This window comes from Schistocerca americana, chromosome 1 (assembly GCF_021461395.2).
Source record: "Schistocerca americana isolate TAMUIC-IGC-003095 chromosome 1, iqSchAmer2.1, whole genome shotgun sequence".
In the NCBI taxonomy this organism is placed as follows: domain Eukaryota; kingdom Metazoa; phylum Arthropoda; class Insecta; order Orthoptera; family Acrididae; genus Schistocerca; species Schistocerca americana.
In genome coordinates this window covers 686648855-687802287 of record NC_060119.1, presented here as the reverse complement: position 1 = coordinate 687802287, position 1153433 = coordinate 686648855, and the positions used below count along the sequence as shown (strand labels likewise).

General features: G+C 42.5%; 1 protein-coding gene and 1 non-coding gene across 2 annotated transcripts; both read left to right on the top strand.

Annotated features, from left to right (window-relative positions):
- The first annotated feature begins 237471 nt into the window (after nt 1-237471).
- LOC124544770 (gamma-1-syntrophin) lies at nt 237472-1026234 on the top strand. Its single transcript, XM_047123450.1, has 10 exons — nt 237472-237587; nt 698983-699138; nt 899030-899189; nt 907146-907271; nt 928383-928553; nt 942426-942610; nt 959261-959419; nt 972430-972654; nt 977797-978000; nt 1025503-1026234. Exons 1-10 carry the CDS (start codon nt 237549-237551, stop codon nt 1025608-1025610), a joined length of 1533 nt encoding a protein of 510 aa, XP_046979406.1. The 5' UTR covers nt 237472-237548; the 3' UTR covers nt 1025611-1026234.
- On the top strand, nt 505358-505431 carry Trnat-ugu. Its single transcript has one exon. It is a non-coding gene; the product is annotated as a tRNA-Thr (tRNA).
- Nucleotides 1026235-1153433: the final 127199 nt, after the last annotated feature.

Sequence of the window (1153433 nt, the reverse complement as noted above, 5' to 3'; positions counted from 1 at the left end):
TAGCGACATGGGCCAGGGAACATTTGACTTCCCGTCGAGAGTGTGACAATCCAATAAACCTTACAAATAACCTTATAGATCGAGCAACCACAGCTAAAGAACTTATAGGCCTACATTATGTGAAGGACAATCAAACAACTCAAATCGAATATGGTGAAATAGTCTGAGTGAAAGTCCAAATCTGCTATAGCTATTTATTGTATTTTTCCCCATTTCATATCCTGGAGATATATTTCAGTTAATATAAAACCAATACTTCATGGACAGTGACTTTCAAAGTTCCGTGGATTGTGTGTCTTTTAATTCTTTGTTTCCCCCCCCTGATTCTGACGACGGTTTTATCCTATCAGGCGTAGATTGTCATGTGCTGTTCTTCTGAAAGAGTTTTCGAAATTTTTATTGATCATGCACAGTTCGGATCGGGTGCCCGTCTACCGAATCATCCATGTTTTTACCGAGGTGTGACATGTTTTTATGCGCACTTGCACCTTGAAAATCGTGGCACATGAAGTATTAGTTTTACATGACTTGTAGAAGTACCTCCAGGGTATGAAACCGGTCGTCATACAGGGAGAAACAGAATAAACAGCTATTGCGGATTTGGACTATCACTCATTTTAGTATGGACTATTTTACCATCTTTGATTTTGTTTGATTGTCCTTCACATTGTGTACAATAAACCTTAGTTACGTGGCGATTGCTGAAGCCACGTTATCCCTTGCTCCAGTATTTCAAAATCTGAGGTTTAATAGAATAGCAAAAATTTCTGGAAATAGTTAATTAAGTCTTTAAGTCACATTCCAGGAAGGGGGGCCGTGCGGTTCTAGGCGCTTCAGTACGGAACCGCGAGACTCTTACGTTCCCAAAATCTTCGTTTCTTCTCTCTGCACTCGTAGATGTTCACCAGTAAATATCTCCGTCCACTGTTCAACTATTGACTTCTTCTCAAGCTGCCTTCTGTACGTCCGCGCTGGCCGGGGTGGCCGAGTGGATCTAGGCGCTACAGTATGGAACCGCGCTACCGCTACGGTCGCAGGTTCGAATCCTGCCTCAGTCATGGATGTGTGTGATGTCCTTAGGTTAGTTAGGTTTAAGTAGTTCTAAGTTCTAGGGGACTGGAGACCTCAGATGTTAAGTCCCACAGTGCTCAGAGCCATTTGAACCATTTGAACCAATCCAGGAAAGGGAGAAGTGTCGCCTCCTCCCCTGTCGCTCCTCTATTCTTCCCCTTAGTGAATGCCTATGGTTGATAGTTTTGTTGAACGAAGAAGGTACAAAAATTTTAAAAGTACTGAGAATATAGTAGCACAAAATGAAATCGCAGTTTTTTTTTTTTGTCATCAGTCTACGGACTGGTTTGATGCGGCCCGCCACGAATTCCTTTCCTGTGCTAACCTCTTCATCTCAGAGTAGCACTTGCAACCTACGTCGTCAATTATTTGTTTGACATATTCCTATCTCTGTCTTCCTCTACAGTTTTTGCCCTCTGCAGCTCCCTCTAGTACCATGGAAGTCATTCCCTCGTGTCTTAGCAGATATCCTATCATCCTGTACCTTCTCAAAAAATTGATTCAAATGGCTCTGAGCACTATGGGACTTAACATCTGTGGTCATCAGTCCCCTAGAACGTGGAACTACTTAAACCTAACTAACCTAAGGACATCACACACATCCATGCCCGAGGCAGGATTCGAACCTGCGACCGTAGTAGTCGCGCGGTTCCGGACTGAGCGCCTGAACCGCTAGACCACCGCGGCCGGCCTGTCCCTTCTCCTTATCAGTGTTTTCCACATATTCCTTTCCTCTCCGATTCCTTACCTTATCAGTCCACCTAATTTTCAACATTCGTCTATAGCACCACATCTCAAATGCTTCGATTCTCTTCTGTTCCGGTTTTCCCACAGTCCATGTTTCACTACCATACAATGCTGTACTCCAGACGTACATCCTCAGAAATTTCTTCCTCAAATTAAGGCCGGTATTTGATATTAGTAGACTTCTCTTGGCCAGAAATGCCTTTTTTGCCATAGCGAGTCTGCTTTTGATGTACTCCTTGCTACGTCCGTCATTGGTTATATTACAGCCTAGGTAGCAGAATTCCTTGACTTCATTGACTTCGTGACCATCAATCCTGATGTTAAGTTTCTCGCTGTTCTCATTTCTACTACTTCTCATTACCTTCGTCTTTCTCCGATTTACTCTCAAACCATACTGTGTACTCATTAGACTGTTCATTCCGTTCAGCATATCATTTAATTCTTCTTCACTCTCACTCAGGATAGCAATGTCATCTGCGAATCGTATCTTTGATATCCTTTCACCTTGTATTTTAATTCCACTCCTGAACCTTTCTTTTATTTCCATCACTGCTTCGTCGATGTACAGATTGAAGAGTAGGGGCGAAAGGCTACAGCCTTGTCTTACACCCTTCTTAATACGAGCACTTCGTTCTTGATCGTCCACACTTATTATTCCCTCTTGGTTGTTGTACATATTCTATATGACCCGTCTCTCCCTATAGCTTACCGCTACTTTTTTTCAGAATCTCGAACAAATTGTACCATTTTATATTGTCGAACGCTTTTTCCAGGTCGACAAATCCTATGAAAGTGTCTTGATTTTTCTTTAGCCTTGCTTCCATCATTAGCTGTAACGTCAGAATTGCCTCTCTCGTCCCTTTACTTTTCCTAAAGCCAAACTGATCGTCACCTAGCGCATTCTCAATTTTCTTTTCCATTCTTCTGTATATTATTCTTGTAAGCAGCTTCGATGCATGAGCTGTTAAGCTGATTGTGCGATAATTCTCGCACTTGTCAGCTCTTCCCCCAATGATTTTAGAAATTCTGATGGAATGTTATCAATCCCTTCTGCCTTATTTGACCGTAAGTCCTCCAAAGCTAATTCCAATTCTAATACTGGATCCCCTATCTCTTCTAAATCGACTCCTGTTTCTTCTTCTATCACATCAGACAAATCTTCACCCTCATAGAGGCTTTCAATGTATTCTTTTCACCTGTCTGCTCTCCCCTCTGCATTTAACAGTGGAATTCCCGTTGCACTCTTAATGTTACCACCGTTGCTTTTAATGTCACCAAAGGATGTTTTGACTTTCCTGCATGCAGAATCTGTCCTTCCGACAATCATATCTTTTTCGATGTCTGCACATTTTTCCTGCAGCCATTTCGTCTTAGGTTCCCTGCACTTCCTATTTATTTCATTCCTCAGCGACGTGTATTTCTGTATTCCTGATTTTCCCGGAACATGTTTGTACTTCCTCCTTTCATCAATCAACTGAAGTGTTTCTTCTGTTACCCATGGTTTCTTCGCAGCTACCTTCTTTGTACCTATGTTTTCCTTCCCAACTTCTGTAATGGCCCTTTTTAGAGATGTCCATTCCTCTTCAACTGTACTGCCTACTGCGCTATTCCTTATTGCTGTATCTATAGCGTTAGCGAACTTCAATCGTATCTCGTCATTCCTTAGTACTTCCGTATCCCACTTCTTTTCGTATTGATTCTTCCTGACTAATGTCTTGAACTTCAGCCTACTCTTCATCACTACTATATTGTGATCTGAGTCTATATCTGCTCCTGTGTACGCCTTACAATCCAGTATCTGATTTCGGAATTTCCGTCTGACCATGATGTAATCTAATTGAAATTGTTGTGGACTGGCAAGACAGCCAATCCACAATGACGGGTAGCCGAAAGGCACGCGTTTAAGCTCACGCAGGCTGGCGTGAGGTCTGGAACAGTTAAAGGAGTTGAGTCTAGTAAATAAAGTACGGAGCTTCTGGAATACTTAACTTTAATCCATAATTGGTGAACATCGGTCTGACGGTACATGCATCACAAGATAAATATCAAATGATAATGGCGCCTTGCTAGGTCGTAGCAAATGACGTAGCTGAAGGCTATGCTAACTATCGTCTCGGCTGTACAACTGGGGCGAGTGCTAGGAAGTCTCTCTAGACCTGCCGTGTGGCGGCGCTCGGTCTGCAATCACTGACAGTGGCGACACGCGGGTCCGAAGTATACTAACGGACCGCGGCCGATATAAAGGCTACCACCTAGCAAGTGCGGTGACATCATAGAAATCTTCCCGTAATCTCCCGGCCTTTTCCAAGTATACCTCCTCCTCTTGTGATTCTTGAACAGGGTATTCGCTATTACTAGCTGAAACTTGTTACAGAACTCAATTAGTCTTCCTCCTCTTTCATTCCTTGTCCCAAGCCCATATTCTCCTGTAACCTTTTCTTCTACTCCTTCCCCTACAACTGCATTCCATCCGCCCATGACTATTAGATTTTCGTCCCCCTTTACATACTGCATTACCCTTTCAATATCCTCATACACTTTCTCTATCTGTTCATCTTCAGCTTGCGATGTCGGCATGTATACTTGAACTATCGTTGTCGGTGTTGGTCTACTGTCGATTTTGATTAGAACCACCTGGTCACTGAACTGTTCACAGTAACATACCCTCTGCCCTACCTTCCTATTCATAACGAATCCTACACCTGTTATACCATTTTCTGCTGCTGTTGATATTACCCGATACTCATCTGACCAGAAATCCTTATCTTCCTTCCACTTCACTTCACTGACCCCTACTATATCTAGTCGTAGTATGACACTGTAAATATATACTGATGACGCCGAGCTTAGAACCAGCAAAGTTTTATTGTAGTCATAAGCAAGTGGAAATATGTTTTACAAAACTCTTTATCAGAGCACTGACAGTGTTCAAGTTAAAAAAGCGAAGAGTGTCTTTCGAAAAGAAACGCCAGTTCCTGTATTAACAGAATGTCTTTCTTTTAATTTTAAATTCGTTGAAGAGTATGTGTTACCCATCATACTGTTTTCTTAATCCGTTCTGTGTGATACATAGGTACCAATCTGCTGTATTCATTGATTTACCCCAAACAGACGGAGAGCATGCTTATGAGAGGAATTTGCGTTAATGTCCGAATAAAGCTGTTAAATTTCCGAGAAATCTGGCAATTAAATTTTTATGCTTGTACGACATGTGGAACGGCAATAACAAGAAAACTTCACCTAAGTTTTTGTTTCCTTTTGGGCGTATAAACAGACGACGCCTGTACTTGGAGGAAGAAGGCAGGTGTTTGAAGCGGAAACTAATAATTTGTGTTAATAAGCGGCCAGGTGGGCAGCAGGGTGGAGGCAGCGGGAGGACAGCCGCTTAAAAATTCCATTACGTTTCCCATCAGAGACGGGGCAACAAGATGTCGGTCATTTTGCTGCGGTCCCGGACCACTACCAGCACCTGGGGCCCGGCGTTTTACTTCGCGGCTGCCTCTCTTTATACACCTTTTGTGAATTATATTCGATTGCAATCACAATTTCCGGAATCGGATAAATGGGAAACTGCTACACTTCAGAAAGTAATGGAGGAGATAACATCGAATGCGTGTCATAAACAAGAGACAATACGGGTTGTTATTGCATGGTACACCAAGTATACTGTATAACTGAATGGAGTCATCATTCTTGTTTTTGCTATCATAGTTTTATACTTTTTATTTTCCAAGGCAGATCGGACTGTGCTGTAGTACTTCATGTTGTATATCACTCTGTGAGATCTCATTCACAGGAAACATCGACGAGTAACTGCTCGACAGAGCCCGTACAGGAAATAAAACGCCGTTTGGATCAGAGACAGGAACTCGCACATAGCGGCGCAAGCAAACGAAGAAATTTAAGCTGACCTGTTAACCCGAACACGATATTATTGCACTGGGCCTCTCGTGGCCGTTATCTGAAACACATGGTGACGGTACAGTACACAAATACAGTGGTCACTAAGGAAAACGCATCGCATTGTGAATGATTACAAGACAATTGTGCATATACTAGACAATCGTGCATGTACTATCAGGTGGTTCAGGGACTCCTCGTGAAACATCACGATAAAAACTCACGATCTACATCTACAACTACATGATTATTCTGGAATTAACGATTCAAAAATGGCTCTGAGCAGTATGGGACTTAACATCGGAGGTCTTCAGTTCAAATGGTTCAAATGGCTCTGAGCACTATGGGACTTAACATCTGAGGTCACCAGTCCCCTAGAAAGGCCGATGACGTCACCACAAGATAGAGCACATGATACTAAGAGATTGATATTAGTCGATGAATCCTAATGCCATTAACAAGAATGTGCCTTTGGCCAATAACAAATATTCTGTTTTATTAGTATAGCCGTTATGATGAAAATGGACGTCGATTGACCACTATCACTTATTAGGGTAATTCGTATTCTATTGTATATGTCTCTCAGCAACAGAGACAATCGCTCTATTGTTGTGCAGTCTGTAATAGTGGCCTGGAGAGAACCTTGCTCATGTTGTAATCCTTTTTCCTCTTTCTTTTTAACCTGACCATGCTGATATTTAATCCTGATTTTATTTACGGCGTTAGTGGCCAGAGACAGTGGTCATGTGTGTGTGAGCTGTGTTCGCGTGAATGTGTTTGTGTTCTTTACTTTAGAAGAAAGCCTTTTGGCCGAAAGTCCAAATGTATAGCAGTCTTTTTTATGTGACTGTCTGCGACTCAACATCTCCTCTATATAGTGAACTGCAATCTATTCTTCTCATATCCAAATGTATTTTTAGCATTTGTCGCTCACTCACACGCAGACACAGTTGGCAGCGTCAACGGTAGTTTATAGCGGAAGCATTCCTCCAGCCACTGCCCCTCAGTGAAGCCTAAATGCAGTTTCATCGTAACAACTTGGGCGCGATTGAGAGTGCCAGACACATTCGCTCTGTTCAAGTGCTGCCGTCCGACCACTTCTCCGCAGCCTGCCTCCTTCCCACGCCTTCCCAACTTCCCCAAAGGCACGTACTTCCCCTGTCTACTCTGTCCCTCAGAAATTTATTATGTAATGCAAGTTTGATTTATCTAACCTGAACAAGGTGCCGGTGGCAAAATTATATTCACAATTAGATTTTTCAAAATAAAGACGCCGACGTGGTGGCGCAGTGGTTAGCACACTGGACTCGCATTCGTGAAAATGACGGTTCAGTCTCGCTTCCGGCCATTTAACGTAAGGCCCTGATGAAGGCTAGCTGCAACGCTGGCCGAAACGTTGGCGCATTTTAAATTATGACGATACGGTCTGATACCCTGAAGAATTTTATTGAAGAAGACAACGGCCGCGGAAGCCTACGCTTACATTCTGATTTAGGTTTGCCTTCATTTCCCTAAATCGCTTCATGAAAATGTCAGGATGGTTCCTTAGAAAGGGCATAGCCGACTTCCTTCTCCATCCTTTCCTAATCCGAACGGACCGATGACCTCGCTGTTTGGTCTCCTCCTCCAAATCAACCAACCAAGCAAAATAAACACTTTTAATATGAAATGCTTCACATAAATATTTAAAATGAATAATAATCGTTTTCTTCCAAAACATTCTTATTAAGAGTATATGCGCAGAGTGTAGTATTGTGTGTATCTGTGTCACAACGTTTTCGCGCCAACCGCAGCGTCGATGTATGCCGACAGGACAGCGTAAAGGATATGAACGCAGGCAGTCAGGGGAGCGCGGTATTTCTTGATTTCAAAAAAAAAAAAAAAAAAAAAAAAAAAAAAAAAAAAAAAAAAAAAAAAGCGTTTCACTCAGTGCCAAACTTAAGCTTATTATCGAAAGTGCACCCCATGTGGTATCAAACGAAATTTATGAGTGTACTGACGATTTATTGTTAAGGATGGCGTAGAACATGGATACTGGATGGAGAGTCAATGACAGATATAGAATTAACCCAGGATGTGCCCCACGAAAGTTTTGTTGGGGTCCTGCTGCTCATGTTGTATGTTAACGATCTAGCAGACAATGTCAAGGGGACTAATTTGTGGCTAGGTGTGAAAAAACCGATTTTTTAATTTTTATCTTAAAAAATTCTCTGTAATATCCTGAACAATAAAAAGTTTACTTCGAAGAAATTCTTTCAAAGAATCTCCAAAATTAGAGGAATTTAAAAGTGGCTGTACACATGACTACAGCCCCCCCCCCCCCCCCCCAAGTCACGCAAACAGTTCTGTTAAAAACAGAATTTTGTTCTCAAAATAAGCATACTTTGACCTATAAAAGTATTGGGGAAGTTTATACATGTTAGGGCTCAAAACGGAAATGAGAATCTTAACAAATGTACATGGGAACGGATACCAAAAACTGTACTCATAGTGATGATGCAGGTTATGGAAGGTTATGGAATTAATGGGTGAGCAAAAAGCTTTAATCCCAACTGAACGCAGGAGACACTGTCAAGAACAGACATCAGTGTTGCAAGTCACCAAAGATGCAAGAATAAGAAGTAGTAGTCTAGGAAACAAAAGCGGAGAACAACAACTCCAGAAACAACATGACTATGGACCGGGGATCCACATTATGGAGATTAGATAAAGAAACATTTGTAACTTTAACTTGAATTTCCCGAAAGTTCGCTTTCTTGATGTTTTGGAACACGCTGGCTAAGAACTATTATGTTTGATGGAGTGTTGATACTGTGTATATTGTCCAAAACATAACTAAAAAGTATTCCTACGACTTAAATTTTAAAGTGAAGACGTTTTTAAGGAATAACTCTGAGTTAGTTACTGAAATTTTTGTTAATCATTATTAATATATTTTTGAGCCATAATTTGTGAGAGCAACATCTTTTCAAAAGTCTACCTTAAAGATAATAGTGTAAAGAACTTCTGGAAAAAATGAAGCTTCTCCTTTGCTTTCATTTCGAGACACGTCTACCTGTGTAGTACGAAAACACTTAACATGCTTTATTTCACTTGCAAAACAAAATACAGTTCAGAAAAAGTATTAGGTCAAAAGCTGTGGAAATTTTCCCAAATAATCTGTTAAATGATGGTAAGCATTATATGGACTTAGAACTCTTATTCTTTGAGCTACAATGCTTAATAAACGGACAGTTTTTCGAAGATTTCCACTAGCATTCACGAACCAGCCCCCTTAAAATTAACCTCAGAATTTTCGCAGTTGATTCAGTTATCCATAAGAAAATACTGTCTGAAAAAAGCAGCACAGATATTGGCCGGCCGGAGTGGCCGAGCGGCTCTAGGCGCTATAGTTTGGAACCGCGCGACCGCTACGGTCGCAGGTTCGAATCCTGCCTCGGGCATGGATGTGTGTGGTGTCCTTACGTTAGTTAGGTTTAAGTACTAAGTTCTAGGGGACTGATGACCTCAGAAGTTAAGTCCCATAGTGCTCAGCCATTTGAACCACTTTTTTGCACAGACATTCAGTTGGATTTAGATAAGAATTCGAAGTGGTGGAGTGATTGTCACCTTGCTTTAAATGTTTAGAATCGCAAAACTTTGTACTTCAAAGAACGAGAAACTTGGCGAACTCATATAAACACCTGGGTGTAACAATTTGTACAAATGTGAAACAGAGCAATCACATAGCGTCAGCCGTAAGTAAGGCAAGTCGGTTCATCGGTAGAATACTGGGGAAATGTAATCATTCTGCAAAGGAGAGTGCGTATAAAAACACTCTTGCGACCCATTCTAGTGTACTGCTCACATATGTGTGACCTGTAACAAGTAGGACGAACAGGTAACTAAAAGAGAATATTGAACGTATACAGGGAACAGCAGGAATGGTAATACCTTTATTTGCTCCTTGGTGGAGTGGCACGAAGATGTCTAAAAAACTGAATCGGCACTACTCCGATTCAGACTACTTACAATGTTTCAAGATACAGATGTGTATAATTAATCTAGGAATATACTAAAAGTCCCTACGAGTCGCTCCCGTAGGCATTGCGAGGATAAGATTAGATTAACTGCAGTGGGTACAAAGGCGTTAAAATAGTTATTCTCCCCGCCTCATACGTGATTGGACCGGAAGGAAGACGCAGTGAGTGGTGCAATGAGAATCACCCTCTGCCTATGCACTTCACAGCAGTTTGCAGACTTTGGCTGTAGGTGTAGAACAGAACAACAAGGTCTGATATTGTTGCCAACTAGGGGAGAATCAATATTTGTTGGGGCATGTATCATTCAAATAAAATTTTCGAGCTTTTGTTAGAAGACTGAGCACATTTCTGCAAAAATTCGCACTCCACTCCCTCTTCTAAGAGGACCGTTTTCACGCAACCGTCTAAGTCAATGTTATAAGCCACTTTCACAGCTAACGCACCTTTCTCTTACTCCATAGCTTCATAATTAATAAATGGTGAACTCCTCTAATTGATGAAAGTTCGGAACCCGTGCGGCCGCTGAGGCTAAACACGTTAAATCACCGAAATCTGGCAGCCTACTTTGCCAGCGGCATGCCACACAAACGGCAAGTGCAATGGTATAGGAGTACCGTTGTGTACAGATGCGATCGAGATTTCTATGTATTGCGGGCAGCTGAATAATAACTGCCCCATCACGGAGGTTTTATGGCCCGAGATACTGGCCCTACCTGAGGCAGCTCCACTTCCCATATTTCATTAAAACGACTCACGGGCACATATGGCGACGACCGCACAAGCGTATTTCGAAGGAAGACGGCTGGCAGTGTTTCCCTGTCTTCCAGATACGTCCAACGAGTCAGCCAATGATCAAAGTTTAAGGTGCGATTGGCTGGCGACTTGTCAACCATGATCCCCGAGTAACCCAACCTGACAACGGATATTATCTTACATATTTCGAAAATACAGGATTTAGTACATGCCCTGGGAAACTTAGAAAGAGGAAATATCTGAATAGTTCTTGAATAGATCTTGCGACATCATTGTTAAAGCGCGAATAGAAAATAAATAGTTTCCTTCCCTACATTTTTAAGTTGCATTCATCACATGTGTGGAAGGAAGAAAAATTTCGAGATAACTGTCACAAATCCATTAAAAACGGGAATGGGGTTCTGACCTTATATCCATATTCCACAAGACGCTTCACTTTGTGAGGATATTTCGTGAAACACTATCGCTTGCCTCTTTGCCTGTTACATTCGCGAATCATTCGTGGAAGAATGCCTGTCACTAAACCTCCGTATGAGCTCTAATTTCATTGATTTTCTCTCTGTGATTAATTATCGAAACATACGTGGAAGGAAGTGATACGGGTCCCTGCAGAGAACTAAAACGCATTTCAAAATAGAATTATACAGCAAGCCGATTGCAGATAACTATTGGGTACAATGACCTAGGTTTCAACACTTACTAAGAGTGTCTTCATCACAATGCAATTTTGATAAATCCTATAACATAATAAATATAAAATTAAATACGACAATTTTCAAAGTTACTTACGTAAAATTACATTGCTTAAATGCAATTATCAAAATTTAGAGCAGGAATGCTCAAGTCAAAAGTGAAATAACACGTTCCAGCCTTTGCCACGTGTGCCTAGCTAAGAACGCCAGACCGATCGGCACAACGGCTTACTTGCTGCCACGAAAACAACACAAGTTGCGCGCCCTACCAGGAGTGGACAACGACATGTGCCCATCTAAAACATTATAACAGAAACAACTGAAAAACTGACATTTAATTTTAAAAACAAAATACAAAGCAAGAGAGCTTGGTGTCTTTTTGAAAACACACAGTAGTGAAGCAGATTAAGTAAAAGAGTCATGTGTTAGGCTTTACAGAAATTACTATTACGTAAACGGCAGAATGCCACAGAAAAATTTACAAAGAGCTGTACAATCGAGAAAATATTTGCATGAAGGTAACTTCAGTGGCACATGTTCATGAGATTTGAGGAAAATGATCTTTCAGATCCAGAAGCAGGAAAATATAGTAAAAATAGTGGAATAAAAATTCCGCGAGCAATGGATTGAAACCATTGAAAAATGATGATGATGATGTTTGGTTACTCGGGCGCTCAACTGCGCACTTATCAGCGCCCGTACAAATTTCTGATCTTTTTCCAGTCCAGCCTCGCGACTTTCATGAATGATGATGGAATGATGAGGACAACACAAATACCCAGTCCCCTGGCGGATAAAAACCTCATTGAAAAACTTGTTGGAGTTGTAACTGTTGATTGAGGATGAGGCCATTGTACTCAGATATATGTTTGAAAATCTCCAGCTCTTCGAGTGCAGCGAGCCTATGACCTTTCTTTTCTCTACGTAAGATGGAAATTTCTTCAACGCATTTCGGGTTGGGTCCGGAAGTTAGCAGTTGATGAGCAAAAGTGGAAATGCGTCGTTAGTGCCACTTTTCTCAACAAATGTTCTTGTACCTGACACTAAAAGATCTTCCAGTTTGTCCTACAAATATAATAAATGAGACACGTATCACAATTTATTTTATACCCTCCTGTAGTGCATATAGGAGTAACTGTGGACGAGATTGTGAATGAGATTTTTTTGCAAGTTATTAGTCGTGGAAAAGGTAACTTTCCGACGAATTTCCTACGAAATAGGGCCTAAAAAATGGAATCCAGAAAACATTTTTGTACTCCTTACTGTGTGAAACAGCACTGCAGCCTAAAGTAGACACTTTGGTGTCAGTTTTAGCTTTGAAGATCCTGTCAACTAACGTGGGATCATAGCTGTTATTAAGTGGAATAGTTTTTATTATATTTATCTCTTCACTAAGCTTGTCAGGTCACAAAGGTACAGGAACTTCACGATGAATGGCTGAATGGATAAATGCTTTCTTATGGGAATGACAGGATATAAAATGTACACTGGCAATGGCAAGGAAAGCGTTTCTGAAGAAGAGAAATTTGTTAACATCGAGTATAGATTTAAATGTCAGGAAGTCGTTTCTGAAAGTATTTGTACGGAGTGTAGCCATGTATGGAAGTGAAACATGGACGATAACTAGTTTGGACAAGATGAGAATAGAAGCTTTCGAAATGTGGTGTTACAGAAGAATGTTAAAGATTAGGTGGGTAGATCACCTAACTAATGAGAGGGTATTGAATGGGATTGGGGAGAAGAGACGTTTGTGGCACAACTTGACAAGAAGAAGGGATCGGTTGGTAGGACATGTCCTGAGGCATCAAGGGATCACAAATTTAGCATTGGAGGGCAGCGTGGAGGGTAAAAATCGTAGAGGGAGACCAAGAGATGAATACACTAAGCAGATTCAGAAGGATGTAGGTTGCAATAGGTACTGGGAGATGAAGGAGCTTGCACAGGATAGATTAGCATGGAGAGCTGCATCAAACAAGTCTCAGGACTGAAGACCACAACAACAACTGTGGGAATGAGGATGCACCTGCCGGCCGGTGTAGCCGAGCGATTCTAGGCGCTTCAGTCTGGAACCGCGCGATCGCTACGGTCGCAGGTTCGAATCCTGCCTCGGGTATGGATGTGTGTGATGTCCTTAGGTTAGTTAGGTTTAAGTAGTTCTAGGTTCTAGGTGACTGTTGACCTTGACGTTAACTCCGATAGTGCTCAGAGCCATATGAACCATTTTTTAGGATGCACTGAACTAGTGGACACAATTTGATCCTTACTAGTGGCTTTTCGAAAAGTACCGAAAGAAAGTCTGTCAACAGCAATACTGAGGTCCAAGTAATTAAGCTGACAGTCGTTATTTTCAAATTCACAAGTGAGGGTGATTTTTTTCCTGAAGACTATTAAAAATTTTGAAACAGACACTAAATTTTTTCCTGGGGGTATATAGGTTCGTAATATCTAAGGGAAAACAGAGGTCCGCAGTGTGACCAAGACACTACATTCTTTACATTACATATTACGAACCTATATACCTGTCCAAACAACCACTGACATTGTTGAAAGAACCTAAGTACTTTTAAAAAAAATATATCCGTAGAGAGAATCACTGACATAGTCCATTAAATTTCGGACATGCAGCCTCCCAGACGCAATTTGTTAAATTTTTAGCTAAAAGAGCTACTGAGATTAGAATAGCTGATAATTTAACAGTGATAATGGTTTCAATTTGGACCAAGCTTGGAATCCGGCTCTTGGCATAATTAAACTGCAGACAAGTCGTCACTGTGTCATCGGCGCCGAACATGCATAGATAAGAGAATCGAATGTCTGTGCGCCTTCGCCAGAGGCGGCGCAAGTGTAAGCGTATCTCTGCTGCCAACCAGCGGCTGTAACTCGCAGGCGTGTGCTGCCGCGGTGGAGCATACACGGACGACCTTGACACCCTGTCGCCGTTTTTGCGACTTCGTGTCAGGATGGCAGGACGATATGCGTCCGATATGTCAGTGGACTAAACTGCATTTGGGAGGCTGCATTCGCGAAATTTAATGGACTAGGTCAGTGATTTTCTCTACAGAGAAAAAATGTAGAAACGTGTGTGAAATTTTATGGGACTTAACTGCTAAGGTCATCAGTCCCTAAGCTTACACACTACTTAACCTAAATTATCCTGTCCGCAGCTCGTGGTCGTGCGGTAGCGTTCTCGCTTCCCGCGCCCGGGTTTCCGGGTTCGATTCCGGCGGGGTCAGGAATTTTTTCTGCCTCGTGATGACTGGGTGTTGTGTGATGTCCTTAGGTTAGTTCTAAGTTCTAGGGGACTGATGACCGCAGATGTTAAGTCCCATAGTGCTCAGAGCCATTTGAACCATTTTTTAAATTATCGTAAGGACAAACACACACACCCATTCCCGAGGGAAGACTCTAGCCTCCGCCGGAACCAGCAGCCAGTCCATGACTGCAGCGCCCCAGACCTCTCGGCTAATCCCACGCGGCTCTCTACAGAGATATCTTTTTTAAAAGTACTTAGGTTTTTTCAACAATGTCAATGGTTGTTTGGACAGGTATATAGGTACGTAATATGTAATGTAAAGAATGTAGTGTCTTGGTCACACTGCGGATCTGTATTTTTCATTAGATATTACGATCCTATATACCCCCAGGAAGAAATTTAGTATTTATTTCAAATTTTTAATAGTCTTCAGGAAAAAATCACCTTCACTTGTGAATTTAAAAATAACAACTGTCAGCTTAATTACTTGGACCTCAGAATTGCTGTTGACAAAGACAGACTTTCTTTCGGTACTTTTTGAAAAGCCACTAGTGCGGATCAAATTGTGCCCGCTAGTCCAGTGCATCCTCATTCCCATAAGAAAGCATTTATCCATTCAGCCATTCATCGTGAAGTTCCTGTACCTTTGTGACCTGACAAGCTTAATGAAGAGATGAATATAATAAAAACTATTCCAATTAATAACAGCTATGATCCCACGTTAGTTGACAGAATCTTCAAAACTAAAACTGACACCAAAGTGTCTACTTTAGGCTGCAGTGCTGTTTCAGACAGTAACGAGCACAAAAATGTATTCTGGATTCAATTTTTTAGGCCCTATTTCGTAGAAAATTCGTCGGAAAGTTATCTTTTCCACGACTAATAACTTGTAAAAAAAATCTCATTCACAATCTCGTCTACAGTTGCTCCTATACTCACTTCAGGAGGGTATAAATAACTTGTGATACGTGTCTCATTTATTGTATATGTAGGACAAACTGGAAAGTCTTTTAGTGTCAGGTTCAAGAACATTTGTTGGCATAAAGAGGCACTAACGACACAATTCCACGTTTGCTGATCAACTGCTAATTTCCGGACCCAACCCGAAATGCGTTGAAGAAATTTCCATTTCACATAGAGAAAAGAAAGGTCATAGGCTCGCTGTAGTCGAAGAGCTGGAGATTTTCAAACATACATCTGAGTACAATGGCCTCATCCTCAATCGACAGTTACAACTCCAACAAAAAGTTTTTCAATGAGGATTTTCTCCGCCAGGGGACTGGGTATTTGTGTTGTCCTCATCATTCCATCATCATTCGTGAAAGTCGCGAGATTGGACTGGAAAAAGATCAGGAATTTGTACGGGCCCTGATAAACGAGCAGTTGAGCGCCCGAGTAACCAAACATCATCATCATATTTGCTCGAAATAGAATCTAAAGGCCGGCCGAAGTGGCCGTGGGTTCCAGGCGCTGCAGTCTGGAACCGCGAGACCGCTACGGTCGCAGGTTCGAATCCTGCCTCGGGCATGGGTGTGTGTGATGTCCTTAGGTTAGTTAGGTTTAACTAGTTCTAAGTTCTAGGGGGCTAATGACCTAAGCAGTTGAGTCCCATAGTGCTCAGAGCCACTTGAACCATTTTTAGAATCTAAACTTCTAAAGTGCAAAGAGAACAGCCAAGACCTCACGTTCACTGACGGAAGCGTCCGCCTCTCCTCAGCGTCTCACTGCAACAGCACAGCCGTGACGGCAGCAATGGACGCGTCGGTCTGGACAATAAACCTTTCCTCAAAATCGAGAGTGACAAGCACAGGAGGATTACTCAAGGCAGTCTTAATAGCCTCGAAAGCAGCCTGTTGGCTCTCCCCTCAGATAAGGATCTTCCCCATTTTGAGGAGACTGTTAAGGGGAGCGACAAGTTGGGCAAAATTGAGAATGAACTTCCTGAAAGAATCGCCCGTGACGATGAATCTGGCCACTCCCTTTTTATTCCTTGGGGGAGAAAATTTCCTTAAATGGAAGATACGTTCCTGGTCTATACTAATTCCATCACCCGACACCAGTGCCCCGGCCGGCCGGTGTGGCCGTGCGGTTAAAGGCGCTTCAGTCTGGAACCGCGTGACCGCTACGGTCGCAGGTTCGAATCCTGCCTCAGGCATGGATGTGTGTGATGTCCTTAGGTTAGTTAGGTTTAAGTAGTTCTAAGTTGTAGGGGACTGATGACCACAGAAGTTAAGTCCCATAGTGCTTTTTGACAGCTTGACTGTCAATCTGGCCACTCAAGGTGTCACAAATGTTAATCAAAGAAACGGCTACATACCAGAACGTGGTTCAGGTAGTTGTAGACACAACTAAGGCTTAGATCGCCCAGGACACGATCTAAAAGTCGGAAGAGCACGGCAGCACCTGTCGACAACCCAAAAGGCACTCGATTAAACTCACGGAGGTTCCAATCGGTGCAAAATGCAGTAACGTGCTTGGAATCCTGGATGAAACTTCTCTGACAATAGGCTTGATTTGTTTTGAAGTGTGTGTGCGACGGGCCAAGTGAACATAGATGGGCCTCTTGGCCATGACTTTGAACCTTCAGTGTCAGAAGCTGTGTAATAACGCAGCCACTTCCGCACGAGCAGCATTGGAGGAGGAAGGGGCCGGACTCCCTGTGGCAAGCTCCCGGGTGCAGTCATTCAGCAAGCTCACAGCAGGAAGCCAGGCCGGAGTCCGCGCCTCACTCAAGGACGGACACGATGCGAAGGCCTGTCTGACAACGAGAAGAGCTCTATGCCGAGAACTGATGGACATCTGCAGCCGTTAGGACGGAACGCCAAGGATGTATCTGAGTTCTTCTGGCCTGGCGGCAGTCATTTTACCTGCCTTAGAAAGCAGGGATTGCCGACAATTCCAGTACCCCACGGGCACAGGGAGCAGCGTACAAAAAGCTCGGGGTATTGGCGCAGGGAGGCGTGTGAAAGAATCCAGCATTCTTAACCCATTAAGTCCCAAATTAATTTTTTTTTAAATTGAATTTTTTATTCCTTAATTATAATGTACATACTGCATGAACCACAATAAGTACAAAAATAGTCAAAGAATATTTATACATGCTGATATAATGGCCGTCCTCAAAATAGGACGCAGGGATCTAACATTATCGTATAGCATACTAAACTGTATTCAAGTCTTAACTACACTCCTGGAAATGGAAAAAAGAACACATTGACACCGGTGTGTCAGACCCACCATACTTGCTCCGGACACTGCGAGAGGGCTGTACAAGCAATGATCACACGCACGGCACAGCGGACACACCAGGAACCGCGGTGTTGGCCGTCGAATGGCGCTAGCTGCGCAGCATTTGTGCACCGCCGCCGTCAGTGTCAGCCAGTTTGCCGTGGCATACGGAGCTCCATCGCAGTCTTTAACACTGGTAGCATGCCGCGACAGCGTGGACGTGAACCGTATGTGCAGTTGACGGACTTTGAGCGAGGGCGTATAGTGGGCATGCGGGAGGCCGGGTGGACGTACCGCCGAATTGCTCAACACGTGGGGCGTGAGGTCTCCACAGTACATCGATGTTGTCGCCAGTGGTCGGCGGAAGGTGCACGTGCCCGTCGACCTGGGACCGGACCGCAGCGACGCACGGATGCACGCCAAGACCGTAGGATCCTACGCAGTGCCGTAGGGGACCACACCGCCACTTCCCAGCAAATTAGGGACACTGTTGCTCCTGGGGTATCGGCGAGGACCATTCGCAACCGTCTCCATGAAGCTGGGCTGCGGTCCCGCACACCGTTAGGCCGTCTTCCGCTCACGCCCCAACATCGTGCAGCCCGCCTCCAGTGGTGTCGCGACAGGCGTGAATGGAGGGACGAATGGAGACGTGTCGTCTTCAGCGATGAGAGTCGCTTCTGCCTTGGTGCCAATGATGGTCGTATGCGTGTTTGGCGCCGTGCAGGTGAGCGCCACAATCAGGACTGCATACGACCGAGGCACACAGGGCCAACACCCGGCATCATGGTGTGGGGAGCGATCTCCTACACTGGCCGTACACCACTAGTGATCGTCGAGGGGACACTGAATAGTGCACGGTACATCCAAACCGTCATCGAACCCATCGTTCTACCATTCCTAGACCGGCAAGGGAACTTGCTGTTCCAACAGGACAATGCACGTCCGCATGTATCCCGTGCCACCCAACGTGCTCTAGAAGGTGTAAGTCAACTATCCTGGCCAGCAAGATTTCCGGATCTGTCCCCCATTGAGCATGTTTGGGACTGGATGAAGCGTCGTCTCACGCGGTCTGCACGTCCAGCACGAACGCTGGTCCAACTGAGGCGCCAGGTGGAAATGGCATGGCAAGCCGTTCCACAGGACTACATCCAGCATCTCTACGATCGTCTCCACGGGAGAATAGCAACCTGCATTGCTGCGAAAGGTGGATATACACTGTACTAGTGCCGACATTGTGCATGCTCTGTTGCCTGTGTCTATGTGCCTGTGGTTCTGTCAGTGTGATCATGTGATGTATCTGACCCCAGGAATGTGTGAATAAAGTTTCCCCTTCCTGGGACAATGAATTCACGGTGTTCTTCTTTCAATTTCCAGGAGTGTATTTATTTCTTGTGAAATGGTACAGAACACTTCTTACACAGTGTTACACGGCATTTCACACATTATGTTTTTGGTTTCCCATTGCATTTAGCTCTTACACAGCTTCTTTGCGTGCTTCTTTTGTAAATCATATGATCAATTCCATCAAACCTGATGTTTGGTATCACTCTCAACTGACTTGATGGGTATTCCATTGGACGTCCAATATTCGGTCTTCCAGTGTCCAATTTCAGGTATGTAACTGTAACAGCATGTCTGAAATCCAGCATATCCAGTGCATTTTTCCCATGCACTAGTCTGTAGAAGAGCCAGGCTTTACGAGGGCCATTTCCAGCATACGTATAAATAGGACCCAGCACCAATTTCTCCCTCTAATTACCGCTGCATATTTTCCAGCTAACCAGTCATGGTGGTCAACACCTCCCATGTACGCGTTATACGACTTCAAAACTGCAGGTTGTTGCACTTGTGTCTTCTTACTTGCTTGTCTACTGTACCATGTAGCTGCTCCCAAAGGTTCAACTTTGTCAAAAATTTTACCAATTGTAACGCATCTGTTGTCGTGCCATCAAACAAATAAGACTTCACCATTTTTGCCGAACTGGTAGTCATAGTTTCCTCCAACTGTCTTTTTCAGTTCGTTGCTGCTCAGTAGTGGACAGTCACCAACTCGATTCTCTCTGACAGTCCCAGTTGCTCGAAAACCCAAATTTCTCAGATGAATCAGAAGATTTCTACTAGTGAAGAAATTGTCAAAGTATACACAATGATTCTCGGGTTTTTCAATGCCGTCCAGCATGTATAGGACTACTCGATTCCAATAACGTCGTCTGGACCTTTTTCTTCGTTGGTCGTACTGTCTACTTCAGGAGGACATACGGTGATATCAATATGGTCCGGATCATCTGACACCGCATTATAGAATTATTTCTTCTGTTTCTTCGTTAGTGAGGTATCTATCTTGTCTGAAGGCCATTATAATCTATATAAAATGAAAGGAAATAAAAGAAAGTGAAATGAAAGAATAATACATTAGTACAAACTACAGAAAAGGGAATGTGTAAATACCTCTGTCTATCTGGAACTGTATATTTACTAATGGGTAACATAAAAGAGAGGTCGTTGCTTACCTCAGCAACAAAATCTGGTAAAATTAACGTGTTCTAAAAAAAAATACATCAGCAGTAGCAGAGTTTCATATTCGAACGTGCAGCAATACAAATAACTGAAATGAGAACACAAAGTCCCAGTGTCCTATTTCGAGTACACCAAATTTTATAACACCGGAAAACAATGAATATAACTCCAATTGCACTAACAATGCAAGTAGTTTAAAAGACACATTGTTGACTATAAATAATCATAAAAAGATCGTTGCCACATATTTCAAATATTACTAAATTGTCGATAAAGCAAATACCTGTAATAACGAAAAGTGTGCCTTAGGATTCAGTAATCAATTAGTGGTAGGATTTATTGCTTTCAATTTCCTGTAAGCATACATTTGTTATAAAAAGCATCAACAAATGTCATAGGACAGTAATAATTGCGAATTAATTTATTGTGTATTTATACATATATATGTGCTCTGTCCTCAAAATAGGACACTGGTACATAATGGGTTAAGAAGATGTTTCTCTAGACAGTGAGGACATTCCTTGTAGATGACGGACGCCGGCAGATTTTGAGACAGAGCCCAAATATTAGTCTGTCCAGGGCTGACGCAGAGAGAGCGGTTATAAAGAAGTGTTCTATAGCTGCTCTCCCAATAGCCTCGGAATGCAGGAAAACATCTTAAGATTGTGAAATCGTGAGAAAGATGCCAATTCACGAGGCACACGCCAGCCCAGGCCACATATAAAATTTCACCCTGCACGGAGAGGCGAAGCGATGAAACGGCGATCTGTCACTAGGTTGCATTGAAAATCACCCATGACAACGCCGAAAGGAAGAATATTGCTAAGTGGAGTTGAGCTGAGAGATGGAGGAGAAGCGAAAAGGGGGACACAACACGCAAGCGGGAGGACATGGGCGCTCTTCCACCCATCGCCAATATCCCCCTTCCAACACCGTGACAGCACAGCTTCGGCCACGCAACCGACAACGGGCAGACAACGCGGAGATCTTACCTCGGCCCTGCCGCAAAGCCATGCAGCACATCTCCGAGGCGACGCGCCGTACCGACGCAGCGTCTATCGCCGACAGCAGTATACGACGAACGGTAACAAGAATGCTGAGACGATTCGTTCCCTCCTCCTTCCCCTTATAACTGAGTCGTGTCCACACCCAGGCAAATAGGCCCTGAGATTTATAATTTTGTTTTGTTTTGTGTAAGCAGCACGTAAATAAAAACATTTCTTTCATCTATTGAACACATAAGCAATCTTTTATATTCACACATGAACCCTTTAATTTTGTACCCTTTGTGTTTGATTTCATTTACACTACTGGCCATTAAAATTGCTACACCAAGGAGAAATGCAGATGATAAACGGATACTCATTGGACAAATATATTATACTAGAACTGACATGTGATTACATTTTCACGCAGTTTGGGTGCATAGATCCTGAGAAATCAGTACCCAGAACAACCACGCCCGGGCATTGAGTCAAACAGAGCCTGAATGACGTGTACAGGTACAGCTGTCCATGCAGCTGGAGTATTGTGACGAGCCAGTTGATCGGCCACCATTGACCAGAAGTTTTCAGTTGGTGAGAGATCTGGAGGATGTGCTGGCCAGGGCAGTAGTCGAACATTTTCTGTATCCAGAAAGGCCCGTACATGCGGTCGTGTATTATCCATCTGAAAAGCAGGGTTTCGCAGGGATCGAATGAAGGGTAAAGCCACGGATCGTAACATATCTGAAACGTAACGTCCACTGTTCAAAGTGCCGTCTATGCGAACAAAAGGTGACCGAGACGTGTAACCAATGGCTCTGAGCGCTATGCGACTTAACTTCTGAGGTCATCAGTCGCCTAGAACTGAGAACTAATTAAACCTAACTAGCCTAAGTACATCACACACATCGATGCCCGAAGCAGGATTCGAACCTGCGACCGTAGCACCTAGAACCGCACTGCCACTCCTGCCGGCCGTGTAAACAATGGCAACCTATACCATCACGCCGGGTGATACGCCAATATGGCGATGACGAATACACGCTTCCAATGTCCGTTCACCGCGATGTCGCCAAACACGGATGCGACCATCATGATGCTGTAAACAGAACCTGGATTCATCTGAAAAAATGACGTTTTGTCATTCGTGCACCAAGGTTCGTCGTTGAGTACACAATCGCAGGCTCTCCCGTTTGTTATGCAGCGTCGAGGGTAACCGCATCCATGGTCTCCGAGCTGATAGTCTATACTGCTGCAAACGTCGTCGAACTGTTCGTGCAGATGGTTATTGTCTTGCAAACGTCCCCATATGTTGACTCAGGGATCGAGACGTGGCTGCACGATCTGTTACATCCATGCGGATAAGATGCCTGTCATCTCGACTGCTAGTGATACGAGGCCGTTGGGATCCAGTACGGCGTTCCGTATTACCCTCTTGAACCCACCGATTCCATATTCTGATAACAGTCATTGGATTTCGACCAACGCGAGCAGCAATGTCGCGATACGATAAACCGCAAACGCGATAGGCTACAATCCGATCTTTATCAAAGTCTGAAACGTGATGGTACGCTTTTCTCCTTTTTACACGAGGCATCACAACAACGTTTCACCAGGCAACGCCGGTCAACTGATGTTTGTGTATGAGATATCGGTTGGAAACTTTCCTCATGTCAGCACGTTGTAGGTGTCGCCACCGACGCCAAACTTGTGTGAATGCTCTGAAAAGCTAATCTTTTGCATATCACGGCATCTTCTTCCTGTCGGTTCAATTCCGCGTCTGTAGCACGTCATCTTCGTGGTGTGGCAATTTTAATGGCCAGTAGTGTAATTTCCCGAGTTCACCACATTTTTTGCGCCCAGCGTGGGGTCACCTCATTGGTAAATTTCATGGCATGTGACGTCACAAAATAATTTCTTGAGTTGATCACAACAATACTGTCTCGCCACATTCGTGTAGTACGTTTCAGGTTTCTTCCACGCGTTATAATAACGTTCGTCCAGTAAAAAGGCGCATATATGCGCACGCAAAAACATTAGAACTCGTTCATTGTGCTATTGATGTAGTAGGACTGCCATTTGCAAAAGTGGAGCCACACAGGGGACAATTTGTAGCCAACGGTTTCGGATGATATCGGTAGTAATTTAAAGTCGATATATGTCGTTACACTGGTTAAAAACATCATAAACATACTTTCTGGAGTGTCACCCATTTTATTTTATCATGCTAACTGGGCAAGAAGCTGTCATATATTAAACGGGCCAAACGAGCAATATATAAATCAATGTATCTCTATCCGAGTCACTGTTTATTGGCAACTGTCACGATACGTATCAAATCGTCTTGTGACTGGAATGCCACTGAAGCATTGGACAAGCACTCACCAGTGTCGTCTACATATAATTTCGTGGGACTAAAGTCGGAATGCGCACGTTGTTCTATATCTGTTCTGTCCTAGTTCTGAAGCGAGTTGGGACACTGTGCGGCGGCATAGGCGACCACAAGCAGATTTCTCTGCTGTGTCCAAACATAAAAGCCGACGCGCGGGCTGCATACCTGCAGGAGTACCCGCCTGCGCCTGCTCTTTAAGGGGTAAGCGAGCAACTGCCGGCCGGTGTAGTTGTGGTGCCCGGGAAGACAGTGCCCGCCTCTCTCTCCCCCCTCCCCCACCCACACACCCCCCACCCCCCGGTCCGTACACAGAACTGCACGAGCAAGCTCTTATGTATTGCTGTGTAATTAACTGTTCTTTGATGCCAATTATGCATTCCATAACCATGAGTCTGGTTAGTTATATGTTACTTCTGTTCCGTAGACAGTGCATATTGTTGCAGACTACCCATTTGCACGCTATTGCGCTGGTTGCATCATTAGACAATGCTGTACATTGACTAGGGTCATCACAACTTGTGCGTTGAGAAAGATTTATGGTAGATTAATGTTGTACTGGTAAAACATTGTTTTCTTGATTGCCAAGTTTTTGAGTGAAATATCACATTATATTTCCGGATTGGTACTTAGCCCAGTTAGTTTCTTGTTATCTGGTTACCATTTGATGTTATTCTATTAGGTTAGACGACACGTGCTACATGGAAGTAGATTTTCAGTTCTTGTAAGGATATTTTCTCATGCCGGTAGTGCATGTGTACCTTGCAGTAATCTTGCGTCTTTATAATTAGAATTTTAATTGTAATAACGTCATTTGTGCCCCAGTAGCTTTTAGTGTTTACTTGCGTAAACAAGGATTTCAAGAATTTTGAGCCAGTATACAATTACTCTGGATGATTTCGTGATGATGTTACAAACTTCTCAAGGATGATAGAGAAGGAAAAATGTGTAAGTTTGAGGTAAGGGAACCAGGTCTTGAAACGAGAGGGGTCGACAGTTATAAACGAAAATACCTCTGACATTGGAACTCTTCTATTGCAAGCTCTTTGCTTTCCACATTTTGAGAGGTGGTTGTCCGGACAAAAACAAGAAAAAAATGTCCAGTAACCATGGACTCTTAGGTGTATACCTTAATAGCTGTGAGCACTTGTTCTTATATGCCACTGTGAAACAGCTCTTCTACTCAAGTGCTCATAGCTCTTACGGTATACATTTCGCAGCTCATGTTTGCTAGACAGTTTTTTTCTTACTTTGGAATACATTACGGGAAAGGCATGATCAATGTCTTACAAATATTTACTATTAAAAACAGTCTTGATCACGATTTATTTATCAAGGTGACCGGTTTCGACCACTACTGTGGTCATCTTCAGACCATTGAGTAGGAACCTCTTTCTGTTGGAGAATCACTAGTAGTGATTCTCCAACAGAAAGAGGTTCCTACTCAATGGTCTGAAGATGACCACAGTAGTGGTCGAATCCGGTCACCTTGAAAAATAAACCGTGATCAAGACTGTTTTTAATAATAAAAAAAAAATTTTTTCTTGTTTTGGTCCACACTACCCCATCCCAAAATATGGAAAACAAAGATTTCAAATAACATCGGTAATAGTTTAAAGAAGTAAAAGAGAGAAAGTGTCGCTTACAACTTTGCACTCGCTCATTTCTGGACCAGGATCCCTTACCTCAAATTGATACATTTACCGTTCTACGAGGGTTGGAACTTTAATAGTGGCAACTATTTATTTATAGTTCGTACAAAAGATACGTGTTTGAAAGTTTTACTGAACTTCAAAATAGTAACCAACATTGTGTATAACCCGTTGCCAGCGATGTGGAAGTCGTAAGATACTCTTAGCAGTGCCAGTTGTGTTGACAGGTCGAGCGGCGCGGTCTGTTGCCCGACGAATTTGTGGCAGTTCTGAAGCGAATCCCGAGAAGTGTTTTCCTTCAGTTTAGAAATCGAGTTGAACTTACGAGGGCTTAAGTCAGGGGAGTGCAGTAAGTGGTATAGCGCTTAGCAGCCCCATCAGTCAAGCAAATCAGTAACAGCTTGCACTGTACGTGCTTGAGCATTGTCCTGCAAAATGATGGTCAGGTCCTGCAGAAAGTGTCATTACTTCTGTCTCTAAGCTGGCCGTAGATTGTGTTCCAAAAATGAACAGCATAGATGATATCTATAGGGCTATAGTTTTCCTTGTATCGTCTTTCCCCATTCTTGTTGTTTGTAATAATCACAGAAATGCCTCCGCTTCATTGAACTTTGTCGCCGATGTGCAATATGTAATATTGGAAGTTCCTCGCTCTTTAATAATTACTTGGTTCAAATGGCTCTGAGCACCATGGGACTTAACATCTGAGGTCATCAATCCCCTAGAACTTAGAACTACTTAAACCTAACTAACCTAAGGACATCACACATATCCATGCCCGATGCAGGATTCGAATCTGCGACCGTAGCGGTCGCGCGGTTCCAGACTGTAGCGCCTAGAACCGCTCGGCCACCCCGGCCGGCTTTAATCAGTACTACTGAACCTCCATTATCTCCCGCGGCCCTTCCTTTTTCCGTACTTCAAGTGGCTCTTCAAACATCGTCTCAAATATCTTACGCAATGTCAGTGTTACCGTTATTAGCTACCTGTGTTTCTGCTTAGTGCCTTAAACAATATATATATTTAAACAGACATGTGAAAATTTGTCTGTGTCGTTAGTCACTGTACTGTCAAATAAAGGTATACCTGTTCCGTTTGCGTTATACATACTTCGGTTTCAGTCGTTTCTCTTATGAAAGTTAGGTTTACGTTTTATCATCATTATGGAGACTCTTCAATCATTTTATTGATTTCACAATATTCATTCATCGTCATATTACTAATTTCTTCATTATTAAGAATAATGACAAGCACGAGACACTGTGGACACATAATTGTAGCTCACACCACTGTTACAATTTGACTCTGTGCAAATGTTATATTTAAACATATTCTGTGGGCGCTGCATGTTCTCGCGGTTTTGTATGAGAAAGCAAAAGCATACGTTATGTCTTTGAAAGTGCTTCACAAAGATCAGGAAGCCTATTGTTAAGGCTATTTTACTTACGTGTTACGTGACGTACAAAATGTTTGCATTGGGAGCAGTTTTTTATGTGTAAGACCATGATGCGTGCGTGCGTGTTTGTGCGTGTGTGTGTGTGTGTGTGTGTGTGTGTGTGTGTGTGACCAAGTCTTTGTTCCCATGTAGCATCAAGCAGGTTTTAAGTACGACACACGGATCACCGACGCAACATGAATAATACAAAAACAATTGTGATATGCAAGCATAACGATGCTTACTACGTGATTTACCTTTTCGCTGTGTTTGGTGTTGTAATTGCAAACTTTTGAAACTGACCACCGGCCGAAACTGCCCAGCAATGTCGTATAGACACGTGCTGCAGTAAAGTCATCTTGCATAAACAAATTAACAGCTGATGGTGTTTGAAATTAATTATTAAATGCTGTTGAACAGAAAAGTATGGTCATTCAGCGGTTCCTGCTCCAAGCACAGCCATTGTCCATGAATATAGTTGAAGATCTGAAGATATCAGGTGACGATCGAACACGGTCACCTTTTAATAAACGTTCCTTCGTAATCTGGCCTGTTTTATAATTAATTTCAAATATTACTCTGTGATCGCTGAATTTCTCTAGCAATGTTCTGAAAAATAAGCTTACGATATCTTTTCTTTTTTAAAATTTTTTTTATCAATAAGAACGTCCTATTACCGTTATTGCAAAACTTCTCGCTAAAATTTGCCTCATTACGTTACAAATTTTCTTTTCTTTTGCTTTCCTCGATCCGGCAAAACTTTTTGTTATCTCATCAGATATATTTGTTACGTAATTGTTAATTTTGTCCAGGTCTTCACTTGATTTGACCTAGTTATTAATTAAAGTATCATAATCTAAACTGCTGATTTATTTCCGATCACTTGAAATTGTAGCTTTTTAGCACCATCATATTGTGTATAATGTTATTGTTTTTTGATTAAATATAATGTTTCATCCCATAATGTTTCACCCATTTTTATACATTTCTGAAAGAACGAGTTAATAATAAACGCAGTGATCTCTTAGCGTATTCGGATAGTGCACCCCGTAAATGGCTCTGAGCACTATGGAACTTAACTTCTAAGGTCATCAGTCCCCTAGAACTTAGAACTACTGAAACCTAACTAACCTAAGGACATCACACACATCCATGCCCGAGGCAGGATTCGAACCTGCGACCATAGCGGTTGCGCGGTTCCAGACTGTAGCGCCTTTAACCGCTTGGCCGCCACGGCCGGCGCACTCCGTAAATCCACAAACTTTCGAACACTGGAGGAATAAAAAATTCCGGAAAAATGAAGATGACGGTTGTAATGCTTCTGGTGTTCTAAATAGTCTCCCTCACTTGAATGCAACGCACTCAACATTCAACAGCCACGTGAAACTGTCAGAAAACTCCTTTGGGGTTTTGTTCAAATCGCGTGACACATAGCTTGAATGTCGGGTAAGTCTTTAAAGCATTGACCCTCATATTAATTTCTGCACTTTGTCGTTCTGATAACCCCTAGTCTCATGAGCTATGATGATTTTCTCCAGAAATGAATTGCCCGCGTTTTGCATCTCAATCAAATCGCGGCAAGCGTCCACTCGTCGTTTTTCTTCGTGAATCAAGGTGTGAGAAACAAATTTGGCACACACTTGTCTCTTCTCTAAAGCATTCTGGAGAATATATTGAACACTTGATTTATGGATGTTCCTCCACTGCGGTTTACGACACACCACAACGTTGACATACTAGGCCTCACGTTCTCTGTTAAGCACTGCTTGCTCACAACCAACTGGTCGAATGCGTATGTGTTGTTTATAATTGTTAGTTCACTCTGGAACTGTAGTTCCTACGCTGGCGTCTCTTATACGACTGGAACAAAATCAGTCTCGGAACTTTTTGGAACCGCACGGAGTGGTCGCGCGGTTTGAGGTGTCATGTCACGGATTGCGCGGCCGCTCCCGCCGGAGGTTCGAGTCCTCCCTCGGGCGTGTGTGTTGTTGTCAGTATAAATTAATTTAAGCAGTGATCCCTTAGAAAAACACACACAGTTGAACATTGGAACTTTTTGGACGGATGGCATATGGCCTCTGTTATTTCTAGAATCACTGCCAAAATTTTCGCCTAAAAATCGTTCCTTAGCATTTTTGTCCTACATTCACATTAAAATCTCCCACTGTCGTCTATTGCGTAGTTGTATTCGTAGATATCTCTATCTTAATTGGAGAGTGACTACGCCGTTGCATAGGTCTGTATGATTTCAATGGAATATCTCTTGCTTCTATTTAAAATAGTTTCTGCTGTGTAACTTTTCTCCTGTGTTTGTAATACCATTTTTATTGTTTGCAATGAAAGTTAGATTTTAAAATATTCTCTGTTTTGTTTTCCTCCAATAATAAGGATTACGTGATTTTAATACGATGTGGCCGTCATTTACGTGTTGCACTTGCGATAATCCTACAATAACCTTTTTGGTCTTATTTAATTCTTCTTCCAGCTACAGATCTCCTGCTGCTTTCTGTTCTTGGTAAACGAGCACTCCTCTTATAGCCTCCTGTCCTGATCGTGATCTCAACGACAGCTTCGTCTCTTTCTTGCAGGAGTTATTAATCTGCATTGTGGTCAAGTTACTAATATAAATTAATGAGAGGCAGGGAAGATTAAATGTAATGTAAATAAAAATTTTAGGAAAGCATAAATAAACTGGTATATTGAATAGAACCCTAGACATAGGGATTAATATGATAGCATTAAAATGATTCGCAAAGCGTGCTTAACCTGTTCAACTTTTACAGATTACCGGCAGTCAACACTTGGACATCAGCAGCAACTCACAGACAATGATAATTGGAATACACGGGAAAACGAAGGTGCAGGAGAGAGCGGTTATTTATCGTTGCCCCAGCGATAGCATGGATGACTCCATGGTTCGGTTACGGTATTTTCGAGCTATCGAGCAATCTATTTCTCGAGTTGCCATGACTAGTGAACAACATGATGATTAACAGGTTTGCTTCTCGAAAAGCTGCAACCTAAGCTAAATTTCTGAACCCTCTGCTTTCAGGAACACATGGCGCTTAAATTTCTAGGTATTTGGGCCGGAGACTGCATCTTCAGCAGAAGGGCAAGCTGACTTCTCCCATGTGGTCCATAAAGCGAGATCCACGGTTCGTCTTGGGTACTAATGGAGTTTTCCGATTTCAAAGAAAACAGTTGATATAAAAAAGTGGGGCTACTTTATATGAGCAAACAGTGCCTTTTTCAGCAGTCCTGGAATGACCATTAAGTTGTAGACACTGGCGTCTTCTAACAGCGAATTCATACTGCAGCTGTATCGTCCGCGATAAGTAGTTCATAAGAGGAATTGGCTTCAACTTAAATCACCAAGTTTGTGATAATAATAATTACTTGAAATGAAAGACTGACATACAAAAATCACTGACAAATACCACCATACTTGTTTGTCGTCAGTTTTCAGTTGTCATTCTCAGCCACCCTTGCATCACACACAAAACTGATGTATAAGTTTGGAAACTTACTAATTAGCAAAGTTTCTGAAATTATTTTTAGCCTCAGGGTCTTCATTTCTTTTAGTGTAAGTACTTACGAATATTTATCGTTTTATCATCATAACTTGAGGGTGTAGCACCATACTCATGAAATATGGTCGGGGATTTGAATGTGGTGTACTGTGATTAGGTCAGTTGTTTATACAAATGTGGCACGTTGCTTAATGTAATTCGCAAAACTTCTCTCGTTAATACTTAACAGCGTATCTTATTGTAATAAAATCAAATTGTTCTACTTTTGTATCACTGTAGTTCTTGAGTGATACGTTTCGTGCATTTTTACACCCAAAACACCCGAATTATGCGACAATGTCATACCATCGTAAGAGCCAAGATCTGCAACGGAATTGTGGAAAGTGAGCACGGTAAGACCTGGGTTGTTTCACGCATATCGAATGGCACTTCGGATTGTTTCATTCTACTCAGGCAGCGTTGCGATCTCACCGCAGTACATTGTAATGCAGAGCACTCCTGCCTCTTACAAACGGCGAGGTTCGCTTTCGGTTCATTCTTCGAACCGTATTTCCTCTTAAACAGCTTAAAGTTCTGAGGAGACGCAAAAGTGAACCTAACTTCCTTTCTCTCTTTCTATGCCTGTTATACACTTTGCTCCGATCGATTCGTTTCGGTGCTCGCATCCAATGCAGCGAAAAACAAAAGTTCTGTAGCTATCGGCTGCAGACACCCTAATAGTTCGTAAGTAAAAAAACTATGATAAATGAATAGAGAGTAACAGTGTTCTACAGGAAAAGGTAGGCAGAGTGAGAAAGAACGCAGCGATAAACGAAGTTAGAAAGATCTCGTCGACGTTACGATCTGTAGGTAAGGCACTGCCTTAGTTGTAGGAGGGCGAAGAATGGATGTGATCCTGGTGGATCTGAGTCCCATTCGTCAAAAAGTTAGTTACAAAATTGTTATGGTAGCCACGTAAATTTTATTGAACACTGCACTACACTTCAGAACGACAGAAATACTTACACATGACGGTGTTTTTCAACAGTCACGAAGTCACTGTACACAACTGTCGGAAGGAAGGAGGGAAGGAAGATTACGGGTTAACGTCGACATCGAAGTCATAACAAATGGAGCACAGGCTTTGAATATTTTCACGGAAGGAAATCGATCGTACCCTTTCAAAGGAACCATCATGCCTAAATCTGGAGCAACGTCTCCCCGAATGCGAGTCCAGTTTTAACCGCAGCCCTACCTCCCTCGGTGACAACGGCCAGAATGTTATAGCAATTTACAATTCCTCGACAGCAAAAATCTGCGCCTTGGTCACAGAGCCAATCGAGAACAGCTGTGACAAGATTCTCATCGCTCGAATATCTGCAACTCCTTGCGACTCAGTACCTCCATCATTTGGCTATTGTCGTCTGTGATCGATGTCGGTGGCATTCCTCCCTGATCAGAATCGACCATTGGCGCAATTGTTGGCATCATTTCATTATGGTAGGTCGCGACATTGCATCTGGTTCATTATTTCTTCTTTCTTTTTTCCTGTCTCAATCTTCTGATTGCTTGGATGCGACCCACCACGAATTCGTTTCTTATGTCAACCTCATCATCTCAAAGTAGCAGTTGCACTCCCGCAATTATTGTTGGATGTATTCAAATCTCTGTCTTCCCCACCATTTTTTACCTTCTACAGTTCCCTCTAACAACATGACGTTATTCCTTGGTGTCGTAGCAGATGTCCTGTCATGCTGTCCCTTCTTCTTGTCAGTATCTCCCATATGTTCTTTCTTCGCAGATTCTAGGAAGCAGCTCCTCATTCCTTACTTAACGGTCCATATAATTTTAAACATTTTCTGTAACACTACATCTCAAAAGCTTCTTCTCCCTTCTGTTCCGGTTTTCCTACATTCCATGATTCACTATCATACAACGCTGTACTCCAAACGTACATTCTCGGAAATACCTATATTTGATATCAGTAGGCATCTCTTGGCCAGGAATGCCATTCTCATTTCTCATACTTCTCAATACTTTCGTCTTTCTTCAGTTCACTCTAAATCCATATTCTGTACTCAGACTAGCAATATACTCATCGAATCTTATCACAGATATCCTTTTACAACGAATATTAATTCCGCTCTTGAAATTTTCTTTTAGTTGCGTGTTATCTTATTCAATGTATGTTTTGAATTAGTAGGAACTAAACAATGCAATACTACCTTATACTTTTTTAATCCGAGAACCTCGGTGTTGGTGTTCCAGTCTTATTGTTCCCTCTCGATTCTTGTACATAATTTATATTACTCGTCTTTCCGTACAGCTGTTTTTCTCAGAATTTCGAAAATCATGCACCATTTTACACATTATTTTGCACAGTCATTTCACCTTGACTTTCTTTCGTTTCTTATTTATTTAAGTCCTCAGAATCATTTATATTGCTGTTTTCCTGTTTCTCCGTATATATTTTTGTACTTCCTTCTGTCGGCGATCAAATGAAGTATCTGATGTGTTACCCAAGATTTCTTCCCATTTACCTAGCTTGCACCTATCTTTGCCTTTTCAACGTGTGCGATTGCTGTTTTTATATGTTTCCACTCCTCTTCTACTGAACTGCCTAGTGTGGTATTCCTCATCACAGTATGCACATCTTTAGCGAACTGCAAACCCGTCTCATCATTTCGTATTACATCAGTATCCCTCTTCCCCCCCCCCCCCCCCCCCCACACTGATTCTTCCGTACGATTCCCTTAAACTTCACTCTGCTCTTGATCTTTAATAAATTGTGATCAGAGCCTAAATCTTCACCGGGTAGTCCTTAAAATCCGAAATCTTAATTCGGAATTTCTGTCTTATCATGATATAGCGAGGCGGAACGTACCTGCCTCCCCGTATCTTTTTCAAATATACTTGCTCCTCTTGTGATTCTTGAACAGAGTATTAGCTAGTACTGCCTGAGATTTGTTGCAGAACCCAGACTTTCTCCTCCATCATCCCTACCACCAGGCCCGTATTCTTCTACTGTATGCGTTCTAACCATTCCAGTGCACGGCGATTATTAGATTTTTATTTCCCTTTACGTACTGAATTTCTTCATATACTTTATTTATTCCATCGTCTACTTCTTGCGACTTTGGCATGTATACCTGAGCTACTATTGTCAGTATTGGTGAACTGCAGAATCTTATTGAGAACTACAGTATTACTGAAATTTTCACAGTAACTCACTATCTACCCAGCTTTCCTTTTCATAACGAATACTGCCCCAGTTATGGCATTTTCTGATGCTGTTGATATTACCTATATTCGTCTGGCAAGAAATCCTTATCTTATTTTCATTTCACTTCAGTGACAATATATTTTTGCATTACCTTTTCAGATTTTCTAGCTCCCTTACTATGTTCAAACTTCTCATATTCCATGCTCTGAATATTATCCTTTCGTTGGATATTAAATCTTTTTCTCATTGTCACTTCCACGTTGGCACTCCTCTGCCGGAGATCGTTATTGCCGACTAGTCCGTAATATTTTGCCATTGGAGAGCTCATCCTGACACTTTTCCAATTATGGACCACCTGTCCTGCTGATACTCCTTGTGTGTGTTTAATGCAGTAGATTCAATTGCCTTCTGTATTCTTATGCCGTTGATCATTGCTCATTCTTCCGGCTTCTAGTGGCAGTTTCACCCAAGGGCAAGAGTGTGACCTGTACTTCTGCCCGCTCCTCCACCCTACTTGACAATACTGTTGGCAGAAGGTGGGTGGCTTCTCAAGCAGGAAGTCTTCGGCTGACTTTGCTGATGATTCTTACTCTTAATTTAAGCGGTGAGCGGACTCATTACGATCTGATTAATAGTTAAAGACGATACCCGGGTTTATTTCCTACTGGAACTCAAACCTGAGGTCTTTGCCTTTCGCAGACAAGTGCCCTACCGATGATTCTAATTATTGTTTTTATGTTTTGATGTTTTTTATGTCTTTTATTATTTTTTTTAAATTTTCGCTGTAACCAACCTTTTAGGAGTCACCGAGAGCTGAATTTCAGGAGAATCTTTGTGCAAATTAGACGTAGTAATCTCGCACGTACTTCAGCTTTGACGTACGTTTATGTTATTTCACACCCCACGTAAATAAGTTATCTTAAGTGTATGTGAAATCTTATGGGACTTAACTGCTAAGGTCATTAGTCCCTAAGCTTACACACAACGTAACATAAATTATCCTTAGGACAAACACACACACCCATGCCCGAGGGAGGACTCGAACCTCCGCCGGGACCAGCCGTACAGTCCATGACTGCAGCATCTTAAGTACCGTACCCCCAGTTTATGAGTTAACAGTATGCAATTCACATGACTAATAGAATGTGAGAAGCACAGGGTATCTTCAAAGAGCAAGTGTGAGGCGAAAAGAAAGAAAGGGTGAAGATTAGGATTTAACATCTCTTTGTCAACGTGGTCCACAGGGAAGAATACGAAATAAATCTATATTGTCCTTTTCAAGAACGTCATCCCAGATAAATGACAGAGGAAGAGAAACTAGTTGATAGACGGGGGAGGAGGAGGGAAAGAAGGATGGGTTTGTAGTGGAATAGAACTAAGGGAAGGAACGCAAGTAATAAGGGAATAAATAAAGGAAACGTTAATTACAAGTCTGCACTCTGCTGGCCTTTGGAATTGCAATATCAAGAAAGCGGTCTGCAACAAAGGGCAGGTTGGTATGAATTTACTATAATGCGTTCATCAAAAATATAAACCTCATGTAAACATTACACTATGTATTCTTCCGCGTTCGCTGTAACCTCATTGGATATTGTTTCGCGTGGAGCAGAAGCCAAGCCGTCCTGAGTACAGTCAAGAACAATAATGAGGAAATGTTTTATGCCGTGCGTTACGCGTATATCGTCTCAGCGATAATACGGAACAAAAGCTTTACCGGCGCATTTAACTTGGAAAGCACTGGCCAGCTACCTGGTCCAACTAACCTGCAGTGTTGTGAACGGTTGTAATGGAGACACAGAAAGAGACGAGCAGAGAACAATAATGGTAAAATTCAGGCGATACACTTCTTAGGTGATCTGCTGGAAAACATAACATGCTCTCGATCTTAGCTAACATAGTATTGTAATTAAAATCAAGAGTGATGAAAATTCCTGACTTTAACAAAGGTAATTTTTCTGCATGAGCTATAAGTGGGGTAAAAGCGCACTCCTTGGATTTCACCGTGTAGTAAAATATTGAAACCACTGAAGGTATTACAGTCAGGCGTCTGGTAACCTCCGAACCTTTTCCCTGCCGGACGCTGAGGAAGGTAGTACATTTTAGTGCTGCTACGTTGATAACGAGGGGATCAGCGGTAAAATTGGTTCAAATCGCTCTGAGCACTATGTGACTTAACTTCTGAGGTCATCAAGCGCCTAGAACTTAGAACTAATTAAACTTAACTAACCTAAGGACATCACACACATCCATGCCCGAAGCAGGAGTCTAACCTGCGACCGTAGCGATCGCTCGGCTCCAGACTGTAGCGCCTAGAACCGCACGGCCACTCCGGCCTGCCAAAAGCTTTAAAATCCCGAGCCACCAAAAAGTCCACATTTCCTCCTCCTCCTTTATGACTTGCTGTTCTGCATTTCGCTATGGCTCGGCAATGACGTGACATAAAGCTTCGTGCATTAGTTCCAGAAGTTTGGCAGCTTAAACGTCTTGTTATTTCTCGTGACATATCCCTCAACTTGGCTCCAGATCAATTCTGCAGTATTAAGGGGAAATTGTAAAATTGCAGCGTTTGTACAGTGTGCTCGACTCCGTGAAAATTGTTGTTTTCAATGTTTCTACGACGCTTATCACTCATCAACATTGGGCATATTCAGACAAAGAGTATTTGATTTTTCATTTTTCTCCAAAAAAGTTGTGTAATGTTCAAAATATTTAGCAATCTATTATAATATATCGATAATTAAGATGTGTATTTGCAATGAAAACCAAAATTCTGCGTCTGATATGTAATTAGAAACTAGAATATGTGCATTTTTCTTGAAAAGGGGATGTCAAATTGATTCCATATTTTTAGTTTTCCAGAAGGCTTTCGACACCGTTCCTCGCAGGCGTCTTCTAACCAAACTGCGTACCTACGGAGTATCGCCTCAGTTGTGCGACTGGATTCGTGATTTCCTGTTCAGAAAGGTCACATTTCGTAGTAACAAACGGAGTGTCATCGAGTAAAACAGAAGTAATATCCGACGTTCCCCAAGGAAGTATTATAGGCCCTCTATTGTTCCTGATCTATATTAACGACATAGGAGACAATCTGAGTAGCCGTCTTAGATTGTTTGCAGATGATGCTGTCGTTTACCGTCATGTTAAGTCATCAGATGACAAAACGACTTGAAAAATGGTTTAGATAAGATATCTGTATGGTGCGAAAAGTGGCAGTTGACCCTGAATAAAGAAAAGTGCGAAGTTATTCACATGAATACTAAAAGAAATCAGCTGAATTGCGATTACGCGATAAGTCACACAACTCTGAAGGCTGTGAATTCAGCCAAATACTTAGGGATTACGATTACAAATAACCTAAATTGGAACGATCACATAGATAATATTGTGGATAGAGCAAACCAAAGACGGCGATTCATTGGCAAACACTTAGAAGGTTCAACAGGTCTACCAAAGAGACTGCTTACACTACGCTTGTCCGCCCTATTCTGGAGTATTGCCGTGCGGTGTGGGATCCGCATCAGGTAGGACTGATGGATGACATCGAAAAAGTACAAAGAAGGGCAGCTCGTGTCGTATTATTGCGAAATAGGGGAGATAGTGTCACAGACATGATACCTGAATTGGAGTGGCAATCATTAAAACAAAGGCATAATACGTTGCGACGGGATCTTCTCATGAAATTTCAATCACCAGTTGTCTCCTCCGATTGCGAAAACATTCTGTTGGCACCCACCTACATAGGGAGAAATTATCATCACGATAAAATAAGAGAAATCAGGGCTCGCACAGAAAAATTTAAGTGCTTTCTTTTCCCGCGTGCCGTTCGAGAGCGGAACTGTAGAGAAACAGCATGATCCCTCTGCCAGGCACTTTATTGTGAATAGCAGAGTTATCACGTAGATGTAGATGTAGATCATAGCTTAATGTAAATGTGAGATAAGCCCTTGAAAATGCGAAGTGCTGGAAAACTAATAGCCTGCGTAACAGCGACAAAATTGAATGCAAGCATACAAACGTACATGCATTGTGTTGTACAGGTGCCGGATGTCAGTTTGTGGGTTGGAGTTCCATTTCTGTTGCAGTTGGTCAGTTAATACAGAGACAGTTAATGCTGGTTACGGATGACGTTGGCGTTGTCGTCTGATGTGTTCAATTGGAGACAGATCTGGTAATCAAGCAGGCCAAGCAACACGTTGACACTCTGTAGAGCGTGTTGCGTTACAATAGTCAGAGTCAGCTTTCACCAGTAAACAAAACAAACCTCCACCCGGTCATTCTATGAGCTCTCGCTTGACACCACTGAAGTCGCAAATAGCTGTGGTTTGGGGTCAGTAAAACGCAATTTACAGGGGGCCTGGCTAGGAGACATCCTTGGAGTAACCGATTTGTAACAATTCTTTGCGCCACTATGGTGCCAACTGCGGCTGGAATTGCTGATGCAGATGCATTACGACGAGCCATAGCTATAGGCCGAACACGATAGTATTCCCTCTCGGTAGTGTCACGCTGCTGTTCGGTCTTCTTACGACCGTACATTCCCGTGACAGCCCAGCAATCATGTACAATGGCTACATTCCTGTCAGGTCTTTCTATAGTATCGCAGTAAGAATATCCAGCTACACGTAACTTTATTACAAGACCCCTTACAAACTCAGTGAAGTGATGATAATGGTGCGTTTGTCGCCTTGAAGGCATTCTTGACTATCATCAGTTCACCACGTCTAATTTCAAAGGTAACTAAGGCTCACGACCGTTAGAATGTGTACTTAAAGCAAAGCTGATTTTCATCCACATAGTGACGCTACTAGAGCCACTGTTAGGCAACTGGCTTGAAATTTGAATGGACATCATCTTTCAGACGTAGAAACACACCTAACAACTTTTGTTTACGTCGTAAAGTTCCTTCTTGGCGTTACGATTTTGTTTCATACAGTGCACGTGCCACAGAATACACGTTAAGGATAAATAGGAGTGGGCGAAAGTAATTAAAAGCACCAGAAAGGAAAACAGTGACTAGCATAACGTTAAATGGGAAATGAAATGATCGTAGAAGTAATGAAAGTTATCTCTCACGTAGTACCAAGGTTACACAGGATACCCAACGAATGGAGATGTCAGAAGCAGACTGATCCTGCGGAAAGTAATTTTCGACGGTTTCGCTGGGGGTAGAACGTTATTTACTTTAGAGTCGCATGTACCTCTGAAGAAGAAGAAGGAGAAGAAGAAGAAGAACACGAAAGCGTCTGAAACGTGGTTTACTGAATGTCAAAATTTAAGTGTAGGTATAAGACACTTGAAGTAGTTGCATTTCCAGAACAAGAGCACGATTATGCGACGTGTGATAGCCACACGAGAAAATTAGGAGTAATCTGTAGAGAAAGACGGGCAACTTTTTTTCTGACTGGTTTGCTGCGACGCGTTACGACCCGTAGAAGTCAACTTTTTCATCTCAGAGTAGGTCTTGCAACTATTTGCTGGATGCATTCCAATCTCTGCAATTATTTGCTGGATGCATTCAAATCTCTGTCTTCCTCTATAGCTTTTACCGTGTGTAGCTCACTGTAGTAGTCTGGAACTCACACTAGTAGCCTGCGGACACCTTACTCGTTCCTTACCTTATCAGTCCACCTAGTTTTCAACATTAGCCTGTAGCATCCCATATAAAATGCTTCGATTTGCTTCTGTTCCAGTTTCCTCAAAGTCCATGATTCACTACCATGCAGTGTTGGGGTCCATATGTACATTCTCAGAAATTTACTCCACATACTAAGGCCCATGTGACGTAGACTTCTCTTGTCCAGAAATTTTCTTTTTGTGTTAGTCAGCTTTTTTATCTCCTTCCCGCCCGTCCGTCATGGGTTATTTTGCTGCCCAGTCGTCTCCTTCGTGGTCCCCAGTTCTGGTGTTAAGTTCGTCGCTGTTTTCATTTCTGCTACTCCTAATTATTTTCGTCTTTCTCCGTTTTTGTCTCAGTCCGTATTCTGCATTCAACCTGTAATCATTAGATGGGCAATATACAATGTGCAAAAGAACCAAGAGAAACAATAGTATTAGAAGGCCATGAACTAAGTGTCCGGATCAGAAAGGGTATAATACAGCAAGAAAAGAAAGGTTCAAGAGTGGGGTAAAAATTTATGAGGGAAGGATATCAATAATAACATTGTTATTATGGGTGTATGCATAGAAGAATTGCAGGATCCCTTGAATGGAATGAAGCCTAAAGAGTACAGAAAATGATTTGAGAATAGACATAAGAGGGAGGAATGTTGAGACGTAGGAGAAATCAGAACAACGGGTAACTTAACATAAAAATTGATGATAATGAAGTAGACGAAGTTAAAAATTCTGCTACCTTGGGAGTAAAATAACTCGTGTCGGGCGAAGCAAAGAGGACGTAGGAAGCAGATTAGTACAGGCAAAGGGGCACTGCTGGCCAAGAGAAGTCTACTTGTATCAGAAATAGACCTTAATTTCGCGAGGAAATATCTAAGGAACTTCGTGTGGAGCACAAAATTGTATGCTAGTGCATCATGGATTATGTGAAAACCGGAACAGAAGAGACTCGCGCGTTTGGGGTGTTGTATTACAGATGAATGTTGAAAATTTGATGGACTGATAAGATAAAGAACGAGGTTGTTCTCCATAGAATCAACGGGAAGGGAGTGTATGGAAGACACTGGCAAGAAAAAGTAACAGGATGACGGGGCATGTGTTAAGAGATCAGGGAATAATCCTCTGTAGAGGATAAGAACTGTAGGGGAAGGCAGAGATTTTAGTACATCCGACAAATAATTGAGGACATAGCTTACAAATGCTAACCTGAGATGAAGAGGTTAACACAGGGGGGGGGGGGGGGGGGGGGGGGATCGGTGAAGGGCTGCATCAAACCAGTCAGAAGACCGATGAATAAAAAAAAAAAAAAATGTAGTCATCCACGTATAGTTAACATTGAGCCTGAAGGAGGAGTAGAGCGAGAAATCTGTAAAACAACGTGAAGAGTACAACATGCAGAACACATGGAATAATTTGGCTGCCGATTGTAAGAGGAGATTAAAATATTACCAAAACATAATAGCAATGAATGGGTTGACGATATTTACGCAATCGAAAGCCACATACAGAATCCACAATGGGAGTGCCTGATATATGGAGTAGGGTCGCAGATTTCATTAGAACACGTAGTGCCCACAGAAATGCCCGATTAAGAACCGAGGCAGCACAGTATCGGCTAATGAAGTTCATCGGTGAATGTTAATTAACATTCCCGTTCAGCAAGTCGTGTTTTACCAGTATGCCCCGACGCAGACATAGCTTGCATTTTCACTTAGGTTTGTTTGCCGGAGTTCTAATGACTACTCGGTCGGTGTACATAAATAACGTTAGATTTCGCTTTTCGGTCCCAGGACAACGTTATTTTAGAGTTTAGAGACTGGTGCCTAGTGAAAAGACACGTGCGGGAGAACTGCTGTTCAAATATCGATCCATATTTAGGTTAACAGTGGCTTTCCCAATAGCTTACAGCAAATGCCTGTCTATGAAGACGACATGGCCGGAAATTGTGCGCCATCTCTAATGACCTCGTAAACTAGACGCTAAACCCATATCTCCGAAGGGGAGGAAATATTTCATGAACAGCTGAAGTTTATAACTCGGCCATAATCGCTTTTATTGTTGGCTATACCGGCCTGGTAAACGTTCGGAGGCGAGTAAACCCTTTGCGTTCGTCTACAGCTCCTAAAATGGCTGTAATCATGTCCCAGGAAAGTTTTTTACCGCTCTTTCAAAAAACATATGAGACAGTTCCTGTAATCAGTCGATGATTTGTTATAGATTACAGAAAGTTCTTAATAGTTCCGACGTTCCGCCACATTAAACGAAGAATCTCGTGTATCTCCTAAAGAGTCCCTTCCTGTGATGTTGGGAATATTATAGTTCGTAGTTGGTTCTCTCCTTGCAGAAGTGAATCAAGACTAAGGGAACTGAGAAAATGGAAAACAGAAACGAGCACAAAAGGGTATGCGTACTATGTAACAACTTGCCGTAAACACGATACACGTACTTGTGTTCGGCTGGAATACAGGCCGCCATAACAATCATAGTGCCTGGGGTGCTAAGAAAACGTTACTTTCTGATGAGGCTCAACGTTTCGTTATAGAAAATTTCGGTTTCTGGCATTATTTTGTTACTTTATTTTGCATTGTATAGAACAACCGTGTCTCTATGGGAAAGTGTCAGACTACACTTGCACGCGTGTTGGATCCTCAGTCACTCCTAGGACATTTTTCTTTCACTCAATGCTTCCTTCGCTACACGACTGTGGAGTTTCTTTACAACAAAAGGTGAATAATTAACCACATTCATATAATAACCATAACAATCACGACCCAGTATTCGGGGAGGCGCGCCGAAACGGGCGGATTGACGACGAGAGGAAGTGCGCCGACCAGGCGGTTTCCCATATCCGTCTAGGTGAACACCGTGCTGGTATCAAATTGTCAACTCAGTTGCAAGATTCGTAAACAAGGTGGATGAAGGGGTTATGAAAGGAAGGGCTCCTGCCTCTCACTACCACTAACTCTGCCAACTGCCCTAATTAACACACGAGCCGCGTGAAGATACATGATACGGACAGGAATCACTGTTATCACACTGACTGTATAGGATATTAATTTCAAATTGCTATTAACTAGCAGAAAACTAAAAAGGTTCTTGTTAGTAATCATTTCGGTATTCATCTAGAATCCGAAGCGGGAAACTGGACTAGATAACGGTGTTGGTTACAAATACAATGCCTCCTTACTATTTTATTAAATTTCTCTAACGGCACTTATCTATCGAACGCAGAGGATAGAACGAGTTCCCAAGCAAAAAGCACCTTTCACCTGTTATTGAAGACATGAGGTTCATCGCTATCACCTCTATTCTCGCGGAGCTGGTTGAAATTGTGAATTCCATGACATTGCAAATTTTTGAAAACAGTAGGAACACATGGCCGCCCTCCCTCATATTCAGATCGTGCCTCTCATTACCTTGTGACTACTAACTGGGTACAGCAGCTGTTCTGTTTCAACAAACCAAATAAGGCAAGAGATACCTTTAAACTCAGAATATCCATTGTGCCCGAACTGAAGTATCTCAGATATTATTCCATATGCTATTATGAAATTAAAGTACGCAAAGTAACCCAGGTTTAGTGTCTTACAGGTTCAGACAGTGGAAAAAAGTAGATGTGTACCGTTCCTGTAGATCAAACGCATACTCGTATGTCCTGACTTTCATTATTTACGCTACCAAAGTGATGGGAGCATACACGGAGGTGACAAATCTCATGGAATACCTCCTTCATTTTGCCCGGCGTAGTAAAGCAACTCGACGTGGCAAGGACACAACCATTCGTTGGAAGACCCTTGCAGAAATACTGAGCCATGCTGCCTTTGTAGCAGTCCATAACAGCGAAGGTGTTGCCGGTGCAGGATTTGGTGCACGCACTGACCTTTAGTTTACGTCCATTAAATGTTCGATGAAATTCATGTCAGGCGATCTGGGTGGCCCAATCACTTTCTCAAACTGTCCAGAATGTTCTTCAAACCAGTCACGAACAATTGTGGCTCAGTGACTTGGGGCATTGTAATCCATAAAAAAAAACCATAGTTTGTTTGGAACACGAAGTCCATGAATGGCTGCAAATGGTCTCTAATTAGCTGTACAGAACCAGGACCCAGACAATTCAATGTTAACACAGCCCGTATCATTATGGAGGCACCACCAGCTTGCACACTGTCTTGTTGACAACCTGCATATACGGCTTCATGAAGTCTGCACCACACTCGAACCCTACAATCAGCTCTTAACAGCTGAAATCGGCACTCATATGACGATTCACTGTTTTCTCGTCGTCTAGGATCCAACCGATATGGTCACGAGCGTAAGAGAGGCTTTGCGCGGTGATATTTTGCTGTCGTCTGGTATCATAGTTCATTAATGCCAAGTTTAGCAGCACTGTCCGGAAGGATACGTTCGTCGTACGTCACACACTGATTCCTGCGGTTATTTCACGCATTGTTGCTTGTCTGTTAGCGCTGACAACTCTACGCAAACGCCGCTGCTCTCGATCGTTAAGTGAAGGCCGTCGGCCGCTGCTTTGTCCGTGGTGAGAGGTAATGCCTGAAATTTGGTATTCTCGGCACGTTCTTGACTGTGGCTTTCGGAATGTTGAATTCCCAAACGATTTCCGAAATGGAATCTGAATGTAATGCCCCAAGATCCAACTATCATTCCGCGTTCAAAGTCTGTTAATTTCGGTGCGGTTGTAATGACGTCAGAAAGCTTTTGCATGAATCACCCAAGTGCAAATAACGTCTGAGCCAATGCACTGCCATTTTATGTCTTGCGTACGTGACACTACATCCATCCTTTTATGTGCATATTATTATCCATGACTTTTGTCACCTCAGTGTAAGCTCACTCCTAACGGAGAGAGGAGCGAGCAAATGGATGTTGCTTAACGAGTTTGCTTGCGTGGCTATCATCCTCAACAAGCACCACTATGTCTCCAAAACAGGATGAGACACATAATGGATATCACTTGTTTTATCGTATCTGTGAGTCAAAGCTGTGACCCACGAATACATTATTTACTTTACCCTTCGTTTCTGACATGAATATGTAATAATTACACTTTCATAACAGATTAGTGAAAAAGATATATAGCTAAATGTAGGGTTAATGATAAGGCATCAACAAATTTGAAAAACATAATTGGCCCAAAGTTGAAATCGTGAGGAACGATTCATGTTGTAGTGTCAATGTCAGGTGCAGGACCCAGCTGTTGTTCTGGGGTTTCTGACCTGTTACGTAACAGTCTAAGGCAACTTTCTTATACCTACTACAAAAGGAAGAGAATCAGTACCAACAGTGTTACACAACATCGGTTCAGATAAGTAAGCTGACGTCCGAAGAAGAAAATGAAGACAGAAAGAGAAAGAGAAAGAGAAAGAGAGAGAGAGAGAGAGAGAGAGAGAGAGAGAGAGAGAGAGAGAGAGAGAGAGAGGGAGAGTGAAAAAGGGGGGGGGGAGGCAAGAGTATATAAGGAGACTGAACGAGTATATAGTGCTTAAATGGATACAAAAGTCTTATAATCATGGTTCCCTGGAATACTATAGTACAGCATGGAATTCCACTCTTTATAATTCTGTATTCAGTCTTAGGTCCTGTGAATATCTTAATGTCCACCTAACAGATTGTCGTGTATTTTCTTCATAATTTCCACGTTGTCCTCTGCGCTAGGTTCCTCGTTTCCTTCCTCCTCTTCTTTGTTTTCCCTAACCACTCTTACAGGCCCCATACTTTCACTTACAGCCTCTACAGTCTACATCATCAAACTGCGTTCATCTTAATGCATCTGTATTTGTATTGAGCATTCCCGGTTTATGCACATACTTATCATAATACTCCTCAGGTTCAACCTTCATTTTAGTAAATTTGAAGGTTCATTTTTGACACTGAAAGTCCAAGTCGTGGCTTGTGATCTGATACTATGGCAAAATGTCTCCAATAGAAGTATGGCCTGAAATGTTTTGTAGCCCACACAGCTGCTAAGTACTCTGAGTTGCAGAATATTTCCTTTCAGTATTGTTGAATTACCGCGAATATAGGCGATTGGTAAATCATTGCCTATCTTCCCTTGTGACAGAAGTGTTCCCAAAGCCTCTCTGCTGGCGTCTGTTGTTACTATAAACGGTTTCTCGAAATCCAGGTAGCTCAGTATTGGAAAATTTACTAATCTCCGTCTCAGTTCTCCAAATGCCGCTTCTAAACTGCCTTCCTTTTTCAATGGCACTTCAATCTTCAGCAGTTTATGTAATGGATTCGTAATTTCACTGTAATTTAGAATGAACCAACAATAATATCCAGTGCATCCTAGAGATTACTTTAATTCCTTGATGGATTTCTGAACGAGAAAGTTCTTCAACTTTTCCACATTACACTCATCTGGCTCTGCACCTTTATCCATAATTTTGTGTACTAAAAATATTACCTCTTATGTCAGGAATTTGTACTTCTGTAATTGCAATTTTAACAAATGTGCCCTTGATCTATGCACGATTTCATGCAGTTTTTCATTACGTTCCTGTAATGAACTTCCATAGAGCATTATGTTATCCAAGTACCCTTGCAGTCCTGCCAAAGAAACGATCATTAGTCCCTGAAACGTACTTGATGCATTATTTAGCCCCTTTCGTACCTTTTGGTTCCATTAAAATCAGATAGCAGTCAGTGACCAAATATAAAGTGCAGAATTACTTCGCTTTCCCAATTGGTTCAGTGTCTCACTTACGATGGGGATGGGAAAGGCTTTCGTTCAATTTTCTACAGTCTGTTATGAATATGTATTTCACTATTGCACCGACACCTCTTTTTTTGGTACTGTAGATATAGGTTCGGTCCACTGACTGTATTAGATATTGTGTTCTCATTAACAGCCACGCGCTAAGTTAGATTAAGTAGCCTAGGGACTGATGACCTCAGCAATTTGGTCCAATAGGAACTTACGACAAATTTCCAAAATTTTCTCAATTTGCTCCTGTAAGCCCACCTTCTATGCTGGATTTACGTTCACAGACTTCCATTGGTGTGCTGACAATGTCAAGTATGCATGCTACACCATCTCTGTATATTTTAAGCAAAGTGTACAGGAATAGGCGCTACAAAGTTTTTTCCAATTTGTATCTCTTATAGTTAAGCAAGTGATGGGTTAGATTGCTTCTCTAAGCCAGCTGATGCGAAATCTGTAGGTGACTATGTCTTTCATTGCTTCCTGTGCTGTCTCAATTGCTGTTACTTCCCCTACAGGTTCACTAAATACTTTTACTGTGTTGAGATCACACTTGGCTCATTCATATTCAATACTCTGAGAATACATTTTCCTTGCTCTCTTCGTACCATAGATTTGGACATACGAAGATTACGAAAAAAGTAATGAGACTGATAACACAGTGAGCGATCTGGCAACACTGTGTTGTCCTACTTGTGTAGACCATAAGTTCATCCCTTCCATTCAGACTTTCAGCTGCTTACGGCCATCACGTGATGTTTGATAGCGCCTTCAGTGAAGTTGTGGTAGGAAACTGGAACACCGGAAATTAGAGCGACGTTATGCCATCAAGTTTTATGTTGAACTTGAGGAATCCGAGCACATGTTTTTCACCGTCACAAAACATTTTTGGAAGGCTGAGAACACGTTGGAGATGATCCTCGCTCAGGAAGACCGTCAACTTCAAAATCTGTTGGAAACGTCGAACGTGTGCGTGCTCTTCTGAGATCAAACCCACGATTAACAAACAAGTATGATGGGTGACTTGTTAAACACTTTCACCGTACATCAAATTTTGAAGCAGATTTTGCAGATGTAGAAGGTTTGTGCCAAAATAGTGCCGAAAAACCTCGAAACAGAGTAGGACAGTCGAAGAAACATGTGCGTTGATCCTCTTGAGTGGACTGAAAATATTTGCGAATGATTTAGTCATTTGATCGCAGGTGATGAATCCAGGATTTTTATTATGGGCCAGAGACAGAGCGGCAAATAAGGGGTGGCACACTGAGACATCTCCTTGACCGGAGAAAGCTCGAATGAGCAAATAAAACATCAAAGCAATGCTGATTTTCTTTTTCGACGGTGGAGGTATCGTGCATTAAGAATTTGTTCCTATGGGACAAATTGTCAATCAAGCATTTTACGAAGATTTCCTCGAAAGGCTCAGGGAAAAGGTGAATCGAATATGACTCTACATGGCAGGCAAGTGGATGCTGCATCATGACAAGGCCCCATGTAACATGGCCACTTTCGTTACGGAATTTTTTAATTTTTGTTCCGTAGCTCGTATTCACCTGAACGTTGTTTCCTTTTTCTTTTCCCTAAATTGAGAAATGTCTTAAAGAGACGCCACATTGGGACTTGGAGAGCGTTCAAAAGAAAGGCCTTATCAGTTTAGAGTTTCAGTAAAGCTACCAAGCCTGAGGACAGCATCTCCGCCGGTATATAGCTACCGAAAGGAACTACTTTGAAGCGAACAGTATTGTCTGAAAAAAATAAAATCTTTGGTAGGTAAAAAAATCAGTCTTATTACTTTTCTCAAACATCTCGTCTACAAGCCTGTCATTACCTCCTGTTTGGGAATAATCACTTCATATTCATTACTAGGTTTCAGCCCTGTTTCTGCACATATTCTTAAAGTTTTTTCTTTCCTAGGAACTATTTTCACGTTACTTTCTTGTGCGATGGTATTTTGCCTCAAAACCTTCACATCACTTTTCGACTCACGATTTCCCTTTGATTTGAATATCTAACTTTCTCATCCTCCGCTCTGTGAGTTACGCTGGTTCATCTTATTTCTGTTTCACTAGGGCTTATCCTCCTGTACGTAGATCCTTTTTGTCATCTACTATACTCACACTGCCACTTCAGACACACTTGTTTTAATACTAGATGTCATACTAAAACTGTTATTTCTTACTAACTATGATGTAACTCTGCAGCCGAGCGGTTCTAGGCGCTTCAGTCTAGAACCGTACGGCTGTTACGGTCGCAGGTTCGAATTATGCCTCGGGCATGGACGTGTGTGATGTCCTTAAGTTAGTTAGGCTTAAGTAGTTCTAAGTTCTAGGGGACTGATGACCTCAGATGTTAAATCCCACAGTGCTCAGAGCCATTTGAACCATTTGTAACTCTGCATGTGTGAAACTCTAGTCCAATGTAAGAGAGTGCCAGATAACCCTAATCAAATAGAGTTAAAAAAATATATTGAATACCAATAAAACATCACGTGTAGTTACACACACAGTGTAGTAAGCGAAATTGCAAGCGAAAAGTACAACACAGCCACAACCTGCAATTATGTATCCTTCGAGAAGTTCTTTCCTATACAGTATATTAAGTCCACATTAAAACACTGTGTATCAATGGAAGTCATAACCAGGAAACTATGTTAATGTTTTCCAATATACAGGCAAACTAGACGCAAAGTAGAACTCTATTATACTTATAAATGAATTAAAAGATCAGACTATCTTAGTCTGCAACAACGACTGGGAACCTATGCCTCTGTATTTTATGCAGACTGATATTAAAAGATAGAAACGGACTGCACAAGCCACCATCAGTAGTCATGGTGTAGAATCAACCTATGTGAATAAATGTTTAACACACTGACATGAACCAAACAGTAAGACTGCAAACAACCCTTATAAATTCCTAAATTTCTAACGCAGCTCTCTTGTATATATGTGCTGTTAGCAATCTGCACTTTCTTTTCTGATCCTTCCTTTTTACTTCATGTCAGTGTGTTAAGCATTTATTCTAATTGGTTGATTGTAAGCCATGACTACAGCTGGTGGCTTGTACAACCTGTTTCTTTCTTTTCATATTGGTCACCATAAATGACAGACGTTCTACTTCCTAATTGTGATGTCAAACTACTGTAGAACATGTTTGAATTTTTTAAATTTATGATCGTCTGATTCACTTACAATTACCATGTGGTTCTATTTCGCTTCCATATTTGCCTGTACATTAGAATACATTAACATAAGTTCCTGGTTATGAATGAACAGTGGTGTTATGCTATGCTTTCATGTGGACTCAATATGTGGGAAACAACACTACAAACAATACTTAATAGTAGGTTGTGATTGTTGTACTTCTCCCTCGCAATTTTGCTTACACCCTTGGGGTATAACATATTTCTTATTTGATTATTAACGCCATCTTTCTGGGCTGCACTACAACAGCGTTGTTTTATATTCATGGTATAGCATAGATGTTTTGTTTTAGTACCTTTCTGGTTTTCACAAGTCTTGTATGAGGTATGTTAACATTGCCTTCAGCTACTACCTCACCTACTTTCATTCTTTGATGAATAACAATGGTTACTACACTACAATTTTTAGCATTATGGTATTATTGTTGTGAGTTATTACTTGGTAGTACATGTCAGGTCTTTCCTACACCTTTATTAGATGTCATGGTTGTGTTATTTCGGATTATGCACCTGTACTTCTAACGCCTTGACAATACCCAACGTAGTGTTTCTGATATACCCCTTGACATCCACATTCTCATTTAACCCTTTGCTCATGAAGGTACCGACTGACTTACGTATTACAGATTTCGTAGTATAGCCTCACACAGTTTTTGTTTTAGGGCTGGTCGTTTGACATATTTGGGGAACATATGCACCATTGATAACCCTTGTTACCATTTTAACTGTTCACTTGCATTCTGTTTTATTGTATGACATATAGATATTTCTACATAACTTTTGATTTCATATGAAGTAAGTATACGGCCTCCAAATATTGCCTGTATGTACTTTGCGTCTATTCAATACATTCGTTTTACAAAGTAACTGACATTGCCTTTTGGCGCGTTGCTTAAATATTTTGGGTAAATTACGACATAGATAGTTACGTGTATATGATTCAGCAGCACATCTGTGGATACTCACGTCATAACTTTTGGCGTCATAAGCGTCTTATTATTATCCACACTATAATCCGATATTTACTACGCGACAACTGGATTCATCCTTTGTTTTTGATCCACTGTGCCAGTTTTGTTTTTCTGGTCACAAAAAATGGTTCAAATGGCTCTGAGCACTATGGGACTCAACTGCTGAGGTCATAAGTCCCCTATAACTTAGAACTACTTAAACCTAACTAACCTAAGGACATCACAAACATCCATGCCCGAGGCAGGATTCGAGCCTGCGACCGTAGTGGTCGCGCGGTTCCAGACTGTAGCGCCTAGAACCGCTCGGCCACACCGGCCGGCCTTCTGGTCACAGGTCACTCTATCCTCTGTCTTACCCAGAATAACAGCTACGTCATATAGAGGTATGTGTCTTTAGTTGTTTGATCGCAACGAATATATTTCTGATCTGTTGCGTGCATATTCCGGAACATTTCTGTAGAGTAACTTCGTAGTTTACAGTTCGCTATATCATCTAACCGTACGTCTGCCTATCAGCAGACTTCAAAGTTCTTGCCAATGCTGGTTGTGACCTCTTCCATGTGATATTTTAATACATCCTAATCGGTGAATATAGCATTAGCGTCACAGTTTGCTTCATTAAACGCGTTTTTATTAAATAGGTAGCACCTTACGAATCGATTATGGAACATTAAATTCTTGTTTTTATTAGTATGTTGTACAGTGTGGTACAATTAGTTAACGGTGGCTTGACCTTCAAAATATGGTTTTATATTATATTGGTGTATGGTAAGATATAAAAAATTTTTGACCTTCAGATTGTTCTCATCAGTACACAACTGTGATTGCATTGATTCAATTGATTCACAAGCCTTGACATTAGCGTTACATATTAGTTGTTTGTCACTGTGTGACTAGGTCCACTATACTATATATAGTTCCCTAGTTCACATTAAAATAGTGGCAACCTGTTTTCTCGATTTATTCCTTAATTTATCGCTGACTTTTAAATTACACCCTGCACAGTTTAGTTAATGTTAAATGTTTACTACATTTTACTATCGTATATAACTAATTTCGTAAATTTTACAGCGCAATGGTAGAAGGTTTCAGTGACTACGAAAGTAAAACTTGCCGACCGATCCGATGAGAAGTTCTAAGAATGTTTGATTTGGTCTGATATGAAGTCAGTAGATTGATATAAAATCAGTTATATAGACGATTAGTGATCATATTGTCACTGAAATGGAAGATAACAAACAGAATTTCTGCAATAATTTTACTGTGGATGACCGTATATGTATTCTCCTTTCAATCTCCAAATGAACGCTCCAATACAGCAAATACTGTAATCGTGTAATCACGAAATAGAAAATCAACTTCAACGCTCGTCAGAGGAACGACATCTAGACCTGACGATATGTGCACGGCTCCACACAGGTTATGCGAAAGAACACGATCGCCGTTTAAAGTGCTACAGCAGTGAAAGGTAACAAGTCATTGGAATAAAAGCGCAAATCGTTTCCATTTACAAGAACGGTCGTCTAGACATTCACACAGTTATAGGTCTATATCGTTGATATGAATATGTTGTACGGTATCATAGAATACTATTTTTGTTTGCGTATTGTGTCTCACTGAGAGAACTAAAATTTCTAGGAATCAGTATGAATTCCACAAATGTAGATCTTGTGGAACTCAACTGTCTCAGTTTTTCCATAAGATCCAGAGCGCCTTACGCAACGACACCAAAGTTGATGCCACATTTCTCGACTTTTGGAAGGCACGCTACGTAGTTTCATGCATAGTGCCATAAGTGCACAAAATATAAGCAACTGCAGCATTGCAGCAACATTGTGACGGGGTTCAGGAATTCATAGCAGATATATCGTTCTTGTTGGGGTGAAATCTTTAAATCTCTTCTCTGTACGTATAAAACAGTGCATATGTGTATGACTGAGATCTCCTCCAAAGCCCTTGTATCGATATCAGACACATTTAGCACAGAAACACCAGGCCTCACAAGTGTAAGAACTTTGGGCTTTATCCTCCTAGCTCCAATAGGAGCGGAGATATGGACAAAAATGTGTTAGTTTTTCAGCCCTTGCGTGTAGGTGTATAGACTGCTTTGCATGACATATGGATTGTGTAGAAACAGTATAAGGCCTGCCCTACCATTCTGTTTTACAGTGCAACCTACAAGCCAGGGGCGAGAAATGGTCTTGCAGTCCCTCCTAATCTGTAGACTTCCCTGCACTACAGGCGTCATATGTGGGAGTAGTACCAGCCCGTTTTATCGTCCTCCTTTGCAGGGTCTCCGTGTGCAGATGGCCATAGCTGAGCAGAGAGATGGGAGAGGAGAGGGTTAGTGAGAGAAGGGGAGGGTGAAATGGTCAGAGGAAAGGGAGAGGAGAACACATGCAGAGAGAGGGTAGGGGGATATGGGGTGAGGAAGGGGGAAAGAAGACGTGGTCAAAGACGGAGGTGGAGCAGATGGACAAAGAGAGGGGTAGGAGGAGATGGAGAGGCATAGTGGGAAGGAGGAGATATAGAGTTGAGAGAATAAGGGAGGCAGAGAACTGGGTGGGAGGAAGAGGTGAATGCAGAGAGGAAGTAAGAGGAAATGACCGCAATATATTTGTCAAACGTGTACGCAGGCGAAGCTGCGGGCTAAAGACCATTGTAAAAGTAACTTTAGGAAGACTGCGAGATAGTTACTGTTAACAGTACACAGAGTGTTTCAAAATGGTTGCGTCATACATCTAGGGGTGACATATCACAGGGAACAGCATTTGTTGGAGACAAAACACTCGCCGACGCTTCCCAGAGACGCCAGGCGTTCTTTTGTATCAGTTATGTCCCTGAGAGGCGGCAGGGGGTAGGCACTCAGCGACTTACATATACATTGTGTGTTGCCTATAATCCAGTCATGAGCACCGCGTGAAAGGGGATAAGCCGAGCCAAGTTGAACCAATTAAATTTCCTGAATCTCTGGTAAAATATCGTTCTCCAGTTACACTCACTCTTAAGGTTTTCTGGTTGAAAATCATGTATTAATCTACTGGGGTTAGTCGCACGCAGCACGCCTTGTCGCGGTGAAATTTCGTTGTCCTAAGGGCAGCAAATACTAAGGGACGCCTTGAATCTGACATTTGTTTCTAACAAAAGTTTTTATCCATGGCGTGGTCTATCACCCCTAGATCTTCGAAGCAAAGACTTTGAAACACCCTGTATTTACAGGTAAACGATCTTGTGGATAATACTGGAAGCTTCCCCTGTGGAAGTGCTGCTGGATGATGATGACATGTATATATGGATGCTGCAACGCTAGAAAACTGGAACGATATGCAGGAAGACTTGAAAGGAATCTCCAATTGATCCAAGGACGCGTGTTTGGCACTCAACGTAAATAAATAAAAGCCGTCCACACAAAGAAAAGGAATGACAAAGTTTTGTTTGATTATAATACTGTCGATAAATTACTAGAAACCATAAAATACTCAAGAGAAACCGTCAGAGAGAAAATAAAACGGCTCAGTTACAAAAACTAATCATGGTAAAATGAAATATCAGACTGATGCTCACCGCAAGAATCGTAAGGAAATGTAATTCACCCCAAAAAATGGCTTATAAAATATTTGCGTGACTAGTTCTTGTACACTCCTTGTCAATCTTGGGTCTTTCTAGGTCACGTTAATACAGGAGATAGAGAAGATTCAAAGAAGAGCGGTGCGTTTAGTCATTGGTTCGTCTATAAATTGCGAGAGCAATACGATAACACCGCTTGTGGAAGCAGCATGCTGTATGCATTTAGTGACCGCCAAAGCAGATGCCAAAAGGAATCTGTGAGCAATGCTCTACAAGCGCTTTAAAAATAATCCAACTAATAATAATCGGCACCAGGTGGAGCTAACACTAATGCAAGGAACTAAGACAACAGCAGTTGGAAGTGGTCGTGTACCATAAATGCCGAAGACGATTTCCTCTGCCAGAAGAGTTAGGGGCATGTCTTTGACATTCAGGTGGATACCTCTCAAAGACTATCTTGAAAAAGGGTAAAACAGTGACTGCGGAATACTGGAATACTGCGCAGTTGTTTGAGTTAATTGAATCCAAAAATAACTGGGGTATGTTTTGGGCTGGAAAGGAAAGAAAATCACCATGAACTTGTCAACGAATATGTTTGGGAAAATATGGAATTCAGGGCTCGGAAGAGTGAATTTTTGTAAAATCCTCCCAAATCACCAGGTTTTACAATCTATGATTACCGCATATTCCCACATACAACTTGGTGTCTAGATAACGTTTTGAGTCCGACGAAACTATACAGTGGCAAGCGATTATTATGCAGATTTCCCGGAATCGGAGCTCAAGAATGGATTCGTCATGCACCAAAACTTTGTATAGAATGTATTGACATGAAGGAGAATATGAGCTTCAGCAAGTCCACTTTTGAGCTTCTTAACTCGCTCTCGAATGGTGAATGTATGCTACATTGCGTAATTAAGTGGCACTGATTGGATCAGACCTCTATCTTAACACGTGCTCATTGACGCGTTTTCTTTGATGCCTCGCTGAGATGCACATCTTAATCTCAACATGGAGAAGTAGCTCGTTAACCGTTCTGCGTCGGCCTGAGGAAAAGTTCTTTCGTAGTTCATAAGAAGCAGGAAAGAAAAAAACTAAAAGATGTAGTTATATGGATATTTTCTGTTCCTTTCGCCTTTACAATCCTATTACAAGGGAAACAGTCTGCGCCAGAAATTTTAAGTAAACTTCATCTGAAAGTAAAATTATACTTGACGTGTTTACCAAGAAGCGGTCCAGGGTACCTGCACACCTACCTAAGGGCTTTCCAAAGAGTTGCGAGCAGTTTAACGTAGTTAAATCAAGGAGGGACAGGTTGAGAGAATACCAGACGGAGGCCACGCCCCGAGAACTGAAAATATTTGCCGTGTCGGGGTAGCTAGCGTGCTCCTCTGGGTGGCATTAATATTCAGGGCTGCCACCACCCCGCGCGTTAATTATTGATGCGAATCCACGCTGCTGCCGCCGGCTCTCAGCTATTTCCGTCCCGCATCGCCGCCAACTTTCCGGAAATATCGCGTTCGCTGCCAGAAGACAGCCTACCGACAGCAGCTAAATCCTACTTATATCTCGTAAATAAATTGTGAACTATGTAGTCGACAGCTGTAAGTCACGTAACAGTTGGAAAATCACGTATGAGATTTATTCGACGGTATGACATTTCAGATTTTCTTTCTGATATGGAAACCAAACCGCTACTGCAGTCTGTAAATACTGATTTAGAATATAGCTGTTCCTGTTCCTTATGAGCGGGTGTATGAAGCTGTTGCCGATCGTCTCGAACATTCTCTAACGGTGAAAGGTGGGCAACGTGATTAATTTGATTATTAGATTGGAGCATAAGTTCGCAGCGTTTTTGTTTTGTATGTTGGTATTCCAATTGCTATGGATTTATTTATATGCTGCCATTTTTTGTCTGTAGTCCACTGTTAATATTTGTGTTTACATATTGGCTTTTTGTCATTTGGAGATAGTGAGTGGAGCTGTGGACGATAGAAAATAAAGTGCCAAATGGAGTTCAGTAGAGGGGTGACAACAGCGGAAGCAGCCAGAAACATTTGCTCGTGTAAGAGGATAATGCCACTGGACAGAGCAAGGCAAGAATATGGTTTTATCCTTTTAACATTAGGGACTCTCCACTTTCAGGAAGACCTTCAGGGTACGATGAAGATCGTTTAATCCACAATGAACAGCGTTATAGCACTCGAGAACTGGTAAGCTGCGATGAATTGTAATCTTTCCACCATTGGGCGACGTTTGCATGCAAAGGGGGAGAGTCAAAAGCCGGTGTATAAGTACCTCACGCACTAAGCGAAAATTAGAGAAATTATCGGGTGGCCATAAATTCATCTCTGCTTGGTTGTCATTAGTTGGCTCGTGAACAACAGCGACCATTCCTGCACCTATGAATATATGCGATGCTGTGTTTCCACCAAAAGAAACTCGACAGTTATCTTCTTGGAACCACTTCAGTTACAGACGCCTTTTCGATGGCTGAATATAGCCCCACCATAGGGGCTGAGGCGGGAATATTGCACGATCTCCCACAACACATTCCGCCTTTTATGAATCGAAATTGGCCGAGAAAAAGAAAGGTGTTGCATTACTTATTGAAAGACTCTCGCAAAGACATAGCGTAACATGACGGTAATCTTTGAACTTACTGATTTTGATTAAGCAATCTTTCTAAATGTTTTTAATTCACTCTAAAAATGTAATAATAATGGAAATTGCTTCTAAACAACAACAAAGTACTGGAACAACTTTTAAATACTCCTGTGAAAGTTTCCTGTAGTGAGTGCACAACTAAGGTTGCTGATGTGGGAAGATTACTGTCCTTCTAAGTCATTATTCATGAGTTTGATAGATTTTATGGTTCAGCATGATGTAGAAGTGAATTTTATTAGGCTATTTCTCGTGCCGGACGATGGTAATTGGCCGAAATGGTTAGCAAATAAATAAATTGCTCTAACACAGCCAAGTATCGTGAGTTTCCTGAGAATTGTCTGAAAAAAACATTTAAGAAGATGTTGCAACTGGGGGAGAGCCATTCTCGGGCCAATGAGCCACCACTCTACATCAGGCACGAACTCCTCATGGTGCGACAAGTACACACTAAATGCTTACATCCACATTCACTTACATTCCAAGCCGCTGCTCCCCCGACGTTAAAGTATCTCTTAACAACAGTTAGCGACCAACGTAGCCACTTGGGTTTAATATAAAGTATTTTCTTTTACTAATTATGCCAAAAATTGATGTTTTACTGAAACTTGGTGTATAAATTGGCTTTTACGAGGGCTATAATTAATTTGAACCTAAAAATATTAAAAAAATTGCAGTGAGTTATGACTGTTATTGACAAATATGACGTTTTTTGTCGTAACATACACTGTCAGCTCATGAAAAGGGATTATTGGCTCTTCAGTAACGTTCCCCAACAGTGTCCCTAACGCGCTGAAACATGAAATGTCATCCCTGGAAGATTTATCTCATCCGTTCCGATGATTTCATTGTACTACTGTGTCGAGCAAGGAAAATAGACCAGAATATATAGAATTCTCTTCTGCAACAGTGTTAAACATACAAGTACGTATTAATCCACTGGGTACTCTCGCTAGCAGAGCCGTATGAAGGCGATCATGCGCCCTAGGCAGATCTACTGAAGTTGTACCCCCTTTCCCCGGAAAACTACCTTCCTGCAATTTTGTTCTATGCAGATCTAATAAGTTTTATAAGTTTGTAAGTACTGTAAGTTTAACAAAAGTTAAGTCCAGCAAAACCGATTGTCCACCGAGATCTAATGCAAGATCTACAGGGTGTTACAAAAAGGTACGGCCAAACTTTCGGGAAACATTCCTCACACACAAATAAAGAAAAGATGTTATGTGAACATGTGTCCGGAAACGCTTAATTTCCATGTTAGAGCTCATTTTAGTTTCGTCAGTAGGTACTGTACTTCCTCGATTCACCACCAGTTGGCCCAATTGAAGGAAGGTAATGTTGACTTCGGTGCTTGTGTTGACATGCGACTCATTGCTCTACAGTACTAGCATTTGTTGGTGATGTCTTGATTGGGCCCCATGTTCTTCCACCTACGCTCAATGGAGCACGTTATCATGATTTCATACGGGATACTCTACCTGTGCTGCTAGAACATGTGCCTTTACAAATACGACACAACATGTGGTTCATGCACGATGGAGCTCCTGCACATTTCAGTCGAAGTGTTCGTACGCTTCTCAACAACAGATTCGGTGACCGATGGATTGGTAGAGGCGGACCAATTCCATGGACTCCACACTCTCCTGACCTCAATCCTCATCACTTTCATTTATGGGAGCATTTGAAAGCTCTTGTCTACGCAACCCCGGTACCAAATATAGAGACTTTTCGTGCTCGTATTGTGAACGGCTGTGATACAATACGCCATTCTCCAGGGCTGCATCAGCGCATTAGGGATTCCATGCGACGGAGGGTGGATGCATGTATCCTCGCTAACGGAGGACATTTTGAACATTTCCTGTAACAAAGTGTTCGAAGTCACGCTGATACGATCTGTTGCTGTGAGTTTCCATTCCTTGATTAATGTGATCTGAAGGGAAGTAATAAAATGAGCTCTAACATGGAAAGTAAGCGTTTCCGGACACATTTCCAAATAACATATTTTCTTTCTTTGTGTGTGAGGAATGTTTCCTGCAAGTTTGGCCGTACCTTTTTGTAACACCCTGTATAAGGGACTTAGCATGTACCAGAGTTTCTTTCACACAAGAATAATAATGAAGTATCTAATGCGTACGTAACGTAAACTTCCAGTGGTCTTAAGACAGCAAACACTCGAGCAATGTCTCTTATGACCAGTGGCAGAGTGTAAGTTCGTAAGACGTTTCAACTTAAGAAAACAGTGTATAGCTGTCTATATGAAAAACGGACTAGTTACGCCCGTTATATTACTAATCAAGCATACAAGGCTTATTCTGAATTTCTTTTTATTTACTCTGCAGATCGTACCAATCTGAACTTGGGACCAGCAGAAGTAATGGCTGGAAGGTCATGTAAATTACATACCGTATCCAAGTTTTTTGCTTTCTTACTCCATTGGCGCATCTCGCTCTAGCCTTCCGTTAACAGAAATCGGCATAGATCGGAAGCCCTTGATGTAACAGCATATTAACTTCAGCAAGCGCATGCCGACCTTTGAGATCCTACAATATCGTGGTGAAGCATAAGAACTCCATCGGTAAACAAGAGCCGGCTGTGTGATCAAAGCACAGTGCTGCCACGTGAAGCATGTATAATGTAGCTCCCTTTTATATGAAGATACATCCTTTAAAGGTTAAATGTCTACAAGTTAAATTTCTGACAAGGGAGGAACGCATCACATATGAGACAGGAAAAGGAAAATGTTTTTCTGCTAAATTCAGTGATACGGCGTAAGTGTGTTTTAGTACCATAAAAATTTTTTTCTCTTCAGAACGTCGCAATTAGCATAGCCAATCGTAGTTGGAAAACACTGAGCTTGTTGATGCCAGACCAGGTACTTGTTACGGTTCAAGATCAGCTTTGCATGAAAATAGTGATGACGATCACACTTCCCTTAGAACTACAAACTGCAGGCTCGAATGATGTACGTTGTAATCTGGGAACAATAGCACACTTACCGCGCGTGATCATTGCATTACCGAACCAACCGCTTCCAACTAACAGGCTGAAAAATACATAAACGATTTTTGATTAGTTGAGTATGGTACTACATGTACCTGGGTAAATCAAAAAGTAATGCAATTTACGCATCTCATTATTATTTCACCAAAAATTAAGCTAACAAAATATACAGGACCATTTCAAAGAGGAAGGAGAATATGAGAGAGTCGTACATCACTTTAAGTTTTTTTTTTTTTAAAAATTAGGAAAACGAAATTCTCAGAGATAGTAGAAAATGCACAAGGGGCAATGTTGTCTATACTACCTGGATGCGGATGTCTGATCTCAGAACCTGCAGATTCTTGTTATCTGTATAGTCCACCATATTGTAGTTAGGCAAGACAATTTCGACTGGTCTGTACGTGATGAAGAATTCTTTACTTATATCTGGCATTGAACTTTATATCAATATGCGATAATAGGCTGATGTGGGAGTAGAATCGAAAAGTATCTTTATTTTGAGTTGATATTTCGTGGCAGCCATGTCGTAATTTGGAAACAAACGAAATGCGAGCATCTTTGGCCAGCACGTCCACACAGCCAGCGTTAGACATCCAGATACTATCGAGCTCACTGATAAGAAATAAACTTTCTGCAGTACAATTAAGTCTTCGACTTTGATTTATAATGATTTGCTACACATTTAGCGATAGACACGTCTATTGAATAGTAGTCGTTTCAATGTGATGCTACTTGGACGCTGTAGAAACGACGCTGTGACACGGCAGCGTGCATTTACAGTCGACGACCGAGGGGAAGACTCCTTCTCGTGGGCAGGAAAACGAAGGGTAGCAGGATTCGTGTGCCTCTTCCGGACAATTGCTTTTTTATCGATCATTTATTGTGCCCCCATTCTTGCCTGCGCCCTTGGCGGGGTCCTATCGCGGTATCCCCTTGGTAGGGCCCACGTGACACGAACTGTGTTACCGAGCGAGGTGGAGCAGTGGTTAGCACACTGTACTCTCCTTCGGGAGGACTATGGTTCGATTCCACATCCGCCAATCCAGATTTAGGTATTCCGTGATTTCCCTAAATGACTGCAGGCAAACGCAAGTGCACGGCCTACCATCTAACATTCAAAGCTTGTGCACCACCTTTAATGACGTCGATGTCAATGAGACTTTAAATCCCAGTCTACTCTGGGGCGAAATGTACTACAGCAAGATACTATTTTTTTAAACCGGAAACGCTGCACAATAGGAATGCTAGTAGTAACAGCCTAGAGCAACCGAACTGCCGTTGAATGACAGCAGTGCGAAAATATACTTAAAGAATGGCATCATGGGACCACAAAAGGAGTTTAAATAAGGTTCCTTGGCGTCGAATAGGTAAGTCTCCAGGCAGACACTGGCCTGAATCCACCCATCTAATGACTTAATTGTTTCTCTCAGATTATTTTATTATTATCGGTTCAGCTGAGGTCCCTTACGATTTAGAATACTCACCTTAGCTTTTATGAATCTCTCGGCTAGAAGAAATTCTTTGCTCTGTAACTGTCTTAGAAATTAATCGGGCTGGTGGGGGGTCTGATGCAGGGGTTTTTCTGTCGCCACAGATGGGCCCTGGGGGGAAAGCTCGTCTACTCTTCGACCTACATATCAGCCTGACCTCTCTTTAAATTATTCCTCATCTCTGGCTTCGGTATTCCCTTCAGTGCTTCGATTTTACCAGTCATATATAATTTTTTTATTCTTTCAAGTTCTGGCTGACATCAATAAGTCCAGATGAGCTAACTTTTAGGTACTGATAACCTGCTGTTTATTCACTTAATCCCCCGAACCAATACCCAACGAAACACATAAATGGTTTTTAGTTGTCACATGTGTCACATAAGTGTGTTTTTATTATCTCACACAATTGTTGTCAGTCCTCAACAGTAGTTGCGTAATGAGAGGAAACATCATCGGTAGTCGGTTAATAGTCCGACTTCGGCCATATGCTTAGCACTGCGATGGAATGTCGATTTTTACACTTGGGGACTGGCCCTGCAAGTAACAGCAATGCCGTATTTGACATGTAATGTGAATCCGTGGCTTGAAGACAGTTCATTTACCGGAACTAATTATCTGTGAATAAATACACATCAGCTTCTGGTGTTTTCACTTTGTTATTCTTTAAATATTCTGAAACTGTGCAGCATTGTCTACAGAAGAGAAAATATGTGACAACCATCACTGCCTGAAGAGGCAGACATATAATGAGTGGAGTGCCGCAGTTCCATAGAATGAAATAATTACTCTTTCTTGGCACTTCAAAACAGCTAAGCCTAAAATCAGAATCGTGTAATAGACCGCACGACATCCTTTTGTCAACGCTCTCTGGTCACGAGGCGAAGACATCTTGGTGAGAGAGAAAGGGGGGAGAGGGGGGCAGAGGGGGGAGGGGGGGGCAGGGTGACGCGCGAGATTGTAGTGCAGAGGCGAAGCCCTCTGGCAGGTTCGCCGTCTACTATCTGCACTCCTAGTGTTGGCGTGTCAGCTGGCGCCGACACTATGGCCCGAACTACCAAAATTTCGCACGTATCATATTAACATGTCAGGCGCTAGGACATCGGCGCTCGCCTTGGACGTGAAGACAGGGCACATTCCTGTTAGCGTGCCTCTCGGGGACATCTGCAGTGGCCTTAGGGCGTACCAGATGAGCTGCGAACTGACAGATCTACCAACGTTGTGACAGTGTATTCGGTACGCAACTCCACATCGGAATGCGTGGTAAGAGTAAGCAGACGTAGGGCTGCAGGGAATGGATGGTCACACAAACTGTGATATGCTTGCAAGCTGTCATCTCGCTGTTAATTCGAGGTGCTGTCTTACTGTTGTAAAAGGAATGGTGCTGGTCTCTGACAATAAGCCGCAGTCTATCAGACCAAGAGTACGGCTGTCACGTACCTCACACGGATTATTCTGATGTTATAAAGTCGCCCTGACACATTTCCGTATAAGCTGTCGCCCATTAACGTAAGGGTTCGTACACTGATGGCAGAACCCCCAAGCCTCTTCTTACCTTGTTTTTTTGTGGTTGCGATAAAACATTCACTATATCCTGTATTTTAACAGAGAGCTTTTTATGTGTAGACAGATTAGCAGAGTTCTCCCACTAATTTTGCAGACAATAAGATAAATGTCTTAATTTTTTTTGTTGTTTGTCAGGTCTGGGTTCTAGTCCAAGCTTCTAGGCAGAAGCTGTTAGTGTGTAAGAGTGTGGCGGCTGGAGTGTCCGAGCGGTTTTAGGCGCCTCAGTCTCGAACCGCATGTTCGCTACGGTCGCAGGTTCGAATCCTGCCTCGGGCATGGGAGTGTGTGTGATGTCCTTGGGTTAGTTAGATTTAAGTTGTTCTAAGTTCTAGGGGACTGATGACCTCCGAAGTTAAGTCCCATAATGCTCAGAGCCATTTGAACCTTTTTTTTTTTTTTTTTTTTTTTTTTTTTTTGTATAGGATTGTGTTTGACTCTTCCTTCTGATTCCAAAGTTCAGCCAGCCACATATTTCTATCTTATTTCTCAGATTATCATGATTCACATAATGTAAACTGAGAGAGATTATTTTCATTTCCGAATAAAAAACATTAACTGTACATCACGTAATAAGGTAAACATGTTGAAAAGGTAACCCCTACTAGACACGTAAGTGTCACAAAGTGTTATCAGTTTCATAATTCCTAGATGTCGAATTGCATGTGAGTACAAATGTTAGGAAAATCATTCGCCACGTTGGGTAGCTGCGGTGTCTAAAGGCACCTTGCCACGGTTCGCGCGGCTCCCCCCATCGGAGGCTTGAGTCTTCCCTCGGGCATGGGTGTGTGTGTTGAACTTAGCGTAAGCTAGTTTAAGTTAGATTGAGTAGTGTGTAAGCCTCAGAAGTTTGGTCCCATAGGTACTAATCACAAACTTCCAAAATTTTCAAAATCGTTCGGCATGAGACGCAGTATAATTATAAAGTCAGACTGAAAATAATAGCGCTAGCATCTGTTATTCATTATGTAAGATGACGGACTCGTTGCATGAATGACATCTGTCGGGGCTAGAGTTGTACAGCTGCGGTAGGCTACCATTAATTATCATAAGTAAGCATAGATTACGATAGTTTCCCTAGCAGCTTTGGTCAGGTATGGTTGTACCTGCGTTACATGCACGTTAGCTGTGTTGCATGCCTGTTAGGCGTTACTTCTTAACGATAGCTCTCTTTACGTATGCGATCAATGTCTTACCAGATTCCCCCAAAAGCTGCAAGCAGTGAGACGTCTAAACACCGATCAGGATATACAAAAGATCGGGTAACCCACAGAACATTTTTTGACCTTCGTAATTTTCCTCCTGTCTTTTTTTTTCTTTTTGTTTCTGCTACTTCTTACTACATTCCTCCTCCTTCTGTTTACTCTCAGACCATATTCTGTACTCATTACATTTTATTCCATTCAGTAGATCGTGTAATTCTTCTTTACAAATACTGTGGATAGCAATATTATCATTGATATGCTTCCACTCTTGAACCTATCTTTTATTTCCGTCATTGTTTCTTCGATGCATAGGGACGAAAGAATGTATCTCAGTATTATACCCATTTTGATCCGAACACTTGGTTCTTGGCCTTCTTATTCTATTGTTTACTCTCGATTCTCTTACACATTGTCTACTGCAGATCTAATGAGTGCAGAATTACAGAATATGGACTGAGAGTAGATCGAAGAGGGAAAATACTGAGAAGTAGCAGAAATGAGAACAGCGAGAAACATCAGAACTGCTGATCACGAAGTAGACGAAGCTAAGGAATTCTGCTACGTGGGTAGCAAAATGACCGATGATGGACGGAGCAAAGACATAAATAGCCGACTAGCACTGGCAAAAAGAACATTTCTCGCCAAGACTAGTCTATGTGACATAGGGTTTAATATGAGGAATGATACACTCCTGGAAATTGAAATAAGAACACCGTGAATTCATTGTCCCAGGAAGGGGAAACTTTATTGACATATTCCTGGGGTCAGATACATCACATGATCACACTGACAGAACCACAGGCACATAGACACAGGCAACAGAGCATGCACAATGTCGGCACTAGTACAGTGTATATCCACCTTTCGCAGCAATGCAGGCTGCTATTCTCCCATGGAGACGATCGTAGAGATGCTGGATGTAGTCCTGTGGAACGGCTTGCCATGCCATTTCCACCTGGCGCCTCAGTTGGACCAGCGTTCGTGCTGGACGTGCAGACCGCGTGAGACGACGCTTCATCCAGTCCCAAACATGCTCAATGGGGGACAGATCCGGAGATCTTGCTGGCCAGGGTAGTTGACTTACACCTTCTAGAGCACGTTGGGTGGCACGGGATACATGCGGACGTGCATTGTCCTGTTGGAACAGCAAGTTCCCTTGCCGGTCTAGGAACGGTAGAACGATGGGTTAGATGACGGTTTGGATGTACCGTGCACTATTCAGTGTCCCCTCGACGATCACCAGTGGTGTACGGCCAGTGTAGGAGATCGCTCCCCACACCATGATGCCGGGTGTTGGCCCTGTGTGCCTCGGTCGTATGCAGTCCTGATTGTGGCGCTCACCTGCACGGCGCCAAACACGCATACGACCATCATTGGCACCAAGGCAGAAGCGACTCTCATCGCTGAAGACGACACGTCTCCATTCGTCCCTCCATTCACGCCTGTCGCGACACCACTGGAGGCGGGCTGCACGATGTTGGGGCGTGAGCGGAAGACGGCCTAACGGTGTGCGGGACCGTAGCCCAGCTTCATGGAGACGGTTGCGAATGGTCCTCGCCGATACCCCAGGAGCAACAGTGTCCCTAATTTGCTGGGAAGTGGCGGTGCGGTCCCCTACGGCACTGCGTAGGGTCCTATGGTCTTGGCGTGCATCCGTGCATCGCTGCGGTCCGGTCCCAGGTCGACGGGCACGTGCACCTTCCGCCGACCACTGGCGACAACATCGATGTACTGTGGAGACCTCACGCCCCACGTGTTGAGCAATTCGGCGGTACGTCCACCCGGCCTCCCGCATGCCCACTATACGCCCTCGCTCAAAGTCCGTCAACTGCACATACGGTTCACGTCCACGCTGTCGCGGCATGCTACCAGTGTTAAAGACTGCGATGGAGCTTCGTATGCCACGGCAAACTGGCTGACACTGACGGCGGCGGTGCACAAATGCTGCGCAGCTAGCGCCATTCGACGGCCAACACCGCGGTTCCTGGTGTGTCCGCTGTGCCGTGCGTGTGATCATTGCTTGTACAGCCCTCTCGCAGTGTCCGGAGCAAGTATGGTGGGTCTGACACACCGGTGTCAATGTGTTCTTTTTTCCATTTCCAGGAGTGCACATCGACATCACCCACGCCTTAATACGAGGAAGAAACGTCTTAGAATGTCCGTATGGAGCCCAGCGTTGTGTGTAGTACCAGGCAGTCATTCCGTGATGACGTAACAGAAGTCCTATCATCCTGTCCCTTCTCCTTGTCAGCGTTTCCCACATATTCCTTTCCTCCCATTCCTCACCTTATCTGTCCACCTAATTTTCAACACTCGTCTGGAGCACCTCGAATGGTTCAAATGGCTCTGAGCACTATGGGACTCAACTGCTGAGGTCATTAGTCCCCTAGAACTTAGAACTAGTTAAACCTAACTAACCTAAGGACATCACAAACATCCATGCCCGAGGCAGGATTCGAACCTGCGACCGTAGCGGTCTTGCGGTTCCAGACTGCAGCGCCTTTAACCGCACGGCCACTTCGGCCGGCTGGAGCACCTCGTCTCAAATGCTTCGATTCTCTTCTGTTCTGCTTTTCTCACAGTCCATGTTTCACCACCTACAATGCTGTGCTCCAAACGTACATTCTCAGAAATTTCTTCCTCAAAATAAGGCCTATGTTTGATACCAGTAGACTTGTCTTGGCCAGGAATACCCTTTCTGCCTCTGCTAGTCTACTTTTAATGTCCCCCATGCTCCCTCCATCATTGGTTACTTTGTTGCCTAGGTAGTAGAATTTGTTAACTTCATCTACTTCGTGACCATCAATCCTGATATTTTAAGTTTCTCACTGTTCTTATTTCTGCTGCTTCCCATTGCTTTCATCTTCCTTAGATTTACTCTCAGTGTATATCTGTACTCATTAGACTGCTCACTTCATTTGACAAATTAAGGATAGAAATATCGTTAGTGAATCGAATCATTGTTACCCTTTCACCCTGAATTTGAATTCCACTCTTGAACCTTTCCTTTATTTCCGCCACTGGTTCTTCAATCTACAGATTCAACAGCATGGGCGAAATACTACATCCCTGTCTTACATAGTTTTTAATCCGAGCACCTCGTTGTTGGTCGTCCGCTCTTCTTATTCCTTCTCGGCTCTGGTATATACTGTATATTACCCGTCTCCTTATAGCTTACCCATACTTTTCTCAGAATTTTCAACATCTTGCTCCATTTCACACTGTCGAGTGCTTTTATTTAGGTAGACGATTCCCAAGAACGTGTCCTGATTTTTCTTTAGTTTTGCTACCATTACGAATTGCAACTTCAGAATTGCCTATCTTGTGCCTTTACCTTTTCTAAAGCGAAACTGATCGTCATCTAATACAACCTCAATTTTCTTTTCCATCCTCTGTATATTATTCTGGTCAGCAACTTGGTAGCATCAGCTGTTAAGCGTACTGTGCAATAATTCTCGCACTTGTCAGTTCTTGGAGTCTTCAGAGTTGTGTGGATGACATTTTTCCGAAAGTCAGATGGTATGTAGCCAGACTCGTACATTCTACACACCAACGTGAACAGTCATTTTGTTGCCACTTCTTCCACTGATTATAGAAATTCTGATGGAATGTTATCTATCCCTTCTGCCTTATTTGATCTTAATTACTCCAAAGCTCTCTCAAATTCTGATTCAAATACTGGATCCCCTATCTCTTCTAAATCGACTCCTGTTCTTTCTTCTACTACTTCAGTCAAATCTTCCCCTCGTAGAGGCCTTCAATGCACTCTTTCCACCTATCCGCTCTCTTCTCTGTATTTAACAATGGGATTCTCGTTGTACACTTAATGTTAGGACTCTTGCTTTTAGTTTCACGGAAGGTTGTTTTGACTTTCCTATATGCTGTCACTCCTCCCGAAAATCATTTCTTTTTCGATTTCTTCACATTTTTCATGCAGGCATTTCGTCCTTCCCTGCACTGTTTATTTCATTCCTCAGCGACTTGTGTTTCTGTATTTATAATTTTCCATGAATGTCTTTGTACTTCCTTTTTTCATCGATGAACTGCAGTATTTCTTCTGTTATCTATGGTTTCTTCGCAGTACTTTTTACTTATGTTTTCCTTTTCAACTTCTGTGAGTGCCATTTTCAGCGATGTCTATTCCTCTTCAAATGAATTGCCTTCGCTATTGCTGTATCTATAGCCTTAGAGAATTTCAAGCGTATCTCGTCATTCCTTAGTACTTGCGTATCCGATTTCTTTGAGAATTGATTTTTCCTGGCTCGTCTCTTCACCTTCAGCCCACTCTTCATCATTATTACACTGTGATCCGTGTCTATATCTGCTACTGGATACGCCTTACATCCAGTAACTGATTTCGAAATCTCTGTCTGACCATGATGTAATCTAACTGAAATCTTCCTGTACCACCCGGCCTTTTAAAGTATACTTCCTCCTCTTGCGATTATTGAACTGAGTATTCGCTAATACGAGCTGAAATTTATTACAGAACCCAGTTAGTCTTTCTCCTCTCTCATTCCTTCATTCCTTGTCCCAAGCTCGTAATCTCCCGTAACCTTTTCTTCTACTCCTTCTCCTGCAACAACATTCCAATCCCGCATGAGTATTATATTTTCATCTTCCTCTACGTTCTGTATTACCCTTTCAATACCCACATATACTTTCTCTAGCTCTTCATCTTCAGCTTGCGAAGTCGGCATGTTCACCTCAATTATCGTTGTCGTTGTTGGTTTGCTGTCGATTATGATAAGATCAACCCTGTCACTGAACTGTTCAGTGACACACTCTCTGCCCTACCATGCTATTCATAATGAATCCTACTTCCGTTATCCCATTTTCTGCTGCTGTTAACATTACCCTATATACCTAGCCATAAATCCTTGCCTTCTTTCCATTTCCGTTTAATGACCCCGACTATATGTAAATTGAGCCTTTTTCATATTTTTCAGCTTCCCTAGCACCATCAAGCTTCTGACATTCCACGTCCCGACTCGTAGAATGTTATCCTTTCGTTGGTTATTTAATCTTTTTTCTCATGGTCACCTCCTCCTTGGCAGTCTCCTCCCGTAGATCCGAATATGGGATTACTCCGGAATCTTTTGCCAATGGAAAGATCATCATGGCACTTTTTCAATTACAGGCCATAATTCCTGTGGACAAACGTTATGTGTTGTTAATGCATTGGTTCCCATTTCCTACTGCACCCTCATTGCTGATTCTTCCGCGTTTAGGGGCAGTTTCCCTCTCCCAGGACAATAGAGCGCCATGAACCTCTCTCCGCTCCTCCACCCTCTTTTGACAAGGCCGTTGACAAAACGAGGGTGACTTGTTACGCTTCTTGTCTGTTATTTAAAAATAAACAGTATTTGCAGCACCACCGAAACTGACAATGTTTAATTAATATTTCATTCGAAAAGTGTTGATTTGTAACGTGAAACAGTAGCATGTTGTAGTGAAAATAAAGAAAACAGTATAGATTTATCATGGAGAGCTAGAAAATATGATTTCCTTTACAGAAATATAAAATAAAGAAACGTATAGAAAAATATATCAAACATCACTTCAATACTTCGTGGAACCTATATGAAACGTATTTCTGTTATTCATAAACAACTTTAACATTTATCAGTAATAACAGGAACCTCTTATCTTTGATCAGATGAACGTTGTATTGAGTACAAAATAACAGTTATTTATGTTTATGCATGTAAACTATACTTGCGTCAATAGTAATTGCTTTGGTTAAATAAAAGCACAGATGTTAAGCGATAAACTAATTTTCATTACTTAGAAAATGCAATTTATGTTCTGTAAGGATATAAAATACACGATGGACTAACATGGAATAATGTGCAGTTCTAATTATGTGCAAAACAAACAACCAAACAAAAAACAAAGAAGTAATTGGTTTCTTTCCTACACATTCATTTATGTTTCTTTTCCCACTAAAGCTACCAATATTACCGGTGACCCTACCATTTACTGCGTCATTTATATATCGTACCAAAACAACCGGATCGTACTTTTGGTAGGGTACAACTGTAGTCTGGGCACTCAGCTCGGACGAGTACACGCTAATTTTAATGAATATTTGCGAGCTGGAGGGGTGTTCTAAGGCAGCACCTTGACTGTACAGTGACGTAGCATAAAATCCAATGGGCGATAGATGTCAAAGCTGAATAATGATTTCCTTTCCGATTGTGCGCATATAACGAAAAATAATGAACAGTATTATAATGGGACTTTCTTAACATAGGTTACCGATATGCTACATAATAAGCAAGAACACTGGCTTACAGAAAATGCTGAAACAAAATTATTGGTGATAAAGGCTTCTTGGTGCCATTGTATTGAAAGATGTGTGCAACAGAAGATAATATAGTGGGTTGGAATTTGGAAACTGCAAAAAATACACGACAGTAATTATCACGATGTAAGAGTAAAGGAATCGTTGGATTACCTAGAGGTAAACGGTATCGATTCAGCTACTCAGGTTTGCAATATGATAAACCAGGCTGGTGTTCAAGCGCCAAGGATTTTATTACGCTGTTAATTTATCTGCTATCAAGTTGCAGTAACGAACATATTCACACACAACAGCGAGTCGAGTTACAAGCGCTGTAGCATTATAAAACACTTCCATAGGATATAGCATATGTAAAAGAAATGATAAAAACAAAGATTAAAGTTAAATATGCAACTTACAACAGAAAGGCGTGACTATGCCAGTCTGAATCCTGGAATATAAAGAAGAGACAGTTTCTTTTAGGAAACACGCTATACATAGGTACTTATCAAAAACGATTTGCATATGTTCGTTTTGATGATAAATTTCCGTCATTATGAAATAACACAAAAACAGTCCCGTGTGCAATCAAAGTGATCGTACAATCTACCAATTCGTCTTGCTTTTGTTGCTTTGTTATTGCGCATGCTGCGCCCATTACAGCTCTATAAGTATCAAATGAAAACAACTTCGGCCGTCTATATTTCCAATTTAATTTTGCTACCAGTTTTGGAGTTACATTGCACTATCTTCAGGCTCCCTGACCCCCGTGTGTAGGAAGGCTCTCACTTACACGTCGGTCAGAGTGCCTGAAGATACGTAATGTAATGCCGAAATTGGTAACAAAATAAAATAAATTTAGACGGCTGAAAGTGTTTTTCATTTAACATTTTATACTGAACAGCCGAGGTCCAGCAGCCCTTCTGGACTAAGAGGGACATCTCTTCTGAAAGCTGATGTCGGCCGGAGTGGCCGAGCGGTTCTACGCGCTACAGTCTGGAACCGCGGTACCGCTACGGTCGCAGATTCAAATCCTGCTCGGGCATGGTTGTGTGTGAGGTCCTTAGTTACGTTTAAGTCGTTCTAAGTTCTGATGACCTCAGAAGTTAAGTCCCTTAGTGCTCAGAGCCATTTGAACCGTTTTTTGAAAGTTGATTTATTTAGATAACTTGTCTCGTATCGCTTTCTGATGCCGAGGAGATGGGACAGCACATAAACCGGATGCTACGAGGGCTCAGCCAGTTAATTTGCGAGGTCAGCCCGGTTAGTTTTACGGAAGCGGTTGCAACGGCTCAGGATTGTGTGGGTGGTAAATCCGCCGCGTTCGCTAGTATTGCCGATAATAGAGTTTCTCAATGCTTGTGAATTTTTACAGTTATTCTCGCTAGTGACATAGCAAAAATAGTGCATATTACAGAACAGTGAATTACATGTACGAATAACAATGCTAGTTTTATGATAGGTCTGGGACTGTGAAACACTGTTGGAACTTATAAGTCAGTGGGACAATTTACCAAAACCGAATTGAGTTTTAACGTTATTATTCAGCGGAACTGATCGGTGGTGTTTTACCATGCATGCCTCAAGTCGATGCTTCAGAGGTTTCGAATTATCGCTCTGATTCATGTTAAGTGGAATAGCTTAAAACTTACGTCGATGCATATGTTGAATAGATAATTTAAGGTGGTCTAGATATTTCCTGAACTGTGTAGACTTTTCAGACAGTCGTTGCTAATTTTAGGAACAGATAACTACAGCGGTACGCGGGTGCCGCTAGTTTCCGCAGATGTTATGCCCCCGGATTATTGTAAGATGGTAGTTCAGGGAGAAATAATAATTTATTGTTTACGATACTTGTCTCCAAATCCGGTTTGTCCAGTCGTAAAAGGGATGAAGTCGATTCGTTGCTGTAAGTGTAGAATATGAAATTTACTTCCGGCACTTGCGCATCACAAAGTGATATTCTGTTCACTCCACACGCCTGCGTACTGTTTGCTGGCAGCAAGCACGTGTGGCATTCGTTTTGTTCAGATGTCATTAACGGTGAGTTGTGCGCACACTGTTCATACGCACACCATCAGTGGAATGTATGTCACATTAGAAAATCAGGAGCACCAGAAACACTGCCAGCAACAACAAATTCTACAGCAAAAACAACAGGAGCTACAACTGTTCATCCCGCAACACCAGCAACAGGAGCCACAGTACTTACTAAGTGGACAGCAATCTGCAGAAACACCGGACATAGGTAACACAGCAGCAATCAAAACAACAGGTCAGTTCAAAGAATCCTTAGCATGCTGGAAGCAGAATATAAGTCCAATTATCATAATGCAAGACGATACATAAAACCAACACTAACATTTTTGTATTGAAGCCCACACAGAATATCTTGTAGACTTTGACATAGTAGATTCAATTGATATCCACACTACTGAGCATAGCCCTGTAGTAATATCGGTTCAATAAGCCACTAATCGGATGGGGTATTGGGAACCTAGTCCAGGACAAACTATACATGAACGTAGAAGTGATAACAGGTACAGTAGAACGGATCTTGTGCCTTTTATTGTGTTTATGGAAAGCTTAGATAAAAATATTGGAAATTTTCACCCAACGTCTGTTGGTAATTCGTACAACGAGCCAGACGGCTATGAAATCGTCGTCACAGGACGGCGAGAACCTTATGTTAAACACTGCCCTTCCGGCGGTGATTGGGATTGAACTTGTTGTTTGTTGTCCTGTCCATTTGTTATTACCATTCCTAGACGCCAGTCCGCTAGTCATCCCAAAGCCATTGAAACAGAAGTATACTTCATTCATTGTTTTGAAACACGAGTGAATAATTTCTAAAGCTAGTTAAAGCTTTCTTTTACTGTCTAATAATTCACTGACAATTGAGGTAAAGGTTGTTAATCACTTGAGCTAGCTGAAGATTGTATTTGTTATTAAAGTTATAGATATTTTATTTTTACTACTGAATTGAGAACTGCTTTTTTCCTGATGAAAAGTGGAAATGTGTTTGCAAAACATGTTATATTTGTATTTTAGTGGGAGAATAAACTGATAAAAACTTTGTGCTAATATTCTGGTTAAAATTATGGCCTGCACGTTACTGCTTTCTATCCCCACACCATCCCAAACAAAAAGTAATAGATACAGGTTGATGTATAAATACAGAATGAATACTCAGTTACGAACGCCAAACGAAACCCAAGGAAAGTTGATATAAACTCATGAACGAATGTGCCATTACTGGTACACAAGATTGCATTTATTTCACATATATTACCGCATCACATGATAATATTCGGTACGAGATGGTCAGTAGAACCATGTATTTCTCCAATAATTCAGTGCAGAACTGTTAATAATGTAGCCATCGCGTCCTACAGTGCAGAGGTCAAACTACTTATAAATGAAGTCAATGCGGCGGACAGGCTTCAAGGAAGAAGCGTGGTGGTGTTTACACGGCCGTCGGCCAAACCTCGCTACAGGAAACTCAAGCCATGCTCACAAATACCAACAACGTATAAAACACGGCGCTACCCACGCTACGACCGCAGACGCAACGAGAAATAGATTACAAGGAGCAGATCACGTATGTAGAAACCTTACATAAGCTTCCAACACATAACAGTTACGCGGAATTTTCAGCCTACAAACACGAGAATGGCAACCAATAAACGGAACTGTAACTCAAGGTCAATCGGCTTGCGTAATGCAACCAATACCGCAACAGCAACAAAAACAAGAGATAGAGTATAATTTATAATACTTAGGGGAACAACAGTATAGAGAATGGCCAGTACAGTGATCCACATTACCAGTACACTCTAGAAACCAACCTAAATCACATGGTTGTAGCAGAGCATGGCGGCAGGTTTATACACAGATGAAGCAGGGCACAAATACGACACAGCCTTTCCCCATTCACCCTATCATACATAACCTATATCCATCTCAACCTCATAACTGAACGATCTCACAGACTGGTTTCGAATACTTAATAGGAAAAATTATTGAGTTTATTTCACACGTAACTCAGGAGGTCAGGTCCATGCCATCAGGAGCCATTCGCACACAACCGTTCCGAGAAGTATTTACTGCGTACAGCGGAATGAATTAACTATAAAATACAGAATTTTGTCGTGGAATGCTCATTTAGCATGGGGAAAAAAGTGTCCTGCATCATAAATTAATCACTGAAACTTGGTTCAAACCAGGGTCCTGCGATTATTTTGGATGATTTCATGAATTTAGACATGACTGAGATGACGCAAGATAAGTTGTTATATTACCACTTTCACGTTTATTTAGTGATGAAATATATTTCGATCATAATTGATAGTCTCCGGGCTGTAGCTATTAGGACCAGAATAATCCACAAAGAAATATCGATAATATCGTTGTACGTATTTCCCGCCGAGAATAGTAACTCAAGATAATGTAATAAGTGAGAAAGATCCGTCATCAATTACTTGTGAAGATATTAATTCCCTCAGTTGTGACTGTCAGATACAGCTTTACTTGAAAGTGTGGATGACTTCGGTCTTTATGTTTTGAATGATGAGTCACCAGCATTGATTCGGAAACCGAAACAGAGCCTATCTTCCATCGAAATAATTCTGCAATCACATAACGTTGGAACTACGAGGGTTATTCCAAAAGTAAGGTCCGATTGATTGCCAAATTGAAACCACAGTGAACATCAGAAATGTTTTACTTGTAACAATTAGCTACACCTTTCAGCTACTTCTCTACGTAGTCGCCGTTCTGACTTAGACTTTTGTCATAGCGTTGTACCAACTTTTCAATAGCCTCATCATAGAAGGCAGCCGCCAGTGCTTTCCGCCAATTCTCGACGCTGGCCTACACCTCGTTGTCTGTGTCAAAATGTTGTCTTCAAAGACAGCGGTTCATGTGACCAGAGATGAAACTCAGGGGGAGACAATTGCGGACTGTATTGTGGGTAATCTAACATTTCCATTTGAAAACGATGCAGGAGCATCTTCATTGCCCCTGCAGAATGCGGCTGAGAATTGTCGTGAAGACGAAACAGCACGACAGTTATGTAATGTTGGCTGCATAGCTTCAGGCGACATTTCTCACCAGGCCCTCGTACTTGGCGGCAGACACTATTTTCTAGACATCTTTACGCACTCACTGCGAGCTCAGAAATGAGAAGAGCGACGTGATGCTAACTGGGGTTATACTAGAGACACTACCCAACACATCTGTGCAAAGCTTTATCGGATTTTCATAGTCGTTTCCATTTCGCGACCGATCGGACCTTACTTTTGGAATAACCCTCGTAATAAACAGTGCAGTATCTCATGGGACGCGCGGTTAGAGGCGTCATGTCAATGACTGCGCGGCCCCTCCCGCCGGAGGTTCGAGTCCTCCCTCGGGCATGGGTGTATGTGTTGTTCTCAGCATAAGTTAGTTTAAGTAGTGTGTATGTTTAGGGACCGGTTACCTCAGCAGTTTAGTCCCTTAGCATTTCATACACATTTGAACATTTGAACGTCTCATGGGATCAGACTACAAAGCCATAGCGATAAATACAAGATTACTCACGGTTGACCAATAATCCATCAAGAAATCAGAAAGTTAACAAAGCAAACTGGGTAAAACAAAGAGGAATTGTAGACCACTGGTTTAAGAAGCTAACCACATTATCGTCACCGACAGAAAGTTACTACGATTTTTTTCGGATTGTCAACGATGCAGCGACTGCATCAGTTCTCACACTTAATCCAGCCTACATGCCGAGAGGACCAACGGCAAACTGGTGGAACAAAGGTTGCGACTTCGCTATCGGAACACGGAAAGAAGCCTTTACAGTATTTAGACAAACTTCTATTTGGGATAATTTGTTAACCATAAACAATCAGATGCTGAAGCTTATGCACATTTAAACAGCTGAAGCGAAATAGTTGGCTTGAATATTGTGAGAAGATCATTGAAAACGCTCCTTCGTTCGATGTTTGGTCCATGATCAAACGTCTGAGGATCTTATCAAACAAACATCGTTCTCTAAGATTCTGGATAGAGGAATATGCGGTGAGGGTTGTACCAGCAGTAGCCTCCTGTAGGGTACCCACATTTGGGTTCTTTAACACCCACGAACGTCCAGTACAGATACTGGGAAAACCATTTACGATACGAGAGGTGGAACAAGCTTAGCAGTCAAGAGCTGATACAGCACCTGGCGTCTATCACCCAATCTACTAAGTGACTACTGACAAGATCTGCTAAGAAAATGTTAATCCATATCTGTAATAGACTGTGGAGTATCATCACATTTCCGACGTAGTAGAGCACAATTATAGTCATTCCTATCCTTAAATCAGGAAAAAATGTCCGTCCATGGCCTCCTGCTGTCGCCCCATTTCTTTGTCGTCGGGACTCTGAAAAAATTATAAAAGCTCATCGGAAATGGTGGTTAGAAAACCACACCTTGTCTTCGTAGACATAATATGGTTTTCGGAAAAGGAGAAGTACCACGGATAATCTTAGAATTCTAACACCGGTCATCGACTGCAGTTCACTGGTACAGCAACATCTGACAGTGGTATCCCTCCACGTAAGTGTAGCATATGAAAAGGTGGAGAAACCAATCCTTATGTAAAACTCCGAATTATAGCTCCACCAGAAATATACACTACTGGCCATTAAAATTGTTACACAAAGAAGAAATGCAGATGATAAAGGGATATTCATTGGACAAATATAGTATACTAGAACTGACATGTGATTAAATTTTCACGCAATTTGGGTGTATAGATCCTGAGAAATCAGTACCCAGAACAAACACCTCTGGCCCTAATAACGACCTTGATACGCCTGGGCATTGAGTCAAACAGAGCTTGGATGGCGTGTACAGGTACAGCTGCCCATGCAGCTTCAACACGATACCACAGTTCATCAAGAGTAGTGACTGGCGTGTTGTGACGAGCCAGTTGCTCGGCCACCATTGACCAGACGTATTCAATTGGTGAGAGATCTGGAGAATGTGCTGGCCAGGGCAGCAGTCGAACATTTTCTGTATCCAGAAAGCCCCGTACAGGACCTGCAACATGCGTTCGTGCATTATCCTGCTGAAATGTAGGGCTTCACAGGTAGAGCCACGGGTCGTAACAAATCTGAAATGTAACGTCCACTGTTCAAAGTGCCGTCAATGCGAACAAGAGGTGACTGAGATTTGTAACCAGTGGCGCCCCATACCATCACGCCGGGTGATACGAGTTCTGACGGAAACCTATCACAATTCTGAGAGGCATTCGATATTTTTTTTTTTTTTTTTTACTTCAGTCTCTTGCCAAGACGGGACTTCCGAGCATCCGTGACGAGTAATCAGGATGATAAGGAGATCTGCATTTCGCAGTTACATCTGCTCAGCCCAGCAACAGTTAGCAGCGGCTACAGTTCGGCGCACCGCGACTTGTCCGTAGCCTCCTCGACAGCTGCCACAGGAAGGCTGCGTTTATAACGCGCACTCCCGACTTTGGAAATCGCGATATATTGAAGAGGAATTCATTCCTGATTCCCATTCTTGGTCTTCCAAACTTCATCTACGCCCGTCACGCACTCGAGTGTAAATTTTTCCGCAATCTAATTCTTGCTCTAAAGGGCATCTTTACCTGAAGCACTCATGTTTTGTTCCGTTATCGAGTTAATTTAGTGCATCCGACTCACTTGGTGATGTTTCTTTCTGAGTCTTCCTTTATTCACTGTTCTGTTATCTGGCCTGTTTGGGTTCATACTCCTTTTTTGTGTAATTGTACAGGGTGAATCACCTAAAACTTGCACCGGAAATATTGCTGTTCTCACAAAATGGATTGTTAGTCAAGGGGCTCGTATTGGGGGCTCGTATTGTTAGGCAACAGATTGTAATAATACTCAAAAGTGTACTTTTTGTGCAAACATATACATTTTAAACGGAACAATGACTATTGACATTAACAAATTAAAAGTGGGAAAAATCAGAACGTCAGTGGTGTTTGTAGCAGGATTCTAGTGCGAGTTGTTTGCGAGGTATCGTATTTTGAAGAGTTCCCACAGTGACACTTGTGGTAACACACACTGAGGAACAATGCACCAGCTATGTGGATGGTGACCAGTAACGAGACAAAATATCATCACAGATTATGTTCAAAATGACTACCGGCGGCGACAGTACACGCTTCCAGTCTGGCATGGAACGACAACTGTACACGTGCTAACATTTCAGCGAACATATCTGCACAGATATCATCGGCCCTAGTTGGTATGTCCTTGTAGACAGCGTCTTTCAGCTTTCTCCACAGAAAAAAAAAGTCTACAGGCAACAAACCAGGAGAACGGGCCGGCCAAGGTACAGGCCCTCTGCGTCCATTCCAAAGATTTGGGCCGGCCGAAGTGGCCGTGCGGTTAAAGGCGCTGCAGTCTGGAACCGCAAGACCGCTACGGTCGCAGGTTCGAATCCTGCCTCGGGCATGGCTGTTTGTGATGTCCTTAGGTTAGTTAGGTTTAACTAGTTATAAGTTCTAGGGGACTAATGACCTCAGCAGTTGAGTCCCATAGTGCTCAGAGCCATTTGAACCAACCAAAGATTTGGAAACAACTCGTGAGAACATACTGTAACACTTCGTGTAGTATGGGCAAGACAGGCATCATGTTGGTGCAACAGGTTCCTCCTAGTCTGCAGCGGAACGTCGTCTAGCATCCGTGGGAGATGGTCTGTTACGAGGCTGCGACACTTTTACGCATTCAGTGTTGCGTGTATGAAAAAACGGGCCTATGAGCTGATGGTTCAATATGCTACACCACACGTCTACACTCCATGGACGCTAACAGTTCTTCCTGACAAAGTCAAAGGGGGTTGTCAACAAGCCAACAGAGCATGTTTCGTTGGTTTACCTGGCCATAGCTAAACATGGTACGTGGTACACTCAGAGCATCCTGTCTTAATCCCTATGTACAGAAGTTAAAACGACTCTCATAATCGTTTCCATGCAGCTCTTGACGGAGAGAGATGTGATAGGGATGGAAGCTATGTCGATGGAGAGTGCGTAAGACACTTCCCTGAATCATACCACTTCCTCATGCGACTTCGCGGGGGCTACCGTATGGATCAACTGCAACAACAGCAAGAACATTAACATCCCCATTTTCTGTCGTCACTTATTTCCTTCCGTTACGTTCTCTAGGTAATAGAATACCATTTTCACGTAACTGGCTGAAGCGGCTGATAAATAATTCCCCAAACAGTTGACATCTAGTGGGATTTGTTGCGGCATCCTTCCTACACTCTCCGTACACCACTAGCGCGTCGGGTTGCTCTGCTTTGGTAAATCCCATCGCCCACTCACGACCTATTGCTTGGACTGTCACACACTAACTGATCAGCAAGTCACAATGCTCTCAAGGAACACATAAGCAAACATAACAACATATTACTTAGCAACTACGTATGTTGAATGGCACAAAAAGTGTCGGAAACTTTTCAAAATACGATATCTCGTAAACGACTCGCACTAGACTACTGTAACAAACACCATTTATATTCTAATTTACCCTACTTTTAGTACGTTGGTTTCAATGGTCATTGTTACATTTAAAAATATACATGGTTACAATTTGTTTATTGGCTAGCAATACGAGGCCCTGACTACCAATCCAATCTGTGAAAAAAGCACATCAAAAGCACTTTCCATTCCCGCAATATTTGTGGTACAAGTTTTAGGTGATTCACCCTACATGGTTTGCAGTCACGCTTGAAAACGTAATTCGGATCCATTACGTGTCTGGGTACGATCTCAATCATAACTGTCCAGCATCATGCTGGTGGCGATCCTAAAAGCCATTTATTTTCTTATCATTGTTCTATTTTAATTATGTAAATTCAGTCTCAAATTGTTTTTTAATTCGACGTTCATCTGTTATGAGTAAACTTAAACATTGTTTGACTAAACTTTATTTTACCAGATCAAACTATATCACTTAGCAACCATTTCATTATCCAACTGAAATGCCCCAGTCACCCAACGATAAGCAGTAGGGAAGGCCCTTGACGAGTTCAGGAACTTATCACACAGCGTTTTCCGATGGGCGCAGCAGTTGTTTTTTCAAGAATATAACCTATCATTTTATATGATCTGGGGTTCCAGCATCAGTCTAATCTGCATACCCACGGAGCACCTGAGGAGCAAGAGGTCGTTTTCACAGCGCACCCAATTTCTGAAGAATGGGTTTACCTAATTTCATTACCCACGTCAGTACATGCTGAAAACGAAAACTGCGGCGATCCGTTACCCTTCCGTTATGACTAATTATCTTAGAGAACACCAGTTATTCAGTAGCAAGTGGTGAATATTGTGATGTTGTAACCTCCCCCTTACTGACCGTCCCACTGGATTGTGATATAATTGACCGTTGTCGCGTATGCCTAATGGAATTTTACAGCGAGTAAGGCTATCACTACCGAAGGAAAATAATATCGGTTAGTAGGAGGAAAGTTTACAACAGATCCCTTTGAAGGAAGAATCTAATCTAACTGAACCGTGTATCGACTCGTGCTGCACCTTGTGTTTGGATTGCATTGGTTTTCCATTTCTTCCCCTGACATGTTTGTTTGATATGTTGTCTGTCATTAAGTGGCTGCTTGGTTGTCTTTTCCCTCTGCTATCGATATCAGCGTTTTTGCGTCCGGGAAACTGCTATGGAGGAAGTGAGATCTTTGACCGGTTGTAACCTCGTGTGGTGGCGCGGAAGTAGGGGCGTTGTGCGCAGAGAGTGTGGTGGACACGGGAGGGCATTGTGGCTCTCCAGCGCGAAGTAGGCGTGGTCGGTTGTACCGAGTCGCCACGTGATGTATGTCGGTTGTGTGTAACGAGCGGGTCGAGTTGACGAAGAGCTCCCCGCATGTTGGTTGTATACAGAATCGCCCCACGAGTAGTTGCTGTTCAAGTCGCCTTGGTGGGACGTTAACAAGCTTCTTTAAATCCTCCCTTTCAACACTGGAGTTTAAAAGGAGTCACCTAATATGAAGGAGCGGTCACTACCCGTCAACGTTGCAGAGAAGACGTGAACTCCGGTGACAGAGAGTGTTGTCGCGTGACCGTGGCGTGTTGGGTACGCTGGCGACGCGTGCGCGGTCGGATGTGTGGATCCTTGCCATCGGAGGTCGCGTACTGCCTGTCCGAGCATAATTGCAAGTTAAGTTCGTGGAAGGTTTAATCATTAAGTAATATTTTGTGTAACCAGCGTCTCTTCTGCCTTGTGGCCTCCGGCGACCGGGTTTCCTGTCCCTGGCACCGGTGTATTTGAAGACAGTGATCTTTCTTCCTCCTCTCGTTACTGTCCGATGGGAGGTGTAGTTTTGGCAGTTTAATCGTTTCGCTATTCCGTCGTGGATTATGAGTAAATTCATGCTTCTTCTTGGTTGATCATGTGATCGCTCATTCAGGACTGTGTGGTGTAATGTTTCCTTGCACGAGGTTAGCTCTAATTCTGTCAACAAGTTAAGCCATCTTATAACAAGTTTTCGCTGGCTAAAAGTCTGTGAAGTGACCAGCCTGAGAGTGACAATTGTGTTTACGGGCGTATTTAAATTGGTTAGCATTTTGCCTAGCCTGAGCATCCCTGAGTGGATGATTTGTGGCCGCCTTACACAGGTCCGTCATATGTTATGTTCTAATGATATTCCAGGACACTTTGTTTAAAATATTTTTAAATTCCTCCAAGTTTGTAAATTCCTTTTATTGACATTAATCGTGTGTTTGCTGAGACCTGTTTAATATTTTTAATGGCGGTGTTGGAAGCTTCACTACCTCACCGTACCTTATTAACAAAGTTCTGTATTTACTTTAGTAGCCTGTTTACTAATGTTCTTTAAATTTTTTTAAATTGTTGTATTGCTATAAATTACTTTGATTGGCGGTAGTGGCTCGTTTTAAAAGGTAGTTTTTCGCCGTACTGCTAGCTTCTGTTGTTTTTTTTAAATTTAAACTATTGTATTGCTATAAATTACTTGATTGCCGTTAGCGGCGTGTTTAAAAGGCTGTTTATTGCCGTACTGCTACTTTCTGTAAGATATGAATAAAACATTTGTGAAAATCTCAACTCGACAGTAAAATACTAGAAACTTGGCCCCGTTTCCCAACTTATGGTGGTGGATTGTAGTAACCGTAACCACTGTGTGTGTGTCACTAACTACTAATAACAATTGAAATGGGTAGAATATAGTGCAATCGCTCACGGACCACACAGGGGAAGAGGGTTACCACGTAATATTTATTACAAAAATACTGATAATAAAAAATGTTGAGTAGCTAAACGGGGGATAATTAAACGATCGCCAGTCCCACTGAGGCAACGAATCTCCAGAATCTTAAGAAAGGTAATGCCAAAGAAATTTAAACAAAAAAAGACAATGTGAGGCAAAGTTAGTTCTGTTAGCTACAGTTCAACATAATTTAAAGTATTAAAATCTCTGTGGAAGAGCGCTTAAAATACGATAGTTAAATCGTAGTGTGAGTACGTGAAGAAGAAATAAAAACTGAGCATAATTTTATCATGCCACCAAGCCCAGCTCGTTATGAATAGAATGGTAGCTGAACTCAGAAGGATGCGGAAGGATGCTCCGCGGTCTGTTCCTCGAACTGTGCCAGACTACACATTTAAGGAGCACAGAAAATCTTCGTCAGGATGCCACTTTAGAGCACGAATTCGGCACATTAACTGTGTCAGTGCAGCCAATCAGAAAGTTACTAAAAGTTGTTTACAAGGCTGAAAAGAAAGCTTCTAGTTACTAGATTACAAGTTCTTAGGTACAGAATATAAACTCATAAACCAACTCTTTCGGAAATTGTTAAATCATTCGTTAGCTCATCACGAAAATTTCTAACATTGAAAGAAAGCAATTGTTTTGGATCGAAAAATAAGTGGTAAAAAGAAAGTTATTTTGTGGGCTAAAGCGTAAGACACTTGTTCTCAGTCCACGAAGTTTGAACAACATTGCCTTCGTGTACACAACAGAACACTATCTTTAGTGCCATTACAAAACACTACGAGCAGTTCAACAACGCTAGGTGAATACAGATACATCTGAAGCCTGCTTACTGACTGCAACTCGTAATTTTTAGGAGGAAAGGGTCATGTCATATATCAGAGAATGGCGACGTTGTACATTTGAGCCTAGCGTTATTCATTCTCGTTCCATGTCACATTTTGAACTGAAAACGGCAAGTACTGGTAAAAAGATGAATAGGTTTGCTGTATAGCACATCGTACGAGTGTTATCCGCTTCACCCATTCGTAATGAACTATCATACGTATCGGAATGCGAGCACAAGAATCAACACTGGTCTCCTTGATACGTGCAAGGTGTCTGTTCCTTACCGCATATACATGTTTCCCCTAAATAGAAATCTAGTGGACTTACATCCGAGGAACATGGCGACCACTGCCCACCACGGTTTAGCTGTCTGGGCATATCCAGCTTCCCCGGATTTGGATAAGTCGAAGAAGTCCGGCGAGTGTTCCTCACTTTCCCCGAATTTCAGTCCTCAGGGAATGTATAAGATATGCTCAAATGAACAACTGTTTCCCTCTTGTAATTCCCCATCTTTGCGATATATCTCATTGCCCCAATTGTAAATTACGAATTGCCGCCATTATGGTGGCATTCAAAACGCGGTGCCAACCTTACAAGTTTTTCCATTCTCCAATTTCAGATTACTCGACCCGAAATTTCTGTTTGTTCACCTTTTTTTCAGGAAGATGATTCTAAGATAATGTATCAATCTGCGCAAATTTAGGCAACCTTGCAGGTGTAGCCCACCGGAAGCGTTGGTTAGTTAGAATATACACGAACAAGAATTTTGATTGCATTTCTAGCACTATTTCAAAAGGATACAGACTGACATAAGCTAGGAGGAAGTACCTAATTACAGTTAAATAAGCGAACATAGGGTGGGCTGTAAGGTTGGCAGCCCTGCACAAATCTGGACCACCAACAGCGGCTGCGAGTGCGGCGTGGCTTAATTGAATCCGGAAGAGGAAGTTGGGCCGAGGTTTCTGGAAAAGTCAGCCGGCCGCGGAAAAGTGTGCGCGCCTGCCTTATTGGCTGCAGCCGATTGATTCCAGTTTTAATTAAACTGCGAAATGGCCCTGTCTGTCGCCCTGCCGCGTGACGCTGAGTTATCGCTCAGCGTCCTGACCTGGAAGCCAGGAAAATTTTTGGCGTATAGTTTGGAAATCTACGTCAACACAGTTTGAACGTTATCCTGAAGTAGTGCAGTATCGGGATACTCTTTGCTTGCAGAAAACGAGGTAGAAGATATTATTTTTTTATCTTGAATATAGTTGACAATATGTTGAATCCAAGTTTTCGGCCTCCATAACCCTCGGGACAACATTTTGTGGCTAAAAAGCCAAGAAATTTTATCATTTTTACAGGTTTTCACCTATTACTCAGAGACTCTGCATGCTATCGAAAATTTTAGTACCACGAAGATTAAAGAGCATTAAATTTTGCGTCGAATTAGCTACTTACACGTCAAAATCGGTGAAGCCGTATAGCCGCAGTCAGTTGTCGAAGTTCATTCATTTTTACCAGCTTGGCTAACAAGTTGGATCCAATGCCTTAACTCAAAAAACGGCTACTCCAAATGAAAACTGTCAAGTTATCAAAGTTGCAGAGTATGAAATTTCATGTTTTTCAGTTTTAGGCACCACTAAGCGTTCATACACTTGAAAGCCAAAGTAATTCAATTTTATTGTTTTTGCAAGTCAAAGTTATTAGATGAAATGAAATTTCCAGTGGGAAGACGGCACTCTAATGAGGACATATGTGTTCTGTATGCGTATCTTTTTAATTTTCTTCATTCATGTATATTTTTATTCATTTTTATCGACGCCTTAGTTGGTATGAGTGGGTTGCTAAAATGAATACCAAGTACATAGTGAGGTGTTGTGCCTTATATCACTCCTGTCTAGAACCTGTATATCGGGGAATGACTCATGTGGGCATAGTGACAGCTGGTTTGAAGCGGGTTCAATCGAGTACGTGGTGCTAATTTTCATCCACCAGAGTACAGTAGCGCACAGAGACATTCAAGAAATAGGTCAAGAGAATGTTTTTGTGAATTGTTATGTTTATTTCTTGAATGCTTTACTTTGTTTATTTATGTTTGTGCAGTTTTGTACATGCTTTCAGCAGTGTGAATGTTGCGTGAATGTGGCCTAAAGTAAATACGTAGATCATCGATCTACTGATAAACACTGTACGAACTAGCGTGAGAACTTTTTGGGACAATATCAATGCAGACGACGGGGAATTTTGTATCGTAATATGTTAAGTAAGTTTATGGTGAAAGGTAAGCTAGTTCGAGTTCAAATGAAAATAGTTAATAACGTTAAATAAAAGAAAATATCAAATGTTGAATATTTATTTCGGGAAAAAGTACAGTTCGAAAGTGTGTTATTTATTATCCCCGTCCTTCCCTAATCCGATGAGACCGATGACCTCGCTGTCTGGTCTCCTTCCCCAAAAAACCAACCAACCAACCATCTTGGAGATAGAGAATGCTTACGCAGTATAAACAGTCGGAGCCCAGCCTTTCAATGGTACGGTCGTTTGCACTATGAACTTCGAAGAAAGTTACAGTTTGCCGGTTTTAGTTGTGTTGCATGCCTCAGAAGTGCTTGAAAGTGAAGGCATATTTATTTCGGCGTGTTTTTTTAATAAAGTATGGATTTTTAAGTAATTTTGAGAAAAGACAGTAATTCTGCTTGACATATTGAGCAGATCGGTGACTAAAAACTTGACTGCAATAGACACCGACAAAACTTGCCAACTTGAATGAAAGGGTTTGTGCGTGACCGTGTTAGGATTAGCACGGGCTTGGCAGTGAACTTGTAATTCTCGACTTCAGAATATACATGTTTTGCCAGTATTTTCAACTTTCATTCAAAATTAAGAACTTTTCCCGATTCTTAAAATAGTGACGTTATATGCAGCTTGGTGCGAGTTGCAGTATGGTAGGTTTCTGCTCGACTTTCCTACCGTTGATCATCTGCAACAAGTTCACAGGTATGTGCTGGTAAAAAGGACGAAAGGTACCGCGCCGCCGCAGTAGTAGTGGCCAATATATATTTACGTAGTAGTAATACAAAAATTTGCACAAATAAACAAAAAGAGGCATGACATTATTTAAATACCAGCATTTAAATACCAGAGACTCACAATTTTGTAAAGTTTCACTTCCATCGAGATCGTCTGGCAGATCGCAGTAGGTCCCGGTACAGTATCCAGTCTCCAGTATACATTGTGGTGCCATCATCAACTTCCTACCCCCGGAACATAGCTTTGATCCCTTCTTCATCTTCGTCGAACTCAAGTTCTGGAGCGTTCTCGCAAAAAAAGTCACGACAGTGTCTGCATTTCGAGGAGCGGTTCAGCTCAGATTTGCGACATCCACATATTGCTGTGCATCCTGTTTTGCATGCGCAGGAAACCATCTTGCGTAGCCTGTGTGTTGCTGCATCTTTTGTCATCGTCACGGGAAACAAGTGTGGTAAGCTTTTCTTCCAGCCCCACTGGCGTGGATCAATTTTAGTTGCTAGCCACTTGATGGGAAGACAGCATTGAGTGCCATGTCGCTGCATCCGATGTTGACGATAGCCTTCCAACTTTGAAAGATGTTTATAGGTGGAGACTTCACAGAGAGTTCGTATCTGAGGTCCACCAAGGTCGCGCAGATGAAATTCCCGTACAGTGCTAACATCAAATATTCTCTCGCCTATGCTGTTACGTCTTGAGAAACTACGAATTTAACAAATTCAGCAGTTTGCACTTTGAGGCGTGGTTTTTACTTCCTAAGGTTTAGAAATTCGATTTTCCTTGGCAAAAAAAGAAATAAAAGACAAATTCAGGATCGAAATTATACTACTGGCCATTAAAATTGCTACACCAAGAAGAAATGCAGATGATAAACGGATATTCATTGGACAAATATATTATACTAGAACTGACATGTGATTACATTTTCAAGCAACTTGGGTGCATAGATCCTCAGAAATCAGTACCCAGAACAACCAACTCTGGCCGTAATAACGGCCGTGATACTCCTGAGCATTGAGTCAAACAGAGCTTGGATAGCGTGTACAGGTACAGCTGCCCATGCATCTTCAACACAATACCACAGTTCATCAAGAGTAGTGACTGGCGTATTGTGACGAGCCAATTGCTCGGCCACCATTGACGTTTTCAATTGGTGAGAGATCTGGAGCATGTGCTGGCCAGGGCAACAGTCAAACATTTTCTGTATTTAGAAAGGTCCGTACAGGACCTGCAAAATGCGGTCGCGCATTATCCTGCTGAAATGTAGGGTATCGCAGGGATCGAATGAAGGGTAGAGCCAGGGGTCGTAACACATATGAAATGTAACGTTCACTGTTCAAAATGCCCGAAACGTGTAACCAATGACATCCCATACCATCACGCCAGGTGATACACCAGTATGGCGATGACGAATACACGCTTCCAATGTGCGTTCACTGCGATGTCGCCATACACGGATGCGACCATCATGATGCTGCAAACAGAACCTGGATTCATCCGAAAAAATGACGTTTTGCCATTCGTGCACCCAAGTTCGTCGCTGAGTACACCATCGCAGGTGCTTCTGTCTGTGATGCAGCGTCAAGGGTAACCGCAGCCATGGTCTCCGAGCTGATTGTCCATGCTGCTGCAAACGTCGTCGAACTTTTCGTGCAGATGGTTGTTGTCTTGGAAACGTCCCCATCTGTTGACTCAGGGATCGAGGCGTGGCTGCACGTTACAGCCATGCTGATAAGATGCCTGTCATCTCGACTGCTAGTAATACGAGGCCATTGGGATCCAGCTTGGCGTTCCGAATTACTCTCCTGAACCCACCGATTCAATATTCTGCTAACAGTCACTGGATGACGACCAACGCGAGCAGCAATGTCGCGATACGATAAACCGCAATCGCGATAGGCTGCAATCCTACTTTATCAAAGTAGGAAACGTGATGGTGCGCATTTCTCCTCTTTACACGAGGAATCACAACAACGTTTCACAAGGGAACGCCTGTCAACTGCTGTTTGTGTATGAGAAATCGGTTGGAAACTTTCCTCATGTCAACACGTTGTAGGTGTCGCCACCGGCGCCAACCTTGTGTGAATGCTCTGAAAAGCTAATCATTTGCATACCACAGCATCTTATTCCTGCCGGTTAAATTTCGCGTCTGTAACTCGTCATCTTCATGGTGTAGCAATTTTAATGGCCAGTAGTGTAAAAGGATTACTGGAGTATCATACTCCTGCTGATTTCCCCCTTTCCAGTTTATGGAAGTACATGTCGTTGTAGTTGTTTTCTTGACACCTCACACCACACCATTCTCCTCGCTCACGATTGCTACACTGTCAGACTCAGCAACTTGGTAAATAGCAGTATCTACAGTTCATGAATTCGCATCCTCTTCTGCCAGTAGAACTTGAAAGATCCATCCTGTGATTTCCACATGAGCAGTAAAATCAAGCAGTTCTTGTTGCTCTCATTTGCGAGAAAATTCTCCTGTGCGACTACGGCATTTGTATTTTCATCGAGAATGATATCGTATAAAGATACCGGTGTCTTTAAATGATGAGATCTTTCAGAATACTTTGTACCCCTTCGCGAGGTATCAGTTGTGTAGCAAAAGAATATATCTGCGATTTCGGATTACTATTACTTTCTCAGACACGTTTCATATTGCATACATGTGTCTTCAAACTTTTCTTTGACGTGCCAAACAACTTTAAGGAGCGGGTAACCATCATCCACCAAAAAGCTTTTTGTTTTGGCTACTTCATTCTGTGGAGAGGTGTCTATGCATCATTTTTTGTACTCTTACTGAGACCGTCTTCTGTGAACAACGACATGGGGTTTGGGGAAAGTTCAAATGAGAAACAGAACTTCAAGTTAAGAAATGTATTCACAGTTGGACACTCATCATCTGTATAATGGGTTAACGACAACGTAAGCTGTGTCTGACTGGGACTCTAGTGTTCGCCTTACCATTTGGTTATCCTGGCACGACTCACAGCCGGGCCCAAACTTCCATATGTTGTCAACCATGCGTCTACGTCCTATACTTGTATATTTTCCTTGAAAGTCGCTTGCCCGGATAAATACGATATTGCAGTGGCTGTGTTATTCCCAATTACGGTGCAAAGTTCCTTTGACCATGCATGCTTATCTGAAGGTACTTCACATCTTAATTCGTAATAACACGTACTGTGATATCGTAGAGCTTCAAGTCTTTCTCAGATTACCTGATAACACACTGTCTGTGAAGTAATGTTAATGGGTTTATGGTAGGAATTCTCTTCTTCCCTATCGTAAGAGCTGTAGTGCGGGATGCAAGTGTTATAACCTTGAGGTTGAATTGAAACGAGACGTTTCTAAAGTTCTCACCCTTAATTCTTGTGATCCCCTTAATTCCTTCCACTAATCCTTCTGACAATTCACCGATTCACCACCAATTACTCCACTGCTAATTGACATAAGCACATTACGTTTTGGATAAGTTGGATTTTTAACAGCCAATCATTCAGTTTGTCACTGTCTGCTGCATTTCGATCTTCGTGTGAAGCTCTTAAATCCTCATGTTGCTCGCTTGTTCCTGATGATATATCATAGAATTCTTCAAAAAAATGGTTCAAATGGCTCTGAGCACTATGGGATTCAACATCTGAGTTCATAAGTCCCCTAGACCTTAGAACTACTTAAACTTAACTCACCCAAGGACATCACACAAATCCATGCCATAAGCAGGATTCGAACCTGCGACCTTAGCGGTCGCGGGGTTCCAGGCTGAAGCGCCTAGAACCGCTCGGCCACAACGACCGGCCATAATTCTTCAATTTGTTGACAAATTACCGTCCACTTTGTGAGCACAGATCTGAAAACCCAAGTCCGTGAGTTAAACCGCCTTTCACTTTCATTGTTTTCATTAAAATTTGTTCTGTTGTCATATCAGACCATAGCCCATACCAAAATTTATCACTTTGCTTAATGGTGAAGTAGCCTTCAGTGGTAAATTTATTGAATTCATATCATCCATTTGACCTTCCAATGCGAGCATCTCTTGTAAGTAAATGTGACTACTTTTAACGTACAGAAAATGACCAGCAGCATTAAAGTATGGTAACATTTTCGTATTTTTAAATGCTCAGCCTCGATGAACTGTTTTCTGAGGTTAACCATGCAATAATATTGCACCCATAATGTAGCTGTATTTCCTCTTGCTTCAGTGCTGGAAATTGCATTTTCAAACTTGGTTTTCACATTTATTTAGCCGTCGTTTTGATGGAATTTGAATACTGGTGGTCTGTTATGCGGAAGCAACAGTTCCTCGAATACTTTAATTTAATCTTCTTTGAACTTAGTCTTGTGAAAGATGTAATACGACACCACCACATGAAACAGTATATGAGCTCTTACTGCTCGAGCAAACCCATGCCCACTCAGGATTTCACCCAAACAGTTTTCAGCAAATATAGTGGGTAGTAAGTCTGTAAGCTACTTCCTGCCATTATTATATCGATGCACCCCAAGAACGACGCTAGAAGGTGAAACCCATTTAATCGTATAATAACACGTTTTAAATCACTGTCTTCGCTTCTTACAATATCCATCGCCTCCAGATGAAGTGGCTGATCGAAAGTGACAAAATACCACCTTTGACTACATTTTGTGCCTTTTTCAGTTCTGTTAGAAGAGATGTATATATTGTGTTGCACAAAGTTGGAGGACAATTTAAGAATGGGAGGCACATTATTTCTGAACGAACCGACTGTCGGTGATTTTTGGCTTCTTCCCTGAATCCATTCCACTCTGGCACGGCAGTAAATTTCTTCCACTTTGCATAAAGCTACAGAAATTCAAATCCAGAGAGCGATAACTTTAAAGCACTCAGAGTCGTATAAATTGAGATCCTTCATAATAATATTGTTTAAGCCGACATCATCAGCTTTTTAATAGCTGATCAGCTGCGGTACACCAACTGTAGACAAAAATTCGGAAGTTGAACATTTTCTTTCCCAACCAATGTTCTTGTCAGATTACATAGCTGTGTACGGAATGACTGTCATGATTCCTCCCATGGAATGGAAAGTATTCAACCCATCAAATGTACAGGTGTTAAAATCGTCGTTACCAAAGGCTTCTGGATGAATCTTTCACTAGTTCTGTTACGATGCTCAGGTGGTGCAGTCGAGGACGTCTCAGGTAGGGAAGCTTCCATATGTGGAGATGAATCTTTTGGAGCTGAATCTTTTGTACATGAATGTGCTGAGCCCAACAAATAGTGAAAATAGAAATGACCGTGGTTCTACTGGAGAAAACATGCATGTGACAAAGCATTGCACTTTTCTTCCGTGTACTTAGAGTTCCGCGTTTGTTTTTCAAAATCAGTGACTCAGAGAAATGGAACAATGATTCAGGAATCGCTCATTGCACATGTGACAAGAAATCAAGAGGTTCAGACGGCCGGAGGGGGGGGGGGGGGGGGGGGGGGGGGAACGCGATATACCATAGACCTGTGTACGGATGTCTTCACGAACACGAAGTATATCTGCAGCAGCGCGTACAATTTTCAGACGCTCTGACATCTTGCTGTGACAGAAACTGTCAGGCAGTACCTTATAGTGTGTGCTTTTGAAACACACTACTTTGCTCTTTCTGTGTCTGTCAACAATCATTACTTTTCTCACGATACTTCCGGATGAGTTGGCCTCCTAGCAATTCGTGATTTGGTCCTTTAACTCCTGCAAAGTAAACTGGCACATTTCTGACTGTTCGATGTAGGAAGAAATCATTTTCAGTGCTTCATCTATCTGTGTAAATCCAAGACTTGCTTCTTCTCCTTCACCTCTTATTGGCCGGGGAACATCCCCCTGACAACACCTATGATATTCAGCATCTTTCACAGAAAGGTCGTCATTTCGGATACGTTCCAATACTTCGCGGGCCCAGCTACCCCAGCAACAGTATCCCTTAATTCAAGAGTCATCACTTTCGGAATAGTTTATCACTTTGCATAGGGAAGTCTGCTAAGTTTCTCCCAACTGGCATCAATTTCCCCGCCATAACAAAATCATCGTTTATTAAAATCAAATACCTTCTTGTATGATCAAAGATTTGACGTTGATCTCATCAGTTTTGAGTTATTGTATTTCTTCTGACATGCACTATGCACTTCAGCTTCAGCCAGACTAGTTAATAACTCAAATGACATACAATGTGCTGCGATTTTCCTGTCCTTACAGGACTGCAGTAGCGTCTCCAGTCTTTTCTGTTTCACTTTAACCACTTCACAATCTGCAATTTGCCGTTGTGTAAATCTCATCTCTGTACGATCGGAAGCACTCATTTTAAGTGCACTGATAGAACAAAGAAAGTATAAACAAACGAGAAAACGAGATATTTGCTAGACACAAGGAGTTTTGAACGAGTCCCTCGCACAACACAGGAAGACTGGGCGCAGCTAACAATGGAAACAATTGCACTAGAGAGGATGGCAGTCTTGGTTATTTACGACATGCCAATCGACGGAGATCTATAGATACTTCTACACCCGAAAGTGGGACAGATTGATATCTTCATATTTTCACTGAATAACTGGCTTACAAAAAAACAACAAAATGGAATAACTTTGGCTTTCAAGTGTATGAACGCTTAGTGGTGCCAAAAACTAAAAAACTAGATGCTTTTGCAACACGCAGTTTTGTTCCACAACTTTTACGAGTTGACAGTTTTCATTTTGAGTAACCGTTTTTGAGTTAAAGGCGTTGGAGGCGACTTTTTAGCCAAGTTGATAAAAATGAACGAAATTTGGCACTCACTGCAGCCAAACGCTGCACCGATTTTGACATTTAAGTACATAATTTGGCGCAAAATTTAAAGCTGTTTCATTTTAGTAATAGTAAAATTTTCAGCGGAATGCATAGTTTCCGCATAATAGGTGAAGGCAGAAGAAAGTGACAAAATTTCTTGGTTTTTAGCCACAAAAAAAGTTCCCGAACGGTTTTAGAGGTCAAAACTTGGATTCTACATACTCCCAACTATATGCATAAGATAAGAAAAAAAATCTTCTACATTAATTTTTGCAAACAGAGGATCTTTGGTGTGACGCTGTTAGCGGGCTTAAGGGCAAGCGCCTCTAATGTTGCCACACGTCACTTTGGCCTCCGATGTTGTGACACACAGGTAGAGAAGAGACTGTTTTCAATAACACAAACTTTGCCGGAAAAGGTCGAGACTCACATTACGTCATGGCAATTTGAGGCGTAATGCCTTGCATCGCACCTCTAGATGTCTGACGAGAGCATGTCCTTCATGCAGAAGATGAGTCAGCTTTTGTAACAAGTGTTTGCTTACGATGGAGTGGGTCCAAGAGTAACGGCTGTGGCCGAAAGGTGTCCCATCGTACATACTATGAAATCACAAGCAGTAAAAACACTATAATCTGGAAACTAAACTTTATCTTCTGTGATTTTAGGTCTTTAATTAATTACTGCTGATTTAATATGTTTAGATATTAGAGTGAATGAAAATAAATATGATAAATGAATATTATGTCCATTGAAGGTGCATATGGACACTTGAGAAGTACACTATGTGATCAAAAGTATCCGGACAACACCAAGAACATACGTTTTTCACATTAGGTCCATTGTGCTGCCAACTACTGCCAGTACTCCATTTCGCTGACCGCAGTAGTCATTGGACATCGTGAGAGGGCAGAATGGGGCGCTCCGCGGAACTCAGACTTCAAACGTGGTCAGGTGATGGGTGTCACTTGTGTCGTATGTCTCTATGCGGCATTTCCACACTCTTAAACATCCCTAGGTCCACTGTGTCCGATGTGGTAGCGAAGTGGAAACGTGAAGGGAACCGTACAGCACAAAAGCGTACAGGCCGAGCTCGTCTGTTGACTGACAGAGACCTCCGACACTTGAAGAGGGTCGTAATGTGTAATAGGCAGACATCTATCTAGGCCTTCACACAGGAATTCCAAACTGCATCAGGATCCACTGCAAGAACTACGACGGTTAGGCTGGAGGTGAGAAAACACGAATTTCGTGGTCGAACGACTGCTCGTAAGCCACACATCACGGCGGTAAATGTCCAACGACGCCTCGCTTGGTGTAAGGAGCGTGATCATTGGACGACTGAACAGTGGAAAAACGTTTGGAGTGACGCATCGCGGTACATGTGGCGATCCGATGACAGGGTGTAGGTATGGCGAATGCCCGGTGAACATCTGCCAGCGTGTGTACTGCCAGCAGTAAAATTCGGAGGCAGTGGTGTGATGGTGTGTTCGTGTTTTTCATAGAAGGTCTTGCATCCTTTGTTGTTTTGCGTGGAACTATCACAGCACAGACCTACATGATGTTTTAACCACCTTTTTGCTTCCCACTGTTGAAGAGGAATTCAGGGATGCAGACTGCATCTTTCAATATTATCGAGCACACGTTCATAATGCACGGCCTGTGGCAGAGTGGTTACATGACAATAACATCCCTATAACGGACTGGGCAGCACAGAGTCCTGACCAGAATCCTACAGAACACATTTGGGATGTTTTGGACCGCTGACTTCGTGCCAGGCCTCACCGACCGAGATCGATAGCTCTCCTCAGTGCAGCACTCCGTGAAGAATGGGCTGCCATTTCCCAAGAAATCTTCCAGCACCTGATTGAAAGTATGCCTGCAAGAGTTGAAGCTGTCATCACGGCTAGAGTGGGCCAACACCATATCGAATTCCAGCATTACCGATGGTGGGTGCCACGAACTTGTAAGTTATTTTCAGCCCGGTGTCCTGATACTTTTGATCAAATAGTGTATCTGTACAACGAGAGTGAGTCCTTTACTGAGGGGAAGTTCTGTAAAGTGCAATTAGTCATGTTATGGTACAGGGAAACGAGAAATATTTTAGGATAAGTCAGTTATTTAAAGAGGGACTTGTTTGGGTATTTGTTGATTTCTAAATTTCTTAATTTTATAATCGCTCTGAAAACATATTATGTTGTGATTGGTTTATAGCAAAAGAAGTTTTAACGCTGGTACAGGGTTGGCTACGATGTATATCAGCCAGTCAGAGGATATAACTGACCTACACTTTGATAACTGAAATAACTCACGACACGTGTTTGTAATATCCGTGTTCTCTGAGACGAAGCATAGGTTCCAAAGAACTAACTGAATAAAAAAAAATAGAATCTGGTATGACCGAACGTTATTAGGTGATTACTTCTACACAATAACGATCGAAAGAGCTGTGACAAATGATAAAAACTGCAAATTAGATAGTGAAATTTCAGATAATGAAGTTACATATTTTTAAACTTAGATTGCAATGGTTGTAGCAAACGGTCGCCAGCGAACGGTGCGAGCGAACAATACTTTATAGTAATTAATCCGTTTGGAAAAGTATTTACGTAATAATTAATGCAAGACAATCAGGCGGGAACGGACACAATATCACTGACTCGAGTTCAGATTCAAAATCACAGTCAGCAAAACATCAAATAAATCTAATCGTGAAGTCAGTAAAGCAAATTCTCTTAAGCTTATGCACTTTGACTCCTAATTCTTTGGCACTCAGCTTGCGTAATAACTAGATTCGCGCGCCCTACCACAATGCATGTTGTTAATATTTGTACTAATGCAATTTTTCTCAAATAAATATTTTATGTTAAGCAAATTGTCTTATTACTGCGTAACTTTCATTAAACTGATTAATTTTTTTATAACACTGGTACCTATTTTGGAAAGAGCAGAAATCATTGATCACGCGAAAAAATTAAAAATTCTTATCCACAATAACCTTCCAAAACTCTGTGAAATTACTTTTTCATAAACATTGAATATTAATACTGGTTTGTAGCTAAAGATTTCTCTGAGCAACGAAGTACATTTTCTTTAACTATCAGTCACAATTATTGTTTAAGTTATGATAACTTTCACTTTTTTTAAAAAAACTATCAAAATTAAATTATCTCAGCAATTTTAATGTTTTTATCATCAAAATTGACACTCGATTTTAGTTAAAACTGACAATTCTGGCCTTACTTGGTACGTGTTCAGGATAAAGCACCTGTAACACGATATTAACGTTAAACTGGTGATTGTTCATAAAATGAAACTGCTACGTTGTCTAGCCTTGATACACTTCTTACTATTAAAGTTGGTCTGGTCCTACTTCAGTGAGTTGCTGCTGGTGATGCGTAACGTAATAATCACCGACCATGCATGGTAACAGGCATCTCTTAGTGTCGCTTTGCAATATACAATTTCCAATTAACACCGTAATTATGCATGGCCATAATGTACAATTCTTCCAGTTTGATACCTTACAATGTGTCGCACTACCTGCCGATAGCAACAACTACGCCTGAGAGCTTTAGTTAGATTTCACTGCACAAAAGCTCCCGCCAGACTCGCATGTACTATGCGCATAATATTTACAAAATAGTGACTAAATACATTACATAAAAATCACTCCATTATTCAAAATTACAACATTAACACTGCGAAAATATCTTATGTTAGACACACTATCCTGTGTTACAAATACAGTGCTTTAGCATGTATTATGTGGGTTAAATAACTGCTTTTGTGCATTTTTTAATTCATTTATTCAATGCTTATTCGTTGCTCGCTTTGATATTACACAAATCAATCTCTTCGAACGTTCAGTTCTCGATGACGGCTTATATAACACGCCAAGCGAATTTTAACTAATTCCAAAGTCAAGATTCGAATTTAATGCTTTGTGAAATCTACATTAAGTTCGGAACTCAGCCACCATGATGACAGGACGTGTGTATAGGAGCTCTGAACAGATATAATAATTCTGAGGAATTATGAATTAAAACTGACCGTGGAGTGCCGCAAAGTAATCGCGAACAGGTGAGAAAGGCAAACGTGCGAAATTCTGGATTTCTGTGCAAGTTGTTACTTTGGAAGCAATTAATTAAAATTCTTGAGGCATGTTATGTAAGTCTTGCTAAAGAATTGAACACTCTCAGAGATTGGTTTGAATAACATCAGAGCGAGCATTCTATCACAGACAATCCGTTTTGCAATCTTTTGGATAATAGGTTCGATTAAATAGCATAAGCTAGCTATTCAAATCCGAGCGGTGACTGCGTGTGAATTACGAAACTGTAACATCAAATTAGCACGGTCTTGGAGGGCAGTAACAAAGAAATGAGAATATAGGAGAATTTCCATTCGAAGACCATCCTTTCACTCAGTAGCTAAATGGACGTGAGATTACAAAAAATAATAGCTGAACCATTTAGTTACCTATGGTACCGCTGGTTATACTACAGCTTATCCAGCAGAGAAGCATTATTCTCCTTTGTAACAAGGAGACATATGGACAGGACAGTACGGCATGAAAAAAAATCACCGAAAAGTGAGTGAACATTTCATGTGAAGGTACATTTTAACCACGTCGTCGCAATGTGTTAGTGAGAAAAGGAAGGAGAAAAATAAGTAGAAATGTCACTCCTTGGGTTCAGTTCTAAGGAACAATCGTGTATTTTATTGTAGCTTTTGCTTGTACCAGCACAGCTAATGACACGATATGGCAACACTTGACCTCTGTAATAAGCTACCTCTGCCTGGAACACACTGTACGATCTTGTTCAGGGGTTCTATAGGTCACCTAAATTGTGACACTTCTCATTACAAGCGTCGATGTCGTATGCTCATGGTGTCCGCTACGATACACGTCATCCCAATTATTTGATATTAATGTCTGATGAGTATGTAGGTAGCTGCATTCGAAAAATGTCCGACATGTTCTACAACAAAGCTGATGGTACTGTTTACATTGATGGAAATGAATCGTTCTCTGCTTCACGGTAAGTAGGATATGTCCAACCAGTTTTTCTTTTGTGACTGGTAAAGGAAATGGGTAGTGGCGTTCTTTCGTTAATCAGCCTCCAGACTTAGCCTCCACCCGCATCGTAACTGCATGCATCCTCCCTGCTCTTCTTCAGGTCACCCGACGTCCAGAAAGGCTGTTACACTGAATTGGGATGAACTACCTTCCTCTTTGCTATTGGTCCGAATCTGGATGCTCCTTCTATCCTGCAACAATACATCGGATTCGTATTCGTGAAACCGGCCACAGTTAGGTTTTATTTGGTTTTCCTACATCAGCTGAGAAGATAATCTCAACAACGCAAAAATAGTTTCAATCCCCTCAGTTCCTAGGTTTTATGGAGCTTTCCCTTGGTTATCAGTCGAAAACCGGAACTAGAAATCCTCGAGAAAATGTACCCGGTGGGAACCTCTCTATCGCACGCCACCCCTAGTGGACTATTTGTCAAAAAAAATTCTGAAACAGTCCTCCCAACTCTCGTGAGTAAGTAATGGAAGATGTAAAAACAGGAGCTACGGTCGATGGCGACGCCTTCGAACGGTAATGGACACTGCACATGTCAAGCAAATGATCAACCATACTTTGTGCACACATGAACAATGCACACTAATCACAGTCTTGGCTTTTATTCCTTGTGTAGGACGTATTGTCCCAGAATTAAATTAAAAATAGTTTCTATCTCTCGTTTCTGACCACGGCTTGATTCTAAGTCCCTTCTCAAATTTTTCTCAAGTGTGTACACCATCTGTTCCATGACCATATCGCTCGGTAGTTGGCCGAAAATACCCCGAATGAATCCACAAATATATAGCCTTACTCTGCCCGCAAGAGTAGAGAAGAAAGTGTGAAGTGTTTAACAAGAGCATGGTCAGTTTATATTCCCAGTCCAAATACCGTTTCCAATGATCTCGACTTCGGCAGGACGGGAGTCATTTATATTCTTCCCTGAACTGTTGCAATAGGACAAGAAAGCGACTGCCTGCAGTGTTGGAAAAGTCTGGGGTAGCCGGCAACTACCTTTGGCATAGTTTTTCTATTTACCGATATTTACCGTGTTATAGACATTCTACAACCTCTAATGTGGATGTACGGATGCCAGATAATGGCAGCTCTGTTTAGTTGTGAAGTCATATTTTTCATTCCAAGCGGTCCGACCCGGTAGCTGAGTGGTCAGCGTGACAGACTGTCAATCCAAAGGGCCCGGGTTCGATTCCCGGCTGGGTCGGAAATTTTCTCCGCTCAGGGACTGGGTGTTGTGTTGTCCTAATCATCATCATTTCATCCCCATCGACGCGCAGGTCGCCGAAGTGGCGTCAAATCGAAAGACCTGCACCAGGCGAACGGTCTACCCGACGGGAGGCCCTAGCCACACGACATTTCCATTTCCATTCCAAGCGCACTCCTTTAGAACTACAGCCACTTAAACTTCTCCGTGACGTTAATCACAACGATCTTCACTAAGATTATCCAAGGTAGGCAGCGACATCGCAATATTCGCCTTATATAGTTTCCTGCCCCCCCATGAACCATGGACCTTGCCGTTGGTGGGGAGGCTTGCGTGCCTCAGCGATACAGATAGCCGTACCGTAGGTGCAACCACAACGGAGGGGTATCTGTTGAGAGGCCAGACAAACGTGTGGTTCCTGATGAGGGGCAGCAGCCTTTTCAGTAGTTGCAAGGGCAACAGTCTGGATGATTGACTGATCTGGCCTTGTAACAATAACCAAAACGGCCTTGCTGTGCTGGTACTGCGAACGGCTGAAAGCAAGGGGAAACTACAGCCGTAATTTTTCCCGAGGGCATGCAGCTTTACTGTATGATTAAATGATGATGGCGTCCTCTTGGGTAAAATATTCCGGAGGTAAAATAGTCCCCCATTCGGATATCCGGGCGGGGACTACTCAAGAGGATGTCGTTATCAGGAGAAAGAAAACTGGTGTTCTACGGATCGGAGCGTGGAATGTCAGATCCCTTAATCGGGTAGGTAGGTTAGAAAATTTAAAAATGGAAATGGATAGGTTGAAGTTAGATATAGTGGGAATTAGTGAAGTTCGGTGGCAGGAGGAACAAGATTTCTGGTCAGGTGACTACAGGGTTATAAAAACAAAATCAAATAGGGGTAATGCAGGAGTAGGTTTAATAATGAATAGGAAAATAGGAATACGGGTAAGCTACTACAAACAGCATAGTGAACGCACTATTGTGACCAAGATAGATACGAAGCCCACACCTACTACAGTAGTATAAGTTTATATGCCAACTGGCTCTGCAGATGACGAAGAAATTGAAGAAATGTATGATGAAATAAAAGAAATTATTCAGATTGTGAAGGGAGACGAAAATTTAATAGTCATGGGTGACTGGAATTCGGGTGTAGGAAAAGAGAGAGAAGGAAACATAGTAGGTGAATATGGATTGGGGCTAATAAATGAAAGAGGAAGCCGCCTGGTAAAATTTTGCACAGAGCACAACATAATCATAACTAACACTTGGTTTAAGAATCATGAAAGAAGGTTGTACACATGGAAGAACCCTGGAGATACTAAAAGGTATCAGATAGATTATATAATGGTAAGACAGAGATTTAGGAACCAGGTTTTAAATTGTAAGACATTTCCAGGGGCAGATGTGGACTCTGACCACAATCTATTGGTTATGACCTGTAGATTAAAACTGAAGTAACTGCAAAAAGGTGGGAATTTAAGGAGATGGGACCTGGATAAACTGAAAGAACCAGAGGTTGTACAGAGTTTCAGGGAGAGCATAAGGGAACAATTGACAGGAATGGGGGAAAGAAATACAGTAGAAGAAGAATGGGTAGCTTTGAGGGATGAAGTAGCGATGGCAGCAGAGGATCAAGTAGGTAAAAAGACGAGGGCTAGTAGAAATCCTTGGGTAACAGAAGAAATATTGAATTTAATTGATGAAAGGAGAAAATATAAAAATGCAGTAAATGAAGCAGGCAAAAAGGCATACAAACGTCTCAAAAATGAGATCGACAGGAAGTGCAAAATGGCTAAGCAGGTGTTGACAGATGTGAAAATTACCGAACTATCAGTTTAATAAGTCACAGCTGCAAAATACTAACACGAATTCTTTACAGACGAATGGAAAAACTAGTAGAAGCCAACCTCGGGGAAGATCAGTTTGGATTCCGTAGAAACACTGGAACACGTGAGGCAATACTGACCTTACGACTCATCTTAGAAGAAATATTAAGGAAAGGCAAAACTACGTATCTAGCATTTGTAGACTTAGAGAAAGCTTTTGACAATGTTGAATGGAATACTCTTTTTCAAATTCTAAAGGTGGCAGGGGTAAAATACAGGGAGCGAAAGGCTATTTACAATTTGTACAGAAACCAGATGGCAGTTATAAGAGTCGAGGGACATGAAAGGGAAGTAGTGGTTGGGAAGGGAGTAAGACAGGGTTGTAGCCTCTCCCCGATGTTGTTCAATCTGTATATTGAGCAAGCAGTAAAGGAAACAAAAGAAAAATTCGGAGTAGGTATTAAAATTCATGGATAAGAAATAAAAACTTTGAGGTTCGCCGATGACATTGTAATTCTGTCAGAGACAACAAAGGACTTGGAAGAGCAGTTGAATGGAATGGACAGTGTCTTGAAAGGAGGATATAGGATGAACATCAACAAAAGCAAAACAAGGATAATGGAATGTAGTCTAATTAAGTCGGGTGATGCTGAGGGAATTAGTTTAGGAAATGAGGCACTTAAAGTAGTAAAGGAGTTTTGCTATTTGGGGAGCAAAATAACTGATGATGGTCGAAGTAGAGAGGATATAAAATGTAGGCTGGCAATGGCAAGGAAAGCGTTTCTGAAGAAGAGAAATTTGTTAACATCCAGTATTGATTTAAGTGTCACGAAGTCATTTCTGAAAGTATTCGTATGGAGTGTAGCCATGTATTGAAGTGAAACATGGACGATAAATAGTTTGGACAAGAGAATAGAAGCTTTCGAAATGTGGTGCTACAGAAGAATGCTGAAGATTAGATGGGTAGATCACATAACTAATGAGGAAGTATTGAATAGGATTGGGGAGAAGAGAAGTTTGTGGCACAACTTGACCAGAAGAAGGGATCGGTTGGTAGGACATGTTCTGAGGCATCAAGGGATCACCAATTTAGTATTGGAGGGCAGCGTGGAGGGTAAAAATCGTAGAGGGAGACCAAGAGATGAATACACTAAGCAGATTCAGAAGGATGTAGGTTGCAGTAGGTACTGGGAGATGAAAAAGCTTGCACAGGATAGAGTAGCATGGAGAGCTGCATCAAACCAGTCTCAGGACTGAAGACCACAACAACAACAACAACAACAACAACATAGTTTCCTGCGGTCGCAACCTACAAGCTGACGGGGAAGCATATTTGTCTTGGCAGAGGTGTTCTGATGGCGCTATTGCCTATAGTGCTAGGAAAAGGCGGTTAGTTTCCCCGCTCCAGCGAACACCATTACGTCGATACACAGCTAGAACTGAGAGATGGATATGAAATTGCAATTTCATGTAGGAACTGTGCACAGGCGCATCTGAGAAACTTAAGATTGTGCGTTATTGTCACACAGCTGTTATTCGTCAGCAAAAACATCAATAAAATACTTACCCCATTAGTATCAATACTATTCACATTCAATTTTCTGCCACTGAAAATCTTGCTTTTCTAGTTTTATGGAAGATCATTGGAAGTGGTCAGTTAAAGAGGCTGAAAGGTTAATATTACTCGGTTTCCTACGGTCACTAAACCTTCTGCCTTCCCAACAAAATGGATACCACTTTTTGAGTGGATCTACGTAATGATGAAGTCTGACAGAGTAAGTTACGTAACCAGTTTGTGCAATGCCGCGTGAAGATTGTCAAAGCACAGGTCCATTAAATGCTATCAAAAGCGTAATAGAATTTTACGTTATGATTTTACACGATAGATCAGTGATTGAGGGGCGTCAGACTTCTCTATTCTTTTCTCAAACAGCTTTTGTCATTACTAATGAGCGTGTAGAGGATGTGGGAAGATGGTGGAATGCTTATGACGTGAAGGTCGAAGGCTGAAACACTTTTTATGATTTTTGACATTCTTTACATATGAAAATTCTCTTTCTCAACTCACTCAACAGGAAGAAAAATCAGAAACCGACTTATCGTTACCGCTCCTTAAAGCAGGCGCAGATATCCAACAGATATTATCGCGAGCTAGGAGTTATTTCGTCAATGTATCTGGGAATCCAATGTGCGCTAGGCACTAGTATCATTCCAACGTCCATACAAGTTTGGAAGGAGAATTACCAGAGAAAGGGATATGCTGCACAGCTAATCCTACAGTAAAATGGAGGGATCACAGAAACTAAGCTCACTATGCTGGAAGGAGTTCTGATAATTCCGACCAGTTCACAGATAAAATATGTATTCATAGTGGCCGAGAAAAGCCACGGATAGTTAAGGTACACTAAAATTACGATCGAAACCGACACTTTGGAATTCATTCGTGAAAATAGAGAGGGCTCAATTTAGCTGTTAGTATGTTTACTCACGCTACTCCATTTGAACGCTCTGATTTATCAATTAAAATGATGTTCTGACCCATAAGATAGTCCTCGCATCCTGCAAGTGAAACAGCTGACGTTATTATGAAGATTACGTTACGCTACACACGTTAATATGAGTGTCAAGATTTAGGAAGAATTTAATTAAGTCAGAAGGCACCTACTTTTAGTAACGGAAACACTGCACCGATCCTAACCGAAAAGGAACTCATACAAGTACTACAGCAGTCATAAGAGGAAGTCGTATTCACCTCGCTGTCACAGCCATAGGGTCCCCCCTGCGGGTTCGGGGGTAAGAATAGGCCCGCGGTATTCCTGCCTGTCGTAAGAGGCGACTAAAAGGAGTCTCAAATGTTTTGGCCTTAATGTGATGGTCCCCCTTGGGGTTTGACCTCCATTTTTCAAAATTCTACAGAAGTACGAGCCTTTTGGGGAAGGACACCTTACATGGTGTACCACTGGTCCTAAGTGCACTAAGACCTTGGCACTCAGCATTGCACCGGCGTTGTCACCATAGCCATTATTCCTCAAATTGGGCCTAAACGCCTGATGGGTTGTCCAAGTTACGCCCATAGTGCATCTCCATCTGCACCAGCGATCATGATGGACTTTCCATGGCACCAGAAATCCAGCACGGTAGCCAGCCCGTTGTGGTGGGGTCGTCATGTACCCTCTAGGTTGTAGCCCCCTGACAACACAGGGATCGTACTGCCGATACCTGAGCTGCACCCTCCCCACGTTGGCCAAGGAGTAGATGCCCGTCTCCTTGGGGCATCAAGACTCCCGGCAATGGTCATCCTGCCAGGTGGCCCTTGCTGCGGCTGGGTGGCGCCTGTGGGGAGAGCCCCTGGTCGGAGTGGGTGGTATCGGGGCGGACGTTTCGCACATGAAACGTCAACACGTATCAGGTCGCTCTGCGCCCGAGTCTTCCAAAAGAAAAGGTACCGTTTCTAGTTCTGGTTCTCCTGCCCTTTCCCCCTTGGCCACTCCATGGGAGGAGGGACAGGCCCGCCGGCTTGGGGCGAAGTACTTCCCCCGCTATTTGGTCTGTTCTCGAACAGATGGGGGGACGTTCGTCACCTCCAAGCCCATGTTCTTTGTTCAGCACATTGAGGACGTCTTCGGGGAAATCGAGGCTCTCAGCAAGATGCGATCAGGGTCCGTTCTTATCAAGACCACCTCTGCCACACAATCGGCGGCACTCCAGGCGTGCGACCACCTAGGGGACATCCCAGTCTCCATTGTCCCACATCTGGCACTAAATAGGACGCAGGGGGTTATTTTTCATCGTGACCTCCTGCTCCAATCTGATGAGGAGCTCAGGGCCAACCTGGAGCGCCGCGGCGTGCATTTCGTCCGGCGAGTCCAGCGCGGCCCCAAAGACCGTCGCATCGACACCGGGGCCTTTATCCTCGCCTTCGAGGGGGACGTTCTCCTGGAGAAGGTAAAGGTGATGTGCTACCGGTGCGACGTGCGACCTTACGTCCCACCTCCTATGCGCTGTTTTAGGTGTTTGCGCTTTGGGCACATGTCGTCCCGGTGTGAGGCTGAGCCTCTTTGTGGCGACTGTGGGCGTCCTCTTCGTGAGGAACATACTTGCACCCCACCACCTCGGTGCCCTAATTGTCCTGGCGTCCACTCGCCTAGGTCCCCAGACTGCCCCGCCTATCAGAAGGAGAAAAAGATACAAGAAATCAAAACTTTTGATCGGCTCTCTTATTCTGAGGCCAGGAAGAAGTATGACCGCCTTCATCCCGTGTCACTGGCCACTTCGTTTGCCTCAGTTGTGTCCACTCCTTCCGCTGTATCCTCACCTCTATCCTGTCCCCCCTCCGCCTCCTCTGCCCATCAGGGGGCTCTGCCTCCGCCTCCCAAATCCCTCCCTTCCAACTCCTCCTCCCCCGCGGCCCCCACCCCCCCTGCCCCAGGGGCCACCCTTCCTCCTCCTCCTCCTCCCCCCCCACGCCACCTGAGAAGCGATCCTCTTCTCAGGCGTCCATCGGGGAAACGTTCCGGACCCCAGCTTCCGAGGTCCGGCGTTCCAAAACGGACCCCGCGCGTGAGGACCTTCTTCGGGTCCAGCCCACCATCCCTGTGCCTCCTCGGCCTTCCAAGAAGGCCTCCAAGAAGAAGTCTCTATCCCCCTCTCCACCCCGGCGCGTTTCATCTGACGCTTCATCCGTGAGTCGCTGCTCCCGGCCGTCCTCAGTTTCGCCGGGACGCTCTGCTGCCAGGCGTTCCGCCGGCCTTTTGTCGGCAAATGATGCGGCCCCTCCTACACAATCAGGGACAGCGGCCGCAGCTGGCGACGAGTCGATGGAACCGGATCCGCCTGCCGTCAGTTGTAGCGTTGTTGCCTCGCAACCTGGCCCTCCGCGGCCATCGAGGTGACCAGCTCTTCCCCGTCTCGTTCCCCCAACTTTTTGACTAGCAATGGCGTTGTTTCATTGGAACATAAGAGGTATTTGATCTAATCGGGAGGAATTAAAACTGCTCCTCCGCCTGCACTGTCCGCTCGTCCTTGGTCTCCAGGAAACCAAGTTGCGCCCGACTGACCGTATTGCCTTTTCCCACTATACCTCGGAGCGGTATGACCTCGCCCCTGTGGACTGTATCCCAGCTCATGGTGGGGTTATGTTGCTCGTTCGGGACGATATTACCATCCCATCCCATTGACCACCCCACTCCAAGCAATAGCTATCCGCATTACTCTTTCTGCTTTTACTTTTTCAGTTTGTACCGTCTACACTCCGTCATCTGCTGTTAGTCGGGCTGACATGATGCACCTGATCGATCAGCTTCCCCCGCCGTTCTTATTGTTTGGCGACTTCAATGCCCATCATCCCCTTTGGGGCTCTCCTGCATCCTGTCAAAGAGGCTCACTCTTGGCGGATGTCTTCAACCATCTCAATCTTGTGTGCCTCAATACCGGCGCCCCGACTTTCCTCTCGGACTCTACTCATACCTACTCCCACTTGGACCTCTCGATCTGTTCTACCACTCTTGCCCGTCCGTTCGAGTGGTATGTCCTTTCTGACACCTATTCGAGCGACCACTTCCCCTGTGTCGTTCGTCTCCTGCACCACACCCCATCCCCACGTCCTTCGCGCTGGAACATACTGAAAGCTGACTGGGGACTTTACTCCTCCCTGGCGACCTTTCCGTACCACGATTTTTCCAGTTGTGACAGTCAGGTCGAATACCTCACGGCTGTTATTATCCATGCTGCCGAACGTTCCATACCTCGTACTACTACTTCTTCTTCACGTCGCGTTTCCGTCCCCTGGTGGAACGAGGCTTGTAGGGACGCTATCCGTGCTCGACGATGTGCTTTACGCACCTTTCGCCGCCATCCTACGTTGGCGAATTGTATTGAATACAAACGACTCCAAGCACAATGCCGTAGAGTCATCAAAGACAGCAAAAAAGCTTGCTGAGCCTCTTTCACGAGCTCCTTTACCAGTTTTACTCCCTCTTCCGTTGTTTGGGGTAGCCTGCGCCGGCTGTCGGGCATTAAGGCCCACTCCTCAGTACCTGGCCTGACCTCAGGTAATGAGGTCGGTGTTGATCCTGTGGCTGTCTCCAACGCCTTTGGCCGCTTTTTCGCGGAGGTTTCAAGCTCTGCCCATTACCTTCCATCCTTCCTTCCCAGGAAAGAGGCAGACGAGGCTCGGCGACCTTCCTTCCACTCGCTGAATCTGGAAACTTACAATGCCCCCTTTACTATGCGGGAACTCGAACGTGCGCTTGCACTGTCCCGGTCCTCTGCTCCGGGGCCAGATGCCATTCACGTTCAGATGCTGGCACACCTTTCTCCGGCGGGCAAAAGCTTCCTTCTTCGTACCTACAATCGCGTCTGGACCGAAGGTCAGGTCCCCATGCGTTGGCGTGACGCCGTTGTTGTTCCTATACCCAAACCCGGGAAGGATAGACACCTTCCTTCTAGTTACCGCCCCATTTCTCTTACAAGCTGTGTCTGTAAGGTGATGGAGCGCATGGTTAATGCTCGGTTAGTTTGGATTCTTGAATCTCGACGACTACTTACTAATGTCCAATGCGGCTTTCGTCGCCGCCGCTCCGCTGTTGACCACCTTGTGACCTTGTCGACATTCATCATGAACAACTTTTTGCGAAGGCGCCAAACGGTAGCCGTGTTCTTCGACTTGGAGAAGGCTTATGATACCTGTTGGAGAGGAGGTATCCTCCGCACTATGCACAAGTGGGGCCTACGCGGTCGTCTGCCCCTTTTTATTGATTCCTTTTTAACGGATCGAAAGTTTAGGGTACGTGTGGGTTCCGTATTGTCCGACGTCTTCCTCCAGGAGAACGGAGTGCCTCAGGGCTCCGTCTTGAGTGTAGCCCTTTTTGCCATCGCGATCAATCCAATTATGGATTGCATTCCACCTAATGTCTCAGGCTCTCTCTTTGTCGATGACTTCGCGATCTACTGCAGTGCCCAGAGAACATGCCTCCTGGAGCGCTGCCTCCAGCGTTGTCTAGACAGCCTCTACTCATGGAGCGTGGCAAATGGCTTCCGGTTCTCTGAAGAGAAGACGGTTTGTATCAACTTTTGGCGATATAAAGCGTTCCTTCCGCCATCCTTACATCTCGGTCCCGTTGTTCTCCCATTCGTGGACACAACTAAGTTTCTAGGGCTCACGTTGGACCGGAAACTGTGTTGGTCTCCACATGTCTCTTATTTGGCGGCCCGTTGTACACGTTCCCTTAATGTCCTCAGAGTTCTTAGCGGTTCATCTTGGGGAGCGGATCGCACTGTCCTGCTTAGCTTGTATCGGTCCATAGTCCGATCGAAGCTGGATTATGGGAGCTTCGTCTACTCGTCCGCTCGGCCATCCCTCTTACGCCGGCTCAACTCCATCCACCATCGGGGGATACGTCTTGCGACCGGAGCCTTCTACACTAGTCCTGTCGAGAGTCTTTACGCTGAAGCTGCCGAGTTACCATTGACCTACCGGCGCGACATACTGCTGTGTCGGTATGCCTGCCGGCTGTTGTCTATGCCTGAACACCCCTCTTACAAGTCATTCTTCGCCGATTCTCTCGACCGTCAGTACGGGTTGTATGTGTCTGCCCTGCTGCCCCCCGGAGTCCGCTTCTGTCGCCTGCTTCGACAATTAGATTTTGCCCTCCCTACCACCTTCAGAGAGGGTGAGAGCCCGACACCACCTTGGCTCCAGGCTCCGGTTCGTATTTATCTCGACCTCAGCTCACTCCCGAAGGAGGGTACTCCGGCTGCAGTGTATTGCTCACGGTTTGTCGAACTTCGTGCTCGACTTGCTGGTCACACCTTTATTTACACCGATGGCTCCAAAACTGACGATGGTGTCGGCTGTGCCTTTGTCGTCGGGACCGCCACCTTTAAATACCGGCTCCTTGACCAATGTTCCAGCTTTACGGCCGAGCTTTTTGCTCTCCATCAGGCCATTCAGTTTGCCCGCCGCCACCGCCATTCATCGTATGTACTCTGCACTGACTCACTCAGTGCTCTTCAGAGCCTTGGGGCTCCCTATCCGGTCCATCCCTTGATTCAACGAATACAGCAGTCCCTCCATTCTTTCGCTGATAATGGCGGTTCTGTCAGCTTTCTGTTGGTCCCCGGACATGTAGGAGTGCCTGGGAATGAGGCTGCGGATGCTGCAGCCAAGGCTGCAGTCCTCCAGCCTCGGCCAGCCTCCCATTGTGTCCCGTCATCTGACGTTTGTGGGGATGTATGTAAGAGGCTTGTGTCCTTGTGGTGGGATGCTTGGTCATCCCTCCAAGGAAACAAGCTCCAGGCAGTAAAACCGCTCCCAACTGCTTGGACAACTTCCTACCGACCATCTCGGCGCGAGGAGGTCCTTCTGACCAGGTTGCGGATTGGGCATTGCCGGTTTAGCCACCGCTACCTGCTCTCTGGTGACCCAGCCCCGCAGTGCCCTTGTGGTCAGGCATTAACGGTGCGCCATGTTTTATTGTCGTGTCCCCATTTTAGTCAATTTCGTGTTGTCCTGTCCCTGCCATCTACCTTACCGGATGTTTTAGCTGATGACGCTCGAGCAGCTGCTCGTCTTCTGCGTTTTATAACTTTAACTGGCTTGACCAAAGACATTTAACCTTTTTACTTATTTCATCTGCATCTTTGTCAGGTCCTTTTGATGTCCCCCCATCCCCTTGAGTTTTAGCAGGTTCCTTGTGCTCTAACACCAGTGACTGGGCGCTAATGACCTCAGCAGTTGAGCGCCCTTAAACCCAACCAAAAAAAAAAAAACAGCCATAGGGTCTTCTTCCAACGTTTTAGAAAGCCACAGCCGCCTTTACCGGGTGGGGGCGTTTTAGCCGCCCAGTCACACGGAAGCCTTGTCGGCGCCACTCACTCGCCCAAACTTACGGGCCCATGGATCCTACAAAGAACTCAGTGTCTTGCTCTCGCCGAAGCCTACCGGGGAGACTCGACAGAGGAATTTTGCACAGCTTCTCGCGCTCTTCTCAGCTCAGGCTATTATAACTCGTCCTTTTTAAGAAAGCAGGACACTGCGTGGCCCAAGTGAAGTCCAGACCTACGACATGGGAAAAAAAACCACCCGGAAGAGAACTAAACATACTAACAGTATGTTTATGAAACACGAACAACATGCATGGATCATGACTGAAGTAGCATGTGGTCGGAGCGCACCATAATGTTGCTTTTTGGCACTGCATCCCGTCGTCCTCCGTGATCATGCACGATTGCACTTGGGGAACCTCATGCAGGGGCACCTCCGTACGTGAGGCTAGGAGATACTGGAACATCCACCTCATTCACCCAATACGAGTTTGTGTGGTTACGACCTGTTTGCCAAAATGAAGGAACCTCTTTGTGGCACAAGCCATAACCAAGAGAAGACATCACCCATCCCATAGTGCGGCCCTTGCGAGACGTCGACAGAAATGTACGCGCTGATGGTGTACGACGGCTTCCATCTCTGTGGGGAAAGGTGATAGAGATGCCGGGTGAGTATACAGAGGCATGTAAGACGGTGAACGTCTGTCAATAAGTCGGGTATGAATTATAATCGTGTTGACACTACTTTTCATTCAGAACTTGTAAATTTACAGTGGTTTCCTAGGCAATCTTTCTCCCAGGGATTACTTACGCAAAGCAAACGACAGCAGTATACTGTATATTGCTACCTTAATGAAATGTAAATTGAATGTATCTAAAAAGGACTATATGAAAGAGGACTTAATGCGCTGGTTGCTTTGAACACAACAGTGCTTTGCTAGGCATGGTTGTACTAGAGGTGATATGCCCTCATTTTCCTCCGACCTATCAACTGAATTACCCAACCTAGTCTGCACCTATAATTTAACGTGACTGCGAAACACAGTGTGCCGTGGCATTTTTCACATGAATAGATTATTGCTCGAGGTGAAAGAAACGATAAATGACACAGAGAATGCTGTGATTGCCCCAATACTGAAACTAGACATTTTTATTTGGAGAGGCAATGGATCTATATTTGTGTAGAACAATCCTCTATTGGTCTCCTACAATCTCTCAAATACCTTATGGCGAATATCGGGATATGAGTCACATTAGCCCCACTATCCGTGTGTCTCACATTTTGGACAACAATTGCTCATCCGCATTTTCAATGATAAGTTACTGTAATGGGTGTATCGCTGCATAACGATGCAGAAGAACGCAATCGTCCCCTTGCTGAAGTCTCGTCATGTAATACTTGACATTACGTCGTAACAAGCGTAAACATGGGAAGCTTTCATCGTGTTTCAAACATCACAATTAAAACCGCTTTATACGTGGCACGAAAGCGCTACACCTACTATGATTTAAATGAAACAAAGGAGACAGGTTATCGGAGAATTTTCGGTCGGTCATAGTTTTCGCAGCTAGATCAAATGAAAAGAAAGTGTTCTACAGTTACAACTATGATAAATATAATGAAGGAAAATGTCTATCTACATCGGTTAATTAATACGTAATCGGGTGTCCCAAAAACCAGCATATATTAACGAAGATGACTAAATTATAAACAATTTCTATAAGTCTCTAATAGTAAGAACCGAAGTGGAATTACTGGACGCCTTAACAAGGAAAAAATCTCAGTGATGAAATATTAAGGATATGAGCGTAGGAGAGTGCTGATGCAGGAATCCTGCACCACCGATCATGGCAAGGTCCTAGTGGAGGTGGTCTGCCGTTGCCTTCCTCCGACCTGTTATGAAGTGTCAGTGTGGATGACTGATGTTTTTGTACAACGCATCAACATTCGTGTTGTTAAGAACCAGAGGAAGGGAGAAGGTGAAATGCGGCGACGGCACACAGCCTACTCCTCCAAGAGTACCAAGGAGGCCGGGCCGCCGAGCTTAACGTTCCCACCCAACGGACAAATCACCATCGATAGTGTCACATACCCTCACTTCGTGAAACACTACGGAGAATTGAGGAATTTAATCAATTACAGTGGGGCATATAGGACACTAGCGCGCTCCATTCCTGAGTACTGCTCAAGCGTTTGGGATCAATACCAGGTCGGATTAAAGGACTGCATCGAACCAGTTCAGAGGAGGGCCAGGTGTCGTTTTTTGTTTTAAAGGTTTGAACACACGCAAGTATTGCGGAGATGCTTCAGAAAGTAAAATGGGAATCCCTTGGGGGAAGGCGAAGTTCTTTTCGAGGTACACTGCTGAGAAACTTTAGAAAATGGCATTTGAAGCTAAAGACTCTACTGCCGCGTAAGGACCACGATGATAAAGTGTCGTACGGTGTCGTTTTTACTTCGCTATGTTTGCGAGCGCGAGAGGAATGGTGGTTGGTTGACTGATTTTGTGGGAGTGGACCAAGCAGTGAGGTCATCGGCCCTATCGGACTAGGGAAATATGGGGAAGGAAATTGCTCGTGACCTTTCACAGGAACCATCCCGGCAATTACCTGAAGTGATTTAGGGAAATCACGGAAAACCTAAGTCAGGACGGCCGGAGGCGGGTTTGAACCATCGTCCTCCCGATTGCGAGTCCAATGTGGTAACACTGCTCCACCTAGCTCGGTGCACAGGAAAGAAAATTGCTAATAGTTGTACAGGTCCAAGATGCTACTCCAGGCGGGTGTAAAACGAATGTGCGCAACGGAAAATACTGAACGCGAAAATCAAGCTTTGGCAATGTCTGGCTACCCCCTGAAGCAGATCTTAGGATCTCTTAGTCGTGATATTATTTTATCCTTCTTGCTCTTTAATTTGTAGATTACAACCTAAACAGAAATGAGTGATTAAGGGAACTAGTAACTACTAAATGATAGATGTTGTTTCTGTTTATACATTTATTGTGGTTTAAAAAACCCTTTATATTACAAATGTTTATATTTCCTAACTAGTACTACTGATCAGTTACCCAAACCTGTCCCTTTTTATGGCTACGCGATCTAATATAAATAACACGAGATGGCTGACACTATCTACATACCAAACACTAGAAGACACTACTTTCAAAGATGATCAACAGTGGTATGCAACCTCAGTGGAAATAAAACTTCCGTGATCACAGCCGTTTAGCCCTAAAGCCCTAAGAAGTCAAGCAATTTGCAATATCACTGTACGTACTGCGTCCAATGCGCCGGAGTGATGGTTTCCGTACATGTCTACGACGATGGAAGAATTCCTGCCACAAAGTAAACTCTCTGAATGACTAGTATAATCTACTATTGTCTTCTTCTCTGTGTGTTCTACAGACAAGAAACGCGAACTCCCTGCCACTAGGACGGAATTCGGATAGCGTCTCTACGTGAGTATAGACAGAATAAGTGCTCTCAATCACTGAACGCTGCATACTCAATGACGACTTCCTACCTGGAGGCGAAGTCCGGAAGCGTATAAGTTCGCAACAGTACAGTACCTTTCCGTTGTAACTTTAAAATCTCCTGAGAGGATAGATAGTAAGTCCGCATGTACCATCAAAAGCTGATACTGAGCGACCAGCAAACATGGGTGCTCTAAATGGAAGACCGTTTCTCTCCACCGCTGGCTTCCCAGCAAAGATCGGCTCCTTTCCCTCGTAACTGCAGAAGACGAATCATATGCTCGAATCCACGGAATATTCTCCCTCTCTACAGGTCCTTCCGAACGCCGAACAACCATATTTTAGTCTTTTGTCGTCCAGCGCGGAAAGTTTGCGAGGAAATTTCTATATCCGTTAATTAGGAATACATACAATGGTACGCTTCTCAGAGTAAAAATCCTTGGAAATAACCTAGCCTGCGTGATTTCTGAGGCAAGCTCCCTCGTTCCTCTCTGCCGCATCCAAGATTTTCAGAGTTTATGAAATATTATCCGGCTACCCTTTCGCCCCCGCTACAAAAACGGCCGGCCGCCGCTGTATTGTGCTTCAGCACTCTTGGCTACTTCCTGTGTCAAGCAGGAACGATACAACTGTGCGGACTTTTCCACCCAGGGCTTGAGTTATGCCTGCCGTTTCATTTCCACTGGCGTTCCAACCGCTACTAGTAAAGGCAATCATTCATTACGCCATTTTGGTAATATACTCCGTCACCTTTCATACAGTAAGCATTAACAACTATTTACAAGGTGTACGTGATAATGTCTTCTTAAAATATTCATATATACGATGTACATCCCTATCAAATGATACCTAATTCGGGTTATAAAGCACGGCAAAGTATGTAGATGAGAGCTTGTAAGGTGCGAAGTTATTGCCACCTTACTCAGGGTATCCTCCGTCATTCACTGTACGGTGACTTGCGGGGTATTTATGTAGATATAGCAGCGTGATTTTTCTGCGATGTGTGTTATATCTGCTCATAAGGCTGTTCAGAGTGTCCCAGTTGATTCAAAAGCGCATCCACGATAATTAAATGAGCAACAGCTTGTTAATAATCATAGGGCTGTGGAAATTGACTGCTAATACTTCGCACATGAAACGAGAAACGTTGACACTGGCTCTGCAGTTTCTCATTAGCAGTGTGTTCATAAACTTGTACTATTCGAGTCGACTCAGAACAGGCGAACACATAGTTTTGCTAGATTTTATTACCAAGGCCTTTCTTATTAAAAACAGTTTGTCTATACTGAATAATAAAATATTCATTACTGCAATTAAAAGCCTTACACTGCCCGACATAAAAAGCACTTTGTTTACATAATGTTTCAGGCTACGTTTTGTGTATGTGTCTTAATGCGTTATGGTTGTGCTGGTACGTTTCTGTAAATTCATATGTCCCTTCTCTTTACATCTATCACTTTCAATGTCATGTCATTTAATGCATCGTGGAAATAGACTTCATTGCCGTTCTGCGACGTACTACTCAGCGATTTATTGGTTGCGTCTTTCTTGTGTTCAGTTAACTAATATCGTCGCTAACGATTAGTCACTTCATCTCGGCTGTAGTAAGTACAGTCATACTTAAAACTTAGCTATAGATCTACACAACGGAGAGACTGAATCGTGTTTTGGCCTTCTGAATTCATTTTGTACAGTCGCTGGTGGATTAGACGGGAAAGATATGTTCCGCTACAAGGTCTGCTCAATGATATATTCAATATGAAGACGACCCCGCTGATAAAATTCCTTACATACAGACGGTTCTCAGTTGCATCCTAGATTACTAAACAGTGGTAGTGTGGCGCATATGGTGCTACTTTACAGGTGGAAAAGAATATTCTATGTCAAACGACTTCTGAAACTGAGGAAGGGCTCCAAGCACAATTCGTTAATAGTCTACGTGATTCTACTTGAACTCAGGGGCGTATGTCGGGCTTGACTGTACGTAAGTCATCTCTGATTTCAGGAGGTAAACTGGTTTCACCCTACCGTGCCCAACATCCGTACAGTCATGTTGGTGTCTGACACAGGACGGGCGGCATCTCATGGTGTTCCGTCGATTTCGTTCTGTTGCTGACCTATGAGTTTTTTTTTTTTTGTATGCTGCATGGATTTGATTTTAAAAAACTGATTTTTAAGAGCCTGTTCAAATACTGTATCCTCGATGGTAGATTATTTTGGTTCAGGATAATCCTATCTCCCCGCAATAACTTACTCAACGTAGAATAGTTGGTTAGAAGCTTTGTAGGATGAAAGGCGTGCCTGTTCTTAGCAGCAGATACTACTTCCATTAGTAGTGACTATCAAGTCCTGATATTTTCAAGGTATGCAGCATGTTGGCTTATGTTTCTAACGCCCCAGAAAACAATTTGGAAATGCGATCTGACCCGTAAATGGTATAGAAAACAGCCATAGAACATACACACTATGATAATGTTAGCGCAACAAAAAGAAATGGCCCAGCGTATCTAAGACTTGTACACAGCACACTCTGCGTACTGGATAGTACAGACAATGTACTAGACTAAACGTATGTCAACTTTCTGGTTATAGTGTCCAGCTGTGCGTTCAGTGTGTCTCCTCATTTGTGTACTCATAGATTTTATCTACAAAAGCAGTTTTATTTTTATGACCTGAGTAATTGAACCCTGAGTAACGTTCTTGCGTAATACCATAATAGTGAACGGAATTATGCAACACACTGTCAGTAAGCAGAGCAGTATACTTCGACTTCACTGAATCAGCACCTAAAACCTAAGAGTATGCAGAGAAGAACTACTTATTGTCAATATGTGTTACAAGTTAGTGGAAGGTCAACAGCTGAGTGCCTATCCATCAGAGTGCCTGTAAATAGCAAGATGGTTGTCATATGACGGTTCACAGACCCCAAGTATTGAATAATAAACAATGACAATGTAGGAGTATTTTGAAACAAATCTGAAATAAACAGATTAATAAACGTATTACCTGAACACACTATTAAGCAAAATTACTATGCATCACAGTAATTCAAACCCGCAAATGGAAGATTCTTACTTTCGACAGATAAAGGAAACATGTTCGCATCTCATTAAGAAGCAAGAAACTGTTTTTTTATTTGAAGAGAAGATAACAATGTTGAATTTATAACACGATCAAGACAATAGATAAAATACGCTGCTATAATCGGCTTCCATTCAGCTTAGTACACGTAACTTACGAACATCAATTTTGATTTATGTAGGAAGAATATGCATCTGTGGTCTAGTGGTCCCTCTGTAATAAAAAAAAAAAAAACTGAGTATAGGAATCAACGATCAACTTGAACGGATATCTTGTGACGTCCTCCCAGACCAAACACAACGAAAAATACCGAACAAAATGAAAAAAAGGGGGATAGCGTCTTTGATTCACAATCAAAACGTCTTAAGTCCTGCGTTCCAATCCCGCCGCTGCTTAAATTTTGATTAATAATCAGCATTGGCGTCCGAAGATATCCGGCATAAGAAGTCACCCTCATTCTCCCAAAGGCCCTCTCAAGAGGGCGGAGGATCGGACAGAGGTTCATGGCGCTCTCTTGTCCTAGGGGTGGGGAACTGCCTCTAAAGGCGGAAGAATCAGCAATGATCAACGGCATGAGGATGCAAAGGCAATGGGAAGCACTGCATTAAAGACACGTAACGTTTGTCCCCAAGACATGTGGCCTGTAATTGAAGAACTGTCATGATGATCTCGCCATTGGCTAAAGATTCCTGAATAGTCTCCCATTCGGATCTCCGGGAGGTGACTGCCAAGGTGGAGGTGACCCTGGAAACGCAAAGGCTCAGTCTAGATATAGTAGGGGTCAGTGAAGTGAAGTGAGGTGGAAGGAAGACAAGGATTTATGGTCAGATGACTATAGGGTAATATCAACAGCAGCAGAAAATGGTGTAACGGGAGTGGGATTCGGTATGAATGAGAAGGTAGGACAGAAAGTGTTCAGTGACAGGGTTGTTCTCATCAGAATCGACAGCAAACCAAAACCGACAACGATAGGTCAGGTATACATGCCGACGTCGCAAGCTGAGGATGAAGAGATAAAGTCTATGAGGATATTGAAATGGTAATACAGTATGTGAAGGGAGAAGAAAATCTAATATTCATGGGGGACTGGAATGCAGTTGCAGGGGAAGGAGTAGAAGGAAAGGTTACAGGAGAATACGGGCTTGGGACAAGGAATGAGAGAGGAGAAATAATAATTGAGTTCTGTAACATGTTTCAGCTAGTAATTCCGTATGCTCCGTTCAGGAATCGCAAGAGCAGGAGGTATACTTGGAAAAGGCCGGGTGGTATGGGAATATTTCAGTTACCAGAATGAGGTTTTCACTCTGTAGCGGAGTGTGCGCTGATATGAAACTTCCTGGCAGATTAAAACTGTGTGCCGGACCGAGATTCGAACTCGGGACCTTTGCCTTTTGCGGGCAAGTGCTCTACCATCTTCTGTGGTCAAAGGCCCCGAGTTCGAGTCTCGGTCCGGCACACACTTTTAATCTGCCAGGAAGTTTCAATATTTCAATTAGATTACATCATGGTCAGACAGAGATTCCGAAATCAGATCCTGGATTGTAAGGCGTTCCCAGCAGCAGATATAGACTCAGATCACAACATAGTAGTGATGAAGAGTAGTCTGAAGTTGGATACGGAAGTACTAAGGAATGACAAGATGCGGTTGAAGTTCTCTAAGGATATAGATACAGCAATAAGGAATAGCTCAGTTGGCAGTACCGTTGAAGAGGAATGGGCATCTATAAAAAGGACCATCACAGAAATTGGGAAGGAAAACGTAGGTGTAAGAAGGTAACTACAATGAAACCATGGGTAGCAGAAGATGTACTTTAACTGATCGATGAAAGGAGGAAGTACAAAAATGTTCCGGTAACCTCAGGAATACAGAAATACAAGTTGCTGAGGAATGAAATAAATAGGAAGTGCAGGGAAGCTAAGACGAAATGGCTGCATGAAAAATCTGAAGAAATCGAAAAAGAAATGATGGTCGGAAGGACAGACTCAGCATGCAGGAAAGTCAAAACAAGCTTCGGCGACATCAAAAGCAAAGGTGATAACATTAAGACTGCAACGGAAATTCCACTGTTATATGCAGAGGAGAGAGCGTATAGGTGGGAAGAATACACTGAAAGTCTTGTCTGATGTGATAGAAGAAAAAATAGGAGTCGATTTAGAAGAGATAAGGTATCCAGTATTAGAATCAGAATTTAAAAGAGCTTTAGAGGACTCATCAGAATTTCTAAAATAATTTGGGGAAGTGGCAACAAAACGGCTATTCACGTTGGTGTGTAGAATGTATGAGGCTGTCGACATACCATCTGACTTTCGGAAAATCATCAGCCACACAATTCGAAGACGGCAAGAGCTGACAAGTGCGGGAATGATCACACAATCAGCTTAACAGCTCACGCATCCAAGTTGCTTACAACAGAAGAATGAAAGGAAAACTGAGAATGCGCTAGAGCCGGCCGGTGTGGCCGTGCTGTTCTAGGCGCTTCAGTCTGGAACCGCGTAACCGCTACGGTCGCGGGTTCGAATCCTGCCTCGGGCATGGATGTGTGTGATGTCCTTAGGTTTGTTAGGTTTAAGTAGTTCTAAGTTCTAGGGGACTGATGACCACAGCTGTTAAGACCCGTAGTGCTCAGAGCCATTTGAACCATTTGATGCGCTAGATGACGATCAGCTTGGCTTTAGGAAAGGTAAAATGTAGAGGAAACAGAGATTGGATTACATCCAGCAAATAATTGAGGTCGTAGGTTGCAAGTGATAATCTGAGATGAAAAGGTTAGCACAGGAGAGGAATTCGTGGCGGGCCGCATCGAAACAGTCAGAAGACTGATGACAAAAAAAAAGACGTTCCTATGTCTGCTTAGCAACCCCGTCCAGCCTCGCCTGTCACAATACCTTTTATCGCAGTAAATAAACTAAAATAGTCCCAACTCTTTCTTCATTGTAGTATCTGCACAACAGTTTGGACCTCCGCCAATCTTCTTCTAAACATCAGAACACAGCACAGACCCAACTAGTCATCCCAAATGAGAATCCAGATCTAGAATAGCGAATTCCTTTCCAAACGAGCAGAACTTCGTTGGTTATAAAACGCAAGCGAATCTTAGTGATGGAAAGCAAAACTGGCTCCCAAAGATTTGCAATAGCTAGACTAACTATGCAAAGAAGCAGTACTTGAATATTCCTCGTAATTATATCTGTACCAGATAGGTCGGATAATCTCGCGAAAAGACCTTGAAGAAAAAAAAAAAACAGATTCAAGCTCACACGGAGTCTTACCAGCACTCGTTCTTCCCGCGACTACTATGCGACTGGAGCAGCGAAGGGGGGATGTGACAGTGGAATTTAAACTACGTCACACACAGCAACGTCTATCGCAGAATATAGCTATAAATGTATCAATTAATTAGAATTTGTTATAGCAGACTCACATAGAATATAGGAAATACCACGTTTCACTAGAAACAAGATATAATGGGAGGAAATGAAAGTGCCAAACGAAAAGGCATCTTTCAGCAATGGGAAAATGTTGATCAGTTGTGCAGGTTTTTTGTAGACCGTATTGATCAGCTGATACACGATACAGCAAACTATCCAGTTTTCCAACTACTCATTCAAAGTTACACACATTAAGACGCCTTCCATTCTTGTGTCCATTCAAGAGACGTACGAGTCTGGTACAGGTGCATGATGTCGCTTGGAGGGAAACAGAGATACCGTTACGCTATCGTTCTTTCCAAACTGTCCGTAACTTATGTAAAACCCGAACGAAAAAGTCAAACTGAATCCGGATAGATCAGTCTCCACCGGAAAATGAAATATGAAGCTGTAACATTGACTTCCAACAGGCCCCCCCTGCCTCTATTTATCATATTAATCACTCAGCATAAGCAGTTTCGTGCACAATGATTAATATATGTTACTGATGCTTGTCTTTACACTATATATGGAGTCTACCCTCATCAAACAAACCATAATTATTTACGCCATAGTGCTTTTAAGTTGCAACACATTGTCATTTTTGCCTGTTCATGGAGTTTGTTATATCATTTTCAGATGCGTAGTTTATATCACAATTTTGCTGTGATTCCTTTTTATGCATACATGTCGTATTGTATACATTACTTTTAAGTTGACATATTGTTAACCGACATTGTTCGTTTCACATATTTTCAAGGCATTTGTTCTTAATTATCACTCGCACTACCCTAAACTCACTCTCATCCCCTAACCTCTGCCCATCTTTCCCCCATTTTTTAGTCCTCACATTTATATCACATACTGTGAGCACGAATTTGCTATAGTGGATCACTGTACTCCATTCTTTTGTGATTGAGCTGCTTGTATGTGTTAACGCGGTTTGCTTTGTTTGTTTCCTCATTTGTGTCTTCAAAAAAAAAAATGTTCAAATGTGGGTGAAATCTTATGGGACTTAACTGCCAAGGTCATCAGTCCCTAAGCTTACACACTAATTAACCTAAATTATCTAAGGACAAAAACACACACACACCCATGCCCGAGGGAGGACTCGAACCTCCGCCGGGACCAGCCGCACTTGTCTCTTCATTTTCTGCTTAGCTTATCTACTAGGATTTCTTAGTATCCCTATTTAATCAAATAACTCAATACAGAAACGCAGAGCTAATGTAAAATCAAACCAAGACAGATACTAATAATCTGGTATCTACCAGCTAAACTACAGGATTCTGAAAAAATCTACATTGGGATGACTGGCAGGACGTTTGACACAAGATATAAAGGTTGCATCAACGCATGGAAATACGGTAGAAGCCACTCAGCATTTGGAAACGATCTTACGCTGGAATACCACAAACCAAACGCTATAGAAAAAGAAAGGAAAGTTACAATATTCAGTAAAGACAGACTTCTATCTTTCAAGGAAAACTTTTACATACACAAACCACTAAGACACAATTAACTGTTACTCAACGACCAAATAAATATTGGAAACCAGAGACTGTATAAAATAATCTAAAAATCACGTAGAAATATAAAATTTCGCCGTCTTCCATCCTCCACTTCCTCTCACTCTATTTCCACCTCCCAATTTCGTTTCATATCTTGCTGCTCACCTCTTACCTCCAACCCACTTTCCATCCCATTACTCTGCACTTGCTCTTCACTCATCTCTGCCTCCTCGCCTGTCCCATTCATCATTTAAATTTTCAAGTCTACGCACTACTCCGTCTTCCTTAAGAATTATGTAAATACATATCAGTGTAATTAAATGGAACGACGCGCAAATGACAAACTAGAGAAAAAAAAGTAACTGTTTTAGATGAAAGAAGCAATGGTGGCTAAGTTGGCAGCACTACACTAAACCCGAAACATATTTACCAAGAAGGTTACAAATAATCTGTGATAGTACTCCACTGTGTTGCGATTAAGTAAAAAAAAAAAGCACAGTTCCGCAAACCAGGGATTAGGCCAGAATCTACACTGCGAAACGAAAAAAGAACCCAAAAATGTGCAGTCAGGCAACGTTTCCTGGTATGGGCGGAAATCCAGGCACGAATTACCGTGAGGCAGAATCAACATCTTTTGTAAAGAACTGTTTCGTGATCTGAAAAGTAAGTCAAATATTAAATATATATGATTACACACCACTGATAATACTTTCTTTCAATGAAGCGAAACGAATTTGATGACGAAAACACGTATTTTCCTGTAACTGCAAACACACTCAAGTATAGTAAAGCAATTATGGACAATATGACCACACAAAGGAAGGATTTAAATATCTAGGCATTACAATTACAAACTTAAATTGCAACAATCACATAAAAAATGTGAGCACGGTGATCCAAAGACTGCGTTTTATTAGCAGAACGCTTAGAAACTAAAAATCTCTGGAGAGTCTGCGTACTTCAAGCTTATCCGTCCTCTTCTGGAGTACTGCATAGCGGTAGGAGACCCTTATCAGATAAGGCGTCCAAAGAAAGACAGCTCGTTTTGTGTTATCGGGAAATAGGGGAGAGGGCGTCACGGTTATGATAACCGAGTTGGCGCGTGGCAGTCATTAAAAGAAGTCGATTTTTCTTTGTGTAGGTCTCTACCTTTTTCTTCTGAACGCAAAAATATTTTGCTGGCTAACACCTACAGAGGGAGAAATGACCATCGTAATAAAATAGCAGAAATCAAACCTAGTAAATTTCGCTAACCATTTACTAGTAAAGAACCTTCCTTCTTCGTTAGCAAGATTTATTTAAGACTTCAGATTAAATGTTTATTTCCTACAAAGTTGCTGCTTGCTAAGGCTTTGTGAGCTGTTATTTGTTACAGAAACAGAATGACAGCATAGTACATACTACGTGTGTAGTAAATGTGTCGTATATTTGTCAAAGTATTTCTTCTGAAGCAAAGTAATATGCAAATTAAAATACTTTTGAGTTTATGTATTATGAATAGTATACTCCATAGAGATGTATCACCCGAATATGAAGCATTAACAATATACTTCCTTTATAATTAATACCTCACACATGCATATCTCAGCTACAGATAACTGTATTTGGGTTTGAACTTTGAGCAAAAGAAGCACACCAAGTATTGTTTGGCGAACATTTTCTATGTAGAGCTTCCGATTGAAATCGTAAAGTTTAATACAGAAACAGCTGTAAAATAACGAATATTTAAAAAATGGACTATTGTACCGATTGCATTCGCGTGACATTACACTGCCACTTATGAAGGTAACTGCATCAGTTGTTAGAGAAATATCGCGCTTAGTGCAGTGAACGGTACTACTGCGCGTAAACGACCATTGATGTGTGTATTGTATTCTGCTTTCAAAATATGGAAATATTCTCAATAGACTGCAGGCCCTAATCGCAAAGCTATGAGCCCAAAAACAATTCCATTTGGAGTAGTTCAATTGACTTAAAACCATAAATTATTTTCTTAAAAGGAAAATCGATAAATAATGGTAGCAGTCTCACCAGGCATACGTTTTCCCGTCTTTTTGAGTTAAATATTATATCAACACTTTTCGTGAAAATTTTCTGCACGGAACATCGTCTTAGAGTAATTTTATGTCCATTTTATCGTATTGTGCCCATGGTAACACTTTGGCAATATTTTTTCCTTCTCGGTACGTCCAAATTGCCAAAACAATTGAAAGGTAGCAATTTCTTACCTACCTTATGTGATCTGGCTCAGTGGATATACAACTACTCTTACTTACGCCTGACAGGCAATAAGTATAAAGAGATCCAAAATAAATTTCTACTGTGCAGTGGAATATGCCCTGAATTGAAACTTACTTCAAGATTAAAACTGTGTGTCGGACAGAGAATCGAACTCAGGATCTTTGCCTTTCGGGGCCAGTGCACAAGTAAGCAAGATGTTTCAGTATAAAGAGATGTTGTCGACAAAGAGGAGAGAGGGGCAAAACTGGAGTGGAAACTGCCAGGGATAAATTCATTTGCCAGGAATATCGCACAAATTTAATCGGTAATTGTTTGAAACAAAGTAACAACTGCCTTTAATCAGAACATCAACCGATAACCTTTTCAGAATTACTGAAGAAAATTCCAAAATGATAGCAGGTGACGCAGAAGACGTTTAACACACAGTCAAGAAAATTTTTAATCAAATGATCATTAGATAACCTTTTTTAAAAATCACAGAAGAAAGTAGAAAACCGCATAACAGAATTCGCAGAATGCGATCAGGAACCAGATGTCAGTGGAATTTACGTACGATCACTACTTAGCAAGACTTCACAGAAGGCGACTTATTGGGTTTAGAGAACAATACACGTCCAAAATTTTTAGTCAAAAAGCATCGACAATAACAAAACAATTTAACCAACATATAAGCATTTTAGAAGAAGGCTCTTCATTAAATAGAAGGCATTATTATTTAATTACAACTGTGCAAGGAATGCTATTTTAGAAGAAATATACACGCAAGGCAGTTTCTCTGAAATGAGAGATTACTCGAATTTCGCAGAAGCCAACTTACAGCGTTAAAAAATTATGTTATGAACGTAAGGAATATAAGAGAAATACCTACATAACAAGGGCAAATAATAAAGTAAATATTATTTCAACTGCAAGGACGTTCAAAATCCAGCCACTATTGATTGCGTCCGCATATCGGTGACAGTTCAAAATATACATTGAGCTACCTGACTCCTATCCAGGAGCCTTTCACGAGCTTTCAGCGAGTGAATGGCCGACCAGCAACACCCTCAAAACAACAGTAGTTACGGGACAGACAACAGTGACCAGTACAACAGATAAAACACACAATTAAACACATCCTAAAATATACACTATTAAACTCTATAAAATTAAGACGGAAAATCTAGGAAAGTACATACATCGACTTAGTACAAATAAGTCTTACTAACTTAAACCTAGCAGAAAATAGTGCTATCAGGAGACAGCCTAATGCAGTATTATTTTGCTTTAGCAGCTTATCCACTTTACATTGAAAACATTTTCAAGCTCGTTAGAGATCGGAATCTTAGGAATATATTGTAAAAATTTTAGCCATTTGATGTACATAGTCATCTTGGAATCCGAGGTTCGGTTTTGGTATACAAAAACCAAGTTTTTGGGACGTTCCACATTAGTGGATAAAGGTTTCTGAAAACGAGAAGATGTCATTTCTAGGTAAGTGTCTAGAGAATATACCATTAAAATTTCAGCAACTTGCTGTGGTTAGTTGTGTTGGTATCCGCTTCTGACGGCTAAAAAAGGTGAAAACTGCTTTTTTCGGGTTTTCTCAGAAACCTTCCATTAACTAAATGGTGCCTCCATAAGCCTGTAAAGGCCCACCATAGACCACATTTACTGCGAAAAGAACCAAGCCATTTGCTCCATTTGCCTAAGCTGGAGGAAATGTTTACTATTCTAATTTTGACCCTGTTCTGAAGGACAGCTACAGTAAGGCGATTCTTCTGTTGGGCGTACAAGTGGTCCCTAGTTCATGGACTATCCACAATACTTCACCCTTCCTTTCTATAACCAATACAACTTTAGTTATGACCTCCAGAGAAATCCCGTTTTTATGCGCGGTTTCGGAACTTATTGGTAGCACATGTTGTCGTATACGAACCTATTTCTGTTGCCAGTTTGTCTAGGAAGGTGGGTCTGCGATTAGATGGATGCTCGACGAGGTGATGCATGGACGCTGTCTCAGCTTCCGCTGTCCATCTTGGACTGAATATGATCCTCCGGCCATCTACTTCTTTTTCATGGTAATGAGTTTAGATTTGTTATTCGTTACGTGTTGAATGTGCTCGTTTGTAAATCGTGTTTTTCGTACAGTTCACAAGATGGTGATACAGAATTCCATGGGTTTCTTTCTTTCATTGGTTTCATACATTTTATTAGGCATGTTCTCAAATGTCTTTTACCAGGTCTGTTCCACCAGTCGACTTTTGACCTGAAATTTTCGAATGAACGTAGTCAGTTGGTCCATGTCATTCTGAAAGCGAAACGTAAGTCTTCGGTATCTAGGTTCGAGATGTTTAACATCGATTGGTCTCCATAATTTTTTTTGGACTATTTGTTTAAGTTTGACGTCACAGGTAACGCACAATGGTCCGATAACCGAGCGGGGATGACATCTGTACTGAACACTCGTTGAAAATATTCTTTGGTACGTACATTCTATGAATTCGGCTATCAGAAGTGAAAGTCTTAAAATTATATTTCACAGGTGAGGGGTGTTTTAATTCCTGTGCGTGCCTGAGCTAAAAGCTCTCCACAAGGTTGTGTAACTCTTTACAGTAACTTTAATTCGTATGCTGGTCTTTCGCATGAAACACACAGTTAAAGTAGCTTTCTACAAGTAGGTTAAGCGGGTTTTACTGAGAAGATAAAATATTTCATTTGTAAAAAAGGTAGCTCGTTCCACCGTTTTGCTGCTGTGTGACGAGGGGGGGGGGGGGGGGTCGGTAGGGGGGCAGGGAGGATGTTAATGTTTAAAAGGCTAACTGACTTTTTTTTAGGCTACCTGACTTTTTCAGGCAATCCCTCTCCCGGATTCTAATTCCTCAGTATCTCTGCCTTCACGCACGAAGATGGCTGTGCTTCTGTTTTCTTCGAGTACGAAGGTTACTACGGTTCGAAACTAGATAGATTTCAGTTCGTTCGCTGCTCTCTTGGCCATTGTTGTTGTTTTTTAATTTTTATTTCTGCGACAACGATTTTATATCAGTTGGTCTGCCTCATTTACCGATATATCCAAATGATTTATGCATGTTAAGCTACAGTCAGTTCCGATTATGCCAACTTTAGTGTGTTGAAACCGGGCATCTAGTAAACAGTGTTTAAGAGATCTTGGCTTTTGAATTATTTATACAACAGAGTGATCGCCCCCCAACACACTAAGTGTTCACTGCAAAATATATCGTGACGTTGACGCAATATTGAAAATGATGCTACAATGTTACAATAAAGAAAATTATCTAGAATCAAATCCATGGAAGTACCGAAATCCCACTCATTTTGAATCTCTTGATGCACTGTATTCAGGCGGAAAGGTTTCGATGAATATTGATAAAAATACAGATCTGAGTTGTGACCAATTGAACTTCGATGCTTAGACTTCTTGACTGAAAGTGCTGAACCAGATATTCAAAAGGTTTCCCTTCAGTGACAATATTGTAAAAGATCTGAAGGCAGTTGAACCTGTCTGCGCTAGAGACAAGAGCACTCCGACCGTTGTCAGCCTTGCATAAAAGTTTAAATTTTAATTAAAATGACATTCAATAAATTTACACTGGTTGGAGGCTACTGACAAACAAAGATAGGATCGATGAGTACAGATCCAGCTGTATTCTGGAATGGTGTCCGTAAGCTGAAATGGGGAGATGGAACACCTATCTTCCCAAAGTTATCAGCCATGATGACGGCGCTGTTGTGCTCACACCTCTCGATGGCTAGTCTGGAAAGAATGTTTTCGACAATACACGGAATGAAGACCAAAATAAGAAACAAACTTAGCACTAGAACGAGAATAGGACTTTTACATTCCAAAAGGAATACGAAATTTGTGCCCTCTTACGACTTTCCTACTGGCACCGAATTTCTACTTTTGATGGCTAATGACATTTACCAGGATGGCAAGGGAGAGAAGAAGCAGGCTAGATGTGTGTGAGAGAATCTCATAAGTTCCACTCAACATTTCTAGTTGTAACATTAATCTGCAATTAGTATAGTGTAGGTAAAAAGACGAGGGCTAGTAGAAATCCTTGGGTGACAGAAGAAATATTGAATTTAATTGATGAAAGGAGAAAACATAAAAACGCAGTAAATGAAGCAGGCAAAAAGAAATACAAACGTCTCAAACATGAGATCGACAGGAAGTCCAAAATGGCTAAGCAGGCATGGCTATAGGACAAATGTAAGGATGTAGAGGCTTATTTCACTAGATACTGCCTACAGGAAAATTAAAGAGACCTTTGGAGAAAAGAGAACCACTTGTATGAATATCAAGAGCTCAGATGGAAACCCAGATCTAAGCAGAGAAGGGAAAGCAGAAAGGTGGAAGGAGTATATAGAGGGTCTACAATAGGGTGAGGTACTTGAGAACAATATTATGGAAATGGAAGAAAATGTAGATGAAGATGAAATAAGAGATATGATACTGCGTGAAGAGATTGGCAGAGCACTGAAAGACCTAAGCCGAAACAAGGCCCCGGGGGTAGACAACATCACATTAGAAGTACTGACAGCCTTGGGAGAGCCAGGCCTAACAAAACTCTACCATCTAGTGAGCAAGATGTATGAGACAGGCAAAATACCCTCACTCTTCAAGAAGAATATAATAATTCCAATCCCAAAGAAAGCAGGTATTGATGTGAAAATTACCGAACTATCAGTTTAATAAGCCACAGCTGCAAAATACTAACAAGAATTCTCTACATACGAGTGGAAAAACTGGTAGAAGCCGACATCTGGGAAGATCAGTTTGGATTTTGTAGAAATGTTGGAACATGTGAGGCAATACTGACCCTACGATGTATCTTAGAAAATAGATTAAGGAAAGGCAAAACTACGTTTCTAGCATTTGTATACTTAGAGATAGCTTTTGACAACGTTGACTGGAATACTCTCTTTCAAATTCTGAAGGTGGCAGGGGTTAAATACAGGGAACGAAAGGCTATTTACAATTTGTACAGACGCCAGAAGGCAGTTATAAGAGTCGAGTGGCATGAAAGGGAAGCAGTTGTTGGGAAAGGAGTGAGACAGGGTTGTAGCCTATCCCCGATGTTAGTCCATCTCTATTGAGCTAGCAGTAAAGGAAACAAAAGAAAAATTCGGAGTAGGAATTAAAATGCATGAAGAAGAAATTAAAAACTATGAGGTTCGCCCATGACATTGTAATTCTGTCAGAGACAGCAAAGGACCTGGAAGAGCAGGTGAACGGAATGGATATTGTCTTGAAAGGAGGATATAAGATGAACATAAACAAAAGCAAAACGAGGATAGTGGAATGTAGTCGAAGTAAATCGGGTGATGCTGCGGGAATTAGATTAGGAAATGAGACACTTAAAGTCGTAAATGAGTTTTGGTATTTGGGGAGCAAAATAACTGATGATGGTCGAAGTAGAGAGGATATAAAATGTAGACTGGCAATGGCAAGGAAAGCGTTTCTGAAGGAGAGAAATTTGTTAAAATCGAGTATGGATTTAAGTGTCCGAAAGTCGTCTCTGAAAGTATTTGTATGGAGTGTAGCCATGGATAGAAATGAAACATGGACGATAAATAATTTGGACAAGAAGAGAATAGAAGATTTCGAAATTGGTGCTACAGAATAATGCTGAAGATTAGATGGGTAGATCACATAACTAATGAGGAGATATTGAATAGAATTGGAGAGAAGAAAAATTTGTGGCACAACTTGACTAGAAGAAGGGATCGGTTAGTAGGGCATATTCTGAGGCATCAAGGGATCACCAATTTAGTATTGGAGAGCAGCGTGGAGGGTAAAAATCGTAGAAGGAGACCAAGAGATGAATACCCTAAACAGATTCAGAAGGATCTAGGTTGCAGTAGGTACTGGGAGATGAAGAAGCTTGCACAGGATAGAGTAGCATGGAAAGATGCATCAAACCAGTCTCTGGACTGAAGACCAAAACAACAACAACATAGCAGAACTATTATGAATCTCTGCTTGAAAACAGGAGATGAGCCCATAACTTCAAATTTTGTTAGGTAAATTAAACGTGTAAATGAAATAATTGTTTCGACTTAAAGAGAGGAAAATGCACTGAAAGGCATTTTATGAACAAAGAATATGAAAAGAATCTAACAAAGGCAACACATTCAGGAGAAGAAATACTCCCTATTACTGCTCCTGTAAAGAAGTAAATGACACGCGGAATACGTTGCGCTGCCAATTACCAAACACACAGACCATTTCATTACGTCCATCAGTCACATAATTTATGCGTAAGCTACTTTATGGTGCGCTAAGTCCCTAAATTAATGTATGTGCTGCTTTCAATTAATTTAAAATTTTTAATGTAAGACTAATTAGTTATAGGCAACAGCTCGTGTTTATTATTCATTTTAATATCCGATATAATCAGTGACTCGTGCGGTTATTCACTAATAAGTTATATGATTTATGTGTTATCAGTTTCAGTCCACTATTTGGATTATCTACAGCCAGTATAAATTAGCAGCGCTGAGCTTTATTTTATTACTTCACAGTAATCAAGCACAGTTGTGAATTTGCTTGAGACTTCTTTTTCCTCAATATATTAGTAGTTCAGTCTGTGTTGTAGACCTTCTACCGCACACAGAATTTTAAAAATACGGTGTATGTAAAATCGTGTATTTTAGATATACGAAATAAAAATTTGTGCAGCGCTAGTTTTACGAATTTATGCATCACAAGTATTAGTTGGTACAAAGTTTCAAGTTATTCAAGATGTGCATAATGAGTGGTAACCATACTTTTATTTCTAAATGATAGGTAAGTAATATTATGCAGTTGGCAAGATACACTAGCCTACATAACTGTTTCGTAGCAATTATTACAGTTGGAATAAATTTAATTTCCTACGTTGTCGTCAGGAAAGAGCTATGCGGTTATATTCTTAAAGAGTTTTCACTGTTCTGTGACTATTTTTCTACCTTGCAGTTGTTGAAGTCTTTGGAAGTCGTAAGTACTCAAATTCCATATCCTGCTGCGTTTCTCGGATCCACTTCGTTTTTAAACGGAGCAAGGATAGTTTGGAACATGTCATAAGCTAATCACAAGATTGTATAATTTATGTGTGTTCTGTGGTATCAAATTGAGTTGGAGGACTGTTGCTCTAGCCGGCAGAGGCCGTGCGGTTAAAGGCGCTGCAGTCTGGAACCGCAAGACCGCTACGGTCGCAGGTTCGAATCCTGCCTCGGGCATGGATGTTTGTGATGTCCTTAGGTTAGTTAGGTTTAACTAGTTCTAAGTTCTAGGGGACTAATGACCTCAGCAGTTGAGTCCCATAATGCTCAGAGCCATTTGAACCATTTTGACTGTTGCTCTCCGCTCTCCTGGTGAGCTTTTTGATTGCAGTATTTCCGTCTTTCAGGCTCGTAGTGCCTTTTTGTAAGTAAATAGGCTCCACATTATGTGAGAACAACTATATTTCACTTGTCGGTCACCTCTACACACCAATTGGTTGTTTAGTTACAATTCTTATCTGTTTTAACTAACAAGTCGAAACACATAATAATATGCATTCCGACCAATGTGTTTTACATCGTCTTTAAGAGAACTTCTGTTTGCTGCTCGGTAAGCCGGAAGATGTGGGCGAGCGGTTCTAGGCGCTTCAGTGCGGAACCGCGCTGCTGCTACCGTCGCAGGTTCGAATCCTGACTCGGGCATGGATGTGTGTGACGTCCTTAGATTAGGTTTAAATAGTTCTAAGTCTAGGGGACTGATGACCTCAGATGTTAAGTCCCATAGTGCTTAGAGCCATCTGAACCATTTTGCTGCTCGTTAATGCAACTACATTTCTTGCTAGTTCCGATGGGATATCGTGTAAATGTTAACTACCTGTGGTCATCACAGATCAGTATTGCCAACAGCCTCTCTGAAGTTTGTTTTCATTTCAGTTATCAAAATCAGTTAATTTGCTTTCATATGAGTCCACAGACTGGACATATTTTAAAAAGTAATACATTGTCCTTTATAGGCTCTACAATTTTCAGTCTATGTGCTATTAGCGACTTTCGACATTTACATTGTCAAGCAACCTATAAACATACCAAACACAGATAGAATAAAATATGTAACTTTTTAAATAAGCTATATAAAAACATACTATCTTAAATTGATCACTCTGATATTTGTTGTATTTTTGGACATAATTTTTTTATGAAACACGTTTTAATCTATCCTTGTTTGCTAAGTTTATAAGCTGCTTGGTAATGACTCAAAAATTGAAACTGGCCATTAACAAATAAACTGGAAATTTTGCAGCCCGTAGCAAACAATCTTTTTTTTGAAAAAAGATTGATAAAATTGTGCTAAGAGCACAGAGCTGGATTACAATAGTCTGCAACTTTCAGTGTGCACCCGATTACAAAGTGCGTCTTTTATGTTTTGCCCGTATGAAGATTAAAGTAATAATTTTTTTGATTAATGGTCGTCAACACGTTATATACGATGAAGTGACCAAAAGAGAGCCAGTAATTAATGCAGTTCCTGCCGATAAGGATTTACCTTCCTCTTTTCGGGCGGCATGACTGAAATTAAAACCTGACACTCCTCTTACGGGGGGACGTATTGGACAGTTTTCCGAGAACCACGAGACTATATTAATATCTAAATATCGGAAGAACAAGAAGAAAAACGAAGGGAAAGAAGTGGGGGTGCAGAAAATGAAGAATGGAGCAGGGCTCATGTGAAAATAGGGGCTCTCGACTGCTAATAAGAATTCTGCTTTCAGGCAGCAACGCCCCCCACCCCCCACCCCTGTACTCACTGTGAAATCTCTTTCTAGAGGCTGCAAAAATGAACAAGATTTCCAAGGCTTCTAACTTGTGTATCTTGCTGTGTCCATAAAACTTTCAAATTTTTAATTAAAAATCTACTCTGTTTTAACGAGACAGGATAATACAAACAAACGTTACCACATGGAAAGAAGGAAATGACGGACTAGTTTCTTTGGGGATAAGACGTAGCCGGAAGTGTGTGTGTGTGTGTGTGTGTGTGTGTGTGTGTGTGTGTGTGTGTGTGTGTGTGGAGTGACGTGCCGGACCTCCGGGATGCTCCTTCCTGAATTTCACAAAAAGTTTATCACAGGTGCTTTCTAATGCAGCGTTTAGTATCAGAACAAGTAAATTCAGTTTTCTTATAAGGTTTTCCCTATTTGGAAAGTTTCGTTGCATGTCATGAACAGTTGTTAGCGAACAACATATTGCGACTGGGTGGTGCCTGGAGTATGTTTCGGAAAAGTACACCAGCTGCACGATTTGTTTATTCAGTGACAATATTACATGACGTCATAACACTTGTCATGTTTGTTGGTTACAACTGCAGCTTCTGCAAGGAGTAGCAATATGCACTACCAGAATTCAAAATATCCGCTAAGCGCATCGGGAAGAATACCTTAGCGTAACATGTGAACCCAGAGTTCTCTGATATAAACTTCAAACTGAGTGTTAGCCACAAAAGACTGGCGTCAGAGTGCTGCTGTGTAAACGCAAATGCGAGTGTATGCGCTCGCAAGTGTGTGTGTGTGTGTGTGTGTGTGTGTGTGTGTGTGTGTGTGTGTGTGTGTGTGTGTGTGTGCAGGAAAAAATTTCAGGCTCTTTAGATTTCATTCAAATGTGTACAACCCTTGTTCTCCCCGGAGGAGAATGATTTCCGGAAGCTTAAGCAGACGAGTAGGTTGTGTAACAGGGAAAGTTTGAAGTTAATGACTGTAAAATTATCATTGCATATAAGCAATCTCAACTAGAGTAGGAAGCGTGAAGTAAGGAGCCGTGACGTACTGAAGACACCATATCAGAATTAATTGTATCTTTTTCCGAAATCACAGTGTGTTCAAAACAGGACGATTAGACGGGCCTTTATACCCCGCTCTTCTTGGGAACGAAATAATGTTAATACGTGAGTGAAAAGTCTAACGATGACCATCACCATCAGCCTTAACGTGCTTTAACAGCAAGTGGTATTCTCCGGAGGTAACATGTTTTACAGGCAACAGGTTGACAATGGAAAAGGGAAGAGAGATTGCTTGAGCAGAAACAACATCAACACTTTAAACATTTATTTTTAAAATTACAAAGTTATATCACACTTGGTTAGTGATAACCGAACAGCAGTACTCAGCACATTCATTCAATATAGCGTAAACACTTCCAACAATATTATTTCCTTAAGAAAACCAACATTTAAAAAATCATATTACAGTCATACCAATGCAGAGGATAAAGTTGACAATTTAACATCATAAAGTCTGAACCTTTTAAGCAAGCCTTTCAATTGTTGTTCTTCCTGAGAAATTCGATTATCGTAATCTTACCTAAACCAGTAATCAACTGCTTCCTTTCCTCACTTACTCATCGGCCAGAGTAAGCATAACAAAATAAACTACTAAATCTTTAAGCTTATGAGAATACTCAGTGAATATTCAATTATTGTTTAGGACCCATAGAAGACTTAGTGGCATCCAAAAGATCTTCATTTTCAGTAACATTAATTTAGATACAGTTAGACATGGAACGTTGCTTCCCTTTTAGTGGCGTCCCGTTGTGTTACGATCGCTGCTCTATCAAATATCTCATCCAACGATGCTCCATCCGTCTATCTCAGACCCTATAAATACAAGACAGTGTCATATCTTACACCTGAAACAGTATAGTATCAGAGACCAGAAATAAGAACAAGTTTTAGAAGGCAAATAGCTTCAACTGCATCCACTTGACACCACAGTCCCTGCATGCTGCCTTTACAAGCATGATTAATAAACAGCCAGACACCAATGACCATCAACTAAGTCCGCAGTTAGTGACAACCCCCTTCATGAATCTGCTCAGCACACCACACTCAGCCAACTATTTGATCTCTACGTCAAAGCCGGCCGCGGTGGTCGAGCGGTTCTTAGCGCTTCAGTCTGGAACAGCGCGACTGTTGCCGTCCCAGGTTCGAATCCTGGGGCATGGATGTATGTGATGTCCTTAGGTTAATTAGGTTTAAGTAGTTCTAAGTTCTAGGAGACTGATAACCTCAGACGTTAAGTCCCATAGTGCTCAGAGCCATTTGAACCATCTACGTCAAAGGCTGCATAATCCACAGAAGAAAAGGCTTCAACTACAATGATGGGCAATATGATACCGACGCACAATAAGTTGAATTTTGATCCTGATGACAAACGTATTATCTTGGCGGAATGACACTAAATTTTGCAAATTTTCCCTTAACGCAGCAGCTGCATTAACACTTAATGTACCTGACACTTGAAACACAATGCTTGCATCGCTATATTCTTTAAGTCATCGTGAAAGGAAAATTCTTATGACTTAGCTGTTTGGGACGTTGAAATAATTCAACAGCTGCACTTGAAATCTTGTGACCGGTCCGGGACTCGATCCTACATACTCAGTTTCTCTAGAATGGTTTCCTTAACTGCCTCGGCTATTTGCACCCTCTTCCCGTTCGACTCGAGTTCACAAGTGTTGCTCACCACTGATGTTGTAACCCGCGTCATTTTCCTCGATGCTCGTAGCCTCTCTGCATCTCCGCAAGCGACGAACGTTCGTACTCATCTGCACTTAACCAGTCGTATGTCCGTCGAGGCTTATATATCGCAATTGTATGTGAGATGTATGTTCTCCCGGACATGTGACTGTAACCCCTCTTGCCAGCTTAAACACCGACGGACTAGCTTGGCTCCCCACTTTCCACACAACGCCAGGGTCCTTCCGTCTCCTAGCGTCCCTCCCCTCTCTCCATAACCATTGATCTTTCTCTTTCAAAGCCTTCTCTTTCCTCAGATAAATCCCTTTCCTCCTCAGAGAAGTTCCACAAATAGAGACAGTGTAGTCCGGACCCATATCGGGTAGTGCCAGCCTACACTGTCGTGTACGAGAGTAATAACGCGCAACCGCGAGACGTTCGTGTCTGGCGCCTCGAAATACACTCCTGCAAATGGAAAAAAGAACACATTGACACCGGTGTGTCAGACCCACCATACTTGCTCCGGACACTGCGAGAGGGCTGTACAAGCAATGATCACACGCACGGCACAGCGGACACACCAGGAATCGCGGTGTTGGCCGTCGAATGGCGCTAGCTGCGCAGCATTTGTGCACCGCCGCCGTCAGTGTCAGCCAGTTTGCCGTGGCATACGGAGCTCCATCGCAGTCTTTAACACTGGTAGCATGCTGCGACAGCGTGGACGTGAACCGTATGTGCAGTTGACGGACTTTGAGCGAGGGCGTATAGTGGGCATGCGGGAGGCCGGGTGGACGTACCGCCGAATTGCTCAACACGTGGGGCGTGAGGTCTCCACAGTACATCGATGTTGTCGCCAGTGGTCGGCGGAAGGTGCACGTGCCCCTCGACCTGGGACCGGACCGCAGCGACGCACGGATGCACGCCAAGACCGTAGGATCCTACGCAGTGCCGTAGGGGACCGCACCGCCACTTCCCAGCAAATTAGGGACACTGTTGCTCCTGGGGTATCGGCGAGGACCATTCGCAACCGTCTCCATGAAGCTGGGCTACGGTCCCGCACACCGTTAGGCCGTCTTCCACTCACGCCCCAAAATCGTGCAGCCCGCCTCCAGTGGTGTCGCGACAGGCGTGAATGGAGGGACGAATGGAGACGTGTCGTCTTCAGCGATGAGAGTCGCTTCTGCCTTGGTGCCAATTATGGTCGTATGCGTGTTTGGCGCCGTGCAGGTGAGCGCCACAATCAGGACTGCATACGACCGAGGCACACAGGGCCAACACCCGGCATCATGGTGTGGGGAGCGATCTCCTACACTGGCCGTACACCACTGGTGATCGTCGAGGGGACACTGAATAGTGCACGGTACATCCAAACCGTCATCGAACCCATCGTTCTACCATTCCTAGACCGGGAAGGGAACTTGCTGTTCCAACAGGACAATGCACGTCCGCATGCATCCCGTGCCACCCAACGTGCTCTAGAAGGTGTAAGTCAACTACCCTGGCCAGCAAGATCTCCGGATCTGTCCACCATTGAGCATGTTTGGGACTGGATGAAGCGTCGTCTCACGCGGTCTGCACGTCCAGCACGAACGCTGGTCCAACTGAGGCGCCAGGTGGAAATGGCATGGCAAGCCGTTCCACAGGACTACATCCAGCATCTCTACGATCGTCTCCATGGGAGAATAGCAGCTTGCATTGCTGCGAAAGGTGGATATACACTGTACTAGTGCCGACATTGTGCATGCTCTGTTACCTGTGTCTATGTGCCTGTGGTTCTGTCAGTGTGATCATGTGATATATCTGACCCCAGGAATGTGTCAAAGTTTCCCCTTCCTGGGACAATGAATTCACGGTGTTCTTATTTCAATTTCCAGGAGTGTATAATAAAGCTGACAGAGATAGTAAACTCTGAAAATGTACTGCGTTTAACTCGTAATCACATCAAGAATGAGATTTTCGCTCTGCAGCGGAGTGTGCGCTGTTATGAAACTTATTGGCAGATTAAAACTGTGTGCCGGACCGAGACTCGAACTCGGGACCTTTACCTTTCGCGGGCAAGTGCTCTACCATCTGAGCTACCCAAGCGCGACTCACGACCCGTCCTCACAGGAGACGAGGTACTGGTAGAACGGAAGCTGCCACGGAGTTTTAATCTGCTGGGAAGTTTCGTAATCACATCGTCAGACTCCATGTGCTTGGAAGGTGGTACGCAAAAATATTTTCTGGTTAACATTGCAGTAGCCGTCAAATATATGAATGCAAATCAGTGCCTGTAGCAAGGTGGCAATCAAACCAATATTGAGGACCTGTTTTTGTATTTTGATGTCATAATTGACTGTTTAGTGCCGATCAGACGAAATGAAGGAACTGTACTATCATATAAGCCAAATAATGCATGATGCAAGAACTTAACAGATTAGCACAGCAAAGGGGACATTCTTCGCCAAAGTAGATCTACCGGTCTCTCAAATAGACCATAATTTCAGAAAGAAATTTCTGAGAATGAACGTCTTGAGCACAACACTTAATGAATGTAAATCTTCAATTGTGAGCCAACGGCCTGGCCTCGTTTGACATCGGTTCCAGTCAAGTCACCAAAGTTGCGCGAGGCGTGGCCGGTACTTGGATGAGTAACATTCCTGGTATGCCATGCGATGTTGACTGTTTTCCCTTTGCATGTCCGGCAATGAGGAGGAAGGTTGATAGCGTAAAATTCCTGAACATCACATTCTTCAGAAGTTACGTCAGGCGTGGCCGGTACTTGGATGAGTAACATTCCTGGTATGCCACGCGATGTTGACTGTTTTTCCTTTGCATGTCCGGCAATGAGGAGCAAGGCTGATAGCGTAAAATTCCAAACCTCTTTGCAGTGTCTCTTGGAACGAGGACATATGACGCTGTTGATGGTGATCGGTCGTTCCGATGGGATACTGAGCTCGCTGAGGGCAGTTGGCTACGTGCCATCACCGGGTTCATCATCACATAGGGTGGCGCATGAGACGATCCAACACTTCTTTCTGTAAAATACATAAACAAATAAAAGGTTTCCGTCGAGTTATGTAAATATAAAACACAACGTGTTGACAATATACTCGAAAATTATGTTCTGCTTATGACGGGTGCAATATCACCGCCACCACTTCTGCTAACGTCTTCAACCCGAACTCCTGTGTTCTGAATTACTCGCCGACACACATCCTCAGTCATCTCGTTGCACACGATGCCAGCAGTCGCAGTTCCATCGTTGTGCGAGAATGTTTAGAGAAAATCTTTTCCCTTAGAAATCCCCAAAGAAAAAAATTCACACGGGTTCAATTCAGGATTCTTCCGGGGCCAGCTATGTCCATATACGAAACGATTAGAAAATCTGCCTGAAATGACATTTGCCTTACAATTTTCGTTAGGTATGTGTGATTTATCACCACCCTGCACAAACCACTGATTTTCTAATTGAAACCCTTTTTGAAGTAGCTGAAGAACAAGCTTATTACGCAGTATGTTTCGATAACGTTCACTACTCATTATGTTGAAAACAGAGCGACCCTATTACCGCATGACTTGAGATGGCGGTCCGTACAATAATTCTTGGAACGTAATGCACCTTTTCATGAAACGCGTTGGGTTTCTCGGAAGATCAAAAGCACGCATTCTGTTTATTAACAATGTCATCAAGGCGAAAATATGCCTCATCTCAAAAGCGAATACTATGCAACAAAACTGCCTTGACTCGCTCCATAAAGCTATAGCGTACTCTTTTACGGAATCAGCACAGGTGTGCCTGACCTCGGAAAGACTGACATATGTTACAAAAGTCGTTACCATTGACAAATGAGTCATGTTTATGATCCACATTTTCGTTAAATGTCTGTAAAGTTACTTTTATTTTCTTACCAAGTTTTTGCGCGGTAGTTTTACATTCGCGAATAGTGTAAAATACTTCGACGAGTTTCGTAGCCACTTTGTTGTACCTTCTCCTCAATATTACTGAATAAGAAGTACCAAAATCATAGCCGCTCGGAGTGACCGTGCGGTTAGAGGCGCCATGTCACGGACAGCGCGGCCACTCTCACCGGAGGTTCGAGTTCTCCCTCGGCGTGTGTGCTGTTCTCAGCGTAAATTAGTTTAAGTAGCGTGTAAGGGACCGATGACCTCAGCAGTTTGGTCCCTCAGGAATTCACACACATTTGAACTTTTTTTTTAACCAAAATTATTCTCTATTCATTTGCAACTCTATTTTGATACACGTGCAGCAGCGGTAAATTACAACTGATATACTTTTTCACATCTGTGATAAATTAACTACTGTTTATTATTCAGAAAATAGCTTTTATATAGCAACTTCCATAATGTTCCCGAGAAGAATCTCAAATCGTATAATATAATATTCTTAAAACTTCGTTTGATACCACTTCCTTAATTGGCAGTAAGCTACTATGTAAAATAATTCTAACAAAAATTATTCCATGACATGGAACGTTTATGTTCAAGGCACTTATAACGTTTTTTTGGATTTAATAAAAGTAACGTTTAATATATTATTTGATTTTTTTTCTCGCAGACTTATTACTGACTGATCTTTTAGTGTTCGCCAAAAAGAATCTTATAATTTCAGATGATAGCCTTCAGTAGGTGTGGTACGTTTGAACGGTACACTATAAAGCGAATATCATTCTTCTATGTTTGCTATCCGGCGTTAATTTAGGCAACACTGTTTTTTTTTTTTTTTTTGTACGAATACAAATTCAAATCACTGTTTAATATTCATTGTACAGATCGTCTAGAAATCCCAGGCTGTGCTGCTGTCTTCCTTGTTAATTTTCTAGGGCTTCTCAGTGGTAGTGGTGGTGGTGGTGGTGGTGGTGGTGGTGGTGGTAATTTCCTATGGGACCAAACTGCTGAGGTCATCGGTCCCAGGTTTCTCAGTAGCGCTACTCTGATAGCTTCGACATTCTGTGGAGAATGGATATGGGGAGGCCGTTCGCGCCTCCTCTCAAGCACTGAACCATCACTAGTAATGTTTCATAACATCCACATATTGTTTTCAGTGATGGTGACTATTGAGTTTTAAAATAAAGCACCGCATTACTCGCATCACGAAAAAATAAACGCAGCTTTAACGTGCTCTTCAATAGTCAGTCTCCGTCTGTCAGCCACCTTGGAACGACGCACAAACAGTAGTCTCGGAAAATAAAACAAATTAATCTGCATTATCTACTCTCACTTCTGCTGACGTAGTACACAGTAACAACTGATAACCTAAAGAATAAGTGCCAAAACAAATGTTGTATAATTTCCTGCGCCACCCAGTACAGAGAAAACATAACGCTACCCTACAAACACCTACTGCAGTCATCAGCACGTATCGGATACACTTACACACCTAATTTATACACTTCGCGGAGAAAGGTTTCCAGTGAAGGTGAAGGATAGGAAAAATGTTTTCCATTAGGCGGTAGCACGTGCCCCTCTGGGTCACCTAGCGCACCATGCCACATGAATTAACTAAACCGTCAGAAAACTGCAAAGAAGTGAATCGAAGCGTGTAAGATGTCGTGTTACAACGGACGCTGAACATTAAGTTCTCCCGAAAGTCGGTGAGGAAAGAAATATGTGGTAAATAACTAGGCGATCGGACAGGATGACGAGATAAGTGTTAAGGCACCAGAAAATAGATTCCATGACTCTAGTGGAAGCCGTCGAGGGTAAATACTGTCAGACTGAACTATATCCAATAAGTAATTAAATACGTTGGGTGCAATTGCTACTATGAGATTAGGGCGGGTCATGAGAGGAAGTTGTGGACAGCGTGTCAAAACAGTCAGAAGACCGATGACCCCACCCACCATCTCCCCCACAAAAATTGACTCTGAGAAATAGCCGAATAAAACACTTTTGTGCCCCCCTTCCATGCGAATTTCAGTCATTGGAAGCAGAACCAGATAGTAATTGTGGTAGTGCTTATTGGGTAAACGTATACCTTCTAATCTCGTAATGTTATTGATGAACACAATTATCTTACCTCTAATGATATGCAGTGGATTGACGCTTAATTTCAATCGGAGTTAATATTAAAAGGTAAAATTTTTATGGTAGATGACTTGGCACATTAAATTTTTCAACTTTTTGACTAATTTAAGTAGAGTAGTCTCTTAATCACACTTTTGATTTTACTATCAAACAATTAGAAAAAAATATGGGATCCATTGCGTTCCTCACTCTTGAAAATTGCTTTCGAATTAATCCGTTAAGTTTACCATTATATACTCCCAGTGTTTTTGTGGTTCACCGCTTTTCAGCATTCATTAGTTCAATAACTCGCGCTGAGATGCGCAAAACTGAGGAACCGAGTGGCCACTCGTCCTTTGTGACGGGTGAGGAGTCTGGGATGAGCAGTGCTGTGGTTAACACCTCGCTAGCAGTAGTGGATCATTGTGGCTCATATTCCTGGAGTTTTGAGGCCAGAAGAGCTTAAGGGCAGTATTTATGAGCCTCGGATGCTGCATCTGGTTATACCACTATCATGTCCGAATTTACTATGAGAAAATGATTGAACTTGTCTTTAATGTTGTGTTGTCATTTGCACAGCCAATTATATCTTTTAGTGGGTCAAAAGACTGCTTATGAAGTCACATTTGTTATTTAAGGAATTATAGTATGTTGTACTTAATAATTGATGATATGAATATTTCCCAATTCCCATACATACTGGTGTAGTTATGTTAATGAACACGGTTCTTCAAACCATGGAAGTTAAAGGGTCCTCATGTACTAGCTTAGTCAATGAAGCAATGCAAAGTAAATTTGGAAATTTGTGTTAAGTACTTTGGGACCAAACTACAGAGGTCATCGGTTCCTAGGCTTACACACTAATTAAACTAATATTATTGGTTAAAAAGAGTCTTGGTTGCAATTTTAGTTTTTTTATTTTTCAATGACGCGTTACGCCGTATTTAGGCATCTTCAGGTTATCTTTTCTAGATGGACGCGAGAGGCACCAAGATCTGCATAACTCGTTCCCCTTAACAGGAGCGAGTAACAGAGTAAGATGGGGGCTCAGGTGGTAAGCTAACTAAACTAACTTAAACTAACTTACGCTATGGACAATACGCACACCGATGCCCGAGGGAGGACTCGAACCTCCGACCGGGGAAGCCGCTCTAACCGTGACAAGACGCCCGAGACCGCACGGCTACCCCGCGCGGCTTCAATGCAAAGGCTCCTTCAGAGCCCGTGTAGTTAGATTTGCATTTGTTTAGTTGTGTCAAACCGTGTTCAAGAAAGAACTATTTACTGTGTTATCTGTTCTAATGCAAGATGGTTAATGTACAGGTTTAGAGACCCTGTACTAAGCATTGGAGTTATAGATTACGATCATTAGCAGACCCCCTTGATTTAAATTTAAAATCATTTGAAGCTGTTCCCTGTTCAGTATTGCAACTAGTTTCATGTGTGTCAGTAACTGGTTTTATAAACTCTTACATTTAGTTCAATTTGGTACATTTTGTTGAGAGGCATACGTTACTGTTTACTATCTCATTGGCCATTTTTTTGTTAGTAGCACATATACATGGTGAGTCACCTAACATTACCGCTGGATATATTTCGTAAACCACATCAAATACTGACGAATCGATTCCACAGACCGAACGTGAGGAGAGGCGCTAGTGTAATTGGTTAATACAAACCATAAAAAAATGCACGCAAGTATGTTTTTTAACACAAACCTACGTTTTTTTAAATGGAACTCCGTTAGTTTTGTTATCACATCTGAACATATAAACAAATACGTAATCAGTGCCGATTGTTGCATTGTAAAATGTTAATTACATCCGGAAATATTGTAACCTAAAGTTGACGCTTGAGTATCACTCCTCCGCTGTTCGATCGTGTGTATCGGAGAGCACCGAATTACGTAGGGATCCAAAGGGAACGGTGATCGACCTTAGGTACAGAAGAGACTGGAACAGCACATTACGTCCACATGCTAACACCTTTTTATTGGTCTTTTTCACTGACGCACATGTACATTACCATGAGGGGTGAGGTACACGTACACACGTGGTTTCCGTTTTCAGTTACGGAGTGGAATAGAGTGTGTCCCGACATGTCAGGTCAATAGATGATCAATGTGGTGGCCATCATTTGCTGCACATAATTGTAATCTCTGGCGTAATGAATGTGGTACACGCCGCAGTACATCTGGTGTAAAGTCGCCGCAGGCTGCCACAATACGTTGTTTCATATCCTCTACGGTTGTAGGCACATCGCGGTACACATTCTCCTTTAACGTACCCCACAGAGCCGGCCGGGGTGGCCGAGCGGTTCTAGGCTCTACAGTCTGGAACTGCGCGACCGCTACGGTCGCAGGTTCGAATCCTGCCTCGGGCATGGATGTGTGTGGTGTCCTTAGGTTAGTTAGGATTAAGTAGTTCTAAGTTCTAGGGGACTGATGACCACAGATGTTAAGTCCCATAGTGCTCAGAACCATTTGAACACACTCGTAAACACGGTCGTCATCGTAAACATGTCCCTTCAGATGCTGCTCGCCGACCGTGGCCCGTGTTTGTTACAACACGCAACTGAACGTTGGAGGTTTCAAGCGTCAACTTTAGGTTACAATATCTCCGGATGTAATTAACATTTTACAATGCAACAAACGGCACTGATTACGTACTTGTTTATGTGTTCAGATGTGCTAACAAAACTAACGTGGTTTCATTTAAAAAAGGTAGGTTTGTGTTAAAAAACATACTTCTGTGCATTTTTGTATGGTTTATATTAAACAATTACACTAGCCCCTCTCATCACGTTCGGTCTGTGGAATCGGTTCGTCAGTATTTGATGTGTTTTACGAAATATATCCAGCGGTAATTTTAGGTGACTCACCCTGTATATGCAGGGCTAGGTTCCTGTGTTGTAGTATGAACAGATATAAGGAAAGAGTTAAGCGTGTGTGTCAAGGAAGGTTAGGCTAGCCTTCTGCTTTATCATTTTGCTTGACACAAGAATGCCTAATTAGGGTGTCGACTGGTTTTAATGTGTAATGTTACAACTTGCTTTTGTGCTGGGAGATGTTGGTATGAACGGCGTGAAACGTCTGAAAGCGAACACACTGTAACAATCGAAGGAAGGATCCACACCGGAACAGGAGCGTGATTGTCTGGGCAAAGTGTTACACGACTCTCAGTGAACGTGCTTCGTTCTAAGAGCGCCAGGATCAGTTTTCCTTGCTCCTCTGACGCCAAACTTCCTGGATTTAAACCTAATCAAGAATCTGTTGGACCATGTCGATCAGGCTGTTCGAACCATTAATCCTCAGCCGAAAAACATAGCGCAGCTGGCTAAAGTACTGGAGTCGCTCTGGCTCCATATTCCTTCCGATACCTTTCAGAACCTCACTGACTCTCTATCTTCACGTCCCTCACGGGGTCATGCTTTCGGCAGATGGTCACGTTAGTGTGACTGCACAATGTGTGAGAACCCTACGGCACGGCGGATAGCTCCGAATAATTATTCGTACAGTCTGCACGCTAACATGTTCACCGAACAAGTCCAAGAACGGCTGTAACTATGGCTCAGTTACTCCACTTTTCCCATGAATTTTATAAACACAAATAGCAGACAAATTTCGAAGGTCGTCTACCACCAAATCCGAACGGCATGCTTCTCAGGCATGTAAGCTGGAACAATAAAGAACCATAAATCCGCTCACAAGCAATATTCAACTTCGGCAAATGTTTATAGCGTCCATGACTCGCAGCACATGTCCTTGGGTGGCTATCCTGCAGTTGCCGATGGAAAGCGACTGAGGGCGAGCTCGTGCGCATCACTGTCATGTCGGCGCCGCAGAGAGCGTTCAAAAATGGTTCAAATGGCTCTGAGCACTATGGGACTTAACATCTATGGTCATCAGTCCCATAGAACTTAGAACTACTTAAACCTAACTAACCTAAGGACATCACACAACACCCAGTCATCACGAGGCAGAGAAAATCCCTGACCCCGCCGGGAATCGAACCCGGGAAGAGTGTTCGTGCGCCCGGATGATTCTCTTCTTCTTCTCCAGTTTCTGTCATGCGGAACATAAAAATTTCGAAACATTCTTTGATTATTTCTTCCACCTAATAGTTACCACAATGCTAATATTCAGAAGTATGTCTTAGCTATCTTTTTTTTGCCTTTCGTTTTTTTAGTTTTGACGTGCCACTATTTTATACGTTTTTTATTTATACACTACTGTTATTGTCACTGGAGAAAAATTTAGTTACTTAATGTTCAGCAATACAACTTTATTTACGCGTCTCGAGTAAACTCATCCTCACAATATCAGAGGAGGTAAGGGGCTTCATACGCACGGTGTGGCGTCATTTACAGAGCTGTACTCTGAAACTGATTGCTTGTACATGACGCTATACAGTGTCTATTAAGACCCTTACCTCCTTTGATATTCTGGAGATAAATTTGCTTGATATATCTTAGTTTAGCCTGTAAAAATCACTGCATAAATATGTAAATGCTCAATTTATTTTTTCTTATTTACTGAAAACTTTTTCTTTGCTTTTTATTTAATTGAGGGTAGTGCTCCTAATGCGCAATGAATGGGTTTGTACGTAATTTTTTGAACGATATACAAGTTTCTTTCCTTGTATATGTTAATGATTTCGCTACGGTCGCAGGTTCGAATCCTGCATGGATGTGTGTGATGTCCATAGGTTAGTTAAGTTCGAGTAGTTCTAAGTTCTAGGGGACTGATGACCTCAGATGTTAAGTCCCATAGTGCTCAGAGCCATTTTAACCATTTGTTAATGATTTACTTCTAACTCGAGCTATCTCAATAAAATGAGTATTGAAAATCATGGTATAAACAGGAAACTAACGTCATTTTTCTTGCAAAACTATTCTCACTGGGCGATGGCATTTCTGCCAGGAGGTCTAGGTTGCTTACTTATGAGCTCAGTTGTTCTGTAAGAAGTACGCATATGTGGGCAACGTTAATCAGAAAGTTACCTTCACTAATCGTTAACACGTTACTAAAAAAGTTGATTTCCATATATATATTAGAGTGGTACTTTACAAGAGATTCATCGGGAGTTAAAATTAATCATTAACTCGTAATGCTAAACTTTATGTTGCTGGAATAGTCAAACGAGCAAGTGAATCAAACGAATTACCGTTGCTTAAATAAAAATGTTGTGGCTGGGGAAGTTTAAGTAGCATATCTAAGATAAAATAGTTTAATCATTTAGTTTTATAATTACTTAGAAATCAATTTCAAATCGTAAAAGAACCAAAATACAGAAGAAGCAGACAGTATCTGACATAAGGTGCATATTTCCTTTCATTAACATCAACATGTTAAAGTTTTGATCCGAGAGAGAGGCTTGTTTAGCAGACAAAATGCCTTTACCCAAAGTAAAAGTGGTTTGACTGCAGCACTAGGGGGTAAACGGACATTGTATTTAATAAATAAATGTACTTACACCTGCTCTCCAAGGAATACAGCGTCGTTGAATGAGTCTTTTGATTTCGTGTCCCGCTACATTTTGATTAGACTCTGGATTTTACTTTTTACAGACGTATTACTACCAGGCTTCTCTTTGGATTGGAGTTAGAATCAGGATACGAATTCATGATTTAGTTTCCACAGTCAATCCACTAGCAAAAAGCAGTACTTAAGGCGAACTCATTAAACATACAACAATAAACAATCAACGCCCTGTTATTTTCCGTGACACTCGAAAGTTTACATCAGTCAAGCGCACCCCGGCGTAGTCACAAACCTACTTGTCAAAACATGATTTCCGCCGCCGGTACGGCGCTATTTTTGTCATAAACAGTTGGTACCTAATTAACTATTAACGGAATCTAAGAAAATTGACCGCAGTTAAAAAGTCCATTAACATTTCCAAAAACTAACTTAAAAGTTAATCTGTAATTCTAAAAGTTAAGTTCGTTAATTAACGATTAACAAATTAACGGTCTTGTATCGAATTGTGGAAGTATTCTGTCACCAAAAACGCGTCGTGATACCATCATTGACGTGGTGGTGTTATGTTCTCTACCATTGCCCTGCAAGAAGTACTAGTAGGTTATTTGCCAGTTCTTTGAAAAAAGTTGCAGTATCCTGCTTACATATCTAACAGGTGACGGCCCATCGTGTTGCACTAACTGCACGGCACATTATTTTCTTCACATCAAGCAGAGGCCCTTGATGTAAGTAAATCCTTTTTTCTTTAATTTCGATTGTATACGAGTTCAGTTGCACTGAAAAAGGTAACAACGCTTTACAAAAGAGAAGTAAAAAATTTAAAACGTCAACCTTTCAAGCATGTACTGACTACGACAACCAGTTGTGGTACTGACGTCGAGCAAGGCTGTCTGGGTTGGCCAGTCGATGCCAGATCGTTACTTTGCAAAGTTTTTGATCTGCGAGCACCGACCTGAAGTGCTAAATAGCGTAACGATTTCGTCAAGCTTCTTTCCGATACCGCTCTTAACCCATCTAGTATAGTCTCGGTTAAAACTGATCCGCCACTTTCCATATTGTCAGAGCATCGTGCTGGAATGGGCATGGGGTGATGGCCGCCTGTGGAGTTATTGGTTCCCGCAGAATATCGAAGACAAGGTTTGCGTCGTACGTGAAACATTCTGTATTTATTCGGGACACGAAACCTACGGTTTAGGCCTAGGTAATTATCTGCTGCCCTGACGCAGTGTCACATTTGCATGGACGTGTGCAGTCACAGCTACTCGTTGAAACACGTGGAGTCTGATCGTCCGCTTATACAGATGTTATACTTCGAAGCACAAACCGTTCCCTTCTACGAGTGTACCGAGGGTCGCAATTTGTTCCGGATTCTGACCGCTTCCATACACGCCTGCACTGTGATCCACTCGTAAAGCAGACGGTCCTCCGCTTACCTGCACTTCAGCACGCATGTTGGTGTACTCACTGCAGACGCTCTTCCCTGTAATGAGCGGTCCTTGCGTAAGGAGTACACACCATCTCCCCGTGTCTTCTGCACACAGGCCTCGTTGACAGAACAGGGGCAGGGGCACACTAGTTGCGATGATGTCGAGGTCTCATTACTTCCAGCGCACAAGAGCAAATATTGGGCCATTCACAGCCATTGGCCGACTTGGGCTAAGCTTCCTGCATTGAGAAACTCATGGTTAGTACACTACTGGCCATTAAAATTGCTACACCACGAAGATGACGTGCTACAGACGCGAAATTTAACCGACAGGAAGAAGATGCTGTTATATGCAAATGATCAGATTGTCAGAGCATTCACAAAAGGTTGGCGCAAGTGGCGACACCTACAACCTGCTGACACGAGGAAAGTTTCCAACCGATTTATCAAGCACAAACAGCAGTTGACCAGCGTTGGCTGTTGAAACGTTGTTGTGATGCCTCGTGTAAGGAGGAGAAATGCGTACCATCACGTTTCCGACTTTGGTAAAAGTCGGATTGTAGCCCATCGCGTTAGCCTATCGACATTGCTGCTCGCGTTGGTCGAGATCCAATGATGCCGTCGCGACCCGGACTCCACCGCCTTCCCAATCAACCATTTTCACGGCCCGCTGGTCGCGCCGTGGTTTTGGCGACGCGCCCGTCAGGAGCGAAGGTTAGATCTCGTTACCACGCCGTCAACTCTGCGTTTGAGTTGGTGGGAGCGTCTCCTCAACAGGAACGCTTTTAATTTCTAACAGTACTCGACAACTGCCACTATCTGAATCAGTGAGGCTCTAGAGGACATGGTCACAATGTATGTGGTGCGTGAGAAAAGTAATGAGACTGATTTTTTATCTACCAAATTTTTTATTTCTTTCAAACAGTGATGTTATCCCCTTCAAAGTACACTACTGGCCATTAAAATTGCTACACCATGGACATGACGTGCTACAGACGCGAAATTTAACCGACAGCAAGAAGATGCTGTGATATGCAAATGATTAGCTTTTCAGAGCATTCACACAAGGTTGGCGCCGGTGGCGACACTTACAATGTGCTGACGTGAGGAAAGTTTCCAACCGATTTCCCATACACAAACAGCAGTTGACCATCGTTGCCTCGTGAAACGTTGTTGTGATGCCTCGTGTAAGGAGGAGAAATGCGTACCATCACGTTTCTAACTCTGATAAAGGTCGGATTGTAGCCTATCGCGATTGCGGTTTATCGTATCGCGACATTGCTGTTAGCAGAATATGGAATCGGTGGGTTCGGGAGGGTAATACGGAACGCCGTGCTGGATCCCAACGGCCTCGCATCACTAGCAGTCGAGATAACAGGCATCTTATCCGCATGGCTGTAGCGGATCGTGCAGCCACGTCTCGATCCCTGAGGCAACAGATGGGGACGTTTGTAAGACAACAACCATCTGCACGTCACAATACGCCAGTGTCTACTCTTGATGAACTGTGGTATCACGTTGAAGCTGCATGGGCAGCTGTATCTGTACACGCCATCCAAGCTCTGTTTGACTCAATGCCCAGGCGTATCAAGGCCGTTATTACGACCAGAGGTCGCTATTCTGGGTATTGATTTCTCAGGATCTATGCACCCAATTACGTGAAAATGTTATAAAAAAATGGCTCTGAGCACTATGGGACTCAACTGCTGAGGTCATTAGTCCCCTAGAACGTAGAAATAGTTAAACCTAACTAACCTAAGGACATCACAAACATCCATGCCCGAGGCAGGATTCGAACCTGCGATCGTAGCGGTCTTGCGGTTCCAGACGAAAATGTTATCACATGTCAGTTCTAATATAATATATTTGTCCAATGAATACCTGTTTATCATCTGCATTTCTTATTGGTATAGCAATTTTAATGGCCAGTAGTGTAATAGCTGCCACATCCTACGAATGACATACTGTAGAAAATTTGTACATCACCTGTGTATGAGTCTGGCTTACCTTTATGCGGCTAGTAGAGCCGCATGGCAGTTTTTCTGTAACTGCCACCTAGTTTCCATTGGAGCAGATTGGCTACCACAATTTTTCCTCATCTTCACCGCCCGAACTATCCATCCTGCTTCAACATGCACATTTTGCATAAATGTAAAACCTATTATAAGCCGATCAATATATTAACTATTTCACTCTCACAGCTAACGAACGTAACTCAATTTACCATTCATTATTGTGAATCTTCTTATTTAGGATCGTGCGTTAAGAGGATTTTTTTTAAGTATCTGTTAAAATGATGCACCATTCACAGTCAAATATTTATATAGTACGTCTGACATATCATCATTCCAACAGGCCCGTACTATACTCTACTGTACTGCTACAAGAGCTAATGATAAAAAATGAAAACTAACATCAAAACTTCACAAACTCCACGTGTGGAGGTTTAGACATCGAAAAAGTCATTCATTAAAATATTAATTTACTGACAGATTCCCGACGTATTCCATAAAAATAAAATGTTTCAGACGACATCAAACATCTTTCGACCAATAAAAACAAAATAAAGATTTGTTAACTTTTTAAAATATGTAACGATGAAATACATTATAAAGAAAAGACGTGTGCAAAGTTGTCATACCATTATTAGAAGCAGCGATATATTTCAACATTATATAATCACTTACACTATGATAAGCGGTGCGACCGTCTTACATGTATAATACAGTTTTGTTATTTCGGATCTCAATATTAATATTTAATGTACCACTTATTTCTGAAGAGTATCTTGTGATTGTGGTAGCACATAAAAAATTTAAAATCGGACTGTCAATCACGTATTTCGCCTCCACTATGTCGAAAATGTCAGATTTTCCAAAAGAAAATATTCCGCCTCGATCACGCATTATGTAGTCGACGAGACTGAGTTATCACTGTGATATATTTACAACCCAGTGTCGCAAGTCGCAATTACAAGCAAAGACAAATATTTTTTATTATACTGTTCTTGCTATAGTATGCAGTTCGCAGACACATACATTTTTGTAAACTACACTACTGGCCATTAAAATTGCTACACCAAGAAGAAATGTTGATGATAAACGGGTATTCATTGCACAAATGTATTATACTAGAACTGACATGTGATTACATTTTCACGTAGTTTGGGTGCATAGATCCTGAGCAATCAGTACCCAGAACAACCACCTCTGGCTGTATTAACGGCCTTGATACGCCTGGGCATTGAGTCAAACAGAGCTTGGATGGCGTGTACAGGCACAGCTGCCCATGCAGCTTCAACACGATACCACAGTTCTTCAATAGTAGTGACTGGCGTATTGTGACGAGCCAGTTACTCGGCCACCATTGACCAGACGTTTTCAGTCCGTGAGAGATCTGGAGAATGGACTGGCAAGGGGAGCAGTCGAACATTTTCTGTATCCAGAAAGGCCCGTACAGGACCTGAAACATGCGGTCGTGCATTATCCTGCTGAAATGTAGGGTTTCACATGGATCGAATGAAGGGTAGAGCCACGAGCCGTAACACATCTGAAATGTAACGTCCACTGTTCAGAGTGCCTTCAATGCGAACAAGAGGTGACCGAGACATGTAACCAATGGCACCCCATACCATCACGCCGGGTGATACGCCAGATGGCGATGACGAATACACGTTTCCAACGTGCGTTCACCGCGATGTCGCCATACACATATGCGACCATCATGATGCTGTAAACAGAACCTGGATTCATCCGAAAAAATGAAGTTTTGCCGTTCGTGCACCCAGGTTCGTCGTTGAGTACACCACCGCAGGCGCTCCTGTCTGTGATGCAGCGTCAAGGGTAACCGCAGCCATGGCCTCCGAGCTGATAGTCCATGCCGCTGCAAACGTCGTCGAAGTATTCGTGCAGATGGTTGTTGTCTTGCAAACGTCCCCATCTGTTCACTCAGGGATCGAGAGGTGGCCGCACGATCCGTTACAGCCATGCGGATCAGATGCCTGTCATCTCGACTGCTAGCGATACGAGGCCGTTGGGATCCAGCACGGCGTTCCGTATTACCCTCCTGAACCCACCGATTCCGTATTCTGCTAACAGTTATTGGATCTCGACCAACGCGAGCAGCAATGTCGCGATACGATAAACTGCAATAACGATAGGCTACAATTCGACCTTTATCAAAGTCGGAAACGTGATGGTACGCATTTCTCCTCCTTACACGAGGCATCACAACAACGTTTCACCGGGCAATGCCGGTCAACTGCTGTTTGTGTATGAGAAATCGGTTGGAAACTTTCTTCATGTCAGGACGTTGTAGGTGTCGCCACTCGCGCCAACCGTTTGTGAATGCTCTGAAAAGCTAATCATTTGCATATCACAGTATCGTCTTCCTGTCGATTAAATTTCGCGTCTGTAGCACGTCATCCTGGTGGTGTAGCTGTGGTATCACCGCCAGACACCACACTTGCTAGGTGGTAGCCTTTAAATCGGCCGCGGTCCGTTAATATACGTCGGACCCGCGTGTCGCCACTATCAGTGATTGCAGACCGTGCGCCGCCACACGGCAGGTCTAGTCTAGAGAGACTCCCTAACACTCGCCCCAGTTGTACAGCCGACTCTGCTAGCGATGGTTCACAGTATACATACGCTCTCATTTGCAGAGACAACAGTTTAGCATAGCCTTCAGCTTCGTCATTTGCTACGACCTAGCAAGGCGCCATATTAAGTTACTACGAATGTATTCTGAACAGATAATATTGTGAATCATGTACCGTCAAGAGCGACGTTCATCATTAATGGATTAAAGTTAAGTACCAAACTAATTACGTCCGCTTTCTGAATTCTAATTCCTTGTCATGTTCCAGACCTCACGTCAGTATAGTTCTTCCCTCCTCACGCCAGCCTGCGTGAGCTAAAACGCGTGCATTTCGGCCTCCTCTAGTAACACGCTGTTGGCTCTTCTGCCAACACAACAGTAGTTTAATAATACAACTTGACGGGATGAGAGGTGAAAATTAATTCTGCTTATTTTTATTATGTTTCATATTGAATGGAATCGTTGTTTTCGTGGTAATAAAACGGCATGGATGGTATAAGGCCATGTATTTTTAATGAGGCAGTGAAGAAATTAAAAAATTCGAGAACATTACGCTGAACATGTTTACTACACTTTCTAGGTTTTAAATTTTGAAATATCTAAGGGACAAACTGTCTTCTAACAACTGACAACCAGATATGTGTTTTTAAGACATGTTCTATTAGAACAAAAAATTAGATAAAATATAGCCAATCGCAGGAACTCAAACATTTCTACAAATAAAAGAATATTTTAAACAGGCGGTTCTGCAGAAATGGAATTAGCAAAGAAGATGGAAAATTTTAGCTGTAACAGCTTTCGATGTACAGTACATCGAACGTAACAGATACTGTCAAATAGAGACCCTGCACTAATGTATTTCAAGCCAAAGCCAAGTCAACCTGATGAGAAAACTAAACAATTCTCTCCCTGCTCGGGCATCACATAATCAGGCGGTCACTGTGGGAAGCAGACACTGAAAAGTGCTCGGATAGTTAAGCTGTTAACGAGACTGCTCGCGTAAAGCGGGAAATCCGAGTTCGAGTCCTAGTCCGGCACAAACTGTCATTTCTTTCCTGTAAATTGTATAGCTGTGATGGTACCTTATTCGCAATTTGGGAATAGATATCGTCATAGAATTTAGTTCGACTCAATCAGTATTAGGAATGTTGCTCCACAATGCTACAACTCCCTAGGCCATTTAGGCAAAATAAAAACCATACCGACTGTATCAAGGCTGTTAACAGTTACAGAAAAAAATAGTTTACGTTAAAACAGAAGTAAGCACAGTACTAGCTGAAGTCGTGATGCTACGAAAACTTTAGGATTTCCGTTTGAAGTTGTGATTAAATGTTACTACAGAGAACACACAGAGATCATTACAGATAAATTCGCAGAGACTGGAGCACTTCCACATTTCAGAATATATCTATTCCAAGTATCTTGAAAAGAGGTTACAAGATGAATATCGTCAAAATTAAAACAAGGTTAATGGAACACATCAGATTTAAATCAGATCAGAAAATGGGATACTATAATTAATAGATAATTTCTGCTAGTTGAGCAGCAAACTAGCTGATGATGGCAAAGGTGGAGAGGATATAAAAAAGATGGCCAATAAAAATGACAAATTTGTTTAGAAAGAAATTTATAGCTCAACTTGACTGAAAGAAGGGATCGGCTGGTAGCAGACATCCTAAGACATCAAGGAATTGTCAGTTTGCTAATGTTTGGTTGTAAAAATTGTAGATGGAGATCAAGGCTCACATATGTTGTTGTTGTTGTTGTTGTTGTTGTTGTTGTTGTGGTCTTCAGTCCCGAGACTGGTTTGATGGAACTCTCCATGCTACCCTATCCTGTGCAAGTTTCTTCATCTCCCAGTACTTAATGAAACCTACGTCTTTCTGAATCTGTAGTGTATTCATCTCTTGGTCTCCCTCTACGATTTTTACCCTCCACTCTGCCCTCCAATGCTAAATTTGTGATCCCTTGATGCCTCAAAACATTTCCTACCAACTGGTCCCTTCTTTTTATCAAGTTGTGCCACAAACTCCTCTTCTCCCCAATTCTATTCAATACTTCATCATTAGTCATGTGATCTACCCATCTAATCTTCAGCATTCTTCTGTAGCACCACATTTCGAAAGCTTCTATTCTCTTCTTGTCCAAACTATTTATCGTCCATGTTTCACTTCCATACATGGCTACACTCCATACAAATACTTTCAGAAACGACTTCCTGACACTTAAATCTATACTCGATGTTAACAAATTTCTCTTCTTCAGAAACACTTTCCTTGCCATTGCCAATGTACGTTTTATATCTTCTCTACTTCGACCCTCATCAGTTACTTTGCTCCCCAAATAGCAAAACTCCTTTACTACTTTAAGTGTCTCATTTCCTAATCTAATTCCCTCAGCATCGCCCGCCTTAATTCGACTACATTACATTATCCTCGTTTTGCTTTTGTTGATGTTCATCTTATATCCTCCTTTCAAGACACTGTGTAGCTATTGCCCAGGAATGAAGTAATATGCACAAAGTAAGCTCTAGAGCTACATCAAAGACGTTAGCAGACGGAACACACACAAAAAAAAACAGCCACCACCACCACAACTACCACCACTAGAGATATGTGCAGACAGTATTTTTCGGTGAACGGAATCAATTGAGGACCGTAGTTTACTCTGCCACAGGAGAGGTACATGAAAAGACTGAAATTAGTGGATCGATGGGAACGAAGTTACTAAACAATCCACATTTCTCTTCCATACATTGACATACTCAGGACGATCAGTTCAGGAGCTTCTTCTTTAATTCGAGTAAATATTCAACGTAAGTACGACATTTTTATTGAAATTATCTCAGTTTGTTATAATCAACCTATTCCTGATAGATAGCTTGACCCTATTATAAACACAGGTGGCAAAAGTCATGGCATACGTTCTAATATCGTGTTGGACCTCCTTTTACCCGGCGTAGTACAGTAACTCAACAAGTCGTTGGAAGTCCCCTGCCTCTATAGCAGTCCAGAATTGCGAAAGTGTTGCTGAAAAGAGACATCCTGACGAACTGATCTTTCGATTATGTGCCGTAAATGTTCGATGGAAATCATGTCTGGCGATCTGGGTGGCCAAATTATTCGCATGAATTGTCCGCAACGTTCTTCAAACCAATCATGAACAATTGTGGTCCGGTGACATGGTGCATGGCCAACCATAAATATATCATCGTTGTTTGGGAACTGAAGTCCATGAATGATTGCAAATTATATCCAAGTAGCCGAACATAACCATCTCCAGTCAACGATCGATTCATTTGGTCCAAAGGACACAGTCTGTTCCACGTAAAGACAGCCCGTACCATTATGGAGCCACTACCAGCTTGCACGGTGCCTTGTTGGTAACCTGAGTCCATGGCTTCGTGGAGTCTGCCTCACACTGGAACACTACCATCAGCTATTGCCAACTGAAACCGGGACTCATCTGACCAGGCCATGGTTTTCCATTTGTGACGGTTTTCGAATCGATATACGATATGGTGCTGTTAGCAAAGAAAGTCGTGTCGGTCGTCTGCTGCCATAGCCCATTAATGTCAGATTTCGCCGCAATGTCCTAACAGACATGTTCATCGTAGTCCCACACTGGTTTCTGCGATTATTTAACGCAGTGTTGCTTCTCTGTAGGCACTGACAACTCTAAGCAAATGCCGCTGCATTAGGCCGTCCGCTGTCCGCGTTGATAGATAATAATTGGAATTTGGTTTTCTCGGCACGCTCTTGGCACAGTGGAATTCATTAACGGTTTCTTAAATGGAGTGTCCCATGCGTCTAGTTCCAACTACCATTCCACGTTCGAAGTCTGTTAATTCCCGTTCTCGCTTCTCGCGCCCGGGTTCGATTCTCGGCGGGGTCAGGGATTTTCTCTGCCTCGTGATGACTGGGTGTTGTGTGATGTCCTTAGGTTAGTTAGGTTTAAGTAGTTCTAAGTTCTAGGGGACTGATGACCATAGATGTTAAGTCCCATAGTGCTCAGAGCCATTTGAACAATTTTTTTGCTAATTGCCGTCGCGCGGCCATAAGCACCTCTGAATCCTCTTCCCACGAATCATCTGAGTAAGAATGATATTTTCGCCATTGTTCTCCCCTTACATATCTTATGTACACAATACTACTGCCATTTCTATATGTTCTTATCTCGATTCCATGACCATTGTCACATCAGTATGTTTTGTAGTTATGGTTCGGAGCTAAGAGAATTTCACGTCCACTGCCAAATAGTATTCTTAATTTCTGTTTTTGGCATGTTAATAAAATTTTCTGTGCTGTCCTTCCTAATCCTTCAGCGTGGAAGTCAGTGGCGATAGGAGGCGTCGATCGGGTGAACTCGGTACGGCAAAAAGATACTGTGACCAATAAACAGAGACTTCACTGATGCCATGAAATTAATCAGGGACCATTGCGTCCGTAAGTCAAGCAGAAGCAGTCATTAGAACTTTTGAGTGAGGCACTGAAACTGACTTTGCACAAGCGAACCTCTCTGAAGCACCTTTTCGGCAGAAGTAAGCCACTGACATTTATCGTACATGTGTAACCAGAACGACAAGTTTACGACATGGCTAATGACGTATGCATGCTCGTGACATGTTTGAATTTACACTTTTACAAAGTGTTTTCCTAGCGCTAAGGAGTCGTTTAGCTACTCGCTTCGTTAGACTGCCGGTTACATAGGGCCACCGACAGACGCTTTTTCCTGCCTCTTGTGGTAGAAGATACGGAATGTAAACCAGCACTCAGTCTCGTAAATCAGCTATCCAGAGCCCTCGACGGCTGTCGTCTGACACAGAGTTATTTACAGACTTCCCGCGAGGGCCTTGTGGCAGTCATAAACTGCCCCGAGATCAACCGGCGAGATACTTGTTTCGCCTCGAGGAGTCACGCTCCTACCTCCGAGCAGATCTCAAGCAGCGATAAGGATGAGAGCGGGCAGTCGGTTGCCGTACTGGCCTTTGCAGAAATTCTTTCTCGATATTCCGCTACCTGTACGTGACATCACGCTAATTTACATTTGTTCAAGATTTTATGAAGAATATGGTCTTTTTTTCAATAGTAAAGAAAATTGACTGGCAAACATTAAAGGCTCTAACTGTTTCCTCTGAAACGCCAAAGAAACTGCTGTAGGCGTGCGCATTCAAATTCAGAGGTATATGAAGAGGTAGAATACGGCGCTGCGGTCGGCAACGCCTATATAAGTCAACAAGTGTCTGCGAAGGTGTGAGATCGGTTAGATGCTACAACGGCAGGTTATCAAGATTAAGTGAGTTTGAACGTGGTATTATAATCGGTGCACGAGTGATGGGACACAGCATCTCCGAGATAGCGATGAAGTTGGGATTTTCGCATAATACCATTTCATGAGTGTACCGTGAATACCACGAAGGCCGTAAAACATCAAATATCCGACATCGTTACGGCCAGAAAAAGATTCTGCAATAACGGGACCAATGTCGACTGAAGAGAATCGTTCAACGTGACAGAAGTTCAACCCTTCTGCAAATTGCTGCAGCTTGAAATGTTGGGCCATCAACAAGTGTTAGCGTGCGAACCATTCAACGAAAAATCATCAATGTGGGTTTTCGGAGCCAAAGACCCACTCGTGGACCCTTGATGACTGCACGACACAAATATTTACGCCTCTCCTGGACTGTTGATGACTGGAAACGTGTTGCCTGGTCGGACGAGTCTCGTTTCAGATTGTATAGAACGGGTAGACGTGTACGTGAATCTATAGACCCTGCATGTCAGCAGGGGACTGTTCAAGCTGGTGGAGGCTCTGTAATGGAGTAGGGCGTGTGCTGTTGGCTTTATATGGGACCCCTAATACGTCTAGCTACGACTCTGACATGTAACAAGTACGTAAACATCCTGTCTGATCACCTGCATCCATTCATGTCTAGGAATTCTCGTCCGAGTTTAAACACGTCCGCTGGCCACCAAACTTTCCAGATACGAACATTATTGAGCATATCTGGGAGGCCTTGCCGCGTTCTGTTTAAAAGAGATCTTCACCCCGTTGTACTTTTACGGGTTTATGGACAGCTTTACAGGATTCATTGTGTCAGTTCCCTCCAGAACTACTTCAGACATTAGTCGAGTCCATGCCACGTCGTGTTGCGGCACTTGTGTGTGGCCGGCCGGGGTGACCGAGCGGTTCTAGGCGCTACAGTCTGGAACCGCGCGACCGCTACGGTCGCAGGGTCGAATCCTGCCTCGGTCATGGATGTGTGTGATGTCCTTAGGTTAGTTAGGTTTAACTAGTTCTAAGTTCTAGGGGGCTGATGACCTCAGAATTTAAGTCCCATAGTGCTCAGAGCCATTTGAGCCATTTTTGAACTTCTGCGTGCTCGCGGCGGCTCTACACGATATTAGGCAGGTGTGGCAGTTTCATTCACTCTTCGGCGTAGTATATTGACTTATCCACAAAGTACTCATAGTAAGAGTGCCTAATTCGCTACCGCACTTCATTTCATTTCAGTATACATTTATTAACTCACCACTTTTAAGACTGCTTTTGCATTCTTGTATGTTCTCAGTGACTGTCTGCGAATTACTCCGAACGCTGCCGGTATTTTGCTGTAAAACCAATGTGAAAGCCCTTAACCTAAAAATGGAAGGGAACCGACTTTTGATTTATGTATACGAGGGAGTGCTGAAAATCAGTGCTTCCGATATTTTTTCTGCGAAAACTCATAAGGCCGTTGGAATAAAACAAACGTTATTAACATTCTACATCTTTATTCTTCACGTCTGCATATTTGCAGCCCTCTGCCGCTAGAAGGTTCCGAATTATAACGTGTAACATGGGGGTGTGTAACGTTACTACGTCGATGTCTGAGAAACAGCATGCTGTAATCGAATTCTCCCTCAGCATGACATTACGAAACCACATATAAACACTGCGACATGTGCAACAATCCGACGTCTTGGGTTCACTGTCATCGATTATCCTACATACGTTCCTGACTTGGCCTCATCCGATATTCATCTGTTTACAAAACTTAAAGGATACCTTTGACAATTTCATTTTGATCGAATTGCAGCGTTTTCAAGCAGAGGTGCGGTTGTGTCTCCGTCGATCAAGTCAAACATTCCACAACTATGATGGCAACAAACTGGTCTCCCTTTGGGAGAAAAGTGTTCTTCGCCAGGAGATATGTGTTCAGACATTATTTAGCCCCTTATACTGTTTTACTGCAGAGTTTTAGGTTTTTTACCTCTTAAGATTCAATTCCGGTCGCCAGTCATCGATCCTTGTCTTCGAGGAGAACAACGGCGTCCTTCTGCCATTACACCTCTGTCGTGTTATATCCCTCGCCACGGACACTATGCATCGAGAGGTTCGAAGCTACCGTCTCCGCGGGAACAGTTGACGTCGCTACCCTTATCTTTGCTTCAATATTTAAGGTTGAATTTCCACGCCATGCCCGTAGAGGGCGGTTTTGCTTTCTTTCCTTCGTATCTGTCATTTGTTTACATACGTTCGTAATGATTTTCACCAATGTAAAACATTTACTATTGCGTCCTACTTACTTTATATCGTGTTTTATTTATATATAGAGCGATGTTTCATGTTTTATGTGTGTTACCATCGTATGTTAAGCCCCGTTGGCTTTCAGTGATGCGTGCGGTAGGCGAGTGGCGTAGTTTCCTTCTTATAACACGCAGCCTTTTGATGTTATATAGCAGTTACCATATGTGTCTTCCGACACTTACCAGAACTGCAACCGTCGTCTCTCTTCACCATCTAATGGTATAAAAACTTTTTGTTTTATTAAGCTTGTCTGTCGATATTTATTACGTAGATGAAGCTTATATTTTTGTCGCTTGTTGCAAAATAAGATTGTCTGTCCATATTTATTACGTAGGTGTAGCGTATAATTTTGATGTCTGTTTCCCTCTAAAGAATATTAATGATTACTGCTTCAGAGACACGATCTGAAGATGATTTTTGATAAAATCGAAACCGGTTACCATTTGGACGTGTTATTATTAATTTTTAATAAATCTTTGTAATCAAGACTAATTGGTAGTTTCACGGACAAATTTCTTTAACACGTCCATTGGTCAGTCGTAAATTATCTATGGTTTTATTCCAGCCTTTGATCACAATATAAAGTCATTCGACGATGACCGGTCTCAGTCAGTAATGACCATCTTCAGATCTGCAGTATGAAAAATATGCAACTAGTGGACAGTTTATCTTTCAAAACAATACAGTATTTCCTATCACGATATACTCTGATACAAACTGGGAATGCACAAATAAAATAAGGTAAAACGTACCTGTTCTACGCCATGTCCTAATGTGATAAAACCGTAATGGCATGCAAAGCATCGTCATGTAGAACTAAACTATGATGTAAAATAGGCCACATCGTCCACACAGTCATTTTGCAACTGACTTTACTGTACAAAACATAGTTAAGAGCAATAGCTACCAGAAATATTTTTGCCTAAATGCTTCATAGATGTTGCTACTGTGGGCTTAGATGTACGAGTATTCTTCACTTACGTAAGAACCAAAACATGATGAAAATATAGTAGGTAAAATTCATATAGCAGACTTACGAATATTAGTGATTACTATCGAAACCAATTGTGATAAAATAAGACGGATACAGAAAAATATAAAATTATTTAAGGGAAATGACACTTTTTTGGTGAATTTGGGGTCAAAAATAAAATATTCGTAATACACTGTCTACGGCAACCTATAAATTACCTATGAAATATGAAATGTCTTTTTTTTTTGTCATCAGTCTGTTTTGATGCGGCCCGCCACGAATTCCTTTCCTGTGCTAACCTCTTCATCTCAGAGAAGCACTTGCAACCTACGTCCTCAATTATTTGCTTGACGTATTCCAATCTCTGTCTTCCTCTACAGTTTTTGCCCTCTACAGCTCCCTCTAGTACCATGGAAGTCATTCCCTCATGTCTTAGCAGATGTCCTATAATCCTGTCCCTTCTCCTTATCAGTGTTTTCCACATATTCCTTTCCTCTCCGATTCTGCGTAGAACCTCCTCATTCCTTACCTTATCAGTCCACCTAATTTTCAACATTCGTCTATAAAACCACATCTCAAATGCTTCGATTCTCTTCCGTTCCGGTTTTCTCACAGTCCAGGTTTCACTACCATACAATGCTGTACTCCAGACGTACATCTTCAGAAATTTCTTCCTCAAATTAAGGCCGGTATTTGATGTTAGTAGACTTCTCTTGGCCAGAAATGCCTTTTTTGCCATAGCGAGTCTGCTTTTGATGTCCTCCTTGCTCCGTCCGTCATTGGTTATTTTTCTGCCTAGGTAGCAGAATTCCTCAACTTCATTGACTTCGTGACCATCAATCCTGATATTAAGTTTCTTGCTGTTCTCATTTCTACTACTTCTCATTACCTTCGTCTTTCTCCGATTTACTCTCAAACCATACTGTGTACTCATTAGACTGTTCATTCCGTTCAGCAGATCATTTAATTCTTCTTCACTTTCACTGAGGATAGCAATGTCATCAGCGAATCGTATCATTGATATCCTTTCACCTTGTATTTTAATTCCACTCCTGAACCTTTCTTTTATTTCCATCATTGTTTCCTCGATGTACAGATTGAAGAGTAGGGGCGAAAGGCTACAGCCTTGTCTTACACCCTTCTTAATACGAGCACTTCGTTCTTGATCATCCACTCTTATTATTCCCTCTTGGTTGTATATGACCCGTCTCTCCCTATAGCTTACCCTACTTTTTTCAGAATCTCGAACAGCTTGCACCATTTTATATTGTCGAACGCTTTTTCCAGGTCGACAAATCCTTTGAAAGTGTCTTGATTTTTCTTTAGCCTTGCTTCCATTATTAGCCGTAACGTCAGAATTGCCTCTCTCGTCCCTTTACTTTTCCTAAAGCCAAACTGATCGTCACCTAGCGCATTCTCAATTTTCTTTTCCATTCTTCTGTATATTATTCTTGTAAGCAGCTTCGATGCATGAGCTGTTAAGCTGATTGCGCGATAATTCTCGCACTTGTCAGCTCTTGCCGTCTTCGGAATTGTGTGGATGATGCTTTTCCGAAAGTCAGATGGTATATCGCCAACCTCATATATTCTACACACCAACGTGAATAGTCGTTTTGTTGCCACTTCCCCCAATGATTTTAGAAATTATGATGGAATGTTATCGATCCCTTCTGCCTTATTTGACCGTAAGTCCTCCAAAGCTCTTTTAAATTCCGATTCTAATACTGGATCCCCTATCTCTTCTAAATCGACTCCTGTTTCTTCTTCTATCACATCAGACAAATCTTCACCCTCATTAGAGGCTTTCAATGTATTCTTTCCACCTATCTGCTCTCTCCTCTGCATTTAACAGTGGAATTCCCGTTGCACTCTTAATGTTACCACCGTTGCTTTTAATGTCACCAAAGGTTGTTTTGACTTTCCTGTATGCTGAGTCTGTTCTTCCGACAATCATATCTTTTTCGATGTCTTCACATTTTTCCTGCAGCCATGTCGTCTTAGCTTCCCTGCACTTCCTATTTATTTCATTCCTCAGCGACTTGTATTTCTGTATTCCTGATTTTCCCGGAACATGTTTGTACTTCCTCCTTTCATCAATCAATTGAAGTATTTCTTCTGTTACTCGTGGTTTCTTCGCAGCTACATTCTTTGTACCTATGTTTTCCTTCCCAACTTCTGTGATGGCCCTTTTTAGAGTTGTCCATTCGTCTTCAACTGTACTGCCCACTGCGCTATTCCTTATTGCTGTATCTATATCCTTAGAGAACTTCAAACGTATCTCGTCATTCCTTAGTACTTCCGTATCCCACTTCTTTGCGTATTGATTCTTCCTGACTAATGTCTTGAACTTCAGCCTACTCTTCATCACTACTATATTGTGATCTGAGTCTATATCTGCTCCTGGGTACGCCTTACAATCCAGTATGTGATTTCGGAATCTCTGTCTGACCATGATGTAATCTAATTGAAATCTTCTCGTATCTTCCGGCCTTTTCCAAGTATACCTCCTCCTCTTGTGATTCTTGAACAGGGTATTCGCTATTACTAGCTGAAACTTGTTACAGAACTCAATTAGTCTTTCTCCTCTTTCATTCCTCGTCCCAAGCCCATATTCTCCTGTAACCTTTTCTTCTACTCCTTCCCCTACAACTGCATTCCAGTCTCCCATGACTATTAGACTTTCGTCCCCCTTTACATACTGCATTACCCTTTCAATATCCTCATACACTTTCTCTATATGTTCATCTTCAGCTTGCGACGTCGGCATGTATACCTGAACTAAACTATCGTTGTCGGTGTTGGTCTGCTGTCGATTCTGATTAGAACAACACAGTCACTGAACTGTTCACAGTAACACACCCTCTGCCCTATCTTCCTATTCATAACGAATCCTACACCTGTTATACCATTTTCTGCTGCTGTTGATATTACCCGATACTCATCTGACCAGAAATCCTTGTCTTCCTTCCACTTCACTTCACTGACCCCTACTATATCTAGATTCAGCCTTTGCATTTCCCTTTTCAGATTTTCTAGTTTCCCTACCACGTTCAAGCTTCTGACATTCCACACCCCAACTCGTAGAACGTTATCCTTTCGCTGATTATTCAATCTATATGATCAGCGCCTTCTGTTAGCTTGGCCGCTAGGATGTTACGTAGGCATGTGGCGATCATAAAAATTTAACCACTAGAGGGCTTTTCGTACATCATGATACGTCTCCCACAGGAAAGAATAATACAACATATTAACAGTCAATAAATAAGATTATATAGTCTGGCCATACAATCCATGAACAGATAGGATACAATCAGTTACAAGATTAGAGGGACGAATATATGGAAGTAAGGCAAATGTATACTGTTCTCGACACCAATCGGCAACAAGGCTAGGTATAAATAAGCTAGACACTAAGTAGTTATCTCCAGCTGAACATGGGGTTCGGACCCCTCCCCTGTCCCTCATCTGCCCCATCCTTTGCTATGCCCACCCCACCTGGATATCCGCCCCACGCACCTACTATAAGTCCCTTCAAATCCTTGAACGCCATGTGCTCCACCTCGCCTATTGCACCCGTCTCCCATCCCCCATGCGGATCCTTTATGACCTGATTCCTTTCCCGCACCTCCTCCTATTGCTCGAATGGATACAGATCCTGTACACTTTCTGCAAGCTTGATCCTCCCCACCCGCTTGTCTCTCCCATCCTCTCCCACCCCAACCCACTGCCACACCTGCTCTCCATCTTCAGACTCTCCACATCCTTGCCCAAGGTGGCTTCCGCCAATTCCCCCTTTGAGATGATGTCCTCGTTCCTTCCATATACCCCTCCTATCAGCTCTAATCCTCCCCTTCCTTTCCTTCCTTCTCCCTTTTCCCCCAGGGCTCCCTCTATCCCTTCCTTCCTCCCTCCCCCCTCCTCTCTCCCAGTTCTCCCATTCTATCCCCCCTCTCCCCAGGCTTCCACTCCCCTCCCCTCACCCTTCCTTTCTCCCATTGGCTTCTTATCTCCCCCCTCTCCTTCCCGCTGCCCATCCCCTGCACACAGTGGCAGCCCCCCCCCCCCAATCTCATCAGTGTGTTCAGTGTGCCGAAGATCGTCACCCATGTGCTACAGTGTTCTCTTCAGCTATGTGCATCAGTGTTTTCTTCAAGTGTACTTCTTCGTTCGCATGTAAAACTGTTTGTCTACGTTTGTGTGCACTGTTGAACTAGCTTGTAAAACCAGTGCCATCCGCAAACACCTTCATCTCATTTCTTATGTATGTCTCCTGCTTTTACCATTCGTGTATGTATATTTTTCTATCTCCATGTTTACTATCTGTTTTTCTTTTGGCCAAAGAGCGGCATATGTAAGCCGCTGCTGGCCCGCCTCGTACGATGCATGAAATTACAATAAAGAGAAAAAAAGTCGTTATCGTCTTCTCCTTCCATCGGCCCCCCTTTCCCTTCTCCTCCCCCCCTTTTTTCCTCCCTCATCAGTCCGGGTCCTTGGGGAGTTTACGATTCATCATTTTTAGCGATTACTTTTCATACTCATTAAGCAGAAATTGGGAGCTATATATCTTTTTCCATAGATCTATCTGAAACCTCTGCATTGGGTCTTTGTGAGCTTCTACTATCATTTTCAGAAGAGAATTCCTCGGTTTTCTTAATGTAAACTTGTTTATATATAAGGAACGCCGTATCACCCTTATCTGCGTGAATGACCATTGCCTTCTCTTTTTCTAACTTTGTCTTAAGATTTTTTAAAATACGACTCTCGTGATTGACGGTAGGAAAAGAGTTACACTGACTGGATGGAGCTTTATTAACTTTAACGGCAGTGTCCGCAACTTCTAGTTTCGTCAGCTGATTCACAAGCCGTTTTAGTTTTAACTATGACTCTTGTAATGGTTTGGTTATTAGCATTTGGAGTGACATTATGTTGTAAACCTTTATTCTGCAAAGTATTTTCATCCTCATTTAATTCGATATTTTTCAAGTAAGCTACCCTATTATAAAAGCGAGTTTGTCCACCGCCACCCTTGCGTTTTACAACATTAACCTTCTGACGCTTTAGCAGTATGCCTAAATTTCTGTTATGTCTCTTTTCTATTCTTTCAACATTACTCCTCACTGTGTTAGAAATTTCCTGCCAGACAAATTGAAAGTGATTACTAAAAAGTTCGTTACTTAACTGCAAATGTAAATTGAAAGCTTCTATACTTAACAAGTCTTTGTGCTTATACGATTCACGTAATTGGACCCTAATCCTGTTCGTCTCACTTTAGGCTTTAATTGATATGGAGAAGGCTGACCGCTGTTTAATTTTCACTTTCTCATATTTCGGTGTGACACCTGCTGCAAGACACTGCTTATTGAATTTAATATTCGTTACCTCAGTACTGATTTTCTGCTTCAGTTTACAGAGCCTTTTGACTCTGACGCAAGCCAGAAATGCCACTAGTTTCACAAGCTGCGACATGGTCGCAAATACAAAACAGTGACCCATATAGTGTAAAATGTTTTTATTCCAGTCTTTGATCACAATATAAACTCCTTTTTTTTCTGTTTTGTCATACCTAATTATTTCCTTATCCTTTTTATTTCTTTTTCTTGGACTATAAACATCCTCTACAATTTGACATGAAACAGTTTACCAAATCTTGAGCTGCGCTCGGATAAGCCGAAGCGATGGAAGTAGATTATTTACACAAGCTGCGACATAGTCGCGAATACAAAACAGTGACCCAGGTAGTGTCAAATCCCTCGACGATGACCGGTTTCTGTCAGTACAGACTGAAACCGGTCATCGTCGAAGGACTTTATATTGTGATCAAAGACTGGAATAAAAACATTTGACACTATTTGGGTCACTGTTTTGTATTTTCGACTATGCCGCAGCTTGTGTAAATAATCTACTTCCATCGCTTCAGCTTATCCGAGCGCAGCTCAAGATTTGGTAAACTGTTTCATGTCAAATTGTAGAGGATGTTTATAGTCCAAGAAACAGAAATAAAAAGGATAAGGAAATAATTAAGTATGACAAAACAGAAAAAAAAGAGGAGACTAAAACAAATGTGAAAACACAAATTATGGTAGAGGTTCAGTGTGAAATAAAATCGTACACAACACACAGAGAACTTAAGGAAACCTTCTGAGAACTTGTATAGAGAACATGAAATGGATCCCGCTACCACTGGCTAAGGAATACGTCGACTTTCACTTGTACTTCTGTGTTAGTCTGTGATGTCAATCAGCGCTTTAAGCACTCTAAAATCCCATTATAAATCTTTCAAGTAATACATACAGAGAACTTGCATCAGGAAATGATGGATATGCTGGAGAATTGCACGAGTGAAGTGCTTGCTAACTCATTTTGATGATAATTGGTTGGACGAATTGTATGAGCACTCTGAAGTAAACGTCTCCTAATCGGAGGATTTTTGTTTAACTCTCGTCCTATAAAATATCGAAAAGTGTACCCAAACACGAGAGTGTATTGATCAAGCAGCATATCGGATCTCACAGACTTTCAGTGGAAGAAATTGTACACCTTACGCAATATTTATTACAACATGTCAATCACGTAATAAGCGCTCTTTTTCAGTACTCTTTCTTTGTAACCAGTAGTTCAAACTTGATATTTAATTTTGTTACTGGAATTTGTAGATCTCCAGATGTTCCATAAGCTTCTGTTCTTCTTACAGTGATGTTTCGCTTCACTCTCTTCACATCCTTAGCAGGTTTCATTAGTTTGAGTCAGAATACGAAATGAGAGTTGTAGGCCGATACGGATACAAAGAAACAGTTTTGATGTAATTTTATCAAACCTGACGTTTCTGCCAAATAGTAATAACTACTTAAATATTAAGATGGATCTGCTACGTGCATTCTTGGTATGTGATGTAGAAGATCAGTATCGCACTTCGCCTTTTCTTAATACATTATATTCCCGTATCCCGATCGCTGTACTGCTTGGTAATCGGTTTTTAAAACATTAAGTCGTTTGACCAATTTCTAGCAACAGAAAGTTTCGTTTGCTAGCACTATCGTTTTAACTTGCTCTGGCATTTCATTAACAGCAGGTTATCAGTATGAGTTATCTTCATCATTCGTTAAGTGAAGCCGGCCGGTGTGGCCGTGCGGTTATAGGCGCTTCAGTCTGGAACCGCGTGACCGCTACAGTCGCAGGTTCGAATCCTGCCTCGGGCATGGATGTGTGTGATGTCCTTAGGTTAGTTAGGTTTAAGTAGTTCTAAGTTCTAGGGGATTGATGACCACAGATGTTAAGTCCCATAGTGCTCAGAGCCATTTTTCTCGTTAAGTGTAAACAGCAATGGTTCCACATTAACATCCCAAAATGTAAACTGACGCTCATATTGAGCCCTGAGAGCAAACCTTAGTATTTTCATAACCGTTAGTATTTTCATAACTGAAGCGTGTGGGGACGACAAGTATATAACATTGTGCTTATAGCAGTCCGCCAGCCGCGCACACTGTTTTTGCAGTAGCCGGAAGAACGATGAAAATTACTAGACGTTGTGAAAGACCCCTGAAATATTAGTCGTGAGTCGAAATACATACTTTTAATCTGACCTACTCCGTCAGCTGTATTTTCTGTCGATTTATCTTTGCGAAAGCTCATTTGCCACAGGTGTATCCCATACAACATGCAGTGTCACTTGAGTTTGACACAAAAACATTTTTCTAATGATTTGTCTATTACATCAATTAATTGGATGTGACCATATGGTTCAAGAAGTACGGTGTCCTTTGTTTCGCATACTTCATTACGTTTCGAAACATTCGGAAACCTGTCTCGTTAAGTCAGTTGTTTTAACGCTTGTTAGTTACAGCTGCTAACTTACTTTATAGCATTTGTACAGTTTGAACAGGAATCATATCCGGACCAAGTGGTTTCCTTCTCTGAAACACACATCTGTTGCTGTTGTGGTCTTCAGTCCAGAGACTGGGTTGATGCAGCTCTCCATGCTACTCTATCCTGTGTGTCTCTTCATCTCTGAGTAACTACTGCAACGTACATCCTTCTGAATCTGCTTACTATATTCAACTCTAGGGCTCCCTCTACGATTTTTACCTTCCAGTACCATATTGGTGATCCCTTTATGCCTCAGAAAGTGTCTTACCAACATATGCCTTCTTCTAGTCAAGTTGTGCCACAAATTCTTCTTCCCTCCAATAGTATTCAGTACCTCTTCGTTAGGTACGTGACCTACCCATCTAGTCTTCAGCATTCTTCTGTAGCACCACATTTCGAAAGCTTCTATTCTCCTCTTGTCTAGGTATTTATCGTCCGTGTTTCATTTCCGTGCATTGCTACACTCCAAACAAATACTTTCAGAAAAGACTTCCAGACACTTGAATCTATACTCGATGTTGAACAAATTTCTCTTCTTCAGAAACGCTTTCCTTGCCATTGCCAGTCTACGTTTTATATCCTCTCTACTTTTTCCATTATCAGTTAATCTGTTACCCAAACAGCTAAACTCATCTTCTGCTTTAAGTGTCTCATTTCCTAATCTAATTCCCTCAGCATCGCCTAATAATATTTCCATAATAGCTGTTAAAAACTCATAGGACGTTCTCATAGTAATCCATTAAGCTCTCCCTCAAATGCCCTTTGCACATCTGAGTCCTCTTGACTGTAACCATCGGAAAGAGGCATATTAGGCAATGTACTGAGTGTTTTTGGCCTTGGTGTATTAGTCTCCTCTGGTCCTGTTTGTAGATAGAACTGTAGTGGTCCTCTTTCGCTCTAATAAAATTTCAACGAACATATGACAGGTCTCTTTTTAGCTGATCCCTTACATAATTTGGCCAGCTAATTAATCTTAACTTTAAAAAGTTTCTCTTTGGACCTACATTCACGTTCTTCGGGTGATAATCCTCTCAGAAACAGATTTATCATTCTGTGTACAAATTTTCTCATGTCATGGAACTCGTTGACCATGGTGCAGGGTGATGCCGCGTAACTCCACTCCCGAGCACTCATCTGCATCAAAGAAACCATCCAGCAATCTCGCTGGAGTGAATTCCTGCTATCAGAGATACTGATCTGTCTTAATATAACTCCTCTGATATTTAGACTCCTGTGGAAAGCGTCACTTTTATTTTGTGATGAAAATATGACAATGTTGTTGCTTGTATAAGAATCATTTAAATGAAAAAGATACAGATAGAAAAAGTTAAGGAAACTGTTTATTATTTCAAAAGTAACCTTCATAACATTTAATAAATTTACCCAACTGTGAGACCAGACGATCATTGCCTTCATGGAAAAATGTTTGCGGTTGCCTGCGGAACCGCTATTGTATGCAAGGTTGCACCTCTTCGTCCTAAGCAAATCGAATCGCCACGAACGGCTTTCTTCAGGACTTCAAAAATATGGAAATCACTAGCCGAGAGATAGAGATAGGATGGAGGATGTGTAAGGGCTTTAAAGGCTCCCCAGCGAAACTTCTGCAGCGTACACAAAACAACCTTACCTTGTGTGTAACGAAACTGTTTCTATTAAAGTGAACCCTGTGAAATTATCCGGACACGAGTAACCGGACTAGGTGAACGCAGTCCTCGAACGTTTCTCCCTGCAATCCATTCCGTCGTAACAATTGTAGAATCATTCAAAGAACGTCTGCTTTAATAGCGCGGAATATACGGATTATGCAGTATTAGTTGGAATCTCCTTTAATATATCGAATATTGACTGGGATGTCTGTAGCTCACTGCAGGTGATACGGTCAGACCGTCTTGTGAAGTAGTTCGGAACACGTTTTTGGAAAACTGTCACGAGCAGCTAGTCGATAAACCGGACGCAATGGAAATACATTAATCTTGACATTGTAGCTACAAACAGCGATTAGTCATCATGATTTCATCATGGCAGAAGTAGCTACTAAAGTTAATAAATCAGTCAAGAAGGCCAGAAGAGTGTTGATGCTCGAAAGAGCAGATACGCAGTTGCTAGCATCCCACTTAGACAATGAATTGACATTATTTAGTTCTAGTACGATGGGCGTAGAGGAATTACGGGCAGAGTTTAAACTGAAATAGCGCTCTGGAGAAGTGTGAACCTAGAAAATGGATTAAGGACGGAAAAGACCCACCCTGGTTTCATAACAAAATTTGGAAAACACTGAGGAAGCTGAGACTATTGCGTTCTCGGGGCAGAAAAGGGCATAGAAATGTCGAGGGCAAAATTTAGTAAAAAATTTGTACGTCTATAAAACGATAGATGCGCGAAGCGTACAACGGCTTACACCGGACATATGTTACCTTACGGAGAACTCGAGAAAAATCTGGTCCCATGCAAAACTTCTAAGCCGGCCGAAGGCTCCTATCCAGTCACTTCGGGCAACCTGCATGACAATGGAAGAGAGCAAAGCGAAAGCAGATGCTTTAAATTTCCAGTTTAAGAGATTATTCACGCAAGTTGATCGCACAGACATTCAGTCGTTTGACCGTCGCACAGACTCCCGTATGAAGGTTTTAGTAACAGACAACCCAGTCCCAGAGAAGCAACTGAAGCAGTTGAAAAAAAAAAAGGCACCAGTTCCGGACGTAATTCCAGTTCAGCTTCTACGACATTGGCCTCTCATTTAGCTTGCATTTAATTAGTTTGTCTGCCCATATTTATTACGTAGATAAACTGTATAGTTTTGACGCCTGTTCCTCTCTGAAGGATATTAATGGTTAAAGTTTAAGAGATACGGCCTGAAGACGATGTTTGATCAAATCGAAACAGGTTACCATTTGGACTGTTATTAATTTTTAATAAATCCTCCCGATTATTAGTTTAACGGACAAATTTATTAGATTCTTCAACACGTTCATTGGCCGGCAATAGATAATCTACTTCCAACACTTCGGCTTATCCGATCGCAGCTCAAGATTTAGTAGAATGCGCGAAGTCCCAAGCGACTGAAAAAATAAGAACCCGCACATATGAAACCTTCATATAAGAAGAGCAAAAGAATGTACCCGCAGTATTCTTGAACTTCGGTTCGCAGCAGAATTTTTGAACACATTATGCGGTGCAGTCACATTAATGTGATAGCTGCCTATGTTCGACTTGGCAGCTTGCGCCAATCGTTCACAGACAGCAGGTGACAGCGCTACTAGTGGAGAGAATGTAAAGCGTGTCGCTGGAACGCGCAAAACATTACAGTCGTTGTCGTAATGCGGAAAGGTAGCGATTTATCTGACGCCAACAAGGGCATGATCATTGGCTTACGAGAAAAGGGTGAAAGTATTTCCAGAACAGCTATGTTTGTAAACCACTCCCATGCCGCATAAAGCATATCGTGTATGGCAAATGACGCTATCCAAAACCGCCGCGAGGTAACCCGTGGTTCACCCCGGATCGTGGATGACAGGGGTGAACGACGGCAACTATTGAGCAACTGGGTGCTCAAATGAGCCAACGGGCTACCAACAGTGTCTCCTCAACGGCTATTCAGCGAACTTTGTCGCGTATGGGCCTCCGCTGCAGGTGTCTGGTTAATGCATCCACACTAACTGCTATTCATACGCGACGAAGTGTTGAATTTGCACGCCAGTATCGCAACTGGGCGACCACCGAATGACGACAGGGTACCTTTTCAGATGAATCACGTTTCACTCTCCCTTGGACTGATGGCATTTAGCGTGTACGACCCCACAGTGTAGTGCAGTCGGAAGGTACCAGGCCGGAATATTTTTGTGGCGTTTCTGGGGTAAACTCGTCACTCTGGAAGGCGCAATAGATCAACACAAGTGTGCATATACCTTTGGGGACAATATCCACTCCTACATGCAGTTTCGTCTTCCTCGGTACGATTGCGTCTACCAGTATAACGATGCAACGTGTCAGACAGCTCCCAATGTACCTGAGTAGTTCTGAGAGCACAATGCTGAGTCTACCGTACTCCCCTAGCGAACAAACTTCCCCTTATTTAAGCCCAATCTGTGGGACCACCTCGTCGGGCTGTTCGAACTTGTCATCCTAAACCGAGAGACCTAGGGCAGCTGGTCAAGGCAATGCGGTCCGCACGGTTCCACATCCCTTCCAGAAAGTCACTGACTCTCTTCCTGCACGTCTCACAGCGGTCTGGGTTGCAAAATGTGGTTATTTAATCGTTTGACAGGTGGTCGTATTACTGTGACTGGACTGAACGCTGTTTAATGTAATGAATTTCCATGGAGACAGAAAAGCTTTCGTCCACAAATCACCATGGATCTGGAAAGTGGCGCTCGTGCGAAAGTCACTTTGCCGTTTTCTCACATGACCTCCTGAGAATAACGGGTGTAGGGCAACAGGAATGCTTCATGTTTCAACTTTTCCGGAAAGCGTTCGTCTGATTACATGTTCCCATGTACATGTGTGGCTGGAAGACTTCTTAAGTAAAATAATCCAGTATATTGTACCCGACGGCGAGTATCCATCAGAAACAAGCGTATAGTCAGAAGTGATCAGGGAAGTCTAACAGGATCGTTCTTGTTCTCTCTATATACAGAAATGTTTTGACGGATAGGGTGAGTTGTAGTCTGCTACTGTTTGCTGATGTTGCTTTTGTGTATGGAAAGCCATCGCTGTTGATATACTGTAGAAGGATACAGGATGATTGAGAATTTCTGTTTGGTGTGATGAAAAATACAAGTTGATGCAGATTAATAGGAAATACAGTCTCATATATATATATAAATGAAGTAAATGATTTCTACAGTCAACGGCGAATATGATGTCCTTTGAAAAATTAATATTTACCCCACCTTCTTGAACTATGGACTAAATACAGTTGTCGAAATATTGTGCTCGTTTCCGCACGATTAAAAGGACACTCACCCGCGAATTTTCCACAAAACATGCAACAGTTGATCTACAACAATATTTCTAAGAATTGATGAATGACTTTCTAACATATGTTGTGTTAGGAATCTGATCCATTGTTTTATGCCTATTCCTTGTGGTGATGTACAGCTTCTGTTATGAGCATTGTGAGCACACACTGTCCGTGAAGAGGCGAGGTGTTTTTTATATACTATCTAAACAAAAATTCCAGAAAACTGCCATCCATACTCGTTGAAAACGTAAATGAATAATTTGCTGTTTTCTGTAAATACGCTCAGTCGAAGAATTCCTTTAAAGTATTTAAAACGATGATTTCCCTCCACTGTCCTTATGTTTAAAACTGCAGCGTGTTGACACTGGTTTCGAGATATGTATTCACTAGTTCAAACACGAATTCAGTGCATTAATTAATACTTTCATTCATTCGAATTTAATTAAGATGGTTAGTCTTCTGTTAGATATTTTCAATGTTCTATTGGATAACGGTGTAGCTTACTTAGCGTGAAATTTCCGTATACTCCCTTTACGACAGTAATAATGCAACCACTGTTGTGTAGCAAAATAATTTTATTGTGCATGTTTAAATTACACTCCTGGAAATGGAAAAAAGAACACATTGACACCGGTGTGTCAGACCCACCATACTTGCTCCGGACACTGCGAGAGGGCTGTACAAGCAATGATCACACGCACGGCACAGCGGACACACCAGGAACCGCGGTGTTGGCCGTCGAATGGTGCTAGCTGCGCAGCATTTGTGCACCGCCGCCGTCAGTGTCAGCCAGTTTGCCGTGGCGTACGGAGCTCCATCGCAGTCTTTAACACTGGTAGCATGCCGCGACAGCGTGGACGTGAACCGTATGTGCAGTTGACGGACTTTGAGCGAGGGCGTATAGTGGGCATGCGGGAGGCCGGGTGGACGTACCGCCGAATTGCTCAACACGTGGGGCGTGAGGTCTCCACAGTACATCGATGTTGTCGCCAGTGGTCGGCGGAAGGTGCACGTGCCCGTCGACCTGGGACCGGACCGCAGCGACGCACGGATGCACGCCAAGACCGTAGGATCTTACGCAGTGCCGTAGGGGACCGCACCGCCACTTCCCAGCAAATTAGGGACACTGTTGCTCCTGGGGTATCGGCGAGGACCATTCGCAACCGTCTCCATGAAGCTGGGCTACGGTCCCGCACACCATTAGGCCGTCTTCCGCTCACGCCCCAACATCGTGCAGCCCGCCTCCAGTGGTGTCGCGACAGGCGTGAATGGAGGGACGAATGGAGACGTGTCGTCTTCAGCGATGAGAGTCGCTTCTGCCTTGGTGCCAATGATGGTCGTATGCGTGTTTGGCGCCGTGCAGGTGAGCGCCACAATCAGGACTGCATACGACCGAGGCACACAGGGCCAACACCCGGCATCATGGTGTGGGGAGCGATCTCCTACACTGGCCGTACACCACTGGTGATCGTCGAGGGGACACTGAATAGTGCACGGTACATCCAAACCGTCATCGAACCCATCGTTCTACCATTCCTACACCGGCAAGGGAACTTGCTGTTCCAACAGGACAATGCACATCCGCAGGTATCCCGTGCCACCCAACGTGCTCTAGAAGGTGTAAGTCAACTACCCTGGCCAGCAAGATCTCCGGATCTGTCCCCCATTGAGCATGTTTGGGACTGGATGAAGCGTCGTCTCACGCGGTCTGCACGTCCAGCACGAACGCTGGTCCAACTGAGGCGCCAGGTGGAAATGGCATGGCAAGCCGTTCCACAGGACTACATCCAGCATCTCTACGATCGTCTCCATGGGAGAATAGCAGCCTGCATTGCTGCAAAAGGTGGATATACACTGTACTAGTGCCGACATTGTGCATGCTCTGTTGCCTGTGTCTATGTGCCTGTGGTTCTGTCACTGTGATCATGTGATGTATCTGACCCCAGGAATGTGTCAATAAAGTTTCCCCTTCCTGGGACAATGAATTCACGGTGTTCTTATTTCAATTTCCAGGAGTGTATTTTAAAAGTTGTACCAGGTGAACTTAGAACAGAGAAGTTAGCTCTGGGCCGGTGTGCCTATTGGAATGTCAACAAGGTGTACTGCCATTGTAACAATCCTCTGGGGAAGAGGCGAGCATCACCACATCAACTGAGACGTGGGAGGTGGAATAGCAAAACCTTCCGTGCTACACCACAACGTTTTGTCAAGGAACACGACGCAGCTTCAACGCCCAAGTGCCACTCCAAAATCAAACGTTGGCAGAAACGACCGAGCTCGGCGACGCAGAAAAATTATTGATTTATCACAGCAAGGAAAGGAAAGGAAAGGAAAGGAAAGGAAAGGACAGCTGACGAGTCTGATAAACGAGAGGAAATGTGCTCATACACCTAGGGCCACCTGCTTTCTGACTTCAGCACCGAGATGCATCCGTCCTGATGCGTGCCATAGCTGTTGTCTGCTGTTGCTGCCTACGGGGTCATCGCGGACGAGAAAATTAGCCTGTGACCAGCCGACCTCCACTTAAGGTCATCATGGATGATCTCCAAGGTGCCATCTCCACACCGTACTTGCGCGTCGCGTTTGTTCTGCTCCTAGCCGATTCTGAGCCTTTGGCACTGCTCTGGTCGATCCATGGTGGATGACCAGGGAATCGCCTTCACGACATCCGCCATCCTGGACCACAGTCGGCAACGTCCAGCAGAGTACGTGATGGGCTGTCTGTGAGAGCGCTGAGATGGAAGCCGCACTGGATTGTGTAACGCTTGGCGACCTACTCGTACCCACGCTGCCACGAGCACACCACAGGGTCGTGGCACTGACCTATGGGGTGACATCATGACTCGCTGACAAGGCATCAGCACTACTCCGCGGCCCGTTGGATTAGCCGAGCGGTCTGAGGCGCTACAGTCATGGACTGCGCGGCTGATCCCGGCGGAGGTTCGAGTTCTCCCTCGGGCATAGGTGTGTGTGTGTTTGTCCTTTGGATAATTTAGGTTAAGTAGTGTGTAAGCTTAGGGACTGATGACCTTAGCAGTTCAGTCGCATAAGATTTCACACACATTTGAACTACTTTGCGCCACGTATGTTCATGCCCGGCCGTCACAGTCACTCAGAAGACACACAAGTTTGTATGCTGAACACGATAAAGAAGTTACTGCAGACATCATTGTACCACTGACGCTTCCGGGCATGAACTGGGCCATTCACCCACTCTCCGTCTGGGCTTTTGATCCACAACACATCCCCAGCTCCCAGGATTGCCAGATTGGTGTCAGAATTGGCTGTCACCTCAAGACTTCAACGGCAATGAAGCCATATCCAAAGCATAAACTGTCATATACCAGTACCAGCACAATGTGGTGTATTGAGAGAACTTTTTCTTTGTTGAAGGCCTTTTGAGTGTATACATGTATCTGTCTTGTGCCATGTCAAATAGCAGAGACATAGCTGGTAACATTAAGTTATCACCTATTAAACCACAAGAGCCTGCGGTAATGCCGTTGTTTAGAGGTAATGTTAGGAAAATATGTTTAAAACCAATTCGGTGTAAGTTATGTAACCAGTCAGGCATGAATTGCCATATACCAAGCATGTGACATGCAATTGTAGTAGGTACTTGTAGATGATTTGGCCATTTGGAACAGGACTGTACTGAGTCCCGTTGCTCGACGATGCGACGCAAGGATTAGTGTATAATTATTCTTTATGTGTTGGAGTAGCAGTTTCGCTATTTGAAACTGTTGTAAATGGCAGTGGCAAATTACGCAAAATGAGAGACACTCGTTCTGCTACTATGGGTGAGTTTGTGCGGCTTCGATGGAGCAGGTGCAAGTATTGTGAGCGTTAAATTCTCAGCAACAGCAGGAAAAAGAGAAGCTGCATAGGTAGCCAGATGTCTTACAAGCTATGGTTCAGCAACTCCAATCAAATTCTTAGGGTTGTGATGGAATTAGAAAAGAGCGGCATTGCTACAAGAAAATGTACAGACCACCGTGTTTTTCCTCCAAAAGATGTGGAAGTAAAGGTCACATATGGATACATTGTCAGCAACCTGCGTGCAATAAGAGTGGCCAAGTTGGACACCGAGTGAAGGAACAATGTCAACAGCAGAAGCAGACGTTAAACGCAAACAAGAGTGCTTCAACAGTCAGAAGGTTTTCCCAATAGAATGTAACATTGCAAAAATTAATGCACAGACGGAATGCTACTTGTCAGGCTTCATGGGACGTAAGTTCTGATGTATACTGCAGTGCACATGTCATTCGTCCGTCTGGACCTCGCAGACAGGAGCATATTGGGGCCCCAGTGCTATAAATTGCGTGGAGGAGATGATAATAATGTAGAGTCGTTGGGTACAACATTGCACAGTTTCAGTATTGAAACTAGAGATATTCATGAGCATATGAAGGTGACAGCTAAAAATAAACAGATATCCACAAGTTTGATAGTTCGTCGGCGATGGATGTACGTTAGAAGCTGATGACATTTAACACCCACAGACGCCTCTGAAAGAAACAGAAATGTATATTCCCACAATTATCCATACTTTAGACTCAAGTGTGATATGTTCCAATGTGCACACTTCATAAAATGATAATTCTGTTGTTCATATGTTACTGTCATGTACTTGTGTAGCGATATTTTGTTACATAAAGTTTCGAAAAAAAGTGATCAGAGCATCTGCCTAGTAAGCAGGACACCCCGGTTCGAATCCCGATCTGGCGTAAATTTTAAAATTTCCCCATTGATTTGCGTCACTGCCTCTTTTTCTTATGGCTGTAAAAATTACAGGAACGAAATTTTACTTGTTGTTTGTAAACGGTACAGCATAGGAGGAAGAATTCACGAGTGAATTTATAGGAGAATATAGTACTCGTATGTGAAATTAAGTACACAGAGCTGCCACCGCTGGCAAGAACAACTACTCCAACTCGGCAGGGCAGTCGAACAAGGATGAACGTGAACATCATCCCGTGCTGCTTCAGCTTTTTAGTTCATCAGTCATAGTGGAAGTCGAATGGTGGCGTGCCATCCTCTTGCAAGTAAATGACCAAACGTTTTCAGTAGGTGAAAGATGCGGAAAAATTGCTGGCCAGGGCAATAGTCTACCACCTTCTGTATCGGGGTAGGTCGGACAGCAAAGGAAACATGATGTCTTATTGTTTTTAAAGAAGTCGTCAGTGAGACCCTTTAACAATATCACGCAAGGCCGCATGTTTCCCCTGCTGGCCTGACCTACCTTAATACAGCGGGTGCTCGTCTGCTGCTCTGGCAAGAGGCAAGGGCATTAGCAAGGGATCCCCAGGGAACTGTGATAGGACAGCTGATGTGCTCTGTATACATAGATGTTCTACTGGACTGAGTGAGCAGTAATCTGCGGCTGTTTTCTGTTAGTGCAGTGGTGTACGGGAAGATGAGTGCAGGAGTATACTAGATGAGTCAGAAAAAATGTGTAGTAGGTGTAATGAATGACAGCTTTCTTTAAACGTAGAAAAATGAAAGTTAATGCAGATAAGTAGGAAAAAGAGACGCGTAATATTCGACTGAAGTATTAATAGTGTCGACGGAATATCTAGACCTAATGTTGCAGTGCTATATAAATTGTAATGAACAAGTAAGAATGGTAGTAGGGAAGGCGAATGGTCGACATCGATTCGTTCGGAAAATTTTAGGAAAATGTGGTTCATCTATGAAGGAGACTGCGTATAGAACAATAGTGCGATCCATTCTTGAGAATTGCTCGAGTATTTGAGATCCTCACCAGGTCGGATTAAAGGAAGACATAGAAACAATTCAGAAGCGGAGTATTACGTTTGTTATCGATAGCTTCGATAAAGACGCGAGTGTTACGGAGATGTTAAGTTAAAGAATTCTGCTACCAAGGCAGCAAAATAATCAATGATGGACGGAGCAAGGAGAACATCAAAAGCAGACTAGCAAAGGCAAAAACGGCATTCCAGGAAAATTTTGGAAATTTGTGGTAAGGTCTTATGGGACCAGACTGCAAAGGTCATCGGTCCCTAAGCCTACACACTACTTAAACTATGGACAACACACACACCCATGCCCGAGGGAGGACTCGAATGGGGGGGGGGGGGGGGGGGAGCCGCACGGACCGTGACGAGGCGGCTCCGCGCGTCGGGCATTCCTGGCCAAGAAAAGTCTACTAATATTAAATATGTGACCTAATTTAAAGAAGACATTTCTGGAAATATACGTCTGGAGTACAGTATTGTACGTTAGTGAAACGTGGTCTGTGGGAAAAACGGAACAGAAGAGAATCGAAGCATTTGAGATGTGGTGCTACAGACGAATGTTGAAAATTAGGTGGACTGATAAGGTAAGAAATGAAGAGGTTCTGTGCAGAATCGGAGAGGAAAGGAATATGTGGAAAACACTGATAAGGAGAAGGGACAGTATTATAGGACATCTGTTAATACATGAGGGAATGACTTCCATGGTAGCAGAGGGAGCTCCAGAAAGCAAAAACTGTAGACGAAGACAGAGATGGGAATACATCTAGCAAATAATAGAGGACGTAGGTTGCAAGTGCTACTCTGAGATGAAGAAATTGGCGCAGGAGAGGGATTCGTGGTGGGCCGCATCAACTCAGTCAGAAGACTGATGACTAATAAAAAAAAAAAAAAAAAAAAAAAAAAAAGGACGCGTTTGGACAGTCGTTTCCCTCGCTCTAGTGAGTGGAACAGAAAAGAAAATGGCTAATAGTCCCTCCTCCACGCACCTAATGGTGGTGTGCACGGCAAGTATGTAGATGTAAAAGATAAGGTCAGTCGTCGGCTTTCAGGTGTGAGAAATGTAGCGCCTGTTGTGCAAATTGCCGGCTTTGCGAAGCAGAGCTAATCGCGCTGTGTTCAGTGGCAGGCCGAGGTTGTCCCGAATATCCAGGACGCCCTTCTCCACCAGCAAAGTCTGGCGAAAGAGGTGTCTTCCCGATACCTACTAGGGTACATGTGTATAAAAAGAAACAAAATAAACAAAATGGGATACTTTAATGTGCCTTCCCCCTACTGGCTATCACCTTACTTTTAAGATACAGCCACATTCATAGAGGGGAAGAAGAGTGGAAGTAACAGACAATAAGCTGCACCTAGCAAAGTAAAAAAAAAAAAAAAAAAAAGAGCACCCGTGCTCTGGGGACTAGTTTGCCTTGGCGGCGCTACGCTTGGACACGACTGTGTTTCGCAGCGAGGCGCAGCTAGACGTTTTTGTATTTACCGCAGAAGTAGCGGCATGCCGATGTTCCTAACGATACATCATGCAGTACACTTATTGTAAAGTGACATTACGATTCACTTTTTGCAGCGATTTTGTCCGTCCCAGGGTGCTCGATATCGAACAATTCCTGCACGTCGAAGCAAAGATTCCGCCGACCGACGTCATAAGGATCCGTGGACTCCGGCGCCGGCGATCATGTTCTTGGTTGTGTGGTACTGGTGCCACTAGACATGTAACCGACAGGAGCGCCGGCATGGGCGCTCAAAATGTGTGTGAAATGTTATGGGACTTAACTGTTAAGGTCATCAGTCCCTAAGCTTACACACTACCTAACCTAAACTATCCTAAGGACAAACAAACACACACCCATGCCCGAGGGAGGATTTGAACCTCCGCCGGGACCAGCCGCACAGTCCATGAGGCCGTGCTGGAGGGAGCTGCTCGGTTGGGGAAGGGGATGTTGGGGGGGAGGGAAGGAGGCGTAGGTGGCGGCGGTGGGCAGTCATCTGAACTCAAAAAGGACAGATACTTCTCCAGGAAACAAGCCGAGACAGTGGTTTGGGCCGATAGCAAGCCGTCGACAGTTACTGCGGGGCTTGGTGGGCTGTGGCGGCGGTCGAGGTTGGGCGTTCGTCCTTTGCTTGAACGGACAGTGACGGTGATGGAGAGACACGGAGGACAGAAGTTCTGCTGGGAAGTTAAGTCTAAGGCCCTCGTTGAGTTAGCAAGCGCATCAACACCGGATGGACACGGTCACCAATGGCGGTGATGGCGTATGAGCAACAACCTGTTGGACCGGATTCTGTTTTCCTCAGTCGCACACACAGCATTACAGGAAAGCGAGGAACAACTTCAGCACATTTGAAGGAGAACAGTCATGATGCTTTTGAGTTAATGTTGCTATTCGGTGCTCGTGGGTTCGAGCTGAATCACAGTGTTATAAGCGAAGGTGCCGTAAGTAACGTCAGTTGGAACTTAGTCGTCTGAAAGTTGTAAGCTACGTCTTACGGGTTGTTGTAGCTATTGCACCTGGGGCCGTGCTATCTCAACGTTACGAACTGCACCCAGGGCGTGGTAAATTACAAAAGTGACCACTTGTCGTAAGGCGTGCCGGTTCATATCAGTATGCACAGTTCGGTGATCGTGCAGAGGTTAAATGTAATTTAAAATTTTGTGACAACTGTGTATCTGTTTCGTACTCTGTGGTTTTTATATTGATTCTGTACGAATCTCGTAATTGGACCTGTCGTTCATGAATGTCTGTTACGAATTTTTATATTTTCCCTTTTATGAAAGAATTTTTTTACATACCTAACAGTTGTACTGTTCACTTAGATGTAAGCTTGGGTAGTTGACTAATATATTGGTGGCTGGTTTCTTGGTGACTAGAGATAGCTAGTAGAAACGATGCAAGAAGTAGCTATCACCGATTTAAGCAGTTTTCTATTGCAAATAAGTGAATGTTTTATGACATAAAAGTTGCTATTGTTACAAGGTGTACCGTCGTTATTTGCGTTGTGCATATGAGGCCATTCTGAATTGTTCTGTTACAATGAAATTGGAAAACTGGAAATTTGTGGTAAGGTCTTATGGGACCAAACTGCTAAGGTAAACGGTCCCTAAGTTTACGCACTACTTAATCTAACTTAGACTAACTTACGCTAAGCACAACTCACACACCCATGCCCGAGCGAGGACTCGAACCTCCGACGGGGGGAGCCGTCCGGACCGTGACAAGACGCCTCAGACCGCGCGGCTACTAAGCGGGGCTACAATGAAATATCTGTTATTATTTTATTTGTTACAAAGAAATTACTGCTGTTTTTTCAAAAGGTATGTTGTGTTGTTCATGCCCCGTTGAAGTTTATTCGGACGTCAAGGAATATTTCGTTTATAATAGTGTCTTTGCGTGGTAAATAAAGCGTGCGCGGCAAGACCGAGCGAACGATATGTCTTTCCTCGCGGTCGCTAGTCGTGCAGTGCGCTCAAGAGTCTATAACACTATTTGTTTATGGTTCATCTAATTTTTTTATAATTTTTTGCTTTAAAATTTTCGCATATTTGTACTATATTTTTTGTATATGTAAAGTGTGTTATACTGGAGGCTGAAGTTCTTTGCATTATATGTGAGTAACACATGTAAAATACTATGTAAATTTTTATTACGTTAAATGATTTTCTGATGACATTTTGTATTTAAAAATATTTGTGCGTATAAATTGTTCCTGTTGATGTAAATTTGACAATTATATGAAGTGGTCACGCTTAGAAGTGTTACGTAAAAGCCAGTGTACTTTTGGTCGAAACGGAAGTGGCTCTGAGGAGTGGAAAAGGTGATAAGGGCGAATTGGCCCGCTACCTAGAGCAAGCGGAAGATGTAACATACGGTCTGCAGGCAGCGGTGATAGACGCAACACCCTAGTGGAGCAGGAGAAGATTTGCCTGAAAATTTGCACAAAAATGCCTCGGATGAAGACTGCAAACGGTTTACAGTATAGCTGCGAGTTGTTAGGTATTGTATGTAAAACTGAACGACTCCAAGAAGAGAAGCAAGATACTTGCAGGCCGTACTGTCGGTAGTGTCGTCGCTATAACTGTTCGCCACAGCAAAGCCTACAGCTACCAGATAAGAATTTTTTGTAATTTTACTTTTCTACAGCGTGAACCATTAATTTAAAGTGTGTTTTATTAGTGAATAATAATTCTTGAACTCTAAAGAAATTAGTTCAACCTGTTATTTCATCGCCGGCTGGAGTGGCCGTGCGGTTCTGGGCGCTACAGTCTGGAGCCCAGCGACCGCTACGGTCGCGGGTTCGAATCCTACCTCGGGCATGGATGTGTGTGATGTCCTTAGGTTAGTTAGGTTTAATTAGTTCTAAGTTCTAGGCGACTGATGACCTCCGAAGTTAAGTCGCATAGTGCTCAGAGCCATTTGAACCATTTTTTTTGTTATTTCATCCTAATCATGCACCTACATAGGGTTCCTTCCTGGTGTTTAATTAATCCGAGTATCCTGTTTTACAGACTTGTGAAGAGCTAAGTTAATATGAAGAGGCACCATTCAAATTGTTTTTCTGTAAATAATGAGATATATGTGTGTGGGGGCTAAATCCTGTAGTAATGAAATTACGTGTCGGCAGTGGAAGAGTGTAAATTGAATGGAGCGAATTTAAACGTAATTTTGCATCATAAAGTTAAAGAGTTCATAAATATTTTCATATTGAGCAACGGTTAAATAAAAGTTGTCTTAGTTGTTTCACTGAAAGGCGTAATGAAAGTTTTAATTGAAGTAATAACACGTCCATGCTTTAGTACATTACAGAGAAACAAAGTCAAACTATTCTTGTTTTAAAAGTTTTCTTAACCATTGCAAAGTGTTATAGTAAAATTTCGCTTACGTAAAATACTGTCAGAGTGAAACAAAGTTACTAGAATCTGTTAAATGACTATACAGAGTTAGTTCAAAGGATAATAGCTTTTGAAAGTAAATTCAAGTAAAAAAGAGGTTTTCTTGAAGTGAAATGTTCAGTATAAAAAGTATGTACTTTAGTACCTAAATATTTTAGCATTTAAGTTTGTTGGTTGTGGAAACTGCTTTTCTAAAAGTCGTCCCTGGCCAAATTTTAGCTTCCTTGAAGTTATTTACTGGGCTTTCTCTCTCTTAAAAACGTAATCATAAGGTTATAGTAGTCAAATAATTCCACAGTCTGCACCAACATTGTTTACGTGGAGTAATATTTTTTTGAAGAAGAAACTTTAGCACTAGCAAGAAAGTGGGCAAAATTTATACTTCTGCTATGACCGTTCTGCAGGCGACCGTGAGAACATATTTTAAACCGTTAAATGAACTTGGAACTGAGTTCTCCTAGCTTCAATATAATACAGTTGATACTGTGTTCCTTTATAACCGTCGGGTAACATCTTCGAAGAAGAATTGAATAGTCTGATTTACTTATCCATTAGACAAAAAACACGGTCAAATCATATAAAAGGGTAACTCTATTAATTAGCTTTTCCAATTAACAAGATTATCCTCCCATAGTGTACTTTATTTGAAAACTAAACTAAATTTAGTAAGAGAGATACGTGGCAACATAGAGACAGAGTTTTCTGTTATTTAGGTACAAGCGTACTAAATTACGATAGTGGTGGTAGGGTTATAAGCCTACAAGGTAGATTCCACCATAGATTACACATTCGCATGTTTGTCGTCGGATTCCGACCAATGTGGGAGCAATATCGCGGTAAACTGCAAGCCTGCCTTCTCCAAATTGCAACTTTCTGGTAAATTTTTCTTATTCCTACACGTGACATAACTCAATATGTTCATAAAAACATTCAATTGCGATTTTCGAATGAGAAATATGCTGTGCAACCTTTCTCTATACATAGAATGTAGATGGCAATACTCCTACCTAGTTTGTGGTGTACGCTGAAAATATAAGCATTTGATTATTCAGTTATGTAGTTTTCGCTCCAGTATGACGTGTAGACATTCCAGTCTCATGGTGTTGTTTGTTTAATGGCGAGCAGTGTGTTTTGTGGTGACACATCGCCACCTGGAAGCTGTGCGTACGAATTATAACTTAAAACACCCACTCTCCCCCACCATTCACTTCTGTTACTCTCCTTCAGGAAACTTAGTCACCAAGAGGAAGTACCGCCTGTCTAAGGCATAGCAAAAGCGCTGCTTATCGATCGCACACGATCTAAGATCGCATCAGTGCCATCGACGAGTTCCCAGCTGCTGCTCTGCAATATATCGGCGACGTGTCGAGAACTTTGGGAGTTACGGCGTACGCCAGGTGTCTCCCATAATGCAGACACGCCGCAGCCGAAGCTCGTCTGCGCGTAAACCTGTCACCTCAGCGTCAAGAGAGGATTATGGTCCGTTACAGGCCACTTTACCACGTGAAGCCGTAAACATGAGGGAAATATGGGGTAAGACGTCGACGCAAAGTACTCGCGTGAAATGATTTGAGCTGCCGTGTCATACAGGATAACCTACAGGAAATGCGAGCTTCAGAATCAGTTTCCACGGAAGTTTCTATCACTTTCTTTTCGGACATTGGGGATTTAAATTATCACTAGACGTTCAAGAGTATTTATGCCAGCTGTTGTAGCCTGTGACGAATTCTTCATCTTCTAATACCTACAAATTCTGTAACACATATTCCAATCATTGTCTCTCCAGTTTTTCCACAGTCTGCACCCTCCAGCAATAAGAGAACCCGTGATGAATTTCTAGGCACATGTGCCATCAATGACTTTTTTGTACCTGCTCTTAATTTTTAAATCTTACTTATTCTGTTTATTGAAATAACTACATGAGAAACCCGACGTTGCCTGCGTAATTGCTTATTCCAATCTTATATTAGTCAGCTACTCCTTCTCTGTCCATATCCTCGTTTCTTCTCTCATAGTTCATCTCCTGTCACACTGTCTCTTGAAAGCCGTGGCCGTCTGCTCCTGTACGACTTCCAATGCATGCCGATGCCACCCGCACAACACTGCAGGAAATCAAGTTGGACAGGCAGTTCTTTGCGTACTTCACAGAAAGGAAGATCTATCTTTTTCACCCTCCACCTCAACCCCTGTGGCAGGTAGGAGTTATTCCCCCACAGCGCTTTTTTACAGACCGTTAGCGATATGTGTACCAAGTTTGGTTGAAATCAATGCAGTAGTCTGGGATGAGAGGGAACATACATACTTAAATACATACATACATTAAGGGTGACAATTAGTGAACTACATGAAATAAAATCGTCATAAATTCTGAACGGTTTGCCTTAGGATGTTCAAACTGCATGGTTGGCCGCTGAACATGATGGAAATTAGTATGGTTTGGTTTAGCGACGGAGCCCACTTTCATTTGGAGGGGTTCGTCAGTAAACAAAATTGCCGCATTTCGCGATCGAGAAGTCTCTTCATCCTCAGTGTGTCACTGTGTGGCGTGCAATATCCAGTCACAGAACAATCGGAGCTGTATTCCTTGATGGTACGGAGACTACCGAAAGGTAGATGAAATTCTTGAATATGATTTCACCTCCATTAGCGAAAGTGACCCTGATTTCGACAAGATGTGGTTCACGCAAAACAGCGCTCGACCACATCGAAGCAGGAGAGTGTTTGATGTTCTGGAGGAGCGCTTCGGGTACCGTATTCAGGCTCTGGGGTCCCCAGAGGCCACTAGCATCGGCTTCGATTGGCCGCCATATTCTCCGGATCTGAACACACGCGGCTCCCTTTTGTGGGGGTATGTTAGAGACAAGGTGTACAGCAGTAACCCCAAAACCATTGCTGAGCTGGAAACAGCCATTCAGGAGGTCATCGACATCATCGATGTTCCAGCACTTCACCATTCGTCTGCGCCACATCATCGCCAATAACCGCAGACATATCGAACATGTCATAAGCTAATTCCGAGTATCTGTGGTGACGTTTACATGTTGAATAAAGTGCATGTACGTTGTAGTTGGTAGCTAATTTACGTTTTTTATAAAGTTCAATAGTTGTCACCCTGTACGTACATACATGCGCTATTATAACATACACTGACGGAAAAAATCGCAACACCAAGAAGGAGTTGTGCGGCATAAACGAAAGTTGGTAGGCACCTTTCTTCATCTGACAGATGATGTCTATTCAAATTTCACTGCAGTCGCATAAGAGTGTGGATGGTAGCGACATTATCAGGAAGCAAATCAGGTTAGCTTTAAACACACACTGTAACGATCGCGAACGTTATTTACCTTTGAAGTGGTGAGTTATTGTTAGTCAAGGATGCCTTTAGGAGGACAAAGACTGAGTTTGAACACGTTCATGTAATAGGTTTACGAGAAGTTGGATGTTTCTTCTGCGACATTGTAGAATGTAACCACTGTACATGATTGCTGGCAGCGGTGGTCACGGGGATGGGCGGACACAAGAAGACCAGAGTCTGAATGGCCACGTTGCATTCCTGAAAGGAAGACCATCATATTCGGTATATGGCTCTGACGCTTCGTAGCATCATACTGCATCTGCAGCAGCCGTTTCAGAAGCAATTAGCACGACAGTGACACAACAAACTGTTACAAAATGATTACTTCAAGGACAGCTCCGAGTCAGCACACATTCGAATGATCCCAAACAGTTGCCATATGCGACGTCAGTGGTGTCAAGTGAGAGCTCACTGGAGAGCAGGATGGAGGTTTCTTGGGTTTCCTGATGAAAGCTGGTTCTGTCTCTGTGGCAGTGATGGCCGTATGTTGCTTACAAGGGAACCTCCCCATCGCACCCCCCTCAGATTTAGTTATAAGTTGGCACAGTGGATAGGCCTTAAAAAACTGAAAACAGATCAATCGAGGAAACAGGAAGAAGTTGTGTGGAACTATGAAAAACATAAGCAAAACATACAAACTGAGTAGTCCATGTGCAAGATAAGCAACATCAAGGGTTGTGTGAGCGCAGGAGCGCCGTGGTCCCGTGGTTAGCGTGAGCAGCTGCGGAAAGAGAAGTCCTTGGTTCAAGTCTTCCCTCGAGTGAAAAGTTTAATCTTTCAAGTTTAAGTGACTAACTCTTATGTTTTCATCACTTTTTTGGAAGTGATTATCACATCCACAAGAAAACCTAAATCGGGCAAGGTAGATGAATCTTTTTACCCATTCGCCAAGTGTGCAAGTTAGGTGGGTCGCCAACATCTTCCTGTCATGTGACGCACATACCGTCACCAGTGTCGTATAGAATATATCAGACGTGGAGGAATCGGTTGACCTATGACCTTGCGATCAAATGTTTTCGGTTCCCATTGGAGAGGCTCGTCCTTTCGTCTACTAATCGCACGGTTTTGCGATGCGGTCGCAAAACACAGACACTAAACTTATTATAGTGAACAGAGACGTCAATGAACGAACGGACAGATCATAACTTTGCGAAAATAAAGAAAGTAAAATTTCCACTCGAGGAAAGACTTGAACCAAGGACCCCTCGTTCCGCAGCTGCTCACGCTAACCACGGGACCGCCGTGCTCCCGAGCCCACAATACTCTTCATGTTGCCCATCTTGCGAATGGACTACTCAGTTTGCTTATTTTGCTTATTTTTTTCATAGTTCCACACAACTTCTTCCTGTTTTCTCGATTGATCTGTGTTCAGTTTTTCAAGGCCTGTGCACTGTGCCAACTTATAACTAAATCTGAGGGGGGTGCGATGGGGAGGTTCCCTTGTTAGAACGGGGCCAGTTGAGGGCCTGCAACAAACCTACCTGAGTGCTAGACACACTGGACCTACACCTGGAGTTATGGTCTACTGTGCGATATCGTATAACAGCAGGAGCACTTTCGCGTTATTCAATGTACCCTGGCTGCAAATTTGTACATCAACCTGGTAGTTCGATCAGCTGTGCTGCCATTCACGAAGAGCATTCCAGAGGGTGTTTCCCATATACCGCTGTTGTGCCCAAAATGCCCTAAAGGGTGTCGACATGTTTCCTTGGCCCGCTCGATGAAATTGTCTCCAGTCGAGCACATATGAGACATCATCGGACGATAACTCCAGTGTCATCCACAAGCAGTACTGGCAGTCCTGTATTGACCAATCACGTGCAACAGGCATGGAACTCCATTCCACAAACTGGTATCTGGCATCTGTACAACACAACACTCTGATTCAACATTCTGACGGCTACACCGGTTATTAATGTACCAGAATTTCACGTTTCCAATGGCTTATCTCACTTCTACATGTAAACTTGCAATGTTAATTACTAAAATGTGTTACCTATACAAAGATATTCTATAAATTTCGTTACTCTACATTAATTATTCTCCGGTGTTGAGATTTTATTTCCGTTGGTGTATGCAGAGTCCAGTTATTTTATGTTTCGTGTTTAATTTCAGTATCTACGCCAGATGAGAACTAAAACATTCTTATCTGCTGATAGTGCACTTTCATTCTTGTTATTTAAGCAGTATACCCAATTGTCTTAAGGATTTCGAACGCCGTATTGTTATTTTTCGTTGCCCAAGGCTTTCTTAATGTTCATGTAAGTAATGGAAAACATTTTTTTTCTTTTTATAATTATTCTCGAATACCGTTACCTGTTCTGCATCCTAACAAATATTTGTCCTGTACCTCAGCAATTTTTTCGTGGCTGAGGGGATGTAAATTTTAATACGACAGGATATTACATCAACCAGTTACGGAAGAAAGGACCGTTAGAGCGCGGACATAGGGTAGAGACTTGTATAACGGTGAATAACTGCCCCGTTGCATAATAAGAAAATGTTGAGACACGTCAACGAAACAGGATATTGGCAATGCTGCTTGATACAGATCTGAAAGATTCGAACTTGGAGAGGTTATCCGGGCACCGTAAATACGAACTGTGAAGAGGTATATGAACAGAAAGATTATTTGATCTGTATCCAAAACGTAGTAATATTGTAACTTTGTCTATTGTGGACAATGCTTTCAGTGACTGAACTATCAAAGCACAACTTACGGCCCACAATCACAGCTGCACATCCGCCGTCAAGTCTTTCCTACCTTCTTAACTCCATAGAATCTCTCGTGCATCCATCGCTAGACTAGCTGGAAGAAAGAATGCTGGAGAGAAACGATTTAGCCACAGCTTAGGGGATGGTTTCCAGAATAGACCTTACAGTCATTAGCGAAGTATGTCCTGTCCTGAAACTTCCTGGCAGACTGAAACAGTGTAACACCATTGCCTGCGAGAGCTGAGGTTACGGGATCGAGTCTTCTCTCAGTCACCACTGTATTCGTACAAGATAGTATGGTATGAAAGGTTGTAGAACTTTTGTGTTACACATTCATCCAAGGTCTTTCTCCTCACAAAGCGTTGAAGTGTTTGTGGAGATTCTTCTCAGTTCCAAAATAATACTTTCTGTATACATGTTCCTAAAAAGAAGTTCATTTTTTACATGTATGGCTGCAAACTACCAATTTACAGACAAAATAAAGTAGTCACTTAAATTTCATTCAAGATGAACCTGTTAATTGTAACTGCTCAAATTTGTAATAAGCCACAAATTTAACCACCAGGTAAGTGTATTTACAGTGTCAACCACACTATACATTTTACCATTGATTAATAAAAGTATTCTTCTATGGAACGTCTGGAGGAAGTGATTTACAATTGATATAAAATTTTTTTGTTACCTCCTAGATATTCTATATCTTTGGGAAATTAGTGATTTTGAAAGATCAATTTAAACTCTTTTTGAACCACTCACTGCTTTAATAACGAGCATCGATGGTTCGATTTTTCTTGTAGGGTTGTAGCTGCGGACATTACCATTCTTGACAAGGTGCAGTGGTTTGCATATGACTAAATTTATTTCCGAAAATACATTTTGTGAAGGAATACTTAGAATGCCTAATTTCAGAGGCGCCAACGACATGATCTGTGGCTGTACTCCACATATTGTTTTCACTGTTCGATTTTGTTCTACCGGCGAGTTACCTCAGAAAAGTATGTTGTAAGATAGTAATTACTGAAAATGTGTGGAATATAAAAGTATGTCGTAACATAGTAATTACTGAAAATGTGCGGAATATATTAAACTGTTGATCTGTTTATTTCAGAAAACTAGGAGTTACGTGACAAACAAAAGCTACTGAACATAGTTATTTATTTCTTCCAGTACAAATTCTGACAGTGATCAATTTAGTGTCCCTGCCTTTGTTAAAGAGACGTAGTTCGTGATACAGCCACAATTACATTCTCACGTCATTAATTTAAACAACGTCTAAATCATCTTCAGATTTTAAAAACAAAAAGGAAGGTCAAAGTAGCATTCAGTTTTACAAGCAACCTACAAATAACTTTCAGTACTAGAAAAGAATAGAAGTCATATTACAGTGTAACTTAGTTGAGGACCGTGTGTTGTTAATAACTTCAATAACAGAGCGAAGAGGACCACTAGCGTCATTTAATAGAGGTTGCAAAGCGATAACTAAAGTAAGATTATATGAAGTTTGTTAAAATATACACGGCGTAACGTGTGTAACATAATTTGAAAACATATTTTACTTGCCAGTATTCTTCGTAGTGTGCTGGTACGTCGAGTCTCTCACACGCCACGCATGAGCAGCGAGAAGACGGGCGGGGCGGCTGCAGTCAGTGAAGTCGCGGGCTGAACGCAGTGCAGATGCATTGCGAGCGATGTGGACAGCTTCGTTCAGCAGAGGGACACCACGAGTACCGGTGTATGCTTGCCTAATAAACACATTCTGTAAATACAATAAATACGGCTCCCTCTTGTTTTTCCTGTGTAGCTATTTGTTTCCTATTAAGTCTAATTACAAATATCATCCCTTATGGAGCGTGTGAAAGATTTTAGGATGTCCAAAGTAATGTGTTTGTGACGTGGGCTTCCTCTTAGTTACCCTCTCTTCATTCTGATTATGGTCTGCCGCACCTGCAAGACTTGATTTACTACGACATAAATATTGCATCAGTCGAAGATAAATTTCACTCTAGGCGTTATTAACCAGCACTTCGTCAATATTTAACTCAAGTTTTTTGCATGGAAATGTCGACTGTTTATCATTTCGGCTTGCCTCTTTATATTTTTTTTGTTTAAATTATGGAAACAGTCTGACGTCTGCCGAAATTTTCCTTGGTTATACTCCGAGCGCAGCGTTATTTGAAGCAATGTTTCGACAAACGTTCTACTAACCATCTTCAGCTGAACATGACCGGTAGGAAACTTAGTGAAAAATAGCTGGAGGAAGTCGCTGTAACTCGCCTGTACGTTTAATGTCTCACCTCCGTAACTTATTACTGACAGTATACACGGGTTGTAGGTCTTCTGTTGAAGGCACGTTGGGAGTTTATTTACGAATACAGCACTCGATTCTCAAAATGAACAAGTTATTCTTTCCCTCTTGTTTATTTATTTAAGTGTCCATCCGATTATTGTTTACCGTTTTCCAAGAACTAACCAGTTATCATAATTTTTCCTGTTAGCATACTGACCGTGTGTTATTTTGATCTTACCGTAATTAATCTTCATTTCTATTCACACGCCCCATCATTTTCTGAGGTCCTTCTGGATCTGAAGAAAATAAAACAGTATCGTCTGTAAATCGAATATGATTCAGACAGTATCTGTTAATGCATATTCCTTCCAAACCACGCTTTAATCATTTCAAGGCCACTGTAATAGAACTGTAGAAATCAGTTTTGATGAAATGGAGTCATCCTGATTAGTTCATTCCTCATTTCTAAGTTGTTCACGCAATGACATCCTTACTTCTGCGGATCTCGCTACTTCTGCCCACAGCTGCAGCCATGTTGTTGTCGTTGATCTTGTTGTTGCGGTCTTCCGTCCAAAGACTGGTTTGATGCAGTTTTCCAAGGTACCCTATTCTGTGCAAACCTCTTCATATCCGAGTAACTACGGCGACCTGTATTCATCTCTTGTCTCCCTCTGCGATTTTTACCCCCCACCCCACCCCCGCTTCCCTCCAGTATTAAAGCGGTGATCCCTTGATGACTCAGAATGTGTCCTACCAACAAATCCCTTCTTCTAGTCACGTTGTACCACAAATTTCTCTTCTCCATAATTCTATTCATCGTCCATGATTCAATTCCATGCATGGCTACACACCATACAAATACTTTCAGAAAGGACTTCCTGACATTTAAATCTTTACTCGATGTTAACAAATTTCTTTTCTTCAGAAACACTTTTCTTGCCATTGGCAATCTACATTTTATGTCCTACCCACTTCGTCCATCGTCAGTTATTTTGCTCCCAAAATAACAAAACTCATCTACTACTTTGAGTGTCTCATTTCCTAATGTAATTCCCTCAGCATCACCTGATTTACTTCGAATACATCCCATTATTCTCGTTTCTGGTTTTGTTGATGTTCATCTTATATCTTCCTTTCAAGACATTGTTCATTCCATTCAATTGCTCTTCCAAGTCCTTTGATGTCTCTGACAGAATTATAATGTCATCGGCCAACCTCAAAATTTTTATTCCTTCTCCCTGGACTTTAATTCCTGCTCCAAATTTTTCTTTTGCTTCCTTTGCTGATTGCTCAATAAAGAGATTGACTAACATCGAGGTTAAGCTGCAGTTCTGTCTCACTCCCTTCTCAACCACTTCTCACCTTTCGTGCCCGTCGTCTCTTAAAACTGCCATCTGGTTTCTGTACAAATTGTAAATAGCCTTTCGCTCCCTGTATTTGATCCCTACCACCTCTAGAATTTGAAAGGGAATATTCCAGTCAACATTGTCAAAAGCTTTCACTAAGTCAACAAATACTACAGACACAGATTTAGGCCAACGGCCTTGCCGCAGTGGTAACACTGGTTCCCGTCAGATAACCGAAGTTAAGCGCTGTCGGGCTGGCCTAGCAATAGGATGGGTGACCATTCAGTCTGCCATGCGCTGTTGGAAAGCGGAGTGAACTCAGCCCTTGTGAGGCAAACTGAGGAGCTACTTGATTAAGAAGTAGCGACTCCGGTCTCGGAAACTGACATAAGGCCGGGAGGCCGGGAGAACCTCCATATCCGCATCCAGTGACGCATATGGTCTGAGGCTGACACGGCGGCCGGTCGGCCGTTGGGCCTTCATGGCCTGTTCTAGAGGAGGAGTTCAGCTTTGAGAAATCGTAGGGATAGTATTGCCTCGTGTGTTCCTACATTTCTCCGAAATCCAAACTGATCTTCACCAAGGTGGGCTTCTACCAGTTTCTTCATTCTTTTGTAAAGGATTCGTGTTAGTGTTTCGCAACCGTGCTTTATTAAACTGATAGTTCTGTAATTTTCACTCCTGTCAGCGCCTGATTTCTTTGGAATTGGAATTACTATATTCTTTTACAAGTCTGTGGTTATTTGACCTGTCTCGTAGATCTTGCTCACCACATGGAAGAATTTTGTCACAGCACAGCTGGCTCTCCCAAGGCTATCAGTATATCTAACGAAATGTCATCAACACCCAGGGCCTTTATTCAACTTGTCTTTCAGTGCTTTGTCAAAATCTTCACGCATAACCATATCTCCATTCTCATATTCATCTAGGTCCTCTTCCATTTCCATAATGTTTCCCTGAAGTACATCTCCCTTGTATAGATCCTCTATATACTCCTTCCACCTTTCTGTTTCCCTTTCTTTGCTTAGGACTGGTTTGTCATCTGAGCTCTTGAGTTAATACAGGTGGTTCACTTTTCTTCAAAGGTCTCTTTAAACCTCCTGCATGCAGCATCTACTATTAGTGATACATGCTTCTACATCATTATATTTGTCCTCTATTCATTCCTGATTAGCCATTTTGTACTTCATCTCTTGGACGTTTGTATTCCCATTCATCTGCCTCATTTATTACATTTTTGTATTTTATTCTTTCGTCGATTAAATTCAATATCTCTTGTGTTAGCCAAGGATTTCTACCAGACCTCGTTTTTTTTACGTACTTGGTTCTCTGCTGCCTTCATTACTTCGTCTGTAAAGGCCTAAAGACAACCCATTTTTCTTGTACTATATTCCTTTCCCTTGCTCTTGTCAGTCGTTCCCTAATACTCCATCTAATACTCCATCTGGAACTCTCTACACCGACTGGTTCTTTCAATTTATCCGAGCTCCATCTCCATGAACTCATACATTTTTGCAGTTTGTTCAGTTTTAATCTGTAGTTCATAACTAATAAATTGTGGTCAGAGTCCACATCTGCCTCTGAAAACATTTTAAAATTTAAAATCTGGTTCTGAAATTTCAGTCATAGCATTATATAATCAATGTCTCCAGGACTCTTCCACGTATACAGTTTTCTTTCATAATTCGTAAAACAAGTGTGATCCTTGAGTTTCTCCCGGCGTATTTGATAATCAAAATATCCACGGGTGTACTGCTAGTCTACAGTGTCCAACGGGCACAATATTTCGGCGATCATACATGTCGCCATCATCAGGTGAACTGACGGACTGAGCTCCTGTGAACGTGCCGGTACGGAGTCCGTACACTATGGCTGCCCAGGGGGAACTGGATTCGATCGCGGTCAAGAGAAGGGCTGACGGCACCCTAGGTCATGGGGTGTATCGGAAGACAATGCACACTGATCTGTATTTGCACGCAGACAGCTGCCACCACCCTTCACAGAGGATTGAGGTACTTAAAACTCTAGTACATAGGGCGCGCACTATCTCAGACGCAGAGAGTCTACCACAGGAATTGGAACATATGAGAACTGTATTTCGAAAAAATGGGTACTCAGAGTGACACATTCAACGTGCTCTCCGCCCAACCACTACAGCAAAACCTGTGGAGATGGATGAAATCACGAGGGAGGAGGTAGGCACTGCGTTTATTCCATATACAGGCGCACTCTCGGGGAAAATCGCCCGCATTTTGAAGAAACACCGGGTCGGAACTGTGTTTTGTCCTCCGAATAAAACTCGTGCACTGGTGGGGAGCGCCATAGATGACCTCGGTTTGAGGAAGTCCGGCGTGTACCAGATTCCGTGTCAATGTGGCAAGTCGTATATTGGTCAGACGATGCGTACCGTCGAGGATCGATGCCGTGAATACCAGAGGCAAACTCGACTGATGTACCCGAGCAAGTCAGCGGTCGCTGAACGTTGTTTGTCGGAAAATCACGCTATGCAGTATGAACGCACGAGAATTCTGGTGCAGACGTCGAAATACTGGGACAGCGTTGTTAGAGAGGCCATCGAAATTCGCACCGATGATGACCTCATAAACCGTGACTGTGGCTATAATCTTAGCAAGGCTTGGGAACCAGCGATTGTGTTAATCAAGAGTAAATCGAGCAAACGTGTAGTTGTGACGACCACGGCGGACAGAGCCATCACACCGACATCATCTCAGAAGCCGTCGCAATCTGTTCCCCCTGAGCAGCCATAGCGTACGGATCTCCGTACCTGCACGTTCACAGGAGCTCAGTCCGTCAGTTCACCTGATGATGGCGACATGTATGATCGCCGAAATATTGTGCCCGTTGGACACTGTAGACCGGCAGTACACCCGTGGATATCTTAAAACAAGTGTTTGCTATGATTAAATTATGCTCTGTGCAAAATTCTACCAGACGCCTTCCTCTTTCGTTGCTTTCCCCCAGTCCATATTCGCCTACTACTTTTCCCTCTCTACCTTTTCCTAATGTCGGAATTTCCAGTCCCCCATCACTATTAAATTTTCGTCTCTCTTAACTATCTGAATAATTTCTTTTATCTGATCATATGTTTTCTTAATCTCCTCCTCATCTACGGAGTTAACTGGCTTGTGAACTTTTACTGCTGTGGTGGGTGTGGGCTTAGTGTCTGTCTTGGCTACAGTAAAGTGCTCACTACGCAGTTCATAGTAGCTTACAAGTGTTCCTATAATGTTATTCATTACTAAACTTACTCCTGCTTTGCACCTCTTTGATTTTGTATTTATAACCCTGTATTCACCTGACCAGAAGTCCTGTTCCTCCTGCCACCAAACTTCACTAATTACCACTAAATCCAGCTTTGATCTGACCATTTCGATTTTTAAATTTTCTACCTACCTACCCGATAAGGGATCAGGATCTCCTGATAACGACGGCCTCCTGAGTATTCCCCGCCCAGAGATCCAAATAGAGGACTATTTTACCTGCGGAATATACTACCCAAGATGATGCCATCATCATTTAAACATACAGTATAGCTGCATGTCTCGTGAAAAATTACGGCTGTTGTTTCCCCTTGTTTTCAGCCATTCGCAGTACCAGCACAGCATGGCCGTTTTGGGTGATGTTACAAGGCCAGATCAGCTTGCTCCGCAACTACTGAAAAGGCTGCTGCCCCTCTTCAGGAGCCACACGTCTGTCTGGCCTCTCAACAGATACCCCTCCGCGGTGGTTGCACCTACGGTACGGCTATCTGTATCGCTCAGGAACACAAGCCCCCGCACCTACGGCAAGGTGCGTTGCCCATGGGGGGCAGCCATAATGGCGGGAGGAAGCTTGGAGTGATCTGAGAAAATGGCCGAAACTGACTGTTAATAAGTAAACATCTGAAAACGCGATCGAGGCTGTTTTTATTTGATTTTTTAGCATTTTTTACTGATTTCTGCTTTACTCCATATAACAGAATGCTTTCTAAAATTTGTACAAGACTTTCTTCAAGTATCTCTCGTCATACTTTTATTTCTACTGTCGTCCCATTATTCCCAGGGGTTTTCACTTTTAATACGCTGACTTGTCTTCTGGTAGTATTTCCCGAATTCACTCACATATACAGTATTAGCGTTCGTTTCCTTAGGTGCACTGCACATATTTTGAAGAAACGTCCAGGTCCATCGTAAGAGTGCCTCTGATGTGGTATGATGTCTGTCCAGCATATGTGGTCATTTCCTCTTCTCCATACACTCACGCTCATAAATTAAGGATAATTGCAGAATGTGGTTCCACACAACGTGGCACTACACAAAACTGGCTCTAATAGCATAGGCACATAGGGAACACACACGCTACAGATCTGTAAGTCCACAGTATTGGTGATAAGTTGAGAAAACCGTCTCGAAACACATGTGCTACAAAACGCCACTGCTTCCTGTGCATGTACCCCGACATTAGTATGGGATATGATCACCATGCACACGTACACAGGCCGCACAACGTGTTGGCATACTCTGGATCAGGTGGTCGAGCAGCTGTTGGAGTATAGCCTCCCATTCTCGCACCATTGCCTGTCGGAGCTCCTGAAGTGTCGTAGGGGTTTGAAAACATGCAGCGATACGTCGACCGAGAACATCCCAGACGTGCTCGATGGGGTTAAGGTCTGGAGAATAGGCAGGCCACTCCATTCGCCTGATATCTTTTGTTTCAAGGTACTCTTCCAAGATGGCAGCTCGGTGGGGGCCGTGCTTTATCATCCATCAGGAGGAAGGTGGGACCCACTGCACCCTTGAAAAGGCGGACATACTGGTGCAAAATGACGTACCGACCTGTTACAGTTTCTCTGTCAAAGACATGCAGGGGTCTACGTGCACAAATCATAGTCCCATCCCACAGCTTCAAACCACGACCTTCACACAGGTCCCTTTCATGGACTTTAAGGAGTTGGTATCTGCTTCCTGGTTCAAGCCAGATGAAAACCCGGCGGGAATCACTGTTCAGACTATACCTGCACTCGTCCGTGAAAATAACGTCTCCTGTGACCAGGGGTCAGTGGAATGAACATTGCAGGTCTCAGGGCGAATAACCCATGTCTGTTCAGTCGTCTGTAGACAGTGTGTCTGGAGACAACTGTTCCAGTGGCTGCGGTAAGGTCCCGAATAAGCCTACCATCAGTACTCCGTGGTCGTTTTCGGGCACTGATGGTGAGATATCGGTCTTCTTGTGGTGTTGTACACTACGGACGTCCCGTAATGTAGCGCCTGGACACGTTTCCTGTCTGCTGGAATCGTTGCCATAATCTTGAGATCACACTTTGTGGCACAGGGAGGGCCCGTGCCACGACCTGCTGTGTTTGACCAGCATCCAGTCGCCCTAGAATTCTACCTCTCATAACGTCATCAATATGTGTTCTTTGAGCCGCTTTGAACAGTCACCATTAGCACGTCTGAAAAAGTCTGCCGGCCGGTGTGGCCGAGCGGTTCTAGGCGCATCAGTCTGGAACCGCCTCTTGCATGGATGTGTGTGATGTCCTTCGGTTAGTTAGGTTGAAATAGTTCTAAATTCTATGAGACTGATGACCTCAGATGTTAAGTGTCATAGTGCTCAGAGCGATTTGTTCCATTTTGAAAACGTCTGCACCGTACTCTGACATGCACCAACACACCTCTGCGTATGTGGACTGCTGCCAGCGCCACCGTGCAACGACCGTAGGTCAAATGCACCTCATGGTCCCACCCCGAGGTGATTTAAACCCGCAAATTGCCCACCAGAAAGTTGTTTCACCATGTATTAGCATTATCCTTAATTTATGAGAATGAATGTACTTCGGTTATTCTGGAAAGTCTCCCTTATAATCTTCTGACTATACTTTCTGACATCTGCTGGTAATCTTTTCCGTACTGTTATATTCAACTTCGTTATTTGTGATTCTTGTTATGATTTACTCGTAGTACTTTTCCATTCTTCGTTAGCTGCCGTGCGTCCTCTGATTTTTTTTTTTTTTTTTTAATTTCTTCATCTTACAACCGGCAAGGACTTTAAATGTCCATTTAACATCTTTAACGCGTCATTTCTCATATGTAAGGCTGTAGTCTGTTCAATCTCTTAAGCCTTGAACTTAGTATGATTCACAGAACTTACAAAACCGTCAAAGTGGCACAGGTTTATTGGTGACCAGTTTCGGGCCTCAGTTCATTATCAAATCATTCACACGTGTTCCACGCCATCATGTGTGCAAGGTGCTTCTACTTGTGTGACTGGCTAAGTGGAGGTGTCTCTGAACACGACAATTGGTTATTTATTATTATTGTTAATATTATTCTTCACTTTTTTTGCTCGCAGCACAAGATTGTCGTATGCAAATCTTGCACTTACAAGCAATATGGCAGCGCACACACATTATGGTGTTGTGATAGGACTTATGTAGATGGCTTAGTAATGGATAAGATCCGAAGCTGGTCACCATTTAAATAAAAACAAACTTCTGTGCAACTTCGACGGTTTTGTAATTTCATTACACCTCAAAAACATCTCTGGGCCGAACTATACCCTCCACACGCTGCCAGATAAACTCTTCATTGGGCCGCCGGGCACTCACATTTGCCCTTGATAAGCGGCAATGTCGCGTCCCGTCGGACCGCACTACACGCCTCCAGTCAGCTGCTGAAGAGTATTTCCGTGCTTTTTTTCCCACCGAAGGCCGCTGTGAGGTTGGCCTATTGAGACGGATCCGAATCCGAATTTCTGTTATATGCAGTTCCCTTCCCAATTTTCGCTTGGGAACTGTTTCAAATGGACCTCAGTGTTTGAAATGGACCTCACCGACAGCAGCGATTTCTGCCGGGTTTGGAACGGGTTTAGACAAAGAAAGCATGATAGTCCTCTTCGATTCCTGTCAGCTGGTATCTGTTTATGAGCGCTGCTTTTACGCTACCAATGGTACACCATTTGGTTTCGACTTGACGATAGTCCAGGTTGATAAACTAACGCACTGGGCAACTTCAAGGTGTGGTCACGGGCGCACCAAAACACTTTGGCTCACTTCTACCATTCTGTCATCTTTCCAAGTCAACCCACCTTACAGCAATGATTCGATACATCAGACTGGCACATACTCAACACTTCACTAAAGCAACTTTTAACGTCAGCAGAGGCAGTCCACAAGACTGCCCGGTGGCAGTTTACCATCTGCAGTCTCCAAAGCGGCCAGCGCGCTCGTTTATAAACCACATATTGTCCGGTGAGTCTTTTCTCTATCAAATATGTAAAGTTCTGTATAGGATTCTTATTTCCTTTTTATTGTTAGAAGATTAAATTAGAAAAGTAAATGAGATAGAGACAAGAAATACTTTAAAAAAAAAAGATCAGTTATTGGAATTTAACGACAATCCATTTTCCTTGAACCAGCGTTTCCTTACCACCACAAGCAACAGAATGCAGCTGGCGCCCCGGGCTCTCATCTTTTGTCTTCTGTTAAGTGGAATCCACATTCCCCTCTCGTTTCTGCCCGCGAGACGTCGAGACCAGCCGTTACGAGTATACATCATTGGGGGAGGTGTCAATCCAATGACCATTTAAGTTGGTATGTAGAGTCTATGAGGCGGGCTTTATACCATCACGCTTCGGAAAAATATCTTTCACACAGTTCCGAACATAGCAAGAGCAAATCAATGCGAGAAGCGTCGCACAGTTAACTCAACAGCTCACCCAGCCAAGTCGTTCACAAAAATAATATGGAAAATTGAGGATCTTTCGGAAACGGCATGGCACCACAGAGGCAGTCCTGATGTTGCATTTGGTAATGGAACCAAGACTGAGCGATAATCAAGACACGTTCATATGATATCTCAACCTAGAAAAAGGGTTCGATAACGTAAAATGATGCAAGATGTTCGAAATTCTGACAAAAACAGGGGTAAGCTAAATGGTAAGACGAGTAATATACAATATGTACAGGAACCAAGAGTGAACAAAAAACTGGAATACTAAGAACTAGGTACTCGCATTAAGAAGGGGCAACACAGGGATGCAATTTTCGCCTCTATTGTTGAATCTGTACATCGAAGAAACGATGACGGAAGTAAAAGAAACATTGAAGAGTGGAATTAAAATTCTAGGTGAAAGCCTATCATGGATATGATTCGCTGATGACATTTTTATCGCTAGTGAAAGTGAAGAAGAACTACAGGATCTGTTGAATGAAATAAACAGTATAATGAGGACAGAAAATGGACAGAGAGTAAACCGAAGAAAGACGAAAGTAGTTAGAAGCACCAAAAATGAGAAACGCCAGAAGTTTAACGGGAAAAGTGGTGATCATGAAGCGGAAGAAGTTAGCGAATTCCGCCATGTGGAAAGAAAATAACACATGACGCACAAAGAAAGGAGGCCATAAAAAGAAGTCTATCACAAGCAAAGAGGACATTTCTGGCCAAGAGAAGTCTACTGGTGTCAAAACATAGGCCTTAATCTGAGGACGAAATTTCTGATAATGTATGTTCGGAGGACAACTTTGTATGGTAGTGAACCATGCACTGTGGGAAAACCGGAACAGAAGAGAGTCATAGAGTTTGAGATGTCGTGCTAAATAAGAATGTTGAAAATTATGTGGACTGGTAAGATAAGCAATGAAGAAGTTCTTCGCGGAAACGGCGAAGAAAGGAACATGTGGAAACAAGAAGAAGGGGCAAGATGATAGGACATGGGTTAAGACAGGGAATAACTTTCATGGTATTAGAGGGAGCTGTAGAGGGTAAAAACTGTAGATGAAGACAAAGACTGGTACATCCAACAACCAGTCGAGGATGTAGGGTGCATTTGCTACTCAGATGAAGAGATTGCCACAGGAGAGGAATTCGTAGCAGCATCTACATCTACATATATACTCCGCTAACCACCAAGCGGAGTGTGGAGGAGGGCACAATTCACGCCAAAGTCATATTCCCCCCCCCCCCCCCCCCCCCTCTGTTCCACTCGCGAATCGCGCGAGGGAAAAACGTCTGAACGCCTGAGTACGAGCTCTTATTTCCCTTATCTTTGAATGATGATCATTACGCGATTTGAAAGTTGGTGGTAATAATATGTGCTCTACATCCTCGGTGAAGATTGGATTACGGAATTTAGTGAGCAGCCCCTTCTGTTTAGCGAGTCTATCTGCAAGTGAGTCCCACTTCGAACTTTCTATGACATTTGTAACGCTCTAGCGATGGCTAAACGTACCAGTCACGAATCTTGCCGCTCTTCTTTGGACCTTCTCAATCTCTTGAATCAGACCCACTTGGTAAGGGTCGCATACAGACGAACAATAAGACTGGACGGACTAACGTATTGTAAGCTATTTCCTTTGTTGAAGGACCGCATCGCTTCTATCAATAAACCACAATCTAGAGTTCGCCTTATCCGTTACTTGTGTAAACTGATCATTCCATTTGAGATCATTTCGAATAGTCACACCCAGATACTTGACTGATGTTACCGCTTCCAAAGACTGATCATTTATTTTGTACTCATACATTAATGGGGATTTTCGCCTTGTTATACGCAGTAGGCTATACTTACTAATATTGATAACTGCCAGTAATTACACCACGCATTTATTTTCTGCAAATCCTCAATGATTTGTTCACAACTTTCGTGTGATACTACTTTCCTGTAGACTACAGCATCATCGGCAAACAGTCTAAGGCCGCTGTCAATACCATCAACCAGATCGTTTATGTAAATCGTAAAAAGCAGAGGACCTATTACGCTGCCCTGGGGCAACCTGAAGTTATTGTTTCTGTTGAAGTTACCCCGTTCAGGACGACATACTGCTCCCTCTCTGTTAGAAAACTTTCTATCAAACCGCATATGTCATTGGATAGACTGTAAGCGCGCGCTTTTTGTAGCAAGCGACAGTGCGGAACTGAGTCGAACGCCTTTCGAAAGTCGAGAAATATGGCATCAACCTGGGAGCCGGTATCTAGAGCCTGTTGTATATCATGCACAAAGAGGGCCAGCTGTGTCTCTCATGACCGCTGTTTCCTAAAACCGTGCTGGTTTCTGCAGATGAGCTTCTCAGAGTCTAGAAAGATCATTATGTCTGAACACAAAATATGTTCCATGATTCTACAACAAATCGACGTCAGTGAAATTGGCCAGTAATTATGTGCATCCGATTTTCTACCCTTTTTATAGATTACTATGACCTGGGCCTTCTTCCAGTCCCGTGGAACTTTCCACCGTTCCAATGATCTCTGATAGACGACGGAAAGAATGGTGCTATATTTGTAGCATAGTCAACATAAAATCTTACCGGGGTACAGTCTGGTCCAGATCCCTTTCTGGCGTCTAAGGATCTTAACTGTTTTACAATCCGAGATACACTAAACACTACGTCAGTCAGCCTTTCGTTTGTTCGATTATTGAAGGGGGGAATGGTGCTGCAGTCCTCTATCGTAAACGAGTTTTTGAAAGCTAGATTCAGAATTTCGACCTTCTGTTTATCATCAGCAGTTACATTACCCGTACTGTCAGCAAGAGAAGGTATTGAATTATTTGTAGCGTTCATAGATTTTACGTACGACCAAAATTTTTTGGGGTTATTTTTAGAATTTGCAGATAAAATATTGCTTTCAAATTCGTTAAAAGAGTCTCTCATTGTCATTCTGACAACTGCTTTCATTTCACATTATTTCTGTTTGTCATCGGGGCAGTGACTACGTTTAAACGACTGTGCAAAATTCTCTGCTTTCTCAGCAACTTCCTAATATGTTTGTTGTACCAAGGTGAATTCTTTTCCTCCCCTGTACTTTTGCTAGGCACGTACTTCTCTAGCACATGATGGACAAAACCTTTAAATTCCGACCAAAGATGCTCAATATCTTTGTGTCCCGCGGTGAGTACTTGGAGCTGACTATGAAGATATTCATTAATGACACTTGTATTTGCTGTCCCAAACAAGAGAACTCTACGCTGTTTTTTTTTTTTCTTCAATTTCCACTGACATAGAAGCCACAACGACATTATGGTCGCTAATACCTTCTTCTGGATTAACTTCCTCAAAAAGATCAGGTCTGTTTGTCGCCAAGATATCTAATATGTTGCCATCTCAAGTTGGTTTTCTAACTAATTGCCCAAGGTTGTATGTTGAGAGCGCTCCTAGGATAACTTCACACGAAGCTTTGCTTCTGCCCCCTGTGATAAACGTGTAATTTTCCCAGTCAATGGATGCTGAAGTCACCACCTATAACTAATGGAAAATTTGGTTATTTACTTCCTATGTACTCAAGACTTTCCGTGAAACGTTCTGCGACGTTTGTTGCGGATGCTGGTGGTCTATAAAAACATCCTAATACAATGGTCAGTCCTTGTCTGATTGACAGCTTTATCCAGACTATTTCACAGTCCAGCGCAGTATCGATCTCAACTGCGTTTAAACAGCTTTTAACTGCAATGAACACACCACCTCCCATAGCATCAGTCATATCCTTAGGGGACTGATGACCTCAGAAGTTAAGTTCCATAGTGCTCAGAGCCAGCCATATCCTTCCTTAACATTGTCCAATCAGAGTTCAAAATTTCACTGCTTTCTATGTCTGATTTCAACCAGCTTTCGGCACACAATACAATATTGGCATTCAATATTGGCATTGCTACTGTTTATTTCGGAGATTAACTTGGGGATCTTGCTACAGACACTTCGACAATTTACTAACATGAGACTAAGCATATTTAAATCTTTTGGAATGGCCTGTTTAGGCGAACTAACAATTTTTACAGTTGGCACACCCACATTAGTGTCATGAAGTGGTAATTTTTCAGGCCAGCGGCTTATTTCCCATGAGGAGGAACCTAATCTACAAAAACCCCATGTGCACGCCACAGGTATTCTGCTACCAATGTAGCTTCTTCCTGTGTGTAGTGCACCCCTGATCTATCGAGGGGCGTCCTACAATCTTCCACCCCATAGCGTAGGTCGAGGAATCTATAACCATGTTCGTCACAGAGTCGACGTAGCCTCTGGTTTAGATTCTCCACTCGACTCCAAACCAGAGGACCCCAGTCCACCCTGGGTACGACGCTGCAGATCGTCAGCTTGGCTTCCACTCCTCGAGAGATGGAGGCCGCCTTCACCAATTTAGCCAGCCCCCGAAAGGACCCAAGGTTTTGCTCGGAACCCCGACGACAGGCATAGTTGGTGCCGACATGCGCAACAGTCTGCAGCTGCCGGCACCCTGCACGCTGGATAGCCGCCGGAAGTGCCTTTTCCACATTCTGGATAAGGTCTCCCGGCAAGCACACCGAGTGAACGTTGGACTTCTTCCCCGCCCTAGCCGCTATGATCCTGAGCGGTTCCATGACCCGCCTAACATTGGAGCTCCCAATAACTAACAAACCCCTATCCCCATGTGCCTGTCCGGACCTTGCTGAAGGAGCAGCCACTATCCTGGCAGAAGGTGCAGTCTGATCCGGCTCAGCCTCCCCCCAGCATCAGATAGCACACTGAATCTATTAGCAAAGTGCATGGGATTTGGCAGGAGCCTGCTTCCCCCATGCAGCCTTCGCCTTGAGGCTCGAGACCTCGACACAGTCCGCCACCCACACTGAGGTGTGAGTGGGCCAGCCGGCTTAGTCGCACCTGAGGTCGGCTCAGTGACAGAGAGCTGTGACATCCCCTCCCCCCTTGTTGCACATCTAGTGCATGACCTCGGCTGATATAGTCTTGCAAACTACCAAAAGACGTAGCAACACTAATGTTTGCGTAGTACTGAGAGTCGTCGTGACTGTTACAACTGTGCATTCATGTATTATGAATCTTTTTGAGAACTGTGTGCCTAGATATTCACAATTTACTTGAACTTCTTCTGGATTACCTATTTGTCTCGAGATCTTTCTGAAAATTAAGCAACATCTATGCAGCTCAATTTCTTCTTAATTGTGATATTCTCGTTTAATCTTACTGACAGCTTCCGTTTGTGAACATCTTAAACAGCAATGTGATCCCTGTTAGCTTTATGAGCGATCCTCTTACTTGGCTTTGAAACTACCGTTGTTTTAACTAGGGTTCAATCCAGAGTCATAAAATTCAGTTATTGAATGTTTCCCTGTCTAAATACACCATACACGTTAGATACGATTTCGTTTTATGCTGTTTATTGCTCCGACGACATTCCTTCATCTCAGTCATTATTTGGAAATTCCGGTATCCATTTCATCAGTTACTTTTTCTGATCTGTAATTTTTATTTTCATGTTTTCCAGATTCCAATACCCATGAACTACTCACTTCATGCATCACTTTTGAATTGCAGCTGATTTCGGTTTGTGCGAGACATCTCATATTTTCTGACGTACGAGCAGAACAACCCCTGCTAAAGGTTGCAGTACCTTCCTTTTCTTCAAATGAGATGAATTCCACTTTTAGACATGCAATCGCTAATACATACGCCACCGAATGTGTTTCCATCTGTACTTTACCATGTAAATGCACCTAATACATGCTTCTTCTTGTTGCAGGTAAGCCACCTTGGTGGATCAACGTAACATCCCACTATGCAACGAGAAGTGGTCAAACTCCTCCGAAATCCAGGAAAATCGCTTTACAGTAAGTGATAAGCAACTGCAGCAAATTGCGCGTAGCCATTGCCCTAAAACTAACATATGTAATGGAACAAATTAAGAATTGTGCCTCAGAATATTTCGTTGTAGGAACAACCAAAGACTTCTGTGGATACAATGGCAGCATCTAGTGCTCCACTCTAATGATACCATAGGAAAAAAACTGCAGATATAATATATGTGAATATAGATGTTGGCGTTGTGCATAAGTGAAAGTGCTAAAGAAGCGCAAGTATAATAGAATAAGGGAAGCAAATGATCTATCATTCAGTATAGTTAAAAAATCCTTTATTAGCAAATATTTAATTCAGAAAAACCCCACCTCTTCAATGGAAGTCCATGCGAGGGCCCCTTGACTACTCTCACAGCCCAAAGGATGCTTTCACAAAATTATTAGGGTCCCCATTTGATCCCACAGAGATAAAAAATAACGATTTACTGACTTTAGCTGCAGCGAATAAAATAACGAATATGAAATGAAACGACCAATTAGTTATCCTCCTCTCAAAGCACTCTCGCCGTAGTTGACAATACCCAGAACATAAACACGCGCAGAGGGGATCCGTTCTTCCAAAGGCGACCCAAACCTTTCAGAAGACACTTGCTAAGTGTTGGCGATGGTGTTCAGCCAAATTTTACATTAAATGAAGATTTGGCTTCGCTGAGGTTGTTCAAAAATGGCTCTGAGCACTATGGGACTTAACAGCTGTGGTCATCAGTCCCGTAGAACTTAGAACTACTTAAACCTAACTAACCTAAGGACATCACACACATCCATGCCCGAGGCAGGATTCGAACCTGCGACCGTAGCAGTCGCGCGGTTCCGGACTGCGCGCCTAGAACCGCGAGACCACCGCGGCCGGCGCTGAGGTTGTAATTTGTGCCCTAATGTATTATCAATGTGTTAGCTGAGACCTTATAACTATGATTTATATTTATATTTAAAATTTTTAGTTTGATTTAGGTTTATCAGTTTTATGTTAACAATCGAATGCTTGATAATGACCACAAGGAAGAAATTTTCCGGTAGCATACGGAGGTATTGCATAAAGTTACGTCCGCAGTCGAAATTTGTCTCCATTTAATCAGCATTTGATGTCTATGGACTCAGTTGTGAAGAAAGGAATCGAAATTTTACGTTAGAGACGTATAGTGAATGCGCTTTTCAGATATCATGTCCGTCTAACATAAAATACAATATTTGTTTCTTTTTGCCTATTTCCTATTAGCTCAAACTTTGGAGTGGAATCGTAATTGGCGTCTTGATGGTTGACCTCCCTACCAAACTAATCGTTCGCAGACGCGTTTTCCAACTTTGTAAGAGAGCTGTCGCTCGTCGAGATTGACAAATCCAAGACTCGCTGAGAAACTGGTCATATCTCTGTTATATCCCGCACACTGCATCAGCGGATATACGTAATCGGAGTGATAAAGTGCGGGATTGAATGTAAGTCTTCTCACATTGTTCCACCTTTCAGTGGAGTACAGTTAGCGATGAACCGAAACTGAAAATAGTGCCGGACCAAGACTGGCATCCAAATCCTTGCCTGTGGCGAATAGTGCGCCGCCAGTTGACGTGTCTGGGCACGTCTCGCAGACCGCTTCAAAGTTTCAGCTGGTAACTAGTTTGCCACAATCTCTTCCCAGCCCCTCTGCAGGCCTGCCTCTGGAAGAAAGGGTACGCCCCCCGAGTTCGTCTAGGTCACAGTCCCAAAAGTGTCCTCAGATGACAAGCTTTTGTTCAGCGGAGTATAAGCTGCGATGAACTTTTGTGTCACAAATGGAGAGAACAAGTAACACAGAATCTGAGCCTGCCTCTGGGACGTGCACGGATTGCGTAACCGGTAGCGCTGTGCCTTTGAGAAGTGCGGCTCCGCATTACGTTCGATACACGGTTTTAAATTACGACAAATGTATATCTGCGTCTACAACAAGATACATGCTATGCAGACTACCGTGATGTTCACGGCAGACGGTGTATCCCATTGTATCACATATTAGGACTTCACCCCGTGAGCGGTTTCCCCCCGTCAGAGGTTCGAGTCCTCCCTCGGGCACGTGTGTGTGTGTGTGTGTGTGTGTGTGAGTGTGTGTGTGTGTGTGTGTATGTGTTGTCCTTAGCAAAAGTTAGTAAGAGAATATGGACTATCAGACCAATTGCGTGATTGGATTGAAGAGTTCCTAGATGGCAGAACGCAGCATGTCATTCTCAATGGAGAGAAGTCTTCCGAAGTAAAGAGTGATTTCAGGTGTGCCGCAGGGGAGTGTCGTAGGACCGTTGCTATTCACAATATACATAAGTGACCTTGTGGATGACATCGGAAGTTCACTGAGGCTGTTTGCGGATGATACTGTGGTATATCGAGAGGTTGTAACAATAGAAAATTGTACTGAAATGCAGGAGTATCTGCAGCGATTTGACGCATGGTGCAGGGAATGGCAATTGAATCTCAATGTAGACAAGTGTAATGTGCTGCGAATACATAGAAAGAAAGATCCCTTATCATTTAGTTACAGTATAGCAGGTCAGCAACTGAAGCAGTTAATGCCATAAATTATCTGGGAGTACACATTAGGAGTGATTTAAAATGGAATGATCATATAAAGTTGATCGTCGGTAAAGCAGATGCCAGACTGAGATTCATTGGAAGAATCCTAAGGAAATGCAATCCGAAAACAAAGGAAGTAGGTTACAGTACGCTTGTTTGCACGCTGCTTGAATACTGCTCAGCAGTATGGGATCCGTACCAGGTGGGGTTGATAGAGAGATAGAGAAGATCCAACGGAGAGCAGCGCGCTTCGTTACAAGATCATTCAGTAATCGCGAAAGCGTTACGGAGTTGATAGATAAACTCCAGTGGAAGACTCTGCAGGAGAGACGCTCAGTAGCTCGGTACGGGCTTTTGTTCAAGTTTCGAGAACATACCTTCACCGAAGAGTCAAGCAGAATATTGCTCCCTCCTACCTCGCGAAGAGACCATGAGGATAAAATCAGAGAGATTAGAGCCCACACAGAGGCATATCGGCAATCCTTCTTTCCACGAACAATACGAGACTGGAATAGAAGGGAGAACCGATAGAGGTACTCTAGGTGCCCTCCGTCACACACCGTCAGGTGGCTTGCGGAGTATGGATGTGGATGTAGATGTAGATGTAGTTTAAGTTAGATTAAGTAGTGCGTAACCCTAGGACCCGATAATGGAAACGCCGTGTGGCTAGGGTCTCCCGTCGGGTAGACCGTTCGCCTGGTGCAAGTCTTTCGAGTTGACGCCACTTCGGCGACTTGCGTGTCGATGGGGATGATATGATTATGATAACACAACACCCAGTCCCTGAGCGGAGAAAATCTCCGACCCAACCGGGAATCGGACCCGGGGCGTTAGGCATGACATTCCGTCGCGCTGACCACTCAGCTACCAGGGCCGGACAAGGGTCCGATAACTTCAGCAGTTTGGTCCCGTAGTCCTTACCACAAATTTCCAGTTTCCCAGCTGCGGGTGAAGTCCGTGGAGAATGACTGACGAAATGCCTCTGTGCGCATTGCAAGCAGTCTTTGTCTTCACGATCTCCAAGAGAGCGATATCTGTGGAGATGAGGAATACCTCTAGATTCTTCATTTTATACAGGTTCTCGGCACTTCGAAGGCAGGCACCAGTGGAATAGTTGTAATCAAATTGAAGAGTCTCCCATTTCAGGCTTTTCAGTATTTCCGTGACGCTCCTCCGTGAGTCAAACAACCGTGTGACCACTCGTTCTTAACATCCCCTGTTAGTCCTCCTCTTTAAGATTATTGGTTCGGCTTCAAATAGTGCAGTACATGAACTAAGTTCATGACTTGTAGAAAATAAACTAAAGTCAGATCACAGTAAGACTCAGTTTTTACAGTTTCTAACACACAATTCAACAAAACCTGACGTTTTAATTTCACCGAACGGGCATATGATTAGTTAAACTGAACAGTTCAAATTCCTAGATGTACAGGTAGATAGTAAGCTGTCGTGGAAGGCCCACGTTAAGGATCTTGTTCAAAGACTTAATACTGCCATTGTCACTATTCGAACGGTATCGAAAGTGAGTGATCGTTCGACATGAAAATTAGTCTACTTTGCTTATTTTCGTTAGCTTATGTCGTATGCTATTATATTTTGGAATAACTCTTCCCATTCTAAAAGGATATTTTTGGCTCAGAAAAGGGAGGTTCGGACAATAACTGGTGTAAGTTCAGCAACCTCTTGTCGACCCCTGTTCACGAGCCTGGGTATTTTGACATTGGCCTCTCAATGTATATATTCCTTGCCGTCATTTCTTGCTAACAATGTTAGCTTATTCCCAAGAATAAGCAGTTTTCACTCGGTTAGTACTCGGCAGAATCAAACCTGCATTTGGATCGGACTTCCTTAGCTCTTATGGAAAAAGGTGTGCAGTATACTGCTGCATCCAGTTTCAATTAGCTACCACTCGAATTCAAAAAACTTAGCAGTAATCCACGCGCTTTACAATCGAAACTGAAGAGTTTCCTCATGGATAACTCCTTCTATTCTTTCGAGGAGTTCCTTGAAAAATTAGGCTGATTATTTTTGTATTGTTGATTGCGTTTACTTAAACTTATGGAGTGACTTTTTTCGGGTTCATGGACTTTTTATTTTTATCTGTTATTACTTTTATGTTGTAATTTCATGTACTGACACGTTCCATGACCTCGGAGATTTGCTCCTCAATTTGGTCCTACGGAACTTGACGTAAAAATAAATAAATGATGCATTAGTCTGTAAGAAAGTAGGGACGCCAGAAGACAGTTCGATATGCAGTATGATCTGCAGAGGATTAATGAATGGGACTGGTTCTGGCAGTTATATATTGTGCATACACAGGGAAAGAAATCCACTACTTTACATTTACGGTATTGATGACAAATTTCTGAGAAGAGTAACTATTGTAAAAATCTAGAAGTAACTATCAGGTGGCACCGTAAATGTTATGACCATATAAAACAAACAAAATTAGATGCAGAAGATTTAACGAAGAGCGGCGGGTTTCATCAAAAGATCGTTTAGTCCTCGCGAAAGAGTTGCAGATATGCTCAACAAACTCCAGTGGCAGACACTACAAGAGAGCCGTTGTGCATCACTGAGAGGTTTACTACTGAAATTTCGAGAGAGTACTCTTTCAAAGGTGGCAGGGGTAAAATACAGGGAGCAAAAGGCTATTTACAATTTGTACAGAAACCAGATGGCAGTTATAAGAGTCGAGGGACATGAAAGGGAAGCAGTGGTTGGGAAGGGAGTAAGACAGGGTTGTAGCCTCTCCCCGATGTTGTTCAATTTGTATATTGAGCAAGCAGTAAAGGAAACAAAAAATTCGGAGTAGGTATTAAAATTCATGGAGAAGAAATAAAAACTTTGAGGTCCGCCGATGACATTGTAATTCTGTCAGAGACAGCAAAAGACTTGGAACAGCAGTTGAATGGAATGGACAGTGTTTTGAAAGGAGGATATAAGATGAACATCAACAAAAGCAAAACGAGGATAATGGAATCTAGTCGAATTAAGTCGGGTGATGCTGAGGGAATTAGATTAGGAAATGAGACACTTAAAGTAGAAAAGGAGTTTTGCTATTTGGGGAGCAAAATAACTGATGATGGTCGAAGTAGAGAGGATATAAAATGTAGACTGGAAATGGCTAGGAAAGCGTTTCTGAAGAAGAGAAGTTTGTTAACATCGAGTATAGATTTAAGTGTCAGGAAGTCATTTCTGAAAGTATTTGTATGGAGTGTAGCCATGTATGGAAGTGAAGCATGGACGATAAATAGTTTGGACAAGAAGAGAATAGAAGCTTTCGAAATATGGTGCTACAGAAGAATGCTGAAGATTAGATGGGTAGATCACATAACTAATGAGGAAGTATTGAATAGGATTGGGGAGAAGAGAAGTTTGTGGCACAACTTGACCAGAAGAAGGGATCGGTTGGTAGGACATGTTCTGAGGCATCTAGGGATCACCAATTTAGTATTGGAGGGCAGCGTGGGGGGTAAAAATCGTAGAGGGAGACCAAGAGATGAATACACTAAGCAGATTCAGAAGGATGTAGGTTGCAGTAGGTTCTGGGAGATGAAGAAGCTTGCACAGGATAGAGTAGCACGGAGAGCTGCATCAAACCAGTCTCAGGACTGAAGACCACAACAACAACAACCTTCCGGGAAGAATCGGAGACCATATTACTTCCTCCCACAAACATCTCGCGACCATATTATTTAGTCCCACTTGTATCTCGCGAAATGGCCACGATGAGAAAAATCCTAGAAATTATAGCCAATACAGAGGTTTGCTGACAGTCATTCCTCCCATCAGAGCACGATATAGAACCCTGTTCGAGGATCCGGGCATAGTAATCACTGCTTCTCAGTGTATTTATTCCTTAATTAAATCTGTTGCAAATAATATGTCTCTATTTCCAACCAATAGCTCATAACATCGAATCAGTACTAGGAACAAGAACAGTCTACCGAAAGACCTAAAATCACTTACCTTGGTCCACACAGGGTCCAATATTCAGGAAAACACATTTTCAATAAATTTCCAGCAACCATTGAAAACACGATTTCAGATGAAGCACAGTTTAAATAGAGTCTGAAAAACTTTTTTGATAGGAATCTCCTTCTACTCTATAGAAGAATATCTTAACAGGGACTGTTAGACCATCTTAAATAAGACGTCTGTTAGATTTCAGTTTTGACAAAAATGGTCACAACAGTCAAGATTTATTAAAAGTGAATAACTGTGTTTCAGTCTAAAATTGTGTGAATTCTGTAAATATTAGCAGTTCCAACTTACTGTAACGTAATCACATATTTTGACAATCTCCTGACAAATGACCAGTGAAGTGAGTACTATATACAAATGGTGTATGTTTTTTATGTTATACTTTCTGATGTGTTTCACTCCCACGAGAATCGTCTCATTTCTGGGTCTATGAAACGAAAACTTAATCTGATATTATATAATCTAATCTAAAAACGCGCCATTAGCGAGTAGAAGAGGGAATCAGTTGGTGGTACCAGAAGTATCCTCTACCACACCCCGTTAGTGGCTTGCACAGTATTATGCAGATGTAGATATAGATGTAGACATGAGTCGCAAACACTTGAGCAATATCCCAAGATGCGACGCACAAATGGTTTTGCAAGCCGTCTCCTTTGCATACAGAATCCATTTTCCCAGTACGCTGACAATGAACCGAAGTTTTCCACCTGCGTCTTACGTACAATCAAGTCTATGTCATCGTTCCATTTCGTATCCCTACAAACTGTTACACTAAGCCGTTTGCAGGAGTTGACTGATTCAAATTATTTGACAAGGCTGTTGTAGTCGTAGAATACTACATCTCTTAGTTTTGTGAAGTGCACTATTTTACATTTCTAAACATTTGAAAAACGTTGCCAGTCACTGAACCATTTTGAAATCTTATTAACATCTGACTGGAGGTTTCTGAATCTTTTTGCAGACAATATTTCGTTTTATAATTGCGTCATCTGCAAATGACTGAGATGACAATTTTTTCTGGCAGGGCATCGATATATAACATGAGCAACAAAGGTCCCCTTTTCCCTGAAACACGTCTGAAGTATCTTCTCCTTCTGTCGAAGACTTTTTATCCAAGAGAACATTCTACGTCCTCCCTACAAGTTTTAGTTGTGCCCGCATGTAATCGTACTTTTGTTAACAAAAACGTACGCGGCACCGGGGCGTCGTGTATAGACAGTCCAGCGTCACTTGAAACAAATGAAGTGCGTCTAAATTCTCAAGGTGGTGAGATCGCCTAGCTCTATTTGAGTAACACATCAGAAATACTCACCAAAGAAAACGTTAAGAACATATCACAGTTCCATGTGTATTTATAAAATTAATCAACGTTTGAGTGCTCTGCTTGCCATGTACTTTGAGAGGCGACATAACCGATGTATTTCTAAGGAAAAAAGTATTGAGTTGCTTACCTTAGAGACAGTTTGCAGCTGGAGTCAGGAACACAAGACGTCAGCGGGGACCTCTGGAGGCATCTGCTGGTGCAGCGACTCGAAGATTATCGAATTTTCTAACTTCGGAAACTTAGTTTCGTTCTGTTCCCCAACTTAATTTTTGTTAGCACAGTTTTTCTACCATTTTCCTCCAATACAACGTCTCGTTCCAGTTAAAGGCAATCGTCTTCTGCTCTTCGCAAGAGCTGCCTCAACTCTCTGTTTTTCTATGCCATCTCCTGCCCGTTTAAATTATTCCCAGCATTCCTAATATACCCCTTGACAAGCGGCGTCTCCCTCATTTCATTATGGAGGTAAAGGCGATTGGTGCAGATACACGTGGCTGTTTCAGCTGTGTGCGTCCAGCTAGCGCAGTTCACCTTCGCTACCATCCTCGCTCCTCTTCCTCACCGTAGCTGAGCGAAGCGAGTCAACGATCTCTTCTGATAGCACTTGCTTTGTTTAGCGTAATCATTAGTTTCTATAGGCTTTTAGCGACGTACAAACTCGAGTGTTGTTGCAGTGTGCAGGCGGAATTTCACAGAAGGATATTCCAGCTTCGTGTAACCACGTGTCGCCTCTGTCAGATGTACCGGTGTGTCGGGGATCGTCTTCTACCACTGATTCACATCCACAAAAACAACGGCAGCATCCACTGGCATTTTTACGACATTACTTTCTTTGTTTGTTGGTTTGCAGTAAATTTCACCCAAGAAACTCAAGGCAATAAAACGGTTTGTTAATGTGTTTTTTTCCTGTAGCACAAGTTCAGTAGGCCTCTGAATAGGGGTTCCAAACTTGCGTCCTGTTAGAGGATAAGACGAAAAGCACTTAAATTGACAATAAGACCCTATGTTCTAGCATCATAATTGTATATATTGTTTCGACTTAGTTCCCTTTTGGGTTAACCCATATTATTTGAACTTTTTTTTTCGGTGAAGAGAGAATCCATCCATAAAGAGCGATTCTGGGAGGTCTGCAAAATTCCTATCCGCGGTTGCCATTAACTCTTCGGTCGTCTCAAAACCTTCCCACTCACGAATTTATTTAGATGCTGAATAGGCGGAAGTCAGGGGTTGTCAAGTCTGGGAACAGGGAGGCTGGCCCAGCAAATGATGCCGCAAATCACGTTCTCGAAACAGCTTCGTGAGCAGGTTCCTTCACCTAATGTGAAATTTACCTCCTCTTCTTAGACATTTTTTCTTTTTGATTTACAAAACTTGCGTAGTGAAACTTCTGGCAGATTAAAACTGAACGTCGGACCGAGACTCGAACTCGGGGCTTTTGCTTTTCGCAGGCAAGTGCTCTACTGACTAAGCTAGCCAACCACGACTCACGACCCCTCCTCACACCTTTAATTCCGCTAGTACCTCATCTCCTACCTTCCAAACTTCACAGCTGCTCTCCTGCGAACCTGCAGAACTAGCACTTCTGGAAGAAAGGATATAGCGAAGACATGGCTTTGCCCAAGTCTGGGGGATGTTTCCAGAATGAAATTTTCACTCTGCAGAGGAGTATGCGCATATCATATCAGGGCACACTCCGCTGCAGAGTGAAAATTTCATTCTGGCCTGGTTTAGTACTTGCCAAATGTTCTATCGCCCTTTAATACGTATTGAATAGCAGGAGTCGTTTTTGCTTTTCGCAATACTGTCTGTAATTTTTCCGACTCAGAAAGTCGACATACAAAATCTATCATCCCTTTGTGCAAGGCCACGGGCTTCGATCGACTGCTTTGATTGGTGCCCAGTTCAAGGAGCGAAGCACTGGACCTACGTCTCAACAACACTGACTAATCGCCGTACAAAATCAGTTGGATCCTTGAAATATTGCTGATAAATTATTTTTCGCTGTTTTTTTAGTTAAGCTTTCAATAAATAAGGCGCCCATTTTCTAAAACGTTTCCAAATTTTTATACGCTTGAGATCACTTTCTACTCTTATGCCAGAGGTGTCATCTGCTTCAAACATCTATAATGGCCGATGGAACAGTACCATACCGTGCACTTCCTCAATCGTTTCTTCTGTGCTTGAACGTCTTTAATTTAGACTGTTCGGAAGAAAGTACGGCCAAATTCGAATTTAGCTGCCGTTTATTAACTGTTGAGCATAAATTTCTAATAAACTTGTTGTAAATCTTCACCGGCTTTGTGTTCCCATTGGCGACAAACTATCCGTATTTCATCTACTTAAACTAATACGCCATTTAAAACAGTCTTTCCGCGGATCAGGCTGATAGTTGGAATTCAATATGTATCAAAATTTCATTATCACCAATTGTGTTTGGGGCTGAAAAATTTATTTGCCATAGAATGGAAAATGCTAACCCCAACTAGGTCTAAAAAGAATTTTTTGCGGTTTATCGTCGTCAGAGACGGAGAAACAGCTTATTGTGAGATCCAGTAATCCCAGTCCTTTGAAGAATTTCACTCACGTCTACAAGACACAGCTTCAAACGTCTGATCGCTTTACACAGTAGTTAATGTTTTAAATATGGTTGCAGACATTGCAATTTTTCGTGCATCTCGATTTTTATGACGTCATATCTCGCTAAACTATGAGCCGTAGAAAGATATAATTTTAAAGGTACGTTCGGAGTATACGTATTGGCATACGATCAGAAAAATCTGTTGCGAATAGAGTTCGCCCCAGGGAACATCGTACCTGTTTCTGCAGTTATACCGCATGAACAGCGAAAATATAGTAAGCTGTTAACTGTTTTCCTTTCATTATTTTATGAAGGATGTGAGCGAGAAAAAGTTTGGAAAAGTGTTGTAATTATATGTAAAGTTAAGTGCTCTCATTTTCAAATACTGTATGAAAGATGACGTGGATGATTTGCGGGCCATGAATTACGCTAGTTCAAGACATACGTGGTGAGGAGCACGAGATCTTGTGGTTAACTTTGGTGAGTTTCCATCACGTGGCCCTAGGTTGGATTCCAGGCCAGATCGAGGGTGTTCTCCGCTCGGAATTGTGTGCGTGTGTATTGTTCCCATCATTATTTCATCATCATCGACGACCAATCGCGGAAGTAGCGTCAAATAGAAAGACTTTCAACACCAGTCTGCCGTACTGTCCAGAAGAGAACTCCAGCCAAGAATGCCATACGCGTATTTCATTTCAAGACGTACAAATATACACAGTTACTGACTTCAGTACTTATTGTATTAAGCCTAACGTAATATTGTACTTCTTAATGATTAGATCATGACATTATTTTAAATTTTTAAATTCTGAAAATAATTATATGAAATACTGAAAATCAAATTTATGTTGATCCTGGACGCTATTAGATAGGCAACCTGCAACTCGGAATGAGTGACCGTTTTGGCCTTTAAGCGATATCAGTTACCTTGACTGATCGTGTTTAAGTTACAGGAAACCCGCTTTTCTATCGTTCCACCAGCTTCTGAGCATAGGCTGTACACTGTACTGTTCTGACGGTTTGTGAGATGTTTCAAACTGTAATATAGAACTTGTTTACACAATAAGTTCCTACAAGAAGACAAAAAAAGTCAATAGCGGAAAGGATTCAGTAGACAGAATTGTCGCAAGAGATGAATAAAAGCCACATTAAATGTATGCAAGAAGTATTCTGTCTGGCAAAAAATATAATTTATGAACTTTTGCACTTATCAGAAAAAATTTCCTCGTAGAACATATGTGTTAGCTGTTTGATTAAAGAAAACATTGTAGTGAGACGTGGGACTTAGGGAAAGCAGGAAAAGGTGTGGACGGGACCTAATCAGTTACCTTTGGTTGCACAGTAAACACACAGTTTATTTAAGGAAATAATTATAAAAAACAATCATTTAAAAAATTGACTGTAACACAAGCTAGACTGGCGGCTAAAGGCCTTATTAAGAAAGAATTCAAAATTATTTGTCGGCTGAAGACCACAAGCAATAGGAATAACTTAAACAAAATATTATTTTTAAACAATTGACACAATCAGACCAAATAAAGAAGGGAGTGATCCACAGACAGTGCTCCAAGGATCGACCTGAGAAAAGGCCCCTACAGCTGATTAAGCGGTGAGACAGGCAGTCAAGAGTTATGCTCACTTAACACTCAAACTAGTGACAGCTTAAACGCCGACCAGCAGACTCGAAAACTCCACCTAAGATGCGATAACCAATACCACGATAGTATCACAGTTAACATCGTCAAATGACAAGCATATAATTACATAAGTTGGCTCCACCAAATCGTAGTACGCAGACAGGGTTAAGACCAAATTGCCTATTCAAAATCTGACTAGATGCACATGGAACCGTAAAAGACAATTCCACAAACAACTCAAACAATTGTTTTTTATTCCAGTCTTTGATCACAATATCAATTCTTCTGACGATTATCGTCAAAAGAATTTATATTGTGATCAAAGACTGGAATAAAAAAACATTTGACAATATTGGATCACTGTTGATACGCGCGACTATGTCGCAGCTGGTGGAACTCAAAACAGTGCTAAAACAGTCACTATACAGCAAGAAGACGAACTGCACGTAGACATGAACTCTAAGAACACAGAAACGGTCGAAAGACCAGATACACGTCGTCCACTGACACCATCGGTCTTGCCAGTCAGGTCAGACAAGGGAAACGTAGGAGTATAAAACAGTCAACTGACAGCTTGATGGCATGAGGTCACTTCGACGGACGGACACACACACAAGTGAAAGTTGCTCTACTCGAATATAACGATCCATTCAACTTAAACTCGCTGAATCCGGACCTCGACGTGGTCGTGCACTCTCGCGATAACATCCTTCCATCGGGCAGTGCATATATCACCAGCTCCCTCGGCGAGTACTGGCGCTGTCGGAGCTCACTGCTGCTCCGTCCCAACTGAACTATCGACACACCCGACTCGGAAATACTAGAGGTCGCTCCAAAGATAGTACCACAGTACTTTCTATCGATAAGCGCTGCTACTGCCACTGACGGACGAACAAAGCGGAGCAAACGTAGTGGCGCCAGTGAACGCACTAAGAAAACGAGAGGTCACAGCCAGAATACACGGCGCCAACCTGTCAACGGCACAAACGCGAGCCGGAGCACGGCTCATGTAGTAATCTAGAAGACAGTTTTATGTGGTACCTCTCCTACGACTCAAAAATTCTCCAAAAAGTCATGATTTCGAAAGTTATTTTTGCAGCGCTAATTGTGTCTTTACCGAGCTGTATCACGTCTGAATAATGATTGCGACTTTTTTCAGTCTTTATCAGAATAAACACACACCCGTCAGATTTAGTGGTAAGAGGGCCCAGCGGGCAGCCCGTCAAAAACTGAACACAGACCAAGCATGAAAACAAGACTAAGGTGTACTGAACTACAAAAAAAGTAAAAGACAAACAGTGGACAGTCCAAGGACAAGAAGTGCAATATAGAGCATCCTGAAAGAGCAATGGCGTCATGGTGAAGTGGTCGCGGTGCCGGACTGTTTTCATTCTTGATCTGTGTTCAGTTTATCATAAGCTATCCACTGAGCCATATTACCACTAAACCTGAGGGGTATGCTGTAGGAAGCTTCCGTTCTAAGTAAGTTTAGAATGATGTATGAATACGACAACAGCAAGATATAGGAAGGACATTAAATGTTAAGGTTTTTTGTGCTACACAAGTACAAAAAGTAAATGGTTCATTTGACGCGCCAACGGACCGTCATGGGGACGTAGCCCCACGTAAAAACATTCACATGGATGCTGTCTTGTTTGGTTTTCCCAACATTGTTACACTAGTTCGTGACGACTTCTCACATATCTCATTTAAGGAGACAACCATTTAACAGAAGTTTTGCTTTTAATTGGGGAAAATTTGTGCGGAAATGTTGAACTCTTGAAAGAACTTAAGAAGCTGATATTCTAGCTCGAAAGCAATATTTCCTATACTTCCTCCGATTCAAAAGTAGTCACCGGCCAAGGTGGCCAAGCGGTTCTAGGCGCTTCAGTCCGGAACCACGATACTGCTATGGTCGCAGGTTCGAATCCTGCCTCGGGCATGGATGTGTGTGATGTCCTTAGGTTTAAGTAGTTCTAAGTTCTAGGGGACTGGTGACCACATATGTTAAGTCCCACAGTGCTCAGAGCCATTTGACCCATTTCAACCCAAAGTAGTCGTTAATCAATGGAAGGCTATGAACACCTTCAAACTCAGGTGATAGCGCTTACATCCAGAAAATCGAGGTCAGAGCCGACTGTTGTGTAACAGTTAAGGCTAACAGGCAACCTTTTCGTGCTGTAAGGTTGTATCCGAAAAACTCAATATGCATCGAGTAGTATGTTTTTTCTCGTCTGATGGCCAAAGTGCACAAGGAATAACGAGCGAACATTTCTGAGAAACTCGTTGTGCATATTGACAGTTACGAAACACTCATGCAAAGAATCGCTACATTGTGACAAAAATCCAGTCATTACAGGTTTCAGTGAGTACTTAAAGGAACTTCATGCCAAAAAGAGATGTTGATTCAACATCGAACATATATCAGTAAAACATAGAATGATGATCGCAATATTTTCGATGTTATTGAGATTATGTATGTCGAACAGTTGCCTCAAGGTCAAACAGTCAACCGTAGTTATTATCCACGCGTTTAGAATAGCATGTGCCAGAAAATACGCAGACCGACGCCACAGTCGTGTTTATTTCACAATGACAGCGAGTGTGCCCCGTGAGATTTACCAGTTATCAGCTTTAGTTATTGGGGGTACACTATCTGATCAAAAGTATCCGCACACCTGGCTGAAAATGACTTACAAGTTCGTGGCGCCCTCCATCGGTAATGCTGGAATTCAGTATGGTGTTGGCCCATACTTAGCCTTCGAAAGCACATGTTTAATTAGGTGCTGGGAGGTTTCTTGGGGAATGGCAGCCCAGTCTTCAAGGAGAGCTGCACTGAGGAGAGGTATAGACGTCGGTCGGTGAGGCCTGGCACGATGGCGGCGTTCCAAAACATCCCAAAGGTGGTCTATGGGATTTAGATCAGCCCTCTATGCATGCGAGGTCATTACAGCGATGTTATTGTCGTGTAACCACTTCGCCACAGGCCGTGCATTATGAACAGATGCTCGATCGTATTGAAAGATGCAATCGCCATTCCCGAATTGCTCTTCAACAGTGGAAAGCAAGAAGGTGCTTAAAACATCAATGTAGGCCTGCACGGTGATAGTGCCACGCAAAACAACAAGGTGTGCAAGACCCCTCCATGGGAAAGACGGCCACACCGTAACACCCCTCCTCCGAATTTTACTGCTGGCACTGCACACGCTGGAAGATGACGTTCACCGGCCATTAGCCATCCTACCCTACGACAGGATTGCCACATTGTGTGCCGTGATTATTCACTCCACACAACGTTTTTTCACTGTTCAATCGCTCCTTACACCAAGCGAGGCATCATTTGGCATTTACCAGCGTGATGTATGGCTTAGGAGCAGCCGCTCGACCATGAAATCCACTTGCAGTGGATCCTGATGCAGTTTGGAATTCCTCTTCAACTGTCCTGATGCAGTTTGGAATTCCTGTCGGCGGTCTTTGTCACACAACAGACGAGGTCGGCCTGTACGATTTTGTGCTGTACGTGTCCCTCCACATTTGCACTTCACTATCACATCGGAAACAGTGGACCTAGGCATGCTTAGGAGTGTGAAAATATCGCGAACAGACGTATGACACAAGTGACACCCAATCACCTGACACGTTCGAAGTCCGTGAGTTCCGCCGAGCGCCCCATTCCGCTCTCCCACAATGTCTAATGACTACTGAGGCCGCTGATACGGAGTACCTGGCAGTAGGTGGCAGCACAATGCACCTAATATGAAAAACGTAAGTTTTTGATGGTGTACGGATACTTTTGATCACATAGTGTATAATAAGGAAAGTTGTTATGACGTTACAAACTTGAAGCCGACGTCCGCCATGTCAGCTGCCCTAAACATTGGATTCTAATGGAAGTGTTTTGATCAAAAATGGAGTTTGCGGCATTTATGGGTGTACTAATAATTATGAATGCAGCCCTGTCACATGAAATACTTCTTTTATTGTTTATTTAAAACGTGCAACAAAAACAAAGTTACATTAACGACGCTAAATGCCTCGTATTACTGGATCAAAATTGCATTTAAGACCAGAAAAACTTCTTGGCACTATGCTAATCACGAAAGCACTGGAACATTTACTGTTTACAACAACTTTTGAGCGCAGACGACAGAAATTGAGAACAAGAAGCAGTAGTAAACAGCAGTCTGCTAATATTTTGGGTCATTCAATATGGCGGCGCCGGCTTAAAATCAACGTACAGCGTAAGGCTGTAGCCCTACCTCCCGTTATTGTACTCGATGGTTTTGTGCCATTTCACATGACTGTCAGCTTTCCAAGCATATAAAACGTTTAGTAACTTAACGGAAATATAGCCGGGTGACATCTTCGACAACAACCGGTATTTCGATCTTTATCTATTTATTTATTTGATACTGTCTTTTAGCAGCTCATCTAGATGCAAGTACAGATCAAATGTTGCATGTGAATTGACGTGAAAATAGCGCGTAAAATGTTGACATAATTTGAGATGTGTTAGTATAACTCACCGCTTTGGTGTATCACGGGAAACAGTCTATATCAAAAATTGTAATTTTTTGAAAAAATCTACATACTTCCCTTTGGGCATCTGGCGCACATGTTCATCTGGAATCCAGAAGACACATGATACTGGTCTACTTGCTGCATCACATATTTTGTGAAGTATATTTGTGGACTACACTACTGTACAACACTACACAACACAGCACTACAATACGTTACACTACTTTACTTGCGATAGTTTGTTCTCATTTGTCTTCATAGTTAGCCTCTGGCCCGCTGAGGCAGAACTCAGGATTCACAGGGGTTGTGCTGCACCCAAGGTAGAGATTGGGAGGTGGCTGTCAGGGCCTCAAGAAATCCTTTCTGGTCCTCCCCGAGGCTCATATCCTCGCTGTTTCCTTAAGGCTAGTGCAGGTGGATGTTCTGTTGTGGTGCGTCTCGTTATCATAGGTTGTGGCCTCTTCTTGATCGTCTCTCGGCCTTGTAGCTGTTGGCGAGCTTAGCCCGCGCCACAGTTCATCGTTCCTTAGACTGTTATATTACCAAGGACGTTTTTATCCTGGTTTGTAAGGTGTAGTGGCACACTCAGAGACCATGAGTCCGGGGTGCCAATTGCTCCACATTCACAAGGATCTATAGTGCATTGTCGAATTTTCAGTAAGTATCCGGGATATGGAGCATGTCCCGACGGGTAGTATACAACTTCCTTGATCGGACATATGATATTCTAGATCTTTCGTTTGTGTTAGGGGGTAACGTACATTCTCCTCCATGTTTTTTTCCTGTCCCACATTCCTTGTCATTCTGTACGAGTGCATACTTTTATTTCCATAATCGATGTTGCTCTAATGCCCAGTATCGCGTTTACCTTTTTTTTTATTTTTTATTTTTTAAAGAAAGTTTTATTTGATCATTATCATGATACAATTTAACCTACTACCTAAATACATTAGTAGGTCCTATTTTTAACTATTACAATATTCTATCTGCAGCTATTATTATGTTTAACACTACAGGTTTCTACTGTAATCTTTCACCACTATGGGGGTTATTCTACTATACTATACTATGTTATTGTTTTAGTGTTACCTTGATTGTAGCTACTGTTAATTAGGATACTACTTTGTGAATGGTTATTATTATGACTACTCTACCTGCAACGTTACAAGTGTGCCAGAATAAGATACAAACCTAATTGTTTGCCATTCCCACTGAGCTAATCCCAGTAGGAGTGCCCCTGGCACTGGGCTGGCCGGTGACATCGTCGCTGCAGTTCTATACTATTACTACTATCCTAGTTTGAACTAGGATAAATTTTTATGTCCAGTGGACATAACCCCATCAGTACTAAAAGTGCCCCTCCTGGAGTTGTTCTGATGTGTTGGCAGAAGAGCCAACACCGTGTCGCTAGAGGAGCCCGAAATGCACGCGTTTAAGCTCACGCAGACTGGCGTGAGGTCTGGAACAAGGTAAAGTAGTTGAGTCTAGTAAGAAAAGAACTTAGTTGCAGGAATACTTAACTTTAATCCATAATTAGAGAACATCGCTCTTGGTGATACATAATTACAATCTCAATATAAACTGGTAATGGCGCCTTGCTAGGTCGTAGCAAATGACGTAGCTGAAGGCTATGCTAACTATCGTCTCGGCAAATGAGAGCGTAGTTTGTCAGTATAGCATCGCTAGCAAAGTCGTCTGTACAACTAGGGCGAGTGCTAGGACGTCTCTCTAGACCTGCCGTGTGGCGGCGCTCGGTCTTCAATCACTGACAGTGGCGACACGCGGGTCCGACGTATACTAAAGGACCGCGGCCGATTTAAAGGCTACCACCTAGCAAGTTTAGTGTCTGGCGGTGACACCACATTCCTCCCCCGCAAATCGGCGTACGGTTGTGTTATAAGGCTTCCGCCCTCCGTGGGGAGGACCCCATGTTGACGTATGCGACGAGGTGGGGAGCCTAACAACAAGCGAGGCTGTGCCACCCGCACCCTGCCATTCGGCCCGAGGGGAGCTAGGAAACGCCTGAAAACCTAGTCCAGGGTGCACGCCAACATGCGGTGTATGCGCCCGCAGAGAGACAGGAGGGGCCGAAGGTTCGACCTCCATCAGAACGGGGCACCCGACGGGCGTAGACGACATCTGGTCCGGAGCGGGCAAGAGTTCCATGTCGGAGGACAGCTGGTCACGGGAAGCGATCGGCGGTGCGTGACCCAGGGAGGCGCTTGGCGGCTGCAGCGAAGCGTCCACTGCGGGTGTCGCCGGCGGGAGAACAGGCGGCCGCGGCGGCGGCGGCGGCGGTGCGTCGCCATGGGGCAAAATGGAAGGCAGCGTCGGTAACACCTGGGGATGAGGCGAGCCAGTAGATGGGTCCCCAGGGCGCTGACCGGACGGCACCGTCGCTGAAAGCAGACGGGGAGCGGCAGAAGCCGTGCGACGACAGAGGCGCAGCTGATTGAGATGCCGACGCACCTCACCAGAGGCCCCCAAAACCAAATACATAGCGCGGCCGAGGCAGCGAAGAATGCGCCCTGCGAGCCAACGCCGTTAACCTCGATAGTTGCGATAGTAGACAACGTCGCCTGGAGCAAAAGCAGGTGGCTGCCGCTGCACAGGAACCTGATGCGGCGGATGTAGTAAAGACGACCGTGGAGCAACTCAGCCGGCGAGCGACCATCTCGGGGCTGAGAGCGATACGAGGACAAGAAGAGCAATAACGCGGCCTCCCGAGAATGCGACTCTTTCAGCTTCAACATCTGTGACTTGAAAGTCCGGACCAATCGTTCAGCGGCACCGTTTGACTGCGGCGAAAACGGCGCGGACGTTAGATGTTGAATATCATTGGCCTTGCAGAATGACTGAAATTCTGCGGACATGAATTGTGGGCCAGTGTCGGAAACAATAGTCTGTGGAAGACCTTCAATGCAAAAGATAGCAGATAACGCTTGGATGGTGGCAGATGACGTCGTGGAAGACATCCGGACAACACAAGGAAAATTACTGAATGAATCTACCACAAGCAACCATCGAGCATTCCAGAATGGACCAGCAAAATCGATGTGTACGCGTTGCCAAGGGGAAGTGGCTTTCGGCCATGCAAAGAATTTCCGCGGTAGTGCGGATTGTTGGTCGGCACACGCCATGCAAGAAGAGCACATATTCGTAATCGCAGCATCGATTCCGAACCAAGTACAGTGCTGACGAGCAAGTTGTTTCGTGCGCACTATACCCCAATGTCCTTGGTGGAGAAGCCGTAAGACAGAGGACTGTAACGAACGTGGGACCACGACCCGGGACTTATCATTATCAGAACGCAACAGCAAAACACCACGTCGTACAAAAAGTCTCTCCTTGTGAGCAAAAAATCGGCGAACCAACGGATCCCCGATCCGTGACTTTGACAAGGGCCATTGAGTAGCAACAAAACGCAAAACGGTAGCAAGGACAGGGTCAGCAGCTGTGGCTGTAGCTACACGACGAAAATCAATCGGAAACGATTCGACCACGTCATCGGTTTCCGCATCAATGAACATGCAAGCAAGTTCGGAGGAATCGAATGCTCTATCCTCAGCAACAGGCAAACGGGACAACGCATCGGCGTTTCCGTGCTTAGCAGTGGACCGATACAAGATATCGTAGTGGTACTGCGAGAGGAAAATAGACCAGCGAATGAATTTCTGCGCTGTACGTGGAGGTACAGGCTTGTTCGGATGAAAAAGCGATGTCAAAGGTTTGTGGTCTGTGATGATGGTAAAGTGACGACCATACAAGAAATCATGAAACTTAGTAACACCAAATACGAGAGCCAAAGCTTCTTTCTCGATCGGTGAATAATTTCGTTGCGCAGACGAGAACAATTTGGACGCAAAGGCAATAGGGCGATCGTGCGAGCCATCTTTGTGCGCAAGCACAGCACCGATCCCGAAATCCGGTGCATCTACCATCAACAAAAGGGGTTTCTGGGGATCGAATGGCGTAAGGCAAGTATGAGAATGCAACGCCGATTTCAACTGGCGAAAGGCGCGTTCGCATTCCGTCGTCCAGACGAACGGAACACCTTTACGGCGTAACCGATGAAGCGGAGCTGAAATGGAAGAGGCGTGGCGCACATATCTGTTAAAGTAGTTGATTTTTCCCAGCATACTCTGTAGCTGCTTCAAATTCTGCGGCGAAGGCAAGTCTTGTATGGCACGGAGGTGCTCGGGACTGGGATGTATGCCTTGGGCATTGATTACATGTCCCAGATAAGGTAAGTCACGAGCAAAAAACACACATTTGTCCTTCCGCAATCGAAGACCATTTTGTCGCAAGACCTGAAATAATGTTCGGAGATTGGCTAAATGTTCTTCTTCCGTCTTTCCGGAGATCACTATATCGTCCAGATAGTTTGCTGAAGTAGGGACCGAGGCACAAACAGTTTGCAGATATTGCTGAAACAATGCAGGGGCGGATGCACACCCGAATGGCAGTCTTTTGAATCGATACAAACCAAGATGTGTGTTAACCACCAAAACGCGCTGGGATTCTTTGTCCACCGGTATTTGCAAGTACGCATCTGCTAGGTCCAACTTCGAAAAACATTTACTCGGGCACAGTTTGTAGAAAAGATCTTCCGGGCGGGGTAAAGGAAAAGTTGCAATCACTAGTTGGGGAGTCACTGTAGCTTTGAAGTCCACACAAAGTCTCAATTTTCCGGAAGGTTTTGGCAAAATTACTAAGGGTGATGCCCAGAGAGAAGCCTGCACACGTTCAAGCACACCTTGTGATTCCAATTCGTGTAATGTTCTTGCGACCTCATCACGCAATGCGTGGGGAACATTGCGCGCTCTGAAAAATTTCGGTTGCGCGTTAACTTTCAGTTCCAAATGTGCTTTATAGTTCTTAGCGCAACCTAGGCCCAGTGCAAAAATTTCTGCAAATTCTTCACATAGACGAGAAACACTGGCTGAAGGCACAGTCTGGTTCACTGATAGGACCTGATTTACTATAGACAAGTTACACATCTGAAATAAATCTAAACTAAACAAGTTCACTGCAGAAGAAGAATGAAGTATGTAAAATGACACAAGTTTTGTTTGTCCCTTGTATGTTGCAAGATGGCTGCACTGTCCTAACACAGGGATAGCTTGTCCGGAATAACTATTTGACTTAGCATTTGTGGCACGCAACCGAGGTGTGCCCAGTTGTTTGTACATGTCTTTATTGATCAGTGAAACTGCAGCTCCGGTATCGAGCTGGAATGGGATCACGTTGCCATTAATGACCTAATCTACAAAAAGTTTATTGTCCTGCTGATGACAAGAGCGACTGTCTCATGCAACGTGAACTGACACTGGTACAGAAGCACTTGCGACTTGACGTGATTTCCGTCGATGTCGACGCACACTATTTGTGGAACAAACACAGTCACTGTTAGAGAGAGTGGCACTGGGCGGAGTGGAATTAACTACATGAATTTCCATGGGCGAAGGTTCACGAGCCTGAGTATTTTTGGTTCGATTCCGATTCTGGCGTGAAGCAAATGGGCCTGGAATGGTTGTGAGTATCCGATCTGAGCTTTTTCTGGCAAACGCTCTGAACATGTCCTTTTTTATTACAGAAAAAGCAAATAGCTTGGCGTGACGGGCAATTCTCATGCGAATGTCTAGTAGCACACCGCGGGCATGATTTTAGCACTGCATTTGCTTGCTTGCGCGGCACACGTAGCGGAGAGCTTGGCGGCAGCTGCACGGACGGGCGCGAGGGCTGTTTACTGTTCCGTGCAGCGCGCCTGGCGGGCCGATTAACGTGACACACGGCTGGCGAAGTTTCAAAAGATTCCTGAGCAAAGTCAAGTGTGTCTTGCCGATCCAATATGTCCATCACTTGTTGAAGGGAGGGATTGGCTAGTTTCAAAATCTGTTCCCGTATACGAACATCAGAAACGTTCTGTGCAATTGCATCACGCACCATAATATCTGAATAAGGGAGTCCACATTCACACTCAAAAGCACAATGCCTAGTAAGGCCTTGCAAGGTTGCAACCTACTCCCGATTAGTTTGACCGGCGGGACGTTTTGTACGAAAGAACGTATATCTTTTTGCAACGATATTGACTGATTCTTTGAAATAGGCATCTAATGCAGACAAAATTTCGTCGTAGGACAGATTTGCTACGTCGCGTCGGGGAAACAATGTCAATATCACACGGTAGGTGGACATTCCTACACAAGAAAGCAAAAAAGCCTGCCGCTCAATACCTTGAATTCTTAATCGGCGAGATGGAATCCAAATTGGCGTGACCACTCCGTCCAGCTTTCCAGTGCCGCATCAAAAGGACGAAAAGGCGGTGCAACAGCATGTTGTGGCTGCGGTAGCGGTGGAGCTGCGGCTGCCACATCGTTCTGCATTGCACGTTGACCCTGGACAAGCTGTCCAAGGGCATCCAATAAGGATTGCGTCGGCTGATTCTGCAAGCGATAACATTCGGACAGTACAACTGGAGATTGCGGCGAAGCCATGACACAAGTAATTTAAGCAAGTATAAAGAAGAAGACCGGTTTTACATTCGTCGCCATGTGATGTGTTGGCAGAAGAGCCAACACCGTGTCGCTAGAGGAGCCCGAAATGCACGTGTTTAAGCTCACGCAGACTGGCGTGAGGTCTGGAACAAGGTAAAGTAGTTGAGTCTAGTAAGAAAAGAACTTAGTTGCTGGAATACTTAACTTTAATCCATAATTGGAGAACATTGCTCTTGATGATACATAATTACAATCTCAATATAAACTGGTAATGGCGCCTTGCTAGGTCGTAGCAAATGACGTAGCTGAAGGCTATGCTAACTATCGTCTCGGCCATGAGAGCGTAGTTTGTCAGTATAGCATCGCTAGCAAAGTAGTCTGTACAACTAGGGCGAGTGCTAGGACGTCTCTCTAGACCTGCCGTGTGGCGGCGCTCGGTCTGCAATCACTGACAGTGGCGACACGCGGGTCCGACGTATAGTAACGGACCGCGGCCGATTTAAAGGCTACCACCTAGCAAGTGTGGTGTCTGGCGGTGACACCACATGTTCTATATGCGCCTACTGACCGTAGGAGCATATTTCGCTGTACTCTTCTTATGGCCACGGCAGGAATGACCCTCGTGAGCCTGTGTGCCCAGACCGCTCACCCGTAGCCTACTATGGATGTGAGGATGCTGTTATGGTAAAATTTGATTAGATCAGATTGGAGATGGAATCTTTTGTGTCCTATTCCGATTAAGTTGTTTAGTACTGTTAGTGATCTCTGTGTTACTGTGTCAATGTGTGATGCATAGGTCCACCTCTCGTCGACGATGACACCAAGATACTGGGATTCTCGGCGCCTGAGGACTGGTAGGCCATCTATTCTGACTGTAGGATTTCTTATAAGTTGACCTTTGAGCAACAGGTAGGTTGACTTGTTAGGTGCGATGGTCATTTTTGTTTTATGACACCATGTGGTTAATATTGTAATGGCTCTTTCTACTTTCGGTTCCAAATCTTCGCGGCTGCGGCCGCCGACCAGCAGGAGGAGGTCGTCTGCGTAGGCTATGACCTCTAGCACATCTTCACTGCTCTAGTTCTTCTAAGAGTGTTTCCATGTTTATGTCCCAAAAAAGTGGACCCAGGACCGATCCCTGGGGACACCCCTTGGTGATTTTCTTGCTGACTTTGCCGCTGGGAGCCGATAGCCAGACCTCCCTTTCTTCACAATAGCTCCTGAGACAGCCATACAGTGGCCCTGGGCATTCCTTCTCCCGCAAGCAGGAGAAGAGCGAAGGCCACCACAGGTTGTCAAAGGCGCCACTGATGTCCACCATGATGCCGACTATGTACATGTGCGGGGCAGAGTCACAGACATCCGCAGCCAGGGCGATTGTGTCAGACGCCGACCGTCCTGTCCGAAAACCGAATTGTCTGTCACTCATCCCGCACAGGACTCGGTGTGCAGCCAGCCTGTCTGCCAGCAACCTCTCAAAAAGCTTGCCCAACAAGTCCAGTAGACATATAGGTCTGTATGACTTGGCTTCTTTGGGGTCTTTGTCGGGGCCTTTTTTGATTATAACTACATTCGCCTTCTTCCATATTGAGGGGAATGTCTGAAGCCGTAAACACTCATTGTACAGCTGAGTGAGAGGGGGGCGAGGTATTGTATCACTTCCGCAGTAATGCCGTCTGGGCCAGGAGCTTTGCCTTTTTTAAGAGCTTTTATTTGGGAGCTTACCTCTTCTTCGGAGAAGGGGTAAACCACTCGGTTGTTTTCGTAGACCCGTTGGCTCTCTCTTCTTATTCTCTGTTGTTCATCAGAGTCATCCTCCTCTCTGTCGTCTGGTAGCAGGGCACGGAGTAGGAGCCCCGCAGTTTCCTGCCAGGTCTCCGTCATCCGGTCCCCGTCCCTGGTGGTAGATAGCACCATATGTGGTTTGGTTTTTTCCCGTACTATTTTGTAAGGTAATCCCCAGGGGTCTGTAGCCAATTGGCTTTGTACATACTTCTCCCAGCTCCTCATCCTGACAACCTTGAGTTCCTGTTGGAACTGGTCTCTGGCTTCTCTGTATACCTACAGCCAGCGCTGCTTCTCGTGCCAGACGGCGCACCACTGGTAATACTTCCTCGCCCTCCTTGCTGCCTGGCGCTTTTGCCCCAGTTCGGCTGACCATGGTGAGGGGGAGGCCGCGACGGCCCTCCTCCTGGTTGGTACAGCTGCCTTCACTGCCCTGGTTATCGCACTTGTAAGATCTCTGGCATACTCTTCTACGTTGACATCACCCTCCAGCAGTGCAGGAATGTCACACTCCCTCGCCAGGCGGTCCCAGTCGGTTTTATTGTAGTTTAGCTGCGTTTCCCACCCCATGTCCCAGTGACACTCGCTGTCTCCAATGGTGAATGTTATTACGTTATGGTCACTAGTGGTGATTTGGTCCCAAACTGTCCAGTGCGATATTTTTGTTGTGAGGTTTGGCGTTACCAGCGTAACGTCAATGTATGTGCCCTGTCCTCCCCCACCGGTGTAGGTGGGAGAGTTTCCCTGTTTGTTAGCGACCATTAATTGTTGTGACATGATTGTGTCGACAGCTTTTTCTCCTCGGTCGTCCTGAGTGCCACTGAACCACAGGGGGGATTTTGCATTGATGTCTGCAGTCACGAGACTTTTCCCGGCCGCAGCGATATAGGAGATTTGATGTTTCACCGGATTCCTGATATTTACGATACACGCGTCAAATGGTCTACGGGAAAATCTCCACATCATCGCTACCTCGGAGACGTGTCCCACGGCTCATGCGCCGACTGTAACACCACGTTCAAATTCACTTAAATCTTGATAACCTGCCATTGTAGCAGCAGTAACCGATCTATCAACTGCGCCAAATACTTGTTGTCTTACACACATCAAAAATGTTTTGCTTCACCTCGGTTCCGAGAGTTCCGGAACCTGTACAGAGAAATGGAATAGAGATCAACATAAACATCATTTCCGCCCTTTCTATTGCTCATGACAACCACACATTGCATATACCGGTACCTCTAATACGCAGCAGCACGTCCTCTTGCATTGATGCGTGGCTGTATTCGTCGAGGCATACTATCCGCAAGTTCATCATGGCACTGTTGCTCCAGATTCTCCCATTCCTCAACGGCGATTCAGTGTAGATCCGTTAGAGTGGTTGATGGGTCACGTCTTCCATAAACAGCCTTTTTCAATCTATCCCAGGCATGTTCTATAGGGTTCATGTCTGGAGAACATGCTGGCCACTCTAGTCGAGCGATGTCTTTATCCTGAAGGAACTCATTCACAAAATGTGCACGATGGGGGCCCGAATTGTAGTCCATGAAGACGATTGCCTCGCCAATATGCTGCCGATATGGTTGTACCATCGGTCGGAAGATGGCATTCACGTATCGTTCAGGCATTACGGCGTCTTCCATGACCACCAGCTACGTACGTCGGCCCCCATAATGCCACCCCAAAACAGCAAGGAACCTCCACCTTGCTGCATTCGCTGGACAGTGTGTCTAAGGCATTCAGCCTTATCGGATTGCCTCCAAACACGTCTCCGACGATGGTCTGGTTGAAGGCATATGCGACACTCATTGGTGAAGAGAACTTGACGCCAATCCTGAGCGGTCCATTCGGCATTTTGTTGGGCTCATTATACCGTGCTGCATGATATCGTGAATGCAAAGATGGACCTCTCCATGGACGTCGGGAATGAAGTTGTGCATCATACAGCGTATTGCGTACAATTTGAGCCGTAACACGACGTCCCGTGGCTGTACTAAAAGCATTATTCAACATGGTGGCGTTGCTCTCAGGGCTCCTCCGAGCCATAAGCCGTAGATAGTGGTCATCCACTACAGAAATAGCCCTTGGGCGACCTGAGCGAGGCATGTCATCGACAGTTCCTGTCTTTCTGTATGTCCTCCATGTCCGAACAAACTTGCTTTGGTTCACTCCGAGACGCCTGGACACTTGCCTCGTTGAGAACCCTTCCTGGCACAAAGATACACTGCGGACGCGATGAAACCGCGATAATGACCATCTAGGCATGGTTGAACTACAGACAACACGAGCCGTTTGCCTCCTTTCTGGTTGAATGAGTGGAACTGATCGGCTGTCGGACCCCTTCCGTCTAATAGGTGCTGATCATGCATGGTTGTTTACATCTTTGGGCGGGGTTAGTGACATCTCTGAACAGTCAAAGGGACTGTGTCTGCGATACAATATCCACTGTCAACGACTATCTTCAAGAGTTCTGGGAACCGGAGTGATGCAAAACTCTTTTTGATGTGTGTACATAGGCGTTGCCGACCGCAGCACCGTATTCTACCTGTTTACATATCCCAGTATTTGACTATGCTGCCTGTACCAGTGTATTTGGCTCTTCAGTGGAGTATAACAACTCAGAGATTACGACGTGCACTTCCAACTATTGGGATAGCGTTGTTAGGAAAAGAGGTGAGAATAAGGTAACCAGCGACCTTATAAATAGATATGGAGCTTTCTGCTAAAATTCTCTCGAAATACTGCACTGTCCCCGATCAAATCGGTGTTAATGTTACTTGTTCACCAGTTGGTAGTCCGCCCCGGTAGCTGAGTGGTCAGTGCGACAGAATGTCAGTCCTAAGGGCCCGTGTTCGATTCCCGGCTGGGTCGGAGATTTTCTCCACTCAGGAACTGGATGTTGTGTTGTCCTAATCATCATCATTTCATCCCCATCGACGCGCAAGTCGCCGAAGTGGCGTCAAATCGAAAGACTTGCACCCGGCGAACGGTCTAACCGACGAAAGGCCCTCGCCACACGAGTGCCTTTCTGCATACGCCGCAGTAGCTGAGAAACACGGTGTTGCTCAGCTAACTAGCAGTGTGCGTGACTTCGTACACGTGGAATTTATTTTCGACTTATAAGGTTTCTTTGTATACAAAGTTTGAAGTAATATGTTTGAGATCATGAGTGAAGGGCTTCTTTGCTTAACTAACTCGGGAGAGAGCCACGTTCAGCTGGCTATGCAAAAAAGCAATTGACACCAAGGTCCACACCTCCAATTCGCAGAGGCTGGCCTTGTGCTTTGATGATAGAAAATGAGCTCTCCAGAAGTTGTACACGTTTAAAGCGATATGGTTAATTTATTAGAAATAAGCAGTATTCGGTGTATAAAAATTCGCTCTCCTGCGCCACTTCCCACCGAAATTTCCGCTTTTATGATCTTACGTTGGAGTGAAGTAACTTTAAGCCTCTATTCAGTGAAGGGTTCTGAGGAAAGAGAGAATGCATGACGTTCTCGAGCACAATTACGTCGCCCTCACTTTCAAGAAAAGAGTTCCCAAAAAGCGGGTTAAAGCCTGACCTTCTCGAGTCACAGCAAGCCTCCTCTCGAGAACTTTATTGGATTCTTGAGACCGCATAGTTCTGGTGTATTCAGAAACATTCGATCATTTTCTAGGAATTTTGATTCTTAGACATAATGAAATGGAAATATAATGATTAGGTGCCCAAATCACAAAGCTAACTTAAAAAAATCGTTTTTCGTAGTAAAGAATGGCTTTCAGTTTTTGATACACAAAGTGAAATCAGTAACTCCGTATATGATAGCCAAGTACATTCAATGATAGTTGTATTCTTAAAGAAAAGTCTGTGGCGCTAATTTCTGTAACTGTTGTAAACTTCCGAAGGTACCTTTGTTTCTAGAAAACTAACAGCGCCATCTATTGGTTCTTGGTGTCGTACGCCACGATAATTAAACATCCGAACTACTCAGCCGAGCGAAAGGTTTTACATAAAACTTTAAACTACGATATCTTTTTCATTGCATTCCGATTTTGATGAAATAAATCCTGTATGCTTCCGCAAGCTGCACTTGTCAAAACCCCATGAAAATTCGACTGGTAATTTTGAAGATTAATGTGTTCAAACAGGCAACCACGACCGTTTTACACAAAATTTTAAATCACGATTAAGTTCTTCTTTTTTCTGTTTTTATCGTGATTCGATTTTTACGAAGGGTAGCCAATAGCCTATACGTTGCCTGAAGTTATGCTAAAGTTACCTGTGAAAATTCGTCCAGTAATTTTGGAGATAAGCATAGTTAAAAGAAAAAACAAACACGGCCGGTTTTTCAGTTTTGTTATCAATACAGAAGGTAGTGGTTGGAAGTCGGAGTGGATTCACCTACCGAGGATTAAAATTTCCTTTGACAGTGCTGTCTCGTACCATTTGTGCCTTGGAAATGACGGGATCTGCAACTGTCTAAAAATTGGAGGCTGTCGAAGACGTCACCCAGCTGCCTTCCTATTAGGTTGTGTGAATAAACGACTGTTCTCTCCCAGTCACCCTACTGTCCACGTGTTGATCCACGTGAAGTTTTCTGGATTCCAAAATTAAAAGCAGTGATGAAAGGATGCCGATTAGATATCAGTGAGAAGATACTCTGGTCACTAGCATTGAAAGATACTCTTAAAGAAGCTTTCAGGACAGCATAGCGAAGAGGGGACATCATATGGTCAGGTGGCAAGATAAGAGTAGGGAAGTACTTTGAAAAAGACAAGGACTGAACATCTGTAAGTTGAACAATCGTCGTATTCAGACGGTCTAATTTCGAGTGGAATGAAGTCCTCTAGTCGGATAATCCACTCAGTTCACATTTATTAGCACGGCAGAGCGATAAGTTTGTGAACATGTCTCCGCGCGGCCAGCTAACGCCGTAGTGACAGCCAGCGGCCGATGTTAGCCAGCCATCGTGCGCAGGGTCGAGAGGTCGTGCGCGGGTAGCGATAGTATCGACGCGGGCGCGACTATCGAGGCGGCGCGAGGCGCTGGGCGGCGCGGCTGTTGAGCGCAGACAGTGTGCGTGTGACGCGCGGCGCCGGCGGACGTGGTGGTGCCCACTGCTGGGAGTGCGTGCATCGCAGAGCAGCTAGGCGCAGCCCGGCCACCGCCATGGTGCACACCCGGAACAGGCTGCCGCCCACCAGATACGTGAGTACCGCACCCCCTCTGCCGCTTCCATCCCTCTTTAGTGACAGCAGTACAACAACGTGGGTCGAGTGACGCCTACCTGCAGCTGGCGTCCTAAGGAGAAAAGACTTTAAATGCGATTTAGGTGTAGAGCGGCAGACTGTTAATCGCAAAGTCTCCTTATTTCGGTAGTGAAATGTAAGCGCGTCGTGACACTGCCTTGTTCTTGTCATCAAACAAGTTCAACATTTGTAGAATACCTATAAACTGTGCAAACACAGTGTTGTTATTGCCATATTGTTGCGCGTGAGAAAGGAGTTGGGAGCGAGCTTAGGCGGACATGCCAGTATCTCTGATACACCAGTTGTCGTGCGACCTTCCATCTGTTCATGAAAACTGGAATTTACTTGAGTGAAAAGGTGTCTAATGTATGAAGAAATACCTCAGAGCCAAGATAGCATTTAAATATTTAGTTTGAATTGAAGACCGGTTTCAAGAGTACTTTGCTGTCAACTACGGATCACATCTTCCATAATTATTATTTGAAAGACGAGATCCGAAGGTGACAGCAAAGTTCTGTAAAAATCGGTCGTCATTTCAAGACAAATATTTAGAAACGATCTTGAATCTGAAACGATTCTTCAAATACTGCAGTTTGCAGGTACCCTCCTAATCAGAGTGTCTGTAATATATACTGAATGCTGTTTAAATGAAATCGGTCGTCATTTCAAGACAAATATTTAGAAACGATCTTGAATCTGAAACGATTCTTCAAATACTGCAGTTTGCAGGTACCCTCCTAATCTCTCTCTCTCTCTCTCTCTCTCTCTCTCTCTCTCTCTCTCTCTCTCTCTCTCTCTCACACACACACACACACACACACACACACACACACACACACAGGGGTGATGCTGAAGGAATTAGATTAGGAAATGAGAGGGTTGGGTTGTTTCGGGGAGAAGACCAGACAGCGAGGTCATCGGTCTCATCGGATTAGGGAAGGAAGTCGGCCGTGCCCTTTCAATGGAACCATCCCAGCATTTGCCTAGAGCGATTTAGGGAAATCACGGAAAACCTAAATCAGAATGGCCGGACGCGGGATTGAACCGTCGTCCTCCCGAATGCGCTCACACACGCACGCACACACACACACACACACACACACTTTTCTGTCTCACGTAAGTACCCAAGCTGTCACTCAGATATCACATCACATTACCCATGTGTTGGGTCAGCTGCAATGTGCGACGATGTTTGAATGCCATTTGTATATTTTCTCACTTTTATTTCAGTCCAATCGCCACGGTGGCGCATATGTTAAAACACAGCACGTCATGTTTATAATTTGCTGCTCTGAAGCTTTCCGTACTGCGGTGGGAGCATGCGCTACTAGAGAGCAACAGCGATCATCTCCAATGAAAATTGTGCAGTACTGTACGAATAAGAGCTACATTTTCGGACTGCATTTTTATGACCAAATCACACATCGCATGAAACCTACTGATAGAAAAACTTTCTTGTGATCTACGTCGTTCTAGCCTTATATGTTCTTTATTTTACCTTTAGTCTGGTATGTAGAAACTGAGAATGCTGATTATGGTCTAACAAAGATCCTGACTTATAAAAATAACATGAAAATCAGAGAAACGTTCTCCGCTGTGAGGAGGTAGAACTTTAATGGTGAAGCTAATGCATGTGCAGAACATTGAGTTTCACATCAAGACTGAAACATAGTATGGTGGAAATTAACTGGAAATATAAGGGTGACATTTGCAAATGAATTTTTTTCATGTGCTTTATTTTTTAGGTTTAGTGCTTCCGCTCGCGGAAACACACATTCGTCGGTGACAGCATGTAATTGGCGGTCACCAGTTGCCTCGGCTTTTCCATTCTCGACAGGAAATAATCACAAGTTGGGTCTGCGCTAGCACGCAGACAGAGAATTGCGTTCGAGAACGATTAGTACTGGCGGCACAAACTCTGCCGCCCGTTGGGAACGGCAGCGTAATGCGTGGCGCGCAATTCGATTGTCCGGAGGGTCCGCACGCGGCTAGCGAGAGCGGAGCCCATGCCAGCCTTCTCCCCACACGACACCACGCGAGCCGGGATACAGGCACACCTGCGGCTGAGCTGACTGCGGACTGTGCTCTACTGAAAGCTCATTACCTGTGATAAGCAATTACTGTCTGTACTCGAATGTTCGGGATCGACGTAGCACACATATGGCGAGCAAAATACCGCCCGAAGTTGCACTGCAAACAGATGAGCCTATTTTGTTCATTACAAACGTAAGACTGAAGACTGCATTTGATAGTATACGTCGCTGATTGAATATTTTTTGTACAATCCAGTGATAAGTAGGAAGCACTAGAGGAAAAACTATGTGTAGTACTGCGCAACGTTTAGCTGCAAGAAATGTTGCTATTGACATACTGCAAGCGCGGAACAAATTATCTCGGTGTCGGCATGATATCTTACCATAACACGGTATCAGTAATCTGCAAACTTTGCAGAACGTCACGACTTAACCCCAAGTGCTGCTTATAAAAAGAGCTACTTATGAAATTTGATTATCGAAAAAGTAGTTTCGGTCCACGGACCATCATCAGGTTTATAAAACATGATATTAGAAGATATAAATTCAGAAGCGTCATAATAAAATCCATTAATTCGTCACTGTTGTACCGTAGTGACATAAATTACATCGTCAATCAAAAAATGTGCCAGTCAGCAGTCAGCATTGATTTAGCATGAATGAGTCTACTGCCTGACTCATTTTTTGATTGACGAAGTAATTCATATCACTACGTTACAACAGTGACAAATACACGTAATCAATTATGATACCATTGATTTATATCGCGTAGTACGATGTAAATGCTTTTATAAATCTGATGATGGTCCGTGGACCGAAACTGGTTGATCAATGAAAAACTGTTATGAACGTGTCGTGGCGCTAAATCATGACATTTCAATGAAATGAACACCCTTAGCTGCTTACAGGCGTTGACATACGTCAACGGGGACAGATGAAAATGTGTGCCCCGACCGGAACTCAAACCCGGGATCTCCTGCTTACATGGCAGACGCTCTATCCATCTGAGCCACCGAGGACACAGAGGATAGCGCGACTGCAGGCATTTATCTCTGGCACGCCTCCTGCGAAACCCACATTCTCGACGTATTGTCCCACTCTACATTCGTAGTGCCCCCGCCCATTATACTCATTACTCGCGGCGCGTTGCCGATTCCCGTAAGAGATCGGGCACTGTTTGTGCATTCGCACAGAAGAGCCTTAACTATATATGTACTAAGATGGTATCTGTTCTATAAATCATGACATTCTTCAAATGTTTACGAGTTGCGGGGCAAATCCTCCTGGAAATACATCTGCAACCTGTTATTTTTATGTTTGGCAATTACACCATATTCTCCTGATAACTCTACGTTCTCGCCCTTTGCTCATGTTCCGATTCTTCATAACCGCTTCAATCATATTACAGTGAATATCCGACTTTTCTGATCATCAGTTCCCAAAACTTTTAGCTCATTAAAACAGTGGAAACAATGCTTTTAATATTCAAACGCTCACCAGACGAACGGTATAACGTTACTCAAGTATCTTTACAATTATGTGGAAGGAACCTGTTCCAGGTTATTCACTTGTCAACTTCTCGTAGCTGGCGTTTTTGTAAATAACGTAATGGTAGCCTTTTGACTGTAAAATTATTTATTTGTAGAGCCCTCTATTCCAATTTCGGCAGTGTAGCTTTATAGCTCGTTTCGCTGCCGTCGATGTCGTTTCCATTTTAACATCGATATGATGGCCATTCTTCGTTTATCAAATTTTATGCACTCTGTTGTTTTCAGTTACTTGATATTCGTTCACTGGTACTGCAGCAAGACCTTTTATGTCTGCAATACCACTGAACGAAGGTAATACTGCTGACAAAAACCAAGTGTATAAAATTTAATAATGTAGAGCCAATAACATAACTCCTAACTGCGTCAACGCTTAAATCAAACTGACATCGAAAAGAGCTACAAGATATTCTCACTTGAAACTTCCTGGCAGATTAAAACTGTGTGCCCGACCGAGACTCGACCTCGGGACCTTCGCCTTTCGCGGGCAAGTGCTCTACCATCTGAGCTACCGAAGCACGACCCACGCCCGGTACTCAGAGCTTTACTCCTGCCAGTATCTCGTCTTCACTTGATGACGGGTACACGGCCAAAATTGTCATAGTGCATTGTACACATAAATAGTTTTACATTGAAAAGGCCACCATAAGGGCATTTACAAAATATTCACTTTCATTAATTTATTTCGCAGGGATTTTTTGAAAATCTAGTTTAGAAATCTTTCTCGGAAATCATGCGGGACCTTTACTCAGCCTTAGGTTCTGCAGTACACGACTGCCAACAGTTCTTTTAACGCATAGGAATGCCCATTTTTCAGTACTTTGAGGACAGAAAATTCATCTTTGTACGAGTAATATTTGCGGAAGATCAGACAAGGGTAAATTATTACACCATTTATTTTGACCAGGTGTGTTAATCAGAAGCGAGCAGCCGCAGGTATTCATTGCCCTGTAAGTAACATGTTAACGTTTGAAGCATCTCTCGGTACCACGAAGTGAAATGTGTTGGGAGTAGCATGTATTATGATACCTCTTCTTGAGAGTTCAGTACCTACCAATTGGTTCTCTCTTTAGGGGTTTTCCTCCAGTGTGAATGCAGTAAAGGCTTAATGTACGCTTTACACCGAATTTGTATCACTTAAGATAGTTTTTGAGCCATTTACGTCACTCACGAATCTTAACCTCTAATAAATTGTTTGTAATCGTTCGTTGTGGAATGACTTCAGCAGGTAAGTCACGTGACCTACGGCTGTTTATGTTCAGAAAGACAAAATAGTTAGGCCAAATTTTATTTTATTGTGCTATTCCTGCGGGTAGGAACTGAATTTCCTCTGCTACAGAATGAGGAAATAATGGACGAAAATCAATGAAAGCGAAGAAGCCACTAAGCAACACAAGATTAGTATTTAAAATTTAGATTCATCCATGTTCTGTGGAAGTTGTTGAAGTCAGTGAATGTATTACAAAATTAATAAAACATTTTTACTGCTTCAGGGACTTTTTATTGATATTTATTAGCAAGACGCGTTTCGGTATCATCAGGTACTTTTTCGCCAGCATGCTGGAATCATCAGATACGTTTCAGTTAAATATACGTTAATTTTAACTATAGATTCTTTTAGAGTTTGACGAGCTCTGTTTGTTGAGTGTGTCAGTGAGGGTATGTACGGGGATAAACTTTGGTACATAACCACACAGGCACGTCCAGCAAATAAACATCACTCTCCAAAAGAATCTGTAGTTTAAAAAAAAATAAAAATAAAAACCTGGCCAAGTGCGAGTAGGAATCGCACTGCTGGTTCCGTACAAACTTAATTATGTGTCTATACAGTTCATACATCCTGGGAACCGAGAATCTCAAAGATTTTTGCGTGTTAACGATATCGATACTGGCAAGATATTTGTCCCTGGAATTCCAAGGCAGTATCAAAATATCTACAGTAGTTTCTCAGACGTATCTTTCGATAGAAGTTAGTTAGAAGCTTGAAACCTTTACAGCGTCAAGGGACCATAGACCTTAGTATAAGACATAAATTTGAGCTTGGTACCTCTACCCGTTCCTCGAGCAAAAGAATTCATAACAGTCGGACAGGCAGACCGACGGACAGAGAGAAAGATGGACAACGAAGAGATCCTATAAGTGTCTCGATTTTACACGTTGAGGCATGGAACTCTGATTAATATACGCTTCAGCGTAAAGCAGCTGATGATGGGTGCATGCTGTCGAAACACGACGTGTTGATAAATTTTAGTAAAAAATGACTGAAGCAGTAAATTCATTTTATAAATTATTTAAAACAACGAATGAGTTTACAAGCGAATAAATTCGTTTATAATTCACTAAGAGGCGTATGTTTTTTAAAAAATATATATATATATATATATATATATATATATATATATATATATATATATATATATATATATATACTTCGTAGACTGATCGCCGCGCCCGATCCCGTGAATCAGGCATCTTATTAATTAGCAGCGAGGTATTAGGCACACTCCCGGCGGCTGGACGTTGTTCCCTGGTCCGTCGCTGCTTACTCCCCGAGAGTGCGTCATAACTCTCAAGTAATGGCTCTGAGTGCACGCCAATTATCGTTCGTCTCGTGGGAGTACACGCTGGCGCTACCACTTAGTTCCCTCTAGGGTTGCTCTCAAATTCTTCCTGGTTCAAATAAACGAAATTGCGTCCAGTCTACCGTAATGCTAGAGAGTCTGCACAAAAATTATTGTAACCTTTTGAATCTTCGAGTTTGTTTTCCCGCGTAAACACTGGAATTTTAGGCGCGCAAGAGGGAGGAGAGGGGTGTGGCGGGGTTGTACTCGCTGCGAACATTCTAGCCATATGATTAATCGCCAGGTCAGTAAGTACTTCATAACTGCAGACAGCGAAGAAGTGCTAAAATATTTATGTGGGCTTTCACGACCTAACGTTTCGTCTCACAATGCTGGAGTCATCATCAGAGGGTATAACGACTCAGAAAGCAGCCTCATAAAATCACACACCGACCGTTGCATGGATGTGTGTCAACAGTTCGGCACGCTGAACTTACTTGAGATTCTAACTGCTTTACGAGTCGTTAAAGGCTCTGATGATGTCTTCAACATTGAAAAACGAAACGTTAGGTCGAGAAGGCCCACAAAAATATTTTAGCATTCTGCCTAGTGCATTAGATAGAACCTGATAGAATATTTTATTTGTGTGAATCTGCCGTGTGGCTACATACAGTGTTCAGCGCTTCTGTTCTTGTATTAACTTAATGAAATAACACACAATATGCCGTTACAACATCTGTGGACGTAAATGTCATGTGGATTTCACACTGAAAAAATCTAAACGTTGTGCAAGATTTTGCATTTAACATCCAGTCATTACCTTTGTGCACACCACGAAGAAGAAGACGTGAGATAACAAAACTAAATATATTAACGTAAAAATAGTTAAGATACAGATATTACACTGGGCAGCAGTGCTAAAAGGTGGCATGTTTGATAAAGAACCCGTAGAAAGTTTTGAGTGTTAACGACGGAAGAGGGGTCTCGGAAGTTTGGTAAACGTGCTATTCATTGCTGATGTCAGCTGTACACATTAAGACTTTTCCAATACGCAGAACTTTATCCTTGGGGTCAGAAAATCCTAATGCTGCATAAAAACGAAACCAACTTCGGTGGATTTTATGCTTCAATATTGACAGCAATCGATTTTTTACGCCCTTGGTTGTTTGCTGGAACTGTCTATGTTCACACACAAGAAGTTGCTTGTATTGTTGTAAGATGACGACTTAGCTACAAGAACGAATGACTTGTTCATAGGAGACAGGTCGACAAATCGTATTAGCAGACATAGGAGATGTAAAAAGAAACCATACAGATTTTGGCCGAAATAGAATTAGCAACGGTGCGTCGGGAGTAAGATGTCAAAGATATTCGCACATTCATTACGGGGCCACATGAAAAGTGTGGCGTTCGCGACGGATGTTGGAAATGTTACTGAATTACAATGCAACCTACAACATTCATGTGCATTAGTTTTTAAACACAGGGCTGGATCTCTTCATATATTTTTATTTTTTACGCTATATTCCTTTCCTTATATTTCCTCTTCGAGTAATACAATTGCATTCACCGCCTAGATATGTAGTCTTGTGCTACGCAAATATCAACCTCTGTAAATTTTGGATACTACCTCAGAAGCTTACTGTCAAAATGTGGTGGAATGTACTATCCGCCATAAACAGAACAATCTGGTATTACTAATTCGTTAGACCTTGGACTAAATAAAGAATCTGTCACAAGTCGTCATTTCAAATTGGTTTCATATTACAGTTACGAATTTTCCGTGTAAATTGGAATAGCACTCTGCTGAAGTATTTTCGAAGTCAAAGCCGATATCTAAATATTAGATACAGCTTACCAGTGGAGAGGAAGATAATCTGTGATTTTTGTTACGACCGTCCCGGCACTGTTGCGCCCTGGGCCATGAATGTGTCGGAAATAATTGAAGCAAAAGACCGTCGCTGCCATTTCAAAAGGTGCTGCACACAGGCGATAAGACTCCACGGCTTCACATTTCCACGGCGTATCGTAGCAGAATTTCTCCGCAGTGTCTCAGTCTCATAGATTACGTTCCTTCACGTAAATTTCGTGGCGCTAGACGCTAAAGGTAATATCGCCACTGAGGCACATTAATATGACCACCTACCAAAAGCCTGAATAACCACCTTTCAGAGCGCGAACGTGCAGGAAATGAGTTTCTGGAAAGAGGAATGCTAAGGCGTACAGACGCCAGTGCCGTGGGCAGCTGCGGTAGGTTTCTCGGCTGAGGATCCGTGGCCCCGAAGGCCCGACTGAGGTACTCCCACAGATTCTTGATTAGGTTTAAATACGGGGAGTTTGGTGGCTGGGAGAGTACAATAGATCCATCCTGGTGCTCTTTTTCGAACCATGCACGTACACTGATAGCTGTATGACACGTTGCATTGTCCTGCTGGTAGATGCCATCGACTCAAAGTAAAACAAACTGCGTGAGGGTTTCACATGGTCTCCAAGGATAGATAGGCCTACATACTTGTGTTGATCCATTGTGCATCGAGCATGATGAGATCACTAAGGAATGCCACGGAAATTCCCCAGAGTACAACGATCCCTTCTTTAGCCTTGAGCCTTGCGACGATTGTTGCAGCGCCAGACACACCAACATCAGTCAGCCAGATGGAGTATAAAACGTAATTAATGTGAAAATTCCACTTGTCGTCACTCAGCAGAAATCCAGTAACGGTATTGACGTGCAAATTCCAGCCTTCGTCACCGTTGAACAGCAGTCAGCGTTGTGCAGGAACCAGGCGCTTGTTACGGAGGTCCATAAGCTGCAACGTCCGCTGAACGGTCATTGAGGAGTTACTGTTGGTAGCCTCTTGGTTCATCTGGGTGCTCGACAGTTGCATGCCAGTTCCTCGTACACATCTTCGTAAACGTCGTTCACCTCTGACATCTATGGACCGTGGTGCGCCACAGTTGTTTCGGCATGCGAACTTTTACAAACTTAGACGTTCTGGAAGTGCTTCCACTCTTGGCCCGAAATCTAATGATCATGCACTTTTGGATGTCAGTTAAATCGCTCCGTTTCCGCATTACCACAACGACTGCACTGTTTTCCGCGTCCTCCCCCTCCACCCCCCCCCCACCCTCCACCCCGCCCACTCCCCTCACCCCCCCCCCCCCTAACCACCGATTCGCTTTACATCACTTCTACTATTAGTGCTCCACCGTCTGTGAGTGGTTTTTGCACGTTGACGCCGAACATGAATGTGACTGCAGCTTGTGTTAGCAGACGTACCAGCCTTTAGGCTACTTGTACTTTCAGAGGCCCCCGATGAAACTATGCTATACACATATTGCATATAATAGATGGAAAAATATCAATGTACGTAAACACGTTTATCTCTCAGCACACGGAGCACTCAAGAAGAGCCATGAATTTCTCACATCCGTTAAGTAGGTATAATCTTAGCTATTTGCCAGAACAGATTAGCATTCAATGCTCATTCAAGTGAATTAACGCTACCCTCGCATGTTGTTCAGCTGATGTATTGACGAGATCGATAACAGTTGCTACGACGTTAGGTGATAAATGTTGCTAGCGTGACAGTCTAATCGATAGCCTCCTACCGTTCTCGACAAGTTTTCCTTTTCTTTCTTTTTTTCCCCTTTTCCTTTTTCGTTTCGTGTTGAATTCTTCCCAGTCGATACAATCGAGAAATGCTACGCTCAGAAACATATTCCACAGAACCAGACAACCAACGACGAGTAAGAGCCATCCCAAACCGGTATGTATAGTTTTATACCATATCTCTGGCAGGTTATTGTATTTAAGTTATGACCTTCAAAATTTTGCTGCAGGTACTTGTATCAAGGTTTATGTTTTCGACATGATGCTGTTCATTTTACTTTATTTAAAAATTCAGTATTCTAAAGTAGCTACCGCTTAATAAAGTTTAATTTCCTATCAAAGACTCGGTAATTTTAGACGGGGTGCTAGCAGGTATAGGACTGTGATGAGAACGGAATTAGGCAGTGTGCCTTTCTGAGGAACCACCCACCGGAACGTCTAAATTTGAATGGTCGGACGGACCTCTGTCCTAAGAGGCCCCTTATTCCTCTGTAGGTTCACTGCATGATGTCCAGATTTGCCGATGTGTGGATTCCAACCCAGGTCGGCTCTTAAAGAATGGCTGTAAATTTCACGCTAAGGTTTTTCTGTCTTCTTCTCTGGACTCTATATGTTTTCTAGCCACAAAGTTATTTAGAAGTGGGAAGAGGTGGCAAGTGCTAGAGCCTCGTGATGTTGAGATTTCATTCACTTCTTCATTTGGTTTTTAACACTTGAGAGTTATTCAGTGGTAATTGTTGCATATTTTGAAAGGTAATCAGTAAAGAGAGTCACTTTTGTATCGGAGTGAATACTACCCATAATTAAAGAAATGTGCTGTTGTCTATGACTGTTAATATTTATTTACTTCTGAAATCCAGTCTTGTAATTTCGGCTTTTAGTCTTTCTTAAGTGGAACACCGCAAAATCTTCGTGTTTCAGCAGGCGAAAATTTAAAAACACCAGGCGCATGTATGACATCATACTTGTCTATACGTCATCATTTAATCCGTCTTCATTGACATTTTTGGACTCTTTTGTGTAAATATCTAAGTACTTCACATTGTTGTCTTTCATAGTAACCGAAGCTGTTGTCCGAAATGTGAAAATATGCAGTAGTTTGATGTTATTTATGTAAGTGATGCAAGAAATGCCAATGGATATGAATCATGTGATGAAATATACAGGGTGAGTCACCTAACATTACCGCTGGATATATTTCGTAAACCACATCAAATACTGACGAATCGATTCCACAGACCGAACGTGAGGAGAGGGGCTAGTGTAATTGGTTAATACAAACCATAAAAAAATGCACGGAAGTATGTTTTTAACACAAACCTACGTTTTTTTAATGGAACCCCGTTAGTTTTGTTAGTACATCTGAACATATAAACAAATACGTAATCAGTGCCGTTTGTTGCATTGTAAAATGTTAATTACATCCGGAGATATTGTAACCTAAAGTTGACGCTTGAGTACCACTCCTCCGCTGTTCGATCGTGTGTATCGGAGAGCACCGAATTACGTAGGGATCCAAAGGGAACGGTGATGGACCTTAGGTACCTTTGGATCCCTACGTAATTCGGTGCTCTCCGATACACACGATCGAACAGCGGAGGAGTGGTACTCAAGCGTCAACTTTAGGTTACAATATCTCCGGATGTAATTAACATTTTACAATGCAACAAACGGCACTGATTACGTATTTGTTTATATGTTCAGATGTGATAACAAAACTAACGGGGCTCCATTTAAAAAAAACGTAGGTTTGTGTTAAAAAACATACATCCGTGCATTTTTTATGGTTTGTATTAACCAATTACACTAGCCCCTCTCCTCACGTTCGGTCTGTGGAATCGGTTCGTCAGTATTTGATGTGGTTTACGAAATATATCCAGCGGTAATGTTAGGTGACTCATCCTGTATACATACGTGATCTTATGCCGTTTTTGACAGATTGTAAGCCGCGCTCTAGTATAAACAGCATCCATAACTTGGAAGGAAGTATGGGATGGGGAAAAATTGTCACATTACCCATTTATAAAAACAGTTCATTTTGCAATCACTCTTTACTCACGTTTGTTTATGTAGTAATGTAATGAGAAATACGATACTGTTAATTACAATCATCGCCGATGCCACTGTTAACTGCCAGTATTTGTATCGTCACTGTCAGTATTTCCGCGACTTTTCTTCCGATGTACGTCACCCTTGCTACTTTATACTTCTCGAAGTCTTTGCTCATATTATGTGTGGGTACTGTACACCATAAAGAGAAAATCCACTCAGACATAAGGCTGACTGGTGGCTTTTTAGTCTTCCCAAATGGAATGAGCGCATGATCCCTTTCTAAAAGCTAAAGAATACTGTTTTCGGAAATAGTCTTCAAACGGCTTTGTTTATACCTCCAGGTGTAACAACAATGTCTATGTTCAAGCAGCAACATCGTTATTTACTTAAGATACGAGGTAACGTTTTGAAGGTATCCAACACTAGCATAGCTCTCTTACCATGTAGCACACATATTCATCATTAATTCTTTTGCCATCCAGCCTAAGGTAAATTTTCCTTGGGTATAGTTCTATGCTTCGGTAAACGCTGTCACGCTGTCATTACGGTAATTCTGTTTTTCGTTTTTGTTTTTGTTTCTCCTATTTGTAGTTCACTATCGCATTGCTCAACACGTTCAAAAAGACGGGCGTATCGTCAGCGTTGCGGATGTGGTGCAGAGAGTAACAATACTCCTACCGCATCTAGATAGCCTCTGCAGAATCAACCGGCAATCTCTATTCCAGTGAAGAACTTCTTCGAATAGAGGGGCCACTTCCATGCATAAACGCGTGACTGAACACAGCTGTCCATGGTATGCTTAAGGCCTTCGAATTTCTTAACGCCTTTAACTGGATTATTTGTCAAGAAACTGGTATCCACATTTCCTAGATCCTACCCTAACTTCAGGTTATTTCCCAGCTAAAGACCACTAATCATCGGTTTAATGACAACCATTCTAAGTTTTAGGGTCGATACACTACGATCAGTATTCTTAAAGTGTGAGCAACTGCAAATAGATTGTTTTTTTTTTCTTTTTTTTTTTTTGGTCATCAGTCTACTGACTGGTTTCTGGTTTGATGCGGCCCGCCACGAATTCCTTTCCTGTGCTAACCTCTTCATCTCAGAGTAGCACTTGCAACCTACGTCCTCAATTATTTGTTTGACGTATTCCAACCTCTGTCTTCCTCTACAGTTCTTGCCCTCTACAGCTCCCTCTAGCACCATGGAAGTCATTCCCTCATGTCTTAGCAGATGTCCTATCATCCTGTCCCTTCTCCTTATCAGTGTTTTCCACATATTCCTTTCCTCTCCGATTCTGTGTAGAACCTCCTCATTCCTTACCTTAACAGTCCACCCAATTTTCAACATTCGTCTTTAGCACCACGTCTCAAACGCTTCGATTCTCTTCTTTTCCGGTTTTCCCACAGTCCATGTTTCACTACCATACAATGCTGTACTCCAGACGTACATTCTCAGAAATTTCTTCCTCAAATTAAGACCGGTATTTGATATTAGTAGACTTCTCTTGGCCAGAACTGCCTTTTTTGCCATAGCGAGTCTGCTTTTGATGTACTCCTTGCTCCGTCCGTCATTGGTTATTTTACTGCCTAGGTAGCAGAATTCCTTAACTTCATTGACTTCGTGACCATCAATCCTGATGTTAAGTTTCTCGTTGTTCTCATTTCTTCTACTTCTCATTACCTTCGTCTTTCTCCGATTTACTCTCAAACCATACTGTGTACTCATTAGACTGTTCATTCCATTCAGCAGCTCATTTAATTCTTCTTCACTTTCACTCATGATAGCAATGTCATTAGCGAATCGTATCATTGATATCCTTTCACCTTGTATTTTAATTTCACTCCTGAACCTTTCTTTTATTTCCATCATTGCTTCCTCGATGTACAGATTGAAGAGTAGGGGCGAAAGGCTACAGCCTTGTCTTACACCCTTCTTAATACGAGCACTTCGTTCTTGATCGTCCACTCTTATTATTCCCTCTTGATTGTTGTACATATTGTATATGGCCAGTCTCTCCCTATAGCTTACCCCTACTTTTTTCAGAATCTCGAACAGCTTGCACCATTTTATATTGTCGAACGCTTTTTCCAGGTCGACAAATCCTATGAAAGTGTCCTGATTTTTCTTTAGCCTTGCTTCCATTATTAGCCGTAACGTCAGAATTGCCTATCTCGTCCCTTTACTTTTCCTAAAGCCAAACTGATCGTCACCTAGCGCATTCTCAATTTTCTTTTCCATTCTTCTGTATATTATTCTTGTAAGCAGCTTCGATGCATGAGCTGTTAAGCTGATTGTGCGATAATTCTCACACTTGTCAGCTCTTGCCGTCTTTGGAATTGTGTGGATGATGCTTTTCCGAAAGTCAGATGGTATGTCGCCAGACTCATATATTCTACACACCAACGTGAATAGTCGTTTGGTTGCCACTTCCCCCAGTGATTTTAGAAATTCTGATGAAATGTTATCTATCCATTCTGCCTTATTTAACCGTAAGTCCTCCAAAGCTCTTTTAAATTCCGATTCTAATACTGGATCCCCTATCTCTTCTAAATCGACTCTTGTTTCTTCTTCTATCACATCAGACAAATCTTCACCCTCATAGAGGCTTTCAATGTATTCTTTCCACCTATCTGCTCTCTCCTCTGCATTTAACAGTGGAATTCCCGTTGCACTCTTAATGTTACCACCGTTGCTTTTAATGTCACCAAAGGCTGTTTTGACTTTCCTGTATGCTGAGTCTGTCCTTCCGGCAATCATATCTTTTTCGATGTCTTCACATTTTTCCTGCAGCCATTTCGTCTTAGCTGCCCTGCACTTCCTATTTATTTCATTCCTCAGCGACTTGTATTTCTGTATTCCTGATTTTCCCGGAACATGTTTGTACTTCCTCCTTTCATCAATCAACTGAAGTATTTCTTCTGTTACCCATGGTTTCTTCGCAGCTACCTTCTTTGTACCTATGTTTTCCTTCCCAACTTCTGTGATGGCTCTTTTTAGAGATGTCCATTCCTCTTCAACTGTACTGCCTACTGCGCTATTCCTTATTGCTGTATCTATAGCGTTAGAGAGCCTCAAACGTATCTCGTCATTCCTTAGTACTTCCGTATCCTACTTCTTTGCGTATTGATTCTTCATGACTAATGTCTTGAACTTCATGACTACTATATTGTGATCTGAGTCTATATCTGCTCCTGAGTACGCCTTAAAATCCAGTATCTGATTTCGGAATCTCTGTCTGGCCATGATGTAATCTAATTGAAATCTTCCCGTATCTCCCGGCCTTTTCCAAGTATACCTCCTCCTCTTGTGATTCGTGAACAGGGTATTCGCTATTACTAGCTGAAACTTGTTACAGAACTCAATTAGTCTTTCTCCTCTTTCATTCCTTGTCCCAACCCTATATTCTCCTGTAACCTTTTCTTCCACTCCTTCCCCTACAACTGCATTCCAGTCGCCCATGAGTATTAGATTTTCGTCCCCCTATACATACTGCATTACCCTTTCTATATCCTCATACACTTTCTCTATCTGTTCATCTTCAGCTTGCGACGTCGGCGTGTATACTTGAACTATCGTTGTCCGTGTTGGTCTGCTGTCGATTCTGATTAGAACAACCCGGTCACTGAACTGTTCACAGTAACACACCCTCTGCCCTACCTTCCTATTCATAACGAATCCTACACCTGTTATACCATTTTCTGCTGCTGTTGATATTACCCGATACTCATCTGACCAGAAATCCTTGTCTTCCTTCCACTTCACTTCACTGACCTCTACTATATCTAGGTTGAACCTTTGCATTTCCCTTTTCAGATTCTATAGTTTCCCTACCACGTTCAAGCTTCTGACATTCCACGCCCCGACACGTAGAACGTTATCCTTTCGTTGATTATTCAATCTTTTTCTCATGGTAACCTCCCCCTTGGCAGTCCCCTCCCGGAAATCCGAATGGCGGACTATTCCGGAATCTTTTGCCAATGGAGAGATCATCATGACACTTCTTCAATTACAGGCCACACGTCTTGTGGATACACGTTACGTGTCTTTAATACAGTGGTTTCCATTGCCTTCTGCATCCTCATGTCGTTGATCATTGCTGATTCTTCCGCCTTTAGGGGCAATTTCCCACCCCTAGGACAAGAGAGTGCCCTGAACCTCTATCCGCTCCTCCGCCCTCTTTGACAAGCCCGTTGGCAGAATGAGGCTGACTTCTTATGCCGGAAGTCTTCGGCCGCCAATGCTGATTATTTATCAAAATTTTGGTAGTGGCGGGGATCGAACCCGGGACCGAAGATGTTTTGATTATGAATCAAAGACGCTACCCCTAGACCACGAAAACAAAAGCATTATTTCCAAAGATGCTAAAGTAACCAAGACATTTACATCTTAGCTACTTTAGCATCTTTAGAACTGACTTTCGTTGCATGTGGTGCCTCAAAACTTAGAATGGTACTCATTAAACCGATATTAGTGAATTGTACAGTACATACATAGTTCACCTCTAATGCAGCGAAATATAGGAATGTTTGGCCAGGAAGATAGACTAAAACACCAAACAATGCAACGGATTAGTAGAAGAAGGTTCTGACCCTCGAAGCACCTTTGCATGTTAAATGTTTGGTAAAATTAAAAGACATAATAAGTCAAAACAATGTGTATAGCAAGAAGTAGTACAAATGGAATTACTTGTTAGCAGCATGTGGTGCATTCTAAAACACACATATAGCATGATGAGACTGACCCTCATTATCACTATAACCAACATAATCGTCTTGAGAGATTCAGCAACTGTACAGATGTTAAAGCTAATTCTCATTTATTGTTCCGTCTCGGCTGCACATTTTCAATTAGATTACATGTTTCGATCACTCAGGATCATCTTTACACCTAAGTTGTTGCGTCAGCAGTCCGTCTTGTCTGTTCAGAATCCGTACCGCAGAGTACTCTAATACGAGGTTGCGAGTAGACAAGACGGGTTGCACCGAGCGAGCTAGCGCAGTGGCTAGCATACTGGACTCGCATTCGGGAGGACGACGGTTCAATCCCGCGTCCGGCCACCCTGATTTAGGTTTTCCGTGATTTCCCTAAATCGCTCCAGGCAAATGCCGGAATGGTTCCTTTGAAAGGGCACGGCCGACTTCCTTCATCTTCCTTCCCTAATCAGATGAGACCGATGACCTCGCTGTCTGGTCTCCTCCCCCAAACACAACAACCCAAGATGGATTGCTACTACTAAGATCTGAAGATGATCCAGAGTGATCGAAACGTGTAATTTAATTAAAAACGTGCAACTGAGAAGGAACAATACATGAGAATAATCTTAACTTATCCTTATTAAATTGAAGTTTAGCACCTTCTTCCTCCAAAGACCACAAAGCGGGGCCTCAGCATGAAAACTGGATTTAATAAAAATACAAACCGGTAATGCTTAAGTGTAAATAAACGTTTTATGCGACACTTGTTGCCGGATTCAAGGCGCAATCCTTAAAATAAACGGTATCTGACTTCCGCGCGTGTCCTCGCAATGCGACAGGCAGCGCGCCAGCAGCTCGGACACGTGGCCGCCCGATGTGACAGGAAGCAGGAGAGCCTCCTGTAAACCGTGCATCCCAGCGCGCTGCCGAGTGCACACACGGCGCCACTCCGTGCTGCCCAATTAGCTCAGCGTCCGCCTCCCACACCTTCCGGCGGCTGCGGCCGGCTTTCGCTTTGGTAACGCAACGCCACGCCGCGTGCGTCCTCGCATCGTTACACCGTCCGGTGAAACGTGCGGCTCATCCGCTTACATTTAGTTCATTACTTTCAGGAGCTTACCGGAAGAGCAATAATGCACCCTTTACCACAGATATCGTTGATGATAAGTATATCGTCTTGCAACCAATCCCACAGAACAAAATGTTGGTCACCTTCTTAAAAAGTACATTGGCCAGTTTTGAACTCTGTAGATGGTGCAGAGTTGGTCACACGAGACCACGTAATCCTCCACGTCTGACGTTAATCTTGGTAATGAATTGGTGTGGACGTATCATACGCTTGCACGGATGGAGCGCAGTGAGATCGTCAACCACGATGCTCGCAACAATTGCAGAAAGATACTATCTTGGTTGGACGTTCCCATGACAGCACGCTGAATGAAGTTGCCCGTTGTGTTGGTGTATCAGCGAAGAACATTTAACGTGATTTAACGTGTGTACGAGTAATGGCGTACCGCTTGCAGCTTGCAAGTTATTCTAGAGAAAGACTCCTGTACAAGTATTTGGCATTGATTGACGGAGTTATTCGATGCCCTCCTGAGCGATATCGTGTCAAATTCAGCCCAAAATCTCGATATGGTTGGAGGTCCCTGTCCACTTTGCTCCAAACCTTCTCTATGCTGGATAGATCCGACGACCTTGCTGGCCATGGTAGGGTTTGACAAGCACGAAGACAAGCAAAAGAAACTCTCGCCATGTACGGACAGGCATTATCTTGCTAAAATGTAAGTCAAGGATGACTTGCCATGCAAGGCAACAAACCGGGGTGTAGAATACTGCTGTATTGTAAGGGACAAAAAATCAAAGGAGCCCTGCTATGAAACCATCACCTCTGGTTTTCGGGCCGGATGGCGGGCCACAGTCAGGGTGGTATCCCACCGTTTTCAGAAACGTCCTGGGTTGGAATCTCATTGACTAGACTAGAATTGTCTTCAGCCTCGCTTATAACTGCTGGCCATTGTGGCTGAGCGGTTCTAGACGCTTCAGTCTGGAGCCGCGCAACCGCTACGGTCACAGGTTCGAATCCTGCCTCGGGCATGGATGTGTGTGTCGTCCTTGGGTAGGTTAAATGGGTTCAAATGGCTCCGAGCACTATAGGACTTAACATCGATGGTCATCAGTCCCCTAGAACTTAGAACTACTTAAACCTAACTAACCTAAGGACATCACACAACACCCAGTCATCACCAGGCAGAGAAAATCCCTGACCCCGCCGGGAATCGAACGCTGGGTAGATTTTACGAAGCTTACTTATTAGTCACGTGTTGGAGACTCCCTTTCTGTATTACCTTATTACAAATTCCATCTTATTTAGGCCATTAAATTTCGGGCATGCTGCCGCACAAATAAAATTTCCTCCACTGATATTTCGGCCGCGTATCGTCCGGCCATCGTCAGAGCAGGTCACGAGACTGACGACAAGATGCCAAGCTCGGTCTTATATGCTCCACCGCGGCGGTACTGCGCATGCCCGTAATTCGTGGAATGCCTTGTATCAAAACCATGTTCAGCCACAGCTGACTTCTCTGGCTGTGATAAGCGTGCGCATGTTCGAAGCTCCACACATCTCTCATGAATGGTGCGTGTTGTTTGACCTATGTATGACTTTTCACAAGTTAGGAAGCAGTAAACCGTCCTTTACAGAGCCGAGTAAAGCTGCAATCTTCGTGGGGGACCGGAAGATCACCTTAACACAGTGTTTCTCAAGAATACGGCCTATCTTCGACGAAAGAGCACCCACATTGGACAAAAATGCACTTGATCTGAGGGAATTACTATCTTCTGCCCCATCACGTACCTGCATTCTAGGTTTTGCATTGAATTCTCTTCGTATTTTTCTGCCAAATTCCTTATTAAAACCATTGGTAGGAAAATGTATTCACCACATTCGTAATTCTATGGAATTTATTCAGAGACTTAGGAAAGTCAGGTTAAATAGCACGGATGTGCTTGTTAGTTTTGACCAAGGTACCTATAAAGGACTCTTTATCTCTTATCGGCCAATATTTTGATAAGAACATTACGGCCTTACTTGAACATGTCCTTTTATCATCTTATTTTCATTTTAATGGCGAATTTTATGAGCAGATTGATAGCGTTGCTATGGGGAGCCCCCTCTCTCCTCTGGAAGCTAATTTTTACATGGATGACTTCTAGGACAAGGCACTGGACAAAGCAAGTTTTAAACCAACGGGCTTCTGGAGGTATGTGGACGACACGTTTGTACTATAGCTGCACGGGATGGATGAATTACAGCGACTTCTTGAGCAGTTGAATTCTAACTATGCTAGTATCAAATTTACTATGGAAATAGAAAAATACGGCTGCCTTCTCTTTTTGGATGTTGTCATTCGCCGTAACGTTGATGACACATTATGACATGCCATATATCGGAAACCAACACACTCACCCACAGATCTATATCTACATGCCAGTAGTTGTGATCACCCTTCACAAACCGTAGGTTTGGTTCAAATGGCTCTGAGCACTATGGGACTTAACATCTGTGGTCATCAGTCCCATAGAACTTAGAACTACTTAAACCTAACTAACCTAAGGACATCACACACATCCATGCCCGAGGCAGGATTCGAACCTGCGACCGTAGCGGTCACGCGGTTCCCGATTGAAGCGCCTAGAACCACACGGCCACACCGACGGGCAACCGTAGGTTTTCGTAAAGCCTTAGTGCATAGGTCGCACTGTATATCCGGTGAAGATAATTTGCAAGAAGAGCTCACATACCTCAAGAGCATTTTTGAAGCGAATGGATTTTCTCCGCAACGAATTCGTAGGGCGTTCTACGCAAAACCCAGAATGCAATACGTGATGGGGAAGAAGATAGTAATTTCTTCAGATCAAGTGCGTTTTCGTCCAATGTGGGTGCTCTTTCCTCGAAGGTAGGCCGTATTCCTGAGAAAAACTGTGTTAAGGTGATCTCCTGCCGCCCCCCCCCCCCTTCACCAAGATTGCAGCTTTACTCGGCTCTGTAAAGGACGATTTACTGCTTCCTAAAGCGGGTGTGTATCAAATTCCTTGCGGAAACTGTGAAAAGTCATACGTAGGTCAAACAACACGCACCGTTCGTGAGAGATGTATGGAGCATCGAAGATACACATGCTTATCACAGTCAGAGAAGTCAGCTCTGGCCGAACATGGTATTGATACAGGGCATTTCATGAATTATAGTGATGTGAAGATTTTAACATCCACTTCTTCCGTTTGGGTTCAAATGGTTCAGATGGCTCTGAGCACTATGGGACTCAACTGCTGAGGTCATCAGTCCCCTATAACTTACAACTACTTAAACCTAACTAACCTAAGGACATCACACACATCCATGCCCGAGGCAGGATTCGAACCTGCGACCGTAGCGGTCTCGTGGTTTCAAACTGTAGCGCCTAGAACCGCACGGCCACTCCGGCCGGCCTTCCGTTTGGGAATCTGTCTTCAAGGAAGATATTGAGATTAGATTAGCTAATAATTGAATAAATAGAGATAATGGTTTTAATTTGGACAAAGCATTGAATCCGGCTCTTGGGGCAATTTAACTGCAGAGAAGTCGTCATGGTGTCACCGCCGCCTAACATACATCGATAAGCGAATCGAATGTTTGTACGCCTTCCCCACAGGCGGCACATGTGCAAGCGTATTTCATTGCTGCCGACCAGCATCTGTGACCCCCATGCGCAATATCGCTGCGGTGGAGCATACGTATAAGGCCGCGCTTGGCATCTTGTCAGTCTTGTGACTCACTGTGAGGATGGCCGGACGATACGCGGCCGAAATATCAGGGGAGGAAATTTTATTTGCGTGCCTGCATGCGCGAAATTTAATGGACTATCCATTAAGCCGCGAAAATACACACCATGTTATGTGTTTTAAAGTACTTATTAACAGGATAATTTGTACACAGCCTTGTCACAGATAATAACCGTGATCACTGCAGTAGTCCATTACCTCTGCCCGTCGTAAAAGTTGACTTTTCTAAATGAATATACCTTCCGAAACGACAAATATATTGGCCATTTTCACCTTAAATTGTGACTTACCTATTGCTACTGTGGCCTAACGTGCTTACATGATGTAAAAAGCGTAATTCGTGTATCAAATACAATTAAAGGTTAATGTGGCCTTAGTGATATACCAGGTAAGAAGCGAACACTACGTTCTAACCTATACATTTCACATTTACATTGAAGAGACAAAACATTATGACCATCTGCTTAGTAGCTACTTTGCCAGTCTTTGGAACGAAATACGTCACTGATTCTGCGTATCAGACAACCGAGAGTTTGTTGGTAGGTTTGTGGAGGAATATAGCATTAGATGTCTGCGCACAGGTCATGTAATTCGCGAAAATAACGGGCCGTTGATATGCGTAAGCGGTGATGGTGCCCGATAGCGACCTACATGGGTTCTAGAGGATACATATCAGGCGACTTTGGTCGCCCAGACATCAAAGTGAGTTCGCTATAATGCTCCTCAAACCACTGGACAATTATACTGCTAGAAGATGACATCGCCGTCACCATAGACATCAACCATTAAGGGATGCAGGTGGTTCGCAGGTGTCAGTTTGTCTTCGATTACTACCACAGCTCCTAAGCAAGAGTAGGAGAATATCTCCCATAGCATAATTCTGTTTTCACCGCCTGCTTCGTGGCGTGCTCCACGTTTCTAGCCACTGTTTAACTCGATGACGGCGTTTGTGGAGACGACCATCGATTTAGCATAGCAAAAATGTGATTCACCCGAAGAGCCGACACGTTTACATTGATTCGTGGTCCCGTGCCCCCCTCAATTGTAATTGCCGATGTCGTTGGGTCAACATGCGAACACGTTGGGGGGACCTGCTACGGAGCTCCTTGTTCAACAGTGTACAATGAACACTGTGCTCTAAACACTGTTCTTGCAGAACCATTGAGCTTTTTCGGCAGACATGGGACTATCCTACTTTTCAGAGCAGACAAGCCTCCGAGCCCCGCGTTCTACCAAGAGTCGTGGACGTCGAACCATTTAGTGCCCAGTGGTAGTTTCACAGTCCCTCTGCCTCTTTTCGTAGAAGCTCACTATAGTAGCACGTGAACATTCGACAAGCTTCGCCTTTTTCAAGCCACTCATTCACAGATTCTGCGTACTAATAATCTGCCCTTTTCAGTTGACGTTCGTGGAATTAGAACATCCATTCATTGCCTACCATCATGGCATGAGGTCTTTCTGTAAGACAATTATGTTACCTTTAAACGAGATGATTTTAGATTGGGCTTTACTGTGACTGTTATTGATACGTTTACTGTTACCAGTCATTATTTATCTTACTCATAAAACTCAATAGGTCCGCCGAAATAAAACCAAGAGTTTATACCCCATGTCACCCTGATATTACGTATATCTTTTTATGTTATTGGGGTATATCTATCTGCATATCTTTAACTCAGCATCAATGTGTTATTTCAGCATTTACTTGCTTATAACACGTAAAAGATGTGAGTTTAAAAAATCCACGGCTGTATCGCATCTTGCAATTGTTTTATCCTGTCTCTGAATACCAGCCAAAATTGCTATTTATGTGTAATTTTCCCACTTTTGGCAACATAATTAGTGTGCTTCTGGTTTGCAACATACCAGCAGATTATTTGGTTCAAAAATTCAAATGGCTCTAAGCACTATGGGACTTAAGATGAGAGGTCATCAGTCCCCTAGACTTAGAACTACTTAAACTTAACTAACCTAAGGACATTACACACATCCATGCCCGAGGCAGGATTCGAACCTGCGACCGTATCAGCTGCGCGGTTCCAGACTGAAGCACCTAGAACCGCTCGGCCACAGCGGCCGGAGCAGATTATATAAACGAGTATGAAATTAAGTTGTTTGAATTTGACGGAAAATATTGATTCTGATACATGTATTCACCAACTCAGACAAAGATCTCCACAATCCTTTAAAACTTATTCTGAAGTAGTAGTGTTCTTTGCACTTCGAGATAATGTTTGAGAAAGCAACTTGTGGCCAATGGACATATTCTATTTTACTTGCTTTATTTTCACTTTTAGATATATGTTAAGTTTTTAGCCAAATCTCCAAAACCATGTTCTGATATGTTAACAACGTTTGTTTCATTTAAAAACTTTTGACAGTTTCCACATAAAAATTGGGAGGCATTACTTTTCAGCACGCCCTCGCATATCCTTTACGTGTTCTTCAGAAATAGGATGAATCTTTCCGAAACACCTGCACTGTACTCCACAGAGCCGTAACCATAGAAAATCCGACTAATCTCACACTATCCTCGTGACGCCGTAATAGCGTGCTACGGCGCAATGTGTAGCGGTGCTTCCCTGGAGCTCCCAGAAACTATTTTCAGCCGACCCAGCTTACGTACCTAAATAGAGATCAATGTACTGGGAGTAGAGTTGTAAAACTACCGTAGATCATTGCAAGTAAGCGTATACCACGGTAGTTCTCCTAGTAGCGTTGGTCAGTTAAGATTGTACTCTCCTTACCTGTATGTTAGACGTGTTGCCTACCTATCGGACGTGACCTAATTCCGATCGTTTTATTTTCATATGTGGTCATCCTTTCACTAGATTCCCTTAGAATCCGGAACTGGCAAACCATCTAGAAACTAAGCGAGGACATGCACTAAAGAGCCAAAGAAACTGGTACACCTGTCTAACAACGTGTAGGGCCTCCGCGAGCACGCAGAAGTGCCGCAACACGACGTGGCATGGACTCGACTAATGTTTTGAAGTAGTGCTGCGGGGAATTGACATCAAGAATCCTGCAGGGCTGCCTATAAATCCGTAAGAGTACGAGGGAGTGATGATCTCTTCTGAACAGCACTTTGCTAGGCATCCCAGATGTGCTCAATAATGTTCATGTCTGAGGAATTTGGTGGCCAGCGGAAAAATTTAAACTCAGAATAATGTTCCTGGAGCCACTTCGTAGAAATTCTGGTCGTGTGGGGTGTCGCATTGCTCTGCTGGAATTGCTCAAGTCTGTCAGAATGTACACTGGACATGAATGGACGCAAGTGATCAGACAGTATGGTGATCGGAGAGGATGCTTACGTACGTGTCACCTGTCAGAGTCGTATCTAGACGTATCAGGGGTCACATGCCACTCCAACTGCACACCACCTACACTATTACAGAGCCTCCACCTGCTTGAACAGTCCCCTGCTGACATGCAGGGTCCATGGATCCATGAGGTTGTCTCCATACCCGTGCGCGCCCATCCGCTCGATACGGTGGACCAGGCAATTTGTTTCCTGTCATCAACAGTCCAATATCGGTGTTGACCGGACCAGGCGAGGCGAAAAGCTTTGTGTCGAGAAGTCATCCAGGGTATACGAGTGCTCCTTCGGCCCCGAAAGTCGTTTCGTTGAATGATTCGAACGCTGACACTTGATGATGGCCCAGCATTTGAAATCAGCAGAAATTTGCGGAAGGGTTGCACTTCTGTCAAGTTGAACGATTCTCTTCAGCCGTCCGGCCGCAGCGATGTCGGAGATTTGATGTTTTACCGGATTCCTGATATTCACGGTACGTTCGTGAAATTTTCGTACTGGAAAATCTGCATCGCTACCTCTGTGTGTCCCATCGCTTGTGCGCCGACTTTCACGTTCACTTTCACGTTTAAACTCACTTAAATTGTTGATAACCTGCCATTGGAGCAGCAGTAACCGATCTAACATGCCCGCATCTCGTGGTCGTGCGGTAGCGTTCTCGCTTCCCACGCCCGGGTTCCCGGGTTCGATTCCCGGCGGGGTCAGGGGTTTTCTCTGCCTCGTGATGGCTGGGTGTTGTGTGATGTCCTTAGGTTAGTTAGGTTTAAGTAGTTCTAAGTTCTAGGGGACTGATGACCATAGATGTTAAGTCCCATAGTGCTCAGAGCCATTTTTTGAACCGATCTAACAACTGCGCCAGACACTTGCTGTCTTATATAGGCGTTGTCATCCGCAGCGCCGTATTCTGCCTGTTTACATATCTCTGTGTTTGAATACGCTTAGCCATACGAGTTTCTTTGGCGCTTCGTGTATAAAGAGCCGTGTAACCTACGGAACATTTTTGTTCTACATAGTAATCCTCGGGTCTGTTACTTAAAAACAAACAGTATTTTTAGTAATATTGAAACTGTCAGTGTTCAAGCCAGGTTTTTCGTTGAAAATTATTGGCTACTTGTAACATGGAACAGAGGGATGTTGCTGTATAAATAAAAAAAACCACAAATTTATCAATTATCGCTAGAAAACGAACTTTCCTTTAAAAAAGATAAAATGAAAAAGGAACACAGAACAAAATCATATCAAACTTCATCGAGCTTATAGAAGACGTGTTTCTGTTATTCATAAACAACTTTCGTACTTATCAATAGTAATATGAAACTCCTACCTTTGATCATGATGAAGAACTTTCTATAGAGTGGAAAATAACAATAATAATAATACAGTGTTTTGTATTTGTGTATGTAAACTTTATTGGCATCAAAAGTATTTGATGTGGTTACATAAGAATGCAGAAGGTACGCAATGAACAAATGTTTATTATTTATAAAATGCCATTTATTTTGTAAGGGTAGAGATTGGACTAACACTGAACGACAAGCGGTTCTAATTATATGCAAAAAGAAAAAGAAAAAGTCATCGGCGTCTGCTCCGGGAATCCTATTACCTTACTGCTTAATGTGTCATTTATGTATCGTACCAAAACGGCAGAGTCGTAGTTTTCGTAGAGCGCAACTCATGCACGAGGTCAACGGTTCAAACCCGCGTCGCCCAATCCCGATATAGGTTTTTCGTGATTTCTCTAAATCGTTCTAGGCAAACGCGGGGATGGTTCCTTTGAAAGGACACGGCCGACATACTTCTTTATCTTTTCCTAATCCCATGGGACTGATGACCTCGCTGTTTGGTCATCTCCCCCAAATCAACCAACCAACAATCTAGCACTAGTATAGATTCTAGGGACGTCGGGTGTTTTCTTTTCCCCGACTCGGGAAACAAGTTGCCATAATCATGTTTTCCTGCAGCACTGGTAATTTCGTCGAAATTCAATACGCGAAATGTGAGAAGGAATTCATCTATCGTAAATACCGATGTTTACATCTGTATCGCCATAATTATATTCTATCTAAAGATGGATACTCATTCTTGGTATAAAAGAGCACGAAGACGACGAACGAAAATCTAAAAACCACCGATGCACGTCTTTCCTTCACCTGCATGATGGTGGAGCGACTTCGGTGTGTGAACTTCACTGCCCTCTGCCCCTAAAGCATGAAGTGGCCGACAATATTCAGCGGCAGTTTCCACGCCGCTACGCCCCTCACAACTCTGAACGCTTCGGTCGCCTCTGGGGAAATACACAGCCGATAGAGACCGGTAGCGTAGAAGCGTCCCCTATTGTTTGGAAGCAATCAGTGTAATGAGCCGGCTGAGCGAGACATCCAGCGCGGTCAGTCCGGCTAACGCGAGGGGGAGACAAATGCACGGCCGAGTGGTAAAGCTTAGAGTCGAGGCAGCTACAAAGCGACAAAAAGTAGTTGGGATACCACGTCTACGTTTAAAGGTCTGTTTGGGAACTTCACTAAATGTTTTACAACCGGTGTAATCACTACACGGGGTATAAGAATTTTTAACATGTTGCAGCCCTGTCAGCAACTGTTATAACTTAATACGTCAAAGATCCGCCTCAGTGGCGAAAAGTTACTGGTCTTTACCCAAGTTTCAGCTAGAGTAATCTAGTCTTCTTTAGAAGCATAAAATAAACTATTACATGCCAGAATAAGGCACGGTCAAAGACAAAAAGCTAAAGTATCAGGGTATCATGTCAAGCTACGTTACTTAGCTAAGGAACAGCCCTGACCCTACTTCTTGGAGTTCCAACGCAGCGTCCGCCGCTAGTCGAATGATTTCCATGAAGTGGGGCCGGGGCTGTTCCTCTGCTAAGTAACCTAACTTGACATGGTACCACGATACTTTAGTTTTTTGTGTTTGACCGTGCCTTATTCTGGCATGTATTAGTTTATTTTATGCTTCTCAAGAAGGCTAGATTACTCTAGGTGAAAGCTGGGTAAAGACCAGTAACTTTTCGCAACTGAAGTGGATCTTTGACATATTATTTACTATACGGGGTGTCTGAGAAAGACCTTTTATTTCTCACATGGCTATATCTTCTAAGAGGGGCGTTCAAGATGTAGTGCAACATACTTTTTTTCCTCGGCTAATTTCGGTTGAAAACATACGGAATATTTTGTGGGACATCGTTGAACATTCCAGCGTCAGCCCGTTCAATTTCATGAAGTTCAAAATGGCGCCTGTAACGGAAGTTCTTTCCAAGCAGAGAGCTGTCATTGAGTTTCCTTTGGCGGAAAACCAAAACATCTCAGATATTCACAGGCGCTTGCAGAATGTCTACGGAGACCTGGCAGCGAACGAAATCACGGTGATTCGTTAGGCGAGGCGTCTGTCACGATCGCTACAAGGTCGCACAAACCTATCCGATCTCCCATTTACCGTCCAGCCCCACATAGGTGTGACCCCTGCAACGATGGAACGTGCGGACGCACTCATTGGAAGTAATCGACAGATGACAATCAACCACCTCGTTGCCCAACTAGACATTTCTGTTGGCAGTGCTGACACATTTGGTCCACCAGTTGGGGTACTCGAAGTTATGTGCACTTTGTATTCTGCGCCGCCTAACAGAAGACAGCAAAGAGCAACGAACGTCCACCTGTACGTAACTGGTTGCGCGTTACGAGGCTGATCGTAACAATTTTTGTCGAACATCGTCACAGGCGATGAAACATGGGTTCATCGCTTCGAATCGTAAACAAAACGACAATCCATGGAGCTGCGCCACACCACCTCTCTCTAGAAGAAAATGTTTCAATCCGCGCCCTCAGTAAACACATGGCGACGAACTTTTGGGTCTCTGAAGAGATTATTATGTTCGATGACCTCTCTCACGGTGCAATAATCAACTCTGAATTGTGTTGTTCTACCTTAGGAAAGTGAAGAAACGACTTCAGCGTGTTCGTCGCCGCAAAAATGCAAACGAACTTCTTCTGCATGGCGACGCTAGACCTCACATAAGTCTGCGCACCCGACAGGAGCTCATAAAACTTCATTGGATGCCTACGGCACAGATCTTGCGCCTTCCGACTTCCACCTGCTTGGCCCAATGAAGGATGCACTCTGCAGGAAGCAGTACATGGACGATGCGGAGATTATCAGGAAGACATTGGCTTCGGCGTCGACCAGCAGAGTGGCATCATGTGACGATCCTGCGAAAGGCGTGAGTGAACGGCTTGAAACTGCAGTGTATCTTCTGAACTGGCGTCGCTAATTTACAAGTTCGCCATAGAGCAGGAGAGAGGCAACCATCATCAGATTGTTAGGGTGTGGGGCTTGTTTTTGCTTGCTTATTCTATAATTGAAAACAACTGTCTGAGGTGGAATGACAAGTTTAATGTTGCAGTACTTCTCACCAAATTACAGCTTTTCTCACAGTTTTCAACTCACCAACATAAAAACACCGTAATGGATAACGCATCTTGCCAACATCAAAAAGTGAAATAAGTTTATACACAACAATGTTAATATTAACTCTCTGAAAAACATTAATCCTAAACACAATTTTATGAAAGTTTAATTGGACATTAGTCCCATAGTGCTTACAGCCATTTGAGCCACTTTGATCATTGTTTCTGATCTTCAGTTATCATTTTGCTAAAAGACTATTCCACCTTGGCTGTATTACGATCACAGAAATTTATTTTCAGACTCTCAGCTGATATCGTCGATAAGCCATACTTTCAACTGTCTGTAGTAATTTGATATTGGTTCATTGGTTATGCAGTACTTTACCCACTTCTTAAATGTTGCCTAACCAGGCAACATTTAATAAAGATTTTTCACATTGTTGAAATCAGCTCTTAGTCTGAAAATGAAACTGTGCTAAAAATACAGCCAAAGTTAGAAACAGAACTGTTTTTACTCAAATTGTGACTGTGGGACTCTGTATGAAAAACAGTTGTTGGAAGCCAAACTGCCTATTGGCTTCTGTCTCGGGTTCTTCGGTCGACGTTCATCTAATTATTTTTCTGACGTTTCGCCAGCATGAGTGGCTGGCATTTTCAAAGTTTCACCCTCCATTGCCGGTGGTGAACTGGAGCCGAGCTCGCGGGCGCACCGTCCGAGGGCTTCTCCACGGTAATTTCCGGTGCGGTTCTCCTCTTGCTATCTGCGATGGTCGTTCGCTGCAGTACGGGAAGCCCGGATCCGTTTACCTTAAGGCTTTCCTCTTTTTTGTTCAAACTGTTCACGTCTTTTTGTATTTCTACAGCTTCTCTGAACAAGCGCGTGTGATAGTGCTTCTCTACAGACAGAACTTCCGTGTCGGCGAATTTTATTGGTTCAAATGGCTCTGAGCACTATGGGACTCAATTGCTGTGGTCATCAGTTCCCTAGAACTTAGAACTACTTAAACCCAACTAACCTAAGGACATCACATACACCCATGCCCGAGGCAGGATTCGAACCTGCGACCGTAGCAACAGCGCGGCTCCGGACTGGAGCGCCTAGAACCGCACGGCCATCGCGGCCGGCCGAATTTTATTACGTGGTCGGTCTCATTCAGTGCGTGCTCTGCCACGGCCGATTTCTCCACCTGCCCCAACCTGCTATGTCGCTTATGCTCTTGGATCCTGGTGTTAAGGGATCGTCCAGTCATTCCGACATAAACCTTTCCGCATGTGCATGGTATACGGTATATTCCCGACATTGCAAGTGGGTCTCTTTTCTCCTTCGCTGATCAAAGACTCTCTTTGATCTTCCTAGACGGTTTGAAAATCGTCTTTACGCCATGTTTGCGCAATATACGGCCGATTCTGTCCGTCACTCTGGGAATGTATGGCAGAAAGGCCGTACCCGATATTTCTTTTTCTGGTTCCTTACTTCGCTGAGTGTTTGGCTCTGTTACACTTCTAATACGATTTGTGGAGTACCCATTGCTCCTCAGGACAGTTTCCAGGTGTTGCATTTCTCGTTTGAGGTGTTGCGGTTCACATATTCGTCCTGCTCTCGTTACGAGCGTACTAATCATGCGTCTTTTATGGCTCGGGTGGTGGTTTGACAGTATGTGCAGGTCGCGGTCCGTGTGTGTCGGTTTTCGATACACGCTGTGTCCCAAGTTCTCGCCGTCCCTTGTGACCAGCACATCTAGAAATGGCAGTTTCTTGTCCTTTTCTACTTCCATGGTAAATGTTATGTTGGCATGGAGGCTGTTCAAGTGTCCTACAATTCGAAGCACAGGCACTGGACTCGGCGACTTGCAAACCTAAGGTGTGGTACAGGTACGTCGATGATACTTTCGTGGTGTGGAGCCATGGTGAAGAACAGCTCGGTGACTTCCTGAGACACTTGAACAGCCTCCATGCCAACATAACATTTACCATGGAAGTAGAAAAGGACAAGAAACTGCCATTTCTAGATGTGCTGGTCACAAGGGACGGCGAAAACTTGGAACACAGCGTGTATCGAAAACCGACACACACGGACCGAGACCTGCACAAACTGTCAAACCACCACCCGAGCCAGAGAACAGGCGTGATTAGTACGCTCGTAACGAGAGCAGGACGAATATGTGAACCGCAACACCTCAAACGAGAAATACAACACCTGGAAACTGTCCTGAGGAGCAATGAGTACTCCATAAATTATATTAGAAGTGTAACAGAGCCAAACACTCGGCGAAGTAAGGAACCAGAAAAAGAAATGTCGGGTACGGCCTTTCTGCCATACATTCCCAGAGTGACGGACAGAATCGGCCGTATATTGCGCAAACATGGCGTAAAGACGATTTTCAAACCGTCTAGGAAGATCAAAGAGTGTCTTAGATCAGCGAAGGAGAAAAGAGACCCACTTGCAATGTCGGGAATATACCGTATACCATGCACATGCGGAAAGGTTTATGTCGGAATGACTGGACGATCCATTAACACCAGGATCCAAGAGCATAAGCGACATAGCAGGTTGGGGCAGGTGGAGAAATCGGCCGTGGCAGAGCACGCACTGAATGAGACCGACCACGTAATAAAATTCGCCGACACGGAAGTTCTGTCTGTAGAGAAGCACTATCACACGCGCTTGTTCAGAGAAGCTGTAGAAATACAAAAAGACGCGAACAGTTTGAACAAGAAAGAGGAAAGCCTTAAGGTAAACGGGTCCTGGCTTCCCGTACTGCAGTGAACGAACGTCGCAGGTAGCAAGAGGAGAACCGCACCGGGAATGACCGCGGAGAAGCCCTCGGACGTTGGCGCGCCAGGTACATATAGTCTGCGCCCGCGAGCTCGGCTCCAGTTCACCACCGGCAATGGAGGGTGAAGCTTTGACAATGCCAGCCACTCGTGCTGGCGAAACGTCAGAAAAATAATTAGATGAACGTCGGCCGAAGAACCCGAGACAGAAGCCAACAGGCAGTTTGTCAACAAGTGGGCACGAAAGCCTTAACAATTTTGAGTTATTGGCAGCATGCCTAAACAGGCAGTAGGTGAGGTGCTGCATTACCTACGAATCATGATCAATTTACCAATCACTCTTGAATGTATGGCACTTCGCCGAAATTAACTGATAGCGTGAAAATAAATTAATGTGACTGTAATACTGTCGTTGAATAAATTTGTGGGTGTGGCACCTGACATGAAAATAAAAGCTTATTGAATTATCGTTTTACGACAGTTTACTCACACCCATCTCTTACGTATGAAGAATCTGTATGACCGGTACTGACTGCATTTATGTCCTCACGAAAGTAACAACAGACAAATTTTGTAGTCTTCTGGCATAAAATTGTTCTGTGGTACGTACCAACTATTTACGTACCAACTATTTAAGTTGCCTTCATCAGAACACATAATGTACTGTGCAGAGTCCGAAATGTTAGTTCTTCTAGTAACATGACAAAAGAAAAAGCAATCTGGAAGTATATAATGGGCTGTGACACTGGTGCAGAAGCCTAAAATCGTATAATATAATCTATTGTGTGAGGAATATGTGAAGGAAGCATAAAAAGATATAAAAAATACTGGGTGCTCATAGAAGTGCGTAACATGTAAAGGATTTTAATCACAGAGCGGGAGTATGTCAAGAGTCTGAGCTCTTTGAATGATGTTGCTCTGGAATTATAGGAAAGGTTCCTGTACACTGTATAAACCATATCAAAAATGGCTCTGATCACTATGGGACTTAACTTCTAAGGTTATCAGTCCCATAGAACTTAGAACTACTTAAACCGAACTAACCTAAGGACATCACACACAGCCATGCCCGAGGCAGGATTTGAACCCGCGACCGTAGCGGTCGCGCGGTTCCAGACTGTAGCGCCTAGAACCGCTTGGCCACCCCGGCCGGCTAAACCATATCGCTGCACCATCACTACGTAAGGAACCTATGATATCCAGATAAGGTTTGTCACCTTCTGGAACCAAAGCTTACTCTAAGTTTACCGGTGCTACGTCCTCCCCCGGTAGCTGAGTATCAATCATAAGTGTCAATCATAAGGGCCCGTGTTCGATTGCCGGCTGGGTCGGAGATTTTCTCCGCTCAGGGACTGGGAGTTGTGTTGTCCTAATCATCATCATTTCATCCCCATCGACGCGCAAGTCACCGAAGTGGCGTCAAATCGAAAGACTTGCACCCGGCGAACGGTCTACCTGATGGGAGGTCCCATTCACACGACTTTTACATTTACCGATGCACTGAAGCATGTCAACCAGACTTAAGACAAAGCCAGCAATGGATCTTGGCATGTTACATTTGCTCGATCTCCAGGTCAGTATAGGTAGAAGGTACTGACTACTGTTGGCTGACGCAAAAAAGGAGCTCTGTTGCAAACGAGCCATAAAGTCTGCCATAAGTCTCTCAGCTTTTGTGTCTGCTACAAGAAAACGTGTCCCTTTCATACGTAACCACTAACAAAGGACTCCTCCAGGCTGCAATACAAAATTTACGGTGTATATTTTTTTATTACGAACGTTGCAAGTTCAGTATCATTTTGTGTTTAGTAGTAACGCCAAGTACATTCCACACAAAAGCACGAGTAGGCTGCAGAAAGCGACTTCCGCAGGACGATTAGTCACCGAAAAGTGCGTTACGTATCGCTAGCTGACCGATGGACCCTGGAATAATGAGGTAAATGGAGTGAAATGGAGCTTCGAGTGCGTCTGCAGTGGAGTGACTCAACGTGAGCGAGTGACACAGCGACAGCGGCCAGAACGCCCAGTGACGTCGACTGCACAGAGCAAAGTCGAGTACGTGAATTAACTGTTTCATCGGCAAGGGTGGTGTACATTAATAACCGAACATCGGACACGACTGAACCTACCACATCATTGAGGACATCCTTGACTACCAAAAACCTGCGAAAGGGTAACTGTATTGAGAATTTATCGCATTTCTCAAACAACTGGTAGTAGAAGTTCTGTACATCATTCTTGAGACAAGCGTACATCTATTCTTCTTTTCCTCGACCTTCATCGGTATGTTGAAATTTCCAGATATGGCACAGACAGCGTTAGAGAGTGACCGGATGCACTTCTTGTTGCCGCCCCTTCCCTACCACCACCCCCTCCACCACAGGACGGAATTTGTGCATCCCAGCTCTCCGCGTCTAGGACTATCCCATGTGAAATTTTCCAGATTTGTTATAAATGTCCATGAATCGTGTAACTGAGGTGAGTCGTTCGTACCAGCTCGGTATTGACTTAGTCGGATATGGGAAAACGCCTAAAATCTATATAATAGCACAATGGCCCCTCATCGTTAACCCATTAGGCGGATTCGATCTGCGGCCGACGCACCTCTCCGAATCTCGGCAGCGGCGTGTTAACGCTCGTGACTACGTGACGAGTCAAAAAATTAGCAGCCATCTGTTGAAGGGAAGAGTTCGCGGTCCTTGGTCGAGATGTCGTCCATGAGAATCCTTGTGCCTGTCAATGTGACAGACAAGAGCTTCTGTAGGGGCTTTCTTCAGGAAGAATAGTGTATGTCCAATGATGCCACGGAAGTTGAACACCAGTCTTCGATGAAAGAGATCGGAACTGCTCTCGTCTAGTAACAAGTCTTTTTGCTGACAACGCAAGAACCAACAGATGGCGGTGATGACAGCTGTTCTGGAAATTATCTGCATATACGAATGAGAGGACTCGGTGAAATTCCGCACCAGTTCAGTGTCGCACAAATCGCACTCACTATATAAGAACGATTTATCGAGTACCAATGGCAAGCTCGCCTTCAGCAGACTGACAGATCTGCGGCGAGTTAATTTTGTATTTTTTTTCTGTTCATCCCATGGGTTGCCCTAATAATTAAGGTACTAGCCAGAGAAGCGGTGTTGATTGGTTGATTTGGGTAGAGGGGACCAAACAGCGAGGTCATCGGCCCAGTCGGGTTAGGGAAGGATGGGGAAGGAAGTTGGCCGTGCCCTTTCAAAGGAACCTTCCTGACATTGGCCTGGAGTGATTTAGGGAAATCACGGAATATAGAAATCAGGATGGCCGGACGCGGGTTTGGAACGTCGTCCTCTCGAATGCGAGTCCGGTGTGCCAAGCACTGCGACACCTCGCTCGGTGAATATAAGATTCGCAGACGACCTGATGAACTGGGAGATCTTCCGCGTAGAAGTTCATGCGATTTTTTTTTTTCATCCTGAATCCGAAATCAAGATACCTGCCATCAAATTTAATGCGAATTTTATTCCGTCGTAGAGCTTTGCGTCAAGTAGATTGGTAGTTTGGCATGTCAGCGTATAAATAGGCACGCTTGAACACTCGAAACTGAATCCAGACTTCAACATGAAGAAAATATTGCATATGGAGGTAATGGTGCCCGGGAGCACGACCGAAAAATTATGGGGCGCATTACACAGAAATACTAGAATAATAGTAATGTATAGTAATTCTAGGTGCTTCTGGTAATAGAAATTAACCCTTGATTTGCGCACTGCAGAATTTTGTCTTTTTTTGGACAGGTTACATTTTATTTACCGTTTTCTTAGGTGTTACATACTCTAGAAACCAGTGTACCGTCTTTCGTAGGTTCTAGTTGAGAATACGGACCTCTACCATTCTACGAGTTGCTTTCCGATCTTTTTCTTGGTTGTTTCTCCTGTAATCACAAATTACTTCACAGACTAGTTTTGAGAAGTCGTTCGCGATCCCGTCGTCTACTGCTCCCGTTTAGCGAACCAGCCTCCCCGCTTCACCTGGAGAACAATCGAGTGTCTAGCAGGCCGCTTACCAGTTACTTCGCTCTTTGTAGATGTCATAACACTATTTTATTACATCAACAATTTCTACCTCCTGTACTTCTTTATAGTGGGTCTTATTTCGATAAATATTGCGTACATTGCTGGCTTTAATGTGAACTAATAATACCCTCGCGACAAAGAGGCAGCACGTACTCGTAGTCATACTTCCAGTGGCGCGCTTCCACTCTTCACAAATGTCCACACGAAAGGGACATCATATTCTGAAGCGACTTCCACGCTCTGTTTCTTTGACTGTCATTCCATCTGTTATTCCTGTTTTGACACCAAAAATCTCCAAAGAACCATTGTAATTCCAAAGACACCAGCCACGGAACAAAGAGGTTGCAGGAGGTCGCATCTCTTAATATTTTAGGAAAGTTTCTCACCGAGTTCTCGTTCACTGAAGACGTAACTTCTTGCACTTTCGTGACAAAAATTCGCTCATAGATTTGAAAACAATCGCCACACTGCGTCATCCGAAAGATATTTTAGGTGTTCAAATAGCGACTACGAGCAGGATGTTGCATCGTATGGATGTTACCTATCAAGTATTCATTTCTCTCCGTTGTATAATCCTGAAAGAAGTCTCGCCCATCACTTCGGATACTTTGACGCACAGCCTGTCATTATAAACGCCTTTTCAGTGAGTTGTATAGATATTTCATACTACGGGATATCGCCAAACTACAAAAATAAACTTACAAAACCAAAGGTAGACTTTTTGTCAAAAGTATTACAGCTGCATTTATTTAAGATCAATTACAGAGACGACTGATTTCTTTTATTCAAAACTCGGATATTTTTCTTGGAACCCAAAAACGAAGACACTTTGTAGATCGAATGAAACGATTTACTATTACCAGCCACTGTTCATTTACAATGAAGCGACAAAGAAACTGGTATAGGTGTGCGTATTCAAATACAGACATGTGTAAACAGGCAGAATACAGAGCCGCAGTTGACAACGCCTTTATAAGACAACAAGTGTTTGGCGCAGTTAATAGATAGGTTACTGCTGCTGCAGTGGCAAGTCATCAAGGGTTAAGTGAGTTTGAACGTGGGGTATAGTCAGCGCACGAGCGGCGAGACACAGCATTTCCAGGTAGCGACTAAGTGGGGATTTTCCCGTACGACAGTTCCATGAATGTAACGCGAATATCAGGAATCCGGTAAAACATCAAATCTCCGACCGCAAATTGCTGCAGATTTCAATGCTGGGCCATCAACTAATATCAGTGTGCGAACCATTGAACGAAACATCATCGATATGGGCTTTCGGAGCCGAAGGCCCACTCGATTACCGTTGATGACTGCACGACACAAACATTTACGCCTCGCCTGGACCCGTTAACGCCGGCATTGGTGTTGATGTTTGGAAACATGTTGCCAGGTCGGACGAGTCTCGTTACAAACTGCAGTGAGATGATGGACGTGCGCGGGTATTGAGACAAACTCATGAATCCATGGACCCCGTGTGACGGCAGAGAACTGTTGAAGCTGGTGGAGGCTCTGTAATGGTGTGGCGCATGTGCAGTAGGAGTGATATGAGACCACTGACACGTCCAGATCGACTGACGGGTGACACGTACGTAAGCATCCTGTCTGATCACCTGCATCCATTCATAACTATCTGGGATGCCTTGCCACATGCCGTTCAGGAGAGATCTCCACTCCCTCGTACTCTTAGGTATTTATGGACAACCCTGCAGGATTCATGGTGTCAGTCCCCTCCAGTACAACTACAGACATTAGTCGAGTTCATGCCACGTCGTGTTGCGGCACTTCTGCGGTCTCGCGGTTGCCCTACACAATATTGGACATGTGTACTAATTTCTTTGGCTCTTCAGTACATATCCACAACGCGTTTCGAAGGTTTAAACCTCCATCATTAGGTGGACTTACATGTGTTATTATGACATATGTGTGTTTTGCGTTACGATTTTGGCGTAACTTATGGCACTGTCTCTAGTGGTCAGAGGCTCCTTTCTCTGTCGTAATACGTCACATGGAAACTGTGACCACTGGCAAAATGCCACAAGTAATCCCGAAATCGTAACACAACATATATACAGGGTAGTCCATTGATCGTGACCGGGCCAAATATCTCACGAAATAAGTGTCAAACGAAAAAACTACAAAGAACAAAACTTGTCTAGCTTGAAGGTGGAAACCAGATGGCGCTATGGTTGGCCCGCTATATGGCGCTGCCATAGGTCAAACGGACATCAACTGCGTTTTTCAAAATAGGACCCCCATTTTTATTACATATTCGTGTAGTACGTAAAGAAATATGAATGTTTTAGTTGGACCACTTTTTTCGCTTTGTGATAGATGGCGCTGTAATAGCCACAAACGTATAGCTCACAATTTTAGACGAACAGTTCGTAACAGGTAAGGTTTCTAAATTAAAATACAGAATATAGGTACGTCTGAACATTTTATTTCGGTTGTTTCAATGTGATATATGTACCATTGCGAAATTATCATTTCTGAGAACGCATGCTGTTACAGCGTGATTACCTGTAAATACCACATTAATGTAATAAATGCTCAAAATGATGTCCGTCAACCTCAATGCATTTGGCAATACAAGTAACGACTTTCCTCTCAACGGCGAGTACTTCGCCTTCCGTAATCTTCGCACATGCATTGACAATACGTTGACGCTTGTTGTCAGCCGTTGTCGGTGGATCACGATAGCAAGTATCTTTCAACTTTCCCCACAGAAAGAAATACGGGGACGTCAGATCCGGTGAAGGTGCGGGCCATGGTCATGAAATATGCTTTTCGATACCGCTTCAACCGCACGCGAGCTATGTGCTGGACATCCATCATGTTGGAAGTACATCGCCATTCTGTCAGGCAGTGAAACATCTTGTAGTAACATCGGTAGAACATTATGTAGGAAATCAGCAGACATTGCACCATTTAGATTGCCATCGATAAAATGGGAGCCAATTATCCTTCCTCCCATAATGCCGCACGATACATTAACCCGCCAAGGTCGCTGATATTCCACTTGTCGCAGCCATCGTGGATTTTCCGTTATCAATAGTGCATATTATGCCGGTTTACGTTACCGCTGTTGGTGAATGAGGCTTCGTCTCTAAATAGAACGAGTGTAAAAAATCTGTCATCGTCGCGTAATTTCTCTTGTGCACAGTGGCAGAACTGTACACGTTGTTAAAAGTCGTCACCATGCAATTCCTGGTGCATAGAAATATGGCACGGGTGCAATCGATGTTGATGTAGCATTCTCAACACCGACGCTTTGAGATTCCCGATTCTGGCGCAATTTGTCTGTTGCTGATTTGCGGATTAGCCGCGACAGCAGCTAAAACACCTACTTGGGCATCATCATTTGTTGCAGGTCGTGGTTGACGTTTCACACGTGGATGAACACTTCCTGTTTCCTTAAATAACGTAACTATCCGGCGAACGGTCCGGACACTTGGATGATGTCGTGCAGGATACCGAGCACCATACATAGCACACGCCCGTTGGGCATTTTGATCACAATAGCCATACATCAACACGATATCGACCTTTCCCGCAAATGGTAAACGGTCCATTTTAACACGGGTAATGTATCACGAAGCAAATACCGTCCGAACTGGCGGAATGGTACGTGATACCACGTACTTATATGTTTGTGACTATTACAGTGCCATCTATCACAAAGCTAAAAAAGTGGTCCAACTAAAACATTCATATTTCTTTACGTGCTACACGAATATTTAATAAAAAATGGGGGTTCTTATTTATCAGTTTGACCTATGGTAGCGTCATCTAGCGGGCCAATCATAGCGACATTTGGTTTCCCCCTCCAAGTTAGACGAGTTTCGTTAGTTGTAGTTTTTTCGTTTGATGCTTATTTCGTGAGATATTTGGCCCGGTCACTATCAATGGACCACCCTTTATATGTCGTAGTAACACATATAAATCCAACCGATGGTGGAGGTTTAAACCTTCAAAATGCGTTATGCATATAAATAAACAGTGACTGGTAACAGTAAACTTGTTATTTCATTCGATATTAATTACATTTACTGTGAAGCCTAACTAAAAATGTTCACATTTTGTAGATCTTTACGAAATCCGCCCGGACACATTTTGACGTATGGTAAGCTTATGCAGCTTGCTTTATTTCCCGGCAGCTGCCGGCGCTCAGCAGTGGCTGCGCAATGAATCACGGCGCGCTGCGCCTGCAGCCCGCGGCCAGGAATGCGCTGCCTGCGGCCCGTGGCAGAGGTGGACCGATAGCGGCCGCAAGTGGCGCCGGGAATTGAATTCCTGGCGCCAGGCTGGGACGCCGCCGCCGGCGACTGGCGACCGCGTCGGGGCGTAGCAGCACCTCCGGCGACAGCCGCTTCCGATATCGCTCTAATGCACCGCCCTGGGGTGTTCACGTCGAGGGCTGAAAGATGATACCTGCGCGATATGTGCCGTGCCTCGCGGACCTTACCACCCGGCAACAGACAAGAAATTTCAGTCGGCCGATATGAGTATACCGTAAAATTCCTGAAATCCGTTCAATGAAACTACTTTGTTGATGAAATCAAAATTCGGTGTCAGTAGAACGAGATCTATCACTTCTCTAGGGCATTTCACAATACAGGGCGCATCAAAAAGAATCATCCGATTTGGCACGTCTACATTTCTGGAACTATAAATATATATATATACTGTATTTTATTTTTGATGAACGAGAAACTCAAAAAGATTTTTTCATACCTTTTCATATGTGTTCAAAATGCCCCCTGGAGATGCACGGCATATGTCACTGCGGTATTCAGATCGTTCGCTCACTCCAGCGAGCATGTCTTGAGCTGCAGCTTCCACAGTTGCTGTTATGCAATGTCTCAGTTCATTCATTGTTGTTGGTAACGGAGCCACATAAACAGGTCTTATATAAACGCCCACAAGAAATAATGACATACAGTCAGGTCCGCTGACCTTGGAGGCCACTAATGTATGGCTGAATCATTTGGTCCAGTGCGACCGATCCATCGATCAGCAGTCCTTTGATTTAAATGTTCCCGCACTTCCAGATGCCAGTGTGGCGGTGCCTCATCCTGTCAGTGAATAAAGTCGTTCGAATCAGTCTCCAACAGGGCGGAATGAAAGTTCTCAAGCATATCGGCATATGTGCTTCCTATAACAGTCTTCTCGGCAAAATTAAAATGGACCATACACCTTTTCCCGTGAAAATGCACAAAACACATTAAATTTTGGGTGAGTCCCCCTCATGTTGTACAACTTTGGGGTTGTACCGTACCCCACATTCTCACATTATGGCGGTTCAAAAATGGTTCAAATGGCTCTGAGCACTATGGGACATAACATCTGAGGTCATCAGTCCCCTAGAACTTAGAACTACTTAAACCTAACTAACCTAAGCACATGACACACATCCATGCCCGAGGCAGGATTCGAACCTGCGACCGTAGCAGTCACGCGGTTCCGGAGTGAGGCGCCTAGAACCGCACGGCCACCACGGCCGGCTATGGCGGTTCACCTTTCCACCGAAATGGAATGTTGCCTCGTCACTAAATACTAAGCGTGGTACAAAACTGTCCTCCTTCATCTTGCCAAGAAAGAAATTACAGAACTCCACACGTTGTCGTTAATCACCTTCACGAAGAGCTTGCAGTAGCTGAATTTTGTATGGTTTCGGGACGCAACACACACCAGACAGACATCGGGGACATGTTGAGCTGTCCAAGTGCACGGCGAACGGATTTCTGCGGACTCCTTGTGAAACTGTGGCGGACGCGTTCGACGTCTGTGTCAGACACTTGTGGACGGCCAGGCGATTTGCCTTTACACCAACAACCTGTTTCTCTGAATCGTCCATACCATCGTCTAATTCCCCGTGCTGTAGGAAGATCCACACCATACCTAGTACGTAAGTAACGCCGAACAGTTATTACTGACCCGTCTGTGCAAAACATAGAGCACAAAAAGCTTTCTATTGTCCCGACACCATTTTTACTAAAACTGAAGTGGGCGCACACTGCTGCTACCTAGCGGGAACGATGTAAAATTCGAGAGATTGCTCTATCTAACAGTACGGTGTCCACGCACATGTCTAAAATAACATGATAGTTACGATTTTTTAAAAATCGGATAATTCTTTTTGATACACCCTGCATTTTGACGATTTAATATTTGAACAACACACAAACTAATCGCGAAACAAAGTTAAACATTTTACGCAAGGTACACCATTTTTTCAACTGTACTTATGAAATACTACGTAATCGTACTTCGGAGAAATGACGGCTATTCGTGACTAGACTACACTTGAGGCGTTTCACCCAGTTTTTACCACATCTTTCGCAACTGCTGGAGGAATTCTGAAATTTCATTGTGAGTTCAATCTTTTAATTGTTGGAAGCTTCTCTGGCGGTCGGAATACATCCCGCCTTCTAATAACGTCAACGGTAAAACTGGCACGGTTAAATCGGGAGAGCGAGGCGGCCTCTCAGCACAAGCGCAGCTGGATATTATGCGTTTACCAAACGCTACACGAAGAACTTAGGTCTCGCTGGATGTGTGGCATATCGTGCCATCTTATTGGAACCCGGTTTCCGTAACGAACGACGAGGGTTTGTCTGTAAACTGCTACACACACGTTGGATGTTCTCGGAAGTTCAGGCGGTTTTTCGAAGGCCTATTGCCTTTTGATTCGCTGCACTGTCAGTTTGCATAGAAGTTTCTTTCGCAGCTGAATATTATTCCACGAGCAGGAATTGGATATCTCGGCTGAACCTTGAAACGCTTGCGAAAGCCACATTGCACGCGCACGACAGATTCGCCGTAGCGAAAACGGCACTCCACAGCGAACTCACGGTGCTGCAACTATGCTCTTTTGAGAATTTAGTTCATTGATACAAATTTTGAATGAACGGGAACAGTGTTTTCATAGGTTTTAGACTATTGCAAAGGCTATCGATGCTATTCGAAGCGTTTAGTGGATTTTTTGGTGTCGTTCTACAAAGAAACAATCACTTTTCACTAGCCGTTCACTCCTTACTTTAGCTGTAACTCAATATTTTCCACTGAAGAATATCAGTATTTACAACCGGGGCACAAGTACCAACTTACTTTCTGCATTTTCTTACTGAAGAGTGCCTAAAGAAATCGATCGCCGATCCTGAAGGGACAAAATGGTTCAAATGGCTTTGAGCACTGTGGGACTTAACTTCTGAGGTCATCATTCCCCTAGAACTTAGAACTACTTAAACCTAACTAACCTAAGGACATCACACACATCCATGCCCGAGGCAGGATTCGAACCTGCGACCGTAGCGGAAGGGACAAAGTTTGTAAATAGCTTACTGAAACTTTCCATGAAATATTATCACTTTACTTCACTAGAAGAATAAAATGAACATTACAAGCATCTGTATTTACTTTTGCAACGATATTGATTAAGTTATTCAGATGCAAATGAAATTACTCGTTTAAACCTGTTAATTTTCGTATTTGTCCAAAACCAGAAAAAATATCCAGGTCAGTACTTCAAATTTGTGACGACTTTCTTGTCTAACAAATAATTTTACTTCTTTCTTATTAAAATTACCACACAAAACATGAACTGACAGACATAATTCCCAATTTACTAAATCTGTCTGCGAAATGATATTGGGTACAGTACATAATGTACTTTCAAGTGTTGTTAACGCACCTTACTACAAAACAATCGCTATGTTACTTCAGAAAGGATCTCTCATTTAGGATGCCTCTCTCTCCAGTGACAGTTCTAAAGATAAAAGTAATGTACAAATTCTTGCCTTTAAGCTGAACTACAGTCGTCAGTATTGCTTAGAGAATATTAGCCTCAATGTTTGTTGTACTTGTCACGAGCGATGATAACAAAGATTTTGCCTGGATATATCTTGCATCTAAGATTGCAATTTTTAAATGACATGACTAAATCGTTGCGTTCTTTCACAAATTGTACCGTTCTCCTGAAAAACTATAATTTTGACGCTGTATACGTCAACTGCGCTCTTAACAATGCTTTGGAGCGTCTGGAAGGTCGCTGGCCTGTGCGCTGTAGTTGAGGAGCACACTTCTAACTTTAAGATAAAATTCTTACCTCAGGTCGAGAACAGACATTTACTAATTATATTAATGAAAATAATTACAAATAAAACAAACTTCAATACAATAAATTATTAAGTATAAAATATATACAAAGTCACATGTTTCGGAATACAGGTCCTTCGATATAATCGGCATTCAAGATGTAAGTCCAGTGTTATCCTCCACCCACTCGATACAAGTTAGTTGTGAGCACCATTTGTCTTGTAACACTCCGCCCGCATCTCGTGGTCGTGCGGTAGCGTTCTCGCTCCCCACGCCCGGGTTCCCGGGCTCGATTCCCGGCGGGGTCAGAGATTTTCTCTGCCTCGTGATGGCTGGGTGTTGTGTGATGTCCTTAGGTTCGTTAGGTTTAAGTAGTTCTAAGTTCTAGGGGACTGATGACCTAAGATGTTAAGTCCCATAGTGCTCAGAGCCATTTGAACCATTTGTAACACTCCACTGTCGTACGAACGATGTTACGCACCTGCTAAGACTGACGTGTCAGTTTCTATTTGCTCCTACGGAGCCGTTACATTACCGTACAACTGACGGTGTCTGGCATACAGAACAAAGGGCCTCAGACTGCGTTGTACGTGTTGTAGAGAAACTGCTTCTCTTGAGGCAGATGAAACGTCTGTAGACAGCTATAGTGGATTTGGTTGCACAGTTAAGGTCAGATTCACGTCCCTAAGTGTACTGATTACTTCGTAGGTGATACTGCACTGACAATGAGCTGTTCAGTACATTTCGTGTCTCACGCAACTGTTTCTACAGCCTTGAAACAATGCAATTGCAGAGTCTGCAATCCCTCCCTGACTTGGTACAGGGTGTTCCAGTGTTCCACATTGAAAAACAGGCTCGGTAGAAGTCTTTACGGCATCATGTAGTAAAATAGATGATGTAGTATACTGACTGACAGCACCAAACGTCTGTACATGAATGAAGCAGAATGGGTGTACTGCAGTTTTTTTTTTTTTTTTTTTTTTGCGGTCATCGACTTATCTGCCTGCTCAAAAGACGTAGGACTCCGTTTTTATACAGGCAGCACAAATGCGGGCATGACGTTCTCTGATACCGTTGCAGTTTACTTTCTCTCTTCCCATTTTCTGTTATTCTCTCTTATAGATAAGTTTATGACTCCATTGTAGCATGTTTGTGTTCTGTACACAATGTCCGAAAGTCTGCACTGGGAAACGCGTTGCTCTGGCTGTACGCAACCGCGCTGCCCCCGCCGCTAGCTGTCGACTGATAACGACGGACGGTCCGGAAGTGGGCCGGACAGGCTGCGCCCCGTAGACGAGTTTCCGAACGGCACCCAGCTGCACGCCGTGCTCCCCTGGAGAATAAATCTGCATACGTGAGCGGGTATTGAAAACTAATGTTGGAGCCAAGCTGGTGAAGAAACTAAAGCTCACTCCAAAACTTTCTAAATTTTGCCTTTCCAAACTCAACCATTAATGTTGAACTATCTGAAAAAGGATGAAATACGACTTACACTTCCTACGGTATGAACAAGACACTTTATTCGAGCTTATACAAACTAAGCGAACGGCTCAGTATCGACCGTGTATGCGTACTTCATGTAAAGGAAATGTATGGAATGAACTGAACATTTTGCTGTTGTAGTTGTTATTACATATGGCTCTATTGGAAATCAATACATGAAGCATTTAGGATCTCACTTCGTATCTACATAAAAGTGTTAATACCATCATACATTATTATTTTGAAACTAATAATAATAAATCTTAAGTTACAGAAAAATTATAACAAACAGCATTGGCATCCCAGTAAAATTTGCAGATGTACATAATAACTGTTGTGACTTGGCAAGACAGCCAAGCCACTATGAGGTAGCCGAAAGGCACGCGTTTAAGCTCACGCAGGCTGGCGTGAGGTCTGGAACAGTTAAAGGAGTTGAATCTAGTAAAAAAACGTACGTAGCTTCTGGAATACTTAACTTTAATCCATAATTGGTAAACATCGCTCGTGACGGTACATGTTTTACAGCAACAATAGTGACTGGTAATGGCGCCTTGCTAGGTCGTAGCAAATGATGTAGCAGAAGGCTACGCTAACTATCGTCTCGGCAAATGAGACCGTAATTTGTCAGTGAACCATCGCTAGCAAAGTCGGTTGTACAACTGGGGCGAGTGCTAAGAAGACTCTCTAGACCTGCCGTGTGGCGGCGCTCGGTCTGCAATCACTGATAGTGGCGACACGCGGGTCCGACGTATACTAACGGACCGCGGCCGATTTAAAGGCTACCACCTAGCAAGTGTGGTGTCTGGCGGTGACACCACAATAACATTCGGAATTAAATGTAATATTGAAGCAAACGTTCGAAAAAATTGGAGCATATAATTTCTGCTGTCCGAGTACAATTTGCAGATTTTGGCTTTTTTCCTTGCTTTTGTATCCAAACATGTGTTTATCAGCAGATGACCTGGATCCATAACACCGATGTTCTAAAAAGGACTTTGATTTCTGGAGAGTACTCCTATCCTGTTTCCATGTTCGGGTTAGCCAATCTTGTCCCGTTACTAGCCGATACTCGGCTACTGCTTCCTTTGTCGACTTACTTCTGCAGTAAACGTGTAAGAAAAACAATTGTTTCGTACCACGAATTTTTAGCAGTTTTCTCCTGAGGTAGTCTTAAAGCTTTAATCGTGACGTCGTAAAAATCGGGTTTGTTGAAGACCTTGGTTCTGGGAGTCTGCACGTTTGACTGTTCGGGAAACTTTCAACCTCAGAAATCACATCATCATCATTGCAAAAATGGCTGCCACGCATTGGTTTCTCTATACGAGGACAGAGGAAGGAGCAACTGGCTGCAGTGTCAGGAAATTTAGAGGAGGGGGGGGGGGGGGGGGGGGGACGGGGGGCAAGATTTGAGAGCTCAGTGTGAATAATATGCTGGGACGTAATCATTGAGCGGCTCCTGACAACGCCTCGTTTTGAGACTTCGGTACTGTGCTCATGTGCCGGTTTGTCCATTGAAATAATATGTTAGCACCTAAGAAATAGTTGTCACATAACACAGCATCCTCGCTCCCGATGGCGGTTTGGTCTTCGCCTCTTTCAGAAGTGGTGAATCCATACGTTTCCTATACTTGCTTTGTTCCTTTTTCGTTGAGGTCATGTTGGCACTACGAGTACTCCTCTGGACTGTTTAGGTGGGCCGGCCGAAGTGGCCGTGCGGTTAAAGGCGCTGCAGTCTGGAACCGCAAGACCGCTACGGTCCCAGGTTCGAATCCTGCCTCGGGCATGGATGTTTGTGATGTCCTTAGGTTAGTTAGGTTTAACTAGTTCTAAGTTCTAGGGCACTAATGACCTCAGCAGTTGAGTCCCATAGTGCTCAGAGCCATTTTGACTGTTTAGGTGGCTAAAGGAATCGTCTGGATTCGCCTGACATAGATGGAACATTTCCGCTGCTGCTTCGGTTCGACGGTTCGTGCAAGATAATGAAAACTGACCCATAACTGAAATGGCTCTTAGCACTATGGGACTTAACATCTGAGGTCATCAGTCCCCTAGACTTAGAACTACTTAAACCTAACTAACCTAAGGACATCACATACATCCATGCCCGAGGCAGGCTTCAAACCTGTGACCGTAGCAGCAGCGCGTCTCCGGACTGAAGCGCCAAAGGGCACGGCCGACTTCCTTCCCCGTCCTTCCCTAATCCGATGAGGCCGATGACCTCGCTGTCTGGTCTCCTTCCCCGAAACAACCAACCAACCAACCCGACTGAAGCGCCTACAACCACTCGGTCACAGCGGCCGGCGACCCATAACTGTTTTCACTCCTTTACTACTGTTTCGATTGTGAGACATCTTAGAGCACCACGTTCTCCATTCCTCTCGTGATTCGCGGTTCTGCACAGAGAGGTGGTCTGCCATTTCGTTCTTCGTCAGTAAGACTTGACCGACCACACTGTCTCGTTTAATAGTAAATTGATGACGTCCATTTCCACCAACTCCTATGGATTGTTGCATAGTTGTTGCCTTTCAGATGTACGAAAAAAATGCAAAATAATCCACTTTCTCGACAGGCTGCGCCATTTTCTTGGAATGCCCACGCTGCTTGCCACGGTACGGTTGCGCGGTGATTCCATCGTGTGCCATGACTGCAGAACACGCACCAACAAACAAATAGTTGCCTACATTTATTTATCCGAAGTGATAATTAAAACTTAAGCGCTACAACCCGTACAAGTAACAAATATTCGACACTGACTGTAAAACGCTTGTTTTGCGTCCCATGGAAGGAAGAACAAAATAAGAGACATCCAGCGGCGGACAGAGGCTTACAGATCATAACTTTTTTTCCTTTTCCATCTGAAATTGTCATATCAAATGATGAAATGGAGGAAGAAAGAACGGAGCGAAATACTCTCTATCACGCACTTAATAATGCCTTGCATAATATTTAGGCTACTACCCTCGTTCACACTCAGTGTATGCTTTCTCGGAGTGTCCGGAGCGCACAATAAACCCTTCACTAATATCAAACTGTTTATCTAGAGAGACGCTGCCCTGAAAGCTGGCGTCAGACAGGTCAAGATGTCAACCATTAGGAACTCTTAACGAGCGCGGGACACTGGTACTGCTGGCTAGTGTACTGATATTGAGATCCCGTCTGCAGGTGTACTCCTCTACGCAGGACGGGTACAGCTGAGACGCCCAGAATAACCGGGCTCTGCGATCCCGCTCGGCGGCGGCTAAGTGGCTCAATCTGGCGGGGGCACGTACACTCCGCCTTGATGAGGAGGTGGGGGGAGGGGGAGGGAGAGGAGGAAGGAACGGCCACTCAGTGCTCATGCCCCTACAGCCGAACGCCGTGGTCTCCACAACGACGCTCTTAATTTATAGCGAGTACTTGCGTAAGTACTCACCTCCATAGCAGATGTCAGTTACTCATGCCTGAGCGAGGGCAGTTGACTTCCGAGAAAGCCGGTTCGTGTATTAATAGTAGAACAAATTAACATCACCAGTGTTCTACATCCACACGTTTACTCTTAAAGGTGTGTACCGGATGGTACCTTGAGAAGCGCTGTCACTTTCCCCATTTCCTGTTCCAGCCAAAAACGGTGCGCGGAAAGAACGATTTTTGGCATTCCTTCGCATGAACTCGAATCTCCACAGTTTTACTTTCTCGGTCTTTTTCCGTGATATACGTAGGAGGAAACACTAATTGGTTGAATATTCTAGGAACATACGCTCTTGGAAATTTTACAATAGACCACACCATCACACACACCACCTCTCTTGTAGTGGCTGCCACTAAAGCTGGGTGAGTACCTTCGTGGTTCTTAATAAACGGATCTGTGACGGAATGCGCTGTAATTCTTTGGATTTTCTTATTTCATCCATCAATTCTGTCTGATAAGGGCCACCGACTGATGAAGAGTTCTAAAGTATGCCTAGTACAGAGTTTTGCAATCAACCTCCTTCGTAGTTGGGCTACCTGAGGATTCTTCCAATGAATTTGTTTGACGTGTGCCTTCCGAACGATTAATTTTACGAGGTCTTTCTCTTTAAATCGCTTCGAACTCATGCTCTCTGGTTTTTAATAGATGCTGTTGTTTCCAGTAACTCGTGTAATTATACAAAAACAGGTGATCCATCTGTTTATGCACAGCATGTTACATTTGTATGTGTCGAAGGTTACCTGCCAAATCCTGGTGCATGTGTCGGTCCCCTGCAGGTCTTCCGCATTTTTCAGCGTTGCGACTATCCTATCTACAAAAGCATCATCCGCGAGCAGATTACGGTGCCTCCGCAGTTATCTGCCAGATATTCTTCCGGGCTAAAGTTCAGAATTAGCATGAAATTACAATGAAATGAATACTCTTAGTTGCATACAGGCGTTGATATAAGTCAACGGGGACAGTTGAAAATGTGCGCATCGACCGGGACTCGAACCCGGGATCTCCTGCTTATATGGCAGACGCTCTATCCTTTTCTGAGCCACCGAGGACACAGAGGATAGTGCGACTGCAGGGACTTATCTCTGGCACGCCTCCCGTGACACCCATATTGGCAACTTATTGTCCCGCACTATAATCAAAGTGTCCCTGCCCATCATACTCATTACTCTCGGCTTTACTGCCGATTCCCGTGAGAGTTCGGTCACTGTTTGTGCATCCGCACAGAAGAAGATGGTCAAGTGGACGGCGAGCCTTATATATATATATATATATATATATATATATATATATATATATATATATATATATTCAGAATTAGCGTCTGATGGCGTGGCGGTACGTTGTTACGCTTCCGCGACAGCTCAAATATTTTCTACATGCAGAAGCTGCCAGAAAAATAAGCACACACGTGTGAATTGCCACAAGTAGTAATAAATTACGCTGCTCTATGCTCTTCACAGATAGTCTAACGGTGGCCGTGCGGTTCTAGGCGCTTCAGTCTGGAACCGCGTGACCGCTACGGTCGCAGATTCGAATCCTGCCTCGGGCATGGATGTGTGTGATTCCTTAGGTAAGTTAGGTTTAAGTAGTTCTAAGTTCTAGGGTACTGATGACCATAGATGTTAAGTCCCATAGTGCTCAGAGCCATTTGAACCAAGACATCCAATGTATATTGTACCGTGAGAGATGAAACGGAAATTCTAAGATTATCATGCAACCCTAAAGATTTACGTATTATACGGCACCCTTCAAGTGTTCTGCATTACATCAGCATCGTATACAAAGGAATTCCAGCTGTGGAATTCGTAGCAAGTCATCCAATTCTCGGGGCCAGTAATTATTTGGAACACTCACTTGGCTAGCTAATCTTACTACGTCGGCTGACTGTTTCTGTGCAGTGAAAACAGTTTCAAGTAAATATTGATTTGAAAAAAAAAATTTTTTTTGAGCGAACATGCAGTACTTTCCATCTCTTACAAACCACATTCCTGACGTGCTACATACCATTTCGATATGGACTATGCTTAAAGAGCAGACGCACTGGTGAGGTGTCTGAACGGACTACTATGGTTGAATGACTTATTAATAGCTTATCTCAAGAGCGCGACCCTGGCTGCCGCAGTCAATCCGGTTTACGACGTAAGCGACACAATGTCAAGTGCTCTGATGTGCCAGTCATATGAACACTCTTGAATACTTTCCGAGAGAAGAAATATGACAGCAAGTGGATAGAATTTTTTCCTTTTAATTAATGTGGAAGAAACGCTAAAACTACATCACACTACACAAACAGTCCACGCAGAGATAAATAGTTGTCACATTACGCTGGAAATCTTACTTCAGCCTATGCCGCCAACAAGTTTGTTCAAGATGGGTGACAAAAATCTGGATCGAATTCATGGCCACACACAACTGGCTTAAATAATTCCCCGTGACTAATACAAGCTTAACTTTTCCACTGGTGTCCTGCTGTGCTGAACTGGTACCTTTCAGAATTACAAAATAGCTTGGAAAATCTCTGACGGTAGATTAAAACTTCGTGCCATAACGGAACTCGAAGCCGGGTCTCTATCACTTGAACAGGATATCACGTTCATAGGTTATCTCAGTAAACCTCACTGAAGTGTCAATTTTGCTTCCTCAGATAACGTGACTCCAAGAAAACAGTCACGGATTTGGACCCAAATAATGGTGCGACATGCAAGTATTAATCTTTCACAGAAAGAAGTACAGGTAGACAATCCGGTGTGAGAATGAAGGAGTCGTTGCGGAACCAGACTTTATGACGCTATCAAACATTTCCTTACAAGTGCCAGTCTTCTGCAACATTGGAGAGGAAACCACGGAATTCGGAAATGCAGTCGAAAGCTGGAGATCGTCAGTGAAATACTCGCAGCGAATGGCACATACATCGGATCACTGTCCGGTCCTATGCAGACTTCCAAATTCCTTCACTGCTTCCGCTTTAATACGCATCATTGTTTCAATTGTTTTGCTCTGGCGACATTTCTGTGCAATAACGGTGCTGTGACCGCGTCACACGTTTGCTGCTTACCAACACTCACAAACCTCACATGGAGGAGGATGTATCTGTCCGTGGGTAATCAGCTACTTATATTGCACTGCTCTACCGCATGTGTATATTTGTGAAGTGAACAACAGCAAATGCAAGGAAATCAAGGGTGTCTTGTAAATTCAAATCATCTCTAAATCAACAGCACTAAATGTAATTTGGGACAATTATACTATATAAATTCTTCGTTGTAGTTCTATCACAGGTGCGTTTTATTAAGGTGGCGAGTAGTTTCTTACTATCAAGTTAATTTTCATGTCAGGCCTATTAAAGATGCATTAACAGCGCTTAGTTAGGCGACAATCAGTTCACACACTGGTAGTACAAACATAATACACTCCTGGAAATGGAAAAAAGAACACATTGACACCGGTGTGTCAGACCCACCATACTTGCTCCGGACACTGCGAGAGGGCTGTACAAGCAATGATCACACGCACGGCACAGCGGACACACCAGGAACCGCGGTGTTGGCCGTCGAATGGCGCTAGCTGCGCAGCATTTGTGCACCGCCGCCGTCAGTGTCAGCCAGTTTGCGTGGCATAAGGAGCTCCATCGCAGTCTTTAACACTGGTAGCATGCCGCGGCAGCGTGGACGTGAACCGTATGTGCAGTTGACGGACTTTGAGCGAGGGCGTATAGTGGGCATGCGGGAGGCCGGGTGGACGTACCGCCGAATTGCTCAACACGTGGGGCGTAAGGTCTCCACAGTACATCGATGTTGTCGCCAGTGGTCGGCGGAAGGTGCACGTGCCCGTCGACCTGGGACCGGACCGCAGCGACGCACGGATGCACGCCAAGACCGTAGGATCCTACGCAGTGCCGTAGGGGACCGCACCGCCACTTCCCAGCAAATTAGGGACACTGTTGCTCCTGGGGTATCGGCGAGGACCATTCGCATCCGTCTCCATGAAGCTGGGCTACGGTCCCGCACACCGTTAGGCCGTCTTCCGCTCACGCCCCAACATCGTGCAGCCCGCCTCCAGTGGTGTCGCGACAGGCGTGAATGGAGGGACGAATGGAGACGTGTCGTCTTCAGCGATGAGAGTCGCTTCTGCCTTGGTGCCAATGATGGTCGTATGCGTGTTTGGCGCCGTGCAGGTGAGCGCCACAATCAGGACTGCATACGACCGAGGCACACAGGGCCAACACCCGGCATCATGGTGTGGGGAGCGATCTCCTACACTGGCCGTACACCACTGGTGATCGTCGAGGGGACACTGAATAGTGCACGGTACATCCAAACCGTCATCGAACCCATCGTTCTACCATTCCTAGACCGGCAAGGGAACTTGCTGTTCCAACAGGACAATGCACGTCCGCATGTATCCCATGCCACCCAACGTGCTCTAGAAGGTGTAAGTCAACTACCCTGGCCAGTAAGATCTCCGGATCTGTCCCCCATTGAGCATGTGTGGGACTGGATGAAGCGTCGTCTCACGCGGTCTGCACGTCCAGCACGAACGCTGGTCCAACTGAGGCGCCAGGTGGAAATGGCATGGCAAGCCGTTCCACAGGACTACATCCAGCATCTCTACGATCGTCTCCATGGGAGAATAACAGCCTGCATTGCTGCGAAAGGTGGATATACACTGTACTAGTGCCGACATTGTGCATGCTCTGTTGCCTGTGTCTATGTGCCTGTGGTTCTGTCAGTGTGATCATGTGATGTATCTGACCCCAGGAATGTGTCAATAAAGTTTCCCCTTCCTGGGACAATGAATTCACGGTGTTCTTATTTCAATTTCCAGGAGTGTACATAGTCACATGGAGTGTCACAGCAATTTCACAATGTAGATGCATTTATGAAGTGCAGTTGATCTTGCCTAATGGCGGCTTGTCCTTCATTCGCCATTTCCAGCCATTAAATACTAAAACAAAAAAATTAACTAAAAATTGTTAGTTCGTACTTTCCCATTCCCTTCGTCCTATCACAAATCGAATTACGTTCTTGACAAGCAGACATTTCGTTCCTGATGATATAAGATCTCAACACAGCATGGGTCCTTTAGAAAACACGGCACGCTGATGAAGACCTCTTGGGTAAGAGTTTTGGAAAAGTTGGTCTCCGCAACAACATTGTGATGTGGTCACACACCCATAAAAGATTTGATTGAAGCCAAAGCTATGACATTAACACAACCATGTTCAGAAAAAAAAGCAGAATACCATGAACGACTAGAGATACGACTTTCATGTTCATAGGACATGTATACTTCAGCATGTTCTGCAAAAATGATCAGCATTTCGGTCACCTCGGTTCAATATGTGTCCTGTTGCCTAGTAGGCACAGGTCTCGCCACGGGCCCTGGTAACTTGTTCTGTGCGTGATGGCATTGAGGCTTACAAGGCGCGAATGGGGTCCTTCTGGTATAGCCGTCCATGCTGCATACACTTGGTTCCAAAGTTCGTCTTTGGTGGTTGACATTGGATCACAGCGCTACAGCCGTCGTTGCACCATATCCCACACATTTTCGATTGTCGACAAGCCTGCAAGTCTGGCGATGTGGCGGGCCAGGGCAAAAGGCTGACATCCTGTGACATCAAGAAGACACGTTTTCGTGCAGCAACATGCCGTATTTCATTGTCTTGCTGAAAAATGGCGCCTGGGATGTTGTGCAGAAAGGATACGGCTGTGGGTCGCAGGATACCTTTCACGTAGGTTCCATTGGTCACAGTGACCTGTACAACCACCAGCTGTGATTTTTGTTTGTACCCAATAGCACTCGACATCGTAAGTCCTTGAAATGGCACTGTATGTCTTGTGCGAATACAGTCACTGTGATGCCGCTCCCCCTGCCCACGGCGAACCAAAATACGGTCATCATTTTCCAACAAACAGAACCTCGACTCGTCCGAAAACACTGATGCCACTCCTGTCCTTAACGACGGCGTTCCATACAGCATTGCCGTCTGCGCGTTTCTGCACATTCTTCAAAGGTAGGCGGAGACGTGGACGGCTCTTACGTAACCTAGGCCGCAATAAACGGCGACGAACTGTCATTCCTGATAGTGTACGACATATTACACTGTTTCACAGTTGCGCCAGAGCCAAGGAGGGCGCATATCTGTCCTGAAAAGACGTTCGAATGAGGTGTTCATTTTGACGTAAGGTGGTCTGGGTGGTGCGATCTGACCGATCTCGTGGTGTTGTAGGCCTTCCGTGAACCATTCTGCACACACCGGTTGCACTGCCGAAACACTTCGTTCCAGGCGAGTAGCAATTTTCCAGATGTATGCATCACAGTCTCTCATGCCAATAATGTGCTCCCTCTAAAACTCACTGATTTGACGGTACGGTTCGTGCATACGTCTGCGCCGTCTTCTCAAATCACACTGATCCATTACCTTCAGTTTAAAACGACAACGAGAGTCGCAGGCACATTTTACAGGTAGGTGGTGCTGCGCCGCGATATCTGTATTTACAAAAATGGCTCTGAGCACTATGGGACTTAACTTCTCAGGTCATCAGTCCCCTAGAACTTAGAACTACTTAAACCGAACTAACCTGAGGACATCACACACATCCATGCCCGAGGCAGGATTCGAACCTGCGACCGAAGCTATCGCGCGGTTCCAGACTGTAGCGCCTAGAACCGCTCGGCCGCTCCGGTCGGCTCGGTATTGACCCAACGTGGTTCAAATGCTAATCATTTCTGTAGAACATACCAACGTAAATGTCCTGTAAATACGAACGTCCTATCTCTAGTTGATCAGGGTGTTTTTTTTTTTTTTTTTTTTTTTTTTTTTTTTTTTTTTTTTTTTTTTTTTTCCTGACCGTGTGTTTAATCGTGTCAAGCTCCTTGACATAATTATAAAACCTCTTGCCGACTTTCAAAATTATTTGCTCCTGTGAGTAAAAGCTATAACTGCCTTTCAGTTCCCATATCACCAAGTTCACTAAGAAACCAGAAATGTTATAAATATAATACTTCGTTAGGTGGCCGCGAGAACCTGAATAATTTGATCAATTCAGTCAAAAACATTATTCGCTAGTAGTTTCGGGTTTTGTCCTGAACTTGTAATTGTCGTTTAAGAACGAACGGCGGAACCATTCCATGAGTCACTCAGTTCACACCCTATCCAGCCACTTACTCTGAGAAACTGGATTTCTATCTCAGAGGAGCAAGACTTGCTACGTGCAGCTGCTTAGAGTTTTATGAGGTTTCTACAAACCACGAAAGTAAATGTTGACGTAAATCTCATCAATCTGAGTCATCTCTCGGTTACTGGAGGACTGCCACGGTGAACATGACACACACTGAGGGAAATATGTGTTGAGACATTGAGCTACCACTGTTTAGTTGATACAGCTTCCACTTATGCTCTTGTTTAAGTTGTTATAATCTACTGGTGTAATGTGCTCTAGAAATGCCTCAACCGTAATCTTCGACACTAGTAGTCGCGAGGTTCCGGACTGAAGCGCCTAGAACCGCTCGGCCACCGCGGCCGGCAGTTGTTCCTGGATAGATCAGTCGGTATAGCATTTGCACAAAAGCGAATAGTTCCGGGTTCGATTCGCACTCCGGCACACAATTTTAATTGGCAGGAATTTTTCAATGGAGCGCACGCCATACTGCAAAGTAAAAGATTCACTAAGGACGTTAAGGTTGGTGGTACTCCGCTATTCAGTTAGAATAGACTACCCCCTCCTCCATTTTCGCACTCAAGCACTCAGATCATTTGTCCTCAGGACACAAATACGCACTTAATTATCCCGCACTAACTTCGCTACGACTAACCATCGTGTGTGGTATACTAGCACATTTTAGGTTAAAATATTTGAACAATGTGAAATGAAATGTGCAGTTGTGGCCGTTAGTGATTCTGGAGTTCTAGCACGGAAGCTGAATCGTTAGGACTTGCACATGACGTGACTGGTATTTTGATGCTATAATCCGCAGCTCAGTAATTGTCACCAAAACCTTACACGATATCAAACACAATACTTGGTTAACTATTTCGCAAGCATCATAGCTCGCATTTCTAGAGTAGATTTTCAGAAGTGTTTATTTTCCCTGTCTTTTCGTCTGTCCTCAAAAATGGTTCAAATGGCTCTGAGCTCTATGGGACTTAACTTCTAAGGTCATCAGTCCCCTAGAACTTAGAACTACTTAAACCTAACTAACCTAAAGACATCACACACATCCATGCCCGAGGCAGGATTCGAACCTGCGACCGTAGCTGTCTCGCGGCGTCTGTACTCCTTTATTTACCTTTATTGTTGCCCAGTCTACGCTAAGGTGTATTTATTATTTTACCATATCGTCAGATCAGTACGCCCGCTGGGGTGGCCGAGTGGTTCTAGGCGCTGCAGTCTGGAAGCGCGCGACCGCTACGGTCGCAGGTTCGAATCCTGCTTCGGGCATGGATGTGTGTGATGTCCTTAGGTTAGTTAGGTTTAAGTAGTTCTATGTTCTAGGGGACTGATGACCACAGCAGTTAAGTCCCATAGTGCTCAGAGCCATTTGAACCATTTGAACCAGATCAGTACACATAGTATGTCATTCTATCTTTCACCCTTACGATATAAACACGCTGTACCTCCAGTTCAATATTTCCGAATTGATTAAAACATCCAATCCATGTGCGTAATACAATGAAATGCTGAAGTCAGATATGTTAAGAATGTCCGAAAGCTGCGCCAGTACGTTTATTTGAAATTTGGCACCCTAGATTTGCTGTCAAAGACATCTAGCGCATACCAGCTAAAATAAGAGGGTGTGTCTATAGATATAAAAACTATTGACGATTTTTTTCAACATTTTTTCAGGAGACTTCGAATAATTTAACTGCAAGTGACGTGTTCGGGAAGATTCAACAACTATGAAATAAAATAAGGTGTGGAAGAGTGTTCTTAAGCAGAAGGCATACATTAAGGCGCATTGATATGACGCACCGAGACCGACGTCAAAACTATGGTTTCTGGAGACAGGAAACTACTTATGTTCAAAATTTACCGAGAGCGAGAATATGTATAGTGCGTAACTCGTTAAGTGTTTCAGAAGCGCACACGATGAACTAATAAACTCGTTGTTGCCACTGCGTCTGCTTGCAGTGGCAGTACGTTCCTTCTGGCTGCGAAATGACGTCGACCCCACTGTGGCCTCCGTAATATCCGGCGCACGTTTCTGCGCAGGCGCAGATTCAATTTCCGGGCTGGTGGACCTTCTTTAGATTCCCATCCTCTCTTCAAATCAGGCCCACTGTCCAAGTGGAAGTTCCTCAAGGTAAATATCTGCTCTCTCTCTCTCTCTCTCTCTCTCTCTCTCTCTCTCTCTCCCCCTCCCCCTCCGGGCTGAGTGGTTCGCAGTCACAGAGTTAGTCCGCGGCTGCCGTTGTCCCAGTTTACGGATTAGTTCTAAACAAGGAACTCTGTACACACAAGCCCGCCATATCTCGACGGCCATTACACTATGTCGGAATATCAAAGTCAGACTACAAATACAAAGACCACTGTCAAAATGTTGTCGACAACCTGCGTAATTTCTGTTCTGCAAAGAGCGTCGTCTATATTTCTGAAAAACACATCTTGGTGCGCACTTGTCTCTTTTTGTTTCATATTCTTTTCTGTTCCATCCTATTCCTTAATGATCAGATTTATTATATGTATGCCTTGAAATTACTGTGCTCTTTCTAATTCAAATATTTTTTGATGTGAAGTGAGACCGGATGATCACCTGATTTCTTATTGGATTTATTTGCTTTGCAGGGATCCGCATACAACGATTACTCGCCAACTATGAATTTAGCGATTATTATTTCTCTTCCGGATACATTTCTGATGCAACATCATCATTCACAGCAAAACAGAAGGAGCAGTCATAAATACTACCCGTTTGCGAATCGTGTACGTAATGTGCAAGCTTTGGCTTACGCGGCCCTTACCTTATTCAGCAAAGCGGTGCCCGGTATGAGATGTCATCTGCCACAGCTGATCTTAGAAGGGCGGTGTTTGTACTACAAGTAAATACTCCACCCTGATGATCAACACTTGTAAGAGCGGCGAGAAGGGTTTATACATATATTGGATTTCGGGGCGTGGACATTCAACCATCTCAAGATTGGAATGTCATTTATGGCGATACGACCGTAAGGACAACACAATATCCAGTCCCCGAGCGATGAAAATCTCCGATCTGGCCAGGGGTCGGGAATCTGAGCAAGACCCCTTTCGCTTAGCAATCCGCCGCGCTGATCGCGCACCTACCGAAGCGGACCGCCAGAAAGTTGGACTATAAAACAATATGACGACATGGGCTCATACTGGAAAACGTTTTACTGAGTACAAATGTCTTACTGGTGTGTCTATATCTGTGAAGAGGCCGGAGAAACAGTACGACATTGGTCTAAACTTGTGACTGGTGTATGGAATCCTTCAGTGTTTTAACGAACACACTCAAGGTGTCAGTGTACCAGATCATCAACCATTAACCCACCACATGGGCTCGATACAGGGCTATATCACTCTCCAGTCCTCTCCCACACATACCATTATTTTGTCTTCCTAGTATGGAGGCGTCATGCTCTGAGCAATGAGATCCAAGCCCCTCTGTTATCTGTTGGGTATCTTCTGTTCTCCGTTTTTGGCTACAGATTCCTCTAGCATCATGGTGCCAAACGCGCGCAGTCTCTCTCGGAGCAGTCTACCTTATTTTCGATCACTGTTAGATACGTAAAAGAATTAGTCCAGACACATGCATTTGCACAAGACAGGAGTAATGATTTTAATTCACCTTTTTCTACACAGCGAACTATCAAGTCCCTTCTTGCAGCAAGTGTTTTCTGTATATCACTCTCCTCATCGATTCTTCGGCGAACCTCTTTATTTTTCAGCTGCCTGTTAATTATCATCGCCCTTTTATAGCGCCATATCTCAAATCTATCGATTTGTATCTCTTTTCCCACAACTCATGATTCACTTGCATACAGTCCTGTGCTCCAATAATTTCTACCACAAACTACGTCTCTGTTTGGTGAAAATGGGCTTCTTTTAGTAAGCAATACCCTCTTTGCTTGTGTTTGTCTGTTTCTTATATCTTCTCTGCTTCCTCCGTCGTTTTTATTCCAAGATAAAAAAAACTCCTTCACTTCGTTTAATTCGTGATCCGCAATATTGATGTTATGTTTATTTCTGCGCCCATCATTACTTTAAAACCGATTGGTTAGCACGCTGGACTAGCATACTAGATGACAACGGCTCAGATCCACGTCCTACGATCCTGATTTAGGTTTTCCGTCATTTCCCCATATCGCTCCTGTTAAACGCCGGAATGGTTCCTTTGAAAAAGACACGGCCGATATCTTTCCCCGTCCTGGACAAACTCCGAGCGTGTCCCTAATGACCTCGTTGTCGACGGGATCTTAAACCCTGATCTTCCTTCCTTCCTTCCTTCGTTACTTTCATTTCTCTTTGTTTTATTCTCAATCCAGATTCTGTGCTTATTAGACCGATTCTTACTACGCTCTTTACTGAACTGCCGGTACGTTCCAGAACGCCGCGCATAAAAACGAGATTTTTCCGGGGCTATTGGTGATAGATAGGAATGGTCAAATATTTTAGACAGCTCTTGGGTTAGGGACCATTTTTATGCTTGGATCTTTTTGCATTAGATGTACCTTAAAGAGCTTATTGAAGTAACATTTATTTCATGGGCGGTCCCTAAGAAAACACTGTAAAAGCGGTTTTCAACATTTTTTCAGCAGTTGATCTCTAAATAACTAACCGCAGAAAAACCCGATTTTTAGGTTCCAAAACCGAACCGCAGTTTTCAAGACGCCTATGCACAGTAAACAGCTGAAATTTTACGATATATGCCTAAGATCCCGGTCTCGAACGGCCTTTAAAATTTTCTTGATGTCTTTATCTGTTTCCGAAGTACAGGAGTTCTAAGTTACCCTACTTGTAGACGTAAAATACCCACGTAAAATTCGGTGCAAGGTGAAAACGTAGTACATAAAGTGACCTAGCACGGAGAAATATGCTGTAAAGTGTCTCCATAATCATAATAAGTGTTGGGAACCCCCTGTCGTATTACTGAAGCACTTCCAAAATTTTTGTGGAATTAAAATCAGGTCTGAGATTTAAAATTATTGGTTTCTCCGTTACGTCAGTTTCACATAAGTAAACTATCATAACAGGGAACCAGAGGCAAAAATGCTGGTATCGAAACACAAAAAGGGTGATTAAGCTCCTGTTTAAAGGACTCTGGCTGAAACTGGTGTACTAGCTGCCGGATTCTACCTTCCTCAGCACTTTTAAAACTTTTCTCAACAAATTTGGCATGATAACATATCGCGCTTTTTTGTGCTCGGAGACAAGGCGACAGTTGCAGTAGGAAAGGGACGGGACAATAATAAATAGTGAAAGTTGGTAGACAGTGGTTGTGATATAGAAAGAGTGGTGGAGACAATGGTATTGTTAGAGAAAGAATCGGACACAGTGGCAGTGGAACGTAGTTGACTGTGACAGAACTGCGTTATGAAACGAGAGAAGGAGACAGTGCCAGGCGGGGAGGAATAAAGAGGAAGAGGTAATGAGAGACAGAGTATATGACAGTGACAACAAGGAAGAGACAGGTTGAAAAAAAATGGTTCAAATGGCTCTGAGCATTATGCGACTTAACTTCTGAGGTCATCAGTCGCCTAGAACTTAGAACTAATTAAACCTAACTAACCTAAGGACATCACACACATCCATGCCCGAGGCAGGATTCGAACCTGCGACCGTAGCGGTCGCTCGGCTCCAGACTGTAGCGCCTAGAACCGCACGGCCACTTCGGCCGGCGACAGGTTGAAGTCAGAAGAGACAGCGGCAGTCAGAAGAAATTAATGAGATGGTCGCAGCAAGAGTGCAAGGGGGGACTATGACAGTGAGAGAAGACTGTAGTAGTAGGACAGAACGAAGGAGGCTGTGGCTGTTAGACAGAACACAGTGACAGTCAGAGAGACATAAAGAAATTATGACAATTAGATGGGGCGAATGAGTGAGTTAGAATGGTCAGTTGCGGGTGGATGGGCTTGAGAGACGTACAGCGACGGAGTAGTGGGTGTGACTGATTTACAGTTAGGGCAGCTTGTGGGAGCGAGCGGTAAGATGCACGATAAAAAGAGGGCGAGTATGTTCGAATGAAAATATTTGTACTAAAATTGTTAAAAGTGCTGAGGAAGGTAGAGTGAGTCAGCTGGTAGTCCACTTTTCAGTCAGAGTTTTATAGTAGGAGCATATCCGTCTTTTTGTGCATTTTTCCGTTGGTTTATTCTATACATCTACATCTACATTCTACATTTATATTCCGCAAGCCGTATGGTTCGCGGAAAGAACGACTGCCGGAAAGCCTCCTAATTTTACATTCGTCATCTCCTCGGGGGGTACAAGTAGGGGAAGCAATATATTCGATACCTCATCCAGAAACGCAAGCTACACCGCGATGCAGAGCGCCTCCCTTGTAGAGTCTGCCACTTGAGTTTTCTAAACATCTCCGTAACGCTATCACTCTTACCAAATAACCCTGTGACGAAACGCGCCGCTCTTCTTTGGATCTTCTCTATCTCCTCTGTCAACCCGACCAGGTACTGATCCCACACTGATGATCAATACTTAAGTATAGGCCGAACGAGTGTTTTGTAAGCCACCTTCTTTGTTGATGGACTATATTTTCTAAGGACTCTCCCAATGAATCTCAACCTGGCACCTGCCTTGCCAACATTTAATTTTATATGATCATTTCACTTCAAATCGTTCCGTACGCATACTCCCAGATATTTTACAGAAGTAACTGCTACCAGTGATTGTTCCGTTATCATATAAGCATACAATAAAGGATCCTTCTTTCTATGTATTCGCAATACATTACATTTGCCTATGTTAAGGGTCAGTTGCCACTCCCTGCACCAAGTGCCTATCCACTGCAGATCTTCCTGCATTTCGCTGCAGTTTTCTAATGCTGCAACTTCTCTGTATACTACAGCATCATCCGCGAAAAGCCGCATGAAACATCCGACACTATCTACTAGGTCATTTATATATATTGTGAAAAGCAATGGTCGCATAACACTCCCCTGTGGTACGCCAGAGGTTACTTTAACGTCTGTAGACGTCTCTCCATTGAGAACAACATGCTGTGTTCTATTTGCTAAAAACTCTTCGATCCAGCCACACAGCTGGTATGATATTCCGTAGGCTCTTACTTTGTTTATCAGGCGACATTGAGGAACTGCATCGAACGCCTTCCGGAAGTCAAGGAAAATGGCATCTACCTGGCAGCCTGTATCTAATATTTTCTGGGTTTCATGAACAATTACAGCGAGTTGGGTCTCACACGATCGGCGTTTCCGGAATCCATGTTGATTTCTACAGAGTAGATTCTGGGTTCCAGAAATGATACGATAGGCGAGCAAAAAACATGTTCTAAAATTCTACAACAGATCGATGTCAGAGATATGGGCCTACAGTTTTGCGCATCTGCTCGACGACCCTTCTTGAAAACTGGGACTACCTGTGCTCTTTTCTAATCATTTGGAACCTTCCGTTCCTCTAGAGACTTGCGGTACACGGCTGTTAGAAGAGGGGCAAGTTCTTTCGCGTACTCTGTGTAGAATCGAATTGGTATCCCGTCAGGTCCAGTGGACTTTCCTCTGTTGAGTGATTCCAGTTGCTTTTCTATTCCTTGGACACTTATTTCGATGTCAGCCATTTTTTTCGTTTGTGCGAGGATTTAGGAAAGGAACTTCAGTGCGGTCGTCCTCTGAGAAACAGCTTTTTAAAAGGTCTTTAGTATTTCAGCTTTACGCGTGTCATCCTCTGTTTCAATGCCATCATCATCACAGAGTGTCTGGATATGCTGTTTCGAGCCACTTACCGATTTAACCTAAGACCAGAACTTCTTAGGATTTTCTGTCAAGTCGGTGCATAGAATTTTACGGGAGGGTAGTTTTTCTTATTTCAGAAACACTTTAATATGTACTCCAGAGCAGGACTTGAGCTACAGTGTCCCAGATTAGGCGGGCAGGAGAAAAGGAGGCTCTGCCACCTAGAGCCGGCACATTTCATGGAGGCCGCACCACACAGATTGCGTTTTTCGGAGCGGCGCAGCGGAGCTCTCGGAGGCGGCGGGTGTTCAGCTCAGCAGTAGCCGTCGCTGTCGCAGTCGCAGCTACACAGCAGCAGCAAGAGCAAAACGGCCGCGCCACGCCGCGCTGCGCTGCGCCTGATTACGGCGTCGCTTCGGGGAAGACCGACGCTGCCTCAGCGGGCGACGGCTCGCAGCTGGCGCAGCACTGATGGCGGCGCGTCGCACTCACACAGCGCCGCGCCCTGCAGCGCCCCTACTGGCTGTTGCCAACGCCCACACCACTACCGTGGCAAAAACTCCTGGTACTGCTGAACACAGCGCTAAGAGAATTTATTTTCTGAACTACAACCGACCACCGGGCAAATGAGAAAGTAGTTGATGCGTTGTTGGTCTTGCCTCGTAAGCTCACCAGACGAAACATATCACATTACAAGTGTGTACGCGACTGGGAGTAGAACCCGGAACGTTGCTTTCCAGAAGCAATCCTCTTATCGCTGATGATAAAACCTCTCACTCTACAGTGGAGAGTGTGCTGATTTGAAACTTACTGGGATATTAAAACCGTGTGCCGGAGCCAAACTGGAACCAGGGAGTTTTGCGTTTCTCGGGCAATTACGAGAGCGTGCTGAAAAGTAATGCCTCCGACTTCTGCGTGTTTATTCTTCATGTCTACATAATTATTTCTCAACAGAGTCATCCTGATCACGAACACATCTCTCCCAACAACAGACCAGTTTGTCGATACCGTCACTGTAGAATGTTTGACTTTGTTGATGGAGCTACGTCACCTCACCTCTGCTTGCAGCGCTGCATCGCTATCGTAGTGAAGGCCTAAAAGGCGTCCTTTAAGTTTTGGAAACAGATGAAAAAGACATGCGGCGAAGTCGGGACTGTATGGAGGTTGTTCGCTGACAGAGAATCCAAACCGTACTGCCGCAGATGCAGCGCTCGTGAGCGGTCTGACATCCTCATGGTGAAGGAGATGTGCTCTTTGTGTGGACGAACTCGTGGAATTCGAAACTCGATTACAGCACACTGTTTCTCACGCACAGATATAGTTAGGTTACTCGCCGCCACGTCAAATGCTACAATTCGGAGCCATTTATCGATAAGGGCAATGTCACTGAAAAGAGAAGATTAAGCGCTAAGTACTCGTAAAAACGTCCGTAGTCTTAAAGCAGAAGTTTCTCTTTCTAGTGACGTTGGTTTAACTCATATTTGCTCTTCTTTCACCATGCATTTGTAATACTGCTCCTTTGTAAGCAGAACTGTAACTTCTGCACTTGAATTTACGTACTGTATTATTCTGTCAGCCAATGTATTAGAGATTTTATACGTAACGTACACATGTAAATTTATTGCATTATTAGTATCCTTGTAGAAGAAGTTTCCATTCTTACTTTAATGTAAAGTGCTGTTACTTCACACAAGTAAGGCGTAATTCTTACGCGCATGTATGTAGCGCCCTTTGCAGTCCAATTTTTCGTTATCGCTTGAGCGTGAACCTTTAAACTGCTGGCCTTTGTCTCTGGCATGGTGAATACTTAGGATACGGTAATATTTTATCTGTTGGACTACTCCTGTTATAATTTTATGTTGACAAGAACCTTTAGCAGCGGGCGAACGCATTTGTACATTTGTCTGTCGTATGCGGAATGTAATCTGGCTGCTGTCTTCAGCCATGGCATGTGATGTTTCTGGTTTTTATATCAGTTTCCTATACGAAAAGAGCCACTCGTCTTCAGCTAATGTAATTTATCACCATGTGATGTACAAGTGACTACGCTTACCTCATACATATTTTTTTTGTTGTTAATATTTTGTTACATATGTAAAAATAATTTGCAACCATTTACATATATATATATATATATATATATATATATATATATGTATGTATGTATATATATTTAGGGTCCACTTCTACTGAAGAAGAATCTTTAGAAATATCGAAACCTAAGTCAAAGGCTAAACAAACATTTGCTTTGCAACTGGTTGGCTGATTTTTTTCAAACTCTTCAAATATATGCAGTTGCTGATTCGCAGCCATGTATAAGATGTCACACAAACTATCCAGTGTTCCTTGGAGAAAGGATATTACGGAGAAAATGGCCTCGTCACAACCTAGAGGACTGTTTTCAGAATGAATCTTTCACTCTACAGCGTAGCGTGTGCTTTCTTTAAACTTCTTGGAAGGTCAAAACTGTACACATTACTTCCAGTAGTGCTACTCCAGTAAGATAACCAGGAGAGCTCCTATGAAATTTGGAAGTAGTAGAGAAGTACTGGGGTAAGTGAAAATGTGGAGACCGGCAGTGAAAAATGACGGGATAGCTCACCGCACTACCTGCGGAAGGGGAATTTCCTGGTTCGAGTCCTTCTCCGGGTCAACAGTCTGCCAGAAAGTTTCGAAACAGCGCGCAATCCGCTAGAGAGTGAATCATTGACTTCCGAGTTAGTCGTCTCCCTTCTAGCAGCCCTAATGACGTAGCCGACTGTCTGGGTATGTCCTGTCACAGATGTGTCAAACACCATTACGTGATATAACATGCAGCCTAGTGTGATTCATGTGTGAAGCGACTCATTTCCATTTCCGTTCCGTGGCCCGACCGTGTTGGGTTGGGCCCACTGCAATCGTAGTTGCCCATGTAGATAAGTCAGTCAGTGTATGATTACGAGTGTCTTGCATTCCAAATGCATGAGTGGGGTTATTATTTGACCTCAGAACGCCCTCTCGAAGGTCGGAGCATCTATTTTCACACACTGGACACGCATGCAACACCAGCGCAGTCGATCAAGAAACAACGGGATGCGGCGTACTTACGGTTAACGCTAAAAAGTATGCACTGAGGCGAAATTAGGCAAAGAGTTCAATATAAAGTACTTACAGCTTATCTTATGTGCAGTAAAGGCTAAGAAATATGATAATATTCAGTTTCACAACTTTGGAGTTGTTGATCAACGCAAATTTAAGACTCCAGAAAGAACATTCAAAATGCTTTTTTAATTTGAACTAACGAACTTGCGAACGAATGCGCGAATGTATAATATGAATTTTCAGTTCTTACAGGCAAATAGATTTAGAATTGTGGTTTTACAATAGTGCCTAGCTCGCTTTCATCATCAATCCTCTTGCGTATTGGGCTACATACCACGTAGTGAAATAGAACACATTCAGGTACGCCGATGAAATCTTTCTAAATTTACTTTGCTTTTGTTTTGTCAGTTTAAGCGAAACATCCAACATTTCAGCGTCTTTTCTCTGGTATGAATGTCGAATTTTCGCGTGGCAATACAAACAATAATTACTAATCAACTTTGATACTTTTATGTGATTACATCATGATTCTCATAAAGTGTAACGTGACAAATTCAGCGCTTTCAAAAGCGCTTCTGAGGGCACTTTCGCTATCGATATTCCATAATGTAATGCAAATGAAAAAATTACTCGTTACTACCTTACAAACGCACCCAATAAAATTCTCAGCCCATATAATTTACTGTCAAAGCAAAATAATTAAACACAAAAGTTCAGTGACATAATGCGATTGTATTACAAACTGCTGCAGTAGCCTGTACGCATCAACATAAGGGGTGTAGTGCTCCCTCCGCTGCACTTCTCTCGTAGACGTACAGTCTCCTTCACAAAGAGCCCAAGTTTCCAACGTAACTTGCTCGGAAGCGTATTATTCTCGTTACAGTATAAACAATTTCTGCTGAACGGTAATTCTAAAAATGTTACTACTTAATATAGAGATTTCTCTACTTTAAAGTATTTCATAAGGAAAATGGAAAGAGGGGAATCTGGAAATTTTTGTATCTATTTACCGAATAGAAAACCTTCTTTTATCCAGGGTCACCCAGTATTTTCATGCTTCATTATACTTCTTTATGACACACATTCTCAGTGCGACATTTCTTTTATATGCTGTCCGGGGATATACTATGTTTATTACATTTTGTGATCACAAAACTGACTTTGAAAACACTAAAAGTGCAAACTTTTGATATGAAGGAAAATGGTGTAACTCACCATTTCTCATTGTTAGTATTGATGCCAAAGTAAAGTATTTACTAAGAACACCCACTTTTGAGCAAAACGATGTTTGACAGAAACAGGACTTTTACGATCAGGTTGCATCGTTTATCAATTTCTTGCCTCTGCGAAAAAATTCCGACTTCTTTCACAGTTACCAGACTATGTCATGTCACAGTGTACTCGTAAGGACACTGAATAGGTTATATAATAGTATACTCTCCAGAGAACGTCATCCATGAAACTGTCTTGTGTCTCTTAGTATTAAATTCTCCTATCTACGGTACCAACAAGACCATTTTGCGAATATTGAGAAGAACTAAACATTTACGAAATCGGCGACATTGGCTATCTCAAAAAAGGAAGACTGTAATTCGATGTGCCGATGATTTGAACAAAAGGGCTCAAAGATTTTAGAAATATTGAACTGTCAAAACACGTTTCGGAACAGCTTTCATCCAGTTAGAGTGACAAGGTTCTGCCTGATCATGGATAAAGAATAACTGTCCGTGTAAAAAAAAAAAAAAAAAGAAAAGAAAAAAAAAAAGAGAGTTTCATGCTTCTTTCCCTCACGAAAACGCCGCTCTTTGGTTTTGTCGAGATGGCAAAGGGCTCCAAATTAAAATGGGTTTTCCCGAATATTGTACAAGTGGTAGCCATCTTTCTATTGACAACTCTGAGCAGAGTTTGTACTGTGCCCATTTAAACAATACAAACAAATCATTCAATATTAGTTGCTCACATAAGCAATACGAGAGGAGCGTAAGATTATGAATTACAGAGAAGAACGGGTAAGTTTTGCTGACTTGAAAATGGTAAATTTTCTCCTTGGTCTGATAAACATTTTGTTTATAATGCCTTTGGTTTGTTAGGCGTAAATTATCATGGTGTGAGAAGAAAGAAAGCTAGCAGAGAGAGAGAGAGAGCATAGTTTTTCGCGTAAGAAATGTTATTCATGGAGTCTTAGGTTGGTTGGTTGGTTTGGGGAAGGAGACCAGACAGCGTGGTCATCGGTCTCATCGGATTAGGGAAGGATTGGGAAGGAAGTCGGCCGTGCCCTTTCAGAGGAACCATCCCGGCATTTGCCTGGAGTGATTTAGGGAAATCACGGAAAACCTAAATCAGGACGGCCGGACGCGGGATCGAACCGTCGTCCTCCCGAATGCGAGTCCAGTGTCTAACCACTGCGCCACCCCGCTCGGTCATGGAGTCTTAGCCAGATGTAAAATGATATTGGCTTCACGCTGCACGAAGCTTTGAAGTAACAATTTGAGAAGGCTTTTAATGAGAACAGTTTATGCCCCACGTACTTGTAAATTTGCTTAGATGACTGAGCTAAGTAAAGAAAAGAAACGGAATTTTTCGACCATAAATTTTCCACATTTCGTAAATTCTACGAAAGAGGGAAAGCGAAAAGTTTGACCGTCTTCTGTCACGTTCCCCAAAAAACTAATGAGTTACCAAAAGCCATAAGAAGGTATCTTCAGGTCTAACCTTGAATGTGAAATGGGCATGAAAGTTGATTTCCTAATGCAGCCATTTGGAGCGTCACCATTTGGATCGTCACGCTGATGAGGTAGAAGATAGTATTAATAAAGAGAGAGAGAGATTTCACGATGACATGAAAATGATAGATGACAGCTACTAAGAAAAAGGAATACCTGTATGATAGCAGATCACTGTAGGAAGTTGCGAGGAAACAGCCCAAACAAATTCAAGCATATACCGAAAATAAAGGAACGAATTATCCCTTTACTTGTCTTTTTATTTTATTGTTTTAAATGTTAAATGTTATTTCAGGTACTGTATGGATAAGAATTTTCTTCTAAGCAGCCATTCTCTTCTATTCATTTTTCGTTTCATTTTAAGTGAGATTAGGTAAATAAGATTTTTAAATGATTATTATTATTATTATTATTATTATTATTATTAGTAATAGTAGTAGTAGTGTTGTTTACAGAAGAGATCTCGTAGGTAACAGTAATGTGAAATTAAAACATAGTATATCTCATAGACTCCAAATCAGCTGATATAGCCAAGGCACCAAATTTTTTGTGTAATTACAGCAATACAGAAAAATGTTTGGTGAAGTTCCGAATCTCTTATTATACCGTATTATTGTGAGAAATCGTAAACTTTACATGTAGCGTCGCCTCATTTTTCACTTGGCACGTCATAAGATAAGTTAGGTGCCGAAATTTCGACTGCTGTTTTGTTTTCTGTACAACCAAGTGAAAGTTCTGATGCTTCTGTTTATAGCTTGCATTCTCCTTTCTACGATTGAGAAGGCTCCAGAAACGTTACGAACAGTTCCGTTTGACATACGCCATCTCTCTTGTGTGAGAGAAACGATGGCACAGACTTCAAAAAACGACTAGAATAGATATTGTGCAGCTGTAAATGTGAAACTTCATTGTATGAAATAGTAACACATTTCATATATTTGTGCTGTGTGAATTTTTTCCCCTTCCTTTCTCTCTTTCTGACATCTATAAATTTATACCGTTGTTGATTTGGTGTTTATTTGGAGAACGTCCGCTCATCCTATTACATGTTGCAGCACAGTGCTCTAATTTGCCGCCAGCCAGTGAAATAATTTCACGGCGCCCTGCGGCTGACAGCTTTGCGGTCTGTGTCGGTTTCCTGCAGGGGCCGCACTGTGTTATTACGGCACGATCGCACGAACGAGCTCAGCGGATTTTACGTTCGGCGAGCGGAGAACTCTGGCTCTTACTTCAAAAGAGTCTTATATTATTATCCTCGGAAATATGCCTTTTAGAATATATATTCACGGTCAAAAACGTTATAGTTGGGAATGTTGTCAGCGATCGTTGCTATTTTTGTTATACTGATGTACTTCCGTGCTCTAACTTATCAGAAGTAATCGGACATCCATTAGTTGACATTAACACTCTTCGCTTTTATAATGGCTTGAACTCTCCAGGGGACACTTTAGATGAGGGGTCTGAATGTCTGTGGAGGAATGGCAAATCCATTACTTCTCAAACCAGAGAAGATTGATTGCTGGAGTCAGGATGTTTCATTGGGATTTAGGTCGCCGTTCTGGGAAGGTCAGTCTATTTCACGACTGTTGCCTTACGGATGCTGCTTTCTGACAGGGTGCATTGTAATGCTGATGCACTCATTGTCTCCGAAATTTTCCTCTACTTTACAGACTATACAGTTGTGCAAAATGTGTTCTTATCTATGCGCATTTAGCGTTTTCTTAAGAACAATAAGGTGATCGCATCCTAACCGTAAAAACACTCCCCCATACCGCTAACACCACCATCTCCGCACTTCACTCTTGACACCACACATAATGGCAGATGACGTTCTGGAGACATTCGCCAAACCCAAATCTTTCCGTTTGATTTCCACAGGGTACAGGATGATTCATCACTCCAAATCCCTCGTTTTCAGTGTTCCACTGGCTCCAAGGATCGCTTAGGAATGACAACAGAAATGTGTGATTTGCGAGGAGTTTCTCGACCGTTGTACACCATTCTTTCTTAACTTTCTGCTCACATTGTCATAGCCGATCTGCTGGTACCACTTTGCAACTCACGAATGATTCCTTCCGCTCATTTCAGGCGATCTTTTACAACCACCCTCTGCAATGCTATTCGGTCCCTGTCCGTCAGTATATTAGGTCTGCTTGGTCTCGGTTTAGATGTGGTTGCTCCACTGCCTTTCAACTTTAAAATATCATCATAAGCAGCTGACATGGCCAACTTCAGAAGGGCTGAAATGTCCTCAATATTTTACTCAGGTGACAGTCAATGTCAAGCCTGGGTTCGAAGTCTCAGTGTTCCCCGTACCAACCCACTATGCTGTCACTGCTTCTCTACTGACAACACGCTACTCCCCGCCTTCTTTTACCCTAGTGGGTGCGTCTCCTGTTACACCTAGTGGACAGTTCCGCATTACATATGGATGGGGAATACTTCTGATGAGATAATGTACGTTCTTGAAACTTCCTGGCAGATTAAAACTGTGTGCTGGACCGAGACTCGAACTCGGGACCTTTGCCTTTCACGGGTAAGTGCTCTACCAACTGAGCTACCCAAGCACGACTCACGACCGTCCTCACAGCTGCAAGGTTTGCAGAAGAGCTTCTGTGAAGTTTGGAAGGTAGGAGACGAGGTACTGGAAGAACTGAAGCTGTGAGAACGGGTCGTCACTCGTGCTTGGGTAGCTCAGTTGGTAGAGCACTTGCCCGCAAAAGGCAAAGGTCCCGTGTTCGAGTCTCTGTCCAGCGCACAGTTTTAATCCGTCAGAAAGCTTCAGATCAGCGCACACTCTGCCACAGAGTGAAAATCTGTTCTTGCTACTCAGAGTAATTTGGAGAACTCTATAACTCTTGTCGGCTGTTTATACTAAGGTAAATGAACCTCAACACTTGGCATGTTGCGTTATTCCCAAAGATATTGTAATCTCCTTACCCGTGCTGACTGTTAGAGTTTCTTAATACTGAGGCATCGGACTAATTAACTAGTAGCGATCTCGCCTCCCCCATGGTCTAGAGTATTTAGTTATATGAAGACCACAGACTGCATGGATAACCGAAAAACAGGGTCTTCCAAAATATACTTTTTTTTTTAAGAAGAACTGCTGTTTACTGTATTTAGAAAACTTGTTACATACCACATATGCAAGCCCACTGCATTACTTACAAGATACTTGCTGGTAACTGAAGAATGATTCACAAAATTATATTGAAAACACGCTGTACGAGTATTTGTACTCATTTCACGCCGGCGGGTGTGGCCGAGCGGTTCTAGGCGCTTCAGTCTGGAACCGCGCGACCGCTACGGCCGCAGGTTCGAATCGTGCCTCGGGCATGGATGTGTGTGCTGTCCTTAGGTTAGTTAGGTTTAAGTAGTTCTAAGTTCTAGGGGACTGATGACCCCAGCTGTTAAGTCCCATAGTGCTCAGAGGCATATCATATCACTCATTTCACTAACAGGAGAAAACAATTCTTTTTTTCTGTTTCTCGTTTGCGTTCTTACTGATGACGGTTATCGTTTCCAAAAAGACGAAACATTGATATAGTCGAACAAATTTTGTCCTGCATATTCGAATGACAGATCACCGCATTTCACTGGCTGGGTGTACGTGGTAACACGTTTCTCGATCGTTTCGTCTCTGCATTCCTCCTCTATTGAACAAACTTCGTTCACTACATCCGCGCCACTTAGCTGCTTAAATATCGGTTCGTAGAGATCATCATTCGCTCAGTTTCTCTACACCTCCATCTCCATAACCGGAAATTTGCGTTCTAAAGGAAGACGCTCGTTCTAGTTATGTCAGAACGCTTCAGGCTCCATTCATTTTCTTCACCAATCGCTGAAATATGCAACTATAACAGATGATCGGCAAGCAGCTTATTCGGGAGCCTACTGCTTTTATTATTAATGGAAGGAAATGTCGAAATCAGAACAGTTTTAGTTTTTAATTTCACTGTTGTCTTAGTTCATTTTGAAATAGCGCCTAAGCGTTCGAGGTCACTCACATTCTATACAGTTCTAGCTTTCTCTCCGAATAGAACTTTAATTGGTACCAGTAGACCAGAGATTCTTTAAAAAATCGAACTCGCATTTATAAAATAGTTACACGTCTGATTACTTTGCAAAGTAGTTACTGTGTTAAATGTTTGGCGTTAAGCGAGTAAGCGATTATAGGATAAGCTTCGAAATCATGTTAAAAATTTGTTGGAAGTCGCTAAGTGCTCTTGTTAACAAATAGTAGATGAATATAATCCGGGTATTTGCCCGTAATGAGTTACGCTGCCGCAAAAGGTATACAAAGTTTTTTATTGTAAAACTGTGTTAAACCTTTAACATAAGATTATATTTCTGAATGATTAGATTATAACAGCATTTTAAACTTTTAAATTCGGTCAATAAAATGAATCTCTGCCCGAACTAGCTTCCGACCACCGTGTCAAGCTCGCCCGATAGGCGTCATTGGGTGCGGATATGGAGGGACATGTGGGCAGCACACCGCTCTCCCGGCCATTATCAATTTTCGTGACCGGAGCCTTTACTTCTCAGTCAGTTCCTCAACTGACCTCAGAAGTGCTGAGTGCACATCTCTTGCCAACAGCGCTCGGCAAACCCAAACGGTGACCCATCCAAGTGCTAGCCAAACCAAACAGCGTTTAACTTCAGTCATCTGAAGGGAACCCGTGTTACTATAGCGGCAAGACCGTTGGCAGTTCGGTCAATAACTATATAAAATACTGAAAATCAAATTTCTTAGCATGGTTGTCATTAGATAGGCAACCCTCAAAAGGGCTTGTGTGACGGTTCACCGCATTTGTCGTTTAGTAATATAGGTACGTATTAGATTACCTTTCCTCTGCTGCTCCTACCACTCAAAGTCGCAAAATTGTGTGGTTAATATTTTAAGCGCGCTCTATAACACAATACAGTCATCATAACAGTGCAACCATCGATGCGAAATTTCATTTAAATCCACAGGAGCTCGGTATATACTTTATAATTTGTGATAGTGCGACTCTTGGTGCACTTGAGGTCATTGTAGTATAAACTTTCACTGAAGATTAGATCATCATGAAAATACTCGCCAATTATTCTACACCAGCTTTATACATCCTCCGTACAATTACTTGGGGATTCTCTGCCTCACAAACAACATCCCTGATCCATGATAATACCCAAGCTGGAGGTAGACTTGCAGCAGCTCAAAGATAACCACTGGCGGAAGATACGGTAACCGTCCCATTAATAGTCAGTGTACGAGATACATTTGTAATGCCAAGCGCGTTTCCTTCCTAACGTGGATTCATGTATCTATAGCAAAAGAAGCTTACAGTAGTTTATCTTGGCAGTAATGCACGTTTTCCCAAACTGGTCGTAATAGCAGCCTAGAGTATCAAGTGATTCGCGTACGTGTTTTTGTTGAGCGTGTCATCATGTCAAAGTGCCTAGTGCGTCGTTAAGACGCGAACAGTTTCACTGAGTGATAAAAGCTGCTGCCATTGCGAAAGACCAGTATTTCCTAAGGAATATCCTATACGTTGATAGCATGACACCTGTTTCCTGTGTTGTACTAGCTTCGAAGGAAAATGTGGTAAAATAGCAAACAAGTGTTTCTTGTCATGGCTTACAAAAGGAAAGTTAATTGTGTTCTGTGAACGGTACTATACTGAGCTTGCGGCTCAGTGAGTGTTTTATTCTGCACTGGAGCGGAAAGCCCTGGCGTATCGGAAAACTCTCTTCTGGCGTTTCGTTTATGAAACGGCTGGCAAGTTGGGGTGGGAGAAGTAGTTACCCTTTCTCAGCCACCCATTAAACACACGGCGTAGATCTTCACGCAAAAAGTCGGAAACCTGCGCCCAGTTGCCTACCTTTCCTGCAGCACTTTTCATACCTCTGCAAGAAGTATTATTGCAGCAAACACAATACTCTGATCTCTTTTTACTAAAAGTACGGGAATGCCAATCTGGTATTTCCACAAAATCTTCACGTTATCTCTTAGCAATATACTTTTAATGTAATTAATTTTCAGTAGACCCACGAAAGTAAGCACGTGAGTACTTCTATCGCGGATTTGCCACGTTTGTGCAAAATGTCGATCTTTGAATCAGTAGCTGATGGCTTGTTGTGCTTCTCGTGTAACTTTTTTGTCACGCTTGTTGCATATGAACAATTCTTTCCGTCCCGTATAGAAAAAAATGTTACCGCATTGGCGGTACAATTATAAAAGCACGTTATATACATTTTCATTCTTCTTATACTCTGCTGTTTATTTATTTTACTGTCAATCCAGTCCTTTTTCCATCAGCAGAAAAAACCGGTCGCTAAATAAGTTATTTACAAGAGCAGCCAAGCGGTTATTATTCAAGATGTCTACTTATGGTTGCAGTTGTCTCTCATACAAGACAGTGTGTAGAAAGAAGAAGAATAAAAAGTGCCTGTAATTGTTCCGATAAAATATGCTCATGAGCCCAAATATCTGAACCGCCTGCTTAGTAGCGCGTTGTTCGAAGTACAGTAGCGATTTTGCGTGGCATGGATTCGACAAGTGGTTGGTATTTTTCCGGAGATATGTTTTACCTGGTGTTGACGCAGATAAATTTCGGGTCGGTGGTTTGCGGACAGAGAAGTGGACCCTGATAACGCACCAGATGCGTCTCATCGGGTGCACACCAGAGGAAGACATCAACGTGAGTTCATTATCATGCTCCGCAAAACACTGTAGCACGATTGTGGCCTCGCGACACCCACAGTTCTAGTGTAAAGTACCATAGCCTTTGGCGGAGACATTAAGCATGAGCGGAAGCCATAATGTTTGTGAAGTCCAGAGCTATCATGGTGTCTCCAATTACTAACAATGGTCCCACGGTAGCTCACGCTAAAATACTTCCTCCATAGGTCTGCGTCCACTGCGTGTTACGTATTTCGAACAGTTGTTCATCCTCTATGACAACCAATCGGCACACGACCACCGGCCTGGTGTAACAAGAAACGTGATTCATCCGACCCAATTTCAGTGATCTCAACCTCACTGCAATCGCAACGGACGATGTCGCTGCTTCAGCATGGGAACGGGTAGCGGAAAATCTTCTGCGGAACATCTTCTGCGGAACCCCAGGTTTAACTATGTGAGCTGAGCGATGCGCTGCACAATAGTGTCGCCTGCAACAGCGCTGTATTCAGTCGTCAAATCCTATCCAGCTGTGCAGCACGGGCAATCGTCGAATTTCCACTTTCTGTGATGGGGTAAGTAGTCATGGGGTAAGTAGTCAACACATTGCCCGCTACTCGCGGTTTCACTGCCAGTTTCCATAGATGCTGACGTCAATAACACGCTAACAGCTGACCTACTTCGCCGTTTCCGAGATTCTTGTTCCCAGGCTCCGAGTCTCAACATCTACATCTACATCGATACTCTGCAAATCACATTTAAGTGCCTGGCAAAGGGTTCATCGAAATACCTTCGCAACAATTCTCTGTTATTCCACTCTCGAACAACAACCCGCCAGGTTAGCCGAGAGCGCTAATGCGCTGCTTCCTGGACTCTGGTAGACGCTCCAGCCCCGGACCGAATCCGCCCTGCGGATTGACGACGAAGGCCGGCGTGCCGGCCAGCATGGATGTGGCTTTTAGGCGGTTTTCCACATCCCCAGGTGCATACTGGACTGGTTGCCACGTACCGTCTCAGTTACACGACTCACAGACATTTGAAACACATTCGCACTATTTTATGATTTCCACTAGACACAGACACCTAGGGTACACTAATTCCGTCTTTGGGGGGGGGGGGGAGGAAGGGTATCCGGCCACCCCTTAAAATTAACCATGCGCACGATGCGGGACACAGACAGTAGCAAAAGAAGAAGAAGAAGATTCCACACTGGAACAACACGTGAAAAAGGAAACTAACGCCTGTATCTTTTCTTGGGAGTTCTGATTTCCCTTATTTTTTTATGATGATTGTTTGTCCCTGAGTAGGTCGGCGTCAACAAAATATTTTCGCATTCGGGGAAGGAAGTTGGTGACTGAAACTTAGTGAGAAGGTCACGCCGCAACGAAAAACGCCATGCTTTCAGTGATGTCCACGCCAAATCCTGTATTATGTCAGTGGCATTTTCTCCGTATTTCTCTATAATACAAAACGTGCTGCCCTTCTTTGAACTTTCTCGATGTACTCCGTTAATCCTATCTGGTAAGGAACTGACATCGCGCAGCAGTACTCCAAAAGAGGTCGGACAAGCGCAGTGTAGGCACTCTCTTTAGTAAATCTGTTGCATCTTTTAAGTGTTCAGCCAACAAAATGCAGTCGTTGGTCTGCCTTCCCCACAACATTTGCTATGTGTTCTCTCCAATATAATCTGCCGTTTTTCATATTCGATGAAATCAGTTGATTTCCCCACTTGTGGTCCATATCCCCAATTATCCCCAATCGTCTCTTCTCAGACTATATATTTTCATTGCCGCGTTACGTGCCCGTAACGCCACCAGGGGGCATTCAGTCTCGTGGTATATAGTGGTCATAGCGTTTTGGCTTGTAGAGTAAAAATAGCTATGAAAGCTGAGATTTGAATAAGTTTCAAACAAAACGTTTACTACTCGTGTGTGTTACCAGTTTTGACTTACAGAAGCGGGATGTAACGTTAAAACCGTTCAAAAACTCAGACTTAGATCGCAAGCAGTGGAATGAAACACGATCGGAATTACAATAATGTAGACAGCATCGAAAATGAAAGGGACATGTACAAGACATCTAGAGAGGCAAATGCACCAAGGTAGTTCTTTGATCCCAAAAACATAGAAATGATGACCCAGTGCTATTGGTGACATTGGGAAACGTTTCTTAGCACCACGAATAATTGTAACCAAAGAGCCTAAAGCGTGGAGGACCTTTATGCAACAATGGATGTTAAATGGCTCGAGATGATGTTGTGGAGAATAATGACGATGATGAGATCATGATGGCGATGATGATATATGGAGGTAGTGATGAAGATATTTGACGATCTTCAGAAAGCGTGACGGGATGGAAAACTACGAGGATTCGCTAAAGTTTCACTGAATCTCGTAATAATATATTTTGGTTTGTGTGTCGGCTACGACTGGCGCAGCATACGTACATTTTATAAAAAGGATCTAAATACCTTTTCATGTGTTAAACTGGAACTGGAGGTTCCATTTTATGCACAATGTTTCGACGACAACGGTCTTCGTTATTTGCTGCGAACAACAGTATTACGTGTTCTCTCAGCCTCCACTTGAACCACATCACTGTCCACAACGACTGACAGTGATTACCAGAGTTGAAAAGAAAACACCAACACGGAAGGGTGTCAGAACTCATACTCCCTGTCAATCACGCTGGGGAAGTCACATGACTCAGTTCACTGCGCCAAGTGACAGGCTTTTTTGACGTAATCCGCGTAGCGATTAACTGTGAAGCAGTGACATTTGCCTGCTTTGTTGCAATGAGGCCCACATGTCAGTCAAATACGTCTGGAATTTTCAATCTCAGGTGATCTAAAATTGTCAAAACATTTGATACATTCACCATTTTCAAGTATTCCAGTCTGTCAGCATCGGTGAATCAGGCCTGCCACGTACTGTCACTAATCAAGTGGCCTTTATATGAAAATAAGGCAATTTTTAACGTGTTGAGAAAATCCGAAATTTTATTTGTTACATGTGTTAAACTGGAACTGGAAGTTCCATTTTATACAGAATGGATATTTTATGAGCCGCATGAAAATGTGATGCATTCAGAATTGCTTCAAAAACACTAATGAAGTTCAAGGGGGCCTCTAAAGTTTCACACAAATACATAAAACCATGAGGAGAGAGCGCGGTGATTATCGTAATTGGTTTTGTTAACTAGATATATATTAGATTATTATTTTGCTTGATTTTCAGTCCGAAGACTGCTTTGATACAGCTTTCAATGATAGTCTATCTTGAGCAAACCTCATAGTCTTGAATACTTATAGAAAGATACATATTTCATTAAATAAAAAAAAAATTATAAGGTAAAAACTTTTTATGCCTGGATCGCAATTTTCAGTGTAGAATTAAAGTACGATGACCAGTTTCTGTTGTTTTCTGTAACTATCTTCAGATGTGTGAACAAATAGAGCAATAGTAGCCTAAAATATTGGCCGGTCGAAGTGGCCGTGCGGTTCTAGGCGCTGCAGTCTGGAACCGCGAGACCGCTACGGTCGCAGGTTCGAATCCTGCCTCAGGCATGGATATGTGTGATGTCCTTAAGTTAGTTAGGTTTAACTAGTTCTAAGTTCTAGGGGACCAATGACCTCAACAATTGAGTCCCGTAGTGCTCAGAGCCATTTGAACCATTTGAACCTAAAATATTGTACAATGAAGTAGGATTCAAATCAATGTACAACAGCTGAACATATTATGTAAGGGGAGCCATTTCCAAGAGTAAAAGTGAACATGTAACTGATAATCTTATCATTAGTCGTATAAGCAATATTTTACTGCTTTTAAGCTGAGATACCGTTCATGTCATAGAAAAACTGTGAACATGCACTGGAGAACATCAACATTGACTGTAGTCATGCAAAGAAATGCATCCGTATTATAGACCAACAAGACTACGACAGTTTTTAGTTAAAAAGTTCATTATGAGCGACCCAAGTAGTAAATCTGCCGAAAGAACTTAAACCCAGAAATTCTTAAAAAGCTTATACCTAAAAATTTAAAATCGTAAAAATAACAAAGGGATGAATTTAAAATTACAAGGCAGGGCAGCCGCCTTATACAGTTAACTGGCGATATACCAATGTAAAGGCAAATCCTACGTAAGTGTTAAATGACAAAAAAAAAAAAAAAAAAAAAATACAGTTAGCGTTAAAATGCAACATACCATTACCTGGAAAGATGATGGTAATAAAGAAGGCAAAGTGCCAGTTTCTTCAGTAAAACTTGCATCACATGCCCATGATTTGCAACTGCACAGCAGAAATTATAGTGCGAACAGTATATGCAACGGAACAAGAATTGTCAGCCGTTCCATAGCTTTAAACATACAGTGCACAACAAAAAGTACGTGGAGATTTTATAAAAAAGAAGGGCTTTGTGATCGACGGCCATAATGTGTGGAAATACCATACACTGGCTTGCAAAGAAGTGATCTGGCATGCGGTATAATATAGTGATTTTTATAAATGGTACATTAGTTGATGATTAAAAGTAAAGTGCCACAAGTCCAACCTACCTGGCTAATCACGTCAAAACTAACTGAATCCTGCAAGGACCCGTCTTGGTAGAGGCCTATAGGTGGCGTGGGAGCGCTTGCTTTTACAAAGATTGGCACAAGAAATCGAAAATAGTATCGTATGTGTAATCTTTGTGCTTGGGAACATAGTAATGGCGAATAAAAATGAAGGTAATAAATTTATATTTTTATCATTTGACAGTTGCGTAGGATTTGTCTTTTATTTATGGCATGTTGCCGGTTAACTGCATAAGGCAGCTTCCCTGTCCTGTAATTTTAACTTCATTTCCTTCTGTTTTTTTATAGTTTCAAAATAATTTGGATCTATGTACAAACTTTCTAGAGTTTTATCTCATGCTATTGACAGTTACTTAGGATGTCATATATACAGCATTTTGCCAGTTAACTGTATAACGCAACTACCCTGCCTTGTAATGTTAACCTCATTCCTCTTTTATTTGCATAACTTCGAAATTTACTTGAATTTGGGTAAAAGCTTTTTAAGCATTTTTGGTTCTGGAACCTGGCTCGCTCATGATGAAGTGTTTAGCTACATAATGCCATAGTCTTCTTGCCCATTGATACGGATGCATTTTATCGCATGAGTAGTGTTAATAATGTTGTCTTTCATTGCACGCTCACCGCTTTTGTACGATTTGAGCGGTATGTCTTCTTAAATGCACTGTCATATGCTTATACATTATTGTTAAGCGGATGTGTTACATGTCTCTTTCACTATAGGAGTTGGCTCTTCTTACACAATTTGTTCAGCTGAGGTACATTGTTTTATATTCTACTTTATTGTACAATATTTTCGTAGGCTACTTTTCCTCCATTTGCTAGCAGATCTGAAGATAGTTCTGGAAAACAACTGAAACTAGTCGCTGTGATTTAATTGTATACTGAAAATTGTGGCCTAGACGTAAAATGTTTAGTGAATTAATTTTTTTATTTAATAAATTACATTAACACCTCCGTCCCCTCCCAGAGAATGTCAGCCTTCACTAAACGTACGTGCATTTGAATCTCCTTAATGTATTCATGCCTATGTCGTCCTGTACAGTTTTTATGTCTCAGAGTGTGTCCTAATAACCGATCCCATCTGTTAGTCGTGCTATATTATTTCCGTAGATTCGTTTCTGTAGCTTGTCATTAGTTCCTTAGTACCACATTCAGAAAACTTTTGTTTCCTCTTTCTCTGCATTGCTTATAATCCTCGTTTCACTTCCGTACAAGGCTGTACGCCAGACAACTGTCTTCAGAAAAAGCTTCCTAAAAACTTAATTCTGTTTCTGTTAATAAATTGGTCTTTCGCAGAAATGCCTTTTTAACCAGTCGGTCTTTTGTATCCTCTCTATATCAGCTATCGTCTATTACTCTTGTACTACTTTCAGTGTTTCATTTCCTAATGTAATTCCATCAGCATCGTCTGATTTAATTCCATTGTCTCTATTTGGTGTTCATCTTACAATATTTCTACAGGTCACTATCCATTCCGAGACCGACCACTAAATGACACTAATATTAATGCTTAGTGATAATAAAAACAACCGTATCGTTAGAACTTCACCAGGTTAGCGAATTGTGCAAATATTATCATTTAAGCGGTCTGGAAACGACTATCGTATTAACATTCTGTTGACCAGTCGCAGAAACAAGACGAGCAGTAAGTGTTGGTGAAACGGCATTCTGTCTACACTAAACTCGCCATGCTTCTGGCAGGCGGTCGGCAGAATGTTTACATAATCGCCATTTCCAGATGTTGCCTCTGATGTTAAATACTGAAACTAGACCTCTTAACTCATAACACTGGCACAGCTCGGCAACCTGGTGACGATCAAACGAACTAAACCTGTCGTGACGCAATGAATGTGTATCAGTACGTTAATCATTAGTATTACTTTACATTCAGTGCAAATGCTCCTCCGATCTCTGACAGCATAGGTACGCTACACCCGAAACTTAATGAAGCAACAAGGGGAGTAACAATTTTTCTTTTTCTTCCTTACTTTGTTGCACGTTATAAGATCCCTACTTACTGCGTATATTTTCATAGTGGGCTCTTCTCTGAGGAGTTGCCTTTACTGGCACCATATCGTCAGCTTTAAATAGAGATAGTATAATACTGTCTACGTCATCTGTCTGCGAATCTTGTGAACTGTGTTACGTTTACTTTCTTGTTTAATCGCAAGTGCGTGTTTTCTGTAAAAGAAAACTAAGCATTCAAGTAAAAGGACGTGGGAATAGTCTTGGCTGTTATACCAGATATTTGATTAATGGCCAGGCTCTTTTTTTCAGCTCCCTCTGTCGCGAGGTATTAACACTGCAGCGAGTGCGGTAGCTTGAGCATCTGCCCTGTTGTCACGTGTGGTCCTTAATGGATATAAAACAAGCCAGCGTAGAAGACTTGCCTCTGCTGTGGCGGCCAAATCGTCGTGTCAGCAGACATTAACGTAGGCAAGAAGCACCCCGTTCATTGCCCACGGCCCTCCCTCTAAAACTCCCCGCTGTCTGCTCTGCTATTCTCCCGCACAGGAAATTCATCGTAGAAATTCATGTTTCTAGCGATGACTCAGGAACGGAAATTGAATGCGTCAGATACAATCGTTATTCGATTATCCCTCCTTCCCCTTCTACGACGCTCGGGACTGCAGACGCGGCGGAAGTTGGGATTGGATATGAACGACCCGTTTCTGACAGTCGCGTTAAACGGCGTAAGACAATACAGCGCCATTTCAGCCATAACAGTCAACGAAAATAACACTTTCCTGTACGAGTAAATTTTTTCCAATGGAAATTTTTGGGTGGAGGGTTGTTGGAAGAAATGTCAGCTCCTCAGACAAATGACTGTGGAGCTTCGAGAAATAGTGGATCACGAACAGCCGAATATCAAGAAATAGAAAATATGAAATTAAAATGGAGGTGCAAAGGAAATTGTACGCGAGACTCAGAAGAAGAGAAGGAGAAAAATAACAGCACCGTGTGCTATTTTAAGATTCTTGCTTCCCTTTCTTTCTTGGCTATTTTTCCATCACTTTCGCTGTCGCTTCGTACCAAGTCATAGTAACTTTCGAAGGAAAGGAGATCGCGTTTAGCGTCACGTCTACGACGGCATTGTGACGGAGTAGAAGCTCGAACTGGGGAAGGCTGGGGACGAAAAACGGTCGTGGCCTTTTTAAAGGAGTCATTCACGAATTTGCATCAAGCGATTTAGGAATACTATAGAATTTTCAACCATAAATGTCAAACATATGTCAATGAATGTATGTCTCATGACAGACTCCGACACCTAAAACCATTGGTATAATCAGATAATATTAATATCACGCATTTCTGTAAAAACAGCGATGTGGGACATATCTACATGGGCATATTTACGTAGTGCGACACGTTTCTATACGTCCAGGAATTTATCACGATTCTCTGAAAATTTAGGATACTTCCGTTTGGCATGTAAGTGTAGCTCCACATGTCTATACAAGAGGGCGATCCAAAATGTTGGTTCCACTTCAGTAATTTCCGTCAACAAGTGTTCGGTGCCTGTTCCTTAGACCACCGAATCTTGGAAAGATCGACAGAAAATCCCAATTATGTTGGTTTTGTTAGCTTCAGACTATTCACCCACAGATTAATAAAAAGTCAAAACCAATTGTGGATGATTATAATCTGGGTAAGTTCCGCGCCCTGAGTTATACTGCCTCATGGCATGTACACATTTTCTAGCTTTAATAGTTGCTGAGTTTGTGAAACATTTAACGTAACATTTTACATCTTAGCGAGTAGATCGTGACAGCGTTTAAAATTTAAAAATTCAGTCTGTGCTATAAAATAATCGAGATCAAATGTTTTTTGTCCTGGAAATCGTTAGCCACGCAGCCTGGAAGGGAACAGGGTGACCGTTTTAGCCACGTAGTAATACAGGTGTGTAAAGTTTAATCCGCTGAAAGTGAAGAAGCCCACCTAGTCTCTCGGCCACTGCGCTCGCTCCACTTCAGAGTGCCGTAGGGGGCAAACGACACGTGAAGTTTGTTGACAGGACAGCTATAGGATTATTCATTTGGATTCCCAAAGAGAAACCGAAATGTAGAGAATTATAACATATGCTGTACAATCACACTAACGTATACAAGAGCTATGTGGGTTTTATCGCTATCTCATTGCAGCTGTTGGCAGTTGATGATTGGAGTACTGACATCACAGTAACAGATAGTCTGGGTAAGCCAGTTATACTAGCCACTGATGCAGCGTATATATGGATCGTGAAAAGCATTCAGCATTAAATAAGGCGTGAAGATAGCGCATTGAAGCGCCGAAACTGGTAGCTACACAATAAATAAGATCATAAGGACGGCTGTAGGCGTTTCATTTTCTTACAATAGTGAACGGCCGTGGTCCTCAAGACCTCAAGTCAAAAGGATGGACAGACAAACAGTAGATCTAAAAATTTCGCCTCATCAACATGCTCTTATAAGAAAAAGAATTTGAAAAAAAAAACGAAGGCATTTACAAGATGACTATATTGGTACAAACAAAAAGACCGAATATAGGACAGTGAAACAACACAATGATCTTAGTAAACTTAGAGCCAGAAACCAATGAATCCCTCCGTGCGACGTATTACGACTGTATACGTGAACAGCACAGTTTCCGGGATCCAAGCTGCAGATACGAACCTGATGACGAACCCATTACAAGAAGTGTTCCGCACGGCAACCGTTGATGCGACAGCAGCCTTCAGCACCTCTCGTCCTCGATGTCCGTACCCCTTAAAAAATCCACACTGCATTCCCGGAGTTTGACACCATTAACAATGCTGGAATATCGTTACATCATATGTCGACTATGAGGGAGCAATATGTTTTAAATATCTCTACACAAAAAAAATCGAAAGGCTTCACGTTGGCGAAGCTGGAAGGCCATGGTCTCACCGGGCGAGGTGGCGCAGTGCTCAGCACACCGAACTCGCGCTCAAAAGGACGACGTCCATGCAGATTTAGGTTTTCCGTGATTTAAACGCACCGAGCTTGAGATCCGTCTACAACGACCTCGATGTCGACTGCACGTTAAACAATAATCTCTCTTCCTTCCTTTGCCACGGTACTGCTGAGCCAGACACTTGTTAGCGAAACGCTGTTTGCCAATGCTTAAGCATCTAGACTGGTCATAAAATCGATCGAGTGCACTTTATCACTTAAGTATTTTACACACCACTTGCGATGTTTCTAAGTAAACCATGAACATTGTTGTAACATTGGCATGACTGCACTTGTTTCCAGACCTGTGATTATTAGGATTACGTGTTTATTTCATCTCTTCTAGTTGCCCCTTTCGTTTGTACCGTAATGCTCAAACTCTGTGTAAAGGAGTGGTCGTCGAACTTCTTCGCTTGAGGGTCAATACTGACTTTGTGAGGAGGATGCATATGTGCGGCTCTTATTATCAATTGATAACCCACACAAAATAGTATTTTACGGGTACCCAATAGAATAGTTATAGTCAGATTCCTGTCACACTCAGTGACCCCAAGTTGTGAAACTTTAATTACCTGATGAAGTATTGTTGTGTTGTCTGTAAGCGATGATTAACTGATTAATAACAGTAACGATTATTATATGTAAAACTTCCACGCCGTCGCTCACAGCAGCGTGAGGTAGCCGCGTCTTGTTACGGTCCGGGCGGCTCCCCCCGTCGGAGGTTCGAATCAAAAATGTTCGAATGTGTGTGAATTCATAAGGTTCCAAACTGTTAAGGTCATCGGTCCCTAGACTTACACCCTATTTAACCTAACTTATGCTAAGAACAACACACACACACACACACGCACACACACACCCATGCCCGAGGGAGGACTCAAACCTCCGGCGGGAGGGGCCGCGCAGGAGGTTCGAATCCTCCCTCGGGTATGGGTGTGTATGTTGTCCTTAGTGTAAGTTAGTGTAAGTAGTGCGTATGCTTAGGGACCGATGACCTCACCAGTTTGGTCCCATAGGACCTTACCACAAATTTCCAATTTTTTTTCGTAGCTCACAAATGTTTTTCTCGCAGTGGTTCAGTGCTCGTTGTCATACTTTACTTCATCTGGTGGCGCTGCTTTTCTTGTTTCTCGTCATGGAACGGCAGTGACATTCAAATGCCCGAGGCTAGTATTTTAATACATTGACCTTTACTAAAATAGCGACAAATTATGCGATATCTCATTTGCTCAAAAAGCTCTCTCGCTGGAGGGTCACAGAAAATAATTGTATTCGCAGCTGTTCGGTGCGCCTGGCTGATGGGTAATACGTTATACGTTATTGTTTTGCTGGTAGCATAATTGGGAGGCAATTAAGGCTGAGCGACCTGCCGCTCAATCTCATTTGCCGTTCGCGGAGAATCACGTTAGGGGCAGCACAGTTATAGACTACAAATGGGCTTACACCACTCTGAAAGTAAAGCGTCCGATATCAGTCCGTAATTCGTTGCGCAAGTGTACTGGCGTTCAAAACAATTAGTGCGAAGCGTGGCCGGTGATAATGAACAGAAATTTTGACGGAACGTCAAAAGCAGTTATATTTACTGTGTTTGGAATTACTAGTTGATTTCTATTCGTACCGGTTCATACTGAACCATCAACTTACTTTCTTTTACCTTCACCAGGCTTTTCTTCAGAAATCTATTCGTTGTTACAGCTTCGTACTGGGAACCGTACAAAACTCGTGACGTTTGTTCATCATGCCGATCAGTTGCGTCAAACAATAATATCCGTGAATTCGTCAGCACGGCAGTATGTAGATGTCACCGTAACGTTGATGCTGACTGTTTATATAACATGAATCAGTGCACTGTTTAGCATATTTTTATGACTTACGATGTAATTAATATTACCATTTGACAACAGTGACGAAATAATTGATTTTATTATTTAGTGCCATTCATTTTATATCGCCTAGTATGATGTAAGTGTTTGGTGAACCTGATGACGCTCCTTGGCCCGAAACTGTTTGTTTAATGAAGAATATTTATCAGCAGCTTTGGACGGCGAAACATAACGATTTTCAAATTCTGGCGAGTGTTCGATTCGTGACTATTTTGGATACAATAAAATGTTCATTGTACTGTTCATAGCAGCCTACCCGAAATCCTATTTCTTTATTCATTGTTAGACCTATTGCCATTCATATTAATTGTGTTTCTGTCTGAGTAGTGCTTGCGCGAATTACTGATTTCTGCCCGCATCTCGTGGTCGTGCGGTAGCGTTCTCGCTTCCCACGCCCGGGTTCCCGGGTTCGATTCCCGGCGGGGTCAGGGATTTTCTCTGCCTCGTGATGGCTGGGTGTTGTGTGCTGTCCTTAGGTTAGTTAGGTTTAAGTAGTTCTAAGTTCTAGGGGACTGATGACCATAGATGTTAAGTCCCATCGTGCTCAGAGCCATTTGAACCATTACTGATTTCTTTCATCATATGTAATACGGTCTTTTCATGCGTGACTCAGTTAAACAGTTACTTGAGACGCTCTCCATCGATTTCAGGGACGTTGCCGCTGTTTAGGTGGCCGAAGGGGCTACGCAAAACCTTCAAGAGCGGTAGAAGAGAGAGTTTAAGTTGGCTTTCGGCTCGCACGTGTGAGGATGCGAGAATTGCATTTGTAGTCCTGTGACTGTCAGATCTCTTCGTAAGAAAATTTCGCGCTATAATCACGATATAAGAAACGTGCCGGTGAAGTCGTATGGAGTTGCAGTGTGCTGTTGGGAGTAAAGCAGAGTTGTACATTGGCTCGAAGTGTGCATCAGGGATAATGTTGCATTAGACTCTAGCTGGGTGTGTGCGGCTTGGTAGAGCGTTGTTCTGTGCTGTCGGAAGCACACGATCTCCACGGTACGGAAGGGAGAGCTGATACTCTGTTTCAAATTTCCACCTGGCTTCACGGTGGATGGAAAGCAAGGAGTTCTTACAGAACTGGATTTTATGGTGAGCATCCGTTCTTGTAATCTGACGGGAAGGAATGGGTGATGCCTGTTTATTAGTAACTTTCAGTGGCGTCTGTAGCGCCAGTTGGGTAAATACCGAGAACTAGGTTTTGTGATTGCAGTGCATCTCTTATGGAGGTGTTGTCCTGGTTATTGTAAATTGCCTTAAAGCAAAAGCACTGTAATATTCAGCTATGAAATTTCAGATGTATTATTCAGTATTTAAAATTTTACGCGAAATTTTACTGTGTGTTGTCCATTTTGGACTTTATTTTAGTTGAGTACTTTTATTACTTTCGTAAACCCTGGCCAAGGTAGTTTCCGCATTTTTTTAATTTTTGTGTTAGTTAGTAAAACAAATAAGTCATAAATTTCACTCGAGCATCAAGCAATTTAAGTAATTAATGACCTGTAAAATTATTGCGTATGCAAGAGTGTAAATGGTATCTTGTTTATGTTTTAGACTAATTGCTGTTCTAAGGTTGTTACAAAGTTAGCTGTCAGAGGGCGGCCGCTATTGGCGTCATGTTTACGGGGCTTACGGTACCCGCTCGTGATTAATGTGAATACTGATTTAAATTGTAGAATATTTTGATTAGTTGTTGTAAATATTTAATTATAATAAACTATCAGTTTGTAAAACTTATGGCCTCCGGGGATAAGTTAGCTTCTAAACTTGAACATCCTTCCTACTCTCCTTGCATTATTTCCCTTTTTTTAAATGTAAACCACTTCTCCTCCTTTACTGGTATTTCATGCTGAATCATACAACATACTGCACAGGTTTTATTTTTTTATGTATATCGTCATCAGAATTAATTTGCACTCAGCAGTGGAGTGTGCGCTGATTCAAACTTCTTTTGTAGAACATGTTGTGAGAACGTAATTCCCGTATATGGTCTGTTCGCAGGTTTAGTAATTTTTGTCTTCTGAGGCCAGAGGAAGAGGGGGACAAAGTACAGGCCCTGCGTGACCGATGCATCTCGGGCTGTCTTGGTACGTTTGATGTCGTCTTACATCATCAGCAACGTATGCGGGTTCCCCATTATGCATGTAACAGTAGTCGTCAAACTTCTTTGTTCAAGAGCCAATATCGACGTTGTAGAATGGCAACTCGGACCATAGGATTATCGATATTATTATTAATTGGTGACATACATAAATCAATATGTATGGAGCCCCCAGTAGACTACCTATAGTAAGGGCGCAGTAAGTTGGCCGTAGGCCCCCAACTACTGCTCTTTAAAAATCGGCACCATTCAGAACACTTGGTGTCGGCTGATCTGTGCTTCAGATTGCTGCCATCCACACCGACCCTAATTTATAACTGCCTGGCAATGTGTTGTTGTGTTGTCTGTATGAGCAGGTGATTAAGTTGTCAATAACAATAACTGTACATATATTTAAATGCATTATACAAAAGGAGATACGACCACAAATACTTACTAAACGTTTTTAATGTCATGTTTTTTCGATTCTTTGGGTTGTATTACAACAGCCTTAATTTAATTTCATATTCGTTTCTACCAATATGTACCGCATTTGAAGATGACCGTCTATAAAAGGCACGCTCACGAATCCATGTTATTTCCGTTTAAAATTCATATCATAGCAGCTGATAAGTACGAAGCACACACGCCCATGAATTGCCGTACTGGAATATAAACAAGGAAACCTCCTCCCTATCAAGCCCCCTCACACTGCAACGACGTTTTTATCTGCCCCTTCACCCAGCTTCATCCCAGAAGTGACCGGTCAACTATCTACATGCCTGCTATAATTCTTCCAGTCTATTTCTGAATCAACGACAGAGTCAGGTACAACCAACAACTTGCAAATGGTAAGTACTTATTCTTTACCAGTAAATTTAAGTATAAAAATATTTAATTAATGTGTCTTCCAATGTGCGTTTTGGATTTCTCCTCCATATCAGCACCTATTCAGATGTATGCAATTTATATTGCGTCTTCTAAAATTTAGAATCTTTGGCTGTCATGGGAGACAGATCTCTCATTATAGTGCCATTAAAATTACCGTACCCGTGGTCTAGGGGTAGCGTCTTTGATTCATAATCAAAACGTGTTCGGTCCCGGGTTCGATCCCCGCCACTGCCTAAATTTTGATAAATAATCAGCATTGGCGGCCGAAGACTTCCGGCATAACAAGTCAGCCTCATTCTGACAACGGAGGAGCGGATAAAGGTTCAGGGCACTCTCTTGTCCTAGGGGTGGGAAATTGCCCCTAAAGGCGGAAGAATCAGCAATGATCAACGACATGAGGATGCAGAAGGCAATGGAAACCACTGCATTAAAGACACGTAACGTGTATCCACAGAACATGTGGCCTGTATTTGAAGAAGTGTCATGATGCTCTCTCCATTGGCAAAAGATTCCGGAATAGTCCCCCATTCGGATCTCCGGGAGGGGACTGCAAAGGGGGAGGTTACCATGAGAAAAAGATTGAATAATCAGCGAAAGGATAACGTTCTACGAGTCCGGGCGTGGAATGTCAGAAGCTTGAACGTGGTAGGGAAACTAGAAAATCTGAAAAGGGAAATGCAAAAGCTCAATCTAGATATGGTAGGGGTCAGTGAAGTGAAGTGGAAGGAAGACAAGGATTTCTGGTCAGATGAGTATCGGGTAATATCAACAGCAGCAGAAAATGGTATAACAGGTGTAGGATTCGTTATGAATAGGAAGGTAGCGCAGAGGGTGTCACTGTGAACAGTTCAGTGACCGGGTTGTTCTAATCAGAATCTACAGCAGACCAACACCGACAACGATAGTTCAGGTATACATGCCGACGTCTCAAGCTGAAGATGAACAGATAGAGAAAGTGTATGAGGATATTGAAAGGGTAATGCAGTATGTAAAGGGGGACGAAAATCTAATAGTCATGGGCGACTGGAATGCAGTTGTAGGGGAAGGAGTAGAAGAAAACGTTACAGGAGAATATGGGCTTGGGACAAGGAATGAAAGAGGAGAAAGACTAATTGAGTTCTGTAACAAGATTCAGCTGGTAATAGCGAATACCCTGTTCAAGAATCACAAGAGGAGGAGGTATGGTTGGAAAAGGCCGGGAGATACGGGAAGATTTCAATTAGATTACATCATGGCCAGACAGAGATTCCGAAATCAGATACTGGATTTTAAGGCGTACCCAGGAGCAGATATAGACTCAGATCACAATGTAGTAGTGATGAAGTTCAAGACATTAGTCAGGAAGAATCAATACGCAAAGAAGTGGGATACGGAAGTACTAAGGAATGACGAGATACGTTTGAAGTTCTCTAACGCTATAGATACAGCAATAAGGAATAGCGCAGTAGGCAGTGCAGTTGAAGAGGAATGGACATCTCTAAAAAGGGCCATCACAGAAGTTGGGAAGTAAAACATAGGTACAAAGAAGGTAGCTGCGAAGAAACCACGGGTAACAGAAGAAATACTTCAGTTGATTGATGAAAGGAGGAAGTACAAACATTATCCGGGAAAATCAGGAATACAGAAATTCAAGTCGCTGAGGAATGAAATAAATAGGAAGTGCAGGGAAGCTAAGACGAAATGGCTGCAGGAAAAATGCGAAGACATCGAAAAAGATATGATTGTTGGAAGGACAGACTCAGCATACAGGAAAGTCAAAACAACCTTTGGTGACATTAAAAGCAACAGTGGTAACATTAAGAGTGCAACGGGAATTCCACTGTTAAATGCAGAGGAGAGAGCAGATAGGTGGAAAGAATACATTGAAAGCCTCTATGAGGGTGAAGATTTGTCTGATGTGATAGAAGAAGAAACATGAGTCGATTTAGAAGAGATAGGGGATCCAGTATTAGAATCGTAATTTAAAAGAGCTTTGGAGGACTTACGGTCAAATAAGGCAGAAGGGATAGATAACATTCCATCAGAATTTCTAAAATCATTGGGGGAAGTGGCAACAAAACGACTATTCACGTTGGTGTGTAGAATATATGAGTCTGGCGACATACCATCTGACTTTCGGAAAAGCATCATCCACACAATTCCGAAGACGGCAAGAGCTGACAAGTGCGAGAATTATCGCACAATCAGCTTAACAGCTCATGCATCGAAGCTGCTTACAAGAATAATATACAGAAGAATGGAAAAGAAAATTGAGAATGCGCTAGGTGACGATCAGTTTGGCTTTAGGAGAAGTAAAGGGACGAGAGAGGCGATTCTGACGTTACGGCTAATAATGGAAGCAAGGCTAAAGAAAAATCAAGACACTTTCATAGGATTTGTCGACCTGGAAAAAGCGTTCGACAATATAAAATGGTGCAAGCTGTTCGAGATTCTGAAAAAAGTAGGGGTAAGCTATGGGGAGAGACGGGTCATATACAATTTGTACAACAACCAAGAGGGAAGAATAAGAGTGGACGATCAAGAACGAAGTGCTCGTATTAAGAAGGGTGTAAGACAAGGCTGTAGCCTTTCGCCCCTACTCTTCAATCTGTACATCGAGGAAGCAATGATGGAAATAAAAGAAAGGTTCAGGAGTGGAATTAAAATACAAGGTGAAAGGGTATCAATGATAAGATTCGCTGATGACATTGCTATCCTGAGTGAAAGTGAAGAAGGATTAAATGATCTGCTGAACGGAATGAACAGTTTAATGAGTACACAGTATGGTTTGAGAGTAAATCGGAGAAAGACGAAGGTAATGAGAAGTAGTAGAAATGAGAACAGCGAGAAACTTAACATCAGGATTGATGGTCACGAATTCAGTGAAGTTAATGAATTCTGCTACCTAGGCAGTAAAATAACCAATGACGGACGGAGCAAGGAGGACATCAAAAGCAGACTCGCTATGGCAAAAAAGGCATTTCTCGCCAAGAGAAGTCTACTAATATCAAATACCGGCCGTAATTTGAGGAAGGAATTTCTGAGAATGTACGTCTGGAGTACAGCATTGTATGGTAGTGAAACATGGACTGTGGGAAAACCGGAACAGAAGAAAATCGAAGCATTTGAGATGTGGTGCTATAGACGAATGTTGAAAATTAGGTGGACTGATAAGGTAAGGAATGAGGAGGTTCTACGCAGAATCGGAGAGGAAAGGAATATGTGGAAAACACTGATAAGGAGAAGGGACAGGATGATAGGACATCTGCTAAGACATGAGGGAATGACTTCCTTGGTACTAGAGGGAGCTGTAGAGGGCAAAAACTGTAGAGGAAGACAGAGATTGGAATACGTCAAGCAAATAATTGAGGACGTAGGTTGCAAGTGCTACTCTGAGATGAAGAGGTTAGCACAGGAAAGGAATTTGTGGCGGGCTGCATCAAACCAGTCAGTAGACTGATGACCAAAAAAAAAAAAATTACTCTGTAACTGCTGACCTATGAAAGTGACGTGCTGCGTTGCCACCTGCAGTGGCGCACCGGTAACTGCAAGGTTACTTTTGTTATTTGTTGGATTAGTCTACAGTGGACACTGAAGAAGGTGGCTGGCAGCCGTAAAGTACCGGTCGCTGTATGTTGGTACCATCCAGAATACTTAGTGTTGATTATGGTCTGAGCCGTCTTAGCAGTTGTGACACTATAGTTTCGTGGTGAAGTTTGATGGTTTCACCGTGTGTGCGAATGACTTGGATTAATAATGATCTCTCCTTGTAAAGTTCGATGAATGAAATGCCATTTTCCTTCTACTCGCAGCACTGAACTACAACAGCCTTAACTAATTTAACGATGTTTGCCACAAATAAGGACCGCTTTTGAAGATGATTCTCTGTAACGCACATTCACGAATCTGTGTTACATACGCTTCAAAATGTGTACAATAGTAGCTGGTCGGTATGAGTCGCACACATCTGTGAGTTATCACTAATGGAAGACAAACAATATAACATTCCGTCTCTCACATCCTGTTATCCTGCAGTGGGTGTGCTACTTACCCTTCTACCATTGAAGTAGGTGGCCAGTTTTACTTAGCTCACGACCGAATTCACCAGTGTCAGTTAAAACTATGCGCTCCTTAAAACATGTCTCTGTATTTTTGTTTGTTACTGTGCAGGAAAACTGAACTATTAAGAAGCTTGTAAAGTTAATTTAAGTTTTTTGGAGTCGTCTGTTAGCTGACAAATGCATATTGTTAAAAAATATGGCTGAGAACTCCGGGCCGCACTTTGTCCACTGGTGTAAAGTATGATCTGCGGATGGAGAAGTGAACGTGTGACAGATGGTTATTGAAAGTGGACATGACGGTTAAAAGAGAACCACTGCGGTGAGCCTTTGAGGCTGGCTTTCATTTGTTGCTTCAATAGACACATTACGATAAAAACATTGCAAGACTTGTGGTGTCAGCGGTCGTATCGTAACAGTTTTCGCTGTACTCGAAACGCATGTCAGGGACTGCTGAAGAGGCGGGCACAACTAGAGACTTGAACGCTAGTCGCTGCCGTCACGTCGTCGGCGCTCGCGCACAGGACGTGTCCACTTATAGGGCTGAACTGCGAGGGCGAGCAGGTGCACAGTAATAAAAACATTATTGTAGGAACCGTAATAAAAGGCATTCGCCTAATAAGGAGTACATTTTATGGGTTAAGGTGAAAATAATTATCTGGCATTCAAGGTAAGAGGACGTCAGTCAGTACTCCTTCGAAAAGAGCTTGGTATTGTTCATCTTCTTCCATAACATTCATGTGGTCAAGATATACGGTCTTGTTGTTTTGTTTTTTTTTAATTTCTTGGTCCCGATTGTTTTTATTCCTGCATTGTCATCAACGCTATAATGTAAGAGTCATATAAGCTGCAAATTTTGTTTGATGTATTTCTCTTCTTCGACTGAGTGTCGCGCTTCGTGAAGGTTGTTGGCTAACAGCCCGCTATTTGCCTCGACAAGTTTGAGAAACCTTCTAAAATTCATACTAAATTATATCCGGCGTCCGTCCCTCTGTAACTGTTTGTAGCGTAATCGAATGTATTAGTATCTGGCTGTATGAATAGACTGCATACTGTCCTCTTTCGTTTCATTGTGCGCTTTCTCAGCTTCAAACTGACTCCTTCAGTAAGGCCATCGCCATTTTATGTAGCAGTCCTGTTGATCTACATTAGTGGTCTCTGGTGACATGCCAGAGGATAATGTAATAAAACCAATGAAATAGGGCTGTTGCTTAAATTGTTGTTCACTATGTTATCTCCGATTGTGGACGTACGGACACAGTGATACGTGCTGCGATACGTTAAATAACTTGTTCGTGTCTGTTTTCTGAAGTATATAAAAACATTACTTTCTATCGTTGCTGACATTATTCAGAATGTAGCCAATAAACTACATTGACGGAAAAAACCGCAACACCAAAAAATTGTTAATGTAGAGTGAGGAAATTTCTGGAATACCTTTGTCTAGGTAACATTTGAGTGCTTAATGTTTCAAGATCACAAGTTAGTCTAAGCGTGAGATAAGCTGCTGCAAATGTAAAATCCTGGTACATTAAATACCCGTGTGGCCGTCAGAATGTTGAATGCAAGCTTGCAAACATGCACTTATTTTGTTGCACAGGTGCCGGATGTCAGTTTGTGAGATAGATTTCCATGCTTGTTGCACTTGGTCGGTCAAGAAAGGGAAGGTTCATGCTGTTGTGGGTGACGCTGGAGGATTCGTCCGATGATGTCTCATATGAGCTCGATTGGAGACAAATCTGATTATCGTGCAGACGAAGACAATATGTCGATAAATTGTAGAGAATATTGGCTTACAACAGCGATATTTGTGCGAGCATTATCTTGTCGAAGAAGATCCCCTGGAAACCTGTTCTAGCCGAGCGGTCTAAGGCGCTGCTGTCACTGACTGTGCGGCTGACCCCGGCAGAGGTTCGAGTCCTCCCTCGGGCATGGGTGTGTGTGTTTGTCCTTAGGCTAATTTAGGTTAAGGGGCTCCGGAACGCCCTGTACTTGCAATGTTAAAATAACGCTTATAAATTACATCTTTCCTCACAAAGTATTTGAGGTAGGAAGTTGAACTTTTTACAGATTATTTATTGGAATATGGGCTACAACTTAACACAAGGATTTTACAAAATTTTAGTTCAGTTATTAAAGATGATTTTTTTTCTATTGTAATGAAAATTCACAACATTTTTTTGCAATTTTTTATTTATATATTCAAAAATATACAGTTTTTTGGAAAAAGGTTGTGTTAATTTATGCAGAAGGTACTGTGTAACATTTACTGAAATTTTGAAACAATTATGTTTGGAAGATCCTTAGAAAACATGTAATTAGTATGAGAAAATAAAAGTTTTGGGAATCGAGCGACAAAGATTGGATTAACTTTTTAGTGCATTCCAGGTCCATAGGATGGATTATCTTCATCCTCTGCAAACTCCTCCTCCAGCTTCCTCTTGTTCCTCCTCCTGTTTACTCTTGCTTGTATTTCTATACTCTTTACAGCCCTGTCTGCAGCCCGAAGGCGTTCCTTGTCTAAAGCAAGCATCGCTCGTTGTTGTGTTCGTAGATTTTGCTACCATTTTCTTCAGTTGCAGTTACTGCAACACTGTTCCAAAAGGTGGTCATGTATGAACACTTATCACATTTCAGTTGTATTTCACTAGCAAGTCCTACGTGCTTTATTATGGAGAGTTCCAGACCAACTTCACTACAATGAATACATCTTACACAGTTTGAAAAAATTCCTTTGAGAACCGACATATCAAATATTTCATTCACATCCGATTCGCCCATAAAACATTCATAGTTTTCACTCATTGAACCAAGCTTCTTCTGTGAAGTATTTTCTTACCCACTTTGACTGCTATGGGCAGGTGTATTTGAGAGGTTAGGTTCACTCACTTGGTTATCGTCTTTATTGTTTACAGTAATAACACATACCTTTGGCTTTCCAGCATTTCTCCTTTTCTTAAAAGCCTTCAGAGGATTTCTAATAACTTTACTTTTACTCATTATTATACTTCAACAAAACAGAGACTCAAGAAACAGAATTAATTACGAATATTTTCGAGATAACGACAGAGTAAATAAACATGAAACAATCGACAATCACACCAGCGATATATATTGAACCATCACAGGTTAGCCACAACACATACTTTATCTCACATCACTAAAATGTACCTGATGAACACGGACGTTAATAGTAACACCATTTGACAGCAGTTTAACAGCGCCACAGTGGGTCACGCCCATGTAGAACACATTTCAAAAAAAATTTAAAAATAGTTGTAGTCTTCGGAATTGAATAAATTATATATCTATTAAAAGGTAATAGTCTGCAGATTCAGAAAACGCAAAAAAGTAAAAATTGAACTTTTCATGATTTTGAGCCTTTCCGGAGCCCCTTACGTAGTGTGTAAGCTTAGGGACTGATGACCTCAGCAGTTAAATCCCATAAGATTTCAAACACATTTGAACATTTTTTTGAACCCTGTTCATGAATAGCAGCCCAGCAGGTCGAATCGCCAGACTGACGTACAAATTTGCAGTTACGGTGCATGTGATAACCACGAGTGTGCTTCTGTTGTCGTACGAAATCTGACCCACAGACCGTAACTCTAGGTGTAAGTTCAGCGTGCTTAGCACTCTGACAGGTTGGGTACAGGCCTCCAACTGGCCTCTTAACTAACACGCGGCCATCAATGGCATCGAGGCAGAACCAGCTTTCTTCGGAAAACACAAAAGAAACTCAACAGACCTCCACCCTGCCCTCCAGTGACACCACTGATGTCGCAAATGGCGGCGGTTTGGGATCAGTAGAATCCACGCTATATGGCGCTGACTCGGAGCTCTCCTTGAAATAAGCGATTTGTAACATTTCGTTGCGTCACTGTTGTGCCAACTGTTGTTCAGATTGCTGTCGCAGATGATACGCCAGAGCCATACGCCGAACAGGATGGTCCACCCTCTTGCTAGTGGTGCGTGACCGTCCGTAGCCCGGTCTTCTTGCGACCGTACAATCTCGTGACCACCGCTGCCAGCAGTCAAGTACAGTGGCTACATTCCTGGCAAGTATTTCTGCAATATCGCAGAAGGAACATCCAGTTTCTCGTAACCCAATTACACAATTTCATTCTGTGAGTTGTTGATAATGCCGTCTGTGTCACTTTAAAGGCATTCCTGGCCAACATCAAATCACTATGTCCAATCTCAAAGATAACAAACGCTCATGGTATTACAATGTGTATTTAAAGTAAACCTGATTTGCATCCTCATAGGGGCGCTACTAGCGCTGCTCTTATGCGACTGGCGCGAAATTTAAATCGACATCATCTTTCAGATGTAGAAATACTCCCGCCAACTTTCGTTTATGTCGCATAACTCCTTGGTGTTGCGTTTCTTTCCCGTCAGTGTATTTGCTGTACAGGTTGTGTTACCATCGGGCTGTAGGAACAGATTGCATTCTGTTTTCTTTCGGTCCATTGTGTGTTTCCAGCGCTTCGGATGAATTCCTTCAGCAAGACCCTCTCCATTTGCTCCAGCATTCCTGTTCATCGAAATTAGTGGTATCTGACGACCTTTACTCCAGAAGAAAATTTAACAAAAGCGACAAAACAGGGATGTATATCGCATTGTCGTTCAGTAGATTACCTCCGATTGTGGATGTGCAGAAACAATAATGCATGTTACAATACTTTAGATATACACCCCCTATAATGTGTTCACGACCGTTTTTTGAAGTATAACCTCGATACTTAATATCGTTGTTGCAGAATTCGGAACGTAGCCAATAAAATATAAACTGTAAATCAGGCTGTTTAATATTTATTCTCCTCATAAACCTTGAGTCAGATCACTTTTGAACCTTTTAGGGTTGGTGGAGAGTAGTTCAGTGTGTCAGAGTGTGGCTGAGATTGTTACCGTCACACCACAAATCAAAAGCTTCTGTTATAACTACTTCCGCCGCTGACGATTGCGCTGATTGTGAAAGCAAAAAAGTTACACCTCGCTTCACTGAACTGTACACCTCTTACTCCCCTCTACGAAATGAGTGAGTAAATTTATTTTGAGATTGAGTGAAGCACCTCTCGTATGACCACCTTGAAATGCCTAATCGTTGAGAGATGCGTCGTGTACTGGTACCCGGGCTACGTTGAATAGCACCCATAATATCCTCATCATCGCCTTCACGTATCGAGCGCTCGTATGATTATGAAGGCTAGGTAGAGAACCTGCCTCTTGTAACATTCGAAATATTCCACTAATGGTCAAGCATTCGGAATCCTCCGAGTTGGATGACGTACGCGATATTCATTAGCTGCAGCCATAGCATTACCATCCCATTTGCCATAAATAATACCATATCGGCGTATTCCACCCTCGTAAATTTGAAATGTAACCCTATTTTATAAATATTCTACAAACAATAGTTTTTATGTGGTTTCACTTAAAAACACTGTTGCTATTATGTTCTTTTATTGAACAATACAGAAATCTAACTCGTTTCAAGGTTAGGGAACGATTGAAACAACTCACTAAGGGTCGCCAAGAAAGGGAAAAATGTTTCTACATTGTCAATGGAAAGTAAACAGATTTACTTGTCTAATAATCTATATTTCTCTGGATGTTCTGGGAAACTACTACAGATACACGTCTGGGACATGTTTTATTAGATTCACCAGACCAAAAACAACAAAATAAATGGAAATCATACTTTACTTTAACCTCGTACAGTTTTACATTGACTTCATATTAGCGAAGTTGTTGAATTTCGGGGCAAAATCTTTTGCTGGCCGTAACTCCGTAACTAAACATTTGCGGAACTTTTTTCTTTAGTTTTTCTTGTAGAATAACATATTAAAATATCTGCATATCTTCCTGAATCACCCTGTGTAATGTATTGCAATTGAAGTGTAAATATGAGAGGGGGCATGAGCCCCCTCTCATATTTCTATCTTACGATTTTCCTCTCTAATTCAAAATGGTTCACATGGCTCTGAGCACTATGGGATTAACATCTGAGGTCATCAGTCCCCTAGAACTTAGAACTACTTAAACCTAACTAACCTAAGGACATCACACACATCCATGCCTGAGGCAGGATTCGAACCTGCGACCGTAGCAGTCGCGCGGTTCCAGACTGAAGCACCTAGAACCGCTCGGCCACACAGGCCGGCTCCTCTCTAATTGCATGCAGTGAAAAGTTGCTATTCCTTCACACGCGGGCTTCCCACGCAGCGTCTCTCGTCACCCGGGTGGTCCGGTGACAGGCGGGTGCTGCTGATCTTGAAAGGGTAAGCCGACGGCTGTGAGGGAGTCGAGTGAATGCTTTCCAGACGCCGACATTGTAGAATAGCGGCAGACACGCTCGGGGGGCCTGAAGTAGCGGCTGGGCTAGAGGTTCCGTTACTTCACAGAAACGTAGCGAAAACACTTTCTGGCGGGCTACCAGCGAGGCGTGGGAATGACTTGTGTACCCAGGCAGTTGTGGCGGGCAAATTCCCGCGCTTTCTGCAAAATCGTAACTGTGATTGGCTTGCTCAGGGCATAGCTCCGTGACGTAGAAATTGGCGCCAAGAATCTCCATTGGTGGAATGGTAGTGCTCCTGCAATAGAGTGGAATTTTCCGCCGGTTTTCGAGTTGCTGATTGGAACGGTTAACTACAGCCACTGTCGTGGGGGCGGGAATGTTCTGTGTTCGGTTTTGTACGGGTGCTCTTGTGAAGTAGTCGGCTCTCGGCTTTCGATCGGGGTAGGTTACAAGACTGAGCTCTCGCTGCTCTGGACAGCCTGCTTTCTGTTGGCTGTCTAATATAGATTGTAACTGTTTAACGAAGTTGCTGAAGTTTCGACTTCAACGTAACTTTCCGAGTACAGTTGACAATTGAGCGTTCTGCGTACAAGCGGCCTATGTTGTCTGTCTTGGGCAGTTTCGGCTAAAGTTGACTGTATCAGAGTTACTGTGTGACTTCACTTGTGAAAATCAATCACTGTACCGTCAGTGATTGTGTGGCGAGCCTTCTTCGTCTCCCTCAGAGGCGCATTTGTATTGATAGGAAGTCTTTAGTCTGGAACAACCAGACCAGGGCAATTTGTTTCGGGCTATACTCGCGACATTATCGTCACCACGACGGGACGTCGAAGCAACCAGCCATCGCTTCCAGTACGCCAGATCGTGGCCTTGCAGCTAAGAAGACAGCTTGGTAATGTACGTCCGCAGCACCGGCAAAGCAGGCACCTTTGCTAGGCGATAATCAGAGCTCAGCAGAGTGCGCCTGTTCGTCTATTCTAACTTTGTTCTATCTTGGGTGTTCATTGTCTGAGTTCTCTCTAATATAGCAGCAATTAATGTTGGGTTAGCTGTGTGTCTCTCTTAAGATTTGAGTTGCAAGTAATTGGCTCCACATACCACTTCGTCATAAACGTCACAATCTAGTTTAGGGGCAACTTCACCTTCACTGCGTTTATTTGAGTATCCAATTTGAGCCAATTCGATGTATTGTAAATGTTTCATGTGTTTTTGTTTATTATTTTGTGTTTAGTCTTAATAAATCATATTGTTATTTTGGGCAGAACTTTCATTCTGTTAATCGGTAGAGCAACCCTATCATTTCTCACTACGTTAATGAAACCTTCCTTTATTTAACATATTTATCTAATTAAATTATTGCAGGTGCCAGACTCTTTTCTACTCCACTTGCAGGATTGATTACAGTCAGTTCGCGTATCTTTTTAATCCATGTGCAACAGCAAAAGTCGGAGTTAGAATAGGGGGGGGGGGGCTTAGAGCATCATTTACATATGTAGATTCTAGAAGAATTTAGTGTTAAATACACTGCTAGTCCGGCACCTCGCAAATATTGTAAATTGTTCGATAATAGCCAAGGGAACTATTTTAATGTATCGATAGCAACGACGAAATGGCAGTAACTGTGCCGTTGTTTATCTTTGAGTATGGAGAGTCTCTGTCGCGCAGCGAGTAGACAGGAGGCAGAGATGCTTGAATGATGAAAGAGTGCGGAAGTGTTTCTTGGGCGCTCCCGCAGATGCATTGTGCTTCTTTGATAGCAACCGAGATGTGCGCACCTAATTCGTTAACCCGCGAGTACTGAGAGCACGGTAGTAATGGACGGGTGGGGGAAGCTGCAATTCTAAGTATTGGCTGTCCGATAATTATTCGTGGCTCTGGAGACGACTCGGGATTATCACCCACTAGCAGCATCAACAGCAGCAGCTCAGCATTGTCGTCGGCTACATTCTTCGTCGCCCGCACATCGTAAAACCGTAAAGTGACATATAATATTGTAGGGGCATTACCCAGTGACATTCATTTCACAAAGTGTGACTAACCCGAATAATAACTTGCAATAGTTAAAACTTGTAGACCACCTGTGTTGACAATATCCTAAGAGATTGTTACCAGGCAGGGTCCCTTTCCTTTCTATGCAGCCACCGAGTGTCGTAAAAATATGAAAATTGATTAACCCTTTCTGCCAGTTTTGTTTGTCTGCTAATGACAAGTTTGTCTAAACTTTCTGCCTCAGTAAGTGTTCATTCTTGCATTTCGTAGCAGAGGCATGACTAATTTGCAATTCTGAGTATTAACTTCATTCCATTGAAGAAACAAAAAATTACACTGGAAAAACTAAAGGTACAATACAAATTAAGAATGCGCAGTTTCATTTATTCTGAATTTAGCTTACTGTGTGACTTGTGCTGGCTTGGTATGTACACATATCAAAAAAGTTTTATATCACCCCGGTTCCAAAATCTCCTGTAGATAGACGCCGGCCAGAGTGGCTGAGCGGTTCTAGGCGCTTCAGTCTGGAACCGCGCGACCGCTACGGTCGCAGGTTCGAATCCTGCCTCGGGGATGGATGTGTGTTATGTCCTTAGGTTTGTTATGTTTAAGTAGTTCTAAGTTCTAGGGGACTGGATGACCTCAGCAGTTAAGTCCCATAGTGCTCAGAGCCATTTGAACCATTTTTGTAGATAGACGTTTACTGTGGGTATTATATCACAGACATAGTCCCTTTGACTGTTCAGAGATGTCACTAAACCCGCACATGCATGAGCAGCTCCTATTAGACGGAGGGGGTCCCACAGCAAATCATTTCCAGTCATTCCAACAGGGAGGAGGTACACGGCTCGTGTTGTCTGTAGTTCAACCATGCCTAGACGGTCAATACCGCGGTTCGATCGCGTCCGCATTGTTACTTTGTGCCAGAAAGGGTTCTCAACAAGGGAAGTGTCCACACGTGTCGGAATGAAGCGATGTTGCTCGGGTATGGAGGACATACAGGGTGTTACAGAATGGTACGGCCAAACTTTCAGGAAACATTCCTCACACAAAAATAAAGAAAAGATGTTATATGGACATGTGTTCGGAAACGCTTAATTTCCATGTTAGACCTCATTTTAGTTTCGTCAGTATGTACTGTACTTCCTCGATTATAGCCATGATTTCATACGGGATACTCTACCTGTGCTGCTAGAACATGTGCCTTTAAAAGTACGACACAACATGTGGTTCATGCACGATGGAGCTCCTGCACATCTCAGTCGAAGTGTTCGTACGCTTCTCAACAACAGATTCGGTGACCGATGGATTGGTTGAGGCTGACCAATTCCATTGCCTCCACGCTCTCCTGACCTCAACTCTCTTGACTTTCATTTATGGGGGCATTTGAAAGCTCTTGTCTACGCAACCCCGGTACCAAATGTAGAGACTCTTCGTGCTCGTATTGTGGGCGACTGTGATGCAATACGCCATTCTCCAGGGCTGCATCAGCGCATCACGGATTCCATGCGACGGAGGCTGGATGCATGTATCCTCGCTAACGGAGGACATTTTGAACATTTCCTGTAACAAAGTGTTTGAAGTCACGCTGGTACTTTCTGTTGCTGTGTGTTTCCATTCCATGATTAATGTGATTTGAAGAGAAGTAATAAAATGAGCTCTAACATGGAAAGTAAGCGTTTCCGGACACATGTCCACATAACATATTTTCTTTCTTTGTGTGTGACGAATGTTTCCTGAAAGTTTGGCCGTACCTTTTTGTAACATCCTGTATAGACAGACGGGAACAGTCGATGACATGCCTCTCTCAAGCCGCCCAACGGCTACTACTGCAGTGGATGACCGCTACTTACGGATTATGGCTCGGAGGAACCGTGACAGCAACGACGCTATGCTAAATAATGCTTTTCGTGCAGCCACAGGACGTCGTATTACGACTCAAACTGTGCGCAATAACTTGCATGATACGCAGCTTCACTCTAGACTTCTATGGCGAGGTCCATCTTTACAATCACGACACCATGCAGCGCGGTACAGATGGGCTTCCGGAGCCGAAGGCCCTCTCGTGTACCCTTGATGATTGCACGACATAAAGCTATTCGCCTCGTCTGGGCCCTTCAACACCGAAATTGGACTGTTGATGACTGGAAACATGTTGCCTGGTCGGACGAGTCTCGTTTCAAATTGTATCGAGCGGATGGACGTGTACGGTTATCGTGACATCCTCATGAATCCGCGGACCCTTCATGTCAGCAGGGGACTGTTCAAGCTGTTGGAGGCTCTGAATAGGTGTGTGGCATGTGTAGTTGGAGTGATATGGGAGCCCTGATAGTTCCAGATACAACAGGTGACGCGTGCGCAAGCGTCCTATCTGATAACCTACTTCCATTCATGTCCATTGTGCATTCCGACGGAGTTGGGCATTTCCAGCACGACAATGCGACACCCCACTCGTCCATGATTGCTACAGAGTGGCTCCAGGAACACTCTTCTGAGTTTAGACACTTTCACTGGCCATCCAACTCCCCAGATACGAACATTATTGAGCGTATCTGGGATCCCTTGCCACGTGCTGTTCAAAAGAGATCTCCGGCCCCTCCTACTCTTACGGATTTATGGACAGCCCTGCAGGGTTCATGGTGTCAGTTCCCTCAAGCACAACTTCAGACATTAGTCGAGACCATGCCATGTCGTGTTGCGGCACTTCTGCGTGCTCGCAGGGGCCCTACACGATATTAGGCAGGTGTATCGGTTTCTTTGGGTCTTCAGCGTATTTTCGTACGACAGCGGTAGCCTGACTCACTGTAAAATTTCTTGAGGCGTACGCGATCACGGTCAACTATATCGCAGTGCAGGCCGATTCGGATGGGGGAGTTGACAAACCACCACAGCGTTAGCAAAAGGTCCTTTGACATCCTCCATACTGTCCCTATCCCTCCGCATGCGATTTCCAAATTTTTGGAGCCTGCCGACTTGCTTCGGTCGGAAAGGTGCACGCCTGTGTACAATCATGGTTCCGTAGGCAACCGCAAACATTTTTTCTTGAAGGAATTTACCGTTTTTTACCCATAGTAGAATCAATGTGTTAATGTTTATGGAGATTACTTTAGAAACTAAACTGTCCTGGATACGAAAATAACAAGTTGTTTTGAGCATTTCCCGTGCAAGGCAAAATTCTCTGACTCTAGCCCCGTTCCAGGTCACAGTTTTAATCTGTCAACAAGATCCAAAACACACGACACTCCGCTGCTGTGTCAAAAATTCACTCTTCAGATGATGATAATAATAATAATAATAATAATAATATGTAAACAAGAGCTCAGCGGAGTATTGGAGAAATTCGTTTTGCCGTCAAAACTGGCAAAGAATATGCACTTGTTTCCTGGTAGTTTTAGGTTCATACCTGAAAGCCACGTTCAGGTTTGCCGCTGAGTAGTTGCTAATAATAAGTCGGAAGCAGGTTAACGTTCTTTGCTGCCGTTAAAGAGTCGGGCTACCCTTGTAAGTGCAAGATTAAACTGCGCGATATACCGGCAGAGTAGTGGGCTTTCGGCAGACGTGGAGAATTACTGGTCGCCTTATTGGCGGCAGGGAGAGTAGGGCGCGGGCACGTCGGCGGCGCTTTGTCCCCTAATGACCTGGCAGCGGGGCCGACGGCCGTGCATTATGCGACCATTAAAATAATTGCCGCTGCCCGAGCCCTGCGCTGCCAGTGCGACACGGCGCGTCCTGTTGCCGCTACTTGTTGTCGCTGCCTGCCTGCCTGCCTGCCTGCCTGAGCCCTGCACGGAAGCCCTCCGCCCCACAATTAATTCTCTTTATGAGCCGCACTGTTTGCTTTGTTAGCGAAACTCGCCATCTCGCCGCAGCGCCTGGCACCGACTTGAACTCGGCCGCGTCTTGGAAAGGCATTACTCTGAGCCACTTAACAGTATCCTGTACTGCTGCCGGCTTTTTTGCCACACCTGCGACTGTCAGTAACCCGCATTTTCGTTGATTCTCCAGATCATTTCCTTGCGTCGCATTTCTTGGTATTAAAAATTAGATTCCACAGGCGATACGTCCGCCAGTTTCAAGAGTGAACAGACATAAAAATTTGCCGATACGTACGTTGACGAAATGACTCAGGTACCTCACGCGTAATTTACTGAAACCAACCATTTCCGTGGTCAACACACATGACGTGATACAAGTCATGGGATACCTTCTCATCTCGTGTCGGAACTCCTACCGACGTAGTGAAGCAACTCGACGTGGCATGGACTCAACAAGTCATCGGAAGTCCCCTGCAGAAATATTGAACCATTCTGCCACTATAGCCGCCCACAACAGCGGAAGTGCTACCAGCAGTTCTGTACGAATGAACCTCTCGATTATGTCCCATAAATATTCGAAGGGATTCATATCGGGCGATCTGTGTGATCAAATCATTCGCTAGAATTGTCCAGAACGTTCTTAAAACCAATCACAGACACTTGTGACCCGCTGACATGGCGTATTATTGTCAAACATAAAAATTCCATAGCTGATTGGAACCAGAAGTTATGAATGACAGCAAATGGTCTCCAAGTAGGTCAATTGGACCAGAGGATCTAGTGGATTCCCAGTAAACACAGCCAACATCATTATGCAGCCATCACCAGCTTTCATAGTGTCTTGGACATAACTTGGGTCCATCGCTTCGTTGTTCTAGGTGCTTCAGTCCGGAACCGCGCTGCTGCTAGGGTCGCAGTTTCGAATCCTGCGTCGGGCCTGGATGTGTGTGATGTCCTTGGTTAGGTTTAAGTAGTTCTAAGTCTAAGGGACTGATGACCTCAAATACTACCGACATCTGTATACGTGCATATAGTTATCCCATGACCACTATCACCTCAGTGTAGTTAACTCGTAGTGCTGAGAAAGAAACAATAAGGAATTTCTGAGTTTACCACAGGTTACGTAATTACAGGGAGAGAAGGAAATGATTTGGAAGAGAACGAGCGGGTAATGACGCAAGCATTTAAGGAAGCAGTCTGCCTTTTACATTAAGTGGTTCATAGAAATTTTAAACCATGAAGATCATAGAAGGAGTGTAGCCACATTTCGTGTCCAGTGACGTAAGTGGTGTCAACTCGAAAGACTTGCACCAGGCGGACGGTCTACCCGACGGGAGGCCCTAGCCACACGGCATTTCCACTGCAGCGCCACCTATTTCGAAAACCATACACATATACGAATTTCGTGAAGTATTTTGTTACAGGAAAATCAATGACACGAGGTAACACAGCATTCTTTTTCTGCTGACTAGATTGTGCATCGATGTTCTAGGCTAAACTTCAAACCTCTCAAGATGAAGCTTACCGGCTAAGTGTATAAGACCCTTTCAAACCATAAGCAGTTTTCGGGAGCGCAGCCTAGTGAAATCATAGAAATCACACCATGATGATAGTTCGTACTCACATAATGTGGTGGTTGGAGTACTTGAGTCATCACGTCTGATGGTAACAGCATGGAATACTACGCACAGATCGTGTGATTTATATGATTTCATCTCTCTGGGCAGTATTCCACTGTTAATCCGTTTGTCAGATGATTACGTTGAACACCGTCGATTCCTTCGTGCTACTCCGGTGGGGAAGAGGACGCACGAGCACAACTTCTCAGACTTCCTCCTATCTTAAAAGGACAGCACGAAACTGTGTTCTGTCGATTACAGAAAGCGGTACTGAACAGTTTTACTCACTTTTCACGATTAAGTTGCTAACGTGCACGAGTTACGAAACCTTTACATTTATCAGATCTAGTCTAGCTCAAAGAGTATCGTAGACACTGTAGAATAAGACTCTGGCTCTGAGCACTATGGGACTCAACATCTTAGGTCATAAGTCCCCTAGAACTTAGAACTACTTAAACCTAACTAACCTAAGGACATCACACACACCCATGCCCGAGGCAGGATTCGAACCTGCGACCGTAGCAGTCCCGCGGTTCCCGACTGCAGCGCCAGAACCGCTAGACCACCGCGGCCGGCAATAAGACTCTGTTTAGTGTTTTAAGAGGCATTCAAATGGAAACTAGACAGATGGAAATAGGTATTACTTCAAAAGTAATCATCGAAATTGTAAATATATTTCTCCCTCTGTGAGGTAAGACGCTCAATGTCTTTGTGGAAAAATCTTCAAGGCTGTCTTCAGAATTATGATTGTACCCAGGCGCACACCTCTTCGTCAAAGCAAATCGACACCCACGAATGTCTTTCTTCAGGGCTCGAAAAATATGGAAATCGCATGGGGAGATATCAAGACTGTATGACGTGTAAGGGCTTCCCAGTGAAACTTATTCAGCGTAGTCGGAACAACTTTGGCAACACATGGGCCAGATCTCTCTCCACGCGATTTCCATATTTTGGAGTCCTAAAGGAAGACATTCGTGGGTGTCGATTTGCTTTGACGAAGAGGTGCACGCTTGCGTACAATAGTGGTTCCGTAGGCAATCGCAGTCATTTTTTCATGGAGGCATTGAGAGTCTTGCCTCAAGGCGGATAAATATATTAACAATTATATCGTTTGCTTTTGGAATAATAGACTTTACTTACTTTTTTCCATCTGTTTCATTTATATTTGACTGCCCCTTACACTTCAATCTTTGACCCTAGGCGTATCAATTAGAATGGTACGCCGACTATCTTCTTAGTATTTACATAGTTGCCAATAGTATTCGACAGTTGCACTGTGTAAAACGTCTGCGAGATGTCACTATCTGTTAAAGGATGTATCACTACAATAAGTACTTCGTCACGGAAATTTAGTGATCACTCGAAGCAACAGATTATCAATTTTATGTCCTTTGGGTTTGTCTCCTTTTTACTTTGAGGTAAGCTGATAACATTGCTCTTAAGTTCTGTACCGGATCGTGCTGTCAAATATCGTAAAGCATAACTCAGAAATGAAAGCAACAAGATATTTGTTCTAACCGCGTAGCAGGGCTGATGTTTGCTATCTACCTCACGGGTAGAGAAATGATCCTACCTCAAAGAAACTGTAGCTCCCTTCCATGCAAGTGATTTATTCCTTCATTTGTGCTTCTAACTGTTCTATAGGGACACATCACGTCTGAAATGAACGCCAACGGAAGTTGATAATGAACTTCTGTGTAGAGAGACCGTTTGTCATTTATGTTTCCTGCAGACGTCCTATTACCTTCGAGTTATTAAAATACTATAACTGTCTTTCTGCTGTAATACTATTAGCACTTAACCAAAGTTAGGAAACTTAGCCTTTGTTGTTAATTAATTATTTATTAATTCAGGTTTGAAAAAGCTTTTGTTGTTCTTGTTCTACGTGGACTACTCGTAACGTTGCAGAGACGTCTGCGATTAACAACTATTCCTCACATGAATCACAGACAGAGAGAATCACTGGCAAAATTTGCGAATTAAGGCACGAACAGCGGCTTTTTGTCGTCAAGAAGGCTGAAATACTGATTTACTTTGATCGTGATCCTTATTCTTTGAGTTATTGTACAGTGCGTTCATCTCTGGTTGCATTGGATCTCAGAATCAAAACATTTTCGTAATTTTTAAAACAGCTCTTTCTTAGTTTCAGTCGCGTTTTTTTTCAGTATTTTTTGACACGACGCGTTTCGGCAGCTTAGGTGCTTATACTTCAGATTCATGTAAAATGCGGAAAGCCTTTTTGCTTGGTGAAGCAGTAAGATTATATACCGAGATATTATTGCCACTGTCCACTATGATTAATTTATGTTGATGTGGATCTCGTGTGCAAACTTAATATCGTGAGTAAATAGTGAAAAATGAACGTGAGCGAGGCTAGGAGAGTGTTATTTTACAAACTGTGTAATACAGTCGCAGACCTCAAATTGCTCCATGCAACATGGAAAAATTTAAGTACAGCATTTACCTTCTTTCGTGATTGCTTGCAGTGAAGAAACGCAGATTAACACTCTGTTTTATGAATTGTTTTCATGTAAATAGCAAAAAGTCGTGGGGAGATAGTGCTCCTTTCTCTTGGGAACGCAACAGCTTGCACTGGAGATATCGCTAGCCCCTTTATTGGTCTAGGTGCAGTAGCGAAGAGATGAAAAATAATAAGCCGAAAAATTAGTCGGCTAGAGGTAGACTGGCAGATAGAAAAAATAACGAGATCTCACAATATGTGCGTAGAAACATACATTGAGGGCAAACGTATGGTAAAGGAAATAGTTAAGGTTCTGAGATATTATTGTCCACTGAGTTAGATATTTACAACGAACTGGCCGACTCAGATACAGCTTCCGTTGCATTAATCAACTGCTTCAGTTAGTAGGGTGTGGACACAATAGGAATCATCAGCTGGCTCAGATTGTAACACCAAGTAGACGGACACCTAGGAACTGGATCATTGTCCACGCCAGTGATCAATAATAAAAATAAATTACCAGACACATCATTCACGACCATCTCGTCATTCTGAAGTACAGACAAAGTAGTGCTATACTAACCACGCCTCATGAAAGGTGGAAATTAGCTTGGGCATAGTAATACCAGAGTAGAGTGGTCAGAGCATGGAGAAAATTTGCTTGGACTGACAAGTGGAAGAGTAAGAGTGTGATGAGTGCTGGGTACATCGCAGGCCAGTGATGATGACTTCGTATACAGATCGGAACTATGTTACGGTTAGATGTACTTTCTGTTCCAATTGATCCATAATTAGGAAATCCTCCAGAATGTGTAACATTTCAGAAGAACAAGAATACACATTAAATATTTGCAGTGAAAATCAAATACGGGTATGCTAATGTACCTTCCATAGATCCCAAGTGGAATGATCGTCATGGATGTGGAATGAGCCAGAAAATTTTTAAACACTGAATACAAGAATCATTTTACAACACTTATTTACGATGTTCGCATTATTACGCTGACTTTTTACAGAAGTAAGACTATACTGAAATTAGCATTATTTTATTTTATTAGAGTTTAGCCACCAATAAATCCTTCAGGCTACGCTTGAACTAAACTTCTTTGTTAGTCATCATGGCTACTGGCAATATATTGAAAAGTGTGTTTCTGAATAATGGACACCTTTTTGGACCAAAGTGAGTAAATTTAAATCTTTGTGAAGATTATTCTTATTCCTAGTATCGATTCCATGAAATGAGCTATTGGTTTAACAAACGTATTTGGAAGCAGTAGTTTGCATCCCTGGTTCCCTAAACAGACGTGTGGAGGATGTTCTTCAGTTCACACCACAAATAATTCTTATCACACGTTTTTGTACTCGGAAAACTTCAGCCCAGATTTACCCCAAAATAAACGCATATGGCATTATGGAATGAAATTAATCGTATTATGTCAGCTTTTTCATTTTTATATCCTCTGTGTCTGACAACACTAGCATCGCAAACAGAGGTTTGTTTAGATGCTCCTCCCAGATGAATTTATTATCAAGCAGTAATACCAATACTTTTACACTGTCCAATTCTTCTATCTGTTTGCCAGATTTTAGGCATATAATGATGGGAAACCTCTTACAAGTTCTGAATTACATATAGTGTGTTTTTTCAAAGTTTAGTGACAAAGAATTGGTTAAGAATCACTTTTTAATGTCCATAAACATTGTATTAACCAATATTTCTAGGAAGTCACTTGGTTTGCTATTTATTGCAGTGTTCCTATCAGCAGCACTACACAAGAACTTGCTGCCGCCCGTCTCGCGATTATTAGTAACCAACGGAGTACTTCTTTCCACTCCTAACCAGTTACGCGTGAAGATAGCATTTCCCTGGTCCGTGATATCACCTAATATCAATCCTATAAACCATATTTGGAGAGCCGTAGAGAGGGAAGTGAATGACTTATACCGTTCTGACGAACTGAGTTAACGTAATTTCCGTCATAAGGACTGTATATGAAAAGCTGTCAATGGGGAAGTTAATTACTCATAGTTAAACTAATTCTAATTCTACAAACGTCGTGGGTGGCGACTGAGCGATCAAAGATAAAATCGGTTTATTGCACCATCGTCGTCGCCTTCAGAGAGAAACTGACTGCTACTTGCAATTAGTGGGGTGTTTTGTGGGCTCGTGGTGTATTTCGTAAGTAATGACCCCAGTGCCTCTGGGCTTAAGAGACGAGCATTAACGGCTCCACAGCACAGCGACGCGACGGTTAAAGGTCTCCTAGGGTCAAACCGAAAGTGAACGTGTCACCCGCACGACATATTAACGTCATGGCGATCCCAAAACAGTCGTGAAAGCTTTGCAGGCTTGTTGCAGAAAACGCACAGCGTGCGATGTGTTTAAAAAGTCTGTATGAGAGGCAAGTTTAACCTGCAAAATAATTGCGAGCTGTCGCAAAAAAAGCGGCTCGCGTTACCACAATGCGTGAAACGCTGACACACACAAAAGGCTGCAGCAGTGGATTTTTTAATACGTCCCTTTGGGCAGGAAAAATACCTTTCATTTAACTTTTGGTGCAATTTGCGGAACAGTTACTGTGAAATGCGTCACGGGAAATATGTTGAGCGTACATTTTGTGTTACGGTTAGGTTTTGATCACAGACATCACGCTGGGATGATTTAATACAATTTCCATTTTCCTGTAGTCACAGTCCTCCAGTGCACAACGATTTTCAGGTGGATTCACCTTTTGGTTTTATTTGGATGAATTCACATTTATGTCAGTGTTTCGGCTTTATCATTTTGCATTTAAACCAATAGCGCATCATTGCGTGTTTTGCAGTTCATTGTTGTTTGAAATACTGTGCATCAAGCTGGAATTTAGTGCGGCGAACATTTACACCACAATGGCCAAAAATTTTAGTCACATTTGCTATTCTAATCCACTATTAATTCACCCGAATTATTTCAGACAAATACAGCAAATGCAGTAGGCAAAATGAAAGCTAATTTGTGTCTACATATGCATTTCCCCTCTTACGCGATACAGCTATCCGAAATATTTTCCGATTTTCATGTCGAAAAAATCCCTCAGCTTCGTTTAAAAACTTTACTTTCAAGTGAAGATCACTGTAAAGAGAATTAGCCTACTAATTATTCGTTCCTAAGCTTATCGTGCCTCACATGAATGAGATGACTAGGAAAATCATAGAACTGAGTCCACTAAGGCTCACTCTTATCGTAGCGGCCATCGTAATCATATTTTCTTTTTTTCGTATTCGAAACAGCAACACAGAGTCTCTGATTGCTTTACTTTTCATTCAGATACTCGGAACTGTCGATTTAATATAGGTAATAAGGTACTTTGCAATGTATGAGCCAACGATTTCCTCGAGGTATCAAAAATAAAATCTTATAGTAATGGTTATTACCATTACTTTTTATGTCTTATGCGTAATGCACAGTTTCTCAATATATTCGTTTCATTATTGTTAACATGAGTGTTATAACGTCTGACACAGAAGATGTCCCTAACAAAAATACCAACTCATTTTTGTCTTTGCAATAACATTATTTTGTGAATGGATTTTAAATGAATGAGTTAGATGGTGAACATAAACAAGCTAGTATCGTTTCCAACGGGTTTATTTGGAAACTAACTATCAAATGTACTCTCTCTCTCATGATCGAAACTCCGAAAATGCAGACGGGCTCAGCAGGCTATTCAAGAGCCCCGAAATGCTTGAAGACACAGACGGAGCAGCGTACGAAGAAGCTGAAACGTCTGATCCCTTTAGTCTTTAAATAAGCTACAATATCGTACAATGTATCATGCGATTACCAGACGTGGAACCATATGTAAGATTTATAGTTGTTACAGCAATATTTTCGTTACTTGGATTCGGTTGTGAAAATGTGGTGGCCATAGGGGGGTAGGGGTTGGGGGTTAGGAGGTGTTATAAGCACATAATTCCTGGTCTTCAGAATGCACGTAAGCGTTCTGAGCAAAACCCCAGAACGTAACGTCTCATTACGGCCTTTTGAGAGGAACAGGCTGTGTGTCAGCCCCGGACTCGAACAAAGTGCGGACAGTGCACCACTGAGATTCGCGAGCATAACCTCACACACTAACTCAGCGCCAACAGCATCGGGAAGGATGGTCGGGTAGAGCAGTTGGTAACTCACTATTCACAAAAACAGATACGTAGAATAACAGTAACAACACTCAACACTCAGTAACCTTTCAAATTATCATAAAAACTGTAATGTTTAAAAAGTCAAGAATGATGAGGTGTTTCCAGAAGCCGCATAGCTGTATGTAGGTGCTCCATTCGAAAATTCCGGTTTCGTGTCAGAATAGACCCATCTTCAAGTTTATAATGGTTATATTTCCATAATGTAGATGAACAATTACGGAGTTCCAGCTTTCGAGGAGTCACCACGTTAAGAGACCAACCAAAATGGTGTACTCAATATTATTGTGACTACCCACCGTTGTGATTGGATTCTTAACGTGGATAACTTCCCGAAAGCTGGGACTCCGTAACTGAGCATCTAGATTATGGAAGTATAACTACTATAAACCTGAAAATGCGTCTATACTGACGTCAGATCGGTAGTTGCGAATAAACCTCCTTCATACAACTTCCCGGATTTTGGAAACACCTCATCATTCTTGACTTTTAATTGTTATAATTTTTATGATATTTTGAATGGATGTTGAATGTTAAGTGTTGTTATTGTTACTTGTAATGTCTCTGAGCTGGGACTGCCTGCCCCAGAAAGTTATTTGTACAAATATCTTGGTTCGAATCCAGTGTTTCAACATATAGTAAACAATCAACACGGTGAAGCTCCAAGAAAAATTTGGAAAATGCGATCTCATTAAGATAAACTCTCCGTTAAATCTCACGCGTAGTGTAGCTCATCAGAAACACAATGTACCTCCAATATATCTGAAGTGGTGGGAGGGGTTGGATATAGTATCGTATCTCCAAACGAAATGCTGCTTTAAGCTGAAAGCGCCCCATTAATTTCCACAAGCGATTCCATATATTAATACCAAAAACGCTGTTCAGTGTGGTAGATAGGACGCGTGTACCCTCCATGCAGCGCTACTGGGAAATGCCCTTGCAAACGTGTAATCGGGACTGCTGCTGCATGTAAACTCGTAATGTCGCAGAAACACTTATTCACAATTCAGAACATTCTACGTTTATATTTTCAGGTGTGCGATAAAAGTCGTTGATTTTGTGCAACAAATAAGTGCAGAGAGTTTTAAAACTAATTACGAATGGGTTTTTCGAAATTCTCAATATGTGATATCCTTGAAATAATAATAAAAAACATTTCTATGAGATGCCTAATCAGAAGTCCTTTTACGTGAAATTGAATGTAAAACTTGGTTTATTAAAACTTTCTGCCTGGAGTTGAGTGCTAATTAAAGGCTGAAACAAAGTGACACTGCAAACGTAATGAGCCGTCATCGCCTTTGATCTTTCCGCAACGGGTAATTTTCTCCTCCGTGCTTGCTTTTTCGTCTCCTCTTTGTTTTACTGTACCCTGCAGATCACTAGTAACAGTTGGTGTTCATCGGGGTTTCAACTGGAATAAAAAATAATGTGTAGTACTCACAGTAGAAAATAAAAAAAAGTTTCCTTACAGAGACTTTTATAATTTTCGAGAGTATAGAAAGCTATCCATGTGACTATAAAGCAAGAAATAAACTATAGCGAAATTTATAAGTGATGCGTACGATTTTTGCGACTTTATTTGTTTATTAGCGGTAGAATAGTCACCAATAATTTCAACAAAATCTATAAAATTGGACAAGTGACTTCGTTTATCATTTGACAAGTTAGACAACAACATACTCTGGTTTACCTGTGCTGTTATCGCTAACTTGTTTGGTTAGTTACCTACTATAGATTTCCTTTACACCACTTCTCCACCTCGTCTCTCCCTCACCTGCCGTAACACGAAAAATTACTTAGTAACAATTGCATGAACAATGAAACGTTGCCATAGATATCAATTCATCGGCTAGACAAGATTATGTTTAGTTCATCCTCTTGTTTACATCTAAACAGTTGTGTACAGGCAAAATGAAAATTAAGAAAAATATTGTAATCCGCAGCTCGTGGTCGTGCGGTAGCGTTCTCGCTTCCCGCGCCCGGGTTCCCGGGTTCGATTCCCGGCGGGGTCAGGGATTTTCTCTGCCTCGTGATGACTGGGTGTTGTGTGATGTCCTTAGGTTAGTTAGGTTTAAGTAGTTCTAAGTTCTAGGGGACTGATGACCATAGATGTTAAGTCCCATAGTGCTCAGAGCCATTTGAACCAACCAAAAATATTGTAATCTCTTCTTATCATTGGAGAAAGTAATTTTGCAGAATATCTGCGTGCATGTTATCTGCAAGATTCACATAAGCTCTGTCGTCAAGGTGCCTTCACACAGTTCTAAATAAACAATGTCTCAATTATAACCTGCGGGTTTTCCCTCTTGCAGCTTTACGCGCGTCACAAAAGTATGTAACGCTAAAGCAGCTCAGTATTACGCAGCCACCGGAAGTTGTACACACATTAATGTGAAGGTTTTTTATTCGAAAACCGCGTTCAAAATTTTTTCGCAGTGTGCATATAGCTGCATCCGGCCACGCTTAGCGGTGGCGCTGCCTAAATGGAAAAGAAAGGAAAGAGTAAAGAGTAAGCACGCGTTTCTAATATGTACCGGAATTGATTATACATCCAAAACCCCCCTCCCCGCCCATCCCCCCCCCCCCCCCCGCCGCCGCCCCCTCCCCCCCAAATCACCCTCCATGCCTCCAGAGGCTCATACTAACGTGCTCGTTATTCCATACACTCCAATCCTGCTGGATGAGTCTGTGTGATTTAAATGTGGTAACTGTGGACTCAAATGCGTCAACCGTCAGGGCCCGTGTGTTAATCACTTTTATATTCAAACTGGCAGTCAGCGTCTATAATACAACGTAAAAGCTTTCTGCGTGTGTTTACGTTGCCTAATGAACCAGAAATCGTTTCCGCCCTAAAAGAAGTAGATGTTTTGTGGTTACACATAGATCTGTGAATATTGCCTTTACAGAACGAGCACAACGCCTTGCCTTTCTTCATGAAATTTTTAAATGTACCGTCTTGTTTGAGGCGAAAGAAACAGCAGGTGCATGACTAAAATTATCTTTAGACGCTCCTCTACCTGTAGTACGGTTTGGCAGTCTGAGCCCAATGTACGCGGAAGACGCAGTACGGTTCTCTCGTCCGCGTATTATTGCGTTTAGAGAAAACTTTGTTTAAACTGTACATTAAGAACTGAAGTCGAAGGCAGCGCGTTTAATTTAGCCGGCAGTTCTCCGTGGATCTACTGAACAATGAGCACTCCGTCTCCTTCGTCCATTAGAATCTCTGTTAACTTTAAAAGATCTCATTCGTTAAAGTTATGTCTTTTTAAGTGGATTTTTAAGTAGATTTATTCTGGGAAGATGCGCAATATCTTCGGAACTAAAACTCTGCTGAAGACACTGACGGATTCCCCTATGATTTTAATGCATGTATTCTCCGATTACTTTCTATGAATGTTAACTTGACGACTTCCGGAGATAGGAACTCAGTCTAGGTGCACTGTCTCCGCACCTCTCCCGCAGAATTTTCATTGTATTCTCGTAAGTGGACGCGGTTACAGCGATACCACCGACGAGTACATTATTTTCGCTTTAGAGATAGCTTTAAAGGAAGACATGTTTATTAACAGTGATCAAAGAACGGTTTCTATGCACCGAGCTTTCACATTGTCCCCAAAATCTAGGCCAGCTCTCCACATCTCCTGAGAAGGGCTTTAATTTAATAGGCGGTAATTTTACTGTCGTAGCAGATGCATTGGCCGGAGGGACCACATTATTCGTGCTTATAGATGACATGAATTCAGAAAGTTTTCTTTCGGTATCATCGGACACAATCGCTTTATCAGTAGAATCACCACATCATATACCACTACTGTGATACTCCTCTGAAAAAAGGTCGTCTATTTTGTCGTCCAGCAGTTGACAACGAGTCCTTCAGACGAGTCTTGTAGTATCTAAATTCGGTGAGCAAGTAAACAAAAAGTGAGCGCTGCTAGTGACAAAAGCAGCGCGGGAATCAACCAGAGATAATAACAATCCCGAGGTACAGCGATCTTCAATACACCAGTATATGCACTACATGTCCCATAACAGTATTAATAGCAGTAATTAAAAGGCTTATAAATTTCCTCGAAAAAATAAAGGCGAATTATGTAACAGCCGGGAAACAGTCACTTTCCACGAGCTTCACTCCTGCAGCGTAACGTCCCTCACCATACCTTAATATGATTGCGTGGCTGCTCCTCCTCATTAGAAAAGGCGGAAAAGCTTTCCACGCGACGGCTTTGGTGATTCTTCCCACGTTTCGGCACGAGAATTTTCGGTGTAGCTCCAAGTAAATAAATAAGACGCGCCGCTTGCTTTCACATGAACAAGAATGATTATTTATCTCAAGGAGAAGAAGACACAGTGAGTCATACAAACACATTACTACACAAAAGTGTACTTAATGCACTGCGGCAGACCTCTTAAGCGCAAATGCTTTATACTTAAAGTTCATTGCTTTAGGAGCCGAAGGTAGATCAGTGGACTTCGAAAAGGAGATACGTTAAATCAACTTATACATAGCAGGGCTAACTGAAATGCGAGAAAAATCCGGACTGCTGCCTTCTTACATAGTAACAAACAGGTAGAGGCAAAATTAAGAACATGAATTTGCTGTAAAGAAGAAAATATGAATGATATTTAAAGACTAGTAGTTAAGGATTGAACTCTATACACGAGGTTAATAATTCAACTCTGTACACGAACTGACATTCTGATGTATAAACGACGAGTAGAAGGAGTTACAAAAACTGATAAAGGACAACAAATATAATTACATGTTAATGATGGGGATTTCAGTGTAAAAGTAAGCCCGAAGTTAACAATGATTCTTGTGTGGTATCTTTAGATATTACTGTAGAACTGGTAGAGGTTAAATATTAGTAGTACTTGCCCACAACAACACTAAGATTATCTTCAACAAGTTGTTCCGGAAGAAAAGGCACAGTCACTCTGCAATCTCAATCACTAATTCCTGGTTACACTGTTCTACGCGTACGTTGATTTATTTGAACTGTTGCAATTTTCAGAAGCGTTAATTAAAATTCCAACGAAGTGTTATATATTTAAATTAGAATTACCATAAAGTGAAAGGCTTTTCGTTGTTTCTTTTTGAAATTTCTTCTTTTTTTAAAAAGTAGTGAGTCGCTATTGTTAAGCTGTGCTGCAAATTTCCGAAACGTGTCTGATATCACTGCCAGGTAGATTGTGAATTAGATGTGCATACCATAAGATCTGTTAATGGTTAAACAAATCAATAATGTCTCAATTTGACATCTCATTTCTCAATAGATGGACGTAAAGCTTCATTAAGACAAAATGGAGGAAATACAATTGGTGATATAGTTCCTTTCATTGTAACACCAACACATCACTTGTCTTCCAGCTGCCGTTTCTTCTTTTAAAGAAGTTAAGACGTATATTTGTTCAGTGATTTCATGAAAAAAGCAAAAGCCTTAAAAATTCCTTCTAAACGAACCTTGCGATCGTACGGTCTGTTCGACTAACCGCGATTTAAACTAGAGCAGAAGTTCCGCAGTAGCTCTGCAGTGGCCAAACATTCTGTAACCAGTAATAATCCTGTCACTCATTTGAGTATCTTACAAGTTTTGTCTACAGTAGTCAGTTGACGTACCTTTCTTTTTTTAAACCGAGACAGGCCGATAATTGCTTAATGCACGGCACATTGCTAAGACAAGCCTTTCTGATGGACACTGTGCTGATTGGTGTCGATGGCTGTAATGAGTGCGTGAAGGACACAGTGTTGTGTTAGTATTGTTAATGATGATGACGAGGGAGATAAGAGAGAGTGAAACTTCATGACTGCACGAAGAAGGCCGTGATCTTAATGTCCCCACCCGACAGACGGATGCTCTCAATCCTCGAGGCACTGTGCGAGTTTTAGAAGTTTAACCCAAGGCTTCAGCGTGCAGCGTCGTCGGCAGGGACGTTATGCAAACAGCTCTCTTCCATTATCGACCAAATAAAGGGGTTAAAATTTCCCCTCATCATCATGTCTGGAGCCTCTGAGTCGACCGTTATCGTGCAAGAGTGTGTTAGCTCATTAGGCTATGGAGGTCGGAAAAAAGGCAGCGAAGATCTGCTGATATCTAGGCTCTTAGTAATAAGTAGAAAGCACAATAAATTATGCGTCGATTTTCACATCAAGTCAACCATTACTCCGTATAAATACAACGCAATCACGATAAAAGCCGTCAATCGACTTACACATCTGCTTACAGCAGTGTTTGCCAGCTACGTTAGTAAATCAAGTATTAATATAGTTCTTGTAACCTGACGTGAGACACATTGTGGAGTAAAACCGAACAGAGCGACTCTAGGAAAAGTAGCACACTCAGTGGTGGCAAAAACTCGTCAAGTTTGGTCCTTTATAATTCGACGTTACGCGCTGTCCAAGAAAGGTGAAGTTTTTGGCTATGCAATATTCAAAGACTTGATGCCATTAAAATTTCAGAACTTTTTCATCGTCGAAGCACTACTCCTGGTTGTCCCTAATTCAACGAACGCGTGTGTGGTTGCTCATAACATATCCAAGAAAGTGATGACAATTTTCGTGGTATTAGGGAACTAATGTATCTGCATACGATCATTTTTCTAGGATAACTACATACCAATAGACCACAGTTTCAGCAGTTCAGTAATCTTAATTGAAATTTCATCCTCGCTACTGGGAGATACGTTGGCCTCTCTCTGCTATAAAAATACCGACTTTGTTACAATAATGGCCAAAGTGACTTTCCTGATACTCCAGGAGTGAAAGAAATACTTTTTTTATTATTCATCAGAATTTCCTTTTTTTCCCTGTCCTCCACCTTCTCGTCGTCCCCCATGTTCTCCTCTTGCTCCCTCACATTTTTCTAAGCGGCTCAGGCCCTTTCCCAATTTCTAGTATTCTTGCCGTTTGTGATGTTTTATTTTTTTACACAATGGTTGAAATTTATTCTTGTTAGCCTATTATTATTACTTATTCTATTCTTAACATCAGTACTAATATTTCTACGATCTTAATTTAGTCTGTCATTGTTTGTGTTAATCCTTATTACTTACAATATCTGAAGCTAGCATTTTATTTATTTATTTTTGAGTATAGCTAGTTAGATTTAAGAGATGGATTCAATACCACAATGTTGCAAGGTTAGATAAATAGATCAGTAATTATCTGCACTTGGTCTGCAATTATGAGCGTTTCTCATTGTTAGGATTCTCCACCCACTATGTCTTCAACTGAAAGTTGTTTCCTTCTTTGTTTCCTTTTGCTATTGAATGTAGAAATCTTGCTAATACGAAAGAGATGTAACAAGACGCGAAGACTAGAATAATAGTGAAAGTGAATAAGATATAACGAGATTCGAAGACTAAAATTAAAGTAATATAGGTTCGATGCGGCCACAGTTACACTTCTGAGATGACCTACATACCCAATGAATAACAAAGGATGATTTGGGTTTTAACGTGCAAAATCAAGACGCCCAGTGGGGAATTTATTATTATTTATTTTTTGGTTTCAGGTAATATCCACTAATTCACAAACTACATTTTGTTTACACATCTACGTAAGGCACACTTTTAAGATTTATAAATCACAAAGACATACATACATGGTTATATATACATAAATAAACATTCAAAACACAAATGAAATCGAACGTATGAGTCTTTTAGATTCCTTCCTGTGATGTGATGTGGTGTGTCATTTTTTTGGTTTTAGGTGGTATCCACCAATTCACAAACTACATTTTGTTTATACATCTACGTAAGGTACACTTTTAAGATTTATAAATCACAAAGACATACATACATGGTTATATATGCATAAATTAATATTCAAAACACTAATGAAATCGAACGTATGAGTCTTTTAGATTCCTTCCTCTGATGTGATGTGAAGTGTCATTAGAGTAATGGGCGAAGGCAATAAGACCTTCAGTTGGTTCAGCTTTCTTTATAATTTTGTTTGCTGTGTTCGATATTTAGTGCATGCTAATATTATGAGGTTTAAATAGGCTCCTTCTTCTCTGTCATGGTTGCACATTGGAGAATCTCCAGCTTTATTGTTATAGAGACGACGAGGGTAACGCTATTGTCCTCGTCACATTCGTATTACGGAACGGTCGGGGTTCTGAACCATTGTCACCCGAATCCGAACCCACTGTCTACTGTCGCATCAACTCGCTTGGTAAAAAGAGTCCGAAGTAAATAAGATTGTACTCTATAGATACAGCGCTGAGCAATGATCATCATTACACGAGAACTGTATGGGAAAATAAAAGTAAAAAGCAAAGTTAGCTATTGTACAGAAAGTCAGAAGCAACCTCAATAAGCTTATTTTTCAGCTTTGTCTTTTAACAGTCCGAATTGCCTAAGGAGAATGGAAATGCAAGTTAGCAAAGGTATTCATGTTCGTTGATCATAACTGACGTTTCGTTTGAAGCTATTTTGGAAACATATCGTGTTAGCAACGCACGGAAAAAGCATAAAACGGTAAGCGCTTTTATGTGATAGCTTGACTTTACGAGAGGTATTAGTCCACACGTTATTTCATTATTGGGTTAAGCTCTTCCACATACATCACGCCGAGGTTTATTTCTCTGCAACATGGTTACCGCATCTCAAAGCGGAGCCATAGCAAACGCGATCGTATAGAGTCCTTTGCCACACACATCAAAGAAAGAATAATATCAATGAAAGCGTAAATGTGGTCTTCTCTCCCAACGCGGTAACGGCAGAATAGAGTAAATCCATCAGTTCTTCGCTTTAATTCTCTGTTATTACGACATTATATGAATAAATCCGCTTTCTGTTAGCGTTCCCAGTAATTTTTCTATGCCAGACAGGAAAAAAATGATTTATCTACCTCTGTAGTTACCGATACGTGCATTAACGACTGCTCTGAATGGAGCCTGCAGTGTCTGATTAAGAATTAACTGCGGCTAGTTATGGTTGTGAAACTGATAGACTACAAAAATAACTCTACACAAGCAAAAGTTAACAGCAGTTCACGGTTCTACAAGGACGTCTGGGTTCATACTTGTAATAATTTTTAGTGCCCGGCATAACGAAAAAATCTTTGTGGGAAACCCTACAAAGATACAAGCATACAGGGAATAGTGGTCTATGTGAAATATGTGATATGGTAGAATAATTTTTTTTATCGAATCCAGTACTTTACAATGGATATCGAGTGCTCGCTAAATAGACGGTAACAGCGTAAATGCCCGAGGTAGCGCTGAAGTTCTCATTTTGTATAAAAGGCTTGTCAGATTGTGTAATACATTTGGTTTTACTGGCGACGGAGTTGCTAACAGAGAGGGGATTTTTGTTGTTAAGTAGCTCTAGGAATAATTAAGACTACACAGCGACACTTCGCTCTGCGTACATTTATATAGAACTTCATTCATTACTGCTGTGAATAGTTACTGGAAAGTGTAGGAGTGTATGTACTCGATCCACCTTTCAAATTTCCCTTCTTTGCTTCGCACTGGTTTTCCTTCTGAATTCCTGATGTTCATACAGTTGCTTGTATTTTCGCCAAAGTCTTCTTTAATTCTCCTATGAGCGGTCTACCTTTCCCCTAGTTAAATATAACAAGTGACTGACTATAACTACTGAAATCAGTTGTCGCTCCTAACCATAACTCGTTTCCCGTTCTCTTTCCCGTTTCTGGCTCTGTTGTCATCTACTTCCACCCACGTCAGTTCACGCTGTTAATTGTAGAAATACAGTTTGTGTATTATTGCAGGCATTAGGCACATAATGCAGTATAGAGAAAAAAAAAGATTCGCATGAGGCAGAAATAAACAAAAGTTCGAAATAAAACGGAGTTGATAATGAAGAACGATGTGCGGGTCATCCGACAGCGTCTCGATATTATCGATCGGAACCAAGAATTAGAACGGTCGTAAAGAAGTTCTTTGTTCCGCAACTGGAGCTACTAGTAACTGCTCCTCTATTCATCTCCTTCGCAATTTATAATTTCCCGGTGACTAAATTCCCTTTCAAAGAAAATAATTCAGAGCGTAATCTGCGAAATAATTTTGTAGGAACAAAGAACGTAATTAACGCCCCCATTATGAAAAGAGAGAAGGATAAATTTGTTTCTTCTTCTTGGGGGTCACGCTGGCGAATGAGCACCAAACGCAGTTCTGTTCAAAAGGTGTAAAACAGTAAAATACGAAAGTAAGAGATTTATTAGAATACTGTGGTTACTAAACTGGAAATTGTTAAATTTTAATTATTATTCCCTTTGAGACGCTTTAGCTTGAAATCCGACGGTGAATCCATCTGCTGAAAGTTAAGAAACCTAATTTGTTGAAGTATTAGAAATGGCATCTCGTCTTTTAAGCATTGTGAGAGGGAATAAGCAAATAACATAAATCGACCCATACCGTATCATTAAATCATCAGTGACACTCTCCGTCCCGAACTGAAACACACCAAAACTATTCTCCCGACGACCATGAATGCGGCAGGGTAACAAATAGTCTGTATCCTTCGTGGTGGACATGGTTCCCGGGGTTGTGACTTGTAAGACGTTGACTCATGCAGCAGAGTCCAAAACTGCATAAATATTCGTTCAAAATGAATTGTTCTGGGGCTTTCTGGTAAGTACTATTCTGGGAGAATCAAAAAACCTCCGTCACATGACATAAAACTTGACGATTCTATCTTCGATTAAAGCTGCTCATACTTTTTATGAACTGTTCTCAGGTCGACAGTAGCTTTAGACTGAGATTTTTTCTTCCTCTTCCCTGGTATTTACTCCTATTCGAGCATTAGGCATATTACTTCCCATCGTTTCATACATGCTATCTGTACACTGATTTCGTTTACCTTTAATTTGTTCCCAACACCCGTTGACGCTGAGTGTCGACTCAGGAGCCTAGTTCACAAATGGCTTCTCTGGTTCGGCTGTCATATTGTCCACAAGTTCGGAAATCCGAGGAAACACATCTAACTATCCGTCTTTATAGGAACTGTGTACAACATTTTTAATTGCTTCACATTTTGAGAAACTGCCGACAGCAGCTTTGTTTCCCTGTGCCGTTAGTACATTTAAACTAGTTGACACTTCAGCTTCGTACCAGCATTTACATGCGTGAATCCATTTAATCTTTCCAGAATTAGGTTCATCTTTGAAACTTCTGAGAAGACTAAAAATGCGTTCCGGAACGACAGTCAAACTTGGAACCTACGCCACCCAGTTTTAAGTTGCCAGCATGTTTTATATCAGCGCAGACTCCACTGCAGAGTGAAAAACTCGCTCAGTTTCACCATTGTCTCCCTTCGTCAGGTCCGTCGAGAGAGGAGAGCGAGCGAGGAGAGTGGGAGCAAAATCCCCGGGGCACAAGCCTCATGGGGGGCCGAGGTTCTGAAGGTTTTGGATCGTCCAGGGAGCTCACTTGATAAATATCAGGCTGCTATTTCGTATTTTATAATAAACAAAACAACATTATCCCAGCACCAGAATAGCTAATCTAGTTCCCCTTACAGACCACTTGTATACAATACTAAAAAAAAAATGGAAATGAAGTCCCATGCTTCTTTACAGAGCGTAGGGGAACGATGCGGGAGACCCGCACATTTAGTGCTTAATCTTGAATTCAGAATTTTCACTTTAGAGATTGTGCGCTGAAACCATCTTGTAATGGAGTCTAAACTGCGTTTTTTTAAATGTTGTTGGAAAACCTACCAAATCATTTCCCCAGCAAATGTACACAATAACAGCTGTGAAACATAGTTATGATTTGATAGGATTGTCAACAATTTTCTAAGATAAAGCACTTTTGATTCCATTATAAGGTGATGTTTTACGAAATATACATAACATTATTACCACTCAAGAGTAAACACAAAGTAGAATATGTCTACGTATTTATAGCTGTTGTGGAAGAAATAAAACGACATGAAAGAGTACATTTGCCATATTGATGCTCGGAAGTAAAGTGGTATTGTTCTTTTGTTCGTTCATGTTAGCTGATGTGACGCTATTTCTTGGTCAAAAATGCTTGGCATTCAGAGGTTCACCTCATAAAACTGGAAATCCAAATAACGGGAATTTACTCAAAATATAGGAGCTCTTGAGTCACTACGATCTCGCAAAATGCGTTAGCAGAGTTATAGAAGGACAAGAATCTGGAAAGCCGTTACAAGTGCATTATCTGTCAAGCTATGCTCAGAAAAAATTTATTTCTATTTGTGCCCATTTCGTCAGGAGTGCTGTCTTGGAAAAGAGAGAAAATGATATTACTCAGTTGTTGTTGAGGTGACTCCTGATTCAAATCATGTTGAAAAGGCATCATTCATCCTATGTTACATTTATTTCAACAACTTCTGATTCATCCTGTGTCACATTTACTTCAATAAGAAAACTGATCAAGAAGAAATAGATGAACGGCTTTGGAATTCATGGATTTCAATCAGAAAACAGGAGTTACTAGTGCATATTCAGTCCGATCAATACTTGTGAAACAGTCATTTCCCATCAGTGAATGCCACGGAAATAAGTAATACGAGACGGTGTTGTAAGGAGCTCAGACACGTTTTCCTCAGTGGAATCCTTTCGCAAAAGTCTCTCTATGTGCTTCTCATCGCCTTATGTGATGCAAATACAGCTGAAATTTGTCATGAAGCAGATACGTTTTTCGGAGCGATTCAACTTCTTACAACCTGCTCGTTGCAGCCCTCAACGAAATTCTGAAACAGTGTGTCGGAATTTTACATCCACGTATGATACCCGTTGGAGTGCTCGGCTTGACGCTGTAAGTCCAATTGCTGCTCAGTCGAATAACATTGCAATTGCTGTTGAAACTCTCAGTAAGTTAAATTTGCCAGCTGAAACACATTCTGTGGTACGTTCTTTTTTTTCTATGAGAGTGCTTTCAAGTTTTCAAGTTGGTACTAAGTGACTACAGAATCAAATTACTACGAGATCGAAATACTACTATTGGAGTTGAGATAAGACACCCTGAGTGTTTGTTAAATAACTTAAAATGTCTTCGCGAAAACTGGGACACCATTTCCCTGAGTATAAAAATTTTTCCCGGGCAGTTAATAACCTATCCCGAATTTCCGGAAGGTGCGCACTAAAAAAACAAAATCATTTCGTAATGAAACCAGATATGAAGTGACAGATGTAAGTTGAGCTGATTTATACGAAATAAACGTTTCCATGTCATCACAGACAATCTAGTATCTAACTTGAACAACCTGATGTGGAACAGTGAGTTTTTATGGGAATCGAGGATGACTGATGATCAGGTCGCTGGGGTATGCATATTATTTATCAACTAATTTCATAATGATGCCACAATAGATTTAGAAGATGGTTCAAAATCGTTCAAATGGCTCTAAGCACTATGGGACTTAACATCTGAGGTCATCAGTCCCCTAGAACTTAGAACTACTTAAACCTAACTAACCTAAGGACATCACACACATCCATGCCCGAGGCAGCATTCGAACCTGCGACCGTAGCGGTCGCGCGGTTCCAGACTGAAGCGTCTAGAACCGCTCGGCCACACCGGCCGACTTAAAATCTGGTTCCTCAGTATTTGTGTAACCATTATACAATCAGTCTGAAACGTTCCAGTGCTTCCAGCTCTCTTCCACCGATACAATCTTCTTTTATGGCTTTTAAACAACATGGTCTATGCAGAATTCTACAGACGGCTTACCCTTTCATTCCTTCCCCCAGTCCATATTCATCTACTATTTTTCCTTTTCTTCCTTTTCCTAGTAACAAATTCCAGTCCCCCATCAAAATTAAATATTCACCTACCTTAACTAGCTGAATAATTTCATTTATCTCGTCATTCATTTCTTCAGTTTCTTCATTATCTGCAGAGGTAGTCGGCATGTTAATTTGTACTACTGTTCTAGGTATGGATCTCGTTTCTACCTTGGCTAAGATAATGCGTACGCTACGATGTTCAGTGTGGCTTGCCCGTATTGCTATTTTCTTATTCATTATTAAACCCACTTCTCCATTACACTTATTTGACTTTGTATTTAGAACCATGTATTCACCTGACTAGAAGTCCTGTTCCTCCTGACAACGAAATTCCCTAATTTCTACTATATCTAGATTCAGCCTATCCATTCCCCTTTAAAACTTTTGTTATCTACCTGCCCGGTTAATAGATCAGACATTCCACGCTCCGATCAGTATAACGCCAGTATTGTTTCTCGTGATGACGACTGAGGGACCATTTTATCTCCGGAATATTTTACCCAAGAGGATACCATCATCATTTAATCATACAGTAGAGCTGCATGCTCTCGGTAAAAGTTACGGCTGTAGTTTCCCCCTGCTTTCAGCCATCCGCTGAATCTGCACAGCAGAGCCATTCTGGTTGGTGTTGCAAGGACATATCAGGCAATAATTTAGACTGCTGGCCCTGCAAATACTGAAGAGGCTGGTGCCCCTCTTCAGGAACTACACGTTTGTCTGGTTCCCAACAGATAATCATCCGCTGTGGTTGTACCTATGGTACGGCTATCTGTATCGCCAAGGCACCCAAGCTACCCCACCTATGGCAAGGTCCATGGTGAATGAAGTGGAATTATTATAACAAAATCTGCAAATACATTTAAAAATGTTATTTAAATTTGCAGCTTCCATATATTTTTAATTCTCGTTGAAAATGTGTGGAAACCAGAAAGTAGAGCTCAGAAAATGACCTCGGAAAAAACTACGTATTGGAGGCAAGAAAATTTAAAAGTGACAGTTTTGTAATGAGGAAGACTGCGTTCCGGCACTTTCGCGTAGGAAAACAATTTTATGAATTTTAATACCCGAAAATAAGTAAAAAAAATTCACATAAGATATTCTGTAACATATAACAAACTAGCTTCAGTGAGTCTTTGTTTCCATGATAAGAATAACAGCTGAAGCAAAATCATCAAAAATCTGAGTGATGAGCACTGGATTTTGTACAGAAAATGAAGAATTTGCATACATTGTGTTATTAATAAGCAATGTTTTTGTTTATGACCTCTACAACATCAAAAAATTAGGAACACGTACTCCGACACGCTGGTATATACGTTTTGTCGAAACAATTCGCGCTATTTTTGCGGCGGCATCTGCTTTCGAAAAGCGATGCACTGACATGTCGCCGTCTGTATGATTTCCTCGAACGTTTACAGGCTCCGCAATTCAGGATAACACTGCACCCAACACGCAGCCGGAGTTAGTGCTGTTAATAGTGACCCCATGATACATGTGTGTGTATTACCGTCCTATTGCGCTATGAACAACTGTTAGTTCGTTCGAATTCAGCCAGCAATATCTCGTGCACCGTGTAGTTCCGTTGTATACATCAAATTTGTGAATATATGTGTGGTGTTTAATAAGAAATCATATTCAATGTGTATCTCATCCCAGTGAGAATTTTTTGCGTGTCTGCAATATTCCCCGAATTGCGTTGCGTTTAAATCATGTCAAACCACCTTTAAAATAACAATAAAATTGGAGTACTGTATTTGTAAATGGGGACCAATAGTTCATACTGCCCCGGGCGCAGTTCTCATTCTCAGTGCCCCGCCCTTCGCCACATTTACCAAAAAATTCCTACAACAATTTTTCACTTAAAATCATTTTCAAAAACACAAATATTTTTCTGTCTCAGAATATACAATTTAAATTAAAAGTACAAAAGGCTATAATGGCAACAACGTTGCCGATACTGAAGACCGTAATCGCTGTAAATTGCTAAGTACGAAAAGTTATATTATTACACGCTGAGCATCTAAAAATTACGTAAACTAATTACTGCGTTTTCTGGCAACCTAGAATTAACAAATAGTCTTTGAAAGCACTGGTTAGCTTAGGTGGTTTTATGTATACCGCGTATGTTACATACTTTATCAGTCTAGTGTGGGCAACTGGATCCTTTTTCTATCGTCCATTTTTCCCCTCTTTTACTCTTAGCTATCTCCATTTGCAGTGCAGTTTAGTATTTAAGATAACATTCACAGGTATCAGCATTCATTCAAGAAACTTTTGTAATTCTGAGTCCAACATATATCGCCTGCCACAAAACGGGAAGCCTGCAGAAGACGTGGTCGGATTTCAGCGTAACATCGTACACTTACACACCATAGAAGTATAGGAAAATGACTTGGACTGCAACTAGTGTGGATTTGTATTGTAGGTGAATAGCGTCAGATGTTGACTGGCTGCTGTTCGGAGATGTTCGTGTGTGATAGCCTTATAACACCTGACAAAGTTTGAAAGGGACCTCCAACGGGACCGCTGGGCAAATCGTGTCGTATCCCAATTTGTGGTGCACTCGGAGGTGATAAGTATCCCATTGTTGGACTGCATGGGACCGAAAGGCATACTCGTCATCATTGTTCCGGTCGACCATGTTTGACCAACACAGGGGTGGATCACAGTATTACGAACCAACCAGATCGTAACCCGCATACAACTACTGCCATCCGAGAACAAGTCAATGGACTCCCTGTAACGTTCCGGGAGACCCGCATCAGTGGCGCAGGTTGCCGTCATCACCACAACACAAATGGCTGATTCTGGAATGGTGGTGTGACGGGAACAACAGAGTGCGGATGACTGGAATCGCAGTGATTAGCGATGAAGTGCGGTTCTGCACTACGGCTACCATCCCGGTGGGGGAGGGGGAATCCTATTCTTCGAATGTATCGGAAAAGAGCACGGCTACCCCTGGTGCCGTGGTACAGGAAGCCGACGTATACGATTTCGAGTCACTGTTGGAAGTGACTGAGAGAACTCTGACTCCACAACTGTACGTCACGGACACCCCGCGGTCTCATGTGTTACCTCACATGCGGGAATATCGTGGTGCCATTTCTCAAAGGGTATTGCTCGTCTACACATAGCACGTGTGATTTTGATGTACTCACACCAGTAAGATCACCAGATATGTCTCCGACAGAACACGTATGAGACTAAGCCGGCCGAAGTGGCCGTGCGGTTAAAGGCGCTGCAGCCTGGAACCGCGAGACCGCTACGGTCACAGGTTCGAATCCTGCCTCGGGCATGGATGTTTGTGATGTCATTAGGTTAGTTAGGTTTAACTAGTTCTAAGTTCTAGGGGACTAATGACCTCAGCAGTTGAGTCCCATAGTGCTCAGAACCATTTGAGACTAACTCGGACGTCAACTCCGTCCCAGAGCCAGCATCCAGGATATCAAAGACCAGTTACAAGACTTGTGAGCCAGTGTGCCTCATGAGAGGATACAAGACTCCTATCCTTCCCAGTAGAATCAGTGTCTGCATCAAGCTCAGAGGGGATGCGAGTTCATACTGATAAGTAGGCCCATATTGCCGAGTTTTTTGATAATTTGACTCGAATTTGTAATCACTGAAGTGACATCACATACGCTTTCAACCCTTGAAGTTTCATTTATTTTCCTCCTTCCTTTTTGGGCGATTAACTTTTTTTAGGTATTGTAAACGCAATTAATAAATTTTAAACATAATCAAAAAATAAGAACAAGCCGACAGTAGCATGGATACCAGATTTGTAAACTAACGACGCCAGGTTTCTCATCCATTACCAGATTTATCACACATCGCCACATTCCTCATCTCATACCAGATCTTACCTCCGTTCGTAGCTGATACCGACCTAAAGTATATCTTCGTAATGACGGAAGTGTATCTTGTGATCTCGAAAGTCCTCCAGTGCGTTACAGACAGACATGTCTGACAATGGAAGGCATTTAGCAGTTCCCTTTGACTCTGCCGAAGCTTTAGGATATGTAGTACCACAGAAATTCACGTGGTCCCTTTCTTCTGTCATGTATATTGATATTAGGCTCTTGCAGAATCTGAAATCGTTAACATCAGACGCGTGCCCAATTCACCATGGTGGCTGATATGAGTAGTTACAAAATTCGAGAGGCTACAAAACATAACCCATATTCGACTGTCCGCAGATTTGGTGTTTCTGTGTGTCTTGCTTGTGAAATAAATATAATAGCCAATTTGTCGGCTGTCTACCACTTATAAATATTCTCGAAATATATGCATGAAAATTAATGTTTGCAGTTGTAGCAATACCGCAAGCCACGGAAATTAATGTCTGTCTGTTAACACACAAATATATTAGTGCAAATAAAGGAGGTACCACTCATAGAGGCAAAGCGATGAATTGTGGAATAATGGAAATATCTCCGTTGCTGAGAGTGCCTGACGGAAATCAATAATTAGCTTCGATAAATCAATCGTGATACAGTTTCGGTACAAAAGATTTTCTGTCAGCGAGACACTATTAGTAATGCTCTGCTTCTACCGTTGAAGACAGAGGTAATGCTCGAAACGCAGTATTGAAGTTCGTTACTGATGAAGCTACTACGTTAGGCTGTCGAAGACTTAACACTGCAAAAAAGTGTCTCATCATATCCACACTTCTAGAAGAGAATTAACCCACTGTAGCATACGAGGTGCATTCAAGTTCTAAGGCCTCCGATTTTTTTTCTAATTAACTACTCACCCGAAATTGATGAAACTGGCGTTACTTCTCGACGTAGTCGCCCTGCAGACGTACACATTTTTCACAACGCTGACGCCATGATTCCATGGCAGCGGCGAAGGCTTCTTTAGGAGTCTGTTTTGACCACTGGAAAATTGCTGAGGCAATAGCAGCACGGCTGGTGAATGTGCGGCCACGGAGAGTGTCTTTCATTGTTGGAAAAAGCCAAAAGTCACTAGGAGCCAGGTCAGGTGAGTAGGGAGCATGAGGAATCACTTCAAAGTTGTTATCACGAAGAAACTGTTGCGTAACGTTATCTCGATGTGCGGGTGCGTTGTCTTGGCGAAACAGCACACGCGCAGCCCTTCCCCAACGTTGTTGTTGCAGTGCAGCAAGGAATTTGTTCTTCAGAACATTTTCGTAGGATGCACCTGTTACCTTAGTGCCCTTTGGAACGCAGTGGGTAAGGATTACGCCCTCGCTGGCCCAGAACATGGACACCATCATTTTTTCATCACTGGCGGTTACCCGAAATTTTTTTGGTGGCGGTGAATCTGTGCTTCCATTGAGCTGACTGGCGCTTTGTTTCTGGATTGAAAAATGGCATCCACGTCTCATCCATTGTCACAACCGACGAACAGAAAGTCCCATTCATGCTGTCGTTGCGCGTCAACATTGCTTGGCAACATGCCACACGGGCAGCCATGTGGTCGTCCGTCAGCATTTGTGGCACCCACCTGGATGACACTTTTCGCATTTTCAGGTCGTCATGCAGGATTGTGTGCACAGAACCCACAGAAATGCCAACTCTGGAGGCGATCTGTTCAACAGTCATTCGGCGATCCCCCAAAACAATTCTCTCCGCTTTCTCGATCATGTAGTCAGATCGGCTTGTGTGAGCCCGAGGTTGTTTCGGTTTGTTGTCACACAATGTTCTGCCTTCATTAAACTGTTGCACCCACGAACGCACTTTCGACACATCCATAACTCCATCACCACATGTCTCCTTCAACTGTCGATGAATTTCCATTGGTTTCACACCACGCAAATTCAGAAAACGAATGATTGCATGCTGTTCAAGTAAGGAAAACGTCGCCATTTCAGGTATTTAAAACAGTTCTCATTCTAGCCGCTGGCGGTAAAATTCCATCTGCCGTACGGTGCTGCCATCTCTGGGACGTATTGACAATGAACGCGGCCTCATTTTAAAACAATGCGCATGTTTCTCTTTCCAGTCCGGAGAAAAAAAAATCGGAGGCCTTGGAACTTGAATGCACCTCGTACTTAGCTTTTGAAGAACTGTGTGTAAATAATTCACTTGGTATTTAACGGATGGAAATCAAAGAGTTGTGTTTGACGGCTTATGCAACTCTCATCACGAGCCTTCTTTTCAACGACGATAAATTACGACTGACATTCCGCAAGATTAAGTTCTGGGACCACTCCTATTTTCTCTGTGTAAAAATGACGTTCCGTGTTACAAATGAAGCAGAATTACTACCGTTTGCCGGCACTGAAAGCATAATAATTAAGCCCACGGAGCTACAATAACAGAAGAAGCAGTAAATGAAATATTCAAAAGTGTTTTTCGTTGGTTCCTGGTAAATGGTCCGTCACGAGGAAGAAAGGCAGGTCAGTCACTTTTTACAAGGCGAGGTACTCGTGTATCATCAACAACAACACAGTACGTGAAAACAGAAATGTGAATGTCTGTACTGACTAGAACTTGATTTGAAAATCAGACCTAGCTATTGTCAAACGCTTGAGTTCAACGTTTACCCTACATGTAATTGCTTATTTAGGTGATGGAAACATTAGAAAGCTAGCTTATTTTGCATTCTTACATTCATTTATGTCATATGGAATAATTTCCTGGGACAATTCCACACAGACACAAACTATTGATTGTACATGAAGGTTTATAATGGGTGATGTCTAGTGTCCATTTTTGAACTTCACGAAAGCAACAGTTGAAAAAAATTAATCATACTAACAAAAGCCTCACAATACACACCGAAGCTCCAAAGAAATTAGTATAGGCATGCTTATTCAAATACAGAGGTATGTAAACAGGCTGAATACGGCGCTGTGGTCGGCGACTCCTGTGTAGGACTGTCGGGCGTAGTGGTTAGATCGGTTACTGCTGCAACTATGCCAGGTTACCAAGATTTAAGTGAATTTGAACGTAGTGTTATAGTCGGCGCACGGCGATGGGACACAGCATCTACGAGAGAGCGTTGAAGTGGCGATTTTCCCGTACGACCATTTCTCGAGTGTATCGTGAATAGCAGAAATCCGGTGAAACATCAAATCTCCGACATCGCTGCGGCCGGAAAAAGGTCCTGCAAGAATGAGACGAACGACGACTAACGAACACGGTTCAATTTGATAGAAGTGCAACCCTTCCGCAAATTGCTGCAGATTTCAGTGCTGGGCCATCAACAAGTGTCAGAGTGCGAAACATTCAGCGAAACATCATCGAATGGGCCTTTCGGAGCCGAACGCCCACTCGTGTACCTGACACAAAGCCTAACGCTCGCCTGAGCCTGTCTACACCGACATTAGACTGTTCATGACTGGAAACATGTTGCCTGGTCGGACGAGTCTCGTTTCAGACTATATCGAGCGGATGGACGTGTACGGGTATGGAGACATGCTCATGAATCCATGGACTCTGCTTATCAGAAGGGGTCTGTTCAAACTGGCGGAGGCTCAGTAATGGTGCGGGGCGTGTGCAGTTGGAGTGATATGGGACCCTTGATATGTCGAAATACGACTGTGACAGGTGACGCGTGCGTAAGCATGCTGTCTGATCACCTGCATCCATTCTTTTCCATTGCGCATTCCGACAGACTTGGGCAATTGCAGCAGGACTGTGCGACACCCCAAATGCTCAGAATTGCTACAGAGTGGCTGCAGCAACACTCTTCTCAGTTTAAACACTTCCGCTGGCTGCCAAACTTCCCAGATGTGAACGTCATTGAGCATATCTGGGAAGCAACATGCTGTTCAGTAGAGATCTCAACCCCCTCGTACTCTTAAGGATTTATGGACAGCCCTGCAGGATTCATGGCGTCAGTTCCCTCCAACACTATTTCAGGCATTAGTCGAATCCATGCCTCGTCGTGTTGTGACACGTCTGCGTACTCGCGGTGGCCGTACAGGATAATAGGCAGGTGTACCAGTTTCTTTAGCTGTTAAGTGTATGTGCTTTCACATCTAGTTAGATGTGAAGAATCAAATTGAGAATAATAGTAGAATTTCATAATATAGCACTTGGAACAAGCCTCAGTAATGCACAACTTCACTTTTGCACAGAAAGTTGCAAATTTCGCAGCCATAAAGTATTTCAGCACCTCCCTTGTGATTGAAAGGAGTTGGCAAGTAATGGCAGTTTTAACAACAAATAGAATTAATTTCTTATTTACAATACTTACGTCATAGATGAACTTTGGGGGAGACAATGTACACGTATCTGTGTTGCATCTACCAAATTTAGTTTTAGTTTAAGTAAAAAAAAAAAAAATTCTGCTTGTATAGGACTAAGTTGCCTGCACGAAGCCAAGTTTTCAGAGATAAACCTATTATTTGTAAACCTATTGGCTCGTTCCACTTAATGGCAGGACGTCGCAAACACGATCCACAGACCCTGCAGAAAACTAACGAAAAGTGTAAACCGTTATCCTTATTAACCAGTCATTCGTGTCAGGCACCGAAAGATTTCTGTTTTTAACTGTCCAAAAAGCCCCGTTAGTTGAAAACAGACGAGCAGCAAATCTTACTTTACACTGAAGAAATTAAATCTCGTTTAACGTCGCATAGCACTTACCTCTATAGCTGCTTTCGTCATGGGCCGACTCCTTGCTTGAGTATATTACTTCTTTGCCTCGATGTCCAGTAAGTGGCCAATAAATGGTTACCTTCGCCATCATAGCATTGTCACTCGATGACACGGTCATTCATGTCGGGAAGACATTAAAGAAAAAAAAACACTGTTGGTTGATTTTCTAGCTAACAGACCTAGTCTAGAAAACAACAAAAATTTATAACATTTCAGTCTTTGTTTCTGAAGCTTTCATCGACGTGATATATCAAAGGTTTTCAATGTAGACCTCGGATCTGCATTAGCGGATTGCCAGTTGCGTGCTACACTCTGAGCCATATTGGAATCCCTTTTCTTCAAATGAAAGCATTGTAAAACAAGTCCAACTTCATCTCGTTAGACTGGTGTAAACGCTACGAAACGTCGGTTTACAAAGTGCCAAACTGTCACTTTAGTTACAGGTTTGCTCGTAAGGAGATTTCCTTTTTTGAATTGTGAGATATCGCAGATACGAAAACAAGGGTCTTTGATAAGGAATACTCTAGCGATTAATGAGCACTACATACTAACAGAAAATTCAATACTCTTATGTCAATACTACTTTCTGGTTTCTGTTTGTTTTTGAGATACAAACCTAGCGAAACACCCGATGCTGTGACGATGAAAAGAAATGATAAAGGTTTAAACAACAAACCAAATACTTTTCTGTGTGAATTAGGTGCAGTTAAAATTAACTGTGTACTTTATCATTTTATTAATGTAATGCACAACACTAACAATTTACTATCGTTCTCATCACTTTCCGCACATAGTCAGTCACCGGGTTTTCGCTTTTTTTAAAATTAGGATCACACATTTCCGTAGCCATGTAATAATTTTCCTTATGTTTCTAAAGTAACAAAACTCCTGGGATCTGAAAGCCTTAGCATAGCACGGAGTATCTACTATCTTCATTTTTCAGCATGCAATCGAGAAAAATTAACAAATGAAAAAATGTAAAAAGTGAAAAAGAAAACTGATATGACAAAAAATAATAAAGAGAAATCAAAATTATAATTAAAACGAACTAGTAATAACGATAAACTTACCAACTGACAGTCACCTTTCTCGTATTTTATTACAGAAATATGTATTTCGTGCTCTAAATCATTGTCATTATTACTTTTACTAACGTACCTTCCAGTTCTATTATTCAAATTATGCGCTCGTGCTCTCACACTGCTGCTTGTGTTCATCTACAGGACATGAAATCGTGCAGCGTAATTCAGAACGCAGGGTTTCTACAGTGTTAAAATCATACTGTGACATTTCACGTCTGCATTATTTGCGTATGACTTCTGCTAGTTTTCTTGGACCCAAGAAATATTTATCAAATTACTGCCGACAAAATAAAAAGGTAAAGTGAAATATTATTTCATCAACTTCCATACAAAAGACATATACTACAGCTAAGCATATTCACAAGTACAGTAGTATTAATGGCTCTTGCCGTATATTTTGAGGATATGTTATGGACGCAGAATTTCATTAATTTATTATTTATTTCGAACAACTGAATCCTCAATACTTCTCTGAATGAAAAAAAATTTTTTTTTATTTGTATTCACCGTCATTTTATATTTTTGTACCAGTTTTCTCGTTGAATAACGCAACTTACTCGTTCTTATTCTATTTCCCTTTTCTTGGTTTACCTCCAGATATTCCTTTCCACTTTTCTGGCATACATATCTCTCACCTAGCGTTTGATACAGAATTCGAGGCTCTGAGCGTAGCACTTTCCATATACTAGCAGTACTACAACATTGCTTCCGCAATTTTTTCTCGAAGTTCGAAGCATTATTGTAAAAAACCTACAAAAATTTATGATTCACAGTATTGCTCATCCCTGGCTACTACTTTCCCCAATCTTTTCTTCCCGCGGTGGAAGAATTAGGCGCCATTTAAGGATATCCATGGATCTATCTAATTTTGCACTCCTTCGTGTGACCGGAAGTTCTGCTCAGTCAGTCCTTGTTCCATTGATCGAAAAATGGTAGTCAGAGGAAGCAATGGCTGTAGAATATGGCGGGTGCGGCAGGACTTCGAATTTCAAAGTTTCGAAGTGGTTCAAGCACTGTCATGTTGTAAAATCACCTGGGTTTGATGTCTCTCACTGCACTGTAACCGTTTGTCTTTCACCGCTCGTCTCTAATGCATCAACTGCTTTCGATTACAACCTCCTGTGCTTATTTCCGTCGATTTCAATACCTTAGAAAACCTTCTCTCTTCCACTGCCGTGCCGATCTTTGACATTCTTGGAACGATGAAAACATTCTCTGCATGTTCGTTCACTAACAGGCGCTTCATACCCAGAATTTTAGCATTTTATGAGCTGCAGCCGCAGATCTGTTTATATTAAAGCACAAAATTAAAGCTTCCTGCAAATAACGAGAATTGGGCTCGTCAAATGACATATTGAGTCGAGAATAACTTTATGATGCAGGCGCAAATCGACTAATATTTTCATGGCGTTATGTTTAAAAATGCCTAAACTTACGACCGACCGCGTGCACTTCACTTTCCGCTACTGCCATCTATCGCGGAAAGTTGGAAGCTAAGTTGTAGATCTAATAACGTTACGTTCTGCTTCTACGCCCAGGGGAAGATGAGATGCTACCAACCGCCCACTACTGTAAACCTTCCATAAACTGTCTCTTAGTACACCGCTCTGTTTCTCGTTCAGGCAGGTTCACTATTGTCGTTTCAAGGCTAAATGGACTTTGTCGCATTCGATGCACGTATAACCACTCTTTGAAGATGCCAGACATGGATTCCTAGGGCTACGTGTGGAGGTCTTGTACCCTCCTCGTTGCTTCTTCTTTCGCTGATGCTGAATTGGGTGTCTACTACGATAACCAAAACATTACTCTTTCATATCCTTTTCTTTTAAGCTTACCCGACTGCACATAAAAAGCAAAAGTGAAGGTTTGAAGTATGAGAGTGTAGAATAACGTAGCAAGCAGGTAGGATGTTCCTTGCCGACAACTCGTGGCCTAAGCGCACTGTTCATTTAATAGTGTGCGTTTGACTATCACTTTTCAGCGTTAGGATGGTACCTGACGCTCTCGTGCCTTAAGCCAGATGCGAGGAATGTGGCCAGGAGGGCCCACGGGCGAGCGAAGTACCAGCCCACCCAACGCACTGAGCCCTCCTTGTGCCCAGCGCCGCCTGTTATCTGGCCGGCTGTCCCCGAGGTATCCTCTGTTGTGGAATTACGGCGTGGCACGCTCTGCCGCTCCCCCTCTCTCCCTCCACCGCACAGCCTTCTGCACGCCACTCCACTCCACACCACGGCCGCCGGCAGCAGCAAACTTTGTCAAGCGAGAACAAGTTGTTTGTCCCGCAGTTGCGCCAGCCAGCTAGAACCACCGTAGTTGATTGTGATGGAAACTATTGATAGGCAATTATTTGCAGATAAGTCAACCACCACTGGCCGTATTCAAACTATAGTTCAGCTAAATAAATAATATTACTTGGTATTTTGCACATTAATGAGTTACGTACAAGATTAAGTTTGCGTTGTGCTACGATAATCGAGTATTTTCCCGTAAATGGAACGTACTTAACGATTTTTTAACTGATTGTTTATCACATTCTTCCCTAGTGGAATTTCGATCGCCTTTGCCTCTGAGGTTATGATGATTTCGTTCCTAAAATCTACCCTTTCCTCCACCCATAACGTATTCTATCAATCTCGTTCCAAATGAAGACACGAACCCAACCATCCGTTGTCCAGCTGGAATCTCACTCATCTAATTGCTACAGATCACCTATCACTTCCATTACACAGAGACGTCCACGTATTTATTTATGTAATGCTCTCTCTTACGCTGCTACACTTCCGCTCATTAATTTCAATACACCCAGGAATTTCAGATTTATAACACAAATCAAACGTTATTTCTAACAAAATATAATTATATTAACTTCCACATATGTAATACAATCACAATGATTATATTTTAATTTCATCAACGTATCCTCCTTTGGATTTAATGACTGCCTCACAAACTCGAGGCATGCGGTCAATCAGTTTTTGTAACCATCGTGAATCTATATGATTCCACACATCCTTAACAATATTCCAGAGATGTTCCTTGCTGGATATATTAACTTCCTTGATACGTCTGTCCACTTCATCCCAGACCATTGCAATGGGATTACAATCTGGGCTTTGGGACGGCCATACCATATCATTCAGTACTTTCTGTTTTCCTTTGACGCAATGTAGTTCGTACAGAATGCCGACCGATGTTTTAGGTCATTATCCTGTTGTAAGGTGTAGCCTTTCCCTATGAAGCGCAATCCGCTTCGTATTGCGTGATACTGAAGTATGCGGTGGTACAGCTTCTGATTCATCCTTCCATTTTCACAACATTGTTTGTTGTATACTATGGTATCTCGATGACCACAAACAAAAATAATGACATGCGTACAACTATTGTACTATTCCTTTGCTTACTCAACCGTAGATACTAGATGTCATTTATGGGTGTATTGAAATTAATGAGCGGTAGTGTACATATTAGGATTCTGGTATTAAAGAAGGAGTAGAATAACTTCAACCGAGACAATGACTAAGGGAACCTTGGATGATTAGTGGACACATAGAATTGCACTAAATTGTTTACGTCCCTACCAGAGCACTGGCGCCACCATTACCTACGTGGACACAATCTCTCGTAGTACGACGTAATGGCGACTCAAGACAAACCAATTACAAGCCGCCTATGGTTCATAAATGGTCACCACAGCAGCAACCATGATAGTTGTTGCTAACCGAGAAGAAAGACGATTTCGTCAAAAACTTGAGATTTTAACCAGATACGACGCAACAAGTAAATAGAGAATGATTCATACATCGACGTTGTCGACAGAAATTTCAATTTTCTCCTCTCGTATATTCCTCACCTCTCAGTTCCATCTACAGTTACCAGCAGCCTTCTTGACATAATCTTAATATTTTAAGAAAATGTATTTCACATCACCATCATCTTTTCATAACATCATCATTTATTTTCGTCTTTTTACATTATTTCTCATTAGTCTAGAAATCTTAGACAATTCAAACGTTGAAGAGTGGAAGTTCGGCCGTTGTCAGCCCGACCCGAACGTAAATCACTGTCATTACGCTAGATTTCTTCAAAATAAAAGAACAATTATCATCTTTATTGTATATAAACATAAATAAATAAACTCGTACATTCACATTTTTGTCATAGTGTCCCAGAATTATATTACAACTACATCTGCATCTGGATGACCACTCTACAATTCAAGCTTAGAGCTTAAAAACAGGTTCCATCCCCTGGTTCCCACTACGATTTTCGCGAGGTTTCCATTGAATGTATGCCAAGTGCCTCCTGGTTACTTAAGAGCGTAATACGTCAACTTCTTCGCCGTATGTGGGTGCTTAATCATTATCACGTTAATGTTGAGACGATGTCTTACACTGTAATTAAGTTTAAAATGTCAGTTGGCTGCTGATAATGTAAACTGGTATGCCACTATTTTAAATCGCAACTGTGACTGTGAGAAATTATCAGTTACAAATTTCGAACGGCTGCTGCATCTATTGATAGACCTAACATCTGCCCTTATAGTATTAAATAGTCGACAACGTCGAGTTGTTTAGAACGTTATTTATTTGCGTCATCGAGCGGTCAGTATGTCTCACAAATACACGAAGAAAACGATGCTGATAGACAACACAGGCAAGGATTGTTTTCGTGGTGCGTGGAGTTGAAGCGACTCCTCTCGATCTTAAGACAACTAAAGAGTTATTTTATCCATTTTGGTTAGAGAACACCACACTTGTTTACACTGTAGGAGAAACTGCAGTCAGCCAAAAGATTTTTTCAAATGAGTTTACTACTGTCGGGCCTGAGGCAATCGTCACACGGTAGCGTTGACTTTTTGCAAGTTTTATGTAAAAAGATTATTTGATAACGTAGTTTTACACTTGTATATGCTCTTCTTGAAGTAAGGTCGATCTATAGATCATACAAAAGTACAAAGCCATGGAATCACAAAAACTTTGTTACATTTTAGTATGCGAACGTAAAACCTTTTGTAAACCATAAAATCACAAAATCTTTTTTATATATTAGGACACAAAAGTAAAATAGGAAAGAATATCAATCTTGGTAGCAAATCTAGATTTATCCTCCAATGACGCGTTTCGTCTTACATCTTCAGGTTGGCCTATGAGAGAAAATACAACTTTTCATAAAAATGACGTGAGCCCGATTTAGCAACATTGGACTAGGAAGAAAAAATAAAACACCTTACTGGCAAAATTTGGTCTTAAGCACATAGGATGCCACGCGTACAAATGTCCCAGCAGTATACCGTAGTGGTCAGAATTTGAAAAAAAAAAAAAAGTGTGGTGTCCCTAAGATAAGAGTAATATATATCGGAATCTGGCCAGTGAAATGTTCAGAAACAAGTAATCACTCCAGTGTGCTAAAAGCCTCAAATAAAATTTAAAAAATATATAAAAACCTTATTGATATTGAAGGTGTTAAAGACACGGGAAACCAATCCTAAACCAAATGAAAGCCCCAGCGGGTAGGTGCACTTGTCAAATTTTCAAAAATGTTTCGTGCGGCGCCCTATAAAGCACATCACCTCGAGAATAGTCGTAAATAATGTTTCACAAGAGGTACGGATGTTAGTATAAATAGACAGCAGATTACCTTGTGAAATATGAGGCGCCGTCCGCATCCACTAAAGTAGAACAGAGCCTACATAGAGGCGTCACACAGTAAACGCGTAGGAGGCGGAGTTGCTCATGCTCTCTACAGAACACACTTACTAGGTATAGGAACGTATAAGAAGTATATGACTAGAAATTTGTTAACATCGAGTATAGATTTAAGTGTCAGGAAGTATTTGTATGGAGTGTAATCATGTATGGATGGGAAACATGGACGATAAATAGTTTGGTCAAGAAGAGAATAGTAGCCGTTCGCCTATAGAACGGCGTTTCCGGAGTTCTTCGAGAAGAAACGTGGTTCTTCCGACCAGATAACACATTTCCATTGATTGACGGTTCAACCTCGAAGGGCAAGTCTCCACTGCAGACATAACTGATGTTGCTGGATCATCATAGGAAAAGGTAGAGTGCGTGCAGAATAACGTGGCCGGTAGATGCGCAGTTGGCAAAGCATGCGTGGAGAGAGCGATAGTGGTGGGGTATGTGGGCAGGTCATCACGCTGCATAGGGTAAATGTCGAACGCTGGAGGGGAAGCGCCGTTCTACACTGAAGCCTGCAATCAGATTATTTGTAAACATTAAGTGGAGCCCTTCCATACCTACACTTCCGTGGTGACCATCCAAAAAGATCTGCATATTCTGATTTTGACAGTATCTAAAAAGAATTCCGCTGAAAATGCAACAAAAGGAGCGATTTATTTTCGCCTAACTAGTTAACCATTTTAACTTCCAGAAAAGCGTCACGAGTGGCGAATTTTGAGCGAAACTTACATTTCTCTTGTTGCCGTGTTAAAATTTCTTTCTTTTGTCAAATACAGTATAGTTCACACAATGTCACCTCACTAACATTTTGTGCAGATACAACTGGGAGAGGTTTCTCAAACAGCGGCTTATTAATTATATTAAATGAGTAACTGAGGACAAGTAAGGGAAATAGCCTATGAAAAAGCACATCCTCAGTACAAAAATAAACGTGTATTGTCTTCAATTATGTTGTTCCAAATCCTCAGTACAAAAATAAACGTGTATTGTCTTCAATTATGTTGTTCCAAAATCCCCCAGCATTTCTCGTTTCACCAACTGTTGATGGCCCTTAAAATTACGTTCTTGCAACGAATAAGTTCTGTACTCAGTGGAACAACATGGCAGATAATGAAGTTTTGCCTGACGACCATATGGAAAAATACTCTCCCCTTTGTGTGCTATCATTTGCCACAATCTTGTTTCGATATCTCAAACCGTCTATGAAATATGAGTTTTATGGATAGTGCATTCTGGCTTTATCGCCGTGTGCCAAATTGCAAACGTGTGTGCTACACACGATCAATTTTCCCGAGATTGGTGAAAGACAGACACCTCGGACCAAGCGTAAAGAAAAATTGAATATGTTGGTTGAACTTCATACGCAGCAACCTATTATGTAATATGCCCCAAACGCAAAATCATAGCGACACCTATTTTTTTTATTTTTCATTACAATCTTTTTCGGACTTCGCTAGTGACTTACTTAAACGCAAATATCACAATAACTCTGATCATTAATGAAATGATCGGCACGCCATCAGAAAGCTGACATACAAATTTATAAGTAACGCAATAGTTTCAATAAAATCGTTAGAGAAAGACTGTAGGACGTGAGCGGTGGTTCTGTCATCGCATTGCATCGCTAACCATCCGAAAGCAGGCAAGCAGTATCGACCTCCCTATCCAAACAAATAAGTAAACTCCTCCTCCACTTCATACGAAAATTGGTCACTGCGCACCAGCCACTGTATCGTGTGCAGACTGTAGGCGACCTCTGGTGCGGAGTCAGATGTTCAAGAATGTGCGCTAAACCTTCACGTTCCGAGGCTTGGATGTCTTTGTCGCCTACTCTTGGTTTCGACGTCCTTCCACCACTTTCCATACACGCTCACGACAGACAGGCACCATTCAGTCTCGCGGTGAGCGGTGGTCGTAATGTTTTGGTTCACCAGTGTTAATTACGCGTGTCAACGATCCCATATGCCCGTCATTGGTTTTGAGAAAGTGGCACTAGCGTATGACGCGGCCAAAAGCGGAGTCGCATACTGTAGCGCGAGAAGAGATACCCGGGAACCGCAGCGTGTGGGAGCGGAGGCGGCACTGGGGACAGTGGTTTCCCCTGCTCTGCTCCGCCCTTGTCTCCTATACCGTGTTTGCCGGCCACCTTAGCGGGCGCCGAGCCTCCTCCTCGGAGCCGCAAAGCCGCACAGACCACAGCAACCGCTCCAAGGCCGCCGGGGGATCGCCCAGTCGGCCGCACACGCCTACAGCGACTCTCATACCTCTCGCGTCCACAGTTACACGCGTACTAGCTAATTTCTCGGTGTTGCTTCGTTATTTACTTCAGTTTCTTAGAACATAAAAGTAGGGGAAAGAGATTTCTTATGCACTTCTTTCAATTTACCTCGGAAGATGTCTCCTGCAATTGGAACAGAACGTCAGTGAATAGATTTATAGACTGACCGTGGCCTCTCAGCACGGAAGGTTAACTGAAGTAAATACCAGAGTTTAAAGCTGGCGATGTATAACTGACCCTACGACTTATCTTAGAAGCTAGATTAAGAAAGGGCAAATCGACGTTTCTAGCATTTGTAGACTTAGAGAAAGCTTTTGACGATGTTGGCTGGAATACTCTCTTTCAAATTGTGGAGGTGACAGGGGTAAAATACAGGGAACGAAAGGCTATTTACAATTTGTACAGAAACCAGAAAGCATTTATAAGAGCCGACGGGCATGAAAGGGAAGCAGTGGTTGGGAAGGGAGTGAGACAGGGTTGTAGCCTATCCCCGATGTTACTGAATCTGTATATCGAGCAAGCAGTAAAGGAAACAAAACAAAAATTTGGATTAGGAATTAAAATCCATGGAGAAGAAATAAAAACTTTGAGGTTCGCCGATCACATCGTAATTCTGTCACGGACAACGAATGACCTGGAAGAGCAGTTTAAAGGAATGGACATTGTCTTGAAAGGAGGATATAAGATGAACATCAACAAAAGCGCAACGAGAATAATGGAATGTAGTCGAATTAAATCGGGGGAAGCTGCAGGAATTAGATTAGGAAATGAGAGGCTTAAAATAGTAAATGTGTTTTGCTATTTGGGTAGTAGAGAGGATATAAAATGTAGGCTGGCAATGGCAAGGAAAGCGTTTCTGAAGAAGAGAAATTTGTTAACATCGAGTATAGATTTAAATGTCAGGAAGTCGATTCTGAAAGTATTTGTATGGAGTGTAGCCATGTATGGAAGTGAAACATGGACGATAAATAGTCTGGACAAGAAGAGAATAGAAGCTTTCGAAATGTGGTGCTACAGAAGAATGCTTAAGATTAGATGGGTAGATCACATAACTAATGAGGAGGTGTTGAATAGAATTGGAGAGAAGAGAAATTTGTGGCACAACTTCACTATAAGAAGGGATCGGTTGGTAGGGCATATTCTGAGGCATCAAGGGATCACCAATTTGGTATTTGAGGGTAGCGTGGATGGTAAAAATCGTAGAGGGAGACCAAGAGATGAATACACTAAACAGATTCAGAAGGATGTAGGTTGCAGTAGGTAGTTGGAGATGAAGCAGCTTGCACACGATAGAGTAGAATGCAGAGCTGCATCAAACCAATCTCTGGACTGAAGACCACAACAACGACATGGTGGTTTCGACTGAAGTTGCATTGGCTTCAGTATATCTAGCGATAAATAAAACTGTGGATTCGCTATTAATATCGGTTGGTTTCGATTCTTGATAAATATCACAAGCTTATAACTATTGAGGTTTTTAGGACTGCCCATCCACGGAATAGATTTTTTTCCAGGTTATAAGTGTATGGGTTGCAGGAATACACACTGAAGCGGCTAAGAAACTGGTATATTCATGAGTACTCAAATACAGATGTATGTAAACAGGCAGAATATGGCGCTGCGGTTGGGAACGCCTATATACGACAACAAGTGTCTGGCGCAGTTGTTAGGTAGATTACTGCTGCTTCAATGGCAGGTTATCAAGATTTAAGTGGCTTTGAACGTGGTGTTGTAGTCGGCGCATGAGCGATTGGGCACTACATCACCGAGGTAGCGCAGAAGAGGAGATTTTCCCGTACGACCATTTCACGGGTGTTCCGAGAATATCAGGAATCCGGTAAAACATCAAATTTTTCAACATCGCTGTGGCCGGAAAAAGATCCTGCAAGCACGGGACTAACAACGACTGAAGAGAGTCGTTAAAGGTGAGAGAAGTGTAACACTTCCGCAAATTACTTCTTATTTCAATGCTGGGCCATCAACAAGAGTCAGCGTGCAAACCGTTCAACGATACGTCGTCGATATCGGCTTTCGAGCCGAAGACCCACTCGAGTACCCCTGATGACTGCACGACCAAAAGCTTTACGTCTCGCCTCTGCCTGTCAACACCGATGATGGACTGTTGATGACAGGAAACATGATGTCTGGCCGGACAAGTCTCGTTTCAAATTACATCGAGCGGATGGACGTGTACGGGTATGGAGACAATCTCATGAATCCATGTAGCCTGCATCTCAGCAAGGGACTGTTCAAGATGGTGGAGGCTCTGTAATGGTATGGGTCTTGTGCAAATGGTTCAAATGGCTCTAAGCACTATGGAACTTAACATTTGAGGTCATCAATCCCCTAGACTTAAAACTACTTAAACCTAACTAACCTAAGCACATCACACATATCCATGTCCGTGGCAGGATTCGAACCTGCGATCGTAGTAGCGGCGCAGTTCCTGACTGAAGCTCCTAGACCCTCTTGGCCACAGCGGCCAGCCGGCGCTTGTGCAGTTGGAGTGATATAGTACTGCTGATACGTGTACATGCGACTCTGACAGGTGACACGTACGTAAGCATCCTGTCTGATTACCTGCATCCATCCATGTCCATTGTGCATTCTGACGGACTTGGGCAATTTCAGCACGACAATGCGACATACCAGGCGTCCAGAATTGCTACAGAGTTGCTCCATTAACACTGTTCTGAGTTTCAACACCCAACTCGCCAGATATGAACGTTGTTGAGCACATCTGGGATGCCTTCCAACGTGCTATTCAAAAGAGATTTCCACCCCATCGTACTATTACGCATTTATGGACACCCCAGCAGGATTAATGGTGTTACTTCCCTCCAGCACTACTTCAGACATTAGTCGAGTCCTTTCCATGTCGTGTTGTGGCACTTCTGCATGCTCGTGGGGGCACTACGCGGTATCACATACGTGTACCAGTTTATTGGGCATGAAAATGAGACGGATGGAAAAAGTATGTACACTTTCTATTATTTAAAAAAACTAAACGCCGTAACTATTGATACACGCGCCCACATATTGCCAATATTGTTTCGACTACGCTGCATAAATTTCACTGGGAAGCCCTTTCACATCTTCCATACAATCCCGTTCTCACCCCCAAGTGATTTGCTTGTTTCTGATGTTCTGGAGGAAGGCTTTTGTGGCCATCGATTCTAATCGGACGAAGAGGTGCACTCTAGGGCCAAATAATGGTTCCGTAGAGAGAGACACTTATTTTTCCATAATGCATCGACTGTCGTGTCTCATGGGTGATAAATGTAATAAACAACTAACAGTCTACTATCTTTTACTCCACCTGTTTCGTTTTCACTTGACTGCACCTTACATTGAAATTTGCATGTAATCCTCTTCCCACTCCAAACTTTACACTACAACTGTATCTACATCTACACCCTGAAAACCTCTGTGAAGCGCTTGGCGGAGGCTACTTCACATTGTATCACTAATTAGTTCTTCCCCATTCCATTCATCTGTGGCTGCTTAAATATATCTGTGCGCGCTGTAATTAATTTTGTCTCACCTCCGTGGTCCCTACGGTAGCGATACGTAGGGAAGTACATTCCCAGATTCCCCAGAGATAATACCTGAAGCTTAGTAAGTAGGCTTTCGCGCGATAATCGACTTTTATACTACAATTCCTAGTTAAATACGTCTGAATCACTTAAGTATTACTTATTTCAAAATTTTGATCCTTAATCATTGCGTCGCTCTTTATAATGCTTTCAACGAAAGGTATTACTCGTCTCTATGCCTTATTGCGAGATCGCTGTTATAAATGAAGTTAGATGTTGTGTATCAGGTGACACACCACAATACAGTACATCATTTACAAAGTCGGTGATTAAGGAGACCATTCTTAAGTACTTAGTTTAGGGGCGGTGAGATTCAATCTTTGCTTGGAATAATGTTTGGACTAGTGAATAAAGACGATAAGCTTTATGAGTTTCATAGACTTTACCAGATACCGTGACTTCCATTATGTCTGAAAAATTCACAGAAATTCACGATATGACTGGTAAAAACCCCAGCATGGGTCGCATTCGGAAGACGACAGCGTGGATTGTTTCTATAAGGACATTCTCGATATAACAGGTCCTATGGGAAAGACAGCGTGAAAGTATACTAATATAGTTCCTTCGGCTGGGTTGAGTTTTTGTTCTCCTTTCGTCCCTAAAGCCTCTTCTATTCTAATCCATTGGCAGTCAAGTATTAATAATTATTTTAATGACGGTTTCATACATTTCCCATGACGTTATTTTCTTTAGCACTATGTGTTGTAGAAGACTGTAGGCTGAGAAGTCTGTCTGGTGATATAACTCTTATTATGAGATGTAACATTCCTTAACACGCTCCAGATTGCTTCAATGACATGAGATTCTCTTATGCTCGTGAGGAACCCGTATATCCATCAAACACCGTTCGATGTATGAGACGGATATAGTGACCCGTAAATTTTTAAATAACAGTGAAACAACTAGGCAGCAACTAGCAATCCAAGTTTAAAAATCTGTCTACAGTTTATTGAGCTATACTGCCAACAACAAAAAAATGGTTCAAATGGCTCTGAGCACTACGGGACTTAACTTCTAAGGTCATCAGTCTCCTAGAACTTAGAACTACTTAAACCTAACTAACCTAACGACATCACTCACATCCATGCCCGAGGCAGGATTCGAACCTGCGACCGTAGCGGTCACGCGGTTCCAGACTCTTGCGCCTAGAACCGTACGGCCACCGCGGCCGGCATTCTGCCAACAGCTTGGTTGAAATATAAAATCGTATTCAGATAGAAAACATGTTACAAATAGTTTCGACAATGATTTTAAATCATTTTACAAGTTGCTTGTAGGTTTAGTTTTGATATACACACACGTTACTATCTCGTATAAGACAAAAAAGGCTTTGTATATTTGATGAGCTCATGACAGAATGAAACAAAAACTCTTATTGCAAGGGGCACCTTCAGTTTCACTCGGTTTGGCTGTGAGAGGCTTTGCCGTGTTTCGAAGAAACTGCAGGGAAATAGAAAGTACTTTACATCTCCTTCTTTCTTCTGGCGGTCACAGAAATGGTTATCCTTTATGCCTAGCCGATATATGTGGGCCGGAGTTGAACAATGGTTTGCATTCATTCATACCAATGTGATTATCAGCTTCCCCCTCGCCTGAAATTTTAGGAATCAGGGGAGCTTCTAATTATTGGTTGGATCGCAGCTTTGTATTAACCTTTCTGGCAGAATGAAAGTCTCCAATCCTCTGCCCATTTCTCCTCAGCCAGTTCTCGCATCCGTAACTTAAAATCATAGGATGGTAGAGTGACATTCATTACAGGAGAAGAAACACTGGCCCCCTTCACCAACCGGTAGGCCGTTTCACTCTAAACTGAACCTATGCGGCACAAGGAAATTAAACGGATTAGCTGCCAGTGGGGATTGATTCATATCAATGGGGAAAGTTGAAAATTTGTGCCAGACCAGGATTAGAACTCGTGTCTCCTGCTTACTAGGCAGATGCGCTGACCATTGCTCCATCTGAAATGAAATGTGCGTTGGGCGTCATTGGCAGGGAGGCCCCTTACGGGGCAGGTCCGGCCGCCTTGGTGCAGGTCTTATTACATTCGACGCCACATTGGGCGATCTGCGCACCTGATGGGGATGAAATGATGATGAAGACGACACAAGACCCTGAGCGGAAAAAATCCCCGACCCAGGCGGGAATCAAACCCGGGCCCGTAGGACGGCAATCCGTCACGCTGACCACTCAACTATCGGGGAGGACACTCCTCCATCTGAACGCAGTGGACACAACAAGCGCGCAGACTACCCCAGGACGCCTCCTGTCAGATCTAAATTATTGATTTATACTAATGATGTAGTGCCCTGCTTATTAGCCTTATTGCTCGCGGCAACTCACTGATTTCCATAAGAGACATGTCCGTAACAACAGACACATGTTTGGTCCTGCAGCCACTATGAACCAAGTCATAAAAGAAAGACATTGGGTCACGAGTAATGAGGCTAATGAGCACGGCCACTATGCAGTAGAATTTGGATCTGACGGGAGGCGTGCTGGGGTAGTCCATGCGCTTGTGATGACCATTGTGTCCAGATGGCGTAGTTGTCAGTGCATTTTCCAAGAAAGGAGAAGACCCATGTTCGAATCCTGGTCCAGCACAAATTTTCAACCTGCTCCATTGATATCAATCACCGCCCACTGGCAGCTAACGCCTTTAATTCCTTTATGTTTTGATTTGTATATGAATATTCATTTCACTGCTCCATTTTGGACTTTTAATATGATTTTTGAGTCTGACGCTATTAACAGGTTCTAGACTAAATTTAAGAAACACCCGAATCGCCATCGCTTCCATTGTAAAAATTAAACACTATGAGGCGGACGAAATTGTCTGGAATATTTCTGCCTGCGGACAAGAAATGCACTTAGTACTGCTGAAGTCTCTTAGTATCGAGGGCTGTCAGTATGTACATGAACACAGTGCGATCAGTAGAGATAAACGTAAGCATTGAAACGTGAATTCATCGTGCCAAAGCAATTATTTGTTAAACTGTAACAGTGAATATTGCGGTTTTAAAACTGTAACGAGAATAGAAGTGGAATCCAACAGTCCATGTTGCACAATGAGTCTAATGCAGCCACTAATGCAGTAGAGTGCAAAGATTCCGTATTCTCGATTTAGACCTTACGATAGGAAGAATGTCTCTCGTTTCTCGTTGGAGGGTGATTAATATACGAAGGTTGTCCGTTAAATAAGGTTCCCATGGCGCTACAGTCATGAAAGGTGCTGTTACGGTGGATCCCGCTATTCTGTAGTGTGCCTTGGTTCCCCCACTCCAAATACCCTCCCTAGCGAGCTGCCTGCGGAGCTCAGTCTTGGCTTGGCAGCCGTACGTGACGGATCCTCCCCCCCCCCCCCCCCCCCCTCCATCGCTTCGCCCGCCAGGTGTGAGCTGCGCTCCGTGATCCATTTCCTGTCTGCAAACACATTGCGCTGGCAGAAATCCATTCCCAGCTATGCTAAATCTATGGAGACAAGTGTATGAGCGTACAACATGTGTGAAAATGGTGCAGAACGGGCGTACTGACGTTCATGATGAGGAACGTTCTGGACGAAACAATCGCAAAAGTGGAGGCAGCGGTGCTCTCAGATCGAAGAGTAACGATTCGTGAGCTCTCCGAAATGATCCCTGACGTCAGCAAAACCTCTATTGAAAAGATTTTGACGGAGCATCTAAGGTATGCTAAGGTCTGCGCGAGGTGGGTGCCATGAATGTTGACCGAAGACCACGAACGTCACCGCGTTGAAACGGCCCAAGAACTTCTTCAAGATCATGGAACTCATGGCGAGGAATACCTCGACTCCATCGTCACTGGAGACGAGTCTTGGGTGCACTACGGCACATCCGAAACCAAAGAACATTCCAAACAATGGAAGCACCCAGAGTCGCCGAGATCGCGAAAATTCAAACAAACGCAAAGTGTCGGCAAAGTGATGGCATCAGTGTTTTGGGACAGGAAGGGGCTATTGTTGTGCGAATTCTTGCCCACCGGTACAACAATCAACGCTGCCGGGTATTGCGAGACACTGCAAAAATTGCAATTCAAAACAAGCGGAGGGGTATGTTGTCCAAGGGGGTGCGTCTGCATCAGGCTAACGCTCGACCGCACACCGCTTAAGTCACCAACGAGTTCATCCTAAAATTTGGATGAGGTATTGTCAAACACCCACCCTACAGCCCGGACTTAGCCCCAAGTGACTACCATCTCTCCCCTAGCATGAAGAAATACCTGGGTGGAACGCATTTCGGCGACAGAGAAGAGCTGGAAGAAGCGGTTGTCAGGTATCTGCGCCGCTTGGCGGCAGATTTTTTTGACTCGGACATTCAAAAGCTCGTACACCGCATGCAAAAATGGATCTCGGTGGAGACTATGTAGAGAAATAGGTTAAAGTCTGAACTTACTCATTCATGAAATAAACATGTTTTACGCTGTGAAAAAAATTTACCTTATTTTACGGATACCCTCGTATTTTTGAGCTAGTGACTATTTTGGAAAATAAGTTCTCTCGTAAAGTACTGATGTCGAATATAGAGCGCAGGTTCGACAGGTTGTACTAGTAAGGTGGTCGTCAGAGTCGATCGCATTGTTCCAAGGCACGACCGCAGGCATCGGAATACACCATGTCAAGCACACGTCCAGCGGCACTGTTATATAAGACTCAAGGTAATGTTAGTATCTGCAGATTATTAGGCCGTTAACATCCAATCATCGGGCAACAGAATCTGCCTAAATATCCTGTGTAAAGTTGGCAAAGAATTTCAAGTTCTTGATATGTATAAAAAAGATATAAATCATTTGTACACAGGGAATTTTATTTCCTGGTAAACTGATATTCTCGATATCTCATATACATATTGAAAACAGAAGGCTGTGAAATGACGCTCGAAAGAGTCGTCTTTGCGTTATACGACGGCCGAGTAATTTGTACTGGAATCTTATTATGCAGTTTTGTACTCTAGGAAGGCTTGAATGCCATACACAAAATATTTTGGAACGCTCATGTCGCTTAATTTTTGTAGCAGAATCGGAACAATTTCGTTTGCACTTCTAATGTCAGTAAATGCTACTGTTAGATGTTTCCTGTTAATAAATGCCCGAAGAGGTTCAGAGTGCAGAAGGGAAGACTATCCAGAGTTCCTTTACGCTTTTCGTATAAATATTCTCGTCCCCCGTTTTTTTAAGTGGTGGTTTCCCAGCCCAACAAAGTTGCTACCCGCCGTCATTTCTGTTTCCGTAGAGTTACAAGCTTTCACATCTGTTGTGCTCTCAAAACTCTGAGTGTTGTAGTTATTTGCAACTGTTGCCGCTGTACGTCAGCTTAACGCAACTAACAGTCATTGTTTGATGTTTGCAAGCTCCGACATACACTATGTGATCAAAAGTATCCGGACGCCCCAAAAATCATACGTTGTTCATATTAGGTGCTTTGTTCTGCCACCTACTGCCAGGTACTCCATTTGAACAACCTCAGTAGTCATTAGACATCGTGAGAGAGCAGAATGGGGCGCTCCACGGAATTCACGGACTTCGAACGTGGGCAGGAGATTGGCTTTCACTTGTGTCATACGTTTTTACTCGCGATTTCGATACTTCTAAACATCCTTAGGTCCACCCTTTCCGATGTCATACTGAAGTGGAAACGTGAAGGGACACGTACAGCACAAAAGCGTATAGGCCGACCTCGTCTGTTGACTGGCAGAGACCGCCGTCAATTGAAGAGGGTTGTAATGTAATAGGCAGACATCTATGCAGAACATCACACATGAATTCAAAACTACATCAGGATCCACTGCAAGTACTATGACAGTTAGGCGGGAGATGAGAAAACTTGGATGGAATTCGGGGATGGCGACTGCATCTTTCAACACGATCGATCACATCTTCATAATGCACGAATACCTTTGGGATATTTTGGAACGCCGACTTCGAGCCAGGCCTCACCGACCGACATCGATACTTCTCCTCAGTGCACCACTCCGTGATGAATGGGCAGCCATTCCCCAGAAACCTTCCAGCACCTGATTGAACGTATGCCTGCGAGAGTGGAAGCTGTCATCAAGGCCAAGGGTGGGCCAACACCACAATGAATTCCACATTACCGATGGACGGCGCTACCAATTTTTAAGTCATTTCCAGCCAGCTCTCTGGATATTTTTGATGATGATGATGTTTGGATTGTGGGGCGCTCAACTGCGCGTCCGTACAAATTCCCAAACTTTTCTCAGTCCAATCTTGCCACTTGCATGAATGATGAGGAAATGATGAGGAGAACACAAACACCCAGTCATCTAGAGGCAGGTGAAAATCCCTGACCCCGCCGGGAATCGAACCCGGGGCCCCGTGCTCGGGAAGCGAGAACGCTACCGCGAGACCACGAGCTGCGGACGGGATACTTTTGATCACCAAGTGTATATCTGGCGTTCAAAAAAAGGCGCAAGAATTTCATAAGCTCTCGCTCGCTACGACCAAACCTTATTCCTACAGAACAAATTAATAGGACCACTTTCTGTAGGAAGTTTAATATACTTAATTTTCGTTTTGCAATACGTTTCCTCTGGAAGCCACGATTTTAAAGATAAACGTACAAAAGTGACCTTCTAACGCGCCTTCATCCCCAGACTCGTCCCTCACCTGTCAGGACTTCTGGTATGCTGTTCGTGGCACACCCTCCTACCACTGTACAAAACTTCTGGACTGCAGGAACTATTCGCGATATTCGACCTTTTTGGTCCCTACTGTTAGGGATAGGACTATTACGACACCCGCATTGTCTGCTCGTCGTTAACATTGTTCATCTAAATGTGCGCTTGAGGGCAATGAAAGGAAAACGTTCAGTTGACAATTAGATCGAAATTAAAATCTTACAAACACAGTAGTTCCGTAGTCTAAAGGCTTAAAGAATACGACGATATAATTGTTTATTCTATGCTGTTAAAATTGATAAAATGTTCAGGTAAAATTTACACAAACGTCAGTATTCTAATTTGTGAGTGTTAGAACAAACCGGTGGTGTAATAACTCTAGTCATTGAAGACCAAAGAAGGCTGAATTTGATAAATAATTCGTGGGTCGCAAATATTTGTTAGTGGTAGGAGGGAGTGCTATGAACAACATACTAGGAGTCCTCACAGGTCGATGGCTGAGAATGAAGGCAGCAGTGCGTTCGAAGGTCAGTTTTGAACGTTTTTCTTAAATAAATGGAAACTGACGGCCTCTAGCGGAAACGTATTCCAATACAAAATTAAACAATATTACATCTCTCACAAAAAGGAACCGTTCATTTTTTCTTCCTTTTCTATAGGAGTTATAGTTTGCGTGCAGAGAGCGAAAGACCATGAAAATCTCGCGCGTGGTTTTTGAACGCCAGTTATAGAATTTCGGGTTGCATGAAACGATACTGGTAGGGGCAGCCGACTCACGCTATATGTAGTGTAGACGATATTACTCTTACTTGCTCTTTGCAGCTGTGATAGAATGTTAATCATTTGAGTATGTGAGCATGTGCATGCCGTCTATATGATGTCGTGGCAAGCACGAATCTATTCCATTTTCGTCTACATCAAATTGTATTGTTTTATTCAGAGAATTATTCACATGTCGTAAAATTTGAATCATAGGCTCAGAAGTAATGTAAGTCGAGCAATAACGGGAAAGATCTGTACCGGCGGTTCCTTTTTATGTTAACAAGTTAAGACGAAGAAGGACGACGAAGCACAGCGACATTTCCCACCTCCGTATTTTTAGCTTTGTGACGGGACAGTTGTTTGTCCCCAAGAGTTCTGAGGCGGGCCATCCAATTTCTGCTGCGAGTAGCCTTTCCGCGGCGCACCTGTTTATGAATGCAAACAGAGCCGTTCCGCCACGCGCCGACGTATGCAGACTCCGCGGGCCGGGCTCGGCCGTGATGAATTAAACAGCCGGCCGGGCCCGCACTCCTCGCCTTAAGCAAAGTTTCCCTCTGCCTAGCGCCGGCTTCAAGTTTAATATCCTTGACGAAGTGGCGTCTGTGAATGAGCTTTCAGAGAAGAATGAGCCTTCCTCAGCTTTTCGGGAAGTGTAGCGCCTACACAACGTGCCGCGGAGATTTTTTCACTCGACTTTCCACATACAGAATTTGATGTCATCTGAGAAGGCCGGCATCACTATAAAAGAGAGAAGTTGCAGAACAAGCAACAGATGTTCGTTTGCAGAAGGATGGGACAAGGACGCTTCGTGACCCACTTAACAGGAACATGCTGGAATTGCATGAATTCATACAACCAATACAAAACATAAATATGGTTTATTTAACATATATTTCAGCATCACTCCTCCTGAAAAACAGTCCTGTTTCTTAACACCGTGTCATTGCACTTTGTTAAAGCTCTCTACAATTTTTCATCTTAGACTTTGTTTTGTTAAAAGGTCCTATCGCTTCTTTCTTATCGGCAGTTGCATAAGCTGACATAGAAACTTAGTTACAACAATAAATCTATAGCAATAACTACAATACAGGGTGTGCCAGGAAGAATGGCTAATATTCAGGCATATGTTAGGAACGATCATTCGAAGCCAAGAAAAAGTCTAGTAAAGGTGAGCTCTAAAATGCGTACCTTGAGAGGTATGAGCACTTTTTCAATAAAAGAGACGTGTTTCACAGCACCGAAGATGAACATGTGCTCATACCTTCAGTAGAAGAGATGTATTTCACGTACTGAAAATGAACAGGTGCTTAAGGTGTGCATTTTAGTGCCCATGGTTACTAGACGGTTGTGCTTCGAATACCCGTGAATACTGACCATTCCTCCTGGGGCACCCTGAATGTGCACAGAGATTCCACGTTATCTTTTTTATTATGTCAACAACAGTTAGTGTACGAAACTACGTTAGAATGTCCACAAATAGTGCAGTACTTTCTTTCTCGGCGTAACATGTACTGTTGTTGCAATGTAAAAATAAGGGTGTTTCCGGTTTTTACGTACCAGAGTACTTTAGTTTGCGGCTTCCACAGGTTTTCAGATCTACAAGCATTTCACGTCATAAGACTATATAACAGAATTAGTCTGCCCCCATGCATACCGATCTGAGGCTAGAAGGTGCTACTCATTAAGGTACTATCTACAGGATATCACTGCTGTCAAATGTCAACATGTTTTCTAACATTACACAGGACCTTCTCTGTCGTACTTCTGGAGAAATTTCACGTCGGAGGAATGCTCACTCCTCACCATAAATTCGCCCGGTAACAGTAGGCGAGAAGATGGAAACAGTGGACGGTTATGGCTAGAAGCTAAGCCGCATTTTTGTCTGAATCTATTATGAGCGGCATCACGTTGCAGCCCACCCACATGTTGCCAAGGTTAAATCGAGTGCGCTGCAGAAGTCTCGCTGGGAAGCCCTTACACATCATGCATACAGCCCCGATCACTCCCATTGCATTTTTTTCTTGAGCCCCGAAGAAAGACATTCGTGGTCTTCGATTTGCTTCGGACGAAGAGGGGCATGCCTCGGTACAATTACGTTTCCGTAGGCAACCACGATATTGGCTGCCACTGGGAATTTGGGGCGGGACTCCGGGTTTCCAACGGTGAGTACAAATGTTCAAATGTGTGCGAATTCCTAAAGGACCAAACTGCTGAGGTCATAGGTCCCTAGACTTACGCACTACTTAAATTAACGTAAAGTAAGTTATGCTAAGAACAACACACACACACATGCCCGAGGGAGGACTCGAACCTCCGGCGGAAGGGGCCGCGCAATCCGTGACATGGTGCCTCTTACTGCACGGCCACTCCGCGCGGCGTGGAAGATCATCCACAGCATGGTAAAATTAAAAAAAATAATAATAATAAAATTCGAGAATGTCCGCCATTATATGGCCGTATAGTGCATAAGAAAAAAAATTGCGGATAATCAAGGGAGGATAAGATGCGCTTGTAAGAAGAACTCATCGTGTTCGCGCAATTCAAGGATGCTCTATACAGTTTACAGGATGTGCATGATAGGCTGTAGGGAAATGGCAGCTGATAGTTATAGCATTACCGAAATGGTGCTTCAGCAGCTGCTTAACTGAATTTTCTATGTGCAGAGGTGCGCCATCTTGCATAAAAATGATCCAATGCACACATCCACGCTGCTGGAGAGCTGGAATGACGTGGTTGCGCTAAAGACATTCATAGTGTTTACCAGTGACGGTACAGCTAATAAGACCGGAAACACCTGTCTATTCGAAAAATATGGCCCTGTGATAAATTATGCCGTAAACCTGCACCACACAGTGACCTTTTCAGGATGAAGTGCTGGCTGATCTGCGTGTGGGTTTTCCGTTGCCCATATTCGACAATTCTGTGTATTGATATATCCCGACAGATGAAAGCGGGTTTCGTCGGTCCACAAAATCTCCCACGGCCAATCATTGTCCACTTCCACGCGAGCAAGAAAGGTCTGTCTTGCTGGCAGGTCAACAGGAAGCAACTCGTGCATGTGGTAATTTTGAGTGGATGACAAAGAAGGATGTTCCATAGGATTTTACGCACGGTGCTCACGCGTATGTGCAATGTTCGGGCAATTCTCCGCGTACTACAAGTTTGCACCCCACCACTCGTCTCCCCCTGCATTGCTGTGGCCACTGCTTCCACTGGCGCCGAATCAATTCGTTTCCTCCCTTTACCAGGTTGCACACCAAAAGAACCCGTCTTTTCGAATTTCCTGATAATTTTCTCCAGACCCATGGCAGTCATCGGACCAGTGCCTTTTTTCAAACCCTTCAGTGTCCGGAACTTCTGCAAAGCGACGTGTGCACAGTCACCATTCTTGCAATACAGCTTTACAAGCAGAGCGCTATCCTGCATTGAGACAGTCATGACGAACGTCCCAGACAGGAAACGAGGAAAAGCCGTGTACCCGGCGTGTTTATAACAGCTTCAGTTGGCGGTGTTCATGACATTTACGTATTCTGACACATACAGCGCCGTCTGGCGACTTAACATCTGAGGTCATCAGTCCCCTAGGACTTAGAACTACTTAAGCCTAACTGTACCCGTGGTCTAGGAGTAGCGTCTTTGATTCATAATCAAAACGTCTTCGGTCCCGGGTCCGATCCCCGCCACTGCCTAAATTTTGATGAAAAATCAGCATTGGCGGCCGAAGACTTCCGGCATAAGAAGTAAGCCTCATTCTGCCAACGGCCTTGTCAAAGAGGGCGGAGGGGCGGATAAAGGTTCAGGGCACTCTCTTGTCCTAGGGGTGGGAAATTGCCCCTAAAGGCGGAAGAATCATCAATGATCAACGACACGAGGATGCAGAAGGCAATGGAAACCACTGCATTAAAGACACGTAACGTGTATCCACAGGACATGTGGCCTGTAATTGAAGTGTCATGATGATCCCTCCATTGGCAAAAGATTCCGGAATAGTCCCCCATTCGGATCTCCGGGAGGGGACTGCCAAGGGGAAGGTTACCATGAGAAAAAGATTGAATAATCAACGAAAGGATAACGTTCTACGAGTCGGGGCGTGGAATGTCAGAAGCTTGAACGTGTTAGGGAAACTAGAAAATCTGAAAAGGGAAATGCAAAGGCTCAATCTAGATATAGTAGGGGTCAGTGAAGTGAAGTGGAAAGAAGACAAGGATTTCTGGTCAGATGAGTATCGGGTAATATCAACAGCAGCAGAAAATGGTATAACAGGTGTAGGAGTCGTTATGAATAGGAAGGTAGGGCAGAGGTTTCAGGCATACATGCCGACCTCGCAAGCTGAAGATGAACAGATAGAGAAAGTGTATGAGGATATTGAAAGGGTAATGCAGTATGTAAAGGGGGACGAAAATCTAATAGTCGTGGGTGATTGGAATGCAGTTGTAGGGGAAGGAGTAGAAGAAAAGGTTACAGTAGAATATGGGCTTGGGACAAGGAATGAAAGAGGAGAAAGACTAATTGAGTTCTGTAACAAGTTTCAGCTAGTAATAGCGAATACCCTGTTCAAGAATCACAAGAGGAGGAGGTATACTTGGAAAAGGCCGGGAGATACGGGATGATTTCAATTAGATTACATCATGGTCAGACAGAGATTCCGAAATCAGATACTGGATTGTAAGGCGTACCCAGGAGCCGATATAGACTCAGATCACAATATAGTAGTGATGAAGTTCAAGACATTAGTCAGGAAGAATCAATACGCAAAGAAGTGGGATACGGAAGTACTAAGGAATGACGAGATACGTTTGAAGTTCTCTAACGCTATAGATACAGCAATAAGGAATAGCGCAGTAGGCAGTACAGTTGAAGAGGAATGGACATCTCTAAAAAGGGCCATCACAGAAGTTGGGAAGGAAAACATAGGTACAAATAAGGTAGCTGCGAAGAAACCATGGGTAACAGAAGAAATACTTCAGTTGATTAATGAAAGGAAGAAGTACAAACATGTTCCGGGAAAATCAGGAATACAGAAATACAAGTCGCTGAGGAATGAAATAAATAGGAAGTGCAGGGAAGCTAAGACGAAATGGCTGCAGGAAAAATGTGAAGTCATCGAAAAAGTTATGATTGTCGGAAGGACAGACTCAGCATACAGGAAAGTCAAAACAACCTTTGGTGACATTAAAAGCAACGGTGGTAACATTAAGAGTGCAACGGGAATTCCACTGTTAAATGCAGAGGAGAGAGCAGATAGGTGGAAAGAATACATTGAAAGCCTCTATGAGGGTGAAGATTTGTCTGATGTGATAGAAGAAGAAACAGGAGACGATTTAGAAGAGATAGGGGATCCAGTATTAGAATCGGAATTTAAAAGAGCTTTGGAGGACTAACGGTCAAATAAGGCAGAAGGGATAGATAAGATTCCATCAGAATTTCTAAAATCATTGGGGGAAGTGGCAACAAAACGACTATTCACGTTGGTGTGTAGAATATATGAGTCTGGCGATATACCATCTGACTTTCGGAAAAGCATCATCCACACAATTCCGAAGACGGCAAGAGCTGACAAGTGCGAGAATTATCGTACAATCAGCTTAACAGCTCATGCATCGAAGCTGCTTACAACAATAATATACAGAAGAATGGAAAAGAAAATTGAGAATGCGCTAGGTGACGATCAGTTTGGCTTTAGGAAAAGTAAAGGGACGAGAGAGGCAATTCTGACGTTACGGCTAATAATGGAAGCAAGGCTAAAGAAAAATCAAGACACTTTCATAGGATTTGTCGACCTGGAAAAAGCGTTCGACAATATAAAATGGTGCAAGCTGTTCGAGATTCTGAAAAAAGTAGGGGTAAACTATAGGGAGATACGGATCATATACAATATGTACAACAACCAAGAGGGAATAATAAGAGTGGACGATCAAGAACGAAGTGCTCGTATTAAGAAGGGTGTAAGACAAGGCTGTAGCCTTTCGCCCCTTCTCTTCGATCTGTACATCGAGGAAGCAATGATGGAAATAAAAGAAAGGTTCGGGAGTGGAATTAAAATACAAGGTGGAAGGATATCAATGGTAAGATTCGCTGATGACATTGCTATCCTGAGTGAAAGTGAAGAAGAATTAAATGATCTGCTGAACGGAATGAACAATCTAATGAGTACACAGTATGCTTTGAGAGTAAATCGGAGAAAGACGAAGGTAATGAGAAGTAGTAGAAATAGGAACAGCGAGAAACTTAACATCAGGATTGAAGGTCACGAAGTCAATGAAGTTAAGGAATTCTGCTACCTAGGCAGTAAAATAACCAACGACGGACGGAGCAAGGAGGACATCAAAAGCAGACTCGCTATGGCAAAAAAGGCATTTCTGGCCAAGAGAAGTCTACTAATATCAAATACCGGTCTTAATTTGAAGAAGAAATTTCTGAGGAAGTACGTCTGGAATACAGCATTGTATGGTAGTGAAACATGGACTGTGGGAAAACCGGAAGAGAAGAGAATCGAAGCATTTGAGATGTGGTGCTATAGACGAATGTTGAAAATTACGTGGACTGATAAGGTAAGGAATGAGGAGGTTCTACGCAGAATCGGAGAGGAAAGGAATATGTGGAAAACACTGATAAGGAGAAGGGACAGGATGATAGGACATCTGCTAAGACATGAGGGAATGACTTCCATGGTACTAGAGGGAGCTGTAGAGGGCAAAAACTGTAGAGGAAGACAGAGATTGGAATATGTCAAGCAAATAATTGAGGACGTAGGTTGCAAGTGCTACTCTGAGATGAAGAGGTTAGCACAGGAAAGGAATTCGTGGCGGCGGGCCGCATCAAACCAGTCAGTAGACTAATGACAAAAAAAAGCCTAACTAACCTAAGGACATCACACACATCCATGCCCGAAGCGGGATTCGAACCTGAGACCGTATCGGCCACGCGGTTCCAGACTGTAGCGCCTAGAACCGCTCGGCCACTCCGAGCCGGCTGAAACACAAGTCCTACTTAGATAATTTTAATGAAATTTTCGACTACGAGACACAATAAACTTATGAAATTGCAGATACCACATACACAAATTTTGTTTAACCATATTATATATACGTACAAGAAACACACTATCCCTGACTCCCAAAGGTGAAATAGATACGTAAAGACATAGCATCTAAGGAGACCTACAGTCAAATAGCTATCTCACGAACAATTTCATACTGTAACAGCTACGTGATTATAATGAAATGAAATGTCGTGTGGCTAGGGCCTCCCGTCGGGTGGACCGTCAGCCGAGTGCAAGTCTTTTGAGTTGACGCCATTTCAGCGTCTTACGTGTCGATGAGAATGTGATGATGATATTTAGGACAACACAACACCCAGTTCCTGAAAACTCCGACCCAGCCGGGAATCGAACCCGGGCCCCTTTGGCATGACTTTCCGTCGCGCTGACCACTCTGCTGCCGGGGCGGACACGTGATTATAACAACAATTTTTTACAACAGAAACCTTATAGTTGATCACTGGATGCCATATGAGCGTCAACCCCACCTAGACGTAAGTAGTAATGCAATCTATAAAAACACGTTCTTGGTCACAATTAAGATGCAAATAAGATTTATTATTCACAAATCGCCTAGGTGCACTTAAAAACGACTTTGTAACGCGGAACAAGCAAGCTAGATGTCCGGAATAATCTAGATACAGGCGAATGAATATTACATTCCTGCTATTGGAATCGATTTCTTTAAAAATATGTTTTAATGTGGTGTACGCTGCAGATAGTGAGAAAAACTATATTGGAGGTAACCGATCAGCAAGCGAAGGAATCGAATCATATAGAAAGACGCAATGAGTTCTTTACTTAACTGAATGTTATTCAACCGCGATTTTGAGCACTTACCCGGTAGAAATTCATGACTCTCAGAGCAGCGGGGAACGTGCTGCGAGACTGGTGCTCGGCTCTCCTGTCGATAAAGCCGGCCGTCAAATTAACGGCGCCGCTGACAGTGACAGCGACAGCGTCAGGGCCGGTGGGGGCGGCGGGGGCGGCGGCGGTGGCGGCCTGCCGGACTGCGGGGCGGCGCGACAACTTGTCACCGCGAGGCGAGGCGAGGCGAGGCGAGGCGGAGGGACGGCCCGACCGGGCGCTGCAAAACAGCGCGAGCCCGCCGGCTGCAGGTAAAGCCGGTAAAAGCTGGCCAGATGCGTCGGCTACTCTGCACTGCTCCAACTGAAGCACGATGCCACCGCCCACCGTTTCATATCGATGTATACTATTTCCTCCTTTGATATTAAGAGGCAGTAAAGCTTAGAAAGTCCAGGAAATTCTCTCAATGTAACAATAATGAAGTCCGCGCGTAGAATTTCACAGCTGGAGTCAGATTCAGCAAAATTCTTCCGGTTTTGTGACCACATAATATGTGATAAAACTACCTACATTTCACCTACTACTGCATCACCTTGATAGAGACTGCCTGCAGTAGCAGCCGAACTAACGGCAATTGTACTGCACATTACCCAGTCAGTCACACATCCCGAAGAATTTTACTGAAAAGACCACTTTCACAGTTCGTAGTGATAGACGGTAAATCATCGAGTAGAACAGAAATGATATCCGGAGTTCCGCAAGGTAGTGTCATAGGCCCTCTACTGTTCTTGATTTATATGAATGATCGAGGTGTTAATCTGAGCAGCCCCCTAAGATTGTTTGCTGATGACGCTGTAATTTACCGCCTAGTAAAATCATCAGACGATCAATTTCAATTACAAAATAATCTAGAGAGAATTTCTGTATTGTGCGAAAAGTGGCAATTAGCACTAAACAAAGAAAAGAGCGAGGTCATCCACATGGGTACTAAGAGAACTCCGATAAATTTTGGGCATACAAGAAATCGCACAAATCTAAGGGCTGTCAATTCGACTAAATACCTAGGAATTACAATTCTGAGCAAATTAAATTGGAAAGATCACATAGATAATATTGAGGGGAAGGGGAAACAGAGATTCGCTTTGTTGGCAGAACACTTAGAAGATGCGACAAACCCACTAAAGAGACAGCCTACATTACACTTGTCTGTCCTCTGCTGGAATATTGCTGCGCGGTATGGGATCCTTACCAAGTAGGATTGACGGAGGACATAGAAAAAGTGCAAAGAAGGGCAGCTCGTTTTGTGTTATCGCGCAATAGGGGTGAGAGTGTCATTGATATGATACGCGAGTTGGGGTGGCAGTCATTGAAACAAAGGCGGTTTTCTTTGCGGCGAGATCCATTTACGAAATTTCTGTCACCAACTTTCTCTTCAGAATGCATAAATATTTTGTTGACACCCACCTACGTAGGAAGAAATGATTATCATAATAAAATAAAAGAAATAAGAGCTCGAACGGAAAGATTTAGGTATTCCTTTTTCCCATGTGCCCTTCGAGAGTGGAATGGTAGAGAAGTATTATGAAAATGGTTCGATGAACGCTCTGCCAGGCACTTAAGTGTGAATTGCAGAATAACCACGCAGGTGCAGATGTAGACTGTCATAAACAGCATGTCCATAAGATCTAGGCTAATAAAAACATTTACTCTGTAACTATCTACGTCTACATCTGTACTCAGTAATCCACGATACGGTGTGTGGTGGAGGGCACTCTTAGTATCACTATGTGTTTTCCCCTTCCCCTGTTCCATTTGCGAATGACACGTGGGAAGAATGATTTTCGGTAAACCTCTCATTTTTCGGGTTTTCTTATCGCGGTCATTTCGTGAGACGTATGTCGGAAGAAGTAATATGTTGCCGAACTCTTTCCGGAAAGTACTCTCACGGAATTTCATCAGAAAACTTTTCCGTGGCGCACAACGCCTTTCCTGTAGCGCCTGCCACGTCAATTTCTTCATCTTCGTAACGGTTTCTCGCCACTTAAACGATCTAGGGACGAAATGCAGATTCTTCGTAGGATCTTCTCTGTCCTATTTATCCAACGTGGTAGGCTAAGGGTTTCAGATATAGTTTGTCACGTGGGGTCGTTCCACATTAGATGGCTACAGATGGTTATTCGTAAGTATTTTAGGGTAGCAGTTGTTTCCATTGATTTATCGCCAGTAGTTTAATCGCACAGTAGTTGGTTTCTTTGCCTATTTATGCGCAATACGTAACAGTTACTTACGTTCAGAGTCAGCTGCAATTCCCTGCACCTATCGTCGACCCTCTGCAGGTATTTCTGCAGCTCTCTACAGTCGTCCTGCAACTCATTACTATATCATTGCAATCTTCCTGTAATACTCTACAGTCTTCCTCTAATTCTCTACCGTCTTCCTTCGATTCTATGCAGCCCTATAGCATTGCTATCTTTTCACTGACAATCTGTGAACAGCCTTATGGAGCTTCCTACGTTATCCACTAGATTATTTATATTTATTGTAAATATCTTTACATCTGTCGAATTTTTCCCGTTAATCACGACACGTTGATTATCTGCAAGGAACTCCTCAATTCAGTCACAAATTTGGCCGATTCTCGGTAAGCTCGTATTTTCATTAAAAGATAAGGTGCAAATGCCTTTCAGAAACCAATGAACGAGGCATCAACCTGGGCCCCGATGTCTACAGCGTTGTGAATCTCATGGATACACACAGCGAGCTGAGTTTCACAATATCTCTTTTTGTGGAATCCATTTAGAATTTTACAGCAGGTTTTCGTTCAGTGAAAACGTTACAATACTGAGCATCAAACGTGTACATAGTTCTCCAACAGATCGACGTGAGTCATACCGACCTTCAGTTATATGCATCTACCATATAACTCTTCTTGAAGTCGGGAATGATATCTGCTTATTCCAGTCGCTATGTACCCTTAGTCGCAGCAAAGAGTTGTGATAAACGATTGCTAGAAGGAAAGTTTTCCTCAAGCGAGAGTCATAGTTGGTGGCGCTTGTAGTATGTTTTTGAGTTTGCATCTGGTACGTTATTAATTCTTCCTATATTTTGACTGGAAACTTTCCAGGAAGGTCAGTCGCTGACCGCAGACTATGAGCGTCCCATAATAGGTGAGCGCTATGAAGCAAAGTTTTAGGGTGCAAAGGAAGCTCCTGGAAGCCTGCATCTGCAAATCCTTATGGGCTAACGTGCGTTGAACGGAATGTTTCAAACATCCAAAGTCCTTTCTGTGAACTAGTACATACAAAAACGGAACGCGTCTATTCTTTTACCGTGCCGTGCAAAATTTAATATTAGCTCGCATGAACCTGAGTTTCCGAAAGAGCATCAACATTTCTCTTCAATATAACGATGACACCAAGAATCTGTCGTCCATGAACTTTAAGAAAACTGTTATTCTAGATTTTACAGTATTAAATTAGTTAAAAAGAAGCACGAGGACGTTAACAAAAGTTTAAATGAAGGTTTTAGGTCTAGCTAAAACTTACTATCAATGAAAGAAACTTAAGAAATAAATTACTGCACAGAAAAAACATCAAGGATAATAAAACTGACCTGTTGACTCGAAGTATTTAACCTAACAGTAAAATCAGCAGAAATACGCATATGGGCACGTACACTTGTCAACAAATGTTATCAACAATAAGATTAAAACTTTGACCAACCAATAATTAAGTGCGTCTATGTTACTGGCCTTTGATCGGAAGTGCAAAGATTTAAGTATTTACTGCACCTGTTTTCCACATTCTTTTGAACCAGATTTTTGTTCGTCACTTCGTGTGCCGTCATTTTCATTTACTTTGGAGTCCGAGCCATATATATCTACATCTGTCTGCCTTGCCGTTTGGCTCATCGACCCTCAGCATTCTTTGTGTAACTTGGTGAATTTTGAGAGACTGTTCCGTGGCTTCAGCTTGCCACAACGTTCTGTGGTAGACAACTGAGGTTAAAAAAAAATGGTTCAAATGGCTCTGAGCACTATGGGACTTAACTTCTTTGGTCATCAGTCCCCTAGAACTTAGAACTACTTAAATCTAACTAACCTAAGGACATCACACACATCCATGCCTGAGGCAGGATTCGAACCTGCGACCGTAGCGGTCGCGCGGCTCCAGACTGTAGCGCCTAAAACCGCTCGGCCACTGGGATTCAGGCGACGTTTTTCTTTCTAGAACAACATAGTGGTTTCTCCCTTGCTTACGTGTGAACTATGTGTCAGAGATGTGTTCTGTGGTGCACATCACTATGTTGACGCGAGTCAGCGTTGGAATGAAGGGACACTATGAACTTGTCCTTAGCACATACAATAGACCGTCTACTATTTGTACTTAGGCTGTATGTCAGACGATTACATAGAACGGACGCACTACGTTGTCATGAATGGCGAGTGTTCTTTAGAAACAAGTATACTATCGGGAGTGCCCCAGGAAAGTGTGATATGACTGCTCATGTTGTCTATTAGCATAAGTGATTTGACGAACAGGGTGAGCGACTGTTTGTTGCCACTCTTTGCTGGTGGGACTGTAGTATATGGAAAAGTAACGTCGTTGAGTTGCTTAGAATAAACTATGACCTACAAAGAATTTTTCTTTGGTTTAATGACAGCTTGCTTAAATGTAGAAAACAGTATCACAATGCAGTTGGAATGGAAAAACTGTAACTTTCGAATAGAGTATCAGTGGTGTGCTGTTTGGCACAGTCATGCCGATTAAATGTGTAGCCGTAACGTTGCAAAGTGGTACGAAATGTAACGAACACGTAAGCTCGGTTGCAGAAAAGATGAATGGTCGACGTCGGTTTATTGGGAGTATTTTCGGAAAAATGCAATCCGTTCTTGACTATCCTCTAATGTTGGGGATCCCCACCAGGTCAGATTAGAGGAAGACATCGAAGCATTTCAGAGGCATGTTGCTACCTTTGTTAGCGGTAGTTTCGATCAGCAAGCGGGTATTACGGAAATGCTCCAAGAACTCAACTATAAATCCCTAGAGGGGAGACGACGTACTTTCCGCGAAACACTGTTGAGAAATTTTAGAGAACCGGCCTTTGTGCTTGACTGCAGAAGGATTCTTCTGCCACCACCGCACACTTCGCGTAAGGACCACGATGGTAAGGTAGGAGGAATCAGGGCTCGTATGGAGGCATAGATAGTCGTTTTTCCCTTCGCTCCATCTACTAGTGAAATAGGAAGGGGAATGACTGACAGTGGTACAATATACCCTGCGCCATGCAACGAGTTTTGGCCTGTGGAGTGCATAGGTAGATGTAGCAACTGGGGGAGAGTGCATCATTGTGTGAAACAATTAACGCGAGAAAACTGGTAGTACAGCGCAGAAAACTAATTGGATATTACAGCCGAAACAAGGGAAAATCTCTTATTGATTCATTTTTCTTATGTCATAGGACCACCGTAAATATAGTCCGAAAATAATGGAACAGGTCGCAACATTGGCTAATTAAATATATCGAATAATAACATGAGTATTGTACCATGTAAGATTTTAAATTCAAATTCCTAAAAATTAACACACAATATTAAAGTTTAATGAAGTTACTTATTCTTAGGAACTACCGCAGTATTCACCTTGAATGATTTTGGAAAGTAATGGAAGACCCAAATGAAAGTGATTGGACAACAATTCCGAATCTTCATTACATCCAGAATTTTATTTATTTTGGTATTTTCATAGTGAAATAATTATTATCTGTTCCTGTAGAGAAGAGGAGGCCATAGAAACAATTTCCATCGGGTCTAAAAAATAGGGTTTTATCTAACATCTGTTCCATGCACATGTGATGAAAATGTAGAGTGACTTTTCTGAATGGTATCCAGGGGCATGCTCTCGGTAAGTAACTCGTTTACCTGTTTACCTACACTGTATTCACAAATTAGATTCCTTATGAGAGAGGAGATGCACGTCGACGTAACTGTAACGTACAGAGAGAGCTTACTGAATGGTGTAGCACCCTGAAGACTTAGCTGCGGCGAAGAAGCAAAAAGCAGAAGGTCAAACCAAGGTTAATGAACTCCCTTCATTGGCTCCATTACGTCTACAAAATTCTTTGGTGCTCTCCGCTTCTTGTCTATACTGGCAACATTACGAGTAATCAGTCTTGTAGGTGGTCGCTCACATAACCTTCGTTGGATTAATTCTGTCGTAATGGTCGTCAATTTGTGACAACCTGTCCAACATTCTGCGTGGTGTCTGTTTGTTCTAAGTCGTGTCTCCCTACCACTTTCGCGCAACGACGCTCTGAGCGTGTTTTTTAGGGAATTGACTAGTTTGAACCTGGGACCTGTTGCCAGACCACTTATGACATGTAGAGTTCAGAACAGTGAGACTAGCGATGATACAATCAAATAATTAATGATTTCAGCGTCAGCTCCACTGCATCCCTGTAAAAGAATCTAAATACTAACTAAATTTAGTGGAAGGGGTTCAAGGCTTTCCTATTTTTAGTTAGCTGGTAAAATAACGTCGAAAAAGCAGTTAAGTTTACCATTGGAATTTTTATTCTACTCACAAAACATTGTTTATAAATTGCGCTATTGATAAAAGGAAATATTTTAATACAGGATGATAAAAGAACCAACTGCGTTCAGCAAAAATGTGAACGAATATTCCCCGAATGGGTTTCCAAGTTCTACAATGGATCGAAGGATGACCTATGCCATATCACATCTATAATCTAGGTTTAAATTAAGTTTCATAAAGGAGAAAACTATCAAAATGGTCTACAGTGACCCTCAATTATCTTTAATTACTTATTTAACTTGTCATAAATTACAGTTGCTGATGTGGCTTCTCAATAATTATATAACAGATTTTAACTTCCAGTAGCAAATGTGAATACCATGAGCTTTAATTGACGATCGACACTAGTACTAAGTAAAAAGGGGGTGTAACAGATGAGACTTCTGCAGTTCTGAGCGAAGCCTTATGCGGCATCGAGTGCGTTCATTACCTTGTCGTTGGTTAGGCAGCATCAGGGGGCAGCGGGCGGCGCAGCTCCACACACCTCGCTGTCTCGGAAGCAACCCCTTTCTAACCTCTCTTTACTGCAACTTACCGAAGTTGGTTTAAGAAAAGCTATCTGGCTGTGTTTTCAACTGACCAATCAGGTTCTCAATGTTAAGCTCCGCCTACAAAAATTCTGTCTATCCAATGAGAAACGTTATACTTTTCGGGGGGGGGGGGGGGCAGGCAATGTTTTTAACGTTTGCAACGTAACAGACGCGTATAGTCTCACGCTAAAACTTTCAGCTGGTGTGGCCCTTTTAGTGTTATCGTAAGATCTATACTGTTCTTCTGGAGGGCTCTATCTTTTAACATGGGCTGGGGGTGGTCTTGGTGGTCGGCTGGAAACGTGGGTGTCTGTCCCTTATCGTAGGGCCTCCTAGCCTACAAGATTCTGCTCTCGGCTTCTGTTCTCGTTTCTCTCCTCGGAACTGCGTCTGTCTCACGGTGGGAAGGTATGATATGCATTTAGGCGTTCTTGTGTTAGTCTGTGGTATTCCATTTGCTCACTAGTTGATCGTATTACTTTGGTTAATTTAATGCCAAGATTTATTCGGAGCTATGTGACATACTGCCGGATTTTCTATCATGTCAGGGTTTTCATGGAAGGTGTTGGATTTGCCTGACACCTTATACCTGGAGAGAGAGAGAGAGAGAGAGAGAGAGAGAGAGAGACAGACAGACAGAAGAGCTGGGAAGCTTTGTGTTTGTTCAAGCAATGTATCAGAAGACCGTACATGATGGAGACATCTACTTTCAGATTTTCAGAAGTGCTTATAGTCACAATAGATGTTACTTCCTAAAACATAAGTGCTCGCATAATTTCCGCGTCAGTAAAACTATGGAATTCTTAGATAGAGGGATACCAATAATGATCTCCAAACGGAACAGGATTTGGACGAATGATTCCGGTTTACTACGAAACCTCCGTCCCACGAAGTATCATGACATGCTTAGTACAAATGTAGATGAAGAGGTACAAGATGCCCCTCTATCACTTCAAAACATAACTGTGAAATTGTTAGAGAATCGTGGTTTATTGCAAAACGTTTTGGAGGTCTCGAAGTTTTTTTCCTTTCTATTGTGTTGCAGATCTGACTTGGAGTGCATCGGAATGCTGGCAGACAGGAGAAGGCAATATGTCGTTTGGCATGCAGAATCAGAATCGAATCTATGAGAACGGCACTGCGAAATTCTCGACGTTAATATGGGAAGGCACCACTAGTACAATCAAGCCCAATTAGGTGGTGCAAAAACAGGCAGTTCAAAGACCTTCCTCGATGTGGACACCTCCACGTGTCTCTACCACGTGTTGACGGAGTGCAAGCTGCATTTCAACGCAATCCCCAAAAATCAGTTCGCCGTGATCCCACGAATTCCAGGAAACAGATAAACTGTCTATATAGCGTTCCATAGGCGTGATGGTGCACCCTCACAATGTAGTCTGAACTTGCGTGATGCGCAGAATGACACTTTCCTAAGAGATGGATGTCTCGTGACGGGTCCATCGCATAGGCCCGGTGCTGTCCCTGTGTCACGCCGTTAGACTTGTTTTTTTGTGGTTACTTCAAGGATCGCACGTACACATCACATTGCTACCCTTCATGCATAAGTCAATAAGGGAATCGGAACTGTTGATGCTGCAATGTTGACCCATACATAGGCAGAGCTCGAATATGATTTTAATATTCTAGGAGCGACGAGTGGGACACAGATGAATTTTTCGCAAAAAAACCTTTGTGAGCTCATAAACATTTTACAGCAAAAAACCAACGATGCTCTAATAGGTTAATAGTTTCCAAGTTACGATTTTTTAAATAATAGCGGGACTTTATTGACATTCTGTACAATATTCCTACGGAAGCAGAAGAAAATACATTTACAGGTTCCTGTATCAATTCAACAGCATCTAGTTCACATTGCAAGTAGAAAAGACTATGCCTTGCCCTTCCTAAATGTCCCTATCCGCCGTAAACGAAATAGATGCCTTGGCCACAGCAAACGTTGGTACATCGTGCGAGAACGATATCAGACGCCAGTAACTTAGACCGTGAGCTGAGCCTCCCACTTAACGTCTTTGGGAACAACGGTTAGAACAATGACCGAATAACCAAGTAAGAATGACAAAATGACGTCAACGAGGACTAGGAAAAGCAGTTTGCAATTTTGCCGTGCTTTGGCTCCACGTGAGGAAAGATACAAAATCGAATGGATCTTCGAGCCTGCATTGTAATTCCAGCTATCACTGCGATCTGTTATAGATGGGGCAGGTCAGAATACTCTGCGAGTCGGACAAACAGTGCACAAGGTAGAATAGCGCAGGAAGGAGGTTTCTTCGCCAACGCTACTCCTAAAAATCTGCCTTGGATGAGCATGCCCCAGGAAACGGTAGCCGTGTCGAATTTGGCGAAACCACTGCCATGGCTCCCACTACATGCTTCTGGGACTGTACAGTCAAAGAAGCTATCGAAATAAAAATTATCGATAACACGCTTAATAGAAATGGCAGCCTACGGCAAAGCAGGGCGTGGTATTCAGCGATCGCGAGGTTGAAGCGTGAGCATGGAACGCCGAGTCAATGTATGCCCACATACGGCGAAGCCGTAGTCACCAGTGTCGTCACAGACGGCAGATAGAATATAGGTCCATTGATTGTGGTCCATTGATAGTGACTGGGCCAAATATCTCACGAAATAAGCATCACACGAAAAAACTACAAAGAATGAAACTCGTCTATCTTGCAGAGGAAAACCAGATGGCGCTAGGGTTGACCCGCTAGATGGCGCTGCCATAAGTCAAACGGATATCAACTGCGTTATTTAAATAGGAACCCCCATCTTTTATTACATGTTCGTGTAGTACGTAAAGAAATATGAATGTTTTAGTTGGACCACTTCTTTCGCTTTGTGATAGATGGTGCTGTAATAGTCACAAACGTATAACTACGTGGTACCACTTAACATTCCGCCAGTGCGGACGGTATTTGCTTCGTGATTCATTACCCGTGTTAAAATGGACCGTTTACCATTTGCGGAAAAGGTCGATATCGTGTTGATGTAAGGCTATTGTGATCAAAATGCCCAACGAGCGTCTGCTATGTATGCTGCTCGGTATCCTGGACGACATCATCCAAGTGTCCGGACCGTTCGCCAGGTAGTTACGTTATTTAGGGAAACAGTAAGTGTTCATCCACATGTGAAACGTCAACCACGACCTGCAACAAATGATGATGCCCAAGTAGGTGTTTTAGCTACTGTCGCGGCTAATCCGCACATCAGTAGCAGACAAATTGCGCGAGAATCGGGAATCTCAAAAACGTCGGTGTTGAGAACGCTGCATCAACATAGATTGCATCCGTGCCATATTTCTATGCACCAGGACTTGATTTGCGACAACTTTGAACGTCGTGTACCGATGTACCACTGGGCACAAGAGAAATTACGGGAAGGTGACGGATTTTTTGCACGCGTTCTATTTAGCGACGAAGCGTCATTCACCAACAGTGGTAACGTAAACCGGCATAATATGCACTATTGGGCAACGGAAAATCCGCGATGGCTGCGACAAGTGGAACATCAGCGACCTTGGCGGGTTAATGTATGGTGCGGCATTATGGGAGGAAGGATAATTGGCCTCTATTTTATCGATGGCAAACTAAATGGTGCAATGTATGCTGATTTCCTACGTTATGTTCTATCGATGTTACTACAAAATGTTTCACTGCATGAGAGAATGGCAATGTACTTCCAACATGATGGATGTCCGGCACATAGCTCGCGTGCGGTTGAAACGGTATTGAATAGCGTATTTCATGACAGGTGGATTGGTCGTCGAAGCACCATACCATGGCCCGCACGTTCACCGGATCTGACGTCCACGGATTTCTTTCCGTGGGGAATGTTGAAGGATATTTGCTATCGTGATCCACCGGCAACGCCTGACAACATGCGTCAGCGCATAGTCAATGCATGTGGGAAAATTGCGGAAGGCGAACTGCTCGCTGTTGAGAGGAATGTCGTTACACTTATTGCCAAATGCATTGAGGTTGACGGACATCATTTTGAGCATTTATTGCATTAATGTGGTATTCACAGGTAATCACGCTGTAACAGCATGCGTTCTCAGAAATGGTAAGTTCACAAAAGGTACATTTATGACATTGGAACAACTGAAATGTAATTTTCAAACTTACTTACGTTCTGTACTTTAATTTAAAAAACCTACCCGTTACCAACTGTTCGTCTAAAATTGTGAGCCATATGTTTGTGACTATTACAGCGCCATCTAGCACAAAGCGAAAATTGTGGTCCAACTAAAACATTCATATTTCTTTACGTACTACACGAATATGTAATAAATATGGGGGTTCCTATTTTAAAAAATGCAGATGATATCCGTTTGACCTACGACAGCGCCATATAGTTGGCCAACCATAACGCCATCTGATTTCCCCCTTCAAGCTAGACAAGTTTCGTTCTTTGTAGTTTTTTCGTTTGACGCTTATTACGTGAGATATTTGGCCCGGTCACAATCAATGGACGAACCTGTATAATGACGTACCAGCAGCCCATCAACAGTCATCCCACTTGGCAATGCCCAAGGACTACTTGAACGAAAGCTTTTAAACACTTCACGCGTCTCGAAGTCTGAAAACATTTTAATCGATGTTAGCGACACGATATTGCATTCTTACAGAAGAGAATAACAATAGTTTTATGGGAAAGTTTGCCATCTACAGTAGTTTACAGTGCTTGAAACGTCTGAAAGCGCTTGGCCTGCGAAGTAATTATGCCGCAGTCAGCTGGCAATGGGCGGCTCGCGTGCTGCAGCTGGGGCGCTACCTGCACGCCCAGTTGATACTGTTGGCGCCAGTTGTGATCTCACCGCAGGCCGTGGCGATACCGTCTGAGGAAACCAGGTAACTCGCCTGAAACTGAAACAATGCAGAAAGCTAAAGAAGGGCGACAGTAAATAAATCAATTGAGGTGGATACCAATATGTACCCTCAGATAGGACCCGGCAAAAATCCTACACCATCATTACCCAGAAAAATATATTCTCCTTTTCCGATTGCGGGAAATACGTCGAGGAATTTAATTTTAATCACTTCTTTCATCACATCTATCCTTTGCAGCTAGCTGAAGTTCTCGCTGCATCATAGGATCAATTATGATATTGCCAGCCTGTACCCCTATCAGTGGCTGTCGAACTGTTAACATTATTTTTTTCTGGAAAAGAATAGCTTTTGCACTGTCCATGCGTAAGAGTACTTAGCATGTGAGACACATACTTCTACTGTTCACTGCGAAGTCGAAATTTGATAACTTTCCGCCTGTTCGCGTAGACCTAAATGTTTTGGATCGCCCTGGTCGAACTGTATTCGAGTAGTTGAAGAAGTACACTGTTCCTCGTAGACCAGCTATCACTTTCCAGTACTCAGCCTTCAAACAGGAGTTTGCTATTCACTTCCGATTCACTCGTTTTATATTTTTATTCTGCTTCTTGACACTGTGGAACAGAGTGAGATGGCGCAGTTACTAGCCACTGGATTTGAATTTTTCCCCAATTCGAGCTTCTGCTATGTCTCTGATGACCTCATTGTCGACGAGACATTAAGTCCTAACTTTCTTTCTTCCTTGTCTTATCGCTTAGATTTTTTTGTCCCCTGATACCGGATAGAGAGAGAAAACTAATTCCTTTAATAATAAAAATAATAGTTTGTTTCTGGTGGGCACCTAGTAGCTTGTTTTAATTCCAGCTTGGTGTTGATTAAATATTTACTATTGAAGTGGCATCCTATATTATCACAGTAAATCATAGATTCTGCAGCGGAGTTCACATGCTCCGACAGGTTAAAACTGGTACCAGACCTGCCTCATATTTTCTGGGTAGGATTGTAAAGACTGTTTTCTCGAAGAGGAGAGTTTCAATTCGTAGTGGAGATTCAGTAACAGGTTGCACTCTGTTGTAGAAAGCATAAATAGTTCTCATTATAATATTTTTGTAGTGGCAAAGCAATTTTAATTTGTACTAGTATAATAGAAGTCGAGCGAAAGATGAATGAGAAATTCTTTTGAAATAAACCGCTACTTTTTCTTTTTTGGTGTCTTTCACCTTCTATTGATTACTAGTTAACTAAGTTAGGGCCTGCGTGGATTCTCAACTGAATGTATTTGGGAAAGGAATACTAGTTCCGGTATTCATCTTATAATCAAGGGAAACTTCCTGACAACTTTTCCCGTAATCGGGGAAGGTGGGTGGAAGGGGGGGGGGGGGGGAGAGATCGGAAGAGATTTTAATTGCTCTTAGGGTAATGTTAATCACTGCCACAGATAAGAGTAATAAAAAGAACGCACGTATATATACGTGTTTTTGTGTGTGTGTGTGTGTGTGTGTGTGTGTGTGTGTGTGTGTGTTTGTGTGTCTGATTTCGTAATTATTACGAAAATTACTAAGAGAATTACCTCCCAGTGACCATGATTGGGGTTTTCAGAAAGCTGGTAGGAAAACTTCGCTCCGGTTGCTAATGGTGATGTCGTTGCTGTGTCGGCCATAACAACGTTCTTTTGAAACATTACAGAGTATCGAAGAAGAGTACACTTTTTTTATATTGATGTGTTTACTGCATTGATGAAATAAGAAACTACGGTATATTTTCTAAAAGCAATCTGCAATTGATCTTGTAACTTCCAGAATCAAACGAAAGAACGATAGAATTCTGGTGAACTAGACGGGGCGTTAAACCATAATGGACACTGTCGTAAACGACTCCTACAAGTTCTTGCACGCAGCCTAGAGAGTCTCTTGTGTGTCGATACCGCCCTGCAGCGTGAAACGATAAATTGGAGTACAGCTCTGCGTTGAGATATCGTATATTAGGCAGAAAGAAACGCTGATATGTTTTTTGGAAGATCAGACACGACGGGAATCAAAATGAGATGAACTTTACAATGGTAGGTCAACATTGGTGAGTGTGTACTATATAAATCGACGCAGCACCATGAATCTTGTTCCTCGCAAGAGAACCACAAACAGAATGGAAAAATTCAGAAGGTGAACGCCATAGTGATGCTTCATACGCAGAAGTTTTTCCACCGTCTGCACTGTTTTATATAGCATAGATGAAATGAGACAGCCCCCTCAGTTAACTCATAAAATTCCCGGGTTCGATTCCCGGCGGGGTCAGGGATTTTCTCTGCCTCGTGATGGCTGGGTGTTGTGTGTTGTCCTTAGGTTAGGTAGGTTTAAGTAGTTCTAAGTTCTAGGGGACTGATGACCATAGATGTTAAGTCCCATAGTGCTCAGAGCCATTTGAACCATTTTGAACTCATAAAAGTAAAATATTTTCTAGATTGTCTTCTCCGCTGGATGTTTCAATTTCTTACCCATTTTATTTTATTCAAGATTGTACATTTTTATTAGTTTTCTTCGTTCTCACTTTGGAAAGTTTTCGTCACTGATAATCTCCAAGGAATTTTACACCACTGAGAAAAAAAAAAAAGTTTCAGATCTCCACATTAGTCAGAATTCGTGCTTGCAGTGTACACGTTTCGTATTAGCAAGATCTTTACATCGTGAAACACACAAAGTCAATAGAGAGAATTTGAGTATAAAAGAAGAGTTCCGACCAGACGCGAGGATACTTGTCAGTGATATAATTAAAGCACAGCACACCCTTGACCTGGTTCCTATGAAGCAGCGCAGAGGTGATGGTTCCACGGCCTGTGTTTCGCCTCTCTGCGATTAAGACATCTTTCGTATACTGCCGACATAAAGAGAAAGAGGCGGAATCCACGTCGAATGAGTATAACGACGATTTCACTTGCCCCGAACTACGCCGTGCTGCTCGGCCTGCGTAGTTTCTTCGCGAGATGGAAGCAGAGATATTTTCCGAAACGTCAGAACGTCATACAGGTTCAGCGGCATTACGTAATAGCTTGGAGCTCCGGTAGGAACCTTTATAGCCCAGTTATGAATTTTCCGCAGACGCTTGCCTACTACTGTTCTGAATATAAACTGCCAAATTTTCCGCTCCATTGGATGCGCAATAATAAAGAAAAAATATGGGTCATATATATTAAAAGCATTTTTCGTCGGTTGCTACTCTTCAGAGATATCTGTATAACACAAAACAATTTAATGTTTGCAATGAAACCTGGCTATAAACATTAAATGTGTATCGTGTGACGATGTGAATTCGAAGCCGGAAATCACACACAAGTTTTAACAGCTCTCTCCAATGACTGCATTTTGCAAAATGCGTCTAACTACACTGTGCCACCATACGAGATTTTCGCTGCTTAGCACATATTCCGTCGAGGTTTGTAGAAACCATTACTCACAGTAATCATACGCATCTTATCATTGTTCTTTTTTCCGGTTTGTCAAAAGCTGTCAAAAAATACATACCCCAGTCCAAAACCATAGTTGCTCCAGTATTTCGATAGATAAAGAAGTTGTGGCAATTACTTAGAGAATTTCTAGAAATCTACATATTGTTATACACTGGAAACCTCGATTCGATAGTTTTACAGTGTGAGAAATTTGAGAAATCAATGTGACCCAATAGGTTTTTACAAGGGGAGATCAAAACTTCTCCGTTCTTAAGCCATTAAGTCCACTACCGGTAAACAATCAGCCAAAATCGTCGTGAGCATTGAGCCAATCGTCCGAACGATGTTTTTGTTTTTGTTGTTGTTGTTGTTGTTGTTGACTGAGACTGGTTTGATGCAGCTCTCCCTGCTACCCTATCCTGTGCAAGCTTCTTCATCTTCAAGTACCTACTGCAACCTACATCCTTCTGAATCTGTTTAGTGTATTCATATCTTCGTCACCCCCTACGACTTTTACTCTCAGAACATGTCCTACTTACCGATCCCGTCTTATAGTCAAGTTGTGCCACAAACTCCTCTTCTCCTCATTTCTATTCAATACCTCCTCATTAGTTATATGATCTACCCATCTAATCTTCAGCATTCTTCTGTAGCACCACATTTCAAAAGCTTCTATTCTCTTCTTGTCCAAACTATTTACCGTCCATGTTTCACTTCCATACATGGCTACACTCCATACAAATACTTTCAGAAACGACTTCCTGACACTTAAATCTATACTTGATGTTAACAAATTTCTCTTCTTCAGAAAGGCTTTCCTTGCCATTGACAGTCTACATTTTATATCCTATCTATTTCGACCATCATCAGTTATTTTGCTACCCAAATAGCAAAACTCCTTAACTACTTTAAGCGTCTCATTTCCTAATCTAATTCCTTCAGCATCACCCGACTTGATTCTACTACATTCCGTTATCCTCGTTTTGCTTTTGTCGATGCTCATCTTATATCCTTTTTTCAAGACACTGTCCATTCCGTTCAACTGCTCTTCCAAGTCCTTTGCTGACAGATGTATCTGACTGAAAATACCCGTTTGGTAAAGCACCATTTCCTTGTGCGTGACTGCCTGCTGCACATCCTCATCCGACGGGAATTGTCGGCTCCCCAAGCCCTTTTTTAAGGGACCAGAGGTGTCATAATTGCATCATGACTATAGGGCGGGTGATCGAGTGTTTCCCACTTGAGTTGGCGTAACTTTTGCATTACGACATTTGTGATTGTTGACTTGAATCACCACCGGCGCACAACTTGACGCACCATTCCACAATGGTGGTTTTCGGCAGACGTTCTGCCTGATACATACTCTTCATTCTCCGATGGATGTTCATGGGTGGTCGTTCTTCGGCAGCCAAGAAAAGAATAACAGCACGTTGGACTTGCCTGTATGGACGCATTTGGCAACAACATCGCCACAATTCAAGTATCCACATTTAACGCACGGAGTCGAAAAGACATGAATGCCACACTAATCGGTGCTTATAACCGAATCGGGGTCGCGCTACGTTGCATATGCATAGTATATGGAAACTTTTTGATCGTCCGATGTAGTATTAGCCACAATCAACCAAACGTGTTGTTTCTTCCGCACACGATAAATCCGAACTACACCGCCAATTTTCCTGAGGTTGTTCACGGATGGTTTCTGAGTATTTAGGAATAACAGACACATAGTCTCTGGTAAGTCTGTACAGACTAATTGCATTCCAATTCACATCTTAGCTATTCTTACCTTTGTATTTGTACTGCAATGGAAATAAGTGCATGACAGTGCAAATGTCGAGGGCGTGTCCTATTTGGTAACAGACTTGTGCCACCCCCTTACGCCACTTTCTATTGACATCAGTAATGCCCAGTTCCTTACTCTTCACTGTCAAGCAGCACTCAGTACTGGTCGTTTCTGTTTGAGGTTTGTGTTTTAATTGTGTAGAAGCAGCGAAATGCAGCAGTGCCAGGGATGGGAAAAACCGACCAATTAAAACCATACTAGTATTTTACTTCCAAGTAACTTGCATTTTTCAGTCATCATTTCCTTAGGGCCTTTGCCCCACTCCAACGTGGAGTCGGCCTTGTTACTATAGATGTGGCGATGTTGGTGTCAGAAGGTGTCTGGATGCCCTTCCTGTCGCCACCCCACACTCTCCAGGAAGGAATGAGTGTGCCTCAGCTGTCTGTGTCTAGTGTAAGCCATGAAAAATAGTGCGAACGTTTTCAAGTGTCTGCGAGTCGTGCAAGTGAGGCGGAACGTGGGGACCAGTCCAGTATTCATCTAGTTGGATGTGGAAAACCGCCTAAAAACAAAATCCAGGATGGCTGGCACACTGGCCCTCGTCTTTAAGCCGCCAGGTGGATTCGATCCAGGACCGGCGCGCCTACCCGAGTCCAGGAAGCAGCGCATTAGCACTCTCGGCTAACTTGGCGAGTAACTTGCATTTTTCGGTATTTTTTGATTCTTGTTATAACACGCGTTTTTTTTATTTTTTACTAATAACTTCGAAATACAAACTAGCCATAGCAGTAGTGCTAAAATTTATGGTAAGTAAGAAAACCTCTTTTTTAAGAAACAGTAATTTTGACTTTTATTCGTAAAATTTCCATTTCTCTGTGATTTTTCATTATTATAGAAAATTGAAAAAGCAATCAGTGCTATTTTAATAACAATGTGTATCGAGCAACAAACGCATAGCATAAGAATTTGTATCAGTCGACCACAGTATTATTGCTCCTGGCAGTTAGGGCTCTTCGGTCGGCTTATCGTGAGTTTTTATCATGATAGTTCACGAGGACACGCTGAAACATTTGACAGTATATGCACAACTGTCTTGAAATCATTCATAATGCTGTTCGTTTTCCTTAGTCACCACTGTACTCGTTTAGTTTAACGTCACCGCGCGTTTCTGGTAATGACACCGAGAGGCCAAGTGCAGTAACATCGTGCAGTAATATCGGATACTACGACATTTATGAGACAATGATGTACCTGTTGCCGGCCTGGGTGGCCGAGCGGTTCTAGGCGCTACAGTCTGGAACCGCGCGACCGCTACGATCGTAGGTTGGAATCCTGCCTATGAGCATGGTTATGTGTGATGTCCTTAGGTTAGTTAGGTTTAAGTAGTTCTAAGTTCTAGGGGAATGATGACCTCAGAAGTTAAGTCCCATAGTGCTCAGAGCCATTTGAACAATTTTTTGATGTACCTGTTACCATGTGGCATGACCTATTGGATAGTAAGCGTGTACACGTAGTGTGTACGACTTGGCGTATGTGGTCTATACGGTAGTTTTTCGCTGTTGTCGGACATTATCTGTACAACGGAATGGCACCACTCCATTATCTGTACAACGGAATAGCACCATTCCTAGTCTGGAAGTATTTTACGAAGTGCCGTATCTATGAAGTACTCGTACAATACCCCGTTTGCTTTCAAAGGTTAATAAGGGAAGGAACCGCTACAAGCTTGCGACACTATATGAGCAGAAAAGTTCAAACGTAACAATTCATTCACAGTTTACAATAAAAATAGGAAGTAGTTAATATGTTGCATGTGTCTACGTAGTACGAGCTCATCTATTTGTATCTTTTGAAAACGGACAAAGTAATATGAAAAATTGAGTTCCTCAATCTCAGTTTTCACATCTTAGCACCGACTAATCGTAAAGCCGAAATAGTGGTGTGATCCTCGATTACGACATGGACAACTGTTCGTCAGTAAACTTATTCATATTGTTGTGTGTCATTGTTGCCGCGACGTACCAGGACAATACAAGTTGCGAAAATACCAAGCGTCTTCGCAGGTGAATCTGCAATATAGTTCAACTTTTGCGTTAAAGGTTTCTTTATTAATCGCGACACCCAGAAACAATTATCCGAATGAATAAAAACTAGAGATTTTTGTGTAAGAGTGTGCCAAATAACAGTTTGCGTCCTTTGTTTAGGATAGGACAGATAGAGTACGTAGGTGGGACTCAGGACTTACTGTTTATGACGGGGAAACGCTTAAAATTACTCTGTGAAAAGGTACGAAGTACTCAGAGATAAAAGTCGGGTAAAAATGTTGATAGAATTGAGTCAGCAGATTAAGATTCTCAACAAGTGGAATGTAATGGGAGCATTGGGATTCGAGTTCAATCGAGGTGCATAAATGATGGTGTGCGAGGTGCATGTCAAAAAAAGATGGCAGTTTCCACTTTTTCTGTGTTAATTTTATTTCTTCGCAACTAATTTCACGTTTGGAAATGTAATGATGTAAACAAAAACGTATTTTGAATACATTTACCAGCAATACAAAACTACGTGTTTAGTACTGAAATGTCAGCGTCTTTAAATTTTTCTGTTTTCTGTTCGCCTTGGTTCACAAATTCTGTGTTGTTGGTTTGATAGCCTGACATTTACAAAGGTATTATTTTGATGAAAGTGTAAAATTAAGAATGGAATTTAAAGACGCTGACATTTCAATATCTAAGGCATAGTTTTCTGCTCCAAGTAAATGTATCTAAAATAAATTTTAATCATTACATTTCTATTCGTTGAGGTTGTATATTCTATTTTGTACAGAACACAAAATCACTAGAAATGGGGTATCAGGCTGAAACTAATTGTGAACAATTAAAATTAGTGCAGGAAAAGTGGAAAGCGCCACATTCTTCTAATAAATTCATCACTGTGACACCCTCTACGAATTAAAATGGAGTGTAAGTCGTACAATGTAAACATGTAGACGCGAGGATACGTGCAAAATTTTGATACATGACAACAGAGCAGATGTTGATCATGTGTTTATGGGAGCTGACTGTCGAATGTAAGTAGAACCTCTGGCGACAGACAAAAGTAGATTTTGTATTAACAGTCATGGCCGGACGAATAAAAATATTCTGGAATGTAAACTAAACATTTCACAGTGGATTGACAGCTCATCTGGTTGTTCTATAAGAGAACCAGCGAAGATCCAGTATACACTGCTAGCTCAGTCAACGAAGACCAAAAAAGGTCGATTAGGGGAAAAAATTCGTGAAGTCACAAATTTTTTACAGTGGTAGGAGGGAGTTCCATGAACAACACACTAAAAATCCTGAACGGAGAACTGTGAGCGGAGGAGGGGGGCGGGAGCACATAAAGGTCATTTTTTATGTTTGTCTTGAGCAACTCAAAAACTGTGGCTTCTAGCTACCGACTCGTTTTTTTTTTCTCTAGCACTAATAGTTTCCACGTTGCTGGTGATGAAAAAATCGTAGATTATTAACAATTGGGCTTTGATGGCATAAAATTAATGTTCATTGTCCAGTGAACCGGATTAAAAACCAATATCAAATATGTGTACCACATCTGAGTACAGTAGAACAGGATTAAGGGACAAATTGTGTTCTCGCGGTGTGACTAGGGGGGGGGGGGGGGTACTATAGACGCATGAGGGAAGGGAGGTCGCTGCATTGCGGTAATTCTCTTACCACTTGCCTCTTTCGTAGGTATGCAAACGGAAGAACAAGCAGTGAGTCACCACTCTATCACAAGGAACAGCCACAGAGCCTTCTCTTCCGCAGTCTGCTTTATGAATCACTGGTGACGCGGTACACAGACGCAGACACACCCGGGAAGTGGAGGGGGGGGGGATGTATTTTGCACAATGTACGTTAACCCTACATCCAACATAGATATGACCTATTAATAATATTGATGCAAGAACGCATACGGAGAGATTCTATGTAAATCTCAGCCGAGCGGTCTGGGGCGCTGCAGTCATGGCCTGTGCGGCTGATCCCGGCGGAGGTTCGAGTCCTCCCTCGGGCATGGGTGCGTGTGTTTGTCCTTAGGATAATTTAGGTTAAATAGTGTGTAAACTTAGGGACTGACGACCTTAGCAGTTAAGTCCCATAAGATCTCACACACTATTTATTTATTATTATTATTTTTTTTTTTTTTTTTTTTTTTTGTAAATCTCTCCCAATTTTCCACATTGCCTGAGGGCAAACCATCTACGGCAGTTGTAGCATTCGCTTGGGAAAGGCGACTTCCTCTACCACAAGCGCTACACGATTTTTAGTTAACAGGCAGACTGTACCTCCCCAGCATTTCCTGTCCAGTTCTCTTCTGAGAGTAGACAAAATTACTTCATTGAGCTCGTGAAGTTATTCTGTTTATTAACTACTTACTTGCAATCGTTAAGTGAGCTATTATGTAAAATACATTTCCATAAACGATGGCTGAAAAGTGTCTATTTTGTGGGTGTGAAGTTGTCAGGGATCTACGTAGTGTTGTTGGGAAAGGGATTGGATTGGTTCAAATGGCTCAAATGGCTCTGAGCACTATGGGACTTAACATTTGAGGTCATCAGTCCCCTAGAACTTAGAACTACTTAAACCTAACTAACCTAAGGACATCACACACATCCATGCCCGAGGCAGGATTCGAACCTACGACCGTAGTGGTCGCGCGGTTCCAAACTGAAGCGCCTAGAACCGCTCGGCCACCCCGGTCGGCTGGATTGGTAAATGTGGCATCTTGCTGCAATCTGTCGTTGACAGTGTATTGTAAAATCGTGCAACCGTGTTGCAGGCACTAGGTGATGAATTAATGAATGTTACTGGTAGACTGCATAAATGTCTTCCATTCAGGAGTACTGGCTCTTGTACAGAGGATCGTCCTGACTGAAGCCACTCACTGCATGGTCACAATATATTTTGCAAGGTGATCGTGAATGTTTCTAATGTAATCAGACTTGTAATGCTCAAGTCCAGAACAGTAATCTGTACCGAGCGAGGTGGCGCTGTGGTTAGACACAGGACTCGCGTTCGGGAGGACGACGGTTCAATCCCGCGTCCGGCCATCCTGATTTAGGTTTTCCGTGATTTCCCTAAATCGCTCCAGGCTAATGCCGGGATGGTTCCTTTGAAAGGGCACGGCCGACTTCCTTCCCCATCCTTCCCTAATCCGATGAGACCGATGACCTGGCTGTCTGGTCTCCTTCCCCAAACTACCCAACAGTAATCTGCTGTAATGCGTTGTCGTAATTACGTTAAAATATCTGAAGTTCCATATCACAACTTCTGTTGTAGAGGGAGACAATTTAAGTCTCTGGGCAGTAGACAATTGACAGCTCCAAACGTTTAGCTTTTTTAAATAAAAACTCACTTAACAACTGCAATTTTTTTGAGTCATCACTCTCACTGGTTGACACAGACCGCCATGAATTCCTCTCCTGTGCCAACCTCTTAGTCTCAGAGTAGCACTTTCAACCTATGTTCTCAGTTATTTGTTAGATGTACTCCATTCTATTTCTTCCTCTACAGTTTTTACGCTCTACAGCTCCCTCTAGTGCCTTAAGAGGAGTTATTTCTCGATGTATTAACCGATGCCCTATCGTTCTGTCTTTTTCCTCGCCGATTCTGCGTAAAACCTCATTTCTTACCGTATCAGTCAACCTAATTTCAGAAATTCTTCTGTAGCACCGAGCCGCAAATGATTCTTTTTTTTTTTTTTTTTCCTTCTGTTCCCGTTTTCCCACAGCTCATGTTTCACTACAATACAATCCTGTGCTCCAAACGTGTATTATCAGAAATTTCTTCCTCAAATTAGGGTCTATGTTTGATACTAGTACACTTCTCTTGGCCAGGAATGCACTGTTTGACAGTGCTTGTTTGCTTTTTATGTCCTGTTTGCTCCGCCCATCATAGATTATTTTGCTGCCTAGATAGCAAAAAGTGTTCAAATGTGTGTGAAATCTTATGGGACGTAACTGCTAAGGTCATCAGTCCCTAAGCTTACAACCTACTTAACCTAAATTATCCTAAGGACGAACACACACACACACATGCTCGAGGGAGGACTCGAACCTCCGCCGGGACCAGCCGCACAGTCCACGAGTGTAGTGCCTGAGACCGCTCGGCTAATCCCACGCGGTCCTAGATAGCAGAACTCTTAACTTCATCTACTTCATGAGCAGATGTTTCAGTGCTCTGTCCAGTTTTTCTCGCAGTGTCGTATCTCCCATTTTATCTTCTACCACGTCCTCTTCCATTTGTATAATATTCCCCTCAACTACATCTCCCTTGTGTAGACTATTTACGTACTCCTTCCACCTTTCAGCTTTCCCGTCTTTGGTTAATACTGATTTTCCATTTGAGCTCTTGATATTCTTACAGGTGCATCTCTTTTCTTCGAAGGCCTCTATAATTTTCCTGTAGGCAGTATCCAACTTTCCCCTAGAGAAATACAGATATGCTTCTAAATCTTACATTTGTCCTCTTGCCATTCTCGCTTAGCCATTTTGCGTTTCCTGTCAGTCTCATTCTTTAGACTTTTATTTACTTTCAGCTGCCTCATTTATTGCATTTTTATATTTTCACCTTTCATCACTGAAATTCAATATGTCTTGTATTACCTAAGGATTTCTACTAGGCCTCGTGTTTTTACCTATTTGAACCTCTGCTGCCTTCACTATTTCATCTCTCAAAGCTACCCACTCTTCTTCTACTTTATCCCTTCCCCCTATTCTTGTCATTCGCTCCATAACGCTCCCCCCCCCCCCCCCCCCCTGAAACTCTCAATAACCTCTGGTTCTTTCAGTTTATGCAACTCCCATCTTTTTAATTCCCTGCCTTTCTGCAATTTCTTCAGTTTTAATCTATATTTCATAACTAATAAATTCTAATCAGAGCCCACATCTGCCTATGGAAATGTTTTACAATTTAAAATCTAGTTCCAAAAACTCTGTCTTACGATTACATAATCAGTCTGAAACCTTCCGGTGTTTCCAGGTCTCTTCCACACATACAACCTTCTTTCATTATTTTAAACCAAGTATTAGCGATGATTAAACTATGCTTCGTGCAGAATTCTACCAGGCAGCTTCCTCTTTCTTTCCTTTCCCCCAGTCCATATTTACCTGCTATCTTTCCTTCTCTTTTTCCTACTATCGAATTCCGGTCTTCCATGACTATTAAATTTTCGGCTATCTGAATAATCTGAATAATTATCTATCTGAATATTTATCTATCTGAATATTTATCTATCTGAATAATTATCTATCTGAATAATTATCTATCTGAATAATTAACTGTCTGAATAATATCTTTTATCTGATCATACATTTCTTCAATCTCGGAGTTACTTGACATATAAACGTGCACTATGTTCTGGGTGCAGGCTTTGTGTCTATCTTGGCTACAATAATGCTTTCACCGTGCTGTTCATAGTAGCTTACTCGCATTTCTGTATTCCTACTTCTGCTTTACCCCTATTTGATTCTGTGTTTATAATCCTATATTCACGTGATCAGAAGTCCTGTTCTTCGTGCCACCGAACTTCAGTAATTCATACTATATCTAACTTCAACCTATCTATTCCCGTTTTTAAATTTTCTAACCTACCTGCCCTATTAAGGGAGCTGATATTCGACGCTCCAATCGGTAGAGCACCAGTTTTGTTTCTCTTGATAATGACGTGCTCCTGAGTAGTCCCCGACTGGAGATCCGAATGGCGGACTATTTTACTGGCGGAATATTTTACCCAAGAGGATGCCATCATCATTTAACCATACAGTAGGGCTTCATGGCCTCGGGAATAATTACAGCCGTTTGTAGTACCAGCACAGCAAGGCCGTTTTGGTTGATGATACAATGCCAGATCAGTCAAACATCCAGACTGTTGCCCTACAAATACCGAAAAGGCTGCTGCCCCTCTTCAGGAACCACCCGATTATCTGCCCTCTCAACAGATACCCCACCGATGTGGTTGCACGTACGGTACGGCTATCATTATTACTTAGGCTCACAAGCCTGCACACCAACAGCAAGGTCCATGGTACACAAATTTAATGTGTGTTCACTACTCACTTCATTTAACAATAGAGATTATTTTTATATTATTAACCAACTGTGATTTTTCCAAACCCCGCAATTCGGAGGCAATTAGTGCTAGGACAAAAACGAGCACTCTTTTTTGTACTGGGAAGCATTTTCACTAGATTTTCGAGTTACTCAAGAAATGTTCAAATGTGTGTGAAAACTTATGGAACTTAACTGCTAAGGCCATCAGTCCCTAAGTTTACACACTACATAAACTAAATTATCCTAAGGACAAACACACACACACACACACACACACACACACACACACACACACACATACCCATGCCCGAGGGAGGACTCGAACCTCCGCCGGGACCAGCCGCACAGCCCATGACTGCAGCGCGCCTGACCACTCGGCTAATCCCGCGCGGCTTACTCAAGAAAAATATGAAAATTTGTCCTACAAACGCACCCTTATCTTTAGCCCACACTCACACCTCATAGGTCAGGATTTTTAGTATGTTGCACGCCATCCAACCACTATGCAAAACTTTGCCACGAAGCGGATATTTCTCCCAATTCGCCTTCGCTGACTGGGCCACGTGGGAGCGCGGGTGTAATGGACAAGGAAGGCCTCGTTGTCGATGCCCTACCGGGAGACTGCTGGCCGATGAACGAGACTGCGGGCTCTGGCGGCGGTGGAGTTAATTAAAACGGGCCGCTTGAATGGACGCGGTCGTGATGGACGTCTGTGCCTGGCCAGATGAATGCCCGCGCTGCCCGCCTGTGAATGGCGCGCCTGTCAGAGAGGGACACAGCCGATAGGAACCATTACAGCCGGGCCCTGCTGCTACTCCCGGAGATAATCAAGGCTTTCTGTTGCACGTGTTCTCAGCCAGTGTGTTTTGCAGACGGTGCATCCGTGTGTTTTAAATAATGGATAATTCCCGCATAACCATATAATGAAGTTACTGGTAATTCTTCGTGTGACTTACTGGCCACATCGAGCAAATCGCTATGCTGAATAAGGTATTGAATTCGTGAATAAAATGTTCTCGGTTTTCCAGCCGCGTCAATTCAAATAAAATGCTCGAGCTTACGATGGCCATCTCCGCCATCGTCGTCAGGAGTTCACTGGTTCCTGTTGATTATCTCAGTAGGTGGGACTATACCAGGCACGGCCTACATCTCAACAGGAAAGGGAAGGGGAAACTGGCTGGGGTAATAGCAGGAAATTTAAGGGGGGGAGGCACTGCCATGAATGGTAAAATACCAGTGGTTACAGGTGTTGGAGCAGCACCTTTCTTAGGATAGGTAAGACAGAAAGAGGTCAAGTTCTACGAGAGGTCAGGATTGAAACAAATCTTCAGTTTAGGAAAGAAATTAAACAGCACAATTCTAGCACATTGGATCACCAATCACAGCTATCAATTATAAATTTTCACCAATCACCAGAAATTTATCTCCATCAAGTTGTATCTCAGTCCTAGGTAATTGCATTGATGAATTAAAGTCACCCAACCCAGTTGACATAATCTGCCTCTCTGAACACCGTGTGACCACTGGTATAGGAACTAGACCTAAGCACAATGAGAAACTCAGACAGGAGAGTACTGCAAATGTTAGAATAAGGAAAGGTTCTCAGAAAAGTATAATTAAAAATAATGTATTTCATCAAAATATTGGGAGTTTAAAGAATAAAGTAGATGAGCTTCTGGTTTGTTTAGAAGATTTAGAAGCTGAGAATGAAATAGATATACTATGCCTGTCTGAGTATCACATTGTTACTGATATGGATAAGGTAAATGTAAGTGGGTATAAGCTCTCTGCACATGTAATGAGAGAAAATATGGAGAAAGGAGGAGTTGCCATATATGTCAAAAGTTATCATTGTGCAAAAAGTATAGAAACAAAAAAGTTTAGTGTAGAGAAACACATAGAAGCATGTGCCTGTGAGCTTAAATTAAATAAAGGCACATTTATAATTGTAACTGTATATAGGTCCCCATCAGGAAATTTTCATCTATTTCTGAAAAATTTGGACTCCTTGTTGTGCTATCTGTCAGACAGGGGGAAGCAAATTATTATTTGTGGGGACTTCAATGTAGATTCTCTGAAAGAGGGTAATAGGAAAAATGACCTTGAAGTATTACTCGGTTCTTTCAATTTGACACCCATTATTGATTTTCCTACTCGGGTGGTAAAGGATAGCAGCTCACTGATAGATAACTTCTTTATAGACCAAGATAAGTTTAACCAGATAAATGCTCAGCCTGTTGAGAATAGTCTTTCTGATCATGGTGCACAGCTAGTTACAATATATGACATAGCTCCATTCAGCAATACTAAACAGTCCTCCAAAGTAGTACGTTCAGTCAACGATTTAACAATTGTAAATTTCAGGGAAAGCCTACAGCAGATAGACTGGGATGAGGTGTACTGTGAACCTGATGCAAATTTAAAATATAATTTATTTCATGACATTTTTGTAAATGCATTTGAAAACTGCTTCCCCAAGAAAATAGTTAAATATACTCGTAAGAAACCTTGTACCAAACCATGGCTTACTAAGAGTATAAAAATATCTTGTAACTGGAAAAGGGAAATGTATCCGACAGCAAGAAAGAGTAGTGACCCAGACACTATCAAAAATTATAAAAACTACTGTGTTATATTAAGAAAAGTTATTAAAAAATCCAGGAGTATGTGTATCATGTCTGAAATCAGCAACTCTGATAATAAAATTAAAACAATTTGGAATATTATTAAAAGAGAAACAGGTGAACCAAGAGCAGAGGAAGACAGTATTACCATCAAATTGAATGAAAACTTTACGAACAAAAAGTCAGAAGTTGAAAATATTTTTAATAATCATTTTCTAAATGTTGTGGATATAGTAAGATCCAGGTGTTCATTAGAAGATGCTAGGCTGTTAATGGAAGAGGCCATACCTATGCAATTTGATACAATTGAAATCTCACCCACTTCTCCCTCTGAAATTAGGAAAATAATAAACTTGCTTAAAAGCAAAAACTCACATGGAATTGATGGCATTTCCAGCAAAATACTAAAAGCTTGTTCTCAACAGATAAGTAAGATTCTCAGTCACCTGTGTAATAGCTCTCTGGAACAGGGCATTTTCCCTGATAGACTGAAATATGCTATTGTTATATCTTTGCATAAAAAGGGGGATAGATCTGATGTCAACAATTACCGTCCAATCTCCCTTCTAACAGCTTTATCCAAAATTTTTGAGAAAGTAATGTATTCAAGAGTAGCTTCACATATCTGTAAAAATGAAGTACTAACAAAATGTCAGTTTGGTTTCCAGAAAGGTTTTTCAACAGAAAATGCCATATATGCTTTCACCAGTCAAATTTTGAATGATCTGAATAACCGAACACCACCCATTGGGATTTTTTGTGATCTGTCAAAGGCTTTTGATTGTGTTAATCATGAAATTCTGCTAGACAAGCTCAAGTATTGTGGCATGAGTGGGACAGTGCACAAATGGTTTAATTGGTACCTAACTGGAAGAGTGCAGAAAGTTGAAATAAGTAGTTCTCGTAACATGCAAAGATCAGCACGTTCCTCAAACTGGGGAACTATCAAGAATGGGGTTCCACAAGGGTTAGTCTTGGGTCCTTTGTTGTTCTTATTATATATTAATGACTTGCCATTCTATATTCATGAAGAGGCAAAGTTAGTTCTCTTTGCTGATGATACAAGTATAGTAATCACGCCTGACAAACAGGAATTAACTGATGAAATTGTCAATACTGTCTTTCAGAACATTACTAAGTGGTTCCTTGTAAACGGACTCTCACTGAATTTTGATAAGACACAGTACATACAGTTCCGTACAGTGAATGGTATGACGCCATTAATAAATATAGACCTTAATCAGAAGCACATAGCTAAGGGAGAATATTCCAAATTTTTAGGTGTGTCCATTGATGAGAGATTAAATTGGAAGAAACACATTGATGATCTGCTGAAACGTTTGAGTTCAGCTACTTATGCAATAAGGGTCATAGCAAATTTTGGTGATAAACACCTTAGTAAATTAGCTTACTACGCCTATTTTCACTCATTGCTTTCATATGGCATCATATTTTGGGGTAATTCATCACTGAGGAATAAAGTATTTATTGCACAAAACCGTGTAATCAGAATAATAGCTGGAGTCCACCCAAGATCATCCTGCAGACATTTATTTAAGGCTCTAGGGATATTCACAGTAGCTTCTCAGTATATATACTCTCTTACGAAATTTGTTATTAACAACCAAACCCAATTCAAAAGTAATAGCAGTGTGCATAACTACAATACTAGGAGAAAGGATGATCTTCACTATTCAAGATTAAATCTAACTTTGGCACAGAAAGGGGTGAATTATACTGGCACTAAAGTCTTTGGTCACTTACCAAATAGTATCAAAAGTCTGACAGATAACCAACAAGTATTTAAGAAGAAATTAAAAGAATTTCTGAGTGACAACTCCTTCTACTCCATAGAGGAATTTTTAGATATAAATTAAGAAAAAAAAGAAAAAATATTAAAAAATAAAACAAAAATAAAAAATAAAGTTGTTATATTAACTTAAGTATGTTGTTAAATTAACCTAATTATGTCATGTATTGGAAAATTTGACTCGTTCCACATCATTACGAAATATCGTATTCATGATCCATGGAACTAGTATTAATCTAATCTAATCTGACGGCCGGGGCTGTTACGGTCTCTCGCTTATATAGGCATGATGACATCATCAGCAGCCAATCAGATCGATCCAATGTGGCGCGCGCGCGCGCGCGCGTAAGTCGACCCGGGCAGCTCGTGGCAGCACCGGTGACGTCAGGTGGCGCCAGGGGGAGGCGCCACGTTTGAAACTGCCGCTCCCGCGTCGCGCATCTGTCTCTGCTTTCTTTCGATTTCCAACGCCCGTCCCTATGCCCTGCTGAGTGTGTATCCGTGGTCTCTGTTGAAATTGTTTCTGTTTAAGCGAATCTCGGCCGCTTCCTTTATAACGGAGTCCCAATATGTAGAAGCATGAGCCAGCACTTTTGTATTTTCGAACTGTATCTTGTGTCCGTTTTCTAGGCAAAATGGATATAGCAAAAAAGACATCGCAAACGCTTTCAAGGGCCGCCGACGAAAGACAGCTGGCAAATCAGAAGAAGAGGCCAAACGAACTGTATTCCTGCCATACTGTGGAGCAACTTGCAGTAAGTTAGGACGTCTGCTGCAGAAACATGGGCTAAAACCAGTGTTCCGGCCCGCCCCCAAGATACGCGATATGTTGCGCCCTGTTAAGGACGACAATGCTCTCCGAGTGTCCGGTGTACATTGTGAATGTGGCAGCATGTACATTGGACAGACAATTCGCACGCTTGTGGAGCGTTGTACTGAGCACAAACTCCATATAAAACAAAGGGAGCTTGACAAGTAGGCCATAGCGGAGCATTGCCTAGAAAACGGACATAAGATACAGTTCGAAAATACAAAAGTGCTGGCTCATGCTTCTACATATTGGGACTCCGTTATAAAGGAAGCGGCCGAGATTCGCTTAAACAGAAACAATTTCAACAGGGACCAGGGATACACACTCAGCAGGGCATGGGGACCGGCGTTGGACATCGAAAGAAAGCAGAGACAGATGCGCGACGCGGAAGCGGCAGTTTCAAACGTGGCGCCTCCCCCTGGCGCCACCTGACGTCACCGGTGCTGCCACGAGCTGCCCGGGTCGACTTACGCGCGCGCGCCACATTGGATCGATCTGATTGGCTGCTGATGATGTCATCATGCCTATATAAGCGAGAGACCGTAACAGCCCCGGCAGTCAGTGAACTCCTGACGACGATGGCGGAGATGGCCATTGAAAGCTCGAGCATTTTATTTGAATTGACGCGGCTGGAAAACCGAGAACGTTTTATTCATGTATGCCGTCGCGAAAGACTCCGAGGACATATTGGATTCGTATTCGGGAGAATCTAGGTTCAGATACTTGCCCAGTGATTCTATTTATGATGATCAGTAGCGCTTGTGTTGTTAAGAAGTGATGCAATGTCCACATCCCCCTTCCCCTGCACGGGAATTTCATAATGTGTAAGAGTGCAGACTATGAAGCACGAACGACGACACATGGAAGTTTGCGTTTAGCTGGTCGTCGTGCATGGATAGCAAAGCGGTTAAGGAGACCACTCGGTAAAGCGAGAAATCCAGGTTTGAGTCCCGGTCCGGCACGAATTTTCATTGCCGTTATTACATTATAGCTGATGGTCGTCCGTATTCGCATTTCCAGATACATTTCATGCATTCCGTTTACGTTAGTCGTGAAGAGTTTTCATCAATTCCTCTGATGCAGTCTCCAACCACACCATGCCTTATCCTATCCGACCTGCCCTTCGCCTGTAATGTCCTTTCTGGACTAGTTTTTCAGCCAACAATCATTGTACAATCATAGTTTTTACCCACAGTCACACTGAAACAAATCGCCTGAGGGAGATTTACAGATGCTAACACGTTCCCGTGCGCTAGTTTTCTAATGGTCTAGCGATCGTCACTGAATACTGTATTGGACAGTAACTTTAGATGTCAATAGATCTTCTGAAGAATCTGTATGAGTCTACGGAAAAAGAAACCATATGTTACTAGATACAACGTGGAACAGTTCAACCAAGTTCTGGAACGTAAATAGAGCAAAACTGCGGCGCATATGCAAGCTCTCATGGGAACGTTCTTTGAGGCTTTAACCAAGAGTTGTGGTAAAGTGAACTCTTAGTATAGTGGAATGTAAAATGAATCTTACACTAGTCATCCTGGATTAGTTTTTCTGAGGTTTCTGAAACTAACTCCTGTATGAGTCTTTCAGTAAGGTTACCCATCCTTATCCTTTACGATTCCCTACCCAGACCCTAATGGTCGTGATCTAGAAGGGATCATATACTCCCATTTTCTTCCTTCTTGATAACAATACATGTACACATCACTCTGAAAGCCTGTATTGTCTGGCCGAACATATGCTCAGTTATATGATGTTAAGTGCACTAACCGTGGCAGAGAGAAAACTGACATCTAGGCTAGTCATCAGTTGCTAATTTAGCACTGGCTGGTTTCGCTGTTCTTTGGTAACCCGCACGTCTTGACGTCATAACATAATCCTGAAAAGCTCTTGACTTCTGTTCACTAAAGACTGCCTTCAAATCTCGGTTCATTGGTGCTTGGGTTATCACTAACTACCAAAATAGTTTTCGGATGGTTTTATGTCCCCTTCCACCTTCACCTTATTTTTCTTTGAGTAAAATGTTCTAGGTAAAGCCAGCCACTGTTGCCGAGTGGTTCTAGGAGCTTCATTCCGGAACCGCGCTGCTGCTACGGTCTCAGGTTCGAATCCTGCCTCGGGCATGGATGTGTGTGATGTCCTTAGGTTAGTTGGGTTTAAGTAGTTCTAAGTATAGGGGACTGATGACCTCAGATGTTAAGTTCCGTAGTGCTTGGAGCCATTTGAACCATTTTGTTCTAGGTAATCAGACTTGTAGACTTACTTGCAGACTAAATAGGTTACACCTGATATGAGTATAAATAGGCCAGAGGCTACCTACCTCGAAATCACGATGCGTCTTAAGGTACTAACTAGTATTTATTATTATTACGTGACTTAGGCAGTTACATATGAAAGAGGACGTATATTTCGCTGATGTAATCACGTAATAGTTTCGATGTACTCCTGATGGTTGGTACACTGTCTACACTGTGCCTTTCATCTCAGTTTTCTATCCACACTCGAAGAAAAGGACATGAGTTGGATTGCCCTGCAGAGATCAACATGGCAGTTCTCGATTTAATATTTGTTGTGATTGACGTTGGAATTTACTTCACCTTATTGATCTACGAAGGAATGGCATACGAATTTCAGATAACCAGCGTTAATTGTGCAGTAGCTTTCATCAAATGATGTCTATTTGGTCCACTCTTCATCACTATATTTGCCCACTACTGCATAACTGTAAATGGGTCCCACGTAATTCTCCAAACTAATGACATTCCTCTCAGCGTACTTGATTGTCAAGAAATGCTCAGAAAAGTCAGGAGCCATAACGGCGCTCAAACTACGCGAAAATCTTTAACAAAAGTCAGCTCGACGAAAAGCTCAGGAGCGTAAAATACGATATTCTTACAGAGCTCGTGAGCCATTTTGCCCATTGTTATCCTAGAACATTTGCTCCATCTGTGAACGAGACGTCAGACCTTCTCAGTCGCTGTTCATAGTGGATGGGCTGGTGCGCTGCAAGCGAGATCTGGAAGACGAGCACAGCAATGAGGCGCTGCCCGGCTGGTAATAGCTTGCCAAGCTCGCTGTACCTGTTGCGGCGAAGCCTTTACGCTCGCCCGGAAACGGCCATTTTCGTCTAGTGGCTGATACTCAGAGGGCTTGTTCTGCAACATGAAATGGGACGAAGTTACAGCGCACAGAGGCACTGTGCGTGCTACTAATGCCGATACAGCCGAACACACGGAAGGGATCGATCTCCGCGACAGCGATCTACTTGTCTCTAAGAAAAAGGGAAGGAGGAGCGGGCCCGTACACAAAACCCCAAGGCATGCAGCCGAACGTTATTGCGTTTCTTCTTCCTGTGTCATTCGACAAATACAATGATAAACTTGTGGTTGCTACAGTTCGCTTTAGTTACGTCAAGTTGAGGTAATTACGGATAAAGTACTGTCTCAACTGGAAATCGATGGAGGCAAGTGATGCCTGTGGTATAGTTAAGAAACAGTTCATGCATTCGTCTGAAACCATTTAGAGTGTTAACCGTTTGCGAAATCCCCTCTTCGTGTAAAACTAGTAGTGAGCAGATCCTGAAGTGGAGTATTTAGACAATAAATTAAAATAGAAATGATCACAACTCATGAAAAGAAGTCACTGAAACAGTTGTCTAATGTTATCTGTATAAAAATTACGATTAGCGATTAGGCGGATAATAGTGTTACTCTACTGCATGAGAAATTACACACTTTTAACTTAAAAATGACGGTCGGAAACTAAATTTCTAAACTCAGTATTTCCTGATGGAGAACAGTGACTGAAAACTTGGTGACTGATTGAAATACTCATATATTCAACACACATTCGTTGAAACTGAAACAGAGAACGTATACAAAAAATTACGCAGGTGGAGACTAAGAATGACCTAGCTCGCAGGTACTGCTATGAATGCTCACCGTAATTTAGCTGCCGTGCAATGTGATGAATGGTGCTGTGGTGCAGGCTTCTTCTAGAAGATGATGGCCCGTTTCCACAATTACACCACCGTTCCCTCGACGCCCCCTAAGTCACTGTGGTTATAACATTGCCGGCCACTATTAAATTAGTAATATGTCGATAATGTTATTCCTACGAAAGGATACTTCTTTGACCGTGATCGCGCATAATGGAAAGATATCAGACTAATTTTGTTTCCCTAAAGATTTCTATTGAAATGAAGCAGTAGCAGGATAAACAGGAATCGAACCAAGATTCTATTAGTAATCAAGTAAGCAGTAATTACGTAAAATGAAGTTCTCATCAGCCTAATTAGGCAAAGATGTACTCAGTACTAGCGTGATTCACAAAGGAAGTGAACTCTTGTGTTAACTTTACTTGATACTGAACTTCTGTTTTGCAGGTAAGATACAAGACAGTAGCACAATTTAGCAAATAATGTACCAGTGATTTGATTTCAACTTCAACAGAGGGAACAACTGGCTCTCCATAGCACTTGATATTTCTACATTACAGTAGGACGATAATGATAATATAACTAAAATGCTTACTAATGGTGGAGCACTACTGACTTAGACAAGAGGTTCTTTTGTTAGTTTAATCGTAGGAAATAACTACCATTGAAATAGTTATTAACTGATTGTATCTTTTGTTCTGATTATTATTTGCGTTCTCAAGAAACATTCATTTCCTTATATTATTTAGCTCAAGGGGAACATGTGATACTTGAATCTAGTAGAGTTTGAATATTTGTAGCCGGTTACTTATTCTTTGCTATTATTGTAATACGACATTTACTGGAACAAATATTAGCTTGGCGAGCAAGGACTATTTCAGATCGTGGCTGAACACTTTAGTCACAACATGGGAAACACTGTAGACACTATTACTTCAACTAGAGGAATCTTTAAACTGAATAGTTTACATCTTCTCTTAGCACCCGTACTTTGATGAAACTTTAACTGTTCATTTATGAAAACTCCGTGGAGTATTTCAAAACTTATGCTCACTAAATAATTATGTATTTTACAATTCCAAAAAGTTTGTTAACTTTTGTTAAGGAAGATAAATGCTTTACAGATCGATAAGATATAATACTCGGATTCATCGTAGCACTTGAGATAGGACCCTGTCTAGGTAAACGACTAAGGATAAAATACGGTGTCTCAACATAAAATTTAGAGGTCACAAACTTGTTATAGAAAACGAAACCACATAACTAGTCCATGCAATTGTACAGTGTTCAGCCGACAATTTGAGATGAAGGTGGTGGCAGCTACGATCTCCTGTGCTATTCAAAAAGACAGCAAAAGTATCCGTGGCTCTTCCTGTGTAGCAGGCCCTGAAAATTCTCTTCTTAGCGTCGGATTTTCATACTACAGAGATAACCAAAGTAAACCGAATTACTTCCACATCCAAGGCTTTATTGCATAATCTTGCAGTTCTTCTTGCCTCTTTCAGTTCACAAGATGCGCACCCTTTGCCGGCTAGCCACCGACTTACTCATGCCACAAAGGAGCTTTGCAGTTCGATCGCCATCATCCACATTTCCTATACCCGCTTAGTTAGTCCCGTTGCGGAGGGATTTTCCTGCAAGTTTTACATGAGTACAAACCTACTTTTCCCTTGCATGAACCAGTATGACAAAGTTTTGGTTGTTAAATACTTTTACAGTTAATTACGTTTGAAATTATATCCATAGGTTAATTACAATTACATGAATTATAATAAATAATTAATAAAACGTTTATTGGATGTTCACCAAAGAGCATGGTTATGCGGAAATCACATTAAGTAAAAAAAAGACAAAAAAATAAATAAGGTCATCATATCATCATTTTCTATGGGCCTTTGTCCCACTTCAATGCGGGGTCGGCCTTGTTACTATGGATGTGGTGATGTTAGTGCAGAGGATGGCCGGATGCCCTTCCTGACGCCACCACATACCCCCCCCCCCCCTCCCCACGAAGGAATTAGTGTACCACAGCTGTCTCCATCTAGTGTAAGCCGTGAAATAGTGTGAACGTTTTCAAATGTCTGCGAGTCGTGTAACTGAGGCGGGACGTGGGGACCAGCCCGGTATTCACCTAGTGGGATGTGGAAAACCGCCTAAAAACACCATCCAGGCTGGCCGGCACACTTGCCCTCGACGTTATCCGCCGGGCGGATTCGATCTGGGAGTGGCGCTCCTACCCGAATCCAGGAAGCAGCGCGTTAGGGCCCTCGGCTGTCCTGGCGGGCCAAAAGAAAAAAAGATCGTTGTAGGTAATATCGATAACATGAAGTTACATGGACATCGTCAGCACCACGTCTCAGCCGAAGTCGATGCCGTCTCCACCGCCTCTCGACCCACAGTCGATGCTGCCGCCACCGCGTCTCAGCCTTTGGCGGTATTTTTGGCTCTTTCTTACGCCCTAGAACGAAGAGACAGAAACAAAACACTACAACCCAACAGCGAGGTTTCCCGACGACGTAGAGAATCGCTCCAAAACGGTGCATCCCGATCGGACGCAAATCATACAGCCAAACTCTCCTCTACTACTAAAAAACATCCGCTCTGGACCTGTGCCCAGCATGTCACACCTAATAAACCGACCGCGAGTTACCTTGCCTATGGCACTATCCTCGCGTCAGAGGGTCTCTGAATTTAGGAGCAACAGCTCACGAGGCTAGCACGTTGTGTTTTCTAAAGCGGCCGATGGCTACCTACAAAGGCGGTCCACAAAACATGAGGAAGCGGCCTTCGCCCATTGCTCATGGCACATCTCTGGCCCTGGCGAGACACTAGGCTGGTTGAGGTTGTAAAGCTAGACAGTGGTTTGCACGTCCTGGGACGCCCCGGCAGCCCCAGTTCTCCGAAGTCCACCAGAGCCTTCGGACCAGCAAAGTGTCGTTTTCAGTAGCATCTTCTGTTTGCCACGCCTCAGCTCCAACACACCTGTCTTCTCAAGCACGCAATAAACATTCAGCAACCAGTGAGTCCATCACCTTATCGAAGAAGGGAAAGAAACTACGTAGAGTTTTTTTGTTACCAGTCACTATGATCCAAGATCTTCAATAAAAACAACCTCAACTGAATCCCCAACGTTATCATCCTGTAATTACACAACCATCAGTCCCAAATTAAACGAAAAGGCGTGCAAAATTGCCTACTATGACTCGCACTTTTAGCGCAACAGTTCATGAAAATATATTAATGTGGTCTTTAATAAGCCGTTAACCTAACGACACATACGAAAGTTAGCCTTACTGTGAGCATTATCTTCATTGTTTCATGTTCGTCATAAGAAGCTGCTTTTTTCATTACTTGTGGATTTTAACCCCAGTCCTCTGAAACATACTAGTCCAATGAGTCCTACGAGATGTATCCGTAGACACCTTGTTTGTTGCAATCGGATAACGCGTTGCTCAGATATTCACTTTTACAGTTCAGGAATTATTTACAGCAATTTACATGCAGTAACGTATAAACTAATGCGGATATCGAAGGCGCGTCTTCACAACCGTAATCGTCCATCTTTTCCACTTCAAATGAGACTAACGGCTCTTCATTGACACATATGGTTTAATGTTTATTTACTTTGGGGTAGACTTTAATTTTGCACTGTACGCGAAAAGCGGCCATGAGAAATGAGCAACCATTGTGCTACCCAACGGACGGGTTCTCTCTGTCACGTAGTCAGCTTAGCGGCCGGTGAAGTCCAGAGACAAGCCCATCTGTGGAGCATAGTGTGAAATTGGCCCTACACGTGCTCCTCTCAAGCTAATTTCGGCTGTCAACACGAATACGACCTGATCTTAGCCTCCACCTGTGCGTCCGCGGTCGCGTGTTTGAATAATGTGTGTCTCCCTTTACAGTAGGCTGTCGTGTTACAACTGCCAGATGCTGCAAGAGAGGCGTTGTGTATCACGAAGAGATTTGTTGTTGGAATTCCGAGAACATGTATTCCAAGTGGAAACGGGCAACATGTTCCTTCCTTCCGCATACGACTGGCGAAATGACAATGAAGAGGAAACTTGAGCTCATACGGATGTTTAGAGACGGCTTCCCTCGTACCAGTCGGAGTGGATCAGGGAAGCTGGGGAAAGGTTTTGCAACCAAAAATACCCCCGACGTATACAGAAAGATGGCCTGCTGAGTATAGAAGTGTTCAGTCTACCCAGAACCTTACACGCTGGATCTCTTCACAGCAATGACTGTGCAGTTCTCTCTGGAATGGTAGGATTCTATTATACTCAGTGAAATGGATCAATGATTAAAATAGACGGAATAGAGGTGATATACGCTACACGAAGGGTTCTCAAACTTTTTGCGTCGTGCCCCCCTTCCGAAACATGAACTATTGTGCCCCTATCCCCGCACTCAATTTTTTTCTCTTCATAATCATTTCTCGTACTTGGCACAGAAACGGCCCATGATACCTATTTAATTGTGTCCAAGTACCGCAACTGTCAGTTACAACAATAAAAATAGTAATAGAGACTTATCTTCGAGCACATCAAAGTAAAAACATCTTCAAAAAAATTATCATAGCTTTGTATTATTCAAAGGCTGTGAAAGTTAACTAATTTATAAAGAACCACATCTGGCAATGCAGTTATTGGAAATGATCAAAAATATGTATTCCGCTACACTTTTTTTTTTTACAAATTAATTTGTTCGTTAGTTAAGATTTAACCGTTTCTATCTGGATTGTTTTTAATTTATTTAGAAAGTTTTAATATTTGAAAGATCACGACGTACAAATGACGATAGAACAATAGTTAACATTTAAGTGCCCGTTTATAAACTGTTATATCCAAACAGAATATCCAAAAGGGAAATAAAAAAAAGTGAAAACGTACCCAGTTCTAAATTAGGAAATTTTTTCACATTTTCAGATCTAGTGCGATGTTCGTGCTTGAATTTGTGAAGAAGTCAGATCCATTCTTGGTTGGATCTTTCATACAGCAACACGCATTTCCATTTCCAGCTACAGTCGAGACTGATGTTTCGTCTTGGTTAATACCGTTAAGAAAAATGTTGACTCTCACGTGTAACTTGTAGCGAAGAGTGATTACATATGCATTGACCTTCTTGCTAAATTGGAATATTCATTGTGATTCTAAACCCCAAAAAATTCAAGAGACTTCGATTTAAATTCATTCATAAGTGTTCTGTCACATGAGAATTCTATTAACTCCTCCTGTTCTTCTGCCAGCATGTGGTCTGTTATCGTATCGAATGGATTGTGGAACTACTCGTATTTAGATAAAGGTTCTGGAAATTTATCCTCGAATTGTTGAAGGTTTTCGAGTTGTTACTAATTTTACCTACATCTAACTCATTTTCCTTCACGAAATCATTCACATAAGAAAACATCTCGCCGCTACCCTTCACCATCTGCATCCATACCACGAGAAACGGTACAATCTGAGAGTGGTACAGACTTCAGACTTTCGCCAAACGCTTTTCCATGAATGATTTCTCACATTTTGACGGGAAGAAGTAATTTCCCATCAATATTGTGTAGTGGTTTGGATTTTACTATTTAATTAAGATATCTCTAGGGATGCTCTTAAGGCTTTCTTAGTAACTGTTTGTGCGACAATCTCGCACTCGTCGGCTAGTGTGAATGATATTTTTCCGAAATTCAGCTGATATATTTCCAGGCTTTTACATTCTACACACCAACGCGAATAATCGTTTTGTTGCCACTTCCCCCAACGATTTTCGAAATTCTGATTTAATGTTACCTGTCACTTCTGACTTATTTAATTTCAAGTCTTCCAAAGCTCGTTTAAATTATGATTGTAACAGAGGATCACCTGTCTCTTTTATATCAACTCTTGTTTCTTCATCTGACACGTCATCAGGCTAGCCTTCCCCTTCATAGAGGGGTTTAATGTACTCTTTCCACATATCCGCTCTCTCCGCTGCTAAATTTGGAAATTTGTGGTAAGGTCTTATAGGACCAAAGTGCTGAGGTGATCGGTCCCTAAGCTTACACACTACTTAATCTAACTTCAACTTACGCTAAGGATAACACACACACATACACACACACACACACACACACACACACACACACACACACACACACACACACATGCCGAGGGAGGACGCGAACCTCCGACGGGGGGAGCCGCGCGGACCGGGACAAGGCGCCCCAGACCGCTCGGCTACCCCGCGCGGCTCTCCTCTGCGTTTAGCAGTGGAATCCCCATTGCCCTCTTAATGTTACCACCCTTGCTTTTAATTTCAACGAAGGCTGTTTTGACTTTTGTATATGCCGAGTCAGTTCTTCCGAGACTCATTTATTTTTCAATTTCTTTACTTGAGGAGTTTGTGGCACAACTTGACTAGAAGAAGGGATCGGTTGGTAGGACATGTTCTGAGGCATCAAGGGATCACCAATTTAGTACTGGAGGGCAGTGTGGAGGGTAAAAATCGTAGAGGGAGACAAAGAGATGAATACACTAAGCAGATTCAGAAGGATGTAGGCTGCAGTAGGTACTGGGAGATGAAGAAGCTTGCACAGGATAGAGTAGCATGGCGAGCTGTATCAAACCAGTCTCAGGACTGAAAACCACAACAACATTACATTCTTCATGAGCTGTGCCTTAGCTTCCCCGCACTTCCTATTCATTTCATTCTTAAGTGACTTGTATTCCTGAATCTCCCTGAAAATTTTTGTACTCCGATCTTCGCGTGGCATAAGAAAAATTAAAAAGTTACTTCCAAGAATTTAAACGTCGCAAGATTTCCATTGTGGAGTTCTTTGTCTTACGAAGCTCGTTTCTGAATAATTAAATGTATGACATTTTTCTTTTTCCTAGTATTTATTCCAATACGGAATTTGCTCTTTTACTTCATTATTTAACTTCAGGGTCGGACGTCCTTCCTGACATCACAGTCGTGGAGGTAACCTAAGGGAGCGAAGTTGTGTGCGCATTGTGTCTGGATCGTGGAAACTATGTTCTGTTATTGCATTTTAACTGTTTGTGTATAGTATCCTCTGTGATGAGATATAGGAACCAACGGAGCATTTGCCTAAACTTACGCGAAAAACCGCCTAACAACCACACGGAAGCTGGTCGGTGTACCAGCTGACGATCATTTATCTGCCACGCGGATTCGATCCCGGTCTGGCTCACCTTGCTGTCTCATAAGCTTTCGCACTGCGTTTTTCGCTATACGAGCTGGTCTGTTATACATATCATGCAATATAAATGTGACATAAAGTCATGCAGGACGCAGGAGCGAGTATTTATGTATTCAGGCTGGCTGGTTGGAAAAGGTATTAGTCAGACGTACGGAAGGATTGAATTTATTGCTCATATGATGCGTTCTGGAGTTTATCTTTCTCCCAAACATCCAGGAGTGATTGCTGCATGTAGATATGGCGTTTCAAATTGTACATTAAACAAACATTCGCAGACTCCATTTTTAGTCCATTTCACATACAACTTGAAACGCCATATCCACGTGCAGCACTCAATATTGGATATCTGATGACGGATAAAATCCGAAACGTGTCATGTGAGGAATAATGTTATTTTCCTGATGTCTGACTTTTACCTTTGCGACACAGCCAGCATATATGCAGACCTGCTGATTACATACCAAGTAGTTCTGTAAAATAAGTCACTGCGCGCAGGCATCGCTCTAATACTACGTAACATCAGTCTAGCTACAGAGAGACTACATCCAGCTGAGGCCACCCATTGGTGATAAAATCCAGTAGAGTTGCCGAACTGAGGGGATCTTGATTGCTACGTTTCACGAGCTGCACCATATTATCCCAGACATTTCTATGGAATTAAGAGAATTTAACGACCCTAGGTTTGCCAAACTAGGAACATCTCCTGGTTTGTTTTTGCGGGAGTGGGTCCAAAATTTCCAAACTTCACAGAACTACATCAGGTCGGAACTGTACCCTTGACACACTGAGGGGCTAAGAGCCTCATTTGACCGTCTGTGTGTACGACGCCTTAAATTACGAGAGCTATTCGGAAAATAAGGAACGATCGGTCGCGTAATGGAAACCACACTGAAAATCCGATGAAGCTTCCACAGATGTGTTGCACAGTGTCACTAGTGCGCCCGCAGTTAGCGTCGCGTTGCTCTTCTCAGTTCCGAGCGCACAACGAGCGCTTAAAGATGCCTGAAAAACTGCGTCTCCCACTAGCTATGGCTGCCTTCCGTGAGATTTCGCCTGATTTCATGCAACCCCACAAAACATAACTGTCATGCATTTCCTTCTTCATGACAGTTTATGGCCACACACTGATGGGACAATGAGGACACCCCTGCAGCGTTTTCGATGGGAAGTGTTTGATCACCCACCGTACAGCCCGAACTTGGGTCTCTTTGATTTTCATCTCTGCTCAGATGAATCGCTGGCTATGAAGACAACATTTTGGCACAAATAACTATGTGCAGTCAAGCGTATAAAATAGTCGGAAAGCACAGGGGCCGCCTTCGATGACGAGGATACTGGGAAATTGGTACAGTGGTTGTTGTTGTTGTGGTCTTCAGTCCAGGGACTGGTTTGATGCAGTTCTCCATGCTACACAATCCTGTGCAAGCTTCTTCATCTCCCAGTACCTAGAGCATTAATCTCTTGGTCTCCCTCTACGATTTTTACTCTCCGTGCTGCCCTCCAATACTAAATTGATGATCCCTTGATGCCTCAGAACATGTTCTACCAACCGATCCCTTCTTCTAGTCAAGTTGTGCCACAAAGTTCTCTTCTCTCCAATTCTATTCAATACCCCCTCGTTAGTTATGTGATCTACCCATCTAACCTTCAGCATTTTTCTGTAGCACCACATTTCTAAAGTTTCTATTCTCTTTTTGTCTAAACTATATATTGTCCACGTTTCACTTCCATTCAAATACTTTCAGAAAAGACTCCCTGGCACTTAAATCTATACTCGATGTTAACAAATTTCTCTTCTTCAGAAACGCTTTCCTTGCCATTGCCAGTCTACATTTTATATCCTCTCTACTTCAACCATCATCAGTTATTTTGCTCCCCAAATAATAAAACTCCTTTACTACTTTGAGCGTCTCATTTCCTAATCTAATTCCCTCAGCATCACCAGACTTAATTCTACTACATTCCATTGTCCTCGTTTTGCTTTTGTTGATGTTTATCTTATATCCTCCTTTCAAGACACTGTCCATTCCGTTCAGCTGCTCTTCCAGGTCCTTTGCTGTCTCTGACAGAATTACAAAGTCATCGGTGAACCTCAAAGTGTTAATTTCTTGTCCATGGATTTTAATTCCTACTCCAACTTTTTCTTTTGTTTCCTTTACTCCTTGTACTGTGGTATGTTGGTAAAATGCTTCGACAAATGTCTCCGTCGGAGCAGCGACTGTGTAGAGAAGTAGCTGGAAGGTGTAGCTGACTATTGAACTGCGATTTACATTTCGCGACCGATCGTTCCTAAGATTCCGAGTAGCCCTCTTACATGAGAACGCAGTGAGTTAGCGACTCTTGGAACTGACTCCGCACCTCGAGTACCACATGGGTACGAAAAAGCTTTCCATTATATGTCAGTTGGTGCCGTAGCTTTTATTTGTCAACGCGGTGAACGAAATAAAAAACAGACAGTGTGTTTTATAGGGAAGTAGTAACGATCGAGCAGTCCAGGAAGTTGGCCCCATTGTGATGATGAAACGCGTCTGTTTTTATAACCTGCGCCCGCGAGCGATATGGAGCCCGCGGTACAGACAGGGTCCGGCCGGCCGTGTCCGCCCACTAATAGAATGATTAAGAGAGCGCCGCTCCGAACCTCTCCCATGTCAGGCCCTAACAGCCCGCGCTAATTGATGCGCAAATTAATATCGACGTGCTTAATGCGACCAAAATGTGCTACCTCAGGCACAGCTTGAAAATGATTTCGCAATTAGTTTACGGTGCACCCGCCGAGCAACCTGGTGCACCGTACAAGACCGAAGATACCTATCAGATTATTGTCTTTTATTAGGGATACAACAGCTGATTTGTTACTAAAACAGCGCTGTCGCGCGCGGAGCTCCATTACACTACTGCAGTGATATACATACACGTGCTGTTCCGCTAGCTGCTTCGTGGTCTCATTGGTTAATTCAGTTAGCACGCCTGACAGGACCTAAATGGGCTATACATAATACAAGTCCTCCAGGAGACTTCATTCGCAGTAGCTGCTACGTTGATGTCATAGTTGTAGAAGACGGGTAATATACAATATGTACGAGGGTGAGTCAAATGAAAACCTTAAATTTGTAATATCAAATCGAAATTTCGCGCCGTTATCCTGTAAGTTGGTAAGCGTGCTACAAAGAGCGTGCAGAATGGCCTGTAGGTGGCAGCATAGTGCAGATGCACACATACCGTCGCAGTATCAGTATAAAGATGGTCACCCCACTTGCGACTTGCACCAGGGAAGAACAGCGTTCTGTTATTCGGTTTTTGCGTAGTGAAGGTGTGAAACCTATTGAAATTCACCGACGAATGAAGGTTCGGTACGGTCATGCATGTTTGTCACGGCAGCAAGTCTACGAATGGAGTAGGAAGTTCGCAAATGGTGTGACTTCAGTGGAAGACGCTCCACGTCCAGGTTAGGCACAACGTGTTGTGACTGCACAGAACATTGCAGCAGTTGAAGTCATAGTGAAGGAAAACCGCCGAGTGACACTGAATGACACTGCAGCATGTTTACAGATTAGTCATGGATCAGCACACCACATTGTGCATGATGTGCTCCAGTTTCACAAAGTGTCTGCAAGATGGGTGCCGGGCAGCTGACTCCTGAAATGAGAGAACGACGTGTTGATGCTTGTGAAGAACTTCTTCGGCGCTTTGAACAAGAAGGTGAGGGCGTCCTTGCAAGAATCGTTACTGGGGATGAAACCTGGGTTCACTTCCACCAACCGGAAACGAAGAGAGCGAGCAAGGAATGGCGCCATTCCTCATCACCAAGTGATTTCCATATGTTTGGACCACCCATAGACGCAGTGGGAAGAAAGAAGTTCCTTTCTGATGAAGAGGTACGCCACACGGTGCATGAGTGGTTGCGCAGACTACCAAAAGAATTTTTTTCTAAACGAATTTATGCACTTTGTAAGCGCTGGAGGACTTGCGTTGAGCGAGCGTGGGGGAGATTATGTTGAAAAGTGATACAGCTTTGAACCGCTTCTGCACAATAAATAAAATAAAATAAAATATTTAAGGTTTTCATTTGACTCACCCTCGTACAAGAACCAAGACGGAAAATAAGAGTGGAAGACGAAGAACGAAGTGCGCGGATTAAAAAGGGTGTAAAGCAGCGATGTAGTCTTTCGTTCCTACTGTTTAATCCGTACATCGAAGATGCAATGGCGGAATAAAAGAAAGGTTCAGGAGTGGGATTAAAATTCATGGTGAAAAAATATCAATGATACGATTCGCTGGTGACATTGCTGTCCTTAGTGAAAGTGAAGAAGGATGAGTACATAATATGCCCTGAGTAATTCGAAAAAAGACGAAAGTAATGAGAAGTAGCAGAAATGACAACAGCGAGAAACTTAACATCAGGATTGATGATCACGAAGTAGATGAAGTTAAGGAATTGTGCTACTAGGCAGCAAAATAACCCTTGACGGATAGAGCAAGGATGACATAAAAAGCAGACTAACACTGACAGAAAGGGCATTCCTGCCCTAAAGAAGTCTACTAGTATCAAACATAGTACTTAATTTGAGGAAGAAATTTCTGAAAATGTACTTTTGGAGCACAACACCTTACGACAGTAAGACATGGGCTGTGGGGAAACTGGGAAAGAAGAGAATGGAAGCATCTGAGACGTGGTACTACAGCCGAATGTTGAAAATTAGTTGGACTGAGAAGGTAAGGAATGAGTAGATTCTCCGAAGAGTTGGCAGGAAAGGAATATATGGAAAACACTGACAAGAAGAAGGGACAGGATGAAAGGACACATGTTAAGACATCAAGGAATAACTTTCAAGGAGTTATAGAGGGTAAAAGTTGTAGAGGTATACAGAGATTGGGGCAGAGCAGAGGTGGACACAGGAGAGAAATTCGTGGCGGGCTGCACCAAACCGACTAAAAAACAAAATAATTTTTCAATTTACGTTACTGCTCTCGTGCTGTGAAGTATCCGCCCTGAACCCTTTTCTTTACTAGGTTGCGAATTGAGTTCTTCGGTTATTTTGGACTAATAGATGATAAAAACTTATGACAAACAATTTGTTTCTCTTAACGGGAAAAGCTTTAGCACGATGATGCTGTCAGGTTTTATTTCGCCTGAATCCTATTGTGATTTACTGTAGTGTATTTGATATTGTGAGTAACAGTATGAATGTTCGTCTCGATTTTACTATAGAAATATGTTACAACCTTACAGCTCATTTTTTATGGCATAAAAACGATAGTCACAACGAATTTATAACTTTTGTAGTACAGAGACATTTTCACAATCTTTTTCCTTTGTAGCGCATAGGTATCGGTTACATTTTTTTTTTAGTTCTGCTAAGCTAACCTGATATTAACATATTGTGCGTCAGTGCTCATAACTGCCCAATTGCTAGTCCAGAGAAGGTATGGATGAGGTTTGTAAATTTTATGAGGTGCCTAACACCTCTGCTAACAGTGCGTTACTCTCTTCTATCCTCCTCTGTCCAGAAAACCTTAAAGAACCTACACCAGAGACATCCTAAATTTAAGAAGATCCATAACGCTCTAACGAAACGCCGCTTAGATCAGAATCCTCCAATAGAGAAAGAACCTGATTTTCTGTTAGGCCTGCATATAACGAATCATTCATCAAACTTTTCCCGTAAGGAACAGTGATAGCACAAGAACACAGCCGTTATATTCAAGGTTAAGGTTACGCAGTAAACACGTACTTCCACAATCATGCGAATTCAAATTTAACGCAAGATTGCTTTGCACTGACATGAGATTAATGATAACTGTCGATGGTATGTTACGCACTCCTTTCCAGTCAACCATACCCAACAGATAGCCGGAAGTACCCAGTTTAACATAATTACGAGAAACTGACCTGACGGAGGTATAATGCTTTCATCTTGAAAAAGCTGTTACGTGCACCGTAATCTACTGGCGCCAATGGGCAACATTAACTAGAGATCATAGTATGAAGGCTTTCACGACCGGATGACATATCTTCTGGTAAACCTTCCGGGATGTAAGGTCGTGGTCCATGAAACTCTTCAGCTCCTAACGTTTCGTCCGGTGAGTCTGACCGGAGGAGAAACACCCCTCTGAAGATGTCCAGCGCAGCTCTGGACGAAACGTTAGGAGCTGAAGAGTTTCATGGACCACGACCTTACATCCCGGAAGGTTTACCAGAAGATATTAACTAGAGAATTACGTGGCAAGGGACGTGCACCTTGGTTGCAGGTCGGTCGGAAGCAAAGCAAGAGACAGCGGCAGAAATAAAAACCGAAACTGGCACAATCGTGTGGGTTATGGTCGGCGGGACTATCTGACTACTAAAACTCCCGTCAGTGATTCTTTTTCCGATTACAAAACGCCCAAAATGCAGGAGTAAACATGGTGATTACGGTATATCGATGTTCACACAGTATATATGCGGCTGGCGAAGCAAAATTAACTGGCAGTTGCTGAACATCATCTGGATAGCCATCAATTAACTAAATTCCTAGTGGCCTGCGAAACATAAGACAGGGCCTCAAAGTGCATAATGAAGGTGAAAGGGCAACATGGTTTCAAGCTGCAGACATCCTGGCTGCCAACAATCTCAGTGCAGCGGGCCGCAGGTGTGCGTCGAGGAGCGCCTCCTCAAGAGTCGACTGCTGCTGAATAAGTAAACAGCCGCAAGAGAACTTCTGACCGGCATCGATGTCTTCCTTCAGGAAAACACCGTTCTCGATTACAAGCTGTCAATTCGAATTTTGTTGTCGATCATCTGCATGCGTAAGACAAACACTAATCTCTCATACACTTATACCTCCATACAACAAGACTTCATGCAGTCCATTCATGAACGGTAATATTACAACTAACTGTGATAAGAAAAGTGAATTAGAATACAAAATGCAGATTACGATCCAACACTTACATCACCCCAAAGAGAACCATATCAAGCCGATCTAAATGTAGAGCGTTTTTTGGAGAATGACGCGTAGTAATCTCCGAACGGATTTTATTCACAAATGCCAAAATATAGTATAAAACTAAAGGTTGGGTTGGTGTTATTTCCATCTTCTTGTTTCTTTTAAAATAAATAGTTTTAGTCTGTAGAACTATCCGTACTTCGTTTGACGATTTCTTTCATTTTGCCTGAGGAAACGCATAAGTATTTAGCTTTCGGGCAAGTGAATATGATGGAAAATGCAGTTACAGGCGATAGGAGAAAATATCGTCTTCGTAGTCTTCCGCGGCTGTATGCCTAAATTTTCCTTCTCGAATTCTAAATGACGCTGCTTGAAAACCAAGGTTTTATTAAGGGCAAAATATTGTTTTTTAGGTGTCAGCTGTCGGTAGTACTAATTTATGTAATATTCTAAATATTATTAAATGAAGGCCTTCGTCTATTAAATAAAACGTACCATGATGTTAAGATTAATAAAAAACCCGTACTTGTACTGATATGACATGTCGCTACCATTTTCAAAAAAAAAAAAAAAAAAAAAAAATGGTTCAGATGGCTCTGAGCACTATGGGACTTAACATCTGAGGTCATCAGTCCCCTAGAACTTAGAACTACCTAAACCTAACTAACCTAAGGACATCACACACATCCATGCCCGAGGCAGGATTCGAACCTGCGACCGTATCGGTCGGGTGATTCCAGACTGAAGCGCCTAGAACCGCTCGGCCACACTGGCCGGCTCCACCAGTTTCGTCCGAAAGAATGTCATCAGGTTGCACTGCCAACAGTCGTCATAACAAACCCCCACAGACTTGTGCCAATACCCATGTGTCTTACGTAACGTTAAAACCAAATTCTGTAACGTAACGCTTACAAAAACACTCCGTCGACCGCCCGACAGTAACTGCTCACCGTGCTTCTGCCTGAATATGATCAATCCCGAAACACACTCGCCATAACCATACCAGATGATGGCTGAATCTTCGCCTTTTCGGTGTTGGTGAATCCACATGGTTCCGCTGCTGACTTTGCTTCCTTGCCTCTATCTCACGGAGATGCATCAGGCACTATTCTGTGACTGTTAGACGGATGAAGAAGTCACCTGTACTGGCCGGACACAGCTGCAACATTCCCGCTGCTGCATCGACGGCCTCTTTAAATACACTGAGTTTACTGAAGTCATGGGACAGCGATATGCAAGTATACAGATGGCGGTAGTATCGTGTAGACAGGTATAAAAGTGCAGTCCAGTGGCGGTGCTGTCATTTGTACTCAGATGTTTCATGTGAACAGGTTTCCCAAGTGATTATGGCCGCACAACGAAAATTAACAGCCTTTGAACGCGGAATGGTAGTTAGAGCTAGACGCATGGGACATTCCATTTCGGAAATCGTCAGGTAATGCAATATTCTGAGTACCAAATTTCGGGCATTACCTCTCACCACAGACAAAGGCGGCTTTTGCGTGGAGTTGTGAATTGTAACAGACAAGCAACACTGCCGGCCGGGGTGGCCGAACGGTTCTAGGCGCTGCAGTTTGGAACCGCGCGACCTCTACGGTCGCAGGTTCGAATCCTGCCACGGGGATGGATGTGTGATGATGTCCTTAGGTTAATTACGTTTAAGTAGTTCTAAGTGCTAGGGGACTGATGACCTCAGAAGTTAAGTCCCATAGTGCTCAGAGCCATTTGAACCAAGCAACACTGCGTAAAATAACCGCAGAAATCACTAGGGGACGTACGACGAACGTATCCTTTAGGACAGTGCCCCGAAATTTGACGTTAATGTGCTATGGCAGCAGGCGACCAATGGGAGTGACTTTGCTGACAGCGTGATATCGCCTGCAGTCTCTGCGTCTCCCCACTCCCCCTCCCCCTCCCCTTCCTCCCCCCTCCCCCCTCCCCCCTCCCCCTCCTCCTCCTCCCCCCATCCCCCTCCTCCCCCCCTGAACTCGTGACCACATCAGTTCGACCCTAGACCGGAATTCCGTGGCCTATTCAGATGAGTCTCGATTTCAGTTGGTAAGCGATGATGTTGGGGTTTGAATGTGGCGCAGACCACACGAAGCCAGGAACTCAGGTTGTCAACAGGGTACTATGCAAGCTGGTGGTGGTTCCATAATGGTGCGGGCTGTGTTAGTGTGGAATGGACTGCGTCCTCTGGTCCATCTGAACCGATTATTGACTGTAAATGGTTATGTTCGGTTACTTGGATTTCACTTGTCCAAACGACGATGTTCTTTTCATGGATGACAATGCAAAATGTCACCGGGCCAAAATTGTTCGCGGTTGGTTTGAACATATTCTGGACAATCCAAGCGAACGATCTGGCTATCCAGATTGCCCGACGTGAATCCCGCAGAGCACAATCGATCGGTCAGTTTGTGCATAAAACCCTGCACCGGGAAAACTTTGTGACTTATGGACGGCTATAGATACAGTACGGCTAAATATTTCTGAAAAGGACTTGCAACGGCGCGTTGCTGCACTGTACTGCGAAAAAAGAGGTCCGACACAGTACTACGAGGGTCATTCCAAAACAAATGCACAATATTCTTGTAAAAATACAGTTTTCATTCTGCATGTGTGAAAGTTTTACAGTGTGTATATACATCCATCCCGCTTCTTTTCAACCTTAGTTCAACCTGTTCCCGTGAGTGGCGCCGTCACAGCATGTCTTCAAGATGGCTGCTACACCTGACGTTCGTCAGAAGCGACGTGCTGTCATAGAATTCCTGTGCTGTGAAAACGAGACAGTGGGAAACATCCACAAGAGGTTGAAAAAGGTGTATGGAGACGCTGCTGTCGATGGCAGTACAGTTAGTCGGGTGGGCAAGCAGGTTACGTGTTGAAAGCGGGCAGGGCAATATTGAGGATTGTCCTCGCAGCGGCAGGCCTCGTACTGCACACACTCCCGACAATGTACAGAGAGTTAACGAATTGGTGACTGCTGACAGACGCATCACAGTGAACGAATTGTAAAGCTACGTTGGGATAGGGGAAGGAAGTGTTAGCAGAACACTGAAAGTGTTGGCGTTAAAAAAGGTTTGTGCCAGGTGGGTTCCCAGGATGTTGACAGTGGCTCACAAAGAAACAAGAAAAACGGTATGCAGCGAACTTTTGGAACAGCACGAGAATGGTGGAGACGAATTTCTTGGAAGAATTGTGATGCAACATGGCTCCATCATTTTTCACCAGAGACGAAGAGGCAATCAATGGAGTCGCATCATGCAAATTCACGCAAAAAGAAGATTCAAAATCACACCTTCTGCTGGAAAATATATGGGTACGGTGTTTTTCGATTCCAAAAGAATCATGCCAAGTGCAACCACCATAAATCCTGATGCACATGTGACGACACTAAAGAAACTTCAAGCTCGACTGAGTCGTGTTCGACCACATCGACAAAAGCAGGATGTTATGCTGTTGCACGACAATGCACGGCCACATGTCAGTCAAAAAGCCATGGAAGCGGTCACAAAACTCGGATGGACAACACTGAAACACCCGCCTTACAGTCCTGACCAGGCTCCATGTAACTATCGCCTCTTTGGGAAACTGAAACTGATAGACTCTCCTCGTGGAACAAGGTTTGAAGATGATGACTCCCTCGTTCACGGTGCCAAACAGTGGCTCCAACAGATTGGTCCATAATTTTACTGTGCGGGTATACAGGTTCCAAGATGTCGTAAGGCAGTTGAGAGAGATGGAAATTATGTGGAGAAATGAGAATATTGTTCCTAAAGGATCTATCTACGCACTGTAAAACTTCCAAATAAGTAGAATAAAAAATGGATTTAAAAAAAATAGTGTGCATTTCTTTTGGAGTGACCCTAATACTGGGTATCCCATGATTTTTGGCACCTCAGTGTAAGTATGAGCTGCAGTTGAGGAACCCCACTAGCTGAAGATGTTTGTCGTGCTGAAAATGTTGTACAATAAATTGAAAACTGATGCTTCATCTTCTTTTTACCAGCCTTATCCTGTATCTTCACAGGATGATCATCTTAATCTTCACATGGCAATGTTCGTGGAAGAAGGTGGGCCCATCGAAGAGTTTCCGATTCGTGTATCTGAGGCGTAGGTACCAGCCCGGTATTCGCGTAGCTGGATAAGGGGAACCACCTAAAAACCACACCCAGGCAGGCCGACACATCATTAATTCACCGGGCGGGTTCGACCCTTTATCGGCGGGCCTCCCCATATCCTGGAAGTGATGTACCAATGCGCGACTATCCATTAGCGACACATCACACCAAGACATAATTACACACACACATATATATAGTGAGTCACCTAACGTTACCGCTGGATATATTTCGTAATCCACATCAAATACTGACGAACCGATTCCACACACCGAACGTGAGGGGAGGGGCTAGTGTAAAGGGGTTAGTGTAATTGTTTAATACAAACCATACAAAAGTGCACGGAAGTATGTTTTTTTACACAAACCTAGGTTTTTTTAAATGGAACCACGTTAGTTTTGTTAGCACATCTGAACATATAAACAAATACGTAATCAGTGCCGTTTGTTGCATTGTAAAATGTTAATTACATCCAGAGATATTGTAACCTAAAGTTGACGCTTGAGTACCACTCCTCCGCTGTTCGATCGTGTGTATCGGAGAGCACTGCAACATACATCGCGTTTCTACAAAATGATCTGCCAACGTTGCTCGAAAATGTCTCACTGGAAACGCGTCGACATATGTGGTATCAGCATGATGGTGCACCTGCACATTCCGCAATTAACACTAGGCTGACCCTTGACAGGATGTTCGACGGGCGTTTCATAGGACGTGGAGGACGCATAAATTGGCCAGCCCGTTCTCCTGATCTTACACCTCTGGACTTCTTTCTGTGGGGTACGTTAAAGGAGAATGTGTAACGTGATGTGCCTACAACCCCAGAGGATACGAAACAACGTATTGTGGCAGCCTGCGGCGACATTACACCAGATGTACTGCGGCGTGTACGACATTCATTACGCCAGAGATTGCAATTGTGTGCAGCAAATGATGGCCACCACATTGAACATCTATTGGCCTGACATGTCGGGACACACTATTCCACTCCGTAATTGAAAACGGAAACCACGTGTGTACGTGTACCTCACCCCTCATGGTAATGTACATGTGCGTCAGTGAAAAAGACCAATAAAAAGGTGTTAGCATGTGGACGTAATGTGCTGTTCCAGTCTCTTCTGTACCTAAGGTCCATCACCGTTCCCTTTGGATCCCTACGTAATTCGGTGCTCTCCGATTCACGCGATCGAACAGCGGAGGAGTGGTACTCAAGCGTCAACTTTAGGTTACGATATCTCCTGATGTAATTAACATTTTACAATGCAACAAATGTCACTGATTACGTATTTGTTTATATGTTCAGATGTGCTAACAAAACTAACGTGGTTCCACTTAAAAAAACGTAGGTTTGTGTTAAAAAACATAGTTCCGTGCATTTTTTTATGGTTTGTATTAACCAATTACACTAGCCCCTCTCCTCACGTTCGGTCTGTAGAATCGGTTCTGCAGTATTTGATGTGGTTTACGAAATATATCCAGCGGTAACGTTAGGTGACTCACCCTGTATATACAGTAATTAGAAACCATGTACAAAGGACCCCCCCCCCCTACAGTATTTCTTCGACTATAATAACAGACTAACCCATCAACGCTGTAATATGAAAAATACAGTCACAGCATAGAGTCTCTTTTACAATTAGTATTATTCTAAGTATTGTGCCTGGCGGCCAAAGACTCGAAGCAACAATTCCTAGGTATTCACCCTGTCACAACGAGGGCGGTATTATGTCGTCTATCACTCATCCTCCCTTCTGCTTTTTACTATCAAAACATTATTTATGCTTACGTTTCCAAATTTTATATTCAATTTTGTGGTTTAAAAATGTGCTGTAGAAAGGAAGAAATTAAAATGATAAGAGGCCCGCCTTAGTGGGACTCTAGCAACGGGATGTGCAGAGGACGGTACTGTAATCAGTGCCCCCTCTCTCGTCCTCCCGCTTCCCCCTCGGACCCCTCAACTGGACACGGCCGATAACAAGTGGACAATTAAAGGTCCACCAGGTTGGTTGGTTGAATGGGGCGAGGGGACCAAACAGCGAGGTCATCGGTCCCATAGGATTAGGTAAGGATGGAGGAGAAATTCGCCGTTCCCTTTCTATGGAACCATCCCGAGTTGATTTAGGGAAATCAGGGAAAACCTAAATCAAGATGGCTGCACCCTGGTTTGAACACTACTCCTCCCGAATGCTTACAAAATCAGGTGGCGGGTCATTAAAAATAAAGCAGCAGTTTAAAAAAAGTATCCAGGCGGACTGATAACTGAACTCTGAATGATTTTCACTTTTTCCAATAGCCGGTCTTAGAACACCAGGAGCTCCTCTGACTGCCGGCCAGGGTGGCCGAGCGGTTCCGCAGTCTGGAACCGCGCGACCGCTGCGGTCGCAGGTTCGAATCCTGCCTCGGGCATGGATGTGTGTGATGTCCTTAGGTTAGGTTTAAGTAGTTCTGAGTTCTAGGGCACTCATGACCTCAGAAGTTAAGTCCCATAGTGCTCAGAGCCATTTGAACCTCCTCTGACTCTCGATTCTTCACAGAGAGATGGTCTACCACTTGGGTTTAGTCATTCAGACTCGACTTACCAGACTGAAATCGTCTGAGTCACCTAACCACTGTGCCATATGAGGGTGTATCCTCGCCATATACTTACGCGAATTTAGCATGGATTGTTGCAGAGTTGTTTTATGTGAAATTCAGGATACGGATCACCGCACAACATTCCACTTAATCAATGGGCTGTGTCATTTAACTCAGACGTGCTACGGTACTACAGCGGCCGGAATTCAATGCGGACCAGGATATGCTGATCTTCAACGCGGCATACAAATCAAAAGTTATTTAAGTAACTTTATATTTTCATGAAGATAATTAAGCCTATATGACAAGCCCTCTAAGACTGCGGCCGTAGACTATTGAAACATGCGTCTCGGTTAACGCTTGACGAACAGGGGACAGCTGTAAGAGTCGTGTGGTGTGTTGGGTAGCCCGCAGGCAGCTGACTAACGATCCACCGGTGTCCGCTGCGCGGTCTCCTGGTCGGAGACGCGTCCGCCGCAAAGCCACATATGACGTCAGCCGGCCATCGTGTTTGCCTTGCTGAGCGAGCGGTAACCTCGCACGGACCCTCTCGGTTCGGATTGACCGGAAATGCACCGTTTGTTCACAACGAGAAGCTCCACAGACCAACTTCGGACTTCGGCCTGCTACCAGCCTCAGCAATCTAGTCCAAAACCGTGTATGTGCAGAAACTGCAAAGTTATTTTTGTGCCTTGTTGTGTTATATTACAGATTAATACATCTACTGATGGGCCACTAAGCGGTTCCTGGTCCATCACGCGCAGTGCCAGATACACATTCCACTCGTCAGAGAGTACTTTAAGGAGTGGAGCAAGAAAAATAATTACAAATTTGAGTGAAAGTTGTGAGCAAGAGAGCGAAAACAAAGAGTTGACCTACCCTCTCTTTCGGCCGATGAGACGAACAATGACGTACACAGAAGCAAGCTTCAGCACTGTGAGAAGAATTCTGAAACTCTGAAAAGATAGTTCTCGGAAATAACTACAAAAACCAGGCAAAGAGAAGTAAATTTCACTTCAAATGACTCAGCTCGACAGTGCTTTGAAACTGCATTCTTCCTTTTCTGATTCACTTTCAGGTGGTAATTTTGTTCGTGTGTGACTGTAAAATCCCGGAATTCCTGATACTGTGTCCCCTACAAGGAGACTTTTTGAAACCATGTATGAGGTTGTATCGGTTAAGGTCCCATATATTATCACACCCTGCAGCTATTTAGCATGGTAGGCAATCTTTTAAGAGTGATAAACAAAAAAAGATTTCCTATGTTTCACTGCATGACTAAAGCAGTAATAATAACGGCGTTTATTTTCACAATGTAAAGTTTACTACTTGCTCTTTTTAATTCCGAATGGTCTACGATATTTAGTAGCAGCAAGCACCATTATTCAACGTGAAACTATCAATTTACATTTCACGAATCCTGTAAACTTTTGTTACGCCCCTGTCTCAGTTTTTACTTTCGTAGACATAGCAGTTCACAGCTAGTATGGCTGCCAAAAGACGTCACTGTGAAAGCCGCTTGGAGCATAAACTCCAATGTGAGCACAAGTGGAGTGGTAGCATTGTGTGACGCAAGCACGGCGTGTTCCCCCCTCAACCCCCTGATCGCTCGGCAGCCTATGTGCTTGCAACCGGTGGGCGGAGTTTGCTTTCTCTGGTGCCCTCGCCCCCCCCCCCCCCCCCCTCTCGCAGAATTCATTCTTCTTTTCACTGTCAAGACTGCGCTCTCTCCCAGCCATCTCTCAGACTGCATACTGTTGATTACCATTGTACCTAAGTGCCCTTTAATCAGCGAACTTTGCCATATGACGTAGCCTATCTCTTTCTCAAGAGACTACATCAATAATTACAATAATTAAACTATCGCTTGGGCATTTATGAAATGCCTTCTGCAGGAAGTCGCTGTATCGCTTTCTCCTAAGGTGCCACCTCAATATAATTGGTAAGAAGCACCCTGCACAACGTAACAATGATACAAAATAACATCTGCAGTATAACATTGGAACGAACCGACGTCAAGCACGAAACATCCGTATAAAGCACCATCTGACACACTTACACCCTCTGTCACGCAACATCAGTATGAAACACCCTCAGCCAAATAATACTGGCATGAAACACCATCCAGCGTGCAACATCAGGACGGAGCAACCTCTCCCACACAACACAGGTACAAAGCACACGCTGAAGTGTAACATTTGTACGAAGTACCGTTTGTCCCGTAACATTGGTACGAAGCTTCCTTCGCCACGTAACTTAGGTATAAAGCAGTCTCTGCCACGTAAGATCGATATGGGCTGGCTGCCGCTGCAGACGGGCAGCCTTAAGCCGGTATGGATGACTTCAAGGAGACATCGTTTTCACAGCGGCGAGGAACTTTAATTCATCATAGTGCAGCCAATTTGCACGAAATACTTATAAATTGTGTACATGAAACGTTTTCATCTACCATTCTGCCCACAGTGATCTCTATAGAAATTCCCTAGGCTATCCCGAACTTGTGTGTGTGTGAAATCTTATGGGACTTAACTGCTAAGTTCATCAGTCCCTAAGCTTACACACTACTTAACCTAAATTAGCCTAAGGACGAACACACACACACACACCCATGCCCGAGAGTGGACTCGAACCTCCCCCGGGACCAGCCGCACAGTCAATGACTACAGCGTCTTAGACCACCCCGAACTTGGAGCGCAACCGTGCAGAGGGACTTTAATTTATGTATGTGCAGAATAGCTGGAAGGTAGAATAAGAGGAAGATAGATAGAACATATAATAAGAATAATAAGAAGAAGAACAGGAACAAGAAGGAAAAGAAGTACCATAAGCTTTCTTCTGATAAGCGAAACATAGTATTTCATGAACTCGTCGTCCAACACCATAATACTGGGAACTTTCTCGATGTTTCCATCTTTGCTAGCAGTACTGGTACGTTCATCAGCCGGATAGTATTGAAAGAGAAATGCTGCCACGTTTGAATTCATTTCTTCAGTTATTACCGTTTGAAATTTAGGTGCACACTCCTGCGCAAACTTTAGATGGGTTTTCGTTACAATAAACCATCAAAAACAAATAATAGTTTGACATTACTGGACTACATTTATCTGTTTCGACAAAACACACAGAACCGACTCCGTAAAAAAAAAGCCATATAAACGTCATTATTTCGGAGATCGTTTTGACAAATAATTTATTTCGCAACATAGGTGAACGTAAGAAATACAAATTTTCATTCTTATTAAAGCTATCTATGAGCCACATCGAAAAATGTTCACCGTATCCTTGTAATACTGTCTTTAGTTAGCAAAGCGAGTAGAAAGCTACTGTAGCCAACCGACGCCATTGTTTCTAGGTATCTCCCTTCTTCAACGAAGTTCAACTGTTAAAACATTTAGGTGTCGTTTTATTACAACTTGTGATAAACACACAGTACCATGTTGTCAACTCAGATACCTGCCCTAGATTATATTCGTTTCAATATGTTCTGGCAAAGTATCTACACCCTATGTCAACGTTCACTTCATTTTTTACAACTGTAGTCAGTATGAGAGCCCAGAAGAACTTTGTTGCTACCTCTTAAAGTGTCCTAAAACAATGTTAGAAGGGTTAGACATTTTACACATTTTAGGTTCTATGCATATAGCGTGGTCGAATATAATCTTGAGTGGGTAGTTACCATTCTGTACTATTTTTGTCCAAAGCGTCCTCTAATTCCCAAGAGGGATACTAAATGTCGTCAGTTATTCCGTTTTCCTTAATAAATTTTTCGATGTCTTAATTTATGTTCCTTTATACTCTACCAGCGCGTTCAAGCAACTGTACTTCCGGGTTTTCTCTTGAAGGCAGCCGAAGTGTCTAGAAGAACAGCTTTGAGCCCTGCCAACTACAAATCATACAAACGGATGCAATAGTTTGCTTAACATAGTAGATCCAGCTCAGCCTTTCCACGGTTATAAATAGTAGTCATTTGATAAAAGAAGCGTGTATTTCGAAACGTTTTGTGGGAAGAAGTAAATTAGCAACGTCCAAACAAATTCTCTGTCTATTCACAAAGACTGTTAAACTGCAATATAAGAGCAAAATCAATAGAAGAGTTTACTTCAACGTACTGAAAGTATTTTAGTAGAGTGGCAATACCGTCCATAGAAAGAACCATCATACGGAACACTGACACGCGCAGTGGCCACTGTATGTTCCCCCCTTCCCCCCTCCCCTTTCTACCGCATTGAACACATTGCGGCTGTACGTTAATTGTCGGCGTCATTGTCACCGAATCATTTTTGTGCTGAAAGCTGCAATGCGCGCTGCCTGAAAGCTCCTGCTAATCTCATAACGCGGAAACGGTTTGCTCGTAGATCCAATAACCAAGCGCTCGCTGCGGACGGATCCCATACTCAGTTAATCCGAAAGCTTTCGGCTGAAAGCTTTTGGTTTGTATGTCATTAATCTGTCATCACCAGTCCTATTTGTGACATGGGCATCTCGTCATTGTCAAGTTTTAATGCACTGAGAGAGGATACGGCAATCAAACGTGTATGAATCTGTCTCACATGATCGTATATTCATCGGGAAGCTAATGCAAGTTTTCATTACGTTTTCTTGGTGATAATTTTCTCTACCAAGTACTCAGTAGACACTTGCTTCTTAGGAGGTACGTTCTGTCTTTTTTCTAAAGTTTTTTTACATCTAGTAAGGTACTCTTGCTGCGGTGGCCATGTACGAGAGCTATTCGGAAAGTAAGTAAAGATCGGTCGTGAAATGAAAACCACATTGGAGATCAAAATGTTTTAATTTCAACAGTTAACCACACCTTCCAGCTACTTCTCTGCATAGGTGCTGCTGCGACTGAGATATTTGTCGTAGCGTTGTACCAACTTTCCAATACCCTCGTCATAGAAGGTAGCCGCTGTGCTTTCCGACAATTTTCTATGCTTTTCTACGCCGGACTGCAGCTAGTTGTCTGTGACAAAATGTGTTCACAGCCTTCGGTTTATCTAATCAGATATGAAAATCAGAGGGAGCCAGGTCTGGGCTGTATGGTGGGTGACCAAACGCTTGCCAAAGAAAACCCAGCATGGGCGTCCACATTGGCCCTGCGGTGTGCGGCCGAGAACTGCCATTAAGAAGGAACTGCATGACAGTTATGTTATGTGGCGTTGCGTGAAATCAGGCGCAATCTGCCGGAAGGTACCGCGAGAATAAAGCCTCTCTATAAAAATCTTCTTTTTTCAGACAAGAGAGATATGAGGTCGCTGATTGGCTCCTCTCAGGGTATGCAAAGTGGAGGCTTCCTCCCCCAGCGTGGGAAACCCATAGCTGTGTCTGGACTGGCTAGCAGGACAACATAAGAGTGAAGAGGGGAGGTTCAATGAGTAGAGGATAGTTCGTTTCTCTGGTCCTCCCCTGGTGGAGAACGTCAGTGGGTGACACTTGTGGTCTGTCTCTTGTGGTGGACTAAGAACCTGTGGCAGTTTCCAGCAGTACCGACTGTGGAAGTACCCTATCTCGGACATGTTGTGTCACGAGGGTGAATTTTTTCGTCCTCAGTCGGCTCTCTGACGTTTGACAATTCCAGCACGCAACATCGTGCCTATATTTACATCTGCATCTACATCCATACTCCGCAAGCCACCTGACGGTGTGTGGCGGAGCCGCGAGGTATTAGCCGAGCGGTCTGAGGCGCTACAATCGTGGACTGTGCGACTGGTCCCGGCGGAGGTTCGAGTCCTTCCTCGGGCATGGGTGTGTGTGTTTGGCCTTAGGATAATTTAGGTTAAGTGGTGTGTAAGCTTAGGGACTGATGACCTTAGCAGTTAAGTCCCATAAGATTTCACACACATTTGAACATCTTTTGGTGTGTGGCGGAGGGTACCTTGAGTACCTCTATCGGTTCTCCCTTCTGTTCTAGTCTCGTATTGTTCGTGGAAAGAAGGATTGTCGGTATTCTTCCGTGTGGGCTCTAATCTCTCTGATTTTATCCTCATGGTCTCTTCGCGAGATATACGTAGGAGGGAGCAATATACTGCTTGATTCTTCGGCGAAGGTATGTTCTCGAAACTTCAACCAAAGCCCGTACCGAGCTACTGAGCGTCTCTCTTGTAGAGTCTTCCACTAGAGTTTATCTATCATCTCCGTAACGCTTTCGCGGCTACTAAATGATCCTGTAACGAAGCGCACTGCTCTCCCTTGGATCTTCTCTATCTCTTCTATCAACCCTATCTGGTACGGATCCCACACTGGTGAGCAATATTCAAGCAGTGGGCGAACAAGTGTACTGTAACCTACTTCGTTTGTTTTCGGAGTGCATTTCCTTAGGACTCTTCCAATGAATCTCAGTCTGGCATCTGCTTTACCGACGATCAGCTTCATATGATCATTCCATTTTAAATCACTCCTAATGCCTACTCCCAGATAATTTATGGAATTAACTACTTCCAGTTGCTGACCTACTATATTGTAGCTAAATGATAAGGGATCTTTCTATGTATTCGCAGCACGTTACACTTGTCTACATTGAGATTCAATTGCCATTCCCTGCACCATGCGCCAATTCACTGCAGATCCTCCTGCATTTCAGTACATTTTTCCATTGTTACCTCTCGATATGCCACAGCATCATCCGCAAAAAGCCTCAGTCAACTTCCGATGTCATCCACAAGGTCATTTACACTCCTGGAAATTGAAATAAGAACACCGTGAATTCATTGTCCCAGGAAGGGGAAACTTTATTGACACATTCCTGGGGTCAGATACATCACATGATCACACTGACAGAACCACAGGCACATAGACACAGGCAACAGAGCATGCACAATGTCGGCACTAGTACAGTGTATATCCACCTTTCGCAGCAATGCAGGCTGCTATTCTCCCATGGAGACGATCGTAGAGATGCTGGATGTAGTCCTGTGGAACGGCTTGCCATGCCATTTCCACCTGGCGCCTCAGTTGGACCAGCGTTCGTGCTGGACGTGCAGACCGCGTGAGACGACGCTTCATCCAGTCCCAAACATGCTCCATGGGGGACAGATCCGGAGATCTTGCTGGCCAGAGTAGTTGACTTACACCTTCTAGAGCACGTTGGGTGGCACGGGATACATGCGGACGTGCATTGTCCTGTTGGAACAGCAAGTTCCCTTTCCGGTCTAGGAATGGTAGAACGATGGGTTCGATGACGGTTTGGATGTACCGTGCACTATTCAGTGTCCCCTCGACGATCACCAGTGTAGGAGATCGCTCCCCACACCATGATGCCGGGTGTTGGCCCTGTGTGCCTCGGTCGTATGCAGTCCTGATTGTGGCGCTCACCTGTACGGCGCCAAACACGCATACGACCATCATTGGCACCAAGGCAGAAGCGACTCTCATCGCTGAAGACGACACGTCTCCATTCGTCCCTCCATTCACGCCTGTCGCGACACCACTGGAGGCGGGCTGCACGATGTTGGGGCGTGAGCGGAAGACGGCCTAACGGTGTGCGGGACCGTAGCCCAGCTTCGTGGAGACTGTTGCGAATGGTCCTCGCCGATACCCCAGGAGCAACAGTGTCCCTAATTTGCTGGGAAGTGGCGGTGCGGTCCCCTACGGCACTGCGTAGGATCCTACGGTCTTGGCGTGCATCCGTGCGTCGCTGCGGTCCGGTCCCAGGTCAACGGGCACGTGCACCTTCCGCCGACCACTGGCGACAACATCGATGTACTGTGGAGACCTCTCGCCCCACGTGTTGAGCAATTCGGCGGTACGTCCACCCGGCCTCCCGCATGCCCACTATACGCCCTCGCTCAAAGTCCGTCAACTGCACATACGGTTCACGTCCACGCTGTCGCGGCATGCTACCAGTGTTAAAGACTGCGATGGAGCTCCGTATGCCACGGCAAACTGGCTGACACTGACGGCGGCGGTGCACAAATGCTGCGCAGCTAGCGCCATTCGACGGCCAACACCGCGGTTCCTGGTGTGTCCGCTGTGCCCTGCGTGTGATCATTGCTTGTACAGCCCTCTCGCAGTGTCCGGAGCAAGTATGGTGGGTCTGACACATCGGTGTCAATGTGTTCTTTTTTCCATTTCCAGGAGTGTATATATATTGTGAATAGCAACGGTCCTACGACACTCCCCTGCGGCACATCTGAAATCACGCATACTTCGGAAGACTTCTCTCCATAGAGAATGACAGGCTGCGTTCTGGTATCTAGGAACTCTTCAATCCAAACACACAATTGGTCTGATAGTCCATATGCTCTTACTTTGATCATTAAACGACTGTGAGGAACTATATCGAACGCCTTGCGGAAGTCACGAAACCCGTGTCTATGTCTGAGTCTCGTGGACGAATAGCGCGTGCTGGGTTTCACACGATCGTTTTGGCCTATGAGTCAAATTGGTTTGGCCAGCCTAGCGACGGGTGCACTTCGCACTGAAGTCGGCCGGGATTTCAGGGCTCTGATAGGGAATTATCCTGCGTTCTGATAACCTCGTAGGTCGCATATTTTCGTGGACGCGTCGGAACACTACAGCTACCGCAGCGACCGCTCCTCGCCCACAGGGCGCCGTTTTCTCCTGCCACCTGAATAAAGGTGAAGTACTGCTGCACAGACCTAGGGTTGTTAGATGATGATCGCAGCTCCCTGTTCTCAGGTGGTATAGTTGATGTGAATAGAGTTGTGCCTCACAGTGGACTCATGTAAGCAAAGTCAGCCTGCACTGTAAAAGGGATTAATCCAGGGGAAACTTTGTATAGTTTTCACCCCAATGTATGCTTTGCCTGTCAAACATTTGTAACTATTCTGTAAACTTACATACGCGACTGTTCTCATTCCATCTCCCTCTGTTATTCACTGTTTTTATTTGATTATTGTGGAGGATGACCAGCTTCCCTCAGACATACAGTATATTTATCATTAAAACGAGCGGCGGCTTGCAACGAGCATATGGAAATAAGTCATGGAAATCAGAAAATCTATTCCTCTGAGAGCGCGTGGCGTTTCACTGTCACCATTTTTTTTTAGCATCAAGTCACTTCGATTGAGGTATGGACGCTTCTCAAGGGTAGATATTCAGACAGCATGCTCCAGCATGAAACAGGGGCCAAGAGCGTGGGAGGGAGTGAGTCCACTGAGTCGAGACTGAGAGCCTGTGATGAAATGAATATACAGGGACTAACGGGTGTAAGTGCAGATATTTGTATTTGTGTCTGAAGACGGTGTACTGAACGACATTACATCAGTATCTACGACATTTCCAGACTAATAATTTCACTACTACAAGTTGATGTTTTTAGCTAGGGCAGTACCTCCAAATACATGCGGCAACATCAAGCCGTTCTTATTTTCCCCTGGGCAACGGGTCAGGTACTGGATTGTGGGTACGTGGATGCACAACGGTCAGTCTATAATGACAGACGTTAGTGGTGCAGTTACGACTGTCCAAAAGTTTTGGGTAGTAAATTACGTGACGTGTTTGCGAGAAGACTGGTCGATATAGAGAAAAAACAACGTGTATAAACACTGTACGAAAATTGACGGCAGGTCCTGTGAATTTAAATACATTGAAATTATGAGCTGACATTGATGGAATCTATAGCGATATTAGCATTTCATCTTTCTAACTTTGATAAAATAGTAGCGGTAAGAACCTACTATTGTGAATAGGAGTTGTACCAGCTGAGCGCTGTTGAACTCTAATTTCCGTGGGCAAAAGCTATATTGTCTTCAGTCTGAAGTCGTCCGCCGACACTTTACTAGAAGTCGCAGATGACCGGCAGTATTATATGTTGCTTGAAAAATGGTTCAAATGGCTCTGAGCACTATGGGACTTAACTTCTGAGGTCATCAGTCCCCTAGAACTTAGAACTACTTATACCTAACTAACCTAAGGACATCACACACATCCATGCCCGAGGCAGGTTTCGAACCTGCGACCGTAGCGGTCGCGCGGTTCCAGACTGTAGCGCCTAGAACCGCTCGGCCAGTCCGGCCGCCTTTTGTGGGGACATAAACGATATTCAGTAAGCGTCTTATTCCTTACGTAGTCATTCCTATAATTTTTCGTATTTTCTGACTTACACACAATACAGTGCCGAGTGACATTAATGTGAGCACTTGCCAAAAATTTGAATAACCTCATTTTGCAGCTCAGACCTCTGCAAGACGTTCAAGAAGAGAGAATCCGACCAACTACGCTTTCAGGATGTTTTCTTTCAAACATTTCTCGCCGTACACGCCAACAGCCGCCTTTTCGATGGAGCATAAAACTTGATTCATCTAAAAAGGCCACGTGTCGGCAGTGGACGTCCAGTTAAGGTATTCGCGTGCAAACTCTGACTTTAGTCTCCGATGAAAAGCTTTCAGAATAGGTGCTCGAACAAGGCGCCTGCTGTGGAGGCCCAGATGCAGCAACGTCCGCTGAACGGTCGTTATGGAGACACTGTTGGTAGACCCTTGGTTTATCTGGACTGTCAGTTGCTCAACAGTTGCACGTCTATTCGCCCATACACATCACTGCAACCGTCATTCAACCCTGTCATCTACAGCCAAGGTACACCAGAGTTGCCTCGGCGCCAGTTTCGGAGAGCGCCATTTTTCCTTGCACGTTATACTTCAAAAGCGGCGGCACGCGAATGGTTAACAAATTTAATCCTTTCGGAAATGATTCCACCTTTGGCCGGAAAGCCAGTGAGCATGCTCTTTTGGACGTCTGATAGATAGTTTCGCTTCCACGTTACGATGGCAACTGCACTATTTCCGCGTCTCCCCCAGCATCCTTTGTACCAGCATGCCGTGCTAGTGCTGCCACTTGCCGTCAGTGAGTGGTTATTGTATGCTGACGTCGAACATAGGTGGTGGTTGCATTTAAGTTACTGATCCATGTATGTTACTGGTTTACTAAATACTATATTTCTGGAGAACTATACAGAGAAGCGCTGGAATCTAGACGCATAGGTCTTGGACATACGGTCTAATAATGATAAACGTCACTACGTAGATCATTACGTATGAGTAGCAGAAGAAATCTAAGCCTGATAGCGAAATTAACGTGTGTGAATGACACATACTTCAAACCTGACAGGTAAAAGAGAACTCAAAACTGAGCCAGAAAAGTGTTTGAGGAAAGTGGACAATTTTTTATTTCGTCCGTCTCAGTTGAATTGACATAAAATTAAGTTGTAGTTGCTACCGGTTCGGGCTGACACGCCCATTTTCAAACCACTCACCTTGCTACTAATCGTAATTAATCATACAATATGGCGGCAAAGGGCACGGTGGAGAATACAGTGGGCAACAGCGGGACTGTGCGTCCGTTGCTTCTGACTGACACAAACAAACTGACAAATATTTGTCAGTTTCGTTTTGTCAGTCAGTACCAACTGCAGCATTTAGGGTGATGCTCATTACATTTTTATTGTCCTGCAGCCAAAATCAAATATTATCTGCTCACAGTAACTTCGAACACATCAAAAAGCTAATCTACGTAATTATATTCATGAGAATTCATTATTTAATATCTGATAATATCCTTTACAAGAGAAATCAAATGGTGAACGCGCTGAGCGCGGAGCCGATTTTATTGCGTTTACCATCGATGCGGCATTACCGCGTACCGACGACCACCTGAAGTTTCTGTGCGCAAATGGGTGCATACTGGTGCGCCTGTTAGTCGTCTACCCATGCAACGGGCGTGCCGTGCTTGTCAAAAAAAAAAAAAAAAAAAAAAAAAAAAAAACGCTCATCAACTGTCGCCGAGCTGAGTAAATAAACGAAGTGTAAGTTATCAATAAAATTTCTCTGGATTTACGACCGCATTGTCAATATGCAAAGCTACCGACGTTTCGGTGACTATTGCAAGTGGCCCTCTTCAGGGTTACGCTGAAAAAAATCACTTGCAATAGCCACCGTAACGTCGGTAGTTTTAATTAATGACAAAACAATCATAATTCCTAAAAAATTATGTTGATTGTGACAATGGCCGCGGAAGCCTACGGTTATATTTAAAGTGTAATTGCACCACTAGGTTGTTGAGTTTCAGTAGAAACAGTCTTGGTATGGTAAGTAGATTTGCTGCCTGTACTAGCAAAAATGTCGCTAGGAGAAGACACTGATTAACTGTGTGCGTTATTTGTACGACGTAAATGTCACCGTATTATGTGATTGCCGTCATCCACTAGACAGAATTCTTGTGATGGTTCAGTAATTGATCAAAGCACGTGGTTTGATTCTCGAGGCAAGCAGACGAACATGTGCGCCTAACCAACGTCTGTGATGCCCAAATGAGTCGAAGTGTAACAAAATCAAAGACATTTATAGACTTTTTCTCACAGATCAAATATTTGAGCGCATCAGTGAACAAACAAATATTTGTGCTACACAAGTGACAATGGTTTCCAAACTTTTGAATCAAAGAGTTCAACAAACAAGGATTAAATAAAGTGGTTGTTTGGACTGATTTTTTTTATGGACGTTCTGGTTCTTTCCACCAAACATTCCAGTGAAATGGAAACGTGACACCCTAAAGAAGGGTTTATTTTAAACAAAACTTGTTGATGTAATATCGGAAAAATTGATATTGACCATTATGATCAGATGACTGCATATACTAGTCTATTTAGAAAGACAGTAAAATGGTATCGATAGCTAACATTCTACCTATTCTTGAACATTGCTGTTGTGAATGCTTAATATTTATTCCAAAATCCGACGGAACGGAAAAGGTCACTCACAGTATTTCGGAAACAGCTGGCAGATTCCCTCACACAGCATTCGCACGTAGGATCTCCAGTCAGTGTTGATACAAAACGAAGCAAATAAAGGGAAGAAAGGCACATCAAGTGCACAAATATTGTTTTGAATGTTACAAGATAGACACAACAACATTCGGGCTAGTGCAGCTAGAAACTTAACTAAACAGGTAATACTTTTTGTAATACGTGAAATCTAGATCCCATAATTGTTTTGAATTGTTTTAATAAACTTCACTGAAATTCATTAGCTTTTTAAAAAACTTTATGCTGTTTTGGAAACGTGAATATTGCCCTTCTACGAGGTGCGTTCAGTAATCAATACAACACTTTTTTTCTGAAAGCAGGTTGGTTTTACTTAGGATTCCAGTACACCGCATTATTCCCTACCCTTTTGGCTACAGAACCATGTTTTTCAACACAATCTCCGTTCAATGCAATGACCTTACGCCAACTTACTGGGAGGGCCTTTATGTTTGTAGGTTACCACTATTGTGGTCGACGTCGGTGTCAACGTCTTTCTGCATCAATAACCTCCCCATCATTCACGTACTGCTTCCTGTGGAGTGAGTCCTTCATTGGGCCATACATATGGAAGTCGGAAACGGAACGCGAGATCTGGGCTGTACAGTAGACGAGGAAAGAAGTTTTGAGAGCGCCACTGGGGTGTGCAAATTCGATTGAGGCCTTACATGGCGAAGGAGAAGTTCGTTCGCGTTTTTGTGGCGACGAACACATTGCAGGAATCACATATGTAGCTGAGGCCGGCCGGTAGGGTGGCATACGGGACAGGTCTGCGCGATGATGACAGAAGCCTCAACGAACGACTCGGTATACTTCTGTTCACTGCCTGGTGACCATAAACATTCTACAAGTGTCCATGAGTAATGGCGATGCTATGGTTTTCTGCTAAATGAAACTCAGTGACAGCTCTCTGCCTGGAACGCACCTCCGTTGCAGACGTCACTTGAAAAGCTATGTGTACTAAGTGCAACTATCGCAACTTCGTGAAACTGTAGGGGCTGAAGCGGAAATATTCCGAGATTCCCCATCACAAATTAGCAGTTTTTTTTATCCGGAACTAGCTGAGAAAAAAATGTGTTGCACTACTTATTGAACATCCCTCGTGGATAAATGCCTTTAGAATATACTGTTAAATCTGAGCAATTTGCTGCGGTCAGTTATTTAGATATCCGTTGACGACGGTGAAAAACGGCGAAAAACACTTTCTGCGGGTTTTCTTAGGAACTGCCCATGAACTGAACGGCTCCTTCATAATTCCCTTAAGGGGCACCGTAGACAAAATGTAATGCAAGAAAGATCCGACCTCCGCGCGACCGCTACGGTCGCAGGTTCGAATCCTGCCTCGGGCATGGATGTGTGTGATGTCGTAGGTTAGTTAGGTTTAAGTAGTTCTAAGTTCTAGGGGACTGATGACCAAAGAAGTTAAGTCCCATAGTGCTCAGAGCCATTTGAACCATTTTTGAAAGATCCAACCAATTTGCTCTGTTGCCCTAAGAAGGAGGAAGTGTGTAATATTCACACTTTGGCCCTATATTGTAGGATTGCCTAAGATGTAGGAAGTGTGTAGTACTCACAAAAAAAGTGGTTCAAATGGCTCTGAGCACTATGGGACTTAGCTTCTGAGGTTATCAGTCCCCTAGAACTTAGAACTACTTAAACCTAACCAATCTAATGACTTCACACACATCCATGCCCGAGGCAGAATCCGAACCTGCGACCGTAGCGTTCGCGTGGTTCCAGACTGTAGCGCCTAGAACCGCTCGGCCACCCCGGCCGGCGTAGTATTCAAACTTTGATCCTTTATTGTAGGATAGTTACAGTAAGACGATCCTTACGTTGGATATAAAAGATTCTTAGCCAAGGGCTATCCAAATCACTTGATCCTACCTTTCTATCACCAATAGAACCCACGTACGAGCCCCCGTTTTACACCTGCTTTTGTCACCAACAATCATGTCATCAACGGAAGGAGAGTAATTGTAGAGTATCTGTTAACTTAAAGAAAATGTTTTAGTATGTAGGTACATCGGACGTCTTTTTACGAAATAAATGATTAATTGAATCATTAACTGTAATTCAGTAATGCTCGTCGGATTACATTGTATCTCTACATCACAGAAACTTCTAAACTTTCATGAACATTACATAATATATCAACCATACATAGAAGTACATTGAACTATGAATTTATCTTTTACAAACTTTATATTTGAAGGAAGTAATGTAGACGTGAGCTGTTGTCAAAACTGATGTAAAAAAAAATAGTGCTTTTTAGCGGCGTGTTTTACACTATGCAACTGTCCTTATCTAAAACGTCCATCAAATGATGAGGTCTGCGTCTGCTCCGCTATATTCCTGTTTCCATCCGCTTGCTCTGAACGTCATTGCATATTCTGCAGTATTCCCCAGAGAAGAATAGGCAGTGCTGATGCGACTGCGGTTCCCCCGCCACATTGCTTGGGAAGTCACAGTAAAGCAAAGCTATCCAGAATAGGGTTCGCGAATCGGGGTTGCCGAATAACTCGGAACAGCCGGAGGCGTGATATGGGGACAGGGCGTCGCGCACGGCGAAGTGTTCCGCCTCGCGCTGGCTGCCACTTGCCGAAAATCGCAGCGCCGTCACGTCTGACAAGTCGATACCGTCTGGGAGCGCCGCCATCAGCCCACTCCCCCACGTCTGTGTCTAGGGAAAGGACAGCTAGCACTGTCCAACAGTCGGCTGGCCCAGTCTTGCCGGATAGAGGACACGCTTACTTGTTTGTGTGCGGTAAAGAAAGCGGAGTTATTCACCATCTACACCATCCAAAGTAAGACGGCATTTATTTCATTCTATTTCTAGAAAATACCTGTAAATCTTTTCCACCTCCACAACTCCACTGCTTCTCTTTCTACCCTTTCTTACACTACTGGCCATTAAAATTGGTACACCAAGAAGGAATGCAGATGATAAACGGGTATTAATTGGACAAATATATTATACTAGAACTGACATGTGATTACGTTTTCACGCAATTTTGGTGCATAGATTCTGAGAAATCAGTGCCCACAACAACCATCCCTGGCCGTAATAACGGCGTTGATAGGCCTGGGCATTGAGCCCAACAGAGCTTGGACAGCCTGTACAGGTACAGCTCCCCATGCAGCTTCAATACGATACCACAGTTCATCAAGAGTAGTGACTGGCGTATTGTGACGTGCCAGTTGCTCGGCCACCATTAACGTTTTCAATTGGTGAGGGATCTGGAGAATGTGCTGGCCAGGGCAGCAGTCGAACATTTTCTGTAGACAGAAAGGCCCGTACAGTACCTGCAACATGCGGTCGTGCGTTATCCTGCTGAAATGTAGGTTTTCGCAGGGATCGAATGAGGGGCAGAGCCACTGGTAGTAACACATCTGAAATGTAACGTCCACCGTTCAAAGTGCCGTCAATGCGAACAAGAGGTGACCGATACGTGTAACTAATGGCACCCCATACCATCACGCCGGGTGATACACCAGTATGGCGATGACGAATACACGCTTCCAATGTGCGTTCACCGCGATGTCGCCAAACACGGATGCGACCATCATGATGCTGTAAAAAAAACCTGGATTCATCCGAAAAAATGACGTTTTGCAGTTCGTGCACCCAGGTTCGCCGTTGAGTACACCATCGCAGCCGCTCCTGTCTGTGATGCACCTCAAGGGTAACCGCAGCCATGGTCTCCTAGCTGATAGTCCGTGCTGCTGCAAACGTCGTCGAACTGCTCGTGCAGGTGGTTGTTCTCTTGCAAACGTCCCCATCTGTTGACTCAGGGATCGAGACGTGGCTGCACGATCCGTTACAGCCATGCGGATAAGATGCCTGTCATCTCGACTGCTAGTGATACTAGGCCGTTGGGATCCAGCACGGCGTTCCGTATTACCCTCCTGAACCCACCGATTCCTTATTCTGCTAACAGTCATTTGATCTCGACCAACGCGAGCAGCAGTGTCGCGATACGATAAACCGCAATCGCGATAGGCTACAATCCGACCTTTATCAAAGTAAAAAACGTGATGGTACGCATTTCGCCTCCTTACACGGGGCATCACATCAACGTTTCACCAGGCAACGCCGGTCAACTGCTGTTTGTGTATGAGAAATCGGTTGGAAACTTTCTTCACGTCAGCACGTTGTAGGTGTCGCCACCGGTGCCAACCTTGTGTGAATGCCCTGAAAAGCTAATCATTTGCATATCACAGCATCTTCCTCCTGTCGGTTAAATTTCGTGTCTGTAGCACGTCATGTTCGTGGTGTAGCAACGTTAATGGCCAGTAGTGTATTTGAGCTCAGTACTCTCTTTAGAGCTGTAGTATAAAATTCTCAAAATAATCGTCTGTGTGCATGTAATAATACAACAGAACCTCCGTTCTGTTTTGCTGGTTTCCGGAAACCGAGGTGGGGGTGGGGGTGGGGGGGATTCGTATTGTGACGTTAGAGGTGACATTCTTGGATCGTCGCAGGTCCACCTGTAGAGAAAGCATGTGTCAAGTATGTTTTCAGTAATCAAGAACGAATGTTGGATGTTTCAAGGCGATCAGATACCGCCGCAGCTCTAAGTGTGAACGGCACCAGCCAGCGATGTGCCGCAGTTTCTCCCATGACTCGCTGGGCAGTCTCCGGGAAACCGGAGGTTTTGGGTTCTGGGGAAAGTATGGCTGAAAAACTGAAACCTAACGGAATAGGGAGAAGGGGCCACCAAGAGTGTAGTCTGCAGCTTGACGAGACACGGGAAGCAAAAACAGTAGCCTTCAAACGTAAATATTCTGTAATAACATAAATTGTATTCAGTAATACTGTATTCGAACAAGCCAAGGGTTTTATTTACTTAGGAACGTGTGACAGTCATAAATATGAAAAGGATTTTTACGAAGTAAGGGCTATGGTTGCCTTTCTCTATCGATCCGTTGACAAAAAACTGATAACAAGATACAGGCTGTCGAAATGAAATTCTTAAGAAAGATAAAAGGATGTACCCTTTCAGACAAAATTGCATATCAAAAAATAAGAGAAGAACTAGAAATAAATTCTTGTGATGCAGAACTGCAAATTATGGAAATGATCGGAGACAGCATGTTGATAGATTGCCAAAGCACAGTATTCTAAGAAGAGTGTTGTACCGTAGTCCTATGGATAGAAGATATCTGGATAGACCAAGGAAATGATGGTGCCGGCCGTTTTGACCGAGAGGTTCTAGACGCTTCAGCCCGGAACCGCGCTGCTGCTACCATTGCAGGTTCGAATCCTGCCTCGGACATGAATGTGTGATGTCCTTAGGCCAGTTAGGTTTAAGTAGTTCTAAGTCTAGGGACTGATGACTTCAGATGTTAAGTCCCGTAGTGATGAGAGCTATTTGAACCATTTTTAAAATGATGGTCAGATATGTTCTGAAGCCAGAACAGGCGACATCGTCTAATCCATGGGGTGCCGAAGAAGGCGGTAAATATCTCATTAAATTTAATTACTGAGCTCTATACTGCGATGGATCTTTCTCGTTAAAAAATTTCCTTTATTCGAGAGGTCCTGCTGCGTCACTGCGATTTTTGTTCTAATGTCAGTTCGAAATCTGTTGTCTTTAACTGTCGTACTCCCAAAGTGAAAAAATTACATTTCCTTGCTTACTCTTACCCTCCTATTCAACTTATCCAAAACCGTTGATTTTCCAATAATGAGAATAGTAAGAAACATGCATGAATGTGAAGAAAAATAGGGTACAGACAAACCTACAAAATAGTTTACTGTCTTTCCTGAAGCAATCTTATCGGCGTTCACCTGGGTGTTTGGGGAAAGTTCAGAAAACGTCAATCGTTCAATTTCCACTTGAAAGAAGAAAGATAAACTCATATTTTGTGACCAGTAGTGAAGTGTACATACGGTCAAATCTAAGATACGTCGTACTTGTCAGGTATAATTGGACATGTATATTTGCGATAAGAGGTATTTGAGACGTTGAACGCTTACTTCATTTAGTAATATTCTTATTTAACATTTTGATGACAAGTTGTTGTTCTGCATTTGAATTCTAGTAGAACATTTTGCTTATTATGGGGAATTTTGAATCTGTCACAGCGTCTCTCCACAGATGGAGCATAAACTATCGGGTATCCATCACCAGTAAATAAAAGTTTCAGAGTATTATCGTTTCATTAGGACTTCTATATCGCAAAAAGAGTTAAATGTTAACATTCAAAACTCTTTTGAGGCGAATCTTTATACGAATTACAGGGAAGTTGTAAATTGAAATATTAATCAATGAAGTATTCTGGTGTCACAAATCAAGGGAAACATATGCTTTCAATTCACTTGATTCCATTTATGCTAATTTTACGCAAACTGTACTTTCGAATTCGGTTGTATGTGTAAATGGTTTATTACATCACAATATGATTTGCGTCACGTCACAGTTAATATAGAACAAATAAGTAATTTTCATAAGTGATCTTACTTCAATATGTAGCTGTAATTCTCCAAACAATGACAACAGCTTCTCATGTCTGTGTCGTGAACAAAGGTGAGAAAAGCAAGTCGCTCTAGAAGTACCCGAAACACTCAGGAAATGATAGCACATGTAAGAGGCGTTGGTAGCTTCGTGTAGAGATGCACCTACCGTTACTGGCGCTTAAAAGCAGTCATCCTCGTATTTATTAGCGTCGTTTTTGCATGGTGCGGCTTTGCGACACATGGTATTAAGGAGATGACTGCATTAGGATGTTGGGCCGAAGATCTGGTCCCATATTTGTATAAGATATCTCGGCGACCGAACCAGTTGTTTTCTTCAGGTTCTACGTGTTTTATTACTACGCGTTCTAGTAGCCGTAATGTTGGTGTAGGTCCGCTGTTTATAGCCGAGCATAACTAATGGCGCCCGCTGCTGCTTATTTGCTTTTCCGGACTCCGAACAACAAATGAGCAACGAGTAATGCACATTAAATTATGAATAAATATTTTCAAAGTGATTGTGCCAGAAAAGTATTGTCATATAAAAGTACCAGTCACTGTTTAATATTCGTATCATTAGTAGCACTGACGTATAGAGATGTGCGCGCGAAAGCACTCCACTAGCAGAAATGCTGCTGTGCTCCAAACGTATATTTTCAGAAAGTTTTTTCTCTAATTAAGGCCTATGTTCGATACTGGTGCACTTGTCTTTGCCAGGAATGCTCTTTTAGCCGGTGCTAATCTTCTTTTGATGTCCTCCTTGCTGCGTCCGTCATTGGTTGTTTTGCTGCCTTGTTAGAAGAATTCCTTAACTTGATCTGCATCGTGACCATCAATCCTGATGCATTAAGATTGTCTCTGTTCTCATTTCTGCTGCTTCTCATTACTTTCGTCTTTCTTCGATATACTCTCAATCCACATTCTGTACTCATTAGACTGATCATTCCATTCAGCAGATCATATAATTCCTTCTTCTCTTTCACTCAGGATAGCACTGTCATCTGCGCATAGTATCACTAATATCCTTTCTCCCTGAATTTTAGTTCTACTCCTGAACCTTTCTTGTATTTACATCATTGCTTCTTCGATGTGCAGATTGAACACTAGGGGCATCAAGACTGACTACATCCTGTCTTACACACTTTTTAATCAAAGCACTTTTTTCTTGGTCGTCCACTCACGACTCTTGTACATATTGTATATTACCCGTCTCTTTCTATGGCTTACCTGTATTTTTCTCAGAATTTCTAACATCTTGCACCATTTTACATTGTCGAACACTTTTTCCAGGTCGACAAATCCTATGAATGTATCTTGGTCTTTCTTTAGTCCTGATTCCATTATCAATCGCACCGTCAGAATTGCCTCTCTGGTGCCTTTGCCTTTCCTAAAGCCAAACCTATCATCATCTAATACAGTCTCAATTTTCTTTTCCATTCTTCTATATATTATTCTTGTAAAGAACTTGGAAGCCGGCCGAAGTGGCCGTGCGGTTAAAGGCGCTGCAGTCTGGAACCGCAAGACCGCTACGGTCGCAGGTTCGAATCCTGCCTCGGGCATGGATGTTTGTGATGTCCTTAGGTTAGTTAGGTTTAACTAGTTCTAAGTTCTAGGGGACTAATCACCTCAGCAGTTGAGTCCCATAGTGCTCAGAGCCATTTTTTTGAAAGAACTTGGATACATGAGCCGTTAAGCTGATTGTGATAATTCTATCACTTGTCGGCTCTTGAAGTCTTGGGAACTGTGTGGATGATATTTTTCCGAAAGCCACTTGGTATGTCGGCAAACTCATACATTCTAAACACTTAAGTGGATAGTTATTTTGTTGCTACTTCCCCCAAAGACTCTAGAAATTCTGATGGAATGTTATCTATCCCTTCTACCTTCTAAACACTTAAGTGGATAGTTATTTTGTTGCTACTTCCCCCAAAGACTCTAGAAATTCTGATGGAATGTTATCTATCCCTTCTACCTTATCTTATCTGAAGTACTCCAAAGCTCTCTTAAATTCTGATTCTAATACTGGATCCCCTATCTCTTCTATATCGACTCCTGTTTCTTCTTTTGTCACATCAGACAAATCTTGTTCATACGGGGCTTCAGTGCTACCATCCTGCCTTTTAATATTACCGAAGGCTGTTTTCACTTTCCTATATGCTGAGTCAGTGCTTCTGTTCGGTATCTTCACGTTTTTCAAGCAGCCATATCCTCTTAGCTTCCCTATACTTCCTATTTATTTCATTCCTCACTGACTTGTATTTCTATATTCCTGAGTTTCCCTGAAAATTTTTGTACTTCCTTCTTTCATCGATCAACTGAAGTATTTCCTCTGTTACCAACGGCTTCTTCGCAGTTATCTTCTTTGTACATCTGGTTTTCTTTTCAGCTTCTGTGTTTGACCTTTTTAGAGATGTCCATTCCTCTTCAACTGTACTGCCTGAGGGGATAGACATTATTGCTGTATTTATAGCGTTGGAGAAATTCAAGCGTATCTCGTCATTCCTTAGTCCTTCCGTATCCTACTTCTTTGCGTATTGATTCTTCTTGACTAATCTCTTAAACTTCAGCCTACTGTTCATCACTACTAAATTGTGATATGAGTCTTTAGCTGCTCCTGGGTACGCCTTACAATCCAGTGTCTTATTTCGGAATCTGTCTGATCATGTTGTAATCTAACCGAAATCTTCCCGTATAACCCGGCCTTTTCCCTGTATACCTCCTCCTCTTGTGATCCTTGAACAGAGTGTTTGCTATTACTAGCTGAAATTCATTAAGAACTCAATTAGTCTTTCTCCTCTCACATTCCTTGTCCCAACCAGGATATTCTACCGTGATCAGCTGGATGTGGATGTACGCCTGACACGCAACCCTTAACCTCTGCCAGGCCTTCCCGACTGCTGCTTTGTTACCTTGACACAGGGAAGGTAAGTGCTTCCTTCTATTTTTGCCCAATCAGAGCCCTCCGTTTTTTGCCTATATAGATGCTGCCATCTGGGATCGACCAATGGTCACCTTCTTACGTGGCTGATGTGATGCCACGTCACCAGAGACGCTATACAGGATGCCCTCTGTCGCCCAGTTTATTTACCCTCTCTCTCTATCACAATCCAGTGGCAATGTACTGCCCACCATTGCTTAATATTAAGTATTACTCATTGAGTGTCCCTGTTAACATACTCATTATATTATTCACAAACTAGTTAATTCTACTAAAAGTGTACAGGGTGAACTCGAGTAATCCTGATCACTTCAATGATTTCTGTGCAATTAGCCACTGCTGTAGTCATTGACGACACCTTACCAATGCTGATACTTCTTGACGTGAGTGCTGGTTGATAACTACGACACAAATATAATTAATTTTCTCTCTTATATTTTCGTTTCAATGTTTTATTGAATACGAGCTAAGAATCCACAGGCGAAATATTTTTTAAAAAATCGTTTCTCTTTTTCACGCAGTTTATCTTCAAGCGAAAGAACGTGAATAAACATTTGAGAAAAACTCTGCCATTGTGAACAGAAATTATAGCGCATTAACACAGCCAGAAACTGGAACGCCCTTGTCCATACGCGAATACGAACTAAAGTGAAACACGGAATCCCAAGAGTGAAGCAGGAAAGCTCTGGCTAAAACGGAGTCGCTAATTCACGTTTATTGTGTTTGCGCCACTTTTGTGGTGGGGGCCGGGGTGGTAACGGGTGCAGACGAAAAGAGGCGGCCACAATCAAGTTCAGCGCCTCATAAAATTTTGTTGCGTAACTCAAATAAAGAGCTACGCTGCCGGGTCACGAAATTTGCCGCGCCCGGTAATTCCACGCTCATTTATCTTCGAGGCAATTAAAGTTGGAGCGGCGGCGCGGCAGCTGCGGCGCCATTTAGAGCGAGTTGGAAGCCCTGCGACCTGCTGTGGCTGGCGGCGGCGGCGACGAGGCTGGCACCTGGCAGCGCGGCAACCCGCAGCACAGGGAACGCCGCGACGCGCAGACTCCCTGCGGGACTGCGTCTCGTCTGCTCTCGCCACAAGTCTCACTTGATAGGCGCAGCGAATCTGCAGGTACCGACTAGGTTGTTCGATATTTTGTGTGTGTGTGTGTGTGTGTGTGTGAGAGAGAGAGAGAGAGAGAGAGAGAAAGAGAGAGAGAGAGAGAGAGAGAGAGAGAGAGAGAGAGAGAGACAAGGGAGAGGAAGGGCGTTTCGATTCAGTTTTCCACCAATTGTCATTCTTCGTATTCTCAGTGCATTTGCTCCTGAAAACAGATAGAAAGAACTATAGTCACTTTCAGAAATGGCCATATGAGATTTTCAGCATGAATTTTTTACTCTACATCAACTGTGTGGTTTCAGAAATGAAACTTTCTGTCAGATTAAAACTCTGTGCTCGACAGAAACCCGAAACTGGAACCGTCCCTTACCGACTGGAGCACAAACTGCCCTCACGGGCTTATTTCCGCCAGTATCTCATCTCCTACCTTCCCAACTTCATGCCTTGTGGGAGTAGGGGTGCTGTTAAGTAGCTGCTCGCCAGCATAGCTCGTAGTAGTGAAACAAGCCCACCAAGTCTTACTGATCCATTTTAGCTGCATCATTTCTGTTTACCATGCTGCTCGCTACAAACCTCACTAGGCGGTGACATCAAGGGGGTTTGTGCCTCGCGAGGTGATGAAATCAAACAGGTATGTCTTTCATGCCATGACCACCCCCAAATGTCGTGCAACTTGAAGTGTGAGCTTCAGGATCACTCTCGCAGTGCAGTGTTTGCTAGCTGTGTGACTAACTGCAGTGTAATTAGGCGAGCAGCGAGATTGTAGCGCAAATGAAAGAAGCCTCCGAGCGACCAGCCAGGTGTGATGTTCCAGCAGCGAGAGTGCAACATAAACGTACCGTAAAGCCCCTGCCAGGAAAGATACTGCGGAGAAATGGCTTAGTCACTGCTCGTGGTGCTGTTTCCGTCTGTTGTGAATTGAGAAGATTTCGCAGCTTCTTGGCAGATTTAATCTGTGTGCAGTACTGGGAGATGGAACCCCCAGAATCTTGCATTTTGCAGGAAACGCTCTTACCGACTTAGCTATCAAGTATTAGCCTTCCTAACCTTGCTGTCACTGTGCGACACCATGTTTTACTGTAGCAGCGCCACGCCAAACACAAGGAAAGATTGCTTCTGGAAAAAATCCCCGACGTTGTGGCCATGCCATTTCTCTGCAATATCGTTTCTTCCAAGAGTGCTAGTTCAGCTACGTAAGAAGCATAATTTCTGTAGAATTTGGGAGGTAGGAGAAGCGTATTTGCGTAAGCAAGGCTGTAAGTGAAGTTCGTGAGTAGTGCCTCAATAGCTCAGTCGATAAGCCTGTGAGAAGCGAGGTACAGATTTGAGTCCCGATCCAGCACACAGTTTCCATCTGACATGAAGTTTCCATTTAATGTTCGGACTGGTGTATGTAACTTGGTTATACGTATGGAGAAAAATAAACTAAAACAATATATTTTATGGTCGTCGTGGTGGTTTGCGTCTAATAGATAGTGATGAGTTAAGATATTACGACCAGTGCCTACCGCGAGAACGAATGCCACCTGATGCCGTTGCATGAGCGTGACACATTAATAAGCGAAGCAAAGACGAGTGAGGAATCACAATTAGCATCGAGTCCTGCCAGCATGCCCACCTCGGAGCGTTTACGAATCGAGTCTCCAAGCGTACTTGCGAAATCGTCGTGTTAAGCACTCAGGCTGTTTTGTCAGGAAAGTCCAGCAAATCTGTGTGTTGATATGACGTTATGGGAGAGGCTAGGCTGTGTTAGGCGCCAGGCTTACGAGCCAGGTCTGTGATGCGGCGTGACCAGCCTGCGGGCTGCGGGCATAGGCAAGAACAGATTTCTCTCGCGAATAGGTGCCGTCACCTCCTCTGAATATGTCAACCATGTGACAGCATCAGTGTGACTGGATCGACCAACAGACTCAAAACCCAAGAGGAGCGACGAGAGAGTGGAACGAAGTGAAGAAACCATCAGGAAGAGGTAGAGGCTGACGATATATCAGCGTCAGAAGAGAACGGGTAAGAGACCAGGACAGACGAACCCTTGCAGAGTTACAAGGCAACGTTAACGAAACCGGCGATTAATCGTCAAAGCGAGAGGAAAGCGGCTACTGAGCCAGCAAGCAGTGCAAGCGAGGGTGAAAAACAATTAGGGGACTGCGTATTAATACGAGCAAACTTTATTTTCCTTTTGTCATCACTCTTCTCAATGGTTTCACGCATCCCGCCATGAATTCCTCTCCTCTACCAATCTTTTCATCTCAGAGTAGCAACTGTAACTTACGTCCTCAATTATTTCCTGGATGTATCCCAATATCTGTCTTCCGTCTCCATCTACAGTTTTTACCCTGTACAGCTCCGTCTTAACATATATCATCTTGTTCTTTCTTCTTGTTAGTGTTTTCTGTACGTCTCTTTCTTCGCTGATTCTGCAGAGAACCTTCTCATTCCTTATCAGTCCATCTAATTTTCAATATTATTCTATAGCACCACATCCCAAACGCTTCTGTTATATTCTTTTGTGTCGTTGCCACAGTCCATGATTCACTGTCAAACAGTGCCACACTCCAGGAGTACTTTCTCAGAAACTTCTTCCTCAAATTAAGGCCAGTGTTGGCCTTTTGACCAGTAATGACTTTGCTAGACTGCATTTCTTGTCTTCCTTGTTTTATTCGTCGTTACTTATTTTGCTTCCGAGATAGCAGGTTTCCTTAATTTCGTCTTCTTCGTTATCACCAATAGTGATTTTAGCTTTATCACTAGTCTCATTTCTGATTCTCCTCATTATTTCAGCCTCGGTTTATTCTCAATCCTTATTCTTTACTCGTTAGCCTCTTTATTCCATTCATCAGATTCTGTATTTCATTATCACTTTCACTGCGGATAGCAGTCAGAGAATCTTATCACTCTATCCTTTCACCCCGAATTTTAGTGCCACTGTATAACCTGTCTTTTATTTCCTTCATTGCTGCTTCGATGAATAGATTGAACAGTGATGGCGAAAAACTTCATCCCTGTCTTAAAACCTTTTTAACCCCAGCACTTGGTTTTTGGTCGCCCATTCGTATTGTTCCTTCCTGGTTCTCGTACAGATTTTATAATCGGCAGTCGAATAAAAACGAGACTGACGGAAAATGGTAGCTGTTTATAATTGCAAGAAGGTCACTGCGTTCATTGAAATATATTTGCGGTTGACTGTAGCCAGGAGTGCACCCCTTCGTCCGAAAAATCGATGCTCACGAACGTCTTTCTTCAGGACTCCAAAATTATGGAACACGCTTGGAGAGAGATAGGGACTTTATGGAGGATATGTAAGGGCTTAGCTTAGTCGAAACAATCTTGGCAACCAGTGGGCGGGCGCTTCCTGCAACAGACTGATGCCTTCCATCAGCCCTCTGCTCATTGGCTTTCTCGAACACGGCATCATAATTAATGCACAGTGGACGTGGACGCTTTGCAAAAATTGAAGCACACCATCAAATCAAAACACCCACAAATACTGACAGACAGCTTCATTCCGTTGCGGAATAATGCCCATCCACATGTTGCCATTGTTCTTTCGAATAACTGCAGAAGTTTTTATGGGAAGTCATTACTCGCCCTCAGTACAGCCCCGATCTCTCCTCATACTATTTCCGTAGTTTTGGAGCCCTGAAGGAAGACATTCGTGGCCGTCCATTTGCTTCAGCCGAAGGGATGAAGTCTTGAGTACAATCATCGTTCCGTGGGCAACCGCAAACGTTTTCTTCATGAAGGCATTGACCGTCTTGTCTCGCAGCGGGATAAATGTATTCGCAGTTATGACGATTACTTATCAAATAATAAACAGTTTAATTTTTTTATATCTTTACACGTCGAATTACACGTTCAGAGTCTTTGTATTACTGTTTCTTCTCATCTTCTGTCTGTGACGTAGCCACATATATCTGAACTATTGTTTTTGGTGCTGTCTTGTTGTCGATTCTGATTTGAAAAACGCTATCATTGAACTATTCGCAGTAACTAGTAACTCACTACAACCTCCTTCCTCTTCATAACGAAGCCGCCCCCCTCCCCTCGGTATACCAATTTCTCCTATTGTTGACATTACCCTACGTCACCACATATTAAGAATACAAGAAGAATACAGCAATTCCGACGTATTACGTCATGTTAATATCGAGATTCCTCAGGAATAGAAAGACCATAGTTAAAGTGGATGGATTCGGGACAGAGCCGGATAGTCTATGCTGGCGTGCCTCTGGGGTCCGATTGTCATCTTCACTATGCACCATCTGTATCAGTGCTATGCTGGAGAGAGAATGTAAAGTTTTCACAGTTTGCTCACGAGGCGGCGTACTTCCCCAGTGGCGGAGCCACGAAGTGAATCTCCACAAATTAGAGAGACAACTGGATCGAACAGCAAAATTTTCCCGACTCAGCTAAATCCACCTCCTTCATCCTGGAGAAAAGCGTAGCTGTGTACATCTGTTAAAGACAACCTGATCTATAAATAACTCTACACCTAAAATACTGGGAACAGCTCTTAGAAACCGTCCGTTAAATACCTAGGAATACACTGATGTAACAAAAAGTCACGGTATGCCTCCTAATATCGTGGCTGACCTCCTTTTGAACGGCGTAGCAGCAGCTCGACATGGCATGGACTCCACTCCCTGCGGAAGTGTTGAGCCATGCTGCTTCTCTAGCTGTCCACAGTTGCGACAGTGTTGCCTGTGCAGGACTTTGTGAACGAACTGACGTCTTGACTATGTCCTATGTCGGGCGATCTGTATGGCCAAATCTTTCACTCGAATTGTTCAGAATGCTCTTCAAACCAATCTCGAACCGTTGTGGTTCGGTGACATGATGCACTGTCATCCATAAAAAGCCCATCCTTGTTTGGGAACATGAAGTCCGTGAATGTCTGCAAATGGTATCCAAGTGGCCGAACATAACCATTTAAAGTCTATTATCCTTCATTTGCACAAAATGACCGAGCCCATTCCATGTAAACACAGCCACACAATTATGGAACCACCACCAGCTTGGACAGTGCCTTGCTGTCAACTTGGGTACATGGCTTCGTAGGGTGTGCGCCACAATCGAACCCTAACATTACCTCCAGCCAATTGAAATCGGGACTCATCTGACCAAGCCACGGTTTTACAGTTGTCTATGGTCCAATCGATATGATCACGAGGCCAGTAGAGGCACCGAAGGCGATGTAATAATTGTTAGCAAAGGCTCTCGTGTAGGTCGTTTGTTGCCATAGCCCATTATCGCCAAATTTCGCCACACTGTCATAAAAGTTACATTCATCGTACATACCGAAATAATTTCTGCGGTCGTCTCCTGCAGGGTTGCTTGTCTGCTAGTAGTGACAATATACCCAAACATTGGTACTCTCGGTCGTTAAGTGAAGACCGTCGGCCACTCTGTTGTTCGTGGTCAGAGGTAATGTCTGAAATTTGCTATTCTCGGCACACTCTTGACACTGCATATCTCGGTATATTGAAATCCCTAACGTTTTCCGGAACGGAATATCACATGCATTTAGCTCCAGCTGCTGTTCCTTGTTCAGAATCTGTTAATTGCCGTTGTGCGGCTGTAATCACGTCACTTACCTTTTCACATGAATCGGCTGAGTACAAATGACAGATCCGCCAATGCACTGCCATTTTATACCTCGTGGACGCGATACGCAACCGCCATATGCATACGTGGATATCGTTATGTCATGACTTTTCTCATGTCAGTGTAATTTTGAACAAATGTATGTTCCTCCGCCATCACATCCTGGAACTGAGGCGAAAGGCGACAGTGGTGGTGGTGGTTAGTGTTTAACGTCCCGTCGACAACGAGGTCATTAGAGACGGAGCGCAAGCTCGGGTTAGGGAAGGATTGGGAAGGAAATCGGCCGTGCCCTTTCAAAGGAACCATCCCGGCATTTGCCTGAAACGATTTAGGGAAATCACGGAAAACCTAAATCAGGATGGCTGGAGACGGGATTGAACCGTCGTCCTCCGGAATGCGAGTCCAGTGTGCTAACCACTGCGCCACCTCGCTCGGTGAAAGGCGACAGTGATGGCTAAGGGGCAGTTACTCATCTTATCAAGGATAGTGCCGTATGTAGGTAGTAAACTAATGTTTTACAAAGCTATTCTACAGCACCAAGCCATGGGGACTGTCGAGTGAATACAAGTTCAGCAGATCTAAATTTTATAAAATAAATGTCTCAGGCGAATATTCAGAGCGTCGAGATACTAACGAATACTAGATTTACACTGGAAGCCACCGTAGAGACAATAGAAGAAATGATAAAAAAAACTACTCCCCAAGAATCCACAACAGGGTTGCATATTGCGAGGGAAACTCAGATGCTAAAAGATGCTGTCACGACGTTAGCTCGACCGTGACATCGTTTTAAGTTCCCTACAGCGTTAGTACCGGACGCTGAAGAGCTATAATTCCAACCGTTAGGGGTAGTGTAGGCTCAACCTACGGAGATAATAAATGGTGTTCCCATATCGAAGCCCTTACACGAATACTAGAAGCTTGGACCACAACTGATGATAATCACATAAGAAAGAGGAAGAAAAATGATGGGGAGTAATTGTAACGCAGATACGCGCCAAAAATGGTAAGCTCCACTGACATAAAAGTCTTTGAACAGGTCACTTAGTTACAGCCCGGCCTCTGTAAACACGCATCTTAGAATGTACGAGACTGGCCAGCTGTTCCCATGCTTACAGTACCATATGTTATTTCTCGGCTTCTTATACAATTTTAGGACAAACAAGTGGTATTATTTCCACTTCCGTATAAGACAGCGCCACTATTAACTGCTAAAAGATAGTTTTTGTTGAATCATTGGGGATATCGCCGAAATACCTAATGGTTCTGTTGTAGCGGAACAACTGTAAAACTAATACGTGCTGGGATTTTAGATGGTCTAATAGGTCTGAGGAGTGAGCAGCGCATATTGCGAGGAAATGATAATTTTTGTCGATTAACTGAAGGTCACGTAAACGCCTATGATAAGAATTGTTCAAAGCTTACTGTTCCTACTTGGCTCAACGTTCCTTGAACAAACTGTGTTGTAAAATTATAAAGAATGTAGCAACCAGTCAGAGAAACATAATTTATTTACCTTCTCGCAAATCGATTTCGACTGATATCATTCATCATTGGTGCATTTTTCTAACTACTGCCAGCTAAATAAAAGATTCATAAAATAACTATATTAGTACATCTATTAAATTTTATTTTAACCAATGCTGCAGTGCAGCTAGAAACTAGATATTAAACAAAATGAGTAAATAAATACATAAAGCAAGCCATTTCTCTCGACTAGCAAGACAATAGCCATGAAATGTTTCTCATCGTTTCATTAGGCATTTTAGTAAATATCATAAATTAAGAGCTCCACAGTATAATCATATGTTTTCAAGTTTGAGCGTGTCGTATTTGGGATGCTTTCTACAAAGGAATGTCAATAGCGAGGATAATGGCCTCTTTTTTTTTCTCCACCTGTGCCTCTGAAAGGCATACACTAATGGCTTTTTTCCAGGCAACTGTCGCGTAATGTGTTGTGCCCACGATGCATTACATGAAGGTCACTTAATTTTCTTACCGAAACATTTACAACACCAGTTTGCACTACAGTGGCAGTCTCATATACAAAATTTCACGGGTCGAGAATTTGCGTTGCAAATGTGTAGAAACAAAATCTTATGAATGTAACAGTGTCCAAAAAATTTTCGCCAGCATTGTGATACATTCACGCATTTACACACATTTCATAACTCTTAAAGTATGATTCTTGGTTTCCAACATCCTTTTTCACAAGTCAGAGTGCCTAACCACTACTCCTTATTCCTTACCTTGTCACACATATACATATTCGTCGACATTATTCAATATTTCATCATTATAAATATGTAGCATAATCAAATTCCTCATATAGCATCAGCTTATTGATCATAAACATACCTCAACAGCATAATACACATCGTCGTCATAAAAATAACATCATAACACCTCAGTCAAATCTCAAAATCGTCGTAGCTTCCTCCAATAATTTCAAAACCTAAAAAAATTCTCTGCTCATGTCAAAAGTGTCATCTGCCTCAAACGTACTTTAAAATCATGCTCCCTTACCAAATACATTATTCAGAGCTCTCATAGTATCACAATGGTTCCAAAAAAATACGAACAGTTCACAAAGTACAGACGGAATACAATTTCGTAAGTGTGAAGTTATCCATCTGTGTAATTGCGTAAACATGTGTCACTGATGTAGTAAAAAATGTTTGTTTCTCTGTTAAATAATCAGATACCTGTAAAATTTATGTGTGTAAAGTTGTATAAGCAAATACCATATTAGCTAGGGCTCCTTGTGCTTGCCAAACACAAATTAAGCGTGTACCCCCCCTGAGGATTAATGTAATTATACCCTCAGGTGTTACAGATTACAGCAACGGAATGAAATGTATCACGGAAAACCTTTGTATCATTGTACTTCAAATATCTCTAAAAATAAATGTTTTAAGTACAAAATTAATCACTCATATACCTGTACTGTAGTGCTAAACTGTGCGTCTTGTTGTAAGATAATCCCTGTGGAAGTGTCGTAGTTATCGTCCTCCGAAAGCTAAGTTCTGCAGAAGTCAATGTACTTACCTCATGATACACAAAAGTGAAATGCTTTGCGTATAGATATCTTAGTTATTACGCTTATTGCCGTGATGAAGAAAGTACTGTGCTGTAACGTATTGTTGTCCTACAGAAAAGACTGTCTCCTTGTAGCTATACCACAAAAGTAAAACATGTTTTACTTTACAGAAGAATTCAGAAAAACTGTGCAGATATAAAACAGATACACCGCAAAAACAACATTGTAAATTGTCACTCATTAGTAGCGTCGTGATAAAATCGTGTAGCTGTCACATAAACTAACCACTGTGTCATCTGGTATCTCACAGAAAGTACTTTAAATCCAGAATGTATTTTCAAGTAAACCAAAATGTTGCATTAAAATTCATTAGCAGTACTGGTAAATGTTCTAAGAATGTGAGCCTTATAGTCGTTACGTAATCGTGCAACTAACAAGCAAGAATGTACACACACGATAACATTGTGTCGTCTGTTCACAATAACAATGCATTCGTAATTTCTGTTTAAATAAGTTCTCTTGGTTCTTGACTGGATATTTAACTTCAAACATTGTTGCATGTTTACAGATTCTAAGTCTGACAAAGCATACTAGCAATGTAAAGTGAAAAGTTATATGGCAAAGACAAAGTTAAAAAGCAGATTATCTTTCAATAAACGGTTTCACATGTGAAATGTGGTGCACTCCTTTACTCTTCCTAGTACGCAGAGTTTCAACCTGAACGCAATTATCATACAGTATACGTCGATAAGGAACACTGGAATTTTTCTGAAGGTTAGCGTCTATGTTATTTTTCTCAAGCCAGCGGGCGCACTTGGCTGCCTGCGGTGCGAGTCATTGTCTGTTTCTTTATTGGCGCGCGTCGTTATTGGGATTTGGAGACCTAACTTCTACAAATTCACCTCCTCGAGAGGGCCCTGCTCTGTTTGAATCCCGCCAGTTCTGATGCAATTCAGCTCTGTCGTTACGATCATATCGTCTGTCGTCACGATCATATCGTCTGTCGTCATGTCGGTAGATTCCATAGTTTCTTTCTTGTCGGTCACGTGGTGGAGAATCTCTCCGTGAATCGTAACTGGGCGCTGGACTGTTGCGTCTACAGTTATTCTGTCTCCCTTGATAATAATTGTTTTTGTTCCCATACTGTCTGTTTCTATGGTAACCTCTGTCATATTCATTACTACGGAAATGTGATCTTTCTCTGTAATTATTACTACTCTGCCAACGGTTGTCATATGGGTGGTGTCTGTTTTGGTCACGATTTACGTTATAAGAATAGCCTTGTTGTGTATTATTTCTGTCATCGTGGAATTGTGACAGATGTGACCTGTAATTGTTGTGCTCCTGTTTTCGCGTTCCGCGATTGTCAGTGTCAATTTCCAGTTCTTGTAACAGTCCCTGAAAAGCTTCAATGTCGTCTTTGCAACGTCCTGCTAAAATAATATGTCGTAAATGTTCACGCAGTTTGATTAAACAAATGCAGATGAGTTCTGAGGGGCTGTATGGGTTTGAAAGATACTGATTCTTATGCAACATATCTTCAAAATATTTCATAAGACTAGAAAATTCAGGTTGTTCGAAACGTTCCATCATTATGATGCTATGTTTTACTTGGTCTTGTGTAGCTTGAGACCAATACGCTGAGAGGAAGGCATGATAAAATTCTCCTTCACTGTGACAATCGTGAATGACCGATCGCATTCTTACAGCTGGTTCATTCTACAAGTAGCCACACATAAATTCTAACCTGTGCTCCAATGACCAGTTGGGAGGAAAACAATGAGAGAATTGATGAAGCCATGCTTGTGGATGGATGTCGTTGTCAGAATTCTTAAATGTTTTGAATTTACGTGTAGTAATGAACAGCTTATAGTCGAAATCATCGTGTCAGCGAGTCGCACATCGCTCATTGTTACTTCGTTTCGGCGGTTCCATCTCAAAATCCAATGCGCCTTGCCAATTTCTTTCATAATTTCCGAAGTGTCCTGTGTTATTATTTTGTGGTTGTTCCGTATTTCTATGTCCCTCTTCCTGTACTGGAGCGCGAGTGTCCTCTGAAATATGTAATTCTTGTATTACCTGCGTCAACTGATCTTGTACTTCCCGGATTTCTCTTTTGTACTGTGTATTGATTTGATTTTGATTTTGTTTGAATTTTCTAATTTGTTCATACTCTTCTGTGTCAGTGAAGGCCACGGGTCTTGTGTCATTCAGATCATCATCTACCTTTGTAGATAAGTTAGTGAACTGATCCGAAAGTTCGGCTACTTTCTCCGATAGTGAGCACATTTCCTCAGTGTGTATTTCTGAACCAAGTTTCAGAGTGTCCATTTGTGTTGAAATCGAATCTACTGTGTCCTTTAAGTTTTCCTGAGTTTTTGCAAGTTGCGTAACCGAGTCGGTAGATGCAACTGAGTCAATTTTAGCCCACAAGGTCTCATGATTTTCATGAACAATAGTTTGCAGTTCTTTTATGGCTGCTTCTTGATTCTGTAATGCATTTTCATGCCGCGAAAAAATAGGTTGAAAATGCTCACAAATTTGTGTTTTTACGTCATTACAGACTTTTTGACATTTCGATTCAATGTTATGTAACTCAGTAGTTAAATCTTCACGTGTTTGTTCAAGTGTGGTGTCTAACTTCCGAAGATTTTGTTCCATTGTGTCAAACTTTTGAAGATTTTGTTCCATTGCGTCTAACTTTTGAAGCTTTTGCTGTGTTTGTCTCTGATTTTGTTCCATTTGTTGCATTAATTGCAATAATAATGTATTAGTGTCTGGAATCTGTTACTCTATGCTTTTCGGCAGAGAATTTCCACCGGCAACATTCACATTTTGACAAGCAGAAAATGTGTCTTGACTTATTTGAGAAAACGGTGAGGACGCAAAACCTGAATCTACAGTATTTGCAAGATTGTGTCCTGTCATTTCGGATTCCTGAGGCGAGCTCTTGTCGACCGATCGATTGATAATGCTTCCCTGTTCACTAATTGTTTCACTGCCTACAGCATTATTTGCAGCCCGCTCCATTTCACTATGCACAGTTACCAAATTACTACTTTGAACATTAGTTAATGCATTACTCGGCGGCGCTGATAAACTACGCTCGTCGTCACTATTATTTCTGAGTTTACTTTGGAGCCTAGTGTTACGTTTTTCACACGCCATTATTGTCACAATATTTCACAATTTGAAGAGCAAAATAAGAAAACACATTAACATAGCACTGAGATTCTCTCTACAATTATGCGCTAGCAATAAATAAAATCTACACCAATTACACAAACTACAAGAAAAAATCAGAAGATTCCAGTGAGGTATTCTGGCAGGGTGGCCATATGAAACTTCCCCTTAGAAAAATTATACAAAACTGTGCTTAAACTGACACACAATATTTTTAGCGCAACGCAATCTGACTTTCAAAAATCCCTACAAAAGAATGGCCCTGACTAACATTAACTTATACGTTTCACAAATCACTTACCTCACAAAAATCTTCGTTACTCGAACTACTGCAATACAGCGAGCGCCACTACTGCCAGCTAAATAAAAGATTCAAACTACTGAAGGCACTAACTACTGATAGGCATAGTTAGCAAATGAAAGATTTTACTAGAGACCAAACAATGTATTTACCTTAATAGTCATAATATATATAGCAGTTCATGACATCCAGTCTTACAAATTTCAAAACTCCGCCATCTCTCTCCCCACATCCACCACTGCTGGCGGCTCACCTCCAACTGCCCAACACTATGCGCTGTTAACATCCAGCTGCCCAGCACAATGGCAGACAACAATGCAAACTAGCCACAGACTGCACACAGCACAGTCAGTGATTTTCATACAGAGCGCTACGTGGCGTTACCAATAAGAAAACCTAAACAGCCTACTTACAATCTGAAGGATCAGAAACTTAGTCATCCTATCTGTCCGAAGATCAAAAGTCACTGAAGCTGCTTTTCTCATAGACCCAGGAGCTGGAGACGTCTCTCTTCTACCCCGTATACCAATGATTCCAACAGATCTACCCATTCAATTTAAGCGCACCAGTTCCGAATCGTGTTTCATTTGAAATATCGGTAAAGAGGGCTGAAGGTCAGGGAGGGAAGAAGAAGAGATGGGCAGAGAGGTGGGGGGGGGGGGGGCGGACGGGAGGCAGAAGATGGATAGAGAGAAAAGAGTAGAGGAAATTTGGGGGGGGGGGGAGAAAGGCAGATAGAGCCGGGTGAGGAGGGCAGATGATGGACAGAGAGGAGGGGAGAAGGAGATTGACACGTATATCAAATAACATGCATATTTAGCAATTGCAAGGTATTGCCAGGTTCGCTAGTAACCTAAATAGTGATGAGGCACCTATTGTGCATACATACTGATGACACAAAACGATGTTGAAGATATAATTGAAAGAACATGAAATAAAGGAAATGTAATGTGACAAAGCGACTACTTTTCGACTTAAAATACTACAGTTGTTACTGGCTGCCTCGAAAGATTTCGAGGTATGCTAACTAGAATTACATCTTCATCTGTTATTATTACTTTATTGTACATTGCTCCCATTGGTATGTGCGGGCCTCGACAATTGCCGACACTACACATACCTACGTTGGTGGCCTTTACCGTTATTGTTTAACCATGGATGCTTTTAATTATGTTTTAGTCTTGTCTACTAGTTTCCACTCTGGAAGTAGCACTTCTTGTTATTCCTCTATGTTTGTGTTCGGATCTACAGACGTTAGTTTAACACCCAGACCGTACTCTTGATTTTAAAGATTGAAAGCTGAGATGTTTTATTGATTCACATTCAGCAGTTAAATTAACTATTGTCTGTAAATTTGGATCTTATACTATCGTTTGATATTACAGTCTAACCGGCTATATTCTCTCTCTACTTGACAACGGGGGAACTGAAAACGACATGATCAGAAGAAACTTCTTCACCACAGATTGGTGTCCTGCTACAAACTAGTCGATGTGTACGTTTGGGATATGAGCCACAATATTTTTATAAATGCTCCATTTGTGTCAATGTCTCGCAGACAAAGTCAGTTCTTAGCGCTAACAGTTGTTAATATTCGCTACAGTACTTCTAGTGTTCCAGTTAGTACGCCATTCGTCTAATTTCCAGGCTTTTATTAGACTATAGACTCTTGTGATCTCGTTTACAATCAGCGTGTGCACGCCTCAACTAATACAACGCTGCACTGTGCCGTATCCCGTACATGTCGAAGACACGCAAGTGAGATCTTAGTAGGTGCGAAAGATATCGGTGAGCCTCAGCAGTATGCTCCTCTGTATTATTTTGTCCCTGTTTTGTTCTCTAGTTCTCTACTCGGAGGCGATGCGCTCAGATGGTCGCAACGAAGCCCACAGTAGCGTTGAAGATAGCGTCCTGATATGGCCTCATCACTTGCGGTGGTAATTTATTGTCGATGACGCCAGCACGGGCAGTGTTGTGTGTAATACTGATAGCTTTCTGAATAACCGTTTTACATGTTCCAGTAAGTTCTGTCTCTCTCATTAGAAGAGTGCTGAAATACCTGCAAACAGTGGTGCGTTTTATAGCAAAGCCTCATGCGCGGCTTTGGGGCGGATTTCTTTAAATTCTTTGAGAAACGTGTATGTGGTTCTATGGACGGATATAGCCAGTTTGTTGTCCGTGGAACATCACTGCATCTCAACAAACGCATCAGTCTTTTGCTCAAATCTCGCCCGTGAGAGAACCGAGGATGATCAGAATAATCGTAACAATAATAACAACAATAATGACAATAATTACCTACTCTGGTGAAAGCCGCTTGCAGCAGCGGTTCACATTTTACAACATGTAATGATCTATAACCTGTCTTACTGGAACCCCTTCCGAAATACAGAGCGAGGGGAAAACTCGAATCGCTGGCCAGACATAACTGCGCTCATGCGAGCGCTTTCGAGTAGCGCAAATGTTGACCATACAAAGTTGGTGTTAATATGAACTGTGTGAAACTCGTATGGAGAAACTTTGTAAATGTAGTACAGTCAAGATACAGATAGCCAACCGTAGTGCAACCACAACGTAGGGGTATCTGTTGAGGGGCCAGACAAACGTGTCGTTCCTGAAGAGGGGCGGCAGCCTATTCAGTAGTTCCAGGGGCAACAGTCTGGATGATTGACTGATCTGGCCTTGTAACACTAACCAAAACGGCCTTGCTTTGCTGGTATTGGGAACGGCTGAAAGCAAGGGGAAATGATTATGGCATCCTCTTGGGTAAGATATTCTGGAGGTAAAATAGTCCCCCATTCGGATCTCCGGTCTGGGACTACTCAGCAGGACGTCGTTATCAGGAGGAAGAAAACAGGCGTTCTATGGATCGGCGCGTGGAACGTCAGATCCCTTAATCGGGCCGGTAGGTTAGAAAACTTAAAAAGGAAAATGGATAGGTTAACGTTAGATATAGTGGGAATTCGTGAAGTTCGGTGGCAGGAGGAACAAGACTTCTGGTCAGGTGATTTCAGGGCTATAAATACAAAATCGAATAGGGGTAATACAGGAGTAGGTTTAATAATGAGTAAAGAAATAGGAGCGTGGATAAGCTACTAAGAACAGCATAGTGCACGCATTATTGTAACCAAGATAGATACGGAGCCCACGCCTACCACAGTAGTACAAGTTTATATGCCAACTAGCAAACTATGGTGAAGATATTGAAGAAATCTATGACGCAATAAAAAAAAATTATTCAGATACTGAAGGGAGACGAAAATTTGATTGTCATTGGGGCCTGGAATTCGACAGTAGGAAAAGGAAGAGAAGGAAAAGTAGTAGGTGAATATGGAATGGAGGTAAGGAATGAAAGAGGAAGCCGCCTAGTAAAATTAAAATTTTGCATAGAGCATAACTTAATCTTAGCTAACACTTGGTTTAAGAGTCATGACAGAAGGTTGTATACATGGAAGAGGCCTGGAGACACTGGAAGATTTCAGATAGATTATATAATGGTTTGACAGAGATTTAGGAACCAGGTCTTAAATTGTAAGAGATATCCAGGGGCAGATGTGGACTCTGTCCACAGGTTATTGGTTATGAACTTTAGATTAAAACTTAAGAAACTGCAAAAAGGTGGCACTTTAAGGAAATGTGACGTGGATAAACTAAAAGAACCAGAAGTTGAAGAGAGTTTCGGAGAGAGTGTAGGGAACGATTGACAAGATCGGGGGAAAGAAATACAGTAGAAGAAGAAGGGGTAGCTTTGAGAGATGAAATAGTGAAGCAGCAGAGGATCAAGTAGGTAAAAAGACGAGGGCTAGTAGAAATTCTTGGTTAAAGGAAGAGATATTGAATGTAGTTGATGAAAGTAGAAAATATAAAAATGCATTAAATGAAGCAGGCGCAAAAGAATACAAACGTCTCAAAAATGAGATCGACAGGAAGTGCAAAATGGCTAAGCAGGGATGGCTAAAGGACAAATGTAAGGATTTAGGGGCTTGTATTACAGTCTACAGGAAAATTAAAAAGGCCTTTCGAGAAAAAAGTACTACCTGTATGAATATCAAGAGCTCATGTGGAAACTGTTTCTAGGCAAAGAATGGAAAGCAGAAAGGTGGAACGAATATATAGAGGGTCTATACAAGGTCGATGTACTTGAAGACAATATCATGGAAGTGGAAGAGGACGTAGATGAAGATGAAAAGGGGTATATGATACTGCGTGCAGAATTTGACAGAGCACTGAAAGATCTAAGTCGAAACAAGGCCCCGGGAGTAGACAACATTCCATTAGAATTCTTATAACTTTGGGAGAGCCAACTATGACAAAACTCTACCATCTGATAAGCAAATTATATGAGACAGGCGAAATACCCTCAGACTTCAAGAAGAATATAATAATTCCAATCCAAAAGAAAGCAGATGTTGACAGGTGTGAAAATTGCCGAACTATCACTTCAATAAGTCACGATTGTAAAATACTGGCACGAATTCTGAGTACACGAATGGAAAAACTGGTAGAAGCCGACCTCTGGGAATATCAGTTTGGATTCCGTAGAAATGTTGGAACACACGACTTATCTTAGAAGATAGATTAAGGAAAGGCAAACCTACGTTTCTAGCATTTGTAGACTTAGAGAAAGATTTTGACAATGTTGACTGGAATACTCTCTTTAAAATTCTGAAGGTGGCAGGGGTCAAATATAGGTAGCCAAGGGTTATTTACAATTTGTACAGAAACCAGATGGCAGTTATAAGATTCGAGTGGCATGACTGGGAAGCAGTGGTTGGAAAGGGAGTGAGACAGGGTTGTAGCCTATCCCCGATGATATTGATCAAGCAGTAAAGGAAACAAAAGAAAAATTCGAGCAGGAATTAAAATCCCCATGGAGAGGATATAAAAACTTTGAGGTTTGAGATGACATTGTAATTCTGTCAGAGACAGCAAAGGACCTGGAAGAGCAGTTGAATGGAGTGTACAGTGTCTTGAAAGGAGGATATAAGCTGAACACCAACAAAAACAAAACGAGGATAATGGAATGTAGTCGCATTAAATCGGATGTTGCTGAGGGAATTAGATTATGAAATGAGAAACTTAAAGTAGAAGATGAGTTTTGCTATTTGGGGAGCAAAATAGCTGATGATGGTCGAATTAGAGACAATATAAAATGTAGACTGGCAATGGCAAAGAAAGCGTTTCTGAAGAAGAGAAATTTGTTAATATCGAGTATAGATTTAAGTGTCAGGAAGTTCTTTCTGAAAGTATTTGTATGGATTGTAGCCTTGTATGAAAGTGAAACATGGACGATAAATAGTTTGGACAAGAAGAGAATAGAAGCTATCGAAATGTGGAGTTACAAAAGAATTGTGGCACAACTTGACTAGAAGAAGGGATCGGTTGGTAGGACACGCTCTGAGACATCAACTGATCACAAATTTAGTATTGGAGGGAAGCGTGGAGGTTAAAAGTCGTAGAGGGAGACCAAGGGATGAATACACGAAGCAGATTCATAAGGATGTAGGTTGCAGTAGTTACTCAGAGATGAAGAACCTTGCACAGTCTAGGGTAGCATGGAGAGATGCATCAAACCAGTCTCTGGACTGAAGACCACAACAACAATAGACCAGCGGAATATTGCGTGAATAATAGAGTCTCACATAAGAGTAAATTGGTAATTATGCAGGTACTTTTTCCACAGTATCCGTTTACTCCTTTCCCTACTTGTTAAAATACGAGGGCTATTGAAGGAACAATGATCAAATCCTGTTTACGGCAGTAATTTCTCATGCTACACTTTAATATTACAATTGCACGCGCTAGGATTTAATCTTTCGATATTGTGTTAGCTTAATTTATAACAGAAACGCCGTACTAGTTTCATTGTCGGCACTGTTGGTTCCCCCCTGTGAGAGACGGGCAAACTGAGACATGTTCAGTATCGCCTGCCGAAACAGTGGTGGTGACGCGCGATGAACAGTATGCGGCTAGAGTCTGTTCTTACCTATAGCACGGCTCTAAGATCGCATAAATTGTTTGAAGAGAGGAGACAATTATTTTCAAAGGAAAGTGGACCCGAAGCTCCAGTTAGTGCTTTTACCGAAAGAACCAACAACATCGCTGCTGTCATTGTCAGATAGCGTCGATCAATAACCTTGCAAATACTTTGTGAAAAACTGAAAATTTCGTTGGGTGCTACCCACAAGTTGCTGTAAGTACATTTAAACATGACATCGTTTGCGTGCGTTGCATTGCAGAACTGTTCATTCCTATAAAAAGGACGTTCAAGTGCATTTCTGCATGCAGTTGAAGTTGATTCTAGAAGAAGATCTGAAGTTTGTTTAAAAGTAATCAGTACCAATGAAACTTCGTTACATAGTTTTGAATCTTAGAGCAAACAACAAAGCTCAGGGTGGAAATACGAGGGGTATTCTGAAAGTAAAGTCCGATGGCGTGGGAAATGGAAACCAAAGTGAATTACGGATTATTGACGATCGCGTCGTGTTGCTGTTTTCAATTCTGAGCGCCCAGTGACCACGCAAAAATGCCTAGAATAGTCCCAAGTATGAGGGCCTGGTGAGAGATTTCGCCAGATGTCATGCGGTCACCATAACAAAACTGCCATACGTTTCCTTCACCATGACAATTGTCGGCCACACTCTGGAGGGGCAATGAAGATAGTGCTACAGCGTCTTCGATGGGAAGTGTTTTATCACCCAAGTACAACCCGTAACTGGCTCCCTCGGAGTTTCAACTCTGCACACATTAACGGCAGCTGTGAAAACAATATAACTAGCTGTAGACCAGCGTAGAGAATTGGTGGAAAGAACAGGCGTCTGCCTTCTACGACTAGGGCATTGGAAAGTTGGTACAACGCTACGACAAAGGTCTAAGTTGGAGGGGCGGCTATACAGAGAAGTAACTGGAAGGCGTAGCTCACTGTTGCAAATAAAATTCCAAATAAAATATTTTTATCTTCAAACTGGTTTCCATTTGGTGACCGATCGGACCTTACTTTCCAAATAACCCTTGCATCCTTCATTACCAACCACCAAAAAGGCAAAAATCGTTGCTTCACATTTTTTGATATTCATGGACTGATTTGTCAGCATTTTGTACGTGCACACACATCAAAAACTGGAGAGTGTTACGGAGATGTCCTGAGAACTTTGAAAGTTCGTATCAGGCGCAAGAGACCACATATCTGTGGACACGATATTGGAAGGGCCCATATTGCAAATGTCGTTACTGAAATATTGCAAAAATCAGAATGATATGACTACCTCAATCTCGCTATAGTCCGAGCTTAGCCCCGTGTGACTTTTTTCTGCTCTCTAACCTGGAAAAACACGTTCGTGGGAGACACTTTCCATCATCAGAGGCGGTAGGGAAGGCTGCGGAGGTTATTCTGACTTTTCAAAAAGAGGTTTCCAGCATGTCGTTGCTGACTGGCAGAAGCGGTGACACAAGTGTGTCGGATCCAGAGGTGACTACTTTCACAAGGACCATCCAGATTATGAGGATGAGTAAAGGTATGTTGTCAAAAAAGAAAATACAATTTTTTATTGAACAGCTCTCGTACTATCGCACAATAGTTTATACTGGATGAAGCTATGTAAAATATTTGATACAAGATGAAGTTCATGCAATTCTTTTGTAGTTACTTTCTACATACTCTCCTCAGAGCCAAGAGCTGCAAAGATCGATAAAAGGTCTCGTTTCTCAAGATGTCGAGACCTTTATACCCGAAGGTGTGCAGAATGGCGGGCAGTAGCTAGCTGGCGACTTGAGCCTTGGCGCCAGACTTAGCGGTCTCAGTTGCAGGGCATCGATCAGCCCACCTCCTGCAAACAACTGGTGCGCCGCAGGCAGCGTCCTGCCGCCGTTGGCCCGTTCTACCTTGCCTGGATGGCGCAGCCTGCACGCCTTACCTAGGTTCGTCAGTTTTCTCGTCCAAGCAGGACGACAGTCAAAACCAAGCTGAAAACGACTGTTAGGTTTCATCGAGATTCAGGACATGCAATGAAATTATTCTGTGCATGATTTCTTCCCATTTCTGCTTCCTCCCTTCCTCTCTCCACATAAGTCTAAATACGGACAAGATGCATCAGCTGCTGCTTCACAGTTTTATACGCAAGAGAATACGTGTCACATGTAAATACCATAAACGGTCAGCTGTTTTTGGTTCTTTTACACCCTTCATACTAGCAGATCACGATCAAATTAAGGGATTAGTGCTTACCTCTTCTTGTACTAACAACAGAAAATACTTGGGTGTGATATAGCAAAACTGCACCCACTCAGGGTGTACAGTTTCGTCATGTGCAAACAGTTACCGATCTACGTGGTGCAGAGGAAAGAAGAAAAGAATTTAACGTCACATCGATAGCAAAGTCAGAGACGGAGGAGAAGTTCGGATTACTGAGGGATGGGGAACGAAGTCTGCCGTGCTCTTTTCAAAGGGACTATCCCAGCGTTTTTCTACACCGATTTAGGGAAACCACAGAAAACCTAAATCTGAATGGGCAGACGGATTTAAACCGTCGTCCTCCCGAATGCGAGTTCACTGTGCTAACCACTGTGCCACCCCGCTCGTTATGTCACGCAGACGTGAAGACACTGGTCTCACACTCGAGATGACAACGGTTCAAATCCGTGTCCGCTGATTCAGCTTTAGAGTTTCGTAGTTCAGAGAAATGCCTGGATATATGCATTGAGTAGGACATAGTAGTTGAAACTTCCTGGCAGATTAAAACTGTGTGCCCGACCGAGACTCGAACTCGGGACCAGCGCACACTCCGCTGCAGAGTGAAAATCTCATTCTGGACATAGTAGTTGTTAACCATCTGTCTCAAACTCATCTTCTGTCTTCAGTGACCTTCCTCGTCATCGATGAGACGTTAAACCCTAATCTTCCTCCCAAATACACTACCTGCTCTTGTAACAGTACTGTTCAGATCACAACGAGTTCACGCACAAGGAAATATATTCGTTCAACTCGATCTATGCAGTCTTGACTTCCTTTTCCAAGCTTTTTAACTCTTAAGAATACACTACGGCTACACGATAACTTCATGTGAATCTGAAATACAGTCTCTGAAATGGAGTTTATTAGGTGCAAGTATAAAATCTACATCTACATCAACGGTAACATTCGACGTTATGCCAATAATGATAGTAATGAATGATCTTATCGTCATGGTGAAAGACGTATGTTGTTTACACATTTAAAGGAGCTCAACCATAGACCCGTCTACATAAACTGGAGAAAAGCGAGTGTAACTGGTGAGGAGATAATACCATTGATGTGCTGTTCTGGCGCAGGACTAGGACTTCATCAAATCGAGTTGACGAACGACACTCATGACAAGGATCGCATCTGCTTTCTCGTTGCAAGCTTTAATATAATTATTAATTTCCGAAATTTATATTAAAGTAAGCCACTTGGTTTGAAGCTTCCACATTATAGATATTTTAAGTACATAAACATAGAATCTTTCGCTTTTGGGCCGCGCGGGGTTAGCCAAGCGGTCTTAGGCGCTGCAGTCATGGACGGTGCTGCTGATCCCGGCGGAGGATCGAGTCCTCCCTCGGGCATGGGTGTGTGTGTGTTTGTCCTTAGGATAATTTAAGTTTAGTAGTGTGTAAGCTTAGGGACTGATGACCTAGGCAGTTAAGTCCCATAAGATTTCACACACATTTGAACATTTTTTTTTCGCTTTTGGAATATGAAAACAATCCCTAACGTCCCATAAAGACAGCTGGACGAACTGATTGCTCACCGCAGTCATGCCCTACATGATTCCTGTCAGGCAATGCAGGCAACATTTTCTATGCATTAACACGTTTCAGTCGTTTAGGTAATGCGCGCGGGTATAATCCTAATGTGTTCGGAAACACTGTCGGAACGTAAATAATAATCAAATATGTCTCGAACAGAACGTCGGAATTATTACAGGCCAAGGTGATGCCTGCTCCAAAACATTAACTATATACACAACAGCTTTTCGAATATATAATTAGAGAAGTTCTTAACATACATTATTTATAAAAAATGTCAAAATCAGTGAATCTGTTGCTTATCAACAAAACAGTTATGAGGTATATTGCTATCCCCATAATTGCCACACACAAGCGTGACAGCCACTTGACTCGGACTTAAGACTTTCCAGCTGACTGTTAATGGAAACCACAAAAACTTTATTTTGTTCTCTTAATTGTGAACAGATCCCGAAGTAAACTCCTCACTAGGCAGCGTTTTTTGTCTGCTGTAAACAAACTAAAAGACTCTGTTTCTTTTCTTTCATGATACGCAATGAGATAAATTATTGTACGTCCGTATTAACTGTTATATAGACAGTATCCTACTAATCGTATTCGACGTTATTAACAACCTACTTTTTTCACGTTAAGGAGAAAAGTCCCTGGATAGCTTCCGAAAATGAAGTTCCTTGTACAGATCAAATACTATATTACGTAATTTGCAAATTCCATTTTAAGCTTCTCTTCGACTCGAGTTCACAAAAATACTGTTGCATTTTTCGTATCCTGTGAAATATTCTTTGATTACTGAGTGAAACTCCGTTGTGTAACTTGAACAAAAGTGTAAAATGAATCCTGTGCGGAAAAAATCCTCTATAGTGACTTCTATGAAGAAAATGAGCAACAATTTTCCTTTATTGTGCTTCTGTAAATCAGGCACTAATCGCGAAATGCCTTCCCTGGAACACCGACGTCCCGTACGCAACGTACTGGATCACTCCTGTTAGTGGAAAGCCTACTTATAGCCCGTGTCTTTCATAACGGTACTGATTGCATAACAGCCCTACACGTTCTTTTCTTATAGTCTTCTTCTTACTTTGTTATTCCGTCTATTTGGTCAAGGCCTTACACCTCAGTACAATGAAAAAAAGTACAATGAAAAGAACAGTACAAAGAAAAGAAGAAACAAAAAAGAAAGAAAAAAACCATTGGTTTAATGTCCGACCGACGAGGAGATTCATAGAATCGGAGCACCAGAACGGACTGCCAGAGAATAGGGAAGGAAATGCGCCATGTCCTTTTCAAGCGTCCGCAGCTCGTGGTCGTGCGGTAGCGTTCTCGCTTCCCGCGCCCGGGTTCCCGGGTTGGATTCCCGGCGGGGTCAGGGATTTTCTCTGCCTCGTGATGACTGGGTGTTGTGTGATGTCCTTAGGTTAGTTAGGTTTAAGTAGTTCTAAGTTCTAGGGGACTGATGACCATAGATGTTAAGTCCCATAGTGCTCAGAGCCATTTGAACCTTTTCAAGCAATCCGCCCTGGTATCACATTAGAAATCTAGGGCAACCACTTAAACCTAAATTTGGATATTCGATTGGGATCTGAACCGCTATCTTTCTGAATACAAGATCGCTGCATCACGTGTCCTGCCAGCTCGCTCCGTTAGAAAAAGTAAAACTTCTTGCTTCTTAATACTATAGACACACTTTGATACCTGAGAGCTGATATTTTAATGTGAAAGTGTAACATATAGACAAATAGGAAACAACAATCCAAATGACACATTTTGACATACAGTCATGTATAATACTATCCGCCATGTCCGAAAGAACAGATACCATCTTAGTAAATATATAGTTACGGCTCACCGGCCACTTGACCATCTTCTTCTTCTGTGCGAATGCACAAACAGTGCCCGAACTCTTACGGGAATCGGCAACAAGCCGCGAGTAATCAGTATAATGGGCGGGGGCACTATGAATGTAGAGCGGGACAATACGCTGAGAATATGGGTTTCGCAGGAGGCGTGGCAGAGATAAATCCCTACAATCGCGTTATCCTCTGTGTCCTCGATGGCTCAGATGGATAGAGCGTCTGCCATGTAAGCAGGAGGTCCCGGGTTCGAGTCCCGGTGGGGGCATACATTTTCATCTGTCCCCGTTGACGTATGTCAACGCCTGTAAGCAGCTAATAGTGTTCATTTCATTGTAATTTAATACTATCCGTCCCGTAGAAAGGAGTGATACTGTCTACTAGCGCAGTTGTGTGTATCTGGAGGTAACCGTTTGGAACTGCGATAGTATTATCACGAGTATTTTGTATATTCCAGGTAGTTTCAGACTATTCGTGCGGTTAGCGTGTAAATGTCACTACAGTTTCGTCGTAAGTATCTAGCTAAGAAGAGATCTAGTTGAAAATCAGCACAATCATAATTTTATTTCCGATGTTAATAATCGTTCTGTGCATTAACGTAATAATACTGCAAGGTGCAACAGCCTTCCATACGCAGTGTCCTACAAAAAACTAAGACGCACAAAATCGGCTGAAACCATCATGCACCACCCCCTCAAAACATTTTTATGATATTTTATTCTATGCATTTTGAAACTGAATTGGAAATTGGTTCAAATGGCTCTGAGCACTATGGGACTTAACATCTGTGGTCATCAGTCCCCTAGAACTTAGAACTAATTAAACCTAACTAACCTAAGGACATCACACACATCCATGCCCAAGGCAGGATTCGAACCTGCGACCGTAGCAGTCACGCGGTTCCGGACTGCGCGCCTAGTTGGAAATTGGGTGGGGGTGAACACGCTCCAATTAGGAGCTGAGGTGGAGATGGAATGTCTGCGTTATCTCATGACACATTGGTATCTGCTTTACATGGGGAATGCAGAGAGCGTTTACTGAGAAGCTAGTACTAATAAAAGGACGGAAACCGACTGTAAAACTCGATACTTGGCAGCCAGAGCTAGGCCGCGTGAAAGAGGCAGCTGAAAGAGGATGAAAGGGGGGAAGTAATTAGGGGCGACGTCTGAAAGAGCCTCAGCAGCGGCGGGCGGCTGTAAAATTGCTTCGCCAGGAGCAGATGCGTAGGAGGGGGCGTGGGAGGTTGGCGGGGGGGATGAGATCGTGTCGTATGGGCGCCACGACGGAGGCAGATCCCAACCAAGTTTCAAAACCGACCACAGGAAGGCATCAGCTCGGAAATCTCAGCCGCTGTTGTCAAGCACTCGGTGAGAAGGCTGTAAGGCATAAGCAAGAACTCGATACGCCTTTTCACTTTCGTCCATATTCCGGAGCATCAAATTTTTCCTGTTATTGTCTGTCTCTGTTCTTCTTACATGTGACTTGCTGTTATTGTCTTAAAATGCTTTTGTTCCTATTGCCTTGAGCTGAGGAGGTACTTTGGGACTCCCAGAAACTGGCTTTACATAACTATCGCTATGTGAGAAACAAAATTTTATGTTGTAATTTTTTTTTAAAAAAAAGATGTTTCTGTTAGTTTCAAGTAGTCTTCTCGTACAACAAAGATATTAACGATACTGTAAATGGATTGACACAACACATTTAAATTTACATATAGTTCGAAAGGTTTGGGAACCGCCCAGGTTGTCGAAAGCGTTAACGCGCCACTTCTAAGATTCGAGTCTCGCAGATTAACGACGCTGGCTGTTAAGCTGACGAGCCTGGATGTGGGTTTTAGGCAGTTTGCCACATCTAGCTAAGTAGGTGCCGATACCCATGTCCCGCCTCAGACGCTACGCAAACATACAGGAAACGCCCTCACACTTAAACATTAAATCTTCTCTAGATGCAGGCGGGTAGGATACACAAATTTTCCGTCCGGGGGAGGCAGCGGGGGAAGGGCGAGTCTTCGCGTCAGGAAGTCAGAAAGGGCAACTGGCCACAAGTTGTCACTAACACTGGCAATGCCGACCACGTAGCGAACAGGGAAAAGGTAAAGAGAACGAAGAACGATGGATGTAGGTTTGAATAGCACTGTGCTATTTGGTGCTGTTCTTGACACCTTTTCGAGTCGAGATGAGCTTTTAAGTGACTTACCTGCCGTGCCATACTAATGTTTACTAGAAATGTTGGAAGTTTCACATAACCGACAGTTTCTCATATCACCCCACAATTGTTTAGTTGTAGAGCGTCGTTGCCCAACTGCAAGTGACGTATTTGGCAGCTTTTCGTAAAATTCGATGAATATACTTTCGCATGTAGATTAAAAATAAGCCAGAATTGCAAAGACTGATACCCAGAAGAATAAAAAATTCATAAGAAAACTTATGAAAAAAAATATCATTGTGGCTTTAAAAAATTTCTAGGGCTTGGACGACTTTGCTTCATTCGTACCCGTTAAGAAAAATTAAAAAACCATATACTTCAAAGGAAACCAAAGCACTTACTTTACTGTCAAAACACCGGGAAAGTATAATACTTAATTACTAAAATTATCCGGCTTCTTTAAAAGAATAGATAATGAGAAAATTTCAGTACTTTTCAGCTCTGCCAACATTTTGCAGTATGCGGGGACTAATTCCTATTCTCTAGATTTGAGATAACCTTCACTATTTGTCAGTAATAAACTTTGGATTGGAAAAGCAACTCAGTAGCCAGTCTGCAGAAAACCTTCGTTTTAGGGCAAAAGTAACCAGTCTCAACTGGGGACAATTCGATCACGCAGATTCTGTATTTTCCCATATATACTACGAGCAAAGTTTGCACACACGTGGTATATTCAGAATTCTTCTAGAGGCGATGTTATGGCGCCAGGGAGTCCATCCTGCCACATCGTAATTACAGCCGCGCCGGATAGCCGCGCGGTTTGGGGCGTCTCGCAGCAGTTCGCGTGACTCCCCCGTCGGAGGTTCGAGTCCTCCCTCGGACATGGGTGTGTGTGTTGTCCTTAGCGTAAGTCAGTTTAAGTTAGATTAAGCCTCGGAACCGATGACCTCAGCAGTTTGGTCCCATAGAATCTTACAACCACCACCATAATTAGGAACGTCTAATCACCTGTCGACCCTGAAAGTACAGGAGGATATCGAAGAAAAATGGACACAAAAGTTTCTATTAACAGGATGGAAATGTTTATTTCAAATCTCATTCGTCAGACTGTGGCTCGGATTTCATGTAACAGTGTAGCTTCATTCCATCTCCTGGGTCCCCATAACCATTCCATGGCTATGTAGGTTATCTGGTTAACTACACTGCTTGTAACATACTTTCTATTTAGATCGATATTTGCCCACAGCGCTATTCATCGTATTATCTGTGATGTTAATTTGATCGTCGAAATAACAAGAGTGGACATCTGATGCTCCCTTCAGGGCGTGGTTGCACGGCCTGTAGTTAACATACAGGGGATCGACAAAAATATGGAAATACCAAAAACTCAACACATTTTCATGCCTAATACGGTGTAGGAAATCCGTTGGCATTCAGAACAGCTTCCCATCGCCTCAGAATGGATAAATGCGGATCCTTTATAGTTTTCGAGTGAATCTCATACCAATCTTCCTACAAAATATTGGCAAGCTGTAATGATCATGGAGTTTGATAGCAATCATGCTCACTTCACTCCTAAGTAGTATTGAGGTCTGGTGACTGGGGTCTCGGAGAAATGTGACGTTTCGCCCTCGCGCTCGTAAAAACAGTCCTAAGCGATGTGTGAGCTGTGAGAACAAGGGCGCTGTCGTCTTGGAACATAGCATCACTATTCGGAAACATCATCGAACCACCTCGAAGTTTCACTCTTGGGACGTAAACTCGGCCAGAAGTTGGAAACAGTTTGCAACGAGTCATCCAATCAAATGAACTACTTCCATTGCTTCATTGTTCAAGCTTTAAGGCTTTTGTACTATTTTTCCCGTTACTGGCATCTGCATCACTGATGAGTGATTTAGTGATTTCAGCCCACTCTGCAGTTCCCTTCCTATGGACCTCCCTTCGTGTTGCTTTGGTGCTGACGGTGTACGCGAGCGCGACATGCAGTTCTGCAGTGACTATCGCTGTTGCCGTCGCTTACTTTTCTTCAGGATCCACCTCACGATCACTCGATACACAATTTCGTCCGCATTGTGACTTAGCGGATGACGTTATTCCGCTTTTCTTGTATGCGGTTTAAATCTTCCATACGGTGATTCTTGAAACACCAAACATTAAGGTTCAAAATCATCACCTTCCCTGGTTTCGACTATTGAGGAATAATAGGCTGCCATTTCTCCACAGAAACCTCATTGAAAATGTGCTCGGTAGAGTTCAAGCCGTCGTGAAAGCGAAGGGGGTAGTATCCGGATACTTTTGATCACATAGCCTACCTTACGGTTTGTGCCGGATGACACTTCTGATACCCTCATCTTTTGTCCTTTCTTTTAACTGAAAAGATTGTGGATCAAGCTCAAAGAAGTTTTGTTCTTTCGCTATATCAATGTCGACACTTCAGTCATTTTCAATACCTCGTAATGTGTCTTACTTGGTGGCTGTGTCAGAACGGAAGAGAAATGAGCATCACCTCAGATCTTCTAGAGGACTCTGGAAGGAGTCTTGACGAGATGTTCACTTCTTCTCCAATCTGACGCAATCATAGATTGACGCATTATATGATACTGATAATGGCTTGAGTGCCGAAACTGATTCAGCGAGTAAACAAAACTTTTTTCAACATTGACTGATAACCCTTGTAGTCCAAGAAGTGAGCTCTTCCCGAACGATATTGAAAATATAAATATCTTTTACACTCTTCATTGTTCCATTCACACCTCACGGGGTACTTGGCGTAAGTTAGTTTAAGGTAGATAAAGTAGTGAGTAAGCTTAGGGACCAATGACCTCAGCAGTTTGGACCCATAAGACCTTCCCACAAATTTCCATAAATTTCGGTTCACGACCGGAGCGTGGGAAGAATGACTGTCGGTAATACTCCGCATGTGCTCTAATTGTCTTGCCGTGGTCGATTGGACAATTCGTGAGGCCTGTCGCGTCTGCATTTGGAGCTTGGTGAAAATCGTAATGCTCTCGTGCCGAGTAAGTGATCCCGTGGCAAAACGCACTTCTCGCTCTGTCTCTCTCTCTCTCTCTCTCTCTCTCTCTCTCTCTCTCTCTCTCTCTCTCTTTCTCTCACCTACTAATCGTTCATGGTAAGTGACCCGTACTGATGAACAGTACTCATGAATCGGCACTTTTTTCATGGATGAACTGCATATCCTTAAATTCTCCCAGTGAATCTCAGCCTGGAGTATGCTTTTCCTGTTATCTGTTTTATTATGTGATTCCACTTTAGGTCAATCTGTATTCATTCTTTCCATTGACATGAGGCCGGTAGTGTAATTGAACAGCAATGGATTATATTGCATACGACAGTTATCTCGGTATGAGATCAGAAAAAAACTGCAGAAAAGGTTATTCATACCCACATTTCTTCCTGAATTGCAAGTCAAGAGCTGCAAAGATAACTGTCTTAAAACCACTAAAATTCCACGATTTTTTTTATGTTTTTGACTACACATAAGTGATTATAGATGGTCTCTACACATTTGTAATCAGTCTGCTTTGTTAGTAGAGATGATATATAAATAATATTAGAAATAAAAGCAAAGAGCAAGCCATTGCAACAGGTCACAAGTTTATTATTGTAAGTTGTTATACTGGTAGCGCAGTATAGTGAAGTTTCACAATGGGATGTCCGATCCAAGAGGCAATTTTGCGACGATAAATGAGGGAGACTGAAAGGGAGAGCTGAGACAAATGGGCTTGGTGCTGCTACAGCGTCCGACTGCAGCCGGCGTCGTGGCTTTACTTATTCAGACTCGGCTCTTGCTGCACCCTTCTCTCCCTCCCTCCATCTAGTGCCCTGGCCAGCGTGGCCTAGGTGGAAGGAGTGGTGGTGGGGGTGGGGTGGTAGGGTGGGGGGGGGAGGGGGAGCAGCAGCTCGGCCGTTGTTAGCGCCGCGACGGCGACGGCGACGCCGGCCGCCATTGTCCCGGCCTAGCTCAGACTCAGCCTCGGCCCCTGACGCAGGCCTGCCAGAATTTCGCCCTCCCGCCGCTGTTCTGCTCAGTCGCGACGTTCGCGTTCTCCATTCTGACGCACGCTCTCCGCCAGCCTTTATTCTCCCGCTTGAGCTTACTTCATTATTCTGTGGGCCACGTAACATTAATTTGCCCGCTTTTGTCCTGGCCTTCTCTGCACCCCTACTATGAGCCAAATGTGACGCGTTTGTGCTTTACCTCCTGTCGGACCGTGTATCCTTGTACTAAGCCATTACATGACGCTAAGCCATTACATGACGCTCAAATTCATACGTAAGCGTTGAACTCGTTGAAAAGTGTTTTCAAACTTACGTAGTAAACATAAACGACAGTTTTTGCTATTCACTAACGTTCCTGCAAGAAATATAATACACAAGTTTCTCAGGTAGACTATATCAAATGGAGGCCACTCACTGATGATAACATCCCACACAGCTACTACACTGCGAGTATATTAATTATTATGTTTCACCTACTCTTCCTAATCCCATATATTTTTTTATTGAATCAGGATCGAGTGAATTAGCGAGCTGCATCAGTTAATTTGGCGAGCCAGTTAACTTCGACACGGCGCCTGAGTGTTCGTCATGACAGGAGTGTATAGTGTAACGCTGTGAACACGCCTGTTACCATCTTGTAAGGTGGGAAAGTCCGAAGCATACTCATCGTAAAGATGTAGAAGACAGGGCAAAACGTGGCGACCAAGAACCTGAATGCCCTGCTCACTGGCCTGTGAGCGCAGTCGACACCTTGCATCGTTTGAAAAACCTCCAGTTTCCGTGTTGTTTGGTCAACTTGAGACGTGCAGTTATACACTGAAGAGCTAAGGAGACCGTTACATCTGCCTAATATCGTTTAGGGCCCACTGAGAGCACGAAGAAGTGCTTCAGCACGACGTGGTATGGACTCGACTACTGTCTGAAGTAGTGGTGGAGGGAACTGACACCATGAATCCTGATAGACCGTCCATAAATCCGTAAGGGTACGAAGGGGTGGATATGTCTTCTGAACAGCACGTTGCAAGGCATCCCAGATATGCTCAAAAACATTCATGTCTAGGGAGTTTGGTGGCCAGTGTTTGAAATCAGAAGAGTGTTCCTGGAGCTATTCGGCAGCAATTCTGGACGTGTGGGGTGTCGTATTGTTCTGCTGGAATTGCCCAAGTCCGTCTGAATGCACAATAGACGTGAATGGATGCATTTGATCACACAAGTTGCTTACGCACATGTTGTTGGGTCTTGCCCACTCGTCTCGTGCAGGGTGCCTAAGGGATGCTGCGTTCTCAGAATGCTATACAACAATGCAAGCAAATAACGTTAGTAGTTTTATTTCTACAAAGCAAATTGACAATACTTAACTTTAATGGACAAAAGTGTCGCAAGCGAAGGGCGACGTGCAACAATATACGAGTCCTTGCTATATGCAACGTTAGGGCAAGTCTGTCACACAGTTTGTGGATCACTACAATCTGATATCGTAACTCTCTCTGCTAGACCGTGCGAATACTCTGCGAATCCTGCAAACTAATGTCCGTATACTGAGCCAGTATGAGCACTAATGTCCGGCCGAGGCTGGCAGGAGATCGCTTCTGACGCGGTGCGGTCCTTGTCAGCGGGCTATTGGCTGACGTTTTCTCACCACCTTCTCTCGTCTTGCGTTCTTCCTCTTCGTTCTGGCGCGTGCGTTTACGGCAGAACACATTTCACCTGTCAGAGTCGAATCTACGAGTAGAATTATCAGGGGTCCCATATCACTCCAACTGCACATGCCCTCCACCAGCTTGAACAGTCCCCTGCAGGATCCATAAATTAAAGAGGTTGTCTCGATACCCATACACGTCCATCCGCTCGGTGAAATTTGAAACGAGACTCGTCCGACCAGTCATCAACAGTCCAATGTCGGTGTTGACGGGCCCAGGCGAGGCGTAAAGCTTTGTGTCGTGCACTCATCAAGGGGTTCCACGAGTGGGCCCTCTGCTCCGAAAGCCCATATCGATGATGTTTCGTTGAATGGTTCGTACGCTGACTCTTTTTGATGGCCCAACGCTGAAATCTACAGCAATTTGCGTAAGGGCTGCACTTCTGTCACGTTGAACGATTCTCTTCAGCTGTCGTTGGTCCCGTTCTTGCAGAAACTTTTCCCAGCCGCTGCGATATCCATTTGATGTTTTACCTGATTCATGATATTACCGGCTGGTCCCGGCGGAGGTTCGAGTCCTCCCTCGGGCATGGGTGTGTGTGTTTGTCCTTAGGATAATTTGGATTAAGTAGTGTGTAAGCTTAGGGACTGATGACCTTAGCAGTTAAGTCCCATAAGATTTCACACACACTTGAACAACATGATATTACGATACACTCGTGAAATGATCGTACGGTAAAATCCAAGTTCATCGCTACATCGGACATGCTCTGTCCCAACGCTCGTGCGCCGACTACAGCACCACGTTCAAACTTAAATCTTGTTAACCTGTCATTGTAGCAGCAGTAACCGATCTAACAACTGCGTCAGACACTTGTTGTCTTATATAGGCGTTGCTGACTGCAGCGCCGTATTCTGCTTGTTTACATATCTCTGTATTTGAATACGCACACCTATACCAGTTTCCTTAGCGCTTCCGCTATGAGCAATGGCTCTTTTCGAGGTACTCGTCCGTAAATACCCATTGCATACAGTTCCCTTCGCAATGATCGCTCGGAAAATAATGAGATGTTCCATCAATTCCTGCCGTGTTTGAAACACATTTTCATTGATAAAACTTGACAGTCGTCTATGACCCCTTGTCGGTTAAGACCGTTTTAAAAGCCTGTTCTCAAGTTCTGTTACGTGCGAATGGTACACAATTCCTTGTAGATATTTTGGACAGATCAAATTGATACAGCAAAAAAATTGTCGCCACGCACATATCTAGCTACGAGGGAATCCTCCTGCAATTCTGATCGTTCTAACACAGAATCGAAACTAAGAGAAAATAAAAAGTTCAGTTGGATGTACTATCGAAGACGAGAATGGTCGATGGCAAGAGCGACGGCCCCACGATTATCGTGGCTGGGCATCGACTGAATATAGTAGACCCCGTCCGACGACGGGAACTCGGTGCATTGGCTCCGCAAATGGAGCTTGCAGATAACTCGTTGCGAGTGGAGTGAACCCACAGCTGGCTCCACGAGCCGAACTGCTGAACTGAAACCATGTTGTAAGTGGGCTGCTCCTGTGTTGGCAGCTCTGTGTAGCGCTTTGCATTGGATCTCTGACTGCAGTTTGTAGGAGACTCTGTGGCCGTTCGGACTCGTTGTTGGAAGTTAATCGCCAGTACTGTTGGGCAGTTGGAAGTTAGTCGCCAGCAGTGATGGAATTACTGTTGGGCAGTTGGAGGTGAACAGCCAGCAGTGATGGATGTTAAATGTGAGAAGTTAGCATTGATGGAGGGTAAAGGTCTGAAGTGTTACCGTAGGCTAACGATCTGGAAGTATCTGACTTGATTATATATCTTTGTGCTGGACGATTTATATTGTTGTTTGAACTGGATGTCACATCATTAAAGTAAAAAAATACATCATTTGGTTTGCAAAAAAATATTTCCTTTGCTAACCACATGCCTGTTGGTAGTTAGTGGCTTTAGTAGCTAGAATCTTTTATTTAGCTGGCAGTATTGACGCTCACTGTATTGCAGCAGTTCGCGTAATGAAGATTTTTGTAAGTGCTTAATGAAATGTATAGGTTACTGTTAAGATTTCTTTTTAGTCAGAGCCATTCTTTTGAATTAATTATTTGAAGACAGGTTATCTTTTTTTGAGCAGTCAGATTACGTTGCGCTAGGATATTGTGAGTCTCAGTCATTCAGCAATTTAAGTGTAGCCATACACATTTAAATAAAGAAAATGTGACCCTTTACATATTGGCGGAGCGGAGGAATATGTCCGCTGCTCCGAAAGGATACTTCCACAAGCCGGCTCGCAAACGTATTTACACTCCTGGAAATGGAAAAAAGAACACATTGACACGGGTGTGTCAGACCCACCATACTTGCTCCGGACACTGCGAGAGGGCTGTACAAGCAATGATCACACGCACGGCACAGCGGACACACCAGGAACCGCGGTGTTGGCCGTCGAATGGCGCTACCTGCGCAGCATTTGTGCACCGCCGCCGTCAGTGTCAGCCAGTTTGCCGTGGCATACGGAGCTCCATCGCAGTCTTTAACACTGGTAGCATGCCGCGACAGCGTGGACGTGAACCGTATGTGCAGTTGACGGTCTTTGAGCGAGGGCGTATAGTGGGCATGCGGGAGGCCGGGTGGACGTACCGCCCAATTGCTCAACACGTGGGGCGTGAGGTCTCCACAGTACATCGATGTTGTCGCCAGTGGTCGGCGGAAGGTGCACGTGCCCGTCGACCTGGGACCGGACCGCAGCGACGCACGGATGCACGCCAAGACCGTAGGATCCTACGCAGTGCCGTAGGGGACCGCACCGCCACTTCCCAGCAAATTAGGGACACTGTTGCTCCTGGGGTATCGGCGAGGACCATTCGCAACCGTCTCCATGAAGCTGGGCTACGGTCCCGCACACCGTTAGGCCGTCTTCCGCTCACGCCCCAACATCGTGCAGCCCGCCTCCAGTGGTGTCGCGACAGGCGTGAATGGAGGGACGAATGGAGACGTGTCGTCTTCAGCGATGAGAGTCGCTTCTGCCTTGGTGCCAATGATGGTCGTATGCGTGTTTGGCGCCGTGCAGGTGAGCGCCACAATCAGGACTGCATACGACCGAGGCACACAGGGCCAACACCCGGCATCATGGTGTGGGGAGCGATCTCCTACACTGGCCGTACACCACTGGTGATCGTCGAGGGGACACTGAATAGTGCACGGTACATCCAAACCGTCATCGAACCCATCGTTCTACCATTCCTAGACCGGCAAGGGAACTTGCTGTTCCAACAGGACAATGCACGTCCGCATGTATCCCGTGCCACCCAACGTGCTCTAGAAGGTGTAAGTCAACTACCCTGGCCAGCAAGATCTCCGGATCTGTCCCCCATTGAGCATGTTTGCGACTGTATGAAGCGTCGTCTCACACGGTCTGCACGTCCAGCACGAACGCTGGTCCAACTGAGGCGCCAGGTGGAAATGGCATGGCAAGCCGTTCCACAGGACTACATCCAGCATCTCTACGATCGTCTCCATGGGAGAATAGCAGCCTGCATTGCTGCGAAAGGTGGATATACACTGTACTAGTGCCGACATTGTGCATGCTCTGTTGCCTGTGTCTATGTGCCTGTGGTTCTGTCAGTGTGATCATGTGATGTATCTGACCCCAGGAATGTGTCAATAAAGTTTCCCCTTCCTGGGACAATGAATTCACGGTGTTCTTATTTCAATTTCCAGGAGTGTATTTACGGGCCGTTGGCGCCTACATATTTATGCAACCCAGCATATCTCGCTGTATTGCAACAGGCCTAAGCCGCAGGGTGCGGCACTATGATATCTAGGCGAGTGCCGTCTCCTTTACAATCTGTACAAATGATGAAGTTGTGGATGTTCCGGACTAGTTTACCCACTACACACATCTGGTGCCTTGCGATGCACTAAGTTATCACGAAATCGGTATACTTCACTAGACATCCTAAAGCAGCGTGGTCTAAATGTGAAGAAACGTAAATTAATGGACATGAGGAGGAAAATGTTCGAATACAGTGCTAGTGAGTGATACGCTGCTTGACGTGGTCACATGGATTAAACATCGAGACATAATGTTGAAAAGCGACTTGAAATGGAAGAAGCTCGTAAGCGCGGTTAAAGGGAATCCCAATAGTCAGCTTCGTTTTATGGAGACAATTCTTGGCAAGCGCGGCTCATCTGTAAATAAGACCTGCTACGGAGCATTTGCGTGATCCATTCTCGCGTCCTGCTCGAGTGCAGGGGATCCTATCCAAGTCGGCTTAAAGGAAGACATAGAAGCAATTCAGAGGCTTGTTGCTATATTTGTTATCGGTGGGTTCGAGCAGCACGCGAGTATTGCGACTGCGCTACGTAAACCCAAATGGGAATCTTTGAAGGAAAGAACATGAAGTTTCTGGGAAACACTATTGAGCAAGTTTAGAGAATAAATATTCGGGATAGAGTGCCGAGAGTTCCTGCTGTAACCGGCATACTTGTTGGGCAAGGACTGCGGAGACAAGATAAGAAAAATTTCGGCTCATACGGAAGCAAGTTGATAGTCGTTTTTCCCTCACACGATTTGCAAGTGGAACGGGAATGACTAGTTGTGGTACAAGAAACCTTCCGCCATGCACTGTATAGTGGTTTATACATATATAATCAGCGTTGTGGGTAAAATCTTCTCAGGTATTGTTGAAAGGAAAGTGCGAGTATTAGTTGAGGACCAATTGGATGAAAATCAGTGTGGGTTTAGGCCTCTTAGAGGTTGTCAGGACCAGATCTTTAGCTTACGGCAAATAATGGAGAAGTGTTATGAGCGGAACAGGGAATTGTATCTATGCTTTATAGATCTAGAAAAGGCATATGACCGGGTTCGTAGGAGGGAGTTATTGTCTGTTCTACGAGATTATGGAATAGGAGGCAAACTTTTGCAAGCAATTAAAGGTCTTTACATGGATAGTCAGGCAGCAGTTAGAGTTGACGGTAAATTGAGTTCATGGTTCAGAGAAGTTTCAGGGATAAGACAAGGCTGGAACCTGTCTCCACTGTTGTTCATATTATTTATGGATCATATGTTGAAAACAATAGACTGGTTGGGTGAGATCAAGATATGCGAACACAAAATAAGCAGTCTTGCATATGCGGATGACTTAGTTGTGATGGCAGATTCGATTGAAAGTTTGCAAAGTAATATTTCAGAGCTAGATCAGAAATGTAAGGACTATGGTATGAAGATTAGCATCTCCAAAACGAAAGTAATGTCAGTGGGAAAGAAATATAAACGCATTGAGTGTCAAATAGGAGGAACAAAGTCAGAACAGGTGGACGGTTTCAAGTACTTAGGATGCATATTCTTACAGGATGGCAACATAGTGAAAGAACTGGAAGCGAGGTGTAGCAAAGCTAATGCAGTGAGCGCTCAGCTGCGATCTACTCTCTTCTGCAAGAAGGAAGTCAGTACCAAGACTAAGTTATCTGTGCACAGTTCAATCTTTCGACGAGCTTTGTTGTATGGGAGCGAAAGCTGGGTGGATTCAGGTTACCTTATCAACAAGGTTGAGGTTACGGATATGAAAGTAGCTAGGATGATTGCAGGTACTAGTAGATGGGAAAAATGGCAGGAGGGTGTCCACAATGAGGAAATCAAAGAAAAATTGGGAATGAACTCCATAGATGTAGCAGTCAAGGCGAACAGGCTTAGATGGTGGGGTCATGTTAGACGCATGGGAGAAGCAAGGTTATCCAAGAGACTCATGGGTTCAGCAGTAGCGGGTAGGAGGAGTCGGGGCAGACCAAGGAGAAGGTACCTGGATTCGGTCAAGAATGATTTTGAACTAATAGGTTTAACATCAGAAGAGGCACCAATGTTAGCACAGAATAGGGGATCATGGAGGAATTTTATAAGGGGCTATGCTCCAGACTGAACGCCGAAAGGCATAATCAGTCTTAAATGATGATTATATATATATATATATATATATATATATATATATATATATATATATATATCGGTTTTTGTTTGTATCCTCACTTAGCCTTTTTCTTTTTCCAGATCAGTATGAAGAAGCCATATACCTTATTATATTATCGCTGTCGTTATTACATCAATTTAATCTGAAATTTTTCTGATTGTTTCTTTCTAAAGCATTTTGTGTATCCCAAAAATTCCTTTACAGTCTTCAATTTCATCTAATTAGCAGTTAATGTTTATTTCACTTCTTTGTTACATAATAACAATATATCTAAATATGAATATTAAACTAAACCAGTGCAGGATTATTTCATTTCTGCGTACACATTTTCATCTTTCGACGTGGGAGCAATGGTTGTGAATATAATCATTATCGTAATTTAGCACACAACACATGAGTATATGGAATTTAATCCACACCTACACGTTTCGGGAGTCAGAGTCTTGCGTTCAATCCTTCATAAATTCGTATTTAAAAAAATGAAGAATTCTTAAAATAATAACATAATAAAAATATTCGGACATAAAGTCCGCGTCTTACTTTAAAATCGGGAAGACTTGAGGCTCTATATTATGTGAGGAACAACCGCAGCCATAAGTGAACATCTAGAATAATAACCGCCTGGCTGCTCCTGTAACTAATTTATTTCACGACATGTTTCGTAGCTTAGAAGCCACATCATCAGATTGATATGGTTGCTTCTAGGCTACGAAACCGGTTGCTAAATAAAGTAACTAAAATAGCAGCCAGGCGGTTATTGGTCAAGATATCTGAATCTCTGTATTGCTTCTTCAAAATGGTTCAAATGGCTCTGAGCACTATGGGACTCAACTGCTGTGGTCTTAAGTCCCCTAGAACTTAGAACTACTTAAACCTAACTAACCTAAGGACAGCACACAACACCCAGCCATCACGAGGCAGAGAAAATCCCTGACCCCACCGGGAATCGAACCCGGGAACCCGGGCGTGGGAAGCGAGAACGCTACCGCACGACCACGAGATGCGGGCATTGCTTCTTCAAAGGAGCTCTCTGGTGAATGGGGCATACTATGGAGCGGTGAATCTTACGTCCGAACATATTTATTATGTTTTTATTTTATGACTACATAGTGCTTTTTAAGTGACTATAAGGAATGTTAGGTCCCGAAACACATAGTTGTGAATTGTATTTCTCATATTTAAGCATTATGTGCTAATCCACGATACTACAGTCACTAGGTTTTCCTAGGCCACGTTCAGAAATGAACGACCTGATCTCATTGTACGTTAACACCTTAATGTTATAAACGGTAACGGACGCAGCGACGTTTTAGCTGAGAACAAATTAAGTTGTATAAAACTTCTTATTCACTTTATATTTGGAAAACTGAAATGCTCATTATTTTGTGAAAAAATATAAAGAAAATTCGTCACTCTCTGCATGCGGATTCAGCTCGTGTCTGAAAATCCGGAATATGACTCTTGGTTCAACAGCCCACCGAATCAGGTAGCCAATTGGTCTTTAGATTTTGAGATAGACACTTATTTCCATGTCTGTACACTGTTGAGCTACATGCTAAAAAATATTCGCTGTTAATATAGAAGGCCTAAGCGAAATTCATCTAAATCTGTAACTCAATTAGCGTCGTATTCTTGTGAGGTAACTTGAATTAATGAAACGTAGTGATACTTTCTGGTTGGAAAAATATGTGGATATTCCCGGCAGCGACACAGTAGCACTCCAGACAGCCAACTAAGTGCCACCAGGGGCTCGGCCGCCGAGTCATGTGGTCTGACACAATGATGGTTCCAGGAAATGAGCTGTGGCGGCCCTGTTCTGAATGGCACGCCGCATGAGCAAACACTTGTTACGCCTAGCTGTTATCTGGATTTCGACGCTACTTTGGACATTGACTTTCTGCCTCACGATCTTTGTGCTTAGACTGTGCTCCTTTCACAACCTTGGCTTTGTTCACTGATCACGAGTGTGTATCAGGCGCGGATTCTTTAAACAGCTCCTCCTGCAGTAGCTGTTGGAGCCAGCGTATCTGCTGTGCTGTCATTGCTATAAATTACTAAGGCTTTCCAGAGGTTGAAAATATCTCTTCAGTTATAAAGCTATTTTATTATCACATTAGCGGTTTCAGGTTCTTATAAGCTCATCTTCAGGTGTCGTAACTTGGTGCTGTGGTCCCCGAGCGCCGCAGTGGACGTGTACTAGGAGCATTGTGCTGCCTATGAGTGCAGAACTCTCTGTCCTAGCACTCTGCCCCTCCATCAACTATTATCGTTCTAGTCTCCTCTATGTGTCTATTATGATTTCTGATTATAGATATATTTTAATAACTTTTATTAAATAATAATAACAACATGAGATATGACAGTTGGCCCGGTCGAAAGACTTCCCGTAATTTATAAAATCAGTGTTTTCATTTTAACCCCCTTCTTTTTTTCTACGATCTGTCTTACAGGAATAGAAGGTGTCCACTAACTCTCTTCACAAATTAAAAAAATTACGCAGCATAATGAAAATACAGATGTGTGAATTGAATTACAAATTGAGACGTACATATGTTTTCTTTTTCTGCTGCCCCCAAATCAATAGACGTCTATACGGGTATCATTAGGTGCACGAAGGACATCAAGGCTGTAATCGAATTCATCACTGTAGCCTACCGTCATTAACGGTGGAACTCACGTTAATAATCATCTGCTAAGATCAGTGATGTCACCTACGTTTGTTCGATGCACGATATCTCCCACAGAGAAGTCAGAAGTCGGGGGGGGGGGGGGGGGGGGGGTGATGTCTAGCGAACGCGGTCGCCTGAGAATTGGGCCAGCGTTTCCATTGCACTGGTCTGGAAATCTTTTATTTAAGAACTCAAAAGAATACGTTCCCCAGTGTTTGTACGTCCGTCTTTGTAATAGATCGTTAGAAACGCTTTGGCTGTTCAGTGTGAAATGAAAGTAAAAACACCTGTATTCGTCTCTTCTTATTTACGCGTCTTGTAGCTGTGGTGTCACATTTTTCGTCAAGAGGCCCATATACAATTTGTAGTTGTTGATGTCTTGCCAAATAAAAAAGAAACTGGTATTGGAATGCGTATTCAAATACAAATGTATATAAACAAGCAGAACATGGCGCCGCGGTTGACAACAAGTGTCCGGCGCAATCGTTAGCTCGGTTACTACTGCTACAATTGCAGGTTATCAAGAGTTAAGTGACTTTGAACTATGGAGATTTTCCCGTACGATCATTTCACTAGTGTACCGTGAATATCAGCATTCTTGTAAAACATCAAATCTCGAACGTCACAGCGGCCGTAAAGAGATCCTGCAAGAACGGGAGCACCGACGACCGAAGAGAATCGTTCGACTGAAGTGCAACCCTTTAGCAAACAGCTGCAGATTTCAAAGCTGGGCCATAAACAAGTGTCAGCGTGGGAACCATACAACGAAACATCACCTATGATATGGGACCCCTGATACGTCTAGATACGACTCCGACAGGTGACACGTGCATAAGCATCCTGTCTGGTCACCTGCATCCATTGTGCATTCCGATGGACTTGGGCAATTCCATCGGGGCAAATGGACGCCCCACACGTCCAGAATTGCTACAGAGCGGCACCAGGAACACTCTTCTGAGTTTAAACACTTCCGATGGCCAGCAAACAAATGGTTCAAATGGCTCTGAGCACTATGGGACTTAACTTCTTAGGTCATCAGTCCCCTAGAACTTAGAACTACTTAAACCTGACTAACCTAAGGACATCACACACATCCATGCCCGAGGCAGGATTCGAACCTGCGACCGTAGCAGTCCCGCGGTTCCGGACTGCAGCGCCTAGAACCGCACGGCCACCGCGGCCGGCCGGCCAGCAAACTCCCCAGAGCTGAAAATTACTGAACATATCTGGGATGCCTTGCAAAGCGCTGTTCAGAAAAGACCTCCATCCCCTCTTACTCTTACGGATTGATGGTGTCAGTTCGAAATGGTTCAAATGGCTCTAAGCACTATGGGACTCAACTGCTGTGGTCATAAGTCCCCTAGAACTTAGAACTACTTAAACCTAACTAACCTAAGGACATCACACACATCCATGCCCGAGGCAGGATTCGAACCTGCGACCGCAGCGGTCGTGCGGTTCCAGACTGTAGCGCCTTTAACCGCTCGGCCACTCCGGCCGACGGTGTCAGTTCCCTCCAGCACTACTTCAGACATTATTCAAATCCATGCCACGTCGTGTCGCGGCACTTCTGCGTCCTCGCGGGGGCCTTACACGATGTTAGGCATATCTTCAAATACATTTTTGTTAGCTTTATCGTCTCGTGTTAGCCTTTCAATCCCAACATTAACCCTATCAACATAAGTTACAATTTTATTAATAATTACAGAAGCATATTTGTTACCAAAAAACGTAAACTCATCGGTAATATCATAATGTTGCAACGTGGAAAAGTTCTTCGCCTTTTCATCATGCTTTTCAAGAGCAGCCATTTTACCATACTCAAAGCCTACACCATCTGTTTGAGTGAATTCAGTACACCACCTACACATACGACCGAATTTAGGCCTAGTTAGATTTGTCCGTCGGCGTATCCAACGCCGAGGACGTGCAGCACGAAACCGATGTATGGCTATCTCTGCATGGCGGCGTCATACGGCTACCGACAGAGCACTGCAAACCGACCTCATATGGGCTACTAAAGCCGCTGTGTCCGATCACGCTATAACTGGTTACGAGGAAGGACATTATGATCCAGACGTCCTGTTGAGTACCCCGCTTGACACGACACCTTGCAACTCGCCTTCAGTTCTACCGTTCCCATGTCAACTGGCAATTTCGTCACAGGCCGGCCGGGTTGTCCGAGCGGTTCTAGGCGTTTCAGTCTGGAACCGCGCGACCGCTACGGTCGCAGGTTCGAATCCTGCCTCGGGCATGGATGTGTGTGTTATCCTTAGGTTAGTTTATTTGTCCTTCAGTGTAGTAGCGAGTGCTCTACGTATTGAAGCTGAGGACTGTTCCTTGAAAAATCAATACGAGCATGCAGTCTCAAAAAAAGCAACAGACAGAACGAGGCAACGCAATTCAGCCCGCAGCGAGCGGTGAGCGCAGCGCCTCGTTTGCGACTACTGCAGCAGAACGCGGGCGACGCAGGGTCGCTGGCCCGCTATGACGCAGAGGCCGGTAGCGCCGTGGCTGGCGAAATATTGCGTCCCGCTGGATCCAAAGAGCGCGCCGTAATTTCCTGTATAATGCCCCCGGCAGCCGCCGCCGCCGCAGAAATATGTGAGTGCCGGCGGTATCGCGCCGCCACCGCTGCTATACGCCGCGCCGGCTCTCATCAGGCTAAGCTGTTTGTGTGGTGTGGTGTGGTGTGAGCCCGCAGGTGCAATCAATCCGAGTGTGTGCGCCGCGCCTGGGGCTCGCCTTAACCGCGCCGCTGCCGGCGTCGCCTGCCCGCCTGCCGCGATCGGAGCGCCCCGTTGTAGCGTGGGCCCGCGCCGCTTAATTAGCCCGCTGAGTAAACTCCTCCGACGTCTCCCTTTCTCACTCGTAACGGGAATTGTTTTCCTTGGCGGCTTCATATCCCGTTCCCTTCCATATTCGACGCCGTTATTCACGAAATTTCCAATCTCTGCCTAGAAGAAAGTTATGTGGATTCCATTCTCCCAACCGTATTGGGACGTGCTGTTTGCGTCCAATAATAAGACAGGAAACAGCAGGGCCTTAATTATCAAACATACACAGCTAGTGGTAAACAATGTTTATTTCCTTGCACAATTTAATACAATAAAACAGATAAATTTAACAGCCTCACAGGAGCACAATAACAATTTTTCTTCAACCACAAATAAAATCTGCATAACAAATGCATAAAACATTAACAAAATTTCTGTTGGTGTAAATACTTACACTAATGGCCAGTAAAATTGCTACACCAAGAACAAATGCAGACGATAAACGGGTATTCATTGGACAAACATATTATACCATAACTGACATGTGATTACATTTTCACGCAGTTTGGGTGCATAGATCCTGAGAAATCAGTACCCAGATCAACCACCTCTGGCCGTAATAACGGCCTTGATACGCCTGGCCATTGAGTCAAACAGAGGTTGGATGGCATGTACAGGTACAGCTGCCCATGCAGCTTCAACACGATACCACAGTTCATCAAGAGTAGTGACTGGAGTATTGTGACGAGCCAGTCGCTCGGCCACCATGGACCAGATGTTTTCAATTGGTGAGAGATCTGGAGAATGTGCTGGCCAGGGCAGCAGTCGAACATTTTCTGTATCCAGAGATGCCCCTCACAGGACCTGGAACATGCGGTCGTGCATTATCCTGCTGAAATGTAGGGTTTCGCAAGGATCGAATGAAGGGTAGAGCCACTGGTCGTAACACATCTGAAATGTAACGTCCACTGTTCAAAGTGCCGTCAATGCGAACAAGAGGTGACCGAGACGTGAAACCAATGGCACCCCATACCATCACCCCGGGTGATACGCCAGTATGGCGACGGCGAATACACGCTTCCAATGTACGTTCACACGGATGCGACCATCATGATACTGTAAACAGAACCTGGATTCACCCGAAAAAATGACGTTTTGCCATCGTTCACCCAGGTTCGTCGTTGAGTACACCATCGCAAGCGCTCCTGTCTGTGATGCAGCGTCAAGGGTAACCGCAGCCACCGTCTCCGAGCTGATAGTCCGTGCTGCAGACGTCCCCATCTGTTGATTCGGGGATCGAGACGTGGCTGCACGATTCGTTACAGCCATGCGGATAAGATGCCTGTCATCTCGACTGCTAGTGATACTAGGCCGTTGGGATGCAGCACAGCGTTCCGCATTACCCTCCTGAACCCACCGATTCCATATTCTGCAAACAGTCATTGGATCTCGAACACTGCGAGCAGCAATGTCACGATACGATAAACCCATGCAGCTTCAACACGATACCACAGTTCATCAAGAGTAGTGACTGGAGTATTGTGACGAGCCAGTTGCTCGGCCATCATGATACTGTAAACAGAACCTGGATTCACCCGAAAGGCGACGGCGGTCAACTGCTGTTTTTGTATGAGAAATCGGTTGGAAACTTTCCTCATGTCAGCACGTTGTAGGTGTCGCCAGCGGCGCCAACCTTGTGTGAATGCTCTGAAAATCTAATAATTTGCGACAGGCTACAATCCGACCTTTATCAGAGTCGGAAACGTGATGGTACGCATTTCTCCTCCTTACACGAGGCATCACAACAACGTTTCAGCAGGCGACGGCGGTCAACTGCTGTTTTTGTATGAGAAATCGATTGGAAACTTTCCTCATGTCAGCACGTTGTAGGTGTCGCCAGCGGCGCCAACCTTGTGTGAATGCTCTGAAAATCTAATAATTTGCATATCACAGCATCTTCTTCCTGTCGGTTAAATTTCGCGTCTGTAGCACGTCATCTTCGTGGGGTAGCAATTTTAATGGCCAGTAGTGTAATAAAATATATTAATATATTGAAAAATCCGCCTCAGCTGCGAAAATTTTCTGGTCTTTACCCAGCTTTCGGCTAGAATAATCTAGCCTTCTTCAGAAGCATAAAATTAATATAACATGTCAGAGTAAGGCCCAGTCAACATTAAAAATTAAAACCTATAGTACCGTGGTACCATGTCGAATTAAAACTACTTAACTGAAGTCCAGCTCCAGCATCACTTCACCACGCGGTCGGATGGCAGCAGCATCTGCGTTGGTACTCTTATTTTATGCTTCTGAAGAGGGCTAGATTATTCTAACCGAAACCTGGGTAAAGACCAGGAAATGTTCGCAACTGAGGCGGATTTTTCAACATATTAGTCTATCACAGTTGCTGACGGTTCTGCAATATGCTAAAAATACTTGAACTTATTAAAATAAAAACTTGCCAAACTTTGAACGCGCAACACTATCCTGTAGAAGGACTTCTCTTTTGCAACATAAATTCGTACCAAGGTATAACCATTAAGGCGTAACGTAAGGTACACAAGTAATAATAAAGTCAACTTTTAAACTTCAACGTTCGGGAATGAAGACACCGTTCACACTAACTTCCGACTAAGGAATAATCCAGTTGATGCCAGTACAGGGAGGCAGTAATTAAATAACAAGCAATTAATAAAAAAACAACGCCTGAGCATCTAAACTTTCTTGGGAACATATGCACATGAAATCATCCTTTATAAAAATCACAACGACAACACAATGTACAAATATAATAAACAAATGGCTGATAAGGGAATACAGAATTAATCAGGCGGTGCCTCCAGCAATCTTATCGGGCACTTATTACAGAGTGATACTCAGTTTTACAAGTTTAAATTCATATTTCTAGCGAAAGGTACATTCGCCAAAGCGGTGGAAGAGCGCGCTACAAAGCTTAACGACCTGACAGAGCCAGGAACAAAGAGAACACCAATACTCAACTTGAGGACGAGATTGAGACAGAAGGCCAGCAACATGGAGTCCTGTGTAACGGATCACAGTTCCGCTGGCAATGGCCAAGTCGTCAAGCTGAAACATAGATCAACTACAACAGCACACTTGCAATTGCACATTCATATTACATAAAAGGATAAAACATAACATTAAAACAGGAAAGCTCGCTAAAAAAAATTAAACTCAGCACTTAAGAATGCATTTAAACACTTCAATACACGCCTAGATAAGATTGTTCCTTGAAAAGTGATAGTAACAGCCGAGTATTATTTTAAACGGACAAAAGCCTAGTAGAACTGTACTTTCATGGAATCTGATGTAGTTTTAAGAGACAGCGTTGAGTCGTGCTGCTGCTCGTATTGGTGCTGTTCGTAGGTTTCCGTCCTCTGTTGCAGGCCATACGGTATCGTTTAGTTGGCGTGGTTGCGGTTGTTTTCTTCTCGTGTTGACTGGCGCCACTCTGTTTCGCAAGCTTTGCCTGTCCGCTAGTGGCAGCAGCGGCGGTTATCGATATGTGGTAACTGTTGCCATACCTTTATCGCGACGTCGTTGTTTTTCCGGGTCGTGTGAGTAAACCAGTTCGGTTGGGGACTTAGGAGGAGCCAGGTCCGCGCAATGAGCGAAACACGCCGGGCCCCTGGCGGCACAAATGGACTGCCGGATGGAAGGGCTGTGGTCACGAGGGTGCACGACCTCGTCGTAAATCGGATCCAGCAAGCTCTAAGGTGAGTGCGTTTGAATCCAAGTAGAGAAACCTCCACCATTGTGATATCCCGCGATTCTCCAGTGACTTGGGTCCGTGTTGCTGCTCTTCGTGTTGCCGAGGTCAGGAGGATCGAGTGAAGTGTGACCGTTTGGAGTGTCTGCGTTTTGACAGCTTTCTTGATTGTAGGCCGGTTATTGATTCTTCTACTCTGGTGGTAGTGGTTCCTTTTCGTTCAGGGCGCTCTAAACACAGTATTCTGGACGTAGTGCAGACCGCCTGTTCCGGCTTTGGCGTATTATTCCATCGTTGTATTTATTGAACGTCAGGCAGCTCAGCAAGATTATCATTAGTCATTCGTTAGACTGCCAGTAGTCTGAGCTACCACCTCGTGAAGTGAATACAACTCTTCGCTGTCTGACTCACCGCTCACGAAAGTGTTTGTTGCCGGACCTTCTCAGAGGTCAATTCGTGGAGGACCATCTGGATCAGTTGTTTTTTTATTTTTTTTAATTAACTTTTGCTACTGTATTTGCTGTTTTACAGCAGGTTTCAAAATTTTTTTACATCATTGCCGTTCCTGGCGTGTAAGGCCTTCAGTCTTGATTGCGGTCATTTGCCTTAAGATTTTAATTTAGTATTTGTATTTACGCAGTAAGCCTTTAAAACCTTATTTACTGCCATTCCTGGCGTCTGATGCCTTCTGCTGTGTTTGTGGCGACTTACCTTAATAGTTCAATACCTGTAAGTTATAAACTGCAGCGAGTTCTTAAACAATTCTTAATTTATTGCCATTCTTGGTGTGTAAGGTCTTCAGCTGTGATTGTGGTCATTTGCCTTGAAATTGTAATTTAGACCTAGTATTTGTATCTACGCAGTAAGCCTTTAAAACCCTACTTACTGCCATCCCTGCTGTCTGATGCTGTCTGCTGTTTTTGTGGCGACTTGCTTTTAATATTTCAATACCTGTAAGTTGTAAGTTTCAGCGAGTTTTAAACAAATATTAATTTATTGCCATTCCTGGCGTGTAAGGCCTTATGCCCAGATCACAGTGGCTTGCTTTTAAAACATTATCTGTTGTATCTGTATTTAATGCGGTCTAAAGCGCTGCAGTCATGGACTGTGCGGCTGGTCCCGGCGGAGGTTCGAGTCCTCCCTCGGGCATGGGTGTGTGTGTTTGTCCTTAGGATAATGAAGGTTAAGTAGTGTGTAAGATTAGGGACTGATGACCTTAGCAGTTAAATCCCAAGCCCCGTTAGCATGCCACGTGTGACATAACCTTGACTCGTCACGAAATTCTCACTGAAGACCACATTAGTTAACTATTAACAAATATAGATCAGCATACGTTTGCACCTGTTTAAATCAAATACACACCATATGCCCAGGCGAACTGTTAATGCCAGGCGACGCTCCGGCAAGCTCTTCTTCTCAACGTGCACTGCGTGACGGGAAAAGCCAAACACCACTCCTCGTGCCGGAACCTAAACCTTTCCGCCGTGTCCGGATGCAGCACTCAAGTAATACCACGCGCAATGAGCATTCGCACCATGTAAGGGCCAGCCTCCAGACCCCGTTGTGACCGCAACCGACAGACCACACAGTAAGGCCTGTTGCCTCGACGCTACAGACTTAAATAGCCGAACCCGCGACGAGCAACTGACTCACGGCCGACCAAGGCGAAGTCGATGGCACACAAGGAGTACTGGCCCCAGCCGCGCAACGTATCACGTGTAACTTTGTTAACAAGTGGAAGTCACGACGGTTGGATCACGGATTTGTTCAAAACTTTGTACACGTTTAGTCGCCATTGAAATAACGTAATGGGCAAGAAGTAAGGTGCACTACTCTGGCAATTCAGAGAAAAGTGCAAGAGACTTTTTATGCGTCTGTTATGTACGGTAAGGGCCGGCCATCAGAGTTCACGGTGATCAAGTGGTTAGCGCTCCAGCTTACAAACTAGAGGGGACCGGTTCAGAGATGGGAAGAGGGAGGCATCGTGGCCAGGCCTCGGGCTTCCACCCGTGCCCATCCTGTCTACACTGGCTCAAAACTTACCACTCTACTCCTTATACTAATATAGAACCAAAAAAGGCGTTAACAAGACCGACGTGTATGAAGCCATGGTCCGATTTCCGCTCACATTTAACTTTTTTCCATCACTGGCCATATTATTTGCATGACATTTGAGAGGCAATATAATTAAAAAACACGTGTATTTTAATGAAGTTTTAGTGAATTTCGTGTTATTTCGCTAATTACTAATTTTAATTGAACTTAGTTATTAGAACAAACATATTTATAAATATCGACAAGTAAATGAAGAAACGCATAGAGTTTTCCTGAAAATGTAAGCCTGTCGTGATTTGCGAAATCCCTTGTCCATGTAACCTGGCAAGGTACCGAGAACAACTTAGCACCTCGACGTTTCTGGAAATGTGACCCACACAGTGGTCCTTCCATTCTAGGAAAGAGAAAGAAGTCAATCTAATTTCAGGAGAAGGGAATGCAAATTTCGGTAGTCCAAAGAAGCAACGTGTGTAACTACGTCCTGAGCATGATGAACTGGGACATTGTTGTGGAGCAGCAACAGTTCCATATGCAGCTACTAGCGACACTGGGTTAACCTCCCAGATGACCGGTCACTGCCTTTTGCAGAGATGAGTGAATCCACGTGTTTGCACTTCTTGCTTTGCTCCTTTCTCCCGTGGCCATATTGATGGTGATTAACCAAACAGGAACTAATCTGGACTGGCCTGACACGTTTACAGCATTACCACTGGCGCCCGGTTCGATGTGTGTGAAAAGTCGGGAAAACCAATGGGCGGCGACTTTTGTCACCTTAAAATGTAAAAGATATTGAAATCTGACAGATAACTGATTTTTCAGTTTGCCCTCTGTTGCTGCGACTGTGGTATACCTGGCTGCTCGCTTCAGGGCCAATTGTTGCTATTCGCAGTTCTTCACAGACAGATGATTTGCCGCTTCCTTCTTCGTCACACAAACTTGTACGACCACACTAGAAGAGTCTGAGCCATCTAGGCATTGCGCCAAATCATGGATTTTGCCATACCACCACAATAATACAAAAAGACAGTTAATTAGAGGATATACTGCCCCACATTTCTTATGTTTCTATTTCTACGATTATATGAGATTATAAAATGACGCCAAAATAAATTTAAAAATATCCGCTTTACAGGGATATAAATTATTAAATTATTTACTGTCCTACAAACATCTTTTAAAGTCTCTATCTTTATTTAAGGACAGTACAGACAATGTGTTAAAAGAAACTTTCTTCGTCTGGGCAAATGCCCTTCTGATACATTGTTTCTCGGTCTCTGTAATATGTGGATCATTACTTGTACTCTCTCTACCTAATTTTGACATTTAAAAAACTATTTTCTAACTTTCTATTACTCTCATAATTAGATTCTCTCCATCTCATCCAAATAAATGTCTACATTTTCTTTTTCTTGATCTCTGGTGTCAAACAACAGCGTAGCTGAGTTTTACTGGCGGAGTAAAACAGACCTTGAGTGCAGCCTTTGACCTCTGCCTTTCGTGAAAAGGTGCCATAACGGCTGAGCCATCTAAGCGCGACTCACGACCCACGTTGACAGCTTTACTTCCGGCAGTACCTCCTTCCTGCCTTCCTCTACATTTCAGAGTAGAAATTTATTCTGGAAACAATATCACAGGCAGAGGGTAACCTATATCTCCCCATTTCCTTTCAGGGAGTAGGAAGCAATACCCTGGGCAATGGGTAACTTATTTCTCCGCATTACCTTTCAGAGAGTACTAGTTCTGCAAGTTATGGAGGGTAACTTCTGTGACGTTTGTAAGGTAGGAGAAGAGGTAGGAATTAAAGCTTTAAGGTTATGTCCACAGGACTGCTTGAGTAGTTCAGTCGGTAGAGCACCTGCCAGCGAAAGGCAAAAGTCCCGAGTTGGAGCCATATTCCGGCAAAGGACGTTTCAAATCAGCGCACACTCCTCTGCAGAATGAAAAATCAATCTGTAAACATAACTGTTTTATTATCACATCGTAATTCCCTTGTCCGTCCCTCGGTGATTCTCCGACATAAGCTACTTCAACAGATTTTCCAGTACATGCAATTACTGACACTCGTACTAGGTAACCGCGTGAACCCTTTGTTCCTGCATCCTACTATAACTATACGTATCGACAGAGCCAATTTACTGCTGCAGTTTTATTTTCTGAAGCCAGTCAAGCGGCGATTTTGATGCTTATGCTAGCTTGTTGTATTTCATTGTTTATATAAATAGCGCATAGAATTCATGGTCAAATGTAAATTCATATCAAACGATTTGCGTAAGAAAACGAACAAGATAATAACTGAACTCACTACGCAGCAGACACATACGGCTATTAATACCTAACGGTTATTAATAGCTTCATAGGCATAAAAAGCCATTTCAGTTAATGAACTTTATCATACAGCTCAGTAACAGATAGTGTGTGCTACTAACGCCATACGCATGTAATGTGGAATGGGAATGTAGCCTATGGGCTATGCCTATGGGGACATGTTAAGGCGTTGGTGTATGCCCAAGAACTCGACTATGTGGAAACGTTACTCGAGCCTGTGAGCAATGCATGTGATCCGAATGGGCCAGATGTGTTTGAAAGACTGCTTGATTTATTGCGAAGAAAGGCTGAAGAATGTGTCAAGATGCGTGGTTACAACATGGAGCATCTGCATCTACCAAACTCTTGGGAATGAGAGATCATATTGACCCATATCTCAACAGATACCGGTTTCCGGACATATCATAACAGGAACTTCTCTCCTGTAAGAAAAGAAAGAAATGTGCGTGAAATCTATGGGACTTAACTGCTAGGCTCATCAGTCCCAAAGCTTACACACTACTTAACCTACATTATCCTAAGGACAAACACACACACCCATGCCAGAGGGAGGACTCAAATCTCCGCCGGGACCAGCCGCACAGTCCATGACTGCAACGCCTTACACTCTCTCCTGTAAGAATATCTGACAGTTTTTTAATTACCCTCTGTATGGTCAAGGAAATCGATATAATCTTTTATCGATTTAAGATTAAGAATTACGATCTAAGTGCCTACCTCTTTGATATTGTGGAACACAGGAAAAGGATTAAAGCGATTTTTATGGTAAAACATAATTACTCAATAAAACCGAAAGAGGAGGGTCATAAACAGTGATGCCGAAAAGGAGGCCAAGTCTTGATAACGTAGCTCAAGGGCCCTCTAGAACACGAAGTACTCGAACCCGTAGGCTAGAAAACAGGATTGCACTACTTGTAAGTGGAACTGTGCGTTTGTGAAAGAAGAAACTAGAAATATCCAAATCGTGGTGTACAGGAGTAATTAAAACCTTACTGGATCTTAGTACCGATTATAAAAGAATTTTGAGAAAATATTCTTTTATTCAAATGGTCATTCATATTGCTTGCATAGTTTCTCTGAATACTGAATCTCATAAAATACTGAGAAAAAAACATATAACTATGAAAACAGCAGAATGAAGGTAACAATCAAACTTTTAGTATTACACTACTGGCCATTAAAATTGCTACACCACGAAAATGACGTGCTAATGACACGAAATTTAACCGACAGGAAGACGATGCTATGATATGAAAATTATTAGCTTTTCAGAGTATTCACATAGGGTTGGCGCCGGTGGCGACACCTACAACGTGCTGACATGAGGAAAGTTTCCAACCGATTTCTCATACACAAACTGCAGTTGACCGGCATTGCCTGGTGAACGTTGTTGTGATGCCTCGTGAAAGGAGGAGAAATGCGTACCATCACATTTCCGACTTTCATAAAGGTCGGATTGTAGCCTATCGCGATTGCGGTTTATCGTATCGCGACATTGCTGCTCGCGTTGGTCGAGATCCAATGACTGTTAGCAGAATATGAAATCTGTGGGTTCAGGAGGGTAATACGGAACGCCGTGCTGGATCCCAACGGCCTAGTATCACTAGCAGTCGAGATGACAGGCATCTTATCCGCATGGCTGTAACGGATCGTGCAGCCACGTGTCGATCCCTGAATCAACATATGGGGACGTTTGCAAGACAACAACCATCTGCACTAAAAGTTCGACGACGTTTGCAGCAGCACGGACTATCAGCTCGGAGATCATGGCTGCTGTTACCCTTGACGCTGCATCACAGACAGGTACGCCTGCGATGGTGTACTCAACGACGAACATGGGTGCACGAATGGCAAAACGTCATTTTTTCGGATGAATCCAGGTTCTGTTTACAGCATCATGACGGTCACATCCGTGTTTGGCGACATCGTGGTGAACGCACATTGGAGCGTGTATATGTCATTGCCATACGGGCGTATCATCCGGCTTGATGGTATGGGGTGCCATTGGTTACACGTCTCGGTCACCTCTTGTTCGCATTGACGGCACTTTGAACAGTGGACGTTACATTTCAGATGTGTTACGACCCGTGGCTCTACCCTTCATTCGATCCCTGCGAAACCCTACATTTCAGCAGGATAATGCACGACAGCATTTTGCAGGTCCTGTACGAGCCTTTCTGGGTACAGAAAATGTTCGAGTGCTGCACTGGCCAACACATTCTCCAGATCTCTCACCAATCGAAAACGTCTGGTCAATGGTGGCCGAGTTACTGGCTCGTCATAATACTCCAGTCACTAATCTTGATGAACTGTGGTATCGTGTTGAAGCTGTATGGGCAGCTGTACCTGTACACGCCATCCTAGCTCTGTTTGACCCAACATCCAGGCGTATCAAGGCCGTTATTACGACCAGAGGTGGTTGTTCTGGGTACTGATTTCTCAGGATCTATGCACCCAAATTGCGGGAAAATGTAATGACATGTCAGTTCTAGTATAATATATTTGTCGAATGAATACCCGTTTATAATCTGCATTTCTTTTTGTTGTAGCAATTTTAATGGCCAGTAGTGTATTATTATCATGAAAATAGAGTACAAAAACTTACTTCATTTTATAAATTTTATGAATGATAAGAACAGGAGAGGGTACCAGCCAAGCTAATAATGCGAAGTGTCACGTTGCCTGGGAAAGCGCTCAGTAAGGAAGCTAGTCTCTTGTGGGCTAGTTAACAAATTTTTTGTTCAGTTTACTCCCAGGGGAGAGAACATTACGGTACAAACCTGAAAGGATTTGGAGACCACACACTACGCGACACGAGACGAATAAAGACAAAGACACTGGTGTTCAAGTGGGAATGAGAGAAAGATGTACGGCTTTACGTTACGATTTGGAATCTATCCGTGTGTGCAGTGGGCGTGCGTGTTACGATAGGGAATCAGCAGACAGTAACGTGTGCCCTCCGACACGCCGTTACCGAGTTATTTGTGGCAGTTACGGTCCTGATATCGCGCACAGGACGCAGCGGTATCTGCAGCCAATAGTCAGACGACGCCGCACTCGCGGTGAACGAACGGAGGCGGCGGCGGCGGCGGCGGTGCGTTCCAGAGGGCGAGGCGTGGTGGTGGGCCGGCCGATAATGGACCGATAAATATTTATCGCGGCCCCAGCGCGCCTCGCACGGCCTGGATGGATGCGTGTCACAACAGGAACATTTCCCATCCTGTCTCAAAGGTTACTGTAGCTCTGAGCAGGCGCGTGTTTGTAATGACTGAAGCTCACTTCCATCTTTCTTTTTTCCTTTTTAAATATTTTTGTTAGTCGTGGGTATTCCGACTGGTGTGATGCGGCACGCCACGAAATACTCTCCTGCGCCAACCTTATCATCTCAGAGTAGCAATTGCATATTTACATCCTCAATTATTTGCTGGATGTATTTCAATCTCTGTGTTCCTTTACTGTTTATACACTCTGCAGCTCCCTCTAGTAGCATGATAACATATGTCATACCATCCTGCCCCTTCTTCTTGTCAGTGTTTTCAATATATACTATCCCTCGTCGATTATGCGGAGAACCACTTCATTCCTTACTTTATCATTCCACCTAATTTTCAACATTCTTCTGTAGCACGACATTTCAGATGCTTTGATTCTCTTCTGTTCCGTTTCTCCCACAGTCCATGTTGTCTTCTATGCAATACTATGCTCCAAAAAATTCTCAGAAATTTCTTCCTCAAATTAAGGCCTGTCATTGAAACTAGTACATTTCTCTTGGCCAGGAATACGCTTTTAGCCAGAGCTAGTTTTTTATGTCCTCCTTGTACCTTCCGTCGTATGTTATTTTGCTGCCTAGGTAGTACAATTCCTTAACTTCGACTACTTCGTGATTCTCAATTCTGATATCAAATTTCTCGCTATTTTCATTTCTAATAGTTTCCATTACCTTCGTCTTTCTTCAATTTATTCTCAATCCATATTCTTTGCACATTAGACTGTTCATTCCATTCAGCAGATTATGTCATTCTTCTTCACTTTTACTAAAGACAGCAATGTCACCAGCGAATCTCGTCATTCATATCCGTTCAAACTGGGTTTTAATCCCGCTCTTGAATCTTTCTTTTGTTTCCGTCATAGATTGAACAGTAGGGGCGGGACACTACGCCTCTGTCTTAGACGCTTTTTAATCCGAGAGCATCATTCTTGGTCTTTCATTCGTATTGTTCCCTCTTGGTTCTTTTACATATTGTACATTACTCGTCTTCCTCTATAGCGTACACCTATTTTTCTCAGAATTTCGAATATCTTGCACCATTTTACGTTTTCGAACGCTTTTTCCAGGTCGACGAATCTTACGAACATGTTTTGATTATTCCTTGATTTTGCATCCATTATCATCCCCAACGTCAGAACCGCCACTCTGACGCCTTTACCTTTGCTAAAATCAAAATTATCGTCATCTAACACATCCTCAATTTTCTTTTCCATTCTTCTGTATATTATTCTTGTCAGTAACTTGGATGCATCAGCTGTTAAGCGGACTGTGCGATAATTCTCACACTTGTTTGCTCCTGCTGTCTTTAGAACTGTGTGGCTGATGTTTATTTGGAAGTTTGATGGTATTTCTTTAGTCTCATAGATTCTATACACCAGCGTGAACAGTTGTTTTGTTGTCACTTCCGTCAATGGTTTTAGAAACCCCGATGGAATGTTACCATCCCTTTTGCCTTATTCAGTGATAAGTCATCCAACGCTCTTTTAAATTCTGATTCTATTACTGGATTCCATATGTGTTCTTTGTCGACTCCTGTTCCTTCTTCTATCACATCAGACAAGTCCTCCTCGTCATAGAGGCCTTCAATATACTTTTTCGACCTATCCGTTCTCTCCTGTGCATTTAAGAGAGGAATTCCCATTGCTACAGACCTTGCTTTTAATTTAACCGAAGGTTGTGTTGACATTTTTTATGCTGAGTCTGTCCTTCCGACAATAATTTCTTTTTCGATTTCATTACATATTTCATGGATAAATTTCGCGCTACTTTCCCTGCTCTTCCTGTGTATTTCGTTCCTAAGTGACTTGTATTTCTGTATTTCCCTGCACATTTTTGTACTGAAGAATAAATATACAATAACGTCCGCAGAAAGGATGCACACAAATAATGTACATTATGAGCCCCTCAAATGCAGCGCAGCCAAGAGATCGTGTCTGGGTTTTATGTCCCAGAGTTTGGCGAAGGGATGACCTTTCGCTAGTTCCTCCATACTTGGGGTCTTCACTTATTTAATTCTATTTAGGACTGTCATTATGATTCTCATTGCTTTCTTCTAGTCCTACTTGTTGCAAGCTGGCACTTAGTGCGCAGTTACTCTGCCCAGTAGTTGTTGTTGTGGTGGTGATCGTTAGATCCCAGCGCCTATTTTTTGGGTCTTCTGTTTTGATAAAGAAAAACAGAACTGCTCCTGTAGGGAAGGGATACCTGCCGGCTGATGAGCCATCTCCATTGGATAGTCCAGTGGAAGGCGCTGCGCCGGGTCCAATGGCCTGTTTTGGAATTGCTGGAACCGCTTTGTTCTGCTGCGTTACGACAGACGACTACTGAATATTCAGTGAGCGGCCGCAAGAGCACCTTGTACATTGCGACACCAGTGTCTATTGGCAACGCGGTCGTGTATTTAGAACCGGGTACAGTTGTCGCAAGCATCCCGTACCTCAGCACCACGTGAGAAGTCTATCGTGACGCCTAAGTATTTTATGGTCTTAGTTCTTGGTACTGACATGTCAAGCACCTAAACAAGCGGCATGGTGATCGGGACGGAGTGCCGAGTGAAGATTGTGGCCCGGGTTTGCACTGGGCTGTAATCTAGATGATTAGTAATCTCTGTTTGAAATGGTTCAAATGGCTCTGAGCACTATGGGACTCAACTGCTGTGGTCATCAGTCCCCTAGAACTTAGAACTACTTAAACCTAATTAACCTAAGGACATCACACACATCCATGCCCGAGGCAGGATTCGAACCTGCGACCGCAGCAGTCGCACGGTTCCGGTCTGCGCGCCTAGAACCGCGAGACCACCGCGGCCGGCAATCTCTGTTTCAGTTTATGTTGCAGCATGAGGGGCTTCTGCTGTTGCAGCGCTGTGCAGTCAGCATTCAGGACCTTACGTGTTTCTGGCAACCCAAACTCAAACAACGAAGGAAGCTTTGGACGATAATAAAGTCTTTACTGAGGATTAGCTACATGGAAATACAGAAATGATTGAGGTGATAGAACAGCATTGGAAATTCAACAGCGTGGAATGGACGAGGGTTTCGTAATGTTTCTTGGAATGTGTCCCCCCCCCCTTTCCCAAAACGAGCTGTATCCCAACCCACAAGCATGAGTTGAGCCTGAAGGACCGAGTTCCATCAGATCGCAAATTCTTTCAGTGTGCAACATTTCAGGATAAGCAGTGCAACTAGGTTTCCAATTACTTTTTTTAGAGGAAGGAGTCCTAAATAGAGGCGTAGTTCTGCTTAACTGAATCAGAAACTGTACCTCGATTTCTAAAACATGCCTTACAATTGCGGCTGCTGTTCAGCTTGTCCGCAACACGCAAGAGTCGACGTTGCTTGCTGTTTCCAGTGGCATCCAAAACTATCAGTCTTGTCATTTGTCTAATATGACTTCCAGAACATGTTCATCTCACATGGATAAAGCAGTAACATAAAATGTAATAAAAAACTGCACCACTTGCAAATCTGTGATCGTGTTGTGCTTACATTCAAGAAAAGGAGAGAATTAAATAATAGGCCTTATGGAACTTCACTGTGAATTAAAAATAGAATGCCAAAATAAATGCAGTTGCTCGAAATTGCACTTACGTATATATCTGTGGAATCAGAATCTCGTGCTGGGTAACATCCAGTACTGTGTAGCTCCACTCCGCACAGTGTACCATTCTTGGGTCCTCGTGGACGTGCTGCACGCAAAGGTGGTCGCCAGGCGTTCACTGGACGGGTGTATGCATTACCGCCGAAATTGTAGCTGTAGGACTAGACAATAGATTTGAAGATTCTATTCCTACACTGGATAGCTTTCCAGTTATCATCGAAGCTGATTAAAGGTGTCCGACAGCCCTACATGACACCAGCACAATAGTCAGACTTATCCACCTACCTGCGACTGCATGTCTACAGCGTGCGTTGGTATCCGAGGGCATCTAATTCTTCTAGGAAGATCAGACGTCCCACCAGTCTTGCTCTGACGCCACAAATTCAGGTTCCATTCCAGCTGTCCCTCCCCCACCATTGTGCTGGACGGTTTAATAGTGATGTTCGTTGTGGACCCTTCCAGGCCGAAGTGATAACGTGGGGAAGGTTGCGTAGTGTCTGCGTCGACACTGGCCTCCCAGTTCCCTTGGGAAAAAAAAGTGTGCAATTCAATAGTGTTCTTCTCGTGTTACCTACGAGCCATAATTTGCAAGTGAAAGTCATCAGCTGGTGTAACGTTTTGTGTGTCACGATATTGGTTGAACCTGCACATGACATTCATAGTGGTGTACATCGATTCGACGGGCAGCCTCTCGTGCTGACAACCTTTCGTGCGTAAAGTAACAGTTATCAGACGATCTGAGTTCGAAGTAACCTGAACCACCTGAATACTGAACAGTGTATTAGATGCCGCACTGTCCAATTCTTTACTGCAGAACAGTGCCCTCTCCTGGTCTGAAACGTGAATGTCAGTTTGTTTTCACCTCCATCCTATACGAGACCGATCATAGAGATTTCTTCAGTAGAATAGTGAGAAAACAGGTTTTCGATTTCAAAAACCTACAAAAGTCAAGAATATAGTGAAAAACGCTTTTAAAACTCATTAGTAGTAAGAGGGGAAGATGAAGACCCTCCTAAAAAACGCAATCTATTTTGTTAATAAGCTTTCGAGTGTCGGTGTTCACATACCCACTGCAATCTGAGTCGTTTGCGGTTCCAAAGGCACTCGTGTCTCCAGGCCAGCCGCTACAGATGGCATCGAACTGCTGAAGCTGTCAGACCCAGGCCAGCTGCACTGTTCCAGCGTCGAGCAACACTGCGGACGAAACTGGACGATTCATTACGGCCAAATGAACAACTTGTCCTTCATCGCAAGCTGTCTTCACCTTCTCGCCACTACGCACGATGATCACCACTAACTCCTCACACGCGTCAGTCTCGTAACAACAAGATTTTTAGATGCATTTTTTTTTTCAGGGAACTTCCAGTCACTATCTCCTCACACGCGTCAGTCTCGTAACAACAAGATTTTTAGATGTATTTTTTTTTTTCAGGGAACTTCCAGTATCAGTCTTATACTTTAGGAAATGCATGGTACTGAGCTGTATTATCTTTCTTATTTCTACCGTGTTCCGCAATATCTTCTTGGCATGAGAAGAATGTGTATTTCCAGCAACTTGTTGTAATAATAAGGATTAATTACGATCTGTACCATGCATTTTCTAAACGGTTTTTACATTTGAAAGTTATAATTAGGGACCGGATTACAAGCAAAACAAGATATTCATGAAAAGTGTTGAAATATGCAAGATTAAATAATAAAAATCGTAGTAGTCACTGCGTGCAATGTATCTCGCTATTGGACCTGTGCATATCGAATGCGAGGAAGAGCGCCAGCCAGGTGAAAAAGTGGGACATTCAGAATGCTGATCTCATGATCTATATATTTGTGGTAGGGGTAAGGCAGGGTCCTTTTTGAGATCAGTTTTTAAGAACTGCGAAAAGCAGACGCACACCGGGTTTCAAATGTCGTTCCTTCTTTACTATTGTGGGTAACAAGAGAATGTGTTGCGAGTTGGTCGTGGCGAAACAACCGACATGCAGTAGCCCAACTTCAAGATATATCGCACGCAGAGGGTCACGCACAAAAACTCTGTAATATTTTGTTTCAAAAACATGCAGTAAGGAATTTTTTGAACAACATTAACGTTTAATTAATATTATCAGACTAAACTAACGTTTACAAATCAATTTGCATTTTGCTGCTATTGAAAACGTAAACGATCAGGCACTGTTCCAAATGTTCGGTAGTAAGTTTGTGTATTTAATCACACAAAACATTTTTATAAGTACAAAAGTCCCGTATTACATCACTTGAGGTAACTGAGCAGTATTTGAATTTGGGTGCTATGTTGGTACTTGTAGTTTCTGGCAGAAGTTCACCAGTTCAATTAATAAAACTATCAGTTTGGGACAAGGGTTCAGGTCCTGGGTTATTGTTCAAAACGTTTTCAAATCTTTCTGTAAGTTTTCTTGGGAATACCTCCGGCAATGAGGAGCACTAGACTAATTTCATTCGTTAACTGAATAGATTCATTCAACGACAAACTTTGAGATTCGAGCTTTTTAATACTCGCTTGTACATGAAAAAAATGAGTGCTAATAGCAGAAATGTTTTTCTTTAATACTAGAATCATTGAATGCTTTCTTGCACTGGCAAACTGCCAAAGTTTTTGCACTAATGAATTCGTTTACTACTCCTTAGATGACCGCGAAAAGTTCATTGTAAAACAACACAGCTTCAACACACGTATCCCAACGAGTTACCATTGATTCGTGAGGTAAATGCACATTTGGTACTTTTCTTTGTAGATCTTTATGCAAGCAAGTGCCTTATGAAACACTTTCTTTGTCGATGAAATCAGTTTAGTTACATTCCCAAACGTGGGTCGTACTTCTTCAGCAACGCCATATACTCCGTGAGCAAAGCACGTCACATGAATCAGATTGGGGTAAAATACATGAAGGGCTTTTCCTGCTTTGATTACATAGGGAGCAGCATCTGAGAGAAACACAAACACCCTTTCACGTGTAGAAGATTCCGCAAACATTTTTCTAATACTCTCATTCACAAGTCTGGCGATCGTAGAATAATTTGCCTTTTCAAGTTCTTAGCAGGCCAGTAAATAGGAAGAATAAGGCTCTTGTTTTAACGCACGAAAAATTAAATATGAAATGTAACGGCTACAAGTGTCGGTAGTTTCGTCAACTGAAATCCAGATAAAGTGGTCCGTGAATTCATTGCTCATTTCTTCCAGAACATGTAGTTAAATTATCGGTATGTAATTTTTGCAATGTTGATTCATCTGATCTATTTTTATTTAAGCAACATTTACGCAGGAAGCTTTTGAGGACAGCATTCATAAGTCTGTGAAGACGAATATTATTTACAATGAATGCTTCACGTAGATCCATATCAAAGCGGTTTTTCTCGTTGCCTATGAATGTTAAATTCCTGATACAGAAACGTGCCGCTGTCAAAAGCTGTTCTCGCGGCCCTTCTTTGGCACTCCTGCTATATAAAACTAGTCATAACGTGATGGTCTATTTGAACTTATTTTTTTTGCACGAAACTTTTTTCTCGCAAACTCGACAGCGTAAAATATCTTCGTCCTACATAAATGTTCCATGATGGTCAGCTATAAACAAAACACTTCTTTTTTCAGGCAGCATGGTGCACAACACGCTACACACAACACGTAAACACGTTAAACTGTACAAATAAAAAGAAATCTACACTGAGGCAGTGGACGTGCGACTAACAGCTTGCTTAGTTTAATTGTTGCTGAGACGTGCGGTATGACAGTGGAGAGGATGAAATGGGGATGCTGGCGGCAAGCCTCTTCCTGTTCAATAATCGCTTCAGTAGCCGGCACCCTCTCGATTAGCGATCTCGTGCAATTGTAGCTCGCGGTCACTCTGCGAGACATCAAAACGAGATCGAAGTAGAGCCCGCTCGTTTAGATTTTTAAAATAATGCAATAACCGGTGAAAAGGAGCCAAGTTAGCAAATACATATGCAACATGCAAACCCATTTTCCAGACAAAGTTCATTCTGCCCCACTAGCAACCATTCACTTACCGATATTTCCTCCTCTGACATCGACGTCTTCGCCCGACGGCTTTTTGTGTAGCGCAACATGGACTTCTCTGGTCACACAAGAGATAACACTGTCGAGCCTACACATGCGGCCTCTCTCTGCAACCTCGATCAGTAAGCGATTTAACACAGCTCTACAGATCCTTCGAGTTTTCATCCATTCCGACCATCATTTCTGAATGTTGCAATTTTCATGGACGTTAATGTATCTAGACACCTAGAGAAATCAAAGTATTTTTGGTGGTAAATATTTCCCACAGTTGGTATATCAGCGGGAAGGGGATAACAAAGAGTTACAAATTACCGGATTGGGCGCCAATGTTCTGCCTTTGATTGCTATCCTCTCCCATGTTTGCTACTGAGTAAGAGTTTAATACTGCTATTAGTGTGGCAGTTCAATGGAACGAGGCGATACAAAAAAAGATTTTGTTGCCAGAAGATCGTTTTAATTTTCTTTGAATGATCGTCTTAGGTTCGACACGAAGCAACTATCCACAAATCTGATTGTACCGATTACAAAACGAACCTGCACAACTTAACAGCAACATTTGCCTGCTACGTCACATGATAATGTATGTATTATGATGAATTAAATGTTAGACGGGTTACTGTTGTAACCGACACGATCGGGTCTGAGGATGAATGGTTGAGGTGGAACCGAAAATGTTCAAAAAAAATAAAAAAAGATTAAAATTTAGACGGACAATGGAATACACTGGGCCGGCCGAAGTGGCCGTGCGGCTCTAGGCGCTGCAGTCTGGAACCGCGAGACCGCTACGGTCGCAGGTTCGAATCCTGCCTCGGGCATGGATGTGTGCGCTGTCCTTAGGTTAGTTAGGTTTAACTAATTCTAAGTTCTAGGGGACTAATGACCTCAGAAGTTGAGTCCCATAGTGCTCAGAGCCATTTGAACCATTTGAATACACTGGGTGATCAAAAAGTCAGTATAAATTTGAACTTAATAAACCACGGAATAATGAGATAGAGAAGTAAAAATTGACACACATGCTTGGAATGACATGGCGTTTTATTAGAACAAAAAAAAAAGTATTGCTAGACGCGTGAAAGATCTCTTGCGCGCGTCGTTTGGTGATGATCGTGTGCTCAGCCGCCACTTTCGACATGCTTGGCCTCCCAGGTTCCCAGACCTCAGTCCGTGCAGTTATTGGATTGTGGTTACCGGAAGTCGGAAGTGTGTCGTGATCGGCCGACATCTCTAGGGATGCTGAAAGACAACATCTAACGCCAATGCCTCACCATAACTCCGGACATGCTTTACAGTGCTGTTCACAACATTGTTCCTCGGCTACAGCTATTGTTGAGGAATGATGGTGGACATATTGAGCATTTCCTGTACGGAATATCATCTTTGCTTTGTCTTACTTCGTTATGCTAATTTTTGCTATTCTGACCAGATGAAGCGCCATCTGTCGCACATTTTTTGAACAGTTGTGTTTTTTTTGGTTCTAATAAAACCCCATGTCATTCCAAGCATGTGTGTCAATTTTTACCTCTCTATCTACATTATTCCGTGATTTATTCAGTTTTCAAATTTATACTGACTTTTTGATCACCCAGTATTTTGCAAAAAGTGACAGAGTATGTCAGTTACTGCAACGGACGTCACTTTTCAGCTATTCTTTTTTGCAAATCGAACATCGCAAGTGTTGTGCAACCAACACCTTTCACCGTTCACAGTTCATTTCACGTCGTCGATAACCATATGATACCCTACATAGTTTTTCATCACAATCATTCACGCCGCATGTAGATACACGCGTCAGCATGCAGACGAAATAGGAGAAACGATGCTTCAGTACTGGATGATACAAAAAAGGAAGCAAATTGTGGGCAACGTCCTGGTTCATACTAGTGATTGACCAAATAAAAATTAAAACTTTTCGTTTTTAGACCGAATTTCAATTTAATCTCTTACCCTGTGGTCAAGAACGATGGCAAGCATACAGACTTGAGAAAAAATCAGTATCTTTGTAATGTCAAATGTATTTCGATCAGCTTTTTCTAATAGAAACGATGTCATATGGCTTCTCTATGCATGTATGCAGGTTTTAATAAAATAGTGACATATTTTAGGAGCAATTATCAGTGGAATACGAAACCCACCAACAGAACTAAAACCTTTTCAATTTTTCACTATTACGCCCATGCAAATACGCAAGTTACTCCAACATTCAACGCTACTAACCTCTCAGAAACACTTTCTTCGACATACTATGGATTTGCACAGTGATTAACACACTCTATTGACGCTGTGATTGACGCACTCGGTTGTATCAAGGTTCAAATTACCATCCGACCAAATCGAATTAGTTTTTGTGTGGTTCCACTAATTTGACAAAAACGAATTCGAAATGGCACCTTCAAAAATGGATATTGCTAACACAACGCCGTCCAACCCGGATAATATCGTTTATGACAGTCTCTTCGTTGGTAGGACTTCAATCACAATTTCTACATTTCTTCGACCCGGGCTCGTTATGTAATAATAATTATTATTTTGAGCTTATCCTCATTCCAGAGGCTTATCTCCAACATAATAATTTACTCGGAAATAACAATACAAAGAATAAACGTTCTTAAACTATATTTTCAAAATATTCCTCCAGATGTTTCGATCTTGTGTGTCCTCTTGCTCTGCGCCCATTCTCCTCATTGTGTGCTGTACATTTTGGAGCCAGGTGATAATTGGTCGTCTTCTTCTTCTTCCCTCCGGTTCCCACTCCAGTATCAATTTTGGTATTTTGGCTTTCTCCATTCGTGGTACATGCCCGTACCACTATAATTTCTTCCTATCCATAACGTCGTATATTCTTTCTTTTATTTCCGTTCTCCTTATTATTTCGGTGTTCCTTATCTTTTCTGTCGTGGAGATTCTTGTCGATCTTCTCCAGAAGTCCATCTCTAGAGCTTATAATTTTTTAATGTGCTTCAGGTTAATTGTCCAAGTGTCCGTTCCATACAGAACCACACTCTCTAATATGGATTTGTACATTAACTTTTTAGTTTTGCTCTTTGCATTCCTGCTCCATACGACTGAGTTAAACCTCTCAATGACCTTCCGTCCGCTACTAATTCTTTTATTGATTTCCGACTCTGATTTTCCCTCGATTTCTAAAATGGATCCCAAATAACAGAAAGTGTTTATCGTTTTGATTTTATTTACTTCAACATATAAATCATCTGAATCATTAGTCAAGTATTCTGTTTTTTGGTAATTAATCTTAAAACCCCAAGTTTTGCATGCTACTGCTAGTTGATTGCACATATAGTTAGCATCCTCCTCATCTTGTGCTACGACTACTTGATCATCAGCAAACAGTAAATGATGTAGGTAAATTCCATCTCTTATTTCTAATCCCATACTATTACATTTACGAGAACATGTTCTAAGGCTAATATCTATATAGGTTTTAAATAATGATGGTGACATGGGACAGCCCTGTAAAAGGCCTTTGCTTGTTCTAAATTTCTGTGAGAGTTTATTACCAACTTTCACTTGGCAAATGTTATCTTTATACATCTGTTGTATTATTTTAATCTAGGAAGGGTTTGTGTTTGCCATATGTAGTAGTCTCCAAACTAATTTTCTTGGAACAGTATCATACGCTTTTTCTAGATCTATGAAAATTAATCCTATATTTTTTTAATTTTTCCTTGTGTTTCTCCAAAATCTGTTGCAACGTGAAAATACGGTCTACACATGATCTCCCAGCCGTGAAACCACATTGCTCTTCTTGGGTTCTAAAATTTTTGTCCAGTTTGTTTTTAATTACTTTCGCAAAAATTCTCATTAATGTGTTTATAACACAAAGTCCTCGATAGTCTGACAAATTTTGCTATCCCCTTTCTTAAATATGGTATTAATGTAACCTAGCTTCATCTCGGTGGGTACTGAATCTCCATGTATCATTTTGTTGAAGAGCTGTGTTATCAGTTTCACAATTTTGTCACCACCACATTTCAGGCACTCCAGATTGATATTGCCTGGTCCCGGTGATTTGCCATTCTTTCCTGTTCTCAACGCTTGAAGTACTTCACTTTCTAAAATCTGGATCTCATCATCTTCATATCCATTTTCTTCCACTGTTCCTTCTTCTATATATTCATCTCTGTCCACATTTAATAATTTTTGGAAATACTCTTCCCATTCATTTTGTGTTATCAGTTGGTGAATGGGTTTGCTTTTAGTATCCTGTCGAAGCCCTTCCAATTTTCTATTAACCTAAGCACATGTTCTTTCCCATGCTTCATTTTTTGCCATCCTTATTTTTTTTAATCACTTTATTCTTCTTTTCCTTGTATATTGATCTTGTGTCTTCTGATTCATCAATCAACCATTGAAAGAACGCATTTCGTTTTTCTCTAACGAGGATCTGTTTCTATGATTTTCACATTAGTTTTTATATAGTCATATATTTCCTCTGTACTTCCTTCAAATGATTCAAGCAGTTTCCTTTCAATCCTGGCCGCAAAGAGTGTTCTGATACTTTCGTCTTGTAGGCTGTCAATATTAAAAGGTAAATTTTCATCTTTCTCAGTCTGGTTCGTTTTATGTGTGTTATGTAATAATAAAAACTGAAACGATGCGAAGCACGAGGGTCAAATATCAGAACACTGACTAGCGGCGTTAGTCTTGCTAAAAGTTAATTTCCACTACGTTCTTCCACGGACTATGCGCTGAAGTGCTACCTACCTTGAAATATACAGTGCCTGTGGAACACAGTGAAGCACCCACGTGGGAGGAGGAAACGAAATGAAACTTTACGGATCGAAAGGACTTGTGATGTTATTTCACCGATTACGAAATCGATTCAAATTTACAAACACCTTGACAGTATGAACCCTCTCATCAGAATGACGTTGCACCTCTTCTGACCTAGAGTGCATGCAATGATTTGTTTAGATAAAGTGTCATAAAGCCGCAGTACCCTCTCTTGAGGCAAGTTGGCTCACAGCTGTAGTTGTTACTGGTCCTTGATACTCTGGAGTTTGGGTCTAGAACGCAATTCACTTCCGAGCTGGTCTTACACACGTTCTTTCGGGAGTCTTGTTGGCCATAGGAGTACCTAAACATCACGCAGACTTCCTAGAGAAGCATATTATGTGTAGCGTTGTCGTGTTGAAAAATGGCGCCACTGTTGCATCAGAAGTAACACATAATGACGAAGGATCTCGGTATCGTACAGTCGTAAACTGAATCACTGCCAGCCACGTCCTGAAATACCCGATGGCTCCGCAGGCAATGACGCCAGAAGTAACACGGCTGTGCCTCTCCAGAACATTGGAAGAATGGAACTTCTTTACATATCGCCGCCCGACTCGCCTACAGCGGTCATCCTGGTGGTACAGAACAGCAATTCATCGCTGAACAGAACACGGGGCCATTCGTCAGCAGTCCAGGATTTCCGGTCACGGCATCGCTCAGAACGCAGCCGTCTGTGCTGTCGTATTAACGGCAGCCTACACATGGAACAGCAGTTCCCTAGACTACCTGCTACTAGCCTCCGACCAATAGCGCGGGTTAACACAGAGCGTCGAGGGAGTCTATTACTTTTTCTGCAATGACAGGCGCAAAAGTGAAGAGGTTATGATGTGCTTGGTGCACAACACGGCGATTCTTGTGGCAATCAGACGTGGTCGACTGGATCTTGACGACGAGTATGCCTGACTCTACATTACCACGCAGTCTAACATCGGGTCACTGTCACATCGGAATGCTCTACAAATCTGAATATTGCACGATTCGACCAGCAGGCCAAACAGACCCAAAATGAAGACTCTTTCAAACTTTCTCTCAAACGAATACTCTTGTCCTTTTTAATAATTACTCAACGTCGTATGCTGTTTACTCCCCTTATACACTTCACCAGGTCTGGTAATGACGCGAAACACGAACAACACTAACCCAAAATGGTTCAAATGCCTCTAAGCACAGTGGGACTTAACATCTGAGGTCATCATTCCCCTAGACTTAGAACTGCTTAAACCTAACTAACCTAAGGACATCACCCACATCCAGGCCCGAGGCAGGATTCGAACCTGCGAGCGTAGCAGCCGCGTGGTTCCGGACTGAAGCGCCTAAAACCTCTCGACCACAGCGGCCGGCTAACACTAACGCACTCTGGTGGCCCTTCTACCTGTCACAGAGAATTGCAACTCTAATTACGTACATACCCACCGAAGGTGTGTACGTTTACGATGCTACATTGAATCCGCAATGTCTTCTGGATGATTCCTTTATTTTTGTTAGGCAGCGTACATACTTTCACTGTGGTATACCATGTTCGCTGTATCTTCTGTATCTACAGTGTAAAACGCGAAGACGAGGATCGAAGAACTCTCTCCTTCAGTCCCTCGTAATCTCTTAATGGCGTGCACTCCCATTTAATTTGCATCCCATTTGAGTTTTACGAGCCATAGCGTACTATCGTGGCATTCTCCAGGCTTCAGGCTAAGTAATCTCGTTTACACTTTTTAGGCTCTTTTTGTCGCCAAAGAAAGCTTAGTATAGCACTACTATTTTCCTCGACGCCAGTGAATAGAATAACCTTTTTGCAGCCCTCGTCTAAAAAGCTCCCTGAAGGACGAATTGCAGCTGTGTGTGCTAGCTCAGGCTTAAGCTTCCTCGTCACGTTGCTGATATTTACTTGGGACATCATAAGTCTCTTCATCAAATTATAAGTTTTAAAGGACCTTGCAGAGAAATTAGGTCCAGCTACAAGGAAAAAAAATTCAGCATTTACGTATTCGAGTGTAAGTCTTAACTTCAAATACCCAGTTATTTTCTTTCCAATTTTTTACGTGATGCGTCCCACAGTACCACTTAGTTGTTTCGAGGTGTTTCTTTCCACCATCCTAATTCCTCCCGTTCAGTTAAGTATTGTTTATGCTCGTATCACGTGTAGTGTTATTCGTAAGTTCATTGTGGGTGTTAAATCCGCTAAGTATTGTTACTTGATCTGTTACTCTCGCGATTAAATTGAGAATATAAACGGCTGGATGGTGTTATCACTTAGAATATAGTTTTATTTCCAATAATTTAACTCCAAGAGACACTTTTGTACAGGTGATTCTCACATCGTACTTCTTTGCTTGGAATGTGTGTGAATCTAAATTTTATTCAGCTCCGTGTTACAGTTTATCACCATCATCATTATCTTCACCACCACGGCCAGACGTGTGGGAACCTGCTCTAGTTTCGGATCTGTAGAAACTGCTTGTCTGACTTTATTTTCATATCTAAAGTTCCCACTGTCTTGATGACAGTAGAAGCCATAGCGTTCATATATGTGTACGGCATAATTTCACCTGAGCTGTTAACATCACATTTTTCCGGGAAGGTTTAAGATCGCTCAGATCACTTTATTCTAAGACAGTATTCTCCGAATGACATATATTCTCATGACATGGGAATACTTATTATAGAGCTATTAACATCTACATCGCTTATTGAAGTAGAACAATAGTAATTTCTTTTGCTAAATGAAACAGATCTTAAAGACAAAACCATCTGGGTTTAACTCTTAGAAATCCAATTTTTCCCTTATGCACCAAGTTCACTTGTCGCTGAACCTTACTTTTGCTTGGTACGTTTCACGGCTAGTTTCGATCTCGTATGTGATGCAAAATTAAAAAGTTTTCCCTTAACAGTGCGTGACTTTACAGGGTTGGTGAAGTAGTATGGTAGGGTATGACATGGGAGATTCTAGCGCCAACATCCTAGTATAAAAATTCTCGATACGATCCCACGTATCAGAATGACGTTGCACCCTATACGGCCTGGATAAATGCTCTGATTCGGTTGAGAAGTTTGTCATAAACCAGTTGTATTATCTGCTGAGGCATGCTGACCCCATCTGCTTTAAATATTCTTGATACCCTGGTTACCGGCATTGGGACGGGGATCATGGCTGAGCTGGGCCCACACATGCTCTATCCAGCGGGGTAGCCGCGCGGCCTTGGGCGCCTTGCACGATTCGTGCGGCTCCCCTGATCTGAGGTTCGAGTCCTCACTTTGGCATGTGTGTGTGTGGTGTCCTTAGCGTAAGTTAGTTTAAGTTAGATTAAGTAGCATGTAAGCCTGAGGACCGATGACCTCAGCATATTGGTCCCGTAGGAACTTACTACAAATTTCCAAAAAATTGTGTATTGCTGGCCACTGGAGAACCTCACCATCACACAGGCTTTCATAAGGACCTGTACGTATAAGCACCCATGGTCTACGGGTAGCGTCTTTGATTGCTAATTAAAACGTCCTCGGTCCCGGGTTCGAAACGTGTCACCGCTTAAATTTTGAATAAAAATCAACAGCAATGGCGGCCGAAGACTTCCGGCGTAAGAAGTCGCCCTCTTTCTGCAAACGGCCTTGTCAAAGAGGGCGGAAGAGCTGACAGAGGTTCAGGGCAATCTCTTATCCTTGGGGTGGGAAACTCCCCCTAAAGGTAGAAGAATCAGCAATGATCAACGGCATGAAGATGGAGAAAGCAATGCAAGCCACTGCAATAAATACACATAATGTGCTTCCTCAAGACATATGGCCTGTAATTGAAAAAGTGCCATGATGATCTGTCCGTTGGCAAGTGATTCCGGAATAGTCCCCATCTCCAGGATGGGACTCCAAAGGGGGAGGTGACCATGAGAAAAGGTTGAATAATCAATGAAAGGATAGCGTTATACGAGTCGGGGCGTGGAATGTCAGAAGCCTGAACGAAGTAGGAGAACTGGAAAATCTGAAAACGGAAATGATAAGACTCAATCTAGATGTAATGAGGGGCCATGAAGTGAAATGGAAAGAAGGATTTCTGGTCAGGGCAATATCAGAGCATCATAAAATGCTATAACAAGATTCGTAATGAATAGGAATTCGCTGATAACTTTGATATCCATAGTGAAAGTGAAGAAGAATTACATAATCTGCTAAATGGAATGAGGAGTCTAATGAGTACAGATATGGATTGAGAGTAAATCGAAGGAAGGTGAAAGTAATGAGAAGTAGCAGAAATGAGAACAGCGAGAAAGTTAAAAAATCAGGATTGATGGTCACGATGTAGATGAAATTAACGAATTCTTCTACCTAGGGGAAAAAAACCATTGTCGGACGGAGCAAGGGGGACACCAAAAGTAGCCTATCACTGGCAAAAGGGCATTCGTTGTCAACAGAAGTGTACTAGCATCATCCATAGGCCTCAATTTGAAGAAGAAATTTTTGAGAATGTACGTTTGGAACGTGGAGACATCTGTTAAGACATCAGGGAACAACTTCCATGGTACGAGAGGGAGCTGCAGAAGATAAAAACTATAGAGGAAAATAGAGAGTCTCAGCAAATAAGTGAGGACTTAGGTTGCCATTGTTACTGAAATGAAGATGATGGCAAAGAAGAGGAATTCATGGCGGGCTGCATCAAGCCCGTCAGAAGACTGATCACTCAAAAGAGTATAAGCAAGCATTGAAAAATGGCACCACGATGCTGACCCATGAATCATCGTCACCTCGGTCATACTCTATGAATCGCCTTATCCTAATGCCAGAAATAACGATACTGAACCTCTCCAAACCATTGGATGAGGGGGAGCTCTAACCAGGTCACAGCCATACTCTCGGACGGTAGTCATCTGGGATCGCTGAACACGATGCGTTTTCATTCATCACCACTCCATACTTCCTGGTCAAGGCACCAATGCAAACGCTGGTTTTTTGTGTTATGTTAACGGTAACTCTAGTCCGCCAACCAGTAGTGCGAGACGGCTCAGAACGGTGTCGCAGGGAACGCATTACTTATTCTGGAAAGGCATGTGCAGATGTGAAGACTCTGCAGTGTGCTCGTTGCATAATACGGCGAGCCTCCCTCATGGTACTCAAATGTTGTTGACTACATCTTGACAACGATTATGCCTGCCTTACAGTAGAAGTCACGAGAGGCGGACTGGCCAATATATAATGACGCAATACATGTTTTGCTGTCAGGAGAGAAGCAGTAAAAGCATAAGGGGTCAGTCAAGAGAGCGTAATCGACTTCGAACGTGGACTAGCCACTGGATGTCGCATGAGTTATACACACATAAAAAAAAGTTTTGCATCACGTCGGTTCCCAGAACTACTGAACATAGACGTTCACTGTGGATATTGTATCAAAGACACAGTCCATTTGGCTGTTCAGAGATGTCACTAAACCCGCCCCAAGATGTAAAAAACCACACATGAGCAGCGCCTATTAGACGCAGAGGGTCCGACAGCCGATCAGTTCCAGTCATGCCATCAGGAAGGAGCTACACGGCACGTGTTATCTGTAGTTCAACCACGCGTAGAAGGTCAATATCGTGGTTCGATCGCGTCCGCATTATTACTTTGTGGCAGGAAGGGCTCTCAACAAGGGAAGTGTCCAGGCGTCACGGAGCGAAGCAAAGCGATGTTGTTCGGACATGGATACAGAGAGACAGAAACTGTCAATGACATGCCTTGCTCAGGCCGCCCAAGGGCTACTACCGCAGTGGATGACCGCTACCTACGGATTATGGCTCTAAGGAATCCTGACAGCAACGTCACCATGTTGAATAATGCTTTTCGTGCAGCCACAGACGTCGTGTTACGACTCAAACTGTGCGCAATAGGCTGCATGCTGCGCAGCTTCACTCCCAACCTCCATGGCGAGGTCCATCTTTGCAACCACAACACCATGCAGCGCGGTTACGGATGGGCCCAGCAATATGCCGAATGGACCGCCCAGGAGTGGCATCACGTTCTCTTCATCGATGAGTGTTGAATATGCCTTCAACTGGACAACTGTCGGAGACGTGTTTGGAGGCAACCCGGTCAGGCTGAACGCCTTAGACACACTGTCCAGCAAGCGCCGCGAGGTGGAGGTTCCCTGATGTTTTGGGGTGGCATTATGTGGAGCCGACGTACTCCGCTGGTGGTAATGGAAGGCGGCGTAACGGCTGTACGACACGTGAATGTCATCCTCCGACCGATAGTGCAGCCATATCGGCAGAATATTCGCGAGGCATTCGTCTTCATGGACGACAGTTCGCGTACCCATTATCCACAACTTGTGAATGACTGCCTTCAGGATAACGACAGCGCTCGACTAGAGTGGCCAGCATGTTTTGCAGACATAAACCATATGGAACATGCCTGGGATTGATTGAAACGACGACGGGACTCCCCAACCACTCTGAGGGATCTATGCCGAATCACCGTTGAGGAGTGGGAGAATCTGGATCAACGTTGCCTTGATGAACTTGTGGATAGTATGCCACGACGAATACAGGTATGCATCAATGCAAGAGGACGTGGTACTGGGTACTAGAGGTATCGGTGTGTACAGCAATCTGGATCACAACCTATGAAGGTCTCGCTGTAGAGTGGTACAACATGCAATGTGTGGTTTTCATGACCAATAAAAAGGACGGCAATGATTATGATGATCTCTATTCCAGTTTTCTGTACAGGTTCCGGAACTCTTGGACCGAGGTGATGTAAAAAATTTTCTGTTGTGTATATTTACATCAGGGACATTTCAACCCTCCTGAAGCTGCCCAACGTGGTGATGCGATTCTCAAGTAGAAGCGCGAATGAATAACCATAGCTAAATCGAGGCCAGGCAGACCTCATATACCGACGGAGAAGGACCGGTCGATCATTGCGGAGGCTGGTTGTAAAATGAGCAGAAGTGATCATTCGTGGGTTCCGACGTGCTGCCCCTGGACAATTCCGATTCCACGTGTGACCGATTCGTCTAAAATTTTGAAGTACCCGAATCGCGTGTAATCGAACTTTTTGCTGTCATGGTAGAAGAGAAAGTATTTATTTTTAACTACGAAAATAATAGTTATTAGCTGGTATAACATCTATGTTTGTTTTCAAATACATTTATTATGCTACAGAATACTGTTTAAGTTCCTAGAAAGCCAATGTTTCGACGACTAAGGCGCTACGTGAAACAGGCCGCTGTCTCGTGCTTTTTGTGGCAGCGACACGGGCGACACGGCCGCTGTTCCGCATAGTCGCAAAAAACTTAACACGCCAGCCTCCCTCTTCCCAGAAACCTTACGCCTTTTTTCGTTCTGTTGACCATCGGCATTTAACTACACTTTATAACTGTCACTGTACTGATGATTCTACACACATTTAATGACTTTTTGACCTTGTTTAACCTTTCAGAATAGATTGGTAATTTTTAGCTAACTTATTTCATCTTGGACCTCTCTCCAAAGCGTGATGAGGATGAAAGGGCTGGATAAACAATAATTTCAGCACACAATGAATGATATTTCATTGCGAAATCACCTCATTGCTTGCCCTGCAGTTCTGTCCTCACCACACTAATGAACGGATTGTAGACTCGTACAAACTTAGCGTGCGATAGTCTCTCTGTGAAATATACTAATTCTTTGTAGATCTGTTGTTACTAGCTCAGAGGATCAATTTATTTTTATCTTTCTGAAGCTATTTAACTGATACTCAAATGAATTTACTTTATTATAATAAATTTTAGTGCTCTACTTGGAATGCAAGGACGGATGCAAGCTGTGGCATTATGACGTAGGTTAATGGCTACCATCTATAAATTTTGGAGCTACAAATTAATGAAAATAAGTAAATTAATCTCAATATCGAAACCAGCAAGTAACTTAGCAATGCGACGAGTATATTTGGGACAAATATAGTTCGATTTGAAGCTGTCTTCTGTAACAAATTAACTATCAATTACAAAAATCTTGCATTGTCGTGATTCTGAAGCTTTTATACCATCTTTCTACCGTTTAGATTTACGCAAAAGGTTTTAAAAACAGTGACAAAGAAATACGACACTTATTATTACTTTTTATATAATGAATATAAAAGGTAACTTTTTAAATAACTTACTATTCAACAATGGTGTTCCAAATCTGGAGTGAGATATTCAGTACAGTTCTAATTATCGGGTGGTTATTATTAAACTTTTCCTACTTAAGATGTTATAACTTGGAAACTCATTACCATACGAGAACCCAGCTTGGTAGCATTAATGTCAAAGACACGGGGAAGAGAAATAATGCAGAATCAATTCAACTGAAACACTTGTGCTGCTACGGTACATCACACCATTACATACCGGTACCATTACTGCCACAAAAGGCGCTCAACATGGCGTCCATCAGTGTCCAGAAGAATGTGGAAGCGGAGGATTGCATTCAGCACAGCAGAACGAAGCGTGTCCGTAACTATGCTGGCTACCTCTCTCGATTTGCCGCGCTTCAGATCAGCAAATGTGTGAATGTTCCTCGGTAAACCCTATCCATCAGGTAGTCCCACAACCAGAAATTACAGAGGGTGAGATCAGGTGATCGTGCTGGCCAAGCATTTGGAACACAGTCGGCTTATAATTCGATCGTTTCCAAAAGTGTTTCGGAGAAGCAGGTCAATCTCACGAGCGATGTGCGGTGGGGCCCAATTTTGAATGAAAACTGTTGAGTTCAATGCGTCTCCCTCCTGTAGTCGGCCGCTGTGACCAAGCGGTTCTAGGCGCTTCATCCCGGAACCGCGCTGCTGCTACTGTCGCAGGTTCGAATCCTGCCTCGGGCTTGGATGTGTGCGATATCTTTAGGTTGGTTACGTTTAAGTAGTTCTAAGTCTAGGGGACTGATGACCTCAGATGTTAAGTCCCATAGTCCTTAGAGCCATTTGAACCATTTCCTCTCATGTAGGACGGGTATGACTTACTGGCGAAGCATATCGCAGTATCTCTGGCTGCTCACACTGCACGTTTTTGGTCCTTGAGCGCCAACCTGTTCAAAAAATATTGGGCCAAGGGTGAACGTAGTCGTGAAGCCACACCATGTGGCGACACACTCGCCATACAGAGGAAGTTCATGCATAGTGACTGGACGTGAAGATCCCCATATTCGGGAATTTTCTGTATTCATCCCACCCGCCAGGGAAAAATAAGCTTCGCATGTCCGTAGGATGGTCCAGGGCCGGGCCTCATCAACTTAAGTCCTTGCAAGAAAATGGAGAGCGAAGTCAACACGTCGTTGTACGTCCTGTGGTGCAAGCTGCTGTGCTGTATTAATCTTGTACGGATAGCATATGAGAATTGTTCGAAGCACCTTGCGTACAGTGGACGACGGGATGTTGAACTGTCGTGACACTGCACGCGCACTGCCTGGCGATCGGGAATTGCGCGCAGTGTTATCTGCCACAGCAACAGAGATTTCATGAACCACCTGTGGTGCAACCGGTCGTCGGCCTTTTCCTGGAGCGATGCCCAGTTCTCCAGTTGATTCGAACTACTTCTCCATGCTCCACACAGCAGGTGGAGAAAGAGGACCCTTCGTTAATCCTTTAAACTGGCGATATTCTCGAAGTGAAGCTGCAGCATTACTGTTGTTTCGATAATAGAGCTCTGCTCCTTTTGTCCAAGCTCATGTTGACCGATCAACAAGTGCATTGCGACTGGTCAGGTGTGTGAGACTGTGAGTCACTATGACTGATCACGGCACCTGGTGCTCATAGTTGGAACTGACCGGTGGCTTTGTGACGCATGAAATCACGCACCCCATACTCTGTACATTAACGCTACCACGTTTGGTACTCGTACGGTAGTTAGTTTCCGTGTTACAACGTGTCCAATAGGGAAAATTTAATTATAACACCCGGTACTTAGATTTAATAAAATTGCTTGCCTTGTTTGCCGTAGCTGTTGCAGTGCTGTAGCAGAATGCTAACTGGCTAGGCTCTTCGCGTCTCCTTTGAGATGGAATTTATTTAGTACTACGACGTTATTGTATGGTAAGATACTGCGGACCTACAAACATCGGAAAGTCTTCGTCCCTGCCGTAGCCCTCAGTGGTACACAACCCCACAACAGGCTACAGCAGTCCACTCACCCCACCGCCGACTCACACCGAACCCAGGATTATTGTGCGGTTCGCACACCATGCTAACATGACTGCGACTATCACCTTTTTACCTTTCGTTCCGGCCTTTCCGCGCCACCCAGTGCCAAGACCATCCACACACACTCGAGGTGAAACGGCATAGTGGATCTCCGTCTTTCTTATTAGCTTTCTTATATGTCTTATACGTTTTCAAATAACCTCTCAATATTACATTCGGCCGGCCAGGGTGGCCGAGCGGTTCTAGGCGCTACAGTCTGGAACCGCGCGACCGCTACGGTCGCAGGTTCGAATCCTGCCTCGGGCAAGGATGTGTGTGATGTCCTTAGGTTAGTTAGGTTTAAGTAGTTCTAAGTTCTACGGGACTGATGACCTCAGAAGTTAAGTCCCATAGTGCTCAGAGCCATTTGATCCATTTTGAGATTACATTCGTTATAACTGTAGTAACAATCATTAATATGCTCTTGGTTCCTTTAACAAATAAATCTTACTTCATTTTCTTCTAAACAGTTTGTCAGAGCAATTTAACATAAAAAGAAAACATCGATATCTCACATATCGGTTTTTGTTTACCGTTAATCGGAAACTTTGTACTACATTTTTAGTCATATTCAAGCTGTTACGTAACAAGTGGGCGAATGGAAAAGAGAGAATAGGAGTGACGAATTACGCTACACCCTGTGGAAATCTGATGGAAGAGTTTGGATGTGGCGAATGTTTGGGGAACGTTACCTGCCATTATGCGCAGTGCCAACAGTGAAGTGCGGAGGCGGTGGTGTTTCGGTATAGAGAGGTTTTCCACGGTTAGTACGTGGACCTCGTTATTGCGCTTAAGAAAACAAATGCGGAAGGATACGAACGCATTTTACAGTTTTGTGTGCTCGTTCAGTTGAGCAATAGTACAGAGACGATGATTATGTCAACATGACAATGCACCCTGACATAAGGCCGCATCTGTGAAGCAGTTCTTTGTTCATAATAGTATTCCTCAAAGGAGCTGGCCTGCCCAGAGTCCCAACCCAAAGCCATTGGAACACCTGAGGGATGAGTTAGTGTCGATTTCGCTCCAGACCTCATCACTGAATATCATTACCTTCTGTAGTTTCGGCTCCTGAGGAAGAATAGGGCGCCATTTCTCTATCTCATTGACAGCGTCTGCAGCGGATTTCAAGCCGTCATACAGTCGAAGGGGGTACATACCCCTTATTAATGTCCACTAATAGATACACGTATACTTTCGATGAGATAGTCTGTATTATGAATGGGGGAAGTCAATGAGCCGTGCACGGCTCCTGTTCATACGTTTTATTGCTTGGCATCTTGTCATTGCGGTTATGGCATCTCGTTTCTTATTCGATTTACTGGCGTCACTGAGTTGCTTGCTTGCCTGGCTATGAGTGGCACCAGCAGCGCTTATCGATGCGAGTACTGTCGTACTATCTTTGGAGCGACCGCTAGTATTTCCGGGTCGCTTTGTGTGGAGTGGGGAGTTGCGAACGGGCAACAGTTCAGTTGGGGCGCAGCAGCGAGCAGGTTCCTGCAGAGTGAGGGCAAGCCGGGGTCGATGGTGGCGTGCTGCCACTGCCGGATCGTGGAGGGGTGTCTGCGAGAGCGACGACTTCATTGCACACCCTACCCTGGACGTTTAAGATGAGTGAAGAGTTAACTGCTAATGCAACCTCGACTTTTCTGAGATCTCGCCTTTGCTCGGTGGGTTGTTGCTCACAGGGCCGCTGAGACTGGTGGCAACGAGTGAGGTTTTTCGAGGCGGTGAAATATTGCAGCCATCTTTCTCTATTTGTTATTCATCATTGAATTTAGTATTACTCTTATTATTGAAGTGCAACCAGCGGTATCTTCTGCCTTGTGGCCGCTAACGCCCCAGTTACCTGCCCTGGAGGATAGCATACTTTTCCAGCAGTGTACCTTTCCTCGTCGGTTGATGCTGTCTGACACGACCTGTAGTTCGACAACCTTTTGCTGTGCATTTTTTTTTTAGGTATACCTTGGTTCTAGTGTTTCCTTCGGCCTTGGGTATTTTCTGTAGTGCTGTCTGTTTCTCGCCCTTGCCTAAAAGTATTCCATCGTTGTACCAGAGTCCGGACGTTAGGCGGATTGGTTAGTCGGTCGGTCAGCGCTTAAGCTGCCCCTAGTTTGAGTTGCCATCCTGTTTCGTGACCAACTCTTGGCTGCCTGTCTCACCTTACCTTATGTTTGAGTTACCTTCCCAGGCCGACCATTGGAACACTTGCTGAGAAACGCTTGTCCTGACTCCTCAGATTGTGATGTTTGTTTTAAGGATATTTGTAATATCCTCATTATTGTTGGTGTGGCCTTCAGCCGAGCAATAATTTCACTTGTTTGGTGACAAGGCCTTCAGCCGTGTTACAGTAAGTTTTTTTAAGCAAACTTAAAAGCAAGGTATTTATTGAGGTGTGTGCTATTTGGAATTGTTTTTCTGACTTCTAATTCAGGCCTTCAGATGTTTGTTATTTGAAATTGTTTGTGGCCTTTAGTCGAGTGATAATTTCACTTCTTTTATAATAAGGCCTTCAGCCGTGTTGCAGTTTGTCTTAAAACGAAGTGTTTATCTTAATATGTGCTATTTGGAATTTTTTTCCTGGCTTCTAATTTAGGCCTTCAGCCGTTTGTTGTTTGAGGTTATTGTTGGTGGCCTTCGGCTCTAAAACTGTGGAATTTCTTTTTTCCTGTTATAAGACCTTCAGCAGTCATACAGTCAGTTGTGGTTTTTTTTAAGGATTGTTTTAAAATTTTAATTTCTTTAAGTAAAGTTTATGTATTTGTTGTGAAACCGAAAGTAACTGATTGTGGCCCCATCCACAATCGTAACCTTATCCAGCCCCATCCTTAGAAACCAGCTCTCAGCCAACTATAGGGCACATTTGATACTGTCGAGCAGTTACTGGTTATTTTTCTGTGTTATACATACATTTAAAATCAATTAGAGGTAGCTGGCAATAACTGAAGCGAGTGCATCGCTATGGCACTGGAGAGCGCTAAGACAACCGTTGCTGCGACGCGTGCGACAGGGCTTCGCGTGAGTCCGGGTCCTCGCCGCCCTGCGTTCAGCCGGCGTTATCGCTGTGTCGCGTGCTCCGCCAGCGCACTTTGCTTCCGATCGGTCGGCGGTCGCGGTGTTCACACGACCTTCAGACCGCTGTCGGTCTGCTGCTGCGTGCCAGCGCGCAGAGTGGATACGCCTTAATAGCTAGCGCCATTACAGTCTCTAACGCGATGGAAATCTTTACACGAGTATGACGTTTTAAGGAACTTTTACCAGGAACCGTTTCTGAAGAACCAAAAAATTTGAAACACTTAGTCACCCGAAAATATTTTTCATAAATTATCATTTAAGCTGCAGTTCTTCTGCAAACTATGTTGAAAATGAAACGGTTAACCATTTTAGTGGCCAGTAATGAAATTGGAATTAAATGTTTATTTTATTTTATTATTAATTTAACCTGATGTGCTGAGGGCCGTCAGGTCCTCTCTTATATCGGACCATATTTTTACACGCACAGTGGCTGGCCGAAGTGGCCGTGCGGTTAAAGGCGCTGCAGTATGGAACCGTAAGACCGCTACGGTCGCAGGTTCGAATCCTGCCTCGGGCATGGATGTTTGTGATGTCCCTAGGTTAGTTAGATTTAAGTAGTTCTAAGTTCTAGGGGACTAATGACCTCAGCAGTTGAGTCCCATAGTGCTCAGAGCCATTTTTTACACGCACAGTATCTTTATTACACCAAATAATCCTAATAAATAACAATTTCAATTTAACAATTGGTATTGAAATCATTTGAGTGAGTGTCTGGAGTGGCAATGTGAGTAAATAATAATGAAGATGAACTAATAGCGTTAATACTGCCAGCAAATAATAACAATAATGATAGTGACAGATACAGAAAGACTTTATAGATGTACAAGATAAAGCTTTTTTCATATAGCAAGTTTTGGGGAAAGGAAAATTAAGGAGACTACACCAGAAGTATGTACAGGGGCGACGACTGTGTACAAGGACAATGGTAATCACTATTGTTACTTTAATGGATATGTCATTAAATATCTTCTTAAAGCCGGCCGTGGTGGCCGTGCGGTTCTAGGCGCTTCAGTGCGGAACCGCGGGACTGCTACGGTCGCAGGTTCGAGCCCTGCCTCGGGCATGGATGTATGTGATGTCCTTAGGTTAGTTAGGTTTAAGTAGTTCTAAGTTCTAGGGGACTGATGACCTAAGATGTTAAGTCGCATAGTGCTCAGAGCCATATCTTCTTAAGCTGAAGACGTTATTCTTCTCTCTAATATAATGTGCTAGGTTACTCCAACGTCGAGTTCCTCTTACTGAGAAGGAATTCGAGAAAGTGACTGAACGATGGAGTGAGACAGAAACGATTTTGCTCCGACGGTAACGGGTGTTTCTTCCATGTCGTTGTGACAAGAGCGTTCAGATCGAGATGAGATCTGGGGGAATGTGTACGTTGAGAAGACAGTACAGAAGAGACAGGACGCGGAAATCACTGCGTTTATCCGCGCACAGCCATGATGGTGAAATATTATCAAAAAGTCGAACAGTACAAATATAACGAACACAGGCATTGATAACCAGTTTCAGGAAGCCTTCTCCGAGAAAGGTCTTGCAATGTAACATCGCTGTAATCAGTTGTTGGAAGTATAAATTTTTGTAGCAGTTTCTATTGCACCTGGAAACAAAAAGTATCACTGCGAAGAAGTCTCGGATAGCGAGTGGACATGACACATCCTGTTCTTCTAGTCTCTACTAGAAAACCAGGATAAATAACTAACAGGACTATAACGAGTAATGGGTCAGTAGGTTGCAACAGTGTGAACAGTTTCCGTTCAGCGGGTTTAATAAACCATCGTCCCGGCGTCGAGGTGAAAGCAGCAGAGCCAGCCGATGTGACCGAGCGGTTCTAGGCGCTTCAGTCCGGAACCGCGCTGCTGCTACGGTCGCAGGTTCGAATCCTGCCTCGTGCATGGATGTGTGTGATGTCCTTAGGTTAGTTAGGTTTAAGTAGTTCTACGTCTAGTGGACTGATGACCTCAGATGTTAAGTCCCATAGTGCTTAGAGCCATTTGAACCATTTTTGAAAGCAGCAGAACTCGTTCAGAACGTCCATCTCCTATACCCTGCTACTGCTATCTGCAGGTCGTCCTTTCATCCCAGCGCTTGAGCCCACAGAGCAAGTTTCTCGTCCAGTCCTGTCGCTCTCTTACGGCGTCGACACTTGGAGCTAACGTTTTAGTAACCGCATGACCGGGTTCCTTGGACCATGCGATTCTGTATCATCCTTTCCCATTTGTCGTTACTTGATGCGGCACCGAGTTTGTTGGTGCCAGCCATTATCCCGACCGTTGCCAGCTTTCCAGTCCTTGGAGCTGCTAACTCTCATTCAAACGACCCCAAGAGCCTGGGCGTAACCTATACCACTCCTCCTCATAGGGAAATTCCCTCACATTGAACCCAGGTCATCTGAATTACAATCGGACAGCCTAACCGATCACCTATGTTTCATTGCATAAGTACATACCGTCCTCAGCGGAAAATTGAGATCGTTCGGAGGCTCATAATTGTCGTCAACTATCGACGTACCATTTGTTATCAAAAAACCTGCCCGATTCTTTGGCTGGCTATGGTTTCTAATTCTAGAAGGTAGCGACGTTCTGAAAATTTAGATACAATGTGGCAAACCGTACGAAATCTAGTTAAAAGCAACATTTCACAAGAATTGTCACACATTTTTATTAGCACACACACTCAGTTTCATCACCCCTTAAGGGTAAATTTGTAATAAGTGTTTGCTAAATTGGCAAACAAGCGGAATAGGTAATTTTGAACGACCTCATAGCCTATTTAACGAAACATGTTGTAAAGCATTATCGGAGTCTTATCGTTGTTCTCGCAAATGAAATTCCAGAAGAAGTAACATTTACGTGAACTCCTTTAAAAAATCCTTATGTCTATTGATAAAACTTGGAAATAATATCATTCATTATTTCACAAAAATAAGAAACAATGGAAAATATGGAGATAGACAAGTAGCAGCGTAAGGACTTTTCTGATGCATCGAATAGAATAAAGGTTTTCAATGTGGATGAAATTACATTTTGTTACGTGACAAAAACCGGTAGTAGATAGAATCAGCCATGATAACAATTGGCAGTGATGATCGCTAAAAGTTTACAGGCAGACTGTCGGATGCAGAACGAGATGGGGCAGTAATGGGGAGCGCTTCCTTCAAGCACCGCATCCTTAAGACGATAACGAGGGTGGAGCGTCGTGCTTCACTCCGGCCAATTACCCGGAGGTGAGAGGGCGGGCATGTGGACTGTTACCGCAAGCTCCGATAACGAGGCGGTTTTGCGGACATGCTGCGTGTTTTTGTACGCAGAAACGAACCATCTCTTAAATGAGACTTGTATTTAGCGTTGCTACAATTATTAGAATTTTACAACAATCATTTGTTTCCCTTTTTTTCAATGGACGAACGCTTGGAAATAAGATTTACCTTTGTTTTAGTTCCTGAAAGAATTATTACAAACTATATAGTAATACCGGTACTGTGAAATTATAGTTTCTTTGGAAAATAACTGGTTTTTACAGTGACGTAAACGTTTGTGTATTATGATATCTGTTGTAGGTAATGCGTACCATTAAAATAATCGGAAAAGGGACCTAAGTATACAAATGCAAATTTTTCACACAACCCTAGTCTCTCCACATTTGTGGCATTCCCACCAAAACGGTATCCCATTTTCACGACTGACGAGCATCAGTTACTAGTGTCTGTGTGGTCTGATGTGACATCCGTATAAATATGTAAACATATAGCCTCATTAACATCATGTTTCTTATGATGTAACGGAATCTGGTAGGGCTGGGTTGAGTGGTGAGTCTTCATTATATTTAAAATTTCGTTTAACATCATGACTCAGGTTTTACATTAAAACCAATCTTTTTTTTCTTAAAAAAAACCCTTAAGAGCACTGAGTTAAAATGACAAGTGGCTCAGTAACAACAAATATTCACTATGGAGTAATGCCGTCTCAGTCAAGGTAAAATGAAAGAACCATTACAAGTAACTAAAATCAGGAACCAGATAACAGACCCCAAAGATTTAAACCATAATGTAAGAAACAAACAATATAATAAAATTACACTGGGGAAATAAATACAATCTTACAGTAACTGTGACATATGTATGAAAATTTGCCCCGAGTAATCGTGCTCACAGTCTCCGCTAGATAACATTGTGACAAAAAGTCAGAAATATAACAAGGCGTTAGGCATTTTCCTACAATTCAAAAGTACAACAGGATGCAAGAACGTTTCCAAATAATTTCCCAATATAGCTTTAGACATTGTACTCAGAACTGGCGTTATTGGGAACAACATTAACAACAAATACAAGCTTCGTAACTCACTCATTGCAAAAGGAATCAGAGCGGTAATTACAACAACACCAGATTGTGTGCACCAAAATATGCCGAGGGTCTGCTTTACTTAGACGTGCTTACAGCACTTGGAAGTAGGTACCATAACATAACCCGGTAGTTCACTGAGGGCTACTGCACATCTCTCTCTCGAAGCATTACAAGTACTCAAAATCAGAGGTAATTTATTACAGAAGTGCTTAACAGCCTCACAATAATAAACAATCACCCTTGCACAGACTAAGAACCTATTTACACAGCCGGCTGGAGTGGTCGAGCGGTTCTAGGCGCTACAGTCTGGAACCGCGCGACCGCTACGATCGCAGGTTCGAATCTTGCCTCGGGCAGGTTTGGTTTAAGTAGTTCTAAGTTCTAGGAGACTGATGACCATAGATGTTAAGTCCCATAGTGCTCAGAGCCATTTGAACCTATTTACACATCAATAACACTGTCTGTTCATTCCTATAAGCGCGATTACGGTCATATAACGGAGAGAGTCAGCAACAACGGGCACGAGAAGTGAGGAAGTGAACACACACAGCTCAAGACGCTGCCGTAATTCGTGCTTTTCAGGAACAGACTGCTCTACAGTAAACAGCACCGGGCGTGCCGTATTTCCACTGTTCAGACAGCACACTCCTCTTATCGGCCGTCGATTCGACCACAGCTACCCAGGCATCCGGTCAAAGCCGTCCTACGTTGCTCGCTCGGTCGCACTCCCAGTTCTGTCCCATGTGTTCAGCTGGTGTCGCACGCCGACTCGCTCAGCGCCTGTGTCGCTACGCCCTCTCTGGCAGCCCCTTCTTGGAGTCGCGCTGCCTCAGCCGCAACTCTGTTCGCACGGCTTCTCCAACTGCCGCTGCTGAGTGGCGTCTTGTAACGGCACATCTCTGAACAGACGATTCCACAGCCGGAACTTTTAGAAACGCTGTAACAGATTTTTTCCATACAGATGGTAGATCTAAAGTAAACTTTAAAACGTACTTGTAATCTTCTGCCTCGTTGTTTACGGTAATACGCTTGATTGCAAGTTTTAAAAAGGGGGCAGAACGTGTCGATAACAGCCTTTGAACTCAAGTGTTTCTTCGCGACTTCACAGTCTTACAGCGCTATACCGGACGTGGTGCTGCATCTTTCAGTCCCCTGAATGAAGACCGCGAACTTGACACAAGTTGCACAGGGTATTGCAGGGGGCGCTGCAAAGCTGCTCTGTTGGACCATCTGTCAACAAACGGGTAGAAACTACGAATATGCACTGAAGAGCCAAAGAAACAGGTACCACTGCCTAATATCGTGTAGGCCTCTGAAGTAGTGCTGAAGGGAGCTGACACCATAAATCGTACAGGGCTGCCCATAAATCCGTAATAGGACGAGAGGGTCCAGATCTTCTCTGGACAGTACGTTGCAAGGCATCCCAGATATGCTCAATAATGTTCATGTCTGGAGAGTTTGGTGGACAGCAGAAGTGTATAAACTCATAAGAGTGTTCCTGGAGCCACTCTAGGAGCAATTCTGCACGTGTGGGGTGTCGCATTGTCCTGCTGGAGTTGCCCTAGGCCGTCGGAAGGCACAATTGACATGAATGGATGCAGATGATCAGACAGGATGCTCACAAACGTCTCATTGTCAGATTCGTATCTACACGTATCAGGGATCATATCACTCCAACTGCACACGCCCCACACCGTTACAGAGCGTCCACCAGCTTCAACACTCCCCTGCGGACATGCTGAGTCCCGTACATGTCCATCCGCACGATACCATTTGAAACGAGATTCGTCCGACCAGGTAACAAGTTTCCAGTCATCCAATGTCGGTGTTGACGGGCACAGGCGAGGCGTAAAGTTTCGTGTCGTGCAGTCATCAAGGGTGCACGAGTGGGCCTTCGGCTGAGAAAGCCCATATCGATGATGTTTCGTTGAATGGTTCGTACGCGGACACTTGTTGATGGCCCAGCATTGAAATCTACAGCAGTTTGCGGAAAGATTGCACTTCTGTCACTCTAAACGATACACTTCAGTCGTTGTTGATCCCGTTCTTGCAGGATCTTTTCCCGCCCGCAGCGATATTGGAGATTTGATGTTTTACCGGATTCCTGATGTTCACGGTACACTCGTGAAATGGTTGCACGGGAAAATCCCCACTTAATCGCTACCTCGGAGATGTTGTGTCCCATCGTTCGTGCGCCGATTATTGCACCGCGTTCAAACTCACTTAAATCTTGATAACTTGCCATTGTAGCAGCAGTAACCGATCTAACAACTGCGCCAGACACTTGTTGTCATATATAGGTGTTTCTGACCGCAGCGCTGTATTCTGCCAGTTTATCTGTATCTGAATACGCATGCCTATACCAGTTTCTTTGGCCCTTCAGTCAAGGTCGAAGTAGTTTCTAAAATTTCATAATGAAATCAGTCTTGGTTGCGAAGTTATTCTATATTCGAACGCGTTTAATCCTTTTTGAGGTATCATCGCATTGTGTAAAAGTAGCTGGATATATATAGTTTATCCGTTATATTTGTGTGCACTCCATACGGACATTGTGCGCGAGCCTGGTTCTATTTTGTTAGTACGGCTGAGTGAGCTGGTGTCCTCACGGTCCACTTTACATTGTACCTATGTTTTACGACGGACTGATTTCGTATCCAGTTACTTTTAGCATCCATTTTTCATTTTATATGGCTTCATGACGTATAGGTTGCATATCCAGGTACGTTTAAACGATTTGATGATGCCTCAAAGAGGTGAAACGCGTTATTAATTTTATGCAACTTAGCAACGAAGACTGTATTCTGAAGCGAGGCGAAACTAGTTTCTCCATCACCCCGCCACAATGGAACGCAAAAATATTAGGTTCTATAACATTTATTATTCTGGGGGCAGGCAAGTCGTGCAGTGTCATTTGAGTTACTTTAATACAAGCTGGAATCGATGGGAGGGTTTTGGGACTAGTATCTACAGTGCGACGAGTCGGTTCGTATCGATTGCGGCCTGCACATCGAATCTCTGGTTCGTTTTGCCTTTGGTCGTCGGGTGGCGTTCTTGGGTCACGTCTTCCGGTTTGAAATGTTCGCGAAGCGGGCGAGTATAGAAGGGACATTCACCAAGGACGAGAAGGAAGGAAGTCGGTTGGAAGAAACGTGTGTTGACAGGCGCCGCGGGTCGGTGCCTTGATCGATTAGCTCTGAGGGAACCGTTGCAACGGGAACGCCTTCGATTATGATTAGCTGATACCAGCGCGCTGAAACGCCACCTCTTTCCTGTTGTCGAGTCGTGTTGTGGGACCTAGTTCGGCTGCGTTAGCTAGCTCTGTTGTTACTGCCCTGCCCTATGTGATTCTTCCCTAAGTTGTGAATTTGTGCTTTCAGGAATGTTTGGATACGCCGTTAGTATCGTCTGTATCTCACCTCGGTGTTCGCTGAGAGCTTTCAAATGGCTCTGAGCACTATGGGACCTAACTTCTAACGTTATCAGTCCCCTAGAACTTTGAATTACTTAAACTTAACTAACCTAAGGACATCACACATATCCATGCTCGAGGCAGGATTCGAACTTGCGACTGTAGCGGTCGCGCGGTTCCAGACTGTAGCGCCTAGAACCGCTAAGAGCTTTGTTTTGCTTTCCTCAAAGTAACTTTGTTGTGACCCTTGAGTGTGATGATTGTGGAATTGTTTCTTTCACTGTTTGGTTTTATGATATCTGCGCTAGCGGAGTTATTTTTGCCGTGGCGAACCTTCTCCTTTAATTGTGTTTCTCCTTGCCAGATGATGCCTATCGTTACTGCTGTCACTGCGCCTGTGCAAGCGATGGGAGTGTGACGGCGGTCGCAGATGCTGCTGGTGCTCTCATGAACATTTATGATTAATGTACTCTTTTAATTATGTATTAGATTCTGATGTGGCCAAATCTGTTAGTATTCCAGATGCACTGCCGGAGAGCAGTGAAATTTTGTGTGTTGGCGTACCCTTGGGTGTTGTTACACGAGATTCCTTACCTGATACTTTGAGTCTGATTGGGCCTACGATCCATCTTGTACTGGTATCTGACAGTTATATTGTTAATAGAAGCAGGATTTCAATCCCAAATGAAGTTCAGAATTGTTATTTAAAATCTACGTAAACTATGTTTGTAGTTTGGTTATATTAGTATACTTATTGTTGGTTCTCGCCCTAATTTTAATTCCTGTTAATCGCCGTTTCTGTTTGTTGTTGTACCTTATTATACACTGCTTGTTCAGGCAGCTATTTGCTGAAAATGTCTTATCGTAATAATTGACCTCTTGCTGTTTCTAGGCATCTGTGTTATTCCGAATTACAATGCAAAGTTCCTTTTTCCATGCATTCATGTCCGAAGGAACTTCGAATCGTAATTCGGATTAACAGAGGCATTCAAATATTATTGTATTTATCCGCCGTCAGCAGGCAAGCAACTTTCAAGTAAAATGTCTCCCCTGTACGGGAAGATATATAATGGATGTACGATTACAGGTTGTAGACACTTGGTTGACCACATATGGAAGTTTGGATCCGTCTGTGAGACGGGCTCGGATAGCCTAATGGTAAGGCGATCGCTCGCGATAAGCGGGAATGCCGGGTTAGAGCCGCGGTCTAGCACAAGAGGTCATTGTTGTAATTCCATTATACAGCTGAAAGTTGTCCATATTCGCAATTGGAAATACATTTCATTATCTTGGAAATTAATCCAGTAAAATCTCAGCTATACGTAGACCGGTGCTCCAGTTTATTTTACACTTATCTTTGTCTGTAATGGCGGGCTTTGTATTCATGAGGCGATGTACTATATAGGCGTCGTGATGAATATAGAGAAACCTCGGCTTCCATTCCGAGCGCTTCCATAATCCATATGGGAGTCCGGACCTCTGCCTGTCGCCAGAGCGGTTGCCCCCGCGCTTCTTTTGACTGCTGTAGTTATTTGAAATTCCCACTATAAATATCACAGCGGCAGAGCCCAAGCGCGCGCTGGCAGCGTACGTAATCTGAAAGTCAAAATTTGGAAGTGCATCGTAATATCGACCCGGCCAGCAATATCGGTAGCTGTGTCGCATCGTGGAGGTTACTTTGGTACAGCCTCCAATTTAATGTTAGGTAACAGACCATCAATTCGTAATGGCCCGTCCACTGTCCGTAGTATTAACAACAGGAGGTGCATACACCAGTACCAGTCTATGATTTCGCAAGAACAGTTCTCTTTCAACGAATACTTTTGACTTTTATCTTTTTGAAGGATTGTTTGGGTTTTGTACTTTTCGTATCACTGTACTCAAATACGGTGCATTCATCTAATGCAGCAAGTCGACAACATTGCTGTTCACCACAGAATTTTTCAAGTCTTCGTTCTTACTAAGCTATTCAGGGTTGTCAGATATGCCATCACCCTTAGTACCTACAGTATCGTTCTCATAAAAATATAACACGTTCCACAGAAGCCGTGTCAGTATGTTTTGCAACCATACTCATTAATCTGATGATTATGTAATATTCACAGTTGTCTGCGCCTGCCTACTTCGGAAATTTAAATTATTATATTCTTCTTGAAGTCTGAGGACATTTCGCCTCTTTCATATATCTTGCACACCATGTGTAATTCCCTCTGGGAAAGTCGTCGCGAAAGAGGCCTACAAACGGGTCTACAATCAGCTCTGACCTTGTCGACAGTGTCTGTGTAGAGACGGGGATTAGTGATCGTGGTGTCATCGTAGTGACGATGGTTACTAGAAAGTATAAATCAGTAGAGAAGGCTAGGAGAGTATTTAGGCTAGAAAAAAGCAGATAAGCAATGTTAGCATCCCACTTAAATAATGATTGGACATCATGTAACTCCGTCGGCCGGGGTGGCCGAGCGGTTCTAGGCGCTACAGTCTGGATCCGCGCGACCGCTATGGTCGCAGGTTCGATTCCTGCCTCGGGCATGGATGTTTGTGATGTCCTTAGGTTAGTTAGCTTTAAGTAATTCTAAGTTCTAGGGGACTGATGGCCTTAGAAGTCGAGTTCCATAGTGCTCAGAGCCATTTGAACCATTTGAGCCATCATGAAACTCCAGTATTGACCGACGTAGAGAAACTATGGGCAAACTTTAAACTGAGTGTGCATCGCGCTCAGGAGACGTGTGTGCCAAGTAAGTAGACTCAGAATGGAAAGGACCCTCTGTCGTTTAATAATCAGATTAGGAAAATGCTGCGGAAACTGAGATTGTTGCACTCTCCGTTTAAAAAAGAACGCGCAAAAGTTGACAGACAGAAGTTAGCAGAAATTCGGGCGTCCGTAAGAAAATCAGTGTGCGACGCGGACAACAGCACCCCTTCATACCTAAGCGAAAGATCTTGCTAAGAACCCGAGAAAATTCTTGTTATATGTAAAATCAATAAGACTGTCGAAGGCTTCTCTCCAGTCACCCGTCGATCAGTCTGGGATGGCAACAGAAGACAGTAAAAAGAAAGCTGAAGTTTTAAATTTCGCGCTTAAGAAATAATTCACGCAGGGGTATCGTACAAAAATACCTTCGTTTGACTTCGTACAAACTCCCGCAAGGAGGGCATAGAGAGATGCATCCGTGGCGTAGAGAAACAACTGAAGGAGTTGAGTACAAACAATTCTCTTCGTCCAGATGCATACCCAGTTCAGCTTTACAGAGAGAACTCTGTAGTATTGGCCCCCTACTCACTTTGCATTTATCACGAGTCCCTCGCCCAGCACAAACTCCCAAGAGACTGGAAAAAAAGCGCAGATGACTGTTGTCTGTGATAAGGGCAAAGGACAGACCCGCGTAATTCAAGACTAGCATTCTTAACATGAGTTTGCTGCAGAATTCTTGAACACATTCTGCGTTCAAATAAATTCCTTTGAGACAGAAAAGCTTCTGTCCACAGATCAGACAGATTTATACGGCATCGCTCGCATGAAACGCAGCTCGCCCTTTTCGTAGATGAGATCCTACAAACCACGCATGGCAGGCAACAGGCAGATTCCGTGTTGCTAGATTACCAGAAGCGTTTGACACGGTGCCTCACTGCAGACTGTTGAATATCGGAGCATGTGATTTAGGTTCCCCAGATATGTGAGTGGCTCGAAGACTTTCTCTGTGTAATAGAACGCAGTACACTGCATCGACGGCGAGCGTACATCGCAGACAGAGGTACCATCAGGAGCACCCCGGGGAAATGTGGTATGAGCGCTCTTACATTTTATATGTACATAAGTGACCTGAGTGACCGAGTGAACAGCACTTTACGGCTGTTTGCTGAAGATGCTGTGGTGTACGGGAAAGTTTCGTGAGTGAGTAACTGTGGCGCTATACAGAATGACGTAGACATAATTCCTTGTTCAGTATTAAGAAAACAGTCTTAATAGCAATTTTTTATATATTTAGTGCCGACCGGTTTCAGCCTATCGCAAGTGTCTCCCGCCACACCTCGGTAGACGTGACACCACCAGCAGTCGACCATATGTTCGCCCTGAAGATGGCCCTTGCGATGGGCTGAAACCGGTTGTCACTAAATAAATAAAAAATCGCGATTAAGACTGTTTTCTTAATGCTGAGTTAATTTATAGCAATCGCTGTTTTTTCAACAACCATGTTGTCCAAACATCTAAGAATTCCTTGTTGTTGTGATGAATTGCAACTTGCCACAAATATAGCAGAATATAAGTTAATGCGGATTAGAAGGAAAAAAAAGTGCTATAGCTTTAGAAAACGGCATCAGTAGGGTGCTGCTTGACACAGTCACATCGATTATATGCCTAGGCGTGATATGTGTAAGCGTTTTCAAATGGAATGCGACGTCAGGTCGGTAACAGGGAAGGCGAATGGTTCACTTCATTTTATTTGGAGAATTCTGGGGGAGTGTAGCTCATACACAAAGGAGACGGCGTACATAACACTAGTGAGACCCATTGCTGATAAATGTTTGGCATCTCCACCAGGTCGGACTAAAGGAAGATGGTTCAAATGGCTCTGAGCACTATGGGACTCAACTGCTGAGGTCATTAGTCCCCTAGAACTTAGAACTAGTTAAACCTAACTAACCTAAGGACATCACAAACAGCCATGCCCGAGGCAGGATTCGAACCTGCGACCGTAGCGGGCTTGCGGTTCCAGACTGCAGCGCCTTTAACCGCACGGCCACTTCGGCCGGCTAAAGGAAGACTTCCAAGCAATTCAGAGGCCGACTGCACGACTACGACATACATTTCCTTATCGAAACAACGGACATACGGATGCTGTACTTTTGGAAACTGAAACAAAAATGGTCGTTATTGTCATGTAGGCCGTCCTACACCTGATACGTTTAGAGTTTTATTTTCTTCAGTGTAGACGTAATGATCAGAAGACTTAATGTTTCGTCGATGCACCATCAGTCCGCAAGTGTGCACAAAACTTCTGCCAAAAACACTGAATGAGAAGGCGCAGCGATAACAGCATTGAACTTGCATTTTTATATCATCAGGACGATTTAGTTTTGCCGTGGTTTACTCAACTGATATCGGGAGGAAGGCGGAATCTTTCATTTTGTTTTCCCGTTTTTGTCCAGTTGTGAGTGTCTGTAGCGACCTCGTTGTCGTTGCGACGTGTATTCATAAACTCACTGTTTTTCGAAAAATGCGAAGCAGTCTATAGTTCCATTAGCAGTATTAAAGTGTAGTGATGTTTACGCATATTCATCCCACAGATCCATGATAGCAAAATAATATATTTTGCTGATGCGTAGTACGTCGATGCTCACCATGTGTCCCTTTTAATGAAGTCTTGAGCGTTACGAAACGGATGGTTAGTGATTAACAACATTCAATAAAGCGGTGAATATCGTAATAAAGAGAATAAATAGATCATTACTTACCGCAACAAATATTTATCTGAGGAAACAGCAGAGCTGAGTGATATACTACTGGCCATTAAAATTGCTACACCAAGAAGAAATGCCGATGATAAACGGGTATTCATTGGACATATATATTATACTAGAACTGACATGTCATTACATTTTCACGCAATTTGGGTGCATAGATCCTGAGAAATCAGTACCCACAACAACCAAATCTGGCCGTAATAACAGCCTTGATACGCCTGGGCATTGAGTCAAACAGAGCTTGGATGGCGTGTACAGGTACAGCTGCCCATGCAGCTTCAACACGATACCACAGTTCATCAAGAGTAGTGACTGGCGTATTGTGATGAGCCAGTTGCTCGTCCACCATTGACCAGACGTTTGCACTTGGTGAGAGATCTGGATAATGTGCTGGCCAGGGCAGCAGTCGAACATTTTCTGTATCCAGAAAGGCCCGTACAGGACCTGCAACATGCGGTCGTGTATTATCCTGCTGCACTGTAGGATTTCGCAGGGATCCAATGAAGTGTAGAGCCACGGGTCGTTACACATCTGAAATGTAACATCCACTCTTCAAAGTGCCGTCAATGCGAACAAGAGGTGACCGAGATGTGTAACAAATGGCACCCCATACCTTCATGCCGGGTGATAGGCCAGTATGGAGATGACGAATACACGCTTCCAATGTGCGTTCACCACGATGTCGCCAAACACCGATGCGACCATCATCATGCTGTAAACAGAATTCATCCGAAAAAATGTCGTTTTGCCATTCGTGCACCAAGATTCGTCGTTGAGTACACCATCGCAGGCGCTCCTGTCTGTGATTCACCGTCAAGGGTAACGGCAGCCATGGTCTCCGAGCTGATAGTCCATGCTTCTGCAAACGTCGTCGAACTGTTCGTGCAGATGGTTGTCTAGCAAATGTCCCCATCTGTTGACTCAGGGATCGAGACGTGGCTGTACGATCCGTTACAGCCAAGCGGATAAGATACCTGTCATCTCGACTGCTAGTGATACGTGGCCGTTGGGATCCAGCACGGCGTTCCGTATTACCCTCCTCAACCCACCGATTCCATATACTGCTAACAGTCACTAAATCTCGACCAACGCGAGCAGCAATGTCGTGATACGATAAACCGCAATCGCGATAGGCTACAATCCGACCTTTATCAATGTCGGTAACGTGATGGTACGCATTTCTCCTTCTTATGCGAGGCATTATAACGTTTCACCAGGCAAAGCTGCTCAACTGCTGTTTGTGTATGAGAAATCGGTTGGCAACTTTACTCATGTCAGCACGTTGTAGGTGTCGCCACCGGCGCCAACCTTGTGTGAATGCTCTGAAAAGCTAATCATTTGCATATCACAACATTTTCTTCCTGTCGGTTAAATTTCGCGTCTGTAGCACGTCATCTTCGTGGTGTAGCAATTTTAATGGTCAATAGAGTATTTGTAGAAGAACTGATGGAGGGCAAAAAATAGAAAAGCAACCGGTGGGGGTGGAATTAATTCAGATTCAAGTGCGGAAGTATGTTGCTTTATTTTGGAATGCTACATTCAGTTTTAATACGTAGAAGCCCTTTCTCTCAGGTTATGGTTAAGCCATGTCTCAACGATGCCCTTCCTTCCAGGAGTGCTATTTTCGCAAGGTATGCAGGAAATACTCCGTGAAATTTGGTAGGTAGGTCTAGGGGTAGCGTCTTTGATTCATAATGAAAACGTCTTCGGTCTCGGGTTCGATCCCCGCCACTGCCTAAATTTTGATAAATAATCAGCATTGGCGGCCGAAGACTTCCGGCATAGGAAGTCAGCCTCATTCTGCCAACGGCCTTGTCAAAGAGGGCGGAGGAGCGGATAGAGGTTCAGGGCACTCTCTTGTCCTAATGGTGGGAAATTGCCCCTAAAGGCGGAAGAATCAGCAATGATCAACGACATGAGGATGCAGAAGGCAATGGAAACCACTGCATTAAGGACACGTAACGTGTATCCACAGGACATGTGGCCTGTAATTGAAGAAGTGTCATGATGATCTCTCCATTGGCAAAAGATTCCGGAATAGTCAATGGTTCAAATGGCTCTGAGCACAATGGGACTTAACATCTATGGTCATCAGTCCCCTAGAACTTAGAACTACTTAAACCTAACTAACCTAAGGACAGCACACAACACCCAGCCATCACGAGGCAGAGAAAATCCCTAACCCCGCCGGGAATCGAACCCGGGAACCCGGGCGTGGGTAGCGAGAACGCTACCGCACGACCACGAGATGTGGGCTCCGGAATAGTGCCCCATTCGGATCTCCGGGAGGGGACTGCCAAGGGGGAGGTTACAATGAGAAAAAGATTGAATAACCAACTAAAGTTTAACGTTCTACGACTCGGGGCGTGGAATGTCAGAAACTTGAACGTGGTAGGGAAACTAGAAAATGTGAAAAGGGAAATGCAAAGGCTCAATCTAGATATAGTAGGGGTCAGTGTAGTGAAGTAGAAGTAAGATAAGGATCTCTGGTCAGATGAGTATCGGGTAATATCAACAGCAGCAGAAAATGGTATAACAGGTGTAGGATTCGTTATGAATATGAAGGTAGGGCAGAGGGTGTGTTACTGTGAACAGTTCAGTGACCGGGTTGTTCTAATCAGAATCGACAGCAGACCAACACCGACAACGATAGTTCAGGTATACATGCCGACGTCGCAAGCTGAAGATGAACAGATAGAGAAAGTGTATGAGGATATTGAAAGGGTAATGCAGTATGTAAAGAGGGACGAAAATCTAGTAGTCATGGGCGACTGGAATGCAGTTGTAGGGGAAGGAGTAAAAGAAAAGGTTACAGGAGAATATGGGCTTGGGACAAGGAATGAAAGAGGAGAAAGAGTAATTGAGTTCTGTAACTAGTTTCAGCTAGTAATAGCGAATACCCTGTTCAAGAATCACAAGAGGAGGAGGTATACTTGGAAAAGGCCGGGAGATACGGGAAGATTTCAATTAGATTACATCATTGTCAGACAGATATTCCGAAATCAGATACTGGATTGTAAGGCGTACCCAGGAGCAGATATAGACTCAGATCACAATACAGTAGTGATGAAGAGTAGGCTGAAGTTCAAGACATTAGTCAGGAAGAATCAATTCGCAAAGAAGTGGGATACGGAAGCACTAAGGAATGACGAGATACGTTTGAAGTTCTCTAACGCTATAGATACAGCAATAAGGAATAGCGCAGTAGGCAGTACAGTTGAAGAGGAATGGACATCTCTAAAAAGGGCCATCACAGAAGTTGGGAAGGAAAACATAGGTACAAAGTAGGTAGCTGCGAAGAAACCATGGGTAACAGAAGAAATACTTCAGCTGATTGATGAAAGGAGGAAGTACAAACATGTTCCGGGAAAGTCAGGAATACAGAAATACAAGTCGCTGAGGAATGAAATAAATAGGAAGTGCAGGGAAGCTAAGACGAAATGGCTCTAGGAAAAATGCGAAGACATCGAAAAAGATATGATTGTCGGAAGGACAGACTTAGCATACAGGAAAGTCAAAACAACAGGTGTAACATTAAGAGTGCACCGGGAATTCCACTGTTAAATGCAGAGGAGAGAGCAGATAGGCGGAAAGAATACATTGACAGCCTCTATGAGGGTGAAGATTTGTCTGATGTGATAGCAGAAGAAACAGGAGTCGATTTAGAAGAGATAGGGGATTCAGTATTAGAATCGGAATTTAAAAGAGCTTTGGAGGACTTACGGTCAAATAAGGCAGAAGGGATAGATAACATTCCATCAGAATTTCTAAAATCATTGGGGGAAGTGGCAACAAAACGACTATTCACGTTGGTGTGTAGAATATACGAGTCTGGCGATATACCCTCTGACTTTCGGAAAAGCATCATCCACACAATTCCGAAGACGACAAGAGCTGACAAGTGCGAGAATTATCGCACAGTTAGCTTAACAGCTCATGGATCGAAGCTGATTACAAGAATAATATACAGAAGGATGGAAAAGAAAATTGAGAATGCGCTAGGTGACGATCAGTTTGGCTTTAGGAAAAGTAAAGGGACGAGAGAGGCAATTCTGACGTTACGGCTAATAATGGATGCAAGGCTAAAGAAAAATCAAGACACTTTCATAGGATCTGTAGACCTGGAAAAAGCGTTCGACAATATAAAATGGTGCAAGCTGTTCGAGATTCTGAAAAAAGTAGGGGTAAGCTATAGGGAGAGATGGGTCATATACAATATGTGTAACAACCAAGAGGGAACAATAAGAGTGGACGATCAAGAACGAAGTGCTCGTATTAAGAAGGGTGTAAGACAAGGCCGTAGCCTTTCGCCCCTACTCTTCAATCTGTACATCGAGGAAGCAATGATGGAAATAAAAGAAAGGGTCAGGAGTGGAATTAAAATACAAGGTGAAAGGATATCAATGATGCGATTCGCTGATGACATTGCTGAGTGAAAGTGAAGAAGAATTAAATGAACTGCTGAACGGAATGAACAATTTAATGAGTACACAGTATGGTTTGAGAGTAAATCGGAGAAAGACAAAGGTAATGAGAAGTAGTAGAAATGAGAACAGCGAGAAACTTAACATCAGGATTGATGGTCACGAAGTCAATGAAGTTAAGGAATTCTGCTACCTAGGCAGTAAAATAACCAATGGCGGACGGAGCAAGGAGGACATCAAAAGCAGACTCGCTATGGCAAAAAAGGCATTTCTGGCCAAGAGAAGTCTACTAATATCAAATACCGGCCTTAATTTGAGGAAGAAATTCCTGAGGATGTACGTCTAGAGTACAGCATTGTATGGTAGTGAAACATGGACTGTGGGAAAACAGGAACAGAAGAGAATCGAAGCATTTGAGATGTGGTGCTATAGGCGAATGTTGAAAATTAGGTGGACTGATAAGGTAAGGAATGAGGAGGTTCTACGCAGAATCGGAGAGGAAAGGAATATGTGGAAAACACTGATAAGGAGAAGGGACAGGGTGATAGGACATCTGCTAAGACATGAGGGAATGACTTCCATGGTACTAGAAGGAGCAGTAGAGGGCAAGAACTGTAGAGGAAGACAGAGATTGGAATAAGTCAAGCAAATAATTGAGGACGTAGGTTGCAAGCGCATCAAACCAGTCAGTAGACTGATGACAAAAAAAAAAAAAAAAAAAAAAAAAAAAAAAAAAAAAAAGAGGAGATAAGGGATTTACGGAAGTAAAGCTGTGAGGGGGAAGAGTAGTGCTTGGATAGATGAGTTGATAGAGCACTTTCCCGGGAAGGGCAACAATCTCACATTCGCGTCCCAGTCTGGCACACAGTTTTAATTTGTCAGAAAGTTTCAGGTTTGAACGTATTCGTAGAATTGATTCTGAAAGATCAGTAGTAAAAATAAAGAAATTCAGATCAAGAGAAAATGTGATCATGGAAGGCCAAGGAAATAAGGGGAAACGTAACGGGCGTAAACAAACTGAAATGAGGAGTGACGAAAAAGAGGATCCGCTATCGCGAAAACTACAAGTTACGTCGCACCTTGTTACCACAAAAAAGAACAGAGAAGCATAATCTTATTCATGTTTTGGCGTCAGTCTTGGTACACACTTCAGGTGCTCCGTTCCTTCGTTGAACTACTGGATTCGTGACTATGATAAACTGTAGATAAGTAAAACCAACGTGTCATGAGTTTCTTTCGCGAGGAACATATAGACGGCTTTAGCCTTTCCGAAGTTCGTGCTGTGCTTATTCGGTACGAGCGAAGGACGACCTCTATTTCACGGGGCTCTGAGTCTCAAGAAGTGTGTGCTTCTCTTACAGCGTGGATCTCCTGTTGCAGACTGATGGTGCACGTAAAATAAATCCCTCGTGTTCGTGTCAGCTAGGGAGAACTTTTTCACGAAAGGTCAGCGATTGTATAAATTATTTTGGTTCCGACATACGTCTCAACGTTGAGCCACTGAGCAACAATTTAATCTGTCTCTTTACATGTTTGTGAATCTCCATACCTAACGGTCCTTGAACATTTACAGCGCCGTTATCCACAGGTTACTGTTAGTAATGTCCTGAGGAAGTTTATCGTACTCTTACAACGGAAATGTGTTCAGGCGTACTCGGTTTTACGGAAGGGCCGTTTCACTGCAGTCCAGCGTAGGTTTCTCAGTCCCAGCTCGTCCACACATTGCAGGTTGTCTTACTACGCAACGCTACATTTACGGCTAACAAACAGGATTTTGCTGCCGTTCGTGGCGAACAAAGTCGTGTGAAAGTATTAAATTTGATTAAACGTTTGTCCACATTATTTCAGAGTTCCCCTGTATTCGCAGGTTGGTATTCGTCTATTCTTTAGCAGAAATTTTTGTGGCCTGACCAACTATCTCAACGACTGGAATATCTCGTGAATATTGGCCGGTACTGAACGCGAAAAGAAACCATATTTCAGACACGTCTTACGTTTTTGTTGCAAGATATACACAAAACAGATGAGAATTCAATTTGGGACACATCTAACATTTATCTTCTTTGGGAAGCCACATGACCAAATCCACAGAAAAAATCTCTCATCAGTGAAGGAGACAAGAGGTTTCCCCTAATAAAAGTGTGCCAATATTTGTACAAAAACACCAACATAAGAATAGATACTGGTAAAGAGCTGACACCAGAAATGGAGATAAGGCAGGGAGTAAGGAAGGCTGTAGTATGTCACCAACGCTGCTCAACATCTACATCGACAACCTAGTCAGGGAATGGATGACGGACAGGTATTAGAATTAGGCCAGGCAATTTTTTAAATACAATGCTTTTTGCTGACGACCAGGTAATCATACAGGGCAGTGAAAACAAATTACACATAGCGGTTTATAGATTAAACAATATAAGCCTAAACTATAATCTAAAGATATCAAAAACAAAAACAATGTCCTTTTTAAGATAGTCATCAACAACATATTAAGAGAACAGATGTCCGGTTTCCAGTACTTAGGATGTGTTATAACTTTTAAAGAAGACAGAGACATAAATAATAAAATTAGCAAACATATACGTGGCACAATAAGGGGAACATTGAAGGCTAAAACTAAAAGAGAAACCCAAATTAAACTTAGAAAATCGTGGCTCCATATGGAACAGTACTATCTGGAGCAGTACTATATTGAGCAGAAGACCGAATACAACTTAAAACAGCAGAAGTGAAGTTGCTTAGATCAGTAAAAGGCTGCGCAAGAGAAGACAGAATAAGAAATGAAGAAATAAGGAAACTGGGGTACAGCCATTAACCTAAAAAGTAACCCAACGAAAGCAGGATTTGGAGGGGCATGTATTGCGTATGCCATCTCACAGATTCCCTCGACAGCCAATGGAATACAATCTTATTGCAACAAGGAGTTTGGCAAGGCCGCGGAAGAGATGATGATAAATATATCTTTTCTTCCATCACATCCTCATGTTCAATATGTCTCACGTGATAAAGTAAAGGTTGGTGCTATTCTTGAACGACAGTTTAATGAATTACGCATCAGAGCATTTTGTGAGATAATGACGCACTATTCTTCAAGGTGGTAATAAATTTAGGCCTAACATTAGTTGATTAAGATTATTACAAGCAACAATAAAGTAAAATTGAGTTCAGAAGCAGCTTTAAGTATACTGACAATTTGCTCAAACGGCATTGTCTGTACATCTAGGGTTACTCAAATTAGTATAATGTTTTTAAAATAAGTATTAGGCGTAGGGCTGTCATATAAAACAAAAAATACAAGTCTTTAACGTAATTACATATGTGAACATGTAAAGTAAGAAGAATAATTGTGTGTATGTGAAATGTTGAAATAAGAGGGTGTACCTATGATGAAGCTTGATAGACACGAATACGAATGGAGCACTGCAAGCGAGATTAAAGAAACAAATTCAGTAAGAGAATAGGCAGTTTCAGAACACTCTTGAAAGTATTGAAAATAACTGTTAAGGTTACAGTCAGCCAAAAAGAATTTTAAACATCACGAGTCTCTTTGAGAATAGAAGCTTCACGAACTGCACATAACTGCTTATACATTCGAAATTTTGGGCTACAGTGTTAGAGAATACGGCGCCGATTTCGTGACGCCAACCGTTTTGTGTAACCTATGAGGTAAGCAGCAGTGAAGCAGTCGAGCGAGACACGACGAATAGTACAAAAACCAATTCAGGAACACAGTATTAGTCGAGAATTGGCCAACGAGTGGCGCAGTTTCATACGTAACTGAGGAGTGAGAGGTGAGACAGTATGGCAGACGTGTTTCTGAAGAAAGAAGGGCTTTATAAATGGAGCAATCTATAAAAGATAACCAGAAGGAGTCAGTCTCTCTCTCTCTCTCTCTCTCTCTCTCTCTCTCTCTCTCACACACACACACACACACACACACACAAACACACACACGCACACACACATACATATATATGTTGTTATTGTGGTCTTCAGTCCTGAAACTGGTTTGATGCAGCTCTCCATGCTACTCTATCCTGTGCAAGCGTCTTCATCTCCCAATACCTACTGCAACCTACATCCTTCTGAATCTGCTCTTCATCTCTTGGTCTCCCTCTACGATTTTTAGCCTCCACGCTGCCCTCCAATACTAAATTGGTGATCCCTCGATGTCTCAGAATATGTCCTACCAACCGATCCCTTCTTCTCGTCAAGTTGTGCCACAAGCTCCTCTTCTCCCCAATTCTATTCAATACTTCCTCATTAGTTATGTGATCTATCCATCTAATCTTCAGCATTCTTGTGTAGCACCACATTTCGAAAGCTTCTATTCTCATCTTGTCTAAACTATTTATCGTTCACGTTTCACTTCCATACATGGCTACACTCCATACAAATACTTTCAGAAACGACTTCCTGACATTTAAATCTATAGTCGATGTTAACAAATTTCTACCGGCATGTATATACAGGCGCGCACTTGTCTAAGATTGAAAACGTGGTAGTATTTGCGAGAAAACGTGCACCGCTGCTTGTTTCGTCGTTACACTTTTATCGTATGCAAGCAGACAAACGATGTCTGGCGGAAGGCCGTAATGCGGGCGACGCCTAAAGCGATCCGCTATACCCGCGCCGGGCGCCGTTCATCACCAGCCTGTGTCCCGTATCTCCCACTAACTGTCGAGACACACAAATCACATGATGGAGCCAGATCAACCATGAATTACAGCAGCCTATCCTCGCGGGTTTCCATCTTCCACAATCTGACGGGTAAACTGGCATGCACCCATGGTGATAAGTTTCCCTCTCCCTTGCTTAGTTCCCGTGTGACACTGAATGGGAAGGCTTACCAATGAGTACCATCAATCGTTCTTGTATTGCATCTGCGTAACGCCCGTTTTCAATTAAATTGGTTATGAGGCATTCAGGTGATACGTTCTTGATCGCTATTACAGTATGTTCATCGTGGTGACATTTCGCCTTTTTGCCCTAACGAATGACAAGAGAAGGAATGGGCTATACTTTCGTTGCAGCTTTATTATCTCTTACTAGACAGCACCAATAGACGTCGAAAAGCGCAGCACGATAGCCATGTTGCGTTGATGCTGACAACATTAGAGACTGATTGGAGGAAGGAAAAAAGAAGACAGTTTGCCTCGTCAAGAGCGAGGTCATTAGAGCACAAACTCGGACGACGAAAGGATGGGGAAGGAAATCAGCCGCGCCCTTGTCGAAGGAACCAGCCCGGAATCATCCTGAAGCGATTTAGGGAAATCACGGATAACCTAAATCCTCATGACTGTTCGCGGATTTGAAACTATCGATCTCCTGAATGTGAGTCCAGTGTGCTAACCTCACCGACACCTCCCTTGGTTGGCTTGGAGGAAGATGGAGGAAAATAGTGGCTACGCCATCGCCTGAATGAATTTCGGGAAAACGTGGAAAATGACTCATGATACCCAATCGTGATTACAACAACGGATCACACCGTCCTACGTCCTTACCACGGCACCTTACCACTACACCATCTCGCCCGGCACACAAGAGGGGCCAGCATCATGCGTGTGAAAACCTAAGAATGGATGTCGTGACGACTCTAGAAGGTTTCCGTTAACAGGAACTCTTGGCTGAAACGTGTCATATAAAGGAAGTTTAATGTGCAATAGTTTCCACACAAACAGCGTTAAAATTTTTGTTTCCGACCGAGTGGACTTAGTCTGAGAAGTGCCTGGCAGCATTTTTACACCAGACTACATTTTTGGGAGTGCGGCAGGGGTGACACATTCCGGAATATTTGTGAGGAGCTTTCCAGTTCCGGCATTCGCCTGACGACCAAAAGAAACCTCCCCTAAAACCCTGATCGGAACCAGGGAGTTTGACTTTTGCCCATTTTCATTCCGTACCCCTGAAGCCAGAGAGGGCTTTGTCGTGGTTATATTAAAACAAAATAAGAATATATATGAGAGCGATGCAGCGAATTCATATTCTGTTAGCACTGAAGATGCTATTTTGGAGTTGCACAACGTAGATAAATACGCATATTTTCGACTTTCATAAACTTGATAATAACGATATGATTTACATTAAGAGCCTTACTTTGTTGTTTCCGCAGGTAGCTTTCGTTCTCACAATTGTACTATTGGTCAGAAACTTTAGTTAACTACAGAAACTGTCGAATAACACACATTAATTTCGTTACTCTATTCTCCATCTCCATCTACGATTTCACGGCGTCTTCTTGCTTTCACCATACGTTATGAATCTGAGAAACTGGAAATAAGTATTAACTTTTGAATATTGCAATTAGACCTCTGTTGTGGACTCGGACCTCTGGCTTTCGCTGCTGTTCTCTATCGACTGAGCTATTCAGGTGCGCCCCAAATACCTCCTGAATCTTCAGTGTGCCAGTACCCCATGGACGTGCTCTTGCATCTTCTGCTACAGTCGGTCTCCTGGGAGAAGGAGCATAATGCAGAATGGCTTAGTATCAACCTACATTTTTTAAAGTGTGAATCATTCTGAATCGTAGTTATGTTGTAATGAAACTATATTTCCGATTGGTTTAGCGACTAGTACGTCATCCAAAGGTTCGTAAATTTGAAAAGAATTTTTGTTTCCGAGGACACCTTTCAGCGGCAAGTGTGAGTGTTGTGAGGATTGCCTCAGTAAGGTAGCCATCAGCGACGTGTCGATCATGGGCAGACTTGCTCCTCGCGAAGTGCAGTTGTCCCGTGACTGAGATGTTGCTACGAAGCTCGTACCTTGAGTTCTCGAGGTTGTAGTTACTAAGGGAGTGATGACATAAGGGCCTAACCCATTCAGCCTCTCTCAAGTTGTCTTACCCCCTTCTCGTGGGCCCACCGAAAATTTGCAAGTACTTCTTAGTTCCCGAAAGCTGATTGAAAGAACTGCGATGGGAGCTTGGGGAAGGGGTCTACCAACCCCCTCTCGCGCTATTCTCTTTAAGAGCGCTGCAACAGGAAAAGGAATCAATCGATGCTGCTCTTCTGCTGAAGTGATCGTCCTGAACGAGCCGGCCCCTACCCCGCGAACCAGTCCCGCTGGTAACGCAGAGGGGCGTTTGCGCAAATGCCCCCAAAGCCATCGCATCTTCACGTAGAAGACTGGGTTTGGCGTTCGCCGAAACTGTCAACACCCAGAGATCTACACGGACCTACACGGATCTACACCGACAGAAGGAGGTCACGATGGAGCAAGGAGGAGGCTGTCGCTCGCGAGAGCTGAGTCGGAGCTCTTCTATCGGGGTGAGCTCTCTTTGTGAACCGAGACCTGGCGCCACTCTTCCCGCATCACTCATTCGACGCGTTCAAGAGTCAGCAGTGCAAGGCTGCCCATAGGGAGTGGCTTGAAACCCCATTATAGCGTTAGCCAAGGAGCAGCCTCCAAGAGGAGTCTCGCCCCCGTCAGGGGATGCTTCACTCCACACCATAGAAGAAGATGACGCATCACCATCTTCATCCCTGGTTGAATCCCGCATCTGGAACCATCTAGAAGGGGTTCCCGCCTCACCTGCGAAGGTCACAGCTCTTGACATCCTTGTGGCAGTGGGGCAAGGAACTCTGCCCAAAGTCATCTTGGGCAGGTTCTTGCCCTGGACACTACTGGCAGTAAGGAGTAACAGGTGAAGAAGAAGCCATCTCCACCACGAATGTGGCATCCTAACCCAGGCCCTACAATGCAGGAGAACAGGCAGAGGACATGGGAATACGCACACTGCCAGGAAGCCTCCCACTAGAACCATGCCCAGTGTGTGGCACCTCCTCAATGGGATGCTGTTGTATCTGGTACCGAATATCCCAAACATGGTGGACATCTGGGCTGACCTCTTCACTGACCTCCATCCCTGGTGACGTAGACAATAAGCTCCTGCTGTACTTGGAGCAAAGGACTCCGAGATGCCAAAGAGGCCGCTGCTTCGTTGCAGGCCAAAGGTTCCACCACAGGTCTGTACAGTCTTACTCCCATCCAGCTTGTTAGCTGAGGGAGGTCCTGGAAAATCTTTTCCTATCAAGAGCCCATCCTCAGCATCACTTTTGTGTGAGGACTTGCCTGATGCCAAGAAAGCCACACCAGAGTCCTCTGCTGACTGCCACCCAACCAACATCTGCTCAGTGCTTGTTTGGGCCTTTCACAGCGGCAAGGTCCTAGTGTCATGCCTGATGTGGCTGAATGCTCGACACAGGCGTCAGTGTGCATTCATCTCTTGGGATGGGTGTTGGAGAACACCTCCTTCCTCAACTGGACCCACCGATGCGACTCGCTCCTATCGTTCAGACACATGGCGTCGCTGGATGTGTCGAAGGCACTCAACTCCCTGGACCATGCAATTATTGGCCCTGTGCTACGGTCCCATGGCCTACCAGATGAATTCCTTTGCTGTGCCTTGCACTGCTATGAGGATGGACAGACTGCGAATATGGGCCCCAGCAGTGAGAGTACTGTTTTGCGGCCTTCCAAGGCAGTCTGCAATGGCGAGGGAAGCCTCCTCTTGAAATATGCCATCGACCTACACGGCTCCTTTCCCATAGCAGCGCCCGCATCCTCAGCCGCCAGATCAACAAGGCGCCTCTCGCGGATGACATTTTAGTGTTCACTTCGAGGCTGTGAGGGCTGCAGGCCCTCACTGATTCGTTGGCCACAACCGTGGGCCATATGGGGTTGCAGGTGAAAGCCTCCAGATGTCTCTCCATCGCCATCGTGGCGCCTGTCAGCAGGAAGAAGGTTAAAGAGGACGATAGGAAATCCTTCGCAATGGGCAACACCACCATGCCGCCCATGCATGCGGGGGAGACATTTCAGTAGCTAGGCCTGCAGTATTCGTTGGCAGGGCGGTGTCTCTTCAACATGAGGCGCACGTGCCTGTGTTTGGTGAAGGCCATTGATGTCTGTGTATGAGCAGCAGTGTGGAGCTGACTTCATCTCCCAACTGGGACGTGAAATTTATAATTCTTCAACAGTCACCAAGGGCAATCAAAAAAAAAAAAAAACGCAAACACAGGCTTGTACATTTATTACAAATATCCCCAAAACAGTTATACAACATCTTTTACAAAACCTGCCATCCAATAGCCACCAATAACAAGGATAATCAAAACCCCTACATACAATCTTTACATGAGTACTTAGATTGAAATAAGTTACGTAAAGATCCTTCCTTTTCAATTAAACAAATAAACCGACCCCAATGAATGACGATCGTAATTCTCCACAAAATTAACAGGAATTTACCGGGACAAAATCCCCACAAGTGCATTAAGCAACAGTATACAAAATTTAATAACAGCTTGTTCAAGAGCAGTTTCAGCAATGGGAAGCTTAGTCCATTAAAAAGATCAAAGGAATTCCACTAATAATATAATGACTATTCCACAGAACACACTCGTGGAATTCGTTCCAAGTACAACACCAAATATGTGTAAACCAGTTATTTTAATACATTAAATTCCATCCAACAGCGGGCATACCCCGACGGATGACACGCACAAATGCAAGAGAAACCAATTGATAGGAACTGGGGACTCACTTTGGTGCAACTCTAACACCCTAACTGGAGAAATCCCCGAATAACAGCGGCAGATAAATGCTCAGCTTCTATTACTACTGGAGCGAACAGCGACATTGACAGGATGCAGCCAAGTAGCATGGAACGTCACCAAAACGTAGCTAGCCGGGGCTAACGGCGTCCGAATACATTTCGCCCAAGACGCCACCCCCTGCATCGGTCAACCCGGAACTGGTTGTGCCCCCCGCTGGTACATTTTTAAAACAAAACAGGGACAGCCAACCAAACCAAAAGAGGCAATACGAAATATAATTCCAAGGTTATGTCCCCTTTAAATTTAGCACCCTTAACAGAGAGAAAATCCCAAATAAATGACGCGGAAAATTATTCACTTCTTACAGTTTATAATTCAAAATTTTTACAGGCAGCCCACTCCCCTCTCCCCCAATCAATGAACATAAAGTCAGGAGAAGTTAACGGCCTGCCATACGAATAATATTAAAACTATAATACGAGACTCGAAGGTCACGGCCCCTTCAAAAGGAGAGCACAATATAAATCACAAGATACTTAAGTCCATTAGAAATCCACTGTCTTAATACAAAACATGGCCTATGCTCTGTACTAGAATGACTCACGCACGTTTCACACTACTCACACTTAGTACTCTCGTCACTGGGCAGTGCTTCATCCTCTGAACACCACTATTCATTATACACTACTGGCCATTAAAATTGCTACACCACGAAGATGACGTGCTACAGACGCGAAATTTAACCGACAGGAAGAAGATGCTGTGACATGCAAATGATTAGCTTTTCAGAGCATTCAAACAAGGTTGGCGCGCGGTGGCGACTCCTACAACGTGCTGACATGAGGAAAGTTTCCAACCGATTTCTCATACACAAACAGCAGTTGACCGGCGTTGCCTGGTGAAACGTAGTTCTGATGCCTCGTGTAAGGAGGAGAAATGCGTACCATCACGGTTCCGACTTCGATAAAGGTCGGATTGTAGCCTATCGCGATTGCGGTTTATCGTATCGCGACATTGCTGCTCGCGTTGGTCGAGATCCAATGACTGTTAGCAGAATATGGAATCGGTGGGTTCAGGAGGGTAATACGGAACGCCGTGCTGGATCCCAACGGCCTCGTATCACTAGCAGTCGAGATGACAGGCATCTTATCCTCATGGCTGTAGCGGATCGTGCAGCCACGTCTCGATCCCTGAGTCAACAGATGGGGACGTTAGCAAGGCAACAACCATCTGCACGAACAGTTCTACGACGTTTACAACAGCATGGACTATCAGCTCGGAGACCATGGCTGTTGTTACCCTTGATGCTGCATCACAGACAGGAGCGCCTGCGATGGCGTACTCAACAACGAACCTGGGTGCACGAATGGCAAAACGTCATTTTTTCGGATGAATCAAGGTTCTGTTTACAGCATCATGATGGTCGCATCCGTGTTTGGCGACATCGCAGTGAACGCACATTGGAAGCGTGTATTCGTCATCGCCATACTGGCGTATCACCTGGCGTGATGGTATGGGGTGCCATTTGTTACAAGTCTCGCTCACCTCTTGTTCTCATTGACGGCACTTTGAACGGTGACGTTACATTTCAGATGCGTTACGACCCGTGGCTCTACCCTTCATTGGATCCCTGCGAAACCCTACATTTCAGCAGGATAATACACGACCGCATGTTGCAGGTTCTGTACGAGCCTTTCTGGATACGGAAAATGTAAAATGTTCGACTGCTGCCCTGGCCAGCGCATTATCCAAATCTCTCACCAAGTGAAAACGTCTGGTCAATGGTGGCCGAGCAACTGGCTCGTCACAATACGCCAGTCACTACTCTTGATGAACTGTGGTATCGTGTTGAAGCTGCATGGGCGGCTGTACCTGTACACGCCATCCAAGCTCTGTTTGACTCAATGCCCAGGCGTATCAAGGCCGTTATTACGGCCTGTGGTGGTTGTTCTATTTTTTTTTTTTAGAAAGGACATAAGGAAAGGACAGGACACTTTATTAATTTCTGTAATAGTGAGTCAAATCACCAACAATTTTAACATTATAACATTGTTTACGGCAGTGAACACAAATTACCATCAGATTGATAACATACCGCTCTGAAGAAAGTAATAGGTGCCCACCGTTAGTAGCGGCAGGCGACGAGACTCCACATAGCGTACATAGGCATCCAGCGTCAAATCGCACTATATACACTGTTGCCAGTACATTAGAGGCCATCGCCACAAGTTCGGCACGACACACTTCTCAAATCATAACACGGCGCCGCGAGCAACCAACGCTCCACGTAACGGTCACTGCGAGGCTCCTCAACACAACCTACGCCCATACCACGGGCGAGCAAGACCCGGAGTGGAAAACCAAGACTGACATCGCCGGAAGCGCCGGGCTTAAATCGCGGCCAGAAGAGGAAAACCAAAGCGAAAACACGCAGGCGAGAACAACTTGGATTGCTGCACCCGACTAGAAACAGAATCATTGGTGCCAGCGATCCCCCACGGCTCACCAGCAGCTATAGCCGTGGGTTATTTCCATGCTCCCATCTCACGCGGGAGCCTCGGCATCCCTTCTGCCAGATGGGTCAGCCCCACATTCCGACGAAAACACCTCCAATCACTGCTGCAAACGCTGCCACCAGCGGAAGAGGGATTCCGGGAAGAAGTACAGCTGGAAGTGGTTACGTTGGTGAAACACCTTCTGAGGGTAGACCATCCGCTGCTGATGATGAGGAAGGTAGCAAATATGTGGACCGCGCGATTCCATGACGTTCGACGGCGCAACGCCGATGTTTTCGGCTGCAACACCTGGCCAGCATCAATGGGCCGCTGTCATCAGCCGTTTCTTTTGCAATCGCGACTATATCAACTGCATGCAGGCCCCAATTAACGCCCTTCCATCCAAGGCCGGGAAGTCGAAATTAAATGCAAGGAAGGGTGCAACGCCGTCGAGACCACCAACCACATTGTCCAGAGCTGCATCAGGACCCATGGCTCGCTCATTAATTCGCACGATGCCGCCGTGAAGTAAATCGTGCGGGGCCCAGCGCAGAGGGGGTTCAACACCGTTGTCGAGCCCCACCTCTGAACACCAAAAGTCCATCGTGGCAGTGAAAGACGGCGTTGTCACATCGTCGAGACACAGGTTGTCGGCGACCACTTTCGTCTCGCTGTTGTAGCCGTGAGAAGACCGTTAAGTACGACAACGAGGAGGCCTGTCGTGCTGTCCGCAGTCTGCGCCATGATAGTCAAGAATTACGAACAACTTCGGCGACGTTGAATTGGAGAGGGACATGGGCATCACAGTCTGCAAAAGGGCCTAGGCTGTCCAGAAGGGATGTCAGTGTTCTGTGTACACGTATGTCAACCAGTGCAAACTTCTCACTCCACATTTATCAGATCATGATTACTAAAAGTACGAAAAACAGTGCCGGCATGAGTTAGAGTGTTGTGTGTGTGTGTGTGTGTGTGTGTGTGTGTGTGTGTGTGGCAATGAGGCAGCAAATCATCTACTTTCTACTTTATAGAAAACTATAAGTGAATTGTTAAGTTTTCAGTTTTCTCCTCATATGAAGTTGCAAGTTCGTTGTATCGCATCCTGTTTGTAATCTTTTAAAGCAAATGCATTGTACTTAAGTGATATCGCACTTCGTAAAATCCTTCCAAACTACGTATGGTGCCATTCCGTAATACAATTCATGTCCGCCGATGACAGAAACTATCATCTAGACCAGAAGTGGCAAGTCTTGAATACTGCTTGTACACATTTACCATCTAATACGACGCACCACATGGTTAAATCTACATTATGGTCTCAGCAACGCTATACCAATTCTCGTGTCCAATACCATCTTTCTTCTCTTAAGTGAATGTGACGATTGGTGTGTGTTGAGCGATAGGTTTTCATTGCCGACTCGAGCTACAACATACACTGTAGAGAAACTTCGTGATCTGGTGTATAAAGGTGCAGTCTGGAAACACACATACTGCGATTAAGCCATTTTGCACAAATTCTGTCCCAGCGGCTCATACAAAAATTGAAACGTCCCCTTTGAACAATTTATACAGGACTGTGCTTAAACTGACACACAATATTTTGTTAGCGCAACGCAATCTGACTTTCAATAATCCCTACAAAAGAATGGCCCTGACTAACATTAACCTATACGTTTCACAAATCACTTACCTCACAAAAATCTTGGTTACTCGAACTACTGCAATAAAGCGAGCACCACTACTGCCAGCTAAATAAAAGATTCAAACTACGGAAGGCACTAACTACTGATAGGGATAGTTAGCAAATGAAAGATATTAATAGAGGACAAACAATGTATTTACCTTAATAGTCATAATATACATAGCGGTTCATGACAAATTACAAAACTCCGCCATCTCTCTCCCCACATCCACCACTGCTGGCGGCTCACCTCCAACTGCGCAACGCTGCGCGCTGTTCACAGCCAGCTGCCTAACACTACAATGGCGAGTATTACAACAATGCAAAGCAGCCACAGACTGCACACAGCACAGCCAGTGATTTTCATACAGAGGTGGCGTTACCAATAAGAAAACCTAAACAGCCTACTTACAAAATATTTTCCAGAGAGCATCCGCGGAGTTCATTTCTAGACAACTTAGACGGTTAGAGCAATTTCTACGTAAGACGTTTTGGTATAAATGGACGCATTTTCAGTCCACCGTAAAGTTTCGTTCAGCTGCAGACTAATTTTTTTTTCTTGAAACATCTGCCTGCACCCGTGGTCTAGGAGTAGCGTCTTTGATTAGTAATCAAAACGTTGTCGTTCCCGGGCAAGAATCCCACCACTGCTTAAATTTGGTGACCGAAGACTTCCGGTATAAGAAGTCACCCTCGTTCTGCCAACGACGTTGTCAAAGAGGGTGGAGGAAGAGGTAGAAAAAGTATGAGGATTTTGAAAGGGTAATACAGTATGTAAACGGAGACGAAAATCTAATAGTCATGGGAGACTGGATTGCAGTTGTAGGGGGAGGAGTAGAAGAATAGGTTACTGGGGAATATGGGATTGGGACAAGGAATGATTGAGGAGAAAGACTAATTGAGTTCTGTAACAAGTTTCAGCTAGTAATAACGAATATTCTGTTCAAGGATCACAACAGGAGAGATACTTGGCAAAGGCCGGGTGATACGGAAAGATTTCAGCTGATGACATCGTGGTCAGACAGAGGTTGCCAAATCAAATACTGGATTGTAAGGCGTACCCAGGTGCAGAAATAGACTCAGATCACAATACAGTAGTGATGAAGCGTAGCCAGAAGTTAGACATTAGTCAGGAAGAATCATTACGCAAAGAAGTGGGATACGGAAGTACTAAGGAATGACGATATACGCTTGAAGTTCTCTAAGGCTACAGATACAACAATAAGGAATAGCTCAGTAGGCAGTATAGTTGAAGATGAATGGACTTCTCTAAAAAGGGCCATACCAGAAGTTGGAAGGAAAAACATAGGTACAAAGAAGGTAACTCCGAAGAAACCATGGGTAACAAAAGTAATACTTTATTTGGTCGATGAATGGAGGACGTACAATAATGTTCAGGGAATACAGAAATACAAGTCGCTGAGGAATGAAATCAACAGGAAGTGCAGGGAAGCTAATACGAAATGGCTGCAGGAAAAATGTGATGAAATCTAAAAAGAAATGATTGTCTGAAGGACAGACTCAGTATGCAGGAAAGTCAAAAAAACCTTCGGTGACATTAAAGGCAAGGGTGGTAACATTAAGAGCGCAACGGGAATTCCACTGTAAAATGTAGAGGGGAGAGGGGATAGGTTGGAAAGAGTGCATTGAAAGCCTCTATGAGGGGCAAGATTTATGTGATACGATAGAACAGGAAACACGAGTCGACTTAGATGAGATGGGGGATCCAGTATTAGAATCAGAATGTAAGAGGGTTGAGGATCGATTAAGGCAGAGGGGATAAATAACATTCCCTCATAATTTGTAAACTACTGTTCCCATTGGTGTGTAGTATGTTTGAGTCTGGCGACATAGCATCTGACTTTCGGTGAAATATCATCTACACAATTCCGAATACTGCAAGAGCTGACATGTGCGAGAATTGTCGCACAATTAGCTTAACAGCTCATACATCCAAGATTCTGACAAGAATAACATACAGAAGAATGGAAAAGAAAGTTGAGGATGCATTAGAAGACAATCAGTTTGGCTTTAGGAAAGGTAAGGGCGCGAGAGAGGCAATTCTGACGTAGTGATTGATAATGGAAGCAAGACTAAAGAAAAATCAAGACACGTTCATAGAATTTGCCACCCTGGAAAAAACCTTCGGCAGTGTAAAATGGTGCAAGATGTTCGAAATTCTGAGAGAAATAGGGGTAACCTGTAGCGAGAGACGGCTAATATACAGTATGTACAAGAGCCAAGAGGGAATAATAAGAGTGGACGACTAAGAACGAAGTGTTTTGATTAAAAAGGGTGTAAGACACGGATGTAGCCTTTCGCCGCTACTGTTCAATCTGTACGTCGAAAAAGCGATGATGGAAATAAAAAAAAAAAAAATTTCAGGAGTGGAATTAAAATTCAAGGTAAAATGATATCAAGAATAGGATCCGCTGATGACATTGCTATGCTGAGTGCAAGTGAACAAGAATTACATGATCTGCTAAATTAAGTGAACAGTCTAATCAGTACGGGATATGAATTGAGACTAAATCGAAGAAAGAAGAAAGTAATGAGAAATAGCAGAAATGAGAACGGCGAGGAACTTAACATGGTTACGAATTAGATGAAGTTCAGGAATTCTGCTGTCTACGCAGTAAAATAACCAATGACGGGCGGAGCAAGGAGTACATGAAAAGTAGACTAGCAATAGCAAAAAGGGCATTCCTGGCCAAGAGAAGTCTACTAGTATCAAACATAGGGTTTAATTCGAGGAAGAAATTTCTGAGGATGTACGTCTGTAGTACAGCATGTATGGTAGTGAAACATGGACTGTGGTAAATCCAGAACAGAGGAGAATCGAAGCGTCTGAGAACGTTGAAAATTAGGTGAACTGATAATGTAAGGAATGAGGAGGTTCTACACAGAAACAGAGAAGAAAGGAATATGTGGAAAACACTGATAAGGAGAAGAGACAGGATGATAGGGCATCTGTTAAGACGTGAGGTAATGACTTCCTTGGTACTAGAGAGGACAAAAACTTTAGAGGAAGACAGAGATTGGACTACATCCAGCAGATGATTGAGGACGTAGGTTGCAAGTGCTACTCTGAGATGAAGAGGATTGCATAGGAGAGGAACTTGTGGCGGGCCGCGTCAAACCAGTCAGAAGACTGATGGACCACCCCTCCCCTCCACCCCACCCCCCCAAAAAAAAATAAGTAAAATAAAAATTTGTTTGGAAGCTTCAGTGCGGAAAATACAGCAGAACACTGAGCATCTGACTAAGAATGGGAAAAATTGACCGGTTAAAACTGGTACCGGCATTTAAATTACGAATAACCGGTGTTTTTCTGTATTTGTTTGGTCTCGTTACAACAGGTATTTTTTTTAGTTTTTACTAATAACTCTGTAAAAAAATCCAAATATCAGTTAGCTACAGTAGACATGCTAATATTTTTGGTTTTTAAATAAATCTTTTTTAAGAAAACGAGTAATTTATTCCCATGGCTTTGAAATATTGCGTTATAACAGAAAATGGATAAAGCGATCAGTACTATTTCAATAACAATGGCGACAGAAACGAGCAACAAACACGTGACATGCGAATTGGTTCAGCGATGCTGAGACAATAATGTACCTGTTACCGTGTGGTGTGGCCTATTAGATGGTAAGCGTTTACAGACAATGTACAAGACCCGCCCCTTCGTCTTTATGGATGGTAGTTGCTAATCAGAGAGTGGACCATCTGTACTATGGAAGTATTTTACAAAGTGCCATGGCAGTGAAGTACAATGCTCCTTTTTCTTGAAAAGATTACAAATGGGAGGAGCCACAGTAAACTTGCTACTTCATTGAGGATAAAACTTAACAAATAATTAAAAAGTGTGCGATAAAGTAGAAAGTAGCTGATTTACTGTCTTTGGCTACATAACATGCCCTTATCTGCTTGCCTGCCGAGGTGGCCGAGCGGTTCTAGGCGCTACGGTCGCAGGTTCGAATCCTGCCTAGGGCATGGATGTGTGTGATGTCCTTAGGTTAGTTCGGTTTAAGTAGTTCTAAGTTCTAGGGGACTGATGACCTCAGAAGTCCCATAGTGCTCAGAGCCATTTTAACCTTATCTGCTTGTAGTCCTTGAAAATGGACAAATTAACGTGAAAAATAGAGCTCTTGAACCTCAGTTTTTACCCTTTAACATTGACTATTCGTAATGGCCAAATAGCGGCATTAGGAACCTTGACTGCAACATGAGTTTTGAGCAGAGTTGCGAAAAGTTACGATCAATAAGAAATAATGGTGATTTTTTTTTTTTTGTAGTATTCAACCACTTTCCGAGAAAAGCAGCGAACGGGGGAAGATCTAAGTATTCTTTTATTTTCGTGCTTAATTTAATATTTTGATTCTATGTTTTTCGAAACTGTGATAGCTAACATTTTTTCAATCTTCGATCGATTTCTGCGTTTATTACAGGAAATAATAGGAATAAAAAACCGAAAATCGTTTATTTCAGAAACCGGTTATTTTGAGCTGTTTTCAGTCAGGTTAAACTGGGGTTGTAAAAAACCGGCGTAACCTAAAACCTGTCGTTTCAGCGACAACACCATCCCTACACCAGAACCAGAACGAAGATACGTATATCAATCTCTTACATCGACATCTATGAACAGAATGAAGTAAACTCATTTACGAAATTTGATTATTTATGTCACAGAAAACTCTTTTATGGATTGCTTCTCCTTGGCAGTCACACACAAGCGCTCGCGCGCGCGTACACACACACACACACACACACACACACACACACACATACACACACACTGTGTGTGTTTACGCTCTATGGCGTGTAACTACTTACCGGGAGTAGCAAGCACTCGTGCAAATCGCGGGGATAAGCGGTGGCGTAAACCTGGGCATTAACGGGCGGCGCATTACAAAGGCAAGCAAAGCAGACGGACTGTTTAGACTTGGGCAGCGTGAGCCGACAGGTGTCGGCGCCCTTTGAAGTGCGACCCGCCGCTTGCTGGCGGCGCCCCCGGCAGAAGCTTAATCGAGTCGACGAGGCAGCCAAAACGGCAGCAGCCCCGGCGAGGGTGCGTGCAGTAGCGGCGGCAGTGCGGGGGCGGGCAGAGCGGCCGCTAATGAGGCCGTCCTCTCCCTCAACCCCTCCCTAACTCTCCGCTTTGCCGCAACCACCAATTAAATCGTTGCATTATCCTCTGGTCCCTCTGCATCTCTTCGGCATTCGGGACGAGCTGTACCTCCAGCACAGCCGGAACCGTGTCACTGGTGCACTGTGTCACTGAGACCTCGGCCTTCCTGTCTCCTGTCGCCCTGTGTATCTTATCCTGCTCACATGTTTGCACTTGCGGAAGATTACTCTAGCAAACTGGCGAAGTACTTCTCTTCCTCTTCTCCCGTTAACTAATACGAGTATCATTATATTCCCTGGAGAATCGCGCTTAAAACTCGAGAGCAAGGCAAGGATCAGCCATTAACTGGATAACTTACAAGGAAGACTGTCAACGTGCAAAATCCAAGAGAGAGGGATTTGGAATATGCCATATAAAAGCTTGCAACATTCTTTGGTAACTAAGCAAGAAAGGTCAGAAAAACGAGATCCCTTGTGGCGGGGTGCTAAAGCAACCGGTTTTGGATTGTTTAAGAAGTCTCGGTTGCGAAGTTATTTAATCTCAATTTTTGAGATTAAATAACTTCGCAGCCTAGACTATTTTTATTCTGCAATAACGCGAGTACTGAAAAAAATGTTCATCTATTTGTCTATTATCTCTTGATGAAATGTAACTAGTGTTTCACAAACGGTTCAGCATATAGAAGCACTGTTCACAGTAAGTGACAGCGTGATAAGGGGCAAAAATTATTAGAAATGATTGATACTGGTGGTATGTTTATGGACTGAGGTGACAAATGGCCGTGCGGTTCTAGGCGCTTCAGTCTGGAACCGCGTGACCACTACGGTTGCAGGTTCGAGTCCTGCCCCGGGCATGGATGTGTGTGATGTCCTTAGGTTAGTTAGGTTTAAGTAGTTCTGAGTTCTAGGGGCCTGATGACCACAGATGTTAAGTCCCATAGTGCTCAGGACCATTTGAACCATTTTTTGAGGTGACAAAAGCCACAGAATACCTTCTAATATCATACCGGACCTCCTTTTGCCCGGCATAATTGCAGCAACTGGCATGGACTCACCAAGTCGTTGGAAGTCCCTTTCAGAAATTTTTAGCCATGCTGCCTCTCTAGCCGTCCGTAATTGTGGAAGTGTTGCCGGTGTAGGATTTTGTGCACAAACTGACCTCTCGATTACGTCTCATAAATTTTCGATGGGGTTCGCGTTAGGCGATCTGGGTGGCCAAATCACTCGTTCGAATTTTCCGCAATGTGCTTCAAACCAGTCGCGAACAATTTCCGACCTGGTATGGCGCGTTGTCACCCATAAAGTTTCTATCGTTGATTGGGAACATGAAATCTATCAATGGCTGCATATGATCTCCAAATAGCAGAATATAACCATATACAGTCAAGGATCGGTCCAGTTGGAGCAGAGGATCCAGTACATTCTATGTACACACAGTTCTCTGTTTTATGGAGACGCCACTGGCTTGCACAGTGCCCTGTTGACAACTTGGGTACATGGCATCCTGGGGTCTGCGCCACACTCGAACCCCACCATAATCTACTCCAAGTGAAATCTGAACTCATCTGACCAGGTCACCGTTTTTCAGTCGTCTAGGCTCCAACCGATATGATCGCGAGCACAGGAGAGGTGCTGCAGTCATTGTCGTACTGTTAACAAAGAGGTTCGAGTCGGTCGTCTGCTGCCACAGCCCATTAACGCGAAATTTCGCCGCACTCTCCTAACGGATACGTTCGTCATACGTCCCACATTGATTTCTGTGGATATTGAACGCAGTGTTGCTTGTCTGTTAGCACTGACAACTCCAAGCAAACGCCGCTGCTATCTGTCGTTAAATGAAGGCCGTCGACCACTGCATTGTCCGTAATGAGACGTAATGCCTGAAATTTCGGCACTCTCTTGACACTGTGGGTCTCGGAATACTGAATTCCCTAACGATATCCGGAATGGAATGCTCCATGCGTCTAGCTCCAACAACCATTCCGCGTTAAAAATTTGTTAATTCGCGTTGTGCGCCCATAAGCACGTCGGAAACCCTTTCATTTGAATCACCTGAGTACAAATGACAGCTCCGCCAATGCACAGCCCTTTTATACTTTGTGTTTGCGATACTACCGCCATCTCCATATGTGCACATCGCTATCCTATGACTTTGTCACCTCATTGTATATCGAAATATTCACGCTACCTCGACTTTTTTTCTTTTTTTTAATAGACGTAGGACTACACTCGACTTATTCGTCGCGAGATAATTCAGCAACTGTAGTGATATTTAAAAACATTTTCCATATCGTTTATTTCGCAGTCCCAGTTGCACATTTTTCGATCTCTCTGGGTTAGCTCAGGATCTACGTATTTGTGTCAGAAGAGCGTCCTGTCTGCATCGCAGTTACGTACCAGAATTATGAACGTCGTTCCCATGCAGCACGACAGGTTGCTGACTCATCTACGTAGATCTGAAAAGGATCCCGAAAGATTGAAACTAGGCATATTGTAAAAATATGCAAATGAGATAGAAAAATAAAAAAAATTGAAAACATACCAACAATGTAAACTTTTCCAGAGGAAGATGTACTAAATAGAAAGACCAAAATTTCCAGCACAACGCAATGGCTGCCAATGTTTGCACGACGAAGCAGATGGAAACGGTACCACCTACATCGTCCATAGCAAGCATATTTACCACCTCTTTTAGCTTTACATCACTATACTCATCCACTGAAAAGTCTAAAACGTCATTACGAAGTCACATCGTTCCAGTTTTGGAAATCCCTTTAGGTAGCAGAATTCCTTAATTTCATCTACGTCGTGACAGTTCTGATGTGAAGATTCTCGCTATTCTCATTTCTGCTACGCCTCATTACTTTCGTCTTTCTTCGATTTGCTCTCAATCCCTATTCTATACTCATTAGACTGTTCATTCTATTCAGCAGATCATGTAATTCTTCGTCACTTTCAATCAGGATGGCAATGTCATCAGCGAATCGTATCATTGACATCCTTTCACCTTGAGTTTTAATTCCATTCCTGAACCTTTCTTTTATTTCCACCATTGCTTCTTCGATGTACAGACTGAACAATAGCTGCGAAAGACCATTTCCCTGTCTTACATCCTTTTTAATCAGAGCACATCGCTCGTGGTGTTCTCTCTTATTGTTCCCTCTTCGCTCTTGTACATGTTGTATGTTACCCGTCTCTCCCTCAACCATTTTTACATAGTCGAACACTTTTTCCAGGTCGACAAATCCTATGAACGAATCTTAATTTTGCTTTAGTCTTGCTTCCAATATCATCCGCAGCGTCATAAATGCCTCTCTGGTGTCTTTACTTATCCTAAAGCCAAATTCGTCGTCATCTAACACATCATCAGTTTTCTTTTCCATTCTTCTGTATATTATTTTTGTCAGCATCTTGGATGCAAGAGCAGTTAAACTGATCGAGCGATAACTCCCGTACTTGTCAGCTCTTGTAGTTTTCGGAACTATATGGATGATATTTTTCCGAAAGTCAGATGGTATGTCATCGGTTTCATAAATTTTACGCACCAACGTGAATAGTCGTTTTGTTGTCATTTCCTCCAATGTTTGTAGATATTCTGATGGAATGTAAAGTATTTGTTCTGTCTTATTTGATTTTAAGTCCTCCAGAGCTCTTTTAAATTCTGGCTCTAATACTTAATCCCTTACCTCTTCCGTATTGACTCCAATTTCTGCTTCTATCACGTTATCAAACAATTTCTCCTCCTCAGAGTGGCCTTTAATGTGCTCTTTCCACATATCAGTTCTCTCCTTTGCATTTAACAGTGAAATTCCAATAGCACACTTAATGATAACACCCTTTCCTTTAATTCCATCGAAGGTTGTCTTGACTTTCTTATATTCTGAATCAGTATTTCTGATGATGATTCTTTTTTTTTCTGTTTGTTCACAATATTCCTACAGCCATTTCCCCATGACTGCCCTGCAATTCTTATTTGTTTAATTCCTAGGTGGTTTATATTACTGTATTCTAGACTTTCTCTGAACATTTTTGGACTTCCTTCTTTCATCTAATATTACTGTAAGGGGCCAACCGGAAACACATCTAGCTTGTCAGGATTATGTTGCAGAACCAGTAGAGCATCTTCCGGCGCTAATAAAACATGATCAGCAAGTTAATATGCACAGAAGTGGCAAAGGACTGGTATAGGCATGCGTATTCAAATACAGAGACACGTAAACAGGCAGAATATGGTGCAGCGGTTGGCAACGCCTATATAAGACAAGTGTCTGGCGCAGATGTTAGATCGGTTGCCGCTGCTACAATGACAGATTATCAAGATTTAAGTGAGTTTGCACGTGGTGTCATAGTCGGCGCACGAGCGATGCGAAACAGTATCTCCGAGGTAGCGATGAAGTGGGGATTTTCCCGTACGACCATTTCACGAGTGTACCGTGAATTCAGAAATCCGGTAAAACATCAAATATCCGACATCGCCGCGGCCAGAAAAAATCTCCAAGAACTGGACCAACGACGAATGAAGAGAATCGTTCAGCGTGACGGAAGTGCAACTCTTTCACAAATTGCTACAGATTTCAGTGCTGCAGTATCAACAAGTGTCGGCGTGCGGACCATTCAACGAAACATCATCGATATGGTCTCCCACTCGTGCACTGTTGATGACTGCACAGCACAAAACTTTACGCCTCGTCTGGGCCCGTCAACACCGACACTGGACTGTTGATGATTGGAAACATGTTGCCTGGTCGGACGAGTCTCGTTTCAAATTGCATCGAGGGGATGGACGTGTACGCGTATGGTGACAACCTCATGTCCTGCATGTCAGCAGGAGACTGTTCAAGCTGGTAGAGGCTCTGTAATGGTGTGGGGCGTGTGCAGTTGAGGTGATATGGGACTCTTGATACGACTAGATGTCCTGCCGTCGGAGGTTCGAGCTCCCCCTCGGGCATGAGTGTGTGTGTTGTTCACAGCGTAAGTTTGTTTAAATTAGATTAAGTAGTGTGTAGGCTTAGGGACCGATGACCTCAACAGTTGAGTCCCATAAGACCTTACCACAAATTTCCAATTACGTCTAGATACGACTCTGACGCGTGACACGTAAGTAAGCATACCGTTTGATCACCTGAATGCATTATGCGTTCCGACAGACTTGGGCAATTCCGGCAGGTGGTTCAAATGGCTCAAATGTTATCATCAGTCCCCTAGAACTTAGAGCTACTTAAACTTAACTAACCTAAGGACATCACACACATCCATGCCCGAGGCAGGATTCGAACCTGCAACCGTAGCAGTCACGCGGTTCCAGACTGAAGCGCCTAGAACCGCACGGCCACACCGGCCAGCGATTAAAGTCTAATTTCTGGTGAAGGCATATACACAAGAATCTTATAACGGTGTTTCCTTTTATGCTATTTACATATAGTTTAATTACACGAGGTATACGTATAGTTTAATCGTACGATGACGTTCAGTAAGGAAGCCTGTTTCTCTTGACAAAAGAAATCAGAATCTGTTGTGGAAAATTCCCACTTCAGTCTCAATACTTTCTTGAAGTTCCGACAGCTGGCTGCGCTGCATGTAGCCTTCAATATGGCGTCTGTAACGGAGGCCCGTTCCAAGTAGACAGCTGTCATTGGATTTCTTTTGGCAGAAAACCAGACATCGCAGATATTGGTAGGCACTTGCGGAATGTCTGTGGAGACCTGGCTGTGAACAACTTCACAGTGGGTCATTGGGTGAAGCGTCTGTTATCATCGCAACAAGACTGCACAGACATGTCTGATTTCGCACTTGCCAGCCAGCTGTACACATCTGTGACCCCCTCGATGTTGGAACATGCAGAGACTGATAACAGTTAGATACCTCGCTGCTCAACTCGACATTTATGTTGGTGGTGCTGACACACTCGTCCCGCAGCTGCGGCACTCAAAAGTGGGGGCCCACTGGTTCCTCGCTGCCTAACAGAAGACCGTAAAGAATGTAGAGAGTAGAATTTCTTTTGCCCTAAGAGAATAATCGTGACAAATTTTCGTCGAACATCGTAACAGGCGATGAAACATGGGTTCATCGCTTCACCTGGAAACAACTCGCAATCGATGGAGTGGGGCCAACTCTCCTCCGAAAAAAATGTTCAAAACCGTACCCTCAGCCGATAAAGTCATGGCGGTGGTCTTCTGGGACTCTGAAGAGGTCATTCTGTTTGATGCCCTCTATCACGGTGTAGCCATCAACGCTGAAGTGTATTGTGCTCCCTAATCAAATTGAACTTCAGCATGTGCGTTGTGACGAAAACGCAAGCGAGCTTCTCGTTCTGCATGACAGCGCGAGGCCTCACACAAGTATGCAAACCCGAGAGGAGCTCACAAAACTTCATTAAATTGTTCTTCCTTATCCACCCGGATCTCGCACCTCGCGACTTCCATTCCTTTGGCCTAATGAAGGATGCACTTTCAAAAGGTAGTACGTGGATGATGGAGCAAAACGTCGGCTAGAACGTAGACCTGTGTCACTAAGAAAAAAGTTGTCAGCTTATCCGACTACTCATTCTGTGCGATCACCGCTTCCATTAATATTAGGAGGGGCCAAAAGGTGATCTTCCACAAAACAGCCCCGCAGATTGACCCCTGTGGCAGAACCTTAGTGATCTCTTTGATCATCTAACGATTCCCCGTTCGACACTCGTTGCTACACTACTACCCATCAAAATTGCTACACCACGAAGATGACGTGCTACAGACGCGAAATTTAACGGACTGGAAGAAGATCCTGTGATATGCAAATGATTAGCGTTTCAGAGCATTCACACAAGTTTGGAGCCGGTGGCGACACCTACAACGTGCTGACATGAGGGAAGTTGCCAACCGATTTCTCATACACAAACAGCAGTTGACCGGCGTTGCCTGCTGAAACGTGGTTCTGATGCCTCGTGTAAGGAGGAGAAATGCGTACCATCACGTTTCCGACTTTGATGAAGGTCGGATTGTAGCCTATCGCTATTGCTGTTTATCGTATCCTGACATTGCTGCTCGCGTTGGTCGAGATCCAATGACTGTTAGCAGAATATGGAATCGGTGGGTTCGGAAGGGTAATGCGGAACGCCGTGCTGCATCCCAACGCCACGTGTCACTAGCAGTCGAGATGACAGGCATCTTATCCTCATGGCTGTAACGAATCGTGCAGCCATGTCTCGATCCCTGAGTCAACAGATGGGGACGTTTGCAAAACAACAACCATCTGCACGAACAGTTCGACTACGTTTGCAGCAGCATGAACTATCAGCTCGGACGCCATGGCTGCAGTTACCCTTGACGCTGATTCACAGACAGGAGCGCCTGCGATGGTGTGCTCAACGGCGAACCTAGGTGCACGAATGGCAAAACGTCATTTTTTCGGATGGATCCAGGTTCTGTTTACAGCATCATGATGGTCGCATCCGTGTTTGGCGACATCGCGGTGAACGCACATTGGAAGCGTGTATTCGTCATCGCCATACTGGCGTATCACCCGGCGTGATGGTATGGGGTGCCATTGGTTACACGTCTCGGTCACCTCTTGTTCGCATTGACGGCACTTTGAACAGTGGATGTTACATTTCAGATGTGTTAAGACCCCTGACTCTACCCTTCATTCGATCCCTGCGAAACCCTACATTTCAGCAGGATAATGCACGACCACATGTTGCAGGTCCTGTAGGGGTCTTTCTGGATACAAGAAATGTTCAACTGCTGCCCTGGCCAGCATATTCTCCAGATCTCTCACCAATTGAAAACGTATGGTCAATGGTGGCCGAGCAACCGGCTCGTCACAATACGCCAGTCACTACGCTTGAGGAACTGTGGTATCGTGTTGAAGCTGCATAGGTAGCTGTACCTGTACACGCCATCCAAGCTCTGTTTGACTCAATGCCCAGGCGTATCAAGGCCGTTATTACAGCCAGAGGTGGTTGTTCTGGGTACTGATTTCTCAGGATCTATGCATCCAAATTGGGTGAACATGTAATCACATGTCAGTTCTAATATAATATATTTGTCCAATGAATACCCGTTTATCATCTGCATTTCTCCTTTGTGTAGCACTTTTAATGCCGAGTAGTGTATAATATGGCGTGCTCAATTACCAACGTGGTAGTATGGTGGGGGGTGGGGAATGAGTAGTGTGCCGGTGTGGTGTGGCTGCGTGGCGGCTGCGCGTGGTCCTCGCGGCTGGCGGAGGCCTGGTGGAGGCGGGTATTGATTCAGATGCGGGCCGGCGCCGCCAGAGGCGGTGGCGGCGGCACAGCGGCTGCCGCTGCTGCTGCTGCCTGTACTACGGCAGGCCGGTCCGGGCCGTACGCCCATTCAGCGCGCTGCGCACGCACGCGACCCGCCGGGGTCACGGGCCCTCACACGCCGCGTGCGCCGCCGCCGGCCAGACACGGGGGGCGGGCGACCCGCCTCTGCAGCGGCGAGGCCCGCAGTAACCAATACACTCGCAAACTGGCCGCACTCAATGGGCGACGGAGCGTCTTCACGGGCGCGCCTCCCCGGTCTCCGCTCGGGTTTTTTTCCAATCTTTAGGAGACGGCCACACACTACGCGAATGCACCTCTAGTAGCGATTCACTTTTTGCGTTAAAGTTGAACTTCAGCTTTCGGCCGTTGATTTAATGGTATTTACCACATTTTCATCAGAGACAAATTATCTGCTACTGTACATCGGAGGGTATAACGTCCAGCTATATGTAATTTCACTATAGCCGGCATAATCGTCTTGAGAGGCTCAGCAACTGTATTAAAATTTAAGACAATTCGCATTTATTGTTGCGTCTGAGTTGCACATATTAATTAGATTACATGTCTCTATCATCTTCAGATCTAAAACAAAGTACGACTAAATATGTACCATGTAATATTTTACAAAAAGCAGAAAAGAAATAATTGTACACAAGAGTAGAATTCAACAAATTAGTTGCGTTAGCAACCCATCTTGTCTACTCAGAACCACATATCAGGGTGTGTCTCGCAACTGCAGTCAATGCTGTAAATACTTATATGTGGGAGAGAGAGGAGAGAAGGCTGTGTGTGGGAGGGGGGGGGGGGAGGGTGATGCTGATTGAAGAAGGGAAGAGTAGCGGAAGCTGGGAAGGGCTGCTGGGGAGGTCATGAGTTTGCGGAAGGGGTCGTGCTAAAATTAAAGAATTACGTAAAATTTCTCTTTGATACACTAGTAGTGTGCCGGCCGGTGTGGCCGTGCGGTTCTAGGCGCTTCAGTCTGGAACCATGCGACCGCTACGGTCGCAGGTTCCAATCCTGCCTCGGGCATGGATGTGTGTGCTGTCCTTAAGTTAGTTAGGTTTAAATAGTTCTAAGTTCTAGGGGACTGATGACCTCAGATTTTAAGTCCCATAGTGCTCAGAGCCATTTGGGCCATTTCTGCCGTTTTACAATTTACGTCGCCGTTTTATCGCCTGCTTTTATTGTTTTTTTATTTTTTTAAAATTCTGTAGGCTGAAGAGCAGCGTACTAAGCTGCTGCCAGCCCGCCCCCTCTGGGGGGAATCGAAACCCAATAAAGGAAAAAAAAAATAATGTGGCATTGGTGTTCTGCACAGTGGTAGGAAACGGTGGGAGTGACGGATGTAATTGCTTCCACACTCACAAGGGATGTAAATCCCAGGAATCCCGAGGACGAGACTATTATTAGCAGGACGTAGCATCTCTTTTATCTTCTTTAGCACTTTGACAGCCAGTTTCTCTTGACAAAGTCGATGGAGGTAATCACCAAAAGCTCCTGATCTTACCTTGAACTGACACGGCAAGAAGTCAGAGAACGTTTTATGCAACCATTCCGTCGTGAAAGACTTCTCTCTTTGTTAAACTCATGACATCCCCACTACCCCCTTCCTGTTATTCTCAGCCTCCATGAGCTTCACTCTATTCCCCTTCACCTCTCCCCGCCACCCCACTACGTCCTACATATAAGTATTTAAAGTATTGACCGCAGTCGCAAGACACAGCGGTCTGATATATGGTTCTAAGTAGACAAGATGGGTAGCTGACGCCACTGCTTAGGTGAATTCTACATCTATGCACAATTATTTTCTTTTATACGTATTGTAAAACATTAGATGGTACATATTTAGTCTTACTTTTTTTTTAGATCTGAAGTTGATCCAAAGTGATCGAAAAACGTAATATAATTAAAAATGTGCAACTGACATGAAGCAACAGAAGGAAATTATATTTGCAATTTGTCTTCAGCGTCCTGCGTGATTACCTAGCCATTGGCAGAAACCATTGTATTTGGAAATTTGTCTATCCCAAGTCTTATACCTTGAGGCATTCTGGTTCTTCATTCGCTCCCTGATCAGGTCATTGATGTAGATGCAGCTTTGTTCCTTTGCCTTACTTCCAGGTATGTCTCTATTTGTGGTGTCAGCTTTTTAGCAGTATCTATTCCTATTTTGCTTTTTATATAAATCTTGGGGTGCTTCTTTCAGCTTTCTCTGGAAAATTCTTTCTCCTATTATTGTTTAGAGCTTTTATCTGTGGCTGCGGTAAAATGCCTTAATATATTCAATAACTGCTAGGTGTATTTCCGATGTGAATTCCTGTCTTCTTTTTTTGTATAATTTGCTACAGAGTGAAAACATCGTCGGCACAGGATCTTCCTTTGCCGAAGCCTGCTTGCTATTCCATTTAAATCGAATCAGAGACGATCCGAAGCCTTTCATTAATTACTTTGCTTTAGATTTTACGAGAAGCATTCAGAAGACCGATTGCCTCGTAATTAGTTGTGTGCTTCTGTTTCCTTTTTTAAAACAGCTAAATAACTTTAGTGCATCTACACTCTTCTAATATTGCACCTCTGCGCCAACACGTGATATAGAGATGGAGTATTGTGAATTCTAGAAATGTTCCACCACATCTTATCAGTTCTGACTTAATTCCTTCTAATGCAGGTGCTTCCGTACTTTTCGTATCCTTGAACGTTTGTTTCAGTTCCGTCAGATCCATTAGATTTGTCTCTTCCTCTGCTTTTCTTCCTTTGGCTCTTCCGAATCCAGATTGTACCATAATTTCTTATGGTGGTTTATCCAGTTTTATGAAGGAATTAATTTTATATTTGCAGTATCTTTCTCTGTTATTTTTAGCTTTGTGATTAGTTTATTTGCAGTTTTCTGTCCACTAGAAATATCATGTTCAACTATGCTTATAAAACTGTCCCGTAAAGATCTATGTGTCTATCTTAGTTTTCTACTGCCTTACTGAGTTTATAAATAATGGTGCATAGATTAAACACTATTATTCTCAATTATAGCTTGAAGATGTCAACAACAAAAACGATCTTTTTTACAAAAGTACCCCTTTAGATTTAAGATTATCGTCAGTAACATATGTCCCATTTCCAATATCTTGGATGTGACATAACTTTAAAGGAAGACAAGGATACATGTAATGAAATTATCAAACATACATCTGACTTGATAAGAAGCACATTAAAGGGTAAAATGAGAAGAGAAACGCAAATTAAAGTTTATAAAATCATGGTACTACCCAGAGTGCTATACGGAGCAGAAAATAGGACATTAAGAACAAAAGACTTCAGACAACTTGACACATCATAAATGAAGTTCCTTAGATCAGTGAAAGCTATACACTAGAAGACAAAGTATTAAATGAACACTTAAGGAAAGAACTGCAGGCGCAGTTATTAACTGAAAAAGTAAGCCATCAAAAGCAGGATAGAAAAGATCATGTATTTTGTATATCACCTCAGACAATCCTTCGACAAGTGATGGAATGTGATCCCATTGTAGGAAGAAGTTAGGGAAGGTCGAGAAAAAGATGGAGAGGCCGAAACAGGTCGCAAGGCCTAATCCCGGGTTGACGTAAGAAAGAAGCCAGAGATGTAGTTTACTTATTCTCAAAACTCGCCATCGCTATTGTGCACTCGCCGATATTCGGAAGAACTCTGTAAACTTCAGCCTTACAAGAGCAAGAAGACGGTTTTACCACCTAAGTTGATCAAGTACCTAAGAAAATTCCTTCAGAAAATATCGAAGGAGTCGCCAGCTTAATATGCACTGAAAATTTCGTAGTAGCCATAGTGTCTATTCTTCGCCAAACCGAGATGGTGAAATGAATGGAAATATTAATTTTTAAAAAATCCGTCTACGAGCTTTCCAATAGAGTCTTTACTTCGTCAGTGTTCATTCTGGACAGTTTCTCTATCAAGGCTTCAGATGTTAATGTAGTGCCTTCAATGCATTCTCAACAAAAATTCACAGTTAAGCGTGTGTGCCGAAGTGATACCGGAAAGAAAGCCCTTCAGTAACAACTGAAGCCCTTCGAAATACGCACTGCCTAGCGAAAAAGTGGAGGACCCAGAAGACTTGGTCAGATGTCAATGTGACCTCGTACACGTACACATCACTGGCAGGTATATAAATAATTGGTGATGCAATTCTCTGTCACATACAACGGGCACGAGAGTGCATTAGTTTGGGTCTCCATTTGGCTAGCTGGTCGAATCGTGCAATTTCCAGATTTGTGCGGCATAAGATGTTGGACTGCACTGGAATTTGAGGGCGTCGTCAAGGTTCAGGTGGACTACACCTGGCCACCACAATGGATTATCGACGTCTTGTGCACTGAGTGCGTCGTGACGCGTCACCAGGCCGCCGTTAACACCACAACACAAACGGCTGTGTTTGGAGTGCTGCTGTGAGCGAGAACCATGGGCTGTTAAGGATTGGCGTCGCACTGTGTTCAGCGATAAATTGTGGTTCTGCACTACCCAGCGGTGCGAGGGTCCATTCTTCCAAGATCTTTGAGAGGTGCAACAATGTTATTCCTTTCGTCATGGTGTGTAAAGCAATCGGGTATGACCTGAGGTTACCGCTGGTACTGATCAAGAGAACTCGGACGGCACAACGGAACATCACGGATATCCTGTCTCCTCATGTTTTTCCTCTCATACGACAGTATCGTGATGCCATCTTTCAACAGAACAACGCTCATCTACAAGTGCCATATGTGTCTATGGTGTGTCTACGACACGTTGAGGTACTTACTTAGGCAGTAAGATCCCCAATAAACGTGTTTGCGACTAACTTGGACGTAAATGCCATCGCAATGCCAGTTTCCAAGACAAGGACCAGTTACAACAGTTGTGGGCCAGCTTGCTACAGGAGAGGATACAACACCGTTTATGACTCCGTTGCCAAACGAATCAGTGTATGCATCCAGAACAGAGAACTTGAAACGTCTTCTGGTGAGGTGGCTCTTACTGACAAGCCCTTTGTAAATTTGACTCGATTTTGTAAGCCCTGACATAAGGTCACATACTACCTAAGACCATGAAGTTTAATTTCCCTTTTCACTCTCTGTGTATTCATGTTTTTGTCAGACAGCATACACTGGCAAAGCAAAGAAAAAGAAACGCCATTAAAAGACAACAGACCAATTTAATTACTGCTTTCCATTTTACGGGAGGTTCAAAATTTTCAGGTAAATTCTAGTCCTTAGTTAAATTCTAGTTCTTCGTGTCCATGCCAAAAACATTTACTCGCAACGTATGGTGACGAATAACGCACTCGCGAAATATGCTTAAAATTAAATCGTCAAACCAGTTGGACACCTGAAAGTTATCACGTATTTTAAACGTCTTGGAAATCTAAGTAATCGTAACATCTCATGTTCTGTTGTTAAAATACTCTACATAAAAGAAGATGTCGGTTAAAAATGGAAATTTGTCATGTTCCAGTGATGAGAGATAAATATCCAAATTTTTGAGAATTCACCTACAGAGAAAGTGTAGGATGCTATACTCTCATGAGCGTTAGTATGTGCTAGAAATGCTGTGAGAAGTAGGGGATTAGGTACTTCAAACGAACACACTCTCCTTTGGTGTCACATGATGCACGTCGATAATCCGTTTTACCCTTATACCAAATATGAGTAAAATTGTTTGTCTAGACAAGAACTGATACGAATCGCAGTTTAGATTAACTCGAGAAAAAATGTGTTTCTTCATTGAGTATATTTCTGTATTATACTCCTCAGAATTTTCCCTTGTATTTATGACTGTAGCTGTGTACAGAGTAGAAGGGAGAGACACAAATCAGTCAGCACGTGACATACGCGTACACTGTCCGCATGCTTAGCCAGATGGTAACGTACTTGCCTGCCATGCAGCGGGCCCAGATTCATTCCTGGCCGCGTTGCAGATTTTCTCCACCGGTGGACTGGGTGCTGTGCTGTCTCCATCATCATTTCATCCTCATCAACGGCACCCGAGTCACCCAAAGTGGAGTTGACTGCAATAAGAATCGCACTCGGCGGCTGAACTTCCCGGGATGGCCCCTCCCGGCCAGCAAATGCCATACACGCATTTCATTCGATATGAGTACACTGGTCTTCATAATAGCAAGTGTGTCTACATAGCTTGTTTCCATTTCTTCTACAGCATGAAGTATGAATTCATTGAGCTCGCTATGACGTTAAAGTTTATTTTCTGAGACATCTGAGAACAGGACCCGTGTTTCGATTCGTCTGTATGTGCTTTAAGTTTTGTCTTCAATACACAAATCAAAAAAAGTTTCGCGTCATCCCGGATCCCAGAACTCCTGAAGATAGACGTTGACTGTGGATATTGTATCACTAAACCCGCCCAAAGATGTACACAACCATGCGCGAGCAGCACCTATTAGACGGAGGGGGGGTCCGACAGCCGATCATTTCCAGTCATTCCACCAGGAAGGAGGTACACGACTCGTGTTGTCTGTAGTTCAAACATGTCTCGATGGTCAATACCGCTGTTCGATCGTGTCCGCATTGTTACTTTGTGCCAAGAAGGGCTCTCAACAAGGGAAGTGTCCAGGTGTTTCGGAGTGAACCAAAGCGATGTTGTTCGGACATGGAGGAGATAGGAGAGACAGGAATTGTCGACGACACCGAGCGAGGTGGCGCAGTGATTAGCACACTGGACTCGCATTCGGGAGGACGACGGTTCAATCCCGTCTCCGGCCATCCTGTTTTAGGTTTTCCGTGATTTCCCTAAATCGCTTCAGGCAATGCCGGGATGGTTCCTTTGAAAGGGCACGGCCGATTTCCTTCCCCATCCTTCCCTCACCCGAGCTTGCGCTCCGTCTCTAATGATCTCGTTGTCGACGGGACGTTAAACACTAATATCCTCCTCCTTGTCGACGACATGCCTCGCTCAGGCTGCCCGAGGCCTACTACTGCAGTGGATGACCGCTGCCTACGGATTATGGCTCGGAGAAACCTTGACAGCAACGCCACCATGTTGAATAATGCTTTTCGTGCAGCCACAGGACGTCGTGTTACGACTCAAACCGTGCGCAATAAGCTGCATGATGCGCAACTCCACTCCCGATGTCCATGGCGAGGTCCATCTTGACACCTCCGACACCATGCAGCGCACTACAGATGGGCCCAACAATATACCGAATGGACCGCTCAATATTGGCATCACGTTCTCTTCACCGATGAGTGTCGCATATCCCTTCAACCAAACAATCGTCGGAGACGTGTTTGGAGGCAACCCGGTCAGACTGAACGCCTTAGACACACTGTCCATCGAGTGCAGCAAGGTGGAGGTTCCCTGCTGTTTTGGGGTGGCATTAAGTGCCGCCGACGTACGCCGCTGGTGGTCATGGAAGGCGCCGTAATGGCTGCACGATACGTGAACGCTGTCCTCCGACCGATAGTGCAATCATGTCGGCAGCATACTGGCGAGGCATTTGTCTTCATGGACGACAATTCGCGCCCCCATTGTGCACATCTTGTGAATGACTTCCTTCAGGATAAGGACCAGTGGCCAGCATGTTCTCCAGACGTGAACCCTATCGAATATACCTGGGATAGAATGAAAAGAACAATTTATGGACGATGTGACCCACCAACCACTTTGAGGGATCTACGTCAATCGCCGTAGAGGAGTGGGACAACACTGCCTTCATGAACTTGTGGATAGTATGCCACGACGAATACAGCATGCATCAATGTAAGAGGACGAACTACTGGGTATCAGAAGTACCGGTGTGTACAGCAATCTGGACCATCACCTCTGAAGGTCTCGCTGTATGGTTGTACAACTGCAATGTGCGGCTTTTATGGCAAGGGCGGAAATGATGTTAATGTTGATCTCTATTCCAATTTTCTGTACAGGATACGGAACTCTCGGAACCGATGTAGTGCAAAACGTTTTTCGATGTGTGTAAAACTAATTAGCCCGCATCTCGTGGTCGTGCGGTAGCGTTCTCGCTTCCCACGCCCGGGTTCCCGGGTTCGATTCCCGGCGGGGTCAGGGATTTTCTCTGCCTCGTGATGGCTGGGTGTTGTGTGATGTCCTTAGGTTAGTTAGGTTTAAGTAGTTCTAAGTTCTAGGGGACTGATGACCATAGATGTTAAGTCCCATAGTGCTCAGAGCCATTTGAACCATTTTTTGAAAAATAATTAAGTATTGAGTGGATTCGCTCTTTGGGTTTAATACCACGTGGCAGTTCGTACATTGTGTTCACTGTTTCTTTTTCTTTGCATCTTCTCGTGTGGCATTACGATGCTGAATGAGCCCATTCCATATGTTCCCATGACAGATGTCATGTTTCAGACGGTTAGCACAACAGGGAATTTTTGTGGGGCCCAGCCACCGCTCTAAGAAAGCGCTAGAACTCGCAATTCCCTTTTTTTTCGTGCAGTGCATGTTGTTGAGAGTATTCTAATTACCGTGAATAGTGGGCTACACCTCTGCTCTTCGCCTGTTGCCCCACTGTGCATGAAGTCAAAGCCTCAAGTCGTTCTGATTGTGTTGCATAAGCGTGACAGAAGAGGCGCCCTTCTCGAGATTCTCACGAGAAACCCGTCATGACAGAAGGTACTACAGTCTTCTCTCGTATCGCTTATTTACTTTTAATGATGGAAAAGGAGTCAAAATGATTTATATTACCCGATTATTCTGGCTCAAGAACGAACTTGTCGCCCTGACTAAAGCTACAGTGCGCACCAATATAAAATAAATGTCCATTGTCGAGCAGCCCAACGTCGGCCAAGAGTAATAAATCAACTGATGTGTGCAGAGAGTACAGTTGCCTGAGTTGTTGTAGTTTCTGACAAATCCAGAATTTCATAATATTCAGCGGTGTAGACACATAATATAGACTTATTTGTAAACTTGGTGGTAGAGTTGCGAAGTGGAAAATGACTGTGTGTCTCAAAACTACACTCTAGATAACTCTTAAATGTCTTGAAAGATAACAATGTTAATACATATGAAACGTAAATACACTTATATTGAAGGACGTTAGTTGTCCTCTGTTTTATCGGGATGAGAATAGCTGTTCGAAGGTTAGATACAGATTTGTATGTTTGCTACACATTCAAGAAAAATATGTACGACGTATTCATTCATCCAAACAAATCGACTGATGAGGCAGTCAACAAATCTTTCGGATGTGTACTCTGGATAACTGAACACATTAGCATCGCAAACAGAACGCTCAGCGCCCTAGAATGGTTATGATGGTTCAGTGAGATCGACAGGCCATTAACTAGTTTGAATGGTGTAGTGGTACATGCCTGTTAACAAACAAATGAGGAGCGTTCAGCGACCCACCCACTGCGGTTGTCAATCAGATTGACCTCTTTCAGATTTTAAGCTCAATTTAGCACACACTCGACTGCGTTTGCTTCTCATGTTGTTGACACACTTGTTTGTTGCCTCTGGCAATAGGGTAGTTACGTCCTTTTTTGTACTCACTTGTTAATACAACACGTAGCCATCATCAGTGCTTTATAGAAAGCAGGACTTTAAATATGGAATCCTCCATATATCAGTAGAAGGCATTAGAGTAGAAGTAACTACTTCATATTCATGTTACTTCAACTTAAATAAACTGTCTGTGACACATTTCACGTTAGTGTACGACCAAATTGTTCTCTACGGTTTCTATAGACAAATAATGTTAATTTGTAAGACAAACGGATAGGGATATCACATACAACATATATTGGAGACTTTTTTGTCGCCATTACTTCAGTCGATACTTCTGACTGTGTAATGCCTGTTCAAGAAAATGTAATCAACTTCTTTATTTCACGAGTTTTATTTAGCATATATTTAGATGGTTTCTAATGAATATCATCAGCCTTTAGTCTCGAAACAAGCAACAAACACTGATACGTAGAAATGAAAGAGATTTTGTATTAGTAATACGAAAACCGTTTTGTGGGTGGTTACAAAATGAAGTTTGCTAGCACAAAACGGAAAATAAAGGACGACAGGAGAAGAAAAAGGTCTGTTTGTGCAGCAGGAAGAGGTTTCCATGAACTTCTAAACACAATCTTCGTATCATTCGTTTAAAATTAGTTATGGAAACCACAAGAACCTAATCTAGGATGTTGAGACCGAATTATAATCAGCTGTCTCAAAGCAGAAGTTCAAAATTTTGATAATATATATTGATTAATTCGACAAATTTTATAATCATCGACTAGAAAAGTAAGGTCTCAATCTATTTTTTTAATGATTTCCGGTTTGAATTTCGCTCAACTAGTAATTTTAGCGTTCTTAGGCGATACATGTTAGACTCTTCTCACTGAAGTCCAGACTTTTCGCAGGTTGAGAATTATTCAGAGTATTTCTGTGGACAGAAGAGTGTCCCAATGCTACCTCGTAAGGCTGACGATGTTTTGAAATTTGTGTTCTGTGTCAGTGTCGTTAGTACTGTGTTTAGTATACACAATGAGCCAGAACTCTTCCGATAAATTTTCGGAGGTTGTTCTGGGATATTTTCTGAGCATTTAGATGTAAAGAACCTGTAGTCTCTTGCAGCTTGTTGCAGAGGAAATGCATTTTATTTAATTTTTTACACGTCTTTTTATTTATATGTCACAGAAAATATCTGCAAATTGTAATCTTACGTGGTTTTTTGTTATGGGACATCGGGACTGGTACACTCGCTGTACAGTTTGGACGATAATGAATCGGTCGTGGTGGTCATGTTCCATGGACAGTTGCGTCACTAAATACGACACCCACGGACTATTACTTCTGAGAGTACGTGAAGAGCAGCCCGATATACATAACTGTATTGTTTCTGCCGAAATGGTAGTACGCCAAACTCCTGGAACGTGTATAACAGTTGATGGTGCGTCGCTGCACACTCTCCATTGGTCATGGTGGTCACATTTTGAACGATACCTGTAAGGAAATACTGCTGTGTTTCTTTCGTACTATACTGACAGAACAATCTGAACACAATGTGGTAAATCAGTGTTCGCGTTTATCTTATCTGACGCAAGAGAACATAAAGGAGACGTTGGGCGATAAATCAGGTTGACACTGGCAATGAGGCATTGATTCGCAGTTTTTCTCCACCAAATAATAGACAGTTTGCTGTACTGTACGACATCTAGCTTTCATGAATGATGTTTACGGTTTTTTCTTTCAGTTTCATCGGCTATTTTAGGCAAACAAATCGTTGCTAACTATTACGTATGAACTGTTCATCGATTTGCTAAAGCAATGGTCGTAAAACGTCGAGTTTGACCAAGAAAACATTCTTGGAAGCCCTTCACGAACGAACCAAACAGTAGATTGCAGCTTAGTTCCCGGCTCGTACAAATGCATCCGAGTTTCATCGTCCATCATGATGTTGTATACTGATTTCCACTTCCTCACTCTAATTTTTTAGCACTCCCTCGCACTGGAACATGTTGCACTCTCCAGTGTGGCTAATGATTCTTTATCTCGTGGGAAATCCTCTTCAGTCACGTTGTGCACCGCATAGACTTTTTTTTTTTTGCCGATTTGGTCGACTATGTCAAAATTCATCGTTCAGGGAGCACGACTACGATGAAGTTCTACAAAATTAAATGTGTTACCGGTAGTTTAACTAAGTGATTCGAAGATTAGATTTACGGAAACAACCAAATACGTTACCCTGGCTGGTGAGACATACTCCTCTCAACAGTATCCAGATTTTTTCCAAGGGTGGGAATTTAGTCAGAAGAGTGCCATAATTCTATCCCGTTAGGGTGATGCTGTTTTGAAATGCATTTTCTGTGTCAGTGTGGCTAACGTTTGTTCAGTATAGAACTATAAATTACTTCCTTGGAAACGTTTTACCGAAAGTAAATTGGCATTGTATCTACCTATACGTATAAATTTAAAATTATATGCATCCTCTATGATTCCGCTGCTGTTTATTTCAGCGTTTGCATAAAGTTGTGCACTGTTCCCTACTTACGACATGTATCACAGAGTGTAGCCAAAATACTGACATCCTGCAGCTGTAAGATTTCTTACACGACACCCAAATACATTTTCAAGAGCATTTCTAGCCAGCAGGTGTTTATCAAATTACTAATCCTTACTGCGATAAGTTTTATATAGGTCAATCAGCCAGAGGCATAGTCACTAGACTGATTGAACATGATTACAGAATTGAGATTCCACATTTCCTGCGCGTCTTCTCATGGAGAGCCACAGCTACCAGACGTAATCCCATGACCTCCATTTATCAAAGGCCAGAAACATAATCGTTTCAAAGCACTCACACTAAGGAAACATTTAGCGCAAATTACACACGTAGAGACCACAGCTAAATTCTGCCCGTCCCGTAAATTTCACCTAAGCCCCACATTTCTCCAACTTTTCCCACACTGTCCATCAAATTCCATTCCTCAGTTTCTCCTTGTACTTTTTTATTTTAGAATGTTTGTCTACGTACTTCAAACATCCTGTTGCTTTACTATATTTGCATATCTTTACAGTGAGAGATAATTCTTCATAACACTGATATAAAGTTCAGAGTTATGTCTTTCTCTTCACAATTGTTAATTCTATCTTTCATACTGCTTGTCCATCACCTTCCATATATAGTTCTTGAATGCATTAGTCTCGTACTAATTTTATACTACTGCGACTGTTAATTTAATTCAACTTGTTATTTAGAAGATTACTACACGCACATCTTCTCTTTTGGCGTATTGTCTCTTGGCTTCTTTCTCGGGATCTTCGGCTGACGTTTCGCCAGCACGAGTGACTGGCACTGCCGATGGTCCATCCTCCATTGCTTGGTAGCGGACTGCTATAGAGGGTGAATCTTTGACATTGCCAGCCACTCATGCTAGCGAAACATAAGAAAGTTCGGTAAATGAAAGTTGGGCCAAGATCCCGAGGCAGAGCCAAAAGGAAACATCTCCACCAGCAACTATGAAACCCTCGACACACACACACACACACACACACACACACACACACACACAAACAAACACACGTTTCTCGATGTTTAACATTTTCAATTACGTTATTATTATCGCACTGTCAAGGATGAAATTACTCTGTTTTTACATTTCTATCTCCAAGTGTAACACTTTTGCAGTGTCGTCCACCGGTATCGTGTCTTCTTTGACAAAGATAGTTGAAGATATTTATTAGTTGCAGATATTTATAGTGAATGAGGCGTAATAGAAAATAAATGCATAAATTGTTTATTAGAAATAAATTGAAGGGTATACGAATCATTTTGGAGTTTCGCAGCAAAATAAATCAGGCAAAACACTACATTAGCTGAAACTGGAAGAATTAGGATCCATAAAATATGAGTCGGACCCTTTAACCGATGATCCCCGCTCTAGATGCGGTCAATAGGAGCGTACGGTAGTGAAGTTGCAGTGTCAGGTGTCAGTGTTTGATAATCCTATTTCCATTTCTAAATGACCCCTCCTATTCATACAGTTATAATCGATTATTTCCGTACTCTCAGATGGTGGTTGCAAATCATCGACTATGATCAGTTAGTTAGCTTTGGGGAGGGGACCTAACAGGGAGGTCATCGGTCCCATCGGATTAGGGAAGGATGGGGAAGGAAGTCGGCCGTGCCCTTTCAAAGGAACCATCCCCGCATTTGCCTGAAGCGATTTAGGGAAATCACGGAAAACTTAAATCAGCATGGCCGAACGCGGGTTTGAACCGCCGTCCTCCGGAATGCGAGTCCAGTGTGCTAACCATTGCGCCACCTTGCTCGGTGACTGTGATCATACCCCAGTGTTAGAGGAATTCCTCTCGTTGGAAGATGATCCGTCACGTATGAAGGGGAAAGAACTTCAATTGCGGTAAAGTAGATCAGTTGTTTGTCTCACCAGAAGTGAAGCCCTGGGTTTCTTCCCAAAGTGTATAGATACACTTTGTCTGATTAGGTGGAAAACTCTTACCATAAGGGGAAGCGAGCTTCCTGAGTTAATAATAATGTTTTGTTTATGGATGTGACACAGAAGTTGTAAAGAACAACTGCGCCTCGAGTAAACGACACAGAATATTAAGGAGTCTTCATGTAGCTAGGTTGATGTTGCTAAACCTATAAATAGTAAACAATGTGAAACCATTGGAAAGACAGACATATATTAAAACCGGAAAATTTTGAAGCGCCCCGTATTATTTTAAATTAAGATTTATTTTGTTCTTATCTGAAATTGCTGGAAGAGCGTAATTGGGGCTTGGGTAGTGTTCAGAAGGACGTACTACAGAGATATCACCCCCGCCGCTTAACTGCTTTGGCGCATTTTACGCTAACTGCCATCAACAGTTTATTTGAAGCAACACAAACGACCTAGCCATCATTCCTAGCCTTGTTGTGCTTGAATATATCCATTACAGAAATCTGGAATGCGAATTCATCTGGCTGGTCAGAAAAATCTAGTGCCAAAATTGGAGTTTTGTGAAATTTCCAGTACCTCAAAGCGTTCTAATAAAAGTGAAAGGAAGACGAAAAGTGTTATATACCTGATAGTGTTTGTCGTTCATTTATTTTACATTGTAAAACCAATTAATACTAGTATAGCATAGTATACATAACAGATGTAAGTTGTAAGAGTCCACGAAGGAAAAAGACAGCTTTTTCAGACATGACACAGTACTCTTGCCATTTTAAAAGGTTTATTTTTATTGGGATGTAAAAAGGTGAGCACCGGTTGTGATATACCATTGGATAATGTTTGCATTCAAGTCTGATGCTAGGAATTTTTAAAGATTTCGTCTAATATTACAACCATCCGTCTTTTTATGTCTAGGTATTTTGTCAGTCATCATTGCACTCCGTTTTCACATATTTGTGAACGTATGTTTCTTTTAATTCCTGAAAAATAAAAAATTAAATACCAGATAACTGTACATCAGATACGATAGTGTTTTAATAAATCACGATGGTCGACCAATGTTATTGTAAAGTTCAAAGTGCGATCCTATGACATTTATTGGTCGGGATACACCCTCGGGGTTCGGCCGCCATATTGCACGTCATTTTAGCTGACACCACTCCGGCGACTTGCGTGTCAGTGATGATGAGAATGATGATGGACACACAACATCCAGTCCCATGCCGGGAATCGAACTCAGACCCCCGTGCGTGGTAGGCAGGCGGTAACGCTACCGCTGCGCTACGGAGGCGGACAAGTTCAAAGTAATAAATGCTTATTCATCAGAAACGAAATAAATATTTTATGCTACTAAAGAGTTAAACAAGTAGATAATTTCGTTTTTATCTTTCACGAAATATGATTCTGATGAACTTTGTCAGTGTCGTATCGTATAGTATCGTATCGCCTAACGTTCACTCAGTAAAAAGAAGGCCGGGAGAGAACTTCCCGGTATAAATAGAAGTGTGTTGCCCACATGAATTTACGGAAACTCCCACACTATGTAGGAAATGCAGCAAATATTCGCAAGTCCTCAGGTTGAAAAGCGAACCTCCAGTACTTATTTACATAAAGGTCCAACTGCCACGCTGAAGTTTCGCGACAGTGTGCAGGTGATGAAAAATTCACGAGTCCGAAGACCAAATACTCCGAAAAGTCAACAGGCCACACTGACGCATAAATTCTCAGGTATCACACCGCAAAATGAATTCAAGGTTTCCTTCCCCTCGCCCCCGTACTTCTCCCCACCTCCCGCCCTCCGAAAAAAAGCAAAACAAAACAAAAAAGAAACCCCCGCCCCCCGCCCCATCAGTACATTTTACAAAATCTGATACAACATAGTTAGGACACGTGGTGTGTACTGCTGCAATTAGCGGTGCTGCTTTGCGCTGATCGTATAGGTATCGAACAGTATTAGTATATTTCTACATTTTGTATATTCTACCATGGTGTTAGCTTAAATCATTTGTTCTTAAAACTCTCAAATTCACTGAAGTACATGAATCTTTTAACACTCTGAATCGTCTTTAGCTCGACACATTCCCTTTTAATGTAATTTCATCTTTTCTGGAACGATATTAATAAATGAAAATATCTCCAAAAGCTTAAAAGCTAAATAATTTGATGAATGCAGTTGATGTGACGTACGTTTTGCTTATAATAGCTGAATTCCACTGCGCTTTAATGTGTGATTTTTATTACTGTAGTTTATGAAATATAACTTGGAGTCAATTAATTTTACGGTCATTACACACAATCTATTACAGCGGCCTTTCCTTTAGATACTTCATCAAATCTCGCTCGTGGATTATTTTTTGTTAGTAATCCCATTGCGTTAAACAGATATTAATTTTGCAACTTGTTTACTAATTAGCTGACTATATGCATGTTTATCTATCGCAGTTCATGCCGTTTAAATTAGAGGGAATGTGGCAAATGAATCCACTCAAAGACTGTTTAAAACGGGTCATTCACTTTTATTGTAGCCCATGTGGTTATGTGTTAAACTATATTCGAAAGGTCACTTGCCAGCAATATCTGTACGGTTGAGGTAGATTTCCAGCGCCGTCACCTTCGTCTACCCAAATGCAACACCGTGGCTGCTCCCTTATTCGGCCCCCAGAAGTGAAAGAACATCATCATATTTTTTGGCAGAGCTGCGGCGCACATTACTTAGACCGCATTTCGTGTTCTTTTCTTAGCACAAACTTATGTCTCTAATGAGTACTGCGTACTTTCGCTGAGATTAACCTGTTTTGGACATGACATACAGTGACGGTAATTAATGCCGTAAGTGGAGCTCTTAGAACCACCACATGAAGCAGGTGTTGATGAAATCAATCATATTAACGACTGATGCCTGAGTCATTTGCAGGCCAAGGGCCAAAATCCAACGATTGTCAGTTTTCTCTGTTTTCGACTGAAATAATATAAAGAATAGGTTCAAAATAGTTCAAATGGGTCTGAGCACTATGGGACTTAACTTCTGAGGTCATCAGTCACCTAGAACTTAGAACTACTTAAACCTAACTATCCTAAGAACGTCACACACATCCATGCCCGAGGCAGGATTCGAACCTGCGACCGTAGTGGTCGCACGGTTCCAGACTGTAGCGCCTAGAACCCCTCGGCCACTCCGGCCAGCTAAAGAATAGGAAACTGTTGCCGTCACCTGTTGCACTCTAACATAAAAGACAAATCAGCTCTTTCTACATTGTAGTACTTTTGGATTCAGTTACATAGAGAGTACTTTCTCCGAAAGCTGCTAATGCGGTGGAACCAAGACAGAGACTATTGACCAGTTAACTTACAGGTACAAAATCGATTGCTGCATGCGAGGGAATCCATCGCTTTTTGTTGTAGTATCAGAGACTTGTCTAAAAATATAGCTAAGTCAAAACCTTTATAGGAGCTACGTTAGTGCTTCACTAAATTAGATGGTAACTTTCAGATACGACATTGGCAGTCTAAGAACTTTACGTTGTCGCACAAACGACTACTCTGTTCCTCACACTGGTCCTTTAGTTATTTTGACTGAGTAGTGAACCTTTGGATTATGCTTTTGTAGATGATTTCGTGAATATTCAGTCGAAATTAACTATTTTGACTGTTGATGTTTAGATATCGACAGTGATTCTTGTTTGAACAGTTTCAACTGAATTTTTCAGTTGCAAAATGGTGCTCGCTATACTCGTAAATGGAGCGTGGTATATCTAGGAAAAGGAACGAAGAGAAGGTGCACTCTTCGCCGTAAAATTATGCTTGGTCAGAAGAAAAAATAAACGCTTGGAAGAAATGACCTCATTTGAATGAATTATATTCAGTATTCTATAGGTTGCACGTTTTACATTATCACACGGTCATACACATTTAAAAGCCAGGCTAGAGAAATACGGTGGCGTGCTGAAAAGTAATACTTCTGAATTTTTTAAACAAAATTAATTTTATTAACATTCTATTTCCTTATCTTTACGTTTTTTCTCAACATAGTCGCCCTGGCGACGAACACATTTCTGCCAGCGAGAGACCAGTTTGCTGATAGCGACACTGCAGAATGGTTGACCTTGTTGATGGATCCGCAACCTCACTTCTGCTTGCACCTCTTCATTACAATCAAAGTGAAGGCCTCAAAGGTGTTCTTTGAGCTTCGGAAACAGATGAAAATCGGATGGAGCCAAGTCGGGACTGTATGGAGGATGATGGATGATAGTGAACCCAAGGCGTCGGATTATTGCAGATGTTGGGGTGCTCGTGTGTGGTCTGGCATGCCATGCATCAATCGTTCCGTCTCAATGTATTAACACTTAAACTGATGCTCCTCGACTCTTTCTTTCGTGTATTACAATCTATGTCCTCCACTAGAATCTTTTTGCCTCTGTAGATTTAATAAAATGAATGCAGTTTTCCAATTTCTTAACTCATCTCATATTATCCTTTCCCTTCTTTAATAAGTGTTTACTACACATTTCTCTCCTCGCCTATTCTGCGGATAACCTCCTTATTCCGTACCTTATCAGCCCACATAATTTTCAGAAAGCTTCTGTACCACTTGTCAAATGCTTTGATTTTTTTTCCTCGCACAGTCCGTGATTCACTTCCATACTAGTTGTTTCTCAGACGGACACCCCAGGATATTTCTCTCTGAAGTTGACCTGTGGTTGATATTTTGGTGAATAACGCTCTCTTTGCCTTTGCTAATATGCTTCTTATGCCCTTTCCTCGTTCGTCACGTGTTATTTTGCATACGACACGGTGGTATTCGTTCACTTCATCTACTGCGGGGTCCCCAAATTTGTCACTGATCGCATTTCCGCCGAACACCTTCCAGAAATTGTATCTTTAACTTCACGTTAAGTTAAAACTACTCGAGAAATATGCGGTAGTGGTGTACTGTTTCACCGAGAGAAATGAAATTAGATGTAAGGAAACACATAAGATTGCTGTGCCCTTTGTTGCTGTAAATGGGTGTTTAAGGAAATCACTGAAACTAGGTTGGCGATTATCTCACATTAACAGTCAGAACAGCTTCCTTCAGAGCGATTTATCCAAGCATTAAACTGCAATGCTCTTAATCTCGACCAGCAGATAGTTCTAATCATAATTTTCGATGCAGTTCACCGGTGTTCAAAGAGTTATTGCATTGTAACACTATCACGCACACAACATGTCTGTAACATAAACCTGGACAGTCGCACCGTCTCTTCTTTTCGAGATGTAGGTACGTGGAGCGCAATCTCTGGTGTAATGACACTTTAGCCATTCACCCCTAAGGATTTGTTAGTTTTCTGACCAGCAAGGATTCTAAAATTTTCTAATCCTTTTTGCTGATATCATCTTAAAGGTCATTGAACGGAGAAATGAACAATACTATATCTTTTTTTGTAAAAAAAAAGCGTGTTTCATAATTTCTGGTTTTCGGGTGAGTTGCAAACAGAAACTCCTCAGTCTCACAATAACTAGTACACGGTGCAATGAAAAAAATGGGATCATTTTCTCTGATTTTTTTGAAGCCCTTCTGAATCCGTCAGTGAAGATGGATGTAATATGATATATTCTATCAGTGGATGACCGATACCTGATTTCGTCTAGTAGTTACAACCAGGAAAGAATTAGAAGGGAACTGATTTGTAATAGTTAAATCGAGATAATTACCTGTAATACTTATTGAGTTTCCAACTTAATGTCGTCACAGAAGGGACAAATAACATAACAACTACATAGATGATATTTGAGTTTCTCACCTTATGATTATTTGAATCATCTGACAGCGAACTTGAAAAGCAAAACGACGCATTTATAATACTGTGCACGTCGTTCAAGGTCTGTTTACCTGAGCGAGCGCCTGCACAACTTACTGAACTGTCATAATCTCATTCCACGTTACTCAGAGACCACAAGTCTACTGTTTTTCTCCGGCAGCCTCACTATTGGTAATAAAGCCGTTTGTGCTGCTCAAAACATTACAGAGGGCGAAACAAATTGCAGAATATTTTTTAATTTATATTTCATCTCTCTACAGAAGGTGAATAAAAAATGCCGTACTTAGAGGTCGGCATGCGATTCCTCATCCAAATTCCAGACGAAAGTGTATGTAGCAAAACCTAGTTCCACCAGTAGAATTAATAAAAAAAATTATTTCAGGAACGAGGCTGTGGCAACGCTTTAAACCGTGCAGTGTGATCACGATCAGGTAGATGAACTGTGCCCCGTACCGGAGCTGTCCCATTAGCTCAGTGATACGAACTAACACCGTGGGAAAAGGATATGCAGACTCGTCGACGCTTGTGACATTATTCGCGACAAACTTTTTTTTCGGTTAAGACTTATTACAGATATAAACATCACTTTGTTTCACCCATGACACAAATAAATCCAATAGAAAATAATAGTGGACACAATAATAACCCTGTGAGGTACAAACATCACAGTAGGTAGGCTACACAAGATTGCAGATTATGCTACGCACAATAATTCCATTCTCTAAGTTTGAAGTCCAGGCTTACCTTCACAGAGCATATATGTACACGTACGAGCAACGTTCGTTATAGAGATGATGTTCAAAGCGACCCCCTTTCATTTACAAACTCTTCACCACTCGCTGGATCATACTTTACTGGACCCTACGCAACACATTTACATCTTCTACCGCCGAAGTGGCATGCACTGGAGTTATTACGCCGTGTATATCCTTCGACAGAGTGCTGTAAACATCCTTAAAGTTATTCGACAAATAAAAATCTAGTGTATCAAAGTGTGGGAAATGTGGAGGCCAGAACACTGGACATCCACGACCAATCCATTTCCCGGGAAACACTTCATTTAAGTATTTATGCACACTCATTCCAAAATGTGGCGGTGCACCGTCATGCTGAAATCATAGCTGTCGCGGAACACCATGTGGAACGTTTTCTAATGAGTCAGGCAAAGTATTTCTTAGGAACGTACGATACAGAACTTCTCCGGCAATAGGTACGGGCTCAAAAGTCCTCCCACTATTCCAGCCCACAGGTTTACGGCAAAGCTTGCCTGAAAGACACATTTACGGTTGACATGTGGACTGTGTACCAACGAAAATGGCTGTACCGATGTTGGAAGAGAAGCTAGGTTCGTCAATTCATATCACGTTATTTATAAAATGTTCGTTATCTTCCACTTGGTACAAGAGCCATTCACTATACTATATTCGTCGAATGTGGTCTTCTGGCCGCTGGTGTTGAGTTAACACGTAACGAATGATATGGATGCAGTCATTCATCATGCAGAACTTCAACAACCTGTCTTTGAGATATCTGGAACTGGCCTGCAATATCACGGGTACTTCGCTGAGATGACTGGTGAACAGTTTCAGGAATAGCGTCCTCTGTTTGTGAAGTAGTGTAGGACAATCTCTGTGCATGGTTTGTGAACGGAGATTACCGGTTTCCCGGCAGCGTTGCTCCAGGCGAGGAAGAACGTACTTTCCGGAATGGCGCCTTTGAGGGTACCATGCAGCACACGAACGAGCAGCAATTGTCGAATGGGTTGGATCCTGCCTACTCGTCAAATATGGGGAGTCTAGGAAACCTACTTTCTCGGATCGGTAGACAAAATTCAAACAAATCGTATTAATGAGTTTTATTTCAAAAGGAAAAAATGCAATACTTAACTTTGTGTTAAACAGATGTGTCGCAAGCAAAGGGCGACAGACAAAATAAGAAATCGCTGCAGTATAACAATTTCAGGTTTGAGCTACGAGCAATGTAATGACCTTTGACGCTTCTATTCAGGTCGCTTCTATTCAGGCCGCGGCCAGTTAGGCGTGGCGCTTATGTTCTCTTCGCATAGAGGCCGGTGCTGTTGCATTGTCGTCCTGGAGAGGCGTCGCTCAGCGTGCAATTGGCTGCCGTTTTCTTCACAATCCTCTCTTCTCTCTCGTTTCAGACTGGTGCGCTGGTGCTTGACTTTACGTGGTAATAGGATGCATCCAGCGCCAAAAGCATATCGACGTATTCATTGTTTGTGTTCTCCATCGGGAAGCCGCCCTACAACAACCTGACAGGACCAGTTACGGTAGCGCACTGCGCGGATAATAGACACGTGCATGCAGTTTACTGCATCTGACTACCACGTGACTGGCTATTGTCATGTGAGGAAACCATGCCTAGCTTATAAACGATGAACGTGACGAGGCCTCGAATCGTAGCTCCGTAATGGATGTGGGTTAGATGTCCCAGCAGTCTATTGAGTCACCTACGGCGGCTGGTTCGGTAGTGAGTGGTGTTGCGCGTTCCTCTGTACATTCCATGCGCTGCACAATGTAACAGTGTTTCCAGCTCCTTTTTTTCATACACGTGTTTTCAAAATGCACCCGGTCTGATTTTGCTAGATAAACTTTTGCCTTTAATCTGGATGAGGAATCGCATGCTGACCCAGTACAGCATTTTTGCTTCACCCTGTATATCTCTTCTCAACATTTCATAAAAATGTAAATATGTAATTTCAACATCTTCTCGTGAACTACTGGATAGATTTCAGCCAAACTTTGTACACATTTAACTTTTTATCCGGAAAGAAGCACTGCACTGTGCGGGTAAGAACAACATAGACTTCAAAAGGGCGGGGAGGGGGGTGAAAAAGAAGCGTAACGCACTGCGCGCAAATGCTCAGATTATACTATCCAGTATTTGAGAATGAAAGTACCTAGGGACATGCAGAAAATTTTATACATAATTTCAACCGTTTCTAAAATTTTTCTCGCTTACATGCTTAAAGCCAACTCTTTAAAACATGAACCCTTCGTAAAATTCTTTTATACAGGGAAGTTCAATTCTTTGAAGAACTGGTGATTTAGTGGTTTATCTGGAAAGAGTACTGCGGGGTAAGGACCATCAACCTTCGATTGCTGTTGGGGATACGGGTGAGTTTTAGATGTGTGACACAGGAGAATAACTCAGGATCATCTGAAGCAATTTACATCAAATTTAGTATATGTGTAACTAACTACTTATTTAATTATTTGTATAAAAGTACTTTGGAGTAATATACCCATAACAACCAAGCGGTAGGCGTGACATGTAAAAATGTTCGAAGAAGGCCTGCTTGTGTTTCTTTCCTGTATTTAACTGAATAGCGGAATCTGTTTCTTATTTGTGTCGTTCAAGGAGTCAAGCAGGTCGTGAGCCGACAATGTAGAAACGGTTTGTTACATTTTCACACTTATAAAGCTGAAACATAGTCACGACTTCCTACATACTTCTTACCTAGGCAAGATACGTTTCCTCAAGAATCAGACGAAACTGCAGGACGAAATTTGCTACAGGCACAGATGAAATATTTGTATAATAAATTTAAATATGCGCTAAATATGTGGTATATGAGTACATGGGTGAATCCGCTCGCAGAAAGTTAGTTCATGAAATAAAACAGGGAAATATGTCGTTACCTGAGGGACACAATCGGCTCGTCACCATTCTAAACTGATGGTGACGTACACCGTAGCCTTCCTAGAACAGCTGCAGCAGGAAAATAAACCGCAGACTGAGAGGCGTTATGGGAGAGCATCAAACTAAGCTTAGCTCGTTAGTAACGAGGGCGTCTCTGAATACCCGTCCACCTGGCTGCTCTATTTGGAACAGACCTTCCCATTCCCAGTTTAACTGTTCGTATTAATGCCTCGTTTATGGCGTCGGTTGGCGATTAGTTAACGTAGTAGTTTCCTCCTTCCAATTTAGAGTGGTCGATGAATTTCATTCGGGCATAAATTTCAGCAGCACGCCATTCCGCATTACAACTCGGAGATATGCGAGTAACGGAACCGTGAAGTTCTTCCGTGCAACTATCTCGATGAAACATTAAACGATTTTGATGCGGGAGTGTAGCTTTAACCAGTCCGAGTTGACAAATATTCATTGCTGTAGTAAAGAAAACAGCAGGCTTAAATGCTGTTATCATGTTGTTATTATTTTTACCGTTCTCAACATTTTCAATGTTGTTTTTAGTATCAGGACAATGTCAAAATGTAAACGACAGTTTCGTGGTTCCAAAAAAAGAGGTTTTAATTCACACCGACGAGATAGAGGACTGAATGTGGATTACCAGTGACTCTCTACGTCTATAGTGCACAAGCCAGCTTACGGTGTGTGACGGAGGGCACTTCTTGCGCCACTGCCATTTACCCCCTTTCCTGCCACATTCGCGAGTGGTGGGTGAGGAGAGACTGTCGATATACCTCCTTATGAACTCAATTGTTTTCTGATTTTCTGGACTTGGTCGTTTTGCGAGACTCATATGAGAGGAAGTAATATGTTGACAGACTGTTCTTGGGACGTACGCTTTCGGAAGAAATGCTCAAACAAGCCTTTTTAAGCCATTTCTTTGGTGGATGAAGGACACTTCCTTAACATTTTTCCAATGAATCTCAGTGTGGGATCCGCTTTACTTACAATTTTTTGGATACGATCACTCCACTTTTGTATATTGGGTGGCTACGCGTAGGTATTCTGGTTCCAGTGGTTTATCGTTAACAATGTAACCGTTGAAGTGAAGGAATTCTACTATCTTGGAAGCAAAACAGCACATGAAGGAATGAGCAAGAGCTGAAAAATAACAACTAGGAGAAGATATTAACTCGTAAGAATTGTTGCAAATTTTTCAAATCGTGCGACCAAAGTACAGCATTTAACTGAAACACAAGCAGAAAATGCGTAAGAGGAAAAAGCTGTATGTATTTCAGACCTGGTAGCAGAAAAGAAAGTTGAAATGGACGGGGATGGATAAAGCACGAAAGAAAGAAGCACAAGGAATAACTGTCGGATAAAAGGATCATCATGAGCAGGGAGAATTTTGAAAATTCACTTAGCCATGCACAGCAAGCAAACTTTATATTGCGAGAGCTGTAAGGGGAAACTGTGTAAGAGGAACGAATGAGTGTAGTGTTACAGCCAAATAATGGGCGAACATTTGAGAAAAAGTACGATTAGAAGTACAGCAAACCCCCGAATCACTCACAATAACGTAGATTACAAAGAAGTAGTGAGTTGTTTCTAATATTAAACTGTGTGTCGAATGGCTTTGCGTTTAATGCAACACAATCTCAGACAGTGATAAATCCGAACACATTAAACTCTCAACCCGTGTATCGCGTAGCACTCAAGAAAACAATGTCGTATTAATTTCGCGTATCTAATGGATCATGTTTAAGTTTTTCACAGATATCTTTCAGGTTTCTAGACAAATGGACTGTGTTACAAATGGTGTGTAAATGTCCATGCCCAAGGAGATGTTAGTCGAGAAGCACCACATAGGGTCGAACAACTAAACATCTGCTGCTACGATCATTCAAACACAGACACAGTGAAATGTAGTGACATGGTAAAATAGAGTAAAACGTAAACTTCAATATTTTAATCAAAAAACTCAGATAAAAAGCGCTGGTGACACATACGATGTTGGCGCGAGGGTACAGTACAGCAGCCATGAGTAGAAAAGTATTTGCGGCTTTTTCATATGCTTTTTGCTGTGAAAATTACAGTTGTTAATGAAGCACCATGTTCAGTTGCACCGCCAACAACCATAACGGCAGCACAGCACGAACAACATCTCGGTACGCTGAAAATAAAAAAAATAAATAAGTAAATTAACAAACTGCAGCTGCACCTCCAGTTACATGAACGGGTATTAGCAATGACAGTATGCTGATACTAACAAAGATCTGGGTCGGCTGGATAGCTGTTGTAGAACTGTATAGCACAAACTGCTTGACGAATAGAAGGCAACACTGACGTGTGTGATGGTTGTCCATCTTTTATAACGATACGCAGTACAATCCTGAGCACAAGCAACAAACAGTCAGATGATGTTCGTCCCTAAGTCCAAAGAGAATCGGTCTCCAAAATACATTATCAACACTGTTATCCAACCACTGTCTTCAGTAGCACCTGTTAGATCATCATTCGTGTCTGAATGATGTGCGTGGGAGGGGGTGGAGGAGGGGGAGGGGCACTTGGGAAGTGGTAACGTGACAGAGATAATTTTTACCGGGATATTAGCACAGAGTTATATCAACTTATTCTTCCACTACGTGATAAATATATAATTTATTTGAAAACGAACTTTCACGTTTCATCATAAAAGAGAATTAACTCAGTTTAAAGACAAAAGTAGTATCCACGAGATTAATAACAAGCACAATGTTCAGCTATATGAACTGATTAAGAAACATTATCTGAAATATCAGTGAGATTTTTAAACAATTAATTAATCACAGTTGTTTAAAAAAAATAACAAAAGTACGCTACTGGTTCACTGATGTTGACATAACCAGTCGACAGGTGCCTAGGAATGATAACAATGAATAGACAGGATAACAAATAACTGACTCTTATAACAACAGAAAGTAACAGAATTAAGAGTTTTTAGACCGTTGAAAACATCAATTTAAACACACTTCAGATCCGACCACTAAAAGCACGGGAGATGCACAGCATACTTGGATAAAACTTTAAAATATTTAAAATTAAAGCAGATGGCAAAAAAATAGTAATTGTTGAATACTATTAAATGTGTCCTCCTTTGGCATCCATGAAATTGACATAGCTTAAGAACAATAAACAATTATTATACTAAAATGATTCCGCAGATGTGGTAATAACGAACACGAAACATAATAATCACTCATTACCATGCGCCTGAGAGAAAAATCAGTACGCGCATCTCTCAGAATAAATGGCACAAACACGAAAATCCGCCACGGTTGACAAAGTTCAGTGCCAGTCTTCGGTGGGATCCGAAAGGTCAATGTTTATCATAAGGGTCTCACAAAAATTATTTTCGTCTGTGACGGTCCTGGGACAATGATTTTATAGCCGTTGATGTCAACTTCGATTGTTAAAGCACTCGGGCTCACATCCTTCTTTAGGCACTTCTCGAAGTTAACAGCTAAGCTTGGAGTGCAGGGAACGCACAAGGGACAGCGGCCCCAAGTAGAAGCCTTCCGGCTCGGCCACAACGTAAAGTTGTAGCACATCTAACCCGTTGAGTGGAGACATTGTCTGTCGTTTTTCCAGCAAACGACCGCTTCGCTTAAGTGGGCAGACGCCAATTGCTCCCTCTGGGCAAGGAAGGTAAACACGTACTCGCGAGTGTAGCAAAGATACAGTCACACACACATTATCGATCCCGCACACTTGCGAGGGTCACTGAAAGAAAACGGAGTACTTCTCTCTACTGTACTGCTCGATAGGACGTATTTTTGTTCCGTCCCTCCACAAGAGATCCAAAAGGCATGTGCAGCGTGCAATTTAGGGTTCTGCAGTCAGCGACAGATAGTGTTGCCTTACGCTGCAGCAGTACACTGCGTTTCCACAGCAGAACACCTGACATGAGCAAATGCACATGATCGGAGGGAGTATAAACGTTCCCAGCTCAGCCAATACCTTCATTCCTTCGAAGTCGCACTTTCGATCATCTCAGTCTCCACACCAGCTTTCTCAAGCAGCGTCACCAGCTTGATGATGCTGATCCGTAAGGAAGGCCTTATGGTTTTGCGGTTCGAACTAGATCCTCCAAGACAGGGCTGCCAAGTACGTGCTATAGACAGACATTCCTGCCAGCCTGTGAGGGTCCTGGGTTCGACGTGCTGCCTGTGCACGTCCCGCCGGCGTCACAGCGCGCCGGCAGTATGCGACGCTGCCTGACTTGGCCTTACGTCACCTCACTGAGAACGGTGATTTGCGTCAGCAAGGTTGCATCAGCAAGATGGCTGCCCGCCTCCAGAGTCTAAGCGTACTATTAGGAACGACTGACACCTGTTTTGATACTGTCGAAGGACACTATGGAGGGCATCAATTAATACAGAATGATTTTCCTTAATCTGGGGTACCACAGCCGTATGTTTGTTGAAAGACATTGTAACGCTTCCACTTAGGCTGTTGTTTATTCGCATTATTAAAATTTGTATAATTCGCCAATATCGGCCTTGCAGCTCATTTTCAAATTCAGAACAAAGTTACAGCGTGTTTGGCTTACTAATGAACAAAATATTACAAAGAATAGCCTAAAAAATTTTGTACTTACACGTGCCAACGTTTTTTTCTCTTTCTTTGTCATTTCATTTGCCCATGTTGGGGAGGGCTGGCGTCAGCGATGTAGCCGTGCTTCACTCAACGGTTTTTTAAGACATGAGTCATAATAATAAACGTAGAAAGGTAAACAAAATGTATTGAAATTTCCGGGTGATGCTGATGCAGTGGAGTTGGCATTGTCTGGTGAGCTGTTCAGAAACGACACGTGGTAGGAGATAAAGCTAATGTCGTTTCTGCTTGATGACCATTTCCAGGTAATGGGTAGACGGAAGAGATCACGGTAGCACGGTGGTGAGTGAAACGAAGGATGAAAACAGGGAGCTGGCATTGAAGTTGTGTAGAAGGAGAAAAGGTTCTTTTACGGAGGGGGGCGGGGGGGGGGGGAGCGTGGTTGTGAGATGGATGTGATGATGGAAGGGAGCTGGAGTTGGAGGGCAGCTAAAGATTGAGAGGGAAGTATTAATCGAGGGTGTCTAATCGGAAAAAGAGGAAGTGGGACAGACAGAACGGACTGTCAGAGGGACTTGATAGAGATATATGAACGGTGAAATGGGTGGATATTTTGAAGCGGATGATCTCTTCAGCGGCAGCAGTAGGACGTAGGGAGTTGTTTGGGTGAAGTGGTTGTCGATAGGGCGAACTACGACAATCAGTTCGGGTTTGGTGGGAGGGAGTTGGGCTGTACTCTAACAGGGGTAAGTGGGATGAAAATGTTTGAAAGTGTTATGCGTAGGTGGGAACTGAAGGCTGTGAGTGTGTTGGTATAGGTGGTTGGGTTCGCAGTGGGAGCACGTAGAGGGCTTTTTGCAAACTGGAGCTAAATGATCATTACGGATGTGGCGTTTTCGGCAATGATAGGCTTGGTTTGGGGATTGGGAAGGCTCTACTTTCCAGTCTGAAGGAAGTGACCTGCAGTTGAAGGATCCGTAGGAAAGACACGAATGTGTAATATAGGACTAGAATGATTGTGATTTCAAAGGGCATTTTGGATTTGAGAGTCAGGACTCGAATTAGCTCCCTCAACTTCCCAACTGTTATCGTGAGGCCAAGGTAGTCTTCGCTATAGGTGGGTTTCAAAATTGGGGTTAGAGGGCTGGATAATTGTGGAGACTTCGCAGGTATGAGTTGTGATATGTTGAGATTTTGAAGATACGTTATTTCGAGGGAAAATATTTTAGGATTGAGGAATTCGACGTCAGGATGAGATAGGATGAAGAGATGTGTTGGAGGATATGATGGGGATGGGTTGTAGGCAGTCTCCATAAGTTCTGGTGTGGGGCTGTTTGGATGCCAGTGATAACTGGGTAGGTGGGGTGTTTGCATTAGGTGACGTGCAGGGATCGTTTGAGGATTGCATGTCGAAGGATATTGACTGCGGATTGGGGCAGGATTTTACACGGCTTTTGCTTTTCTAGTGTTGGTGGGGTTGTGATGTAGATGTGGCTGATGTGGTCACAGCTGGGGCATATGTGATCGGTGTAGGTCTGGTTATTGCTCGAGCAGGAGTCGCTGGTGCTTTTGCTTCTGGCCCCAGACGTAGTGTGGATGGTGGTGGCAGTGGAGCTGCGGTAAGTGCTGAAGACGCTGCTGGCCGGTCCATTTCTAACGGCGGAGGCGGTAATGGAGTTGAAGCGCATGCTGCAGTGATGTTGTCTACAAATGAGTAGTCAAAAAATGGTTCAAATGGCTCTGAGCACTATGGGACTCAACTTCGGTGGTCATTAGTCCCCTAGAACTTAGAACTAGTTAAACCTAACTAACCTAGGGACATCACACACATCCATGCCCGAGGCAGGATTCGAACCTGCGACCGTAGCGGTCTCGCGGTTCCAGACTGCAGCGCATAGAACCGCACGGCCACTTCGGTCGGAAAATGAGGAGTCATTTAAGTCTGGGGATGTAGTGTGTGTGTCTGAGTGGGAACTCATCTGGAGACATCTGAATAGTGGAGAAGATGGGGAGTGTAGGCGGGGACACTGAGTAGAGGGTAAAGGAGTAATTGGAGGTGGGAGAGGGGTACAAGAGCGAGTAGATGACTGTCGACGTCGTAATTGTGGGCTGATACATCGCAGTATGAGAACAGAAACGGCAATGGTAAGGAGGTGATGAAACTATTGGCTGACGGAGACAAAGACCAGCAGCCAAGATGTGGACTGGCTATGAATATCAAGGACAAGATGGAGGTGAAAAGACGATGACTGGTATAGACGCCTGCCGGCAGTGGAGACGATGTAGACGGCGATAGCTGGAAACTTTTCCCTTTTGCGATTCCAAGCCTGACAGCAGCTCAGACAGTTCATGTTCCCCAGTGGAAGAGGGGTTCCATATTATTACTATCCGATTATCAAACAGCGGACATAACGGTTCTGAGAACGAGTACAGAACATGCAAGCGTCGAAAGTAAAGACAGAATGTTTACTGAGTGCAGTAATTGTCTTCCTCGAGCTAATTCCACGTTGTAACTAACTTTATGTGCTAGCTTTCATTGTTAAACACGAGCTGTCACTTCTGACCACGCGAAGAACAAGACACACCAAAGATACATTAATTTAATAATGTGAATGGGTGATGTCTGCTCTTCCGTACATATCCGAAAGAACAGACACCACGCAGTGAATCCACCACCTTCAGTGTGGATGCACAATTACGTTCGGCCTCATGCGGGAATCTCGAAGCAGCGATCATGGAGAACGTGGACGAAGACTGCGATTATGTGGCGCTGGGTGGCAATGTGGGTCGGCAGAGGGCGTACCGAGATAGGTGGTCTAAACACTGTATCCCGGTGGCGCAGTTGTTAACGCATCTGCCTAGTAAGCACCAGATCTCAGGCTCTAACTCCGGTCCAGTACACATTTTTCGCTCGTTGCGGCTTATTCTGCATAAAGTCCTAATGCAGGTGACACCAATATTTCCTTCCCTTTCCTGTGTGTTTATAGATAGAGAAATGGGTCTGAGACCTGTACATATAACATCTACGTCATTATATTCATATCAGAAAGTCGAAATGGTAACTAACAAGTTCAGTACAAACAATGTGTAAACCAGAAAATATGCCTGCAGAGTAGGATAAAATTTAGGAAAATAAGAAATGAATTCTCTCCAAGGCAGGAGCAATGGCAGCATCCTATCTTGATTCTCGTTAATACGAAGCACGCAGTTCCTGATGGAAACAAACCCGAAAAAAAAATTCTTTGTTGCATTTTGGACGTATAATAATGAACGTTTTGGACGCAGGCTATCTTCAGTCGCTTTCTAGCTAAGATAAACTTCATTTTTCATACATAAATAGCTTTCTGTGGATTACGCATACATACCATATAGCACTGTTATATTTTAATTTTTTTTACATCCAAAATACAATAAAGAATACCTTTCTCCTTTTTTCTAAATTTCATCCCACTTTGTAGAAGTATTTTCTGCTTTGGTACGCTGTTTATACTGGACTTGTTTGTCACAATTTCGACCTCCTAATACGCCTATAACAACATGGATGTGATGCGGACAACCCCCTGACATATTTATCGATCCATGAACACACTGATTTAATTTGCTGTGTCTCTACTGAAACTGCTTCCCGCGTAAACAGAAGTGACAGTTTGTGCTTAACAACGGAGGCGAGCTTGTAAATTGATATAACTCGGCATTACTTTCAAAGACGACTATTATTGCACACAGTAAACATTCTGTTTTCAATTTTGGCACATGCACGTTATGTGCTCGTTCTAGGGACTGTTTAATAATCTGAGAGTATTACAATATGTTGGTACCTGTAAGCACAAAATTCTCTAGACTTTCCTTTGTGAAATAATTTTTTGAGTCTCAGGAAGCCAAACATTAGCTTCCTGCATTTTTTTGTTGTTACTACACTTGAGAATGGTCTGTTAGGCCGAAATAGGCCATCTTCGCAACTTTTAGTAAAGTGAATAATCAAAAGTAACCATTATTGACTCCACAGCCGTCCTCGTACTGGGGAGCCCTTACCATTACTACCCACACACTCAACTCTGCATCCACAACAAACCCAGCTACCGCCCAGGATGTCCAAAAAAATGTTCAAATGTGTGTGAAATCTCATGGGACTTAACTGCTAAGGCCATCAGTCCCTAAGCTTACACACTACTTGACCTAAATTATCCTGAGGACACACACACCCATGCCCGAGGGAGGACTCGAACCTCCGTCGAGAACAGCCGCACAGTCCATGACTGCAGCGCCTTAGACCGCTCGGCTAATCACGCGCGGCCCAGAATGTCCAAAGACAAATGACATTCACTGTTGTATTTATTCCAAGGTGTACCTCCGTTGAGAATTTCTTGCAGCTTCAATATTGCTGGCAAAAGTGCACTGAATTCCTTCCCTTTGTCGACCTCTTCATCTCAGACTGGCACTTGAAACCTACTTCCTGAGTTATTTGCTGGATGTATTCAACTCCGTCTTTCTCTACACTTTTTATCCCCTAAAGCTCTCTATAGTACAATGCGAGTTCTTCCCTGATCTCTTAACAGATGTCCTATCATCCTGCCACTTCTTCTTGTTAGTGGTATCCATATATTCCTTTCCTCTCCGATTCTGCGCAGAACCTCCTCATTCCTCACCTTATCAGTCCATCTAATTTTCAGAATTTTCTGTAGCTCCACGTCTCAAATGCTTCTATTCTCTTCTATTCCAGTTCTCCCTAAATCCATGTTTCACTACCAAACAATGCCGTTCCCCAAACATACGTTCTCAGAAATTTCTTCCTCAAATTAAGGCTTGTGTTTGATATGAGTACACTTCTCATAGCCAGGAATTCCCTGTTTGTCAGTGTTTGTTTTTGATGTCCTCCTTGCTCCGTCCGTCATTGATTATTTTGTTGCCTAGGTAGCACAATTCCTACGTCGTCACAATCCTGATGTTAAATTTCTCGCTATTCTCATTTCTGCTACTTCTCATTACTTCCGTCTTTCTTCGATTTATTCTCAGTCTGTACTCATTACACTGCTCATTCCTTTCAGCAGATCCTGTAGTTCCTCGTCACTTTCACTAAGTGTAGCAATGTCATCAGCGGATCTTAACATTGATATCCTTCCACCTTGAATTTTATTTCCACTGCTGAATCTTTCTTTTATTTCCGTCACTAATTCATCAATGTATATCTTGAACAGTAGTAGCGAGAGACTGCATCCCTGTCTTATACCATTGCCGGCCGGAGTGGCCGAGCGGTTCTAGGCGCTACAGTGTGGAACTGCGCGTCCGCTACGATCCCAGGTTCGAATCCTGCCTCGGGCATGGATGTGTGTGATGTCCTTAGGTTAGTTAGGTTTAAGTAGTTCAAGTTCTAGGGGACTGATGAGCTTAGAAGTTAAGTCCCATAGTGCTCAGAGCCATTTGAACCATTTTCTTGTACCATTTTTAACCCGAGCATTTTATTATTGGTATTTCACACTTATTATTCCCTCTTGGCTCTTGTAAATGTTGTATATTCCCAGAATATCGAACATTTTGCACCATTTGACACTGTCGAAGTTTTTTCCAGGTCGAAAAGTCCTGTGAACGTGTCTTGATTTCTGTTTAGTTTTGCATCCATTATCAACCGCAACGCCAGAACTGCCTCTCTGATGCCTTAACCTTTCCTAAAGCCAAACTGATCGTCATCTTACACATCCTCAATTTGCTTTTGCATTCTTCTGTATATTATTCTTGCCAGAAACTTGGACGCATGAACTCTTAACTTGAGTGCGCGAAAATTTTCGCACTTGTCAGCTCATGCAGTCTTCGGATTTGTGTGGATGGTGTCTTTCTGGGAGTCAGAAGTTATGTCACCACACTCATACAATCTAGACAATAAACGTGAATAGTCGTTTTGTTGCCACTTTCCCAATGAATACAGAAATTCTGAAGGAATGTTACGTAACCCTTCTGCCTTATTTGGCCTTAAGCCTTCAGAAGCACTTTTAGATTCTAAATCTAATGCTGGATCCCCTACCTCTCCTATATTGACTCCTGTTTGGTTTTCTATCATTAGACAAGTCTTCTCTCTCATAGAGCCATTCAATGTACTCTTTCTACCATCTCCTCTCTCTTCTGCATTTGACAGTGGGATTACCATTGCACTCTGTCAGCCCCTGGTAGCTGAGTGGTCAGCGCGACGGAATGTCATGACTAACGGCACGGGTTCAATTCCCGGATGGGTCGGAGATTTTCTCCGCTCAGGGACTGGGTGTTGTGTTGTCCCTATCATCATCATTTCATCCCCATCGACACGCAAGTCGCCGCAGTGGCGTCAACTCGAAAGACTTGCACCAGGCGAACGGTCTACCCGACGAGAGGCCCTAGCCACACAGCATTTCCATTTCCATTGCACTCTTAATGTTACCATTCTTGCTTTTAATTTCACGAAAGGCTGTTGTTATTTGACTTTTCTATATGCTGAGTCAGTCGTTACAACAATCGTTTCTTTTTTGATTTCTTCACATTTTTCATGCAGCCGTGTCGTTTTAGCTTTCCTGCATTTCCTATTTATTTCATTCCTCAACGTCTTGTATTTCTTTATTCCTGAATTTTCCAGAACATTTCTATACTTCCTTCTTCCATCAATCACCTGAAGTACTTCTTCTGTTACCCATGGTTTATTCGCTGTACCTTCTTTGTACCTATGTTTTTCTTCAAGTTCTGCAACTGCCCTTTTTAGCGATGTCCATTCTTCTTCAACTGAATTGTCTAGTGAGCTATCCCTTATTGCAGTGTCTATAGCCTTAGAAAACTTCAAGCGTATCTCTTCATTCCTTAGTACTTCCGTATCCCATTTCTTATCGTACTGATTCTTCCTAACTAGTCTCTTACAACATTAACCTACTCTTAATCACTGGCCGGCCGAAGTGGCCGTGCGGTTAAAGGCCCTGCAGTCTGGAACCGCAAGACCGCTACGGTCGCGTGTTCGAATCCTGCCTCGGGCATGGATGTTTGTGATGTCCTTAGGTTAGTTAGGTTTAACTAGTTCTAAGTTCCAGGGGACTAATGACCTCAGCAGTTGAGTCCCATAGTGCTTAGAGCCATTTGAACCATCTTAATCACTACTAAATTGTGATATCAGTCTGTATGCGCTCCTGGGTACGCCTTACAATCGAGTATCTGATTTCGGAATCTCTGCCTGAGTGTAATATAATGTAACTGAAATCATCCCATATCTTCCAGCCTTTTCCAAGTATAGAGTATTCGCTATTGCTAGCTGAAATTTACTGCAGAACTCAAGTAGTGTTTCCCTCTCTCAATCTTAGTACCAAGCCCGTATTCTCCCGTAACCCTTTCTTCTACTGCTTCCCCTATAACCACATTCCAGTCCCCCATGACTATTAAATTTCCATCTCCCTTTATGTACTGAATTACCCATTCAGTGTCGTCACTCAGGATCCTCATAGACTTTCTCCATATCTTCATCTTCAGTTTGACATGTCGGCATATATACGCGAACTATTGTTGTCGGTTTTGGTTTGCTGTCGGCTCTGATGAGAACAGCTCTTACTGAAATTGAAATTTTAAAAATTTTTATTGGCTGAGGTCCTGCAACCGTTCGTTTACTTAATTACAGGATGTATGTATACGCACATCGGTTGCACAAAACTATTGTCAAATTTCACAAGCTGCGACATTATGGCGAATAAAACAGTGACCCGTATATAGAATAAATTTCATTTAATTAACTTCTATGGTCACAAACTTTTTGTTCACAGATAGCCGGTTTCGATCTATAATGACCATCTTCAGATCTGTGTTTTATAAAAACAGTGTCCTAATGTACTGTAGCCATTAACATTTGACAATGCCACTATGGCTGCAGTACGTTAGGACATTGTTTTTATAAAACACAGATCTGAAGATGGTCGTTATAGAGCTAAACCGGTAATCTGTGAACAAAATGTTTGTGACCATAGACGTAAATTGACGGAAATTTACTACCAAATTGACTGTGATTTCACAAGCACTAAGGCGGTCTTCCTCAGAATAAAAATTACATGTAATCCTATGTAATTTTTATTTTGATGAAGACCGCCTTAGTGCTGTCGAAACCGTGGTCAAGTTGGCAATAATTTTGAGTAACTGAGGTAGCTAAATTTACATCGTGCAATCTCACTGGGCTGTTCACAGTAACTTACTCTCTGCCCTACCTTCGTATTTATAACGATTACCACTCCCTTTATACCATTTCCTGCTGCTGTTGGTATTACCCTACTCATCTGTCCAGAAATCCTAGTCTTCCTTTCCATTTCCATTCACTTACCCCCATTATATCGATATTGAGCATTTGCATTTCCCTTTGCAGATTTTCTAGTTTCCGTGCCACGTTCAAACATCTGCTATTCCGCACCTCAACTAGCAGCACGTTATCTTTACGTTGTTTATTTAATCTTTTTCTCATGCTCACCTCGATCTTGACAGTTCCTTCCCGGAGATCCGAATGGGGAACTCGTCCGGAATCTTTTACCAATGGAGAGATCTTCATGACGCTTTTTCCATTACAGGCCACGTGTCCTGTGGATACATATTATGTGTATTTAATGCAGTGTTCTCCTTTACCTTCTGCATCTTCATGCCGTTGAAGCTTGATATTCTCTAAACTGTTTTTATTTGTTCTGTAAAACCGTTTACAAAATATTTTTCGTCACACCTTTGGATATTAAAATTTACACATATGCAAAGGATTAGAAGGATTTTCTTTCACGAAAAGTGCAGAAATTTTGCAGTATATCATACCAGTATGGTATTGAGAAGAGCACCAGGCGCTTATACAGTGTGTTCGGAAATACCCGTTAGAACTTCTACGACTTGGGGAGAGGAGTAGGTCGTAATATTTTGAATGAGAGCCCATGTCCGAAAACGTACCGTTGCTATCCTAAAGCCGTTTGAAGATATGTTTGCTAGATGGTTCGAGCCTCGTTCATCTGTCTGTGAGTGTCAGAGCAACATGGTTAAATACATATGTGCAGAATACACTGGCGTGATCCTTCTGAATGGCGAAGCTCACGGTAATAGAAGAGTAGCTCGTCGCCTTTATCAAGATCGTTCTCCACAATGTCCAGCTCAGTCGCACACCACAACTAAACGACGACTTCGAGAAAGGGTACCTCACCGTCGGCAGGCGTCACTATGGTGCCCCAAGGTGACGCCGCACACCTGAAGTGGAAGAATATGTACTGCGTCACGTTGTAGGCAACCCGTCAACGAATACACGAGCAATATCTTTGGGTAATAATAAGTGGAATTGTAGAACAAGTGATGTGCTATTTCAAGCCTAATCAGTTATTCCAAAAGTGGTCGCGTTGCCAACATAGTTCCAAATGATTGTATCATGGAATCGATACATTTCCACTCATGGGTTCCAATTCAAAATATCATCTACTCACTCTCCTCTACAACTCCTAGAAGTTTGTAACAGAAATTTCCGAACACCCTGTAATTATAATTTTGTAATAGTGGGAACAAATACAGAGTGCTTCAGATGTCTGTTAGATTATCCTCCGCAGTTTTTAAAAACTTGGCAACGTGTATGAGGCTTTGGGTAATGGCAGAGCCGTGGCGTCAGACCGCCCACTAACAGGTAGCCACGGGCCACGGATCGCCTTCACGCGCGGCTGCCCGCGCAACGCAGTTGAGCGGGCTACGGCTGCGCCAGTAATTAGGACTCCCCCTTCGCTGCCCCGCCCACCATCCCTCCGCGGCCCCCACTCCCGGCTTCTGCCGATAACCAGCGTTTGCCGCCTGCCTGCCTCCACCGTGGCTCTTGTGGCTCTGGATTATCGCGACAGAATTTTGCTCGAGGGCCGAGCCTACAACGGCCCATGCTCCTATCAGCAAGAGCGTCCTCTGTGCCTTAGACACACATATTTCGGTCATCTACTCAAAAGTGTGTTGGTCCAAATTTGGAACGGAATGCAGCAGCAATTCTGCGTGGTACGAATGCGACAAGTATTTGACGTTTCCTGTGGTATGTGGCCATATACACAGCCCGTGCAGTTCCACTAAAGTACGTGCGCTGATTTATTGTGCCTGGTTCAAACTAGGTGAATTTGGCGGCCAAGACAATAACGAGAGTTCACTATCACTCCCCATAAACCATCGCAGCACGATCCTTAACTTGATACACGGATAGTCATTGTTGCCTCCGTAGTCGGGGAGACGAACATGAAGGGACGCAGTTGGTCCGCAGTAATGTTCACAGCTGTACATAGTGTTCTTCTTACGGGGCAGCCGCAGCTGTATAAGTCGACGGAACCTTTAGTTCCATGACAACATTAGGGTGACGATGACTTCAGATGGTGAAGTGATTTTATTTTTTACACCAGATGATGCTAGTTTAAGTGTCCCTATCCCGGTCTTGTACACAATAAAAGATTGTGGGTTAAGCAACTATTGGCGGTTTCTTGATTTAGAAAATGGGTTCACAGCTGTAATGGTGGCTTGAATTACTACCGCAGCTCCCATGGAAGCTCAGTAGCTGTCACCCGTGGCATTGCCCCACCAGCCTGGGTCCGTAAGGCGGTGAATGCTTCGAGCAGCCATTCGCCTGAATAACAGCTTATCCGAACATGACCGTCGACCTACTACAACGTGATTTATCTGACCAGGTGACGGGTTGCCGTTGATCCACCGTCCAGTCTCGGTGATCCTATGCCCGCAGCAATCGTAACTGGCGATTCCGTTGCCCCAACAAGGAAAAACGTAGCGGTTGTTCGCCGCGACAATGCACAATGAACGATGTACTCCAAAACGCCTCTGTCGGCACCAACAATATACCCGTCGTCAGACGTGGACAGATAGTTAGCGATTGTGCGTTACAGAGCGGGTAGGCCTCCGACCTCCATGTGCTGTGATAGGTGGAAATCCGACACGTTGATACCTACACGTGGTTTCACCGTCCTTCAACCACTTTCCGTAGATGCTCAGGGAAGTGATGAAGTGCCGACTGCCTTCGCCTTACCGAGAATCTCGTTCCCTGGGGCCGGGGCATAGCAATCTGCCTCTTGTCAAAGTCGCTTATTAAATTTCTCTAAATGTCACAACCGCGAATATTTGTTTATTCAGCTATCGGTTTCGATCATTATGACCATCTTCAGGTTGATCTGTCTTCATGTTTTTAATCCACGTAATAATAACATATGACACTTATAAACCATTTCTGCATTTTATTGCATACCTATAGTATTATTTAAAGCACTTTATCTGATTAATGTTTAGAAAAAATAAATAATCGCCAATACTAGCAAGACATTTAACCTTTTTTACAGCTACTAAATGTCTGATATGACTAACACCATACAGATACTTTTCAGGTACGTTTGTCAAAACAACTAAAAAATCACACGAGTGGACTAGTGCAACAACTAAAATTACAAACCTCCCGTTACTTCTTGATGACACCTCATGTATCATCAATACTAGTACTAAGAAAGTACGTGTTCAGACACTTTGACAGGCCCTAGTATTGTCAGTCATAAGGGTAATGCTAACTAACACACTAAAATACGTTGGACTAGCCTTCGACCTGCAAGTAACGTGGGAACCTCACCCACTTACCATCCAACAGAAAACCCACAATAGAGTAAAATTACTCAAATTACTAACTCACCGAACTTGGGAACTACTCTCCCCCGCTGCCTTTCACACGTACAAATCCCTGATCCACCCCACTATTTGCTATGCTATCCCCCTACCCAAGTTCTCTAAGTCCCTCCAGACCCTCGAAGGCCACGCTTTCCGCCTAGCTTTCCGCATCCACTTACCTTCCTCCACAAGGATCCTTTACCAGCACATCAAATTGCCATCTATCCTCACTCACGTTGAATTGCCTCCGAATAATCTACGCCATCTGCGAACTCGACTTCAGCAATCCTTCCCTTCCCCTCTCCGGTCCAGTCCTATTGTGCTGCCGCGTCTTTCTGTACATCCCACCAGCCCTCCACCTGTACACCCTCCACATCCTCTCCCAAAAAACTTTCAACTTCTTCTCTCACCCGGACCACGAACTCTGCCCCGACATATACCCATCATACCAACTATGAATCCACCTCACGCTATCCACTCCTCCCCTCCCTCCACCCCCGCCCTCCAAGGGGTCCCTCCATGTTCTCTCTCCACATCATACCCTCTTCCCCTTCCCTGTCTCCCCAAATGGTTCAAATGGCTCTGAGCACTATGGGACTTAACATCTGTGGTCATCAGTCACCTAGAACTTAGAACTACTTAAACCTAACTTACCTAAGGACACGACACACATCCATGCCCGAGGCAGGATTCGAACCTGCGACCGCAGCAGTCGCGCGGTTCCGGACTGAGCGCCTAGAACCGCGAGACCACCGCGGCCGGCCCTGTCTCCCCACCCTCTTTCAAATTTATAGAGCCCAATAACAGCTACGCTTCTCTCCTTGGCCCGCACAGCCAACTCTCTCTCTCTCTCTCTCTCTCTCTCTCTCTCTCTCTCTCTCTTTTCCCAGCCCTAAGTCCTCATCACCGCCTTGCCGCGCGGAGTGGCCGCGCGGTTTAAGGAGCCATGTTGCGGACTTCGTGGCCCTTCCTGTCGGAGATCCAAGTCCTCCCTCGGGCATGGGCATGTGTGTTGTTCTTAGCATAAGTTAGTTTAAGTAGTGTGTAAGTCCAGTGACTGACGACCTGAGCAGTTTCATCTCTTAGAAATTCAAACAAATTTGAACTTTTTTTTCCTGTCTCCCTCCATGCCATTGTTTCTTTTTGTTAACAATCTGCCATCCCAGGTAGGGGACGTTTGTAGTTTTAGTGCTCCGTTTTTAATGGTCAATGTCTCTTCTGCTACGTTCAGCGTTTTTGAAGTGTTTTTAACTGTGCTGTCGGTCCACATTTTTATCAGTGTTTCTAAACTATTCATGAAGACAGCAATTTTTCTTATATTCTCTCATTAACACCATCTTTTTAAAAAATTTAATTTCGTGGTAAATATGTCTCCGTGTTTTGTGATCAGCATTTAAGTTAGCGAATGACGACTACTGTTTGAAGAGCGGGTTACTGTACCCCTGCCACCCTTCCCCCCCCCTCCCCCCCCCACATGGAACATGGAGGGATGACTTAACAACAAACAAAACAAACAAAAAGAAAGGAAAAGGTAGTTCAAACACCACAAGTTCAACATTTTAAAGAACATAGTTCTTGTATAGAAAAACAGCGGTCTGTAATTATTATAAGTAACTTAGAAGCAGTCTTGATCGCTTATTCTACGGTACTGGTATACTGCAGTACACCACCAGCCACAAACAAGAGGATTGCCATGCGCCACCGCCTCGGCAGACATTCATGGTCCGGAGATGACCTGATAAAAAGATTGAAACCGGTCACCATTTAAAAAGTTAAGCGCTCAAGACTGCTTCTAAGTTATTTACCACAAGTGCAGGCTGTCTTCCAGAGAGTGATCACTCCATGACTCTTCCACAATCTGAAATCAACAAAAGATCACAGACAAAGGGCAAAATGGGTTTACATCCATGATTGCAAAGAATTTATAGCAAACCATACAATCAGCGATAACCAAAGTAACAGGTCTGCTCTCAGTAGTGCTGCGATCGGATTGCCATTGGGCACGTTATCTCCGACGAAGACGAGGCCTGCAGCGGCCGCAGGCGAGGTGCTCCAGGAGCCACAAGCATACACACGCAGCGCACTGGACGGGCCGGCCCTGCGGTAATTAGCCGTTACCCCGGCATGCCTTTGTGTGCGGCGGCTTACAAGGGCCTGCCACAGCCCGCTCCAGCCAGCGGGGAGGCTAATGCTCTGGGCTTCATACATCGGCTCTGACACTTCAGATTGCCGCTGCTGACGTACAGAGCGAAGATAGAAGCTAGTGTGTGTGTGTGTGTGTGTGTGTGTGTGTGTGTGTGTGTGTGTGTGTGAGACAGAGAGATAGAGAGAATGAAAGAGAGAGAGAGATAAGAGGGAGGATGGAAAACGATAGTGCCATTCTCTACGGGCACCATGTTGCTTCCGGGTCGCGTAGCCGTAAGAGATCGATAATGGTATAGAACAATCACTAAATCACTAGATGGGACCTCAGCGTGAAGACTAAAACTCGTATACGATCGAATACAATTTCGCATCGGGGAAATCTGAAATAATCCTCAGTTGCGCATGTTATCTCTTTTCACCAGGGAGCTCTGAATAGTGCAGACGAAGAAAACAATGTAAACGTAGGCTTCCGCGGCCATTGTCACAGTCAATAAAATTCGTCCGGGTTAGAGTCCGCATTGTCATCTGTAAAATTCCGACGTTTCGGCGACTGTTGCAAGGCGCCCTCCTCAGGGTGTATTGCTAACCGCTGAAAGATACAATGGACAAGTTTCATGCCGCCGGAGTTCATGTAATCGGGGCCGGCCGGGGTGGCCGAGCGGTTCTGTGCGCTAAAGTCTGGAACCACGTGACCGCTACGGTCGCAGGTTCGAATCCTGCCTTGGGCATGGATGTGTGTCAGGTTAGTTAGGTTTAAGTAGTTCTAAGTTCTAGGGGACTGATGACCTCAGTAGTTAAGTCCCATAGTGCTCAGGGCCATTTGAACCATTTTGAACCATGTAATCGGGTGCGAATGTGGACTGGTGTATGTAGGTGAGACTGAGCGTCCAATGAGCACAAGGTTAACTGAACACGATAGATATATCCGCCTCAATCAATACAACAAATCAGCGGTGGCAGAACATCAGGAACAGTGCAGGATGAAGATCGGATTTCGAGAGGCCCGCGTACTGCCGAAGCAGCCGTGTAGTTTGAAGAGGAAGATCAGAGAGGCTATATAAATAGCCGAGCGACCCGACTATATGAACAGAGAATACGGGTACCGACTTCCAACGTCTTGGCTGCCAGCTGTGACAGCTTTGCGGAAGGACAGTTCTCGCAGAGCAACAGCCGCATGATAGGCCACAGCGATGGAGGGTACACAGAGCATTGACGCGGCCTAGTCGATACTAGGCAGTTAGTAAACAACGCTACGTTGAAGTCGCCGCTCTGTCTCCTATTCGCCGTTTTCCACCAATGGCGAGCAGTAAAGGAAACTCCAATGGAAAACGCCCATTTCCGCCAGTGACAGCACGCAATAAAATGAACTCCTAATACCCTTCCTCCTTACCCTCACATCCAGTAACAGCACTCCTCCATAGTACCGGATGATCAAATAGTCAGTATAAACTTGGAAACTTAATAACCCACGGAATAATGTAGATAGAGAGGTAAAAATTTACACACATGCTTGGAATGACATGGGATTTTATTAGAACCAAAAAAAAAAAAAACAATGCCCACAAAATGTCCGGCAGATGGCGCTGGACAGCAAAACGTCAGTGACTGCGCATGACAATCGTGTATAAAAGGAGATGTAATGAGAGAGAAAAGCTCCCCCCTACCCTCCATCTCTACACCCTCCATCTCCTTTCCCAAGGTGGCTTCCGTCAACTCCCCCTCCTGGATGATGCCCTCTCTCCCTCCATTTATCCTTCCTATCAACTCTGATCCTCAATCCCCCTCCTTTCCTCTGTCCTTTCCCTGGGCTCCCTCTTCCCCCCCCCCCCCCTTCCGTCCTGTTTTCTCCCCACTAAACCTCTCCCTACCTCCCTTCTTCCCCCCAGTCCTTTTGTATTCCCCTCCTCTGCCTACCCCACTCCCTGTCGCGTCTGCCCCCCCACCCCTCTTATGGGTCCTCATCCTCCTTCAGCTCCTTTCCCGGCTCCCCCCTTTGCTTTTACTCTCCTTTCCCCCCTTTTTTTGTTTTCCCATCTTCTGTCCAGTTTCCCCCCACCTGCTCTCGACTGTGGTGTCACATTTGCCAACTTTTTAGTGCAGTGTTCCAGTGACTATTCAGTGTTGTTTGTCTTTCTCGTGTTGCGAACAGAAACCATGCTGTCGCTAGGTGTGAATTTTATGTCCTTTGCGAACAGAATCCAGACTGTCGCCGTGTTTTTTTTTTAATTGTCTATTGTTTTCCCTGTCTGCTTCGTATGTATTTTTATTAGCGTCATCATCCCTGTGGTGTTGTTTTAAGTTCCACGATTTCTTTTCGCCTTGTTACTCTGTAAGTCTCCGATTTTATCGCCTGTTTTTTATTATTTGTTCTCTTGATCTTTGTCACAAAATCTGTCGGCTGAAGAGCGGCATACTAAGCTGCTGCCAGCCCGCCCCCTTCGGGGGGAATTGAAATTCAATAAATGAAAAAAAAAAAAAAAGGAGAGAAAAGCAGATGCGCCAGCAGTCGCAGCATGTTGACGTTACCTGAAAAGGCGCTTTTAGTGAGGCTGTATTAAGAGTTACGATCCTATCGCCATAGGAACGGGATTCAAACGGGTAAAGGTCCGTTGACAAATGCAGCTGTTCAAAAATGGTTCAAATGGCTTTGAGCACTATTGGACTTAACTTCTGAGGTCATCAGTCCCCGTAGCGGTCGCGCGGTTCCAAACTGTAGCGCCTAGAACCGCTCGGCCACCCCGGCCGGCCAATGCAGCTGTGGCGAGAATGATTTCGAAGTTCTGAGCCACGGGTTGTGTAGACGATAGACCCCGTAGTGGCCGACCGAGCACAAGGCGTAATGCTGCTGAGACAGTTCAGGAAGAAATGGAGACTAGCGGGTTCGTCTATGCACGGGGAAGTCAGCGCTCGTGCAGTCGCACGTCGCACCGGCATTCCATACACTACTGTTTGGTTGGCACTGAGGCGTACCATTCGATGCTATCCGTACAAAATCTATCGGTATCATGAACTGTTACCTGGCGATTTAGTGAAGCGGAGGGCCTTGCGGTGTGGGCGTTTCAAAAGATGGCGGAAGATGACGATTGGTTGAGTAACGTGTTGTGGACTGACGAAGCCATTTTACGCTCCTAGGGTCTGTCAACGCCCACAACTGCAGAATTTGGGCTACCGAAAATCCTAGAACTGTTCTGGAAACTCCATTGCACGACGAGAAAGTCACGGTATGGGTTGGATTTACCACATCTACCGCTATCGGGCCTTTTTCTTCGAGGAAATACGTGATTCTGGTTTTGTAACTGCTACCGTGACGGGTGAGAGGTATGCCGATATGTTACAGAATCGCATCGTCCCCAGCCTGCTGATAAACACCTGCTGGAACGTACGATGTTTATGCAGGATGGCGCTCCACCCCATATTGCTAGACGCGTGAAAGATCTCTTGCGCGCGTCGTTTGGTGATGATCGTGTGCTCACCCGCCACTTTCGTCATGGTTGGCCTCCCAGGTCCCCATACCTCAGTCCGTGCGATTATTGGCTTTGGGGTTACCTGAAGTCGTAAGTGTATCTCTAGGAATGCTGAAAGACAACATCCGACGCCAATGCCTCACCGTAACTCCGGACATGCTTTACAGTGCTGTTCACAACATTATTCCTCGACTACAGCTATTGTTGAGGAATGATGGTGGACATATTGAGCATTTCCAATAAAGAACATCATCTTTGCTTTGTCTTACTTTGTTATGCTAATTATTGCTATTATGATCAGATGAAGCGCCATCTGTCGGATATTTTTTGAACTTTTGCTTTTTTTTTGTTCTAATAAAACCCCATGTCATTCCAAGCATGTGTGTCAATTTGTACCTCTCTATCTACATTATTCCGTCATTTATTCAGTTTTCAAATTTATACTAACTTTTTGATCACCCGGTATATAAGTACCCAACTAGTGCTCATTCAGGAGTTAGCAATACACCCTGAGGAAGGCGCCTTGCAACAGTTGCCAAACGTAGGAATTTTACAGATGACAATGCGGCCTCAAACCCAGAAGAATTTTATTGACTGAAGAGAACAATATTCGTGGTATAACGAGATTGAAAAAATTCTTAACGGGACGTAAAGTGTGAACACAACTGTCGAAGTTTTGATACTAAAATGTAGACTTTCACGGCCGGAAATATCATGTCCATTATAATTAACCGGGCTGTTATGCCGTGGTCGGTTGATGAATTTTGTCTCAATTCCCAACGTTTCGTCTCCGACTGCGGGAGACATCTTCAAGGGGGTCCGTAGGTCGATGGAAGGTCCAACACACCCACTGAGACAAAATTCATCAACCGACCACAGCATAACAGCCCGGATAATTATAATGGACATGTCGAAGTTTTACTGTAAGTCTTTGATGACTTTCATGGTCTCAGATTAATGATTAATACATTATATAAGTCACACTCACGAATGAACAAAAAGTACGAGTGTATCTTTCCTTGTCATTTCATTAAAAGCAGCTTCTGACATTCAAACAAGCAGGAAAGAAAGAAAATTTATGTTGTTATTAGCAAGTTTTAGTTTCAAATGACACTGTTGCTAATTAGAACCACTGAGAAAATGAATTAAATTCAATTTGTATTGATGAGAAAGTATTACGCTGCAAACAAAAGAAAGTTCATTGCTGATACGTCAAGTCTTCAATAATTACCATTAATAAAAAGTTCTCTAATAAAACTACCATCGGTGAAAAATTAGAAACAATGTGACCTGTTACGGGCTAGGTCAGAGAAACTGCGAATGGATTTTTCGCACAGCTGTTACGCTTGTGAAGTTAGAGACCGTGACATAATTGTTAAAATCGTTTTAGGGACATACGAGACGCAAGACAGGCGATACCTCATGTAGTATTACCAACAAACATCAAGTTAGCAGCAGCGTGTCCAACATTCCGTACTCTTAATACGAAACTGGCGCTGCGCTTCATTAGGAATTGTATACATTGCTCTTTAATCTTTCTACGCTGTCTTTCTCAAACGGTATAATGAAGACGTCGGTACGAAATGTCAACGGTCACGACATAAATGTAGAAAGAAAACTTGTAATTAAAAACCAAGGTACAGTTTGAATACACTATCGTACCAACATTGTCTAAAAATCTGCGATATCTGTGTCTGGTGCATGACTTAATTTTGATGGTGCTAAATTGAATGTTGTTGTTGACAGCCGTTTTCATCTCAGTTTGCGATTTACAGCAAGTTTCTTTAGAGAGTGTCTGTTCATCTTTATATGCATGTCAAACAAGGAGGTATTATTTGCCTACGATACAGAACGATAAAGTAAACATATTCCGTATAACTGTTGAAAGATTACACAGGACTGCAGCACTTTTATTGTCCTTGTTGTAAGTGATGCAATATCTCAAAAAGAAAGACGCAGAAAAAAGGGACGCTGTTGAAAATAAATTTGGCGTTCGCTTTTGAAAAGTTGCCGTCTTTTGCCGTCTTTTACACAAATGTTACAGAGGTTCCGAATTTACTAACTGTTAATGAGGGTGAGATGTGTATTTGTTTTCGTCACTATAATTTTAGCGTTGTTAAGTATAACATATGCTTCCAGCCTAACTTTTCGCAAGGCACTAGGGAAACTCGTTATTACTTTCCGCATACTCCCATTCTATGTAGACAGGAGCAGGATCGTTTTGTTATATAGACATGAAGCGGTAGGGAGCTCGTTGGACATTGTTAAGGTGCTGAACAAATTAAATCTTATTTCCAAAAATAACAATTTATTATCTCTTGAAAGATAACGATTAAGGTGGAAGAGTCTGTGACCTCTCAGCAAAAAATTAACTCTGAAACAGTTAATTACAATTTTGAATGCATTGAATAATTGCACAAGTACGGCGGCGCCTAAAATAATACACAAAAAAAGAGTCAACACGATACAATTCGCGACCAGCATATTCAGGTCAAGCGATAGCAATAATAATGATTTGAATAACTTTGTTAGCGCCCTATGCCACCAAATCCAAATTCAAAACAACATGATCGATATACTTCCTGCTTACGGCCTAACATTTTCTCAGTAAGTGAACTCATACTAATATTAGTGCAGCCAAACAAATATAACTGGGGTTTTCTTCACATCTCCGACTGAAAGAATGCATTATACCATTTAATAATGCTCCTAGGCGAGAACAGTTCAATACAAGACGCCCAACAAATACGCCTCTGTCTGTGCAAAGGCTAGAATTATTTTAACGGCCCATAGCCATAAAATCTTAGTAATTAGTGAAACATTTCGAAATTTTAAACAACACTGAGTACTGAACTTAGGTGGGGCCCACTGTGAACGTAAAAATGATTTTAAATTTTGAAACACCGTCTCCAGAAAATGCAATACGAATAGCCACCTCTCGATCGCACTACCAAACATTTTCTCAGATAGATTTAACAAAATGACTTGACATCACAGCTTGTTAATAATGAACATTCAGATCATAAAGAAAATTATAAAATTAACTGTAAGCACTAATAGAGATTATGGCAGAAGATCAGCTGCTAGCACGGTAGTGAAATTAATACAGAACCACCTTGAGCAACTAAATTAAGTTAAATGCCCAATTACATGAACTAACAGTTAAAACACTTAATGGCAGCCTACAGCCAGCAGTACAGACACTGGATGCATCAGCTTAAACTCACTGTGACAGCAGAGGCAGGCGTGCTAACACGCAACGCAATAGTAGCACAAAATGTGGGCACATTCAAATACAGTAGAACGGCAAAGAACGTACAGCAAGGAATCAGCTGTTTCACAGTGATATAAGATACCTCAGTTCAACGGTGTATGATGGATTAAACAGAACGCCGAAGTGCCTCTTGTTTCCGCAGTCCGGAACCGTGCGACTGCTGCGGTCGCAGGTTCGAATCCTGCCTCGGGCATGGCTGTGTGTGATGTCCTTAGGTTAGTTAGATTTACGTAGTTCTAAGTTCTAGGGGACTGATGACCACAGCAGTTGAGTCCCATAGTGCTCAGAGCCATTTGAACCATTTGCCTCTTGTTTCCTATTTTGAAATAGCGGTGAACTTAGTTCCACTCGGAGGCACACAGGACAATACGGCAGGGCCCACTTCCTGGCTCACTCTTGAAATTAAATACAATAATAATTATAAAAAGACCATTAGATCCCCTGCAACGACAAACTGCGTTAATCTTACAGTTAGTAACACTAAAACAAGAAAACACATACACCAATGAGCAATGAGTGGGGCAACGTTGGCGAGCGCAAGAAGTACAAACGCCAAGAAACTATTCTAGCAACTACTTGAGAATGCAGCCCCAAGACAGCAGAAATACACAGAGTTTGTATGGTACAGACACTAAGAACCACGCCGCTCAACAGTACAACAGAGTACCAAAATTTAAATTTGAAATTTAATGATTAGCTCACGTTCGGCACATATCACAAAACATGCTCTAAATCGCATCACAGAAACAAACGAGTGCATACTCGACTCACGCTATATCAGGCCACCACACTTGCTTATAAAATTAAAAATTTCTCTCCATCGCTGGAAATGTGCGCTCACTATAAAATCTGTAGTCCTGCTGTGAGACGGATTCCCCAGTCAAATTTGCTTCAGCCAAATGTTTGAGTGGCTGTCTGTTCGAATTCCAACAGGCGTCTCGGAGTCATCAACCCACACCACAAAGCAGGCTGCCGACCTCACGAGAGGTTTAGCCCACAAGGATGGGCAACACGTCCACGGCAACAACGGACTCCAAACCATGCACAGTTCACCGACAAGACTCCGGAATGTGCTCCACACGTCCATATAACACTGAGGCGACAAAAGTCGTGGTATATCTCCCAGTACGGTATCGGGCCTCCTCTTGTCTTGCGTAGTGCAGTAACTCGGCACGGCATGGACTCAACAAGTCGTTGCAGAATTTATGTCCCATAAATGTTCGACAAAAACTCGGACTTGTCACGAATCAATTCACGGCTTTTGCACCTGCATGTGCTGATACTTCGTTGTCTGAACATTCTGGGCCAAAACAATATTGTAATGATACTTCAGCCTCCATACCAAGTATCCTCCTATGTGACATTTTCTGTTCTCAAGAATTTAGAAAAAGTACCTTAAAGGTCCCTCGTTTCACAAGTAAAAATGAGGCCAAATACACATCACGGATAGCGCTAAAAGCTATCCCAATCATCGGGTTTCGGAAATATTTCGATGGTTAAGAAAAGCTCTGGCAGAAGTGTATAACATGTATATAGCACTATTTTAAAGGGGGTAAATAAAATTATTACAAAAATTTCCCGTTATTTTTTAATACGCATTGTACAAGTAAGCAGTGATTTTGACGTTCCACTGTCAACAATGGGCAAGGTCTAACAAACATTACTGCGAACTAACGAAACGACGGGATGCGCTTGTTGAGATGTATATATAGCATCCTGATTCAATGCGATTCCGAAAAGGACAGTGCAGGAATACAACTGCTCTCTGCCACTCTTTGCTGAAGAGAATGTTACTTCCAGGTTGACACCGGCATCGTGAGTTCGCAAGAGAAATTATATCTCTCGAAAATCCTGGTCCTGGTCGATTTGCAACTTCAAAATTGACACTTTGGTCAAATTTAGGACAGAGACTCCGATTTAACATTTATAAATAACTAAAAAAATAATTGAACCGTCTGCAGCATAAACAACTGAACGACAGATTACACAAAGGGCCGTGACCACTGGGCGCTGCATTAACTGATAGAACAATATAAAGGGAGATGATCAAACCGTGACAATTTAGGGGAGTATTCTTTGTGAATCTATGCTGGGAAACTTCAACGCACTCTGAGGAAGCATACCAGATACTGACTGGTGAGAGACACAAAAGCTAGAGACAGTCCACTCATTGATCCTTAAGTGACGAAGGCCCACCCACCTTGAAGAGAAGTATTGCGAGTACGGCCGGTCGATGTGGCCGAGCGGTTCTAGGCGCTTCAGTCTGGAACCGCGCGACCGCTACGGTCGCAGGTTCGAATCCTGCCTCGGGCATGGATGTGTGTGATGTCCTTAGGTTAGTTAAGTTTAAGTAGTTCTAAGTTCTACGGGACTGATGACCTCAGATGTTAAGTCCCATAGAGCTCAGAGCCATTTGAACCATTTGATTGCGAGTACGAGAAGCAGAACGTTTCTTGAATATCTGTCCTCCGCACACGTTATGCACAACGGCCGCTTACAGATGTGTGACAAATTTTCTGCTTTAGTTTTTTGGCACCTGGAATTTCAAGTGTCAGAAACGGAAAATTAATTCATTTGCAGCACAGGCCACTGGGTAAGAAAAAATGTTGAATTTTTTTGCTAGCAGAGTACGTGTGACTGTTGCATCGCCATTCCTATTTACCTGATGTGAGGAGTTATGAACTGTACTTAAAATTAAATTTAAAAAATTAATGATAGTACATTTCTCTGAATGAGCTGGCTGTAGCCTCCTATTTGGCTGTTTCAAATGACTTTGTCTGGCAAGTGTGAAGTAAAAGCTTTTACACTTTACTTCAAGCAATGAAAAAATGCGTATCTGCTAATTCTGAATGTATTACATAAATTCATTGTTCTCCATCCAGCTCAAAATGTTCATTTTATCTATGCGGCAATGAATACATGGCCGTCATCACCATGTTTACACAGTACTCTATCCATATTGACTAGTCGTCATCACCGGTCAACCGGTCAATACGCATGGAGTACTATGTCAACATTGTTTTAAACCATTGTTTCTTCAGAAACAGAGCCATTACTATGGCTACATCCGCCTCTAACGCGCAGTAGAGACAAATGGAGAGAAAGAAAAATGTCGGAACATGAATTAACATAGACTAAATTTATCACACCACCGCGTCTCTCTCTCTCTCTCTCTCTCTCTCTCTCTCTCTCTCTCTTTATGTGTATATATCCTTCTGTCTATCCTGAGTCTTTCTCACATTCCCATTTTACAGCTTTCGAGGGAACAGCGACAGATCTTTCATTGTTCTAATGCATTGTATATGCCCCAAGCAATGGGCAATAAAATGAAACATAGAGAGGTGTCCTGGTGCACCGCAGGGTACCAAATTTTATTGCTCACTGCGGAAACAGCTGTAGCAGGCTCATACTTTTTTTCCCGTCCTCTTCCTTTTAAGCTTCTTACATAACTTTTTGCCACGTTTTTGTGGTAACACTGGTGAGAGCTAAATTGGTGTAAAGCAGCTTTGCGGCGAAGCACTGTCCTCATGTGGGTGCACTAAATGAACAAAAATGTATCTTTCTGTTTGTTTTCTCCAAATTGCATATACTACGACTGAAACTTGGTGGTTGCACGTTTTACAGGCTGCTTGAAATATATCGCACACAAAGCGGTAGAATGTGGTGGCAAGTGACGGAGCGCGGAAGTTCGTTGCTGCCCTTCTAGATCTACATCTACATGGATACTCTGCAAATCACATTTAACTGCCTGGCTGAGGGTTCATCGAACCACCTCCACAATTCTCTATTATTCCAATCTCGTATAGCGTGCGGAAAGATCGAACACCTATATCTTTCCGTACGAGCTCTGATTTGGCTTATTTTATCTTGGTGATCGTTTCTCTCTATGTAGGTCGGTGTCAATAAAATAGTTTCGCATTCGGAGGAGAAAGTTGGTGATGGGAATTTCGTGAGAAGATTCGGTCACAGCGAAACACGCCTTTCTTTTAATAATGTCCAGCCCAAATCCTGTATCACTTCAGTGACACTCTCTCCCATATTTCGCGGAAATATAAAACGTGCTGCCCTTCTTTGATCTTTTCGATGTATTCCGTCAGTCCTATCAGCCGGCCGAAGTGGCCGTGCGGTTAAAGGCGCTGCAGTCTGGAACCGCAAGACCGCTACGGTCGCAGGTTCGAATCCTGCCTCGGGCATGGATGTTTGTGATGTCCTTAGGTTAGTTAGGTTTAACTAGTTCTAAGTTCTAGGGGACTAATGACCTCAGCAGTTGAGTCCCATAGTGCTCAGAGCCATTTGAACCATTTTTTTTCAGTCCTATCTGGTAAGGACCCCACAACGCGCAGCAGTATTCTAAAAGAGGACGGACAAGCGTAGTGTAGACAGTCTCTTCAGTAGATCTGTTACATTTTCTAAGTGTCCTGCCAATAAAACGTAGTCTTTGGTTAGCATTCCCCACAACATTTTCTACGTGTTCCTTCCAATTTAAGTGGTTTGGAACTGAAATTCCTAGGTATTTAGTTGAATTTACTGCCTTTAAATTAGACTGATTTATCGTGTAACCGAAGTTTAACGAATTCCTTTTAGAACTCATGTGGATGACCTCACACTTTTCGTTATTTAGGGTCAACTGCCACTTTTCGCACCATTCATATACCTTTCCTAAATCGTTTTGCAGTTTGTTATAGTCTTCTGATGACTTTATTAATCGATAAAGGACAGCGTCGTCCCCACGTCCGGCTGCTCAGGTTGTCTCCCAGATCGTTTATATAGATAAGGAACAGCAAAGAACCTACAACACTACCTTGGGGAAAGCCAGAAATCATTTCTGTTTTACTCGAAGATTTCAGTTACTGCGAACTGTGACCTCTCTGACAGGAAATCACAAACCCAGTCACATAACTGAGACGATATTCCATAAGCACGCAATTTCACTACAAGCCACTTGTGTGGTACAGTGTCAAAAGCCTTCCGGAAATCCAAAAATACGGAATCGATCTGAAATCCTTTGTCAATAGCACTCTACACTTCATGCAAATAGCTAGTTGTGTTTCACAAGAACTATGTTTTCTAAACCCATGTTGACTGTGTGTCAAGTGGTTACCCGTACTACCTTTCTTGAATATTGGTGTGACCTGTGCAACTTTCCAGTCTTTGGGTACGGATCTTTCTTCGAGCGAACGGTTCTATATGATAGTTAAGTATGGGGCTAATGCATCAGTATACTCTGAAAGGAACCTAATTGGTATACAGTCTGGACCAGAAGACTTGCTTTCATTAAGTGATTTGAGTTGTTTCACTACTCCGAGGGTATTTACTTCCACGTTACTCATGTTGGCAGTCCGCAGCTCGTGGTCGTGCGGCAGCGTTCTCGCTTCCCGCGCCCAGGTTCCCGGGTTCGATTCCCGGCGGGGTCAGGGATTTTCTCTGCCTCGTGATGACTGGGTGTTGTGTGATGTCCTTAGGTTAGTTAGGTTTAAGTAGTTCTAAGTTCTAGGGGACTGATGACCATAGATGTTAAGTCCCATAGTGCTCAGAACCATTTGAACCATGTTGGCAGCTTTTGTGAGTTTATGTAGCGTCTTGATAAATGCTGCAATGCTCTCGTTCGGTTCAGTGCTGTAACGTATCGAAGTCGTAATTAAAGTATAAGAAATGTTAATGAAAAACACGAGGAAGATTTAATGGTTCAAATGGCTTTGAGCACTATGGGACTTAACATCTGAGGTCATCAGTCCCCTAGAACTTAGAACTACTTAAACCTAAGTAACCTAAGGACATCACACATATCCATGCCTGAGACAGGATTCGAACCTGCGACCGTAGCGGTCACGCGGTTCCAGACTTCAGGGCCTAGAACCGCACGGCCAGAGGAAGATTTAAAGATGCGTGTTCAATGCCTGACTGTGTAGTATCACTGTAGGCCTGTCAAGCGTAAGTGCCTTGCACAATATCCAATCATGTAACAATTTCATATTCTTTTGAGTATGCCATCTGGTTGTTAAGTTTCGGCATGAGTGTTTTGATTAAATTCCAGGTACCTCGAAACGAGGCTGGAACTCTCTTCTACCCCAAATACACTGCCGAAAATTTTAATACACTCTTTTAGAAGCTTCCAGTTCAGATTTATTGTCGCAATAGTGCATGATGAGTACGTGAAATTGCTACGTTTATAGACCAGTTGCACAAGACGTTATGAGGTACCAGTATCGACCCACGCTGGATCACTCATATTAGTATGTGGTGTCGCCTGCACGTTCAACAGTGCACGCGCTGACTTTGGCATCCAGTCGATCCTAGAGATGGCGAATACTGTCCTGGGATACGTAATGCCACACCTACTCGACCTGTTGTTGGTTGACGAGTCTCACGATTCCCTTCTCGTTCCATCATATTCCACACCTGTTCGATTGGAGACATGTCCGGAGGTCATGCTGGCCAGGGAAGTTACTGCATATCTCACAGGGTGTGTTGAGTTTCACGGCAGTGTGTGGTCGAGCGTTATCCTGTTGGAATAATACACAACCTCCCTGTTACAAGAAAGGCAAAAGAACGGATCTAACAACATTCTGCACGTACCGGGCTCTTGTTGGTGTCCCCTCCAGAAACACCAAAATTGAACGAGAGTTTTAGCTTATCGCACGCCAGAGGCTAAGGCATGCGATGATAGAAGTGTATCCTGGACCAATGCATTCTACGAGACATCCCATCCTTCTAATGACCCTCTGACTTCTTCAGTCGAGGCGTGCACGTCGATGCTGCGGTGGGGTGGATGACAGGCTGGAGGAGTGCGTACCCGCTAACAACAGGTTCGCAACATTTCGTACTAACATGTCTGGACTGACAAGCTCTCTCATCGCTGCAGTGTTAGCTGTCTGCCACTGCTGTCCTTACAATACTGACGGGTGTCTGTGTTGCTAAGACGTCCAGAACTTCGTCTACGGGTGTGAGAAGATTCTCGTGATCACTGATACCAGCATCTATGTACAGCTGCTAGACACGTCCAACTTGTATGGCAACTCTCCGAAAGGACCATGCCGCCGCTCTGAACGCCACATTCTGACCCCTTTCAAACTCGCTCAGTTGGTTGCATGAAGCACAAGTGCGTCACCGCGACATGGTTGCTGGCTTGCTGCACACGTCTGAACCACACTGACTGAGCCTTCTGGCTGTGAGAATTCACTACTGAAGGGTAGACAGATGGTGCTCTGGTAGCTATGCCACTACGCTATCTATTGCGGACGACGGTGAAACCAGTATCAATACATGTACTATTCCCCAGGTGTCATATGCCCTGCCAGCCGCTGTGGCCAAGCGGTTCTAGGCGCTTCAGTCCGGAACAGCGCTGCTGCTACTGTCGCAGGTTCGAATCCTGCTTCGGGCATGGATATGTGTGATGCCCTTAAGTTAGTTAAGTCTAGGGGACTGATGACCTCAGATGTTAAGTCCAACAGTGCTCAGAGCCTTTTGAACCATTCATATGCCCTCATGTGAAAGAATCGACGTCTTCTTTCCAGGCGTAGTAACTTTTTTCCGGCAGTGTATTTAATATCTTCCCCTACGATGAGCGTAAAATGTAATGACAAATGTTAAAATTGTTGCGGTTTTCGTGGTCATTTGTGGACGTATTATCCGCCACCAGCACTGGAGGTTCAATCTCTGACACTGCCAGCCACGCATGCTGGTGAAACGTCTGAAAAATCATCAGACGAACATCGGTCGAAGATCCCGAACCGAAAGCCAATGGACAATGGGTAACTATGAAAAAGAAAATATATGCGCATAGAATATAAACGATTAACATCGTGTTTGAACCAGTGAGAAATGTCAATATTTGGATCAACTGTTTGTTATAAGACCAGTTGGGTTCAAAATGGTTCAAATGGCTCTGAGCACTATGGGACTTAACTGCTCCGGTCATCAGTCCCCTAGAACTTAGAAATACTTAAACCTAACTAACCTAAGGACATCACACACATCCATGCCCGAGGTAGGATTCGAACCTGCGACCGTAGTGGTAGCGCGGTTCCGGACTGTAGCGCCTAGAACCGCTCTGTCACTCCGTCCGGCCAGATCAGTTGGGGATAGGAGCGCTAACGGTGGTGATGATGTAATACTAAAATCAAGTCTTTTAGTGTATTTTAGTCTAAAGCTTGATCCATCTTTTTAGTAAATGTACAGTAAGAAAAGCCTAAATTTATCATTGTGTTTCGTAAATATGATATTTAATAGTTTGAGACAGATTCGTACAGTATGAAAGAAACTGGTGGTTAGCATTACACCAGATTAAGAGTGCCCTGTCGTGGAAAACAATGAGAATATAAAAGTTTCATTACAAAGTGATTTTGAATAAGTTAGACAAAGGTCAAAATTTGACAGCAGACTGTTCTACTTTACCTACTAGAACTTCCGAAAAGATCAGCGTAAGAAAAATACTTTCCAGATTCTGTATACAGAGATTTTTATTAGTTTCTACACGCCTGTGAACACCCACAACCAAAGTCAACAAATTAAAAGTTTGCGGCGCTCAACCTGTGAGCGGACTGCTGACCTATCTGCAGGCAGAGCACAGCCTTTCGTTCGCTTTGTATCCCTGGAAAAGATCCACGACATTCAATCTGATAGTAGTCTGCATGGAGCTGAAGGTGTCCTGGAGAGAATGGAACGAGGAAAAATCCCTGCTCCTACATGAGATTGTACCTGGGCCCTCTGGTCTTTCGTTCTACCCGCTACAGTACCACGGACGTAAAATCTATAAATGATCTATCTATCGTAAAATTCAAAATTAGGCCAATATATAAAAGAAAGAGCCAATATCATCCTAAAAGGTTTGACACTCAGAAATTAGTTAAGGAAGATAATTTCAGGACACTTTTGGAAAAGAGAACACCTAAAACATGGAAACAAATGCAAAAAGATATAGTACAGACAGCAGAAGAAACTATTCACCTTACCAAAAAATGGAAACATGCCTGGTGGAATGATGAGTGTGACGAACTAATAAGACAACGAGCTTGGAACATATGGAATGCAAATAAAAATGGTAAAAATAGGAACTCCCTAAAAGAAGCAAGCATCAAAAAGCCTTAAAAAGATCAAAGTACAATACACGAAAGACCAACTAGCATCAATAGACCCCGACTTCAAACAGAACAATGCTAGGGATTTTTACAAAACTTTCAAAAGTAACTTAAAGAAATACACACCACCTAGTCTAGTTTTTCACGGACCTAAAAACGCAGAAAACTGCATATAATAGCACAGAGAACTATAGAGTACTTGCCGAATACTTTGACGAACTACGTAACTGTGATCCACCGAAAGAAAAATTTAATTTCGGTATTGTAAACCCAAAACCACCAAACTCAAAGCCGCTAACCACAGAAGAAATAAAAGAAATCATAAAAGAACTTAAATAATGAAGCACCTGAAGACGATGATATAGTTGCTGAACTATGGAAGTACTCTAGTGACAACTTGATACAATGTCTATCAGAAATACTCAAAGAAATCTGGACAACACACAGCTTACCACCAGAATGGACATACGCACTAATACATCCACTACATAAAAAGGGAAGAAAACAGACCCTAGCAATTACAGGGGAATCTCCCTCTTATCAGTTACGTATAAGATTTTGTCTAAGGCGCTTTTAAAAAGAGCAGAAGAAATACTTGACAAACAGCTAGGAAGTATCAGACTGGATTTAGGAAAGGTAGGTCATGTGCAAAACAAGTATTAAACTTAAAGAACATATTAGAACTGAGGAAAATCAGGAACTTAAAATATGTAATTAATTTTGTGGATTTTAAGAAAAGCCTATGATTCAATTGACAGAAATACATTGCTTCATATGTTAAAAGAATTGGGACTCGATACTAAAACAACTGAAATAATTAAAGCAATTTTGACAAATACAAAATCGAAAGGAAAATTTGGGGGAGAGCTCTCAAAGTCATTTTAAATAAAGTCAGGTGTTCGACGGGGAGATAGTTTGTCACCTTTGTTTTTCAGTTGTGTGTTAGGGAAGGTAGTTCGAGAACGGAGGAAGCCCATCAATACTAAAGGGATTCAACTAGGAAGAAAGCTAAACAAGATCACTGTCGACTGTTTAGCTTTTGCAGATGACACGGCATTGATTACAGATTCGATAGATAATGCACAAGAATAAATAAGAGAACTGCAAAAACAAGCAGCCAAAGTAGGACTACAAATATCCTTTGAAAAAACAAAGTTCATAACAGACATCTATCTGTGATGCTCCTCAAAATATTGCAGTTGACAACAACACAATATACAAAGCAGATTCCTTTAAATAGCTAGGAGAGTGGATTACATACAATGTAAATGAAAAGACAGCTATAGAAACTAGAGTGCACAACATGGAAAGAGTGTTTCGCATGACCAAAAATTTTTATAACAAAAACAACCTTGTCCTGGAACACGAAATTAAGACACTACCAAACAGTGGCCAGACCTGATGCTCTGTATGCAGCAGAAACATTTAAACTAACAACTTGAGAAACTCGACCTTCTCTAGAAGGTCGAAAGAAGAATTTTGAGGAAAATACTGGGAGCTAAAAGAGACTATAATGCTGAACACAGGTTAAGACCAAACAGAGAGCTATACTTGAAAATTGAAAAACTCACTGATGTAATAAGGAAGAGAAGACTACAGATTTTGGACATATATTCAGAATGGATAACAACAGACTAACCAAGCGGATATTCATATTACTCAATAGTTACAAATCCAAGCCCGCATGGTTCACAGAGACTGAAAAGGACATGGAAAACGTTGGAATTATAATATATACAATAGAAAACATAACACATTTCAGAAAGGCAGTTGAAAATGCAGAATTTTAGGAGAGAAAGAAAACAACTAGACGAAAGTGGACTCAAGAAGAAAGAGAACAAGACTCTAAAAGGATGAAGGAAATTTGGAAACTACGGAAATCTAATACAATGAAGAGTAGCCAAAGTTGATTCATCTTACCCTCCAAATGGGTTATTCGAAAGAAGAATAAGAAGAAGAAGAAGAAGAAGATTAACTAAGATTTGTTTGAACTGCAAACATTGCGAGTGTGTATCAGAGCATCTGTTTTTCTGATACTGACTGGAAGAGATTCATGAGAAGACAAGCGAAAACTGCTTCTTGTACGTAAGCGTGTGTTACCCGTCCGTTATATCCACTTATGGTATGTTATTTAGTACTCAGAATTCTGAAAGCAACATGAAATGCTAGCAGTAGACAAGTGTTGGCTTCATTCACATACATTACTGGGGTACGTGCGTTTTTGAATGCTCATTTAGCTATTTGTGGCAACGTTGAAATCAATTTCTAATGCTGATCTAGAATGGTCTCTCTAAACGCGTGTAAATAAGGGAAAGATCATTGATACCAAAAACACGGTCTAGTTCATCCGTGCCTTTTTGCAACAGAGCCACTGCTCCGGTAGTTCTACTGACGACACGGCGGGCCCTTCAGAATAAAATGAAATTTCCGTACCCTCCAGCCTCAAATCTAGCGATGTGTAACCGACAAGCAGTTACGATTTTTACCGTGTAATTGTACGTGAATCTACATATGAATACACGAAACCTCCGAAAAAGCAGTAACAACAGTAGGAGATGTTTTCCAAAGAATTTCTCACCTGGTCCCTCGGTAGAACTGGCATGTCAATAGAACAGCAGAGTTGTTTTCAACAGATCGAGATCGAACACTCTGATGTTCAATACCTACTTTTGATTTCTTCGGCTGCCTTAGAAAAGGAATGCCGAAAGAACATCAAGGTATCGTCATTTCTATCGTTGTAGCGACGCCGTCGCTAATCTCGTGAAACACGGCACGCAGAAACGTTTAAGCTATAAATACGGTCATGGCGCACCGTATTTCTGTATTTCCTACGGTTGCACAGTAAAGCTCGTGTGGTTTGCGGCGGCCGTAATTCTGCTGATAGCGAGACAAAAGACAAATGGTGGCCGCAGGCAGGAAAAGCTTGCCAGTAACGATTTTTCATTCCCAGCCATTGTTCGCTTCATGCAGTTCATCAGGTGCTTCAGCTTTTCCGGGCGGAGGTAATAAATAATTTTTCTTTATGATTGCTGTACGTTTCTCTAGCGAAAACAGAAAATAAATCTTGTGAGATGAATTTGGCTATTCTGTCTCCATAGCAGGCAACAGCTGACAATGAAATGTGCGTATGGCATTTTTGGCCGGTAGTCCCTTTTCTCGGGAGTTCGGTCGCCTGGTGCAGTCTTTTTATTTGACGCCACTTTGGCGTCTTGTAGGTCGTTGATGATGATGATGGTGATCAAATTATGAGGACAAAACACACACACTCACACACATTTACACACACACACACACACACACACACACACACACACACACACACACACACACATGCTCGGATGAAGAAAATCCCCGACCGGACCGGGAATCGACCCCGGGTCCTCGTGATCGAGAGTCAGCAGCGCTAACCACAAGACCACGAACTGCTGACCAACAGTTAACAATAAGTGCAAGTGCACCGTCACCATCGCTTGCTATCATCATGCCTCACATTTTCCATACATGGTGTATCCGTTCGATTACGGTGGATGCTTCAGAAAAATTGCATTTAATTCATAAGCCTAAAACAATTGCGTCCCACTTTGAAACGGTATATTCGGTTAAAATGTCTTTTCCCCTCTCATGGTCATCGCGTAAAGCACTCCCTCATGGGCGACGAGGTTTGACGGTTAATATATGGTCGATGTTTAATGGATTATAGATTAATTTCATCCACAATGGACTCTAACGAAAATATTTTTACGTTTATATCTACATCATACTCTGAAAGACACCTCTTCTGGTACCACTAACTGATAGCTTCCCTCCTCCTTCCCTGCTACACTGGCGAATGGCGCGTGGGAACAATGACTGTCGATAAACCTCTGTATTAGCTCTAATTTGTCGAGTTTTCTCGGCGTGGTCATTATGCGAGATGTATGTGGGAAGAAGTAATATGCTGTCCGACTCCTCCCGGAGAGTGTCCTCTCGAAATTTCAGTTTTAAACGTTTCAGTGATGTTCAGTACCTCCCTTATTACGTCTGAAAATGGAGTGTGTTGAGCACCTCGGTAGCGCCCTCGCGCCAGCTAAACGATTCCGTGACGAAACGCGCCGCTCTTCGTTGGATCTTCTCTATCACTTCTACCTCTCCTACCTGATAAGCATCTAACATTGATTAATTGTGTTCAAGGGTCGGACGAGCAAATGCCTTGTAAACAACGTCCTTAGTGGTTGACCCACATTTCCTTAAGATTCTTCCTGTGAATCTCAGTCTGTCATCTGTTTTTCCCACTATTTGTTTTATGTGGTTATTCCATTTAAGATCAGCCTGCATAGATACTCCTAGACATTTTACGGTAGATTCTCTTTCCAGCAGTTTCTCAATAATAGTGTAGTGGTACAGTAGTGGGTTTCTTTTCCTATTTGTGCGAAATGTGTTACACTTATTTACGTTCATGGTCAACTGCGAGAGCCTGAACCATTCATCAGTCCTCTGCAGGTTATTCAACAAATCGGTACTGTCTTCTGCCGTAAGTACTTTGTTATAGACAACCACATCAAATATGAAATGTCTTGAAGAGCTCCCGACGGTTTCAACCCAATCATCTATATTCATTGTAAGGAGCAACGGTCCTATCACACTTCCTTGGGGTACTCCGGAAATTACCTTTACATCTGTCATTTTGTTTCATTAATAGCGATGTGTTGAGTTCTACCTGCAAGGAAGTCTTGGATCTACCCGAGAATCTGGTCTGATACTTGATAACCTGGTGTTAATTTCAGTAAACGGTACTGCGGAACGGTGCCAGATGCCTTCTGCAGCGCTCTGGATTTCATAGAGGAACCGAGCGAGCTGAGTTTCGCAAGATGTCTGTTTATAGAATGCTTGTTGACTTTTATAGAGGAGATTTTCGTTCTCCAAAACTGCTATAATTCTTGAGCATAAAACATGTTGTATAATTCCACAATAGATTGGCATCAACGATGTATGTACAGTATGTAATATTGTGCATCTGTCCAACAGCTTTTTCCCAGACCCATTCCACCAACCAACGATAAACTGCTGCTAGAAAGGGAGTAAATTCTTTCTCATAATCTTTGTAGACTCTGATAGGTATCTCATCTGGTCCTGACGCCTTTCCGCTACTAAGGAAAATTTGCATTTAATGGCATTAATAACATATTGGTGATGCAGGGTGTCATTATACGACTGCCTTAACACATCTTCAACTCTCCTTTGGGTAAATATATCCAGCAGTGTGACCGACGGATGATTAAATGGACTTGATGTCACGCTAAACATGTCGCACATACACAGACTCCCTGCAACATGAGTTTTCTCTGTTATCACACGAGGTCTCTACCGTTAAAAGACTGCACACGTATCTTCAGCACGATTGAACAATTCAGGTAACACTTCACTGGTTGTAACATACCCAGTCAATCAAACAATGAATCCAGCAAGTATATTGGCCACCAAGGTCATCTAACATTATTCCATTGCATTTCATTTGCATTGGTGCAGAAGAAAATGGAGTTTTCAGGGAAAAAATAGAGACAAATTAATTGCTTTCATTACGAACATTACTTTCCTTATAAAATAAAACCAAGACAGGAGAGCTAAACGCTACGTTGCAATAAGGGCTAAAAGCGTACAGACAGGATTTTTGACTGTCAGTATCAATGAAATTCTCCAGCAGCCGTGTAACCAAGATGTTAGTTTATTTTATTTTGACGACAGTCAGTTTCGGCGTTCGACTATGCAATCTTCAGGACCCATATGAATTTCTCAAAATGAACGATAATGGTATACAGTGTTATATATACCTGGATTTCGTGAATTCAAACGATAATGCAGCTGCTATCAAGTCTTCGAATGAAGCATTTGTGAAACGGTTTGAATTCACGAAATCCAGGGATATAAGGCACTGTACGGCATTATCGCTTATTTTGAGAGCTGCATATGCGGCATGAAGATGGCACAGTGGAATGCCGAAAATGGTTGTCGTCAAAATACAGTAAAATAACATCTTAGTTACACGGCTGTTGGAGAATTTCATTGATATTGACAATTACTTAACCAGCTGATGTTCCCATGTCCGTGATGGACAAACAGAGACATTTTTGACTTTCTTCTAAAACTGTTTCGCACTATTGTTGCATTCGACATCAATAAATTTCTCCCTTGATTTACTGTAGGGATCTTGGGCATTTTGTGCTGTTAACAGTATGTCCACCAAAGCATACGGCTTATGCGGTAAGGGTATAACTAGTATACAGTACACCAATTGCACCCAGCGACGTTGGAAGAGGGCCTATAACACTTCCTCATCCTTCCCCAGCCTGAGCTTGTGCTTTTACAAGGTTCAAACAGGAGCGACTTCAAAAATGGATACGCACTGTGACTGCTGTGTACAGATGCGAACTGAGTTGGTGACTCTTCGCTCACAGCTCCAGGTGGTGTTGGCTTCTGTCACACAGCTTGAGGCTGCTGTCAATGTGCATCACTGTGGGTGGGGGTGGGGGTGTCGTACGAGGGGATGTGAGGGACGTCGAGCATGACCTATGCATCCCCCAATTGGTCCACTGTTGTGGCTACCCCGGGTACAGCCTGCACAGAGGTTGACTACTCACCCGTGGTCGAGTGGGAGATCATTCCAAAGTCTGACTTTCTGAGGGACTGATCGTAGGGCCTCCCCAGTTCGTTTGACGAACAAGTTTCGGGCATTATCTGTGGCTGACGAAGTATCTGAGCCGTATGCAGTCGTCCACCCTGTTCCAGAGGAAGCTTTTTGGCCTGAAAGGTCTGGGCATTCACAGAGGGTGGGTTTGCTAGTAGATGGGAGCTCCAACGTCAGGTGCGTAATGGGGCCCTTAGGAACATGGCTATCAAGGTGGGGAGGGAATCCAGTGTGTACTCCGTGTGTATACCGGGGGAAGTCATTCTGGGTGTGGAAAGTGTGCTTCTGGATGCCATGAAGAATATAGGAGGCAGCCAACTCCAGGTGGTGACCCATGTCGGTACCAGAGACTTCTGTCGCTTTGGATCGGAGGAGATTCTCTCTGGTTTCGGGCAGCTAGCGGAAATGGTAAAGACTTACAATGCTGCTTGCGATATTAAAGGCGGAGCTCACCATCTGCAGCATCGTCGACAGAATCGACTTTGGTCCTCTGGTGCAGAGCCGAGTGGAGGGTTTGAATCAGAGGTTCAGGCAGTTCTGTGACCTCTTTGGGATGTTTTGGAACGTCGACTTCGTGCCTGGCCTCACCGACCGACATCGATAACTCTCCTCAGTCCAGCACTCAGTGAACATTGGGTTGCCGTTCCCCAAGAAATCTGCCTGTAAGAGTGGAAGCTGTCATCAAGGCTAACGGTGGGCCAATACCATATTGAATTCCAGCATTATCGATGGAGGGCACCACGAACTTGTAATTCATTTTCAGCCAGGTATCTGGATACTTTAGATCACATAGTGTACCAGAGAATCCCTTGATCCATAATAACTGGACATGTTCTTGTTGATCTTCACACTTATATATTAACTTAATTGCATCGATCATGTGGTTAGTGTTGCAGTTCCATTGCTACTTTTCCAGGTTTTCCAGTGCACTGCTCGAACCTGTGATGTCGTCGAACTGATTTGCCACATATTGAAGATCTTCACCCTTGGACTGCACACTTTGTGTTGCGGGTGCAACAATCACGTGATGCAATTAGCTGTGAAACTCTGAGAATGGAGACAGCGCTTCGCCTGTAATGAACTAATTGTTGCCATGAGGACGTTATAACGCGGCAAGAGAAGAGCAAGTGCAGCAGGTTCTGAAGTGTTGGCGCACTCTTCCTCTTTACGGACTCATTAAAGAGTTCCCAGCTGCCGTTAGAAACAAACTAATCGTCGCGTAAGGCGGAACGAATGGACGGGACTGGAGAAAACGAGCGGAAGGAAAGTAATTTAAGTTACTTTGTCGGGCGCAACTCTGGCGCAGTATCTTTCTATATTACTTTCGGGGACGGGTGCTATCGCGGCGCGGGATCGCTTACATCGGGTGGGAGGAGGAAGTTTACAACTGCGACGGCACTTGGCCGGTGCGCCGGGCCGGTCGATGGCGGCTGCTTCTGGCTGGGCGCCGGGCGCCGGACGCCCGTATCTGGCCGCACCTGCCATTCCATACGCAGGACACGAAGCTCGTTGCGGGGCAACCAGACGGATCCGCGGCCTAAGTCCGTGGCAGGCGGGCCCCGACAACTTTTAAGGGCAAGATAGAGCAGCGTCCTTACCCAACGCTTCAGTTTTTACGTGCGGCTTTCGCAACGTAGCCAGCAAGATATATGGCTCGTATCATCGTTAGCCGCCATAAGGGGGTTTACAAACTCGGATTTATTCATGGGAAAAGTTTCGCGATTTCTGCTACCCCTGAAATTTACTTCGCTTGGTCAGAAACTGAGCGAAAACTGCTTCAGGCACAGCAAGTGCCCAGAACAGAATCTGAGCAAAGATATGAATCGTACCTTTCAAGCTTATATGCGAAGATTACAGATAATAGACCCATGCTACAGCGTATTTGCTGACATTGAGAAATTAAACAGCTTGAGACCATGGGGAACTTTCAGTATGCCCAATATGACTGGAAGGTCCACTTAAAATTTAGCCCCAGCCTACTAGACTTCATTAACTGCAGCATCATTATAAGTATTTTTCTTTATCTGCTTTAATTGTGACAAGTAGCAGGCAAACAGTGCCTAACATCACACATATTGCACAAGTAAACTGAAAACAATCTGAGGTGACGACAGATAGCTCTAAGTTACTCGGGGGTAAGTGTGTACCTTCGATTTTAAGGCCCATTTATAAAGAAACAGTTGCTAATATTGGGAAAACTGTTTTGCACATTAACGATACGTTTATATGCAAACTGAATAAAAATCATGATGGTATGCACTAAGTGGTTATAACAACATTCGCTACTTGAGTGGGCCCACAGGAAAAACAAGTGATCGTAGAACAATGAAGTTTCTGGAAACATTTGTGGGGATATGAGGAAGAGAAAAGAAATGAGTAAACCATTGAAAGAAATACATTCATATTTCCACATGAGAGGGTAATAGTTGATAACTGTGTAAAATATTTACGTTCCAGGGTAAAAGCGTTGCTCTATGTGACGACCATCAGCATCTACGACAGCTTGGAGCCGCATTAGATACCATTTCACAATTGTTCGCATCACTTTTTCGAAATGTGGACTATGGAATGTTGAGATGTCGTGACACCCCGTGCACTTGTTGAAGATCGCACATTGCTTCCAGCATTCTCAGTCATTGCAACACTGACTTCTTCAACAACTTGTGGAGTAACTGGCCGACCTTTCCCAGGAGCAATTTCTAAATTGCAAGTTAATTCGAGCTTCCGAAACGTGTACTTCAACCCCATTGCGGAAAGAGGACATCTCCGTATTCCTTTAATCCGTCGATACTCGCGAATAGGTGCAACACTATTGCAGTTGTTTTGATGAAACAGTTGTACGAGTAAAGCCCTCCTCTTCCTGTCCAGTCCCATGCTGACTGTCTGCGACTGTAATGCACACCGATGCCTGTGTTTCAACGTCACGTCGCTGTATCGCAAGTCCAGACACTAACACTACTGACATAGCAAATCTGGCAGAGCACAATCTGAATATCTTTCCTGTAAGTTTGGTACCCATAAAGTAAACAGTTTTCCGTATACTCTGGCTCAAGCAGCGAACGTTTAATTACACCCACCATACATTTCTGCAACCTGCCTCTTAATTCACCATCGGCGCTTAGTCATCTGATGAAGTTTTTCGGAAAGTACGTTATCTTGCTGCTTCCGACACCTCTTTGTTTTGAACTTCATAGCTCGCTGCTGAAGTTGGTCACTGAATGTTTACCGAGCGAGGTGGCGCAGTGGTTAGCACACTGGACTCGCATTCGGGAGGACGAAGGTTCAATCCCGTCTCCAACCATCCTGATTTAGGTTTTCCGTGATTTCCCTACATCGTTTCAGGCAAATGCCGGGATGGTTCCTTTGAAAGGGCACGGCCGATTTCTTTCCCAATCCTTCCCTAACCCGAGCTTGCGCCCCGTCTCTAATGACCTCGTTGTCGACGCGACGTTAAACACTAACCACCACCACCACCACTGAGTGTTCCCCGACTTTCCAGCCGATTCCCATCCCTCTAAAACCTCCTGCAGAATTTCTGTTTGAATCTGATTTTCAAATTACGTTTTCGTTATCGCCTGGTGTGGGTTGTTGAACGCTCATTGATGACACGCTATCTGATGGAATGTGTTTAGTGTCTTGAGTACTGTCTTATCCTAACGCTGGAAGGCACAAATCCGCACTATCAATTCTACACAACTTTTAAGAGCACTGACAAATTTTGTTTGTGTTAATGTGGCTGTCCGTCAGAAGCAATTCTGGTGCCGCTGATGAAAATGTTTTATCAACGCACAAAAATTACTTTCTTTAAACGAAGCTGATTGTCTCACGTGCATAGCTGATCCTGTTGGCTGTCCATTATCTAAATCATTTTAACCCAGATTCCTTTGCATCAATGAACAGAGGAGTGAACATCATTGTGGCATTGCCGCAGACCACTACGGTCACTTTCCTCCCCTTTCCTTACATTTCACCCATACAACGTCCCTTTACTCTTTAGTAGTTCTACATGGCTGCTGAGAACAAGACCAGTCTCATCAACGTTGAATAACCTAACGCCTTTGTCGAGCAGTATTGATTTCAACTGGTCATAGAGTGCAACGAGGGCTTTCCTTGTCAACCCAGAAACTATGGAGTGTAAATTGCAACTGTTTTTCACTTTTTTGTTTTTGAAAAGAAGTTTGTTTTTAGCGTTTTTGAGTAACTGAGGGACCCCCTCCTGTGGGATGAGAGGTGGTGGTGGTGGTGGTGGTGGTGGTGGTGTTTGTGGTGGTAAGTTCCTATGGGACCAAAGTGCTGACGTCATCGCTCCGTAGGCGCACTACTTAACCTAACTTAAACTAACTTACTCTAAGGACAACACAGGCACCCATGCCCGAGGCAGGACCGCAACTCCGACGGGGTTAACCGCGCGAACCGTGGCAAGCCGCCTAAGACCACGAGAATACCCCGCGCGGCAGATGAGAGGAAAACAAGTTTTGGTCATATCCTGAAGGCTGTTCGCTAGCTCTATTTCCTGCTTATTTGTGAAAAGAATGTTTGTCTTCCTGTGTTTCACGTTGTTTTGGTGTTCGCAGCGCGAAGCCTGCGGCGCAGTAGTGTCTGATTAGGCACTGCTTATTCAATTTGCAGCTTGCACAGTGGCCCCTTTTCTCACAGTTACCAGTGCCCCTTCCGTCCACTCAGGTTTCCATATATGCAGCACGTTTTCACACTCCCTCACGTTCGTACTGACAATAATGTGATTGCAATCCGAATTCCCTTATTTAGCTAAAGCGTCCCGTTGCTCCGACAAAATAGGTACGGGACTTCTAAAGTCACATTTTTATTAACCGTCGCGAATATTTCGAAACAGTGTTTTTAAGTAACTTATAACATAACAAACCGAAGACCAAATTTAGTCATACCCAAAGAATAAAGAAAATACACTCTCTGATTACCTTAGACTGAAAGAGATCAACGATTTTCATCTTCGTTATATCTGAGGATGAATGATGCAAGAATGTGCAGCTCGTCACTGAGTTTATTCTAGATCTTCCTTGCACTATTGCTACCGCAGTAAGAGCTTTCTCGATAACAGTTGATTAATGAATTGATGAGAAGAAGAGGTTTACTGTCGAAGCCGTTAAGAAGCTATAACTAAGATTCATTTTCAGGATACTTCATGTGTTGCTAATTTTTATAAAATCCCGTTTGAAAATATCAAATTCTCGAATGACACATATTCTTCTGCAAAATGTAACAAATAGATTTTGCAGAAACTACCCAAAGCGAAACTTCCAGGCCAATTTAAATTAAAAAATAAGTAACTTATGTAAACAATAATCATTTTCTTCTCTAGTTAAAGATATCGTTATATTAAAATGATATACTGTGCTTGCATGTGACAACAATAAAGCAATAAAATAGTCGATTAGTAATGAAATGTATTTTGATAGTTTTTAGTGCGAATTTCAAGACAATGGTACGATGATATATATAGTTGCAGTATAGACCAAATAGTTTAACACAAACCTACTTTGTAGGTAGAATTTTAACAAAAGCTTCCAAAAATGTTGATTCATTTCAAGTTCTAATTTGGGTTCCATATTTTGATTCCGGAAATCCTGTCGCCCTAGAGTACGCACAAATATCATACTAAAATCTTATCAATCTAAACCCCTTAACAAATCAAATTTCATTTCTTGTAATCTAACCAGGGCTTACGTAACGGAAAAATTGGTTACAATTCCAGACGTCACAATCTGTCCTTGAAATACACAGACGAGGCAGCTTGTGACTAAGGCGGTTTGTATTTTGGACAATCGTGAGTCGCAGAATAGACAGTTAACTCCAAGACCGCTTTCCCGCGTCTTTGTAGTCATTTTTAACAGGGTAAAAGACAAGTTCTCACATTACCCCGTCCCTCACCTAATCCTGACTGACACTATGAACGTTTCCAGAATGAATCTTTTTCACCACAGTGGAACATGCGCCGTCTAGAAACTTTCTGGTACGAAACTTTTTGGCAGATTAAAACTGTGTGCCGGACCGAGACTCGAGCTCGGGAACTTTGCCTTTCGCGGGAAAGTAGTAGAGTACTTGCCTGCGAAAGGCAAAGGTCCCGAGATCGAGTCTCGGTCCGGCACACAGTTTTAATCTGCCAGGAAGTTTCATACCAGCACACACTCCGCTGCAAAGTGAAATCTCATTCTGGAACTTTCTGGTAGATGAAAACCGTGTGCCAGATCGGGATTCGAACGCGAAACCTTGGCTTTCGCGATTAATGCTCGTATCGACTGAGATTTTGCGAAATTTTTGAAGTAGGAGAGAGATACTGGCAGTGTGAGAGTGAGTCAGGCTTGGATAACTCCTTCGGTAAAGGCAATTCCAGCAAAATGCAATGTCCCGGGTTCGAGTCCCGGTCCCTCATTTTTAATATGCTAACCCGTGCTTGCTGTCACGGTGCACGCGACAGCTGTGTGTAGCCAATTCTGAGATAGGTGCAGTGTCGAGCACGAGCACGTCGCCATCGCGGCCTGGGCTGGACTGGGCACGGCTGGGCCACGTCGCCCGAGGCGTCGCGGCGCAGCGCTGTGTTATTCATGTGGGTCGACGCGTCACAGGGGGGCGCGGTGCAGTGCGGTCCTGTGCACACACACCACTGTGCCTGAGCCCGTACACTGTGCCCAACTGCAGCTCGTCATGGGGATGTGACACCATTGCTCGACTTCCTCCCTACGAAGCCGTATCAGAGCTGATTTATTTACATCAACGGTACTCTAAAACGTAAACTACAACTGTATTGCTCTTACCATTACCCCACATTCGTTGTCTGCCCTCACGAACGTCAAAACCTGGAAGAGTTCTTGGGCCACGTCAACGTGCATGATCACATAAGGTTCGAGATGTAGTCAGAAACGAACGATGCCTTTCCATTTATTGATTGCCTTGTCAGCCGAAAAGTAAATGGGTTCTCAGCAGCAGTATTTACCACCATCAGTGCAAAAGCGGTCCGTTCTGTGTTCTCTGGTGCAACGAGCAGAAGCCGTTTCAGACGCTGAAAATCTTCCGAAAAAACAGGGCTACTTACAGAAAGCGTTCAAAGAGAACGGCTACAGCAAAGAATAAATTTTTGTATGGAAGCAACATATCTTTTGAGTAGACAGTGGCTGAGTTATTATAAAGTTTTGTTTATTTTTTGATCCAACCGTTTTTTATGACTCAGTCATAACCGATTTCGGGCAGATAAAAAGAAAATATATTCTGACAGAAAAAAATCGCAATACCAAAAAAAAAAATTAACGCAGAGTAACGAAATTTCGGGAACACATTTGAGCAATGATGAAAGGTCAAAGGTTACTGTAAGCTCGAGATAAGTCATTGCAGATGTAAAATGGTGGTACATGAGTAACCAGTGTAACCGCCAGAATGTTGAATGCAAGCATGCATACGTGCATGCACTGTGTTGTCAGCTTGTGGGATGATTTCCATGCCTGTTCCATTTAGTCGGTCAATGCAGCGACGATTAATTTTGGTTGTGGATGACGCTGGAGTTGTCGTACGATGATTTTCCGTATGTGCTCGATTGGCGACATATCTGGTGAACAAGCAGGCCAAGACAACATGTCGACGCTCTACAAAGCATGTTGTTACAAAAACGGTATATGGGCGAGCGTTATCCTGTTGGAAAACACCCATGAAATGTTGTTTATGAATGGGAGCACAACATAGCAAGCTTGACGTACAAATTTGCAGTCAGGGCGCGTGGGATAACCACAAGAGTGCTCCTTTCGTCATACGAAACCGCACCCTAGGCCTCTACTCCAGGTATAGGTCCAGACAGGTTGGTTGCAGGCCCTCAACTGGCCTTCTTCTAATCAACAAATGGCCATCACTGGCACTGGGGTGAAACTATCTTTCATCAGAAAACACTACAGACCCCCACCATGCCCTCCAATGAACTCTCGCTTGACACCATTGTAATAGCAAATGGTGGTGGTTTGGGGACAGTGGAATGCACGCTGCGTGGCGTTTGGCTCAGAGCTATCCTTGAAGTAACCAGTTTGTAATAGTTCGTTGAGTTCTTTGTGTCACCGTGGTGCCAAATGCTTTCTTAAATTGTTGATGCAGATGCACTACGGTGCGCTAGAACCATACGCCGAACGACATGGTCTTGCCTCACGGTAGTGCCATGTGACTGGTAGAAGTTCGGTCTTTTCACGACCGTACACTCGCCTGACCACCGCTGCCAGCAATCATGAACAGTACCTACATTCCTGCAAGTCTTTCTGAAATATCGCAGAAGGAATATACAGCACCTCATATCCCCATTACAAGATATCGTTCAAACTCAGTGATGTGTTTGTGCCTTAAATGCATTCTTCACTAACATCAACTCACCACATCTAATCTGGAAGGTATCTTACATTCACGAGCGTTGCAGTGTATATTTAAAGCAAACCTGTTCGAACAACTTACGGGTTTGCTGCCGGGTGACGTCGTCGACCACCGCCGATATTTCGACAGGAGCACCCCCTGCCATTCTCAAGGCACAAATTCAAGGAGGAAGAAATGTGCAAGGAAATTTAATACCTCGGTTCACAGAGGAGAAACAAGGAAGATACCACACACAGAACAAGTGTCAACACAAACAAAGATGACGAACACCAGAAATATCGATAGTGACTAATCAACAGGTGAGGTAGCACTAATTCTATCCCTCTGTTTTTTGATGAGAGAGAGCCGGATTACAAGCAGCATTTATACAAAATCCACCAACTCTGTTAATAAGGTTGCTTGATAGATTGATTTCAACAGCTTCCTTAATAACAATATCCCAATAGCTGGACGTGCAAGCCAAAATCTCCGTGTTGTTGTATTCCATAGGATGACCGGTCTCAAGGCAGTGTTCTGCGATAGCGGATTTGCTCGGCTGTTGTAAGCGTGTGTGACGCTTATGTTCAATACACCGGTCTTTCACAGTCCTGATTGTCTGACCAATATATGACATCCCACAACTACAAGGAATACGATAGACCCCAGCCTTACGCAAACCAAGATCATCTTTTGCGAACGTCAACAGGGCCTTAATCTTAATAGGTGGTCGCAAAACACAATTCACATCATATTTCCGCAAAATACGGCCAATCCTGTTGAAAATGCTTCCTGCGTAAGGCAAAAAGGCCTACCTACCTTCGTTTATGACGCACAGCTCCTCCTAAGTGCTGAGATTTTTTTTCCGTCAGTGTATATCCTTCGGAAGAGGTTCACACTGTCCAAGATGCCTTATGGCACTTTCAGAATCGAGACAAGAAGATGATATTCCGCTGTGTATGGGGACGTGGGACACGGATAAAAAATAGAGCTGACACAGCAACCATCAAAGCCTGTAGAAGTGGCATTGTGATTGTGTTCGTCCTCCTCCACGTTCCCATCTCAACTAGTGGCTGCAGATAATAAACAACAATTTGCAGTCAATCAGTTCCAAATTATTCATTGACACACAGTTTCCTTCTCCTGCGGAATGGATATGTGAAACTTTTGCATTATCTCTTTCTATATTTTTTAACAACATATGTTCTATACGTAGACATTTTGCTTGGATAGACACACATCCGCCGTACAAGCTGACAACGGCAACTCATCTTCGTCTTTCACGAAAGTGGTAAGTGATCCACGTGACAGGCAGTGTGTCATTTCTTCCAGACCGCTGATTTTAATACTTACGAATCACATATTTGTGCCAACATAGCCAGATATTCTGAATAACTCTGCTAATGTGTGTCCTTGAATGTCACAACAATTTCGCTTGTGAGAACAGACGTCGTTCGAAACACGGGATGTTGTTGATGCTAATATCCAGTAATGACTCTAATGACCATGCTGGAAAACGCCCTAAATCCATCATCGTCATCATCTCTGAGCGTGGATACTTGTCTTGTTGCAAGCAAGCCTGTTTGCTTACTCTAGGTATGTGATGTGGCAGTAGGATATTGCACGGACAAGCGAGCTCTATACACTGAGGTGACAAAAGTCGTGGGATACCTCATAATGTCGTTCAAATGGTTCAAATGGCTCTGAGCACTATGGGACTTAACTTCTAAGGTCATCAGTCCCAAAGAAATTAGAACTAATTAAACCTAACTAACCTAAGGACATCAAACACATCCATGCCCGAGGCAGGATTTTAACCTGCCACCGTAGCGGTCGCGCGGCTCCAGACTGTAGCGCCTAGAACAGCTCGGCCACTCCGGCCGGCCATAATGTCGGGTCGGACCTCCTTTTGCACAGCATAGCGCTACAAACCGACGTGGCATTGACTCAACAAGTCGTTGGAAGTCCACTGCAGAAATACTGACCCATCCTGCCACCCATAATCTCGAACATGTTGCCAGTGCTGAATGTTGTGCACGAACTGACCTCTCAACTACGCCCCATAAACGTTCGATGGGAATCACAGTGGGCGATGTGGGTGGCCAAATCATTCGCTTGAATCGTCCAGAACACTCTCCAAACTAGTCGTGTAGAACTGTGATCTGGTGACATTGTAACCATCCCACTATATGTTTCTGTATGAAATTTAACCAAAATTTACCTGCCACTCAATAAATGTCTACGTATTACCAAAACTATGCACCCACAAACGTTTGTCCAACTTAACTGTAACTGATCTGAAGACAGCTTGCCTTTATATTAGATACGCAACTGAAGTAAAACAACTGCATAGGTTGGAACTTAAATAGTGGCAACACTGCTGTGGAGACACTATGCAATGGAATCCACTATTGTCGCTGATAGCACACGTTGTTGACATACCTACCTTACCTCCGAGCAAATGGACTCGCCCGTCCCACGTCACCGGCGTGCGCACAATCGAGGTAAACACTTGTGAGCGAGAGGTCTAACGTAACGGTTACACTATGTTTTCGAAACAGGAACAACGGAGTTGGATCAGAATTGAATGTGCCAGAGGTCGTACATCACGACAGTGTCATCAAGGCCTTCAAGAGGCGTGGCGTACAGAACAGTGGCACGTTGGGTAAAAGCCTTCAAAGAAGGTCGGCAAACTGTGGCAGACAGGCATGGGGCAGGTCGTCCTAGCGTCTCTGAAAAAGAAGTGCATGCTGTTACCGCGTTAGTGGACAGTGATCGACCCCATATTATTCGTGAGCTCTCCCACGAAACCGGATTAGCGCATACAACCGTGCATTCTGGAGGAACGCCTGGGCATGCAAAAACTGCATCACGATGGGATCCGCATGACTTGACGGAAATGCAGAAACGGATGCGTTACGACGTTGCTCAGAGGCACTTGGAGCGCTATGAACGCGAAGGAGGGGCTTTCTTATGCCGTATCGTAACACTGGATGAGACATGGGCCACATCGCTCGAACGAAATACCTCCAAATACCACTCCACGCTAAGAGTCTGTTAATTCCCGTCGTGCGCTGATAATCACGTCGGAAACCTTTTCACGTGAATCATCTGAATACAAATGACGTATCCGCCAGTGCACTGCCCTCTTATACATTGTATACGCGATACTGCCGCTATCTGTATGTGTGGCTATCGCTGTCCCATAGTTTTGCCACGTCTGTCTTCGGACTTGACTGACCAGCGTCAACTTAAGGTCTTAATAGCGTAAAACAGACCTGTTTCAGATGTCACATTTGGTCACAGCCTCAACACGAGTCGCTGAGGACGTACCATCTTCCGTTTCCCGCACATAAGTGACCTAGTTTGTAGAGGATCACCTTCGCCACCGTACCGCTACAATTATGGATCAGCAGCTGTCGCTATCTACGTTGAATTCCTCCTCCATCTCGACGAAATGCAACCTTAATTTTTGCGTGTACCAAATTTTATAGCGTTGTTTCTTGTTAAGTCACAGTACTGCGTATTGAATGGAAAGCAGCAATGCTTCTTGTGGAGTGTTCAGCGGGGTGGCTGGAGGGGGGGGGGGGTGGAGGAGGGAGCCGACGTAATGGGGTGGCGACGGTGGAGGCAGGAACAGGAAACCGGCGCGACGCCGCAGCGATCGGTCTTCATCACGCCACGCCACGCCGGGCTCTGAGCCAGTCCATTAGGGGACAGCAGTCAGGCACTCCGCCATCGAGGCGGCAGGCGGCACCCGGCACAGCGCAACACACTGACAGCCAGCCACGCGGGGATTGCCTGTCGCGGGGCCTTCGGCGTGGTCGAGTCTACTCTACCCGAAACTATTTGCTTGTCTCTGACTCCGTAGGCTTTCCCGGCGTAATAAGTCTTGCCAGTCTCTTCGGGTTTGCTGCCGGATACTAAATCAACTCGATTCAATACAGGGTGTTACAAAAAGGTACGGCCAAACTTTCAGGAAACATTCCTCACACACAAATAAAGAAAAGATGTTATGTGGACATGTGTCCGGAAACGCTTAATTTCCATGTTAGAGCTCATTTTAGTTTCGTCAGTGTGTACTGTGCTTCCTCGATTCACCGCCAGTTGGCCCAATTGAAGGAAGGTAATGTTGACTTCGGTGCTTGCGTTGACATGCGACTCGTTGCTCTACAGTACTAGCATCAAGCACATCAGTACGTAGCATCATCAGGTTAGTGTTCATCACGGACGTGGTTTTGCAGTCAGTGCAATGTCTACAGATGCGGAGTTGGCAGATGCCCATTTGATGTATGGATTAGCACGGGGCAACAGCCGTGGCGCGGTACGTTTGTATCGAGACAGATTTCCCTAACGAAGGCGTCCCTACAGGAAGACGTTCGAAGTAATTGATCGGCGTCTTAGGAAGCACGGAACATTCCAGCCTATGGCTCGCGACTGGGGAAGACCTAGAACGACGAGGACACCTGCAATGGACGAGGCATTCTTCGTGCAGTTGACGATAGCCCTAATGTCAGCGTCAGAGAAGTTGCTGCTGTACAAGGTAACGTTGACCACGTCACTGTATGGAGAGTGCTACGGGAGAACCAATTGTTTCCGTACCATGTACAGCGTGTGCAGGCACTATCAGCAACTGATTGGCCTCCACTGGTACACTTCTGCAAATGGTTCATCCAACTATGTGTCAATCCTCATTTCAGTGCAAATGTTCTCTTTACGGATGAGGCTTCATTCCAACGTGATCAAATTGTAAATTTTCACAGTCAACATGTGTGGGCTGACGAGAATCCGCACGCAATTGTGCAATCACGCCATCAACACAGATTTTCTGTGAACGTTTGGGCAGGCATTGTTGGTGATGTCTTGATTGGGCCCCATGTTCTTCCACCTACGCGCAATGGAGCACGTTATCATGATTTCATACGGGATACTCTAGCTGTGCTGCTAGAACATGTGCCTTTACAAATACGACACAACATGTGGTTCATGCACGATGGAGCTCCTGCACATTTCAGTCCAAGTGTTCGTACGTTTCTCAACAACAGATTCGGTGACCGATGGATTGGTAGAGGCGAACCAATTCCGTGGCCTCCACGCTCTCCTGACCTCAACCCTCTTGACTTTCATTTATGGGGGCATTTGAAAGCTCTTGTCTACGCAACCCCGGTACCAAATGTAGAGACTCTTCGTGCTCGTATTGTGGACGGCTGCATCAGCGCATCAGGGATTCCATGCGACGGAGGGTGGATGCATGTATCCTCGCTAACGGACATTTTGAACATTTCTTGTAACAAAGTGTTTGAAGTCACGCTGGTACGTTCTGTTGCTGTGTGTTTCCATTCATTGATTAATGTGATTTGAAGAGAAGTAATAAAAAGTGCTCTAACAAGGAAAGTAAGCGTTTCCAACATATTTTCTTTCTTTGTGTGTGAGGAATGTTTCCTGAAAGTTTGGCCGTACCTTTTTGTAACACCCTGTATATCGGCGATCCTACTGTTCGCCATCTTCAGGAGAACGCTGCTTCTGCTGCTGAGTCCCGCTGAGAACTTTTCTGTCTACCTGCATTTACATAACCCCAGTAAATCGTACAGTATCACACACGGCCGCTTCACAAAATTCAACAAAAGTAAACGAGTAACCTTTAGCAAACTATACAGACCTACTTACCTACCTACCTACCTACATACCTATCCACGATCTCCTCCTCCCGACAACTTCTCATTTTTATTCTATGGTAGAAATCACAACCACTTTTTAGCTACTGTCGTCTCACTATCTCGGTTTAGTAACTATTTACAGTAGGTAGCTTAACAATCAGTGCACCTTTCCGAATTCTATAGCTTTATATTCCTAAATTCTCTAGTAAGAGAGGAGACGTGTACTGTATCACGGAAGACACAGTGTTGCATGAATTTATGGAGATTTTCTGGCCGTTTACCATATATAACTGCTTTTTAGTCTCGTGTGTGTGAAATTATGTCATCGACGTTTCATCTTTACTGATTTACCTGGTTTTGCCCCTGGCGTCCTTACTGGTGCTACGTATATTTTATTTAGAAAGTTTTATATATTTGCCGAACCTGTGTGGATCTGTATTTTTATACACTGAAGAATCAATGAAACTGGTGCACCTGCCTAATATCGCGTAGGGCCCACGCGAGCACGCAAAAGTGTCGCAGCACAACGTGTCGTGGACTCGACTAATGTCTGAATAAGTGCTGGAAGGAACTGACACCAAAAATTCTGCAGGGCTCTCCACAAATCGGTAAGGGCGCTAGGGGGTAGAGATCTCATCTGAACAGCACGTTGCAGGGCATCCCGGATACGCTCAATAACGTTTATGTGTGGGGAATTTGGTGTCCAGTGAAAGCGTTTAAACTCAGAAGAATGTCCCTGGAGACACTCTGCAGCAATTATGGACGTTTGGGGTGTTGCATTGTCTTGCTGGACTTACCCAAGTCTGTCGGAATGCAGAGTACACATAAGTGGATGCACGCGATCAGACAGGATGCCTATGTACGTGTCATCTGGCACAGTCGTATCTAGACGTATCAGGAGTCACATGTAACTACAGCTGCACACGCCCCATACACTTACAGAGCCTCCTTCAGCCTGAACAGTCCCCTGCTGATATGCAGAATCCATGGTTCAAATGGCTCTGAGCACTATGCGCCTTAACTTCTGAGGTCATCAGTCGTCTAGAACTTAGAACTAGTTAAACCTAACTAACGTAAGGACATCACACACATCCATGCCCTAGGCAGGATTCGAACCTGCGACCGTAGCGGTCGCCCGATTCCAGACTGTAGCGCCTAGAACCGCACGGCCACTCCGCCGGCCAGAATCCATGGATTCATGAGGTTGTCTCCACACGCGTACACGTCCATCCGCTGGATACAATTTCAAACGAGACTCGTCCGACCAGGCAACACGTTTCCAGTCGTCAACAGTCCAACGTCGGTGTTGACATGCTCAGGCGAGGCGTAAAGCTTTATCTCGTTGAGTCATCAAGGGTACACGAGTGGGCCTTCGGGTCCTAAAGGAGTTATAGATGCTGTTTCATTGAATGGTTAGCATGCTGGCACTTTTTGATGGTCCAGCATTGAAATCTGCAACAGTCTGTTGAAGGGTTGCACTTCTGTCAAGTTGAACTATTCTCTTGGTCCCGTTCTTGCAGCATCTTTTTCCTACCGCAGCGATATCTGAGATTTGATGTTTTACCTGATATTCACAGTACACTCGTGAAATTGTCGTACGGGAAAATCCCCACTTCATCGCTACCTCGGAGATGCCGTGTCCCATCGCTCGCGCGCCGATTACACACACACGTTTAATCTCACTCAAATCTGGATAACCTGCCCTTGTAGCAGCACTAAACGATCTAAGAATTGCGCCAGACACTAGTTGTCTTATATAGGCACTGCCGACCCTCGCGCCGTATTCAGCCTGTTTACATATATCTGTATTTGGATACGCATGCCTGTACCAGTTCCTTTGGCGCTTCAGTTGTAATTGGGGCTTGTGCTCGGTATATCGACGAGGCTGATGTGTAGCTATATTTCTGAGAGATCTCAGAATCTGAGAATGATAGCTAGTTACTGTCCAAACTGGTGATGGAACAAAGTGCAGCAGAACCTCGCTAATCCGATCTGGTATGTTCCGACTCCCTGCTTAGTCCGACCATCCCATTTCCGGTGTTCATTTACGTAAATGGGCCTCTGCTACAGGATTTGTCGATGGTTCGTCGTCTACGATATGGATCAGTAGGCAGTTGACCGTTGATAGCTGCGACAGTTCTGTCAGTTTTAGTACCAACTAACTTGCTTCTAGCGCTATCAATAAATACTATTGCGCAAACATTTATTTTATAAGTTAGTCACAGTGTTCTTCTTACATACAGAACTATGTAAAACTACATTATGTTACCAACCAAACGTAAACACGTGACGCTGCCGCTACAGCAGGACGTTGAACCCAGTGACGGGAGTTAGTGGATCAGTACAGCTGACGTTGATTCCAAGACAGAAGCAGAATCAACTAAAGATCAAATTGTTCACCCTGTAACTCGAACAACCAGTGAGAACGAGAAAGATTAAGACGACAACGAAGAAAATGTCTCAGATACAGACTCTAAAAATGCATTTGATGCAACTCTATAACGAATAAAGCTCTACGTTTACCCCAACAGACAGTTTGTGGATTAGGAAATGGTGGAACACTGCGGCAAAATCAAGGTTGTCGTCTACTAAGCAAAAGAACATTACATACTTTTCTCGTCCCTCTTAAGAATAGAACATTTCTCAACGTGTGATTTCTCATGTTTCAAAAAGTTAAGTGAAAATCAGTTGTGTGTCAATACAGTATTGTAATAAGGTATGTAAACATGTTAAACTTCCACCCACAGTAACAATATCTTACCGTGCGAGACAGACGTAGTTTACAGTATAGGCACTACTGTACATTACACTTTCGTGTAAGATTTTCAGTGCGTCAACGTTTACTTTTCGTTTTGTTGCTGTTTTAACATGGAATAACATTTCAAACAGCATTTCTAGTTAAAAGTTAAATTTTTCCTGTACTGTATTGTGATGTGATGGGTCAATAAAAATGTTCCTCTGAAAATCTGAACTTTTTTTGCGTTCGGATCATGGTCCCGGGCCGTAAAGGACAGATTGGTGAGGTTCTACTGTATTTCACTTCAACCGATTTTGCCTCCTAATAATATAAATTACAACATTACCTAGTGCAAACAACATGTGTAAATTGTAAGCTACTGACAAACTCACTCTTTCTTATTGACTCTTCGGGATGTACCATAGTAGCAGCTCCAGATGCTGTGGTGGTACTGCATGTAGATAGTTTACTATAGCACTTCAACAAAGGATGTTAAAGTGTTCTTGGAAACCATTGGAAGTGTATAATGTATTTCGTTTCCTAATGAAGAGTTCGAAGATGGAAAGAATTTTGGCAGTTAGGGATACATTACAGTTAAGATATGTAAACACATCATATACAGACAACCGAGTGAATATCTTCGGAAGTCCGTTAGGCACGTTTACCAATTAGGTTGCTGTGAAGCATTAGAAAATTCTAGCAAAATGCAAGCAGACTTGCAAAAGATCACCGCTTGGTGCAGTTATTGGCAGCCCTCTCTCAACACCACAAATTTAACTTATTCCACATAAACAGGCAGAAAGAAACACGTTTTTCCGGCCAATGGCTGCAAACAGTTACATTGAATAAATGTCTCAGAGTGTGTTTGGCGATCGATTTAAAGGAGAATGACCATGTAAAAACTAATCATAGAAAATCCAAGCTGAGATTCAGTGCAAGAATCCTCAGAAAGTGAGGTGCACCCAAGAAGAATGTAGCGTCAGACTGAGGCACACACCGATTATAGGTCACTGTACACTACCATCTCTCTTTTCGATGTCGTAGGAATCACTGTGCTACATATACACTCCTGGAAATGGAAAAAAGAACACATTGACACCGGTGTGTCAGACCCACCATACTTGCTCCGGACTGCGAGAGGGCTGTACAAGCCATGATCACACGCACGGCACAGCGGACACACCAGGAACCGCGGTGTTGGCCGTCGAATGGCGCTAGCTGCGCAGCATTTGTGCACCGCCGCCGTCAGTGTCAGCCAGTTTGCCGTGGCATACGAAGCTCCATCGCAGTCTTTAGCACTGGTAGCATGCCGCGACAGCGTGGACGTGAACCGTATGTGCAGTTGACGGACTTTGACCGAGGGCGTATTGTGGGCATGCGGAAGGCCGGGTGGACGTACCGCCGAATTTCTCAACACGTGGGGCGTGAGGTCTGCACAGTACATCGATGTTGTCGCCAGTGGTCGGCGGAAGGTGCACGTGCCCGTCGACCTGGGACCGGACCGCAGCGACGCACGGATGCACGCCAAGACCGTAGGATCCTACGCAGTGCCGTAGGGGACCGCACCGCCACTTCCCAGCAAATTAGGGACACTGTTGCTCCTGGGGTATCGGCGAGGACCATTCGCAACCGTCTCCATGAAGCTGGGCTACGGTCCCGCACACCGTTAGGCCGTCTTCCACTCACGCCCCAACATCGTGCAGCCCGCCTCCAGTGGTGTCGCGACAGGCGTGAATGGAGGGACGAATGGAGACGTGTCGTCTTCAGCGATGAGAGTCGCTTCTGCCTTGGTGCCAATGATGGTCGTATGCGTGTTTGGCGCTGTGCAGGTGAGCGCCACAATCAGGACTGCGTACGACCGAGGCACACAGGGCCAACACCCGGCATCATGGTGTGGGGAGCGATCTCCTACACTGGCCGTACACCACTGGTGATCGTCGAGGGGACACTGAATAGTGCACGGTACATCCAAACCGTCATCGAACCCATCGTTCTACCATTCCTAGACCGGCAAGGGAACTTGCTGTTCCAACAGGACAATGCACGTCCGCATGTATCCCGTGCCACCCAACGTGCTCTAGAAGGTGTAAGTCAACTACCCTGGCCAGCAAGATCTCCGGATCTGTTCCCCATTGAGCATGTTTGGGACTGGATGAAGCGTCGTCTCACGCGGTCTGCACGTCCAGCACGAACGCTGGTCCAACTGAGGCGCCAGGTGGAAATGGCATGGCAAGCCGTTCCACAGGACTACATCCAGCATCTCTACGATCGTCTCCATGGGAGAATAGCAGCCTGCATTGCTGCGAAAGGTGGATATACACTGTACTAGTGCCGACATTGTGCATGCTCTGTTGCCTGCGTCTATGTGCCTGTGGTTCTGTCAGTGTGATCATGTGATGTATCTGACCCCAGGAATGTGTCAATAAAGTTTCCCCTTCCTGGGACAATGAATTCACGGTGTTCTTATTTCAATTTCCAGGAGTGTACTTTCGCAATAATTCTTAACAGTCCTACATATTTAAAAGTTTAGTTAATAGTTTTTGTAACACCGCTGTTGTAAGTTGTTACTGGCTTATCCACAGCCTAGGAGGAAGATAGCTAGTATTGCACGGTGCAGTTTGGCCATGTTACCAGAAACCTTGTTTTCTGTATTGACAGCCGTCGACGAGAGACCATAGTTCTCAGGTAGGCGTCAGCTACACATTCGTGTTGTGCACGTGCTTCCTCCACGCAGCTCATTGGACTGATTTTGTTAGCTGCTAGGGCAACATCAGATTGTAATCGTTCTCGCTGCTCAAATTGTTTCATCACCTCACGATTTCTGTGATTCTCTAACTTGGAGTTGCTGTATCCACAGCTGCTTGACAAGCTGTCTGTCTGGCGTACGGCAAACTTGGGCTGTCCATTTCACAGGTCATTAACTTTTTGTGGGGACTTCCTTGTCGATTTTAGCGGTCTTAAAGACCTCCCGACGTTGATGACGCTTCAACTAAATCGTACATCGCTTGCTCCTGCTGAATTGAGAGCATTTACTTCACCTTTCTGGAACATACCAGATCACGTACGTGGCCACCCCGCTAGAAAACATTGCGTTTATGTATCCGCGACGGAGCTCCTTGCTACGCAATGAAATGGATCGCTCGCGTATTCTGGAGAACTGTGGAATCGCCCAGCTGAAAGAATAACCGCCTTGTACAGCTCTCCAGAGAGGTCTACTATGCAGCATCGACGACTTTGCTGCAGAAAAAGAGCTGGCCCTGGCTATAACCAGCCGATTTACTGTTCCCAGTCAGTCACCTCCTAGAGCAGCTAGCATCTTTACTTCAGACTGTTCAGTGATACTCCACAATGTGACGTCAGTTGGTAGCTGATAATCTACATTAGGCGGTACGTATAGGAACGACTATCCCCAACCGTTTAGCCACTTTGTAGAGGACGGCTCAAAGACGCTTGGCGTTGTAGTTGTTTTAGTGTTTCGTAATGGCGCGACTTAATACCCGATTCAATTTAATTCAAACTGATTAACCGCCGCAACTTTGCACTTAAAATAAACGTGTAGTTTCTGCCAGCCACACGCGTTTAGTTCTCAGAATTATTTATCATTTAGCCCTGGACTAAGAGGAAACAGTTGCGGTCAAAAGATGGTTGGCATCTATTGGTAGTGGCAGCTTTAGTGTCAGCGTATGTCTACCTGTCCGGCTACCCACCTAACCCGAGACTGCGCTCATGAAAATACAATGGCGTCCGGGACTCGCCAATCGACCTGTGGGAATCGATGTAGGCAAGAATAGCCGACAGGCCGAAATCACAACAAGCGGCCAACGCTAATGGTGTGTCCCGAAAGGCAGCCGTGGTCTCCCCGTCAGCTTCTGGAGGGGTAGGAGCCAGCAGAAGCAACGGAACCGAGCGGCGCACAGCAGAGCGGGATAAACGTCATGATTTTCCGCGCCGCTGGCGCAACTAACGCAGAAGTCGCTCGTCAGCCGAATTGAATTCCCACTCTGCCTCAGCAGATTATCCGGCAGAATAGCGGCTCGTGTTCTATTGTGTTGCGCGCAGTATTGCATTGTGTATTGTACGGAGAGTGGTGGGGGTATGGGGTGGCGCTGAGATGCAGTCGCGACGTCGGCGACGGGATTTGCTTGGAATAACATTAAGGAGCCGTGCGGCTCTCAGAGCTCTAAGACGCTACATTATCCGGGAAAGGAAACCGGCGCGGCGGAATTTACAGAACGCACGGCTACAACAAATAACGAGATACCAACGTAGCCTTCGTTTTGTGAACCAACCAGGGAAAGGTGGGTATCACAAGCGGTCTTTCGTGTTCGTTGTCCTTGGCGGTGAAATCTTCTTAGACTGTTCAGCTGTTTAGCTTCCACATATACTTACACAATCGACGTTTCGACCCTTTGCGATCTTCTTCAGGATCTTGTGGTGTACCCAGTTAGGCCGGCATTACACTGACGAATTTTCTTTGTCAAAGAAATGTAATCAAACATTCATCATATTTTCTTTGACAAAGACGTCTGACGTGGAGCAGATAGGGGTATTACATTGTCACCAAATTTTCTTTTACAAAGTTGTTACGCGTCGTAGCTCCTTCAGAATGGCTGACGAAGACTTATTACTGTACTCTGTAGTTGCATGTTCACAACTGCATTGTATTTATATTTGGAAGAAGAGCAGAAGAAAAGAAAAAGGAAACGTAGTTAGGTAGTGGGTTTCACGGAGAGATGTTAAAAGCATTCAACAAAATCTCTGTTACGGGAGCTGCAAGTCGAGGGCGTAAAGTGGTATAAAAATTACTTACGAATGGACAAAAGTACATTTCAGTATGTGCTCAAGAATGTTGCTCCTCATAGTACGAAGCAGAACACTCCCATTGGAAACACGATATCCGAAACACTAAGATTTCTTGCAGCAGGAGAGAGTTGCTCTGCTTTAAAGTGTAGCACTCGAATTCCGCATTGCACACTAACGAAAGTAACACTAGAAACGTGTGAAGCTATTTATAAAGCACTGAAGAAGGGTTATCTGAAGGCGAATAACAGCTTACTACATACTATATCGATTATAAATATTTCTATTTCTACAAAAGTACTATATTTTCTCCTTTATATCCTCAGCGACACATCCTCGCCATACTTAATCATTAATGATCTCCGCAACTTTTTTATAGCTCTCGCTTCTTGTTATTAAATTTTTGTTCTTTGAATGTTGCAAGTTGTACAGTGCTTCATCTGCCTCACACATTTCTATCAATTTCGTTGTGGATACGATGTACACTGACACTAAACCCAGTCGAGAAGATACTGGCTGTGGCCCCAATAGCTCCACCCTATATACGGCTGATAGCAAGAGCGAAATCCAAAAGGAACGAAGTCAACACTGTTGACAGACACCCCACTTAAACGACATGAACCTGTTGCTCGACATCTTCGCAGCAGGAAAAAGCTTACTCTAAAGTATCTCCCCCTCACTGAAGTCAAAGGCGGAAGAAAGGCTTCAGTGATGGCAGGAAAGAGCTAAAAGTGGTTGTATACCACCAAAAGTGGAGCTACCCCCAGGTAACAGCCTATGGCCAAAATGGAGATCACCTAATCGTCTTCTTGTGGGCACTGGCCGGTTAGAATGAGAACTCTGCGATAACTACGATGTGTCCCATGAGTGTGGTGTTGAGCAGCCAGTGACCCATTTCCTTCAATGCCCTGTTTAGGTCATATCCTCAGACAAAAATGGTTCTGAGCACTATGGGACTCAACTGCTGAGGTCATTAGTCCCCTAGAACTTAGAACTAGTTAAACCTAACTAACCTAAGGACATCACAAACATCCATGCCCGAGGCAGGATTCGAACCTGCGACCGTAGCGGTCTTGCGGTTCCAGACTGCAGCGCCTTTAACCGCACGGCCACTTCGGCCGGCTATCCTCAGACATCATGACGCAACAGGATCTGGTACAAGGAGGCCCAAAAGCAGTGCGCCTTGAAGAGGCACTACGCTTCATTTAAAAGGATGTCAACGACATGCTGAAAAATACAGTGTAAGGTCAAATGTTTGTGATGGTGACAGAAATGGCCGACACTCTATAGGAAATGGGACAGGAACAATTCGTGAAAATAGGCATTGCGCAGTATCTAAAGTGTCTTAACACTTATTGCCGTAGCTGTGAGAGCGTCACTCCTCTTGCATGCTCTCTTGTGGCGCGAGAGAGAGAGAGAGAGAGAGAGAGAGAGAGACGGGAAGCAGAACGCAGAACGGCTGTTTGTCTTTGCGTCCCGCGGGACGCGCAGCTCGCCAAATCGCATTACGCGCCAGAGGCGGGCCAGACGCCCCGCAAACTTGGCCCCGGCAGCTGGCGCGGAGGCAGACATTAAGCGTCTTCCGCTTCCTTATTATTTTTGTTGATTAAACTGTAATCCCGCCGGGGAGCAGAGGAAAGCCTGCGTTTATCGCTCAGCTGCTCGCCGCTCGCCGAAATTAAACTCTTTGTGGCGAGACCTGTCTTAAACTGCTCTAGACACTCCAAATAACGTATGCCCTGTTCTTGTTCACGGCATTTACCATACGAGATCGAACACTTGTGAGTAGCTTAATGAATTAACTACCGATTCATTTCGTAAAACTAAAGAAGGAAGATTAGACTTTATTGTTCAAAAATGGCTCTGAGCACTATGCGACTTAACTTCTGAGGTCATCAGTCCCCCAGAACTTAGAACTACCTAAACCTAACTAACCTAAGGACATCACACACATCCATGTCCGAGGCAGGATTCGAACCTGCGACCGTAGCGGTCGCTCGGTTTCAGACAGTAGCGCCTAGAACCGCACGGCCACTCTGGCCGGCCAGACTTTATTGTTCCGCCAGCGTTGAGGTCGCTAGGAAGCCGGGACAAATTCCGTTAGAGCAGGTTGGCGGAATGAAATGTCTGTCACCATTGCCTGAAGTACTTGAGGTAATCAGTAGTAGTTGGTAGAATTCAACCATTTTAACTGTTTCTTTAATGCTTCGTTTTCGCAATCGGTTGTATTATTCATTACAATGTCTACAACTGCAATTTCACATACAACAGCTGCTCACCAAGCAGCGTCCACTACATCAGCTGCGGCCACTAACAGTGCCAAGAGGAAATGTCTCCTCATGTCCTGGTGTAGATTTCACACACGACATACTGCAAACAGGATACGAATGTGAAAAAGTAGATCCCGGCTTACTACATTTCCGAAAGCCGTTCTACACTGTACCGCATCATCTACTGTTACCCAAGATACCATTATACGGACTGTCTTTACAAGACGGCCGGCGTGGCCGAGCGGTTCTAGGCGCTACAGTCTGGAATCGCGCGACCGCTACGGTCGCAGGTTCGAATCCTGCGTCGGGCGTGGATGTGTGTGATGTTCTTAGGTTAGTTAGGTTTAAGTACACTCCTGGAAATGGAAAAAAGAACACATTGACACCGGTGTGTCAGACCCACCATACTTGCTCCGGACACTGCGAGAGGGCTGTACAAGCAATGATCACACGCACGGCACAGCGGACACACCAGGAACCGCGGTGTTGGCCGTCGAATGGCGCTAGCTGCGCAGCATTTGTGCACCGCCGCCGTCAGTGTCAGCCAGTTTGCCGTGGCATACGGAGCTCCATCGCAGTCTTTAACACTGGTAGCATGCCGCGACAGCGTGGACGTGAACCGTATGTGCAGTTGACGGACTTTGAGCGAGGGCGTATAGTGGGCATGCGGGAGGCCGGGTGGACGTACCGCCGAATTGCTCAACACGTGGGGCGTGAGGTCTCCACAGTACATCGATGTTGTCGCCAGTGGTCGGCGGAAGGTGCACGTGCCCGTCGACCTGGGACCGGACCGCAGCGACGCACGGATGCACGCCAAGACCGTAGGATCCTACGCAGTGCCGTAGGGGACCGCACCGCCACTTCCCAGCAAATTAGGGACACTGTTGCTCCTGGGGTATCGGCGAGGACCATTCGCAACCGTCTCCATGAAGCTGGGCTACGGTCCCGCACACCGTTAGGCCGTCTTCCGCTCACGCCCCAACATCGTGCAGCCCGCCTCCAGTGGTGTCGCGACAGGCGTGAATGGAGGGACGAATGGAGACGTGTCGTCTTCAGCGATGAGAGTCGCTTCTGCCTTGGTGCCAATGATGGTCGTATGCGTGTTTGGCGCCGTGCAGGTGAGCGCCACAATCAGGACTGCGTACGACCGAGGCACACAGGGCCAACACCCGGCATCATGGTGTGGGGAGCGATCTCCTACACTGGCGGTGCACCACTGGTGATCGTCGAGGGGACACTGAATAGTGCACGGTACATCCAAACCGTCATCGAACCCATCGTTCTACCATTCCTAGACCGGCAAGGGAACTTGCTGTTCCAACAGGACAATGCACGTCCGCATGTATCCCGTGCCACCCAACGTGCTCTAGAAGATGTAAGTCAACTACCCTGGCCAGCAAGATCTCCGGATCTGTCCCCCATTGAGCATGTTTGGGACTGGATGAAGCGTCGTCTCACGCGGTCTGCACGTCCAGCACGAAAGCTGGTCCAACTGAGGCGCCAGGTGGAAATGGCATGGCAAGCCGTTCCACAGGACTACATCCAGCATCTCTACGATCGTCTCCATGGGAGAATAGCAGCCTGCATTGCTGCGAAAGGTGGATATACACTGTACTAGTGCCGACATTGTGCATGCTCTGTTGCCTGTGTCTATGTGCCTGTGGTTCTGTCAGTGTGATCATGTGATGTATCTGACCCCAGGAATGTGTCAATAAAGTTTCCCCTTCCTGGGACAATGAATTCACGGTGTTCTTATTTCAATTTCCAGGAGTGTAGTTCTAAGTTCTAGGGGACTGATGATCTCAGAAGTTATGTCCCATAGGGCTCAGAGCCATTTAAACCCGTTTGTCTTTACAAGTATATGACTGGTTCAGGAATTTTTTCTTTGTCATCAGTCTGCTGACTGGTTTGATGCAGCCCGCCACTAATTCCTCTCCTGTGTCAATCTCTTCATCTCAGAGTATCACTTTCAACCTACGTCCTAGATTATTTGGGATGTATTCCAATCTCTGTCTTCCTCTACAGCTTTTACCATCTATCTGGTATAATGTCTCTAACAAAGAGAAAGTATCTGGTTGCAAAATTAGTGATAAATATTTTGAGCAGATTACATCGCGTAAGTACTTTGAACTAAGTGATATGAAACTGGATGATCACGTTAGATTGGTATTAGGAAAGGCGAATGGAAAGCTTAGATTTGTTCTAAGGATTCTGGCAACATGCATGCAATCTGTAAAGCGAATTGCATGTAGTGCGACCAATTCTAGAGCACTGTGCCAGTGTTTGGATACCTTCTCAAGAAGGCATGACCACGGATGTCGAACGAGTTCAGAGACAGGGTTCTAACAGGATGGCGTAGCTCATACGAAAGTGCAACATAAATTCTTGGGCAACATACAAGAGAACGAAACTTCCTGGCAGATTGAAACAGTGTGTCGGACCTTTGCCTATCGTAGACACATACCCGACCGAATGAGCTATCAAAGCGCGGCTCCCGACTAGGCCTCACAGCTATACTTCAATAGCAGCTCATCTCCTACCTTCACAGAAGTTCTCCTGCACTCCTGACGTAAGAGAATCTTTAGAATAAAGACGACTATTTCTCGCGATATGCTGTTCGGTCAGTTTAGGCAACCGGTACTCAAAGAAGATTGCGTCACTATTACTCTGGCAGCATCTCTACCTCTCGTAGGCACCACAAGAATACACCAAGAGTGATTAGAGCGCGTGCAGAGTTACAGATATATTGTGTCTCTCGTTCAGTACTCGAACGGATCAGGAAAGAAAGTCGATAATACTGGTAAACGGTACGCCACTTTTCAGTGGCTTGTGAACCATATATTAGATGCAGCGGTGAGAATTAGTGGTCGTGGTACCACCTGCGTATGTGCAGCTCCTGAGAGAATCATAAGCTGCTTGTCGACAATCACATGATGAGAGCATTGTCTACAGAAATGGATTATTGTCTTACATGCAGTACAGTTAAAGTGGCTGAATGATACCAATTATTACTAATGAAGTGGAACAACTACTACATCGCATAGACAGATGGATAACATAAAACTACTTCAGGGAAGTCACGGAAAACTTAATTCAAGACACCGTTCAGTGAGTTTAATCGCCCTGCTCCTAAATTTCAATACTGTATCTAATAACTGCGCCTCATTGCAAGTTAAGACATCCAGAACTATTTTTATACATTTTCATTAGCTACCCCAAAGAGTAAAGCAAGCCGTTTGCAGCCAAAAAACCAGACGGTAGTGGGCACAAGGGATCCCTGAGAATATTTAGGAGAGGACTTCCAGTTCCGGCATTTGCCTCAAAAACGAGGGAAACATTGAATGAAGGAGACATTTGTTTAGGAAAAAGGCGGCGTATTTTTACATCTACTTCTGCATACATACTTTGAAAACCCCTTTGAAGGGATAGTATCGCAACTTAATGTTTATAACCGCTACAGTCGCTTATGGAACGCGAGGCTGTTTCAATGCATCTGTACATGCTGAAATTAGTCTCATCTTATCGTCACGCGCCCTATGGTAGCGGTACATAGGTGACCGAAGAATAGATTCTTCAGCTAACAGTATTTCTTGGAACATTGTACATAGGCCTTAGAGTCATAATTTGCGTCTATCTTCAAGAGTCTGCCAATGTAGGGTTTCAGTATGTCGATGATGCTTTCTCATGAGTCAAAAACGATTCAAATGGCTCTGAGAACTATGGGACTTAACATCTGAGGTCATCAGTCCCCTAGAACTTAGAACTACTTAAACCTAACTAACCTAAGGACATCACACACATCCATGCCCGTGGCAGGATTCGAACCTGCGACCATAGCAGTCACACAGTTCCGGACTGAAGCGCTTAGAACCGCTCGGCCACAGCGGCCGACTCTCATGAGTCAAACAAACCTGTGACCATTCGTACCGCATTTCTTTGTAGATTTTTAACGTCTCTCGACAGTCGTATTTTGTATGGATCCACAAACTTAAGCAATATTCTAATATGGGACGTACAAATTATTTTTAGGCAGTCTCCTTCGCAGACTTCACGTTTTCTCACAATCCTGCCAATAAACCGACGTCTGCCACTTGCCTTACCTGCGACTGAGGCTGTGTGAGCGTTCCATTTCATCCATACAATGTTACATTCACGTACTTGTATAAATTTATTCTAAATATGAATCGTTGATATTGTCGTCATAGTATTCTACTTATTTTCGGTTTGTTATTTTTAATGGGTGATTTTATATTTCTGAACATTTAAAGCAAGTTGCCGAGCTTGATACGTTCCCCCTCTGATAAAATTTGTGAACCTTTTCTTCAGACAGAATATCTTAAATGCATTATCTCCTGAAAGTCTGAGGTTGCTATTAATATTGTCTGCCAGGCCATTAATATACATCCTGAACAGCAAGGGTCCCAACACACTGCCCGGGTTACACCAAAAGTTACCTTTGCTACGCTGGTTCCATACAGCTGGCGGGCACGTAGACACCACTTCACTTCTATGACTTACATAAGCGTAGTAGTTCAGTTTTTCTCCTCCGCGTCTGCAGCACTCCAAAGTGACCAGTGCGCTCTTTTAAGACGGTGACTAATTTTTGGAATGGTGAGCCTACATTTTCTGTGTCTGTCCAGAAAATTAAACGTCTCGCGGATAATCTTAGACTGAAACGTATTTGAGGGTAGTAAATGGCAGCAGGTAACAGAGAGTAGTGAGTAGCAGAATGAGGAGAGGATAGGTGAGCAGGCGAGTAAGCTGAGTGTGAGTGGTGTGTGTGCGCAGGTGCGGTGCGGCATGGTGACGGTGAGCGACGGCAAGAGCCGCCCGACACCGATGCGGCTGCACCTGTCCATGGAGCTGCTGCGGCTGCAGCGCGAGGAGCCGGCCCGCAACAACCCCCGTACCGCCCAGCTCTCGCCCACGCCGCTCGACTCCAGGGTGAGTACTGAAACAGTCTTCCAGCTGGCGCGCGACTGCACTCCAGGATCTGTACTGAAGGCTGAGGATTCCATCAGCAGGAATACTTACAGTGTTGTGTCAAAACGGGGTGATTCAGTTGCCCCTACCAATGTGTTTTATGCAACCCACAACGCCTTCAAATGCCAAGCGCAAGATTCATCGTATTGTCTCGCTTGCTACCCGCCAGCTATTAGTCCTATAGAAAATGAAGAGGATCTTTTTGTGGGAAATTTAATGCGCTTAAATTTTATACCGCTAAACGTCTTCACTAGAGGCGGTAGTTCTCGAATTATTCAAGAAAAACATACAAAACTCACCTTCAAATGCGTTTTCCTTAACTTGATAACTGTGACCAACATCGAAAACTATCCCAGTACGAAATTTAACTACATTAAATTTAGTGCAGTAAGGTCCAGTCCTTTTTTCTGGAGGATTAATAGTGTTGTAGGGAGTGAGAGGATATGAATTTCGCGCGCATGGTTTCTGAAGGGGTTGTGGGTTGCATAAAACCCATCGATAGGGGCAGCTGAATCATCCTGTATAGGTCACTGACATCCTAACGATAAAGTCTCTACCCAGACTGAAAAAGTCGTCACTGTTGCAACGGAAGATTTGTGGTAAGATCTTACGGGACCAAACAGCTGAGGTCATCGGTCTCTAAGCTTACACACTACTTAATCTAACTTAAACTATCTTTCGCTACAATGAGATTTTCACTCTGCAGCGGAGGGTGCGCTGATATGTAACTTCCTGGCAGATCAAAACTGTGTGCCGGACCGAGACTCTAACTCGGGACCTTTGCCTTTCGTGGGCAAGTGCTCCACCATCTGAGCTACCCAAGCACGACTCACGCCCCGTCCTCACAGCTTTAATTCTGCCAGTACCTCGTCTCCTACATTCCAAACTTTATAGAAGGTCTCCTGCGAACCTTGCAGAACTAGCACTCTTACGCTAACTACAACACACACACACACACACACACACACACACACACACACACACACACACACCAAGCCCGAGGAAGGACTCGAACCTCCGACAAGAACAGCAAATACCACCACAATTTATTGATATGACTTCGCAAAATGATACTGGTGGAAGAATTTACTAAAAGACTCAACACAACAATCTAATGACATCAGCATTTAATAACACGGCCAAATTTGACAACCATTGCCAACATAATTTGATATAGTGATTTACAAAACTCGATGCTGGAAGAATTTAATAGAATGAGTAAAAAGTTAAACAGCAGCTAGCAGCAAGATATACAGTTCTGACTTAAGATAAGCAACTGTTCGCAAAATGTAATAGAATAATGAGCAAGACAGCGAAAGCAAAAAAGATTTGGTATTACAACTTTAGGAAGCAACTGTTGGCAGAATTTAATAAAATGATCAATAAGTAAAACAGTAACTGCCAATAACTTCAGGAAAGCAACTATTCGCAGAATTTAATAATCTGAGCAGTGAGCAAAACAGCAACTGCTAATAAGATTTACTAATACCACATACGAAAAGCAACTCTCGGCAGAATTAAAAAGGATACATGAACAAATAGTTAAACAATAATTGCCAACCAGTGAAACTTATATTAAAAAAAGAAGCGGCTCGTCACGAATTCCTCTCCTGTGCCAATCCCGTCGTCTCAGAGTAGCACTTGCAACCTACGTCCTCAGTCATTTGCTGGATGTATTCCAATCTCTGTCTTTCGCTACAGTTTTTGCCCTCCACAGCTCCCCTAGTACCATGGAAGTCATTCCCTCATGTCTTAACGGATATCCTATCATCCTGCCCTTCTCCTTATCAGTGTCTTCCACATATTCTTTTCCTCTCCGATTCTGTACGGAACATCTTTCCTTACTTTATCCATACACCTAATTTTCAACAGTCGTCTCTAACATCACATCTCAAATGCTTCGATTCTCTTCTGAACCGATTTTAACACAGTCCATGTTTCACTACCATACAATGCTGTACTCCAGACGTATATTCTCACAAATTTCTTCCTCAAATTAAGGCCTATGTTTGATACTAGTAGATTCTCTTGGCCAGAAATGTACTTTTTGTCATTGCTTGTTCGCGTTTGATGTCCTGCTTACTCCTTCCGTCATTGGTTATTTTACTGCTGAGGCAGCAAAATCCCTTAACTTCATCTGCCTCGTGACCATCAATCCTGATGTTAAGTTACTCGCTGTTCTCATTTCTGCTACTTCTCATGACTTTCGTCTTTCTTCGATTTACTCTCAATCCATATTCTGTACGCATTAGACAGTTCATTCCACTCAGCAGATCGTGTAATTCTTCTTCACTTTCACTGAGGATAGCAACGTCATCAGCGAATCGTATCATTGACATCCTTTCACTTTGAATTGTAATTCCACTCCTGAATCTTTCTGTTATTTCTATCATTGCTTCCTTGATTTACAGATTTAATAGTAGGCGTGAAAGACTAGACCCCTGTCTTACACCCTTTTTAATCCGAGCACTTCTTTCTTGATCGTCCACTCTTATTTTTTCCTCTTGGCTCTTGGACATATTGCATAGTATCCGTCTCTCCCTATAGCTTACCCCTACTTTTCTTATAATTTCGAACATCTTGCACCATTTTACATTGTCGAACGCCTTTCTGAATTTCCACGCCCGACTCGTAGAACGTTATCCTTTCGTTGGTTCTTCGTGCTTTTTCTCATGGTCACCTCCCCCTTGGCAGTCCCCTCCCGGAGATTCGAATGGGTGACTATTCCGAAATCTTTTGCCAATAGAGATCATCATGACACTTTTACAGTTACAGAACACATGTCCTGTGGATACACGTTGTGCGTCTTTAATACAGTGGTTTCCATTGTCTTTCGCATCCTCATGTCGTTGGTCATTGCTGGTTCCTCCGCCTTTAGGGTCAGAGACAAGAGAGTGCCCTGAACCTCTGTCCGCTCGTTCGCCCTGTTTGACAACGCCGTTGGCGGAGTGAGGGTGACTTCTTACGCAGGAAGTAATCCTACTTAGTACAAAATAACAACAATAACTATGCGGAAGTCTTCGCCCGCCAATGAAACAATAATAATTATGCGGAAGTCTTCGGCCGCCAATGCTGACAATCAAACTTTAAGCGGTTGCGGTTTTTTTATTTTTTATTTTTTTACATGATTACATTGACGAAACGTGTACAAATGGGGTTTCTAGTAACAGTGTTACAACAACAAAGGTGGCATTCAAAGAGTAAACAAAAAATAAAAATGTAAATCACTGATGCAATTCCAGCTAAAAAGTTCTTCAATAAACGTAACTGGTTCCACTTAGTGCTTCGCCATCGTTATCTGAAGGGGGAAGCGCCTTTGAAGGGTAGCTGCAACGGAGGCAATCTGCTTCGCTAGTGCCTAAAGGAAAACAGCTATCCTTGCAGTAGCCTGTCTCTTCCTTCTTTCATCGCTGACAAGGCAGGACGTTCAGCCGTAAGTGTGATGCGGCACAGAACATTAACCGCAGCTAGGCACTCCCCAGCTCAGTGGGGGTTAACGAAAGTGCTGCGTAAATAATTTGCGAAGAGCGTACGGTATCTCGGTGTGTGTTCGAGGGCATTGTAAGCATTTTGGAGTAACCACCAGTAATCAAGCTGCTCTTTCTCTCCGTCGCCAAAGATATAGGCGACGGTAATTCCTTTGAACCGTGTAAGCCCATGATATTTTGCGTCGGGAAAGTAAGATTCATCTGGACAGAGCAGGGTCTGATGGTCAATCATATAAGGCGTGACCCGGAGGTAACAAGCCAATATCTTCTGTGTTAGTCGCCAAACTCCGGACGACGATGCGCATATAAAACGATGTTCATCGGTATCCAAGAAGTGACAATCTGGGCAATAAGGTGGGTCTGCCAGTCCAATAGCGTGAAGTCGCTGTCGCGTGTCATATTTTTTATTGGCGATCTGCTACCACTTCGAACGCACCGTAGATGACAGAAAGTTGTGGTGTATCGTTTTCCACACTCTTGGGCAGTGAACTGTAGGGTACTTGTTTTCCACCACGTTATGGGGAACAGCCCGCAGAAGGTTGGTATAAAAATCTTTCGCCTTTGGTGGACGTGTGGCGGGGAGGTTCGAGCTGACATAGCTTTAATCAAGAATGAAGGTCGACACATGGGAGAGCTGTGGTGCGACGTGCGCAACCAACACCGGCGGGACGTGAGAGACTGGCATCAGAAACTGTAGTAAACGACCCGTGGGAGAGGTATGTTGACTTTTCCATCGTTCTCACATGTTGCTCATGTAAAGGGCAGCTGCTCTCGCCCTGACGTTGACCAATCCCAGCCCCCCTTTGTGCACTGGGAGGGTAAGAATGTCGTATCTTACTTTAAATATATGACCTGCGGAAACGTGGTAACTGAAGGCCGCCTGAAGCCGGCGACCTATCTGCAGCGGTAGTGGGAGGACTTGTGCCACGTGGTTGAGTTTTGATGCCACGTAGAGGTTCAGGTATTAAACACGTTGTAGCTGATTCAAGTCTCGGAGCAGGTTCTGTCGCACCATTGCGCGTATGATCCTTAGTAACCGACGGTAGTTTGCTGCAGCTGTTTTACGTACATCCTTCGTGAACGTGATTCCCAAATATCGCAGATCAGAAACTGGTGGAAGGGGAGCGAGGGCTTCCGGTCCGAGACCACACCCAATATCCAACACCGCCGATTTGTTGATGTTCAGAAGAGTGCCTGCGGCCTGTCCGTATCGCTCGATCCAGGTTAGTGCGCTTTGAACTTCGTCATGGGAACGAACCAGCAGTAGCAGGTCGTCAACGTATGTCGTATAGCGAAAGGTGACGTCCCGCAGCATGACGCCAGATAGCCGGTGGTTAAGGCCCTCTAGGAGTGGCTCGAGTGCGATTGCATAAAGGTAGGTAGGAAGGGGACAGCCCTGTCGTAGAGACCTCTTAATGGGTACTGATCCTACCGTCCTTCCATTGACCTGGACGTGTGAGTTGGCTGCGGTCCAAAGACGCCGCAGGGTGTCAATGAGGCCCGGGGGTAATCCCATACGGTCCACCACTCGTAGGAGGAAGTTATGGTGCACTCTATCAAAGGCGCGGTTGAATCCGATGGAGACAATCGCCGCTCTCAGACGGCACGCAGAGGCGATCGCTATTAAGTCCCTGCTGTTACCGGTGGCGATGTTTATGTTGGCTTCTCCCCCCTGCGATGTCTGTTCTGGGGCGAGAATCAGCGGCAAAGTCGTCTTATGCGGCCCGCCATAAATCTGACGAAAATCTTGTAATCGGCGTTCAGCATTGTAAGCGGCCGATAGTCATTAATTGATCGCCCTCCACTGGCTTGTGTACCGGTATGAGAAGTCCTATAAACGCTGGCGGCACAACACAGTCTGGAGACATAAACTCGCAGAACATTATAACCCAGAGAGGCATCATGATGTCACGGAAGGTCCGGTAGAATTCGATGGGAAATCCATCAGACCCAGGAGACTTATTGGCCGCACCTTTGTCCACGGCGTCTTCGACTTCTTTGCGTGAGACTTCCTCTGTTAGTGCATTACGGTAGCCTCGTCGATAGTACGTGTTACCTGCTGTAACACTCCAGTAGTGGTCTCGTCATCTACGGTTCTTTCCTGGTAAAGATGACGAAAATGATCCTCCACCGCCCTTACTATGGTTGCTTGGGTCGTATAGAAGCGACCGTCTTGTGTCCTGAGTTCTGTGATTAAATGTTGGCGATGTCGGCGCAGATCCACCACAACGTGGTGCATAGTGGGTTCCTCTGCAGCCGCTCGGTCGTGCATTCGCGAGCGTACTACGCAACCTTCTATTCGGCGCATCGTCAATGATACTATGTGAGCCTTGATTCTGCTTTGGTCATGTTGTCTCTCCGGGGAAGGGGGGAAGGCGTCGAGGTCCCTGAGCGCCGCGTAGTAAAAATCTTCGTCGGTGGAGGTGCAACATCCGTCGGTGGGAATTGTGTGATCCGACGCTGGAGGCATTCGGAACGAAGGTGACCTTTCTTGCTGCATCGGGAACACGTCTTCGGCTGGCCGTCATAAATAACTATGGCCCGGCACCCTCCTAGGATGTCACGTGTCGTTGGAGGTCAATGTGCACTTGGCGTACTCCATTGAGCACTGGATACTTCTTAAACTGGGTCCATTTTTCAGCCACGTGTTCGTGTACCGTGCCGTAGGGGCGGAGCGCCGCCACAACGTCTGCCGCAGGGAGTTCAAATGGAAGTTCGAATATGCGTATAGTCCACAGTCCCATTCCACAGTCCCATTGCGGCGTGGCCGACCTCGACGTTGCCAACATTTCCGTCTGCGTGGCAGAAGCGGAGTTCTTGTTTCATCTAACGAAGCACCTTGTCGCATGTAGCTTCGTTTATGAGTTTTATATAGACCGTGCTACTGACGATCGAAAAGTGAACGCCGACAATGTCGGTAGCCGGGATCTTGGCTTCCTCTTTCAAAAAGCGTTCGACTTCGAGCACCTTTGGTCGGGTAAAGTCGTTCCGAAATGAGAATTTCAGGGTTGATCTTCTGTATTGATTTGCCATGGTCTTGTATCGATTTCCAACCCAGGATCGAAGATGTTATCATTACTAAACTACGACGCTACCTCTATACCACAGGTAACGTAGGCAAAGCCAATCTAGATATTTCACTTAGGAAGAGTAGACTAAACAGCTGTCCAGCCCAACTACTTTCTTAGTTTAGCTCCACCAGCGCAGCTTATTGATAAGACAGAGCTATTAGTAGCAAATCATCTCTCTGTTCCGGTAGGGCTGCTATTAGTTATATGTACGCCTCGGTTCCGGGATCCAAGATGAACAGACAGAATTACACCACCTTGAGGTTAAGAGACCGCTTGTCCACACAAGGTAAAGAACGATAAATAAAACTTTAAGTACCACGTCCCAATGGTGACATAAAATACATGTGGCTTTGCCACTTTGATCAAGGCCCACATTTAACACGACCTGTCTTGACCTAACGACTCCACTGATACCGTAAGATTAATAACAAACAGCCGGTAAAATACCACTTAAAATAGAAGTACTGAAACTATTCGCTCAATCTGCTGAAATGGAAAAATAGTCTTCCTGAAAATGCTATGATAATCACAAAACTGAGGTGAGCTGCAATTGTTTCCCAGAAAACGAAATACGTCATTGTGTCTAATAAACAATGTTTTTTTAATTGCAGTGAACATTTTATGATATTAATTAATTCGTTCTGCAATATAATGAAAGGGAAAGAAAAGGATAGCTAAGATCCTTGAAGCAGACCTGTGATTGCGTTCTATCTATTTACGAACGGTTTGAATCGTGGCGATGGGAGGAAATTTTTCCCAATGGTATTTGGTCAGCAAAAAGAGGACAAATGGTCATGTATAGTTCTTGGTTACCAGACTTTGCTCCATCGTCCTGCATTAAACTCTAAACCTCTCTTCAGTATCTCATGAAGTGAGGACATATGATACACTGTTGATGGTGATCGGTCGGTCGGATGGAGATGTTAAGCGCAGCATTCTCCCTGGTATGTACATGGTAACGCCTAGTTTCATCCTCCCCCTTCCCTCATCACCGTACAACACAAATGTGGAACATACCATAGACATTCCACTGCAGTCACCTATACTGAATAAATGCACTTCGGACTGGCCAAGCAATTGCGTGTTAATAATGTACTACTATGTGCAGTCAGTTCTGACTATATTTTGAAACATGGCCATTTGGTGGGTTATATAAAATGCTTGAAAATAGCTACACAGAAATGAAAAATATGAAATGAAAGGATAGTCTAGTCCAACCTACAACTAATTACAGTAGGCGGGTTCGAATGGATATAGGTTGTAGGGATTAATGGCTCTGAGCACTAAGGGAGTTAACTACTGTGGTCATCAGTCCCCTAGAACTTAGAACTACTTAAACCTAACTAACCTAAGGACATCACACACATCCATGCCCGAGGCAGGATTCGAACCTGCGACCGGGTTGTAGGGATTGTGCAGAGTTGAAGGAGCTTGCAATAAAATGGGTGTGACTGCTGGCTTACGAAATATCTGTTGTCAGCTCGTTCACCCGACTCTGTTGCCATTCGCTGGACCTCTTGACTATGCCGAACTATGCCTTACTTGGTGTTTGAGGGCCTCTGTATGCGGCGTTGAGGCTATTTACTTGTAGGTGATACGTGACTGCATCGCTTTTTACCTCCAGTTCTCAATTAGTGAGCATGAAATTAGCGGTTTCTCAATGCGTATGACCTCTTAATGGTTTCACAAAAGGGGCTCACTGTGTGCCACTAGCTAAGTTACAAGGATTACATCCAGTATTCATATTCAGATGAGTTTTCTTTCTTCTCGCAACCTTTCGTTATTCGCTCATTATAGTTTCTTCAGTGATAAAATGATACCGTTTTCAATATTTTTAAAATCATAAATGAAGTTCCCGTAATTTTTTGATTTTAGAACCTTTAATGACATTTTCATCTCATTAAATAATAGACAACAAAGACTGATCTTACCCTTTTACACCATGAGATGAAATTTCTTTAAGACAACTTAAGTGAACAAACCCTTATATTTTATCTAATATCGTTTCGTCTTCTCAAAAGCTTGGTATATCAATTTTGTTGGGCTGAATTTACAGTATTATTTTGGCTTCAAGTTCCGAGAAGAAATAGATATTTTTTCTGTAAAACTACAAAATATATTAATTCTTTTTTTTTTTTGCTCATGGGAAAACTTCGTGTTTTAATGACACTCTTTTTCGCTTTAAGGACACTCTTTTGTGTAACCACATCATGTTGTAAATTTGTCCTAACTTTGGTCAACACTGCAGTTGAGCTTCATAATGGCGTTGATTTATACTAGTGTTCTCGTGCCACGAAACCTCTATAAAGGATCTACCAATATTGATAGCTAATACTGACACAGGGGAATGTACACGGTAATAGAAGAAAATCGTTCCAGTAAACATGAGTCCGCAAACGAGCCGTTTGCGAGAGGGTTGCGAATTTGTCATTACAAGCCGCCACTGAGTTCAATATGAAATATCGTCCTAGTCAGTACAAATGTATTTCAAGTGTTAACTTTTCTGCATATAACTGGGCTCAAATTTCACCCATGGCTAGGGACAAGCTTTTCAACGAAAAGTATCGATATGTTTTCAGTTGTATCGAAGGAAGAGTATCGACACCTTGATGTGTTGATACTTTGATAAAAAGATTGCATACTATCAGCTCCACTGTTTCACTCTGTTTTTAAAATTTATCTGTGGTGGAGATAGTCGATTATCACAAGTTTTAAACGGAATAATGCAAGCGTTAAATCAAGCAGTGTTATTAGTTTCGAGGCAGATTAGAATCTATAATAATTTAGAACCTGAAATATGAAATTACAGAAAAAACAATTAAAAAGTTGAATTTAGAGAAAATTACTTTTTTTGAAATAATTCATTCTACCAGCCATTTCGTCACCCTGTCAACAGTATCCAGACACCTATTAGTGGATATTAATAGAGGGCGTGTTAACCCTTCGCCACGTGATGGTTTCAATTCATTGGGGATACTTTCCATGCGGAAAGATGAATGGCAGCCCATTCTTCCTCATGAGCCTAACTCTTGCGAGTCGTTTTCCACTTCTGAGGGCCAGACTCCTTTGATTCCTTTTACTAAAAAAAGGAGACAACAATCAAAAGGCCACTTTTCCTGAAGTCATTCTTGTCAGGCAGCGATAGAAAAAACAGCTGCATTTTCGAATGATGTCTGTAACTTTCTCCACATGCAACTGTAATTGATAGCTGTGTCCTTTCCTGTGCTCTCCATTTCTTGACCATGGAAACAACATACTGCGTACAAGAGTCGTAAAACTACCGTAAACTATCGCAAGTAAGCGTAGTTTTCCCAGGGGTATTGGTCGGTTAAGATCGCTCGTAAAACAGCGTTACTTGTACGTTAGGCGCGTTGCATACCTATGGGGCTTTGCCTCATTTCGTTCGCTTCGTTTTGATATGCGATCAGTGTTTTGCTAGATTTCCCCAGACACCGGAAGCAGTGAATCGTCTAGAAACTGAGTGAGGATATACAGGGTGAGTCACTAACTATTACCACCAAGAAAAACTCCTAAAGTACGATAGGAACTGAAAAGTTTGTGGTACAAAAGTTGCATGGGACAACGGGGACCATAATATTACGTTTATTTTTTGTTGCTAGGTGGGGTCTCTTTAGAGATATAAATGTCAACTTCGTTTTTTAAATGGGATGCTGTAGTTTGGTGCTTATTTGCTGATAGCGGCTATCGAGACGAATCCAGTGATATTAACAGTAAGGTGTTTGAAGGTCAACGAAGGTCACAAAGGTGGCATGACTGTCAAATTACAGAAGGGGTTCGACGTGATGACCATTGGTATCAATGTAGTGATTCGATCTTCTTATCATGGATTGAGTGGTATTCAGTATCAACTCGGCACTTATTGTGCACCTGCTCTGACAATTCTCTCTCGCATATCTTCAGTTGTAGTTGGAACGTCTTTATAAACAATGTCGTTTACGAATCCCGACAAGAAAAAATCCAGAGGCGTCAATTCTGGTGAACGAGCCGGCCACGACACGTCTCCTCCGCCTCCAATCCGACGATTTGGGAATTGTCTCTGCAGCTCATTTCTAGCCAGTGAAAAATGTGCCGGACACCCATCTTGTTGAGACCAAATTCTGTTTCATGTTCCTAAAGGTATTTCTTGCAATAACAGACCTAATATTTCTTGCAGGAATGTGGTGCACTTCCTACCGTTAAGATTTCCTCCGATGAAATAGGGGCCTATAACTCTGTCCTGCAGAATCCCACACCATACATTCACCTACCACGCTTTTTGGTGTGCAGCTTGCCGCAGCCAACATGTATTTCCAGTTGCCCAATAATACATGTTATGCAAATTAACATTTCCATGGTTTGTGATTGTAGCCTCGTAAGTAAATAAAATCAAATCAATAAATATGTCATTTCTCTCAGTCTGAAGTTGAGCCCATCGGTAGAATTAAATGCGACGCATACAATACGTACCAGTTAGTTCTTTGTGGAGACTGATATGGTAAGGATGATATTTATGGCGATGCAATACACGAAAAACACTACTCTGGCTCATGCCTGACTCCCTTGCGATTTGACACGAACTAACACAAGGATCTCGAACCACAGTGGCAAGAATACCAATTTCCGTTTCGTAGTTAGTAGCTTTCCTTTGTCGGATATGTTTCCGCTGCGTTAAAGATCCAGTTGTTCTCAATTTATCATACACATATTTAAATGGACGACGTGTAGGGTGAGTACGTTGAGGATATCTTTCAGCGTAAAGTTTCTAGCTCTCACTGAATTTCGTTGGCATTCTCCGTAAATGAGAAGCATATTGACTTGTTCTTCGAAGGAATACATCATTCACATTCGGCTGATTCGACCATACTAGCCTTACCGTTCCCGTTAGTGTTGTATTGTGAAACCGTCGAATGGTGTTTACATGTCAGTGGCACGTTAGATGGATACACCGTATTCGGCGAATATTTACTACTTGCACGTTGTACGAGAGAGAATTGTCAGAGTCGAAGTGATAAGGAATACCACTCAATCCATGATACGAAGATTGCAGCACTGCATTGATACCAGTGGTCATCACTTCGAACACCTCCTGTAAATGGACGTTCATGCCACCTTTTTGACCCTTGTTCACCTTCAAAGATCTTACTGTTACACATCATTGCATTCGTCTCGATAGCCAGTACCAGAAAATAAGTACCAAACTATAGCATCGCATTAAAAAAAAAAAAAGAGAAAAATAACGATGTTGACCTTCATCTTCCTGACGCGACCCCACCTAGCAACAAAAAACCAACGTCATAACATGGCCCCCGTTGTCCCGTGCAACAGTTGATACTTTCAGAGTTATTCTATGTGGCAATAGTTAGTGACTCACCCTGTATAAAGGGCCTCGTAGTCTACAGAAGATTTTTGTTCTACATAGCTATCCTCCTGTCTCTTACTTAAAAACAGGCCGCATTTATAGCAAAAGTTGTCACTTTTGCTATAAATACGGTCTGTTTTTAAGTACGAGACAGGAGGATAGCTATGTAGAACAAAAATCTTCTGTAGACTACGAGGCCCTTTATACAGGTTTTATTCGAAAATTGTTGATTTGTAACGTGAAAGAGAGGGATGTAGCGAAAATATATAAAGCAATACAGATTTATCACATAGCACAAGAAAACTCAATTTCCACAAAAAAAGGTAACGCAAAACAAAAACAAACACACTTCACTATTTCGTCGAGCATACATACAACAAGTTTCTCTTATTCATAAACAACTTACGCACTTATCAGTAAAAACAGGAATGTCTTTTTATTTATTTATTTATTTATTGGAGTCACCGGTCTTCTGACTGGTTGGATGTGACCCGCCACGAATTCCTCTCCTCTGCCAACCTCTTCATCTCAGAGGAGCACTTGCAACCTACGACCTCAGTTATCTGCTGGATGTATTCCAATCTCTGTCCACCTCTACAGTTTTTGCATCTTCGACTCCCTCTAGTACCATGGAAGTCAGTCCCTGAGGTCTTAACATATGTCTTATCATCCTGTCCCCCCTCCTTGTCAGCGTTATCCACATATTCCTTTCCGATTCTGCCCAGTACCTCCACCCTCCTTACCTAATTAGTCCATCCAATTTTCAACATTCGTCTGTAGCACACCATCTCAAATGCTTCGATTCTCTTCTGTTCCGGTTTTCACGCAGACCATGTTTCACTACCATACAATGCTGTGCTCCAAAATTTCTTCCTCAGTTTAAGACCTATGTTTGATACTAGGAAACTTCCCTTGGCACGTTTTCACAGTGCTAGTCTGCTTTTGTGTCGTCCTTGTTCCGTTCGTCATTGGTTACATTGTAGCCTAGGTATCATAACTCCTTAACTTCCGCTACTTCGTGGCCAATGATAAGTTTCTCGCTGTTCTCATTTCTGCACTTCTCATTATTTTGGTCTTTCTTAGATTTACTCTCAATCCATATTCTGTACTCATTAGACTGTGCATTCCAATCAGCAGATCATGTTATTCTTCTTCACCAGGATAGCAAGTTATCAGCGAATCATATCATTTATACCCTTTCACCTTGAATTTTAATTCCACTCCTGAACCTTTCTTTTATTTCCATCATTGCTTCTTCGATGTACAGATTGAACAGTAGGGGTGAAAGAGTACATCCCTGTCTTATACCCTTTTGAATACGAGCATTTCGTTCTTGGTCGTTCAATCATATTATTCCCGATTGGTCCTTTCACATACACTATGTGATCAAAAGTACCCGGACACCTGGATGAAAACGACTTACAAGTTCGTGGCGCCACCCATCTGTAATGTTGGAGTACAATATGGTGTTGGCCGACCCGTAGCCATGATGACAACTTCCATTCTCGCAGGCATACGTTCAGTCAGGTGCTGGAAGGTTTCCTGGGGAATGGCAGCCCATTCTTCACGGTTTGTTGCACTGAGGAGAGTTATCGATGTTGGTTGGTGAGGCCTGGCACGAAGCCGTTGTTCCAAAACATCCCAAAGGTGTTCTATACGATTCAGGTCAAGATTCTGTACAGGCCAGTCCATTACAGGAATGTTACTGTTGTGTAACCAATCCTCCACAGGGCGTGCATTATGAACAGGTGCTCGATCATGTTGAAAGATTCAATCGCCATCCCCCAACTGCTCTTCAACAGTGGGAAGCAAGGAGGTGCTTAAAACATCAATGTAGGTCTGTGCTCTGATAATGCCACGCAAAACAACAAGGGGTGCAAGCCCAATCTATGAAAAACACGACCACACCATAACACCACCGCCCCCGAATTCTACTGTTGCCACTACACCGGGCATTCGCCATACCCACAAACTGCCATCGGATCGCCACATTGTGTACCGTGATTCGTCACTCCACACGACGTTTTCTCACTCTTCAATCGTCCAGTGTTTAATCTCCTTACACCAAGCGAGGCGTCGTTTGGCCTTTACTGGCGTAATGTGTGGCTTATGAGCAACCGCTCGACCATGAAGTCCAAGCTTTCTTACCTCCCACCTAACTGTCATAGTACTTGCAGTTGATCCTGATGCAGTTTGGAATTCCTGTGTGATGGTCTACATAGATGTCTGCCTATTACACATTACGACCCTCTTCAACTGTCGGCGGTCTGTCAGTCAACAGAGGACGTCGGCCTGTAGGCTTTTGTACTGTACGTGTCCCTGTACTTTTCCACTTCGCTATCACATCGGAAACAGTGGACCTACGGATGTTCAGAAATGTGGAAATGTCGCGTGCAGACGTATGACACAAGAAACACCCAATCACGTGACCACGTTCGAAGTCCTTGAATTGCTCGGAGCGCTCCATTCTGCTCTCTCACGATGTCTAACATCTAATGTCTACTGAGGTCGCTGACAGAGTACCTGGCAGTAGGTGGCAGCACAATGCACGTAATATGAAAAACGAATTTTTTTGTGGGGTGTCCGGATACTTTTGATCATATAGTGTATCGTATATTAACCCTCCCTATAGCTTAGTCTTATTTTTCGCCGAATTTCTAACATCTTAAACCTTTTTAAATTGTTGAACATTTTTTCTGGGTCGACAAATCCTATGAACGTGTTTTGATTTTTCTTCAGTCTTGCTTGTATTATCAACCACAATGTGAGAACTGCCTCTCTGGTGCCTGTATCTTTCCTAAATCCAAGCTGATCGTCATCTAACACATCCATTCTTCTGTATATCATTCTTGACAGCAACTTGGTTGCATGAGCTGTAAAGCTGATTGTGCGATAATTCTCGCACTTGTCAGCTCTTACAATCTTCGGAATTGCGTGGATGATATTTCTCCGTAAGTCAGAGACTATATTGCCAGACTCATTATTCTATACACCAACGTGAATAGTCGTTTTGTTGCCTCTTCCCCTAATGATTTTAAAAATTCTGATGGTACGTTGTCGATCCCTACTGCGTAATTTGATCGTAAGTTCCCCAAAGCCTTCTTGAATTCTTATTCTAATACTGGATCCCCTATCCCTTCTAAATCGATTCTGTTTCCTCTTGTATCACATCAGACAAATCTGCCCTATCCGCTCTCCCCTCAGCATTTAACAATGGAATTCCCGTTGCAGTCGTAATGTTACCACCCTTACATTTAATTTCACCGAAGACCGTTTTGACTTTCCTCTACGCTGAGTCAGTCCTTCCGACAATCGTTTCTTTTTCGATTTCTTCACTTTTTTCATGCAGCATTTTCGTCTTAGCTTTGCTGCACGTCCTGTTTATTTCTTTTCTCAGTGATTTTCATTTCTGTATTCCTGATTTTCCCTGAACATTTTTGTAGTTCCTTCATTCATCGATCATCTGAAGTATTTCTTCTTTTATCCTTGATTTCTTTATACTTACCTCCTTTGTACCTACGTTTTACTTTCCAGCTTCTGTGATTTCCCTTTTTAGAGGTGTCCATTCCTCTTCAAGTGTACTGCCTACTGGGCTGTTCTTTATTGCTGCATCTACAGCCTTAGAGAACTTCAAGCGTATCTCGGCATTCCTTAGTAGTTCCAATCACACTTCTTTGCGTATTCTTTCTTCCTGACTAATCTCTTAAACTTTGGCTTACTGGTGATCACTACTACGTTGTGATCTGAGTGTATATCTGCCCCTGGGTATGTCTTACAACCCAGAGTCTGATTCGGAATCTCTGTCTGACCATGATGTAATCCAACTGAAATCTTCCCCTATCACCGGTCCTTTTCTAGGTATACCTCCTCCTCTTGTGATTCTTGGACAGAATATTCGCTATTACTAGCTGAAATTTATTACAAAACTCAATTAGTTTTTCTCCTCTCTCATTCCTTGTCCAAAGCGCATATTCTCCGGCAACCTTTTGTTCTACTCCTTCCCCTGCAACTACATTCCAGTCCCCCATGTCCATTAGATTTTCATCTCCTTTTGCGTATTGTATTACCCTTTCAATATCCTCATATACTTTCTCTCTCCCCTCATCTTCAGCTTGCGATGTCGGCATTTATAGCTGAACTAGCGTCGTGGGTGTTGGTTTGCTGTCGAGTATGATGATAATAACCCTATCATTCAACTGTTCACAGTAAACAGTGTGTGTCCTGCCTTCCTATTCATAACAGATCCTACTCCTGTTATACCATTTTCTGCTGCTGTTGATATTACCCTACACTTATATGACCAGAAATCCTTCTGTTCTTTCCATTTCACTTCACGGATCCCCGATATATCTAGATTGATCCTTTGCATTTCCCTTTTCAGATTTTCTAGCTTCCCTGCCACGTTCAAGCTTCTGACATTCCACACCACGACTCTCGAATCTCTCTTGCCAATGGAGAGATTATCATGACACTTTTTCTGTTACATGCCACATATTCTGTGGATACGCACTACGTGTCTTTAATGCAGTGGTTTCCATTGCCTTCTGCATCCTCACGCGTTGGTCACTGCTTATTCTTCCGCCTTGAGTAGTAGGGAAAGAGACCGCCCCGAACCTCTGTCCGCTCCTCCGCCCTCTTTGACAAGACCGTTGGCAGAATAAAGGTGACTTCTTATGCAGGAAGTACTTCTATTTAGTACAAATTAAAGGCAATAATTACGTAGACCTTACGTTTGTGCAAGTAAATCGCAATCGCATTAAAAGTAATTGCTTCGGTTGCACTGAAGCACAGAAGTTACGCTCTCATCTAACACTGTACAATGTGCTGTCCTAATTACGTGCAAAACAAACAAACAATAAACAGAGAAGTCGTTGGCTCCAAATTTCTGTCTCGCACATTCATTTACGTTTCTTTCTCTAGCAATGATACCAAGACAACAATTTATAATGCCATTTATGTACTGTACCAAAACTACGGTTCGCAACTCTGCTCTGTACTGGAACATAACCTGAAAACAGATACAGTTTATCTGTTAAGTTAATGTGGCAAAGTAGGGATGAACAATGAATATTCCAAGAAGTGCCTAACATCATGCTGCATATGCGCGAGCTTAGACAGAGAACTGGAGCACCATAATGGGAAACAGTCGTTAGTTCCTACTTGCAGACTGCGAGGCGGTCGCGTATAGCGGGTAGCCGCGCTTCCAGGCTGGTGGAGTATTCGTGCAGCAGTTCGGCTGCGTACCCCACGGTCTTTCTCTCGCCCTCTCCCTCTTCTTCTCCTTCTCCCTCTCCCTCTCCCTCTCTCCCTCCCCACGTGTCTCGCGCTTTCACACACGAACACACACACACACACACGCACACACACAGAGCGGTAAACTATTACTCTTCGTCACGCGTGCTGTCGTTGAATATTTTACGATGCACTCATGTGTGACATCGGTGTTCCACGCAGCCGTTCTGTTCACGCCAGAGCACATTTACGCGGAGCTTTTGGTAAGCTCACTTGCCGTAAGGTACGGAACATTTTCATTACAACCAGTGACTAAGCAAATAAACGAAACCTCTGAATCTTCATGTCGATCTGTTCGAACTTTCCAGTTTATATTGAATATTGTAAGTTCTTGGACAACTCGCCGTTATTAATTGTTATTAATACATTAACACATTACTCCTGTGATGCTGCGTCAAACAGTTTCTTCAAACGCTGACTTCGCTCATCTTAAGACTGTTACGTCTAAGACAGAATATTCTAGATTCAAAAGCGACCAGCCCATTTCTTTCACCCAAGACCGAACACAACTGGGGTCAACATATGGACGTATCTGGCTTGAGTAGTAAACTCTCCAGGGAACTCCAAAGGTGTATTGTGGCATCTCAAGGTTTTTCTTAGACCTAAGTCTTGGTAAGTGTAGAGCAAAATTTTCGTATTGATATTGAAAAGTGCGATACCAAATTATTTAATACTTGTCTAACGTTAGGCGTTTCCATGAACCAAAATCAACAGTCCAAGCGAGAACTATAGTTTAAAAAAGCCAAGTTCCAGGGCAGCACACGCCTTCCACCGAATTTCTCCGTCACCGCAAAACTTTCAGCTAAATTTAGCTCGTCAGCACACACGCCCATCTCAATCCCACACGAAATGTCGTGATTTTTTTACTCCAGAAACATATTTCACTGCTCCACTCTAGGCGATGTCGCTCATTCATTCTCTTGATCAGTGTGCCTTTTGGGCAGCAGTGTGCTTATGTCCACCGATATATCCTGTCACCGACTTCTGTATCTCAACTACAACCAAAGGTTCCTGTAATATACGACAAAGGAGTCACAACAGTATTGGCTCACATAGTGCGCTATTCTGTTCTGTAGTCCTTTGGCAATGTTATTGAGGCTTATCGAGGCGAGGAATGCATTTAGTACTTCCTTGACGTTTACACTTCTCACTTTCACCACTAAAAATGAGGCAAGCTACATGGATTGCTGTAAAATACGTGTTGGATGATTCCATGGTTTGGTAATCTACAAACATCCCACATTCGATCTCAACCAATCCAATTTATTTAATTTTGAAAGAAAACATGTCTGCAACGTTCTCCTGTTGGACTTACAATACACGTCCTCGAACATACAGCCTAGTGTCACAGTGATGTAAATGACGAGATATCCAGCGGAATTAAAGAAAAGATTGAGCTCTTCATAACCCAGTCTTTTACAGTGATTTTTGTTCATTATTAAAACAAAATATGATATACGTGTTATGGAGGTCAAAAACGGTCGTCGTCAACAACTACTATTTGACATCCATGGTGCCTCCGCTAGATTTTTAGTGCATCTTCAGAGACACGCATGTCGTCTGCCCATCTTCAGGTAGGCCATTTCCTTCTCCTCTCTTCTTTCGAAATGTCGCAAAGTATTTCTTTGGCGCATCCACCATCCATTCCTCCTAACCATTTCATTTCCATTTCATTTTTTCTCAGAACTTTTCCATTCTGTTCTATTCCCTGGTGCTCCTGGTTGTACCATCAACTCCCAATGTGCCTCAATCTGTTGCTTGCTTATCAGCACTCAGTTCTTTAACGGTTTCCGCATTGTCTACGTTCATATTCATACTCATCCATTGTAAGAACTTTTCTAATCAATCGGCGCACGCTTTCACAACTTATATATGAGCCCTTGGCGGTTTTAGTTATGGATTTTAAGCCTTGGACCACGGCCGAGAGCTCTTAAAACAAAAATCATCAAGGTTTCACTTTATGTTGCATTCGTGAATGGAGAGACGGAGAAATACTTCTGTACATATCGTACTCTCTCTCTGAACTCGTCCTTTCGACATTTGCGCCATATATGTGTTGGAGGTAGTACAATAGTTCAGCAATCTGTCACAGATACTTGTTCACTCAATTCACGCTAGCGCAAAATCGTATTTAATGATCAGGCTGGCTTCTGCCACTGCGTCAATGATGGTCGTTTTCGAACGCGACCTACACCAGGAGATCGGCTGAACCGGTGTGTATCATGCAACGCCATACATGACTGACTACGAGCATCACGGAGTGTAGAGCTGTAATTGTTGTTCGTTGAGACCAAACTGTAAAGTTAGAATGTACCTAGAACGTCAATCAGTTCATATCTTCGCCGCTCCTACGACGTCCGGGAGATGAGTCCCTCTTACGTTACAATGTGCGCGTGGCTACCCCTCGCGTTACTAAAAATATTATTCAGATACATTGCTTACTTGCTTGAATGACAATGCACCATCACTCATAAGCCGAACTGCGATTTCGATGCTTCACACTGAGGTGAAAAAAGTCATGGGATACCTCCTAATATTGTGTCGGACATCCTTTTGCCCGGCATAGTGCAACAACTCAACATGACTTGTTGGACAACAAGTCGTTGGAAGTCCCCCGCGGAAATATTGAGCCATGCTGCCTCTCTAGCCGTCCGAAACTGCAAATGTGTTGCCGGTGTAGAATTTTGTGCGAACTGACCTCTCGATTAAGTCTCATAAATTTTCGACACGATTCATGTCGGGTGATCTGGGTGGCCAAATCATTCTCTCGAACTGTCCAGAATGTTCTTCAAAACAATCGCGAAGAGCTCTGGCCCAGTGACACTCCGAATTGTCGTCGTTTGAGAACATGAAGTCCATGATGGCTGCAAAGGTCTCCCAGCTGCCGAATCTCCAAGGAGACGAATGTAAATACAGCCCACACCATTATAGAGCCACCACTAGCTTGCACGGTGCATTGTTGTCAACTTGCGTCCATGGCTTCTTGGGGTCCGCGCCGCACTCGCACCCTACCATTATCTTTCACCAACTGAAATCGGAACTCATCTCACCAAGCCACTTTTTTCGAGTCGTCTAGGGTCCAATCCAAATGGTAACGAGCCCAGAGTGGCGCTGCAAGCAGTATCGTGCTGCCAGCAAAGGCACTCGTTCGGTCGTCTGCTGCCATAGCCCCTTAACGCCAAATTTCGTCCCACTGCCCTAACGAATCCCACATTGATTTCTGCGGTATTTCAGGCAGGGTTGCTTATCTGTTATCAGTGACAACTCTAATTCCGCTGCTCTCGGTCGTTAAGTGAAGGCCTTCTGCCACTGTATTGTCCGTGGTTAGAGGTAATGCATGAAATTTGGTATCCTCGGCACACTCTTGACACTGTGGATCTCGGAATATTGAATTCCCTAAGGATTTCAGAAACGGAACGTCTCATGCATCTAGCTCCAGTTACCATTCCGCATTCAAAGTCTGTTAATTTTCGTCGTGCGGCCGTAATCATATCGGAAACCCATTCACATAAATCGCCTAAGTGTAAATGACAGCTCCGACAAAGCATTTCCCTTTTATACACCGCACTACCGTCATTTGTATATGTGCATGTCGCTATCACATGAGTTTTTTCACCTCAGTGTAAAAGAGTGGAGAAAGATCTGTGTGTGTCACGGACGTCCAGGTGCCGTTGGCTACATCATTCCAACGTTGTCATGTTCCGTCTGCCCTCTCAGACACTACGTTTCCACGTGTTGAAAATCATCGTCATCTGAAAAAGTCTACATGTACAAGTCTTCCTTTAGCTGTAGAATCTGGTTGTAGTTGCTTGGCGCTACTTCTGGACCACACGATTTGAATGGTTTAATGGTGTACCAGGAGGAAGGTAGCCATTTCCATTTGTTGAGTCCAGTGCACGTATTCTGTAACATCACAAATTGGATATCTGTATTGATGGTGACTTTTAGAGATAGAAAACTGAAGCGAAATTGTTTATTTCTGGGTCCAGTAAATGCCTACAACAAACATTCGGCGTAAAGCACTGTGTGTCTGTGTGGGGGAGGGGGGGGGGGGAGGGGGGGGGGCGCGCGCGCGCATGCGTGCGTGCGTCCGTGATGTAGGACCGCTCCGGTGTGTGTCATCTATCCCCTCTATTCTTATTTACTATCAAATTCTTATTGGCCTCTACAATGAACCCCATAGAATTTTCATCTTGTCCCATCGTAGGCTTAGCCTCAAAGATAGCACTATTTGTATGTAAAGAACGAGCTGCAGCTGAGATCTGGTGAATTATGACTCGCTATAAAAATAACAAAAATGCTAATGGTGCCAACGATGAATAAGCAGCTCTAGTTATTAAAGATATCCTGATATCCTAATCCACTAAACTGGGCATTTTGCAGTCTTCATTTGTCCTCAGTACAGTATTCCCACTTTCATCAGAATTACCTGCATTTTTTCATTCTGAGTTAAACAATAAAAGTAAGAAAGTTGGAAAGTGTGCCATTCTAGGAACATCTCAGCCTGTCGATGTCAGAGAAGAGTTTATGTGATAGCAGTGTGGCAGGTGTTATCTGTGGCCGAGGAAGATTTGGAGCCACCGTCAGCTTGTGCGGGATCTCGACAAGAGTCTGCCAGGAAACGAGGAAGTGAACACACTGATGGAATTGGTCGGCGAGCACGACAAGCCTGTGTACTGCTGAACGACGATATTGTAGCACTTCACCCGTATAAGGTATACGCGGTAATGTTACAGTTAACAAGTATGAAGGTGATTTAGGAAAACCCGTAGCACTGTCGACGCACAGTATCAATCCCGATTACCCGCCCACTCACGGGGATTACTCTGGATGCAGGGATGAAATGCAAACTGTCCATTTACCTTGTCTTGACAGTGCAAAGAGCCCTGCGCTGGTGGATGCCAAGCATATCACGCACCAATAAGTATCATACTGCAGGGTCATCGGTCCCGAGACTCACACATTACTCAAACTAATTTATGCTAAGAACAACACCCATGCTAGAAGGAGGACTTGAAACTCCGGCGGGAGAGGCCGCGCAATCCATGATGTGGCACCTCAAACCGCGCGGCGCTCCAATAAGAACGGATGTGAAGGTGAGAGGACCGTTCTAGCGTAGTTCTCAGCTGTGATTGCAAGAGCATAAATAGTCGCCACACCAGCGACAGCTGGATGGAAAGTTGTCTTTTTGTCGTTCTGTTCTTGTAGGATATAATAGTGTGACGAGCATGTAAACGTTGGTTCGTCAATGTTTGAGTGATATTGTTTGGAAGTCATTGTAGTTGATCGATGTAGCGCGACATTGTTTAAAGCTGTCATTGTGACTTATAACAGTGTTGACCTTTTTAATTGTGCCTCTTCTGTCATGGATTAGACCGGTTTGATGTGGACCCCTAGGATGAGCTCTTGTTTTGTTAAACTGTGTACTTTAGTGTATTCGATCTAGTATATGTGAGCGACTTGTTTAGGATGACAAGATTCTTCCTCTTATTATTATTATTCAGCTCTTGTTAGTCTTCCTCCTGCTAGTATTAAGTTTCGTTTTTCTTATCGGTGATATGCCTTATTTGCGTGTATTTTAAGTGGTGTAAAAAAATTGGATGTGTGAGACAAAGTTAATTTATGAAGTTTGCAGCGATTTGCTTTTACGTATTTACTAAACTGCTGGCGCCGACATTATACAGCAGATGGTGGATTCTATGTGGGAACTGTTGATGTAGGGTTTCCGCCATTTTAACTGTGTTAAAGCTAAATGCACTAGTCGTGCTAAGGCTACATGAAAAGTTCAATATATGTGAAACCAGTTGACATATAATTTTGTTAAGTATTTTTCTAGAGTCGTGAGTCGAGGAATGGATTCAGAAGAAATTGGGAACTAACTTTTAAATGTCTGCAGTGATTCGCAAGGAGAACGATTTGTTTTTCCCGTTAGCATATGTGGCGAAATGTAAATGGCTATTAATTCGTGTTACGATCGACGATTGTGAAATGGCTGTTACCCTGAACTATAATATGGTGACTGTTTATAAGTAAGTCAATAAGTGACTTGAACTGTATCCAGTGAAACCAGTAGCACACTGCACTGCATACGTCCGCGATCTCTATCAGAGCGGTAACGCACATCCCCTACAGGTTGTAATCCAACGAACTACATATAAATACGACTGGGTTTGAACTACAAGAGCGTGCTGAAAAGTAATGTCTCCGAATTTTTGTGTGAAAATTCTTAAAGGTTTGTAAATAAAATAAACCTCATTATCGTTCTACATCTTTATTATTTGCTTCTTCATATTTATTTCTCTACGTAGTCTCCCTGGCGACGTCCATTTCTCCCAACGAGAGGCCAGTTTGTTTATACCGTTACTGTAGAAAGATTAACATTGTTGACGGAGTCACAAACTCACCTCTGTTTGAATCGCTTCATCACTATGAAAGTGAAGTCCTCGAAGATGTCTTTTAACTTCTGGAAACAAATGAAAATCGGACGGGGCTAAGTCAGGACTTTATGGAGCATGATCGATATCGGTGAAGTCAAGGCTCTGAATTGTTGCAGATGCTGGAGCGCTCGTATATGGTCTGACACTGTCACGCTGAGGGAGAGGGTAGTCCATGTGTGGACAAAGTTGTGCGGTTAGAAACTCGGTTATAGCATGCTGTTTCTCACACATCGACACGGTTATATTTGCACAGTGGCACGTTACACGCTACGAGTCGGAGACCTCTAACGGCAGAGGGTTACAACTAGCGTCAGCAGAGCGGGAAAGTCGATCGAGTGACACGTATGACATGTAATACCTCAATTTATATAAAAACAGAATAAAAAATTCGGAGCCTTTACTTTTGAGCACGGCCAGCTTTTGATGGATTCGGACAGCGATTCGTTGTTTGACGGACAGATGGGCACAGTCATCTCTTCTCTGTTCACGATTCTGGTCACCACCGGCATGAAGATTGTGCAAAGTGAAATAGGTGATATACCAAAGACGCGATTAAGGCCGAAAAAGTAGGAAATAATCATAATTTGCTTCCAATGCCTCTGTCACGTAAGAATAAAATTAATAACAGACAAAATGTGTGTTCAAAATGTTCATATGTGTGTGAAATCTTGTGGGACTTAACTGCTAAGGTTATCAGTCCCTAAGCTTACACACTACTTAACCTAAATTATCCTAAGGACAAACAAACACTCCCATGCCCGAGGGAGGACTCGAACCTCCGCCGGGGCCAGCCGTACAGTCCATGACTGCAGCGCCCTAGACCGCTCGGCTAGTCCCGTGCACAGACAAAATATCTATTCGTATTTGCTGAAGTAAAATTGTAGCATCAATTTATATGGGCTGCTAAATATGTTATTGCTCCAGTTTCAATGTCGTGTCTTTGTCTTATTAATGGGACACTTCACTTAATGTTCACTTTAGCGTCATCATTTCCTTGTGCAACTGATGCATAAATTGTTTATGCCACTGGATGCGACCTGAAATTAGACGGGAAAACAGCCACTGTCTGTTGGATTCTTTGGGCGTATGGCAGCAACTCTGCAGCGTTTCCACTGAAGTGGTCGACTCCACAACACAGTAATTTTCTAGAATCAAATGGCTCTGAGCACTATGGGAACTAACTGCTGTGGTCATCAGTCCCCTAGAACTTAGAACTACTTAAACCTAACTAACCTAAAGACATCACACACATCCATGCCCGAGGCAGTATTCGAACCTGCGACCGTAGCGGTAGCGCGGTTCCGGACTGAAGCGCCTAGAACCGCTCGGCTACTACAGCCGGCAATTTCCTAGAATCACTGGGACTAGCGAGATAGACAGTCTTGAAGACCGTTTCCTTCGTTGGTCGCCGACCTGTTGCCTTTTCTCCATCTGCGCTGAGTGTTGACTAGATGGATGGCAGCTTGCTGAACATGCTTAGTTGCATGAAATCCTCCTTAGTGTTTCTCGATACTGCTGCTGCACTATCGTCCAAGATGCGGAAGGTGGACTCTGTCGTCATGGCTGCTTTATTATCCAGCGTCTTACAAGCCTTCCGGCCGTTATACGCTGCAGCCCCGTAACACCCATTATGCGCTGCAGCTCAGTAACAGCCGTTAGACGATGCACCCCCGTAACAGCCGTTATACGTTGCAGCTCTGTAACACGCTCAGTCCCACAAATACTACCGCTCATTAATTTTAATGACCCTAATAACTGACATCTAATTCCACGTAGATACCATGTAATACGATGGCTACAGTCGAGTAAGCAAAGGAATAATGCAAAGTTGGCAAACATGTCACATTTACGTTTTCGTTTTCATCTATACGCAATATTATCCAGAAGAGTGTTGTGTGCATACTAAATAGTTACCTCATCTGGTATGTTTGTTAACCTGTGTGACGACTGAATCCCTATTGTTCCCTGTAGTGTTTTGATATCCGCAGTGGCCGGCCGTTGTGGCCGAGCGGTTGTAGGCGCTTCAGTCCGGAACTGCGCTGCTGCTACGGTCGCAGGTAAGAATGCTGCCTCGGGCATGGACGCGTGTGCGTGTGTGTGTGTGTGTGTGTGTGTGTGTGTGTGTGTGTGTGTGTGTGTATGTGTGTGTTGTCCTTAGGTTAGTTAGGTTTAAGTACTTCTAAGTCTAGGAGACTGATGACCTCAGATATTAAGTCCCATAGTGCTCAGAGCCATTTTTTTATTTATATCCGCAGTGTACCTCAAGCAGCAATACAATGCATACTATATGGTTCCTGCACTGGTTGACGGTGTGTACGTCATAATTATGTCTTCAAGAATGGAGATATTCGCAGGTAAAGCTTTGTTTTGCTTTGCAGGAGATAGTGTTGGCTATATTGTCAGAACAGAAGGGCATATGAACCAGAACCACTACTTCCGCATACGAGGGCAGGCTGAAAAGTAATGCCTCCGAATTTATTATGTGAAAATTTTTAAAGCTTTCTAATTAAAAACAAACGTTATTAACATACCGTTATTCTTCATGCCCACCTGTTTATTTCTCGACATAGTCACCCTGGTAACGAACACATTTCTCTCAACGGGAGACCAGTTTGTTGACATCGTCACTATAGAACGCTCGACTTGGGTGACGGAGCCACAACCTCACCTCTGCTTGCGCCTTATCGCTATCAGATTGAAGTCGTCGAAGGTTTGTATTAAGTTTTGGGAACAGATGGGAATCGTGTAGGGCCAGGTAGCGCAGAATTGTTGCAGATGCCGCAGTGCTCTTTTGTGGTCTAGTATTGTCGTGCTCAAGTAGAGGGTACTCCATGTGTGGACGAACTCTTAATTCGAAACTCGATTACAGCATGCTGTTTCTCACAGACCGACATAGTTACGTCACAACCGCCATGCTACACGTTGCAATTCTGAGCTGTCTACTGGCAGAGAGACGCAAAATGTAGAATGAAGATGTATATTGTCAGTAACGTTTGTTTTATTTAAAAAGCATTACGGGTTTTGACAATAAGAAATTCGGACGCATTACTTCTCATCATTCCCCGGTATTATTTTCACCAAAATGTTACATAATTTTTCTGATGAGTGCTCTTGTAACTGCAGAAACATAACTAAAAACCTTACAATTTTTATTCTTCCCAGCACTTCATTGATGCGTCAGCATGAAAATTCACTTTGAGTTTTCAGCATACACATATCTTCTCGCTTACACGACAGTTATTATCCTGTATGACTTCAAATGCATTCTTGACGCAATCCGTAATGGTTGAAATATTTCTATATTTATGTTATTCTTCTGCTTGTCCTTTTGAAACTCTGCTCATAATGAGTAAACCAACGTTACTAAAATATTTCTATGGTTATATCAATGCAAAAAGTTTATAGGGTTCTTGGAACAAGGGAAAATAGCCGAACACCTTTCTTACTAGTTTTGCGTCTCCTGGAAACTAAACCACTAATTACTTTACCGTCTAATCAGGTTTCGTTCGTTGATTGTTCTTTCTCAGTTTGAATATATCTAATTTCGTAACGCAGCTAAACTCAATCTTACTCGCCAAAACTTTTAATCTCATATGCTAACTTTCTTCTGCGGGAGATTTGAGAAAACGACGAACTTCATTAAGTCGAATGGATTAGATTCTAACCTTCATCCTTTAACTTTTTAATCTCATCCATTGACTGAAACTTCCCATTGACTGAAACTTCTGCTTCTGTCTAAAAAATCACGACTACAAACTGCACTGATGTGTAGTATGTATCTCGCGTATTCATTTAATTTGCAATTCCGTTGGCATATTGATAATGAAATGTCTAATGGTAGTGATACACCAGAATCGCAATAGTAATCCGTTGTAGTTGCTAAATATTTTATTACAATCAAAAGCATTATAAAATCACAATCACAATAATACAGGAGACTGCCTTAAAAGGCCAGTTCACTTCGACAAATAACAAATAAATTTCTTTATCAAGAACAAGACCCATAAAACTTGAAATCTGAATATGACTAGGTAAATATACACAGGTAAAGCTTTACGTAAATAGTACAAATGTACACACAATTCCCATCAGAACTCTCATTACTTCTAATCAGCTGAGGAACAGATTAAGGGTAGAACACAGATCTTTTAAGCTTTGGCTAGCCAACTTTCCTAAACAAAACTGTATACAAATGACTAAAACAATTAAGGAGGTGCTTTAATTTTGATCAAACCAATCTTCAAATTTACTTACTCAATTGATTAATCAACAATATTCTTAGAATTATTACAACTAGAACATGACCATATGACAATACCCCTAAAATGAGGTCGCTTCAATACTGCGTGTGAATTAGCGATAGACGCGAGCTCACCAAGGATTCAAATCAATACGAGAGATCCACAAGACAGGAACTGACATAGAAATGTACTCTACTTTGCACTGCAATTGAACTTCAGATGCTATAATTCTCCACCGGAAAGATGGAATCACGCAACAGTGACAACATAACCCAAGATGTAAAGGAGAGGACAGGGCCTTAAATATCTCTCTGCCCCAGTGGTGCTCTGTTCCCAGTATGCTCGCGTCGACCACTGCCAATTATCTGTAGCACAACACACATCAACGACAGACAATATTCTGAGACATAAACTACACAATCTTATCTAGAGAACGGGTGATCAGTACAACTGAATAGAAACAAATTACCCTCCGTGAGTTACTTAGCCAGTGCCAGCCCTTAAACTTTGATTAATAAGTTCACTAAAAATCATGCCCTAAAGTTAAGATGACAAGAATTATCTCGGCGCACATTTACATGCCAAACTACCGTATGAACTACGAGGTAGAATAGAGGACGTATCTCGGCGTATCTTGAAACGCGAGAGCCGGACTTACTCACTACTCGTTGCACTTCTAACTATGTCTTTAGCCACGCTTCATGTCGGTTGGTTGGGCGTAGCCACACTTACTCAACTTCCGTCAAGATAGTTAGTCACAACACCGAGGTAAGTGATAAACAACTAAAACAATTTCAAAGGATTTTTAGTACACTGACATATCCAATTAAGCCGCACGCAACCCACCGACGCAACTCGGCGACTCCACTTCAATCGGCCGGCGTAGCTTATAACGGACTCGAAGGAGCTTGTCCTTCCGACCTGTAGGAAAACCAAATCACCATGGGCGGTGGATCTGCACTCACAACTCAACACGCCGTAGCCGCTGGCCACGCTCCTTCGTTGTCCGACTCGTCCTGTTGACGTCCTGCCTACGCACACAATCCCACGTGACTCTAGCTCACCGCCGATGCCGACACACCCCCTAGCAGAGCGTACGCGCTGCCATTAAATCCGCGCCGCCAAAGATGAGCAGAAGGCAAATAAGCATCGAAGTCGACTCAAAGATCAAAATGACGATCGATGGAAACTGGCGCCAGAAACGCACCAGCTCAGATAATGTTTTCTTATTTCACAACTCTATAGTTTTAATAAATATCCTCCCCACTCCACTCTTCTGTAATATTAATTTCTGAAGGTGTCTGCCTTCTTTTCAGTTACATTCAGTATAAATATTAAATCGAATTATTAGGATTGGAGATGTTGTTAGTAAGATAATGCGACTGTTACGATCAGTATTCCGGTAAAGGAGACTGTGTCTGTGATTTTCCCTGTCGTGTATGTTGGATTGTGCAACTACCGTTACATTTTACTTGGCGAACGGAACTTTCTTTAGTTGTCAAGTTTGCCAAAACTCAAGCGAGATGCGAGAAATCCAAGAGGCCAAGGCGCAAAACTCCTATTGGGAACAAACGGGTTACAAGTATCCGTCAAATGGCCAGATATTGGATTAACCGTGGCTACCTAGAGCCACTTACAGTGAATTCCGGGACAGTCGCTTGAAAGCGACACGACCAATTTCTTTCCCCATACTTTTCCAATACGATTTGCCCATTTCTAATGAATTTGTTCGCATCAAGATGTTACATGTCTTCATTTCAAACTTATTAAAAGTTTTGAAAATTATGGAGTTTGTTTCCTTACATCTTTCGAGCCTTCAAAAATAACACGCTCTATATTCAGGAAAGTAATAGAAGTTTCAAATTTTTACATAAGAAACAATTCGAGCATAGTGGGGTTGTCACTTTTTTTTTCTTCGAAAGATCTCCCGAAATTCTGGCCTGCTGTTTGTGACATCCTGTACGCAAGCTTTATAGAAAGAACCTATGTACACTATGTGTATATTTTTCGCTGAAAAAACGTATTTGTAAACTCATGCACGCTATCTATGAGAAGTACTCAAAAGAAAAGGTACAAAATAACGCTATGGGTGTAACTGAAGTCTTAATTGAAAAGTAATCACCAGAGCCTGGCCGGGCGGTTGACCGAGCGGTTCTAGGCGCTACAGTCTGGAACCGCACGACCGCTACGGTCGCAGGTTCGAATCCTGCCTCGGGCATGGATGTGTGCAATGTCCTTCGGTTAGTTAGGTTTAAGTAGTTCTAAGTTCTAGGGGGCTGATGACCTTAGAAGTTAACTCCCATAGTGCTCAGAGCCATTTGAACCATTTGATCCAGAGCCTGAGCACAATTATCCCACTGTTTAATGAGCCGAAGGATTCTCTTTTTCCCAGAAGTCCTATGGCTATGACAGGAGCCAGTCCTCCACTGTGCCCTTCAGTTCCGTCGTCCATGCGTTCAGCGAACTAAACACGTGAATAGTTTACCCGTAGCCTAAGAGCACAGTTCGGCTCGTGTAGCCGAGACGCGGACGTCTACTTGCTTCCGGCATGTCACAGAGCGCTCGCGCATGCTATTTCCTCATTTACATCTCGCCCGTTTACGAGCGAGCCGTGGCACACTTCTACCGCCGCGCAGTAATCAGAATCGGATTCCAAGCAGAATATGCGCGACCACGACCATCTGACTTTGAGAACTTTATACGTACTGATATTCACCTAGATCCACAGGATTTAACTGACATTTATTTTTCCATCACTGGAAACGTTGCATAAGTCAAGATGTGCACAGAAAGACTGTGTACCGAAATTGTGACACTCCAAGCGCGAAACCTCAAGTTTAAGCACCCCTACGGACGCGTAAGTGCCGTCGTTTTCGGCCTACGCACGGTCAGAGCCTTTGAACTCCCGTTCGAGGTACCGCCGAACATAGTCATGTCTGCTTTTAAGCCTTATCGCAAAGTATTCAGTCATCTGGCCGAAAACCTGCCTGCGAATCAGAGGAGGATGGACGTATGACGGGCAGCCCCTTACCTGTGCTGGCTGCGGCCAGGAAGGACCGCCAATGTTCTCTCCGGCGCCGGCTTGTGCAGCGACCAATCAATGACGCCAGTCCCACTGCGCCGTCTACAGTCCTTCCTGTCACCTAAGCTGCGGTTACAGCACAAACTGCCGATCTTCCGCACGACCCCAGCAATTACTGACGATTATCATCGCAGAGTCTGATCCGGCATTTTACACACTCTGCAAACAGAGGCGTTGTCGGAAGCACTCACTCACTTGCGTAGCACCGATGACCGTGACACAGTGATGGAGATGGTGCCTGGTGCTGTACCGACATCTGCCTTACTTCCATCGGACTAGGAGGCGACGGACAACCGCTCTCATTTCGTAGTGACGCGGCGGCGCTGTTCCCTCCCGCGAGCGACTCGGGTGATGCCCCTCCTGCAGTATCGACTCCCCCTGCGTGCACAACGGACGATCCACCGAGGGACTCCACATCCGCACTGACGAGCTCCTGAGAGGATGAGGTAGAGGATGCAACCGCTTTACCGCATGGTGTCGCGGAAGGGCATGCCCTGATGAAAGTGTGATGCACAACTACGACACAGTAACTGGTAACATGACGGATACAGCGGCTGGTCTACCCTGTACGGACGCCCGGAGCAGACGCCACTTCCTGGGCGGACGTGGAGACCCAACAATATCAGCTGGCGAATATCAGCGTTAATAACATCCTTGCACGCCACACACTGACGATGCTACGAGAAACGCTGAGCGCGGCAGTTGTAGACATAGCCTTCCTCCAGGAGGTTCAAAATGGTTCAAAACGCTCTAAGCACTATGGGACTTAATATCTGAGGTCATCAGTCCTCTAGACTTAGAACTACTTAAACTTAACTAACCTAAGGACATCACACACATCCATGCCCGAGGCAGGATTCGAACCTGCGATCGTAGAATCCGCGTGGTTCCGAACTGAAGCCCCTAGAACCGCTCGACCACAGCGGCCGGCCTTCCAGGAGGTCTACGTCGCAGATATTGTCGGTTCTTCCGGGTATACCGCTCACGTCTCCCATGCGTCTGCTACTGGCAGTGGTGTGGCAGACCTTCTCCGTGGTGGCTTAGTTGCTGAAAACTTCGCTTTCCTCCCGGACGCGAGTGCCGTGGCTCTCCAAAGACGTCAGAACGGTTAACACCTACAGGATCTCCAGATAGGGCCGTCGCCGTGAGCGGTCCGCTTTCTTCGCGGATGCAGTCGGGCCCCTCTTTGTGGGACATCACGACGCCTTAATCTTCGGAGGAGATTTTAACTCCACCCAGGCGCCGAAGGATCAACTGCCACGTTACACTTCCTGTGCGATGCTCTCCTCCATCATAAACAACTGTCGCCCGTGAACACGTGGGAGTGTGTACATGGTGTTGGGAGAGTTCCACGCACTATACAAGCCACTCATTCAACCGCGTAGACCGCTGAAATATGTCACACTGGCTTTTCCGACCATACACCCTGTATATGCACGGTCACCTTGCGCCGACAATTGGTATGGCATGAGCGACGCCCCTGGAAATTGAACTTGTCACACATACATTCACCTGAATGCCGACAACTCGTGGAGGCAATGTCGGCATCCTGCGCCTGTCGGCCAGGAGCTTGCCCTACCGCACTCTCTTGGTGGCTCCCATGCGCCAAGCTGGCTCTTAGGAAGGCGCTGATTGGTCACTACATTTTTATTAGGTTACGTTCCATTTTTATTACTGCATTATGCTGGATTGTTCCAGAATGCCGCTACCGCCTGCCTTTCAGCAAACAATGAACCGCGCGAAAGCCCACGGATCACGGCACCCACGAGGCGACGCCTCGAAGGCATGAGTGTTCGTGAGCGTACCATGCATAGAATGGATCACGAAAGGCCGTCGATGTGTCACATCATCGCTGAACGCCGGCGTCAGAGACAGCCGCTGATCCATGCTCTAACTTTGGTCGACGGTCCCTGTGTCACTACACAACGTGAGATCTCACCTGTCCTGCTCGCTCACTAGTCAACTTTTCACAGACAACCGTCATTCCCGGTACGAAATTGAAGATCTCTTGCCTTATTATGGCACGCTACCCCGGGATGCACAAATAGAATCATCTGAGGACGGAGGAAGAGGTCCCTGCAGCTATACTAGACGGCGTACCTCACAAGTCGCCAGGACCCGATGGCCTACCTGGTCGGATATATGTCGTGACCTGACGTCCCCTGCGGTACAATATCCTTGTGCCTTCCTCAAAGGGTTACTCATTCCTGTCCTGGTGGAACCTGCACCAATGACTATCGCCCCCTGCCGGCCTCTGATATGAAGATCTTTACCTGACGCCTCTGAACGGTAGCCCGTTTCATGGTACCCCGCGATCAGGCCCTTTAGGGGGCGATCACAACATCCGGACAGCCTTATGTCGATACCGTGACATGAAGGCACTTGCGCGGACACGGCGCTTGTAGGAAGTTTTGGCCTCCCCACGTTCCAGCCAGGCCTTTGAAAGGATTAGTCATTCTCTGACTCGGCAGCAGTGATGTGGGATATGGTATTCCTAGACAGCTTCGTGGAGGTAACAACGCGTCTGATAAGTCTTGCGACACCTCGAATTCTGTACAATGGTCGTATTACGCCGCCCAGCCTGGTACAACGATCGGTGCGGCAAGGATGCCCCTTTCCTGAGATCCTGTACGCTTTCGCCATGGAACCGCTACTTTGCGGCCTCCGACAACGTCTCATCTGAATGATTCTTGGCGGCCACTCTTTTTGTTGCACGGCCTACACAGGCAATCTGATCCTCCTCCTGCGCATGGACAACGACTTGCAAGCAGCACTAGAGTGGGTGCAGTCCTAGGGCGCTGCTTCGGACAGCGTCATTAACATCCGCAAATCTCGCGCTATAGGACGTGGGCTGCCCGATGAATGCGTCGCGCCCCTGCGGGTCTACGATGTCTACGAATTCATTTTACTGCTGACTTGCGGTGACCTGCGACCCTTAACAGCATTCGCTTATTACGTCGGACCTGAGCTATCTCCTCAACCACTGGCTCCGAAATCTGGACATGCTGCAACGGAACCGGTATGCAAACGTTTATGTCGCGTCGCGATTCCCGCACGTGTCCCAGACGTTTCTCACTCCGCCGTCAATGGCCAGAAGCATGTTAGAGGCCTTGGGTTCCTCTGTCAGTCGAGGCATTTACTGAAAATCAACTATGAGTCCCTAATCCTTTCGAAGGCCGAAGGAGGTTTTATTTTTTTCATGTCCAACGTCGAGCAACAGTCTTCTTTGTAAGCACGCATGTCAAGATGTGACGACGTACTCCGACTTGGCTCACAAGCTTATAGACGAGGGTCCTCACCCCAAGCTCGCTAGCTGCTCCAGTGCCGCTGACTGACATCCCAACGCTCTTTTTCTCCTTGAGCTGTTACTTTCTTGAATAAAGCGACAATCGGACCGCTCTTCTCCCTCCACGTCTACCGATGGCAAAAATGGCGTATGCCTCGCTGCAGTCTGAGCTTCCGCCGAATGTCACTGAAGGAAAACACTCCATCATCAGGTGGAATGCCGTGTGGCGAGCATTGCACGCCTCTAATCTTGCGTCAGATGACCAATTCATCTAGTACGTGACGGTTAATGGGGAGCAGGTATGCCAGTCGCGTCTTTACCGGATACATGTGGTGGCTTAGCCAGTATGTACCACGTGTGGGGTGCAAGACGACGGTGGTCACAGACTCGTTTGCGGCGAGGCCAGCGGTGTTGGGCGTTTGGTCCGTCAGATACTGGTGTTCATCACACACACGACTCCTGACAGCACCACCACACAAATGCTTCTATTCCCGGACGCGGTCGTTTTCCTGTGGGCAATGACCCACTCAGTGATTTGGATTAGCGGGCACTCTCTCGACTACCTGTCTAGTGCGGTGACAAATCAACCCTCGATTTCTGGCAATAGCTTAACGTCGGGTATTGTTCAACTGCCAACAACTCTAAATATCAACAATATTTCTCGAACTTTCTCCAGAGCACTTTCCGCAACACCTCCGCAGCTGGATCATGCGTGATAGTAGCATCTTCCATATGTATGTTCTTCCATTTTCAGATTCGATACCGTCAACGGTTATTCATACGTATTTGCGAGAAGACATGCATCCATGGTTTACTGATGCGTCACCACCATGCAAATATTTTTCTCGCTGATGTCGAAGGCGACCGCCAGTCTCTGTAGAGACGTTCTGGTGCGGGCGTTTTAGAATAGTAATATAACAAAAATAAGTAAAAATAAAGGTAAAATAAAAATAAATACATAAAAAATAATTTAAAAAACCTTCCTTGTATCCTACTTCCTGTTTTTGGTAGGCATCCTGGGTGTCTCATTCACAGGGGTCAACGCGTGGAGTTGTGGAATCATTTGGGGGAAGGCTTACTTTTAAGTTAAGGATGAAAGTGCCGATGGCATAACCTTTGCCTTTTTGTAGGCTTAGATATAGTCCGAAATGTGAGAGGAAAGAAAGGAGGATAGCGTCTTTGACAATTAAAATGCCCTCGGTCCGAGGTTCGAAACCCACCATTGCTTACATTTTGAACACAAATCTTTAGCAATGGCGGCGGAATACTTCGGGCATATAAGGTCACCCTCGCTCTGCCAACGACGTTGTTACAGAGGGCGGAGGAGCGGACAGAGGTTCAGGGAGGAAAACCGCCTCTAAAAGGGGGCAAGAATCAGCAATGATCAACGGCATGAGGATACAGAAGGCAATGAAAACCAATGTATTAAAGACACATAACGTGTATCCACAGGACATTTGGCCTGAGATTGAAAGTGTCATGATGATCTCTCCACTGCTAAAAGATTCCAGACTAGTCCTCAAGAAGAAGATGAAGAGACAGGGAAAGTGCCGGGCGCTGTAGCCGAGCAGTTCTATGCGCTTCAGTCCGGAACAGTGCAACTACTATGGTCGCAGGTTCGAATCCTGCCGTGGGCATGGATGTGTGTGATGTCTTAGGTTAGGTTTAACTAGTCCCCTAGACTTAGAACTACTTAAACCTAACTAACCTAAGGACCTCACACACAGCCATGCCCGAGGCAGGATTCGAACCTGTAACCGCAGCAGCAGCGCGGTTCCGGACTGAAGCGTTTAGAACCGCTCGGTCACAGCGGCCGGCGAATATATGTGGGAAACACTGATAACAAAGAGATACAGGTTGATAGGGCCTCTGCTAAGACATCTGGGAATAATTCCCATGGTAGTAGAGGGAGCTGTGAAGCGGAAAAAGGAAGACAGAGACTGGAATACATCTAGCAAGTAATTGTCTGCGCAGGTTGCAAGTGCTACTCTGCGATACAGAGGCTGAAATGATTGGCACAGGCGAGAAATTCGTGGCAGGCCGCATCACACCATTCAGAAGAATGATGACCCAAAAAACAAAAAACACATCAAAGGCGGGTTGCCCCCTCTTCAAGCTGGTCATTATTCTCTGCCTGACTTTGGAGACGTATGGACGCACATTATAGTGGAACACCTAAGCCCTATGCTCTTGATGGACTTGCGTATACTGTAGAGTGTCTCACAGTAAATGTCACTGTTAATGATTGTTTTGTGTTCTAGGACTTTGACTAATATCGGACCTCAGACGTCGAGAAAGATGGTGAGCATGACCTTGCCTGCTGAGGGCATAGCTCTGAATTGTTTAGGATGAAGGGATGACGCATGCTTCCGTTGCATAGATGTCTCACTACGTTACCCCAAAGCGACATATCCAAATTTCGACCTGTATCGTTGTTACCATGTTTCCTATGTTTTCGTCTGAACACCCATTATTCAGCATAGTGAATGATTCAGCTGTATTATTTGGCACATGCAAACAGGCAACTCAACTAAGCGTATTCAAACAAGAAAGAGATATGAACTATGAGATCATCAGAGACTACAAGTGCGGATTAGACCTGGATGGGAAAGCAAATCGACCACGTGCTTTTCAAAGCAATCTTCAATGTATGCTCCTTAAACAATTTAAGGGAACAACAGAAAAACTAAATCTAGATGGCCTGACGAGGTTTATATCTCATTTCTTCCTAAAGCGCCTAATACTGAAACCGTATCTCTCCTCATAGATCTACATTTTCTGGTGTATTTTGGCTCGCTCCCGAGTTCTTGGCTCTCGTTCACAATCAGGAAGATTGTTATCATCTACGAGGAGGACAATGTTTATTTTGGAAAAAGTGACACGATGCACCAAGTCCTTCTAGGCCATTGCAGTAATAGTCGCCTCATTGAATACAAACCTGTGCGAGTATTTGGCTTGTGTTCCATTTCAATTTCTATTCATCCCTCCCTTATTCGCTTTTACTGCCCTGTCTGCGCACTTTGATGAAAAGGATTAGTTGAAAACAGATGTGCAGTACTCCACAACTAATGGTATCGCTACCGTAATCTGTCAGTTATTAGTTAATCTGGTGTCAACATCATAAGCGCGCCAGCTGGACGGAGAATACCCTGCACAGAATCGTATAATGATGGTGATGATGAGAAACGCCTAGTGAGCAGGATAAAAGCGTCTCGCTACGCTTTCTACAGGACCTACAGAATTTAAGAGGAAGTGAGTTCTGGAGCTGAGCTGAGTCCTCGCTGCCATCCGACAGACTCTCGGCTTGTGCAATGCTGCCAACTTCTGCAATACGGCCCGGCTCCAATACTGATGAGTGGCTTCCTCTGCTCGTGGAGGAGAGCTGCCCTCAACCGGTGAACGCCGCTCTCCACTGGCTGCCGGCTCCACTGTTGAGCCGCTCGAATTCCTTCGCCGTAAGATCTCCGGGCAGTTTCACAGTTCCTTCCTGCACTTTAACAGCGGGAAATCCCATCTTATTTTTCTAGTTTATTCAAAGATATATTCTCAAAACAAAACGTTATACCCCAGCTCCAGAATAAATGGGTAAAATACTGTAGGTTCCGTGCGAAAAATTAGGTCAATGTGAATTTCCAAATAAAGGGAGCCTTGCTGGAGCAATGAAGCTATTGACAAGCATATGCGCTTGGTACGAACATATGCCGAAAGAAGACTTGGTTTCTGATGAACAGCGTAGTGTATCAAGTGATAATGAAACACCGATGAACCTGAAGAATCATGAATGAAAATTCCGAAACACTTCGCCAGCTAAAATAGTGTGCTGCGCCTACAGGACATCGAGAGACAGTACGACGGTCACAGACTTCAATCTCTACATATTTTATGCTAACTCAGTATGAATTGTTTGCTCTGGTTCTGGGAAATCTTCTGTTCATGACAGAACTCCAAAAAAGTGACGACGTTTGCGGGCATGAGAGATCCTAGGCGAGTGGTTTAAATTTCCACTGAAGTTGACAGTATATATTATTATTTCGTTCAGAAGAAGAAGGTGTTTACTCCTATACTGACTGAAATAAATCATCCGCGCAGTACAATCACGATACTGAAATTAGTACGTAAGTTATACACATCGTCATTTTAATTACGTTCTTCTTAGATGGCTATATCACGTCGTTGCCATGGTTATAGGTACAGACCCAACAAGATTATCTTCAGACACCCCCCTCTCCCTGAAATAAGGCCATCATTTTCCCACTTAACACGCACACGCACACACACACACACACACACACACACACACACACACACGCACACACACATACGTCCACCAATACATCAGAACACATACAATCAAACAAGAAAACAAATGAAAGCTAAACCGGGAAAATCAGCAACACCTATAAAAAAAATGACTCCCTTAGACACTGAAAATGGCAGATGAAATGTTATGTTACGAAAGTACCGTGACTTCACGAAAAAATGGAGACCCTCAACCGGTTTTCTACCTCAGGGAAAGCTACATTAGCTAGACGCTTTACTGCAAGTACCTTTCCATTTTATTATAAAAACTTCCGTGAACTGTTTTTAATTCTATAACAAATATGTGGGAACGAAGAAAATCATGTAACATTCCAGGAAATCCACGGAATATGACTTGCTAAGAAGGCGAGCCACATGTGGCTGTTTCAAATAATATGGAGCATGCAAAAGGCGTTTACCTTGTAAACAGTCTATACAGACCTACAGAGCTATCCAGAAAGAAGGAGCAGACTTCAAACATTTATTGCTTACAAACTGCAAAAGATAGAAACACAATTCCAACGTTCCTGGAAAGAGAAGGGTTCAAATTTTTATGCATTCAATGTGAACGCCGTGTGTTACACGACAAATACCAAACCGTTGGCCCATTTCCTGCCACATACGAAGCAACTGCTCTCTCGTTATCGATGTTACAGGTTCAACAATGCGATATCGCAGACTTTCAAGAGTGCCAGACATAGCAGGGATAAAATGGCATTCTTTTACGTAACCCCACAGATAACAGTCACAAGGCGTGAGGTCTGGAGACCTGGAGAGCTACCGGAGATGATCTGCTCCTCCTCTTCCCGAATTTCTCCAAACACGTCCTATGTTATCTGAATGACACCATTTCAGGATATTAGATTGGAAGAGGAGAAGCAGAAGACGAACTTAACCCCGGTGGTTTGAACTTTTCTCTTTCCAAGAACTTTGGAATTGTGTCTCTATCTTTTGTAGTTTGGAAGCAATAAATGTTTGAAATATGTTCCTTATTTTTGGATAGCCCTGTATATCTGTTGGAAAACTGGCCACCTCAAGAAACTTGTTATTGTAATGGATTCTAATCTCTTTTATCCGATGTTTACGTCTGTAATCAACTGACTAATGTGCTAAAAATATTGCCCCTCTTCTAGTATTGGATCAAGATTATCAGTGAAAGAAGTGGTACAGTGTGTGCTAATGCCGCACTATATTCCCATTATTTCCTTTCATACCACAGCATATCCCTCTGAAATTGTGATCTGCTACTCTGATACTCCATTCGTTACTTAGTGTAACTGTTTGCATGTCATAGTTTTTCATTGTTCTTTTCGATACATCCTTTAACGATGTTTATAATAAGTGAAATGGGTTGAGAAATGAAGTTGCAAATGTACAGCTGAAAGGCTAAAGAGCTTTACTTCAAATATCTGGCGGCTGTAAGCAATTACCTTCATAAAGTTTTTATAACTTTCAGCCGGCCGAAATGGCCGCGCGGTTCTGGCGCTGCAGTCTGGAACCGCGAGACCGCTACGGTCGCAGGTTCGAATCCTGCCTCGGGCATGGATGTGTGTGATGTCCTTAGGTTAGTTAGGTTTAACTAGTTCTAAGTTCTAGGGGACTAATGACCTCAGCAGTTGAGTCCCATAGTGCTCAGAGCCATTTGAACCATTTTTTTTATAACTTTCGACGTTTGCAAACGTATGGTTTCGATCTTTCCTGACATTTTAGTCTGCATTCTTGATATTTATCTTAAAAAGTGTCTAAACACCATCGTTAATTGATGTCTTTCATGTGTCAAAGATAATATTTTCACGATCCGAGCCACTCTCGGTCCTGACACTTCGCTCCTTCGGTTACTATCTGCCTCTGCTACTGGGCCATGTTTATGTCAGTCGAGTCCGTTGGTCTAGCGGTAAAACGCTTGTTTGGACACGAAGAGATCGCGGGATCAAATCTCGGTGAAACCACGGGAAATGCCAGTTTGCCTTTAATCTAGCCTTCATCTCTCAACGATGTGAGAAGCCACCAGGAGATACACATGGTTCAGATTCATCTTAAAACTTGGTTGGATAACTAGAGTAGATTAGGGGCGCGCAAGTGTCGAAGTGCCGTTTGTGTCCCGGCATTGGACAAGCTGCTACAACCTCTCCAATTATTCTAGCTTAGAGTTCAGCCCTCTCACTTGCGTCCTGCCTGCTGCACGCGCGGTGACTGCTGTCGTGCTGCTCCACTGTCTGCTGTTCCGGAAGTGGCGTCCCGTGTCGCTTGTCTCGAGTGGGCGGGCCACCAGCTTTTTCCAGCCACGTGCTAGCGCGCGCGCGCAGTTGTCACCTTCTTTTTGTTAAAGGCCGTGTCGCCTGTTGGGCTGCACGTCGACGTCGATGTGCAGCCGCCTTCCTATTTCTTTTCCTAGCGCAGTCACCCGTCGGTTCAGGCGAGTGTACCATCAACGAATTTTCGACGCCTCAGTGCCACATTTTTGTCTTCTCCCGCTATTAAATTATTTCACAATGACTCGGTAAAACACTTTGCATTAAATCTTAAGTCCGTCCGATATCTCGTAGAAGTTTGGGCCAGCATATGTGAACAGCGGGTTCATACTAGCCAGGGAAACGTACATCGTCGACCGTCGCACATCGGAGTGCATGACTGCCATGTCTTTACATGTGAGCTATAAAATTATTTATGCTTGCTCATGGTATGTTTTCTTTTTCTTCCAAAGGGCTCTGTTAACTTCGCTTCAAATACTTTGTCGATCTTAAGACAGACAATGCAGAATAGCAAGTGTTGGGGGAACGATTGCCTGCGGTCTGTAACGAGAATGCAGTGGCAGTTTCTCAATAAGTCAAAAAATACTTGCGATGGTTGCCCAGAAAGTAATGCACCGCATTTTTTTCTTCAACTATTCCTTATTGAAGATAATGAGAATTACACACACGAAAAAATGGTGTTTTATCCACACACCCTATATTTCCACGTAATCTCCATCACGTTCTGTAGCCTTCATCCAGCGCGAATCAAGGGCGTGTAAGTGCTGATGGTATACCAATCCTTGTCCTGGTGGCGGAGCCAGTGCTTCTCTGTGTAAATCACCTCCTCATCGTGCTCAAAATGTTTTCCACAGGTCGCATCTCTTAAGGGGGTAGGACCTCAAACGGGCCGATTTGGAGCAGGAGACGCACCACAGGACATTTTATTTCCTACTGTCTATACTTTTACAAATAAATTCATAAAACTTTGTCAGAATAACCAGGAAGGATTGAGGATTCACACCCATAGCAGTGGACGTGAAAAAACATAACAAAATAATTTTTTTAGGTATGAAATTTCATCATTTTTTCACTTACTGTTGGCTGCATTTGTTGCTATAGGTACATTTTTCTTCACAAGTAAGAGAGATTCTGTGATGAATTTTGAACAGCATACAAACCATACATACAGGTCTATGAAACTCTAGAATTTTCCAAATGTATTAAAAACTGCGGTAAAAATTGAGATAATTAACTACAAAATTTGATTTTTTTCTAAACATAAAGTTTAAAACGTAATAGCTCATTCATTTTTTCATAAATTAAATAGATTCTAGAGTTTCAGACACCTGTAAGTATGGTTTGTATCGAACAGTCTCTCTTACTTATGAAGGAAGTGTACCTATAGCAACAAATGCTGCCAATAGTAAGTGAAAAAATGATGAAATTTCACATGTAAAAAAAATTATTTTGTTATGTTTTTGAACTTCCGCTGCTACGAGTGTGAATTCTGAATCCTTCCTGGTCATGCTGACAAAGCTTTATGAATTTACTTGTAAAAGTATAGACAGTGGAAACTAAAATGTCCTGTGGTGCCTCTCCTGCTCCAAGTCGGTCCGTTTGACGTCCTACCACCCTTAACGGCCCTAGCAAGTGGAAGTTCGAGGGGGCCAGGTCTGGTGTGACAGCCGTGGATGGTCTCCGAGACCGCCACAAATCGTGGAGCTCCGCCGAACCGCCTTCTGGTGACTTCACCCTCCGTGTCCAGCGACTAAGGGTACTTCCGTCGACAGCAGATGCTCCATAGAATTTGCACAAGTTTTTCTGAATGTTCCCCACAGTTTATCTGCAGTGAGAAATTCAATGACGACACGTTGCTTGTAATGTACATCACCTACAGACGCCATTTTGAAACTGTCCTGCAGCTACGCTATCTGTCGGAGGTGACGGAAAATTGGCGCGCTCGCTCAGGAGGTATCAGATAATACATATATAACGTTTCGCACTCGTACCATTGTTTTCCGCTGAGAAAAAAAAGTGCGGAGCTTTACTTTCTGGGCAAATCTCGTATTTTTACCTGATAAAGCAAAGAGTTGTCCCGCCGTCGTAGAACACAACTTTGACGGAAGTACAGCACTCTAATCCAGTGTTGCAAATCGTACATGGAAACCCATTATGAACAGGTATGGCAAAGCGCTATTAATTGACGACCATAACAATAGAACAATTACATCCGATGAAAGAGGTGACCGTACGTGCTTCCGCAATTTTATGGTGTTACTCCGCGTAGTTCAAAGGCTGGGTGAAAGTCTTTCAACTGGCGCCATTTCGGCGACTAGCGCCTCCCTAATCGACCACAGCTAACTAATCGCGGTAAGGGGACCCACAGTGTAACGCGGAATCCATTGGCGTATCTCGTATCTTTCCCAGTGACTCCTTGCATCGTTAAGTTGTGAAGACTGTAGATTAAAGGCGGAAGAAGTTTACATGGCCCGACTGGTATTTGACCTCGCACTCTCTGGGTTTTCAAACACGCGCTTTATTGCTTTTTTTCTCCTTTCTTCCTGTATTTCATTTCCTTTGTCATTTTTTTCTCCGAGTGGCCAGTTCCCTTACCGAACTTGCTGAGCTACTGTGCCAGCCACCACCAGACCACCAGTCTCAGTATAGTGTTAAAATGCGGAAAAATCTGTATTAAATGGAATTTTACTTTGTCCTTTAGAGAGAAACAATAATTTAATTATTATACTGACAATCTTGTCAATGCATTACGAATCAGAATTTTCTCCGATGTCGTGTCTAGAACAAGGAAATACCAATTATGTTAAAACTTCTTCCGTTTCGGTACATAAAAGTAGAATTTTGAGATAGTAAATAAACAGCCCTCAAAAGTTAATATCAATGAAAATCTATTGTCAAATATGCTAGAATAGCAAGTCCCAATGACAGACCATAGTGGTAGAAATGATTTTTTTTTAAATGTCGAAGCACCTGAGAAGAGTCTTTGATTTTTTATGCGAACAAAAACACAAAATTTTTCAGTCTTGATCGCATTTTATTATCTCTGAATCTGATTACCAGTTACGGCTAGGTTCCATCACCGGATCTATCAAGAGACAAAATGTGTAGTCATCGGATGTACAAAATTCATTGCAGAAATTAGAAAAACACTTTTCGTTATAAAGCATATCCGTGAGATGTGCATTTCAATACATCACAAAACCAGAAGTGCTCACAATTAATACAACACAAGTACGGTAACGTACATGAATAATACGTGCCAAATACTTCAAAAAATCAACACAAAGTATTTCGTCAAATAGTAAATACTTGCACAGAATGTTTGTGCGCACTAGCGGTGAAGGTAAATTATTGGACCGCCATCAAGTGGCGCTGAAGGAACAATAACAACGCACAATAAAGGATGGCAGCCAAAAACAGTTGCAGGGTAGAATTTTTTTATTAAAATTCTTGACCAAGGTTTCGGTACATATAAACATACCTTCATCAGAAGTAAACTTCCTGAATAGAAATCCTTTATTGTGAAGAATTTTAACAGTTGCTGCTGCAGCCATGTTTAAAATCTTGAAATAACAACGCACTCTATTTGATAGATGAGAGGTAACTGCAAACATTAGTAAAATGTAAGTAAAACTAAAATATTCTTCCTATTTGTTAACTAAATAATCTATATAGCTCTTGTGAGATTTTAACAACTTGACATAATATAAGAGTTGCACAACACCTATCACCTTAAAGGAAAATACTGCAGCATTAAATGGAAGGCTACTGACCACAAAGAGAGAAATCGTGGAAATCTAAATAACAAAAGCCGATAGTCAAAGCAATGACAAAAGCCTAGGTAAAATGACTCTAAGGTAACCAGTGCATAATATATGTGGAGCCAAATAAATAATGTGAGGGTGACGTTGGTTGACTTGTTAAGGAAATCACACGTCTCAACAGACCATGTAAGCTGTCAAAAGACAATTTTTACAAACATCCGTCTGCTCTTTTACCACCTGGCGACTTTCGATTTACAGCGTGGAGTGGCCGAGGGGTTTGAGGCGCCATGTCACGGATTGCGCGGCCACTCCCGCCGGAGGTTCGAGTCCTCCCTCGGGCATGGATGTGTGTGTGTTGTTCTTACCATAAGTTAGTTTAAGTAGTGTGTAAGTCTAGGGACCGATGACCTCAGCAGGAATTCACACACATTTGAACTTTCGATTTCTATGAGAATGTACCCCAATTTCTTCCAAATTATTGAGTGTACTGTCTTTGGGTGCTCTGAGTATGATTTTAAGCCTTTCTGTAGCAGAGTCTTGATTACGCTTCTCGCAATTTAAATGGTTCCCCAAAGCACTCTTCTCGACCTCCATTAAAAATTCACTGTATGACGCTCCACTCAGTGTTCCATGGAAAATGAAAGGTGTAATTAATGTGCCTCCAGTTACGCCAGCCCATATATTAATGTTGTTTCAGATGTCTTGTTTCCAAAATTTCAAAAGGATTCTCATCTTCCCATACAGGAGTGCTATGAAAATTCTGCACTTCATTCATGGTAGACTTTGCTACATCGCTGACTAGTATGGTAGACAGAAAGTGTCGGTCCTGAACACACAAGCCACAGTAACCAAGCTTTTCCGAATTAAAAACCTGCTTCAGTAAGACTTTACACGCTCTGAAGACGGTATGGACAAAGTGGTTGCTTTAGTAACACTTTCCCTTTGTTACTTAACTCATATTTTTCAAACTATGTATGTCTCTGGTACTGCTGTCATTACGTCCTCAACGTGATGAAGTACTCGATCTACTGAATCAGACGTTTTAACACTATTTAATCTTTAATAATGAACTTACTTTTTCCCAAAAGACCCTGTCTGCACAAGATGTTCATGTGTGGTTTGAAACCTCTTACCGTTCGGTAAATGTCTGTTACGAAATCTTTCAGGCCCTCAGCTGTCGTTTGCTCGTATCTCGAGAGCGGCGAGTTACGCATTTAACTTTTCTTGGTAGATCGTAGTAGTATACTTCTTACTTTTCGTGCACTTTTCTCGGTAAGAGGTTTACTCTCGCGCTAGCAAGTGTTAATGCAATCAATCTATAGCCCAGTTGATGCTCATTTGTTCTGTTTTGAAGACAAGCGTCCGTTCGTGTACTAAGCCAGTCACTCGGGCCTCAATAGGTATTTAGCTTTTCCTGTGTTTTCCTGTAGTGCACTTCTTAAAAAAAAAATGGTTCAAATGGCTCTGAGCACTATGGGACTTAACTACTGTGGTCATCAGTCCCCTAGAACTTAGAACTACTTAAACCTAACTAACCTAAGGACATCACACACATCCATGCCCGAGGCAGGATTCGAACCTGCGACCGTAGCAGTCGCGCGGTTCCGGACTGCGCGCCTAGAACCGCTAGACCACCGCGGCCGGCGCACTTCTTAAAATTCGTGCTTATTTTTCTGTTTAAGAGGTTTAATCTCGCGTTTTTAACTCTAAGTGTAAATTCAGGCAGTTTTCATTTCTTCTGATCAGCCAGCTACACAGCTCATTTAGGCCTCAGCGTCCTTTGGTAACTTTTCAGGAAGACAGCAAGTTGTGTATTTAGGTTTCTGCCGGCTTTTATAATTCGTCAGTTATTCTTACTCGTATGGGTAGGATGTGTGTATGCTGTGTGCGGAATCAAGAGCAGCCGTCCTTAGTTTGCGAGCAGCTGAATGCGCTTTTGACTACGATCAGCCGCCTTCAGGCTGCTGCCTCGGAATCCAGCAGAGGCGAAGAGTCTGTCGCGTCGCATGAGACACACCTCAGGTGTCGCTTGTTTCGCCCCCGGTCTCCGCTGTCGAGGCGCTGTGGATCCGCTCTCACAACAGGACGGGTGGCGGGTGGTCACACGTTCGTATCGCTCGAGACGATGGCCAATGTCGACACTGGCCTCGTATGTTCGTCCTATGGGTGAGCAGCGGGCCGCACCTTCAGCAGAATGCGAACAGGCACACATGGGCAGGGGTTTCGCGGTGATCGGGAGCCCCATTGTTGGGCGCGTTATGGAGCTCCCGAGGAGGGCCGGAAAGAAAGCCAATGTCTGCTCTGTATGTCTGCCGGGGGTTGGTTGGTTGGTTGTTTTGGGGAAGGAGACCAGATAGCGTGGTCATCGGTCTCATCGGATTAGGGAAGGAAGTCGGCCGTGCCCTTTTAGAGGAACCATCCCGGGATTTGCCTGGAGTGATTTAGGGAAATCACGGAAAACCTAAATCAGGATGGCCGGACGCGGGATTGAACCGTCGTCCTCCCGAATGTCTGCCGGGGGCATCATCCGAGATGTGGAGGAGGCCTTGCCTGCGGGTTACCGAGTGTGCAGGCTGCAGTCGTCTGCAAGTTGTGGCCAACATCTAGGGGACTGATGACCTCAGATGTTAAGTCCCATAGTGCTCAGAGCCATTCGAACCATTTTTGAATATGAAATTTCACTTGATAAATTTAGAAACCATAACTAGTTCAAGGGATAATGACCAGACAATCCGCGCACAATCTTAAACATCAAAGCACCGTTTGACGGCGCAAAATTGTTACTGCTATAGTTGCCAACAAAGAAGAAGTTTGCAGTTCCAATTTAAACTACCGGCTGAAGTTTTACACAGAGGATAAACTTTGATTCATAAAACTGACCACTTAACACATTAACAATAATAATAAAAAAGGGAATCGCAGAATATCGACCATACTTGTAAGTGAAGAGAAATGCAACGGAAACAGGGCACAGCGCAGTTACATGGAGTTGCAATACCAAGTATCCCAGACTCATTTCCAAGTAATCTGAGGAATGACTAGCGAAAATCGAAGTGGCTACACGGAGCAATCACATCCAAAAGTTCCACCACAAAATGGCTCCCCATTTCCAGGAGCTCCCTGTTAACATGCACGCCAGGGTTTACTCCCGCGCTCTCCTCAGGATTCGAGATAGACACGACTCTTAATGTCCGCTCGCGAAACCCAGGCGCCGGAATGTCAACACCACCCGTCCTCGCAGTACACAAAGCGCCGACTGACTACTCGCGATGCTCCGTGCGCTGTCTTCCCTCTGTCACTGCCACCGACCGAATCTGCGTCGCTGCCCCCGACCGACTCTCCGTCTCGCGAGCCGCGGTAGTCCTAAATAGAGAGCGCTAGCCAACCAAGACGCCGCAAAGCGCGTTAACTTCGACAGAGAAACTATCCTGCCAAGAGCGTCGCAGGAAGTCACGGCTCGGGATTAAAAACGTGACCAAATGAGTACGTCAAACATTTTGAATCTTCTTAAGTTCTCTGTCGATCCTCCAAAGGTTTCCCACATATTATTTAACACCCTGTATTTCCGTGTGTGATGTCACTTGGCCGGAATAGCAGTCTGCGTGTTCTGACAAGTTGATGAACAATAAAGTGAAATGATTTACTATTAGTGTAGTGCACATTAAAACTTCCTCATGACAGAATCGTACCAAAATGTCAATCCTGATCATAAAATCCAAAACTACAACGTGCATCACACCCTGCTTTGGATTTTGAAGCCTTTTTTAAGTAATTGCATGTACATCTCCTTACCAATCCTTAATACTTAACTGAAACGTCACCTGCAAAAATATTTGGCGTAGGGACACTCAGCTGCTAAATATCTCATCAGCCACATCCTGATACGTAATACTTCACAAACAACACAGTACCTCAACATCACGAAGACAGTTCAGAGCAACACGTGTCATGTATGGACGAGAGTTGTCCTGCTGAAAAATGGTTGAATGAGAGGTAACATTTAAGGACTGTGGTTGTCTGTGGCGTACCATTGTGCCGTCACAGCTCCTTGAAACACTACCACACATTTTTGTGCGTCCATCTTTGTGACTGGAGGTCTGAGGGACTTCGGCCGTTCACTTATGTAATAAAATGGAACACTTACAGCCGTCCTTCCGATGTCATTTACTGTATGACACCGCGCGACTGCTACGGTCGCAGGTTCGAATCCTGCCTCGGGCATGGATGTGTGTGATGTTCTTAGGTTAGTTAGGTTTAAGTAGTTCTAAGTGCTAGGGGACTGATGACCACAGACGTTAAGTCCCATAGTGCTCAGAACCATATGAAACTGTATGACTGTCAGTTTCGGTGCTTCATTGAAACTTCTTCAGGCCTTAGCTGACGCTGTGGGGGTTAACTCCATCAGTATACACGATTAATCCGTGGTCAACATCTGTAACTGGTTTCCGCAGACTCCCCGTAATAGCAATGTTGTCTCTCCATTCAGAAATTATCAACCAGCTATAGATGTTGGCCACTGATGAGTCGTGTTTACTGATGATGTTAAACCCCACAGCCTCAGCTAAGGCCTGAAGATGGTGCACTGAAGCACTGAAACTGGTAGCCATATAATAAATGGCCTCGTAAGGACGGCTGTAGGTGTTACATTTTATCACACTACCACCCGTATCCTGAAGCCATACCCGATTGCTCGTCACACCGTGACCCCAGGAGTAGCACAGCCGTGCCTCTGCAAAACACTGGAAGAATGGGACCTCTCCCAGGTCGCCACCTTACTCCCTGACTATTGTCATCCAGAGTCGCTAGACAAAGTGATCGCATTCATAAGCGGTCCTTGCTTTCCAGCCATGACAAAACTCTAAACGCAGCCTTTGGTGTAGTGCCCTTAACGACAGCTTACGCAGGTGATGGTGATTCCCCCATTCCGGCTACCGCTAATCTCCGACCAATGGTGCAGTATGACAAAGAACGTTGCAGCGCGTCCATTTCTTGTTCTCGGATGGCAGGCGCAAATGTGAAGGCGTTACGATGTAAGGCGATCCTTCCTTGTGGTGAAAAGGCGTGGTCGAGCGGGACCTTGATGACGAATATGCCTTCTCTTATGTTCCCATGCAGTCCCAAATGGGGCCACTGTCGCAACCGAATACCCCACAAATCTGGATACTGCACGATTGGACCAGCTGGCCAGATGGAGTCCTAAGATAAAACACTTTTCAAACTCTGCCTGATGCTAACAACACTGCCTCGCACGAATAAAAGGCATCACTCAGAATCTGACAGTGTTAACGCTCCTTGTCTACCCAACCAGGCCACGTAACAACACTAGATATGAACAACACTAATACAATCTGGTGGCAATTCCATCTGTCAGAGAGTTGCAGCTCTAATCATTTACATACCCACCTGTGGCGTGTAGGAGTACGAAGAGACATTGACATCGGACCTTGACCTTCACGTTTTCTGGCTAGCATTGTAGTTTAGAAAATTGGATGCGTTGTTCTCTACAGTAATGTGAACAGTCTGGAATGCAAATGTATAAATACGATATTGCAGTGCCTGTGTTGTTAAGAAGAACCGTGATATCTCCCTTCGGACATGAATGCATTTCCGAAGGAAAAGGCACTGCGGCGGCTAGAGCTGCTTTGCGTAAAGCGGGAATTCCCGATTCGACTCCCGATCCGACGAGAATTTTCATTGTCTTAATTCCCTTGTACAGATGGTGGTCGTCTGCATTCGCAACTGCGAGTGCATTTCACGCAAATATATAATGTTTAAGAATTCTTATCGACCGAGGTGGCGTGGTGGTTAGCACACTGGACTCTCATTCGGGAGGAGGACGGTTCAATCCCGCATCCGGCCACCCAGTTTTAGATTTTCCGTGATTTCCCTAAATCGCTTTCTTTGAAAGGGCACGGTCAACTTCCTTTCCCATCCTTCCCTAATCCGATGCGACCGATGACCTCGCAGTTTGGTCTCCTCTCCCAAATCAACCCCAACCCCAACTAGCTTACAGGCGTCCACGCCTAAGGATGCTTATTAGAATAGATGAGAAGCAGCTTCAGAAACTGATCGGGTAGAACAGTGGTTCGCAACCTGGAGGTTATTACCCCTTGATGGGTAAAATGTATTCTCTGAGGGGTAGAAACAAAATGACTCAACTGTGTTTCGGTCAGGAAAGCAAATTATTTGTAACACACGAGACATTATTGTAGGGGTTACTGCTCGTGAACCGTATGTTTGAACTTCCTATTTCTAACATAAATCACCCATTACGCACATATTTTGTACCCTGTGTCTGTAACACTAAAATTGAGACATATACGTCTTATATGCTTAAATATCTCGTGAAAATGCCTTCTTGAGGTTGTAGGTAGTTCCTGAAATCAGAAATTGCTTCATTCCTCACTTCGCAACAATAAGAGAACTAATTGACAGCACATCAGCAACTGTGTAATGGCTGGTACACTACTTTAGCACCTACACTGCATTATTATTATTATTATTATTATTGGCACTGGCCAGACACAGAAGCATTGGCAGCCATTTCAGAACTAAGGAGGCCAACAATCAAGTGCCCTAAAAACTTTAGGCCTAAGTAAGTGTACACATTTCAAATCGGTATGTTTGAAATGGTGGTGTAAGTGGTGGGTGAAGAAAATGTCGTTAGAGAGAGGACTGGTGCAGAGGAAGCATATTTTCTAACAGGTGTTAGCTTCCTTTTGTGGGAAGTAGTTTTGGGTAACACCCGCAATGCACTGGGAATTGCTCTATCAGTCTATAAAAAAGGTGGCTCGAATTAAACCGTTCATAGGGTCTCACTGACTCATTAGTTCGTGGTTTAATAAACACCTACAAAAATTAAGTATAATTAATCATTTTAAAATGAACCTAAACAGTCTCGACTGCAAGAAGCAGTTGATGGTCGTGGAGTTCGTAACGCCTGCCCCGTTCACCGCGACCGCCTACCAACATGGTATGAGGTCTGAAGACGGTCAGTAACTGACCGAAAGCGGTAACCACAATAATAAAGGTTTCTTGCGGTCGAGACTGTTTACATTCATTTTAAAGTACTAAGACAAACCGCTGTTCTCCACGAGAAATGTCCTCAAAATTATTGTTTATCACCCGTCTTTTAAAACTAAAAATGTTCAAGAAAATTCTTTTTCATTCTTAAGTGTAGTTTGGTAGTAATCTTGGTGATGGTGGGGGGGGGAGGGGGGGGGGGGAGGAAAGAATAGTATCCGATATCTGATTGCACTCAGAAAGCTTGGGAACCACTGAGGTAGAACGAAAAGCGCCAAAGATAATTTGTATATCTTGACGGCAGGTATCGGCAGCCGACTTCATTGCCCAGCACACCAAGTATAAGTTATTATCATACAAGTAACGGGAAAAGTAAATGTATTCTCCACTATTCTTTTTACGCACAAAAATTCTCAGCTTTAATCAATGCTGAAGTGAGTGTTCTGTTTGTATTGGTGTCTGGAGCAAATTGAACCTGTGAAAATCGTAACTGCCAACAGCAACATATAAAAGCAAGAAAATATTTCTCAAAGTTAACCTTCTGACGGTGAGCAGAGTAAAAGCGAAAAATAAAATATGCACGGGGAAACTTTTGCTACATGTCAAGGAAAGAGACGAATGACAGAAGAAATTTTGCCCGAGGATTTCAGGAAAAATAAAGCTAGACGGCTGTAATACCGAAGAAAAACTGTGGTATTATGCACCCTGCGGGGCCAAATGAGACGTCTGAGGCTGGAGTTTTACTGAGACGCGTATAAACGCGAAGTAGGATATCCAGAGAGAGAGAGAGAGAGAGAGAGAGAGAGAGAGAGAGAGAGAGAGAGAGAGAGACTTACGACGGTGCCAGACAAGCAGAGCGCATTTCGTGCACTCCTTTCGCGAGGATGGATGAATTTCAGTTGGTATACACCAGAGCTACACTTCTGACAAAATTGCTACTACATTTCGTTAAGTAATAATAATTGCTAACATACAGTTACACAAGAATTAATTACGATCATCTACTTAGTAGTCCATTCTGTGGCGGCGGAGGTGACGCGTCATACAGGAGACAACGAAAACATTGGGAAGCCATGCTGATACCACTCCCCACCCCCAGCTCAAGAGGAATAGCCTTAGTTGGTTCCAAAGCGCGCACATCTTGCTCCCAGATATCAATAGGATTGCTGAAGTCAGATGATCTTGAGGGCTCATGCAAGCATCCACGTGAATCTTTCTACAGACAACGCTGACACTATGCGAGAATGATGATGATAGCGAATAATCTCTTCAAGAATCACAAGAAGAGGAGATATACTTGGAAGAGGCCGGGTGATACGGGAAGAGTTAAATTACAACATGGACAGACAGAGATTCCGATCTGAGATACTGGATTGTAAGGCGTATCCAGGAGCAGATATAGACTCAAATCAGAATATACAGAATATCATAATGATGAAGAGTAGGCTGAAGTTTAAGAGATTAGTCAGGAGGAATCGCCAGCCGGTGTGGCCGAGCTGTTCTAGGCACTTCAGTCTGTTACCGCACGACAGCTACGGTCAGAGGTTCGAATCCTGCCTCGGGCATGGATGTATGTGTTGTTCTGTTTAAGTAGTTGTAAGTTCTAGGGGACTGATGACCTCAGATGTTGAGTCCCATAGTGCTCAGAGCCATTTGAACCATTTTTTCAGGAGGAATCAATATGCAAACAAGGGGGGTACGGAAGTACTAAGAAATGACGAGATACTCTTGAAGATCTCTAAGAATATTATATAGCAATAAGGAATAGCTCAGTAGGCACTACAGTTGAAGAGGAATGGACATCTCTAAAAAGGGCAATCACAGAAGTTGGAAAGAAAACCATAGGTACAAAGAAGGTAACTGCGAAGAAATCATGGGCAACAGAAGAATACTTTAGCTGATCGATGGAAGGAGGAAGTACAAACATGTTCCGGGAAACTCAGGAATACAGCAATACAAGTCGCTGAGGAATGAAATAAACAGGAGGTTCAGGGAAGATAAGACAAAATTGCTGCATGAAAAATATGAAGAAATCTAAAAAGAAATTATCGTTGGAAGGATAGACTCAGCATACAGAAAATTCAAAACAGCCTATGGTGACATTAAGAGCAAGGGGTGGTAACATTAAGAGCGCAACGGGAATTCCACTGTTAAATGCAGAGGAGAGAGTGAATTGGGGAAGATTTGTCTGATGTGATAGAAGAAGAAACAAGAAACGATTTAGAAGAGATAGGGTATCCAGCATTAGAATCATAATTTATAAGAGCTTTTGAAGACTTAAGGTCAAATAATGCAGAAGGGAGAGATAACATTCCATCACAACTTCTAAAATCATTGGGGGAAGTGGCAACAAAACGACTACTCACGTTTGTGTGTAGAATGTATGAGTTTGGCGATGTATCATCTGACTTTCGGGTTAAATCATCCACACAATACCGAAGACTGCAACAGCTGGGAAGTACGAGAATTATCGCACAATAGCTTAACAGCTCATGCATCCAAGTTGCTGGCAAGAATAATATACAGAAGAATGGGAATGAAAATTGAGATTATACAAGATAACAATCAGTTTGGCCCTAGGAAAGGTGAAGGCAACAGAGAGGCAATTCTGACGTTGCTGTTGATAATGCAAGCAAGACTAAGACACGTTCATAGGATTTGTCGACCCAGAAAACGCGTTCGACAATATAAAGTGGCGCAAGATATTTGAAATTCTGATAAATATTGGGGTAAGCTATAGGGAGAAACTAATAATATAAATATGTACAAGAACCAAGAGGGAATAATAAGAGTGGACGACTAAGAACGAAGTGTTTTGATTAAAAACGGGTGTAAGACACGGATGTAGCCTTTCGCCACTACTGTTCAATCTGTACGTCGAAGATGCAATGGTGGAAATAAAAGAGAGGTTCAGGGGTGAAATTAAAGGTGAAATGATATCAATAATACGATCCGCTGATGGCATTGCTACCCTGAGTGAAAGTGAAGAAGAATTACATGATCTGCTAAATGAAATGAACAATCTAATGACTACAGGATATGGATTGAGACTAAATCGAAGAAAGACGAAAGTAAAGAGAAGTAGCATAAATGAGAACGACGAGGGACTTAAAATGGTCACGAATTCGATGAAGTTCAGGAATTCTGCTATCTACGCAGTAAAATAACCAGTGACGGACGGAGCAAGGAGTACATCAAAAGCAGACTAGCAATAGCTAAAAGGCATTCCTGGCCAAGAGAAATCTACTAGTAGCAAACATAGGGCTTAATTCGAGGAAGAAATTTCTTAGAATGTACATCTGTAGTACAGCATTGTATGGTAGTGAAACATGGACTGTGGGTAAACCGGAACAGAAGAGAATCGAAGCGTCTAAGAACGTTGAAAATTAGGTGAGCTGATGAGGTGATGAATGAGGAGGTTCTGCGCAGAATCGGAGAGGAAAGGAATACGCGAAAAACACTGATAATGAGAAGGGACAGGATGATAGGATATCTGTTAAGACATGAGGGATTGACTTCCATGGTACTAGATCGAGCTGTAGAGGGCGAAAATTGTAGAGGAAGACAGAGATTGGAATACATCCAGCAAATAATTGAGGACGTAAGTTGTAAGCGTTACTCTGAGACGAAGAGGTCGGCACAGGAGAGGGATTCGTGGCGGGTCGCATAGAACCTGTTAGAAAATTATGTTGTTGTTGTGGTCTTCATTCCTGAGACTGGTTTGATGCAGCTCTCCATGCTACTCTATCCTGTGCAAGCTTCTTCATCTCCCAGTACCTACTGCAACCTACATCCTTCTGAATCTGCTTAGTGTATTGATCTCTTGGTCTCCCTCTACGATTTTTACCCTCCACGCTGCCCTCCAATGCTAAATTTATGATCCCTTGATGCCTAAAAACATGTCCTACCAACCGATCCCTTCTTCTAGTCAAGTTGTGCCACAAACTTCTCTTCTCCCCAATCCTATTCAATACCTCCTCATTAGTTACGTGATCTACCCACCTTATCTTCAGCATTCTTCTGTAGCACCACATTTTGAAAGCTTCTATTCTCTTCTTGTCCAAACTGGTTATTGTCCATGTTTCACTTCCATACATGGCTACACTCCATACAAATACTTTCAGAAACGACTTCCTGACACTTAAATCTATACTCGATGTTAACAAATTTCTCTTCTTCAGAAACGATTTCCTTGCCATTGCCAGTCTACATTTTATATCATCTCTACTTCGACCATCATCAGTTATTTTTCTCTCTAAATAGCAAAACTCCTTTACTACTTTAAGTGCCTCATTTCCTAATCTAATTCCCTCAGCATCACCCGACTTAATTAGACTACATTCCATTATCCTCGTTTTACTTTTGTTGATGTTCATCTTATATCCTCCTTTCAAGACACTGTCCATTCCGTTCAACTGCTCTTCCAAGTCCTTTGCTGTCTCTGACAGAATTACAATGTCATCGGCGAACCTCAAAGTTTTTACTTCTTCTCCATGAATTTTAATACCTACTCCGAATTTTTCTTTTGTTTCCTTTACTGCTTGCTCAATATACAGATTGAATAACATCGGGGAGAGGCTACAACCCTGTCTCACTCCTTCCCCAACCACTGCTTCCCTTTCATGCCCCTCGACTCTTATAACTGCCATCTGGTTTCTGTACAAATTGTAAATAGCCTTTCGTTCCCTGTATTTTACCCCTGCCACCTTCAGAATTTGAAAGAGAGTATTCTAGTTAACGTTGTCAAAAGCTTTCTCTAAGTCTACAAATGCTAGAAACGTAGGTTTGCCTTTTCTTAATCTTTCTTCTAAGATATGTCGTAAGATTAGTATTGCCTCACGTGTTCCAACATTTCTACGGAATCCAAACTGATCATCCCCGAGGTCCGCTGCTACCAGTTTTTCCATTCGTCTGTAAAGAATTCATGTTAGCATTTTGCAGCTGTGACTTATTAAACTGATAGTTCGGTAATTTTCACATCTGTCAACACCTGCTTTCTTTGGGATTGGAATTATTATATTCTTCTTGAAGTCTGTGGGTATTTCGCCTGTCTCATACATCTTGCTCACCAGATGGTAGAGTTTTGTCATGACTGGCTCTCCCAAGGCCATCAGTAGTTCCAATGGAATGTTGTCTACTCCCGGGGCCTTGTTTCGACTCAGGTCTTTCAGTGCTCTATCAAACTCTTCACGCAGTATCTTATCTCCCATTTCATCTTCATCTACATCCTCTTCCATTTCCATAATATTGTCCTCAAGTACATCGCCCTTGTATAAACCCTCTTTATACTCCTTCCACCTTTCTGCCTTCCCTTCTTTGCATAGAACTGGGTTGCCATCTGAGCTCTTGATATTCATACAAATGGTTCTCTTCTCTCCAAAGGTCTCTTTTATTTTCCTGTAGGCAGTATCTATCTTACCCCTATTGAGACAAGCCTCTACATGCTTACATTTGTCCTCTAGCCATCCCTGCTTAGTCATTTTGCACTTCCTGTCGATCTCATTTTTGAGACGTTTCTATTCCTTTTTGCCTGCTTCATTAACCGCATTTTTATATTTTCTCCTTTCATCAATTAAATTCAATATTTCTTCTGTTACCCAAGGATTTCTATTACCCCTCGTCTTTTTACCTACTTGATCCTCTGCTGCCTTCACTACTTCATCCTTCAGAGCTACCCATTCTTCTTCTACTGTATTTTTTTCCCCTATTCCTGTCAATTGTTCTGTTATGCTCTCCCTGAAACTCTCTACAACCTCTGGTTCTTTCAGTTTATCCAGGTCCCATCTCCTTAAATTCCCACCTTTTTGCAGTTTCTTCAGTTTCGATCTGCAGTTCATAACCAATAGATTGTGGTCAGAATCCACATCTGCCCCTGGAAATGTCTTACAATTTAAAACCTGGTTCCTAAATCTCTGTCTTACCATTATATAATCTATTTGATACCTTTTAGTATCTCCAGGATTCTTGCAGGTATACAAACTTCTTTTATGATTCTTGAACCAAGTGTTAGTTATGATTAAGTTACGCTCTGTGCAAAATTCTACAAGGCGGCTTCCTCTTTCATTTCTTCCCCCCAATCCATATTCACCTATTATGTTTCCTTCTCTCCCTTTTCCTACTGACGAATTCCAATCACCCATGACTATTAAATTTTCGTCTCCCTTCACTACCTGAATAATTTCTTTTATCTCGTCATACATTTCATCAATTTCTTCATCATCTGCAGAGCTAGTTGGCATATAAACTTGTACTACTGTAGTAGGCATGGGCTTTGTGTCTATCTTGGCCACAATAATGCGTTCACTATGCTGTTTGTAGTAGCTAACCCGCACTCCTATTTTTTTAATCATTATTAAACCTACTCCTGGATTACCCCCATTTGATTTTGTATTTATAACCCTGTAATCACCTGACCAAAAGTCTTGTTCCTCCTGCCACCGAACTTCACTAATTCCCACTATATCTAACTTTAACCTATCCATTTCCCTTTTTGAATTTTCTAACCTACCTGCCCGATTAAGGGATCTGACATTCCACGCTCCGATCCGTAGAATGCCAGTTTTCTTTCTCCTGATAACGACGTCCTCTTGAGTAGTCCCCGCCCGGAGATCCGAATGGGGGACTATTTTACCTCCAGAATATTTTACCCAAGAGGACGCCATCATCATTTAATCATACAGTAAAGCTGCATGTCCTCGGGAAAAATTACGGCTGTAGTTTCCCCTTGCTTTCAGCCGTTCGCAGTACCAGCACAGCAAGGCCGTTTTGGTTAACGTTACAAGGCCAGATCAATCAATCATCCAGACTGTTGCCCCGGCAACTACTGAAAAGGCTGCTGCCCCTCTTCAGGAACAACATGTTTGTCTGGCCTCTCAACAGATACCCCTCCGTTGTGGTTGCACCTACGGTACGGCCATCTGTATCGCTGAGGCACGCAAGCCTCCCCAGCAACGGCAAGGTCCATGGTTCATGGGGGGGGTTAGAAGATTAATGACCCAAAAAAATAAAGAGGGGATGTATTGTCTTGGTGAAAATACAGACTGCTGTGTCATGCCGAGGGCGAACAAATGAATTCATATTATGGTGTTGTAGGTTACTTCATATGTGTGATATGTTGGCAGTCATATACAATCTCATCAAAAATATTCAGACTCTATTAATGAACGTTTATGATGGCTTTAACTCTGCTGCGAAGACATTCAAAAGAGTGTCTGAATCTCTGTGGAGGAATGACAGCCAATTCTTTCTCAAGAACCGAAACTATAGAAGGTAGTGACATTGGGCGCTAGGGTCTAGAGTGATTGATCACAAAGGCTTTCCACTGTGTTTACGTCCGGACTCAGGGCAGGTCAGTCCATTCCAATGACACTATGCAGACAAATCGTTGCCCCACACATCCTGTTTCAGGGAATGTTACATTGGAATGTTGGTGTAACAGTTGTCTTCTGCTGTGTGCACTGCACAATGCTCTAGAATGTATTCACATTCTTCCGCATATAGCTTTTTCTTAAGCGTCGTAATGGGACCACACCTAATCACGGAAAAGGCCCCCAGACGGTAACACCATCTCCTCTGTACCTCGCTGTTTGTACTACATGTGTTGGCACTACCATGATGGCAGGTAATGTCCTCCAGCCACTGCCCAAACCCAAACCCTTTCATCCGATTGCTAAGGGGCGTAGCGTGATTAATCACTTCAGATTACTCGTTTCCAGTTGTTACAACCCGAGCCGGGACAGTCGTGTTATCCGGCGGTCCGGACAAGTGCGGGGATGTGTGATCCTGTAAAGCGCTGGGGCGATAATTAAACATCATTCCGTTAACAGTCACTTATTGGCGAGCGATTTACAGTCGCTCCGTCTTGTTCCCGGCCACGCTCTGCTCTCGATGCTTGAAAGCGCGAAGTGGCACGTCAGTGCCCGGCGAGGAACTTGTTGAGCACATGTCCTACCTCCTTCTACGGTCAAGTGCGCGACCCGGAGGAGGGTGCGGCAGCCGTGCATCTCTGCTGCCCATCACGGCTGTGGACTTATGTCGGAGAACTCTCGATGAATGAAGCTACACTTGGGCTCGTTCCCAGAATACTGCGTACTCCTGTAGTTGGTTGTCGGGATGGCGTGAAGGCTAAAGACTCAACAGCAACAAGAAGGGCAGCCGGTGAGCCGGTAGTTATACTGCCCCAATAGTGGCCGAACTGGCGCTAAGCGTCCAAGCTGAACAGCTTGCAGACGGACAGATCGGATTTTCATCCACAGTAGATTGGCCCAGCCACCATGCTCAATCGGTCATCACTGTGACCAGCAGTTCTGCGGCTTGCAGAATACCACTCCATGGCCGGATGGCTCTGGACTTGCACCAGCGGACTCCAAGTCGGCGGTAGTTTGTAGACGTTGAATTCGCCAGAGCATAACTTAATATAGCTAGTATTCCATCGCTATCCATGGTGCAGTGACGTGGCTTCCCTCTGACAATAAGCTTAAGGAGGGCGAAGGTTTTATAGCAGGTAATTTGATCACCCTACCCCCCCCCCCCCCCCCCCCTCTGGTGACCGAATGTGTTCTCAATTTCTGAGCCAATGAGCGGCCTGAAGTGCTCTATTGTTCACCTTCAGTGTTTCAGGGCGTTCCTTTGTGGGAATTTTGCATCTTGAAAGGCGTCTATGATCTCTCTAGGTACAGAAATAAAATAACAGCAAGTAAACTGAAAACAAATTACAACTGCACAAATGAAATACCACTGTTTTGTCCTGTGGTTTATGCAGTATGATGTACAGTTTCTCTGGTGTAGTTTCTAATTCATGATGAATCTTTTTTTCTCTTCTTTTTCTTCTTCTTCTTCTTCTTCCACGTGTCGTATATAAATGTCTGTTTACTAGACAACGTCTGGTGTCTGGTAACTCTCTTCGGGCATATCGCATAACCACAAACAACTTTCACCATCCGCGTACTTAAAAAAAACCACTGACACCCTTTTCCATTTCTGGCTTCATTGAATTAAACGCTACTGTTGATAGTTTCAGGTTCTTCAGTACTCCACTACTGTATTTCTGTTTCCAAAGTCGGAAGATGAATGTTGTTGTTTGTCCTCTTTTAGCCTCGTCATGGTAGAGCATTATGTTTGCTCCATACCGCCTCGCATAGTCCTATGAAACGAGCTCCCAGCTTATTTGTACTTGATATTCGAGTACGACACTGTTGCGTAGCCAGCAGACGCGCCCCACTTAGTAACGTCTCAGTCAGTTTCGAACAAAATTTTATTTCTGCGATTACTCATTATTCTATTGTGCAACACAGTGTTCCTATGGCCACAGGCGTTGCCACTGAGGCGTCACTTAGTATTTTCAGAAATTTGTGGCTTATGAGGCGCTACTTGATAATTTTTACCTCATTAGTTTTAACTCCCTACGCACAGCCATTGTGCTAGTTGGACTGCTGGTAGCACTTTGGAACTCACGAGTGGTTCCTTCCGCTGACTTCATAAGAATTTTTTTACAACCAAACTCCGCAATGCGAGACGGTCGACCAATCACATGAGGCCTGCCTGGTATTAGTTTACCTTCCCGTTTTCATCTTACAATCACACCACCAACAGTCTTCTTGGGCAGCTTTAAAAGTGTTTCAATATCCTTGATAGATTTGTTACTCAGGTGGCATCCAACGACAAGTCCACGCTAGACGTCACTGAGCTGCCCTGACCGACCCATTTTCTGTTACTGCTTCTCTACTGACAACGCAATACTCCTTACGATGAACTGCCTGGCTTCGACAGTCCAGCCGACGCCAATAATTATCCTGATGATGACACGCGCCACTCTTCCGACCGGTAAGGTGACGAGAGTACTCTATCTTCTGTACAACTTTCATCTTTAATGCAATCGCGTGTAGTTTATGTTTCGTTCTCTCTCTACATTTTCCGCAAAACTGCCCTTTCCCTCTTACTTACTTTCACTTTTCCAAATTACACTTTTAGATAGAGATTACTTCCTTAAAATGCACATATTGAAGACTTATTTCTCAGTGTATCGTTTCTGCTGTCAGTAGCATCAACAGTCGAATAAATTCACCCTTGTGTTTTGAGTCTTCTGTGGATCTGTTAGTAAGACGATAGACGTGATCGCAACTTTGTGTCAGTTCGCCCAGCTGAATAACCATCTTTCGTCAGTAACTGGATGTGGTTGTGAGTTTTCATATCCACTTATATGACTGGCCCACTGTTACCGAAATATCCACGACAGATCACAATACACGGTTACCTTGGCACAAAGAAAAGAGCACTCTAGTTTCGGGACAAGTGACCTGGTGTAACGGATCGAATTATGACATAATCACGGTGACGTAATTTGACGTAGCTATTAACTAGCTCAACCTACAGTGAACCAAGATGATTAGATTTCGTGCTTGTTACTAAACTTGCTACAGTAGCACGATAAAGATCCTTAAAAGCAGTTAAAATTTAGATTTCGGAGTGTACTAGCTAATTAATAATTTGCAGCAGTCGGATTTCGTCTCTAAAACGGCTTACAAAGCATCAGTTTAGATTCTGCAAATAAACAATCACTGAATTCGAAATTGAGTACGTCTCCTTACTCCATTCTCAAAAATAAAAACCACACATTGTTTTCCCACAATAGTAGCATTCACCATCTTATATCCTCTCTACTTGGACCATCATCAGTTACTAACTAAACCTCTGATTTAATTCGACTATATTCCATTATCCCTGTTTTACTTTTGTTTGTACTCATCTTATAAATACTTTTCAACACACTTCCAAATCCTTTTGCCTTTTCTACCAGAATCAAAATATCATTGGCATACCTCAAAGTTATTAATTCTTTCCCTAATTTTCTCTCTAAATTTCGACTTGCTTTTCTTTGCTAGTCAATATATTGAACAATATCGCCGACAGGCCACAACCCTATCTCACTCTCTTTTCATCTACAGCTTCCTTTTCAACTCTTATAACTGCAGTCAGGTATCTGCCCAAATGGAAGGTAACCTTCTACTCCCTGTATTTAGTTCCTGATTCGTTCAGAGTGTAGTCCAATCAACATTGTCAAATGCTTTCTCTGATTCTACGAATGCTATACACATAGGTCTGCCTTTGTTTAACGTATTCTGTAAGATAAAATGTAGGGTCAGTATTTACTCGAAATCCAAACTGACCCACAGAGCAACTTCTACCAGTTTTTCATTCTCTTCTAAAGAACTGGTGTCATTATTTTGGTACTGTGACTTATTAGACTTAGTGTTCGGTAATAATCAAATCTGTCAGCACCTTCCAGCTTCTGAGTTAGTATTACATCCATCATGAAGTATGACAGTATTTTTTCTGTCTCATGTCTTGCACGCCAGCTGGAATAATTTTGGCTCTTCCAAAGATTTAAATAATTCAGAGGTAATGTTGTCCACTTCAGAGGCCTTGTTCCCACTTAGGTCTTTCAGTGCTCTTTCAAATTCTTCCATCTCGTTTTCACCTACGAGTTTGCTTCTATAACTATGTCCTCAAGTTTTTTTCTGATATTTAACACTACATATATCTTTCACTTCTCGTCTTTGCACAGTACTGGCTTGCCATCTGACTTCTTGATGTTCATAAACCTGCTTCTCTCTTCACTAAAGTTCTCGATCATTTTCCTATAGACTGCAGTAACCGTTTCCCCAGTTGTGAATGGTTCAACAGCTATGCATTAGTCCGCTAGCCATTACCACTTAGCCATTTCGCACTTTCTGTCATCTCATTTTTCTACGTCTGTATTCAGGCCCTTTTGCCCGCTCCATTTGCTGCATTTCTACAATTTCTTCTTTCGTCAATTAATTTGAGCATCTACTGTGTATCCAGAGACTTCTACTGGGCCCTGTCTTTCTACATTTGTGATAGTGTGGTATCTTATGTATTTCATGTATCAAAGCAACCTATTCGGCATCTTTCGTATTCCTTTCCCTTGTTTCAGTTCATCGTTGCCTAATGCTCGTTCTGAAACTCTTAACCGCATCTGGTTCCTTCATTATATCCACATTCCTTCTCCATAATTTCCTACTTTTCTGCAATTTCTTCAGTTTTAATCTGCGGTTCATAACCAATAAATTACGGTCAGAGTCCACGTTCAGAGTCCACATCGGGTCTTGGAAATGCAATCCCTGCTTACCGTCATATAATCTGTCTGAATCCTTCCAGTGTCCTTAGGACTCTTCACCACAGACAACCTTCTTTGACAATTCTTAAATTAATGTTAGCAATAATTAAATTACGCTCTGTCCATAAATCTGTCAGGTGGCTTCCTCTTTTGTTCCTTTCCCGCAGTGAGTGTTTTGTCTTACTATTCCACCCGACGAAAGAAATGAAGCACACAGGAGACACGTTCGGAAGTTAATGTAACTTCAAAGAAGTGCACACCAGTGGCGGGTATGTAAATGTTTTGAGTTACCACTCTCCGTAAAAGAATGGCCACCAGAGTTGAGAAGTGTTGTTCGGAGTTAGTCTTGTTAGCAGGCGTGGTACGGTATAAAATAGGGGTGAACAACGTCATAGGTTGAGTGTTTACTGTGTAGGACACAGACATGGCGCGTACTCTTGTAAGACAGCGTTATCAGCACCTGGCAGAGTTGGAAAGGGGCTTCATTGTCTTGTATCACAGAATGGTGTGGAGCAGGGTGACACTTCAGACATTTATTAATTAAATTCACACAACAAATATAAAAGCTAAAACCGTGTAAATAATACTTTCAGGCAAGCAACCAACTGGTTAATAAGATACAGGAGACAAGTGTATATTTAAAGAAAATTTCTTTTTATAAGGTGACCAGGTGGCCTCCTCACGTCATAAACAATTTCCAGTAGGTCGCTCAATACATGTATAAACAATATTTTGGAAGGAGTACGTTGCAACCACAGGATATGTCTTTAGTTTCAGATTAACCATGAAATACAGGTCATATACCAACAGAATCTCCTCATCTGAAAGGAGGCCGGTATTACTAACATTTGACAATACAGAAAACTACACAGTCTCGGCCCAATTCGCTTAAATTTGCTTAGTATCCTAATTGTTTGGCCTCGCTAAGCAGATTTTACAAGTTCACATGAAAGTAAATTCTCCAATAACTTTAAATAAATGACAACATTATTACACCAGATACTGTTTAAACAGTGACCCATATTCTTTGAAACAAAACTCAGCTTGGAAATCAATGCTTAGTTTAAAATGCCTTAACTAAAATTCATAAATGTGTAAATTACTTTAATGAGGTAGCTCACATGCACACAAGGCATCCAGAGAGACCAGCAAATATTATAAAACATTGACAGGACATATCTAATAGACTTAAAACTATACTACAACCTGTGACATAAGGGCAACATATAATCCCTGTGTAATCTTTGGTGTGACGTCATAAGTGAGTGACTGCGTGTGAGATCGCTCTCCAAGTTTTTATATATTTTTAGGTTTCAGATACATATTTTAACGGTTTTTGCGATAATATTTACTATATAGGTGACGTATTAGTGGTTTCTTCACTCACCTCTGCCTTTCTTATGTTGTGACCTGATATTTGTGAGTGTTTCGTATCGAGCAACGTAACCTCTTACCTGTGTTTACATTCCGCGCTGACCAGTTGCAGCTGTAGCGGCGCATCTAAAACTAAGTACTAATTAATTGTTTGTGTATAGTAGTTTATTTAGGAACTTTAGTAGTCTTCAACCGGAGTTTTTTGTGTTTTCTGGTGAAATAATTTCAGAATAATCTTTTGGGAACTGTTTTCAGCTTCGTTACTGTGTCATTAGACGTTTGATTCTCTTTCTGTATTAGTCTTTTGTTATATTCACATTTGTTGTTTATTAATACTGTTAATAATAGTAGTTACTTCCCCTGTAGAGTAACTTTGTGATTATAGTAGTCAGGTTATTAACATCTTCTTATTGTAGTAGCGGAACTTAGAAAAAGTAAAATTTTACCATGAGTGAGAAGTGTGGGCTTTGCCGTAGGTTCGTGAGTAGTGGATTGCGGTGTGAGACTTGTTCGAAGTATTTTCACTGGGGAGAATGCAGTGGGGAAGCCAGTGGGCCTTCTGGTGAGATCCTCTCCTGGAACTGCAGGTTATGTAGCAAGGGTAAGTTGATAGAGGAGCAGGAGCGTAAGATCTGTGCCCTTCAGGTGCAGTTGAAAAACGCACAGGAGCAGCTAGATAGGGTGAGGTGGGAGAAAGGGGTTGGGGAATGGGAGCTGGCTGTTGGCAAGAGATCTGCTAGGAGAAGAAGATTTACAGATAGTTTTACTAGTGGTGTTTACAATAGATATGACCAACTGTCAGAGTCTAGTGGAGAGGAAACTCTAGTAGCTGTAGATGTAGATGTAGGAAGTATGCAGCAGACCTCAGTAGTTACGGTGGCTAGAACAGTTGCAAAGTCGAAGAGGAAGAAGAAGGTTCTGCTGTTAGGTAGGCTGGCAGAGGTGTAGGCCAGCAGTTGCAGGAAGTGCTGGGGAGTGAGTACCAGGTCACCAGCATTGTGAAGCCGAATGCAGGATTGGCTCAGGTGACTGTTAACATGTGGTTATGTAGGGATTTTACTAAAGAGGATCAGGTAGTGATTGTGGGTGGGGCTGGTAATAATGTTGATAGGGATGGGGAGTATAACATAGATGGTGACCTGGAAAAAATAGCCACTCAGACTGGCAACTCGAATGTGCATTTCGTGGAACTGTTTCAGCGTCACGATTGGCCTCATCTTAATACAGCCGTCAGGCGTAATAACATGAGACTTGGGGCTGCGCTGATGACAGAAAGCATGGGTCACATTTCAGTGGTGTCGGTGGAGTCTATCAGCAGGTTGGGTTTCACTAGACATGGCCTACACCTCAACAGGTATAGGAAGGGGAGGTTGGCAAAGCTTATAGGTGACAGCATAGGTGGGGTTGGTGGGATCACTCGTGGGAAAATTCCTGCAGTAGTGGGTGTTAGAGCTGCACCTTTTTTAGATTGAAGTGAGCTGATAGGTATTCCTGCTTAAGGGAAGTCTCTCTAACAAAGGAACCACTTTTGACAAAGCTTAGGTATCCGAGTAATGAGGGAATTAGTATATTTCAATAAAATATACGAGGTATTAGAGATAAAGTTAGTGAACTGCTTATACATGTTGACTCTGAAATTATTAGTATATCTGAACACTTCTTAAATAAGGTGATAATTCATAGGCTTCCTTTACCAGGATACAGGTTGGCTGGCAGCATTTCGAGGAGCTCTTTGCGGTGCGGGGGAGTAGTCATGTATGTGAAAAACGGCATCCCATTTGAGTCAATTGATGTTTCAAAGTACTGCACTGAAAAGGTGTTTGAATGTTGTGCAGGTGTGGTTAATTTTAACGGAGCTAAACTTCTAACTGTTGTTATTTATAGGTCCCCAGACTCCGATTTCACAACATTTTTGCTAAAGCTAAAGGAGGTTCTTGGTTCACTTTATAGGAAATACAAAAAGTTAGTTATATGTGGTGACTTCAATATTAATTGTATAAGTGATTGTGCAAGGAAGAGGATGCTGGTAGACCTCTTTAATTCATATAATCTTATGCAAACCGTATTCTTTCCAACGAGAGTGCAAGGGAACGATAGAACAACCATAGACAACATTTTTGTTCATTCCTCATTACTAGAAGGGCATTCTGTTAGCAAAAAGGTGAATGGCCTTTCAGATCATGATGCACAAATTTTAACTCTAAAAGATTTTTGTGCTGCAACACGTGTTAAATATAGTCATCAGGTGTTTAGGCAAGCTGATCCGGTTGCTGTAGAGACCTTTGTAAACCTTATCAAGGAACAAGAGTGGCAAGATGTTTATAGCGCTGATACAGTAGACGATAAATATAATGCTTTTCTCATGCTCTCTGAAAGTTGCTTTCCGTTAGAACGTTCAAAACAGGGTACTAGCACAAACAGGCAGCCTGGGTGGCTGACTAGAGGGATAAGAATATCTTGTAGAACAAAGTGGCAATTATACACTCCTGGAAAATGAAATAAGAACACCGGGAATTCATTGTCCCAGGAAGGGGAAACTTTATTGACACAGTCCTGGGGTCAGATACATCACATGATCACACTGACAGAACCACAGGCACATAGACACAGGCAACAGAGCATGCACAATGTCGGCACTAGTACAGTGTATATCCACCTTTCGCAGCAATGCAGGCTGCTATTCTCCCATGGAGACGATCGTAGAGATGCTGGATGTAGTCCTGTGGAACGGCTTGCCATGCCATTTCCACCTGGCGCCTCAGTTGGACCAGCGTTCGTGCTGGACGTGCAGACCGCGTGAGACGACGCTTCATCCAGTCCCAAACATGCTCAATGGGGGACAGATCCGGAGATCTTGCTGGCCAGGGTAGTTGACTTACACCTTCTAGAGCACGTTGGGTGGCACGGGATACATGCGGACGTGCATTGTCCTGTTGGAACAGCAAGTTCCCTTGCCGGTCTAGGAATGGTAGAACGATGGGTTCGATGACGGTTTGGATGTACCGTGCACTATTCAGTGTCCCCTCGACGATCACCAGTGGTGTACGGCCAGTGTAGGAGATCGCTCCCCACACCATGATGCCGGGTGTTGGCCCTGTGTGCCTCGGTGGTATGCAGTCCTGATTGTGGCGATCACCTGCACGGCGCCAAACACGCATACGACCATCATTGGCACCAAGGCAGAAGCGACTCTCATCGCTGAAGACGACACGTCTCCATTCGTCCCTCCATTCACGCCTGTCGCGACACCACTGGAAGCGGGCTGCACGATGTTGGGGCGTGAGCGGAAGACGGCCTAACGGTGTGCGGGACCGTAGCCCAGCTTCATGGAGACGGTTGCGAATGGTCCTCGCCGATACCCCAGGAGCAACAGTGTCCCTAATTTGCTGGGAAGTGGCGGTGCGGTCCCCTACGGCACTGCGTAGGATCTTACGGTCTTGGCGTGCATCCGTGCGTCGCTGCGGTCCGGTCCCAGGTCGACGGGCACGTGCACCTTCCGCCGACCACTGGCGACAACACCGATGTACTGTGGAGACCTCACGCCCCTCGTGTTGAGCAATTCGGCGGTACGTCCACCCGGCCTCCCGCATGCCCACTATACGCCCTCGCTCAAAGTCCGTCAACTGCACATACGGTTCACGTCCACGCTGTCGCGGCATGCTACCAGTGTTAAAGACTGCGATGGAGCTCCGTATGCCACGGCAAACTGGCTGACACTGACACTGACGGCGGCGGTGCACAAATGCTGCGCAGCTAGCGCCATTCGACGGCCAACACCGCGGTTCCTGGTGTGTCCGCTGTGCCGTGCGTGTGATCATTGCTTGTACAGCCCTCTCGCAGTGTCCGGAGCAAGTATGGTGGGTCTGACACACCGGTGTCAATGTGTTCTTTTTTCCATTTCCAGGAGTGTATCACAACGTTAGAAACAGACAAAATCTAAATGCAGCAGCCCATTACAAATAGTATTGTAAGGTGCTTAAAAATGTTATTAGGAAAGCAAAAAGTATGTGGTATGCAGATAGAATAGCTAAGTCTCAGGATAAAATTAAAACCATATGGTCAGTCGTAAAGGAAGTGGCTGGTCTGCAGAGACAGGTCGAGGATATAGAATCAGTGCGTAGTGGGAATGTCCATGTTACTGATAAGTCGCATATATGTACAGTATTTAATAATCACTTTCTGAATATAGCAGGTGACCTAAATAGAAACATAATCCCAACAGGCTATCATATAGCGCTCTTAGAAAAAAGTGTTCCGAGACTGTTACCTGAAATGCTCCTCCATGATACTGACAAGAGGGAGATTGAGTTAATGATTAAATCACTAAAGGCCAAGAATTCTCATGGATATGACGGGGTATCCAGCAGAATACTGAAGTATTGTTCTATGTATGTTAGCCCAGTACTTAGCCATATCTGTAACTTTTCCTTTAGGAGTGGTCGGTTTCCTGACCGATTAAAGTACTCGGTAGTGAAGTCACTTTATAAAAAGTGAGAAATTGATGATGTTGACAATTTTAGACCTATTTCTATGCCATCGGTGTCTGCTAAAGTTATCGAGAAGGTTGTATATACAAGGTTACTGGAGCATTTAAATTCACATAATTTGCTGTCAAATGTTCAGATTGGTTTTAGAAATGGTTCAACAACTGAAAATGCTATATTCTCTTTTCTCTGTGAGATTTTGGACGGATTAAATAAAATGTTGCGAACGCTAGGTGTTTTCTTTGATTTAACGAAGGCTTTTGACTGTGTTGACCACAAAATGTTACTGCAGAAGTTGGACCATTATGGAGTAAGGGGAGTAGCTTACAATTGGTTCGCCTCTTACTTTAAGAACAGGAAGCAGAAGGTAATTCTCCGCAATATTGAGAGTGGTAGTGACGTTCAGTCTCAATTGGGCACTGTTAAGTGGGGTGTTCCTCAAGGGTCGGTGCTGGAGCAACTCCTGTTTCTTATTTATATAAATGATATGCGTTATAGTGTTACAGGTGATTCAAAAATATTTCTGTTTGCTGATGACACCAGCTTGATAGTGAAGGATCTTGTGTGTAATATTGAAACAGTAACAAATAATGTAGTTCATGAAATAAGTTCGTGGCTTGTGGAAAATAATTTGATGCTAAATCACAGTAAGACTCAGTTTTTACAGTTTCTAACTCACAATTCAACAAGAACCGATATTTTGATCAGACAGAATGGGCATATTATAAGCGAGACGGAACAGTTCAAGTTCCTAGGCGTTCGGATAGATAGTAAGGTGTTGTGGAAAGCCCATGTCCAGGATCTTGTTCAGAAACTAAATGCTGCTTTATTTACCATTAGAACAGTATCTGAAATAAGTGACACTTCAACACGAAAAGTAGTCTACTTCGCATATTTTCATCCGCTTATGTCGTATGGTATTATTTTTTGGGGTAATTCTTCTGGTTGAAAAAGAGTATTTTTGGCTCAAAAACGGGCTGTTCGAGCTATATGTGGTGTAAGTTCGAGAACCTCTTGTCGACCCCTATTCAATAGTCTGGGAATTCTGACATTGCTCCCACAATATATATTTTCTTAAATGTCGTTTGTTGTTAGCAATATTAGCCTATTCCCAAGAGTTAGCAGCTTTCACTCAGTTAATACTAGGCAGAAATCAAATGTTTTGTGCAGAAAGGAGTGCAGTATTCTGCTGCATCCATTTTCAATAAGCTACCACAAGAACTCAAAAGAGTTTGGGCTACTGCTAAGATTTTTAAGTCTAAACTGAAGAGTTTCCTCATGGCTCACTCCTTCTATTCTGTCGAGGAGCTCCTGGAAGAGCTAAAAAATTAAGCAAATTCCAGTGTTACAGTTTTGATTTTCTTTATTTAAACTTACGACTTGTCACCTGAATATGTTTTTTTTATATTTCATTTTATCTGTTTCTAATATCGTGTTATAATTTCATGTATTGACTCGTTCCATGACCATGGAGACTTCTCCTTAATTTAATAAAGTTTCCTCAGGTCTGCGACCGGATCCTAAAATTAACATGATTCGATATTTCGGCGATCCAGCTGACTTCCATCTTCAGGAGAACGCCGCTGCTGCTGAATCCCGCTGAAGTTTTCAGAGTGACTTAGCAGCAGCAGCCTTCACTTGATGGGCACAGTTTGCGTCTTATATCAGCTGTTTTCGGGGCCTCGATTCACAATTATTCAGGCACAGCTGCGGGACCTCCAGCTGACTGTCATGACGCATATATAGAGTAGGTTTGTACAGTGACCCTCGTGGACTAACGTTCCTATTTCCTTTTAATTTCTATGCTTGTAGGGGATTTTACATTTTGCAACACACCTATGTGTTTTAGCCCTTTTTTTCATGCAATTTCGTGGACACTATGTCACAGTTGTCACAATTTGTAAATAGGTACATCACAATACGTTTTGATTGTTGTCTTTTCGTGTTATCGGTGGATCGGTTATGACTATAAACTCATCTGTTCCCATGTACAGATGTACAGACTGCATACATATTGAAGTTTTGATGGACTGAGTTTGCGTGCTAATTCATATATTTTCGGAGTCTTAATTAACAATTATTCAAGCACATCTGCGACACCTGAATATAGAGTAGCTGTGTGCAGTGACTCTCACTGACTGTAACTTTTCTATGTACTTTTAATTTTCATGCATGTAGACCATTTTATATTTTAAACTCATCTATGTATTCTACCTCATTTTGTTCTTTTAATTTTTCTTCGCATCATTTAGTGGCTATTACAGTTAAGTGAATCTTATGTTTTCACAGAGTGTGCAAATATATCGTTGTCTTCGCGAGACTATGTACTTAATTGTACAATGTAAATACTACATACATATTGAAGATTTGACTCATTCTTGGTCGTGCGCAGTTTGCAACTTGTCAGGTAATTTCACACTCTAAATTTGCAGTTATTCATCTGCATCTGTGGTTCATACAGTTAAACGATATGTAGGACATCAATGATGACTGCGTTAAGAGGCGCTGATTTTTCCCTTGCGTTGTGTAGTATTGTAAGCCAGTTTCCTGTGCTCCCGTTTTGGCAAGGGGAATTGTACGGGCGCAGCCAGTCCGCTAAAAAATCTTTGGGCTACTTCATTATCGAACTACAGACATGGTGTTTCCATTACCAGCTGTACTGTAAAATTGTACTGTTAATTATGTAACACAGTATAGTGTTTTAATAAACTATCCTCCCTCATTACAATTTATTGCGTTACCTTTCGCTGATAATATCCAATGACAAATATTTTCCATTTTCGTTCCTATTTGGAATATATGAAATTACTGTATGTATTGAACCTGCTTCTGGGCTCCCCAGCGGTGGGTGGACTGTGCGGACGCAGTTTGTACACTTAAAAAAATCATAGTTCTGTTTAATTAGCGAGCTGTACATCTGTTGTTTTAATGATTCGAATGCATTCTACAATAGTATTGCATATTTTTTGTAACATAGTATTGTATTTTAATAAAACTTACATTTTTACAACTTGTTTTAACTGAAGCTCTTGAGTAAAAGCTGTGAGACACTAGCACTGAGTGAAGTTTCGTTTTTTTCTATGTTTACGGTAGAGCCGCTTTGCAGGACCAAGTTCGGCGGATGAATTGCGTGGGCGCTTGGAGGAAGGTATTTTCATGATCTGTTTGTTAGCAAGCTGCAGATCTTGTTTCATTTTTTTCTTTTTAGTTATTTCATCCTCCCTCGCCCCATGGAAGCGGGGGCGAGGGTGGCTGGAAGCCGTACAAACAACCCGCCCTTCAGCCAGTACAACTTATTTAACTTAGACGCTAAAACGAAAAGAAGGATATGTACGTAATATGAATTTAAAATTACTTTAAATGGTTATCTTAATGGGAGAATGTAAGTAATATAACGCTGTCATCATGAAGTGTTTAAAAAAAAGGTGATAAAATGTGGACAGTCAGCACAGTTAAAAACGCTTAAAAACATTTGAAGAACACTAGACACTTGAAAAAAACACTTGGAAAACACTGAACACAACAGAAGATGCACTGACCATTAAAGACAGAGCACAGTACACTGAAACTGGCACGGTGGATTATTGATGAAAAGGTCGGTATGGAGGGAGATAGGAGAGTAATGGTGACGAGGACTGAGGACTGGTAAGAGGAGATGACCAGAGAGGGGTAGCTGGTACTGGGATCTATAGATTTGGATTTCGTTTCAACGATCGATTGTATTGTATTGTATAATGATGATATATAATTTTATATAATGACGCTATATAACTTTTAATAAAGCCTCTCTGATCATTACCTTTTATTACATAACAAGGACAGCAATCTGCTCTTTGAGGTTTATTAGCGCTAAATTCTGTGAGAAAGGTTCTGCACAGTTACTTAAAAGGAGCATTTCTTTGAAGTTACGTGAAGTGACGTGCAACAGCGACATCTAGCGTTCAGTTTACTCGTCGCTGCATGGCAGTATACCTGATGTCTGGGTAATAGTGTCCATAGCGCACGGAAAAGTTTTTACGTTTTCTGACGAAGCCTGTCTGGCTGATTAATGCGACAGTGCCATCTATATATGCAATGACGCCAAATTATGTGATGTTCTGGATTCACTCAGGTACAGAAATTCTGTCATGTTTGCTACAGTTGATTTCTAATCCGGTACTTTATGTAATTGGGAGACATCGTAGACCAGTCAGCATGGTATGTTATTTTTGAGGTCTGAAGATGGTCATAGGTACCCGAAATTAATTACCTTGTTAATAAAATTTTTGAGATCCATGACTGGATTTATAACCAAACAAAAATTTTCTGGATCGCTGTGAAACCTTATTGCGAAAATGTTGCAACTCGCTAATCACTTCAGTTAATAGAAATGACATACCGTTCTATTGAATGATGGATGGAGTACCGTTTAAGTACACAGAATTATTTTTTCTCCGGCTGTTAAGCGTTCAAACTCGATTTGCATGTGTCGCGAACAATTGCAATCCCTTCAGATTGGGTGTTAATCCAAATCCCAATGCCACAACGAAACGGAACACCGAGCACAGCTCATCTCAAATTCGAGGTCCATCGCTGCACATACCCATTGGAGGAAGTAGCCAACCGCAGGCGACATTACCGTGCCCTTGGGTCAGTACTTGCTCACGAGCTCACACAGTCCGTCCTTCCGTCTTGCACGATCCGTGTCCAGCACTTCGCAACTTCTCACAGGTGGCGCTCTTGTCGTCACAACGATGCACCGACCTCACGGTTCCTCATTTGGCCGGCTGGCCGAAACGTGGAACACTCATATTTGTGAGGCATTCGGATGTGACAGTGGCCCGATGTTTAACGGTACGGAATTATGAGGACGGGCATACTCGTCGTCGCCGGCCGTTGTGGCCGAGCGGTTCGAGGCGTTTCAGTCCGGAACCGCACTGCTGCTGCGGTCGCAGGTTCGAATCCTGCCTCGGGCATGGATGTGTGTGATGTCCTTAGGTTAGTTAGGTTTAAGTAGTTCTAAGTTCTAGGGGACTTATGACCACAGCAGTCGAGTCCCATAGTGCTCAGAGCCATTTGAACCAATGTCCTTAGGTTAGTTAGGTTTAAGTAGTTTCTAAGTCTAGGGGACTGATGTTAAGTTCCATAGTGCTTAGAGCCATTTGAACCACACTCGTCGTCAAGGTCGATCACGTCTGACCAGCTCAGGGGGAGTAACACCATACAGGCACCAATCACGTCTTAACCCCTTCACATCTTCCCCTGGTAACATTAAGTTATCTCCCTGCAGGATTATGAGTTATCCCTTCACCATTGGTTGGAGACTAGCAACAGTCAGACTAGAGAATTACTGTCCCATGCTTAGGCTGCCGTTAACACAACACCAATGGCTGCGTTTGCAGTGTGCTGTGATCCAGAAGCATGGACTTCTGATGAATGGCACCACACTGTGTGTGGCGATGAATCACAGTCCTGCACTACGCCGGATGACCATCGTCGAGGATGGAAGCGACCTTGGTAGAGGTCACATTCTTCCTATGTTTTCGACACAGTGGTGGTACTCGCGGCGTCATGGTGTGGGGGGCCATCGTGAATGACTTCAGGTCATGCCTGGCAGTGATTGAACTCTGGTGACATCTGTACGTCGCGAATATCATGCTCCCTGATGTGCGATCTCTCCAATGAAAGTATCTGAGCCGTGGCTGGCTCATATTATGCGCTGGATTAGACCTTCGTTGTATGTGTGTTTAGTGTCCCGCGGTTATAGCGATTATGCTGTTATCCTCTCCTTCTGCGGGTAGCAGCAGCGGTGTGTATCGATATTCGCAACTTAGACTATCTTTGACCTGGCGCTTGTAGTTTCCGGCTGGGCGGCGTGCGAACAGTCGGTAGGTTGACGTGGAGCAGCGAGAAATTCTCCCCGGGACGTAGTGTGGCCGCGGCCGCTGGCGGCCTCTACGCGGTGTCGGAGTGTGTGGGGCTGTTCCCATTTCTACGAGGTCCGTGGCTCACCGACCCTGGACAAGAAAGTTGAGTTTCGATTTAATCTACCAGCAAGTCAAGATTGTTCACATTGTGTCGTTTGGAGTTCGTTGTCGGCCGTTGGGATATTCCCGCGAGCAACAACGTGGTTTTCAAGTTGCAAAATTCTAGCCACCCTATGGTGGAGTTTCAATGTATTTGGTTCTTTGAATTGAAGTGCACCAGCGGAATCTTCTGCCTTATGGCTGTTAACGTTCCGGTTACCTGCCCTGGCCGTTGGCGTAAATTTCAGGAGTGTAGTTTCGTCATTGTTTTGTTGCTGTCCAGCACGGTGTGTAGTTTGACAGCTCCATGTATGATTGGTTGTGGGCGCCAATATCATCTACGTTGTTCCATTGGTCTCCCTGTTGTGCCCTGGTCGGGTGAAGTGGAAGTTATCTTGTCGGTGGGTCCGTTGACTGTCGGTCGGTTGGATTGTCGTCGGATTGTGAATGTTTGGCCCGACTGCCTGTCTCACCTAAGCGAGCATTAGTATTTCAATTCCAGGCCGATCCTCGAACATCTGAGCGCCCTTGGGTGTACTGCCTTTTTTTAATTGTTCTTGTTGTTTGTACTTGTACAGCTTCTAACCGATTTTTTAAAATTATGTTTGTTTTGCCCTTAAGGCGTAATACTCCTTAAGCCTTCAGCCTAATTTAAAGAACTGTTTCACGTATGGCCTTGACATTTTAAACATTTTAATGTTATTGAGTTTTAGGTGTTGGGCCTCCAGCCGATTTTGAGTCTGAGTTGGTTTGCTCTTAAGACCTTCAGCCTAAATTAAAGAACTGTTGCACGTAAAGCCTTTGGTATTTAAAAAAAAAATGTTATGGAGTTTTAAGTGTTAGGCCTTCACCCAATTTGAATTTAACTTGTTTGCTCTTGAAGTGTCTGATTCTTTGGGCCTTCAGCCTAACTAAAGAACTGTTTTAAGATAAGGTGTTGCCCTTTAAATTTCTGTTTTGGTTGAGTTTTGCCTAATTAAGAACTGTTTTACTTAAGGCCTTGTTTTTTTTTTTTTTAATGAATGTTGTTTAGCCTTAAGTGTTGGGCTTCCAGCCGATTTGAATTCAAATTGTTTGCTCTGAGAAGCTCAGATTCTTTGGGCCTTCAGCCTAAATAACGAACTGTTGTACGATAAGGACTGCCTTTTAAATTTCTGATTATGCTTGCGTTTTAAGTTATTGGCCTTCAGCCGTTTTTAATTAAAATGGCTTTCAGCTGGTAATTAAGTCACAAAGATTAAAGCTGTGTGTTTAAAAACAGTTTTTTGTGCTTTTGTAATGTTTGATCAAATAAAAAAGTTGTATGTTCGAGTGTAACTGACAGCGCCTTATTTTGGTCCATTTCCACAATTTAAACTACCTGCCCTGCCTGCGGGTTGAGCTGGGCGTCTCAGTATCTTTGGAACATTTTTCAACAGGGCCATGCTTGTCCACACAAGACAGTTTTCTATATGAACAGCCTGAGTAATGTTTAGGACAAGTTCGCGATTTCTGTCCCGATAGAAAATGTGTCGATCCAACATGGCGTCAACTCCAACCTACATCTACATCTACATTTATACTCCGCAAGCCACCCAACGGTGTGTGGCGGAGGGCACTTTACGTGCCACTATCATTACCTTCCTTTCCTGTTCCACTCGCGTATGGTTGGCGGGAAGAACGACTGCTGGAAAGCCTCCGTGCGCGCTCGAATCTCTTTAATTTTATATTTGTGATCTCCTCGGGAGTTATAAGTATGGGGAAACAATATATTCGATACCTCATCCAGAAACGCACCCTCCCGAAACCTGGACAGCAAGCTACACCGCGATGCAGAGCGCCTCTCTTGAAGAGTCTGCCACTTGAGTTTGCTAAACATCTCCGTAACGCTATCACGCTTACCAAATAACCCTATGACGAAGCGCGCCCCTCTTCTCTGGATCTTCTCTATCTCCTCTGTCAACCCGATCTGGTACGGATCCCACACTGATGAGCAATACTCAAGTATAGGCCGAACGAGCGTTTTGTAAGCCACCTCCTTTGTTGATGGACCTCCTTTGTTGATGAATCTCAATCTGGTACCCGCCTTACTAACAATTAATTTTATATGATCATTCCACTTCAAATCGTTCCGTACGCATACTCCCAGATATTTTACAGAAGTAACTGTTACCAGTGTTTGTTCCGCTATCATATAATTATACAATAAAGGATCCTTCTTTCTATGTATTCGCAATACATTACATTTGTCTATGTTAAGGATCAGTTGCCACTCGCTGCACCAAGTGCTTATCCGCTGCAGATCTTCCTGCATTTCGCTGAAATTTTCTAATGCTGCAACTTCTCTGTATACTACAGCATCATCCGCGAAAAGCCGCATGGAACTTCCGACACTATCTACTAGATCATTTATATATATTGTGAAAAGCAATGGTCCCATAACACTCCCCTGTGGTACGCCGGAGGTTACTTTAACGTCTGTAGACGTCTCTCCATTGAGAACAACATGCTGTATTCTGTTTGCTAAAAACTCTTGAACCTAGTGCCAGTATCCAGGATATCAAGGAGTCGTTGTGGCATTTGTAGGGGAGTTTGCCTCATGAGATGATACAAAGACTTTATGACACTCTTCTCAATCAGTACATCCATTCAAGCCAGACGCGGTGCGTCATATTGGTAAGAGGGCTAAAATTGCCAAGTTCTTTGACTCGATTTTGTAATAAGTAAAATACGATCACGTACCGTGAAGTTTCTTTTCATTTCCTCCTCCCCTACTGAGTCTCCAACATCTTTTCTCAGGCAGTGTATTTTTATTCTTTTCCTTTACGTGCTACCGAATCCCAATACTAGCCACAAATTTTCGTCTCCCGTAAATATACGAATAATACATAATAGCCGAAGAAGAGAGGACGTAAAACGCAAACTAGCAATAGCAAGAAAAGAATTTCTGAAAAATTGGTATTTGTTCATTCTATATCGTCCGGCTTTATGCCCCATCGGTGCAGAGTCGTCATGTTTACTAACGGATTTGCAATGTTAATTTAAGGGATGGACAGATACCGTTCCTTTCGCCAGCCCTTACCCCTGGGAATTAACGTGCATGCCCCCAACTGCTTGCGTGTAGTGTTATGTGTGGGAAAGTCAGTGAAACTTTTTCTAAATGCATTTGCGAAAAAAAAATCGCAACAACAAAAAATAATTTGTGAAGAGTAATGAAATTTCTGGATACATTTGTCTACGCAATTTCTATTTAAGTGATTAACATTACAAGATCACAGGTTAACGCAAGCGCGAGATAATTCGTTGCAAATTCGGTGTAACCACCAGAATGTTGCAAGATGCTGGAGTTGTCGTCCTATTGTCCGACATGTGCTCGATTGGAGACGTATCCAGTCATCAAGCATGTTGCATTACAACAGCGGCATGTGGGCGAGCGTTAGCCTGTTGGAAAACACCTCCTGGATTATCGTTCATAAATAGCAGCAAAATAAGTCGAATCACCAAACTGCCGTACAACTTTGGAGCCAGCGTGTGCGGAATAACCATAAGAGCGCTCCTGCTGTCATACGATATTGCACCCCAGATCATAACTCCAGGAGTAGGTCCAGTGCGTCTGGTACGGAGACAGGTTGCTTGCACGCCCTCAAATGGCCACCTTCTAAGTAACAAATGGCCATCACTGGCACCGACACAGAACCAGCTTTGAATACACTTATTGGAGCTGGGATTCACAGTCATAAAATTTTTTTTGAAGGACATCATCTTTTGTCAGTGACTGTTATAAGTTTTTATTACACCATTGCAATTTAGGCCTTAGGCCATTATCAAGTGCTTAAAGCCATAATATCAGCGCTTGATAATGTCCTAAGGCCGAAATTGCAATAGTGTAATAAAAACTTATAACAATCACTGGCGTAAAGATGATGTCCTTCAAAGGACCAGCTTTCATCAGAAAGCACGACAGATCTCCACTCTGTCCTGCAATGAAGTCTCGCTTGACAACACTGAAGTCGTAAATGTCGAAGGTTTGGGTTCAGTGAATTGCACGCTACAAGGTGTCTGGCTCGAGCTGTCCTGGAAGTAATCGTTTTATAACAGTTCCTGTGCAGCGTGGTGCCAGCTGCTGCTGAAATTTTATGCTGCAGATGCAATTCGAGGAGCCAAAGCCATATGCCTAACACGATGGTCTTCCCTCTCGGTAGTGCCATGTGGCTGTTTAGAGCTCAGTCTTCTTCCGACCGTCTATGCTCGAGACCACCGCTGCTAGCCATCATGTACAGTGGCAACATTCCTGTCAAGTCTTTCTTCAGTATCGCAGTAGGAACATCCAGCTTCTCGTAGCCATATCACACGAACTGATTCAAAATCAGTGAAGTGTTGATAACGGCGTCTTTGTCGCCTTGTAGGCATTCTTGACTAACACCAACTCACCACATCCAATCTCAAAGGCCACAGACTCTCATGACAGTTACAACGTGCATTTAAAGCAAACCTGATCTGCTTCTCATAGTGGCGCTACTAGCGCCACTCTTGTGCGACAGACGCGAAATCTGAACAGACATCACCTTTCAGATGTAGAAACACGCCTATCAACTTTAATTTACGTCGCACAACTTCTTCTAAGCGTTACAATTTTTTTCCACCAGTGTATTTAAGAATCTTCCTCCAAACTGAGTCAGGTTTTGGGTACCAGCCGGCATTCTCTAGTGGGATGTGGAAAACTACCTATAAACCATTTTCAGGCTGGCCAGCACACTGGCCCTCGTAGCTAATCCGTCAGGCATGTTCGATCCGGAGTTTGCGCACCTTCCCGTCATGGAAGCGGCGCCTTAACAAGCATAGATATCCGGACAGTTAGAAAGAAGATGATTCTTCAATATCGATCAATTTAAGTGTTGAGAAGTATTTTCTGAAGGTAATTTTCTAGAGTTTAGCTTTTTATGGAAGTAAAACGGAATAATAGGCAGTTCAGACAAGAAGACAATGAATGATTTTGAAATGAGAAGAGTCGTGAATATCAGTTGGGTAGATCGAATAACAAATTAAGAAGTACTGAATCGAAAAGGAACATAAAAGGTTTTTGGCACAACATCATAAAAGAAGTTTTTAGTCGATAAGACACATCCTGAGACATCAAGGAATTTTGAATGTGGTAATGGAAGGAGGTGTGGGGCGTAAAATTTATTTGGGAACACCAGAGTCGGAACAGAGTAAGCATATTCAAACGGATTGCGATAGTGATGCAGAGCTGAAGGATGAGGCTAGACTCACATGGTGAGTTGGATGAAATCAGTCTTCGGGCTGAAGATTACAGCAAGGAGAAGGCGGGATGATTCTCAAATGAATAATGCCACATACTGGCTGCCTATGCTTTGGCAAAGGACGTATTCAACTGCAGATTCATTATTGCAGCCGGTCCAACTGTTAACTGTTTGCTGGCAGCATTGTGACTGGTTAAATTAACTCCTTAGTGATACCGGACGGTGACCTCTACAACTACGGTCAGAATATATGTTTTAGCTTTGTTAGAACTTTTAGTTTGCCACTTCATTCCCGGTTTTCTATATGTCCTACTTCGTAATACGCTGAAACTTCAATCATTCACTTGTATCACTACTTCCAAATGCACAATGTGCTGTAAAGGAGGACTCAACTAGAGGTACAATAACAGAAACGAGGCCGCTGTGATAATACTCGCCGTGTCGTCGCCCGACGCAAAAGGGCGGACGTGACGTGTTTTGGGCGCGTATCGACGGAGCCCGCGAGAGGTGTGTGGGCCGCGCTGCGCTCATTACGCCACGCCTCGCCTCCTTGCCCTTAATTAGAGGCCACGCCGTGAGAACGCGTCCGAATTGCCGTACCGCTTGATTAGATTCGGTTACGAGCAACTTTGTTCGCAAAAACGCCTCCTCGCGCGCCTCAGATTACACAAAGGGCGCGACACTCGGGGAGACGACTCATTTCGGCGGTCGTTAACACTGACCGGAGCCTCATTACGCCGTACGTGTGTGCGAGAGGCATACGCTTCGGATAATTTAGCTACGAGACCAAACTTCTCTCATAGTCGTTAGCACGTACGGCAGCTAGAACCCACAAGAGACTGCAGCCAGTTTGCCTCTACAACAAAGGAACAAGAAGGCCAACAAAACAAAAATTACCAACGTTGAGACCAGTGTGTCATTACACTTCCTTCCAGAATGAAAGCCCTGCAGATAACAGAACGATTAAATGTCACAGATAGATCGCAAGCGACAAAATTTGTAAATTCATGGACAAATCTGAGACCAAACAAGAGACGAATATTGGCGACGAGACTTGCTAGAACTCAGAAACGAGTGCCCTAGCTTTCGACAAGTGTTTCATAACCTGACGAGTGCGAAAGAAAGGTGAGGTAGCATTCAAACATTTTTTTCAGGTGAGGTCGTAAATGGTAAATATTCAGAGATATGACAGGAACAAGCATTTGAAGCAAAAAGCTTCAATGGACACTTGCCCAATTTCTAATAGTTCCTAGATAGAACACAGTTAATGTAAATCGTTACATAGTTTTTGTGTTATGCAATCAAAAAATGGCTCTGAGCACTATGGGACTTAACATCTAACGTGGCTTCTTTATCAGCGAATAGTATTAATGGAAGCAAATGACGATTGTCATTTAATCAGTGATAAAATTCAAGTCGTGTGGCACTGTCGGCACTGTGAAAATTGTGGACATATTACTAACCATGCAGCACCAATTATTTATCGAAAAGCGAACTTGGAAAGTGGTTTCCACTGCAGCATGTGGATTTTGCTGCAGTCATCGAAGAGGGCTTCATCAGTGAATAGTATCAATGGAAGCAAATGATGATTGTCATTTAACCAATAATAAAATTCAAATCCCCCCATGAACCATAGACCTTGCCGTTGGTGGGGAGGCTTGCATCCCTCAGCGATACACATAGCCTCACCGTAGGTGCAACCACAACGGAGGAGTATCTGTTGAGAAGCCAGACAAACGTATGGTTTCTGAAGAGGGGCAGTGGCGTTTTCAGTAGTTGCAGGGGTAACAGTCTGGATGATTGACTGATCTGGTCTTGTAAAATTAACGAAAACGGCCTTGCTGTGCTGGTACTGCGAACGGCTGAAAGCGAGGGGAAACTAGAGCCGTACTTTTTCCCGAGGGTACGCAGCTTTACTGTAGGATAAATGATGATGGCGTCCTCTTGGGTAAAATATTCCGGAGTTAAAATAGTCGCACATTCGGATCTCCGGGCGGGGACTACTCCAGAGGACGTCGTTATCAGGAGAAAGAAAAGTGGCGTTCTACGGATCGGAGCGTGGAATGTCAGATCCCTTAATCGGGCAGGTAGATTAGAAAATTTAAAAATGGAAATGGATAGGTTAAAGTTAGATATAGTGGGAATTAGCGAAGTTCGGTGGCAGGAGGAACTTTTGGTCAGGTGAATACAGGGTTATAAATACAAAATCAAATAGGGGTAATGCAGGAGTAGGTTTAATAATGAATAAAAAAATATGAGTTCGGGTAAGCTACTACAAACAACATAGTGAACGCATTATTGTGGCCAAGATAGACACGAAGCCCACGTCTACGAGAGTAGTGCAAGTCTATATGCCAACTAGCTCTGCATATGACGAAAAAATTGAAGAAATGTATGATGAGATAAAAGAAATTATTCAGATAGTGAAGGGAGACGAAAATTTAATAGTCATGGGTGACTGGAATTCGATAGTAGGAAAAGGAAGAGAAGGAAACGTAGTAGGTGAATATGGATTGGGGGTAAGAAATGAAAGAGAAAGCCGCCTGGTTGAATTTTGCACAGAGCACAACTTAATCGTAGCTAACACTTGGTTCAAGAATCATAAAAGGAGGTTGTATACATGGAAGAAGCCTGGAGATACTGACATCTTTCAGACAGATTATATAATGGTAAGACAGAGATTTAGGAACCAGGTTTTAAATTGTAAGACATTTCCAGGGGCAGACGTGGACTCAGACCACAATCTATTGGTTATGAACTGTAGATTAAAACTGAAGAAACTGCAAAAAGGTGGGAATTTCAGGAGATGGAACCTGGATGAACTGAAAGAACCAGAGGTTGTTCAGAGTTTCAGGGAGAGCATAAGGGAACAATTGAGAGGAATGGGGGAAAGAAATACAGTAGAAGAAGAATGGGTAGCTCTGAGGGATGATGTAGTGAAGGCAGGAGACCTTTGGAGAAAAGAGAACCACTTGTATGAATATCAAGAGCTCAGATGGAAACCCAGTTCTAAGCAAAGAATGGAAAGCAGAAATCTGGAAGGAGTATATAGAGGGACTATACAAGGGCGATGTACTTGAGGGCAATGTTACAGAAAGGGACGAGGATGTAGATGAAGATGAAATGGGAGATATGATACTGCGTGAAGAGTTTGATAGAGCACTGAAACAAGGCCCTGGGAGTAGACAACATTCCATTAGAACTACTGACAGCCTTGGGAGAGCCAGTCCTGACAAAACTCTACCATCTGGTGAGCAAGATGTATGAGACAGGCGAAATGGCTCAAATGGCTCTGAGCACTATGGGACTTAACATCTATTGTCATCAGTACCCTAGAACTTAGACCTACTTAAACCTAACTAACCTAAGGACATCACACAACACCCAGTCATCACCAGGCGAAATACCGTCAGACTTCAAGAAGAATATAATAATTCCGATCCCAAAGAAAGCAGGCGATGACCAGATGTGAGAATTATCGAACTATCAGTTTAATAAGTCACAGCTGCAAAATACTAACGCGAATTCTTTACAGACAAATGGAACAACTGGTAGATGCCGACCTCGGGGAAGATCACTTTGGATTCCGTAGAAATACGGGAACACGTGAGGCAATACCAACCATATGACTTATCTTAGGAGCTAGATTAAGAAAAGGCAAACCTACGTTTCTAGCATTTGTAGACTTGGAGAAAGCTTTTGCCAATGTTGACTGGAATACTCTCTTTCAAATTCTGAAGGTGGCAGGGGTAAAACACAGGAAGCGAAAGGCTATTTACAATTTGTACAGAAACCAGATGGCAGTTATAAGAGTCGAGGGACATGAAAGGGAAGCAGAGGTTAAGAAGGGAATGACACAGGGTTGTAGCCTTTCCCCGATGTTATTCAATCTGTATATTGAGCAAGCAGTTAAGGAAACAAAAGAAAAGTTCGGAGTAGGTATTAAAGTCCATGGAGAAGGAATAAAAACTTTGAGGTTCGCCGATGACATTGTAATTCTGTCAGAGACAGCAAAGGACTTGGAGGAGCAGTTGAACGGAATAGACAGTGTCTTGAAACGAGGATATAAGATGAACATCAAAAAATCAAAACGAGGATAATGGAATGTAGTCGAATAAAGTCGGGTGATGCTGAGGGAATTAGATTAGGAAATGAGACACTTAAAGTAGTAAAGGAGTTTTGCTATTTGAGGAGCAGAATAACTGATGATGGTCCAAGTAGAGAGGATATAAAATGTAGACTGGCAATGACAAGGAAAGCGTTTCTGAAGAAGAGGAATTTGTTAACATCGAGCATAGATTTAAGTGTCAGAAGTCGTTTCTGAAAGTATTTGTATGGAGCGTAGCCATATATGGAAGTGAAACATGGACGATAAATAGTTTGGACAAGAAGAGAATAGAAGCTTTCGAAATGTGGTGCTACAGAAGAATGCTGAAGATTAGATGGGTAGATCACATAACTAATGAGGAGGTATTGAATAGGATTGGGGAGAAGAGGAGCTTGTGGCACTACTTGACTAGAAGAAGGGATCGGTTGGTAGGACATGTTCTGAGGCATCAAGGGATCGCCAATTTAGTATTGGAGTGCAGCGTGGAGAGTAAAAATCATGGCGGGAGACCGAGAGATGAATACACTAAGCAGTTTCAGAAGGTTGTAGGCTGCAGTACGTACTGGGAGATGTAGAAGCTCGCACAGGATAGAGTAGCATGGAGAGCTGCATCAAACCAGTCTCAGGACTGAAGACCACACCAACAAAATTTAAATCGTGTGGCATTGTCACCAATGTGAAGACTGTTGACACACTATACGTGAAATGGGTACAAGTTTTTCGTATGTAATTTTCGCCATACACGCGTTCGTTGGACTTTGATACGTGCAGAAAGATTCCTTGGGCTGCGTCATTTCAACAATCTGCTCTGCTCCTGTTCAGGTTGTTGAACTATACATTCAGAGGAAAAACGGGCACTAGGAAGAATACCTATATGACGCAGTGTTCTGAAAAGTCTGGTAACCACTTTACCATTAGGAATTCGACTTCCTGGAAAGCGCTGACAGTATTCTTCGACAGTAGCAGAAGCAGTACCATCGCAAAAGCTGTAAACATACACAATAGCTGCATAGCCTTCATTTGTGTAGATGTGTAACGTTTTAGCCAAACACACTTAAACGATATTTCTCTTTGATACACTTTCAATCGCTCGCACTGCTTCACTCACAATACTTGATGGACAACTGCGCATCAACGGGCTAGTTTAATGGCAGAAAGACATCCCGAGCAAAGAGGTTGAAAGCAACGAGGTAAGTTGAGCTAGACTAAAACGTCAAAAAGGTTTGGTCGTGATACATGTACAAGCACGCCACTAACCAAAAAGAAATGTACATTAAATGTATCTTATCTCGAAAACTATTTTGAATAGGGTATATGTCCGTATGAAGTTTTTTGCCTCAGATTAGCGTATCTCATATCCCTGAATACTGGCTATAGCTCCTTGACACTCTGTATGGTAATAGCCTTAAACACTGTCTTGTAATTAGGGATTTCTAAAATAGCATGCGTACAGCTCAGCAGTAACAGTGAGAGAAATGGAATAGATAGAACCAAGTACAGCACAATTTAAACATTTCTACATGCGAATATTAAAAATTAAGTGCCTTATGATCAGTCCTATTCATGTTCATCTGGCCATCTTCCACTTAATCATCCTGCACTTCTTCCTTGATTGGTATACCAGAGCTTAGGAAGTAACCGTCTTTCATTCGTAAAGTATTTTGATTCAGTCTTTGTCGCAAGTCCTGACTTTTCCTTATTAACGGCTGTTTTTTCTCCTGTCCGGTTATCCAGATTTAGGCTGTACTGATTCAGTTGAAATAAACACTGGGCGAATACCTTGAAAATGACGTGTCGGACTGCCATCCCCTTCCTTGATCTATTTGAGTTTGTGCTCTGTAATGACGCTACCAACTTTGGGATGTGAAAATTTTGCTTTCTGTTCTTCGGAATGTCATTTTTGACTTTGTCTAGATCTACGGAAAACGTTTCAGTCAGCTGGATACAACTTTTGCTCTTGGCTTTTCTTACACAAGATTTTACACCCCTATATGACAGCTGCCTCAACAATACACAGTCGCATTTGCGTGTCTGGTACCCCACAGGTTTAAATGTTCTACACGTTCTTGATGAACTGGCTAGTTCGTTTTCAAAATTTCCAATGTAATCGTGTACAGCTTCGCTCCTTCCGCATTTAAAAGGCGTTAATGGTTTTATTGTAACATTATCAAAAACACGAAATGTTCCTTAAATTGGTCACATCTTTTATGTTGCATGAAAGATTTTTCTAAATAAAATTTTAATTTTCAGGCATACTTTGAACTTAGATAGCGTCAAACTGAAACTGGCTGCACTTTAATAAAGTTTTTTTTTCGTAGCAGCCTTTAGTCGTGTGTAAAATATGTCCGTCTTTATCTGAAAATATTAGTGATCTTATAGTATTTTTGCCATCGAACACTGTCAGTTTCATTTGTAATTATGATGTTTTATCGTTACTACTTATTCCGACCACACGAGCACATCTCTGTTATGCCCGTTTTACACGATGAACGAACTCGTAATCGATTGATAACCCGTTGCGAGAATGGCGGCCTTCTATCGTGTGAACTGGGTCACTATCATCATCGCGTTAGTAGCGCTGCGGAATAATTCTAGGGATAAAGGAATAGCGCCAGTTCTAAATTTGGTACTAATGGTTTTAATGCGCATGCGCAAGCTAGTAGCTGTCTCCTGTCGTCACGTCTCTGCTGAGTGCTGAGTCTGCCATATTCCTTTCTGGTGCACTTACCGTATGTTGAATTTTGTTTCTATCTGTGGTCGTTTCGTTATCACAAGAAACTTTGAGCAAGTGAGTGTAGTGCACTTTTCGTAAATATTTTCACCCAAGTTTTTAAATATTTGTAAATTTCATAAACAAAAAATACGCGAATGCCAAATAACATCTTTGGCACTGTTGTAGACGTGGAATGGAACAAAGTGGCTATTACTCGTTTGAAAGAGGCGTATACCGAAGAGCCAGTCCTTTTTGATGCTGGAAACAGTCTGTCCCATAATAAGGTATGTATTTTTTCGATGACAGTCACAGAAACTTGTAAATATTCATTAAAGCATGAAGTTATAGCAACATATGATTTGTTTACTTTGTTACAGCATGCTAGAAAGGAAAAGTTAGAAACAATTGCCAAAGAAGTGTCAGTCGTTTTGCCTGGCGTTACTGGCGATGATTTTGAAGCTAGATTTAACTCTTTTCTATCACACTACAGAGCAGAAGTAAAAAAAGTGAAATGTAGTGAGAGGTCTGGCTGCAGTTGTATGTCAGTTTACGAACCCCGAGTGTGCTGGTTCAGACACATGGTATTCCTTAAGGAGCGCATCACATCCTGTTTGCAACGCACGCCAATGCAAATGCAGCCGTCGCTATAGCTAAATTTGCCGGTACAGTAGTCATTTCTAGTACCGTAAATGTACCAGTACTGTATTTTCCCACAAAACAACACCAAACAAAACTCGCGTCAAATATGCTAGTAGCGGTTCGCTGTGTTTAGGTTCAATGTTCAACACGCCACGCCACGATCTTGTACGAGTTTATAGTTCGGGCCTAATACGCATGGAGCGCTAAGTAAACTATTATCTTTCTTGAACACTTTTGTTCGTCGTGTAAAAAGTACTCAAGTCATTTTCAACAAGGCTAATATAGCCTGATCTTGAGGCTCATGACGTTTTCATTTATTGACTACAAATACACGTCGAGCAGAATCTGCGACAGGAAATCTACGTCGGTTTATATATTTAATGTTCACAGTTTCATGAACGCGTCATCAGCAATATATAAGGTGTGGTCAAATGAAAACAAGGCAGGAGGGGAAAAAGGAAGTAATTTGTTTATTATTTCAAAAGTAATCGCTGTAACTGCTCATAAATTTATCCCACTGTGAGACAAGACGGTCAATACCGTCATGGAAGAATGAAAATGCTGTTGCTTATGGAACCATGATTGCACCAAGCGTGCATCTGTTTGTCCGAAGAAAATATAGCCACGAATGTCTTGCCAAAAATATGGAAATCACATAGAGAGATATTGGGGCTATATGGAGGATGTGTAAAGGCTTCCCAGCGAAACTTCTGCTGCATAGTCGAAACAACCTTGGAAACATGTTGTCCTCCCCCCGTTGGAGAAAGACATTTGTGGCCGTCGATTTCCTACGGGGCAAGAGGTGCACACGTGGTTTCCGTAAGTAACCGCCAACATTTTTCCATGAAGGTATTGACCGTATTGTCTCACAGTGGGATAAATGAACTAACACATATGGCGCTTATTTTTGAAATACACTATAAGAAAAAAAGAAAAGAACAAGACGCACTAGATGTCTACATCTACATATATACTCCGCTAGCCACCAAGCGGTGTGTGGCGGAGGGCACAATTGGCGCCAAAGTCATATTTCCACCCCTCTGGTCCACTCGCGGCCGCGCGAGGGAAAAACGACTGTCTGAACGCTTTAGTACGAGCTCTAATTTCCCTTTGAATGGTGATCATTGCGCGATTTGAAAGTTGGTGGTAATAATATATTCTCTACATCCTCGGCGAAGATCGGATTTCGGAATTTAGTGATCAGCCCCATCCGTTTAGCGCGGCGTCTATCTGCAAGTGTGTCCCACTTCAAACTTTCAATGATATTTGTAACGCTCTCGCAATGGCTAAATGTACCAGTCACGAATCTTGCCGCTCGTAATTGGACCTTCTCATTCTCTTGGCTCAGACCCAACTGGTAAGGGTCCCATACAGACGAACAATAGGACTGGACGAACTAACGTATTGTAAGCAATTTCCTTTGTTGAAGGACTGCATCGCTTCAGGATTCTACCAACAAACCTAAAACTAAAGTTCGACTTGTCCGTTACTTGTTTAACGTGATCAATCCAATTGAGATCTTTCGAATAGTCACATCCAGATACTTGACGGATGTTACCGCTTCCAAAGACTGGGCATTTATTTTGTACTCGTGCATGTACTCGTGCATTCTGGAGATTTTCGCCTTGTTATACGCAGTAGGTTACATTTATTAATATTGAGAGATAACTGCCAGTCATTGAACCACGCATTTACTTTCTGCAAATCCTCATTGTTTGTTCACAATTTTCGTGTGATAGTACTTTCCTGTAGACTACAGCACCATCGACAAACAGTTTAATGCCGCTGTCAATACCATCAATCAGATCGTTTATGTAAATCGTAAAAAGCAGCGGACCTATTACACTGTCCTGGGGCGCACGTGAAGTTACGCTTGTTTCTGTTGAAGTCACCCAATTCACACACACTGGTCATTCTGCTAGAAAACTTTCTACCCAACCGCCAGTCATCGGATAGACCGTAAGCGTGCACTTTTTGGAGCAAGCGACAGTGTGGAAGTGAGTCGAACGCCTTTCGAAAGTCGAGAAATATGGCATCAACCTGGGAGCCGGTATCTAGAGCCTGTTGTATATCATGGACAAAGAGGGCTAGCTGTGTCTCGCATGACCGCTGTTTCCTAATACCGTGCTGGTTTCAGCAGATGAGCTTCTCAGAGTCTAGAAAGGTCATTATGTCTGAACACAAAATATTTTCCATGATTCTACAACAAATCGACGTCAGTGAAATTGGCTGGTGATTATGTGAATCCGATCTTCTACCCTGTGATGTACATATACAGACAAACAAATGATTACCTTTTGAGAAACGGTGGCTGATTTATTCAACAGAAAGAGCTTCACAAATGGAGCAAGTCAATAACGCGTTGGGTCACCGTTGGCCCTTATGCAAGAAGCTATTTGGCTGGGCATTGATATAGTTGTTGGCTGTTCTCTTGAGGGATATCGTGCCAAACAACACTACTTGCCGTTAAAATTGCTACACCAAGAAGAAATGCAGATGATAAACGGGTATTCATTGGACAAATACATTATACCAGAACTGACACGTGATTACATTTTCACGCAATTTGGGTGGATAGATCCTGAGAAATCATTACCCAGAACAACCACCTCTGGTCGTAATAACGGCCTTGATACGCCTGGGCATTGAGTCAAACAGAGCTTGGGTGGCGTGTACAGGTACAGCTGCCCATGCAGCTTCAACACGATACCACAGTTCGTCAACAGTAGTGACTGGCATATGGTGACGAGCCAGTTGCTCGGCCACCATTGACCAGACGTTTTCAATTGGTGAGAGATCTGGAGAACGAGCTGGACAGGGCAGCAGTCGAACATTTTCTGTATCCAGAAAGGCCCGTACAGGACCTGCAACATGCGGTCATGCATTATCCTGCTGAAATGTAGGTTTTCGCAGGTATCGAATGAAGCGTAGAGCCACGGGTCGTAACACATCTGAAATGTGACGTCCACTGTTCAAAGCGCCGTCAATACGAACAAGAGGTGACCGAGACGTGTAACCAATGGCACCCCATACCATCACGCCGGGTGATACGCCAGTATGGCGATGACGACTACACGCTTCCAATGTGCGTTCACCGCGATGTCGCCAAACACGGATGCGACCATCATGATGCTGTAAACAGAACCTGAATTCATCCGAAAAAATGACGTTTTGCCATTCGTGCACCCAGATTCGTCGTTGAGTACATCATCGCAGGCGCTCCTGTCTCTGATGCAGCATCAAGGGTAACCGCAGCCATGGTCTCTGAGCTGATAGTCCATGTTGCTGCAAACGTCGTCGAACTGTTCGTGCAGATGGTTGTTGTCTTGTCCCCATCTGTTGACTCAGGGATCTAGACGAGGCTGCACGATCCGTTACAGTCATGCGGATAAGATGTCTGCCACCTCGACTGCTGGTGATACGAGGCCGTTGGGATTCAGCACGGCGTTCCGTATTACCCTCCTGAACCCTCCGATTCCATATTCTGCTAACAGTCATTGGATCTCGACCAACGCGAGTAGCAATGTCGCGATAAGATAAACCACAATCGCGATAGGCTACAAGTCGCAAACTTGATGGTACGCATTTCTTCACGTCACACGAGGCATCACAAGAAGTTTTCACCAGGCAACGCCCGTCAACTGCTGTTTGTGTACGAGAAATCGGTTGTAAACTTTCCTCATGTCAGCACGTTGTAGGTGTCGCCATCGGCGCCAACCTTGTTTGAAGGCTCTGAAAAGCTAATCATTTGCATATCACAGCATCTTCTTCCTGTCGGTTAAATTTCTCGTCTGTAGCACGTCATCTTCGTGGTGTAGCAATTTTAGTGGCCAGTAGTGTACGCCCAAGTGGCGCGTTAGGTGGTCAAAATCCCGAAATGATTGGACGGCCCTGCCCGTAATGCTCCAAACGTTCAGCATAGGAAGAGATCCGGTGGCATTGACGTCCGAGGTAGGGATTGGCAAGCGCGAATAGAAACTGTAGAAATTCTCGCCGAGCACGGGCGGGCATCAGCTGAAATGTAAGCCCAGGATGGTTTGCCATGAAAGACAACCAAACGGGGCGTAGAATATCGTTGACGTACCGCTGTGCTGTAAGGGTTCCGAGGATGACAACCAGTGGGGCCCTGCTATGAAAAGAAATGGCACCCCAGATCATCACTCCAGGTTATAGGGCCGTGCGGCAAGCAACAGTCAGGTCGGTATCCCACCGCTGTCCGCGGCTTCTCCAGACACGTCTTCGGCTTGTAATCTCATTGATTAGAGCACTATTTTCGGGTAATGAGACCCGACGGCGAGCGAAGACGTGTGTGGATATCAACTTGTATATCAACGTGACTGTCGCCCACCATGTGGTCCGACAACCCGCAGTGACTTTTCTTTTCACAACAGGACCCGTTTGGTTGTCATCCGCGGCACCCTTACAACACAGCGATACATCGACGATATTTTACGCCCCGTTCTGTTGCTTTTCATGCCAAGTCAACCTGGGCTTACACTTAGCAAGATAATGAACGCCCGCACACAGAGTTTCTACTACTTCTATTCATACTGCCAAACCCTAACTCGGCTACCAAGGTCACCGGATCTCTCCGTAATTTAGAACGTTGAGAGCATCGTGGGCAAAGCTTTCGAACCATTTCGGGATTTTAACGATCTAAAGCGTCAATTGGACACAATTCGGCAAGATATTCCGCAGAAGGACATCCAACAACTCTATCCATGAAACTTCCTGGGAGATTAAAACTGTGTGCCGGACCGAGACTCGAACTCGGGCCCTTTGCCTTCCGCGGGACCTTTGCCTTCCGCTCGTCTCCTACCTTCCAAACATAGAAGCTCTCCTGCATACCTTGCAGAACTAGCACTCCTGGAAGATAGGATATGGCGGAGGTAGCAGACGAGGTACTGGCGGAATTAAGGCTGTGAGGACGGGTCGTGAGTCGTGCTTGGGTAGTTCAGTTGGTAGAGTACTTGCCGGCGAAAGGCAAAGGTCTCGAGTTCGAGTCTCGGTCCGGCACACAGTTTTAATCTGCCAAGAAGTTTCATATCAGCGCACACTCCACTGCACAGTGAAAAATCTCATGCTGGAAACATCGCCCAGGCTGTGGCTAAGCCATGTCTCAGCAATATCCTTTCTTCCAGGAGTGCTTGTTCTGCAAGGTATGCAGCAGAGCTTCTATGAAGTTTGGAAGGTAGGAGAAGAGCTACTGGTGGAATTAAGGCTGTGAGGACGGGTCGTGAGTCGTGCTTTGGTAGCTCAGTTGGTTGAGCACTTGCCCGCGAAAGGCAAAGGTCCCGAGTTCGAGTCTCGGTCCGGCACAGTTTTAATCTGTCAGGAAGTTTCATATCAGCGCACACTCCGCTGCAGAGTGAAAATCTCATTTCAACTCTATCCATCGATGCCAAGCCGAAGAACTGCTTCTGTTATGATAAGAGATGGACCAACGCGTTAAGCTGCTTTTCTGAAACTGTAATATTTGTTGGTGCATGCACATCACATCTACCGATTGCCCTGCTATTCGGATAATTTATTCGTGGTAGGTCTTTTTCTTCCTTAGAGTGTAATAACAGTGCACTTACTTTTTCCCACCAATCTCGTTTTCATTTGACTGCCCCTTATGTATGTTACGATAGTGGATTCTGTAGCGACTTTCGATAGTCTTCAGGGACTTTGGTATTTCTATAACATCTAGAATATATTCCCAATTTGAGATCGCGTTCTTAACTGTAGTTGTGCAACAGCAGATGATATTCTTCCAAGAAAGACGAAAATTAGTCATCAGCTCCACAAAAATTTTATTGGATTCACTTTTCCGTGTTTCAACAGTTTAAACTGTAGTCTGAAGATTTTTTGCAGGTGACGACTAATTTTTATCTTTGTTGAAAGAGTTCCTAATTTGAGGCGGATTGGTATAGACAATGAAAGTTAGATGTATTTGTCAGCTGTATTCCTGCAATTTTTTTTATGATTTGTTGAGAGACTGAATTAAAAACGAACTGCCTTTGTGAAAACCATTTTCTCTCTCTCACCGATTACGTGGAACCTTGCGGATGTAATTTTAGCATGAATCTTATGCCTCTATAATTATTAACGTTAATATTAGACAAAAAATCGAAAAAATATTTTGAAAATCTAACAATTCACAGAACATATGAAGGGCTTATTTCAATAGTGGTACAAGTCCATTTTTGTTCATATTGAGATACAGAGACTTAAAGTTAAATGAGCGCTGAAAAATCTGCAGTTGAGATACCAGAAATATTCAAGCATATGGATTCTTGCTAGAGATGAAGCTTTCTTTCTCTTTTCTTTGGCCCATTAATTTCATAAGCATTATAGACAGAAACGTGTAGATAATGGACTTCTACCACTATTGAAATAAGCCCTTCGTATGGTAATCCATCCACAACTACTTATGTTGGCTGAAAACTCATATAAAATGGATAGACATACTTTCACGTTTTTTGGTATCGCATATACGAAAAGAGCCGCGAAATATCTGTTAATAATGCCGTGCTTTATTTTTCTTTATCATCATTACCTTTTAGCGGAATAAAATGTATATATGGAAGTCTTATTGTTCTGTATCTGGCCTACCATTTAAGGAACGATTTTTCGTAACTGCAACTCATGCTAAGAATCAATATATCTTCCCTACTTCATAGTGATTAAAAGTTGAAATTACTTTGTTATGAGCACTGATGTTACAGTCCGTGTGATCGTTCAAAAACACAAGTTCGCAGTGGATTTTATTTCTCGTTAAAATGCTATTTCATACCACGACTAGCCCAAGAACATGAGACTCTCATTAAAAAATACGTTGTCACTATAAAGTTTGCCAGATCAGAACGGAGCACAGCAAGATTCCTATCAGATTCTGAAGGTACATTAAATTATTTGCACTGTAAATTATATCCTATCAGCAGCCCGCGTCAATCTGCAACACATCATAAAATCTGCTGATCTTCACTGCCAGTCTGGGAGCTAAAAGAAATAATATTATTTTACTATTATTTTACCGCTTCCTTGCGGTATGCTCGACTATATTGTAAGTCGTTTAAATACGCCGCGGCAGCGGCTCTTCGTTCTCCACGCAGCTCAGCACCACAGATAATATTTATATAACTGAAAAATGTCTCAACAGGATGGGATAATATGCAAGCAAGCTTAACAATAAATAATACAAGTTTTCATTTAAACAACTCTATTAAAACCTTTAAATATCTCAGTGATTACAGACCTTTGTGAATTCACACGTAATGGCGTACATTGCTTAGTCTCGACAAAAGAATGCTACACTAGCGTTCGCTACTACGACACAGGATATCTTACTCGTTCGACTCCCAGATGAAGAAGACAAAGAAATTGCTATTCGTCACGTATTATATACTAGTTACTTATTTTAATCTTCATTCGACATTTATCGTCTGTGGCGGTTTCATTACTCGCCGACGCAGATATTCTCAAAAATAAATAATAAAAAAAAATACATAATTTTATACAATAACACAATATGATACATATAATTTTCTCGTTACTACATAATATGTTGTTTTTGTTTCTTACTAGACGTTACAATGCCCCCTGGCAGCAATTGACTAACGTTAAGAATGTTCGGCAATATGCTGCCACTAACGTCTGTTTGGTTATTGTCTGTTACCTTGGTTAGAACATTCACTTTAAACTTCTTAGTTCTTTTACACTGTAGGTTTAATTACACTTTTTATACTGTTCTTACACTTTGCGAGGTGACCATAAACCTAGTCCCAGGGTCATTACATTTATTTGGCTCCCCCATTCGGGCTACGTGCGATCAGAAAACCTGGGAAAACTGCGCCGGAGCCATGGTCATCTCGTCTGGTTTGTTTTAATACCCAGTTTGATCACAAAAAGTTCAGATTCTATCCAATGTTCACATATAACAAAGGCTATTTGTGAGAGCATGTTAAACCTTTAGTCTCTTTGTTACCCATATAATATTTGTGTTTTGGATTGTAATGAAAGTCACTTATTACACATTTTTACAGTAGTATCATGAATCGTCCTTGCATTTACTCGCGACAATTGGTTTAAAATGTCCAGCATTCATGCGAGTATACTCCATTAACATGACGAAAACATATTATATCTATATATCACTGAACCAATGAATACTTTGAGTCCGTATTGAATAACTCAAGAAAAAAACAAATGTTTGTCCCGTCATTTCGTGTCCACTAAACCCTATTCATGTTAGTGCATTAAACACATCTTTGATAGTTCATTTGAATGACAACAATGTTGTACGGAGCTGGCGGCGCGAAGCAATTGTTGAGTAGCGTCGTCTGGAACGCCGCGTGCCGACGGCCGCTGGGTTCGACGACCGGCTCTCAGTAACAGCGACGTCGTGCTGACGTGGCGCCCAAGCAGTCGCGCACCGCGGCGAACCATTCGCCGATGTCGGCGAGTGGCAGTGGTTTACCGCGACCGGCTGGCTGGCGGCACGGCACTCGTCTCGGCTTCTCCGCATGGCTCCCCGTTGTAGCGCATGAAACAAACATTCCACAACGGTGTACTGTCTTTAAGGACACAGATTACTAGCTGTGGAAGAAGATGCAACTTGTTAAAAGCGTTTATTGTTCAGTAAGCCGTCGCTTCACTGGTATGCACAGGATGGTTTGGCGTGATAACAGGTTTCTTGTGGCATTGTGACACTGGTATTCAAGGTTCGTCACACGCACATTGTACTACACATTTTCACTCACTCCACGGTTGGTACACTGCCAGAGCGTCTTTCAACACGTGAAAATGTTTCGTAACACACATACTAAATGTCCCCGTCGATCGATGTTCGTTTAACTCGACTCCGAACGAATCAATAACTACTGTTTTTATACACTGTCTATTGTTCGTTGAGCACTGCACTAGGACAGTCTGTCACTCAACACTAGACTTATCGACGTATATATTGGTGCAGATACAACAGTCATTTTCTGTCCCTGCTACACACAATATTCCGTCCTTTCCTCCATTGTTTATGCACACAGTTTATTTTTTAATACCTTTTAACTGTTCTTCGCATACTCACTCTCATCTACATGGCGTCTATTTGTTTTTACCTTATCACAACACACTTTTCATATTGTTACTAGGCGTATACAGCCCTTTTGTAAAAAAATTTTTAATTTTCTTATCAGTGTAGCTTGCCTGGTTATCACCCATCTATCAAACAGATTTTACCATGTGCATGACAGCTTGACTTGGGCATATTGATCAATAAATACTTCATTTGGCACTAGCATTATTTTTAATAATTTTTCCTATATGACCACAGTGTAGGTTCCACATTGGTTGACTTAATTCGCGTATCGCGTACTGAATATTCAAGGGCGTGTACCAAGTACACAGGCTTCAATTGAAGCATTGTTATATACAAAGCGGATTTTCCACGGAACGGGCTTGTTTTTTGATTAGCTTATGCTCCAGTGTCGTTCTCATATCACTACTGGCAGCAAACATCACATAATTGCTGCATATTACAGAGTCCATGTTTGGCTAGTCAAGACTCTCTCTCTCAGGGTTCCTTATCCTAATACAATTACAACAGTTACCTTACTATATTAGATTGCATCATTAATTGCACTTACATACTACACATAGAAAATGGTTCAAGAAATTAATCCTTTGTATAATAATTCGAGAAATTAATCCTCACTTTATCAACAAGAAGATTGTTCATTGCTTAATGAGCCTATAATTTTTAAATGGCTCTAATTGTCTGTAAACAAAATCTTTCCTGTGTAAGCTATTGCCTACTTTCTGAATCCACTTCCTCCAAGTTTCATTACACACAAATTTCTTTCTTAATACTAACATACTTATATTCTAAAACACAATTAAAATCTTCTTACAACTATTACTCTTTATATGTGATATGTCACTGAATAAATAACTTCACATCTTTACGTGGATACAGTCCTTTTATTTTTCCCCGTCTGGGGATGTGCTAGCAAATAGCTACATTCGTGTGCCAACATCTTCCGAATCTCTTTAGCCACTACTTCCCTCCTCGACCAAGGGATGGAGTAAGTTGCGCGACAGTATGTTTTGTGGGGCATCACCTCTATGTGATAGTGGTACCCTTTGACTATTCCTGGTCGGTCGGTAAATACCATAGTGTATTCCGATAGCAGCTGCGTCAACTGTTGCTTTTGTTTACCGCTTAAACCTTCAGATTCCTGCACTTTGGTTTGAAATGCCTCAACATTTGTTTCAAAATTTCGATCCTCTAAATTCGGGTAATAGAGGTCTGCTGCATGTGACAAATCATCAAGGTGTAGTACCCAAGGGTTCCTACCCTTGATATTGATTCGATTACAACACGGCACAAGTACCTCCTTCGATTTCATCATAGATAACTCAATCCTCCTACCCCTATTAACTATGCTTAATTTCCCCAAGGAGAGGTCGACCAATGCATCCCTCTCACGGAGAAAATCTACTCCCAGAATGCAGGCCACCTTCAATCCTTTAACAACGAGGAACGAGCTCACTATGGCTTCGCCCTCCTTACAAATCTCCACCTGCACCTGGTACTTAACTGATTGGCTCTGTGCACCAATGGCTCCAGACACCTTACAATTATTAACCGGGAAAGTCGGAATGCTATGTCCTTTTCCCAGTGCCTTAAATAACTTCATACTCATTACACTTGCTGAGGCACCTGTGTCGATGATTATATTCACTGCAACATCATTGATTTTCGCTTCGATAATAGCTTGCACATTTTCGTTATTATCTTTCTTACATTCGTGTGGTTCGTTCAGTAGATCTTTATCCATACTGACACCATCGTTGTATCGCAGCATACGTATCCCAGGTATATTATTATCACTCGTGTTGCTCTCACTCCATCCCTCGGCCATCGATGGAGAGCATATCGAGGCCGATTCTAGTTTGTTGGATTAGTTGCTTGTGAAGTACTTGGAAGGCTATTGTCCGCGACCTCCACTATATGTACACTCTGATTTGTCGGCCGCCACGGCTGCGCAATAGGCGCGTTTTGCGGCGGTGGTCTATTGTTGCCATACCGGTCATTACCCTGTCGCTCTGGGCTTCTTCGCTGATTTTGCTGCCAATTTCGATTACTATCACTATAATTGCTCTGCCACTGACCTCGCGCATTTTTCCAGCGGTTGGTCCCTGACATTCCAGATTCGTACCGGTCGTCAAATCGACGCCTTTTGTTATAAGTTGTTTGTCCATACCCGTTCTGGCCTCTACCATTACTACCATTTTGCGAATGTTCTTGCCGCTTGTTACCACCCCCACCATTTCCATGGTTGTGGTTTTGTGCACTACTATTTCTGTTATGTTTACATCCTGAACCATTATTCCGCGAGTGATCACACGCTGATTTTGCGTCTTCCTGTATCAAGTCTATAGAATCTAGAACAGACAGGAAGTTTTCCATATCGCTTTCTGGTACGTGTATTAATTTCTCTTTGATATGAATGGGTAAATGTGATTTTAGTAGTCTTATTATGTCTCTTGGTGATATAGGCTCGTCCCAGTAGCGTGTTTTGTTTATATATTTTTCAAAATACCGTCTCAAATTCCCCAGACGAGGTGAGTACGGTTCGGGATTATATACTTCTTTTCTTAGCCGCTCTTGTATACAAGGCGACCAATATTTCGATAGAAATGCCCTTTCGAACTGTTCATATGTTATGCAGCTGTCTGCTACTTCTGTAGCCCACAACGCTGCATCACCTTGAATGTGCAACATTACGTATTGAATTTTCTGTGTTTCGTTCCACACACTGGGCAAGATATTTTTAAAGCTTTTTATGAATACTACTGGGTGTACTGATTTCCGTTCAGTAGTAAACGTTTGAAATTGTCTATTTTTGATTAAACTTTCTTCCACTAATATTTTTGAACTACATGGTTTTGCTCCTTGGACATATGCTGTGTGCTCCGAACCGAAGCTACAGCTCTTCGCATTATCGACTACAGATTCCCCATTGTTGTATCGCGTATAAGTTTGTGCGTTGCCGAAACCATGGGCTGTTGGCGACAGAGGTTCCTGTTCCAAATGTTTTCTGCTTTGTGCTAAACCCTTCTCCAGGTCGGATATCCGTTTGTTCATATTCACTTGCCACTGCAGAATATCCTCACTGAGTATTTGTTTGATGGTTTGCACGTCGTTCTGTACCTGACTATTCACTGCGGTACTGAACGATTCGGAGCCTCTATTTGCTATGGCTGCTTGTACTTTGGAATTAATGTTCTTGTCAATCTCACACTCCTTCACTTCTAGCCATGAGTTGAATTCTGTTTCAATTTTAGTTGCTTGTTCGTTCCACTTCTGCTCTACAAGCTGCGTGGAATCTATTTCTAGCTTTTCTACTCGATTGGCTAATACACCTATTTCGTCTACCCTGTTAGCGTTTGCTACTTGCAGGTTGTTGACCTGTTCAGTCAGCTCCTGCACGGCCTTAGGTATCGACTCATAATTCTGTTTCATATCTGCAATCTCTTTTTTCATGTTTTCTAACGATTGCACAAGTTGCTGGTCCCGCTCAGCTTGCCGGCGATCTCGCTCAGCTTGCTGGCGGTCTCGCTCGACTTGCTGTTGCGCAAATTCTGCCTGGTAATTCAGCACGCGCTCTAATATAGCCTGAAGCGAATACCCACCAGGCAGATTACCACTCTCTGGTTCCTGCTTTTCTGGTGGTGGTACAACTTCTTTCTCTACATCCCCTTGAGGACTAGTGGGCGGTGGCACCACTTCCTGTGCCCCTGCCCCCACATTCTCACATGTTATATCCTCAAAGAGAGTACTAGTACTACTTGAGGTACCCGGTTCCACATTTCCTGCACTAACTAATTGTTGTTCCTCAGTATCCATATTGCTCGGACGTTGACTACGCAACTTAACCATATTCATAAATTGCTTACTAAACCACAAAGTCTGACAGTTTTGCCCCTTGCACACAAAATACGTTAATTTATCTACACTAACTGCACACTAAAAATTACTATCTACCATCAACTTTGTCCTGTCACAAACACTAACATCAAACTACGCACAATATGCACACCACTAGCGAAATGAGATCACTTCACTGGAGCTCGACTTCTACAAACAGGACAACTACACTGTAGTCTTACCTTTAGTTTATCTTATCTCGGGGTTCGGCTGCCCCTGGATTACGTAGTCGTTACAGCTTCTCAGTACTATCAGGATCGTCTTCTCAGACTCGTTTGCAGTAGTACGTTTTGTCATGAAAGAGTGTTTACACATTCATTAATACATAGCATTGATCATGATATACATACATACATTTATCACTAAATACATATATATCTACACATACATAACAATCAACACTGAAAGAAAAATACATAAAATTTTATATTTGTGGCCACTGCAAATTCGTGCCCCGCGTTTTTGGGCGACAGTTTCACGTTTTTTGGTATCGCATATACGAAAAGAGCCGCGAAATATCTGTTAATAATGCCGTGCTTTATTTTTCTTTATCATCATTACCTTTTAGCGGAATAAAATGTATATATGGAAGTCTTATTGTTCTGTATCTGGCCTACCATTTAAGGAACGATTTTTCGTAACTGCAACTCATGCTAAGAATCAATATATCTTCCCTACTTCATAGTGATTAAAAGTTGAAATTACTTTGTTATGAGCACTGATGTTACAGTCCGTGTGATCGTTCAAAAACACAAGTTCGCAGTGGATTTTATTTCTCGTTAAAATGCTATTTCATACCACGACTAGCCCAAGAACATGAGACTCTCATTAAAAAATACGTTGTCACTATAAAGTTTGCCAGATCAGAACGGAGCACAGCAAGATTCCTATCAGATTCTGAAGGTACATTAAATTATTTGCACTGTAAATTATATCCTATCAGCAGCCCGCGTCAATCTGCAACACATCATAAAATCTGCTGATCTTCACTGCCAGTCTGGGAGCTAAAAGAAATAATATTATTTTACTATTATTTTACCGCTTCCTTGCGGTATGCTCGACTATATTGTAAGTCGTTTAAATACGCCGCGGCAGCGGCTCTTCGTTCTCCACGCAGCTCAGCACCACAGATAATATTTATATAACTGAAAAATGTCTCAACAGGATGGGATAATATGCAAGCAAGCTTAACAATAAATAATACAAGTTTTCATTTAAACAACTCTATTAAAACCTTTAAATATCTCAGTGATTACAGACCTTTGTGAATTCACACGTAATGGCGTACATTGCTTAGTCTCGACAAAAGAATGCTACACTAGCGTTCGCTACTACGACACAGGATATCTTACTCGTTCGACTCCCAGATGAAGAAGACAAAGAAATTGCTATTCGTCACGTATTATATACTAGTTACTTATTTTAATCTTCGTTCGACATTTATCGTCTGTGGCGGTTTCATTACTCGCCGACGCAGATATTCTCAAAAATAAATAATAAAAAAAAATACATAATTTTATACAATAACACAATATGATACATATAATTTTCTCGTTACTACATAATATGTTGTTTTTGTTTCTTACTAGACGTTACAATACCTAGCACATATTACCGAAGAAACGCGATTTAGGATCGTGTGTAGAGGCGACACGAACATCACATTAAACCACCTAAAATAATCTAACTCAGCAAAATTATTTATTTTGCCTCTCAATAACGTTTAAAGCAGCCAATAATTTAGTGATATCTTCTGCGTTATTATTTCCAGGCCGGCCGAAGTGGTCGTGCGGTTAAAGGCGCTGCAGTCTGGAACCGCGAGGCCGCTACGGTCGCAGGTTCGAATCCTGCCTCGGGCATGGATGTTTGTGATGTCCTTAGGTTAGTTAGGTTTAACTAGTTCTAAGTTCTAGGGGACTAATGACCTCAGCAGTTGAGTCCCATAGTGCTCAGAGCCATTTGAACCATTATTTCCAGAAGGAAGACATGTAATGATCATCTCATCTACTTGACGCAAATGGCCAAACCTGTGCTATTTCAGCTGGTTAAACCATAAACAATAACGCGACTGTTGGTCTGGTCCCCACAGACCTTCAACAAGTGCTACTATCAACTTGTATGTCAATAAATTTCAGTAGCATATGACACAGTTTATACAATCATCCTTCTTAACTAGAACCAATGATATGCTGCCAGCGTAATTCGAGTCTAATGAGTTTAGTCGGGTGTTGAACTAAAGACGATTAATACGACCGTACAAGCAATGTTGTCACCACTAATCTTATCTGCTGCAGCGCCTTCATTAGCGACATCGAACACCTGTTGCTCCAACTCACATCTGATCTGCCGTTTACTAACACGGACGCGCCGTGAGATTCACAGCCAGTGCTCTACGTTATCATCCTTAGCAGACACTATCGAGCATGTAAGCTGCAGGAAACCAAAATCTCATACTACCACAATTAATTTGACTGCTACATTCCACATACAACTCGCTAAATAATCGTGAAGGAAACGTCAGAGAAAATCCAGCTCCACGGTACCTTACCGATTATGTTTCTTTTTGCTCTCTCTGTTCTCGAACGGAAGAAGAAAGTGGGCAAACGATAGTGCTTCCTGAAGTATCCTCCGACCAACTCTACAAGAGCGCTCACGGAGTCTATGTGTTTATGTAGAAATTCTCCTATTTGCAGTTTTTGGTGCAGCAATAAACTGTTCTTTTCATTAAATCTTACGGTAAATTCATTAATTATGTAGAAAGATTGTCCATGCATTTATTTTCCTTCATTTTTCAGAAGTTCTTCAAGGTTGTATTTATCTGTTTTCTCTACTCTTCTAAGAGTTTGAAACACGAGTTGAAACAGTAAGTACATGATCGTACCCCACGCCTCTTCCACAATTAGTTTTATTTCCTATAAGCTTCTTCTCATTCTTTGATATTCTGTTATATACGTCTATGTACTTTCTAGCGAGTTATCCAACAATAATTCTTCATCTTGATCTCTGATTATTATGCACTTTGTTCTCGATTGATATTGAATACTCTAGCACAGAGGCGCTTTCTTGTCTTCATAACTAGTGATCTCGATGTGCTAAAAACACAAACTTATTTATTAAAACACAGAAAATGATGCAAGACAACCTGAGCAGCTACCCCCGGAATTAATTAAATTAATTTCCAATTACATAATGATAGATGCTTAGCACAGTGTGGATGGATCGTTACTAGAGAGATACTCTCAGGAGAGACATTTAACATAACCAGGCCTCTTTAGCTGGACCCACAATATAAACAACAGACACATCAAGCTGTCCTGTAACGTACGAACCACTAATTAACCATTTGCATTAACAACACAAACAGACAATGTAAATACACTAGCAAAAGCCGAACTTACACTTGAGGCACCTGGTTCCAAAATAAACAACAAATTATAGGTGCGGCACAACTAGTTGAGCGACGCACTTCCACGGAAACGTAGCTCGAGGGAGATCATTTAAAGTATTCGTGAATTATTACAGGGTGAGGTATTTAAAACTGTTTGTCGAAATATGTGGCAAAGTACACATCTGATTAAAAAAAGGGGTAATAAATGTTGTTCACCTCAAAGATGGACATTCATTAACGTAACGTCCAACCCCCCCCCCCCCCCTGCACCACCCCGAGGGGGGGGGGGGGGGGGGGTTGACATAGATTTCTTAAATAGGAACCGCTATTTCTTATTGCAGACTTGGATTCTCCGTGAAAAAGTGTGTAACTTTTGTATGAAACACTTTTTTCCTTTCATGATAGATGTCTTTGTAATCGAAATGAGGTGACAGTTGTTGCAAAACGGTACTATCCCAAACAAATGCACATCCGATTAGGACAATCTAAGCACTTTTTTGATATTTTTGTTAATGCTGCCATGTGACACCTCCCACATTCGAATGAAGCACAGACCATGATCATGCGTTCAGCCCGCGGTCAGACTGTGCATGTTACTTCAACGATTGGGACTGTACACATGTCGTCGCTATTGTTCCATGATGTTAACGATTGCAGAGAGGGTCGATACCACTGTCGCGTACTTTGAGGCTGATGGAAATGTTAACGAAGCTCGTCACAGGTATGCTACTTTGTTCGATAGGGATGTTCCCTCTGCAACGACTTTTCGCATTATTGTGCACCTGTTTTGTGAAACGGGATGTGTTAAACCCACAGAAAGAGTCCGAACGCGGTGTGTGACAAACGAAAATAACACAGTGAATGTTTTAGCTGCGGTTACTGGAAATCCCCACATTAGTTCTCGGAAAATTGCACGAAGTTCAGGAATTTCGCTAAGAAGTGTTCTACGCAAACTGAATCTACATCTACGTGATTACTCTGCTATTCACAATTAAGTGCCTGGCAGAGGGTTCAATGAACCACCTTTAAGCTGTTTCTCTACCGTTCCACTCTCGAACGGCGCGCGGGAAATACGAGCACTTAAATTTTTCTGTGTGATACCAGATTTCTCTTATTTTATCGTGCTCATCATTTCTCACTATGTAGGTGGGTGCCAACAAAATGTTTTCACAATCGGTGGAGAAAACTGGTGATTGAAATTTCATGAGAAGATCCCGTCGCAACAAAAAGCGTGTTTGTGTTAATGATTGCCACTGCAGTTCACGTATCATATCTGTGGCACTATCTCCCCTATTTCGCGATAATACAAAACAAGCCGCCATTCTTTGAACTTTTTCGGTGTCATCTGTCAGTCCCACACCGCACAGCAATACTTCAGAATAGGGCGGACAAGTGAAGTGTAAGCAGTCTCTTTAGTAGATCCGTTGCATCTTCTAAGTGTTCTACCAATGAATCGCAGTCTTTGATTTGCTCTACCCACAACATTATCTATGTGATCGTTCCAATTTAGGTTTTTTGTAATTATAATCCGTAAGTATTTAGTTGCATTTACAGCCTTCAGATTTGTGTCACTTATTACGTAATCGAAATTTAGCGGATTTCTTTTTGTACTCATGTGAATTGCTTCACACTTTTCTTTATTCAGGGTCAACTGCCACTTTTCGCACCACATATCTCATCTAAATCATTTTGCAATTCGTTTTGGTCATATGATGACTTTAGAAGACGGCAAATGACAGCATCATCTGCAACTAATCTAAGAGGGCTAGTCAGATTGTCTCCTATGTTGTTAATATAGATCAGGAACAATGGAGGGCACATACCACTTCCTTGGGGAACGCCGGATATTATTTCTGTTTTACTCGATAACTTTGTCTATTACTACGAACTGTGATCTTTCTGACAGGAAATCGCGAATCCAGTCGCACAGCTGAGGCGATAATCCATAGAAAACGCTTGTGACGAACGGTGGCTAAAGCCTTCTGGAAACCTAAAAATATGGAATCAATAGCACACATTACCTCATGAGTATAAAGAGCTAGTTGTGTTTCACAAGAACGATGTTTCCTGAATCCGTGCTGACTATGTGTCAATTAATCGTTTTCTTCGAGGTAATTCATTATGTTCGAGCCGTTATTGATATGAGCATGTAATTCAGTGGATTACTCCTATTTCCCTTTTTGGTTATTAGCGTGACTTGACAGTTTTCCAGTGTTTAGGTACGGAACTTTCTGTGAGCGAGCGGTTGTATATAATTGCTAAATATAGAGCTGTTGTATCAGCACTATCTGAATGGAACCTGACTGGTATACAATCTCGATCGGAGGCCTTACTTTGCTACACCGAGGACACGTACTTTTACGTTTCTTACGTTCGCAGTTGTTCTTGATTGGAATTCAGGAATATTTACTTCTTCTTCTATGGTGAAGGAGTTTCGAAAAACTGTGTTTAATAACTCTGCTTTGGTGGCACTGTCATCAGTGACTTCGCCGTTGTTACCGCGCAGTGAAGGTATTGATTGCGTGTTGCCACTGGTGTGTTTTGTATATGACCAGAATCTATTTGAGTTTCCCGCGTGCACACAACGGCACTCGTTTCATTTTTCGCTGCATCAGGAACTGCGTGGTGACGGTTTTCACAATCGCCTGAATTTCTGGAATTGCATACTGGAACAACTGGCAATCAATGATAATTTCATTTCACAAATACTTTCCTCCGATGAATCAAATTTTACGAATCCTGGTCAAGCGAATCGACATAATATGCATTATTGGTCAGTGGAGAATCCCCATTGGGTAAGGCAAATTGAACATCAACGCCCGTGGAGTGTCAACGTCTGGTGTGGTATTCTAGGTACGCAGGTAATTGGCCCATAGTGAATTCGCAATGAATGTGGAAACATTTCCGCAGAGACACTAATACATATCGGATTGTCACTCAGACACAGAGTTGCAATGTGCATTAGAAACAACGGACAACATTTCGTGAGGGGCAAGGGGGCTCACAGTTATCAAGCACCACGAGATAATGAGAGGCGAGGGGACTCACCAAAAACAGGCACCCCGAAGGGTGCTACGTCCACGTCGTTGTTCCTGGGTAGCGCTAAATGTAATATAAGAATGGATTGTAAGAGGGTAGACTGTGTCACATGATAGCATTTTTCCAAGTATCAAACAATGTACCACATATGTATCTTCGTGAAATATTACCGTTTTGCAACAATTGTCATCCCATATTCATATGTGTACCGATTACAGCGACATCTATCATAAAACGAAACAGATGTTTCATACAACAGTTACATATTTTTTTCACGAAGAATCCAAATCTGCAATACAAAGTACGGGTTCCTTTCCAAGATTTTAAACTCACACGCTCCCGCTCCCGGGAGTGGTGCAGGGGCGTCGAACGTTATGTTAATGGATGTCCGTCTTCGAGGTGAACAACTTTTATTACCACTTTTTTTTTAATCAGATTTTTTCGCCAAATATTCCGAGAAACAGTTTTAAATGCCTCCCTGTATATTTACGTGTCACGATGGATAACCAGAATGGCGAGTTAGAGTAGCCATTGCGCTACACCACAATCATGCGCCCACAATTTCTTGCAGATCGACGTGTAGGTTGAGAACCGCTCGACCAGGGGCCGCCATCAAGTAGGTCTTACGACGAGTTTGCTAAGAATAGGAGCCAACGGATGTTATTCACCAGATGCCCCTGCACCCGGTTCTTGAACCTGGCAAGCAGAAACCCAACCCGGCAACGCAGTGGACACAGGCTTCTTCCAAATTCAGATGTCGAGGACAAGTAGGATTCCGTGCATTGAGCAGAGATAGATTTTTCAGCGAGTAATCGTCACGACCCCATCCAACACTCAGTCCCACCGAATCCGCAGTGGCCAAAAACGCAACTTTTAGTAGCGGGCCAAGGATACTGTCGGCCACGACGTCACGGCTTTTACCCCAGCCGCTGTCAGGCACATCGCTCAACCGGACGTCACTTTTAGGCGCATCTGGCGGCGACAGCGCTTAAATGCTGCCCCACAGAGGTGCCCTCTGCAGGCAACAGACCTCTCGAGAAGCTATTGTGACCATAGACGTTAATAACGAGCGGCAACTATCGTGATAAAAACGTTCCCGTGAGACACAGTTATAAATTTTCAATTCTCATTTTCTCGTCAGTATTTTACACCTTTATACTTCACCTTACCCATGGCATTCTTCGTCCTTTTTTCTTACCCTTTCATCTCTTTTACTATTTCAATTGGTGGCCATTTTGGCCTAACGGTTCTAGGCGCTTCAGTCTGGAACCGCGCTGCTGCTACGGTCGCAGGTTCGAATCCTGCCTCGGGCATGGATCTGTGTGATGTCCTTAAGTTAGTTAGGTTTAAGTAGTTCGAAGATCTAGGGGACTGATGACCTCAGATGTTAAGTCCCATAGTGATCAGAGCCATTTGAACTATTTCAGTTATATTCTTTTTTATTGAAACAGTCAGCAACCATTTGCACAAAAGAAATTTTATTCCATTTATTGGTTTGAGGAACATAGTGCTCTTCTTCAGAAGGCTGTACAGGAAAAATATACCAAAATAAATAGAAGAAAGATAAGACTGTGAAAATATAAGAAAGAAAATCTTAATTTTTTTTAATTTAAGGATAAATAAATGATTTTACATATAATCATCGCATGGTTTGCGAGTATCAAAAATAAGATGCATGCAGAATATTGGTGTGGTCCTAAAAACTTCAGTTACAGTTTCACGGCCCATGATGCGCTTCGCACTTTGTTTTTGCCGACAGGTTCCCTGGTAGCACCCTGCTGATCTCACTACAGCTGTCTTGGAGATTAGTTCCCGAACTTCCCATGCATAGCGCCACTTGTTCTTGTTATTTTATCTATTATTACGTTTTTATATATTACTAATTATGTTAGTTGTGAGCACGTGGATTTTCGTTTATACTTTATGGCAACTATAGGTATGTAAAGGCTTGTTTTATTATCTTATCGTTCTTTTACCACCAACCTGTGACCAACCTCGAGATACGCATGTCATTAGGTCATTAGCTCCAGTTCCGACAAGATGTCTACACCTGTTGTTTCGTTTCCTTGTTCCTTTTTTGCACGGCGACTATGATCCACATGTACGTATTTAGGAGTTCTATTTGTATTAATGAAGTCATTATTGTGTTACGAATTGTTCTTGTATACTTCTAGGACCACAACAATGTTCTGTGTGTATGTTATTTTTTATTCGCAAATAATGCGACAGTTATAAGTATATACCATTTTTTATCTTTAAATTTTTAAAATGTTTAAATTTTGCGTTCTTATATTGTAATAGTCTTATTTAACTTCTACTCATGTGTGGTATATTTTTCTGTACAGCATTCTGAATAAGGGTAGGAGGAGCCTAAAACCGGTAAAGGAAATGAAGTTTCTTTTGTGCAACTGGTTATCGATTAATTCAATAAACAGAAATACAGTTGCTGAAGATGGATAAAATACTATATCCATTTTTGTTTTAATGTAACTACAACGTTCTTCAATGTCAACAATTGATATCTTAGTTTTTCCGATGAAAATTTTATCCTGCAGCTCTTCTTCCAAATCTTCTAGGAGGCATTTCTTTTTTATTTTTCTTTGTGTTTTCCATAGTCTGAAATTACGCAGGTGTGTGGTAACTGTCTATTTCTCGCATAGCATTCTGTGCCGTATTGTAATCTGATACCAAAATATAGTTACTCTGAGTTCTTTTGTTCATAAATACATTCCAAGTGTATCATCTGCTAACAGGAGCTTGAAGAAGCATGTTAGTAAATATTAGTTCATACTGGGTGCAGACATCAATAAAAATTTCTATTCCTTCATTGATTTCTCCCATTTAAAAGCTTCCAGCATGTTTTGTTGCTGGCTCGCAACTAATTATCCTCCAGAAAATCCTTCAAAAATTATCTGATATCATTGGAAACCACCATTTTCGACTGGAGATTGATGCGTACCGTTTTTGCCCATTTAAATCTTGTAATACTGAACACTCCATTTCTTTCTCTCCCATCAAAAGCGGTATGAATTATTCTGAAATCATCACAATTGAAATCAATTCTCCCTCTCCACATTTGACATAGAAAATCTATTGTGTTGTTTCTGATCCCTTGTTTCGCATCCTCCAACATCCCTGATTTCAAAAGAGTTTGTGAATGATTTCGCCAGATAATGACCTAAAATTTTCTCTTTTACCCCTGTCAGATCTTTGATTTCCAAGGCTATTATTTGCATTCCATAGTTTCTTCAAACCTCCTCCCACAGTTGGTTTCCGAATTCCTTTTTCCGTTCTGTATTTTTTACCAGATCATATTGGATCATCTGCCTACAGAAGTTCTTTCATTCATAAAGCATTTGAGAAAGTTGTTGCCTATGTTGGCTACCATAGTGAAGTCACTTGGTCACAGTTCAAATGACAGCTTTTGTCCCTCGATCGGTTTTCATACTACCAATGTTCTTAAAACACGGAAGTAAAAGTAAAACAAAGAATTTTGCCTTACAGGAAAATACAAACTAATCAGGAATAGACTGGCGCAGGGCACATAAGTATTAAAATGGCTCTAAGCATTATGGGACTTAATTTCTGAGGTCATCAGTCCCCTAAACTTCGAACTATTTAAACCTAACTAACCTAAAGACATCACACACATCCATGCCCGGGGCAGGATTCGGACCTGCGGCCGTAGCAGGCGCGTAGTTCCGGACTAAAGCGCCTAGAACCGCTCGGCCAACGCGGCCGGCTACATAATTATTACTATAACGAAATTGAAATGAGGAGTGCTAGACACTTAGGCAGACGATGGGCGGTTAATTGACCCAGGAATTTTTTACTGGATTCCAACTGGTAAGGAAAGACCAAGACGACCTTCTGGAAGGTAAAAAGATTCAGAAAAAACGTAGGGGGAACGTGAATGCATATAACTGATGACTCTAATGTGCGAATAGTTCTAGAGTAGGCCTCCGTCCAGCATTGAATGTCAAATGGCAGATAATAATGACGATGATGATTATGATGGTCGCGGTGGCGATGTGCAGATTTTTCGTCTGTTAAACACAAACGAAATTCCGTTGTTTGCTTGAAATTTTCAGTATTTCCATTTATCTGCAAATAATATACCAGTGGAACAAGGAAAAGGTACAATACTAAATCATAACTAGAACCAAACTACGTACAGAATTGACGGAGGACAGTAAAGGCAATTATTCGAAGCGCTGATTTGTTTGTATAACAGACTGGACGTAAAACAGTCGATAACAACTTTAATTATGGAAAGAATATTCTTTTGGTATCACGATTCACAAATAATAGGTTAGTAAATATCGTGTTACATGCCAGGGCGGCAACTAATTGAAATCCAGTCTAGTCCTGTCATTGACCTGTGGGAAGTCGATCGGCCCTACACGCTGGAAGGTGATATTATTGTTGGTGTCAAGATGCAAGGAACGTGCAGATTGTCGTCCTCATGGGTCTGCGGGCCTGCGCGTCGAACACTGAAGAGTAACGTAGAAAGACGTGAGCCTCAGTCAGTTCGAGACGTGGATTCGTTCACTTGTCGACAAACCTGAGCTTGGGAACGAGCTAAGGCGGTATTCAATGTTGCGCAAAATTTAATAGGGCCGCCTTGCTCGACTGTTGTTGTTGTTGTTGTTGTTGTTGTTGTGGTCTTCAGTCCTGAGACTGGTTTGATGCAGCTCTCCGTGCTACTCTATCCTGTACAAGCTTCTTCACCTCCCAGTACCTACTGCAGCCTACATCCTTCTGAATCTGCTTGGTGTATTCATCTCTTGGTCTCCCTCTACGATTTTTACCCTCCACGCTGCCCTCCAATACTAAATTGGTGATCCCTCGATGTCTCAGAACATATCCTACCAACCAATCCCTTCTTTTAGTCAAGTTGTGCCACAAGCTCCTCTTCTCCCCGATTCTATTCAATACCTCCTCATTAGTTATGTGATCTAACCATCTGATCTTCAGCATTCTTCTGTAGCACCACATTTCGAAAGCTTCTATTCTCTTCTTGTCTAAACTATTTATCGTCCACGTTTCACTTCCATACATGGCTACACTCCATACAAATACTTTAAGAACCGACTTCCTGACATTTAAATCTACACTCGATGTTAACAAATTTTTCTTCTTCAGAAACGCTTTCCTTGCCATTGCCAGTCTACATTTGATATCCTCTCTACTTCGACCATCATCAGTTATTTTGCTCCCCAAATAGCAAACCTCCTTTACTACTTTAAGTGTCTCATTTCCTAATTTAATTCCCTCAGCATCACCCGAATTAATTCGACTACATTCCATTATCCTCGTTTTGCTTTTGTTGATGTTCATCTTATACCCTCCTTTCAAGATACTGTCTATTCCGTTCAACTGCTCTTCCAAGTCCCTTGCTGTCTCTGACAGAATTACAATGTCATCAGCGAACCTCAAAGTTTTTATTTCTTCTCCATGGATTTTAATACCTACATCGAACTTTTCTTTTGTTCCTTTTATTGCTTGCTCAATATACAGATTGAATAACATCGGGGATAGGCTACACCCCTGTCTCACTCCCGTCCCAACCACTGCTTCCCTTTCATGCCCCTCGACTCTTATAACTGCCATCTGCTTTCTGTACTAATTGTAAATAGGCTTTCGCTCCCTTTATTTTACCCCTGCCACCTTCAAAATTTGAAAGAGAGTACTCCAATCAACATTGTCAAAAGCTTTCTCTAAGTCTGCAAATGCTAGAAACGTAGGTTTGGCTTTCCTTAATCTTTCTTCTAAGATAAGTCGTAGGGTCAGTATTGCCTCACGTGTTCCAACATTTCTACGGAATCGTGTAGTCGTCTGCAAATATGACTGGGTGCCGCTGATAGCGAGAACAATGTGGACATGCCCCGGAGCACTGTAAGCACTATATCCCGGAGCGCTCAAGTGCGTGTATGAATGGGTCACCAGTACGAGACCTAGGACGCAGGTTTCCTTTCTTGTAGCCTGAAGTAATTTGGCGGCATCAGAATTTCCTTCGTATCTCACAGATCGCTGACAAGAGAATGGCGCCCACCTTGCCGTTTCGTCATTGCTGCCAACCTGCTGATTGCGCACCACTGCAGCTTATCGATCAATGTAGCCTTCATTCATCAAAGCACTTCACAAAGTCTGCAACACAAGCCGCTCGATTTCTTCATTAATGTTTGAATTCCTAAGCTACCTCTTCTAGTTCTTCAATTCACTACGCACTGTATAAAATAACAGGATAATAAAGCAAAGAATAAAGTTCTATCGCCCTGCAGCAACCGTTCGGACTGTTTGCTGTGAAAACAGCGCATTGTCTGTTCCCCTAATGTCAGCTGTATGGCTTCAAGAATCACAGTCGGATTTAATCACATTAAGCCTTCCAATCGATAGCTCAGCAGTATTTATGGGCGGAACAAAACAGGGATAAACATTTATCTGGCTTTATTTTTATCAATGAGTATAATGACCTTATCACGATCACTCAGTACCCATGTACTTTTGTCATTTCTTTTTTGTGTAGCAAAAATTTGCTTACCCACGCCATAATTTAACATTAAAAATGAGCGATCGGAAATATACATAAGAGTCGGCTCTTAATATACATTTATTACTAGTAACGATAAAACAACTTCGATAGTACTAATGAAATCGTTCGTATTTATGGGGGGGGGGGATTATATTTATTTACTTTACCTGTCTTAACAAATGGTTCAAATGGCTCTGAGCACTATGGAACTCAACTGATGAGGTCCTTAGTCCCCTAGAACTTAGAACTAGTTAAACCTAACTAACCTAAGGACATCACAAACATCCATGCCCGAGGCAGGATTCGAACCTGCGACCGTAGCGGTCTTGCGGTTCCAGACTGCAGCGCCTTTAACCGCACAGCCACTTCGGCCGGCTGTCTTAACAGTCATAAACGTTCTCGTCTTAATTCATGCTTAATCGATGAGTCATTTATAAATAAACCTTTGTAGTATATAAAGTTTTGTCTTCTGATATTAACGTATACCATAATACCTAGAGTGGCGTTCATTCAAGAAGAAACATCTAAGAATCGTAAAAGCAGCATCGAATTTTACTACATGAACCATGCAGATGGTTTATCACAAAGCCAAGTATACCCTAGTACCAGAGGATACAAGTACGAGTGTTATGACAGAAAATCTAAATACAACTATTCCCATAAAAGTAAAAGATGAAATTTTAATACTCAGGTACACGCCTCTGTTCTGCTTTCAACTTTCATTCCTTACTACCCTGCGTTAATCTCTTCTCCTTAAAAACACGTGCAACACCCGGCGCCCTGAATAATTCGTACCACATATCCCACTTCCCCACTCTTCTCCATTTTTCCGTGCTGCTGATGTGTGTCTATTAACACAGAATATCTCGGCACATTTTTGAACAGACTTCTTTCTTGAACGTTTTGTGAAACAATAGTTTTTTAATAATTTTTTTCATAACACTGGGCCACAGTCATAATATATTTCTTTAAAGTCAGTATCGCCATTATACTGTTTTTTATTTCCAGTGGTACATTTACACTTACACAATCATGATTTCGAGGGCAGTGTGGAGGGTAAAAATCGTAGAGGGAGACCAAGGGATGAATACACTAAACAGATTCAGAAGGATGTAGGTTGCAATAGGTACTGGGAGATGAAGAAGCTTGCACCGGATAGAGTGGCATGGAGAGCTGCATCAAACCAGTCTCTGGACTGAAGACCACAACAACAACAACAACAACCGGTTATTCATAAGTAAACATCTGTATCGGTTTTTATTGGTCGATTTTTCCCATCCCTAGTATGGAGGTAGGTGTCTCAGTAGATGTCGGTTTGATCTTCCCTGACGGTATGATAAAATACGTTTTATAACAGCTACCAACCTCTAAATTCAAGGCATATTTTAAAATTACTGCATTGTTTCTTCCCATTACCGGTTTCAAAAACTGTGTTTATCATTCCGCGCTGCATGAAAAATGTGAGTTTTCGGAAATAACTGCGACATTTTTACTGTAGGTACGACGAACACACACGTATCCTCTCTATTTTTTTTCCATTTGAGTTTATCGTCATTTCCATTTCCATCTCCATCTGCTTTACACCTGGAGTCAAGACAGTTTTCCACTGTAGTGCATTACCGTACTGTGAACAGTCAACAACTGACATGAAATGCAGTGGCCGGCCGCGGTGGCCGTGCGGTTCTGGGCGCTTCAGTTCGGAACCGCGGGACTGCTACGGTCGCAGTTTCGAATCCTGCCTCGGGCATTGATGTGTGTGATGTCCTTAGGTTTGTTAGGTTTAAGTAGTTCTAAGTTCTAGGGGACTGATGACCTAAGATGTTACGTCCCATAGTGCTCAGAGCCATTTGAACCATTTGAAATGCAATGTAATGGAATTAAATGGAGGCACAAAAATTTTAGCATAGTTTTGAGGATGTATGAAACTACAAATCAAAACATTTACCGATCTGTTGGAGTTACTACGAGGATGAAGGAGCAGTTTTCACAATATTTATAAAACACCAGTCTGGCACAGTTGTCGATGGCTGATTATTGTGTCATATTTACAAGTTAGACAACAATTATTTCACAAAATTTCTTTGAAGTCTGTACCGCCATTATACTGTTGTTTATTTCCAGTGTTACATTTACACTTACACAATCATGATTTCGGCTTCAAAGTACCATTATCAAGTGTTTTAAGTGTTATAAATTGCCTAAGATAGCATACTGTCGTATTAAAATACACTATTAGACATTGTCTAAGAGCCGATATTTCTGGCAGATCCTATTGCTCTGTTTCATTACCAAGTACAGCATCTTGACTCAAGGTGGTGCAGTCAGTAATGAAGTAGAATCTTCCAGAAATTTTGGCTCTTAGACAATGTGTCTAATACTGTATTTTAATACGACAGTATGAAATCTTAGGCAATTTATAACACTTAAAACACTTGATAATGGTACTTTGAAGCCGAAATCACGATTGTGTAAGTGTAAATGTAACACTGGAAATAAACAACCTCAGTTTTCAGTCTTTAGCACTGACTATTCGCAATGCCAAAATAGTTGTACGATCCCCATTTACAACTTGATATTTTAGCAGAGTTTCAAAAAAATAGACAGAACAGGAGAATACTGGTGACTTTTGGCAGTGTTTAGCGACTTATCACTTTTCTAGAAATGCAGCTAACGGTGGACAGACTAGCTTTTTTGGCCTATTTAATTTAGTATTTTGATTCTATGTATCCTGAAAGTGAGTCAATCAAAATTTGTCATTCTTCGTTAGATTTCTACGTTTATTACAGAACATAAAAGGAATATAAAATCGAAAATCGGTTATTTCAGAAACCGCTTATTTTGAGCGGTTTTAACAGTCAGGTTAAACTGTCGTGAAAAAAAATCGGTTCAAGTGAAAACCCGTTGCTTGAGCGATAACCGCCAGCCCTAATTCTTACTATGCAAGACAATGTAAATTGCATAGCATAGGGCACTTCCGATTTAGCAGTCATTATGTGTATGGAGTTCTGGAAGAATGACTGCTTAAATGGCCCTGTGTGCACTATAATTACGCTGATGTCGTTTTCACCGTCCCTATGGGAGGGATACGTGGACGGAGGTAGTACATTCCTGACTTTTATTCACTCCACACTGGTTCTTGGAACTGTGAAAGAAAACTTTGATGGGGCAGTTGACATCTATATCCAACCCCATTCAGGTTATTCAGCATGTTTGTGATACTCTTGCCACGGATCGAACAAACTTGGGACGATTAGTGCGGCTCTTCTCCCTCTTACCTTCAACGTCCGCTGTTAGACCTAACTGGTATGGATCGTACACACGTGAGTAATATTCTAGTATTGGCCGCACCAGTTTTTTGTGAGCAATGTTCTTTGTAAAGTAATTATATTTTCCCAGTATTTTCCCAATGAACATAAGTCTGCACCCCTTCTTTACTTGCGACTGAGCCTATGTCAACATTGCAAAATTCAAATGGTTCAAATGGCTCTGAGCACTATGGGACTTAACATCTCAGGTCATCAGTCCCCCTAGAACTTAGAACTACTTAAACCTAACTAACCTAAGGACATCACATACATCCATGCCCGAGGCAGGATTCGAACCTGCGACCGTGGTAGTCGCGCGGTTCCGGACTGTAGCGCCTAGAACCGCTTGGCCACCGCGGCCGGCTCTTGGACGGATGTATAACCCCCATTGTTTCTCCTCTCCCCTCCCTTCCCTTATAATGTACATCAGAGTGAAAAAAAAATGTTCTGAGTGCGTCTGACTGCCATGCAGCGGCCCCGGTTTCGATTCCCGACCGGGTCGGAGATCAAGTCGCCTAATGTGACGTCAGCCGAAGACTTGCAACTCGGCGGCCGAACTTACCCAGGTGGGAACTCCTGGCCATCAATGCCATACGATCATTTCATCATCACTACTTACAGTATGATTTCCACAATTAGTTAAACGTTGAACAACAGTTACCTTTTCCTCCATTAATTTCGTGAGAAGCCACATATTCTATCAGTTTCCTGTATGCAGGGCTGATTACTAGATGAATTCTGACTGACTTTTATGTTTCTCTCCCAGCTTGATTTGATTTCAGTGTCGTAGCGGTGTTGTCTACCTCTGGCTGTGTTCCCATGATATTTGTCTCTCTACCAGATTTTTGAAATACGATAGAGTCCCGCTATTCCGAGATAATTGGGACCGAACACTGTTCGGTTTAGCGGGAATTCGGAGAAGGCGGATTTCATGAATAATATCTACGTATTGACTAGTTACGGCCTAAATTGAGTATGAGGACATCTGCTAGTGAGCTTCGACGGCTCATAGCGCAGATGCCCTACCCTACATCTCCCTCCCGCGTTCCAAACACATTACTGCAAAATGTTGTTAAGCTTTGTTCCTTGAGTGTTGAGTTATTTTACCGGTTCTCTACGCCTTTTTTTTTATTAATGTTCGTAGTCCTTGATATCAACTGTTGAACATCAAAGATGACAAGTAAACAAAGTTGTTCTTCGGGTACTTTAAAACAAAAACTTGAAGTGTTAAAAAGAAACCGGACTGAATTTTTAAGGCTTTGCATACCATAAGTCTTTCTTCGCAAGAAGAGAAATCTGCCCCAGTGTTTAAAATGGACAAAAAACGTCTGTCTTAGCTTGCAGCAACACCTCGGCAACAGACAAACTTCCGCTGATGGTAATCGGCGAAACCACGAGCGTTCAAAGAACATTTATATCAACTCACTTCCTGTGTTTTATAAGAATCACAAAAATGCTTGAATGGAGCGTGACTTATTCAACAAATGTTTCGAGCACCAATTTCTTCCTGAATGACTGCATTCAGTAGAGAAAAATCGATTGCCTAATCGTGCTCTGCTGTTTATAGACATTGCTCCGTCCCACGCAGAACAAACGAAACTTGTTTGTGGAGATATCGAAGCAGTTTTTCTGCCACCGAATGTAACTTCAATTCTTCAGCCTATGGACCAGTGTGTATTGCAGGCCCCATTAAACAAAAAAACGAAAATATTGTGCTTCGCACCTTACGTACTTGAGGAGGATGAAAGTAAAATCACAATCCTGCAATACCTTAAGAAAATATAACGAAAGACGTGATTTACTGGTTAGCGGAAGTATGGGATAGCGACATAAAAGGCGCATCACAAAAATCATGGTAAAATCTCTGGCATACATTGGAATTTGTTAAAATAACTTTTACACCAGTGAAAGTCTCTAACCTTCAAGAAAATTCCTTGCTGCGAAGACACAGAAGAAACCTTTGCTGATGAGTGGCCTGCTGTTGACGACAATAGCCGCCAGGAGTACGGAGACGAAGACGTGGTAGGAATGGTGCAGGGCTCATCAACTCAAACTGACTCAGATGAAAGCAAGGAGGTGGTGAACGCTCAAACTGAAAGGCGGCAAACGCTTTTGACCTCGTCTTACGTTACGTCGAACAGTGCTCTTCATGAACACCAAATGGCGGAACATTGCATTCTCAAGTCGGTTCAGTGCTCTTCGTCAGACAAAAATGACTGACTTCACTTCTTAAGTGTGCGTAAATTGGATTTGATTTGTGCTTAGCAGTAATTAAAATTATTCAACAGAATTGTATAAATGCAGCCGACATGTATTGTATGTACTGTACTGTAAGTAACCAGCTTTCATTCCAGCTTCAGGCTTCATTAAGCTTAGGCTCTCTTTGTACAGTAATAAATGTACGTCTTTTCACGAACGTCTTTTCAATTTCTCTTGTTTTTAAGTTAAAAAATCGGTATTTTTCCTGGCGGATTTTTGGAATAAAGGGGTTCAGAATAGTGGGACTATACTGTAGATTGAAAGTCACTGCCCTAGGGTGTAAGAAGTGTTTTTTATTTGTATAGTTGATTGTGCTTTGATAACAACGCTAATTACTGTCGTTTCTATACCTACGTGTACATTTATACTGTCCTATCCACCGTGATGTGCAAGGCACAGGGTACATCTCATTGTACCAGTTTTTTCCCGTTCCTTTCAGTATGGATCGCGGGAAAAATGATTGCTTAAATGCCCCTTTGAGTGCTGCAATTACTGTAGTCTTGTCCTCACGATTCCTATGGGAGCGATACGCGGTGACTTGTAGCATATTCTACCGACAAACCGAAGTCTGCCACCTTTACCCACGAATGAACCTATGTGATCATCCCATTTCACATCCCTACAAAGTATTACACCCAGATATTTGTACGACCCGGCCGATACCAGTCGCGACTCATTGATATTGTATTCATATGCACTACGATTTTTCGTATTATGAAACGCCCAGTTTTATGTTTCGGAACATCTAAAGTAAGTTGCCAATCTTTACACCACTTTGAAATCTTATCAATTTATGACTGAATATTTATCCAGTTTCTTTCAGATAGTACTTCCTTGTAAATAACTGCATCATCTGCAAAATGCCTGAGGTTACTGTTAATACGAGGTGCGACAGTAATGAGACTGATTTTCTTTGCAAGATGGGATAAGTCTCCAGGCTTCCGTAGGCACAATATCTTTGACCTTTGTCTATAAGCTGCTTCCAATCCAAGGAGCACATCGATGCAACTGCTCAGTCGTGAGTTGTGCTGTAATAAGTTAACACGTGTTTGTGTCTCTCGTCACGGAAATGGAACCGCATAGTATTGTGCAACGGTATGCCATTTCTTTTTGCGTTAAATTGGGTGAAAACGCGACGACAGCTTACGATAAGCTTCAGAAGGTTTTTGGAGAGGAGGTTACGTCAAGAGCTCAAGTTTTTCATTGGCATGAAGGTGAAGAGCGCAGTGGACGACCATCAACCTCACGGACGGACGTCAACTTGGCCAGGGTGCGTGAACTCGTACGATCTGATCGAAGATTATCCGTGAAAATGATTGCAGAAGAACTGAACATCACTCGAGAAACGGTTCGTCTAATAATAACTGAAGATCTTGGTATGAGAAAGATTTGTGCGATAATGGTCCCCAAAAATCTCACACCACAACAGCGAGAAACACGGAAAAATGTGGCAGCCTATCTGTTAGAGAAAATGGAAATCAATCCAGAATTGCTGAGCCGTGTTATCAGTGGTGATGAAAATTGGTTTTTTCAGTACGATCCAGAGACAAAACGTCAAGGTTCGCAATGATGCTCAAAGGGATCACCCAGAACAAAAAAGGCTCGCAAGTCAAAGTCAATAGTGAAATGTGTGCTTGTGTGCTTCTTTGATTCCAAGAGAATTGTTCATAAAGAGTGGGTGCCTCCTGTACAAACAGTTAGCCAATATTACTACAAAAGACTTCGTAAAAGAGTTCTTCGTGTCCGTGCCAACATTGCTGATAATTGGATTCTGCATCACGATAAAGCGCCATACCATACTGCTCCGTCAGTACAGCAATTTTTAACCTCAAAACAAATTTGAGTACTACCACATCCACCTTATTCACGAGATACGGATCCGTGCGACTCTTTTCTATTTCCAAGAGTCAAAACGGCGGTCAAGGGACACCATTTTCAAACAACAAAAGCTGTTACGATGGTCTTTGAGGATATCACAGAAGATGAGTTCCAGAAATGTTACCATTAATGGCAGAAGCGCTGGAAAAAGTGCGTGCAATCAGAAGTGAACTACTTTCAAGGAGACAACACTAAACTTGATTAAAACGGTAAGCAACATTTTTTTCACATCAGTCTCATTACTTTATTGTCGCACCTCGTATTGTTCGCAAGGTAATTGATATACAACTTGAACAGCAAGGAGCCTGAGGCACACACCAAGTTGCTTCAGCCTCAGGCGTTGGCTCTCCATCCAAGATAACATGCTGCGTCTTCACTGAGACGGGTGTTACGATTAATCAAGGAAAACCCCCATTTTGGAAACGGGGCCAAAATTAGTTGGTTACTGTCGAGTTGCAATTTACAATTTCTTTATTGATTACTTCAACCATTAAGCCATTTCTTTAGCACTTGACCAGGAACAGATCCAATAAAGCTAGCAGGCATGAGTGCCTTTTCAAAACAGTTTACTTTACAGGTAACGGCCAAGCCGTTTTATTCAAAACCGGCTTTGATAAAACATTTGATACCATCAAAATTTTCCAAGTAATGAAATTAAAACTTTATTTTACCGTTAATAGCCAAGCCATTTTACTTAAAACAGACTTTGATAAAGCATTTAATAACAAAATTAAAACTTTACAAGTAATGAAACAAAAACACCAATCTTTCCTACAATTTCGCTACCGAACATGTAGGGAGCCACTTCTTTTAAATTTTGGCGCAACAAGATATTAAATTACAAGGGCTCGCTAACAGGGAGGCAGAACTAGTATTTTCAAAGGATGCCAAGTAGATTAAAACCATCAAAGTAAAGATACAGTCATTCACCTTTTACAATAACTAACAATTTTAAAAAACCCACCAATGAAAGCCGGCCGGTGTGGCCATGCGGTTCTACGCGCTTCAGTCTGGAACCGCGTGACGGCTACGGTTGCAGGTTCGAATCCTGCCTCGGGCATGGATGTGTGTGATGTCTTTAGGTTAGTTAGGTTTAAGTAGTTCTAAGTTCTAGGGGACTGATGACCACAGATGTTAAGTCCCATAGTGCTCAGAGCCATTTGAACCATTTTGAACCAATGAAAGGCAAACTTAACCCTTGTGAACAGTGGCCAAAAACAATCAGAGTAAAATACAACCATTTAACATTTTACAATAACTAACAACTTTAATACCATGTCCTGCCACCAAAATGTCCTGGGATATGAATAATTAACCGACCGGGTGTAAACGCGGCCACAATTGTCTCCCGAAGGATGCTCAGGCTAGAAGCGGACTAACAGACCCACAACGCCTGACATTCGGCAATCACATCGACCTCACGCGAGGCCAGGGGAGGAGGAGGAATCAAATTAGGAGCCATAATCCCTGCCCAAAAATACAGTTCCTCCCAGGCAGTACTAACAAGAAGTCAAAAGATCACTGTCTATAATTACACCGGCGACAGGGACAGGAAATCCGAACGCAGGAGGCCACAAGGCAGCAAAAAATGTAATCTAAAAAAATAATTCCTGCCCAAAAATACACTTCCTACCGGGCAGTACTAGTAAGAAGCGGAAAAGATAACTGTCTATAATTACACCAGTGACAGGGACAGGAAACCCGAACGCAGGAGGCCACAACGCAGAAAAGACGCTGGTTGCACGAACAAAAATTCTTCAATTAACATCTAAACGTTTAACCAGCTTAACTTGCAGTTTATCAGAGAAACAGCAGGCGAACTCCGATGCAAAGGTTCCTCACACCCGACCGTGTCCACGTCGCCACCGTACCCAACCGGACACAGTCACGCAGCCACGCGCTCTGTCACCGGATCCCTCAACTTCTCCGCGCCCAAGGCGGCGAAATACCACTCCTCAGGTTAGGCGAGTTACTAATCCATCATTCCCGCCTCCAGACGGACAATGTAAAGACATCCGTTGCCGCTCCCACCAAGTGGTGACTCGGAACCACAGCCGTGGCCCCCGGGTGCTCACAGCAAGAGCTTACAGCCTTATCCCGTCAACTCGTCCCACTCGTCTCTCACCGCCAGGATAGACCACGTGGCTTCTCGGAACAACAGCCAACTCTCCACCGCCACACCACGCCGCGGTCTCATCGTACGACATTCATTTCCGATTTTAAAAACCGACCGACCGACTCGTCACCGCTAGGCAACCAACCTGCCATCCCCCCAAAGATCTTATTCCCTTACACAAGGCCAACAGGAAGCAACGACTCGAAGATCGATAAGACCGGACACGCCGCCAGAGGGGAATCTTAACAGAATCGTACGCAGCGTAACGATAAATATGAAAGAATCAATTAACGATGGAATGGAAGGACTCAGAACAATCTTAACAGCGCGATGTATGTTGAGAGCCGACATACGGCTCATTCCCTACATTTTTTTTATTTTTTTTTTTTATCATCAGTCTACTGACTGGTTTGATGGGGCCGTCACAAATTCCTTTCCTGTGCTAACCTCTTCCTCTCAGAGTAGCACTTGCAACCTACGTCCTCAATTATTTGCTTGACGTATTCCAATCTCTGTCTTCCTCTACAGTTTTTGCCCTCTACAGCTCCCTCTAGTACCATGGAAGTCATTCCCTCATGTCTTAGCAGATGTCCTATCATCCTGTCCCTTCTCCTTATCAGTGTTTTCCACATATTCCTTTCCTCTCCGATTCTGCGTAGAGCCTCCTCATTCCTTACCTTATCAGTCCACCTAATTTTCAACATTCGTCTATAGCACCACATCTCAAATGCTTCGATTCTCTTCTGTTTCGCAGGTTCGAATCCTGCCCCGGGCGTGGATGTGTGTGATGTCCTTAGGTTAGTTAGGTTTAAGTAGTTCTAAGTTCTAGGGGACTGATGACCACAGCTGTTGAGTCCCATAGTGCCCAGAGCCATTTTTTGTCTTCTGTTCCGGTTTTCCCACAGTCCATGTTTCACTACCATACAATGCTGTACTCCAGACGTACATCCTCAGAAATTTCTTCCTCAAATTAAGGCCGGTATTTCATATTAGTAGACTTCTCTTGGCCATAAATGCCTGTTTTGCCATAGCGAGTCTGCTTTTGATGTCCTCCTTACTCCGTCCGTCATTGGTTATTTTACTGCCTAGGTAGCAGAATTCCTTAACTTCATTGACTTCGTGACCATCAATCCTGATGTTAAGTTTCTCGCTGTTCTCATTTCTACTACTTCTCATTACCTTCGTCTTTCTCCGATCTACTCTCAAACCATACTGTGTACTCATTAGACTGTTCATTCCGTTCAGCAGATCACTTAATTCTTCTTCACCTTCACTCAGGATAGCAATGTCATCAGCGAATCGTATCATTGATAACCTTTTACCTTGTATTTTAATTCCACTCCTGAACCTTTCTTTTATTTCCATCATTGCTTGCTCGATGTACAGATTGAAGAGTAAGGGCGAAAGGCTACAGCCTTGTCTTACACCCTTCTTAATACGAGCACTTCGTTCTTGATCGTCCAATCTTATTATTCCCTCTTGGTTGTTGTACATATTGTATATGACCCGTGTCTCCCTATAGCTTCCCCCCTACTTTTTTCAGAATCTCGAACAGCTTACACCATTTTGTATTGTCGAACGCTTTTTCCAGGTCGACAAATCCTACGAAAGTGTCTTGATTTTTCTTTAGCCTTGCTTCCATTATTAGCCGTAAAGTCAGAATTGCCTCTCTTGTCCCTTTACTTTTCCTAAAGCCAAACTGATCGTCACCTAGCGCATTCTCAATTTTCTTTTCCATTCTTCTGTATATTATTCTTGTAAGCAGCTTCGATGCATGAGCTGTTAAGCTGATTGTGCGATAATTCTCGCACTTGTCAGCTCTTGCCGTCTTCGGAATTTCCTACATAGAAACTCCCAATCCAGTAACAAATTTTTCTTGATACCACATATGATCGTACTTTTGATAACAAGCGTAGATGCAGTACAGAGTCAAATGCTTTTTGGAAATCAAGAAATACTGCCTCTAGCTGACTGCCGTGATCCAAAATCTTTCAGTATTCAACGTGATTCGCAAAACTGTTCACAGCCTTCGTTACCTTGGTCACTGCCCTTATAAGAGTGCCGGCCACTGGATGGCCGGCTACTGCGGCACGGCCCCTGCGGCGGCGGCCTGCCGGTGGCGCTGCATGGTGCCCGCAGCCATCCACAGGGAGGCTCGCGGTGGCCCTGGCGGCATTCCGCTCTTTGGCCGCTCCCGCGCCGAGTTATTGATGAGGGCCCGGCTGCGTACGCTGCGCCGCGGAAACAATTCTCTTTGATAAATCGCGAGGAGCAGCGAGGTGCGAGCGATCGATGAGTCGCCGCGAGCCTCTGGCATCTGCCGTCGCCGCGGGCCGCTGCCAGTGGCTGCTGGACCGCCCACCTCACCTCATCTCTACCTTACATTGCTCCTGCTCTAGCCCCTGTCGTGCATCGCTTCACAAAATGAAGAGATAATTCGCATTAGATTATTCCAATAGAAACGATCCCTGACATTGGCAGGTTAAACACTAATCACAAAAAAATGATTCAAATGGCTCTGAGCGCTATGGGACTTAAATGCTGTGGTCATCAGTCCCCTATAGCTTAGAACTACTTAAATCTAACTAACCTTAGGACACCACACACATCCATACCCGAGGCAGGATTCGCACCTGGGACCGTAGCGGTCATGCGGCCATGATACGCCTAGGCATTGAGTCAAACAGAGCTTGGGTGGCGTGTATAGGTACAGCTGCCCATGCAGCTTCAACACGATACCACAGTTCATCAAGAGTAGTGACTGGCATATTGTGACGAGCCAGTTGCTCGGCCACCATTGACCAGACGTTTTCAATTGGTGAGAGATCTGGAGAACGTGATGGCCAGGGCAGCAGTCAAACACTTTCTGTATCCAGAAAGGCCCGTACAGGACGTGCAACATGAGGTCGTGCATTATCCTGCTGAAATGTAGGGTTTCGCAGGGATCGAATGAAGGGTAGAGCCACGGGTCGTAATACATCTGAAATGTAACGTCCACTGTTCAAAGTGCCGTCAATGCGAACAAGAGGTGACCGAGACGTGTAACCAATGGCACCCCATACCATCACGCCGGGTGATATGCCAGTATGGCGATGACGAATACACGCTTCCAATGTGCGTTCACCGCGATGTCGCCTAACACGGACACGACCATCATGATGCTGTAAACAGAACCTGGATTCATTCGAAAAAATGACGTTTTGCCATTCGTGCACCCAGGTTCGTCGTTGAGTACACCATCGCAGGCGCTCCTGTCTGTGATGCAGCGTAAAGGGTAACCGCAACTATGGTCTCCGAGCTGGTAGTCCATGCTGCTGCAAACGTCGTCGAACTGTTCGTGCAGAAGGTTGTCTTGCAAACGTCCCCATCTGTTGACTGAGGGATCGAGACGTGGCTGCATGATCCGTTACAGGCATGCGGATAAGACGCCTGTCATCTCGACTGCTAGTGATACGAAGTCGTTGGGATCCAGCACAGCGTTCCGTATTACCCTCCTGAACCCACCGTTCCCACATTCTGCTAACAGTCATTGGATCTCGACCAACGCGAGCAGCAGTGTCGCGATATGAGAAACCGTAATCGCGATAGGCCACAATCCGAACTGTATCAAAGTCGGAAACGTGATGGTACGCATTTCTCCTCCTTACACGAGGCATCACAACAACGTTTCACCAGGCAACGCCGCTCAACTGCTGTTTGTGTATGAGAAATCGGTTGTAAACTTTCCTCATGTCAGCACGTTGTAGGTGTCGCCACCGGCGCCAACCTTGTGTGACTGCTCTGAAAAGCTAATCATTTGCATATCACAGCGTCTTCTTTCTGTCGGTTAAATTTCGTGTCTGTAGCACGTCATCTTCGTGGTGTAGCAATTGTAATGGCCAGTAGTGTATTTTACATTTAACGGCAGACGTTTTCGTCAGTAAGATTGTCTAGCTATATACTACAGCCTAGAAAGAACCGGTGCAGGTACCATAAATGACTTAGAAAACAATTTTTTAATCAAACGCAAAAATACAGAAGAATGTTCTGTATTACAGAAAATTACGTTTACCATACCATTCTTTTCTGCAAGCGAAACTGGAAAGATATAAAAGAAATCTATGAAAATTAGGAAGATGGATCCTAGCATTGGTCGTGCTGAGAAGTAATGCCTCCGAATTTTTAATACTGTTCTCAATAGCTGCTTAGGAATTACATGTCACGTGTATCACTCGGTTGACTTTCACGCTTCGCCCACGCGAGTTGTAGCCCTCCGCCGCTAAAAGAGTTCCGAATTGTAGCGTGTAACATAACGGTGGCTGACGTAACTATGTCAGTGGGTGAGAAACAGCGTGCTGTAATCGAATTTCTAACCGCAGAAACGTGCCTCCAGTTGAAAACGAGCGTGAAGATGATGGTTTCCTTAACAATGTGTTGACAAGTAATGAGATCTGGGTTCTTAATTTTGACTCCGAAAACAAGACATCATCTGTGGTGTTCCGCCAAAAAGGACCATCGATGCCAAAAACGTCGACGACCATGCTATCAGCAGCAGAAAGTCATGCTCGCAGTGTTATGGGATGTTAATGGTGTGGTGAATATCGAATTGGTGCCTAAAGGCACCACCTTAAATTCTGCAAGGTACTGCAAGCCACTCATAGAATTGAAACTGCGAATTTAAATAGTCCACATATGGTGCATCTTCTCCTTCAGGATGACAATGCCAGACCGTACGCTGGTGCAGCGAACCATCTGCCTCAATCCGACACCTTGTCTTCACTGTCGTTGCTCATCCTCCATACAGTCCGGATTTGGCCCCAACTGATTTTCATCTGTTTATAAAACTTAAAAAAAACACATTCGATAGCTTTACTTTGATAGCGATGAAGCAATGCAAGCAGAGGTGGGCTTTTGGCTCCATTAACAAGGTCAAACATTTTATAGTCACGGTATCAACAGATTGGTCTTTCTCGTTGGGAGAAATGTGTTTGTCGCCAGGCTGGAGAGTAAAGATGTACGATATTAGTAACGTTTCTTTTATTTAAAAAGCTTTAAGAATTTTTACATAAAAATTTGGAGGCATTACCCTTCCGCACGCCCATGTAAAATTCACCACTAAATTTGAAAAAATAATAGCATTAATTCTCTGGACCTAACTATTTCCAAACAATTAGGAATTTTTCGAAAGTCTAATAATATAGATACCGTAGTAAATGAAGTCTCATGCACTCCATGGCGACACAAATGAGTATATTTTTAGGCTTTGTTCAATAGGATGTTGAAATTTAAGCACGATAATGATGAATTAAAAAGAGAACGTTTTGCGAAACAAGTGGCAGTATCGAACTGATATAAAGAACTTGATGTTATAAAAATGTGTAATAAGCTCAAACAAAAAAATGAACGTTCCACAATAGTAAGAGACGCTATACATGGACCAACGAAAGTAAAAAACACACTGCGATAACCTATAAAGGCAGAATTTCGGACAAAACACTGATAGGACTTTCAGGGTTACTAGCGATAGGATCTGTTTGTAGGCGTAGTTAACGACAGTATTAGTGCATTACTCTGTTCGGAGGAATGCAATGCCCAAACTGCGTCTAGAGATCAATTGGCTAAACTTACAACAGGATACACTTTGTATTGAGCATCGGGAAAAATTGTTATATTTGCAAATTGTACCTACGTTACTCTTTCATGCTATTTAGATGCCAATCGTTATTTGATACATTTATTGTGATTCAGATGATAATCGTTTTTCTTTCATATTTGCTGTACCAACTCAAAATAGCGAACGCCGAAACCGCTAATCATAACAAAGTGCATACGCGATCAATGAAAATGATTGTAATAAATGGAATTGTGCAGTGGTGTAAGGCGCAGCATTGTTTACATGAATCTAAAATGATTGTTAACCTGTACAAATAAGCACGCAAGCTTCAAAGCTCGAAATCTGTGGTCAAAAAATAACCTACTCGTATTCAAAACTTTAGTAGAAACAATTGCGGCGTAAATCGCTTGCAAGCGTGGCTGTTAAATTACCTATAAAGGACGATTCAAAATGTTGTACACGAATTAAAGGAGGTGACAGAGGAACCGGAATGCAACAACTCTGGAATGTGAAGTTACGGTTTGCAAGTAGTTCTCATGTAGTGAAACGTTTGGAACGTCAGGAACAAAAAGGGCAAGTTCAACAAGTTAAAAGTTAAATGACTCTGAGCACTATGGGACTCAACTGCTGTGGTCATCAGTCCCCTAGAACTTAGAACTACTTAAACCTAACTAACCTAAGGACATCACACACACCCATGCCCGAGGCAGGATTCGAACCTGCGACCGTAGCAGCAGCGCGGCTCCGGACTGGAGCGCCTAGAACCGCACGGCCACCGCGGCCGGCAGTTCAACAAGGATAATGTACTGTTAATTCGACAAAGTTGCACGTTACGGGAGGTGTTCAAAATGGCGAAAACCGCATCAATACAAGTATAACGTCTTCGTAGAAAATCCTGATTCATTCCACCACCACCTACACCAGGCATCATACGAACCTCATCAGGTGCTGCTTTGTCTCTAAGAAGCTATTGACGTGCAGCAGACGAACAAACGTACGCACGTAAACGTTCATCGTATCGAGGGGGGGGGGGCACTTCATATCACTTAAACAATGCTGACATAAGACCTCCCCCACCACCTTGGTGATAGATGCCCACTTGCCTCTTGTAGTCTTAGACGCAATTTCACTCTGTCATCTGCATGTACTAACGCGTATCGCGACTCCCCAAGCTTCGGCTGTCCTACGTCGTCCTCGGGCCCATTCACTGTGTTAACTGAAAGTTGGCCTATTGGCCTCGAACACCCGAACCGGAGAGGTCGATAGGCTTCGGGCGGTAGTTATTTGTTTTTGGTTGCAATCAGTGTTACCTAGCTGACCGTAATGGGCGAGATAGCCATTGTCGCCTGCGGTGTTACTGTCCCGTACTTCAAGCTCCTTTCCTTGGATAAGTGCAAGTAGTCTGTTTGTTGCAGTAAGAACCTTTATTGAACATATTAGTACATGACACGGTTTCACTTCCGATTACGAACAACATTTAAGAGATTCCTTTTTCCGTGCATGACTTCTGCTTTCGCATAAGACTATTTCAGTTCCGACTACAAATAACATTTAAGCGATTTCTTCCCCCCGTGCGTGACTTATGCTTTCGCAGAACCACGAACGACAGGTTACGACGCCTGCACTGTGAGACGGAGACGGGGTTTGTTGTCCCACACGGCTTCATAACTGTCTATGTAGGGGACCAGGCTATCTTCACCTGCTTCCCGCAACTCCCCCTGGCAATTGGCCAACTTGCAGTTAGCACGCTATACAAATCTCTGTAACCTCTGGCGTACTATGAGCACAGGACTACTGCGGAGCAGTGGCATTTATTTATCATATCTACAGGGTGGTTGTGTTTGGTTCGGCTGCTCACCTGTTTCTGTTGTCCAGCCCTGAATTGCCGAGTGATCTGCTACACTGTGGCCAGTCCATCCGCTGTTAAAATTCGCGATCGTCGTTGGTGACCTGTCATCAACTGCCTGTTCGCGACTGGTGAATGTGTCACCGGTCATACCGAATTACGGTACTACTTGTATGTCCTTGGCATCGTGGCACGTGAAAAGCCCATCGCCGGCAAAGCATGGTGAAGAAGTTCTGATGAAATACACTGACTTCACTCGTCTTATTCATTCTGAGTTCGACTCTCACTCCGATGCTGAATGCTAGTTCTAAAGGCTCATATGAGGCGTCGGCATCCTATCTCACCAACACGACAACTGTCACGGATGACATTGCTCACTAGTACCTGTATGCGATACAATAAAATACGTAGCGTTTTCAGGAAGAAAGTTACATTTGCCACCCCAAGCTGGTACCAATTCGCAACAACAGTGGTGCAATGTCAGACGAGAATACATGTTCCGGATATCCTCCAGAAGCAGTCCTGCTGCAGTACGAATAATAGGTGCATCACAGTGAGCGACTGAAACGGCATGGCAACTGGGAACGTACTCCGACGTACATGTGACATTAAGATTATTGTGAGCAAATTTTTTAAACGGCATACAGACTCGCGGTGAAATTCTGATAGTGTATTAACCTAATGGCAGTTTCGTATCCAGCCGTAGTGAAGTGTGCCAACAATTTGACCAAAAGCGTACAGACGTGGGCGATGCTGATTGGCCAGTCTAGATCTTACATCATGCATCTTTTCGACAAATTGAAAGAAAACCTAGAGCGGAAATGGATTTTCCAAAGACGTTCACGCAACGGTTTCGAATGACTCCTTGACCAAGGTGCAGATTTCTATCATCTGGAACTGGACTATTAGCAGAATGTTTCGACTCGTAGACCACTTTCCCACGAATGGCAAAGGTCCCGACTTCGAGTCTCGGTCCGGCACACAGTTTTAATCTGCCAGGAAGTTTCCTATCAGCGCACACTCCGCTGCAGAGTGAAAATCTCATTCTAAAAACAGTATTGGCACATACAGTGCGTAAATCGCTTCTGCTTCATAGTTTAAACCCTTATAAAGTTAGAACACTCATTTGAACTACTAACATTATGTGTCTCATAATTTTCAAAACAAAAAAAAAGGCTGTTATGAACAGGAAGAGAGACAGATGTACAGCAGCAATACATGTGTAATATCTTGGTCGCTTTTACGTATTCGCGTTCCCTCAATGAACGATACACTTCGTAAGAAAACGCATCCATGCCGTCCCGGAAGAAGACGAACGTGTTACAGGTCTGAGCTCCGTGTATAGCATCATTGTTTCGAGGAAGTGTAATGTTGTTTCAGTCTCGTACAGGAACGCATGGTTTATAACACAACTCAAGAGCCCACGGAAAAAACGGGATAATTCACGTTTTGTACATTTATCAAGAGAGGAGATTTAAACTTCCAAGATTAGAAAAAAATACATAAAACACTTCAGTCAAAAAGACAGTAAATGCAAAGAAGTACATGTTTATTAAAAAAAAAAAAAAGCACATGGTAAGTCCACTACTTTTTGGTAACTGGTTCAACTGGCTCTGAGCACTATGGGACCTAACTTCTGACCTAAGGACATCACACACTTTTTGGTAAGCTTTCGTCACTCCACTGTGTTGTTTAGCACGATAAGTTACTTTTTGTGAGTGTTGGGTTTTGGTTCGTTATGTGGTAGCCTGAAATAGATATTTCTTGCACCTTCACCACAAAGCTGTTCAAGTTCTTTAAAGTCTGCGTATTGTTCATAAGATATTGGCAGGAGCTCAGAAAATGTACCCACAGAATTAGTTATTTGCGAAACAATCGTGATTTACCTTTCAAAAAGTTTCATGTTACAAAAAATTTACCAATATATGCTCGTCGAGGCTGTAATAATTTGTCAGGTCCCTGCGGTTGGTACACAGGATCAACGTCTATTTGTAGACCAACAAAATATTTCAAACGTACTGGTGTTCAAGCGCCCTTGTAAGTAATCCTGTCTTGGAACAGCTTATCTTCCTTCACAGCCAGAACTTGTCTGAGCGGTCATATCTCGAAAGAAACTTCGATTTGTAACATGCTTTTAAAAATACGATGTAAACGATGTTGCAGAGCCTATGTTATTCTGATTACGATGCAAAGTTCCTTTGCTCATGCAAGCATGTCCAAAGGAACACCAAGCAAGGTGGTGCACTGGTTAGCACACTGGACTCGCATTCGAGAGGACGGCGGTTCAAACCCGCGTCTGGCCACTCTGATTTAGGTTTCTCCGTGATTTCCCTAAATCGCTCCAGGCAAATGCCAGGATGGTTCCTTTGAAAGGGCACGGCCGACTTCCTTCCCCGTCCTTCCCAACTCCGATGAGACTGATGACCTCTCTATTTTGTCTCCTCCCCCAAAACCCCAAACCCAAAGGAACAGGCACTGCGGCGACCACAGCCGTTACGAAATACATCAAATGAATTCGTAATTGCGAATAAGGACTACCATCAGTCATAGACTGGAATAACAATGAAAATTTGTGCCAGACCGGGACTCGAACTCGAATATCCCGCTTATCGCGAGCGGTAGTCTCACCTTTTTTTTTTTTTTTTTTTTAGAAAGGAACCTTCCTGGCACACAAACGGAGGGGTGGGGTAAAAGTGGGTAGGGGTCGCAACCCGAGGCCTTATTTATTAATTTTTGTCGTTAATGCCACCGAGGATATCAGGAAACCGGCGTCACCCCAGCTCTTGGGTGGGTTAAGGAAGACACTGCAGAGGAAACTGCAAAATGGCATTCATTAAGGAACTGCCAAAAGTCAAGGATACTTTTCTCAAAGGTAGTGTTCTGCGTGTCCACAAATCCGCCTCGCAGTTCATCTTTGCCTGCAGGAAGTATCCTGCATCCGGAAAGAGGAGCAGTTGAGTCGGTATCTGATGAGGAGCCGCACGGGTAATTATGGCAACATCTGTCGCACCAAGAACCAGACACCTTTAGCCGATCTGCACAGCAGGTGGTGCCTGCGAAGACGTGAGCGGCATACTTGCTTCCCATTGACAGTAAGGAACCATGCAGACAGGACGACAGAGTCAATATAAGGAGCGCACACCGATCGCCAAACGGCACGCCAGTCGACGCGAGGAAGCTTCCCCTCAGCCACATTCGGTGACCTGTGATGCTGAAGAAAACCATAGATCGCCTTCATGGATGTCAACTGCGCCGGCACTATCACATAGGGACGTTGCTCAGTTCAAGGAAAAAGTGGCGGAAGTAAAAGAAGGGCGGCGGGACTTCCGAAAGTGACGCCATATATACTGGTTTCGGCACTACTATGAGTGCCTTCATCAGAAGTAAAACACTCAAACTGGAATGTCAGGTATAAAATAAATATCAAGCGATAAAGCTTTAGTTACAAAATTTTTCAAATAAAATACATAGAAGGCAAGCCACTATGGGCTGCTCACACATGACGAGCTACTGTGGCATGAGACTGAGGCGCCCGCGTTAGCAATTGACACTGACCATGCTTATGTGATAAGTCTAGAAAGCTCCCATCGCCAGGAGAACAGGCGGTCTCCCTGTTGGGCCACCTCCAGAATGTCCATCCTCTGCATCGACGTCGTCCGCCCTGTTCAGTGGAACATTATCAGAGGTGCGCCCACCGCAGGTAGCGTCAGACACAGAAGGGAGGCAGCCGCATCACACGAAGGCTGGGAAAGGTCGGTGGCCGGAGGTGGACGCTGGTTAGAGATGGAGGCAGGGAAGGTCGTCGCGTTGTCAGGTGTCAGGGCGTCAGATGACAGCGCACCACCAATAGCAGGAAAGTCATCGTGTGCAGATATCCGGTGGACGGCGTTGTCTCTTCCGTTTCCTCGGCGACCGTTGCTTCCTAACATGCTGGTGGGCGGTTGTCGTCCGACATGTGGCCAGATAGCAGAAAGGCGGTGGATTCGTGATTTCCTGTCAGGAAGGTCGCAGTTCGCAGTAATAGACGGCAAATCATCGAGTAAAACTGAAGTGATATCAGGTGTTCTCCAGGGAATCTATATAAATGACCTGGGTGACAATCTGAGCAGTTCTCTTAGGTTGTTCGCAGATGATGCTGTAATTTACCGTCTAGTAAGGTCATCCGAAGACCAGTATCAGTTGCAAAGCGATTTAGAAAAGATTGCTGTATGGTGTGGCAGGTGGCAGTTGACGCTAAATAACGAAAAGTGTGAGGTGATCCACATGAGTTCCAAAAGAAATCTGTTGGAATTCAATTACTCGATAAATAGTACAATTCTCAAGGCTGTCAATTCAACTAAGTACCTGGGTGTAAAAATTACCAACAACTTCAGTTGTAAAGACCACATAGACAATATTGTGGGGAAGGCGAGCCAAAGGTTGCGTTTCATTGGCAGGACACTTAGAAGATGCAACAAGTCCACTAAAGAGACAGCTCACACTACACTCGTTCGTCCTCTGTTAGAATATTGCTGCGCGGTGTGGGATCTTTACCAGGTGGGATTGACGGAGGACATCGAAAGGGTGCAAAAAAGGGCAGCTCGTTCTGTATTATCACGTAATAGGGGAGAGAGTGTGGAAGATATAATACGCGAGTTGGGATGGAAGTCATTAAAGCAAAGACGTTTTTCGTCACGGCGAGATCTATTTACGAAATTTCAGTCACCAACTTTAGGTGTTCGTTTTTCCCGCGCGCTGTTCGGGAGTGGAATGGTAGCGACATAGTATGACTGTGGTTCGATGAACCCTCTGCCAAGCACTTAAATGTGAATTGCAGAGTAATCATGTAGATGTAGATGTAGGTACAGCTCCACGATCAACAACCATGGGGTCGGGACAGACAGCTTGTGCCTGCTGACGGTCGTCGTTTATTTGTATTTCCTCCGGCAGGGGTGTTGGACAGACAGGCGAAACGTCTGAAACGTCCCCTTTTGAAAAATTATACACGACTGTCCTTGAACTGACACACAATATTTTTAGCGCAACACAAACTGACTTTCAATAATCCCTACAAAAGAATGGCCCTGACTAACATTAACCTATACGTTCCACAAATTACTTACCTCACAAAAATCTTCGTTACTCGAACTACTGCAATACAGCGAGCGCCACTACTGCCAGCTAAATAAAAGATTCAAACTACTAAAGGCACTAACTACTGATAGGCATAGTTAGCAAATGAAAGATTTTAATAGAGAACAAACAATGTATTTACCTTAATAGTCATCAGAAGTCATAATATATATAGCAGTTCATGACATCCAGCCTTACAAATTTCAAAATTCCGCCATTTCTCTCCCCACATCCACCACTGCTGGCGGCTCACCTCCAACTGCGCAACGCTACGCGCTGTTAACATCCAGCTGCCCAACACTACAATAGCAGATATTCCAACAACAATGCAAACCAGCCACAGACTGCACACAGCACATACAGAGCGCTACGTGGCGTTACCAATATAAAAACTTAAACAGCCTACTTACACGTCCATCGCGTCGTCGAGAGGAGCCGACACCGGTACCGACTGATTCAGAGGGGACGTAGCAGGCAGCACCGCCGCAGACGCGTAAGACAGAGGTAACACAGTGGGCGCCGCAGGAGGAGCGACGTGTGCGGTCGGCTCTCTGAACCAGTCTACGTCGAAGACATTCAGAACGGACATGGCCTTCCTTTCCACAACCTGAACAGGTGGGCGGCTGGCCATCGTACATGACGACAGCCCTGCACCCGGCAATAACCAAGTAGGAAGGCACGCGTTTCCGAGTTCAATTTTTTATCTCACGGACACCATTGAGGACACAGTACGTTTCGAACGTCTTCCACGTTTCAGCCATGTGACTGACAATGTTGCCGTAAGGTTTAAAAGCGGCCACCACAGCATCCGACGGTACTTCAAACGTGAGCTCGAAAACCCGCAACGTTCGGAGGCCAAAACCAGTACCGTTCCGTATATGTCTGTCAGAGTACCGAAGCTTGAGATCATTACCCTGGCGCCGCACATCGTTGGCGCACAACTCGTCATTCACCAGCTCTATGTGAACAGCAGTACCGAGGATCGAAAAATAAATATATTCCGAGAACGTCTTGTGGCGGGAGACGCTTTTCATCGCGCATAAAACGTTCAACTTCACACACCTTCAGTTGTTCGTGATCTTATGGAAAAGTTAATTTTGTTGTGGCTTGAAACAAGGCGTGCGCGCCTCACCACAGCCAAAGGCCGACTCAAAGTTTGACTATCCCTTCCCGACTCACCGCCAGATCCAATCCTCCATATGTCATCAACCGTGCGTCTGCGACCTGTATTCATCAAATGGTTCGAGTCCCGTTCCGGCACAGATTTTCACTGTCGTCATTCTTCTACTGCTGATTGCGAATTCATGTGATGTGTTTCGCAATGGCTGTGGTCGCCTCAGTGCCTGTCCCTCTGGACATGCATGCATGTCCAAAGGCACTTCGCATCGTAATCAGAATAACACAGGCACTGCAATATCGTATTTATGTGATGGTACTTGGCAAGTGACTTTCACGTATAACACCTCACCTATACCGGAATATACGTAATGGATGTACGAGTACATGTCGTAGACGACATATGGAAGTATGCGTATGGCCGAGTCGTACACGGATAGCCAAATGGTACCCTGGCACGGTAGCTCAGTGTGTTCAGTCAGAGGATTAGGTGCCCTCTGTAATAAAAACTGAGTTAATGGATCAACAATGAACTTGAACAAGCGTCAAGCTCCGAACAAATACAACGACCAATAACGAACATACTGAGATAAAAAAAAAGATAAGGCGACCGCTTGCGATAAGCAGGAAAAACGGGTTCTAGTCCCGGTCCGGTTCAAATTTTTATTGGCTTCATTCCATTCTTCAGCTGATGGTAGGGCTTATTCGCAATTGCGAATTCAATTGATGTGCTTTCAGAAAGGTCATTCCACTTTGTACACTATCTTGTTGGACAGCAAAGGCTTTGTAGGACCTTGGATTCACTATTGGGGTTTCAAAAGCATTAATCCCTCTCTTTTGGTAACTCTCCAATAGCTTTCTTGTCGAGACTGTAATCTTATTGAAAATACTATTTTGGTACTATCTAATCTCTTAATGGTATGAACGACATAGTGACGGTATAGGAATACTGCATAGTTCTTATCCTGTACTGAGCACGAATCACCGGGCATTACAAGAACCCTTACTTTTGTATCACGCTTTGCACTCACAAAATTGTGCAAAAGACTAATAAGTTAATTCGCTCCTTTATTACCAAAATCTTCAGTGTAAGTACAAAATATTGCATCACTGTTGGACATTTGATGTACGCTGAATTAGTAAAAAGATATTTCCATGCAAAGCAATTAAGACCTTTTGGCAAACGGGAATTTCACTTAGGGTATCATTTCATTAGATGCTCACAATGTCTAATAAAGAGCAATCTCTGGCAATGGAATCGTCCTGCCTAAGGCCTTCTACGAGCAATTAATGTCACAGAAATTAAGCTGGTTAAATTGGAAGATTTGTCATACCAGTCACGTAACAAATTAAAGTTGGTCTCTCTCGTGGAGTTTGATTCGTTTGAAACTCTCAAACAGTGTCTAACACATGAGACATTGCCCTAAGGTCCCTACAAACATTACCCATTCTTTCATAACCTTTTCTCTTTTTAGCTGATTGATTAACAGATGGCTTGTCACCATCTTGTGATAATCCACAAATTTTTAAGATCCTAAGAGGACCACACTACTGCCACGCTTCAGACTAATCACTATTACTACAAGGCAACAACACAGAGTAGTAAACGCAACCGATCATGTTTACATCGACAACCAAACTGACCTAAAAGCTGTATTGAAAGCAGTAGAGGCAAATCTTAGACTTGCCCCATTCTTTCGGTGAGAAAATTAGCTTAGAAAGTTCTTTCCGTTACCACTAAAAGTAAATCCTTTTGTGTGTTGTACCTCTCCATGTTATTTGAAAGCCATTTTAACTGCCTTGCAGTACCGACGGCTGATCAACGAAATGTGCCATAAATTCATTTTCTACTGAAATGGACTTCCCAGTTTTTTCCGTGGTGTCTTCAATTCACTTCATCGCAACGGCTCTATAATACTTGAAGGTAGAGTTCAGGACGTCTGTTGTCTTTGTTGCTGTCACAAAATTATAATTTTTTACGATTATTTCAAACTACTAGCCAGATATTAGACTTGACACCACGCCCATTTCAAATTTCATAACTGAAGGTATATTTTTATATATTTTTATTGGAGTTAGGTTAAAAAAACTTTTATATACGTCAGGTTCAGTGCCGACTCGACATGATTAGCAAACCGTGTGTACCCAAATCTCCAGATGGTTATTACGCAGCAATATTAACAACCTGATACATAAATAATATTTTGCGATCTGAAGCTGGAAAAAAACAATATTTAAATATCTTCCTGGATTATTAGGGAAACTCGTGATGTGTAAGATGTTGCTCTAGCTGGATGTGGCAAAAATTTGTTTACCGATGTGTTTGTTTCCTATGCAAAAACAATACTTAAAAATTAGAAGAAACAATGAATTCTTTTTTTTAACACATGACAATACATTAGTGACCGTCTTAATGCACATATTCTTCCCAACAATCTCAAACGCTAGGTTCCAGTTTATCACAACTGAGCCAGTTTTCTTATTGAACTTTATCCTACAAAAATAATGCCAGTTATCACATGGTAGTTGCTATTTAGATGTATATGGCATGTTCCCTCTGGTTAGTCGTGAAATTGGTCGATCTTCGAGTACAAAAAACGATGTGTATTCATCTAGTTTCAGTTTTCCTTTAATCTAGCATTCAAGTCTCACCCTTCTGTGGAGTCTCCAGTAACGATACGTAGTACGGAACCCACGTTAAACTGTAGGTCCGTTTTGCTCTGTTGGATAATTTGAGTGGATTAGGGGCGCACAGAACGCCGAAGTGGCGTCTAGTTGAAAGACTTGCATGCCATGAGCAATACGAAATTAGTATTATTATTTTATGCTGAAAGAACTTGAGCTGTCTTTCTGTTCGTTGTAACATCGCACAGAGGATCGTTCTATAGGAGGTCTGTATTTCGACAGTAGTGCGTGATCTGCTCTTCAAAAATTTATCCTACAGCGGATATGTGAGCGGGATTCGATAATGAAAAATCAAGCATTCACTGTGAGTTTTGGTGCATGTGTAAAATTCAAATGACTCTCTCTCTCTCTCTCTCTCTCTCTCTCTCTCTGTCTGGCTGCCTCCCTCTCTTGCTTCCATCCTCCCTCTCCCCGATCCCTCGACCTTCCTCCTCTGTTCCCCGAACTCCCTCCCACCCCCTCTGCTCTGCCAGAGGTCACGGGCCGGGCGGCATGAATAAATGGTAGCCCTGACAGGCCGCCGGCGCGCCGTGTCCCCAAACCAGGCACCGCGCATATGCCGGCTGGCGCTAACTCTCAGTGCATTGGGTACATTTTCACGCAGTTATTAAATGAAAAATATTAAATATTATCTACCAATAATCCGTCCTCTCTGGAAAGTTGAATGTCTTTTGCGTCCACGTTAAACAGAGATTTATCTGCAGCTGCACACTGCAAGATAACACATTACATATTGAATTTAATTGACGTAAGGGGAAAAAAAGTAAATTGGAGCAAATGAAGCAGACAAAGGAGAATACAGAGATCTGAAAAATGAAATTGACGGAAAGTACAAAATTACTAAGAAGGAATGGCCAAAGAAAAAAGGCAAAGATGCAGAAGCATCCATATGAAAGATAGATGCCGCCTATAGAAAAATTGAAAATCTCTGAAAAAAAAGACAAGCAATTCTATGCATATTAAGTGTTCAAATGGCGAGCCAGTGCTAAGCAAAGAAGGGAAGGCAAAAAGGTGGGAAAATGTATAAAATAGCTAAGTGAACTTCAAGGCAAGGTAACATACACTACTGGTCATTAAAATTACTACACCAAGAAGAAACGCAGATGATAAACGGGTATTCATTTGACAAATATATTATACTAGAACTGACATGTGATTACTTTTTCACTCAATTTGGGCGCACAGGTCCTGAGAAATCAGCACCCAGAACAACCACCTCTGGCCGTAATAACGGCCACGATACGCCTAGGCATTGAGTCAAACAGAGCTCGGATGGCGTGTACACGTACAGCTGCCCATGCAGCTTCAACACGATACCACAGTTCATCAAGAGTGGTGACTGGCGTATTGTGACGAGCCAGTTGCTCGGCCACCATTGACCAGACGTTTTCAATTGGTGAGAGATCTGGAGAATGTGCTGGCCAGGGCAGCAGTCGAACATTTTCTGTATCCAGAAAGGCCCGTACAGGACCTGCAACATGCAGTCGTGCATTATCCTGCTGAAATGTAGGGTTTCTCAGGGATCGAATGAAGGGTAGAGACACGGGTCGTAACACATCTGAAATGTGACGTCCACTGTTCAAAGCGCCGTCAATGCGAACAAGAGTTGACCGAGACGTGTAACCAATGGCACCCCATACCATCACGCCGGGTGATATTCCAGTATGGCGTACACCATCGCAGGCGCTCCTGTCTGTGATGCAGCGTCAAGGATAACCGCAGCCATGGTCTCCGAGCTGATAGTCCATGCAGCTGCAAACGTCGTCGAACTGTTCGTGTCTATCGTTCCACTCTCGAACAGCGCTCAGGAAAAATGAACACTTAAATCATTCTGTGCGAGCTCTGATTTCTGTTATTTTATTATGATGATCATTCTTCCCTATGTACGTGGGGGCGAACAAAATATTTTCGCACTCTGAGGAGAATGTTGATGATTGAAATTTCATGATAAGATCTAGCAGCAACAAACAACGTCTTTTTTAAAACGATTACCATCCCAGCGCACGTATCATAACCGTGACGCTCTCTCCCTCATTTCACGATAGTACAAAACGAGCTCCACATTTTTTGAACTTTTTCGGTGTCCTCCGTCGACCCTATTTGATGCGGCTTCCACATCGCAAGCAGTACTCTAAAAGCGGACGTACAAGCTTAGTGTAAGCATCCTCTTTAGTAGACCTGTTGCATTTTACAGTGTTCTGCTAATAAATCGTTGTCTTTGGTTTGCTTTACCCACAAAATTATCTACACGATCGTTTCAACTTAAGTTATTCATAATTGTAATCCCTAAGTACTCAGTTGAATTTTCAGCCTATATATTTGTGTGTTTTATCGTATAACCGAAATTTAGTAGATTACTTTTGATACTCATATGGGTGACTTCACTTTTCATTATTTACAGTCAATTGCCACTTCTCGCACCATACAGATATCTTGATCTAAATCGTTTTGAAATTTGTTTCGATTATTTGATGATTTTTGTAAGATGGTAAATGACAACATCATCTGCAAACAATTTACGAATACTACTCAGATTGTCTCCTAAATCGTTTCTGTAGATCAGGAACAGCAGAGGGCCTATAAGACTTCCTTGAGTAACGCCAGATATTACTGTTTTACTCGATGACTTTCCGTCAGTTACCACGAACTGACCTTTTTGACAGTAAATCACGAATCCAGTCGCACAACTGAGACGATACGCAGTTTGATTAGAAGTGTCTTTGTGAAGTACAACGTCAAAAACTCCCGTAAATCTAAAAACATACATTCAGTTGGACATCCCCTTATTACTTCCTGAGAGTAAGAGCTAGTTGTCTTTCACAAGAATGATATTTTCTGCGTACGTTTTGTCTGTTTGTCAATAAATCGTTATCTTCAAGTTATGTCATAACGTTCGAGCACAGTATACGTATGTTCCAAAATCCTTCTGAAAATCGACGTTAGCGATATGGGTCTGTAATTCAGCAGATTACTTCTATTTTCTTTCATAGTTATTAGTGTGGCATATAACTTTCCAGCCTGTAGATACAGATCTTGCAAAGAGTGATACGTTATATATGGTTGATAAATATCGAGCTCTTATATCAATATACTTTGAGAGGAACTTGACTTGTATACAATCACCACCGGAGACCTAGCGTTTTTAAGTGATTTAAGGTGCTTTGCTACATCAAAGATACCTCCTTCTTTCTTTGCTACACCGAGGATATCCCCTTCAAAACTACTCATGTTGGCAGTGGGTCTCGGTTCGAATTCTGGAATATTTACTTTGTCTTCTTTGGTGAAGGAATTTCGGAGACCGGTATATAGAATCTCCGCTTTAATGGCACTGCCATCAGTAACATCACCATCGTTACCGCGCAGTGTAGGTAACGATTGTGTCTTTGCGCTGGTGTGCCTTACATATGACCAGAATCTCTCTGGATTTTCTGCCATATTTCGGGACAGAGTTTCTTTGCAGAAAATATTAAAAGCACTTCGCACTGAAACTGGCGCTACGTTTCGAGCTTCTGAAAAACTTATTGTGATCCTCTAGAGACCCCGCCCTGACAAAATTATTCCACATGGTGTACAAGATTTATGAGACAGGTGAAATACGATGTAACAATATCAGTTCCACTGTAGGAGCTGACAAATATTATGTTACCGAGCCGTCAGTTTGGTAAATTATGGTTGCAAAATATTAACACCAATTATCTGTAATGAAGCCATCACACAAGTCTCGTGACTTAGTTCTGAGAATGTTACGCACCAGTTGTCTAATGTGTGATATTTCCCACAACACGTTTCGGTACTACGTTATCCATCATCGAGTGCTACAAAACAAGAAAATACCCCGAAATACTACATATACTGACAACCATGTAAATACCTATATTGTCCTGCAGTATAACGTCCCTTCAAGTTTCTGTCATTAGGTACCGTCAAAAGTAGAAAGCCAGAAGCACAAATACATTGTCAAACATAAAACTATTCCTTGATCTCATTTTGGCGCGTAATACTTTCACAAGTCTCAGTTGTAAACTAAAGGCAGCTGCCTTCACCCACCAAAAACAGTACTACCCTGTAACGCATATATCACAGTCCCCACCGATGCTGCTGTCTACCATAAAATCTTTGAACAGTGTATCAAGTACAGTTCTCATTGTATAGCATCACACAGAGCACGATTTCAAGAAAAAATTGTGGCTGCTGCTTAGTTAAGAAGAAGTTGAAATTTTTCGAGCCTTAGGAGACGAATGTGTCAGCGTGTTGAATAAGAAGGCACAAGTGCCCAAGGGGAATTTCTGGACCAACTTCAGCGACACCCGACTTGAGAAGCAGCCCCCAACGTCAGGTTTTAATTTGTCCTGTTTGTCATTTTGTGCGGATACACACATCGCAACAGAATTGCAGTATTTTTTCTTAGTTCAAAGATTTTACGGTAGTAACATCAGAGGGGGGGGGGGGGGGGATGCAATGTATGCGTTACAGGATAGTACTATCTCTGGTAGGTGAAGGCAACTGTCTTTAAGTTTACAACTGAGCCTTGTGAGAGTATCATGCGCCGACAAGATATCAAAGAAATGTTTTACGTTTGATAATGCATGTTTGCTGCTGGCATTTTACATTTGATTGTGCCTAATGGCAGAGAAACTCTAACGTACGTTATACTCCAGGACAATATATTTATATGGTTGCCAGTATGTATAGTACTGCGATGTATTTACTTTGTAGCATTTGATAACGGGATAACGTCCCGGAACATTTTTGTGGTTGACATATAGCGAGTTAACATTCTGAGTACTAATACGAATTATTTACAAAATAATGGAAAGATTCATAGAAGCACGCCTCGGGGAACATCAGTTTGCGTTCCGGAGAAATGTATTAACACAGGAGGCAATACTGACTACAACTTATCTTCGAAAAAACACTGAAGAAAGTCAAACCTACGTTTATAGCATTCGTGGATTAAGAGAAAGCTTTTTATAATATTGACTGGAACACACTTTTTGGATTTTTGGGGGTAGGGGGAATAAAATACAGGGAGCAAGAAGCGAGCAATAACTTGGACTCTACAACAGACTTCAGATATAAGTAGTGAAAAGAATTTAAGGTGCAAATTCTGGCCAGAAAAGGGAAGAAAACGGTTCTGAAAATACATACAAAAAGGCTCAAACGATGTGGCGACGAAATCACTTCATTTGGGAGTAAATCAGCTACCTTAACTTTCTTTGTCTCGTTTATAGGGTTCTGTTATACTAGATTACACACATCATTTTGACTGTTTTTGACTTTAAATCGCTGTCTCCTTATGTACTGAGAAACTCTGCTCAACGTTTGCAGAAAATAATGCAGTATATCTAGTCAGCACCCGTAAAGTAAGTTCAAAGTTGCAATGATTTCCGCAACTGGATTGTTCTTCATATGAAATTCGAATTTGTCTTTTACCAAATCCGTCAAGGATGTCCCTAACACTCATCAACTTCTTGCACTGTCTGTCCTTCTCAACTTCTTCTTCTTCCAAACTCTGAATCACATCAGGCAAATACTTGTAGCTGTACACTGCAAAAACTCGAGATCTATGTTGTTGACCAATTGTTTGGCTTGCTTTGAGTGCTGCTGCGTCCATTTAGGGTGGGGCACATATGAAGAGTTTGTTTTCATCCAAATTTTCGAAGAAAGAAACTGCACATCTTCTCCAAGTACCCCACCTTGTGATGACAGGAAACTGCGGAAGGTGGAGCCCTGTCATTTCTTAATATAGATCTTGATGACTGGGAGCCTTTACTCTAATCTTGTTCGAAGCAGCAATGAAGTCATTTAATCTGCGATAATTCTCGCTGATAATTTCGCAAACACGGTGTAGACCTTGTACAATACACTTGAAACGTCCCCTTAGAACAATTTTTACATGACAGTGCTTAAACTGACACACAATATTTTTTGCGCAACGCAATCTGACTTTCAAAAATCCCTAGAAAAGAATGGCCCTGACTAACATTAACCTATACCTTTCACAAATCACTTACCTCACAAAAATCTTCGTTACTCGAACTACTGCAATACAACGAGCGCCACTACTGCCAGCTAAATAAAAGATTCAAACTACTAAAGGCACTAACTACTGATAGGCATAGTTAGCAAATGAAAGATATTAATAGAGAACAAACAATGTATTTACCTTAATAGTGTTGAAAAATCATAATATATATAGCAGTTCATGGCATCCAGTCTTACAAATTTCAAAACTCCGCCATCTCTCTCCCCACATCCACCACTGCTGGCGGCTCACCTCCAACTGCGCAACGCTACGCGCTGTTCACATCCAGCTACCCAACACTACAATGGCAGACAACAATGCAAACTAGCCACAGACTGCACACAGCACAGCTAGTGATTTTCATACAGAGCGCTACGTAACGTTGCCAATAAGAAAACATAAACAGCCTACTTACACACAGAGGTAACGAAAGTCATGGCAGGCCGCCAAATATCGTGTCGGACCTCCTTTTGCCCAGAGTAGTGCAGCATCTCGACGTGGCATGGACTCATATAGTCGCTGGAACTCCCATGCAAAAATATTGAGATATGCTGCCGCTATAGGCTTCCATAACGGGGTTAAGTGTTGCCGAGCAGGTAGTTGTGTTCGAACTGAACGTCCCATAAATGTTCAAGGGGTTTCATGTTGGTCAATGTGATTGGCCAAATCATTCGCTCGAATTGTCCACAATGTTCTTCACACCATTCGCGAACATTTGTGGCCTGGTGACTTTATATAGTTGTTTGGGAACTTGAAGTCCATGAATGAATGAAAATGGTCTCCAAGTATTGTAACATAGCCATTTCCATTCAATGATCGGTTTACTTGGTCCAAAGGACCGTGTCCATTCCATGGAGCCGCGACCACATTGCACAGTGCCTTGTTGACAACTTGAGTCCATGGTTTCGTGGGGTTTGCGCGATACTCGAATCCTACTATCAGCTTTTACCAATGGAAATCGAGACTCCTCTGACCAGGCTACGGTTTTCCAGCCCACGACAGGCGCTGCGGGTGAGGTGATACCGTGCTGTTAGCAAAGGCACAAGAGCCGGTCGTCTGCTCTCAGAGCCCATTAACGCAACATTTCACAGCATTGTCCTATCGAATACGTTCGTCGTAGGTCCTGCATTGGTTTCTGCGGTTATTTCGAACAGCCTTGCTTGTATGTTAACACTGACAACTTTACGCAGGCTCCACTGCTCTCCGTTGCTAAGTGAAGGCTGTCGGCCGCTGCATTGCCGTGGTAAGAGGTAATACCTGAAATTTAGTATTCTCTGCGCACTCTTGACACCGTAGATCTCGAACTATTGAATTCGCTAACGATTTCCGAATTGGTAAGTCCCATGCCTCTAGCGTTCAATACCTGTCAATTCTCGTCGTGCGGCTGTAATCGCTTCACCTGAGTACAAATGACACTTCCGTCAATCCACTGCCGTTTTATACCTCGCGTACGCGATACTGTCGCCTTTTGTATGTATATATACCGCTATCCCATGACTTTTGTCACCTCTGTATACATGCCACATGATTGCTGTTGGGATGCATGCTCTTCAACTGTTGTAAAACCGAAAGAATATAGCGTGCTTGATCAGGCATCACAAGGATGAGTTTTTCGTACTGTATGCCCCCTCGGGTCACAGGTTCATTTATGAGTCGTTGAAGGACTGTGTTATTGTGCGGACATTTGTCTTCTAGAGTTCGTACATTTTAAAAAGCATGGGTTTTGCGCATCAGCAGGTAATGGAAAAACCAACACATTCGAAACATAACCTTACAGTTCATCATTAGTTACATCTAAAGCCAATCTCACTTCATACGTATCTGCCGACTGCCTCTTTTATTTTCTCTAAATTGCTGCATGTAACGTTTTCTCACAGTGCTGTCATCTGATATTGTCCTTTGTGTTTACTTCTCAAGAAATGATTTTAACGCGGGATTGTTTAGCTTGTGGACTGTAATTATTGACTGAATTAAAGCCAAGACAAGATCCCTACGAAATTCATACGGTGACCGCTGCTTTTCGGACTCTGAAGCGAAGGCGCATGTTAGGGTGGTTCAATGTTCTTTAAATGTTTGGTGTTCTCGATGTGGCGGCTTCTTCTGTTTCTTTGTCGCTAATCACCGATTGCAATATTTACTTCGAAGACGACACTTTGTCAATTGATGCCACCAGTTTCAATAAACTGAGTCTTGAATTCTTCTGAAAGTGGACACAATTTCTCCTTCTTAACCTTTGGCATGATTCTGTTGTGAAAAATGAGTTCTGGTAACGCGCTAACACAGCCAACAAGATGGTACACAGTGGATAAATAGGAACCGTTAAATTCATACCAATAGTAACTGAGCAGCACTGCATGGAACTCCCACCGTACCAGTTATACCGTAAATGGTACATCAAGAAAGGCGACACTTCAAACAGTTGTCTGGGGAAATTTATGCGATACCACGTCAGCAACTCGGTATCGATGGAAGAGTTTCAATAAGAAGGACCAACTGCTTAAATTTTGTTTCACTTGACAGCCGCAGATTGACTATTGTTACTGAGGACTTTTTGTGGAGGTTGTTACCATTATCGCGACCCGAACCCGTCTCCTACGGGACACAACGTTCCAGCGCCGCGCTGAAGCGTGCCCAGAGCCTACAGTGACAGAGGACTGACGGCGCTTACCAGTCCTCAGCTCAGGAAATCGGGGCTCGCCAAGCCCGTACCCAGCAAACGAATGCTGAGCGTACTGATGTGATAGCCATTAAAACGACCCGGGAGTGTGTTTTCTCGTAAATACCTTGGAGGTGGTAAGAACATTGTGTAGGAGTCTTTCCCGCAATCAGTACGACACTGCTTAGTGGAACGCTATATTCGGTCAGCTCCATGGCTATCATGGTCGCTTCCCCATATTCCGTTGGTGCTTCTTATCGAAACGCTTTTTTCGATACCGAGTTGCTGGCGTGCTATCACATAATTTTCCCCAGGCAACTATTTTAAGTATCACCTTTTTGACGTGCCATTTACAGTATAACGGGTCATGCAGAGCTCGAGCGAGGTGGCGCAGTGGTTAGACACTGGACTCACATTCGGGAGGACGACGGTTCAATCCCGCGTCCGGCCATCCTGATTTAGGTTTTCCGTGATTTCCCTAAATCGCTTCAGGCAAATGCCGGGATGGTTCCTTTCAAAGGGCACGGCCGACTTCCTTCCCCGTCCCTCCCTAATCCGATGGGACCGATGACCTCGCTGTCTTGGCTCCTTCCCCAAACCAACCAACCAACCATGCAGAGCTCCTCATTCGTGAACGATTTTGCTACGTTTTTGTACCTCCTCCAATAGTCGTCAATTGCAACTTACATTGAAGAGGTCGGGAGACTAGAATGCGAAGGTAGATTTTACATTTTCCACAGGTGTGTGTGTGTGTGTGTGTGTGTGTGTGTGTGTGTGTGTGTGTGTGTGTGTTCATTTTCATTTTAATCATTATCGTCGTCTTACGTAAGTTTGCTTATGAGCGACACCATTATATTTTTTTAAGACTTGATGACATATCTGGGCCTAATTTTTTCTTCAAAACTGTGGTGTTTACCAAAACTAACGGACCTTAAGGCAAAGGGCCAGAAGGCAAGGAACATCATAAAGTGCTTCAGCCCAGTTCTTGGAGTGGATATGGGGCGTTTGCTACAGTTTTATAAGCTTTTATGAGATTACGGCTAGACTATGAGTGCACAATGCACGGATCAACGAGACCTTCTTGGAAGAAGATTATTTACGCAATCCGCCCTAAGGGGATCAGGTTGGGCACAAATGCTTAAGGAACCAATCCTATACCTAGCCTCTGTGATGAGGGTGGGGAACTGCCACTCACCATCCAGCAGCGATTTCTGACTATTGTCAAGTACCTCGCTGCTCCAAATCACCTTCAAACCACAATGATACTCGTCCACCTTGGTACGCCTTTTCTCCAGCCGTCCAGGACCAACAAGGCGTTTCTGACCACGTGAAGCGTATGCTGAAGCCACTTGGTGTGGGGCAATCCAAATCCATGGAATTAACCAACTGCCACCATGGTCACTGAAGGTACAGAGTAATTCTAGATGCAATGTGATACAGAAGAACATGCGCTCCTGTATTTGAATACAATATCTTCTAACACTTTAAATAAGCAACGCAACTCTATGGGTGTATTCAAGGATATCTAAAGAGCGAGACTCCCTTCGTTTCTCTGTTGTTTGGCCTGATCGTGCCATCAGGATACGATTTCCTCAAGACTTGACTGTTTTCTATGCAGAATTATAAGCGATCTTGCGGACATTGGAGCAGATCGGATGTTTTGAGACTGCTAAATTTCTCGTCTCTTCCCTCTCACTGAGTGTCAGTCACTCTACAACTGTTGTATCCAGCAGGTAAAATAGTCTAGGATATGTAGGACGCCCTTCTCTACCTACAAAGGCAGGAGAGGGAGGCGTCTCCCTGCTGGATGGTAGGGCACATGGCCATTAAGGGTAAGGAATTGGCGGATGTAGCAGCCAAGGAAACTTGTCGTGATAATCTGATTTTTCAGTGTACCGTTGCCCTGCAGTTACACCTCATTGTTGTGGCACGGAGTCATGCTTAGATGGGAAGAAGAGCGGCTGGAAATGACAAGAAAGCTCCATCGTGCAAAGTAAGCAACTCTTCGTCGCTGGAACGAGCTACCCCATTACCTCGTTCCAGCCATGCAGACGGAATGAGATCCTTCTCACTCGTCTTTGCATAGAACACAGCCCTCTGACGGATAGCTTCTTGATTCGTCGACAGGACCCTCCCATGCGTGGTGCTTGTGGCATACTGATCGCGTATGCTCCATTTTGTTTTATACTTTGACAAGAGTTCAGCAGCTCATTTGCCAACAGATTTCGTCTGTATTTTAACTGACAATCAAACGAATGCGGTAGGCCTCTTAAGGTTTTGTGAAATGTCTGCGGCTGTTAATTCAGCCTGCCACCGCAGTTACTGCGCTGAAGTCACTTGTACGCCAGAAATAAAATCAGTGCCTACTTGGATACCAGCCTTCTGCCTGCGATTTTCATTACCTGACATAGGAGAAATAAAGTCCTGAAGTTGACGTTGGGAGCCTGTTTGCTTCCATACCAAATCGAACGTTAATGAAGATGTCAGTTCCGAATGGAATGAAAATTTAATCTCTTAATACCCGTTAAGTGAGGAACATCTCCACAACTGGACTGGTGCCGAGTGGCAGACAACTCTTCATTTCCGTCAGTTCATATGTTATCTCTGTGACCAAGCAGAATTATTTAAACTATTTTAAATTTAAATGTGCGAATTCGCAAACCAAGAAAAAGTACAGTTATTCGATAAGTTTCTTTTTAAGTTAATATACTTTACAGGAAGCGCAACCAGGTTACATAGTAAAGTTAAATGCCGTTATCTTCAACGAAATAAAGATCGTTTGCAATATAAGATTCTTAAAATATATATAGTGGTATTGAAAATTCCCTAGCGCAGTGGTCGTCAAACTTTTTTGCTCAAGAGCCAACATTGACATTGTAGGGCGATACTTCGGGCCGCACAGGTGTGTGGCATAGGTGTGTATGTTTGTGAGGCGGAGGGGTGAGGGGGTGGGGGAGAGGGAAGGGAACAAGGCAAGGCGGGGAGTAAGGTGGGACACTCAGAGAGCAATTGAATTATCGCCAAACCATGGTTATTAATAGAAACTTGCCACTTACACATTTTGAATCTACGTATCACACAAAATTTTTAAGTGAAAAATAAAATAATGTCTAAGAACAACATTTAATTTGAAGGCTTATGGTTCAAATGGCTCTGAGCACTATGGGACTTAACATCTAAGGTTATCAGTCCCCTAGAACTTAGAACTATTTAAACCTAACGAACCTAAGAACATCACACACATCCATTCCCGAGGCAGGATTCGAACCTGCGACCGTAGCGGTCGCGCGGTTCCAGACTGAAGCGCCTAGAACCGCTCGGCCACTCCGGACGGTGAAGGTTTATGTAGTGACCAATTTCCCGTAACTAAGCGGGTAATGTGGCCAGTATCAAGGCAACATGATCGCATGCTTGTTTTTCTGATTTTCAGGCGTGTTTTGTAGGCGTCTCCATGGCTGCAGCAGACCATTTTCAGTCGGTCTACCGTATTAGACCAAATATAAAAGAACAGAGACGGTTTTAAATAATATAATTTTATTAATTCAAAATTGTCTCAAAGAAATAGAATCATAGATGATATCTTTATATATAAAAGGGTTTAGAAGTAAGTTTCATCTGCTGTATTATTTATGTTTTTTGAAAGTCACTAACTGTTGTTAGGGTAAACACCTCGGCCAATTTTCTCGACGGGTGGTGTGGTCACCTTTCCCGATCAGTCACCATGTCGGCAATTGTGACCGCAGAAGAAACCACGAAAGTGAAATAAATAACAAGAAGCTACATCTGTAGGCCAAAAGACGTTCTTTAAACACTAATATTGTAAAAGAAAATATTACTCTTCATACAAGTTATATAACAAGAATAATATAAATGACTTATCTTCCACCAGGCCACTCAATACCAATAAATTTCTTTTAAAAAATAGAGCAACAGGCCTCTGCCAGCTCGCGAACAACAATGACGCTGTATATTAGAACAAGTGTGGCCACCTCTCGGCAGGCAGCAGCACTTTTAAAGACCAAAATTATGCAATGACCTTCTCTTCCGTCACGGCCATTAATTGTTAACCTACATAAATTAGTATATTATATTAATTAACATCATTAATTAACACATTACACACATCCACAAATGTGTTCTAAATATTTTGAATGTCTTTTCCTGTTACTCATTTCACTGTATTACAACAGCCTCAATTTTATTTCATGTTACTTGCTACGTTAAGAACATGTACCACATTTGAAGTTGACTGTCTCTACTCGTATAATGTGTGTCCACGAACCCTCTATTCTTCCGCAGCTGGCCGGCGAGAGTTGCTCACGCTTGTGAGTTGTCAACATTTGAAGGCAAACAATAAAATATTCCCCCTCTCACTCCTATTAACCCTGCAGTGACCTCGCTTCTTACCACTCTCTCCTGAGGTAAATGGAAAACGTTTTAGCTCACGGACGAATTCATCAATGTCAGTTACACAGAAGAGCCAAAGAAACTGGTACATCTGCCTAACATCGTGTAGGGTCTCCGAGAGCATGCAGAAGTGCCGCGACACAAGCCTCGCGGACCGTGACAAGACGCCCACGACCGCGCGGCTATCCCGCGCGGCCAGAAGAGTACTCCTGGGGCAATTCTGTAGCAATTCTGGACGTGGGGGGGGGGGGGGGGGGGGGTCGCATTGTCCCGCTGGAGGTGTCCAAGTCGGTCGGAATGCACAATGGACACCATGCAGGTAATCAGACAGGATGCTTACGTACTGTACGTCTCATTTGTCAGAGTCGTATCTAGATGTATCAGGTGTCCCACATCACTCCAACTGCAGACGCCCCACACCCTACAGAGCCTCCACCAACTGGAACAGTCCCCTGCTGACAGGCAGGATCCATGGATTCATGAGGAAGTCTCCACACCCGTGCACGTCCATCCACTCGATACAATTTGAAACGAGATTCGTCCCACCAGGCACCATGTTTTCAGTCATCAGTGGCCCAGCATTGAAATCGGCAGCAATTTGCGGAGGGGTTGCACTTCTGTCACGTTGAACGCTTCTCTTCAGTTGTTGTTCGTCCCGTTCTTGCAGGAGCTTTTTCCAGCAAAAGAAATGTCTGAGATTTGATGCTTTACCGGGTTCCTGACGTTCACGATACACTCGTGAAATGGTCGTACGGGAAAATCCACATTCCATTGCTACCTCGGAGATGCTGTGTCCCATCGCTCGGACTCAGACTGTAATACCACGTTCAAACTCACTTAAATCTTGATAATCCGCCATTGTAGCAGCAGTAACCGATCTGACAACTGCACCAGACACTTGCCGCCTTATATAGGTGTTGCCGACGGCAGTGCCGTATTCTACCTGTTTACATATTTCTGTATTTGAATACGCATGCCTTTGCTAGTTTCTTAAGCGCTTCAGTGTAAAACACTGCTGTCTCTCTTCAACAAGATGAATACATTTTCAAGAGGCTCTTAATGTGAGTTGACGTTTTTGGATTCTGGTGTTAGATAGTTCCTAGAAGCGTATCATTATAAACAAACGGCTAAAAACTGCGTGCCGCACGAGCATCTGATTCGGGCACTCCGCCCGCGGGCCGCAGTTTGCACGAGTGTCTTATACCTAGTTCACCGAATATTCGTAGTAAATCACAGAGGAATTCGACAACTCGATCTAGAATAAATTTTCACCATCAGTTAAGCTGCACCAGTATGTAGCAAGAGAAAGACAGTGTCTTTGCCGAATGAGCAAAAATGTTACACCGGGGACAGCAGTGTTTAGCTAAAGGCACGCATATAGCGCGAAAGACGATGCAGCGCGCCGTCAATAAAGACGGCTGTGGCTGGGCGTACGAACGTGTGTGGTAAACGGCAGTATGTTGTCGGGCCTCATGCATAAATTCAGCTAACCGCCGGCTGTTATCAGGAGTGGCGCGGCTATTCCTGGGAGCGGCCCCGGGCTCGCTTTGCTGCTCCTGCTTCGCCTGGTGCTGGTGGCGGCGTGTTAACGGCGCTTTGTATGCATCGCCGCCGGCTGCCTCGCCAGCGAACGGTGCGCGCCGTTTTTCCAGCCGCGCTTGGCGTTGTTGCCTGCGCTCATTAGATCAACGTTTCAGGGCGGGCGAAGTATAGTCGTTGTACAACGTAAATAACAGGGTAGGATTCCCGTGCTGAAGTGCCGTGCAACTGGCGCAAGTGAAAACAACAAGCGTTACGTACTCAGTAAGAAAAATTTCTTACAGTAGTCTTCACAGAACCAGTATCAAATACAGTGATCAGCACAACATTATGACCACCGACCTACTATCGATATAAACCCGTCCAGGCGAAAGCAGCGTCACCAGCTAAGGAATGACACACGCACGGCGCATGTAGTATCAGTGAGCGTGGTGTCCGTGTGGAGAAGGCGGGTGATCTGTCTGAGGCTGACCGAGGGCAGGTTTTGATGGCCCGGCGGCTTGGCACGAGCATTTCGTAAACAGCACGACTTATCCGGTATTCGAAGAGTGCCTTGGTGAGTGTCTTCAATACGTGGAGAAACGAAGGTGAAACCACGTCCAGACGTCGTGGAGTTGAGCGACCACCCCTCATTACAGATGTTGGACGTCGTAGGCTGAGCAGACTGGTATAATAGGACAGGCGGCGAACTGTGGCAGAACTAACGTCAGACTTTAATGCTGGACAGAGTGCAAGGATGTCCCATCCTAACTCTGGGTCCTCAGCTCGTGGTCGTGCGGTAGCGTTCTCGCTTGGCACGCCCGGGTTTCCGGGTTCGATTCCCGGCGGGGTCAGGGATTTTCTCTGCCTCGTGATGACTGGGTGTTGTGTGTTGTCCTTAGGTTAGTTAGGTTTAAGTAGTTCTAAGTTCTAGGGGACTGATGACCACAGATGTTAAGTCCCATACTGCTCAGAGCCATTTGAACCATCAGTTAAGCTGCACCAGTCAACACATGCATGAGACAATGTTAACACCATGACATCAGCAACTAAGACTCAAATGAGCCGGTGACCATCGCCACTGGACGTTGACGCAGTGGCAGAGCGTTGCATGGTCCGGTGAATCCGGATGCCTTCTTTATCACGCCGATGGAGGAGCGCGAATCGGCCGTCTTCCATGGAAACGGCTCCTTGGCACCTTTACTGCAGGACGGCGACGAGCTCGCGGCGGCTCCATTATGCTCTGGGGAACATCCTCGTGGGCATCCATGGGTCCAGTGAAGCTCGTGCAAGGCGCCATAATGGCCAAGGAGTATCATACACTGCTTGAAGATCACGTACACCCCTTCATGATGATCAGGTTTCCCGACGACAGTGGCATTTTTCAGCAAGATAACGCGTAACATCACAAGGCCAAAAGTGCGATGGAGTGGTTCGAGAAACACAGTGGCGAGATCCAATTGTGCTGGACCCCCAACTCGCCAGATCTCAACCTGATCGTAAACATCTGGGACCTGAATGAGATCACCCCCCCCCCCCCCTCCCCGGAATGTATGGTAATTAGATGACTTGTGTGTGCAGATGTGGTGTCAACTCTCTCCACTTTCCTACCAACGCATCATTGCTTCCATGCCAGGACGCGTCGCCGCTGTTACCCGTGCCAAAGGTACACATACCGGCTATTAGGAAGGTGGTCATAATGTTCTGGCTGATCAGTGTACGCCGAGCAGACAAATGTCTTGGGATAGCGATATTCAGACATACAAATGGCGGCAGTATCGCGTACACAAGGTACAGAAGGGAAGTACGTTCGCGGAGCTGTCATTTGTACTCGGATGATTCGTATCAATTGGTTTCCAAAGTGATTATGGCCACACGACGAGAATTAACAGACTTTATACGCGAAATGGAACATTTCATTTCGGAAATTGTTATTCCGAGATCCACAGTTTCAAGAGTGTGTCGAGAATACCAGATATCAGGCATTGTCTCCCTCTACGGACGACGCCCTTCACAAAACGACCGGGAGCATCGACGTTTATGTAGGCTTCTCAGTCTTAACAGACAAGTAGTAGTGCGTGAAATAACCGTAGAAATCAATGCGGGACATGCGACGAACGTATTCGATAAGACAGTACGGCGAAATTTGGACTTAATGGGCTATGGCAGTAGACGACCGACGCCTTTGCTAACAGCACGACATCGCCTGCAGCGCCTCTCCCGGGTTCGTAATCATTTCGGTTGGAACCTAGACGATTGGAAAACGGTGTCTGGTCTGAGTCCCGATTTCAGTTGGTAAGACATAAAGGTAGGACTCCAGTGTGGTGCAGACTCCACAAAGCTGTGGATACAAGTTGTCAGCCGGCCGGGGTGGCCGAGTGGTTCTAGGCGCTACAGTCTGGAACCGCGCGACCGCTACGGTCGCAGGTTCGAATACTGCCTCGGGCATTGATGTGTGTGATGTCCTTAGGTTAGTTAGGTTTAAGTAGTTCTAAGTTCTAGGGGACTGGTGACCTCAAAAGTTAAGTCCCATAGTGCTCAGAGCCATTTTGAACAAGTTGTCAAACAATGCATTGTGCAAGTTGGTGGTGGCTCCATAATGGTGTGAGCTGTGTTTACACTGAATGGACAACTGAACCGATCATTGGCCGGAAATGGTTATGTTCGACCACATGCAGACCATTTACAGCTTTTCATGAGTTTCGTGTTCCCAAACAACGATGGAATTTTAATGGATAAAAATGCGCCATGTCAGCGGGCCACAACGATTCGCGATTGATTTGAGGAACATTTTGGATAATTCGAGCGAATAATGTGGCTACCAAGATCGCGCATTGTGAATCCCATCAAACATTTGTGGGGCATAACCGTGAGGTCAGTTCGTGCACAAAATCCTGCACCTGCAGCTCTCGAAATTATGGACGGCTATAGAGGCAGAATGGATCAATATTTCTGTGGGGGACTTCCGGCGACTTGTTGATTCCCTGCCACGTCGCACTTTTTTTTTAGTCAACTACCTCCTGACTAGTTTGATGCGGCCTGCCACAAATTCTTCACCGGTGCCAAACTCATCATCTCTGAGTAGTAATTGCAATCTAATTCCTCAATTATATGTTGGATGTATTCCAGTCTCTGTCTTCGTCTACACTTTTTACCCTCTATATCTCCCTCTTGTACCATGGAAGATATTCCGTGATGACTTAACAGATACCATACCATCCTGTCCCTTCTTCTTGTCAGTGTTTTCCATATATACCTTTCCTCGCCGATCCTCCGGAATACCTCCTCATTCCTTGCCTTATCAGTCCATCTACTTTTCAACATTCTTCTGTAGCACCACATCTCAAATGCTTCGATTCTCTTCATTTCCGGTTTTCTCACAGTCTGTGTTTCACTTCCATAGAAATCTGTGCTCAAACGCACATTCTCAGAAATTCCTTCTTCAAAGTAAGACCTATGTTTGATATTAGCAGACTCTTAGCCAGGAATTACCTTTTTACAAGTGCTAGTCAGTCTTTATGTACTCCCTGCTATGTCCGTCGTGGGTTATTTTGCCGCCTAGGTAGCGAAATTGCTTAACTTAACCTTCGTCGCAATCATCTGTCCTTATGTTAACTTTGTCGCTGTTCTCATTTCTGCTACGTCTCATTACTTTCGTCTTCCTTCGATTCTTCTTCACTTTCACTGAGGATAGCAATGTCATCAGCGAATCTTGTCATTGATATTTTTTTCACTCTGATATTTAATTCCACTCTTGTACCTTTCCTTTATTGCTGTCATTGCTTCTTCGTTGTATGGATTGAACAGTAGGGGTGAAAGATTAAATCCCTGTCTTACACCCTTTCTAATCCGAGCACTTCGTTCTTGGTCTTTCACTTTCATTGCTCCCCCTCGGCTCTTGTACATATTGGCATATTACCCGTCCATTCCTATGGTTTACCCCTATTCTTCTCAGAATTTCGTATATCTTGCATCATGTGACGTTTTTGAATGTTTGGTAATAATACACGAACGTTCGCATAAAGTACAATAGATTTTAGCAAGTTGTTATTTTTGAATTACTTTTATCTGTTTTTGAATAAAATAAAAAGTCTTTTAAATCAATGGTTAAACATTTTTTGCCCTAACAACATTCCTACTCCAGAAGCTTGAAACTGCCCGTTTGGTCAAAAATAATTAATATTCGTCTATTTAAAACTTCGTTTGAACTTACTTTTTAAAATTATTGAATCACCTTCTAAGATACTAACAAAGCCTGTCGGTTTTACCTCTACCTGTTTATGCTGTACACTGTGGGGAAGTTCGTCGTTTAGGTAACGATGAACGTCGTTGCCCTAAAGCTTTGATGTATTTCTTTGACGGCTCACATTTGAGCAGTACGCCTTCCAGGGTATCGCCACATTATACATGATGCAATGTGAGACGACGCTGTGTTTTCAAAACACGGCTTTGAAAGTGTGAAACATAACCTAATCGTATAAATAACTTTTGTTAATTATATGTGTTTCTCTACTAACACCACTTCGGGGACGCTGTGGCAACCAGGGAAGCTATTCTGTAGCAAGCCACATCCACGTTTCCTCAGACTTCAGACTCGGCACTGTCTGTCGCGCCTTCCACTGCAAGGTACCAGACACAGACGGTTCTGACCGCGTAACGGATGGCGGTGTGTCGGCTTGGTTGCCGTATCGACGTACCGTACTACTCCCTGCGCTTCCGGCAAACTATTCTCCTCCGCTCGATTACAGTATCAGGAAAAAGTCTACTTTCTATAGTGGTTTCACTGGTGGTACGGTTGTCACAAGAAAATCGCAATGTTTCGTAATAGTCTCCTCGTAGTCCATTAATAAGTGACTTTATGTTGCATGATGCACCGTCGGATATCTTTATAAAATTCCACTTCTGCCGTATGACTTCCATAGCGTGTAGCAGATGATCCTACGCCTGCTGGTGAAATGAAACAGACAGGCTGTCCGTGTTGTCGTGGGTAACGTAAGTACAGTAAGCCAGTTTATATCTGACCATTCACCTACCAAAAGTAGGTATTTCTTGCCGTATACGTTTCGTTTTAGTAGATTAAAAACCGATAGCGCTCTGGAATCATATTTAAAGTTTTCACTAGTTTGTAGATCTAACAATACTTCTTTTACAAGCGTTTGAAGTGTGATCTTTTAAGGCACCGTATTTTCGTCTTTTTTATTCCGACATCCACAGGTGTTTACAAATTTCCAGCATGCTCGAATAGTTGTAGGTCAGAAACAACTTTTAATGAGTACAAATTTTTCTTCTTTTTTATTCACTTGATGACTAGTTTTGGGCCGGGACCCATTTTCAAATCATCGTAACATAGTCAGAAACGGTATTTCCAAAAATCTCTTTGCGCTGTAACTGTCCGTTTGCACTTTTTTTACATGATTCTTGCATCTTTGGAAATCCATTTTCGACTATGTTACGATGATTTGAAAATGGGCCGCGCCCCGAAACTAGTCATTGAGTCAATAAAAAAAGTGGAATCTGCAACTTTGGCTGGTTTTCCGTTGTACTGACCCATGGGTGTTTCCGACTGCAAGAGTGTGGGCAGCTCCCGCGTTTGGCAGTGGTCTTTTTGGCCTATTTTCATTTTCATTTGCAACACTTAGCAGTTCCTAATATAAGGCTGGAATAAATATTGTAAGTGAACGTTTGTTTTCGTTTCTCTCAATAACGCAGTGTGGTAAGTAAAAAGGTCATCATCAGTAGCTTACTAAACGAATGGTTTTTGGTTTTTGGACCTAAACTTCTTTTACACAATATCTTTGTTACAGTTCACTAGCACACATTATCATTGCAGTTCCTTCTCAGCCCCTCACCCCTCCCATCACACCTTCCACCATTCCACACCCATCATCCATGACGTATGCGTCTGCATGCTGCATAGTCGGTTTAGTGAAATGTTGTCAGAAGTGTACTTTAGTGTTGTTAGTTTCATTTACAGCTCATCACTATGTAATTTGTAGAGAATTTTGGCTTTTCACAACTCCTCATTAATCAGGTGCAACTTCAAGAACTTTAAATTCTAAATATTGTCACTCTTTGGTATCTGCTTATTCGGATACAATTTTAAGAATTTTTGCATTTTAAACAACTGCAGAAATAGTTATTAAGTAACGTATAATTTATTTTTTATGCCTGAAGAGTGTCATTAAATGTGATAGAAGCTATTTACTGACCGTGACTAACTGCAACTAATTCAGTTTCAAAAAATATTCTTCAAAAACATACATTCTGCTTGTGGAGAGTGCTTTCTTTGAAGTACTATCATTTTGCTGCACCGAGAAGAAATTTGCCCAAGGACATACAGAGCAGACATAAGTGATAAAGACTGCAAAGTGTTGGCCGACACATAGTATCCTCTTCGTTCTCTGTCCCTAAAAGTAGAGTGCGTTATTAGTTCTCACTCAGTGTAGAACCAGCCAAACTCCAGTGTTATGCTGGAGTCATGGTAGCCCCAGAGGGCCGGCAACCCATATTACACCACAGAGGACGGCGTTGTCTATGTCCAAGGCGTACCAAAAGCACCATGGTAAACACCGGCTATTTACACACAAGATAATAGAAACAGACATTCCGAGCACTACTTCCTGCAGGGGGAGCTCGAGCCACGGCATGCAGGAAGTATCACTACGCCAAAACCTGATTGGCTGGAGACAACTATTTAGGGGCTAGAACCAGCCCCGAAGTTCAGTTCACTCTCGATGCCGCCCTCGTGTACTTCGGCCACTGAAGATTACATCTTCGTCTCTCTCTTACTAGTGTGCGCGTGTGCGCGTTACAACGAACCTTTGTGGAAAATTAGAAGTCAACTTTTGTTTGCCTCAATTAGGAGACTTTTACTGGCATCGTTATTGTTACCTTTTCGTTTGTTGTTCATTAATCAACCTTGTGAACTTGCCTCATTAAAAGTTGTGTTTGTGAAAAATTGCGAATTATCAGTCACAACTTCCAGGTGAACTGGTAGTGGAGCAGGTTGACGTCGAGTTAAGAAAGTGTGGGAGGGGACATCCAGTGTGGGGCATTTGCCTCACTACCAAGAAGAACCTCCGACCAGTCCAGGGGGAAGGGAACCATTTTTAATTCAATTCTGGTCGCATATGTCCCCAGTAAAAATATGAACACCCAGTGCATAGGTAACTGTGATTACTTCCAGTGCACCTTGCTCAGCACATGCAGTTTGAGATAGGTAAATCCGTTATTTTCAAGGATCAGATCAGGACCACTCACTTGCTGGAACGAACAGCTCTTTTTCATGACTCATCATTCACTTACTAAAATAGCTGAATGACCTCTATGCCTGTGTTTTTACCCTTCTAAACCTCCTTATGAAGAATATGCAAAGACAATTAATAATGTGTGGTACACTACTTGTAGTTTTAAAATTGCTGAAAGACCCTACATTTCTTCTTCAGTAAATATTACACTGAAGCGCGAAAGAAACTGGTATAGCCATGCGTATTCAAATACAAAGATATGTAAATAGGAAGAATACGGCGCTGCGGTCGGAAACACCTATATAAGCCAGCAAATGTCTGGCGCCGTCGTTATATCGGTTACTGCTGATACAATCGCAAGTTAATACGTGTCGTTATAGTCGGCGCACGGGCGATGGGACACAGCATATCCGAGGTAGCGATGAAGTGGGGAGTTTCCCGAACGACTATTTCACGAGTGTATCGCGAATATCAGGAATCCAGTAAAACATCAAATCTCAGACATCGCTGCGGCCGGAAAAAGATCTTGCAACAACCGGACCAACGACGACTGAAGCTTGACAGAAGTGCAGCCCTTCCGCAAATTGCTGCAGATTTCAATGCTGGCCCATCAACAAGTGTCAGTGTGCGAAACATTCATCGATATGGGCTTTTGGAGCAGAAGGCCTACTCTTGTACCCTTGATGACTGCATGACACACAGCTTTACGTCTCGCCTGGCCCCGTGAACTCTGACATTGGACTGTTGGTGACTAAACATGTTGCCTGGTCGGATGAATCTTGTTTCAACTTGTGTAGAGCTGATGCGTCTGTCTGATCACCTGCATCCATTCATATCCATTATGCATTCCGAGGGAGTTGGGCAACATCGTGTTGCGGTACTTCTCGATACTAGGTAAGTGTACCGGTTTCTTTGGCTCTTCAGTCTAAAAACACCGTGAGCGAACCCTAAACATTTTTATCGACATGAGAAGTTATAAAAAAAAACTCATTCTTGTTATTTTTTGTAACTTTATTGAAAACAAAATGTAATGTAAATACTAGAACAGAACACACAGCTACTATAAATGATTCATTCGTTTTCAGAATTCTATATTTTCCAAAGTATTAAATGTACCAATATGACTGATACATGAGCAGAACCCTAGTTTACGTTGTGCCCAACAATTGGCGTTAGGGGTACACCGCTTTTACACAATAGTGACAAAGCACGAAAAGATCGTTTGTGTATTAGAATATGCATGATGTTTATCGGTATAACAGTGCAGTGCGCATTCAAAAGGAATTATGAACAGAACCGCCATGTAAACAGATCATTCTGCGTTGGTGTCGACAATTCAGACGTATTGGTCGTCACTGGAAATAGAAAAGTACCGGTCGACCGAGTGTGCCAAATGTAACCGTTGAGAGGCTCAGGAAAAATTTCGTACACGGTCCAAAAAAAATCAACGGTCTCCCCAAGCAACGAATTTTTGAAGACCGCAGCAAACCGTACGGAAGATTCTGCGACAGTGGTTATCTTTCAAACCACACAGTCTGCAGCTGGAGCAGGAATTAAAACGGGAAAATTACTGGCGTCGCCTTCAATTTTGCATTACAATATGAGGAGCGCCTGGGGATGAACATTTCGCCTACATGCTGATATTTAGCGACGAAGCAACCTTCCATCGAAAGACTGCGCGGCAGAAGACCCTCATGAAACTGTGGCGCATGAACGACGCTCTTCGGAATTTTAACGTTTTTTGAGCAGTTTCACAGAAGGAGCTGTACGGGTCGTTTTTCTTCTATGAGCAGGCTGTGACGGGTACGTCTCACTGTAATGTTGTTTTCATAGCTGACTGCTGATTCTGAGAATTTCATCTTACAACAAGACGGAGCATCCTCTGGTTGGGGCATCGACGTTCATCGTTACCTAAACGACGAACTTCCCCACAGTTGGACTGGGCGTACTGGTGAAGATGATGTCGCTCTGTTTCCTTCGTTCCCAGTCGTTTGAGCTTGACTTTTTCCTTCGGGGGTATGTTAAGAATCGTGTTTACGTAGCTCACATTGCAAAGAACACTGGAACAGCTTAAAGCACTCAACATTGGCTCCGTGATGGCCATTGTAACTTAGGGATAGAACGAACTTGATTACCGCTTGAACGTCTGTCATTTGACCAGATGGGCCTTCACAGAAAGCTCTTGGAGTGCAAAATGCAAACTTCGTGAGTATGGTTCTATTCATGCATCAATCATATTTGTACGTGTAATACTTTGGAAAACGAACGAATCTTTCTTAACAGCCCTGTAGAAATTAATTTTTACCTCGAGACTTTTTTATTTCTCAGTGCATATCCATCCCCCTTTTGAAAAGCTGTGCGCACAGGTCACGAATGTAGCTGGGATACATGATCTTATTTGAATTAACTGATGAAGCGTTGTGTACAACAATTACCTGGATTCCCAGAAGTTGGACTGATTCCTATCTGTAAATTGATAAATTGTTGTGTAGTTCGACAATAGTCGCACTTGCTGAGTCGTTTCTTCTTTGAAGCTGATTGGCGATATCATCGAACTCCTCCAAAATTGAAAATATTTTGCGTATTATAGAAGTAACTGCTTGTTAATTGTTCTTTTCTTATTTTGTTGCATTCCAGATAATTTGCTGAAGGTAAATCGATCCTTTCTGAAAAACAAAACTGCTCTTTTGACCTATTACACAGTTTTCTGTATTGGATTTTGTACTGCGTCTAGCACAAAGAGAATTATGGAATGTACAAACCTGGGACATGTGGAAGCGGTAAAAGCGTGGCAGTTCATTTCATGTTTGAAGCATTGTTTGTTAATATGGTAATAATTTTAAACATGATATTATATTTGCTGATAGCAACCTGTACCCGGTGTGAGATATTGTCTGTAGTGTGTCTTTTTCTGACTAGAAGCGCATAAGAAGCTATTGAATCTGCTACTGTTGCATAGAAACTAATATTAGTCGAAGTTGTTATGTAGAACAGCCGGGTTTCTGCCCTTTATTCGCGTCTCTCTTGCATTTATTCGCGTCTTTCTTGCACAATATTTCATCTGCGTGGCTCGCAGTCTTCTTCAGGTGCTGTCTGATACTGATTCCAGGACGTAACGAGTTCGGTGCTCCGTCTGCCGTCCTCGCTGCCTCTGGTGCTTTGTCCGTGGTATGCGCTGACCAATAGCACTGACTGTAGTGCTTCCTTCTAGCCGCGGCAGTTCCGAACGCTGTGAACGTACTTTGTGGTTATTATCCGTCGTCAATCTTGCTGTATGAAGTTTGAAGTTGTCCCACTGACGTTCCCTTTGCAGCAATCATTGTACTTTTAGTTTCATCCAATAACTAGGCATCAGAGAGTTTTATAGCGTTTTTCGAATATGTAAATTATAATTTGGGCAATGAATTTTTGTAACGAATTCAATAATTTTAATTAATGATATTGGGTTCAACATTGGCAAATTGGGTTTTTTATTGCTGGAAACGAAAATCGCTCGACGATTAGTCACAAAACTCACATCGTGTCAGGAACCAAAAGAAACAAAGGTGTGCTGGAAATAAACTAAGATTCATTCTGACGTTGTGAAAGGAGAACTTAATAGAAAAAAATGGCTCTGAGCACTATGAGACTTAACTTCTGAGGTCATCAGTCCCCTAGAACTTAAAACTACTTAAACTTAACTAACCTACAGACATCACACACATCCATGCCGTAGGCAGGATTCGAACCTGCGACCGTAGCCGTCGCGCGGTTCCAGACTGTAGCGCCTAGAACCGCTCGGGCATTCCAGCTGGCAGAACTTAATCCAAACTGGAATCAGGCTTCAGTGAAGCCAGTTCACAAGAAATGATTTTTCCATGTCTTAGATGAATTATCAGCTGATTGTGATCTTGATGAGCTTCCTGACTCATGTCGCTCAAGAGGAACTGTTGGAGCCATCTTGGACTTATAGCATCTCTTCAGATTTGATGGCACTTTCCTTTTTTGTATCCAGTTTAACGAAATGTTACCTACATTGTTTGAAGCTCTTTTAAATGAAGACAATGTGCTTTCCATAGATCCTACAACATTGGAAAATACTTTATGTGGAAAAATTAAAATACTATTAAGATGCAATGTTTAAACAGCAGAAACTTAAATTGAAGAAAAAAAAATGAATACACAGTGTATTCTGTAATCTATACATGCACTAATATGCATGTAAAATTTGATAATATATTCCATTATTGTTATTATTATTATTATTATAGTGAACAATTTACATGATGAGGTAAACTCAGACGGAGAATGTTCTGTCGAAAAAGATCAGGTCAAACTGTAAACTGAATGAGTGAATGAGCCAGGAGCACTGTGAGCTGAATCAGTGAAAGAGCAAAGGGGGCAATGAGCAGAGTGACTCCTGAGTCGTCTCAAGAGCCTGTTTGCGTGGAGCTGGGAGTGGTAAGGGAGGTAGCCTACCCATTCACTCATTCTGTGTGAAGAGTGGCTGTCGAGAAGACTGTGGCCATCGAGTGGCGAGTGGCCGTCAAGAAGTGGAACCTAACTTGCTCACCAGTGATCTGCTCCATGCTGAGTCAGGAGCTGCCAGGGAGAGGTGAGCAAGGAGCTAGCTCATTACTTCTTATGCGTCAGTTCCTTGCAGCTTGGCCACTCCCAAGTGAGCTACTATGTACACCCTGTAAGCTGTCTTTTCAAATCAAGAATGGAAATAAAAAGTGACTACGTGTTTTCAGTGTTAATGCAGCAGTCTAAACAACTGATCATTCTACACTTTCTTGGTTGACAAAAGCTGCTCACCTTAGTAAGATACGCATCATCTGTGGCGTATTTTTCTGTAGCTTAGGAGACGTTTCTTACTATGTAGGTTTATGCCACCATGGTTAATTCATCATGTTGCACAGGACAGCTCTTACAGCAGCTGTCCATAGTAGCTTCATACCACTCACTTATGTCACTGGAAATAAAATTCATGTTCGAAGAGCTAATGCAACCTTTTTTTCTAAATCACTGGTCGCTCACTCCATAGAAGGAAATAGCTCTAAGTCTGAGAGCAGATCACCCATCTCTACCTCTACTACAGATCGCAGGGGACGCGATCGTTGACGACTGTCAACATAGGTCCAGTGGCATACCATTCTTGCATCACTAGAGTTTCATACCAACATCACTTCGTTAAAGCTCTCAGAATAACTGTGTATGAGAAATAAAATGACAGTCTTCCTTGAGGGTATCAAAAAGAGGAACACTTGGGATCAAACACAGTGCCAGGAAGGTACTGGCGTATGTAACGTGACCGCGGCCACCCTGTTGGCTTTTTCGTAGGGAGTCGTAGATCTTGGATCACACAGTCGGCCTGCGGCTGGTTTACTGCAATTGATGTGAACTTCTCTGCATTGACAATTCGTTGTCTGCTATAGGCTGGATTGGTGACGTCAGCTTGCATTGTCCGGAAATCACCTCAGTGTGAATCCGATAAGTCCCACTCTACACTGCATTATACCGTTGGCCGCATCACAGCCGACCGCAATTTGGGGTAACTGTCTGAAATATGTCAATTGGAGTGGTTCACTGCATGATTAGGCGAAATATGCGATCTCCATTCTCACGCATTGAGGCCTATCTGAAAGAAACCACACATCACAGAAATCTTAAGAGCACAAGGTACTGCTCATCCTTTTTCGCAAATCTGCATGCTACGTTTCAGCACGACATAATTCGAACGTTTGTGGCTCGGAGTCTCCAAGTATTCTCTGATGAGAACAATTGCCTGCCTGGACTTCAACGTCACCTGGCATGTTGCATATCGAACTTGTGAATGTATTTGAGCGATGGTAGATCATCAGCTTTGTTGTCGGGGTCACCGAGCGAATCTTGTTGATGCTTGTAGATTTGCAAACAACGCACCTCGAAAAAAATTCTCTAGGAACACTTCCAGCCACTCTTTAATTCCATGTCACCACACTCAGAATCTTTGATTGCAACAAGTGTAGACTTATATTTCACTAAATCTCGTATCCTGAAAGCATTTACAGATCTGTAACGCCAATAGTTTGTGTATTGTTTTTATTTAACCTATGGATTTAACATTTCGCTCCCGTTTATTCTTCTTGGTGCGGCTATTTTCACCAACTTTAGTGTACTATTTCAGTATCGCGGAGTCTATACAAGCTTCAGTATTAGTCTTCATTTGTAAAATCTCTGCTCCCTTAAAAGAAGCATCCGAACCGTGTTTCGAACATGTATTTCTAAGTACAGATGTTATTCGTTTGTAGAATAAATTGCTTGTATCTCAGTAACTCCGCAAGCAGCTACTGTCAGTTTCGGCTGTTGATGTGACGGACCATCTAACTTCAATGAGCTGCAATGTCCACCTGTGAGTTTCGTGAGTGTAGAGGTTCCTTTCCTCCTCACATGTTACACAGGATTTATGTCACAAGACCTTAAGTTTTGGATTTTTGTTATTTTAAGACAATTAATACTTTGGAAATGAACTAAAACTCACACCGACACTGTCTCAATAACTAACTGAAACACACTGGACAGACGTCATGTTTTACGTGTAATGCTTGGAAGCCTTCATTACTGAACTTCCGTTTAATTACTAAGTATAATTTTTGGTTGGGATGAATTACAGAAGTGTTTAATGTCTTACGAAATGCAAAAGAAGAAAGAAAAATAGGGTTTATCGTCCTGTCGGCATCGGGATATTAGAGACGGAGCACAAGCGCCGATTTTTTTTCTAAGGCAGGGAAAGGAATCGGTCTGTCCTTTCGAAGCAACCATCCAGACATTTGCCTGAACAGATTTAGGGAAATGACGGAAAATCTAAATCAGGACGGTCGGACGCGGACTTGAACCTTCGTCCTCCCGACTGTGAGTTCACTGCGCCACTTCGTCCTGTCTTACGAGATTTGATGCACTGTAACGAATTTTCTAGAAAATAATGTACGTAATCTGGACTTCATGGGCCCTGAAAGCTTCTCACATTCAGTTTATGAGGTATTTATTTCATACAATATATAAAAATTACAAAATATTGCAAAATACAGTAAGCAAAGTTCTCCCTTCTGCAATTACACGTAGTGACGTTTAATATTGACTAGAAGCACTACATTAAGATTTTGAAGACATTTGTTGTAGCAATGGACAGTTCTTAATGGGTGAAACCTACAATTTTCGTCCAACACAACGAACACTGCGACGATGGAAAAACATGAATCTATTCATCTGCAACAATGGAGAATAGATACTAGATAATAGAGAAAAATGCGATATTATAACAGAGAATAGATACTAGATAACTATGTGCTTTAAAACGTCTTAACTGCCACAGCACTGATCACTTTAACAAATTATAATCACTGGGTTTGATGTTCTCTTCTCAAAGTAAGATTGCGAACATATCTCAACAAGCTTTCGAAATACATACAAAGACAATAAAAACAATAGAGGTGTCGCACTAGACCCACATATATTAAGTTTTTCCTTAGTATACCTGAATCACCTAAGAGAAATGCCGGCATCTTCACTTTTAAAAGACTTTACTGTGGTTTACTCTGCCACACTTGTTCCGTCTGAGCTTGCGCTCCGTCTCTAACCACGTCATGTTGAGGGACGTTAAAAACTGTTCATTATTTACTTTTTGTCCATATGAACTAATCTCAAATGATCTTCACAGGGACACAACATCAACCTCTAACTTGTCCTTCAGCTCTAACACAATAAACAACATTTTACGGACAAAAAGCAAAATATTTTACGTGAAACAGAATCTATCTAAATTGTTTGTAACATAAAGCTCTTTAATTCGTTAAAATATCACTTTTTGTTCGCCACTTACTCAAAAAATCGGAGACACCTACAAGAAATTGACTTGGAAAAGTCAGAATAGAAATATTTTTGAAAGCTGGACAACCGTTGGCTGTGTAATGGAATGACGACAGTGAAAATTTGTATCGGACTGGGACACGAACCCGGATTTCCCGCTTATCGCGAACATTCGCCTTACCGAGCATTCTTCACAGCCAGACCCAGATTTCCATATGTCTTCAGCCACGACTGCACTTGTACATTCATTATGTGTATTCCGTATTGGGGAGAAACTTTAATTGAATGTCGCTTGCCCTGTGTCAGCTGGTAAATGCGGTATTACAGTGCCTGCGTTGTTTAAAGGTACGATGCAATAGGCACTGCGGTGACTACAGCCGTTATGAAATGTATTCGCTGTCACGAACATGGACAAACATCAGCTGTATAATGGAATGACGATGGACAAAATTTGTGCCAGACCGGAATGACGACAGTCAAAATTTTTCGCGGTCCAAAAAAAGTTTTTGTTGTGCATTATAATGTCCGTATTCGCAGGTGGCGATACATTTCACATATTTCACAACGGCTGTAGTACCGCAGTGCCTGTTGGTTCGGACATGCTGCATGTCAGAAGGATCATTGCATTGTACTTCTGAGCAACACAGGCTCTGCAGTATCGAAAAGATTTTTACTTTAATTTGATCTACTTAATTATATATAATAATGGTGGCCGCTAGATTCGTGGATGGTTATAGCTATAAAGGTACTCAAAGCCTACTCATTATAACAAGAATCTGGTAGACTTCGGAGTGGCGAGTGAGCACTGTAATTAGCAGCAATCAAAACTATTCGTCACAACGATAGTGACTGAGATGTATTGGTTGCTAGTTAAGCATTAAAATGAAAAGAATTCAAATGTAATAATCGTAAGGTAAAGAAACAGCTTTCAATCATACATCTGTGGTGTAATGTGCAGTCAGAAATACTTCCAAATCGAGAAAAATCTAACTTTGTATTTGTTACTGCGATTAATCAGTGGGGAAGGCTTCACACCGGGAATTTGTGACTTTTCGTCCTTAAGTATAATGAACAGTCGTTGCTAGGTTTTTAGACGAATGGATCTGGCACGTAACTGAGACTAGTGCAGGGTGTATACGCAAGGATCTCGAGCTGGGCTTAAGTTGAGACTTTGAGTATGCCATTCCAACAGATTCACTTCCTTTTCTTGAAAAAACAAAGCAATGATCTTTTATCTGAGCAGGAAAAGGGAAAAAAAAGTACCAGGGTCATGCTACGTAGATTATGGGAGAAATACTCCCATGCACGTGTTACAAGGTAAAACCTCTGCAATAGCAGACAAGCGTGTCTCATCATCGGTCCACACACTATTCATTAACGACCAGCAGTTCTCAGTAAAGTTCTTCGACGTAACAGAGAAAACTTCGGGTTTGTTGGTTCTCTGATTCTTCTACTGCACAATGCTCAGGCCTGGTGGTGTAGTGGCAAAGCGCTCGTTGGAAACCGAGAGGTCACGGGGTCGAATCCCGGTCGGACAACGAAAATTTTCGGTCAGCCTTTAATCAGTCCTACGCCTCTCAAGGAAGCGAGGAGTCACCAGGAAAATTACGTTCGCATCCCACGTCAAACTGTAGGACCCCTTTCCCCATTGCAAAACTGGGGTACATTAGGGACGCGCAAGAAGCCGGAGTAGTGAACAACTGAAAGACTTGGACCAGGCCATTGAGTCAAATGAAATTATTATTACGTCATAATAATATTAAAGTCGATCTGGACAGATGAAACTGTACAATGTTGTAATGCCCTAATTCGTGGGCTTTCATAATTAAGAGCTATTCGAATTCACACAATTCATTTGTTGACTCATTATAACGGAAACCTACTTATGGTCCTAACTTATCGTACTTGTTTTTATCTACTGTAAAACAAGAAGCCTCCAGGGGCATGTCCAGAGTATTTTGGCTACAGGGCGTAGTTTGTTACCCTTCAAAAGAAGACAAGGTCCAGCACGTTCAGTATCCCCGCCGATGAACGTGGTCTTCCTCATTCCTCAGTACATTGCGTAGAGGTTAGCTAAGGTCGATGAAAGGCAGTTTATCAACAGGAAACAGCAATTGCTAAGAGTTATGAACGTCGGTCAGCTACTACTGTAATTCTTCAAGCGTTACATCCTTTCGACAGTTTGTTGACAGATAGAAGTGTATTGTATGCAAAATTGTAATTTTTAATCTACGTTCACATTATCTGTTTCAGCAATTGATTGCCATCTTCAGATCCCATTAACCGCTAACACTTTCGTCAATTTATATAAAAATTCCAGTTAAGCATTTTGCCATTTACTTATAAAATGTGTTAATAAATATACATCACTAGCTGAGTACGTAGCTTTGCCCGGATATGTCCTTATTGCAATCTTCTTTTAGTCCATCTCCCCCTTCTCTCTCTCTCTCTCTCTCTCTCTCTCTCTCTCTCTCTCTCTCTCTCTTTCTCTCTCCTTCTCAGAGTACATTTCCCCCTCTTCTGTCTCTGCCCATCTCATACACCGCTTCTCTCTATCCATTTCCTCCTCTCCTTCTCCTTCTCACTGTCCAACTCCTCCACCCCTGCCTCTGTTTCCATTTTCTCTTCTCTCTTCATCTCCTCCTCTCCATTTTCCCTCCATCTCCTCTTCCCTTTCTCTCTTCATTTCCTTCTCTCCCATCTGTGTACATCTCCTCTTTCACCCGGTCTACCTCTACATCTCCTGCTCTCCCAACTTTCTCTGCCCATCATCCTCACCCCTACAGGAGGTTGGTGATTCATACTCCCACAGTATTTCTATTCATATAGTAACCCATTAGCAAGTTTAGTAGCAATCATCCAGGGGTTTAGGAGGAGCTTTTTACCCGCGTCCGCACACATGTGCACACATGTCACATATATCCCACATATATTAACATACTTCACATATATTTGTCACATATTTCACATTTATCGCTAGTGAATTTTGCCCTTCATGTTTGGTTTTAACGCAGCTCAATCTTTATGACGTCTTACCTTTTGAACTAAGTGTCATGCAATGACAGGTACATTCACCGACGTGAGAGGGTACTGTCTGCGAAATGTTTTGGGAGTACAGCTGGTAGCAAAGAAGTAACGAACTTTAATGTCATACATGATGTGGCAGTTTTACGACATGAAGAGTGAAAACGTAGTAAGCAATAAATTTTTCTTTCATCATTTTGTGGAGGGAGTGATCGAGAAAAAGTTTTGTAAAGGTTCGAAATTATGTGTAAAGTATGTTGCAAGTGACTAAGTTCATTGTTAAATACTGGATGAAGAAAGTCTATGTATACGCTTCCTTCTCAGCCCCACCTCCTCCCCTTTTATACGTAGGTGGTTCTTACCCCACAACGCTTCTTTCCAGACAGCAGGTGACATGTTACCAAGTTCGGCTCAAATCGCTCCAGTACTAGACGAGGAAATGTGTAACGTACACACGTACGCACATTTTGTAATATTTATGGACATTGACTCATATTAAAAGAGACTGATGTGAACATTGTAGTTTTTAAACGATCTTGGACGTAGTAAATTATTTTGTAAATACTTAGTGATGCATACTCCTTTTGGAAAAACGTCATTTTTTTAGAAACAAAGTGTTACTCTGTGCTTTCTTCTGTACCCCTCCAGCCTCTATCGAGTGTCTGCTTTACTCTTCTTTTGCGTTCCTGAATGCATTTGTGCGTGTGCGCTCGCCAACGTTCGCGCGCGCCTGTATGTGTGTGTGTGTGTGTGTGTGTGTGTGTGTGTGTGTGTGTGTGTGTGTGTGTGTGTGTGTGTGTGTTTAACGTGCTCCAGTGGCCACCTAAAGTGGTCGCAATGTGAGCCCACAGCTTACCGAGTTTGAGAAGTGTGTTCAAACTTCTCAGGAAGTTGTGAAAGCTCTGGTCCTGTCTCTAGCACAACGACTGGATGCACACCCATGGTTTGTCTCACTTGGCATGTTTGTGCTGAGCTGACTCACGTGTCCTTTTATTTCATTACCTAAATTCTACACTACGCTGCAATAATTGTAAATCTTTTTCATTGCGTCATTTAATGCACAAAGTGATTCTAACATCCCGAAATCACGTGCTTTTTATTCGATAGTTTTTCGAATAATTATGCCAGGTCGTTTCTTTATGAAATCTAACAAATTTCAGAAATTTATTTGACAAAGCCAGCACGCTTTTAATTCTCTTTTATCCTAGGTAGCGTTTTAGCCTATTTTCCAAGTCGGTGACTGAAAGTGCTTAATGCTGAGTAATTTTCTTTCAATTAAGACCCACCTCTCAACTATCGTTATTAATTTATCCGAAAACTTGGCACATTATTTCACATAAAAATGTTTCAGGTGGACTACTGCATAGAGCGTGAAACGTTTTTATTCGGGAAGGAGTAGATAAATGGCGTCCTCTGTATCTCTTTGTTTCCTCAGTGAAAGGTAATTAACGCTAAGTGGCCACATGTTAAAACAAAAGCTTCATCCATCATATAAACATGCCTTGTCCATTTATTCTTTCCGAACGTTAGCCGTCAATATTGACTCGCAAATAATATTTCCGTGTTACAACTGCACAAGCAATTATGAAAGCAGTATTTGACATTTATTTCAGAGTTGTCAACTCTTTTGACTGAGTGATTGTCGTTGAACTTTTTCAGTCAATCATCTTCTCAGTTAATGGTCGCCGTTTTTAGTAGAAAAGAAGAGAAAGAAAGACCACTAGGCTGCATTACACACTTTCAATCTAGTTTTATATATATATATATATATATATATATATATATATATATATATATATATATATATTACGTAGTATTAGCGGCCTCCAAGCCACACTGTAGGGGAAAGGTTTACATAATGTCAGTGCATCTCTATTTTTCCAGAGACTTTGTTTACGATTGAAGCTAGCAAGAGATTGATTTTTCTTTCTTTTGAGGACGCTTCCGTAGCTTCAAACTCACGATTCTTAATCCATATTTACAACCTTATGTTATTCATTTCCAGAATTAGATGTTTCACGAGAGTTTGCATTTTGCGTTGGATTGTCATAAACTAAGGTACACCAAGAGCTCAAAGTTTGTGGTAGTTCTGATGCTTTGTTACACGGTGCAAACGTCCTTGAGAAATTCCCATTTTTACACTGATAATAATCAAGCGTTGGGAGAATCGTTTCTTGATAACTTTAATACTGGCCGTGGAAGTTGGAAGCTTCCTTTTTGTACGTACTTCTCGGTGTCTAGACTTATTCTCAGACAACGATCTCCTCTTGCGAGAGCGTGACATGTGACACACTGCTTGAAACAGAATATAAATTCCACTGAAATTTTCATTTATAAAGCCTACAGAATATTGATCACTATTGACAAATGCAATTTGAACATCAAAGTGGTGTCTTCTTCCGAGAGACATTATAGTCAAGTGCCAAGAATCTCTTCACCTGTGACCTTTGCCCTTCGCGGGCACGCACTCTACCGACCGAACCACCCAAGCACGACTACGAAGTTGCGAAGGCGGCTCGTGAGCCCAGTATGGAGTTCTCACGAGGAGAATACGGCAAGTGCCATAAACCAATCTCCCAGAAACTTCATTCCGTGGAAGAGGAGTCAAATAAGCGAACACACGTCTCAGCTTAGACGTAGATACCACATAAAACGACGGTAAAAGTTTTCGACGTAATTTAGATGCCTTTTAGAGCGCGATTATCTCATCTGATATGGTTAGCGACATGGTCTCCCAGTTTTTTGCCCCATGTTAGAAATTCGATTATTGTTGCTTTTATTTATTTTATTATTTTTCATTTATCTACCCATGTCCGTAGAAGGTTACCGCATGAATGTTTCTTATCTAGTTGGGGCATACAAGGGCGCTATATTAACTGTGAAGTTACAACTGGGTTTCACAATGTCATATATATACAGGGTGTCTCACCTAACTCTGCCACCTCAGATATCTCTCGAACAATAATAGATATTCGAAAACGGTTTTCACCAGCTTGAACGTACGGCAGGGGCTTACGAAACCAAAAACTATTTTCAACACAAACTTGTGTATTTTTAAATGGACAGCCATATTATTTCGTATGCAATCCATAGCATGAAACATCGCAAAAATAATGGCGTTGGTTGCATCGCAATACGTTAATTACATCCCGAGAAATTGCGAAGAGAAATTCACTCTTGAAATAAATGAAGCGCACAGCTAGCGCACGCCCTGAGACTCAAGCGTGCACCTCACGCTGCCGGTAATCGTGATGTGATTGACGTACTATGTCAGTGGAGTGTTAATGTATGGTCTGATGTTGTGTGACAACATATCATTGGCCCATGTATTGATGCCACTCCTAAAGGGGGATAGTTTAGCCCCTTATTGAGCTGTACCTTACTTGAACAGGTCCACCTCTTATAATTTTCGTTACATAGTAAAGGAGAGGCTTTGAAGATAAGCTTCTACACAGTACAACAGAAAAACATCTTAAGAAAACTTGAAGTATCTTGTCGGCTGAAGACCCAAACAATTACTCAAGAATAATTGAGTACAACCTTAAGATAAACGTTTACAGAACACGTCTGAAGGCCATTTCAAGAAATCAAGATAATTGAAGAGAAACGTTACAGACAAGGATTTCCATATTAAAGCCACAGATTGTGAAACAAACGCGGCTGAATGCCTAAATACAGAGCAACAAGAATTTTAAATAAAACACCGCTGGAGGCCTAATCTTAAAGCTGTTATGAAGTTCAGCTGATGGCCTTACACTAAACATAAAGCAGACAATATTAATACATGGCTGAAGGGGTGGCACAGTACCTGCGACCAAATAAAATGACAATCACAACAAACAGTGGTGCTCAGAAGTGTTCCAATGGTCAGCCTGGGGAGGAAACTCTAACAACAGTTTAGGTGAGACAGGCAGCCAAGCGTAACACTAAATAATCGGGTGGCAGCACGACCTAGGGATGGCAGACGAACCAACCAACAACCTAATCAATTCCTTTCCACCCGACCAACGGCACGACAACCGAAAATATCCACTGCAGCTCGTACCCGACTCTACTCGATGTCCGTTCGGAACTCGGAGACACGGCGACCCGGGCACACTGGCTCGGATCCACCAATAAAGAGGTAACTCTTGCCCATTGGCCACGGCATCTCTGCAGAAGGAAGGAACCGGCCCACGACCGCCGAGATGACCAACTGACGAGGCCCAGAAACGATCAAAAGACCAAATACACATCGCCCGATGAGATGACCGACCGGACGACCAATCAACGGTCGTTCCCGCTCCAGTCTCCTCCCGTCAGACAGTACATGTGTGTCGCCAGCAGTCGGCGAGTACCGGCTGTCCGCACCTCACTGGCGCTCCGTCCCCAACTGCTGCTCCGTCCCCGACTGAAACCCAGACACACGACGACCTGGAAATACTAGCGGTATCTCCAGAGATAGTACGACAGTGCACTTATCGATAAGCGCTGCTGCTGCCACTCACGGGCAAGCAAACCAGCAAACTTAGTGACACCAATAAATTGAATAAGAAAAGCGACAGTACCGTAAAGACAAGGTGACAAGAATTACACGGCATGATGACGAGCCGCGCACGACTCACCCGCATTGTCCAGGATTGGTTTCGTAGACACTAGGATGCGTTGTCTCGTCTGCCCTGGAGACCACAGTCAACAGATCTTAGTACTATTGACCCCTGTGGTCTATTTTTGAGAGAAGGGTGCGTGATCGCTATCCACCTTCTTCATGGTTACCTGAAATTGCCACTACCTTGCAGTGAGAATGATATACATTGAGGTGACAAAAGTCGTAGAATACCTTCATATATCGTATCACAGCTCCTTTATCCCTGCGTAGTGCAGCATCTCGACATGGCATGGACTCAACAGGTCGTTGGAAGTCCCCTGCAGAAATATTGAGCCTTGCTGCCTCTATGGCCGCTCATAATTACAGAGGTGTTGCCGGTGTAGGATTTTGTGCGCGTACTGACCTCTCGATCATTTCCCATAAATGTTCGGTGAGGTTCATATCGGGCGATCTGGGTGCCCAAACCATGTGCTCGTATTGTCCAGAATGTATTTCAAACTAATCGCGAACAAAGTGGCACGGTGACATGGCGCATTGTCAGCCATCATTTTTTGAGAACATGGCGTCCAAGAATGGCTGCAAATGGTCTCCAACTAGCCGAACATCCAGACAACCCAGACCATTCCGTGTAAACACAGCCCACATCATTTTGGAGACACCACCAGGTTGCACAGTGTCTCCTTCACAACTTGAGACCGTGACTTCGTTGTGTCTGCGCCGCACTCGAACCCTACTATCAGCTCTTACCAACTGAAATTGGGACTCATCTGATCAGGCCACGGTTTTTCAGCCGTCTAGGACCCAACCGATATGGTCAAGGGCCTAGGTGAGACGCTGCAGGCGATGTCGTGCTGTTAGCCCATTAACGCCAAATTTCGCCGCACTCTTCTAACGGACACGTTCACCGTATGTCCCACATCGATTTCTGCGGTTATTTTGAATGATACTATTTTGAAAAACAAGCATATAGGAAACGATCCAAATTTAAAAATATACAAAACAATAGTGAGACGCACACAGCTGAGACAAGACCGGAAACATCAGAAACCAAGAGACTTCGGGAAACCATGGAAATGAACATTCTGCAAATTGTACAGGAAAGGCACTGAGAGATAGGGAGAGAAATGAAAGTATTAGGAAAAGATGTACAGTGGTCTCATTAACGAATGGGTACATAAGAGAAACTATGAATGGAACGAACACAGACAGGATGGATTAAGGGAAGATAATGAAAATCGTCAAGTGGTGTGACGTAATAAGCGAGTGACTGCGTGTGAGATCGCTCTCCAAGTTTTTGTATATTTTTAGGTTTCAGATACATATTTTAACGGTTTTTGAGATAATATTTACTATATAAGTGACGTATTAGTGGTTTCTTCATTCACCTCTGCCTTTCTTGTGTTGTGACCTGATATTTGTGTTTCGTATCGAACAACTTAACCTCTTGCTTGTGTTTACATTCCGCGCTGACCAGTTGCAGATGTAGCGGCGCATCGAAAGCTAAGTACTAATTAACTGTTTGTGTATAGTAGTTTATTTCGGAACTTTAGTAGTCTTCAACCGGAGTTTTTTGTGTTTTCTGGTGAAATAATTTCAGAATAATCTTTTGGGAACTGTTTTCAGCTTCGTTACTGTGTCATTAGACGTTTGATTCTCTTTCTGTATTAGTCTTTTGTTATATTCACATCTGTTGTTTATTAATACTGTTAATAATAGTAGTTACTTCCCTTGTAGAGTAAGTCTGTGATTATTGTAGTCAGGTTATTAACATATTATTGTAGTAGCGGAACTTAGAAAAAGTAAAATTTTACCATGAGTGAGAAGTGTGGGCTTAGCCGTAGGTTCGTGAGTAGTGGATTGCGGTGTGAGACTTGCTCGAAGTATTTTCACTGGGGAGAATGCAGTGGGGAAGCTAGTGGGCATTCTGGTGAGATCCTCTCCTGGAACTGCAGGTTATGTAGCAAGAGTAAGTTGATAGAGGAGCAGGAGCGAAAGATCTGTGCCCTTCAGGTGTAGTTGAAAAACGCACAGGAGCAGCTAGATAGGATGAGGAGGGAGAAGGGGGTTGGGGAATGGGAGCTGGCTGTTGGCAAGAGATCTGCTAGGAGAACAAGATTTTCAGGTAGTTTTACTATTGGTGTTTACAATAGATATGACCAACTGTCAGAGTCTAGTGGAGAGGAATCTCTAGTAGCTGTAGATGTAGGAAGTATGCAGCAGACCTCAGTAGTTACGGTGGCTAGAACAGTTGCAAAGTCGAAGAGGAAGAAGAAGGTTCTGCTGTTAGGTAGTTCTCATGCCAGAGGTGTAGCCCAGCAGTTGCAGGAAGTGCTGGGGAGTGAGTACCAGGTCACCAGCATTGTGAAACCTAATGCAGGATTGGCTCAGGTGACTGTTAACATAGGGGGGTTATGTAGGGATTTTACTAAAGAGGATCAGGTAGTGATTGTGGGTGGGGCTGGTAATAATATTGATAGGGATGCGGAGTATAACATAGATGGTGACCTGGAAAAGATAGCCACTCAGACTGGCAACACGAATGTGCATTTCGTGGAACTGTTTCAGCGTCACGACCGGCCTCATCTTAATACAGCCGTCAGGCGTAATAACATGAGACTTGGGGGTGCGCTGATGACAGAAAGCATGGGTCACATTTCAGTGGTGTCGGTGGAGTCTATCAGCAGGACGGGTTTCACTAGACATGGCCTGCACGTCAACAGGTATGGGAAGGGGAGGTTGCCAAAGGTGACAGCATAGGTGGGGTTGGTGGGATCACTCGTGGGAAAATTCCTGCAGTAGTGGGTGTTAGAGCTGCACCTGTTTTAGATTGATGTCAGCTGATATGTATTCCTGCTTAAGGGAAGCCTCTCTAACAAAGGAACCACTTTTTACAAAGCTTAGGTATCCGAGTAATGAGGGAATTAGTATATTTCATCAAAATATACAAGGTATTAGAGGTAAAGTTAGTGAACAGCTTGTAGATGTTGACTCTGAAATTATTGGTATATCTGAACACTTCTTAAACAAGGAGATAATTCAGAGGCTTCCTTTACCAGGATACAGGTTGGGTGGCAGCTTTTCGAGGAGCTCTTTGCGGTGTGGGGGAGTAGCCATGTATGTGAAAAACGGCATCCCATTTGAGTCAATTGATGTTTCAAAGTACTGCACTGAAAAGGTGTTTGAATGTTGTGCAGGTGTGGTTAAATTTAACGGAACTAAACTTCTAACTGTTGTTATTTATAGGTCCCCAGACTCCGATTTCACAACATTTTTGCTAAAGCTAGAGGAAGTTCTTGGTTCACTTTATAGGAAATACAAAAAGTTAGTTATATGTGGTGACTTCAACATTAATTGTATAGGTGATTGTGCAAGGAAGAGGATGCTGGTAGACCTCTTTAATTCATATAACCTTATGCAAACCGTATTCTTTCCAACGAGAGTGCAAGGGAACAGTAGAACAACCATAGACAACATTTTTGTTCATTCCTCATTACTAGAAGGGCATTCTGTTAGCAAAAAGGTGAATGGCCTTTCAGATCATGATGCACAAATTTTAACTCTAAAAGATTTTTGTGCTGCAACACGTGTTAAATATAGTCATCAGCTGTTTAGGAAAGCTGATCCAGTTGCTATAGAGACCTTTGTAAACCTTATCAAGGAACAAGAGTGGCAAGATATTTATAGCGCTGATACAGTAGACGATAAATATAATGCTCTTCTCAAGACTTTTCTCATGCTCTTTGAAAGTTGCTTTCCGTTACAACATTCAAAACAGGGTACTAGCACAAACAGGCAGCCTGGGTGGCTGACTAGAGGGATAAGAATATCTTGCAGAACAAAGTGGCAATTATATCAAAACGTTAGAAACAGTCAAAATCTAAATGCAGCAGCCCATTACAAACAGTATTGTAAGGTGCTTGAAAATGTTATTAGGAAGGCAAAAAGTATGTGGTATGCACATAGAATAGCTAAGTCTCAGGATAAAATTAAAACCATATGGTCAGTCGTAAAGGAAGTGGCTGGTCTGCAGAGACAGGTCGAGGATATAGAATCAGTGCGTAGTGGGAATGTCCGTGTTACTGATAAGTCGCATATGAGTACAGTATTTAATAATCACTTTCTGAATAGAGCAGGTGAACTAAATAGAAACCTAGTCCCAACAGGGAATCACATAGCGCTCTTAGAAAAAAGTGTTCTGAGACTGTTACCTGAAATGCTCCTCCATGATCTGACAAGAGGGAGATTGAGTTAATAATTAAATCACTAAAGACCAAGAACTCTCATGGATATGACGGGGTATCTAGCAGAATACTGAAGTATTGTTCTATGTATGTTAGCCCAGTACTTAGCCATATCTGTAACTTTTCCTTTAGGAGTGGTCGGTTTCCTGACCGATTAAAGTACTCGGTAGTGAAGTCACTTTATAAAAAAGGAGAAATTGATAATGTTGACAATTTTAGAACTATTTCTATGCCATCGGTGTTTGCTAAAGTTATCGAGAAGATTGTATATACAAGGTTACTTGGAGCATTTAAAATCACATAATTTGCTGTCAGATGTTCAGATTGGTTTTAGATTGGTTTAACAACTGAAATTGCTATATTCTCATTTCTCTGTGAGGTTTTGGACGGATTAAATAAAAGGTTGCGAACGCTGGGTGTTTTCTTTGATTTAACGAAGGCTTTTGACTGCGTTGACCACAAAATATTACTGCAGAAGTTGGACCATTATGGAGTAAGGGGAGTAGCTTACAATTGGTTCGCCTCTTACTTTAAGAACAGAAAGCAGAAGGTAATTCTCCGGAATATTGAGAGTGGTAGTGATGTTCAGTCCCAATGGGACACTGTTAAGTGGGGCATTCCCCAAGGGTCGGTGCTGGGGTCACTGCTGTTTCTTATTTATATAAATGATATGCCTTCTAGTATTAAAGGTGATTCAAAAATATTTCTGTTTGCTGATGACACCAGCTTGATAGTGAAGGATCTTGTGTGTAATATTGAAACAGTAACAAATAATGTAGTTCATGAAATAAGTTCGTGGCTTGTGGAAAATAATTTGATGCTAAATCACAGTAAGACTCAGTTTTTACAGTTTCTAACTCACAATTCAACAAGAACAGATATTTTGATAAGACAGAATGGGCATATTATAAGCGAGACGGAACAGTTCAAGTTCCTAGGCGTTCGGATAGATAGTAAGGTGGTGTGGAAAGTCCATGTCCAGGATCTTGTTCAGAAACTAAATGCTGCTTTATTTACCATTAGAACGGTATCGGAAATAAGTGACACTTCAACACGAAAAGTAGTCTACTTAGCATATTTTCATCCGCTTATGTCGTATGGTATTATTTTTTGGGGTAATTCTTCTGGTTGAAAAAGAGTATTTTTGGCTCAAAAACGGGCTGTTCGAGCTATATGTGGTGTAAGTTCTAGAACCTCTTGTCGACCCCTAATCAATAGTCTGGGAATTCTGACATTGCCCTCACAGTATATATTTTCTTTAATGTCGTTTGTTGTTAGCAATATTAGCCTATTCCCAAGAGTTAGCAGCTTTCACTCAGTTAATACTAGGCAGAAATCAAATCTGCATGTGGAATGCACTTCCTTGACTCTTGTGCAGAAAGGAGTGCAGTATTCTGCTGCATCCATTTTCAATAAGCTACCACAAGAACTCAAAAATCTTAGCAGTAGCCCAAACTCTTTTAAGTCTAAACTGAAGAGTTTCCTCATGGCTCACTCCTTCTATTCTGTCGAGGAGCTCCTGGAAGAGCTAAAAAATTAAGCAAATTCCAGTGTCACGTTGTTGATTTTCTTTATTTAAACTTACGACTTGTAACCTGAATGTGTTTTTTTTATATTTCATTTTATCTGTTTCTAATATCGTGTTATAATTTCAAATATTGACTCGTTCCATGACCATGGAGACTTCTCCTTAATTTGGTCCCACGGAACAATAAATAAATAACTAAAATCACCAGCTGGTAAAAGAAATACTGGCAGTCCAAGGAAAAGATGGATTGACAACCTCAGGTTAGACTGAGGGGTACTGAAGGAAACAGGCTTTAGCCAAGGAAGAAGAAGAAGTAGAAGGAGGAAGAGGAGGAAAAGGACGACGAGGAGGAGGAGGAGGAGGAGAAGGAGGTTATTTCACGCTGTGTTGCTTCTCTGTTAGCACTGATAACTCTACGCAAACACCACTGCTCCCGGTCGTTCAGTGCACGCGGTCAGCTATTGTGTTGTCCGCGGTGAGCGGTAATGCCTGAAATTTGATAGTCTCGGTGCACTCTTGACCCTTTGAATATCGTAATATTGAATTCCCTAACGATTTACGAAATGGGGTGTCCCATGCGTCTAGTTCGAACTGCCATTCCGCATTTAAAGACAGTTAATTTCTGTCGTGTGGCCATATCACATCGGATACCCTTTCACATGATTCACCTGAGTACAAATTACAGCTCTGCCAATGCACTGCCCTTTTATACCTTGTATAAGCGATACTACCGCCATCTGTATAGGTGCATATTGCTATCCCTTGACTTTGTCACCCCTGTGCAAGATTCCACTGAAAACAACACAGGACCTGTATTTATCCATTCTGAGGCGACTGGATGCTGTTTTCAAAGTCAACTATTTCCCTACACCGTATTAGGTGTGATAACGTGTTTTCGGTGTTTCCGTATTTTTCTCCACTCCTTTACTTATCGCATTCTATAATCAAATCTCCAGTGAATTTGTCGAAATTGTACTGATGTGAATGGCACTGTTATACCAATGCAAGCCTGAGGTGTCAGCTACAAGCACATTTCAGTTGCGAATTACGGCGTCCTACAAAATGCCATTTCTGAAATCATGATAAAGTATTAAATGAAGACGTTTTCTGGCCATGTGTTCGACTGTTGATGAGCTCCACGTTTCGTGTTCACATCAGATCCTACGTAAGCTATGGCAGCGTTCCCCAGAACGTATGAGACACTTTATAAAGCTCATTAGGATGAACACTGGAGAGACGAGAATAAGTGAAACATAAGTGTTACGAGAAGAAAATTAAAAACACGTATTATATTTCATCAATCGTATCACCTCAAGTCATTCCACAAATGCACAAGACATATCTTAATTTTTCTCATTACTTTCACATTTTCTTAGGTTCCTTCAGTCAACTAAACGGAAAATCGTCGTTCACTAGATGCGACCGGTAAATTGTTAACCAAATCATTCAGCACCGATCAGAAAAACGTATATTCCTGATCTAGCTTGCAAGGCACTTCTTCGTTCCATAATGTCCCCAAACTAAGTGCATGTGCCAGATTAAATTGTGTTCAGAGTCCTCGGGAATACATACACACCAGTTAGAGCCATCAGGACGACGACGATAGAATAACACTTTATTATATATCAGATAACGGATAGACACTGGATGGTCGGGTTGATCTATGACTAAAATTCTTACCTTGTTCCAGTGCGGATCAGATTTTTGTAAAGCTGCCATATTTCTACACAAATCAATGTAATATTGGTGTTATTGTTTATCCTGCATTAGGAGTACTCTGCAGTCGTCCACGTTATCAGGATCAGTGTTACAATCATTCGTACCTGGTGGAAGACGAGACAAAGCGGCAGCAATGATATTGTCTTTACCTTTAATGTGTACAATCTCAAATGAGCAATTCTGCACAGATAAATCCCAGCGTGATAATCTAGGATGAACTAACTTACATGTTAACAAAAATGTTAGAGCTTGCTGATCTGTATAAATTTTTATGTGGTTACCATAAAAATAATAGTTTAACGTTTTGAAAGCCCAGACAAGTTCAGTGGTTGAATAAGTACGCTCACGTTCACTTAAAGTAGGCTTGCAAATCCAGTGATTTTTACCTGTTCCTCTTCTCCCATACAAAAATCTAAACTAAAGTCTGGTGGTCTAAAACGTTTACACTCACCAATGCGTGCTTAATGTTATCAAAATCTTGCTGGCGCTGCTCAGACCAGATCCACACCTGACTCTTCTTACGTAAACCTAGGAGACGCTTACTGTTCAATAGTCGTTGTGACAGGAAACGTCGAAAGAAAGAAGAGTCCCAGAAATGACTTCAGTTGTTTTTTAGAGCGTGGACTAGGAAAATTCCTAATAGCGTCCAACTTACCTGGATCAGGGCATATTCCTTGTGCATTAATTATGTGTCCAAGATACCTAATCTCATTAAAAGCAGATTTTGACTTCTTTAGGTTAGCTGTTACACCAGCCTGTGCAAATTTATCCAGAATCTTTTCAAGGGTGTCAAGATGTTCATGCCAAGTCTTAGCGGCTATCAAAAGATCATCGACATAATGTGTAACAGTCTCAACTAACTCGTCACCAAGCACAGCATCCAAAGCAGTTATAAATACGCCGACGCTCAATCCGAAAGGAAGAACACAGAATTGATATGTTCACCCCCCACCCACACCCCCAATATGAAAGCAGTATATTTTCTGGAATCAGGAGTGATTGCCACTTGTCAAAACGAATTTGTCAAGTCGGTCGTGGAAAAGTACTTAGCATCTAAAAATTTCTGTAACTGTTCCTCTAAATTTTCTGGTTTACTACATACAGGTAATATAATTTCATTTATGGCACGTGCGTCCAACACCACTCAAATATTTCCGTTAGATTTCTTGACATCAAGTAATGGACTACAGTAGGGAGATGTGGAAGGTTCGATGAACTTCTACTGTAACATCTGTTTAAATTCTTGCAACACTGCAGATCATTGAGGTATTAGTAGGTTATAGGTTTTGTGATAGAAAATTTAGTGAGGCTTGACTTCAATTTTATAAACATATGTCTTCATAACACCTGGTTGTTTAGTAAAGACCTATATATACTTAGATAGTACTTGAAAAAGCTCGTTGCTTTCATCACCAGTATTAGCAGTGGTTTCACTCAACTTATGGCTAATCGATGTTTTCAAATTATCGTATTCTGCATCCGGTGCGAGTGTCTGTGTGTTTCTTTCCTCGCTCTCTCGCTAAAATTTTATTTTGTGATTACACTGCTTTTATCTCTAAGGAAACATATACGTTCCGAGAAGTCAGTAATTCTGTTCTTCTCATATAACATATCTTAACCCATAATATAACTAGTAACTAGATTCTGAACCACGAGGAATGGCCATTGTTCTGTTCCATTACCTACCTTAATGGTCACAGAAACGTGTTTCGTAACATAAGTAGGCTGTTTAAGTTCTTATGTTGGTAACGCCACGTAGCGCTCTATATGAAAATCACTGACTGTGCTGTGTGAAGGCTGTGGTTGGTTTGCATTGTTGGAGTATATGCTATTGTAGTGTTGAGCAGTTGGCTGTTAACAGCGCGTAGCGTTGCGCAGTTGGAGGTGAGCCGCCAACAGTGGTGGATGTGGGGAGAGAAATGGCTAAATTTTGAAGCGGATGATCTGGACGTGTGTCCATCAGAGACAGTAAATTTGTAAGACTGGATGTCATGAACTGCTATATATATTATGACTTTTGAACACTATTAAGGTAATTACATTGTTTGTTCTCTATCAACATCTTTCATTTGCTAACTATGCCTATCAGTAGTTAGTGCCTTCAGTAGTTTGAAACTTTTATTTAGCTGGCAGTAGTGGCGCTCGCTGTATTGCAGTAGTTCGAGTAACGAAGATTTTTGTGAGGTAAGTGATTCGTGAAAGGTATAGGTTAATGTTAGTCAGGGCCATTCTTTTGTAGGGATTATTGAAAGTCAGATTGCGTTGCGCTAAAAATATTGTGTCAGTTTAGTGTTGATCAGAATAGGTAAAGAGCGAAATGTCTGAGTACGTTCAGCTCTACTCAGCTGTTTGAAAATCAAATAATGTAAGAGGTTCATCAGCACAATCATTCATAAATTTTTCTAAGGGGATGTTTCAGTAACTACTAGAATTATCACCTACGGCAGTTACCACCTTACACTTTTGAACAGGGAACCCTGGTGCAGATTCATATTCAATCGTTTTCTTACAGAAATTGTATGACAAAACACTCAAAGCTGCTCCTGCGTCCAAAACAATACTGTTTGAAATACGTCCTACTATTTCATTGCTAGATGAGCGAAATTGTGTATTTTCCTGCAATAGTTCATCAGATAAGCTCTCATCATGATTGTAGCGTATAAATAACTGTGGTCGCTGCTTAAAACTATTTGCTACATAATCATTGTGTTGTTCGTCAGCGGGCGTATCAAACAGTGACTTGATATTGAAGTCGCCCACCCAAACCTTCTTCAGACACGACCTGGAGCACATTAGTGACTGTCTTTAGTTTGACGTCGTCGTAATTGGTGCAGGTGTTGATACAGGCGAAGGTGGAGTTCCACTTGACACTTCTATCACATTTACATTATGGTATTGTGTATTCCACACTCCAATATGTTGTGGCTTTTGTGGTTGAGCACCTTGACTTACCTGCTGATTGGTGGGTAAAATCCAATTTTGATTTTGTACATGGCATTTGCCATGGACCTGTGTTGTTGTACTGAGGTGATGGACCAGTATTTTGGTACGCATTTCCGTAGTTATTGTTCCAGTTTTGCTGTTGATTTTGTACAGGCTGATAATTGTTTCTGTTTTTGTTCCAGTTCTTGATGTTTCCGTTTCTGTTATTTCCATTATTGTTGTTACGGCGGCTCTTGTGTGGCTTGCTGCCTGTTTTGTATGATATGATTATTGTTCATATTGGAGTGTGTCTGCTGATTGTGGTACGTGTATTGGTTTGCGGAAGGAAGCTGTTGATTCTGCTGCGCTACGTAACCGACAGCGACCGGCGCGCCAGGATTACGTTGGCTAGTCTGCGCGTTTTGTATGCCACTGACGTAAACATTGCGGCAGCTGTTTTGCCGTGGGGAACGTTGATCCTCATATACCACATCAACGGAATCAAGCACAGTCAGAAAATATTCTGCATCATTATCTGGAATGTGCAGTTACTTCTCTTGAATGTTAAAAGGCAATCTGGCTCTAAGTGCCCGTAGTATATCGCGCGTAGCTACAGGTTCATCAAGAAAGTGTCCCATATTCAAGTATTTCCCAAAATTCCGGCTCAGATTGCCATGTTTAGCGCTGAAATGCTCTGGTTCCACAATCTGCTTCCCAAGACGTTCTTGTACCGACTGCGACCAAAATTTGGCCAAGAAAGCTCTTTCAAATTTCTCATATGTCACGCATGTGTCGGCTTCGTTATACGCACAGACAGCCACGTCACCCTGGATGTAACCTACAACGTAAGAAATTCTCCGTGCTCTTGAGAACGCATTTCTAAACACTTTCAGAAAAATTACGGGATGTACAGAAAGTTTTTCTGGGTTCAAATGGCTCTGAGCACTATGGGACTCAACATCTGAGGTCATCAGTCCCCTAGAACTTAAAACTACTTAAACATAACTAACCTAAGGACATCACACACATCAAGATTTGAACCTGCGACCGTAGCTGTCGCGCGGTTCCAGACTGAAGCGCGTAGACCCGCTCGGCCACACCGGCCGGCGTTTTTCTAGGATGAAAGGTTGAAATTGCCGATATTTAATCAGACTTTCTTCTTCTTTAGCACCGTAATGACGATTGCTGTCACTGTAATTATTGTAGTGATCCGCTGATGAATGGAAAGAAATGTACTGCCCATAAATGTCATGATTGTAATTATGTGCCATGTGTACCGGTGTGTACTGTTGTTGTTCTGAGGTGTGTGTCATGTACGAAGCATACGTGTCATACATGCATCTTTTTTCATTATCGAAGCGAGCATTTTGATTGTTAGCATTACTACACTCCGGTCGTATGTCATAGTTTAGTTGTTTCTGTTGTGCTGCGTTGCACTGAGCTGCCTCAGCCATGACATGTTTATTATTTTTGTCAAATTCGGCTACGGTGTCGTGCACAACCGTCGGTAATTTTTCCTCTATACATTGGTCAAAATATTTATTTTTCTGATCAACCCAATCATGAAATTCTTTATTTATATTGGCAAAATGGTTGTCAGTGTGTAATTACAGTTTGTCTGTAAATTTTTTATCCGTAGTGCTAACTTTGTAAATGTTTCACTTCAGTTTGAATATCTTTCACGTCTTCTGTGGTTTTTTACTGCTGTAAGTTCAGTTCGGAAAATTTTGAGTCACGTTCGGACACTTGGCCGCTTAGTTTCGTTTTAATCTCGTCTACCCTTTCATACAAACAGTCATTCCAAGATTTTTGTCTTTTTTGTTTCCAGTCATCTGAGTATGTATTGATGTCATGTGATTTTAGTTTTCAGTCATCTGATTTTGTATTGATGTCACGTGATTTTTTGTTTTCAGTCATTTGCTTGATAATAACATCAAACATACTGGCAATATTTGTCAGCTGAAACTGCTCTGCCCCCGCCACGTCGTTTGACATGACGTCACGGACAAGAAGGGCCGGCCGTGTTGGCCGAGCGGTTCTAGGCTCGACAGTCTGGAACCGCGCGACCACTACGGTCGCAGGTTCGAATCCTGCCTTGGGCATGGATGTGTAATGTCCTTAGGTTAGTTAGGTTTGAGTAGTTCTAAGTTCATAGTGCTAAGAGCCATTTGAACCATTTGATTTGAACAAGAAGGAGCTGAACTTAGCTGTTTCAGTAGTGGTCGGCCTATTTACGATATTTCCGTCACTAGGCATGTTAACTGCTGATTGATCGTTACTATTGGAGTCAGCTCTGAGGCCATTGTCAATGTTTTGTTTAATGTCCAAGTCGGATTCGATTTGTGTTTGTTGTCTGTTGTGTCCCATTTTTGCTAATTGTTTACGTGCTACCACCATGCTACACGTAATGTATATTGCAAGAAATATCTTTAAACTCGTTTGAGAATGAATTTATGAAATTAATTTCGTAGGGCAACAATATTGGCTTGACTGAGCAAGTATTGAATTTAATGGTGAAATAGTTAACATTAATGGCTGCTTGCCATTTTATGTTGCACATGACACAATTCGGCCATTTTGTGGAATGGTGTGACTGTATTGTTGGGATAAACTGTATGATAAAAATAACTTGGAATACGCGATCTTCCGCAAAAATTACTGCTACGGTTACGGAAAATTTTGACAAAGTTAAGAAGTTAGCTACAATTATTGAAAGCGCTTAGACTAGCGTGTTAATTTAAGAATCCGATGTCTTACTTTGGATCCAAGTATGCAGTGCAGATTACAGGTTTTATCATCAATTCCAATGGTTCTTTTTTCCTTTCTTTTCCCCTTTACAAATATTCAATGGCAGTGGCTCGTCAGACATGTTCCCATTATCCATGCAACAAAGAGAAACAATGTTGCAAATACAATAAAAAGGTCCTCACCCGAAGCCGCCAGTTTCATTTCTCGGCTGTTCTGGTCTGGTTTGAGAATATCAGACAATAGGCAAATAACAATAGATAATGATAACAGTGTGTCATCAGAGTATAAATTTCTAATGGTGCTCAATACAAACTTTAGGCGCTTGACAATGGCCTATTGCATAAGATCCGTTCATTCTTAAGTTTGACTGTGAGTGCCTCTTCTGAAAATATTCCTTTATCGGACTTCGTAGATTGAATAATTCCAAAGTTTTGGCTCGTGCTGGACCATTCATAAGGTTTGTAACACGGCGCCTTTAGCCATGCCAAGACGCCGTTTAATTGGAACAATAGATTGCAACGTAAATGAAACACAAAATTAAATAATATCACTGTATTCACTAAATATTATACTAAATTAGACACTTCCATTAATTCTGTTGCTGTGCGTAACTATGAGTACGCCTAGTGAGATTGCGTCTCAATAAAATATAATAATGGCGGTGTGCAAAATAATCATCTGCAGCGATGGCAGATATGCGTCCGATATGGACCGCTACAAAAACAAAAACGGTGCCGTCTTCTCGGCAAGACAACTGAACTGCCTAATTATTCTAATGTTTTAGCGATTTCTCGCCACAATCGATACAACTGCTTATACTAATTATTATCTTAAGTAATTCTTTATTTATTTTCTCAACTTATATCTACATTTTTGTAATATATCAAACTCCCATCTTTCAAATGTGCCTTATAAGCTTCAGAACACCTTTTCGGTAGACGTGAACTAGATTCAATATTCAGTTTAAACATCTCAATCGGCCGTGAGGGAGGATTCGTAAATTTCCAAAGTATCATCCTTTTGCAGGTGCGTGACTACCATTTGGCAATAGTAATTCAGAAAAATCAGAACTTCTGAAAAGATGAATATTTCATGAAAGACACTAGTAAACTGCGTCTGTCGCATGGAGATCCACGTATAAGCTACGGCATACTCACAAACATAGCAGAGGGTATTTCGTATCAACTTTTGTAATCGACCAATCTTTCTATTTCCATGTGTAGCGACGGGAAAATGATTGTGTGACTCTATAAGTGCCGGCCGGAGTGGCCGAGCGGTTAAAGGCACTACAGTCTGGAACCGCACGACCTCTACGGTCGCAGGTTCGAATCCTGCCTCGGGCATGGATGTGTGTGATGTCCTTAGATTAGTTAGGTTTAAGTAGTTCTAAGTTCTAGGGGACTTATGACCACAGCAGTTGAGTCCCATAGTGCTCAGAGCCATTTTTTTTTTTTTTTTTACTCTATAAGTGCTACAACTTCCTTTATCTCATTCTCATGATCCTCGTAAAATTCCTTGAAACAGATCCAAGAATTAATTTTTTGTATTGAGGGTACTGAAATCCGGAAAACAACCAGATTTGCCTCTTTCGGTATCGTTAAGCTCTATACAAACGTATAAACATCTGAGTAAAATTACGCTAGCAAAATATTCTTAAATATAAAAGAATAAACATAATAGAAACTTATGAGTTCAGTGATCTATCTTCGCTTGTGTCAAAGTGTAACTGATGCAGTTACTGACACAATAAACATGGTAGTTTAACAATAAGCAAAAATCTAACTGGCCGATTTGTAGTCACATACGAGTACATTAGTATCCTAGAAAAAAGATGGCTTTCTGTCCCACATTCAAAAGAACTGCATTGTGTTGTAAAAGGAACAGGTATGTAGATGACAAACTTCTCCTTTGTGGTGGGAGTAAGACAAAAATCCAAATTAAAGGGAATAAAGTTTTCTGTACATATTTTCTGTTGAACATTTCATCCATACCAACATGAAGTACCATACTTCAGATGGGCGTTCCGGCATGTATACCTGATAAAATAAAAATAATAGATATAATAAAAATTATTGCTGGAAGTTAAATAGATGAGAGAAATATGGCGGTATCCTATGCTGCCCACACAACACACAAAATGAAACAGCAGAAATAATTAAATTAGTTGCTGCTAACGACGGCTGCCAGACTAAAGGATTCAAAGAAAAATTAGCACCATCATTTTTTCAGCAAACTAATACCATTGCGCTCTTTAAAAGTTGATTCCAGAGAAACAACTAGTGATTCGGACAGAAGTCTGACAAAATAGCTAACATACTCAGGGAAAGATAGTCGTAATAAACTTTAACAGGAAACCAAGACTATAAGCTGTCAGGTGTAATGGACAGTCTGACAGCTATTTTAAATAACTTTCAGAAAACATACAGCGTTCACAGACATAACTTTGAACAAAGTAGATGAGTCCTCACTTGCTGCAAAAACGATGCAGTGTTAGCTGCACATCACAAAATTTACAAACTATGTATGCCTTGGTGTAAAGGATAAAATGAGTGTAAATTACTAGAAGAAAGATATTCTGTCCACAAGGAAAATGTTCCACATTACATCACAGGGAACAACGAAATGAGATGACCCGTTATGTCTAGCACACAAGGAAAAATTACCTTGTTCCTGAATGAAATTTATACGTGTTGGTCGGTAGCAGTGAAACATAAACAAGTAAAAATGGTTCATAATTCATGTGTCCAGCATATGCTGCCCGTAACATGCACATACGTTTCCTGTTCTAAAAAACAAAAGCAAAAATGTAACTCCTCTTCCACGGAGTTTTTATCGTGCCAAACGCAGAAGCGAGTTAGCTGACCGCCAATAATCCCCGCTCTGAATTTCCACGTATAAAGCAGCTCCAAACGTCCGATGAGTTAATGTGTTAAATCTTTGACGTCAAGCATGTAAGCGAGAAAAAGTCTAGAAAAGCTTAAAATTATGTTTAAAGTTGTTGGATGTTACTACGCACTCTTATTATTAAACACTAGATAAGTATATTACACTCCATTTTAAGCAAAATTAAACAAAAGGTACTTTTTGAATCATTTCAGTACTTATGAAGTTTTATCTCCTTAACCGTGTGTTGTACAACGAAGACCTATTATTTTGCAGGTACATTCAATTGAATATTTGGCTACTGAGAATGTGTTGCGAATAGATTTAGTAGTAAAGAAGTAACAAATGAAAAGATCTGGTCTAATGCTGAAGTTTCACTGCATGAACGGCGAAAATCTTGTAGGGGATAAACTTTCCTAATTCGTCATTTTGTTATTGTGGTGGTGCCGGGGGGGGGGGGGGGGGGGGGGTAGGTTGTCATCGAGAGAAAGCATCATAAAGGATTGAAATAACGTGGAAAATTTGTTGGATGTTGCTAATGGCGCCCATTCTCAAATACTGGGTGAATATATAGTCTGGGTAACGTGCTCGCCGTGCCACAAGATGTACAGTATAAATAAAAAGCGTCACACTTTGAGGTCGGTATGCGGTTCCTCATTCAGATTCAAGGCAAAAGTTTATCTAGCAAAATCAGATCGTGCAGCGTATCGGAATGTACATAGGAACGTGTATCAGCCCACACTGTGGTACCAGTCGTCGCAGCTCACGGAGTAGGCTGCTGGGACCCCAAACCCATATCCACCATGGCACTATGGAACAAATCCTCATCAGGTTTCTTCTTTTATTTTTGGATGTCCGTTCCCCAGATCTCGTCGTTTACAAGCGGGTCATTATTTTGCCCCACGAAAAAAGCCTATCACATGACAGTGGGATCCATTAAAGTGCATGCATGTCTCTGTTAACTGCGCAGCGCGGATCCATAATGGTCCTGTCGAGTTCACTTAGGGTGGCTTTCCGGTGAAGTACACAAACGATGAATGCGTCGATATACTTGTGGCGGTGGATGCATCCCATAACCAAGTTGCTCGTTCTGCTGCTCATGCGTATATTGCGTGGTACCCTCAAAGACGCCATCCCGATAAGAATGTTTCTCGTTGGCTGGAGCAACCCCCCCGGGAAACCGATAATCTTCGACCACAATTAAAGGTCGTCCAAGGTCAAGACGTACTCCACAAACAAAGGACGCCATTCTCCAAACCGTTTACCAATCATATTGACGAAGTACCCGTAACATTGCAATGCAGTTTCAAATATCTCAAACACTAGTTGTTGAAGAGTTGCACGATGAAGAAAAGCAGCCATATCATTACGCGTTAACTCAACACTAGAGGCCAGAAGACCGCATTCGACGAGTGCTGTTTTGTGAATGACTTTTGCACCAAGGGGAAGATATCGAACATTTTTCAAATAACCTGATACGGACTGTCGAATGTAGCTTCACTCGTTAAGGAATCTTCAACCTCTACAACAGTTACTATTGGTCGGAACACAAACAGCACGTCACCAGTGAACGTAGCTTTCAGGCACGTTTTGGCATAAACTTATGGACTGAAATCATGTGAGAAGTGCTTCTGGTCCATTACCTATTGCCCGAAAAGTTAAATATGTCCCTGTATCGTAAGTTTCTTTGCAATACTTTAACTGACGCTTTAAAAAACTTTCCATGTGGTGTTCGGCGACAGCTATGGTTTCTGCATGTGCACTGCCACGCTTTGGAATGAATGCGCGAAAGTATTTTAATTAAGCGGTTCCAGGGAAATTGATTCTTCGTGGAAGTCCAATGTTCTGTCCTCCACGTTCCCGGACATTAATACACTAGATTTTTAGTTGTGGGGACACATGAATAAATTTATAGTACTCCACCCACAGATGTATAAGACTTAATAGCTCGCGTGCATGCCGCTTTAGCACTAGTAGACACAGATGTGTTGCGTACTGTCCAGTAAAGTATGATCTAGTTAGTGACGAAGTGTCTACAAATGCAAAGTGGTCCGTCAGATATACAGAGTGGAATTACTATGGGTAGCGTAATGTGCAAACTAGTACAGCCTACCCATTGTGTTTTTTGCAGCTCATTGGGCGCAGACGATGTTACTGTATGTATTATTATTTTTCTATTGGCTTTATTTGTGCCATGGACGAAACAAAATGGTAGTTTATGTCTGTAAGAAGCTCATGTTATTTCTTATTGTTTAAATAAAGGTAACATGACACAATTAACACACAAAAAGCTGCACTTTGGAGTTGTAAATTGCAATTTGATGCTTTAACTGAAGAAAAATCTTTAATGCGAGCACGATTCGAACATCGGCGAATCTGAATATCATTCCCCACAGCTTTGTCTCGTTTCACTGAGCTAATGGGACAGCTCCAACAAAGCGCTGCTCGCAATCATAGCGTTGCAACAGCCTCGTTTTTTAAATCACGATTCTGATAAACCTGCTAGCGGGAATATATTTTGCTACATATACTTGTGTCTTTATCTGGGATGAGGAATCGCATGCCAATCGCCAATTGCTGAATTTTTTCTTGACCCTGCATAGACAGTTTCTACAGTTTTTACCTTCAATACTAGTCTTACTGTGTTAAACCTTTAACATAAGGTTATATCTCTTAACGAGCAGATAATGACAGTACTTTTAATTTTTGTATTCGAGCAGTAATTATTTGAAATATTGAAAACGAAAGTTTTGCTGTACCTGGAAATTATTAGGCAGGTAACTTGCAAGTGCAACGGCCTTGCCGCAGTGGATACACCGGTTCCCGTGAGATCACCGAAGTTAACCGCCGTCGGGCGTGGCTGGCGCTTAGATGGGTGACCATCCAGGCCGCCATGCGTTGTTGCCATTTTTCGGGGTGCACTCAGCCTCGTGATGCCAATTGAGGAGCTTCTCGATCGAACAGTAGCGGTTCCGGTCACAGAAAACCATCATAACGACCGGGAGAGCGGTGTCCTGGCCACACGCCCCTCCTATCCGCATCCTCAATTGAGGATGATACGGCGGTCGGATGGCCCCGATGGGCCACTTGTGGCCTGAAGACGGAGTGCTAACTTGCAAGTAGACGTGCGCACCACGCACAGGGATAGCGGTTTAGCAGTTCAGATTTCTTGTAATTATTTTCGACTGTTCAGTGCTTCATTAGCTTTTTACGACTTTTGCGTCATAAACTGCATGTCCTTGCTTCGAAATATTTGGTGAAGACCTTCTGCTAAATTTAACGCCCTACAGCAGTTAAATTTACTTGAGTCAAAAATAAGTCCTGTGAAGACGAGGTTTGTCGCTCAAAGCCAGTGATGACATAAATAAATGTTATCACCTGATCACATTTATAGAAAGCAAAAAAGAGAGTACTTTAGCAGTGTCGATTACTTTCAGTCTTATCACTCAGGTGAGTAAAGTTTTTTCATTTTAAGTACAGAACGTTCTTAACATCACAACATGAAATTGTTTATTTATTATATTGTGTTCTATAATATATTATAATGTTGTGTTTTATGCTACTACAAAAGTTTTCATATACGTACTGCTGTGCCAACTTAAAAGTCACAAACAAAAATTTTCTTCGTTTGTCACAGAAAATGGAATAATCTGAATCCACATATCAGTAACACAATGTCTCAACTCAGTTAACATCATAAATTCTGATAATTAATTGAAAACCCTCAGCTGCTGACAGGTGTTGTTGATATAACTCGATGGGGACAGCTGAAAATGTGTGCCCCGACTGGAACTCGAACCTGGGATCTCCTGCTTACATGGCAGGCTCTCTATCCATCTGTTTTTCTCATTTTGTTCGATATCATTCGTTGAATTTGTTCGAGACGGACGTCCGATGACACCCATTTATGTTCTTCGTTCATCCATTCACTCAGTTTTTTTGTCACAGAGGGTAACTAACCCTCTGACCGAACACGCTGAGCTACCGTGCCGGCATTTTTGCTCGACAACATCCATCTGAGCCACCGGCGACACATGAATAGCGCGACTGCAGGGACTTATCGCTTGCACGCTTCCCGTGAGACCCACATTCCCAACTGTCCTCAATCTACATGCGCAATATACCTAATAGATATTTGCCCATCCACTCATTACTCGCGCCAACTAAGGTGACGATTCCCGTACGAGTTGGGGCAACCTGTGTGCATTCGCACAGACGAAGGTCAATGGCTTAGAAGCCTTTAACTATATATATGAAGATAGTAACTGTTCTCGAAAGAACTGGTACCATTGATGGCCGTGCAGCTTCTTCTAGAATAAATGATAATTAATTGAAAACCCTCAGCTTCCGACAGGTGTTGCTGATATACGTCGGGGCATACATCTTCAGCTGTCCCCATCGAGGTATATCAGCAACACCTGTCGCAGCTGAGGCTTTTCAATTAATTATCATTTATTCTAGAAGAAGCTGCACGGTCATCAATGGTATCTGTTCTTTCGGGAACAGTTACTATCTTCATATATCTTAAATTCTATTTTATTAGTCTTTAGCCTGAACACGAGAGCAATGGCAATACTAATATTCCCTTAGAACTGAACAAGGTAGCGCCGTGGTTAGCACATTTCATTCGCATTCTAGAGGAAAACAGTTCAAGCCCTATAAAGTCATCCAGATTTAGGCTTTCTGCGATTTCCCTAAATCGCATGAGCCAAAGGCCCGTTATCCTTTCCCAAGTTTTCGTAATGCTAGCTTGTGCTCCAGCTCTCGACAAGTGGTCATTTCTGACGAATCACGTTTTGTGCTCCATCGGACTGAAAGCAAACACCGTGCAACAATTGTAGGAGTGGTCCAGGCCGGAGGAGGGAGCATTACGGTCTGGGAAATGTTTTCGTGGCACACCCTGGTTGATCTCGTTATTCTGGAAGATTCCACAAGCGTACATCTGTCCTTAGCGTCCGTATTCAGCCTTACAAGGAATTTGTTTTTCCTCACTACGATGGCATTTTCTATCCGGACACTGCAATGTGTCACACAGCTCGCAGTATACATGCGTTGTTCGAAGGCCACCAGGTTTAGTTTAACGGACTCACCTGGCCACCAGACTGCCCGGATTTAAACGCAGTCGAGAATCTGTGGCGCCATCCCGATTAGGCTGTTCGTGCCGTGGACCCTCAACCGAGAAATCTAGCGCAGTTGGCCACAGCACTGGTGTCCGCATGCCTCCCCATCCTTGTCGCTACCTTTCAGAACCTCGCTGACACTCTTCCTGAATATATAGCAGCGACCTGTACTGAAAAGGTTGTTACACTACTGGCCATTAAAATTGCTACACCACGAAGATGACGTGCTACAGACGCGAAATTTAACCGTCAGGGAGAAGATGTTGTTATGTGCAAATGATTAGCTTATCAGAGCATTCACACAAGGTGGCGACACCTACAACGTGCTGATACGAGGAAAGTTTCCAACCGATTTCTCATACACAAGCAGCAGTTGACCGGCGTTGCCTGGTGAAACGGTGTCGTGATGCCCAGTGTAAGAAGGAGAAATGCGTACCATCACGTTTCCGACTTTGATAAAGGTCGGATTGTAGCCTATCGCGATTGCGGTTTATCGTTTTGCGACATTACTGCTCGCGTTGCTCGAGATCCAATGACTGTTAGCAGAATATGGAATCGGTGGGTTCAGGAGGGTAATACGGAACGCCGTGCTGGATCCCAACGGCCTCGTATCACTAGGAGTCGAGATGACAGGCATCTTATCCGCATGGCTGTAACGGATCGTGCAGCCACGTCTCGATCCCTGAGTCAACAGATGGGGACGTTTGCAAGACAACAACCATCTGCACGAACAGCTCGACGACGTTTGCAGTAGCATGGATTACCCGCTCGGAGACCATGGCTGCGGTTGCCCTTGACACTGCATCACAGACAGGAGCGCCTGCGATGGTGTACTCAACGACGAACCTGGGTGCACGAATGGCAAAACGTCATTTTTTCGATGAATCCAGGTTCTGTTTACAGCATCATGATGGTCGAATCCGTGTTTGGCGACATCGCCGTGAACGCACATTAGAAGCGTGTATTCGTTATCACCGTACTGATTTCTCAGGATCTACGCACCCAAATTGCGTGAAAATGTAATCACATGTCAGTTCTAGATTAATATATTTGTCCAATGAATACCCGTTTATCACCTGCATTTCTTCTTTATATAGCAATTTTAATGGCCAGTAGTGTACTTAGGCTTTTGAAAGGTGATGCTATCATTGTAGCTGGACAGTGTAAAAGGAGAGGAGAAAGTGAACGTTAAGTCTCTGTAGCCGCAGCAGTGCGCCGTGACAGGTAGCTCAGCCTAACGCATCGCCTGTCGTGTTGGCAGGAGCGCATCGTGAGCGTGACGAGGCAGAAGGTGGGCGGCCTGGGGCTCAGCATCAAGGGCGGCGCGGAGCACAAGCTGCCCATCCTCATCTCGCGCATCTTCAAGGACCAGGCCGCCGACCAGACGGGGCAGCTCTTCGTCGGCGACGCCATCATCAAAGGTTCGTACCACCTGTCGGTCTCTTACTCCGAGATAGCACATCCTCTTAAGGAGGTGATACGTTCACTGTTCTTGAAAGGAAAAACTCTAAGTAAACTCGTGATGAATTGATGATGCGAGTCTTTCCACGTTTCATTCGCACTATCCTATCTAACTATCATAGAATTTCGATCGACGTACTTGGTGTACATCATCAGGAGCTCCTACTAAACTGATCTCTCGTGGTTATTGCTCGTACCCCCTACCACCCCCTACCCCCTAATCTCGAATCAGTGAGAAGCAGCTCCCGCGACAGCTCAGTAAATTGGGGGCGTCTAGTGATATAAGCTAAGTACATCGACTAAATATTGTGCCATTCAGACACGATCGTTCGGGAAGACTCAAATCAATCTCGTCAGCGCCAGATGAACGTGAGGAGCTTCATGATGAATCAGTTGCTGTATTTGGAGACAATGCTCTAAAGGTGGACACTCTGTGCAAATGATCTTAGAAAGTATTGTAATCTAAGAAATGAAAGTCATTCTCTCAGTGAGTAGTCCGGAATTTCCACGCACTTAGAGATCAGAAACGATAATCCCATTGTGTTAGTGGAAAATTAAAAAAACCCTCTCGTCCCCTCTGTCTCCAAACAGTTACAGAGTGCAGTTTTCGGTATCTCCAGTCAACTCTAGCATAGTATCAGAAAAACCAAGATGGTGGAAATAGTCCACAAGCATTATTGGAAAAAAAGTTAATGAAATCCTCCCCTTACCTCCAGCCAACCACACAGTGTAGTACTCCTTACGTCCTACCAAACACAGTACAGCAGCACAGCATTAAAATTCCAAGTCGATGGAAGTAGACCAATCGTCTGCTTTATAACGTCATCCTCTCCTCTTTCCAACCAAACAGAGTATAGTATTTAAAAGATGTTTAAAAATAGTGTCAAATTACATTATTTCTGACGTACGCGATACTGCCTCCAACTACTAACAGTGTAGTATTAAAAATGGTGCCAAATATGCCGTAAAAAATTACGTAGCCTCGGATTAAAGTCAAAGATATTCATTATTTCCTAAATACATTTAATTTTGGCCTAAAATGGTGTCAAATTACATTATGCACGTACGCATGTATACCCCTGCAAAATATTAAAATGACTACGAGGTCAAATATATGCATAACACACGCAAAATGGCGCACACAAACATACCCACATCCACACACACAGATACACATCAACGCACACACACACGCTGCATAGTTACCTCCCTCTCCTCTCCTCTCCTCTCTTCTCCTCCAATCAGAGCCTAGTACCGTAATGAAAAGGCCAATTACAAAGCAGCCCCAAACAGGTTATGCTCAAAAGTATCTGAAGGACTTGAATTATTTATAAAGAAAACACGTCACAAACCTTTCTCTCTCCTCTCCTCCGACCACAATCTAGTATTAAAATACAAGAGGTAATTACAATGCAGCCCTTCCTGAGCTATACTCAAAAGTATCCGAACGAGCGGAATTATTTATCAGAAAATACATCACACACCTCTCTCTCCTCGAATCAGAGCCTAGTATTGCTGTTACAGTGCAGCCCCATCTGAGCTGCGCTAAAAATATCCAAAATATTTTTAAAAAGTTCGTCGCCGGCCGAAGTGGCCGTGCGGTTAAAGGCGCTGCAGTCTGGAACCGCAAGACCGCTACGGTCGCAGGTTCGAATCCTGCCTCGGGCATGGATGTTTGTGATGTTCTTAGGTTAGTTAGGTTTAACTAGTTCTAAGTTCTAGGGGACTAATGACCTCAGCAGTTGAGTCCCATAGTGCTCAGAGCCATTTGAACCATTTTTTTTAAAAGTTCGTCAGAGTACCTGAATTGCCTAAAATACTGAAAATGACGAACTATGTTTCCATTACTGATTTCCAAAAAAATCGTTTATTGACTGGCTTACCAGACACACAGGAAAATTTCATCGAAGCCATATATCATTCGGTATGCACTATTTGGAAACATTATAACAACACATTCTCTATAGATCATTAAAAACCAATATTTGCTTATAAAATATAAATAACGAATTAAGAACATCTAGTTGCCGTACATGAGTTATACCTTAAATATTATTCTGTAAACCCTGAAAACGTGAAATAAAATCAACTTCTGTTTTATATCACAATTGCTTACATCATCAACAGAATTACAAATTAGATCTCTGCACCACAAGGTACTGTCTCTGTCACCAACACTGAAAATTCGATTTATGGGCCATACTTGGTTTAACACACAAAAGAACTTTCAATTATTTTCCGTACCTATTAAGTCACATTATTCTAGAATATCTGAAAAATACACTGGCAACGCAAAAAGTGCGATTTTGTCAGAAAATGTGATGCTTACGTTACAATAGTATATTCAGTCGGCTAATTTTTTTTTCATTGCCATTTTAGGCGGGGAGCGAAAACGATGCATCGTAAGAAAAAATATAGTCGATGACAAACATTGCTGCATTTGTAACTATGGCTCGCTACAAAACCTGTAATCAACGACACCAACATCCAATAAAAGTACTACCACGACACCCATTTTTTATGGAAAGAAGGAATAACGTGTTCGCTTTGAGAAATGAATAAGTAGTGGTTTTATTACGATATATCACCCGAATTGCAGAACTTAACTGCGTTGAAAGTCTCTCTCTCTCTCTCTCTCTCTCTCTCTCTCTCTCTCTCTCTCTCTCTCTCTCCCTCTCCCTCCCCCTCCCCGTCGCCACCCCCCTTTCACACACACACACACACACACACACACACACACACACATGTAAATAAGGTAGACAAGCTACAGGAACGGATTTCTGACTGGAAATTGAGGAAAAAATGTCCTATGAACATGTGCCCGGAAATGAACGAGAGTGTGCAACAACAACAAATCGTGCCGGAACACCGTACAGAGCTGCTTCGCATCCCCGTCGCAACAGATGTTCAAAGTGGACTCCGTGGGATGCAATGCAGGTGTTCACTTTCTTTCCGAATAGCATCACAGGCGTCGTGAACACGCTGTTGAAGCGTCTGCACATCAAAAACCGGTTCAACATTCACAATGCTTTTCTGATGCCCCGATACGTAGGCATCCAGGGTATTTACGTTCGGTGATGTAGCAGAGGAAGACCGAAGATGAGGTGGAAGGATAAGATATCCGGGGACCTAAGGAAGAAAGGATGGAAGAAGGAAGAAGCAATGGATAGAGTACTATGGAGGAGAAGGATCCAGAAGAGCAACGCCGACCCTACGTGACGTGGGACAAGGCGACGAGAAAGAAGAAGGAGAACAACAAGACGTAGGAGGCAATGCTACAGAGCCTCCGCGTCCTATCCAGCGTCCGGGGATGATGTTCAGGTGTCGGCGAACTGTAATGCGGAAGTAAGGTGGTGCTCTGTCTTGCAGAAACCGCATAACCTGGTGTACTGGCAAAGGCACACTATCTAGTAGCCCACCCAGAGTACGTTCCTCCGTCAAGGTGTTGTGGAATAATACTCTTTAAAGTACGTGATCGCCATGAATCCCTGCCCACTCACTGATGCTGAGCGGATGCTGATGAGACGCCTCAACCACTCCCCGAGGATTGTCTGTAGTCCACAGATAACGATTATGCAGATTTATGATGCCAATTCTGGTAAAGTTTGATTCGTCAGTAAAATCCCATAACTGTGATGGTCTGGTGTAAAAACCGTCGATAAAATCCTTCCCATAAAGGGAAATCCGTTGCTAATAATCCTTGCACTCTTTGAGGGTGACAGGGATAGTAGCGGTTGTCATGCACGATAGACATAACCGTACTTTGACTTAACACCACGATGGCGGGCCACTTGCCTGGAGCTCGTACTCGGGGTTCGTCCCAATATTGCGTAGAACTCGGTCCTCCAGATCGAGTGTACGCACAGTCCGCCGCCCTCCTGTTCTTTTGCCTGTCTGAAAGGACCCATGATCACACAAACGCCCAAAAACGGTTTGATATGCTGTGTGACGTAATTGGTATTGCGAGAGTACTTGTTCTGGTACAGCCGTGCTGACTCTCTATCTTTCACATCTGCCTGGCCGTACACAAACACCATCTCGCCTTGTTTCCGACATGAATACCGGATCGTTCTGCTACCTACAGTGCGGTGCGTCAGTCACACAGCCTGCAACACACAAGGAACACCCGACACGTGGTCAGAGGAACTGTCAAGTGTCAGCGCCACACATCGTGTCACCGATACGTTTCCAGACCATGGAGATAGAATAAGGGGAGATGGCGCTACAGACTTAACGCTGTACGTTGCTTTGAAGCCAGTGGGCGGCGCCAGCCACCATCTTGGGTCCCCCAAAACATTAGCAGACGAGTGTTTACAATTGCTTCTTGTTCGTTATTTCTGTGGTATGCACGCGATATTTGTTTTATATAGTAAATGTTACACTGTTTTAGTGACCAACACAGCATAAGGAACGCAACTTCAAACGTTTTTCTGGTCTTAAATGCGTATTCGATACAGTAATACGAAAAGAATATATGACGCTTCTGGCCTCAGTTCTGTAATTCCTTTTTGTTTATACACTTCGAATAACCGAGAAGAGAAGTATGTGCTATGAAAAGCGTGCTTTCGTAATCCATTTCTATTCCCTTTCACTGTGTTTGTGTCGATAATTGATAAAGCCAGAATTCCAAAAGCAATGATTGATAGTTTAGAGGCACCGATTTGTATTCGTTGCATTTTCAAGTCAAATGCAAATTTTAAATGTTCAAGTTTGCAAGAAACTTGCCTTATTTCCTTTGGTTTTCCCATAGATGTATGCAGGGATGATACAAACAGCCAGCTGTCATGTCAAAAAGAAAAGTGAAAGATTCGTTAAATTACGAAGGAAAAGAACTGAATTTAACATTGTCAGGCTCATTGTAGTTTATACATCTGCTTTGTTTTTAAATTGTACCTACTAAGTGACATTCAGCGTAGCAAATAACAGCAATTTTCAGGGTAACACGACTACACAGTGATTAATGTAATGATCTAAATAGCCTGGACGTAGATAGGGAAGTTTGCTTTAACAAATATGTAACCATTTACAGGGTGTTTCAAAAATGACCGGTATATTTGAAACGGCAATAAAAACTAAACGAGCAGCAATAGAAATACACAGTTTGTTGCAATATGCTTGGGACAACAGTACATTTTCAGGCAGACAAACTTTCGAAATTACAGTAGTTACAATTTTCAACAACAGATGGCGCTGCGGTCTGTGAAACTCTATAGTACGATATTTTCCACATATCCACCATGCGTAGCAATAATATGGCCTAGTCTCTGAATGAAATTACCCGAAACCTTTGACAACGTGTCTGGCGGAATGGCTTCACATGCAGATGAGATGTACTGCTTCAGCTGTTCAATTGTTTCTGGATTCTGGCGGTACACCTGGTCTTTCAAGTGTCCCCACAGAAAGAAGTCACAGGGGTTCATGTCTGGCGAATAGGGAGGCCAATCCACGCCGCCTCCTGCATGTTTCGGATAGCCCAAAGCAATCACACGACCATCGAAATATTCATTCAGGAAATTAAAGACGTCGGCCGTGCGATGTGGCCGGGCACCATCTTGCATAAACCACGAGGTGTTCGCAGTGTCGTCTAAGACAGTTTGTACCTCCACAAATTCACGAAGAATGTCCAGATAGCGTGATGCAGTAATCGTTTCGGATCTGAAAAATGGGCCAATGATTCCTTTGGAAGAAATGGCGGCCCAGACCAGTACTTTTTGAGGATGCAGGGACGATGGGACTGCAACATGGGGCTTTTCGGTTCCCCATATGCGCCAGTTCTGTTTATTGACGAAGCCGTCCAGGTAAAAATAAGCTTCGTCAGTAAACCAAATGCTGCCCACATGCATATCGCAGTCATCAATCCTGTGCACTATATCGTTAGCGAATGTCTCTCGTGCAGCAATGGTAGCGGCGCTGAGGGGTTGCCGCGTTTGAATTTTGTATGAATAGAGGCGTAAACTCTGGCGCATGAGACGATACGTGGACGTTGGTGTCATTTGGACCGCAGCTGCAACACGGCGAACGGAAACCCGAGGCCGCTGTTGGATCACCTGCTGCACTAGCTGCGCGTTGCCCTCTGTGGTTGCCGTACGCGGTCGCCCTACCTTTCCAGCACGTTCATCCGTCACGTTCCCAGTCCGTTGAAATTTTTCAAACAGATCCTTTATTTTATCGCTTTTCGGTCCTTTGGTTACATTAAAACTCCGTTGAAAACTTCGTCTTGTTGCAACAACACTGTGTTCTAGGCGGTGGAATTCCAACACCAGAAAAATCCTCTGTTCTAAGGAATAAACCATGTTGTCTACAGCACATTTGCACGTTGTGAACAGCACACGCTTACAGCAGAAAGACGACGTACAGAATGGCGCACCCACAGACTGCGTTGTCTTCTATATCTTTCACATCACTTGCAGCGCCATCTGTTGTTGAAAATTGGAACTACTGTAATTTCGAAAGTTTGTCCGCCTGAAAATGTACTGTTGTCCCAAGCATATTGCAACAAACGGTGTATTTCTATCGCTGCTCGTATAGTTTTTATTGCCGTTTCAAATATACCGGTCATTTTTGAAACGCCCTGTAAGTACTTATAATTTAACCGCTGTAACAGGTGTTCCACTCATTTTACTGAATATTTAATTAACTACATGTAGTTACATTACTTTTATATTAAATTACTGCATTTTAAAAATTAGTCCCCATTTCCAGGATATTTCTTGCCAGGACTTTTCAGTTACTTGGGAATAATGCAATTATATATAAATTCTTGTTTAACACCTACAGCAGCAGAAATAAGATCTGTAATCTTGCCAGGAAACAGTCAAACAACAAAATAGGACAACAAAGGACAGTAAATATTGATTTAATTTGTTTGAAAACGTTTAATTAAAACAAACAACTACCATACAGTGCAGAAATAATGTGACACACACACACACACACACACACACACACACACACACACACACATAAAGAAAGAGAGCGTGTGTGTTTAAGGACATTAGTAAATAAAGTCGCATTAAATAAATGAACGTCCCCGTCAAATATCTGTAATGTGTAATACAATAACAAAGGGAAAATAACATATCTATGAACAAATACGAGATTATTATTGCATGCAGTTAATTCCGTTGCAATCTCCACATTTCAGTTACTACACCTGCATAACTATTGCAGTTGAAATGTCCAGACAAGTAGTTCCGGATATTGAGGTTTTATACCGTAACTTTATGGCAGCTGAATTCCATATTAATATACTACATTTCACGAACCTTTTGCAAGTGAGCAGGATAAGCGGGAAAAATTGATGGACAGCATCTTCCCTAATGCGTATTGACGAAAGTGATGTTCAATATCTTCCTCCCGGAAATGCTGTGAACATATTTTACTGCACTTGGTTGGTTTCCAATCCTTCCTTCTCAAATCGTTCACCCAGAGAGCTTTTCGCGTTGGATTGATAGGAAATCTAAAGTCAGATCACAGAAATAAAACCACACAGTAAGACTTTACGGTGCATCAGAATTTCAAGTATATATAAGAAAATAGCGCTTAAATAAATCCACTTACGAATGAAATGTGATTTGTTTAAACTTTAGACCACAATCAGAACTATTAGTACACCCGTAAGCGACGCAAGCCGGCATTTTTTTATCAAAATACTTCACGACTATACGGAGTCAAACCACCAGAAGCGAATGTTTTGGGGTAGCTAACATGGCGGATCTTCACTTGGGTCGGCTTCAAGTTTGTGACGTCATGACAACTCCTCTTATTTTTACCTCCATGTTCCAGACACGTATTTTCCTCCATTTCCACTCGGGAATCTGTCCCTGCAATTTGTCGGTTTTATTAATGTTCGTCCTGTTTGATCACATGCGGTACGCGTCTCTAACAAAGACACTGTGTGTTCTGTTTTCCGGCAGTGAACGGGGAGTACATCACATCGTGCAATCACGACGACGCAGTCAACATCCTGCGCAACGCGGGAGACCTCGTCATGCTGACCGTGAAGCACTACCGAGCCGCCACGCCGTTCCTCCAGAAGAGCTGTAAGTACAGACTGCCTCTCGAGCAGAAATACTGCCAACAGCGTAAACTGATCACTGATTTCATCAAACGACTCTGGAACTTTGCGGGGATGTAATAAGCGGCTTCATATTGATCGAATGAGACTGCGATCGTTATGGCGATATTTTTTATTCTTCTAACCTCTTGATTAGACGAAGAACGGAAACTTTTTTTCAAAGTGCCTCTAGACATTTTCTTTGACAACCCATGTTTCTACACGAGTCAATGAACAATTGTAAGACACTGCAGCCGTATTCGGGAGAAACGGAGTTCACAGCCCCATCCGCTCTAGCTTACTTAGGATTTCTGTTGTTTTCCTAGATCATCCCAGTTGAATCCACAGCTAGCTTTGGCTCCCTTAAGAAAAGCACCGTTTATTTTCTTCATCGTAATTATTCAAAACTCTAAGAGCTTCATTCGCACATTTCCTTGTCCGATACTTGTCGTATTGATACTTTTCACAGCTACCTTTGGGAGGACCTCTATATTCAGTTGAAGCTAGAGGGACAATCCAGTAACCTACAACAAGCTGATGACTATTTTTGGGAGAATCTGACTTCAAAATGCATTACTTCGTTCTGTGTATCAATTTAGATTAGTTTATCGCAAGTAGTCTAGTGTTAAGGTAGGTACCGGTTTGCTACCTTTTGAAGCGGTATAGTGGTGTGAAATGGTCTACAGTTCCAACGTGCGCTGGTTTCGCAATTAGTGGCAGCTTTTTCATTACGATAAAAAACTGATAACACATAATTTATTGAAATCTATATTCAAGTTACATTTTTTCTTTAAAAACCCTGTTTACGTCAAAGTACCATCAATGGAAGCGGCCCTGTGGCCGAGCGGTTCTAGGCTCTTCAGTCCGGAACCGCGCTCCTTCTACGGTCGCAGGTTCGAATCCTGCCTCGGGCATGGATGTGTGTGATGTCCTTAGGTTAGTTGGGTTTAAGTAGTTCTAAGTCTAGGGGACTGATGACCTCAGATGTTAAGTCCCATAATGCTTAGGGCCATGTGAACCATCAATGGAAACAAAAGTATACTGTGAGAACTTCAGTGTGACATGCATTACACTTTTCTGTCGCTGCGAATCCAAAAACCATTCATCGCTATACTTCAGCATTGCTGTAAACTATACTACAGCAGTCATCATGGAAAAAATACTAACCTATCAGCATATGATGGTTAAATAGAATTTTAGGAATCGAAGCACGGCATATTGTTGTCCAAGTTTAATTTTGCATTTTAGTAAGTTGTTATATAAGCAATACATGTAGTGTACGATTCAGCTTTCAGTAACATGTGCGTTGGTCTTGATACTTACCATCTGAATTTATTACAAAAATACGCTTTTATTGCTCATTTCTTTTCAGTCCATATGGAAAGCCGTAGATAGTGCAAAACTGGCACAATGTCTTCATGTTACCTTCCACCGCTCATGGTAGTGAAACGATGTACATGTCCCAGTCGGTCGTATGGAATCAGCGCCATACAATGATTCCACGTAGACAAGTGATAGAATGGCAGAAAGGAGCTATCATGTTCGCACGTTTTCATGGCGAATTCGTGGTCGCAGCTGCCCGATTTGCTCATGTATCAAAGCAGACTGTACAACGCGTCTACCGGCAATGGCGTCCACTCGCAGCCATGTAGCACGGCATAATAATAAGTATGGTCGTAAAAATATCCCGACCGACAGTGACCGGAGACGAGACACCCGTCTTGTCCATGTCAACCGGATTGAAAGCCGGCAGGAATTGCTGCTTTCACTGGATGGAAGTCGACCTTAACCACTTTCTGACTGAACATTGCGAAGGGAACTGCACGCAATGGATGTGTGGAGTCGAATACCTCACAAAAGCCATCGCTCGCAGCGGGATAAAAGGAAGTACGTCTTCAACGGCCAAACGACACAGAAACTGATTGCCAACTGGCGGTGTGTAGTGTGGATCGGCGAGTCCCAGTTTTGACTCTTTTCATATCATGTTAGGCGTCGATTCGAACGACCATCCAGCGCGGTGTTTAATCAGCAGTGTGGTCAGAGTGTAGTTCTGTGAGGTTTTGGCGGTATTTGTCGTACCATAAATTGAACACGTATCAGAATGTTTCCTTCAACATTCTTAGTTACCAGGTGTCGCCATTTCTTCATCTTTACAACGAATATGCTGAGGACACTCCCGCCTTCCAAGACGCAGCCATGTTCACAGCAGTCAGTGCATACCAACCAGCTTCTGGTGAACACTCAGGCACCCTGTCGCATCTCGGCTGGGCCCTTAAAGTAATCATAGGGCTATGACAGTGACTATGTGAGTTTTACAAGGAATGTTATGAAAGGTAGGAAGATATTTTCGCTTCGCAAGAGTGACAGGATACAAATTCTGCAGCTACATCTACATCTACATCTACATGGATACTCTTTAAACCACATTTAAGTGCCCGACAGAGGGTTCATCGAACTACCTCCACAATTCTCTATTATTCCAATCTCGTATAGCGCGCGGGAAGAATGAACACCTATATCTTTTCGTACGAGCTCTGATTTCCCCTTATTTTATCTTGGTGATCTTTCCTCGCTATGTAAATCGGTGTCAGCAAAATATTTTTGCATTCGGAGGAGAAAGTTGGTGATTGGAATTTCCGTCGCAACGAAAAACGCCTTTCTTTTAATGATATCCATCCCAAATCCTGTATCATTTCTGTGACTCTCTTTCCCATATTTCGCGATAATACAAAACGTGCTGCCTTTCTTGGAACTCTTTCGATTTACTCAGTCAGTCCTATCTGGTAAGGATCCCACATCGTGCAACAGTATTCTAAAAGTGGACGGACAAGCGTAGTGTTGGCAGTCTCCTTAGTAGGTCTGTTACATTTTCTAAGTGTCCTGCCAATAAAACGCTGTCTTTGGTTAGCCTTCCCCACAACATTTTCTGTGTGTTCCTTCCAATTTAAACTGTTCTTAATTGTAATACTTAGGTGTTTAGTTGGATTTACGGCTTTTAGATTAGACTGATTTTTCTTGTAACCGAAGTTTAACGAGTTTCTTTTAGCACTTATGTGGATGATCTCACACTTTTCTTTATTTAGGGTCAACTGCCACCTTTCGCATCATTCAGATATTTTTCCTAAATCATTTTGCAGCTTGTTTTTATCTTCTGATGACTTTATTAGTCGATAAACGGCAGCGTCATCTGCAAACAACCTAAGACGGTTGCTCAGAGTAGAGTATCTAAGTAGTCAGGATCAAATATTCAGTGATGAGGACGAAGACGTGAAGCACAAATGGAAAAAATTAAAGCGTCATTCAGTATGCCTAAGACAAGTATGTTCCGAGCATGGTCTTGAGGGATGGAAAAGACTCACCGTGCTTTAATATCCTTTTTAGGAAAGTCCTCAGATTCAAGAGAAGACAAAAACTAACTACAGACAAAAGCTGAACAAGCGCAAATGAGCGTCATCAGGACCATATGAAATATCTGTAAAATTGTGCAAAAGTTATGCGAAGGAACATGCTTCCCTTCTAGCAGTAGTGTATCGTAGTTCGCTGGAACAGCGAAGTCTCGCGACTGGAGAAAAGCGCACGTGATTCCCGTTTTCATGAACGGCCGCAGGAGACATCCACACAATTATAGACCTGTATCGTTAATGTAAGTATATTGCAGAATTACAGAACGTGTTTTATGCATACAAATTATGACGTTTTTGGAGAACGAAAATCTCCTCTATGAAAATCAATATGGATCCGCAAATAGAGATCTTGCGAAACTCAGCTCGATCTGTTCCCCATGAGATCCATAGCGCCGTGACCAGCGGCGCTCAGGTTGAAGCCGTGTTCCATGCCTTCATGAAGGTATTTGACAGCTTCTCACACTGTCGTTTAGTGGAAAAAATAACAGCATATCGAGTATCAGATTAGATTTGAGACTGGATTCACAGTTTCCTTGCAGATAGCACTCAGCCCGTCGCTCTTAACGGAACAAAATCTACAGATGTACAGGTAATTTCCGAAGTACCCCAGGGAAGTGTGATAGGACCGTTATTCTTTACAATGCATAAAATTATCTAGTAGACAGTGTCGGATGCTCTTTAGGACTGTTCGCACATGATGCGGCTGTCTGTATCGGAGACAGTATTGATTTGCAGAATGACCTGCAGAGAACTGATTAATTTTGCAGGCTCTGGCAGTTGACTGTGAATGTAAATAAACGTAACATACCGCGCATACGTAGTAAACGAAATCCACTACCGTACAACTTACACTATTGATGACAAATTGCTGGAAGTAGTATCTACGTAAAAGATGGTTCAAATGGCTCTGAGCACTATGGGACTTAACATCTGTGGTCATCAGTCCCCTAGAACTTAGAACTACTTAAACCCAACTAACGTAAGGACAGCACACACATCCATGCCCGATTCAGGATTCTAACCTGCGACCGTAGCGGTCACGCGGTTCCAGACTGAAGCGCCTAGAACCACAAAGCCAAACCAAAAGATCTAGGAGTAACTATCTAGAACGGCCTTAAATAGAAAGACCACATAAAAGAAATAATGGGAAAAGCAGGTGCCAGACTGAGATTCATAGGAAGAATCCTAAAGAAATGTAATTCATCGACGAAGGAAGTGGCTTTATTAGGTGCTCGTTGACCGATTATTGAGTATTGTTCGTCAATATGGTACCCTCACTAGGTGCGTCTGGTAGAAGAGACAGAGAAGAGCGGCACGTTTCGTCACTGGACCGTTTGGTCGGCATGAGAGTGTTACCGAGATGACCAACACAGCCTATTGGCAGGCGTTACAAGAGAGGCGTGCATCTCAAATACGTTTACTATTGAAATTTCGAGAAAGCACTTCCCGGGAAGAATCGGTTTACATATTACTTCCTCCCACATACTTCCCTCGTAATGGTCACAACAAGAATATTCGATAAATTAGAGCCAATAGAGAGGCTTGCCGACCATGATTTTTCCCACGCGCCATTCGCGAGTGGAACAGGGTAGGGGGTTTCAGTTAGTGGTGCTAGAAGTAACATCCGCCACACACCATTAGGTGGCTTGCGGTGTGTGATGTAGAAGTACAGCAACCGATCTCAGTCCTCCAGAGAAGTATCACGTTATTTGGAACAGCGGATAAAACATAGCAATGAACATCCTAGTACTTCGATAGCTCTTCGGGATTTAACTGTCAATGAGTGGTTCAAATGGCTCTGAGCACTATGGGACTTAACAGCTGAGGTGATCAGTCCCCTAGTACTTAGAACTACTTAAACCTAACTAACCTAAGGACATCACACACATCCATGTCCGAGGCAGGATTCGAACCTGCGACCGGAGCGATCGCGCGATTCCAGACTGAAGTGCCTAGAACCGTTCGGCCACTACGGCCGGCTCAATGAGTGGCTTCAGCTGAATATTACATATCAGAAGAAGCTTGTGGCCATTATCAAGGCTAGAATTGGTGTTACTCTGTATTAGAGTTATATCTTCTGGGGTGATTGATTTTTTGTCTGGTTTTCTGACTTGGTTAAGTTATATTCCAAATGTTTCTCGCCTCATCTGTAGACGTTCTGCTTCCTGTTATACAAGACTGTCCCTGACTCGATGAACTGCTTTTCCTGTCTTAGTTGCATCAAACTACGAAATCCTATAATACATCCTTCCCACTATTTCAGGTGTGCAGTCTGTTGCGCAGTTCCCCAAACACAATATATCGAGAGAGGCGGCGCAGTTGTCAACAAGCGGCACGCGTTATGGAGAAGCGGAATAAAATTTCCTTCCAGCCTTTCTGTTATAGTATTTCAGTGGCTTCCTTGTCCGCCCCCGGTAGCTGAGTGGTCAGCGTGACATAATCTCAGCCGGCCGGTGTGGTCGAGCGGTTCTAGGCGCTTCAGTCCGGAACCACACGACTGTTACGGTCGCAGGTTCGAATCCTGCCTCGGGCATGGATGTGTGGGTGTCCTTAGGTTAGTTGGGTTTAAGTAGTTCTAAGTTCTAGGGGACTGATGCCCTCAGATGTTAAGTCCCATACTGCTCAGAGCCATTTGAACCGTTTGACATAATCTCAGTCCTAAGGGCCCGGGTTCGATTCCCGGCTGGGTCGGAGATTTTCTCCGCTCAGGGACTGAGTGTTGTCCTACTCATCATCATTCCATCCCCATCGACGCGCAAGTCGCCGAAGTGGCGTCAAATCGGAAGATTTGCACCCGGTGAACGGTCTACCCGACGGGAAGCCCTAGTCACACGACATTTACCTCTATTTAGTGGCTTCCTTTGCTCACTTTAGTTAAATCTTAGTGTTTTTCCTAGAATGAGGTAACTCATTCTTGTCCGATGGGATCTGCTATCTGAATGGTAACCCACAGCCTTTGCTACTCACATTTCGAGAGTTTAAACAGGCTCACTTTGTACTGACATCTACTTTTTCTCTGCAACTTGTGTAACTCATTAGATTTTTTGTTACCTTCCCAGTTCGTTACCAAGGCCCTTAAGGGGTATTTCTTTCAGGAACAACATAGTCTTGAGTCATCGTCCCTTGCCCTTGCCTCTGAACAACAGACTTCAATAATATAGATAGCATTGCAGACAGAAAAACGATACGTGGCCTTTCAAATAGTCAAGAAGGTTCATTTATACGTACATTTATTAATACGAGGGCTATTCTTTTGTTCAGAGTCAGATCGCCCGTGAAATGTAAAGCACAAAGAAACTCAAAAATGTTTTCCTTGAAATGTTTACCTACACATTCCAGTTATCAACCTATGCAGTCATCACTCCGATTTAAATATTTTGTCGTAGCGTTGTACCAACTCTCCGATACCCTCACAGAAGGCAGCCGCCTGGGCTCTCCGCATATTCTCTACACTGACCTGCAGCTCGTTGTCTGTGCAAGAAAAATTGTCCTTGTATCTAGCGTTTCATACGAGCAAAGAGATGAAAAACAGAGGGGGACCAAATCCGGCTGTGTACTGGGCGATCAAACACATCCCATCGAAAAACTGCGCGAGCGTCTTTGTTGCAGCTGGAGAGTGCGGCCGTGCATTGTCAGGAAGAAGGACAATGTATAGTGGCAACATTCCTCTTCGCTCGTTCTGAATTGCTCTTCGTGGACGATTTTCTCGAATCCCTGATTCACTCGCTGAACAGATCTTCGCCTTCCTTCCTTCCCAGGCCGCCTGCTCCATAAACATCTGTACAGCCTACTTCAAAGTTCCTGCATCACTGCCGCACTTTGCTGACATTTACTTTGTGTGGTTTGCATGAAATCAGGCAGAGTTCCTCAGCATGAAGAAATCAAATAACTGCATGCACTTTACACTTGCTGAGAGACTTCTGGCATCTTCACGTGTTCACTGTGCGCTCAGAACTGAAAAGTGTGACGTGACGCGGTCGGCGGTCATATTACGGACACTGCGCAGCACATCTACACAAGGCTCCATCGGATTTCACTGTGTTTTTTTTTTTAAATACCCTTCGTACATTAAGTGTTTATTATTCACCATCTATACTCATCTAGTTAATATTCATGAGCCGGCTTCCTATCCAATAACATGTAGCTTAGTAGAGTCTCTTTTAATGCCATTAGTCAATATTCTCTGTCGTTCAGAGGAGGTAAGGACACTGGGAAAAGTTATTGACACCTAGAAGGTATAACGGTAACACCTCCTAATACCGTTTCTGCACTTGATAATGGACTCAATTCTACCACGAAAAGCGTCCCACAGTTTTTTCTTGTATTCCGTAACTAGCTGAAGCCACTCATTCACGATTTGATCACGTAAAGATATTAAATTGCAGAGAATTTGACTAACACTTTTCACCCAATGTTCCAATGCCGGACATTTTTTGGAGTTTTAAGATCGGGTGATTTAACGGGCCAGTCGATGTGCGACATGGTACATGAGCCTTCGTCAAACCAGGAAAGTATGCACGCAGTTCTGTTAACAAAACTGTTGTCATCTTGGAAATGCTCACATCATACTAAAATGGTTCAAATGGCTCTGAGCACTATGGGACTCAACATCTTAGGTCATAAGTCCCCTAGAACTTAGAACTACTTAAACCTAACTAACCTAAGGACATCACACACATCCATGCCCGAGGCAGGATTCGAACCTGCGACCGTAGCAGTCCCACGGTTCCGGACTGCGCGCCTAGAACCGCGAGCTCACATCATACTCATCATGATGATGTAGAAGAAAGCGTAATAAACATGGTCACTGACAAGTTGAAATATACGTTGAGTTTCATGTCCGAGATAACCTGGAAGAGTGTTTCAAACTTGGGGTACGGAAAACAACGGCAAGCCGGAAGCACCTCAGACCTCCATACACCGGGGGTTAAACGACTGACTGGGCCAGTCGCTGTGCTCGACGTCTCGCTTGATTTGAAAAGGGTGAAACCGCGTTTCGCGAACCACACTACACGCCTCCAGTCAGCTGCTGTGTAGATCTGTGTTGCGTGGCCCATCGAATTCGGACAGCCTGACGTGCCTCAGTGAGCTATGGCATTTTGCGAGGTACCCTACTCCAAATGCTTCTTGCCTTCCAGCTGGCTGAGTTGGACCTGCAATCACTGCCAGCAGCAAATCCTGTCTCGTTTGAAACCGACCTTCATTAACAGGGAGTGCCGTTCCTTCTTGGTCCCTGTCCGATAGCATCTTTTTGCGATTACTTTTTTAATGCCATTTTACACGGCTGCGAGTGCCACACCTTTACTAGTAGTCTCGCAGGACAGACCACGTGACAGACGAATGAATCGGGCAACTTCATTCAAGATGCGCAAAACTATAGACCTATATCTCTGACATCGATCTGTTGTAGAATTTTAGAACATGTTTTTTGCTCGCGTATCATGTCATTTCTGGAAGCCCAGAATCTACTCTGTAGGAATCACCATGGATTCCTGAAACAGCGATCTTGTGAGACCCAACTCGCTTTTTTTGTTCATGAGACCCAGAAAATATTAGATACAGGCTTCCAGGTAGATGCCATTTTCCTTGACTTCCGGAAGGCGTTCGATACAGTTTCGCACTGTCGCCTGATAAACAAAGTAAGAGCCTACGGAATATCAGACTAGCTGTGTGGCGCGATTGAAGAGTTTTTAGCAAACAGAACACAACATGTTGTTCTCAATGGAGAGACGTCTACAGACGTTAAAGTAACCTCTGGCGTGCCACAGGGGAGTGTTACGGGACCATTGCTTTTCACAATATATATATATATATATATATATATATATATATGACCTAGTGGATAGTGTCGGAAGTTCCATGCAGCTTTTCGCGGATGATGCTGTAGTATACAGAGAAGTTGCAGCATTAGAAAATTGCAGCGAAATAGCGGAAGATCTGCAGCGGATAGGCACTTGGTGCAGGGAGTGGCAGCTGATCCTTAACATAGACAAATGTAATGTATTGCGAACACATAGAACGAAGGATCATTTATTGTATGATTATATGATAGCGGAACAAACAGTGGTAGCAGTTACTTCTGTAAAATATCTGGGAGTATGCGTACGGAACGATTTGAAGTGGAATGATCATATAAAATTGATTGTTAGTGAGGCGGGTACCAGGTTGAAATTCATTGGGAGAGTCCTTAGAAAATGTAGTCCATCAACAAAGGAGGTGGCTTACAAAACACTCGTTCGACCTATACTTGAGTATTGCTCATCAGTGTGGGATCCGTACCAGGTCGGGTTGACAGAAGAGTCAGAGAAGATCCAAAGAAGAGCGGCGCGATTCGTCACAGGATTATTTGGTAAGCGTGGTAGCGTTACGGAGATGTTTAGCAAACTCAAGTGGCAGACTCGGCAAGAGAGGCGCTCTACATCGCGGTGTAGCTTGCTGTCCAGGTTTCGAGAGGGTGCGTTTCTGGATGAGGTATCGAATATATAGCTTCCCCCTACTTATACCTCCCCAGGAGATCACGAATGTAAAATTAGAGAGATTAGAGCGCGCACGGAGGCTTTCCGGCAGTCGTTCTTCCCGCGAACCACACGCGACTGGAACAGAAAAGGGAGGTAATGACAGTGGCACGTAAAGTGCCCTCCGCCACACACCGTTGGGTGGCTTGCGGAGTATAAATGTAGATGTAGAAGATGTGGTCGTAGTCACGTCTTCTTTCTGACATTCTATTACCTGTCCACGTCGACCCATCTTACTGTGTTTATTCCATACAACGGACTGACACATACACGCCAACCACGTCAACACTGGAGGGTCTTATGACCGCTTAGTATCACTTCTACCCCGTATAAAGAGACCAGTGTGCTCTTTTAAGAGGATGACAACTATTTTGTTCTGTGAATCTAATGTTTATTATTCTGACAGCATTTTCCACAAGGCTCTAACTCTTCCGAACGCCCACTGCTCGTTTAACGCTGTACCGATTGGCAAACACTGCACCAACTCAATATACTACCACTCCGCTAGCTCAGTCACACATCCGCCTGATTCGTTCAGCAGTTGCTGCACTACGGCTGTGTTTAAAACTTATGTTTCCTGAATGAGATTTTCACTCTGCAGTGAAGTGAACGCTGATATGAAACTTCCTGGCAGATTAAAACTGTGTGCCGGACGAAGACTCGAACTCTGAACCTTTGCCTTTCGCGGGCAAGTCCTCTACCAGGAAGTTTCATATCAGCGCACACTCCGCTGCAGAGTGAAAATCTCATTCTGGAAACATCCCCAGGCTGTGGCTAAGCCATGTCTCCGCAATATCCTTTTTTTCCAGGAGTGCTAGTTCTGCAGGTTCGCAGAAGAACTTCTGTGATGTTTGAAAGGTAGGAGACGAGGTACTGGCAGAATTGAAGCTATGAGGAGGGGTCGTGTGTCGTGCTTGGGTAGCTCAGCTGGTAGAGCACTTGCCCGCGAAAGGCAAAGGTTCCGAGTTCGAGTCGCGGTCCGGCACACAGTTTTAATCTGCCAGAAAGTTTCAAAACTTATGTTGTCTATCCATGCCCAAAACATGTTTCCGTGTATATTTATGAACACAAACTGAAAAAAATTAAACGCAGAGCTGCCTTACACCAAACTTGTGATGTCATCATCGATAGGGCATTCATGTCTAGCCTTCTGTATTTCAGCGCTATGGGAACTTCTGTAGCCAAATAACTTACAAGGGAACATTCCCAAGTGTCAGTAAACGACCTGGATGAAACATGACGGATCGGTAAAGGGGGCAAATTATTGCAACAAGCATTGTTTTGTTTGTGCCAAACACACTTTTGCGGGATAAAACACGCTCCGGAAGGCAATTTGACATTTTGGTTTTAGAGGGAATATCTCCGAACAGACGATACATAAAATATATTTTTCGTATAAAAGTTGACCTCTAATTAATGTTCTTGAAAACTGTATAATCAACTTTTGTAATAATCTGAAATTTTGCAAAACACCCTAGCAACATTAATCGATTATAAGAAACGAAAACTTTTGTTACAACAAAATTAAAGAAGCTTTCAAGCCACATGCATTCTTGTGTAATAAAGCTGCTTTCTGGAATACCGTCTTTGGAAGAAAGCTCTACACAGTGTGCTGACTGGGTAGTCAAAGTATCTAAACATTCACTACAATTCTAATTATTTATTTTACTTATATTTGATTTATGTTATCTTACATTTATGTTTTTTATAGTTCACATTATACATACGTGTATTTTGTTACATGAAAATGGTAAGTAACTCATTAATATGATAATCTGTAAAGAAATGCTTAAAACAATATCTTTTTATACGATGCACATAAAATGGACGAAATTTCTTCACGTAATATACACGACGCAGAGGACAATGTAAAACAAAAAGTTCAGCAGGATTTCAAATTATCACGGGTGATATTCTAAATATCCAGATTTGTATGAGACATATTTCATTACTTAGGAAAGCCTTGACGAAGAGAATTGATTCTGTAACAATGATTGCGGCTTGATTAGACTGTTTCTCAAGTGGAGATTGACATCATAATCATTCAGTAGCACTAGATCTGAAAGTCTTCTCACTACGTTCTTCCAGCATCGGATGCCGTATATGTTTCACGGCTGTACCTGTGCCAGTGAGCCCTTTGGAATCACCATATGTTTCTTGTCCTCGCGCACGATGCTCAAAACCGCTTTTATCACACTAAGCACCCGCCTTTCCATAGTTTTAAAAGAAACTATTGGTGAGTCTGGACCGAGAAGTCGAGAATCTCTTTTAGGAGCTCCAAATGTTCTGGTAACAGCATCGAAATCTGGTAAACAAATGTCTGACCAGGTCAAAAGATAATTGTAAGATGTTTTCTTTCCTAGTGAGGGAGAAATATTTGTATCATTGTCAGATTCTTGCGATGGTCAAGAAGAAATAATAGTTTAGAGCATTGTAACACAGTACAAGGAACCTGTCTATCTGCTGATTGCAAAGGACTAGACGGCAGTGGCACAGTCGTAGGAGATATACAGCTTTCGATCCTGGAAGAACTTTGCAAGAAAACTTTCAGATCTAGTTCTGTTGAATGATTATGATGTCAGTCTCCATCTGAAAAACAATATGATCACGCCGCAGTCATTAGTATATAATCAATTCTCTTCGCCAAGGTTTCCTTAGTACTGAAATATGCCTGATACAAATCTGGATAGTTAGAGGATCACCCGTGACAATTTGAAATCCTGGTGAATTTTGTTTTATATTGTCCTCTACATCGAGCATATTACTTGAAGAAATTTCGTCCATTTTATGTGCATGGTACAAAACACGTTTTTTTAGCATTTCTTTACAGATTATCATTATTGTAATTGTTTCTATTATATTAATGAGTTACTTATTATTTTCAAGTACCAAAATACACTTTAGTAAACCATAAACTAAAACACATAAATCCAAAATAACTATTTAAAACATGAAACAAATATAAGTAAAATACATAATTAGAATTGTAGTGAATGTTTAGATATTTTTATCGGGGATGCTGAAAATATCCCGTCAGCCCATTGTGTACATCTTATTTTCCAAAAATGGTATTTCAGAAGCCAGCTTTATTACACAGGGCTATCTGTGGCTTGAAAGCTTCTTTAACTTATGATGTAACAAAAGTTTTCAACTTTTAAAATTAATTAATGGTGGCAGGGTATTTTGCAAAACTTCAAAGTATTACAAAATATAATTACATATACCATTTTCAAGAGCATTAATTACATATAAACATTTGTATGAAAACCATTTTTATATACTGAATCGCCAAAGAAACTGGTATAGGCACGTATATTCAAATACAGATATATGTAAACAGGCAGAATAAGGCCCTGCGATCGGCAACATCTATATAAGACAACAAGCATCTCGCACAGTTGTTAGATCGGTTCCTGCTGCTACAATGGTAAGTTATCAAGATTTAAGTGAGTTTGAACGTGATGTTGTAGTCGGGGCACGGGCGATGGGACATAGCATCTCCGAGGGAGCGCTGAAGTGGGGATTTTCCCGTACGACCATTTCATGAGTGTACCGTGAATATTAGGAATCAGGTAAAACGTCAAATCTCCGATATCGCTGCGAACGGAAAAAGATCCTGCAAAAGCGGCACCAGTGACGACTAAAGAGAATCGTTCAACGTGACGGAAGAGCAGCACTTCCGCAAATTGCTGCAGATTTCAATGCTGGGTCACCAACAAGTGTCAGCGTGTGAACCATTGAACGAATCATAATTGATATAGGCTTTCGGCAGTCGTGTGCCGTTGATGACTGCACGACACAAAGCTTTACGCCTCACTTGGGCCCGTCAACACCGAAATTGGACTGTTGATGATTGGAAACATGTTTCCTGGTCGGACGAGTCTCATTTCAAATTGTATCGAGCGGATGGACGTGTAGGCGTATGGAGAAAAGCTCATGAATCCATGAACCCTGAATGTCAGCAGGGGACTGTTAAAGCTGGTGGAGGCTGTGTAATGGTGTGGGGCGTGTGCAGCTGGAGTGATATGGGACCCCTGACATCTCTAGATACAACTCTGGCAGGTGACACTTACGTAAGCAACCTGTCTGATCATCTGCATCCATTCATGTCCATTGTGTATTCCGACGGACTTGGGCAATTCGAGCAGGACAATGCGACACCCACATGCCCATAATTTCTACAGAGTAGCTCCATGAACACTCTTCTGAGTTTAAAAACTTCCGCTGGCCACCGGACTCCGCAGACATGAACATTATTCAACATATCTGGGATGCCTTGCAGCGTTCTGTTCAGAAGAGATCTCCACCCTTCGCACTCTTACTGATTTGTGGACAGCCCTGCTTGATTCATGATGTCAGTTCCCCTCGGCCCTCTTCAGACATTAGTCGAGTCCATGCCACGTCGTGTTACGGCACGTCTGGGTGCTCGCGCGGGCCCTACACGATATTAGGCAGGTGTACCCGTGTCTTTGGCTCTTCAGTGTATATATTCCCTCTAAACCTAAAATGCCAAATTACTTTTCCAGATGTGTTTTGCCCTATAAAAGGTAAATTCGGCACAAACAAAGAAATACGTATTGCGCTGTTGTACACCCTCAACACAAAAAAAATGGTTCAAATGGCTCTGAGCACTATGGGACTCAACTGCTGAGGTCATTAGTCCCCTAGAACTTAGAACTAGTTAAACCTAACCAACCTAAGGACATCACAAACATCCATGCCCGAGGCAGGATTCGAACCTGCGACCGTAGCGGTCTTGCGGTTCCAGACTGCAGCGCCCTTAACCGCACGGCCACTTCGGCCGGCCACACCCTCAACACACCCGACAAGTTTCGTCGAGATAGTTTATAGGCACTTGGGAATGTTCTCTTATTAGTCACGTTATCCCACCATCATTCTGGCGTGCATCTGGGATATTAATCATTCTTGTTCCAGTGTTTCGGCTGACAACCTTACAACCATTCTCAAGGTGAGTCTGTTGTGAGATTTATAAATCACCGGACACCATACACGAATGTATAACAAAAGACAATTTTAGTAACAAGGGTGCCAATCCATAAATAAAAATTTATGCGTCTAGAGCAAAACAAAACCGGCGCAGAGTCATCAAATGCACAGTGCTTACGAAGTATGTTGTTCATTATTATGGATGACATGTGTTGGAATGCCAGACAACGAAGACTTAGAACAATATTTCCTTTGAGAGCGCAGACTTGAAATGAGGATTTTGCGTGAATTGTCGAGCTGGGTACCCTCATCTCAGTGGAGCAGGTTATCTGATAATTGTATTTCCACGGCTTCCTCGACCACTGAATCCCAGTAGGATGAGGCTGTGGCCAGTATCTTAACTTTAATGTAATCCTTGGAATGACCAGTGGAAATAAAATGTTCAGCCCAATGAAAGTGCCTGAACATCACTAAATCGCCACAATCATCCAGAACACCAGAAAATGAATATGCCGAATTAAACACCTGTACAGCCGGAACACACTTTCAAATTCATGCAAGCTTCCATAGTAGCAGAATAATTTTATTGATCACTGAAGGTCACTCAGTCCCGTCTTCATATATGCCACGTACGCCACACTCAGAATATCACGTTCAACCGATAAACCCGTAGGTTCGACTTCAGTTTTACCCCCATTCCACCCCACCCTCTCCCTCCCTCCGGCCCACCAAATGGCTGCAAATAACACCGACTCCCTGATTCCACGATCCCAAATTCCTCCACAAAAATTGTTCTACGTCTAAGAAGAAAAGTGCAAGCTATTTCAGTGACCATACTCTACTGACGCTATTAATATTCCCCTGCAAAGTTCTGTTTTCTGTCTTGGCTTAAGATTATTACCGACAGGTGCTGGAAAACACTCACCACGATGGCAAATTCACTGGCTCTTAAGCCACCATAATAGTCCCTACAAAAATCCATTTAGGTGGATTACGAAACGACTGACCTATCATTTCCCGACTGAACATTCTCTTTGCCCCGTAAACTGTAGACGAAGCCTCCCAGGTCCGGAGAGGAAAAGTGCAGGTTTATCCATATCTACTAGAGGACTTCAAAAAGTAAGGTACACATTATTAAGACAGGCCAAGTAACATTTATTGAGAGCTGCACTACAAGCCAAAGTCATCAAGTCTCTGCAAACAACAATCAGAACTTTCTACCAACCGTTTAGTTTGTCGTCAATAGAAATCAGTTCCTTGGCAACCGAGCCATTCGAGAGCCGCTGTGCTAACGTTCTCATCGTTAAGAAATGTGTCACTGATGTGATTAGTTTTTCGATTGCCTGGACACAGCCATCTGTTATCGACGTCGTTGGTCTTCCTTCCAGATCAGCGATATCCACCTCTGACCGGCCTTGGTCAAATTGTTGTCGACATTTCACTATTGCTGCACGCGACACTGCATTTGACCGTAAATCTGCCTAAAATTTAGATGTTATGACCGCAAGAATCGTACTGTCCCGCATACTAAAGCTTTGTAGTGCGTTTCCAGTTACCAGCCATTTTGTTCGCACACTGTGATGCACCGGTTAACTGTACCACAGAAGATCTGCGTCTGCAGGGAAAGCAGAACATGTACCCTCTTATGACACTAAGCCAGTGTTGTTGCGCAATGGTCTTAGCGTGGGACGATGTGTGTAGTTCACTTTTGAAGTCCCCTCGTACCCCCAAGGTTTCAGAAGACGACTTTGCGAAACATATAAGACATGCAGAAGAATGACACATATCAGTGGGTAGAGCATCTCGCCGAGTTTTGATTAGAAGTACGCTCCTTGACATAGTTTCAAGACCATTCAGGGATAGACCAGTCAGAATATGTAGTGTAGACAAATCATGCACTCCGTACTGTCGTAAAGAATTAGTTCGCACCTGCGGACAGGCAACACAGTGAACAGATTTCCAAAGCGAGCTGTTGTCACTGTGCCCGTCCGGGCACTCAATAACTGAACGCGATTGCTGCCTTTGCGTGTAATGTGAGTTAAAAACCTGTAGATATGCTGTTGGTTGATTTGGGAAAGTGGGGGGGGGGGGGGGGGAGGGAGAGACCAAATGGCGAGGTCATCAGTCCCATCTGAGTAAGGAAGGACGGGGAAGGAAGTCAGCCGTGTCCTTTCACAGAAACCATCCCAGCATTTGCCTTAAACGATTTAGAGAACTCACAGAAAATCTAAATCAGGTTGGCCGGACGCGGGCTTAAACCTCGTCCTCGCGAATGTGAGTCCAGTGCGCTAGTCACTGCGCCATTTAGTTCGGTAGATATGCTATATGCACTGATATGTGTCTGCTTTGTATGTCTTGTAGTTTTCGCGCAATCGTCTTCTGAAATCCTGGTGGTACTTTGGAATTACCCTATATTTAGCAGCTAAATCTTACACTGATTTTATGGCTCGTGACAGAATCACCAATAGCGGCAGTGTATTCATTGCCGTGAAGCATCCACTAATGCCTAATGAGATACAAAAAAAGAGTCTGAATGCAAGTAATATCTCAAATATCTCACAGTCGACCAAATGAACAAATTTCCAAAGGAAATTGCCGTCGCACCGTACCGAGTAATTACGTCCGCGACTTCAGTCAATTCCATCCACGTATTGACTTTTCCTGAATCACAAAGGGCGGCCATATTGAGCACCTGTAATGCGAGTCAAAAACCTGGAGAAATATTTTATCCCCGGATATTCACTGATATTCTAAAGTAATAGAACCCAGTATGTTGTCCTCGATGGTGAGTGTTCATCAGAGACATGATATCGTCAGGAGTGCCCCAGAAAAGTGTGATAGGACCGCTCTTATCTCTATATATGTAAATGATCTAACAGCCACGTTGAGCACTAGTCTGCAGTGGTTTGCTAATGACGCTGTGGTCTATGGGAAGGTATCGAAGTTGAGTGATTGCTGGAGGATCCAAGATGACTTAGACAAAATTTCTAGTTGGTGTGATGAATGGCACTAAATGTAGAAAAGTGTAAGTAAATGCGGATTACTAGCAAAAACAAACCTGTTATGTTTGGACACAGAATTAATATCTGGGCGTAAGGTTGCAGAAGACATGAAATAGAACGAGCATACGAGGATCCTGGTAGGAATGGTCGACTTCAGTTACTTTGGGAGAATTCTAGGAAAGTGTGGTTCATCTGCAAAGGAGACCGCATGTGGGACTCTAGAACGATCTATTCTTGAGTACTGCTCGAGTGTTTGGGATCCGCACCAGTTCTCATTAAAGGAAGACATTGAAGCAATTCAGAGGCGGGCTGCTAGATGGGGTAGGTTCGAACAATATGCAAATGCTACGGAGATGCTTCGGGAACTCAAATAGGAACCCCTGGAAGAAAGACGACATTCTTTAGCAGGGACAGTATTGAGAAAACTTAGAGAACCGGAATTTGAAGCTGACTGCAGAAAGATCCTTCTGCCGCCAACATATATTTCGCTTAAAGTCTATGAAGGTGAGATACGAGAAATTAGGGCCCATACCGACGCATATAGACAATCGCTTCTCCCTCACTCTGTCTGCGAGGGGAACAGGAAACGACAGGTAGTAGCGCAAGATACCCTTCGCAACGCACTGTATGGTGGCATTTGGAGAACGTATGTAGACATAGATAAAGATGAAACTTCCTGGCAGATTAAAACTGTTTGTCAGACCGAGACTCGAACTCGGGGCCTTTGCCTTTCGCGAAAGCTTCTGTAAAGTTTGGAAAGTAGGAGACGAGGTACTGGCAGAAGTAAAGCTGTAAGGACGGGGCGTGAGTCGTGCTTGGGTAGCTCAGAAGGTAGAGCACTTCCCCGCGAAAGGCAAAGGTCCCGAGTTCGAGTCTCCGTGCGGCACACAGTTTTAATCTGCCAGGAAGTTTCATATCAGCGGACACTCCGCTGCAGAGTGAAAATCTCATTCTGGATAGATAAAGGTTTGTGTATTTTCTATATGTCTATTAGTTTTCGGAGAGTTGTTTTCTGAGAGCCCGAAGTTGCTTTAGAATAACTGTGTATGTCACGTAGTGTTTGCTGTGAAACTGAACGGTACCTGGTAATATTCAATTTGGAACCTTTATTAGTAAGTTTGTGTCATCAGAATACAATGCATTTTTTTCAGCCATCGTTTAAAGTGATGTAATTGCACATGGGTACAAGAAGCCAAGCAGCTGAGCATCAAATTAAGAACATAGTAAAATTTGTTTTCCTTTTTCAAGATTTATTTTTTATACCAACATGTGTTTTTACACTACTAGTCATTAAAATTGCCACACAAGAAGAAATGCAGATGATAAACGGGTATTCACTGGACAAATATATTATACTAAAACTGACATGGGATTACATTGGGCCGGCCGCGGTGGTCTCGCGGTTCTAGGCGCTCAGTCCGGAACCGCGCGACTGCTACGGTCGCAGGTTCGAATCCTGCCTCGGGCATGGATGTGTGTGATGTCCTTAGGTTAGTTAGGTTTAAGTAGTTCTAAGTTCTAGGGGACTGATGACCGCAGATGTTAAGTCCCATAGTGCTCAGAGCCATTACATTGGGTGCATAGATCCTGAGAAATCAGTACCCAGAACAAACACCTCTGGCCGTAATAACGGCTCTGATACGCCTGGGCTTTGAGTCAAACAGAGCTTGGATGGCGTGTACAGATACGGCTACCTATGCAGCTTCAACACGATACCACAGTTCATCAAGAGTAGTGACTGGCGTATTGTGACGAGCCAGTTGCTCGGCCACCATTGACCACACGTTTTCAATTGTTGAGAGATCTGGAGAATGTGCTGGCGAGGGCAGCAGTCGAACATTTTCTGTATCCAGGAAGGCCCGTACAGGACCTGCAACATGCGGTCGTGCATTATCCTGCTGAAATGTAGGGTTATCGCAACGGTCGAATGAAGGGTAGAGCCATGGGTCGTAACACATCTGAAATGTAACGTCCACTGTTCAAAGTGCCGTCAATACGAACGAGAGGTGACCGAGACGTGTAACCATTGGCACCCCATACCATCACGCCGGGTGATAGCCAGTATGGCGATGACGAATATGCGCTTCCAATGTGCGTTCACCGCGATGTCGCCAAACACGGATTCGACCATCATGATGCTGTCAACAGAACATGGATTCATCCGAAAAAATGCCGTTTTGCCATTCGTGCACCGAGGTTCATCATTGAGTACACCATCACAGGCGCTCCTGTCTGTGATGCAGCGTCAAGGGTAACCGCAGCCATGATCTCCGAGCTGATAGTCCATGCTGCTGCAAACGTCGTCGAACTGTTCGTGCAGATGGTTGTTGTCTTGCAAACGTCCCCATCCGTTGACTCTGGGATCGAGACGTGGCTGCACGATCCGTTACAGCCATGCGGATAAGATGCCTGTCATCTCGACTCCTAGTGATACGAGGCCGTTGGGCTCCAGCACGGCGTTCCTTATTACCCTCCTGAACCCACCGATTCCATATTCCGCTAACAGTCATTGGATCTCGACCAACGCGAGCAGCAATGTCGCGATACGATAAACCGCAATCGTGGTAGGCTACAATCCGACCTTTATCAAAGTCGGAAACGTGATGGTACGCATTTCTCCTCCTTACACGAGGCTTCACATCAACGTTTCACCAGGCAACGCCGGTCAACTGCTGTTTGTGTGTGAGAAATCGAACTTACCTGATGTCAGCAAAATGGTTCAAATGGCTCTGAGCAGTATGGGACTTTGTATCTGTGGTCATCAGTCCCCTAGAACTCCGAACTACTTAAACCTAACTAACCTAAGGACATCACACACATCCATGCCCGAGGCAGGATTCGAACCTGCGACCGCAGCAGTCGCGCGGTTCCGGACTGAGCGCCTAGAACCGCTAGACCACCGCGGCCGGCCTGATGTCAGCACATTTTAGGTGTCGCCACCGGCGCCAGCCTTGTGTGAATGCTCGGAAAAGCTAATCATTTTCATATCAAAGCATCCTCTTCCTGTATGTTAAATTTCGCGTCTGTAGCACGTCATCGTCGTGGTGTAGCAATTTTAGTGGCCAGTATTGTAGTTCTTTGTAGCAAACGACCTCTCATAGCTACCAAGGCGGAGGGTCGGTCTGCAGTGTTAATAAATAAGTAATAATGCGCATAAAATGTAAAACTGCCGCACTGCTTGCGTGTGAGCGGTCCGGAGAGTGTAGCGGTGCGGTGGCGGTGTTGGCAGTGCACCGCGAGGAGTCGCCGCTGGACAACGAGAGCGCAAACCAGCTGCGCGCCGAGGACGGCTGGCGGTCGCGCTCGCCCAGCAGCGCCAGCGCCGGCAGCCACAGCCGGCCCACCTCGGACTCCTACTCGCCCAACGGCTCGCAGCGCCGCTGGGTCGACGTCATCACGGGTGAGGCCTCGGCTCGTTGCTCATTTAGCCACTGTCGCTGTCTCTTTACACATTTCTGTTTTGCACCGAGCTCAAAAGTATAGCGCAAATACACTGGTGTCAAAAATCAAAGCAGCAAAAGGAAATTTTGCAAGGTTGCGTTTATTTCGCCACAAAACACTATAAACAGGTCATAGTAACGTACAAACAATTTAAATAATACAGAACGCAAACAGATGCAACAGGCATAAAAGTAGACAAAAATGTTATTAGTTTTTTTTTCAACTTGACGGATTTACACGCACATTCCAACAACTGTTTGATGTGCTCAATATAGTGTATGACCACCTCTGGCAGCAGTACATACCTGAAAACGATTGTCGCACAGATGACAAAATGATAGATATCGAAATAGATGACAGAGGGATAGAAAAACAGTTAAAATCGCTCAAAAGAGGAAAGGCCGCTGGACCTGATGGGATACCAGTTCGACTTTACACATAGTACGCGAAGGAACTTGCCCCCCTACTTGAAACGGTGTACCGTAGGTCTCTAGAACAGCGTAGCGTTCCAAAGGATTGGAAAAGGGTACAGGTCATCCCCGTTTTCAAGAAGGGACGTCGAACAGATGTGCAGAACTCTAGACCTATATCTCTAACGTCGATTAGTTGTAGAATTTTGGAACACGTATTATGTTCGAATGTAATGATTTTTCTGGAGACTAGAAATCTACGCTGTAGGAATCAGCATCGGTTTCGAAAAAGACGGTCGTGTGAAACCCAGCTCGCGCTATTCGTCCACGAGACTCAAAGGGCCTTGGACACGGTTTCCCAGGTAGATGCCGTGCTTCTTGACTTCCGCAAGGCGTTCGATACAGTTCCCAACAGTCGTTTAATGAACAAAGTAAGAGCATATGGACTATCAGACCAATTGTGTGATTGGATTGAAGAGTTCCTAGATAACAGAACGCAGCATGTCATTCTCAATGGAGAGACGTCTTCCGAAGTAAGTGTGATTTCGGGTGTGCCGCAGGGGAGTGTCGTAGAACCGTTGCTATTCACAATATACATAAATGACCTTGTGGATGACATCGGAAGTTCACTGAGGCTTTTTGCAGATGATGCTGTGGTGTATCGAGAGGTTGTAACAATGGAAAATTGTACTGAAATGCAGGAGGATCTGCAGCGAATTGACGCATGGTGCAGGGGATGGCAATTGAATCTCAATGTAGACAAGTGTAATGTGCTGCGAATACATAGAAAGAAATATCCTTTATCATTTAGCTACAATATAGCAGGTCAGCAACTGGAAGCAGTTAATTCCATAAATTATCTGGGAGTACGCATTAGGAGTCATTTAAAATGGAATGATCGTATAAAGTTGATCGTCGGTAAAGCAGATGCCAGACTGAGATTCATTGGAAGAATCCTAAGGAAATGCAATCCGAAAACAAAGGAAGTAGGTTCCAGTACACTTGCTCGCCCACTGCTTGAATATTGCTCACCAGTGTGGGATCCGTACCAGATAGGGTTGATAGAAGAGATAGAGAAGATCCAACGGAGAGCAGCGCGCTTCGCTACAGGATCATTTAGTAACCGCGAAAGCGTTACGGAGATGATAGATAAACTCCAGTGGAAGACTCTGCAGGAGAGATGCTCAGTAGCTCGGTACGGGCTTTTGTTGAAGTTTCGAGAACATACCTTCACCGAGGAGTCAAGCAGTATATTGCTCCCTCCTACGTATATCTCGTGAAGAGACCATGAGGATAAAATCAGAGAGATTAGAGCCCACACAGAGGCATACCGACAATCTTTCTTTCCACGAACAATACGAGACTGGAATAGAAGGCAGAAGCGATAGAGGTACTCAACGTACCCTCCGCCACACACCGTCAGGTGGCTTGCGGAGTGTGAATGTAGATGTAGATGTTGATGTTTGCTGTGAATGATGTCATCAGTATCATGTTGAGGTAATAAAGCCCATTCTTCCTGCAGAGCTGCTTGCAGTCTTGGAAAGTGGTTCGTGGATGCTGACGTGATGCAAGCGGTCTTCCTTGTGCATCCTAGACGTGCTATATGGGATTCAAATCAGGAGAGCGAGGAGGCCACGCCATGCATGCAATATCTTCCAAGAAAACATCAACCACCCGTGCTCTATGAGGTCGAGCAGTCTCGGCCCACAGCACCTCACAACTACCGCAAATGACGTCCCAAGAACTCGTCTCAATACCCGACAGCAGTTAAACCTAGCCGATTAACCCGTACAATTTCATGAATTGGGGTTCGAGTGGTAAACATAATCCCAGCCACACCATCCTCCTCGATATCGGTCTCTTTCCACAATGTTTGAGTTCTGAAATCGTGTTCCACGTTCCCTCCAGATACGAATCTGTGGAGAATCACTTTCATAGCAAATCGGGACTCATTTGTGTAAACAACATTAGCCCACTGTTTGACTGTACAGATGGCATATTGATGACTCCATCTAGGCATTCCCTCCCGTGAAGACCCATCAGAGACAGACACACAGCAGGTCTCTGACAATAAAGGCCACCCTGCAGAAGCCTTCTGCACACCGTTTACTTCGATACAATACATCCAATGGATGCTGCGAGGTCAGATGCCAGTTGCCGTGCGATACTGAGGCGGTACCGTCGTGCCCTTGCAGCCAACTAACAGTCCTCTCTTCTCAAGTCATAAATGGTCGGCTGTGCCCTGTTCTTCGGGATACAGTTTCGGTCTCTATAAACCACCGCCAGAACTATTCACATTAAGCCATAGGGCCACATCGGTTTGCGACTGTCCTTTCTTTCTATGGTGCTCCCGTACAGAGAGCCTGAGCCATACTGCACCGTCTGTGTCTGTGTAAGCAGCGATTGCGAATGTGAGGCTACCAGGCAAACACTACATCAATTCATAGGTGCCCCGACGTTATCGTTGGCATGGTTGTCCGTTGGCCGGAATGCCATCTTCTGTGCAGAACACGATTGTACAGATATCTGATTGACAGTTTGTATGATTATATCGTGAATTAGACACAGGACGGGGAGATAGCGGTTTGTTGCTTTAATTTTGGACACCCGTGTACTTAAAATATGCTTCTGACAACGTGTTCACGGATGATGACACTTCGACCAGCGACAATAAACCCTGCAGACTGCTGTACCCTTTACTGTTACGAACCTTCTTAGGCAACTACATATGTGTACAGACAAGGTAGGGGAGTCTGGGGTGTCCTCCTTCGGGCATGGGCGTGTGTGTTTGCCCTTAGGATAATTTAGGTTAAGTAGTGTGTAAGCTTAGAGACTGATGACTTTAGCAGTTAAGTCCCATAAGATTTCACACAGATATTTTAGAGTCTGGGGAAAGATGACAAGTTGAAACATGGTTAACCTCCTGTCGGTTGTTTAATTAATATGGTCTACCAATTTAGTAGTAGAGGGAATCGTGGCGATACAAATTGTAGAGGGAGACCAAAAGTTGAATATAGCAAGCAGATTCAGAACGATGTAGGTTGTAGTACTTAGTCGGAAATGAAAAGGCTTGCAGATAATAGAGTAGCATGGAGAGCTGCTCAGACCAGTCTTTGGACTAAAGCCCACAACAAGAACAGCATCAATATGAGGTAATCCGGTTGTGTGGCCGTGCGGTTCTAGGCGCTTCAGTCTGGAACCGCATGACCGCTACGGCCGCAGGTTCGAATCCTGCCTCGGGCATGGATGTGTGTGATGTCCTTAGGTTAGTTAGGTTTAATTAGTTCTAAGTTCTAGGCGACTGATGACCTCAGCAGTTAAGTCGCATAGTGCTCAGAGCCATTTGAACCATTTTTGAATATGAGGTAAATAAAAATAAAATTTTCATTCCACCAACCATCACTGATAATTTATTCCAGCAATTTAAGTATATCGGTTTACATCAAGAGGAAGAATCAGTTCAGACTAATGACCTCAGATGTTAAGTTCCATAGTGCTCAGAGCCATTTTGAAGAATCAGTTCACCACTCATTTCTGCAACAGGTACACCGTCCTCGAAGTCCAGCTGCACAAATTCGGTCTGTTAACCCTACCTGTGATACATTTGTGATTACGCTGCGCTCCCATCTGTGCACCTAACTGAACCTTACACGACTACTGCAACATTCGAAACGGGGTTGGTTCATCATTAAAGGAAGAACGAACTAATCTGGTAAAATAACTTACATTGCCGAAGCCCTTTGCCTTCTTTTTAAGCTGCTGTACAGAATTTACAACATTTATCCAAATCTGAACATTTCATACATCACAATTCAAGGAGCTTGTGAGACTGAAACTAATTCCGATGGGCAAAACAATTTCACCTTACTGAATTAAGCTACTCGCAAACAACATTACCATCACTTTCCTGTTTCCGCGGGGAGCTTAAACACGAAATGCCACGACACTTTTGGAAACTGCCGGTAATAAGACACACGATTTCTCTGCAAATAGCACCCCAAGTCTGGTTTCTGATTCATATAAAATGTTATATCATTAACAAAAAAACCAAGAAAAGTAGCGGGCCAATGACCGAACGCTGTGGATTTCCATTGCAACCTGTCCCCATGCAGATGATATGGGTTCCATCTTTTTATTACTCGAACGGCCTAGAGTAACTTCCAGCATTCTGTCTCTTAAATTAGAGCTAAACCAGGCTTGTGCCGAGTTACATAGTTCACAAAAACTCAATTTCTCTAATAAAATTTTATGATCAACTCAATCAAATGCTTAAGACATAGATCGGCACCGTGATAATTTATCATTTAAAGATTCAATTATGTGCTCTGCAAATGTATAAATAGTTGTCTAAGAAGAGTGGGCATTTTGAAATCCAAACTGTGATTGGCTAAGCATCCCAACAGTGGTGATAATTTATCATTTAAAGATTTGATAATGTTATACTTTATATTATAGATAAGAAAAATTCTTCTCATCTTCTCTCCACCGCCACCGCACCTGTGTTGGTATGAGCACTACATGTGTACCTGATCGCCTCACATACCCTCTATTGCGGTCTTCAGTCCAGTGACTGGCTTGGTACACCTCTCCACACTAGTCTATCCTATGCAAGCCTCTTCATTTCTGCATGACTACTGCAACCTGCATCAAATTGAAACTGCTTGCTGTATTCAATCCTTGGTCTCACTCTGCAGTTTTTACTTTCCCAAACTTCTCTCCTTTACCAAACTGACGGTTCCTTGATGCCTTAAGATATGTCCTATCAGCCAATCCCTTCTTGTAGTCATGTTGTGCCATAAATTTCTTTTCCTCCAATCTGACTCAGCACCTCTTCATTACTTATTCAATCTAGCCGTCTAATCCTCTGCATTCTTCTATAGCGCCACATTTTAAAATCTTCCATTGTCTTCTCGACTGAGCTACTTGTCGGCTGTGTTTCGCTTCTGTACAAGGCTACATCCCAGACAAGTACCTTCAGAAAAGATTACGACTTACTCTTATTTAAATTTATATAATACTTTGAGAAATTCCTCTTTTTCAGAAACACTTGCCAATACAAGTCTGCATTTTATATCCTTTCTACTTCCGCCATTATAAGTTATTTTATTGCTCAAATAGAAAAAACTGACATACGACTTTTAGTGTGTATTTTTCTAGCCTAATTCCCTCAGCGTCACCTAATTTAACTCTGCTACGTTACATTACCCTTATTTCACTTTTATTGATATGCACCTTCTAATCTCTTTCCAAGATAGTACACACTTCCAAGTGTTTTGCCGTCTCTGGAAGAATTACAATGTCATTGGCGAACCTGAAAGTTTTTGTTTCTTCTCCCTAAACCTTAATACCTTTCCCAAATTTATCCTTGGTATCCTTTATCATTTGCTCAGTTAATAGATTGAATAATATTTGCGAGATGGTACAACTGTGTCTCACTCTGTTCTCAACCACTGTATCCCTTTCATTTCCTTCAAATCTCATAACTGCAGTCCCGTTTCTGTACATGTCAGAAAAAGCCTTCCATTCCCTGTATTTTACCTCTGCTATCTTCAAACTTTTAAAGACTGTGTTTCAGTGCACACTGTCAATGCTTTCTCTAAGTTCACATATTCTATAGAGGTCAGTTGGCCTTACTTTAACCTATCTTCTAAGATAAGTTGTAGCATCAGTATTGCGTCGCGTGTTTCATCATTTCTCCATAACCGAAGCTGATGTTCACCAAGCTCGACTTCTTCCATAAATAATTCATGCCAATATTTTGTAAGCATGACTTATTAAACTGATGTTTCGGTATTATTCACATCTATTTGCACCTCCTTCTTTGATACTGCAATTATTAAATTATTTTTGAAATCTGGGGATTAAATTATTTTTGAAGTCTGGGGGAATTTCGCCCGTCTCCTATACCTTGCACATTAGAAGGAAGAGTTTTGTTATGTCTGGTTCCCCCAAGGATCTCATTCTTGGGGTATCGAGCTTTCTTTTGACTTAAGTCTTTCAGTACTGTCAGATTCTTCTTGCAGTATCATGTCTCTCATCTCATCTGTAGCTACTTCATCTTCCCTTTGTATATAATTGCCTTCAAGTTTATTTCACTTGTATAGCTCTTCTACATATTCCGTCGGACTTTCATATTTCCCTCTTCTCCTTTCTTTTATTGCCTGCCATCTGTGCTCTTGGTATTCACGCAGCTGCTTCTCTTTCCTCCAAAGCTCTCTTTAATCTTCCCATACCTGCATCTCTCTTGCCCCTCATTAAGCATGCTTCTACAGCCCTGCGTTAGTCCACTACTCATTCCTGTTAGCCTTTTGACTTACTGTGACCTCATTTGTATACATCTATGTTACCTTTCACTTGTATTCCCTTTCATGTTGCATCTTTAGAATTTCTCTTGTTGTTGTGGTCTTCAGTCCAAAGAACGGTTTGATGCAGCTCTTCGCGTTACTCCAACCTACATCCTTCTAAATCTGCTTATTGTATTCATCTCTTGGCCTACCTTTAAAATTTTTCCTCCCCACACTTCTCTCCAGTACTAAATTGGTGATCCCTTGATATCTCAGACATGTCCCACAAACTAATCCTTTCTTCTAGTCTAGTTGTGTCACAAATTTCTTTTCTCACAAATTCTGTTCAGTACCTTCTCATAACTTGGAAGGAATGCGTGTGAAATCTTATGGGACTTAACTGCTAAGGTCATCAGTCCCTAAGTTTACACAATACTTAACCTAAATTACCCTAAGGACAAAAACACACACCCATGCCCGAGGGAGGACTCGAACCTCCGCTGGGACCAGCCGCGCAGTCCATGACTGCAGCGCCCCAGACCACTCGGCTGATCCCGCGCGGCTTATAATAACTTACATTATCTACCCGTCTAATCTTCAGCATTCTTGTGTAGCACCACATTTCAAAAGCATCTACTCTTCATTTTTCAATTGTTTATTGTACATGTTGTTTCACTTCCACACGAGGCTATGCTCGATACAAATACCTTCCAAAAAGACTTCCTAGCATTTAAATATATATTTGATGTCAACAAATTTCTCTTCTTCAGAAGCGCTTTTCCTGCCATTGTCTGCTGTGTTTTGTATACGTTCTACTTCGGTCATCATCAGTTATTTCGCTGCCCAAATAGCAAAACTCAACTACTACTTTAAGTGTCTCATTTTCTAATTTAATTCCCTTAGCAACACGTGATTTAATGCGTCTACATTCCTTTCAGTTGCTTTTGCAAGTCCTTTGCTGTCTCTGACAGAAATACAATATCATTGGCAAAACCTTTATTTCTTCTCCCTGAACTTTAACACCTACTCCAAGTTTTGTTTGGTTTACTTTACTGCTTGCTCAATATACAGGCTGAACAACGTTGAGGTAGGCTACAACACTGTCTCACTGCCTACTCAACCACTGCCTCCTTTTCGTACCCATCAACTCTTAAAGTGCCTTGTGATTTCTGTGCAGGTTGTAAACAGCCTTTTGCTACCTGTATCTTACCCCTGCTACCTTCAAATTTCCGTAATTTACATTCAGTATCTCCTTTGTTATCCAAGTTTTCTACTAGACCTCATCTTTTTACCTACTTGATCCTCTGCTCCCTTCACTATTTCATCTCTCAAAATTCCCCATTCCTCTTGTACTTCATTTTTCTCGATTGTTTCCGTCAGTCGTTGCTCCCTCTCAGACTCTCAACAACCACCTGGTCTTTCAATTTATCCAAGTCTCATCTCCTTAATTTCCTTCCTTTTTTTGTAATTTATTCATTTTGAATCTACATTTCGTAATTGATAATTTATGATCAGCGTCCACATCTGCACTCTGGAAACGCCTTACAGTTTAAAATCCGGTTTCGAAATCTCTGTCTTACCATTACACAGTCGACATTATATCTTCCAATGTCTCCAGGTCTCTTTCACAATTACAGTCTTCTTACAAGATTCTTAAACCAATATTTTTTTTAATCATTTGTCTTATGATTGGTTCGTTATGGCCCGCCAAAATTTCCTCTCTTCTATGGCTCTGGCACCCAAGGTCCTTAGCTATTCGTTGTTTATAGCACCACATCTCTTCGCTTCTCTTTTTTTATTAGGGTTGCCCAGAAAGTAATGCACCGCATTTTTTTTTCCCCCTCAGACTAAAACAATGTTACGAATGCGACACGTTACGTATGTATTATTTGAACTCGCCTGAGTGAGCGCGGCAAGTTTCGGTCGCTTACGACAGATAGCGTAACTGCAGGACAGTTTCAAAATGGCGTCTATAGGTGATGCACGTTACAAGCACCGTGCCGTCATTGAATTTTTCACTACAGAGAAAGAAACCATGGGGAATAGTCACAAACGTCTGTGCAAATTCTATAAAGCATCTGCTATCGACAGAAGTACAGTTAGTCGCTGGGCACGGAGGGTAAGGTCGTCAGAAACTGGTTCGGCGGATCTGAGGATTTGCAGCGGTCGGAGAGACTATCCACAGCTAACACACCTGACATGTTGCAGCGAGCTTCCACTCGTTTGGGCCATTAAAGGATGCCATTCGTGCAAGACATTTTGAGGGCGATGAGGAGGTGACTCTCAAGGTAAAACACTGGATCCGCCACCAGGACAAGGATTAGTACCGACAGGACATACACACCCTTGTTTCGCGCTGGAGGAAGGCCGTAGAACAGGATGGAGATTACATCGAAAAATAGGGTGTGTAGATAAAACACCATTCCTTTGTGTGTGACATTCTCATCAGGTTCAATAAAGAATTGTTGAAGAAAATAAATGCAGTGCATTACTTTCTGGGCTATGCTCATACAATTGTCCCACAGTCCAGTCTGTGTTACCGTAAAAAAGAAATGGAATTTCTTCCTTAAAGCTGATGTGTGATACTAACAGAATTCTTTTCGCCAGGAATGTCCTCATTTCCTGTGTTAACTTACTTTTTATGTTGTCTTTTATTCGTCCTTTATGTGTAATTTTGCTTCCAAGGTACCAGAAGTCCTTAATTTCGTCTACTTCGTGGTCCTCAATTTTAACGCTAAGTTTATCACTAATTTCATTTCTGCTGCTCCTCCTTACTTTCGTTTTTCTTTGGTCCACTTTGTCTATACTCTGTAATCCTTAGGATGTTCATTCCATACAACATGTCCTGTAATACTTTCTCACTTTCACTGAAAATAGCAATGTCATCAGCTAATCTTATCATTTATATCCTTCCATTTTAACTTTTAATCCCATTCTTAAACCTTTCATTTATTTCCTTTGTGCTTCTTCGATGTAGAGTTTGAACAGCAGGGACGAAAGATTACACCCCTCTTTTACACTTTGTTCTAGGTCTTTCATTTTTATTGTTCCTTCTTTGTTCTTATATATATTGTGTACTAACCATTTTTCCCTATAGTTTACTTCTATTTTTCTTATAATTTCGAATATCTTGCCGTGTTTTACACTGTCAAACACTTTTTCCACGTCGACAAATCGTATGAACATGTTTTGATTTTTCTAACGTCTTGCTTCTGTTTCCACCCACACTGTCAAAACTACCTCTCAGTTCCTTTATCTTTCCGAAAGCCAAACTGGTCGTCATCTAACGGACCCACAATTTTCTTTTCCATTCTCTTCATTATTCTAGTCAGCAAATTGGACATATGAGCCATTGTACTGATTGTGTGATAGTTGTTGAGATTTTGTGGAGTGTATGAATCATACTTTTCCGAAAGTCTCATAGCATATGGCCAAACTGAGAGATCCTATACACCAGTCTGAATATTCGCTTGGCTGTCTCTTCCCCCAATGATTTCTGAATTTCCGAAAGAATGTTATCTATCCTTTCTGCCTAGTTCGATCTCAAACCTTCCAGAGCACTACTACACTCTGACTCTAATACTGAATCTCTATGTCTTCCATATCGACTCCCATTTCTTCCTCACTCACGTCATCCCCCTAGTAGAGGTCTCTAGCATTCTCTTCCATCCTATCCGTTCTCTCTTCCGTGCTTAAGAGTGATATTCCCATTGCACTCTTAATGTTGGCGCCCTTGTTTTTAATTTCATTGAAGGTTATTATGACTTTTCTACATGCTGAATCAGTCGTTCCGACAACCATTTCCTTTTCGATTTCTACACATTTTTCTTGCAAATATTTCGCTTTTGCTTCGCTATACTTCCTATTTATTTCATTCGTAAGTGGCTTATGTTACTGTATTTCTGATTTTCCCTGAACATTTTTGTACGCCCTTCTTTCATCGATCAATTGAAGTATTTATTCTGTTAGCAAAGATTTCTTCGCAGTTACCTTCCTAGTACCTATGTCTGACTGTCCAACTTCTAAGACTTTCCTTTATAGAAATGTGCATTGCTCTTCAATTGCACTTCCTACAGTGGTGGTCATTATCGTAGTGATTCAGAAAACTTCAAGCGTATGCCATCATTTCACGGTAATTGAGTATCCCTCTTGTTTGCACATTGACTGTTCCTGAATAGTCTCTCAAACTTCAGGGTACTCTTCGTCATTACTAAATCTAAATCTGTATATGTTTTTGGGGAAACCTTACAATCAACTACTTGACTTAGGAATCTATGTTCGACCATAATGTAATCGATCTAGAATCTCCGCCAGGATCCAGATCTTCTCAAAGTATATCTCCTCATCTTGTGACTTTTGAAAAGTGTATTCGCTATTACAATCTGAAATTTATTGCAGAACTCAATTAGTCTTTCTCCTCTCTCATTCTTATTGTCAAGCAGAAATTCCCCCGTAAGTCTGTCTCCTATTCCTTTCCCTGCTACTTCGTTCCAGTCACACAATTATTGAATTATTGGCGGCCGCTGTGGCCGAGCGGTTCTAGGCGCTTCAGTCCGGAACCGCGCTGCTGCTACGATCGCAGGTTGAAATCCTACCTCGGACATGGATGTGTGTAATGTCCTTAGGTTAGTTAGGTTTAAGAGGTTGTAAGTCTAGGGGACTGATGATCTCAGATGTTAAGTTCCATAGTGCTTAGAGCCATTTTTATTGGAATATTGTTTCCTTTTACGTATTGAATTATCTGTTCAACATCCTTATATAACCTACTTTCTCTATCTTTTCATCTTCTGCATTTGGCGTTGGCGTATGTGCGTGAATTATTCTTGTTGGCGTTGATTTCTTGTCGATTTTGATGAGAAAAAACGTGTCACTGAACTGTTTGCAGAAACTCACTCTCTGCCCTACCTTCCTATTCACAACGAATCCACTTCCGTTGTACATATTTCTCTTGCTGTTAGTATAATCATATTGGTCCGACCAGAAATTCTTGTCTGCTTTCATTCACTTCACTGATGCCCACAAAATTTAAATTGGCGCTTTACGCTTCTCTTTTAAGATTTTCTAGCTTCCCTATCACATTCAAACTTCCAACGTATGTGCTCAGACTCCTACTATGTTGGCCTTTCATCGGTTATTCAATCTATTCCTCATTGTTTCCTCAGTGATAGCGATGATTAAATTACGCTTTGTGAAATATTCTAAATGGAGGCTTCCTTTTTCATTCATTTCTACTAATGTATATTCTCCTGCTATTTCTCCTGTTCTTTCCTTTCCTACTATCGAATTCCAATCCTGCATCACAACTAATTTTTTGTCTCCTTTTACTATCTGAATTATTTATTTCATCTCATCATACATTTTTTTCTCTCTCTTCATCTGCACGTCTGCAGAGGTAGTCGCCATACAAACTTGTATTATTACGGTAGCTGTTGGCTACTTGTCAGTACTGGCGAAGATATTACACTAACTGTGCTGTTCGTAGTAGCTCACCCACATTTCTATTTTCTTATTCATTGTTAAACTTATTTCTGCAGTACCTCTAACTGATTTTGTATTTATAACTCTGTATTCACCATACCAGATGTCCTGTTATTCCTGTCACCACACTTCACTCATTCCCATTATACTTAACTTCAACTTATCCATTTCACATTTCAAATTCTCTAACCTGCCTGATTAAAGGATCCAACATTCCATGCTCCCACCCGTAGAAAGTCAATTTCGTTTCTCCGAATGAGGACTACTTTACCTCTGGAATATTTTATCCAATAGGACGCCATCATCATTAATTTAACAATATGGTAGTGACGCATGTCCTCGGGGAAAATAAAGGCTGCAGTTTGCCTTCGCTTTCAGCCGTTCTTAGTAGCCGAATTGGCTGTTGCCCATCTTCAGGAGTCATAGGTTAATCTGGGGGGGGGGGGGGAAGGGGGGAAGGGAGTGCCGCCCCCTCCCGACCCCCCTCCCTAACTCTCAAAGAAAGGAAAAAGTATTGTGTAGTCAAGTGTTCATCTTTCAAGGAAATGATTTAAAAGTCGATATTATGCAGGTTTTTAACAGGGTGGGAACTGGAGGTGTTTTATATCTCTTACAAGTCCCCATTCGTCTTCCAAAATATTAAAAATACTTCGCACCTCCTTGCCCTTGGAGACACAAACACACAGACAGATACGAAATTTCACCAGGTGGTGGTTGGGCCCGTACTAGCTTTTGTATTGAAATGCGTCGAGTTCTCTGACATTCTGGAATGTGACTGATTCGTGTTAGTTATTGTTCGGCATGGTAGCCATTTCTGAAGGAACTTCTGGGGATTTTCTGAAGCAGGTCTGTATAGGGTGTTTAAAGTAAAAACTCCAAAAACACAATCTTAATCAAACAGACTTAAGGTTGGAAGAAAAATGTCGAATGTCCCGCCGACAGCGAGGGGTTAAAGAGCGTCACGTGTGCGGTACAAAAACTTTATGGTAGTTTTAGTTTGACAGCGGTTCAGTGCGCTTGAATACGTAAAAAAGGAGGAGGAAAAATGTGCTGAAAGCAACAAATGACATAAGCTCTACGGAAACGCTGCAAAACTTGCACTGTTAGAGATCCGAAAATATTCGTCAACTATTCCACGAAAGCCTACTTATAAAGCTTCAAGAATCAGTATTAAGCGAGGACTGGAGGTAAATACTGTATCTCCCTATTTATAGCTCACGTTGGGATCGCGGAGAAAAGATACAATATACTACAGCGCACAGAAGCCTTTAGAGCAATTTTCCCTGCCGCGTTCCATGCGCGAATGAAACTGCTTCTTCATACCCTAAGATGTGGTGAATGTAAAGTAGCCTAAGCCGTGCACCTCACAGTGGTTTGCAAACAATGCTCGTTGATAAGGAGACTGTTGTGTATACAATAGTGAGCTAATACCCGCACTTAGACCCAGAAGATGATGCTTAAACAAATTCATATCTGAGATATACAATCATTACATTCTAAAACTAACACAATATGTCACTGAAAAATTTTTTTTAAATTTACCTTGTAGAGCAGTAAACAATCGAAGTGACCAAAATAAACCTTAAATTGGAGCATTTCTTTGTCTGCATTCTTTGCGTACGTATTGCTCTTAATTGTCTTCAACTGTTGCCTTTACAGTTCCTCTAATGATGGCGTACGTTACTCGTTACATATTTGGTACGGACAAACTACGGCCTAACTCCTTCGAAGTACGAGGACTGAATGGCGTCAGCACTGGTATTATACACTGTGATGATGCTGCCATCCTATCTCAGTGGTTGAAGTATATCACAGACAATATAGTTGGACTGACGAATCTTCAGGTAGGTGTCAGAAATAATCATATTTTTCTCTATTCCCACAGATTTTCTCTCATTGTTCATTTCAGTTGCAATCTGGGTAATTTAAAGTGCTATATCGAACTGCTTTCCCTATTTCTCAATACAGCCTCAAAGATTTCAAGCAAAGCTTTCTTTCCATTTGGGTATTCTGTCATGACTTAAACTCAAGAAAACTGAAATAATATCATATTATTATCAGACAGTGACTTTGAAAACATTGCCATAGGATTCATCGAAGAAAATTATTTGTGACTCTGTGTGTATGTGGGGGGGGAGGGGGGTGGCAGATCACCCATTGATTCCCCTGTCATTTGTGTATGAGATTCATTCTATTAATGCACTGTCAAGTTTCGCAAGTGTTTAAAGTGTTTATTTGCTTCCATTTTTGCTTTGTAAGTCGATCGTTTCCCTTGGCACGTATACAACATACCCAGTGCTTTGGAAGGCTGTCAGAGGCCAGATGCACTAACCACTCAGCTATGAAGGCAGACACAATTTCTAACAAAATAAAACTCGAAACTAAAACCGTGAGTCAGACCTTGTCGTGAATCCAGAACTCTGCCTCACTTGGGCAATGCTCTTACCTTTTTTTGGAGAGGAGTGGGAAGGACTGAAGGGGGCAATCCCATCTCTGCTTCTAGCCCCACCCCGTCTCTCTCCAAAAAATGCCTAATTTGGCACCTTGTTAAGACATCATGTAACACTGCTCTTCAACATAATATAGTGACTATGGTACCTTGTCAAATCAAATAACGTACTCTTCAAAAGCAAAGAAAACTTCTCTTATGAAGCATCAAAGATTCCTCTTTTATAACAAAAAATTAAAAAAAAAAGTCATCTTCTAAAAGTGTACAAGCCTTCTCTTCTGAAATAAACATTTCTCCTCTTCTACAACAAAAATTACTCCTTCTCTAGAACAAATTGGACTCCTCTTCTTTGTCTGTAACAAACGAGTCTGTTTTTTCAGGTCAATGCTTCTATACTAATGCAAAAAAGACACCTCTCCTAACATAAACCAGGCCCCTCTTCTAGAACAACCAAGACTTCTGCTGTGAGATTACTACACCCCTCTAAATGCACTTATGTACGTAATGCTGCAGCACCCATATGTAGAAGGACATTGTCTTGCTGAAAAAGCACATCACCTTCCAGTCAAAAAATGACCATTGGATGGGGGATAACAGCCTGTGCAACACAGTACGCACTGGTTTCTCTAACTTGCAGAAACACCAGATGTGACCTCGAGTTGAAACTGGTACCTCCCCACCACCCTCCACCATGAAGCCTGGATGATCGTGCATGTCGCGGGTGAGTGAGTGCACTCTGGAATAAGCAGCTCACCAGATCTACACCATACATGTGTATGTCCATCACCTGCATAATGATCACTCACATCCATCACTCGCAACAGAACCTACCCTCATGACTGAATACAACAGTGTGTCATTCCACTCTCCAGTCAACTCTTTTACAACACCAGAGTAGCCATGTTTAATGGTATTATGATGTCAGTGATAGCCTGGCCAGAGGCACACGCAATCGTAATCCTGCTGCAAGCAGTCAGTTCCCAATGGTTCCTGATGACACGGCAGTTGTAACAATGCCCAAATTTTGTCCCTGGATGATATTTGGTCAGCAACCACTAGTCACAGAACTTATCAATAATGACGTGTGCCTGTGCTTCACAGATGCCCAGAACCTGATCTACAGGTGTGGGAATGTTTCACAGACCACTATTGACAGAAGCAACACACCACCACCACATGCAGCAGTCGACTGATACATCCATCCAGCTTCCCGCACGCCCACAATGCAGCCCTCTTCAAATGGCTGAGGCTGTTCAATAGGTATATGTCCTCATCGGTGCGGCATGGTTGCACCCTAGAATGAATGTTGCAAACAGTATTCACCTCTAAGCAAAGTTACTGCCTGCAGAGTCAAAACAGAGTGTGACAAGACTGGCTTTCTGAGCACCATCTGATGGCTGATGACCATAACAAATCACTCACTAACACTACAACCCCACACTACGACAGTATTGTATCCTGGTACCACTGAACACAGAGATTGAGGGTGTTTCATTTCTTTTTCCTGCAGTGTAAAACATACAAGACTCCCCTTCTAGACTAACCAAAATGTCTACTTTAAAACAAGGGTCCTCTTTAAAAACATACAGAGCCCCTCTTGCAAACGGCAACTAAAACAAATTGTGTGGAACAGTTAATGGGTGACATAGATGCTCATGAAGCATATGTTCTCTTTGCTGCTCTACTTAACTTTGTATGGCATTTATGGTAGCAGTTTGTTGTGCTCCACTGTCAGATAATACCAATAATCTTATTTATGGGTTCCTGTTTTCCTGCTAATTCAGTAGTAGGTATAACTGGCAAGGAGTCAGTTTTTCCATTTTGGATAAATGGTTTTGTTTGGGGACAGAATGGGCTTCAGGTGAACACGTAAGGTGAAATCCACTTTATGATTGCAAGTTTTTATCTTGTCCACTGACAAATTTCAGGTTTTTCATTGCATATTAGATGATATCACAGTGAGTGCAAATTGGTCAGGGTTAAGCCCTTTTTTATACAGTCCATGCAGTATTCAACCTACCCTCACAGCTGTACTTCTGGCAGCGCAGTCCTCTACCATTCAAATTCACAGAAGTACCTCTCGCCTGCCTCCTAAACTGACATAGTAAAGCTGTGAGGGATGCTTGAATAGCTGAGACAGTAAGTTACCTGTATCTGATTACTAGTTTTTTGTCATTCATTCAACAGCCATGGTTAGACAGGCACTGTCAATTTTACAGTAATATTATAACATTAAAATTAATAAAAAATTACAGTTTAAAGTATGATACTGAAGAGGGTACTATAAAACATATATTTAAGAAATAGATTACTATATGCATTACAATAATAAGACAATCATGTAGTAAAATAGCAGATTTTCTGTTGTTTTCATTGGTAATGAATTGCAACTCAGGTAGACACTGTTCTAACATCAGAGACCTATTCTTCTATGTTGTACAAAGGTTGCTTTTTTAACATACATGAAATTTTAGCCCTAAATTGTTCAACTGGTTAACAAAAATTAAGAACAACAGGGGCTCTATTATGGGTCCCTCTGGCACACCATGTTTTAACTTTATTTCACCTGATTCTGCTCCTTGCACTGATACAATCTGCTACCTGTTATTTAGGCAGGATTTGAGAGTTGGTGTAGCAGTATAAATTTAGCATGCTCAACAGGGTCTTATGTGGGATGCAATCAAATACCTCACCAAAGTCACAGAGTACCAGTGCTATAAATGCCTTGTTTTCAAAACCCTGACTTATATTTGTATCTAAGTCAAGCACTGCCTTTGTAGTGACTTGTCTTCCGAAAGCCATGCTGTCTATGATAAAAGAGGTTATTTCCATCAAAATAACTTCATAGCTGATGTTTCATTATGGACCCCATCAGTTAACACTGATATTACAGATACAGGTCTACAGCTTGACACTTCATGTGGATTACCTTTGTTGTAAACTGATTCTGTGCGTGATACTTTCAAGAAGTCTGGAAATTCTCCAGAATGGAGGCTTTTATTTATTGCTGTTGACAGTAGTTGTGCAATTTCCCAGATTATAGTTTTTAAAATAGTACAGGGCATACCATAAATGTCAAGTGTTCCCTGTGTATTTGTAGTATTTTACTGTTGTCATTATGTCTTTTGGATACATTCTCTTCCACATCACAATGCTCCAGTTATTTCCAAATTTTTCAGCAACTGCTCAGTCTATTCTGAAGTGAGAAATTTCACCTACTGTGTTTTCTACTACGTTTATAAAAAAATATATTAAATTCATCTGGACTGCAAGAATTTGAGCAAGAGGTGGTCTTTGCTTATGTTTATTAATCAGATCCCATGCTGTCTTGCAAAGATTGTGAGCTTCTTAAATAAATCTGGCATTGCTTTCATTCTTTGCTTTCTCTGCTTCTTCTCTGTACATCCTTCTGACCTGTGGATAATTGCAATGTAGTCTGTCCTTGGTGCCAATATCTTCAGTGGCTTTGACTTCATCATTTAGTAGTTGCACAGTGCATTTTGTTTTACCTAATCTAGAGGTACACCAGCACTTTACTTTGACAGTTTTCTGTGTGAATTTTGACTTGACAATTAGATATCTCTTGGGTTCTAGTGAAAAAATTTCATCAAATCTGGCCTTAAGAGCCTGGAGCATGGAACTGAATGTAGCATTTAGTGCCAATTCTTTCACACATTTGATGTCAGTCTATAGAAGACATTGCTCTTTTGAAAACATCTAAATTTTTCTTTGTAATAACCCTACTTCTGAAGACATAATTTGAATTCCAGCTGGGAATTTGTTGTACTGAGTTTGCCCAAAGCTTCATTATTACTGCACTGTGATCTGCAAGAATAGGATCAATGACACTTACTTTATAGTACCAGCTATCCAGGTTTGTAACAACTGTATCAAGACAGACATCTCCTCTTTTTGGTAGATAACTTGCCACAAATAGTCCACAGGTGCTTATTAAGTTCATACAAGCTCTCTCTTTGTCAGGGCCTTCCATGAAAAAGGTATTGAAGTTTCTACATAAGCTAATTTTTGCTCCTAGGCTCACTAGATTGCACATATAGCTTTCCCGTTTGTTGATGAAGTGTTCAAATTTGCCATTTGGGGAGCGGTACACAGAACCAGTAATTAAGCATCTGGCAGCCCCAAAGCAGCGAATTCTAGATAAGAGTCCACAGTGAAGTTTCTTACATCAATTTTCTTGGCACCGAGCTTTCCATTTGCATACACAGATACACTGCCAATGTATAGAAGTTTCTCTACACCATACATTCACCATGTCCAGATATTCAATATGCCCATAGTATTCTATTTCTGTATGGGCTAGCCAATGTTCAAGTATACATAATGCATCTGGTCTCACTTCCTCAGCAAACAATGACAATGTATTGAGATTTGTCGGAAGGCACTACATGTTTGCACTAGCTATAAATAAGCTTGCATTTTTTTCAGTGATGACATATCGTTTGTTATTGGAATATTCTTGATCTTGGGAGTTTATCTCACTGGAGCATTGGGCAGTGTCTGGAATAACAAATGTCTATCATAATGTCCTTGTTCCATATATTTTTGTCCATTATTTTATCTTTTAAATCACAATGAACACAGATTTCGAAGCTATTATTTAATCCCTTCATTTCCAATTTTTTGACTGTAAAATTGTTGTGACTTTGGTTTTTTTTTGTGATACAGCATTCTATTTTTGTCACGAGTATCTATTATGATTTTACTTCTGCTTTTAGTGCTGACATTTCCAAACATTTGCAATTTAGGCTTCAAAGTGGTTCTATACTGTTCACCAGCTTTCCCATTTTGTGACACAGTCTTGTACAACAGTTTATTTCCTTTTGCTGTGTCTGTAGTGGTTTTGGCCAGTTCATTGTTTTGTTTCACTGCATTCAAATTTCTTCAGCCTCTCCACTAGTCGTTTACTTCCTGTCAATCTATATTTTCACTTTCTGTAGAGTTTACTTTCAGCAACTTGTTAATGCCCATATCTAGTTTGTCTACAATGAGGGATTTTATTTCACAGACACACTTGTTGTTTACACCTGAGCTGGTTGGCACTGCAGCAGTGTTTGGATCTTCATTAGAGTTTTTCTTGCTGAAAAATTACCGCTTGATAGTTTCGCAGACTTTTTACTACTGTTTTGATTGGTAATGGTGGTAGACACTGCTTCTATGGTGTCTTCCAGTCTGGCATCTGGATTTTGCCACAGATTTGTGATGTTTAACTGTCCAGTTTCGATCATAATACATGCCACACTATTTTCAATAACCTTAGCACATTGTCTTTCCACATTGCTTGAAGACTGAGATGCTTCTTCACTTTGTGTCAACAACATTTCTAACCCACTGTTTGAAGCAATCACAGTATGAGGTTCATCTTTCATTTCTTTGTTATCAATGGTAAGTTCATTCACTATTTTGATAAGATTACTCACTAATGCACCCAAATCAGCATCATATTGTTGCCTAGCATATAAAATTTAGTTATGTTTGACTGTATTTGTGTCTTCTGAGATTTCATCACGTAACATCACTTCACAGTTTTCACAATTGTATTTTAACTGATCCTTCAAGTGTTTTACAGTGCTATCTTTACTGTTGGTGAGGCCAACACACTCACTCTGACACAATTTACCACATCACAACCACAAAAAACAATAAATTCCTTAGTTTTAATGTTTCTCTCACATTTAGCATAAAACATGCTCTCACTGCATGCTATCTTGCCAACAACTTTCTCGTGAAAAGCAAAGGCTCTAGGTACGAATCCTTGTCCAGTATACAGTTTTAATCTGCCAGGATGTTTCAGATCAGTGCACATTCTGCTGTAGAGAGAAAATCCTTTCTGGAAACAATCCCATTTCTCCGCAGTATCCTTACTTTCAGGAGTGTTAGTCCACAAGATATGCAGGAGACTTCTGTGGATGATAGGAGAGAAGTGTTGGCGGAAGTACCTCTGTGTGTGTGGGTCATGAGTCGTATTTGCACTGCTCAGTCAGTACAGCACTTGGCCATGAAAGGCAAAGGTCTCAGCTTTGAGTCCCAGTCTGGCACACAGTTCCACACCTTCGAGGAAGTTTCTCTTTCAGTGAATTTCGTCATCATCATCTCCTTCCAAGGAGTAGGTGTTGCAGTCAGCTCTTCCAGTCTCTATTATCCATTCACCTCTTACAAGGCCTTCCTAGTTATCTCTTTCCAGTCAGGCAATAATTCCTCTCTCTTTTATTTGGTAATCTATTTTCTGTCATTCTGTTAACATGCTTCTTCCATTTCCTTCTATTCACTTCTGTCTTAGCATTAACTGAAAATATTTTTAGATCTGATCTTATTGTTTCATTCCTTATTTTATCCATGTTATTACTGCCCCTTACATATTCCATGAACTTCACCTCTGCTGCCTTTATGGGGACTAAGTGATTTTTCTTTAGTTGTTTTTGTCCATGTATCAGAATCATTTTCAAGAGTAAGCACAGTCATTACTCTATAGAATGTCATTTATGGTTCCCTTCTTGTTTCCATTGCCAGAGTTCTTCCAATTGTTATCCATATATCTTGAAATATATTAACCTGCATCTCAATACCCTAGTAATAGTTGAAAGTAGTTTCACACTATAGATAACTGAAATGGGATACTTGTTCTAAAATTTTCTCTTTTACTATAATTTTCAATCTGCTGAATTATTCCCTTTGAAAGCCATTATCTGTGTAATATTCGCAGATGTAGTTAAATTGCAGTATACTGTATTTTGGCTCAATTTTATACTGCTCTTTGTAAATTGCTTTCTGCTTCCTGTGTAATTACCTGGACATGAGAATATAGAGTACCTGGTGGTACCTAGATGCTATTTTTATTCCTAACTGTATTTCATCTTTCATCTTTCAATTTCAGGACTAGGTTGTTGATATATAAATTAAATAAATTGGATGAGAGACTGCAGCCTCGGTAAACACCTTCATTTCTTTCCATTGCCTTTTTCAAATAAAGAATTAACTTTAGTTGTGTTCCATACTTCAGGTATGGAACAGTTCTTCCTACACATACTTTAAAAACTGGAGAAAGCAAAATTTTAAAATGATTCCCCCATATGTGATTAATTCAGTGTTAATTCAATATGAGCCAATAGCATTTCTACATTATTTTCAACAGTGGCAATGAATCTTTCCCACAATCCGCTATGGTATATTTTTATCAATTTTTTTGTTTTATTTCTTTTCTGTTTATATATTTTCTATTCTTTGTTCATCTGTGTTTATAAACAGACATATAAGCATTTAGTTTTGCTCTAATATTGTTGGCTGTTTTTATATTCCATATTTTCAAATTTTCAAACTACTTTTCTGGTTTGATACTTTATTTTCCCATATATGGTACTTTGTTATCTATGTACATCACTGATCTCGACCATTCTTCTTCAATATTGTCTTTAGTTACAACCATTTGTAGTTCGCATGGGAGTCTTTGTTGATATAAATTCCTTATGCTTTCTTACTGTAAAAGATTGGTTCAGATTTCAAGTTTTTTCTTTGGGCTTTTGTTACATTTGTTTATTTCTACCATCTTGCCCATCACTAGAAAGTGATCAGAACTTATATCATTACCTCTAAATACATGGGGGTATCTCAAATTTGAGAGGTTTTTTTCCCCCTACTTGTTACATAGTCAATTATTGAAGCTCTTGCACTCCACCTGTTTATTTATGTCTTTTTATCCAAGCATCTGATTAAATGTAGCAAAATCTCATAATGTCCTACAATGTATATTTAAAGTTATTTCACCAAATGTGCTTTCTGTATTTACTGTTGGTGCTTTTCTTATTCTTGAATTGAAATCTCCTAATCCTAAAAAATGACCAGTTTTATAATATTTATCTAATCCAAGGAATTTCAGAAGCAATAAGCAGCAGCTATTAAGTAGTATTTTTAGTAAGTTAAGGTGCATGCTGAGTTTCTTGTGATTTTCCCATTAGATCTACATCAATGAGAAACGTAAATCTATTCAAACCATTCACAGTTGCAGCTTCTTAATTTTTTAATTTTTCGTAATGATGATCATGATCATGAACAGCAGTATTGTGTGTAGGCCTACTCTTGTTTCCACTGTTTCCTACTGAGAAATATGCATTAACATAAAACTTATTCCCAAATAATATTTACCTAGATAGTTTACCTGAGCTGCAATATCACAGGACATCATAGCTGTATCGATAAATGTTCATGTTTCATTAGTCAATATATTGTGCAATTTAAAGTGGTGATCATGTCCTTCCCTGGGCCTTTTAGTGCCAGTACAAATAGTACAACAATCACGTCTTCATCTTCCATGACCTACTGGCAAATTCAACACTTGGGTTACAACAATCTAATTCTCCTTTGCTTTGCAGTGCAATGTCACAAAAGTGCATCCACACTATGGTCCACAAAACTGACTACTGTCAAGTTGCTGTAAGCTGACACCTGAGATTTACAATGAGGTGGGCACTGCAGCTTCATGCCCCTTCCTCGACCATTCATGTAATATGATTTTGTAAATCTATCACAATAGGACAGTGTTATCACAACTACACAGATGACTATTGCTTTCATCCACAGTCATTAGCACTATGCATCTGAAAGTTGGCAACAGCAGTGTAAGCTGTCAGGGATCTTCTTATACTGATTTGACTATATGTGACATAACTGCAGCAATGTTGGTGAAAAAACTATTAATTTTTGGACCCTGATCATTATTTGCACAATTACATTCATATTAGTGAAATAATGTTTGGTAGTGGTCATCAACATAACTTTAAGCCGACAGACAAGGTTAAAAATTCACACCTCTAACTACTGGTCATTCTGTAGCATTCTGATTGCTCTCATAAAAACTACTAGACTGCATATACACTGCTATCAGTATCCATTTACTCTCTCTCTGAGTTTTTGCTACATCCTCAACATACTCAGCAAAGAAAAGAGTAGGCCTACTGGGATAAACTTTAAATGATATTAAGGTCAGAAAGTCTTAAAATAACCAAACAGTCCAGGTTTCAAGGAAACAATACAGTCTGTCCCTACTACAATAGTCCTCAGCAAGTCCCTTTCCTCAACCAGCACCTCCTCCCGCTATTACCACTAATACACAACTGTCAGTCAGTAACACCACCAGTTTGGGCAAAATCACCTTGTACTTGATTTGTCAAAGTCACATCTGCCAGTCTGCTATTAATACAGAAAAACTGCTGATGTGAAATTGTTAAATCATTTGTGCTTGCCTGAAAATGATTATGAGCGTTTTTGTTTTTCTTGGCAGATTTTTGCTTCATCTTCTCACGTTAATTTGAGGATATTTTTGAATTGTTTCATTTGATTTATATGAATTATTCAAAATTGAGATCCATTTAAGATTTGATGCTGCATAACAGTTGAATGCAGACTCAAATCTGCTATTCACTGGCAACATCATTGAAAGTTAGGTGTTGCTCCTTAAGTCACAATGCATTGCTCTAATTCTCAATTTCATTACAAAATTGTTGGCCTACTACTGCGTAGTGTCTTTGTATTAAGTAGTTATGAAATGGAAGTCAAGTAGAGAAGAACATTTTATGATGCTACTTTCAACAATAAAGTAATTTTTATGCTGAAAAATGTGGTAACAGGAGAGCAGCACGAGAGTTCAGTGTTACTGAGAGTAACATTCACTTCTGGAAGAAACAGAAATTGGCATTATTTGCAAATACTGCAACTAAAATTACATTCACTGGCCCTCACAAAGGAAGACATCCTGATATTAAAGTAAAAGTTTTGGAATTTGCCTGTGAAAGGAGGAGGAATGGGCAACCTGTGGCTAGTGACATCATTAGACATGAAGCAAAAGAGGTGGCTGCAGTTCTTAATATACTGAGGCATGGAAGCTAGCCACAGATGGGCTGATCACTTTATGAAATGGGTGGGCTTATCTCTAGAGTGCTGCACAATAGTATGCCAGAACCTTCCACAGGATTTTGAGGAAAAAATTTCAAGAAGTTCAGCAGTATGTCATCATACTTTGAAACAGAAGAATTTTTCAGTGAGCCAAACAGGCAACACTGATGACACATCAGTTTGGTTTGATATACTGTGTAGCTAAAGGGGATAAAAGAAGTTACCATCACAACATTGGGTGTGAAAAGCAGTGCATGACTCTAATGCTAGCAAACTTCTCCCTTTCATAATCTTCAAGTGGAAAACTAGCCCGAAGACCCCTGAAAATGAAGAACTGTTCCCTGATGATGCCATTGTTCAAAATCAAGAGAATGGATGGACAACTGAAACTTTAAGCCTTGACTGGCTCCAAAACATATGGGAACTCTGTCTGATGGGCTTTCCCAATTACCAACAATGCTTTGTCTTGATGCATTTTGTGGTCATCTTATTGACAACATAAAAAAGAAAATCTGTAGCCTAGCCAGTTATCTTGTTATTATTACTGATGGAATGACTTCTGTGTGGCAATCCCTGAACATTATACAAATAAACCTTTCATAGCTTCTATTCAGGAGCAGTATGTGAACCAAACTGTGAACTGATCCTGACAAGAAAAGTTAAGCATGCTCATTGCACATTGGGTTTTGGATCCCTGGAAGAGCATTGAAACATCAACGACCATAAAATCATTCAAGAAATATTGTATTTCAAATACTCTGGATGGCAGTGAAGACAAGATGATGTGCTCTGTAATGATGTGGGGGTGATGGGGAATGAGGAAACAAATCTGTTTCTGATGTGTACTCCTCCATGGATATCGGTAATGATGACATTAGTAAATAATGGTGAGAAACACCTTTAATTCATGATATGTTTGTTTGCATGGCACGTAGGTAATCAATTCAGGCATTCTTTTTTTTAATAATGACTGTCACTTAATAATGGGTCACTTAAAAATTGTTTGTTTTTGGTAAAATATATATATATATATATATATATATATATATATATATATATATATATATATATATATATATAAAAATTGAGGGAAACATTCCACGTGGGAAAAATATATCTAAAAACAAAGATGATGAGACTTACCAAACAAAAGTGCTGGCAGGTTGATAGACACACAAACATACACACAAAATTCAAGCTTTCGCAACCAACGGTTGCTTCGTCAGGAAGGAGAGGGAAAGACGAAAGGATGTGGGTTTTAAGGGAGAGGGTAAGGAGTCATTCCAATCCCGGGAGTGGAAAGACTTACCTTAGGGGGGAAAAAAGGACAGGTATACACTCGCGCACACACACACACACATAAACATCCGCACATACACAGACACAAGCAGACATTTGTAAAGGCAAAGAGATTGCTTGTGTCTGTGTATGTGCGGATGGTTACGTGTGTGTGTGTGAGTGTATACCTGTCCTTTTTTCCCCCTAAGGTCTTTCCGCTCCCGGGATTGGAATGACTCCTTACCCTCTCCCTTAAAACCCACATCCTTTCGTCTTTCCCTCTCCTTCCCTCTTTCCTGATGAAGCAACCGTTTGTTGCGAAAGCTTGAATTTTGTACACAAAAAATTCAAGCTTCAACAGTTTGTTGCGAAAGCTTGAATTTTGTGTGTATGTTTGTGTTTGTTTGTGTGTCTATCGACCTGCCAGGCTTTCGTTTGGTAAGTCACATCATTTTGTGTGTATATGTGTATATATATATAATGGAAGGAAACATTCCACGTGGGAAAAATTATATATAAAAACAAAGATGAGGTGACTTACCGAACAAAAACGCTGGCAGGTCGATAGACACACAAACAAACACAAACATACACACACACACATATATACACATATATATATGTGTATATATATATTTAAAAACAAAGATGATGTGACTTACCATACGAAAGCGCTGGCAGGTCGATAGAAACACAAACAGACACATACATACACACAAAATTCAAGCTTTCGAAACAAACTGTTACCTCATCAGGAAAGAGGGAAGGAGAGGGAAAGATGAAAGGAAGTGGGTTTTAAGGGAGAGGGTAAGGAGTCATTCCAATCCCGGGAGCGGAAAGACTTACCTTAGGAAGAAAAAAGAACGAGTATACACTCGCGCACACACACACATATCCATCCACACATATACAGACACAAGCAGACATATTTAAAGACAAAGAGTTTGGGCAGAGATGTCAGTCGAGGCGGAAGTGCAGAGGCAAAGATGATGTTGAATGACAGGTGAGGTATGAGTGGCGGCAACTTGAAATTAGCGGAGATTGAGGCCTGGTGGGTAACGGGAAGAGAGAATATATTGAAGAGCAAGTTCCCATCTCCGGAGTTCGGATAGGTTGGTGTTGGTGGGAAGTATCCAAATAACCCGGACGGTGTAACACTGTGCCAAGATGTGCTGGCCGTGCACCAAGGCATGTTTAGCCACAGGGTGATCCTCATTACCAACAAACACTGTCGGCCTGTGTCCATTCATGCGAATGGACAGTTTGTTGCTGGTCATTCCCACATAGAATGCATCACAGTGTAGGCATGTCAGTTGGTAAATTACGTGGGTGCTTTCACGTGTGGCTCTGCCTTTGATCGTGTACACCTTCCGGGTTACAGGACTGGAATAGGTGGTGGTGGGAGGGTGCATGGGACAGGTTTTACACTGGGGGCGGTTACAAGGATAGGAGCCAGAGGGTAGGGAAGGTGGTTTGGGGATTTCATAGGGATGAACTAACAGGTTACGAAGGTTAGGTGGACGGCGGAAAGACACTCTTGGTGGAGGGGGGAGGATTTCATGAAGGATGGATCTCATTTCAGGGCAGGATTTGAGGAAGACGTATCCCTGCTGGGGAGCCACATTCAGAGTCTGGTCCAGTCCTGGAAAGTATCCTGTCACAAGTGGGGCACTTTTGTGGTTCTTCTGTGGGGGATTCTGGGTTTGAGGGGATGAGAAAATGGCTCTGGTTATTTGCTTCTGTACCAGCTCGGGAGGGTAGTTGCGGGATGCGAAAGCTGTTGTCAGGTTGTTGGTGTAATGGTTCAGGGATTCTGGACTGGAGCAGATTCGTTTGCCATGAAGACCTAGGCTGTAGGGAAGGGACCGTTTGATGTGGAAGTGTTTGTTGGTAATGAGGATCACCCTGTGGTTAAAGATGCCTTGGTGCACGGCCAGCACATCTTGGCACAGTGTTACACCATCCGGGTTATCTGGATACTTCCCACCAACACCAACCTATCCGAACTCCAGAGATGGGAACTTGCCCTTCAATATATCCTCTCTTCCCGTTACCCACCAGGCCTCAATCTCCGCTAATTTCGAGTTGCCGCCACTCATACCTCACCTGTCATTCAACATCATCTTTGCCTCTGCACTTCCGCCCGACTGGCATCTCTGCCCAAACTCTTTGTCTTTAAATATGTCTGCTTGTGTTTGTATATGTGTGGATGGATATGTGTGTGTGTGTGTGCGAGTGTATACCCGTCCTTTTTTCCCCCTAAGGTAAGTCTTTCCGCTCCCGGGATTGGAATGACTCCTTACCCTCTCCCTTAAAACCCACTTCCTTTCATCTTTCCCTCTCCTTCCCTCTTTCCTGATGAGGCAACAGTTTGTTGCGAAAGCTAGAATTTTGTGTGTATGTATGTGTCTGTCTGTGTTTCTATCGACCTGCCAGCACTTTCGTATGGTAAGTCACATCATCTTTGTTTTTAAATATATTTTTCCCGCGTGGAATGTTTCCCCTCTATGTGTAAAATAAATTTAGTGTACTAGTGACGTGCCAAAAAGCTCTTTTTCATTATTTTAATTTTTAAAACTGGAGAGCACATTACATGATTACACGTGATGGCTCATTATATTCGTGTAAAGATGGTGAAACTGTGACTTCCTATTTAATAGTCAGCTTGTTTCACGTTAGATTCTCATTCTACTTCAGCCATTATAAGATCTGCAAAATATGTTGATGTTTGCTCAACTACATTTGTTAAACAATTGCCTTTTTACCAATGTCTGCATAATCTTCTTTTTCCAAAAACCCTAAATTTGTTGCTTAATTTAATGATGTGCCTCCTCCATGAAATCCAAGTTTTCAGACCTCCTGCCTAACTGTCATAGTACAGGCAGTGGATCCAGATGCAGTTTGGAATTCCTGGGTGATGGTCTGGATAGATGTCTGCCTATTACACATTACGACCCTCTTCAATTGTCTGCGGTCTCTGTCAGTCAACAGACGAGGTCCGCCTGTATGCTTTTTTGCTGTACATGTCCCTTCACACTTCCACTTCACTATCACATAGAAAACAGTGGACTTAGGGATGTTTAGGAGTGTGGGAATCTCGCATACAGACATATGACACAAGTGACACCCAATCACCAGACCACGTTCGAAGTCTGTGAGTTCCGCGAAGTGCCCCGTTCTGCTCCCTCACAATGCCTAATGATTACTGAGGTCCCTGATATGGAGTACCTGGTAGTAGGTGGCAGCACAATGCACCTGATATGAAAAACTTATGTTTTTGGGGGTGTTTGGATACTTTTGATCACTCTGTGTTTTGCAATCACTCAGTTATGAATAAACAAAAAGCAAAAAATTCTTTGTTCAAGCAGAATTCAGCTTATCAGTGGGCACTATCCATGGCATAGTAACCTCTCACAAAGCTCCTACTGCCCAGTCAGTGCAATGACATGTTCCTTCAACTTGATTGTGTGTCAGTGTCATTAACTGTGCCTGTCAACAGTGCATTCATTTACATTGTAGTATATGTCAAATATCAACTTAACTCTCTTTCACACATAACTTTTTCACATTTATCCAGGGAAATGATTGTCTCAGTGATGTATTTAAAATAGCTACAAGTTCACCCAATTTTGTAGGATAGTCTTAGCATGTTTAAAAAATGCACCATATCCTCACTGGGCAAAGTACTGGTCAAAACTAGAACAAAGTCCTACAAAGATCTGTCTGGAAACAAATCCCTGTTGAGATGTGGGCCATTGTGTTGAGAAAAGTCAGTAGAACAGTGGTGTAGGCTGCCTTCCTATCGATGTTCATTGCCATTTCTTCTTGGTTGTACTCGTCTCTGTACTTAGTCCTCTGATAATGATGCTGTTGTCAGATAAAGCACTTACTACTGTCTCCTACATCAACCATCCAATACATATTGTTTTGAGGTTGTGGTGACATCAGAACAAGATTAGTGATTCCATGGATTGTGAACAATGTAGGCTTCAACAATGAAATGGAATCCTATTATTGCATTTGGGAAATGCCTGGTTATCATTTAACCAGTATCATTAATCAAAGGTACAATGCCATGTGTGCTGAAGGACATCGTAAAAATCCCATTCCATCTGGGAAAAAAGGGGGGGAGGGGGGGGATGAATGATATCGTTTGATGCAGTAGCATGCTTTCCCGATTCAATTGACCTAAAGTCCATATAATTCTGGATATGGTGTGCTCCACATCCCTCAACAATGAGAACCTGTTACAGGAGCGTAAGTGTCATGGATGTAACAAAATCCACTGGCATTCAAGTGCATGCAAGAGTTCATTACTCTTTGAGGAGGAGGTCTGAAGAATGTGTAAGACAGAATGGTGACCGTTTGAGCTCCTCATGTAGTATCAGCAGGCAGGTGGCTGTCATAGACCAGAATGGTCCATACCTCAAGTATTTGCTTCTGGATATACATTTATAGAAAGTTTTAACCTAGTTTCGACCAGTACTATCTTCTGTAAGAATATGGAACACTTAAAAAAAAAAGAACACACACATGGTGGGGGAGGGGGGGGGGGAGTAGAAAACTAAACAGATGATTGTGTTGTGTTGTTTTCTTGTTACAGGACCCAGATTTGTTGCTTTTTTTTCCTACCCAAGCTGACAACTCCATTTTAGTTTGTTGACCACCTGGAACCGAAACAGAAATCATACTACTGATCAATCATGCCACAAAAGATTTAAAGGTCATGTCCAGATTCATTCACAGTGATTTTGCTCTCTGTATATGAAAATAAACTCTTTGAATTTTGATGGTAGATTCTCTGTGTTTCTGTAGCAAATTTATTTTAATATAAAAACAAAATGTACTCATTTTCTTTTTGCAGATGAAACTTTACAACCGTAACTTCCCTGCCACAGAACGAATTGAATACATGGGATGGGTCAATGAAGGAATACTCAACAACAATCAACCATGGCAAAATTACAAACCACGTTTCTTAACACTGAAAGGAACTGATGTGTTGTTGTTTGACTCACCTCCAGTAAGAGACAGTATTGTACTTTTAGTTACAGGATATTATTAGCTTTCCAATCTGCTGACACTAGATTTAAACCATAATTACATGCAAAGTATTAAGCTCTTACTTATGCATTTCATTCTACAGATTTGTTTATTATGTCTCCTTTGAATATACTGTTTTTGCTGGATGAGAAGTGAAAAAATAAAGTGAAGCTTCATTGCTTTACTTCCAATTGCAGAACAGTGAAATCCACTAAAGGGTAAACAATAACTGTCACAAAACATATTTTTGTTGATATCAATGAGTTATCTTTGGCTGTTTGATAGAAGTTAATTTAGAGGACTCTTCTTTTCAAGTGCTCAGCCCTAATTACATAATTAAAGAAAGCATCAGTGGTGTTGAAAAACAAAACGACACCATGCAGAGTGTCTTTTGGTGATAGGTAGTGCTCTTAATTTTCAGATGAATTTTCTTCCCAGGTAATAGGATTTATTCGCAGGCCCCTTGAAGAACAAATAGTTCCAGGAAGTAGGGCGTAAAGCTAATTTTGCTCCATCTTTAATGCCATCATTGACATCATACTGTATGCATCAAAAGGATCAAATCTGAAAGAATAAAAATAGCAAATATATCACTTCATCCTCCAATGTCCATGATTAGAGTATAAAAGTCATATTTTTCCAGTTGAGACAACAATAAATTTGGAAGAGTCTGTGTATTTGCTTTTCAAGAAATATTTACTATCCTGTGAAAACATTGTGGAGATCTGCTTAGTTACAGCATAAGTCTCTTGTTTTGTGGCAGCAGACATCAACCAAAAAACAATAGCAGTGTGTTGAAAAATGAAGTAAACATGCCTATAAATACGAAAGCTTTTGCATTGGTTCATTAAATGAATCAGTTGCTGTTACTTTGTATCAGCAAAAATTAACATTTTTAAAAGTGGCAAATACCCCATGCACTGCAGCAACAGGTCCTCAGAAGCATACAGATCATGGTGCAGTGTTTTTCTGGGCAATGCATCATCTATTACAGTGCAAAATCGTCTGCTCAAGCAGATGGATGGTAGGCACAGACACATAGTAGCATGTTGCCACACAGATCCCCCCATCCCTACAAGAAGGAAACAATGGGTTGCAGGACACAGTGGCCACTCCCTACACAGATTTGCAGACTGCCACAGATAATAGAGGTTTTTTTTTTTTTTCAGTGGGGTTGGGACCATTGGCAAAGGTGGAGGGTTATGGTGTGATCTGCATCAGCGTCTGGTGTTTGATGTTGTGAGCTTAGTGCAGGGATAACAATCCACTTCACCACCAGCTTGGATGATGCACGACAGTCGGCAAGCATAGTCAGGTATGCTGTGGTGTGGAGGTGGGGCCTGCTGGAGGATGTGGTGGAGTGCTGGTGCCTGGGCAGATCACACATGGCAGGCAGCTCACTTGAGTGGCATAATGATCACCATCCTGTGCCAGTGCTGTAGCTGCCCACTGCTGCTACCTCTTTTTGTTAGACCAGATCACAGGTTGCAGTGGTGGCATGTCCCAACATCACAGGGATGGTGACAGGTGCCTCAGTGCCAAATTTATAGTGTTGGCACCTTGCAACTCAGGCCAGAGGACCAGTCTGGCAGCAGGTGCAAGTGGCAAGATGTCGTGTGAAGTTCTGCATGGGCAGGGGATCGGGTAAATGGCAGGGTGGCTTCTCGAGTCCCAAATGCTGCCTGTCAGGCTGGCAGCATCTGCCATTGTCACATTTCAGTTCTTGCCAGGTTGATTTTGATGAATGGCAACATGCAAGAGCGGGGGAGATTGGGCATAGTGCCATTTTCAATCAATTAGTTGATGCTGTGGTGGCAATGCCACAGAAACAATCAGAAAATGTCTTCTTCCTGCACTTGAGCACAAAGTGCAGGCCTGGGTACTGTGGGTGGAGTGGTGGCAGCCCAGTGTCCAGCCGAAGCTTGACATGCATGTACAAGTGGAGGTGTCAAGTCATGACAGACTTGCACTTGCCACGGCATTGTGAGGGCGCCAGATGCAGGCACGTCATGCAGTTGAGCAACTACTGTTTGAAGACCAGGGTGCAGGTGGTGGCCAACAAGGGCTGCAACTTAATGGGGTAACCTGGGATGGTAAGCAGCTGCCAATATGCAACTTTGGTGGCAGGTGAACCCAAGACAGTTTTGTGGGCCAAGTCGGTTTTGTGGGCCACCCATAAGCTAGGGTGACAGTTAAGTTGTGGATGACAGGTAAGGACAGCTTTTAGGGTACTGTGAAATCTCTCTACCATGCTGTTAGGAGCAGGGTGGTAATTAGTTATAAAATAACATTTGTTCCGCAAGTTTCAGTAAGTGTTTTAAATAGGTACAGTCGTCATCACATGGTGGAGGCCCCCCCAAAATAGGCCACTTTTACCACCAAGATGTTGGACAGTGGCACAGTTTCCAGCCACTGAGTGAATCTCTTAAAGTGGCCATGTAACAATGGGAGGGGGTCTATAATGTCAATCTGGACATCACAAAAAATAGTCCATCAGTGGGAGAGAAACAGGGGCATGCATGTGATACTCTACCTTTGAGTGTTGGCACAGGAGGCAGATGCAGCCCATTTGATGCAGTCCTGCTGGATACTGGGCCAGACAAAATGCTCCTGCTGAGTGCCACAGATGCATGAACGCTGGGGTGAGACAGGCCATGGAGGTCTTAGAATGCTATCTTGTGGAAGTCGGGGAGGGGGAGGGGGGGGGGGGGGGGAGGTAGGGACCGGTGCACTCTGTGGAGTAACTGGGTGGAAGGAACTCATTTGAATGTGATGCCGGATGTGTAAGTCCATACTGGGGACTGTTTGTGGTTTGAGGTTGAGGCCAGTGTTTGGGTTGCTGCGGTGAGGAGGGGAGGGGGTGCAAGTGGTAAGCTGTTGGGGCAGAGGAGTTCTGACGTTTGTGCACTAATGAGCACTAAGAAATAGTGGAGCATTTAGGCATGCCTACTCACAGCTGCCGCCAGTGTTAGGTGACCACATCCACGGTGCCCATCAGTTTGTGGCATCACTACCAAAATGATAAGGTAAAAATCACCGGCACCCTGAAAGTCTGGGCCACCACTTGCTGGTTGGCTGTCTGTGCACATGTACAGGCATGCATGCACACTGGTTATCACGTGTATCACAGGATGGGGAAGGGCATGGTGCAGGAGGGTGGGAGGGTTGGATGTGTGTGCTTCAGTGTGAAGCTGTCCACCATGGTGGCTACCGCATCAACATCCATATAACTGCGCATAGCTAATGCTGTTCAGACTGCAACGGACAGACTCTGTGAGCCATTTCATGAGTAGCCACATTTTGGGAACAATTGTGGGCTCAGCAAGCGTGTGTAGGTGCTAGAGGAGTTGCAAGGGTCACATATTGGCTTATTCCTCTGATGAAAATTATAAAAATTGTGCATATGTGCACTGCATTTCTGGTGGGGACACCCATCCTCCCACGCTGCCAGCTGGTCTTTTACACCACCATATCTGCCCAACTATGGCGGGTTTGGGATAACTGCAGCAACCAAGGGCACAAGCTGCACAGGGCGAACTTGGTTCAGTCACTGGTAATAGAGAAGCCTGCAACTATTGTCTCCACAGAAACAAGCCACAACTGGGGGTTGCAGTAGTTTAAAGACAGCAGGTGGATAGTGGCATGGGCTAGCTGAGGGCTGGGAGGTGGCGGGGGAGGGGGGGGGGGGGCAGTGCATAGGGTGTTTGCTGTCCCTGCGAGTGGCTCAGGAAAGCATGAAACATGGCCATATGCACTTCTGGATCATGGGGGGGGGTGGGGGTGGGAGTCTGACTTGCCAGAACCAAACTTGATCAGATTCGCCCTGCAACATGATGCTTCACACCTGTATTAGCATTGGAACGATGGAGTAGTGTGCTGTGCTGTGAGTGCTAATCGGGTGGTGGTGGAATGAGATGTTGGTAGTCATTCAGTGCATGCACAGTAAGCTTGATGTCATAAGCACTAACCAGGTGGTGGGGGAACATGGTGTTAGCAGCCACTTGGTGCAGCCGGCCAGAGTGTGAAGTTTGGCCCAGATTCGTGGGTTCAGCTGGTGTCACCAGTCTGGAAATTCAGTTCCTCAACGAAAATTATTTTGCTCAGCATGAAGATAAAATGGATAGATACACCATGAGAACAGTGTAACAAAAACCATCCAAATACTAAACAGTTCCTTTATTGAAATGTTAACAGGAACAATTAACTGCAAACACATTTACATGGGTAAGTTGCCACAAAAATGTCTATGAAAGAATCTTTGAAATGAGGTGGTCCTGCAATCCCCACCACTCATAAAGGCATTACAGCTACACATAAGGGGTGATTACCATCCATGTGTGTGTGTGGCGGGGGGGGAGGGGGGGAAGCACTTTACATAGTTTTTAAGAATACATGAGAAACATCATTAATGTTCTTGAAGTATGGCAAACAGGGCTAATCTAACATTGATCAAGGAAATACACAAATACAAATTGATGAACTTGGAGGTACTGGAAGTGTATGCATCGCACTGTAGTAGTTTGCGTATGCTTCACAAAAAGAGTTCAGAATTTTGCCACACCCAACATAATTTCAATGGGTTCTGTGAGGTGGATACTGGAATCACAACACGGGTGCTGAATAATGCTACCCCGAAGTATGGTGTCAGTTTTGCCTACTAATTCCTCATAGGCCTGCACTGCTAATCTCTTTGTAGATGCACAAAACTGAATCACCACTGATGTCTTCATGTGCCAAGCACGTATCTGGTGCCAGCAGAGAAAACTCATCCTCAGATCCACACAGTTGACAACACATTATCTGCTACAACACAAGATCATCTGCTACAGTAGATGGGTGGCAAGCACGAATGCATAGTAATGTGTTACCGCAGTATTATACAGAAATATGCAGGGAAAATTCTCAGAAACATGCATTATGCACATTAAAACAGGACAAACCACAGGGAAATCAACAAATAAATGTTTTGGATACCGGATGGTAACAAATATCAGAGAGGACATAAATGAATGTGACTGAAAAAACACAGATAAGATAAAGATAGGCAAAAATAAGAAAAAATATATGTAATAATCGAAAAAACTAAAGAAAAAGTAGATACCTGTAACAAAAAAGTCAAAATATAAAATTCTTTTGAAAAGATGAAATAATTAATATTTTAAAAAATTAAAGAAATAGTTGGGTGCCAGATGGATATAATGGCAGAATTAAAAAGAGGGGAAATTAAGGGTAGGAATGAACGTGAGCAACAACAGGAAAAATCAGTGAAATTTGAAGCCCAGTAGGAGGTAAGAAGCAAGCATACATACTACGGAGCATGCTCTGCTGTTGAAGTGCTCAGCTACTGGCATTCAGATTCAAAATCCAAAGTGACATTGAATTATTTTAAACTTAGTATAGACCATTACCTGCCAGGGTAGCTGAGAGCACTGAAGTGCTGCTTTCTGGGCTCAGGTAGGCACACCAGCCCCAGATCAAATCCGCCCGGTGGATTAACGGTGAGGGCTGGTATGTCGGCCAGCCTGGATGTGGTTTTTAGGCAGTTTTCCACATCCTGCAAGGTGAATACTGGGCTGGTCCCCATGTTTCACCTCAGTTACACAACTTGCAGACATCTGCAGGCATTCACACTATTCCATGGCCTACACTAGATCCAGACAACTGGGGTACACTAATTCCATCCCTGGGGGTTCGGGGTTGCGGCAGGAAGGGCATCCGGCCACTCTCTGCAACTAACACTGCCAAATAAATAGTAAAACTAGTAAAATGGCCAATCCCACATGAAGCGAGACAAAGACCCCAAGAAAGAAAGAGTATAGACCAGTGGCCATCAAACTTTTTTGCTCAGTAGCCAATACTGACATTGTGGGAAAGCAACTCAAGCCACATATGTACTGATCTTATTATAAATTGGTGATGTACATAAATTAGTATTTACATGTCTGTAATAGAGTAAATATGTGAGGGCTTGATAAGTTGACCACTGGCCCCCAATAATTGATAATTAAGGTCGTCACCATTCAGAACACTACATATTGACTGTTCTCTGTTTCAGACTGTTGCCACCCTCAGTGACCCCAAAGTTGTGACACTGTTATTACCTGACAAAGTGTTGTGTTGCCTGTGTGATCAGATAATTAATTAAGGACTGTAACTGTTCTTATACACTGGTAGAAAAAAAAATTGCAACACCTAGAGGGAGTTGTGGGACATAAGTGAAAGTTGGTAGACATGTTTCTACATCTGAAAGATGATCTTTGCTCCATCCACACAAGAGTGGTGCTAGTAGCACCACTATGAAGATGCAAATCGGGTCTGTTTTAATAGTGTCACCAGTGGTAACAAGTGAGAGCTCACTGGAGGGCAGGGTGGAGGTGCGCTGTTTTTCCTGATGGAAGCTGGTTCTGCCTCAGTGCTAGTGATGGCCACATGTTGGTTAGCAGGAGGCCAGTTGAGGGTTTGCAACTAATCTGGGTGTGTGTGACACACATTGAACTTGCACCTGGACTTATGGTCTGGGGCACTATTTTGTATGACAGCAGGAGCACTCTCATGGTTATCCCAGGCACTCTGACTGCAAAATTGATTCAACCTGTCGTGCTTTCATTCATGAACAACATTCCAGGTGGTGTTTTCCAACTGTATAACACTCACCCACATACTACTGTTGTAACCCAACATGCTCTACATCGTGTCTACATGTTGCCTTGGCCTACTCATTCACCAGATCTGTCTCCAGTCAACATGCACATTTGTATTCTTGCATTCAACAGTCTGGTAGTTACATCAGTTATTAATGTACCAGCCTGCCACATCTGCAATGACTCACTTGCGCTAACCTGTGATCTTGCAATATTAATCACCTAAATGTGTTACCTGGAAAACTGTATTCCCAAAATTTCATTACTATACAGTAATTATTTTTTGGTGATGTGATTTTTTTTTCTGCCAGTGTTTTAAATGCATTATGCAATATCATTAAAACCCTGCTTGCTAAAGAATCAAACTATCATCTATGAAACAGCTTCAAACATCTGATTACTTTACAAGTGAGTTAATATATTAAATATTTGACGTTAAGCTCATAGGTGAGAATAAATTTAGGAAAGGTTCAAAATTACATTTAAAGTTTGTTGGTAGTTACTAAGTGCTCCAATCATCAAATATTGTATGATTATAGTCAGGGTAATTTGCACTGCAATTTAAGAAAAACCTAGATTTTCATGCATCTCAATGTTTATGGCATTGTATCTCCTGAACTGTGTGTTGTACAATGATATAATTTTGAATGCACATTCAATGGTATATGTAGATACTTTCTGCAAACTATGTTTTGAATAGAATTAGTACTAAAGAAGTGATAAATTAAAATATAACACTGAATGCAGAAGGCTTATGAATGAACAGCGCAAATGTAATAAGATACAATCTTTCTTCTTTCTACGTTTTTTGGGGGACGTCAGCTGTAAAAAGTTTTGTAAAGGTTTTAAATTATGTGCACAATGTGTTGGAAGTTGATAACTGCTCTCATTCTCAAATACTGGATGAATATGGTCTGGGTAATATGTGCACCAACAGCTATGGTGCATTTACACATATGCACAATCTGGCTAATATGTGCACCAACAGCTATGGTACATTTACACATATGCACAGTTTCTAACTGTATATTTGACTTGTTGTGTTAGATCTTTAACATAAGATTGTAGCCCTGGAGGAGTAGATTATAACAGCACTTCAAATTTTTACTTCAATCAATAACTGTATGAAATACTGAAGATCAAATTTTTGTGTCTCGGAATCCTTTAGATATGCATCCTAAAACTGTAATTGGATGACGATGCCCAAGGAAAGCTGTTTAGTAATGTAGATGTGACTATGGGTTTAGTGTTGTAAGATTGCCAGATCCAACGATGTACATTATACCACATGTAATAAGCACTATTTTATTGGTCTGAAGCACATATATACAGATATACACATTTCTTGATTCTCGGTTCATATGTTTTCCGTTTTGCACACGACCACAGACTTCTCACAAAGAGCTTGCCAAACGAAGATGTTACATGCGACTTGGTCGATAGTTGCCACATTAGGCGCCCCCCCCCCCCCCCCCCCCCGGCCCCCCAAATATGAGGACATACATGTAAAGGAAGCACCGGGGGGGGGGGGTTTAAACAGGAACAATACATTACATTACATTAGTAAATGAAATCTTCGAGTCAGCAAGGGGGGTGGATGGTCCTGCCCGACCAGGCGAATCCTTGTACAGCTGTGTGAAGGGATCCAGGGAGGGGATGGTGGGTTGTGGGGAGCTGGTGTAGCGAGCCTGAATACCTGTTGCAGTATGAAGGACTTTTTATCGTTGATGGGTCAGTACCAACAGGTGAGAGGACAGACTGGAAAAGATGAATGTGGGTCAACATGTCATTGGGGAAGCTGGGTCATTTGTAGAATACGAACACATTACCCAGATGCACAACAAAAAACACTTTAGAACTGCAAATGAAATCAGTGTTGGCATCAACTGCCACTTCCGTATAGGGGTTGACAGAATCTCCACATGAGTCATCGTCAGCGACGTCACACATTCTGAGGCTGGCCCCTGATATCTGACTAAATCCTAACAGGGGAGAGGTAGGGAGGCTACCTGTGGGAGGGGGAGTCATCGCATGCATCACTCTGTGGGGGGATGTCACACATACCTGTAGCACTGTCACACAACACACATGCAGGAATGGTTGTCACTCACCCGTGGATTGTTGGTAGATGCCTCATGCAAGACGGGTGTAGCAGGGGGTGGGGGCCGACTGGGTGGGGTATCAGGCTGTTCTCCCAGAGACCACGCCGGTTTGAAGCAACAGACAGATACTGTTTGACGTGTGCCATTAATGAGCACTTCGAACATGTTGTTACGCTGTGATATGACTCTGTGTGGGCCTGAGTATGGGGGGCTGAGTGCTGGTCAGACAGTGTCATTGTGCACCATGATGTGAGTGCATGACACCAAGTCCTTATGCAGGAATACATGAGGAAGTGAGTGTGGTCGAGGAGGGGGCACACGAGTGTTAGTGATTAGCTCCTTAACATGCCTGACGAACGTCAAGTCACAGATTTGATCCAGAGGGAGTGAGGCTCAATCAGCTCTGCTGGGAGAGTGAGGGTTTCTCTGTACAGTACTTCTGACAGAGACGCGCTGAGGTCCTCTTTGTACGCGGCTCAAATGCCTAACATTACCCACGGTAAGGTGACAGCCCACTCACCTCCATGGCACATCAATGATGCTTTAAGCAATCAGTGGCAGTGTTCAACAAGCCCATTTGTCTGGGGATCGTATGTTGTTATCGTAAATTGTTTCACCCCGCGCAGTTCACAAAGGTGCCAGAAGAGGGTGGACTCAAATTGGTGGCCCTGCTTGGTGGTGATATAAGCTGGGCAGCTGAAGTGCGAGATACACATTAATAAAAGGCCTCAGGCCACCATGTCAGCTGTGATAGTAGTGAGGGGAATTACCTCTAACCAGCAGGTAAACCTGTCAATGGTGGACAGTATGTAATGAAAGGGTCTGAGCGGGGTAAGGGCCTGATGATATCGATGTGTATGTGCTGAAATCTTCATTTTGTCACATCGAACATACCCATTGGGGGGCTGTGCATGATGTCCTACTTTTGCATGCTGACAAGCCACACATGCTCGTGCCCAACTGTGACAGGGTGCGCCAAGTTGTGAATACCATTAAAAATGTCCCGGCGGAGAGGTGCAGGAATCACCAGACATATGTGTCCTGTGAAAGTGTTGCACCAGACGGGTGACAAGAACCCAGGAAGTGTCCATAACTCTAGTTTGAGTCCTGTTTTAGGATCAGAGTGCAATGTGGCGAGTTCAGTATCATCTGTTTGCAATTTAGGGAGTTCACTGAGGTCCAGGAGTTCACTGAGGTCCAGTTGTGAAGACAATATCAACACACAAGACAAAAAATTGCCAATGATGTTGTCTGCCCCTCTGATGTAATGTATGTTGTTCATAAACTGGCATATGAGATCCACAAGTCCAAAACGTCTCAGGGATGAGTCCTTGCCTGGGTTGCGAAAAGCATATACCAATGGTTCGTGATTGGTAAATACCATGAGATGGCGACCTCCAATATCATCTTGGAAATATCTAATAGCAGCGTAAATAGCAAATAGTTCCCAGCCATAGGTTGACCATCTACATTGGGAAGTGGACAGTTTGTGGGAGAAAAATCTGAGCAGCTTTACAACAGAACCCATGGATTACTGAAGTACCAACCCCACAGCTTTATCACTCGTGTCTGTAGTAAGCGAGATGGGAGCATCAGAGATGGGATGAGTGAGTGTAATGGCCATCTGTAAGGCTGACTTGAGGTTATCAAATGCACATCACATATCTGGAGTCCACCTGACTGCCCGAGACCCTGAAGTGATTTTTCCCGCAAGAGTATCCATCAGGGGGGCTTCTAGGTCGGTGGCATGGGGAATGTGTTTGCAGTAGTAATTTACAATTCCTAGGAAGTGGCAGAGGCCCTGAAAGTCTTCGGACCAAGGCACCATACTAATAGCCTTGACCCGTTCGGGTAGATGGCGTTGGCAGAAACCATACGGCCCAGAAAAGTGACACTAGTGCAGCGGGATTGTGACTTAGCATTGTTCACTGCGACATTGTTTGTATGTAATAGTTGTAACACTGTATTTAAGTGGTGTTCATGTTCCTCAAGTGAGGAAGAAAAAATTAACAGATCATCCAGGTATGCATACGCAAAATCCAGTTTTCCAACCAACAAGTCAATGAACTGTTGCCACATTTAAGTGACTGTATAAATCAGACATCAACTAAAACTGATTTTTATCACCAACAAATACCGTTAAGGATTTAATCTGCTGTGAAGTGAGGTGTAAGAACTCCTGGATATCTGAAATGTTCTGCAAAATATCTATCCTGATTACTTTTGCTGAATAAATACTTGGTTTATATTGCACAAAAAATGTAAGACCCTGTGGAGTGAAAAAAATGTAAAATAAGTTAGTAATCTTGTCTTAAAGTTACTTAATTGGTCTTCTTGATTAATTTATGAGTTGACTTTAGGTTTTTATCCAGCTGTGTCAAAGCAAGCTGGGATAATTTTAATTCCCCTCTTGTTCTGCCATCTGCCTCCTTAAATTCATTTTGTTACTTTTAACTGATTACCATTAACATACGGGAACATAATCTACATTTTCATAAAGTAGAAAGATTGGCCCTTAGTTTTGAAGAATGTAACACCAGATCTAATTTTGTGCATAGATTTACATATGTAATTGATTTTCTAATTTATTTTGACTATGCCTAGTTAGTATTTTTTGTTATAGGGCAAAATCAGTAATTGTTTCATAACTTGAATTCTGTTGTCGACATATAAACAAATATAAATTCTATAATAATTATAAACATTTGGAAGACAAAATAGTAGTAATCTAAAAGTATCTATTTGGCCCTATTTGAAAACATGTTAGCAAAACCAGCCCTGAATTAATTCCAAAGTAATTAACAGTTTTGTCAAAAGTATTGTTTGTATAATGATATTTGTTAATTTCATGATTAAAACAAATAATTTGGCCCAACTCTTGCAGTAGAAGAAACTGTTACAAAGACGCAATTTTTTGATGTATTCAGTTAATTTAATGAGTTAAGTTTTAATTGTAATTTCTGTAAACTTAACTTTGAACAATGTGTAGTTTCAGCTCCTATTATTTTGACAATATATAAGGGCCCAGTTTTTGGTCATGAGACACTCAGTCCATGGCCATGTTTCAGATGAGGGAACCTGTGTTGTTTAGAATGACAACAATGTATCAGTGTAATAGTGAAATAAGTGTTACACCAATAGGCCATGCGTTAAAGCAATGACAGTGACTGTTCAATTTATTTGAAGGACTGTGAACTATGTGGTTATGTTTTTACTACTCATAGATATTCAACAGAAAACTATCGAAGCAGTATGTGGAGGTTCACCTGCAACCTATTGATGAGACTTATGAAAAGTTTAAACAATAGTGCACTGGCCATTCGTATATAACTGTTTATTATTGTGGGTTGTGCAAAGTAAAGTACGGTTAAATGCAAATGTGTACCTGTCTGCTACAGTATTTACAGTAGTCAGTGTCCAAATTACAAACCCCATTTTTCAGCCAGTGTAGCAACGCAGCACATCGACACCAAGGACAACAAACGAAGAAATAAATAAAGCAGGAAGAACTGCTACAACGGGTGTATTGCAAATGATGTTTCATTTAGTTTGACTATTTATTTCTTTTTTATGTACCTCAAGATTATTTTTGTATCCTCCATTACTGAACCTTGTGGGATTGCATATTGCATATTTTTTCATTATGATTTTAATTTTATTTTCAACACACAGCTTTTCAGTGTGACTCCCTGTTTTTTGTTATGAAATTAAGAAATTATCCCTAGAAGAATGAATTAATCAATGCCATACTAATTTAATTTATGCAGCATAACTTGTATTGCCTGCACCAAATGATTTTGAAGGTCAAAGAGTAAGCAAGTAATAAATTTTTCTGTTGTGGTTTTCTTGGTGTTAATTGCAGCTTTCTTGGTAGAAAATCCTTTATGAAAGCCAACTGGAGATGCTGTTAACTGCTCATTTTCCCAAAAGTTACTGTTCTAGTTTAAGATACTAATTCAAACATTTCTGGAAGGATTATTGGTCTGGAATTAAATATTTTCTCATCCAAATTTTTGTAGATTATTATTGTGGCATATTTAAGAATATGAAAAATAAGTCTTGTATAACTGATTACAAAGGTAACTCAGCATCTGATAATAATACTCTGCTGGAGGCACTAACTTTAAAGAAAGGTCATATTTCAGAACTGCCATTAATGGCTGATGAAATAAATCTTTAATAATTATCAATTTTGATCATCTGAACATTGCTATGCATCATTATTAATTATATATCCATGCTTACAGCTGAATATTATGGACTGGCTTAAATGCAAGTTGGTATTCAAAGTTTATCAGACCATGTTCAGAGTCATAAAGGATTCTGAAAATGTAGATGAGAGACAGCACTGTTTTCTAATACAGACATCAGGTCATGAATCCAGATATCTGTCTGTTGAAACAAGACAAGAACTGCTTCGGATTGAAAATGCATGGCATTGCTCTGTTTGTGCTGCAGTTATGAAATTGGGGGTATGTAAACAGTTACCATAAAATCTTCATATACATCAAGTATCAAAAATGTTCCCTAGCTGGTTAATTATGATAATTACTTCTACCTTCAGAAGGAAGAAAAATGAGCCAGTGGAAACAGATAACTTTTTCCCTTTGATTGAAGGTCTTACTACCACATTTTACAATTCTTATTTCTTTATGAAAGCTTTTGAGCTTCCAGTAACAAATTTATAACATAAAAAATATATATAATGGATAGTTTGTGTTATATGTATAACTTTCTTCAATATTACAATATGTTGGTATGAGTGACACACACAATTAAGTAGCATATAATAACCAAATCACTTCAGTGAAAACAGCTTTCAAAAATTCCATACAAAGCCCATATACATAGCTAGGCTTGGTCCAAACAAGTAACAAGTTCCATGAGAGTGTAGTCAAATGAGCACATGAATTGACCATAACATAAAGAGGAAGAGAGCCCTCCACTGTGGGATTATAAGTAGATTACTAATCCAATTTGCAATGTGGTGCTGCCCATGGGCTGCACACACCAACCTCAGTGTGATGGTGTCATTGCTGTTTGATCATGCTGCTGCCTGGCAGCCGGACTCATGCTGACAGACCCTGGTGTGGGTGAGTTTAATCATAAGATGATGAGCCAGTATCCTCTGTCTCATTCTGTTTACAGCCAGTGTGTGGCACCAGTGTAGTAGACACAGTGACAAAGGAGTCCCACAGCTGGATACAAACTAATATTTACACAACTCAAGTTTTGCCAGCTTTGTTAATGGCTCCAATTTCTGTAAAATGTATAAATGCAGTCAATGGCAATACTCACTCTCCGTGTTGTTCATTAAATGATGGAAAAGCCATAAACATGGGTTGTATGAGAAACATTTCTGCAACATATGCTAATGTTTGTGCTGCCTAAAATAAAGCTGTTGTTAGTTCCTGATAACCCTGTACAGTTAGAGTTAGTGGTTGTTCTAAATGTTCCATGGTTAAAAAACCACACATGCCCCTTGTTATAAAAATGTTCAAGGTCTAGTTTGAATGTGCCGGTGCTAACTCGTTACTGTTTTTGTGAAAAGTAACACACACACACACACACACACACACACACACACACACACACACACACACACACACACACACACACACAGAGAGAGAGAGAGAGAGAGAGAGAGAGAGAGAGAGAGAGAGAGAGAGAGAGAGAGAGTCCAAGCTATCTCAAGTCTGTATTCCAAAGCATAATTCAATCTGCACTGCACCAAAGTTCTGCTTTTGATAAATAGATTTCACGGTATAAACACCGAGCCAAACTGTTAGCATGTTCACTGCACACTCCACAGATAGGATCATAGTTGACTCAGACCAGCTTTGGACCATCTTATATGGTCAAATCTGATGTGGGCTCATTCTAGGATGCGCCTGTGCACAAGCACCCTCTTGTTAGTGATACCACGGGAGTTGGCACTAATTGCACACCTGTTGTTCAGTTTCCATAGTGACATCAAGTGGTTTCACTAAACAAGGTTATCCCTCTTTCCTATTCTCTTCTTCAAATAACACACCACAGTTTGAAGGAGAGATGAGTTACAATAAAGATCACACTCAGTATAGAATTTCTGAAACTGTATGCTAAATAACAAAATGTTTGTGCTTAATCTAAATTCCATTAATTTAAATTTAATTCCATTAATCTAATCTAAATTCTGTTAATCTAATATTCTGTAAAGCTTGGAAGGTAGGAGACAAGGTACTGGCAGAAGTAAAGCTGTGAGGACGGGCCGTGAGTCGTGCTTGGGTAGCTCAGATGGTAGAGCACTTTCCCACAAAAGGCAAAGGTCCCGAGTTCAAGTCTCGGTCTGGCACACAGTTTCAATCTGCCAGGAAGTTTCATATCAGCACACACTCTGCTGCAGAGTGAAAATCTCATTATGGAAACACCCCCCAGGCTGTAGCTAAGCCATGTCTCTGCAATATCCTTTCTTTCAGGAGTGCTAGTTCTGCAATGTTTGTAGGAGAGCTTCTGTAAAGTTTGGAAGATAGGAGACGAGGTACTGGCTGAAGTAAAGCTGTGAGGATGGGCTGTGAGTCTTTCTTGGGTAGCTCAGATGGTAGAGCACTTGCCCATGAAAGGCAAAGGTCCCGAGTTCAAGTCTCGGTCCGGCACACAGTTTTAATCTGCCAGGAAGTTTCATATCAGCGCACACTCCACTGCAGAGTGAAAATCTCATTCTGGGAACAATTTCTATAGTTGACTCATTTATAAAAGACTTTTTGAGAAGGCTACTTGAATTCCTCCTGGCCGACTGGGCTTTGCATCCTCCTTCCCCCTTTTGTCCAAAACCTATTTATGGTCGTGTAATCCTGCATAGATGAAGCCAACAATCCCATGCACAATTAAATTTTAAAATATCCATACAATAGTGCACTGTCAAATGACCAAATATGAGCAATTAAATGAAAAACTTGCAATGTTAGAATTCAGTATTTTGTTGTGACGCCTTTGGCACAATTTTTTTATGCATCTTCACTGCAGGATGTGATTTTAGTGTATTTTTGCTTCTGATGAAGCTATATTTAAATATACCGAAATGGTGGTCAAGGATTTCAATAAATCTTTATTCTGCAACTGTTTGGTTGTTATCATTTACCTTGAAGATTTTCAACAGTTGCTGCTTCAGCCATGTTTAAAATTTTGATTTTATTTTATTTTAAAACAATTTGACAACCAGTTTTTTTTTCAAATTTTCTGTCAACTTGGGGTAGCTCTTGAGTGTTAGGCCACTGAGCTAGCAATCCCTGTATTTGGGAGCAAGGTAGTTTGAATCCATCCACCAGCAACCTTGAAAATGTTGTTCTGTGGTTCCCCTCAGTTCAGGCAAATGCCAGGGTTGCTCCCTTACTATAGGCCACAGCTGGTTCCTTCCAAACACCTTTCTTTCCTGAAAAATCCCAATTCTCTTAAAGATGTAGTGCCTCTGCTTGAATGAAAACGGCTGCTTCAAAGGCGAGCAGAGCAGCTCTTGAGAAAGTCTCGGCACTAAGACTCTCATAAATTTCTCTTCCAGGACATTCTTTAATGCAGAAAATGATCTTTCTTGCACTGCAAGAAGTGAGAGATGCATACTTAAATGACGGCATTTAGGGAAGTGTCAGGTTGAATAATTCAAGATCCTTTGCATTTTCACCACTAAAAACTGTTCTAACTTCTCTGTCAAACAGAAATATCTTTACTCCAAAAGCCCTGTTGGTAATAATCGCAGTGCCTCAAAAAAATTAGTGCTAATCCATTCCTGATCAATTCCTCAGTTCAAATCGAGACTGAAAGAAGAGTGTAAAATGACCTTGGAGGGTGAAGGGAGATTGGAGCATAACTGCTTCTTAGTGGTTTGCCAAAATACAGCACTCCCAAGTAATGAGATTATATCTCCACAAGATGAAAACTCCAAGTTCATTGTTGAATGGTTTATCATTCTTTATGAGAATTTTAAGAATAAAGGTCCTCTTCTACAAATTGGACCCCCTCCCCCCCCTTTTGACAAAATTCTGGCTACATCCTTGCTCATGTCATCAATGATTAAAAATAAGAAGATATTTTTTTTAAAAAAAATTATGATTCAGTATTTGCTAATCATCATTACAATTTGATAATAAAATGGAATTTAAGTAAAAGTAAAAAAGTTTGATTTAGTACTTTCACAATCATGAACCTATTCTCTGCACTCAGCTTCTGACAAACACACTAATAACCTAGAAATTCCTTTTTTTATTTACCAATGCTCAGAAATCTTATGATCTTTAAAGATAATTTAGGAAATTAACATCCAGGCACTGAGCTTCAAATTCTGTAAGTATGCATAACATCAAAGATAGTCAGTCCATAAGGTTCTCCTGGCAGAGTTATAACAGAGATGATATCCTTAACTTAAAAAATTAAAACAACCTTGTCTCTAATGAAGACTGATAAGCAAAAACATTATGACCACTTGCTTAACAGCATTTTGGTACACCTTTTGAACATAATGCAGCAGCTGTGCTGCACGGCATGGATTCATCAACTCTTTGGTAGGTTTCTGGAGGTACATGGCACTAGACGTCTATGCACAGGTCTCACAATTCCCATAAAATTCAGGCCAGTGGTTTCTGAGTGAAGAGTTGGCACCTGATAGCTTCTCAGGTGTGTTCCATCACGTTCAGATTAGGTAAATTTTATGGCAACAACGTGTGTTCACTATCATGCTCCTCTGACATTGTGACATGGAAAATTATCCTGCTGCAAAATAACAATTGCTGTTGGGGAAGCATAAAGGGATTCAAGCAGCACATAGTAATATTCACATAATCCACAACTATCATGTTGCCTACAAATACTACTACAGGTACCTTGAAAGCCCACATGTATGTCCCTCATAGCATAATACTGCCCCAATCAGACTACATCCATGGTACAAAATGGTTCAAATGGCTCTGAGCACTACATCCATGATATGGTGCATGTTTTGAGCAGCTGTTCACCTGAATGACAGTGTATCCAGACATGGCCATTTGTTTGATGTAGTGAAAACCATGATTTATTCAAACAGATGACATAGATCCACAGTCCAATCTCAGGTATCCCGTGCCTGCTGCTGCTGTCATTGGTTCAGCATGAGAACACATAGAGGTCATCTGCTGTAACACCCGGTATTCAACAATGTACACTGTGTGGAATGCTTCAGCATTGTACTGTGGCACAGATTGCCACCTTTCCTGCTTTATGGAGCAAGTAAACTTCCTACCTTGACATTCTGTGATGATTCATGGTTGTCTAACTCCTTGTCATGTACTCATGTTTTCACTATCCATCAGTTGCTTTCCATAGATTCTCATGACTATAGCAAGCGAACAGCTGACAGTGGCCATAATGTTTTGCTTACCAGTTTATATTGCCTGCCAGTTTGGAGTATAATGGGTTTCTGCAGTACTGCTAGATAAAAATCTGTAGTTTCTTTCCAAATTATAATAAAAATACACACCAAGACTGTAATTCACTTGGAAAATGTTCTCCGTCAATTGGACATGTATATGTAACTATTGTGAACAAATCATTTCATTTTTATGCTGTTCTATCACAGTTTCAGTGCAAAATATTTTAATATTTTACAGAGCAAAACTTTCACTGTGACGACTTGTGGGAAGACAGCTGGTCTGACATTGGACTGGAACATGGGATTTGCCCTTTATGACACAGAATCCAAAACATATTCTTGGAAATATAAATTTTCTCAGCTAAAAGGTTCCTCTGATGATGGCAAATGCAAACTGAAGCTCCATTTTCAGGACAGTGAAACAAAAATGATAGAAACAAAAGTAAGTTCTACTTATTGTCAAAATAATGCAATTACTTTTAGTATTCCACATCCCAAAATATTATATGTGTACAAAAATTTTATGCAAATAGAACATAAATGAAGAACATATGTTTTGGTCATTTTCTATCTGATATGATGATTCAAGATGCAGCCTATCAACCAATCCTTTCTCTTGGTATGCTTACACCATAAATTCCTTGTGTCCTCAATTGCAGTCAGTATCTTTTTGTTAATTATTTGATCTACCCAATCTTATCTAACTGGGGGTCTCACCTCCCAACCTCCTTTGACCCATATGACCCACAGAATATCAGATTTCTTCTCCCAATAAAAATGGCCAGATCATACAATTATTCACACACACAGAGAGATATATATATATATATATATATATATATATATATATATATATATATATATATATATATATATATATATATATAATAGAGGGAAACATTCCACGTGGGAAAAATATATCTATATATCTATCCGCTCCCGGGATTGGAATGACTCCTTACCCTCTCCCTTAAAACCCATATCCTTTTGTCTTTCCTTCTCCTTCCCTCTTTCCTGACGAGGCAACCATTGGTTGCGAAAGCCAGAATTTTGTGTGTATGTTTGTGTTTGTTTGTGTGTCTATCGACCTGCCAGCGCTTTTGTTTGGTAAGTTTCATCATCTTTCTTTCTATATATATATATATATATATATATATATATATATATATATATATATATATGATGTGACTTACCATACGAAAGCGCTGGCAGGTTGATAGAAACACAAACAGACACATACATACACACAAAATTCAAGCTTTCGCAACAAACTGTTGCCTCATCAGGAAAGAGGGAAAGGGAGGGAAAGACTAAAGGAAGTGGGTTTTAAGGGAGAGGGTAAGGAGTCATTCCAATCCTGGGAGCGGAAAGACTTACCTTAGGGGGAAAAAAGGACGGATATACACTCGTGCACACACACACACATATCCATCCACACATATACAGACACAAGCAGACATATTTAAAGACAAAGAGTTTGAGCAGAGATGTCAATCGAGGCGGAAGTGCAGAGGCAAAGATGATGTTGAATGATAGGTGAGGTATGAGTGGCGGCAGCTAGAAATTAGCGGAGATTGAGGCCTGGTGGGTAACGGGAAGAGAGGATATATTGAAGAGCGAGTTCCCATCTCTGGAGTTCGGATAGGTTGGTGTTGGTGGGAAGTATCCAGATAACCCGGACGGTGTAACACTGTGCCAAGATGTGCTGGCCGTGCACCAAGGCATGTTTAGCCACAGGGTGATCCTCATTACCAACAAACACTGTCTGCCTGTGTCCATTCATGTGAATGGACAGTTTGTTGCTGGTCATTCCCACATAGAATGCATCACAGTGTAGGCAGGTCAGTTGGTAAATCACGTGGGTGCTTTCACATGTGGCTCTGCCTATGATCGTGTACACCTTCCGGGTTACAGGACTGAAGTAGGTGGTGGTAGGAGGGTGCATGGGACAGGTTTTACACCGGGAGCGGTTACAAGGATAGGAGCCAGAGGGTAGGGAAGGTGGTTTGGGGATTTCATAGGGATGAACTAACAGGTTACGAAGGTTAGGTGGATGGCGGAAAGACACTCTTGGTGGAGTGGGGAGGATTTCATGAAGGATGGATCTCATTTCAGGGCAGGATTTGAGGAAGTCATATCCCTGCTGGAGAGCCACATTCAGAGTCTGGTCCAGTCCCGGAAAGTATCCTGTCACAAGTGGGGCACTTTTGTGGTTCTTCTGTGGGGGATTCTGGGTTTGAGGGGATGAGGAAGTGGCTCTGGTTATTTGCTTCTGTACCAGGTCGGGAGGGTAGTTGCGGGATGCGAAAGCTGTTGTCAGGTTGTTGGTGTAATGGTTCAGGGATTCCGGACTGGAGCAGATTCGTTTGCCACAAAGACCTAGGCTGTAGGGAAGGGACCGTTTGATGTGGAATGGGTGGCAGCTGTCATAATGGAGGTACTGTTGCTTATTGGTTGGTTTGATGTGGACGGACGTGTGAAGCTGGCCATTGGACAGGTGGAGGTCAACGTCAAGGAAAGTGGCATGGGATTTGGAGTAGGACCAGGTGAATCTCATGGAACCAAAGGAGTTGAGGTTGGAGACCTCCTCAAAATTCCAATCAACACAATCTGGAACCACAACACCCTAATTCAGTAGTTAACCTTTCCTCCAAACCTCTCTCCAAATCCGAAACCTCTGTCCTATCCAAAGGCCTCACCTTCAGCCCCACCCCCAGATTCAACCAAACAGCCCTCGTCAAAGATTTACTGTCCTACACTCCTACTCTCTGCTGGAAATATCACTTTGCCACAAAGAAAAATGATCCTAATCGCACTCCTAATGATCCAACTCCCCAAGACACCATCCAAATTGAACCCTGCCTGGAACAGTTCCGTCCTCCGTCGCAGCGGGACCCACCTCCTCTTCCTCATCTCCAGGAATTTCTGACTTCCAGTCATGCATCTCAATCCTTCTTAAAAAACCTTAATCCTACTCCCAACATCACAACTGCTGAAGCCCAGGCTATCTGTGTGATCTGAAGGCTGACCGCTTCATCGTCATTCTTCCAGCGGACAAGGGTTCCACGACTGTGGTACTTGATCGTCGGGAGTATGTGGCTGAGGGACTGCGTCAGCTTTCAGACAACACCACATACAAAGTTTGCCAAGGTAACCCCATTCCCGATGTCCAGGCGGAGCTTCAAGGAATCCTCAGAACCTTAGGCCCCCTGCAAAACCTTTCACCTGACTTCATCAACCTCCTGACCCCACCGACACCCCGCACCCCTACCTTCTACCTTCTTCCTAAAATCCACAAACCCAATCGTCCCGGCCGCCCCATTGTAGCTGGTTGCCAAGCCCCCACAGAACGTATCTCTGCCTATGTAGATCAACACCTTCAACCCATCCCATCCTTCATCTTTGTTTTTTTTATATATATATATATATATATATATATATATATATATATATATATATATATATATATAAAAAAAGCAAAAAATACTCCTTGACAATACTTCCAATTCTATATTATATTTTGATATTTTCCCTCCAGTGCAGTTGTTATCCTCCTAAAAAGCTAGTTTTATATCTAATCTTCCAAACAAAAATCCACTTTCATCGCCCATTAGTATGAGCCAGTCAGTTTGGATTACAGTGTTAATAATTCGTAGTTCACAATGATTAATTTAGAAACAATTCTAACTTTCTGCATCATATAGGCTTTTTATTACTAAGGAAAGTCTTTGATGTAAAATCTTATCTGTCTCCATGTTTCTGGCCTATTTACAGGGATCTCAGTAAATGGAAAATCTCAAGTATTGATATTGGGTTTATCTTGGATTAGATACATATTTGATGTATGGATCCTTAATGAGGAGATACTCAAATGTGTAGTACATGTCCCAACACAAGAACAAATAACACATACTTACAAAGAAAAGGAGTTACATTAATATTTTCACACTGGATCCTGAGTTTAATGGTCCTCACGAATGTGAAATAAGCCAAAAAATCTTAAATTTTTATTTAAGAAGTAGCAACAAACTTATCATAAAATGTATAAATGTGTAATACATTGTGGTGTATATGATAACTTATTGTAGCCACACATTATCAAAAACTGCACATGGACATCATTTGTTGAGAAGAAATGACAAAACAGGTAGAGGAGAAGGTGAAGAATAGAGAGAAGTTAGTCCATTACATACAAGAAAGAAGATAAACAACAAAACTAAGCTTAAAGTTACAAAATATTGATAAGAAACTACAATCATTTAGCAAATCACAGATGAAAGCTAAAGTCAACAAAGGAATACAAGAATAATAAAGGAGGGGATCTGTAGAGAGGGAAACTGCGAAAATAAAAAGAGGACAAATGTATAAGTGGAAAACAAATTAGAGGTGTAAGGTTACAGTCTGAGAAGAGGGAATGAATTAGGGCCAATAACACATTACCAGAAAAGCTGCACCCAGTTCAATCAGATTAACCACTCAGCAATCTCTCAGCCTTCACATGGTGCTTTGTTTGATAGCTCCTTTCCTCTAGTATTCTGCAAATGTCTGAATCTGTCATAAACAATTACCTGAACCAGCAATCCTGTGATATATAAACTTAGCTGCAACCACTGTGCTACCTTCTGCATGGGCATGACAACCAACAGACCAATCTGATCCATGAATGGCCACCGATAAGCTGTTGCCAAGAGACAGCTGGACTGCCCACTTGCTGAACATGCTCCCTGCACGATATGCTTCACTTAAGTGATGCTTCACAGTCTGTGCTGTCTGAATCTTTTCAACAAACACCAACTATTATGAACTGCACAGGTGGGAACTCTCCCTGCAGTATATTCTATGTTCCAGTAACCCCCTGGCTTCAACCTTCGCTGTCCTCCAACCACCTGTCTACTTCCCTGCTCTTACATCAACACTACATAGCCTTCTATTCTGCCAGTGCACCCATAAGTCTTTTGCCCTCCTCCAATTTACTTCTCAGTGGGTTAAGAATAAAATTACTGCTGGTTACTAAAGTCTGCACTGTATAGTCCACCATATGGGCACACAATATTTCCCCGAGCAGACTCGCTTCCTCCAGTCGTAAAATAGCTTGCAGTTAAACTCCAACCAGTGTGATGGTGCCAATAATATTCCACAGGCCAGGCCACCACCTTTCTTCTAAATTTGGCCCAACAGCATGCTCACAAATACTCATTAAACTCAGACTTCCAGTTGCTCACACAGCTGCCAGAAAATCACTTGTTCATTGCTTACCAAGCATGGTGACCTCTGGTATCCCAGCAATGGAGCAGAGACAAACACAGGACAGATACAATCAACTACTTGACCACCAGAATGTCACGAGTGTGGCACAACCACAACATATGTCATGCAGAGGTACACTGGCTCAGGTTTAAAAGAATAGTTGAGCATGCACTGGACTGGTATGTACCCAGTAGAACAGTTCATAATGGGAGGGAACCTCCATGGTATACAGTCACTGTAAAGAAACTTCTAAAGAAACAGAGCTTACTGCATAATAGGTGTAAAACAAAGTGTGATCTAATTAAAGTAGTTTTTGCCAGCTGCCAAGAGTACTGTCATTCTGTTAGTTATTTTTTCTTCCAAATCATTAAGGTGGAGAAGAACAGGACAGCTCTCTGAACTGATCTTTGAAATTTTGCATATTAATAGAAACTTCAAAGACTTTATGTTTCTCCATAATTATATTTCATTTCTGTAATCCGATGCTGTTGTCAAGGTATGATTTGATCCACCTGCTAAGCTGGCCTCCAGTTACATAAGTTAAGTAAGAGATTGCCATGAGCAAAAATAGCAAATACTTTACTAAGACCTTAAAGTATACCAGATACACATTCATCATCCATTGCTTTGTAGTAGGCCCTATTTAACGTAAAAAGGGTAAAGTTTCTGACTGAGCTGACTTTCCAGCCCTGAACTTGTGCTTTGAATCCTTCATTATGATTTGTTTATTTAATAAGGATATTAATCTTTGAAGAAAATTTTCTCCAAAATTTTGCTCAAACCTGACAAAACTGATACTGACTTCTAATCAGAATTTCACATTTGGCACTCTTCTTGTGCAGTTGTGCTACCTTCACAGTTTTAGCCTATTTGAAGATACATCATTCTCAAATGATTTGAAAATGTTTATTAGTGGTTCTACAATAAATTTTGTACTTTCTTTGATATTAACATCTGGTACTTTGTCAGCACCCACTGTATATTTATTAGCTAACCTTTTTATAATTTAAAATAGTTCCTCATGTGTTTCTAGAGCCATGAATTTTTAAGTTTTTTTTTTCTTTTTTTTCTGTCTAGCTTTTTGTTGATGTGTATTTGTAAACTTGTGTGTAATGTTTGAGAAATAATACTTAAAGATCCTAGCCATTAGTGTGAGGTTAGTTAGTTTATTCTTATTTTCGATCTGTTCTTTGTTACTGTTGGTGAACTGACCTCTTGCCAGCACTACCAAGAGACAATAACAAAGAACCATATGATGACATCATAGCCAAGCGATGATTGTAATAGAAAGCAGCCAATACCAAAATAATTGTGTGGGCCATAAAATTTGTGATTTTTCAGTTGATACTGAGTTGGGTTATCGTAATTAACAGAGAGAACACAAATAAGTGTTAATGTGAGAATGAGGCAAAAACAATTAAGAACACATAACTGTGATTAATTTCATGCATAGAATTTACAATATGATGCACATTTGTAAACAAAATTGCTGACATCTGTGAAAAATGCATTATTTTCAAATGTATGAAATGTGTGGAACATCTGGGGTATTTTTAAATGCACATTAGTTGTTTAGTAAAATATTCACACATTTCCAAATAATGTTTTTATACAAAACACTGAGGCATGCACATCACAGTAGGTTCTATTCACACAATTTTGTGTCATCAGTAAAACTTCAAGAACAAATTCAGTGATTAGAAATTTGTTTAATACAACTCATCTGGAATATACCTCCATTCTCAAATGATTACAGTCACAGCATACAGTAAGTAATGGAACTGCACAGATACATTGATACACTTAAAGATAATACACCTTCTTTTACTGTTATCACCCAATTCTTCTGTAAAGATATTACATTAACTTTATATTTCAGCTTATGAATTTCTTTATATCAAATGCCTTTCAAATAATCATTATGGATGGCTACACTAATCTCCATGGTTTTTGTGTAGTACTACTGCCTCTAGCATGCTCCTTTTTCTTCTAGTCCCTCTCTGGATGGCCCTGCAGCTGAATATAAGTAGGCTGGACAGATAGGAAAAATGCCTGGTGCAGCATCTGAATCAGGCCATGATTTTTTTTTTAAATTGGAGCTGTTACGGTTTTTCCATCTATTACAGATACTTCCCAAATAATGTTGCTAGCTTTGAAATGCATGTGACATGCCTGAAAATGAGCAGTGAAGTACATGAATCATAATATACTCAAACCAAGTAATCCAGCAAACAATAATATACCATAATGTACAACACACATTGCTAAATTACATTCAAAACAGAACTTGCCACAGATTGAATAGTAGCTGTGAAATCTTGTCTTGGAATTGAATAGAGCCATGTCTGTCTCTTTAGGAAGCTTGAACACATGAATGTTGTTTCCTGCTGTGTAATTTCCATTACCTTTTGGTACACAGCACATAACTGTAATGAAGATAAAACTGCATAAATGTATGTTATGTTGCATTAAACTCACACAGAAAAACTTAGTAACACACAATATGATTACTGTGTTCTTAAACAATCTTGTAACAATCATATAGGACAAGTTTTTTATAACCAACACATTGCCGATACAACATAACACAGCTGTTGACTTTAACCACTTCTTGCTGGTGTCAAAAATTTGAGTTCTTGGAGTTGTTTGCCCTTTTCATCTAGGTGGTGTTGCTTCCATCCATTTCTATCTTGATATAGTTGATCATTTTCCAGTTTTTGTTTTGTTTTTGAAATAGCATGTGTTAGTACCTCTTTCCATCTTTTGAGGTAGGTACAGTAATGAAATGAGTGTTAGTGGTTTGTTTGGGTATTCACACAATTTTATCTTATTTGGACATGATATTTTTATCCCTGTTGTGATCTACTTGCTTGATTTTAGTTCCGTTTGATTTTAGTTCCATGTTAATTGTATCGGGTTCTTTATTTTAAAAATGCTTAAATGCGGCTGTAAACTTATAATACTTGCATCCATATTGTAAGAGCTACAAATGTCATTTCAGTTTGCTCCCTTTGGGTGAAAACAAAAATATTTCTCATTTTTGTTGTTGAAATTTCTTGCAATGCTTCTTTTTCCGTGGAGTTTTGAGTATCTATAATAGTCAATGTAAGAATTTGAGCATAGAGATCATTAAATGGTGTGTTTACAACTGTTTGTTGTTATTGTTATGGTCTTCAGTCTAAAGACTGGTTTGATACAGCTCTCCATGCTAGACTATCCTGTGCAAGTGCCCCTCCCCCCCCCCCCCCCCTCCCTCCCTCCCTTTCCTGCAATCATCTCTGTATAACTACTGCAACCTACATCCATTTGAACCTGTTCACTATAGTCAAGCCTTAGTCCACATGTCCATCCATTATCAAACTCTCTATGTCTCAGGATGTACCCTATCAAAATATCCCTTCTAAAATAAGCTGTGTCATAAAATGCTTTTTGTCCCAAATAGAGTCTACTGTAACACTCATTTCAGGACCAACAAACATTTGTTGAACAAATTAGCAATATGTAACAACATTAAATTGTCCATAAAACAAAGTAATAATAGTTTTTTGTTGGAATAATATAAATCCAAGCACAGTTACTTCATTCAGCATACTCATTGCAACTATAGTATTTAGCCCTGTTTCAAATTTGTCTTACAGTAGTGGAAACGACATGCTAATCAAATTGAAGCACAATACACGTACAGGAGTGTTATACCAACTCATGGAGTGCACACAACAGACCCAATCAGTCTAGTCACTTGGTAAATCAGAAAGCACTGTGGTGTCTATCCAGACACAGATACAGTCCAGTCCAGCAGCAATTGTATTTCATTTTGCAGGGGCAGTCAGATAATAACTGCCAATTAAAGAAAAACTAGAGCAAATCAGTTGCTTGGTGGCCTTATTTTGACTGATTACATAATTTTATGTGATTGCTCCAAGCTACCATCAGCTTAACCACCAGAGGCACCTTCACTGGACATGGACAATGTTACATTTATCAATTCAAACTTATCTTTCATTTGCACATCCAGCGGGGTTACTGACGATGCTGTGCTTCCTCGTTGGCTATCTGATCTACCCATATTATCTTCAGCATTCCTCTGTAGCAACACTCTTCAAAAGTTTCTATTATTTTCTTATCTGAACTGTTTATTGTCCAGGTTTCACGTCTGTACAGACAGACCTTCAGAAAAGATTTACTAACATATAAGTTTATATTCAGTGTTAACAAATTTCTGTTGCCCACAAATGCTTTTCTTGCTGTTGCTAGACTTCATTTTGTGTTTGCTGTACTTTAGCCATAGTCAGTCATTTTGCTGTAGAAATAACAAACCTCTTCTACAAACAATGGAAAGTCCAGGTTGGAATATCAAAAATATTATGAAAAGGATACATTTCTACTCACCATAAAGGTGATATGTTGCACTGCAGACAGGTGCAGTGAAAAGACTGTTATATGAGCTTTCACTCAAAACCTTCTTCAGAAAAGAAAAAACACACACACACACTTATGTGGAAATCTCATGTGCACATGACCACTATCTCTGGTTGCTCTCGCCAAAATGCAACTATTACAGTGAGCAAAAGCACCAATCTGGAGTGGGGTGAGGATGGGTGAGGCATAGGAGGCTACAAGTGGAGGGAGAGGAGCATGCTGCCTGGCAGAATGTGCAGGGACTAGCCAATGGCAGGACAAGACCACAAGGCACAGCGCAGGAAGGCTGAGGGCAAGACAAGGCATGGGAGAGGAAAAGACGAGTGGATATGTTGGAAGGGAGTGGTGCACAATATGGGTGAGGGGATATGAATTGGGAAGAGACAATAGAACAAAGGGGGTGGAAACTGTTGGGTGCCTTGTAGATTTTAATGCTACTAGTTCCATTTTTTGTAACTTGTCAATTGCAATGGCAGTACAAATACAATTCACTCCTTCGTGAATCATGAAGTGTAGAGAATTGAGAAAATCAAGTCCCAGCAAGTTTGTTGCTTTATGTGAATTCACAACTGTCAGTCTTGCAGGTTTGGTAAATTGCTTGTATCCAATATCCGTATCAAGCTGCCCTCTTGCTGGACTCTGTTGCCACTGTTACTAAATAGTGAACTCGGAAATTCTGGGAATTTCGGTGATCGTAGTTTCTTGTGTGCCTGTGGATTAATTATAGAAATTGACAAGCCTGTGTTAATTTAAAATTTTAATGATGCTTTGTTAACTCTTAGTGTTACTGTTAAAACTTCATCATTCACTGAAAATATTAGTCATGTTATCTTTTTTCAATGAAAGTTTATTAATTTTACTCGTGTTTGTTCTGGAAATCATTTGAAATTTTATTCTGAATAACTGTGTATGCCTGAGTGTCTGATTCAGTTGTGCTTTTTGTTGCACATCTCTGCTTTGTGTCCTTTGTTTATACAACAATTACACTGTGTGTTTCGAAAGAAACAGGCCTCTCACTTGTAGTTAACACAACAGGGTGTAAAAGATTTTAACTTAACACTAGCAGAACTGTTGACAGAATGTTGATTCCATCATAGCTTTTGCATGACCTATGATTTCTGCATATGGCCGCATTGCTTGCTAGGCTGTAGTGGCTACTGATGCACGGTAAACATGTCAGCATCTACGCACTGTATTGTATCAGCTGATACTTGCATCTGACCATGTACCGAAATTAATGGCAGACAGCCTTGCAAAGATGAATTAATTAATCTAATTAGGTCTTTCTTTAACCTACTGTCTGGTGAGTGCATGATTAGCATACCTGAGATCAGAGAATCTGCACATGGCTTTTTACACTTGTCATTTTTGTGCTGAAATTTCCACTCTCTAGTTAAACCTGTAATTGTGCTATCCACTCTTTATAATCATTATTTAATTCTCTAAAACAGTGATAAAATGTATGCCTGGCTGCATCAACATGGGCTTTTAACTCACAATAGGATTCTAAGTTTTCCCTACTTTCAGCACAGGAAAGAGTCACTATCTTGCATTAGTTTAAACACATCTGGAATTTGCAAAGCATCACCTGATGCATGGTGTGAGACATAATGTTGATCCAGTCTTGATATGTAGTTGTGGCAGGATTCTAATATATGGCCATATGCCAGAAAATGTGGTGCCATTTTCTTATTACATCCTTGAACAGCTTCCTTGTTAATTTCATGTTTGGCCAAGTGTGCCACCAACATTTTCTGTTGCAGATAGTTGTTACACTAAAATTATTGTAGGTTTTAGGACATCAGATTGCAGTAACTGAGACTGAGTCATGCCTGAAACATATAACTGAGAACAGTGTAAAAAATTCTTTGAAATCTTCCTGGAAGGAATTGGGGTTATCAGTCCACAAAAATACAATACTGTAGTACTTACTATCAGTTAAGTATAAGCCACACAAATAATGTGTTGTCATAAAAATTTGTCCATGCACTCACTGAATGAAAATTCCTAAATGCTTTAGAAATCTTGATTTTTCCTCGTGATAGGTACTGTTTCTAGTTTTTCCTCACCACCATTGTGTGAGGTATTCAGCAAACAAACTCTGATGACCAGTGCCCAATGTCCAAGGTAGTAGGAAGCAACCCCCTCCTACACATTATTTGTAGCTGTACAAGCTAGATGCTTTGAACACTAGCAACAGATGTACTCACAGGACACAATATCTGAAAAAAAATATATGTTCAATGGAAAATGAAACTAGCAATAATGATTTATTAAAATCGTTTATACAGAATGAAATACTCAACTTTTGAGTGCTGATTTGTGTGTGGCACTGTAGCTATGTCCTAACACTAATCTAATCTAGTATGTTGACAGTGAACTAGCTAATCTATAGAAGTTAAAGTTTTGACTGCTTTATCTAACTGTTTATAAGTCTTGCTCTTTCTGTGAGTGTCACTTGACACTTGGTGTTTACTGTCCAACAATCATTCGTTCTGTGGTGGTACTGGCCAGTAGTTTGGGAGATAAGACCAATTGATAGAGTTCCAAACTGCAAAAAATTTTACATTTGTTTAAAAAACCTTTCAAATGCATAACAAATCACAAAAAAGAACATATCATCCCTTGGAAAGTCTCACCAAAAAAATTGCAGCTTTAAATTTAAATTGAGCTCAAGTAACTAACAGCTTAAACGTTAACTGGTATGCTGTAAAATATCTTGTAAAAAGAAACAAGATCAAATCCAGCAACAACTGTAAAAACAAGGGTCACAAGCAATTTAACTCAACGTCTTAAGAATTGAAAAGCAGTTAAATAGCAGATCTTAATGGCAGTAAAACCAGAATTTAAATAACAACTTCAGAAAGATTACATAAGCTGCCAATAATAAAATACAGTCTCAAAAATCAAACATTTAAACTTCCCTTTGAAAATGAATTGTGATAGTTCCAGGTTTTTGATTCCAGTCAGTCTTGCTCAAACCTGGCTGCTACACAACATCCACCTTGTTCTGTTACATGCACAGACTGATCACATTATCATCTTAATTGGACAACCAATTCCCATCAGCACATATAGTTTACATCAAAATTAACCATTATTCAAAGGTTTACCTGAAACAGTTCATTGGTAGACACAAGACACCACAACATGTGTTGCTAACAGCTTAAATATTTCAGTAGCCTCTACTACAGCCAGAAGGTTTATAACAGTTTGTAACAAGTTTGATTTGGTGCCCACTGGCCACTCTGAACATAACCACCTACATCTAAATCTACATGGATACTCTGCAAATCACATTTAAGTGCCTGGCAGAGGGTTCATCAAACCACCTTCACAATTCTCTATTATTCCAATCTTGTATAGCGCGTGGAAAGAATGAACACCTATATCATTCTGTACGAGCTCTGATTTCTCTTATTTTGTTGTGGTGATCATTCTTCCCTATGTAGGTCAGTGTCAACAAAAATTTTTCACATTTGGAGGAGAAAGTTGGTGATTGGAATTTCGTGAGAAGATTCCATCACAACGAAAAACGTCTTCCTTCTAATGATTTCCAGCACAAATCCTATATCATTTCTGTGACACCCTCTCCCATATTTCGCGATAATACAGAATGTGCTGCCTTTCTTTGAACTTTTTTGATGTACTCCATCAGTCCTATCTGGTAAGGATCCCACATTGCACAGCAGTATCCTAAAAGAGGATGGACAAGTGTAGTGTAGGTAGTCTCCTTAGTAGGTCTGTTACATTTTCTAAGTGTCCTGCCAATAAAACGCAGCCTTTGGTTAGCCTTCCCACAACATTTTCTAAGTGTTCTTTCCAATTTAAGTTGTTTGTAATTGTAATACCTAGGTATTTAGTTGAATTTACAGCTTTTAGATTAGACTGATTTATCGTGTAACTGAAGTTTAACGAGTTCCTTTTAGCACTCATGTGGATGACCTAACACTTCACATTATTTAGGGTCAACTGCCACTTTTTGCACCATTCAGATGTGTTTTCTAAATTGTTTTGAAGTTTGTTTTGATCTTCTGATGTCTTTATTAGTCGATAAATGACAGCGTCATCTAAAAACAACCGAAGATGGCTGCTCAGATTGGCTCCAGAATCGTTCATATAGATAAGGAACAGCAAAGGGCCTATAACACCACCTGGGAGAAAGCCTAAAATCACTTCTGTTTTACTCGATGACTTTCTGTCAATTACTACGAACTGTGACCTCTCTGACAGGAAACCGGAAATGCAGTCACATAACTGAGACGATATTCCAGAAGCACGCAATTTCACTACAAGCCGCTTGTGTGATACAGTCTCGAAAGCCTTCCAGAAATCCAGGAATATGGAATCGATCTGAAATCCCTTGTCAATAGCACTCAACACTTCATTTGAATAGAGAGGTAGTCGTGTTTCACAGGAACCATGTTTTCTAAACCCATGTTGACTGTGTGTCAATAGACCGTTTTCTTCAAGGTAATTCATAATGTTCGAACACAATATATGTTCTAAAATCCTGCTGCATATCGATGTTAATAATATGGGCCTGTTATTTAGTGGATTACTCCTACTACCTTTCTTGAATATTGGTGTGACCTGTGCAACTTCCCAGTCTTTGGGTAAGGATCTTTCATTGATCGAATGGTTGTATATGATTGTTAAGTATGTTCTGGACCAGAAGACTTGCTTTTATTAAGTGATTTGAGTTGCTTCACTACTCTGAGCATATTTACTTCTATGTTACTCATGTTGGCAGCTGTTCTAGATTTGAATTCTGGAATATTTACTTTGTCTTCTTTTGTAAAGGCATTTTGGAAGGCTGTGTTTAGTAACTCTGCTTTGGCAGCACTGTCTTCAATAGTATCTCCATTGTTATCATGCAGAGAAGGCATTGATTGTTTCTTGCCACTAACATATTTCACATATGACCAGAATCTCTGGATTTTCTGCCAGGTTTCGAGACAAAGTTTCGTGGTGGAAACTGTTGTAGGCATCTCGCAACTGAACTCCACGCTAAATTTCAAGCTTCTGTAAAGCATCGCCAATCTTGGTGATTTTGTGTTTGTTTAAATTTGTCATGTTTGTTTCATTGTTTCTGCAACAGTGTTCTAACCCGTTTTGTGTACCAATGAGGACCAGCTCCGTCATTTGTTGGTTTATTTGGCATAAATCTCTCAATTGCTGCTGATACTATTTCTTTGAATTTAAGCCACATCTGGTCTACACTTATATTATTAATTTGGAATGAGTGGAGATTGTCTCTCAGGGAGGAATCAAGTGAATTGTTATCTGCTTTTTTGAATAGGTATATTTTTCGCTTATTTTTCGAGGATTTGGGGATTACAATATTCAGTCTCACTACGACAACCCTGTGTTCACTAATCCCTATATCAGTTTTGATGCTCATTATTAATTCAGGATTATTGTTGCTAAGAGGTCAAGTGTGTTTTCACAACCCTTTACTATTCGGGTGGGCTCATGAACTAACTGCTCAAAATAATTTTCAGAGAATGCCTTTAGCACAATTTCAGATGATATTTTATGCATACCTCCAGAATTAAACATGTTTTTTCGCCAACATTCAAGGGTAAATTAAAGTCACGACCAACTATTATTGTATGAGCTGGATACGTGTTTGAAATCAAATTCAAGTTTTCTTTAAACCTCTCAGCAACTGTATCATCTGAACTGGCAGGTCGGTAAAAGGATCCAATTACTATTTTATTCTGATTGCCAACAATGACCTCTGCCGATGCTAACTCACAGGAAGTATATACTTCAATTTCGTGACAAATTAAACTACTTCTGCCAGCAACAAACATGCCACTGCCAACCGTGTTCTTTTCGGAGCACCGTTAGGTTCTTTGCAAAAATTTCAGCTGAGCTTATATCCAGCTTTAGCCAGCTTTCAGTGCCTATAACGATTTGAGCATCAGTGCTTTCTATTAGCGCTTGGAGCTCTGGTACTTTCCCAACACAGCTATGACAATTTATAATTGTTTTTCCAATGGTTCCTGTATCTACGTTCTTCCTGTGTTCAGCCTTCCTTGTGTTTTCCTGAGACCCTCTAACCTAAAAAACCACCCAGTCCACGCCACACAGCCCCTGCTACCCATGTAGCCGCCTCCTGCATATAGTGGACACCTAACCTATTCAGCGGAACCCAAAACCCAACCACCCTTTGGTGCAAGTTGAGGAATCAGCAGCGTACACAGTGGCAGAACCATCTGAGCCTCTTATTCAGAGCCTCCACTTGGCTCTGTACCAGAGGTCCGCAACTGGTCCTGTTGACTATGCTGCAAATGGTCATCTCTGCTTTCATCTTGCAAGCAAAACTGGCAGCCCTTACCACTTCTGTTAGCTGCTTGAAACCAGAGAGAATCCCTTCTGATCCAAAGTGACACACATCATTGGTACCGACGTGAGCAACCACCGGCAGTTGGCTGCACCCTGTGCTCTTCATGGCATCCGGGAGGACCGTTTCCACATCTGGAATGACTCCACCCGGTATGCACACAGAGTGCACATTAGTTTTCTTACCCTTCTTGTCAGCCAAGTCCCTAAGGGTCCCCATAACATGCCTAATGTTGAAGCTCCCAACTACCAATAATCCCACCCTCTGTGGTTGCCTGGATCTTGCAGGCTGAGTGGTTCCTCTGAAACAGGACAGGCTATGGCATCCGGCTCAGCGAAAGTGTCACCTACAGACAGCACCTGGAACCTGTTCGTCAAACAAACTGGGGAGGCCTTACATGCGGCAACCTGGGAAGTCTTTCGCTGCCTACTTCACCCTGGGGTGACCTCTCACTTGACCACAGGTGAGGGGTCAGCCTCAGTGTGAGCAGCAACTGGGTTTGCCACCAGTGAGGACCGATTGGAGGACTCTGACGTGCTGGACATCCGTTGGATCCCCACGGCCGGCCCACAACAGTGGTGCCCATCCACTGCAGCCTCAAGCTGTGTAATCGAAGCCATCACAGGCTGAAGCTGAGAGTGAAGTGTCACCAACTCAGCTTGCATCCACACACAACAATCGCAGTCCCTGTCCACACTAAAGACCGTGAAAAACTAAACTATTCAGATAAATGGACTATCGGCATGTGCTGCACAACTCTACTGTAGACCCTGATCAAAACACATGAACTGTGTCTAGTAATACACAGATATTCAAAAACCTAACTACCGAAACACTCAAGTGAAACTGAATAATTTGACTCTGATTAGGAATTTTTAATATGTCACAAAATTGGTTTACTTTCTGACGCAAATGAAAACGCGAGAACTGTGGCTATTAGATGTTAAATTTACATGCATAAACTCAAGAAACTGAACTATTAAAGCACACAGATGATACAATAAAATTCGCTCCTGGTTAGGAACTCGTAAATAACACAAAAGCGGTTTACTTATCTGTTGCTGCATCTGTCTCGGTTGGCTACTGCTGCCTGACATCAGTATAAACAATAACTGATTCTTAATTGCTGCACTCATTAAGATGCAATGAAAACTTCATTCCCTGCAGCATGTAATCTGGTTACTAATGGCCAGTTCATCTAACAAACAAGTTACATATGTTTGAAGTGAACTGAAACAGTTCAATCACTCCAACTAAGCAAGGGCAGGATGAGAAAAACAGCAGCTTAACCTGTCTGAATGAATCTCCATCTTTCTAGGCACATGCTCATCACATTTACTTGTGGGTCACACAATAATGTACCATGTCAAAAATGTCAACCACTGCACACTCAATGCCAGTACTTTGCCTGATATGACATGGGGCTGCCTCCACTGGAGACATATGCTGCCTGATATTCATGACTTCATACATAGCACTATTTATTCTATTCAGCTGCTCTTTCAAGTCCTTTTTCGTCTCAGACAGGTTCACAATATCATCACCAATTCTTAATTTCTGCTCCCTGAGTTTTAATTCTCTTTCCAAATGTCCCCTTGATTTCCTTCACATTATGGTGAAAATGCAGATTAAATAAATTGGGGATAGGCTACAATCTTGTCTCACTCCCTTCTCAACTACAAGCCTCTCTTTACGTCCTTCAAATCTTAAAACTGCAGTCTGATTTTCTAATTGCATGTTATAGTCATATTTTCATGTATTTGTAAAATCTAGTAAAGGGCAAATGAGGAAGTTACTGTTTTTAACTTGTTCCAATTACAGTTGATTTTATGTTGAAAGGCTTTAGTAAATCTACAATTTTGTTTTTGAATTTTTTGGATTTCAGTAAATCATTATTGGAACCACAAGAACAATTTCCATGGCTATTTCATGAACACACACTTTACTTTTTACAAGTTTAGAAGGTGTGAGTATTGTCTAGTGGAGGATAGTGAGTTTGGCTGAGTCAGAAGCCACTTGGAAGCTGATTCATCCTTTACTGCACCAAGTAGTTCTTAGTACAAATCAGGCCTACATCAGGCAGTGATGGAAATCAGGCCTTGATCCATGAACTCTGGCAACAAATCATTGTAGTGAGCTCTGGCCACTGCTATGCTTAGCATGGGCCAGGTATGTCTTGACCCTGTGTTGTCAACAGTTCTAGCCATGGCTGGTCAGTGACATGGCTGATGCAGTAGGCTCTCAAGGTCTGCTGAGTGTAGGATGCTGAGTCCTGCCTGTCTATGGTAAGTGACAGGCTTAAACGTCCAAGGAGTGAACAATGGACCAGCGGCTGGCTGGTGGTGACTGGTGCTGGTGAGTGCCTCAGGGGCTTGGTGGCTAGGAGGCACACAGTTTGACCCTCAGCCCATTAGATGGTGGCTGGATGCCCTCGACAGGCAATTCTATCAGGACACTAGCCAAATGGTGGCAATCTTATGGCAATGGCCACCACTGTAACAGTTGACTGCTTGATGACTCACTGCTGGCTGGCTGGACAGCTAGTATTTCTTCACACTAAAATGGGTTTGTTCTATGTTGTGGCTGCAGAAGTCATGTATACTGCATGCCAAAGTGTCTTTGGTTATGGTAACTGGCCAGAAGGCAGACAGCAACATCCAGTGAAGACCATGGTGCAAGACTGAGTCATTATATTGTCGTAAACAGCTGCTTTACAGCACCAAGCACATTTGCCATAGCTCATGTAGTTAAAATATAGTATTCGACTTTTTGAAGAATTCAGCTCAGAGAATTTCTCCTGTTTCTGCAGTTGAAACTAATTATTTACAATGCATTGCACAGTTATTTCATTAGTCTTTGGTTCTCCACAATTATATCAATCCATCTGTGACACTTAAACAGCTAAGTTAGATACCCAATCACGTTTGAAATCTCTCTACAGTTTACATGGTACCTCATCACTGGCTGTCCCAGAAAACTAACACTAGTCCTGAGAACAATAACGCTTATGCTACACATGCTTAAGTTCCCTCTCGAGGTTCACTCACTGCTTCCTGTAGAACCCACCAAGCTATCTCACACAGGGATCCATAACTCCCTTTCATTTTATGTCTGCAACTGTGTCAAAATCATCTCTTAGGTATATGAGTATGGAATTCTTGGAAGCATCCTATAATAGTTCTCCTGCTAATATTACAAACCTTCATACATACCATTTTCCACGTATTATCTGTTGTAACTTTTAATCACCAATAATTGCATGGATATTCACACACACTCACTTAGAAACAATAGCTTGTTACATGATAACAACTCAGTATCTCTTATTCAACTGCCGTGCCATGGCATGCGGCTGGCGCCGTTCGTAGCTAGGTGGCGCTCCCGCGCTCAGCCGAGTTGCGGAGTGCCTCTATCGCCGTTTGCGTGTACTGTCGTGGTGGCACTGTTAAATGTTGTGGCACTGTCACAAGACTTTTCCCCCCCTTGAAAAAAAAAAAAAACACTCACTTCCTTGGTGACATGGACAGTGCGGAGACATCCATGGCCTCTTGTGAGGCCCTGAGAAGATCCCGCAGAGAGACACGAGAGTATGGTCGAAAATGTCCAGGACGGAAGCTCGTGCGTGGAACGTGCCTCCTGGACGAGATGATGGGTGAAAACTCTGGAGCAGCATCCATAGGTGTCGTGGACCTGGGGTTGTGCTCCGGCAAGATGGGTCCCGGAGAAGGCGGCGGCGCGACTGGGGCCGGTTCCGGCATACGCGGAAGTGGTAGCCACGTCGGCTGCATCAACACATACGGTAGATCGGCAGCAGCAACAGGACTGGCTTCTCGGGCTGGTGGAGGTGAAGGAAGGGACGGTGGCACCGGTGTGGCCACCAGTCGTGGGTGCATGTGGTCGTAATGGCGAACAACCATGCCGTCGTCCGTACGTATTTCACAAAGCCGGCGGCCGCAAAGGGCCTTGACCACCCCTGGAATCCATTTAGGGCGAGATCCATACCCTCGTGCCCACATGTCGGCGCCCACCAAGTATTTTCCTGCACTTGGGGACACAGCACAAGGCCTGACAGGGTGAAGCAGGTGCAGTAGAGAGCGCGGTTGGCAGCCATGCAAGAGTTCAGCAGGGCTGCGATCACCCAGAGGCATGAAGCGATAAGAACTCTGAAATTGCAGCAGAGTGTCATCTGTGGAAAAATCACTAAGGAATTTTTTCATCTGGCTTTTGAAAGTGCGGGCAAGGCGCTCGAACTCCCCATTTGATTGCGGATGGAAGGGTGGTGCTGTAACATGATGAATCCCTTGCCCAGTACAAAAATCATGGAAGCCCTGCGAAGAGAACTGAGGGCCATTGACCGTGACAATCGTGGATGGAAGACCTTCTAGCGCAAAGATTTTGAACAAAGCCAGCGTCGTCACCGCAGTGGTGGGTGACGGACATCGAACAACAAACGGAAACTTCGAGAAGGCGTCAATCAACAGTAGCCAATAAGTACCGAGGAAGAGGCCGGCAAAGTCAGCGTGCATCCGTTCCCATGGCTGCGCCAGATCAGGCCATGGAGAGGGCATAGTACGAGGTGCAGCCAGTTGTTGAGCACACTGACCACATGCAGCAACCATGTGGGCGATGTCCGAATCAATACCAGGCCAATAAACGTGCCTGCGGGCCAGGGACTTAGTCCGAGAAATACCCAAATGGCCTTCATGCAACAGTTTGAGAACATCTTTGCGAAGAGAGGCTGGCACCACGACCTGTGGAGATGCGCCATCCGTGGCCAGAAGAACAACACCATCACGAACAGACAGACGAAGGCGCAAGGCATGGTAGTTGCGAAGGGGATCCGACGCCCGGCCCTTGGTCCTGTCCGGCCAACCCCGTTGAACAAAACCGATCACCTGATGCAGGACTGGGTCCCACACAGTAGTCGACATGACCTGCGAACCTGTAAGTGGAAAACCCTCAACCGCACAACGTTCTTCCTCATCAATGTGGAAACAGAGTAGTTCATCACGATCGAAAACCGGGCCGGGGCCCATCGGCAATCGCGACAATGCGTCAGCAATGGCATGCTGGGCCATTGGGCGATAGTGAATCTCATAGTGAAAATGAGACAAGTATAAGGCCCAACACTGCAGGCGGAGAGCTGCCTTATCCGGAAGCGACATCGATGGGCTGAACAGAGAGACCAGCGGCTTGTGGCCGGTGATGAGGTGAAACTTAGAACCATACAAAATAATGCTAAACTTTTTTAGAGCATAAATGATAGCGAGCGCCTCCTTTTTGATTTGAGAGTAACGCCGTTGCGCATCGTTGAGGGTCTTGGAAGCGTAGACGATGGGTCGTTCCAACCCATCCTCATACCTATGGGCGAGAACAGCCCCTAGGCCATACTGTGACGTGTCAGTTGCCAGAACCAAGTGCTGACCCGGACGGAATGTGGCAGGACAAGGCGCCAACTGCAAATAAGTCTTCAGGCGGACAAAAGCCTGCTCACACTCGTCGGACCAACAGAAAGGGACGTTTTTGCGTAACAGTTGATGCAGAGGATGAGCTGCCGCCACCACGGATGGAATGAATTTGTGATAATAAGCAGTCTTGCCTAGAAACGCCTGAAGTTCTTTGACCATAGACGGCCGGGGTAGAGCGTTAATGGCCGCAACGTGCTGACGTAGAGGACGTATACCCTCACGAGACAAGTGGAAACCAAGATACACAATGGAGGGTTGGAAGAACTGTGACTTGTCCAGATTGCACCTCAACCCAGCCGAATGCAAAACCCGAAACAGTGAACGCAAATTGTGAAGGTGCTCCTCAGTGGAGGCCCCCGTGACAACAATGTCATCCAGATAGTTTATGCAGCCGGGAACGGAAGCCGTGAGTTGTTCCAAAAACCGCTGAAAAATGGTCGGCGTGCTAGCGACGCCAAATGGTAACCGCTGGTGCTGATACAACCCACAAGGAGTGTTGATGACGAGAAATTCCTTGGAAGAAGCATCCAACGGCAACTGATGGTACGCCTCCGATAAGTCAAATTTGGAAAAGAACTGGCCCCCAGCGAGCTTGGTAAATAACTCCTCAGGACGGGGAAGAGGATAAGTGTCAATGAGGCTCTGAGTGTTGACAGTGGCTTTAAAATCACCACACAATCACAGACTCCCGGTTGGTTTAGAAACCACCAAGATTGGCGATGCCCATTCGCTGGAGGTAACAGGAAGGAGAATCCCTGAAGCTGTTAACCTGTCTATCTCAGCCTTGACAGGTGCACACAAAGCCACCGAAATAGGGTGTGCCTGGAAAAACTTAGGGCGAGCTGTAGGTTTAAGAGTAATGTGGGCTTCAAAATCCTTGGCACGACCCAGACCAGCAGGGAACATGGACAAAAATTCAGAACACAATCCATCCAGCTGTTGATATGGAATATCCTCAGAAATGAGGTGCACATCATCATCATCAATGGAGAACCCGAACAACTGGAAAGCATCATAACTGAACAGGTTTTCAGTGCCCGCATGATCCACCACATAAAACGTGAGGGGCGTAACAACAGACTTGTAGGCAGTGGAAGCATCAAACTGGCCAATGATAGGAATTTTTTGTTTATTGTAAGTTCTCAGATTTCGCGTAACTGGAGACAAGGGAGGGAAGCCCAACTCCAAATACGTGCGAGAATTAATGAGAGTTACTGCAGAGCCAGTGTCCACTTGCATGCGAATGTCTTTAATCCAGAACACGAACAGTAACAAACAGCTTATTTGTTTGAGGAAGCACACAGTTAACATCCATGTCCGATGCCTCGTCCTCGTCGACAGGAACTTTAGGGGACTGACACACAGAAGCAATGTGGCCTTTTTTCCTACATGAATTACACGTGGCCCAACGTTTTGGACACGTGGCCCTGTCATGCTGTACGAAACAATGTGGACAAGAAGGAAGTGCGGAACGAACCTGCTTCTGTGGTTGCTGTTTTCGCTGCGAGCGTTGCGGCCCAACGCGACGTTGTTTGCGCCAGTGAACCGCCGCCACATCTTCGTTCTCCTGTGAAACAGGCAAATTGCCCATGTCAAAAGTTGACATCACACCACGCGTCTATTTGCATGCCAGCAGCGTGAGACACTTCAAAGGATTGAGCGAGGCTTAGAACTTCCGACAATGATGGGTTTGGCAGTTGTAGGGCACATTGCCGAACTTCTTTATCAGGAGCAAGCCGTAGAATAGCATCCCTAACCATTGAATCAGCATAAGAGTCATGATGAGTGTCCATGACAAACTGACATTTCCTACTCAGACCGTGTAGTTCCGCCGCCCAAGCCCGGTAAGATTGATGGGGCTGTTCACGACACCGGTAGAACGCCACGCAGGTGGCAACAACGTGGGTGTTTTTTCAGTAATAGTTAGACAATAAGTCACATATTTCTTGGAAGGACAGAGAGGCAGGTTCCTGCAGAGGGGCTAACTGAGATATCAGTTGATAGATCCGTGGGGAAATCCAAGATAGAAATAACGACTTACACATAGGAGTGTCGACAATGCCGAAAGCCAAGAAGTGTTGCCACGAACGCTTCTCATAATCCTCCCAATCTTCAGCGGCCTCGTCGTAAAGAGGGAATGGAGGCGGAGAAGAGGAAGACAGACGATGAGTAAGCGACGTCGACAATGCCTGAATAGCAGCCGTCAGCTGTGTTTGTTGTGCCTGAATAGCACCTGTCAGCTGTGTTTGTTGGTCAATGAGCGCTTGCATAAGCTGTTCCATGTCTGCCCCGTCACGAACACACAAATCCACAACGCAGTGAAAATATTCGACCTCGTCACCAAAAAGTGTTATAACCTTTAATCACCAATAATTGCGTGGATATTCACACACTCTCACTTAGAAACAATAGCTCGTTACATGATAACAACTCAGTATCTCTTATTCGACTGCCGTGCCGTGACATGCGGCCGGCGCCGTTCGTAGCTAGGTGGCGCTCCCGCGCTCAGCCGAGTTGCGGAGCGCCTCTATCGCCGTTTGCGCGTACTGTCGTGGCGGCACTGTTAAATGTCGTGGCACTGTCACAACATTATCCTCCTTGACTCTGCACTTAGCCATAACAACATACCACATCTTCAACCTGCTTACTCAACCCTTCATGTGACACAGTATTCTAATGGCCTATTACTCCTTATCACTGCATCATAAAAATAAGCACACAAATTTGGACTGAAGAGCTTAGCATGAACTATTTACAAAAAGAAATCCATAATAAAGTCATTACAGTCACATTTCTGATCATAATGTCTGGAGAACTAGCATTTAAATACTAAACTTCATTTCTCATCCCTGAGAGACCCCTCACTGTATTCAGTGTATCATGCTTCCTGAGCTCTGCAATACTACTGACATATTTACTTAACCACATATGCTCTGCTAGCTACAACCTGTGCCTTTAATACAGCTTCGTAATACTCCATAATCCTCTCTCTGTCGTAAATCCCTGGTACCTGGTATGTTCTACCATTATGCCATACATTATTTCAGGCAATTATCTTGGGTTGATTTTCTGCTTTCATGCCACTGAACTCCAAAGGAAGAGGAACAGTAAAATGATGATGTCACACCTAATGACCCATCCTGCATAGTGTAAAGACAAAAGACCCAAATCATAAGATACTGTTGTGACACTGATCTATGTTTTACTTTGTCAGTGCTGTACCAGGAAATAGAATGAGCAGAAGGAGCACAGCACAAAAAGAGAAAGGAGAGAAAATTTCTACATGTGACTCAGGTATTTGTGGATATCAAACCACATATCTACTGGTATAGACCCTTGGACAACTCAAATTTCTAAGTCACATAATAACTGTATTCAAAACAAACCATATCATCATTTACCTACTATCTTCATTTGGCTAAATTTCCCTGGTACATTCTGCCTTCCTCGTCTCAGTCAAATATTCTCCCTGCACTGCCTAGCATAATGTGCTCTTTGCTGGAATACGCAGCAGCCTACATTGTGTGATTTAGTGCAAGAGGCCACATGACCTGGTCAGTTAAACTATTCAACTACAACCAGCATAATTGTTTCACCCATCGGGCCCTTCCCAAGTACCACAACCAAATCTATACCTGGCATAATGAAAACTAGGATTTGTTACAGTAATCATCTAGGCATTGACCCCTAGGTGGCCAGTGATGCACAAAGAGTGCCGTTGTGGAATGCTGGCTCAGCAAACACCAGCATTGGGTCCATTTTCTCAGCCTCATGTCACTACACAGGATTATTTCATGTTAATTAATGCTGTAATAAAATTTTTGACTGTTCCAAGGATGGACTTTTCCATTTGAAAATCTTACGTGTAGATCTAAGAAAATAATTAATGATATGAATATAATAGAGGGAAACATTCCACGTGGGAAAAATATTTATAAAAAACAAGGATGCTGTGACTTACCAAACGAGAAAGTGCTGGTAGATAGACCCAATAAAAAACACACAAACACACATACAAATTTCAAGCTTTCGCAACCCAAGGTTGCTTCATCAGGAAAGAGGGAAGGAGAGGGAAAAACAGAAGGATGTGGGTTTTGAGGGAGAGGGTAAGGAGTCATTCCAATCGTGGGAGTGGAAAGTTTTGCATTACAACAGTGACTGCAATATTTTCTGTGTCCTCCTGAGTACTTTATATACCCTCCTCTGCTAGTGCTGCAACCTGCCATCTGTGAGTGGTTATTACACACTGGCATTGAATGTCTCTAGTGGTCACACTAATATGACTGGACCATGTATAAACTCCCACCCACCACTCACCAGAAAACTGGTGACTTCTGCCCACAAATTTTTTTCGCAATAATTTTTACAACTTAGGTCATACAGAAAAGTTAAAACCATCGAATTATGTATGTGAGAGTGTTAATTTCAACAACATACCATATTTATTTATTGCCTAAAGGACTGTTTTCTTTTTCTTGCTAGCAGCCAATAGTTTTGACCAAACACATAAATGTATGAGGTATTCTTTCCATTGCATTTTTCTCTCCCTTTCAACTGGTGCCCATTGAAACACACCAAGCAAGTGGTTAGACACTGGATTCGCATTCAGGAGGACGATGGTTCAATCCCGCATCCGGCCATCCTGATTTAGGTTTTCCGTGATTTCCCTAAATCGCTCCAGGCAAATGCCGGGATGGTTCCTTTCAAAGGGCACGGCCGACTTCCTTCCCCGTCCTTCCCTAATCCGATGAGACTGATGACCTCACTGTCTGGTCTCCTTCCCCAAAAAAACAACAACAACAACCTATTGAAACACAGATGTTACATTGTTTGTTAAGTAAATTACTCTAATTATGATTGGTTATTTCTAGCACCCTTAATGACCATAAAAAACTTATAAATCTATCTGTACAAATATACTATCCACTATGTAAACAATAAATCAATCGTATGCTATACACCTTTTTGTGCATATGTCTTATATTGTCTGTTAATTGCTCATTAGGATTCATTATCAGAAAAATGCAACAAATGGCTCAATAGTAATACATGCAAACCATTTAAACCATTTGATGTTGGTTATGGGGGATGACAAATCAACACCTCATTGACTGTTGTTTGTATTTTAGTTTGAATTTCATTAATTTTAAGGACACTGCATATTTAACCAACTTTAATTACCCATAACTTAAAACTAGCAGTAGCACATATTGGGCATGCCTCTCAGTGAAACAGGTCCATGATGTCTTTTAAGTAAGTACTCTTGCATTTTGAATATCCCAGTTGTTTTCAATCTCTGTATCATCCCTCCTGTAATGGAAAACAGCAAACTTACCATTTCTTAGTTTCTGCCTAGCACAGCTGTACCTGCCTTGAATTTTGGAAAAAGCAATGGGACTGCTTGAACTTGCTTACTCCCTTGCTATGGCTGTGTCCCTGGCAAGTACCTTCTGAAAGCTGTTACTCACTATGTAACCTGTTTGTGGCCAGTTTATCTGACAGGAATGTCTCACCCTCACTCAGCCATCCACAAAAACCTCCTCTCTTGCTGCTGTGAGGACAGCTCTTCAAATGACAATAGCACATTTACGGTATGATCAGTTTTTTCCTTTATTAATGTGCAACAAATCACCATTGCATCAGAAAAATCTGAAACAGATGCGTTACATTTGTTCACAAAACAGAAATTGAAAATTGCACTAACTAAAATACGAGGCAATAAGTGGAAAATGTCACCATTCTTAATAGAACAATACTCTCCAGCAAATCCATAGTGAAGCACTGGTGATAAGCTCAATACAACAGTAGACATGAACTGTAGGTGTCATCTGAGGACAGAACAGTGACAATCAAAAATTAATCATATTTTAAATTAACTGTGTATATCTGGGTTGAAGGGAACTTCATGATCTATAAATGACTGCAGCTGCATCCTCAGTTAATCTGTTGCTGGTGGAGACAGTAAAGGAATACACAATTTTTTTTGCATCCCTCTTGATGGAAATTTCTTATTAATGTACATTTGCTCACCATTTCCTAATCATATTCATACTCACTAGTTTCAGTATTCATCTTATAAATGGAAGATTTTATTCTAAATACTCAAAAATAATGTTGAATTAAAATAATGTAAAGTTCCCATGTTGTTCCATTGTATTTTTCCTTTGTTTTTGAAGTTTGTACTTAGCACCCATAAAAGTATAAAACTTCACTTGTGTTTTTTATGTTCATTGCAAAAAAAGTGACATAACAAGGAAGACTCGTTGAATCCAACATAAGCTTTATTAGCACGATGGTACAGATGAAGATGGGAAATATCTCAGCACCATAACAGCAGACTATTTTTGTTGGATTCAGGTGTGTGTAAGAAATTACTGATAGCAGGTTAGAAACAATTTTAGGTGAATGTGTGTGTGTGTGTGTGTGTGTGTGTGTGTGTGTGTGTGTGTGTGTGTGTGTGTGTGTGCGTGTGCGTGTGTGTGTGGGTGGGTGGCTGGGTGGGTGCACACAAAGAGAGGGGGAGCTGACTGAGTGAGTGAGTGAGTGAGTGAGTGAGAAAGAAAGAGAAATTGTTAAGATGCTTCTGACACTATCGTGTGTGCAAGTTCTAATAACAGACCATGCAAGATCAGTGAGCTGCTAAAACTCACAAGATACTTATACTGACGAGATTATTATTGTTGCACAAAACTGAGTTGTCACAGGGTGTAGTAACTATTCCTCCTTCCTACTTACCTCTTTAACTCCAGAGATATAAAGCCTATGGTCTTGCATGATTCAGTGAGGACTATTTAATTTCTGAAATGCTGTTCAGTTTCATGCAAATCAAAATTACGTTTCACAGTCTGACAAAGACTAAAGACTAAAACCTATGACACACTCCCAGTATCAACTTACAGGGATGTGCTTCCAAATGTTTATTAAATTTCATTATTATTAAAAATATTGTACACTATATGCACGTTTCAGTACTGCTGAGATTTCCCAATTTGTGTGGAGGTCTACCTTATTAATTTTTTTGTGACTGAATCGTAGAAACATATTGGTTTATATATTGCAGCTACACTAGGAGAGCTTCCCCACATTACTCATCGCTCAGATTCTGATATATTCTAGCCACTCTAGTGAGGTGCAACATAACATGGATGCTGTAAGTGCTCCTCCTACAAATTGTGTGAAATATAATGTTTTTGTTTTTCTAAAAATAAAAGGAAATTGCTGTTGATGACCATTACCCACTGTGCTAAATTTAGTTAGGATTTAAATGTTGATGTTTCTGCAAGATAACAGTTTAAGTATTTATTAAAAAGAGAGATAGATACACAAAGCATAGCAAATACAAGAGAAAGTGTGCTGACTTCAGTACACTGTTGGCATAGGACAGTGAACCTCTTTTAAATGTGAGGATCTCAAAGCTCAGATTGAATCCTGACAAGCTTATAGCTTGGAGTAGCAAAAATGTATGTGTAGCACATTTATCTCCTTCATCAGCCATTTTTTTGCAAAATTTGAGGGAGACATGGAAAGACATAAAAATAATGGAATCACCTCATGTCTTTCCAGCCATCTTGTCTAACACTTTTTTTTTTTTTAGTAAATTTTATTTTTCCATGGGCAGTTAAGTTTGACCTTCCTCTTTGAAGAGATAACATTCTCCTAACTGAGTCATGTAAGATTGCCACAGATGAGAGAACTCCCACAGCACTTCTATTGCTAGATACAGTGTAGGCAATACTGATGGGTAAGCTAAGTGGCTGGCTTGCACAATTAGTATAAAATACTGTGAGTTGAATACTGGGTAGTTGCACCTGGACACCTTTTATTTTATCATTCATATTGGCCCCTTGATTGTATGCTCCTCCCCAGCACGTTCAGGTATTAGGATTCTTGTAGTATATTGTGAGCTATGTCTTCAACAGTAAGATTGACAGTCTGGACAATCTTGAGGAAATCATCTTTGAATTCATTTGTATCCACATCTAGGTGGTGAATATGTATGGGTTCTTGCACACTAGTAAGTAGTCTCATCAGCTATAATAGAAAAATATTTATATATTTTAGTTTTGGTTAGAGTGATGATGATTGTATCAGCATGACAGTGTACTCTGTTGTAAAACAACATCCTTGAGGCAATGTTTTGTCAACCTGCCCAAAGCTCCAACCTGAACCCAGTGGAACACTCCTGGGATGAGTTAGAACAAGTCTTGCAAAGCATACCTCATGAGCCATACCCCCGCCCCCCTTCCCCCAGCATTTACTTCACCTTCCGACTCCACACACGCTCCCGCAGTGCCATCGCATTTCCCTGTTTATGAGCAGTTGACTGGGCAGCCTCACTTTCACTAATTCCTCAAAGCACAGGCTCTTACAAGTTCACTGGCTGCCCGACTTCATAGTGTTGCTGTTTTGTTACTCCACTTGCTCTCAGTATTTTGTTCAGATTTACCCTCATTAATATGATACTATCATTCAGGTTCTGATTTTAGTTATTGCTGTGGCTATTATTCTGGTTTTGATTGCGGTTATGACTGTGGCTATTAGTCTATTACAGTTCTCAAGAAGGGTGAAATGAAAGAGTATGGAAAATTGTGATTTCAATGAGAAGTGGGAGATTAAGTACTCCTTTGTTCACAATCCAATCAGAAATCCAACATTTAATATGTGAAAAACAAAGGCAGTAATCTGGCTTGATATTTCTCTTCAGTCCTTGAAGCAACGTACATACATTAATCTCAACACAAATGATGCACTTCAGTGGATAAGTAACAGAAACAGATATAAGAGTTGCCTGAACGGTCAAATGTTACAGAAAAGAGTTTAACTGCAAAGTGTGTGGTATGGTTGAAATTAACAAAAGCTCAAAAATGCTTTAGCAATTGCATGGTCATGAAAGAATGTGGAATAGAAATGGCATTACCTAGCATTTTAAAACAGTTGTGTATATCAGCAAACACTATGTGGGAAAAGGAACAGTATTGCGAATACATAGAAAGAAGGATCCTTTATTGTATGATTATATGATAGCGGAACAAACACTGGTAGCAGTTACTTCTGCAAAATATCTGGGAGTATGCGTGCGGAACGATTTGAAGTGGAATGACCATATAAAATTAATTGTTGGTAAGGCGGGTACCAGGTTGAGATTCGTTGGGAGAGTGCTTAGAAAATGTAGTCCATCAACAAAGGAGGTGGCTTACAAAACACTCGTTCAACCTATACTTGAGTATTGCTCATCAGTGTGGGATCCATACCAGATCGGTTTGACGGAGGAGATAGAGAAGATCCAAAGAAGAGCGGCGAGTTTCGTCACAGGGTTATTTGGTAACCGTGATAGCATTACGGAGATATTTAATAAATTCAAGTGGCAGACTCTGCAAGAGAGGCACTCTGCATCGCGGTGTAGCTTGCTCGCCAGGTTTCGAGAGGTTGCGTTTCTGGATGAGGTATCGAATATATTGCTTCCCCCTACTTATACCTCCCGAGGAGATCACGAATGTAAAATTAGAGAGATTAGAGCGTGCACGGAGGCTTTCAGACAGTCATTCTTCCCGCGAACCATACGCGACTGGAACAGGAAAGGGAGGTAATGACAGTGGCACGTAAAGTGCCCTCCGCCACACACCGTTGGGTGGCTTGCGGAGTATAAATGTAGATGTAGATGTAGATGAACTACAAGCAGCACTGTCGCTTGAGACCCATGTTGACATGAGTTTATTGTATCAGAAGGTGTGTGTTGGTTGTATCTGGGCTTATTTTGGGAGAAAGTGTTGTGAGTGAACACTGCACAGTTGAAGGCTGAAAGAGGTGTTAAGAGTTATAGTCACTCGTATTTAAAGAGGAACAAAAAATGCCTACATGTTTCATTCCAGCGTGCAGATCTGGCTACAGAGAAAATAAGGGTAAACATACTTTTTAAACCTCCTAAAAATGAAGTAGAGTTTTCCAAGTGGGTGAGAGCAATACCTCAGAAAGACAGAGATATGATTCACAATTGTTTTGTGTGTGTTTCTCATCCCAGTGAGGAACTTATCACAAAAGCATACTTGTTTGTCATCAATGGTACACAAGTTAAAATTCCAAGACAAAGGTGATCTCTGAAACCAGAAGTGGTTCCTCATTTATTTCCCAATTTACCAGACTATATATTGAAAGTATTACATAACAGAAAAGCACCAGTAAAACAGTCACAAGAGAGAAGCTGCTGCAAAGGAAATGTCGAAAATAAGTTACAGTGTCTCCCAGTGTTTCTTCTGTCAAGGAAAATTTATAAGATGAAATGGTTCCAGACACAGAAGCAATTTCATTAACAAGAACATTAAAGTGTAAGAAGCTGGAAATTGTGTGATTACATAATAAATTAAGAACAAAAAATGCTGAAATAAATCTTCTGTGAAAGCAGCTCTCAGATGTAAAGCACAAGACAGCTCAGTCAAAGCTAGATCATTCTAAAGTCAGTAAGATGCAGAAAACATTGCAGACACAATGATACATAAATGTCAATTGTAAAACAATATGGGAGTGCAGTATGACAACAAGTTTCTTCTGGACAGCGTGCTCTTAAAAATTAAGTCCCCCAAAGGATATAGACATTGTCTGAGGCACTGTTGCCACTTCCTTCCAAACTACATCTACAAAATTTAGTTAAGGATCTCAGATGCTCATATGGAATCAATACACATGCTGTAGAAGCTATTAAGAATTATTTTCGTGAAGAACGATATGAAAACAAAGACTTAGGTGGGCTGATTTTGATGAAGTTACGCTCCGCAAAGAAATGCATTCCGGTAACACTTGACTCAGAGTTGATGCTTTTGTCCATTTGGGGGAATACACTCCAGAATACTGTAAGAATAAACTTGAAAATCATGCTCTTGAGTTCCTCTACTTCACAACTGGATCCAACCTAATGCTTTGTGCGAGGTCTGTTCAAAAAATTCAGGAACTTTGTCCACAAAATTTTTCTGAAGTCACCATTTACTTATTGTGCTTGGTCTTCTTCAAAATACTCTCCTCCACAATTGATACAGTGCTCCCAATGCCATTTACACTTCTGGAAGTAGTCATAATATGCCTTTGCTGGTTCGCGCAAAGTGCCGTCTGTGAATTTTCTTTTATTTCATCTATCATTACAAATATTCATCATTTCAACAAGGTTTTCAACTTTGGAAATAAAAGAAAGCCCACACGAGTCAGTTCTGGAGGGTATGAAGGATGAGGCAGCACAATGATATCATTTTTCATGAAATAATCAAGCACCAACACAGATGAAATAAGGATGCGTTAATTGTGATGCAAGAGCCATGAATTGTATTACCACATTTCAGGCCATTTCCTTCTCACATTTTCTCACAAGGGAACCTCCCCCTCGCACCCCCCTCAGATTTAGTTATAAGTTGGCACAGTGGATAGGCCTTGATAAACAGAACACAGATCAATTGAGAAAACAGGAAGAAGTTGTGTGGAACTGAGAAAAAATAAGCAAAATACGCAAACCGAGTAGTCCATGGGCCAGATAAGCAACATATAGGAGACCGGCAGCTCAGGAGCGCTGTGGTCCCGTGGTAGCGTGAGCAGCTGCAGAAGAAAAGGTCCTTGGTTCAAGTCTCCCCTCGAGTGAAAATTTTACTTTCTTTATTTTTGCATAGTTATTATGTGTCCGTTCGTGCATTGACTTCTCTGTTCACTGTAATAAGTTTAGTGTCTGTGTTTTGCGACCGCATCGCAAAACTGTGCGATTAGTAGACGAAAGGACGTGCCTCTCCAATGGGAACCGAAAACATTTGATCGCAAGGTCATAGGTCAACCGATTCCTCCACAGGAAAACACATCTGATATATTCTATACGACACTGGTGACAGCACGTGCGTCACATGACAGGAATATGTTGTCGACCAACCTGACTTGTACACTTGGCGAATGGGTAAAAAGATTCTTCTACCTTGCCCGATTTACGTTTTCTTGTGAATGTGATAATCACTCCCAAAAAAAGTGATGAAAACATAAGAGTTTGTCACATAAACTGAAAATAAAAAATTAAACTTTTCACTCGATGGAAGATTTGAACCAAGGTCCTTTCGTTCCGCAGCTGCTCACGTTACCACGAGACCACGGCGCTTCTGCGCTTCCAGTGTCCTTAATGTTGTATATCTTCCCATGAACTACTCAGTTTGTATATTTTGCTTATTTTTTCACAGTTCCACACAACTTCTTCCTGTTTTCTCAATTGATCTGTGTTCAGTTTTTCAAGGCCTATCCACTGTGCCAACTTATAACTAAATCTGAGGGGGGTGCGATGGGGAGGTTCACTTGTCAGAGGCATCACAACACATCCCTTAGCACCATCAGTTCACAGTTTGTCCCTGGGGCATGAATTCATGATGAACTAATCCTTCAGAGTTAAAGAAAACCAGCAGCATGACATTGACATTTGACCTGACCTGACGAGCTATTTTTGGTCTTGGAGACCATTACCTAACCCCATTGTGAAGACTGAACCATGGTCTCAACATCATAACTATACATTCGTGTCTCATCACCAGTTATGATTCTCTTAAGGAACACAGATTACAAAGCAGAGGTCTTTCTGATCTTGACTCAAGAGCCGTGGGACGAACTTAGTGGTAACATTATGCATCCCAAGATGCTGTGTCAGGATTTCATAACATGATCAGACTGAAATGTTACATTCTTCTGCAGTCTCTCAGATAGTCAGTCTTCAATTGTCAAACAATTTCATTGACATTCCTGACATGGGCATTGTTGGTAGACGTCGAAGGGTGCCCTGAATGAAGGTCATCTTTAACTTTTGTCTGGCCATTTTTACATCGTGTGAACCATTCGTTGCACCAAGTATGCTTAATCACGCATCACCATAGGATTCCTGTACAATTTGGTGTGTCTCTGTAAAGGTTTTCTTGAGTTTCATGCAAAACGTAATGCAGATGTGTTGCTTCTCTAATTCTGCCACCTCAGAATTGACAAATCGTGTGACAAAATTTTCTACTCAGTACAGCAACTAACAGACATACAACAAAGAACCTTCTGTTAGTTACACATTAAACTTAGGCATGTGCAGGGACACCAACTGCACTTCGTTCAAACACACCATTGGTGCAAAATTACGAATTTTTTGAGCAGATCTCATATGCTAGTTGCAGTGCAACTCCTGGTGACATCGTCTTACAGATATTGATTGTAGTACTTATCTAGCTAGAGCAAGCTGGGACAAGAATTATTGCATTCACTTTTAATGGCAGTCAACTGAATAAAAGGGTCTGGTAATGTCAAGGAATTAGTGACATAAAAAATAAAGTTACTTGTTCTGTAACAAATCTAGTTGACAAAACCAAAAGAATTTGGGCATTTTCAGACACATTTTGAGATGCTATTCATGTAGTGAAATGTGTAAGGAATAATTTTTGTGATAACGCAGGGGTAATTTTCAACAGTGAGGGCATCAACTACAATTTTATCGAAGAGTATAAGAACAAGATATTTACCCAGAATTCACTGTATTAAAAGTTTACCACAAGTTAATTTCCACCCACTTAGATCTGTTGTCATTTCAATGAACAAATGTAAAGTTAGCTCTGCTTTATTCAGTAACCCAGTAACCAACAGAATAAAATTCTTCAGGGAAATTGAAGCTGCAGGATTTAAAGACAATGAATCAATGGAATCATTCACTAGATGTGCAGACGATTTAGTGGATGCACTTAATTCTTCTTTTGCTTAGGATGCTTTGTTCAAGATCTCAGAGACTCATAAAACATTAATGAAACAGAACTGCAATATTGCTGATAGTGTAACAGCTCTGGTTCTGAAAGAGTAATGATTGAAAGTACATTAGGAACTTCTGAATACTTGTGGAAAAGAGGTTTTACCCAAATCTGAGAGAAAAATTTAATCAGGATCCACTTGAACATCATTTCAGTATCATAAGGTCTCTGAGTTGCTATGATTGTCCATCAGTAATACATGTTCTGAGCCTGCACATGTTAGTGTGTGTCTACTTTCATGTTGATAATGAAATGTCAACAGAATGTAACTTCACATAGGTTCACCCCAATCCACCACATATTCCGGAAAGCCTTGAAAGCTCCTCAGCAAAAGAATGTTTGGTTTGTCATCTGGTATGTTATGTGGTGGATCAAGCAAGAAGAGTCACAAAATGCTTGGAGCATTAATGCCTTCTAAATGAGAATTTGTCTGACATGCCACTCTCTTTACTGACATCTATTAGAGATTTTGGCTCTACTACAGGAAAAACGTTGCTCACATATCCACCGAAAGGTGTCTTCAGTGTTCTTACCCAGTTGGGGAATATTGTTGTGGTAAACCTCCGTGAGGACAGTTTATGGGGCAATCTTTGTTACAAGGGTTACTCCAAAATAAATGCACACTATTTTTGTAAAAATACAGTTTTCATTCTGCATGTGTGAAAGCTTCACAGTGTGTTGATACATCCTTCCTGCTTGTTTTCAAACTTGGTTCAACCTGTTCTCATGAGTGGCGCCATCACAACTTGTCTTCAAGTTGGCTACTACACTTGACATTCGTCAGAAGCAACGTGCTGTCATAGAGTTCCTGTGCTGTGAAAATGAGGCAGTGGGAAACATCCACAAGAGGTTGAAAAAGGTGTATAGAGATGCTGCTGTCGATTGCAGTACAGATAGTTGGTGTGCAAGCAGGTTACATGATGAAAGTGGGCACTGCAATATTGAGGATTGTCCTCGCAGCAGCAGGCCTCATACTGCACACACTCCAGACAATGTGCAGAGAGTTAACGAATTGCTGACTGCTGACAGACGCATCACAGTGAACGAATTGTCACACTACTTTGGGATAGGGGAAGGAAGTGTTTGCAGAATACTGAAAGTGTTGGCATTAAAAAAGGTTTGTGCCAGGTGGGTTCCCAGGATGTTGACAGTGGCTCACAAAGAAACAAGAAAAATGGTACGCAGCGGACTTTTGGGACAGTACGAGAATGGTGGAAATGAATTTCTTGGAAGAATTGTGACAGGCGATGAAACAAGGCTCCACCATTTTTCACCGGAGACGAAGAGGCAATCATTGGAGTGGTGTCATGCAAATTCACCCAAGAGAAAACAATTCAAAACCTCACCTTCTGCTGAAAAAGTTATGGCTACAGTGTTTTTCAATTCCGAAGGACTCTTGACTGTGGACATCATGTCAAGTGGAACCACCATAAATTCTGATGCATATGTGACAACACTGAAGAAACTTCAAGCTCAACTGAGTCGTGTTCAACCCCATCAGCAAAAGCAGGATGTTTTGCTGTTGCACGACAATGCGCAGCCACATGTCAGTCAAAAAACCATGAAAGCGATCAAAAAACTCAGATGGACAACACTGAAACACCCCCCTTACAGTCCTGACCTGGCTCCATGTGACTATCATCTCTTTGGGAAACTGAAAGACTCTCTTCGTGGAACAAGGTTTGAAGATGATGACTCCCTTGTACACGCTGCCAAACAGTGGCTCCAACAGGTTGGTCCAGAATATTACCATGCAGATATACAGGCACTGGTTCCAAGATGGCGTAAGGCAGTTGAGAGGGATGGAAATTATGTGGAGAAATGAAAATATTGTTCCTAAAGGATATATCTACACACTGTAAAACTTTCAACAATGTAGAATAAAAGATGGATTAAAAAAAAAAAAAGAAATAGTGTGCATTTCTTTTGGAGTGACCCTTGTATGAATGTTTAAATAGTTTGGATCACATTAGCATTGATATATCAAATGTTGGATGCTGCGAAGATCATGTGATTGACATTGTTTCTAAGCTGATTCTTCACCACACTGATAAGCAAAAACATTATTACCTCCTCCCAGTGTGTCATTGTATGCTACCTAGTGGCATTGCAGGCAAGTGACACAGTAACAAAAGTATATAAGCAGAGCAGACACAGATGGGGGATCACTGCAAATGGGGAAATCCAGTTAGATAAACGACTTTGACAAAGGGCGGATTATTATTACACAACGCCCTTGAACGAGTATCTCAAAAATGGTGAAGCATGTCAAATGTTCACATGCTACTGTGGTGAGCATCTATGGAAAGACGTAGAAGAGCAGTGAAACTCTCTCTAGATGCTAAATGGTTGGACGTGCATGACCCATCACAGAACATGGGGTTGTCAGGCTTGTCTTCACTGTGAAACAGGATAGATGGTGATCTGTGGCATATCTGCTGAAAGAAAGCAATATTGGTGCAAGCACAAGTGTTTTGGAGCCCACCATTCATTGTATATTGTTGAACAAGGAGATCTGTAGCAGGCCACCCCAAAATGTTCACATTTAACCCAATATCATCATTAAATTAAGACTGCAGTAGGCATGGAGCCACTGGGATTCTACCATTGATCAATGCAAATGTTCAGCTCTTCTGGTGAATCACATTTTTGCTACACTAGGTCACTGGTCACTCCACAAATGCCATCGTTGAGGTGAATGCCTGCTTGAAACGTGCAGTACACCATGAATGTGAGCAGTACTATGCTATTGTAGACATTCTCCTGCACTTGCATGGGACCTGTAGTAGTAATTGAAGACTTGCTGACAGCTGCAAATTACCTTCCTGCTTGAGGTCTTCCCTGACAGTGATGTCATCTTTCGGCAGTATAATTATCCTTGCCTCAGAGTCAGAACCATGCTACAGTGGTTTGAGAAGCATTTTAGTGAACTCATGTTGATGTCTCAGAGACCAATTTGCCTGATGTAAATCCTATGAAACCCATGATGGGTTGATATCAGACACTATCACCACATACACAAATCAGTGGCCCATTATTTACACGAATTGCATGACCTGTGCATAGTCATTTAAAGCCACATATCTCCACAAGCCTACCAACAAAATGTCAGATCCCTGATAAAGCAGAGTCACTGATTTGTTTCATTCCAGAGATACACAAACAAGCTATTAATCAGGTGGTCATAATGTTTTGGCTCATCAGTGTATATGGAATGCTGGTTTTTCATGGGCATTAAACAACATCAGAAGGAGCTGAAGTCTTCAAAAACTTCAAAGACTGCCCAAAAACTATTTATGCTAGTGGATAACTGATGTCCACTGGGATAAGTTAACTATATCTATGTTCTTTTCATTTCATTACATAAATTTCATGAATGAATCAGTTTTTGTGCTGCGACTGCCATGGTAACACATACTTCTGTCGGTCACAAGCAGAGCAGCTGACATCTTACAAAGGAACCAGTGAACTAGGAGAGTCAGCACACTTTCTCTTCTACTCTCTTCTACATGCTATGCACAAAGGAAGAGTTGGAAAGAATAAAGCATAATTTTAAGTAGAAAATTTATAGAAAAATTAATAACATTTAACCAAAAGCATAATACCACAATGTTCTGTGATGACAAAAGAGATTTAATAGCAGCACTTGTGGAATTTGGAACAATAACATCATGTGTTTTTTGGGAAACACATATCAGATTTAAAAGAATATACAAACAAAATGCGACATAATTTGCATGACAATGTATATTACTAGCAAGATGGTTCAGGAGGAAACTTTTTGTCCAGAGTCATGTAGTGTCAGCAAAATATCATGCCAATTTTGCCCAAATTATAAAATGGTGACATAACATAACACACTTCTAAATGTGAGTGATATCTGTAGTGGGTACAAGTGCAACACAGTTAGTAACTATTTTAAAGAAGATTTTTTTGCTATATGATCAGAGGTGGATTAAAAAAAAAGCCTCAAAGCTCTCTCTGATATAAAAGAAAGAAGATGTTCCAAGAAATTATACAAGTCAGAACATTTTGCTTAACATCTATGACCACTCTGTCCTTAGAAGGTTAAAGAGGCCAAAAGCAGAACTGAAGCAAAACAGAATTTGTTTATGGTATGGGCAGATGAATAAGACTTTTTGTCACTGTGTATGAGTATAGGGTGGGGTGATAATGAGATAAGCACATGGGTTGTTGAATATTTAGCTGGTATAGTATGTGGAATTGAAACCTTTGAACAAACAGGAATGTTATGTAAAAGGGATGAGTAAATGTCTTCTAATATATTGTGTTGCTGTGGGGAATCTGAAAAGTCATATAACTCTTTGAGAAATGAGGTTGCATGTAAAAATTATAATCTAGGATTAGACATGGAGATTTCTTTCTTTCTTGGGTTCAAAGTCTGTCAGAAATTAAATGGAACATATCCATCAATGTGTTCCTGATCAAAGAAGTAGCTGATTTAACTTTAATATGCTTGTGTATAAAAGATAGTCCAGAACTATACAGACACCAGATGGTCTTGAGCTGATATTCTGAAATAATGAACCAGTGGCCAGAAACATATCTTTCATGCAGTATGAAGTCTTGAAAACTAATGTTTCAGAGGCACATGTCAGTGAAAGGCTTATGTTTCTGCATCGATATTGGTGGCAGATGCTACCTTGACAGAAATATACAGTCCTCTCTTATGCACCCACAGCCATTTTTTTCTATGGGCTTAACATTAACTCACTGTTGAAGAATCTGAAGAGGAACCTCTTGATCATCAGACAACAGGGATATTAGAGAGAGTGAGGCACAATGTTACGCACTGCTGTTGTGCATGCATTGAGATTGGCAGGTATCACTTGCTGTTATGAGTTCAAGTTGTTTATGTCAATAGAGAATCAAATGTTCATTTCGAATCATTAATTTTTTAGCTCATATTTGAACCTACATCATCCATATAGTTTTGACCCTCAAGGTTTGAGACACCCCATTTAACATTCCTTGTTATGTAATTTGTGTTGCCTGTGGTAGAAGCCTGTTCATTTTCTTTTATTATTCTTTAGTTTCATTTATTTTGCTGTAATTAAGATGAAAAATGAAACCAAAAGTTTTCCAGATCAGTAGCATCCCAAAAAGTAAATAAATATGCAGAATAACTGACAACCTGTCATACATACAAGGCATGAGTTAGTCTACTAGTTATTTCTGTAATACGCTGCAAAAAGCTGATGTCATTAAAAGACTACTAGTTATGTTGTCATGTGAACTCTTAACATAAATCCAAAAGAAGTTACATCCAAACACTGTTTTTAGACAGACTATAAACTGAAACTGCAAAAACTCTGACAAGGCAGTATAGCATTCTAATGTAAGAGACAGAGGGGGAGGGTCTTCTATTACCTCACTAGCTTTTCTGCTTCAGTTTTCAATTGCAGAAGCCCAAGGCTCATTAATTGTCAATAGGTTCTATATCTAGGACAATTTAATTTGCTAACCAACACTTTTAAGCTTTAACTGTTTGTGTAGCTTCAATTAGACTCTAATGTTAAGCAGAACTGTACTGGGCAAGTATTGGATCCATATGATGGACTGAGATTAATGTTCTTCTTCAGATTTGTTTTTGAGCTACACAGTACTGAAACAACTAACACTTGCAGTATCTCTGTAATTTCTCATAGATATAACAATCTTTGTCTGTCGCTACTCCATTTCCCTCCATTCCACCTTCCATTACCTAGATCCTTTAGTGTATGTCCCATTAAACAGTCCTTTTTTGTGAGAGTTCCTTATAGACTTATTTCCTCCTCTAATCACTCTAGTATAATTTTATTTCATACTTCATAAGCCCATTTGAATATTAAGATTCATCTGTAGCCCAAGATTTAAATGCTGTCAGATTCTTCTTCTCCTGTTTTCCTGCAGTCTGTATTCTTGTCCGTATAATTCAAAGTTAATATGAGGGCCATTACAGAAGTCATAGCAACCATTTTTTGTCTCAAAAATGGTAACAAACTAAAAAATTCTGAAAGCTGCAAATGTCTGTAACCATCACATGTAAAGAGATGGATGAACTCACACTCCACCATAAAGATACAGCATGAGAAGAAGGATGAAACAAATTTTGTCATTTCAAACATGTTTTACCATCAGTTGCAATAGTACATTGCAAAGTATACATCTTTCATCCAAGAACCCACAGTAACATGATGTGATGCTAGATGACAGTCCTTTCCAGGAGAACGAAATGTGAAGAGAGACCACAGTATGAGCTGAGCAGCCATTCAGGATAGATGTTACCCACTTGAACAGTGCTGTTACATAAAGACTAAAGTCCATTGTGGAAGGAATGCATGAAAATGCCACAAGGAGCTTGTGGAAGTGGTTGGAAATGCTGCTCTACTGTACTGAATGGTAGCTCAGTGGGTAGATGCACAAAGGTATGGCAGAGCTGCAGTGTCCAACATGCACTGATCCAGCCAGCCTGTCAGTGTGTGTACATACTGTGCTTATACCCAGATCACCCAGTGTTTAAGAGAATGACAGAAGATAGATGCTGAAGGAATTACAGTCGCACATTAGTATTGAGAAGATAGAAATTACAAGATTTTACATGATGAGTTATACATGTGTAAAGTTGCTGCAAAGTGGATGCCTCATGCACTGAGTGAAGTGGAAGAGTGGACACATTAAGAAATTGGTTATGTGCATCTAGCATGTTACAAGGAAGAGGGAGACAATATGCTAACGTGAATCATTGCCATAGATGAATTTAGGCCCAGGGCCTATCAGCAAGAATTGAAACACCAGTCTGTGGAGTGGCATCATCCAGGACTACAATGTAGGCAGAGATTTCATCACAATACCTCTCCTGTCAAGTTAATGGTCATCGTAACTTATGACATTAGAGGACTGATTTTGTGCTATTTCATCCCACATGGACAAACTGTAAATGCATTGTACTATTGTCACACTTTCCTGCACTGACACCTATGACAGGATGTTTGGGAGAAATGTCCTTAAAGTCTACACAATGCATTAATTCTTCAGGACAATGTGAGAGTCCATACACCAGCGTGTGTATGGAATCTGCTTACACAATGTGGATGGAAAGTACAAGAGCATCCACCGTATTTGTTAGAATCATCATGTGATTATGACCTCAAGCAAAACTGAAAGAGCCGTTGCATAGGATCCACTTTTGAACACATGAAGACATTACCACAGCAGTGATGCATGAGATCTGATGATTTGCTCATGGAGGCAGGGGGGGGGGGGGGGGCAAGAGTATTTGGCATCTTTGTTGCAATTGACAGTAAAACTCAAATAAACAAAAAAATTGTTTCACCTTTTTTCTTATGTTGTAACATTATGGCAGTATGTGTGTTCATCCATCTCCTTACAAGTAATGTTTACATATGAACTATTGTTCCATTTGCATATTTTATAATTTTTTAATTCATTAGCATTTTTGAGATAAAAAAAATAGTTGCCATAACTTTGTAATGATCCTATGAAAAAAATGGAAAAATGCCTTTTTTGCCTCCACTAACCTGCTTCTGACATCTCTACTGCCTCAGTCATCTAATCTTATGTCACTGATATGAAAATTCTTTTAAGTCTTCCAATACTGTAATCTCCTTCTGTAATATTTATTCTTAAACCATATTTTGTGTGGAATATAGTACCCATTTCAGCAGGCTTTCCTTAATTTTAGCTATATTGTGAACTTTCATACTGCCTTGCACTTTCATACATGTTGTAACTCTTTTCCCTTCTATTCAACCAACACATCTAAGAAAGGCAACTTCTCATCTCCACTATAAATATTATATTTCACATAATTTATGGGCTGTTATGATACAATGAGCTCCTACAGGATCAAAGCTGGAAGAGGAAGTGGGTGGATGGTGTACATAATTGTCAGATCATGTAGCATCTTTTTCCATATGGCTATAGTCCACAGAGTGGGGCATCAGGAGCTAGGTGGCCATGTGAATACAATGATTTTGTTTAGATAGGATACGACTGTGGAATATGAGCTTGAGAAGGGTGGTAAGTAGTATGGAAAGGAAATTCATCCTTTATATCAACTACAGGAGAGTTTCGTAATTCATTCTGGGTGATAATCAGGGTAGTATGTTATATGAGACAGTGTCTGTCATCTTTATACAACGACTGTCAATGCATTCCTTCCTCAAGTTCATCATCAAACACGTCTACATTTCTCTTAAACAGTGCACTTTAGTTGTGATTGCTTAGGCATTCCCAAGGTAATTATTCTTGGTAGTCTCCTTGAGTTTGCTGCTGGATCCTAAAATCAAAGAGACTCAATATTTCAGCAACCCATCTGTTTACCCTTTTCAGGAGAGATGCTGCTGCTGGGTCAAGATGAAAACTGATACCAAGACAGGAAACCAACATCCTATGTAGGGCTCCATAACATATGCAGCTCATGGGCTGCCCACCACAATTGCTGCACCCTAGACAGTGCATGTGGTGCCACACTTTGTAGAACACTGATGCCAAGAATGTGTCACATTGTGTTTTAACATGGAATAATACAGGGTTGCACATCCTGCTAAGAGGAAAACTCTTGCTTCTGTTAAACAAAGTTTTCTGCCAACTTCATTTCAATTGTCTCCTTACAAATATTGTCCTTGAAGATATGCATGCTGGCAACTAGCAGGGCCTCATTAAATGTTCTGCTGCCACAATTTTTTCAGGCTCTTGTAACCTTATGTGATGGCAATGCTCCATGCATGTTCTGAACTGAGCGGATCAATCAGACAATAGAAGCCTTCCCACAAGGACACAGATTATTGTATATTCCAGGCTTCTTAAGTCCCAAATCATCACTGACAGTGCTGAGTTGTGACCTACTCTTGGCAGATGGGCAGAACACACTCTTAACACCACTTCATTTCAGTCAGTCTATCTCTCTTTTCAGAGTTGCTATTGTATCCCATTATTCTAACAAAGAAAAGTCTATCTATTGTAACTTAAAGAATGTTAATTCTATGTCCTCAGTTTCTAGTAATCATCTTAGGAACAATTCCTTACTAAATATTTTATTTGGACTGATTTAGCTCCAAAGCATTTTGCTTGTCAGCAAGCTATGCAGAAATCAAAAAAGAAATCACATTCCTGTGTGTATACTTTATGTTGTCTCTTCTGCAAACTCATGCCACTCATGTTTTTTTCATTGTTAATCCTTCAGTGGTAATTTATCAGTTTGGTAATTGGAAGATCCCTTGGATTTTCAGAGAAAAATTGTTGGATAGTGACCACAAAGTATCTGATGAACTTAATTTTAATAATAAACAAAATAAACTGTTAGACTATACAGATACTGGGTGCAGTTAAAGAGCTCGAATACCTAAAATTGAGTAACCATGTTCATATTCATATTGGGCCTCCAGCCAGAACTTAATGTCATCTTGACACAATATTTCGACGGTCCACCCTCTGCCATCTTCAGGTGAGTAAGTTATCACACTGACTCACCAGAATTGAGATCAAACCACAATATTGGCTCCTTTATACACCACCTGTAGGTCCACTATGGATGCACGAACATTACTGCCCTCTAGTGCAAAGTATGGCAGAGCACCTGTGGTGAAAACTCGTTGAAATGTTTCTGCAAGTTTTCACCACATATGCACTACCTTACTTTGCACTAGAGGGCAGTTACACTTGTGCATGCACAGTGGACATACAGGCAGTGTATAAAGGAGCTGCCACTGCAGTTTGATTTCAGTTCCAGCAGGTTAGTGCAACAGCTTACTCACCTGAAGATGGTGGTGACAGGGACCGCCCAGATATATTTTCTCAAGATGATGTTGTGTTTCAGCTGGAGACCTAGTATGAATATCATTACTTACTATGCCAGGAAAGTTTACAGAGCCATGAGTAACCATGTTCATTGCTCTCGAGACATAAAGCACTCTTTGTTTATCTTCATTGATCTATAAACAACAATTTATGAGCATGTTCAGAAATTCATGTTACAAACTTCTAGGCCTTGCAGAGGGAGCAAGTACATAATATTTTGAATAGGAATCCATGTCTGGAAACATACCATTTCCATTCTATGACAGTTTTAATTGAGATATGAAACATGTCCATGTCTGCTAAGGAAAGAGAAATATCTCAGAGTTGCTTCTCATTGCACATGAAATTGAAAAGACACCAGGTGGGATGTAGAGTATGTACCAGAACATACTTCATAGGTACAACATCTGTAAGAATGTTGGTGGCCACTACATGAAGTTGCTGTTTTAAGGCATCAAGTCGATTTACTAGTAAATTTTGCATTGGGACTTCAAGGCAAATTTTTAAAATCCTTAGCTCACACACAGAATTTATTACAGTGACATAATTGTGTAGGAAAGTTCCAGTAGAATGTAAATACTCTGGGAGTAGAGGAGACCACACACAGGAAAAGCAGAAGTATAGAGCTGTCGACAAGCAAACACACAAGAAAGGAAACTTGCTAACTTTCAAAGTAACCCTTTCTCTAACTAGAGAACACATAAATATGCACGCGCGCGTGCACACACACACACACACACACACACACACACACACACACACACACACACAATGCCAGCTGGATGCACAACCCAATGCTACATTGCAGGAATGCTAGATTGAGGTGGAGGTGGAGTTATGTCAGGTGGGCAGGGACAAGGAAAGGTGGGAGGCAGGAAGAGGAGGTGGGGTGGGTGCCCAGCAGCTCAGAGGGAGGCAGCTAGTTTGCTGGTTAGGAAAGCAGGAGGAAGGGGTGGCAGCTGCATGGGATAGGCATGTGATGCACAGATGTCAGAACTGGTGGGGAGCAGTGCATATTGAAGGTGACACAGGGATGTGGGTTGGGAGGGGTGATAGTTTGGGGTTAGGGAAAACTGTTGGATTGAGCGTATGGGGACACTGGGTTACTGTGGATTGAGACCAGGCTTTGCAATACATCCTTTGTTCCCACAACTGTTCTGGCCTCAATATCCAGTAAACTGCTGTCCCTACACCCTTCACCCAACAGCATCCCCTTCTTCCATCCTACCACCCCTTCCCAACACACATCCACATGTCACCTTCAGTGTGAGCTGCTCCCAATTGGCTCAGATACCCATGCATCACATGTCTTGCCTATGCACCTGCCACTCCTCCCTCCTGCATTCCTGCACAGGAAAACAGCCACCTCCATTAAAGACACTAGCCATCTGCCCTCAACTCCTCTTCTTGCCTCTCTCTCCTTTTCCCATCCACTCAACACAATCACCACCCCAACATAGTCCACCTGCCAAAATGCAGCACTGGCATTGCGCATCCAGCCAGTGCCATGCACAGGCACAGGTGTTTCTGTGTATGTGTGTGTGTGTGTGTGTGTGTGTGTGTGTGTGTGTGTGTGTGTGTGATTTTTGGCATGTATTCGTACTATATCTCAAGATAGGATTACTCTGAAAGCAAGCAGCTTTCCTTTTCTGTGTGTGCCTATCAGCACCTCTATGCCTCTGCTTTTTGGTGAGTGGTCTCCTTTTACATTTTAATGACAATCATATTACACAGGCATTTTGTCAGTATGGTGTTTTCATGTAAAATAACAATGGAAATTCCTGGGTGGAGCAATAAGTAAAATAAGGGAAAAGCAACCACACATATATAGTAGATCGATGCATGGAGCACATAAACAAATAACAGAAAACAGCATTCACACTAGCTTTTGAACAACAGCTCTTTCTCTAGCACAAGCAAACATTCACATATTCGTATTGTCTCTCTTTACTTATCTGCAACTCCTGTCCATTCTTTATCCCTTAATGTTTCTGTACTTCCTTCTCTTCTACAGTACCTGCCTTCAAAACACACACCAAGTTTGTCTGGTTCTGTGTGTGAATGTGATTACTTTCAGTAGCAAAAGAGCTATTGCTTCAAAATTAATGTGAATGCTGTTTTCTGTTATGTGTTTCTGTGATCCATGGACTGATCTAGTATAGGCAAGTGGTTCTCTTTCCTTTATTTTACATATTGCCCTGTAAAATGGTAGATTTGTTGAAATAATGAACTGGAATTACACTAGATATTTTAACAATGGATTTTATGGCTAGTTTACACACCCTTCCTGTAAAAATTGGGTCATTTATTCAGTCTTAGTTCAAAACTATTAACATGAAGGAGACATGAGAAAACATCTGTGTTACTTAGAAGATCAACATCTTTCTAAATAATTCTTATAATTCATTGTCACACACGTAGTGATATCATTTTGTATCCCCTGATCATTTACAAAAGTAGGAGAATGTAAAAAGATACTCTGTGTACGATCCTGCTAATTATTAAAATAAACAAAAAAAAGTGGGAGAGGGGGTGGCGTGAAGGCTCTGCTCAGTGCACAGCTTATTTTATATAAATGTGAACAAATTACTAAATCATTAAAGAACATACATACATGCATGGTAGTAGAAACAGCAGTATAATGATCTATTTTAAGGATGTTATGTGTTATGGGAAACTTTGGAGGAAGGTTTTGTAGCATTGTATGTTGTACTACAGTACTTAATTTTATGTACATTAAGTTTTTTATTCTCGCTATTTGTCTTGCTCATTATTAAATATAATTTCAGAATACATACCATATGCTTTATATATTTTGTTTAAAGAAGTTAAAGCTATGTTTTTGGTTTTTGTTGCAGGAATTAGAAACATCAAATCTTCAGAGCCTGCTCTTTTGTATGCATGCATTTTTAACAGCTAAAGTAGCTTCAGTTGATCCAGCATTTCTGAGTTCAAAAACACCCTAGTCAGTTTTGTACAAAATAGATTAATTATTATAAATAAATGTACAGAAAATACCATAAGATAAATCAGTTTGTATATTGAAATACAAAAATAGTGAAATATATTGTTTGTAAATGTTAACATTGAGAAATGTGTCTATCTGAAAACAATACCTTTATAAATTTATAAATATATGTACATACAATCCTTGTTATATTGTTGTCTATACTTCTTACTTACAAAAGCAAAAAAATGTATTGTTTACTTTTGTGTCTCAATGAAATTATATATGAATTTATTACATGAGTCTCAAAACCAAAGGACAAGGGCCAAAACAAAGTTTAATCAGAAGCTTTAGATTATGAAAGAGTTTTTGGGATTTTATTTATGTATTTCAATTTATGAAATCAATACAGTTTTGGTGTACTTTTTACAACTTCATTCAAGAACTTTTTGTAAATTGTAGCTGAAAAGAACAGACTGAAAGCGTTTCTCTGGCAGCAGCCAAGAAATCACAAACAAAAAACTTTTTAAATAATGCCTATTGTAAAAACTGCAAAACATATGTACTTCATAAAGATTTTAATGTTGTTGTTGATAAAGAGTAAGTTACAAACTGGCCAAGATTTCTTCCACTGTTTGAATGTAATTTGCTGCTCTGTGGGCACTACAAGACTGCATCTTTGTGTAAATGAGAATCAAATTCCCATTTTAGTGATGGTCACGTGATATCATTTGTAGTACCAGAGTAACTATCTCTAATACATGTTACAGCAATAATTAATATGAAAGAACATAACACAAATAATTAATGAAGTACTTTCTTGTATTTAATTTAAACTCTTTGATTTCTAATAACTATGGGGGAAAAGGAAGTGTTTTACAGTATTTATCACATGATTTGCAAGGAATAGTTGAAATCTGTGTGTGAACAACAAAACCACTTTCTTTCGTACCACTACTTTGTTAGTGTCTTTGTTTTATATATTCCACACAGTGACCACAGAGGAGGACATACACAGTTTTCAGGTGAAGGTATACTTTTTCTTGAATGGTACCATGTGTTTAAGAGTTGATATAGTTATTCACTCTCTCAAATAATTTTTATTTTTACATCCAACATACATCCATATTTTAAAAAAAAAAAAAAAACAAAGAAAAGAACTAATATTTTAATCAGTGAAAAAGAAAAATGCCTGCACTGAGTATCAACCAACAGAAATTCAGATTTTAAAGCAATCTGTTGACAATAATGATGCAATAATTAATTTCAAAGCAGCAGTTACGTAAACTGAATAAGCGTACTTCCAACACATAGTCTACATAAATTTTAATAATCGAGAAGAAAACACAAGAGAATACTACTCAAATTTTTCATTAAGAAACTTTTAATTATGGCTCATACACAATGTTTTGTATATGGGTACTGCATCATAGGTTGAGAAGAAAGGAAAAAACTCATCATCTTCCACCAATCATGAGTTAGTCAAGATTGCCTGTTCTAGTCTCTGTCAGGATTTTGTCAACCTATATCTCTTTTGCTTCTGGGTTGTATTGCATCAATGGTTTCATTCAAATATCTGCAGATGGAAGCACATTTTTTTAGTCAATTTGACTGCAGTTAATTCTTTACAAATGTCTTAATTTATAATGTAGTCTGTCCTTACAACACCTTTTATGGCTCTTAGAAACAGTATTTCAGCATCTGGTTTTTTCTTTTACTCAGTAATCCAAACTTCATATAAATATCTTAAGACTGGTACTGCCATTGTTCCATTGTTTTACAGAATTTTAGTCTCCTTTTTTCTGTATGTGTGTGTTTCAGCATTCTTTGTACAGTGACACATATTGATCTAAATTTGTATATACTATTTTCTACATCTTTTTTTTTTTAATGATGTATTATGCCACATCCAAGTACCTTAAAATATTTCCCTGTTCAAATGAGCAGTTGGCAAACATTATTTTAGTCTTTGATGGGGCCTTTCTAATAAAACCCACTCCATAGTTTTGAAATCAACATCTTATAATCAAATTTACGACCCGATGTATTTATCTGATGAAGTGCTCTTCGAGGAGCACCCTCTGTTTCTTTTCAAGTGGGGCCTACTGTAATTGTTCCAGTGTACAGTGCCCTTACATTTGCTGTCAGTAATTGTGATATTCCTCTCCTCTCCATTACTTTGCACAGCAGAGTTCTATTTACCTTGCCAAAGACCTTTCCATATCAAAGAATTACATAATGCTTCTTATACCTCATCATACAAAAAATATTTATTTTTAATGTACAGTGTCACCACGATTATTACATTATATTTATTCATTGCATTTACTATTTCAAGGTTTTGTTAACATTTATCTTGTGTTGCTATGAAGAGACCATAAAAGAAAAAAATTCATTAAAACTTGGGAGATTTTTCCCCCTTTCAAATTACTGTGCCACTGCTCGTGAGTAAATGTGATAATTCCCCTTGTAATGCAACATAAATGATTGAATATGTGCAATAAGTAATTCAAATTTTTCTCAAGCTTCTTGTTGATTTATCTTAAGTCAGCAAAGTCATTATCACGGAAGTTATCATTTCTGTATGATAAATGGACTACAGAACTACATGAATCTTTCTCAACACTTTGGAGTGCTTAGAGTCTTTTTTTTTTTCTTTTTAACCATAATATTTACTTGGCCATATGACAGGGTTCCTCTGGAAGTTGCCTATTCTGTAATTCTGATACTGCAGTGTGAGGCAGTGCATCGTCAGAGTAAGAGTGTTCACCCTTTGCTTACAAAGTTACTCTACAAATAATCAGTCAAACTTAATTCTGTTTTGTGCTGACAGCTAGTAATTCATATTCTCTGTTCTGAAATCATAGTGTTTATTTTTGAAAATTCATAAGCAGTTTTACCCACTATTCTCAAGGTGGCAATAAAATTTTACCAACCATTGACTGTCCTCATCTTACTTTGCACCATACGCCATATATTTGTTTTATAAAGACAGAACTACAGGAAGACAAAAAACAAGATTGTAATGGAGAAAGTATTAAAATAGAACTGAATTTCTGGAATGTTTCAAAAAGTAAGGCTTCTAATTTGTACTGCAAGGGAGCTGTAATTGCTTGTGAATGATAAATGTAAAACGACCCCTAATTAATTAGGGTAACTGAACAGATTGTTTGATTCAACTGTATTTATAGAATATTGTAACACTATGACTTCCTTGAAAAACAGTGAGAAGTGTTCTACATCAATTATTCAAATTCCACAATACCTTAAAAAGGGTTATCAGAAGGTCATTCAAAATGAGACTGTCATTCAACATCAGATACAAGAGAGCCTGCAATATTTGTCAGCAGTGACATATATGTTCCTACATACTTAAATTTCTATCAAAAACTGTTCTTAAAGTCACGAAATTAACACAGTATTAGCATAAAAAAATAAATAAACATTATAACAATTCTCACAATGTGAATAATAGTGTTTGTTTTTAATCACAATAATTATCAGTCTCCTACAGCCCAGTGACTCACAAGAACTCAAATGTTTCTCAGCTTAACTTCATATTCTCTGTTCTGAAATCATAGTGTTTATATTTCATTTCTAGTTCGTATCCCTGTTCTTTACTTATTATGTTACATATTATTTTCAAATTCTCTGTCCCTATTCATATTTATACCTTGAGAAGTTCTGTTTTTCTGCAGTTGCCTAGAAACATTTTGGTACATGTCATAATTTATATGAATATTTTATTTTCACTTTGTGATCTGCCAGTTCACAATTTCAAAGAATACAATTTATATTCTGTGAATATCATCAAACAATTCCAGTTTGGACTTAAGGATACATACAACATGCACATCTAAAAAAAAAAAAAAAAAAAGAGAGAGAGAGAGAGAGAGAGAAAAACACATTGGTTTATATCTCGGAGATTGGTTTCGCCTTCATTGCAGAAATATCATCTTGTTAGTATGCGCACCTTTTCTAATGCAATCCTCCAGATGAGCACTTTGCTCTTCTGCCATGTTAGCTATATTCTGCCACACAGTCATTTTTTGCTTCACTAATATGTAATCAAAACTCGGAAAGTGTGTTTACTTTTCTTTACTTTCAATTACTTGTAAACAAATCTGAATTCTATTTTGTCATTATACTAGGTTTTGCATCATTAATTCCTTATTTCTGTGCTGATTTTCCAGATTTTGAGTTTTGTAACAGATTAATTCAGTTTTATTTTTCTGGTGCATTTTAATTGTTGTTAGTTTCTTTTCTGGTTGAAAATATGACTCAAAGATCTGCTGGAGAAACAACTGATATCAGTTTCTAAAAGCTTTTGTGGCATAGTTGATCAATGATTTGTTTTATTACTGCCAGGAGCACAGTTATCATTTGTATATCAGCTTTCTCCAAAATTATGATTTAATGTATTACTGTTATGACAGCAAAAATACATTTGTTTTCCTCTTTTTGTTTCGAGTTGCAATAACCTTGCAGGTGCTGGATGTTGTCTGAAACCTTATAATCTGAGTTTTCTGGACAACTTAAATTTTTCTTGCAAACTCAGACAGAAATGAATCCCATTTTTGCAACTGTAGAACTTTCTCATAAGTACTCAATGTTTTTGATAGTTCCCTGAAAAGTATCTTCCAATATTCGCAACAACTGGGCAAGAGGAAACCCATAGAATGAGAAGATGAAACCTACCTTCTTACATCAGGTCTTCCATCTTACTCTCTTTATCAGTAATAGCTCTGCTATTTATGGCAAAATATGTCTTTGTTTTGTTAATTACATGATGATTTAATTACAGATTCTTTTTTCTACTTCCTGGGACCATTGTTTAATTTTATTTTTTATTCATTCAATTTATAATGCAACTAATGTTTGTTCTGTGTCAAATAAATTCAGTTAAATTTGTTGCTTAATTACAACAAACCACAAATAACAAAGCTGTGGGAACTGTGCAAGGTGTATATTAACATCTTAAACTTGTGGCAAATATTTCACTTTTTAGAAATTTCAAGATGGATAATATTTTAGAATTTAGTGCAATGCTTGACGAGCATAAGTCCTGTTGATGCAGGTGCCTAATACTCCCAGAGCATCAAACTAACCTATAACCTATGTGATAATGTTAGTGATAGAGGACTCAATATCGCTATTTGTAATGGAAGACAAATCATTTTTTTTTCTTAAGTTTAATGTATACTTAATGGCAATGAATTTGTTACAGTTACATCATATTTCAGCTTCCATACTTTGGTGAAAGGTGTTGAACATCAGTCCTTATTTTCCACGTGTAATAAACTTTCCTGTCTTTGGTAATGTTGTTTTGTAACTACTGTCATTATTTTACCTAATGGTGGATCAGACATCTTTCAATTTACACCAATAAAGTCCTTATATTTGTAGGGATTCCTTGTTGTGAAGTATGTTTATAATTAGTTTGAATAGGAGGACTAAAACTTGGTGCACAACCATACATGGATTGTTGGACACAGAATTTGTAATTCAAACTGTCAGTCTTGTTGATGAGAACATTAAAATATTTGAACCAAAGAAAATTTAATTGTAGTGGATTACAGCATTACAGACAAAGAGAATTTGCACCACCCAAAATTTACTGGGAATAGTTCATCATCATGTACATGCTACATGTCACAGCTTTATACAGTTATAAGATATTCTTCCTAAAATATTCAGAAGTAAGGATCTTTGACTTATTTTCGTTGATTCTGTATGCTTTTCTTAACCTCTCCAGTGAAGTTGTTTCTCCAAAACAACTATATTCTCAATTTTTCACAAATTTTCTTGTATTTGTTGAGGAGAATAACTGCACTTGACATTAACAATTGTTATTTTTGTATGTAAGTGTGACAACAAATTTACATTAAACAAAATAATCAGGAGTAAATGATAAAATGTCAAGAAAAATGGAAACAGCAAGAGAAGATTGCAGTCACCAGCATAAGACACAGAATATACATTTATGAGAAAGTCTTTTTTTGCTTGGTGGAATAAGAAAAAACTGGCTCCAAATTGACAAAGGCAATAATACAGCACAATAATGCAAAAGAAGTTACAAAGTAAAAGCATAGTTCACTGACTGATACATTCACTGTGTTAAGCAGATCGTACTGAAGGAAGTTTCAGGGATGTGGAAAGAATCAGGATGTCACTAACAAAGACAAATAATTGTCAGGAAGTAAATCTAGTAATTGTTTTACATAGCTGCATTATAACAAGCAATGTATAACAGATTCTCTAGCAGCAAAACTGGGGAATGTTTGGAAAGGCAGAGGAAATGCAGCTGCATGGTGAATAAGCTTGCTTCAACAGTTGTTTGTACTGAGTGCCTTGTTCCTATGTTTCAAAGATAAGCTGGATGAGAAAAGCATGCTTAAATCAAATATAGGCTGGATAGATAATGCACTATCCCATGCTTTTATCACTTGTAGGCAGTTTTTTTGCGTGATTACGACAGAATCATTAGAACAGAATCTTCATGTTAGTGGCAACACTGGTATTCTCCAGTCCCTGGGTGTAGTGGTCACACTAGAATAATAATTAAATTATATGTGGTGTCTCTATGAAAGGGCAGATGATCCAAGAAAAATGTAACTACAGAGGATATTACAATGGTGTAAAAAAATAATGAAATGGAAAAGGGAATAAAAATATAAAGGTATCAGTGGTGGTATTAGAAGTAACAGCTGCAGCAAGGAGCTATGAAATAGATGACTATGATGGTTAAATGACTGAAAGGCAAATGGAAAAAGAGGATAAAGTGGCAGGGAGAAACAAGAACTGGAGAAAAATAAGTCAACAAAGCAGATGTTAAGAATCATAGATAATTACACAGTAAATTGTCAGTTTTTAGTTCTAAGGGAATGCTATGATGTGGGATACAAGTGATCCCTCCAGCAAAATAATAATAAAAAAACTGAATCATTTCTCCTGTATATAACAAGAAGACTTCAACCATTTTACTGTGTGTTACTGTTTGGCAGAAATTAATGCTTAGATGCAACTTGGACCACTGATGAGCCAAAAATTACCATTTTTATTATTTTTGTGAACTTTACTCTCATTGCCTGAAATTAAGAAGCGATATCATCAAAGGAGTTAAAAAATATTACAATATTCAGAATGCAATTATCAATTTAGTGAAGCACTTAAAAGGAACTGGAGGGCAACAAGTGTTTCCATTGTGAAGATTTTCTTAAAAGCATTATTTGAACCACAGGATTAAATTTTAATTTTGCAACAAAGGCTGGTTGTGAAATGAATAACAGCACACAAAAAGATATCTCACATACATATAAATAATTAAATTAAATTTATGTGCAATAATAAATATAATAGTGTAAGATGATAAAAGACTGTCATGTTTTCACTGCTAAAACTAAGGTCAGTCCTGTTACATTTCCAAATACCTTGCTCTTTTATGACTGCAAATATTCTACTTAAAATATAGTTTCAGCAACTTAAAAATTAAATCTAATAAGTGAAACTACCTACCATTCTATAACATATCTGCACACATCACAGAAAATAAGAATATTATGCACCTCTTACAGCAACATCAGATCACTGTAGCGCATACATCAATTACAACTCCTTTCACCAGAGCATGATTTTTTATTTTTATTATTTTTGCAAGAGCTATGGCAAAAGATCCATGAATCTAATGAATATATGTACAGTAAGAACACTGGGTTATGTAAATTCAAATTACACTTCAGTCCAGAAATGACAACACAACCAAGTTGTATTTGGCTTAAGGGAAACTAATGTTTGATTTTTCAGTATGTAAGTACTCTGACAGTTGTATAGCATTGCATGCAACAACTTCATGCTACTTTTCAAAATATTTTGCTACCCATATAGTTTAAACACACAATTTGGTTTTAAACACAACAGACACAAAACTAGATATGTTAAAATATATTAATAATTTGATAAGTATAGGTAACAATTAACTTTTGTCTTTTGCTTAATTGCACATTATCAGAATCGGATAACCACAAAGATTATGCTTGGCATTCTCTCCTGGGTTTGGTAAGTTCTGCCCACTCTGAAGCAATTCGGTTCAGAAGTTTAATTTCTTACATGTATTAGGTACCTTCTGTTATGTAGTTTGGTAGTATATTGGAGATTACACTCATCCAGAGTGTTAAACCATGTTGAGACAATAGCACAAGATTCTAATCACACTTTTAGGGCTCTAATCACATCATGTTTCAATAGGTTATGAAAACTCAACTGAGGCCTTTTTCATTTAATGCTGGATCAAGATGCCTAAGATTTTCCATCTTTTAAAAAATGTAAATTAGATAAGTGTGAACAATAGCAATAATATACATTATAACAAATAAATAATTCTCAAAGTTTTCAAATTCTTCCCCTCAGGGTTGGATAGAAATTTAGAAGCAGAGTCACTGGATTGCTATTAATCAATGCAAACATGGCAGTCCCTGCAATAATGTACTCAGGAATAATGTAGATGGAAGACTATTGGTTCCTGCCTGGCAAATCTGCTTGATAAAAGTTTGTGTTGGGGTTTAATAATAAATGTATGTTGGCTACAGAAAGAATGTATTTGGATGCATATTTAACTAAGATGTTCAAGTTCGTTACGCGCATATGGAACTGAAAGCTTTCCATAACTTTGAAGTGTCTGATGAGACATCTGCTTTTGTTACGAATGTAAGTGCTGACTCATGAAACAATCATTGTGTTAAATGTTTATAATAAATTAATTATGTACAAAGAATTTTTTAAGATGAAGATTTGTTATATTCTGTGTTTCAGGCAACTGTTTCATGGCAACAGCACTTAGAGATATATAAAGCTGGCAAGTGAAGTCTGTAACAAATGTCTGTCTGCTCTAATATACTCACAGCAAAATTATACTCTTGCTCCATTTGAGTGGTTTACAGACAATATTAAAATGGTGTTCATGTTCCAAAACTTTTGACTGTGTTTCAATTTTATATACCCTCCATTAATTCCTACGACATTCCCTTCCAGACAAGCAAATTGCTGTACAATTTTTATTAATTCCTTTGTTTTTTCAGTGATTTCCTTACAGAATTAAAAAGTATTGAGTTGTTCATATATCAATATGTAAGATGACACTTGAAACAGGGGCACAAAAGTAACAACACAAAACGTTAGCTTCTGGTGGAAGAGACAAACAGCTTTGGTTAAATGAAACTTATTGAAAGGTTGAGAAAAAAAAGTCACCTAGAGCACCAGGTAAACAAAGGGAAGTAATACAGTACCTATGGGAACTCAATGACATTAAGTGGAAAGGCAGTTTGAACTCTACTTCTTATCAGCCTATCATTATGATTATTTCACTTCACTTTGTTATTTATTTAGAACCAATGTATTTTACACATGGAAATTTAATGCATGAGTCTTAATACTTATGTAATGGTAGTGTAACTCATAATTATAATCAGGGTGCTAGTAAGATGAAAAGTTAAACTGTTTCCTGTCCATCACCACTACTTCCTGCACATCAGCTCTAGTACTGAGATACAGTACCTATCGCAGTTTGTATTATGCTCACTGTAGATATTTGCTATTTGTGGTGATAACCAGATGATCACTTTCTTTCCTTTCATCATCATCATTGTGAAAGCTATAATGTTATCACCATGAAATATAGGATGTCAAAGTGTATAAAGGAACGAGTATTTAGATGTGGACCCCAGACTCCTATCATTTAGGCATCATGTGGTCACCAGTTGTGACGTTCACTTGCTTTATTTCGTCATTAATTGGGTGGGGGGTGGGGGGGGGGGGTGGAGTGGAAGTTCAACACTGACAACTTTAAATGATGTAGCCAACAGTTGCATAATTGTGTTTCACAGTTCTTTACTTTCACCATTCACAACCCCCTAATATACACAGTTAACATGGCTAATGCACTATTGTTTAACTTTCGATAAGCTTCATTAATAGTTTGCAGACAAACATCAGCATACTGCTACAACAGCTATGAGCAGTAAAACCTAACCACACAGTTATTGCAGAATACTATGGTGTGTATTGAACAGACACTGTCATTGTTTTAACTCATGGCCTAATTGTGTTACACTTATTTCACAGTTAAGTTGATGCATTGTTGTGCTAACCAACACAGGTTTCTTGTCTGAAACTTGACCATGAACTGATTGTCTTGGGACCAAAAATCGGGCCTTATATTTCATCACAACAATAGGCACTGAAACCACACTTTGTTCCATGTTTAATTTACAGAAATTACAATTAAAACATACCTCAATCAATTAACTGAAAACATGGAAAAATTCCTTCTTTTTAACATTTTCTTCTACTATAAGGGTTAAGCAAAATTATTTGTTTAAATGATGAAATTAACAGATACAGTTATTCTAACAATACTTCTGACAAAACTGGTAATTAGTTTGTAATTAATCAAGGTCTGGTTTTGCTAACATGTTTTTGAATAGAGATAAATAAATACTTTAAGAATACTATTAGTTGTTCCTTCAAATTTTTATAATTAGTACAGAATTTATATTTGGTTATAAGTGAAGAATAGAATTTAAGTTATGAAACAATTACTGATTTCAACCTATAACAAAAGATACTAACTAGGAATATTCAAAATAAATTATAAAATCAATTACATACATAAAACTAAGCACAAAATTAGACCTGGTGTTATTTTTTTTTTAAACTGAGGACCAACATTTCTCTTTTATGAAAATGCAGATTATATTCACCTATGTTAATGGTAATTAGTTGAAAGTGAAAAAACAAATTCAAGGAGGCAGATGGCAAAACAAGACTGGAAGTAAAAATATCCCAGCTTGCTTCATCACACAGTGTGAAATTATTTTAACGAGTGTGTTGGCAAAACCTCTTTAACTTCCATAACAAGATTCACCTAACATTCACAATTTTTTGTGAAAACCTTAAACTACACAGATAAAAATATTCTTTGTGAGGTAATACTAAATATATTGAATTAAAACCATCAAAAGTACCTAGAGAACCATAAAATTGGGTATAAATGCCAGAAGAAGGCTGTGATGGGAGTAAATACAAGCTGGGGAGTTTGCAGTCAGCAGTGTTATTTAATATACATCAACATGATACTGGAAAAGCCTGAGTGGAATACAAGTAATGGAAGGAGGAAAGGTAATCACTCCACAGTTGAGGTACAATGTGAACAGCTGAGACAATGCAGGTATACATATGTGTGAGTTATTGTTAACTTACTCTGAAGAAGGAGGACGCAGTCTGAAATCTCAGTTTTGTTTAAGTACCTGTCAACTTTTCAGTGCTTTGACTGTTTGCTATAAGGTCACCTTGATATATACTGTAGACACACTGCCTGACAAATAAACTGATATTCCAAGAAGAAATAGTTAGATGTTGATGTAGCTTCATGTAAATATTGTATGGAAAGCTCTGTCAGAGTGTAAATAATTTAACAGTAAGTGAGACAACTCACTGAGTACATGTATATACCATTTGTGGGTGTGTGAATGATTATAGAGCTGCAAATCTCTATGATATGTAAAATGGTCACCAGAGTGCAATAGTGTTGTTTGCGATTAATGTTGTTATCACATCTGGTAGAGAGTACAAGAGGTATGAATACAAGATTGCTGCCGAGTGAGATCACAGGTATTTTCTTAGTCTGCTAAAATAACTTATTTAAGAGGGAGTAGTGTCAAATTTAAATTTTCTTTGTTTTGTATACTTTCTGTAGAGTCCATTCTTGTCACACAACTGAATATTAGTGTCCCAGCAGTGCTTGTTCTTGAAAGAACTTTTTCTTTAGCTGAAGTCCCAATAATCGCGACATAACCCGAAATTTTGCGTGACACAGACACAAAAAATTCTATTCAAGTGTTCTTGATAGTGCAAAATTCGTTTAAAAGAGACTGCTACTAGTTTCATCAGTGTCGATTGTCACAATAAAAGTGTAATTAAATGTTCCTAAATTGTATTTATCTAACACATTTCGTATTGTTTACTTTTGATGGTTTTAATTCAATGTATTGAGTATTACCTCACAAAGAATATTTTTATCTGTGTAGTTTAAGGACAAACTTAAAATATTCTTTAAACTTAATTATTCTTTCAAAACTGACCATGAGTGATAAATGTGGGAGCTGTTATAGGGTAGTGAGTAGAGGGATTTGCTGCCAATCTTGTAGGAAATATTTTCACTGAGAGGGATGCAGTGGGGAGAATGTAGGGAGAACAGAAGAGGCTCTCTCCTGGAACTGCAGAGTATGCAGTAGGAACATTTTGATTGGGGAACAGGAAAGGAAAATCTGTGCCCTTCAGGCACAGTTGGAGGAAGCAAGGAAGGAATTCATAAGGATCAATGGAGATAGGGGGGAGGAGGGTGGTTGGGAACTGGCAGCTGGTAGGAGCATAGGAAGAAAGAGAATGTGGTTTGACAGTTTTATCATAAACACAAAAAACAGGTATCAACCACTGCCAGAGTTAAGTGGAGAAGAGCCTCAGGTAGAACGAGGAGCAGGAAATGTGCACCACACTTCAACCAAGGCCAAGAAGCGTAGGAATGCACAAAGTGTTAGGAAGAAGAAAGTGCTGCTGCTAGGTAGTATTCATGGGTGAGGTGTAGGCCCTCAGCTACAGGAAAGTTTAGGGGCAGCATACCAGGCCTCCAGTATCTTCAAGCCAAATGCAGGGCTAAGTTATGTGATAGAGGACCTAGGGTTTTTATGTAAGGACTTTACAAAAGAGAACCATGTAGTGATAGTGGGTGTGGTGGGAAACAGTCTGGACAGGGATGGGGCATATGACATAGGTGGTGACCTGGACAAGATCTATTCATGAACTCATGGCACCAACGTACACTTTGTTCAGCTGTTCGGGTGTCATGATCGACCACACCTTGATGGAGCTGTGAGGTAAATCAATGTGGGGTTAGGGATGGCTCTGAGGACAGCCAACTTTGCTCATGTTTCTCTGGTGTCCATCAGGACTATCAACAGATGGGGTTTCACTAGGCATGGCCTACACCTAAACAGGACTGGGAAGGGAAGATTGGTACAGCTGATTCATGAAAGTATAGGGGGTGGATCTCGGGCCACACATGGTCAAATACCTGTTGTTATAGGTAGGAAAAGAAGGTCTTTTTTAGGATAAATTCAGACAACAGGTTTCCCTGCCTAAGGAGTATCTCCAGCACTTTAAATATACTGAAACAATCACTCATAGGACAGATTTTAACACCTCAAACATTACATATACCACATGTCACAAAGAAAAACAAACCATTGGAAAGAGTAACATGGGGCATTTCACAGACTTAACAATCCTCCATCAAACATGCAGTCAATAAAAAATAAAATACAACTATTAGAAGTTGAGCTCCAATCTTTGAACAGCACACTAGTTTGTACATTACTGGCCATTAAAATTGCTACACCAAGAAGAAATGCAGATGATAAATGGGTATTCATTGGACAAATATATTATACTAGAACTGACATGTGATAACATTTTCATGTAATTTGGGTACATAGATCCTGAGAAATCGGTACCCAGAGCAACCACCTTTGGCCATAATAACGGCCTTGATACACTTGGGCATTGCGTCAAACAGAGCTTGGATGGCGTGTACAGGTACAGCTGCCCATGCAGCTTCAACATGATACCACAGTTCATCAAGAGTAGTGACTGACATATTGTTACGAGCTAGTTGCTCAGCCACCATTGACCAGACATTTTCAATCGGTGAGAGATCTGGCGAATGTGCTGGCAAGGGCAGCAGTCGAACATTTTCTGTATCCAGAAAGGCCCGTACAGGACCTGCAACATGCGGTCGTGCATTATCTTGCTGAAATGTAGGATTTCACAGGGATCAAATGAAGGGTAGAGCCACGGGTCGTAACACATCTGAAATGTAACGTCCACTGTTCAAAGTGCCATCAATGCGAACAAGAGGTGACTGAGACGTGTAACCAATGGCACCCCATACCATCAAGCCGGGTGATGCGCCAGTATGGTGATGACGAATACACGCTTACAATGTGCATTCACGTCACCAAACACGGATGCGACCCTCATGATGCTGTAAACAGAACCTGGATTCATTAAAAAAAATGATGTTTTGCCATTCGTGCACCCAGTTTTGTCGCTGAGTACACCATCGCAGGCGCTCCTGTCTGTGATGCAGTGTCATGCATAACCACAGCCATGGTCTCTGAGCTGATAGTCCATGGTGCTGCAAACGTTGTTGAACTGTTTGTGCAGATGGTTGTTGTCTTGCAAACATTCCCTTCTGTTGACTCAGGGATCGAGACGTGGCTGCACGATCCGTTACAGCCATGCAGATATGATGCCTGTCACCTCAACTGCTAGTGATATGACGTGATTGGGATCCAGCACGCCATTCCATATTATCCTCCTGAACCCACCGATTCCATATTCTGCTAACAGTCATTGGATCTTGACCAACGTGAGCAGCAGTGTCGCGATACGATAAACTGCAATCACGATAGGCTACTATCTGACCTTTATCAAAGTTGGAAACATGATGGTACATATTCCTCCTCTTTTCACGAGGCATCACAACAATGTTCCACCAGGAAATGCCAGTCAACTGCTGTTTGTGTATGATAAATTGGTTGGAAACGTTCCTCGTGTCAGTAGGTTGTAGGTGTCACCACTGGCGCCAACCTTGTGTGAATGCTCTGAAAAGCTAGTCATTTGCATATCACAGCATCTTCCTCCTGTCGGTTAAATTTCATGTTAGCATGTCATCTTCGTGGTGTAGCAATGGCCAGTAGTGTATTACTGAGCACTGGTGTAGAGACACAGAAATCCAACATGTAGTATCATCATTGTATGAAAAGGCAAAATCTTACTGCAGAACTGCTTCAAGGGGTGGAGGATCACGCATTTATATCAGAAAAGAAACACAGTTCAAATCAAGACATGACCTTAGTACTGTAAGTAATGAGAAACACTTTGAAATATCAGCTATTGAATTAACAGGGCTTGATATCATCAAGAAATTAATCATTTGGTGTGTGTATAGGTCTCCCACTGGTAGCGTGGACACTTTTTTCAATAAGTTAACAGAAGTTCTATATAAAGTCCGAAGTACAATGGTCAACATAATTCTGTGTGGGGACATTAACATCAACACCAGCATCATAAACGAATCCAGCAGCACCATCATAAACATCGTTCAAAGTTTTGGCATGTCCCTGTTGGTCAAAAGTGCAACAAGGGTTACCACAATGACTTCATCAGTAATTGACCATGTGGCCACAAATATGGACAGGGAAAAATTTGATGTAGCTGTAAAATATCTCAAACTATCAGACCACCTCTGTCAAATAACAACAGTAAAGTCAGGCTCCGAATCATTCCCTAAACTTCGAGCCTACAAGTGACATCTATCAGAAATCAAAATAAAAGATTTTTCAAAAGAACTAGAAAAACAAAGCAGGGATGAAATGTATAAGGAAACCAATGTGAATATGAATTCTCTAAATTCTCCACATTGTTTAAATTGAACTTTGAAAAGGCATTTCCAAAAGTATGCATGTCTGTATCAACATCTCACAAAAACAGATGGATAACAGAAGGTATTAAGAAGTCCTCCCAAAGACTTAAACACCTCAGTTTCATAAAAAAGATTCCCAATGATCCAGAACTCTTAATTTTCTATCATAGATACAAAAAGATCTATAGGAAGATGCTGATTGCTGCAAAAAAGTCATTTAATGACAAAATAATATACAATGCAGAGAATAAAAGCAAATCAGTCTGGGATGTTATAAAAAAGGAAACGGGGAGAGGCAAACAAATGCAGAATAACATACTGCTAAGGGAGGGGGATAAAGTAATAAATGATCCACAGCACTTAGCAAACTATGCAAACGACCATTTTTCAAGTATTGCAGAGAAGTTCATGCAAAAATTCCCCCAAACAAATATAACACCTGTAAATAATGTTGCACTAAGTACAATGATGTTACTTCCAACCCCAGAGAATGAAGTCAGTAAAATAATTCAAAAACTAAGAAATAAAAAGTCAGTGTGCTTAGATGAAGTACCAATGTGTGTACTGAAACAATGCATTGGGATTATACAAGGCCCCTTAACAAAAATAATAAATGAATCTTTCACATCAGGGACATTTCCAGAGCAGTTAAAACAGGCAAGAGTTGTACCTTTGCTTATGAAAGGTAATGCAGTAGACATAGAAAATTACCAGCCCATTTCCCTGCTGTCAGCATTCTCAAAACTAATAGAAGCATAATGAGAGACAGATTAATGAATTACCTGAATAAATACAATCTTTTAAGCGAATCACAGATTGGTTTCCGAAGTAGTAAAAATACGGAGTCAACCATAGTAGAATTCACAAAAGTTGTGCTTGATGCTCGTGATATAGATCAGTGTGTCACAGGCATATTTTTGGATCTTTCAAAGGCGTTTGATACAGTCGATCACAAGATGCTATTAAATAAATTAGAAGCATTAGGAATAAAAGGGGTAGCTAACGACTGGTTTCAATCATACGTAACAAATAGGGTACAAAGAGTAGAGATTACACATACTTCAAATAGAGCTAAACATTTAGTAAAACGCTTATCAGAACCAAAATACATTAATGTAGGGGTTCCACAAGGAAGCATATTAGGACCAGTACTGTTCCTGATATACATCAATGACTTTCCCAGTAGTGTTACTCATGGTGAAAAAATCCTCTTCACTGATGACAGAAATATTATAGTCACTGAGAAAACAAGAGAACTCCTTGCTAAGAAAGCAAATGAAACTCTCAAGGAAGTTTATGATTGGTCAATAAGTAATAAAGTGACATAAAGATTGATTTTCAGTTGAAGTGGTGTGAACACACAAAGGTACTTGCAAACAGAATGTCATCAGCATGTTATGCCATTGGAATCCTATCATCAGTGTGAAACATGCAGTGTCTTTTAGTTATGTATTATTCACATGTACACTCAATTCTTAGCTATGGAATTCTTCTTTGAGGAACAAATGCACAAAATATGAACACAATTTTCAAATTCCAGAAAAGAGCCATAAGAGTAATAACCAAAAATACTAGTCAATCTCGTTGCAAAGATCTGTTCAGAACACTGGGGATTTTAACTGCTCCATGTGAATACATTTACCAGTCAATTGTACACATCAAAAATAACATTGGTAATTAGTGCACAAACAGCTCTGTCCATGACCATGCAACTAGAGATAGACTCAACTTACATTTACCAAGAAAAAAGAAACATAAAACTCAAAACAGCATTTTCCACCAAGGAATAAAACTGTACAATAAATTACCAAAAGAGATTAAAGAAATTGCCAAAATACGTTTATTTAAAAAGGCAGCTAAAAAGTACCTATTACGCAGTACATTTTATACATTGAAGGACTACGTAGCTAAAACAGAGTAGGGGTTTGGTGAAGAATGTTATAAAAATAACTAATAATAATAATGATTGTTATAAAATATCCAACATTCTACATAACACCTTCACTTTATGTATTTTTTCTTCTTTTTTTCCTTTTCTAGAAATACTTACCCCCAAGCTATGCACAGCGCAATACTAACACTTCTTCCTCTTTCTGAGCTCAACATCTCACTCATTAGTGTGTGCAGTGACTGATAGTGAGATATAAGTGAACAATGTGGCATTACATTATTTAATAAGTTACATGTAAAAAAAATTATTGTATAGCAGGAGTAAATCTAATGATTCTATGTCTCTAACTAGAAGTCTGTAAATATATGTGTATACAGATTATCTTATTTTAAATTGATCTAAATTTGTAAATATATCTAAAAACAAAGATGATGTGACTTACCAAACAAAAGCGCTGGCATGTCGATAGACACGCAAACAAACACAAACATACACATAAAATTCAAGCTTTCCCAACCAACAGTTGCTTCTTCAGGAAAGTGGGAAGGAGAGGGTAAGACGAAAGAATGTGTGTTTTAAGGGAGGGGGTAAGGAGTCATTCCAATCCCGGGAGCGGAAATTTGTAAATACTTTGACATGTCTTATATCCTTGTAAAAAGAGATCTATGGATGAATAAAGCTACTACTACTACTACTACATGATTGGTGTCAGATGTTGACTGATGGTTGTGAAGGACACAGAGGTGCCACATACTTGTGTGGGACAGTGTTATCACCATCTTACAGAGTTTGAAAGGTTAATCATTGTGGGTCAGCATTTGACCAATTTGAATAATTTGTGGGGTATTCAGATGTGATAGTGGCCCAGTGTTGGACTGCATGGAAACGTGAGGGCAGGCATATCATTATCAGTGTTACCATTAACGATGACTAACCACCACTGTGGAGGAATGCCATATTGTGCCATCAAGCGTATCATGACCCTTTCACATTTTCTCCTGCAATTCAAGAACAAGTAATGGAATACCTGCAACACTGTGTGTCATCATGCAGAATTGGTCCGACACAGAACAGCAGGACTAAGGAATTACCATCCTATGTGTATGGTGCCATTAACACTACAATGCAAACAGCTGCATTTTGAATGGTGATGTGGCCGGAAAGCATGGAATGCTGAGGAATTATGTTTTATTGTATAGGGCAATGAGTAGCCGATCTTTTCTATCCAGATGGTCATCGTCAGCAAGTATGGAAGTGGCCTGGAGAGAGGTCACATTCTTCCAGCATTTTGGAGAGGCCCAGAAATGTTAATTTTTGTGTCATGTTGTGGTCAGCCATTGGGTATGATTTCATGTCATGGCTGGTAGTGATTTAGGGAAATATTATGGCATAACAGTATGTCATGAACATCAGGCCTACTCATGTATTTTTCACCAGGACAGCACCTCTTTGCATGTGTCTCTGTGAACTGTCTGCATGATGCTGAGGTACTCCCATGGCCAGTAATATCCCCAGATCTGCCCCCAATAGAACATGTGGGACATACACGGCTGTCAACTCTGTCCCAGCATCATCATCCAGGATATCAGGGGCTAGTTACAGCAGCCATGGCCAGCTTACCTTTGGGAAAGCTTATGACAACCTTCTTAACAGAGACATTTCAATACTCCTGTGTATGCTGATGTTCAGCAGTGATGCAGGAAAATAAGGCTAAGAAAATAAGGATAACCTGCGAATGGCAGGATACAAGCAACACTGGCTAAGCTGCAATTACATTTTTAAAATTTCAGCTGCCAAAAGTAAAGGAATGTTATGGGATAAGATCCAGTTTCATCAGAGATAATCATCAATAAAATAACTTTGCAGCAAGGTGCTCTATTGCAATATCTTAGCTGTGATATAACTTAGGAGAAAGACAAAGCTATAACTAATAAGACTAATATCTACCAGGGAGTATGATACACAATTATTAGAATATTAAATGGGGAAGCCAGAAAAGAAATTCACTAGAAATTTTGCATACTGTACTGGCTCAATTATGAGCCATACCTGAATGTATCCTTAATTTTGATGGAGGAAGAGGGCTAGAAATGGTGAAACTCTGTGGAGAAAAACTGACATCACATTGCCCATTTACAAAAACTGTTCACAATATAGCCATTTAGTATAAAATATAAGTTGTGTTATAATGTACATAAATTACATACACTCCTGGAAATGGAAAAAAGAACACATTGACACCGGTGTGTCAGACCCACCATACTTGCTCCGGACACTGCGAGAGGGCTGTACAAGCAATGATCACACGCACGGCACAGCGGACACACCAGGAATCGCGGTGTTGGCCGTCGAATGGCGCTAGCTGCGCAGCATTTGTGCACCGCCGCCGTCAGTGTCAGCCAGTTTGCCGTGGCATACGGAGCTCCATCGCAGTCTTTAACACTGGTAGCATGCCGCGACAGCGTGGACGTGAACCGTATGTGCAGTAGACGGACTTTGAGCGAGGGCGTATAGTGGGCATGCGGGAGGCCGGGTGGACGTACCGCCGAATTGCTCAACACGTGGGGCGTGAGGTCTCCACAGTACATCGATGTTGTCGCCAGTGGTCGGCGGAAGGTGCACGTGCCCGTCGACCTGGGACCGGACCGCAGCGACGCACGGATGCACGCCAAGACCGTAGGATCCTACGCAGTGCCGTAGGGGACCGCACCGCCACTTCCCAGCAAATTAGGGACACTGTTGCTCCTGGGGTATCGGCGAGGACCATTCGCAACCGTCTCCATGAAGCTGGGCTACGGTCCCGCACACCGTTAGGCCGTCTTCCGCTCACACCCCAACATCGTGCAGCCCACCTCCAGTGGTGTCGCGACAGGCGTGAATGGAGGGACGAATGGAGACGTGTCGTCTTCAGCGATGAGAGTCGCTTCTGCCTTGGTGTCAATGATGGTCGTATGCATGTTTAGCGCCGTGCAGGTGGGCGCCACAATCAGGACTGCATACGACCGAGGCACACAGGGCCAACACCCGGCATCATGGTGTGGGGAGCGATGTCCTACACTGGCCGTACACCACTGGTGATCGTCGAGGGGACACTGAATAGTGCACGGTACATCCAAACCGTCATCAAACCCATCGTTCTACCATTCCTAGACTGGCAAGGGAACTTGCTGTTCCAACAGGACAATGCACGTCCGCATGTATCCCGTGCCACCCAACGTGCTCTAGAAGGTGTAAGTCAACTACCCTGGCCAGCAAGATCTCCGGATCTGTCCCCCATTGAGCATGTTTGGGACTGGATGAAGCGTCGTCTCACGCTGTCTGCACGTCCAGCACGAACGCTGGTCCAACTGAGGTGCCAGGTGGAAATGGCATGGCAAGCCGTTCCACAGGACTACATCCAGCATCTCTACAATCGTCTCCATGGGAGAATAGCAGCCTGCATTGCTGCGAAAGGTGGATATACACTGTACTAGTGCCGACATTGTGCATGCTCTGTTGCCTGTGTCTATGTGCCTGTGGTTCTGTCAGTGTGATCATGTGATGTATCTGACCCCAGGAATGTGTCAATAAAGTTTCCCCTTCCTGGGACAATGAATTCACGGTGCTCTTATTTCAATTTCCAGGAGTGTAGAACTACCAGCACTTCAGTAATGATAGTAACTGATGTCACTGTTAACTTAACTACTGATGTTTGATCCTAAATTATGTTGTTCATGTGACTATCATTGGACACAGGGCACTTCTTGAACCATGTTTTTGAAAGCTTTTCTATTAGATGTAGTCTTCACATAAAGAGTAACTGAGAATTTGAAATTTGCACAAGAACTGAGCTGAAGTCTGAAGTTTGTTAATGATTTGCATTTGACATCATCACTCATTGGTGAAGACTAAATTTTACTCTTTATTTAAGAGAAAAACTGTATCTGTACTGTCATGTAAAACAGTGAAAGTGTGATCATGATAAGTCACTACTTAAATGAAACACCAACAATCAATGTTAGTTGCACTGCAACATCATACACAGCAATTAGTTTCCAAATGCTAACTCTGTGATGAATAGAAATACTGGTCCAGAATGAGATTTTCACTCTGCAGCGGAGTGTGCACTGATATGAAACTTCCTGGCAGATTAAAACTGTGTGCCCAACCGAGACTCGAACTCGGGACCTTTGCCTTTCGCGGGCAAGTGCTCTACCATCTGAGCTACCAAAGCACGACTCACGCCCGGTACTCACAGCCTTACTTCTGCCAGTACCTCGTCTCCTACCTTCCAAACTTTACAGAAGCTCTTCTGCGAACCTTGCAGAACTAGCACTCCTGAAAGAAAGGATATTGTGGAGACATGGCTTAGCCACAGCCTGGGGGATGTTTCCAGAATGAGATTTTCACTCTGCAGCGGAGTGTGCGCTGATATGAAACTTCCTGGCAGATTAAAACTGTGTGCCCGACCGAGCCTCGAACTCGGGACCTTTGCCTTTCGCGGGCAAGTGCTCTACCAACTGAGCTACCGAAGCACGACTCACGCCCGGTACTCACAGCCTTACTTCTGCCAGTACCTCATCTCCTACCTTCCAAACTTTACAGAAGCTCTTCTGCGAACCTTGCAGAACTAGCACTCCTGAAAGAAAGGATATTGCGGAGACATGGCTTAGCCACAGCCTGGGGGTCCCGAGTTCGAGTCTCGGTTGGGCACACAGTTTTAATCTGCCAGGAAGTTTCAGAAATACTTATATTTGCACAGAAGCATTATAATTTTACATTGAAAAATTTAGGGTAAATAATGTGGCTTATAGCCAGACTAATATGGTATGCTATTATGGTAGTCCAGCAGCCAGACTAGAAGGATGAAGGACCTTAAGCCATCACAAACATCTAAAATAAAGTTATTGTAGTATGTGATGTAATTCCAGACCTACATACATACTCTGCAAATCACAATGAAATACATGGCAGGGCGTACATCCCATTGTACCAGTTATTAGGGTGCATAATCGGGCCCCTTAGTAACATGGCTGTCAAAGAGGGGAAGGAAGCCAGTGTGAACTTCTTGTGCATACCAGGGGAAGTGGTAGTTCATGTTGGTACCAATGATGTGTGTCACTTTGGATCAGAGGAGATTCTCTCTGGTTTCGGGTGGCTAGCAGAAATGGTAAAGACTGTCACTCTTGCTTGTGAGATTAAGGTGGAGTGCACTATCTGCAGCATTGTCGACAAAACCAACTGTGGTCCTTTGGTGCAGAGCCAAGTGGAGGGTCTGAATCAGAGGCTCAGGCAGTTCTGTGACTGTGTAGGCTGCAGATTCCTTGACTTGCGCCATCGGGTGGTGGGTTTCCGGGTTCCACTTAATAGGTCAGGAGGCCACTACACACAGGAAGTGGCTACATGGGTAGTGGGGGCTGTGTGGAAGGGTCACAGGAAACCACAGAAAGGGCATCCATCTAAAATGGGGCAGGTAAAGCACAGTAAGGTAGTTATAGAAACGAATGGTATTGTAGTTGTAAATTGTCATAGCTATGTTGGGAAAGAACCAGCTCCAAGCCCTAATAGAAAGCACTGAAGCTCAAATAGTTATAGGTACAGGAAGCTGGCTAAAGCTACAAATAAGTGCAGCCGAAACTTTTTGAAATTATCTAACAGTGTTCAGAAAAAATAGATTAAATACAGTTGGTGGTGGAGTATTTATTGGTGTCAGAAGTAGTTTGCCATGTAGTGAAATTGAAGTAGATAGTTCCTGCGAAATAGTATGGGTAGAGGTTATACTTGACAATTGAACTAAACTATTAACAGGATCATTTTACTGACTCCCTGACTCAGAAGAGATAGTTGCTGAACAGGTCCAAGAAAACTTGATTCTAATTTCAAATAGGTACCCCACTCATACAATTATAGTCAGTGGCGACTTCAATCTACCCTTGATTGTTGTTGTTGTTGTTGTTGTTGTTGTTGTGGTCTTCAGTCCTGAGACTGGTTTGATGCAGCTCTCCGTGCTACCCTATCCTGTGCAAGCTTCTTCATCTCCCAGTACTTACTGCAACCTACATCCTTCTGAATCTGCTTAGTGTATTCATGTCTTGGTCTCCCTCTACTATTTTTACCCTCCACACTGACCTCCAATGCTAAATTTGTGATCCCTTGATGCCTCAGAACATATCCTACTAACCAGTTCCTTCTTTTTGTCAAGTTGTGCCACAAACTCCTCTTCTCCCCAATTCTATTCAGTACTTCAACATTAGTTGTGATCTACCCATCTAATCTTCAGCATTCTTCTGTAGCACCACATTTCAAAAGCTTCTATTCTCTTCTTGTCCAAACTATTTATCATCCATTTTTCGCTTCCATACATGAATGATTGATTGATTTTTATTGTTGTAGAGACCTCAGAGATCATCTGAGGCATTACAAAAGTCAATATTACACAGTATAAATGTTACACAAATAATTACAAAAACAAGAAAAATATTGCATAATATAAATATTACACAAATAACTATGGTACCTTCACAGAAATACAAAACAAAGAAACTTCTGGTACAATTTGATATTGCATAGTAAATTTAGCCAATTACGGATTTACTAATATATAGAAGCATATAAAAACTGATCACAAAGTGTAGTCACACCATATTCTTTGTCTCCCTTAAAAATTCATCAGCTTCATAAATGCTGAGCTCAATTAGAAATTCTTTTACTTTTTTTTTTTTTTTGAATTGTTGAATTGGAAGATCCCTGATATGTTGGGGTATTGCATTAAAAAATTTTATGGACTTGTATAAGAAGCACTTTTGTGTTTTTGTATAGTTATATCGGAAAGAAACTAGGTCCTGCTTGTTTCTTGTGTTATAATTATGTCACATGTCATACTGTTGATAACTCGGATAGTTTTCCTTAATATGCATTACACACTGTAGTATAAATATTGACGGCAGGGTCGTAATCTGTAATTTTTTAAAGCTTGGCCTACAGTGATCTCTGGATGCCAAGCTACATATCAGTCTTATTGCCTTCTTTTGTAGTTTGAAGACATTAGCTGCCTTGCTTTGATGTCCCCACAGTATTGTACCATAGCAAATGTGACTGTGTATTAAAGCAAAATAAACCAATTTCAGTACTGGCATGTTTAGACAAAGACGCAGCTTCCTTAGAGCAAATATTCCTTTGATAATGCTGCTTCCCACTTTTTCTATATGGCTACCCCAGGATAATTTTGAATCAATTGAGATTCCAAGAAAATTAACAGCATTTGAGCTCTGCTCAAGTTCAGTGTTATTATTCCACGATACATACAGGTCTTGTATTTTTTTTCGGTTGACACAAAGGGAATTAGCTTTACACCAATTTTCAACTTTGACAATGCACTGGTCTGCTTCATATTTCACCTTCAGTGCTGTTCCTGCAGTTATACAGACTGCAAGATCATCTGCAAATAATTAAGTTCTAGTTGACGGCCCAACTATGTCACATGGTAAGTCATTTATATAAATAATAAATAGAATTGGGCCAAGCACAGAACCTTGTGGGACACCCATGCCCACAGGTAAGTAATCTGATTCTGCACCATTAAAAACCACCTTCTGCACTCTATTACTTAGATAAGATTTTATCAATTCCAGAGCACTTCCTGTAAAGCCATAGAATTACAGTTTGTTCAATAAGATTTCATGAGACACAGTGTCGAAAGCTTTTGATAAATCAAAGAGTTTGTTCTGAACCACTAGCTTGCTTTCTAGTTGCTTCACACACTGTGTTAAAAGTGATAAGCTAGATTTAACAGTTCCTAACCCTGATCTGAAGCTAATTTGACTATCAGTGAAGATTTTGTTTTCTTCAATGTATTTTACTATTTGACTATTTAATATAGCTTCTATCACGTTAGACAAGATTGTCACAATTGAAACAGGCCTAACATTATCACAACTTGAGAGGCTGCCTTTTTTGTGTGTTGGAGTGACGTTAACAAACTTTAGTGCCTTTGGGAACCAAGCCTCCAAAATACATGTATTTACTACATGTGTTATCAATTCTGGCAGTTGAACTGAATCACACTTTAACATGGCTGAACTTAAACCATAAATGTCATTACTAAAACTGTTCTTCATTTTCCTCAGTATATTAGTAACATCCTGTACCTTGACCAGTTTAAAGCTAAATGTACTTTCAGGCTTTGTGGTGTTTCTCAGGTAGTATTTATAGTCAGTGGCTACATTGGAAGTGCCAATCACCTTTATTATTTCTTGCACCTTCTCAGTGAGGAATGTATTTAACTGTGCAGCATTCAGATTACTGCTTTCAGCCTGTGAAGCATTTTCCTGTTGCACTGACTGTTACTGATATTCCACATTGCACGTGTCTTATTTTCAGATGTTAGTATTATATCTTCATTTTTTTTACACCTAGCTTCCTTTAAAGCCTGTCTTAATCTTTTCTTTTTCACTGTGAGCATGTCTTTAAATACTTGAGAACCTGTACTTCTATACCAGTCATAATATTGAGCACACTCCCTCTTGATCTTCAACACCTTTTCATCCTTGACATTATTTACTCTAAGTGCCTTTTTATTATTTAGTAACTTAATGGGAAAGGACATCTTAGCATATACAGAAAGAGTAGATATGAGTTCTTCCACCTTTCTATCTATTGCATGTTCTCGATAAACCTGCAACCAATTACTTTTATCAATATTAAACTTAAACATTTTTAGATTATCATAATTGACCACACATACTTTCTTTCCTGCCATGTGCACTGAGTCAGTGTTACAATTTCTTGTTATATCTGTTCTAAGAAGTAGTGGGCAGTGGTCAGATACCCAGGTCTTAATTACCTCTGACTTGAGATGCATTAACTCATTTGATACACCTATATTGTCAATACAGGTACCAGTACCTTTATAATGTGGCCTTGCTATTTCAGTGGTTGTAATGTAAAGACCAAAAGAATTTAATAAATTATTTACATATGACTTATAGATAGTGGACAAATGAAAATTCAAATTGAAATCTCCACAGATTAGTATCCTACACTTATACTTACAGACTGTCTCACTTAAAGACACTAACTTGTTAACAAAATCATCTGTTGAATTGACTCCAGTCTTAGTTGAGTACAAAGCTACAACTATTAAATTTAAATCTGTTAACCTAACAGCTTGCAATTTCACATAACATTTCTAGAGATAATGCGTTAACTTTTGATATTGATTCATATTTAATCCCTTTTTTTAGACATATAACACACCCACCATGATTTTTATTAGTTCTACAATATTTGTCAGCTAGGGTGTAGCCCTCAGGGAAGTATAGATCTATTTCATCATGCTTTAACCAGTGTTCTATGAGACAGACTACATCTAAATGATAAGTCTCTATGACATCTTCCACTACTTCCAACTTATTAGATAAACACTGTACATTCCAGTGAAGGACATTCAAATTGTCTGATCTGTGCCTGAGTATGTTTACCTTGAGATCTTCCTCCCCCTTTGGCCCACCACTAAAAAATCATTTTGATGGGAGGGAAGCACTGTTTTCCATTTACTCACCCTGTTAGTATTTGGTCTTGTTACTGGGATTAGTGATGATGCTGATTCATCTCCTGCTGCTGGTGGTGGTGGTGGTGGTGGTGGTGGTGGTAGTAGTAGTGGTTCTGCCATGGCTGATGGAGGATTGTCAGCTACTGTTGTGACTATGCCTACTGTTGCTGTTGATGAGAATTGCCTTGCTTCAGTCGATGCTGGTTTTTCTGCCACTGGTGAGGGCTGTGCTGAATCAGCTGATGATGGTGGTTTTGTTTCTGATATTGATAGTGGTTTTTTTGTTGCTGTAGTTTTTGATGGTTTCACTGCTGCAGTTGGCGGTGGTTGCTGTACTATTATTTGTGGCTGGCATGGTAATCTTGGTTCTACTGTTGTCATCAATGTCTCTAAAATTTTAAAGCTGTGAAGCCTCTTTTTCTTTCCGTTTAAGTGCATACCATGTCTTGTAAAACTGTCTCTCTGTAGGTAGTTAACAGGTAGAAATTGAGCATTTTCATACATTTTGCATATGTTCTCGAACTGTTTGTTGGGTTTCATTTCTTTATTTACACATGAAACGTTTATGAGGTCGTGTCTATGCAGAATACCAGTGATGATCACTCTTCTTGGTATTCAGTATTTCTTTTAAGTTTTCGAGGGCACTCAATAATTCATTTTGGTAAACATCATTGGCTCCCCCCACTATCACTGTGCAGTCCATACAAATACTTTCAGAAATGACTTCCTGACACTTAAATCTATGCTCGATGTTAACAAATTTCTTTTCTTCAGAAACGCTTTCCTTGCCATTGCCAGTCTACATTTTATATCTTCTCTACTTCAACCATCATCAGTTATTTTGCTCCCCAAATAGCAAAACTCCTTTACTACTTTAAGTGTCTCATTTCCTAATCTAATTCCCTCAGCATCACCTGATTTAATTCAACTACATTCCATTATCCTCATTTTACTTTTGTTGATGTTCATCTTATATCCTCCTTTCAAGACACTGTCCATTCCTTTCAACTGCTTTTCCAAGTCCTTTGCTGTCTCTGATAGAATTACAATGTCATCGGTGAACCTCAAAGTTTTTATTTCTTCTCCATGGATTTTAATACCTACTCCAAATTTTTCTTTTATTTCCTTAACTGCTTGCTCAATATACAGATTGAATTACATTGGGGAGAGGCTACAACCCTGTCTCAGTCCCTTCCCAACCACTGCTTCCCTTTCATGCCCCTTGACTCATAACTGCCATCTGGTTTCTGTACAAATTATAAATAGCCTTTCGCTCCCTGTATTTTACCCCTGCCACCTTCAAAATTTTAATGAGAGTATTCCAGTCAACATTGTCAAAAACTTTATCTAAGTCTACAAATGGCAGAAATGTAGGTTTGCCTTTCCTTAATCTTTCTTCTAAGATAAGTCATAAGGTCAGTATTGCCTCACGTGTTCCAATATTTCTACGGAATCCAAACAGATCTTCCTCGAGGTCAGCTTCTTCCAGTTTTCCCATTGGCCTGTAAAGAATTCATGTTAGTATTTTGCAGCTGTGACTTATTAACCTGATAGTTTGGTAATTTTCACATCTCTTAACACCTGCTTACTTTGGGATTGTAATTATTATATTCTTGTTGAAGTCTGAGGGTATTTCACCTGTCTCATACATTTTGCTCGCCAGATGGTAGAGTTTTGTCAGGATTGGCTCTCCCAAGGCTGTCAGTAGTTCTAATGGAATGTTGTCTACTCCTGGGGCCTTGTTTCGATTCAGGTCTTTCAGTGCTCTGTCAAACTCTTCATGCAGTATCGTATCTCCCATTTCATCTTCATCTACATCCTCTTCCATTTCCATAATACCCTCGATATCCTAGGAAAATTATAATTTAAAGCCAGCAGCAGGCATAAAACGTCATCCGAAATTGTTCTGAATGCTTTCTCAGTAAATTATTTCGAACAGTTAGTTCATGAGCCTACTCAAAGTGTAAATGTTTGTGAAAGCATACTTGCCCTCTTAGCAACAAATAATCCTGGACAATAGGGAGCATAATGGGGCCCCTTAGTAACATGGCTGCCAAGGAGGGAAAGGAAGCCAGTATCATGACGAATACAGGAATTAGCGACCACAAGACAGTTGCTGCAAGGCTGAATACTGTAACACCCACAACCATCAAAAAGAAATAAAAAATACATCTATTTAAAAAAGCTGATAAAAATGTTCTTAATGCCTTTTTAAGAGACAGTTTCCACTCCTTCCAATCTGATCATGTAAGCATGGAAAAGATGTAGAATGATTTCAAAGAGATAGACACACAGTCAGCATGGATTCAGAAAATATCATTTTTGTGAAACACAACTAGTTCTTTATACTCATGAAGTAATGAGTGCTATTGACAGGGTATGTCAAATTGGCTCCATATTTTTAGATTTTCAGAAGGCTTTCAACACCGTTCCTCACAAATGTCTTCTAACCAAACTGTGTGCCTATCAAATATCACCTCAGTTGTGCGATCAGAATCATGATTTCCTGTCAGAAAGGTCATAGTCCATAGTAATAGATGGAAAGTCATTGAGTAAAACAGAAGTAATATCCAGCATTCCCCAAGGAAATGTTATAGACTCTCTATTGCTCCTGATCTATATTAATGACATAGCAGACAATCTGAGTAGCCCTCTTAGATTATTTGCGGAAGATGCTGTCATTTACCGTCGTGTAAAGTCATCAGATGACCCAAACAAACTGCAAAATAATTTAGGTAAGATATCTGTGTGGTGCAAAAAGTGGCAATTGACCTTGAATAAAGGAAAGTGTGAAGTTATTCACCTAAGTACTAAAAGAAATCCGCTAAATTTCGCTTACACGATAAGTCACACAAATATGAAGGCTGTTGATTCAACTAAATACTTAGGGATTACAATTACAAATAACCTAAGTTGGAATGATCACATAGATAATGTTGCAGGTAGAGCAAACTAAAGACTGTGATTCACTGGCAGAACACTTAGAAGGTGCAACAGATCTACTAAAGAGACTGCTTACACTACACTTATCCACCCTGTTCTGGAGTATGACTGTGCGGTGTGGGATCCATATCAGGTGGGACTGACAGATGATATTGAAAAAGTTCAAAAATGGGTGGCTCGTTTTGTATTGTTGTGAAATAGGGGAGATAGCGCCACAGACATGATATGTGAATTGGAGTGGCAATCATTAAAACAAAGGCGTTATTTGTTGTGTCGGGGTCTTCTCATGAAATTTCAATAACCAGTTTTCTCCTCTGATTGCAAAAACATTCTGTTGGCACCCACCTACATAGGGAGAAATGATTATCATGATAAAATAAGAGAAATGAGGGCTTGCGCAGAACAATTTTAAGTGCTTGTTTTTCCCGTGTGCTGTTCAAGAGTGGAACAGTAGAGAGACAGCTTGAATGTTGTTCATTGAACCCTCTGCCAGTCACTTAATTGTGAATTGCAGAGTAATCATGTAGATGTAGACGTAACACTGTTGTATTTTAGGAGAAGATGGGATAGCTTTTTGAGGTGGAATGTAGCACGTTGTTGCAGCTTGAAGTTGCTGTCTTGTGTGTTACCCAGTCTGTTGCTGAAGTACAGCACTCAAATAACTGTTCAACTCAATATTAACTGAGATCTTTGCCTGGGTCTTTATTCAGCTGTTTGGGTATAGGGCCAACACCATTTTCCTCATTTTAAATCTGCAGTAATGAGATACTAACATGTATCCATCTATAATAAAATTTTCACTCTGCAGTGGAGTGTGCAGTGATACAAAACTTTTTGGCAAATTAAGACTGTGTGTGGATGGAGACACACACCTGGGACCTTTGCTTTTTCTGGGTAAGTGCTCTACCGACTGAGTTACACAAGCAAGACTCACTATTCATCCTCATGGTTTCAATTCTGCCAGTACCTTGTCTCCTACCTTCCAAACTTCACAGAAGCTCTTCTGCAAACCTTGCAAAACTAGCACTCCTGGAAGAAAGGATAGTATGGACACATGGCTTAGCCCCAGCCTGGGGGTTGTTTCCAGAATGAAACATAACTAAGCCATGCCTGCAGCATTCTTTCTTCCAGGACTGCTGGTTCTGCAAGGTTCACAGGATACCTCCTTTGAAATCTGGAAGTAGGAGATGAGGTACTGGCAGAATTGAAGCTGTGAGGACAGGTCGTGAGTTGTGCTTAGGTAGCCCAGTTGGTAGAGCACTTGCACACAAAAGGCATGAGTCCTGACTTCAAGTCTTGGTCTGGAACACAGTTTTAATCTGCCAGAAAGTTTTGCATCCATGTAGCTGTATCTGTTCAATTTCTGGACCTCATATTCAATGGGACATTAAATCCTAATCCTCCTTTCCTTCTGTTCAATTGCTATGATTTCCAGACAATGTTTTGTTACATTTAGCACATCTGTAGTAATACCTTTAGATTATTCAGTATCCTGTAACGATATGAGATGCTCATTTTTTCTTGTGTTTTAATGGAAATGTCAAATGTATTATGACTGTAAGTCTTTTACTGTCCAAGCTGCAGTCTTGTTTCCCCATTTATTGTTATAAATATATCTATAGTTATTTAGCAGCTCAGTCATTCAGAAACATTTACACTAAAAAAGGTCTGATTGAAAAGACAGTATTCTGATTGTTGTGAATGCTTCTGAAAATTAATTCATGCAAGTAACCTCTTAAGGGGCCTTCACACATTCAGTAACATTATCAAACCATGAATATATTGAGAGTCTGAGGGTGTCTACTGACATATTGTCAACACTAGAAATACTGACAGTCAGTATTGATGGCCCTCGAAATATTCTCAATATTGTCAATAGGTACTGAATGTGTGAGGTCAAGTATTGATTCTTTAGCAATATTCTCCAGTCAAGATGTCGACATCTGTACCAGCCACACTATGTTAGTGTGCATTTTATGTTTACAATTCTCCTTTGTGCATATCATACCTCGTATTCAATTTTTCAAGTTTACATTTAACACAAAATAATTTTTATGCACCTATCAACAGATTACGCCACTTCAGGATGGTCAACAGAGAATTCTCTTTTACACAGCCTACTTTATTAATTTTAAAATATAGTATAGGTGAATTACATAGCAGTTTGTAAGACCAGTTCCTCTTTGAAAAATTTGTTATCCATCTGTAATAGCTAATAAGAGATCAGCAAAATGCATGTCAATTTCATCAATTTATCACAAAATGTAGAAAAAAGTATCGTGTTATTTTCCTGCACATACCCTTGCTACACAGACATAATTGCATCACAGGTTTCCATACAATTTTACTAATTGTGTTTGCTCATATTGCATAACTAAGCTTTGAGCAGCTGAATGATTGGTGTCTCGCCAGAAACCTCGAAGTTACTCCTAATCACTCATTGATAGTGAATGATCCCTCATTAATGTCCCAGTACTTCTTCTCTATCTTATTACGTATTGACATTAATAATCAGTTTTATTATGCAGAACTGATCATAAAATAGTTTATTAAATTTCTGGGAAAGTGATCCTGATTTCAGTCAGTAAATTAACATGCAACAAGTCACTCTTCTTTTTCAACCATTTTATGACCAATTTCCTATTTTTGTTGTTTTCTGTTGTTAACAGCTAGTACAATTGTGGCAAACACTTTCTTTTGTGTGTTCCATATCTTAAGCTTGAAAAATCATGTTGCTAACTGACAATGACAACAATAATATTGACAATGTGTGTTTTACTTCAATATATTGAAGATATTAAATAAATACTGAATGTGTGCCAACCCCTTTAATAGAAACATTCAGATGCAGACCACGCTATGTGTGCAATTGTGTGAGGTTGATAAATCCATCACACCTATGTCTGATTGCCTCAGTATCTTGAAAGACTCATGAAGCTCTTTATTTACACATTCGATGGAATGCTTTGTGCAGAATTTGTTTATCGCTCAAAGAGTGACACAATCTCCTCATTTATCTTACAAGCATTCACAGCAATGTACCTGACATCATCCTCAGTTGCATAGTTGGCTTAAAAGTTCTAGCTTCTTAGTATTCACTGCCCAGGCACTTTTGTAAGGTAACATCACAACACTAAATGGAAAAAAGTGTAGGCAGTCATCACACTACTGACCATTTTTCACTACTCTGCCACATTTCCTACACTTCTTCATTGTGATGACCTTTTGTTTACCTATAAAAATTATTTATTGGTAGCTGCTTAATAAAAAATTGTGATCATGTAAATTTCACTGAAGGAAACTGTATATGTGTTCTACAAACATTACAGAATTAGCTAAATGTGTATATAATTAAATCAAACAGTGGAAAGTACAGCCACAGTAGCCAAAGACAGTGGTCCTGTGTGTGTGTGAGCTGTGCTTGTGTGAACATTTGTGTGTTTTCTACTTTGAAAGCAAGGCCTTTTGGCTGTATGCTTGTACAGCAGTATTTTTGTTGTGACTGTCTGTGAATCAGCATCACCACCATGTTATAAGCAGCAATCTATTTTTTTCATACTACTGTTGTTACATTATTAAATAATTTATACAAAAGGTGATGTTTCTCATTTGTGATTCAGGTACAATAAAGCCTGGGATTGGGTTGAGTTACATTTGTCACACAAGTGTAAACTGAGGAAACATTTTAATAAAAAATAGTAATACAATTTTTATTTACTTACTTGATTAAAAGCTCTCAACAGCTCAACATAAATAATGCTTTAAAAATAATGACTATTGTTTACAACAATACTACTTAGGTTCTGTTTTCTTTGGAACTCTGATTATTATCATTATTTGACACTTAATTTCTGTAAACAAATGTACGTGTAGCACTCCTACAGCTGCAAATGCATTAAATTTAATTCAGAAGCTTTTTGCTCACTGAAATACTGTAATTTGATGGCACTCAAAAGTTTTAGTGATGTTTATCAGCTCTGATTGTCACCAGATAACATGAGATGAATTTTGCAAGGCAGGCAGCAAAACATTCAGAGCATTCAGAACTCATTTTGTATGTCATTAGCCTATGGGCAAACTTATAATTAGCGTCACTGAACTACTCATATTTAGATCCAAGTAGAGAACAGTTATTGATTTTTGGCTGCCCAGTAGTTTAGTTTAATTAAACAGTGAGTCTTGGCATGCAGCTGCTTAAAAGTGATGACGTTTGTCTGTGAAGGATGTTGCTTGAAATGTTGCAGAGCCTTTTGATGAATTTGAATAGCAGTTGCAAAGTCTTTGGTCTACCATTGCGACACTATCACTGTAGGGAGCTTGCAGAAATAGGGATAGCAGTTCCAGCCCACAAAACTCTACATCTATATACATACTCCTCTAGCCACCAAGAAGTTTGTGGTGTGTGGTGGAGAGCACAATTCGTACCGAACTCATATCGCCCCCCCCCCCCCCCCCCCCGTTCCACTCACAGATCATGCAAGGTAAAAACAACTGTCTGAACACCTCAGTACAAGCTCAAGCTCTAATTTCTTTTATTTTTGAATGGTGATCATTGTGCAATTTGAAAGTTGGTGGTAATAATATATGCTCTACATCGTTGGTGAAGATCGGATTTCAGAATTTAGTGAGCAACTTCTTCTATTTAGCACATTGCCTATCTGCAAGTGTGTCCCATTTTAAACTTTCTATGAGATTTGTAATGCTCTCGTGATGGCTAAATGTACTAGTCACGAATCTTGCTACTCTTCTTTGGACCTTCTCAATCTCTTGAATCAGACCCAACTGGTAAGGGTCCCATACAGAAGAACAATACTCTAAGACTGGACAAACTAATGCATTGTAAGCAATTTCCTTTGTCGAACGACTGCCTCGCTTCATGATTCTACCAATAAACTGCAATCTAGAGTTCGCCTTGTCCGTTACTTGTGTAATCTGACCATTCCATTTGAGATCATTTCGAAGAGTCTTGCCCAGATACTTGATGGATATTACTGCTTCCAAAGACTGGGCATTTATTTTGTACTCATACATTATATTATATGCAGTAGGTTACACTTATTAATATAGAGAGATAACTGCCAGTCATTACACAATCCATTTATTTTCTGCAAATACTCATTGATTTGCTGACAATTTTCATGTGATACTACATCTACATCCATAAGCCACCCAATGGTGTGTGGCGGAGGGCACTTAACATGCCACTGTCATTACCTCCCTTTCCTGTTCCAGTCGCATATGGTTCGTGGGAACGACTGCCGGAAAGCCTCCGTGCGCGCTCGAATCTCTCTAATTATACACTTGTGATCTCCTTGGGAGGTATAAGTAGGGGGAAGCAATATATTCGATACCTCATCCAGAAATGCACCCTCTCGAAACCTGGATAGCAAGCTATGCCATGATGCAGAGTGCCTCTCTTGCAGAGTCTGCCACTGGAGTTTGCTAAACATCTCCGTAACGCTGTCACGCTTACCAAATAACCCTGTGATGAAACGCGCTGCTCTTCTTTGGATCTTCTCTATCTCCTCTGTCAACTCGACCTGGTACGGATCCCACACTGATGAGCAATACTCAAGTATAGGTCAAATGAGTGTTTTGTAAACCACCTCCTTTGTTGATGGACTACATTTTCTAAGGACTCTCCCAATGAATCTCAACCTGGTACCTGCCTTTCCAACAATTAATTTTATATGATCATTCCACTTCAAATCGTTCTGCATGCATACTCCCAGATATTTTACAGAAGTAACTGCTACCAGGGTTTGCTCCACTATCATATAATCATACAATAAAGAATCCTTCTTTCTATGTATTCGCAATACGTTACATTTGTCTATGTTAAGGGTCAGTTGCCACTCCCTGCACCAAGTGCCTATCCACTGGAGATATTCCTGCATTTGCTACAATTTTCTAATGCTGCAACTTCTCTGTATACTACAGCATCATCCACAAAAAGCTGCATGGAACTTCCAACACTGTCTACTAGGTCATTTATATATATTGTAAAAAGCAATGGCCCCATAATACTCCCCTGTGGCACGCTAGAGGTTACTCCATTGAGAACAACATGCTGTGTTCTGTTTGCTAAAAACTCTTCAATCCAGCCACACAGCTGGTCTGATATTCTGTAGGCTCTTACTTTGTTTATCAGGCGACAGTGCGGAACTGTATCGAATGCCTTCTGGAAGTCAAGGAAAATGGCATCTACCTGGCAGCCTGTATCTAATATTTTCTGGGTCTCATGAACAAATAAAGCAAGTTGGGTCTCACACGATTGCTGTTTCCGGAATCAATGTTGATTCCTACAGATTAGATTCTGGGTTTCCAGAAACGACATGATACATGAGCAAAAAACGTTCTAAAATTCTGCAACAGATCAACGTCAGAGATATAGGTCTATAGTTTTGTGCATCTGCTCGATGACCCTTCTTGAAGACTGGGACTACCTGTGCTCTTTTCGAACCATTTGGAACCGTCCGTTCCTCTAGAGACTTGCGGTACATGGCTGTTAGAAGGGGGGCAAGTTCTTCCGCATGCTCTGTGTAGAATCGAATTGGTATCCTGTCAGGTCCAGTGGACTTTCCTCTGTTGAGTGATTCCAGTTGCTTTTCTATTCCTTGGACACTTATTTCGATGTCAGCCATTTTTTCGTTTGTGCGAGGATTTAGAGAAGGAACTGGAGTGCGGTCTTCCTCTGTGAAACAGCTTTGGAAAAAGGTGTTTAGTATTTCAGCTTTACGCATGTCTTCCTCTGTTTCAATGCCATCATCATCCCGGAGTGTCTGGATATGCTGTTTCGAGCCACTTACTGAGTTAATGTAAGACCAGAACTTCCTAGGATTTTCCATCAAGTCGGTACATAGAATTTTACTTTCGAATTCACTGAACGCTTCACGCATAGCCCTCCTTACGCTAACTTTGACATCGTTTAGCTTCTGTTTGTCTGAGAGGTTTTGGCTGCGTTTAAACTTGCAGTGAAGCTCTCTTTGCTTTTGCAGTAGTTTCGTAACTCTGTTGTTGAACCATGGTGGGTTTTTCCTGTCCCTCACAGTTTTACTCGGCATGTACCTGTCTAAAACGCATTTTACGATTGCCTTGAACTTTTTCCATAAACGCTCAACATTGTCAGTGTCGGAACAGAAATTTTCGTTTTGATCTGTTAGGTAGTCTGAAATCTGCATTCTATTACTCTTGCTAAACAGATAAACTTCCTCCCTTTTTTTATATTCCTATGTACTTCCACATTCAGGGATGCTGCAACGGCCTTATGATCACTGATTCCCTGTTCTGCACTTACGGAGTTGAAAAGTTTGGGTCTGTTTGTTATCAGTAGGTCCAAGATGTTATCTCCACGAGTCAGTTCTCTGTTTAATTGCTCGAGGTAATTTTTGGATAGTGCACTCAGTATAATGTCACTCAATGCTCTGTCCCTACCACCCGTCCTAAACATCTGAGTGTCCCAGTCTATATCTGGTAAATTGAAATCTCCACCTAAGACTATAACATGCTGAGAAAATTTATGTGAAATGTATTCCAGATTTTCTCTCAGTTGTTCTGCCACTAATGCTGGTGAGTCAGGAGGTCCGTAAAAGGATCCAATTATTAACCTTGCTCGGTTGTTGAGTGTAACCTCCACCTATAATAATTCACAGGAGCTATCCACTTCTACTTCGCTACAGGATAAATTACTACTAACAGCAACAAACACGCCTCCACCGGTTGCATGCAATCTATCCTTTCTAAACACCATCTGTGCCTTTGTAAAAATTTTGGCAGAATTTATCTCTGGCTTCAGCCAGCTTTCCGTACCTATAACGATTTCAGCTTCAGTGCTTTCTATCAATGCTTGAATTTCCGGTACTTTACCAATGCAGCTTCGACAGTTTACAATTACAATACCGATTGCTGCTTGTTCCCCGCATGTCCTGACTTTGCCCCGCACCCTTTGAGGCTGTTGCCCTTTCTGTACTTGCCCGAGGCAATCTAACCCAAAAAACCACCCAGTCCACACCACACAACCCCTGCTACCCATGTAGCCACCTGCTGCATGTAGTGGACTCCTGACCTATCCAGCGGAACCCAAAACCCCACCACCCTATGGTGCAAGTCAAGGAATCTGCTGCCCACACAGTCGCAGAACCGTCTCAGCCTCTGATTCAGACCCTCCACTTGGCTCTGTACCAAAGGTCTGCAGTCAGTCCTGTCGACGATGCGCAGGTGGTGAGCTCTCCCTTCATCCCACTAGCAAGACTGGCAGTCTTCACCAAATCAGATAGCCACCGGAAGCTAGAGAGGATTTCCTTTGATCCATAGCAACACACATCATTGGTGCCAACATGAGTGACCACCTGCAGATGGGTGCACACTCTACCCTTCATGGCATCCGGAAGGACCCTTTCCACATCTGGAATGACTCCCCCCGGTATGCACACGGAGTGCACATTGGTTTTCTTCCCCTCTCTTGCTGCCATATCCCTAAGGGGCCCCATTACATGCCTGACGTTGGAGCTCCCAACTACCATTAAGCCCACCCTCTGCGACTGCCCGGATCTTGCAGACTGAGGGGCAACCTCTGGAACAGTACAAGCAGCCATGTCCGGCCGAAGATCAGTATCAGCCGAAGACAGAGCCTGAAACCGGTTCGTCGACAAAATGGAGAGGCCTTCCATTCAGCCCTCCAGAATGTCTTTCGCCCCCTGCCACACCTCGAGATGACCTCCCACTCTACCATGGGTGAGGGATCAGCAGGCAGTATTCCGGGCAGCCACATCTGTAGTCCGATCAGGGGATGCGTGGGACGAGCTGGCCGTCCCCGACAAACCCCCATCCGGACCACCACAGTGATACCCAATGGCAACAGCCTCAAGCTGTGTGACCAAAGCCAACACTGCCTGAAGCTGGGAGCGAAGGGATGCCAACTCAGCCTGCATCCGAACACAGCACTTGCAGTCCCTATCCATTCTAAAAACTGTTGTGCAAAGAACGTCTGAACTAATCTACAAAGAGCACAAACAGTTTGACACAAAATTTAAACAGTTATTAAAATACAAGATATCCTAGTAAATGCAGTAATGCTGCTACTTGCGCACTGCTGAAACATTGCTCGGCGGCGGAAGGAGACGACGCGATTTTACACTATTCAGGTACTAAAACGCGATGCTACAACTCTCAAATACTATAATATGCTGGAAATTTATGAATTAAACAATGCAAGTACTGAGGAACACGCAAAGAAATTAAGAATTAAACTATGTAACAAATAAGTGAGCTAAGAGTGTACGACTTGCTGCTGGCAGCTGCTTATCCAATGGCACCAGGGAGCACACTGGCTGTGACCAACCGACACTGGCCATTCAAAACAAAAACAGAAGACAGATGATTATGCGAATTTACACTATTCAGGTACTAAAGTGTGATGCTACAACTCTCAAATACTATAATACACCGGAAATTTATGAATTAAACAATGCAAGTACCGAAAAACATGCAAAGAAATTAAGAATTAAACTATGTAACAAATAAGACAGCTAAGAGTATACGACTTGCTGCTGGCAGCTGCTTATCCAATGGCAGCAGGGAGCACACTGGCCTACAGCATCATCGGCAAACAGTCTAATGCCCCTGTCAATACCATCAACCAGATTGTTTATGTAAATCATAAAAATCAGCGGACCTATTATGTTGGCCTGGGACACACCTGAAGTTATGCTTGTTTCTGTTAAAGTCACCCCATTCAGGACAACATACTGCTCTCCATCTGTTAGAAAACTTTCTATCCAACTTCATACGTTGTCAGATAGACCATAAGTGCTCACTTTTTGGAGCAAGCAACAGTGTGGAACTGAGTTGAACACCTTTCAAAAGTCTAGGAATATGGCATCAAGCTGGGAATTGGTATCTAGAGCCTGTTGTATATCATGCACAAAGAGGGCCACATGTGTCTCGCATGACTGATGTTTCCTAAAACTGTGCTGGTTTCTGCAGATGAGCTTCTCTGAGTATATAAAGGTAATTGTGTCTGAACACAAAATATGTTCCATGATTCTACAACAGACAATGTGAGTGAAATTGGCCAGTAATTATGTGCATCCGACTTTCTCCTCTTTTTATAAATTGCTATGACCTTGGCTTGTTCCAGTCCCATGTAACTTTCCACTGTTCCAATAATCTCTGATAGATGGTGGATAAGAATGGTGCTATATCTGTAGCATAGTCAACATATAATCTAACGGGGATACCGTCTGGGCCAGATGCCTTCCTGGCATCTAAGGATCTTAACTGTTTTACAATCCCAGATACACTAAACACTATGTCAGCCATCCTTGCATTTGTTCGATAAATGAAAGGGGGAATGGTGCTGTAGTCCTCTACCATAAACAAGTTTTTGAAAGATAGGTTTAGAATTTTGGCCTTCTGTTTATCATCATCCACAACATTACCCATACTGTCAGCAAGATAAGGTATTGAATTATTTGTTGCATTCATATATTTTATGTACAACAAAAAATTTTTGGGATTATTTTTAGAATCTACAAATAAAATATTGCTTTCAAATTTGATAAAAGAGTTTCTCGTTGACCTTTTGACAGCTGTTTTAATTTCGAGTAATTTCTGTTTGTCACCAGGGAAGTAACTACGTTTAAAATGGCTGTGTAAAATTCTCTGCTTTCTCAGCAACTTCCTAATATGTTTGTTGTACCAAGGTGGATCCTTTCCCTCCCCTATATTTTTTCTAGGCACATACTTCTCTAGCACATGGTGGACAATACTTTTAAATTCCGACCAAAGATGCTCAATATCTTTGTGTCCCATGGTGAATGCTTGGAGCTCACTATGAAGATATTAATTAATGACACTTTTTTTTGCTTTCCCAAACAAGAAGACTCTACACTGTTTCTTTGGTATTTTTGCAGCTTCCACTGACGTAGAAGCCACAACGACATTATGGTCGCTAATACTTTCTTCTAGATTGACATCCTCAAAAAGATCAGGTCTGTTTGTTGCCAAGATATCTGGTATGTTCCCATCTCGAGTTGGTTTTCTAACCAATTGCTCAAGGTTGTATGTTGAGAGGGCTCCTAGAATAATTCCACCCTGTGATAAATGTGTAATTTTCCTAGTCAATGGATGTCAGATTAAAGTCTCCACCTATAACTAATGGATAATTTGATATTTATTTCCTGCGTACTTAAGACTTTATCTGAAATGTTCTGCGATGTTTGTTGCGGATGCTGGTGGTCTATAAAAACATCCTAATACAATGGTCAATCCTTGTTTGATTGACAGCCTTATCCAGATTATGTCACAGTCTGACCCAGTATTGATCTCAAGTGCATTTAAACAGCTTTACACTACAATGAACACGCCACCTCCCATAGCATCAATCCTATCCTTCCTAAACATTGTTCAATCTGAGTTCTAAATTTCACTGCTATTTATGTCTGATTTCAACCAGCTTTTGGTACCTAATACAATATTGGCATTGCTACTGTTTATTCATCACAGAAAGCTCATTGAGAGGAGAAGAAGGTGACATAATATGTAACAACTCCCACTTGGCCCTTTGTAGTGCCCCATGTGGCAATTGGTCCATCAGGCACTGACAAGTAAGTGACAGGATCACCAAAAAGTGTTCACAGTTACAAAACTGGTCATGTTACAATCATTGTAGTGAAAACACAAGGGTGGTGGAAGAAATTATAAGCTCAGTAGCTAGAAAGATCCCCTCAGAGTACCATAATTGAGGAGACACAGATCAAGATCAAAAAGAAGTTGGTCAGTCAGAAAGCTCCTACCAGACAATGTGGTACTTTCCCACACTGATGCACTTTGAAATCACAAAGTAGGAGAAGTAATAAGAGAATAACACCTGGGGCTGGGTATGATTCACCATTTTAATTAAGATGGAACCATTCACTAATTTGCTACTGGAAGTGATTTTTCTAGATGCGTTTTCAGTATTCAAAGAACATTTGTTTAGTAAGCAGAAAGGACCGTACATCTGTCTGGGAGCAAGCCAGGAGGTGAGAGGTGTAAGTTTCTACAATTTCCTAGGTTTTATTGTCCTCCCATCATGTGGCCAAGGAGATCTCGCCATGGGTCTACCCAGCTAGAGCCATTGATCCGAGTCCTGATGCTCCTGAATTAACAGGTAGTTGCTCGTTGGCATACACATGGAGGTATCAGCTCTAGCATCAGTAGTGGATTCCTGGTATAGTCAGGGGACTGTCAGCATATGGGTTCCTCACAACGCACCACATGGACTGGCTATCGTGCTGGATAGTGGGCTTACTTCCCCACACAACCTCCACATCAGGAAAAAAAATAGAAAAGATGAAGGTCAATCCCTGATGTGGTGAACAAACGAGAGTTAATTGAAATAGGTAGTGTAAAATAAAGAAATCAAGCAAGGTTGTCAGCAAGGAATTTGTCATAGAGACCAAATATAAGAAAATATGTGGTCAGAGAGTAAGACTGCAGCACAGGAAAGGAAAAAGTACTGCAAAGACTTGGGAACCCATGGTCACCATGTACATACCCACAAAAGAATTTTGAACCCCCTGGTGCCACAAATGCACATTTCATGACCTTTTTATGGTAGTTTATTCAACATAACAGATAAACATAAGAGACAATTTAATCATCAGCAATATATAAGGTTCTTGGTTCCATCTGAGGTGAATTTTTGTCTATAATAGATGTTTCCTGATGGTAATTTGATAAGAATCAAAAACTTTTAACATTTGAGGCTGTGACATCAACAGAAGAGTGAGGGAAAACCTCCCAAACAGACAACTAAATAGCTTATTTTGTCAAATCAGAAGAATGAGGGCAATCATTAACATGTATTAGCAGTACATCTACATTTATACTCTGCAAGCCACCCAACGGTGTGTGGTGGAGCGCACTTTACTTGCCACTGTCATTACCTCCCTTTCCTGTTCCAGTAGCATATGGTTCGCAGGAAGAACGACTGCCGGAAAGCCTCCGTGCGCGCTTGAATCTCTCTAATTTTACATTCGTGATCCCCTCAGGAGGTATAAGTAGGGGGAAGCAATATACACTCCTGGAAATGGAAAAAAGAACACATTGACACCGGTGTGTCAGACCCACCATACTTGCTCCGGACACTGCGAGAGGGCTGTACAAGCAATGATCACACGCACGGCACAGCGGACACACCAGGAACCGCGGTGTTGGCCGTCGAATGGCGCTAGCTGCGCAGCATTTGTGCACCGCCGCCGTCAGTGTCAGCCAGTTTGCCGTGGCATACGGAGCTCCATCGCAGTCTTTAACACTGGTAGCATGCCGCGACAGCGTGGACGTGAACCGTATGTGCAGTTGACGGACTTTGAGCGAGGGCGTATAGTGGGCATGCGGGAGGCCGGGTGGACGTACCGCCGAATTGCTCAACACGTGGGGCGTGAGGTCTCCACAGTACATCGATGTTGTCGCCAGTGGTCGGCGGAAGGTGCACGTGCCCGTCGACCTGGGACCGGACTGCAGCAACGCACGGATGCACGCCAAGACCGTAGGATCCTACGCAGTGCCGTAGGGGACCGCACCGCCACTTCCCAGCAAATTAGGGACACTGTTGCTCCTGGGGTATCGGCGAGGACCATTCACAACCGTCTCCATGAAGCTGGGCTACAGTCCCGCACACCGTTAGGCCGTCTTCCGCTCACGCCCCAACATCGTGCAGCCCGCCTCCAGTGGTGTCGCGACAGGCGTGAATGGAGGGACGAATGGAGACATGTCGTCTTCAGCGATGAGAGTCGCTTCTGCCTTGGTGCCAATGATGGTCGTATGTGTGTTTGGCGCCGTGCAGGTGAGCGCCACAATCAGGATTGCATACGACCGAGGCACACAGGGCCAACACCCGGCATCATGGTGTGGGGAGCGATCTCCTACACTGGCCGTACACCACTGGTGATCGTCGAGGGGACACTGAATAGTGCACGGTACATCCAAACCGTCATCGAACCCATCGTTCTACCATTCCTAGACCGGCAAGGGAACTTGCTGTTCCAACAGGACAATGCACGTCCGCATGTATCCCGTGCCACCCAACGTGCTCTAGAAGGTGTAAGTCAACTACCCTGGCCAGCAAGATCTCTGGATCTGTCCCCCATTGCGCATGTTTGGGACTGGATGAAGCGCCGTCTCACGCGGTCTGCACGTCCAGCACGAACGCTGGTCCAACTGAGGCGCCAGGTGGAAATGGCATGGCAAGCCGTTCCACAGGACTACATCCAGCATCTCTACGATCGTCTCCATGGGAGAATAGCAGCCTGCATTGCTGCGAAAGGTGGATATACACTGTACTAGTGCCGACATTGTGCATGCTCTGTTGCCTGTGTCTATGTGCCTGTGGTTCCGTCAGTGTGATCATGTGATGTATCTGACCCCAAGAATGTGTCAATAACGTTTCCCCTTCCTGGGACAATGAATTCACGGTGTTCTTATTTCAATTTCCAGGAGTGTATTTGACACCTCATCCAGAAACGCACCTTCTCAAAACCTGGACAGCAAGCTACACCATGAAGCAGAGCGCCTCTCTTGCAGAGTCTGCCACTTGAGTTTGTGAAACATCTCCGTAACGCTATCACGCTTACCAAATAACACTGTGACAAAACGCGCCGCTCTTCTTTGGATCTTCTCTATCTCCTCTGTCAACCCAACCTGGTACGGATCCCACACTGATGAGCAATACTCAAGTATAGGTCGAACGAGTGTTTTGTAAACCACCTCCTTTGTTGGTGGACTACATTTTCTAAGGACTCTCCCAATGAATCTCAACCTGGCTCCCGCCTTACCAACAATTAATTTTATATGATCATTCCACTTCAAATCATTCCGTATACATACTCCCAGATATTTTTCAGAAGTAACTGCTACCAGTGTTTGTTCTCCAATCATATAATCATACAATAAAGGATCCTTCTTTCTATGTATTCGCAATACATTACATTTGTCAATGTTAAGGGTCAGTTTCCACCACCTGCACCAAGTGCTTACCCACTGCAGATCTTCCTGCATTTCGCTGCAATTTTCTTATGCTGCAACTTCTCTGTATACTACAGCATCATCCGCAAAAAGCCACATGGAACTTCCAACACTATCTACTAGGTCATTTTAAATATATCTGATGCAGTCTTGTTTGGTCTTATACCCCAAGGTGTCTCAGTTGGCAGCAAATGCTATCTGCAATTAACACACTGCTAGGAAGAAGTTCATAGAGCTCGACACTCTGTTTTACTTCCAGGTGCAAAAGATTACATGATGTAACCTTTAAATCTGGACAAATGAAACATTTTCTTAAAAGATAATTTGTTAAAACAAAATGCACATGAAAATGAAAATCCTTTTACATGTAAGTAGTGGTATATTTCAAGAGTAAGATCACACAGTGTAATGCCCTTCAGCTGCAGTGACCACCTCCAATCTTGTCCTGAAGTGATCACTCATACTCTTTAAAACCGCAACATCCATATTCCTGAATGCTGCTTTGATACTGTTGTGTAAAGATGCAACATTAGGGTGCCTCATCTTATTGATAGCTCTTTCGGTTACGCTCCAAACATAGTAGTTGAGGGGGTTAAAATCTGGGCTATTCGGGGGCCAGAACTCCGTTGACCAGAATATGCCAACCTTATCCGAGAGCCAGTTTTGGACTAAAAGGCTTGTATGAGGCCCTCTCTGCCATCTGATACATTGTTTAGTCACTGACATTCAATACTAATGCCAATTTCCTCAGTGATTGCCATGAGTCCTCTGAAATCAGCACCTGAGCCTTTTCAGTGAATGCTTCAGTTTGTGACACACATTTCCTTGAATGAGGCTTCCTAGCTCGGTTAGCGGAACCTTCCCCAGGCTTCCCTGAAGCATCATACTTGGACAAAATATTGTAAACAGTTGAGCTCAGGTTGTTCAGTTTGTGACACACATTTCCTTGAATGAGGCTTCCTAGCTCGGTTAGCGGAACCTTCCCCAGGCTTCCCTGAAGCATCATACTTGGACAAAATACTGTAAACAGTTGAGCTCAGGTATCTGAGGAACTGAACTATTTCAGTGGATGAACATCCAGACATTTGATAATCGTGGCTCTTTGGATGTACTCCACACTTGTCCATTACATCTCGGCCATTTTGAAGTTCTGACTGTTTCCTAGATGCCTATAGCTTTCAATAACACCAATTGTGAACTCTGTCAGAACTGCTATATGGTGGGAAATTTAAATTGAAATTTGTCTGGATTTAAGTGCTGCATCCTGTATTTCCTGTGGCACAAATAACCATCACTTTAGGAGATGCTTTTGAAGGCTTATCATGAAATTATGTTCATGAAGTTACCATAAAAGAACCAATTCTCAACACCAGTAATAGTACTGGATAGGAATGTTCAATGAAACAAATGATAATGTATAAGCAGCACTGTAGATACTGTCACATTTCTTTATTATTATTATTATTATTATTATTATTATCATTATTATTTTACTTTTTCTCCCTGGGTACACTGATGTATACCTTCATGGGTTAAATGGCATATCTCATAGGCCTTCCTGAAAGAAAAGACTCATTCACTTAAAAAATTATCCTCCTTGAAATGATAAATCATTCTATGAAGAGATTTCTCCACTGAAACCAACAAGCTATTCATCCCATATTTTTCAAGCAGTGTTTGTTGCTTTGACTCATTTATTGAACCCAAAGCAGCAATATATTGCAAGAGTTACTTTCTTTAGAACTGTCGCTTCATTTTCTAATGCTTACACAATACTCATAACCTTCAAATATACAAAATTCAGTGCATAATCACAAAAACAACACTAGAACTTCATATAAAACAGGACAGTTGGTAAATACAATCATAGCCACCTGTGCACCATCATGAATATTTTTCTCTGATAAATTTTAATTGTGATTATAGATTACATGCTTCAATATTTCTCACATGTAATCTGCAAGAGTAGTGGTCACACAGCTGTTGTTGCATGGTGTTATGACAGTTACTCTACATCTACCATTGTTGATCAGATATTTGTAAATGTAGAAATGAAATATAAAATAGAAACACTAAACACAGACTTTGGGGAGCACAAAGCTCAAAAACTCTCTCTGAGCACAGAAACTGAGTTGCAATTTAAACACTGCCTAACAGACACCAGTAGAAGCTACAGTAATGAAAATATAAATCACTTTCTCATTACTTGAGCAAAGAAAACTGGAAAGAGATTTATAACTGAAAACACACAGATGGAAAATTTAATAACTTTATCAGGAATTTTTCCTACTGTTTTGAATTGTGCTTCCCTCCTAAACAGAGGAAAATATATACAAGGAAAACAAAACATAAATGGATCACTTCTGAGATTCTGGTGTCCTCAAACATCTACATAGATACTCTGAAAATTACATTTAAGTGCCTGACAGAGGATTCATCAAACCACCTTCACAATTCTTCATTATTCCAATCTCATATAGCACATGGAAAGAACAAACACCTATATCTTTCCGTACAAGCTCTGATTTCCCTTATTTTATCATGGTAATCATTTCTCCCTATGTAGGTCAGTGTCAACAAAATATTTTTGCATTCAGAGGAGAAAGTTGGTGATACTCTCTCTCATACTTTGCAATACAAAATGTGCTGCCCTTCTTTTAACTTTTTGATGTACTCCATCAATCCTACCTTAGTAGGGATCCCACACTGTGTAACAGTATTCTAAAACACAAGCCTAGTGTAGGCAGTCTGCCAATAAAATGCAGTCTTTGGTTAGCCCTCCTCACAACATTTTCTATGTGTTCCTTCCAATTTAAGTTGTTCGTAATTGTAATACCTAGATAATTAGTTGAATTTACAGCCTTTAGATTTGACTGATTTATTGTGTAACTGAAGTTTAACAGATTCCTTTTAGCAGTCATGTAGATGACCTCACACTCTTCATTATTTAGGGTCAACTGCCAATTTTCACACCATTCAGATATCTTTTCTAAATTGTTTTGTAATTTGTTTTGCTGACTTCATTAGTTGATAAATGACAGCATCATCTGCAAACAACCTAAAACAGCTGCTCATATTGTCTTCCTAATTGTTTATAGAGATGAGTAACAGCAAAGGGCCTATAACACTACCTTGGGGAATGCCAGAAATCGCTTCTGCTTTACTCAATGACTTTCCGCCAATTACTATGAACTGTGACATCTCAAACTGAGATGATATTCCATAAGCACACAATTTCACTATGAGCCACTTGTGTGATACAGTGTCAAAAGCCTTCCAGAAATACAGAATAAATCTGAAATCCCTTGTCAACAGCACTCAACACTTCATGCGAATAAAGAGTTAGTTGTGTTTCGTAAGAACAATGTTTTCTAAATCCATGTTGACTGTGTCAATAGACTGTTTTCTTCAAGGTAATTCATAATGTTTAAACACAATATATGTTTCAAAATCCTGCTGCATATCGATGTTAATGATATGGGCTTGTAATTTAGTGGATTACTGCTACTACATTTCTTGAATACTGGTGTGACCTGTGCAACTTTCCAGTCTTTGGGTATGGGTCTTTTGTTGAGTGAATGGTTGTATATAATTGTTAAGTATGGAGCTAATGCATCAGCACATTCTGAAAGGAACCTAATTGGTATACAGTCTGAACCAGAAGCCTTGCTTTTATTAAATGATTTAAGTTGCTTCACTACTCCGAGGATATTTACACCTACATTACTCAAGTTGGCAGCTCATCTTGATTTTAATTCTGGAATATTTACTTCATCTTCTTTGTGAAGGCATTTCGGAAGGCTGTATTTAGTAACTCTGCTTTGGCAGCACTGTCTTTCATAGTATCTCCATTGCTATCACACAGAGAAGGCATTGATTGTTTCTTGCTGCTAACCTACTTCACTTACAATCAGACTCTCTTTGGATTTTCTGCCAGGTTTTGAGACAAAGTTTCACTGTAGAAATTACTATAAGCATCTAGCATTGAAGTCCACACTAAATTTCGAGCTTCTGTTAAAAATCGCCAATCTTGGGGATTTTGTGTCTGCTTAAATTTGGCATGTTTGCTTCGTTGTTTCTACAGAGGTGTTCTGATCTGTTTTGTGTACCAAGGAGGATAAGCTTTGTCGTTTGTTTATTTATTTGGTTTGAATCTCTTAATAGGAGTGCAGGTAAGCCACTACAAACAGCATAGTGAACGCCTTATTGTGGCCAAGATAGACACGAAGCCCACGCCTACTACAGTAGTACAAGTTTATATGCCAACTAGCTCTGCAGATGACGAAGAAATAGAAGAAATGTATGATGAGATAAAAGAAATTATTCAGATAGTGAAGGGAGACGAAAATTTAATAGCCATGGGTGACTGGAATTTGACAGTAGGACAAGGAAGGGAAGGGGGGAAACTTAGTAGGTGAATATAGATTGGGGGTAAGAAATGAAAGAGGAAGCCACCTGGTAGAATTTTGCACAGAGCATAACTTAATCATAGCTAACACTTGGTTCAAATCATAAAAGAAGGTTGTATACATGGAAGAATCCTGGAGATACTGATGGGTTTCAGATATATTATATAATGGTATGACAGAGATTTAGGAACCAGATTTTAAATTGTAAGACATTTCCAGGGGCAGATGTGGACTGACCACAATCTGTTGTTTATGAACTGGAGATTAAAACTGAAGAAACGGCAAAAAGGTGGGAATTTAAGGAGATGGGACCTGGATAAACTGACTAAACCAGAGGTTGTAGAGAGCTTCAGGGAGAGCATAAGGCAACAATTGACAAGAATTGGGGAAAGAAATACAGTAGAAGAAGAATGGGTAGCTTTGAGGGATGATGTAGAGAAGGCAGCAGAGGATCAAGTAGGCAAAAAGATGAGGGCTAGTAGAAATCTTTGGGTAACAGAAGAAATATTGAATTTAATTGATGAAAGGAGAAAATATAAAAATGCAGTAAATGAAGCAGGCAAAACAGAATGTCTCAAAAATGAGGTCGACAGGAAGTGCAAAATGGCTAAGCAGGGATAGCTAGAGGACAAATGTAAGGATGTAGAGGCTTATCTCACTAGGGGTAAGATAGATACTGCCTACAGGAAAATTAAAGAGACCTTTGGAGAGGAGAACCACTTGTATGAATATCAAGAGCTCAGATGGAAACGCAGTTCTAAGCAAACAAGGGAAAGCAGAAAGGTGTAAGGAGTATATAGAGGGTCTATACAAGGGTGATGTACTTGAGGACAATATTATGGAAATGGAAGAGGATGTAGATGAAGATGAAATGGGAGATACAATACTGCGTGAAGAGTTTGACAGAGCACTGAAAGACCTAATTCAAAACAAGGCCCCGGGAGTAGACAACATTCCATTAGAACTACTGACAGCCTTTGGAGAGCCAGTCCTGACAAAACTCTACCATCTGCTGAGCAAAATGTATGAGACAGGTGAAATACCCTCAGACTTCAAGAAGAATATAATAATTCCAATCCCAAAGAAAGCAGGTGTTGACAGATGTGAAAATTACTGAACTATCAGGCTAATAAGCCATGGCTGCAAAATACTAACGCGAATTCTTTACAGACAAATGGAATAAACTGGTAGAAGCTGACCTCAGGGAAGATCAGTTTGGATTCTGTAGAAATGTTGGAACACGTGAGGCAATACTGGCCCTGCAGTTTATCTTGGAAGCTAGATTAAGAAAAGGCAAACCTACGTTTCTAGCATTTGTAGACTTAGAGAAACCTTTTGACAAAGTTGACTGGAATACTCTCTTTCAAATTCTGAAGCTGGCAGGGGTAAAATACAGGGAGTGAAAGGCTATTTACAATTTGTACAGAAACCAGATGGCAGTTACAAGAGTCGAGGGACATGAAAGGGAAGCAGTGGTTGAGAAGGCAGTGAGACAGGGTTGTAGCCTCTCCCCAATGTTATTCAAACTGTATATTGCATAAGCAGTAAAGGAAACAAAAGAAAAATTTGGAGTACGTATTAAAATCCATGAAGAAGAAATAAAAACTTAAGGTTCACCGATGACATTGTAACTCTGTCAGAGACAGCAAAGGACTTGGAAGAGCAGTTGAATGGAATGGACAGTGTCTTGAAAGAAGGATATAAGATGAACATTAACAAAAGCAAAATGAGGGTAATGGAATGTAGTCCAGTTAACTCAGGTGATGTTGAGGGAATTAGATTAGGAAATAAGACAAAGTAGTAAAGGAGTTTTGCTATTTGGGAAGCAAAATAACTGATGATGGTCAAAGTAGAGAGGATATAAAATGTAGACTGGCAATGGCAAGGAAAGCATTTCTGAAGAAGAGAAATTTGTTAACATCGAGTATAGATTCAAGAGTCAGGAAGTCGTTTCTGAAAGTATTTACATGGAGTGTAGCCATGTGTGGAAGTGAAACATGGACAATAAATAGTTTGGACAAGAAGAGAATAGAAGTTTTCGAAATGTGGTGCTACAGAAGAAAGCTGAAGATTAGATGGGTAGATCACATAACTAATGAGGAGGTATTGAATAGAATTAGGGAGGAGAGGAGTTTGGGCACAACTAGAAGAAGGGACTGGTTAGCAGGACATGTTCTGAGGCATAAGGGATCACCAATTTAGTATTGGAGGGCAGCATGGAGGGTAAAAATCGTAGAGGGAGACCAAGAGATGAACACACTAAGGCTAAGCAGATTTGGAAGGGTGTAGGCTGCAGTACATACTGGGAGATGAAGCAGCTTGCACAGGATAGAGTAGCATGGTAAGCTGCATCAAACCAGTCTCAGGACTGAAGACTTCAACAACAACAACAACAAATCTCTCAATTGCTGCAAGTACTATTTCTTTGAATTCAAGCCATATCTGGTCTACACTTATGTTATTAATTTGGGAGGAGTGGAGATTCTCTCAGGAAGGCGTCAAGTGAATTTTTATGTGCTTTATTTAATAGGTATATTTTTTACGTATTTTTGGAGGATTTAGGGGTTACAATATTCAATCTCTCTACAACAACCCTCTGTTCCCTATATCCGTTTTGATGCTCATTATTAACTCAGGATTATTTGTTGCTAAGAGGTCAAGTGTGTTTTCTCACCTGTTTACCATTTTTATGGGCTCATGAACTAAATGCTCAAAATATTTTTCAGAGAATGCATAAGGCACAATTTGGATGGTGTTTTATGCATACCACCAGAATTAAACATATATTTTTGCCAACATATCAAGGGTCATAAATCAGATGCGAATAATTATAGGCCTATTTCGCTTACGTCAGTCTGTTGTAGAATAATGGAACATGTTTTGTGTTCTCGTATTATGACGTTCTTAGGTAATACAAATATCCTTCATCATAACCAACATGGATTCCGCAAACAGAGATCATGTGAAACTCAGCTCGCCCTATTTGCCCAAGAAATTCACAGTGCCGTAGACACTGGCGAGCAGATTGATGCCGTATTCCTGGACTTCAGGAAGGCATTTGATACGGTTCCGCACTTACGTTTAGTGAAAAAAATACGAGCTTACGGACTATCGGACCAGGTTTGTGATTGGAATCAGGATATCCTAGAAGAAAGAACACAACATGTCATTCTTAACGGTTCAAAATCTGCAGATGTAGAGGTAATTTCGGGAGTACCGCAGGGAAGCGTGATAGGACCTTTATTGTTTACAATATACATAAATGACTTAGTTGACAACATCGGTAGCTCCGTGAGGCTATTTGCAGATGACACGGTTGTCTACAAGAAAGTAGCAACATCAGAAGACTCGTACGTACTCCAGGAGGACCTGCAGAGGATTAATGCATGGTGCGACAGCTGGCAGCTTTCCCTAAACGTAGATAAATGTAATATAATGCGCATACATAGGAGCAGAAATCCATTCCAGTACGATTATGCCATAGGTGGTAAATCATTGGAAGCGGTAATGACCGTAAAATACTTAGGAGTTACTATCCGGAGCGATCTGAAGTGGAATGATCACATAAAACAAATAGTGGGAAAAGCAGGCGCCAGGTTGAGATTCATAGGAAGAATTCTAAGAAAATGTGACTCATCGACGAAAGAAGTTGCTTACAAAACGCTTGTTCGTCCGATTCTTGAGTATTGCTCATCAGTATGGGACCCTTACCAGGTTGGATTAATAGAAGAGATAGACATGATCCAGCGAAAAGCAGCGCGATTCGTCATGGGGACATTTAGTCAGCGCGAGAGCGTTATGGAGATGCTGAACAAGCTCCAGTGGCGGACACTTCAAGAAAGGCGTTACGCAATACGGAGAGGTTTATTATCGAAATTACGAGAGAGCACATTCCGGGAAGAGATGGGCAACATATTACTACCGCCCACATATATCTCGCGTAATGATCACAACGAAAAGATCCGAGAAATTAGAGCAAATACGGAGACTTACAAGCAGTCGTTCTTCCCACGCACAATTCGTGAATGGAACAGGGAAGGGGGGATCAGATAGTGGTACAATAAGTACCCTCCGCCACACACCGTAAGGTGGCTCGCGGAGTATAGATGTAGATATAGATGTAGATGTAAATTAAAGTCACCTCCAACTATAATCATATGAGTTGGGTACGTGTTTGAAATCAAACTCAAGCTTTCTTTGAACCTTTCAGCAACTGTATCATCTGAATTGTGAGGTCAGTAAAAGGATCCAATTACTATTTTATTCTGGTTGCCCACAATGACCTCTGCCCATACTAACTCATAGGAACTATCTACTTCAATTTCGTGACAAGGTAAACTACTTCTAAATGCAACAAACAGGCCACTGCCAACTGTGTTTAGCCTATGCTTTTGGAACACCGTTAGGTTCTTTGCAAAAATTTTGGCTGAGCTTATCTCTGGCTTTAACTAGCTTTCAGAGCCTGTAAAGGTTTGAGCATCAGTGCTTTCTATTAGTGCTTGGAGCTCTGGTATTTTCCCAACACAGCTACGACAATTTACAACTGTTATACTGATGATTCCTGTATCTACATACTTCCTGTGCTTGTGATTGAAGCCCTTCTTGTGTTTTCCGGAGACCCTCTAACCTAAAAAACTCCCCAGTCCATGCTATACACCCCCTGTTACCTATGTAACTGCCTCCTGCATATAGTGGACACCTGACCTATTCACCACAACCTGAAACCCAACCACCCTTTGGTTCAAGTCAAGGAATCTGCAGCCTACACAGTCACAGAACTGTCTGAGCCTCTGATTCAGAGCCTCCACTCTGCTCTGTACCAGAGGTCTGCAATAGGTCCTGTCGACTATGCCGCAAATGGTCAGCTCTGCTTTCATCTCGCAAGCAATAATGGCAGCCTGTACCACTTCTGTTAGCTGCTGGAAACCAGAGAGAATCTCTTCTGATCCAAAGTGACACACATCATTGGTACCAACATGAGCCACGACATGCAGTTGGCTGCACCCTGTGCTCTTCATGGAATCTGGGAGGACCCTTTCCACATCTGGACTGACTCCACCCGGTATGCACACAGAGTGCACATCGGTTTTCTTTCCCTTCTTGGCAACCATGTCCCTAAGGGACCCCATAATGCACCTAACATTGGAGCTTCCAACTATGAATGATCCCACCCTCTGTGATTGTCCGGATCTTGCAGGCTTAGAGGTTTCCTCTGAAACAGGACAGGTGATGGCACCTGGCTCAATGACAGTGTCAGCCACAGACAGCACCTGGAACCTGTTTGTCAGACAAACCAGGGAGGCCTTACATGCAGGTGCCTAGGAAGTCTTTCACTGTCTGCTGCACCATGGGGGAACCTCCCACTTGACTGCAGGTGAGGTGTCAACCTCAGTATGAGCAGTAACTGGGCTGGCCACTGGTGAGGATCGATCGGAGGACTCAGGCGTGCTGGACATCCATTGGATCTCCACAGCTGGCACACAACAGTGGTACCCGTCCACTGCAGCCTGAAGCTGTGTAACCAAAGTCATCACAGCCTAGAGCTGAGAGCAAAATGTCACCAACTTGGCTCACATCTGCACACAACAATCGCAGTCCTTGTCCATATTAAAGACCGTGGAAAACTAATCTATGCACATAAACAGACTATCGGCACATGCTGCACTACTCTACTGTAGATCCTGACGAAAACACAGGAACTTTGTCTAATAAATTAGATTAATATGCAGAGATTCAATAACCTAACTACCAAAGCACACAGGTGAAACCAAATAATTCGCCCTGATTAGGAACTTGTAGTATGTCAGAAAATCAGTTTAGTTTCTGACACAAATGATAATGCAAGAAGTGTGGTTATTAGATATTAAATTTACACGCAGAAACTCAAGAAACTAAAATATTAAAGCACACAGATGATATTATAAAATTTGCTCCTGGTTAAGAACTCGTAAAAGTCACAAAATCAGTTGCTTCCTTGTTGCTGTGTCTCTCTTGTCTGGCTGTTGTTGCCTGACTACTACACAGATTATCCAAACAGCTCATGTCACCAGAATCTGATACTTATTATAAAATGTATAAAAAGATCTTCAAAAATGAAACTTCCTGGCAGATTAAAACTGTGTGCCAGACTGAGACTCAAAGTTGGGACCTTTGCCTTTCTCGGGAAAGTGCTCTACCATCTGAGCTACCGAAGCATGACTCAGAGCTGTATGCAGACTGAGACTCGAACTTGGGACCTTTGCCTTTTGCAGGTAGGTGCTCTATTGTCTGAGCTACCGAAGCATGTCTCAGGACCCATACTCACAGCTTACTTCCACAAGTACCTTGTTGCCTACATTCATATCAGCCCACACTCCACAGCAGAGTGAAAATTTCATTCTGGAGTCTCCAAAAATGTTGTGAAACAGGAAAAAACAATGGCAAATGACACATACATAAAAAATTCCACAAATAAGGTTAAAGCTGTGTGGAATATTGTAAGGAAGGAAACTGCAGCAGAGGAGATAGAGTTCCATAATATTAACTGCCTAATGGAGACATCAGCTGTGATAACTGAACCTACAAAAACTTCAAATAAATTTAGTTCCTACTTTACACAGATAGCTGAACATCTTATAAATAACAATTTACAGTGTGCTCCCAGAAATCAGTCTTAATGTACTGTAAATAATAAATCAGTTTTTCTACACCTCAGCAATGAAGTGGAAATACTTGCTGTAATTAAAGAAATGAAGCCCAAATTCTCTGTTGGTACTGACTATATTCCCCACTACACCTTGAAGAACTGTGCTCTCCTTGTAGCCGGGTGACTTGACATCTGTAACTTTTCTCTATCAGAAGGGGTGTTCCCATAAAAATTGAAGACAGCAAATGTAAAACCTCTGTTCAAGACAGGGATAAAAACAGAAGTATCAAACTACAGGCCTGTTTCGCTATTATCTGGTTTTTCCAAAATAATTGAAAAAAACATTATAAAAGACTAATCAATTTCATAGAAAAACATCATTACTTATCAAATCACAACAGGGATTCCGAAAATCTAAATCTACCTGGACTGCTATTTTTGCATTCCTAAAGTGAAGTGTTAAATGCAGTAGACAGCCATATTTCTAGACCTCTCTACTGCATTACTGCATTCGATGTTGTCAGTCACAACATCTTCCCTGAGAAACTTGAATTTATAGATATTAGGGACCCAGTCTATGAATGAATAAAATCATATCTCTGAAACAGAGAGCAAGTAGTTGAGCTTGTTACCCAAGAAGGGAATAAGATAAAATTCTACTGCTCAGAAAAGCAGAGCATTAAGTGTGGTGTACCACAAGGCTACATTCTAGGACCAATTCTGTTTCTACTCTTTGTAAATGACTTGGAACTGACCAGTCCCTGCCGTAAGTACATAAAATTCACAGATGACACAATTGTGATAAGAAAAGGAAGGACCAAAGAAGAATTACTGCATGAGATTGAAAAGTGTACCACCCATATTACAGACTGATTGTCTGGAAACAGTTTAGTAATAAACACAAAAAAGCAGTTACAATGCACTTACACACAGTGCAAAATAAGTGTCCACTAACACCAGACATAGAGTTGTGTACCAGAACCCTTGAAAATGTAAGTGCTCCAAAATTTCTAGGAATATGGATCCAAGAAGATCTAAGATGGAGAGAACAAACAAAATACATTACAATTGAATTGAATACCATTTGTTATAATATAAAAATTCTTTCTGGTTGCACATCAAAAAAGACACTAAAAATGTATATTTTGCCCAGGTAGAATCTTTACTGTGATATGGCATAATCTTATGGAGAACTGCATCTGCCAGTAAAAGTTGTTTTCTGTGCCAAAAGAATTCTAAGAGCAAAAGAAAATGCTGCCTCAAGAAGGGCATGCAAGCCCTTATTTAAGAAAATTCACATCTTTCCACTACTATATCTACATACAGCATGTCCCACTCAAACCTCCCTGATTTCAAGGACCCAGGAGAGGAAAATCACAGTAGATGTGACAATGAAAAATGCACCACATTGTAGATCATCTCAGAGAATTTATATTCCCACATCAGAAGTGCCAAGTATTGTCACCAGAGTGCAGCATGATCACATGAAGTGAAAATGGCCTCTCCACAGCAGTGCGCGCAAACAGTAGTGTGATTTGCAGAAACGAAATCGCCGATTACTGTGCAAAGAAATTATTGTTGTGTGTATGAATGTGGTCCACCTGATGTGAAAACAATTAAGGAATGGTACAGGAAGTTTGCTGAAACATTCTGGTGGTACACATTATGGAGTTTCAGAGGAGACAGTGGAGGACATCAGACAAACGTTTCTCAGAAGCCCATGTAAGTCAATTCATCAAGCATCTTGGCAACCTGATGAACCTCAATCAACATTGCATCATGTAGTTCATCAGCGTCTTTGTATGTGTGCTTACAAAGTGCAAATTCTGCAACATCTGATGCCAAATGACAAACCACACTGACAACAATCTGCTGCAGATATGCTGCAGCATATTGATATCAATGCCAGCTTCCTAGAAAGGTGTTTATTCCCAGATGAGGCAACCTTTCATCTATCAGGAAGGGTTAATAGGCATAATGTTTGGATTTAGGGTTTGCAAAATCTGCACATTGTAATTGAACGTGTTCGTGACAGCCATAAACTAAACGTCTGGTGCAGGCTAATGCATGACAGGATTGTTGGACCATTCTTATTTGCAGAACAAACAGTGAATGGATCAGTGTATCTGGACATGTTGGAGCAGTTTCTGTACTCTCAGATACAAGACTTGCAACCCAACATCATTTTTCAACAAGATGGAGCTCCACCGCATTGGTCAACGGCTGTTTGCAGGTTCCTAGATAAGAAATTTCCCAGTCGTTGGATCAGATGCGGAGGATCCATTGCCTGGCCACCATGTTCACCCAACCTTATGACGCTTGATTTCTTCATGTGGGGATTCATGAAGGACTGTGTGTATGTGACAAAAGTGGATGATATTCCTATGTAGTGACATCGTATCACTAATGCGACTGCAACAATATCAGAGGAAATGTTACAAAGAACTTGGAAAGAATTGGAATATGGACTCGATATTCTTCATGCTACAAATGGTTCACATGTAGAGGTGTGTTGATGATAAATAAATAAATTCTTTGAAATGCTTTACAATGTGGCGCATTTTTCATTGTCATATCTACCGTTTTTTTTTTTTTTTTTTTTTTTTTTTTTTCCTGGGTCTTTGAAACCAGGGAGGTTTGAGTGGGACACCCTGTATTTTACAAGTAATAATGTTTGTTAGGAAAATCTTAGAAAATAGCATCAATCTTGTATCAACTAACCAGAGTATCCATCTGCATAACACAAGGATAAATCAGGATATACATGTTCAACATGCATACACAGCACTAAAACAGAATGGACCACTGCAAACAGGAAACAGAGTTTACAGTAAACTACCTAATAATATTAAAACAATAAAACACAATTGAAAATTTAAAACTGCTTACCATAAATATTTATTGCAAAAGTGTTGTCATAGTATAAATGAATATCAAGAAACATAAAAATTTGTTGCCTGATATTAAAAAAAGAATGAATGAAATGTTATCAAAAGTTTTATGTAAAAAAAAGCTGACTGAATTACTTGTGTCAAATATTATGTATGAAACTTGAATTTTCAGCTGTGATTATATTAAGCCTAGACCAATTTAAATAATTCAAAAATGTGTATTATAAATCACAATGACTTGTGCAATATCATATTCTATACCTTGTACAACTGATGATTAAAAACATCAATAAAAAACGAAATGAAATAATAAATAATTTTATAGCTGACAAAGTGAGTGCAACAATATATGCTATAGATGACAGGCAGAAGGTGCAGTCATCTGGGTGGAAGCTGTTTTTTTTATTTATTTATTTTTTTACCACCAGCCAGTGGCTGATGTTCAGCTGAATTAGAGTAAACTTTTGGGCAGAAAGTGTTTTGAGCTCAATAGACAGCCATGAGTTACTTTGTGAAATGATTTGGAAAGTACTGCCGTTGCAAAAAAGTCAGAAAATGAAATAAATTAGCCTTCAAACTGATACTTGTAGCATACAGATTAAATTGGACATTAGAAAAAAAGGCAAGGTAGCAGTATGCTCAACATCTTGACTTTGCAATAACACTGCAATACATTTATTATTCTCTCACCATTTCATTCATTCATCATATTCTGTGGATCCCATCAAGTAGGAGAACATTCAGGGAAGTGAATCACATAACTTAATCTGATACTGTATTGATAGTAATGTTATGGAGAGATGTGATAATTTTTGCTCACTACTGTACTATTACATGAATATTGCTTGTCCCACTGTATCCGAAAGTCTAAATATGAGAGTTACTAAGAGAATGATCACCTCAGATTCTATAAATTCAAGAGAGGATCTGAAAATGGCATATGAAAATTGCCAGATCACGAAAACTGTGGCTGACATTGGCACATATAAGGGCAAGAAGTGAGCCTATACTAGAATTGTAAGATTAACTAAATACAAAATTTACCAGAATGAAATTTCATGTTCTAAAAAGAACAGAAGCAGTAATATAGTTTTAGAGAAAGATGCTAAGGAATACAGGGATCCATATGATGTCAGAAATATTTTTAATATACATTATGTTGAAGTAGTGAAAAAAACATATAAAGTATAACAATAGGTCCCAAAATCCAAGTAACATGTGTAACATATCCAGTATTACAGAATATTTTTCTGATGGCAACAAGTGAATCAGAGACAGCAAAAATAATACACACTCTAAAGCCCAAAAACATGGAAGACTTGATGGTATATCTATCAGTGTAGTAAGATCTCTGACGGTTTTATATCCTCAACCATGGAAAATGGGATATTTCCTAATGTCTGATAAAGAGTTAGGGTGTGCCCATTTATAAGGGTGGCGATAATAAAACTCTTACAAACTATAGACCAATTACTATCACACCCATCTTATCTAAAATTATAGAAACAATCTTGAAAGATAGAATATTAAATTTTATAGTGAAGAATAACAAACTAAATGAAGCACAGTATGGTTTCAGAAAATATAGATCTACCATTATAGCCACAGATAACTTTGTAGCCAATATTGTTGGAGCATTAGATCAACAACGAAAAGTCTGTGGTACTTTCTTTGACCTCTCGAAGGTATTTGATTTCGTGTGTCACTGCAAACTAATTCACAAGTTGAACCGTTATGGTATCACGGGTAAGGCAGCTGAAACCATAAAATCATTTGTGGAAAATAGAGAGTAGTGTGTAGAAGTAAAACATGAAACAAATGGCACTATTGTAAACATACACTCTAATTTTCAGGCAGTTAAGTAGAGTGTGCCTCAGGGTTAATTTTTGCGCCCCCTTCTTTTCATTCTGCACATAAATGGTATGACATCAGCAGTAAGTGACAGCATAGTAATGTTTGTAGATGGCACTGACCCAAAGACAATCCTGCAGAAATAAATTCAGGGAACTTAATACCACGGCAGTCCCTTCACTATATATATTTGAAAGAAATATGCATATGAAAGCAACTAACACTATCCAGTTGAATGGAGACATACACAGTTACAAAGTGAGAAATAGGGATGTTTATCACCTATGCAGGAAGTCGCTCAATTTATCTGAGAAACATCTTATAACTGCTGGGCACATTTTGTATGATATATTTCCTGCCAGAACAATAAGAATTGAAAAGACATCTGTTTTCAGAAACGAATTAAAAGTTTATTTATTCTCCTTAGTCCTATATAGTTTAAATGAGTACCTAAAATCTACACAATAGAGACGCCATCATAAAATGTGTATCCATAAACCAGTAAGCACAAATGAGTAGCTTAATATCAAACCAAGATTTCTATCCTCCCAGTCGAAATTTAATTATGAGTAGGTTCTGACAGAAAATTTTCCACTCTGCTCATTAGTGAAGTCCTTTTGTTTAAGAAATGGATGTAAGTATGGTAAATTACATGTTAAAGTTCACTGTTCACTTCAAAAGTTGACACCTACACAACAGATTGGTATCAAATTCTGACATTTGCTGAATAAAGAAACTTGAACCAGTAAGATCATACACAATCACATGACCTCCAAAATCAGACATGGCAACTGCCAATGTCAGATAATAAATGTGCTAAACTATACTTCAGGTTTTGAAGTGTTTTTACTGTAGTACTGCTAATAATTAACAGTTAAGTGAATGAAATGGAACAAAACTTTGCACAAGCCACAGAAGGAAAAGCCAGGAAGAGAATTCAGCAGCCTTAAAAGTGGAAAAGGAACACTGAAGAGAGGCAAAGTGAAGGATAGCTTGTAACCTCCACTCCATTAGAAAGAGAGGCATAACGAATGAGTATGGAGATGGTAGTGCACAAACCAGCAGGCAAAATATTCCTCATAGGCATGTTATGATTAAAGATTTGGGTAACTTATGGCAGACTGATCTTAAAGATATGAGGGAATATTCACACGAGAATAATGGATTCAGATATATTTTAATCGTTATTGATTCATACTCCAAATTTTACTGGGAACTACCTGTTAAAACAAGAATGGGGAGAACTTTCGTGGAAGTGTTTGACTGTTTATTGCAGACGGGGAAGAATCGGTGCCAGGCAATCTCCAAATTGATCACCGTGGAGAGGTTTACAATAGGTACTCAACATTCACCTACCTGAAGGCGAGTACCGTGGAACGTCTGAACAGAACAATAAAAGGTCAAATGTGAATGCATTTTAATTTTCGCGAATCATACAAATGGACAGATATCCATCCAGAAGTAATTGCGCACTGTAATAGAACAAAACATAGCACAATAAAAAGGAGACCAATCGATGTTCATGATAATGGACTCATGGATACAGTATACTACCATATTAAAATGCTCGAGCCATGCAAACGGAAATTTAATGTGAGTAATTTGGTACGTATCTCAAAACACAAGACAGCTTTTAAGAAGTCAAACCTCCCAAACTGGTTGAGCAAGATGTTCATAGTTTTAAAGTGCGGAGAACATCTTAAAGGATAGCAGTGACACTGAAATTTCAGGATGCTTTTACAATGAGAAAGTGCGGAAGGGCTCAGAACCATAAGCGTTTCTCACAGAGGATGTCATAAGACGTTGAAGGAATAGTGCACTAGTTAAATGGCTTGCTTTTCCTGCAACACAAAACAGCTGGACTAACGCTGACGATCTGCTGTATAATGAGATGCACAATCAGCACAGTAGCATAACATGTGTGATAGGAACGCATTATGGGAAGTGGTGGTACTCGACAAACTTTCTGTCGAATTGCACATTCCAGTGTATAATTACTGCAGACCTGGTACAAAGCTTCAAAATCTTTGACTCGTGGGGATAAGGTGATTAACCTGCTTGTCGAGGCGTGTTTGGAACACGGCATTGCATATGCAAAACGTAAAGATATCCCAGGACGTCAGGCTGCAGATCGAATTTCAGCTGATAAAGCCAAGGCAATACGTTCGAGAGGGGATATCGGTTATAGGACAGCACATTGCAGCACTCGTAGTTGATAAAATCATGTGTGGTAAAACTAATGTGGGTTTGGGTGTGAATTTCAAGCAAGTTATGAACGTCGCGCGTCATTCACTGAAGAATAAGGAGAAGAAGACGAAGATGATGAAGAAGAAAAAGAAGTCAGGGCAAGGGCGCTTAAAAAGCTCAATCCTGACAGTGATATATGCAGCTGAGAGCGCCCTGAAGCATAAAGCACTAGTTAAAGAACCTTGGTTTCTGCAAATATGCAAGACATCAGGCGGAATCATCTCCTTGCTCATCCCTGCCCTCGCAGGTTTCTCAGCCATGGGTTCAATGGCTGGTGTGCTGTGGTTGTTGGTGTAACGGTCAAGAACGCTTAGAACTCCCTGGAGCAGCTAGAGGCTACAAGAAGACATAACCATATGATGAAAGCAGTAGCCATCGGAAAAGGACTATACCTGAAACCACACAAGAAAGGACTAGGTCTCTCCATAAATAAAAAAAAAGGCCATTTGGTATCCTACCGGATAGACCGCTTACCAGTACTGTTGTGCTCAAGACTGTCAGGAACAGGTCAGCGTTCTAAGATTCCATGGTGTGCCAGTGATGGCCGTGTGTTGATTAGAAGAAGGCCAGGTGGGGTCCTGCAACCAACATGTCTGTATGCTAGACAGACTGCACCTACACCTGGAGTTACGATCTGGGGTGCAATTTCATATGACAGCAGAAGAAATCTCGCGGTTGCTCTACCCACGCTGACTGTAAATCTGTGCGTATATTTGATGATTCGACCTGTTGTGCTGCCATTCATAAATAGCATTGGGAAGGGGTGCTTTCCAACAGGATAACGCTCACCCACATACCGCTGTTGTAACCCAGCATGCTCTACGAAGTGTCGAGATATTGCGTTGGACCGCTCGATCATCAGATCCATGTCCAACGGAGCACATATAAGACATCATCGGACGATAATCGTCCCTGTATTGTCCAACCAAACGCAACACGCTTGAAACTTCATCCCACAAACTGACATCCGGCACCTGAACAACACAGTCTTGTATTCAACATACTGGCGATTACACCGGTTAAAATGTACCAGCATGTAACATTTGCAACGGCTTATCTCGCGCTTACATTGACCTTTGATCTTTCAGTGTTACTAAAATACGTTACCTAGACGAATGTATTCCCGAAATTTCATTACTCTACATTGATTATTTTTTGGTGTTGCGATTTTTTTCCTTCAGTGTGTAATACAAACAGTGCAGTTACGGACTTACTATTCCCAAAATAAATGCACAGATGGTCCCAAAAGTTTATGTATGACCACTGCCTACTGCAGTGCGGACGCGTCACATGATAAAAAAGAAAGTATATAAGCAGAGCAGAGACGAGTGGGGAATCGTTCTAGAGACGATATGTACCGGAAACGGAAATATCCCCTGACGCAAGAGACCTTGCCAAAGGACCGATTATTATGGAACGGATCCTGGGAACGAGTACCGCGGAAACAGCGAAACTGGTCGAGCGTTCGCAGTCTTCTATCGTCAACATATTGTATGTGTAAAGTGCTTGAAGGACGGATTCCATGATTAGGTGACAAGACATTGGATGTACACGTCTCATCAGAGAACGTGGATGTATGAGGCTTGCCCGCTCAGTAAACAAGGATAGACGGCGATCTGTGATGGATCTGACGAGAGAGTGCAATGCTGGTGCAGGCACAAGTGTTTCAGCGCACATTGTTGAACACGAAGCTTTGAACACGAGGCTCCGCAACAAGGACCTCTACATGTCCCCATGCTAACCCAACAAAATTGTCAATTGTAATTCCTGTAGATACGGGTTCATCGAGACTGGACCGTTGGATCAACGGAAACGTATCGCCTGCTCCGATGAAACACGTTCCCTGTGGCACCAGGTCATTGAAATTGTCCGGATATGCCGTCATCCAGGAGAACGATAGCTGGAAATATGCAGCGCACCACGTGTGAGCGCAGGCCCGTGGAGGCTATATTATTCTGTGGAGAACATTCATCTGCGCTTCCATTGGATCTGTGGTACTAGGCAAAGCATCGTGATAGCTGTGGAATACATGAACATTTGCGGGGCACCTGCGTCCCCTCACGCTTGATGTCTTCGCAGACGGCGACAGCAATTTCCAGGAGAATAGTGGACCGACAAAGATGTCTGATCTGAACTCGATGGAACACATGGGGGACGCAAATGGCGCCAGTTCCGCGCCTACAAACCTCCGACTGTTTATTTACGGAAACTGCGTGCCCTGCACATAGAAAGCTGTTGCCACATTCTTCTGAAGCCCTACGAACGGCTTGTAGAATCGATTGCTTGCAGAATCACTGTTGTATTGCATCCCAAACGTGGACCAACACGCTATTAGGCATGTTGTCATAATGTTTTTTGCCTCAGTGTACTTTATCAGGTACGAATCAGTCAAAAAAAATGTCCTTGAAAAGTGTTGGATAAGATCATGAAACAGCTATCAGCTAATGGATATAACAGCAATTACACTGGTTGACAAGCCGTTGCTTGCTAAGAATCATGTGCACACCATAGCGCTTCTGACGCAATCTGCATCGGGCGGGAACCTCGAAGTTCCGTTGGGCATTAGACAAGATCATCTCTACTGAGAGGGTCTCGAGTGCTGGCGCTTGCGAAGTTAATTATACAGTTAGGTCCCAGACGACGGGCGATAGCCGCTGCCAGCCCCGCAGATTTACGGCCCGTCTGGGAGCGAAGTTAGGCAACACGCTCTGCAGAGTAATCTCAGTCGCACAACTCTAAGGCCGCGGTCACAGTGGCACCGACATTGGTGAATTCCATTGCAGAGCGACATCGACCAAAAAAGGCCGATCTTTTCAAATCAGTACACCTGGTCACAATGCAGCCAATCTCACCGCCGGAACGTACAGACTTCGGAATAAAATAGGCGAAATTCAAATCAGTTTGTTTTCTTCGGTCGAATCGGCCGACGTTCTCACAGACGAAATATGGACTGTGAGAAACTGGTAAGTTTAGTCCATGAACGAAGGAATTTGTGGCATCCTGAGGATGTAGTTCGTAATCTATGGAACGAAATCGCAGCTTTACTGAAAACCACAAGTAGGCAAAATATTTATCGGAAATTTTAATCGTAAATTATAAATTCATTAAATAATTTATTCACGCGAGAAGAGTATCTTACTGTTTACGTTGTTGCAGTGGATCCTTTTAGATTGTGGTAGGTGGGCATTAACTACCTACAAAGTGGTAATCTTTTTATATGAGTTGGTTCTATCTCACTTGGGTAGTGGCTCGCCGCTAGGCGTAAATCTTCTTATGTGCCACCATTTACACGATTTGTGCGACGTTGACGATGAAATGATGATAGTGGCAACACAACACTCCGTCCCTTTGGTCAGCATTCAGCCACCCTGACTCGGCAGCTACCGCGGCGCATCTCGACGCGATTTCCGAATGTGGTGTATGCGTTTCCACTTTTCAGTGCATTAGGTGTTCGGAGTGTCTCATTCTAGAATTTGCTTGTCTTTCACATATATGCTGAATGGCCAGTCATTGACGGCTGAGTGACTTATGTCTGTTGTGCTGAATTAATTTCTAGTTGTTAGGAGTGTTTGTAATTTTACTTATCAGTGTCACGACGAATCATATCGAGTATGTAACAACATTCCTTTCTTCAACTCACGCAGTCGTAAAACCCATATATTCATAATTCTTTTCGAAACATGCATTCGGCGCCTTTTACAAAAGAAGTGCATGCAGCACTCGTTTCCAAACACAGAGGCGTCGTGGCAACCACCCCGAGCAGGCAGATTAGAGCAGATTCTAACCTTCCTGACAGAATAAATTCTGGCTTAATTTCCTTGATCCTGCCAAAAACTGACGGAGAGCAGACGAACTGTGACCAAGCTGTCGGTCAATTTTATCGGGGCAGCCTCTTCCTATTGTGTCCGCCGCTTGTTGTCAGTGCCACACGAACACAACCTAAGGCGCCGGACTATAAGCATGCCCGTACTGCGTTCGAATCTCGTCACATTTTTTTAATAATCTTTCACTAGACACGCTTGTCGCTGCAACGACATATCGCTCCCGAAGGAACTGTAATGACAAAATTAGACCAGGGTTTCCCAAACTTTTCCTCTGACGGAACACTTTAAGAATCCTGGTATGTTGATGAAATGCCCTGTTTATTTTGAAGATTAAACAAATTTTTAAAAAGAGAAACTTTGTTTACTCAGTCTTTACTTGAATTTTAAATAAAAAATTATGACATAAAAATTGTAATAAAATTTTGAAAAATAGTATCTTCAAAATATTGAAAAAAAACATAATGTTATTGTTTTTCACGGAATACTAATTCACTTCCTTCGAAACACCTGTGTTCTGCAGAGCACAGTTTGCAAAACTCTGGGTTAGACTAATTATGGCGCGCATAGAGGCGTTTATAGGCCAGTAGGCTTAAAATTCAAATCAGAGATACAAAAGGTTTTCTGTTTTAACGGCTTCATTTGTGGTCCAGTATCACTACCCTACGTTCCCGTCCCCCCCCCCTCTCCCTCCCCCCTCCCAACCATCCACCCCGTGGGGCAGAGTTATGCTTAAGAAATGGGAGCTAAGAATGTACCCCCAAAAGGGCTATTTTTGCGGTTCCACGGCTATATCTCGTATAGGACTCAGAGTATCGAAAACATGGTCCTATTAAAAGTTGTAGGGAATTAAATTCTGCATTGAATGAGGTCAGGCGAATGAATGCTGTTTGGACCACCCGTTCCCATACTAGTGTTCATCAACGTTGGACAAAGTTTGCATATTTACGAAAATTTTTCGTTTTAACTTCTGCTTTTTCGGTAAATCATCTAAACTAACCCATCTGTCAATAAAATGGCCAATACCAACGGTATAGGGGCGTAAATTCTGCGTTTGATGAGACCAAAAGTGAATTTCTTGGCCCACCCATTTCCGTACAGCTCCGCATAAAGTTGGACTATTGCTCATCATCAATGAAGACTGTTTAAACTGCAGTTCTTCAGCAAGTGTTACTTACACTACATTAAATATAACACTATAGCACTCCATTGTACCAGCCAGGAATTTAGTAAATATAGTAATACAATAAAATTTAAAACTGTAGGATATATAAAACGGTAATATTTTAAAAAATGATTTCTCATAGGTGATGAAATCCATTTAACTGATATGAAAAGGAGGCAGGATAAGAAACAGATTTCCTGAAATGAGTTAGTGCTGATTATAATTGATAATAACAAAATTATAGTCAAAGTATGAAGATGAAAATGCGGAAAAATAAACAGGTACACAAAGCACCTTTGCGCCACTCAGCTTATCAAAGTCCGTTATTTCTGGTTCAGAGTCCGTCGCGACACCACTCGGCTCCTGCAGTCTGTAATTTTCGCCATCTCATATGATCAGTCCAGATCTTCATCAACATGAGCTTCATCAATTTCATCTGGTTGCAGGGAGTTAGTGCAGGAGTTCCCCTTGCAGTTGGCACAAATCAATGAGCATGTAATCCTAGCCTTCCGATACCTATAACCCACTGCACACCCCTTGTTGAATTTTAAAAAAATTGTGGAGAGAATAGACTATAGACATGGTTCCATAGAGGCAGGAAGTGGGTCAAGACCAAGCTTTGAAGCCTGCCATCCCCAGAGGAACAGACCATCTGCTGTCCTAAGCACATCTATACTTGCAGGTAAGTTCTCAGGCAATGAGTAGTGGTGCAAAGAGGTTTTGGCCGACTTTTGATACAAAACTGATATGAAAATTAATTAAATTGATCAATGCCATGTTTATTGACTTCCGCAAGACGTTTGATACAGTTCCCCACAGTCGTTTAATGAACAAAGAAAGAGCATATGGACTATCAGACCAACTGCGTGTTTGGATTGAAGAGTTCCTGGATTACAGAACGCAGCATGTCATTCTCAATGGAGAGAAAGAAGTCTTCCAAAGTAAGAGTGATCTCAGGTGTGCCGCAGGGGAGTGTCGTAGGACCGTTGCTATTCACTATATATATTAATGACCTTGTGGATAACATCGGAAGTTTATTGAGGCTTTTTGTGGATGATGCTGTAATATATCGAGAGGTTGTAACAATGGAAAATTGTACTGAAATGCAGGAGGATCTGCAGCAGGGAATTGCAATTGAATCTCAATGTAGACAAGTGTAATGTGCTGTGAGTGCATAGAAAGAAATATCCTTTATCATTTAGCTACTATATAGCAGGTCAGCAACTGGAAGCAGTTAATTCCATAAAGTATCTGGAAGTAGGCATTAGGAGTGATTTAAAATGGAATGACTATATAAAATTAATTGTCGGTAAAGCAGCTGCCAGACAGATTCATTGGAAGAATCCTAAGGAAATGCAGTCCAAAAGCAAAGGAAGTAGGTTACAGTACACTTGTTCTCCCACTGCTTGAATACTACTCAGACATCAATACGAGATGCTTATAATAGTTTTCATAACGACATTGTCTCGAAACCTGGCAGAAAATCCAAAGAGATTCTGGTCGTGTGTAAAGTATGCTAGCGTCAAGACACTGTCAATACCTTCTCTGGATAGCAATGGAAATACTATCGACGACGGTGCTGTCAAAGCAGAATTACTAAACACAGCCTCCCGAAAGTTCTTCGCCGAAGAAGACGAAGTTAATATTCCGTAATACGAATCAAGAACAGCTGCCAACATGAGTAACTTAGAAGTAGATACCCTCGGACTAGTGAAGCAACTTAAATTACTTAAGACAAGCCCTCCGGTCCAGACCATATACCAATTAGGTTTCTTTCAAAGTAGGCTGATGCAATAGCTCGATACTTAACTATCATATACAACCACTCGCTCGACGGCAGATCCTTAATAAAGTCTGAAAAATTGCACAAGTCACACAAATATTCAAAAAAGGTAGTAGGAATAATCCATGAAATTACAGTCCCATATCAATAACGTCGATATGCAGCAGGATTTTGGAACATATATTGTGTTCGAACAATATGAATTACCTCGAAGAGAAAGGTCTATTGACACACAGTCAACACGAATTTAGAAAACACAACTAGCTCCTTACACACACGAAGTGTTGAGTGATATTGATAAGGGATTTCAAACTGATTCCGTTTTTCTAGATTTCCAGAAGGCTTTTGACACTGTGGCACACAAGCGGCTTGCGTTGAAATTGCGTGCTTGTGTAATATCGTCGCAGTTATGTGACTGGACTCGTAATTTACTGCTAGAGAGGTCACAGTTCGTAGTAATTGATGGAAAGTCATCCAGTGAAACAGAAGTGATTTCTGGCGTTCCCCAAGGTAACGTTATAGGCCCACTGCTGTTCTGTTTCTGCATAAACGGTTTAGGAGACGATTTGAGCAGCCGTCTTAGGTTGTTTGCAGATGATGCCGTCGTTTATCGTCTAGTAAAGTCATCAGACTGTAACGTCCACCCTCGGGCGTATGTTAACTCTTTAAAGCCTGTACTACGATAAGTTGACGGGCTTCACCTTATAGGAAAGGATTTTAGTACATATGTTGACCGCGTGTACCTAAGTGGAAGCAAAACCGGACTTATACCCAGTCAGTAACAACAATGATACGTCAAGCAAGTATAAGTGCAATTATTCATCAGGACAGGTAAGAAACGTACACTGCAGATGCTACTAATGGTTAATAATACGGTCGCTAGCCTAATTAGGCATTGAGTGAGTTTTTCCCTTGTACAAGTAGATGTACGTACAAGCATAACCACACGTAGTAATACTGTATTATATGGTGGATTTTAGTGCCAGAAAAATCTACTGAATTAAGATTTTCCCTTTTTGTACTAGTTTGAACAAGCTATAAATACACAACATTACACTACAATGATTACTACGAACTGCGTTTTGTCTATTGATCCGACTGAAATCGGACATAGGTCACCCTAGAAATAGCACTTTTGGCACACACACATACAATGTCAATTTTAATAATGGTAAAACACTGATAAATTTAGGTTTTATCTTGACTTTAACTTTGCTGGTCAAATCAGTGCAATCACTTCAGAATTTAAATGAATAGAAAAGAAAAGAATGAAAGAGGGGGGGGGGGGGGGGACCCTGAAACTGTTATGATCAGAATGTTGAAACCATTGACTGTTGGAAACATTAATTACTCAAGATTTAAAAAATATGAATTATTACTCTTATTGTCCAATTACTTCCTCATTTAACTACCATTATTTTTGTCTCAAATTAATAAAACTTCCTTACTAAGTCAATTCCAAATTTATCTTAGTACTCTGTCAGACCTTTGCTCTTTACTCATATTTTCATTAACAATAAAGCTCATTAAGATTCATTCTAGCATAAATAGGTCTGCAGTTAATTCTTATTAACATAAACTTTAAATCTTCATTTCGGGACACTCGGATTGCACAACATGTGGAAAGGACCCTGTCTAGGTTAGTGATTAGGATAATTCATTGATAGAGCAAATCTGGTAAAAGTTAAGTTATTATTGAACAGTCAGGAACAAAATTAACACTGGTCCACACGAATACAATTCTAAAGATTCAACCTGTGCGAGTCGAAGCAGCGGTTGGCGGGCGGCGAGATGGCGAGACGCACAGCACACATACAATCACAGCTATGGCTTTTGCTGTAGCGGCACTTTGCTTCTTCTTGGCGTCGTAATCCTTTTCAATCCAGTGCCATTAGAATATAGCCATGCTGTATAGTCGTCGGACACGGCACATCCGAGGCTCAATGGGACCACTTTTTCCAGGATAGCCTCCTCGATCCGGTACGTGTTCCTCAGACCGATGCCCAACTCCGACTAGTACCGCTGCTGAACTCGTTATACCGTACCACGCCCGTGTGCATTTTCCCGCGCTCGCCTGCCATCCACCTTTTACTGCTCCCCTACAGATATGGTATTCACCAAAGGTTTTACATTCCACATATCTTAATACATTGCCTACGCATGGACTAGGCGCACAATTACAATTTCAGACATGTTACAATAGATTCAACAGGGATTACACCTCAATTTTGTTATAGCATTGCTTGAAATCTGACATAAATATTAATATTCACATCTAAAGTTGCTTACATTTTCTTTAACAGAATAACACGAAAAGAAAAAGAAATGACATCAGAACATTGCTTATACTAATTTATCAAAAAATCCGAAGCAAAAATTTATTATATGTTCAGTAGTTATTGTTACAAGACGATCAAAACAAATTTCAGAATGATTTAGAAAACATATCTGCATGATGCACAAATTGGCAACTGACCCTAAATAACGAAAAGTGTGACGTCATCCACATGAGTGCTAAGAGGAATCCGTTAACTTCGGTTACACGATAAATCAGTCAAATCTAAAGGACGTAAATACAACACTGTGGCACACCTAGGAATCACAATTACGAACACCTTAAACTGGAAAGAATTCATAGAAAATGTTGTAGGGAAAGAAAACCAAAGACTGCGTTTTATTGGATGGACACTTAGAAAATGTAACATATCTACTAAAGAGACTACCTCCACTACTCTTGTCCATCCTCTTTTGAAGCACTGCTGTGCGGTGTGGGATCCGTAACAGACAGGAATAACGGAGTACATCGAGAAAGTTCAAAGAAGGGCAGAATGTTTTATATTATCCCGAAATAGGGGAAAGAGTGTCGCTGGCATGATACGGGATTTGAGGTGGAAATCATGGAAACAAAGGCGTTTTTCGTTGCAGTGGTATCTTCTCAAGAAATTTCAATACCAAGTTCCTGTTCCGAATGTTAAAATATCTTGTTGGTTCGACGAACCCTCTACCAGGCATTTAAGTATGGTTTGAAGAGTATCTACGTAAATGTAGCTGTATATATACGGCAGCGTACCAAGTTGCATCGTCCTTTGATTCGAGTCTTAAATGATACAAATCTTATGTCGGATAATCCTGAAGTTTGGCTTCCCACTGAGCCTGAAAAACTTTCATGGGACGTTTATAAGCTTACAACAGAGTCCCGGTGTTTCACTCGCCCCGCCATGATATCGACTATATCAGGTTTTGGTGTGCAATGGGTTTTTAGTGTCACCCACTATCTGCAAAGCTCACAAGGTATATATACATATAAAAGTATGGTCTATCATTCAGTCTAACAATGGCTGAAGATATTTACTGTGATGACGAGTTGATTAGACAGCTTGGTGCTCCTACAGCATTCTAGATAATGTAGTAAAAATACTGGTAACAGTAACATTATTATCACAGGTATGAACAAAATAAAACACGGTTTGTTTCAATATACTCATTTTTATTCAACAGCCATACATTGGGTCCACTACATCAAAAAAATCAAATGGTTCTTTTTTAATTTCCACGCCTGTACAGACTTTAGCAAATAAAGCTTTCTTGTCTGCACAGAATTCAGCACGTATTTCTCTCAAACTGATGGGTGTTCCATTAGCTTCTTCTATTGAAAAAGATTGATGCAGTGTTCTAAATCGTCAGCATGCACACTATACACACGGAGATAGTTTACAGTGCCTTTATACACAGTTTGAACACATGGCAGCCAACGGTTCAGTCTCTCCGACACAAGGATTGCACCATCAATAAGCTGAACAAGTTTGTAAAGGTGGCATGTTGCAGATAAATGGATCAACCTCCAGACCTCACTATGAGTGCTGTGCCAATGTACAATGATGTTATAAACTGCGACAGGCGAGTATAGCAACTGTCTGGGGGTAGACGAGATGGCCGATACTCGAGGTCTACTGCTGATTGATGCAGGGTTCAACACGACATAGTTGATGCCATTCCAACCCCGTAAACTGCACTTTAACACTTCTCGACGTATTTTCAACCTCTAACACAAAATACCAGTCACTGTCCACTGATGCTGCTATACCAGTATTTAAGCGCTTTGAACCACTAGCTGTTAAATTATAAGCTGAAGTTGAAGTGAAAAGCAGTAGAGCACTGGGAGGAAATGGCAGTTTCTCATCCACCACATCACCACTCTGTCCTTGCAGTAACACTGGAATGTTCATGGATGGTGCATATGTCAGAGACCAGCACTGACCTGCACTGTGTGGTGTGCCCACTCCCTCTCCCAAGCACAATTCTTCTGAGTGTTGGGGACTGGCTTGGTGTCTTCATTACACATATTGATGAGCAAGATGGATAATAGTAGATCATTGTCCTGCTCCAGTACACTGGTCACGTGTGCTACAGAATCCCTTAGTGCTGCTGCCGGTCCCAACAGACTGGAGTTCAGGTCCCGACAAATGGTGGGTCTGCTGGTCCAGAGACACTGGAGATTGCTGCTACCAGTGTGGACGAGCTGGAGGTCACTGAGCAAAGAAGAAGAAACAATAAGAATCCCCAAACAAAGGCTGGACTTGAAGGAAGACATGGAGCTGAACAAGGACGTGGAGATGAACCGCATGTACTTACTTTTACGCTTCTTTTGCGAGAGAGAGGCAGATTAGGATCTTAGCTGCCATTGACACTTCATGGTTCTTCCACTTATTGACTTCAATTGCGAGCACATTCGTCTTATATCCCTATGACACCACGATCACGTTACTGGCTATAGCGTTCCTGCGCTCCTATTGGCTTTCCTCAATTTTCATGTTGGGGAGGGGACAATGCTGCATTTCTATTGCTTCCTGAAGGAAGTGATGGGAGAAAAAAATATTTTAACCGCCCTCTGTGGCAGTTTCGTGAACTAGCTCATTCGAGGCTCATACACCAAGATGAACACACACAGTTCATTCTGTCTGGGGTAATGGAATAGGACGGAGTTGTCACTTGCATTGTAAATTGACCAGTCAGTTCAAACATGAAAAGATCCAGGACAGTCTATAGCTCCTCTATGAATTGCAAAATGCATCTTCATCCCATCCCAGTGCATCGTCATTATACATGTCAGTTAATGTGTGTCTTAACTGGTCATAAAATAAAAATAACTGATTATTCAAGGTATTTTGTATGATTTATTTGCATTGTAAATTTTTCAGCAAGAAATATTTCCTTGTGCTTAATGGCAGTAGTCTCTATGAATTGCGGAATGCGTATTCAGCCCATCCCTCTGCATTGCTATTATTTGCTGAAAAGTATTCAGCTCATGCTCATCCATTACCATCTCCTTCCATTCCTTGTGTAGTAGGCTAAGGACAGAGTCCTCTGGTGTATGCTTATTAAACTATTAAACTCCTCTCTGTCCAACACCAACATCTCCTGAATTGAACACATTATGCTTTTGTCTTCTCAGGAGGACACTACATCCTGAGACACTGCAGTACATAGTTTGCAACTGAGCTAAATTATCCAGCAAAATGCATACTATACCGAAACATCTCTCTCTCTCTTTCTTTTCATTATCACACGAGCATTCGAGAGTGAGGCCCTTACAATCTGACAGCTCACCACAGACTGAGATATTTAGGGGTGGGAGTCAATTGGAACATTGTTGTTGCCTGGTGGTGGCGTGTGGAACTAGAGCTTCATTAGTGGCCCAACCTCTGTGGCATACAGATGTGCACACTCGCTTCTCTGCCTGGTGCCCTTTGGCACCCGGTTGGCAGACACAAAGCACGAGTGACCCAAAATGGTGACTAAAACATCTAACTTCATTTCATTCCTCAGAGCAGATGTGAGGTCTACATAAATGGGTGAAGGGAGGGATGGAGACCTGTATCCCACAAACTGGTTGTTAGGATTTCTTGCAATTCAGGGCCATTCTTTTGTGTTAATTGTTGGAAGTCATGTTGTCAATGTATAGCCGTCAGATTGCGTTTGGCTTGTATATTGTGAGTAATAAATGAATAGGTTAAGTTTGAGTTGTCTTTGTCACGGAAAATTCTATAGGTCAGTGTTTAATAAAAAATAATTAAAGAGGTAGTTTCAGTCTTAAAAAGAGCATCATTTCCATTACATGTATTCTTATTGCACTCCCAAGTTCTGATTCCTCTTGCTTTCACAGTCACCACCTCATTCTTCTCTATTGTCTTTTCGCAAACAGGATACACATCCGACATTTTTACATCTGTTTGTTTCTAGCCTGCAAAACAATTTATTGTAAATTTCAAATTTTAGTTAAATAACGTATTACTGTATTTACTAGGCACAAGACTAGTACTGTGGTGTGATGCGTACTATGGATTGCCGTTTACGTAGTTTCAGTACGAAACAGGCTGCAATAAAAAAAACCTACTCTCCCACGCAACCTACACTATCAATGTGAATTGGTCCAGCTTTAAGGCGGAGCTGTACGGGAACGGGTGGTCCGAAAAATTCACTTTTGGTCTCATCGAATGCAGAATTTATTTCTCTATTACTTTTATATGGACAATTTTATTGATAGACGGATTAGTTTAGATCAGCGGTGTCCTAACTATGACCCACGGGACAACACCGGCCCGAGACACACCATCAACCTGGCTAGCGGTAACGTGTCAGACATGCGTGGTATACAGCCCACCGTAATTTTTTTTGTTACGGTCGATCCTTGCTTATCGTGGACATCCTACAACGAGTGCTTAGGACAACAAGTAGAAGAAACTGTAAAAAACTGTCTCGCCTAAGAACGATGTTTCGCATAAATAGTCTTTGATAATTTCAAGAAGCACCTTCTGGCCTGGACCGGTCTATTTGGTCACTATAAATGAACACTGAATCACACGTTCTCCTATAAACTACCACACTGTAAAGTAGAAGCCCACACAATGTGTATTCACTCAGCTGTAACGATCGCAAGGCGCCTCGCGCCGCAAACGTTCTCAGCCGTACACCTCTGCACGAGCTTCGGCGACGATGTTGCATATTCTCTGCAACGATGTTGTAAGATCTCTTCCTAGCCGGTGCATGGTAACCTTTTCCTTTGCAGTATCTGTCTATGAATTCCAATACTGATTTGTCGTCGCTAACTAATACGAATTCATGAAAGATGCCCATAAGGCAGTAGCTTTGCACGCTATGAATTTAATTAACGATAATGCTTTGTCTGTTTTTCGACAGATTTTGAAGCACAGGCGTAAAACATATCTTGAGACAACTTTTTCTGACTTATACTATACCATAAATAGGAAATTATAATGTTGTTCTATAAATCTGAGTACCTATTTTTTTCGGAATGCGTGGATTCCTGCGGAAAAAAATATTTCACTTGACGAGCTTTAATTACGAGTAGCATTCAGGAACGAATCATGCTCATTAATCGAAGTAAGACTGTACAGTGTACAATTTATGATGCAAATAAATCATAAAAATACGTACAATCAGTTGTTTTTATTTTATGACCAATTGAGATACACATTAACTAAGAGGTTTAATGTAGTTGAACATTTAAACTGTATTAATTATAAAAGATTTCCTCAAAATTTACCGTGCCTAAGTGACATACATAGGCAATTCATAAACCAAATTAAGCATTGAAATTATAGTTAAAGAGATTTATGTAACTGTAACTTCCCATTTACAACTGTCTGCAGTTTTGGACAAAGTTGGCTAGCTGAAATTATCAGAAGTGATTACAAATGTTTATCAGTTAGTTTAGATCTGTATTTTCTTCGTATATTTCATTTTGGAGAAGACTTTTTTTCACAGAGAGAAGTAGCGCCGAAATCGGAGAAAAGCAACGAGCAAAATTGTGCAACTGATCAATCTGTGTAAGTGGAAGACTCTTATAAAATTCCAGTACTGATGAATTTAAATAGCTACCTGTATAAGAATCGCTACGTTGAAAATCAAATTTCCAGTTGAAGTTCCGGGACAAGAATTTTTACACAGGCGTTAAAAGTATTTTAAAAAATCTTGATATCGTTTGCAACTGAATAAAAATCGAGACTCAAAATCTATTTTAAAAGCATTCAAAGTTTCAGCTGCGAAATCTACCTGAAATGGCGTCTCTCATTTCTGGCTGAATGTTTGGCGTGCATTAAAATGCTTGAAACATTTTTTGTTCAGTTTGAGAGTGAAACAAAACAATTTTTTTGTACAAAGGATTTAATATGAGAGTACAAATCAGAGGACAGTTGGTCTTCTCCTTGTAATTTTAAATTAAGGTCATTTATATGTTTGGTTTAATTTGTATAAAATAACTTCCATAACCATCCATCTGCTTTGGAACAAAGCCAGAGGACAATTCCTTTCATTCAAGAAAGAGAGCTTTTCCACAGGTAAGCTAGTGTGCTGCTGCATAATACAGTAAGTCCTTTTCTTCAATTTCTTCAATAAACCCGCGGAATTGACGATGTTTGAGAGCTTGTGATCTTACAGGGTGACACTGAACAGCATGAAGAAAACGTAAATTAGTAACAAACTACGGCGTGCACACACTTTATTCAAAATGAAAACGTCATTACAGATATTCAGTTTTAGGTTATGACAAGTTCGACATGCCCATCATCATTGGCGATGATGTGAGGCGGATGAATAGCGAAAATCTGCATGACACGCTGAAGTATCGGAACATCGGTACTGTCGATAACCTCCTGAATGACTGTTTTCAGCTCAGCAATCGTTTTGGGGTTATTGATGTACAGCTTGTCTTTAATACAGATCCACAAGAAGTAGTCGCATGTATTCAGATCCGGAGAATATGATGGCCAATCGAGACCCTTTGCCAGAGACCTCTGGGTACCGCAGAGCCGGTATGCGGTCTCCAAAGTGCTCCTCCAGGACATCAAACACTCTCCTGCTTCGATGGCGTCGAGCTCCTTCTTGCATGAACCACATCTTGCCGAAATCAGGGTTGCTTTGGATAATGCGAATGAAATCATCTTCCAAAACCTTCACGTACCGTTCGGTAGTCACAATGCCATCAAGGAATATCGCACCAATTACTCCTTGACTGGACACTGCACATCACACAGGCACCTGTTGAGGGTGAAGAGATTTCTCGATCGCGAAATGCGGATTCTCAGTCCCCCAAACACGCCAATTTTACTTATTGACGAACCCATCCAAATGAAAGTGGGTTTCGTCGCTAAACCAAACCATGCATGCGCATACTAACTCCCATCATGCCCTGCGGCCAACCGTGTAGTTTGAACGTCCTAGCGCAAACCGTTCAGAAAGTATGACGATTTTATTCCAGATAGTTCAATAATTGTCACCATGTATTTAATCAACAGCTGACATGACTGGCTTTTAAACGCCTGACATGTCGAAGCATTTTCCATACAAGGGCAATTGATGAATGATGCTATGTGGGATTAACAGTTTTGATCCACCGTCATTTTCTACCGCCTTTGACACGAGAGCAACGACAGCTTTATTTTTTCCGCAGGTGTTTTTCTGACCATCAGTTGTGATACACCGTAAGTTCTTCCACTGAATATTGTTTTTGTGAACAGCATTTTCAACTTCCTCAAAATTTCTTCTCCCCTGGCGGAACTGTGAATGCTATGATCGTCAAATGTTTCTCATATGCTCAATAATTTCCATTTATTCTTCAATAAAACTAACACCTGTGCAGTACTGAAATATCTGTTGACTCATCCTGAACCATGGGGCGTGGGAAAGGGACCTAGGAGAGCCATATTGGACCACAAATGAAGCCATTAAAACAATATAACTTTCTGTAGCAATTATTTCTGATTCATCTACTTTTTTGATTTTACGCCACTTGTCTTTTAAGCGGTCATTCTTTCTGCGCTCAGTACGCGAATGGGTCGGGAAGAAGCCCTAATAAGAGGTACAGTGGGAAGTACTCTGCGCTATAGACTCTGCAGCGATTTGCAGACTACAGATGCAGATGTGAGTACAAGTACTAATAGGTAACAACTATAACTGGAAACAATAGAAGAAGTTCTCGTCTGCGGTGCGTGAAGCAGAGATGTAGAATTTGTGCTCACTGTTCAATCTGTATATCGAACAAACAGTGAAGGAAATAAAACAAAAATAACAAATGGGATTGATATTCAGTGTGAAAGATGTCACTGATAAGATGTAGTGATGACATTCCAGTCGAACATCCGGAGTATCCAGCCCATTCTATGTAAACACAGCTTACACCATTACGGAGTCACAGTGCCTTGTTGACAACTTGGGTCCACGGCTTCGTGGGATACGTACCACACTCGAACCCTACCATCAGCTTTTACCAACCGAAACAGGGACTCATCTGACCAGGCCATGGTTTTCCTGTCGTCTAGGGTCCAAACAAATGGTCACGAGCCCTAATGAGAGGCGCTGGCAAGTGATGTCGTGCTGTTAGCAAACGCACTCGCGTCGGATGTCTGCTGCCACAGCCCGTTAAACCACATTTCGCCACACTGTCCTAATGGATACATTTGTAGTACGTCCCACAGTGATTTCACGCTGTCTTGGTTGTCTTTTAGCGCCGACAACTGTGAGCAAACGCCGCTGCACTCGGTCATTAAGTGAAGGCCTTCACCCACTGCGTTCCCCGTGGTGAGAGGTAGTGCATGAAATGTGATATTCTCGGCACATTCTTGACACTTTGGAGCTCGGAATATTGAATTCCCTAATTATTTCCGAAACGGAATGTCCCACGCATATAGCTCCAACTACTATTCCCCCTTCAAAGTCTGTTAATTTTCGTCGTGCAGCCACAATCACGTCGGAATCGTTTTCACAACAATCACATGAGTACAAATGATAGCGCCGCCCATGCACCGCCCTTTTATTCCTTCCGTACGCGATACTACCGCCATTTGTATATGTGCATATCGTTACTCTAATACTTTTGTCACCACGGCGTATGTTACGGCGCCTCCGGCCGGGGTGGGGGGTGGGGGGTGGGGGGTGGCGAGCGCTTCTGCCGGCCGGTGTGGCCGTGCGATTCTAGACGCTTCAGTCTGGAACCGCGTGACCGCTACGGTCGCAGGTTCGAATCCTGCCTCGGGCATGGATGTTTGTGATGTCCTTAGGTTAGTTAGGTTTACTTAGTTCTAAGTTCTAGGCGACTGATGACCTCAGAAGTTAAGTCGCATAGTGCTCAGAGCTTTCTGAATCGAGCGGTTCTAGGCGCTACAGTCTGGAACCGCGCCACCGCTACGGTCGCAGGGTCCAATCCTGCCTCGGGCATGGATGTGCGTGATGTCCCAAGGTTAGTTAGGTTTAAGTAGTACTAAGTTCTAGGGGACTGATGACCTCAGAAGTTCCATAGTGCTCCAAGGCATTACGGTGCGAAACCTTTGAGCCATTGACAGATGGAATATCGCGGTGGAGTGGGAATCCAGCTGCAAGACGAAAAACGACGTCCGCTTTTTTTTTATGACCTCCAATTGCGGTAAGAGTGGACAAGGCATATAGCGGTGCAGTCTCTAGATACATAAACTCGGTCTGGCTATTAATTAGTACGGTTTTCTGTTCTGGCTAACGAGTACTGAGTAAACACGGGCAGAGTAGTGACGTTTTAATGATAAAATATTGACACGCAAGCCGCGCTTTCTATTGTTTGCTTACACTACTACCATCTTTGTCCCCATGTAGCGATTATCTGAGACAGGGCAATCTATTGGCGGTTCCTTGAAATGGAGGCTACTGCAAAGTTTTACCACTGTGTTAGCATATCACAAAAACGACCAGATTGTGTTTCACTATGTCGTCACGATAGGCAATATTAGCTTTAACTAATGCACTAAGATCAAGTTAGTTGATTATGTGTCGTCATGATAGGCGCGACTTGTATTATTGCAACATTAGCTTTACTTAATGCACTAAGTTCAAGTATGTTGATTTTATGATTGTTGTGGTGTCACCGCCAGACACCACACTTGCTAGGTGGTAGCCTTTAAATCGGCCGCGGTCCGTTAGTATACGTCGGACCCGCGTGTCGCCACTATCAGTGATTGCAGACCGATCGCCGCCACACGGCAGGTCTAGCCTAGAGAGACTCCGTAGCACTTGCCCCAGTTGTACAGCCGACTTTGCTAGCGATGGTTCACTGTATACATACGCTCTCATTTGCTGAGACGACTGTTTAGCATAGCCTTCAGCTACGTCATTTGCTACGACCTAGCAAGGCGCCATATTCAGTTACTATAAGTCATATCTTCAATAATGTCTTCTGAACAGATACTATTGTGACTCATGTACCGTCAAGAGCGACGTTCGTCATTAATAGATTAAAGTTAAGTATCAAACTAATTACGTCCGCTTTCTGAATTCTCATTCCTTGTCATGTTCGAGACCTCACGTCAGTATAGTTCTTCCCTCCTCACGCCAGCCTGCGTGAGCTAAAACGCGTGCATTTCGGCCTCGCCTCCTAACACGGTGTTGGCTCTTCTGCCAACACAAAAATTGTGACTTCCACTATGTTCTTTTATTAATACATTAATACACTATGAAATCAAAAGTATGTGGACACCACACAAAACACGTTTATCGTATTAGGTGCAATGTGCTGCCGCCTATTGCCAGGTACCCGATATCAGCGTACTCAATAGTCATTAGACATCGTGAGAGAGCGGAATGGGGCGCTCTATGGAACTCAACGGACTTCCGACGTGGTCGGGCGACTGGGTGTCACTTCTGTGATACGTCTGTACGCGAGATTTCCACACTCCTAAACGTCCCTATGTCCACTGTATCCGAAGTGATAGCGAAGTGGAAACGTGAAGGGACACGTACAGCACAAAAGCGTACAGGCTGACCTCGTCTGTTGACTGACAGAGACCGCCGACAGTTGAAGAGAGTCCTAATGTGTAATAGGCAGACATCTATCCAGACCATCACACAGGAATTCCAAACTGTGTCAAGATCCACTTCGAGTACTATGACAGGCGGGAGGTGAGAAAACTTGGATTTCATGGACGAGCGGTTGCTCATAAGCCACACATCACGCCACTAAAGGCCAAACGACGCCTCGCTTGGTGTAAGGAGCGCAAACATTGGATGATTTGATAGTGGAAAAACGTTGTGTTGAGTGACGAATCACGGTACACAATGTGACCATCCGATGGCAGGGTGTGGGTATGGTGAATGCTGAGTGAATGTCATCTGCCAGCAGGTGTAGTGTCAACAGTAAAATTCGGAGGTGGTGTTATGGCGTGGTCGTGTTTCTCATGGAGGGGGCTTGCACCCATTGTTGTTTCGCGTGGCACTATCACAGCACAGGCCTATATGGATATTTTAAGTACCTTCTTGGTTCCCACTGTTGAAGAGCAATTCGGGATGGCGACTGATTTGGGATGGCGACTGCATCTTGAAACAAGATCTAGTACCGGTTCGTAATACACGGTCTGTGGCCTAATAGTTACAAGACAGTAACATCCCAGTAATGGACTGACCTGAGTCCTATAGAACACCTTTGGGATGTTTTGGAACGCCGACTTCGTGCCAGGTCATACCGATCGACATCGACATCTCTCCTCAGTGCAGCACTCCGTGAAGAATGGGCTGCCATTCCCCAAGAAACCTTCCAGTTACTGACTGAACGTATGCCTGCGGGAGTGGAAGCTGTTATCAAGGCTAAAGGAGGACCAATACCATACTGAATTCCAGCATTACTGATCGTGGGCGCCACGAACTTGTAAGTCATTTTCAGCTAGGTTTCCGGTTACTTTCGATCACTTAGTGCATGCCCTAGATCTGCCACTCTTTCTGCTCCCGCACATCACTGTTCCCGAATAACAAGCATGGAAAGAAAATAGTGTATTGCGAACATCACACCCAGAAATCCAACTTTTTTTGAAGACATTCATAGTAAACTTCCTTATATACTCGCTTTTTTCACCATCACCAATAGGCTTTTGATTTACGACAGTAGTAATTAAAACTAAGCTGATTATGTTAATTTTATAACTTTAAATATACTTAAATTTTATAATTAATAGTTTAACATTGTGAGGAATAAAATAAAATTTTAAAAAATGATAGTAGCGGCACGAATTTAAACCGATCGAATGAATTCCTACTCAGTGAACTTGACCACTACGCCACAGCACAAATACGTCAAGTACTGTTCAATAATCGTTCACACTCAACGCATAAGTCTTTATAGAGTGTTTTTCCTTTTCTTACGGCCCACTCAGGCGATATCTTCTAGGAACTTGAAAGGGACATCTAACTGCTTCTACTCACATAGCTTGAGCCAAATCGGTGAGCACTATCCCACCCCGTCGCCTTGTAGGATTTAAACTCACTTTCAAAGAAAAATACGTATCTGGTGCTGGGAGCAACGTAGCACCCATAGTACCGGAAGGGGTGACGTCACATCAGGGCATGTACAGTCTAAAACAGAGAGCTGTGTCCGTTGTCTGAATTGATCATAGCGCAGATGACCATCGTTTCACAACTGTAAACTCGTTTCTAGTTATCGTGAAGAAAACGCTATAAAATTTATTTTCGTCTGTTTTATTTTCTACAACCACTCATTCGAAGAGATATGATTACATTTACAGCGATTTATGACATGTATTCGAAGAGAAATGGCGTAATTTAAATGCAATATTTACAGTGTGCTGTAGAAAATTAGCACATGATCACTAGCCACCACTGATTCCTTGTACTATGTTCTCTGGTTATTCGTGTGCGACTTCAGTTCAAAGTACAGTGACAGAGATGCATACAGAAATGCGTGTGCGCAATGTGAAAAGGAAACAAAGAACTGACAGAACACTAGTAGCATGGTACAGCACGGCAATCGACAAAGGAGATGCAAAGGTACAGACTATAAGTACTTTCGAACATAACTTTCGAATTGCAATTCAGGATCTGCTCCCAGACGTAACATTAAGTGCGGAGAATATGTCAGTACTAGAAAGGCAATACTGAAGGCAACAAGAAATACTGTAGGTAGTTTGTCTTCATCGGTTGCAAACCTGACTCTTATGCCTGATTCACCCATGATAGCAGTTCCTGTATCTGTGTCACACACCGTCAAACTCCCAAGCATAATTTTAGAGCTATTTTAAGAAGAAACAGCAACGCGATCTCGATTTTGGAAGCAGTTTCAGTCATCTATAGACAGCAATACTTCAATTTCTACTGTAGACTAACACGTCCTCCTCCGAGGGTACTTGAAGGATAAGCCAAAGAACCTGGTTGAAGGCATTCCAGTCACTATAGATTCCTATGAGAAAACTAAACGAGTATTTCTTTCTCGCTCTGGAGACAAAAACCGTATATTTCAGGCTCAACTCAATTATCTTGAAACTATGGAACCTATGTCATGTGCGTCAACGGATATTTTGAATGTTACATAACGTAACAAACGCTTACAAACGTTAGGGGATACTGTGGTCGACTACGGCCTCTTGTTCAAAATTCTGAGTGCGTTTCCTGAAGCTACGGTTCGACGTAGGACTATTTACGCTTGAAGAGAAAAGACTGCTTTTGGTCACGTCACGAAGCTAATGAAATTTTTGAATGATGAAATGCAAGGAACAATGATCACCCATAAAATTTGAGATAAAATATTTCAGAAACATTCACATCCACAGCTGCCACAATACAAGTGAATACTAAGGGAGAAAAGCCAGGCAGAAAGACAAAAGAAAACAATGAAACTTGCGTATTTTGCGACTGATGTCTTCATTGGGCTCATCACTGTACCAAATATCAAGCATCAAAGATTGGTACGACAAGCCTCAAGTCTCTGCTTTTTGTATCTAAAAAGGGGACACAAGATCAAGGAATGCAGCCATAAAAAAAGAAACCTGTTCTAAATGCAAGAGGTATCATCACTTAGCTATCTGCAATGAAAAACAACGAGTCTCAGCGGGAAAGATTGATGTTGAACCACCAATCTTCACGTATCTTCAAGTTACATCCGTTTGGCAAACAGGGCCGACGAAGCTGAAGAAATGTACGCGCAGTTCACTCGACGCTGGAAACCAGTGCAGCTTCATCAGCACGGACCTAGTTACAGCTTGCAATTACAACCCAACACCCACCAACCATTAGTTGTCACAGGGTTTGAGTCACCACATGCCACGTCCACAAATCGCAGATTTTTTTTTTTTCACTCCAAGTTGACATTAGTTTGGACAATTAGCACGCTGACTTTCGTTACTTTCGAAAGTAGGAACACGAACTCATCACATCCATCTGAGATATTACCATCTGGACTTTCTGCTCCCAAGGACGACGAACACCAGTGCCCTATTGAGATTCTGATTGGTGGAGACCAATACTGGAAAATAATAAAGGACGACACATCTATACCCCTTGCTGATTCTGCAGTTTTGCTTCCTTCGAGGACGCCTTGTTGGTCCTGCAGTTCTCGTTCCTTAGAGATTTCGATGGATTTTAAACGGTCGGAGGCGTGGCATCATTGTCAGCCATGTTACTGTGAACCACGTGCACCTCAACAAAGAGTGTGCTTCATTAGACAAGGCCATGCATCGTTTCTGGGACTGTAGAATTGGTGGGAATAAGCAGGAACAATCGTTCTCACTGAAACGTGCTGTCACTTCCCAAGAATTCCGTGATACTTTCCAATCGGAGGAAGGACGAAGAGTAGGTTCATTACTAAGAAAGGAAGATGTCACGCTTTCTTCAGATCGTTGCAGTGCAGAAAGACGTTTCATACCGTTAAAAATAAAATTTTCTCACAATACTCAACATCGTGAGACGTGTTACTTTCAAATGTTGCTTTACATTCAGAATGAGTGAGTCGAAATGATCAGTACGTAGGACACTATAAATGATGTATTTTACTTCCTCATCACTCGGTGGAGAAAGAAAGACTGGGAATTATGAAGTGGAGCATTGTTTTTGAGGCTTGATTGCGGGAAAACGATTCACTGTCACTCATTGACACTTTAGACTCAGGACTTAATCTGCTGTCTGAAATACTATCAAAATTAATTCCCTTCAAGATGTTCCAGAAGGAAATCGGAGATGGAACTCAAGACATTTTACGACTCAGATTCCACGAGATTCTTTTGGTTTCCTGTCGAGAAGAAAGAAGATCCAATTTGGCAAACTACGAATAATGTCATCATCTACATTTGGCCTCCCATGAAGCCGATTTTTCCTTTCTGCAACGTTGCGTGAACCGGCTACAAGACATCAAGGCATACATCTTATTACAGCAGAACCTCGGAAGAAAGTAATTTCGTGGACGACTTTGTCACCCATTTAGAGAGCGACAGTAAAATGACATTCACATATTATCAGTTGCTGTGTCTGTTGTGACAGATAAAACTCCCAAGGGTAAAATGGGCTACGAATTCTAGAACATTAAAGAACGTATGCAAGACGGAAGGGCGGCTAGCCAGAGAACGTACTGTGGTCTTAGCCATCGACTGGGATGCGGAATCATACTCAATATTCTTCGATCACTGTCTCATATCCGATAAACCACGTGATGAATCCGCGACAGAAAGCCAGTTACTGCACGTGACAGCGAGTTCTTTGATCCTCTTAGCAACTGTTCACCGATATCCATATTTGGAAAAATTGTTTTTCACGACATGGGGTGTAGAGCCATACTATGGTACGAAATTCTGGCTCCAGACTTGGCATCCAAATGGAAAATCTGGGCTTCACAACAAACACATTGTAAACTTCAGAATATTCTTATGGATAGGACTGGCAATCAATCACCAGAAGCTTCACAAGTTCACGTATTTTGTGATGCCTCAGAAAGAGCATATGGAACCGTGTCGCACATTAGAACCTCCGAGGTTAAAAACACAGTTGTTCCTCTGGTAGTCAGTAAAAACACGGTATTCCGTATCAAAGGGGTGACGATCCGTGGTTTGAGCTATTAGCTACCTTACTGGGTTCGCGGCTTCTGAGTTATTTCTGTAGTTAGATGGATTTGATATCGCAAATGCAATAATGTGGAGCGACTCCATGGTGACTCTGGGCTGGAAACGAAGCGATCATAAATCGCCGGAACACCTTTGTCGATAATAAGTCACTGAAATCCAAGAGATTTGACGCCATTGCGGAGGCGACGCTGCTCTCACAACTAATCCAGTAGATTTGGTATCATGTGGACCATCAGGGGAGAAATTATAGTCGTGTATGCTATGATGGAATGGGCTTTCATGGCTAAATCAACTGCGTGGCACTTGACCTCTACAAGAAATATCTGACGATTTTCTACCAGATAGGCCAAAAATATACCAACAACTTTTGACTATTAATGCATTGGTGTACTCCACTAAAGCGTCAAAATATAGTTCTTACTGGAAAATATTGCACATACTCACAAGGCTTATGTGTTTCATCCATATGCTAATGGACCCTAATTTAATCCCTGCTCCAAATTTCTTCCCCCTAGCAATTTTCGGTTTCCGTAGTTGGTAACAGAGGTTTAGCTGCGTTCATGCGTGATCTAATCTCAGTCCATTGTTCTGATGAGTGAATCTGTTGTGTGCAGCACGCGTAGCTTCCACGAACGAGGGGGTTAAATTTTTTATGCTGACGGGTAAGTCAATGCAACTGTCAAATTAACAGCCTGCAATTCTTAGTGGGAACACTGATTTGTGCTCAAATAGGGGTAGGTATTTCAGTCGTGCGTTGTAGTTTCTCGTGTGTAATCGCTACAGTCAGGGATTTTGTCTGTATTGTTGTAGCGACCATTGTAATGAATGTTGGGATGTTCGTAATTTCGTCGGCCGTGCAGTTCCTATTTTCGTCTTTGGGACGAAATTTGGAACTTTTATTAAAAACTGATTTTATTTGTTGTTTGTAAAGATTACTTTACTTTTTTCGTATGGGAAACAAAAGGGGAACTAAATGGATTAGTTGCACGAAATGCATAATTTTTTGTCACAAACCATGCTCTTCATCTACATAGACATACAAATTCTAATGTGACATTTTTAAAAGGCTAAAAATAACAAGAAAATTTTTGCATATATGGCCGTTCAATGATTTATAATAGTTAACGTGTATGGCAATGCTACAACGGCAAAATACATTTTAATTAATTGTACTTTTGAGAATTTTTGTGGGGGACGAAATTACAAACACTTTTTATTTCTGTTTTTGGAGTGTTAATATCAGGTCAAATACTGGCTGTAATATGTTATAATCTAACTGTAAATTGCCAACAAGTGGAAGACAAATTCAGTAATATATATAACAATTTCTGGCCCTTTGCATAACCTTTTTTTCAGGGCTTCTAGAGGTTCTGACGTACTAAGGTGACGAAACTTGATTCCCTACTTCAATGTTCGACATTACTTCAATGTTCGACATTCAGAATATGTTCAGAGCCAACTCACTGCCCATAATTAGAGTCAGCAATACGCAGTTGGATATGAATAGCCCAGCAGGTTGCTTCCGACAGAATACCACGAGAAAGACCGTGTCTCGAACGAAATACACTCCTGGAAATGGAAAAAAGAACACATTGACACCGGTGTGTCAGACCCACCATACTTGCTCCGGACACTGCGAGAGGGCTGTACAAGCAATGATCACACGCACGGCACAGCGGACACACCAGGAACCGCGGTGTTGGCCGTCGAATGGCGCTAGCTGCGCAGCATTTGTGCACCGCCGCCGTCAGTGTCAGCCAGTTTGCCGTGGCATACGGAGCTCCATCGCAGTCTTTAACACTGGTAGCATACCTCGACAGCGTGGACGTGAACCGTATGTGCAGTTGACGGACTTCGAGCGAGGGCGTATAGTGGGCATGCGGGAGGCCGGGTGGACGTACCGCCGAATTGCTCAACACGTGGGGCGTGAGGTCTCCACAGTACATCGATGTTGTCGCCAGTGGTCGGCGGAAGGTGCACGTGCCCGTCGACCTGGGACCGGACCGCAGCGACACACGGATGCACGCCAAGACCGTAGGATCCTACGCAGTGCCGTAGGGGACCGCAACGCCACTTCCCAGCAAATTAGGGACACTGTTGCTCCTGGGGTATCGGCGAGGACCATTCGCAACCGTCTCCATGAAGCTGGGCTACGGTCCCGCACACCGTTAGGCCGTCTTCCGCTCACGCCCCAACATCGTGCAGCCCGCCTCCAGTGGTGTCGCGCCAGGCGTGAATGGAGGGACGAATGGAGACGTGTCGTCTTCAGCGATGAGAGTCGCTTCTGCCTTGGTGCCAATGATGGTCGTATGTGTGTTTGGTGCCATGCAGGTGAGCGCCACAATCAGGACTGCATACGACCGAGGCACACAGGGCCAACACCCGGCATCATGGTGTGGGGAGCGATCTCCTACACTGGCCGTACACCACTGGTGATCATCGAGGGGACACTGAATAGTGCACGGTACATCCAAACCGTCATCGAACCCATCGTTCTACCATTCCTAGACCGGCAAGGGAACTTGCTGTTCCAACAGGACAATGCACGTCCGCATGTATCCCGTGCCACCCAACGTGCTCTAGAAGGTGTAAGTCAACTACCCTGGCCAGCAAGATCTCCGGATCTGTCCCCCATTGAGCATGTTTGGGACTGGATGAAGCGTCGTCTCACGCGGTCTGCACGTCCAGCACGAACGCTGGTCCAACTGAGGCGCCAGGTGGAAATGGCATGGCAAGCCATTCCACAGAACTACATCCAGCATCTCTACGATCGTCTCCATGGGAGAATAGCAGCCTGCATTGCTGCGAAAGGTGGATATACACTGTACTAGTGCCGACATTGTGCATGCTCTGTTGCCTGTGTCTATGTGCCTGTGGTTCTGTCAGTGTGATCATGTGATGTATCTGACCCCAGGAATGTGTCAATAAAGTTTCCCTTTCCTGGGACAATGAATTCACGGTGTTCTTATTTCAATTTCCAGGAGTGTAGAAAACTGTAGAAAAACAGCAAGAAAAGGCCGTACGTAGTGTCTCCCTTGCAAAATATCCAGAAGCATCCGCGGATGCGGCGTAAAAGCTCCTCTACCACATGACCGCATTTAGCTCACCAGGCCGTCTGCTTTACCAGATAGATTTCGTAGGTCCACTTTTCGCCAAGTTCGGTAACCTGTTACAGAAGTGCTACATCTTACTTTTCATCTCGAACAAGAATAAAATATGAGCACGACAAATATTTGATGGCATTCCCAAGATTTATTGTGGTAAGAGGACTGCGAAACACTACTTATTTTGATAACACAAAAGCTTTTCAAGCCACGAACAGAGAACTAAAAGACATCACTCATTTCTTCGAATACACGAAGATCAGCCAGTACTACTTTCACCAAAGCGTTTCTTGGAACTTTTTTGTACGCACAGCCCTGTCGAGAGGGGTGGGCAAAATGCCAGGAGCCCAAGTCTCATGGAGGACCCAAGTCTCTCAAGGGTTCGGATGTCCCCAGGTGCTCAGTCGGCAGATATCAGACTGCTGTTGTAAAATAAATATTGTATCATATAATAAATAAAAGAACCTTACCCCAGCATCAGCATAGCCAATCCATCTCTTGCTTTCCACACCATTCATTTTCATGATTCTTACAGGGGAATTCTATACAATTCTATTTCGTGTAGAAGATGTTAATATGATATAAGTAAACTGCAGCATCACCCAAGGAAAGACTCCAAACTTAGTAGCGCTTACTGAAGGCTATAATACCCAGATAATATTAGGAACAGAAAGGTTAGGTGTCAAAGGTGACAGCATATTTATTTCAGAAAAGAACTTGGTAATTGTGGTGTGCCTACTTTAAGACCTCCAGTATACACACCATCAGATTATTTGACTTGTCACTCTTACGAAGTAGACGAGTGTCAGCAATATGTCTCATGGTCTTATCGTGGTGTGCTTATCTTCTGCCGTTAGGTCAGATGATAGAAATGCCACTTGCATGCTTAGAGTAGCAGATTGACGGTGATCAATTTTAAACAGAACTTGATTAATTTTCACACACATTTATTAAAATAATAACAAGCATAAAAATTACTTAACTTGGTTCTGGATGCTGTTTACAATTGACAATCTGAAGTTCCTTTGGTATTGGTATGTTAATCTTATTCTCACGTATATCTCTGATACTTGTCAAAAGTGTCTATACATTTATCTTCATGGCTATGTACAGGAATATGGTAATCTTATTAGGTGCAGACTGAAACTTGACTATAGACTGGTACAGACTGGTACAGACAAATGCAGACTGACTAATCGGAGGTCTGTACACTCGTTATAATACCTCGCGCATTCATGTATCACTGTGCAAGTGTGATCCGCAAGGAGAAAAGGTTCTACGTTAGCAGCAACCTCATTGGCTGCGTTACATATTAATACGTGGATCGGCGCAAGCAGAATTTGGTCCGTCTCTATGGCAGCGCCATCTCGTAGTGCAGAGACGGACGAGCACTGCGCCTGTAATGTTGTGCTTAGCAGGGCGCGCTCTAGTGGGAAATTGTGTACGCGCTGACTATGTGGAACTATGTACACAAGAGTAATGCATAGTGAAGTCATCACGGATTCCAAATGTGAATAATCTGGGTGTAGTTAAGCATCAAAGATCGGTCAAAAATGGTAACTGGATGCTTTTATAGACCGTCTATGTCGGGAGCTGTAGTGGTAGAACGCTTCAGAGAGAACTTGCACAATATCGTTAGTTATTTTCCTGATCATTCTGTTGTGATAGCGAGTGGCTTCAATTTGCCAGGTATAGATAGGAGAGTCATGCCATCAAAACTGATACTAAAGGGGGACGTATTTCCGAAAATTACGTCGAGGAGATAATTAGAGAACAAGTTCGAGAAGGTACCGTCTTAGACCTCCTACCAACAACCACCCCCGAATTTATCCAATCCGTTGACGTAGAGGAAGGTATCAGTGATCATACGTTAGCAACTCTGATTCTGGGTTTTACAAGGAATGTTACATAAGACAAGTAAATATTTTTGCTTAGCAAGAGTGACAGGATACAAATTGCAGAGGATCTGAGTAGTCAGCGTGAAATATTCAGTGCTGAGGTCGAAGATGTGGAGCGCAAATGAAATACTCGAAAGAGTCGTTCAATATGCCTTAGACAAATATGTTCCGACCAGGGCCTGAAGGGATGGGAAAGACAAGCATTGATTTAATGTCCGTATTACACAAAACAGCTATGTAAACAAAGGGTGCATCATCACAATTTCAAGAGAAGTCAAAACCAGGTGACAAACAAAAGCTGGACGAAAAGAAAATGAGCGTAAAGAGAGCAATGGGAGAAGGGTTCAATTACTTTGAAAGTAAAATTTTGTCTACCGACCTTAGTAAAAACTCTTAAGATGTTATGATCTTACGTAAAATCAGTAAGCGGTTCGAAATCTATTCATTCACTCAGCGATCATACTGGCACCGAAACGGAAGATAACCGAGAGAACGCTGACATACTGAGTTCTGTCTTTCAAAATTGTAACACGGTTCCTCCCTTCAATCGCCACACGAGCGTCGAACTAGTAGAATATTGAGAGAACCGATTGCGGAATAGAAAAGCAACAGCAATCGCTTAGTAGTGGAAAGGCGTCAGATACCTATAAGGTTCTACAAAGATAATGCTAAGATCTTGTTAACCTCATAGCAGCAATTTATCACAGATCGTTAGTGCAATGAAAGGTATCTAGTAAATGGACAAAAAGGGCAGGTCATTCGTGTTTTCAAGGAGGGTCGTAGAACAGATGCACATAATTATAGGTCTATATCATTTGTAGACAGAAAGCTTTTGACAATATTGACTGGAATACTCTTACAAATTCTGAAGGTGGCAGGGTAAAATGCAGGGAGCGAAAGGCTATTTACAATTTGCACAGAAACCAAGTGGCAGTTATAGGAGTCTAAGGCAATGAAAGGGAAGCAGTGGTTGGGAACGGAGTGAGACAGGTTTTCAGCCTAACCCTGATGTTATTCGATCTGTATACTAATCAAGCAGTAAAGGAATCAAAAGAAAAATTCGGAGTAGGAATTAAAATCATTGGAGAAGAAATAAAAACTTTGAGGTTTGCCGATTATATTGTAATTCTGTGAGAGACAGCAAAGGACCTGGAAGAGCAGTTGAACGGAATGGACAGTGTCTTGAAAGGAGGATGTATGACGAACATCAACAAAAGCAAAACGACGATAATGGAATGTAGACGAATTAAATTGAGTGATGCTGAGGGAATTAGATTAGGAAATGAGACACTTAAAGTAGTAAATAAGTTTTGCTATGTGGGGAGCAAAATAACTGATGATGGCCGAAGTAGAGAGGATATAAAATGTAGACTGGCAATGGCGAGGAAAGCGATTCTGAAGAAGAGAAATTTGTTTAAATCGAGTATAGATTTAAGTGTCAGGAAGTCGTTTCTGAAAGTATTTGTATGTAGTGTAGCCATGTATGGAAGTGAAAAGTGGATGATAAATAGTTTAGACAAGAAGAGAATAGAAGCTTTCGAAATGTGGTGCTACAGAAGAATGCTGAACATTAGATGGGTAGATGACATAACTAATGAGGAGGTATTGAATAGAATTGGGGAGAAGAGAAATTTGTGGCACAACTTGACTAGAAGAATGGATCGCTTGGTAGGACATGTTCTGAGGCATCAATGGATCACCTATTTAGTAATGGAGGGCAGTGTGGAGGGTAAAAATTGTAGAGGGAAACCAAGAGATGAATACACTAAACTAATTCAGAAGTATGTAGATTGCAGTAGGTACTGGGAAATCAAGCAGCTTGCACAGGATAGAGTAGCTTGTAGAGCTGCATCAAACCAGTCTCTGGAGTAAAGACCACAACAACAACACCATCGTTGACATCCATCTGTTGCAGGATTACAGAACATGTTTAATGCTGAAGTATCATGACGTTTTGGAGAACATAAATCTCCCTTGTAAAAATCAACATGGAAAAGAGATATTGTGGAACTCAGCTCACTCTGTTCCACCAGGAGATCATAGCGCTGAAGACAACAGCGTTTGGGTTGTAGAGGGTATGATGGATGAGGATGGGCTGTCAGGATGCGCCGTATTAAAACTCGTCCGAGTTTCTCATGTGATTTATTATTTCCAGCTACAGCGCCCCCATTCCTCTTGGTCTGTGTCACTGGGTCCTGCAATGCTGAGGACACCACTTTGCTGTCAGCAGAACAGCGTGGCATGGAATGGCTGCCTCTGTGACCCATGTAGTGCACTGCTGTGTGACAGCCTTGTACAGCCACAGAGTTGTGACGATGTAAGGCTGCGCCGACAGCCAACTCAGCAGCCTCCATCCCCATTGTCTAAGTGCCACTCACGGGAAGCCGCAGGGCAGGCCGTTGCTTACTTCTCTGCCATCATGGTTGGAATCGTGGCGACAACAGGCGCCTGTGATCCTACAGCCAAATCTGTGGCCCTCGCCTCGGGATGCCTCCAGCATGTGTTCGGAGCCAACAAGACTACATGCAGTAGCGAGCCATGGCATGGCCACCCGCTGGCTGGCTGTGGACCCCACATTGGCCTCAGAGGGTCGAACCAGCGATCTGCCATGGACTGGAACACTGGCGCCCCATCTGCTATTGTGTGTAGCCGGTGGTGTGACATGCCCTGCCATCCAGGAAAGCTGTCACACTCGATTGCCTTGTTAGTGAACCGGCGCCTATTTATATGCGGCTGTGTGCCTTTGTTTTGCTAACGTGCCGCTCCGAGCCAAGTAATAACACCTGGGTTGGGCCAGTGGGCCCCTTCTGCCTGTAACTTGCACCATGCAAACCACTGAGTTTACTCTTTTCAGCGGGTCTATGGCCCTTTGGCCTCCATTCTACTTCGCAACAGCTGGTACCGTAACTTACTGTCAACAGGCCTGTGCCTGGTTGTAACTTGTGCTCTCTGAAATATTGCATCTGAAGCTAACCTTTTGCCATGTTAAACAGTGGTGTCGCTACATTATTCCCCCCTTTGGAAAACCCAGTCCCCAGTTTGACCTATAACTACTCTTTAACTCTTTTGGGATGGCACGTACTTATGATATATTTACTACTACTATTAGAAACCTTAGATGTTGTCTAGTCCTCTTAAGCACATGACATGAGACAAAACGTAAAAATTCCTTACTAGATGACCACTCCACTTAATGTTCTATCAACTTCTTACCTACTCATCTTATGCCCTTAGTATCCAATCCACTGGGATTTGGACTACCATCGGTTCCCTCTTGGAATTGGCTCTCTGCCAGATCAGAATGAAAACAACATACAACAAAGTTAAGGTTGCGATGGCACTTGGCACAGAGGTGCTCAAAACAATCGTCAATTGTCGTTGCCTTTCCCTATACTGAGCTACATGCTGCACAAGCTGTTCAGCTGATATGCACCCCTCTTGCTCTGAAATAAACTGGTTTACGGATCTCAACAGGCCTGACTCCAGGGTTTGATTTAACAAGGTCAGATTCTGTCTTGGAAAAATGGCCAGTACAGCTGTGGCTGTTTAACATTCAATTGTGTGACTCCTGAAATTGACGCTGGCAGATGGAAGGTTGGTCCTATTATGTTACATGCAGTTACATTGATTAAAATTCCTCTCCCTTCGAGCTCTGTAAGTTTCGCTTCTGCAAATACTCCCTGCTCAAAACACATATTTAAACTTTTGTAGTATACAGTAGTTTACTATCTTCATATATACTACATATAGATGTGAACATGAGCCTTGACAAGATAGGACTGAACATTTTCAACATGATTAAACTTTCTATGATGTTATTGTTGTAGAAACATTACAAATTCTTATTTTTTCAGTTTTTAGAAGCACGACGCAACAACTCGGTTTCAGGATCTTCTGTTGCTCTTTGGCTGTTGACCCGCGACTTATAGTGGCCAGCAATTTTCTCTCTGGTCCCGGCAGTGAAGATTCTGTCTCCGGTCGTTGCGCCGCCCTCTCCGTACATGAAACATAAAAATAAATACAGAACTTTAGATAATTCACAACCATTACAAATATTACAAAATACATAAACAAAACACTAAATTAAACTTATATTCACCCGCAAACTGGGCTGACACTGGTGGATAGGTGACGCTTTGTAATGTCCCCACAGAAAATACCCTCTACCACGCACCAATTAATCATTTTCAATCAAACCATCCACATTCATTCACTTTGGAAAAGTTATCTGATCTGATTTTCTCGTAATATATGCGGCGACAGCTCGTCGACGCCAAAGTATTTTCTAGTGCGTTTATTCTTTGAAATAACAGAGATGCATATATGCATTCTCCATGGTTGTTAGAGTGGTAACTAGGACAGCTTCTGGAGTATCTGTTGAGGGATTGACGTGTTTCTGAGAGATACATATTCTGCTTTTCTTCTCGCTAAAGCGAGCCAATTAACATTTGTGCCGCTAGCGGTTTGTTTGAAGAGAAAGAGACTGTAAAAGGAAAATAATTAAGGCGTGGAATCACCGGAGATCTGGACATGTAATGGAGATGGATTTAATACACGATTTCCTCCATAAATAAGGTTTGTGACTTTTTTGTTCTGGAGTGAATGAACGAATGAGTTTTTTTCTGAATCATTTGATGATCACGTTGGCCCTGTAATTAGTGGGGAAGTTTCAGCTGTGTCGAAGAGAGCCTGCAATCACTGAGTCTGTGTTAAATCGTCCAAAAAGGCTTCGTACACATCTGGAATTCGCAGTCTTTCGTAAAAGGAATAAATTGTCCACACGATTGATTCTCCCGACTGACTGCAGTGTTTAACAGTAATAATAAATTTAAAGATCTCTTACAGCAAGCCAGCCGCTGATTACCAAGAAGAAGGACTCCACCATAGATTCTATTTGGCTGATTTCACGTAATGAAAAATTATATTAAAAACTGTACATAGATAAAGGAGAGAAAGAGAGAGAGAGCGAATGAAAATAGAGATAATACTAATAATCCTCCATTAGTCTAATTTTTCGCCTATCTTATCACGGATCAGCCAAGAAGGGGGGGGGGGGGCTTACTTTACTGTATAGATTTATGTGTGAAGGTGAAGGGATCTTAAAGGCAACAGATACACGTGTATACAGACAAGACAATACACAGAGATAGAGGCTAGCTGCATTCATCATCTACTCTTAGATAAAGAGACGGCAACTTATTATCCGAACATTTAAAAATGTTAAAATGGCCAATCCGTAACAGGACACGTTTTTGGACGTTGCTAAAATAATTTTGTTCTCTGTTTCATGTCAACTACGACGAGCTAACCTAACCAACGCTTGGAAAAGAGATGAAAGACTCGCAGGTGATATAATTAGATCTACAAATAAAGCTGAAAGACAGCACGCTGGTCGCAGATAAAAGGCAAGATCTACATTTTTATTATCGATTAATCAAAGCTTATTAGTATGGTTGCAGTAAACGTTTTTCTGTTTACTGTTGTTTGATATTTGAATATTGATTAATTGTGTTCACTTTAGTTGTGGGAAGTGTTTTGATTGACCTGTCTCAGTTGCATTCATCTGTATATGAAAATTAAGAAAGTGGACACAGAAGTACACTTGTGACTTGTGTGAAGGGAATTATATAGATATAGGAAGTGTATTGATTGACCTGTCCTAGATGCATTTATCTGTGTATGTACATTAAGGAAGTAGACACAGAAGTACTCTTGTGTGAAGGGAGTTACATATAGTGACAGTAGAAGGGAGTTATATATAGTGACAGTAGAACATTTATATGGTTTAAACTAGGGCAATGTTTAGGATGAGTCAAGCAGAGCAAAGCAGCACGCATCAGCATTCAGCTGTTAACACTGACAATAATGAAGCAGTAAGAAGTGTTGTAGGGCCGATGGCTGCAGATAGCGCAACAGGTCGCCCTGTAGACACGGCTGGAGGTGTAACAGCAAGTACGCAGCAGGGATTAGATCAATTGGTAATTCTCATGAGACAGATGCAGATGATAACCGAGAGCATGAATACTTTGAAAACCGACATTAATGCGAAATTTGCCTCAGTTACTGAAGGGCAAAATGATTTGAATACGAAATTAGCCTCAGTTACTGAAGGGCAGGAAAATCTGAAAACCGACATTAAAGCACAATTAGTGACAATCACTCAAACTCAAGAATAGATGAAATTGGTCCAGACTGAGATTAAGCAGCAGTTACAAGACAGTTTTTCCGAATTAGAGCAGCGGATAGAGGCGAAGACCAAGGAACTCAAAGATCAGGCCGAAGAGACGGAACGAAAATTAACTGCACAAATAGAATTGGTGAAAGCACAATGTGAGGAATCTACTCACCGCGTACGTGTAGAAATCAAGGAGTATGTGGCTATTAAGATAGATACTGTACGGGAACAAGTGGAAATGGTTCCTCAATTAGTACAAAAGCTAGACGCCATGTCATGTGCAATTGCGCAACTTTCTGAATTGGCACGTACACAGACTAACCTAAAGGAAAGCGTTGAACATCTGACAGAGCGTCAAGACGTTATAGACCACCAAATTAACGTATTAACGGGTAAATTATCCGAAAATCACATTAGAAAACAAAAGGCTAAGGTGTGAAAACGTTGAGCAAAACGTTAAGGCAGCATTCCAGAGTTTATCTGGCAAACAGGAAGAGAATTTGTTTGCGAAAGGACTTCAGGAGGTGCGACAGCAGTTAGGTGCTGATTTTGAGCATTGGAAACAAACGATAGAAGAGTCGATGTGCGCTTCACAACAAAGCTCAGAACAAATGAATACAGGGCAGCAGCAGAAGTTGGCAGCGACTATAGAGCCAGTTACTGCCCATTCGCACACAACACCTACTTGTGTAAGTAATTCAAACATTAAATTGCCATAAGCTGGTTGTTCTCGTGAATTCTTATTTAACGGAGATTACGAAAGCCTTTGCCATGCCGAAGAAAAAATGATAAAGCATTGGCAAGTCAAGATTTTTAACCCTGACAAAAGGGGGTCCATCCAATTGCTTTTATTCGAAGTTTCAGAGGAGTGCTACCCAGAAATTGGTCGGAGTGGCAGAAGATCAGTTTTGTTACAGGATATATACAAGGTTCGGGGGCGATCTGGGCCTCGGACATGACTTCTGTTTGCCCGACATATGACGATTTTGAGAAGGCGTTTTTAGCAAAGTTCTGGTCGGAAGGGGTACAGGAACGCCTAAGGCAGGAGGCGCTCTACCCAGAGCCTTTCTCCTTTTCGAAAGGAAGCCTTAGAAGGTATTTCGAAAAATATATAAATAAAACGAGATACTGGGACAGACCTATGCCCTTGCCAGACATAATAAACATACTTAAGGCAAGACTACCAACTAGCATCCGGAATCAATTGATTTACGGCAGCGACAAAGACGTGGAGTCGTTCCTCACGACATTAGACCATATAGATATTATCGAAGAGAACAACCAGAAAGTCCGTAATAACAGATTTCAATACAGGGAGATAGAGCCTCCGCCAAACGGTAGGCAACAGGGGAGTATGGGTTATACCAATGGCGATCAATCGACACTTAGAAGGAATGAACAGAGATCATTAAGTAATGGAGGACCCCCTCAAAACCTCAATAGTAATCCCGGCAATGGTCTTGCGAGGGGCTATTCAAAGAACAACAGGAAAGGGAAAAGATACAACCCCGTGTGGGGGAACGAAAGAAATTTCAGATCCCAAGCCTGGAATAACAACAATAATAGAAATTGGAATCAACCGGGAGGAATGAATTCAAATAGCCAATATCAGTGGGTACAGACATCTACGAATCAACCGGTAATTACCGAAGTGACGGATGATGTCAACCAGCAGACAAACCAAAATCCAACAAACTTGTAAGGACCCATTCATGCCCCGGAGGAGCGGTCAACAATTGGTTGAGGGGCAACAGGATATGTGTACCCATGCTAACGTATGATGATGGACGATTACTGGCAGATGAACTGACCGAGGACTTAGAACCACAAGATGAGGATAAGGAACAGGTGGCAGTAGCCGAAGTGCAAGTCATTATGGAGACCGTACCTATAGTGGCGGTTTTAGACACAGCTGCAACCGCAAATGTTATTTCGGAGGCACTATTTAACAGGATCAGAAATATAAGACGAGTACTAATTTTTCCAGTTCAAAATTGCAGAATAATAGGCGCCGTTGGGGCTCGATCGGCTAATGTAAAGGTGCAGTCACTACTTGGTGTGGAATTCGGAAATGTAGCAATATTAAGCACATTCCTTGTTGTGAAAAATTTGGTGGTAGATTGCATTATCGGAGTCGACAGCCTATATGATAGGTACGGTAGGCAATAATGTCTCTGTCTACAAAACTTTCCAGGCCACCAACAGAAGGTACTCCACTACCACCTCGTACAACGGCTACAGTAAGCCAACCATTACCATGTGTAAAAGAGTCGTTAATGTCAATGCTAAAATTAAGTCTACATCCACAGAAAATACATGGTCCGTCGACAATTGCAGTAGCAGCAGTATTCTTCACTGTATTCTTCTTCTTGTCTGCAGCAGATGTTGTGAATTCGATGTTCTCTATAGTTTTGTAAATTGTGTGTCTGGAACGACGACGATATGTTCTGTATGGCATCGTGGCAGCGTTCAATGCAGTTGCCTGTGCAGCAGCAGCAGCGCGAGTGATCCGCTGCGCGGTGCTCGCTCGCTTTTATAGAAGCGCGATAGCGCGTGACCTTGATTCGGACTTAGAATATTTCACAGTGCCAGCGGCGCGTTATCCCGGACGGGAGCACTAGCCGTACTAGGTGCTCCCGTCCGCTGTGCGCGAAGTCCGCCGCTGGCGCGCTGCCACGATGACGTCCGCCGGCCTTATCGGCGCGGGGTCAAAGATTTTAAAACAGGAAAAATTTGGTTGAATGTTAATAAATAAGAAATGGAGTTGGAGTTGTTGAAAAAAAAAGCCTTACGAGAAAATATAGTTGTGGGATCAGTGTGCAAGTAATCAGGACGGCCCAAAATTCTAAACAGCACATAATTAATGAGTTCCAAGTCAAAGAAGATTTCGGTCAATTAGTGTTTGAAAAGTTAAATGAATCCGACTGCATTATCGAAGATCAGAAGAAGCAGCTAAATAAATTATTATTAACGTATGAAAACTTTTTGATGAAACGCCAGGAGTTATTAAGGGATACATATGCCATCTCTATGTTAAGCTGCACGAAACGTATTGTAGAACTTTCTATCCTGTTCCCTGGAGGTTAAAGGCTCAAGTTCAAAAGGAAGTATTGAGCAGATATACAACAACATGCCCCACTCCTCCACTGGATATACACCTCATGTATTGATGTTCGAGGCAAAAGAAGAAAACTTCTGGACTGAACATATGCCCAAAACTCAGGAAACTGAGATGCCTTGGGAAGAAAAAATAAGACAAGCCATCATAAATATGACATAAAAGGCTGATCAGAGAAAACAACAATATGACAAATTAATCAAGAGAGTACAGGTGTACCACGTTGGAGAGAAGGTACTAGTCAAAAGACGTACCAAATCACCCTTAATAAAGAAGAGTATAAAGAACTGGGAGTTATTATATACTGGCCCATACATCATTCTACAAATTCCGAACCCTGGGGCTTATCTGTTAGCATATCCGGGATCTAACAAAATTAAAGGGTTATTTTCCCATGACGACTTGAAAAAATTTAATGAAGATTAGAAGACAGGGAGGAATGGTGTTGCGAGTGACAGAGATGAATGCTCGTAAAAACATAACAGTAAACTGTGTGTTTACTGTTAGAAAATTTAAACTGAAATAATTAGTGACACAGATTGTAGAAATAGTGACTAACTATTGCTACCGAGTGCTGCAAAGAAGATAGTGGAGATAGGCTTCACCTGTGATTGGGTAAACATAGAACTTTAGCATTGCTAATGTCATCAAGAATTATAAAGGATCTGAATGACCTTCAAGAAGAAAGAAATGTTTCCCGAAAATGACGCTGCATAATCAAAAAGGTTCCCAGTGAATGTTCATATATAATTTCAAGTGCACGCTTAGATGTATTAACGTGTGAAGTGATGCGTTTAGGCAGTGAATCATGAGTGACGGTTAACGCCGCAAAGATAATTTCCCGCGCAAAACAATTGACGTCGGCGCGAGAGTTAGAATCGGTATAGACGACACAGATATGCTTTGTAAGAGACTCGCATCAAGCGCGAGGGGAAACTGATTGATGTTGAACTTCAAAAAAGTGTCATAATTAGACGTTAAGAGTTCTTGATTTATTGTTGAATGTCAAAAGAAAGTAATATTCACAGAATTAGTAGTTATTTAATGGGTCTTGTTCACTCTGGAATTTTGTTTGAAAATCCATTTCCATATATGTGCATGTATGAATGCCGGATGAATCAGAGAATAAATGAAAGAAGTGAATCCACATTCCTCACTACTAATAACTTTTACATTACAGCAATCAAGCGGAGAAATATATGTATTTAGGATAAAATTTTTATGAGTACGGATAAAGGATATGAATTGTCAAGGAAATGATGGATTATGGCTTTGTATAAAATGAACCACACTTTCCATTATTCGATGATTTGAATCCAAAATCTACTGCAAGTTGCACGAATCCTTTAAATTACGAAGAATAAATCATTGACAGAAAATGTGTCAGAATTTTTGGACTTACAAGCACAAGTGGTGATGCGAAGTCCAAAAGAAAATTTAAACTAGAGTAAATATTATGATGTTTTCGGCAACAGCATTAGTCAATGGATAAATGGAAACCTTAAGTCAATGGCTAAATTCCTTGCAGTACATCGTAAGAAAAAGGATGCATGAAGCCATAGGGATTTTGTTTCAAAAAGGAGAATCTTGGACAGTGCAACCTAACCAGTTCTTTTACAGGAAGAGTTTCCCTTTTGGTCACTGCTAATTCTTTTGGAATGAATGTTGCATGTAAAATCTGGTATCCCTGTCCCTTCTACTCTTCCCATTGTGGGCCGCGTAGAAGACCAACTACAAATATGGACGTCGAGGACATGCAAGATCCGGGGGAGTTTCAGCACCGCAAGATACTGTCCTGGGAACAAGATCATAAAAAAAAACTCGAGTTATTTATTATAATTTTTTTTTTTAGCTAGAGGCACAAATCACTCTTCTCCCAATCGTTATATAAATCGGTCCCTACCTTTCCTTTAGAGATCAATTTCAAAATTATTTTTTCTCTTCTGTAGGCTTTCCTATCTTCTATGTACCTTAGGCTGGGGGTCTAGGCTTAAGAGGTTTTCCAAGGTTTCCTTGCTTAAGAAAGTTCCCGAATGGGTAGACCCTGATAACAGTTTCATGAAAGATCATCTTCCTTGGTTGTGCACAGCAGACATAACACCTTGACGCACGTAAAAGCAATACAGCAGCGATACCTGTCTCTTCATTTCTTCTGTTTTCAATGTTTCTTTTCTTTTCATCTGTCTTAAACATAATTTTTTTTTTTTTTTTCAGTCGGAGGACTGACACTCATCACTTCCGGGCTACCCACACTAATAGATAGCTCACGAAGTGTGTTCGGTAAATCAAAATTAGGCTCACAAACTTCCCTCGCTGCGAGGGGCATTGTAATGTACCCACAGAAAATACCCTCTACCACGTGCCAATTAATCATTTTCAATCAAACCATCCACATTCATTCACTTTGGAAAAGTCATCTGATCTGATTTTCTCGTAATATATGCGGCGACAGCTCGTCGACGCCAAAGTATTTTCTTGTGTGTTTATTCTTTGAAATAACAGAGATGCATATATGCATTCTCCATGGATGTTAGAGTGGTAACTAGGACAGCTTCTGGAGTATCTGTTGAGGGATTGACGTGTTTCTGAGAGATAAATATTCTCCTTTTCTTCTCGCTAAAGCGAGCCAATTAACATTTGTGCCGCTAGCGGTTTGTTTGAAGAGAAAGAGACTGTAAAAGGAAAATAATTAAGGCGTGGAATCACCGGAGATCTGGACATGTAATGGAGATGGATTTAATACACGATTTCCTCCATAAATAAGGTTTGTGACTTTTTTGTTCTGGAGTGAATGAACGAATGAGTTTTTTTCTGAATCATTTGATGATCACGTTGGCCCTGTAATTAGTGGGGAAGTTTCAGCTGTGTCGAAGAGAGCCTGCAATCACTGAGTCTGTGTTAAATCGTCCAAAAAGGCTTCGTACACATCTGGAATTCGCAGTCTTTCGTAAAAGGAACAAATTGTCCACACGATTGATTCTCCCGACTGACTGCAGTGTTTAACAGTAATAATAAATTTAAAGATCTCTTACAGCAAGCCAGCCGCTGATTACCAAGAAGAAGGATTCCACCAAAGATTCTATTTGGCTGATTTCACGTAATGAAAAATTATACTAAAAACTGTACATAGATAAAGGAGAGACAAAGAGAGAGAGCGAATGAAAATAGAGATAATACTAATAATCCTCCATTAGTCTAATTTTTCGCCTGTCTTATCACGGATCAGCCAAGAAGGGGGGGGGGGGGGGGGCTTACTTTACTGTATAGATTTATGTGTGAAGGTGAAGGGATCTTAAAGGCAACAGATACACGTCTATACAGTCAAGACAATACACAGAGATAGAGGCTAGCTGCATTCATCATCTACTCTTAGATAAAGAGACGGCAATTTATTATCCAAACTTCCCACTACATACCCCAACCACAAGCTCAGTTTGTCAGGTTTTAACCGAAAATAAAACTTCTTCTATATACAATATTTAACTGTTAATATTATACATTTTTCTCACATTTTCCGTAATCTAAAGTCCTTGATCTTAGATAGATTCAATCCTTTTATGACGATATTGTTGCGACTATTTGTCATTTACTTTTAATTATGCTATTATGGTAATTCACAACCGAATATATGGAGATTACTCCCTTTCATTTAATAGTTGCTAGTAAATAATAATTTAGTACGTTCTTTAACGTTGTTACATTAGGACAGAGCGTTCAAATTGTGATAGGTTAGTTTCAGTTTTATTCATTTACTTGAGTTATTCTTTCCAAAATATATATTACTAATAAGTTTCTCACAATAACTAACAGTACTATTTACTTTACGTCGTTCTTTTCCCTAATGCTTTATTTATGCCTGAGGTCAAGAAGAAATCAAGCAAAACTTTCTTTAGAATCCCGGTACGCCTTTCTTTACCTTCAGACACTTTATTTGGTAATGGCAATTTATTTATGAGAAACAAGCGAGAGAGCCCCGTTTGGTGTGTTCTATATTAACACTATTAAAAATCTCTATTAAAGGCATTCTGCTATGTTCTCGTGAGCCATATAGCTCTGGACGCCCATGGTCCCTAAAATTATTAACCATCCCCTTTGGTTCCTACTATCCGAGTTAATATAAAATATACAACATTCCTTCTGACCTAATAACAAAACTTTCTTCCATATAAATCCCCTTTTAGTTATCATTCCCTTTTTGAAGTACCGGTAGGTTATCGTAGAACACTTGTTTAAGCTTCCTGTCATTTCTTTAAAATAACATGTAACTATCACGAAAACTTCACATGAATAAACTATGAACGCTCGTCCATATGTAACATATGCTAAATATTAACTTATTTAGGTATGAAGGTTTTAATGTGAACATTCCCTTTCTATTATATTACATAATATGGTAACGTACTAATTAGGACTCGTATTAGATGACTTTCAATAATTGGTTCTTCAATTAATTTAGCACGATTTAAATGCCATTCAAAATAATTCCTATAACCTCCCCACCGTTTAGAATAAGGAGGATGGTCTAACAACTCTAAAGTTAAGTGTTATTGTTTTCCTGTTGACCAATAATTTTGTTTAAACCTCTTAACAAAATCATCCCAGTCCCTAAATTCAGTTCTATGCAGTACTGCCCATTCCGCAGCTTCTGCTTCTAAATGTCCTATTACAAATTGAATCCGTTTTTCATTACTCCATTTAGGAGATAATGAAGTTTCAAAAGCTTTTATAAAGATTATAGGGTGAAGTTCGCCCCCTGGTTTGAATACAGGAAATCGACTTACTACATTTGAATTTGTCGTTATATCATCCCAACATTCTGTAAGAGACATAGTAGGATTTTGTTTAGATTGCAGAGACGGAGTTGCGTCGGATTTGATGGCAGTGACTTCTTTATTTGTATTGTTGTCGTCCGAGCTAGCAAACACGATGCAACTGTTGTCTCTGATTACGTTATTACTTCTACTACTTGAAATGTTTTCATTATTATCTAATTCCGATAACCGTTTAGTAATTTCCTGTATTCGCATTTCTGTATTGGATACACGGTTAGCTAATATCGATTCTTCACTGTGTTCACGATGTGAACGCTCTGTACCTTCGTCAATGCTATTATCTTTGGAAGTCTCAAGGTTACTGCATATTTCAGTAATTAAAAATTTCATGTTTTCTATTTCAGTATGATCTTTTTCTACTCGGTGAGTTAATGTCTCCAATTCTACATTATCTATTGAAGAAATCTCTACAGGTTTGGTAGAAACCTCTTTAATAGATTCTAATAATTCTCTACGAACAGTTTCTGTTTGCATAGAAAATTCATCTCGTAACTTATCGTTATTTTTCTCTATTTCATTTACAACTAAGACATTGACATTATCTAGTCTCTTGGTTAAGTCAGTAATATCATTTTGCATGCGAGGTTTTTCCTCACGCGATTCCTGGATATGTTCTTCTAACCTTTTACAATTATCAGCAATCTTATTACTAAGTCCTACTACTTTGTCCTGCATTTCAACTTTAGAAGCCTCTATTTTATCACTTAATTCTCGACTGGTTTCATTAAGATGTTCCTGCAACCTGTCTGTAGATTTTGTTAGCTCCCCTTTAAGTTCCTCTTTTAATGTAGCTATAGATTCTTCGTTAGATTGTTTTAATTTAGCGATCGCCCTAAAAAGGGATCTCATGCTCCTATCGGACACAGATTGCTCTTCGTCTGACATTTCACTTCCCGACATTATTGTAAGATATTAACTAGTTACACACGCAGACTTGTAATCAACAATCCTATTAAAAGCACACTCCCTATGTACAACACTCCCATTCCAACTTAAAACAGACTCACCGGGCACTAATATCGCACTTTGTAGTTCTCGGTGATCAGTGTGCTGCTATGGGCTGCAGAAGTAACAGCCAACGATGCAGCCGCTGAGATGCTGCGACCCCGCTTCCGCAAGCGGCAGGAGGCTGAGTCGAACACCGGAGACGTCACTGGCTGCAACCACGCCCGGCCGCACCGTAGACAGGCGAAGCCCTCAGCAACACCTCTAATACCAGCCCGAGGAACGCCCCCCAGCTGACGTACTGGGCCTGCCTGTTAGTTTAGGGAGGAAAAGGTTGTCGGGGTTTGCAGCGTTCAGCTGCTGCCCAACAGATGCGCCTTCTCGTGGAACAACTGCGTCACCGTACTGCTTGGCTGCACTCCGTCAGCTGCCCACACCCGCAGAGTCGCCGCTGGTTGGTGAAGGCTCCACGAAGACTCACGTTGACTTCCGAAGGACTCTTGATGTTTTAATTGTTTCGTACCTGTGTGCCTTAGTTGCACACAAGTCTTGTTTATAAGGTCGCCACGGTGTAATGTAATGCCGTAAGCTTTGTATAAATGATTTTCTTTTGACATATGACCATGTGGAGACTTCGTCACTTACGTCAGTTACAAAACACTTCAAAATTATTTCAATTCTTTTTAAAGCTGTCTCTGAATGGTTCTTGAACGAAACTGTAATTAAAACATCATCATTCGAGTCGTATGCGCAGAATTTCGTCACTCAGTCCAATTGGTTTGCGCAAACTTTTTTCAATTTATATGTCGTTTGTTTCTTCTCAGAAATTATATTAATGCAAGTTATCTGCTTTAATAAATATTAAAGCCACATGGAATAAACTTTTAAGACTCAAACTCGCGATGAACGTTGTCAAAAATTAATAATCTTATCAAATAAATCAGTAATACTTCTTCCTTAATATAATTCTTCATAAATAAATTCTCGGAACACGTATTTAAACTTTTGTAGTATACACTAGTTTACTATCTTCATATATACTACATATAGACGTGAACATGAGCCTTGACAAGATAGGACTGAACATTTACAACATGATTAAACTTTCTATGACGTCATTGTTGTAGAAACATTACAAATTCTTATTTTTTCAGTTTTTAGAAGCACGACGCAACAACTCGGTTTCAGGATCTTCTGTTGCTCTTTGGCTGTCGACCCGCGACGTATAGTGGCCAGCAATTTTCTCTCTGGTCCCGGCAGTGAAGATGCTGTCTCCGTTCGTTGCGCCGCCTCTCCGTACATGAAACATAAAAATAAATACAAAACTTTAGATAATTCACAACCATTACAAATATTACAAAATACATAAACAAAACACTAAATTAAACTTATATTCACCTGCAAACTGGGCTGACACTGGTGGATGGGTGACACTTCAATTTCGCGTCCCACTACAAGATGTTATAATATATGCTGCTTTAACTAGATCGCAACGCAAATGCCGATTTACTACGAAAAGCATAGCACAGAACAATCATAACTTCCGCATATTTTAAAGCATGTAGGCTTACTTTTGTTCACTCTGATATACACTGGAATTCGGAATGAAGTATTCTTGACAGTAACTGTAAATCACAAACGCTGATTTTCAAAAAATGGTTCAAATGGCTCTGAGCACTATGGGACTTAACATCTATGGTCATCAGTCCCCTAGAACTTAGAACTACTTAAACCTAACTAACCTAAGGACAGCACACAACGCCCAGCCATCACGAGGCAGAGAAAATCCCTGACCCCGCCGGGAATCGAACCCGGGCGTGGGAAGCGAGAACGCTACCGCACGACCACGAGATGCGGGCAAACGCTGATTTTCTTCAAATACATTGTACACAGCAATGGTAACTGACGGAAATTTTCAGGAAGATGGTTTTGTTTCAAAAGCTTTCAAAAATAAACCTATTCTCGCGTAGTTATAGAATGAATGTAAGGATCGATTGTTTCTGAACGAGGATAGGCCTACTGTTGCCAAAAATTTCTAGAAGAGCGCAATTTAAGTTTAGATCTACAGTTACTGCTGTTCTTACAAATGTTCGACATTTCACAACATATCACGATACATTAATTGAGACAGTATGAAGAAGAACACTGCAGTATCAGTTTATCTTATCAAAATTGCGAAAATTGTTGAGTACCAAACAGCATGTCTTCTGCCTGGGGCAGCTAAAAATGCATATGAAACGTAGCTGACATATTGAATTATTCTTTCAACTCTGGAGAAGATCTGTATCTCTCTCCATTCTCAAGAAAATGTGTTGTATATGAAGGAATCAGTTCTGCTAGCGCTCTGAAACGATTAAGTGAGAATGAAATTTTCATAACATCTCTTATATTTCACAGTTTGTGATACCGAAACAAGATTTTGGCTAATGACAATGTGCAGAGGTTATTTTGCTATATGGTTAATAAGTAAACCTTTCTTTGTTACGTTACTGCAGCATAGGCTACAAGCAACTACATATTTTTTCATTAGTATAATGTGATTTTTTTAAGCATCATCGGCAGTTGACGTAACAAGATTCGCGGTGGCCTTTGCAGCAACATAAATGACGAAATTACACGTTTATTTTGAAACCGAAAATGGGCGTTTTCACTAACTATTGACTTTATCTTGCCGTCAATTGCTGGTTTAACATTACATAGTTTCGGGAATCCTTCACGATTTCATCGACATTAGAACGTTAGTGAAAGTAAACTGTGCTGAGTTTTGAGAAAAGAAGCAAATTCTGGCATAGCGACAAGAGATCTGTGGGTGTTACTAAACTCTCGGTACTGAAAAACAAATGAAAACTCTAGAACTAACCAAAAGGTTGACCCCATACCCCTTCTCTGCAGCATATCCCAGGTATTCGGTGCTAAGTTGTGAGAGTTTCTTGATTTTAAATTTTAAAAAGTCGATTGCCGTAAAACAGTGCTCACCATGCTGTTTGTGACATAGACTTGGAAACTGCAGACAAAGGCATATTTTGAAATACTACCAGAACCGCTTCTTTTGCAAGTTTCAGGGGTGGTAACTACTTCCTCCTCATACAAGTTCACATATAATACGTCAGGATGTTCAAAGGTAGCTGATATTACATATTTTCAGTGAAACTATTTCATTAAAGTAATCTATAAAATTCTCATAATCTGAGCAGGTGACTCGTATGGTCAGCGCAATTGATTGGCAAATTGTATTCAGCATTTATAACCCCACCACTCTCATTTTTAACACTAAATTCCAGTTTTTTGTTGTTATTCATGCACTTAATATTTTCTCAGTGCTCTTTTGTTTCCATGTGCCTTGAAACATCACTTATTTAACATAACCCCGTTTTTACATGGGACTCCCAAAACTAGATATCATAAACCGATTTCTCAATACCTGTTGTGCTGGTACTTCAAAATCGATTCCGGAAATCCGCTTCTGGTTGCCGGTTAGGGTGGAATGTAACATTTTGGTTGAGAGATGATGAAGCCAAAGAATATCAAAGCTAAAAAGCTGGTTGTGGTGATAGACTGCTCTGTAGCCTAGCCCCAGGTCTGGGTTAGGATGGGATGTGACAATTTGGTTGTGGGCTGCTCCACCCAAAGAATGGGAAAACTAAAATACCTGATTGTGGTGACAGACTGATCAGTGGCTTTGCTCAAGGCCTCGGTTATGTTGTAATATGAGTTGCACTTGCAAACATTATATTCCCTAATCCTTGTTGTCACATCCAGTTGACTGCCCCCTTTTTTTTCAGAATATTCCACTAATAACACTTGTGGTTAGGGTTGGATCTAATAGCAGCGTTAAATTTGTAAACTTGGTTGCCACAAATGTTTCACATTTTCCTGAATATAACTTGAATTATGAGCCTGTGGTTGACTGCTTCCTTTCCATCATACCTCATGATGAGTGCTGACAACATTGCTCCATGAAGCTAGTGCGCCTCTGTTCCTGACCTTAGCTTTTACAGAATTAGCAAGCTTATTTTAAAGTTATTAGTTTACTGTTCTGTAAAACATTGTACGAGCCACAATGTAGCCTTGCTGGGAATACTGTTCCTGAACACGGGTATGTTACTTGACGTTTGTAAGCAGCTGGAAAGTGCACTGACTACTCTCAATTAATTGTAAACTTCTGGGAACTGGTGCGCTGGGAGTGTTCCTGAGAGTTACTTACCAGTTATACCAAAGATATTCCAAAAAAACTGCCCTCTTGTGTGAATTCTATCTCCTCTACAGGAAGTATAGGATCTATAATTACTGTGTGACCCTTGACTGTGAATGGTGAGTCGGTCATAAGGCTCAGTTCCCTATACAGAGGAGACAGAGAATGTGTTATATCCATATCCAAAACAACTGGTTCGAGGCGCTGACTTCAACTAAAACTGAAACTGAGCCAGTGAGACTCACTTTGACGGCTGTGTAAAGAGGTGACAAAGGCAAAAGTGTAGGGCTTTATTGGTTGTTGTCATTTCAAAAGTATGGTGAATAATGATACCCCTTAGGGAAATGACAGCAAGGGTAGTTGTGTAGAACAGTGCTTCAGTGAGTCCAAGATAAGTAGCTAACTTGATAACACCTCTTTTCGTGGTCAGTCAAAATTTCACCAGTCTTTAGTTCACATTCATTTTGTCAGCTTTTTTGTGTCACTATTAAACTCAGTCCTGAATCTGTTATTGAATTTGTCATGTCAGAGAACAACATTCATTATGTGAACAAGGCGCAATAGGCAAAAACTTAAAGTAGGGTATATACTACAGTCATGCTGCAGGTATCAAGCACTACACTAACATCATGTAATTATGAACCAGTGTATGTGGAAGAAGTTTCGGGATTACAGAAGTGTTCGTTTCCGTCTGTCTGGTTCGACCAATGACATCACCAACATGGCGGAAACGACCATTCACAACGACTCCAATATGGCGCCTATGACATCAAAGCGTAAACACAACAAAAAACACGAAAATACATTAAAAAAAACCAACAAACACATCTTCCTCCAAAAATATAATCAAACTAATGGGACCAGCGCGGGAAATTGGGGGTTTTTAGGTGGGCACAAACTAAATATAAACACACCACAATACCAAACCACACAAAACGACGACATAAGTTGACAACACAAAATTCCCAAATTCCACTTCACTTACATTATCCTCAGGAATCTGTCACTTCCCTTCGCCTACATAGCTCAACTGCAATTGTCGATACCACAAAAGAAAAAACGACAACTCCAAAAATTACACCACCACAAATATCGATATCACAAAACCAGCACCTAAACCAACAAAAATTGGAATTGGACACTTTGCGTAACCTATATAGGTCAACAGCAGCTCACAATGCCAAAATACACATAGCTACGACGACACAATGGAATCGGACACTTCCCTTGACCCATATAGGTCAACAGTAGCACACAATACAGAAGGCATAACTATGACATATTGGAATCAGACACTTCTCTCAACCTATATAGCTGAACACCAGCTCATGATACCAAAACACGCATAGCTACAACACATTGTAATATGACACTTTCATTGACCTATATAGGTCAACAGCAGCTCAAAATACTAAGACACACATAGCTAAGACAACACATTGCGATCAGTCACTTCACTTGACCTATATACGCCAACATCGGATCATGATACCAAAACACAGCTAAGATGACAAAATGGAAACGGATACTTCACATGACTTATGTAGCTCAAATGCAACTGACAATTCCAAAAAAATTGAAATCGAGTACTTCCCCAAAGATACATACGTCAACCACAAGTGCCGATACAAAAACATCAACCACCATCACATGCAGTAAATACCACCGACACAACAACACAGAGCAACCCCAGCAAACATCACAATATGCGAACAATATACCCAAAAAAACGACTACATACCACAAAAATGTTCCAGTGCTACACACCAGGTCAGCCAACACACACACACACACACACACACACACACACACACACACACACACAAACAAAAAAAAAAAAACACAAGCAAAACAAACTTCCAACCCACCCACAACCCCCTCCCCCCAAACCTTCACCCTCCCCCCCAAAACAAAAGTCCACCAACAAATAAAAATAAAAAAAATAAACGTAACTCGATCACACACTACAGCTCAAAAACATCTGCAACAAATCAGATCCTCCACAACATAATCATAAAACAACCTCCACCAACTTACATCCACAAACTTTACCAACAACCTTCCCATCCCCCCCCCCCCCCCCGACCGAGCTGGAGCCCCCCACCCTCATAAAACAACCTTAACTAACCACCCTCGGCCTATACATTTTTCTAATAGCCCTTAAAAAAATGTGAAAAATTCAATAGTTCAGAGGGATGCTCTTCCACCAACAATACTGATCTGAATGAGATTGAAGGTTAGAAGAGCGCCTCTTCCCCCTCCCAATGACTGACTTAGCCGCCCCCCAAAACCCCTCTATCATATTAGTGCACACCCCAGTCTCATAATTTTTGAATTCTAAACTGTGGTTAACAACTAAATGATCATAACCCCTCTGGCCCAACCCCCTATAAGATGAAAAAGCATCGGAAACTACTGTATTCCCCTCCTCTATATACTCCTCAAATAATTCCACCAATACCCTCTTCGTACGCCTCTCCAAAATCCTGAAAACACCGATCCCCAGGAAAAACAGCCCCCCACACCCATAAACCAACTGGAGACTTACCCCTCCCATATTTCTTCTTCCCAAACTGCGACTCGTCAACCTCAGCCACCCCCCCAGGCCCACCCAGCTTACCCCTGTACTTAATATATTCGGAAGAAAATTCCCTACAAAACAAAAACCAGTGTAACATCATTCTCTCGCTCACACCAGACTCATGCAGACAATACTATTGGAGGATCTATAACCAAAAAAATACAACATCAAAACTATCTTTCTCATGCCCAACCTAGATCTCTCGAACCAGGTGTCATGCCTTATGGAACGCAAAAGGTTATCCCTTCGGCACCACCACATGTAGCAGTCCCTGGTCCGAGACACCGAAACTCTGGCCAACTGCATATTCTACGCTGGACGGGGTGGCCAAGCAGTTCTAGGTGCTACAGTCTGGAACCGCGCAACCGCTACGGTCGCAAGTTAAAATCCTGCCTCGGGCATGGATGTGTGTGATGTCCTTAAGTTAGTTAGGTTGAAGTAGTTCTAAGTTCTAGGGGACTGATGACCTCAGAAGTTAAGTCTCATAGTTCAAAATGGTTCAGATGGCTCTTAGCACTATGGGACTCAACTTCTGAGGTCATCAGTCCCCTAGTACTTAGAACTACTTAAGCCTAACTAACCTAAGGATATCACACACATCCATGCCCGAGGCAGGATTCGAACCTGCGACCATAGCAGTCTCGCGGTTCCAGACTGTAGCGCATAGAACCGGATGGCCACCCCGGCCTGCTAAGTCCCGTAGTGCTCATAGCCATTTTGCATATTCTGTTTGCATATGTCGCATTTCACAATTTCCATCAGAAGGCCAAATAGTTGCAGAAACTTAATGAGTGACAACATATCATCCCCAATTTCAGCCTACAGATGCACACTATTGTACTCAGAACTCAAATCCATAGCTAACAAAAGCAGCCAGAAATTAAGTTAAACGACTTACCATGTGACAAACAGCAAATGACAATACAATAACATAAACACAGTAGAAACTTAATTCTTAACTCATTGAAACCAATTTCTGTTCTTCTATAACAGTCATGACCGATAAGTGCACAGTTCAAGGGGCAATACCCAAATGAACCCAATACACCATATAACACGCGAACCATACACAAACCACCAGAGGACACCACCAACCACAACAAGATGACATCTACAAACACAACACACTCATAAACTAAACTATGCTGCGTCATGACGTCACACACCACAACGCCCTTACATCGCAGGTCAAAGCCGACGGGTGGGATCGAACGCCTCCATTGACCTGAAGTTTCTATGTGTATCACATTTATTGACTTCGACCTAATTTACCACCAAAGAAATGTTAAACTTTATAATAACTACAGCTTACCGATCTGGTTTAAATATTGTGAATATTGACTGTTATAAAAGCTCAACATCATAAAAGCTTGATTGTGTCCCAATAAATATGGACAAAAGTGTCTTGCATTGTGTGCCACAGTTGGTAACTGTGCAATGAATTATCAGAATTGGAAACGCTGAATGACTGTATTTTGATGTCAAGATTTGTTGGCTTTGTCGGCTCCCAAACTGCCATATTCTAAATAATTCTGGCAGAAGTAAAGCTGTGAGTACCAGGCGTGAGTTGTGCTTCGGTAGCTCAGTTGGTAGAGCACTTGCCCGCAAAAGGCAAAGGTCCCGAGTTCGAGTCTCGGTCAGGCACACAGTTTTAATCTGCCAGGAAGTTTCATATCAGCGCACACTCCGCTGCAGAGTGAAAATCTCATTCTGCCATATTCTAATCTAAATCCAGCTGCTGACTTTGCTTGAAGTCAGTTTGTCATTACTTCCCTTCACATTCGTTGGTTTTGCCAGCTCACAACCGGGTTGTAACATTCCAAAGTAATTTCAGCCTTGGGCTTTGCTACAGGTCAGTCTGTCACCAGATCTAGTTTTCTTGGACATTCATATTCATTGGATTTCCCAACTCACAATCAAATTGTCACATTCCAACCTAAGCTTGTTCTCGGGCTTCGCAGTAGGTCAGTCTGTCAGCACATCAAATTTTCTTGCCACTCTCCATATCAAATACAAACGCTGTCAGCCACTTCCCATCATACATCATGTAGTTACCACCTACAGCATACAGCAGAAGATGCAGGTACACTTTTAACTCCATTTTAGGCAAAAATTAATTGAATGCTAGATTATGAGACAATTGAAGATGTATAAGCAGGTCATGTAAGTTACAACTAAAGCCACTGCAACTGCTGATAGGTCTGTTGCTCTTTTTCAGGAATGTGTTAAGGAAGAGCACAATTAAATTATTGAAAGAAGATCTATAACTGATTAATAGCTGTTGTAACTTCTTCAGCCTTTCTTTTTGTTCTTAGTACATGAATACGCTACTCACATTTCAGATGAATAATTTCTGTATCTGTTGCTGTAGTGCTAGCCTTTGCTTCAGTCCCTCAGTGCTATGCTTTCTTGATTGATGCACTAACAATTAGACTAACTAGCCCTGTTTCAGAGCTTTTTACATTATTTATTTCAAAATTACAACATTGCATTAGTACATGGAAGAAGTGGGAAAGGTAACAAGAAAATGTAAATAGCATCAGTAGGAAATGCACAGATTTTAACAGAATACTTAGTATCACAGAATGAGTGTAATATCCACTGCTTATATCATGAAGGTGAGCAAGGTGTAGTGACACTGAGCACTAATTCAGGAGCAGCAGGGCTCAAAGTCCCACCAAGCTATTCCTAATTCAATGGTTTTTCTAAGTAAATTAGTGAAACCAAACCCTGAAAAAGAAGGCTGGGATAGTTCCTTTAAACAGACCCCCAGCTTCTTTCCTACCATCATTCTTCTCTAAGTTAGCTATTTTTTTGTCCTTATGGAAGTCACTGACAATAAGATGTTAAGCTCTAAGAGTTCTTTCTTCACATTACTGAAAATGTGAACTATGACTCAAAAATTAAAGAAGTTAGTCACATATTGTGTTCGTCATAGAACAAATTAGCAAATCATTTTTGTAGATGACTATGTGACTGTCAGTTACAGCTGAATGTGAATCTGTAGCCTTGAAATGAAAATTTAATTTCTTGTACAGCTCTGATAAAAAAAGCCCTTTAGCACAGAAGAAATGTAGGATTCAGACTTACATTATTATTATTATTATTATTATTTTGTTCCAAAAATGTTTTGAAAATCATGCTGCTTTGAAGCCCATCTTGTTCCCTGAAAAGTGAAACTGATATCAATAATCTGTTTCTGCAGAAAATATTTAATGAGGTTTAATTCTTTTACTGTAAGCAGAGTATTAATTCTGTGATGAAGGTATCTGGTAATTTTAAACAGTGTGCCAGGCTGCTATACAAACTTGGACCCCTGCCTTTCTGAGCACTCTCTTTGGATAGATTCGAAGCTTGAAATTGACATAAGAACCTCATCTTTCCTTCAAAACTCAAGCTCATGACAAGTTGAAGTTTCTAGTTCAAACAGGAAGTGTGCTTGGATAGCGCAATTGGTAGAACACTGACTGCGAAAGACAGCTATGCGGACTGTGTGTCACATGTAGTCCAAATGTTGAGTTTCTTGTTGATTTCAACAAGAGAGTTTTTATGTGTATTACTTAATCAACTTTATTTATGAGATGCTACAAAAGCATGATTTCATACAATGTATTTTTTTACAAGTTCTGAATAAAACATTTTATTAAATTTGTATTTTAGCACAATTGTACCAAATGCATGTGCTGCAAAAATGTACACATTATATTATTTCAGTAAGTATAATGTAATTAATAAATACCATTTAAGAATGCATCTGGGAGTGACGTATAATATTTTCAATATCAGTCAAGTGATATATTTACATACATACTTACATTACTTTTTCATTGTGATATAAAATTTAGGTATATATAATACTAAAATTTCTTTCCATCTGTAAAATATTTTCTGCAGTTTTGTTTTAGCTCTAAACAAAAACAATTTCTTAATAAGCAATTTACAACTGATACTAACCCATTATTCAGTTTTGTTTTGGTATTTCAGTAAATTAAGTTTTAAAAGACAGCACTACATTGATTCAGGGCCAATTATGAAATAATTTCTACATAAAGTGGAGTTTTTCTACAGACCATAATATCTGAAAACAGTCAATTTATATTTGTGTAAATAAAATACATAATTGCTCCCAATTTAGAGGCACTTACTGCAGCACAATAAAATAAGTTACAAATATTCGAAAATAATGTTTTCATATTTCAGAAGAAATAAATGTCGTCCCAGTATTTTAACAATGAAAGTAGTCAGTTTGTGTAGGTACTTATGAAATAGTATTAGGATCTTTTATTTTCACATCATGATTTCATATAAAACATACTTCTGTATAAAAATTTTACAATTGCGTTATATAAACAAGTACAGTCATCATGAAGTTCTAAAGTATGTACACAAAATACAGACTTTTAAAAATTATTTATATGCTTAGAAAAATGCAGAACTGGAAAGAAATGTTCATGAAATACATCACTAGTAACAAACATGAATACAGGAAGGTAACATATACGATAAATTATCAGTTCTATACTGAAAGTGTACTATTTGTTGATGTGATCATAAAGACTTTCTGAAAGGAGAATTAATTCCGAAAGTGTGGGGAGATATTTCCCTTTTGAAATGCTGGCAACCTAAGAAACTTCAACTGTGTTGTGTTCTTTGCTCATGGCAATTAATAGTTTGAAACTGGCCTGCTGACCTAATGTCATGTAAACTGAAACTGACTTTACCTCAGCACATTCAAACACAACAATATGAAATGTCAGACAACATTCAGGATTAATAGCTTAATGATGTTTCAGTGTCACTGCCTTGTTTATTCATAAATGATAAAAAGAAACCTATATATGGCATGTAAATTGATTGACCTAACACTTCAGACCTCTATCTATTCTAACCTTGAGTGTTCAGAACTAAAGTAAAGTAGGACACACAGTAAGTGTGTTTCATCCACATTAATAGTTAATGTTACTGAAAATGAATAATACAGTCTCCAGACACAAAATATATTACGTGATATGATTTGGAGGACAACGGAATGGGAACACCCATCCATATGCTTTTGCAAGTGGAGATTGCATCTCCATCTGTAACTGATGACAAAGAACTATAGGGACAATGCGGAAAGCTATTAAAAATAGATAAATTTTATGGTAATGAACTCTGCTTTTTATAAACTTTTGAGCATTTCTGTTCATGTGACAGGGATCTTGTGTGGTATATATTGTATCCCATTTTAATTGTATGTGAATTTTCTCCTACTTATTTACTTGTCTAAACTGGTCATTAACTGTACAATTAAATGTTTGCATGGAATGACAGTAATGCAACTGAATCTAAACTGTGTTTGCACATCAGTGATTCTTCGCTTTTCTAATTCATATTTTCTGTACAACATGTTATGTTTTATGAAAGATTAACAGTAAAATCAGAAAATAGTGAAACTGTCTTGTGGATTTAGTCAAGACTCCTCAGGTAATGGAAGAGAAGAGGTATTCAGCATAGTAGTAATACCACAGAAAGTGTGCAAAGAAATTTTCATTGCATTGATTTCATAACATGCTTCTGTTTTTAATTACTGTAACTGGTTTGTTGTGAGCTGGTTACCATTTGGCATCAATAATGAAATAGCATTCAGTTTTCAGTGTATGAGTAAAACAAATTCTTCGCTGGTGAAATGATGTCCACAGTTACCAATAATTCCACCTCTGGTGAGTTCTTACATTGAGTGTTTCATTCTTCAGACCATTAAGTGCAGTTTTCTTCAGTGTGAATATTCCTCTGGTGTGTAAATTTTCCTAAACTACCCCACCTCCTTGATCATCAACTTTATGTTCACTGCCTTTCATTCAACAGTGTCTACCTAATCATTTAAATGTTTTCTAGTGAGTGAGTGAGTGTGTGTGTGTGTGTGTGTGTGTGTGTGTGTGTGTGTGTGTGAGAGATATATGGGGGATAGAGTCAGGGTCTGTAAGTAAAGCAGTAGATGATAGAGAGTGAACCGAACACATTTTATGTTTGAACACAAGTTTTCATTATTGCACACATATGCTGATAAAAATCACAAACAAAGAGAAAACACTTTCCAGGTCATTGAGTACTGCACCATATACTTGCTAAATTGATGTGAAAGCCCAGATGTAATGTGCTTTACTAAAAGGAAAGTCAGATTTTGTGGAACACATTGTGTGAAGGAATGACTTAACTGTGGAAGGGATATTTGCCTACATTGCCAAAGGTAGTCTTTATATTCCAATATTAATCATGTATCTTACTTACCCTTTATTTTGTTGGTTTTCAGTACTTATCATAACTTCTCAATTTTTTTCCTCTTCAGTCAGATTGTAAACTGAGAATTATTTAGGTATTTTTGTATGCTACCTATGTAAATACTTTTGGTTATTTTATTGAGAATGTGTTTTTCTCATTTGTTGTGCAGTTTGCACTTGAGAATACCTTTACCTTTTTTTGTATTTGGAAGTGAAATTGGTCTCAAAAGCAATCTTATTTTATGCAAGAGCAAACTTTTAAGTTCATTGTCAGAAGAACTGCAGAATGGTTGTTACTATTTGAAACATTTAACGTATTTCCCTCAAATAGTTAACTCTGTGTATCCAAAACATGCACATTATTTAATCTTGTTACTTTAATCATATATTAAACCAAATTTATATTACTGTAGGAAATGCATTAATACAAATGCTGATGTTAATGCAGTTTATTTACCAATCGGTTTCAGTCCAGGACCTTGTTCACGTTGCTGTAACCAGTTAGTAAATAAATTGTCATGAAGTGAACATTTGTGTTATGCATTTCCAACAGAATATGTATGTTGATGCCAGCCTTGACGAAATGTTCAAACTGTATATTATACTGGACCACTATATGTATATTTTAAAAAAAGTGTCATTTAATCTGTAACACATTCTTTGCTCAAAAAAATATGTCAAGTTTGTCTTATGAATTTGTTAACACTTTGCAACAGGTAACAAACATTACAGATAGACATATTTACAATTTCATTAGTGCTATATGTACATATCTTTTTCTTCACATTTTGTCACTATATACGTAAATACATGTTTCACAAATCTATTCTAAAGTAATTGATATAGGGTACACTTGTGGTAGATAAAGTTAGAAACTCTGTATTTTACATTGCAGATTGTAGGACAGAAGATCTTGATCTAATATGAGAGCTTAACAAATGTATGAAAATGAATCCACAGGGCAGTTCAGAAGCAATAAATCCTCATTAACATAGCATACCTCGTTTTCTTCAGTAATTTACACAGAAGAATGAAATACATCCATTGAGTTCTATTCTAATGTCTGAAATATTCTGAAAATTGCTTCCGTACAGAGCTGTTCTAAATTGTTTGCTCAGATTTCTTCTTGTGAATTATGGTACAGAAGTGTAACACACTGAGAAAAATAATAACGTGATCAAAATTTTATGAGAATCATTATAATTCCCAACAGCAGTGCTCTAGAAATAACATACTTTCTGTTTCCTCAGTGTCTTCTTATTCAGTAAAAGTTATACCTTGCTATATGTAACATCACTTCACCTAATACCCTTCCTCAAATGTCCTCTCATTGCATGTGGTTTTTAAACAGTTAAGTTAATCATGGTGAACATTAAACAGTTACAGAATTACTGTGTTTCTGCACTTCCCATCATAACATACTCATTCATTACTTAATAAATTTGTAAACTATTAAAGTGCTTGCTCATACTAGACAAGAAAATTCTCTTTGCCTGTTTTTTAGTTACTGCATGCTCCATTGCTGTCATTTACAACCTAAATAGGCATTTAATATTGTTTTAGGAGTGTTTCTGTATATTATTCCTTTCAACACTTAACAAATACCAGGAAGGATATAAATAATTTGATTGTGATAGTCTTGCTTATTTGACAAAACTTTTACAGAATGAGAAACAATGTATCTTTACTTTGGAATAATATACACTGATCCTAAGTTGCTCTGATACGTCTCACAAAACATAACAGTTAAGGTACATATGATATCCAAAAACAAAACTAACTTTATAACATTACCCAAATGTGAGCCCTTCAGTCTATCCTCATTTAAACTCACAACTATAATTGCCATTCGAACCAGTAACAGTCTAGGAATGTTTCGATGAAGCATCTAACTTCTTAAACACATGTTTCAATTTCTGGTCAGAATATTCTCTTTACTAGTAAAGCGATCATCCTTGTTCAGTTTCTCTCGTCTTCATTTCTTCTTTGATGGAGACCTTTACACTCTCAAATGGCTTTGACATACAATTTGTTTTTACAAAAGTTCTCTTGAATTTAGTTTAACTGCTTGGAAATCTTGCCCAGTCCTTTTGACTTTCATCCAATTTCTTAATGACTAAAGCTTCATCATAATCCAGAATTAAGATGTATCTATGAACCCTCCCCCTCCCAATGTTTAGCATGTCCATGCTTTACAGTGGCATGTCCATAACACTTATTACAGTTGATGTATAAAATACAGTTTATTTCTTCTTATGCCCATTAAAGTCTTATGTTACGGTATATTTGGTAGCCTACATCCAAAAACTTATTTTAACATAGTAGTAAGGCTATGTTAATATCTTGCTGTTTAACAAACAACTTCATAAGATTTCTCATCCATCCTTTGTAAAACATGCAGAAATACAAGTCAGGAAGATCTCTAAATAATGTATGAAATATTTCATTATATTAAAAATCTTTAGTTGTTAAATAATGGATGAAAAAACAGAAACTAATAAAAGCATTATGCCACTTAAAACAGATATATTTAATTTTGAACTTTCATCATCTGTTTGGTTTTGTTCAGCTTATGTTAGAGAAAGAATTAAGAAATGTGAAGTTTGTATAACGGCATCGAAATATCGAAACAAAGCTCTCTGTTCAGGCAATAACCAGGAAACAGTAAAGCCTGTATCAGACACTACTGAAGAAGGTCACCAAAATATTTTGTAGAACTGATTGTTTCATGATTTATTAAAAAGAGGCCTATTGGAGAACATTTAATTGGAATAAAGAGAAAATTTAGTTAAGGCAGTTCCTTTTTCATACAGTCATTTCTGTAATAATATGTATGAATATTAATTAAAATAAAATGTTTATTATACAGAACTTTCACAGATATTCTTTAAGAAATAGGAAAAATGATAACATTCTGTTTAAGTCAATTTCTACAATTTTGACTGTAAGCTTTCCTCTGCAAGGAAACAACAAGTGCATTGTTACAGAATTAAAGATATATTTAGTTGTCTTATCTATTTCTGACATGGGAAAGTGGGGAGGGGACTGAAGGCACAAGTGCAAAATTTAATGAAGGGGTAGTAGAAGAAAAGTTTTATTGGCACTTAGAATGTCATATTTGCTTTTTGTGAGGAAATACACAAGTGTTTCATATGCTACATGGATAGTTAACTTTTGAAACTTCTTCAAGGTACTGATGGAGGAAGGAGGAACTTCAGTGGTATTTATGATCACTTGTATTATCTCTTCAGGTTACAATCTGTATGAAACACACAACACAAATAAAGCTCATAATTTTGTGAATAAGCCAGTTCTTAATTAGGATCTCAAAGCTACTGAACTGCTAATGTAGAAGCAGAAGAACCAGTGGTTGCCACTAGAGATGTTCGCCCAGCTGGGATGGGGAAATAGATTTGTAACAAGACTTACACTTAACAGATATATTTGGTATATCTCACTTGCTAAGTCTGCTCTGATGAAATAAGGGTGACATTGTGGAGTTATGATGAAATGTGATTGTTATAGATAATGTAAAATTTAGTGGTGTAGGAAATACCAACAATAATAAAATGCCATGATCACATCTCATGAACCATGAGCAGCCAGTAAACTGAAATGGAACTGGGACATATACAGGGCATTTCTCCTGCGGATCATCAGGTGCATTTTTGCTGCTGTTTTGGCAGATATTTGCACTTTAGTTTCTTCAGTATGTAGCTGGAGTCAGCCCAAACAAATAATGTTCATTATGTCTTTCATGTGATGCCCATTGTTGATGGAAAATGTTTGTTTGTTTCCCATTATGAGCAAAATGATTTTCAAAGTGGAATTTTACGTGCAATTTAGAATGAATAGCCCGAAACAAGTTTAGTGTAATATTCATTTTATCAATATGTATTCACATGGACAGTAAAACACAAAGAGTAACCAGCAGTCCTGCAGTGACAGCACTGCCCAGGCCCTCACTGGCTACTACTGCTGTGCAGTAGTGCTGTTCAGTCACTGCCTGAGTGCTGGTTACTTTTTAGGTTTTATTCTTCCTGTTAATACGTATCAATAAAACAAATATCTCTAGGGTAGTGGATTGCTCAATCATATGGACACATAAAATTCTACTTTAAAAATCATATTGTTCATAATGGAAAACAAGCCAATGCTTTCCATCAGCACTGGGTGGCAGGTGAAAGACTTGATGAGAAGTATTTTTTTGGGCTGACTCCAGATATAGATTGCAAAAATGAAATTGCAGATATCTGCCAAAGCACCAGAGAAAATGAACTTGACAACTCTCAGGAGAGATGCCCTCTGTATGCTACTCAATATAATGTGATAAACAATTTTTCAAATTACTGCATAAACACATTGAACAGCTCAAAATATAAACCCAACCTGAATGTTATCACTTTTTTAGGAGAAGAAAGAGGGAGAGAGAGAGAGAGAGAGAGAGAGAGAGAGAGAGAGAGAGAGAGAGAGAGAGACGTGCAGCTAAATAAAGAGCAATAACTCAAGAGCTAGTCTCACTTTCTGATTTCTTACATATGTCTATCCACAGCAATCATTTGTGGATGGCTCAGTGCCTTTCCTCATTTTTATATTTATTTTGTTTTACATATTTTCATTCAACACTTACATATAGGATTCTTTTTCAATAGAATACAGTTGCAGTCGGTAGTGTTTCTTTAACACAATTAAGGTATAGTAGTATTAAGCACAGCGAATAATCAAAGATTATACAGGTAGTTCTCCAGAAGCTATGGTCTGTGGTGCATTAAACACATTTATGATTAAAGATTTGTGTATACAGCAATAAAAATACAGTACACAGAAATGATCCTGGAAACATGAATAGAAAAAGAGACTTTACATCCCCAACCGAGTTCAGAATGGAGACTTGTACTCCATTACACAAACAAATAATCTACAGCTAAGACGTCATTTCTAACTGTCTAGATTATAGCTTTTACACTAACACATTCTAAATAAAATGCACCAGAAGGATGTTCAGTAAATGTGAAGGATCTGAAATTAGTGAACTCTGAAAAGAGAAGGCCAAAACAGAAAGTATGAGAACCAAAAATAAAGTGGGATAAAATATGATATAAAACTTAATTACTGCCTGAAAATACTACTTGTAAGAATGGACAATAGGATAGTATGGCAGAATGATAGCTCATGTGCATTCAGTTCAACCTATTGTATCAGGAATATATTTCTATTTATGGTCTGTGAAAATACTGCCATAGCGGAACTGAATTGTTTCATGAAAAATCATTTCTAAAGAGAAGCATTGAAAAATGCAACGTGAAATATTAATTTCTCTTTACTTATCTTTGTTAAGAAAAATTTAACTCAATGAATTGCCATACTCCTGGAAAAGGTGCATTTTAATTTGTACATATTGCACTGTAAAAAATTTAAAACAAAAGAAGAACTAAATACTTACTACAGTAATGGACTAAATACTCCCTAAAGTAATGGATGTGCTTCCTATCAGAATATAGGTGGAACTATTGAAGCCTATGCAGTAATGAGCAGTTAGAGAAGTTCTGCAGACTTGCCCATCAGTCCCTTTGCAACTGATCATAATAGAAGTCAAAATTCTTGAGGTGATTGTGTACTAAAAATTTTAGCTTTTCTTTTTTTGTTCTTGTATGGATGGTACTTCTATTTGCAACAATGAAACAAAAAGCTTGTATTAGTTGTCTCAGAGGTAACGCCATAAACTTACTTCTGATGGACTTTACTTGGAGAAACAGAAAAGGAAAGATGTGAATTTTAATTACTGAATGGGTACTAACAATAAATTCCATTTGCAAAGATATATATATTAACATTAACAGTATGCTTTTGAGTGTTCTGCTGAGTTGTTCTCATTGTATGCATAGTATTTTTATGACTGACTCAGCTGTCTTCTTTAAGTGCTGTGAATTTTGTTATTCCATGTACTCACTGCATGGATTCCAACCAGAGCTCGCACTGTTATTTACAGCTGATTTTGATTCCTGACATCCACTATGCCCTTTGATGCCCTTTTGTTTTTCAGAGCTAGCTTCTCTTCCTTCAGAAGCAGCAGAAGGTATTTAGTATCAAACTTGTGCTATCCAACGTCCCCAAGAAAGATGAGGTAGCTTTAAGAAATCTGCAGGAGGACAAGGAAATTTTAGTTCTGCCAGCAGACAAAGGAAATGCTAGGGTCCTAATGTCAGTTATGGACTACAATAAGAACAGTTTCAACCTTGTGAATGATATCTATGGACAGACAGATGTCTGTTGTATGAATAAAATGGGAGAGGAAGATAATAACTCTTCTCAATGAGTAAGTCATTAAGGGTCATAGAGCACAAGAGGTAGTACCACCACAACTACGTTGCCATCCTAAGGTACACAAGGAAGGAATTCCTCTAACACACATAGTTATAATTACATTGGCACACCTATACACAAACTGGCATTCTCAGTGAATATGTAAGTGCAGACACCACATTTGTAACTCTGCTGACTTCATACACTTTGTCAGTTAATTGCAACCCCCAGGATGCAGATATTATCATCAGTTTCCATGTAGCCTCCCTCCGTTTAAGAGTTGGAATTTCTGATTCCTTGGAACTAACCACACAAAACTGTGATGACTGTTTCACAAAACTTTTTAGGCATATTCTGATATCAGCGTATTTCCTGTTGTGTGGAAAAACAAATTGTTGGCATGGTGACACTTAGCCCATTATTACCTGTCATGGCAAACCTATACATGGAACAGTTTGAAGCAAAGGCAGGTTGATAGATTCCTATAGAAACATGGCATACACTGTATTTCACCTACCTTCAGCAGAGATAAGTATTTTCTGTAATGTTAAAGATGATCTAGGTCTCTGAAAACTGGATGTGTATTGCATTCCATGCAAATATGCCATGTCTTATGTGGGGCAGACTATTAGAACAATTGAGATGAGATGCAAGGAATATCAGCGAGACACCCATTTAAACAACCAAGCAAATAAATTATAGCTCGACACTGCCTTCAATATAATCATGAAATGTGATGAGACCATTACCATGGTGCAAATGCCAAGTTTCTAGGACAGCATAATTAAGGAGTCTACCAAAATAGAGATGTCCAGAAAAACAAATAAACAAATAAATATAAATAAGGTCTGGTGTCTGACAATTT

Coding starts and splice junctions, on each gene's coding strand:
- LOC124544770 (XM_047123450.1), top strand. CDS start 237,549: ATGGTGCACACCCGGAACAGGCTGCCGCCCACCAGATAC. Junction 237,588..698,982: donor GGCTGCCGCCCACCAGATAC/GTGAGTACCGCA, acceptor GTGTGTGCGCAG/GTGCGGTGCGGCATGGTGAC. Junction 972,655..977,796: donor CTGCAGTTATGAAATTGGGG/GTATGTAAACAG, acceptor AATATTTTACAG/AGCAAAACTTTCACTGTGAC.